Source organism: Symphalangus syndactylus, chromosome 9, assembly GCF_028878055.3.
Source record: "Symphalangus syndactylus isolate Jambi chromosome 9, NHGRI_mSymSyn1-v2.1_pri, whole genome shotgun sequence".
Lineage (NCBI taxonomy): Eukaryota > Metazoa > Chordata > Mammalia > Primates > Hylobatidae > Symphalangus > Symphalangus syndactylus.
In genome coordinates, this window is record NC_072431.2 from 86749903 (window position 1) to 87903335 (window position 1153433).

At 40.8% G+C, this 1153433-nt stretch overlaps 7 protein-coding genes, 2 non-coding genes and 2 pseudogenes across 37 annotated transcripts; 5 read left to right on the forward strand and 6 right to left on the reverse strand.

Annotated features, from left to right (window-relative positions):
* Window positions 1-263: 263 nt before the first annotated feature.
* COA1 (cytochrome c oxidase assembly factor 1) lies at window positions 264-93247 on the forward strand. 19 transcript variants are annotated; one of them, XM_063609618.1, is made up of 9 exons: window positions 2624-2650; window positions 65631-65695; window positions 67730-67844; window positions 71272-71308; window positions 82281-82333; window positions 83299-83398; window positions 85560-85708; window positions 90587-90663; window positions 91559-93247. In XM_063609618.1, exons 4-9 carry the CDS (start codon window positions 71293-71295, stop codon window positions 91656-91658), a joined length of 495 nt encoding a protein of 164 aa, XP_063465688.1. In that variant the 5' UTR covers window positions 2624-2650; window positions 65631-65695; window positions 67730-67844; window positions 71272-71292; the 3' UTR covers window positions 91659-93247. The 19 variants fall into 19 exon arrangements, with proteins under 19 accessions (XP_055149310.1, XP_055149307.1, XP_063465687.1 ...); XM_063609619.1 differs by lacking the exon at window positions 67730-67844 and having other exon boundaries at window positions 2617-2650; XM_063609617.1 differs by lacking the exons at window positions 65631-65695; window positions 67730-67844; window positions 71272-71308 and adding an exon at window positions 20688-20752 and having other exon boundaries at window positions 2550-2650.
* A 12668-nt stretch (window positions 93248-105915) lies between these two features.
* On the reverse strand, window positions 105916-148785 carry STK17A (serine/threonine kinase 17a). 2 transcript variants are annotated; one of them, XM_055293326.2, is made up of 7 exons: window positions 148103-148785; window positions 135531-135743; window positions 123215-123359; window positions 111634-111760; window positions 107448-107496; window positions 107180-107359; window positions 105916-106583 (listed from the first exon to the last, which is right to left on the reverse strand). In XM_055293326.2, the coding sequence occupies exons 1-7, from the start codon at window positions 148306-148308 to the stop codon at window positions 106259-106261; spliced, it is 1245 nt and encodes a 414-aa protein (XP_055149301.1). In that variant the 5' UTR covers window positions 148309-148785; the 3' UTR covers window positions 105916-106258. The 2 variants fall into 2 exon arrangements, with proteins under 2 accessions (XP_055149301.1, XP_055149303.1); XM_055293328.2 differs by lacking the exon at window positions 148103-148785 and adding an exon at window positions 141520-141604.
* A 35143-nt stretch (window positions 148786-183928) lies between these two features.
* On the reverse strand, window positions 183929-657823 carry HECW1 (HECT, C2 and WW domain containing E3 ubiquitin protein ligase 1). 7 transcript variants are annotated; one of them, XM_055293322.2, is made up of 29 exons: window positions 657455-657823; window positions 515508-515565; window positions 448036-448360; window positions 439643-439750; window positions 390485-390579; window positions 354945-355020; window positions 344138-344307; window positions 308009-308151; window positions 303278-303378; window positions 300334-301692; window positions 294977-295078; window positions 289217-289367; window positions 281856-281995; window positions 278953-279074; window positions 276392-276577; window positions 265667-265801; window positions 253418-253523; window positions 252412-252508; window positions 244747-244830; window positions 244196-244305; window positions 238909-239029; window positions 238033-238146; window positions 237052-237204; window positions 204824-204922; window positions 204083-204212; window positions 195500-195646; window positions 193746-193860; window positions 191305-191503; window positions 183929-184293 (listed from the first exon to the last, which is right to left on the reverse strand). In XM_055293322.2, exons 2-29 carry the CDS (start codon window positions 515532-515534, stop codon window positions 184182-184184), a joined length of 4827 nt encoding a protein of 1608 aa, XP_055149297.1. In that variant the 5' UTR covers window positions 515535-515565; window positions 657455-657823; the 3' UTR covers window positions 183929-184181. The 7 variants fall into 7 exon arrangements, with proteins under 7 accessions (XP_055149297.1, XP_055149294.1, XP_055149298.1 ...); XM_055293319.2 differs by lacking the exon at window positions 515508-515565 and adding an exon at window positions 655997-656231; XM_055293323.2 differs by lacking the exon at window positions 657455-657823 and adding an exon at window positions 655997-656085.
* On the forward strand, window positions 558864-558968 carry LOC129490834 (U6 spliceosomal RNA). The gene has a single exon (XR_008660326.1). It is a non-coding gene; the product is annotated as a U6 spliceosomal RNA (small nuclear RNA).
* LOC129490862 (U7 small nuclear RNA) lies at window positions 572993-573054 on the reverse strand. The gene has a single exon (XR_008660345.1). It is a non-coding gene; the product is annotated as a U7 small nuclear RNA (small nuclear RNA).
* Window positions 638595-644059, reverse strand: LOC129490489 (tigger transposable element-derived protein 1-like; annotated as a pseudogene).
* On the forward strand, window positions 656356-790529 carry LOC134731437 (uncharacterized). Of its 3 annotated transcripts, none has more exons than XR_010113704.1 (5): window positions 656356-656757; window positions 717136-717205; window positions 733342-733399; window positions 788365-788578; window positions 789281-790529. XR_010113704.1 is itself a non-coding variant. In XM_063609628.1 (5 exons), exons 1-4 carry the CDS (start codon window positions 656356-656358, stop codon window positions 733396-733398), a joined length of 630 nt encoding a protein of 209 aa, XP_063465698.1. In that variant the 3' UTR covers window positions 733399-733413; window positions 733822-733899. The 3 variants fall into 3 exon arrangements, 1 of the variants encoding a protein (XP_063465698.1); XM_063609628.1 differs by lacking the exons at window positions 788365-788578; window positions 789281-790529 and adding exons at window positions 726943-727043; window positions 733822-733899 and having other exon boundaries at window positions 733342-733413; XR_010113705.1 differs by lacking the exons at window positions 656356-656757; window positions 733342-733399; window positions 788365-788578; window positions 789281-790529 and adding an exon at window positions 690613-690730 and having other exon boundaries at window positions 717136-717322.
* Window positions 790530-830682: 40153 nt separating this feature from the next.
* MRPL32 (mitochondrial ribosomal protein L32) lies at window positions 830683-836166 on the reverse strand. Its single transcript, XM_055293346.2, has 3 exons — window positions 835929-836166; window positions 833339-833520; window positions 830683-831213 (listed from the first exon to the last, which is right to left on the reverse strand). The coding sequence occupies exons 1-3, from the start codon at window positions 836056-836058 to the stop codon at window positions 830959-830961; spliced, it is 567 nt and encodes a 188-aa protein (XP_055149321.1). The 5' UTR covers window positions 836059-836166; the 3' UTR covers window positions 830683-830958.
* A 36-nt stretch (window positions 836167-836202) lies between these two features.
* On the forward strand, window positions 836203-851057 carry PSMA2 (proteasome 20S subunit alpha 2). Its single transcript, XM_055293344.2, has 8 exons — window positions 836203-836327; window positions 841123-841199; window positions 841938-842070; window positions 843800-843922; window positions 845077-845158; window positions 846548-846621; window positions 850636-850693; window positions 850781-851057. The coding sequence occupies exons 1-8, from the start codon at window positions 836287-836289 to the stop codon at window positions 850895-850897; spliced, it is 705 nt and encodes a 234-aa protein (XP_055149319.1). The 5' UTR covers window positions 836203-836286; the 3' UTR covers window positions 850898-851057.
* LOC129490490 (serine-threonine kinase receptor-associated protein-like) lies at window positions 848324-849336 on the reverse strand (annotated as a pseudogene).
* Window positions 851058-855596: 4539 nt separating the features above from the next.
* Window positions 855597-859231, forward strand: C9H7orf25 (chromosome 9 C7orf25 homolog). Of its 2 annotated transcripts, none has more exons than XM_055293342.2 (2): window positions 855597-856575; window positions 857582-859231. In XM_055293342.2, the coding sequence occupies exons 1-2, from the start codon at window positions 855982-855984 to the stop codon at window positions 858866-858868; spliced, it is 1881 nt and encodes a 626-aa protein (XP_055149317.1). In that variant the 5' UTR covers window positions 855597-855981; the 3' UTR covers window positions 858869-859231. The 2 variants fall into 2 exon arrangements, with proteins under 2 accessions (XP_055149317.1, XP_055149318.1); XM_055293343.2 differs by lacking the exon at window positions 855597-856575 and adding an exon at window positions 856588-857022.
* Window positions 859232-1153433: the final 294202 nt, after the last annotated feature.

Below are 1153433 nucleotides of genomic sequence, written 5' to 3' on the forward strand. Positions count from 1 at the left end.
CATTCAGATTTGATAGTTATAGGATCCTGCTGCTCTTGAGTGAATTTCTCAAAGCGGCCATTTAACCACTTAACAGTAGCCCTCACACAGCATTATAGTAAGCCCCTCCTCTCTCCACCTCCTACCCCTTCCCTGGCTCCTTAGAAGTTTAAAAGTATCAAAACAGACCCTTTCTTTAAATATATAGAAAAAGAGGGGTAGAATGTGTATTTTGATGGGTACTTTTGGCTATAAGAAACAGAATCCCTGACTTAAGGTGAGTTAATAATAACTAAAATTTATTAAGCACTTACAATACTTACAATATGACCAGCACTATTTTAACCCATTTAATCTTTATGGCATCTCTATCAGAAAACAGTAAGGATCCCAGCACTCTGGGAGGCTGAGGTGGGTGGATCACTGAGGTCAGGAGTTCAAGAGAAGCCTGCCCAACATGGTGAAACCCCTTCTCTACTAAAAATACAAAAATTAGCCAGGTGTGGTGGTGCATGCCTGTAGTTACAGCTACTTGGGAGGCTGAAGCAGGAGAATTGCTTGAACCTGGGAGGCAGAGGTTGCAGTGAGCTGAGATCATGCCACTGCACTCCAGCCTGGGTGACAGAGTGAGACTCAGTCTCAGAAAAACAGAAAACAAAAACAATAAGGAAACTTTATTAGACATCCCTACAATGCGTTCAGATACAGGGTGAGCTCAAGGTTTGGAATGATGTCACCAAGGACATCTTTTTATAACTTTGTTCAGTTGTCCTCAGCATTGGTCCATCAGTTTTATTCCTTGTGATGGGCAAGACAGCTGTTAATGACAGTGTGGGATAGATGTTTCCACGTCAAGACGACAGTATATCAGAAACTTTCTCCTGAGTATGAAATAGAGGTCCTTTCCTTCAGTCAGATTGTGCCAACTTGGGTCATATACTCGTTCCTTGATTAGCAACTATTTCCAAAAAAATTTTGTATGATGACTGGTTTAATCAGTATCATTTTGATTCTGGGAATAGGGCAGCTATCTTAATAAAATAAGGATTTTGGTACAAAGGAGTTAGAGGAAAATGAATATTGGATAGGTAACATTATTCACTATAGAGTTTTGTTTTTAATGCAAAATTTAGATGAAAACTTTAGCAGATTTAAGTCCAGTGATAGAAATGTTAAGTTCTGAGTTTTCAAGCAAATGGTCAGAAAAGCCTATTTAATGTTTTATTACTTACGAAGTAAACATATTTCTCTTTCTGGTACAGAACAGGAGCTAATTGATCTGGGGTTCATTTTCATGAACGTTGTATGAAACGCACATATACCAAACCTCATAAGCTTTTTATTAGTTGATTTGTTCTTTGAAATATTAAGCTTGGTGTAAGGTATTATAACCTCCATCTCTTTCTTTGAAAATGTAAGAAGTCAATAATCAATGTTGCATCAATGAATATTACTCAGTGATGCCTATTTTATTTCTTCTTTTTCTCTAATAACCATTTAAATAGTCCTTATGGTCGAGCACCTCACAATCTGATTAGTTTCTATTAATTCTTTGGAAAAGAAACATTCTGGGAACTCAGAATTCAACGGTAGGTTGCTTTGATAATGTGCTCATTTAGCTAGTGGATTCCAGAGTGATAGAATGTATGTTCGGCAACCTAATTGTTGTGTAGGAAGAAAAGAACTTCTGTTAGAAGTTTTTAAAAAAGTTTAAAAATTGTTTTTACCTCATCAAAAGTTTGATGTCTTGTGAAAGTTTTATAGCATGCATAATATATTAATGCCATACATGATACATGTAAATATATATATATTTTTTTCTGATAGGGATGTGTGATCAAGAGTTTAAAGAAGAATGCCTCAGTGTAAAGTTAATTAGTCTTGAAGTGATGGCTTCGCAGAGGAAAGATACTGGATTTCAAGCTTGACATTAAGGTGATAATAGTGGTGACTATGGAATAATCAATATAAAAATAATAACAGCTAACATTTACTGAGCGCCTACAAAGTGCCAGACACTATTCTAAGTGCTTTACATCCTCATAACAAATTTATGAGCTAAATGCTATTATTACCCACCTGACTTCTGAAATTTTCTTACCCCCGGTACTCCCTGGTGTTAACTGGGCACTTAATTTGTCGAATAAAATAAAATTTAGTGCTCCCAAATTTGTCAGCTGAACGGGACGGCATGGATTTCAGTGCTAGAGTGGGGGGTCAGACGACCCGGGGCTTCGTGTCCGTGGAGGCCAGCGGAAGCGTCGCATACCTGTGAGGAGCAACGTGAGCCGGTGGCTTAAATTTCCTGGGGTAGTGCTACTGGACTGAATGCATTTGCAATAACCGGACGCAGAAAAAAAAAAAAGCGGGGACCAGGGGAGGCGAAACCCTTCCCGGCGCGAGTCCGAGCGTCTGAGAAGCAGAAGCCACACGTCCCGGCGACCTGAGTCCTGGATCAGCCGGCCCGAGGACCAGCGTTAGCATTTTCAATCCAAGGTGAGCTGAAGCCCCCGGTTGTCCTGGTTCGACGCTCTAGCCCTGCGAGCAGCAGACGCCGGAAGTCTCGACTGCTCCCCGCTGGTGCGCAGGACCGCGGGCGTTTACCTGTGCTTTCCCACGCCCGGAAGAACTCGTCATGCTCTCTGCAGCGTGGTGCTAGTGTTGCTCACAGGTTAGTCTCCCGCGGTGGTAAGAGTCTCCGTCTTAAGCGTTTGTTCCTGCAATTCGGGCGGCCGCCTTCGCGCGCGGGATGCGCTGCTGCTTGGAGAGTTCCCTCACGGGTCACTTCGCGGAGGTTCGCACCGGCGCCGGGTCGCGGCCTCCCCGCGCTGCTTCTTTGGCGCCTAGTAACCCGCAGTGGCTCCGCCCGCTCGGAGTTAGGAGGCTGTGTCGAGCTAACCTTGACCTCCTTGTCTTGCAGTTTTTGCTGACCATCCCCAACAGCACACTGTAAAGAGTTGGGGTCCTCTCGAAGAGTTGGGACTGGGCACTTTTGTTGGTAGTCCTAGATTTCAACACCCTGAGGAGTACGCTGCCCAAATTATTGTAGGAAAGAATTATCTGGTTTAGTGGTCGTAATACTTTTTGTCCCCGCCACACTTGAGTAACAGAAAAAGCCTTTCAACAGGGGCTGACTGCGAAAGTGATTTTCTGTGTAGGGGACATTGGATGTATTTATGTATATATCAGTGCCTGTCAGGCTGTATGTATGTTTGGGGGTGGATGCTGTGTAATTTTAAAAAATCTGTGGAGATTCTGATAATTTGATAACGTGTTTCTCCAGTCTTCCCCTAATTCCTCCCCATTCTCCCCCGAGGGTTACTGCTTTACTTCTAAGGTGGCTCACTTTTGGATAGAAGTAGCAACTCTCCGCTTACACTTGCACGTTTAAAACGCATATCAGATTGTGTTATTTCTGTCCTCAGAATTTTCCTGGCCTTCCCGTTGCTTTCAGGATAATACACGTTTCTTAGCCTAACTTCGAGAGCCGTCAGGGTCTTGATTCTGCTGAATTTTTCAGTCTTTGCTACTTTCATGGAAAACACACCTGCAGGTACACTCATATTATGCTCCCACCATGCCAGTCTACAGTAATTTAATAACTTTAGATATAGCAAAGTTTTATATGGTTTACTCAAGTTTTAATTTTTGTTCTAACATTTAGCCAAAATCGATTGAATTCATAATATTGCTAGGCACTGTTTTAAAAACGGGATAAAATGAAAACAAAACAGTCTTCAGTCCTTTAAAAAAATAAATCAGCTTCCTTACACATAGTTCACCTACCATAGAATTCACCATTTAAAACGTAGCAGTGGCTCACGCCTGTAATCCCAGCACTTTGGGAGGCCGAGGCGGGTGGATCACGAGGTCAGGAGATCGAGACCATCCTGGCTAACACGGTGAAACCCCGTCTCCACTAAAAATACAACAGATTAGCCGGACGTGGTGGTGGGAGCCTATAGTCCCAGCTACTCGGGAGGCTGAGGCAGGAGGATGGTGTGAACCCGGGAGGCGGAGCTTGCAGTGAGCCAAGATTGCATCACTGCACTCCAGCCTGGGCGACAGAGCTAGACTCCATCTCAAAAAAAAAAAGAAAAAAAAACCTAAAAGTAATTAATACATTCACAGAGTTGTACAACCATCATCATAAAATATGCTGTAATCTTCTTCACCTTCATTAGTTGGTTTAATTTTCTATTTCAGACAGACTCCAATAAGTTATTCTTGTATTCTTTTGTTCATGTTTAATATGCTGCATTCAGTTTGTGAGAGCCATATTGGAGCAATTGAACATTTTCATCACTCCAAAAAGAAACCCTGTACTTATTCAGCAGGCTCACCTGACTTCCCCATCCCCACTCCCCATTCTAAGCCCTAAGCAACTATGAATTGACTGACTGTATATTTGACTGTTCTGGATTATGCATGTGAGTGAAATCATACAACATATGGTCTTTTTCAACGGGCTTCTTTTACTTAACATTCATGTTCATCTGTGTTGTATTTAATAGCATGTGTCAGTACTTCTTTTTTTTTATTGCTGGTTAATCTTTTATTTTATGGGTATTACCACGATTTATTTTCCATTAGTTAGTGGACGTTTGGATTGTTTCCACCTTTTGGCTATTATGTATAATGCTGCTGTGAACATTCACCTACAAGTTTTTGTGTGGACATCATGTTTTCATTTCTCTTGCGTATGTGCCTAGGAGTGAAATGGCTGGGTCATATGGTAGCTCTGTTTAACATTTTAAGAAACGGTCAGACTGTTTTCCAAAGCATCAGTGTGCATCTTTTTAACATTCTTACCAGTAGTGTATTAGGGTTTTGATTTCTCACTCCTTGCCAACACTTGTCAATATCTGTCTTTCTGATTCTAGCCATTCCAGTGGGTGTGAAGTGTGTGTCATTGTGTTTTCATTCTTTTTCGTTGACATGTAATAATTGTACATATTTAGGGACTACAGAGTGATATTTTGATAAATCTATACAATGTGTAATGATCAAATCAGGTAATTAGTATGTCCACCACCTCAAACGTTCATCTTTGTGTTGCGACCATTAAAAATCTAACTTTTTGAAAATACTGTGGTTTCAAATCATATTTCCCTGATGGCTAATGATGTTGAGCATTTTTCAAGTGCTTATTGCACGTTTATATATCTTCTTTGGAGAAATGTCTACTCAGATTTTTTGCCCATTTTTAAATTAGGTTCTTTTTTGTAATTGAGTTGCAAGAGTTCTTTATATATTCTAGATACAAGTCATTTATTAGATATGTGATAGTCTTTTAGATTATGCTATGGTTATTTTAAATGAAAAGCACATGAGATTAATTTTTTGTAGCCCTGGAGACCTCCTTATGGGTGTGTGGCTGTAGTTTAGAGAGTGATGGTTTTCCAACAACTATGTGGGAGGCCAGGCCCAGGAAAAATGCTGTGAAAGAACCTGTGAGGAGCATTTTAAGACTTGAAAAAGGAAGCAAGGGGAAACTTTATATTTGCCATTCCGTATTGAGTTTTGTCTGTCTTTATTGATTTTTAGGAGTTCTTTGTGTAGGGATTTAAGCCATTGACTGTTAGATATGTGGCAGATATTTTCAATCTATTTAGTTAACTTTGTTTTATATTTTTTACTATACTGTTTTACATTTTTGTGTAGTCAGGACTTTTCCTCTAAAAGCCTTCTGGCTAGTAGTTTAGGATATTGTTCTTTAATTACAGGAGTTATAGAAACTGACATAGTAGTTCCCAGTTAGTGTGACATCTGAGTCCCTGGTGGTATATTTAGCCTAAGAGTGTTCATTGTTGCAGACATTGGTGCCTCCCTGTCTGTCTGCCTTGAAAAATGTGCTTTATTCATTTAACTCTATTTTAAACAGACTCCAAGAAGTTATTCTTTTATCCTCTTGTTCATGTTTCATATGCTGCATTAGATTTGTGAGAGCCATATTGGACAGTTGGTCACCAAATAGTAGGTACTTTTTTCATACTAGCAGGCATTTATTTGAAGATTTAATGTATGCAGAGGTTGAGTGTAACTATTGTGTTCTGTATTGTTTGGGGCATGTTGGAAAAAGTAGTTTTATAAAATCCTATTAACATTGTTTTGTATTTTTTTTTAATTTTATTGGTTAAAAGGCAGTGGTAGTAGTAATATATATTATATTATTATAATTATTATTATAATAAAATATATTTTTTGAGACAGAGTTTCACTCTTGGTACCCAGGCTGGAGTGCAATGGTGCGATCTCAGCTTACTGCAACCTCTGCCTCCCGGGTTCAAGTGATTCTCCTGCCCCAGCCTCCTGAGTAGCTGGGATTACAGGTGGCTGCCACCATGCCCAGCTAATTTTTTTGTTTTATAGTAGAGACAGGGTTTCACCATGCTGGCTAGGTTGGTCTGGAACTCCTGACCTCAGGTGATCCACCGCCTCGGCCTCCCAAAGTGCTGGGGTTATAGGCATGAGCCACTGCGCCCAGCCAGTAGTAAAAGTATTTTTAGAAACTGAGCATTTTGACAATCTAAGGAAAGTGATATACAATAGCTTCTAGAAAAAAATTGCATCTCTCTGTTTACATATAATGGCCAAGATTTCATTCTTTCCCCATGGCTTGATTCCAGTTAGAACTCTGTATTTCTTGTTTCAGTGTTTTTTCTTTTCTTTTTTAAAATTGTGATAGAATATACATAACATAAAATTGGCCATTTTAACTATTTGTAAAGGTACAGTTCAGTGCCATTAAGTACTTTCACATTGTTGTGTAACCATAACCACCATCTATGTCCAGAACACTTTTTTCTTTTTCTTTTTTTTTTTTTTTGAGACGGAGTTTCGTTCATGTTGTCCTGGCTGGAGTGCAGTGGCGCATTCTCGGCTCACCGCAGCCTCCACCTCCTGGGATCAAGTGATTCTCCTGCCTCAGCCTCCCGAGTAGCTGGGATTACAGGCATGCGCCACCACACCTAGCTAATTTTGTATTTTTAGTACAGATGGGGTTTCTCCATGTTGGTCATGCTGGTCTTGAACTCTCGACCTCAGTTGATCTGCCCACCTCAGCCTCCCAAAGTGCTGGGATTACAGGCATGAGCCACTGCGCCCGATCCAGAACACTTTTATCTCCACACACTGCACCCATTAAATGATAAATCTCCGTTCCTCCCTCTTGCCAGCCCCTGGCAACTAGCATTATATTTTCTGTCTATGAATATGGCTATTCTAGGGTCCTCATAAAAGTGGAATCATAAAATATTTGTCCTTTTGAGTCTGGTTTATTTCATTTAGCATGTCTTCAAGGTTAATTCATGTTGTGGCATGTGTTAGAATTTTCTTCTTTTTAAAGACTGAATAATATTACATTGTATTCCGTAGAACACATTTTGTTTATCCATTCATTAGTCGATAGATATTTGGGTTGTTGCCATCTTTTGGCTATTGTGAATAGTGCTGCTGTGAACATTGGTATACAAATGTCTTGAGTTCCTACTTTCAATTCTTTTTTTTTTTTCTTTGAGATGGAGTCTTGTTCTGTCTCCCAGGCTGGAGTGCAGTGGTGTGATCTTGGCTCGCTGCAACCTCTGCCTCCTGGTTCAAGTGATTCTCCACCTCAGCCTCTCGAGTAGCTGGGACTACAGGCGTGCACCACCACGCCGGCTAATTTTTATATTTTTAGTAGAGACAGGGTTTTGCTCTGTTGGCCAGGCTGGTCTTGAACTCATGACCTCAAGGGATTCGCCCACCTCAGTGCTGGGATAACAGGTGTGAACCACCGCGCCTGGTTGTGCTTTCAGTTCTTTTAGATATACGTACCCAGAAGTGGAATTGCTGGATTGTAGGGTAATTCTTTTGATTTTTTTGAGGAACTGCCCGTATGCTTTAGTGTTTTTGTTATTTACATAAAAGATGAGATTTAAAAGAATTGTGTAATTTAGGCATGGATTATCACATTTACCTTTCCAAAGGGCTATTTCCTACTTGAAGGGGTGTAGGTGTTTTTGTATTAGGACTTGGAGATCTTTGAGTTTTAAAATTACTGCAATTCAGACTAAATAAAAGGTTTATCTTGGATAGTTTTCCAAATCGTAAACATCTCTATGATCCAAGATTTTTTTTTTTTTTTGTTTGTTTTTTGAGACAGGGTCTCACTTTGTCACCCAGGCTGGAGTGCAGTGCCATGAACATGGCTCACTGCAGCCTTGACCTCATGGGCTCAAGTGATCCTCCTGCTTTAGCCCCTCAAGTAGTTGGGACTACAGGCACATGCCTCCACGCCTAATTTTTGTATTTTTTGTAGAGATGGGATTTTGCCATGTTGCCCAGGCTGGGCTCAAACTCCTGAACTCAAGCAATCCGCCCGCCTCAGCCTCCAAAAGTGCTAGGATTACAGGCGTGAGCCACCTTGCCTGGCCTTTTTTTTTCTTAAAGCTTTCTGTATTTTTAGTCTTTTTGGGGGAAATTACCCATCATGACAGACTCTAAAATGGAGACGAGTTTGCAAACTTGTATAGTTCCAAAAGTCTGTGAATTATTCCGGTATCATACAACTGCTCCATTTGGATGCTTTGGCAATTACCCTGGTGTGCTGTGATTATTGCTGCTTCTGACAGGCAAGTTTACCTCCCTCAGTGCAAAGATAACCATGTCATTAGTTAGCTGAAGATTAGGAGATGACCAGCATTATTTTCTTTTACGACTGTATCATTCTTTTTTCAACTATTCTCCTGTTGCTGGAACTGCAAATTATTGTGGGTACTGCAATCCATTTGAATAGCTGTGACCTCCCAGGGATCACTGGGAAAATGTAGAAAAACAGACAACAGTGTGGCTCAACCAAAACTTAGAAAACTAAGATTGCATGTGGCTGCCAGATCCTGGGAACAAGATGGCTTAAGGGCAGCCCAAAGGGATAAAGGGTAGAGGATTTATATGTGTTACACCCTTTCTACCAACCTCTCCCTCCCATTGCAACATCTTTCATAAGGTCTCAGTTTAATATTTCATTATTACTGTTACAACCCATATCATTTTATTAACAGCAAGTGTATTATCAGGAGAGATGGGAGGAACTGGTGTCTTAATGCGACTTTTGCTCTTAGTTTGGGTCTCTTTGTCATTTGGACTCTGATCTGGTGATCTGTTATCTTGTGGGCTCTTGGTGCCTGATGACATTTGGCATTTGCAAATGCACTGGAAAGGTCCCCAGATGGATTTAGATGTTCCAGATCTCATGGAACTTTGATGTCACTTGCGTTCATAAGTGATCTGGCAAATACCAAGATTACATAGATGCTAAGCACCCAACTTTCCCTGTTTATGCACCAGCTTTTTGAGGGAGATGAAACACAACCACGTAAAGAATGTACTAGCTGGGCGTGGTGGCTCATGCCTGTAATCCCAGCACTTTGGGAGGCCAAGGCAGTCGGATCACTTGAGGTCAGGAGTTCCAGACCAGCCTGGCCAACATGGTGAAACCCTGTCTCTACTAAAAATACAAAAATTAGCTGGGCGTGATGGCATGTGCCTGTAGTCCTAGCTACTCGTGGGCTGAGGCACGAGGCACAAGAATCGCTTGAACCTGGGAGGCAGAGGTTGCAGGGAGCTGAGATTGTGCCATTGCACTCTGGCCTGGGCGACAGAACGAGACTCTCGTTTTGTCGTAGGGAAAAGCATTTCCTAGCCAGGTGTGATGGCTCATGCCTGTAATCCCAGCACTTTGGGAGGCCAAGGTGGGCAGATCACTTGAGTCCAGGAGTTTGAGACCAGCTTGGGCAAAATGGCGAAACCCCATCTCTCTACTAAAAATACAAAAGAACTAGCTGGGCATGGTGGTGCACACCTTTGGTCCCAACTGCTCAGGAGGCTGAGGTGGGAAGATCACCTGAGTCCGGGAGGTCAAGGCTGCAGTGAGTTGCAGTGGCGCCACTGCACTCCAGCCTGAGTGACAGAGTGAGACCCTGTCTCAAAAAAAAAAAAAAAAAGTTACTGGAATCAAAGGTGAATGTTCCTAACTTTTGGTTATAGATTGTTCCTCTCATTGAATGTTCTATGCTAGGGGCAAAGATTGACTTCTGGTGTGCAATGGTAGTCTTTAGAAACACTGCTACATCATATTTAAGTATGTCATGTCAGCATGCGGTATTACATTAGAATCTTTCTAATGTTTTTTGGGCCTCAAGCCTTTGAGCTATAAGTAGCAAAACTTTGAAATTTATGTGAATACTTTCACATTATAACTTATGATTTTTCCCGTGGTTCTAAGTATTTGTATTCTCTTACCTTTTTTTTTAAATTACCATACAGTAAAATAAACTTTTTATTTTATAAATTTTAGCCCATGTACTGATTTGTATAACTAACACCATAGTCAGGATGCAGAATAGTTGCCTCACCTCAGAAACTCCCTAGTGCTATCTCTTCATGGTTAAATCTTCCCCTTATCCAAGTAACCAAAACCAACAAGTAAATGCCATTTTGTGTTTTTATTGTGGGAAGCAGTTACATTGCATCCTTGCTTTTCCTCTTTATTAGGGATTTAGTCTAAGCATGATGGGCTAGAAAGGATAAAGTCAACATAGTCTCTTCATTTTTTTTCAGAAATTCATAAACTTTCTCATGCATTTAGTGTTTAGGAATAAAAACATTTGGCTAGTAATGTCTTCCAACAGGTGGCAGTGTTGTGCTATATAATAGGACTTACTAATAAAGATTGTGGCTTTTTGTCAGCTGGATGATAATTGCTGTACATTTTTTACATCAGAAAGTCAAGATGGTTAATTAAGAACTGACATTTAACTAATGAAATTATTTTTTAAAGTCTATTTCAAAATTCATCTTATTCTTGTAATGTTACTAGTAAAGCAGTCTATGGATAAAAGTATTCCTTAATACATTTGTATTTGTTTTCAGTGTTTGCAGAATTATGAATTAACTCTTTCCTCAGGGTTAACCTTTGTTGCAGGGATAAGTCCAGTGTTGTGGATGAATCTGTGAGTTATGGAGTCTTATCAGTGCGACTTCAGATGTTTTATGTTTCAGCCTTCTCTATCACATGTAGGAATCCCTTTATAACATCTCTGGTAGTTGGTGGCATTGATCAGTAAATGGAGCAGCCATGGAAGAAAGATACAGGTTCTAATTGCCAGCATCCTGATTGTGAAGCCTTAATGGAGATGTTCAGTGAGAAATGATGAAGAGGAAGCTTGTGAGACATTTGCACTTAGGTGACTCATAGGTTTTCAAAGCTAACCCATCCAAAAAATGGATTCTCTTTTTCTTTATACTTCCAGCAGCTTAATGTCTGGCAGTATATACTTCCCTAGGGACTGGGGCTGCCATTCATCCAGATGCTCCTGAGTAATATCCAGGGTCACTTTAAGACCTCTCAGTGTTCTCTAAATTCTACCTCCTAAGTATTTTCAAATATGGCCACTTCATCTCTACCTCTCTCGTTGCACAGAAGAATGATTTTTCACCTAGATATACTGCTTCTTAATTGATCTGCCAGGATATATTATTACCCCTACTTTTCACACAACAGCCATTTTTAAAAAATGTAAAATCTGATCATGTCACTCCCCATATTTTTATTCCTAAACAAGTTTGTGAGAAAGTTTGTAAGTTTCTAAAAGAAAAAGAAAAGGGACCATGTTGATTTTATCCTTTCTAGTCCGTCATACTTAGATGAAACCCTTAATAAAGAGGAAAGGCAGGGATGCAACATTACTGCTTCCTACAATAAAAACACAAAATTATATTGAGCATTGAAACCCTTTTTTTCCTGTTTTTTTTTTTTTTTTGACAGAGTTTTGCTTTGTTGCCCAGACTGGAGTGCAGTGGTGCGATCTTGGCTCACTGCATTCTTGCCTCCCGGTTTCAAGCAATTCTCCTGCCTTAGCCTCCCTAGTAGCTGGGATTACAGGTGCCCACCACCATGACTGGCTAATTTTTATATTTTTAGTAGAGATGGGGTTTCACCATGTTGGCCAGGTTGGTCTTGAACTCCTGACCTCAAGTGACCCGCCCACCTTGGCCTTCCAAAGTGCTGGGATTACAGGTGTGAGCCACCATGCCCGGCCTTTTACTTTTTATTTTACTTAGAATAAACCCCAAATATTTAACTTGACCCACAACATTCCTCCCTCCTCCCTGTTCTGTGATCTGGCCTCTCTTCTTTCTGTTATAGTCTCATCTCATGCCAGTTTCCCCTTGTTCACTGTGCTTCTCTGGTGTTCTCTTTGCTCCTTGATTGGAGGAGGTGGGGAGAATAGATTCAAGGAAACCTGTTTGTAAGCAAAGATACATTTCAGGTAATGAAAAAAAGGCTTAATAGTATATTGAAATATGTGGGTCAAGGGACATTTTCATAGTAGTCAGGAAGCCATCCATCCCTTTGTCCCTTTTCAACTCCTCAGATTGAATCTAGGGATAAATGCACATCGGAGTACAGATTCTGTGTGTGGGGAAAGTTATGTTCTAATAGAAAAGGAAATTTAGAACTTGACTGTAATTACCTGTAATACTGTTAGTTGTGGATAATCCTTTATATTTGGTAGCTCTTGCTTAGTTTGACTTTATTTTTGTAATTTCATTCTTCTAGAATTTCATTATTTATTAACTTTGTTTTTTCTGTGTGACAGCCTTGCCTCACCAACCAGTTGGACTATACAGCCATGTGGGGCTTAGATGCTATTAGTGGCATCCCTAATAAGTGATAGTTGTGCAGTCTGTGCTTGAGTTTCTTGTTTCCCAAGGCAGTTCATTCCTGTTGGAGAGAGTTTTATTTATTAAGAAGCTCTTCTTGGCCAGGTGCGGTGGCTCACGCCTGTAATCCCAGCACTTTGGGAGGCTGAGCTGGGCAGATCACTTGAGGTCAGGAGTTCGAGACCAGCCTGGCCAACATGGTGAAACCTCGTCTCTACTAAAAATACAAAAATTAGCTGGGTGTGGTGGCACATGTTATCCCAGCTACTTGGGAGGCTGAGGCAGGAGAATTGCTTGAACCTGGGAGGTGGAGCTTGCAATGAGCTGAGATCGCGCCACTGCACTCCAGCCTGGGCGACAGAGTGAGACTCCATCTCAAAAACAAAAAAAAAAATGTAGATTCCTGGTAGACTGAATCTACTTCTAATCTTGCTCCCTGTTGAAACCCCATTAAAACTGCAGTAAAAACCCAATGGACATGGAAAATAGACAATGTCAACACATTGTAGAGTACTGAAAAGCCTAAGAATGAGTAGAAATTAACTGACACCCAAGACTTATGAATCCTGAGTTGGCAGAGGGAGAAACTATGAACCAATCAGATTTATCCTCTAAATCCTCATAAAGCTCAAGAAGTAGCAAAGCCAAGTGTCTCTGAAAATTGGGGTGCAAAAGACATGAAATAAGGAAGATTGGATAAATGTTGCTAAGAAACAACTCTCCCAATGCATGCTGTTCACCTTGGGACAGATTCTGGAGGTTCAGAGCAGATGATCTCTGGATAAAGTTGTGTTTCCATATGGGAAGTCACTCCCAGAATTTCTCAGGAAATTTGTATGTTATTTTAAATCCCAAACCCTGAGGAAGGTTACTGGTAATTCCAAATTGGGAAAACAGAATCATTTTCCTGAGAATTAAAGATCAATAGTCAATAGTATTAGATATGATTAGCTCTTAGAGCTCCACTGATGTCAAGTGGAAAGCAAGAGCAGGACATGCTGACACCGACTAAAACCTTAATTTAAGGTGTACATCTCTGGGAGTTGAGACAAGAGCATCTAGGAGATAAGCTTGTGATCTAAACAGCCAGTCTCATAGCTGTTGCCATCTTAGAAATAAATGTGTTTTTGTACTCTATCTGCTGCTAACAGTTATTCTTACAAATAAATAATAATACATTTGTATGCATAGTCCACTTCATATAAATGCTATTAGTGGTGTTTCAGGAAATCAAAAATTTGAAAGCAAAATAAGTCCTAAAGTTGGCAACACAATATATTATTCTGTATGGTAGTATATTAGTTCGTTTTCACACTGCTGATAAAGACATACCTGAGACTGGGCAATTTACAAAAGAAAGAGGTTTAACTGGACTTACTGTTTCATGTGGCTGGGGAATCCTCAGAGTCATGGTGGAAGGCAAGGAAGAGCAAGTCCTGTCTTACATGGATGGCAGCAGGCAAAGAGAGAATGAGAAAGATACAAAGTGGAAACCCTTGATAAAACCATCAGATCTTGTGAGACTTATTCACTACCACAAGAAAAGTATGGGGGAAACCGCCCCCATGATTCAGTTATCTCCCATTGGGTCCCTCCCACAACACATGGGAATTACAGGAGTACAATTCAAGATGAGATTTGAGTAGGGACACAGAACCAAACCATATTGTTCCTCCCCTGGCCCCTGCCAAATCTCACGTCCTCACATTTCAAAACCAATCATGCCTTCCCAACAGTCCCCCACAATCTGAACTCATTTCAGCATTAACCCAGAAGTTCACAGTCCAAAGTTTCGTCTGAGACAAGGCAAGTCCCTTCTGCCTATAAGCCTGTAAAATCAAACGCAACCTAATTACTCCCTAGATACAATGGGGTTACAGGTATTGGGTAAATACAGTCGTTCCAAATGGGAGAAATTGGCCAAAACAAAGGGGTTTCAGGGCCCATGCAAGTCTGAAATCCAGCGGGGCAGTCAAATTTTAAAGCTCCAAAATGATCTCCTTTGACTCCAGGTCTCACATCTGGGTCATGCTGATGGAGCTGCCTACAGTCTTGGGTAGCTCCACCCCTGTGGCTTTGCAGGGCACAGCCTCCCTCCAGGCTGCTTTCACAGGCTGGCATTGAGTATCTGCGACTTTTCCAGGTGCATGGTGCAAGCTGTCAGTGGATCTACCATTCTGGGGTCTGGAGGATGGTGGCCCTCTTCTCACAGCTTCACTAGGTGGTGCCCCAGCAGGGACTCTGTGTGGGGGCTCCAACCCCACATTTTCCTTCTGCACCACCCTAGCAGAGGTTCTCCATGAGGGCCCCGCTCCTGCAGCAGACTTTTGCCTGGGCATCCATACATTCCCATACATCTTCTGAAATCTAGGCGGAGGTTCCCAAACCTCAGTTCTTAGCTTTTGTGAGCCTGTAGACTCACCACCATATGGAAGCTGCCAAAGTTGGGGCTTCCGCTCTCTGAAGCCACAGCCCAAGCTCTACATTGGCCCCTTTCAGCCACAGCTGGAGCAGCTGGGACACAGGGCACCAAGTTCCTAGGCTGCACACAGCATGGGGACCTTGGGCCTGGACCACAAAACCACTTTTTCCTCCTGGGCGTCTGGTCATGTGACGGGAGGGGCTGCCATGAAAGTCTCTGACATGGCCTGGATACATTTTCCCCATGGTCTTGGCGATTAACATTGGGCTCCTTGCTACTTTTGCAAATTTCTGCAGCCAGCTTGAATTTCTCCTCATAATATGGGCTTTTCTTTCCTATCACATTGTCAGGCTGCAAATTTTCTGAACTTTTATGCCCTGTTTCCCTTTTAAAATTGAATGCTTTTAACAGCACCCAAGTTACCTTTTGAGTGCTTTGCTGCTTAGAAATTTCTTCTGCCAGATACCCTAAAAATCATCTCTCTCAAGTTCTAAGTTCCACAGATCTCTAGGGTGGGGCAAAATGCTGCCAGTCTCTTGCTAAAACATAACAAGAGTCACCTTTGCTCCAGTTCCCAACAAGTTCCTCATCTCCATCTGAGACCACCTCAGCTTGGAACCTTACTCTTCATATCACCATGAGCATTTTTGTCAAATCCATTCAACAAGTCTCTAGGAAGTTCCAAACCTTCCCACATTTTCCTATCTTCTTTTGAGCCCTCCAAACTCTTCCAGCCTCTGCTTGTTACCCACTTCCAAAGTCACTTCCACATCTTTGGGTATCTTTTCAACAACACCCCACTCCTGGTACCAGTTTATTAGTCCGTTTTCATGCTGTTGATAAAGACGTACCTGAGACTGGGCAATTTACAAAAGAAAGAGGTTTAATTGGACTTACAGTTCCATGTGGCTGGGGAAGCCTCACAATCATGGCAGAAGGCAAGGAGGAGCAAGTCCCATCTTACATGGATGGCAGCAGGCAAAGAGAGAATGAGGAGGATGCAAAAGCAGAAACCCCTGATAAAAACCATCAGATCTCTTGAGACTATTCACTACCACGGGAACAGTATGGGGAAAACTGCCCCCATGATTCAATTATCTCCCACTGGGTCCCTCCTACAACACATGGGAATTATGGGAGTATAATTCAGGATGAGATTTGAGTGGGGACACAGAGGCAAGTCGTATCAGGTAGTGTTATTCTTGCTATGTTGTGTATCTAAATACTACCCATAATGTTCGTTGGTGTTTTTGAGTTTAAATATTCACTATAGACTGTCATCCTTTGTAAGTACTTTAGGAGAGGAATTACAAGAGAAAAAGATATGAGTGTTTTTGTGGGATACTTCAACATGAAATGAGAACTTGATCTAAAATTAGTGAAAGCAATATTCAAAGGCAAAACAAAAATGAGAGGAGGCAGACAAAATAGTTAATCATTAAGAAGGTAAACAAGCTTATATGAAGCAACATACTCTTTTTTTTTTTGAGATGGAGTCTTGCTGTGTCGCCCAGGCTGGAGTGCAGTGGCATGATCTCTGCTCGCTGCAAGCTCCACCTCCTGGGTTCACGCCATTCTCCTGCCTCAGCCTCCCGAGTAGCTGGGACTACAGGCGCCCGCCACCACGCCTGGCTAATTTTTTGTATTTTTAGTAGAGACAGAGTTTCACCAGGCAACATATTCTTAACGTTCAATTTAAAGATGCTTTTTGATGCAGTCAGATTAATTTGATCAGTGTCAATGTTAAATGGATGAATTTTTTCCTGTATCAGGAATATTGTGAAACAAAGCTCAAGACTATTGGAAAAGGCAAGTAATACTCGGTGTGTTTCAAGCTTTCATATTAAGAATGATAACTTCTAAATACAGTATTATCTTTCAGTTTTTAGAATGATTTTTATTTGGCATTTATTTTTGTATTAAATATTCCCTTTTTTTTTTGAGAAAAGAGGCTCGCTCTTTTGCCCAGGCTGGAGTGCAGTGGTGCAATCTTGGCTTACTGCTACTGCTACCTCCTGGGCTCAAGTGATTATTGTGCCTCAGACACCTGAGTAGCTGAGATTATAGGTGTGCACCACCATGTCCAACTAAATTTTTTGTGGTTTTAGTAGAGACGAGATTTCACTATGTTGGCCAGGCTGGGCTCGAACTCCTGGCTTCAAGTGATCCATCCTCATTGGTCTCCCAAAGTGCTGGGATTACAGATGTGAGCCACTGCACCCAGCCTATTGTTTCTTTTTTAATTTCTTCTAGTATCCCGTGTCTGTGTCAGATACAAATCATTTTTATACATTTTCTCAATATATAATTTTTATTTTTTTGAGACGGAGTTTCGTTCTTGTAGCCCAGGCTGGAGTGCAGTGGCACTATCTCAGCTCACTGCAACCTCTGCCTCCCGGGTTCAAGCAATTCTCCTGCCTCAGCCTCCCGAGTAGCTGGGATTACAGGCTTGCACCACCATGCCCGGCTAATTTTTGTATTTCTTAGTAGAGACGGAGTTTCACCATGTGGGCCAAGCTAGCTTTGAACTCCTGACCTCAGGCAGTCCACCCTCCTCGGCCTCCCAGAGTGCTGGGATTAGAGGCATGAGCCACGGTGCCCGGCCTCAGTATATAATTTTTATAGTTATATATAGTTTATATAATTTTATAATTATTGGTTCATACCAGTAATAAGCCCTGGGTTTATAATTATATATTTATTTTTTAAGCAGAAAATCTTTCAAAGTTTTAGTATAACTCTATTACAAAAAGATGATTCACTATTTATTTTTATTTTTAATTTTTTTAGAGACATGGTTTTGCTCTGTCACCCAGGCTGGAGTGCGGTGGCATGATCCTACCTCATTGCAACCTGGAAGTCCCGGACTCAAGTGATCCTCCCTCCTAAGTAGCTGGGACTATCGGTGCATACCACCATGCCTGGCTAGTTTTTTTTTCCTGCCATCTGTGTTTTAATATATTTTTTAAACAGAGTGCAGTGGTGTGATCTCGGCTCGCTGCAACCTTTGTCTCTTTGGTTCAAGGAATTCTCCTGCCTCAGCTTCCCGAGTAGCTGGGATTCTAGGTGTGCACCACCATGCCTGGCTAATTTTTGTATTTTTAGTAGAGACAGGCTTTCACCATGTTGGTCAGGCTGGTCTCGAACTCCTGATCTCAAATGATCTGCCCGCCTTGGCCTCCCAAAGTGCTGGAATTACAGGCCTGACCAGTGCACCTAGCCCTAGCCCCCCAGTCTTAATCATAAGCAAATACCCAAGGATTACCAGTTATTTGAGGAAAGCATCCAGCATCAAAGGTGGATGGTGGGAATTAAGCAAAACAAAAAAGCAACTTGGAAGAAATACAGACTTTGCAGGAAGAAAAAACAATTACCAACATCTCCTACCCCACTCACAGATATATTCAGAGAGATGAGATGAAGATGAATAAAAACAGGATGCTGTATAAAGGACTAGCCATAAAACTTACCAGAGACTTGGGCAGGGAGAGGGGGAAGGTGGGCAGGGAGAGGGGGAAGGTGGGCAGGGAGAGGGGGAAGGTAGGTAGGGAGAGGTCGTTCAAATGAGTACAAAGTTATAGTTAGGAGGAATAAGTTCTGGTATTCTATTCCACAGAAGGGTGATTATGGTTAATAGTAAGGTATTGTAGCAAAATTGCTAGAAGAGAGGCTTTTGAGTGTTCCTACCAGAAGGAAGTGATAAGTGCGTGAGATGATGGACATGCTAAATACTCTGATTTGATCATTATATAACCTATATATGTATTGAGGCTGGGCATGGTGGCTCATGCCTGTAACCCCAGCACTTTGGGAGGCCAAGGTGGGCAGATTACTTGAGGTCAGGAGTTCGAGATCAGCCTGGGCAACATGGCAAAACCCCATTTCCACTAAAAATACAAAAATTAGCCAGGCATGGTGGTGCATCCTGTCATCCCAGCTGCTTGGGAGGCTGAGGCAGGAGAATCGCTTGAGCCAGGAGGCAAAGTTTGCAGTGAGCTGTGATCACGCCACTGCACTCCAGCTTGGGTGACAGAACGAGACTCTGTCTCAAATAGCAAAAGAAAACAAAAAAGCCATATATATGTATTTAAATCTCAAATTGTACCCCTCAAATATATGTAATGACAATGTGTCAGTAAAAAAAAAAGTCCAGCTAGAAAACGAAAAAAGTTTAAAACATGATAGTGGAGATGAAAATCTTTGGAAGGTTGTAAGATAATGTTCAGGAAATCTCCTAAGAAGTAGGCAAAAAGACAGAGGACACTTAGCTGACTATTCCTGAGGTTCAATATTTATATAGTTGAGTTGCAGATAAAATAGGGGGAAATGAAAAGGTGAAAATAATTCAAGAAAACGACCAGCAGTAGAAGATTGAAGTTTGCAGATTGAATGTGCCTGCCATGTGTCCAGCCTAATAAATATACCCACACTGGGGCCCATCATAGGAAATTTCAAGACACCATGTGGTAAAGAGATGATTCTGGAGTGAAGAAAACCCAGATCACATATACAGGATCAGGAATCAGAATGGCTTTGGATTTCTGTGTAGCACCCTGTAAGTGTGAAAGCAGTGAAGCAATGCTGCCTTCAAAATTCTGGAGGAATATGAGTGTAGTGGCTCACACCTGTAATCCCAGCACTTTGTGGGGCTAAGGCAGGTGGGTTACCTGAGGTCAGGAGTTTGAGACCAGCCTGGCCAACATGGTAAAACCCCGTCTGTACCAAAAATACAAAAATTAGCTGGGCTTGGTGGCGGGCACCTGTAATCCCAGGTACTCCGGAGGCTGAGGCAGGAGAATCACTTGAACCTGGGAGGTGGAGGTTGCAGTGAGCCGAGATCGTGTCATTGTACTCCAGCCTGGGCGACAGAGTGAGACTCTGTCTCAGAAAAAAAAAAAAAAGTTTCTTTTTCTCTGGAGGGATAGAAGAAAAACAAAAAAAGAAAAGAAAAGCTAGGGAATGATTAAATTAGGATAATAGCTACCTTGGTGGAGGGAAGGGGATGGGATCAGGGTGTCTTTAATGTCTTGGTAAAAGTCTGTGTTTTAATAGGGGTAGTGGACACTTGGGAGTTTATTGTTATTACTTTCTCTTTGTATTCACATATATATTTTATATATTATATGTGCAGTCATGTGCCACTTAGTGACATTTCAGTCAACAGTGAACTGCATATAAGATACTGGTCCCATAAGATTATAGTACTATATTTGTACTGCACCTTTTCTGTGTTTAGATACACAAATGCTTATCATTGTATTATAATTGCCTACAGTATTCAGTACAGTGACATGCTGCACCTGTTTATAGCCTAGGAGCAGTAGGCCATACCATACCACTTAGGTGTGTTGTAGGCTGTACCATCTAGGTTTGTGTAAGTACATGCTATGATGTTTGCACAATGATGAAATTGCCTAACTATACATTTCTTAGAATGTATCCTGATTGTTAGGTGACACATGACTATTTGATACATGTGAAAATACAAACTTTTTAAAAAGCAGATTCCCACCTTTTGACTCAATGGATCAGAGATTTTTTTTTTCTCTCTCTCTCTCTCTCTCTTTCTTTCTTTTGACAGAGTCTTGCTCCGGCCAGAGATTTTCTAAATAATGGTCAGGAATCTGCATTATGTCTTACTCTTTGGTAAGAATATTACTGTAGTTGATCTGTTGTTCTTGCTGTATTACTTAGTATTACTGATGTGGTATGATGAGCACATAATAAAGTGGGTACATTATTTCCCTACATTGAGTTAACCATGCTGTCTTATATATGTATATATGAAAATTGTTGGTCTCTGATTAGTTACACCCAGGTTTATGCTAGTGATCCCTTATTTGTTCATGAGCCTTTAATACCTTCGTTTTAATTTCTCTCAGAATATGTTAAGAACCAAACCACAAGATTTCTGCTGTCACTGCACTGAAATTGTAAAAAATGTGGGATGGGATATTACATGTGCTCTAACATGTATTAAGGATCCAACATCTTTTTACAAAAATGAAAAAAAAAAACCATCAACAAATACAGTATTGTTCTTAAAGATTGCTGGTTGGAGCAGTTATGTCAAAAGGCTCCCATGTGACTTACTACATTTAATCACAATGAAACCCTGGCAGCTGCTTATTGTTTGTCACTTGTATATTCCCTGGTGGAAAATCTAGGTTTTCAGCTCAGTTGTGAAACAAATATCACAGATATCAGCACTGTGGTGTTTTGGAAAGGGCTTAGCACCTGAGGTTTCAGTTAAGATCTGATATCCAGTAATTTATTTTTCACTTTGGACAAGTTTACCTAACCTTTCTGAATCCTATTGTTTGTTTGTAATTTGGGTCACCAATAATACCTACTGGAGTTGGAAGAATAAAATGAGATAGTTTATGTCAAGCACCTGCTACACTGCCTAGTTGTTAAAGAAATATTATTTTCCTTCTATAAACATCCTTTACTCAAGCCAGACATCTGGGAATCATCCATAAATCTTTTCTATTCTTTGCCTACCAAAGAGCTATCCGTTTCATCTTCTTAGTAGCTCTAGAAAGAGAATGAGACATGACCCATATTTTACAACATTGGGCTTTAGGCAGTAACTATTAATAAATCAACTCTTTAGGACATATCTTAAAATATATATATATTTTTTTTTTTTTTTTTTGGAGACAGAGTCTTGCCCTTTCACCCAAGCTGGAATGCAGTGGTGTGATCTCAGCTCACTGCAACCTCCTCCTCCCAGGTTCAAGCAATTCTCCTGCCTCAGCCTCCCAAGTAGCTGGGATTGCAGGCATGTGCCACCATGCCTGGCTGATTTTTGTATTTTTACTGGAGGCAGGGTTTCGCCATGTTAGCCAGGCTGGTCTCAAACTCCTGACCTCAAGTGATCTGCCTGCCTCAGCCTCCCAAAGTGCTGGGATTACAGGCGTGCGCCACTGCATCTGGCAACTCATAATAATTTGAGTTGGTGTTGGAATAATGCTTGTTATTTTTACTTTCATTTGTTTTTATTTTTAGGCTTAACATTTTCTTGTGTGAGTTTAGCCCTGCAGGATGTTACAGTGAAAAAGTGTGCACTTTGCACAGAGACACTTCTAGGTTCAAATCTAAGTTTTGCAGTCTTAGGCCCTCAGGCAAGTTAGGTACCCCTTCTAGGCTGGCTTTATGATATTTTTTAAGTGTATTAATAAGATTTAGTTACGGGCTATCACATCATTAAAAGATAAATTTATATGAAAGTGCAGAAGGCCAAGAAGAGCGAAGATACTCTTCAAGAATAAAGTGGAACAATTTGTTTTATCAGATATGAAATTAAAAAAATAAAACTGGATTAACAAAGACAGTGTTATATTGGTGCAGGGATACACAACAGTCTTGGTTAGTGTAGTAGATTGGTGGGATGGAATAAGGAATACAGAAATAGACATGTGCATATGTAGATACTTAATTTATTATAAAGATAACATGCAGAACAGTGACAATATATTTCAGTAAATAGTGCTGGAGCATTTTATATATATGCATGTTCATGTGTACACACACACACACACACACACATATAATAAAACAAAGTGAATCAAGACCTGTATCTCATATTATACCCCAAATGAATTCTCAGTGGATTGTGGATCTACCTGTGAAAGGCCAAACAGTAAGGATTATAGCAGACAGGCCGGGCACGGTGGCTCACACCTGTAATCCCAGCACTTTGGGAGGCCGAGGCAGGTGGATCACGAGGTCAGGAGATGGAGACCATCCTGGCTAACACAGTGAAACCCCATCTCTATTAAAAAAATACAAAAAATTAGCCAGGTGTGGTGGTGGGCGCCTGTAGTCCCAGTTACTTGGGGGGCTAAGGCAGGAGAATCGCGTGAACCTGGGAGGCGGAGCTTGCAGTGAGCGGAGATCGTGCCACTGCACTCCAGACTGGGAGAGAGAATGAGACTCCGTCTCAAAAAAAAAAAAAAAAGATTATAGGAGATAATATAGGAAAGTATCTATGTGACCTTACAGTATGAAGAGTTTTCTTAAATGGACACAAAAAAGCATTAACCATAAAAAATGATGTACTGGAATTTATTAAAACCAAGAATTTCTGCTTATCAAAAATCTTGTTTAAGAGTGAAAGGCAAGCCAAAGAGTAGGAAAAGATGGTTGCAACTCTGTGACAAAGGGATTATGTACAGGATACGGGAAGGACTACAAATCAGTGAGAAAAAGGCCAGTAGAATAATGGTAATAAAAGGTAAGAGAGAAAAAGAAAAGCCAGTAGAATAATGGGTAAGAGAGAAAAAGACAAGCCAATAGAATAATGGGTAAGAGACTTGAACAGGCACTTCACCAAAAAGAATATCCAGGTGGCCAGTAAAAATAAGAAAAGGTGCCAAAGACCACAAATCACTAGAGAAATGCAAATTAAAATCATAATGGCATACAACTGTTACACACCTGCCAGAATACTAAATAGAAGGATTAATAATGCAGAGGGATTGTGGGAATATGGAGCAATGGAGCAAGGAATTTTTTTTTTTTAGAGAAGGTCTTGCTTTGTTACCCAGACTGGAGTGCAGTGGTACGATTTCGGCTCACTGCAGTCTTGACCTCCCAGGCTCAAGCAATCCTCTCACTTCAGCCTCCTGAGCAGTTGGGACTACAGTCATGTGCCACCACACCCTGCTAACTTTGTTTATTTTTTGTAGAGATGAGTTCTCACCATGTTGCCCAGATTCATCTGGAATTCAAGTGATCCCTCCGCCTCAGCCTCCCAAAGTGTTAGGACCTTTTTTTTTTTTGAGATGGAGTGTTGCTCTGTTGCCCAGGCTGAAGTGCAGTGGTGTGATCTTGGCTCACTGCAACCTCCGCCTCCCGGGTTCAAGCAATTCTCCTGCCTCAGGCTCCTGAGTAGCTGGGATTATAGGCGCGTGCCAGCATGCCTGGTTAATTTTTGTATTTTTAGTGGAGACGGGGTTTCACCATGTTGGTCAGGCTGGAAGTGTTAGGATTATAGGCATGAGCCACCATGCCTAAGGAAATTTTTTTACACTGTTGGATATAACCACTTTGGTAACCTGGCAGTGTAGAAGCAGAATGTATGCATGCTCTGTGACTTTGTAATTTTACTTCCACAGAAATGGTGGGCATGTGTGCATCAAAGTAGTGTGTATAAGAATGTTTATAGCACCACTATTTGTACTAGCTCCAAATTGTTGTGTGGGGAGATTTCCATCAACAGTATAGTAGGTAAGTAAATTATTATACATTTCAAACATGGACTACTATACTGTAATGAAAATGAACAAATTCAATTTACACAATATGGATGAACCTTAAAAACATGATGTTGAAGAAAACCCACACACAAAAGAATCCATACTACTGTATATGATTCCACTTAAATAGATTTTAAAATCAGACAGTACAAAACTAGAATGTTACAAGTCAAGATGATAGTTACCTTTGGAGAGGAGGGAGGGGTTAATGATTGGAAAGAAGTGGGAAGGAACCGTTGGGCTACTGGCAGTCCTCAATTTCTAGGACTCTGGTGGTTACATGGGTGCTTGCTTTGTTTTAATTCATGGGGCTGAACATTTATGTTTTGTGCACTTTTCTTTGTGTGATAGACTTTTTAAAAAAAGAACCACTCAGTTTTTAATACCCAGTAAATATTCAGTGTGAGATCTTCCTCCTCCTCCATCTAATTTGTAAGTATTTGCATATGCTTTTTGCCCATTAATCTGTTTCAGTCTTGATGTTGTATTTATTAATTTGACTGAACTCTTTAAAGATTACTAGAGACAGTTTTAGCCAGCACCCATAAAGAGGCTTTGCCCTTGAAAATTCACTCAGGCTGGAGTGCAGTGGCGTGATCTTGGCTCACTGCAACTTCAGCCTCCTGCAACCTCAGCCTCCTGGGTTCAAGAAATTCTCCTGCCTCAGCCTCCTGAGTAGCTAGCTGGGATTACAGGCGCCTGCCACCATGCCCGGCTAATTTTTGTATTTTTAGAAAAGATGGGCATCTCCATGTTGGCCAGGCTGGTCTCAAACTCCTGATCTCAAGTGATCCACCCACCTCAGCCTCCCAAAATGCTGGGATTACAGGTGTGAGCCACCATGCCTGGCTTTTTCTTTTTCTTTTTTTTTTTTTAGTTTTTTTTTGAGACAAGGTCTTGCTCTGTTGCCCAGGCTCGAGTGCAGTGGTCCCATCACAGCTCACTGCAGCCTCAGCCCCCAGACTCAAGCAATCCTCCCATCTCAGCCTCTCAAGTAGCTGGGACCTCAGGTGTGCACCACCATGCCCAGCTAATTGTTCTATTTTTTGTGGAGACAGGCTTTCACTATGTTGTCCAGGCTGATTTTAAACTCCTGGGCTCAAGTGACCTGCTGACCTTGCCCTCCTAAAGTTCTGGGATTATAGGTGTGAGCTACTACACCTGGCTGGGTTTTTTTTTTTTTTTTTTAAAGATGTGTTCTTGCTTTGTTACCCAGGCTGGAGTGCAGTGCCATGATCTCGGCTCACTGCAGCCTCTGCCTCCTGGGCTCAAGTGATTCTCCCATCTCAGCCTCCTGAGTAGGTGGGACCACAGGTGTGCGCCACCATGTCTGGTTAATTTTTGTATTTTTTTTTTTTTTTTGTAGAGATGGGGTTTTGCCATGTTTCTCAGGCTGGTATTGAATTGAGCTCAAGTGATCTGCCTGCCTCAGCCTCCCAAAGTACTGCGATTACAGGCATGAGCCACTGCGCCTGGCTTGGATTCTAATATTAATACCTACTTTTTTAGCTTTTGAATCAAAATACTCTTAAGTATTTGTGTAAAAGAGATTTTTTTTCCAGCAGTTAGGAGATGAAAACTTTATTTTTATTCAAGTTATGAAAATTGCTTTCATACTTTATTCTTTAACGATAATTTTGGACAAATAGCAAGATGGCTAACTAGAGGCAGCTAGGAAGAGCCTCTCCCACTGAGACCAGGTCATCAAGTAGGCCAGCACACTCTGAACAGATCTTTGGAAAGACGGCATTGAGAGTGGACAGAGGGAGGATGCAGATGCCAGGCTGAAAGGGGAGGAAGCTGGAAACCCTGCACAGGGTTGCCAAGCATCATGATTTGTCCCTGGCCCTGAGTGGCTCCTAGGGATGGGGTGAGTGAAATAGATGTGGAGTGGCACACTCTTGCCACAGACCTCTGGGAGCCTACCTGTGAGAGACCCCATGATTCTCATGAACATCTGAGATGGCAGGAAGAACTTCCTGGAGAGTTGGCAGAGATGGAATTCCAGCCTGTGTGGAGCCCAGAGGGTTTGTTGTGGGAACAGTTGCAGTGGAGCACGGCTATGGATATCCATAACCCAAGGCCCACCATACTCCTTTAGGCAGCTCTAGCCTTTGTTGGCTGCCATACCTGAACAATACAGGGCTGGCTTGCTTGTGGAATGGGACCAGTCTGATCTGAGGACCTCCCCCAACTGTCCGTTGCTGGCCTCTCCTAGGGTCCCTCCCTGCCTGGCTGTACCTGCTTGCAGCACAGCCTCAGCTTGCCAGCAGCCATCACTATAGCTTTTTGTCATAAGATCGTGTCTATCCGTTGGAGTGCTTTTGCAAATGGACCTAGACCCCTGCCAATGTGCACCTGCCGGTAGCCTTCCCCTGCTGGCATGTGCGCACCTGCAGCCTTCTTCTGCCAGTGTGCGTTTGCCCACAGCTTCCCCGTGCCACTGTGCAGGCATGTATGTGCGTGGGAGCCTATTGCTGGCCCACCAGAGTTCTTTTGCTGGCAGCTGCCATCGGAGTGTTGTTGCCAGTGGACTGGGAACATCTCAGCTCCTTCAGAGCAGCAGGTACTTAACCTCAAGGAGCCAGAAAACAAAGCCACAGGCCTGGTCCCAGCACCACAAGGATTAGAGCATGTAGCCCAGGAGTGCTCTGTTGAGCCTTGGCCTCCTGAAAGCATCCGCAGTGAAGCCAATTGACTAAACCAAACAAATATTAGTCAAACTTTCAGGAGCATCAAAGAATATAAAAGCAAGAAGTCCCGTGCAAAAAGTAACAACTTCAAAGATTACAGGGTATCAGCCCCACAGGTTAGAAAGAACCAGTGCAAGAACTGGCAACTCTAAAAGCCAGTGTTTTTTTAACCTCCAAATGACTGCTCCCCAGCAATAGTTCTTAACCAGGCTGAAAAGACTGAAATGACAGACATAGAATTCAGAATCTGGATGGCAAGGAAGCTAGTCGACATAGAGAAGGTTGAAACCCAATCCAGGGAACACAGTAAGAGTGCAAGAGTTGAAAGACCACAAAGCCATTTTAAGAAGCAACCAAACTGAACTTCGGAAATGAAAATTTACTACAGGAATTTCAGAACACAATTGGAAATGTTAATAACAGAATAGATCAAGCTGAGGAAGGAATCTCAGAACTTGAAGACTGCTCCTTTGAATCAATGCAGGTAAACAAAAGTGAAAAAAGAGTTAAAAAATGAACAAAACCTCCAAAAAATATGGGATTATGTAAAGAGACCAAACCTATGACCCATTGGCATTCCTGAAAGAGATGGAGAGAGAGCAGTGACTTGGAAAACATAATTGAGGATATCTTCCATGAAAATTTCCCCAACCTTGCTATAGAGGGACATGCAAATTTAGGAAGTTCAGAGAAGCCCTGTACCATACCCGCATACTATACAAGATGACCTTCCCCAAGACACATAGTCACCAGATTGCCCAAAGTCATCATGAAAGAAAATATCTTCAAGGCAGCTATATAGAAGATGCAGGTCACATACTAAGGTAGCCTCATCCAGCTAATAGGAGGCCTTTTGGCAGAAACCTCACATGCCAGAAGAGATTATATTCAGCATCCTTAAAGAAAAGAAATTCCAACCAAGAATTTTATATCTGGCCAAACTAAGCTTTATAAGTGAAAGAAAAATAAAATCCTTTTCAGGCAAGCAAATGCTAAGAGAATTCATTACCACCAGACTTACAAGAGGTCCTTAAGGGAGTGCTAAACATGGAAATTAAATACTGGTACCTGCCACCACAAAAACACACTTAAGTACATAGCCCACTGACACAATAAAGCAAGTATATGATCTACATAACAACTAGCTAATAACATGACAGGATGAAATTCTCACATAGCAATATTAACCTTGAATGTAAATGACCTATTTAAAAGAGTGGCTAATTGGATAAAGAAGCAAGACCCAACTATATGCTGTTTTCAAGAGACTCATCTTGAATGCAGTGACATCCATAGGCTCAAAGTGAAGGGATGGAGAAAGACCTGTCAAGTAAGCAAACAGAAAACCAACTAACAAAACAGAGCAGGGATTGCTATTTTTATTTCAGACAAAACTGACTTTAAACCAACAATAATAATCAAAAAGGACAAAGAAGGGCATTACATAGTGGATGATAAAAGATTCAATTCAACTAGAAGACTTAATGATCCAAAATATATATGCAGCCAACACTAGAGCACCCAGATTCATATAACAAGTTCTTAGAGACCTGAAAAGAAACTTAGATGACCACACAACAATAGTGGGAGACTTCAATACCCTGCTGACAGTGTTAGAGCATTGATGCAGAAAACTAATACAGATATTGGGGACCTAAACTTGACACTTGACCAAATGGACCTAACAGACATCTACAGAATACTTCACCCAACAAAAACATAATATACATTCTTCTAATTTATACATGGTACCTATGCTAATATTGACCACATGCTTGGCCATAAAGCAATTCTAAAACAGACAAAAACCAAAATCATGCCAACCACACTGTCACACCACAGTGCAATAAAAATAGAAATCAATACCAAGAAGATCCCCAAACCATACAATTACATGGAAATTAAACAGCCTGTTCCTGAATGACTTTTGGGTAAAGAATGAAATTAAGGCAGAAAAACAAATATTTGAAACTAATGAAAACAAAGACACAACATACTAGAATTCTTGGGACACAACTAAAGAAGTTTAAGAGGAAAGTTTATAGTGCTAAATGCCTACATCAAGAACTTAGAAAGATCTAAAATTAATGACCCGACACCACACCTAGAGGAACTCTAGAAAAACAAGAGCAAACCAACCTCAAAACTAGCAGAAGAAAAGCGATAACCAAAATCAGAGCTGAACTGATTGAGACATGAAAATCCATACAAAAGATCAATGAAACCAAAAGTTGGTTCTTTGAAAGAATAAATAAGATTGATAGATTACTAGCTAGTTTGATAAAGAGAAAATCCCAATAAACACAATCAGATACGACAAAGGTGATGTAACCACCAACCCCACAGAAATACAAAAACCCTCAGAGACTATTATGAACACCCCTATGCACAGAAACTAGAAAACCTAGAATAAATGGATAAATTTCTAGAAACATACAACCCCCCAAGATTTAACCCAAAAATGGCAAAAGCAATCCTAAGCAGCAAGAACAAAGTTGGAAGCATCATACTATCCGACTTCAAACTATGCTACAAGGCTACAGTAGCCAAAACAGCATAGTACCGGTAGAAAGACAGACACATAGACCAATGGAACAGAATAGAGAGCCTGGAAATAAAGCTGCATACCTACAATCATCTGATCTTCAACAATGTTGACAACAGTAAGCAATGGGGAAAAGACCCCTATTCAATAGATAGTGCTGGAATAACTGGCTCGCCACATACAGAGGAATGAAACTGGACCCCTGCCTTCCATCATATGCAAAAATTAACTCGAGATGGATTAAAGACTTAAATGTAAAATCTAAAACTATAGAAACTTTAGAAGAATACCTAGGACAGTTATGTCATAGGTTTTGTCATAGGTCCAACATTCTGGACACAGGCCTTGGCAAAGATTTCTTGACAGTCTTCCAAAGCAATTGCAACAAAACAAAAATAAATAAGCGAGACCTTAAAGTAAGGAGCTTCTGCACAGTGAAAGAAACTATCAACAGAGTAAACAGACACCCTACAGAGTGGGAGAATATATTTGCAAACTATTCATCTGACAATGATCTAATATCCAGAATCTATAAGGAACTTAAGCAAACTTAAAAGCAGAAAACAACCTCATTAAAGAGTGGGCAGAGGACATGAACAGACACTTTAAAAGAAGACATATATATGGCCAACAAACATGAAAAAATGCTCAGTATCACTAATTATTAGAGAAATGCAAATGAAAACTACAATGAGATACTATCTCACACCAGTCAGAGTGGCTATTAACAAGTCAGACAATAACATGCTGGCAAGGTTGCAGAGAAAAGGGAATGCATATACACTGCTGGTGGGCGTTAAATTTGTTCAACCATTGTGGAAAGCAGTTGTGACGATTCCTCAACTAAAAACGGAACTACCAATCTCATTACTGAACCCCAAAGGAATGTAAATTGTTCTACCAGGAAGACATACATTTGTACATTTATTGCAGCATTATTCACAATAGCAAAGATATGGGCACCCAGGTGCCCATCAATGGTGGACTGGATAAATAAAATTTGGTACATATACACCATGGAATACTGTGCAGCCATAAAAAGGAACAGAATCATGTCCTTTACAGCAACATGGATGCAGCTGGAGGCCATTATCCTAAGCAAATTAACACAGGAATAGAAAACCAAATACCACACGTTCTCACTTATAAGTGAGAGCTAAGCAGTGAATGCATGAAGACACAGAGGGGAACAACAGACACTGGGGCTGTTGATGGAGGATTTGAGGATGGAGAGTGGGAGGAGGGTGAGGGTTGAAAAAACTACCTATTGGGTACTATGCTTACTACCTGGGAAATGAAATCATTTGTTCACCAAACCCCAGTGACACGCAGTATACCCATGTAAAAAATCTGCACATATACCACAGACCTAAAAAATTCAAAAAGATTTTAAAAAGTGAAAAAGATAATTTTGTGACAAGGAGGTATTTCAACTTTGTTATGAAAAAGAATCTTCAAAATATATTGCTGTAAGTCTGTGTAAACTTTGGTTTTGTTTATAGCTTGCTTGCTTTTGTAGGAGGGAAAGCAGGTGAGATAGGCAGGATTTACCAGCGTAAGCTTATTACTACTGTTGGCAAAATGCTTTGTTTGTGGCATCATTGCTGTGAGTTGAGGGAGGTCTTCTGTGCTTCCAGTAACAGCCTGAGATGTACCTACTTCTTTACAGAGCACCTAGTAGGGAGGTGTTTGTTTTGGGTGCTGTGGCCAGTGTTGCTATGGCTTCATTTTCTTAACTCACTACACTTGTAAACTATAAATAACATTTGCCAGTTTGTTTTTTCTTTAAAATAGGACTATTGTAAGAAAATGCAGAAAGGTTAGTGTGAGCATTAAATATTAAAGTAGCTATTTAGGTGCCTTACTCTAATACATATATATATATGTGTGTAATGTATAGATACATATCTAATACATATATAGATATATGTGTACATATATATACGTATATATATATATATCTGCCTACATTTTTATAAAAGCTGATTAGGGCATCTGTCAGTTTTTTTCTGTGATGGTAACATATTTGAAATCTCAGGCCAGAATGAGTCATAATATGGGTCTAGAAGAATTTTCTATGAGACAAATCAGACTACTTTCAGAGGCTTTCTTTTTTTGTTCTTTTGTTATAGAAAACTTTATGTATATACAGATTTAAAGAGCCTGTTAGATAGGTAGTGGATACCCATGTTAGCTATCATCTGTATTCAACAGCTATCAAAAGCATTAATTTGTACTGATGTTGAAATATTATTACTGATCGAGGTTTTTCAATACTTATGATTGTGGTCCATATTTTTTCTCCAACTTTAAAAATAGATTTGCCACTAGATGGTGCTAAATATTAAGAGGCCAATTTGGACAAGCTCCATTAAAGCCATTGAGCATCCCGGGTTTGATGGTACGGTCTTGATTTTTGTTTTTTTGCGGTAAGTATACTTGGACTTCATGTTTTTATTTTTTAATGAGGACACTAAAGAGGTTGAAGTTAAGTCTTCACTTGTCCTTAGAGTGCCTACAAAGCGATGATAAAGATAATATATATATACTTAATAGCTACTAGATGAAAAGTCAAAGGACAAACCAAAATCATACCTAAAATAATCCCAAGCCCTTGCATTTGTGTATCTGACTCTTTTTTTGTAAGACTGACTCTAATCATGCCTCAAGAATTCCGCACCTTCTGCCTAATTTCTCTTTCCACATATTTCTCAAGTGCCTTTGGCCATAACTTCTAAGATAGCTCTAGTTCTGAAATGATACTGTTTATGATATGCTAATTAGGTATTGGGATGTTGACAGCATTCTAAATATGCTTAGTGTCACTTTGAAGCCATCAAATAAGCTTCTGTGTAGGACATATTGAAACAAAACATTCTCTGTCACAATTGTTTTACATTTGCTTCTCATGTCTGTGTGACAGTTTTGCTGTCTGTGTTAGAGAGTCAAGTGGAAATCTAATCTTTCAAGACTGGAAACTACTAGGAGCAAATACAAAACATACCCTTGCTAATTAGTACTTAAAACATCTTCACTCTTTTTTTAAAAAAAATAGTAGGTTGGCTCTGCAAATCCCACAGTTCACTTTAAACAGACATAATTAACTGTAATTAATAAAGTGAATAAGAACTTCTAATTAAATCATAATAACTACCTTGGTTACAGCCAGAAAGATGCATGAATTTCTCCTCTCAAGGAGTTATGAACTAGGTACTTCTTGTTGCTGTGCTCTCTGTAAAATTCACTAAGTGAAGGGTATATGTTTTTTTTTTCTGGATTTAATCCAGGAAAAGTGTATTGGAGTGCGGGGTTCACTTTTAAGAGTGTGTTCTTTTTTTTTTTTTTTTTCTTGAGACAGAGTCTTGCTCTGTCGCCCAGGCTGGAGTGCAGTGGCGCAATCTCGGCTCACTGCAAGCTCCGCCTCCCGGGTTCACGCCATTCTCCTGCCTCAGCCTCTCCGAGTAGCTGGGACTACAGGCGCCCGCCACCACGCCCGGCTAATTTTTTTTTTGTATTTTTAGTAGAGACGGGGTTTCACCGTGGTCTCGATCTCCTGACCTCGTGATCCGCCCGCCTCGGCCTCCCAAAGTGCTGGGATTACAAGCGTGAGCCACCGCGCCCGGCGAGTGTGTTCTTTTATGAGTGTCTCAATTAATGTCTTTACCTCCCACTCCTGTAATTTGGTGAAGGCAGTCAAGATATAATTGTAGCTTTCCTAACCCACACTGTTCTGAGTTTTCCCAAGCCCTAGATGTCACTCAGTACTAAAATAAAGTACTGAGAAGTGTAAAACTTTCTGGTTGACAATTGCAAGAATATTTATGCTAATATAAGGTGGTGGCAGTGAGGGCTTGCGATTTTCAAATGTTCTTTCAGAATGGATTTATCAGCCTTTATGCAGATGGATAATTTGTGTGGTGGAAAAATGTGTGCTTGATGGTGTAACCTTCAAGCCATATCTAATCGCTAAATGATTTAATCAGTGAGAACTGATAATGGACTTTTAAAACATATTCTAGGTTAACTTAGTGTCCTTTAAAACCGGGAACCAAAGATCATGTGTAAGTATGGTATGCTATTTATGATTCACATCTCACAGCCACTAACAATTTATACAAATGATTAGCATAATAAAGTTGTTGGAGCTAGTTGGCTGGCGTCATTGTTGGCCCATGGCAGCCTACTGCATCAACTCTAAACCTTTACTATGGTTATGTATAGGAGGCTTTGCATTGCCTTTTGTCCTATGAGTCTCAAAGGTATTATATAAATATTAGTGGATGACAAGTTTTCAATATCTGTATTGAATTATAACAAGGAAACCTTGAATTACAACAAGGAAACCACGGCATTGAGAGGTTTGTCATTTATACCAATGAGCTGGGCTTATACCTCTGCATCTGTAAATTGTGTATCAGTTTTCACATTTGAGATTTAAAAAGGTAGTCTTGCCTGTAAGAACAAGTTGGTTAGCAAGCAGTGAGTTCCTGGAAAAAAAAGAGTTTAAGTTGGTTGTATTGACATCACTGAAATTAATTATTACTGAAATTAACCTTTCTGATTTACCTACTGGCTAAACGTTTGTTTTTCATATTGTCTGTGATGCCATAAATGTGTTTTGACTTTGCAAAGTCAATTTTTCTACAGATTATGCTTTAATATTTCTGGACTTTCATCCTGTATTAATCTAATTAATAAGTGATCTTGGTAATTTTTCTACTGATTTGAGCTAACATAGGTGCTTTCTGGTTTTGGTAAAATGTCCGAGAATGCAGAAGAGATTATCCTTCTCTTGCTGTGATTTGGAAACTCACTTCCCTAAATGAAAGAGCCGCTATCTACCTTTGTATTAGTCATCTGTGGCAACTGGTGATTTTAGATGGTCACATGAGTCTTGGTGCCTTTTGCTGTGGTGTGTCTGCTTCAGACTGCATTTCCATTTCACAGCCCTTGCGTAGGGTAGTGCATTTATGTGGGAATGTTTACAGATGATTAATATTTAAATAGAAATGTGCCATGGAAGGACTTTTTAAGGAAAAGAAGCTGAGATGGAATACTGAGTGTGAGGGCAGCCAGATCTTTTCTTGTGGAATTCCAGAATTTTCAGGAAAGCCCTGACAGCTTTACCATTCATTTCAATTAGAAGAAGCTGGCAATTGTCATTTATGAAGTTTGGAAAGAAATTTTAATCAAATAAGTTTCCAGCTGGGTACGGTGGCTCATACCTTAATCCAGCACTTTGGGAAGCCGAGGCAGGCGGATCACTTGAGGTCAGGAGTTTGAGACCAGCCTGGCCAACATGATGAAACCCTAATACAAAAATTAGCTGGGCGTGGTGACACGTGCCCCTGTAGTCCCAGCTACTCGGGAGGCTGAGACAGGAGAGTCACTTGAACCAGGGAGGCAGAGGTTGCAGTGAGCCGAGATCATGCCACTGCACTCCAGCCTGGGCCACATAGTGAGATTCTGTCTCAAAAATAAGTTTCCATGTGATGTAATATGCTTAATTAAAATTATGAATATGTTAAGCATACAGAAGAATTTAGAGAATAACATAACAAATACCCACGTACCTATCATTTACTGATATCAGATTCTTATATTTTTCCATATTTGCCAGGCTTTTCTTTTTTTTTGTTTTGTTTTTTTTTTTGTTTTTTGAGATGGAGTCTCACTCTGTCGCCAGGCTGGAGTGCAGTGGCATGATCTCCATTCACTGCAGCCTCCACCTCCCAGGTTCAAGCGATTCTCCTGCCTCAGCCTGCCGAGTAGCTGGGACTATAGGCGCGTGCCACCACGCCGAGTTAATTTTTGTATTTTTAGTAGATATAGGGTTTCACCATTTTGGCCAGGATGGTCTCGGTTTCTTGACCTTGTGATCTGCCCGCCTCAGCTTCCCAAAGTGCTGGGATTACAGGTGTGAGCCACTGTGCCCGGCCAGGCTTTTCTTTTTTGTAAAGAAAGAAAACAAAATGGATACAGTTGAAGCACCCTGTGTAATCTTCCCTGATTCTCTTTTTCTGTCTTCCTTCCTGCTCAGAAATAACCACTGTCTATATATATACGTATATATACACACACATATATGTATATATAAACATTTTTATTTTTATTTTATTATATATGGATGTAGCCTACACACACACCATCATACCTTACATATCATTCTACAGTTTGCTTTTTATTAGTTTAGCCTTGTGATTTTGAACTATAGTCATGTTGATATTTGTAGTTTGGTCATTCATTTTAGCTGCTGTGTAGTATTCCATTGTATGCTTCTATTATAGTTTATACATTTCCTGATGATAGTCAAGTTTCTGGTTAATTTGCTTTTATAGACAATGGCAGTGAATATCTGATATGGTTTGGTTCTGCGTCCCCACCCAAATCTCACCTTGAATTACAATATTCCCCATATGTCAATGGCAGGGCCAGGTGGAGATAATTGAATCATGGGGGCGGTTCCCCCCGTACTGTTCTCGTGATAGTGTGAGTTCTCACAAGATCTGATGGTTTTATAAGCATCTGGCATTTCCCCTGCTGGTTCATTCTCTCTTGGCCTCTTTACCGTTCATTTCAATTAGAAGAAACTGGCGATTGTTATTTATGAAGTTTGGAAAGAAATTTTAATCAAGTAAGTTTCTGGCCGGGTGCGGTGGCTCATACCTTAATCCCAGCACTCTGGGAAGCCAAGGCAGGCTTCCATGTGAGATGTGACTTGCTCTTCCTTGTCTTCCGCTGTGATTGTGAGGCTTCCCCAGTCCTGTGGAACTGTATGTCGATTAAACCTCTTTCTTTTGTAAATTTGCCCAGTCCTCGGGTATGTCTTTATCAGCAGCGTGAAAATGAACTAATACAATATTCTTGCACAAGTTTCCTTTTGTATTTGTAAGGGAGTTGCTGTAGGCCCTGGGGTCTAGGATATATATGCAGAACTGCAATTGCTAGGCTGAAGGGTATATGCATTTTCAGTTTTACTAGTACTGCCAAATTTTTCTGTAAAGTATTTGGATTAATTTACATTCCCAGCAGTGGTATATAAAACTGTGTTCCAGATGTTGGTCACTCTTGGTTTTATCAGACTTAAATTTTTGGCATATGATTGGTATGTAATGACTTTTTATATATCTCTAATTTGTATTTGCCTTGGCATTAATGAGTGTAAGCACCATTCATTCAACAGATGAATTGAGGACTGCTCAGTGACAGGCCAAGTCCCATTTGCGTACATTCTAGTGAAGGGAAATGGAAAATGAATAGATGTGAAAATGCATAGTATCTTAGATGGTAATAAATGCTGTGGATAGAGAGAGAAGAGAGCATGTGCCATGTGGATAACTGGAGGAAGAACATTCCTGGCAGAGAGAATACCAAATAAGACCCTCATGTGTGACATGCTCATAGAACTGCAAGGAGATCAGTGTGACTGGATTAGAGGGAGTAAGGAGGTAAGAAGAAGGAGATGAGGGGAGACAATAGAGAGGCCGTAGTAAAGACTTTGTCTTTTACCTTGAATGTGATTCCATCTGAAATTTGTGGGTTTTCAGCAGAGGAAACAGCCTTATTTAGGCTTTAAAAGGATCACACTAGTTGCTCTGTTGAGAGGGGACTCTAAGGGAGGAAGCAGGAAGTTTATTAGGACGCTGCTGTTACGATCCAGGGAAGAGATGATGGTAACTTAGTCTAAGTGTGGACAATGAAGGTGGCGAAAAGTGGTCAGTCTAGATCTAGATATATTTTGAAAGTAGAATCAACAAAATAAGCTGATGTATTAGCTGGGAAGTGTGAGAAAAAGTACAAGTTTTTTGGCCTGGCAGATAGAAGTCTGGAGTTGCCATTCATTGAAAGGGATCTGTGGCAGAAGCAGGTTTGAGGAAGAGGGAGAAGCCTGGGTTTAATCTTGAACAAGCAAGTTCCAGGTGCCTGCTCAGCATTCAGGTTGAGATGTGGACTACGCAGGTGATAACATGAGCCTGGAATACAAAGAGGCCTCAGAGGAATAAATGTCAGTATAGAGGAGTGGCTTAAAGCCATGAGATGGGATGAATGAGTGAGCGTAGAGAGAGAAGAGAAAGTCCAGAGTGAGCCCTGGGCTATTCCAGTGTTTAGAGTTGGGAGGATAAGGCTTACCAATAACAGAGATTGAAAAGAATTGCTCAATAAGGAGGAGAACCAAGAGTGAGTGGTGTGTCTTGGAAACCTAGTATAGATGCTGTTTCAAAGAAAGGACTGCTCAGCTGTATGGAATGCTCTTATAGATTGAGTAAAATGAGCGCTGAGAATTGACCTTTGGTTTTAACAATATGGAGGTCATTAAAGACTTTCACAGGAGTTGTTTTGGTGGAGTGGTGAGGAACTAAAAGTTAAGTTGGTGTATTCTCAAGAGAAAATGGGAAAACAGGAATTGGAGATGGCAAAAATAGACATTATTTTTTAAGAGTTTCTTTCCAAAGAGGAGTAGAGAAATGGGACCATTGTTGGAGGAAGATATGGGATTAAGAGTGCTTTTTTTTTTTTTTTTTTTAAAGATGGGAGCTGTTATAGTGTTTTTGATGGTGATGTGAATAATATAGCAGAGGGGGAAATTGATGATTCATGAGATGGGAGAATTGCTGGAATGTGGCTGAGGAGATGAAAGGAACTGTGATCTAGTGTACAATGGCGGGGTTGGTCTTAGTAGGAGCACAGAGCATGGATCCATAGAGGCAAAGGGAAAGAGTACTTTGGCAGGTGAACTGGTAGATCCTTGTTGCTGTTATTTTCTTAGTGAATTAGGAAGCAAGATCATCTGCTGAGCCTAAGGAAAGCAGAGGAGCTGTAGAGGTAAGAAGAGGAAAAGTTGTGACCTAGTCAACCAGGAGACTAAAATGGTGTGTGATTACAAGGCTGTACCAAGGTCCACTTGGAGTCAGCTGTCATAAGTGTCTAGCAAGGTCAGTCAGTAGAGTTATGTTTGTTTTTTTCCTCCAGCTAAATTCACTTGTGCGGATTAGGTAGAGAGTAGGATTTATCCAGGATTGGGGTTCCTGGTGATAATGATAGAGGAAGATGAGGTATGATAGTTGAGGGTATATTCGAAAGAGGGAAACTGAGTCTTAACGGTGGATCTAGACTCTAAGCTGGGTGAAGGACGGTGAAAAGATGGTAGGATCAGTGGATTATGGAACTTTAAAAATTATGGACTTTAAAAATGTTGGAGTGATGATATTTGAGGAGGGAAATGGAAAAGATAAGGGATGGCAGGAGAGTGGGATGCTAGAAATTGAGATTGTGGAGGGTGTCAGCTATTGGTAATGACAAGTTCTGGGGTATGATTGTGGGAATGAACCGCCGAGGTCAAATGGAGTACTGGATTATGGGAGGAGAGGATGTGGTCAAGGATGGTCTCTACAGATACTAAAATCATTATGCATTTGACAAGAACAATGTTGGAGAGAGTGTCATAGCCAGGAGCTAAAATCTTTAAGGATCAAGGTTGGCGGTATCCTAATCCTGCAACAAGGTGGATTAGGGATGGGTGCAGTGATAATATAAGACTTGAAGCTGGGATCCTAGGGAGGTAGATGAGATAGTGATTTGGAAATGGCAATGAGAAAGGAGAACACCTGCCCTGTCTCCAGGCCTGCTGGGAAGAGGGATGTAAGAGAGAAAACAGCTGTGACTAAATAAGGCTGCAGTGGAGAGCCAGGTTTCAGTTGGAAGTGGCTCTCAGCCCTGGTTGTACATTAAAATTGCAGGGGAGGGCTTGTAAACGTACTATTTCCCGGTCCTAGCCCCTGGACATTCTGACTCAGTCTGAGGTGGAGCTTGGACATAGATAATTTGTTTTTAAAAAACTCCCAGGAGATTATAATATGCCATTACATTTAAGTCAGGGTTGTATCCCAAGCAGGAACCTTCAGAGAAGAGGTTGAGTAGTTGGGAATGATGGACATGCATTTCTGAGGGTATAGGGAAAGGGGTTTGAGAGGGGTGGGGCATCTTTACAAAGTTTATTGGTCCTTTGGATTTCCTATCTTGTGAATTGCCTAGTCATACTCATGACTCTTTTTTCTGTTGGTAAATGTTTGATTTGTTGTTTATTTTGGTTTGAGCTTTTTATTGAAGTATTACGTGAATACTGAAAAATACACATCTGTACACCATGAAATGAGAACATTTCTAATAGCCAGAAGTTGCACTTGTGCCCCTTTCTGTCCACTGTCCCTTCTGCTGGGGATGGTGTGTTTTTTGTTGTTGTTGTTGTTGTTTTGTTTTTTAAGACAGGGTCTCGCTGTGTTGCCTAGGCTGTAGTGCAGTGACGCGATCATGGCTTGCTGTAGCCTTGACCTCCTGGGCTCAATCGATCCTCCCAGCTCAGCCTCCCAAGTAGCTGAGACCACAGGTGCTGCCATCATGCCTGGCTAAGATTTGTATTTTTTGTAGATACAGGGTTTCACCGTGTTGCCTAGGCTGGTCTTGAACTCCTGGTCTTAAGTGATCTGCCTGCCTCGGCCTCCTAAAGTGTTGGGATCATAGGCATGAGCCACTGCGTCTGGCCCAGGAAAGTTTGATTTTTAAAAGAAACTTTTATTAACTTGGTGATTATCAGTTTCTCTCAGGATCGAATGTGAGACAGAGGCTGGCAGGCCCATCACAGAGGATCAGATGGTTGGATAATTCCCACGCTGTGAGATATGGGGGATATCTCTCTCTGAGTCTTTGTGTGAGCCATGCTAAGCTGGGGGCCACAGCTGAGGGAGCTTAAACCAAGTTACAGGGTAACTTCCAGGTCCATTGCCGAGACTGATGTTGGTATGCAGATGAGCCTTTGCTGAGGCACAAGTGGGTGCGATTCCTCCTGGACACCTGGGCAGGTGATTTTGGTTGCAGGCTCTGGACCAAAAGGCTGTAGTCAAACCCTTTGGAATGGGGCTGTTTCTGAGTTTGAACCTGGGAGCACAATCAGCAGGTCTGCTACCTGAGTGCTGACTTACAGTTTCAGAATAGCCTTCCTAGGTCTTGGGCTCTACCTTGGTTTCATAACTGCCTACCTGAATCCTGAGGCTCTCACAGAGAGACTTTTTGCTGTGGTTGGATGCAGAATTCTTGTTGTCAGAGGATAGAGCAGGTGTCCTCTTATTCTGCCATCTTGCTGAGGTCCTAGTGTAATTTTTTATGTGACTGGGAGGCTTAAATTCACCCAAAGTTTGTCTCCTCAGCAGACTATATGTTAGAGCTACTAGAAAGGTAGAATTCATGATTCTGACTTTCTGCATTTGTTTACTTCTGGACAGGAAAATGTTATATTGATGATAGTTTCTTTCTTTCGTTTCTTTCCTTTCTTTTCTTTTCTGTCAAGGTCTTGTTTTGTCACCCAGGCTGGAATGCAGTGGCATGATTATAGCTCACTGCAGCCCCAAACTCCTGGCCTCAGGGAGCAATCCTTCCACTGCAGCCTCCAGAGTAGCTGGACTATATATAGGCATGTACTGTCACGCCTGGCCAATTTTCTTTTCTTTTTGTTTTTTTTTTTGTTGAGATGAGGTCTTGCTATATTGCCCAGGCTGGTCTTTAACTCCTGGCCTCAAGTGATTCTCCTGCCTTGGCTTCCCAAAGAGCTAAGATAACAGGTGTGAGCCACCATCCCTGGCCTGATGATGAATTTCTTGATTCTTTTGTAGGGCCCTCCTTCTTGCACTGTCCATTAATTTTCCAGTTATAGGGAAGAGGATATTCCATATGTTTGTAGATCTGAGAGACATTAGTCTGTGTTAGACCAACTAATTCTTACAGGCAGTGTATCATTGAGTCTTGCCTTTTTTCCCCCTTTATTCATTAGGACAATCTCTGCCTTTTAGTCATAGTGTTTAGACAATTTACATTATTTTTTAAAATTTATTTTTCTATTTCAATAGGTTTTTGGGAACAGGTGCCTTTGCATCCTCATAACTTAGCTCCCACATATGAGTGAGAACATACGATGTTTGGTTTTGCATTCCTGAGTTACTTCACTTAGAATAATAGTCTTCAGTTCCATCCAGGTTGCTGCAAATGGTATTATTTCATTCATTTTTATGTCTGAGTAGTATTCCATGGTGTGTGTGTGTGTGTGTGTGTGTATATATACATATATATATATGTATGTGTGTATATATATACATATATATATGTATGTGTGTATATATATACATATATATGTATGTGTGTATGTATATATACCACATTTTCTTTATCCACTCGTTGATTGATCGGCATTTGGTCTGGTTCCATAGTTTTGCAATTGCAAATTATGCTGCTATAATATAAACTATGTGTGTGCAAGTATCTTTTTTGTATAATGACCTCTTTTCCTCTGGGTAGATACCTAGTAGTGGGATTGTGGATCAAATGGTAGGTTACTTTTAGTTGTTTAAGGAATCTTCACACTGTTTTTCATAGTGGTCGTACTAATTTACATTCCCACCAACAGTGTAAAAGTGTTCCCTTTTCACTGCATCCACACCAACATCTATTATTATTACTTTATTTTTTGATTATGGCCATTCTTGCAGACAGTTTACATTTAATTATCAATATGTTCAGGTTTAAGTCTACCATCTTCATCTTGTTTTCTATGTGTCCCATCTGTCTTTGTTTCTCTTTTCAGTTTTTAAAAACCTTTCGAATTAGTATTTTTAGTGATTTCATTTTATCTCCATTATTGGTTTATAAGCTGTGCCTTTTGTTTTATTTTTAGTGTTTAGGGTTATATGTCTCTAAGCTTATCATGGTCTACATTTAAGTAATATGCCATTACATTTAAGTAATACACTATTTCATACAAGAACCTTACAACAACATACTTCCATTCTAACCCCCGTCCCTTGTGCTGTTTGTCACATATTTTATTTCTATATGTTATAAACCCCATAATATATTACCAGATTTGCTTTAGTCATTAACTTTTAAAGAGCTTAAAAATGAGAAAATATGCCTTTTAATATTTATCCACATTTCTCATAGTACAAGTCTGCTTTCAGTGAATTCTCTGAGCTTTTGTTTGTCTGGAAAGTATTTATTTTGCCTTCATTTTTTGAAGGTATTTGTGGCTGGGCGTAGACTTCTGGGTTGACAGTTAAAAAAAATATTCTAGCCCAACATTCTGCCTGCTGAGAAGTGTTTTTTTGACACAGAGACTGATTTCCTGCCCTGTGAGACCCCTCATTTCTGACCACTGAATGTCAGCAAGATTCTCCACAAACACACACATACCAGATTACAGTCAGTCTCTGCCTTGCCTTAATACACTTACATGATTGAATGGAGAGTTCCTCCTTTGCTAATGTGGCCTATATGAGCCTGAAGGAGAAGGCATGGTGCCTCCCACTCACATGACTCTTTCCCTGCTTAAGCCAGTTTGTATTGTTCTTGAGTTTCTGTGCTCAAATGGAATCACTCATTTCTATCTGGATGAAGGAGATCAGTTAGGATGCTATTATCCAAGCAAAGGTGATGGTTGTGTGAATATAACTTCTTATTGGGTTGGTTTAGTTAAATTATGATGAACTGAGAAGATTTAAATATGTGGGGTTAGAGAGAAATAACACAGACTATGAGCCAATCTCAGCTTCCCCTTTCTTCTTTTTTTGTGTGATAGAATCGTAATTTGTAGCTGGACACATTGTTGCTCTGTTAAAAAAAGATTACATTTTCAAGTTCTTTTTGTAGCAAGATGTAGCAATATCACTATTATTAAGATTAGTGAAAGTGGAAGCATTGTGAAAATTCTAGAAAGTATTATTGAAAAGACTGAGCCCTGCTTTACCTCTTTCCTACTGGCTATTATGTACATTTGATGGCAGGAGCTCAAACAGCCATTTTGGGCCTGGAAGTGGAAGGTGCATTTTGAGAATGACAGGTCATTAAGATGGAAAGAATCCCTGACATTATGAAACTATACACTGGACTGACTACATCTGGACTATTTTTTTTATGAGGATATATTCACTTTCTATCTTGTATAAGCCATTGCTTTTGTCTGTTTTTAATTGTCTTATGTGGCTGCATGCAGCTGAACCTAATCCTGACTAATGAAGAAAGTGATAAAGAGGTTTTTAATCCTGGAAGACTGAGCAAATAGTGATACATTTGATAAAGTTATGGAATGCAGAAGAAACAAACAGGTTAGGGGCTTCTGAAGGTACGTAATACTTACTATAAAACAACTATATACTATTAATATGGAAAAATCTCTTCAATGAAAGTTTTTTTATCATAAAAATATTCAAGTCACATTTGAATCTTTTGTTTTCTGAGGCATAAGCATTAATTGCATACATTAATTACTTTAGGAATTTGATGACTTAGTCTTATGTCATAGTGGAGCTCTGATATATCAAGGCTCCTTCTGCTTCATCTTCCTGTCCGTATTAGTTTGTTTTCATGCTGCTGATAAAGACATACCCAAAACTTGGAACAAAAAGAGGTTTAATTGGACTTACAGTTCCACATGGCTGGGGAGACCTCAGAATCATGGCGGGAGGTGAAAGGCACTTCTTACATGGTGATGGCAAGAGAAAAATTAGGAAGAAGCAAAAGCGGAAACCCCTGACAAACCCATCAGATCTCATGAGACTTATTCGCTATCAAGAGAATAGCACAGCAAAGACTGGCCCCCATGATTCAGTTACCTCCCTCTGGGTCCCTCCCACTGCACATGGCAATTCTGGGAGATACAATTCAAGATGAGATTTGGGTGGGGACACAGCCAAACCACATCACTGCCTGTTAATGGAAGTACAGGTTTCAGCCACCTTCTTGAATTACAAAGGATTTTTTTTTTTTTTAGGTTTTGGGATGCTCAAAAGATATGTTGAAATAAAACATGGAAGAATGCATGATATGTTGGAACTATTTATAAAACACTATTTTCTTTTTGGATTAGGTCTTTTGCCTCAATCACTAACTATTAAATAACTTTTATCATGTGTTTTGAACTTTAATGTCAATTTTTGTCAAATGCATCTAGGGAAAATTAATTCCATTTACTTTTTTTGCTTTATTTATCATCATAAAACTTTCAAATGCCAGTAATTTGGGAGTGTAGATTTCACAGTCCTTTTTTATTCTTTAAGCTATTCAGAGAATTTGTAGGATGCAGGTATATGTTTATTTACTCTTTCTCTCTGATCTTTCTCTCTCAGGACAAATATGATGGATTTGTAGTGGTAGTTTTAAGCTTGAAGCTATCGAGGAAGCACTTTAAAATGTCTTAGGCAAGCTTGTTTTTCCTATTTTCTTGTCTGATAGTAATGAAAGCTGAGTGTCTCTTTTTATGCCTTTTAAAAAATGTCTTCTCTAGATGTTGGCAGACAAGTTGGAATATGAATGAACCATGAAATCGTTCATGGCAATGACTGTGGGAGGGAATAGGAAACTCCAGGGCAGATTCTGAGTTAGAGCTGATATAATGCATCCTGGGGAAGCATTGGTCAGTACTCAGGTAGCTTTGATAAGGTAAGTTAATAGCAGAGGATACTGCCAGAAACAAGCATGGATAAAGGAAGAAAAGAAATGAAAACAGTAAGACTATTGATAATAAAGTATAGGAGGGAATAGGATTTGGGGCCTCTGTGGAAATCCTTAGAGGCCAGAGGCTCTAAAAGCTGGGACTGCTTCATTTTTCCTTTGACATAATAGACATTAAAAAACAATAGTAAGGCACAGCTAGTATCAACATGGGAACTCACTGTATCAATTTTTTAAATACTTGTATTATAGGGTAGTGTCATATACAGAGCCTTTTTCTCATTGACAACAAAAGCAAGCATGCTTTGAACTGAATTGACAGCTTTGTGCCTGTGCAGATAAGTATAACACTTTTCAGGTATTCATGAATAGTCAATGAACCAGTAAAGGACAAAAAGTGACATATGGCAGCCTGGTGTGGATTAAGTGTGACTGTCACATTCCACTCCCCACCTTTTTCCTTTTTCTAATTTATTAAAAGAAACAAAGCCAGAACACATAGCCAGAACACAGTACCTCCGGAAAAATTTACTTAAGGGAAGTCTTAACAGAAGAGAGTTTATTCATTAAATGTCTCATCTGCTGTTTGGTTAAGTTGTTTGTGTTAATTGAAATTTTATTCAGAATGAAAATTTGACCAGAAGTCTTCAAATAAAGTTAAACTGGTAAAGCAGTTTTTGTTTTTTGAAATTATTACTAAACCAATATTTCCAAATAAGTAATATTTAGCCAGTTGTGTTAATTTTGCCAGAATGTTTCTCTGTAAATAAACTACAGGTGTAGCCTGACTGTTTCTGTGCATTTTAGTACATAAACCAAAATAGAAAGCATTCTTGATTTTTCTTTTTGTATCAACCAAGGATTTGTTAAAGATAGTGATTTTATTATTTTTAGCAAATAATCAGATTTAATAGAAGTTTCTTGGTGACTTTGAGGTGTTTACAGTAGTGTTTGGAGGAGCTCTTAATGGGGAGGTACTTGTTCACAACCCAGTTAATAACCCTACCACTTAAAAAACATCAGTCTCCTTGGCTGCTAATGAAGGTTGTGGTGTTTAGTTTGGTGAGACAGCTTGTACCTTGCTTTTGTCTGGCTTTGTTCCAGGACTCTGATTCTGACAGATTTAACATTGGAGAGGGTCTTCATAGCCTGATTCTCCAGCTCTCTCAATTCTACTGTAGTCTTTCGAAACCATTTGAAATCAGCAGAAGAATTAGCAGTAAGTTTTGATTAAGTACTTGTGATATAATCAGTTAATATTTGTTTGGAGTAGCTCCCCAACTTCCCTCACCCACCCCAGCGCAAACCAAAAGATTCTGGAAACTTGCTCCTAGAATTGCAGCTTTCCTTCTGATATGAGAAAATTGTTGATATATATGTAAAGCATGTAGATCTTGTGTTGTAGATGTTTTAATGACACATCAGAAATTAAAGTCTCATTTGGGTTAGATCTGTAGTATTGGACACTAGATGATGGTGAGATATCTGGAAGTCAAGTCTGAGAGTAGGATGTCTATAGGGCACCCCTTTGCCTCTTCCAGAGCATTTACAATGATTTTTGTGATGGAATTTGCCACTACTGGAAATGACCATGGTGGAGAGGTTGTAAGAGACCCACATTTTATTTATTCTTTTCCTTTTTTTTTTTTTTTTTTAAGAGATGGGAGTCTTGTTCTGTTGCCCAGGCTGCTGGATTATAATGGTGCAATTATGAATCACTGCAGCCTCAAACTCCTGGGCTCAAGTGATCCTCCTGCCTCAGTTTCCCGAAGTATTGGCATTACAAGTGTGAGCCACTGCTCCTAGCCTTGTTTTTCTTGGTAGCGAATCCTCTCACTGTCTTCACTGATGGCTTCAGAGGGAGATGAATGTGAAGATAATAAAGTCTAAAGAAGTTTCTTCAGAGCGCAATCTGTCTCTCTGGGGTCCCATTGCCTATTTCAGATTCTGAATGGTATTTCAGGCTACCCCAAAACTGTCAGATCTGGTCAAGAGTGTGGTTGTTATGTACTATAGAGTGTGCCACTTTTTGAGCAAGCAGTCAAGTATGGTAGTTAAGAGCATGCACTGTGAATCTTTGCTATAAGATGGTGGCATGTTGTACTTTCCAGACGTGTATTTTCCGCTTTCAACCCCTTGCTCTTTATAGCCTTCATTGAGAAGAGGGGTCTCTGTCCTCTCCTCTTGAATCTGCACAGGCTCACGACTAGCCACAGTAGCTTGTGACCAATAGAATATGGTGAAAGTACTGCACGATGACTGAGGTTAAGTCAGAAAAGGCAGTGCAGCCTTCACCTTGTTTTCTGGGACACTTGATTTTGGATCTCTGTGCTGCCATGTACGATGCTCAGCTATTCTGAAGCTGCCATGCTGTGAAGAAAGCTCAGGCTACAGAGAAAGGCTATATGTAAGACCCTAGTTCAGGGGTCCTCAATCCCATCTCCCCACTCCCGGCTGCACGGCAGGAGGTGAGCTCCGCCTCCTGTTAGATCAGCAGCTATATTGAATTCTTATAGGAATGTGAACCCTATTGTGAGCTGTGCGTATGAGGGCTCTAGTTTGAGTGCTCCTTACGAGAATCTAATGCCTGATGATCTGAGGTGGAAGGTTTTATCCCAAAACCATCTCCCTGCCGCCTCTGTGGAAAAAAATTGTCTTTCTCGAAACTGGTCTCTGGTGTCAAAATGGTTGGAGACTGCTGCCCTAGTTGATGGCTCTAGTTTAGATTCTAGCCGACAGTAGCATCAACAGTCACACGAAGTGATTTCCTCAAATGATTCCGGTCCCATTGAGTCACCCCTAATTGTTGTGTCTTTTCAGTTGTGACCTCAGACATTGTTCCTTACCTTTATGTTTGCTCTAAATTTCTGACCCACAGAATTCATGCGTATGATAAAATTGTTTTTTCAAGTTGCATTTTGGTGACTTTCTTATTCAGCAAGAATAAAAACTTTGGCAAATTCTTGATTTTTGTGTCCCCTAGTTTCCAATCTTTAAAATGGTGATAATAATAGTACTTCTTGAGAGAAATGAGTTAGTACATGTAAAGCACTTAAAACAGTACCTGGCACATAGTAAAGGAAAGTTCACTAAATTTGAACTACTTACTGAGAGAAATTCGTTAGACTATTAAATTTTTTTTTTTTTTTTTTTTTTTTTTGAGACAGAGTCTTGCTCTGTCGCCCAGGCTGGAGTGCAGTGGCGCAATCTCGGCTCATTGCAAGCTCCACCTCCCAGGTTCATGCCATTCTCCTGCCTCAGACTCCCGAGTAGCTGGGACTACAGGTGCCTGCCACCATGCATGGCTAACTTTTTGTATTTTTTTAGTAGAGACGAGGTTTCACCGTGTTAGCCAGGATGGTCTCGATCTCCTGACCTCGTGATCCACCTGCCTCGGCCTCCCAAAGTGCTGGGATTACAGGCGTGAGCCACCGCGCCTGGCCGACTACTAAATGTTTTTGGGGGTATAGTTATGTTAAAAATAGTGAGCTCAGGGTTACTTTACTAATGAAATGATCATTATGATATGTAAAAGGGAAAAAAACACAACTATATGACTTTTCTTAATTTGAAGTTATTTTCCACATTTGAGGAGTTATGATTCTGATAATTGTTCTCAAGAGTATCAGCTGGTGGCTGGGCATGGTGGTTCATGCCTGTAATCCCAGCACTTTGGGAGGCCGAAGCGGGCAGATCACTTGAGGTCAGGAATTTGAGATCAGCCTGGCTAACATGGTGAAACCCCGTCTCTACTAAAAACCCCATCTCTACAAAAATTAGCCAGGTGTGGCGGTGGGCACCTGTAAACCCAGCTATTCAGGAGGCTGAGGCACAAGATCACTAGAATTTGGGAGGCAGAGGTTGCAGTGAGCCAAGATCGTGCCATTGCACTCCATCCTAGGTGATAGAGCAAGTCTCAAAAACAAACAAACAAAAAACCTGAAAAAACAAACAATATCAGCTTGTATAGGTAGGCTGTCTCCTCAAAATAACCTTGGCTTTCCTTGCTTGCCTGTTTATAGCTACCTATGAATTAAATGCTTTTGAAATGCATTTGTCATTTCCTTGATTATCTAGAATGACAAATTCTGTGTTTACTCGATAGAGTAGAACTTTTAAAAAAATCCTAAAATGTCATGTTCAAACTTTAAGTGACGTGGAGAAGAAATCAGTGTTTCTATCATTATGTATAAAATCATTTATACTTTTCAGATGTTTACAATAATTATGTCTCAATTTTCATCTTTCTGTTGTGAAAGAATTCTGATTATTTCACTTTCTGTAATAGTACCTGTCACCATGACATTTTAGTTGACTATGTTCAAACATAGAGATTAATGTCAACTTCTTTGTTTAAAAAATATACCTATTGAAAAATATTTACTTTAGGCTAGCCATGTGTGATATGCTTTCTTCCAGTTTCTCATTAAAATATGCGTATAGTTCCATAATGGCATTGAGAAAAGCAGTGATCAATAATTTCTCAGTTTTAAAGTTGTTTCTACTAACTACTTACTACATTGGAGTAGACTAGGAAAGTCTTAGTGGTCTGTTTATGGTTTGATTTCTAAAACAGGAGATTAAGGTGGGAAGTGGGTAGGAAGAGGCTTTGATCTATTCCTGTTGTTCATACCTTGGAGACACAGGTTACCATGAATGACTATGGGAACTTGCACTATTTTGTTCATATTATGTATTTTATTACATATTAAAAACCCATTAACCTCCTTAGAGATTTTTCTCTCTCCCAACTCTTCCCAACCTGCACGTTCCACACTATTTTTTATACATCTATTCAGAGACTAAATTTCCAATGTGCAATATGGAAGAGAATGAAAGGAAGGTGTTAGGATATTACATTCCAGGGATGTGATGTAGCAGTAGATGTTGTGTTAAGAAGAACCTTAAAAGGAGTGTGCTTTTGGGTTTTCAGGTTATCGTTTATTTTCTGTTAAAAGACAAACTACAGAATGTTCCTGTTGATGTAGGAATGAATTCTCACAATATGAGAAGAAAGGAATAATAGATTTTAAATCAGCCCAACTTGGTTGTACTGCCTGCTTAGTACTATAAATTCAGCCATGGACTGTGTATGTCAGCCTGTACACTTAAAACCTAACCAAATTAAGTGTGAGCAAATTTTCACCTCCAAATTAATAGTGATGGGAATCAAGGGCAATCTACAATACCCTGCCATTAAAAATTGTATCTTATTTTTGCAAGGATGATTTTCATGGGGACTATGAAAGAAATCTGTGTGAAATATATCTGCATAAAAGAAGGGAACCATTACCCCAAAGATGTGGAAGAAAATCTTAAAAATAATATTGAATATGATGTATTATGATGTACAAAAGATATTTGTGAGAAGTGTCAGATTTTATTCTTAGTAACAGAGCAAAAAATATGACCTCCAGGAAACCAAAACATAAAGTTATAACAAAAAATCAGAATGAGATTTTAAAAGGAGCTGGAATAAAGATGACTAAAAGAAAACAGTGACAACAATCTGAAAATGCAGTAGCCAAAATCTGTAATGGCAGTTGCACATAGCAGAGCTGATCCTGCAGAAAATGGAATCAATCCTATATACGATGAATGGGTCAATCCCGTAGTATTTATTTGAGATTTTTTTAGGAGGAGAAAATAATGACAGAAATGATGAGGGTAAAAATGACAGATACTGAAGACAGAGAAGTGCCATACTGATGAATAAGTTCCTAATGGAGAAACCAGCATAAATGTAACAGAAGCAAAATATAAAAGCAGAAGAAAACTTTCTTGAGCTGAAAAGTCTTCCCCCTACCCCTCCAGAAACAGGGTCTCACTGTATTGCCCAGGCTGGAGTGTAGTGGCGCAGTCTTTGCTCACTGCAACCTCTGCTTCCTGGGCTTAAACCATCCTCCCATCTCAGCCTCCCGAGTGGCTGCGACTACAGGCACACGCCACCACACTTGGCTAATTCTTTTGTATTTTTTGTAGAGACAGGGTTTTGCCATGTTGCCCAGGTGGGTCTCGAACTCCTGGGCTCAAGTGATTCTCCTGCCTCTGCCCCTCACAGTGCTGGGATTACAGGTGTGAGCCACCATGCCCAGCCACTTGAGCTGAAAAGTTCTGAAGCTGTAGTTCCACAGCATAGGCTTCATTGTAGGCAAAATTAATGAAAATAAATCTCTGTCTCAATTCTGGTAGCATTTATAATTTTTGAAGATAAAGGGAAAAACTCATAGATTTAAAAACACATAGGCTACTCTAATGATACAGAAGTCAGTGTGTCTTCATTGCACATTGCTTTTTATTTATCCTGCAATGCATTCATTTGGCTTCTTAAATCTATGATTTGGTTCTGGAAAAAGCCACTAACTGATAAAGTGTTTCTTTTCTCTATTGAGTTTTTGAAACTTTAATTAAAGACGTTTTGGGCGCTCTTTTATACCCTTTACATTTCTTATGCTGTCTTCCCTATGTAATTTTTTTTTTTTTTTGGTCTCCCTGTCCCATATCCTGTATGGTAACTTCCAAGTGTGTGCTGATGAAATGGCTCTCCGGGGAAAAAGAAGCCCTGATTTGTAGCATTTGTTGATTTCCATAGTATAAATATCCTTATCAAGGGTAGTTTCAGGCAACCAATTTGACTTTACTGATGCAGAATTAGGAAGAGCTACACATAATTGGTTCTTGAAAGCTGATTCAAACTACTTCCAGCATATCTCTAGACTTGTCTTTTGTCTTTCCGTTATTAATTATCTCTGAAGGTGAATCTAATCTGTTAAACTTTTCCATTCAGTTCTTAGTTGGAGTTATATTTTATTTTTAGTGCTAGAGTCTCTATTTTTTCTTTTAGAAATCTGTTACTATTTATAGTGTTTAGTTCTCTGCTAAATGTTTCCAACCTGTCATTTCTTCTGTCACAGAAAACACATAGAATCTGCATCTGATAATCTACTTTCTAAGGTTCTTTCCTGACCCCTTTTCCTTTCTGCTGCTTCTTATTCCTACATTTCTTGCATACTCCACTATCCTTGACTGGGGCCTGGATATTGCATTTGAAGAATTATAAGAGTAATTTTAAGTCCACAGCGTAGGTACTTAGACAGTGTGCACTTGTGTCTGACCGACACTTGGGAGTATTCTAGTCCAGGGGATGATTACAGACCCAAGTTTGAAGTTTGAGAAAAGCAATGTGACCTTAGACTATAATCTAGTTCATGTCTTTCTCACTGTGAGGATGTGCCCCTTTAGGATTCCAGCTTATTGTGAGGAGAATCTCAGATTAGATGTCCCTTGTTGTGTGGCCCTCAGCTTTATTTCTATCTTGGTCACCCTGAGAATCTTTTAAAACATAGGTTCTAGTTTCCCATGACCAATAAAGATACTTTAGAGGAAATGTGGTTTCAGAACTTGCTTTTCATGCTGAGTTTTCGTTCTCCTTGTACTTTTTTTTGGTGGTAAAATATAAAATTTAGCATTTTTTTTTTTTTTTTTGAAGTGGAGTTTAGCTCTGTTGTCCAGGCTGGAGCACAGTGCCATGATCCCGGCTCACTGCAACCTCCGCTTCCCGAGTTCCAGTGATTCTCCTGCCTCAGCCTCCTCAGTAGCTGGGATTACAGGTGCACACCACCACACCCAGCTAATTTTTTTGTATGGGGTTTCATCACGTTGGCCAGGCTGGTCTCGACCTCCTGACCTCAAATGATCAACCAGCCTTGGCCTCCAGAAGTGTTGGGATTACAGGCGTGAGCCACCACGCCCGGCCCTCAAGATACTTTTAAATTTTCCTTTTGATTTTTCTTTGACTTAAAGGTGGAATTGGTGGATCATGTGGTAATTCTGTGTTTAATTTTTTGAGGAACTGCCATATTTTCCACAGCAGCTGCACCGTGTTATATTCTCACCAGTAATGCCGTAATGATTACAGTTTCTCCACATTCTAGCCAACATTTGTTATTTTCTATTTTTTAAAAAAATAATTGCCATTCTAATGGGTGTGAAGTAGTGGTGTCTTATTGTGGTTTTGATTTGTGTTTTTTCTGATGATGTTGAGCATCTTTTCATATGCCTATTGGCCATTTCATATCTTCTTTGAAAAAACATCTATTCAAATCTTCTTCCCATTTTTGAATTTGTCTATTTTTTGTTGTTGAATTTTAGGAGTTCTTTATATATTCTATATAGTAGTCCATTATCAGATGTGTGAGTTGCAAATATTTTTTCCAGTACTGTGGGTTGCCTTTTAACTCTGTTGATAGTGTTTTTAGTTTCGATGTAGTCCAGTTTTGTCTATTTTGTTCTTTTGCTGCTTGTGCTTTTGATATCATATCCAAGTAATCATTGCCAAATCAAATGTGACAGAACTTTCCCCATATGTTTTCTTCTAAGAGTGTTATACTTTTAGCTCTAACGTTTACATATTTGATCCATTTTGAGTTAATTTTTGTGTATGTTGTAAGGTAAGGGTCCAACTTCATTCTTTTGCATGTGGGTATTTATTTTCCCAGTGTTATTTGTTGAATTCTCTTTTTAGTTTTTACTTGGTAATTTCTTACTATCTTGTAATTTTTCAGTTCTTTTGAAAAGATGTTTTAAAATACTTTATACAAATTACTAAGTTGTTTTCAACAGGAAGGTTGATCTCTCAAACCCAACTTACTGTTATTAGTAATAGGAAAAATTATTAGTGTTTCAAATCAACTTGATGAGAACACATGTGCTACCCTAAATCCTCTAGGAGAGAAATTGCCTGTAGTCAGTGTTGTTAGTTTTTAAATACTGTTTGGTTGCAATTTTCATGGGAAAAAGGTACAGCTCATTAGCACATATCTGTATCTATATATTTATATGTATATATTTTGTATAACTAAATTCAGTAGTCTGAATTTCATGTTAGATTATAAACCTTTTAAAGTATTAGAAGACTAGTTAGAGGAGCAAAGTACAATTTTTTTTTTTTTTTCTTAGACAGAGCCTCCCTTTCTCACCCAGGCTAGAGTGCAGTGGTATATGATCTTGGCTTACTGCAACCTCCTCCTCCCAGATTCAAGCGATTCTCTTGCCTCAGCTTCCTGAGTAGCTGGGATTGCAGGCATGCACCACCACACCCAGCTAATTTTTGTATTTTTAGTAGAGGTGGGGTTTCACCATGTTGGCCAGGCTGATTTCAAACTCCTGACTTCAGGTGATCCACCCTTCTTGGCCTCCCCAAAGTGCTGGGATTACAAGCGTGAGCCACTGCACCCAGCTACAGAACAAAGATACAGTTTTTTGTCAAGGATATGGGAATCATTAAAGCATTCCTGTTTCTCTCTTTTTATTTGGCAAACCTCTGTTTTATTATCCCAAAACTTACTAAATAATAATTTTTCCTTTTTTGGTCATTAAATAAGTTCATACACCATATATATTAAATAAACAGTGTTAGAGTTTGTCTTTCCTCTTATGTTGTTAACTGAAACTAGGTTTCTTTCCCAGATGTTTTAAAAGAGCATTTCTTGAGGAATAATGTAGTTTTTAAAGACTCCACAGTTTCTTTACCAATACTGTAAAAGTTATGTTTAGAAAGAATTGAGTATTTTTCTCTGTAGTATTTCCATGAACTTTCTTCTAATATTCAACATGAGAAATCTGAAAATACTTACAAGAAAAACATATAGAAAGCAAAGAAAATAAAGAATTCTTAAGGCCAAGAAAGTGGAACATTAAGCATTTCGATCTATTAGGTATCGTACAAAGGATGAAGAGACCCACCCCAAGGGGACTTAACAGTTGACAACCATAGTATCATAAATAAAGCTAGAAAAAATACTAATGCATACTGTACCTCTATTATTTTGAGAGTGTAGAGCTTTCTTACACAATTCTTTGTGATAAATTCTCTTTGTTACCATTGACCATATAGTTTAAAATTTTCAGTTATTTTTTTCAGCCAACTTTGGATGTGTTCTGAAGTTTTTTTTTAATTGACACATATTAATTGTACATATTTATGGGGTACAATGTGATATTTTGATACATGTGTACAATGTGTAATGATCAAGCCATGGTAATTAGCATATCCATCATCTAAAACACATCATTTCTTTTTGTTGGGAACATTCAGTATCCTCTTTTTTACTGTTTGAAACTATGTATTATTGTTACCTATAATCATCTTACCGTACTTTAGAACACTAGAACACTAGAATCTTGTTCTACGTTTTACTTCTATGAGATCAACTTTTTTTAGCTTCTCCACATGAGTGAAGATGTGGTGGTGAACTTTCTGTCCTAGCCTATTTCACTTAGTGTCTTCTAGTTCCATCTGTGTTGCTGTGAATGACAGGATTTCATTCTTTTTTTTGTGGCTGAATAGTATTCTATTGTGTATATATACCACATTTTCTTTACCCATTAATCTGTTGTTGGACACTAGGTTGATTCCATATCTTGGCTATTGTGAATAGTGCTGCAGTAAACCTTATCTCTTTTTATTGTTTGTAAGTTTTTCCCCCAGTAGGAAATCTGTAAGGCTTAGGTCTTCTATTTAAAATGTCACCTATTTAATCATGTTTAATTAGGTTGATGGAGGGGCAATTTTCCTATTTTTAAAATTTTGAAAACAAAGTGGATACTAATCATACTTTCTTAAAATGGTATGCTGCTAACATTTTAAATTTAATGTTTTAAGTTGTATTTCTTTTACGAGATTTCTTTATTAGTAGCTACTTTATGAGGGAGGAGGGACAAGATTCCCATAAGTGAGAATAAGAAGCAGTTATCACCGATGGGTAGTAATTTTTAGGGGTCTGTTAAAGGTCTCTTAATATTAAAGGAATCAGCAGAATAATGCCATAATTATTTTATTTAAATAGTACAAGTGAGCCATTGATTAACATCTGGCTTAGATGTTAATCTAATGTTAAAATTAGATGTTAGATGTTAGAATTCAATATAGGATCCCTTGATAAGATTTTTTAATGTAAGTTCTCTTGAACCAGTAGCACCTTTTTTCCCTTCAAAGTGTAATCTTGACATCTCTCTACAATTCAGAGTAGTGAATGGTCCTCAGGTGTTTAGCAGGTAATTTGTTACATCTAAAAATTAAAGTTTGTAATTAATATACCTCTATACTACAAGTTAGGGTGTATTTACACTTACTCTTATAATAGTTTTAACTTGTTTCCTTGAGTAAAGGAGAAAGTGATGTTACATTGAGTACACTTATTTATTCTATAGCCTGACAGAGTATTTGTGATTGTAAATGTCATCTATTTGTGGTTGGGGAAGAACAAAAAATGAAGGGCTACTCCTGTGTTCAGGGTTTCTAAGAAAAACACAAAGTGTAATATCTGTTGAAAACAAACTTGGATGATGACTTTTAACCTTTAAAATTACCTTCAGCCAAGCACATCTATCAACTTTATTAGCTATTTTGAAAATACCTAATACCTGTGCCATGGTTCAGCTGTGAAGAGGACAGAGTTGGTTTGAATAAGAGTAGTTATAGGAAGTTTGTCCTTAAAAGTCCTGAAGATAAGTCTTGATGCTGAATCATACATATTTACTCCCTATGTAGACTAACTGAATGAACTCAATTCATCAAGGAAATCGTGTCCTTGACTCAGGTCCATTTGTCACAAATCACACCCTCCAACTTTAGGATTACATCAGACTAAAATTATGCACAAAGCAAGTTGCTATGTTAATTCTTTTCTAACACAAGGAGTGGTTTATCATCACATTGCCCACAGTAATATCATTGCAGTTTTATATGTTTAGGGTGATTTCTCCAACTCTTCCTCAAAATTATAGAGTTTTATAAAGCCATTTTCATTTTTGGAGCAAGAAAGAAGTAAGCTTTGTTTTGTATTAGATGCTTACCACTTGCCAAACGTTGTATTATATGGAACACAAGACAAGTAACACACAGTTTCTATTTGCAGGCAAACAGGAGGATATAATACATGAAACAGAATGAAAGTTTACTCAGAGCTGAATTTTAAGAATAGTTTTGATTTTTATCAAAGACCATCTTAGTTATTTATATGTTTTGAAGATTTATAATCTGTAAATCTGAAGTGTTGGAGCTATTGGGTGGGGGAGAAAGAAGACTTAAAAATTCTACTTAGGAAGCTGTTTGTAAACTCCCTTCTTTGTTTTTAACTTTTAGGTTCAGGGGTACATGTGCAGGTTTGTTATATAGGTAGATTTTGTGTCACAGGGGTTGGATGTACAGATTATTTTTCCACCTAGGTAATAAGCATAGAACCTGATAGGTAGTTTTTCTGTCCTTACCTTCCTCCCTCCCTCCCTCCACCTTTAAGTAGGTCCTGGTGTCTGTTGTGCCTTTCTTTGTGTCTATACATATCCAATGTTTAGCTCCTACTTAGAAGAGAGAACCTGTGGTATTTGGTTTCCTGTTCCTGTGTTAATTCACTTAGGATAATGGCCTCCAGGTCCATCTGTGTTGCTGCAAAGGACATGATCTTGTTCTTTTTTATGGCTACATATTATTCCATGATGTGTATATACCACATTTTCTTTATCCATTCCACCATTGGTGGGCATTTAGGTTGATTCCATGTCTTTGCTATTGTGAATAGTGCAGTGATGAACATACGTGTGCATGTGTCTTTATGGAAGAGCAATTTTTATACCTTTGGGTATATATGCAATAATGAGATTGCTGGGTCAAATGGTAATTCTGCTTTGCGTTCTTTGAGAAATTGCCAAACTGCTTTCCACAATGGCTGAACTAATTTACATTCCTACCAGCAGTATGTAAGTGTTCCCTTTTCTCCGCAACCTTGCCAGCATCTGTTATTTTTTGACTTTTTAATAATAGCCATTTTCACTGCTGTGAGATGGTATCTCATTGTGGTTTTGATTTGCATTTATCTCATGATTAGTGATGTGGAACATTTTTTCATATGCTTCTTGGCCAGTTACATGTCTTCTTTTGAAAAGTCTCTGTTCATGTCCTTTGCCCACTTTTTAATGGGGTCGTTTATTGATTTAAGTTGCTTATAGATTCTGGATATTAGACCGTTGTTGGATGCGTAATTTGCAAATATTTTCTTCTGTAGGTTGTCTGTTTACTCTGTTGATAGTTTCTTTGCTGCACAGAAGCTCTGAAGCTTAATTAGATCTCACTTGTCAGTTTTTGCTTTTGTTAAATTGCCTTTGGCATCTTCATGAAATCTTTGCTATGTCCTATGTCCAGAATGTATTTCCTAGGTTATCTTCCAGAGTTTTTTTAGTTTTAGGTTTTACATCTAAGTCTTTAGTCTGTCTTGAGTTGATTTTTGTATATGGTGTAAGGAAGGAGTCCAGATTCAATCTTCTGCATATGGCTAGCTCATTATTTCAGCACCATTAATTGAATAGGGAGTCCTTTCCCCATCCTTTTTGTTAACTTTATCAAAGATTAGATGGTGGTAGGTGCGTGGCATTATTTCTGGGTTCCCTGTTCTGTTCCATTGGTATATGTGTCTGTTTCCTTCTTTCTGTCTCTCTGTCTCTCTCTCTTTTTTTTGGTTTGAGATGGAGCCTTGCTGTGTCACCAGGCTGGAGTGCAGTGGCGTGATCTTGGCTCACTGCAACCTGTGCCTCGCGGGTTCAAGCGATTCTCCTGCCTCACTTCCTACAGGTAGCTGGGACTACAGGTGTGTATCACCATGCCCAGCTAATTTTTGTATTTTTAGTAGAGATGGGGTTTCACCATGTTGGCCAGGATGGTCTCCATCTCTTGAACTCGTGATCTGCCCGCCTTGGCCTCCCAAAGTGTTGGGATTACAGGCATGAGCCACCACGCCTGGCCTGTTGAGGGTTTTTAATATGAAGGGATGTTGAATTTTATTGAAAGCCTTTGAGCTTTGAGATGATCCTGTGGTTTTAGTTTTTAGTTCTGTTTATGTGATGAATCACATTTATTGATTTGCATATATTGAACCAACCTTGCATCCCAGGAATAAAGCCTACAGATGGTGGTGGATTAGCTTTTGATGTGCTGCTAGATTTGATTCGCTAGTATTTTATTGAGGATTTTTGCATCTGTGTTCATCAGGGATCTTGGCCTGCAGTTTTCTTATTGTGTCTCTGCCAGATTTTGGTATCAGAATGATGCTGGACTCAAATAATGAGTTAGGGAGGAGTCTGTCCTTCAATTTTTTTGAACAGTTTCGGTAGGATTGTTCCATACTAGCTCTTCTTTGTATGGGGTTGTTTTTGCCCGTTGAATTGTTTCAATTTCTTACAGATTCTGGTTATTGGATCTTCGTTGGATGCATAGTGTATTAGTCTATTCTCATGCTGCTGTGAAGAAATACCCAAAACTGGGTAATTTATAAAGAAAAGAGGTTTCATTTACTCACAGTTCCACATGGCTTGGGAGGCCTCAGGAAACTTAGAATCATGGCAGAAGGCACCTCTTCACAGGGCAGTAGGAGAGAGAATGAGTGCAAGCAGGGGAATGCCAGACACTTATAAAACCACCAGATCTCATGAGACTCACTATCAGGAGAACAGCATGGGGGAAACTGCCCCCGTGATCTGATTACCTCCACCTGGTCTTGCCCTTGACACATGTGGATTACAGTCCAAGATGAGGTTTTGGGTGGGGACACAGCCAAACCATATCACGTAGTTTGCAAATATTTTCTCTCATTGTAGAAAAATATTTCTCTCATGGCCTGCAGCCGTGAGCATGGAGTGTTTTTCCATTTGTTTGTGTCATCTCTGATTTCTTTGAGCAGTATGTTTTGCAGTTCTCCTTGTAGAGACTTTAACCTCCTTCATTAGATATATTCCTAGGTACCTTCTTTCTTTATTTTTTGGTGGCCATTATAAATGGGATTCTTTGTTCATTTTTAATTGGGCTGTCTTTTAATTATTGAGTTACAATAGTTCTTTATATGTATTCTAGATACAAGTCCATTGCCAAATATATGATTTGCTTTTTTTTTCCCATTTCTGTGGGTTGTTTTCACTTTCTTCATGGTGTCACAAGTATTTTTAATATTGTTAAAGTCCAGTTTATCTATTTGTTTTTTGTCACTTGTGCTTTTGGTGTTATATCAAGGAACGATTGTCTAATCCAGGCTAATGAAGACTTATGTTTCTTCTAGGAGTTTTAGAGTTTAGTGCTTACATGTAGGTCTGTGATTCATTTTCAGTCGATTTTTGTGTATGGTGTTAGGAAGAGTTCCAACTTCACTTAGTATTTGCATGTGGATATCCAGTTGTCTCAGCATCATATGTTGAAAAGACTATTCTTTCTCTATTTTATTGTCTTGGTACTCCTGTTGAAAATCAAATGACCTTAGATAAAAGGGTTTACTTCTGCACTCTCATCAGATGTTTTTAAATGGCAGTTTTAATTTTAATAAATGTACTGATAATTTATTGGAGAAATGATTATGAAACACATCCTGTGAGCCAGGCACTACCTTAGCTTGCAGAGTTATAGCAGCAAACAAGACAGAAACTCCCTTGACCTTGCAGATTACATTTTAGTGGAGAATGAAAAGATATGTGAAGAATATAAAACATTTGGGAACATTAGAGAAGGACAAAAGTATATGTTTGTGGGCATTACATTGTTTCCTTCACATAGCCCTCTATGTCTCTTTTAGTGCATTTAGCTCTTCCTGCCATGTCTATAGTTAATATTTTTATATGCATGTGTAATCTACCCGAGTAGTCTAAACACTTCAGGTCAAGGTCTGTCTTTGCCAGTCTATCCCATCTAGATATAGTACGTGTTTAGTGGGTATGTGATGAATGAATAAATAGATTAATTACTTTTGGGGACTGAGTTTATGATGAATTTTTTTTTTTTTTTTTTTTTAGACCGAATCTCACCCTGTTGCTCAGGTTGGAGTGCAGTGGTGCAGTCTTGGCTCACTGCAGCCTCTGCCTCCCAGGTTCAGGTGATTCTTCTGCCTTAGTCTCCCAAATAGCTGGGACTACAGGTACCCACCACCACACCCAGCTCATTTTTTTCTGTATTTTTAGTAGAGACCATGTTTCACCATGTTGGCCAGGCTGGTCTTGAACTCCTGACCTCAAGTGATCCTTCTGCCTCGGCCTCCCAAAGTGCTGGGATTACAGGCATGAACCACTGTGCCCGGCCTGAATGTTTTATACACATCCATTAATATATACATAAACCTTTAAAATATCCATGTTATTCAGCGCTGTTAGAATAGTTTGGAAATAAGAGTGGAATCCGTTATATTTGTGTTACTCTAGGTTACACTTTCTTTTTTGTCTAGAATCTCAAGCTAAGTCTCCCTGCTTCAGCCCAGATTTCTGTTTGGTACTTAACCTCAGCCAGGGCCCCACTTTCATTTCCTTCCTCACTCAAGTAATTTCAGCCCTCACTCTGTCCATAATGAGTCACTGAGCACCTCTCTCCCTCCTCTGTTTTCGTCAGGGAGTGAACCAGTATTTTAAATTTTAACCCAAGAACAGAGACCTGGGCAAGTCCTGGGTAGGGTAAAGTTATTTGATGTGATGGTTATTTTTCTAATTTTTTTTGGTTTTAAGAAGTGAAAAGTTTAATAAGAAAGAAGGAAAGAAGAAGAAAACAGCTCCCCTGTACAAAGATAAAGGGAGGGGGCGATTCGAACAAAGAGAAAACCCTGTGTGCGGCAGAAAAGTAGCTGCTTATATGAGGAGTCTAGAGGAGGTGGTGCCTGATTTGCATAGGGCTCAGGGGATTGGTTTGACCAGGCATGTCACCCACATAGCCCGCGGACAAAACTGGCCCTCCCACCCTAGCTTTTTAATATGTAAATGCAGGGTGCCATGATGCTCTACACACATAGGGATATGTGGGGGCAGCCATGTTGCCAGGCACCTGTGAGGCGAGGGCAAGAAGGCAGCAGGAATCACCATGTTTGGGTGGACCCAGTTTCTAATGGCCTGTATTTGCGTATCAAAGGTTGCCGACTCAGCTCTAAGAGGTGGGGCTTTCTTGCTAGACAAGAAATGTTTCTGGAGCCTCTTTAAAGGAAATGAAAACTTCCCCAAGGACCCCTTTTCCTATCTGCCTAAAATAATTTCTTAATAAACTCCTATAACATCCCCCCATGTGGAGATGTCACCATAACTGCTCTTAAGGGGTTTTGGGTGATGACTCTTTCTGGCTATTTTCTGCTGAAAAGGGGCATCGAATGGGGAACAGCAGCTAGGGCTTCTCCTGGGGTTGATCTAAGGGTCCTTGGAAGAAAGGCGTGTCCATGTGTGGTTCAGTTTGCAGCACTATTTGGAGTTTGATTGCTTCTAGGTGAGAGGAAACAATTCAAGTTATAGTATTGAGTATACAGGGTCCAAATATTAATACAAGACATAAGCTCTCTGTCCAGTATTTCAGTTAGAAGGTGCTACTGTGTATAACCCTATTGCAAATAGTAGAGTGAGTATAGCAGTTCCCACAAGTGTGGTATAGTAGATAATTTTCATCTAAAATTTTACTTGCCAAGATATTTGGGGGTTTATGAAGTTCCTTGGTTTTATTTCCCAAACAAAGAAACCTCAGGGTTATGGGCACCCTACTCACTTTCATTACCTGGCAGAATTTGCAGGATAATTGCCCAGAACTAGCATATTGATCCAGATTTTTATGTTATCCATCCCATTTTGTTTCTTCCAAGCTGTAGGAGATCGCCACTTGATTCACAGGAATGAGCAGGGTTAGTCTAAGATGTAGGCAAAAAGCTTGAAAACAATTAGTGAGACTAGAATTTAATGACAAATGTATGATAAGCTTTGGAGCACAATTTCTCTCTCCAGTCCTCATTTTTGGTAAAAACAAATTATGATAGGACTGAGTGTGTTGTTTGTAGAATAAATTTGAGTCTTATACTTGGCCTGATTATTTGCATAAAGTGCAGCAAGAGTGGTTATTTCTACATAGGCCTTTTGGATTGGCTTTGATGGAACTCTGTTCCACAGGAATCTCAGATAAGACCTTTAAAGCTGAGCCCAGCCATGGGTTTGTATCCTCAAATACCTGTGAGTTGGGTGATCTTCTCTTCTTGAGGTCCCAAGATAAACTTCGAGCTCCTGGACCTGTTAGAAAGTGACATTCTTTACTGACGACAGGTTAAGATCTCTGTTCGGGGACTTTGTAGACAAGGTATGAGGCCAGTACTTCCCAAGGGGCTTTTATTGGCTCTGCATGTCAAGCTTGATTACTTACAGGGAAACACACCCTTTCAGTCAAAGCCTTGGTAAAATAACCAGTTTTTCCAATTGTGTCCTGTTGACAAAGAAAAATGGATTCTTATTGCACTGATGCAATTATATTGCCATAAGTTAAGAGTACTCACAGATAGTTTCCAAATTCTGGAGGAACCAGGCAAAGAAAAACATGCTCCAAATTTTGTTCACAGGAGTATACCTTATTCAATTATTAAAGGCCATAAATAGTTCAAATAAGTTTCCTGGACTCTGAAAAACAAAACAAGGATCAGCAATTTTCAAGCAAAAGTCAAAAAGGTTGCTTTAACTTTCTGAGCCCAGTCCATTTAATTAGCTCTTGTTTTGCTTGATATTTGTGAACATGTCAGTTCTTTGAGTCCTGTATGTTCTTCCTCTATTCCAGTGTTAACAATCTTCAAGGCTATTAAAAATCTGCATTTGAGAACATCTGTTAAAGTTCTTAATATAGCTTGATTATAAACCGTCTTTTGAGAAAGAACAAAGCAAGACAATTGTCTGTGAATGACAAAATTTCCAGGATACAGTTAAAAACGTCTGACAAAGAAGTTTAATTTATCTCCGTGGTTTATAATAACTTTACCCTTAATTATGATTGATAGCATATACTTAGACATTAGAATTTTAGAAATCCGGTACAATTTGGGAACATATATTAGTATTCACCAAAATATAACTTAAAGAAGATTGGCAATCTCATGTGACTAAACATGTCAAATAATCTTTTTTACCTCTTTTCTGAATGTTTCAGGGACCCTCTGAACCATCCAAAAAGCCAGGCATCAGGAAGGACAATTTTGAAACTTGAAGTTTGATTTTGGGAGGCCTGTTAAATGTTAGAGGTTTAGAACATTTGATGTTATGAAATAGAATTCCAGATTGCCAAATGATGACTCAAAAGGCAAAAACCTTTCATTAGCCTTTACTATGACATGGAAATCCTGTTCAAAGCCAAAGTTTACCCTTGCATTAATTTATTAATGTTAACCCCAGTTTGTTTCAATGAAATCTTATAGATCATTGCATCTAATCATGACCAATTTGACTGTGAGGTGAAATTTTCACAAACCTTTTATAACGCTTTTACTAAAGGGCAGATTAGTGTCTTAAGACCTGCTTGCCATGCTTTTATTTCAATGTCCAATTTATGAAAAGACCATATAATACCCTTTTGAGTTTAATTAATGTTCACTGTTAACTTTTAGCAACTTTTATTTGTGGTGAAAAATCTGGTTAGTAAGCAGTTTTAATTATATACTAGGTGTGGATCCTAGGACCCAGAGAGAAATGCAGATAAAGTTTGACTTTTCAGCGTCCAGCTCTATATGTCCCAGCCTTACCTATCTGTAAAGCAGGCAGTATACAATCTTGGAATGTTTAGCAAACCTAATATCTAAGTTGTATGATTTAGACCACCTATTTGCATTTTGACGACACTTGCATTTTACCAATAGTTCTTAAGACTGTTTTTATTTCTTGAAGTCATGTGAACTAAAAAATATTTAAGTGCTTATTTTTCTTTAAGCCAATTAGAGCTCTTTTTATAGACATTACACACAACACATATATAGCAACACAAACATATAGAAAATTGAGCACTTGTTAAGATTTTTCATTTGCCAGTTTCTTAATTGGGTTACTGGCTTTAGGGTGGAGCCCTTGGAGAAACAAGGCCAGGTAACATGCATTTTTTAGGGCCTAATAAGCAGGTACAGCTGAAGGCAAAGACAGATCCCTAAAATTAAGGGTGCCATTTTATACTGGATCTTGGGTCCAGTATACACAGTGTAGTGCTTCTACCATGCTCTTCATTGCAAGGCAATCCAAAGCCAGTTGGCTTATTTTGTAATTAGCCTATGTGATGGTTATTTTTATGTGCCAGCTTTAGTATAAGTATGTAACAAAGAAGATTGAACATCTTAAGTGGCTAAAAGATGAGCTAAAAGATGTCCGGATGGCTGGTTAAACACAATTTCTGGAGGTACCTGTGAGGGTATTTTCAGAAGAGATTAGCATTTGAATCAGTAGACTGAAGATCTCCCTCACCAATGAGGTGGGTATCATGCAGCACATTGAGGGCCCCAAAAGAATGAAAAGGCAAAAGAAAGGACAAATTTACTCTGTCTGTGATATGATTTGGCTCTGTGTCCCCACCCAAATCTCATTTTGAATTGTAATCCCCATGTGTGGAGGGAGGGAGGTGATTGGATCATGGTGGCAGTTTCCTCGATGCTGTTCTTGTGATAGTGAGGGAGTTCTCAGGAGTTCTGATGGTTTTATAAATGGCTTTCCCCTGAGCTTTTCACTTTCTCTCCTGCTTGCTGCCATTTAAGAGGTGCCTGCTTCCCCTTCTGCCGTGATTGGAAGTTTCCTGAGGCCTCCCCAGCCATGTGGAACTGTGAGTCAACTAAACCTCATTTGTTTATAATTATTCAGTCTCAGGTGGTATCTTTATAGCGGTGTGAGAACAAATTAATACACTCTGCTTGAGCTGGGTTTTGCAGAACTCTTCTTAAGTTCTGTGAAACCACACATATGAATAGGGCACTGCTTTTGTACTTTTTCCTGAAAAGTACAGAAGACTGATGTATGTGAATGTTTACCTAAGCAATACCTTTGCTGTTTATAGCAGAAGGAGCCATTGTATTTTCTTTAAAGCCTGGAATAGTAATGATTTATTTTCCTCACAACTGCAGATCCTTGGATTAATAGTTGATTTTCTTAATTTTGATGCTCTATACTGCTTATTAAATACTGTGTATAATTTGGGATGTTGAGCAGTATGTTTTGTGGTCTCATAAGACATCAGATTTAGATTGAAAGCTCAAATCTTTTCAGGAAAATGTGTTTTTTTTCCCATTTTATTGAAGTTGCAGTTCACAGTAGTAATAACGGTGTTATAGTGGATGAAGTTTTTTTTTTCCACCAAAAGCCATTAACATGTAAAACACATTAATGTTTTTTGAAATGAGCAGTTCTCCTATTTTTCATATATTTCTTTTTTATTTTGAGACAGAGTTTCAAAATAATTTTGAAATGAGCAATTCACGTATTTGACTACACAGACTTCCAGTATGCTTGCATAAAAGGAAAAGTCATGTGAGAACATCTGAATTTAGAAGTACTTGAAAGTAAAAGACTGAAGACATAAAGGAAATGTTAGCAGGATGATAAATGTCAGTTGATTTAAAATGACAGGAGCTCTGTTCTACTTTATAGCATATTCTTGTAGGGAGAGCTGATCCTAGCTGATGGCTAGCTCTGGAGCAGGCTTGTTGAAGCTGTTCATAAATGTATTTATTTTTTTAGAGACAGTATCTCACTCTGTTGCCCAGACTGGAGTATGGTGGCATGATTATGGTTCACTGAAGCCTTGAACCCCTGGGCTCAAGTGACCCTCCTACTTTAGACTCCCAAATAGCTGGCATTACAGCAGTGTGCCCCCGTTCATAAATTTAGAACAATATTTAGTGTCTAGTTAGTGATTTTTCTAAGGGTGGAACAGGGATTACTACAAGGTGAACATGCTTCTGTAATCGCCACACAGGTCAGGAAATAAAACGTTATTTATATTCATATTCTGTATTTCTTTATGTGATGTCTAGACACTATCTTCATATTCCCCAGAGGTAACTACTGTCCTGATTTAAAACACCATAGATTTTACGTGATTTAAAAATATATGGACACAGTATTATTTAGTTTAAAAAAGGAAGGGAATGTGGTTACCTCGATACTATGCTAAGTGAAATAAGCCATAACAAAAAGACAAATAATGGAGCCGGGTGTGGTGTTGCATGCCTGTAATCCCAGCCACTTGGAAGACTGAGGCAGGATTGCTTGAACCTAGAAATTAGAGGCAGTAGTATGCCATGATCACAGCAGTTAATAGCTATTACAATCCAGCTGGGGCAATACAGCAAGACTCTCTCTCTCTCTCTCTCCCTTCCCCCTCCCCCCCTCTGTTTCTCTCTTTCTCTTTCTAAAGACAAATACTAAATGATTCAATTTTTTTAAAAAAATTTATTTTTTGAGACAGGGTCTCTGTCACCCAGGCTGGAGTAAAGTGGCACGATCTTGGCTCACTGCAACCTCTGACTCCTGGGCTTAAGGGAGCCTCCATTTTTCTCTTTTTAGTAGAGACGAGGGTTCACCATGTTGCCCAGACTGGTGTCAAACTCCTGAGCTCAAGCCATCTGCCTGCCTTGGCCGCCCAAAGTGTTGGGATTACAGGTGTGGCCACTGTGCCTGGCCTAAATGATTCCATTTAAATGAGGTATCTAAAGTAGTAAAGTTCATAGAAAATATTAATGAAATGGTAGTTGCCGGGGCTTGGGGGATGGGGAAATGGAGAGTTAACGTTCAGTGGGTTTTAGGGTTTTTTTTTGTGTTTTTTTTTTTTTTTTTTTGAGACAGGGTCTTTATGTTGCAGAGCCTGGAGTGGAGTGGCATGATTATGGTTCACTGTAGTCTCAAACTCTTGGGCTCAAGTGATCCTCTTGCCCTGCCTCAGCCTCCTCAGTAGCTGGGACCACAGGCACGAGCCTGTAAGTTTTTGTCTTTAATTTTTGATGTAGTAAATCTGTGTTGAAATGCAATTATCGCAGATATCAAGAATTAGTGTAAATCTAAATAATTAAGGCAGAGTGGTATTGTCACAAGGATTGACAAGTAGATCAGTGGCATAGACTAGACTTGTCTTAGGCTGTTTTTATTTTGCTATAAAGGAATACCTGAGATTGGGTAATTTATAAAGAGAAGAAGTTTAATTGGCTCATGGTTCTGCAGGCTGTACAAGTGTGGTGCCAGCATCTGCTCAGCTTCTGGGGGGGCCTCAGGGAGCTTTTACTCATGGCAGAAGGTGAAGTGGGACCAGGTACATCACATGGCAAGAGCAGGAGCGAGAGAGAGCTGGAGGAGGTGCCACGTACTTCAAACAACCAGATCTCGCAAGAACTCACTCACTATTGTGAAGACAGCACCAAGATGATGGTGCCAACCCATTCAAGAGAAATCCACCCCAATCATCCAGTCACCTCCCACCAAGCCCCACCTCCAACATCGGGGATTACATTTAAACATGAGATTTTGGGGGACAAATACCCAAACTATATCAAGATTTTAGAAACAGATCCACACTGGTATGACACTTGATTTATGACAAAAATAGTAATAACAGAGCAGTTGACATAGGCCTGAGTTTTGAGACCTTGGGTCTCTTGGCTCCTTAGAGAGGCAATTCTCAAATATTTTGGCGTCAGGGCTCCTTTACATTCTGTTGTTTATGTGGGTTCTATCTATTGCTATTACTGTATTAGAAATTAAAACTGAGAACTTAAAAAATATTCATTTTGAGAAAATAAACCCAGGTAAGATTAATATAAATGGCATATCTTTATGAAAATTTTAAGATTTAGTGAGAATAACATTGTTTTACATTATTTCAAAAATTGTTTAATGTCTAGCTTGATAGAAGACAGATGTACCTGCTTCTGCATTCAATCTGTTGCAATATATTTTTGTGGTTGAAATATATGAAAATAGGCCGCGTGCAGTGGCTCACGCCTGTAATCCCAGCACTTTGGGAGGCTGAGGTGGATGGATCACGAGGTCAGGAGTTCAAGACCAGCTGGCCAACATAGTGAAACCCTGTCTCTACTAAAAATACAAAAAAATTTAGCTGGGCGTGGTGGCAGGTGCCTGTAGTCCCAGCTATTTGGGAGGCTGAGGCAGGAGAATTGCTTGAACCTGGGAGGCTGAGGTTGCAGTGAGCCAGGATCGCGCCACTGCACTCCAGCTTGGGTGACACAGTGAGACTCAGTCTCAAAATAAAAAAGATATATATGAAGATAATCTGTCCTCAAATAGATGCGTAGTTGGAAAAGGGAGGAGCATGTTCATAGCTTTTTCATGTTAATAGCCTTTCCAGATAATTGTAGATGTTCTTTGATACCACATCAATACTTGGCAAGTGATAATTTCTTAAAGGTTAATTGTTGTATGTAATCTGAAGCCTGATCAGTAAACCTTTTTGTATTCTGTTACATTAAAATTAATTTCTCTTGCATGATTTTGAAAAAATACTGATTTTTACTAACTTATGCAGATCATTAAAATGGTAAAACATTTTATTATTAATAACAAAAATTCATATTCATTACTTTCACCATTAATCTCATTAGCAAAGTCTTATTTATTTGGTGGTAGATACAGTTTTCCTTTTCAGGACAAGTAACATATTAGTGTTTTTGTGAAAATGGTTTTGACCTTGTGTTCTCCCTGGAATGGTCTCAAGGCCCTCCAGAGGTACAAGGACCACACTCCAAGAGTGATTGAAGTTACATAGAAACCCTGGGTTGTGATCTAGGAAACTGGTATTTTCTTTCTGGAAATGTCTGTTTCTTCTTTTTTTTGAGACAGAGTCTCGCTCTGTCGCCCAGGCTGGAGTGCAGTGGCGCGATCTTGGCTCACACTGCAAGCTTCACCGCCCGGGTTGACGCCATTCTCCTGCCTCAGCCTCCCCAGTAGCTGGGACTACAGGTGCCCGCCACCACGCCTGGCTAATTTTTTGTATTTTTAGTAGAGACGGGGTTTCACTGTGTTAGCCAGAATGGTTTCGATTTCCTGACCTTGTGATCCGCCCGCCTCGGCCTCCCAAAGTGCTGGGATTACAGGCGTGAGCCACTGTGCCCGGCCTGGAAAGGTCTGTTTCTTAGTAGAATCCCGCTCTTTACCTACCACAAATCTAGTAACATCCTGTTAGATTAATGCCACAAACATTTTATTGATCTCCTATTCTATGTGTTAGATATGAGGCATTCTAAAATGGAAAACCCAGTCCTAGCCTTAAAATAGTTAAATGTCTATTGAGAATTAGGTAATTTAACAACCATAGCATACTACTAAAGTAACTATTGTGAAAGTATAGGTGAAAGAAAAATTAAGTTTGCCTTGGTAAGCCAAGGACCTCTTCTAACACTAAAATCAGCATTTGAGCTGAGACTTAAAGGGTGGTTAGGGTTGCCAGGGTGGACAGGAAGTGCCAGGGCCTGTGGCACTTACCATGTTCTGCTCAGTGTAACTCAGGAGGGTGGTTGGGATTTAAGAATGTGGTGAGGAAACTGGGCAGTAAGACCGTGTAATGCAAAGAAGCTTAGATTTTATTCTGAATAGGATGGGGAGCCATTGAAGAATGGGATACAATCAGTTTTCTGTATTAGAAGGATTCTAGACTAGAGAGGAATGAGGCCAAAGGCAGAGCAGTCTTGATAACCCCTTGGTTGAAAGAGATACTTAGGAGCCAAATTAGGGCATTTGGGGGATAAAGATGAGGTGAAAAACATCAAAAGATATTTAGGAAACAGATTGTGTGGGTTTGAGAGGGCTTGATTAGATTGGGGGGTAATTTAGGTTAGGAGCATAGGCCCTGGAGTCAGGCAGACCTGGGCCCAAATCCTGACTCTGTCACTTCTTAAAGGAATGGCTCTGGACAATTAACCCAAATCTCAGCTTCTTCACCTACAAAATAGGGAGAGTAATTCCTGCTTTATAAGACCCTTAAGAAGATTTGATAAGATACATGCAAAGCTCTTTCTTGCATGTTGAGTAAACATATGGAAGCCACTTTTGTTTTTATGAGGATGACTTCCAGGTATCTGATTTAGGCACCTGGGTTGGTTCCATTCACCAAGTAGGGAATGCAGGAAGGGGAGAGCTGGTGTGGAGTGGAGGAGGGTCAGGGCAGGAGCTCACATGGGGACTTGTGAAGTATTTACTAGTGCAGAAGGGACACCTGGCCTGGAGATAGAGATGTGGGGATTATTTTAGTAGACCTAGATTCATGCCCTTGAATGAGATGTTCTTGGGGTCGGAGAGTAGGAAAGGGTATATAGAGTGTATCAATTTGCTAGGTCCGTCATTAACAAAATAGCACAGACTGGGTGGTTTAAATGACAGGAATATATTTTTTCACAGGTCTGGAGGTAGAAGTTGAAGATGAAGGTGTCGTCAGGTTTGGTTTCTTCTGAGGCCTCTTGCCTTGGCTTGTAGATGCCACCCTCTCCTTTTGTCTTAACATAGTCTTTTCTCTGTACATGTGTATGTCTGAGTCCAGATTTCTTATTGGATTAAGATGCACCCTGAAAACCTCATATTAATTTAATTACCTCTTTAAAGACCTTTTTTCCAAATACTGTGATGTTCTGAGGACCTGGGAATTAGGGCTTCAACATATGAATTTTGGGAGGACACAATTCCTGCCCTAATACAGAATGGGGGGCTATATAAAACAGGCAGGGGAGGGGAGAGGACTCTCCAGAGAAGTAGAAGGCAAACACCTGAGTCTGTGAGAATAAAGGGAGGACTCTAGGGAGGGAGGAGTCAATAGCAAACCTCCCAGATTCCTTTTGTAGTCACTGATACCAAATTGTTTTATTTTTATAAATTTTTTTTCTAAAAGGGAGGCTCTTAATAGGAATGCTGAAGTAAATGTTTAATAGGGTTTGCCCTACTCATACTCATTTGCAAAATGGTTATGAATCAGAGTCCATTCTATGAAGTTTTTATGCCAGAAAGTACTGAATACCTTCTTGCTGTGGTTTAAAATCGGCAAGAGAATGGCCTTGAAATGTATTTGTTCAAGCAGATGTCATGACTAATGATTTAGAAATCATGGTTTTCTATTTAAAACTTTCCATCAAGACTCTTTATCATTACTAAGTTCCAACTGCATGGTAGTTTTGAATACTCAAGTTTTTTGTAAGGAGGTTTAAGGATAATATTGATAAATTCAGAAGTCACTCAGCTATGTGCCTTGTCCTTCACCCTTTCCCCAATTTCTGTTAATAATTTGTCAACAAGTCCTGTTAATTCTGCTTCATATCTCAAGTGGATTTACTTCTTTGCAGGTCTGCTGCTACCAGCTAGTCCAAGCCACCACCAGCTCTGCCATGGAGCCTTTTAATTGGACTCCCTGCTTCTATTCTTGTCCTTTCTAGAGAAATCTTTAACAAAAAAGCAAGTCATACTGTGTCATTTCCTGATTGAAACCTTCAGCATCTTCTTATTACACTTTGAGTAAAATTCAGACTCCCTACCATACCTACAAAACCTGCATGATGAAGACCCTGCCCTCTTGCCTGGCCTCCTCTTCCACACCTCATTCACGAGCCTGCCTTCTGCTTCTTGAAGATACCGAGCCTGTGGCTGCCTCAGGGCCTTGGCGTGTTTGGTGTGCTCTTCCCCTGGTTTTCAAATGATCCCTCCAGTCTCACATGTCACCTTGGCAGAGGTGCCGTTCTTCACTGCCACATTAAAATTGCGCTTCCCCCTTTCAAATTCTAGTATGTCATGATATTTATTTGTTTGCTTATTTTTGAGAGAGTCTTCACATGGCATTTCCCACTTGAATATTTCAAGGTTTTGATAGTGAGCACTGGCGAGAGGTAGGAGTGAAATTAGAGTAGATTTTAGAGGGAGAACAACCCTTACTATGTTATTTGGTCTTAAGAAAGTGCAGTTTAGAAAACAGTTCGATTTCATTCAGTATTTGGGTTTTATAATTCATTATGAATATTAGCATATGTTTTATCTTAGTTTTGAGAGGTTTGATTTGTTCTCAGATGACATTTTATCACATCTTTGAGCTAATTTCTTTTCAGTGGTAACTTTTTTTTTTTTTTTTTTTTTTGAGACAGAGTCTTGCTCTGTCGCCCAGGCTGGAGTGCAGTGGGCGCAGTTTTGGCTCACTGCAGGCTCCTCCTCCCAAGTTCACGCCATTCTCCTGCCTCTGTCTCCCGGTGCCCGCCACCATGCTCGGCTAATTTTTTGTATTTTTAGTAGAGACAAGGTTTCACCGTGTTAGCCAGGATGGTCTCGATCTCCTGACCTCGTGATCCACCTGCCTCGGCCTCCCAAAGTGCTGGGATTACAGGTGTGAGCCACTGCGCCGGGCCTTCAGTGGTAACTTTTTAAAAATAAATAAAATAGACTTTTTTTATTTTAATTTTAATTTTTTGACACACAGTCACACTCTGTCGCTCAGGCTGAAGTACAGTGGCAGGATCTTAGCTCACTGCAACCTCCGCCTCTCATTTTAATTTGCAATTTCCTAATAAACATATAATGTTGAGCACCTTTCATATGCTTATTTGCCTTCTCTATATCTTTGGTGAGATGTTTGTTCAGCGTTTTTGCCCATTTTTAAATTAAGTTGTTCATTTTCTTATTTTTGAATTTTACAAGTTCTTTGCATATTTTGGGTAACAATTCTTTTATCAGATGTCTTTAGTAAATATTTTCTCCCAGTCTGTGGCTTTTCTTCTTATTCCCTTAACATCCTATTTTTTTTTTAAAAGTACTTTTTACTAACTGAAGTGATCTTATTTGTTTACTGTTTGTGTCTCCTCACACTACAGCACAGGGTAAGGTCCATAAATGCCCTGTCTGTTTTGTTCTCTTTTTTTATTTCTAGTGCCTAGCACGGCGCCTGGTTTTGGATGCAGTTGGCAAATGTTTGTTGATTGAATGAATGGGTAACAACTGTTAACATTTTCAGTTTGTTTTATTCTCATTGAAAATGGCATCAAACTGATTTGAGTTCTTCCATCTTCTAATTTAAAACTTAAATTTCAAATTTTTACCGTAATTTTCAAAATTAGGGATAATGGTTAGCCACTTGCAGTAGTATGGGAGAGATTTCCACTATGGTTCAGATGAAGTTGATTTAAGATATATAATTGCTAATCTATACACTTGCTTTGCCCTCTCCAGAGTGGTTCAGATTTACTTTCCCGGAAGTAGTCACAGGACAGGGCAGTGAAAACAGGTTGGTTTATGTCAGTCCCACAAAGCTTTATGGGATGTGTGCTACCGGCTAGTATTTACACATATATCGCCACAGATAACACATACACACATGTTGTACCTTGCAAGGTAAAGACTATATTACTCAAATTCTCTGTTCTTGACTGGTTTATTTTATTTTATTTCTTTTCGAGATAGGGTCTCACTGTGTTGCCCAGGCTGGTCTTGAACTCCTGGACTCAAACAGTCCTCCTGCCTCGGACTCCCAAAGTGCTGGGATTACAGGCATGAGCCACCATGCCCGGCCTACATTTTGTCTTAAATTTAACTCTTTGAATATTTCTACCCTCCTTGTGTTTGTTTGAATGTTCCAAGTCTTCTATTTTTAAGTCTTTCTTTGCTTTTTAAATTGCTGCTCTTAAAAGTAACATATCTGAAAGAGGTTTTTAAAAATCCTTTCAGAAGATATTGTAAAAGGTGTTTCCATTTTCAATTGCTGCATAACAAACCATGTCAAAATTTAGTAGCTTACAACTAAAATAATTTTATTATCTTTCATGATTCCGTAGGTTGAGTTGGATCAGCTGATGGTTCTTTTGCCCCATGGATGTTCTGCTGGTACTGCAGTCATCTGGTAGCCCACTTAAACTAGAATGTCCATGACAGCTCATTCACATGGCTAGTGCCTTGGTAGGGATGACTGGGTTCAACTGGAATATTGGAACAGTGGGGTATCTTCTCCCTCCCACCCATCTTAGGCCTCTTCCTCACAGAGTGGCTTCTTACATGGTCTTTTTGTGTAGCAAGAACCCCACTAGCAGGATAACCATAATTCTTACACAGTGGCTGAGGCTTCCCAAGAGTGCCAGAGTGCAAACTGCCAAGCCTCCTTAAAGTGGAGTATGGAATGGTTCCAGCATCAATTCTGCCTCCTTATGTTGGTTGAAGCAAGTCATACAGCCAGTTGGATTAATTGGGGGAAGATACAACTATCAGGAGGTGTGGTTCACTGGGGCTGTCTTTACCTACATTTTATATGTTAATACTGGAGTTTTAAATTTTTTTTGAGACGGAAAATGTCTCAAAGGCTGGAGTGCAGTGGTGCAATCTCGGCTCACTGCAAACTCTTGACTCCAGGATTCAAATGATTCTTCTGCCTCAGCCTACTGAGTAGCTGGGATTACAGGCGCTCACCACCATGCCCGGTTGATGTTATACTTTTAGTAGAGATGGGGGTTTCACCATGTTGGGCAGGCTGGTCTCGAACTCCTGACCTTAAGTGATCTGCCCACCTCGGCCTCCCAAAGTGCTGGGATTACGGGCATGAGCCGCCATGCCCGGCAATATCTGGAATTTTAGGCTGTTTTGTAAATTTAAATATTGCATGTCTTTTTAAAAACTATGCCACTACGCCCGGCTAATATTTTGTATTTTTAGTAGAGACGGGGTACTAGTACTTGGCAGGAGGATTACTGGAGGCTAGGAATTGAAGACCAGCCTGGGCACCATAGTGAGATTCCATCTAAAATGCTAAAAATAATTAAAATAATAAAAAGTAAAATAATAAAACACTAGATGTTTCTGTTCATTTTATAAGTAAACAATTATTTGTATTAAACTAACTGGTCTCAGTGCATGCTGCTAGTCTTAATATGCCATTATTTTTAAGGAATTTGGATTTTTTTTCAATAAGTTGCAATGTATTTTTAAATAATGTTTTTAGGATATCTATATAGATTACATAATATCTTGAGTTTGTGCCAAATTTATAATGTCCTCCTCTTCACACAGTTTGGTTGGGCCTTTATTCTCAGGAATTTGTAGTTACAGAGAAGCCTAAGGCTACTCCAATATGTCATCCTTTGTTGGTATACCTTTTGGGAAAATGGTATGTAAAATTTTACCAGGAGGTGTTGGTGAACAGAACTGGAACATGTTCTACATTTTTGTCTTTTTTCAAGTTTTCTTTTAGTATCATTTTTGTTTTATCTCATCTTCCATTTACTCTAGTTATTTTATTTTATTTTTTTTATTATACTTTAGGTTTTAGGGTACATGTGCACAATGTGCAGGTTTGTTACATATGTATCCATGTGCCATGTTGATTTCCTGCACCCATTAACTCGTCATTTAGCATTAGGTATATCTCCTAATGTTATTTAACACCAGAAGCAATGATGTGTTGAATAGATCTTAGTTTCTAAATCTCCACTTGCCATTTTCTTGCTCTTCATTTTTATATTCTTGTTCTTTATTATGCATTTGGTTTTTTTTTCAATAACTTCCTGAATATGACTTCATTATGAATTTGGCTTTCTGCTATGTTAATTCTAGTTTGTGAGTTTCCTTGAAATCACTCCTTATTTGAGTTTCTTCCCTTTCCTTCTTTTGTGTGTAGGGTCCTTTGTTCCCATCATGTGTGGTTCTTACAGGCAGTCTTTCTACAACCAATTAAGTACCCAAAGTGATATTTTTCTCCATATTCTTGTATTTCTTAGAGTGAGTTTGTTATTGCACCGCTGCCAGTCCTGCCTCTCCTTACTGTTGGGTTTACTTAGGATTGTAGTCTCTGAATGGGTATAGAAACAGAGTGGGGTGGGGAAATGACAATGGCTGTCTCTGGAAGCTGGACTCATACCCAGTTCGGGGCTGGCCAGCCTGTTTCCTGATTGCTACAAACCCAGAAACTTTGAGCTGGGTGTGAGAGAGGTGAAGGACCAAACCCTTTCCCCACATGCTTTCTGGCCAGCTGTGCCAGGGTTCATTTGTCCATGGACATGTTTCTCTTTCTCTCTTCACTTACATTGTGGTTAGTGGAAATTTCCTCAGACTTTTGCAACTTGTTATGGTTCCAAGCAGGCCCTACTTTCTGTCTTTTCTTGTGTGTATCTTTATAGGTATTTTAAATGGAATTTGTGAAGTCATATCAGGAAATGGTAGCTTGATGCCCTCTTAAACTAAATGGCATCTGCCTTCATTTTACAGTTTGTTAATCTTTAAAAAAATCATTAATCCTTCCCGTTGGCACAGGGACCCTCTCTCCAGGCAGTCTTGGTCTTCATGGGATGAGTAGCAGACATCTCTGATATTAGGTTGGCACAAAAGTAATTGTGGTTTTCGCCATTACTTTCAGTGGCGAAAACCACAATTACTTTTGCGCCAACCTGTAGAAAGGGTGTTGGACAGCCTTTTATTAACATTCTTAACTCAGCTTAACAAACGGAGCTTGCCTCGTGATTAAGAATAAAAGGTTACAGTAAGCCTTTCCTCTACAAGCATTCAAGTTATTCCATGATTTCAGAGCCAAAATGTGGTTAAAAAGTCAGCGCTAACATTTGTATACTTAATTTTTAAAATGCTTAATTTCATAGTCTTTTACTTAAAAAAAACTTTTATCGTGTTTACTCGCATGCTTTTATCATTTTGCTTTTTAGTACTATCCTTTTGTCTCCCTTAAATTTGAGACATTTCATTCTTCAGAAAAGTGTAGCCTTCTTTTATTTTGTTTTTGCCATTCATACTTTTTTTTTTTTTTTTTTTTTTGAGACGGAGTGTCGCTCTGTCACCCAGGCTGGAGTGCAGTGGCGCAATCTTGGCTCACTGCAAGCTCCACCTCCCGGGTTCACGCCATTCTCCTGCCTCAGCCTCCCGAGTAGCTGGGACTACAGGTGCCCGCCACTACGCCTGGCTAATTTTTTGTATTTTTAGTAGAGATGGGCTTTCACTGCGTTAACCAGGATAGTCTCAATCTCCTGACCTCATGATCCGCCCGCCTCGGCCTCCCAAAATGCTGGGATTACAGGTGTGAGCCACATACTTCTTTTTCTTAAATGCCAAATTTTTAATCTTTATTTTTGGCCTTTTGGATTTTGTTTCTTATTCTTTTTCATTTTAATTTATATTGCCTTACTTTTTTAATCTCTATTGTCTTAAGCATAATTCTCTGTACTATCTTTCCACCATCCCCCCACCCCCTCTCACCCTGACCCTTGACAACGGTTCGATTTTTAAAGGCTGGACGATATGTAATCCCCAGGGTGATAGTAGCAGTGGGCCATGCCCATTCAACGATAGGGAAGAACCATCTCTCCATTTCCTCCCAGTAGTCTCTAAGTGATTTTGTATCTCTTTTTTTTTTTTACCTTGTTCCCTTAAATTATAACTTGGGGATATATTGATTAAAACTATTTCCCAGAGTAGCAGTGATTTGCTTCTGGCAGATGGAAATGGCTTTTGGACAGCACATCCTACCTGTGTGAGAAGCTGATTCTTCTGAAATCCATGGTCTTGGCTCAGTGGAGAGACCATGCCCTCTGGAGTCAGACAGATGCATGTAATAGTTCTCTGATAGGGAATAGCTGCATGACTATAAGCAAGTTTCAGAACCTTTCTTTCTTAAGGCTTTTTTTCTAGTTCAGAAAGGCAAAAATAATATCTACCTTTCATGATTGTTTTAAGAACCAGGAGTAGTGCATATAAAACATCCTGCATGGTGCCTGGTCCATAGTAGTTACCCAGATGTAGGACAAGCCAGGCCAGCCATGTTACCCAGAGGAACAGAGGTGAAGTGAATAGGTTATGCTTGGCAAAGCGCTGCTTTAGAGGACTCTGGGTGTTAATAGGCCTGCTGGGAATGTCACATGGCCTGTGTTCATAGCCAGGCTTTTGGCCCTGCTCCTGCTTCAGCTACCTGTAATGTTGCTTTATGTGCTTTGTTCCCAGTATACCACTGATTCCCAAGCCCGGCTGCATATTACGATTACTTGAGAAGGTTAAAAACCACCATTGCCTGGGTCTTTCCCCTGTCGATTCTATTTTAATTGGTCTGGGTGTGGCCTGGACATCTATCTTGTTTGTTTGTTTTGAAACAGTGTCTCGCTCTGTTGCCCAGGCTGGAGTGCAGGGGCATGGTCTCGGCTCACGGCAACCTCTACCTCCTGGGCTCAAGCCATCCTCCTGCCTCAGCCTCCTGAGTAGCTGGGACCACAGGTGCACGCCACTATATCTGACTGATTTTTGTATTTTTTGTAGAGATTGGGTTCCACCATGTTGCCCAGGCTGGTCTTGAACTCCTGGGCTCAAGCAATCTTCCTGTCTTGGCCTCCTGAAACGTGGGATTACAGGCGTGAGCCACCACACCTGGCCGTTTGTTTGTTTTTTTTTTTTTTTTTTTTTTTTTTTTTAAGCTCTTCCTGTGATTCTGATGTGCTTCCCAGGTTGAAGTTGCACCACCTTCCTGCTTCCACCCTTGCCTTGTGGGATCCTGTCTATGGCTTGAACTCCCTGGCTGTTCTGTTGATTGGGGAGGCTGACAGGAGGATCCTCCAGCCTGTGCCAGCTTGATTAGCTGCTGCATCTGTTTAGCAGACTGTGCTTTGGCTCTAGAGAGGGTTTAGTACTTTGGAAAAGGTTTATAAACTATTTGCCTTTGGAGGCCAAAGTCACCCGTTTGTGTATCAGAGCAGAGCTAAGACTGCTTTCCTGAGAGACCTTGGCCAGTGCTTTGTGCCACCTTCCTGTAGCTAACAAGTTCCTTGATTTTCAATACGGATGCAACCCTTGCCTTTTGGCGAACAGTTAAGCAAATAAATCTGCCCTTATTTGGCAATGTAGTAGACTGATTGAACTTGAGTTTATCGCAGAGAATGGCACATCACATTTTTAAATTTTCATATCTTACTAGAAGACTAGTTCTAAGAGGTAACATTCCTGCAGTTAGCCTAAAATCCATCTCTATTCCTCTACAGTGCCTTTTTGAATATTTGTTTTTTTGTGAGATCGGGGGCTACCTAACATTCTTCGAAAGGCAGCTGAAGGGGCAGGTAAACTGAAGCTAGTTGAAAAGGAGCCCCTGCTGCCCCCTACTCACCCCTGAACCCATTTCCTGCCCACCACTCACACCCCAACCTCTGCTTTGACGTGGAAGGGCTCTGGGGAGACTTGGTTGATCCTCACTGCCTGAGCACTCTTGAGTCCTTACTCTTTTGGCTGCTTGTAAAAGAATTCTTCTGTTTTTTGTTTTTTTTTTGGTGGTGGGGGAGTATGAGTGTGGCTTTCATAGTTGGATGTTATAAAACAGTCATTTGGAAGTTGGGAACTTTTTATTTTTGTTATCTTGTTTTTAATACAGGATGTTTGCAACACCAGTCACTCGAGAGAATCTCTGGGTCTTGGCGAGGGCTGAGGCTTCGTGTATTCTTAGCAGCTGTTGTCTTCCAACTCAGCGGCAGGTTTGCCTTTCCCCACGGACACTCTGGACCTTGTAGCTCCTCAAGCTTCCCTGTCTGCTGAGCAGATAGGAAGCCGTGTCAAATATGTGGCACCTTAAGGAAATGCATAGTGAATGACAGTATGTCCTATTGTGCTCTTACTTTATTTCAGCCTTATTTCTTTTCTGAATGTTATTTTTCATTTATCTTCATTTCCTTATCTATTTTCTTCTAAAGTATGTATCTTTGTTAGCTCCATCATCCTTTTTGGAATGAGCAAGTATAAAAATAAGTAAATAAATAAGACCCATCCTAAATATTTTAAGAAACCACCCTTTTGTGGCACACTTGCTACCTTGGTCTTAGCTCTGGGCTTTGGTGTCCTCTGGCAGTCCTGCTACATTGCCTTCTCTCCCCTGTCTGCCCATCCCTGTCCCAGAGAGATTTTTCTGTAGCCCCTCATCTGCAGAGTCCAACAGCTCAGGGTCTCGAGGGTCTTTCTTAGCAGTAATCACCCACTATGCTGCCGCCCCTCCATTTCTGGACCTGCTTCCTATGGCTTCTCTCCTGCGCTTCACACTTCAGCAGTTCTTGTTTCTGCCCACTCTACCTTTGTTTGTCATTTCCTGGGTCTGAAGCTGTTCTACTCTTTTTACCTTTCTCTTCTCAAGGTAAACTTCCTCTGTGAAACCTCTGCTGATTCCCTGCAGCAAGGTCGACCACTTCCTGAGTGTTATTTCCTCTCGGTGCATCTGTCTGGTTGCACTAACCAGGCTGCTGCTAGCCAAAAGACACCTTTGTGCAAATTAGAAAAAGACATCCATCCCCATCCCTTCTTCAAGATACTTTATAGTACTTCCAACTGTTGGCAAACTGTCTTAATAAAGATATAAATCTTTGATGTCTCTAATGTGCATGGTGCCCTACAAGGGTTGTGCAGTGCATAGCTGTGCAGTTGCATGTGATAGATCTATGTTATAATTATTTGTTTAATTGTCTGTATTCCCCTCAGGACCAAGGAAAATTCCTTATATCTTGATACTGTTTTTATATTCTTACTGTCTGACCAGATCAGATCCTCAGTAACCGTTTGCTAAACAAAAGAAGGAATGAAGGTACAAATATGTATCCACCTTGTCTGCAAAAATAGCAGGAAAGGCATGCCTGCCAAGGACTTTTACACTGAACAGTAAGAATATATTTTAGCTCAGAGACACTGTTTTCACATTTTAATATTGCTTTAATTAGATATCTTAAAGCTAGTGTACCACAGTGGTTGAAAGAGCAGATGCTGGAGCCAGACTCCATGAGTTTGAATCCCAGTTCTACCACTTATTCGCTTATTAGTGCACCTTTGGGCATGTTACTTAACCCCTCTCTCTGTGCCTCAGTTTACTCATCTGTAAAATGAGGGTGATGATAATAGTTCCTACTTCAAAGGGTTGTGAGAATTAAATGAATTACGTAAAGTGCTTAGAATAGTACAAGACACATAATAGTAAGAGACAGAAGTGTTAGGTATTATCAATATTGTTAAAGTCCATGTATAGTTTTACTGTACTATTGTTTCTTTTTAACTCTGAAGTGCTGTTTTCACTCTGTCATGTACAGCTTTTATTGCTAGCATCTTGCTTCTGCGGGTCCAGCCTCCTGTTGATTGGCCCTGTGTTTGTGCTGTGGTCAAAACACTTGCTGCCTGTGGTTCTCCCTTGTGCACACCGGTTCTTTGGTTGCTGTAACAAAAACTACATAGGACACACACAGGAAACCCGCAGGCTTTGTTTTTTCTTCCTAATTTGGCAGAAGGGGGAAAAACCAGGGCCTTTCACAGACAAGGCTTGTTTTAGAGTTGAAATTTAACTTCTTGTTCATGTTCTAAAGCTTGGGTTGGTAATAAATCTTGGCTGTATGAGACTAGAGAGAACTGGGCTTTAAAAAATGATTTTAATGTAAAATCTTTTCTAATTGCAGGACAACTTGCCTTTGATGATTTTCAAGAGAGTTGTGCTATGATGTGGCAAAAGGTAATGGAATATTCCAGGGCCAAGTTCCCCACTAGAACCTGCCAGGGTATTCTCAAGTTAGACAATAGAAGAAAGTCACTCCCTGAATAGTTATGGGCTTCTCCTGGTCTTTAGGGTCACTTGTGCTTTAACTTCACAGGAGGGATGGACATTTTCTGCATTGTTTCCCGCTCTTGTCTTTCTCTCGTGTCTCATGCTGGCGTTGGAAGCTGTAACACTCTGGGAACCTCTGCATAACCCAGTCTGGCTGCCTCACCCTGTTGAGCTCTCTTCAAATTAAGCAAGATCTGACTAATACATTCTTCAGAGATGCTCTGACCGTTTTCATTATGAGAACTAAATGACTTTTCCCAGATCACATTACTGTAATTAACTTTACACTCATTTTGATACTCTTACATATTATAAGAGTGGATGGATGGTATGCTGTATTTGCTGAGCTGGCATCCCTCCATCTGTTCATTCAGCCTGAGTCATAACCAAAGTTTCCTCATCCCGAGGGTGGTGCATTTTTCAAAATATGAAAGGAGCCAGTGACAGCTCCAGCCCATTCGCAGGCTTACAGGACCAGCCATTGCCACAAAGGATAAGCTTCCTGTTTACCAGTTGGCCTGAGACAAAGTGGTTGTGCTTCCTGGCCACGCGGGGCTTGGCACACAGTCTGGGCTCTGTCTGTCAGAATGGTGGGCTGAATGCTCGCTCTGTGCTGGGCCAGCTGGGGGTGGCAGGGCCCCCACAGCATGGGTCCTGGACATGGGCCACTCTAGAGAGGGCACCCTCAGGAGGGCACTCAGTTTGGCTCCAGAACCAACCCTGGCATTTGGAAAGGAAGCAAATGAGGGAGGGCGGTCTGGCCTCCTTGCTGGCTTCCTTAATGCTTCTTTCCTTGAGGGGCCCAAGCCGGGCAAATCCCCTTGGCACAAAACTGGGAATCCTACAATAAATTTGTATCTTTTGTTTTTAAGTATGCAGGAAGCAGGCGGTCAATGCCTCTGGGAGCAAGGATCCTTTTCCACAGTGTGTTGTATGCCGGGGGCTTTGCCATTGTGTATTACCTCATTCAAAGTAAGTATCCTGCCAGCCGCCTGCGGCCTGACCTCCTCCTAGCAATCCTGCTCCTGCTCCTCCATCAGAGGAAATACTTGAGATGCTTTCTTTAGATTAGAGAAAGGAGGAGAGGGTGATTTTAAAGGCTAGTCCACCATTTCATTGGCTGTAGCTTCCTCTGTATCCTATAATCTCAGTTTTTCCGGGAGCAACGAGTACAAATAAAAGGACCAGGACTCATTTGCATAAGAAGCCTAGCAAAGCACGATGGGCTTTCAGTCCAGTGCACACACAGGGGCTCCATCAAGATTCTGAGATTATATAAAGAAAGGACAGAGGGAAGGGGAATACCAGATGGTTCACAGGTGGGGAAAGCTGTGGCTGTGCGTCCAGTGTTGTCAGCTTTTTTTTTGCACTTTCATTCTCTGCTGTTGATTTAATGGAGGAGGGACCATGAGCAAGGAACTCTGGCAGGGGCAGAAAATAAAAGCAGAGACCACGATGGCAAAATCCTGACAGATGCCGCTTCCAGCCCTACTGCACTCAAATTTGAATTTGTAAAGACAGGCCACAATTACTGTCAGCAGCTAGGACATTTAAGGTCATTTTAATGCTTACTGGTGGCAAAGCGGCAGCAGTTTTTTCTAGACTGACTTTTTTTAGGCTCCTTTATCCCCACCCAGCTTGGCCTCCTCATCCACTCTGCAACATTAAAATCACTTCTTCCCAGGATGTGAGTGTCACCAGCAGACAAGCAAACAGGCTCCAGTGTCCTCTCCAGCCTTTCTGCACCATCCTGCAGAGTTGGTGGAGTTGCAGAGTCTGGAGGGGGCCTGAGATGAACATTGCCAGGAATGATTCAGACTGAATAATTTGGCCTCCTCTTCCCTCTGCCAAAGGGACAGGGGCAGGACATGAGAGGAATGGGTGCACTTTTGGGTCAGGGTTCAGCCTTCTGGTGTGACAGCCTTTCTCCCTTAGGAGGCTGCTAAGTCGGTGAGACCTGGGCACTGCAGCCGACTGCCAACTGAATGGTTGAATCTCGGCTCCAGCTCTTGACCAGCTATGTGGCCTTATGGGGGAGTCCGTGGCCTTATGGGGGAGTCCGTCACCTTTCTGGGCATTAGTTACCTTATTGGTGTGATGTGTGGTAATGTTAGTGCTTGTGTATGAGGTGAGAATTGAATCTCACAACACGAGAGCTATTGAACATTGTGAGATGTGTGGAGTATTGAGAACAGTGCCTAGCCATAGAAATCACTCAATAAAGATTAGCCGTCTGGACCCTGCCTCTGTCCCTTCTTTTCCTATCATGGCTGGCACCGTGTTCATGCCTGTGGTATTCCCTGTATCCCTATTCCTGGGAAGCAGCCCAGGAGGGGGATTCCCTTGGCCACTCCAGGGTCAGGTCACCTTTCCCTTCATTAGTGTGATGGGACCTTAAGAAGGGAAGCGCTTTCTGTGGCCAAACTGAACACCCTGCTTGGGAAGCCTGCCTCTGCTCCCTCCTTTGGGCAGCTGATTATTAGAACTTACAGCTTCAGGGAGGTGCTGCCTGGAGTTCCCAGGTAGCCTGTGGGCTCAGAAGGATTCCTGAGACTGAGAGCAATTTGAGTTGAAATGTTGGCTTAAATCTCGATGAATGAACATTCTCATATCCTGTTTCTTGGCTTGAAGGTTTTGTTGTTAATGTTGTGGTCTTTCTATTTTACGTCTCAACTTAGTGGAACAGGCAATGTTTAGAAGTCAGGTGTCATGGATTCTGGCCTCGGCTTTGCTGTGGACCAGCTATGTCACTTTGAACAAGTCATGGAATCATAGGACTTTAGAGGAAACTTAGAGACTTGACAGGAAACTTAGAGAAGAGCTGACCAAACCCCTTAGGTGTAGAAATAAGGCAATGAGTGAGGGTAGAAATGAGGTGAAGTAGAAAGGGTCTGCATGAGGTCAAGGCCCAAGGTCATCTGCACATCCCTGCAAAACACTGCCTGCCTGTGCTTTGGTTTTTGAGTCTGTAAAATGGACAGTTTAGAGTAGATGGTCCTAATTATTCATCCATCCACAGATTGCACGTTTCTGTTTCTACCCTGTACATCAATTATATTATTTAATTTTCTGTGTAGTAGATTCTACCTGACCAAGTTCAATAAAGAAAATAAGTGTGTCTTTTGTCCTTAAGAGTTTCATTCCAGGGCTTTATATTACAAGTTGGCAGTGGAGCAGCTGCAGAGCCATCCCGAGGCACAGGAAGCTCTGGGCACTCCTCTCAACATCCATTATCTCAAGCTCATCGACAGGGAAAACTTCGTGGACATTGCTGATGCCCAGGTAACGTGCTTTCTCTGCGAACTGCGGGCTGGTGCCTGCTGAAGGAGAGGAGAGTCTACTGTCTCCTGGAAAGTCTTGGAGTTAAGGATTTGGTATGGGAAAATCCACTAAGTAAAGCTAGGTTTGGCACCTTTAAAAAAAGTTTTTCTATTATGGATTTTAATGTTTATATAATATATATTTTATATTATAGATGTATTTCTATATACTTTTCTTCCATTCTGGGGAATTGATGTGGCAGGGAATGCAGTGGGTATGCTGACATCGCCATCTTGAATTGAAGGTAGTAGAGAAATGACCAGTGGTGGTTTGCTACCATGTTGGCTTTGATAGCTCTTAGCGCTTTGGGAGGCTGAGGTAAGAGGATTGCTTGAGCCCTGGAGTTTGAAACCAGCCTGGGCAACACAGCAAGACCCTGTCTCTCTCTCTCTCTCTCGGTCTCTCTGTCTCTCTGCCTGCCTGCCTATCTATCTATCTATCTATCTATCTATCTATCTATCTATCTATCTATCTATCTATCATCTATCTATCTATCTATTGCCAGGTGTGATAGTGCACACCTATAATCAATCAATCAATCAATCTATCTATCTATCATCTATCTATCTATCTATCATCTATCTATCTATCTATCTATCTATCTATCTATCTATCATCTATCTATCTATCTATTGCCAGGTGTGATAGTGCACACCTATAATCAATCAATCAATCTATCTATCTATCTATCTATCTATCTATCTATCTATCTATCATCTATCTATCTATCTATTGCCAGGTGTGATAGTGCACACCTATAATCAATCAATCAATCAATCTATCTATCTATCTATCTATCTATCATCTATTGCCAGGCATGATAGTGCACACGTATAATCCCAGCTACCCAGGAGGCTGAAGCAGGAGGATCACTTGAACCCAGGAGTTGGAGGCTGCAATGAGCTAGGATCATGTCACTGCACTCCACCCTGGGTGACAGAGTGAAACTGTCTCTAAAATTAAAAAAAAGAGAAATGCATCTATATCCAGTCAGTGCTCATTCAAATATAACCAACTCTTTAAACTTTGATTTTTAAAGTGTATTTATTTACATTGCTTCCACAGAATACCAACCCTTTTTTTAGCTATAACTTATCTTTTTGTACTTGATCACACTCACTTGCATGTAAAACACATTTGTTCTTCTGTTTAACAAACATATTTTGAGTATATCCTCTGGTTTGAGAAATGATTCTAAGCTATGTGGGGAATAGAGGTGCAGAAGGCTTTTGGGGGTTTACAGTTGAAAATTCCTGAGTAAGACAGGGTGAGGCAAACCCTGTCACTGTTGTGCAGGCCTAGGAGGAGTGGCTTGAGGCCTGGGAGATGGCTGTGAGGACTTTGAACGGTGGAGAGGAACACCCGGCTGAGGAGCAGCATGCCCGGGAAAGTTCATCACTGTGTCCCCTGTCAGTGTGACATGGCAGTGGAGGCACAGGTGGGCGAGGTGGGTGTGGGCAGGTAGGAGGGGCTGTGGCCACCAAGGGGCCACAGTGTCATCTTGGAAGGTGTGTGCTTGACTCTGGCAGAAGCCCGTAAAGTATTTGGAGGATGAGTGAGGTGATCTGACCTACATTATTTTTTGTTATTTTTAGTATGTTCTTAATGGACCCAGCTCTAATGAGACTTTTTTCTAACTACAAAAGCAATTCATGCTCTGGTATTCTGATTAAAATATTCGGTTTTAAAAGAAGGTGGATTTGTGTAGATTGGTAATGCCCAGGGACTGGCTACAGGGAGCCACCTTTAGGAGAGAGATGTGGCCACACTGGTGTGCAGTGGTGAGAGCATGAACCAGAGGTGTGGCCTGGAGAAGCAAAAGACGGATGTGAAAGCATCGTGGCATCCAAGTGACAGAACTTGGTAACAGTCATGTATCAGGAGTGGGTGGGTCAGAGGTGATAGTCCAGTGTCCAGCATGGATGTGAGTGGAAGGACGGCAGTGACACTGCGTGAGAGAGGACACCCCGGAGGAGGAGCACAGGGAAGGGCTGGGCATGTGTGGAGTGCTCACTCTGTGCCAGGCCACCGGATTGTTCCCATGGTGTGGCGGAGCCCGTCTGTGCTTCCTTGCCTTTGGTCACTTGACTAGACCCCAGCAATCCTGAGAACTTGGAAAAGCCAGCGGGTAGGTCTGGCTGTTGCGTTTCTCTCAGCACAGAGCCCAGCTGTAGCGCTGAGGAATTGTGTGCCAAAGGCGCCTTTGCTGGGGCTGGTTGATGCAGCATCCATGATCTGGTGCTTCAGGAACCCCAGTGAGAGTAGGGTGACGCCATGGTGGTTTTGGTGGGAGCTTTGTTCTCTCCAGCTTTCACCTTGGCCCCAGTGGTGCTGAGAGGGCGCCTTCCTGGGCTTCCCCTCATCCCTGGGGCCTTGGCCATGCTGTGACTATGTTGGTTGTGGTGCTAGGTTCTGGCTTCTACTGCTGCCAAATGCTGTGACTCTGCAGTGACAGGAGTTCAGAGTCTGCTGCATCATGGCCACCTGGAGCCTCAGTGCATGCCTTCCAATTTGTGGACTATCTTTGACGTTCTGTCAGGGTCCTTACTTTCTTTATAATCAGCGGTTTGTAAGGACGCCTGTATACAGCATATGCCCTCTTATCCCAAATTCCTTTATTTGCAGTTTTTACAGTTTTTCCAGAGGTGAGATGTTTCAGTTGTTCATGAAGTAATTGTCATACATTGGGATTTTTTCCCAAGTATGTGTGTGAGATAGTCACCAGTGACCAACACTTTGCTTTACCAGAACTCCTGCTTTAATCTTTGGCAAGGTCTGGCTGGTGAAGGAACCAACCTGTAAAGTGTCACATCTACCCACGGAAGCACAGCTGCCCACAGTTCAGACACTGGCCCCTCAGAGTTTGCTCTTCTTCAGAATCCTTCTTGCTTCTGCTCATTCCTTTCTCCTTCCTTTTTTTATTTTTATTTTTTAAAGCATCCAGAGATGCTTAGTGTATACTCTGTTGCTTAATTCTATAATTTCCAGAGAAAAGCTGTAGCTTGACTTAAACAGTGGGACCCTGAAAATTTGTTCTTTTTTAAAATTTTTTCTTGAGATGGAGCCTTGCTCTGTTACCCAGGCTGGAGTACAGTGGTGTGATCTCGGCACACTGCAGCCTCCACCTCCCAGGTTCAAGCGATTCTCCTGCCTCACTCTCCTGAGTAGCTGGGACTATAGGTGCGTGCCACCATGCCCGGCTAATTGTTTGTATTTCTAGTAGAGATGGGGTTTTGCCATATTGCCCAGCTGATCTCGAACTCCTGGCCTCAAGTGATCCACCCGCCTTGGCCTCCCAAAGTGCTGGGATTACAGGCGGAAGCCACCATACCCGGCCAAAGATTTGTTCTTGAAGTGTGACTAGGTGACTACCTATTCACCTGAGTTATGGAGCCATATTCCAAATCCTGTGCCTTCCTTCAGGTGTGTTTGGAAAGCACAAATGTGTACCTCAGTAGTTTCTTCTCTTGGTGGCAATTTGGAATTGGGTGGGATACTCCCTGCCCCAACTCCCACCCCTGCCCCTGCCCCTGCCCCGGGAGGTATCTTTGGCCACAGGAAGGCACTCCGGGAGGTGCCTGTCTCATGACGGGCTTCCTCATTACTGTGCCTGTGTCTCCTTCATGAGGCTCATACCTTCTTTGGTTTTCATGAGAAACCAAAAACATTGCATTCACTATTTTTTTTCCGAATCGGAGTGTAATCAACTGCTTACGGGCTCTCAGGCTGACTCCCTGGGCGTGGGCATGGCAGCACCTGGCAGCATCCCTGTGGTACAAGCCCAGCCTGTGGGGCTGGGGATGAAGGAGAAACTGAGAACTCCGTGTCGTTTTTCTCAGACAAGCCTTTATGTATTATATTTTCTTTAAAGCCTATTCTTTAGGGTCCAGGTCAAAATATGTACCAGTTTGCTGGCAATAGGTCCCTCTTTAAAACAGTGAATTTTTTTTTGGCATTTTATTATGAAAAATTTCAAACGTACAAAAAAGATAAAAGAATTTATACTGTGAGTACCTATAGCTGGTACCTGGATTCTACAATTAGCATTTTGCTCTGTTTCCATGAATCTATATTGTTATTTTGTTGGATTACAAAGTAATTTTCAAACATCATACACATAAGCACATATTAAGTAGAGTTTAATATTTGTTATGGTTCCTGTTTTTTTTTTTTTTTTGAGGTAAAATTTACATTCTGTGAAAGGCACAAATCCAAGCGTCCTATCTGATAAGTTTTAACAAATAGACCCAGTCGTGTCACTCAAGCCATTATCTAGATGTAGATTGTTCCCAGCACCTGAATTCCCTTGTGCCCTACCCAGTGGGTCCCTTCTCACATCTTCCAGCTCCACCAGAGGCAGTCACTTTTTTTTTAAATGATGTTTGAAAATTACTTTGTAATCCATCAAAATAACAACAGGTTTCCAGCATAGTTTAGCCTGTTCTAGAATTTAACATAAATAGTTATATATTCCTCCTGTGTAAAGCCCTTTGGCTTGGCTTGTTTTTGATACTCATCCATGTTGCTGCATATATCAGGAGTTTGCTCCTTTTTAACAGTGGACTTTTGAGCGATCATTGGAAGTACCCAGAGCATTGACATAGGAGTCCTCCTTGCCAAATGGAAAGACTGCCATTGACCTTACCAGCCAACCAAAGAGGGGCAAGACATTTGGAAAATCAAGTGGATTCTCCAGCTGGGCTGTTAGAAAACAACTCACTTCTGTGGAGAATCACTGGATTTTATAGGCTTAGCTCTAGAAAGCATCATTTTGTCATCTTCTGAAATGACAATAATTATCCAATTACATCTCTCCTTTCTGTCATTTTACACCCACAGTTGAAGATTCCTGTCTCTGGATCCAAGTCAGAGGGCCTTCTCTACGTCCACTCATCCAGAAGTGGCCCCTTTCAGAGGTATCCTGGGAAGGTGATGGCAGAGGGGGAGTGGGAGGAGGACTTCCTGATGAAAGCAACCCCGATTCAGTTTTCATTTGTTGTTAAATTACTGTGGGCATAGGAAGAATTATTTTTCAAGCTTGAAACTGAAAGCTTCGTGGCCTGGGCAGCAAGCCAGTACTGTGGCTCTTAGCTGAGTCCAGTTTATCCACACAGTCTACTGAATTGCCCTCTCCTTATGCCGTTGAATTTGTAAAACTTTCCAGTTATAGTGATCTAGGTCTATCATAATTCGATGCTATGTTACAGCTTCTCACTTGACTGCCTCAATTGTTACAAATGAATAAAGGGCATGGACTCTTGTTCCAGAATTTATTCATCACATTCTTTGCATAAGCTCTCCACCCCTTAATTGGCTTTGCTTGTCTGGTTGCCAATAGCTACATCCACTCATTTCCCCCATGGGAAGCCTCTCTCATAGATGTTTGCTGTTTAGCCAGGCTGTGTTTTAATTCCCAAGGACAAAAGGAGCAGGAGGCCCCACCTAGCTCACCCTGGGCTCACTGACCTCTGAGCCTGGGATTAGTGCACAAGCTGGCTGGATTCCATGCCAGGAACTGAAGGTCAATGTGAATTAGGAAATGAGAAATAAACTGCTCCTTCTCCTTCCTGATGTCCCTTCCATTCGCCTGTCAGTCATTGTTAAGCCTGCCTTGAAGTCGAAGCTGGTTAAATAATGAGAGCCCATGGTAGAATGTTAAAAACTGTGTTGACACAGCACTCACACAAAATAATGTTTAAAAAAATTTAAGGCATTATTCAAAACAACTGCTTTCCGCGCCCCTTTTTTTTGACTATGGCTGTTGCCTCAGCGTTCATAGATTAGAGATACTATGCTTTTGGTTTCTCTCAGGTGGCACCTTGACAAAGTCTTTTTAGAGCTCAAGGATGGTCAGCGGATTCCTGTGTTCAAGCTCAGTGGGGAAAACGGTGATGAAGGGAAAAAGGACTAGAGACGACCCAGAAGACCCAGCTTGCTTCTAGTCCATCCTTCCCTCATCTCTACCATATGGCCACTGGGGTGGTGGCCCATCTGAGTGACAGACACTCCTGCAACCCAGTTTTCCAGCCACCAGTGGGATGATTGTATCTGCCAGCACATGGTAATTTTGGTGTAGTTCTAACTTGGGCACAACGAATGCTATTTGTCATTTTTAAACTCCTATTACAAAGAATCCGAAAGAAACTCCTATTATAAATTTAAGATAATGTATTTGAAAGTGCTTTGTATAAAAAAGCACATGATAAAAGGAATGAGAATTAATGTTTGCTGATATTTGCTAGTTCGCATTTCTTTCCTTTCTCTTCCTTTTCCTTTCCCCTGGAATTTTCAGTCCTCATTACAAAGCCTGAAGCCTAGTAGTACCGAAGGGATTTTTTTCTAAATTATTGACCTGAGAATGATGAGGAAGACCACTTTGGTTTTTCACTCTACCTTGAATTCATGTTGTTAAGTAGCTTGTGGACATTCTCCATCACTTTGGAATATTTTGTTTGCTTTGTTTTTATTTCTATTTCAGACACCAACCATCTGCCCCGTTGAAGATTTGCAAAATAATTGTTTTTATTCCAAACATTTTGAAAGCTTAGAAAATTTATATGTGTACATATACATATAAAGTTAACTTAGGAAAGTTAGTTTGAAGCTAACAGTGTCTGGCTGGGCGTGGTGGCCCATGCCTGTAATCCCAGCAATTTGGGAGGCCAAGGCAGGTGGATCACCTGAGGTGAGGAGTTTGAGACCAGCTGGTCAACATGGTGAAACCTTGTCTCTACTGAAAATACAAAAAAATTAGCCGGGCGTAGTGGCGGGCGCCTGTAATCCCAGCTACTTGGGAGGCTGAGGTGGGAGAATTGCTTGAATCCAGGAGGCAGAGAGTGCAGTGAGCCAAGATTTCACCATTGCACTCCAGCCTGGGCAACAAGAGCAAAACTCTGTCTCAGGAAAAAAAAAAAAAGGGAAAGAAAAAAGGGAAAGGGAAGGAAAAAGAAAGCTAACAGGTTCTTATCCATCTGCTTTCCAAACAACTTAACCGCATGTTAGAGAATTGTATCCTTAGGTTTTATTAGTCTTATAAGGAAACGTATTATAAAGCAAAAGAACTTCCTTCTGGGCACCAGAGCCTACAAAAACAGAAATCTGGTATCTGTGCTTTGAAAAGGTCAGTTTAACCCTCTTAGCATTAGCAGGCTTAATGCCATTGTGGTTGTCTACAATGAAGGACAGCCATGAGCTCCCTTCCTACATTCTTAATATTCATTGAAGAGAAGCCTCTCAGAAAAAAAAAAAAAAAGAAAAAAAAATGAGCTTAAACATGCTAGTAGGGTATGAGGTCTTCAGTTGTTACAAGTTATCTCTATTTTGGAGTTGTTTCTTTAAAAACATATTTGTGTGTTCTTTGAGTAGATTATACAGTGAAAAGTGCTTCCCTGAGAGCACTTTTGTCAGTGTGTTCAGATAAATATTCCAATCTCTACAGTCTTTTAAAATAAATGGCAGAGCACTGTACAGTTTTGTGCTTTTGCTCTTTAAGTTACAGTGTCCTATTGTGTATATGTTGTGAATTTATGTGTTGCTTCCTATCTGTCTGTTCTCTGACAACTTTTACTTTATCTTAGTGTTTGAATTTTTTTTGTTTCTTTGCTATGGCCAAATTATAGAAAACCAGGGCTTAGGTTGGCCATCTGTTCTGAAGTAAAAGTAAGTGTAGAGTTTGAATTAATGGAGAGGCTTTTCTAATCCACCTGATAGGAAATAGTATTATGTAGTGAAGAGCTCCTTGATTTCTATTTGAAAGCTGCTATCTTTGGTATTTTTTCTGTTCACGTTTACTTCCTGTGCACTTAATGCCTTCCATGGGTGATTCTGAACAGGCTGGAACTTGATCATTGCAGTAGTGTTCTTTGAGGATAGCAATGATGTGCACTTGCAGTCCACTGTTTCCTGTATATCCATTAATCACTGTGACTCAGCCATTGACTCCACTAACTACCTTAATGACGTCTTGGATAATGCATCAGAGGAAAAGGTGACTTTTTGAGCAAGGGCCCCCAGTGCATCCCATAAAGGGACAGGACAGCCCAGAGACCACAGAAAGGGGTTTCCTTGTAAAGACTGCAGGAGAGGGATCACAGCCAGCAAATGGTAGTGTGACTCCTATGTGCTTTACTATAGAAGAGGCTGCAGGGCCTCCACCCACAAGTTCCTTACCAGCTAGTGTGCTGGGTGTTGGGCAGGGGCTTTGGAGAGTATTTATTATAATACTGTGCCAAAAGAATTTTCAAGCTGTGGTGCTAAAAATGATGTAGAAAAGAGAGATATCAGTTAGGGGGAATCTAAGAGGCTGTCCGGAGGCAGTAGCATCCCTGTGGGCCTTTAAGTCCAAGATTTTGATAAGCAGCCATGATGGAGAGCACAACATGCAAGTGGAAAGCACAACATGAAGAAAGGCCCCAGAGCGGGCAGATGGGAGCTGTGCTCCAGAAATAAGCCCAGTTTGGACAGCGTGTAGATGAGCGCAGGTAAAGTAAAAGAGAGGCCTGGAAAGGTAGGTTGGCCACAGTGTGTGAATGCCGGTGTTGACATTTTGCATACAATTTGTGGCCATCAAAGATTTGGGGGTAAGCACATGATTCTACTATTAATGAAGGTTTCAGAGATTGTGCCGAATGTGTACTGACAAGACCTGTATGACTTTCAAGTAAGTCACAGATTTTACCGTCTTTGTTCAGTTTTCCTAGAATTAGCCTCCTCTTGCCTGCAAACATTCCCTATTCACCAACCCAAGGACTTGATAATACCTGATAAGGTTTTGTTACTCTGAGTTTTGGTAAAGTTTGTATACAGCAACAATGAAACTAAAATTACATATACACAAAACAGCCAGAACTTAACAATTGTTCCTTCTGTCCTCTGGCCACCAGCAAGGCCAGGGAAATGATCAAGAAGCAGCAGTTCTGAAGGGTTTTCCCAAAGCAAGCAGCTTTGGAAGTGGCTTTAGGCCACTTGACTCTCTGGCGTTTTCAGTTTGTCCATCTGAAAAATATGAATAAATATTTACCAAGCCCTTGCCTTACAGGTGAGACAATGTTTATACTGCTCGTTGGGATGCTTGGGGAAAAGATGCTGTTTACACAGGAGGCTCAATGATGGGGGTGGTCCAGAAAGAGGTGGGAGGGTGATAGGAAAACCTCCAGTCTCCACCCACTAGAAGATTCTCGCCTCCTTAGTAATGCGCTCCTGGTTCAGGCATGTTTTTTGGCAGAGTTGCTGAGTTCAAAGCATTGTCGGGAATGTGTACAGAAAAACTGCGCCTGCGTTATAATCCAGGGCAGAAAAGTAGGAAATGAAAATACTAAAAACATGCCTCTAAGAAAGACACGGGTTGGGTGCTAAAGTGAAATCTGACTTTGCAGGAGACAGTACTTTTCATTCCTAAATTATCTTGCAAGTTTTTTTTCCCTTAGAGGAAATTTCCAAAAGGAATTTTTTTTAAGGAAACTTTTTAATTAATTGATTTATCAGATCACATGAGGTATGTATGTTAAAAACCTTTTATTATTAATTAAATAATAAGCCGCCAAGGCAGAAATTAGGCCCCCTACTATACACCTATAACACTTATCTTTTAACTAACTTGAGCTACCACGTCAGTCACCTTGTAGTCTTAATGACAAAGTAATTTTTCACTTCCAAATTATTTTTATGAAACGAGAAAGAAACTATAGACCTGTCTCCCTTATGAAGGTTGATGCAAATGTTCAAAATAAAATATTAGTGAACTGAATCCAATGATATGTAGTGGTATATTTTTCACGAAATAGGTTGGTGCTTCTCCCTCTCAGTGCTCTTTCCTGTGGGAGGATTATACATCCCTGCCTCTTTGAACTTAGGTGTGACTGTGTGGCTTGAGTGGAAGTGGCATGCAAGACTTCTGAGTAAAAGTTTTAAGTGCCAGCCCTTGGTTCACGCTGTCCACTTTGCCTTCGTCCCTAAGATTGGTAATGTTCCAGATGGTGGCTACTTCAAGGGCTTGGGGGCTGGGACAGCTGACCCACAGTGGGACATGGAGCATAAGAGAGACATAAACCCTTACAAGCCCCTAAGATGGGGGGGCTATTTGTTACCCCAACTTAACCTAGTGCACCCTACTGTTAACAGTGACTAACAGAGGTTTATTCCAGGAATGCAAAGGTTGGTTCAATATCAGGAAGTCCTGGAATTATTTTAACCTAAGACATGGCTTAGATCTAGGACTTAGTATTCAATTGGAGAGACACACAAACCATTGATTGCAGAACATGTCCTTGGTGGTTTGACTGAGTCAACAGTATTTATAAAATTATATAAAAGTTATAAGCATATATTTTATAAACTAAGCTACTTTCTAGGACCACATTTTTAGAAAATTCAGTATTCAAAACAAAGTAGAAGAAACAAGAAGGAGTAGACACACTTCTCCCTATTCCTCCACTAAGTGCAGCCTGGACTTCCATAAAACAAACATCAGACTACCGTGGAAGATGAGAAGAGCAAATGGCTAGGAACTTCAGTAGCCAAGTAATAACACAGCATTGACTTCCCTGGGTTTTCTTTTGCCTCATATTGGGCAAATATGAGGCGCTGGAGAAACCAGTACCCCAGAAACACCAATAGGAGCCAACGACTAAGCAAAGCCTGATGTCTCTAGCCAAAGGATCAGGACAGGGCAACCTAGAAAGATGGAGAACTCTAAGACAGTAACTGCCCTACTCTATGCAAACACCATGGAAAAACCCATGGCCCCAATCCCACGGCCTCATCAGCAAAAGCCAAGTGGGGAGCCTAGACCTTCTCCTTTGCCTGTTGTAATGAGGCCTCCCCATCCCCTGCTGGAGGGGTGTCAGAGCTAGCCCAGCAGGGAGCTTGAGACTTCTGTCCCTGCAGGATGGTAATGAGGCACCCCCATAGTGTCAGTGGAGGCCATGTTGGGAGCTTAGACTTTTACCCTGACCCAGGAGGAACAACTCCCCCCACTCTCATGGTATCAGTGGGGCCCACGTATTCTAGTGGGAAGCTGCACTTAGCCACCCGTCCCCCTGCCTGTATTCAGAGGGGCTCAGTAGTGAGCCTGAACCATTAACCCCACCACATGCCCCTGTCACCCACTTGGGTGGTGTCAGAGTAGACCTAAGAAAACATGATTCAAACAAGGTCTAGCATCTCAAACCCAAATGGGCAGAATAGAACAGAAAGCCATGCTCTTATGCCAAGAACCAGGCAAATGTCAACCTGAATGAGAAGAGAGAGTTAACAGACACCAACACCAAGATGACACAGATTTTAGAATTATCTGACAAGGATTTTGAAGCAGCCATCATTAAAAGAAAAGATTCGGTGAGCAATTATGAACATGCTTGGAATAAATGAAAAAAATAGGAAGTCTTAGAAGATGGCAGAATCAAATGGAAATTTTAGAACTGAGAAAAGAGTAAATGAAACAAAAATCTCACTGGATGGGTTAAACAGCAGAATGAAGAGTACAGAGAAAACAATCACTGAATTTAAAGATGAAATAAAAATCTGAGCAGAGAAAACAGACTGCAGTTGGTACCTGTGGGCCTCTGGCAAAAGACCTAACATTTGAATCATGGCTCTAAGAAAGAGGAGAGGGAGGATGGGGCTGAAAAAGTATTTGAAAAAAATAATGGCTGAGAGTTTACAAATTTGTCAAAAACAAATGAACCTTTTATAGGCATATATACCTAGTTTCATTGTGTTTTACTTTATTACACTTTGCAGATGCTGTGTTTTTTTTAGAAATTGTGGGTTTGTGGCGACTGTCGAGCAAGTCTTTTGGTGCTACTTTTTCAACAGCTTGTGCTCACTTTGCATCTGTGTCACATTTGGTAATTCTCACAATACTTCAAACTTTTAAATTATTCTGTTATGGAGAGCTGTGGTCAGTGATCTTTGATGTTACTATTGTAATTGTTTTGGGCACCATGAACCTCACCCACATAAGATGGTGAACTTAATTGATAAATGTGTGTGTTCTGACTGCTCCACTAATTGGCCATTCCCTCGTCTTTCTCCCACTTTTCAGGCCTCCCTATTCCCTGAGACACAACAGTATTGAAATAAGGCCAATTAATAACCCCACAGTGGCCTCTCACTAAATGTGAGAGGTGAGGAAGCTGCAGGAGAAAATTTGAAGCTAGCAATGTTCATGAGATGTAAGTAAAGAAGCCATCTCTATAAAAGTACAAAGTGACGCAGCAAGTGCTGATGAAGAAGCTGTAGAAGTTAACACAGAAGATCTAGCTTGGATCATCGATGAAAGTGGCTACACTAAACAGCAGATTTTAAGTGTAGATGAAACAGCATTTTATTGGAAAAAGATGCCATCTAGGACATTCATAGTTAGAAAAACTCAATGCCTGGCTTCAAAGGACAAGCTGACTCTTGTCAGGGGCTAGTGCAGCTGTGACTTTCAGTTAAACCAATGCTCGTTGACTATTCAGAAAATCCTAGGGCCCTTAAGATATGCTGTATAAATGCAACAACAAAGCCTGGATGACAGTGGGTCTGTTTACAGCCTGGTCTACTGAATAAGCCCACTGTTGAGACCTAGTGCTCAGAAAAAAATAGATTTCTTTCAAAATATGGCTGGGTGCAGTGGCCTACACCTGTAATCCCAGCACTTTGGGAGGCTGGGGCGGGTGGGTTGCCTGATGCCAGGAGTTCGAGACCAGCCTGGGCAGCATGGTGAAACCCTGTCTCAAAAAACAAATCCAAAAAACCAAAATATTGCTACTCATTAACAATGCACCTGGTTACCCACGAGCTCTGATGGAGATGTACAAGGAGATATTGTTTTCGTGCCTGCTAACACAGTATCCATTCTGCTGCCGATAGATCAAGGAGTACTTTTGACTTTCAATACTTCTTATTATTTAAGAAGTACATTTTGTGGTTTCTCTGATGGTTCTGGGCAGTCAGTTGAAAACCTTCTGGAAAGGATTCACCATTCTAGATGCCATCAAGAGCATTCCATTCATGGGAGGAGGTCAAAATATCAACATTAATTGGAGTTTGGAAGAAATAGATTCCAATCCTCATGGAGGACTTGGAGGGTTTCAAGACTTCAGAGGAGGAAGGAACTGTAGATAGGGTAAAAATAGCAAGAGAACTAGAAGTGGAGGGGCCTAGAGATATAACTGAATTGCTATAATCTCAGGATCAAACTTGTGTGGATGAGAAGTTGCTTCTCATGGACGAGCAGAGAAAGTGATTTCTTGAGATGGAATCTACTCCTGGTGAAGATGCTATGAACATTGTTGAAATGACAACAAAAGATTTAGAATATTCATAAACTTAGCAGTGGCCAGGGTTTGAGAGGATTGACTCCTAATTTTGAAAAGTTCTACTGTGGGTAAATGCTGTCAAACAGCATTGCATGCTACAGAGGAATCTTTCATGAAAGAGTTAATCAATGCAGCAAACTTCACTGTTGTCTTACTTTAAGAAATTGCCACAGTCACTGCAGGCTTCAGCAACTTATCTTTTCCTACCCTCCTCTCGCATTTAAAAGTACTTTTAAATTAATGTATGCGCGTTATTTTTAGGCGTAACACTGCTGCTCATTTAAAAAAACTACAGTATGAACCATGTTATATGCAGTGGAAAGGCAAAAAATTCATGTGACTTGCTTGTATTTGGTTTATTGCAGTGGTCTGGAACTGAAAGTGATGCATATTTCTGAGTTATGTCTGTATTTAAGAAGCTGAGTGAAACCCAAAGAAGTCCATGATAGGACAGACTTCTGAAAACTAGACAGAAAAAAGCTTGAAAGCATCAAGAAAGAAGTGACATCTTAACTAGAGGGAAAAGTAACTCAGATGACAGTGGATTTCTCTTTGGAAACCATAGAGGCCAGAAGGAAGTGAGACAAATTATTTTAGTGCCAAAAGAACTGTCAACTTGTGGCTAGGCATGGTGGCTCACGCCTGTAATCCCAGCACTTTGGGATACCAGGTGGGCAGATCACTTGAAGTCAGGAGTTTGAGACCAGGCTGGCCAACATGGCAAAACCCTGTCTGAGAATTACTTGAACCTGGGAAGTGGAGGTTGCAGTGAGCCAAGATCCTGCCACTGCACTCCAGCCTGGGCAACAGAGCAAGACTGCCTCAAAACAAAACTCTGTCAACTCCAAATTCCATATTTGGTGAAATGATCCTTCAGGAGTGATGGGGTAATAAAAACATTCTCGGTTGATAGAAAACTAAAAGAATTTGTTGAACGAGTCTACCCTATAGACCTTGAATAGACCTACCCTAAAGGAAGTTCTTGAACCAGAAAGGAAACATTTAAAAAAAAAAAAAAAAAAGTTTTGGGATGTCAGGAAGAACGATGGAAACAGCAAAAATATGGGTATGTACAATAGACTTTCCTTCTTGAGTTTTCTAAATTGGTAGTGGAAGCAAAATTGTCTGACATAGATCTCAGTGTACGTAGCAGATTATGTTTAAGACAATTATAAATGGGGTGGGGAGGGGACGGGTAAGAGAGTTTTCTACATTTCACTCTAACTGGTAAAATGTAGACATCAACAGATCTTTATATAGCAGTGAAGCGGTTCTATATCTCAAATGTGTTGGTAGGAAGATAAAATGGCATAAAATGATATGCATTGTGCAAATATCAATTTCCTGTAGTTATGTAAAGATGTATCTGTACTGTCTTTTCAACTCCCTGTAAGTCTGTAACTATTGCGAAATCAAAAGCTTTAAAAAGTATAGGATGAAAGTATTGAATTTGCTGCTTTAAAAGGGACAGGGTACAGTTTTACTGGCTTAGAGAAAAAAGCAGGGGCAGGGATGAGGTGACAATCCTCCTCGCCTGAATAATTCCAGCTGAGGATTAAACATATCTCTTCCCAAATACTCTTAATCTTCTAGGTATACTTCTCTTACAATTTATCAGAAAGCTGGTTACTTAATAGAGACAACTAAAGAGATACTAATTTTCATGCAAACCCATCACAATGTATTGAAACTGAGATATTTTTCTGCTGCTAACATTTAGGAAAAATAGTTTTATTTTTAGTAAGTAAAATCTCCACTTATTTCAATAAAAATGGCAAGGAGAAAATGTCATAAGATTGTCCTGCCATGTAAAACAAGCTGCTCCCCAAAGGACTGTGTCAGGATTGGTTTTAAATAGAAAATAGCTATTTTAAATATATTTAGATTATAATTGCCTGGGGGTTGGCAAACTTTTTCTGTAAAGGACCAGATACTAAATACCTTAGGCTGTACAGGCCTTCAGATCTCTGTCACAACTGTTCACCCGCATGGTGTAGTGTGAAGGCATCCACAGACAAAATGTAAACACACAGGTGTGGCTGTTCCAATAAAACCTCACCAAACAGGCAGCACAGGCCGCAGTACGCTGACCTCTGCACTAGCCTCATCTCAGGTTAACTGTCCTCTAGTTATTAAAAAAGAAACCCAAAATTAAGTTACACAAAAGTAATTTTTAAAAACTACTTTGGACATTAAAATGGGGCCAAAGGTAGAATCCACTGAGGTAAAAGTTCTTGACGAGCAGTCAGGAAATCTGAATGATTCTGTCCTTTGTTCTGCCCATAACTAGCTGTGAGCTCTTGGGCAAGTCACATATTCCCTCTGCGATTCTATTACTGCATCTCTAATTTGAAAAAGTAGAGGAGGGATTCCATCCAATTTTGTTACTATAAATTTCAGTTCAGCAAACTTACTCCCACTGTTACCAACACAAGTTTCAAAAGACTCATTTAAGTAATTTATAATATAGTTCTGGTTAGGCATGATGAGCTAAAAATGAGAGCTGGGGTATTAATAGCAAACAAAAAAAGCTGAAATATGAAGACTATCCAAAAAACAGCATCAAAAACCATGAAATACACAGGGATACAGTTAAAGGATATACAGGACCTCTGCACTGAAAAATGTGAAACACTGCTGAGAAAAAATGAAGTAAATGGAAAAACATGTTTATGGATTGGATGACTACTTGATTTATAGATTCAGTGAATCCTAATAAAAATCCACAAGGCTTTTTCTGGGAATAGTTTGGTGGAAATCGACAAAATTTATTTGGAAATGCAAAGGACCTAGAATAAACGAAGCAATTTGCAGAAGAAGAAATTAGAATGTCTGTTTACCAGAGATCAAGACTTACCAAGTTTTGACAAAAAGATAAACAGAATGGAACAGAAAACTAGATCCACAGATAGATGGTCAAATGATTTTAGACTGGGCACCAAAACAGTTTAACAGTGAAAGGAGAATCTTTGACAAGTGGTACTGGAACCACTGAACATTCAGTAGAATGTTCAAAGGTATTTGACGCTTACCTACTTTATGGCATATAAAAGTACTAATTCAAGGTGAATCACAGACCTGAATATTCGCGACAACTATCATACGCCTAAGAAAAATAAGACAGTATCTTCATGAGCTTGGGTAGGCAAAGACTTCTTAAAGAGCACAAAGAAAGCATTAACTATAAAACAAAAATTCATAAATTGGATTTCACCAAAACTAAACCCTTCTTCTCATCAACAGATACTATTGAGAACAAGCAAGCTATAGAGTGGGAAAAGATACATGTGACACATAAATCTGACTATCCTTTATGTCCAGAATGCACAAAGGAGTCCTATCCAATTAAAAGGAAAAAAGGACATGAAAAGTACTGTCCATTAGTCATCAGGGAAATGCAAACTAAACCACCATGAGATGCCGCCACATATCCAGGAGCATGGCTAAAATGCAACAGGTGGACAATACCAAATGTCGGCAAGGATGTTAAAAACAACTAGAGTACAATGTGCTGGCAGGAACACAAAATAGCACAATGGTTTTAGAAAACTGTTGGGCAGTTTCATAAAAAGTTAAATATGCAGCTACCATAAGACCTAGCAATTCTACTACTAGCTTTTTAATCCAAGAGAAATGAAAACATGTCCACAAAAATCCCTGTACAAGAATATTTATAGCACATTTATAGTAGCCCCACGGAAACAGCTCAGGGGTCCATGAACAGAAGGATAGCTACATAAACTGTCATGCATTCAAATAGCCCGACACAACAATAAAAAGGAACAAACCAGGCTGGGCACGGTGGCTTATGCCTGTAATCCCAACACTTTGGGAGGCCGAGGTGGGTGGATCACTTGAGGTCAGGAGTTCGAGACCAGCTTGACCAACATGGTGAAACTCCATGTCTACTAAAAAAAAATACAAAAATTAGCCGGGTGTGGTGGCGCATGCCTGTAATCCCAGCTACTTGGGGAGCTGAGGCAGGAGAATCCCTTGAACCCGGGAGGTGGAGGTTGCAATGAGCCAAGATCCCGCCATTGCACTCCAGCCTGGGTAACGAGCGAAACTCCAGTCTCAAAAAAACAAAACAAAAAAAAGGAAGAAACTGCTGATAATAAGCATCGACATAGATGAATCTCAAAGACATCATGCTGAGTTACAGAAGCCAAATGGTGCATGCTGTATGATTCCAACTACATGAGTTTGAGGATAAGGAAAACTAGTGCAACAGAACAGGAGTGTGGTTAAAGGAGTGAGTACATTTGTCAAGCCTGATGAGACTGTATGGATTTAGATCTGTACATTTCATGATAATGTAAATTCTATCCCCTTCGCTCCAAAACAATAGTGATTAAGGCTCTCGAGGTTAAGATCAAGGTGTTCAATCTAGCTTTTTAAATTCCGCAACAGACAGAATGGACGAGGTGGCCAATCCTGGACAATAAATATAGTACATGGCTATTTTTCATTTTTATCAGTCTAATTCAAATTGAGGTGTGAGTTTAAAATGTATTTAGGATTAGTTTGCTGATGCTAGTCATCTTTCTCCTGTCTATATTCATATATGTTGGTGTCCATGGATTGGTATTTATTTTTTCCAAACAGGCATAGGCCTCTATGGACTGAGCCACGCGCCACCCCCATTACATTACTGAGGACGATAATTCACGTTCTGTCTCACATTCTCTAAGTGATCTTTATAACCCTTTAATACATTTTTCTTCCAAACTGAGGTTAGCTGGAAAAATTTAAGAGATTCAACAATGAGCATCTGTCCTTCCTCTATACCACTACTACAGAAAGGTATTAATTACCTCCTAGTTTTCATTTGAAAACAACAAAACACAAGATCAATCAAATATCATTTCCCAATTGATTAAAACTACTTATACATTTTGTACATTTTATAAACAACCTCTCATCACACCAAAATATTGTTGAATTATAGTTAAAACTGGATTTATAAACCAAGTAAACTCAATAGTACTGTTTAGTCCTTCATAAATTTGGTGATAGAAAAAAAGGGATATTAACAGCTTTAGGTAAGTATAGAGCTAGCTGGCAGTTATTAATAGATTTTATTTGGCCTAATATTATGAAGGCTCTTCATGCCCTGTTTTTATCTTATAAACCAAAAAATGCCAATATACCTTTACAAGTATCTTCTGAAGGGCTTCTTAAAAAAGCACCCTATGACTCAGTATTTAAGGGACAACAGCAGCTAAAGATACACAGCAAACTGAAGTGGCCAGCTAAAAGAAAACAGATCTTTTTCACAAATACTGCAATTATATTAAATATATTTATTACGAGTATAAAATGGTTTTTAAAAAGCCCAAATGATTCTGATTTTAAAACTTGATGACAGATCCATCAAGTACAAACGTGTCATTCAATAGTGGGTATTTTTTTCCTGGTCACCTCGTCCCTATTTTTTCAGAGAGATACAAATTTGCCTAATACTGTGTTTAACTTCTTCCAAGACTTACCTGAGACTCAAACTGTGGCCATGGGTATTCATTAAAAACTCTTATCACTGTGGCACAATTTCTTCTTCTGCATTTCGGAGCTTGTTTAGGAATGCTAGGTTCCAAGAAACTGTATAAATAAAGCCAATTTAGTGAGAAAACAGTGCAACCTGGTTGTCTGAAGTGCCTGATGAATTTCATCTAATGGTGTAAAGAGCACTCCCAGGTGCTTCGACAGCTTCACACAGCAGGACTGGGCGAGATTACTGACTTTGTATATGTCTATGACATTTACACACATTTGGGTATTTACTGTACATACTTTAAAATAATGGTTAGGTGCTGTCATTTTCATGATTCTGACAGTTGAGAAACCATGTTAGGGAGAGAGCTTTGTGCGACACCCTAATCAGACCGTGAAGGGACAGGTCTGAGTTGTTCATAGTGCAGAGCGAGGCATGGCCACGGTACACAGCACACACGTGATAGGCAAATATTTAATGCACTGAGCCTTTTGTGTGTAAGGATAATTAGTTACTTTAAGGTATTCGGCATACACTTTTACATTTCCATTTTACTGGTCACTGTGGGGCCTAGATACAACTGAACTGTTCAATCCTAATCAAATAAAACTATTAGTACATTCTTACACATCTCTTTGGGACAAAGTACCTCCTAACTAAAGAGTATCCAATGTAAATTTTTTATGGACAAAGTAAATGTTTATAAATATTTTGGCATTTTATAACTTTTCCTAGCATAGCTTGAGGGCTGGTAAGAAACTCAGCAGAAACAGGCTGTGGTTGGCATGAAGGCTCTCTCTCTCTGCTCTAGGGGATTTTATTCACTTTGGGACAAAAGCAATATAGTAGCATCTTTTCACTGACCAAGGTAACCAGAGTGTTGATCAGATCACACTGATACCTACAAGTGGCCAAAATTAAATGAGAAGCATGGGGGGAGGTGCCAGGAAGTGGCAGGGGTATAGAGTGTGAGAGAGAGCAGATGCATGTGAGTGTGATGTGATGAGGGAAGCAGCTCAAGAGCTGACACTTAAACCCAGAATAATTTCAGAGGTGAAAAATTACCACCTCTCTTACTAGTGACATTGAAGAGAAAAAAAATTAGGGGTTTTCACTGATATGTTACAAGCATTTAGGCAAAAACACAACAGAAACCAAATCAAGTCACTATAAAGCAGTAAGAAAATATTAAAAAAAAGACATTATCAAACTTTAGTGAATGTTATTCTGTCTCGAAAATTTAGATGTCTGTTTAAACTAAAATTTTGCCAAAAACAAATCCAAAGTGAAAAAGTAGCAATTTTAGTAAAGACATTAACAAATATTATGCAGATAGAGATACACATATGAATAATGCAAGAGATTTACAGAAATGTAGTTTTGGCACTTTTACTTGGATTTTTTAAAGAAAGTGAATACAAATATCTTTGTACACAAATTCTCATTCTGGAGAAATAGGATGTAGAATTAAAAGGTGCCAACATCTCCCTTCTTAAAAATAACATTGAAACGGGTAACTGTACCTGTTAAATCTCCTGGTTGGCAACTTTTAAAATCTGGCTTCCACCTAACTCCACAAATTTGACAAAGTTATTTTTGTTTGTGTAAGTGATACTGGTTATCCACTTCCAGTACATGTACCATTTGGCCAGCGGTCCATAAATAATATTAACATTTTCAATGTAGAAATCTTAAAGTTCTAAAGGGAAATACTGCTCAGTAGATAAATTCTCCTGGAATTTCTTGTAGCAAAGGTTCCTCAAATTTAAATCGTTTGGAAATGGCCTTTTGCTCCATTTTCTCTTTTTCAGACTGTCTGCATTGTCCTAGAGTATATGAAGTAACTACAATTAACTCTTCGGTTACAATGGATTCTTCGGTTTCTGATTTGTCGGTATCTGAATTAATTTCAGGCACAGAATGACCTTCTTGGAGGGCATTTGCTTCTTCTTGTGCCTTTTCCATCCTGAAAGAAGGCTCTTGAATACTGCTCTGTGTCAACCAGGGGTGCTTTAGACATTCTTCAGCAGTGGCTCGATCTCTGTAAAGATACATGTTTTACAGTTAAGACATGTTAGAACCTCAATTAAAATTAGAGCATAAGGTACTGTATTTATTGTATTATATTTTGGGAAGTCTGACAAGTTGGCAAAAATCTTACTGTGATTCCTGAATAAAACTATTAGTCTTGGAATTTGGGTGCAATTTCCCACAATGCTGAAAATTTTGTGAAAATGTTGAAATATTTTAAGTAAGTTATGTCTGAAACACTCTCTTGAGAGACACCAAGAACAGATGGGAAGTATCTGCTAGAGATTAGCTGTCATTTCACTGTCAATTTCTACTAACCATGAATTATGAGTGCTATTTACTGCCATGACACATTTGCAATAATACAGTTTTGCTAATTAATATTTAAATCCTGTTATACTGAGGTATGGTTCACATTTTCTCAAAATATTTTCATTTTTGCCCCCTTTTCTTTCAAGTTATATTAAGCCAAGGGTTTCACCTAGATTTATGTCAACATTTTTGTGTTTCCATTTTGGTGTTTTAGATGTTGAACTATTCGTGGTTGGAGGAGATTCAATAAAAAACTGACAAGATCAATATTAAACTAATAAAAATAATACTTACTCAGGTTTCTTAACTAAAAGTGTCCTGATGAAATCAACAGCCGACTCAGACAAAACATCAAATTCTTCTTCAGAATAACTTAAATTCATCTGTGAGATGTTTAAGAATGTTTCTTGTTTATCGTTGCCTAAGAAAGGTGATATTCCTGTAAGCATGACATATGTTAACACTCCAATGCTCCTAAATTAGAAAGAAAATAAAAGAAAAATTTAGTACCATACTCATTTCTTGAAACTAATTTGATCAATTTTTCATTAATAAGTCTTACCACATATCTGTTGCCATGCTTATAGGATCATAACTAAGAATTTCAGGAGCTAGTATCAGAAAGAGAAGAAAACATTTAGTTTTGTGGAAAAAAATTACTAATTTGTTCTGAGAGATAAAAAATTAAGCATTAGAAACTATAAGGCACTATTCAATGTTTGGGCTAAAATGAAAGGTTACCATAAATTAATATGAATTAATATAAAGCCTAACTAGATGTTTGTAATTAACTTGTTTACTTTTCACACTTCTACCCACCATTGTTGAGTCCCTAGTATTTTACAAATATTTAAATATTTTAAAAACACCAAATATAAACTGACAGTTTCTGTGTTATTATCAAGCATTGTCTCTATCAGATCATGGCTTTTAAAACTTTCTCAATGCCACTGACATTTCTCCTTCTCCATTGCGTCACCCTCACCCGTGGCACTTTCTCCTCTCACCTGGGCCTTTTCAACTACTTGTCCCACCCCTCTGATCTATTCTTTCTGTTGCAGTCAGAGTGAGCTTTTTAAAACATCTACCCATTAACAAAAAGTCAACAAGGTTAAAAAAAAAATTTGGGCATTCTGAGACTGCAGGCATGGGACAAAGGCAACTAAGTTGCATCTATAGAATTGAGAAAAATAATATGCTTTGAGGCTGGGTGCCCAGCACTTTGCAAGGCCAAGGTGGGAGGATCGCTTGAACCAGGAGTTCAAGACCAGCCTGGGCAACATAATGAGACTCTGTCTCTACAAAAAATAAACAAAAGCTAGCCGAGTGTCATAGTGCATGCCTGTAGACCCAGCTACTGGGGAGGCTGAGGTGGGAGGATCACTTGAGCCTGGGAGATCAAGGCTGCAGTGAGCCGAGATAGTGCCAGTGCACTCCAGCCTGGGTGATAGGGTGAGACCGTGTCTCACAAAAAAAAAAAAAAAATTTTTTTTGATATAAATTGCTGCCACACATAAACACAATAGAAAGACACTGTCAAATATGCAACAATTCAGGAAAAATATTATTAAAATGCTCCTTAAAAAAATCTACTCACAATCCACTTAACTGAAGATAATTTTTTTTCAAAACTATACAAATAAGGAGGCTAAACTATTAAAATGCAGTCAATAAGTACTGAATCCACGGAAAAACAGATCAAAGACTAAAAAACTGTGGTAATTACAATTAAAAAAGGAATGAAAATGTTCTATTTCTATGAAAAAACGAAATACTCAAGGTCATGTATCTACTACTAATTTGTGACAAACCCCCATAGAATGAGTGGGAGGAAGAGGTTGGAAAGGAAATGTTAGGTATGCTAATCTCCTAAATTTTGATTTCTGAAATGGTTGAGTGAGAAACAGAGGTTGTGAATGTTAAAAGTTTCAAAAGAAATGACTAGGAAATTAAAAATGAAATGCATAGCATCCAAATTACCGGGGAAGAAACAGTAAAACAGAGACCACATAGCAAGACTGTGGGAGGAAGGGTACAGGAAATACCAATAGCTTACTTTTTTGAGTGCTTATTATGTGCTGAATATTGGTTTAAGGGCTTTGTACAGCAAATCCAATGAAATCCTTACAAATTCCCTATGAGGTCGGTACTATTACTAGCCCCTTTTTATGGACAGAGGAATCTGAGGTATAAAGAGATTTAAGGGCCAAGGTCACATAGATGGCAAGTACAAGGCCAGAACGCACACCAGTTTCTGTGTGTGTAAAATGACTGTGGGAGGCATAAACTCACCTTTTAAAAGGTGAGTCACGGAAGGAAAAAGGAGAGTCCCTTTGTTTTTCTGTATTATGTACTTTTGAATCATTTTTAGTTTTTTTCTTTTTGGATTGAGCTTGTACTTCCATTATAATGTTTTGAGATGGGGAAAGGCTCTTGATAGAAAATTTAAAATTTACTAAGGAACAGAAAGCTCTAAAACAAATCACTAGCCTGGGCAACACAGTGAGACCCTTCTTTACCAAAAAAACAAAAAACTGGCCCGCTGTGCTGGCACGTGCCTGTGGTCCCAGCTACTCGGGAGGCTGAGGCAGGAGGAGCTCAAGTTGGGAGCTACAACAAGCTATGATGGTGCCACTGCATTCCAGCCTGGGTGGCAGAGTGAGACTCTCAAACAACAACAAAGAAAGCATTAAAACAAAACAAAAACCCACCTCATTCAGGGAAATAATTACTATTTTGATTTTTCAGCTCACAGACCTACATTCTGCAGTCTTGTGTATTTCAGCTTATAATGGTACCCATTAAATTTGGCTAAAACACTTGGGTTGCTGCTTTCCCTAAAGAAACACTATTAAGTCATATCCCAAAAACTTACTTAGTGGTCATGATGCATATTAGTCAGCATACTGAAAATTAAGTATTCGGGCCCATTAAAATATATTAAAAAATTTAAAGCTTGTTTCTGTGCCTGTGTCATCTTTTATTATCTAATTAAGGATCTTTTAAAAAATCTCTGAATTATTTTTTGGACTACCATTGCCATACGGGTTTGTTTTCTTCAACCCTATTGGCCCTCCTGAGTCTTTCTGTGCTCCGGATAGCTCTTTTCTTGTAACATCCTCAGTCTTTCAAGAACTACTCACTCCTTTTACCCTCTTCTCTGAAAGGAGACCCCGCCCTCTTCATTCCCCCTCTTCTAGCCTGTATTTGCTCACTTCACACTTCTACCCTCAGGCAGAGAGTCTTCCCTCAGGCCCAGGCCACAGCCTTCTCCATTCCTGCCACGGCCGCCCTCCTCTTCTCCCAGGTCTGCTGGCAGCCTAGGTGACTTCCACACTGATGTCCATGACCCAGACAGCCTACCTTCACAGTTTCTTGATTCCCTGGTCTAAAGAACTGCCTTTCCAGCCTTACATCCAAGGCCTCATAATTACAAAGAGCTATTTCACCATTGAAATTTTAAATATTAATATTCTTCTTTCTTTTTTTTGAGATGGAGTCTCACTCTGTCGCCCAAGCTGGAGTGCAGTGGCATGATCTTGGCTCACTGCAAGCTCCGCCTCCCAGGTTCACACCATTCTCCTGCCTCAGCCTCCTGAGTGGTGCGCACCAACATGCCTGGCTAATTTTTGCATTTTTAGTAGAGATGGGTTTTGCCATGTTGGCCAGGCTGGTCTCAGATTCCTGGCCTCAAGTGATCTGCCCACCTTGGCCTCCCAAAGTGCTGGGATTACAGGCGTGAGCCACTGCACCTGGCCTAAATATTAATATTCTAATCTCTGGTCACAACCTCTCAATTTCACAGCCTTATTCTATAGATACCTTAAAAAAACCATCAAACTATTAATCTTTCAAACTCCAATTTTCCTCAGTCTATCAAAGAAAGTAATAGTTGACTTCTTTGATGATAGGCATAGACCTATGGAGTATCATCATAAAGCTGCTTTCTTGCCGCTACCTTCAATGTTTAAGCTTTTTCTTTCTGCCAGAAGCACTCAACCATGGATCCAACCAAATGCCCTCTCTGCTCCACACTTCTGTGGAACCTCAGACTTGGCAATTCCTTTGTCAGTGTTTGTTATCAACCAGAACATCCTTAAAGGTCCTTACTTGTTAAATATCCTCCCAACCTCAGATAAGCTAATATCCTACTTTGTTAAGAAAATCCTCTCCTAGGCCGGGCACGGTGGCTCACGCTTGTAATCCCAGCACTTTGGGAGGCTGAGGCGGGCGGATCACGAGGTCAGGAGATCGAGACCACGGTGAAACGCCGTCTCTACTAAAAAATACAAAAAATTAGCCGGGCGTGGTGGTGGGTGCCTGTAGTCCCAGCTACTCGGAGAGGCTGAGAAAGGAGAATGGCGTGAACCCGGGAGGCGGAGCTTGCAGTGAGCCGAGATTGCGCCACTGCACTCCAGCCTGGGCAACAAAGCAAGATACAGTCTCAAAAAAAAAAAAAAAAAAAAAAAAAAAAAAAAAAAAAAGAAAATCCTCTCCTATTCCTTTTAGAAGTAATCCCTTCAAATTCTCTTAGCTCTGTAGTGAAGAGATAGTGAAGAGATCACCAGTTTGGTATCTTACTCTTGAAAGTTTTCCACTGTAAAATGTAATCCAAAGGAATAAATCTCTGATGGTAGAATTTCAACATAGTAGATAGCTGGCTCCACTATGAGTCATGCCACATGGACAAGTCCCCTAATGAAGGTGATGCCTGACCCCAGAGCAAAACTACTTTTATGAATACTTACCCACATATTCAGGGGTACCCATAATTTCTCGGAGCTCTTCACTGTTCTTCAATATTCTTGAAAGGCCAAAATCAACAATCTTAATGTCACCCAGTGGAGATTCGCTTGTCAACAGAATATTCTGAGGCTAAAAAACAACATACCCCCCAAAAATCAATAGAACTATGATTACACAAAACATGTAGCCCATAAAACATATATTTCACCTGTGAAACTGAAACTGAGGAATTTAACAGTAAACAGTCATTTGTTAAAGAAACATTTTTACAATATACTTCCTATGTATAAGGCAGCAGGCCTGTACTCTCTTGTATTTTCAATCTCTTCCCCTACCCTGGCTCTTCCTCAGCATATAACTATGTTTCTATCCCTACCTTATGGAAACCATTCCCCATGACCCCGAATCTCCTTCCAGGCAGCACACTTACCTCCTACTATTCCCTCAAAGCTCAGCTTCTTGAAAGCATGGTCAAGCACAATTGGTATTGTTTTCTCAGTGCAACTAAATCTCTTTTGCCCCCTTGACTGAATCTGCCTTCATTAAGGTCACAATAACTTCAATAATCAAAGACCCACCAAATCCCGTCTGTGTCTTTCAGGGAGTATTTTGCATGCAATGATTTCTGTAGCACTGGGCACTGTCAAGCATCCTTGTATTGTTGAAATTCCTCCCCATTTTCTCCACGTTGGGTCTCTTCCTTCTTCTACAGATCTCTCACTATTTTCTCAATGTTTTCCTTCTGTCCTCCTTTTAAATATTTGTGTTGTTCAGGATCTCTCGCTGCATGGCCCTCTTCTCCCACCACTCTGCATTCTATTTTGGAGCAGTTTCATCTACTTCCAAAGCTTCAGCTGCCACTTACATACTGATGACTTTCACCCTAAGTTCTCTCTGGACTTGTGAGTGGGGACATGTGGGGTGAGGACATGTACAGTAATGGGAAAGAGCTCCCCAGAGCCACAGAATCAGTGAGGTTCATATCCGTGGAGTCATTTTTACCCAATGGAAAATAACCTAAGATACTTTCACATAAAAAGACAAGCAAATATATTATGGACCAGAATGTAAAATTCATTAAATTTTTAAAACACGAAATGTGAAAGTTTGTGTTTGCATTATAAAGGGTCCTCACTTAATGTTTTCTGCCATTAAGAATATTTCCAAAGGTAAGCTGAGAAACATTGGTAAATTACAAATACTTCACTATAACACCCAGTGTTTTAAGATTGGGCCCCTGCTTCCTTTTCAAGATTAATCTCCTGTCATGGCTCCAAAGGCAATCTGTGTTCCAAATCAAACAGTCTGTAATCCCTAAATAACACAGCTACTCCCACATCTCATGCCTTTGCACATGTACTGCCTTTGTTCAGGACGCCCTCTCCCCATTTCTCCCTTACAGATTTATTCTCATCCCTCATTCCATGCATGATGGGTCTCAATAAAGAACCAATTCCTCTGTAAAGCCTGCCCTGGCCTCCCCTGCTCCTTCCAGGGAGGGCTTGATGGCTGCCCGATCCCTGCTCCACAGCATGGTATACACAGCATGCTTACTCCATTGTTTTGTTAGCTATTTGTTTCTGTCTCCATCACATTGGTCCCCTAGATGTATAGAATGAATGTTCACATTTCCTTTCCTTCCATTCATATTCTGCCCCTCCATCTGACTTCTGTCCTCTCATTCCACTACAAATCACAAAATCCAGTGATATTTTTCAATGCTTTTTTCTGGACCACTCCCTTAGCAGTGTTTGACAAAGTTAACCCTCCTTCCTTGTTTATATATTATTTTTCTCTTGGCTCCCATGACAAAACACTGTCCTGGCTTTCTTCCTATCTCTGGCTGTGTCTTCCATCTCCTCTGATGGGCCACCTTCTTTTACCCGGTCCACTGGATGCTGGGTTTCTCAAGGCTTGATCTTGAGGCCTTTCCTCTTTTTACTCCAAACTCTCAGCTTGCATGATCTGCACCCAAGGCTTAAATATCACCTACACCTTAAGACTCACAATGTTTTTCTCTCTTTCAGACCTCTTCAACCAGCTGCTTACCTATTATCTCCCCTTTGATGTCTCAAAGGTACCTCAAATTCAACATGACCAAAAACAGACTCCTATTTTCCTTCCTAAATCAGATTCTCCCTATGCCAATGACAGGCATCTCAGTGAATGCTGTGGTCATCCCTCAGAATAGGAGAGAACATTAACAATCATCTTGGCCATTCCGTTCCTCCCCCCTCTTCCATTTAGCTAACATGTCACCGCAGTTTATTTTAAATACTAAATTCCAAGCATTTCTAGACTTTGCCTATTTCTCTCCATCTACAGAAAATTAAAGCTATGTTTCTTGCTCTATTGCAATGGCCTCTTCAAAGGTTTGCTAGGATCTATTTTGCCCACATTGCAGCCAGAAGATTCTTTTGTATTACATAAATTGGATCTGTTGACCTCTTTCCTAAACCCTTCCACAGCCTCCCACTGCTGTTAGACAACCTCCAAACTCCTTCGCATGGTGTGCATGTCCTGAGGTCCAGCTTCTGCCTAACTAGCTCTCCAGACTCATCATATGCCATGATCCCCCTGGCTCCATGAAGCTGGGTCCGACGGGACACTTTCCAGTCTCATACTTGCCATGTTCCCTCTCACAAGAGTGAATTTGTATATTGTATTCCCTCAGTCTAGAACACTTTTTTCTGTTCTTCTTTGCCTAGTCTCAACTTGGTGAGAAGGCCTAAGATGGTAGTGAAACAGATTACAACAATTTCCATCGATGAGAGGGACTACAGTATGAAAAACGGAATTGAGACGGAATTGAGGCATAGATGGTCCCTCTTTTTTTGAGGCGGAGTCTTGCTCTTTTGCCCAGGCTGGAGTGCAGTGGCGTGATCTCAGGCTCACTGCAAGCTCCACCTCCCGGGTTCAGGCCATTTTCCTGCCTCAGCCTCCTGAGTAGTTGGGACTACAGAAGCCCGCCACCACACCCGGCTAATTTTTTGTATTTTTAGTAGAGATGGGGTTTCACCGTGTTAGCCAGGATGGTCTCGATCTCCTGACCTCGTGATCCACCTGCCTCAGCCTCTCAAAGTGCTGGGATTACAGGCGTGAGCCACCGTGCCCGGCCAGACGGTCCCTCTTTTTAAAAAGGGTCTTACCTTCTACCCAACCATCCATCCTACCCTTTTCTATTATGAAAATGCCTGTAGGTTTATCAGTCTGAATTCAGAGAACGGGAAGAATCTACAGCTTCATGAGGACAGAAGCCACAGCACTGATTACTCTTTTGTCACTGTGATCAGTGCCTACCACACATTTATATTTGTTGGGTGAATGAATACAAGAAACATAACTAAAAAAATTAAGAGGGTGTCCATTTTGTGTTAGGACTAGTGGTAGTATAAATATTAGCAATAAGAACGCCCTACTATCAGAGTTTATAATCAAGAGAAAATAGATGGACCTGCCAGGCTCAAGTCACTCTTCTGGGAATTGCACCATGAGAGCAATATATACAAAGTGCTCAGGCAATAAATATATCAGAGTGATTAATTCTGCCCTGGAAAATTACAGAGGAGATACGTGAGCAGACCCTGAAGGGTAAAAAGATTTCCTCATTTTTTCAACAAATATTTATTGATTGCCTAATGAGCTAGGCCCTGGGGAAATAACAGAAAACAAGACACCAGTCCTCTCATTTGGAGCCCTGCATCTTAATGAAGACAAATAAGTACACCTCAGGTCACTTTAAGCACTATGGGGAACTCAAAGCAGGGTGATGGGCGAGAGTGGTTGCTTGGGGTGTGTGCATGGGCATGCTATCTTTAGGGGAGTCAGAGAAGGCCTCTCTAAGAAGGCAACCTGAAGGAGGAGAGGACAATGTTAAAAAAGAGCCAGTCACGGCTCAGTGTCCTGGAGGGGTTGGGGTAAGCAGGAAGCACTCCAGGTAGAGGGAAGAGAAGTATAGAGGCCGTACTGCTGTGGAGCATCTGCAGGAAATCCTGTGTGGCTGGAGGACAGCACAAGGCAAAAGGGGTACGAGTGGTGGGAGGCATGAGGTTGGAAAGGAAATGGCTAGGAGGTCACAGGGCTTTGTAGGCTATTCTGGAGTAAATGGCAGGAGGCAGGCCACATTTTCTTTGTTAATTAGCTTCTAGCTAATTCTTCAGGAAAAAAACACCTATGTACCATCATGACTATGAGTCCTCAGACTTTTCAAGGCAATTTTAGTTTTCATATGTTAATAAAATACTATAGTACAACAAAAGGGCTGGGCGCAGTGGCTCACATCTGTAATTCCAGCAATTTGGGAGGCCGAGGTGAGTGGATTGTTTGAGCTTAGGAGTTCAAGACCAGCCTGGGCAACATGATGAAAACCTGTCTCCACCAAAAATACAAAAAATTAGCCAGGCATGGTGGTGTACACCTGTAGTCCCAGCTACTTGGGAGGCCGAGGTGGGAGGATCACTTGAGCCTGGGAGGCAGAGGTTGCAGTGAGCCGAGATAGTGCCACTGCACTCCAATCTGGGTAACAGAGTAAGACCCTGTCAAAAACAAAAAACAAAACAAAAACTATAGTCACCACAAAATGTCTGTTATTCAGGCAAATTTGATAAGGAGGGGTTTGGTTCAGTGATACATATTCATAATTGAATGTTTTGCCCTTTCGAGTACACACAAAATGCCAGGTGAAATACTGCTAGGGAAAATCTTCACCAAATCTTGAGATTTTCTTGTGATTAGTAAACATGTACATTCTATGAATGTTCTTAAATACCATTTGTTCCCTTAAAATATTTTAAATGTTTTTCCCTTTTATGTGTTTACACTTTATATTCCCTGAGAAATGCTTTCTTTAGTTACTATGCAAAAACTAATTGGTTTGATGGTAATGTTGTAAATCCTAAATTAGTGTGATCAAATTATTAAAATCTTACTGTATGAGAAGTCTAGGCCCTGTTACATGCATCTATGATACACCAATGTGAGAGACTTTCTAAATATGAAGTTAAACAACTGAGAGAGAGGTTGCTAGAATAAACACATTTCTCATAAAATCAGAGCTATTTCATGGGATTTCAGTTAATATTTATTATGTGGCCTTTACCAACTAACTGTGACCTATTTTGACCACAGGGCTATTTTCAAAAATAGATTTTGCTTCTCTAAATGAAATATATGTACAATTATAGGACTATAATCTCTGTTAGTTCTTCGATGGTGAAATATATCTACTTCCAATAAGCTGAAATACATGTCCTGAAAACAAAGCTAAGTACCTCAGCATTTACAATTTAAACTTCCTTCCAGTTCATGATAAAGAAGTTGTGGCACACAAAACCTAGTTCTATTTAAAATGTATGAATCCCAGGTAGTAAGCGAGAGAAAGAAGCAAGGTCAATCAATAGAGAGGTGATGACAGTGGAATAAGCAGAAAACCTGCAGACGGTTCATAAATAGATGGTGGCTGTAGGGAAGTCTTTTATTTATCTCAGTAACTTCATCTTTGTACATAATCCATTTAACATTTACTGAACAATCACCACTGGAGAAGATTTAGCGGCTAAGATCATTGTAAAGTTGAGGTTAACCTGCTCAATAAGGCTTAGGGTATCATGGACAGGGTTTTAAGGAACATTTTATCTGACAATTAAAGTTCTAGTACATTGACTATTAAAACCCAGGCAAGAGTAGAGAAATAGGTTAATAATCCTGTCTAAATTAATTTGGGGGACTGTTTAGGAATGTTTTTGTTACCCCTGCTTAAATTTAAATCTCATATGGAAAGTCCCAGCTTCTGGCTACTTTTTTTGAAATTAATTTTTAGAAATTAATGTTTTAATAAAAAAAAGTTTTTGAGACAGGATCTCACTCTGTTTCCCAAGCTGGAATGCAGGGGTGCAATCATAGCTCACTGCAGCCTTGAACTCCTGAGCTCAGGCAATCCTCCTGCCTCAGCTTCCTCCGTAGCTGGGACTAAAGGCGCATGCCACCATGGCTGGCTGATTTTTTAAATTTTTTGTAGAGACGAGGTCTCGCTATGTTGCCTGGGCTGGTCTCAAACTCCTGGGCTCACGTGGTCCTTCTACCTCAGCCTCCCAAAGTGCTGGGATTACAGGTGTGAGCCACCACACCTGGCCGCCTTCTAGTCTACTTTTAACCATGAGCATAACTAGGTGGAAAAGCTAGTGATAGAATCCTAGTATAGTTGTCCCATGGTATCTGGTGGGGATTGGTTCAGGGACTCCTTGCAGATACCAAAATCTGTGATGCTCAAGTTCCTGATAGGAAATGGTATAGTATTTGCATATAACCTAAGCACATCCTCCTGTAAATTTTAAATCATCTCTAGGTTACTCAGAATAGCTAGTATAATACCACACATCACTTCATTTGTGTGGATTCAATGAAATACTCGGTGGGGGGCCAATTCAAGTTTAGCTTTTTGGAACTTTGTGGAATTTTTTTCCCCCTGAATATTTTCAACCTGTGGTTGGTTGAATCCATGGATGCAGACGGCTGACTGTACTAACACTGCTGAAAGACTGAACCAGTACAACACCATTTGAAGAAAAAAGAGCAATGGATTTTAAGACCAGATTTCTTTGTGCTATTTTTGGTCAGTCCTCCCTCCCTCCCTCTGACAGGACTAAAACCAGGCCACTCTACTGAATGACTAATTCACCAAACTATTGAGACTGTTTTGGTACTTTCAGTTGGTTTTGTTCTGACTTTGCCAGGGTTGTTGTTTCTCAGATTTGCAATTTCTGCAACATTTTATATATTAAATGAATGGGCTTTCTCTTAATCATGGTTTGTTTTTTCTATTTTTGTGGCTGTATGGACTCATACTTTTACAGACTCCTAAATCTGCATCTGCTACTCCTTCCCCCATCCCAAGAACTTTCCCAGCTCAATTGAAGATATTTGGCTGACAGTCTTCAGTGAATCAGTCTTTTGGCAAATTGATCATTCAGGCTCTGCACCAAAGCCAAACAGTGTATTTCCCATAGCGTCAATTATATCCTTAATAGAAGCAACTATAACAGTTATTTTAACTTCCAACTAACTTCTGTCACAGGGACAGGAGTTTCCCATTTTAACCAGCATGGAGACTAAATAGCCTAATAATTCAAAATTACCATACATATTGGGATTATCAGTTTTTAGAGAATGAAGACATAATATATTTAGCTTTGAGGCAATGTGGGAAAATAATTTCTTAAAAAGTAGCCTAGTCTTTCAAGCTCTTCTAGAGACCAAGAGTCAACATTATGAGCACACACTGTCGAAGACAGAGGACAGCAGACTCACTTCATCCAGACTCACAGAGGCCAACTGGAAATGACCTTTTAGTAGAAATCACTCCCGCCTGCATGGTTGCCATACCAACCCCATCTCTATCCTCTCCCTCCAGTAGCTGACTCAGAGACATGTCTGACTGCACATGGAGGGGCATGAAGGCAGAAGGAAGGCTGAGAACCCTTTGGACCACTTTGTCTTCTAGTTCCTTTGGGTCGAGGAAACATGGAGAGTCCAGTTTCCAACATTTCAAAGGCCCGTCATCGTCATCAAGGCCTCTATTGAATCTGGAAAGAATTCTAAACCAAGTGTATTAGAGAGAAAGGAATATGATTGATACTGAATGTACTGAGGAGAAAGGGATATAATTTCCTTGTGTAAATACACACTTAAAGTTGGTATTCAAGAACTTAATATTCACCTTTGATGCTGTCAAGTAACATCAAAGATCCATGACACATGGTGCTGACAACCTGTTCGACTTGCTACTTAATTAGTTCTTAAATAGGCACAGGTTCAACTCTCATAAGCTGAAAGCTCATTTCCTATAGGTGCAATGCTATTTAAATTGGGGTTCTCTTCCTGGAAGTCCATTATAAGACTAGTAAAACATCATTAAAAAATAAAACAGATACCCGATTTTGCAAAGTTAAGAGTGTAAAACTGAACATGAAAGAAGCTACAGCATAAACATTTATTTTGGGAATTCCTCTGCATGGCTAATACTTAAAGTATCAGCCCAATGAAAGTCTGTACTGCGGAGGCCATCTCTTCCTTGTAAATGTTCCTGACGGAAGCAAGGTAGAAATTTCTTGCAGCAAGGATCTTTGAACTTCTTATGCATATGACAGACTGAAGGGGAAAAGCAAAGCCCCCACCCAAGCTATGAAAGGTTTTAACTAGGTAACCTTCAGCATTAACATCAGGCCACCTCAGCATGTGGGTGTGCACACGTCCACGCTTGCTTTCAAAAAACGCCACTGTGTACCATGTGGCTACTGGGTCTTGAGTGTCCGTTTTAGCCATGGTATTAAAAATTAATATCTTTGAGAAAAGATAAATGTGTATAAAATGAATTTACATTGGCATCTTTCAAAAGAGAACAAGAAAACTTCCACATTGTTTTCTTTTCCCTGTATTTTTCCGTAGGAAACGAGTAAATTTTTCTGTAGGAAACTAGTATTTAAAAAGAAACTACCTTTCCACCTAAATTCAAATGGGACATTATCAAGTTTGCTGTAGAAGTCAACCTCCAGATTACACACACTGTATCCTCTTTTTTTTTGTTTTGAGACGGAGTCTCATTCTGTCAGCCGGGCTGGAGTGCAGTGGCGCGATCTTAGCTCACTGCAACTGTCACCTCTCAGGTTCAAGCGATTCTCCTGTCTCAGCCTCCCAAGTAGCTGGGATTACAGGCGCCTGCTACCATGCCTGGCTAATTTTTGTATTTTTCGTAGAGATGGGTTTTCACCATGTTGGCTAGGCTGGTCTCGAACTCCTGACCTCAAGTGATCTGCCCTCCTTGACCTCCCAAAGTGCTGGGATTACAGGCATGAGCCACTGCGCCCAGCCTGTACACTCCTCCTTGAGAGTGCGCCTTCATGCAATAAAAATTAAGCAGTTATTTATATAGTATTAAATATACACATATATGAATTTATATAGTATGACTCTATCTATATATATAAATAAAGGTATTACGGAATGTGCCATATAGCAGTTCTTTTTTTTTGAGACGAAGTCTCGCTCTGTTGCCTAGGCTGGAGTGCAATGGCACGATCTCAGCTCACTGCAACCTCCACCTCCCGGATTCAAGCGATTCTCTCCCCTCAGCCTCTGGAGTAGTTGGGACTATAGGCGTGTGCCACCACACTTGGCTAATTTTTTGTATTTTTAGTAGACATGGGATTTCACCATGTTGGCCAGGCTGGTCTTGAACTCCTGACCTCAAGTGATCTGCCTGGCTCGGCCTCCCAAAGTGCTGGGATTACAGGCACGAGCCACCACACCTGGCCACATAGCAATTTTTTTTTTTTTTGAGACGGAGTCTCGCTCTGTCGCCCAGGCTGGAGTGCAATGGCGCGATCTTGGCTCACTGCAAGCTCCACCTCCCAGGTTCATGCCATTCTCCTGCCTCAGTCTCCCGAGTAGCTGGGACTACAGGCACCCGCCACCATGCCTGGCTAATTTTTTTGTATTTTTAGTAGAGACGGGGTTTCACCATGTTAGCCAGGATGGTCTCGATCTCCTGACCTTGTGATCCGCCCGCCTCGGCCTCCCAAAGTGCTGGGATTGTGAGCCACCGCGCCCGGCCCTGGCCATATAGCAATTCTTAAAGTGGCCCTGGCCTGAAGTTTAAGCCTCGCCTTGCCCTACCCTGAATCAGAAACTTTAGGGTTGTGGCCTAGCAATTTGTTTTAACAAGCCCTTCCAGGTGATTCTGATTCATGTCTGGGTCAGAGAACACTGCCATAAGCATATACTTTCTGCTAGAGGGGATATTACAGCAGAGGTCAAGGTAGATCAGTAGATGATCGTGGTGTGAGATAACGCTGCAGTTCAGGATGGGAAAATTTTTTGGAGGCGGTCCAGAGGCCTCGGCCTTCTCAGGTTACCATCCTTCCTAACCCTATTTCCTCTGGCCAGTAAGGCCATCTTTGTAAATGGAATAAACACTAGGAACTAGGGTCGCTGTGGCATGTTCTCTGTTTGAGGAATGTTTCATTTTCCCACAGTTGCACCTGGACTTGATATGAAAGTAACCATCAGAAAATCAACAGAGATCTTAACCTTGCCTACCACAGACACCTGCAGGAATATACTAAGAATCATCATAGTGGACCTTTACTGTCTCCTGAGCACCCATTCTTTGTTCTTTCAGAAACAGAACTGATTTGAGAATCCATCCCTTCTTCACTCAGTCCACGTGAAGGTTAGGATGGTAGAAAGGGTTATACCTCTTCCTCCAGAGTTGGAGCCTATGACACTGATGACACTGGCATGGCAAGCCAAAGCCCTACACCCACCAGCACACTTATTAGTTCCATACTGATCTACGCTGGTGTAATCAGAGTGAATCTCAGAACTTTGGACAGAGCTGTGAGCAGAGACTGACTTTCCTGCTGTCTCCAGGTAGCTGCAAGGCTGAACATTAGCATCTACTTTATTACCATCTTACTGTCATTCAAAGAAGGCAGAGCTGAATGCTGGAGAAAAACTGAGTACTAGCAACAGTTTTTGAGCCCTGAATATTGTCGTAACTGAAGCTAGAATTATCCCTGGACTTGTTTGCCACTAAAATTTCCTTGTTTTGCTTACCCTGGTTTCAGCTGGCACCTTGATCACTTGAAAGGAACATAACTGATATACCATCCTTTGTCTTTCTTTCCTTCCTCTTCTCTGCCTTTGACGATTTTAAATTAGAAATCTACCTGCCTCTAATCTCTTTTTCTCATTTATTTACTGCTGCCTATTTTCCAAAACACTGCTTCTCGAATATTCCTGACTCAAAAATCATCTATGTCAGGCCGGGCGCGGTGGCTCAAGCCTGTAATCCCAGCACTTTGGGAGGCCGAGGCGGGCGGATCACGAGGTCAGGAGATCGAGACCATCCTGGCTAACACAGTGAAACCCCGTCTCTACTAAAAATACAAAAAATTAGCCGGGCGAGGTGGCGGGCGCCTGTAGTCCCAGCTACGCGGGAGGCTGAGGCAGGAGAATGGCGTGAACCCCGGGGGGCGGAGCCTGCAGTGAGCCGAGATCGCGCCACTGCACTCCAGCCTGGGTGAAAGAGCAAGACTCCGTCTCAAAAAAAAAAAAAAAAAAAAAAAAAAAATCATCTATGTCTTCATGACATGAAACCCCTAGAATCCAGCCTTTCCCCAGCTTTTAATATCTCCTAATTGATTTCTCAATTCCGGTGAAATGATTTCATTCTTTTTTCCCAAACACATCACAAATATTCCTGACTCTTGTGAGGCAATTTTCTCTTATTCTTCTCAGCTTATCTAAATCCTAACTTTTCAAAAGATCTAGCTCAAGTTCTGTCTTGTCATATTTTGAGTTCCTTCCTTTGGCATTGTATTATTATGTATCTTTCCATGTACACATGTGTGCATTATCTCCCTGACAAAACTAACTGGCTAGAGGATAGGAGCAAAGACTCAATTCTAATATCCTTGTTACCTAATAATACACAAACGTGAAACATGTTTGAATAAATCACTGTTAAATATTTTATGTCTTGAATGTCATTCTTTAGCAATCTCAAAATTGTAATTTGAATCTTACCTTCAAATCAAGATGAACTACATCACGAGTGTGTAAAAAGTGAACACCTTCTAAAATCTGTCGCATAAGTCTTTGAACATCTTTTTCTTTAAAGGCTTCTTCTCTGTCTGCAACACACTGGTCAAAGATTTCACCCCCAGCAGCACTAGAGAAGGGCAAAATTGAAGTAATATATAACTCATAAGAAATGGCAAACACTTACACCAAAACTACAGAGTAAATTAATTACAGTCTGGCAGCAACTGTATACCTTTTTTTAAAAATGTATTTTTATTTTGAAAAATAGAGATGGGACCTCACTATGTTGCCCAGGCTGGTCTCAAACTCCTGTGCTCAAGCGATCCTCCCACCTTGGCCTCCAAAGGTTTTGGGATTACAGGTATAAGCCATCGTACCCAGCCTGTATAACTGTCAGTATGGATTTAACACCCTGAATCAAAACACAGTATAGGCTGAGCCAACTCAGTCCCAAGTAGCTCGAGATGCACCACAATATAATGTACAGTTTACTAAGCCCTCTGCACATACAGGCCACAATTTGCTGGTAACAGAACTGTGTTCCTCAATTGAAATAAAGAACTGCATTTTGGCTGAAACAGTTTCTTAATTGCAGTTTATTGTCATCTGAGTTCCTCAGCCCATTACTATCAATTTACATAAATACAAGGATTTCTTTACCTAAATTTTAAGAGCAATTAGTCTCTTTACACTATAAAGTTACCCATTCTTGCTTTTTTTTTTTTTTTTTGAGACGGAGTCTTGCTCTGTCACCAGGCTGGAGTGCAGTGGTACAATCTCGGCTCACTGCAACCTCCGCCTCCTGGGTTCAAGTGATTCTCCTGTCTCAGCCTCCCGAGTAACTGGGACTACAGGCATGCGCCACCACCCCCGGCTAATTTTTTTGTATTTTAGTAGAGATGGGGTTTCACCAGGTTGGCCAGGATGGTCTCTATCTCCTTGACCTCGTGAGCCACCCACCTTGGGCTCTCAAAGTGCTGGGATTACAGGCGTGAGCCACCATGCCTGGCCCCATTCTTGCTTTAACAAATGGTTCCTTCTTGGTTTTCTCAACAATTTTAAGTAGTTTACATAAGCACAAAATATACTGCTAACTACAGTTTTGTGAAAATTTTCAAGTATGTATTTCAAATATAGACTACTATAATAAAATTGAGGCCGGGCACAGTGGCTCACACCTGTAATCCCAGCACCTTGGGAGGCTGAGGCAGGCAGATCACCTGAGATCAGGAATTCGAGACCAGCCTGACCAACATGGAGAAGCCCTGTCTCTACTAAAAATACAAAATTAGCCAGGCATGGTAGCGCATGCCTGTAATCCCAGCTACTCAGGAGGCTGAGGCAGGAGAATCACTTGAACCTGGGAGGCAGAAGTTGCAATGAACTGAGATCAGGCCATTGCACTCCAGCCTGGGCAACAAGAACAAAACTCCATCTCAAAAAAAAAAAAAAAGAAAATTGAAAAGCTAGATTGAGTGACCATTAAGATGACATTCATTCCTCTCAAAAAAAAAAAAAAAAAAAAAAAAAAAAAAGAGACTATATTTCTCTTGGTACAACATATAATCATATAACCCTGCTTAACTGTGGATTTTACCCATTAACTAAACTAAATACCATATTAACTAATATCACTAAATGTGATCTCACTAAAGAACAACCTGAGATGTTAAAAGCATCTCTCAAGTATAGTAACAGAAAATATAATATTAACTATTTTACACAAAGTACTTTCCTTCACATGGAAGCTAGAGAAGCCCTATAATAGCTTTGCTTTTTCTATCTTTACAGCAACACTACTTTTAACCATAAAATTTTACTGGGAAATTAGTTAAAAAACTGTTTAAAAAAAAGTTTTGTAAAAAACTACTTTTACAAAAAACATTTAGAACTTTAAAATTTCAACTTTCTAGTGGTCATTGGAAAGTTGTGAGATGATTATCTTTTGACCAACATTATTCAGAACCATATAACTGATGTTTAGAAGCTAAGAGTAACTGAGTTTCCCTAGCTGCCTGCACCTTGGCTGTATCATAGCTTCCCGCCTCAAACCAAACACACTGTTTTTTCTATCTAAACTAGCATTTCCATTTCTGTCCTGCTCTGAGTTCCAGTTTGGATCTTTACTTTCTCATTATTCAAATTCAACAAACCATCAAATATGTTAGGCCCTATGCTCCGTCCTAGAGATAGAAAGATAATTACAAGTAAGTATGTCTGGTCCTTCAAGCTCTAGTGGGGAAGAGAAAAATGAAAGATATTTAAATAACAAATACATATGCATTTATATATATGTGAAATTATATATTAAATGACTTGATAACTTAGCAATTGAGCAATTAATTAGAAAGGAAGTAGAAAAAAAAATCTTGGAAAGATGACATTTATTCTGAGCCTTGAAGGATTACTAGAAGTCCACTAGATGAAATGGTAACAGCACATCCCAGATAGAGGGAGCACATGTGTGAGGGCACATTGTGTGAAAAATACATGGTACACTCATTAAAGAGCAAGTTTCTACTTCCTCATCCAACCAAATGGTATGGCATTTGCCCTCTGGCTATAAACAACAGAAAATTAAAGCATATGAACCAACAATTTCAGGCATTAGAACAACAGGTGTAGGACCATGAGCTGTGAGAAGAGGTAAGCTCTCCAATCTTCCTACTTGGTAACAATTTATGGACAGTGGTACAGGGTAGGGGAGGAACCCAAGCAGAAGCAGAATGCAGCAGCCATGCTAAGCTGAGAAGACAGACTGGGAGTTTGGCAAGGCTAAGACAGCTGGAATTGGCAGGTGAGTACCAGAGAGGAGGGAGCTGCAGAGATCTGCTCAATAGTACTTTGAAGTCTTAGACAAAATAACTCTGGAAAATTATAAGGCTGAGAAATTCCCAGTGTTCACAAAGAACAAGGTAAGACATTTAAATTTTGTCAAGCTAGAGTAGAAAAGCCACTCTAAACACTGGGGCAATGAACAGACTCCTTTGGGAGGGCCATCCTTTATATCAAGGCTAACCTAGTTCTAGGTCTGTCCTAACCAAACTGATCTGCAAGTAATTTAAATGACTGCCAAAACATACTTCACCATTCTTTAATGGGATAAAATCTACTCAACCCTGCAACATTCCAAATGTATGTCATTTTACCAAAAATTTCTAGATATCTGAAAATGCCACAAATTACAATTCACAACCAATAGGAAAAATAATAAAAGCAGACCCAGAAATGACAGAGATGATGGAATTGGCAGATAAGGACCTCAAAACAGGCATTATAAAGATGCTCAAAGATTTAAAGTAAAATATGAACATAATCATACAAGAGATGGAGGTTACGGAAAGAACCAAAAGGAACTTTCATAGGTGAAAAATACAGTATCTCAAATGAAAAACCCATTGGATAGTCTTTATAGCAGATCAGACACTGCAGAAGAATCAGTGAATTTTAAGATGCAGCAAAATAAGCTGTCTATGGAAGCACAGAGAGAGAGAGGGGGAGGGAAAAAAGACTGAACAAAACAAACAGGACCCCAGGGATCTATGGGACAGCATCAAGCTGTTTAATACACTGTAATTCAAGGAATAAGAGAAGAGAGGTAGGGGTAGGAAAATATTAGAAAACATAATGGCTGAAAAATTTCCAAATCTGATAAAAACTACAAACAAAAAAATTTAAGTAGCTCAATGAACTCCAAGCAGGGTAAATACAAATAAAACCAAGGCACCATACTCAAATTGCTAAAAACCAGTGAGAAAGGGAAAATCTTTAAAAAGGCACATTTATAGGTGAACCAAGGTAAGAATGATCACAGACTTCTTGTCGTAAATAATGCAGGGAAGATGACAATGGAATGACAAAAAAAAGCAGTGTGCCAAGAATGTAGGGTGAGGTAGAAAAGGACTAGAAGGAGATGAGGTAGAAGTCAGGGAGAAGAGCACAGGATGAGGGGAAAACAACTCAAAAAATTCAGAGTAAGGCAATGATGGCCTAATATATACTGTGAAATGCCTCCTTCTCCAGGAAGCACTCCCTAACCTCCCAGGCAGAGTAAAGGAGCACAGTATATGGATAAAAGCAGAAGCTTTGGAATCTCACACTCCTGGACTAAATTCTGGCTCTGCTATTTGTAATATAGCACAACCTAAGGTTGATTTTTTTTCTTATATATAAAATTGTGTTCTAAAATTTATAAACAGTGTAAATAAAGCATATAAGTAATATATATAAAGCTGGAAGACTTAGCATAGTGCCTGGCACATAGTGAATGCTTAATACATTTTGACTATTATACTCTAGTTCACACAACAACTAGTAAGAACTCCTAGTGAATCATCAACATTGCTGCAATCATTTATAGGCCGCATATCCCTTCTCTTAAATGTTTGGGACCAGAAGCATTTGGGATTTCACATTTTGAAATATTAGCATATACATAATGAGCTATATTGGGGGAAGGGGACCCAAGTCTAAACACAAAATACATTTATATTTCATATGCAACTTACATACATAGCCTGAAGTTAATTTTATACAATATTTTAAATAATTTTGTGCATGAAACAAAGTTTGTGTACACTGAACCATCAGAAAGTGAAGGTGTCACTCTCAGCCACCACGTGGAATCACAGCAAGTTTACACTTACACACACCTGCTGCATTAGCACAGCCCCCAGCATAGTTATTCTATCCTTAGCATCCTTAATTCCTATAAAGGTAATCTCATCAGCTGTGGTCAGCATCTTTCTGGGATAATATATAAGGTCAGATGTGGAATTTTCTACTGTGGCATCATATTAGTGCTCAAAGTTTCAAACTTTCGGACATTTCATTTCCAGGTTAAGAATGTTCAACCTCCATATCTATTTCCTTTGCTAGACTTTTAGCACCTGGAGATAAGGGGCTATGTTTTTTCACTTTTTATATTATCAGTACCTATTAGTATATAGTGCACATGGCAGGTGCTTCAGGAATGATTAATTGATGCAGTGATCATAACTTGCCTGTTTCCATAACAACAATCTATTGATATGGCTGATAATTTTGATATCTCAGTATCCAGAGTATATCTCTAAGACTTCCTCTTCAAACTAAATGTAGAACATAAAAATTTTTGGCCAATTCATACTGATTTTTGTTCTAAAAAAACCCTGATCATCAAAGAAACAGAAGCCACCAAACGTTTCTAAGCAAAGGAATAATATCACCAAATCTATGTTTTTATTACTTATCTAACAGTAGCAGGAGGGATTTCCCAGGATTGAAACCAGGGTGACCAGCTGAGAAGCTACTGGAGAGGTTTAAGTGGAAGACTTGGTAATTCATTATACTGTATATGAGTGTTAAAGAGGATAAAGGAATTAAGGATAACTTCAAGGTTTCTAGCTTGAGCAATGAAACAGATGGGGATACTAAACAAAAGAAAAACAGGCCTTAATAGGGCAATGCAGGAGTACTGATACTGACTGCTATTGACTGCACTGATACTGATATATTGACCAATAATGATCTGCAGTTGGACACAGGCATACGCAACAGGCAGCTGGAGCTTGAGAAAGGGGCTGAGGTTGGAAACAAAGATTCGGAAATAATCTGCATGTAAATGATAGCTGAAGCCACAAAAATAGATGGTTATCCAGGGTAAATGTATAAAATATAAACGTATGACATCGGTAACGCCGATGGAACTGTGGGGAACACTTACATTTATATAGTAGAAAATGATAAAAGGCTCTGAGAGGAGGAGGAGATTTAAAAAAAAAAAATAGGGCTGTGAAAGCCAAGGAAGAACATGATTTCAAGAAAGAAGGGATAATATCAAGTGTTTAAAGAGAGCAAGAACTGGAATGAATACTAAAATGAGGAGACTAATTTTGGCACACAGGACTGGTGACCTCATCAAAGTATTAGAAGAGCAGATGGCATTAGATTAAAAAGTGAATGGGGTATTGGCCCATGAACAGATGAGTGGATCAATGAAGTAGAACAAAACTGGAAGATGAGGAATGCTATAAATCCAGACTATTTTTTCAAGAAGTATAGCAGTAAGGAAAAGAGAAACGCAAGACATAAGAGTCAAAGCTGATGAAGGAATTTTAGCATAGAAGAGACTGAAATATTAGAAGACAAAGGGAAAAGAACCACCATGGGAGGAGGGACTGAAACTCTAAAAGAGATTACAAAACTTATGAAAAAAACAAAACACAGGTCCTAGAAAAGAAAGGATGAGAATTAAAGAACTTAAATAAGGGTTTCAGTCTTGGAAATAATTAGCTGAATCTCTTCCATCGAACAGCAAGGAAGGGCATGAGAGCAACAAGGACAGATATTAGAGGAAGAGGGGAGGGATGCTTGGGGAGTGTGTGTCTGATGGCCTTGATTTCTCCATATGGGGGAGAAAAGGCTAGGTATCTCATGAAAGGTAGGAAGTAGGTGACACAGTAAAGATCCTGATTAGCTCAGGGGGTAGGAGTGTTAAAAGGACATAAGAGATTAGGTACAGACTTGCCAAGCTATACCATGAACTTAGCTGAGGATGGAACTCTTACACTTGTACTAAGTAGATGAAAAATGATCCAAGTCCTTCCAAGAATGTGTGGCAGCACAGGAGGAGGGACACACAGCATGCATTCTGGGTTTCAAATGGGCAAATGAGTTGCAGAGGATGACCAAGAGGAAGAGGGAAATAATGTGAGGTGCTGGTAAGAGAGGAGTTGAATTAACTACTAAAGAGGAGAAGGGAAGAAAAGGGAAGAAAAAAGTCAGGAGTCAGGTGAAGAATGGAAGAACTGAAATGGGTCCCAGGATGAAAGGCTGAGGAGCAGGTTTTGCAAGAATGAGGAGATTTTGGAGAGAGAAATTTCAGGTGGTCTTTTCTGCATCAATTTCCAATTCTACCTTAATCCCATCTGTAATAAACAGAAAAAAAACAAATCCTTGGTAAGCAGCGGGCTTCCATATGAGATTCCTAAACTTATTTTTTAAAAAAACTTTTAACCATTCTGCCATTTTTGGATATTTCTACTATCATAAATTAGAAATGCATTGTGACAAATACTTTTGTGCTTCTCATGTTTGTATTATTTCTTTAGAAGGGATTCCTACAAGTGAAATTATTGAATTAAAATATGCGAACACCATGTTTTTGAATTACACTCTCAAGAGTAACATGCTTAACATTTTAGCCATCTAGACTTCACCCGCTATAAACTTTTAAATAAAAACAATGTAATGCCATACACATTATTTTGTAACATGCTTTTTTAAACTTAATATTTTAAACCTTTGACAATATATTTATATATTTATAGTTACCTTAGCTTTTTAATGACTGCCCAGTAATCCACTTTGTGACATCATGTATTTAACCAATCTTTTTTCTAACAAACATTTAGATTATTTCTACCTTTTTGCTACATAGAGAATGCCATAAGGAACATTTTGGTAACATATCTTTGCAAAACTGCCTAATATTTCCTTGTGAAATAATAAAAGTCAAATTAGGCCATGCATGGTGGCTCACGCTTATAAGCCCAGCATTTTGGGAGGCTGAGGCAAGAGGATTGCTTGAGGCCAGGAGTTTGAGACAAGCCTGGTCAACATAGTGAGACCCCATTATGTACCATTAAAAAATTTTTCTAAAAGTAAAAGTGCTGGGTTAAAATATATTTTTTAAGGCTTTTGATACATACTTCAGGCTGTCCTCCAGAAAAGTTATACTAAAATGGCTCAATCAATGAATATCACTTTTGTTTATAATCACTGCCAGTTTGATAGGTGGAAATTCACAACTTATTTTAAAATTTACATTATAAAAATAAAAATATTTTCATCTGTATACAGGCAATTTACATTCATATATGTCTGTGAAAATTTCTCTTCATATCATGTTCATTTTTTTTAAACCAGAGCTGATCACAATCCTGAAAGACACAATCACAGATGCCATGATCCAGAATGTCAAAATCCCAAAAGATCAAAATCCTGAAAGATAAAAAAAATCCTTGAAGTCTAAAATCCCCAAATCACAATCTTGAACAACTAAAATCTCGACTGTTGAAATCCTGAAAACTGAATTCTAGGGAGGGGATTTCCACTGTGTTTTCAGTTGTATGCAGGCTAGGTGCATCATGGTAGGTGCATCATGTTAGGTGGAACTATTATCTTGTTGCTGTCTTTATTTGGAAATTAAGTACAGTTTAAAGGAGATGCATTATGGGTGCCAAACTGACAAGGGGTGGATTTATGGTCTTAATTTCAGTCATTGACTTGACTGGATTAAAGAATACCTAGAAATTTCGGAAAGTATTATTTTGGGCGTGTCCATGAGGGTGTTTCCAGAGATTAGTGTGGGAGTCCAAGTGGACTACTAGGTAGGAAAGAGATGCCTTCAATGTTGGCAGGCACCATCTAATTAGAAGAAATATAGAAGGCAAGCTGGTCTCTCTCTCAGAGCTGGGACCAATTTTTCTCTTGCTGCCATGGACATCAGAACTCCAGCCGTTAAATGCCAGGACTTACACCTGACCACCCCTGCTCCCTACACTCCCACTCCCTGGGGTTCTGAGGCTTTTGGCCTGGATTGAAAGTTAATGATTGGTTTCCCTGGTTCTGAGGCCTTTCCACTTGGACTGAGACATGTTACCAGCATCCCAGGGTGCCCAACTTGCAGGCCTATTGTGTAACTTCTCAGTCACCATAAGCACATAAGCCAGTTTCCTAATAAGTCCTTTCTCATATTTATACACATATCCTATTGGTTCTGTCTCTCTGGAGAAGCCTAATAAATAATAAAGATTTGGTACTGGGGAAGCCCAATATCATTCCTTCTCACTGTATTCCTTACAATACAATGGAAGAGATCTATGAAATTGTTCCTTCAAAAAAGGATGTGATTAAGTTAAGCATACAAGGCTGCCTAATGGTTTAAAAGCTAATTATTATTGGTGCTTTGAAAGCAGAAAATAATTGAATTGCAATGGCTGAGCAATAACCAGGCTTTCAGGTGGACAACATATACTTACAAAATTTGTAGATCACAACCACTGTCCAAATACAAGCTCAGCAGGTGTTTCAAAGGTTATAGAAGTGAAAAATGTAAGTGCCGGTGAAAAATGTAAGAACTCTTTCCTGCCAAATTATTCAATCATGTACAACTTCCGCCCCTTCACATATAGCACCAATTCACTATGCTATGCATTTCATCTTTGCATTATTTTCAATAATGGAAGTATGAATTGGGTGAAAATTTGAGGAGAGTTCTAATTCATTTTATGAATGTTTTGCAAATTTGACTCCATCAAAATATATTATCACAATGTTGATTTTGTGTATGTAAAAACATTGAGGCCAGGCCTGGTGGCTGATGCCTGTAATCCCAGCACTTTGGGAGGCCAAGGCGGGTGGATCACTTGAGGTGAAGAGTTCGAGACTAGCCTGGCTAATATGGTGACACCCTGTCTCTACTAAAATTACAAAAAAATTAGCCAGGCGTGGTGGTGTGCACCTGTAATCCCAGCTACTGAGGAGGCTGACACAGGAGAATTACTTGAACTGGGAGGCAGAGGTTGCGGTGAGCCAAGATCATGCCACTGCACTCCAGCCTGGGTCACAGAGGGAGACTCCATCTCAAAAAAAAAAAAAAAAAACCCAAAAAACAAAAAAGAAGAACAAAAACATTTAAACTTTCTTAACAAATGAAGAGATGTCCTTTTTGTACATCTGCATTTGTGAAAAAAAATTTCTTGAGATCTTGGCTCTTTGGGCAACTGCATATGTGGTGATGACCCATTGAGGTTTTCGATCAATTTTGTCAAAAGACTTAGGTTTTTTGTCGTGGTATTTCGGATGACCACAGTTATCAATCTAGGCGTACAGAATTATCAACTATGGGGATATACGTTTATATATTTCACTTTTTGACCTATTTCTGTTTTTTTTTGAGATGGAGTCTTGCTCTGTCACCCAGGCTGGAGTGCAGTGGCGCGATCTCTGCTCACTACAAGCTCCACCTCCCAGGTTCACGCCATTCTCCTGCCTCAGCCTCCTGAGTAGCTGGGACTATAGGCGCCTGCTACCATGCCCAGCTAATTTTTTGTATATTTAGTAGAGATGAGGTTTCACCGTATTAGCCAGGATGGTCTCGATCTCCTGACCTCGTGATCCACCTGCCTTGGCCTCCCAAAGTGCTGGGATTACAGGTGTGAGCCACCACGCCTGGCTGACCATTTTTTTTTATAAATATGGTTTATCTGCTCATAACTGTTACATTTGTGTGACTATTAGTATATCTGAGTGTTATGTTTGTAAAAACATGTATATTATTACTCTCTGTTTTAGCATGTAAATAAAGTGACCTATGAAATGTCATGTATTAAAATTTTATTTTTAATTGACATAATAATTGGACAATTTATGGTATACATAGTTATTTTTATGTTTCCTAAATAAATCCCCTTTTAAAATGTAAATACATTTTTTTTATTTTTTGAGACAGGGTCTCACTCTGTCACCCAGGCTGGAGTGCAGTGGTGCTATCTCGGCTCACTATAGCCTTGACCTCAGGTGATCCTACCACCTCAGCCTCCCAAGTAGCTGGGATTATAGGCATGCACCACCACACCCAGCTAATTTTTGTATTTTTTGTAGAGACAGGGTTTCGCTATGTTGCCCAGGGTGGTCTCCAACTCTTGGGCTCAAGAAATCTTCCACTTCGGCTGCCCAAAGTGCTGGGATTTGGCTGGGCTCACGCCTGTAATCCCAGCACTTTGGGAGGCCGAGGCGGGTGGATCACCTGAGGTCAGGAGTTTGAGCAGCCTCACCAACACGGTGAAACCCCATCTCTAAAAAAATACAAAAAATTAGCCAGGCATGAAGGTGGACACCTGTAATCCCAGCTACTTGGGGGGCTGAGGCAGGAGAATCGCTTGAACCCATGAGTTGCAGTAAGCCGAGATCGTGCCATTGCACTCCAGTCTGGGCAACAAGAGTGAAACTCCATCTCAAAAACAAAAAACAAAAAACAAAAAAAACAACAAAGTGCTGGATTACAGGCATGTGCCACCACACCTGGCCAAATAAATGTCTTTTAGAGAATTTTTTAGGATTACTTTTTCCATAATTATATTTTCAGGATTTTGATCTTTTGGGATTGTGATTTTTGAGATTTTAGACCTTAGGGTTTTTGATTTTTTGGAATTTCAACATTTAGGATTGCATCTTTTGGGATTATGGTCCAAACCCTTTTTAAACTGGGAGGCTCATGTGTTTGTGTGTATTTTCAAGATCTGGTTATATATTCAAGTAACTTTAACCACTGTGGCTAGATGAATATTAGAGGTATTTTTCTGAGTTTGTCTTTTCATTTTGTTTGGATTTATTGATGTATTAAGTCTTTTTTGTTTTTTTAAATTAATTATTTTTGAAAAGAGACAGGGTCTTGTTATGTTGCTCAGGCTGGTCTCAAACTCCTGGACTCAAGTAATCCTTCCTGCCTTGGCCTCCCAAAGTGCTGGGATTACAGGCATGAGTATAAGGCTTTTATTTTGAGATGGAGTCTCGCTTTGTTGCCCAGGTTAGAGTGCAGAGGCGCAATCTCAGCTCACTGCAACCTCCACCTCCCTGGTTCCAGCAATTCCCCTGCCTCGGCCTCCTGAGTAGCTGGGATCACAGGCACATGCCACCACGCCAGGCTAATTTTTTGTATTTGTAGTAGAGACTGGGTTTCACCACATTGGCCAGACTGGTCTTGAACTCTTGACCTCAGGTGATCCTCCCACCTCGGCCTCTCAAAGTGCCGGGATTACAGGTGTGAGTCACCACGCCTGGCCTGAAACCAGGATTTCTTAAGGAGAAAGAACAGTCCTTCGTTTTTCAAAGCTGTTTTTTGTGCTGTATCTACCTACTTAAATTGAAAACATAGTAAGAATCAAGACTACTGTTTCTAAAAGAAAGGAGATTAACTCAGACTATAAGAACATGTAAGGATTATAAAATGCCTTTTATTTTAGTATTAGTTTGGTATTACTTTGTTAAGAATGCCTCTAATAAAATCATCAGATAACCTTTTATCCTATTATGAGAAGAATTTCATTAAAGAATGAAAATAAAAAAGCTAATATACATGCATCCTTGCAAATTTGGAACATGTTAAATTAGTAAGAGGAACACTTGAAGATGATCTAGAAAATTCTGAGATTTCCAGAGCACCAGGCCTGGCAACATTATCACAGATCAGTGGCATCTCATAAAGGAAGTGTAGACTACCAAACAAACTTAATCTAAGAAAGACAATACTTACTATTCCAGAACTAAGATCATTTCTGATGCAGTCTCATAAACTTCATGTAAATTAATGACCCAAGGATTGTCCTGTGCTAGCTCAAGTACAGCAATCTCATGAATTATTTCCACCCGACAGTCTTGGCCTTTTCTTCTTTTTCTCATGAATTTTGCAGCAAATTCTTTCCCAGAATCTTTCTTTATACATTTTCTCACCACTGCAAATTTCCCCCTAGAATTAAACAAAAACATTCACTGTTAAAGTTGACAACTTTCCAGAGATGGCAGATTTCAATGAAATTTCCAAATAACAATTGGTAGATATTCAAATTTAGCTCATATACAATCACAAAAGTAGAAATATCACTTAGAAATTTATATAGGCTACATCTATAGATTTATAGATTTATCAAATAAAACAAAATGTATAAACCTGCACAATTCATTTTCTAAATAAAGAATAACAAATATTCAAGTCCATTTTTTTGCAGAGTTACACATAACTTAATTTTTTGCATATTTATACATAAAATGATTTAAGTCTTTAAAAAAGCCAGTTGAGGCCAGGCATGGTGGGTCACCTTTGTAATCTCAGCATTTTGGGAGGCTGAGGCAGGTGGCTCACTTGAGGTCAGGAGTTCTGGACCAACCTGGCCAACATGGCGAAACCCGGTCTCTACTAAAAATACAAAAATTAGCCAGACGTGGTAGTGCTACGCCTGTAATCCTAGCTACTCAGGAGGCTGAGGCATGGGAATCGCTTGAACCTGGGAGGTGGAGGTTGCAGCGAGCTGAGATCATGCCACTGCACTCCACCCTGGATGACAGAGTAAGACTCTGTCTCCAAGGGAAAAAAAAAAAAAAATGCTATTTGATTTAATAGAAATTGGTCACCAGAATCCCTAATATGATGAATTTCACTGCACTAATTGACTCTAAAGAGCACTAGCACTTTCTAAAGGTAAGGATCTCACTCATATATCATTTTAACTGGAGCATCAGCTAGAAATGTTGTATTTTCTCATAAAGACAGATACAACAAAGTGTTATCTCGATACATTACTATTTGTCATCATACTAATAAGCGGGTAAACCGGGGACTCAGTATAGCATACTGATTAAAGGTATGAGCTCTGGAATTAAACCTATGTGGGCTTGAACCCTGTAAGTGGCATTTGACAGTAACCTTAGGCGGTTTATTTAACCTCTTTTAGTTTCATTTTTCTTTTCTTTTTTTTTTTTTTTTTTTTTTTTTTTTTAAGAGACTGGGTCTCTCTATGTTGCTCAGGCTAGTATTGAACTCCTGGCCTCAAGTGATCCTGCTAGGATTAAAGGCATGAGCCTCCATGCCCTAAGTCTCATTTTTCTAATCTGTATAATAGGGACACAAATGGCATCTACTTCACAGGGTTGTAAGAATTAAAGAATAATATATTTCAATTGCTTAGCATGGTACTTGCCACATAGTAAGTGCTCAATCAATATTACTAATCACACAAACATCATTAAGCTGTGATAGCCACCACCTGTAAATATCCACTGAATCCTTAGGTTGAAAGGCAACTTAAAAATCATATAGTATTTTACCTAACGCCAAATGCCAATGTCTTATTTCAAACTGTGAGGTAATCTTTTCCACTACTGGGTACATATTATCTTAATAAGGTCTTCATTACAAGCCTAAACCTGACTTCAGTTGAAGGGTTATAGTCAGCGTCCTCTGCTGAGCAGTACAGACCAGACCTCACTCTCTTTTCCACAGGGCAGTCTATCAGATAGTGAACACAGCAAACACCATCTGTTAGTTGCCACTCCCTCTTCCCTTTCCCAATTTGCAATCAATCCTCATCCCCATAGGGTTTTTTTTTTTTTCCTTTAAGAGATACGGTCTCACTCTGTTGCCCAGGGTGGAGTGCAGTGGCACCATCATAGCTCACTGCAGCCTCGGACTTCCGGGCTCAAGTGATCCTCCCACCTAAGCCTCCTGTATAGCTGGGATTACAGGCGCGTGCCACCATGCCAACCTCCCCATAAGGTTGACTCCCTATTATGGCTCAGCAGAAAATGTGCCAACCAAATCTGAAGCAACTAATCCAGGTATAATCGATCAAAACATTACATCATTATTATTTTTGTTGCTCTTGGAACAATACAACCTAAGATTAATGGTTAAAAAACTTGACATGTTTTTCATATTTCAAATTGGGCTGATAAACTACCTAGATTTTTTCCCACCTTGAATTTTTGTCAAGTCAGTATCCTCATACTGTATTTTAAAAATGATTGCTAAAAAATTTGGAATAATCAACAGCATAAACAGACAACCTACAGAATGGGAAAAAATATTTGCAAACTATGCCTCCAACAAAGAGTTGATATCCAGAATCTACAAGGAACTCAAAAAACTAGAAAAAAAAAAAACAAACCTTTTTTTTTATATGAACAGATGTTTTTTCAAAAGAGCAGCAAACACATGAAAAAATGTTCAACATCACTAATCATCAGAAAAATGCAAATTAAAATCACAATGAGGTACTGCTTTACATCAGTTGGAATGGCTATTAGTAAAAAGTCAAAAAATAACAAATGTTGGCAAACATACAAAGAAAAGGGAACGCTTATACACTGTTGGTGGAAATGTAAATTAGTTCAGCCACTATGGAAAGTAGTTTGGAGATTTCTCAAAGAACTACCATTTGACTTGGCTATCCCATTACAGGGTATCTGCCCAACGGAAAAGAAATTATTATATGAAAAAGACACCTGCACTCATATGTTTATCACAGCCCTATTCACAATAGCAAAGATACCAACCTAAGTGTCCATCAATGGATGACTGGACTAAAAATATGGTGTGTATATGTATCATGGACTACTACACAGCCATAAAAATAATGTCTTCTGCAGTAACATGGATGGAACTGGATGTCATTATCCTAAGTGAGATGACTCAAGCAGGAAGTAAAAAACTGCCTGTTTTCACTTTTAAGTGGGAACTAAATGGATACACAGGCATACAGAGTGGAAAAACAGACCAAAGGGTGAGAGAGTGGGAAGGGGGTGAGGAATGAAATACTACCTATTGGGTACAATGTACACTATTTAGGTGATGAGCACACTAAAAGCTCAGACTTCACCATGACCCAATATATCCATGTGACACAAATGCACTTGTACCCCTAAATCTATTTTTTTAAAAAGCTTTCTAAAAAATTAAGTGCAAGGCTTTAACTGCCCTTTTAAATTTTTTGTTGTTGTTGTTTTTGAGACAGTCTCGTTCTGTTGCCCAGGCTGGAGTGCAGTGCCACGATCTCGGCTCACTGCAACCTCTGCCTCCCGGGTTCAAGCAATTCTATTGCCACAGCCTCCCGAATAGCTGGAATTACGAGCACATGCCACCATGCCCAGCTAATTTTTTGATTTTTTTTTTTTTTTTTTTTTTTTTTTTTTTTAGTACAGACGGGGTTTCGTCATGTTTGCCAGGCTGGTCTCGAACTCCTGGCCTCAAGTGATCCACCCACCTCAGCCTCCCAAAATTCTGGGATTATAGGCGTGAGCCACCATGCCTTGCCTGCCCTGTTAAATTCTAACTTCTAGGCTCTGATCTAGCATTCTAGACTACTGACATAATTTTGAGTAATTCTTCCTTCCCAGCTATTGTTAACTGCAAATATAATTTTCATGTCCTCCATGTTTTTATCATTAGTAATATAAACGTGGAATGACAAATCCTTAGGCATAGCCCTATGGCTGTTCAATTTGGTAACAACCTACCTAGCAGCACCCTTATTCAGATCAAAGTTCTTCTGTTCACAGAAATATGAAAGACTTCTACAGATATGGGAGAGAGTAACTATAAATGAATTCCTCAAAGAGTAATACCTTTCATTTTATCCCACAAAATCACTAGGCTAACATCTCCATCAAGTTTTAAAAGGTTCTCAATGATCTCTGAATTCTTTTAAGACAGAAAACAATTATTATTAATTTGATATTTTCACACCTACATGTCTGAAGTTTCAAGAGAAGAGAAAGTTTAATTTGTAAAAAATTCGTCTGAAATGAAGCCTCAACATATAATTGGCAGCAAACATGTTTCTGGTAAATTAGAAATGACTCAGTAGAACAGCCCTCAAACACATATCACACACACAAATGTTTACTGTTGCCACACCTGACATTCAAAGCAATAAAGTACTGTGCAGTAAGTAAAAAACTACTTATTACATAGCCTGAAAGTCTATTTTTAAAGACCGAATGGGAAGACAGCTAATTCAGCAAACAGAATTGGAACTCAAAATTATGTCAGTAGTCTAGAATGAAAGATCAAAATCTAGGAGTTAGAATTTAACAGGGCAAATTAAACACAGACTCACACACATTGCTAACCTGTGAACTCTGGGAGCCCTGTTACAGAACAGCCATTGCTAAATTCTGGGGCGTCTTCCCCATACTTATCTGCTGCTCACGCTCCTCACCCATTCCTTTAGGTGCTAGAATGCAGTTCCCATGGCTCTCCTTTCATACCAATGACTACTCTGACACCACCTTTGTTTTTCTGGAAACATTCCTCACAGTTCTAGATTTATTCTTTTCTGTCCATCATATCCTGTACTATACTGGGGTCAGCAAACTTGTCTGTAACGGGCAAGCAAGATGGTAAATACTTTTGGCTTTGTGGACCAGAGGGTCTCTGCAGCAATGACTCAAGTCCACTGTTGTAGAACAAAAGCAGCCATACAAAAAAGGTAAATGAATGGGTATGTTTGGCTTCCGATGAACCTTTTACGCTGAAATTTAATTTCATAAGATTTTCATGTTATTAAATATTACTCTTATTCTAATTTTTTTAACTATTAAAAATGTAAAACATAAAAAATGTAAAAATGGCTTGCAAGGCTTTCAAAAATAGGTGGCTGGCTGTAGTTTGCTGACCCCTGCTCTATCCTATGCTGAATAAAACTCTTCCATCGTTCTAATACCACATACCAACTGAAACTGACATTGTGACAGCACGTCGCAATGATTTGAGGAAGCATGCATGCCTTCATCTCTAAATGACTGGTGCAGTGGGAGGGGGACCCTTCAAACCACTCAAGGAGGAGTCAGAGGAGATAATAATGGATTTCTTGGGGCTGTTCTATACAGCCACATTGTATAAGGAAAACAGGAGATTCAGCATTCAGGCTGCAAAGTTCCAGTGTATATGCTCAGAATTACATTGACAGAGTTCCCTAACTTCCATACCTCAAAAGGGCTCCAACATGCATATTTTACCATGACTTTATGGTAAAAATTATGACTGTACCTCAACCTTTAACTTTAGGTTATTGAGTCCTCTACAAAACTTTAAAAAATGATGTTTCCCTGACATTAGGGGCCATGGTTATATACAGTTCTCTTGGGGCTGATGAGGTCCAAAGGGCATCTACTTTTTTTGTTGACTCAAAAGCCAAACTTCTTCCTGGAATACACAGTTGCCATAATTTTCAGGTTTATTTTTTTCATTTCAAAAACATCTATATTTCGCTACTAGGTACAAAACTGAGAACTTAGGTTTTCATTAAATATTTTGGGATGAATATCAGAACTACTCACTGAAAACATATTCCAGAGAGGTGGGAAAGGTAAGATACATAAACAATTATAACAAGAGGAGGTGACATTTGATTGAGACCCACCAGTCTGAGCTCCCTAAGTCCTTTGCATTATCAGTGCCTAAAAACAGTGCTTAGGGAGACAGGGTGAGTATCTTTGGGTAGGTATGTTTGCTAAGGAGTTTGGGCTTCATCAGGCTTAAAATTGGAACCTATTAGAATACTGAAAATAATTGTTTAAAAAAGATAATTCTGGTTGGGCACAGTGGCTCATGCCTGTAATACCAGCACTTTCGGAGGCTGAGGTAGGTGGATTGCTTGAGGCCAGGAGTTCGAGACCAGCCTGGGCAACATGGCGAAACCTTGTCACTACAAAAAATACAAAAATTAGATGGGCGTGGTTGTCGGCACCTGTGGTCCTGGCACTTGAGATGCTGGGATGGGAGGATCAGTTGAGCCTGGGACATCTAGGCTGCTGAGATCATGCCACTGTACTCTAGCCTAGGCAACAGAATGAGACCCTGTATCAAATAAAACAAAACAAAACAAAACCAAACAAAACAGGTAATTCTAATAGTGTTGTGAAGAGTGGATTGCCAGTGATAACTAGAAACAGAGAGGCCAATAAAATAATTCAAAGCAGTAGGTCTGCACTCAAGCACCACTGTAGAGACTGGGAAGAGAGAATACGTTTAAAAGACACTCAAAGTCAAGATTAGCACTCCCTGTGAGTTGTACGCAGAGATGAGAGGAGAAGGGAAAGGTGAAAGTCGTGGATGACTTTTAGATTTTTAATATAGGTACTGTGTAAATGTGGTATCAGTTACAGTACTGTGTAATGTGGTATGAGTTATGGTTGGACAGAAATTTGAGCTGCCTTTTTTGGTAAGAGAATCCCATTTATTGAAGGGATTCCAAATATAAATTCAACTGTTGGATTATAGGCAAAGGTGAAGAGATAATAGAATATATAACGTTCAGGTAAACATCATAAAATGCACATGCTAATTTGAGCAGTACAAAGGGGAAGTAAAATAATGTCCAAGGTCCTATTTTATTCTAGGTTAAAGTGCTTTGTTGGTACCTTTATTATATTTATGTCAATCTTACATATTACAACTTGTTGTACTATGTCTCCCAGCTGGACTGTGAGTTTCAGGGACCTCACTTATTATTCATCTTTTTATCTCCATAGTGCCCTGCACACAGCAGGTGTGCAAATATAATCAGCACACCTAGCACATATACTGCTCTTATTATTTTGTTAAATAAAAGTTTTATGGCAACTTAACCTCATGATATTTAATATACTGAACTACTTGCCATTCTCTCTTCACTGAATTTTTCTACCACTCTGACTTGCTGTTTTATTGACAATGGCAACTACTACTGAAATTCCATCCATTCTTTACAGCCTAACTGAAATGTTATTTCCCCCGTAAGACTTTCCAGTGGTATATCATCTTGCCTATAAAGGGGACAGTGATCTGTTACATTTGGGAATAGCTTCCAGAGCCTAAGGTAGTGCCTTTATGTACTTGATACATAAGTACAGTATTTGCCTAATTACACTGGAGTGATGTCTTTTTTCTTTTTTTGAGACAGAGTCCCGCTCTGTCACATAGGCTGGAGTGCAGTGGCACTATCTCTGCTCACCACAATCTCCGCCTCTCAAGTTCAAGCAATTCTCCCGCCTCAGCCTCCCAAGTAGCTGGGACTACAGGTGCGAGCCCGGCTAATTTTGTAATTTTAGTAGAGATGAGGTTTCACCATGTTGGCCGGGCTGCTCTCAAGCTTCTGACCTCAAGTGATCCGCCCACCTTGGCCTCCTAAAGTGCTGGGATTACAGGTGTGAGCCACCATGCCCAGCTGGGAATGATGTCTTAAAGGTAAAGAAGTTCCATTCAAGAAAAATCTAGAATGGATTTTGTCTTCCTTATCGCTGAAAGGATCAAGGAAAAGACCCTAGGCGTAAAAATCAGTGAGTCCATTCAAATAAGACATTAGCATGCGTGATAAGAAAAGGCAGGGCCTTACAAGTCAAACTTGGTTTTAAATTCTGGCTAATAAGTGCGTAATACTGGGCAATTTATTAATCCTTTAGATCCTGGGATTTCTCATCTGTAAAATGAGGTCAATGGCACTTTACCATACAGGGCAGTGAAGACTATACAAAATTACATCTTTAAAGTGTGTAGCATTCAGCAAATGATCAGTAATCAGTGGCTATTTTTATTGTTTTTGGCATTAATTTCAGATCTATGATATAACCAATGATAATAATTTTAAAAAATCAGGAGTTTTGGAGGTGAGCTATTTAGTCTATATAATGTGTAAATTCTCTCAAGAAAACTAGTTAACTTCTTACTTACCTGAAGAGGTGACTCAATGACTACAGCTACTTAGCTTTCTAATGTATTTGGTTCAATAATCAGATTTTATAAAATTGTGTCATGTATAGTTTTACGAAGAGACTAAAATTCAAATTCTTAATTTCATGTATTTTAAATTAAGATTTTAACATTTTAAGCATGAACTTTTCAAAATTAAACAGCTGACTGACAAAGTACCTGCCTGACAGCAGAAGCCATACTTTCCAAGTAACTTTATTGTTGAACCACAAATATGGCCAATTTTCTTTTATCCATCCAAAGTATCAGATTACCCAAAATTGTTTGTAAATAAAATTCTTCAAACTAATGACTAGCTGTCAAGAAATCTTAAATAACATCTGTGTTAAAACAAAGCAATTTCTGCATGGATATTACTTAATAAAGGTCTTTATTTCTTAAAAAATGATAACTTATGACACGAGCTTAAGTTGTCAGATACAAAAACTGAAGCTATTACCTACAGCCATCAATCTAGCTGAGGACACACAGTCCCCAAAATACCCACCCAGAGTGCCCTTTCAGTTTGAATATTCTCTTATTCTCTGACAAAAATCCTCTCTTGTCCCTGTTACCCGACTGCTCTGAGGAGAATGAGACAGGACATCCCTAATTCACTTTAAGGCCCCAGTGGGGACTTAACTATATGACACTGAAGCTTGGTCATGTTTGTTCCAATGTAGAACTTATTAACATATCCTTTCCCCCGTCTCTACTAAAAATACAAAAAATTAGCCGGGTGTGGTGCCGGGCGCCTGTAGTCCCAGCTACTCCAGAAGCTGAGGCAGGAGAATGGCGTGAACCTGGGAGGCGGGGCTTGCAGTGAGCTGAGATCGCGCCACTGCACTCCAGCCTGGGCGACAGAGCGAGACTCCGTCTCAAAAAAAAACAAAACAAAACAAAACAAAAAAAACGTATCACTTCATTAAAATGATAGGAAATTGCTTTAGTCATAAGATACAGACTACAGATTATTCTTTGAAAAACATGTGTAGTGTAATGGGAATGATTTCAAAGTCGGGAGTCCCAGCTCTGTTATCTCTCACAAGACTTAATCTGTCTTTGTTTTCTCATCCGAAAAATGGGGCTTTCCAAACAGGCTTGTGGTGAGAATCAATGAGATAATGCATGTGAAAGCACTTGTAAAACTGTAAAGCCTGCACATTTATAAAGTACCTGTTTCAGATGGGAACTTGTATTTGTAACTTTTTGCCTTAGGAAAATCCAACTATTAGCATGTACTAATATTTTTAAAGTGTTCTTTTGGCTTAAAATATTTTTTTCTTAAGAAAAAATTTGTCGGTATATTAAAAACATTAAAGTTGAGGACTAGATAATGAAAACAAATGTAAGGCAAATCATTTGCTATGAAACTGGTGTATCTTTAAGTTCCTTGAAACATCTTTCTGTTTCTATATTATCAATAAACTCAAGGGAAATCAACATGAAAAAATTATCAGAACCCAAGGTCATTTCTCTTGTGTGCCCCAGTAACGAAATCATTAATGTGGTTTACATTGGCATATATCCTGACTCAAAGAAAGGTAACAAGCCTTAACTAGTCAAGCTTCAAGCAATAAAAGAATGTTTTACATCATATATTTACCCTTATTTACGCTGCTATGGACTTTGCTGGAGACATGAAAGAATGCAACATTTCTTAAAATTATCAATATCACATCCTGTCATTACTCTGGAATCAATGTTGACCATTTAAAAAATTCTCTTTGAACAGTCATCTCATTGGAAGTTTTAGATCTGTGATAACGTAGTAGCACCTGAAAAAGATCGATTTGTTTGAACCGTTAACTCTTCACACCCCTTCTGCATTTTACTAAATGAAAGGCCATAGAATAAAATGAAAAAAAAAATCTGTTTTTCTTCCCACATCATTAAACTATAACACGGGTATTCTGCAAGTTCTTTATCAGCATGAGATTAGAGTTATATCAGAAATGCAACCAGAGTTAATTGTTGGAAAAATAGATTTTCTATCTTATCAAAGATGAAGCAGAGACACACTTTACTATGTTAAAACCATAAACACAGGCAAAATTTATAAATCTTAAACAAGGACTGCTTATAGCACAAACAGAACTTTTACTTCCTGAGACTTCTGAACAGTTCCTGTGACTTCATTACTTTTGCCAGAGATAGAGACATTTTTTGAGATTGTGCAGGTTTTCTTTTTTGGTTACATTTAAAATAATAACATTTATTGAATTATACCATGAATTACATTTATTGAGTGCTTCCCCTAAGCTAAGCACAGCCTTAAGGCTATGTGTTTTACTTAATTCTCTCACCAACCCTATGAGGCAATAAACGGTTAGGTAATGCACTCAAGTCCACATAACTAGTAAGAGCCAAGATTCAATCTCACACTGTCTGACTCCAAAGCCAATGTTCTTAAGCACTGCATTAAACTCCTATGCGATAGAAAAGGGTGCCACAAGGAAAAGAATAGATTTAATTTTATTTTCCAGTTCCAGGCTCTTATATCAAGTATTTATCTAATAACTGCATTGTTATGCTGCTTTACAATCTACTCCTTTTGTAAAGAAATTTATGTAAGAAAAGATACGTAGAAGATATCACAATCTTAAAAAAAAACCTGATCGGCAAGCTAATCTTATAATGGAATTTAAAACAAAAGTTGACAGAAACATTCCTGAAGGAATTAGTACCATAACACCTGGTGGGGTGCAAATCAGTTTCCAGATTATAAAATCTCCAAGACAGTGTTTGCCACCTGAAGACATTTCGCTTTGTAATATTTGCACCGGTTTTACTTGTGGAATGAAGCCAGACAACCAAATAATGGAAAAAAGTAGTTTTCCTTTTTTTTTTTTTTTTTTGAGATGGAGTCTCGCTCTGTCACCCAGGCTGGAGTACAATGGCGCGATCTTGGCTCACTGCAACCTCCGCCTCCCGGGTTCAAGTGATTCGCCTACCTCAGCCTCACGAGTAGCTGGGATTACAGGCACCCACCACCAGGTCCAGCTAATTTTTGTATTTTTGGTACAGACGGGGTTTCACCATGTTGGCCAGGCTGGTCTCGAACTCCTGACCTCAGGTGATCCACCCGCCTCAGCCTCCCAAAGGGCTGGGATTATGGGCGTGAGCCACTGCGCCCGGCCAGTTTTCCTTTTTTCAGGTAATACGGGTTACTTCAGAATGTTTGGAATGTCGACAAATTAGAATACACAGCTAAGTCATAGCTCCCTTCATCTTTTGTCACAATTAAAGTACGCACAGATCCAGTCAACTAGGGCCTAGCAATGAAGTAAATCTTGTTCCTGTTTTTCCTTTTGTTAACATTTAGGAATAAGTAAGACTTTGTTAAGGTAGGATTCCACACTCCCTACACCCCACCCCCCCAAAAAAAAACTATTTCCAAAAGTTACCTTAATATGTGTAAGGCAGTGTGTTTTTAACATTATAACCAATGTTACATTGTTTGCCTTTCCAAGACCCCAGTTGAAAGCTGTTCCAACTGTCAGGCCCTTTCCCATTACGACATGGTGCTATTTTGCAACCATGACAAATGCTGGCAATAAAGCCAACATTTACTGAACGCCATGTGGCAAGCCCAGTGGTATGCTCTTGACAGGCATGGCATCTTCAGGACACCTCTGAGGTAGGTACGGTCATCATTATACTGATTTTACGGATGAGGAAAGTGAGGCTGGGGAGTCTAACCCCTCCAAAGGCAAACATAGCAAGAAGGGCACGAATATGAACTCAGGTCTGCCCCCAATGCCAGAGTATTTAACAACAACTTCAAATTGTTCTCAAGGAAGAGTCGCCAAACCCCACAAAAATCACTCGATCACCCCTCCTCAGCATACAAAATGTAAAGCATCCGAACAGCCTGCACCTGCAACTTTGGAGACCAAGCTGTAAGTTCTCTCTACTCCCACAAAAAAGGGTGGGCTAGCGTGGGGTGGGGGGAGAAGGCAAGAATCGGTTCCCAGCAAAATAAAAAGAGCGAGAAAAGGGCCAAGCGCCCACGAAAGAAACCAATCTAAACTCAAGGCAAAGGGACCTAAATGCTTTAGAACTAAAATGGCACAAAACCAACCAAGAACACGAAAATGAATTCAGCAGAAGACCGACACAAGGTAACAGACAGCAAACGAAGCTGTCACAACGGATGCTGTATTTTATTAAAACCACACAGGGAGACCAAGAAAGTCGCAAGAGTTGAAGGAAAAAAGCAAAGCCGACTCCACAGACCTCTGGTTTTCAGACCCGCTGCTCGGGGTGAAAGGCAGAGCGCGGTCCGCACCTTCTCTCGTTAAATAGCCATTCGAAACGCCACAGAGGACGAAAGGGCTGAGGAGAGAAAAGTGTCCGCGCCTCCGGGACCGCCATCGAGTTACCATCACTCTCTTGCTGGGCGCGGCGCGTGGAGGGGGCGCTGGTGCGACTCCGCTGCCCTACTCGCCGTCGGCACCCAAGTTTGTGCCAAGTCACAACGCGCGTTATCGGCAGCAGCAACGCCACCTCAGCCTCGCCACCGCGGCCCCGGCACTTATGGGCACCCGCGTCCCGCCCCGCGCGTCCGGGAAGGTTCCGCGCCGGGCCCCGCCCGTCCTCACCTGCCCAGCTCCCGGCCCGGGCACAGGCTGTAGCCGTCCTGGAAGGGCTCGGTGCGCACCGCGGCGCGGATCTCTGTCAGCAGCCCGCGGGCCTGGGGCGGCGGCGGCGGCCGGCACGGCCCGCTCAGACCCCGGCCGGCCCGGCCCGAGCCTGAGGTGGCGCCTGGGGAGGAGCCGCCGCTGCCTGGCTTCTCCAAAGGGATCATGGTGTTTAGGCCCGCTTCTTTCCTGGCCGCCTGTTCGCTCCGAGCAGCCGGAGGGTCACGGACCCGCCCTCGGCTCCTAGTGCCGGTCCGCGGAGCCTTCAAACACCCGCTCTTCCCAGCGCGGAGCTCGGACTGCGGCAGGCAGGCTACCAGCAGCCCGGCCCCGCCCCGCGCTCCGCGCCCGGCCCCGCCCCACGCCTGCCCTGCACCCTGCTTTTGGCCCCGGCCAACCCCGCCCCACGTCCGCCCCACACCCGACCCCGCCCCGGCCTCACTCCGTGGCCGCCCGCCCCTCGCTGAGCTCCCGCGGGGTCCTGAGCGCCCGATGCCTCACGCGCGCCCTCTGCAGCTCAGGGGGAGAAGGTGCAGCTTTCGGGATCGCCCGGAGGCTGGAGGCGACTCACAGCACCACCCTTTGGCCAGGACAGCCTACTGCGTTAGCAGAGTTGCGCACCTGTTGAGCGTCTGAGAGTCAACAGGTGCGGCGCGTGGAGGGGGCGGTTAATAAAAGGCATCTGAGCTGTAAGCGGGACTTCACGTGGTGAGGAGGGGCGGGGTCTGGAGGCACTTCGGTTAATAAAAGGCATTTGAGCTGTAAGCACGACTTCACGTGGTGGGGAGGGGTGATGAGATCCTGATCTCCGTACACTGGGAGAGGGATCTGGAGGCAGGAGTTGTATAAATATTATTAACCCTGCACGCCAGCCCTATGAAATAGACACTATTATATTGTCTGTAGTCGTCTCTATATTTACTTTCGAGGTCCTCTCATCCAGTCTTAGGACTTTGATTACCATCTATATGCTCATGACTACAGAATTTGTATCTCTAGCTTCCAAATATTCCCTGAACTTCAGACTGGTGTATTTGACTATGCATTTGGCATCTCCACTTAGATGTCAAATTAGCATCTCAGACTTAACATACACAAAAGTAAGTTGCTGATTGGTCTTCATGAATGCACTCCTACCCAGCTTTCCCCATCTCAGTTTTCTTCATCTCCTTCCTTCTAGCTGTTCAGGCCAAAAATCTTGGGATGAGCATTGATTCCTCTCTCATGCCCATCTCCAGTTTGTCAGTAAACCCTCTTGTCTTTTCCTTCAAACTAGATGCGGCATTTGATCACTTCTCTCTATTTCCACCTTACCATCATGGCCTGAGCCACCGTTATCTCTTATCTGGATTATTGTGATAGTTTACTAACTGAACCACCTGCTTCCATCCTTCTTCCTCCCTAATGCCGCATACATAGTTCATTTTCAAGGCAATGAGAGTGATCTTTTAAAAATCAAAACCAAATCATGCCACTGCTCTGCTCAAACTGTCTCAGTGGAGTTTTGCTTCTGGCACTGATATACTAGTTTATTTGTGTTCAACATTCTCACTAAGAAAAAATAGAAAAGTTGACAAAAGTTAAAAAATTTCTCTCCCAGCAAGGACTTGGATGACTGAAATCCTGGAAAGATAGGCAGCTCAGAAAGCCACCACTTTTCCCATGAGGTATTTGATGATTTTAGAGCAATGGCTGAAAGAGTGAGAAAGTAAGCAGAGCTTTCAGTCATCTCATGGGGTTGGGGAGACAAAAAAAAAAATTGGAGTTTAGGGCCTATTTAGGATGAGGGGCTGGTAAGTAACTAGGCTTTCAGCTGGGATTCCAAAGGCCTATACCCTAGGGGCGTGGATGAAAGGGAAGTAGACCCAAGGGCTGAAAACCAGCTTCAAACGGCAGCAGTAAATATTCTCTCTGGGGAAAAAGAGCATCATCCAGAGCCACACATTATCCATATAATATTTTATACACCATGTCTGAAACTTAATTTAAACAAAGGACACAGAATTGTCTTACTAAGGGAAAAAGAAAACAGAAACAAACACACAGAAGATCCAGATATTAAAGTTTAAAGACAGATTTTAAAATAATTCTGTTAAATATCTTCAAGAAATTAAATTACAAGATAAAGAGTTTTCAGCAGAGAACTGGAAACTCCAAAGAAGAATACAATGGAATTTCAGAATTGGAGAAAAAAACACACTAACTAAAGCTACTACAGAATTATGGGCTTAATAACAGATGAGATACAACTTAAGCAAGAATTAGTGAAGCTAATAAGCAAAACAAAATATGCAAAATGACATACAAGAGATATAAAAGAACTTTATATAACAGAGATAAGATTTCAGAAAGGATACTATAACATGTGATATGTGGTAAAACATTCTAACACACACGTAATTGGAGTATCAGGAAGAGAGGTGAGAGAAAAAAGGAAAAGAAGCAGTATTTGAAAAGATAATGGCTGGAAATTTTTTAAAACTAATGAACAACAATTCTCAGAGTCAAGAAACATTATGAACATAGAGCAGGATTTCAAGCAAAGAAAACCATATCTAGGCACATTGTAAACTACTGAGAAACAAAATCAAAAAGAAAAGGTTTAAAATCAGCAAAGAAAACAGAGATATAATCTGCAAATGAGCAACAATAAAATTAAGAGCTTATTCTCAAAGAACCAATGGAAGCCTAAACACTTTCAAATGTCTTCAAAGCGCTAGGAGAAATTACTTGTCAACCTATATTATATACCCAGTAAAAATGATCTTCAAAATTGAAAATAAAATACAGACAGTTTTATAACGAAGAAACACTAAGATCATCAGCTGATTTACATTAAAGGAAATTCCAAAAGAGTTTTTCAGGCAGATGGAATATAATCCCAAATGAAATCATGGAGACATCTAAAGGAATGAAGAGCAATCAATCCTTTTATATATGGATAGATATAAATATATATATATAGATACAAATAAACACAATTTGTATAGAACAATAAAAATAACGTCATGTGAGGTTTAAATATATGTAGAATTAAAATATACACAATAATAGCAAAAAAAGTGAGATAGAGTAGATGAAAGTAAAATGTTCTAAAGTCCTAGGATTGTATAGGAATTGATAAAACTACTTGGCTTTAATACATCAAGAATGAATATTATAATCTCTAGAATAACAGCAAAAGTAATAGAAAAAGAATGAATAACATGTTAAAAAAGAGGGGAAATGGAATAATAAAAAATATTTAAAAGAAGCAAGAAAGGAAAAAAAAGGAACACAGACAAGTAGAAACAAATAGATGATCACTTTGGGAGGCCGAGGTGGGTGAATCACCTGAGGTCAGGAGTTCGAGACCAGCCTGGTCAACATAGTGAAACCCCATCTCTATTAAAATAAAACACAAAAAACTAGCTGGGCGTGGTGGTGGGCACCTGTAGTCCCAGCTACTTGGGAGGCTGAGGCAGGAGAATCACTTGAACCCAGGAGGTGGAGGCTGCAGTGAGCCGAGATTGTGCCACTGCACTCCAGCCTGGGCAGCAGAGTGAAACTCTTGTCTCAAAAAAAAATAAAAGTAAAAATAAAGCAAAGAAGCAAATAGATGGTAAATTTTTTAAAACAGGATGTTTTTTTTTGCAAGTGCATTAAATACAAACGGGATCTATACTCCAATTAAAAGGCAAATGCTATGGACAGAATTAAAAAATAATAACAATTATATGTTGCCTCTAAGAGACACCTCAAATAAAAGGCTACAGAAAGATTGAAAGGATGGAATGAATTATGCCATGTAAATACAGGCATATCTCATTTAATGCAATTTGCTTTATTGCCCTTTGCAGATATTACATTTTTTACAAACTGAAGGTTTGTGGCAACCCTGCATCAAGCAAGTCTACCAGTGCCATTTTTCCAACAGTATGTGCTGTCTTCATTTCTTTCTGTCACATTTTGGTAATTCTCACAATGTTTCAAACTTTATTATTACTATTATATCTGTTATGGTGGACCGTGATCTTTGATCTTTGATGTTATTATTGTAATTGCTTTTGGGTACCATGAATTGCACTCATGCAAAGTTAATTGATAAATGTTGTGTGTGATCTAACTGCTCCACCAATCAGCCCCCCATTTCTCTTCCTCTCCTCAGGCCTCCCTATTCTGTGAAACACAACAATATTGAAATAGGCCAATTAAAAACCCTAAAATGGCCTCTAAGTGTTCAAGTGAAAGGAAGATTCTCATGTCTTTTACTTGAAATGAAAGCTCGAAATGGTTAAGCTTAGTGAGGAAGGCATGTAGAAAGCCAAGATGGGCTGAAAGCGAGGCCTCTTGAGCCAGTTAGCCAAGCTGTGAATACAAAGGAAAAGTCCTGGAAGGGAATTAAAAATACTACTCCAGTAAACACAGGAATGATAAAAATAGTGAAACAGCCTTCTTGCTGATATGGAGAAAGTTTGAGTGGTCTGGATAGAAGATCAAACCAGCCACAAGATTCCCTTAAGCCAAAGTCTAATCCAGAGCAAGGCTTTACTTCTCTTCAGTTCTCTGAAGGCTGAGAGAGGTTAGGCAGCTGCCAAAGAAAAGTTTGAAGTTAGCAGAGGTTGATTCATGAGATTTAAGGAAAGAGACTATCTGCATAACATAAAAGTTCAAGGTGAAGTGTTAAGTGCTGATGTAGAAGCTGCAGGAATTTACTTAGAAGATCTAGCTCAAGTAATTGATGAAGAGAGCTATACGAAACAACAGGTTTTCAATGTAGATGAAATGGCCTTCTATTGGAAGAAGATGCCATCTAAGACTTTCAGAGTTAGAGAGTAAAAGTCCAGGCTTGGCTTCAAAGCTTCAAAGGACAAGCTGACTCCCTTGTTAGGGGCTAATGCAGCTCATGACTCTAAGGTGAAGCCAATGCTCTTTGACCATTCTAAAAATTCTAGGGCCTTTAAGAATTATGCCAAATCTACTCTACCTATGCTCTAGAAATGGAAAAACAAAGTCTGGATGACAGCACATGTGTTTACAACATAGTCTACTGAACATTTTAAGCCCAGTCCAGAGACCTAGTTCTCAGAAAAAAAAGTAGATTCCTTTCAGAATATTACTGTTCATTGACAATGTGCCAACCACCTAAGGGCTCTGATGGAAATGTGCAAGGAGATGAATATTGTTTTGATGCCTGCTAACACAATATCCATTCTGCTGTCCATGGATCAAGGAGTAATTTTGACTTCCAAGTCTTGTTACTTCAGAAATATATTTTGTAAGGCTGTAGCTGCTATAGATAGTGAATCTTCTGATGGATCTGGGCAAGGTCAATTGAAAATCTTCTGACCATTTTAGATGTCATTAACAGAATTCATGGTTCATGGGAGGAGGTAAAAATATCAGCATTAACAGGAATTTGAGGAAATTGATTCCAATCCTCATGGATGACTTTGAGGAGCTCAAGACTTCAGTGGAAGATGCTTCTTATGGATGAGCAAAGAAAGTGGTTTCCTGAGATGGAATCTACTCCTGTTGAAGATGCCATAAACACTGTTGAAATGACAACAAATGATTTAGAATATTACATAAACTTAATTGATACAATGGTGGCAATTTTGATTCCAATTTTGAAGGAAGTCCTACTGATAGAGGCAAGAGGCAGACAAAGGCCTAGGCAGATGGGGAAGGGTCCCTGGAGAATCTCCAACCTGCCCCACAAGTGTTTACATCAGATGTTTTATGCAGATAAGGGAACCTGCACAGGGGACTTGCCTGAGCATGCCTGCAGTGACTGGAGGCCCACAAGCACTGGGGGAAGGGGGTGGAGCCACCAGGAATTTGTGTCTTATGCAGGGGAGGAGCCTAGCTAAGGAGCAAAAAAATCCTGCATCACTACTGTGTGGGTAAAATGCTATCAAACAGCATTGCGTGCTCCAGAGGAATATTTTGTGAAAGAAAGAGTCAATCAATGTGGCAAACATTATCTTTGTCTTATTTTAAGAAATTGCTACAGCCACCCTAACCTTCAGCTACCACCACCTTGATCAGTCAGTTGCCATCAGCATGGAGGCAAGACTCCTCACTAGCAAAAAAATTACAACTTCCTGAAGGCTGAGATTATCCATAGCACTTTGTAGCAATATAGTATTTTTAAATTAATGTATGTTGTTTTGCATATACATTCATTTAAAATGTACAATGTATGTACATTGTTTTTCTAGACATAATGCTATTGCTCACTTAATAGACCACAGAATAGTGTAGACATAACTTATATATGCAGTGGGAAACCAAAAAATTTGTGTGACTTGCTTTGTTATGATATTATTACTGCAGTAGTCTGGAACTGAATCTGCAATATCTCTGGGTTATGTATGCCTATTGTGCCTAATAGAAAATTGGGTGTAGCTATAAAAATATTAGACAAAGTTGATTTTAAGGCAAGAAGTATTATAAGAGATAAAATGCATTAGTGAAAAAAGAATCAATTCAATGCTATCTTTAAAAGATAATATCGAAATATGCAAAGCAAAATGACAGAACTAAAAGGAGAAATATACAAATCTACCATCACAACCTGAGATTTTTAACACATTCCTCGCTGTAACTGATAGAACAAGCAGGGAAAAAAATAGAAAGGACATAGAAGCATTGAACAACACAATGAACAAAATTGACGTGATACACATACAGCACTACAGAATATATATTATTTTGCTGCAAAAAGAATATTTATTGATTACGTAGTGGGTCGTAAAGCACTTTTCAACAATTTTAAAGGACTGAAATTCTATAGAGTATGCCCTATCATCATAGTGGAATTAAGGAAGAAACCAAATGTCATCTATTATTTTGATATACAACAACCACAACCAAAAGCCACAATCACAAATAGGTGGAAATTGACCAATTTACTTCTCATCTATGTTGACAGAAAATGTTGGGAAAAAATGTTGCATAATATTCAATACCCACTCATGACTGATTAAAATAGACAGGAATTTCCTAAACTTAAGAAGATACATCTCTAAAAAACCTACAGAAGTATTATTGTTGAAGTCAGAGGCACAGCAAAGTTACGTGCTATCACCACTCTTATTCAGTGTTGCAGTTGAGAACCTAAATAGTGCAGTAAGACACACTGACATTAATATTGGAAAGGAAGAATTTAAATGGTCATGAAGGAATAGTCACAATTGTTAAATGTAGAGAATTCTATATTCTACTTCTAGAATATCCAAAAGAATAAACTGGACCTGGCTCATGCCTGTAATCCTAACACTTTGGGAGGCCGAGGTGGGAAGATGGCTTGAGCTTAGGAGTTTGAAAGCAGCCTGGGCAACATCGTGAAACCTTGTTTCTATTAAAGCTATTTTAAAATGTAATAAAAAAGGGCTGGGTGTGATGGCTCATGCCTGTAATCGCACCACTTTGGGAGGCCGAGGTGGGTGGATTGCTTGAGGTCAGGAGTTCAAGACCAGCCTGACCAACATGGTGAAACCCCGTCTCTACTAAAAATACAAAAATTAGCCAGGCATGGTGGTGGGCATCTGTAATTCCAGCTACTCCAGAGGCTGAGGCAGAAGAATCGCTTAAACCCGGGAGGCATAGGTTGCAGTGAGCCAGGATAGTGCCACTGCACTCCAGCCTGGGGGACAGCGTCAGACCCCATCTCAAAAAAGAAAATTTTAAGATAAAACAAAATAAATAAATAAGTAAAATGTAATAAAAAAGAATCAACTGAAAAATACTAAAATTAATATAGTTTAAAAGACAATTAGGTTTAATAAAAATAAACCAATAGCCTTCCTACATAATAACAATGAGATATGAAAGCTAATGGGGAACTATTCCATTTGCAATAAAATGAAAATAAAGCATGCAGAAATGACCCTCACAAAAAATGCACAAAACTTATATTTTATTTTAAAGAATGTAGTTATTCTAAGAGACATAAACAAATACTTCAATAGAGGTACATAGATGAAAATATTAGATTCTGTAATTCTTTGGAAATAAATCAATATCTTTAATAAAATTCTAATAAGTCTTAAAAATATGTCTTTTGGAAGGTGTTAAAATTATCTCAGAGTTCATCATGAAGAATATCCAAATGAGTGTAGCCAGAACATTTTTGGAAAAGAAAGTCATAAGGAGAGAACTGTCCTAACATATTAAAATACAGTATGAGAGCTCTGGTCTACAGCTCCCAGCGTGAGCAACTCAGAAGACCCGTGATTTCTGCATTTCCATCTGAGGTACTGGGTTCATCTCACTAGGGAGTGCCAGACAGGGGGTGCAGGACAATGGGTGCAGCGCATCATGCGCAAGCCGAAGCAGGGCGAGGCATTGCCTCACTCGGGAAGTGCAAGGGGTCAGGGAGTTCCCTTTCCTAGTCAAAGAAAGGGGTGACAGACAGCACCTGGAAAATCAGGTCACTCCCACCCTAATACTGTGCTTTTCCAACGGGCTTAAAAAACGGCACACCAGGAGATTATATCCTGCACCTGGCTTGGAGGGTCCTATGCCCACGGAGTCTCACTGATTGCTAGCACAGCAGTCTGAGATCAAACTGCAAGGTGGCAGTGAGGTTGGGGGAGGGGTGCCTGCCATTGCCCAGGCTTGATTAGGTAAACAAAGCAGCCTGGAAGCTCGAACTGGGTGGAGCCCACCACAGCCCAAGGAGGCCTGCCTGCCTCTATAGGCTCCACCTCTGGGGGCAGGGCACAGACAAACAAAAAGGTAGCAGTAACCTCTGCAGACTTAAATGTCCCTGTCTGACAGCTTTGAAGAGAGTAGTGGTTCTCCCAGCACACAGCTGGAGATCTGAGAATGGGCAGACTGCCTCCTCAAGTGGGTCCCTGACCCCTGAGCAGCCTAACTGGGAGGCACCCCCAAGTAGGGGCAGACTGACACCTCACATGGCCAGGTACTCCTCTGAGACAAAACTTCCAGAGGAATGCTCAGGCAGCAGCATTTGCAGGTCCCCAATATCTGCTGTTCTACAGCCACCGCTGCTGATACCCAGGCAAACAAGGTCCGGAGTGGACCCCTAGCAAACTCCAACAGACCTGCAGCTGAGGGTCCTGTCTGTTAGAAGGAAAACTAACAAACAGAAAGGACATCCACACCAAAAACCCATCTGTACGTCACCATCATCAAAGACCAAAAGTAGATAAAACCACAAAGATGGGGAAAAAACAGAGCAGAAAAACTGGAAACTCTAAAAAGCAGAGCGCCTCTCCTCCTCCAAAGGAATGCAGCTCCTCACCAGCAATGGAACAAAGCTGGACGGAGAATGACTTTGACGAGTTGAGAGAAGAAGGCTTCAGACGATCAAACTACTCCAAGCTACAGGAGGAAATTCACACCAATGGCAAAGAAGTTAAAAACTTTAAAAAAAATTAGACGAATGGATAACTAGAATAACCAATGCAGAGAAGTCCTTAAAGGAGCTGATGGAGCTGAAAGCCAAGGCTCGAGAACTACCTGAAGAATGCAGAAGCCTCAGGAGCCGATGCGATCAACTGGAAGAAAGGGTATCAGTGATGGAAGACAAAATGAATGAAATGAAGCAAGAAGGGAAGTTTAGAGAAAAAAGAATAAAAAGAAACGAACAAAGCCTCCAAGAAATATGGGACTATGTGAAAAGACCAAATCTATGTCTGATTGGTGTACCTGAAAGGGACGGGGAGAATGGAACCAAGTTGCAAAACACTCTGCAGGATATTATCCAGGAGAAATTCCCCAATCTAGCAAGGCAGGCCAACATTCAGATTCAGGAAATACAGAGAATGCCATAAAGATACTCCTCGAGAAGAGCAATCCAAGACACATAATTGTCAGATTCACCAAAGTTGAAATGAAGGAAAAAATGTTAAGGGCAGCCAGAGAGAAAGGTTGGGTTACTCACAAAGGGAAGCCCATCAGACTAACAGCGGACCTCTCGGCAGAAACTCTACAAGCCAGAAGAGCATGGGGGCCAATATTCAACATTCTTAAAGAAAAGAATTTTCAACCCAGAATTTCATATCCAGCCAAACTAGGCTTCATAAGTGAAGGAGTAATAAAATACTTTACAGACAAGCAAATGCTGAGAGATTTTGTCACCACCAGCCCTGCCCTAAAAGAGCTCTTGAAGGAAGCACTAAACATGGAAAGGAACAACCGGTACCAGCCACTGCAAAAACATGCCAAAATGTAAAGACCATCAAGGCTAGGAAGAAACTGCATCAACTAACGAGCAAAATAACCAGCTAACATCATAATGACAGGACCAAATTCACACATAACAATATTAACTTTAAATGTAAATGGGCTAAAGGCTCCAATTAAAAGACACAGACTGGCAAATTGGATAAAGAGTCAAGACCCATCAGTGTGCTGTATTCAGGAAACCCATCTCACGTGCAGAGACACACATAGGCTCAAAATAAAGGGATGGAGGAAGATCTACCAAGCAAATGGAAAACAAAAAAAGGCAGGGGTTGCAATCCTAGTCTCTGATAAAACAGACTTTAAACCAACAAAGATCAAAAGAGACAAAGAAGGCCATTACATAATGGTAAAGGGATCAACTCAACAAGAAGAGCTAACTATCCTAAATATATATGCAGCCAATACAGGAGCACCCAGATTCATAAAGCAAGTCCTTAGTGACCTACAAAGAGACTTAGACTCCCACACAATAATAATGGGAGACTTTAACACCCCACTGTCAACATTAGACAGATCAACGAGACAGAAAGTTAAGAAGGATACCTGGGAATTGAACTCATCTCTGCACCAAGCGGACCTAATAGACATCTACAGAACTCTCCACCCCAAATCAACAGAATATACATTCTTTTCAGCACCACACCACACCTATTCCAAAATTGACCACATAGTTGGAAGTAAAGCACTCCTCAGCAAATGTAAAAGAACAGAAATTATAACAAACTGTCTCTCAGACCACAGTGCAATCAAACTAGAACTCAGGATTAAGAAACTCACTCAAAACCGCTCAACTACATGGAAACTGAACAACCTGCTCCTGAGTGACTACTGGGTACATAATGAAATGAAGGCGGAAATAAAGATGTTCTTTGAAACCAGTGAGAACAAAGACACAACATACCAGAATCTCTGGGAAATATTCAAAGCAGTGTGTAGAGGGAAATTTATAGCACTAAATGCCCACAAGAGAAAGCAGGAAAGATCCAAAATTGGCACCCTAACATCACAATTAAAAGAACTAGAAAGGCAAGAGCAAACACATGCAAAAGCTAGCAGAAGGCAAGAAATAACTAAAATCAGAGCAGAACTGAAGGAAATAGAGACACAAAAAACCCTTCAAAAAATTAATGAATCCAGGAGCTGGTTTTTTGAAAAGATCAACAAAATTGATAGACCGCTAGCAAGACTAATAAAGAAGAAAAGAGAGAAGAATCAAATAGATGCAATAAAAAATGATAAAGCGGATATCACCACTGATCCCACAGAAATACAAACTACCATCAGAGAATACTACAAACACCTCTATGCAAATAAACTAGAAAATCTAGAAGAAATGGATAAATTGCTCGACAAATACACCCTCCCAAGACTAAGCCAGGAAGAAGTTGAATCTCTGAATAGACCAATAACAGGCTCTGAAATTGTGGCAATAATCAATAGCTTACCAACCAAAAAGAGTCCAGGACCAGATGGATTCACAGCCGAATTCTACCAGAGGTACAAGGAGGAGCTGGTACTATTCCTTCTGAAACTATTCCAATTGATAGAAAAAGCGGGAATCTTCCCTAACTCATTTTATGGGGCCAGCATCATCCTGATACCAAAGCGTGGCAGAGACACAACCAAAAAAGAGAATTTTAGACCAATATCCTTGATGAACATTGATGCAAAAATCCTCAATAAAATACTGGCAAACTGAATCCAGCAGCACATCAAAAAGCTTATCCACCATGATCAAGTGGGCTTCATCCCTGGGATGCAAGCCTGGTTCAACATACACAAATCAATAAATGTAGTCCAGCATATAAACAGAACCAAGACAAAAACCACATGGTTATCTCAATAGATGCAGGAAAGGCCTTTGACAAAATTCAACAACCCTTCATGCTAAAAACTCTCAATAAATTAGGTATTGATGGGACGTATCTCAAAATAATAAGAGCTATCTATGACAAACCCACTGCCAATATCATACTGAATGGACAAAAACCGGAAGCATTCCCTTTGAAAACTGGCACAAGACAGGGATGCCCTCTCTCACCACTCCTATTCAACATAGTATTGGAAGTTCTGGCCAGGACAATTAGGCAGGAGAAGGAAATAAAGGGTATTCGATTAGGAAAATAGGAAGTCAAATTGTCCTTGTTTGCAGATGATATGATTGTATATCTAGAAAACCCCATTGTCTCAGCCCAAAATCTCCTTAAGCTGATAAACAACTTCAGCAAAGTCTCAGGATACAAAATCAATGTACAAAAATCACAAGCATTCTTTTTTTTTTTTTTTTTTGAGATGGAGTCTCACTGTCACCCAGGCTGGAGTTCAGTGGCAGGATCTCGGCTCACTGCAGGCTCCGCCCCCTGGGGTTCACGCCATTCTCCTGCCTCAGCCTCCCAAGTAGCTGGGACTACAGGCACCCGCCACCTCGCCTGGCTAATTTTTTGTATTTTTAGTAGAGACGGGGTTTCACCGTGTTAGCCAGGATGGTCTTGATCTCCTGACCTTGTGATCCGCCCGCGTTGGCCTCCCAAAGTGCTGGGATTACAGGTGTGACCCACTGCACCCGGCCAGCATTCTTATACACAAATAACAGACAAACAGAGAGCCAAATCATGAGAGAACTCCCATTCACAATCACTTCAAAGAGAATAAAATACCTAGGAATCCAACTTACAAGGGATGTGAAGGACCTCTTTAAGGAGAACTACAAACCACTGCTCAATGAAATAAAAGAGGATACAAACAAATGGAAGAACATTCCATGCTCATGGGTAGAAAGAATCAATATCATGAAAATGGCCATACTGCCCAAGGTAATTTATAGATTCAATGCCATCCCCATCAAGCTACCAATGACTTTCTTCACAGAATTGGAAAAAAACTACTTTAAAGTTCATATGGAACCAAAAAAGAGCCCGCATTGCCAAGTCAATCCTAAGCCAAAAGAGCAAAGCTGGAGGCATCACGCTACCTGACTTCAAACTATACTACAAGGCTACAGTAACCAAAACAGCATGGTACTGGTACCAAAACAGAGATATAGATCAATGGAACAGAACAGAACCCTCAGAAATAATGCCACATATCTACAACCATCTGATCTTTGACAAACCTGACAAAAACAAGCAATGGGGAAAGGATTCCCTATTTAATAAATGGTGCTGGGAAAACTGGTTAGCTATATTAGAAAGCTGAAACTGGATCCCTTCCTTACACCTTATACAAAAATTAATTCAAGATGGATTAAAGACTTACATGTTAGACTTAAAACCATAAAAACCCTAGAAGAAAACCTAGGCAATACCATTCAGGACATAGGCATGGGCAAGGACTTCATGTCTAAAACACCAAAAGCAATGGCAACAAAAGCCAAAATTGACAAACAGGATCTAATTAAAGAGCTTCTGCACAGCAAAAGAAACTACCATCAGAGTGAACAGGCAACCTACAAAATGGGAGAAAATTTTTGCAACCTACTCATCTGACAAAGGGCTAATATCCAGAATCTACAATGAACTCAAACAAATTTACAAGAAAAAAACAAACAACCCCATCAAAAAGTAGGAGAAGGATATGAACAGACACTTCTCAAAAGAAGACATTTATGCAGCCAAAAAACACATGAAAAAATGCTCATCATCACTGGCCATCAGAGAAATGCAAATCAAAACCACAATGAGATACCATCTCACACCAGTTAGAATGGCCATCATTAAAAAGTCAGGAAACAACAGGTGCTGGAGAGGATGTGGAGAAATAGGAACACTTTTACACTGTTGGTGGGACTGTAAACTAGTTCAACCATTGTGGAAGTCAGTGTGGCGATTCCTCAGGGTTCTAGAACTAGAAATACCATTTGACCCAGCCATCCCATTACTGGGTATATACCCAAAGGATTATAAATCATGCTGCTATAAAGACACATGCACACGTATGTTTATTGCAGCACTATTCACAATAGCAAAGACTTGGAACCAATCCAAATGTCCAACAACGATAGACTGGATTAAGAAAATGTGGCACATATACACCATGGAAGACTATGCAGCCATAAAAAATGATGAGTTCATGTCCTTTGTAGGGACATGGATGAAACTGGAAAACATCATTCTCAGTAAACTATCACAAGGACAAAAAACCAAACACCGCATGTTCTCACTCATAGGTGGGAATTGAACAATGAGAACACATGGACACAGGAAGGGGAACATCACACTCCAGGGACTGTTGTGGGGTTGGGGGAGGGGGGAGGGATAGCATTAGGAGATATAACTAATGCTAAATGACGAGTTAATGGGTGCAGAACACCAACATGGCACACGTATACATATGTAACAAACCTGCACATTGTGCACATGTACCCTAAAACTTAAAGTATAATAATAATAAAATAAAACTAAAACAAAAAAGAAATCTCAAGGTCTCTTCTAATTATGTAAAAGTAACCACCGTTCAGGCAAAACACAAGTAATCACCATCGTGACCTACACAATAAATTAGTTTTGCTTGAATTTGAATTACATATAGAATAAATTATATATTTTCTACACTAAAAAAATATAGTATGAAATAAGATAGCTCAACATAGCAGAATAGTTTTGAAATAGAGTTATAATATTTAAGAAACCACAATAAGCCCCAAATCTTCTAAATCATTAAATGTAAAACAAACAAACAAAAACAATAAAATCTAGAAAGAAATGATATATAACAATTAGCTGACTTTTTCTTTTTTTTTTTTTTGAGACAGGGTCTCACTGTCACCCAGACTGCAGTGGAGTGGTGCCACCTTGGCTCACTGCAACCTCTGCCTCCTGGATTGAAGCGATTCTCTTGCCTCAGCTTCCCTAGTAGCTGGGATTACAGACATGTGTCACCATACTTGGCTAATTTTTGTATTTTTGGTAAAGACAGGTTTTTGCCATGTTGGCTAGGCTGGTCTTGAACTCCTGGCCTCAAATGATCCATCCTCCTTGGCCTCCCAAAGTGCTGGAATTACAGGCATTAGTCATTTTGCCTGGCCTTGACAATTAGCTGATTTCTGAAAGAAAAAGTAACTTCTAAGAAATAAAGCAGTGGAAAAAAACTCCAAGAAAAATATTTGACTACCTAACAATTCAAAAATTATTGCACATCAAAAAATGTTATATGCAAAATTAGAAGGCAAACAAGCTGGAAATATATTAGCAAAAAGCATTATAGACAAAAATCATACCCTAAATGAAGAACACATAATAAGAGGTGTGCCAACACTATATTAGAAAGAGGTCAAAGAAAATAAAAGATTTTTTTTATAGTGAAATGTTCAAATTTAATTTATATTTCCTTGAGAAATGTAAATGGGGTTTCATTTTTGCCAATAAAAGTGGCAAAGATTTTTAGGGTAATTCAATTCCCATTGTTAGTGATAATGGGGAGAAAGACTGGAAAGATAAAAACCCAAGTGCTTTTTGTTTCCTTGTGTTGTTCTGATCTGTGTTTTTCTGTATAGAGTGCTATACCTGATTTTATCAGATATTCTTACCTGGCCCACCTGTTTTAATATCAACCTGAGTTTATCTTTATCAAATTGCATTATAAGTGTATACTTTCTTTCTTCCTAGTTAGATCAGAAGGGACCATTTATTCTATATCCTCAGTGTGTATAAGTGACACTTCATATTGATGTGTCATATTGATGAATAGATGTGGTTGAATTGAATATGCAATACTCTTACTATCTGAGTAAGATAATGGTTAAATGAATTTTGATATATTTACCTGATAGGTTATTATGCAATACTTTTTTTTTTTTTTGAGATGGAGTTTCTCTTTAGTTGCCCAGGCTGGAGTGAAATAGTGTGATCTCAGCTCACTGCAACGTCCGCCTCCTGGGTGCAAGCTATGCTCTTTCCTCAGCCTCCCAAGTAGCTGGGATTACAAGCATGCACCACCATGCCCAGCTAATTTTGTATTTTTAGTAGAGACGGGGCTTCCCCATGTTGGTCAGGCTGGTTTTGAACTCCCCACCTTAGGTGATCCGCCTGCCTTGGCCTCCCAAAGTGCTGGGATTACAGGCATGAGCCACTGTGCCTGGCCATTATGCAATACTTTTAAAGGGATTTAAGAACATTGGACAATACTGGTTTTGCAAAAACTGTAAAAAAGAATGATTTGAAATCATTTTTACTATGCTTTGTTGAGTAATTTTCTTTTATTTTCTGTACTCTCCAAATTTCCTTAAATGATTATATATTACTTTTATTGTAGAAGTAAAAAAAATAAATAAAAATTGTTTTTAATATAAGTACTCCACAGTCCAGCCAGCCAGGCATGGACTGTGGTTATTTTAAACACAACTCACACCCACCTAGCTACTCTCTATCCCTCCATTTATTGTTGGGGGCTTAAGTCACAACCTCTTTGCCCCACATCAATTCCAGTTGAAGTTTGTCTTATGTCCAAACCTGTGTTATTTTTAAATAACGGAGTACTGTTCTGGGAAATTATGTGCAAGTTACAGATCTAAGCCCTTCAAGGATAAGTATGCCTTTGAGATCAGTAGTTAAGCTAAAAATCATGATTTCCTTTGACATCTGCTGTCAGAGAAAGAAAGTTGATTTGTACTCTTATTCTCCTGCCAAAGTTAGTATTTGGGTCAAATGTAAGACTGGACTATTATCTTTCAGTAACTATTTTTCAGAATTTAGGTAAGAAAGAGGCAGCTTACTATGGTCATCTCTTCTCTTTTTTTCCTGGCCATTTAGCCTTTCTAAAAACAGAGAGCGGTCGGGTGCAGTGGCTCATGCCTGTAATCCCAGCATTTTGGAAGACTGAGGTGGGCGGATCATGAGGTCAAGAGATTGAGACCATCCTGGCCAACATAGTAAAACCCCATCTCTACTAAAAATACAAAAATTAGCTGGGCGTGGTGGCGCATGCCTGTAGTCCCAGCTACTTGGGAGGCTGAGGCAGGAGAATTGCTTGAACCTGGGAGGCGGAGGTTGCAGTGAGCTGAGATCATGCCACTGCACTCCAGCCTGGTGACAGAGCGAGACTCCATCTCAAAATAAAAACAATACAACAACAAAAACAGAGAGCATTTGAAAGAATGACAGTTGTTCTATCAAAATTATATACAGCAATTCTGGTGAGGAGATTTATTGTGAAACTAAATAAAAATCCACAAACATTTGAGGGTCATGATCTGAAGGCATGGGGATCTGGGATGTTAAGTAGTGAAGCAGCTACACCATGTTACATGTCAACTGTTTGGAGAATGTTGTGGAATCCAGTGAAATGATAAATCACCATCTATCAACTTTGAAAGACTGATAAATGTGTGACTCAGTTCTCAGGTAAAAATGTGATACATGACTTCTGATATGTTTACTGATTAAGAAACCAAAATATCTTAATACATGTAGAAGAGTTAATGAAAAGTATAAGAAACATTTTCATGGACTGAGTGAACTTCTCTGCAATTTTGTGTTTTACAATGAAAGTGCTAAAAGGAGAGCATGTTGGCTGAAGAAAGAAAATGTGGAACACTTTGAATTGGTTGAAAATGTAATATTGCTGGTATTTTACTGTCTGTAATGTTTGGGGTTTTTATTTATTGTTATGTAAATTACTACAGGAAATCTTTCAGCATGAGGCAACGACATTGTCATGGGATCTTTGGGGTGTCACTTTTCTGGCCTGAAACCTCTGGCTAGTGGTGCCTTTGCCTGAGTTTTGCTTGGGCCCACTGGCCTCGTTCCACCCACTCAGCCTGGCAGGCTGTGATTGGCTCATGCTACCAGCCTGGATCCCATCTCTGCCAAGGGTGAGTCAGATGTGGAGCTGCAAGGAGGGTGTGAGCCAGCGTGGGGTCCGGCCACTGCACAGTCAGACATGCTGGCTGCTGCAGCTGGGTGGGCAGCTCCAGGTGCTGGCATAGGCGCTCACTCTCTGTAAGGTTGTGGCTGGACCAGGTGTACTACAAACAGCTTCCCCAGGTGGCACTGGGGAACACAGTGGTGCCTGGAAGCCTAAAGATGCCAGGCACTGCAGGACCCCAAAGAGCAAGTCACAGCCCTGGCTCGGGGAGCTCCCAGGTCTGGGCTCCCCAAGAGGCTGCAGCTTTTCTCTCCTCTTCATCCACAACGTGGTGAGCAAGGGGAATATTTCAGCCCTGTTTGTGTAACAGCTCTTTAACTCTGCCATTTGGTGGATGCCAAGTTCTTGTTCTGCAACCAGGAAGAATGAGGTATGCAGACAAGTGATGGGTGGGCAAGACAAAGAGGAGTTCTGTTGAGCAGTAGAACAGCTCAGAGACCCTCTGTGGGTAGATCCTTTCTGCAGCCCAGGTGTCTCCATAAGTATTCAGCCCTTAGCAGAGAGGAGGAGGCACTGGGGTGGGTGGCTACTCTCTGCAGTTGGTTGTCCTAGAGTGTCCTCTGCTCTGGCTGAGCCTGGGGATTTTATGGGCCTCAGAGTGGGGAAGTGCTGATTGGTCCACAGGCAGCCATGGGCTGTCCCAGGAAAAGCACCAGGATTTCCCCCTCCAGTCTGCAGGACTGGCAGCAACCCAGCCCCCAGACTTCAGGCCTTCCCTGACCAAAAGGTGGGGCTTCACTGGGCACCTGTCCTCTTCTACCTAGGGACCTGTCTGCCTCCTGCTGCCATTTATCATGCCTGGGCTCTGCCCAGACTTTTCTTCAAGATTGGGGTGAATACTGACAGCAGGGAGAAGCCAGGCAGCGGGAGCAGGTACTTCTGAGCTTGTGAGGGCAAGTGGGGGCCTTCCTGGGCCCCCAAGAGTGCCAGGATGCATGGGTTTGCAGCCTCAGTTTGGGCAGCTACAGCTGGGGGAACAGGAGGCCTGGGTCTGCAGCCATGGTTTGGGCGTCTGCAGTGGCACCCAGGGAGCTCCTTGTCCCAACTCAGAAAAGGCAGGGCTCACACTTGTCCCCAGCACCCTCCAGCTCCAGGGAGCCTGCAGCCCTGGCCTGCCTCCCTGCTATAGCCAGAGTGATAGCAGTGGCTGCTCCAGATGGCCTGCCACTGCCATCAATATCATGAAAAGAGTCTGAATGTCTCAAGAATCATCAGCAGCATAGGTGAATGGAATCTCCTCTCATAACTTCTCATGTAATTATTAACAAAAACGTGCCTTTAGAAATACCCACCTGAGCTCTGGAAGATAGGAAGAAACAAAATCTCCCACAGGGTTGACTCTAGGATTAGTTTCTACTATTTACAGTTCTGAGGTCTGAAGATATCAGATTAGAAAACAAGATGAACAAGTATGCTTTGGAAGTTGTTTCTGATGATCTTCTCTTGGGAAATGAGAGGACAGGAAAGGTCAGCCTTTCTCTATCCTGCAATGGCTATGGAAACAGCATAAGTAATGGTCTCCATTGTGAAGTTTTTTGAGAGGTAGAACTTACTAAGTTTAGGAAATACTTTTCTATTCTTAGTATATTCTTAATATATGTATGTATATATGTACATATGTCTGTATATATGTGTGTGTGTAAATATAATTTATATAGATATATAACATATATATAACATTTTTTTGAGACAGGGTCTCACTCTGTCACCCAGGATGGAGTGCAGTGGTGGGATTAAGGCTCACTGTGGCTTCATCGACCTCCTAGGCTCAAGCGATCCTCCTGCCTCAACCTCCCATGTAGCTGGGACCACAGGTGCATGCCACCATGCCTGGCTAATTTTTTATATTTTTTGTGGAAATGTGGTCTCACTTTGTTGCCCAGGCTGGTTTCAAACTCCTGGGCTCAAGTGAAACTCTCACCTCAGCCTCCTAAAGTGCTGTGATTATAGGCATGAGCCACTGCACCTGGCCAGGTTACCACAGTTTAAAAATTAATCATGAATGGGTATTGAATATCATAAAATATTTTTCCAAGTATGTATTAAGATGATACTATTATTTTTTACCTCTCATCTGAACATGTAGTGAACATCTTTGCATTCCTGGATAAAATCTACTCCATCATAATGTTGTATTCTTTTAAAACATTGCTTTGATTACTTTGAGTAATATTGTTTAGCCCATGCCATGTAGTGTGCTATTTGTATCTTGTTTACTCAACATAATGTTTTTAAGATTTGTCCATGTGATTGTATAGATCAGAAGTTCCTTCTTATTGCTGAGTAGTGTTATGTTCTATGCACAGAACAGAATATATGCACATGGTATTTATCCATTCTCCTGTTGATGGATACCTGGACTGTTTCCAGTTTTGAGCTATTATGAATAAAGCAAAAATTCTTCTACTAAGCTTTGTGTGGACATGTTTTCCTCTCTCTTGGGAAATACCTAGAAGTGGAATTGCTGGGTCATAGGGTAGATATATAATTATATTCTTAAGATACTGCAAAAGGGTTTCAAAAAGCAATTATAACATTTAACACTCTTACCAGCAATGTATGAGACTTCCAGATCCTTGCCAATATTTAGTATTCTCTGAGTTTTAACATTTTAGCTATTCTGGTGAGTGTATAATGGCCCCACATTATTGTTTTAATTTGTATTTCCATGACGACTAATGCTGTTGAGTACTTTCTCATGTGCTTATTAGCTATTTGTATATCTTTTTCATGATGTATGTGTTCAAGACTTTTGCACATTTAAAATTGTTTTTTTCTGAGTTGTTTATATATTTGATATGTAAATCTTCTGGAAGATTTATGTGTTGTAAATATTCTCATTTAGTCTGTTGCTAGATACATCTAGTCTGTGCATCCATTTTTCTTAACAGCATCTTTGGATGAGCAGAAGTTTTAAATTTTAATAATGTTTATCGATTTGTAATTTCATGGTAGTGCTTTCTATGTGCTTTCTAGGGAATATTAGTCTACTCCATGGTTGCAAAGATATTCTCCTGTTATCTTCTATGCTTTCTAGTTCTAGGTTTTAGGCTTATGTGTAGGATCTATCTCAAGTTAATTTTTGCATATGGTGTGTGAGATAGTTGCTTTGTCCTTTTTTTTTTTTAAAATATCACTACTCAGTTTTTCAGCACCATTTGTTGAAGAAGTTTTCCTTTTCATAAGAAAATGCTTTGGCACCTTGGTTATAAACCATTTCACCATGTTATTTATAGGTCTACTATGGGACTGTCTGTTCCTGTACTGCTCAGTATGGTAGCCACTAGCTACATGTGGCTATTTAAATTAGATTTAAGTTCATTAAAACTAAATTAAAAATTCAGTTATTCAGTCACACTAGCCACATTTCAAGTGCCAATAGCTGTATGTAACTAATGGTTATCATATTGGATAGTGTAAGAATAGAACATTTCCATAATCTCAGAAAATTCTGTTGAGAAGTGCTGCTCTAGACTGTTCCACTGATTTATTTGTCTTTTCACTGTCTTGATCATGGTAGCTTTACAGTAAGTCTTGAAGTCAGTACATTCAGTCTTCTAACTTCATTTTTCTTTTTAAGATTTTTATGGCTTTTCTAGGTTCTTTGAATTTTCATATAAATTTTAGAATCAGCATTCTAAAATTTTGTCATTTCAAAAACAAGCATTTTGTCAATTTCTACAAAAATTCTACTTGGATTTTGGTTGGAATTGCATTGAATTATATTAATTCGACTTTTTTTTTTTTTTTTTTTTTTGACACAGAGTCTCGCTCTGTCACCAGGCTGGAGTGCAGTGACGTGATCTCGGCTCACTGCAACTTCTGCTTCCCAGGTTCAAGTGATTCTCCTGTCTCAGCCTCCTGAGTAGCTGGGACTACAGGCACACGCCACCATGCCCAGCAAATTTTTGTATTTTTAGTAGAGATGGGGTTTCACCATGTTGGCCAGGATGGTCTCAATCTCTTGACCTCGTGATCCACTCACCTTGGCCTCCCAAAGTGCTGGGATTACAGGTGTGAGCCACCACGCCCAGCCGACATGATTTTTCAAAGAAGAGTTTGACCTATAGTTTTATTTTCTTATGCCTACTTTCTCCAGTTTTGATATTATAGTTATACTGACTTTATAATATGAATTAGTTAACTTCTCATTTATTTTTTATGCTCTGTATAAAATTAATTCAACCATTTATTCAAGAAATAGCTGGTGAATGTGTACTCAGCCAGGAACTCTTCTAGGCCTTGGCACTGTAATGGGAAACAAAGCAATAGTCCTGCTTCCTTAGAGTTTACATTCTTATAGAGGAGACACCCAATAAACAAATAGATATAGCATATAATTTAGAGATAAGTAGTATGGAAAAACAGGAAGCAAGAAAAGGAAATGGGAAGGGGCTGGAGGCAGTGCTTTAGATATACTGGGCAGGCACATGTAAGGAGAGTCCTAAGTGAAGTGAGCAAGAGAGCCACGCAGAGTCCAGGGGAAGAGGAACCCACGCAGAGGAAATCATGATGTAAAGGCTCTCCGGTGAAAAGGTGGCTGGGATGTTGGCCTGGAGAAAGGATGGTAGCCAGGGCAGGCCATGCAGGGATTTATGAGCTGATGGGAAATCATTGACGGGTTTGAGCTGGCGAGCTGTGTGGTTTAACACCTGTTAGAAGGATTAGCCTGGCTATAACATGGAGGATAGACTGAGGGTGGCAAAATTCGAAGTAGTAAGGCCACATGGGAGACTATGGCGACAACATATGTAAGAAATTATTGTGGCTTGGATTAGGAAAGTGGCAATGTAATTGGTAAAAAGCAATAGAAATTATTTCATGGGAGGGCCAACAGGAAGTGCTGGTGGGTTATATGAGGAGTTTGAGAGAAGGGTCTCCTCATGCAGTTTCTCTGAGTCCTGGGTCAGGTATGTGCACAGCTTCATGATGAGAAGAGACAACGTTTTCAGCAGGTTACTCACACTTTTGAGGTTGAAGGCAGTGAGAAACAGAAGGGCTTCTCTTTTTTTTTTCCTCTTGGGTTTAGTTTATCCTTGTAAGATTCAATTGTCTTAGTTCTCTCTTGCTTTACATCTGGCTTCCATTCCTGATTCAGATCCACCATCAGATGCTAAAGCTTTCATATTTATTCACCAGCTCCACAACAGCATCAGGCTTATCCCTATAATAAATCCTTATCCCATAGCACTCAGAGTGGCTCTCCTTTCCAGATCAAAGCCCTAACTGATACAAGTTTGATATGTCAATTAGCCCACTGAATAGAGATGTGCATTAATAATCAAATGCATAAGAAGATGTTTCAGCTGTATCCATGAATTGTGAATACCTAGTGTTTTGTTATTATTCTGCAGTTAATAATTTTTAAACTATTGTCTTCTAGTTTTACTATTTTGTGGTGAGATGATGTGAAATATTAGTTATTTGGCATTTATTGAGATATTGTTTGTATCCTGAATGTAATCTTTTTTCTTTTTTGCAAATGTTTCTTGAACTAGGGAAGAATGCATATTCTCTGTATGTTGGGTACAACGTTTGACGGGTTTCTAGACAATAGGTGGTATGTGTACCCTTAATAACTCTTAATAACCAAGGAAATAGAATTTTAGATGAGCATTGTTAGAGATTGAGAAAGCCATTAAATCTTTGTAAAAGAAACAAGCCACAAAAGAGACCTAACCATGTTTGACTTATATGTACACAATAATATAGATTCAAAATATGTAACTTATTGAATTAGAAATACAAAAAATTTTACTGAAAAACTTGACAAAAATTAGTAACAGTAATTAATAAACTAAATTATGAGTATTGTACTATATATAATATATATATGAATATATACATAAATATGATTTGGTTTGTTAATTATTATTATGTTATATATGCATACATACATATATATAAATGTTGCTATACCAATGAAACAGATTATAATTCCTATAACGACAAATTTGAATGACATATTTATTTTGTTTGTTTATTTAGTTTTGAGCCAGAGTCTTGCCTTGTTGCCCAGGCTGGAGTGCAGTGGCCCAGTCTTGGCTCACTGCAACCTCTGCCTCTCGGGTTCAAGCAATTCTCCTGCCTCAGCCTCCCAAGTAGCTGGGATTACAGTCGCCCACCACCATGCCCAGCTAATTTTTGTATTTTTAATAGAGACAGGGTTTTGCTATATTGGCCAGGCTGGTGTCGCCTGACCTCAGGTGACCCACCTGCTTTGGGGTCCCAAAGTTCTGGGATTACAGGTGTGAGCCATCCTGCCGGGCACTTACATATCAACCTTTTGAAAAAAATTTTTAGGGTAGAAAATCAGTTTTCTTAGGTCAATCTGATGGAAGTTTAATCTAAAAAAATCAACTGGGCAATATTTTTAAACATACAATTATAATAAAAGTACACTTTGTAAATATATATATATGAAAAATATAGATTCACTTATTTTTAGAAGCTAGGTCTTTCAAGTGCTGTAAGCTGCCAACATTCTCATTTGTTATATACTTACAGGTTTCAAGGGACTTGATTTAGCAAACAAACAAACAAACAAAAAAGTAGGCCCGGTATGGTGGCTTATGCTTGTAATCCCAACACTTTGGGAGGCCGAGGTGGGCAGATGGCTTGAGCTCAGGAGTTTGAGGCCGGCCTGGTCAACGTGGTGAAATCCTGTCTCTACTGCAAGTACAAAATAATTAGCTGGGTGTGGTGGTGGGCACCTGTAATCCCAGCTACTCGGGAGGCTGAGGCAGGAGAATTGCTCGAACCCAGGACGCGGAGGTTGCAGTGAGCGGATATCGCATCACTGCACTCCAGCTTGGGCGACAGAGTAAGACTCTGCCTCAAAAAAAAAAAAGTAAAAGGAAACTCTTCTTCTCAAACCTGCCTTTTCATAGTTTATAATCTTTCATCCTTGGACATTTAAAAGTACTTATGTTGTGGCTTTTTTAGAGTGCAGTACTATTTCAAGTTCCATTGGCTCATTCCATCTGTGGATTTTCTTTCCTAGTAATGGAGTTCCTTATATATTTTATAATTTTTTGATGATGAGCTCCTATTTTAACTGTAACTTTGTATTTTTAAATGTTCCAAATAGGGTCTGAGTTGGGAAAGAATCTCTATGATGTGGTTTCTAAATGGCCTCTGCCCTGACTACAGAGTTTGTTGATTGGGAGACAAATTTCTGGCTTAATTTCTCAATGGAGCTTGGGGTTTCTGAAGCATTTGGATGACGTGAATTTGTGTCATGAGCCATGAGTCAGGATTCAGGATCTGTGGTTCACACCACTTCCTCCATCAAACAACTTATTGCCTGCTCTGTGCCAACAGAGGAGGTTTTTACAACCCACTCATGAAGAAGTCAGCACTTTCCCAATTTCAGGTTCAATGCCAACAGTTCATTTTCAGTTCCTTGCTCTACAAGAAGACTGAGGGCTCAAGTCCTGACCCAGAAGAAAACTCATGTCCTTAAAGTGTTTAACCAATTCTTACTAACCACTGTAGCTGTAGGTTTCTTTTCATTGCTAGCATCTTAGCTTCACTGTATATTACATTAAAAACAATATATATATATATATATTTTTGAGATGGAGTCTTGCTGTGTCACCCAGGCTGGAGTGCAGTGGCACGATCTCAGCTCACTGAAGCCTCTGCCTCCCGGGTTCCAGTGATTCTCCTGCCTCAGTCTCCTGGGTAGCTGGGATTACAGGCACACGCCACCATGCCTGGCTAGTTTTCGTACTTTTAGTAGAGACGGGGTTTCGCCATGTCGGCCAGGCTGGTCTCAAACTCCTGACCTCAGGCAATCCGCCCGCCTTGGCCTCCCAAAGTGCTGGGATTACAGGCCTGAGCCACCACATCTGGCTTTTTTTTTTTTTTTTGAGACAGAGTCTTGCACTGTAGCCCAGGCTGGAGTGCAATGGCGCAATCTTGGCTCACTGCAACCTCCGCCTCCTGGGTTCATGTGATTCTCCTGCTTCAGCCTCCCAAGTAGCTTGGATTACAGGCACATACCATGACACCTGGCTAATTTTTTGTATTTTTAGTTGAGACGGGGTTTCACTATGTTGGCCCGACTGATCTGGAACTCTTGACCTCATGATCAGCCTGCCTCAGAATCCCAAAGTGCAGGGATTACAGGCGTGGGCCACCATCCTTTTACATTTTGAGCATGAGGGTGGTGGTTGTTTTCAAGTCAGCTTAGTGCTCCATCTTAATTGGAAGTCTGCTATTGTTTGCTTGTTTTTTTGTTTTGGTTTATTTTTCAGTCAATTCAGCTTTCTTTTTATGTATTTTGCTTCTATTTCTCAGGGGTCATATCTTCTGGCTAGCTATTCAGAATGCCAATTAGAAAATACATATTGTTTTTGAGCCAGAGTCTTGCTCTGTTGCCCAGGCTGGAGTGCAGTGGTATGATCATAGCTCACTGCAGCTTTGAACTTCCAGGCTCAAGGGATCCTCCCACCTCAGTCTCTTGAGTAGCTGGGACTATAGGTGTGTACCGCCGCATTTGGCTAATTAATTTTTTTTTTTTTTTTTAGGAGAGGTAGGGTCTTGCTATGTTGCCCAGGCTGGTCTTGAACTCCTGGCCTCAAGCAGTCCTCCCGCCTTGGCCTCCCAAAGTGCTAGGACCCCAGGCACGAGCCGCTGTGCCTGGCCCAGTTAGAAATTTTTTAATAATTTCAATTGTTGCCACTAGTGAGTCATCTTCAGGGATGAACTCTTCCTTTGAGTCTTCAGGGTGCTGATTCTTTTTCTTGTTCTGTGATGTTTGTCATAGTTTCCAGAATTATTTGTCCTTCAGTGAGTAAATTAGACCTAGCTTTTGCTAAGGAACTGTGTGTGTGTGTGTGTGTGTTTGTGTGTGTGTGTGTGTTTTGGTTCAACCCTCTGTTCATTTGGACACCTGGACTCCTACATCTGGACAGCAGGTAGGTGAGCACAGACCAACTGGAGAATCCGGTAAGTATTCATCTAAGTGAAGCTCAGTGGAACTGAGGAAGTATTGCCTTCTACCTTTACTGCTTGCTCTTCTGAAAAACTACATGAAAACTACAAGCCACCGCAGGCTTGACCAGAAATGCTTCAGTTTCAAAGGCATTTACATTTGCTGTAGCCTTTGACCAAGACACTCTTCCTCCAGAGAGTGTCAACGCTCATTCTCTCATCTCGTAAGATTTTGCCCAAACATCATCTTTTGTCAGCACCTTCCCTAAAAATTCTTTTTATATTTCTAATCCCTTTTATTTCAACCCTCTACATTTCCTTTCTCTTCATTTCCTTTCCTTTATCCCCGTCACACTTACCACCTCTCAACATACTCTATTATTTACTTACTTATTCTTTGTTTTGTTTACTGATGCAACCCCAGTGCCTAAAACAATGCCCAGCACAGTGCTGATGTTCAATAAACATTTATTGATAAATTGAATGAATAAATGCTTTGCCACTAGGGTTCTTCTTTCTCCTACACTCCCCTACAGAATTTGTGTATGGGGGCTTCATCTTTTGGAATATGCGAAACAGGATAATTTTCCTTTAGTTCCTGCTGTCTACATAGGAGTTCTAATCCAGGATAAACATAGAGTGTTACTGATGATGGGGTGGGAAGAGTATCTAAGAACAGTTTAGTGTCTGACCTGAATGAACGATGTCTCCTCCAGATCCACCAGCAAGATGCAATTTTGAACCATAACTTGGGCCCTTGATATTTTAAAACTCTTGATACATATCATCAAATTATATTCAGAAAAGTTGTGCCAACATGCCAATTTCTCTTTTCTCTGCAGTCTCATTATTAATTAATTAATTAATTATTATTTTTTTGAGACAAGGTCTCACTATGTTGCCTAGGCTGGTCTCAAGCTCTGAGCCTCAAGCAGTCCTCCTGCCTTAGACTCCTGAGTAGCTGGGATTACAGGTGTGAGCCACCAGATTTGGCCATTGTCAATTTAAACTAAAGAGTAGCTACCATGCATAGTGAATGCTCTCCTAAGGTTAAACCGTCAGTGTTTCTTCTCAAAAGTTATCCTAAAAAGGAAAGGATGCTGAATGGTCTTTGAATCAATTATCTATTGCCACAAAAGAGTACAGTGATCACAAAATATCACTGGTGTTTAACCATGCACTTTTAGTGTTGATGTCTCCAGGGTCAGCTGGAGGTTGGCTGGGTGGCTCTAATGATCCTGGCTGGGTTTGCTCAAGTACCTGGTGGTCAGCTGGCTATTGGTCGATCTAGCCTGGCTCAGTTTGGCCCCCGACATCTCTCATTCTCCTCTTATTCCAGGCCTGCTCTCATGGTGATAGCACAGCAACAAGAGAGAGAGGTCAAGCTCAGCCATGCAAGTGCTTTACATGCCTCTGCTTGTGTTATGCTGGGTGGGTGGTTCAGGGAATGAGTCAGAATGACCAACCACAGATGGAGGTGACTGCAAAGTTACAGGGTAAAGGATGTGACTTCGGTGGGGCTGAAGAATTGAGGCCCTTTGATGTGATCCACCACAATCCTAGAAAAGAGTTATTTCCGGTTGTCATTTAATTTTTCCTACTGAAAGAATAAGGTTGGAAAAAGGGAAGAAGCTCTTTTTATGAGTGAATATAAAATTCTGGACAGGATAAAAGCCAGGACCCAATTTTTATTACATTTAAAAAGTAATAGGGATTATGTAACAACTGTGTAAGAAAAAAAGAAAACTCTATAGGATGTACTCTTTGGAATAAAATGGAAAGAAATACAAGTTCTTGGGCATATATAACTTGCCCAATTATTTGAACAAATTAATTCTAATCTGAATAAGTTTTAATGCTAATTCAATCAGAAGTTCCAGACATTAAAAAGAAATCTCTTTGCAGCTGTATTCTCCCAGCTTTTAAAGATATGAAGGTTCTTAGGCTGATTGAGTCACCTCTGCTCATTTCTCTGTTTACTATTTCAGAAAAAAATGTTTCCCTCTTTCTGATACATTTAAATTATTTTTCCCATTTTTATACATGCTCAAATTCTGTCTCCATCTGAGTTCATTCCTGCCCATCCTTCCTCACCAGCAGAGACAATTGCTCCTGTTGCCTTTTCCTGGAGCACGATGCTTATTATTTTTTAATGGCGTCATATTGTACTCAGGAGCCAGGGTTGGTGAGCTGGGTTGGGGAGACTACTCACACTGGAATCGGGCCAAATCTCAACTGGAGAAGAATAATGTATCATTATATTGTTAGATCATGAGCTCCCTGAGGGCAAAGACTGCCACTGGCTCCTGTGTCTGGCACAAGAACCAACATGTAACAAGTATTCAATAAATGGTTACTTGAATGAGGTGGTGTGTGGTTGAGTGCTTGGGCCCTGGAGCTGGCTCCTTGTTCTCAAATCTTGGCTATGTCGTTTACTAACTGTGTGTCTTTGGGCAAGTTAGTTAACTTCTTTATACTTTTTTCTTTTTCAGCTTAAAAGAGGGATATAAAGGTAGCTATTTCATAAGATGATACATAAAAGGCATGTCAGAATTTATGATTGTTACTATTACTGCTGGAGGCTCTTAAGATGACAGGAAGGAGGATGTTACAGATTGAATCATGTCCTCCAAAGAAGATATACTGGAGCCCTAACTCCACCCAGTACCTCAAATGTGATTCTATTTCCTTATTTGGAGGTAAGGTCTTTACAGAACTAATCAAGTTAAAGTGAGGTCGTTAGGGTTAGCCCTAATCCAATATGATGGTGTCCTCATAAAAAGGGAAAGTGTGGACACACACACAAACACACACACACGCACACAGTCATACAAAGATGAAGGCAGAGATCTACAAACCAAGGAATGCCAAATACTGCAAGAAAACCACTGGAAACTAGGAGAGCGGGGTGGAATAGATGCTTTCTCACAGCCCTCAGAAGGAACCAGCCCCCGACACCTTCATCTCAAACTGCTAGCCTTGTTTAAGCCACCCAACTTGGGGTTCTTTGTTCTGGCAGCCCTAGCAAACTCGCACAGAGGGGCTGTGGGAACCAGCAGCCCACATCCTTCTTTGGTGACTGCACACTAACCGTGGATTCCGGGCATCCAGTTGTACTCTTTCAGGTTTCATCTCTTCTGCATACCTCATGCTCCTGGCACATTTTTGAATGGTTATGCCAGGTCCAGGAGCCCGGGACCCCACAGGATATTTTGTGACAAGGCAGTAGCCTTCAAGATAAAACTCAGTGGCCTTGACATCAACTAGTCTGTTCTCAGATCTCCAAGGTAAACCTGTTGGACAAAAGTATCTGAGCCTATTCCCAGCCATAAATGTGATATGTAATTCCTGCAGCACTGATAAAGGTTAGCCTGATCCTCCATAACTCCCTTCACTTATTCTGTTAGAGAGCCATCCTCTATAAACACATCTAAACCATGTCTGGAGTACAAGCTATGTGTGTCACTTTTCCCCTTACAGTATATAATTAATGAGCTGTCAGCACATTAATTGGAAAAGTATGGCCATAGAAATCAGGAGACCTGGCCGAGTGTGGTGTTTCACACTTGTAATCCCAGCACTTTGGGAGGCCAAGGCAGGTGGATCACTCGAGGCCAAGAGTTTGAGACCAGCCTGACCAACATGATGAAACCCCATCTCTACTAAAAATACAAAAATTAGCTGGGCATGGTGGTGCACACCTGTAATTCCAGATACTTGGGAGACTGAGGCAGGAGAATTGCTTGAACCCGGGAGGTGGAGGCTGCAATGAGCCGAGATCATGCCATTGCACTCTGGCCTGGGCAACAATAGCGAAACTCAGTCTCAAAATAAATAAATAAATAAAAATAAAAAAGAAATCAGGAGACCTGAAGTCCAATCTTGATTTCAGAATAAGATTAAAGCAGAATATTATAATCTGTGCCTCACTATAAATGATGATCTAGTCCAGATTTTCTCTTTATGCCTTAGGAGAAAAGTGATTTTCAGTTAGAATAAATCTGAAGTCAGCCCAGCACGTGAGGGAAAATGCAATATCGGCTAGGCATGGTGGCTCATGTCTGTAATCCCAGTACTTTGGGAGGCCAAGGTGGGTGGATCACCTAAGGTGAGGCCAGGAGTTCGAGACTAGCCTGACCAACACGGAGAAAACCTGTCTCTACTAAAAATACAAAATTAGCCGAGCATGGTGGCGCATGCCTGTAATCCCAGCTACTTGGGAGGCTGAGGCAGGAGAATTGCTTGAACCCGGGAGGTGGAGGTTGCAGTGAGCCAAGATTGTGCCATTGCACTTCACCCTGGCCAACAAGAGCAAAGCTCTGTCTCAAAATAATAATAATAATAATAATAATAATAATAAAAGAAAAATGCCATAGCAAGATGACTCTCTGTCTCCAAATCAGTCCGTCAGGTTTTTCCTTCTCCCAGTCCTCCCCACACTTTTTTCTAATAATAGAATATTTTCTCTCTAAAGAATAAATCAGCTTCCAGCCACCCAGTAAGAGCCACATGGTTTGTCTTTTAGAGGCTTGGAAGGAGATCATGCTGTTTCCATCTTAGGAGTTTGTGATACGAGCCATAGGACACAATTTGTTTGCCTAGTGGTGATCTTTGTCCTGGGATGACACTGGGTGTTAGGCAGTAGCCTGAAGCTTTCATAGAAGCATCTCCATAGCTAGGAATTTATATAAACCAGTGCACAACTGGTTTACATAAAGGGCACTAAAAAAAATGCTGCCCGTGTGGTTTGTGTAGGGTTCTTACAGCTATACACAAGCAACTTGTTACAAAGGCTCTCCTCTTTATTCATGGATTTGTGAGCACATATTATGCTTTTTTGATAAATAATTTTTTTCTTGGGACTTGAAAAAAATCATAGCAGCTGGTAGCCTTCTGTATTGTTTTATTGCTTACATCCAGCGAGAGCGTAAGGCAGGATACAGATTGTTATGTGTTGTCCTAGACTTCCGTTTGCAATAAGGAGCATACACAATGCCATACCAAAGTGAGTTTATTGACATTCCTTGAAGATGGTGTGATGGAAGAGAAAGCGCGGCCTGAGTATCACGTGACATTTCTCTTGCTGATGTAAGCAAAATCAGCCCAATAACATGGACTTCTCCTGCTATTGACTAGAACAGACTTTTGAACAAAATTGTTGTAGACATTTCCTTGGGTAAATTGGAAGCTGCAGGGAGTAGGCTAAAGGAACAATATTTACTCTATATACTACCTCTAGGCACCTTTTTTTCTACTAGAACAAAGGGACTACATGTCACTAACAGGAAAATAACACTTTCTCTTTTGGACCTCATGATGGCTGGAACATCCATCCCAGATTTTTATGATGTAGTATTGCAGTAGTTTTAATAATGAACACTGAAGTACCTAATAATAATAATAATAATAAAGCACCACATTTGTTACGTAAAGTTCTAACTACTTTCATTTGAAAGTGTTTCATCTTGACTGGGAAAATATTTGTGGCAACTGAGAAATTTCTGAACCCAAATTTTGGACACATGGTTTGACACATGGACTGACAATATGATGGATGTAATATTAAAACTACCCTGGAAAACTCAGCCATTGGCTTGCCACACAAATATACTTACTGTTCAAGGACATATGGTCATGTATTAAAAGAAAATTTAGATCTTGCATGTTTAACGCCTGTTCCCCCAAATCATATGTCTCTTTTTCTTAATTTTTTCACCACTCTCTCGGCATCTTCACAACCTCCACTCATTTATATACATAGGAAATTACAAAGAGTTCAGTAGATTTAGAATACTTCTCCTGACCCCACAGAGTCAATTTCCATTTTTAGGCTTATCATCTTCACACTGTAGAATAAAACATTTGTGATATCTGTGAAATTATTATAACACTTTATAGAATTTTAAAAGCATTTTTCAAAGTTGTAACATAAATCTTCTCTTATTTATTGTTCTTGTTTGTCCCCTGATTAAAGGCGTTACACTCTTACTAAAATCAATTGTTTTAGGGAGATTGTGGCTTATAAATTTATAAGTGATTAATTTTGCAATTTGCCTCCATGGAGAAAACTCATGCTTAAAAAAAAATTACAGGTGGTAACAAATAGATCTGTCTTTCTGCCGAACTGTATAATTTAAGGTGGTTTACACCTCCACCTAAGTGAAATTTAGTTCTATAGCTATTTCATTTCATATATGTATTGAATGGAAAATTATATATAATTTAAAAATCAGCCTTATAAATAAGGTAAACACGAATTTCCATAACTTGTTCCTGTGTTCCTCTTCTCTTTGTTTTTCTTTCTTAAGGATTCGATGCAAGGTTGCAATAAAATATTACAAGCTTCATCTTCTTTCAGGTGACTGTGACATCAGCATTTCTTCATGAAATTTTGCACTTTTGTGAAATAATGTTTCTGTTATGCTTTGTGGGATAGATCTACAGCTGTGACATCAGTAGTGCTGGCGGATAAGGAAACGTTCGTTGAAAAATCACGTATGCCAAAGTTACCTATCTATATATAATTTCTGAGATACTGCATTCCTTTTGTATATGGGTAGAATAGATATTAATCTAATTAATAGATTAATTAGTTATTTATATAAATTGTAAAGCTCTCCAGGAGCCGGTCCATCTTGTGAACAGCTTTCTCCCTTTCCAATGCCTGACAAATAATGTAAGTACTAGAAAGAGAGTGCTTGAATTAATGAGTATTTACATATGTATAACACAAGTTCTAAAGATAAAAGATGCCCCTATATTAGAGATGCTGTTGCAAGAGTTAGAATAAAGGTATGGTTCAATGATTTGCATAGTCCTTATGCTCTGATTTCATAAATAAAATAATAGCTCCATTGGAATCCATTATCTTTCAGATGCTGAATGTGTACTGAATTTTACATATCCCTCAAATTCTATATCATATAACTCACACATTCCATCCTGTCTCAGTAAATATTCTTTTTAGACAATAAAAGCCTAAATTTCTATAATGTATACTCCTTGATTGACAATGGACACATCACTGCAAGGGGTGCTGGGCATTGTAGATAATTCCTCCTAAAAAAATGCTTTTATTTTTATTTATTTTTTTTGAGATGGATTCTCCCTCGGTCACCCAGGCTGGAGTGCAGTGGCACAGTCTTGGCTCACTGCAACCTCTGCTTCTCGGGTTCAAGTGATTCTCCTTCCTCAGCCTCCCAAGTAGCTGGGACTACCAGCATGTGCCATCACACTCGGCTAATTTTTGTATTTTTAGTAGAGATGGGGTTTCACCATGTTGGCCAGGCTTGTCTTGAACTCCTGACCTCAAGTGATCTCCCCACCTTGGCCTCCCAAAGTGCTGGGATTACAGGCATGAGCCACCGCTCCTGGCCAGAATGCTTTAGAGTGTAGGAACACAAATAACACACTGTCCAGACACAAACTGGTATAATGAGCCATTAGGCATGGCTTCATATGAAATTCACTTCGTCTTACATTTCTCCTTTGTTTTAATATGGAAAACAATAATGTGACATTTAAATAGTGGGGTCTCTTGAGCTCTTCTTTTTCCCAGTGAAGAAAAACACTTTCGTTTTATGACCTATTTCAGACAACATGGATAACAACGTTAGAAAAATAGCAAATGACCATTATGGTTGGGTTTATTTCAAATGTAATTGAGAGGTTAGGCTGTCTTTGGAGCCTGCAACTGTTTTTCTGACAACATGAAGTTTTCTGAGATATGTTTTCACTGAATGCTAAAAGAAACTGGATATTTATTTTGACACAAATCAATGTGCCTTTGGGTGTTATGTTTCTGCCCCAGGAGGATTACTATGGGTGAAGGAGAAGTACTATGTTGCCCTTGATCCCTAACAAGCACCATCACTCTCTGCAGCTTCCTAGTGTGGTCCCGATGGACAATCGAATGTGAAGGAACTTGAACTCCATGATTAAGAAAGGAAAAGGGGGAAAAAAAAGTGAAAGAAACCAATATCAAAGTTTAAAAAAAAGGGTTTGTCTGCCAAGCAAACAAAAGTCATGGCTTTAACAAAAGTCATGGTATCATCTACACATTTTTTTCCTTTATGAAGAACTGTGGCTAGACTAAACAAAACAGAACAGTACAGAACTCAGGGATTCAAACCAAGGTAATATGTCCTTCTTCCCTTTCTCCAGTTGGCATTGCCACATTCTACACAAGACAATGGGGGCTGAAGCCTCATCCTTCATGCTACATCAATCAAGCTTTCTTTCTTGGACATGTGCACAAGTTTTTCCTTCTTGCGGTGTGAGTATTCACTAGGGATGCTCCCCCTCCTAAACTTTTCTTGAGTTGAGCCCACAATCCCCACAACCATTGGGATGCATTGCATCGCATCAGCAGCAGGTGTTTTCTTGCTGTTGTTAATCGTTAGAAGTGTCATATTTGCACCGTATGTCTATGCTAGTTCCGGCTGATGGGACTGATGCCACATGTGAATCATGAGTTGAATGTATAAAAATTTCAGCTTTGCCACTGTTGTCCTTTGGATGGATATTATGCACAGGGAAAAGTAGATAGAGAGGAAAACAAAGAGTTGATCAGCTCCTAGTTCTGGAGTTGGTTGCTAGAAATTATAAAAAATGGTGGCTCTGCTCAGAAGACATGGGCATATAAAAGCTTGGAGTGCTTAATGCTCACATTTTCCCTTAAATGATAGAAATGGAAGTAAACATTTATTACCATTTGGTCAAGTGTAGCTTAACTTGCATTCATATTTCATTGTTAGTAATGGAGGTATGTGGAGATATACACAGACCTTGAGACAGCTGTTTTTTAATATTGCATACAGGCTAGCAGTTCATTGAAAACAGAGGAGAGAAGCCTGAAGGTTAGATCTTAGAAGAAGGCAGTTCTTCATGCACAGCTTTTGTCAATCCTGATTTGGTTTGAAAATAAAAATCATGGAATACCAAAATCAAAGGAGAGTTGATTAAGGGAAAGGGAAAAGGGGATCATCCCAGGAAGGGTGATGTCACTGGCCAGGAAAATGTCAGGCGAGGTTCCATGTCCTCACTCAAGTCCAAAGGTGCTGGTTTCCTCTACTGCTGTTAACAGCTTTTCATACAACATGGAGTACGAGGGATACGGTGGAAGATCCAGTCGGTTGAAGCATGTGTGTGCCCTGAATGGGGAGAAGAGATCGGTGAGAGTGTTTGTTTCAATGATACAACTGGTTCTGGATCTGTGACTGTCTGAAGTTGTGATTCAAAAGGGAATCAAAAGTGAGCAGGACCATGATTTAGGACCACCATAAAACACTGCACACTAAAGAGCCACATTCCTCTAGAATGAATAGACTAGTGGAAGGAATGGAATAACTAAAAATGGGTTGTTTGCATTTGCAAGCAAACCAACTACACTAGAATGACACTAGCAAACTGAATATAAACTCTACGGTATCAGCCTGATTTGCAATTGAGTTACAAATTTTGATGTGGTCAATGAAGGAGGCAGAAATATAATTAGTATTGAAGGATTATATTCCTAAGTCTTCTTGCCCAGCTCTGATTTCTGAGCCTCTGTGAACCACATGCATCTATTTAGAGGAACCTGAGATGGCCTGGAATTCTGAGATCCAGTTCTCCATTCAAGTCAAGTGTGCTCTGGAGACAAGTCTGACTCCTCTACCCCAGTAGAACCCACAGAACCTAAAGTCGAAGTGCTGCATTTCCAAGAAAAGCTGCCCCTGTGAGCCAGTCCTCCCTGGATGCCTGGAGTGTCCTGGCCCCCTGGGTTCTAGCTTGCTTCATGTGCTTCCTGCCAGTGTCTGCCTTAGACAAGGAATGTCTTCCTCGCCAGAGGCTAACACCTGGACCTGGAAGACTCATGTGGGTCTCCAGCAGTGGGTACAAGAAGCCCAACACACATAGATTCCCTGCTGTAGAGCCTTGAATCACCGACTAGCTGCTCCCTGCCAGAAGTTCTTTGTTTTTACAGAAACTTTGGCTGATGCTGAGTCCTTTACCATAGTAGGGAGAAAGGTGGATGGGTGCAGGTGAAAGTTCATTTCCTGCCTTTTCCTCCCTAAGAGTGGTGTGTTGAAATGGTGTTTTCAGACACCCACCAGCACAGAAAAGGGCACTCTAAAATCAAACCAAATCAAATCAAATCACAAAACAAACATACAAAGAAACAAACAAAACTAAACTCTTCATTAGAGTTTTATTTGGGATATTAAACTCTTCTTTTCATTACAAGATCCCTAGGGGACTTGTGTATTATTTACACCTTTGTTTTAAAGTATATAAATCAGAGTATCAGATCACTGCCCAGGCTGATGCAGCACTCAGGTTATGGGGGGACATTATTTTGGGAATGAGGAAGATGGGAAGAGGAAAGAGGGAAGGTGGGGTTTCCTGCCCATGGAGAATCTAGGGAGGATGCTGGTGTTTTCATCTGCCCAGCACCCATTCCTCCTCCTGGCAGTCCTTGGGGAACTATCCCTAACCCCTACCTCCCTCCTCCCTGTCCCCTTCCCGGCTCAAGCTCCAAAGGCAGGCACAGGGCAGTAGAGTGTCTGGTCTTAGGCCTTAAAGACATAACTGGGAAGAAACATACGAATACAGATTGGCAGAATTCTTAAATTATTATCTAAGATTCAAACAGGGCTTCCTTTACTTTAAAAGAAAATAATCGAAATACTTTACCTAGATGTAAATATTTGAGTGAAAGGGAACTCAGTAAATTGAGTAGGATGGTTACAGTGATTTCTCTCTATGTTAAAAAGATTGCAATGAAACTAGAACATACATTGGGCTATGGCTAAACAGGCGAAGTGGGGCGAAAAATCCCAAGCATGCTTTTGGAACTAGCTGAATTAGCCAGGGGCGAGATAGGAGCAGGCATCTTCTTCATAGTTTTCTTCCTCTGGTCATTTTAACTGGCATGAGTGGAAATATTACAGAAAAAAATCATCTTTACAAATTAGTTGGAACCAAATTAATTCTGTAAAATATCATTTCTGGGAGTAAACAGAAAGCATTGGTGAATAGCACCTGGTCTGAACACCCATGGTTTCCTTACTAGTTGCTTTTATTGCATTTATTTAGAGCCTTGGTGAACTCCCATAGTTTGTCATCTAGAATGAATGAACACAATCAAATCATGATCCAATTCAGCATTCCTAAGAGCTCGCCACCCTCCAGGTGTGGTTCTGACAGCACCGAGTGCCTGCTTACCTCATTCCTGTGCACCAAACCAAGCATTGCCCGGTGGTGTGGGGCAGTGGACAGCAATGAACCAGGGCTTGGAAGACCTCTATGCTGACCCCAGTCTAGCCACTTACCAGCTTTATGACCCTGGAAAAGTCGATTAATCTTCCTGAGCCTCAGTTTTCTCACTTGTAAAGTGGGGATAATAATATATGCTGTGTGCACCTCAGAGGGTTATGGGGAGGATCAACACTAGAACACACGTAAATGCGTTTTGTAACCTGTGAATCATCATTTAAACATAAGATTCTCTTAATAATGCAACCATGATTGTGATAATGATTTGGGGAACCATGTCATACTTGTGGCAACTGAAGTCTCTGGGGTTTGCACGTGACCTACTGGCAGGTGACTCACTCTCTTCTCACACTTGGTGCGATGGATGTTTTGGAGACCCGCACAGGTCTTTAAGTTGTGTCAAATTCCACGCCATTGGTGTCAAGCTAGGGTTCCAGCATTTTGAGATAATTTTGGATTGGGTTGTGCCAATCCTTGTATTGTTTATCCTTCTAACTGTGTCATGTACACAGTTGATCTCCCTGTCTCCTCTATTTTTTCCAAGTTATAGATTGAAATGTTAACCAACACAGGGCCAAAGAAAGTCTTGCTCCTCTCTACTAGAGACTGCCTTAAGGTTGACTAGAAACACACAAAAGAGGCAGCGGTCACTCCTCTTTGCTATCAATTGTTCAGCCGGTTATGTAAGTTGTGTCTTCCCTTCATACCAATCTTCTTCCACTGCCTAACTACAGCCTTGTTCTCTTCAGATAGGCCTTGCTCTCTTCCCTTCTAAATTTACCCTTTTTCAAGTTTGTCAATAATCTCTTGATCCCTAAATCCAGAAGCCCATACCCTACTCCCACCTGCTCCAGCTCTTTAAAAGCATTTGACAGCTCTTCCTCTGGAACATCTCCCTCCTTGGCTTCTTTTGGTTTCTCAATGGCTGCCATTTTCTCTGCTGAGCTCCCTGATGGCACCCTCAGGCCTCCTTTGTAAGTTCTCTTCTGGCCTTAGGTACTAGAGAGCAGCATTTCTCAGCTTGGCACGATTCACTTTTCGAACTTGATAACTCTTTGTTGTGGGAGCTGTTTTGTGCATTGTGAGATGTTTAGCAGCATCCTTGGCTTCTACTCAATAGACACCAGCAGCACCCCTTCCCCTCAACCAAAAATGTCTCCAGACATTGTCAACTGCCTCCTATGGGGGAAGAGGGGCAAAGTCGCCTTCCCCAGTCCCACCTTGAGAACCATTGCTACAGAGTAAGCCAACTACTAACTCAACCGGGCCTCCAACTCCACCCTGGGCCTGGGCTTAGTTTACATCTGCAGTGAAACATGTTCATATTAGAACTTCATTTGCAACTTTTAGGCCAGTTAATTGCCCATGACTCATAGCTTTGATATCCCTGGTCCCTGCCCCAAAGGTAAACCCAAAGACTCTCCCCTCTCCTTTATTCTATCTCCACACTGCCCAGTGCTACTTCGACTCTGACCTAGCTTGTGCGCTTCTCTTTCCTTCCAAGCCTTTCCTCTGTCCTCCTTTGAGCTCTTGTTCAAAGTAAAGAAACTTTGCCACCTCCTTAAGCTCTTTCCAGATGCTGCCTCCAGGTCCTGGTGTCCCGTCTCCAGTCCTCATGGGTGGAAATTGCTCACTGCCGCACATGCTGTGACGTGGACAGACATTCTTCACACTCCCTGCTGTCAATTCCATGTCATGACTTTTGCAATCTTTGGTCAGTTTCCATTTCTTTGAATTTCATGTCATTTAGAAAATTTATTTTTAAAACCATAGGTTTTGGCTGGCATTTCATTTTAATGAAATAGGATAGAGCAGAAAATAGATTTTATTGCAGATAATAAGGGTAAAGTTCTGTTTTGAGGAACTTGAGTTTCAGATATACACACACATACGTGCAAATGAGTACATGTGCATGTCCTGAGTTGTGATATAAAAGGCATTTCTTTCTGTGGACTACGGTTTAAGAAGCTTGAAAATCAGTGATCCAGATAGATCTTTGGTTCCTTCTGACCCTCTGAACTTCTAACTTATTATGATTATTATCTGGCACTTTGCTTAAGTCTTCTTTTACACTTCAAGTCCTCCTACCAGACTGTGTGGCAACTAAGTCCGCATGGCTGACAGGGTGAACACCAAGCCCCTAGTTCCTTGACCTCAACTCCAGTGACAGTCTTGCCTCTCATCTACTTCAACTATGAAATTATGACCCAGAAGCCCCTGCCCTCAAAGTCCTTTCTCCTGGCCCTCACACATCTTTTAGCAGGCAGGGACTTGGATTGACACAAAGGTTTTATGTAGCCTGAGCTATGACCGGGTTTTGCTGTGGCGGTGTCCGGCGCTCTCATCTGGGAAGCCAGCTGCCTTTCCTTTCTGCAGAGGAAAGACCTGAGGAAAGAGCTGAAGGCTGCCTCTCCCAGAGTGCAGGCCACATGCACTGTGGCTCACAGTACCTGGGAAGCCCATGCCACCCTGGGTCTGCTTTGCTTCCTGCCTGCTCAGGGCTTCCTGCTACCTGCCATAGCCAGGCCAGGTTTTCCCGAAAGACAGTTTCTGGAAGTCAGGGGTTCTTTCCTTCTATCCACACATAGATGACATTTTTTTAGGTTCTTGGATCTTCAGACATTGTCCAAAGGAGATTGGACAGGGGTCACTATTCAGGGGGTTATTTTCAGTGTCCTCTTAGAGGCATTTGCTTCTTGTCCCAAGAAGAGGTCCTTGCTTCCCCAAGAAACCATCTTGGGGGCTTGTGGTACAGCAGCCCTCTTAGGGGTGCCTTGGTCCAGATATGAAGAACCTGTTCATAAGCCCAATGTCTGCCTTAGAAGCTCTTTGTGTGGGTTAATAATATTAATGTATATTTCAAAGCTTCCAAAGCAAATACAGAAATTACATTCAATCTGTGACCCCAGAAAACAGAAGCAATGACTCTCATTTCCTAAAGAATAGAGACTCCTCAGCACGGTCTTGTCTTTTTTCTTCCTTTCTTTTTTTTTTTTAATGTAATTTAAGACAAGATCTCACTCTGTTGCCCAGGCTGGAGTGTGGTGGTGCAATCACAGCTCACTGCAGCCCCTGCCTCCTGGGCTCAAGTGATCCTCCTGCCTCAGCTTCCCAAGTAGCTGGGACTACCGATGCATGCCACCATGCCCAGCTAATTTTTTAAATTTTTTGTAGAGATGAGGTCTTGTCATGTTGCACAGGTTGGTCTTGAACTCTTGGGCACAAGCGATCCACCTGCCTTAGCCTCCCACAGTGCTAGGATTACAGGTGTGAGCCACTGCGCCCAGTCAGCAGGGTCTTTTGTTTGTGGCTCACCAAACTCTTTCTCAACTGCATCCCCTGTGATGTTGCTCCAGGCATCTTACCCTCTGCACTGGCTGGCCGCACCTTCCTGAACACGTGCTGCCATTCCCCGCTCTCAGCCCTTGCTCGTGTTATTGCTTCAGCCTGGAAGTCCCCTTCTCCCTATTCCTCACCTCCCAATCCTCCCCTAAATGCCAGTTTCTTTGTGGCATGTTCTCTAGGCAACTCGATTGGGAGGCTCTGTTTCACTCGCGCAGCACGCTGCTCTTACCCGCTGTGCTCCTCTGATTCTACCTTGCGCTGTAATTAGTTACTATCAGGCCATGTTATCCCTAGATTGCAGGTTCCCATGGGCAGGTGTGTGGTTGTATCTCAGCCCCTCCTCAAGCTGCATGCTATCATCAGTGATGACTCAAGCTGCATTCTCTAAAATAAAAGCAAGATGTTTCCAATAACTATATTCTTGAAATCTATCATTCAACTTAACAAATGGAAATTCTACCTTTTTAGTCTTCTTTTCTTGCCAGACTTACATTCACTACGTTTAGCTATTGGTAGAGCCATGCAAACAAGACAGACCCTGGAGCTGAGGGTCTGCTGAACTGAGTGGGTGAAGCCAGGGCTGAAGCCTACATCAGGGTGTTCAGCTGTGGTTAACCAGCTGGGCATGCCCACGAATGCTGACTGACACCAGGTGAATTGTCCTCAGGGAAAATCTGGGAAAGCTAGGTGAAAGCTATAGTCCAGTAAATCCTTCTGCAATAAGGATTTAGCAAAGGTATTTGGGTGGCCATGTAGAAATAGAGCTGTGTTAAATGCAAAGCTTCTTTATAATTAGAACGTATCCTATTAGCAAAAGATAATAGGGGTCAATCTTTTCTTCTGTCTGTTACAGCAGCGTTTCTCACTATAGCGCCTATGCACAACTGTCTCTTCAGTGCTTCCTGATCAGGAATGCACTACCCAGAGTGGCATAGAAAGGATTCAGGAAGTGCTGGGATTAAAACTCACAGTGCAGGGAATTTATTCTGTAAAACTACCTGGAGCCCCAGCGTCTCCTTTTCCACATTTATCCCACAATAGATGTGCTTTCTAAATAGAAGTCACCATAGAGACCCAGAGATATATGTAGTCTCATCCCCACATGTTCTAAAACTTGGTAGGAAAAATCCGACACACCACAAATATATAATGATCCTATGAAGTATCAAGTGACACGCTGCAGAAGTACAGATACGACGCTCGGGAGATTACTTCCAGGTTCCAGTATGTTTATATTAATGTCCTTGCCTCTGCCCTCTCCTGTGTCAGACATTCATCTTTAAATTAAGTTGGGCTATGACAGCATCCCACGACTGACACATGGACCAAGATATTACAGCTCAAATACCATCAGTCATCAAAACCTCTCTAAGAATAATATAGTTTCAGTGCAAATCTCACAGCCACCTCACCTTCACCTTTCCCTAATAACTCCAATGACAATACTTTGGGTGACAGGAAAGAATTCCATCCCAAAGGATGGTCACTCAAAATCAAATAGCAAAGTATACTTTGCCCTCTTCAGCAGGTTTCCCCGAAGGCTGGCAGGAGCTCTGTACCTGGGGAGAGAGGTAATTTTCCCCCATTTCTCTATGCAGAAGCGCCGAAGCCCATTGCTCCCACGGAGGGCTGCGAAGCCTTCGTAGGGCACGCTGGATGTTCCCGTGACAAACTGCAGTAATCTCAGCCTCTGCTCATTATTGAAGCGCTCCACCGCAGCCCAGAACCAGCGGATCACAAGATGCCCATCGTGGTAACCTGCACGAGGCAAAGGGAGGGAGGAAGACAGGATGTGGAGAAAAGAGGAAGGGGTGAGGAGGGAGAGAGAGATCAAACACATCAGGTATGAGAGGAACGGAACAACTGCTTTTGATCTGATTTCTCTCGTGATGGCCTTTAGAGAGGTCTAAAACAATTTGTGCAACTAGGTCAAGTTTTAGAACAAAAGCAGATTTAGAAAATAGTCATTTTATAAAAGGACTTTATGTTCTGTGAGATGTTCTCAGAGATGTCTGTTTCTATTTAAACAACTGGGACTCCACTTAAAATGTCCCTGCCTCATATAGGTGTAGATAAGGAGTAGAAGGGCCTGGTAGAGACCAAAGGGCCTATGAATATAATATTGCATCATATTTCCTTTGTTTTGCTGTCTTAGCTCTTGGCAACCACATACCACAGGAGAGTCTAGGACTTACCAGTCTAGGCTGGAGGTGAACAGCCAGTTTGGTGAACAGGAGATCCCAGGCTCTCCCCTTGAGCAGCTGTTCTCAGGCCAGCCCTGGGTGGAAACATGCTGGACCCATGGATTAAGTACTGGGTCCCTCTCACAGTAAGCGGGGGAGACCATGCTTGGATATATCAATTAAATGATTTGCCATTGACTGCAAATGCAAGAGGCATTCAGAGAGGGGAGAAATCTATGTGTGCCAAGGTATAAGCAAGGAAAACTTCAGAAAGGAAGTGAAGTTACAAGCAGCTTGCAAAGGGCTTGTGCAAGTGGAGGGAAGAAGGAGGACATTCCTGGCAGGAAAAATAAAGAATAACAAGAAAGAGGAGGAAATATGCAGGCAACAGTAAGCCACTAGAGTAGAGGAGTGTCTGGTGAAGGCAGGAAGGAATATTTCCGGGGGCGTTATGGGGCCTTAACAGCCAGGCAGAGACTTTTTTTTTTTTTTTTTTTGAGACAGAATCTCGCTCTGTTGCCCAGGCTGGAGTGCAGTGGCACGATCTTGGCTCACTGCAACCTCTGCCTCCTGGGTTCAAGGGATCCTCCTATCTCAGCCTCTTGAGTAGCTGGGACTACAGGCATGTGCCACCACACCTGGCTAATTTTTGAATTTGTTTTAGAGGCAGGGTTTCACCAGGCTGGTCTCGAACTTCTGAGTTCAAGCAATCTGTCTGCCTCAGTCTTCCAAAGTGTTGGGATTACAGGCATGAGCCACCATGCCCAGCTAGGCAGACAGCGGTTTTCATTCTATACCGGTTTTATACTATAAGAGGTTTTGCAGGGCTGAGTTTACTGGGGACGTGAGAGAGGCTGAGGGGATGCCCCTAGCTCACTCTCTACTGTATTGATGGGATTTCTCTGTGATATTGTAAATGAAGAGTTTTGAGGCTAACAAAACCCTTCAAATCTATAAGTAATAAGGAACTTGTTTTGTGGGTGGGGAAGTGGCCTGAGGAAAACAATGTTTCAGGAAGACAGGTCTGGCAGTGTGCAAGGAGGGGTTAGACATTAGCTTTGGTGAGGGCCACAGTTAGAACCATGTTGTGGCAAACCAGGATTGAGGCAGAGGGGGCTCCAATTCCGTAGGAAGTGAGACACCCTTCCCTGGAGCCATGCATGCCGCTCAGGAGCTGGGTCCTGGATGGAATGTTCTCTGTAAGCCTCTACATCGAGTTAGGCCAGAGACTCGACCAATATGAGGACGATGCCACCTGAAGGAAAGTTCAGGTTGGGAGTTGGAGAAAGGCATGTACAAGCTCCTGCTTTGTACTGAAGTAAGGCCAAGCTTTTTGTAGTCTTCAAAAAGTGATGAATTATATATACATGCAATGGAATGTTATTTGGCTATAAAAAGGAATAAAATACTGAAACATGCTACATACAACATGGATGAACCTCAAAACGGTAGGCTAAGTCAAAGAAGCCAGACACAAAAGACCACATTTTGTATGATTCTATTTATATGACATATCCAGGATAGGCAAATCCACTGAGACAGAAGGCAGATTGATGGTTGCCAGGGGTTGGGGGAAAGGGGCATGGGAGTGAGAGCAACTGCTTCATGGGTACAAGGTTTCCTTTTGGGGTGATGCAAATATTCTAGAAGTAGCTAAAGGCAATGGTTGCACAACACTGTGAATGTACTAAATGCCACTGACTTGTTCGCTTTAGTCAATTTTATTTTACATCAATTTCACCTCAACAAAACAAACTTTTGGAAAATGCTGAGTTCTATTTGTGATCATTGCATCATCACAGCTCCTGCCCACTCACCTCCCCGGTACTCGGTGTTATTCCGCCAGTCATTTAGGTCGATTTCTGCAGTGCCAGCTATCACCAGCTCCAGCTCCCTAGCATCAAACACGGACACCAGCCTCGAGTCTACAACCTGAAATGCAGGTTAGGCTTCAGCATCCAGGTCCAAACACATGGAAAGGCTATGTTCATTATTGTATTTATGTGGGTTAAACTGGGAAACTGACCATCACTGGCAATACTTTTTTAAAGTCTGTAATCATTTTTAACTTGAAAATTATTGCTATGATCTGAATGTTTATATCCTTTTCTTTCTCCAAATTCATATGTTGAAATCTTCACCCTGAGGGGATTGTATTAGGAGGTGGGGCCTTTGGGGAATGATTAGATATGAGAGCTTCATGCTTTTATTAAACACGCCCGAGAGAGACCTCGTGTCCCTTCCTTCACATGAAGACAGAGGGAGAAGGTACCATCTATGAACCAGAAGGTGGCCCCTTACCAGACACCAAATCTGCTGGTACCTTGATCTTGGACTTCCCAGCCTCCAAAACTGTGAGAAATAAATGTCTGTGGCTGTAAGCCACCCATCTCACAGTATTTTGTTATAGCAGCTTGAACTGCTGCTATAACAATGAACTGCTGATCATTGACTTAAATATTTTATAACACAAGCCTTCATGAGCAGGGAACAGAAAAAAGAATCCCATGCTCCACCCCTAATGCTCCCTCTCAGAATGATTTTGTAAAGAAATGTGGCTCGACTTTCTGAAGTCACATTGAAGTTTTCAAATAACATTGGATTTTAAAGGCCAAAAGTCCACATCACTTTGAAGGACTTAATAGCTATTAGTATTACTATTTCATTTACAATGTAATCTTTCACATGCAATTATGACTTATTTCCTAAAATTGAGCATTTGTATTAAAACGACTGTATTTTCCATCCCTTCTCAAACCATGACCCTAAGAATAAAAGCCTCATGCTCACTGGACTGAGCTAGCTGGGTGGAAATTTGTCTTTTCCTTCCCTTCTTCTCTCACTTCCTTCCTCCCTCCTTAGAGATCTGGGAAGAGTTGTTTTGTTAGGGTTCTGCATTCTGACTTTGCATCTTGTGCCAAATGTACGAGGCACAACTGAAGTCCTGTGGTGGTACCTCCTTTTATCAAACCAGTGGTGGACGAGACCATGGCCAGTGCGCTTCTCCATTCTGGCAGGGAAGGACAGCCTTCCACGACCCAAGACCTGAGAAAACGTTTATAGCCTCTGGTTTTTAAACTGGAGTTCAAGGACATCATAGGATGTCTAGCGGCCCTCCCTGTCTTCCTCATTTACCACTCAGCATAGATAACGTGGCACAACATGATGCTATAACAAAATAAAATTCTAGTGACAGTGGACAATACCCCCCCAATGTCTTCACTTATTTTTGCTTCATTGACTGAAAGGAAACACCACCTGCACATATCGTGACAAGAGACGTTAGATGTTTTCACATCTGGCACACCAGGGTCACATGCCAGTTGCTTGAAAGCATTTTTCACCCATAAGAGTTGAGTTTCCCAGAGAACTCTGACCCCTCAGCCCTCCATCACAAGAAGGTCCTCAGTACTCCCTGGTGAGGAGCACTCGCTGAGCCCACTGCCCACCTTGGCTCTCCCTCTCTGTTCTCACCACCTGAGCTGCTGCTCCCTCAGGGAGCCTGGAGGACAAGGCCCCGTGAAGCAGCACCCTGGCCACAGCTTGCCTTCCCCAGGCCACCAGGCCTCACCTCGTAGAAGCCGCGCACCAGCGCCTCGGTCTGCTGTACCACGCCACGCTCCACCCGCCACTTCACCATGCGCTCAATGTACTCCTTCTTGTTCTTCTCCGTCACCTGTGTGTTGGCTCCTCCAGACTTCAACTCCCTTTCCGTGACCTTGTAGGAAAACAGAAATATTGCGATGCTTGTCAGTTCAGCTTCTCTCTCAGGGAGGCACACTGATTTTAGGGGGATGACTGTATGCCAAAAATCCTCTACGGGGCATTATTCAGCATAATAATGCTTTTTTTCCTTGCTAAAGGTCACTAAAAAAGCTCTGGCTGTTCTAACCAGATTGGAGCACAGTGGTGCAATCATAGCTTATTGCAGCCCTGCATTCCTGGGGGCAAATGACCCTCCTGCCTCAGCCTCCTGAGTAGCTGGGACCACAGACAAGCCCCACTCCGCCTGGTTAATTTTTTTTTCTTTCTTCTTCTCCTTCTTCTTCTTCTTTTTTTTTTTTGATAGAATGTGTTCTATGTTGCCCAGTCTAGTCTTGAACTACTGGCCTTAAGTGATCCTCCCAACTCCAAAGTATTGGGATTAATTGGGATTACAGGCATGAGCCACTGCACCTGACCTCTAAGCAGATTGTTAAGCACCTTGGAAAGGCTACAGTTTTTGTTTTATACAGAGGAAACAAGTTTCCTACACTCAAGAAGCATAATGGAAATAAAAGGAAAATGTCCTAGGTTGTCCCTAATGGTGAAGCTGAATGTCTCAACACTACAATGACATACTTGATGCCCCCAAATCTCAATGACAGCAAATTCTTAACAGCCATCAGCTTCCACTCCCACAGCTGGCCAGAAGACAGTGGTCTTCTGGCAGAGGGTGGGGTATAATATTACACAGCCAGGGCAGCCTGACCCTGGGAAGGGAACCAGAAGCATGTAGGCACACAGAGCAAATGGCGCTGCCACTTGTGTGATGATGCCTGTTTGTTAGGACATGCTTGAGTCATCAGGGAAGGCTCTGATATGTGTGCCATCTTTTCACAGGCAAGAAGGTAGATAACATACTAGACATTTTTTAAAAAATCAAAATATGTTCATTTATGAAGGGGGTAATCTTCAGTCATCTTAAATTCACTTAAGCGTTCACTGCAATGCTCAATGCCGCAAGACAAATGAGGCATCACTGGACTTAGTTACTGGTTTAAAGAAAAAATACATATATGTTTGGCACTTGTGGACATAGGTACCTAAACAAAGCAGTCCATAAGTAGTCTGATGGTTACTTTTTCTTTTATCACTTAGGTGATTAGTGCTAATTATAAAATATTGGCTAATGATAAAATACTTGTTACCACCCAGCATCCATATTCTTTGGAATGTCTGATTTTTAGCTGCCCAGTTAAAGACTTTATTTTCCAACCTCTCTCACAGCTAGGTGTGGCATGTAAGTAAATTCTGTCCAATGGGATGTAAGCAGAAGTGTATGGCACTGTCAGGAGGCCTCCTTGAAGGGATGGGCTGTGTGTTCCTTTGTCCTGCTGCATTGAACACAGTTGTGATGGTTGGGATGCTGTACACATCTGGGCTAAGAGTGCAGGTGGCCTATCCTAGCGATAGCAGTGGGGAGACCTGGAAGGAGCTTGATCCCTGAGGATTTTATCAGAGTTTTTTTGTTTTTGTTTTGAGACGGGGTCTCACTCTATCACCCAGGCTGGAGTGCAGTGGTACAATCTCAGCTCTCGCAACCTCCCTCTCCCAGGCTCAAGCGATTCTCCCACCTCAGCCTCCCAAGTAACTGGGACTATAGGTGCATGCCACCACACCTGACTAATTTTTTTATTTTTAGTACAGACAGGGTTTCGCCATGTTGGCCAGGCTGGTCTTCAGCTCCTGGCCTCAAGCGATCCACCTGCCTTGGCCTCCCAAAGTGCTAGGATTATAGGCGTGGACCACCACACTCAGCCTAAACAGGGCTTTTATGGGGGAGAAAAAGCTTCTATTAATTTCAACAGGGTCATTTTTGGCTTCTTCACTAGTAGCTGAATCTAATCCTAAAGCCTATGGTGTCTTTCACCTGCATCCCTCTGCTCTCCACTATCTAACAACTTGACAAAAGAAAGGCTGCAATTCAATCTTCTAAAACCACTCATTGTTCTTGGTGACCTCCTTTTGAAGAGAAATGAGATAAACTTTAAACAGGTATACAGGTGACCCCTGAGCAGCATGGGTTTGGACTGCATGGGTCCACTTGTACATGGATTTTTTTCAATAAAGATATTGGAAATTTTTTTGGAGATTTACAACAATTTGAAAAAACTCACAGATGACCCGCATACCTAGAAAATTAATAGAAGCTTTTTTAAAATGAAAAAAAGTTAGAAATGTCATGAGTCCATAAAATATATGTAGATACTAGTCTACTTTATCATTTACCAACATAAAATGTACACAAATCTATTATTAAAAAGTTAAAATTTATGAAAATGTACACACACAAACACTTAGCGCTTGTACATGGTGCCACTGGCAGTTGAGAGAAATACAAACATAAAAATGAGGTATTAAATCATAACTGCATAAAATTAACTGTACTACATACTGTACTATTGTAATAATTTTGTAGTCACCTACTGTTGTTTTTGCAATGAGCTCAAGTGTTGCTGATGAACAGCCTCTCTCCAGTAAATTGTGTATCACAGTAAAAAGTGATCTTTCTTGTTTACTGCATATTTTCCACTGTGTTTAAGTGCAATACCGTAAACTTTGAATAACATTGTGGGACCCACACAAAGGGCCACTAATGATGCTGGAAATACTCCCAAGAAGCAGAGAAAAATCATGATATTACAAGGGAAAATTGAATTGCTTGATACGCACCACAGATTGAGGTCTGCAGATGTGGTTGCCCACCTTTTCAAAATAAATGAATCCAGCATAGGGACCATCGTAAAAAAAGAAAAGGAAATTCATGAAGACATCATTGCAGATATGCCAGCAGGTATGAAAACCTGGCACTTTTTGTGGAATACTTTTTTATCTCATATTGAAAACACAGCTTTTCTTTTTTTTTTTTCTTTGAGACAGAGTCTCACTCTGTTGCCAGGCTGGAATGCAGTGGTGCAATCCCGGCTCGCTGCAATCTCTGCCTCCCGAGTTCAAGCGATTCTGCCTCAGACTCCCGAGTAGCTGAGATTACAGGAATGTGTCACCACGCCCAGCTAATTTTTGTATTTTTAGTAGAGATAGGGTTTCACTACGTTGGCCAGGATGGTCTCGATCTCTTGACCTCGTGATATGCCCACCTTGGCCTCCCAAAGTGCTGGTATTACAGGCATGAGCCACCGTGCCTGGCCGAAAACATAGCTTTTATGTGAGTGCAGTATTGCTAGAACAATGGCATACCTACAGACTCTAATATGATTCTAGAAAAAGCAAAGTCATTATATGATAACTCAAAGCAAAAGGAAGGTGAAGGATCTAAAGTTGGAAACTTTAATGCCAGTAAAGGATGGTTTGATAATTTTAGAAACAGGTTTGGCTGAAAAAAATGTCAAGATAAGAAGAGAAGCAGCTCGTGCTGACCAAGAGGCAGCAGATGAATTCCCAGACACCATTAAGAAAATCACTGAGGAGAAAGGATATCTGCCTGTACAGGTTTTTAATGCAGGCGAAAGTGCCCTGTTCTGGAAAAAAAGCACCACAAAGGTCCTTTATTAGTAAGGAAGATAAGTGAGCACCAGGATTTAGGGCAAGAAGTGATAGGCTAACTCTACTGTTTTGTGCAAACACATTTGGATTTATGATCAGGATTGCCCTTATCCATTAAAGCTTTAATCCCCGAGCCTTGAAGAGAAAGATAACACCAGCTGCCAACAAGAAAGCCTGGATAATGAGAACCTCTTTTCTGGATTGGTTCTGTCAGTGCTTTGTTCCCAAAGTTAGGAAGTACCTTGCCAGAAAGGGACTGCCTTTTAAAGTTTTTTTTTTTTTTTTAAATTGGACAATGCCCTTGGCCACCCAGAACCCCCTGAGTTCAACACCAAGGCATCAAAGTGGTCTACTTGCCCCCCAAAACAACATCTCTAATTCAGCCTTTAGATCAGGAGTCATAGGAACTTTAAGTCTCATTACACACGACACTCTATGGAAAGGATGTCAGCACTGTGGATGACTTTAATAGAGAGAACACTGTGAAATTCTGGAAAAGTTATGCCACTGAAGATGTTACAGAAAAAGTCATGAAAGTCATCGAGCCCCAAACAATACATTTCTGCTGGAGACAACTGTGTCCAAATGTTGTGCATAATCTCCCAGGATTTATGACAGAGCCAATCAAGGAAATCATGAAAGAGATTGTGGATATGGCAAAAAAAAAAAAAAAAAAAAAAAGGTGGGGGGTAAAGGGTTTTAAGATATGGATCTTGGAGAAATTCAAGAGCTGACAGACACCACGCCAGAGGAACAGAAGATGACTTGATGAAGATGAGTGCTTCTGAACCAGTGCCAGGTGATGAGGAAGAAGATCTAGAAGAAGCAGTGCCAGAAAACAAATCGATGTTAGACAACCTGGCAGAACGGTTCTGATTGTTTAACTGCTTTTGACTTCTTTTATGATAATGAACCTTTCTAGATATGGGCACTGAAACTAAAGCAAAGGATTGGTAGAAGAAGGATTGGTACTATATAGATACATTTTTAGAGAAAGGAAAAAGCAAAAACGACAGAAATTACGATGTATTTCCATAAAGTTACACCAAGTGTGCCTGCCTCTCCTGCCCCTCTTCCACCTCCTCCACCCTGAGACAGCAAGACCAAACCTTCCTTTCCTGCTCCTCTTCAGCCTATTCAAAGTGAAGACAACCTTTATGATGATCCACTTCCACTCAATGAATAGAAAATATATTTTCTCTTCCTTATGATGTTCTTAATAACGTTCTCTTTACTCTAGCTTTCCTTATTGTAAGAATACAGTTTATAATACCTATAACCTAAAAAATATTTGTTAATTGACAATTTTTGTTATTAATAAGACTTCTAGTCAACAGTAGGCTACTAGTAGTTAAGTTTTTAGAGAATCAAAACTTACGCATGAATTTTCGACTGTACAGGACTCAGCGCCCTAATCTTTGCATTTTGAAGAGTCAACTGTACATTATTGTAGATCTACAACACATCCTTATTTTTAGCACTGGGAATATTTAAGCATTTTTCTAAGTTGTTGAGTTCCTACACTTTACACTAGAGGATTGTTCTTTTGTATCTTCAACTTCATTTTTTCCTCTAATTTTATGCATTCAGTTATTTGTAGTTGACTTCGTTTTCTTGAATAGGTAATATATGGCCATAGAATAAAATTCAAGTGGTGTAGAAGGCCATAAAATGAAAAGTCAGTTTTTCTCCCACCTAACCTCCTAGCCATGCATTCTCCCTTTCTGGAGACTGTCATCTCTACTTCCCTTCCAGGGAGATTCTATGCATATGCTGGGGAATGTACATATATCATCTTTAAAAATTTTTAGAGACGGGGGTCTTGCTATGTTGCCCAGGCTGGTCTTGAACTCCTGGCTTGAAGACAGCCTCCTACCTCTGCTTCCCATAGTGCTGGGATTACAGGCGTGAGCCACCGTGCCTGACCAACATAAACTCTTTTTCCCTGTAAACAGTAGTGTGTTTTACACACTGTTCTTCACTTTTTTTCTCTTAAAAATATATCTTAGACATTTTTCATGCCAATTTAGACCTGTGTTTTTCTTTCTTTATTGTTGTTAGTGTACCCTGTTTATTGCTCATGATTATACGTGAATTGAGGGGCTGGGGTGTCCTCATGCTTTTTAATAACCCCACATGATTTCACTACTCCACTTAGTAAATGTATCATTTATTTAACCAGTGCTCTACTGCTGGACATTTAGACTGTTACAGATATTTTTCAACTATCAACAAGGCTGTGATGAAGATCCTAATATATTAGTAATTTTAATTAGATGTTAATGTATTGGTAGGACAAATTTCTAGACATGTGTGCTGAGTCAAAGGCATGTGATTTAAAATATGAACCGATATCACCAAAGTGCCTTTCATAGAGAGTGAATCAAACTTCCACCTACAATGGACAGGAAGGTCTATTTCTCTACACCATCCCAAAATACTGCTAAATTTTTTGATTCTTGACATTCTAATGAGGGAAAATGGTATCTGACTATAGCGTTAATTTATTTTAAAAAATTGTAAATGAGATTATCTCCTTGTCTTTCCTTTTCTGGGAACTATCTATTTATATTCCTTGCGACTTTTCTATTAGGTTGTTGACTGATAATTTCTTACTGATCTATGGGATCTCTTCTGATGTTGAGAGAAATAGTCTTTATGTTATGTATTAAACATTACGTTGCTTTCAGTTTGTTTATAGTATAGTTTGTCATGCAGAAATTTAAAAATAATATTTGACTACGTCAGATGACTTTTATGACTTTGAGAATGTGTGCCATATCTGTATCAACATTCTTTAGTGCATGATTAAAAATAAAAATTATCTTTTTCCTGTTTAAAAAAATTTACATTCAGGTTTCTGATCCAGCTGGAATTTATTTAGTGTAATGAGTTAGGTTAGGGATCTAACTTAAAACTTTTACAGATGGCTACCCAGTTGTCTTAATACAATTTGTTAAGTAATTGTGTATATTTTGTAAACTTACCCTCTACAATAGGGCATATGTGAAAGATGGACTAACAGTAGTCATGCACAGAGAACAGTGTATTTTGCCTGTTCAATGAGTACATGGCAGGAAAGCTAAATGAGTAGTTTTTTTTTTTTTTAGATGGAGTTTTGCTCTTGTCGCCCAGGCTGGAGTGCAATGACGTGATCTTGGCTCACTGTAACTGCCGCCTCCTAGGTTCAAGTGATTCTCCTGTCTCAGCCTCCCGAGTAGCTGGGATTACAGGTGTCCGCCACCATGCCCAGCTAATTTTTGTATTTTTAGTAGAGACAGGGTTTCACCATGTTGGTTATGCTGGTCTCGAACTCCCGACCTCAGTTGATCTGTCCACCTCGGCCTTCCAAAGTGCTGGGATTACAGGCGTTAGCCCCCATGCCCAGCCATGAGTAGCATATTCTTGAACATATTTAAATGTGCTCTCTAGAGTTGTAGGAAGAAATATGTTTTTCTCAAATATGTAAGACAGCATTCTTCAGAGGCATGTTTTTACAGAAGAAATACAACAGAACATTGACGTTTTCCAGGACCTAGCCAAGATTCTTGACTGGGATGTGGGTGCTTGGTGGCCTGCAGCATTCATTCATTCTCATGCAGTGACCCAGTGCACTGTCCACATTGATGTGAGGCACCTCTAAAGCATTCTGATTTAACTATCACAACAACCCTGTTACGAATTACCATATGTCACAGCCTTTAGATCTAGAAAATGAGGTTCCCCAAACCTTGTTTGTTCAATCTACTCAGGCTATGGTTATTTTCCGTTAAAATTGTAACCCATTTGATCAGAAGATTTGATGTTATATAAATGTTAGTGGAAAACAAATGGGAAACTTTATCTTATTATTTAGTGTTGAGATATACGTATTTTGGAGGAGTAGCTGTCTGGATGTGATAAAAAGAATCATTTCTGTAATGGCACAAATAGCACAAATCCCTGACATATGTATGGCATACTTCACAAAGATGCTTTCTGATCCATTATCATATTTGATTTTCAAAAAACTACATAAAGTAGATCCAGGTCATAACAAGAAAAAGAAGAAAGAGGACACGGTCAGATTTATTAAAGGAAGTAGTTCCCAAGGAATTGGTTTGGATGAATGAGATCCCTTATTCGCTAATTTAAAAAACAAAATCCCATTACCACATGATCTAGCAATCCCACTTCTGTGTATATATCCAAAAGAATTGATATATACAGCAGGGACTTGAACAGATATTTGTACACTCATGTTCATAGCAGCATGATTCACAATAGCCAAAAGGTGGAAAAAACCCAGGTGTTCATCAACAGAAAAATGGATGAATGGATAAATAAAATATGGCATATATGTATATATATTTGTTTATATATATAATATACACACAATGAAATATTTTTCAGCTTTAAAAAGGAAGAAATATTTTATATACATATAAAGGAATAATACTATATATATTTGTATATATATGTGTGTATACATATATATCTACATAATGAAATATTATTTAGTCTTAAAAAGGAAGTAAATTCAGACACATGCTACAACATGGATGAGCCTTGAGGACATTATGCTAAGTGAAATAAGTCAGCCACAAAAAGACAAATATTGTATAATTCCACTTACATGAAGTATCTAGAGTAGTCAAATTCATAGAAACAGAAAATAGAATGGTAGTTGCCAGGAGTTGTGGGTGGGAGAAACGGAAAGTTATTGTTTAATGGGTAGAGTTTCTGTTTTGCAAGATGAAAAAGTTCTGGAGATTGGATGCCCAACAATGTGGATATACTGAAGCACTGAAGTCTACACTTAAAAATGATTAAGATGATAACTTTATGTTATGTGCATTTTCCATAGTAAAAAACAAAATCCCTTTTCCAAACCCCATGTCACACAAACCTGTCCAAAAACCTCTTCATTAACAGTGAAAGTGAGGTCTAAGATGTCTGTGATGTTGTTGTCCTTCATCCACTGCAAGCTCTGGTGGAATTCCTCATCCAAATATTCCAGGTCACTCAAATCACAGGGCCTGGGTGAATTCAGTGAGAAAGGCAAACAGAATTACCGAACAAATGGTACCCAGACCTCACTCCAAAATGTGGTTATATCATTCCTGGCTAAAACATCACAGACTTATCCTAACAATTGGATACTCTTGAATCCACTGATGAATCAGATCATTCAGTCATTTTAGTTCATTCAATGATTTTCCTTTGAAAAGCAAATGTGAAATTGTTTATAATAACAAACATGAAATAATTATTGACTCATGGACTCTGCATGAAAATTGGAGAAAACTATCATTTTAAAACAATTATGCTATAAACAGATCGGTTCTACTTAACAGTTTAATGCAATGTTTGTAATATTATTATAATTTTATGTAAAATGATTCATCTCCATGATATGACATTTTGATAATAGAATCTTCCCCTACAACAACAACAAAATCCCCAAATATCCTTTTATTGTGCTAAAAAATGTATGTGATATCTAAGCACTCAGAAGAGGAAGGCTCCATAACCCTAACAGGAATGGTTAGGGCAAAACAGTGACGAAAGGGTCAGTGGCACCAGAGAGGTCGGTGTCCTTGCCCTGCAGACAGGGCTGGGGTGGAAGCGTGGTCTGCAAAGCACTTACAGTCTCAGGAGTGCCTTGTAGAAGGGTCTCGTGAAGAAAGCGTCAAGAAGGTACTGATGGATCAGAGCCAGGCCCAGGATGCGACCGCTAAACCTGAACCTGGAACACAGACAAGGCAGAGAAATGGGCAAGTGGAAATTTACATTGTTAAATATTTTAGTTTGCACTTTTATTTGATGTGTTTGAGCATTCATCTTAAGCTGCTTAAGGAATCTTCTCATTGATGACCCAAGGGAGGCGCCTGTTCTCCCCCTCCTTATGCTTTACCATGAACAATACCTGTGTGCTTGTTAGGGACTAAAGGATGCCTCCTCTCCCTGACATGTAGCAGACTTGAGTCATTTTTCCAGAACCTTTTTCAGACCGGGGAAAATGAGGACCCAAGAAGAGAAAAGCACTGGGAAGGGGAATTCAGGAATCTTAGATAAAAAGCCCACACTGAACTGGAGGAGGACCTAGATCCAGTGACACAGAGGGCTTTCTGGATGTGCGTCCTTACCCATTGAAGCATTTTATCTACATTACCTAAGGTCCATGCTGGCAGGTGGAGGGTTTGAGTATGGAGCCCATATGGCAGTTGTGCTTGCAGACAGTGGGGAAGAGTTACATATAATCACAATATGGTAAGAGATCAGCTGAATGAGCATCAGTCTTTAAAATAGCCAGCCACATAAAAGACAGAACGAGGTCACTGCTAGGAAGAACTGGCCATACAGATCTGGCCACCTCCAGATGTAAGTGCCCTTACTGATCTAAATGCTTGTCGGAGCATTGACTTCCTGAGCATTTTGCAAGTAACCTGCTTAACAAAATGCTGAGGCTACCTGGGCTTGGTTCCATTGTTGCCTGCTCCTAAACCAGCTTCCTGCCTGCCTGGTCTAGCACCCTAAGCTTTCCCCACCATGTGGGCCTCGCCTATCTCTGGCACCTACTTTCATAACTGGAGTCTTCCTGGTGTCCACTCTAAGTAGGTTTTCACCTAATCAGGGATTTAGTGGTGAATTTTCTCAGATCCTCCCTGGCAGAATTTCCAACTAATCTATCTCCATTGTCTTTTATGTGGCTCTTTTTAGACTCAGAGGGTTTCCTACTCTATAGCTGCTATAAAGATGTTAAAATGAATAATTATCTGATTCCATAGAATAAATATATTTATAAAAACACTTCAAATTGGTATGTTTGAAGTAGTTGATTCTTTTTCCATGAAATAACGTGCTAGTGTTATTGACTCTGAAGAGACTAGAAGCAAACAAAACCTCAGTGAAAGTGCTATGGGGCACTGTGGATAGGGGGCCTCTGGGACAATGGGTCCTTGGGCCTGGGTACCCCACCAGTGCTTCATTCCTGGGTGCCCTTTCCCAACCACCCCATAACTGACCAGTCCCCAAGACAGTAACCACATCCTGTGTATAAAGTTATCTTCTACCCCAATAGAAGACTGGCTCACCTACTCTAAATAGACTCTAGGGCATTGTAACCAATGCTTCTAACATGATAGTAGGGTTGTGGCCATCTAGGTCGAGATGACCGAGATGATCCAAACCTGGAAAAGACTAAAGGTCAGCACAGAGGTGATGGGCCCGTGGCTTCCCCACTTAGAGGTGGCCCCGAGGGTCCAGTAAAGAGAGCTGGGAATCAAAGCAGGTAGTAAATATATGCAGATATGGAATAAATGATAACATTAAATGAAATTACTATTTTCAGCTTAGTGCTAAAAAATTAAATATCTCAATGAATTACAAATTTTCTAGCAAAATAAAAATTATTCAAATTTATTCAGGAAGACGTAGAAAACTTAAATAGACCGATAACCACAGTTCCAAGTAGAAAACTTTGAGGACAAAGGACTATCTCCAAAATTGATACTGGGACTGGATATATATATTTTTAAAGACATGTTCTTTCAAAAACTCAAGGACAGAAAACCTTTCTGCTATTTCAACAGTTCCAGAAATCAGAAAAGGGTGGAAAACTTCTTAATTCATCTTTATGAGCTACCGTAAACACAAAGTGGAACCTGGAAAAGATAAAACAAGAAAGAAAACTAGAGAAATTGCACTTGTACATAAATCCTAAATTAACACAAGAGAATTGAACCTACTAGTTCATTCCCAGAACAATGGAAAATGATTAGGGATGTTTAATTAGATAAGGATAGTTCAATATTAAGAATTCTATTACTAAAATCAAGTATAAAGTCAAAAGACAAAAATCGTACGACTTTTTTTTGGTTACAAACTGGAAAGTTGCTTGAAAATATCCATCACCAATTTCTGGAGAAAAAAAATCTTTGTAGTAAACCAGCAATAGAACAATGCTTCCTTAACAAAATAAAGCACATCTATCTCAGCAATATATTTAGCAGTAAAAATACTGATGCTTGTTACTACCACTCTTCACAATATTCTGTCAGTTCTAGTCACTGCAGTTAATTATAAATGAAAAATTGGAAACAGATTAGAAGTAACTTTATCAAATGCCTACTGGGTCAAGGCACGTTATTTACAATATCTCATTGACCCTTGCAACAATTCTATTTTATGGTTTTGGTCATCTCCATTTTGCAGATTAAGAAACCGAGGGTCAAGAATTAGCCCCAGGCAAGTGGTTCAGTGAGGAAACTGACCCACATCTGCCTGACACCAGACCAGGCCTTTTCCTTTGTGTCTACTTTGAGACGTGAGCGATGGAGACGTTGCTACTCTGGGTTCTGGGGCCAGGCTGCCTGGTGTGTGATATTGTGCAAGCGTTTAACCTCCCTCTTCTCAGTTTCTTCTTCTGGAAAACTTCACTATTTAAGTGTTACCTATTTTTGCTATTAGTTTTTTATGTTGGCTACCAACATCTCTTGTGCTAATTAGATATATTTTGGTTCAGGTAATCTTCAACCAGCTTAAGCCCTCTAAGGCCACGGTGGTGTCTCAAGGAATCCAGGGTCAGGAATGCAGCTGGGCCTCAGGAACTCCAGGGACATGAGTGATAATGCCCTCCCTCATCCAGTTTCTCCCTTTGGCTCCTCTAAGCTCGTTTCTCCTCTCTCACTGCCAACACCTCCCACAGTTTACATCCCAGAGTCAAGCACAAGAGAGACCAACTTGACTCCCTCTGACCTAGGTCTAAATTTTCAGCATGATTCTCTGACTGTTCTAACTCAGGTTGGATGCCCACCGGATCAATCATGAGCAACCAGGGAGGAAATGAGTCTCGAGTAGTTTGCAGCAAGGACCACTTTGCAGCAAGGACCACTCTCAACCCGGGGGTGGGATCACTGTTGCATGCCTCTCAACCAGGGGTTGTGGCGATGGGGTTTCCTAGCACAGGGGACTGCAGCACAAACTGCCAACAGAGAATTGTGTATTTACTTTGAATTGGGTAGACCATAAGGTGGAATTTCCAAAGTCAGAATTACACTGGTTTCTCAGACTGACATGGGCAACAGACAAGCCATATCTTTTTTTTTTTTAAATAACTGTGCAACAAAGCTATGATAACATGGTTTGGCTTTACATAACCACAGACGGGATGACTCTAAGCCAGTCCCATATATACCGTAAAATATATTCCAGAGCCATGAACTATGATCTGGGACATGTTTGTATAAAGCAAAATACAACAACTGTACAATTCAAATCTAAAACAATAGCTGATGGAAAAAAAATAGCTGATGAATTGCTGTGTGTGCAATTCCATGAATAAGAAAACACCTTCTAGTAATGGTGCACCTCCTTTATTTATCTTCTATATTTATCTCCCCTAAACTAAACAATTGCTTGTGGGGAAGTTGATTACATTTGCTGTTAACACAGGTTACAAACGAGGAGGAAGTATGAGACAGAAAGAAAATACTTTTCCTTAGTCTCTGGATCTAAGATAGTGTGTCTAGATATGAAGAAACTATCCCAATAATTTAAGCAAAATTAAGCGCTGAGGTTTCGAGCTAAGTTACTTGGCATTAATAGAGTTCAGAGGATAAACTAAAATAAGACCCTACAGGAGTGGTGGAGCCGCTCCCCCTGCCTGTGGGTGTGAGTCTGTTACTTAAACACCCGGCCCCAGGGCCCCGTTCGAGAGCCTGTGTGTGTGAGCTTGCAGGGCTTTGCTCACTCCTTTCTCTCCATGGATCTCATGAGTCTCGACTGATACTGCAGGCCAGCCCTGCTCCTGGGGTGTAGCACTGCTCCCCGCTTTTTCTGTGCTGACATTCTGGAGGCCATGCTTGAACGCAGCTTCTACCGTCTCAGCCTCTGCAACTCAGCACATCACAGACGTGTGGTTCGTGGGCTGCCTGTGCTGGTGCCGCCGCTGCCCGTCCAGGCTGCAGCCCCGCATCTGTGCTTTTTCCTGGCCTGTGCTCAGTTTTACTTTGCCAGGAGGGAGTGGCTGCTTGGTGTTGTCCTGCTTTCTTAGAGGGGCCTCGCAGAGGAGTTGCCTGGGCCCTAAGAATTTACAGGGACTGCTTTTGAAGTTTGCTCACCGTCCTTTAATCCCTAGGGCAGCCAGGGCCTGGTGGGTGGAGGGAACAGCTACCATGTTCATCTCTACCCCTCAGGCCGTGTTGGGCACCCAGGCTCCCTAGGCCATTCTTCTGCTTCTCGTGGGGGCTATTGTATCTGAAGGGCCCCCAGGTCCCTGCTCAGAATCTGCTTTCTGTTGTTTCCCATGTGTGTCTAAGTTCCAACGATGGGTGCCCTTCAACTCCTCTTCACAAGAGAGACCTCAGCCCTCAGGTACCCAGCAGGTGCACATGCACACGTGGCTGAGGAGAGGAGGCAAGGCGGGTCAGCCCATGTAGACTCCCAGCAGCGGGTGGTGGGTCCCAGCCTTTTCCCCATTCTAGCCACACCCGGATGGGTCAGGAATGGAGCCTCCCCTGGGCGGTGGAGGGGGAAGAGTCTCTCTCTCTGGCAATGTTTTTGGTGTAATTTGAAACCTCCCAGGAGATTCTGACATGCCATCACCGTAAGACATATTCCTGACTTTTAAGAAACACATAAAGCATATTTTTCTATTTATTTATCAATTAGAGATGTGTTTCCACCCATTTAGACCTGAGACCACAGAAACATTAGCAAAATGGCAAAATACCAAGAACCCACATTTAACAACAACCACCAAATCCTTTCTATTGAGGATCAATGAAGTCCAAGTCTCCTTGGTGTGGAAGGCATGCTCTGTTTTCCTTCAGATGAAGAGCACAGACAGTTCATGGTTAGATTCCTCAATCCAAACCACAGCCCTGTGGTTTGTGGGAACATTCCTGGACTCTGATATAAATTATTTTCATATCCTTGGTTTTAGTATGTTGCAAGTTTTTGCTTTTGATATCATCAACCCCTTCCCTCCTGCCAAAGAAAAATAACAGAATTGGTATTTTTTAGTGTGAAGTAAAATACAAGTGATATATAAAATATTTTTTAAAAAGTGAGTCAACTCTGTCACCCAAGGTGACATTTATGACCCTGAGATGACCCTTCCCTGATTACTAGTTGGCAAGAGCAGGGGCATACATACGTAGATGGGACCTTTGTGCCATCATGTTCCCACCGTGGTACAGTATGGACACCCTCGATACATGCAAATAGTGGTTTTCATGATTCTTTAATACACTGCAAAATATTTCTTTTTAGGAATGCTCTATGCTTGGTTCAGCCTTTTCCCCTCTGATGGAAACATATATGTTTTTCATCTTTATCTGTCTCCTCATAGATCCTGAGGGGAAGCCTGGACCCAGTGTGCACTGGGACTGTGGAGTAACTTTGGGAATGAGCAGATGTCACTTTTGGTGCGCGCACATCAGCACCTCCCGAGATGTCTGGGAGATGAACTTGACCTACGCTGAAGAAAACTACAGCCACTCTGACCTTTCAAAAATACATGGAAGGCTCTTATGGCAGGAGATCTGAAGGGAGCTAATGTTATTGGCAAGGATTTCTCATAGTTCCATCTGGGTTTTGCACATTTTAGTGAGAGTTCAAAAGGTAATGGAGTTTCACACATTTCCAGCCCATCTTCCCAAGTGGCTTAAAGGCCCCCAAAAGACTCAACCCTCCCCTTAAGCGCATTACTGTTTGTTGACTTGACTCCTCTTTGGGCCATTTGCCAATAATCCAAGGAAGGCAATGTGCTGTGGAGGATGGTATCACAAGGTCTGATGTAAGGCTGCCTTGATTTAGATCTTCTGACCTGTGTGACTTTGGGACACCTGTTTAATATCAGTTAACTCACCTGCAAAATGGGAGTCATAATGGCACCTACTGTATAGGACAGCTGCTAAGATGCTAAAAGCCCTTTGTACAAGGACTAGTGGAGGTCAGTCCACCTGAGAGTCTAATGAATTCCTATCCATAGACTGGCATGTCTAGTTTCTTACACCACACTCAGAACCCTAGGCCTAAAAACCCATTCTGAATTGAAGAGTGAAAACGTGGATTGGGCTGACAGTGGCTGGCCTGAAATTTCCTGCTGCGAACTTCTGCTCTGCTTACAAACAGCATTTATGTATCATGGTGCCTGGCACAGTTAAGGTCTCAATCAAGATTTGTTGAATAGAATTAAATTGAAAATTATCATCTGGTTTTATCCCAGTGGAGCGCAACTATACAAACCCACAGAAAATGTCTGAAATGTCATATACCATTTGAACCCTGTTTGACTAGGTTAATTGCTCAGATTTCCAATATCTGCAGTAGGTCTCCACCCAGGAAGATGGACAGAAAGCACAAACTGCAGAGGAGAGTTTAGGGGCTGAGTCAATGTATGGAAGGATGTGGCAAATGTTTTACATCAAGGGGCTGAAATAGCAGGTCTCCCTCTCCCTTCCTTCTCTCCCTCTTCAGTTTCTCCAATGAACTACTGTGGGGGAACATGTTTTAGCAGGAACTAGTATGTAATGGTTTCAGTGTATTTTTCAACAGATTATTTAAATGAAAGCAGTTTTTGTAATGACAAAAAAATGCAGTTGAGAAGTCTGCAAGAGGAATCTCTTATTTACAGGCCATGATTTATGGAAGGGGAAGCGGGATAGTTCGCCAAGCCGAGAAAATAAAAGACCTAATGATACTCTGGAAGGACATTTTGGATAGTGAAAGAAAAGACTTTAAAAGGCTTCTAGTTAATCCTTTTATATGAAAGTGATATAAAAATTGAGTGAAACCCTCAGTGCAGCACCCAGGCAATATGCCAAGTCTGAAAAGGCTCTGTAGGGCATTTCTGGCAGTTTGATTTCCCGGCATTAAACTTGGGCTGCTAAGGATTGATTCAAGCGGTCTCCTGGTTTGGGTGACCTTCTTAGTCTCTTCTTCTTGATCTGTTGCCCCAACAGATCAGGCTACTCGTCTCCCTCTGCTTAATTCTTGGCTTCTGCATCTTTTGATGCATCACAGCTCAGCATGAAAAATACTCCCTGATAAGCTTCAGACTTGGGAGACCCAAAGCTGGGCCTTCCTGCCTGGAGAGGTGATCACATGGCCTACTGGGCACTGTAAAGACGCTGGGCATTTGGTGATAATGTGCTTGGCTCTTGTGCCTTTGGTGAAGACAGGGGGGTTGAGGCAGATGCAGGAACACCTGGCAGGACACTGAGGTATGCTAAAAACCCTGCACACAGTCGTTAGTCTATAAAGGCCTCTTCTAACCACTATGGCATCTTCTGGAGCACAAATGTCTGTCGAAACAAGCACTGTACTGGCAAATTTTAGGGGTTCACACATTTTGTTGGGTCAGTCAATGAGGCCAGAGGGTTGCTATAAGTGCATCCATGCCTGGATGCCTCCAGGACACCATTGTAATGTCCTGTTTCCTCAGCCATGACTCTGGGGACTGCATTCACCTATGCATTGCCTACCACCTGCAGGTTGACAGCCAGGTGGTTTGTGTCAGCTGAGTTCTAGAAGATTCTTTCTGTAGCAGTCATGTTTTCTATCTCTGATGATTCCTGGATCTTTCCCAGATACTGCTTCCCTGGTAATGGACCAGGACTTGCATGGGTTAAGTTCCTTTAAGGAGCCTTTTGCAGTTCTCAAAAGAATAGAGTTGGTTCCTCAGCCTCGGAACTATTGATGTTTGCTTTCCAATGTATTATAGCATGTTTAACAGCATCTCTGACCCCTACCTACTAGATGCCCAGTAGTACCAGCCTCCCAAGCTGTGACAACCCAAACTACCTCCTGACATTGCCAGTGTCCACTGGTGGTGGAGAGTCATGGTGCAAAATCAACCTCTCTTGAGAACCACTGGAATAGAGCATAGGGTGTGGGAAAATATATCTAAACAGGTGATGATATACTCCTTTCTAACTTGCCTTTCTTGAAAACTTGAGGAAGGCTGCCTGGGCCCTCCGAGGCAATGCAGGTCTTACCCCTAAAGCTTTGTGCTCCACTCTGCATATCTGAGCAGCTTTTCATCATTCTCTGAATCTGTAAATGTACTTCCTACCCCACCAAATATCATCTTTAACTCCCACCAATAATTTGGGCTCCAGGTTTCTTTTGGGGAAGTGATGAGAGGGGAGAATAATTCCTTCTGAATGCGCCAGGGAGCGTCAACATTGCTGAGGGGATGATGTAGGATCTGAGTAAAGAAAAAGAGTGAGCTCCTGGAGAATGAGCATCACAAGCTGGGGGACAGCTTAGGGGATCTAAGGTGGGAAGGTGTGTGGTTTGTTTGAGCAATGCAAAGAGGCCAGTGGGGGTGGACCCCAGAGAGAGAAGGGGGAAATGGCAGAACATGAGTTTGGAGAGGCACCCAGGGGATAGATCATGCTGGATTTGGCAGGCCATGGGAAGGACTTTAGATTTCGTTCTAAGTATGATGGGAATCCAGTGGAAGTTTCATGTAGGGTCTTTGGAATGAACCGATGTGTTAAAATGATCACTCTGGATGCTTCATGGAGAGAGGTGAGTCTGGCAAGAGTGAAGGCAGAGGCCTGTCTGGAAGCTTCTGCATCCAGATGGGAGGTGATGGTGGCTCATACTGGGGGTGGTAGTGGAGGTGAGGAGGTCAGAGTCTGGATGTATTCTCATGATACAGCCAAGGGAATTTACTGATGCATTTAAGGGGAGAGATGAGAAAAAGAGAGGCACCAGGAACAGTCCACGGCCTTGGGCCAGAGCAACTGGGTGCCATTTACTGATATGGGAAACACCAGAACAGAGGGCTTAGAGGAGGAAATGGAGAGTTCTCTTTCAGACATATTATGTTTGTGCTGCCTATTTATATCCGAGTGGAGCTGTGGAGTAGGCAGTTGTACTGAGGAGTCAGTACCTCCGGGAACAGGGCCGCACTACAGATGTCACTGTGGGGCCATCAGGATGCAGATGGCATTTGAAGCCAGGCATCTGGACAAGATCATGGAGGAAGTTTGTGCAGATGGAGAGGCGGACCCAGGGCTGAATGTTAATTGATGCAGCATTCGGGGATCTGGAAGATGAGAGGCAACAATAAGGTACATGAGAAAGAACAGGCGGCAAGGCTGGAGGAACAGGGATGTGGAGTGCATGGTGCAGGAAGGAGGCAGAGGCCGACTGTGTCAAGTGCCTCTGAGATCAGGTAGTAAGCGATCTGAGAGTCACCAGATGGCTTCGGCAATCTTCATGAGTGGTGCAGGGGAGGAAGCTGGCTGGAGAGAATGGGAGGAGAGGCAGTGGAGAAAGCCAGCACAGATAACTCTTTCTAGGAATGTGCCTCTAAAGGGAAGCAGTGGAGTGGTCAGTGGAGGAGGGCATGACACGGAGGTTTGGGTTTTTGTTTTTTCAATGTGAGGGAAATTGTAGTGTGTTTCCAATTTCAACAAACTTATCAAGTGCCTACTATGTGCCTACTAGGTGCATAGGAAGATCCTAAGGTACCGATTCATTTTGAGTTTACAAGCTAGGAAGGGAGATAGACACAGCAATGCAGAATCTCATCACCACAGAGCAAGTGGTGGAGAAGAGGAGTGCACAGGGTGCTGTGAAAACTCAGGGGAGGAAGCATAGCTTGGCTCTGGGGGGTTAAATCCAGGCAGGCCTCCTGAAGGAGGTGACAAGTGAGGTAGGCCTAAGAATTAGCCTGGAAGAATGAATAGAAATTAGTCTGCTTAAGAAGACGGAAAGGCTTTCCAAGAAAATAAAATCACATCGGAAAAGAGTCAGGAAAGACAATGGGATGTGTTTAGAACAGCGTGCAATTCATGATTACTAGAGCATACAGAATGAGGAAGGACAAGATGTGAGATAAGGTTGTGGACAGAGACAGCAGGAGGTCCTGGAAAGTCTTATTTTCCATGCCAACAAGTTCACCCTTTAAATTGTAAACGATGAGAACCCATTGACAGGTTTGAACAGGGGAGTGACATGCTTGTTTTGGCATTTTTAAAGAAATCACTTTGCACCCATATGAAGGATATAGATTTTAGGAGGGGGCAGATTTGGAGGTTATTACAATGTGTCAAGGGGATCATGCCGAACATTTTGGAGGTAAATCCGCAGGACAGTGAGCAGCAGCACAAGAGAAGGATGACGGGAAGAAGTGGCTTGGTGGGAGAGATTAATTGTTAACTTGGAGGAGGATCAAAGTGGAGATGTCTAGTAGCTATTTTGATAATAATGTTTGAAGCTCAACAGAGAGGTGAGAGCTTAAAATATAAATTCAGAATTCATATGTTAGTTTGGAGAGAAGTTTATAAAGCAGTAAACTTTGATTACATAGCCATATTTTATATAAAGTTATATCTGTCTTTCCATCCATCCATCCATCCATCCATCCATCCATCCATCCATCCATCCACCCATCCATAAAAGAATATGGAAAAATTTAGGTCAGAAGAATAATGGCATTTATTTCTGTATGGAGATATTTTCTTATGTATATTAAATTTTTTCATAATGAGTGTACCTTACTGATGTGATAAAACTATATTTATTTACTTATAATAAAGATATAATAAAAACTAGGTGACAATGGCATTTCAGAATCTAAGGCGGTAGAGTTTCAAATAGGAGTTTGTATCTACTGCAGTAAAGTGTCGATTAAAGTAAAGCGTGGGCTGGGCGTGGTGGCTCATGCCTGTAATCCCAGCGCTTTGGAAGGCTGAGGTGGGTGGATCACCTGAGGTCAGGAGTTCGAAACCAGCCTGGCCAATGTGGTGAAACCCCATCTCTACTAAAAAAAAAAAAAAAAAAAAAAAAATTAGCCAAGCATGGTGGCACAGGCCTATAATCCCAGGTACTTGAGAGGCTGAGGCGGGAGAATCGCTTGAATCTGGGAGGTAGAGGTTGCAGTAAGCGGAGATTGCACCACTGCACTCCAGCATGGGTGACAGAGCGAAACTCTGTCTCAAAAAAAAATAAATAAAAATAAAAAAAGTAAAAAGTGGTAAGAGTTCACTAGCTCTGTTGATTAGATGGTCTCTGCTGCTCATGGAAAGGGCAGTGCTGGTGACGATTACTGAAATCAGACTTCAGTAGATGAGGAAGTGAGTGAGGGAGAGGAGCAGAGCAGGGGGAGAGCATGAAGTGTAAAGATCCATGAGAAAGGGATGACTGCTGGAGAGGTGTGGAGATGGGGACTGGTGGGCCTAGAGCCTGAGCGAGTAGGTCCACCTTGAGTGGAGGAACGGACTCCAGCGAGGGTGTTAAGGTTGGGTAGCATTGGTATTTGGGGTGAGAAATTGAAGTGGTCACCTCAGTGTTTCCATTTCAGTAGGGTCTGAAGTCATCTCACAGTGGACGTGATTTTGGTTGATGGAGGCTTTCGGGACAGTCAAATGGAAGATGCCCTCGTAACAGGACTGGTGAGCTTTGCTGTGGCACTTTCTGAGGTCAGAGAGTGTGATTTAGAATTGTATCCTTTCTTGGAATTATTTCATTTTCTCCAGGGCTAGAGCTATGGAAAACTACCCTGGCATGGAATGAGGAAGAGTGAGTTACAATACTAATCCACAGTGGCGTTTTGTCCTTCAGATGGGGTGCAAGCATGGAGCAGGGAGGGAATTGGGTGTGCAGGGAATGAAGGCGCTCAGGAGGCCTGGGATGAAGGAGGCCATGCCAGACTATGAGGAGACAGAGAATCCAAGGTGAGAACGAGCTTGGCAAGGAGCAGTGGTAGGGGGAGGAGGTGGGAACGCTGGCTGTAGAATGATTGACAGTGGGATTTTAGAGTTTTCAGTTTCTGACATGGCACAGTTCTGGGTGATAATGAGGTTGGGAGGGCCACTGTGGGAGCAGGTGGCTGGAGTGGAATGTAGGTCACTGCCACGGGGGTTAGGTAGGTTTGGTCTATTCTCTACACCCACTTTTATTCAGATACTGTTTTGGAGAATGTGTGAAGAATCTCTTCCCCAATGCCCCATAAAAATTGTTTAAATATTGCAGATGCAAGGCATGATTTATATTTGGTTTTCATAGCTTCCCTTTATGTGGAAACGGTTTTACAAATTAGCTGAGAAAACTTGAAGTTTTCTTCATCTGCCATGAAAGAGACTCTGCCAACACAGGATAATGACAGGATATTATCTTTGGATTGCTAATTAGCAACTGAAATGAATGTCTAGCCCTGGTGCCACCAAGTCCCCTCCATTAATATCTGCCCTGCAGGGGGGCAGAGGAGTGAGACCAGAGCTGCTTCCCCTCAATGTGGTGGGCCAAGTGTGCAGTGTGCCTCCCTTTTAGAGAAAGCACTTCTAAAAGTACCTTATGCAGACTCTTAACATACCCTCTGACTGTATAGAGATGGCAAATAACATACTTAGTATTGCTCTTCAATTCAATGAAAAACTAGTTGTGGTAAAATTGATCATTTGAAAGTGTGGATATTTTTTGACCCATCATTCTGGTTAGCTTGTGTTAATACTGAATGTATCAATCACATTTTCCCAGATTATAAGGATTAAGTTAGGTTAATGTGGAAAGGAGTTGAGGAACAAAGATCCAGGAAAATAAACCTTCTTATAAATATAGAGAACATTACCCCACCTTTGATTTCCTCCTGTGTCTAGATGTGTCCAGGTATGTTACCACTCTGGCCCTCAAAGATGCTTTCATTGACCTCTAAGGCATGATTCCTCCTTAGCTTCCAAGTATTCTTTACTGGGAGAGCTGAAATATTTTGTTTTGCAATATCACGGATGCTCATGACTGAGATTATATCTACAAGTCGCAAAAACGAAGTGCATTTAGTTATCCAGGGAAGCAGTCTTTCATGGTCAAACGACTGAACAATTCATTGGACAAAATTAATCAAAGTAGTTAATCAATGGACCAAAATAGCTCAGCTCTCAGTTTAGCTATTAACGTTAGCTAATAGCTCAGTTTTTAGTTATTTAACTTTCTAGCTATTTTACTGTTGTCTGAGCCTCAGTCATTAGTTCTCTACGTTGACTTTTTTGTGAATTTGCTTTATGAGCTCAGGCAAACAGTTGAAATTTTTTTCACCGGTTTCTCTGTTTACCTTGGGAGAATACTATCGATTTCTTCTCAGAGGATTTTGGGAGCTGTTGGAAAGATTGGTGAATCTTCTGTCAAAATCTGGTGTATTCTTTAGAAAGAGACACTCCAAAGGTTCAGAGTGAAATATAATACTGCATTATTAAACTTGGAGGTTTCTGTGATGGGAGGTATCTGAATGGGTTGAATATTGGCCCCCACAAGATATGCCCATATCCTAAACCCTGGAACCTGTGAATGTGATGTTATTTGGAAAAGGAGTCTTTGAAGATATAATGAAGTAAAGGACCTCAAGATAAGATGACCTTGGATTATCCAGGTGGGCCCTAATCCATCAACAAGCGTTCTTATAAGAGATAGAGAGGAGAGGACACAGGAACTGATGAGAAGGCCATGCGAGACAGAGGCAGAGACTGGAGTGATGCAGCCACAAGCCAAGGAGCCGTTGAAACCCTAGAAGCTGAAAGAGGCAAAAAAAAATGGGTCTCCCCTGGGGCCTTTGGAGGGAGTGTGGCCTTGCTGACACCTTGATTTTGGCCTTCTGGCTTCCAGAACTGAGAATGGCCAGTTTGTGGTAATTTGCTACGGCAGCCTTAGGAAAGTGAGGGAGCGCTCACCCGCAGCATAGCCCTCCTCCTTGCTTGTCCGGAACACCTTTCACTCAGCATAGGATCTTGTAATTTGTAAGTTGTTCCACTAAAGTAATATATTTAATTTCATGCAAGAAGAGAATTTATCTAGTTTTAGAATGGGATACTGTGTCTAGTTCCAAGCCCAGAATTATATAGAAAATTTGACCATAAAAGGCTGCTTGCCTGGATAACTAAAGTGCTCTGAAACCTGCTATATCCTCAAAAAATTTTTTTTTTTTTTGAGACAGAGTCTCACTCTGTTGCCCAGGCTGAATGCAGTGATGCGATCTCGGCTCACTGCAGCTTTGAACTCCTGGGTTCAAGTGATCCTCTCGCCTTAGTCTCCCGAGTAGCAGGGACCACAGGTGCACACCACCACACCTGGCTAATTTATTTTTTGTAGAGACAGGTCTTGCTATGTTGCCCAGGCTAGTCTCGAACTCCTGGACACAAGCAATCTTTCTGCCTTGGCCTCCCAAAGTGTTGGGATTACAGGTGTGAGCCACTGTACCTGGCCCTGCTATATCTTCATCTAACTGGATAATCCAGGAAGGTGAAGGTTTAGAAGTCTTAATTATTTGAGCTGCACAGACCAGAGAATACAGGAATGGCAATGCCATTGTGTTCCGGGCAGAACCCAGAGTGCCTTATTGACCCTTTAAATGTTATTATCTCTTTCTTACCTGTGATGCATTAACCAATGCACAATATTTCCATAAATCTGAGTCAGGTTAAAAAAATCAACTTGGGCTAAACCAAGCAATGTTTAGAATTTCCACTCATTCATTCATTCATTCATTCATTCAATCTTTCTACGAATAATAAGTTATCTATCATATGCAAGGCACTGTGCTAACTGCTGGAATACCTACTGAACATAATAGACAAGGCCCTCATGCTCCCATGGAGTGTATAATCTAGGGACATTATGCTTCAGGAAGATGTTAGAATTATTTAAATATGACCTAAGTCTAAACTGATGTAGCATTCTGTAATTTTCACATGAATGGCAAAATAATAATGGCTCTGACAACATCAAGTTGCCATGCCACACAAGATCTATGTACTGATACAATCAGGATACCAGAAATACCTGAAGCTATTTAAGTAATTGGTTCTGAATTAATTTCATAGATAGAGGGAAAATATGGAATGCATAAGCCAAATAATATACTAAATCAGTATAATATCGAGGCTTGTGACTATGTTCTATGATGCTTTATTGTTTTGAAGATTTACCTACTGATGATATTTTTCTTTAGATAATAGAATTTATTGATACTCTTTAAAATTGGACTATAAAGAGAAAGTCCTTAGAAGTCTGGATAGTAGGGACAGCCAGTGTATCCTCTGTTTTCTATTAATCATCTGAAAGTAGGAAGCCTCCCCTCTCCTCTGTACCCCTAAAGGTCTCAAGGCTGATCTGCTTTCAGCCTAGGCTGGAGGATCCATCTCCTGGATTACATCACACACTTCCCTAGAGGTCTACAGTGATTCCCATTTATCATTCACAATGATATTCCTGATCATTAGTTTTATATATCTCCACCAACCATCCCCCTTCTCAGATCCTGAGATCACTGGGCTACCTTGGTTCTGTTCTCAATTTGATTAGGATTGTACTTCTGTCCCTGGTCCACCTCTGCTAATGCCATTTTCAGTACTTTTTTCAGTTGTGTTATTCTTAATTGAGAATAACCCATGCTAGGTGGTTTACATTGGCCCCACCCCTCATTCCAGTTTCTGTTGCTGTCAAACTCTTTACCCTCCACCCCGCTGAATGTATCCCTGCTCTCATGAAATTGGGCTGAACAGAAAGATGTCTCTATACTTTTATATAATTTGCTTTTTAAACCTCTCCCAACAGACAAAAAGACTTTTGAATGCAATATATTGATTCTGTTAATTCTATTTGGCATTTAAATATTCAGGAAATGAGCTGATTTCATGGAAATTACATTTTCAGTAATTTAAATAATAGTTCCAATTTTGTTAATTTTCATACTTAGAGTCAAGCCTAAAAATTTCTCAGCCATGATGCTGCCCACATATTCCCACTGATTCTTGGGCTTGATATTGTTACTAGAGTGCTTTACTTTCCTTTGTCCTTGAAGCAAATTTCTAAGGTAGGCAGCATCGATGTTCATTTGTGTAATCATGCCATAATACATTCATAAAAAAGAATTTTGAATCAACAAATAAAGCCTAATTTTTAATCTCTATTTTATATTAGGATGCTGAAATAAGATAATGTAAAGAGTCTGCTCAAGTTAATTAACTCTGATTCCTGTGAAAACCTCCTCAGTTTAAATCCTGATATGCCAGGGAAATTTGGAGACTTGTAAATAGCATTTCGTGCCCCCGTACAGGACACAGGAGCTCCTTCCACCTCCCACTAATGCTTGCTTACATAATTTTGCAGTAACTTCTTTTCCAAATATTACAAGCACACGGGAGAGCTAGAGGTGAAACAATAGCCCCAAACCTGGATCTCCACAGTCTGTAGTAGGAACTTGTGAAAAAAAAAATTCTTTCAATTTTAGCTCTGCATGGGCATGTCAAAGCCTCTCCACTCCTCTCTTCCCATCTACAAATAAGGGATAATAATGTTAATATTTGCTTACTTACCTCACAGGAGAATGAAAAGAAAGAGTAATTTAATGTTAATAGGTTCTTTGAAGATGAAAAGTACTTCATAATTGCTAAGTTCTATTACATTTTTAAAAACCCATCTCAAAGATACCCCTCTTTCCTTATCCTCCTAACTTTGTTTAATTAAAAATAATTATCCTTTCTCAACCTCATTATTTAAGTACATAAGACTTCATGACGTTCCCACACAATGTATGTTTCCGTGCTTTACCCAGTGTTACTGCCTTCAGGTTTGGGCCTTTCGTATTTTCTAACTTCTTATATATTAGAGAATCTAGTGAAAACCTGTTGTGTCTGCCTGGGGTAGATTTCATTTCAGTGTGAAAACTGCATGAACAGCCAGCTTTTTTTCTCACACTCTTTGAAAGGCTCTTGATGCTGCTAACATCTAAGGCAGAATTTCTCAAAGGTGGTGGTGACCCTTCCATTGGTATCTGAATCCCTGGGGTGTTTGTTAAGATCTAGGTGCCTGGAGATCAGACTTTATGGGGTGGGTTATGGAAATCTGCATTTAAAATAAATTCTGCAGTTGCTGACTAAAATTTGAGAACCACCCATTCCAAGTCCTTCATCTTTTTTTAAAGATGAAAAACATAGTCTGAAGGTCAAAAGTGAAGTTTTTTTGCCTTAGGCATCACTCATTGCATTTTCCTCATGGATACTGGAAGGAGGGATGGAGGACAAAGGCTTTTCTAGAAGCTGAGAGTATGAAGGGCTCTACTTGGCCTCCTCTCACACCACCGCCTGCAGGCACATGCATCCTTGCCTCCTCACACCCCACTAATTAGGGGGGGTCTTCTTTTTATCTAATCCCCCTCATATCACTAGCCTCTCCCTCCCTCTGGTTCTTGCTTTCGGCACCTCTCTCATTAGTAAGTACATCCGCAATCTACACTTACCATTTATTTCCCTCGATCTCAAGGAAAAAGGGGCTGACTCTTTTCTTTTTTTTGAGATGGCGTTTCCTTCTTGTTGCTCAGGCTGGAGTGCAATGGCGAGATCTCTGCTCACTGCAACCTCCACCTCCAGGGTTCAAGCACTTCTCCTGCCGGGGCTGACTCTTTTTCAAAGTTAATATCTCCACTTGGGCTATCTATTCCCTTTCCCTGCCTCCTCTGGGCTCTGGGCTCTTCTTCCATCCACTTTTTGCTCTGTCTTATAATTCAAGACTTTCTCTCTCTTCTGACATTGTCTCCTCAAAGGCCTTGCATCCTTCTAGCGGCCCCACAAAGCCAAGCTCCCAGAAAGAGCAGTTTTCAGGGCTGTTTGATGCTGGTATTTAAAAATACGAGCAAGGCCAGGCATGGTGGCTCATGACTATAATCCCAGCACTTTGGGAGGCTGAGGCAGGTCAATCACCTGAGGTCAGGAGTTCGAGACCCCCCCTGGCCAACGTGGAGAAGCCCCTTCTGTACTAAAAACACAAAATTTAGCCGGGCCTGGTGGCACACACCTGTAATCCCAGCTACTCGAGAGGCTGAGGCAGGAGAATTGCTTGAACCCGGGAGGAGGAGGTTGCAGTGAGCCAAGATTGCGCCATTGCACTCTAGCCTGGGGGACAAGAGCGAAATTCCATCTCAAAACAAACAAACAAACAAACAAACAAACAAACAAACAAGCAGAACTGCCTTTGGAAAGTGAACACACAGTACAAAGAGTAAGGGGAAGCGCCAGCAATAACATCCCCACCACGGAGCTGTTTTTGGAATAAATATTAGGGGAGCGGAGTTTTGATTCTTTGCGGCTCCCTGTCCTCCTGGCACAATCAAATTTCCCTGCTCCTGGCTTTTACACCAAGGCCAGCATTGATGTCATTCCCTGTGCTCTGTGCACATTCTTGTGGGCTGAGTTCAGGGTTTGGCCGTAGGCTGGTCTCCTGTCTCCACAGCTAATAGTGGGTTTGGTGTAGACCCTGGCATCCCCACCAGTGGTTTGCTTTGTAATTTTTCCCTCTTGGCCTGTGGGAAGACTGAGGCATGGCGTCTGGAACTCCTGCACAGCTGCAGGCCTGCTTGGAGGGTGAGGTGGCTGTTGTGGGGCAGGTGAGAGCACACCAGGGCCATAGCTAGCCTCCAGCCTTCATGAAGAGCTCATGGCAACTCTGTGGGAATCCTTCCAGCAGCCCGCTTATGGCTGGAGACAGAGGTGTGGCTTCTATCTAAGCTTTTCCCTCTGACTCAGTCCAGGAGGCAACTGTCTTGGGAAGCAAATGATAACAGCATCTGGGAGATTCTCTTCTAGATGGACTAGCAGGGAATCAGGACATGAACTCAGTGGACTGACTGCACCGAGACTCACCTGGTCATTACTTGAAGGTCATTACTTAAAGTAAGTTCTTCAGTTGCCAACATTTGAAAACTAAAGTGTGTAGCTCAGTTATGCTGGTCCAATAATCAGAGAGGTCTAATACGTGAGTGTCTTAGTTCATTCCTGTGGCTATAACAAAATACCATGGCTTGAGTAATTTTATAAATAATAGAAATTTATCTCTCACAGCTCTGAAGGCTGAGAAATCCAAGATCGAGTTGCCAAAAGATTCAGCGTCTGGTAAGGCCTTGTTCTCTGCTCCTAAGATGGACACCTTGCTGTATCCTCAAATGGCAGAATGGGAAGAGCAAAAGGGACTAGGCCACTCCCTTCAACCTCTTTTATAGGGGGACTGATCCCATTCACAAAGGTGGAGCCCTCATGACTTAATCACTTTCCCAAAGGCCTCACTTCTTTTTTTGTTGTTGTTTGTTTTTGAGATGGAGTTTTGCTTTTGTTGCCCAGGCTGGAGTGCAATGCAATTAGGCTCACTGCAACCTCTGCCTTCCAGGTTCAAGTGATTCTCCTGCCTTAGCCTTCCTGAGTAGCTGGGATTACAGTCATGTGCCACCACGCCTGGTTAATTTTTGTATTTTTAGTAGAGATGGGGTTTCACCATGTTGTCAGACTGGTCTCAAACTCCTGACCTCAGGTGATCCACCCGCCTTGGCCTCCCAAAGTGCTGGGATTACAGGCATGACTTTCCTTGCCCAGCCAAAGTCTAACTTCTTAATACCATCACCTTGGGGGTTAAGTTCCAACCTATGAATTTTGGAAAAACACATACATTCAACCTGCAGCAAAGACGTATTCCAAGGCTGAAAATGTTTTCCTAAAACTCTAGGCCTACAGAAATACTTTTTATCCTGCAAAAATTTTGCTTAACCTTTTCTTTTTCCAGTCTTCCATCACGAAAACAGTGGTTCTCAACAGAATGATTTTGCCTCCTAGGAGAATTATGGCAATGCCTGGAAACATTTTTGGTTGTGACAGCTGGGGGTGGTCGTGGTGGTGCTACTGTACCTAGTGGGCAAACTCACTCTTTCAAGGCATTTTATAAGGGCCTTACTCCCATTCATGACTCTGCCCTCATCATTTAATCACTTCTTAAAGGCCCCACCTCTTAACATCATCACATTGGTGATTAAGTTTCAACATATGAATTCTGGGAGACCCATCCTTCAAACCACATCAGGCATTCTTATGTCCTTTTGGTGAACTAGGAGGCTGAGACTCAGATAGGTTAAGAAAGCTTCCCAGGTTCTACTGAGAGTTGGAGCAGGCATGAAACCTGGGTTTGCCTTTTGCTGTGTGGCACCTGCCTCAGGAGCTGAAGGGTGCTGCCTCCATGCCAGAAACCACGCTGGCTGCAGAGGGCAAACCCGAAAAATAAGATGTTGCCCTGATCCAGTTTCAAAGCTAACACAAAGTGGCCAGGGAGGGATGGAAGGAGAGACGCAGACAGTAGATTAGAGCAGTGTTTTCTCAAGCTGTTTTGCACAGAAGCATAGAGATGGGGAGGAGGAAGAGCCTGAGGGGCTCAGTGGACCAGCCACCTCTCCTCCTTGCCAGAGCCTGGCTTCACTTTCATATGTTCTAGATTGGAGAACGAGATTCCAGCTAAAAGGGTTTGGAAACCTTTGTGTTTTAAAAGAATTCAAGAGAAGATGAACATAAATTTGTCTTGAGAAGGTTCAGGAAATCATGAAGAAATCATGAAGGAACTATGCAGTATTTTAAGTGGATTTTCAGGGTAGGAAATTTGTGCCCATATAAATGAGAGAAGAAGAACAGAAGAAACAATTGCGCACATATGGGCAGCAGAGCAAAGCCTAAGGAAGCGTGGGGAGGGCAGAGGAGGAGCTGCCCGGGAGAGGCAGATGGTGTCTCAAGGCAGGTGGTCTTCATGTTTTGGCTGTCCTGAGAATCCGAGGAGTCCAGACTCCATTTTGTAGACAGTAGGGAATTAGTAAAGAGGTCTGTGCTGAGTAAAGGGGGGATAAATGGCAAAAAGAGATAAAGAAGGGAAGACACTCGGGGTAGGGTGAGCATATTTGTACCATATACATGAGGCATTCACAATATGCCAGGAGCTGATGTGTAGAACAGTTTGTAGAACCCAGCATCAAGTCCATAGGTGATAAGAATAGTGCATTGATGAATGCATATCTAAGATATTTGTTTTCCACTAATAATTAAGCTAAGACATTTGTACCAAATGGCGTCTTGGCTGTAAGAGATTTATTTATTTTTTACACACAGATGTAATTTTTATATAGATTTTGGCTTCTCCTGGCGTGGCTAGCTCCTGTAACCTTGGCTTATCTCCTGTGACACATATTGATAAGCTAAAATGTGCCCTTCCGTATTTTTTATCTGAATCATATAATCACATACTAATATATTTATATTTACATATCTCTAGCTACATACACACAGGCTTGGGGTTACTATTTGTCAATTTTTGAATTGCATTTTTCATGCTTTTCTGCTTTTCTTCTCTCAACAATATCTTGAGGAAATCTCTCTCTATCACGTGGTAAGGTTCTAATTCAGTCTTTTTTATGCCCCATATGACTGTGCAGTGTGGATCTGCTGTAACACATTTAACTATTCCCCTGCCGATGGACATTTGCATTGCTTCTAGGTTTGTGTCTTTACAAACAATGCTGAAATAAACACACCTGTGTGTTTTGTGCGGCAGTCCAGCATAGCTTTTAAAAGTCTGCACTAGGCCAGGCACGGTGGCTCACGGCTGTAATCCCAGCACTTTGGGAGGCCGAGGCAGGCCGATCATGAGGTCAGGAGTTTGAGACCAGCCTGGCCTAAATAGTGAAACCCCGTCTCTACTAAAAATACAAAAATTAGCTGGGTGTGGTAGCGGGTGCCTGTAGTCCCAGCTACTCAGGAGGCTGAGGCAGGAGAATTGCTTGAACCAGGGAGATGGAGGTTGCAGTGAGCCAAGATCGTGCCATGGCACTCCAGCCTGGTGACAGAGCAAGACTCCGTCTAAAAAAAAAAAAAGTCTGCACTCTAGAGTCAGACTGCCTGTGATCGCTCCCTACCTCTGTCACTTACTAGCTCTTATATTGGGCAAGTTTAAACCTCTGTCACTTACTAGCTCTTATATTGGGCAAGTTTAAACCTCTGTCACTTACCAGCTCTTATATTGGGCAAGTTTAAACCTCCATGGGTATCAGTTTCCTCATTTGTAAAATAGAGGATTATACTAGGTTATGTAATTCACGTTGAGCCTTTGCAAAAATACCTGGCCCATAATAAGGGCTCAATAAATATTACCTGTTATTATAAAAGTACCGAATATTAGTGCTTTTGTTTCTATGAGATAACTTTATGGGCTAAAGGGTATAGGGGTTTTAAAAATTTTAGTTTATACTGTGGATTGCATTTCCCCCGAAAGGCTATAAAATTACTTTCATGCATGTTTCTACCAACAATGCATGAAAGCATCCGTTTACTCATGTCCCCTCCAAAAATAAACAACTTTAATTTTGGGCAATTTGATCATTATAAAGTGATATATCATTGTTACCTTAGTTTTCATTTCCTTCACCATTAGAAAAGCTGAAATTTTTTAACGGGTTTATCAATCATTCGCATTTGTTCTTCTCTGACCAACTTTTTCATATTCTTTGCCAGTTTTCCCAGGGTTGTATCTCCTCTTTTTTTCAAGTTGTAAGAGCTCTTTGAAATTTGTATTACAGATTTTCAACCTCTGATTTTCTTGAGTTGCAAAGATTAATTTTCAAGATCAAAGCTTGTCTTTTGACCTTGTTTATGGTATTTTTGTCATAAAAGTATTTTAACTTTTATATATTCAAATACTTTTTTTTTTTTTTTTGAGATGGAGTCTCACTCTGTTGCCCAGGCTGGGGTGCAGTGGCACAATCCAGGCCCACTGCAACCTTTGCCACCCGAGTTCAAGCAATTCTCCTGCCTCAGCCTCCCGAGTAGCTGGGATTACAGGCATGTGCCACTAGGCCTGGTTAATTTTTGTATTCTTTAGTAGAGACGGGGTTTCACCATGTTGGCCAGGCTGGTCTCAAACTCCTGACCTCAAGTGATCCACCCGCCTCGGCCTCCTAAAGTGTTGGGATTACAGGCGTGAGCCACTGTGCCCGGCCTTTCTTTTCTTTTATAGATTCTAGTTGTTGATTAAAAAGATTGATTGTCTCTAAAAAGGTCTCTACCACTCAAGGTTTCTTGAGTTCATTTTATGTTCTCAATAATTTTTATGTTCTAGCATATGCATAAATTCACCTAGATTTTCCTGAAGAAATTTCATTCCTTTTTTTCACGCATTTTCAAAGTAGAGAGGAATCTAACATAATTTTCTTTTGGTTGCATACCCAGTTACAGTACTGGCATCATTAACTAAATAGTTAATTTTTTTCCTACTGGAAGTTTCTCACACATTCTGAAGAAAGCTGGGTTCAGAAATAGGACAGGCAGAATCCCAACCAATCCCGCACATTCTATGGTGACTTCTCATCTAACCTTTGCTCCACATCTTCTTTGAGAATTGATAGGGAGGCTACTGAGATTCAGCCAGAGATGGGGTCAGCAAAGCTCTTGTAGGTGTTCGTGAAAGAACCCAGGGACTGTTGTTAGGGGCTGGGGCTGGGGCTGGGGCTGGGGCTTACCTGATCTTAAATTCAGATCAAAAGTCCACACTGAGCTCTTCCGTCAGGAGGGCCCTGGGAGGTTGAAGGGCCATGAGACACCCAGTGCGATCTCATAATGTTGTGGTTTCTACCTACTAATTCAAGTCTCTGTAGATGTAGCAAGGGATATTTAAAATGTGTTATCCAGGACTTCTTAAGTTCCATAAAACTCTACAATTACACTTAATACCCACTTACCCACTTGGCCAAACTCTAAACATGCACAAAAGAGCTTTCCTCCTCCCCCACTTCCCCTTGCTAAAGACCTGAAAGCAGAAGATTTTTACCACCCAGGTAGTATCTGCTTGGGAAGGGAGAGAGGTCAGGGCTGGGGCAGAAGGGGGCAGGGGAGTCCGTTTATTTTGCAGTTAGCAAAGGGCCTTGGGATCCTCTTGGAAATTTTGGTTTGAGAGGTGGTAAAATGTCTGATTATGACAACTGTAAGGTTAGATTCGTCACCACCACAGACATAAATGAGCACACAGACATTTTGGTGGCTGCAGAGAAACTGATTAACAGCATCACATCTGAAATCTGGCTCTGAAAATCCTTCTCACACTGACAATTATGTAAAGAGTGACTCATAACGTAGTCATTTCTTAAAATGATACACGTTAGCACAAGCATAGGCCACATAACCACATTTCACTTAATGACAGACCACATATACAACGGTGTCTCAAAAGATTATAACGGAGCTGCCCTATACAGGTGTGCCATTTCTTATCTTCTATACAATAATTTTACTGTACTTTTTCTATGTTTAGCTATGTTGAGATACACAAATACTTGCTATTGTGTTACAGTTGCCTAAGGTATTCAGTATAGTAACATGTTGTGTAGGTTTGTTGCCCAGGAGCAATAAGCTATACCATAGAGCATAGGTGCGAGGTAGGCTCTGCCATCTAGGTTTGTGTAATTCCACTCTATGATGTTCACGCAATGATAAAATTGCTTAGTGATGCATTTTTCAGAAGTATCCCTGTCGTTAACTGACACATGACTGTACTTAAGACAAAGAAAATGTGTCTGAGGCTCTGGTACTCTTCCTAGGAATAGAGAAGGAACCCACCTATTTCAATTGTTCAGACTTTTAGGGCATCTTAGATTTGCTCCAGGAAAAGTGACATTCAGAATGATTGGGACAAAAAGAATTTCCAGTGGTGATTTCAGAGAGAATAGTTGGTAGGAGCTTAAATGACACTCAACAATGAGTGAGAAGCTCCAAATTTATTTATTTATCTTTACCGTTTTTATTTTATTTTAGTTTAAATATTCTGAACTAAAAATTGAAATGAGATAAAAATTCTCATTAACCAAGGAGTTTTACCTGAGAAGTATTCCATCCATCCATCCATCCTTCCATTCAACCATCCGTCTATCTGTCCAGCCTCTCTTCTTCCCTCCCTCCTTTCTTTTTTTCCTTCCTTCCACACATATTTACTGAGTGCCAAGTTTGTGACTAGGAAAGCTACAGGCAAGACTCTGGTCTCACTGGGCTTACATTTTTGGGAAGAAACGACAATGAATATAAACATATTAATACTTTATATAGTGATAAATTCAGTCAATATATTAAAGTAAGATGTTAAGTTGGAAAATTATAAATGGATGCACTATTTTAAATTGAGTGCTCAGGAAAGACCCTTAGAGAAGGGAATGTTTGAACTTAAATGTGAATCCTATATAAACATAATAGTTTGAAACTATATGCATTTGCAATATTCATGCATTGTATTAGACATAAAAATAAATTTGGACCTTTCACAATTCATTTATAGTTTTGTTTTTTATGCCTCCATTCAAAATATGTGAGCATTTTAACTTGGTAGTTTCTTATACATAATTTTGTAGCAAGTAAATGAAGAGTTTCTAATGACACAAAGTTTTGGTAAATATTAAAAATGTTGAAATAACATATCTCACAGCATCTGGGAGTGTGCAACTATAATCTGGCTAACTCAGATTATAAAGAAGTATCATTTAAAATAGAGGGTACTACATAAGGAATGGTAGGTTGATTTTTAAAAAGGTGTCTTTGCACTGATAAGTATTTGGTAGAATTTTAGGTGATCACCAGTGTCATTTCAAGCTATTTAGCCTATCATATACTTAACCTCCCACTATTTATAATCTATCACCAAGTTTTGTTCATTCACTTGTTCATGCTCCTTCTGAAAAATCTTTCCATTTATACTGCTTCTGCCCTATTTTGATTCTTTAATCTCTCTTCCAACAACTATTTCACTAGCCTCTTAAATGACACCCCTATTGCCCACTCCAGTTCATCTTCCACTTGTAACCAGAGTTGACTTTCTGAGTTTAATACAGATCTGATCAGGATCTTCCTTTACTAATGAAATGCCTGGCTCCCTGTCATTGTCATCTTCATGACAAAACCCAAACGCCTAGGAATGCCATCAAATGCTTTTCCCTACCGGACACCAGGATGCCTTTCCAGCCTCTTTCTGTCCTCTGAGGCCACACCAAACTGACATCTGCTATGAACGCTGGGCCCTCCATCTAGAATTCCCCACTCCTCTTCTCTGCCAGCCAATTTTTCTCATTCATTTTTCCAAAGTTCCTTGTACCTCATTATTACAATACAATGTGATAAGCACTATAATAGAGGTATGCACAGTGTTGGTCACATTGTATTTTAATTTGACCAATTATATATCTGATTTTGCCTTTGAATGGGGGCTAGATCCTGATGATAGAGCCATGATACCGGGGTTCCTACTCCTACCTGGTCCTCGACTATCTCCGTGGCTTTGTTTATATCTGCGCCTCATTTTCCTTATCTGTAAAAGTAAGATAACTCAGTATCTGGGTTATAATGTTGTAATAATAACATTATATCTGGGTTATAATATTGTTAGACAGTGCCTGGTATATTTAGCAGGTTCTCAATGGATCCTTCATTATTTAGCTTAATTATTAAATTCTGTATCCCTAAAGATAGAAAATCAGGATACAATAAATATGAAAAGGATAAAAAAGTAGCATATGAGTGCCTCATCAATATGCAAATGACATCATCATAATCAAAGAATGAAGATATGAAATTTGGAATAGGCTGGGCACTTTGGCTCACGCCTGTAATCCCAGCACTTTGGGAGGCCGAGGAGGGTGGATCACCTGAGGTCAGGAGTTCGAGACCAGCCTGACCAACATGGTGAAACCCTGTCTCTACTAAAAATACAAAAATTAGCTGGGTGTGGTGGCATGCACCTGTAATCCCAGCTACTTGGGAGGCTGAGGCAGGAGACTCGCTTGAACCCAGGAGTGGAGGTTGCAGTGAGCCAAGATTGCACTCGGCCTGGGGGACAAGAGCGAAACTCCATCTCAAAAAAAAAAAGAAAAGAAAAGAAAAAAGAAATTTGGAATAGTATTCCAAGACTTCTGTCATCAAAGACACAACAGACACACACTGTTCTGTAAATTATAAGATTTCTGGTGGATGGGTTGAAGGTCCTGAAATGTATAGGCTCTTATGGTAATTTTTCATTCCCTGCTCTCCTGTCCTCCACTAATTTCCCATCTTTTTCTGCCCTGCTCTGTGACCTAGGGACTGGCCACTGTAGGTTGCAGTATCTGGAGAGCCTCTGTCCTCTGGTTTATGGTTGGGTTTGGCCATTGGGACTGAAGGGTGGAAGAAGAGTGTTGATTGAGAGTGTTATTTCCCTGCTTTGCCCTGCTGTGGTCAGGTCTGGCAGGGGCTGTGTCCATGAGTAACCACAGTATCCATGGGTGGTCCCTTATAGACTCCAGCTTTGAAAGAGCTCTGCTGACTCTATCTCCTCTCTCTCCTTGGCCTGAATATTATGACTGCTGACTTTGACATAGTCCTTTCAGTTTGGAAGTCAGTCGTACAAATAAGTAATGAAACAGCAATTGCAGAAAGTCTCTTTAGGCCAAAGGCAACAAAACAAAACAAAAATCCTGACCAAAAACCAAAACCAAAAAACAAAACCCACAAACAGTTTTTTTTTCCCAGCTTACTCAACGTGTGTAACACAGAATTTTCACTATATTTATTCATATTGGTACATCTCAACACTGGACTAGAAAGAAAGGAAGTGGGTGGAATCATAATGCCCTGCTAGGGCTTTTGATTACGCTGGCTCTATTCCAATGGATACAAAGCCCACACACAGGGAGCAGGAAGCCGAGAATGTCAAGTATCTACTCTCAAAGGGCAGCTTTCAGAGGAAGGACACAGTGTCAGGGGTTTCTCCATTGATGTCTTCTGGCAGTGCCTCGCCTGGAAGTGGCTGCTGCAGGACCACGTGCAGTGTGAGAAGAAGGAGGAGGCCTTCCTTCAGTAACAAGCAGCACTCATGCGTCGTGGAGAGCAGATTCCCAGAGTGTAAAGCTCTTAAGGGACATGTGCATTTATTGCTGACTTTGCAAGGGCTTTAAAACCACAGATAATACAGAAAAGTGTGAACTTTGAGCAATTAATTGCACATGGCAGGAGGGAGCACTCTATTAATCTTAACCCTAGTAGAAGGAAGAGATTGGTGTGACTTGTGGAATAATATTTATGCACCCAGTGGTCAGGGAGATGTTCTGAACACCTGAAAGTGCCAGGTTGTGTGCTAGAGTGAAATAAGACAAAAGTGTCTCTGTTCCAATAGAGCTTATTTTTCAGAGGGAACTCAGAAAATGTGTAAGAGGCTGGGACACAGAAGAAGGTCAGCGAAGGATAAAGAAGCAGAATAACAACAAAAAAAGATAAAATTGACCACTGCAAAGATGCTGCCTCCAGCCACAGCTGGGTACCCTGTCAATCCTGAGTGATGTTTAATCCTTTGAAGCCTTATAATGGATTTTTGCTAGGGATTAAAAAAGTATAATCATGTAAGAGCAGCTGTGTTAAAACATTAATATAAACTCTACTCAGTGCATTTGGTTTCTCAGTTATTCCTCCATAGCAAACCAATCAGTATTAAATGTGTGTATGCTAAGTGGTAATAATTCTTCCAGTTAAAGGAAAACTCCAGTCCTTTCACTATTTCGCTAGCCTACAAGCAACTGACTTTTAAATTCATCTATTTTTTATTAATGATTATGATAACATATAAAATTATGCTCAGCAGTACAAAATAGATCCATTTAGCTCATCAGCATTTTATACATTTATAAATTTTATAAAATATGAATACCAATTTCACAGCATTTTCTGATCTGCCTTACTAGAGAATAAAATTTCTATTTTTGGAAAAAACCAGCAACAACTTTTGAAGCTGACCTGTGTTTGCCATGTTTATTTCGGGTCTGTGGTTATGCTTATCTCTGATTCCAGAGTGAAGGGAGGTGGCAGGGCGTGGGTGTCCATGAAGGCACCTCTGTCCTCCCTGCAGGCCAAATCCTGCCCTGGTTTGTCCTATGTCAAGGGACAATGTCCTGCTTTACAAAGTCAAGGCTGTGCCCATAGAAAGCCTTGTAATCTTTTGGCTTCTCTGTTTCCTCATGAGTGATGCACAGGATCTGATGATTGTCATCCTCTTCAGAGCCTCCATGAATCTCCTGATGAACTCCCTCAGAAGGTGGAAGGAACGCCTGACACGGATCTGAGCTCAGCAGCAGCCACGCCCACGCTGTGGGCAGTTAAGAGGCAGCCAGTGGTACCAGTTGTGAGCGATCAGATTTGAAGCCTCAGGATTCTGGTTTCCTGAGTGTCATGGACCTGCGGGATGCAGGAATGACAGCGACAGGTCTTCAGGCAGGTGCCACAGCACCCACACACTGCCAGCATTTTGTGCAAAATACCCAAAGCCACATCACCAGATCTGGGCTCTCCTAGCCTCCCTTTGCTAAAATGCTGGCCAAAGAGCTTAACGAGTCACTCAGGGGCGCAAGATAGGTGAAAACCTGCATGTTTTGTTTGTTAAACTATTTGCCACATGGCACAAGATGGTTTACGGTATGAAAATAAACAAGGAATAACTGCGGCATCATGGTTTTGTTAAGATGTCCCAAAGCTGATCAGGGCTTCCTGTTAAAATCTAAATGACACTCTTCCTAGGTGGCTTACGTTCAGTCAGCTGTGGCTCTGTGCAAAGAAAATCAGTTTTCCTTACTCAGAAATTTGGAGCCACTGATAAGAGAAGAAAAGTGTGACTCCACATGGAGGGTCATTATACGATCTGATCTCTGACCCCGTGGAGGTGAAGGGGCTTGTTCTGCATGCCAGGCTGAGGACTCTTGGGACTGAGGCATTCAGAGTTGGAGCTTTAAATCAGAAGGGAGTTCCCTGCCCATTTCATCACAAGTCAGCAGCATCCAAAGAGTGGTGCTGAAGAAAATCTCATTACCTTGGGCTCAGTTTAGATTGCTAGTCGGCTTAGAAAGCTACCTGCAATCGTGTTTCCAGGATGCATCACAGATACTCTCCACATGAGTGAGAACATCAGCAGATGAAACTCAGCACGCTTAGTGCGGGGCCAAGTCCTCTAACAAAGGACTCAGCGGTTAACCTGAATTTCGAGGACAGACACTGTCAAGCCCTCATCAGGGATCCATCCAGAGAACTTTGGTAATTCTTGCAAAATCCCTGTATCACACAATTTCCTTCCTTAATGTGATAAAGTGTAACGGACACATCTACAGAGCCTCTTCAGCCCTGCAATGCATAGATGAGCAGAAGGCCACAAAGCCAGGTTGGTTGCAGGGACGGGGCAGCAGGCGAGCCATGGTCATTGTGGAAAGCGACGGAGGCCACTCTTAACAGGCAGTTCAGCCAAGTGTGGGCCACAGTATCTTCTGTGCTTCCCATGAGGCCTTCACCTGTGGCCTTATTTTGTGGCTGCACTGAAACATGCTTGACACCAAGGTTTTCTTCAAACGTCAGCTTCCATTCATCCCACCGTGGTACTTGTCCCTGTTGTCCTATGCCACCATCTTCTCTTTTTGTAAGATTCACAGACTCCAATCCCTACTCCCTGACCCCCTACCTTGGACAGAGCGAGATATTTTTCCCTTGTGATTGAATACAATTCTCAGGCTTATCTATGTATCTCAGGCAAACATATGCTCACATATGTATATGTGTGTATAAGTGAGCATTTAAGATATTGTATTGTGATTGTTGGTTGGCTCATGTGTTCCTCACATTAGTCTCTTTGAGGCATGAGACTTTGCTCATTTTATGTTTGTATCCTCCCAGCACATACTATGTGCTTAATTTATAATTGTTAAATTAGCGAAGGTATTCCTGACACTACCTAGCATAGTCTTATGTGGTAAGATACTTGATGAAAATATTTCTCTGTTGATTGCTGGTTCCAATTCATGATCTCTAAGACACTATCTTAAATTTCATGCTCACAAACTAAGAGCTAGTTGAGGGATTGTATTAGGTATAATCTGTGTACGTGTATATTCCTGTGTTACAGGTCACAGCACTCTCTACCATCAGAATGGAGCCTGCCTGAATGTGAGCTCAGTGAGAAGCAGATTCCATTCTCGGGCCCGTCCACGGTGACTTGCCTGCTGTGCTCCATCATCCACTTATTCACAAGTTCTGGGGTGACAAAGGGCACGTTTTGTTTCATCTTGTGCCAAACCCTCGATGTGCACTCACTCACCCTACCTCAGCTCAAGAACTTCAGGGCTGGGAGTGCATTCGGAGAGAAGACGTGTGTGCAATATCTGGAAGCCTTAGCACAGGTGGGTTATACTGATGCTCTATAGCCAAATTATAGGAACTTGGGTTCTAAGGCCAGCAGGCCCAGGTGCCACCCCAATGGGTCCCTTCAACAGCAGCATAAATAAGCCATGTCAGAAGAACCCACATTAGCCATCTCCAGGACTCATTTCCCTCTCAACAGCAGGAGCTCCTGCAGTCAGAGCAGCGGCAATTTTCAAATCAGGCATGTGGTGATGCAGCAGGAAAGTGCCTGCATCCCAGGTGTCCCAGTAGCTTTCTGGAGACCTCTAATACCCACATCTGCACCACAAAACTGCACAGCATTGACCGATACCAATCTTCTTACACATATCACTAACTGGTAATAGAATGCCTCAACAGCAGACAACCCAAGAACCAAAGACATACTGGATTTTCAAGTCAGAAGAAGGCTTAGAGATCATCTGACCTAATAGCCATATTTTACAGTAACATGCAGAAGCCAGTGTCCACAGTGCTAAAGCCATTGGCCCAAGGTCAAAGAATTTCAAACCCATAAATACCTCCAAGAAGCCTCCACTGGGACCTTATGATTTTAGTAAAATTATCGACATTTATGACCTATATCTACTGATCTTAGTGTCTTCTCAGTAGGCAGTTATTCTTTCTCACATCAATTTGCAGTTGCTATATTATCAGCATCCTTGGTAAATTCATCTTGTGTTCTGGGTGAAGACTAACAGATTCTTCCTTCTTGGGCTCTGTCATTCACTGTCATCCCTCATAACATCTGGCCACTGCTCTAAACACAGTGGCCTTTGAGAAATGCTGTTGAATTCTGACTAAGAAAGAGGAAAATTTTCAAATACAAGAAAGTGAACATTACAGAGCTTACCACTCAAGATGGTTTTCTACAAATGCGGACATGGGGCTGATCTGCACCGTGTAAGTATCATTTGCCGAGTACTCAAAGAGTCCATAGTAAGGGTTGAAGAGCTCCTGAGACAGAAGGAAGAAGAATTCCCGCGAGGGGCCACTGTAGTCCAGGCTGCAAAGAAAGCAGAGGTCTAGGAAGCTCATTCTGTGCCCAGAGGTGGGGGGACCTGTTTGCACCCAGACTCTAGTGTGCCCTTTCAGAGTTGGGTGCTGGGGAAAGCAGAGAGCAGCCTCTGCTCTTTGGAGTGAATACCAATGGAAGTATCAATTTGCTGTAGAAAATGAGGATGCAGTAATTGGTTTGGAGATGTTTCTTAACCAGATGTCCATGAATAAACTCTTATGGCAGCTTTCCTTAGTGTTTTCTTTTGATCATCTAACCCCTCTGAGCTAAAACACACAGCTGGCCCATTGAATACAAGGCCTTTGTTGTGGGACACATAAAAGAATTTCCTGCAACAGTGAATGTGTGCATGCATGTGTGTGTGTATGTGGGTGGACTGAAAAGGCTTCCAAGTTCATTTTGATACGCCCTCCTACATGGCTTGCCCTTCATGGTCGAGGTGGTTTCCCATGAAATCACTGAAATGATATGAAAAGTTTGGCATGAAGTTGTATACATGCACTTTAAGAGAAAGAGTTTTTTTAAATTAGATATTCAGAGGGGCATACCACCTAAAAAGGAAAGATCCAGTGCCCTGGGACTGTATTTTTGGCTTATCCTTTTGTGCATGTCAATAATCTTAGGTTTTTGAAGAACGTGGCATTTTTTAAAGCTTGGCAATACCTGAAAAGAAGGACCGCCTGGGAGGATGTGATCAGAATCGCATTGGGGTGAAGGCTGACAGCGACCCTGCTCCTTCTTGAGAAAAATCACCCCTGATCCTGAGGTTCTGGCCCACCCATGCTTAGTGTCTGCATAAAACTCCTGGTGCCTCACCCCTCCTCTCCAACGAAGGTGACGTAGAGCTTGTTTCGCTGGAGCTCTTTCCGCGAATAGGCCATCACCTGATTGAAGGTTCCCTCCAACAAATGATCCCGGCGAATAATGAGCCTGAGAAGGAGAAGGGGTGGTGAGCGTTGGCCCTGAAGTCAGGATGCTGGACAGTGTTCTAAGTGAGTTGTGAGTGCCCAGGTTTAGGTTCTCACTCCCCAGCCTCTCCAACGAGAGAGGAAAGAGCAGGACGCAGGTTCCATCAGTTCATTGAGGGATTATCTGAATACGCTCTTCAAAACATCAGGAGCACAAAGAAAATGTGTACACTTCTCGTGCATTCCATCATATGGAACTACTTTTAAGATAATTCACTTTGATCAACTCATAGGATATTGCTTAAGATTCCTGAGTTTGGGTTCAGCTTTGTGAGATGAAAATAATAAACCCAGAAGGGAAAATATAAACAACATTTTACGTAGACTTCAGTTACAAAGTTACCAAGAGTTTAAATTTGACCAATGAGTTAATTTTTTTTCCCAAGAATACGTGAAGGGAAATATGAGATTTTTTATTTAGTTCAAGATTCCTTGTTTTCTGAAAAGGTCTACCCTGTGATTTTCGACATGCCTTTGTCTAAAATCTTCTGTTCTTTCTCATTCTCTTTCCCTCTCTTACCTTCTCTTCCTGCCTCCCTTCCAATTTCTTAACGTCCTTTCCTCTTTCCTTCCATCTTCCCAACTTCCTTCTTCCCCCGCTTCAGACCATAACCACTACCCCACCAGAGTAGCCAATCTCAAAAACAGTATTACAAGGATGTAGGGGAGAAAGGGATTGAAAAATCCACTGTCTGAATTCAGTGCCAAGCACTGGAGCACTCACTTAATTTTCCCTGGACCCTGACCAAATCCTTTGGCTTCCAGTTTTCTGTAGAAATTGCGGAGCTTGGCCTCAAAGTCTCTCCGGTAGGGGGAAGGGGCTCTTGCACTGGCTCTCTGTAAACCTGCAGAGAGAAGCACACAGAGGTCATCACTTTCTTTTTTCTTCTTCTTTTTTTTTTTTTTTTTTCTTTTTTGAGAAGGAGTCTTGCTCTGTTGCCCACGCTGGAGTGCAGTGGTGTGATCTCGGCTCATCGCAACCTCCACCTCCTGGGTTCAAGCGATTCTCCTACTTCAGCCTCCTGAGTAGCTGGGATTATAGGTGTGTGCCACCACACCTGGCTGATATTTTTTTGTATTTTTAGTACAGATAGGGTTTCACCATGTTGACCAGGCTGGTCTCAAACTCCTGACTTCAGGTGATTCACCCGCCTTGGCCTTCCAAAGTGCTGGGATTACAGGCGTGCACTACCACGCCCAACCAATTTTTGTTAATTTTTATATTTTTAGTAGAGATGAGCTTTCACTACATTGGCCAGGCTGGTCTGGAACTCCTGACCTCAAGTGATCCGCCCGCCTAGGCCTCCCAAAGTGCTGGGATTACAGGCATGAGGTCATCACTTTCTGTGGAAGAACAAATACGCAAAGTGACAGTAGAGCAAGAGCTCAATAGAGGCACATTCTGGCATCTCCATATTTTTCTTCTCCAACAAGTCCCTTCATTTCCATCACTCTCTCAGTGACTTTTATAATAAATAGAAATAATATACTAAATTATAAAAATAATATACTAAATTCATTTATGAGTTCTAGTGAGAATAAATATTTAAGTCTTCCTCTCTAATTCTTTCAAGTTATATTTCTCTTAAAAGGACCTGGATGAGCATTTTTCGTAGTTTTAATTGTACTTGCATAATCTAAAATAATTAACATAAACTGAACTGGACTAAACTTTTCTTGTAAGTTGCTACAAGAAGTGATTGAAACTATAATGAGGTAAGTAGGACTTTAGTGTATGTGTCCATCATGCTCCTGTATTGATATTGATGCTCATATAAACATACCTGTACACAAAGGCTCAGAGCATCTAGGAGTTCATATTAGATTAGAGTTTATATTAGATGACCTTGCATCATAAGAGTAAAGTTTACAATAATAATAACTCATTAACTCTATATAGAGGAGAACTTCTGTCTCATTAGAGTGCTTTGTAAATACTTTAATATATATCCCTTTGCACTGGTAAACTCTCAGAAATGAGTATATAATACAAGTTACAATGATTGCTATCCATGAAGGAAAGAAACCCAGTTCTTTGAGATCACAGAATCTGCTGGCTAAGTCTGGGAAGGCTTCTCTGGGGACAATCTGAAGAATAAATAGGCACAAATTAGATTGCATGGGTCAAGAAAAGCTTTGCTTTAACTAAGAGAGGGGATGAGCTGGCAGAAGAAGAGCATTCCAGGTAGAAGATCAGCATGTGCAAAGGTCCTGTGGCAGAATGGAAAGTGGTACTCCAGTTTGTCTGGAGCACAGGGTCCAAGGACCAAAGTGGTACAAAAACAAGGCCTGAGAGGTGGGCAGGAGCTGCACGAAACAGGACAAGGTACATTGTTAAGCAATTTTGTTTTATGCTAAGTGTAGTAGGAAGTCCTTGCATAGTGGCTGGCATGATGACACTTGAATCATAAAAACATCTATCTTCTGCAGAAGAGAACAAAACCCCAGAGGACCAAGGTGGATCTAAAGAGTTCAAATGGGACTAGGCTGGTGTCAGTGGAGATGAAGTGAAGTGGGCAGAGAGGAGATGTATTTAAGAGGCAATGAATTGGATATAGGTAGTGAGGTAAAATAGGATGTCATTTGCTAGGAGACAGCAGGGGTGCTGAGGGTTGGAGGCTTTAGGGGAAATGTTTGAAATAATAGTAGAGGAGATTGAAAAAATGTGCTAGAATTTTCCTTTGGGTATTCAAGGTTCATGTGAGATGAGAGATGACTAATTTAGAATTAATAATCTGCCTTGTGAGGTGAATTTGCCCAAGAGTGCCTGATTGCAGAAGTGGGGGAAGCAGACAGGAAGGTTCATCTAGGGGTGAAGCTCTGCCAGAGGGTGCAAACAAAACAGAGAGGGCCAGGGGAGTTCAGGGCATTGGCAAGGGTGCTACTGAAATGATGAACCGCAGAATCTATGCTGCATCAGGGAAAGACGTTAGAAAGGAAAGGAGAAAAGTCCATGAACCAGAGGCCTTGATGAGGCCAAAGGATGGTGCTGGGAAGGGTAGTGGATCAAGCACATTGGAAGGGAAGAGGAGGTTTGAATTAGTGATTGTGGAGATGATCACAAGGTCAGGAATGTGATTTTGGGAGTAAGTGGTTGAGGCAGGGGAGGAGAAAGTCATTGCAGACAAAGTCTAGAGACTGGGAAGCCAGGGAACAGAATGAGGGTCCCTGTCGATGTTGAAGTCATCCAGGAGGATGGAAAGAACTGCTTGGAAAGGAGAGGAAGACTACAAGGCAGGGGCCACAGGCCTTGAGAATGAGAAAAAGATTGGTAGATGACAGTAACTGGGAGAAAGGGAGGGGAGGGATATGGCCGAGTGATAAACGCAAGGAAGCATGGGGGCCCCGCCCACCTGGGCCTGAGGGAACCAATGGCCACCACTTGAAAAGAAGTGGTCTTGGTGGAATACCAGGTTTTGGGATGTACACAGAACTAGAATACAGGTCTGTAAGTGCAAGTAATTTTCTGTCCAGCACATTTTAGTATATTTTATTAATCATGATTTTCACTACTGCTGGTACTATCACCTGTCCCCATGATGACTGCTGTGCATTTTTCAAATAATTTATACTTTACAAAGTACTTTGGCATAAACTTCATGATTCACCATCTCTGTAGCACCTGGGTAGATTTCATACCGGTCTAAGAGAATCGGGATTGTAAAGTTTAAAATCAACATATTTGGATTACATATTCTAGGACCCTGTGGGCAATGCTAGAGAATAAGAAGTACTTTGACAAAATGAATTGGATGATTACTTAGATTCATGGCATCAGTCATATCTCTATCAGGAAAGTTTATTCCTTTAAGAATATCCAAATAATTCTCACATAGGAAATAACTCTTCATTTACTCTTATTTTTCTATTTGCAATATGATATCTCTCCCATATAATGATGTTAACATCATAGTCTAGTATCAAAGTCTGTAGACCAAGGCATATGCACATTATCAGGCTGGGACAATCTCTACAACATGGTAGACCATCATGCAGTCCTACAGCTTCTCCAAACTTTTCCCCACAAACCCCTTACTTTTGTCTTCACTCCCCAAAAGTAGGTCATCCTATGAGTGCTGAAAGTGTGTGACTGTACTGATGTCAGCTCTAGCAAAGCTCCTGGTCTTCTTAGGCAATGGGATCTTAATTATGTTGTGTGTCAGAGGTAGCAAGCATTGCACATTTCCTTAACAATGCTGTTGGTACACTTGTTTGGAGGAAGTGACAACAGGGAGATACTATCTTGAAAACATATTTTAACGACTAGCAAAACTACCTCTAAGAGAGAGTTTTGAATGCTACAACTTGGAGGAACCAGACTAAAAGATACTCTAGTCTGGAGACCTATGGCAGTACTGAATGATACTAACTCTGAGTGCGACATCCCTTCTCAGAGACAAAGCTTATTGCCAAGTTCTGTTTCTCTTGGGAATTTCACCACTGGCTTCAAAAACCACGTTCCAACCCTGGCCCTACAGCTTGTGAGATAGGATGTTCCTAGATGTTTCAAACTAATCTCCTTTACTTTAAATGAAACCTTCAATGATGTGACAATGCAAGTCAAATACGAATGAAAAAATTCTCCAATATCTGGATCAAGTCTGGAGGTATGGATTTGACCTAAGCTCTTTATCTTGATGAATCCAGAAAATATCTTTTTTTCATTTGTTTGTTTTTTGAGACAGGGTCTTGCTCTGTTGCCTAGTGCTTGGAGTGCAGTGGCACAATCTCGGTTCACTGCAACCTCTGTCTCCCAGGTTCAAGAGATCCTGCCTTAGCCTCCTGATAGCTGATAATAAAGGCGTGCACCACCACACCTGGCTAATTAAAAAAATTTTTTTTGGTAGACATGAGGTCTCACTATATTGCCCAGGCTGGTCTCGAACTCCTGGGCTCAAGTGATCCGCCCACTTCAGCTTCCCAAAGTGCTGGGATTACATGGGTGAGCCACGGTGTCTGGCGAAAATATCTTTTATTCACTAAACAGTTCAACATATGTATTCCCTCACTTGGAATGGAAAATACCTGCAAATAATTTTTGTACCACAAGTTCATTCTCATACATAAAGAAAACGGGGAATAATTTTGAAATGTGTAAGAAAATTCTTTGGAATCTTTGTGGAGATGTAACAATGGTTCCTAGTAGCTGTATCACCAAAAATGGCGTGCAATTGATTCAGTGTCACAAGGCAGAATGTTTCAGAAAGGGGTCTTCCCTTTGAAGTGCTTGGAGAGTGACTTCGGAATGCAATAGTAATTTAGAGCAGGGACAGTAACCTTTTTCTGCAAAGGACCAGAGAGTAAATATTTGCAGACCATGTGGTTTCTGTTGCTATTACTCATGTCTGGTGTGAAAGCTAGCATAGAACAGGCATGGCTGGGGTCCAATTACACTTCATTTATGGACACTGCAATTTAAATTTCATATAGTTTTCACATGTCATAAAATACGGTCTTAATTTTTTTTTTCTTTCTTTCTTTTTTTTGTTTTGTTTTTTTTTTTTAGATAGGGACTCTCCTTGTTGTATAGGCAGGAGTGCAGTGGTGAAATCATAGCTCACTGCAGCCTCAACCTGCTGGGCTCAAGGAACCCTCCTGCTTCAGCCTCCCTAGTAGCTGGGACTACAGGCACATGCTACCTCACTTGGCTTAGTTTTAATTTTTTTGTAGAGAAGGGGATCTCGCTATGTTGCCCAGGCTGGTCTTGAACTCCTGGACTCAAGTGATCCTTCTGGCTTGGCCTCCCAAAGCACTGGGATTACAAACATGAGTCACCTGCCCAGCAAAACATTTTTTTCCCAACCATTTCAAACTGTAAACCCCATTCTAGCTTGGGGGGCATTACAAAAAACAGGCAGCTGTTTGTCAAAACCTGATAGAGTGCGTTTTCAATTAGTGAATTGGGAAGGCCGAGAGAAAGAACACACACATACAGTTGCCTTTCATTCACCTTCACCGGAGGAAACACACATGGCCACTTAACAGGAGCTATTGGGCCAGATTGCTGTTACCTGGGGAGTTCTGAGGTGAAGAACAGGGTGAACAGCGGGGAGGGAAGCTATACCCAGGGTGGAAGGCAGCCTGCAGGGGGACGTAGGACATAATCTCTTCTTCAAAGAGACTGAAAATGAAAAAAAAAAAAAAAAAAAAAGAAAGAAAGAAAGAAAAAGAAAAGTCAGTTTTACGTCCCTGAGAAAGTGTTCACGAATTGGGGTAGCGGCAGTTACAGTTCTCACAAAGCAACAAAAGCAATTAGATTTAAATGTAATATAGAAAGATAGGTACATGCTGCTTGCAAATCCTCAGTGTTGTTTTAAACTCTGATTAATCCTACAACAAAGTCTCCATCAAGTACTTTACGCAGCTCTTGCTACCTCAGTTGCAAATCTAAGGACTGTGATGGACACAGGTACAAGGGTGGGGTCCCACTTGCGTTGCAGTTACTAGAATCCTCTAGAACAAGTGGTGAGTGTTTCAGTCTAGGCCATTTTCAATGTGGCCGTGATGGAGGAGAGCTGCCCAGGGAAGCTTTTCCAGAAGGATTTCAGGCCTAGCCCCTTACCTCAGCAAAATGACCAGATCCGCATCACAGGACAACTTCTCAAGCCCGTGATTACCCTCAGTCCGAATGTAATGGATTTTCTCCCTGAATCATGCGAGAAAGAAGAGGAAAATTAGACGCCAACACATAAGCTCAGGAATAGATCTTCTTCTGATCTCTTATTTCCTCTTCCAATACTGCTGAATAGCAATGTCCTAACGTCCTATGTATTTTGCAGAATTCTAAGCTCGTATCACAGGCTCTCAGGATGCTCTATAAGGGATGGCTTTTCTACAGACTTGCGCAGGTACAGAAGCTGAGGAACACAGCAAAGTTAGGTCCTCAGGTAGCTAAGACAGTCAGGAGTGGAGCTGGGTAAGAGACTGCTCCTGAAAGACTGTTTAGGGGCCAGGCACAGTGGCTCACACTTGTAATCCCAGGACTTTGGGAGGCCGAGGCGGGCGGATCATGAGGTCAGGAGTTTGAGACCAGCCTGAGGGACATGGTGAAACCTCATCTCTACTAACAATACAAAAATTAGCCAGGCATGGTGTTGCCTGCCTGTAATCCCAGCTACTCAGGATGCTGAGGCAGGAGAATCGCTTGAACCCAGGAGGCGGAGGTTGCAGTGAACTGAGATCGTGCCACTGCACTCCAGCCTGGGCGATAGAGGGAGACTTTGTCAAAAAAAAAAAAAAAAAGAAAAAAAAAGACTGTTCTGGGCTCATGTCGTGTTGGAAGCCATGGAAGGAAAGAGTGAGTTGGGGGGTGGGTGTCTCTTGAGAAATCTTGTGCCTGATGGAAAATTTATAATGTCACATTCGGCACAGAGGGGGCCCAGTCCCAAGAACCAAGAACAGTCTCCCAAGTCAGTCAAGGCACAGGCATCAATTTTGTCTCTGTTAGCTACAACTCATCTATTCTGATCCTTTTAGACAACCTCCAACTCGGCAAATTATTTCAAGTAAGTCTAAGGATAAGTAGGATTTTTTGGATCAAATTAACTTTTTATTTTGCTTCCCTGATGTTATTCAAATATTACAAACATCATATCCAAGAATCTTTCTATTGTATGCATGCTTCAAAGGAGTTAATATTTTTTGCCTTTTTTGAAGAGATGCAGCAGAAATCAGGGAAAATTAAGGATCTTTTTTTTTAATCTTTAACTTTTTTCTTTTCTTGTTTAATTTTTACACTTTGAGGTAATTTTAGAGTCATGTGTAATTATAAGAAATAAACAGACAGATCCTGTATACTCCTCACTCAGTTTCTCCCAGTGGTAAAAGATAGATGATTTTCTTTTCTTTAGTTTTCTTTGTTTTTTTTTTTTTTTTGAGACAGAGTCTTGCTCTGTTGCCCAGGCTGGAGGGCAGTGCTGCAATCTCAGCTCACTGCAACCTCTGCCTCCTGGGTTCAAATGATTCTTGTGCCTCAGCCTCCTGAGTAGCTGGGATTATAGGCGTGCGCCACCACACCCAGCTAGTTTTTTGTATTTTCTTTAACATTTTTTTTATTTTTTTGAGACAGGGTCTCACTCTGTCACTCAGTCTGCAGTGCAGTGGCCTGATCACAGCTCACTGAAGTCCCAACCTCCCAAGGCTCCAGTGATCCTCCTGCCTCAGTCCCCCCATGTAACTGGGACTACGAACGCACACCACCAGGCTCGGCTAATTTTTGTATTTTTAGTAGAGACAGGGTTTCACCATGTTGCCCAGGCTGGTCTTGAACTCCTGGGCTCAAGAGATTCGCCTGGCTCAGCCTCCCAAAGTGATAGGATTACAGGCATTAGCCACTGAGCCTGGCCCAAAAGATGAATAATTTAAAAAAAATATATTTTCCAAAATACTGCAGATACAAGTTTTTCCTCTCTTTGATTATATTAATATAAATCCAAATCTTCATCATAACTTAGAGATTTTCAGGCAAAAAATATAATCAATTTGACCTTTTGGTATGGAGATCTTTTTTTAAGGCAAGGGAAGATTTTGAGCCTCTACAAAGATAGACAGAATGGGAATAAACAGGGAAATGCACTCTGGTCCAACTTCAGTGCGGGTGAAGCACCGTTGCAGGAAATGGCATCACCAGAACCTGGGGGGTGTTCACAGTGGCCTCTTTGACTGGGGTTTGAAAAAGAGAGCAGCACTGTCCACATGTCATTCAGCAGAGAACGTGTGAAAGCCCAGCCAAGAGAACAGAACATCCCCACCCCTCTCGTCACCTTCTTCTCCCTCTGCCTATGTCCTTAACCCCAGCCCTGGGCTTTCTCCTCCAAATCCTGACACTACCTCACAGCCCCATTATTTGGAAGATGCTCTTGAATCTTCTCTAATTTAATGACTTTGGCCTTATGAATGACCTCAAATTTATATGCTTTCCCAATGATAATGTCACCTTGGGCAGGTTATCCTCCTGCCCCAAGGGATCAACATCTGGTTAAGCCCCTGGCCTCCCTCCCTGGGGGAAAAGGAAGCCCAGAGAGGGCCATCTCCATTAGGCCAGCAAAGTGCAGTCCCCAGTTTAGAAAGTGCCACCCAGCACAATGGTTCTATCGTGGCACCACCATATGGACCACATCCAGGTGTCTGAATGCTCAGCATGATTTTCTGAGAGTTTTGGTGGCTCTCCACCAGACATTATATCCTCGGTCATGTCTAGCAACATTTCATGCAGAGCCAGTGGTGTGAGGGACCTCCAGATGGCCCCTGGGACTCCATCCCAAAGTGCATTGAGAATTGGGGAAGACATCTGAGGGCAGGAATGCCAGCTATCTCTCCTACATATACCTCTTGACCATCGGGAGAACTCCAGAGCACACTTTCCCTAGAGCTCAGGACAGGACAGGCGCCTGCCTCCTTGACATCTTGACTTTTGAAGCCACTTGTGGCTTCAAAGACCTCAAAACTCAATATCCAAAATGAAATCCTTGACATTCTTCCTCTCCTCAAGCCAGTTCCTCCTCCACTGTTTCCCATCTCAGTAAATGACACCATTATCCTGTGACACCATTAACCATTGCTCACCTGCGCAAGCCCCACACTTGGCTGTCATTCTTAATTACTCTCTTCTCCTCACCCACCATGTTCAAGGTGTCATTAGCTCCTGTTGTTTTTGCATCCACAGTATCACCTCAAACTGCTGCCTCCTCTTCATCCATATTTTCCCATTATCCACACAACCATCATCTCTCACGTGGATGAATATAATAGTCTCCTGCATAGCCCCTGTTCCATCTTATGCTCCTCCCCAGCCTATCTTTTCCCCACAGAGCTGCCCAAACATTGCATCTGTGTTTTTAACGACCACAGCTGCAATCATATTTCATCAGTGGTCGTGAAAAACAGATGAAATATCATTGCATCTGTGGTCATTAAAAACACAGATGCAATCATATTTCTTTCCAGCTGAAAACTTCTCAATCACTTCTCAAATAGAATCGCAATTCAAATAAAATCTTTCCGGTTGGTGATAGGGCCTCCCTCTCCAACTTCACCATGGTAGGTCTCGCCTACCCTCCCATTCTACTCCTTGGCCACACTAGCTTTCTTTCATTTTTCACCTACATCTAAGCTTTTCCTGCCTCAGGGCCATTGCATACTTTCTCCCTGATCTCTACTTTGCATCTCAAGGGACAATGCCTTCCCATCCTTCAGGTTTCAGCTTAAGCATCACCTACTTGGAAAAGCCTTCCCTGTATTCTGTTTAGGATGTAAGTCCTCTTCCTCTGCACCAGCATATTATCCACTATTGCTGAATTCTAATCATGTTCTTCATGGCACTTAACATATTATGCAGCTGTATATTTGGCTTAAAAAAACAAACCCCAAGCTTGTCTATTATCTGTCTCCCTCAATAGATTGTAAATTCGTTGAGAATTTACAGGTCTGTTTTGCTTGCTACTGCATACATAGCCCTGGGACAATCCTGATTCAGATGAGTGACACAATCAAAGCACTAGTTGAAGGACCACCTCCATGCCCCTTGAAGATAACAGATGCCATTAAACTCTGGGTTTTCTGGCTCCATCCCCTTCTCTACATGTGGCTTCCTGCTTTGCACTGCAAGTCACTGCTGTCGACTGGACAGTTTCCTAAATACTCAAACCCAGCAACTGGCTTTGTGGACCCAAGACAGAGACTCCATGACTCCCTGAGAATAGCAATGGCTGAACAGGGGTCACTGTCTGCTCTTGGGGACCACTGAGGAAGCCATGAGTTCTTCTGGGTGGGGTCCTGAGGAGAGTGGTATTCCCTTCAACTCCTGAACCTTCAAAGTGTATCTGACTCACCCTGACATGGCACTCAGGGGCAGGTGGAGGCCTCATCATGGAGAGCAGGGCCTGGCTTCCTGCATCTCTTAAGCTTGACCTCCTGAAGAACAAGTTCTTGCTCTTTGCTTTCTGCTGTTTTAGTTCTATCGTCACATAGTCCAGTTTCTGACAGTCATTGCGAGCCTTCTGTTTTTGATGAAATATTTGGGTTCTCAACCTGGGTCCACAGTTTCTTTGGGGTCCATTAACTATTTGAAATTATATTCAGAGGTTTATATTTATATGTGGAGGAGAGTCCATAAGCGCTTCCATCAGCATCTCAAAGGAGTCCATAACCTTAAAATATGTTATTAGTTTCTATACTAGATAATTTCCAAGTTTTTTTTCCAATTCCAACGTGGCCTGATTTCAAGTTCCCCCAGCTCTGCAAAATCATAATTGTACAATCCCATATTGCAACAAAACATTTAAAGTTTCTTGGATTGTTATAATGTGATATATAATAGGGATGAAAACAGTCTACTGCCCTTTGGAAATACATTCCACTCATTTATATAGGGAATTACTTAAAAAAAAAACTTTTCAAATGATTAAAATGAGACTTTTGTGTCTTTGGTGAGTTGAAATTCTTCCAAAAAGCAAGCAGTGAACTCACTACTTAATGGTAGAATCAGTAACGTAAAGAATGTTCAGGAACAACCATGCATCAAAAACCCTTAAGATAATACAATTCCCCTGGAAATCCCTTGAAAATTCCCTTAGGTTGTTAGGTGAGTCAAAGAGCAGTCCATGAATGAATGATCTGGGTGGCTGAATATGACTCTGCCTTCTGCAGCACTGCAGTAATGAAACTTGGGGAGAGAATTCTTAAGAGTCGAACATAAACGAAAGTGACCATTCATCATGCCAAAGATCATTTGTTCATGCTGAAGATCTTTCATTCACTCCAAAAGTAATTGGTGTTTCCTATTTTCAAAGTAGAGGACCAGGTTCTAAGGGGCAGAGTGGGCAGAAAGACAAGGAAGAGAAAGGCCTTGCTCTAAAGAGCTTAGAGTGCTGCAGGGAGACACAAGTAAATGACAGAATACGAGAGATCTAAAAATATCTTCGAGGCACAAAAAGCATGCTATCAAAGCAAGACGAAAGAAATACTAGGAAACCATCATTCTCAGCAAACTAACATAAGAACAGAAAACCAAACACTACATGTTCTCACTCATAAGTGGGAGCTGAACAACGAGAACACATGGACACAGGGAGGGGAATATCACACACTAGGGCCTGTTGGGCGATGGGGGGCTAGGGGAGGGATAGCATTAGGAGAAATACCTAATGTAGATGATGGGTTGATGGGTGCAGCAAATCACCATGGCACATGTATACCTACATAACAAACCTGCACGTTCTGCACATTTATCCCTGAACTTAAAAGTATAATAAAAAAATTAAAAACAAGCAAACAAAAAACCAAAAAACCAGAAAAATAAACGCCATGGCAACATCAGGAAGTTCCCACCCCCCCCCCCCAAAGTAAAAGAAATACTAAAGCCTGCCTAGATCACCAAATATTTGCTTTTGATATGAGCCTTTAAAATGGGATGAGATGTCCTTAACAGGGAAGTCATTCCCGGAAAGACAAAGGCAGGAGAATACACAGCCTGTGTGGTGGAGGTGGAATACCCAGGAAGGAAAAGCTTAGCGCAGGATGGAGAGTTAGGTTAGGGTCAGACTTTGAGACAATGGACATTGTGCTTAGAAATCTTGACTTTAGGCTGGGTGAGGTGGCTAACACCTGTAATCCCAGTACTTTGGGAGGCTGAGATGGGTGGATCCCTTGAGGTCAGGAGTTTGAGACCAGCCTGACCAACATGGTGAAACCCCATCTCTACTAAAAATACAAAAATTAGCAAAATTTTGCTGGGTGTGGTGGCACATGCCTGTATTCCCAGTTACTCAGGAGGCTGAGGCTCAGGAATTGCATGAACCTGGGAGGCAGAGGTTGTAGTGAGCTGAGATTGCACCATCTCACTTCAGCCCAGGCAACAGAGCAAGACTCTGTCTCAAAAAAAAAAAAAAAAATCTTGACTTTATTTCATATGTGATGGAAATCATGAAAGCTTTTTTGAAGGGTAGGGAGGACATAATTTAATCTATGCTTTAAGTAGGTAACTCTGGTTACAATAGGGCGATAGGGAATATTTTAGGAGAAACCCCGGTATGGTCCAGCAGAGAAATGATGAGCACCTAAACTTGAACCATGGCAGGGAGAAGAGAAAATGAGGACAGAGGAGAGAGTATGAGGAGGTGTATGTTTAGGTGTGGAGGTGGAAGAAGAGGGAGGAGAGGAGATCAGGGACAGCTGGGAGGGTAGTGGCTCTAATTTACAGAGTGAAAATACAGGGAAAAGAGGTGTCAATGAGGGGGTGTTGGAGGGGAAAGAATAGTGAATGATCCATCCTGGCAGGAGTGGCAAGGGTTGAAAAGCAAAGAGACTACTTTGAAGCTGTCAGTGATTCCCCAAGGAAGTCAGAGTAGAGTATTGCAGGTATCAGCCCCATTCACAAGACTGCACCACATGGGCAGGGAAGAATGAAATGCAGCCATTGCTGGGATTCTCGCTTGCCCTGCCTTAACCTTTACACATCCTCATGTAAATATCGCAACCATGCCCACTTTGTGACCCCCATTTGGGAGACTAAGGGCAGAGGGTTGAATAACATACCTCCATCAATAGTCCCTACCTGTTGGAGTGAAAATTCAAACGCCAAAGAGATGTGCTTTTAACCCTCATGCCTCTCCAGCTTTTGGAACGTTTGAGAGTAAACCAAAGGAAAAAGATGTTTGAATAGTTTGGTGAGAAAGCAGGATTTAAGTTCAGGGAATATTTTCTCTTTTTATCATTTTAGATCTTAGATCACTATCCCTTCCACAGGAAGTGATTCAGAGTTTCAGGAGCACTTGTTCAAAAATGACCCTAATGAAGAATAAGATGTAAGTAGTCAGAACACACAGGTAACTTTTTGTTTGCTTTTTTATTTTTGAACACGGCCACTCAATATTTGGCTTATCATTCAACAATTATATTTCAAAACTAAAAGTAATTTATATGGTGCGGTACATAAATAATTTTTTAATGGAAGCTATTTTGTTTCCTTTCTGTCCTTCCCTCCAAATCAATGGAAATCATTTCAGTACCATATAAATGATATGTAATCTGATAATATGACCATCTCTGATTATGCCATTTCCCAGAATACAGGAACCCCGAGCCCTTCATCTTGAGGATTCAAGTTCTCATTTAAATGCACAAATACAATGCATAATAAGCCTCTGCTCTTTCTCCACAGAGGTGTTTTCCCACCAGGAAAAATGGCTGGAAAGACCTAGAGTTCCAGGGAGTGAGGGGCGAGGCTTACCTGAGTGTGTGGTTTCTTGCTAAGCTTGGCTGACGCTCTTGCAGCATTTCAAAAATGTTTGGCTGGCGAAGAAATGCCACAATCTTGTCATTATATGCTGAAACAGACAAAAGCACAGAGTTGTGGTTGAGTCTGCAGCCCAGAGATAATCACTCTGATGACTGGAAAATGGCTGCTTGATACCAGGATTAATGAAGGAGTTTGAAGGGCAGGCAGCATACTCATCAAAAAAATGCAAGCTCTTGAGAGTTTTTAAAATGTGACATAATAACATTATAATTTTTTAAGGGATCAAACTAAAAGTGAACCAGATCTATGTTAATCATCCTTAACGTTTCAGGATCTTTACTGGGTATTAATGCATCTCTGCATGAAAAAGTAAAGGAGAACAAAATAGTTCTCCCATTAGAGGAGTTCTCCTCTCTTTCTTCTAACTTTTCTTCGTCATTTTGCCTTAGTTATGGTAAAATATTCTTTATGAGTGCAAAGAAATCCATGTGTTGATTTCCCAGTAGTGATAATGGAAATACCATTTAGATGCTCTCATTTCATTTTCCTTGATACAAGTGGCATATGTTTTGGAAAGAGGTGGCTGAAGTTAGGAATGGAGACTGCAAACTTTATGCCATACATACATGGAAAGTGAGGTATACATTAAAAACTGTCTAGCAACAGTAAAATTCACCTCCTCATTTAAACCATGCTCTTGTGCATGGGGTTAACAAATTACTGAATAGAGTAAGGAAGAAAGGACCTGAGAGTTTGGGAAAGAATAGAAAAGACAGGGAGGGGAACAGATAGGTGAGGAGGAAGGGAGAGGGGAAAAGGACAGAGGGGAGGATGGTAGCAGGGGTTGGGGAGTGCACTATATCCTAAAAGAGGAGAAAGGAAAGACAAAATGTTGAATAGTAAAGGGTTCATGACAAAAACCAGAAAAACAAACAAAAAATCAAGGCTAGGTGTTGCTATTCTTTGAGCCAGGGGCTCAAACAAGCATGATACATACCCAGTGGCAATGACTCATTTTGATGTTGGCTTCGAATAGCAGCTACTAAGCTGTGTCCTGGCCTGGCCAGTAAAGAGGCTCCTCTGTTTCTAGAAACTTCTGAGGCCTAATTTTAGAATAAAAGCATAAGCATTAGAAATTTGTATCAATTTCAGATGTCTCTTGATACCAGTTTTTCAACCTAAGGGGTAAAAGATTCTGAAGTCACCTAAGTTGAAAAAGTAATAAAGTGATGGAAAAGAAAGCTTACAAAAGTGTCTAAGTAGAGTTGATGATGTGCTGTACTATGGTTAAGAAAGCCATCTGGCTCACGCCTGTAATCCTAGCACTTGGGGAGGCTGAGACTGGTAGATAACAAGGTCAAGAGTTTGAGACCAGCCTGGCCAACATAGTGAAACCCCGTCTCTACTAAAAATACAAAACTTAGCCAGATGTGGTGGCAGGCGCCTGTTCCCAGCTACTTGGGAAGCTGAGGCAGAAGAATCGCTTGAACCCGGAAGGTAGAGGTTGCTGTGAGCCAAAATCACTCTGGCCTGGGCGACAGAGCAAGGCTCTGTTTCAAAAAAAAAAGAAGTGATCATGTCAAAGTCATGAATATTAATCAAATTAATACACTGAATTGAATAGCCCAAGAAACATTTCTCATCATAAATTTGTTAAAGAGAGATAAATCCTAGATAAATATTATTGGTAAGGTAGGCCTATAACTTTCCAAGGTAGCATTGAACTTTAGTACCGAATGTATAATGGACTTCTTGTTTAAATAGTATTGATTACATTCATTCTTTGTTGAATGCCTGTTATTGCATTCATTGTGCTGGCTTCTGTTCACATACCATCTTATATATCCTAACAAATTCCGCAAGATAAGCATTATTAACCAAAATTTACAAATAGGGAATCTGAGGATCCAGGAAAAGTAAGGTTTCCCCAGATTTACAACCGTAAGAGAGGAGGATAACCAGGATTCTAATACTTGACTGCAAAGCACTTGTTTACTCCTTCCACGCTGCCTGCCTGCTTCCAATATCTTGGTTCTGCTTAGGCATTTTGACAAAACTTCAGAGATAAATAACTTGCTTAGCCTAAAGTTGATACTTGTGATGATTAACTTTAAACTAAATTAGCTCAATTTTGTCGGTGCGGTGGCTCACATCTGTAATCCTAGCACTTTGGGAGGCTGAGGCAGGTGGATCACTTGAGGATAGGAGTTTGAGATTGGCCAACATGGTGAAACCCCGTTTCCACTAAAAATCCAAAAATGAGCCAGGCATGGTGGCGCATGCCTGTGATCCTAGCTACTCGGAAGGCTGAGGCACGAGAATCCCTTGAACCCAGGAGGCAGAGGTTGTAGTGAACCAAGATTGCGCCATTGCACTCCAGCCTGCGTGACACAGCAAGACTCTATCTCAAAAACAAAACAAAACAAAAAAACTAACTTAGCTCAATTTTAAATTTTGTAAATTAAAAAAAATCACCTTTGTAAAAGGTGAAAGAAAAGTTTGCTGATCAATAAACTATGCAGTTCTAGAGCATGATAATGGACATTCTCACTGTAATTCTATATACATTTTGTTTTTTAAGACCCTTGCAGAGTAAGATGTTAAAATCTATAGAGGCACTATAGATTTTCCACATTGCAGTACATTCACCAGATATATGGGATTTAATGTAGAGTGTAACTCATCCTATGATATTTGGCAAAGTCTGCTAAAATAGGCTTTAAAATAGTTAAGAATTTTGAAGTGTTAAAGACTTTAGACAAAGTAAATTTACAGAGTTTAATTGATCAAAGAACAGTGTGAGAATGGGGTGGTCCTCACTCAGAACCAGAGCCAGAAAGGGAGGAAAGAGGTCTGTTCTGCAACCATGGGCAGGCAGCATTTATGGATGGGGAATGGGAGCCTGGTAGAGAAGCAGCTTGACTGGTTACAGCTCAGTATTTGCCTTATTTGAACATGGTCTGATCAGTTAGCCACCTGCAATTGACTGAAGCTTGGCTGTTGTGATTGGCTGAGACTCAACCCTTTGTTGCCAAAGTATACTCCCAAATTAGGCTTTCAGTTAATTCATGTCCCAAGTGACGTGGCAATCCATTACGTAATGACTCAAAAGTATGAAGGCATCCTCAAGCCAAGTTTAATTTAATGTAACAGATGATAATTTTGTAAGACACTTAAAAAGAGTTCAAACATCCGGATTTTAAAAAAAGGAAAGACAATTCTCCCTCTGAGACCAGCATAAAACTCACTCACACAGAATTCAGGAAGGTGACGAGGACCAGTGCTACAAAGTCTAGACAAGTCAGTTCCAAACGGCCACTTAAGAATAGCCCATGTGTGATATTGCAGATCGTAATGTAGGGCAAATTACTTAACGATCCCTAATGACAAACACAGGCATTGCTGATTTTCCTTTGGTTCCCACTTCCATACTCCACACCCAAGGATAACATCCTTTGTATGCAGACAGGGCCACCAGTTCACTCTCTGTATGTGGTAGTCTTTGCTGCTTTTCTGGAAGTTGGGTAGAGATGCAGATGCATCTGTTTTCTCTCCTGGTCCTTCTTATTGCCCATGGCCTACTTGAAGGACAAGGGAATAGATTCTGTGCCACTTTGGTGGACTTCTCACTTTGATGTCATTAGATCTCAGCTCTGCTCAGCTGGCAAAGCCAGACACCAGGGTTTAGAAGCTGGTATTTCTGCAGCAGCACATTCCAGTCTCAAATGTTTACAAAGCAAAAGATGAAAGAAAAGTTTGCTGATCAATAAACTATGCAGTATTGAATCCTCATACTTCTCTTTTTTCTCCATGAATAAATAAATAAATAAATATGTAAAGGCTTTCTGGGACTGAAATTATAAGCCTCTTTTTCTTGGAGGGAATCATGTCAGTTTGCCTTAATGTGTATTTAAAATATTATTGATCTTGTAAAGACAGGATTCTCAGAGACCCACCAGCTGAAGGTTATCTAAGTGATAAATTACAGAGGGAAACTGGGGAAACAGCCAGATCTGCTGGCTGAGCTCGGGAAGGCTTGGCTGTGCCCTGAACTCAGGAGACATTTGTTGTTTCACCCTGAGTGAAAGTGTCTAACTGTCAGGGCATCACCCAGAAATGAATAAGGCTTTGAAACAGAAAGAGGCTCACTTCTATTCCTGGCCCTCACAGGAAATTCATTAATCGTGCCTACTTCTGAGGTCACCCACTCATGGGTAAAACTGAGCCAGATTGAAAAACTTCAGAAACCAGCTGAAGTCCAGCTAGCCCGAAGGCAGAGGACTGACTGACAAACATTCTTCAGGCCTGATATGAGTGTGATACAGGAAATAACACAGGGGGAGATACGGCTTGTTGCGTCCCTGAGACACAGAAATGTCTGCAAAGGGTTGGTTGGTACTGGATGGCTCATAGACCAGAGCCTGGAGGACAGGAGGGTTGGATAGAAACGCCCTTCTCCAACAAGGGGCCCAGGAATGGACAGCGATGAAGACAGTTTCAGGCAGGGCTGGAGGAAATTCTGAGGGTCTAAGTTTGAACTAGGATTTAGTATGTGCTAGGATCCTTGAAGCCCTGTAGTGGTACTAAACAGTCCATCTCGAGGGACGTCTGACAGCAACTGAGTGACTGATTTGAATCTCACTGCAAACATGATGCCAACGTGGTTTTGTTTTTTTTCTTTCTTTCTTTTTTTTTTTTTTTTTTTTTGAGTTGGAGTCTTGCTCTGTTGCCTAGGCTGGAGTGCACTGGCGTGATCTTGGCTCACTGCAACTTCTGCCTCCCGGGTTCAAGAGATTCTCATGCCTTAGCCTCCCGAGTAGTTGGGATTACAGGCATGCACCACCACGCCCAGCTAATTTTTCTATTTTTAGTAGAGATGGGGTTTTGCCATGTTGGCCAGGCTGGTTTTGAACTCCTGACCTCAGATGATCTGCCCGCCTCGGTCTCCCAAAGTGCTGGGATTACAGGCTTTAGCCACTGTGCCTGCCTGCCTGCCTGGCTGGCTGGCTTTCTTTCTTTCTTTTCTCTCTCTGTCTCTCTCTCTTTCTTTTTTCTTGAGACAAAGTCTGTTATCCAGGCTGGAGTGTAGTGGTGCAATCATAGCTCACTACAAGCTCAAACTCCTGGGCCCAAGCAATCTTCCTGCCTCAGCCTCCTGAGTAGCAGGGACTATAGGCACATGCCAATGTGCCCAGCTAATTTTAAAAATGTTTTTGTAGAGATGGGTTCTTGCTATGTTGACCAGGCTGGTCTTGAACTCCTGGCTTCAAGAGATCCTCCTGCCCTGGCCTCCCAAAGTGCTGGGATTACAGGTGTGAGCCACCATCCCCGGCCTGCTTTGTTTTCCTAAGGTCAGAAAATAACTACAGGACTGATTTTCCATTTAAAACCAAAACGATATGACTCTAATTTCCTGGCATTTGACCTCTTTGGTCATATTAAGTTTCTCAGGGGTGTGTGTGCGTGTGTGGGCACATGTGGTAAGGGGCGAGCGAGGGGAGAGAGAGCCCCTGGTGGCCTGCCTCTCCCCAGACATGCTTCAACAACTCTTCCATAATTGGGTAAAACCCAGTTTGTAGTAGGGACTACTTTTAGGATTTCTTTTTCTTTTGATATCGATAGCTTTCATCATAATTGTAAATGTGAAAACTTCAAATATTTAGCTCTCCAGACAAAACAAAATAGATATCCTCAGAAAATAGTTTTCAGCAACTGGTAAACAAGCTGCTCTTCAGCCTTGCAATTTGGGAATGTACTCTTGCGGGTTTCCTTAAAGCTGTGATTGAAAATTGCATGTTTTAGGCTGAATTTGGGTTAATAATCAGCTAATCCTCTCTCTGCAAACACTGGAGACTTGATGATAAAAAAAAAATGTAGCAAGTTCACAGGAAGGGCTCAAAGGACGAATTTACATTCATCTCTAGATTCCTTCTGTGTTCTGAAAATAGATCATTAACAAAGTTGTCAGAATTATCTTAAGGAATTTGAGTTGTTCAATATTTTTATAATAAAAAGTGGGCAATAAACATCATGTTCAAGAAAGGCTTGTGTTAAATGATGGTAGATCCATGTGATTAAATATTATAGAAAAATGTTAATGGCGTGGAAACTGTCTATGAGGCACTAGGATATAGAACCATAGACAACACAATCTAGTGTCTTTATTTTTATGTGTACCTGTGTCTCCAGATGGGGAATTATGCTTTTCCATCTGTGTCTGTATTCTGCATTCATTACATATTGTTCATACAGTGATGTGCCACATAGCGATGTTTCAGTCAACAATGGATGCATAGGCAATGGTATTCCCATAAGCTTATAATAGAGCTGAAAAAGTCCTATCACCTGGTCATGTCATAGCTGTCATAATGTCATGGTGTAATTGCTTTAAAAAAAATAAATTTAGGCCAGGCACGGTGGCTCACGCCTGTAATCCCAGCACTTTGGGAGGCTGAGGCAGGTGGATCATGAGGTCAGGAGTTTGAGACCAGCCTGGCCAACATGGTGAAACCCCATCTCTACTAAAAATACAAAAAATTAGCCGGGTGTAGTGGTGCATGCCTGTAGCCTCAGCTACTCAGGAGGCTGAGGCAGAAGAATTGCTTGAACCCAGGAGGAGGAGTTTGCAGTGAGCCGAGATGGTGCCATTGCACTCCGTGTCATTGCACTCCAGCCTGGGAGACAGGGTGAGACTCCATCTCAAAAAAAAAAAAAAAAAAAAAAAAATCGAACCAACCCAAATGCCCATCAATGATAGACTGGATAAAGAAAATGTGGCATATATACACCATGGAATACTACGCAGCCATAATAAAGGATGAGTTCTTGTCCTTTGCAGGGACATGGATGAAATGGATGAAACTGGAAACCATCATTCTCAGCAAAGTAACACAAGAAGAGAAAACCAAACACCTCATGTTCTCACTCATAAGTGGGAGTTGAACAATGAGAACACATGGACACAGGGAGGCGAACATGACACACAGGGGCCTGTAGTGGGGTTGGGGGCTGGGGGAGGAAGAGCATTAGGAGAAATACCTAATGTAAATGACAAGTTAATGGGTGCAGCAAACCCACATGGCACATGTATGTATACAAATGTAATAAACCTGCGCATTGTAAACACGTACCCCAGAACTTAAAGTATAATAATAAAAAAAAAATTAGTGTAGCCTAAGTGCACAGTGTTTCTATTCTACAGTAGTGTACAGTAATGTACTAGGCCTCACAGTCACTCACTCACTGACTCACCCAGAGCAACTTCCAGTCCTTCAAGCTCCATTCACTGTAAGTATCCTATACAGGTGTACTATTTTTTAAATCTTTTATATTATATTTTTACTTTACCTTTTCTATGTTTAGATACGTTTAGAGGCACAAATACCATTGTGTTACAACTGCCTACAGGATTCTGTACAGTTAATATGCTGTGCAGGTTTGTAGCCTGGGAGCCATAGCCATACCATACAGCCTAGGTGTGTGGTAGGCTATACCATCTAGGTTTGTGTAAGCGCACTCTAGGATGTCCACAGTGACAAGATTGCCTAACAACAACATTTTCAGAATGTATCTCTGATGTTAAGTTATGTATGACTGTAATTAAAAAGTTTATTTTCAAAGGTGTCTGAATTTTACAAACTTCCAGCCAAACCTGCGATCAAGTGCAGGTTACATTGAACCAAGAGGAAAATGACCAATTTTAAGAAGCAATGCAGCAATTACTCTCCCCGAAAGCAAGCTTCCTGAATGAAGATTCCTCCATGTCACCAGAGCCAATGAGATGACTTTTGCCATCAAAGAAACTTGCTGCAAAGAATGACTAAGAGTGACTTCTGCTTCTAAAGTGAGAAGCAAGTTTCTCTTCCCTGTCAGACTCTTGCCCTTTCCTGAGGCAGTCACCATCAAGCTTTTTCTTGGGTGTGTACGTTCCAGAAATTTTCTATGACTAACAATTTTCTAACTTGACCAAGATAAGATGGCAAAAGAAATGAAAATTATGTGCTCTGCTTATCCTTCCTTATTGATGTCAACTTATGTTAGGAATTGCAGTGTAAACAAGGCAAATGTGTTACTTTTTCGTGATTTCGTTGCTAAGATGGGATCCAGTATTCATAGCACTCCACTTATCTGTGACCTACTCTGGTCACACATTCTGAGGAGAGATAAGGCCTACTTTGCTGGTGCTTGAACATATTGCAGACAGATGTGCCTCCGCCTTAAAATGCGAGTGAAAGTGTCAAATAACGATCTTTTTATGTATAAATCCTTTATTCGTAATAACTGCTTTCAGGAATCTGTCTGAAAATTTTCCAGGTGAGGTAAAGGACAATCCAAAAGATTTTTAACAATGTTTCTATTAATAATCTGCCATTGGGGTTTGGAGAAAAACATTTTACCACTTAGGATCCTTAATAAAGAAACTCATTTTAATTCTTTCCTTACATGCAATTTATAAAAAATCAACTGCTGAATAACACTCAAGAGAATGGCTCATGTAGGTGAACAGAAAATACCCACACTTGTAAGTTGTAGTCTAAGAAATATCTATAGCTTAATTCCCTATTGCCTGTGATACAGGACACAGAAAAATAACGGATTATGGAAATAACCCATTGATGATTCCTGAGTCTCATATTTCCATCTGTTTAACTGTCATATCTAATCAGATATCCTGCTATTTTCACACACATTATCAACTTGCCTAAAGACAAACCTGCCATCCTTCCATCCTGCCTTTCCTGCTCCTCTTAGCTCTGTGTTGTTAATGGGACTCTTAGTTATGCGGTCCTGAAGACGTGCAATCAAGCCCCACAGACTGAGAATCACAGAGCTGGAACACACGTTAGTGGTCACCCATTTGCAGAGGAAGCTGGGGTCCCTGGCAGAGGAGGAATGAACAATGATTGATACCCAGCTCCTCTGTGGACATGCCGGAGCTGGAACGCCTGTCTGCAGACTTAAGTCCCAGTGACTTTTTCCTCCACACCCCCCGACTTCCTTGAGGCTTCTCCCCATGGGCTGCCCTTTGTTTTCTCTTTGTCACCTCAACTCAGCCTCATCCCCTTCCATCTGATTGTGGCAGTGGTCTCCAGCAGGCCTCTCTTAAATCCCTCTTTGCCACAGCCCTTCCTCTTCTTGGCTTTCATGGTCTTCTTTTAAAAATATAAGTTTGTGGCTGGGCGTGGTGGCTTACGTCTGTAATCCCAGCACTTTGGGAGGCTGAGGCAGGCAGATCACTTGAGGTCAAGAGTTGGAGACCAGTCTGGCCAACATGGTGAAACCCCGTCTCTACTAAAAATACAAAAATTAGCCAGGTGTGGTGGTGCATGCCTGTAATCCCAACTACTTGGGAGGCTGAGGCAGGAGAATCGCTTGAATCCAGGAGGCAGAGGTTGCAGTGAGCCGAGATCACGCCACTGTACTCCAGCCTGGGTGACAGAGTGAGACTCTAGCTCAAAAAAAAAAAAAAAAAAAAAAAAAGTTTGCACGGATGGCTGTTAGGAAACCTGAGCTGTGGTCCTGAACTCCCTATGTGAAGTGAGCTCTTGGTATTTCAGTTTACTGGACTGTAAAATAATGGTTCTTCACTGGGGTAATACTACCATCTATGGGTGTGTGGAAATGCTGGGGGCGGGGGCTGTTCTGTTTTGTTTTGTCATAGACTAGGGGAAGTGGGGGCACTCCTGACATTTAATGGATGGGGTCAGGAAAAAAAGGTCCTGCAATGTAATGGGACGATTCCACACATCAGAGAATTGTCCTGCCCCAAATGCCAAGAGTCTTTCCCCATCTCTCAAAATGTGTTTTAGAAATGATTTCACCCTGAAACAATGGGTGAATCAATTACTTTCCTCAAATTCATTCAGTGGTCCCTTAAAAAAGTTCCAACTCTTCCATGCAGCACTAAAGTTTTCTGAAACCAAGGCACAGCAAGTGGGAACCTGCTGCTCGGCCTAGACTGAACTAGTCACTGTCTCTCTGTGAGCCTTTCTCAATCCGACCTCTGCACCTTTGCTTAGGCTGTGCTCTATAAGGCTTCCCTTCCCCATCCTTTGTACCTATTCTACCAGTTTTCAAGTTCTAGTCAGGTACCTTATTTTATTTTATTATTTGTTTTGTTTTGTTGAGACAGAGTCTTGCACTGTTGCCTAGGCTGGAGTGCAGTGGTGTGAACACATTTTGCTTCAGCCTCTACCTCCCAGGCTCAAGCCATCCTCCCACTGCAGCCTCCCGAGAAGCTGGGAGCACAGGTGCACGCCACCACACCTGACTAATTTTTAATTTTTTTGTAGAGAAAGGGTCCCGCCATGCTGCCCAGGCTGGTCGCCAACTCCTAGGCTCAAGCGACCCTCCCATCTCAGCTTCCCAAAGTGTTTGCATTACAGGCGCGAGTCACTGTGCCTGGCCAGGCACCTTATTTTAAAAGATACTTTTCCTTGGCTTCTTTTGAACTTTTGTGGCACTTATCCTAACATCTCTCTTGCCACTCAACCATATTCTGATTTCTCTCGTTACTTAACTCTGTATGTATTTTTGGCCTGGCTTCAAAAGTGGAATACAAACTTCTCTAAGGCAGGGATTGTCTCATACTTTGCATTCCACAGTGCTCATAGCAAGCCATGCATGGAATCAATTTTTGCTGAGCAAAATCACATCACAGCAAAAGCAGTCAACATTTCCTACCACCCACTCCCCTCTATTTTGATACCAGAGTCCCTCTGTCTCCTTATCCCTAGGCTGAGGGCTCTTGCAGTGGGAGGAACCACATATTTATTTTCTTAGAGGCCGAGTCTTTGTTTTCTCTGGTGCACTGCCTCTGGATCAGATACCCCCTGCCTCTTGGCTTCTCTCTCCGTTGCTTTTCTTGGTGTCCCCTTGTGTCAGCCAAAAGCTACCAGAAGAGAGAGGATGGGCACAGGGATGGGTGAGGTTTGGAAATGTGACGAACAGGCAGGGTGGATGCATTAGGAAACAGACAGATGGCTGGTTCACAGCAACGCCCTTTCATCGTATGTGTTAGAATCTTCCAGCTAGTTCTTTTTTTTTTTTGAGATGGAGTCTCGCTCTGTCGCTCAGGCTGGAGTGCAGTGGCGCCATCTCAGCTCACTGCAAGCTCTGCCTCCTGGGTTCACGCCATTCTCCTGCCTCAGCCTCTGGAGTAGCTGGGACTACAGGCGCCCGCCACCACGCCTGGCTAATTTTTTTGTATTATTTTAGTAGAGACAGGGTTTCACCGTGTTAGCCAGGATGGTCTCAATCTCCTGACCTCGTGATCTGCCCGCCTCGGCCTCCCAAAGTGCTGGGATTACAGGCGTGAGCCACTGCGCCCAGCCCCAGCTAGTTCTTAACTGATACAGATGGCACATTGTCATACATGTTATGGCAAATGATGTTAATGATTTAAATGATATTAAATGAACTCATTTGGGCTATTCGATCACATAAAACACATGTTTTAAAACAGGTAATGCAAGTGGTGTCCATGGTTTCAGTCTTGTTCTTTCAGTTAGAAAGGTTTTAAATATTTACATTTCAGATTAATTTCTTGTAATTGTAAGAGATCTGTATTTTAGGGAATTCATCTTGCACAACTGAAGTTTTTGTTTTATTGACAGTGAATCTGTCTGCAGTACTCAGCTACTTTATCACATGTAGTTACCCTATGTGTCTGAAATTGTCTTAATGAGATTAAAGAGCTTGAACTTTTTAAGTAAATTTAAAAGGCATATTCAAGTTCATGAAGAATTTTGAATTTATTCCCTATAATCTCAAGACAACCCACCTTGTACTTTGTGAAGTGTTACAGGAATGCCACCAGGGAGGGAGACTATGCATGTTGAACTGGGAAGCTGGGGCATTGCTTTCTGTGGTCTGTGAACATGCCTGCATCTAGCAAATCGTGACACCCATGTAATGCTCAGGGATGTGTAGTACTCCCTCTCTGCCTGGTCACATACACCTTATGTATATGAAGGAAGAAAGACTTAGCATGCTTTCGGCAGTCTCCTGAAACAATGATACTTAAGATGACTCCATGAAAAAAATTCATTTTATCACACTGGCATTAAGCCATGAGTGCCACTGGTTGGAAATAGTTATGTTTCTCAGAGTATACATAGGACTCCTTCTGAAAAAGTGGTAAATAACTGGTGCCGATACATCAACAATAGGCTTTTCCCTTGAGACTTATGTTTGCTATCTAGAGGAGGTGGCTGCAGGGTGAATTGTTATCTTCCCATTTTCTCTGGAGAGAAACTCCCTGGCTCTCCCTAGAATGACTCACTGTGGCATATATGAATCTCTATATATATGTGTGTGTGTACATATATATACATATATATGTACACACACACATACACACATATGTACACACACACAAACTCACTCACCTACATACACATATATTCCTTTCCTTCCTACTCCATATTTCATTTTTTAAACTTATTATAATCCAATTCTATAAGCTGTTTTATGGGAAGTAGTTCTCAGAGGCCACATCTCTTGAGGTCCTGGTTTTTTTCCACAAAAAGAAGGCACAGATACTTGGGAAATGTCAGTTAGGACATAAAAAGAAATTTGCTCATGATATTGTCAGGAACTGATCAGGAGCAAAAAAAGAGCTATGTTTTGAGTTTTGGCTAGAGAAAGAAGGGCAGGAAGAGTATGGGATATAGATACTAATTCAGAAAAGCAATGAAGTGATCCTTAGCCTTTCATGGTAGCCACAAAGGGCTGCCAAGGAAAGAGCACATGGTAGAGTGGGAATAGAGTGGGAATAGAGCACCACTTCCTGTGGCCTGGTTAATTCCCCCTAGTTTCTAGTCCATGGATACATTATATTGAAGTATTTTCTAGGATGTTATGGAGAGGTAGAAGTTTAAAGTTAGTCAGACATAACATAGCAGTTCCATGTATTCACACATGACAGGCCTCAGGAGGCACAGCTCCAGCCGTAAGTGTAGGGATCTCCTGACAGTGCATTTTCAGTTTCATTTCAACTAGACAGGTTTTTAGTAGTGGTGATTGTGTGGGACAAAAGGTAAGGCAGAAAAGGTAACTGAAGACAGGTCTGGGGTGTTAAGTGGGTGTCCCGGTCATCATTCTTCTACAAAGCAGGGTGCATATTGCTTAATCTCTTCCAGCACAGGCAACCCTAGATCCTAGCCACTAAAGAACTGTTCTGCTCCCATGGAAGAGGCAGAGACTGTGACCTGTGAACAGTAGGGTGGGGTGTAGGGAGGGTTACCTCTCCAGCGCTGTAACTTCGGAGCCTCTGGAGGTGCTGTCGGTGAGTTAGATGATTGGGAAGACGACCGTTCTGAAGAGGGATTCGGGGGTCAATGAAAGTGGTAGCTCGACTGTTGTGGTCCACGAAAAAAGACTGCAAACAGACCAGTGAAAAAAGCACCGCGTGTGAGAATAGGCCAAAATGGAGTCAGTAATACACAGGAGTGCTACAGGGCCTGGGCCTAAGGTTTATTTCTGCCCAGCCTCCCCTACCCCTACTTCCTTTTTTAATCTACTCAAAACTCATCTATCTAGTTCAGGTTAAAAACTTGGCTGCACAGCAGGAGGTGAGCCACAGGCGAGTGAGCATTACCACCTGAGCTCCACCTCCTGTCAGATCAGCGGTGCCATTAGATTCTCATAGGAGCGCAAACCCCATTGTGAACTGCACATGTGTGGGAATCTAGGTTGCACACTCCTTATGAGAATCTAATGCCTATGGATCCGTCACAGTCTCTCATTACCCCCAGATGGCAGCATCTAATCACAGAAAACCAGCTCAGGGCTCCCACTGATTGTACATCACGGTGAGCTATAGGATTCTTTCATTATATAATAAAATGTAATAATAATACAAATAAAGTGCATAATAACTGTAATGTGCTTGAGTCTTCCTAAAACTATCCCCTACCCTCCCATCCGTGGAAAAATTGTCTTCCACAAAACTGGTCCCTGGTGTCAGAAAGGTTGGAGACCACTGATCTAAATGGGGAACAGGACACTGTGTCTTTTTGCTCAGTAGCTGAATGAAGCAGTATCAGTCATAGATAAAACATGGAGTTTCTAAGTAGTGACTATAATACTTTATTCAACACGGAAAGTAAGAGCAATAGAGCCTTTACTGGGTTAAGATAATACTAGTAATTAATAATCTGTAGAGTATTTTATTTACATTTAAGATAAGTGCTCTTTTTTATTATAGAATGTGTGTATTTTCACTGAGAAAAAACTTTAAAAAGATAAAAAAGTAGAAAGAAGATAATAAAAATTACCCCAAATCAAAAAAAAATTTTCATTTTTTCCTCCTTAGTATTTTCTTTTCTATACATACAAATATATACATATTTTCTTCACATCAAGATCTATAAATTTATGAGGTTTTTCACTAATTATTTTATAAGTATTTCCCTAAATTATTAAATACTCTTTTAACAGAGAATTTTAATGACTACATGATATTGTTTGATGGAAGTATAACAATTAATTTTAGTACCCTTAATTGTTAGACATTTGACTTTTTTACTATTTTAAAATGATGCTTCAATGAACACTTTTTTTTTGAGACGGAGTTTCACTCTTGTTGCCTGTCACCCAGGCTGGAGTGCAGTGGCGCGATCTCAGCTCACTGCAACCTCTGCCTCCTGGGTTCAAGTGATTCTCCTGCCTCAGCCTCCTGAGTAGCTGGGATTACAGGCGCACACCCCCACGCCCAGCTAATTTTGTATTTTTAGTAGAGAGGGGTTTCTCCATGTTGGTCAGGCTGGTCTCGAGCTCCTGACCTCAGGTGATCTGCCCGCCTCGCCCTCCCAAAGTGCTGGGGTTACAGGCATGAGCCACCAAGCCTGAGCCTGGCCGAATACTCTAGAATATAAATCCTTGTGCCATGTCTGAGTACCATATATATTCCAATATATGGCAACATTGTTCTTTAAATTTAAAATTATCTCTCATAAAAGAGAAAGTTATTACTTTTTTTTTTAACAAAACGCTTTGTACCATAAAACAACTTTTTAATTACTCTCTTTTCAACGAACAGTAACATTTGGTGAAGTCATATCAGCTTTAATGGTAATTTTAGATATTTTTAGGTTTACCTGACAACAGTAGTTAAAGAAATTTTATACAGATTGAGAAATTATTCTTGGAAGGTATGAGCTTATAATTTCAAGTATTGGATGTCACTGTAAACAAGCAGTTTAAAGAGCTTTATGAAAACTCATACAGGAAGTGGTTTCATAATTGAGATAAAAATACACCCCCTAGGAAAAAGGTAAATAACAACACTACTAATATCATGCGAATCAATATTTGTGACTTGCAGTAAAATTCCCCAAGATAGCATCCCACACAGATTCAAAAAGGGCTATACGTTCAATTGGAACTGAAGATGATATACCCTTGAAAAATTGGTAGAGGACTCAAAAAATGACACTAGTGACGTCAAAAATACAGGGAAATGGAATGAGACTTAAGTGCGAATGGGAAAAAACAAAATGCATCAACATGCATTTTAAACACACAAGTGTAAGCTAAACTAATAAATATTAAAAATAGACTTCATTATTCAAATACATGCTGAGATGTTTATAAATTAAATTAAATAGGTTCCTTATATTTGTGTATCTGTGGCAATTGTTTAGTATGCATTTCTAAAAGTTGAATTAATTACTTGGTTAAAGTTAGAAAAATATTTATGATTATTGATCCATACTAATAAACTATCTTCACAACAGTTGTCCAGATTTATCATGTTACCATTAGTTCATGAATATTCCTCTTTATAATGCTCTCACAAATACTAATTTTGAAAGAACTCTTAGAAATGTTGAATGGTAAATAATGATGAATTACAATTTCCCAGGGAATTTACAAAAGAAAAACATTTTCTTATAGGCTAATTAGTCAATTCCTTCCTTAGTGTATTGCCTGCGATGTCTGTTCCCTTTTTTGTTATTGTTGTTGGGATGTTAAAGTTTTCTTATTTATTATCCAAGTGCTAAGTTATACATCTGCCTTCAAATTTGCTTTTGATTTTTGTTTGCTTTATTTTCGAATACACTGAATTTTTAATATTCCTATTTATTCAAATCTCTCAATCATTCCTTTCCGGGGTCAATTAAGTGTTTAACTATATTTTTCTAGCTTTAGTTTCGGTGAGTTAATCATTAACACTAAATCTTAACCTTTCTGAAACTTATTTTGGTATAATATTAAGTTGTAGTTTGATATTTTTCTCAGAGAGCTCATTTTTCCAAATCATTCATTTCCTATTGTTTTATTATAAATAAATTTGTTATAAATACTACTGTCAGTTTCAGGATATTTTATTTGTTCCACTGGCCTGAGGCTTTTCACTGGTACTGCACTATTCCAATTATTAACGTCTGTAGGGCAAGTTTCCTCTTTCTTTTCCAATATTTTCTTACATATTCTTGTCTGTTTTCATTTTTCTGGAGGAACTAATATTAATTTTATTAAGTTCCAAAAATAGTTCTATTGGGATTTTGTTTATAATCACTTTGAGACTGCAAATGATTTTGGAGAGAATTCTTTCCTTATGATAGTTGGTGTAACCATTTCCCATTTCTGAACATGTCTATTAAAGAATTTTTTTCTTAGTACAGTTTTGTAGTTGTTTTACTGAAGGACACATGTTTCTGGTTAAGATGATTTATAGGTATTTAATATTGTCTGTTGCTATTCTGAGTGTATCTTTTCCTATAATATTTTATAACCCTTCATTGCTGGTACTCAGGAAAGTTGTTATTTGTGTATTTACTTTTTGTCTGCTTATCATATTAAATGCTTCCATCAAATAAATGACTCTTTTAAGTATATCCTCTTTGATTTTTAATTGCAAATCATGTTAATTTTGTCTCCTTCTTTAGGAGGGCTCTTTTATTTTTATCTCCTTTTTTGTAATATTGGTGAGTACTTCTAGAACAACGTTAAATAAGAAGTGGTGGTTGAAATCTTCTCTTATTCTTGATTTTTAAGGGAAAACTGCTAGGCCCGATTGTACAATAAGAGGTCCACTGTTTTAAAGGAGGCTTTATTAGGTCACGAAAACATATTTACATTCTTAGTTTACCAAGAGTATTTGTTTTTAAAATATAAACGTGTATTCATCACACCTGTAATCCTAGCACTTTGGGAGGCCAAAGCAGGTGGATCTCTTGAGCTTGGGAGTTTGAGAATAGCCTGGGCAACATGGTGAAAACCTGTCTCTACCAAAAAAATACAAAAATATACCAAAAAAGCTATGCGTAGTGGTTTTGCATCTGTGGTCCCAGCTACTTGGGAGACTGAGGTGGGAAGATTGCTGGAGCACAGGAAGTCGAGGCTGCAGTGAGCTGTGATCATGCCACTACACTTCAGCCTAGAAGACAGAGCGAGACCCAGTCTCACTAAATAAATAAATAAACAAATATTTAATTTTTATCAAGTAATTTTTAAAAAACACTTCTTAATCAACTGAAATTCCCTAATGCTACTAAGTCTTTGAGTATATCCTTTCTATATTTTATTAAGTATTGTTCACATGTATTTTCAACAATTTCTCAATGGTTTCTAAGTCTTTATTTTATTTTAAACCCAAGAGTCATCTAGAACATTGCTTTTACTTTCCAGGTGGCAAAGATTTTGTTTTTATGATTGTGCTTAAATTTACTTACAATTCAGTTTTATTGCTATATGGCCATAGGATGTGACCTGGCTATATTCTGCTTTTTTGTTTTCTTTGCAGTGTAGACTATCACCACTTAAAAAAATAATCATGAAAAGTTGTCATCTTTATTTTTGGGGCCCTTTTTCTTTTTTGTTGTTGTGGCAAAATATACGTAAAACAATAACCATGTTTAAGTGTACAGTTCAGTGGCATTAAGTATAATAAATTCTCACGGTTGTGCAACCATCGCCACTCTCTTTCCCCAGCACTTTTTCACCTTCCCAAATTGAAACACTGTATCCACAAAACAATAACTCCTCATTTTCTACTCCTTGAAGCCCCTGGTAACCTCTGATCTACTTTCTATCTCTATAAATCTATTCTAGGTTCCTCATATGAGTGGAATCATAATTCTTGTCCTTCTGTGTCTTACTTATTTCACTTAGCACAATGTCTTCAAGGTTCATTCATGTTGTAGCGTGTGTCAGAATTTCATTTCTTTGTAAGGACAAACATTTCATTGCAGGTATATACCACATTTTGTTTATCCATTCATGTAAACTCTGTTTCTAATAAAAGAATTAATGTTTCATTCACATAAAGTTATATTATTTAAATCTCAAATTATTCTGTCTATTTAATCTGTCAAATTGATGGATATAAAACACATTTTCCTCCTACGACTGTATGTCTTTCATCTCCTTTCATTTCTCCTTGATTTTTCTTTATTTAATATAATATGTTATTATTTGGCTCATAAGGTACATGATTATTATATCTTTATCTTAATTTTGCCATTGATTAATACAAAATATTTCTTTGACCCCCATTTAAGGATTTTTATTTATCTAGTTATTTTTTATTTTGAGACGGAGTCTCACTCTGTTGCTCAGGCTGGAGTGCAGTGGTGCGATCTCGGCTCACTGCAAGCTCTGCCTCCAGGGTTCACGCCATGCTCCTGCCCCAGCCTCCCGAGTAGCTGGGACTACAGGCGCCCGCCACCACGCCTGGCTAATTTTTTGTATTTTTAGTAGAGACAGAGTTTCACCATGTTAGCCAGGATGGTCTCGATCTACTGACCTCGTGATCCGCCTGCCTCGGCCTCCCAAAGAGCTGGGATTACAGGTGTGAGCCACCGCGCCTGGCCCATTTAAGGATTATGATTGAAACTCCCCTTTGTATTATATTAATACATCACCACTGGTTTTTCTGTTATTGTCTTCACACTATATTAATATTTATTCTTTTATTTCTAAACTTTCTAAATCACCTCTTAGGTATGTCTTTTTGTAAACTGGATCTGTTTGTTACCAAAGCCGAGAGTGTTTTCCTTTCGGTACCTAAGTTTATCATGTTTCCACCTATTGCCATAACTGTTATGCTTGGCTTCACTTACTTTTTTACTTTACTTACTTACTCGTTATCTTACTTTTATTATTTCCATCTTCTTTGCAATTTTTTGTGTGCTTTGTCATACAAACTCTGTTTTGTTTGATTTTATCTTTTGAAGGAATTTGGAAGAGAAAAATTCTATTTTAAATGGTACAAACAGTTGCCTTTTAAGCTTGTCAGATTACCATATTTAGCCTTTGTTTTTTAAATGATCCAGTTTTACACCCCTTGAGCTCAACTAGTAACTCAGCTTAACTTTCCTTCCCTTGCTCATCTTCCCTCTTCTCACTTCCTTACTTTTTTTTTTTTTAATTCCAGTCTGGTGATATTGATCCAGACTGTTATTATACAACTATTCCATTTCTATTATACAACTTTTCCCATATTTTATTTAGACTTTTCCAATATGTCTTAAAGCATTTTAACAATTACTTTTACTTATACTTATGTATTTGATTGATTTAAATACTCACCACTAGTCCTTTTTATACTATCATTTTCTCACTATTAATGTCATGCTTTGATTCGTTAGTGATCCATCTGGAGAATGGCTTTTGTGTCTTAGTGTGTTTGTGTTGCTATACAGGAATACCTGAGACCAGGAAATTTCTAAAGAAAAAAGGTTTATTTGGCTCATGATCCTGCTGATTGGAAGACTGGGTGTCTGGGGAAAGCCCCAGGCTGCTTCCTTCCACTCACGGTGGAGGCTGAAGGGGAGCATGTGCAGAGATTTCATGGTAAGAGAGGAAGCCAGAGAGAGTGGGTGTAGGGGGTGGGTGCCAGGCTGTTTTTAACAACCAGCTCTAGAGGGAACTAATAAGGTGAGAACTCACTCACTGCTGCAAGGATGGCACCAGTCCTTCCTGAGGGATCTGTCCCTGTGACCCAAACACCTTCCACTAGGCCCCACCTCCAACACTGCCACAGTAGGGATTAAATTCCAGTGTGAGATTTGAAGGGGTCAAACAAATCATATCCAAACTATCAAACTGTAACAATCAGGATGGGTAAAAGAGTAGGGTAAGCTCTGATTTTGCACATGAGGTTGTTTTTCTGTCTTCACCCATGAATGACAATCATTGTCTGTATTTAGGACGACCGGGCTACAATCTTTTCTCATCAATATCTTGGAGTCATTGCTCTGTGGATTTCTCTAGTTTCATTTTTAGGATGGGAAATCTGAAGCTTGTCTGATTTTTATTCTTTTGTAGGTTACTTTTATATTATCATGGGTGCATATTGATATGATTTTTAAAGAATTTCTATTTAAAGACATTCCAGAACATGTGGAGATATATATGTATTTTAATTACCTTTACTGTAATTCAGCAAGTCCAATTAATCTGCTCACCTAAATAATTTATTTTAAATCATCAACGTTTTAATTTTAATATTTAATTAATATTTATTTAATATAATTAGTATTAATATTTAATTATTCCTGCTGTACCTAGTATTCTGGTTTCTTCCCTCAGGTAACTCTATAAGTCATTGGTGCAACAGAGATTTATTGAATGCCAACTATATACTAGGCATTATTCTTGGCCCTTGATGTTTTATTTATGAGCAAAACAAAGATTTCTGTTCTCAAAAAGCCTAAAATCCTGCCACAAGAAACAGACAATAAGCAATAAACCTCATAAATGTGTAAGTGACATGGGAAAGCACATGGCCTAGGAGTCAGGGGAGGTTGTGGTATTAACTTGGATGGTTAGGATAGGCATAGAGAAGATAAGTTTTTTCTTTTTTCAGTTTTTGCATTTTTTTTTTTTTTTTTTTTTACCGTCTCCTCCACTGATTGAAATCTGGTCCCTTCCTTCTGCTTTAGGGGCTGTTTCCATGTTCATACGCCATATTGGTGATGAGATTTCACATAGCATCAGTGCTGCTCTGTTTTATCCCTATGCTATTATTACCTTTTGCTTTTCTCTGCAATCTTAAAACCGCTATTTTCAGACTACTTATGTCTGTTTCCTCTCAGCTTGTTTTCTGTTTGTGGCTTTTTCCTCTTAGTTAATAACAGAAGTCATGTGCTCCTGTACTATTTCATGGATGATGAATAGATGTCTTTTAAATAGTTCTATTTTCCAAAGAAAATTATACTTTCTGAGAAAAAATATACTTTTTGAAAAAAGGACATGCTTTTTTGTCAGACCAAGATGCTGTTCGCTTCTTGCAGTAGTGTCTCTTCCTAGGCCCCTTCTCATTTTATTTATTCATTCCTTAGCAGAGGCTGCCTTGGTCTCATGTCTGCCACAAGACAGGACCCATGGGGCCCATCACCCTACCTCTCTGATGGTGACTGCCTCCATAAGCTTAGACTTGGAATGAGGTTTGAGGCACACATGCAATCTCTATTAAATTGGACAGAAGGCTCTGTCCTTCTTTCTCAGACTCTGAAGATGGCAGATGAGTCAGATGCCAGCGTGTTCTTTGCCCCGGTCCTCCTGAAGCAGCAGAGCTCTGAGCTCCTTACCTCTGTCCCGTTTGTAGAGATGACCATGAATTCAAAGACACCAAACAGCTCTGCCCATCCCTTCTACTTCCTACCATGGTGGATAATAAAAGCAAAGATTGCCATCTTTGAATGTGTAGATAAAGCAAGAAGCAGATTGTCCAGGGTGAGGGTCAAGGACCTGCTCTGGCCAGCTACGAAGGTGGCTTTTGCATAGTGAGCTATGGCCACGCCATTGTTCAGTGAGTTGTATTCCTAACTCTCAGCCTCCTGTGCAGCATATCCTTTCCAAGTTAGAGGGTGAAACCTGTAAGACACAGTCCAAACATGTTTTTCTCAATCTATTCCCCTCATCAGTGGGCTTTGGCAATGAGATATTCTTTTATTTCCCCCACTTCACAATCTTGATCTTGGTTTGGGGGACATTAGGAGAAAGTGGTAGATACTACTAATCTGTCATGATATTAACAATCATTCCTTCATTAACTTATTAACTTATTTATCTGGTTGTAAAATCATGAAGGCAACGTAGGCATTACTGTTGCTATTTTAAGGCTCAGAAAGGTGGAGTGACTTGCACAGGGTCATGTATTTAGACTGAGATGGACTGGTCCATGTATTTTTCCCACTATCCTTTGTTCCTCTCCGACCACCCTATGGACTGTGGTAATACATTGCAAGTCTAAGGCTACTTTCCCCAGCAATTCACTGCATGGTATGCCTCTTAGACATTCTGTAACTATGAGTGTGTGTATGTGTGTGTGTTCAATTAATAAGAAATTGCTGAGACCATTTGTGTGTGTGTGTGTGCATGTGTGTGTAGGCACACAGCTAGTTTGTGTCATAACTGAAAGTCTTCTCATTTCAAATTCAGATTTTTTCTTTCTCATGTATGATATCTTCTTGCTAAAGAGAATTAGGGGGAAGAGCTCTTGCCAGAAATTCCCTCATATGCATTCCCAAGTGGAACAAAACTCTTAGAATGCATTTCTGTGCTTCCCTGCTGGTGTGATGACCAGGAGATGTCACATCATCTGCATGTGTACCATGGAGAACCAGGGCTTATTGCATTGGGAAGCCTCCTTGTCATTCCACTGTGTTCCCTGTCATCCTTATCTTGGTGCAAAAGCTGCAGTCATGGAAATCCAAGGCTCGGCAAGCTGTTCACATTGGTGTGTGCTGTCTGCATGATGAACATGGTGGTGTCGTCTTGGCATCCTGGTTAAGCAATAAATGTAAACGTGGCTACCCAAAACCCAGCTCTGATAAGCCACTCCTTTACTTTTTGTTCTGGCTCGGCTTCATTTTCCCACCCTAATACATATCACCAAGTCCCCACACACAAATCATTGTCACTCTGCCAACAGAGGCCACGTCCAGTCAATGAGAAGGTCCCAGGGAGCAGATCCTGGCTACAGTGGCTTTTCTACTACACAAGGCATGTCCTTTCCCCTCCCCTAATTCATCCCTGGTTACAGAGGAGCTGGTCCTAGAGATTCATTTTATGAATGGACTTGTAATGAGTCCCCCATTCTTTCCCCACACACTCCAGAGAGTCCAGGTTCTGAGGCATACTAAGGGGTTTATAGGAGAGAGACTCATGGCTTCGAGGGGACATTGATGCCCCATCAGCTCCCTTTGGGGAACGTGGCTTTGCAGGCTCACGTTCACAGAGGAAAAGATACATCACAGACATGACGGCAGGCAAAGCTTCTGGTTCCTTGGACCATAAAGAGGGAGGGATTCTCTCTGGTAAAGTTCATAGAAGGTTACGCAGGTTCAGTTCTAGTAAATTACTTGGCCTGTCCTTTGAATACATCGAGATGGCTGATGAAGAATAGGAAAAAACCTTCTTGTTTTCAGACTCAGCTGGTCTTCTAAAGCATGGCCAGGAAGGCCCGGTTTGGGTTAAGGTTACACAGAAGCAAAATGTAAGCCAGGAAAATCACACGGGCCTAGCACACCCCACCCTGCTTCTTAGGCTGTTTTACAGAAAACTTAAGGTGTATTAGGGAAATCACAACAAATAATCTAACAATGTCACTGCATTTAACCAATGAGTTTATCCCCTGAGAGCTGTCTAAGGAGGCAAACAACCAAAAGGTCATTGGACAGAATTCAGTTCCACGTTCCAAACCTAAATTAAACAAAAATGTAGACAGTGGTTCTTAATTACAGGGAACACATAGCAATGTCACAACAGTTGGCATCTAGTGGCGTGAGGGCTAGGAGTGCTGCTAATGTCCCGTAAGGCACAAGGTATTCCCCACAGTAGTGCTGAGGTTGAGAAACCCAGATGTGGATGGTTATCACCCCCTTTACTGCTGGCGGCCGATATCACATCTCTCAGACATAACTCCTCCCCACACTCTCCTCCTCACATCCTTGCTAGTCTTCACCTTGGGGAAGGAGCCTGTTTGTTGAAAGCCCCGCACGTGGGTCACACTCACCTTTCCCTGCTGATCCGTTTTGATCTCCCAGCCCCGGGGCAGTTCCAGCCGAGTGTCTGCGAACATGTTGATGAAATTCACCAAGTCCCGGTTGTGCTGGTAGCGTTCAAAATTGCGAGCATCCCGTCGGACTTTCAGAATCATGTGCTTTAAGCAGGTGCTACTGGTGAAGACTCGGTAGGCACTCTGAGACGGGTCAGGGCGGATGGGGTAAGGAGTGGGGAATTAGGAAAAACATAGAGCAAGCACACTGTGAGCACCCTAACACTGCTAAGTGTAATTATGACACAGCAGTTTATTGTGAGTGTGAGGTAGAGGCCTCAGAAAATGAGCTCTTGCTCAAGGAGTAAACACCCAGGAATTCGAGACTAGCCTGGGCTACATAGCGAGACCCTGTCTCTACAAAAAATTTTAAAAATTAGCTGGGCATGATGGCATGTGCTTGTGATCCCAGCTACTTGGGAGGCTGAGGTGGGAGGGTCACCTGAGTCCGAGAATAGAGGCTGCAGCGAGCTATGATTGCGCCATTGCACTCCAGCCTGGACAACAGAGCAAGGCCTTGTCTCAAAAAAAAAAAAAAAAGTGAATGTGCATTGAATCATGCCCCCTTGGCCTACATGGACTATCTGTGACATCCTTTCCACCTGAGTGCCGTGCAGCTTGGGACACGGACCACCTCTCTGTGTGACTCCACACGGTTTTCTCGCTGTCTCAGCCATGCCTGGCTCTCCTTGGCCTCCCTCCCTCAGTGAGGCCTGCCTGAGCCTCACTCCTCCCTCTCCTCCGTGGTCGCTTCTCTGACTATTGAGGTCTGCCTGTGGTCCTCCTACCTGGCTAAAATGGGGAGCATTAATTTAGGGCCTCTGGGGATTGAAGGCTGGACATGAGAGGTCTGTCATTTCTTTGAACCCTATGTAAAAACTTGTGTGTGTGTGTATGTGTAGGGGGGTTGGAGGATGGGAAGAGATGAAGAAAGAAATGACAATGTGACGGTACACAGGGCTGGTGTGTGTGTGTGTGTGGTGGGGGCGGGTGGTGAAAGGACAGACTGTGTGTAGACGGGGGGTTGGGCCAGTGGCACCTACTGGCCCAGTGCCACCTGCACCCAGGGCTTGGGGCATGGCCATGTGCCACGCGCGTTCTCCCTGTGGTCCCCACAACACCTCTGGGGAGCTGCTTGGAGTCGAGCCCTGAGCATCCAACAGGCTTCTCAGAAATAACCTGCTAAAAACTGATCCCCCCCTCTGCAGCCATGCCCTCCATCACCCAGTTAAACTCCAGCTCCAGCTTAGTGGGGTCACTGCCTCACCCAGGCGCCCAAAGCAGAAACTACACTGTCTTTCTTGAGTTCTCATCTTGCACCCACTCGTGATCACGGTGGACCTAAGTGCTGCTGAGTCCACGAGAAATGTCCCTGAATGGAGCCATTCCTTGCCATGCTCCCACCCCTTCCTTAGGTCAGAGCCAGATCATCTCTCACTCAGTGGTTGAATCAGCCTGTGTCTTAACCCCTTCAGCTCAGTCTCTCCCCAACACTCTGCCAGAGAAAATGCATCATCAACCCCTGGTCAGGCAGCCTGAGTGCTACTGTTGGTTCCTGTGGCCTGCTGCAGTAGATCCAGGCTCCTTTGCATGAGTTATCAGGTGTTCTGCTGCACAATCTCCAGCCCCTCCTCCCCTCTCCCTCCTGCCAGCCACCCACACTCACCACCCTGGACTTATCCCCCAGGCCTCCTCACGGGTGCATCCTTTCTACAGATGTCCCTCTGCCTGGACTTCTTCCTGTCCACTTTCGACCTTCAGGACTCAATTCAGCCGCTTCCCCAAGAATGCTCCCTGCTGCCCCCAGAGCACTCTGTCCTCCCTCAGTTCGGCCTGGTCCTGTCACACTGGGCTGATCTTTTTCACGTCCTTGCTCCTCAAAATGGGAGCTCCTACTGTTTAGGTGTCACCTTAATCTGTCTTTGTGACTCCAGCACCTAGATCTGAGCCTGAACCGCAGAAAATGTTTGTTGAATGGAAAAATTAATGAATATAGTGATATCATGCCATTGCGTTCTTGAAAATACCAAAAAAAGCAATGAAAAAACTACATATGTAAAATCATATGAAATTAAACTTCAGCACGATATTTGAAAAAACCATATCAAAAAGAAACCTAGTTATTTACCTAGAAGAACTCTGCTTTAAAATTGTATCAGTGAAAATGATTTTATAAAATAATTAGGCTGAAGGAAATCTGGCCAATTCATAATCTTGCTCCTTCAAAATTTTAATAATAATAAAAACAGGTTTGTTTCCAAAGCACTTTCACTGACATTAACACATTTGAGCCTAAAAAAACCCCAAAGAGGCAACAGCATTTCCAAATCCAGCCTTTTTCCTTTTTGGGAGACTCACGGATAGTCAAAAGAGTGGACTGAGCTGTTTTCTTTGTTTTTTTCTTGCTTATGTTAAAATTCTACCCTTTTAGATCTATCAGATGACTTTACAAAGCTGTGTTTTGGGTCTTGCCGAGCCAGGCCGCCCAGGCCGCCCTCTCTGCATTTTAGGGCACTCACATAATTGGCGTGCAGCACAGTGAAGAACTCGGGGTTGGTGATGAACTTGACCGCTGGGGACTGCAGCAGCAAGGTGATTTTTTGTGAGTTCACTGGAGAAAGTGACCCTTCTCTCCTTAGATCTGAAAAAAGTGAAGCAAAGCAACAGAATGCATTGGGAAAAAGGCATTTCAACCTCTGTACTTCACTCCTGACGGCAGCGGCACACAAACCTTCACCCACACAGCAGACTGTTGGATTTAGGCCAAGTGTCATTACTTTATGTATGTCAGTTAAGATGTCAGTTAAGAATCATCATTTCCTAGTAGTGTTTCTGCATAACTTCAGTAAGGCCCAAGTCCTCCAACATCTCTTCCCTTTTATCACAGTGATTTTCTTTCTTTTCTTTTCCCTCCCTCCCTTCCTTCCTTTCCTTCCTTCCTTCCTTCCTCTCTCTTTCCCTTTCTTTCTTTCTCTCTCCCTTTCTTCTCTTTCCCTTTCTTTCTTTTCTCTTTCTTTCTTTTCTCTTTCTTTCTTTCTTTTTCTTTCTTTCTTTCTTTCTTTTTCTTTCTTTCTTTCTTTTCTTTCTCTTTCTTCTCCTTCCTTCCTTCCTTCCCTCTCTCCTTTCTTCCCCCTTCCTTCCTTCTCTCCCTCCCTTCCCTCCCTCCCTCCCTCCTTCCCCCTTCCTTCCTTCCTCCCCTCCCTCCCTCCTTTCTTTCTTTCTTTCTTTCTTTCTTTCTTTCTTTCTTTCTTTCTTTCTTTCTCTTTCTTTTCTTCCTTTCTTCCTTTCTTCTTTCTTTCTTCTCTGTCTCTCTCTCTCTCTCTTTGTCTTTCTTGAGACAGCGCCTTGCTCTGTCATCCAGGCTGGAGTGCAGCCATGCAATCACAGCTCACCGCAGCCTTTAACTCCTGGGCTCAAGCCATCCTCCCAGATACTCAGCCTGCTGAGTAGCTGCGACTACAGGCATGCAGCACCATGCCTGGCTATTTTTTTCTTATTTCCTTTACAAGTTGCTAACCATAGCTGCGATAGATTGTTTGCAGAAAGGACCACAATTCCTCTCCTCCTTGTATCCACACCCAGTTGTATTGGGACTTCGTTGCTCTTCCCCTTGGTGAATTGGGGCTGGCCTTGTGCCTTGTTTCAACCAATAGAACATGTCAGAAGTGAGAACGGGTCAGTTCTGCATCAGGGTTTCAAGAGACCTGTGTGTCTCCACTCTCTGGTAACCCTGCCACTGCCATGAGAACGAGCTTGGGCAAGCCTGCTGCAAGATGAGAGGCCACAAGGCCATGGGAGCAGGAACAAGCCACCCTAGTGGCAGCCGTCTCAGGTCAGCCTGTGGCCGACTCTGCAGCTGACCCAAGATGGACAGGTGAGCCCAGCAGCATCCTGAGGAGCCACCCAGCTGAGCTCAGCTCAAATTGCCAACCTGTAAAACTGTGGGGTAGATGCATGGCTGTGCGTTTCAGCCACTAATTGTGGGATTTTTTTCTATACAGTAAATGCCAACTGATTTAATATCAAACTCAGAAATAAACTTTCTGCTGCTTTTTCCTCATGTTTTTAGTTAGTTGGCTATTGTACCATGTCTGTCTCAGAAGTTTGAACAAAGAAATTAGTAACAGGCCAAGTGTGGTGTCCATGCCTGTAATCCTAGCACTTCAGGAGGCTGAGGTGGGAGGATCACTTGAGGCCAGGAATTTGAGACCAGCCTGGGCAACATAGCAAGACTCTGCCTCTACAAAAAATGAAAAAATTAGCCAGGCATGGTGGTGCATGCCTGAGGTCCCAGCTACTCAGAAGGCTGAGTTGGGAGGACTGTTTGAGCCCAGGAGTTTGAGGCTGCAGTGAGCTATGATCGCACCATGCGCTCCAGCCTGGGTGACAAAGAGAGACTCTGTCTTCAATAATAATAATAATAACAGAAAAACCTAAACTAGTCAGTTTAGTTAGCATATCTGATAAAATGAATAGAAAGGGGGAAATTAAAATTGGTGGTGGAACTGTGGATGTGCATTTTGAAAAATCACATGAAAATGTCCAATATTCTGCATTGCCGTAGATGGCTGAGACCTGGCAGGATTGGAATCCCAGTGCTGCCTGCCCAGACTGTTCTCTAAGCCTTCTTTTGGCAAATAAATCTGCCATCATTTACCTAACTTAAAAAGAAAGTGGATTATTAGGATGTCACTGTGATAATCTTATCTCATTACAGGTTAAAAAAAAAAAAAGTGGAAGCCAGTCTTATGCCTTTTGATTATCCTTGTCTGAGTTTCACTTGGGCAAATTCAAAGAAATGAAAATCAGGCCCCAGGTGAATGCCTACTGTAGCGAGAAAAAATTCCCTCCTGTGGCATGCTGGAAAACCTCTTCACTCCCAGGTTCCTCTCTTGGGGGAATTGAATTTTATTCTACAAACAAGTGATTATTCCTAGTGTTGTCATACGGCTCCTTTGCAATAGACTGTGAATTTTTATTGCATGTTTTATTTATAAGTGAAAAAATCCTTAGGACACCAACAAACACAATAAATTTACTTAACAATAACTTATAAATAAATAAATAAATAAAACATTTACTTAATAAATGATTGAGCCACTGACAAAGTTGCCTTGCTCCACAAGCACTGTAGCAAACTCAGCTCCATCCCCAGAATTCATCTGCTTTTCTGTCTCCAGATCCCCATGCCAGGGTGGTGGTGTTTGCTTCACTGTGATCACTCCTAAGTTTCCTGGTGGGAAGCTCATTCTGTCTGCTTTCCCTTGTGGGCACCAGGCATGCCTCTCTCCTCCACCCTGGACTTCCACTCTCTTCACCCTGGGGCATATTGCTCCCCATGAGGCAGGGTGAGAGGCTTGTAGCCCTCTGTCACACAGCCCCTGGAAGCCATCACAGGTTGTGGGGACCCCTCCTCCAATACCTAAGCTGGACTGGGAAGATTCGGCTTCTGAGTCACTCCCTCCACCTCCGCCTCCTCCTGCTGGGGCTTGCTCGCAGCTTTGGCTGCCAGAATCTTCTTCGGACCTCTCTGTTGCAATGGTTCGCTGAATGTTTTGATACCTTTGCATTAGAAAATGGAAAGACAGGAGTTAACTTTGGTTTGCTCCTTGGGGGCCAATACTCTGAATCAGATAATTGGAGAAATCTGTAAAGAATTGTCTTGAATGTCAGGAAAGAAATGCTTAAAATTCCCACAAGATAGCCAGAATGATTAATTAGCAAGACAAGTATCTCTAAGATGATTCGAGTTCTTTTTGTTTTGTAAGCTATGATGAGTTTCAAGTATGGTGACTTTTAAAAAAATCAACACAAATAATAACTAATCATGCAAAACAGCCTGTGCCCTGCATTAAACAAAATCAGGCTAAGTCTAAAATAAGAGTGTGGGAAGTAAATTAAAATGCTAGAACTAAGATATCAAATTACCTCAACATTATTGCAATAAGTGTACAAACTGGGCTAGCAGTTCTACTCACTTAGTTTTATTTGTTGGGTAATTGATATAATTGGGCAGAGGTCGTGGAAATATTACATCTAATAGCATGCTGGCAAATAAATAAATGTTTTCTGCTTATTCAAAGGCTCATTTTGTTTTTCTTCCCAAGTTGGGGATTTAGTCATTTGGCCAGCCAGCTGGCCACCTTGCCAAATACTAAATATTTCCTAACCCTTCCAATGTGTGCAGGCTCTGTGCTGGACTTTCAGATGGAAGAGAGGATTAGAATATGACATTGCCCTTTAAACACACATAGTCGAGATGTAACAAAAGGGAAATGGGACGGAAGCCATAACTCCAGCCAGGTGAAAGTCTGTCACAGACAGGCAAGAGGTGTGTGGGACACAGATGAGGAGACTCCCAAGGTTTGTAAATTGTGAAGCTGGAGTATGAATTTGTTGGGGAGCTAGTTGGGAAAGGGCATTTCAGAAGAGAAACGACATGTACAAAAGCAGGCCACCCTTGGGGAGCTCTGAGATGCCTGGCAGTGGCCTCAGGATGTGTGGGCACCGGGCAGGGCCAGGAGACCAGTGGAGAGGGAGGAGGAAGCCCCAGAGGGCACCCTGCAGTAGGATGGGTGTTATTCTGTAGGCCACAGGTTCCCCAACCTGAGCCACACAGAATCACAAGCAGGACTTAAAACGCAGACTGCCGGCCCCATCCCCACCCCCGGAGTCTCTGATTCAGTAGGTTTGGTGTAGGGCCCAAGAATGTGCATTTCTTTTTTCTTTTCTTTTTCTTTTTTTTTTAGAATGTGCATTTCTGATGAGTTCCCAGGTGATCCTGATGCTGCTGGCTCAGGGATCAATCTTGAGAATGAACCATTGCTGTTGGTGATGGGTGGCTGCTAAAAAAAATCCAGGCAGGGCCAGATGTACACGGAGATTGATCATCCAGTGTCGGAGTGGAGAATGCATTAGAGGAGAGGAGCCTGGAGCTGTGGAGAGCAGCTGGGGGCTCCTGCAACAGCCTAGGCTGGAGACTTTCCTGGAGACTTTTTGTCTCCAGGAAAGCAATGAGGGGGTGGAGGGAGGGGGTGAAGAGGAGGAGGAGGATGAGAGACAAGGTAGCAGGGAATAGCCAGTCTCCAAGTGCAATCCCAGGTGGGAAAGCGCGGGGATGCTCGCTGCACAGATGAGGCTCTACTACAGCAGGATTTCTGCAGACCAGTGCCCCGCTCTTTCCTTGACCTTACAGAGGAAAGCTTTCTTACTGTAGTCTCCAGCCATTTGCAAGATCATCATCTGAGTGATTGTTAAAGTTACAGAAATTGAAGCAAAATAAAAATCTGCATTTCTAACGAGTTCTTTAGGAAGTATTATTTATATGTAGGTTTGAGAACTACTGGTCTAAGGGCTTTCTTTCAGTTTTGTTTTATCTGGAGAGACTCCCACTCACTTCTGACACCTTTCAGAAGCCACCTTTGCCTGTAGTGGTTACTGCAAGGCATTTCCTGAGCTGGCCTCTTAGAACAAAATGTAGAAGGGGGCAATGAGCTGAGTGGTGGCGGAATTACAGAGAGAAACATTTGTGGTAATTCACCACCCCGTACATCTGTGGTGGGAGGTTATGAAGAATGATGGATGGTGAAGGATGGCACTCTGTGATCTTCTCCCTGCTGGGCACTCAGGGAACGTAGCCGTGGTGGGAAAGCAGGAGGTGCCAGCAAGAAGCTGCCCAAGTGTGTGACCTTGACCAAGGCGGGGAACGGGGCCTGCCAAAGACTAAGGCAGCTGCTACGGGGAGGATTCCCTAAATGCCTTATGGCAGACTGCATTTCTCAAAATGGTTTAACGATATTTTTAGACCCACATGCTCTTCCAGAACTGTATCTCTCCTTTTAAAAGATAGAATCCATGTCCCCTTCAACTACCTTGACTAATAGAGTTTGTAACAGTTCGTGATGGAACTTAGCAGCCATGCTCTGAGGTGGCCCAGGCCTCATGGGAAGTCTCTGTGCCGGTGTCCTGGCTGAGAGGCCCAGCCGACAGCCAGCATTAAGCTCCTAATATGTGAGTCTCCAGCCCCGGTCACCCTCTGACTGCAACCAGGAGATATTCCAGGAGAGAACTGCCTAGCTGGGCTCAGTCAAACCAGAACCATGAGAAATAATGGTAAGAAGAAATGTTTGTGGTTGTTTTATGCCACTACGTTTGGTGTAGTTTTACTCAGCAACAGATGCCTGGAATAGGGCTTAGATAAATGTCAAGTTGTAGCCTCTCCTTTCCTTCCCAATGTGCAGTAAACACAGCAGAGCATTATGAGTAAGTATGATCTTATTTGATAAGGATAATGTCAGCAGTGTCACAACCTACTTCACATGTCCTCAGCTGGACTTTGGTTATCGCAGGCCTTACTGAGTCAACAGCCTCAAATTCTGCATTTGACCTTATGTGCGACCTCTGCAGAAGCACAGAGGCAGTTTAGGGAAGCAGGTCACGCAGTGGCTTGAGGAGGGTCTCTCGGTCTCTCAGGGCAGGACTGCAGCCTCAGAGGCTCCCAAGCTTTAAACAGGAGAGAGAGGCAGCTCTCTTCTGTTTCATTAGGAATTATCCATCAATATCCTCCTCCATTTTTTTGTAGCAAAAGATTAAATATTTATAATAGATAGAGGGCTAATGAAAATTAGCTAGAAAGTCAGCTGAAATACGTAATTTGTAAATGGACACACACACATGCACACACACGCACACACACATGTACAAAGTCAAACAAGAAAAAAAAAGCCCTCCAAAACCAAGCCAAACCAGTCAGCCAACTAAGCAACCTCCCCCCTTTAAAAAAGCCCAAGAACAGACAATTCACCTGAGAGAAACTACTCCTTATTAAACAAAAGCTTATGGAAAACAAATTGACCCTTGCTCCAACAAGTGAAATGTAAGTGGCACCAAAATACCAGGAGCACCTCTTATATCAACAAAAACAAACCAAAAGATAAGACGGAAGTGAAGCTGTAGCTGTTGGCAGAGTAAACCCCTAGAACCACAATGTCTAATGTAGAAAGCAGTTAGGCATTGATACCAAATGCCAAATCCACATTTATCTCCCTTGGCCTAATCTTTTGGGAATAGAACCCTTAAGGAAACCCTCCACTATAAGGCAATCTTAATATTTTGCAGGCCCTTGTGACAAAAAACAGTGACAAAAGCAATAAGCAAAACATTCAACAATATGAAATTAGGTTAGCTAAACTTCAGCCATTCAGTGGAATACTATACAAGCAATTACATGTTAATCTGAAGACAATGTGGCAATATTAAATGCTTATAGTATAGTAAGTGAAAAGAGAATATGAAACTAACTACATATCACCATCGTAACCACGTAAGAATTGTGCACGCATGTGGAAATTGAAGATGGATACATGTTTTTAAAAAGCTAAATTGGCTAGGCACAGTGGCTCATGTCTGTAATTCCAGCACTTTGGGAGGCCAAGGTGGGGGAATCACCTGAGGCCAGGGGTTCAAGACAAGACTGGCCAACATGGTGAGACCTTCTCTCTACTAAAAATGCAAAAATTAGCTGAGTGCAGTGGTGCATGCCTGTAGTCCCAGCTACTCGGGAGGCTGAAGCAGGAGAATCACTTGAACCCGGGAGGCGGAGATTGCAGTGAGCTGAGATCATGGCACTGCACTCCAGCCTGGGCGACAGTGAGACTCCATCTCAAAAAAAAGCTAAATCATCCTTGGGGTAGAGTGTAGATCACTTTTTTCTATTTAAAACTTCTATTTCCCTTAAATTATCATAATTTTATACAAATAATTAAAAAAATCAACCTTTAGTTGATTATTTAAAATAAGAATACATATTTATATTTTCTGCTTTCCAGTAAATATTTGTGAAAGTAGAATTAATTAATTCTGGATATTCTCAAAGCATGGGAATTAACTCAGAAAATGATCTTGTACTGGGTACTATTAAACTTCTGGCACCACACTAGGTGCTGGGAGCAGAAAAGGGTAGAAAGAAGAATAAGGCAAAAAGGTAAGAACAGGCACAGAGGCAGGCACATTCCAGAGGCTATAGGGGAGGAAGTCACTGGCTCTGTGTGGGGGATTCCGGGACGGCGTCCTGGGGCACATGACATTGAGTCAGGTCTGTAGGACGAGATGTGTTTCAGGCTGGAGGCAGGTGTGAGGCATTTTCCTGCAGTGGGAGCATGTGGCCAAGCCATAAAGGCCTGGAAGAGTGTGCCGCGTCTGGGGAATGGCTGAGTTGGAACATGGTCACTGCAACCTACCACACAAGCTTACACGTTGATTACTATTGTGTACTCTGCACTTCCTAGTGTTATGTCTCCTTGCACAAACAAATTTGATTTTCACAATCATCTGGTTAGGTTCAAGGGAAACTCCTTGCAACACTGAGTAACACTTCCACATGGCTGTGAGCCAGTAATCATTGTAAATTTCTCTGGATAACTGTGGGTTATCAAAAAAATGACCCTTGTGTGTGGTCGCATGTGAGATGGATAGAAGACTGGAAATGTACTTTCTGGGGCTGCCTGTTATCATGCCAAATACAGAAAATTTTAAATGCTTCAAAGCAATAGGTTAAGATAAGTATGGAAAAGTCTGGATATTTATCTGAAGGTTATCTGATCTTCCCTAGGCACGCATTTTCACAAGAAATAAATACCTTCTCAAAGTACTAAATTCCTTTTCTTTTTATCTGTCCAGATGGATGTAGCAAATGCAACTTCCTATTCGGCAAAGCCCAGCTGCCTCTCCCAGCATGTTCATCTCCACTGGAGGGCACAGGAATTTATATATCAAAGGCTATAAAACTTATTTGGAGACCTGGTTCAGGATGAAGCCTCAGTTGGCCTAATTTTTATATTATGCAAGCGGATCACCCTGATAAACTTTCATGGATGTTTAGGCCATAGGTTAAGGTGCTTCCTTCTGCTTCAGATTCATTGTCTTGCTTTGGTTAGTGTTCAAAACAGCACCTCTTATGAATACAGCCTGACGATGCCTTCCCCTATTTCTCTGCTAAACAATTGGAGCTTATCAATTTTGGCAAGACAGACCTAGCGGCTAACCACTGCCTACAGAATCACAACAGGGTCTCTATGTAAGATGAGCTTATTGTGTCTTCTACATTTTTAGTTAGATGAATCTTGTTGCAATCACCATGAAAGGACTCTCCCATGGATTTTTGGTCCATTCATGTCAGTAAAACTGGGTTATCAGGACTTCCTCTCTGTAACATGCTTTGTTGGGGTGAGAATGATTGTAAAGCGTGCTGCCAATGCAAGTCTTTTATGGTTTTCATTAATGACTTAAATACTCGGCTGCTGATGGGGAAAAGTGGAAAGCAAATGTCTTCCAAATGCTCAGGCAATGACAAAATGTTCTGGTGATTTTCACCTAAAGCATGCTCCTCTGTGTACAACAGTAACCAGAAGTTCATTTTTATTTTTTTGTTTCCATGTTTTTTGTTTGTTTGTTTGTTTGTTTTGAGACAGAGTCTTACTCTGTCTCCCAGACTGGAGTGCAGTGGTGCGATCTCAGCTCACTGCAACCTCTGCCTCCTGGGTTCAAGCGATTCTCCTGCCTCAGCTTCCTGAGTAGCTGAGATTACAGGTGCCTGCCACCACACTTGGCTAATTTTTTTGCATTCTTAGTAGAGACAGGGTTTTACCATTTTGGCCAGGCTGGTCTCGAACTCCTGACTTCAAATGATCCACCCGCCTCAGCCTCCCAAAGTGCTGGGATTACAGGCGTGAGCCACTGTGCCCGGCCCCATGTGTTTTTAATAGGGCTAAATTGTTTCTCCTCCTTTTTTTCTGGCAGGTAACAGTTAAGTCTCAAAGGCATTTGCTATCAGTAGGTGTGTTCCACAAACCCAGTTCTTCATTCTTTTTAGTCTTTCTCAACTTTTCCTTCACCTTCATACTTTTCATACTTGACATGAAAGCAAGACAACATGTGGGTGCAATTTCAACTGAAGGAAGCCTCAGTTGGCATTCTTGGTAATTAAAAGTATCCTGAAGCTGCCACTCCAGTCTTAAAGAGCAAGATGTCAGAGACGATGCTTTATACTAGCTTAGTGCATTATCTCTAACATGAATGGACCACTGTTTAAGCCTGATACTGTTTAAGGCTTTGTTTGCAGGTTAAAAACAAAATGACATCTTTACAAGTTCAATAGAGAGGGCCTAGTTTTTCAACAAAATAATTCTCAAAAAATGCTTTTAAACATTTCTTTTTCTAAGATGAAGGCTTTTCAAGAATTATTGATGGGCATATATCAATTATGGGATCAGGGTAGGAATGCATACAGTGATTTATGAGACAGTTTATTCTCCAGCAGCTTTTAGTCTTCTTATAGAAACTGTCCTTGGAATGTGTTTCACTGAGGTCTGTATCCTTTTGAGAACTGTATGATGAGTGTGGACCAGTCTGCCAGAAAAATGTGTATCTATGTATAATTTGGGTACAGTGCCTGGAAAGTTCAAGGAACACTGACATCCTTGGTGAACCTCCCAGGAGAGGGGGATACACTGGCCCTTGGTTAAGAGCTCCTGTTTTTGAGCCTAGGCTATTAAGAAGTTTAGACGATTTCCCATCCTTAAATGACACTCAAGCTTAACTTGTCTCTTGCTACCAAATTCTAAATCTAGCTTTCCAAATACCTACTAGGAACAGGTTTCTTAAGATACTTAATTACTTTCCAGTCTCCTCCTACAGTCTGAACAGAAAAGTGTAAGGGGAGCGTCTCTAGCTGCCATTCTCCTTTCACTGTGGTTTAGGGGAGCTCATTGCATACTGATCACCAACCGCCTGTTGAGTTGCTCCATCTGCTGGATGGACCCCGATCTCCGCATGCCATCCGGGGTGGCTGCTGCCGTCGGACGCTGCCAGGTGGTTGTGCGGTTCACGTGGTCCACATAAAAGACCCGCCCGTGGCTGTCAATTCGAGCTTCCCAGTCTAGTGTTTAATAAAAAGGCAAAAAGAAAAATCAAGGACAAACTACTGACCCATGTGAAACGCATACAACTTCCAGGTCTTCTGCAGGTAGAACTCACCATTGGTTCATGGCTGCAGGCCAGACCCTGCCCACAGCACCTGCCACGACTTCTGGGGCACTGGCATGAACTTGGGAGCTCAGAAAACAATTTAATGAACTTAGACTCTCTGCTGGGCCATATTAAACAGTAATTGTGGTTCCTTGATCAAGACCTATGTTAAAATTCTAATACTTTCTTTCTTTTTTTTCTTTTTGAGACAGAGTCTTGCTGTGCCACCCAGGCTGGAGTGCAGTGGTGCGATCTTGGCGCACTGCAACCTCCACCTTCTGGGTTCAAGCAATTCTCCTGACTCAGCCTTCCAAGTAGCTGGGATTACAGGTGCCCGCCACCAGGTCCGGCTAATTTTTGTATTTTTTAGTAGAGACTGGGTTTCACCATGTTGGCCATGGTTGGTCAGGCTGGTCTCAAACTCCTGACCTCAGGTGATCTGCCCGCCTCAGCCTCCCAAAGTTCTGAGATTACAGGCATGAGTCATCACACCCGTCCAAAATTCTAATAATTTATAAAGAGAAAATCTACTGTTTAATGAATTTATTTCTTTAGAAATGTCCATCCCCGCTGTCGCTCTTGTTGGCTACTCAAATGACAGCTGTGGAAGATTGGATTATCCTCCAGTGCGAGCTGACACTGTGATGCTGGAGAACCCTTTCTTTGCTAAGTCTAATAGAAGGCGATTAGGTTCAGTGGAGAGAAGAATGGCCCTCAGATTAAAACCAGTTTTAACTACTGTTCCAAAATCTTGGATGTGTGAATTTAGATGACCCCTGTCTTATACTTAGCAAACTTAATAGATTGCCCTTCCTTTTGAGTGGGTGAATTGAAGGAAATGATTGTTAGGGTTTCAAAACAGCCTTTTGATAAGTTGTTAATTAACAGTGTATATTCAACACGCAGCTGTCAAATATCTCTGGCCACCAAACCAAACCAGTAACTAGGAAGTACCCTTTTGTTGATAAATAACCATCACAAACAGTAGAGGGAGCCCGAGATAAAGAAAATTTCCCTTGCTTCCCAAATTAAAAACAAAAGAAAACAAAAAGGTGGAAGCATGGATGATTCACTACATAATACAGGCAGGGGCTGAGCTGGGGTGAGGTGGGTGGGAAAGAGCTGGAAGCAATGTGTTCACATCTGAGCGAAACATAGAAGAGCAATGCATACATTGCTGTACAGAGATGGGCAAAGCTTTTAGAGTACACACACCACATTGTGGAAATAGCAGCAGTGTGATAAAGTTATGCTGAAAATGCACAAGACTAAAGAAGAAGAAAAAGCAAAAACGACTGCAAAAGGAGGAAAACCAGCCTTTTCAGTGAGAAAAGCCATAGCTTTTGGGAGTAGGTCAGATACTAACAGTTCTGTTGAAAACTTATCATTCAGGTAATGACATAGCAACTCTCATTTTTTAAGGGAAAAAATATATTTGGCATATTTATGGTTTTATATGTACATAGTATATCTGTTTGTGGCATTATGGCTTATGCCTGACCTGATGGATTGTCAAATAATGCCCAGTAAAAACCACAGTACCCCCAAACACCAAACTTAACTTATGAGAGAAATTGAAGGAAAAATGTAGGCAGATTGTATACATATGTCCTAGGAGATTTTGATTAAAATTGATCTAATGATTATCTAATGATAATCCAGCTGTCAAGTGTTAGGTGTAAATGGTAATTAGCTTATGGATGAAATTGTATATACATAGGATTACCAGGTAATTAATCTTGATCTAGAAACTTAAAAATTTTAATGGATCCCAAACTAATATTAGTAAAAGCAATAGGACAACTATTTTTCTTGAATCCAACATGACTGTCATCCAACAAAAAATGAGCATTAGTCTTTGAAGAGCATTGTGGAATTTAGTTCGACTGAACAAACTGTGTAGCACTCACTCTGAACTAGAGACTGTGCCAGGTCCTGAGGACACAGAGCTGAGTGACACACGACACTGCCCTCCAGGAACCTACAGTAAAGAAAGGGGTCCTTCGCAGACAAAGGTTGGGTTTTATAAATTAAGGGAAAAAGCTAGAAAATGAAGCTGCAATAATGATAATTTATCACCACATGTTTCAATTCCTCATGGAAAAGCGTGGTAAGCCCAACAGCTGGGCTCTTTTGTCAATACATTAAATATCTGGAATGTATTGTGCTAATTATATACTCATACATATTCAGAAAATAATAGCTAAGTGTAATCAGAAATTATGAACATGTTTTCTGGGTTGCTTTGTAAAGAATTTACTTTCATATATTTTATAACCAAAGGAAATAAATTCCAAATGGAACTTCAGGCATCAGCATGACTTGAAGGGCTCAGCACTGTGATGCCATGGGTTTATCTAAAGAGCCACCTGAAAACAGCACCTTCATAATTCTGGGGCAAGTTATAGCAGTGCAGGTCAGGTCAATTCATTTGTGATCGAAGGATCTATTGCACACTAAATTATATGTTCTCCACAAAGTCTAAGAACAATGTAGAACCTGATAATGTATCATATTTAGTTATTATATTAACAAAAACCTATACAACTGTATATTTTGAACAATTTTAAGAAATGCAATACTATTGCATAGTCTAGACCTTTCTCTTTAACTTCAGAGTCACACATCCAATTTCCTTCTTGACATTACTACCTGGATGACATCTCAAATATAAGATGATCGAAACTAAGTGTCGGATCCTTCCCATCAAAACCTGCTCTGCCTGCAGCCTTTCCTACCCATCTCAGTTGAAGACAACTCCATCTTTGTAGGTTGAAACTCTTAGGTCATTTCTGATACCTGTATTTCTCTCATCCATATCCAATCTGTCATCACATCTACCTTTAAAATATATGTCCAGAATCAGACCACCCCTCATCACCTCCACTGCTCCCACCCTGGCCCAAGCTACTATTGTTTGTCACCTGGGTTACTGCATAAAGACATAATCTTATGTTGAATCTCATGCTTCTATCCTTCCCCTTCCCAATTTATTCCCTACACAGCAACCTGGGCAAACTTTTCAAAACCTGAGGCAGACAATGTCACTTCTCTGCTGAAAACTCTACAATGTCCTCCTTTCATTCAGAGTAAAAGCCAAAGCCCTTAAGTGGTTTATAAGGCCCTGCGTGAGCTGGGCCTTGCTAATTCACTAACCACATCACTTGCTGCCTTCTCCCTTCCTCAGTTTGCTCCAGATGCACTGGTCTCCTGTTCCTTAAACCCACCAGGGTGTTTCCACCTCCAGACTGGCAGTGGCCATTCCCTGTGCCTGCAAAGCTCTTCCTGCCCAACACTTGCAGGGATAACTCTCTTAACCCTCAGGTGTTGTCTTCTCAATGAATCCTATTCTCACCACTTGTTTTAAAATTGCAAACCAGCCACCACCACACGGAACTCAGAGATCCCTCGCCCTGGTCTATTTTTGCTTTTCCATAGCATCTCCTATGCTAGGCCAGTCCCTTTTTAATTATTTTATTGTTTGCTAATCTGTCTTCCAGACTAGACTGTAAGCTCCATGAGGGCAGGAATCTTTGTTTGTTTTGCTTACCCACAATAGTACCCAGCACAGGGTAAACATTCAATAAATATTTGTTGAATAAATGACTATCAGCAATAAGGTAATTCTTGTACTATTTGAGATTATTTAACAATATTCAGGGCCAGGCGCGGTGGCTCACGCTTGTAATCCCAGCACTTTGGGAGGCCGAGGCGGGCGGATCACGAGGTCAGGAGATCGAGACCACAGTGAAACCCCGTCTCTACTAAAAATACAAAAAATTTAGCCAGGCGTGGTGGCGGGCGCCTGTAGTCCCAGCCACTCGGAGAGGCTGAGGCAGGAGAATGGCGTGAACCCGGGAGGCGGAGCTTGCAGTGAGCCGAGATCGCGCCACTGCACTCCAGCCTGGGTGACAGAGTGAGACTCCGTCTCAAAAAAAAAAAAAAAAAAAACAATATTCAGTTGGTAGGATTCATTACAAACTTTTCTAAGGTCTTTCACTGTTATATGGACAGAAAATTGAAAGCTATCTGGAGAAATTTGTTCTCATTATTGAAAGTGGCTTATATAAAATAATTATTTTACAATGGGTTTATATGCAATCATTTATAATATTTGCATGTATAACTAGTTATCTGCACTGCACAGATTCGAAGTAGATTCATGCATTGAAAGGTTATTTGTTGTGGGGAAAGCATCCCTTTCCTGGAGATAACATGTTATATGTATTTTTCAAATAAATGTTACCTAGGAAGCATTTGTAGTGATGCTAAAATGTTACTATTCATTTACAGAATGTCCATAAATCAGTGTATAAAGAAAGAAAGAAATCAGGCATCAAAAGTTCAAGGACATGATGTTTGGCTTGGCCCTTGAAAAACAAATATTGTGTTTCTTTAAGTTAGTCCACATATAAAAGATATTCTTTGATTTCTCACCAATAAATTATAATTGAATAGGGAGAAGAGTGGTGTTCCTGTAAAGTACAGTACATTACTCAGAACAGATGAACTAAGAAATAAGCACTTCTCCTTTTGAAAACTGTAACTGCTTCACATAAGCACAGGCAAAAGAATGTAAAGAAACACTGGTTCCTTGCATTCTGGCAAGATTTTGTAGTTGTAAAATCTATCAAATCTTAAATATTATCTTTGCTTGAAAAATAAGCAAAACCAAAACAGAGATGTTCTAGAATTCATGAACATATGTGATGCTAAGTGAATATATAATGTCTGGGCTATCAATTTCTTCCTATAAATTTATTAAATGGAGTATTATGAAATTAAAGCTAGAATGGTATCTAGAGACTATCTAGGTCAAACCTTTCTTTTAGCAGATGAAGACATTTAAACTTTATTTTTTAAATTTTACAAATGAGAAAACTAAGTCTCTGAGAGATTAAATGATTTTCCCAAGTTCAGATGACTAGTTAGATAATTATTAATTACATGCTACAGTTACCAGGAGAAACTGACATTGAATTCTGTCTTAAAGATGATATTTTGCCTGGCAACCCCTAAGAACTGCAGAAGAAATTTGAAGCTATTACCTATGGATGCAAGTTATAGTAAGGAAAGTACAAGTTCATGTGCCCAGATGGGTTGAAGTTGTTTTAACATATGGAGATGCTTGTGATGTAATGGATCCAATGGAGAACAATAGGATTACTCTATCTTGAACTGCAAATTTTAAATATAAAATGTAAAATTTGGGACTTAAAGGTCATGAACAGTTTGCAAAGACTAGTCAAGTCTAATAAAGACTTCTCCATTTCAGAAGTTGAGAGGCACTGAAAACACTGTGTTACCTCTTCAAGATCACATGGTGAAACCACTAGTCAAAAAAACAAACTAAAAAACCCCCCAAAACCACCAGTTTTTAGAGTAGGTGTCATACTGGTCTTTGTTAACACTGTAAGGCACGGAGTTGGGAAAGACTTTAGATGTTTACACACAAATTCATACTGACCTGCTTAGACTTGATAGGAAGAGTTAAGACAGATTTTAAAAACTAAAGCTTACTTGGTGGAAGAGGCTCATCGATTGTTGGGTAGTGATGATGTTCAGGCCTCAGGGAAGGAAGCTGGCTTACTGGCTGGGAATTATGGAGTATAGGACATTCACCTACGGACAAGATAGTCAATACATTCAGATTCATTCACTGCCGTGGCAACATCATCAAAAAAGCATGACTGTAAAACTAAGCACTACAAGAAACAACCCCAAAGAGTGGGAAATCCATTTGTGTGTGTGTGTCAGTTTGCGACATTCACAGTCATTCGTGAGAGTGGGAAATATTTTTTTTAAAAAGAAGAAAATCCAAACATTTCATAACTAACGATCTGTGCCACACAGTCCAATATGTAGGATTTGAGTCTGATTCTGTAATGACCCGAATTTCCTGAATCAGAAAGTGGCACCAGAAAGGAACACAAGAGAAAATTAGCAGAGCCTGATTTTAGCCCAGTGGAGGAAATAGGCCTGTTTGAGGGAAATGCAATGTTTTATAAGTTTCCATAAAACTTCCTTGGGCTTGTGCAAAATGACACCTCCTCACTTGGATAGGTTTCATCACAGGGCTGCCGAAAGGCTGTTTTTCAGATTTTTGAGGGGAATGAACTCTTAGATGGTACCAAGACAGGTCAAGGGGCTGGACAGCCAAGAATGTAAATTCCTGTAGTGGAAAGCTGGAGGCTGGGGGGTTGGGGAGAGGAGACAAGGTGCTGAGGGATCTCAGGACTGTCCAGATCATTTTGAGGAGAAATCAGACAAGCAAGGGTGCTCCGGAAAGAGGAAAGGACAAGAGACAAAGGAAGTAGATAAAAAGCAGAAAGACGGCGACAGGAAAGCTCAAAACACAGAAATGGGAAAGATGGAGGAAGAAAGACAGACATGGAGAAAGTCTAGAAATAAACATTATATCCACAGGATGCATGCCTCAGATTATTAAAAGGAAACCTACAACAGACATAGCTTATATTGTTCTCAGTTCGGACTTATAATGAACTGAACAATGTTCTGAAGTGGTGTCCTCAGGCATGTAGAGCAGCCATGCAGAAGGCAGGCCGGCAGCACCAGCTGCTTGGGTCACATAATCAGAGGCCAGTGCTCTTGATCTTTGCAGAGTGAGAAGGGCCCAGGACAAAGGATGGCCCTTTTTCAGATGGTTCCTCCTGCCTCACACGGTGCTGGTTTTCTTGCAAAAGCCTTTAAGGGCCAGAGGGCAAAGGTCAGGCCTTTTCCTTCTTCTGTCCTCTGCTGATGCAAATAGCAAGTGTTCATTATCCCTTGGGTCAAAAAGGAGAGAGACTGAAAAATGGTGGTCAAATGGTTGTAGGATCTCAAATGCTGAATATTTACTAGAATATCCACACATGGAAAGGAAGATTATTTCTTCTCACTCTAGTTCGATGGAACTGATCAAAAATAAAAATAAATTAATTAGGAAGAAAGGTGGGTTTAATTTTGTGATTTAATTCCTAGAGCTAACTGGCAAACAGAAGTAGAGATATATTCAGGAACAAAGGGTCCTTTTAAATGTTAAATACAGAACATTATTTGTTGAGCAAATTCTGCTATGTTACTCAAATCCTCTGGGTCCTTGGAGATGCTAATGGAAAACAAGGAAGGTTCCCCTCATGCTGGCACCCAGTTCATTGTGGACAGACTGCTGTTTCAAAGATGGGCTCTGTGTTTAAGTGGATACTGCACTCATGTTTGTTTGTATACATGTTTAGTGTCAGAAATTAAACAAAACCATGGTATAGTTGTTATGTCATCAGCTGCTGCATTTTTAACTTAGTTTCTTTAAAAACAACAATAGACTTACCTCTTGAAATTAATGCAACCAATCAGGTTAATTACTCCTCCAAGCTAGTGGAAATACAATATTGTCGACTGCCTGGGGTTAATGGAGCTGATCCCACCTGCTTGTGAACCCCAAGCAAATGCAATGACGTGACCGACATGTCTCAGCCGACTGAATGGATGGAGGCACTGAAGAAGCAAGCAGTTCTATTCTGCACAAGGACAGGGCTCCACATCATCACCCTTGCCTCAAACACAAAGCAAGTGTTGAAACCCACCAGAACCTCCCAGAAGGAGATCTTCGGCTAAAGCAGCTAAAGGGAATTTATAAATTCCCTTCTATTTATAAATAATATAACCTAATTGTAGAGAAAGATAGGTTGCCTCACATATTATTTGAAGCAAAGTGATTTATACCTAATGATGTGAAAATTTCCCTTCAATTATGAAGTACAGGAAATGCAAATTCAAAGGATTGTCTTAGACGCTTTATACAACATAATATAAACAGTTACCCTCACTGCTTGTCTGCCTGGAAGAACCCTCACTTGGTGGGAGGCAGAGTGCTTTTGTAGTATCATCATTTAATTTTCCCAACAACACTTCGAGGGAGATTCTATAATTATACCCATTTTGCACATGAGGAAACTGAGGCACAGAACAGCTAGGTAACTTGGCGAGGAAGTGGGAGGAGTGAATATAAATCCAGGAGGCCTGACTCCAGGGCCTGAGCTCATAACCATGACATTATGTTACTCTTTTCATTCATCTGCAGAAGGTCTTTCAAAAACTATTTTAAATTGAACTTTTAAAAAGGAGGCATTTATAGAGGGAAATAAAGCAAAAACTATGAAAAGAATACTAGCCTGTATAGTTGTCAGTTCAGACTTAGAACAGTGTTCCTCTATAAATTGTTGGCAGCCTCATCTATGTGGGCACGTGGACAACAAATCCACCTGGGTTAATCTAATGCAGTTTCCCTCTCTCTCTGTCTTTTTTTTTGAGATGGAGTTCTGCTCTTGTTGCCCATTCGGGAGTGCAATGGCGTGATCTCGGTTCACTGCAACCTCTGCCTCCTGGGTTCAAGTGATTCTCCTGCCTCAGCCTCCCAAGTAGCTGAGATTACAGGTGCCCACCACTGTGCCCAGCTAATATTTTGTATTTTTTTTTTTAGTAGAGATGGGGTTTCACCCTGTTGGCCAGGCTGGTCTTGAACTCCTGACCTCAGGGCCACCCACCTCGGCCTCCCAAAGTGCTGGGATTACAGGTGTGAGCCCACACACCCGGCCATCTAATGCAGTTTCTACAGTAAAGGAATTTGCAATCTTAGAAGTCAAGGCGAAGGAGCAACAGGGATTTTTATGGAAGCAGAGGACACCCACACAATCACATATCAGGCAGGTCACGTTAAAGCCCTGCTTTCTTGAAGCATCTGCTGTTGTGAAGCCTGGTGGCAAGTGAAGGACAGTCCCACAATGCAGACACGGTTAGCCTGGGGACTCACTGCTGAGGCGGGGAAGGCTGGCTGGGAAGAAGTCACATGCCAGCGCGTGCACGGCCTTCAGGAGATCAAGAGACCCCTCAGGAATCTTTGTATTTCCCCTTGTGATCGCCATAGTGAAGCATGCAGGTGCTTCTTAACCTTTTCTGAGTTTACGCTCTGCAGAGTTCACGAACTTAGACATTTCTATAGAAACTGCCAATGCCAATGCAGAGATGTCCACTGTGACCCTGAAACACTTCCTGCTCTTCCACCTGCTAGACTGTTGGCCTCTAAAGGGCAAAGATGTGACTTTTTTGTTTGTAAAACATTCTTACATAAATTTACACTGAGCCAAGTTTCAACTGACCATGTGTAGACTATCTCCCAACATGGGGGCCAAAAAACTGTGCACTAAAACAGGGTTGTATGGCTCTGAGCTAAGAAAAGTGTCAGTACACTTTTCAATACTAAAAAAAAAAAGCTTTTTAGTGAGAACAGTTATTTAATTTTTTACCTCTTGACCCACAAAGCCTAAAGTATTTACTATCTGGCTCTTCATAGAAAAAATTTGCAGACCTCTGTAACCCAACATCCCTGCTAGCTCCTACGTGTGCCTTTTATGTGGAATCCCCCAATCTCCTTTTGTTGTATTATTTTTAATTATGCTATAATTATCGAGTAATGTCCATACATCACCTGATGCCACTCCATCTTCCTGTGCCCAGTGCATTACATCTGGCCTAGAATAAAGGAAGTCCTCGAAACATCCTTGTGAAAGAAAGGCATTTCCCATTCCCTTCTCCTCACAGGAGGGATTTTCCATCCTGCTCCTTGTGGGTGCCTTTCCATGCTGTCTGTTTTACGTTTCTGCCTGTGTTTCTTTTTCTCTACCAATTTCCTTGCGTTTCTCATTATCGCATGTGCCACCTTCTCTCACTCTTTTTCTGAAATGTAGAAGCGGGCATTATTGAATACTTAAAATTATTTTTTTAATGCTCACTTTAGCTCCTGTTAAAAAAAAAAACTTGTAGGCACCAGGGGTTTGTTTAGCTGCTAAGAATTCAAACATAAAGAAACACAACTCTGGCCCTTGATGAGCTTACAATCTAGAGAAAATATCCCCGCCTTTTGTTGGAGGCTAATTTCAACAGCAGAACAGCAAAATAGCAGAGACTATGTTTTTCTCTTTTAAAACAACTGAATTATTTCATATTATTATGTGACTTTTCAATTTTTTTTCCCCAGTCATACCACTGTCACTTGACTGGAAGACAGTTCCCACTCCTGGATAAGAAAATGCAAATTAATTTCACATATAATTCCACAGGCATGGCTAAGAAAGAACATCTTTGGTTAAAACACAGAATATGTTTTAAAACTAATGGTGGCAGCTTTTGGATTTGATTCTTATTGGAAACAAAGTGATTTATACACAGTCATGTTATTTTTCCCTTCCATTAGCCAAAATAGCCAACAACAACATCAACAACAACGACAACAACAAAACAAAACCAACAGTAATAACAAGAATTGAGTGGACATAAATAATGACAAATATATGTAGGCTAGACATATCTATATGTACGTACATGGGCTAGTTGAATTCTAAAACAGAGGTAAAATCTGTTCTTCAACTAATATTAACACCTATTGCTAATCTTCCACATGCTTTGAAAGTCAGCAGATATTTACATATTATCCATTTAATGTAGATAGATTATTTTCCATGTATATCATTTGATACTAGTCTCGGGGCTCTGGCTGCTGTCAAGACTAGGATAACATGTACACTAACCAGTTCTGGTGATTAGTTAAAACAAACATAGAAGCACACATACAAGTGCACGCTCACATCCAACCAGTCGTAATTCCTGGTGTGTATCTGAGACATTGTGGGGTGTCAGCTACTCACAGTCATCTATACGCATACACAGATACACATGCACACATATATGTACAAGACAGGCATACATTGCCCCAGCAACCCCGTTTGACACCGATCCCCCGCCCGTCTTGTTTTTAAACTGTTGGTGACACTTTTGTCCCCCTGACGGTCCTATTCTCACTCTGATCAGGTTTGAGGTCTAACCTTCTCTCCGATTGCTTGGACCTGCCACGGGGGATTCCAGACCTTCCGGGGTTCTTTCCACGTGCCCGCTAGGGGCGGCCAGCTCGTCTTGCCACGGCCCAGCACCGTTCGTGGACTCCGGGTCCAGCTCAGGGCTCTGCATGGAGTCGGGCACCGACTCGAACGCGCTGTTCTCCTCCTCCTCGTCGTCTTGCGAGGAGAAGACCGTGCTCTCAGAGATCTTGGCGCTGTCCACGGAGGAGAAGCGCGTATGGCTGGCGAACCTGTTTCCATTGTAGCAGGAGGGGCTGTAGCAGGAGGCGCTGTAGCACGAGCTGCTGTAGCAGGACGTGCTGTAGCACGAGGAGCTGTAGCACGAGGGGCTGCAGCAGGACGCGTCACAGCCCTCGCAGCTGTGGTCCCCGCCTTGCCTGGGGCTGGAGTCGCTCTCGCTCCCGGTGCTGGGGTGCGTGTCGCCATCCTGGGCCGTGCCATTGGCCAGGCTGGGGAAGTGGCCCCCGGAGTGGCCAGGGTGCGCCGTGCCTGGAGTAGCCCCCTCGGGCTCTTCTCTGTCCTGTTCCAGGGCAGACGGGTCAGCGGTCACCGTGTCCACCTCGCTGAGCCCATCCTTCTCCGAGGAGTCCTTGAGGGTGGACTCCTCCTCCACGCCGTCCTCCTCCTCTGCCGCGCTGCCGCCCTGGGCCGAGGGCATGCTGTGCAGCAGGGTGTGGATGCGGATGTAGTGTGTCCGCGGGGTCTCGGGGTCCCCGCAGGCTGACGCGATCACCGTCTCCAGCTCGGACACAGGCAAGGAGCAGGGCCTGCTTTTTCTCTTCACCGAGGCCCGCAGCTGCAGCCTGCCCTCTCCCTGCTCCAGGGTAGACACATCTCCCTCCTCCTCCTCCTGCTCCTTCTCCTCTTCTTCCCTTCCTGCCCGGCTCTGTGTTGTTGCTTCCTCCTCCAAGGGCTCCTCCTCGGTGCTGGCTGGGGCTTCACTGTCTTCCAGCAGCAGTGCTGACGCCTCCTCACCCAGGTCCAGCTGCTCGGCTAGCTCTTCTGCACTGGGGGCAGGCTGGATGTCCTTTTGCACCTGGGCCAGGAGCTCCCCAGCCCCTTCAGGTCCCACAGAGACCATGCCCTGGTCTCCTGCCTCGGTGATGACTGCTGCTTCCTCAGCTGGTCTGGAAAGCTCCATGCTTTGGTTCCCTGGACCATCGGGGACACTGCCCTCACCCAGCTGCTCTGGCTTCCAGCTCTCAGAGGACTCTGCTGCCTCAGACCGAGGTTCCCCACTGCCACTTTCCATCAGGTTGTTCATGGCGCTGTCCTGAATTTGGGCTGACTCAGGCTCGGTACTCAGGGAAATCTCCTCATCATCTGCTGGTGAGAAGAAAAATATGTCATTTCTCCCAGAAGAGAGCATTGTGGTGTTAGGATACCCTGTGGGACACGTAAGCCATCAGTAAGGGATTTCTACATTAGGATATTGAATATAGGTTGATGAGGGTTTCTCACTGGCCAGAGCTCTAGTGAAAAATTCTGTAAGAATGAGTTCTTGCTATGTTAACAACAACTTGCAGTCCTGGATATATTTCCGAAATATGTTTCAAGGGAATTCATCTTTTGGTTAAAATGCCCGAAGCCTAGCACTAACCCAGTTCTGGGCACATAGTAGGTGCTCAACAGTGTTTGCCACATGGAATGACTTCCAGGGATGAGGGTAGTAGTGGTGTTATTTATAGCTCCTTGATGATTATATTTAGTTAATTGCATTTGCTCAGAATGTTTCCTATGCTTAGGTCCTGCAGGGTGGCATAAGGGGTAAGCAGGATTCTCAGGCAACCAGAGAGCAGAAAAAGGCTGGATGAAGAATGGGAACAATCACAGTCATTCAATATCTCAGGCTGGAAGGTTCCCAACATTTAGAGTTTATTCCAATTTAAAAAAAAACAAGGTCTTCACCTCAAGCAGCCATTCATGAGGTAGCAGCCAGTGTTTAACTCTACCTTCCTGCAGCTGTTCTACTGGATTCCTGCCAGATGTGAAATTCCCCATTTCAAATGCATTAGTGCAATTCACTAAAGAAAATCAGTCCCTCTGGTGAGCTGTAAAGCTGTCCTTATGGCTACACCAAAGGAAGAGTCAGTTGTATTCTCAGGATATAGAAATAGACTGAATTTGAAAAGACAAAACAGTCAAGGTGTTTTCTTACAATCTAAGTTGTATATTGGCATAGGAAAGTACACCTGGAGTTTCATGAGTGGGTAGTGATAAACTCCAGGCTCTAAGTTCTCAAGAGCTTCATTAGACTTAACAGCAACTTGTAAATGGTCCAGGAGGTCCTAACAGTTCTCAATGTGATCTATATTGAGATATATGGGGGCTGCAGAAGAAGAGCAAAAATAGAATTATGAGGCATCTTATCATTCATATTTTGAAATCTGTTTTAGCATTAAATGGAACACTGGATGATTCTGGAGTTTTCTGTCCTATTTATACTTTTCTTGTTTTTCTGTGATATTATAAAAATTCATTGTACAATTATAGTTCTTCAACATGACATTCTCTAGCAACTGGCTAGTCTATATCTAGTTACTAGGTAGAAAGATGTTTCACGTTCATTCATTCATTCATTCATGTATGCGATGATTAAACACCTATGTGGGTGCTGGGGGTAGGATGATAAATAAGACAGAGCTCCCTATCCATGTTGGCCTCATTGTTAACCTTCAGTCCACTGTCTACTCTATACCTTTGGGTCACTAGATTGAAGAGGAGCTTCTCCATCAGGGGGACAGCAACCTGGCTTCCAGAATAGATCACTGGCTTCTGGGCCTCAAATGGAGAAGATAACCACAAAACCTAGGATATGTCTGGAGAGAACCATAGTTATTGTATTTTAGAGAAAGGAATCACACTTATGACACTAGCCTAGGACAAGACATGAAGTTCATGCTGAAAATACCTGGGTGGATGGAGGAAGTGATCTCAAATCGGAATTGCAGCTGTCCACTCACATGATCTGTTGGAAGCCTGCGGCCAAGTGTGTAGCTGACCACCCTATCCCTAGAAGGAAATAAGCACCATCACAGTTCTGGTCAATACCTCTCTTCCTAATGACCATGCAGTGTGCTTTCTATAAAAGTGGGTGAGGCAGGCAAGCCCAGGGAAGTCCTGATGTGCTCAACAACAGTACAAAACTGTAAGGAAGTCCTTATCACATACAGATGCCCCTTGACCTACCATGGAGTACGACCTGATAAACTCATCAAAAGTTGAAAATACTGGCAAGTCAAAAATGCATTTAATACATTTAGCCTACCAAACATCATAGCTTAGCCTAGCCTACCTTAAAAGTGCTCGAAACACTTACATTAGCCTACAAGTATGCAAAATCACGTAACACAAAAACAAAACTATTTTATAATAAAGTATTGGATATCTCATACAATTTATTGAATACAGTCTACTGTAGAGTACAGTATCACTTGTTTACCCTGTGATCACGTGGCTGACTGGGAGCTATGGCTTGCTGCTGCTGCCAGCTTCACAAAAGTATCATGTTGCGTATCGCTAGCCCAGGAAAAGACCAAAATTCAAAATTCAAAATTCGATATATGGTTTCTGTTGAATTCATTGTAAAGTAAAAAATGGTTGAGTTGAACAGACTGTCTGTATTCTAAAGCAGTGGTAGGCAAACTACAGCCTGTGGGCTAAATGTGGCCCACCACCTGTTTTTGTGCGGTTGTGAGCTTTTTACATTTTAAGTGGTTGGAAAAAGAAACAAAAGAAGAGTAACATTTTGTGGCATGTGAAAATCATATGAAATTCAAATTTCAGTGTCCATAAATAAAGTTTTATTGGAGCACGGCCATGCTTGTTAGCTTACGTATTATCTGTGGCAACTTTCATGCTATAATGGTAGAGTTGAGTAATTTGGACAGGGACTGTGGGCCTTGCAAAGCCTAAAATATTTACTACCTGGCCCTGTACAAAAAAGTTTGCCAACCTGTGTTCTAAAACAGAGAGAATAAAAAAAGACACGGATGTCCTTGGCCTGCTTTTCCTGTGCAGATTGCCATTTTCCAAATATGTCCTCAACGATGGACAGTGCCAGCAGATGCATATCTTGTGGTGTATATGTAATGTCTAAGAAAGGATGCTGTCATGGTTACTGGAGAGTCTGTGGGTGCTACAGAATGGCACCTGCTCCAAGATGGAGCAGAGCAAGACTCGTGGGCTGAGTTCTCTGGCTTGTGACTTCCACTTAACACCAATTGTGAGACTCCGCATTTAGGGATCCCAAGTCTCCACCCTCGACTTTCGTGCCATCCCCTCCACCCCCTCAAAGCAATTTCTTAATTATAAAAAGAAAACTTTCTAGAGGCAATCAACCTGAAACTTTGCTATTATATTTTCACTAACAATACAGCTTCAGCAGAGTAAATTGCCCCTTACCTTGGCCTAAATAGGAAGAGTGACCACCTTAGGATATTCAGGAGTTAACAAACCCAGGGTACCCAGTAATAACAAACACATAGCCCCAAACCAGTTGTTACTCAAATGACTCTGTATTTATTCCATTTATTAGTTTGTGACATGAAAATAAAAAGATAAATCACTGGCTTATAGTGTTTTAATGTTTCTTTCTAGAAAACACTGGCATTATGAGACAACCTATATCCCAACAAGCCCCTGACTTAAAAATTGTTCTTTGATAAGCCATGATTTAGTGTTTGGAGTTCCTCAGAAGTCCATTAAGTAAAGCATTATGTGCAGAAAAAAATAGGATGAGCTTCAATATTTTGTCTATTTAGAAAGAGCCTTTGGTCAATATTATGAAGTAGGTCTGTTACGACCATAACAAAGACATCCTGAACCCAAAACTTAATTGAAATCAGGGGAGGCCTGAAGACAATCAGAGAGTGGAACAAAAAGTACATTTATTATGCTTTGCATCTACTTTCAGGGCTTTTCTTTTTTTTGCTTTTCATCCACTTAACAAATATTTTTTGAGCCCCTGCCATGTGAAAGGTGCTGCAGTTGATACAAAGCATGTCATACATTGCCCCTGCCTTTAAATAGCTTATGTCCTGCTGGGGGCATAAGATAGGACCACTAAATAATGGTTCGAGACAGCCAGTGACACTTCAGTGCGAAGGTGAGATGGTTAGAGTTAGAGGCAGAGAGCCAACTGAAGCCTGGGATTTTACAAGCCAAGGAATCGAGGGAGGATTGGAAATGAGAGTGCATGTGTGCCCAGGGGGGAAAGGTGCAAATATTTCAGGGCAGGGAGGGAGCCAGTACAGGTGGAGCCAAACGTTTCAGAAGCCACGGATGCAGGGGGCTTTATGGGGAGTGCATGTGCTGAGGGCAGAGGGAAGCTGCAGTGCAAAGTGGATTCACTTTTGTTATGGGTGCACTCTGGGGTTCTGCCATGGCTCAGGCTGCATGGCCACTGCTTCCATGGCCATCACCCCAACACTCTGCTCCTAACTACGGTGGGACACCTCCGGAAGAGGCAGCACTGCAGAAGCGGCCCCCAGGGGCTGTGGAAGCAGAAGGCTTTGGAGGCGGAGCTGCTCTGCGCCGCCACCAGGGGGCGGTCTGTCATCCCATCAAAGAGGGTGGGAGGAAAAACGCCTCCATGGCTTGCCGTTGCTGCCTCTTGGAGAGGTGTAAGCTCCATCACACTCGATCTGTGCTCTCCATTTCCCTGGGTGGCAAGAACACTGGGAAAACCATAGCTAACCTTCTTCTGGTCGGGGACACCCTTTTCCACCTCAGTTACTTGCTTGAGAGCGGGACAGTGCCAAGAAGATAGGAGCCGGCAGCTTGGACTTAGGAGAGAACTCAGCATGGGAGGGCAGAGGGGCTCTGCGGCTGCAGCAAGCTGGAGAGAGAAGTTCTGTTCCATACGTACGAATTGATATCTATCTGATGCATGCAGGGCGGCAGTGCACTAGGTGCTGGGGTAGAAAGAATCCCACACGGCCGGGTGCAGTGGCTCACGCTTGTAATCCCAGCACTTTGGGAGGCCGAGGTGGGCGGATCACGAGGTCAGGAGATCGAGACCACGGTGAAACCCCGTCTCTACTAAAAATACAAAAAATTAGCTGGGCGTGGTGGCGGGCGCCTGTAGTCCCAGCTACTCGGAGAGGCTGAGGCAGGAGAATGGCGTGAACCCGGGAGGCGGAGCTTGCAGTGAGCCGAGATTGCGCCACTGCACTCCAGCCTGGGCGACAGAGCGAGACTCCGTCTCAAAAAAAAAAAAAAAGAATCCCACACAGCCCCTGTTTTTGTTCTCCAGCCCACCCCCTGGCAGAGGTGCTAACAGCTGTGAGAGCAGCCAGTAGGGCAGAGAAGGAGAGAAATGAAAAGGGTGGCCCACAATAAACTAGAGAATCAGTCCCAGGAACCCTGAGAGAAGCCTGTTGTGCGGGGATAGCTCTTGGGCTTTGGAGAGACACAGGTGTGAGTCTGAGCTCCGGCTGGATCTCTGCCACCCACAAGCCTTGGGTTTACATAATTATTGATCCTTTTGAAGCCTTGTTTCCTCGTGGAGGAATGGTGATAATGCTGTCACAGAAGCATTATGAGGACTGAATGAAATAAAAAAGATCACAAGGAATACCATTTTCTTTTGTGTTCCTACTACGTGCCAGTGACCGTGCTAGGTTCTTTATGCCCACTTTTTGTCTGTTTAATCCTCACAACCATGAATGGCAAGTGCAAACACTGCGTGTGACACGTGACTGCAGCTCCATAAACTCAGCTACCTTTGACTGGAGAGTTAGTGGTAGGTCTCTGTGCACCCTGCTGCATACACACCATAAGGTTCCAATTATTAATAAATGTCTTTATGATAATTATCAGTGATTCCAAAGTCCTTCTGATAATCCAAAGAACTTTAAATTAAGAGACTTGGAAATTCTGCATATTTTTTCTCATTCTTTTGCTATCTTTGTAAGAGTTACATTTTATATAAGTATATGTTGATCAATAGAAAGCTTTATTTAGTGTTTTCAAATGTAGTCCCTGTTACCTAAAGAAATACATATTATACATAGGGCTGTTATCTGGTCATAGTCCACTTTAATGAGAACCATGAGTGGACATGAATGTAAAAGAGACAAAACAGAAACCCATTCTCATATACAATTGAATTCTGTGAGCATATTAACTGCTGTCATTCCATGGGAATCATGCTTTCAAATTCTCATCCATGTTATCTAGCATCTGCAGATACTAGTGTCTTCTAAGTAAGACACTGTACAGTAGTTACTCAGTATTTCATCTTGTTATGGATATGTCACATATGATTAAATCTTACATACCAGACCGGCATATGAATGAAATAATATTCTTCATAGTAAAACAAACTTTAGTTTCTACCTGTACAGAAAAATGCCCCATTGAGGGCTTCTTTTAATACTGTTTAATACTTTTAATAGGATTTTTTACTCTCTTGGGTAAGTAACCAGTGTTGCACAATCAAGTGAAAAGGGATGGGTTTATTTAATCTAACAAACACTTATGTTGGCTCAGGCAACATAATTAGTAGGAAAAGCCAAGGAAATATAATGATAACATTTTGACTCTCTGTGAGACTATACTATTGCAGCCTACAGGCCACCTTTGGGCACGGCCTGTTGGCGGGAACCTAGTGATAGTAAGATCTCAGTCAGAGGTTTACCCTATGGCGTGTCTCTCCAGGAGTCTTTGAACGGGCATCGACAGCTTTCCCAAGAAGCGCTTGATGATGGGGCGGCTCTTGGCAAACTTGTCCTTCACCTCAATTTCCAGCACGTCAGTGGGCAAGGACACAAAACTGAATTGCTGCAATGAAAGAATATGTCACATCAATTAACTGAGAGGTTGGAGGGCTGGCCAATTCCCAGTCCATCTGCCTTGATGCTGTCACTGTAAAACATCCTAGCTATAATATACATATATATATAAAAAGGGTCTCAGAAATGCTGTGAACCCTGTTTATTCAGTAAATGAGGGGCAGCGACAAGATGCTTCCACAGGGCTTAAAAATAGGCTTATTCTTTGAGATTCAAACAGTAAAATCAGCACATTTTAAAGAGAAAGAATGCCACCAAAGCCTCACCATACTTGATTGAAGGTATTATCATACTTAAAGAAAGAACAAGCACAAACTCACCTGTAATTAAGAAAATGTACTCTAAATCAACAATGCAATATCATTTTTCATGATTATGATGGAAGAGATTTCTAGAAGTTTGGTAATACCCTGCATCCTTGAGAGGGGGAAGAGACAAGAATTCTCACACTGTTTTGGTGGGAACGCAAATTGATTTGACCTTTGGGAAGGGAACTGGCAATATTTACTGGCATTTAAACTGCAAATCCCTTCAACCTAGAATTATATTTTTAGAGATTTTCCTTCTGGATTAACTTGCACAAATGTGCAAAAGATACATTTAACAGGGATGTTTATTGGAGCATTACTAACAATAGCAAAAGACTGGGGAAAAAACCCAAAACTGTTTACAAAGAGGAAACTGGTTAAGTGAAGGCTGATAAATCTTTGAAACTGAGAACTCTGCCATCATTAAAAGAAAGGGGTGAATCAACATGCACCGACGTGAAAAGACACCCAAGAAACTAAGTGAAAAAGCAAAGCGCAGAAGAATACGAAGAGTAGGATTCCATTTGTACTTTGAACTGCAGAGAAAATGTCTAGAGGGGGATGCTCCAAACTGAACTCCAGGAAGTGGACTGGTAGGGGAGGGGGAAAGCAGGTCTTTCACATTTTACTTCATTTGATTCTAAAGTATTCATTTGTTAGCCGGTTGTGGTGGTGGGCACCTGTAATCCCACCTACTTTGGGAGACTGAGGCAGGAGAATTGCTTGAACCTGGGAGGTGGAGGTTGCAGTGAGCTGAGACTGCACTACTGGACTCCAGCCTGGGCGACAGAGTGAGACTCCATCTCAAAACAATATACACAAAAATTTAAAAAAGTATTTGTTAAATAGCGTATGGTGTGACTTTTAAAATAAAACAATAACAATTAAAGGAAGACCGTGACCATCAGAAGTTGGCTTGGTCAACATGAATGTCAGGCCTCAGAGGCCAAGCTAAGCCATCATATTCCCTGTGACCTGCACGTATACATCCAGATGGCCTGAAGTAACTGAAAAATCACAAAAGAAGTGAAAATGGCCTGTTCCTGCCTTAACTGATGACATTACCTTATGAAATTCCTTCTCTTGGCTCAGAAGCTCCCCCACTGAGCACCTTGTGACCCCCACCCCTGCCTGCCAGAGAACAACCTCCTTTGACTCTAATTTTCCACTGTCTACCCAAATCCTATAAAACGGCCCCACCCCTATCTCCCTTTGCTGACTCCAGTTTTGGACTCAGCCCGCCTGCACCCAGGTGATTAAAAAGCTTTATTGCTCACACAAAGCCTGTTTGGTGGTCTCTTCACATGAACGCGTGTGAAAATTAAAAGTGTAAAAAGGAGACTCGGGAAGGTAAATGTTGGCATTGCCCAGCCCAAACTACCTAGGAGGAGGAAGTCTTAATTAACATTGAATGTTACAGTCCCCTTAATCAAGGGCTGTGAAACACCTGAAATAAATACATATTTTCTTTTATTCTGATGAATCCTAACAGCAATCTTTTTTTTTTTTTTTTTTTTTTGAGACAAAGTCTAGTTCTCTTGCCCAGGCCAGAGTGCAGTGGCACAATCTCGGCTCACTGCAAGCTGTGCCTCCCAGGTTCACACCATTCTTTGCCTCGGCCTCCCGAGTAGCTGGGACTATAGGCGCCCGCCACCACGTCCGCCTAATTTTTTGTATTTTTAGTAGAGACAGGGTTTCACTGTGTTAGCCAGGATGGTCTCGATCTCCTGACCTCGTGATCCACCTGCCTCAGCCTCCCAAAGTGCTGAGATTACAGGCGTGAGCCACCACGCCCGGCCTAGCAATCTTTTAACTTTAGTTGGTTTCTATCTACAGAGATTAAATATGTTGGGCATGCTAATGTGAGTATCTTCTTTGTGGCAGTCAGGATGAGCTAGGGCATGCTGCACTAACAGCCAACTTCCAAGTCTCAGGGGCTTCAAGTTGTATTTCTTGCTCACATTCTCACTGTGGGCTGATGGAGCTGCCACCCTCTCAAGCATTGCCAGTTACAGTGACAGAGGCAAAAAGAACTCCCCCTGTAAATAAGTGTTCACTTCCAAACATAGCTCCTCAGAACTAGACACAGGCCCTAGCCACCCTCAGGGAGCAGGAAGTATAATCCTATAGGGTGCCTGGGAGATGGACCACAGAAATATTTGACAAACAGAACTAATGAGTTCCACAGTGACCATGTGGTAACTCTGATTGCTATTACAAATTAGTTTTAGTTAACTCCTATATAACTCCTAAGAACTAATCATTCCCAGTACTGAGAAAACTGAATTATGGGCATGTCAAGTTTGAGGATCAAACCCAGGAATAGGTACTACTCTAAAAAGGCCTTCCTAAGTGAGAATCCAGCCCTGCTGATTGTCTCAGGTCCTTAAAACTTCTATGTTTTTGGTCCAGTTATTCCATTCTGGAGTGTATTATAATATATCTTCTAATCTAAATGCCCAACAATAGGTTAGGTACATTGTGATATGCACATATAATAGAATAGTTCATACTTTTCTAAATTATAATAATTTATATATAAAGATATATAATTACATGTAACACTAAATGCCAGTAAGATGGAAAATGCTTGTTTTGCAGTGTTAAGTAACAAAAGCAGGACAAATACAATTCATGATCACAATAATATGAATTATAGGAATAGAAAAAGACTGGAAAAAATTACAACAGATTTTATAACAGTTGTTTTACCAAGTAAGAATATATTTTCCCCCATTTCCTTTTTCTGTATTTTCCATGCTTTCTATAATGAACAACTATTATTTGCACAAGGAAAAATATAATCACCTTTATTAAAATGAGACTATTTCTACCTACAGTAGCCTACATGGGACACCGAAGTTAGCTTATCAAAATATATTATGAAACTTAGCAGGAGCTTCTGGGTTCTTTCCTCCCTCCACAAGAACTTTCTTCTTAAACTCTCTTCACACACTCACCCCTTCATCCCAGACATCAACCTCTCTCCCCACCAGGCCCTCGTCTCCATGCCATGGTTACTGGAGTCCATGTAGACCCCCAGCTAGGTCAGGCTCTGTTAAGAACTAGTGAGTAGTCCTGAAAATGTAAAAGTCTGTTTGTGGACAAGCTACTTGCACCCATGAGCCTCAAGCCAGTATCATGGATTTCACCTGGCTACCCTGACTTGGCCTTTACTTCAAGCCTCTGAAGAACCTTTGGAGTGAGATAAACTTGGCTTTATTCCTAGCTCTGCACATCCAAGTTCTGGACTCTGTTATTCACAATCTCTCCAAACCTCAGCATCTTCACCTATAGAATGGGAAAAGAAGGCCCATGCCATGTTAGACCAAGTTTCTTCCCTCTCCATTCCTATTCTATCCAGACCCCACCTGCCTCATGATTTACTATTACCTTCTCCTTTTGACTCTCTGGTTATTGAACTTTCTTAAGTTTACTAACTCATTTCAGCTGGCCCTTAATGGCCAATAATCCTATACAGCTATTTGTAGTAATCTGTAGGCCTATTTCAAATGCTTAGTATGCAGACAAAAGCTATGATTGACCTATTACTAAGGCCCACTCTTTGTTTCCAGAGAAATGGCCACTTCTTGGTTAAAAGATAAATTTGTGAACTATAACTGCAAAAGGTTTTTTTTTTGTTTTCCTTCTTTTAAAAAGGATGTATTGTTGCCTAAGCCCTCTGCTGGTTTGGGAATTTTATCTCCTTGCCTCTTACTTCAGCAGTGAAAGAAAACCAGTGTGGAAATGACAAAGCCAATCCTGGGCATCCTTGGGGGTCTGATGTCTGGCTATTTTCCATCTTTGTCCTTTACCTTTTGATCTGAGCTTTTCAGAGCAACTGTAACACATGCTTGGGCCAACCAATGAATAAATGGCTCCTCACCTCCTCACAAGCCATGAAACTGTCCTAAACAAAAGACTATTGGCACTCGGGTCAGAAAAGAAAGTTCCATAGGTCATTTCTTCATCAGAGCATCAGAGTCTGAATTCTCTTTATTGGCTTCACTTTAGGACTCAACTGTCAGGCCTTTTCAACTGAGCAGCAGCAGCAGGAAGACAGCTATACAACGCCCACCGCTGGGGCCACTATGAGCAAGAATGATGCATATAGTATTCCTACAGGATCAAGCACCCTTATGGCTAAAAGTAAACTTTCTTTTGTTTAAGCACAGGTGTTGGGATTCTTACTTTTGCTTTGACCAGTGGGTCTTAGCCTTGGTTCTCAGAACAATCTGGAAGCTTCCACAATAGTACCCATTACTGGGTCCCATTCTTGACTATATTAGACTCCCTTGAGAGAGTGGGGCACTGGTAGTGTTTAAAGCTTCCCAGGTGACTCCACTGTGCAACCGGGTGGAGAACCACTGTTCTCTCAGTAATAATCTATTTTAATATCAAATAATGTTACAGTTAGGAAAGTATTTCTTACACCAGATCTAAATCTTCCTCTGTGGCCTAAATATTTAGTCCAATGATCTGTAAAACATTCTTCAAACCTGAGTTTAACAGCTTATTTTTTGTTGGTATTCTTATTAATGGCAGTGGATGGAAGTGGATCTCTACCCATCAGATGCCAGTGACACTCCCCTAGATATGGTAGCCAAAAATGTCTCCAGACATTGCCTCATGTCCTTTGGGGAGACAAAATCACCCTTGTTGAAAACCACTGATGTGCTCCTATCATCTTCAGTCTTCCAGAGAGATATTAGGACTGGTGCTGCAATATAGGAGGATGTTATTTATCTTGTTTGTGTTGTTTACTCAATAGGCCATTTATAGAACTAAGATGCTTATTATATTCCATCTTGCTTCAGAAAAGATCTGAGGTAGATCGCCTCTAAACAGAACTTTTATAGATTGAACTTAATGAAATTAAAACAGGGTAACTAACTAAAGGAAATATTTAATTGGCAATTATGTAAAGTGGTAGCAGTTGCATAATGAGCAATTTAGGCAGAAATTAGGAGAGGGTTGGTAAATAAAGGAGGGGAAGGTTGTATTCATTCATTCATAAACACTTGTTGGGCACTGGCTGTGAGCTGGATGCTGGGACACACCTACCACCCTTCTGTGCTGGAGTGCTGGGGCCACAGCCTTCAACTTTAGACCTCAGAGTCTTACATTGCAGGCAGACAATGACAAAGCACTGCTATAGTAAGGCTTCCCAAAGGCTCAGCCTGATGGTCAGGTAGAGATGATTTCCCAGAGAACATAACGCTTTAACTGAGTCTTAAAAAATAGACAACTGGCTGGGTGCGGTGGCTCATGGTTGTAATCCCAGCACTTTGGAAGGCTGAGGTGGGTGGATCATGAGGTCAAGAGTTCAAGACAAGCCTGGCCAAGATGGTGAAACCCCATCCCTACTAAAAACTACAAAAATTAGCCAGGCATGGTGGCAGGCACCTGTAATCCCACTTACTTGGGAGGCTGAGGCAGGAAAATTGCTTGAACCTGATCAGCGGAGGTTGCAGTGAGCCAAGATCGCACCACTGCACTCCAGCCTGGGTGACAGAGTGAGACTCCGTCTCAAAAAAAAAAAAAAAAAAAAGCAAGTATTGTTGGGATGAAGAAGGGGTGGGAGGAACATTCTAGGTAGAGGGGTGCCATGGGCAGGGGCTGAAGTTCACAGAGTACATGAGTCCCTTGGGGAACTGCAAGTGGCTTACTACGTCTGGGTCATACTGGAGGATCTTGTTGTGGATGAAACTGAATAGATATGTAGAATCCAGATCATGAACAGCCTCCTGGCCAGAGCTTGGACTTATCCTGAAGGCATCTGGGAGCACCTGAAGGATCTGCACCATGCAAATGACACATAGATGTGGTGTCAGGCCTGGAGGTGACCCACAGATGGGTGGCCCATAGATGGGTCAGGCCTGGAGGAGGCAGATCAGGTAAGATAAGTGCAAAGTGGTGGGGAGACTAGCAGGCAAGGAGAAAAGGGTGGCAGAGTGTGGACTGGTTAAATGTCAGTGAGAGCTATGGCGTGGGAGAGGAAGAGGTCACAAATTCCCGAGCCTGGATTCCCAAGATTGAGGGCATGTGGGAGGAGGGACATAGCTAGGAATGCAGAGAGGGGCTGAATGACTGAGTGTGCCAAAGCAATGAAGGAACAGAATGATGGAAATAGAGGCCTGGGTATGGAAGGATAGAAGACTGTACAGGGCTGGAGAGCTTGTGTTATTTCAACAAGATCTAGGGTATAAGTGCAGGAATGGATGGCTCATGGTGAATATAATTGAAGGTCAAAGAGATTGGGGTGGTCAAGGAAACTATGAGTCATTCATGTAGACCTTGATCATCTGGAGAAATGTTAAAGACATTGTTAAAGAAAAATAAAAACGGGGCTGGGCACAGTGGCTCGTGCCTGTAATCCCAGCACTTTGGGAGGCCAAGGCAGCAGGAACGCTTGAGGTCAGGAGTTGGAGACCAGCCTGGCCAACATGGTAAAACTCCCTCTCTACTAAAAATACAAAAATTAGCCAGGCATAGTGGCATGCGCCTGTAATCCCAGCTACTAGGGAGGCTGAGGCAGGAGAGTCGCTTGAACCCAGGAGGCGGAGGTTGCAGTGAGCCGAGATCATCCCACTGCACTCCAGCCTGGGGGACAGAGCGAGACTCCATCTCAATAATAATAGAGAAAAATAAAAATGGAGGCCACAGTTTAGATATACCCCAAAGCCAACTGCCCATAACCATGTAATCAAAACTTGTCATGCTAATTTCCCTGAAAGGCTTTTTCTAATTATAAACATAAAATGTAAGCTTTAACATCCTTGTCCACATGACTCAGCGAAATTAAACCAGTCAGCTATAGATAGATCGGCTTAAACAGCTCTGTTTTTCTTGAAAAGAAAAACGATAATGTATAACAGCCAATCATGGAAAAAGTCAAAATACTTCCTCCTTTATGCTTTATAAACTCTGTTGTAACTGCTTAGTGGAGCTTTTTACCACTTGGTTTGAAGTCTCCCAGATTGTAATCTATACTTTTTGTGTGACAATGAACTTTGCAATTTTTCCTAACTTGATCTGCTTTTATTGTTGATATTATAAAGGGAAGATTGTGCCATGGTAGAAAGAGTTACTGGCTACGGCAGAGTAAATAATGGGACCCATTATTTCCTCAATGTAGCTAAGATGATGAGGATATGGATGTGAGGGTGATGCTACAATCAAAAAGGAGAAAACTTTTTGGGAAATTTCAGACATGAGTTGGAAAGTATTTTCACTTAGTATATTCATTTACGGAGAGGTATGAGAAAAAATGACTCCAGTCTGTGAGAACAGAGGTATAGTGATTCATTTATGCACACTCACAAATTTATGAAATTCAGAAAAGGTTAAGGATGGAAAACTGGTAAGGAAAGTTAATTTGATTTGGGTTGTGTTCAGTTTGAAGGGGTAGAGGATATTCAAGAGTAAGGCAGGAATACCAATTAGAAGTGGAGATTAGATACCTCATGATGTGGAGGAAGGGTAGTCTTAACTGTGTGACATAGGTCATGACATCAGTTAGACTGGCATCTGGCTTTGCCTCTCCTCTCTTGCAGCCAGATATAAAGGGGGGAAATGAAACATAGGTTTCATTCACAAAAGGCTGCCTGGTACCATTCAGCCAACGCCATGATTTATTACTAATGGAAATTAAATGGACTGGACTTGGTGCTTTCTGTGTAAAAGTTCTCCCTGAAGGAGAAAGAGCAGGCAAGAAGCAAATGGAGCATGTGAACTACAGCTACTTTTCCTTAGAACCTTGCAATGTATGTGACTTTCAATTCAGGTGGCACTAGTCATTAGGTTTAAAAATGACATTCAAAAATAGTGCTGCCTAAAGTCAAGGACAATGATAGACAACTCCATTAGTAGAGTAGGAATTGAATCAGGAGCATTCTTCCCCCTTCTCGCTAGCAACATAATGGCGTTTTACATTAAGAAGTGGTGCCCTTGGAGTCTGGTCATGGGAGAAGATCTGCCCCTCCCAGTAGTGTGTGGTTTGACTCTATCCTAGGAAGGAAGTGCCAGAGACCATGCTGCTGAGAAGTAAGCCTTGTAACTGCAGGGAATCTGCATATATGTTTATATATATATATGCGTATAATATATGGAAAGTTTATATTTCTTCTTGAAATATTTGCATAAGAGCAAATAAACTGGATTTTGATCAAGCCTTCACCATCTCGCTCTATATGAGAATCCTCAGCTACAAAATAGAATAATACTGATTTTATTTATAGGTACTGCTATGGCAAATTAGGCCAATATTTAGTTGTGGTTTGGTAGAATGGGAAGCAAGGTCTCTGTGTATGTGTTTAAATATGTAATATGCATATAATTGTATATTATATGTAAAATTTGTATATTATATATTTGTATATTATGTATCTGTACATATTTGTATACATACATGTATTACACATATATGTATTCTGTCTATATCTGTATCCATATTTATATTTATATCCATATGTATATCTCCAATCTTTTACTTCTGGAGATGATTCACTTAAACACCTATAGAGAAAGCATAGGATTGGATGAACAGACTGGAAACTAAGAACAAAATCTGCTGTGTGATCATAAGCAATGTAACTGACCTTCTTGTGCCTACTTTAGAGTGCCCAGAACACAGAAGTAAGAAAAGAGCTATTATTCTAACTTTGCCTTCCACACATGCTTTGTCAGTAAATTGTCATCTTCAGTGATGCTCCTCATCTGCATATCTTGGTCAACCTTGATCAACCCTTGGTGAACCTTCAGGAGCCCATATCCAATCAGTCAGTGAGTCTAAATTTTCTTCCTCACTCTAGAGTCCATTCTTTCGCTTTACTTCCACTAGTCTATGTATGGCTCTTGTCATTCCTTGTCCTTGTAATTACTTCCTAACTGGTCTCCCTGTCTTCAGCCTCTCTCTTACAATTGTCAATGAAGTTATGTCTTTGAAACACAGAAAAGCTTGGTACACAGAAACCACATGTGACGTGAACTGAGCACACTGATATATGAGAAAATGAACGAATGGCAACTTCCTGTGGTAACTGGATAATGATACTGCAAAAATGGTATACAATCCAAGTTTGTGGGTTAGCTTAAATATACTCCTTTATGCATGCTATAATGCACACTCAAAGCCCAACTCACACCAGTTTTTGTTCTGGCAGAAAATCTAAGGATTACATTATAGTGATGGACTTCTCTGAAGAGGAAGCAAAGTGAAACTTTTCATCTCGTGTGGGGTGTGGCCACCTACACAGGTTGGCACTGAAGGATAATAAATGTGGTAGAGAGAATTCTGAGATGGTCCTCAAGATTTCTGCCCCCTGTGTACACACTCTGTAGAATCCCCTTCCACTGGGTGCAGGTGGGGCCCGTGAATGTGTTGGATGCCAAGCCATGATTAGATTACCAAGCAACTGACCTTGAATTAATCAGTGGACGGGGAGATTATTTGGGTGAGCCTGACCTAATTAGAGCAGCCCTTAAAAACAAAAAGATTGGGCCCTGTCTGAAGTCAGAGGGACAAAATGTGAGAAGGATTCAATGCAAGGGACATTCTCCATCAATGGCTTTGATGATGGAGAGGGTCAGGTGTCAAGGACTGCTCTGGCCAATAACTAGCAAGGATCTCAATTCTGCCAACAACCTGAATGATCTTGGAAACAATGTTTTCACCAGACAAGGCCCTAGATGAGAACACAAGTAGTTTCAGCATCTGAGATCCTGAGCAGAGAACTCAGGTTGTGCCCAGACTTCTGACCTACAGAATTGTGAGATAATAAATGGCTGCTCTTCTAAGTTGCTAAATTTGTGGCAATTTGTTATGTACTGATAGAAACCGAATGCAGTAGTCTAAATTAGGGCAAGTAACAGCATAATAGAGATATATTTTGAACAAATATGCAGTTATTTGTTGACAGTTAATGTTTACATCAGTGTGCTGTAGGATCTCTGAAACTTGTTTCTACGTGATGTTGACAATTCCAAGAAAAAGAGCTCTGAAGAGAAGTACTAGGTTAAAAGGGTGAAGAAATTTTACTGTTAGGTGTCTCAAAGGCTTTAATTATACAAATGCGCATTGTGAATTTGCAACATAGTATGCAGTGCTTCCATATTTGACTGTGGCATCTCCCTCTGCGTGTGTGTGTGTTTAGTATATGGTTGACTGATGTTACGTTGATCATAGTTGGGGAAACGGTTATTTTGTGTCTAGTTACACTTGAAAGTACTGAGGGAAAAATAACTGTCAACCTAGAGTTCTATGTCCACAAAACTCTCATTTGAGAGTGAAGTAAAAATAAAAACATTTTCAAATATACAAAGACTTAGCTTAGCAACCACAAACTTTCAGGGCCTTTTTTTCAAACTTATAATTTATAGATTATAATAATAAACCAAGGCATCAGATTAATAAAAAGAGATATAGTAGAGATATAAAAAAACCATGGTTGTTCTCTCTCTATATTTTTGGAGATACAGCTTCCACGTTTTGCATATATTTTGGGTATATTACTATGAAAACATTCTGAAAATAAATAGAAAACATATATAATGAATATTTTCTAGAAAACAAACATTTTAAAATTAATTCAAGAGGAAATAGAAAAGCTGAATAAATAACAAATAATTGAATTGATAATCAAACATCATGTAACCAGAACACCTTATAAATACATTTTACCAAAATTTCTTGGATCAGATAATCCCGGTCTTTTATAAGCTAATCAAGAAAATTTTTAAAAAGGGACAGCTACCCAAATCATTTTCTAAGGATAAGACATCTTTGATACAAACTGAACAAGCCTAAGAAAGGAAATGAAAGACATTTTATTAACATAGATAATTACAAAAATCCTAAATAAAATTAGCCGCAAATCAAAAACAGTATTTGTGGCGGGGCGCGGTGGCTCACGCTTGTAATCCCAGCACTTTGGGAGGCCGAGGAGGGCGGATCATGAGGTCAGATCGAGGCCATCCTGGCTAACATGGTGAAACCCCGTCTCTACTAAAAAATACAAAAAATTAGCCGGGTGTGGTGGCGGGCGCCTGTAGTCCCAGCTACTCGGGTGGCTGAGGCAGGAGCATGGCGTGAACCTGGGAGGCGGAGCTTGCAGTGAGCCGAGATTTCGCCACTGCACTCCAGCCTGGGTGACAGAGTGAGACTCCATCTCAAAAAAAAAAAAAACAAAAACAAACAAACAAAAAAAAACAGTATTTGTATGAAAAATACTAAAATATGTTTTCTAGGCCAAGTGTTATCCATATGACCCCTCCTCTGAAATCAAGAGACCCTTTCACCTTGGTCATTTCTAATGTTATTCAGGAGGGTGTGCAAGACTTTTGACATTCACCTTTTATACTAACTTTATTTCATCTTTCTTTTTACTAAAACATTTCCCTGGTTTCCTGTTTCTCACTTATATTTAAATATATTTTATCTTGCTGTGTTCTATGTATTTTGTATGTTTTCAGTATTAGAAGGGATGCAAATATTTGAAAGTGTATCTATATATAAACATGGATGTAAAAGGATGTTCTGTGACCTCAGATTTGGCACTTTTGTGCTCACAGGAAAACTCAGGTCATTAAGTGCCCCATGATTGGTCAATAATTGGGGCCAGATACCCTCCTCATCCCATCAGACAGCTTGTTAGTAAGAAAATTTGGACTCCGTCTCTCCCCATCCCAGTCCCAACAATGCAGCCATAATCCTTGCACAGAAAAGTTGAGGGGGATCTCTAAATCCCTTTCCATGACTCTGTTTTCTCTCAAAGGTGCTGGAATAGAAAAAAGGGACAAAATAATACATGTCCTCTTTCTTCTCTGCGATGGCTTGAATATCCCTACGAAAACTCATGTTGAAATTTAACTGCCATTGTAACAGTATTAGAGGTGGGGCCTTTGAGAGGTAATTAGGTCATGAAGGCTCTGCCCTCAGAAATGGATTAATGCCATTATTGAAGGCATTAATTATCAATGGGTTCCTGATAAAAAGGATGACTTTGGCCTGGTTCTCCTTTCTCTTGTCTCTTGCTTCTGCTTCTGTCTTTCTACTATGTTCTCACCAGATGCCAGTGCCATGCTACTGGACTTCCCAGCTTCCAGAACTGTGAGCTGAATAAACTTCTTTTATTTAGAAATTACCCAGTCTGTAGTATTCCGTTATAGCAACAGAAAATGAACCAAGACAATTTCCAAGACCCTCAAACCACAATTCTGATCTGTAGTGGATGGTGCAGGAGGCTGGGGCAAGAAACAAGAGATGTAAGCTGAATAAAAAATTAGACCTGATTGGATTACTTATAAATACAAGTGACCAGAAGGTTATGGAATATGCCCAAGACATTATTAAGATATCCTACCGAATTGAGACTGCTCAATAAAGCATCTATCTATCTATCTATCTATCTAGCTAGCTAGCTATCCACATGTGTACATCTGCATAAATGTACACGTGTGTGTGCATGTGAGTGTCTTGGCAAACATATAAAATATCCACTTCTGTTCAAATGTCCTTGATTGTATTAGCTGGGCTTGAAAGCTTATTGCAACTCCATTGCTATGGCTTTATGGCTTTGCCATTCCACTGTTCCACATTACCGGCAGGCTGCATAATATCCCCTTATGATTACTCTATCGATCACTGGACTTGTGCTGTATTAATTCTGTTTGTATGTTTCTCTCAAAAACACACTAAGTTATACCCATACCCATTAATCCCTCCCTAATACATAATGTTCTCTTAGTCAAGGATGGATAAGTTAATAATTTAAATGTTTGTCATAAGCTTTTACAAGATACATAATACCTTCTCTGCTCCCATTCTGGGCTTAAAATTAAAAAAAAATCCCAGAAAATGTGGGATTAGCTAATTAATCATGGTATCAGTATAGTGATAATTACATAATACATGAAATCAATAGCATAACCACAGTAATTCAGTTGTTACAAAATTGCAATTTAATTTACAATATCACAAGAACTCTATTGATATTTCCTGATATTTTTAACTTTGAAAAGACTGTTGTTTTATTTTATTTATTTTTGAGACAAGGTCTTGCTCTGCCACCCAGGCTGGAGTGCAGTGGTGTGATCATGGCTCACTGCAGCCTTGACCTCCCGGGCTCAAGCCATTTTCCCACCTCAGCTTCCCGAGTACCTGGAACTACAGGCACACACCACCATGCTCAGCTAATTTTAAATTTTGTGTGTGTGGAGATGGGGTTCTGCTATGTTGCCTAGGCTGGCCTTGAACTCCTGGGCTCAAGCAATCCTACCACCTTGGCTTCCCAAAGTGTTGGGATTAGAGGCGTGAGACACTGCACCTGGCCTGTTCGTATTTTTTTAGTAACTTTTTTTCCAGGCTAATAACCCACTGCCCTGAAAAATGCTGAGAAAGCTACACGGAGCAAAGCCTGTCATGACTTGAGATTTGTCACTGGAGCATAGTTATTTTCTTCCAGCAAGACAAGCCTGATGGAGACAAAGATGGGGACCTGCTAAGAGGGCCCCCAAAAGGATGGAATCAGAGTCAGAGATGAGCCTGGCTGAAGTGGAATTTCTGCTGTGGCCGTTTTATGTAGATATGCCAAAGACAACTGCCTACCATCTCTGAAATTTCTTTGGTTCTTTCCCGCCTGCCTGCTCCATCATTCCTGATTCTTGTTTTTCCTCGTTTCTAGATACTCCTTTGGCTCTCTGTGTACCTGGTTTCTGTTTTTCTGAAGCCTTCGTGCTTAGAAATCTGCTTAGATCTGCTCTCCTCAGACTCTAGCCCCACTTTTGATTTTTGGTATCAGTCTTACAGGATGTCACTTTTGGTGTTAGTCTTCAGCTTTTTCAATCAATGAACGAGGCACCAGTTCCAGCTCCAATCTGTAGTGTTTGCCAATTTTCTTGGTGTAAATACTCCCTCAATGGCTGATTTCACTAAATGTGGAGTTGGGAAGAGGTGCACACGGTTGGTTCCTGTCAGCTCACATGAGCTGGCTCCAGCTCACCACCCACCACCATAGATGGATGTGCCAAGCTAACCCCTCACCCAGCTCACTCTATTCCTCCATAAGACATTGGCAATGGTTTTCAAGGAGTTTCACTGCTGCTCTCAAAAACTCTCTTATGTCCTCAGTAGTTGAAAAATGATGCTAACAGACAAGTACAAGGAACACTTTGGCAAGTGAATATCAAACAGTGTGTCTCTGAGTCTCAGGTTCTGTGAATGAGCCTCAGGCATCACCGCAGAACAAGAGGCAGTACCTCCAGTCTCCCACCCCACATAAACAGAAGAGTGTCCCCTATGTTTTCATGTTGGTGTTCCATTCATGAGTTCCTTTCATAAAATGGTTCAGCAGCTGATTTTACTAACAAAAGAACTGATTTTTGTACTTAGATGATGGTTGTCTATGTCAGGGAACTTAAAAAATCATTTGTGAAACTGCTGTCCTGGGGAAATAATGCCGCCTTTAGGGCTGCCCACACACTCACCACCAGTACCAGCTCTGCATTTCAGAGAATGATTTTCTTCCATAAATGTGATTTTTTTGTGCTAATGACACTATGTTTACTTTGTCCGGGTCAAAATCACACTTTAATGTCTGATTAAATTATCTCGTAATTTCTAATCAGTCAGGACTGAAGTGAATGATCTATCTTAAACCAATCAGAGATTGTTTACAACTCCTTGGGGCTGGCTGATGACAGTAATCACTTAGCAATTGTGCTTAAATCCTGGAGACCACGACTCTTGGCCAGGCACTGTGATTTATCTCCAGGTGATGGGGCTTTTAGCTTAACCTGGCTGCTTGTTCTGCTCCATCAAAAAGGTTTTGGCAATTTCCCTTTCTAATAAGTCTCATTCTCATTTACTCATGATGTTGTTGAAATGATTAAATGTGGTAACTCTGGTAAACAATCTACCGGTATATATAATTCTGGTAAAGCACGCAGCATCAAGAAGTATCCTCTAAAGGCCAGGTGTTGTGGCTCACGCTTGTAATCCCAGCACTCTGGGAGGCTGAGGCAAGCAGATCACCTGATATCAGGAGTTCAAGACCAGCCTGGCTAATGAACATAGTGAAACCCCATCTCTACTAAAAATACAAAAAAATTAGCCAGGTGTGGTGGTGTGTGTCTGTAATCTCAGCTACTCGGGAGGCTGAGGTAGGAGAACTGCTGGAACCCAGGAGGCGGAGGTTGCAGTGAGCCGAGATCGTACCACTGCACTCCAGCCTGGGTGAGAGAGCGAGACTCCTTCTAAAAAAAAAAAAAAAACCCAACAAACAAAAAACAATTAAAAAAAGAGAAGTATACTCTAAAGGTTCAGGCCCAACCCTGACCCCTGGTGTTTATGCCCATATTTGACTCTTCAAGTTGTCTGGCAGTGGTTTGGGTAATTGTAGGATAATGTTTTGGTTATGTTTAAATTGTTTGGTAATGTTTTGGTTAGGTTGGTGCAAAGGTAATTGCAATTTTGGCCATTACTTTTAATGGCAAAACCGCAATTACGTTTCCTCCAACCTGATATTTAACAACATCTCACAACCAGCACCAGCATTAGAAAACACACAGAGCTCCCTGTACTGTTTGTTTGATGTTCTTCTCACACACCAGAGCCCTAGTTTAAACATACTGTAGAGAGATAAGCAAAGGGATATTGAAGAGACCAGAAGACAAAAGTGAGGGATCATGGCTAAGTATATTTACCTCCACACTTCTCTGTGTTCATGCCTCAGCCTGGTCCAGGCTTCCTCGTTTCCCACCTGGCTTCTGTAATTGTCTCCTAACTGATGTCCTTGCTCCCTGCCTCCTATCAGCAGAGTCGGAGAGTCTATGTTCCACACCTCGCCAGCAGCCATCCTTGTTGACCTTCTTCAGTTTGGCCACACTATTGCACACTGGTGAGTGTGCAGTGGTATCACACTGTAATTTTAATTTTCATTCCTGGATGTCAAAATAAGTTAAACACCTTTTCATAGGTTTAGTGGCATTTGGATATCCCCGCTTTGTGTGGTGGCTGTTGAAGTCTTTGTTCCATTTTTCTGTTGGTTTCTGTCCTTTCCTTTTTGATTTTAGGGGGTAGTGTTTGTAGTCTAGATATTAGTTGTCACCTAGACATAGCTCAACATCTTTACCCACTCTGTGGCTTGCTCTTAATGTAAAGTTTTGATGAGCGGTGGTTCTTAATTTTATTGCCATTCAATTAATTATTCTTTTATTTTATGATTAATGCTTTCTATTTTCTATTTAAGATTGGCTTCCACGAGGACATGAAAGTATTCTTACTTGTTTTCTTATGAATTAGAAGCTTTATTGTTATAATTTCATATCTAAATGTACAATTGATTTGGAATAGACTGTGTATGTTGTGAGACTGCATTCAAGGTTTCTTTCCTTTCTGTACGGACAGCAAATTGACCCAACATCAAATTTTGAACAGGCTATCCTTTCTGTAACGCACAGCAGCAGCACTGCTGTCGTAAAACAATGATGATACGTGGTGCATCTATTTCTGGATTCTAATCTATTTAATTAGCTATTTGTCTGTTCTGTGCCAATGCCACACTATTTAATTCTTAGAGCTTCATATTTTATCTGGACATCTGGCAGTATAAAAGTCCTGCTTTTTTTTCTTTTCTTTTTCAAGACTCTCTTACCTCTACTTGGCATCTTGTATTTCAATATAAATGTTAGAATTAGCTTGTCAAGTTACATTAACATATCTCCCAGGATTTTGATTAGGATATCACTGAAACCACAGATCAATTTGGGGAAGAACTGACACCTAAAGAATACTGACTTTTCTAAGCCTTGAATAATATCTCCTTTCATCTAGGCTGTTTTAAATTTCTCTCAGCAAAGTAGTAGTGCACGGTGTAACCATCTTCCTCCTCTGTGGTTAGATTTATTCCTTGGTTTTTGATGCTATTGTAAATAATATCTTTTAACAATTTTTATTTTCTATTTGCATATAGAAATATGATTTATTTTACATATCTACCTTTTATTTATTCATTAGTTTGCTAAATTCACTAACTAATTTGGGTAGTTTGGGTAATGCTTTATACTGTTTACTGACACAACAATGTTATCTGAAAATACAGACAGTTTTGTATCCTCCTTTCCAAAGCTGACATACTTTATTTGTTTATTTTTTTACCTTGTTGCACTGGCTAGAATCTCTAGCACAATATTAAATAGAAGTCGCTAAAGTGTGCATCCTTGTCTTGTTCTTGGTTCTAAAGAAATATATTTTAATATTTTACCAGTAAGTATAGTGTTTGCTTTGGATTTTATTGTTGTTATTAATATATTAAGTCCTCTATTGGATTGAAAATGTAAAAAGTAAAGTAGAGGTTCCTCTTCAAAGACTTTCCTCCCCTTCTAATTAGGAATAAACAGTAACTTCTCTTAGAAGCAAAATTTATTCAAAGACCTGTGCTAACATTCCTAAATATCTGCTAGCCGTAACAAAGAAATCAATGTACTTTATGTTCTTACCTCCCACAATTTAGCCTAAATATTTGCCCTGGCATGCTTATATTTGTCCAAGTAAGCATTAAGTCATAGCCTGTTCCTCTTCCTTATTTGAAGGTGTTTTTACCTTTCTCAGTATTCCACAAGTTACTTCCTCCTTCCTTTGTTCTCTTCTGCCTTTGCCTCTTTTAAAAAGTTGCTAGCCGATCGGGACAAATATAGAATGTGAGGTCCTGTTTCAGCCAATGGAAACTGGACACAGCAGTAGGGTGGACGTGTCAGGTTATAAACGACCTTGTCTCCTTTGTTTGGCCTACTCTCGTGGCAAAGCTGCTGGCGAGAGTACCCTTTCTGCAGAAAGTAAAAATGGCTTGCTGAGGAAATTAAACTTATATTCAAGTGCTATTTCCTTACAGCATTGGGAAACAAGCATTTCTAACAAAAAAGTTCCCTTCTATTCCTAGTTTTGTAGGAGTTGTTGAAAATCATATATGAGTATTAAATTTTATCACAGACTTTTTATGGATCTATGGAGATAAACATGATTTTTCTTCTTTATATTGTCAATGTGGTGGCTTACATTAATTTATTTTTAAGTTAAATTATTTTACTAGTACACTTACAAAGAATAGCACAGAAGACAACATTTAAAACCTGTATTAGCTTTTTTTTTTTTTTTTTTTTTTTTTTTTTTTTTTTTTTTTTGAGACGGAGTCTTGCTCTGTCGCCCAGGCTGGAGTGCAGTGGCGCGATCTCGGCTCACTGCAAGCTCCGCCTCCCGGGTTCACGCCATTCTCCTGCCTCAGCCTCTCCAAGTAGCTGGGACTACAGGCGCCCGCCACCACGCCCGGCTCATTTTTTGTATTTTTTAGTAGTGACGGGGTTTCACCGTGGTCTCGATCTCCTGACCTCGTGATCCGCCCACCTCGGCCTCCCAAAGTGCTGGGATTACAAGCGTGAGCCACCGCGCCCGGCCAGCTTTTAGGATAACTTACAAAGTACAGTGAAGAGATGGAATCTACTGGATGATAAAAATGCCACAAAACACATTTGTTGCTTGTTTTAAAAAATCCAAATGTTGGTAATGTCCAGAAAAATGTAAAATAATTGTTTCTAATTGCTACATAGTTAATTGCTAAAACTTGTTCACTGCAACAAGAGGCGGGCATGGAATGAATTCTTCACAGTGGGGTCTTTGCCCTGAATGCAGCCACAGTCACTGCAATAGTGGTACAGAGCAGCTAAAATGCCAATACAAATCTCACTATCCTTTTGGCTGGATGAACCAGGCAAAGAAGCCTGGGGCAACCAGCACCACCAGAGAGTAAAGGAGGAAATCTGGAAAGAAGAGAGCCAAAGGAGAGCCCCAAACGATGTATAGAAACTCAGCCCAAGTTTATGGCTGATCCCAGAATCATACATGTACAGGGCAAATGAAATCAGTTTGCAGTTAGGGCTTAAAGAACTGAACTGAGATCTGAGGTGCCTGCCACCACAAGCATGACAGTAGGAGCCATGCCAAATCAATTGTCTGCTGTAACAAAAACATCAATAGCCCCTGAAGCAAAATCCAGAGTCTCTTCAGTATAACATTAACAATGCTCGAGATATCATCCAGAATGACTTAATTTATTAAAAAAACCACAAAACATGAGCCATTTTCAATATCCCCCAGATGTTGAAATTATCAGGAAAATACTTTAAAGCAGCTATTATAACTATATCCAGTGTGGTAAAGGAAAATATTAACTTATGATGAATATACATAGGTAAAAAATAACATCAGCAAAATAAAGCACATTAAAAAAACCAAATAGCAATCTTAAAATATTCTGATATCTGAAAATATTCATTGCATTGAAGCAATAGTAGAATGGACTTTATAGAGAAAACATACAGTAAAATTGAAGATAGATCAATAGAAATTATCCAGTTACAAGGAGAGATAAAAAATAGCCTCAGGGACATGTGGGACTCTGAAGATCTAGCATATGGGTCATTTGGAGCTGAAGAAAAAGGGGAGGGAATTAAACAGAAAAACATTTGAAAAAAATAAATAATGGCCAAACTTCCTTGATTTGGTGAAAACATAATAGCTTCAAGAAGTTCAGTGAACCAACAATAGATTAAATTAGAGGAAAACTGTTAGGAATTGAATTGTGTCCCTCAACAGGTATGCTGAAGTCAAAGACGCCAGTGCTTTTCAATGCAAACTTATTTGGAAATAGGGTCTTTACAGATGTAATCAAGTTAAGATGAAGCCATTAAGGTGGGCCCTAATCCCGTATGACTGATGTCCCTCTAAGAAGAAGAAAATCTGGACACAGAGACACACAGGGAGAGCACCACGTGAAGATGGAGGCAGAGATGGAGTCTGCAAGCCAAGAACACCAAGAATTGCCTACATCGCTGGAGCTAGGAGAGAGGCATGGAACAGCTTTAGAGCCTTCAGAAGGAAACAACTCTGCCCACACCTTCATTTTGGACTTCTGGCCACCAGAACTATGAAACAATATATTTTTGTAGTTTTAAGCCACCCAATTTGTGGGACTTTATGACAGCTCTAGGAAACTAATACAAAAACCATGCCTGGGAATGCCGAAATCCAACTTGAAAACCAAAGACAAAGAGAAAACCCTGAATCTGCCAGAGAAAACTGACACCTGACAGATAGGAAAGCAACAATGATTTAAATTATTATAGATTTATTATTGGAAACTATGGAGACCATAACACAGTAGAACTGCATTTTAAACCTTTTTTTTGAGATGGGGTCTTGCTGTGTTGCCCTGGCTGGCCTTGAACTCCTGGGCTCAAGTGATCCTCCCACCGCAGCCTCCTGAGTAGCTGGGATTATAGGTGTGTGCCACCTCACTGGGTGGAACCATATTTTTTCAAGTGTTGAGGGGAAACATACCAGTTAACCCAGAATTCTATATCCAGTGAGAATATCTGCAGAGAAAATATCTGTAGGACATGAAATAAAGACATTCAAATAAACAATAAGAGGATTAGAGGCCCACTCTAGAAAGGCCAGGGGAAGGAGCTCATGATGAAGGGAAATGATATCAGAGGAAAACCCAGGTCTTCAGAAATAAATGAAGAGGCCAGGTGCGGTGGCTCATGCCTGTAATCTCAGCACTTTGGGAAATCGAGGCGGGTGGATCACCTGAGATCAGGAGTTTGAGACAAGCCTGGCCAACATGGTGAAACCCCATCTCTACTAAAAATACAAAAATTAGCTGGGGGTGGTGGTGGGTGCCTGTAATCCTAGCTACTCGGGAGGCTGAGGCAGGATAATCACTTATACCCGGGAGGCGGAGGTTGCGGTGAGCCAAGATTGCGCCATTGCACTCCAGCCTGGGCGACGAGAGTGAAACTCCATCTCAAAAAAAAAAAAATAAATAATAAATAAATAAATAAATAAATAAATAAAAGAAATAAATGAAAAGCATTAGAAATAGGAAATGTATGGGGAGGCATTAAGGACTATATTTTTTTCCTAGTTTCTTTAAAATACACATCCACTTAAAGCAAAAATTTTTAACATCATCATGTAGGCTTTATAATGTATATACAATGTGATTTATATAATAACTATAACAAGAAAGATCATGAGTGTGGATAAATGCAGGTAATATTGTTGAAGAGTTACTGCATTTTATGTAAAGTGGTACAAAATTAACTCAATGTAGATCATGAAAATATAGGAAGGTATTTTATAGTCCCTAAAGCAACTACAAAGGAAGTAACGGAAAGCTGTGTACCTAAAAATCCAATAGATGAATTGAAATGAAATTCTAGAATATATTCAAATAATCCAAAAACAAGTCAAGAAGGGGAAATAAGAAAACAGTCCAGAGGACAAACAGAAAACAAATAATAAAATAGTAGGCCTAAATACAATTACATGAATAAATATGTTAAATGGTAATGGGCCATTCATTCCTATTAAAAGACAGAGATTATTGTAATAAAATTAAGTTATTAATAAAATAAAATTGGGGTGGAGCCAAGATGGCCGAATAGGAACAGCTCCGGTCTCCAGCTCCCAGCCCCAGCGACACAGAAGACGGGTGATTTCTGCATTTCTGCTTGAGGTACCAGTTTCATCTCACTAGGGAGTGCCTAACAGTGGGTTCAGGACAGTCGGTGAAGCGCACTGTGCGCGAGCCGAAGCAGGGTGAGGCATTGCCTCACTCGGGAAGCGCAAGGGGTCAGGGAGTTCCCTTTCCCAGTCAAAGAAAGGGAAAACAGACGGCACCTGGAATATCGGGTCAGTCCCGTCCTAATACTGCGCTTTTCCAACGGGCCTGGAAAACGGCACACTAGGAGATTGTGTCCCGCACCTGGCTCGGAGGGTCCTATGCCCACAGAGTCTTGCTGATTGCTAGCACAGCAGTCTGAGATCACGCTGCAAGGCGGCAACGAGGCTGGGGGAGGGGCGCCCGCCATTGCCCAGGCTTGCTTAGGTAAACAAAGCAGCCAGGAAGCTCGAACTGGGTGGAGCCCACCACAGCTCAAGGAGGCCCGCCTGCCTCTGTAGGCTCCACCTCTGGGGGCAGGGCACAGACAACCAAAAACTCAGCGAGAACCTCCACAGCCTTAAATGTCCCTGTCTGACTGACAGCTTTGAAGAGAGTAGTGGTTCTCCCAGCACGCAGCTGGAGATCTGAGAACGGACAGACTGCCTCCTAAAGTGGGTCCCTCACCCCTGAGCAGCCTAACTGGGAGGCACCCCCCAAGTAGGGACAGACTGACACCTCATTCAACCGGGTACTCCTCTGAGACAAAACTTTCAGAGGAACTATCAGACAGCTGAATTTGTGGTCTCACGAAAATCCGCTGTTCTGCAGCCACCGGTGCTGACACACAGCCAAACAGGGTCTGGAGTGGACCTCTAGTAAATTCCAACAGACCTGCAGCTGAGGGTCTTGTCTGGTAGAAGGAAAATTAACAAACAGAAAGGACATCCACACCAAAAACCCATCTGTACATCACCATCATCGAAGACAAAAAGTAGACAAAACCACAAAGATGGGGAAAAAACAGACCAAAAAAACTGGAAACTCTAAAAAACAGAGCACCTCTCCTCCTCCAAAGGAACGCAGTTCCTCACCAGCAACGGAACAAAGCTGGATGGAGGATGACTTTGATGAGTTGAGAGAAGAAGGCTTCAGACGATCAAACTACTCTGAGCTACGAGAGGAAATTCAAAACAATAGCAAAGAAGTTAAAAACTTTGAAAAAAAATTAGAAGAATGGATAACTAGAATAACCAATGGAGAGAAGGGCTTCAAGGAGATGATGGAGCTGAAAGCCAAGTTTCGAGAACTACGCGAAGAATGCAGAAGCCTCAGTAGCAGATGCGATCAACTGGAAGAAAGGGTATCGCTGATAGAAGATGAAATGAATGAAATGAAGAGAGAAGGGAAGTTTAGAGAAAAAAGAATAAAAAGAAATGAACAAAGCCTCCAAGAAATTTGGGACTATGTGAAAAGACCAAACCTACGTCTGATTGGTGTACCTGAAAATGATGGGGAGAATGGAACCAAGTTGGAAAACACTCTGCAAGATATTATCCAGGAGAACTTCCCCAATCTAGCAAGGCAGGCCAGCATTCAGATTCAGGAAATACAGAGAACGCCACAAAGATACTCCTCGAGAAGGGCAACTCCAAGACACATAATTGTCAGATTCACCAAAGTGGAAATGAAGGAAAAAATGTTAAGCGCAGCCAGAGAGAAAGGTCGGGTTACCCACAAAGGGAAGCCCATCAGACTAACAGCTGATCTCTCAGCAGAAACTCTACAAGCCAGAAGAGAGTGGGGGCCGATATTCAACATTCTTAAAGAAAAGAATTTTCAACCCAGAATTTCCTATCCTGCCAAACTAAGCTTCATAAGTGAAGGAGAAATAAAATACTTTACAGACAAGCAAACGCTGAGTGATTTTGTCACCACCAGGCCTGCCCTAAAAGAGCTCCTGAAGGAAGCACTAAACATGGAAAGGAACAACCGGTACCAGCCACTGCAAAAACATGCCAAATTGTAAAGACCATCGAGGCTAGGAAGAAACTATAGCAACTAACGAGCAAAATAACCAACTAACATCATAATGACAGGATCAGATTCACACATAACAATATTCACGTTAAATGTAAATGGGCTAAATGCTCCAATCAAAAGACACAGACTGGCAAACTGGATAAGGAGTCAGGACCCATCAGTGTGCTGTATTCAGGAAACCCATCTCACGTGCAGAGACACACATAGACTCAAAATAAAGGGATGGAGGAAGATCTATCAAGCAACTGGAAAACAAAAAAAGGCAGGGGTTGCAATCCTAGTCTCTGATAAAATAGACTTTAAACCAACAAAGATCAAAAGAGACAAAGAAGGCCATTACATAATGGTAAAGGGATCAATTCAACAAGAAGAGCTAACTATCCTAAATATATATGCACCCAACACAGGAGCACCCAGATTCATAAAGCAAGTCCTCAGTGACCTACAAAGGGACTTAAACTCCCACACAATAATAATGGGAGATTTTAACACCCCACTGTCAGCATTAGACAGATCAACGAGACAGAAAGTTAACAAGGATATCCAGGAATTGAACTCAGCTCTACATAAAGTGGATCTAATAGACATCTACAGAACTCTCCACCCCAAATCAACAGAATATACATTTTTTTCAGCACCACACCGCACCTATTCCAAAATTGACCACATAGTTGGAAGTAAAGCTCTCCTCAGCAAATGTAAAAGAACAGAGATTATAACAAACTGTCTCTCAGACCACAGTGCAATCAAACTAGAACTCAGGATTAAGAAACTCAGTCAAAACCGCTCAACTACATGGAAACTGAACAACCTGCTCCTGAATGACTATTGGGTACATAATGAAATGAAGGCAGAAATAAAGATGTTCTTTGAAACCAACGAGAACAAAGACACAACATACCAGAATCTCTGGGACACATTCAAAGCAGTGTGTAGAGGGAAATTTATAGCACTAAATGCCCACAAGAGAAAGCAGGAAAGATCCAAAATTGACACCCTAACATCACAATTAAAAGAACTAGAAAAGCAAAAGCAAACACATTCAAAAGCTAGCAGAAGGCTAGAAATAACTAAAATCAGAGCAGAACTGAAGGAAATAGAGACACAAAAAACCCTTCAAAAAATTAATGAATCTAGGAGCTGGTTTTTTGAAAAGATCAACAAAATTGATGGACCGCTAGCAAGACTAATAAAGAAGAAAAGAGAGAAGAATCAAATAGATGCAATAAAAAACGAAAAAGGGGATATCACCACCGATCCCACAGAAATACAATCTACCATCAGAGAATACTACAAACACCTCTATGCAAATAAACTAGAAAATCTGGAAGAAATGGATAAATTCCTCGACAAATACACCCTCCCAAGACTAAACCAGGAAGAAGTTGAATCTCTGAATAGACCAATAACAGGTTCTGAAATTGTGGCAATAATCAATAGCTTACCAACCAAAAAGAGTCCAGGACCTGATGGATTCACAGCTGAATTCTACCAGAGGTACAAGGAGGAACTGGTACCATTCCTTCTGAAACTATTCCAATCGATAGAAAAAGAGGGAATCCTCCCTAACACATTTTACGAAGCCAGCATCGTCCTGATACCAAAACCTGGCAGAGACATAACCAAAAAAGAGAATTTCAGACCAATATCCTTGATGAACATTGATGCAAAAATCCTCAATAAAATACTGGCAAACCGAATCCAGCAGCACATCAAAAAGCTTATCCACCATGATCAAGTGGGCTTCATCCCTGGGATGCAAGGCTGGTTCAACATACGCAAATCAATAAATGTAATCCAGCATATAAACAGAACCAAAGACAAAAACCACATGATTATCTCAATAGATGCAGAAAAGGCCTTTGACAAAATTCAACAACCCTTCATGCTAAAAACTCTCAATAAATTAGGTATTGATGGGACGTATCTCAAAATAATAAGAGCTATCTACGACAAACCCACAGCCAATATCATACTGAATGGGCAAAAACTGGAAGCATTCCCTCTGAAAACTGGCACAAGACAGGGATGCCCTCTCTCACCGCTACTATTCAACATAGTGCTGGAAGTTCTGGCCAGAGCAATCAGGCAGGAGAAGGAAATAAAGGGTATTCAATTAGGAAAAGAGGAAGTCAAATTGTCCCTGTTTGCAGATGACATGATTGTATATCTAGAAAACCCCATTGTCTCAGCCCAAAATCTCCTTAAGCTGATTAGCAACTTCAGCAAAGTCTCAGGATACAAAATTAATGTACAAAAATCACAAGCATTCTTGTACACCAATCACAGACAAACAGAGAGCCAAATCATGAGTGAACTCCCATTCACAATTGCTTCAAAGAGAATAAAATACCTAGGAATCCAACTTACAAGGGATGTGAAGGACCTCTTCAAGGAGAACTACAAACCACTGCTCAATGAAATAAAAGAGGATACAAACAAATGGAAGAACATTCCATGCTCATGGGTTGGAAGAATCAATATCGTGAAAATGGCCATACTGCCCAAGGTAATTTATAGATTCAATGCCATCCCCATCAAGCTACCAATGACTTTCTTCACAGAATTGGAAAAAACTACTTTAAAGTTCATATGGAACCAAAAAAGAGCCCGCATCGCCAAGTCAATCCTAAGCCAAAAGAACAAAGCTGGAGGCATCACGCTACCTGACTTTAAACTATACTACAAGGCTACAGTAACCAAAACAGCATGGTACTGGTACCACAACAGAGACATAGATCAATGGAACAGAACAGAGCCCTCAGAAATGATGCCGCATAGCTACAACTATCTGATCTTTGACAAACCTGACAAAAACAAGAAATGGGGAAAGGATTCCCTATTTAATAAATGGTGCTGGGAAAACTGGCTAGCCATATGTAGAAAGCTGCAACTGGATCCCTTCCTTACACCTTATACAAAAATTAATTCAAGATGGATTAAAGACTTATATGTTAGACCTAAAACCATTAAAATCCTACAAGAAAACCTAGGCAATACCATTCAGGACATAGGCGTGGGCAAGGACTTCATGTCTAAAACACCAAAAGCAATGGCAACAAAAGCCAAAATCGACAAATGGGATCTCATTAAACTGAAGAGCTTCTGCACAGCAAAAGAAACTATCATCAGAGTGAACAGGCAACCTACACAATGGGAGAAAATTTTTGCAACCTACTCATCTGACAAAGGGCTAATATCCAGAATCTACAATGAACTCAAACAAATTTACAAGAAAAAAACAAACAACCCCATCAAAAAGTGGGCAGAGGACATGAACAGACACTTCTCAAAAGAAGACATTTATGCAGCCAAAAAACACATGAAGAAATGCTCCTCATCACTGGCCATCAGAGAAATGCAAATCAAAACCACAGTGAGATACCATCTCACACCAGTTAGAATGGCCATCATTAAAAAATCAGGAAACAACAGGTGCTGGAGAGGATGTGGAGAAATAGGAACACTTTTACACTGTTGGTGGGACTGTAAACTAGTTCAACCATTGTGGAAGTCAGTGTGGCGATTCCTCAGGGATCTAGAACTAGAAATACCATTTGACCCAGCCATCCCATTACTGGGTATATACCCAAAGGACTATAAATCATGCTGCTATAAAGACACATGCACACGTATGTTTATTGCGGCACTATTCACAATAGCAAAGAGTTGGAACCAACCCAAATGTCCAACAACGATAGACTGGATTAAGAAAATGTGGCACATATACACCATGGAATACTATGCAGCCATAAAAAATGATGAGTTCGTGTCCTTTGTAGGGACATGGATGAAACTGGAAAACATCATTCTCAGTAAACTATCGCAAGGACAAAAAACCAAACACCGCATGTTCTCACTCATAGGTGGGAATTGAACAATGAGAACTCATGGACACAGGAAGGGGAACATCACGCTCCGGGGACTGTTGTGGGGTGGGGGGAGGGGGGAGGGACAGCATTAGGAGATACACCTAATGCTAAATGACGAATTAATGGGTGCAGGAAATCAACATGGCACATGGATACATATGTAACAAACCTGCACATTGTGCACATGTACCCTAAAACCCTAAAGTATAATAAAAAAAAAAAAAAAAAAGCTTACAACTAAAAAAAAAAAAAAAAAAAAAAAAATAAAATAAAATAAAATTATTGTAATAAAATTAGGTCCCAAGAATATGCTGTCCATAGGCAATGCACTTCATAAGTAAAAACATAAACATTTTGAAAGTAAATGGAAGGAAATAGGTATACCATTCAAACACTAAACACAAGGGAGGCTGCAGTGGCTATATTAGTGTGATAAAACAGACTTCAAGACAAGGAGCATTACCAAAAATAAAGAAAAATATTTTATAATTATAAACATGATGCATAGACATAACTATGCAAGTACCTAATACCAGAGCTTCAAAATACATGAAACAAAAGTTGACAGAATTAGAGAAACAGACAATTCCATGAACATAGTAAAGCATTTAAACACGCTTCTTGTGACAACTGATAGAACAGCTAGACATAGAAAGCAATGAAGACACAAAGAATCTCTATAACTCAGTCAACTACCTTGACTCAACTGATATTTATAGGACTTGATATGCCACAATAGGAGAATATACATTCTTTTCAAGTTGATATGGTAAGTCTACCAAAATGCATCATATGCTGGACTGTGAAACATGGCTTGATAAATTTAAATAGATTGCAGTCATATAGAGTATGTTCTCTAACCACAATAAAATAAAATTAAAAGTCAGTAACAAGAAGATATTTAGGAAAATCCCCAGGTTTGGAAATTAAACAACTTCAAAATAATCCATGGGTCAAAGAAGGAATATGAAGAAATATTTTTGATGGAATGATAATAAAAGTATAAAATATATACAAATTTATAAAATGCAGTTAAAACAGAGATTAGAAGAAAATTTATTGCTTAAATAATTGTATTAGAGAATAAATGTAAGTCTAAAATCAAGACCTAGAATTTTACCCTAAGGAGCTAAAAAAAAAATAGAAAGCAATAAAGGAGATGAATAAATACAAATAAGGGCATATATAAAAATAAATAGAAAACAGTTAAACATAGAGAAAATGATGTCAAGAGCTAGTTCTTTGACAAAATTAACAAATTTAATAAACACATATTTAGATTGGTTAACAAAAAGAGAGAAAAAAAGCCATTCACCAATATATAAACAAAAGAGGTATTGTCCTTAATAAGCCTACAAACATTAAAGGACAATAAAACAATATTTTGAACAACTTTATGCCAAACAACATGAAAAGATGGCAATATTTCTTGAAAGACAAACGCTTTCTCTTAGAAGAATAGGTAATCTAAATGACTCTTTTTATTTAAAAGACTAAATTCATAGTTTAAAGTCTTCTCACAGAGAAATTCCAGCCTAAGATGTTTTCACTGGTAAATTATATCAAACATTTAGAGAAGAAATAATAATTATACACAGACATTTCCAGAAAATATAAGAGGAGGAAAACTTCCTGTTGTGGACTGAAACCTGTTACAGACTGAATGTGTGTGTGTGTCGGTCTCCTTCCACCACCAACCCCCAAGTTCATATGTGAAACTCTAACACTCAAAGTGATGGTATTAAGAGGGGGGGCCTTTGGAGGTCATTACGTTTAGATGAGGTCATGAGGATAGGGTCCTCACGATGGGATTAGTGCCCTTATAAGAGTGTGCTCTCTTTCCTTTTGTCTCTTTCTAACATGTGGATGCAGCAAGAAGGCAGCCAATGAGACCCTCACCAGAACCCCATCATGCCAGCACCCTGGGCTCGGACTTCTCAGCTTCGGAACTTTTGAGAAATACATATCTGTTGTTTAAGCCACCCAGTCTATGGTGTTTTGTTATAGCAGCCCAGGTTGACAAAGACATTTCCCAAATTATTTTAAAGGCCAGATGATACCAAAACCAATACCAATACCACCTATACCAAGACCAGACTAATACAAGAAAACTGAAGACAAATATTCTTCATGAATGTGCATCCAAAAATCCTTGGGAAAATATTAGTAAACCAAATCCAACAATGTATGAAAAGAATGATACATCTTGACCAAGTAGGAAATCAATGGCTTCTATTCCTGATTCTTTATATCTATCCCACGCATGGGATTATGGAAGTTTTCATAATATTTTAATCAGACCGTGATGCTTCCCTATTAAAAACACTCCAATGGCTTCTTATCACTCTTGGAGTAATATCCCAACTCTCCTCCGTGGCTTACAAGGCACTGGCCCTGCCTCTCTCCAGCTTCCTCTTATGCCCCACCCCTCACACACTCACTGTACTCCAGCCACAATGACCTCCCTGCCATGCTGGTTACACTCGGGCCCTCACACTAGCTGCATCCTCTGTCTGGAACATGGATCTAACCAGGTTCTTGCATGTCTGGATTCTCAGGTCATGTGACGGTGACTCAGAAAGGCCTCCCTGGGCCACGGCTAACTAAAGGAGCCCCTTAGTCATGCATATCCTGTAACTGTGTGAGATTTCCTTCACGCTACTTACTGCCCACCGAAATTATATTGTTAACTTATTTGTGTGTTTTGTTTTGTCTTCTGACATTGGAATATAAGCTTCATGAGCAAATGCTAGGCCTTCTCTGTCTAATCTTCTAATCTTGTGATCAGATTGATGCCGCTGGCTGACAGTGCATGCATGGGGATTAATCTGCCCAGCTTTGGAAGGCAAAGGCAGAGGGAAGGCGTTGGAGGCTAACAAACACCATGGCTCTAGGCTGGAGTTTAGTATTTGCTCCATCCACTCGATATTGCTGACAATCTGCTTTTAGGAGTTCTTTGTTTTATTCAGATGTCTAAATATACTCTCTAAGTGAGCACCCAAGACTCCAGTTGCTGCTGTTTATGCTTAACTTCTCTGTGTAACTATCATCTTTTTTTTTTTTTTCTGGTAAGTGGGTACCTTTTTATTATTATTATTATTATACTTTAAGTTTTAGGGTACATATGCACAACATGCAGGTTTGTTACATACGTATACATGTGCCATGTTGGTGTGCTGCACCCATTAATGCTAAATGACGAGTAACTATCATCTTAAAAGTGTTCATTGTATCCATCCAGGAAAGAAAATGAACCTGAAAATCCAGCAGAGTGTTCCCTGGGTGCAAAGTGTTTCTAGTTACAGTCATAATAAAGAGAAGGAGATTGATCAATCAACATGGAACTCTCTTGTTTATTTATAGTCACTTTCATTGCATTTCATATGTATTTATTTCCCTTAATTTTTCCCTCCTTATCTTAATAGGGACTTTAATTTTTCTAAGTTTTAACTTTTTTGTCTTTTTTTTTTTTTTGAGCCCGAATTTCACTATGTTACTCAGGCTGGCCTCAAACTCCTGGCCGTAAGCAATCCTTCCACCTCAGCCTCCCAAGTAGCTGTGACTAACATGTCTTAATTAGCAAAAAGATATGTTTCAAGTTTGAATTTACATAAATTTGAAAAGAATTGCATAAGACTTCAATGCAACATTAACCACAGAAATAAATGTAGAATTTACACTACATATTAAAGGATATTCTTGCACTTAAGTGCCAGGGCAACTTCAATGATTTCTCGCTGAATGTCCTTTATATATTAGTCAGTAAACACAGAAAGCAGGGCAGTTTGGTTCTTACCCTGTTGCATAGAAATGTGAAGACTTGCATGAATCTTGTAGGAACAGGGTATCATCATTTCACTCACCAAGGTGCAATACGGGACCCCAAAGCCAACATTAGCTTTTATTTGCAAGGAATAAGGGAACCATGCTAAATGAGAGTGACTAGAATAAGCCCAGCCCAGTTGCCGTCACTTGTCCATGCACACCACAAGCTCTAACCACTTGATATTTCCAAACAGTATGCTAAGTGTCTGTGGGATGCCTTGGCACCTTTGCACATGCTGTTCCTTCTGCCTGGAAGGACCCTTCCACCCTGAAAAGCATTTTGTCCCCTGTAAAGACCAAGTCCAGTAGCACATCCCCTGTGAAGTCTTCTCTCAGGCCACGGTGCTCTTTTCTTTGTATTCTGTAGTGTTTTGTCCATATTTTGATTAGAACATTTATTGTGTTGTATTGTCTCCTTCCACTAATCTGAGAGTTCTTCTTTCTTTCTTTTTTTTTTTTTTTTTGAGATGAAGTCTCACTCTTGTTCCCCAGGCTGGAGTGCGATGGCGCGATCTCGGCTCACTGCAACCTCCGCCTTCTGGGTTCAAGCGACTCTCCTGCCTCGGCCCCCCGAGTAGCTGGGATTACAGGCACCTGCCACCATGCCTGGCTAATTTTTGTATTTTTAGTAGAGACAGGGTTTCACCATGTTGGCCAGGCTGGTCTAGAACTCCTGACCTCAGGTGATCCACCTGCCTCAGCCTTCCAAAGTGCTGGGATTACAGGCGTGAGCCACTGCGCCTGGCCATCTGAGAGGTCTTATCTGTCAATCAGCTATGTGTCCTTTCAGTGACTTCTATTTTTACTACAGAGCAGACATTTAATAGACACTTCTTAAATGAAAGGGAGAGGTTGTGATCAGTTTGAATATCTGGTATAAATTGTTGATACTCTTCCAGAATTTACTCACAACTGCCTAAGAATAAAGCTGTTCAGTATCAGGCTCTAGAGGCAGACTACCTGGTTCAAATACTGGTTTTGCCATTTACCAGCTGTGTGGCCTTGGGAAATTTACTTAACTTCTCTGTGCCTTAGTTTCCTCCCCTTTAAACAAAGATTATAATCGTGTATACCTCATAGGGGTGTTGTGAGGATTAAGTGAATTGATCATGTAAAATCTTTAGAACACTGCTTGGCATAGTAGGCCCTTTATAAACCCCATAACCTACTATTAGTAGGTTCCAGGAACTGGAAATACCCAGATGAATTAGATGTGATTTCCTTTTCTTCAACGTCTTCTGGGAAAGACAGACGTGGAAATAAAAGGAACCTGGCGACACCATGGTAGAGTCTGTACAAGTGCTTTGTTCCTAAGGCCTGGGGTGGGGGAGTCCAGGAGCACCCCATATGGGAAGTGGTAGTTTAGCTGAGATTTGATGGATGAGTGGTAATTGCTGGGTGGATTAGGTGGGGATGTGCATTTTAGACAGATATAAGTAAAGACAAAATGTATGAAAGACAGGCCGGGGGTGGTGGCTCATGCCTGTAATCCCAGCACTTTGGGAGGTCGAGGCGGGCGGATCACCTGAGGTTGGGAGTTCAAGACCAGCCTGACCAACATGGAGAAACCCCATCTCTACTAAAAATACAAAATTAGCTGGGTGTGGTGGGGCAGGCCTGTAATCCCAGCTACTCGGGAGGCTGAGGCAGGAGAATCACTTGAACCCAGGAGGGGGAGGTTGCAGTAAGCCAAGATCACACCAGTGCACTCCAGCCTGGGTGACAGAGTAAGACTATGCTTAAAAAAAAAATCTATATATCTATACATATATATTTTATGCAAAACTGTCCATTCAGCCCCTAAATTGTACTACAGTTCCCAGGGTCCAGGTGTCAATGTCATAGCTCCTCTGCAGAGCATTCAAGGTCTTCTTTGATCAGGCATTGCTTACCATTATGTCAGTTAAGGATGTATTTGGCTCCATGCAAGGAGAAGTCTGGCTTTTCTGGGACTTTTCTCCCAGGAAGAAAATGCAAAGTCCTGCAAGGAGAAGGCTTTTTTGGCCTGTTGCTTTCTTCCTGCCTGGAATTTGGACTTGAGGCTTTAACAGAGGAGGATGAGGCCATCTGCTAAGGATGGTGCAGCGGCAGGCCTGGAGAGCTGGGAGCCCTGGGGGCTCACTCAGCAGCAGCACTGCCTGGATAACCTCCCACTGGACATCTTGTTTGTGAGAAATATCAGAGACAGCCAGACTTCCCCTTGCATGGAGCCAAATACATCCTTAAATGACATAATGGTAAGCAACGCCTGATCAAAGAAGGCCTTGAATACTCTGCAGAGGAGCTATGACATTGACACTTGGACCCTGGGAACTGTAGTACAATTTAGGGGCTGAATGGACAGTTTTGCAGCAACATAAACCTTGGTTCAAATCTCCTTCAGCCAGTTACACACTGTTTAACTTGAGACATCAGTTATCCTCAGCCTGAGCCTTATCAGGGGGACATGAGATGAGGCATATTTTAGATCAGTAACTCCAACTGCAGCACGTGGGATGGAAGGGAGGTGGCCCAGAGCAGAGGGCTGGGGAGAGTTTGCCAGTATTCTGCCAGAACAAAATCAGTCTTAACCAAAGCTTTAGAAATCATTTCAGAACTTAAAGTGGATTCTAGTTGACGTTTTTAGCCAAAATCATTCTGATAGGGCTGGATTTTCCAAACATTCTCTGACACTTAAAACACCGTTATGACTAAATGTCTTAGAATAGGTTCCTCTAAAGTCCTTCAGAAGAGAGAAGCCTTTCCCCCTCATACAAAATAAATTCTTGTGACATCTTCTATTATCTCTAGGAATGCAGGGAAGAGTTCAGAAATAATTGATGAGCATAGCCAGGACTTAAGAAACAAATTAAGATTCATTATTCCATTCTAGCGGTGCTATCAGTGTTTTAGAATCTGTTGATAACCAATGCTAGGAGGAAGTTTAAGTACAAGTCTATTTCCCTCACGTCCACTTCAAAGCTCTAACGAAGCTCTTCTGGGAAGCCTGGGAGAGGGTTAATTAAGCCCAGGAAGGGGGTGGTATGATTTAATAGATAATAAAAAATCTTTGCTCTCATATGTCTAATTATGTTTTCTTGTCAAGGATGCTTGAAAGCTCTAAGTCAGAGATGATCTACTCTGAAAAATAAAGGAATAAATCCTCTCCAAAGCAAGTTCCTTTGGTGACAGCATGTTTCCATCAATAATAGGCTGATGAGGGTAATCTAAGGCTCAGGTGGAGGATAACTGATCTCTCAAATTTATAAAACTATTAACTGGCCAAGCTGGGATTAGAACCCAGGTTTCTATGACTGTAAAACTGTACTTTTAACCTAAATTATACCCCATCCACTCTCATGACCTAGGCCTCCCTGCCCCTCAATCACATGGTTTGGAGGTTATAGCTTCAAGAGCTCAGGTCTGGCAGGGAGGCAGCCAAATGGGTGGTGATGACTTTCTTTTTTCTTTCTTTTTTAGAGACAGGGTCTCACTCTGTCACCCAGGTTGGAGTGCAGTGGCATGATCCCAGCTCACTACAACCTCTGCCTGTCAGGCTCAAGAAATCCTCCCATATCAGCCTCTCCAGTAGCTGGGACCACAGGCACACACTGCCAGGCTCAGCTAAATTTTTTTTTTTTTTTGGTAGAGATGGGGTTTTGCCATGTTGCCCAGGCTGGTCTTGAACTTCTGGAGTCAAGTGATTCACCTGCCCTAGCCTCCCTAAGTGCTGGTATTATAGGTGTGAGCTACCTTGCCTGGCCAAATAAATGGTGCCGACTTTCTACATGTCCTTCAGGAGAGAACTTTGAGGACCCTCGTAACCCCTGGCAAAGGCAACACTTTTAGGAGTGGAGAAGGGCCTTTGTAGACAACACAGACTATTCACTACTCCAGCAAGCTGCCCAGCCCCTTGCAAATCATGAAGATGGGAAGAACCATTAGGCTTCATTATCTATTTAAATCAAACAATATTTAACCCAACCAGGGATATTCTAGGGCTTACTGATTCACCTATCCCAGGAACCTGATAGTTTTAGAATCTCTGAAACTGGTCTAGAAGGCTACATTTAAGATTTGACGCCCTTGCTCAAGGGTCACATGCATGGGAAGAGCTGTGGAGAAACTGGAAGGCTCTGATCACAACTGTTCTCTTCCTTCTCCCACATGAAGGGCAGAGGGAAAGGCTGTCCTCGCAGCATGGGTTCTGAATCAGAAGAGGCTACTGCGTGCAGTGCAATGAAAAGTGTGTTAGTACTGTCTGGAGGGACTTGATCAAGATCCCCGAGTTGCAACCCCTGGAGAACATGGCTCCCTTCTAAGACCATGACAGCCATAGATTGAGCAGCAGAGTCCAGGGCTCCATGAATGGAGGGAAAGAGGAGGGCTGGTTCACAGTCAGCCCTTTCACTTTGTTACTTGGGCTTTTTTTCAGGGCCCACAGCACTCACCTCGGCCTGCCAGATGGGGTTCACGGTGTTGCCTATGATCTTGGATCTCCTCTCTTGTCCATGGTGAGGGAGGGCAGGGAAGATGCTGTGCTTCCCAGGCTGAATGGAAATCTTCAGATAAGGGTCTGGGTTGAAAAACATCCCTTTCTTCAACCCCATGGCTTGGAAATCTATAAAATAAAGGATACTTTAATTTAAATATGTTTTAGGGAGGTTAACGACTGGCATTTGGTAACTACACCTTTCATGAGAGGACCATTGGCCCTTATGAACTAGATCTCTAGTGTTACTCAGGCAGGTAAATGGGCTGGGGTGAAGGAGTGAGGGTCACCCCAGGAAACGTGGGTAGCACAGGGAAAGTCCAACTTTGGAAATGTGATGGGTCCGGGTGTAAAATTCCTCTGCAAGGTGGAGACATTAATAAAATAGGGGTTGTAGTCTCATGATATATGTGGGCCTCACTGAGTAAGGTGAGAGAGTTGGCAGAAATAAAGAGAGAGGAGAGGATGAAAAGAGCACAGAACGTGGACAATGGAGGAAAGAACAAATAAGACCTGGCCTCCATGGGGCTGAGTGCAGCCAATGAGGAGAGTTCTGAGAAACCCTGCTGCCAGGGAGGGCAGGGCTTTGAAAACTGAGCTGTTCTGTTTAATTGAAGATATCCGACCATGTACAATTTCATGCTGCACAAGGAGAGACAGAAAGAGTGTGTGTGCACAAGATCATTTAAGGCAACGGTTTATAGTTGGATAATTTGAAATCACATTATATTTATCAGAAATATATTTATGATGTTAAGGAATATAATTTTTTTTTTTGAGATGGAGTCACCCAGGCTGAAGTGCAGTGGTGGGATCTTGGCTCACTGCAAACTCCGCCTCCCGGGTTCAAGCATTTCTTCCTGCCTCAGCCTCTCGAGTAGCTGGGATTACAAGTGCCTATCACCATGCCTGGAGAATTTTTGTATTTTTAGTAAAGACAAATTTTTGCTGTGTTGGCCAGGCTGGTTTTGAACTCCTGACCTCAGGTGATCCGCCTGCCTCGGCCTCCCAAAGTGTTGGGATTACAGGTGTGAGCCACTATGCCCAGCCAAGGAATATAATTTTTAAAGCTTTTCTATTGTTGAAGTATTTTTCAAACAAAATTATTTACATTTATACACAAGTGAAACAAACGGAGGTACAGATACACAGGATCAGGGATTCCCAGTCATGGTTTAAGTTGTGAGGGGTTTCAATAATTTGTTACTGATGAAAAAGCACAGATGTTTTCATATGCACTTATTTAAAAGTTATTTTGAGTTGATCCAAGGTTATCCCCTTAATAAAATTATTCCTACTCTCTGGCATGATAATGTATTACTGCTCTGTGAAAGGGCCATATATTCAAAATGGCCCCCAAATGCCAAAGGAGTTGAGAAACCAAAGAAGGAGGCAGACAAATCCAGTTTGTCGGTAAAAGGAGTTTTATTAGGGAACTCACAGACAAGCACGGTCTTGGGCTGTAGGAGACTGGTAGATCTCTGCACTGTTACTCCCTAGACCCAGGGCTTATGTACCATAGGGAAGGGGTACATAAGCCCTTGCTCTGTGCAAGACAATGAAAGGCAGCCCTCCAGAACAGGCAGGAATGCTGCATGCATCACAGCCTATTATTTCTGCCATAACATCAAGGTTGACATGTTCTTATACTAGAGACAGTGGATAAAGTAGGAAGAGGAGGTATGCTCAGGACTGGGGGGTGATCAGAAGTCAACACAGCGGATTCACATCCACAATGGAGTCACTTTTGCCCCACAATTGCGAATGAAAGAAAAAAGGCAGGAAGTACAAGCACCACAGAAATTTGCAAAACCCAGGCCACATCTGCAGGAATGTGTGTAGACAGAAGTTAACATAGCAGCCTGAGACTACTCAACTGCTTATAAGGTTGGATCTTGGCTAATGTCTAGAAACTTGGATTTCAGGAGGGCTCCTACCTTCCCAGAACTGGTAAGAGTGGCTCACTGTGCCTAAAGTGTTTCTGTAAATGATGTGGCTTATGGTGAACATTGCTTTCCTTCTGGGAGGCTGGAAGTTTGGTGTGGGCTAAGCGGAAGATGCACACATGACCAGCACCACCTCCACTGTCTCCCAACCCCCCATCTAGTAGAAACCCTGTCTCTGGTCTCTAAGAAGCTTCCCTGGTAGACAGCATTTCCATGTGCTGTCACAGTTCACACTGAGGGGATGAAGCATGTCTGTGTAACTCCACCAGAAGAGGCCCATTGGAAGCTTGCTCCTGGCTTCCTCCAGACTTTGCCCTAAGCACCTTTTCCCTTAGCTGATTTTGCTAAGTATCCTTTCACTGTAATAAGTCATACCATGAGTATAACTAGATGCTGAGTCTTGTGAGTCCTCCTAGCAAATTGTTGAACCTGGGGGTGGTCTTGGAAACCCTGACTTATTAGAGTTTGAAAGACATATATATATATAAAACATTCATCATAAAATAGTGACTACCATTGCCTCCACACCACCTACTGTTTATTTGTTATCTACTAAATTCTGGGAACCATTCTAAGCACTTAAAATACATTTTCTGATTTAATCCTGACCACAAACTCCACAAGGTACAGATTATATCCTTAATACAAGGAAGAGAAAATGAAGGCTTACAGACTGTCAGGGCTGGTTGACATCAGAGATGAGATTTGAACCCGCCTCTCTGATTCCAAAGTCTGTGCTTTTGTTTGTTTGTTTGTTTGGTTTTTTTAAGACGGAGTTTCACTCTTGTTGCTCAGGCTGGAGTGCAATGGTATAATCTTGGCTCACTGCAACCTCCACCTCCTGGGTTCAAGCAATTCTCCTGCCTCAACCTACCAAGTAGCTGGGATTACAGGTGCTCACCACCACCCCTGGCTAATTTTTTGTATTTTTAGTAGGGATAGGGCTTCATCAGGTTGGCCAGCTGGTCTTGAACTCTTGACCTAGGGTGATCTACCTTGGCCTCCCAAAGTGCTGGGATTACAGGTGTGAGCCACTGTGCCCAGCCCAAAGTCTGTGCTTTTAACCAATCTGTTATATTGTCTTTTTATAAAAATGTCAACTTCGGCATAGGTTAAATTCTCAAATATAAACGAGTCTTTTTCGATACACTTTGTTCTGTTCTATCAAACAACTTGTCCATATCTGCACCAACATGTCTTTATCAAATGTTTGATAGCTGCTAAATTAAGTCACTCTTATTGTTCTTATTTTTTAAAAAAGATAACACCTTTCTTTATCACTCAGCCATTTATTGTTCCAGATGAGTCTTATTAAATTTTAATAACTCCTTTCAAAACACTTAGATTTTGATTAGAACTGCATTGAATTTATACCTTAGCTTTGGGAGAATTAGTAGCTTTAGAAAACGGAGACTTCCACTCAAGAGCACGTTTCTTCATTTGTACAGGTCTTCTTTCCTGTCCTTCAGCAAATGTTTACACTTTTCTTTATAAAGACTTACGTATTTAATTTCAGTCTAAATACTCACTGAGATATACGTTTCATGGAATAAAAGTACTTGAAAACTGTTGCAATACGAGGTATAATTTAAAAGGCACTGGACTGGTAGTCATTTGAGAACACTCGTTGAAATTTGTCACTTTGAGTAAACCAATTTAACTCCTTCAGGTCTTAATGTTTTCCCCTATGAGACTGTTGGAAGAAATGTCCATAAAAACACATAGAGTTCTAGAATTTTCCAAAAGTAAATGCTACGTTAAAGGAGAATAGTTAATTTCCTCTCATTTTTGCCTGTATTTTTTGGTTCTGGTGATAAACATATGTACATTTATTATACTTAAAAATATAGAATAAAAAATAGAATTTTAAAGTTATTTCAAATAACTAATCGAAATAATTATTTATTTCAAGTAAGTACCCCCTCCTCACCAGTGGCAACCTTTGCCAAACCTTATTGCCTCCTAGTATTTTTCTTTGCGTAGTTGAGAACATACTGCATATTCATTACTGCATCCAAGATTTTTCTTTTGACTTGCATCATATGTGTAAGAGACCAGAATATATCACCCCATTATATGTGAGAGCCTGGGAAACAACATCCCAAAATCTGTGACTTTGGAATAAGGATTATCTTGAGCTGAAGACAACTGAGAAGAAGTAGATAAAAGAAAAGCTCTTTGCCCTCTTGCTATTTTCCCAAAAGCAGGGCATGAATTTACAAAAGTGTCCCACTTCTGCTCTCTACCAGGGGGATTAAAGGTTGATCACCAGAGATGACTTCAGACCAGGACCGACCAGGAGACAGCCCCAGACGAATCTGCATAATAAACTGTACTAAACAGCATCTATCTACCATACCATAGCCTTCCCAGAACTTGCTGCTCCTGAAGACTCAAAGTCCTTTTCCTTTGCCCTGTCACTTCATTAAAAATTGTACTGTTCTTTGTTGAAGACATTATATAAGCTGAAATTCTAAGCCACTTCTTTGAGATTTACTCATTTTCCCGGGTATCTCCTATGTATACATGAGATACACATGTTAATAACTTCCGTTTGTTTTTCTCTTGTTAATCTATCTTCTGTTACAGGGGGTCCTCAGCCAAGAACTTATGAAACCCAGAGGAAAAGTTATTTCCCATGCCAACAACATCATAAGGATGTTCTCATGCCTTTTAGAACATTTTGTATACACAATTCTTAAGGGTATATAGTATTTAATAATTTGGCTCTACAGTAATTTATTTAACCAAGTCCTAATTTTGAATGTTTAAGTTGTCTCCAATATATTTGTAAATAAATCTTTGTTTGCATTTCTGATTTTTTCAGTTAGAATGCTAAAAGTGCATTTGATTGAAAATTAAAGTGACAATATTTACCAAGAAAGTGTATTACCTCCAGGAAGTGGTAAAAACTGAAAATATAAATAGATTTGACAAGTGAAGCATTTGCGTGAGCAATCTTGCTTTGATATGTTCATTGTGCTCTTGGAGCTTTCTAAGAAGGCAATTCCATTATCTACTTTCTGGTTATTTCTCCTATTAAACCCTAAAAAGAAAATCAGTCTTTTTATATCGCAATGTCTCCAATTCTTGAGTTTTCTTGGATTTTATCTCCGTATGCTGGAGTACATGCTCACATATTATTTTAAAGTGAGGTGTAAGGGTGGTAGTCTTTGAGACTTTATAAACTTGAGAGTGTTCCTCTTGCCTTTCCACATAAATGAAAATCTGGTGGACATGGAAATCTTGGGTAAAAAAATTCTTCCCTTAGAACTTGTGAAATGGGAGAGTTCCCTGACCCTCCTCACAGGACATGCAACAGGGGTGTGGCTCATAAGCTCAAACCCCTTACGGGAGAAGGAACATGCAGACGGGCAGGTGCAGGAGCCAGGGTGAGTGCTTTCAGGCTCTGGCCCCGCAGTAGCATCTTGGGGAGGACTCCTGAAACCCCAGTGGGTGAGTTACAGTGCTCCTTTAGCTCTGCCGTCTGTGGCTGGCTTAAGTGTTAACCAAATCATTGCCCTCTTGGTATCTGGATCCTTGTCCAGCGTTCAGGAAGAATCAGATCACACACCGACTTGAAGGATGGTAAATGCAGGGGTTTTAGTGATTGGTGGAGGTAGCTCTCAGCAGGATGAATGGGGAGCTGGAAAGAGGATGGAGTGGGAAGATGATCTTCCCCTGGAGTTTGGCTGTTCCTTGGCCGATCTCCTCTTCGACCTTCCCCAACTGAACTCCTCTCAACATTCAGATGCTCCTTCTCTTCTCTCCTTCTCTGCTGTGCCACTCTTCTGTTGCTCTGTTCTTCTGCTCATCTGCTTGTGGAGCCTGGGGTATGGGGCCTATATGGGTACAAGATAGAGGGGCATGGCGGGCCAAAAGGCAACATTTGGGTGTGAAAACAGGAATGCCTGTTCCCATTTAGGGCTGTTGGTTTCCAGGATTGAGGGAGAGGCCTTTGCTGGGGAACTGCCCTCTTCTACGCATTATTTCCCTGTCTCCTGTCTGTATCACTTGGTAGGCTTTGATTCATTATTTTGGCATCTCAGAAGACAAGTCTGAGATTAGCGTGAGGATTGTTCTTTCATACGTATCATGCATTTTCAGCCCAGATGTCTACTGTGGCTATATTTGAAAAAAAAACAAACAAAACTTTTTAAATGAGGTTTGTCTAGGTGTTGGTCTCTTCATATACATTTCTTTTTCTGAGCACCTGATGGTCTTCTTTAATTTAAATACTCAAAATTATCTTCAGCTTAAGAAAGTTTTCTTCTATTACTGCTTCTGTTCAGTTTGTTCTGATTTCTTCATCAAAAACACTGCTTATGTGTTGGCTCTGTATGTGCCATTCATCTTTTTTTTCTCTCATCCTTTTCAGGCTTTGCCCTTCATTGATGCCTTCTGGGAGAGACTCTCAAGTCACTCTGTCATATCACTGATTCCCTTTCTGTAGTGGTGATTGTGCTCTGTACTGTTTTTGAAGGCTTTTAATTCCGTGATTGTACTTTTTAGAATTTATTTTAAATCTCTTCTTGACTGTGGTAGACAGAATAAGGACCCCACATAGATGTTCACATCCTAATCCTTGGAGCCTATGAATACGTTACCTTACATGGTAAAAGGGACTCTGCAGAGTGATTTAAGTTAAGGATCTTGCAGTACAGAGATTTATCCCAGACTGTCCAGGTGGGTGCAATGTAATCACAGAGTCCTTGTCATATGGAGGCAGGAAGAGCAAAGTGAGGAGAAGGCAATGTGATGAGAGAAGCAGAGATTGGAGCAATGTAGCCATGAGCCAAAGAATGCTGGCAGCCCCTAGAAGCTGAAAGAGCAAGGGATGGATTTGCACCAGAGCCCTCAGAAGGAACCAGCCTGGCTGACAGCTTGATTTTAGTCCCTTAACATTCATTCTGGACTTCTGACCTCCAGAACAGTAAGAGTACATTTGTGTTGTTTAAGCCACTAAGTTGGTGGCAATTTGTTACAGCAGCAAGAGAAAGCAAATACACTTGACTTTCTAAATTTTTATTTTTGCAAGCTTTAAAACACTCCCTTATCATCTTTTCTCATCTTTGATCTCTTAGTTAATATGCTCTGTACTTCCCTCTATTTTGTTGAGGGTACAAGTAGTAGATGAGTGATAAATGTTTTACTTTTCTTTAGTAGGTATCTGTCAATAGAATAGTTTCTTTTTCTCTTGAGTATTATAGTCTTCAACTTTTTGATAGGGTAGAGAATTATCTCCACATATTGTTCAAGTTAAAATTTCTGTTGTTTACTTATGAGCGTGTCATATAGTCCCGGCATTTGTCCATCTTTAGTGAGCTTGGTTGTCCAACTGGTTGTTGCTGGAATCCTTAGCTCTGCTCTTATACTCAGAGCTGAGCAGCATGGAGCAAATTTTTGAAATTTTGTTGGCTTTGCTGATCTTTCTGTCTTGTCTTTTTTTGAGGCATGGAATTTATTTTTATTTTATTTTAGTCTTTTGAAGTAGGGTCTTGTTCTGTTGCCCAGCCTGGAGTATAGTGATACAATTAGATCTCACTGTAGCCTCTAACCTGTGGGCTCAAATGATCCTCCTGCCCCAGCCTCCTGAGTAGCTGGGACTACAGGTACATGCCACCATGGCTGGCTAACTTTTTTTTACTATTTGTAGAGATGGGATCTTGTTATATTACCCAGGTGGTCTCAAACTCCTGGGCTCAAGCAATCCTTCTTCCTTGGCCTCCCAAAGTGCTAGGATTATAGGTATGAGCCACCATGCCTGGCTGCATGGAATTTATTTTGATAGTTTCAACAGTATTTGCTTTTTGTCCTAGGCAGACATAGTGAATGCAACATACATATACATAGCCAACTACTGAGCATTATATGTCCAGGACCATTCCAAGCTTGCTCTGCTAGCTACTAACTTTATATCCATAGTCACTTTCCTATGCTGGGAATTGTCTTGGAATAAATGTAAGAAAAACGATGCATATGGGGACTGCAGGAGATGAACCAACCCTGATCATCTTATAAAGTAGCTTTGTGAACCAAGTTGGGGTGGTGGGGGGGGCTTCCTCCTATGGTAGGTCTGTGAGTCCATGTCTTCATGGCAGAGGCAAAGCAGAGATGAAGGAATAGAGACTGTCCCATTCCCAGCCCTGCCCTGCTCACCATGCATGGCATTCCTCTTGGGCTTCAGGACTTGGACTTCACTGGACCTTTGGTTAGTGACAATTCCTCTTGGTTTCTGGCACATAGTTGTGCAGTATTCCTGGTTTCTACTGTTTTTGAAGGTTGGTACTAATCATTGTTATTTCTTAAGCATCTCAATAGGAGTTGCTAGCTTTTGCCTTAGAAGTACAAAACTAGTGAGTTGAAACCACCATTGCAAAATTATAACTGAGACAGTGAAAGAAATCTGACCCAACCAGCTCCATCTTGCGTCTAACCTACAAGCTGTCTTTGTTCATTCCTGGGAACAGGCGCAACTAACTTTGGGAGGAACTTAGTTTACGGTTTACCTTTGAAACAAAGACAATAGCAGCCCTTTCCTGAAACAAACCCCCTTCTTGCCTGGAGACTAGACTGCATTTGTAGGACTAACAAATTAGTCAAAAGATTATAAATTATGATTTAGGAGTCATGCAGCTGGAGGTTACAAGATTCTGACTACCCCCAAATTGCTCCTGGAGATAATGTCACTATTGTAAAACCTAAGATTAGTGCTTGAGATATTTTGCAGACCCTGTACTTGATGGATCAGCTGGCACCACCCAGGTGGCTAAACTGGCTCATCTGATCTTGTGACCCCCACCCAGGAACTGACTCAGCACAGGAGGACAGCTTCAACTCCTTATGATTTCATCTTCAACCCAACCAATCAGCACTCCTGACTCCTACTCACCAAACTATCCTTAAAAATTCTGATGGCCAAATTCTAGGGGAGACTGATTTGAGTGATACTAAAACTCTGGTCTCCTGCACAGCCAGTTCTGTGTGAATTACTCTTTCTCTATTGCAATTCCCCTCTCTTGATAAATCGGCTCTGTCTAGGCAGTGAGCAAGGTGAACCCATTGGGTGGTTACAAGTTTTTTCTTCTTTTTTTTTTTCTTCATCTAGATATACACATGCTAACACTGTCAAATGGATCAACACATATTTGCTTTACTGGGCTCACTTAGACTTGAAAAGCCCAGTTAACAGTGTAGCTCCCAAGGAGGCACATGTACTTCATGCCTGTGACCTCTGGCATTCATGGCCTGCAACATCTGTTGATTTGACAAGCTAAGGTAGTAGTTTTCCAACTGTGCTCAACAGAGTCCTCAGGCTTTATGCCGCTGTGTCCCCTTAAAGACTGTTTAGGGTGGGATTGAGTGTGTGAAGCCCTGAGCTTTGTATATCATGTTAGCCAGAGCAGCTCAGTTTTTCTTTTAAACTTTTAATTATTTTATTTCACTTTTTTTGAGATGGAGTCTCACTCTGTTGCCCAGGTTGGAGTACAGTGGTGCAATCTCGGCTCACTGCAACCTCCACCTCCCACATTCAAGCAATTCTCCTGCCTCAGCCTCCCAAGTAGCTGGGACTACAGGAGCCCGCCACCGTGCCTGGCTAATTTTTGTATTTTTAGCAGAGATGAGGTTTTGCCAAGTTGCCCAGGCTGGTCTCAAACTTCTGACCTCAGGTGATTTGCTCACCTTGGCCTCCCAAAGTGCTGGGATTACAGATGTGAGCCACCACACCCAGCCCTAAACTTTTAATTTTTAAATAATTCTGGGTTTACAGAAGAGTTCCAAAGACAATACAAAGATTTCCCATATACCCTTTGCCCAGTTTGTCCCACTATTAACATATGAGGTTGTCAGGCATTTGAGCCTAAGCTAAGCCATATATTCCCTGTGACCTGCACATATACATCCAGATGACCTGAAGCAACTGAAGAAACACAAAAGATGACATTCCACCACTGTGATCAGTTCCTGCCCCACCCTAACTGATCAATTGACCTTATGACAATACACCCTCCCCACCCTTGCAATAATGTACTTTGTGATACTCCCCCACCCTTAAGAAGGTACTTATAGTATTCTTCCTGCCCTTGAGAATGTACTTTGTGAGATCCACACCCTGCCCACAAAAAATTGCTCCTAACTCGACCTCCTATCCCAAACCTATAAGAACTAATGATAATCCCACCACCCTTTGCTGACTCTCTTTTTGAACTCAGCCCACCTGCACCCAGGTGAAATAAACAGCCTTGTTATTCACACAAAGCCTGTTGGTACACTCTCTTCACACAGACACACGTGACAGAGGGAACCATGGTACATTCATGAAAACTAAAACGTTAAACTTACTCTTAAATATTAAACTAAAATATTATTAGTTAACAGACTTAATTGGATTCCACTGATTTTTTTTCCATGAATGTGCATTTTTGAGTGGCTCAGTTATCTGTTTTGCCAGTTGTGCCCCATGTGAGGTTTTGTTTAGACAAAGAGTTGAATAGCTGCTTCTCTTTCCAGGTTTTCCTTACTTCCCCTTGTATATGCTCAACTACTGCTACATGGACCTGGGGGAAAGGTAGAACTGCAGCCTCCCTTTCCATCGTCTTAACATGCTTTCACATCTATTACTTCCTAAACTCTCTATTATCCTCATGTGGTCAAGGGAAATTGAACAGACTTAAAAAACATTTTTGCTTTACAGATTGAGAAATTGAGGCACAGACAGGTTGACTGACTTGTAGGTAAGAGTGAAATGGAAGCGAGTATCTTCACTCTTGGTTGACATTCTTAGTCTGTCCACAAAGTCTCTAGGTGAGCAAAACATACCCGAGAGAGAGAAGCTGATCAGCCTCCGACTTCCTTGTCCTTGGACAGTCTCATCAGCGCCAATGCTTTTAAAAATCTGTAAAAAGAAGGAAAATGGGAGACAAGCAAAACAAGCACTGAAATGGATATTCACACTTCAACACAAGCATGCTTATTCACAGTGATTTTACCAGCTACAGGCAATGAAGACAGTGATTTCGCTGGGCAACTATTGATTAAAACAACCTTCTAGCAACCTAATGTTTTTCCCAGTAGTAGAGGATCTGCTAGTGGGGGTGATGGGTACTTTTCAGGAAAATGGAAGTCAACAAACACAATTACTGTAATTGAAAAGACCCTTTGTAACTACTTATGCAAACAATGTCTTTTCACATTCAAATTTGCAAAAAGTATTTATTAAAGCAGGGCCTAGGGCACTAGAATGATAGGTCAATAGATGTTTTCTATTGTAATTATAATGTATTTCCATTTAGCAAAGTAGAGTGTTGAACTGCTGCATCTCCACTTATTATTATTTAGGGATTTCCAGGAAACTGCTGGGGAGGAGCCTGAACATGGCATTAAGGAGCTCTTCTGAGGTCTCTCTTAATTAATCAATTGCCTTCCTCAGAAATTTGAGAACACAATTGTTACATGGATTATCTAGAGTCTAGTAGGTATTTGAAAACAATGTTGCTATAATGTTTTGTTTTTCATCATTGCTCAATATTTAGTAATAGGTTAATCAAAATAGCTAGAGTTTTTGCTTCCATTCTCTTCTAGGAAGGTTTTATTCAGAAATGATTTTGAGTATTTGAAGGCAGAATGACTCTTCCTGTTTACCTTTGCATGTGTTGTATGGTTGCAGAAAATAATTTTAAAACTCTGGGTATTAAGCAAATCCACAGTGTCCATTTTTTAGAAGGTAATCTGTACTAGGAAGAGAAAAATGAAAATATCCGTAATCTCTTGTTCAGTCTCATTATTTGTCGATTGTGTGGGTTCAGTCTTTTTCTTTCTTCTCTTAGTATTCTTGATGCTGTATAGGTTGTGATTGGATATTCACATCAACCTGCCTGATATGAGACTGGGAGTAATGACTGGGCATCACAGGGCTCACAGCTTCAGCCAAGGGGAGTACAAAGGGATTATTATTCATCTTTTCACACTGAAGCAGGTGCCCCTGGTGAGCCTGTGAGCTTGGCTGCAGCTTGTAGACAAATCTTGGTATGACTGCCCTGAGGCCCAAATGTGATGTGCATCTCAGGGATCCTGGGCTGTTCAGCAGAGGGAGCCAACCAGTGGAGTGACATATGGAATGGGGCTCAGCACCAGGCCAGATGAGAGATTGTCAAACTCTTTGACAGATGTCTGTCCCTTAGAGTCTCATTTGATAAGAATCAGAGTAAAACATGTCCAGGATTGGTGAGTCAAAACTCTCATAGGTCCTGAGGTGTTATGAAAACTTGAAACTTACATTTGTCTTAAAGCTGCCTTTGCAAAATTATGGCTGAGACAGTGAAAGGGATCTAACTTAACTGACCCCATCTTGCTTCTAACCTCCAAGCTATCCTTGTTCATTCCCGGGCATAGGCTGAACTAACTTTAGGAGAAACTTAAGTTTGTAGTTTATAGTTTAAACAAAGACAGTAACAGCCCTTTCCCAAAGCAGACCTCCTTCTTGCCTGGAGACTAGATTGTCTTTGTAGGACTAACGTTAGCTACGAGATTAGAAATTATGGTTTAGGAGTCATGCATCTGGAGGCTACAAGATTCTGGCCCTCCCTAAACTGCTCCTGAGATCAGCGTTTGAGATATTTCACAGACCCTGCACTTGATGGATCAGCTGGCACCACCAAGATCAATAAACTGGCTAGTCTGATCTTGTGGCCCCCACCCAGGAACTGACTCAGTGCAAGAAGACAGCTCCGACACTCTATGATTTCATCTCTGACCAATCAGCACTCCGGGCTCACTAGCTTCCGCCCCCCCAACCCACTACTCCGCCCCGCCCCACCAAGTTATCCTTAAAAACTCTGTCCCCTGAATGCTCGGAGAGATGGATTTGAGTAATAATAAACTCCGGTCTCCCTCACAGCAGGCTCTGCGTGAATTACTCTTTCTCTATTGCAATTCCCCTGTCTTGATGAATCGGCTCTGCCTAGGCAGTGGGCAAGGTGAACCCTTTGGGCAGTTACAGTCTCATTGGAATTCCTTCCTCAGGAAGCTGACTGTCAGGTGAGGGACTGAAACTCACCAGATGCCCAGATCTAGACCATTGGATGCCAGACCCCTTATTCGTCTTCCTTAGTTCCTTAGACTCCTCCTTTGTTCCTGTTTTACATTCCTTCTCTGATATATAAATCCCAATTTTAGTTGGTCAAGGAGATGGATTTGAAACTTAACTCCTATTCTCCCAGTTAACATCACCCAAACAAAAAGCCTTCTTTCCTGGCAATACTCATTGTCTCGGTGATTGGCTTTCTATGCATGGAGCAATGGGACCTAGAACAAATCCCTGGCATTTTGATAACAATTAGCCTTCTTCACATCAGAGGGCCTTCTCCCTCCTTTCTGTTTGTTATTCCCATCAATGGCTGACACTAAGAAATGGAGATCAGCCATCAGTTCAGAAAGCACATCCTCAGGCTAGACCATGCTCTTCTTAACTCTGAAGATGGCCAGTCCTCATGGCATAATCAGGGCTTCCAAATTCCTTAATGTTGTGGACTTTTCTTCTCTTGCAAGCCTGTGCCTGGACATGGCCGTGGGAGACCTCCACATGCTGACCACCCCTCCTCACAGTGCTATACTGCACCACCAGGACAATTAACAATCAATGGCTAAAGCTTCTGGTTCCTAATTCTAATTTACAAATGTCCACCCCAAGTTTGTCTCTTTCTAAGAATATAAGTTCTTTGGGGGAACAATAGAAACTATAATTTTAATAATTATAGTTTATGGAATTGTAAGTCTAGAGTATGTGCATTCCAATGCATATTTTTTAAAAAGTAAAGGATTAAATTGCATATTTCATGCTAAGCTGAAATGAGCTCAAACATGCAATGATAACAAAGGATAGTACATTTATTTCTTCCTTTTTAAAGCATACATATTTTGGTTCTTCATATTTAAATACTCCTCTGCTGGCATTCAGAGTATTTACAAAGAAGCCTCTTCATCTTTATTGCATCAAAAACAGGTCTGTACATGAAAAAAAAAAAAGAAGAAGAAGAAGAAGAAAAAAGAGTATGTTTTCCAAAAGCTACTAAGCTCAGTGAGGAGACACATCATTTAAGTCTCCATAAAATCCCACGTAAATTCTTGGCTTTTCACTAACATCATTTACAAAGTCATCTAAGCACCACACTGATGACACAAAAATGGAGGGAATGGTAGCCATAATAAACATTTTCCAGGAAGTAAAAATGTTTGCCCAGTCTTAGGGAGGTTTGACATCCTGACTTCTCACTCAAGATGCATTGCAGAAGCATGTTTGACATTGAGAAATGTGCTATACTCACAGACAGACTCTTTACAGTTTATTGATTGTGAAAATGACGTGAAGAGTCAGCCCAAATAGTTTCACCCTGGAGCAACCTGAGGCTGCAGGCCTGTCAGGGAGATGGCAAGTCTTCTCAGGGCTGACTAGCTCCCTTTCCTCTTTGGCTTGTCTGATGCCTGACTGCCATTCTAACTGCTTGGTGCTGGGTCCTGTTGCCCCTCTCTCTCTGTTGAAGCTCTGGCAGTTTCACTGTGTATGTCTTGCACCCAAATGTTTCCACAACAGAGCCTACTTGGCAAATGGTTTAACAGATTCCAAACTGAATCTGTTGTGGGGTGTAGAAGATTCTGCAGGGTATTGAGAAGCTCTTGGAGTTAAATTAAGAGCTTTGAGGTCAATTCAGATGTCTTTCTCTCCTACTCTCATTCTCATTTTCTCTTTACAATTGCCTTTTGAAAAGTTGTAAACATGAATTCACACCACTGTTGCACACCCCTAAAACTGAAATTCAGCAAAAGAGTGTGAAGATCAGCTCTTTTCACCCTGGCAGGGGATCTTCCGTTTCAGCAGTCCAGAGACTATAGCTCAGTTGACAGGGCTCCCTCGGCCTTTACTCTCCAGCATGTTCTTCAAATTTTACCCTTTCTTTGCACAGTATCACTGCATGAAAGATGAGGTGGTTTGCTAAAAACACACAGCAGCATCTAATCACACAGTCATATATGTGTGCTGACCTATATCCCAGGTCTTCCAGCCTCCCAAGACATCAGGGCTTCTCACACGGGCCCCTTCTGTTCCCAGAGGTAAGCAGCTATGCCCAGGGGCAAGGGTGCCTGCCTGGGAACATCATTTTACCCAAAATTTTAGGTAAAATTGTCTTTATTTTAAAAACAAATATGAAGAAATCTAAAGCTGAATGCCAAATGAGCATGTATTTGGAAGGTAAAGAAGGAGATTTCGAAGAACTTTCTAAGCTGCCTCTTGGAATGGCCCAGACCTGGGTTTACTTCCTTTGGGTAAAAGCTGGAGCTGCTCCCTTTAGTGCATATGGCATTTCCAATAGGAGTGTGGCCACATTATGCTCAATTCTGACGTGATAACTCCATTTACATACCCATGATTATTCTCAAATAATTATAGAATTATTTCCCCTAAACATGCTGACAAGGTTTGTTTTAGTTATAGAACAATTAAATTGACAATGAGGCAGAGATTAAAATTCATTATGTCACTGAGTCTTATTCATCTGGCCCAGAAAACTTTGATTTGCCTATAAATGAAAAGTATAGGGCTCCATAATAATAATGGAACCTAAAAATGAGGTGCAAATATCATTACATTATCAATAATATGTAAGCTGCGGTGTATTGGCAGCTGAAAGTGGGGAATTATGAGTTCCACTTTGCATCAGAGATCCAGGGATTCCTCTAAAGTTCAGTAACTTTTACCTCCAAGACAAAGTCTATTACGTAATCAGATAGGCCTCAAAGCCATCTTAAAAGAGCAAGAAACAAAAACTAAAAAGCAAATCAACCAAAGGCCCAAGCTCCTTTTCCACCTCCAAATCTCTGAGATGTTCAAACGAGTAAATGGTAGATAAGTAAACACACCTTACCCACGTTTACAGAGCACTGCTGAGTGCATTTCCCTCATTAGACCCTCATTATATGACTGTCATTCTAACTGCTTGCTGTTGGAGGCAGCACATTTCAAGTTCTCCAACAGAAAGACCTGTAAACTGAAAGGGCAAAGCCAACTTTAGGGGCCTAAACGAAAGAAACATAAGCCAACTGAATCCCAAGGAAATCTCCCCAACCTCAGGGACACTTGAGATGAAAGACTTAGAAGAAGGCCCATCAAAGGGGTGGGGAAAGCAACACAGATGAGTGGCACAGAGCCAGTTCTTCCATATGCATTATTTTAACTGTTTAAGAATTAGGTATCATTCACTCCCACTCTTGCTTACAAATGTGAAAGCTGAGCTAAGAACAATTCAATGACTTTGTTCCCAGACCAAACTGAGGGTCAGGCTGCTATTTCTCGTGGCCCAATAACGAGATACAGATGAACTGGGGAGGAAGAGAGTTTTTATTTCTATAACCAGTTACAGGGAGAAGATCTAGAGGTTATCACCAGACCAACTCAAAATTATAAAGTTTTCCAGAACTTACATACCTTCTAAGCTATATGTCTATGTGTAAGTGTGCATTCATCTAAAGATGTAAGTGATTAACTTCTTTTAATCTATAACTAAGGTCTGAGTTCTGAAGACCTTCTTCTGGAGCCTCAGTAAGTTTATTTAATCTAAATGGGTCTAGGTGCTAGAGTGATTACCCTTATTTTGTCTTCTGCCAAATTATAAAGGTTTGGAGAGTTCCTTTAGACCCCAATAAACTTGTTTGTGGAGGCCTGGAGAGTTTTTTCAGACCCCCAATAAAATTTGTTTAATTCTAAAAGAGTCCTGTTAAGAATTCCTTGCTTATCTTGTCATGCTTCAAGGCCCAGGAAAAGCCTAGGCAAAACTCTTGGTGGGCTCTTTGTTACATTCCAGCCATTGTATAAGGGCACTGGCTCAATCAGCACTCCAGCCATTGTATAAGGGCACTGGCTCAATCAGCTTTTAATGTTTAACCTAGCTCCTCAGTTAGTGCTGGGACAGTTGTAACAGAGGCCTGTGTTAGTGAGACCTGGCCTGCCACAACTTCACAAAATTCACTTGAGATGAATCAATATTTGGTCTGAAAGACTTAAAACAAGAGTTTCAGAACTCACTACTCCCACTCCACAGAGTCTGTTAACCCCCTGGGGCCATTTCCTCAGATCTAGCCTGGCTGCTTGCATCTCTTTTGCTCATATTTTGTTCATATTCTGCCTCCACAACTCTGCTGTTTTTTTTTTCTTAAGAGTTGCTTGCTGTGCTGCCCAGGCTGGATGCAGTAGCACCATCATAGCTCACTGCAGCCTTGACTCCCTAGGCTCAGGTGGTCCTCCCACCTCAGACTCCTGGGTAGCTGGGACTGCAGATGTGCACCACCATGCCTGGCAAATTTAAAAATTTTTTTTGTAGGAATGGGGTCTCACTATGTTGCCCAGGCTGGTCTGGAATTTCTGGGCTCCAGTGATCCTCTTGCTTTGGTCTCTCATGTGCTGAGATTCCAGGCATGAGCCACCATGCGTGGCCTCCCTTTGCTTTCTGATGCCACCATCACCAAGCCAGCTTCCAGTCTGCACAGCTCCTGCTTTCTTTACCACCTTGAAGACAAGGCACAGGGTCCTCAATTTCAGGGCTCTTACGCTAATCACTAGGAGGAAAAAGAGAGGGGTTGGAAAAATGAGGCATTTATCCTATAGCTTTCACGGTGCGAATTGGAAATAATGAGTTAATTAGGAATGATTTTCTTTACTCTGCTTGCTTTTGACCACACAGGCCTGCAAGATTTTAGCACCAGGAATACATCTCCTTCAGGCAAAGATCTGCTACTTTTAGCTTACTAAAAATAATGAGGGGGCCAGGTAGGTGGCTCACACCTGTAATCTCAGCGCTTTGGGAGGCCAAAGTGGAAGGATCACTTGAGACCAGGAGTTCAAAATCAGCCTGAGCAACATTGTGGGACTCTTTCTCTACAAAAATTTAGTCGGGCATGGCGGTGCACACCTGTAGTCCCAGCTACCTGGGAGGCTGAGGTAGGAGGATCCCTTAAGCCCAGGAGTTCAAGGCTGCAATGAGCCGTGATCATACCACCGCACTCCAGCCTGGGTGACAGAATGAGATCCTGTCTCTTTAAAACAACAACAACAACAACAACAACAACAACAACAACAACAACAAGGTGATGAGAATGTGTAAGAAGCACTGTGCAAATGAAAATGCTAGCTGAGATTAATCCAATAGTAGATTTTCCCTGATGGTTCTTAGGCTGTAAAGTGATTCTTCTCTAACATAGCTTCTTGTGTAGTGTAGACTGTTCTAAAAGTGAGGACATAGATTGTACTGAGTCCTAAAAAATAATTGAGTGGCATCTGCTCTAGTGCAGAGGTTCTCCAACTTTAGCATGCATCAGAATTGCCTAAAGGGCTTGATAAAACACACATTGCTGGGCCCACCCCCAGAAGGACTGATTTTTTAAGTCTGGGGAGGGCTCCAGCAGTTTGAATTGCTAACAAGTTCTCAGGTGACGCTGACGCTGGCGGTGGAGGGACCACACTTTGAGAAACACCACTCTCAAGGGTCTACATCTCTTAAATGGTAACGGAAAGATAGACATCTTACTAAACCTCACCTACCCTCAAAACTGTCTTTCCCTGGTCATGAGAATTAGATTCTGGCGACCCCTTGGCCACACAGGCTTTTGTTTTCAGGGCTTGGGCCTGCATCTTCCACTAGAAACAATGACCTTCTTCTTTGCATCCCCATCACTGGCACCTTGGTCCAGGCCCCACTCCTTTCTTGTCTGGATGACCATTACCCAGCCAGCTGTCCCCTCAGCCTGTGAAGGGGTCATCACCCCACTCTCTGTAGGCTGATCATTCTTACCTGGTTCAAACTCATCAGGAGGCACCCACTGGCACAGGTAAGGCTGGACAGTGGGCTGCATGGCAAACTGATGGGGTTTTCTTTGGCTCACAGAGTGTTTCAGCTGGGCATGGTGGCATGCACCTGTAATCCCAGCTACTCGGGAGACTGAGGCATGAGAATTGCTTGAGCCCAGGAGACAGAGGTTTCAGTGAGCTGAGATTATGCCACTGCACTCCAGCCTGGGCTAGTCTCAAAAACAAAACAAAACAAAACAAAAAAACCCAGAATATCCAGCAGCAACTCCCTGGGGCTGAGAAACAGCATCCTCTTCAGAAGCATCACACATCCCCAGGTGTCCTGTGACTGCTTCTTTCATTCCAAGCACCCACTGCTTCACATTTGACAATCATTATGCAGTACACCACTCATAAGTCTTGTAATTAAAATTAGAAAGTTTTTCTAGCTTGGCAATATGAAAATCAATGGTTGGTCTGAAAGTCCATGGCATTTTAGATCTGATGACATGTGATACTGACCTGGCTCCCTGGAAGCTTTTGAATTTGCAGTTCTTGTCCTAAACATTTTTGACCTACAAATGTGATGTTGGCCATTATTGTACTGCATAATAACCAAGTCATGTTTTATTCCTTCTTTACAAAGAGATAAATAATTCAGGAATGGATGTTGAATTCCCTGGATGTGGAGTGGATGGATGGTCGGGAGCATTTACGGAGGTGGTCACAGGCAGGTGTACAATATGGTGTTAAGAGGCAGCCAGGCTGGAGCCAGCACATCCCTTTCTCTGCCAGCTCCTCCTTTGTCTGTGTTAGGGTGAGGCAATCAGTTGCTCTAATGCTCAGTTTTCTTTTCCATCAAATGGAGAGCATAATAAAACGTATCTCACTGAGTTCTCCTGAGAACGGAATGGCATAATGTGTATAAAAGTGTCACATAATACATGCTGTAAATCAGGCTGTTGTTATTTATATCGTATTTTTTAACCTCTGACTTCTATCGTTAAGAATTATATTAGCAGATTATCTAACATCTGATTCCTTACTTTATAGATGAAAAACGTGAAGCATAAGCTGGTCAATCAAGGGGCCCACGAGGTCACATAACTGGTCACGCCAGACAAATCGGGGCCAGAGCCCAGAATCCTGAACCCTCCATTCACTGTGGAGGAGAAATCTGTTGCCCTTTGTTAGATCATTTGGTCCAGCTTAGAAGAGTTATAAATATACCATAAGCTGAAAACCAACAAAAAGCACTGGTCTGTGTCTAACACCTATGACTTATCAGTATGGTAATTTATATCCTTTAAAAAGGCTTCCTATGTAAATGTCTTGCTGTTAGCATTTTCTGCATGTCTACAAGTCTGTAAAAGACCAGAAGATGGATGATCCTGTTTCTCTAGTTGGTTGTGGAATTAGATAAACATACAGGCAGAAGCAAGAAAGAAAGTTTCCTTTGTAAAAAGTATTTAAAACTTACTTTCTCCTTCAAACTTGAGGAACCTGAGTCCTTTAATCAGAAAGACACCAACACTGTAGTAGTTTTGATGAATAAAGACCACAGAGAGAGACCTGGATCCTCTAAGACTTAGAAAAAGGTAAAACAGGAAGAGTGAAGATGAATCCGTTTCCATAACCTCGATCCATTCAAAGCCAGCCCAAGGGAAGGGGCTGGCTGGGGGCTGCGTGAGGAGGGGAGGGAAAACAATCAGATTGGTGGTGGGGAGAGATGGAGAGGAAGTGGGAGAATGAGGGCTGATGGTTTCATGACAAGAAAAAGCTGCTGTGAGGAAAAGATGGGACCAAAACACAGTTCTGGAAGCTGCCTCAGTGCCTTCTAAATGGCTGGATCATGTTTCTGCCCATCCAGACTCTATTTGAAATACACACCTCAGGAAAACAAATGCATTGCCTGGTATGCCACACTCATCTGGATTGACTTAATATGTGGGTAGTCTTGGCCTTATGTTTCTATCCTGTTTTCTAAGGAATTCATGTCAAGCTGCTATTTTAAGTATTTTGTAAACAAAACCTGTCCTTATGTGAAATAAAAAATACAGGCATAGTGTGGTGAGCTTCTGTTAGCTTCTACACCCTTCAGCTGGCCCAGATGAGGGAGCTGACGGACACATTCCTCCCTCATCTGAGCTGATTTGAGAGTCCATGGACCTGAGATGAGGGCTCACAACTTGAGATGATAGGTGACACAGCTGAAGCTGGTGGGGAAGTGGGTGGGGCAGAATTTCTGGAAGGGTTTCATTAGAAGACAGGAGAAACATGCAGGGGGGCAGGAACATCTCCCTGATTGCTTTGGCATCAGGCTGGATCTAGGGGCAAGTGTTGGCAGCTCATGTAGGGTAAGCTGTTTGAGCTGGGGCAGCACTGCTTCTTCAGGGCTCATGCACATCCCTGGGAGTGGGTTTCTGTATCACGTGGGTAGTTAGAAATTTTGGGCTGAGTTGGGATGGCTTGGCTCTTCTCTTTCCTCCTCCACCTTCAACCTCCAAATACCAGGAGGACTAGGGGTACCCTTCTGAGCCTTTGCAGCAGGCAGAATTCTAAGATGGGCCCCAAGATTTCCTGCCTCTGTGGTGTATGTGCCCAGGGACTGTGAATTACTCTGGGATCAGGATAGCTGACTTTAACAAAGGGACATTATAAGGGGCTGACTTAATCACACAAACTCTTTCAATCTGAGCCTAGAGGTCAAAGAGAGAGAGAGGAAGTGAAAGATTCAAGGTGAGAAGGGTTTGACATACCATTGCTGGCTGGAAGATGGAGGGGACCATGTGGTAAGGAATGTGGGCAGCACGAAGGACCCAGGGTGGCCCCTGGCTAAGTCAGCAAGGAAACAGGAAACAGGCACTTCAGTCCTAACCACAAGATACTGAATTCTGCCAACAACAAGAATGAGCTTGAAAGCAGGCTTTTCCACAGAACTTCCAGATGAGAACTCAGCCTGGCTGACATTGATTTCAGGTATTTTACCTTGCAATAGACTGAGCAGAGAATCCAGCCATGCTGTCCAGGACTTCTGAACTATAGACCCATGAGCTAACTTTGTGATAATTTGTAACACAACAAAATAGGAAATGAATACAACCTTCTCCAAGCGATTTCCTTTCTGATGCAAAGCTCATTTTCGACATATTCTTTTGCCTTGGGAGAAATATCTGCCTGACTGTAGAACCAACAACAGTTGTATTTCTCCTGGGAAACTGTGGCCGGTCTTCATCTTCTGGAAACCACGAACTGTGTAAGTGGCCTTGTTCTTCTGTTAGCAAGGGCAACATGAACTCATGGAGATCAGCCCCTTACCCCAGCTCTCTAAGGGACAGCTCTGCCATGATGTAGGAGCTGCCCCAGGCTTTACCAAGACCATGTGAGTCAGACTGGGGGTGGGGAGGTGGGTGGGACTTGGGCATCTGTCCTCTTTAAGGCTCCCAGGTGAGTCCAGTGTATACTCAAGGATGTGAATCACAAAATTAGAGGGCAGAAGACAGAGGCAGAGAGACTAATTTGGAGGCAGCTGCAACAGGGTCTGAGTGATGATGACACAAACCCTGTCTGTCAGTAGGCAGGAGGGGAGGGGAGGGGAGAGGGGAGACTGCCAAGTGATAAAATGGATAGAACTTGGTGACCCATTGGAAGAGGGTGTTGAGGGAAAGAGAGATGCCCCTTTGGCTGAACGCATTTCTCTGAATTCAGGATCTTTTTCTTACAAATTATGAAACTCCTTGTAATTATTATCCTTCCAGATCTGGGTTTTGTCCTTTATCACCAAGTCTAGTTAAGGATGCAAGAGTGACAAGAGTTAGCTCTTTTCATCTAAGTATGTGAGGATGGAGGGAGAAACTCATTTGATTCTACTTTTTAAAATAGCGATTAAACCAAACGACTGCAAAGCCTTTGGGTAAATGAAATCACAGGAAGTGTGTCGGTTGCTGTTCCATCTGGGTCAGACAGTCTGCTTAGTGAAGACAAGGGCTGCATTTTGCATAGAGCTCTTTCTAGCCACCCACTCCCACTCACTGAATAGATGAGCAATTTTGAGGGATAATCCAAAGAAGAATGGACATGGCTCATTCATGTGAGTGTAATGGCAAAAACATGATAATATTTACTCCTCACTAAATGAAAAAATGCCTAGAAAATGACTTTTTTAAAGGCAAACGTTTTCCCCCTCACTGACTTGCTTTAAAATTTCTAAGTTGTATTCCCATCTAAAAATGTGTTTAAGTTTTAGGCAAAGATGTATTTTTTCTTGCTAATGTAACATCTTTTTTCCTATGGACATGCCACATGGATACTTAGGAAAAGCTCTCTAAGGTCCAAGGATGAGCTTGCTGCCAGCTTCAGGCACACAACCATCTTGGGGCTCTGTCTTCCTGCAGCAGCTGCCACATTCCCTCCAGAGGTGTCACTGGAGCTTCCCACTACCCATGGGTTGCTGGATTATGGGATAAGTGAGTTAATCTTTCATTAAATACTGGCCAGAATCCAAGAACTTCACACCTACCTTCTTCTGCATTTCCAGGGGGTACGTGGAGAACCCCCAAAACAACACTCACTTGTGCTCTAGAAGTAACTGATAGTAATTCTCATCAAATTACAGTTGACTCTTGAACAACATGGGTTTGAACTGTGTAAGTCTACGTATACATGAATTTTTTCAATACATATATTTGAAAACATTTTGGAGTTTGCAACAATTTGAAAAAACTTGCAGACGAACCACCAATTCAGAGACAGCAAGACCAACTCCTTCTCTTCCTCCTCCTCCTCCTCAGTCTACTCAATGTAATGACAAGGATGAAAACCTTTATGATGATCCCCTTCCACTTAATGACTAGCAAATATATTTTCTCTTCCTTATGACTTTCTTAATATTTTTTCTCTAGCTTACTTTATTGTAAGAATATGGCATATAATACAAATAACATATAAAATATGTTAATCAACTGTTTATGTTACTGGCAAGGCTTCTAGTTAACAACAGGGTGTTAGTGGTTAAGTTTTGGGAGAGTCAAAAGTTATACACAAATGTTTGACTGCATGGGGGAATGGAAGCCCTAAACTCCTGTGTTGTTTAAGGGCCAACTGCATTTTCTTAGAAATATTTGCTAATATCCAGAATCTACAAGGAACTTAAACAAATTTATAAGAAAACAACCCTATCAAAAAGTGGGCAAAGGATATGAACAGATGCTTCTCAAAAGAAGGTATTTATGCGGCCAATAAACATATGAAAAAAAGCTCATCATCACTGGTCATTAGAGAAATGCAAATCAAAACCACAATGAGATACCATTTCATACCAGTTAGAATGGCAATTATTAAAAAGTCAGGAAACAACAGATGCTGGTGAGGCTGTGGAGAAATAGGAATACTTTTACACTGTTGGTGAGAGTGTAAATTAGTTCAACCATTGTGGAAGACAGTGTGGCAATTCCTCAAGGATCTAGAACTAGAAATACCATTTGACTCAGCAATCCCATTACTGGGTATATATATACACCCAAAGGATTATAAATCATGCTACTATAAAGACACATGCACACGTATGTTTATTGTAGCACAATTTACAATAGCAAAGACTTGGAACCAACCCGAATATCCATCAATGATAGACTGGATAAAGAAAATGTGGCACACATACACCATGGAATACTATGCTGCCATAAAAAAATGAGTTCATGTCCTTTGCAGGCACATGGATGAAGCCGGAAGCCATTGTTCTCAGTAAACTAACACAGGAACAGAAAACCAAACACCACATGTTCTCACTCATAAGTGGGAGTTGAAAAATGAGAACACATGGACACAGGAGAGGGAACATCATACACCGGGGCCTGTTGGGTGGCGGGGGACAAGGGGAGGGAGAGCATTAGGACAACTCCCTAATGCATGAGGGGCTTAAAACCTAGATGATGGGTTGATGGGTGCAGCAATCCACCATGGAACATGTATACCTATGTAACAAACCTGCATGTTTAGCATATGTATCCCAGAACTTAAGATAATAAATCCACATTTCAGTCATCATTTTGAACTATGTGCAATCCATCCACTCAGTTCACTCATTTATCTAACCCCTTCCCCCACATCCATCCTTCCATCTGGTGGGATAGATCCACTGTCTATTCATCTCACAGATACTATCCTAGGGTCAGTAAATTCCTTTAAAAGAGACATCTTGAATGAGGGATTAAGCTTCTGCTTATAGGCAGTAACTTGTTATTTTTTGCACTTTCCAGTTTTGTATACGTTGTCCAAATATGCATTTTCTCTATGATGTTGAAATCTATGTATTTTGTAACCAGAGAGCTGGAATAGTCCCAGAGAGAAACATTATAGAAAAGCTCACAAAACAGTACTAATGAAGTTTTACTGGGTAGTTACCCCATGTGGGGCAAGTGCTGAGAGCAGCACAGGCATTGCTTCACCACATCCTCAGACACACTTTCCACAGTCCTCTGAAGGGGCTTCTATTTTTTTTTTTTTTTTTGAGACTGAGTCTCGCTCTGTCGCCCAGGCTGGAGTGCAGTGGCACAATCTCAGCTCACTGCAAGCTCCGCCTCCTGGGTTCACGCCATTCTCCTGCCTCAGACTCCTGAGCAGCTGGGACTACAGGTGCCCGCCACCACGCCTGGCTAATTTTTTGTATTTTTTAGTAGAGACAGGGTTTCACCATGTTAGCCAGGATGGTCTCGATCTCCTGACCTCGTGATCCACCCGCCTTGGCCTCCCAAAGTGCTGGGATTACAGGCGTGAGGGCCTTCTATTTTTATCATCTATCCATATCATTATAAATCTAGAATTTGAGGCTCGGCTGGGTGTGGTGACTCACACCTGTAATCATAGCACTCTGGGAGGCCAAGGCAGGAGGACTGCTTGAGGCCAGGAGTTTGAGACCAGCTTGGGCAACATAGTGAAACCCCATTTCTAAAAAAATTTTTTAAAAATTATCAGCCAGGTGTGATGGCTCCCACCTATAATCCAAGCATTTTGTGAGGCCAAGGCAGGCAGATCACCTGAGGTCAAGAGTTTGCGACCAGCCTAGCCAACATGGTGAAACTCTGTCTCTACTGAAAATACAAAAATTAGCTGGGTGTGGTGGCACATGCCTGTAATCCCAGCTACTCAGAGGTTGAGACAGGAGATAGAATTGGCTACTCGAGAGGTTGAGACAGGAGACAGGAGAATCACCCGGGAGGTGGAGGTTGCAGTGAGTGGATATCACACCACTGCACTCCAGCCCAGGTGACAGAGCAAGACTCCATCTCAAAAAAAAAAAAAAAAAAAAATTAGCCATGCATGGTAGTATGTGCCTGTAGTCCTAGCTACTCAGGAGGCAAAGGTGGGAGAATTGTTTGAGCCCAGGAGTTCAAGGCTGCAGTGAGCTATGATCAAGCCATTGCCCTCCAGCTTTGGTAACAGAGCAAGACTCTTGTCTCAAAGAAGTAAATAAATAAATAAAAATAAGAACTTTAATTCACCACAGCACCAAGATTCTAAAATGCCATCCACGGGTAGAAGATATATAACAAAGAACTATATCCAGAATATATAAAGAACTACAAATTAACATGAAAAAAGTAAACAGCCCAATGGGAAAAAAGGACAAAAGATTTTGCAAACACTTCACAAAAGCAGGAATCCAATGGCCAACAAACCTGGGGTCCCTAACATGAAAAAATGTTCACTTCATTAATCATCAGGAAGATACAAATAAAACTACACTGCAATACCACTACACACCCTTTCACAACTAAAAATAAAAAGACAATATCAAGTGTTGGCAAGGATGTGGAACAACTGGAGCTCTCATACGCTGCTGGTGGAAGTGTAAATTTGTAAAACCACTTTGTAAAACTTTAGCAGAATCTACTAAAAATTATCATATGCATAAACCATGACCTAATAATTTCACCCTAATTATATACCCATCAAAAGTCACATATATTGGCCAGGCCTGGTGGCTCATGCCTGTAATCCCAGCACTTCAGGAGGCCGAGGCAGGTGGATCACCTGAGGTCAGGAGTTTGAGATCAACCTGGCCAACATGGTGAAACCCTGTCTCTACTAAAAATACAAAAAATTACCCGAATGTGGTGGTGGGCACCTGTAATCCCAGCTACTCGGAGGCTGAGGCAGGAGAATTGCTTGAACCCAGGAGATGGAGGTTGCAGTGAGCCAAGATCGCACCATTGCACCCTAGCCTAGGTAACAAGAGCAAAACTTCATCTAGGGGGAAAAAGTCACATACATTCACAAAAAAATGTATAAAAATATTCATAGCAGCAACACTAAACCCAAATGTCCATCAACAGTAGAATAAATAAACTGGTACAGTCACACAAAAGAATGAAAAACTACAGCACGATATGGATTAATCCTACAAAAGTTATGTTGAGCAAAAGAAACTCAAAGAGGCTGGGCACAGTGGCTCACTCCTGTAATCCCAGCACTTTGGGAGGACAAGACAGGAGAATCGCTTGAGCCCAGGAGTTTGAGACTAGCGTGGGGGAACAAAGCAAGACTCCATCTCTACAAAAATTTAAAATTTTTAAAAAATATTAGCCAGGTGCGGTGGCATGTGCCTGTAGTCCTAGCTACTCAAGGGGCTGAGGCAGGGGGATTGCTTGAGCACAGGAGGTCAAAGTCGCAGTGAACCTGATAACACCACTGAATTCTAGCCGGGGCTACAGAGTGAGACCTTGTCTCAACAAAAGAGAAATTGAGGCCCAAGGCCACCAAGTTATTAAGTGGCTGAGCCAGGGAATAACCCATGTTTGTTGGATACAAATGTTTTATGGGCCGTCTGCTGTGTGCCACGTACTGCTCTGGTGGGTGATAAGGAACAGCTCTGAAGAGGACAGGCAGGTACATCTCTGCCCCTGGAGGCTGCCCTTTAGGAGGGAGGCAAACACAATTACAACACCAGCACCATGAATGAAAATAGTGATTGGAGAAAACAAAGAGCTGTGTGGAGAATAGTTTAGATAGGGTGGTGATGTAAGGCCTCTCCCAGGAGGTGACATTTGGGAAAAAGATCTAAATGGGGGGAGGGAGTGAATTATTTATTTGGAGGAACTGTCCCAAGCAGAGAAACCTGAAGTGCAAGGGCCCTGAGGGAAGAACCATCTTGCTGTATTCAAGGGTTAGAAAGAGGACCCTCGAGGCTGGAATTAGGTGGAAAAGAAGGAGGCAGTGTCAGGCAAGGGCAGAGCAGCAGGAATGATGGTGAAAAAGCCACTGGAGAGTTCTGAGTGGAATTGTTATGTAATGGGATGGAAGTGATTGAGCGGAGAGGACAGTGGACTATGCAGGAGAAGGAGGAGCTACTTTCAGGATCAAGGCTGCTTAAAGACAAGATGGGATGGGATCCCATGTGCAAATGGAGAGGCTGGCCTGAGACAGTTGTCACTGGAAGGAGGCACAGCATGGGAGTGTGTGTGCAGGCAGGCGGGGTGTGTTCTGATTGCCTTCATTTCTCAGTAAGAGAGGGAAGGGCACTCTAGGTGTGAGGAAAATGAAAGTGTAAAGCAGCCTTCTCTCCACATCAGAGAGGTGCAGTGCTTCTGGGAGTGAGCTTTAAAGGGAGCTTGAGATCTGTGGTCATAAGATTAAAGGAATACTCTTATGCTGCCTGGATGCAAGTAAAGAGTGGACAGAGAATTAAGTTTAACGAGGGTGGGGTTTTGCCAGGTGAGGGTGACGGGTTTTGTTTTACTTCAGTCGTGCTCTTAACTTCCTATGCCTATTAGTCCAACACAGTGCTTGTGTGAGCAAGGGCACACTGCCCCGCCATAAGCAATAACCACTCCATGTTCTATGTCTGGAAGGTAGGTTGTCCCTATTTTCTTTCCTGTTCAAAGTGCAAAGCGTTTTTTATTTTGTTTTTTTGAGACAGTTTTGTCTGATTCACCATCATTCCTGCTGCTCTGCCCTTGCCTGACACTGCCTCCTTTTGTTTTTTGAGACAGTCTCACTCTGTTGCCCAGGCTGGAGTGCAGTGGTGCAATCTTAGTTCACGGCAACCTCTGCCTCCTGGGTTCAAGCTATTCTCATGCCTCAGCCTCCCGAGTAGCTGGGATTACAGGTGCGCACCACCACATCAGCTAATTTTTTGTATTTTTAGTAGAGATGGGGTTTCACTACGTTGGCCAAGCTGGTCTCAAACTCCCAACCTCAAGTGATCCACCCACCTTGGCCTCCCAAAGTGCTAGAATTACAGGTGTGAGCCGCCACCCCTGGCTGAAAGTGCAAAGGGTTTTAACCATGCGTATTTGGGATGTCTGAGAGGACAATGCAGAGTCTTTCTAAGGCAAGTTATCTGAGAGAGCTCCACTCATAAACCACGTGATTGTTTAGATAGCTCTTTGTTACAAGCTGCTCTCTGAAAAGTTAGATTCTCCTGCTCTTGAATAATCCTATTCCTGACAAGTCCTCTCCTCTCTCCTCATCCAGTAGTCACTGTGCACACAGCAGAGCAAAATCACCTCATATTCGCTCTCTAAGTCCTTAATAAAAGGCAAACTAAAGAGACTTAGAAATTTCTAGAAATGAAGGGTCTACAAAGAAAACGATTAGATTAGAATAACTAGATTACAAAAATGTAATATTGACAATTTTAAGCAAGCAAGCTTTTTTTTTTTAAATCTGAAAGTGTAACACACATATATACATATTATATACTTGGCTAATAAAATTAAGTAGTTTCCAATTAAACTCAACTCTTTAAAAGGCAATTATTTATTAGTGACTATGTGTAAATGTATAAATTTGGATGTATAACTACATTGTACCCATAAACTGAGCATTAATGCTAAGGGTCTACTAACCTCCTTGGAAATGCAGTCATCTTTGTGTTCTGCCAGAGTAGCCATTTCTCATAAAAGAGAGTTGCAGTGAAGAATGCAGGCAGGGAAATTATCCATAGCTCTGGGGGAGGCATAAGAAAGTCCCCAGGATCAGACTTCCCTTTGATCCAAGGGCTGCTTGATAATTCCGACTTCCCATTGGCAGAGAGCACAGATAAGGGCCTTTATACCCTGGCAACATGCCTGGGGACTTCATTAACTTAAGGGCTTCTGCCATCTTTGCTGTAAGTAACATAGGAAAAACTCACAAAGAGAAAAAAATGTTATTTCTGTGCATTCATATGCAAGGATTTGATTCTAATTTTTTGGACTCTTTCAGGAAACAGCCCACTGGAGAAAACCCCTGATCTAAGAGCACCAGTCCTGTCTTAAGCTACAGCACCTTAAATCCAGGGATACTTTCACCTAGTTTAGATGGTTGAAAGAAGTGGGATCTAATGATCTACTAGAACCTGAGATTAATTATTGTGAGGGGGCAGGGTGAGGTCACAGTGAACCACAAACTCTTGAGTAAGCGCATTTTGAGGGCTTCGCTCCTTGGGTTAGTCTTAATGTGTGTTTTGAAGCAAAAGAAATGAGTTGATCATAGTTAATCCACTTGTTCATCAATCTGAACTTCCCTGTCCTCAGAGCAAGAAGGCTAAAAAGCACTGATAGTAGAACATTCTGCCTTCAGAACAGGCTTGAAAAGGTAGTTGGTATGGAGGAGGTGACAGGCCCGGGCTGCCTTCCTCCCTACCTTGGGTCTCACGGTGTTGGGTGAGGCCAGGGATGGGAAGAGCACAGTCCCAGGCATCTCTGACTTGCCCGAATGCCTCTGTGCTACATTCATTTACCTGCTTACAAGTCAGACTAACTTTACTCATGTTGGCTCTGTGAGATCCTTGGGAAGTAAGAATTTATTTTTCTCAAGACTTTTACCTGAAGAAAAGTCTTTTTTTTTCACTAGAGTGTGACCACTAAATGGAATGCTGGAGTTGAAAGTTACAAATCTGAAATCAAGATCTATATATTTGAAATTTCTTTTTTTTTGAGACAGAGTCCTTGCTCTGTCACCCAGGCTGGAGTGCAATGGCACGACTCACTGCAACCTCTGCCCCCTGGGTTCAAGCGATTCTCCTGCCTCAGCCTCCCGAGTAGGTGGGATTACAGACGTCTGCCACCACGTCCAGCTAATTTTTTATATTTTTGGTGGAGATGGGGTTTCACCATGTTGGCCAGGCTGATCTCGAACTCCTGACCTCAAGTGATCCACTTGCCTAGGCCTCCAAAAGTGCTGGGATTATAGGTGTAAGCCACCGTGCCGAGCTATATTTGAAATTTTTTATCCTTCAGTGAAATGTTAATAAAAAGAGTTTTTATTGAGAGGCCATTTAGGATTTAAAAACCAGGATGTAATCAGCTAGACTTTTGCCAACTCACAGGCACCTACGGAGTAAAGGGCATGGTGTCCAATGGCCTGGAGAATCCACATAGCCCAGATGCTGGCTGGCTACCCCCATCCCAGGGAGACTTGCTACACTTATTTTAATTGCTGGCTCTGCAGTCAGAGATGATCAAAAAGCCCTTCCTTTCTGCAGGTTCCTGAGGCTCCTTGGGTGGTGAGATTATTACAGTGACATTTTTCTTTTGTTTATATGGATTCCCAAGGAACATGTACTATTTTACTTTTTAAATGTTAGAGCTGGTGACATCTTACACGCTTGTTTTGGTCCTAATTTTAATTCTAAAAACCTCTAGTGTTTCATGGTTAAGTATTGTAATAGGTGAGTATATCTTTGGTTTATTGGGTTATGTGGAGATGATCAAGCTCATATAAATAAAAATAAAATAAAATAGTGTGTGTATACATATGTGTGTATATATATATATACATATTTCATATATATATATGATTATATATATGCACCTCAACCAGTAATTATACTGCCTTTTTCATTCAAATGTTATATTTACCATGGCAAGTCTTGATTTTTAAAGAGCTTTTATTTCCTTTTTTTTTTTTTTTTGAGAAGGGTCTCGTCTGTCACGCAGGCTGGAGTACAGTGGCTTGATCATGGCTCACTGCAGCATTGACCTCCAGGGCTCAAGCAATCCTCTCGCCATAGTCCCTCCACTAGCTGGGATTACAGGCACATGCTATCATGCCTGGCTAATTTTTGTAGTTTTTGTAGAGACAGGGTTTTGCCATGTTGCCCAGGCTGGTCTTGAACTCCTGGTCTCAAGTGATCTGCCCACCTCAGCCTCCCAAACTGCTGGGATTATTGGTGTGAGCCACTGTACCTGGCCTGGAGCTTTTTTAAAAACAAGTGTTACAGAATACCTCTGTATTATTTTTTATTTAGCTAATTGGTGCCATAAGCCATACAATATATATTTAAGTAATAAAATAATAATACATCCTTGCAATCATTTCAGCATATCCCTTTATAAGTAACTAGTTTCCTTATTCACTACCAGTTTCTGCCATCCACAATTTTCTTAATCCTGAAATCGTATATTTGACATGTGGGCAATTTCTCTATTTTTACGTGCTTGAGAATGTCTGTATTTGGCATAGTCACATATCACTGACAACTGGTACGGTAGAGAACTATTTTTTTTCCCTTAAATAGACATCTTACCAAGCACATCTTTGTGCTGTGAAGAGAACATTCAAATTTTCTTGGCTTTTGCTATTTTCCGGGCGTCCAACAGTTTCTCCTGTTTGTTTATAGCATTCTTCAGTTCAAAAATTCTTCCTCCAGGAACCCCTTGGCTCCTTTTGGAGTAAATTCATTGCAAGAAACTGAAGGAAATTTTAGGAAGTTTCACATTGTTCTTAACATGATTCAAAAGCACATTTTGTTTTTAAAACTTTATTAGAGCAATGAATGGTAAGAAGGACTATGTAGTTCTGGAAGCTTGCTGTATATTCGATTATTATTGTTTTTTCTTATTTATGTGTCTACTAAATTTTCTACTATGAACCTATATATATATTTTATTATATCAATTCCAGCTATCTGAAATATGAGGAATTTCAATTTTAATTAGGTATGTATTTTTTTAGATCAAAAAATGTTTTCATCTTTTTTTCACTGGTTATTATATTTCTCTCTGTTATTTTTTAGAAACATCTGTTGCTCATAAATTAGATTTCTGGGTTTTAAAAAGTTCTATTTTCATCTTCTGTTTCCACTGGGTTGGGGATGATTTTGTTTTAGTTTGTCTTCTAATTCAGTAATTCCTTTTCCCATGGTCTCTAAGTCACTTACCTGTGACTGTTGGTCAAAAGGTTGGACCCATTATCTCCTTACTGTCCTTCTTACCATTCATTGCTCTCTCAGGAAGTTTCAAAGATACAGTGTTCTCTTGAATCATGTAGAGAACAGATGTAATTTTCTAGAATTTCTTTACATTGAATTTATTTCAAAAGGAGCCAACCTCTGTGAATTTTCTTAGTGTTTCTTTTTATTTGAACCACAGAATACTTTTTATATGAAATGAGTGATAACTTATTTCAATGCAAAGAATGTAACAACAAATAATTTTCCTGACCAAATAACCAGTGGACTTTCCTCCAAGAAATACTTATATCAAGCAACCCGTGGATCCTCCTACAGAGGAATGGATAATCAGAATAAAGCATTTACATACTAGGGAATACTATTCAGCCTTGAAAAGGGAGGAAATTCAGGCACACGCAGCAACATGGTTGAACCTTGAAGATACTATGTTCACTGAAATAAGCCAGGCACAAAAGGGCAAACGCTGTATGATTCCTCCTATATGAGGTGCCTAGTGTGGTCAAATTCCTAGAGACAGGAAGTAGGATGGTGGCTGCCAAGGGCTCCGAGGATGGGGAGAATGAGGAGTTGGTGTTTAGTGGGGACAGAATTTCAGTTTGGGAAGATGAAAAGTCCTGGAGATGGATGGTGATGATGGTTGGACAATGTGAATGCACACAGTGTCACTGAGCTCTATATGCTAAAAATGGTTATGATGGTAAATTTTGTTATGTATATTTTACCACAATTAAAAATTAAAAAAAAAACACGTAAATCTACTATACCAGCCATTAGAAGGGACAGTTTACTCAAATTTGTATTTGTAGGCACAGGCAAAGAAAAAAATAACTTTAAAAAAAAAAAACAGTGAGATTCTTTCTTCAGAGCGAGACAGGGAAAAGAAAGAAAAGAAGAAAGGAGCCAGGCATGGTGGCTCATGTTTGTAATCCCAGCACTTTGGGAGGCCAAGGCAGGAGGATCACTTGAGATCAGGAGTTTGAGACGAGCCTGGCCAACGGAGAAACCCTGTCTCGACTAAAATACAAAATTCAGGTAGGAGAATCATTTGAACCCAAGAGGCAGAGGTTGCAGTGAGCCCAGATCAAGCCACTGCACTCCAGCCTGAGCAACAGAGGGAGACTGTCTCAAAAAGAAAAAAAAGAAGAAGGCAGAACGACACCAAAGTGCACGGGAAGCACCACAGAGCTCACTGTGATGCCTGCAGCGACTCCCAGCACTGTCAGTCTGCTTTGCCTCCATCTCTTCCTGCTCCAGGTTTGGGGCATCTTAACGACATTATAATCATCAGAAATTCCTCTCCATTTCTGGCCTGAGCACTGTCTTCATCTCTGGATTTAATTAAATCATGGGTTTCAGTATTGATTGGTTTTGTCTTTTCTGTTTATCATTCCCTTAGGAATGGCTGTGGGGTTGATGGGTAGACTAAACAGGCATCTATATCACTTGATGGATATCTGACCCCTGCTCTGGAAAAGGAGGGATTTGGCAACTGTTTTAGCACTCATATATTAGCACATGCCAACATTCTTTCCCTTTGCATCAAGGACTAAATTGTGACACTACAAGTTTGAGCATCTAGATAAAGCCAGACCAGTCATGAGAAGAGAGAAAAGGGAATATTTTAAAAAATATAATGGGCTTTCTCCTTGTAAAAAAATTATTAAAAAAATTATAGATGTTAAAATAGTTAACAGAGAAAACACAAAAGGCCACAATCCCACTATTTTGATAATTCCTGTGATTTTTTAAAAAAGAAATCTATTGTTAGGAAACATAAACAAGTCTAAAAAAGGAAAACAGTGGGGAACGGGGAGGGACAGCATTAGGAGATATACCTAATGTAAATGACAAGTTAATGGGTGCAGCACACCAACATGGCACATGTATACATGTGTAACAAACCTGCACGTTGTGCACATGTACCCTAGAACTTAAAGTATAATAATAATAATAAAAGGAAAATAACCCTTTGTTAGTAAATATAAACAGGTAAAAAAAGAAAAGGCACAGAATGATAAGTGAAATCCTGCACACCCCACTCCCACATAATCCTCAAACGTAGTCACTGTTACTCATTTCTTGTTATCCTTTCCTGGAAATAATTTTTCTAACTATTAATTAAAAACTACATCAACGAGGTAATATTAAAAGCACTGCTCTGAGCCTTGCTTTTGCACTTCATAAAACATATTGAGGCCGGGCTCTGTGGCTCACACTTGTAATCCCAGCACTTTGGGAGGCCGAGATGGGTGGATCTCCTGAGGTCAGGAGTTCAAGACCAGACTGGCCAACATGGTGAAACCCTATCTCTACTAAAAATACAAAAAAATTAGCTGGGTGTGATGGTGGGCACCTGTAATCCCAGCTACTTGGGAGGTTGAGGCAGGAGAATCACTTGAACCAGGGAGGAGGAGGTTGCAGTGAGCCGAGACCGTGCCATTGCACTCTAGCCTGGGCGACAAGAACAAAACTCTGTCTCAAAACAAAACAAAACAAAACAAAATCCACCATCAATGAAAAAATGTATTGAGAACCTTTCCCCATAATCACAATCTGCTCCCCTGCTGCTTTTGCCCTTAGAGTGTATCATCCAGTCTCCCTAATGGAGACACTGGCTTTCCTGTCGTTGCTGTTCCCACAATGCAGCAATGAATAATTTTGTCTATATATCCCAAATAGATTTTGCAAATATGCCCAAGATAAATTTTGATAAATTTGATAAATTTTGCTAAACTGCCTTGAAAAAAATGGGCCCAATACTGTACACATGCTTCTTTCACTCTCTTATCATCCCTGGGTACCATAAAACTTTTGAATTTTTGCTTTCTGATTGGAGCATTTAAAAAAATAGCCTTTCATTTATTTTACAGCAGGTTTAGGTCCACAGCAAAATTGAGCAGAAAGCACAACGTTCCCATATATTCCCTGTCCCCCATACACGCACAGCCTCCCCAACTACCAACATTCCACATAAGAGTGGCATATTTGTCACACTTGATGAGCCTACCCTGGCACATCATTATTACCCAAAGTGCATACTTCCCATCAGTGGTTACTGTTGGTGCTGTATATTCTGTGGGTTTTGACAAATGTATAATAACATGTAGCCACCATCATAGTATCATATTAAAGAATTTCATTGGCCGGGCGTGGTGGCTCACGCCTGTAATCCCAGCACTTTGGGAGGCCGAGGCGGGTGGATCACAAGGTCAGGAGATCGAGACCATCCTGGCTAACACGGTGAAACCCCATCTCTACTAAAAATACAAAAAATTAGCCAGGTGTGGAGGCAGGCACCTGTAGTCCCAGCTACCCGGGAGGCTGAGGCAGTAGAATGGAGAGAACCCAGGAAGTGGAGATTGCAGTGAGCCGAGATCGCGCCACCGCACTCCAGCCTGGGTGACAGAGCAAGACACCATTTCAAAAAAAAAAATAGAATTTCATTGCCCTAAAAATCCTTTGTGATTCTCCTATTCATCCCTCCCTCGCCGCTAAATCTTCACAACCACTGATCTTTTTTACTGTCTCCATATGTTTGGAAGGTCATATAGATGAATTGTAAAATTATGCAGGCTTTCAGATTGGCTTCTTTCACTTAGTAATATGCATCTAAGATTTCTTCATACCTTTTTATAGCTTGGCAGTTCATTTTTTTTAGTACTGAATAATATTCCACTGTTTGGATGTAGCAAAATTTATCTGCTTGCCTGCTAAAGGACATCTTGCTTCCAAGATGCCTCCAAGTTTTGACAATTATGGATAGAGCTGCTGTAAACATATGCAGATGTTTGTATGGACGTAAGTTTTCGACTCCGTTGGGTAAATACCAAGGAGTGAGATTGCTGAATCATATGGTAAGGGTATGTTTAGTTTTGTAAGAAACAACCAAATTGTCTTCCAAAGTAGCTGTACCATTTTGCATTTCCACCAGCAATGAATGAGAGTTCCTGTTGCTCCATATCCTTGACAGAATTTTGTGTTGTTAGTGTTTGGATTTTGGCTATTTTAATAGGTGTCTTTGGTACCTCATTGTTTTAATTTGTAATTCTCTAATGACATATATTGTTGGGCATCTTTTCATATGCTAATTTCCATTTGTATATTTTTGGTGAGCTATCTATCCAGGTGTTTTGCCCAGTTTTAAAAATTGGCTTGATTGCTTTCTCATTGTTGACTTTCGTGAGTTCTTGGTACATTGTGAATACTAGCCCTTGATCAAATACGTATTTTGCAAATATTTTCTTCCAGTCTGTAATTTGTCTTCTCATTCTCTTGATGGAATATCTTTTGTGTGTTTATTGGCCATTGCACTTTTCCCCCCTAAAAACTGACGTTAGGTTCTGGCCCATTTGTCAGATGGTTTGTCTTTTTTTTAATGACGTAAATTAGTTGATTTTGCTCTTAAAAGCTTAAGCTGTATCAGATTTATCTATTCCTCCATCATTCGAAAGACTTCACCTGTGAACTCATCCATTTTGTTTTGTTTTAGGGAAAGTGAACATTTCCTTTTGTCTATTCTGTGCTAAGCTCCTTGCCTCTAATCCCTGAGAGGTCAACATTTGGACCCTGCTGCAGAGAAAGAAGAGAAAAGTGTTTTGTTTAAGAAGTCCTCATTTAATTTTCATGTCCTCTTTTTTCTAGGTCACTGGATATATTCATGTCAAGATTCATCATATGAATATATTTATCTTGATGTGTTCATTCACAATTTCTAGGTCAGGTAGTAAATGCCTAGGTAGTAAATAAGAACATTCCAGCTTTCATAGTGCTGCCAAAGATTAAGGTGTTCTCTCCCAAAAAGGCAATGGTAGACTTTTAACAGTACCAAGACTGTCAAATTGTCTCTTTATTTATTTATTTTTTTTTGAGACGGAGTTTCATTCACTCTTGTAGCCCAGGCTGGAGTGCAATGGCGCGATCTTGGCTCACTGCAACCTCCGCCTCCCGAGTTCAAGCAATTCTCTTGCCTCAGCCTCCCGAGTAGCTGGGATTACAGGCATGCGCCACCACACCTGGCGAATTTTGTATTTTTAGTAGAGATGGGGTTTCTTCATGTTGGTCAGGCTGGTCTCAAACTCTTGACCTCAAGTGATCTGCCTGCCTCAGCCTCCCAAAGTGCTGTGATTACAAGCATGAGCCACTGCGCCCGGCCCTAAATTGTCTCTTTATGTCAGCAAAGAGTGACATTGATATTTCCTATGACAGAAGTCCATTATCTTTCTGGAGCCATGAACCCTGTTTATCTGATGAGTGCCTTGGATCCATTCCTAGCAACATGTGCAAATGTGTCCATGAAACACCAGGGCTTCATAGTTGTCCTGACCCCAATTTCAGAATGTGGCTCTTACAAACAGAAAGGATTTCCACTTTCCATTAGGATTTCCATTTCCACTTTCCATAAATTTTTTCTAATGTCATTTCTACAGAAAATGCAACTCGAAGAGAAGGTTTAGAACCAACCATTGGGGATCACAGAATGTGATTTGGCATTTTGCTTCTTAGAGTCCAGAAAGGAAGGATGTAAACCACCCACCCCTACACTATGGCAGCTGAACCATAGCTGGCGGGAAAGGTGTTTCAGAAAACAGCATCTCCAGATTTGAGACCCCAGAATGCTTCGTTAGTGTGAGCTCTGGACCTCTTCCCCTCAAACTGAACAGATTCCTTAATGTTGGGCTGGGATAGAATCTAAACTTCCAAAATGTCTCTTTGAGAGGTTAGAGATTGTGAGCAGGGCCTGGGTAAATTATCTAGAGAGAAGATGCCCAATCCCTTCCCTTTCTTTCTGTTCTAGAAGGGCAAGTCCACCTGATGCCTTGCCCAGAAAGCAAATGTACAAATGTCCCCACTGCTGATCAAACCTGAAATTAGTTTGATCAAAACCTGAAGGGACTTTTGCAGGAGACACATTTATGAATAAGCTGCCACTATATTTCTGGGTTAAATTTGCTTATAAGAAATAAAGGGCTTGATCAGAAATCATGGCTGTGGTGTGTGCACATTTCAGCTTACTCCTTCTGGAAAACCCTGCATCATGTTCTGGGCCTGCCCATAATTGGTCCTTACAAAGTACCCTATATTGTCCACCTCCAGAGGCATGGAATAGTGCTCTGTCATTGCCTGTTTTCTTGTCTGTCTCCCCGCTACACACTTGCCCTTATCTTAGGCAGGTGGCTTGATGAGCATGGGGATTTGTCTTGTTTGGTTTTACATGCCTAATGGTTAGCCCCAAGGAGCTTACTGACAAATATTTACTAAGTACATAAATGACATTGAAGCCACAGGCTACATAAAGATGCCCAGAATAACTGTTCTGAGCAGATCTCCACGGTTGAGGGACAGAATGTTGCATGGACTGGAGAGGTGGGAGCAGAAGGGCTGAGGAAGTGGAAGCAGGTTCTGGGGAAAGACGATTAGAGGCAAGAGGCTTTGGGCATCAGAAAACAATTTGCCAGATTAGCAGTGAGAAAAAAATGTGATGTGGATTCTCAGCTAGAATAAATTACACATTATGTTGCTATCTAACCATCGACTTCTATCACCCTTGGAAACTCCTTTTCTATTCCACCCTTGACTTTTGAGAATGGAGACAAAGTTTACAAGTTAACAATAGTCAGAAGATCTTGTAAAATAACCCCTTAAAAAGTCATTCTAAAACCCTCTGGTAAAGGTCTGGGCAGCATTGATCCTCTGCATGTAAATAAATCATGTATGTAATTCTAGCTCAAGCACTCGAGATTACATTTACTGTGTTTTATCTGTATCATTTAATCTATAGCTCCTACAAATCAAAATGCTTTCTTAAATTCTCCTCTAAGAAAAGGCTACAAACATTTATGAAGGGAATAAATAAAAATAGAATATTGTACTGTATAACTTCTTCAGACATCTTGCTTCCCTAGCATAACTAGACTTACTTCAGTTAGAAACAGATTTTTAGACTATTAGGGACTAAGTCTCGAAATTTTGTCTCATCATAATATTGTTAATGAGGTTTCCTTTTAGTGCTGGTTAGCTAAGTATTGGTGATATGCTGCAAAAATAAATTCTGGATGTAATAGTAAGGCAACAGGAAAACAATTCACAAAAGGCTGCTATGGCTATTATAAAATACAAGTCAAAAAATAAATGCCATGTCACTTTCCCAAAATACCATGGGGCCAAGTTTCCAAAATCAGAACTGGAAATGAGGCAAGTTTAAGAACATGGCTATAGTGCCATGAACCTGGTGATATCATGAAAGCCAGAATTCCAACTAAATCCTTAGAAAGCCCCATTTTCTTACAAGTTGAGGAAAATGACTGAAATTTCCCCAAGTCCCTCTTTGTGCAGAGACAGTTCTTTACATAGCATAATGAATAGAAAACCACAATTAAGAGAAAATAGCATCTTGGGCAGTCCTGTGGTTCTGAGGTCTGTGTAAAGCTGCCTGCTCTCCCAGGATCTCAGGAGGCAGGTCCACCTCACTGGGGCAGTGTAGTCCATCCCAATTAAACAGAGAACAAACTCTCTCCTTCTCCATTAGTTTTTGGATACTCCTTTTTGACACATTTCAAGGGTAAAATTGAGACTTCATCTGGACACACTGGATGAAGGGGATCCTTTGGCAACTTTGGGGACCTTCACCCCAATATTGAAATACATGGTGATTGATGTTTATTGGAACCTGGTCTTGCCATTTAATCTCTGCCAAGCACAAGGGCTCAAGATCATTTATTATAAAGCTGAGGTGTCTTCCAAATTAATTGGCTTGTGTCTAACAATCCTAGGTAGCTGGTCTCATCAGTCGGCAACCTGTGGATTCCTTTTGCTACTAACTTGGTTGAAGTATTTTCCAGGACATTTTATATCCTATAGCAGCTGGTCCATAGTTGCTTTATTATGATTTGAAATATTTTTTTGAAATATCTACTTTTAAAATCCCCAAGAAAAATATTACTATAGCCAAAGGTAATGACCTAGAATTTGGGGGAGGGTATTTATCAATTATTTGTCCACTGCAGGAGACTCAGACTGATGTGGAGGAGGAAAATCTTGACCCTATTTTAGAGTGCGAATTTAGCCTATATTGGTGGGGAAATGTCCTATTGAGTTGCCTTTTTCTTAAAAGGATAGTGTCAACTCTTACCTCTGCTCAGGGGGTCTGACAAAGTAAATGAATCTGTAAACATGAACTAGTGAAAAGATAGTTTAAGTTTGTTCTTTGTTCTTTCTTTTTTTTTTTTTTTTTTTGAGACAGTCTTGCTCTGTCGACCAGGCTGGAGTGCAGTGGTGTGATCTCGGCTCACTGCAACCTCTGCCTCCCAGGTTCAAGTGACTCTTGTGCCTCAGCCTCCCAAGTAGCTAGGATTGCAGACGTGCACCATCATGCCTGGCTAATATTATTTTACTTTTTATTTTTTTTATAGAGATGGGGTTTTGCCATGTTGGCCAGACTTGTCTTGAACTCCTGGCCACATGTGATACACTCACCTTGGCCTCCCAAAGTGCTAGGATTACAGGCGTGAGCCACTGCACCCAGCTGTTCTTTGTTCTTCGGCAAAGAACTTTACTTTGAATGTTATGCTGTTCAGTTATTATCAAAAGCTTGGTTGCAGAGGCACTAGATTAACATGAAGGAAGAAGGAGAGGACCTTCCTATGTTTACTTCCAACTTCTTATTGAAAGAGCCAGAAGATACAGAATATGAAGTAAATAAATAAACAATAGCAATCTGAGGTGAGAACAAGAATAATCCAGTGTAACATAATCCTGATGGGGTTTCCACACATTTTAATGCTGCTAAAGACAACATAAGAAATACGTCTTTGACTACACATGACCCAGCCTCTAAATCTACAGAAGTCTCTACTCCAGAGTAGATGGCCCCACACGGGGTGGGAACGTCATGTCCTCAGCCTGCCCTGAATGCTGGTGTCCTTTCCCAATTGCTTGGGCTCTGCTAGAGTCATTCCCCAGCCACCTATTTTCTATCTGGAGGCCACAGTCCCAGGCCTCAGCATGGGTGGGGAGGAGGCCCACTGCACTGCCAGGTGAACGCTCTGCAGGGTGGGTCTCATAAACCAGGTGTGGGAGCAGTATGCTCGGGACTTGAAAGACTCTCACTTACCTGGCTCACACCAACAGCTTCAGACTGCATCAGAGTCTCTGGCACTGCAGGAGAACCGGCAGGCAAAGGGAGGGCCCCCACTCCCTCCAGCAGCCCCTACAGATGATGCCGGCTGGGTGCCTGAGAGTGGGAAGAGGAGGATGTGAAAACTCACTGTCAGGTCTAGACCCAGCAGGGCAGCCTGGTTATTTTCAGTGGACTTTGTATTGGGCTGAGGACAGTTTACCCACCCTGTCTTTGGCAAACTTTTGTGATGGGCTGATTTCTGTTTTTTGATGTATAATCAGAGAAAGAAAAATATATCATGGGGCTTATTTAAGAAGACTAATGGTAATGCACAAGGGGGAGTTAGCAAGGGCCAGAATATGGAGAGGAAGAGCTTGCCTTTGACAGTGATTTTCTACAGAAAATAAAAGAAAGATATAAAACATGATAGGTGCTACCAATAAGACACAAAAAGTATGAAAAGCAGGAGGATATATAGGGACAATAAGTCCCATATTCTTTAAACCTAAGACAACTAGGTCTCCTTCCCTGCCAGGCCTGAGCCATTTCTCACCCCATGCCTTTGTACAGGCCATCCCTTCTGCTGGCCTTGCCTGTCTGTCTTCAAGGCATGGCCAAGGCCCACTCATGGCACCTGCCTCAGGCCACACTCCCTCCTCCCACAGCCAGCACAGCTGCTGCAGGTGCCTGGTCATGGCTTTCTCTATACACCAGCACAGCAGGCTTCATGCTCCAGTACTGGAGACTTTATATAGTATTATAATTTATAATGGAGTAACCGTGAGTTCTCAGTGACAGGGCTTACATTTCATCTATCTCTATAAGCATGTCCATCATAGTTTCTGATATACAATAAATGAGAGCCCCAGAAAGACAAGAGTAGAAGACAACCTCTTTTTAAACAAGGACCTCAACAGTTGCCCATGGGACAAAGACAAAGATGAGAGGGAACAAGACAATGAAAAAAAGAACTGATGCATCATGAGACCATACAATGCTCAGAAAATTAAAGCGCTGATTACACCAAAGGAGTATGTGACAGCTTGTTCCTCCTTTTCAAAGAATGGTAGTTTAGGGTATTGTCACAAACCAACTCAGTGACTTTGGGGACGTGATATAATGGCAATACACAGCAACTCTTCATAAGAGATGAATGCAGCAGCAGCAATCCTCAGCCTAGAAGTTGACACTCCAAGTTTATTAACAAATTGATTTAGGGAAACCTCACAGCATTTCCCCCTTAGAAACTGTGTGCTCAAGTCCCTAGACTAGACTGCAAAGGCTTATTTAACCCAGAAGATTGCTAGATTATACCCAAACTGAGCTGGGTTGCAAAAAGTACAAGCGAAATGTGGTTCTGCTCCATCACCATATAGCCAAATGATCACTTAACCAGAATGGTAGTTCCTGCCTCTCTCCACAGATGTGCTGGGCATCAACTAGAATAATGCGTGATAAACAGCTTTGAGAAGTGTGCCACGCCATCAAACAAAAGGGGCTCCTCCTAGTGTGGCTCCTATGAAACCTAATTGCCCGTGAAAATACAGTCCTGTGGGATAATGTGCTGCCTTCTGCCCTGGGACTCCAGGGACTCATTTTCACCATGACAACAGGAGCCCAGGATTTCTCTCTTTGTCCCTGGTGGCAGAGGGGCTATGCGATCGAGCTCTCACATGCTTGGGGAATAAAAGCTGTCTGCAGGATGTACATTCAAGTGTCAACCCAAGTGTCTACTGATTTGTGTGACAAAATCATTAAGGAGATAAAAATCAGGATAACAGCAATATGTCAAAATATTTCAAGATGCCAGAGTTTGAAGTATGAACAGCAGCAGCTCACGTGGAATGACAAAGATGAGGTCAGGGCAGTAGAAATCAGGCACCTGCTGAACCTTATGTCAACAGTGTGATGGAAGCATCTCATTTCCTCTTCTGAGGTACAAGCCTTTGTTTCTGGTGATGGCAGCCCTTGGGCAGCATATGCTTGTTGGAAATTTATCCTGCCCTAAGGGGCTGTACATCATACTTTAGAGGCCATTTTCTGGGCAGTTGGCCTCTTGCTTAATTTTAAGCCTACATTGCACAACACTGTGATGATGTGTCACATTTTGCACTGGTTTGAGTAGCAGGTGAACATCTGGAGTCTCCAGCAGGCTGAACTCAGAGAAGACAAATGCTCTAGGGAGCTTTATTTAAATAAGAAAAAGTGCTTCAGGTAAGAATTTGTCTGAATTCCAGGGCTGGCCAACACACCCACAGTATCATTCCAGAGTAGAAGAAGGTGAGGAACTCCTCTCCCCTCCAAGCCTTGAGCCAACAGGCCAGTCCCGTCAGAGAGCACAGCCCATCCCTGCTGAGGGATCCCTGTGTCTGCCTCATTCAGTGACCTGCTGTGCAGTGGCAAGAGGCCAGGCCTGCAGTGGAAGGGTTTTCCCTAATTGGCTTCACTCCACTTCCCGCCTCCTTCCTTCTCTGCCTGTTGTGTGCTCAACGCCTTCCTGCTCTGTCTCCCTAGCTTCTGGTTCACTTTTTGTTTTCTGCCTCGATTTAGCTGTCTCTAAGCTACTTTGATTTAGTTGTCACTCCACCCTCAATGATTGGCTAACAGGTGTCAGGATGTGTCTGGTTTCAAGGGGTACTCTCTTTTGAGGGATGCCCAAACAAACGGGCCTGGAAGAGAGGTTCTGGAACTCCGAGGACACCTCCCTAGATTCTCACACTTAAACTGCTGTCCCAGACAGACAGGAATCACGTTCCAATCTGCATGGCCAGTGAGGCAAAAACAGCGAAGCCGTCAAAAGCACATGTGCCTCTCCCTCTCTTCCCACTGTGCTTCCCACTATGAGTTCCTGGATGGTAAACCCAGTTCAGTGTCCAGTCCTGCCGAGGATGGAGGCAGCCAGGCTTTGGGCCTCGGGCCTGCTTACCTTACTGCTTACTACCAAGGCCTCAATCAGCTCATCTTCAGGATGCTGCAGAACTGATTTGCAAAGCAGCAAACTGGAATATTTTTTGGAGTCAAAGTCCTTTCTGAATCATTCATATTTCATGTCAAATACTTTCTCTCTCTCTCCCCTCCTTTTTTTTTTTTGAGATGGAGTTTCGCTCTTGTTGCCCAGGCTGGAGTGCAGTGGTGCGATCTCTGCTCACTGCACCCGGGTTCAAGTGATTCTTCTGCCTTAGCTTCCCAAGTAGCTGGGATTGCAGGCACTCGCCACCATGCCTGGCTAATTTTCTATTCTTAGTAGAGACAGGGTTTCACCATGTTGGCCAGGCTGGTCTTAAACTCCTGACCTCAAATGATCTGCCTGCCTGGGGCCTCCCAAAGTGTTGGGATTACAGGTGTGAGCCACTGCGCCTGGCCTGTTTTTTTTTTTAATGTAAAAAAAAAAAAAAAAAAGAAAAAGAAAAAAAGAGAGTCTTTTTTATTTCCACTAGCATGACAAAGTCCCCCACTGGTTTCTGTCCAGCCTCCCCAGTTGGTCATTTTAAATTTATGTGAAAAGGAAGAGGAATGCCATTTCTCAGTGCATTTCAGCCTAATCAGATGCATTAAGAACTAAGTGAGAAGCACTACAAAGATTAAAACTGGATTGTAACTTAGGAAAGATGGCATCTATTACCATAGGCCTGAGCAAAGCCACACAGCAGGGAACAAAAGAAGTGACTTAAATCCTGGATCTGCAACGAGTTCTGTGACCTGAGATAGATTATTTAGGCTCCTTGGCCACTGTCCTCATTTATACACAGAGAAGGGTGAGAGATTCTGGTCTTTCCAGGCCTATCATGTTATAATTCTATGACTAAAATCAACCTGAGGCAATAAATCCTACTCCATTAATTTATTTACAATAAAAGAAAAAAAACATAAGAAAATATAAATATTTAAAACCAAACAATTAAAAAATGTGATCCAAAGAAAAGGCTTCTTTGCTGTGATTGCACATGTCTCTATTAGAAACATTTGGCCATCTAAGAAAAATACAGAAGCTTGGCTCCTCCCTAACACACAAGTGTAGCATGAGCTTTAATAAGGTCGACTATGGATCTCATTCCTCTTGACTATTTTGAGGTGTCTCTCCATTTATTCATAATCAATCTATCACTATATCTCCATATGTGTGTATGCACATGTACACACACACACACACACACACATGCACGCACAAGAACAAAATAGGAAAGTGAAGAAAGACCAGAGTTAGGTCTAACCAAAGATGGAGAAATGAGACTTACAGGAGCTGCTGAGTTTTTGACGGTGACACTGGGGGTGGTTGCTCGCAGGGCCCCACTCACTCCATGGTAGTATTTGAAGCAGATCTTAGTTTCAGCTGAAAGACAAACAAAAAACGAGACTGAGAAGTAGGGTATAACCCAGGGAGAGACAGCTATGGCCACAGAGAACATCTCTAAGAACTGCAACCTAATTCCCCCCACGAGCAAGCCAGGCCACACTCAACAATGATGCTCCTCATGTGGCCTCAAGGACAGGTCTGACTTCTTCCTAAAACTATGACATGAAAAATTGTTTTGGCCTTAACATTTTTGTATCCAAGTTAAGTCCATTATTTAGACTTCTCCGCATCCATCCTACTCCATTAGAGGTCATTGATTTAAAACCCTTAGTTCTAAGATGTGAGGTGGGTGGATGCCTATCACCTGTCTGTTTCTTCTGTAATGTCCTATTATTTAATTCATTGTGATTAATATCTTGGTAATTTGCAGAAAGACTTCGAGAAGTTATTGAAGTACACGGGAGGGAGGCATATTTTCTAAACTCCTGTACCCATCAATGATAACCTCTTTGCATCACAATTTGTTTCCTTCAAAGTTCTATAGATGTAGCTGGCAGTGGTGGCACGCATCTGTAGTTCCCAGCTACTTGGGAGGCTGAGGCAGGAGGATTGCTTGAGCTCAGGAGTTTAAGGCTGCAGAGTTATAATCACTGCAGTGCACTCCAGCCTGGGTAATAGGGTGAGAATCCATTAAAAAAAAAAAAAAAAGAAGTTCTATAAATGGTTAAGCAGAATGTAAAGAGTTTAGGGGGATCACACTGGGTTTGAATTTCAGCTCCATTATTTACCATCTGTGAGACAATGAATAAGTCCCTGTACCCCTTGTTAAAATAGGACTTCATAAGATGTTGCTTAAGCAAATAAAAGTGCTTAGATTCAATTAAGTGCTCAGTAAATGTTAGTGATTGTGATGATGTGATGACTAAATGACAATAACATGAGTCCTTTTCCTTCTGGCATTTAGTTCCCTAGAGGACAAGATCTGTAGCCAACATGAGTTTAGTTCATTTGAAGGTGACTTGCTTTCCCCAGTTCACTGTTTATAGGATTTGTTTTCTTAAAATTTAAAAAAATTAGCAGGCTATGTCTTGGTCCCTTATATTTTGTTTGAAACAATATGAGAAATCTCCAATTTGAGGTATTTTCTTTCAAATATGGAAATTTGCCTTCAATTATCATATTAAAAATAATGTCTACAATTTTCTTAGCATGCATTTGAAATGTGCTCAGAATGGAAAATATGAAAAATGAAGATAAGTATAAATGAAATAACAATCTTCCGAGATTTTTGCATAATTGAGACTATAAACTATAGAATAATACATTTTGCTTTTTTAAAAAATTGACATTATGAAATAAGCATGGCCAACTATCATTTAAAACTCCTCAAATAACATTACTTATTATATAGAACAATTGAATAGATTTACACATTACAAATATTCCTATATTTGGAAATTCAGGCTTTTCTCTGAAAATCAATTACTTTTTACAAATTATTTTTTAAGTTCAAATTTTCTCCCTAGGACAACGGAACAAAAATTGCTAGATACCTACCCGACATCCATTCTACCTTTCCTCCTTAATAACAGAATCTCAGTTTTATTTTGAGTGATAACGTCCAGCTAACGTACTACATTTTGCAGCCTCCCTGGCAAAATAACACCTATGCAGTTTACCATTGTTATTTTAGGATCTCTGTTATATGTAGCTAAACCTAAACCTAACTGATATGTAAAGGTTTCCTCAATGCTGTAGATATGAATATTGCAGTAGTCTTCTTTAGGTTAAAAGATATGGGCCGGGCGCGGTGGCTCACGCCTGTAATCCCAACACTTTGGGAGGCCGAGGTGGGTGGATCATTTGTGGTCAGGAGTTTGAGACCAGCCTGGCCAACATGGTGAAACCTCATCTCTACTAAAAATACAAAAATTAGCTGGGCGTGGTGGTGCACTCCTGCAATCCCAGCTACTTTGGAAGGCTGAAGCAGGAGAATTGCTGGAACCCGGGAGGTGGAGGTGGCAGTGAGCCAAGATCACGCCATTGCACTCCAGCTTGGGCAACAAAGACTCAGTCTCCAAAAAAAAAAAAAAATATTTTAAGGATCCTCCCTTCCTGGGGCCAAATTGCTTTCCAAATAACACTTTACACTTCTATCAGGAAATGTGACTCTGACCATCTCATAGAACCCTTGTTAGCACTGAGCATCATCACTTAAAAATAGGCTTAAAATAGAATCTGATTATTATTTTTGTTTCATTTATTTATTAGTAGGGTTAAACTTTTTCATTAAATTTTAATTAGCTATTTAAATTTTTTTGAAGCCATTTAATTGCAGTTGTTTAGGTTTTCCATTACCTGGGTGATGCCTGGATGCTAATCAGTCCCTCTGTTAGTGGATGTGTTCTTACTTCAGATATGCCTGTACTTTGAGTTTCCTTCCTGAGTCACTTTCTCTATAGTTCTTTCACATGTCTGTTGATTGTCTTTTCAAGCTCTTGGTGGACAATCTTATAACCCAGTTCTGTACTTATTCTCCAAGACACCTCAAAGTTGTCCCCATGTTAGGTCTACACACTCAGATCCAATACTGTGTTGTCCTGAGAGGCAAGTTTCCTGTAAGTCAGGGATCAGGGAAGGACTCTGAATAAAGCAGTGAGCCATCCATCTAGTTAATCACAATGAGTTAGTGTTGCCTAGTGCATGAGTTACTCTGCCTGTAGGTGCCGGTGGGATAAGCATGGAGGGGCCAAGTGGCCTCACCTTCAGCTCAGTTGGGTGGAAAGGAATTTTAGGTACCAGGAATCCCAAACGGGCACTACTAGATTTCCATTTAAAGAAAAAATTATTTCAATGCCTTTGAGCAAAAAGGTCAGGGAAATTACATACAATCTTGCATTGAACTGTATTGCTAGATGAGATCAGTGCATATTTTGAGCCAAGAATTCATGGAACACTTCAAACTCTGTACTCTTCTTTGTTTCTTCCATTTTTAGTTTTTTATTGATACATAATAGATGTACATATTTTCAGGATACATGTGATGATTGAATACATTCATATAATTTGTAAAAATCAAATGAATGTAATTGGGATATACATCATCTTAATTATTTGTCTTTTTTTGTGCTAGAGACATTTGAATTATTCTCTTCTAGCCATTTGGAAACATATGATAGATTATTATAAATTATAGTCACTCTATTGATCTATCAAACACTAGATTTTATTTCTTCTATCAAACTGTATATTTGTACCCGTTAATCAATCTCTATTCATCTTCTTCTTCCTTCTACCTTTCTTGGTCTCTGGTAACCACCAATCTACTCTCAATCTCCATGAGATCCACTTTGTTAGCTCCCACATACAAATGAAAACATGCAATATTTATCTTTTTGTGCTTGGCTTATTTCACTTAACATAATGACCTTCAGTTCCATCCATGTTACTGCAAATGACAGAATTCCATTCTTTTTTATGGCTGGATACTATTACATACCACATTTTCTTTATCCACTCATCTATTAATGGGCACTTAGGTTGATTCCATATTTTGACTGTTGTGATCAGTACTGCAATAAACATGGGAGTGCAGATATCTCTTCGATATATTGATTTCCTTTCTTCTGGCTATATACCCTGTAATGGAATTGCTGGGTCATATGGTAGTTCTATTTTTATTTTTTGAGGAATCTGTTAGTTTTTCGTAGTGGCTGTACTAATTTACATTCCCACCAGCAGTGTACAAGGGTTACCCTTTCTCTGTGTTCTCGCCAGCATTTGTTGCTCCCTGTCTTGTTTTAATTGGGGTGAATGATAACTCATTGTGGTTTTGATTTGCATTTCCCTGATGATTACTGATGTTGAGCATTTTTTTCATGCACCTGTTGGCCATTTGTCTGTCTTATTTTAAGAAATGTCTATTCACATCTTTTAAAAGATGCCACTTAAAAATCAGATTTTTTTTTGCTCTCGAGTTGTTTAAGCTTTTTGTATATTTTGGTTATTAATTCCTTATCAGACAGATAGTTTGCAAATATTTTCTCCCACTCTTTGGCTTGTCTCTTCACTTTGTTGATTGTTTCTGTTGCAGTGCAGAAGCCTTTAAGCTTGATATAATCCTATCTGTCAACTGTTGCTTTTGTTGCCTGGGATTTTTAGGTCCTACACAAAGAAAACTTTGCCCAGACCAATGTCCTGGAGAGTTTTCCCAATGTTTTCTTCTAATAGTTTCAGTTTTAGGTCTTAGATTTAAGCCTTTAATCCATTTTGATGTTATTTCTGTGTATGATGAGCAATAGGGGTCTAGTTTCATTCTTCTGCATATGGATTTCCAGTTTTCCCAGCATTATTTATTGAAGAGACTAATATTTCCCCATTGCATGTTCTTGGCACCTTTGTTGAAAATAGATTGGCTGTAAATGCCTGGATTTATATCTGGGTCCTCTATTATTATATGTTCCATTGGTCTATGTGTCTATTTTTTGCCACTACCATGCTGATTTGGTTACTACAGCTTTGTAGCATATTTTTCTTTTTTTCTTTTTTTTTTTGAGATGGAGTCTCGCTCTGTCACCCAGGCTGGAGTGCAGTGGCACCATCTTGGCTCACTGCAAGCTCTGCCTCCTGGGTTCACACCATTCTCCTGCTGAGGCTGGAGAACCTCCTCCCCTCCTAAGTAGCTGGGACTACAGGTGCCTGCCACCACGCCCGGCTAATTTTTTGTATTTTTAGTACAGACGGGGTTTCACCGTGTTAGCTAGGATGGTCTCGATCTCCTGAACTCGTGATCTGCCTGCCTCGGTCTCCCAAAGTGCTGGGATTACAGGCGTGAGCCACTGCGCCCGGCCAGCTTTGTAGCATATTTTGAAGTCAGATAGTATGATGCCTCCAGCTTTGCTCTTTTTCGCTCAGAGTTGCTTTGGCTATCCAGGGTCTTCTGTGGTTCCAAATACATTTTAGGATTAGTTTTTCTGTTTCTGTGAAGAATGTCATTGATATTTTGGTAAGAATTGCATAGAATCTGTAAAATTGCTTTGGGTAGAACTGTCATTTTAGTTATAGTAATTCTTCCAATACATAAACATGGAATATCTTTCTATTTTTAAATGTTTACTTCAACATCTTTGATCAGTGTTTTACAGTTTTCCTTTGCTCATTAAATTGATGCCTAGGTATTTTACATTCTTTGTAGCTATTGTAAATAGGATTGCTTGCTTGATTTCTTTTTTCAGATTGTTTGCTGCTGGTATATATACATGACTTTTGTATGTTTATTTTGTATCCTGCACCTTTGCTAAATTTGTTTATCAGTTCTAACAATTTTTGGTGGAATCTTTTTTTTTAAATATAAAATCATGTCATCTTTGAACAAGTCTACTTTACCTTCTTTCTTTCCAATTTGGGTGCCCTTTATTTCTTTCTCTTGCCTAATTGCTCTGGCCAGAATTTCTAGTACTATATTGAATAAAAATGGTGAAAGTGTGTATCCTTGTCTTGTTCCAGATCTTAGAAGAAAGGCTTTCATTTTTTCCCCATTCAGTGCTATGCTAGTTGTGGGCTTGTCATACATGGTCTTTATTATTTTGAGGTAGGTTCCATCTATACCCAGTTTATTGAGGGTTTTTATCATAAAAGGATGTGGATTTTGTCAAATGCTTTTTCAGCATTTATTGAAATGATCATATGGTTTTTGTTCTTGATTCTGTTAATGTGATGTATGACATTTATTTATTTGTATATGATGAATCATCCTTACATCCCTGTGATGAATCCCACTTGATGATGGTGAATACTCTTTTTAATGTGTTGTTGAATTAGGTTTGCTAGTGTTCTGTTGAGGACTTTTGTATCTATGTTAATCAGTGATATTGGCCTGCAGTTTTCTTTTTTTTGTAGTGCCCTTGTCTGGCTTTGGTATCAGGATAATGCTGGCCTCGCAGACTGAGTTTGGAAGTATTCCCTCCTCTTCTATTTTTTTAAAGAGTTTGAGAAGAATTGGTGCTCATTCTTCTTTAAATATTTGGTAGAATCCAGCAATGAAGTCATCAGGTCCTGAAGTTTTCTCTGAAGACAGACTTTTTATTATGGCTTCAGTCTTATTATTCATTATTGGTTTGTTGCAGTTTTTTATTTCTTCATGGTTCACTCTTGGTATGATGTATTTGGGAATTTATCCATTTTTTCCAGGTTTTCCAATTTGTTGGTGTATGGTTGTCCATAATAGTTGCTAATGGTTTTTTGTATTTCTGAGGTCTCAGTTGTTATGTCTCCTTTTTTCTCTTATATTATTTATTTGAGTCTCCTCTCTTTTTTTCTTAGCGATTCTAGCTTTGTTTATGCTTTCAAAAAAACTGAGTCTTCATTTTATTGATCTTTTGTATTTTTGAGGTATCAATTTATTTCTGCCCTGCTCTTTTTTACTTCTTTTTTCTGCTTATTTTGGGTTTGGGTTGTTCTTGATTTTCTAGTTCCTCAAGGTACTTCATTAGGTTGCTTACTGAAAGTCTTTCTACTTTTTTGATATAGGTGTTTATTGCTATAAACTTCCCTCTTAGTAATGCTTTTTACTGTACCGCATACATTTTGGTATGCTGTATTTCTATTTGATTTGTTTCAAAACATTTTAAAACTTTTTTCTTAATTTCTCCATTAGTTGTTCAGGAGCATGTAGTTTAATTTCCATGTGTTTGTGTAGTTTCTGAGGTTTCTCTTGTTAATGATTTTGTTTTATTCCTTTTGTGGTCAGAGAAGATACTTGATATGATTTCTACTTTTTTGAATTTGTTGACACTTATTTTGTGGCTTAATATACGGTCTTTTCTGAAGAATGTTCCATGTGTTGATAAAAAAACGTGTATTCTGCAGCAGTTGAGTGAAATGTTCTATAGGTGTCAGTTAGGCCATGTGGTCAATGTGTAGTTTATTTACATTTCCTTGCTGGAATGATATGGCCATTATGGAAAGTGGGGTATTGAAGTCCCCTATTATGATCATATTGTAGTGTATCTCTCATTTTAGATCTATTAATGTTTGCTTTACATATTTGGGAGCTCTGGTGTTGGGTGCATAGATATTTATAATTTTCATAGCCGCTTGCTGAATTGACCCCTTTATCATTATATAGTGACCTTCTTTATCTCTTTTTACAGTCTTTGATTTGTAGTCTATTTTATCTGATGTAAGCATAGCTACTCCTGCCCTTTATGGTTTCTAGTTGCATGGAATGTCTTTTTCCACCTCAGTACTTTCAGTCTATATGTGTCTTTATAGCTGAAGTGGGTTTCTTATAGGCAGCATATAGTTGGGTCTTGTTTCTTTATTAACTCAGCCACTCTATCCCTTTTAATTAGAGAATTGAGTATATTTACATTTGTTGTTATTATTGATAAGTAAGGACTGACTACTGCCATTTTGTTGCTTGATTTCTGTTTTATTTTATTTTATTTTATTTTATTTTATTTATTTTTTTGATGGAGTCTTGCTCTGTTGCCAGGCTGGAATGCAGTGGCACGATCTTGGCTCACTGCAACCTCCGCCTCCTGTGTTCAAGTGATTCTCCTGCCTCAGCCTCCTGAGTAGCTGGGACTACAGGTGTGCGCCACCACGCCCAGCTAATTTTTGTATTTTTAGTAGAGACAGGGTTTCACCATGTTGGCCAGGATGGTCTCGATCTCTTGACCTCATGATCTGCCTGCCTCAGCCTCTCAAAGTGCTGGGTTTCAGGTGTGAGCTACTGTGCCTGGCTTCTGGTTGGTTTTTAACTGCTCTCTTCCTTTTTTCCATATTCCCTATCTTCCTTTGTGGTTAAGTTATTCTCTCTGGTAATATGTTTTAATTTTTTGCTTTTTATTTTTAGTGAATCTATTATAGGTTTTTGCATTTTGGTTGCCATGAGGCTTACAAAAAAATCTTATAGATGTAACAAGTTATTTTAAGGATATGACAACTTATCTTAGATCACAAAGAATGGAAACAAAGAACAAATTAAAAAAAAAAGCCTCTACAATTTAACTCCATCCTCCCAACATTTGGATTTTATGTTGTCTCAATTTACATATTTTTATATTACTTATCTCTTAACAGGTTGCTATAGGTATTACTGTTTTTGATCAATTTGTCTTTTGGTCTTCCTACTAGAGATATGAGTAGATTGCACACCACAATTACAGTATTAGAGTATTCTGGGTTTGTCTGTGTACTTAATTTTACCAGTGGATTTTATATCTTCAAATGTTTCCTTTTTACTCATTAGTGTTTTTTGTTTTTGTTTTTCAGATTAAATAACTCTCTTTAGCATTTTTTGTATGATGGGTCTGGTGGTAGTGAATTCTTTTAGCCTTTGTTTCTCTGGGAAATAATTTATCTCTTTTCTGTATTTGAAGGATAACTGCTGGATACAGAATTCCTGGGAGGCAGTTTTTTTTTTTTTTTTTTTCCTTTCAGCACTTCGAAAATGTCATCTCACTCCCTCTTGGTCTGTATGGTGTCCATTAAGAAGTCTGTTGCCTGATGAACTGGAGCTCCTTTATATGTTCTTTGCTTCTATTCTCTTGCTGCTTTTAAGATGCCATCTTTGTCCTTGACCTTTGAAAGTTCGATTATTATATGCCGTGGGATAGCCTTATTTGAGTTGAATCTGTTTGGTGTTCTCTGATCTTTCTGTATCTGGATGGATGTATACCTCTTTCTCAAGTTTTGGGAAGTTTTCTGTTATTATTTCTTTGAATAAATTTTCTCCTTGCTGTTGCTCAATTCCTTTTGAACACCAATAATTCTTAGATTTGTTCTTTTGAGGTAATTTTCTATGTCTTGTAGGTGATCTTTGTTCCTTTTTATTCTTTTTTCTTTTTTCTCCTCTGTGTATTTTCAAATAGCCTGTCTTTGAGCTCACTGATTCTTTTCTCTGCTTGATTCAGTCTGCTGTTGAGAACGTGTAATAAATTTTTCACTTCAGCAAATATATTTCTCAGTTCCAAGATTTGTTTTATTTTTAAAATTATTTCAGTCTCTTTGTTAAATTTCCTTGATAAATTTCTGAATTGCTTTTTCTGTCTTATCTTAGAGATCACTGAGTTTCTTTAAAACTTCTATTTTTCAGTTCTTAGTGCACATATTGTTGTCTTATTGGGATCAATCACTGGTTCCTTTCTGTGCCCACTTGAGGAGGTCATGGTTTTCTGTTTGCTGTTTTTCTTGTAGATATACAGCTACGTCTTTGCACTGAAGGATTAGTTATTTATTTCAGTCTTCTCTGTCTGGCCTTTTTTTAAAATTATTGGATGTGTTTGTGTAGAGATTCTTTGTAATTTACCTGTTGATATCTTTCTTTTTTTCCCCTACTATAAATAATTGCCTCTTTTTTGACACTAGATGGCATATTAAACCCAGGTTTGCCTCACTTCTGGTAAACAATCAGATTGCTGCCCATCCTGAATGGAGGAGGTCCCAAAAGGGTTATCCCAGGACTATGGAAAAACTGGCTAAGGGCTCATGCCAAGGGGATCTATGGAACAAGCTTTCCACGGCATGGTGCTGCTGAACACTCACTCTGATTTAGTGTCTCCTTTGGCTGAGCTATATCTCAGAGCTTCCAGGGGTGGTGGTCTTTCCTCCTTGCTTTGTCTATGGTTGCTCTCAGGGATAGTTCTCTCTTCAGGCACTCCCAATGCTTCTCGTGGGTTGAGGCAGGGACAAGTCTCCTGCCAGGGAACCCAAAATGATGTGGAAGCTGGTTGTCTACCTCCATTTCACTTTTTCCAGTGTAGAAATCGTGAGCTGGGGAAAAATTTTCCATGCACTTGGTGCCAGGTAGATTGAGGGGAGGGGCATTGTGGATATGGAAGTCTGATTCTCTTACCATCTGCTCAGAGTTTTTTTCACTGCTTTGTGGCCCTCAGAGCTGTCTTACCCTCATATTTGAGTTCTGGGATATTGCTGGTGATCATCTTGGTGCCATACAATTGTCTTAAATTTTATGTGGGGGGAAGTGAAGCCAGCTTGCCTCTATACTACCCTTGTGGAAATGGACGTCGTGGTACTCTTCTGAGAAGTTGTTGGCAAAGGTTGTTTTCCTTTTTCTTAAACAAGTATTTTAATACTATGCTCAAGTGTTTAGCAACTTGATTATAAATTGATCTTCCTTTTATTTAACCTAAATATCCCTGTAATTTAAAATGATTTCCCATTCTAGCTGAAAAGGGATATTAAATCATTAAAGTTTCTTCTTATTTAGGGGTGGGCTATGAATGAAAGGCATCCATAAATATTAAAACACATGTATCAATAATATATACATATTTATATTTTCAAGTTTGGGCCGGGGTGACCATGTCATTCACGAAGTAGAGCAAAACTGAAGTTTCCACCACTATAATGTATATTTATACACAGATTGCAACTATAATCTTTATTTAAGGGCATGTATTCAGAGAGTATGGATTGTTTCTTATCACTTAAAGAAATGAGAAAATTGCTTCCCTGCCCCCCCACCTTCCTACACTGTTAAGGGATTAGTAGGCCAGCTGTAGCACTTGAGACATCAGTATGCAATGATGATAGGAGACCTGAGTAAGTAAAATGTTCAATTAAGTTTAAAAGCAATGACCTAAATTTGTCGTAACAGTTAATTAACACTTACTATGTACCAGGCCATTAATAATATTTTCTAATTTGATCCTCGCAAGAATCCTATGAAGTATAGCCAATCATTATTAGCCTTCTTAAAAAATTGTGTTTAGCACAATGCTTGGCATATAATCAGACCTCAGTAAATGTCACCTGTCATTCTTATTTTACATCTAAGGAAAATGAGGTCAAAATTAAGGCCACTTACATAAGGTCACACATATGGTTCATGGCAGGCCTAGGATTTAAGCAAACATTAACTCCTTTCTTGGTGATTTGTCTCTCAAAAGTTTTTAATAACTCAAGTTTGCTGACCAGCTAGCAGAAGTAAACTTCTACTTTCAGTAATAATGTACTAGGCAATTCAGAGAACGTCTAGAAAAGCTGTTAAAATGTAGAAATAACTCTGCCAAAAGTAGGGTTACCAAATCAAATACAGGACACCCAGTTAAATTGAGTTTCAGATAAACAAGGAATGAATTTTTAGCATAAGCAGGTTTCAATTATTGCATGGAATACACATACAATAAAAATATTATTCATTGTTTATTTTAAATTCAAGGCTGGGCGCGGTGGCTCACGCTTGTAATCCCAGCACTTTGGGAGGCCGAGGCGGGCGGATCACGAGGTCAGGAGATCGAGACCACAGTGAAACCCCGTCTCTACTAAAAATACAAAAAATTAGCCGGGCGTGGTGGCAGGCGCCTGTAGTCCCAGCTACTCGGAGAGGCTGAGGCAGGAGAATGGCGTGAACCTGGGAGGCGGAGCTTGCAGTGAGCCGAGACTGCGCCACTGCACTCCAGCCTGGGCGACAGAGCAAGACTCCGTCTCAAAAAAAAAAATTCAAATTTAATTAGATGTCCTGAAAGTTTTTTCCCCTAGATCTAGAAACTCTAGCCTGAAGGCATCAGAGACCTACCAAGGCAGTGGAAAATAAGATAATGAGGTCAAGATACAGAAGATGAAAACTCAGAGATAAGCTCAGGATTTGGGGTTGTTTCTCCAAGGGTAAATGTGTTGATTCTAAAAGAAGCATCTGAGAGGCTGAGAAGCTGAAAAGAATATTTGACAGGTTTGCAGGGTTAAGGGGATAAAACTTAAAAATCTAAAGCCTGTCAAAAAGGAAAGCTCTGGTAATTCCCTCACGATTCAATGTGGGACTCTGAATAAGTGAATGGATATACTGTTGAGAAATACACCAGCCTTAGCCTTCCGAATCATCTCAAGCCTTGAAATTCAATTGAGGTTATTCTGGATTGCTAGACATTGGTCAGAAGAAAATGTAAAACCCCTCAGGAGGAAAGTAGCATCATTCTAAGCCTCAACTGATTTCTACAAGTTTTCATTTACATTGTACAGTTCTTAATTAAAATTGACCAAGCACATGCAAAGACAAGGCAATGTAAAAAAAAAAAAAAAAAAAAAAAAAAAAGAAAGAAGAAAAAAACCAGCTGACAAAGAAAAGGCAGATATATAGAATTTGCAGATATCAGAGTCATCAGATACAGGCATATGTTCAGTAACAAGTAGATGTCACTCCTGGGAATCTCACCCCCATCCCTCACAGCAGCCACAGCAAGACCTGCCCTAAAAGAGTCTGAGCTCAGACACGTCTAGCCCTGCCCCCACCTGGTGGTCCTTCCCTACCCACTCTGGTAGTGGAAGATAAAGGGCATATAATCTTGAGAGTTCTAAGACATCGCCCACCACTGGTCCCTCTGCACACTACTACAGCCGAAACTCTCTGGAAAGTGCTACCTCCTGGTAGGAGGCCAACCAGTACAAAAATAGAGCATTAAACAACCAAAGCCGAGGACCTCTATGGAGTCCATTGTACCCTCTGCCACCTCCACCAGAACAGGCACTGATAATCATGGCTGAGAGACCTATAGATGGTTCACATCACAGGACTCTGTGCAGATAACCCCCAGTACCAGCCTGGAGGCAGGTAGACTCGCTGGGTGGCTAGACCTAGAAGACAGACAACAATCACTGCAGTTTGGCTCACAGGAAGCCACACCATAGGAAAAGGGGACAGTACTAATTCAAGGGAACACCTCGGAGGCAAAAGAATCTGAACAACAGCCTTCAGCCCTAGACCTTCCCTCTGACAGAGCCTACCCAAATGAAAAGGAACCAGAAAACACCAACCCTGGTAGTGTGATAAAACAAAGCTCGTCAATGCCTCCCAAAAATCACACTAGTTCACCAGCAATGGATCCAAACCAAGAAGAAAGCCCTGATTTACCTGAAAAAGAATTCAGGAGGTTAGTTATTATGCTAATCAGGGAGGGACCACAGAAGGGCGAAGCCCAATGCAAGGAAATCCAAAAAATGATACAAGAAGTAAAGGGAGAAATAGTCATGGAAATAGATAGCTTAAAGAAAAAAACAATAAACAATTCAGGAAACTTTGGACACACTTTTAGAAATGTGACATGCTCTGGAAAGTCACAGCAATAGAATTGAACAAGTAGAAGAAAGAAATTCAGAGCTTGAAGACAAGGTCTTTGACTTAACCCAATCCAACAAAGACAAAGGAAAAAGAATAAGAACACATGAACAAAGCCTCCAAGGAGTCTGGGATTATGTTAAATGACCAAACCTAAGAATAATCGATATTCCTGAGGAATAAGAGAATTCTAAAAGCCTGGAAAACATTTGGGGGAATAATTGAGGAAAACTTCCCTGGCCTTGCCAGACATCTAGACAGCCAGATACAAGAAGCACAAAGAACACCTGGGAAATTAACTGCAAAAAGATCTTCCCCGAGGCACGCTGTCATCAGGTTATCTAAAGCTAAGATGAAGGAAAGAATCTTAAGGGCTGTGAGACAGAAGCACCAGGTAAACTATAAAGGAAAACGTATCAGATTAACAGCAGATTTCTCAACAGAAACCCTACAAGCTAGAAGGGATTGGGGCTCTATCTTCAGCCTCCTCAAAGAAAACAATTATCAGCCAAGAATTTTGTATCCAGTGAAACTAAGTATCATATATGAAGGAAAGATACAGTCTCTTTCAGACAAACAAATGCTGAGAGAATTTGCCATTACCAAACCACCACTACAAGAACTGCTAAAAGAAGCTCTAAGTCTTGAAACAAATCCTGAAAACACATCAAAACAGAACCTCTTCAAAGCATAAATCACACAGGACCTATTAAACAAAAATACAAGTTAAAAAGCATAAAAACAAAAACAAAGTACAAAGGCAACAAAGAACATGATGAAAGCAATGGTACCTCATATTTTGATACTAACATTGAATGTAAATGGCCTAAATTCCCCACTTAAAAGATACAGAACCGCAGAATGGATAATAACTCACCAACCAACTATCTGCTGCCTTCAGGAGACTCACCTAACACATAAGGACTCACATAAACTTAAAGTAAAGGGGTGAAAAAAGGCATTTCATACAAATGGACACCAAAAGTGAGCAGGGGTAGCTATTATTGTATAAGACAAAACAAACTTTAAAGCACCAGTGTTTAAAAGATACAAAGAGGGACAGTATGTAAGGGTAAAAGACCTTGTCCAAAGGAAAATATCACAATCCTAAACATACATACACCTAACACTGGAGCTCCCAAATTGATAAAACAATTACTAATAGACCTAAGAAATGATATAGACAGCAACATAATAATAGTGGGGGAACTTCAATACTTCACTGACAGCACTAGACAGGTCATTAAGACAGGAAGTCAAGAAAGAAACAATGGACTTAAACTATACCTTGGAACAAATGTACTTAACAGATATATATAGAACATTTCATCCAACAGGCCAGGTGCAGTGGCTTACACTTGTAATCCCAGCACTTTGGGAGGCCGAGATGGGTGGATAACTTGAGGTTGGGAGTTCGAGACTGGCCTGATCAACACGGAGAAACCCCGTCTCTACTAAAAATACAAAATTAGCTGGGCATGGTGGCACATGCCTGTAATCCCAACTACTCGGTAGGCTGAGGCAGGAGAATCACTTGAACCCAGAAGGCGAAGGTTGAGGTTGCGGTGAGCCGAGATTGTGCCATTGCACTCCAGCCTGGGCAACCAGAGCAAAACTCCATCTCAAAAAACAAAACAAAAACAAGAACGAAGAAGAAAAAGAACATTTCATTCAACAAACACAGAATACACATTCTATTCAACAGTGCATGGAACTTTCTCTAAGATAGACCACATGATAGGCCATACAACGAGCCTCAATAAATTTAAGAAAACTGAAATTATATCAAGCACTCTCTCAGATCACAGTGTAATAAAACTGGAAATCAACTCCAAAAGGAACCTTTAAAACCATGTGAATACATGGAAATTAAATAACCTGCTCCTGAATAAGCATTGGGTCAAAAACGAAATCAAGATGGAAATTAAAATATTCTTTGAACTGAATGACGATAATGACACAAACTATCAAAACCTCTGAGATACAGCAAAGGTGGTGCTAAGAGGAAAGTTCACAGCCCTAAATGCCTACATCAAAAAGTGTGAAAGAGCACAAACAGACAGTTTAAGTCATATCTCGCGGAACCAGAGAAACAAGAACAAACCAAACCCAAACCAAGCAGAAGAAAGGAAATAACCAAGATCAGAGCAGAACTAAATGAAATTGAAACAAAAAAAATTACAAAAGATAAATGAAACAAAAGCTGGTTCTTTGAAAAGATAAATAAAATTGACAGACTACTAGCAAGATCAACCAAGAAAAGAAGAGAGGGGTGGAGCCAAGATGGCGGAATAGGAACAGCTCCGGTCTCCAGCTCCCAGCCCCAGCGACACAGAAGACTGGTGATTTCTGCATTTCTGCTTGAGGTACCGGTTTCATCTCACTAGGGAGTGCCTAACAGTGGGTGCAGGACAGTCGGTGAAGCGCACTGTGCGCGAGCCGAAGCAGGGCGAGGCATTGCCTCACTAGGGAAGCGCAAGGGGTCAGGGAGTTCCCTTTCCTAGTCAAAGAAAGGGGAAACAGACGGCACCTGGAATATCGGGTCAGTCCCGTCCTAATACTGCGCTTTTCCAACGGGCCTGGAAAACGGCACACTAGGAGATTGTGTCCCGCACCTGGCTCGGAGGGTCCTATGCCCACAGAGTCTTGCTGATTGCTAGCACAGCAGCCTGAGATCACCCTGCAAGGCGGCAACGAGGCTGGGGGAGGGGCGCCCGCCATTGCCCAGGCTTGCTTAGGTAAACAAAGCAGCCAGGAAGCTCGAACTGGGTGGAGCCCACCACAGCTCAAGGAGGCCTGCCTGCCTCTGTAGGCTCCACCTCTGGGGGCAGGACACAGACAAACAAAAACCCAGCAAGAACCTCCACAGACTTAAATGTCCCTGTCTGACTGACAGCTTTGAAGAGAGTAGTGGTTCTCCCAGCACGCAGCTGGAGATCTGAGAACGGACAGACTGCCTCCTAAAGTGGGTCCCTCACCCCTGAGCAGCCTAACTGGGAGGCACCCCCCCAGTAGGGACAGACTGACACCTCATTCAACCGGGTACTCCTCTGAGACAAAACTTTCAGAGGAACTATCAGACAGCTGAATTTGTGGTCTCACGAAAATCCGCTGTTCTGCAGCCACCGCTGCTGACACCCAGCCAAACAGGGTCTGGAGTGGACCTCTAGTAAACTCCAACAGACCTGCAGCTGAGGGTCCTGTCTGGTAGAAGAAAAACTAACAAACAGAAAGGACATCCACACCAAAAATCCATCTGTACATCACCATCATCAAAGACAAAAAGGAGATAAAACCACAAAGATGGGGAAAAAACAGACCAAAAAAACTGGAAACTCTAAAAAACAGAGCACCTCTCCTCCTCCAAAGGAACGCAGTTCCTCACCAGCAACGGAACAAAGCTGGATGGAGGATGACTTTGATGAGTTGAGAGAAGAAGGCTTCAGACGATCAAACTACTCTGAGCTACGAGAAGAAATTCAAAACAATAGCAAAGAAGTTAAAAACTTTGAAAAAAAATTAGAAGAATGGATAACTAGAATAACCAATGGAGAGAAGGGCTTCAAGGAGCTGATGGAGCTGAAAGCCAAGTTACGAGAACTACGCGAAGATTGCAGAAGCCTCAGTAGCAGATGCGATCAACTGGAAGAAAGGGTATCGCTGATGGAAGATGAAATGAATGAAATGAAGAGAGAAGGGAAGTTTAGAGAAAAAAGAATAAAAAGAAATGAACAAAGCCTCCAAGAAATTTGGGACTATGTGAAAAGACCAAACCTACGTCTGATTGGTGTACCTGAAAATGATGGGGAGAATGGAACCAAGTTGGAAAACACTCTGCAAGACATTATCCAGGAGAACTTCCCCAAACTAGCAAGGCAGGCCAGCATTCAGATTCAGGAAATACAGAGAACGCCACAAAGATACTCCTCGAGAAGGGCAACTCCAAGACACATAATTGTCAGATTCACCAAAGTTGAAATGAAGGAAAAAATGTTAAGGGCAGCCAGAGAGAAAGGTCGGGTTACCCACAAAGGGAAGCCCATCAGACTAACAGCTGATCTCTCGGCAGAAACTCTACAAGCCAGAAGAGAGTGGGGGCCGATATTCAACATTCTTAAAGAAAAGAATTTTCAACCCAGAATTTCCTATCCCGCCAAACTAAGCTTCATAAGTGAAGGAGAAATAAAATACTTTACAGACAAGCAAACGCTGAGTGATTTTGTCACCACCAGGCCTGCCCTAAAAGAGCTCCTGAAGGAAACACTAAACATGGAAAGGAACAACCGGTACCAGCCACTGCAAAAACATGCCAAACTGTAAAGACCATCAAGGCTAGGAAGAAACTATAGCATCTAATGAGCAAAATAACCAACTAACATCATAATGACAGGATCAGATTCACACATAACAATATTAACGTTAAATGTAAATGGGCTAAATGCTCCAATCAAAAGACACAGACTGGCAAACTGGATAAGGAGTCAGGACCCATCAGTGTGCTGTATTCAGGAAACCCATCTCACGTGCAGAGACACACATAGACTCAAAATAAAGGGATGGAGGAAGATCTATCAAGCAACTGGAAAACAAAAAAAGGCAGGGGTTGCAATCCTAGTCTCTGATAAAATAGACTTTAAACCAACAAAGATCAAAAGAGACAAAGAAGGCCATTACATAATGGTAAAGGGATCAATTCAACAAGAAGAGCTAACTATCCTAAATATATATGCACCCAACACAGGAGCACCCAGATTCATAAAGCAAGTCCTCAGTGACCTACAAAGGGACTTAAACTCCCATACAATAATAATGGGAGATTTTAACACCCCACTGTCAGCATTAGACAGATCAACGAGACAGAAAGTTAACAAGGATATCCAGGAATTGAACTCAGCTCTACATAAAGTGGACCTAATAGACATCTACAGAACTCTCCACCCCAAGTCAACAGAATATACATTTTTTTCAGCACCACACCACACCTATTCCAAAATTGACCACATAGTTGGAAGTAAAGCTCTCCTCAGCAAATGTAAAAGAACAGAAATTATAACAAACTGTCTCTCAGACCACAGTGCAATCAAACTAGAACTCAGGATTAAGAAACTCACTCAAAACCGCTCAACTACATGGAAACTGAACAACCTGCTCCTGAATGACTATTGGGTACATAATGAAATGAAGACAGAAATAAAGATGTTCTTTGAAACCAACGAGAACAAAGACACAACATACCAGAATCTCTGGGACACGTTCAAAGCAGTGTGTAGAGGGAAATTTATAGCACTAAATGCCCACAAGAGAAAGCAGGAAAGATCCAAAATTGACACCCTAACATCACAATTAAAAGAACTAGAAAAGCAAGAGCAAACACATTCAGAAGCTAGCAGAAGGCTAGAAATAACTAAAATCAGAGCAGAACTGAAGGAAATAGAGACACAAAAAACCCTTCAAAAAATTAATGAATCCAGGAGCTGGTTTTTTGAAAAGATCAACAAAATTGATGGACTGCTGGCAAGACTAATAAAGAAGAAAAGAGAGAAGAATCAAATAGATGCAATAAAAAACGAAAAAGGGGATATCACCACCGATCCCACAGAAATACAATCTACCATCAGAGAATACTACAAACACCTCTATGCAAATAAACTAGAAAATCTAGAAGAAATGGATAAATTCCTCGACAAATACACCCTCCCAAGACTAAACCAGGAAGAAGTTGAATCTCTGAATAGACCAATAACAGGTTCTGAAATTGTGGCAATAATCAATAGCTTACCAACCAAAAAGAGTCCAGGACCTGATGGATTCACAGCTGAATTCTACCAGAGGTACAAGGAGGAACTGGTACCATTCCTTCTGAAACTATTCCAATCGATAGAAAAAGAGGGAATCCTCCCTAACACATTTTACGATGCCAGCATCGTCCTGATACCAAAACCTGGCAGAGACATAACCAAAAAAGAGAATTTCAGACCAATATCCTTGATGAACATTGATGCAAAAATCCTCAATAAAATACTGGCAAACCGAATCCAGCAGCACATCAAAAAGCTTATCCACCATGATCAAGTGGGCTTCATCCCTGGGATGCAAGGCTGGTTCAACATACGCAAATCAATAAATGTAATCCAGCATATAAACAGAACCAAAGACAAAAACCACATGATTATCTCAATAGATGCAGAAAAGGCCTTTGACAAAATTCAACAACCCTTCATGCTAAAAACTCTCAATAAATTAGGTATTGATGGGACGTATCTCAAAATAATAAGAGCTATCTATGACAAACCCACAGCCAATATCATACTGAATGGGCAAAAACTGGAAGCATTCCCTCTGAAAACTGGCACAAGGCAGGGATGCCCTCTCTCACCTCTCCTATTCAACATAGTGATGGAAGTTCTGGCCAGAGCAATCAGGCAGGAGAAGGAAATAAAGGGTATTCAATTAGGAAAAGAGGAGGTCAAATTGTCCCTGTTTGCAGATGATATGATTGTATATCTAGAAAACCTCATTGTCTCAGCCCAAAATCTCCTTAAGCTGATTAGCAACTTCAGCAAAGTCTCAGGATACAAAATTAATGTACAAAAATCACAAGCATTCTTGTACACCAATAACAGACAAACAGAGAGCCAAATCATGAGTGAACTCCCATTCACAATTGCTTCAAAGAGAATAAAATACCTAGGAATCCAACTTACAAGGGATGTGAAGGACCTCTTCAAGGAGAACTACAAACCACTGCTCAATGAAATAAAAGAGGATACAAACAAATGGAAGAACATTCCATGCTCATGGGTTGGAAGAATCAATATCGTGAAAATGGCCATACTGCCCAAGGTAATTTATAGATTCAATGCCATCCCCATCAAGCTACCAGTGACTTTCTTCACAGAATTGGAAAAAACTACTTTAAAGTTCATATGGAACCAAAAAAGAGCCCGCATCGCCAAGTCAATCCTAAGCCAAAAGAACAAAGCTGGAGGCATCACGCTACCTGACTTTAAGCTATACTACAAGGCTACAGTAACCAAAACAGCATGGTACTGGTACCACAACAGAGACATAGATCAATGGAACAGAACAGAGCCCTCAGAAATGATGCCGCATAGCTACAACTATCTGATCTTTGACAAACCTGACAAAAACAAGAAATGGGGAAAGGATTCCCTATTTAATAAATGGTGCTGGGAAAACTGGCTAGCCATATGTAGAAAGCTGCAACTGGATCCCTTCCTTACACCTTATACAAAAATTAATTCAAGATGGATTAAAGACTTATATGTTAGACCTAAAACCATTAAAATCCTACAAGAAAACCTAGGCAATACCATTCAGGACATAGGCGTGGGCAAGGACTTCATGTCTAAAACACCAAAAGCAATGGCAACAAAAGCCAAAATTGACAAATGGGATCTCATTAAACTAAAGAGCTTCTGCACAGCAAAAGAAACTATCATCAGAGTGAACAGACAACCTACAGAATGGGAGAAAATTTTTGCAACCTACTCATCTGACAAAGGGCTAATATCCAGAATCTACAATGAACTCAAACAAATTTACAAGAAAAAAACAAACAACCCCATCAAAAAGTGGGCAGAGGACATGAACAGACACTTCTCAAAAGAAGACATTTATGCAGCCAAAAAACACATGAAGAAATGCTCCTCATCACTGGCCATCAGAGAAATGCAAATCAAAACCACAGTGAGATACCATCTCACACCAGTTAGAATGGCCATCATTAAAAAATCAGGAAACAACAGGTGCTGGAGAGGATGTGGAGAAATAGGAACACTTTTACACTGTTGGTGGGACTGTAAACTAGTTCAACCATTGTGGAAGTCAGTGTGGCGATTCCTCAGGGATCTAGAACTAGAAATACCATTTGACCCAGCCATCCCATTACTGGGTATATACCCAAAGGACTATAAATCATGCTGCTATAAAGACACATGCACACGTATGTTTATTGCGGCACTATTCACAATAGCAAAGAGTTGGAACCAACCCAAATGTCCAACAACGATAGACTGGATTAAGAAAATGTGGCACATATACACCATGGAATACTATGCAGCCATAAAAAATGATGAGTTTGTGTCCTTTGTAGGGACATGGATGAAACTGGAAAACATCATCCTCAGTAAACTATCGCAAGGACAAAAAGCCAAACACCGCATGTTCTCACTCATAGGTGGGAATTGAACAATGAGAACTCATGGACACAGGAAGGGGAACATCACGCTCCGGGGACTGTTGTGGGGTGGGGGGAAGGGGGGAGGGACAGCATTAGGAGATACACCTAATGCTAAATGACGAGTTAATGGGTGCAGGAAATCAACATGGCACATGGATACATATATAACAAATCTGCACATTGTGCACATGTACCCTAAAACCCTAAAGTATAATAAAAAAAAAAAAAAAAAAAAAAAAAAAAAAGAAAAGAAGAGAGAATATTCAAATAACCTTACTAAGAAATGAAACAGGAGATATTACAACTGATACCACAGAAATACAAAAGATTATTCAAGGCTAGTATGAACATCTTTATGCACATAAACTAGAAAACCTAGAAGAAATGAATAAATTCCTGGAAAAATACAGCCCTCTTAGCTTAAATCAGGAAGAATTAGATACCCTGAACAGACCAATAACAAGCAGTGAGATTAAAATGGTAATTTAAAAATTACCAACAAAAAAAAGTCCAGGACCAGACAGATTCACAGCAAAATTCTACCAGATATTGAAAGAAGAATTGGTACTTTTGACACTATTCCACAAGATAGAGAAAGAAGGAACCCTCTCTAATTCATTCTGTGAAGCCAGCATTACCCTAATACCAAAACCAGGAAAGGACTTAACCAAAAAAGAAAACTACATACCGATGTCCTTGATGAACATAGATGCTAAAATCTTTAACAAAATAGTAGCTAAATGAATCCAACAACATATCAAAAAGTTAATCCACCATGATCAAGTGGGTTTTATAAGAGGGATGTAGGGGTAGTTTAACATATGCAAGTCAATAAATGTGATATACCACATAAACAGAATTGAAAACAAAATCACATGATCATCTCAATAGATGCAGAGAAAGCATTTGACAAAATCCAACATTTATGATTAAAACTTTCAGCAAAATTGGCATAGAAGGAACATACCTTAGTGCAATAAAAGCCACCTATGACAAACCCACAGCCAACAAAATACTGAATGGGGAAAAGTTGAAAGCATTCCCTCTGAGAACTGAAATAAAACAAGGATGACCACTCTCACCACTCCTCTTCAACATGGTACTGGAAGTCCTAGCCAGAGCAATTAGACAAGAGAAAGAAATAAAGGGCACCCAAAGCAGTAAAGAGGAAGTCAAACTGTCACTGTTTGCTGATGATATGATCGTTTACCTTGAAAACCCTAAGGACTCCTCCAGAAAGCTCCTAGAACTGATAAAAGAATTCAGCAAAGTTTCTGGATACAAGATTAATGTACACAAATCAGTACCTCTTGCATACATCAACAGCAACCAAGCAGAGAATCAAATCAAGAACTCAACCCCTTTTACAATAGCTGCAAAAAATAAAAATAAAATAAAATAAATTTAAAAAATTAAAAAAACCTTAGGAATATACCTAACCAAGGAGTTGAAAGACCTCTACAAGGAAAACTGCAAAACACTACTGAAAGAAATCACAGATGACACAAACAAATGGAAACACATCCCAAGCTCATGGATGGGTAGAATCAATATTGTGAAAATGACCATACTGCCAAAAGCAATCTACAAATTCAATGCAATCCCCTTCAGAATACCACCATCATTCTTCATAGAACTAGAAGACACAATTCTAAAATTCATATGGAACCAAAAAAAGCCCACATAGCCAGTGCAAGATTAAGCAAAAAGAATAAATCTGGAGGCATCATAGTACCTGATTTCAAATTATACTATAAGGCCAGAGTCACCAAAACAGCATGGTACTGGTATAAAAATAGGCGCATAGACTAATGAAACAGAATAGAGAACCCAGAAATAAACCCAAATACTTACAGCCAACTGATCTTCCACAAAGCAAACAGAAACATAAAGTGGGGAAAGGATGCCCTTTTCAACAAATGGTGCTGGGATAATTGGCTAGCCTCATGTAGGAGAATGAAACTGGATCCTCACATCTCACCTTATACAAAAATCAACTCAAGATAGATTAAGGACTTAAACCTAAGATCTGAAACTATAAAAATTCTGGAAGATAACATTGAAAAAACTTTCTAGACATTGGCTTAGGCAAGGATTTCATGACCAAGAACCTAAAAGCAAATGCAATAAAAACAAAGATAAATACCTGAGACCTAATTAAACTAAAGAGCTTTTGCATGGCACAAGGAACAGTCAGAAGAATAAACATACAACCCACATATTGGGAGAAAATCTTCACAATCTATACATCTGACAAAGGACTAATAGCTAGAATCTACAACAAACTCAAATCAGTAAGAAAAAAACAAACAATCCCATCAAAAAGTGGGCTAAGGACATGAATAGACAATTCTTAAAAGAAGATATACAAATGGCCAACAAACATATGAAAAAATACTCAACATCACTAATTATCAGGGAAATGCAAATCAAAACTACAATGTGATACCACCTTACTCCTGCAAGAATGGCTATAATAAAAAAAATCAAAAAACAGTCGATGTTGGCGTGGATGTGGTGAACAGGGAACACTTCTACACTGCTGGTGGGAACGTAAACTATTACAGCCACTATGGAAAACAGTGCGGTGATTCCTTAAAGAACTAAAAATAGAATTACCATTTGATCCAGCAATCCCACTACTGGGCATCTACCCAGAGGAAAAGAAGTCATTATTTGAAAAAGATACTTGCACAGGCATGTTTATAGCAGCACAATTCACAATTGCAAAATCGTGCAACCAACCCAAATGCCCATCAATCAATAAGTGGATAAAGAAACTGTAGTATATATATACATATATGATGGAATACTACGCAACCATAAAAAGGAATGAATTAACATTTGCAGTGACCTGGATGAGGCTGGAGACTATTATTCTAAGTATAATGTAACTCAGGAAGGGAAAATCAAACATCGTATGTTCTCACTGATATGTGGGAGCTGAGCTATGAGGACGCAAAGGCATAAGAATGATATGATGGACTTTGGGGACTTGTGGGGAAGAGTGAGAGGGGAGCAAGGGATAAAAGACTACAGGTATGGTGTGGTGTATACATGGGTGATGGATGCACCAAAATCTCACAAATCACCACTAAAGAACTTACTTATGTAACCAAATACCACTGTACCCCAATAACTTATGGAAAATAAAATAATAGAAATAAAAATAAAAAACCATAAAAGAGAATGATTTCAGTAACTTTCTTCTGATAAGAGACCACCAACAATAGACTGGTTCTGGCTTGCTTACAGAGGCTGCACACCTGAGTGCCTCCATGTCCCTGCTTTAGCTTTTGATGTATAGGGCCTAATAGTAATTCATTTAAATGTTAAGTCTCTACCCTAATGTTAACTTGGGTTGTATGTTACATACGTGTTTTTCAATATGCATATGTCAGGAACCCCTTTGTGAATATTCATAACTCCTGCTATAACCTGTTAAATATGTATACTTGGCCAACCTGTTCAACGTAAGCTCCTCTTCTGCTCTCTCCTCCCTCAAAGTGCCTGTTTCCGGTCTCTGCTGAGCGGAGTCTATACTTCCCAGCCTGTGGAATGGCCACCCTGCAGACTATAAACCCTTATACAAAATAAAGTCCCCTTTCTAAATTAAAAACAAAAAACAAGTAGATGTTGCTGAACATATACTTAAAACACTTGAGCAAAAAGAAGATTAAGATTGAAACTACTAGCAAAGAATGAAGTCTACAAAATGAACCAAACAGAAATTTTGAATCTGAGAAATTCTGAGAAACTGTACTTTGAAATAGTGAGCTCAATGAATAGGTTTAACAGTAGATTAAACAACATAGAGGAGAAAATTTAAGGAACTCGAATATAGGTCAGAAAAAACCCCAGAAAGAAGCATGCAGAGGAAAAGGATGGAAAATATAGATGAAAGAGCAAGAAACACACAGGATACTAGCAGGTAGTCTAAAATAGAGGTACTGAAATCTAAAAGGACAGCAGAGAGGTGATGGTGCTACATCGAAAGACATCAAGGTGTAGATTCAAAAAGCCCCATGAATCCAAAAGGAACAAAGCAATCAGACATCAGAGAAAAAAAAAAAAGACAAAAACAACATCATCATCTAATGAAGGAAAAAGCTAGCTTACCTTCAAAGGAGCAACAATCATATTGACAGACGACTTCTTAACACAAACAGAAACAATGGAAGACAAGGGAATGAGAATTTCAGAGTGCTGAAAGGAGATATCGGTCAACATAAAAATATGCCTTAAGAATACTGTTGCCCAGAGGACTTCATGACTAAATCACCAGAAGCAATGGCAAGAAAAGCCAAAATAGACAAATGGGATCTAATTAAACTAAAGAGCTTCTGCACAGCAAAAGAAACTACCATCAGAGTGAACAGGCAACCTACAGAATGGGAGAAAAGTTTTGCAATCTACCCATCTGACAGAGGGCTAATATCCAGAATCTACCAAGAACTTAAACGAATTTACAAGAAAAAAACAAACAACCCCATCAAAAAGTGGGCAAAGGATATGAACAGACACTTCTCAAAAGAAGACATTTATGCAGCCAACAGACACATGAAAAAATATTCATCATCAGTGGTCATCAGAGAAATGAAAATCAAAATCACAATGAGACACCATCTCACACCAGTTAGAATGGTGATCATTAAAAAGTCAGGAAACACCAGATGCTGGAGAGGATGTGGAGAAATAGGAACGCTTTTATACTGTTGGTGGGACTGTAAACTAGTTCAGCCACTGTGGAAGACAGTGTGGCAATTCCTCAAGGATCTAGAACTAGAAATACCATTTGACCCAGTGATCCCGTTACTGGGTGTATACCCAAAGGATTATAAATCATGCTACTATAAAGACACATGCACACGTATTTTTATTGCGGCACTATTCACAATAGCAAAGACTTAGAACCAACCCGAATGTCCATCAATGATAGAATGGATTAACAAAATGTGATACATATACACCATGGAATACTATGCAGCCATAAAAAAGGATGAGTTCATGTCCTTTGCAGGGACATGGATGAAGCTGGAAAACATCATTCTCAGCAGACTATCGCAAGGACAGAAAACCAAACACTGCATGTTCTCACTCATAGGTGGGAATTGAACAATGAGAACACTTGGACACAGTGCAGGGAACATCACACCCCGGGGCCTGTCATGGGGTGGGGGGCAGGGGGAGGGACAGCATTAGGAGAAATACCTAATATAAATGACGAGTTGATGGGTGCAGCAAACCAACATGGCACATGTATACCTATGTAACAAACCTGCACGTTGTGCACATGTACCCTAGAACTTAAAGTATAATTAAAAAAAAAAAAAAAGAATACCGTTACCCAGACATTGCAGTTTGCCAGCACCATGAATATCTGAACATCATGGCAAGTTTTTAGCTACTCAGGTGTTACAATATCTGCAATGCAAAAACACTCAGATCTTATGAACCAGAGTATAATCAGAGTTGATGAATTAGACAGACATAGATCGGCACAGCCTTCCATTGTGAAGTCAATTATTTTGCAGAAAGGATCAAATTATCTACGTAGAAACATTTTTTTTTTCTTTTGAGATGGAGTCTTGCTCTGTCTCCCAGTTGGAGTGCAGTGGTGCATCTCGGCTCACTGCCAGCTCCGCCTCCCAGGTTCATGCCATTCTCCTGCCTCAGCCTCCTCAGTAGCTGGGACTACAGGTGCCTGCCACCACGCCCAGCTAATTTTTTTGTATCTTTAGTACAGACAGGGTTTCACCGTGTTAGCCAGGATGGTCTCGATCTCCTGACCTCGTGATCCGCCTGCCTCGGCCTCCCAAAGTGCCGGGATTACAGGCGTGAGCCACCGTGCCCAGCCTCTATGTATAAACATTCTTAAGAATAATGAACTTAAATCTGCTAATATGTCATTTACAAAAGAGATGTGAGACTATATCCTCAAACCCCAAGAAAAGCAATTTTAACCAAAAAAGCTATAATTACGCTGTAAGAGTTAGCCTCAAGAGTTATCTAGAAGGAGGAATGGAAAGTACAATGTCTTCAGATGCTCAGAAAGATTGAGTCACGGTAGAATAATGTGATATAAATTGAGTCTGAAGAGTGTTTAGTTTCAGCAAGAGGAAACAGTAAGAGCAGCACTTTTAGAGAAATAATCAACATTAATTGTATAAAATCTTGAGTCCTGCCGGTCTATCCTATATGGCAGTATATACATTTGTATTTCTTTTTATGAATTAAATGGATTTTAAGAAATCAGCAGCTTAGAGAAAGGCTGTGACTTTTGATTAAAACAAAGGAAGGGTGAAGGGTTTCCAAATAAATGAGGATAAATGGAAATAATGTTCATTGATGAGGCATCTAACATTGATGATTTCACTGTAAGTGTAAATATTCATAGTAAACACTGGAAAATTTATGTTAATTTAAAAACTGATATTACCTGTTGAATCTCCTTAAGGTAAAATGTTAAAGCTTTTCAGGCATGAGTCTGGTTTTTAACCAACACCAGAATGAAACAGAGTCATCTTTTATACGTACTTGTCCTGCTGCATTTAATTTTAGCAACTTGTATCTAAGAACTCATTCAAAGGGATAAAATTACATAATTTTTAAAGCCATATTAAATTGCACCAACAACAACAAACAAACAAACCCTTGCTCTACTATAAACAGCCCTGAAAGTCATGATATTTTTGCTACTCAAATGATATTTTTGTAGTAAAATTATCATTAAAGTAATATATGACTCTAACAGAAAAAATCTTATTGCATTACAGAATGTCATATTGACAGTCAAAATTTTATAATTTGATACAGGTATCATCTAACTTGGATTTGTACTTCCAAAAGTCATCATGATTTAGAATGCTGTATTACGGACTGGTTATATTAACTAAAACTAAACTGAAATTAAATTATTTGAAAATAACTGGAAAAGTCATAAATTTTTAATAAACAGAAGATGTTTGTATTTTAAGAATTTCACATTTGCCTAACTTATACAAATTGCCACATGATAAATTCATGCTTCTCTAATAGCTAAATTCTGAGCTGTCTGGTTATTTGAATGAAAAATGGTTAATTGCAACTTCTTTTTGAAGTAATTGTGATAGCCGATATATATTTTTTACATGAGTAACTGTATATTACTTGACTAATTTCTTACTTAGAAGAATAAATCCCATGTTAATGTCTTTAAATATGGTACCATAGCAAAAGTGACCAAAATGAACCAATATGTAAAATGACACTGTAACTATTTATTTATCTATTTATTTATTTATAATACTCTAAGTTCTAGGGTACATGTGCACAATGTGCAGGTTTGTTACATAGGTATACATGTGCCATGTTGGTTTGCTGCACCCATCAACTCATCATTTACATTAGATATTTCACCTAATGCTATCCCTCCCCCTGCCCCCCCCACCCTATGACAGACCCTGGGGTGTGATATTCCCCGCCGTGTCCAAGTGTTCTCATTGTTCAGTTCCCATCTATGAGTGAGAACATGCGGTGTTTGGTTTTCTGTCCTTGAGATAGTTTGCTGAGAATGATGTTTTCCAGCTTCATCCATGTCCCTACAAAGGACATGAACTCATCCTTTTTATGGCTGCATAGTATTCCATGGTGTATATGTGCCACATTTTCTTAATCCACTCTATCATTGATGGACATTTGGGTTGGTTCCAAGTCTTTGCTATTGTGAGTAGTGCCACAATAAACATACATGTACATGTGTCTTTATAGTAAGATGATTTATAATCCTTTGGGTATATACCCAGGAATAGGATCACTGGGTCAAATGGTATTTCTGGTTCTAGATCCTTGAGGAATCCCACACTGTCTTTCACAATGGTTGAACTAGTTTACACTCCCACCAACAGACGACACTGTAGCTTTTATTTACGGGAAATACTTACTTCATGTGTCAGGGGGCCAATTCTAAATTCAAAAACAATAAAAAAATGCATTTTGTTTTCATTTCAGTGTTGATTACTGTCACCACCCCCAGACAGAGTTTTTGATCCCTGGGGCTATTGCTTGCACAGTTCAAAGGTAATTAGAGGCCGGGCGCAGTGGCTCACACCTGTAATCCCAGCACTTTGGAAGGCTGAGGTGGGCAGATCACCTGAGGTCAGGAGAGTGAGACCAGCCTAGCCAATATGGTGAAACCTCGTCTCTACTAAAAATACAAAAATTAGCTGGGCGTGATGGCCGGCACCTGTAATCCCAGCTACTCAGGAGGCTGAAGCAGGAGAATTGCTTGAACCCGGGAGGCAGAAGTTGCAGTGAGCTGAGATTGCTCTGCTGTACTCTAGCCTGGGCCACAGAGCGATACTCCATCTCAGAAAAAAAAAAGGGGTGGGGGGTGGGAATTAGAGACTTCTTTTTGCTAGGATAGAGTAATTGCAGCAGATGAATGCTTCTACAGCTAACTAAATAAGCTGATTTTAAAACAAAATGTTTCCAGGCACTGCAGAGCAGTGGAATCTCAGATAGGACTAAAACTTCTAGAAGAGAGGTTTCTGGTAACCTATAGCCCCTTTTCCCTGGTGGCTCACTAGATGGGTTGAGAGTTACAGCACAGGAGATCTCAAATACACAACTGGCTTCCCCTCAGACATTCACGAATACTGAAGCTTTGAGGGCAAAAGACTAAAAATCTAATCATGAAAACATTTGAAAAGTAGAGGCAAAATTTTCGATCTCTTGGTATTGAGGAGAACTGGCAGGGAGAGGGGCCCCACTGAAAGCCCTTGAGAGGGGTCCTAAGGAACATGGGATAGCCAGAGGGAGACTGTGGCTTACCAGAATTGGACTGCACCCTGTGGAGCTCCCCTCTTATTGGACTAAGGCCATCAGCACCCCAACTGCCTAGCTGAGGACACGGCAAACCCTCTTTGGGAGAAGATGTCATCACCTAAAGTACCTCAAGTGTATAATATTTCATACCCAATGTATGGCAATTGACAAAAAATTACCAAGTACAGCAACAGATAGAAGCAGGGAAACAGAATCCTGATGTTGAAATCATCTGGCAAAGACTTTAAAGAAACAATGATGTACATAGAAAATGGATATATTAAGTACAGCCTTTGCCAGAAAATTAAAACCAATAGAAAATAACCAAATGATGATTTTATTACTGAAAAATAGAATAGATGAAATTAGGAACTTTATACATGTGTTTAGCAGGAGATCAGGTATAGCAGAAAGAGGGTTCGTAAACTGGGAGATAGGTTGACTGAAAATATCCGGATTGAAAGAAGGTAGAGGAAAAAAAGGATAGAAAGTACGTAGAGAAAAAGGAACAGAGGGACACAATGGAATGATCCACTGTATGTAATTGGAGTTCCAGAGAATGGGGTAAAGGCAACTTTTGAGAAGATAATAGCTTCTCATTAAGCTTCAGGATAAGCCGTAGGATAAAAACAAGAATCTCTGGTAAGCACATCATAGTTAAACTGATGAAATCCAAAGACAAAGATAAAAGTCTTAAAAGCATAAGATGGGGGAAGATAGTTACCTTCAAAGGAATGACAAAAAGACTAACCATTGACTTTTCAGAAGATAAATGGCATTCCTAAGTGCTAAAGAGAAAAGCACCTAACCTTGAGTTCTCTCTCTATATATATTGTGAAATTACTCTTCAAAAGTATAGGTGAAATAGTGATGTTTTCAGACAAACAAAAACTGAGACGATTTATCTCCGGTGGGCTTGCACTGAAGGAAATACTAAAGGGAATTCTTTTTTTTTTTTTTTTTTTTTTAGAGGAAAATGATCCCAGACAGAAACACAGATGTGTGAGAAGGATGAAGAGAAACAGAACAGATTAAAATGTGAGTAAAGCTCTGCTTCTTGATTTGAGTGCTGTTTACGTGAAAGAGTTCCCTTTCTGAAAAATTCATAAGCTCTGCACTTAAATTTGTGCACTTTTCTGTGTGTGTGTTGTGCTTCAGCAAGAATTTTACCAAAATAAAGCAAAATAAAAACTGCTTAGAGGAAAATTGACAGTCTCATTGCATACATCAGACAAGAATGGCTACAAACCAACGAGCTAAGCAGCAATCTCAAGAAATTAGCAAAAGAACAACAAATTAAACCCAAGGAAAGTAGAAAGAAGGAAATGATAAAGAATAAAGAGCAGAAAGTAATTAAACAGAAAACAAACATATATAGAGGATCAAGAAAACCAAAAGTTGGGTCTTTGAAAAGATTAATAAAATAAAAAATCCCTGGTGAAGGATATAGAAGGCAAGAGCAAAGAATATGAGGTATGAAAACAGGGCATCACACAGCACTGACGCTGCAGTTCCCTGTCCTGGATGGAACCAGCTAAGTACTTTCTAAGCCTATCCCAAGCATTCAGGCTGGAGGAAGGGTATCCCAGCAGTGTCTCCCAGGCCAACGACAAGAGCAGCAGTAATATCATCACCGAGTCTAGTGCCTTCTGTGCCACAAAAGTCCCTAATCCTAGATCACTGGAGTAGGTCTCTGTGTTTTAATCTAAGCGGAGAGAATAATCTTGGCTGGTCAGATGGTGGAGGACTGAGTTGCCTGAAACCAGTTTTAGCTCTCTGGCACATAGGACATGGCAACTCAAAGCACATAAATATGCCAGGCCATCTGGCATGGTGCATATTCAATTGGTAGTTGCTTTTTCCAGTTGCAGTTGATTCAGATTCAGGGTGCAGGAACTGGATGTTTGTTCCTTCTAAGGGGCCCCTGACACTGCAAATGCAGCCTTCACAGCAAGTGAGTGTCTTTTATTAAAAAAAAAGACATTGTGCTCCATTGGGGTGGGATTTCATGAAACTATAATGCCTGTAGGTTTAGAATTTGCTGGAATTGTTGCCTCTTGGGTGACAATGATCTTGGCTATTCGGCTGAGTTGGAGAGGCCATCCAGGAAGAGCATCTGAAGACACTGAGATGCTGTGATGAAGCAGGTTAGTGTCAGACTGTTAGAAGAAAAGGTGAGAAATGAAGTACATGCACATACCATCCTGTAACACCTGGGAAATAGTGTGTGTGTGCCTTCCCACAACATGTTGTTCAGCATGCACTGGCCACTTGGCTAACCTAGAGATGTCACCTTGGGGCTCTTGGCCACTTGACTGACCTAGAGATGTCACCTTGGGGCTCTCAAATATAACTTTGTCTGGGTAGGCTCAGAGATGAGTCTATTATCAGATGACTCAAACAACTCAACAAGAAAAAAATAAACAACCCCATTAAAAACTGGGTAAAGGGCATGAACAGACATTTTGCAAAATAGGAAATACAAGTGGTCAACAAACACATGCTCAACATCACTAATCATCAGAGAAATGCAAATTAAAATCACAGTGAGATATTATCTTATACTAGTCAGAATGGCTATTATTTAAAAAGTCAAAAAACAACGGATGTTTCCATGGTTGCAGAGAAAGGGGAACACTCATATACTTTTGGTGGGAGTGTAAATTAGTTCAACCTTTATGGAAAACAACATGGAGATATTCCAAATAACTAAAAATAGAACTACCATTAGATCCAGCAAACCCACTACTAGGTACCTACCCAAAGGAAAAGAAATCATTAATTAAAAAGACATCTGCACTCCTATGTTTATTGCAGCACTATTCACAATAGCAAAGTCATGGAACCAACCTAAGTGTCACCAATAGTTGATTCGATAAAGAAAATGTATATATACACCATGGAATACTACACAGCCATAAAACATAAAATCATGTCCTTTGCAGCAACGTGGTGGAGCTGGAGGCCATTATCTTAAGTGAACTAACTCAGAAACAGAAAATCAAGCATCACATGCTTTAATGTATAAATGTGAGCTAAATAATGGGTACACACTGAGCATAAAGATGGAGACAATAGACTGGGGACCCCAAAAGTGGGGAGGTTAGGAGAGGGATAAAGGTTGAAAAATTACTTACTGAGTTCAATGTTCAATATTTGGGTGATGGGTAGATTAGAAGCCCAATCCTCATTATTATGCATGTAATACCCTTATAACAAACAAGCCATGTACCCCCTGAATTTAAAATGAAATAAGAGAAAATAAACAAGAAAAGAAAAAGTCATGGTCTGCACAGAGTCCTGAGAAGGAGGCTGGATTTTCTTTCAAAAGTCCAAATCTTGGCTGGGAGTGGTGGCTCACACCTGTAATCCCAGCACTTTGAGAGGCTGAGGTGAAGGACCACTAGACGCCAGGAATTGGAGACCAGTCTGGATAACACAGTAAGACCCTATCTCTAAAAATAATTTTTTTAAGTAGCTGGGCATGGTGGTGTGTGACTGTGGTCCCAGCTACTCAGGAGGCTGAGGCAGGAGAATCACTTGAGCCCTTGAGGCTACAGTGAGGTATGATGACACCACTGTACTCCAGCCTGGGTAACAGAATGAGAGAAAGAAAAAGAAGGAAGGAAGGAAGGAAGGAAGGAAGGAAGGAAGGAAGGAAAGAAAGAAAGAAAGAAAGAAAGAAAGAGAAAGAAAGGGAAAGAAAGAAAGAAAGGGAAAGGAAGGAAGAAAGGAGAGAGAGAAATAAAGAAAGAAAAAGAAAGAAAGAGAAAGAAAGGAAGGAAGGAGAGAGAGAAAGAGAAAGAGAAGGAAAGGAAGGAAGGAGAGAGAGAAAGAAAGAAAGAAAAAGAAAGAAAGGAGAGAGAAAGATAAAGAGAGAAAGAGAGAAAGAAAGAGAGAGATGAGGGAGAAAGAGAGAGAAAGAGAGAGATGAAGGGAGAAAGAGAGGCAAGGGAGAAAGGAAAAATGAAAGAAAAGGAAAGAGATGGAAGGAAGGAAGGAAGGAATGAAGGAATAAATAAAGAAAGAGGAAAGGAGGAAGGGAGGAAAGAGATAAAAAAGGAAGGAAAGGAAAGGAAGGAAGGAAGGAAAAAGAAAGAAAGATTCCAAATCTTGTAAGAATTTGTTTTGTGAGTATCGAAGTCATTTTGGACTGCTATAAAAAATATCATAGACTGAGTTGCTTAAACTACAGACATTTATTTCTCACAGTTCTGAAGGCTGGAAAGTTCAAGATCAAGGTGCTGGTGGATTAGGTTTCTGCTGGGGGCTCTCTTCCGGGTTTGCAGATGGCTGCCTTCTTGCTGTGTTCTCACATGGCAAAGGGAGAGAAATCATGTGTCTCTTCCTCCTTTTATAAAGGCATTAATTCCATTAGGAGGGCCCACTCATAAACATTAGTCTATAGCAGTGAGGTTGTAAGGTCACCATAATCACTTCATATGTGTCAAGCAGCTAGACTTCCATTTAACTGGTTCTGATGTTTGAATATTAATTTTTTTTATGTTGAGTTTGCCTGAAATGTATTTTTCTCTAATTTGGGAACTGCTGGTGATTAGGCTAGCAGTAAGGGTAAGGCCTAATTGTGGATTATTTTGACTGCTTTTTTCTGCATGTTCCTGAACTCTTTATGCCTTTTCCCTTCTATTATTGACTGTTTAAAAAGAATTGATATAATCTACTCTTCCCCTTCTGAAAAATATTTCATCATATTCTTTTAATACTTAACCTTTTCATTGTTGAAGGGTTAGGCAGGTTTTAAGTGTTTAATTTTCACCAGAAATTTATGTTCTGTGTTACAGAAAATTCATATTGTAAAATAAGCCTCTTCTTTTCAAGAGTAAATACGAAGAAAAGAACAGAAGTTCCAAGAAAAGGCTGTGTCTGTAGGTCCAAATTTCTAGACTCTGTATAGAGATAGAGTATTTCATATGCCATTCTCTGGTAGAGGCTGGATTATTTGTAACTGTATTTTCCCCAAAGGATATGAGAAGCATAATGTCACGATTTCTCCCCTCTAAGGTGGGTTCTCTGATTTGGGATTTAAATTCATAGGCCTTGGATAACCTGGAAGAGACTGACATTCATTCTAATGACAATAAAACAAGAATGACTTTCTCCTTTTTCTTTTCTGCTTTTTGTCCGCCTACTTTCCTCAGGTAACACAGCTGGCAACAGCAATGTAAGTCTAAATATGTACCAGGTTCTGCAAACTCTGGTTTTGCTTAGAGAGAAGGAACAAGGCTTAGCTTAGTAGCTGCTGCAATGGATAAGGGTTGTTTGTGTCTAAATTTTGTGGGTGTTGGTGGATTTTTCAATATTCTTGGGTACCATATTGACTCTAGAATTTTGGGAAAGTGTGATACATGAGACAGAGACATCTGCATTAGCAACATTTTGGGAGAGGTTTTGTGTATTTTTGTATTATTTGGACTCTGAACACTTTCCTGGTTGTTCAAAGCTGGAGTGGACAATGTAGCTGGCACCATTTGACAATGGCCTTGCAGTTGACTACAGATCTATTTTGACTGATGTCAGAAAGTCCTGAGAGTGACCTCTGAATTGGTCCCGGGTAGATAAGGTGCACAGAAGCTGCAAAAGTACCCAGGAAGGCACGCACAATGTTCAGGCAGGACCTTCTGAAGCTCCACAGATCTCTGTCCTCACCAAAAACAGCTGTGCCTATGCACAACCATTGACTTGGCTGAAACACTCAATAGGTTAAAAGAGAGAAGTATAAGGTGGGAATAAAGTGGAAAAAGTGAAAACTCTCCCTTTCCACTGCTTTTCTAACATCCGTTTCCTGGTCCCAATGGAGGGAGGAGGAGTTGCTAAACTGGTTGGTCAGATTCCCAGTGTGGATTGGGCCATGTTTGACAGAGAGCAGAGTCCTCTGTTTTCAAAGGTTCTGCCACCTCTTTATTACAAGGGGAAGGTAGATAGGTCAGTTGACTCTGTTATCTCCCTGTGGCTGACCCAGAGACCATCTGGCCCCTTCCCTCTGCCCATATTTCCCTGTCTCTTCCTCTAGCAGGGAAACTCAATGTTTTAGGCTCAGGGGTATCTATGGGAAAGATAAGACGTAATGGCTGCTGTCCTTGAGCGTAAGTCTCATGCTTCCTGCACTGGAATACTGAGCACCAGCTTAATTCATTCATTAAATAATTGAATACATACTAATTAAGCCCTCTAAGGGGAAATGCTACTAGCAATAAAACACTCATCTAAAATGTTATCTAGGTGTTGAAATTATAGATGATTTTTGCTTTGATCTTTTCTTCAAATTTTCTGTAGGGAATAAATAACACTTTTATAAATGCATATACAAATGGAATCCATCCATACATAATAAATACACCAAAACAGGGGTGATTCTGGATTTACATGTGAGGAAGTGATTGAAATCCTGTGTAGCCTTTTCTTTTAATGTGACTTTCTCTATAGCTTTTTATAGGAGGCACACTGAGCTCCCTACTTGGGATCATCTGGATATGAGGAAGGCTGTATACTAACCACCTTGACCTTCCTTCCAGACCTCTGTTTTGGTACAGTGTGATAGTCTAGTGATGTCTGTATTCTCTGATGCCCCCCACATTTCCTTGCCTATCATACCTGGGAGGTAAGGCCCCCAGGAATGACTCCTACTTCAAAGTTCTATCCAGTGGATAAGCTAGTACTGCAGCTCTCCGTGGGACCAGAATTTTGCACCAATCCTCTACCTTAGTCATGGGACCCCTACTGGCCTACTCTGGTCTTATCAGGACATCACAGTGGCTAAAGAGCAGTCTCTGAAGGCAGGCTGTCTTGGTTCCCATCCCAGTCCTATCACTTGTTTGTTACCTGTGACTATTGTACCAGTTGAATTATCTTCCTCTACCTCAGGTTTCTCATTAACAAAGAGGGAAAATAAAAATATCTGTCATCTAGGGTTCCATAAGGATTAAATGAGGCAATATATTTAAGGTGCTCAGCATGATGCCAGGTACATTGGGATGGCTCAAAGAAGTTTAGCTGCTGGTATTATTGGTATTATTCCTCTACTCAGGACAGTAGCCTTACCCCAAACAACAGCCCAGGGGTCAGACCTTGCAGCCCATGTACTGTTCCCCAGGGATGAGCACAGGCCACACTCCTAAAGTGACCGCAGCCACCTTTGCTCCCATCTGCTGCGTCTGTCTGTAATTGGACACCGTGGTGATCAGCTTGCCATGCCCTTCAGACACTGCCTCACCCACCTGGCTGTAGGTACAAACACAGAATCTTAGTTAGGTCAGTGTCCCTTGTCTGCCCCATATTCTTGCCTGCCAAATTTGGCCTCTCACCACACGCACCTGCCACAGGCCTTTAGAGCAAGACCCCATTTCAGGAATGTGGCCTGTGCGCATGCCTCGGGATCTGTATCCATTTCATGGAGATCAAAATGGGCTAACAGTCCCTTCCTTGGGTTGTTGAAGCCTTTAGAGGGTCTCAGCAGCCTGGGTTGAGGTTCCAGCTCTATGTGTCTGTGATTTTGAGCAAAAGAGATTCATTTTGTGTGTAGAGTGGCTTTGAGGGGGGAGAGGAGAAGCTATTTATTTGTTTATTTATTTTTGTAGAGTTCCAATTTCACTCTACCACATCTGTGTAGATGAAAATCACTCTGAGTTCTTCCAATTTCTTCTTCTTATTTCCCTTCTTGTTAGGAAAGCGGGCACTGTAGAGTGGTCAGCAGAAACACATTTCTTCCTGTCTCTTTGTTCCCATCTTGCACCTGCCACCTGCCTCACCCACACTTCTGGTCATCCCACCCCTAGCCAGTCAAGAGCCTCTAGGAAAGGCCTGTCCCATAACTGTTCTCTGGGTCCTGTTGCCTATTGACTCCTCATGGCCTTGAATCCATCAAACTGCCCTTCAATGTCCCATATCTCTGACATTCCCATGGGCTCTGCCATGGTGCTGAAGCACAACAGATAATCCTGAGCACAAATCCCAGCTCTACCACCTACCACTCTGAACCTTAGGCAAGCTGCCATGATGCTCAGAGAATAAGATTTCTCACTGGATACAACAGTGATGGTGTCCACCTCATGGTAACATCCTTGCCAAGAACGTTGATCCCTGTAAGCACTAAGTTAATGAGAGTCTCTATTTTTATGGCCTATTCCACTCAGTCTATAAACATGTGCAAGCTCACCCTGATCTTTTTTTTTTTTTGAGACAGAGTCTCGCTCTGTCACCCAGGCTGGAGTGCAGTGGTGCAATCTCGGCTCACTGCAAACTCCGCCTCCTGGGGTCACGCCATTCTCCAGCTTCAGCCTCCCGAGTAGCTGGGACTACAGGCGCCCACCACCATGCCTGGCTAATTTTTTGTATTTTTTTAGTAGAGACAGGGTTTCACCATGTTAGCCAGGATGGTCTCGATCTCCTGACCTCGTGATCTGCCCGCCTCAGCCTCCCAAATTGCTGGGATTACAGGTGTGAGCCACTGTGCCTGGCCCCACCACGATCTTACATGGATGAAGCTAGAAACCATCATTCTGAGCAAACTATCTCGAGGACAGAAAACCAAACACCACATGTTCTCACTTGTAGGTGGGAATTGAACAATGGGAACACTTGGACACAGGGTGGGGAACACCACACACCAGGGCCTGTCGTGGGGTTGGGGGAGTGGGGAGGGATAGCATTAGGAGATATACCTAATGTAAATGACGAGTTAACGGGTGCAGCACACCAACATAGCACATGTATACATATGTAACAAACCTGCACGTTGTGCACATGTACCCTAGAACTTAAAGTATAATAAAAATAAATAAATAAATAAAAAACCTCCGTTTGATTTTATTCCTCATTTGGCTACCTTCTCAGAGCCACTGTCATTGCCAGCCATCCCAGAGGACTGCTGTATTCCCCTGGCCTCTTCTTTATCAGTGCAGACTCACCACAGGGTCACCAACCCACTCCAGCATGTTCACGCCTGAGCTTTTTCCTGGGACACAGAACTATGAGGGCCCAAACCAGGAGAGTTCCAGCAAACCAGGATGAACCAGTCACTCTACCTTTCAGCCTACAGTCTTTCTCACCAACTCCTCGAATTATTTAGACAAAGCCCATAGCCCCCACATGGCCACCCTCCACCGGTGACTTCTGTATCTTCTGTGACTCTGTGGCGCTCAGCAGGTCATATTGATGACACCCTTGATGTTTTCTCCTCCCTTAACTTCCAGGGCCTTGCTCTTGATGATTTCCCTGGCGCTCTCGTTACTATGGCTGTATAATCATCAAACCAAAAACTTGACAGCTTCAGCAGCACCCTCTTACTATCTCTCAAAGTTCTGTGAGGTGTGGGCTCAGCATGGCAGCTCTCCTGCGGTTCTCACATGCTGTTGCCATTGACTGCAGCTAGGGTTAGACGTATGATGTGGCCTTTTGCCTGGTTGAGGATGGCTGGAAGCTCTGGGCTTGCCAGCATCCTCTTGTCACACAGCCCTGAACATAGCTAGCCAGGGCTTCTCCCAGCCCAGCTGTCTCAGGGCTTTAAGAGTGAGTGTCCCAAGAGGGAGGAAGTGGAAGCTTCCAATATCTTGAGGCCTAGGCTAGAAGTTGGTACTTTAGTTTGGAAACCAGCCCAGGTCACAGCACCCACCCAGGCTCAAGGGGAGGTGACGTGGACCTCGCCTCTCAATAGGAGGAGCTTCAAGGAATTTATGGCCACCCTTAACCTGCCTAACTCCATGATCTCTCTTTCTGTTCTTCCTCTTGCTCGTCGATGGAATTCCATCATCAACTCTCCTCTTCTCACAGTCTGTATCAGTCATCTTCACATTTACAGGCATATCAGAATAACATGGCATGCTTATTAAAAAGAAAGGCTCTTGCCTATGGAATCTGCATTTCTAATAACCACCCTGGGTAAAGGACTCCCTTGCAATTTTCAGCAGGCTACACTTTGAGAAACACTACTTTACACTCCCCCTACACAAAGTCCTTCACACCCTCACTTCACACAGCACTTGCTTGTTCCTTTCCCATCTCTGTTTCAAAGTCAGGTTCTTCTCTTTAGCACGCCGTGTCCAGGCAACTGTGTGCTGCATCTTTCCAGCCCACAGACACTTCAACCTGAACTCAGTGTCTTCAATCCCCAAACTCGCCCCCTTTCTGACCTCTCAGTCTTGGATGATGTGCCGTAGAGGCAGCTGATTTTCCTTCTGCCCCTTTCCTCTCCCCAGGCACACATCCAGTTCCTCACCAAGCCATGTTGATCTTACCTCCTAAGCCTCTTTCTGAATCAGCCCCTTCCATTTTTCTCATTCCAGGTGTTCTTTGTTTCTCACCTGTTTTTATGCCATAGTTTCTTGGTGGTCTCGAGCCTCTAATATCAGCACCTTACAGTCTTCTCGCCACACTTCTGCCAGAATGCGATTTCTAGAATGCAAGCCTAATTGGAATGCTTTTTCTACTTAAAGTATTTGCATAGCTCTGTGTGCTCTGCAGGCATATGTCTAAATTGCCTAGAACCTCTGACCCTGGGCTCCTTACCTGGAATATTTCTTTTCCAATTCTGTCTCACCCACCCCAGCCTCACCCCTTCCCACCCCTGTATGCCACTTGGCCGTGAGTCCAGACCTTCCTTCCCACTGGCCGAGTTCCTGTAACTTGGAGGTGATTAGGTCTTTGCCCCAAGGTCAGGCTAGGGCTCCTCCTCATACTGTTTCACACAAGGCATGAAAAGAAGTACATGCTTGCCTCCCCAGTGTAATGCCAGAACCTCGGCATGCAGGGATGGAGCCTGCATGTCTAGATCTGAGCCCCTGGAGACCAGCACGATCCCCAGCAGGCCTCCAGCACAATAGGGCTAAGAGAGACAGCTGTATCTGTTATGATCTCACACTGACTTGGCAACTTAAGGTTAATCCAGAAAAGTCTGACTTTGGGTTAATAGGGCCTTGACCCTTTATTTATGTCGATTGAGGGTTTTCTTCTCATTGGGAAGATCTGACATGTGTCTGACTGGAAGCTGGCACCATTGTTTTGTATTGCTGCGAATCTGAATGGAATGTTCTGGTTATATCTTTCTGGCTGTTTTCTGTAATAATGCTCAGTCATGCTTTGTTATTTAATCTGAGGGACTGAGACCTCCATGCACTGCAGGTCAATTTTGACGTCCCCCAGATGCAATGGAATCCTTGATGTGCTGAGAAGTGACTGCACGCCTGCGTCTTGTCTTCCCACGTGGGCCGGGCCCTCCACTGCCACACGCCATTGTCTCATTGGCCGTGTTCAGTCAGATTGGCCTCTGGCAGCCCCATGCAGTTCAGACAGGGACCAGCAGCAACCGCAGCCCCTCTAGTTCGCTGCTTCTTCTGTGTCCCATGTTGCAGGCCTTGGCTGGGATTGCTGAAGGTGGATATGTTTCCCTGAAGTTGCCTTGCACGAATAGTCACAAACCCTTTTTTTTTTTTTAATTTGAGACAAGGTCTTGCTCCATAGCTCAGGCTAGACTGTAGACCTCCCCAGCTCAAGTGATTCTCCCATCTCAGCTTCCCAAGTAGCTGGGTCTACTGGTGCATGCCACCAAACAGAGCTAATAGTTTTAAATTTTTATTTTTTGTAGAGATTGGGGTCTCACTTTGTTGCCCAGGCTGGTCTTGAGCTCCTGGGCTCTAGTGATCCTTCTGCCTCTTCCTCCCAAAATGCTACGATTATAGGTGTGAGCCACTATGCCTGGCCCCAAATCCGTTTTATCGTGTCATCCTAAAACTAAAATAATAATAATAATAATAATATAAAGTTTCATAGACTACATAAAGGCTAAGCACTTATCTTTCCTGTACTTCTCAGCTCCACCCTGCAGTGCCTTTAATCTAGCTCTTTAATCACTATTATGTTCGTTCGACATCCCATTAGCACACAGGATGCATAATATCTAATATATGATATCACATGATGCATGATAACCTCAAAGGGACAAAATTATCACTGTATGAATATTTCCAACCCTTTCACTCGGGGCTGCTAGAGAGTGCCTATGGACTTGGTAGCTTGGACTCCTTCCTCTACCCAGGGGATGCCTCTCTAGCAAGATTAATTCTTTTGGGATTTTAAAGCAAAACTGGAAGAAAATAAGGAAGGGAAAATCAAAACGAGTATGAGGTATAACCAGAGGCAGGTTTATGGAGAAGTTTAGGTGGTAGGGACACCAGGGAGGGGAATTAACTGTGTGGTGAAAGGATATAGATGAAAGAAGAAAAAGAATCTCAGGAGTATCACTGTGAACTCTATATTCTTTTCCTAAAATTTAAGAAACACAAGTAAGAATATAAGCAACATGAATTACTTCATGACTGTTACACAGTGCAATTTTAACAATGATTTCACTTTAGCGTAGTGCTAAAGTGGGTGGGCAGTGGCGGGGGGGAGTCTTGGTTTCCACGGAGCTCTATAAAAAAATCAGATGGCACAATAATATAAATATGCCTATTATTTTGCAGATATATATATGGAGTCATACTTTTTCCTAACAGAAAACCTGTGAAGCAGTGCAATGATCACACCTTTATGTTGCACAGGTTGGGTTCAGTCTCCCCATGTAGACTTAACCTTCTTAAGGGCTTAGTGCCTATGGCCCGAGTATTTATTGTAGCACAAACTGAGACATCTCCTTGGAAATAACACAACAGTGATTGAAAATGGCAGCCCGCGGTGCAGTCCTTAGCCTTGCTGGCTCTAAAGGCAGAGCAGTCCTGGTGAAAACATGCCCAAGTTCAAATAAAAGGCTCTAACAACATGTCATCTTAACCCTCTGGATTGTGGCCTGATGAAGCCACTGTGTCTAATCTCAGTGCTGGTGCCTCTGGTCCCAGTGAGCCTGTTCTGGCTCTGGCTGCATCGCCACAGGGAAACATTGCTCTAGAATGTCAAGAAAGAGAAGGCAGCCGGCTCCCCTGGAGCCCTGCTTTTCCTCCAGTGCTCTTTGGTCTCCAGCTTTGGCTGCAGAGCAGAGGGTTTCCCCACAGAAAACTCTCAGCATAAAGCCATTCATGTCTCAATTGTCACCAAGGCACCAATATGTTCATTTCCAGAGCAGAAATAAAAGGTGGATGTATGATCCTGCCCTGTTTCCTCTCAGAGTGACACCTGTAATTCCTAATTCACAGCTCTCTAATTATGGCAGAGGGTCTGGTGTTGACTGAGCTCTTGCTGTCCCTGACACATGGCTGGGTACTTCTCCTGAGTTTTTTCAGGTCATCTTCACGGGGCCGCCTTGTGGAGGACATATATCACTTTCATTTTATAGATGAAGATACAGAATCTCAGAGTCCAGAGGGCCTCCCTGGGCTTGGGGTTGAGCCCCAAGTCGCCGTGGCCATCATGCTGCCTCTAGCTTAGAAGCCACTGGCTGAAGCCCAGAGTGAGGAGGCAGATCCCAACAGCCCCCACCTGTGTGAGGTTCACCTCACCATGGTCAAGGGGGAGTCATTACAAACTGACAGTAAGGTCGGCTGCTTAGATTTTCTCTTATGTATCATCAGGAGCCCCTGTGTGTTTTTAAAATATGAGATGATGATTTAAACGGGATTAATGCCCTTGTAAGAGAGGCGGAAGGGGCGCCCCAGCCCCTTTGGCCCCTCTGGCCCTATGCAGAAACAGCAAGAGGGCACTGTCTTTGAAGCTGAGCAGGCCCTCAGCAGAAGTGGAATCTGTTGGCACTGTGATCATGGACTTCCCAGCCTTTAGAATGGTGAGAAATAAATTTCTATTATTTATGAATTCCTCAGTGTAAGGTATTTTGTTATAACAGCCTGAATGGACTGAGACAGATGGCATGATGGAAAAGGATTTTAAAATTAGGTGCTAAAAAGGTTGAGGGGTGTTCTTCTGATGGGTGCAGGGAATGATGAGACCACAGCATGTGGCAATCTGGGTGTGCATCCAGCCAGGTTTCCACACAAGGAAATGAGGGGCGAGATATGCTAAGCCTGAGACTGACCTGGGAGGTGAGATGGGATCCGGGATGAGTCGTGCTGACTGGCGGGGGCAGGACACTAGGGCAAGGCAGGGAGGTTGAAAATGACTCTTGATTTCTTGTTTATGCCTGGACAGCTGTGAAGAGGCGGTGCCCACGACAGTGACGACAACACAAGGGCTGGGGAGAAGGGCAGCCCCTTTGTCAGTGGTCTCTTTTTGCTGTAATCAGAGGTCACTCCAGGCACACTGCCCAGTTCTTCCTACTAAAATTGGATGAACAAGGAGGTACACAGAGCAGATCTGGGCCAGAGATCAAGACAGGATACCTTCTTTTCAGGATCACCTCATCTCCGTGTTCTGGGGCAATCTGAGCCCTGATTTGGAAGGATTCTGACAAAGTACACAATGAACAAGGACTGTACTAGCTCCCTCTGAAGGTTTGAATGGGCCAGTGGAGCCCAAATGCATGTATTAAAAAATGATAATTGAGTTACTACAATAATACAATATCGTATGACTTTATAGGATGGGTCAACTTAAAATTTCACCAGTTCTGTTTTCTGTCAGTGTTAAAGTTTGTATCTTTACAGTTCTCATGTTATAGCCATTGATACTATGGTCAAATAGCCAGGTGCCCACTGGAGAAAAATTATGCCAGAGAATAAGCAATGAGTCAGGTTTTATTTTCTTTAGTATTTTTATCAGGTATGTTACTCCTTGGAGAGGGCAGAAAATATTTGTTTAAAATATTCCTAATTTGATGGTACTTTCAAAATCAGATTTGGTCAGATCATTAAAAATTGTATAAATCAATAGCAATTACCTACTGCTAAATTGAATCATTAACCCCAAAGAAAAGTGCTATTAGAACACTGCAGACTCCAGGTCATCTGCAATATATGCCCAGTCTCAGAAAAAGAAATAACAAAAGGAAAAAATAAAGGGAAAAATAAAAACCAAAATAAAAGGTACACTTCATTTGATTTTATTATGTTAATTTAATCCCCAGGTAGAAAGAATGAGCTTCTGTTGTACTTCAATGTTTAAAATCTGGCCAATGTTTAATGCTTACAAAATTATTTTTAATTTTAAGAGAGTATAATTTACAAATTAGATTAATTGTGTTTATTACTGCTGGGAGACTGCAAAGAGTCTTATTTTTAGTTCATAACAGAAGCTTCTGTAACCCTTTGGATCATGGCTGGGATTCTGCATTTTTATTATAGCAAGAGAGCTTTGATGCTTGGATGTGTTAGGGAAGGATAGCCATATGAGAACGTTTCGTAGAGCCAATCTCTCCCTACTTGTTAATTTGGCACCTCTCAATCATACATTTTTGAAAACGCTAATTATTTCACATAACATATAAATTTATATAGCATCCTATATACAATTTTAATGCATTCAGACCCCTAAAGCTGTAATTCATTATAGCATCTTATTTTATTTATATTAATATACGTGCCTTGAGTTAATACTCTATAATCATTTGCAAACTGAAGCTTTGCCTCAATAAATTTTTACTTTTTGACAAATTATACTACATTAGTTTGATATATTTGCAAAATGTAAATACCTGCCTTTCCCATTTCACTTTCATTGATATTCCCAAAACACTGGGACATTGCTAGTCCAACAGGTATATTGAGGACCAGCATCTTCTCAAGTCTGCACAAAAACATTTTACAATGTCATTATCTAAAGTGTTCAACTTTCAGTTATTTGGAATATGCCTTCTGCAAGCCTTTTTTTTTTGAGATAGAGTTTCACTCTTGTCACCCAGGCTGGAGTGCAATGATATGATCTTGGCTCACTGCAACCTCTGCCTCCCTGGTTCAAGAGATTCTCCTGCCTCAGCCTCCCGAGTAGCTGGGACTGCAGGCACATGCCACCATGCCTGGCTAATTTTTGTATTTTTAGTAGAGATGGGGTTTCACCATATTGGCCAGGATGAAACCCTAGGTTGAACTTCTAACCTCGGGTTATCCGCTCACCTAGGCCTCCCAAAGTGGTGAGATTATAGGCATGAGCCACCGCACACAGTCAAGCCATTTGTTTTTTATAGGATGCTGCTGCTTGACCAAGTTTGAATATGCTTTCATTCAATTATACCAATGTTTATGTATTATAAAGAGCTGATTTTATATTATAATGTATTTTTGTTGTTGTTGTTGTGTTTGTTTTATGAGTCAGGGTCTCACTCTGCCACCCAGGCTGGAGTTCAGTGGCCAGGCTAGAGTTTAGTGGCACTATCATAGCTCACTGCAGCCTCAACTTCCTGGGTACAGGTGATGCTTCCACCGTAGCCTCCCAAGTAGCTGGGACTACAGGCATACATCATCATACATGACTAATTTTTTGTAGAGACGGGGTTTTTCCACATTGCCCAGGTTGGTCTCAAACTCCTGGGCTCAAGCAATCTGCCTGCCCTGGCCTCCCAAAGCTGGGATTACAGGTGTGAGCTACCTTGCCTGGCCTATAATGTCTTTCTAATAATATTTAAAGTGTGTTTTCATACTGCCCGTGAAGACAATTATATGAAATGGTTATTTGGAATAAATATACAAGAAATGTTCTACATATGTTACAGAAATCTTTAAAAACTGCCTTGAAGAGAACGGCACTAGGGCTGGATTAATTTACAACATAAATTCCCCCTTTTTTGATGTGTTGACCCATGCAAATGAGGAGACAGTCAGGAGATCATATAGTATCAAAGTGTGGAAGGGATGTGGCTTTATGGGATGTGGTCAGTGCCCTTTGAATCTGAGTCAGGTATACTGAAATTCCCACCCAGAATTTCCTCTTCCTTAATATTTATCTTCCTGACTTAAAAAAGATAAAAACTTGAAAGTTGTGTTTGTGCCAGCACCATTGAGAACTGCTACTTTACTGTGACCTTAAAATGGGTTCTTATGTCTATTTCTCAATTAATTAGAACCCAAAGGGAAAAAATTGGTGCATAGTGAGAGAGAAAAACCCCTCTTACCAAACTTCCATTGTAGGTTTGTGCACACATTCGAGTATTATGTCTAACAATCAGTACTCATGCAAGTTTGTATCCTTTCCATTCTTCTTGAACTTTAGGAGGTTTATATCAGGTACCACTTGCTTGAGCTATCTTTACACCCCAAACAAGCCCATATTTCCAATGCTGAATGATGCTATTTGTTAGGTAGTGGGAGAGGTCAGCATGACTAGGGTGAACGGTGTCTGCTGGGGAGGATGGAGAAGTAGGGCTGTGGGCTGAGGGTGAGTTTATGTTGGGGCTTGGCAGCTGAGCAGAGAGATTGCAACTGATGCAGTAGGAAAGAGGATCCATGGAGCTTTGGGGCAGATGGTAGCAAAATTAGGTTTAAGGGATTTTGCCTGGCATGGATTAGAGAGGAGAAAAGCCAGAGCCAGGGAGATAAGTAAAGAAAAGAAATTCTGGCCAGGCACAGTGGCTCACATCTGTAATCCCAGCACTTCGGGAGGCCAAGGCAGGTGGATTGCCTGAGGTCAGGAGTTCGAGACCAGCCTGGCTAGCATTCTGAAACCCCATCTCTACTAAAAATACAAAAAAATGGTGGCGGGTGCCTGTAATCCCAGCTACTCAGGAGGCTGAGTCAGCAGAATCGCTTGAACCCGGGAGGCAGAGGTTGCAGTGAGCCAAGGTTGTCCCATCGCACTCCAGCCTGGGCAACAAGAACGAAACTCCATCTCAAAAAAAAAGAAAAGAAATTCTCTTGCTGGGAGTTTTATTACGCCTATCTCAAACACAAGAGCCAGAAACCATATCTTATAAAATCATGTTCCCTCTACATCCTGGTAGCATAAACATTTCCTCGTTGTCTATTCATTCTGCATGAGACAACACAAAAAAGAGCTATTGGTGTCATTGGGAGCAGCTCTTTGCTGGGAGCAGGGATACCATAAGTTTCTTCAAAGACAGACACCAGGACTTTCATCTTCACATCTATAGTCCTTGAAATATAGTAGGTCTTACAAAAATGTTTGTCAAGGGAGTGAATGAAAATAAGAGTGAATGAAAATGAAAGCAAAATATACTTGAGGATATAGTTTTTCCTGGACCACAAGTCAAATGCCAATGGATAACTTCAGATTCCTAGCCATGCATCTTTTCCTCTGAGAACTGGATAGCTGGAATAACAGATCACTCCATTTCCTTTCCGACATGCCACATTGAATAAACATCTGCTAAGAACCAGAAAGTGCATGAAGAAGTTTGTCCATGAAATCACTCCGTACCCAAGTGGAGGAGAAGGAGCTCTGGACTGAAGGTAAGCTGTGAGTTCCCTCAGCTGGCAAATGTCAAGCCCATAATCTGAGCTTCGTATGTAGGAAATACCTACACATGAAGCCCATCTAGGTATTTCCTCATGCAATGAGAAATACACCAGTATGGGGACCTATGAAAAAAGCCTGCCATAACTCTGATAATGATTTATTTTCAAAGGCAGAAGAAAATTTTAGAAAACATATAAATAAGATACATGATAGAAAGTTTATACATCCAGAAATGTCAGTAGATTAAAAATCAAAGAAACAGGCTGGCAGTACCAATGTCTCACAGCCCTCCAGAGGAGCTGTGGCCAGAGCCAAAGGTCAGAGCAAAATGTGGAAAATCACTGACAGACTGGGACCATGGGCAGGAAGCCTTGAAGGATTTGGTCAAGCAAAGGCAAAACTGGAGGGCAGGATGCCTGTTGAGAACACCTGCTCTAACTATGGCCACGTTGGAGACGCCCCCAGAGGAGCCATGGAGTGAAAGTTAAGGGACCTGAGCCAAAGGGTCCCAAGTCCAGAGGCTTATGAATAGGAACCAACTCTTCCTTGGTATTAAAGGGGCAGCCCTCTGGGCTGGTTGGCTGGCTTTTATCCAACTGCCCTAGACCTCACCACTTACTACTGAACGTCTTTTTAAGGATCTCTTTAAATCTACACCTCTCTTTTAGAGGGCCCATTTCTTAGTGGAGGCAGTGCAACAGAACAAATAATGAAACAGTTGAATTCTGCTTCATCCATGTCTGCCAAGCCACAAGAATGGTAAAGGTACTCACGTTCCACAAAGTACGAGCTGGCATCGATCTTCCAGATGATCTGGCCCCGATGAGAACCATTGACTCCACGGTTTTTATAGTCCAGAAAGTTTTCGGACAAGACCTCATCTATATTCCCAGAGGAAGAAAGCAGAGCAGAGAAACATATCAGTCAACAGCATATTTAGGGGAATAAAAGAAAAGCAAAGGATACAAATGCTGCTTCCATCTCAACAGAAGAAAAAGCACCTGGAATCAGAGAATCAGAGAGCAGGAGGCACCCCAAGACGCCATTGGGACCAAACGCTTTTTATGCCGGGATCACCTCCCAACCCCATAGCACTCCTAGCAGGAGATCATCTAGCTGGCTCTGGAACACCTCCAGAAACAGAGAAATAATTACTGCTATTGCGGTTCACTTCACTTTTAAATAGCTCTTCTATGTGTGAAAGTTCAGTGTGAAAATCTTCCTCCTAAAGCTTCTATGAACTGATCCCTATTTGAGACTAAGGGCGAGACATAAAGAAAAGTCTCCCTTTGGGGTCTAGTTCTCACGGATTCCACCTGGAATCATCTCTCCTCCCACCTGGGTATCACCACCATCCTATACATGGTCGCACCCATGAACTTATCCATCCATCCATCATGCACTCATGCATTGTTCATGCAGCAGCTGAAATCTTATCATCTGCCAGATGCTGGGGAAGGTGCAGGGGCTGTGGTGTTGGGTAAAACCAGTATGGTCTCTTCTGAACCAAAGCTTACAAACAATTGAGAAGACAGACTGTAAACACTAAGCAAAGGAATAAATGTTTGATTGTAACTTGTGATAAGAGATGGAAAGGAGGCCAGGTGCAGTGGCTCACACCTGTAATCCCAGCAGTTTGAGAGGCCGAGGTGGGAAGATCACCTGATGTCAGGAGTTCAAGACCAGCCTGGCCAACATGGTGAAACATCATCTCTACCAAAAAAAAAAAAAAAAATTACAAAAATTAGCCAGGTGTGGTGGCAGGCACCAGTAATCTCAGCTATTCGGGAGGTTGAGGCAGGAGAATCGCTTGAACCCAGGAGGTGGAGGTTGCAGTGAACCGAGATCATATCCAGCCTGTTTACAGAGTGAGACTCTGTCTCACGAAAAAAAAAAAAAAGAAAAGAAAAGAAAGGAAAAGAACAGGGTGCTGTGATAGAGAGTGACAAGGAAGGAGGCCGGCGGGTGGGGGGTGGGTGGTCAGGAGAGCACTGAGGGAGGAGACGAGGCCTGGGAGGAGCTCTGGGTGACTGTGTGCTTTCACCTCCTGCTATTATCTGCTCATCACTTTGCAACCTATCGATGTCCTCTTTAAAACCAGCGCCCGGAGAGAAACGCGGCATTCTTGGGGAAGAGAGATCTGAGAATACCAAGCTGCCTGTCACCTTCTTGGTTCCAGACCCCACAATTTCAGTGCCGACTAAGACAGGGATATGACTTTTACCTTGATCTTCTACGGAGCCCTTGTAGTTTCCACTTCACCAGAAATCATCTGAGCTAGGTGGATCTGAGGCTGTGGGGAAAACCAAGTTTTGAGAATCCAAATCCACCGTAGGGGCTGGAGGGACAACCTGGGCAAGGGCACCTGAGGGCAGGCCCAGAGCCCCAGCTCTGCAGAGAGCCCTTTTCATGATTGCCTTTTTCTCTCCTGATACCCTGCAGTTCACATGCTGCATCTGGCTGGACTGAGAAAACAGAGAGAGATGAAGTGCAAAAAGCACTGAGCTTGAAGCCAAAGGGCCCAGCTCTTGAGGCCTTTTGTGCCATTTGCCAATAGTGTCACTTCTATAGTCTTTCTTCATCTGCAAAGTGGGGAGTAGTAATAACTTCAGCCTTACAGGGGAGCACTGAATGAGATAACTGGTAAGCCTACTTGTAATCTGCTATGTGGATTGCACATTTTAGGCTGCCCCTTCTCTGGCAAAAAAATGACTGGGCAAATGAGCACTCATTACCAATAAGAACTGTTTGTATCCTTTGGAAAATCGCTTGTTTGCAAAATTTGCCTGTCTTTTTATTCACAGTGTGTGCTCACAGCCCTGTTTGGGTTACCAAGAAGATTGCATAATACATCTTTTACAGTAATTGCCTCATTTCTGCAAGAAGGCATAATATTTTCCTAGCTCCCTGGGTCTTCAGCACAGATATAACAAGTTTCACACCCAGGTAGAAATTTGCCTCATTATAGCAGTTCTCCAAGGGATAGTAATTCCCCGAATTTCTCCACTCTGATCACTGGGATATTCCCTTTAATAGTCATGGTCAGGGATTTATAGATGATAACACCAGGAAGAAGGATGTCCATTCATGCATGAGACAATGGGTATTGGGTACTTTGTTCTGTTCCAGGCATTGTGCTAAACCCTGGGGATACACTGGTGAACAAGTCACAGTCTATATTCTCAGGGAGTTTCTAATATATTTGGAGATTTATTCAAGAAAACAAGTAATTTCATTAGAATATAGAATGTACAAAAGGGGGTTAATTATCAAGGAATCACAGGAACATGAATGAGAAAAGGACGAAGGGGAGGTGGGAAGAATCAGAAAAGGATGATGAGGATGGCCAAACACACACACACACACACACACACACACAATAATGAGAAAAACATATATTTTGCTGTACACATTTAAACACAATATATTTTAAAGGACTGGCTATTAGTCCTGATAAGCATCTCCTTCCCTCACACTAACAATAACATTTAATCACAAGTATCACACAAGAAAAATAGAGTAGTCTGTATTCTTGCCTGGCTGAGAGGTCAAACCCTTCCCCAAAGGCATTTGTTACCAGTTGTTAGAAAAGTTACTAGTCTTTGCTTAGGAATCAAAATGCATTGACAGGGTGAGCTGCAGAAATCCAAAATCTGTCTACGTATTTTATGCAGAAAGGGATTTAATGCAGGGAATTCAGGGCTGGAGAAGTGGACTCTAGGCAGGGCCTCTGGAATCAGGATAACTGCCTAACTGGCTCTCCAACGAGGCTGATGCCTTTGCCTCACTCATAAGGGCTGCCCTGGCATCTGCTGAATATGAAAACTCAGTACAGTCACTGCAATATGAAAACTCAGTACAGTCACTGCAATATGAAAACTCAGTACAGTCACCGGCTGCCTCTCCACCAGCAAAGACAGTGACCAGCCAGTGGCAAGTGGAGTAGGTCACTGCCTACCCCCACCCCCACTGCCTGTTGGTGTCCAGGAAGCTAGAGAGTAGACACGGGACCCTGCTGCAGAAAAGCTCCATTTCTCAAGGCCGTGCTTGTAGCAGCCACAGGCCCAAGAGCCTGGTCTAAGACCACTAGCTGTATTAGCTCAAGGAATCCTTTCAACAAGATTTTGAGGTAGGTGCTTACAGTATTTATCCCCATTTTGTAGTGAATGATTAAATAAACTGCCTAAGATCGCATAGTAATGGTAGATGTAAGCTTCCCCACATTTCACATATTCACCTTCTGGATCTTGCACAGGTGCAGCTAAATGAATCGAATTTGTATCCAGAACATGGTTGCATGGGAGTCTGGGAAATGTAAATTTAGAGGACCAGATTCTGCACTTGGGGAAGGCACAGGAGACGAGAGGAGAGAAGAGAGTAGAGGGGAGGAGATGGGAGGGGAGAGGAGAGGAAAGAAGGGCAGGGGAGGAGAGGAGGGAAGGGGAGGAGAGGGGAGGGAAGGGGAAAGGAGAGGAGAGGGGGAGGGGAGGGGAGGAGAGAAAAGGGGAGGGGAGAGGAGAACTGGAATGGATGCTGTGGGCCAAGCCACACTCTCCACCTCAGTGTGGAATGGGTGCTCTAGGCTCTCTACCAGGAGGCTGTTATTTTCTGCATTCTTGTCATGATGGAAGCCACTTTGTGGGAGCAATATTATATCCCCTTTGAGGCAGGAAGCTTACATCTACCATTACTATGTGATCTTAGGCAGTGTATTTTATCATTCACTACAAAATGAGGATAAATACTATAAGTACCTACCTCAAAATCTTGTTGAAAGTATTCCTTGAGCTAATACAGCTAGTGGTCTTAGATCAGTGTCCAACATCTAATAAGCAGCTATTTCTGCTTAGAATCTGGGCCAAAAATAGGGCCCTCCATTGCAAATCCCTATGATACTTACTAAGTAAAACCATTAATAATAACTTGAAGCACTAGCTCACATCAGTACTGTTCAAGATTTTGTCATCGTACATTTTGTACAGAACATGTAGAGATAAGTTCCTCAGGAAAAGATTATATTTTCTGAGTGGTATGCATTTCTTCTGGTGTGTAGAATCCTACCACCTGCTCCTCAGTTTATAATAGAGAAAGGATCTGTGTGGATTATTAAAATTTTAATCAGAAAGTTCTAATGAAGCTTACAGAAACAGACATACCTAAGAAACAAGTAATATATTTTCTCTTGATTTGTCTTCAAAATAAAAATTATAGCTACGGTTTCCATGCCATAATCTATAATAGAAGAGTGGAAAACAAACATGCTATTGCTGTTAAAAATGGAATGAGCAAGTGAGCCCATAACTGATTAAAAGAGAAAATCAATATACTACCCAGGTCTCCTACACCCATCAGAAAAAAGATGTGGCTTCCATTTTTCAGAGTAATTCATGCTTTCTGACAACCAAATCTTGGGAAAAAATCTCCCAGGATTCTCCCACTGTGGTTGGACCATGACTTCACTAAATAATGGGACAGGGCCAGGCACAGTGGATCACGCCTGTAATCCCAGGAGTTTGGGAGGCCAAGGTGGGTGGATCACCTGAGGTCAGGAGTTTGAGATCAGCCTGGCCAATGTGGTGAAACCCCATCTCTACTAAAAATAGAAAAATTAGCCAGGGGTGGTGGTGTATGCCTGTAATCCCAGCTACTTGAGAGGCTGAATCAGGAGAATCGCTTGAACCCAGGAGGCGGAGGTTGCAGTGAGTTGGGATCGTGCCATTGTACTCTAGCCTGGGCAACAGAGCGAGATTCCATCTCAAAATAATAATAATAATAATAATAATAATAATAATAATAATAGGACGGGAGATATCGGGAGAATCTACTTGTCTTTCTTACTACTAAGCCAATGATGTAGAAGCGCCATTCTCTTGTAGAAGCAGGAACTCTAAGCATAAAGTGATAGAGGAGCTCCTAAAAATCAGTGCCAGTTTCTCCTCTTCTGTGGCCTTTCCTTCATATTGTTTCTTTGGACACAAGAATTCTATTTGTGCCTTATACAGCTTCTGCTCTTCTAGATTCTAATAGGGTGCCTGATGTAAAGGAAAAGCCTTAATTCTTCAAGAGTTGGGTTCCATAAATCAGTAGCCACACTTCACCCTCCACATTGAGGTATCTTCCCCCTCTTAGGGCAGAACAGTCCTATTTGCTTTGAGGGCTCTAGAAGTCCTACCGTGCTGAAAGCATCACAACCCTGGCCTCTGCTGGACATTTGATGGCACACGGGTGTGCCATGGCCCATACCCAACACTGCACCACAATGCTGTGCTACCCCTGTGGCAGCATGAGTCCTGAGCCAGGGGAGGCAGCTGTGTGACTGTGGGAGCCACTGACTCGACATCTCTTCATTCATGAAATGACAGATGAGATGAAATCACCATCTCTACATTTCTCAGCCTAGATCTCTGATTTGATCTCTGGCAAAGCACAGAAAATGTGGAAGATAAGCTACTAAGGACTTACACATTATTGACTTTTAAGATTCACAGACAATTTCGGATTTGGAAGTTATTTTTGAAATGCTATGCTGTTGAAAGTGTTGGCATTTTGCATTACATAACTTCACAGTTATTTATGTGTAGCTACAATGAGAATAACAAACTGTCAAATTAAGGTTTTAGGATGATGAGTTGTGGTTACTTTTGTCTCAGTCAAAATGTCATGTTAACACCAGATCTTATTCATTCATGGAGTTTCGTAATACCTGATATGGCTACCCACCCCCTCCTCTACCACCCACCCTCTTCTTTTGTTCTCTCCAGTCTCCTGGTTATCCTGCCCCTTCACCACCTCCTCCTCTTCTGTTTGAGTTCCTCGTCTGCCTCCCCCCTGCCCCTTCTCACTGTGACTATCTGGTGCTCTCTTTCTGTACACAACACTAGAGTGAGCTTATCCACCCCCAAGGTGTCTGTTACCCCAAATCTACAACCCTCGGATTGTAGCTCGGATCCCTGGCTGAGCTTCAGACCCATTCATTCATTCACTGTAGACGCACATCCCTCTGGTGTTCCACACTCAGTAATTCCATCTTGAGCTTATTACCTTCTCCCCAAACAAGCTTCTCTTCCAGCGGGTACCTAACTTGAGGAATAGCATCAGCACTCACCAGCTGCGGGAAGATGCCCTTGTAAGGAGTTCACTCAAAACTAGATCTGGGCTGGGCATGGTGGCTCATGCCTGTAATCTCAGCATTTTGGGAGGCTGAGGCTGAAGGATCACTTGAGCCCAGGAGTTTGAGCCTGGGCAATATACTGAGACTCCATCTCAATAAAAAACCAAACCAAACCAAACCAAAAAACAAACCAAAACCCTAGATTCGTAGCCTAAACCTACTTGCCTCAAGTGCTAAACAAAAAACACTCACGATGAAGGTCAGAATGGGTGGGAGGGGACTGTGGCAACACAGAAGGTCACAGGCCAGTCTAGGGAGGGTGCAGATGCTTAACTCCAGCTGATTAGAACTATGTGGTATCACAGGCTCAGGCTGCCAAATTGGAGGCTTTTGTGAAAGAAGCTAGAAAGTTGGGTTTCAACTTGAAACTTCTACATTTTAAGTGTGGATAATCAATCAAATTTAAAACAAAACAAGGTAAATGAAACAAAATATGTGGCCGGGGGCAGTGGCTCACACCTCTAATCCCAGCACTATGGGAAGCCAAGGCAGGCGGATCACCTGAGGTCAGGAGTTCGAGACCAGACTGACCAACATGGAGAAACCTTGTCTCTACTAAAAATACAAAACTAGCCAGGCATGGTGGCACATGTCTGTAATCCCAGCTACTTGGGAATCTGAGGCAGAAGAATCACTTGAACCCGGGAGGCAGAGGTTGCAGTGAGCCGAGATCGCGCCATTGAACTCCAGCCTGTGCAATAAGAGTGAAACACCGTCTCAAAAAAAAAAAAAAGTGCTCTTTGGGCTGTTATTTTGCAATCTCTGTTCTTGATCAATAGTATCTACTTTTATTCAAGAACAATTTTTTTTCAGAAATAAATTGAATTTTAACTTTCAGAAATTCAGTTCAGCTAGTCACAGCTATTTGTGTAAAAATTTCAACAATGTATGCATCTCCATCTTTACATTAATGTGTGCATTATAAACATACTAACCAAGCTGATGGAAAAACCTTTAAGAGACCCAAGAATATTTCCCTGAGAACCAGTTAGTCAGATAAGATCCCTTTTACTTTATCAGAAAAACTGTGCAGGTTGTAAACTACTCATAACAATCCATTACTTTCTGTGATGTTAAATCTGGTGTTGTGTGTCTGAATGTGCAAATGTTGCAGAGCACAGACTGAAAGCAGAAGGCCTGGCCTCGGATGAACCTGGTGTTGAATCTGTTGACTCTTGTGGCCTTCCAGCAATTATAACTCGACTTTTGGGTAAACACATCAATTTCCATGACAGCTGATTCTATCACATAAAATAGATGAAGTACATTTTTCATTTAAATTGGTTTTCATAATTATAAGATTTTCAAAACAAATCCGTGGGAATGGTGAAACTTTCATAAAAATAATTGCCTCAGCATCCAACTTATTTGCATAATTTGTTTTGTTTGCAAAGACTTGAGAAAATTCACATAGAACAATTTCTTCTAGTTAACTTTCAACTTTGGCACTTTCAAAATTTTGAATAAATCTCCACTTAAAGTAAGGCAAGTCAACTTTCTCCAGCACCATGCCTGTATGCCTGTATGTATAATCCCAGCTTGTCTGTTGAATACAAGGCAGTAAGAATGTTGGAAGAGCTGGCAAAGATTATGCTGGAAACTAAAGTGAAATTACCTCCATGTAGATGTGCTTACATTGGTTGGGCATATGGTGTTACTTTGTCTTATAAGCACATAGATCTAAAAACAGGCTTTGATATTAACTTATTCACAAGTAGAAGAGCTTCTATAGTTGCAAATGATAATGACGTTTGTGTTTAACCACACCTGACTCTGCTATATCTCATGATTTTCTTCCATGGAATAGAGATGGCAAGAGAGGCCTTATTGTCCATTTTGCAGAAAAAAAAGGTCATGCAACAGTGGTCTTCAGTGTGTTAGAATCTGGCATATAACACAGTTGCTTGTATATTTTAATTATATTGTAGTTTATTAAAATGTGACAGCATATGTAAAAGTGAATTATGAATAATACACTTGGCACATTCTACTCACCAATGAGGTACATGCCAATCCAGTCCCCAGCGTCCACTTCCTCCTTTATGTCCCAGTGGATGACCAAGTCCTGAGAGTGCCCGATGGAATAGTAAGAGCTGCTGACCGTGAGCGTGGAGCGGCTGTCCGAGGTGACCAGGTCAGTGTCGCTGGTGGAGCGGGGAATGGTGACGCCATCATGGGGGCCGCCCCTGAGGTCCATGTTGTGGAACTGGTCGGGGTTGTAGCTGTATCGGAGTGGCTCCTTGCACCGGCGTCGGCTCTGGGAGTTTCTAGAAGGAGACGCCATGGCGGCCAGGCCTAAAAACCTGTTCTGGTACAGATTCTGTGGGAGCAAAGAGACAGTGTGGGAGCAAAGGGTTAGGGCACGCCGGCAACTCAGTCGCTGTCATCACACGAAAAAGAAAGATGTGCTGGGAGACACGCGCTGTGAGTGAGCTGCCCTGCTGGGCAGATCTGAAACATGGCATAGAGCATCTTCCTCGTGACAAAGGCTGCAGCTCTGGGTTCACACGGGGACAGCAAGAACAAAAACACAAGTGCACCAGGGTGTCCTGCGTTTCCATGCTCTGTTGGAATCTCTGCTTCTCCTGGCTCTAACCCACTTGATACCAGAAGGACTGGGATGTGCAGAATGACCCTGAAGGCGTGACTATTCCCCAACCAAATGCCATCCTTCGAGTTCTCCAACGTCAATTAGATTGGATCTGATTTTATCCTTCTTTAAGGCAAACGATGATTATCATTATTAACCTCTGAGTGATCCCTGCAGCATTCAGGTCCCTACACAGAGCCCAGAATTAGGGGTGGTCCCTGCTGGGTGAGGCAGTCACTCCTCCATTTACATCTTTCACTCTACAGAATGCCTTCGGCTGTATGAAGTTTCTATGAAGGATTTCAAACATCCTAGTACTCTTTGAATGCCATGATTTTCAATAAAATCCAATCTCAGAGGACTGTATCTCCCTTGGAGCCAACGTTATTGTAGAAAACGTTGTATCTGATGAGAAAAAGATGCATTTTTGTATTGTTTACAACTTTGAGCACTTAAAATGAGCCAACCTGATGCAGAGCACTAACTCGTTTTGGACACAGATAACTTTGAAAACACAGAAGGACAGGCAGCAAATAGAACTCATGCAGGGGATTTGTTTTTGAAACAAGCAAGGGTGATTCTGACTTCATCAAAGTATACTAAAATTGTGTTTAAATGAATATTTTTGGGAGGCCCTGGTTATTGAAGTTCATGTTGTTCTATATGTAGTTTTCAAGAAGAAAAGATTAAGGCCTAAAAAAGTGTTGACTCATGAAGTTTAGATCCCAGGAACTGTAACTTATTATGCACCTAATCAAATGCAAATTATTGACTTTTTGTTTACCAGTCATGATGAGCAGACTACAGCAACAGTCTATTCTTTCAGTTACATCAATCTGGTTAGCAGTAATTTAGGCCTGCACTTTTTCTATCCTCCAAGACCAGGATGTTGTAAAAAGTCTATTAGCCTGAGAAAGCACAGTGTTGGCATTCTGAGTCTTGGTCCTCTATAGCCATAGGGCAGGCAGGCCCTTTCACTCATCTGTGTCTCCTGTTTGGAATTCCTTTGGCCCTACTGGTGGTTGCTGTAGAATTACGACAGGCAGACAAGACAAACTCCAAAAAGCATCTCATCACCCTACTGGGACCATATTTCTTATTTTTTCAAAATGCTTGTCACTATAGCAGTATGAAAATAGATGGACCATGGTGTTGCCTGGAAACCATCCCTCCTCTCAGGAAGACTGGCAAAGCACTGAAGGCCAAGGAAGCAGGAACCACCCACCTATCTCAAGGCACCATGGCTATTCTGGGCAGTTCAGGGAGGATCTCAGTAAACTGACAGCCCTCCAGGAAGCTCTGTCCAGAGACCTTTGTAAAATCCCCAAACCGAAAGGCTGCTGCAAGAGCACAAGGTTTGTTTAGTTCCCACATACTTTAAGTGGGCTAATACCATCTTATAGTATTATGGAGATTCAAAATAATTATGAGTTAGACCATAATCAAAGCTGAGGCAGCGTCTACCAGCTTCCCAGCTGTGGGTCTATCCCTGGACAACTTAATCTTTCTGGACCTCGGTTTCCTCCTCTGTAAATGGGCTGTTGTCAGAATTTAATGAGACAGTGCAAGTCAAGTTCTTAGTATAGTACATACTCAATAAATAAAAATCACTTGCTAAGATACTACTGGTAATGCTTTAGGAAGGAAACCTCACTGAGACATAGGGCCTGGGCACTCAGCCAGGCTCCGTCACTGAACAGGCTTCCTTCATGTCACCCCAGAGTCCTCATTCTTATGAACTTGCATTAAATTCAAGAAACCTTCAGGTTTTCTTACAAAATCAAAGTGCCAAGGTTTAAATAGCCTAGTGTGTTTGTAAAGGTGCTCTATATACTGGTATTCAGGGGAGAGGCTCCTTTATTTGTAAGGTTTACGATTGAGTAGGATATATTTGCATTAATGATAAAGAGCCTAAGATAAAGATTTTTATGTACGTGGTTTCCATCAGGGCCTCAAAAGGATTGTAGGGTGTTTCTCTTTTGCTGAAGATAACAATTCTGCTATTGCATTTTTACCAAAATCCCCTGGAAACTAGAGAACTCTCCTGAAACTGTCAAATTACACCAGCGATCACTGTCCACACGGTGAGAGCAAAGGTAGAGAAGGAAACATTAGTCAAAGAAGACGTTTGTCAGTGATTACTGGATTGGAACGATGACATTTGTCCGGGGTAAGCAGGGCAGCCTCAAAGCCGTCCCTTGCACCCCACCCTCTCCCACCACCCTGTCTTTGCACACGTCCTCCCCATTCCTACTTGCAGGCAGGATCTGCACTTCTGCATCAGAATTATGCTCCAGCACCAACTCTGCTGTAACCGCTCCTTGCCTCCTTCCCATTCCCAAGAGTGGCACTTTCTGCTCCATGATGCACAGGAATCCCATTCTCCTGCAGGGATTCTTAGGTACTGTTGCTAATTGATCTGTCCACATTCACTCCTACACTGTGAAGTTTTCTCCTCTGTATATCCCCTGTACCTGTCATAATTCCTGCCACGAAAAGCCCCCAAAGCTTTAATTTATAGAAATTATTTTATTCAGTGATATCCCTTCTTGCTCCAGAAAGGGGGTAAGACGGCTTATAAAAATAGATAAAATGGCCAGGAGTGGTGGTTCAGGCCTGTAATCCCAGCACTTTGGGAGGGTGAGGCAGGCGGATCACCTGAGGTCAGGAGTTCAAGACCAGCCTGGCCAACATGGCGAAGCCCCGTCTCCACTAAAAGTACAAAAATTAGCTGGGCGTGTTGGCAGGTGCCTGTAATCCCAGCTACTTGGGAGGTTAAGGCAGGAGAATTGCTGGAACCTAGGAGGCAGAGGTTGCAGTGAGCCAAGATTGTGCCACTGCACTCTGGGCAACAAGAGCGAGACCCTATCTCAAAAAAAAAAAAAAATTACAGAAAGACATGATAATTTAGTAGTAGATGGTACATAGAAGAAAATAAAGATATGAACACAAAGTTATGTAGGAAGGAGGTGAACTCAAAATTGTATTCCATCATGTCCTAAACAGGTGTTTTATTAAAGACTCACAATAGTTGCTCCTTTTTATTTTTAATTTCCCAGCTTTATTGAGGTATAATTGACAAATAAAATTGTATGACTTTTAAGGTGTACAATGTGAAGATTTTATATATATATAATATATATTATATATAAATATATAATATATTATATATTATATAAATATATAATATATTATATATTATATAAATATATAATATATAATATATATTATATATAAATATATCTTTATATAATATATTATATATATAACATATATATTATATATATGTTATATATAATACAACATATATATTTATATATTATATAATATATAATATATAATATAATATATAATATATAATATATTATATATTATTATAATATATATAATATAATATATAATATATAATATATTATATATTATATAATATATTATATATTATTATAATATATATAATATAATATATAATATATAATATATTATATATTATATAATATATTATATATTATATAATATATAAATATATATGTTGTATTATATATAACATATATAATATAATATATCATATATGATATATTATACTTTATATAAAAGATCATATATTTATATATGATATATTATATATCCAATATATTTATATATTTTATACTATATATGTTATATAATATATAATATAACATATAATATATGATATATAATATACAATATATAATAATACATTTCACTATATATATAGTGAAATGATTACCACAATCAAGTTAGTTAGCACATCCATCCCTCACCTGGTTACCCCATTTTTATTTTATTTTGTTTTGGTTTGTGGTGAGCACATTTGAGCAAATGTCAACAGTTGCTTCTTGAACACAGCAGGTGGATAGAGCTGATTGCTCAACATGCAAGTCCTTTGTGGCTTTGTTTCTCCCAGGCATTCACAAGTGTTTCTAGCATATACTATAGACTCATCAGTCTGGAAGAAGCAATTTAATCATTCTCTCTTCACATCTGAACTGTGGGAGATAGATGAAGCTCTGTCCTGTTTTTAAATAGCCCTGGATAAAAGGCCACTCTCTTCCTAGACAGTGATTCCAATGTCTTACAACTCCGCCATTCTTCCTAACCTCTAACGCAGATCTCCCCAACAGGAGACCTCCTTTCTCTTTCCTCTCTGCAAAGGGTGGCCCTCCCTATCTCTGTATGTATGGGAAATCAACGGATATCACTAAATTTCTCCCAGCCTTTTCTCCAACCCACTAATAACTCAACTATCTTTTGTCTTCTTTTCCCTTTGGGGATAGACAATATAAACTGATAGGAGGACCACAAGAATATCAGCAATAGTTTCAATAACACCGTAATTTTCCAGTTATTTTTTGTAATCATGTGGCCCTAGTTACGGGCTATGTCAAGCATAGATTTTAGTTGACCCTTGAAAAAGTGGGTCTGATAAGTGAGCCTCTGAGAGCAATTTAAATACACTGTACAAAGTGCCCTGCTATGGGAGTAAAAACCATCTGCTGTTTTTTTTTTTTTTTTCCTATTTGTAGCAGAGGAGCCACCAATGTTTTGTTTATTTGTTTTGCTTTCCAACTTAAATAACATCGTGATTGTTGAAATGTTTTGAATTAAGTGACATGCTCTTTGTTGTTTTTCTTTTTTTCTTAATCTTGGAACAGGCCTTGTGGGTTTAATATGTTTTAAGATATTCTCGTGGAGTATAGCACATTAACAAAAACAAAACCTGAAAAAAAACAGAATCTTAAAAGCAGAAAATCATCACTTCTAGGGATGGAACATGTTATTATGCATGGATTTTTTTTTTAAGAACCTGGAGACAAAAGATTCTGCTCTGTCAGTTTCTATCTAAGTAATTAATAGTGTTTCTGTCTTGGAATATAAAGCCGTGAGTGAGTGCCATCTCAGAAATGAAAAGAAAGCAGACAAAGGCATGTCTATAATAGAGAAAATGACTCTTAAAAATTGCCTCTACGCCAAGGAATCAAAAATTGTAAGTGAAATACACAGTCCTTGAAGGAAGCTTCATTAAAGTATATAAGATGAGGTTATAGAAACTGGCATTATTTAGTTGGAAGAAAGAACGTAATACTTTTTTAGTCCATAGCAGATTTTACTTTGATCAAGAAGACGCCTGCAGCTTTTGCTATCCTGCACTCGGCTTTGTTATGCCACCAGGGGGGTAATGGAACTTAAAAAAAAAAATCAAAACTTATCTTTTTCTACAAAGGATTTGAGAAAATTTACAACCCAAGAAATGTATAATAGGAAAATACAAAACAGACAGAAATCAGGAAGTAGCAATATGAAGGAAGACAAAAATAATTCTGAGTATTTGCTCTATGCAGCGGACTTTTGTACAGCTCATTAAAACACTATCAAGGCCAGGCATGGTGGCATATGCCTGTAATCCCAGCACTTTGGGAGACTGAGGTGGGTGGATCACCTGAGGTCAGGAGTTCAAGACCAGCTTGGGCAACATGGCAAAACCCCGTCTCTACTACAAATACACAAAATTAGGCTGGGTGGGGTGGTTCACACCTGTAATCCCAGCACTTTGGGAGGCGGAGGTGGGCGGATCATCTGAGATTGGGAGTTCGAGACCAGCTTGACCAACATGGAGAAACCCCGTCTCTACTAAAAATACAAAATTAGCCAGGCGTGGTGGCACATGCCTATAATCCCAGCTACTTGGGAGGCTGAGGCAGGAGAATCACTTGAACCCAGGAGGCAAAGGTTGCAGTGAGCTGAGATCGTGCCATTGAACTCCAGCCTGGGCAACAAGAGCGAAACTCTGTCTCAAAAAAAAAAAAAAAAAATTAGCTGGGCATGGTGACGGGCACCTGTAATAGCAGCTGCTGAGGCTGAGGCAGGGAGAATCGCTTGAACCCGGGAGATGGAGGTTGCAGTGAGCCGAGATCATGCACTGTACTCTGTGACAGAATGAGACTCCGTCCCCCCAAAAAAAACAAACAACAAAAACACTATCAAATTTCACTATTCTCAGGTTGCTAGAAAACCCAGCTCAGAATGTTAATAAAAATTCTGAGGTCATCCATCGTGTGGCAGGAAATGAGGATTTGAGCCTGTGTATGGGCGATTATAAGAGGGCACTTTTATCATTCTTAAGCATTCTCTCCAAATTATAAAATGGATGGACAGAATTGCAGTAATTGAGATTCAGATACTTCTCTGAGCTTCTCGGCAGCCAAGAAGATAAAAGGAAAGCTTAGCTCTTATGATCAGAATACAGGGACTTTTTTCTTCCTCCAAGTTCTTAACAAAATGTTTCATCTTAGACTTTCTGTAGGAAACACAATGAAATGTGGTGAGTAAGATCTTAAGAGACTTTTAATCACGATTATAGTGGCAGATTCCTTGTACAAGGCTTTGACAAAAGCCAAGGTCATGGCAGGAAGAGAGTTGATTAGGGACTGAGCGACTGTGCTGTGTTGCCTCCTGACCACATTCCAAAGTCTACCTGGCTTAGTCACTTCCAGGGGAAGCTTATACCCCGAAGCTTCCACTCTGAACTCAGTGACTGTTCTCAGTCCTGCAGCTTCCTCTCTGGCCTCAGTGGAGATTTCGATCAGAGCCTGAATGAGATGTTCTGTCTAAAACTGCCTTACCTGTCAACTTATTTTTTTGTCAGTCTCCTCTACTTAGAAGGCAGGCACCAAGACAGCAGCCCGGCCTAGCTCCTTCAGGTCTGCACTTCCAGCAAAAGTAGTGCCTGGCAAGAACATAGATGATGCTCAGTAAATACTTTGTTGAGGCTGGGTGCTGTGGCTCACGCCTGTAATCCCAACACTTTGGGAGGCCAAGGCGGGCATATCACCTGAGGTCAGGAGTTTGAGACCAGCCTGGTCAACATGGTAAAACCCCGTCTCTACCAAAAATACGAAAAAATTAGCCACGTGTGGTGGCATGTGCCTGTAATCCCAGCTATCCCAGGAGGCTGAATCAGGAGAATTGCTTGAACCAGGGAGGTGGAGGCTGCAGTGAGCTAAGATTGCGCCACTGCACTCCAGCCTGGGTGACAGGGTGAGACTCCATATCGAAAAATAAATAAATAAATAAATAATTGTGTTGAATGAATGAATGCACGTGTGGGTAACGTGTGGGCTGGGGTGCACCTGGACATGGGGCTCTGCTCCTTGAGCTCAGGAACTCTTCTAGGCACTTATTTTGCCTTAAGCACAAGGCTTGGTGCCCAGAATTGCTCGAATTGAGTTCCTGGTTCCTGGACTGCATTAGGATGGGTCAGGTGTCCGGATGCAGGATCAGCAGAAGCACCGGGAATCCCTGAGGCAGCACAGAAGAAGTGGGGATGGCCTGGGCTGGAGGGTTTGGAGACAAGGCCAGGGCAGCTTTATCCAGAGCTCTATTTGCTGCTGGGCCCTGCTGGTCCTAACAGTCTAAAAGCAGAAACCTCCTACCCAACCCAATGGCAGGCACAAGAGATCACAAAAATCACTGCAGCCCACGCATTTCCTCTGAGTCACCACTGTTAAGGGAAACAATTCTTTAGGCTAAAAAGAAGGGCTCCGCCTTTCTGGGAATTGCCTTCATCACCTGTCAAATAAGAAGAAAGTGTTGGGATGAGATTAAATACTGCCCCTGGGTCCCCCTCTCCCTCTCACATCCTGAGATTTGAGTCCTGCTTACCCATTTGTACCTCTGCTTGGGAACTGCTGCGTATGAGGGATGTTGTGGGACACGGGCAGGTGTAGGGGCTGTGAGGTGGCCTTGACCCACTCTCAGGTGTTAGGGAGGAGAGTGGGAGGTGGCTGCTAAACCACCATCTCTGTCTAACCCTTCAGCTCCCAGACACCTGTTCCTGAAGCCTGTGCCTCAATTTGTGTTTTCAGCCTCAAAGCCATGTGCTAAAAAAGCTTTCTTTTGTGCTGGCCATTGTGTGGAAGAATATCACAGAATTACATAAACTAAATTGTGTGGGCTTCTTTTCTTTGAAAACGAAATAAAATCCCACTCATTCCTGGCTGAAAGGGAACATTAGGGGGAGAAAATTTTAATAAGTAAATCAAGCCAAGCCAGATAATATCCACACGGGAAGTCATGATTTAAAATACAAGGAACTTGTTAAAATGACAGTCAGACACATTATTTTAGGAACACATAATGCCTTATCGCTCAAAAAAAAATCCACCAATAAGTGTAAGATTGAACATCCCCTCCCACTTTTGACTTTGCAGCCCTTTGATGGCTGGTGGAGCGGGGGGCGGGGGGTGGGGTGGTCTTTGCTCCTTGTCGCTAGCACACCATTCTCACTCACATGTAAGAGAAACCAGCTGGAGGCCAGGCTCCAGGAGGGGCGTGAATGGACCTTTCACTGCTTTGCTCAAGTCTAGAATTGCTTGGTGCAGCTCTGGGTTATTTGGGAGGTTTATGTTTGGAGGTGTTCAGCAGCGAAGTTGCTGAAATCTGGGCAGTTTGTATGGGAAGAGGAATGGGCAGGAGGCTGTGGGCGTGGGAGAGGGAGGAAGGTGGCAGGCAGGAGGGCCTCGTCGGGTTAGCTGGGGCAAATTCCTGTTCATAATATTTAGCACCTCCTCTGGTTTACACAGAAAGGAAAGGTAAGAACTGGTATTCCTGTGTGTGTGTGCACGCGCGTGTGTGTGTGCGTGCATGTGTGTGTGAGTGGTGTGTGTGTAAGACACAGAGACAGAATGAATGGGAACTTATAGATGTGAGAAAGAGACCCATTTTTCCCTTCTCAATGTTAGGAAATACTGTTTCTTCCTCAGGAAGGTACTAGCCTGATTGAAAGTGGAAAAGTTTCCTCTTTACCTACTGATACCTGCAGAGGAAAAGGATGTGTATTCACCTCCCAGAACCATAGTGCGGCTCCAGGGGCCCAAGGTGCCCAGCTCCAGGAGCCCTGCGGACCACACAGGAGAGAAAGGGAGGTGGAGCTGCTGTGAGCCGGCCACATCATCCTCCCCATGCCAGGCATTTGTGAGGAGCCCCCATGATGACCTCAGCCTCACTCCATCCTGAGCCCAGCAGGGCGTGTGCTGTGCTGAGTGGGGTGACTGTGTCTCTTCCCATAACCAGGGCACCACCACCTGCTTGGCTACAGTCCAGTCTCCAAAAGCCAACCCACAACACTGTGAATCACACAGGAACCCACAGTGACAGTCATGGGAGGGTTCTGGGCCAGCCCCTCCTCTTATTCACTGGGAAGCTGAAGCCTGAGAAGGGCAGCTGCCTGCCCTGACCACGCAGCAGGGGAGCAGCAGGGCCCCAAGTGGACCTTGAGACTCCCTGCGGCCAGTTAGCTGCCTCATCCATGGCCTGAGCTGCCTGGCTTGAGAGGGAGCCTCAGGCTTGTTGAGAGCGTAAGCCAGTGTGTTTTCCTCCTCCATTCATGGTTGTGTCCTCATCTGCCTGCTATTAGGTGATGGGGCCAGACAGGGATTACAGTTCTAAGAAATACACTTAGGAGAGTTTCAGATGCAGTGCTGAGTTTGTATCCTCATTGAAATTAATACTCAAAAGCATGTTATCATTTGTCGTAGAGGCTCAAGGTGCTGTAAAGATGCTCTCTTTTAAATTCTTACATCCCCTGGGTGGTTCAACTCAGCATCTTTGGGTTTATTTTTAAGTAAATCCTGTCTTTGGTTTTCTTCTCCTGCTTCCTTTTTTTTTTTGACGGGGTTTCCGCTCTTGTTGCCTAGGCTGGAAGGCAATGGTGTGATCTCAGCTCACTGTAACCTCTGACTCCCGGGTTCAAGAGATACTCTTCCTTCAGTTTCCCGAGTAGCTGGGATTACAGGCATGTGCCACCATGCCTGGCTAATTTATTTGTATTTTTAGTGGAGATGGGGGTTTCACCATGTTGGCCAGGCTGGTCTTGAACTCCTGACCTCAAGTGATCCACCCGCCTTGACCTCCCAAAGAGCTGGGATTACAGGTGTGAGCCACCGCATCCAGCCTCTTCTTCCTTCCTTTAGCCCAGTCAATCAGGAAATGTGGATGGAGTCTTTAGTGTGTACCAGGCCTTGTGCTAAATGCTGAGTATGGATACAGAGAGGACTTAAACAGTGCTCATAGCCTCGGAGAGTTTGGTGTAGGAGGCAGACATTTAAGCAGTCAACTATGACACAATGGTGAGGGCAATGATGGGGTGGTGGGCATGGTCCCCCCTAGGAGGGAGAGAGATGCTGGGACACCCTCCCAGATGGGAGGACATGGAAGCTGGACCTGGAAGGAAGGGGCAAGAGCTGAGGGAAATGCAATCTAAGCAGAAGGAACTTCTCGTGTAAAAGCGTATCTTTACTAAAAGCATGCCGAGCTTCCAGATTCAGCAGAGCTCCTCTTAGCTGTCTGCCAGACAGTGTTGGGGGCAGCTGGAAGTATGTGAAAGGGGTCTCCCATGGCACACCAAGAAATAAGACCTTCTCCATTGGAGAGTGGGGGGCCACGGAGCTTTTGTTCACCTTAGAAACTTCACACTGCAGCAATGAGGGGGAGAGCAAGGTGGACAGAGCTGCTGTGTCTTGGGGAGCCCAAGTATAGCTCTCCTGAATGCCAAGGTCTACATGCAGGGAGAAGCTTTACCAATCAAGTGGTCCCTCAAGTCTAAACAAGTGGCACCTTGGCAGAAGTTACTGCCGAAGTAGCAGGGGCGGCTCCTTGGCGGGTGCAGGGACAGTGTGCAGCTCTCACCTCAGTGTGGGAGATCATCGTACCTGCTTTTCCAGATCACCCATCAAGCCAGAGGAAGGCCCCATGTTGGACTGCAGCTCTGATAAGCGTGCCAGTCATTGGGATTATGAACCATAATGCCCATCATCAGTACATAGTGGGGTTGAACCAGCAGCAGCAGCACTTTCCTGTTGTGATCAAAGTGCCCCAGATAAACACAGCCATATCTGATATAAATTCAGATGTCTCAGAGCATTTATGAGAGCAACTTAGAGCAGTGATGAGGAGTAAAGCAGGCATGGCCATTAGCAATATAAAGTCATCTCTCTCTCCTACATTTCATACCTATATTGGCAATATAAAGGAATCTCTCGCTCCTTCCACCCTTCTTCCACCCTCTTCTATCCCTATTCCACCCTTGAAAGGAGATAAAGCCAGTTCATATTCCAGATGGGGCCACAGGTAGCATGTTCCTTCCCAGGTTCCTTCCCTGTCATCACTCTGCCCACTCTTGTGCTCTTTCTAGCTCTAACTGTTGCTCAGTTCCAATTCTGGCTGCCACATGCCTTAGCCACACCAGGCTGCACCATCTCAGCACCAGGCTGTGATAGGAGGACTGGCAGAGGTGGTTTACATCAAGAGATTCCTATTGGAAGAGGAAGGAAATAAGGAAGAACTGGCAATATATGTATAGAATAGGCCTATCTGTAGTGATTTAGGATAGAATGGGGGAATTGAAAGGATAAGGAGGAGAATTAACCCATCAGCGTCTCCATCAAGCTCTCAACATTGATGGAAGAAAGAAATCACAAAGGGGCAAAGACAAAGCCTTGCTTTTTAAATGAGCCACAGGAGAATGGACACCTGTCTAACAGAGTAAGAGCTCCATGGGGAAAAGTCCAACAGCATCAAGATATCCCTGTAATCAAAACCAGCAAATCAGGTGATCTAGATGAGTGGCATATTGCTTAATTAGCAATTATTCAGGGGAATGGTAAAAGAAAGGAACAATTCTATTTTGAAAACAAAAAAATGGGATTTGATACTCAGCTCTGACAGCAAAGGAGAAATGATCACTAAGACTCTGTGATGTGGGCTGGGAGTGTGGAGGAATCGCCTCAGTCCAAAGTTTCACTGGGTTCTAGAAGAACATTAAAAGAAAGGGGACACTTAGCTACTATGATCTCTTAAACGTCTCAGACGACACTTACTGCTGAAATTCTTTAACATATTTAACAGAAAGTCTCTTCTGACATTTTCCACACAACTAACCTTTCTGATTTTTCAGAGCTAAAAAGAAGGGACAACAATTGAGGCAGTTTGGAAACTTTTTTTTTTTAAGTCTTTTTCTCAATTATGCAGGACTAAACTTGGAACCTTTGAACTCATGGACAAAAGCTATAGTCTGCTGTGGGATTTTGGACAGTGTTTTCAATTTTACAGATGAGAGAAAAGGCATGGTTTTCATGCAGTCCATCTCTTTTGCTTAGATGCCCGTGACCATCTCCTGAGCTTGTCTCTGATACACCAAAGATGCACCAAAGATACACCAAAGATACCGGGAAGGTACCAGCCCCATGGCCTCTCCCACCGATTCTGGCCTCACGGAATCTTTGCTCAGCAGTGTAGTATAGGTTCACATTAAATTCCATGAGATAAACAGTTGAATTGGTGCTACCTCCTTGACTCTCTGTAGCAATTATCAGATGGCAAACCAATGATTATCCTCTCACTAAGACATTTTTCACTTGTAAGCTGATGCTTAGACATCTCCGGCCTCAAGGATATGGTAATATATTCAAGGGCACTCACTGCCATTTCCATTGGTTACAAGACAAGCCGTCTATGTCCAGACTAATAGGAACTCAGTAGTCTCAATGATCTGGATATTTTAGAATTTCCTTTTCATTTGAGGCTTGAATTAATTATTCAGATAACATCTCTAATTTTCCATTTTACCTTGTACGTGGAAAACAGCAGAGATTAAAGTGTGGTCTCGCTCCGGAGAATAAGAGCTGTGAATAGAGCCTCGAGATGCGGGGGTGGCAGACAGAGCCTGCACCTCATGGAAAGTGGTGGCAACGGAGACCAGCTCATTGCAGTGAGGCCCCTGGCTTGCCATTCACACTGCTCCTCAGGCTTTCTACAAAGCTCCAAGAGACTAAGTATTAAAAGGAAAGAGACAATGAAAGTAATTTGGGTTTTTCCAAGAGGAAACATCAGTTCTGAGGAAGCTAGAGCCACAGGTACATGCTACTGAGTCTTAACGCCCCACATACTGCAAGACTTGGGCTTTGCTCTTTGCAAAGGACAGGTCTCATTGCCATCAGTCATCAGAGATAAAGTCAGTGCCTTAATTATGATCCCCAGTCGGAGGCTGCCATTCGACTACTGCTTTATTAATACTACTTGGAGGCAGTTAGAAGCACATGTCAGGGGGACTGTAAACTGCTAAGGGTGCATTTCCCAGCAGGGCTTCATTTATTTATTCAGTCAACAAATGCACATGCCAAACCCTGGAAAATGAACTGAAATAGAAATGATGGCCTCTGCTCTGGAGATTTAGGACTTATCCATGTGAAAATTTAATAACTCCAAATATTCTATGGAGTTTTCCGTACCTAATTGCCAAAATGAGGTTGTTAGAAGAAAGCACTACTGCAGGGAGAGAGTGGGGTGAATATTCCAGACAGGGCTCATGGTGCACTCTATTCCAACTAGAATATAAAAGTACCAGGGCACATACTCTAAGTCCTATCCAATCGAAATTGTTTTTTTCCTATTTTTCCCCAGAAACAGGGTCTCACCCTATCACCCTGGCTGGAGTTCAGTGGTGCCACTAAAGCTCACTGCAACCTCGAATTCCTGGCTCAAGCTATCCTTCTGCCTCAGCCTTTTGAGTAGTTGGGACCACAGTCATGTACTATCATGTCTGGCTAATTTAAAAAAATCTTTTTCTAGAGACAGGTCTCTCTATGCTGCCCAGATTGGTCTTCAACTCCTGGCCTCCAGTAATTCTCCTGCTTTGGCCTCTCAAAGTTCTGGGAGTACAGGCATGAGCCACCATCCCTGACCCAATTTAGTTTTTTTTTTAGAAAAATCACTATGTTGTTTTCTAGTGACTCCACTGTATATATGTTTAAACTGCCATCTTATAAACACATTGGAGAAGAATCCTTAGAGCCAAACCCAATGCAGCTGTATTTTTCAGTCTTAGAGTGTCCATCAAAATCTGGGCAGTAATTTTCATCTCGATTACAGGAGCAGAGGAGGCATGATGGATCCTTGCTGTGGCTGCTGCCTGGACATCCCTGCCAACCGCCTTGGAGAATGGCTCCTTCTGAGTGTGCCTGAACCACTCCTCTCCTTGGCTACCACTCTGAGTACTATCCCTAGAGAATATTGGCCACACACACCCACAGAAGACATGTTCCACATAGTCTCTGCTTTGCAGCATGCAAAAACAATCTGAAAGATGATAAAAAGCAATTTTCATAATTAATAAATTTCCACCTGCTGATTAGGAAGTGTTAGAAATAAATAAACAAACAAGAGTAATTGTGGCATTTTGGCAAGGGTTCCAACCTAAGGACTGAAATGTGCCCTTGCTCTGACTGTATCTAATTCAGTTCAATTGAACAAACATCCATTGAATATCTATTGTTTGTAAAGCTCTGGGCTAGCTGTTGTTCAGCATATGATCTCTGTTCTCAGGTCAAAACAAATGAAGCAGAAAAAGCTGAATGCATGAGATGAAAACAAAATTAAAAATAAAGCAGTCTTCTTCCTGGAGATTCTAATTCAATAGGCTGGATAGGGCCCAGGCAGCTATATTTTACCAAGCATCAGCTCAGCCTGGTTCTGACCAGCAGGCAAGCACTCAGAAGGAGGCCATCACTGTCTCTAATTGGTGGTTGTCAAAAAAAGCTGCAAAGAGGAGGTACAGTCACCTTGAGATATTTCAACAACAACTGCATGTTAAGTGCCTTGAAGGCACAGGTCAGATTTGGGCAAGTGGAGGACACAGAAGGGGGATGTTTCCAGCAAGGAGCAGAGCTGGGGAGGCTGCAAAGTGCACCCTGAACGGCTGGCTCTCTTGAGAGATGTCAAGAAGAACGCTGGAACAGTTCTTTTCTAAATGAACTCATCAGCCTTATTTTTTTCCATTAGTTCACATTTGGCCTCATTTCTCAATCCAGAATGATGCAAAGGAGCCATAAACCTGAACTGAGACAAAAAAAAAGTGACATGGATAAATTTTCGTTGGACATCAGAGCACCAGGGATGAGAGAGGAGAGAGGAGGGCTCATGTTTCAACTTGAGGCTTCCGCAGCTGTGTCCACAGCTGCGCCGCCAAGTTCAGAGTTGAGCATTCATGAGTGTGTGTCTTGTCATGAACCAGGGGCCTCACTGTCACCACTAGGAGGACACACCATAGACCTTCCTGGGCATCAAGAAAAGCTGAGCCACACTCTGCAAATTTCAAAGGCCTGAGAGAAGTCCAGAGTAGGGATGCTAAAAATTTGAAAAATACAGAAAATTAAGAAAAAACAGCAAGGCCCCATAACTATGCAACACAGAGACTACCAGAATAATTATGCAGAAATATTTCCTGCATTTTTCCTTCATGCGTTTTACAAGATAGTTGGGACCACACATTTTTGTATTCTGCTTTTTTAAATGGTTAACTATTATAGTAGAAGAATTCCTCTTATGTGATTACAAATATATCACAAAATTATTTCAATAACCATAACATTTTAACACATGAATATTTATAATAATAATTAACAAGGTAATTCTATTTTTGTAACTTTAGGTTGCTCCAATTTTTCTCCATTATAAGTAATGCTAATTAAGCAGGCATGACCATGAGCCAATGAAAATATCTAAGTCAAAAGCAGCAATTTGTCTATAGCTTTGAGTTTTTAAAAAATGATTAAAAACAATATGTCAATGTCATAGATGCCATTACTTTTGGAAAAGTTTATTGCTTCTTTCTCTGTTTATCTGGTATGAGTTTAAACGGGCTTACAATGAAAAGGCTCCCTTACCAAAGTGATGTAGGAATTATTGCTTAGAGCTATGAGACTGAGAGATAGTGGGATATAAACAAAGGTCTCTTCGAAGGTCTTTAAAGGAGCTGGAAAATATGTAGGTCAGGCAGATGTTCCACTGCTGCCACCAGCCCCTCCTCCACCACTCCTCCCCTCCCCCTTGGGCCTCTTGCCTCCCTGCCCTCTGGTCTTGTCTTCATTCTAGGGAAAGTCTCCCTCCAAGAGCAGGCTGATCCAGGCCCCGGGGAGCAGGACCTTCTCCGTATTCAGTATTGGTGTCCGCATGGAGGATGGCATGACAGTGGAACATCCCTGAACATAAAGATTGGGAGAGTGAAAGGAAAATAAATCTCAGGACTTTAAAATCACTAAGCCACAGGGAAAATTCATGCTGGGAATTGTCTTGGGCCAACCTGCCTCCTATTCTATTCCTAAATAAGATAGCTACAAAGATAAAAAAGCCATATACCTCCCTCACAATTATAAAAATGATATACACCTCCCTCCCTCTCCCACAAAAGGAAATTCCTTGTGGACAAATAACAGGCAGAACTCAAAGTCGTCCCTCTGCTCACACGAGACAATGCATACCTGATTTTTTTCTTTTTTTGCCCTATTGTTTCGCTAAGCCAGACTAAGGCATAAGTGACTATTCCTGTAAATTGTGTATTCAGTGAGAAGCTAATCAGAAACTCAAAAGAATGTAACCATTTTTTTCTTATCTGCCTGTGACCTGGAAGCCCCCTCCCTGCTTGGAGTTGTCCTGCTTTCCGGACTGAATCAATGTACATCTTACATATTATACAATGTACATCTTACATATACAGATTGAAGTCTCACGTCTCCCTAAAATGTATAAAACCAAGCTGTTCCCTGACCACCTCGGCTCATGTTGTGAGGACCTCCTAAGGCTGCGTCATGGGTGCATCCTTAACCTTGGCAAAATAAACTTTCTAAATTGATTGAGACCCGTCTCAGATACTTTTTGGTTTATGGGGACAAAAGCTTTTGAAGTCAGACTGACCTGGGCTTAAACTCTCTTCCACCTGCTGCACAATCCTGACCAATGATTAGGCTCTCCCAGTGTCAGCAGGTTCAATCAAATAAGTGTTGACCCCTTTAGGAAATGTTGCTACAGCCACAAAACTGGAAGCTGGGACTAGGATGGGGACCGAGGAGCCAAGTATTAGCCAGGTGAATAATCTGTTTTTTCTGACTGTATCCAGTGAGACCAGGAGGAGCTAGTCTTACAGCAACAGTGGCAGCTGATTTCCTCAGGACTTCTGGAAGGCTCCTGGGAGGCTGAGTCACTTCACCTCTCTCTGACAAGAAAATGCTATCTTAGAAACACCCTCCCTCTCTCATCCTCCCCCCTCCTGCCATGGGAACAGCTAGTTGCAGGACTATTGCCATTGTCTTGGAGATCTTCCCTGTTGTGGTCACCTGTGCGGATGTACATGTTGCTCTTAAAGCCAGTTAGTGGACATGCCAAAGGCACCAGAGCCTCTGTGGTCCTAGGAGATGCAGCACCCTTTTTCCTTTTGGGAGTGAGCAGCTCAAAGTGTTTGGAAAACAGTGAATTTCACTGAGAGGTTTCCACTGCAATGCACATGAGACTTTGCCCCTGCAGCAGTGGTCCCCAAACTTTTTGGCATGAGGGATCGATTTCACGGAAGACAATTTTTCCAAGGACAGTATGTGTGGTGGGGGCTGTTTTCAGAATGAAACTGTTCCACCTCAGATTATCAGGCATTACTTATATTCTCATAAGGAGCATGCAACCTAGATCCCTCAGATGTGCAGTTCACAATAGAGTTCATGCTCCTACGAAAATCTAATGTCGCCGCTTATCTGATGGGAGGTGGCGCTCAGGTGGTAATGCTTGCTTGCTGCTGCTCACCTCCTGCTGTGTGGCCCAGTTTTTAACAGGCCATGGGCTGGTACCAGTCAGTGCCCCAGCGGTTGAGGACCCCTGCCCTAAGGGTTTAAAGGTTATATAATGCACTACAATTAAAGTTTCTAATTTAAAAAACAAAATCCTACCACCACACTAGAGGCTCTCTTCAGATCTGGAGCACTCCTTTAGGCATGTGATGCCAAAGGTTGAGGACTGAAGCTACAAGCAATGGCGCGTTATTTGATACACGTATCTGAGGCAGCAGAATAGGGTGTGGAGCCAGGGAACCTAAGGTTGTTTCATGCCAACTTCCTAGAACTAAATTGAAAGGAAAACCCTAACTTTCCATGCTTAAGTAACAAAAGGACCAGAGGCTACTCCCTTTGACCTTTTCTGCACTGCAGATGGGAAATTGGCTGTTCGTAACCAATCAGACTGATTGCGGGCTACCACTTCAGTTACAGGAGGTGAGCATGAAGTGGCCAATGGGAAACCTCTAGGGGGTATTTGAACCCAAGAAGATTCTGTATTCGGGTCCTTGAACCGCTGCTCGGGTCCGCTCCCACACTGTGGAGTGTACTTTCATTTTCTTTTTTTTCTTCTCTTTTCTTTTTCTTTTTTTTTTTCTTTTTGAGACACAGTCTCGCTGTGTCACCCAGGCTGGAGTGCAGTGGCATAATCTCGGCTCACTGCAACCTCCGCCTCCCGGGTTCAAGCGATTCTTCTGCCTCAGCCTCCGGAGTAGCTGGGACCACAGGTGCCTGCCACTGCGCCCGGCTAATTGTATTTTAGTAGGGATGGGGTTTCACCATGTTAGCTAGGATGATCTTGATCTCCTGACCTCATGATCCACCCACCTTGGCCTCCCAAAGTGATGGGATTACAGGTGTGATGTACTTTCATTTTCAATAAATCCCGGCTTTCGTTCTTTTGTTGCCTCATTCTTTCTTTGCTTTTCTGGGCATTTTGTCCAATTCTTTGTTCAAAATGCCAAGAACCTAGACAACTTGCTGTCACAACCCTCTACTAGTGACATATCCAGATTTTGCCTTGTACTATCGTAGGGGCTGAGCTGAAGACAAAGCCCTCACACCCTGCTGGGAAAGTTTGCCTCACACGCAAAACTTCAGAGAAGAGCCCCGGGTGCTGGGTGACGTGTGCTGAATGGAAGAGGTATGTCACCAAAGGCCACCTTCCTAGCTCTGTTTCCAGCCCTCCTCTCCTCACACCTCACCGGTTACTGCTCAGCTGTCCCCTGAGCTCTCTCTCAGGCTCTGGGCCACACTTGTGCTTAGTCCTTGGTGGGGAATTTCAGGTGGCACAGCAAAAAATACAACTGGCTTCTATTCTACTCTGACTTTGTGACCCTGGGTATTAGTTGGGCTTCAGTTGTTCTTATAACTACACCTTTGCCCTGATGCCTTGTTATCAAGGCTGGTTCCCAGGGGCCTTGTGATACAGAGGAGAGAGCATGGGCTTTGGTCTGGACAGACCTTTGCACAAGTGCTGGCCGTAAAACTTAACTAGCAATGTGTTCTTATGCAAGCTAGTTGGCCTCTCTGAGCCTCCATTTCATCAGGTGAATAACCATCCTGGCTGGTTGTGATGGGGCTTAGGACACATTATCCTAAGATACGATTGTAGGAGACCAGAATACGCCACCCCAAAATATGCCTCTTTGGCATAAGGATTATTTTGAGCTGTTTATTTTGAGAAACTGCAGATGCAGAGAAGCTCTGAAACTGTTACCCTTTTGTAAGAGAAATTTACATCTATAAAGGAAATCTCCATTTGTAAGAGTTTCTCTCTCTCAGCCCCAGGAAGAGAAGAGTGACCCTGAAACACTAGAGACTGAATTAATGGAGAAGGCAGGGACTTAAAACTGCATAAAAAGCCTTACCTTTGTTTAAAGTGCTTTTCCTGGCCACCTCATCTTAACTGGGCCTTTCCCTCACCCTTCTGTCTTTGTATTGGAGAACCATGGTATTTAAGCCTGATTTCTAAGATAATACTTTGAAATCTACTCAAGATTTACCCATTTCTCTGAGTTTTCCCCCATGTACAGATGAGATACACATTATTCAACTTCTGCTTGTTTTTCTCTTGTTAATGTTAATCTGTCTTTTGTTAGAGGGAGTCCTAGCTAAGAATTCATACAGAATTGTAGAAAGTAAAAAGTTTCCTCTTCAAAGTTTCCTTTGTTGTTGAAGAATAAATCATAAGTGTTAGAAATAATAGTTTCTTTTAAAGACTAACTTCCTTCAAGCTTCCTTGCTTTGTGCTAATAACTCTTTGTTAAGCCCTATCCTATGTAGCTGTTAAACATAAAGGAATAAGTACATTCTATGTCCTTGTACTTTAACCGAGATATTTGTGCAGGACACACTCACAGGAACATTCCAGCTTGCAGCCTATGCCCCTTCCCTACTTGGCATAAGCAACTTCCTCTTTTCCTTTGTTCTCCCTTGCCTTTACCTATTTAAAAAAAGTTTTAAACTGTTAGCCAATCAAATTCAGTTTAGATTGTGAAGACTAGCCCTAGCCAGTGGATGCAAGACACAGCAGTAAGGATGACCCAAATGCATAAAGGATAAATATGTCTGCTTTTCCTTTGTTCAGTGTACTCTTGTAGCAAGACTGCTAGCGGGTGTACCCTTTCTGCAGAAAGTAAAAATTGCCTTGCTGAGGGAATTAAATTTATGTTCGAGTGCTATTTCTTTGTAGTACCATGGAACAAGCATTCTGTTTCTAAATAAACATTGTACATATAACAGTGTGGAGGAGAAAACTATTTTTCCTCCCTGCAGATCTAAACAGTAAAGAGAACTGAGGTGGGGTGCCTGGCTCCAGCAGGCTCTTGGCAATGATTCATGTTACTACTGTTGAGTATTCTCCATATGTAGTCTTCTCTTGATGGAAACTTCATCCTGGCTCCTTTGGGATGGGGTCCCTGCCTTGTCCTGCTATTCTCCCTGGACTGAAAACTGCTTCTGGAACTTGGTCCCACCATGGCTCTTAGGTCTCCACCATGACAACAGCCGGCTTGGATCCCAAGCACTGCCTCCCTGGGCCCCACCATGGGCACTCATGCGGGGGACTCCCTGTTGGCTTCAGAGGCCCTCTGACTGCATGGACTATCACCCGCTACTTGTCACTGGGGCTCTGGACATTATGACGTCCCTGTCAAGCTCCTAGGGACTGTAAACCAAAAATAAAACTCAGATATCACCCAACTGACGGGATGGACCCCCTCTTGGCCAGGAGGACCCCAGAGAAACCTGAAAAACGGAATTCCCATCCATGACAAGAAGGGTGGCTGGACATGCCTTGTTACACCCCCTCCCTTCTGGAGTTTAGGCACAGGCTAACCAGCATTAAGGTTAAAATCACAAGACCTCTATTTTATAGACAGAACAGGCTCTTTGTGGCAATAAGATACCAATACCAAATTATAAACGAAACCTAAAGCCATACAATGCAAGTCACACCCTACGAACCATGAAATCTCATTAAACAGGCTTTTAAAATTTATCCTGGTGTCATGTGGCTTACTTTCCAAACTGACAGTGGTATAACGTCACATGACAGATAGCAGACCCTGAAGAAAATAAAAATATTTTACCCCCAAATATATTTCTTTGACATCTTTTGAAATGGCCCTGCAAAGCTGTCTTTTGAGGGGGAAATCTGCATCTGTAGAGAATCTCCATGAATGCAGACAGGCCTTCCCTTTCTAGACCTTTCTTAGATCTAGGAGAGATTAACTAAGAGTCTGACACCTTAAGTTCTGAAAAGAGACATTTACAATCTGTCTTTCTGAAGCCTTCCACCTATAAGGCTTCATCTACATAACAAAGGCCTTGGCCTCCATAACCCGCTTTATCCTAACTCAAGCTTTCCTTTCTACTGACTTCAAGTCTTTAGACAAAGCTCAACTCTCTCAACCAATTGTCAACTAAAGAATCCCTAAAACCCATCTATGACTTGTAAGCCCCCACTTCAAGATGACCTGCCTATTCCTGCCTAACCAGTGTACACTTTCCATGTACTGATTTATGTCCTTTCCTGTAACTCCTGTCTCCCTAAAATGTATAAAATCAAACTGTAACCACCTGGGCCACACTTTCTCAGGGCCTCTTGAGACTGTTTTCCAGGCAGTGGTCACTTATATTGGCTCAGAATAAACCTCTAAATATTTTACGGAGTTCTGTTCTTCTGTTAATAGGACCACCTATGGGCCAGGCCAATGGGCATATGCCTGATCTACCAATGGTGGCTGGATGACTGTCCCCAGGGTCCTCGTTCCTCCTCTTGACACTAACCCATGACCTCCTGAAGTCCAAGCTATCATTCAGACAAGTAAGAACATCAGGGAGGTCTCATAAAGAGGCTGGAACCCAACCCCTGTAAGGGTAGAGCTGCCACTGCATGTAGGGACAGCTTTAGAAAGTGCTGGAGGCTGGGCGCAGTGGCTCATGCCTGTAATCCCAGCACTTTGGGAGGCCGAGGCAGGCAGAGCACGAGGTCAGGAGATTGAGACCATCCTGGCCAATATGGTGAAACCCCGTCTCTACTAAAAATACAAAAATTAGCTGGGTGTGGTGGTGCATGCCTGTAATCCCATCTACTCGGGAGGCTGAGGCAGGAGAATCACTTGAACCAGGGAGTCGGAGGTTGCAGCGAGCCGAGATTGTGCCACTGCACTCCAGCCTGGTGACAGAGTGATCGATACTCTGTCTCAAAAAAAAAAAAAAAAAAAAGGAGAAGTGTTGGAGATGGCACTCCATTCTTTGACTGGATGGGAATTGGGAAATGCCTAGTACCAGCCAGGCACTGTTGTAGGCCATGGGATAAATTGGTGAGTTAAAGAGACAAAAGGCCCTGCCTGTGTGGAGCTTGTATTTGACTGCGTATAGCGCACCTGGAGATCCCCATGACTAAAATATAAGAATAAGGCAAGAGAGGTAGGCTGGGGCCAGGTCTGGGGAGCCCTGAATGTCAGCAGAAGAATTTGTCTTTGAGCTGAATTACCAACAGTGGGTGAGATGAACCACTGCACATTTGTCAGGAAGAGTGGAGAATAACAGGGCAAAAATGAACTTCTAGAAAAATGTCTCTGACAAGAGAGGGTGGGTGAATAAAGACAACAAAGCCTTTGCACAGCATTTTCCAATTTATGAGAGGCTTTATCAGCTATCATATCTCACAGTCCTCCCGGGCTCTGGGAGTCAAATAAAGGCCCGGTTCAGAGACAACCCTGGGCACTGAGGGAGGGACTAGCCTGGGGCCACAGGGTGAGTGAGTGGAGAGCAGGGCCTCAAAGCTCTGCCTCGTGGCGTCTCATCTTCTAGTCTGTATATTTCCCTTTCCCAGCAAAGACTGTATTTACCAAACACAGTGCACGTTTTCTCTTTAAGGAGGATGTTCAACTTAAAATTATGGAAAGCTTTATTACAATGTTTGTGGAAAAATGTCAAGAGAGAGGAATACAGTATTGCCTGGGGATTTTTTTCAAATACACATGGCCACCTTCCTCCCTCCCTGCTCCCAGATTTTGACAGTGTCACTTAGATGTATCTAATTTGCAAGAGCTCCAGTGACTCTACTACCTACAGCCTTCACTGCAGCATGTCCAGCTAATTCCCCTCCTCTTCTCATTGAGAAAGTTCAGTCCTGGTGGTTTGGGCTGTGTGTTTAATTGCAAAAGCCCTAGAGAAAGAAGAGATGTTAACATAACAGTCTTGATGAAACAAGACAAGGGGAATATGTTTCCTGTTTGTAACACACAGAAAATCGAACAATGTGTGCTGGTGGGTTGCTTTCCTCAACTATCTCCGTCTACATGGATATCTAATATGCATCTCAAGTCCACCTCCAAAAACAAGTTCTTGGTTATCCCAGCCTTAAATGTGCTCTTCCCCATCTGCGTAGATGGTAACTCTATTCTTTCAGGTACCAGACTGAACGCCTAGAGGCATCCTTGATGATTCCTCACACTCCTCAGGTACAATCCAGCCAATGCTGAAATGCAAACTGTCTAAATCCAGACAATGCTGGCTCCAAAATCTGCCCTGTCCTCTGACCGCTTCTCAGTCTCCCACTGCTGTCTTCCCAGCCTCAGCCACCAGTATCTCTTACCTGGCCTATCAGGTCTCCCGACTTCTATCCTACATTCTGCTCTCCACAGAGCAGCCAGAGAAACCTTTAAAAAAACGTAAATCAGGGCTGCACATGGTGGCTTATGCCTGTAATCCCAGCACGTTGGGAGACCGAGGCAGGAGGATCACTCCAGTCCAGGAGTTGGAGACCAGCCTGGGCAATATAGTGAGACCCTGTCTCCAAACAAATAAAAAAATGAAAACAACTCTAAATCAGATCACATCCCTTCTGCCAAACCTTCCATGACTTCCTTCTCCCACCATTGCCTCCTTTTCCCTTGGGTCCAGCAACCCTGGACTCCTGGCTCTTCCTCCTGCCCGCCCCTTCCTCCTGCCCGCCCCTTCCTCCTGCCCGCCCCTTCCTCCTGCCCGCCCATCACAACCCTGCCTTGGGGCCTCTGCACTCCCTACTCCCACTGCCAGGAATGCGCACACCCAGACATCTCTGGGCCTCTGGCTCTCCTTAATCAGGCCTCCATTCCAGCATCTCCACAGCACCTGCTCATCTACTCCTCCGTAATACCCTGTGTAACATCCTTTGCCATGCTCACGCTCTTTCCCTATTCCCTGTATTATTTCTCTTTACAGAATTTAACACCACCGAAAACAAACATACACTCCGTTAGTTTATTGTTCATTTCCTCTCACAACAAGGTACATTCCATGAGGACTTTGTTACATTCACTACTACATACCTCCCCACTACCCCCAACCATCCTTAAACAACTCCCCCCTACCCCCAACCATAGTAAAACAATGCCCGGGACACAGATAATTACTCAATAACTTTTGAGTGGATGAATGAGAGAATGTCATTGCTATCATTGTATGCAAATCCTTCAAATCTATTGACTTTCACATTTCATTAGTATGGACAACTTAAATGATGACCCAATAAGTTCAGGGTGCTTCAACAAAAGGCAGGCATTCATAGACCACTGGCCTTTGCCAAAACTTGGATTCCTAGTACTTTCAGTATAATCTATTACTTCATGTCTAAGCATTTTCCTGGGATTAAAAAGAGTTAGCTTGCTATCTAGCTCATTTTCATTTATGTATTTTGCCCACTCTGTTTCTTTATTTTATTTTATTTTATTTTTTGTTGAGATGGGGTCTGTCACTCAGGCTGGAGTGAAGTAGTGCAATCACGGCTCACTGCAGCCTTTACTTCCTGGGCTCAATAGATCCTTCTACCTCAGCCACCTGCATGAGCCACCACATCCAGCTCTTTAAAAAAATTTTTTAATAGAGATGGGGTCTTGCCATGTTGCCCAGGCTGGTCTCAAACTCCTAGGCTCAAGCAATCCACCTGCCTTGGCCTCCCAAAGTGCTGGGATTATAGGTGTGGACCACTGTAGGTTCTCTATTTTTTATGACTTTGGGTGGGCTCATTCCCAACTGCGCTCCTGATGAATGGTTACAGTCCAAGTGGCATATGACTCACAAACTTCAGAGATCCTCATGGACCTATGCAGGCTGCTTTTTGATTTCCTAGTCCAGTGGTTGCCAACCTGGGATGCATGTTGAAATAGCTTGAAGAGCATTAACCAATGCAGATGTCTGGGTCCCAGCCCCCAGGGATTCTGATGTAACTGGCCAGTGGTGTGGTCTGAGTATCAGGGTTTTTCAGAGCTCCACAGGTGAGACCCTGATCCAGTTTGTCTATATACCTAATCCCAGGAAGCTCTCACAACAACCTGTTCCATTTCCCCACTTTGTCTTGAGCTGCATTTTACTGTGTCTATAAATATTGTCCTAGCAAGACCCAGTTAGCAGTAAGACTTGCTCTTTTTAAAAAGAGCTAGTCCATTTTTTACTCAAAAGTTATAATAAGTTTATATAACTACACTTAATAAATTCAAATATGAAAACCTTAAAGCAAAAACGAAAATTCCATACAGAAAGCACATAAATGTGAATAAAGTACAAAGGGAATAAAATTAGAGTCCTTCAAAGTTTCAAATTATAAGACCTGGGGCAGTCCTGGCTCTGCCACTTGCCAGATCTGCAACCTTGAGTGTTTCTTAACCTTTTTCCTCCACAATTTCCTCATTAATAACATCAAATGTAAATTCTATGATTTCCCATGTTTGTTGTGGAAAGAAAATGGAATAATACTTGTAAATGTACCTCATAAGGTTATTATTTTATTAAGAATAGAATAAAAATTATTTAAGGGAAGGGAAATTGGGGAGATGTTGGTCAAAGGATACATTTCAGTTAGATAGAAAGAATGAGTAAGTTCAGGTGATCTATTGTACAACAGGATGACTGTAGATAATAACAAGGTATTGATCTTGAAAATTGACAAGGGAATTTCTTTCTTTCTTTCTTCTTTTCTTTCTTTCTTTCTTTCTTTCTTTCTTTCTTTCTTTCTTTCTTTCTTTCTTTCTTTCTTTCTCTCTCTCTCTCTCTTTTTCTTTCTTTCTTTCGCCTGCCTGCCTGCCTGCCTGCCTGCCTGCCTGCCTGCCTTCCTTCCTTCCTTCCTTCCTTCCTTCCTTCCTTCCTTCCTTCCTTCCTTCCTTCCCTCCTTCCTTCCTTCTGTTTCTGTCTTTTTTCTTTTTGTAGAAATGGGTCTCACTTTGTTGCCCAGCTGGTCTCAAACTCCTGGGCTCAAGCCATCTGCTGGTCTTGGCCTCCCAAAGTGCTAGGATTATAGGCATAAGTCACTGCACTTCGCCCCAAGAGAATAGATTTTAAGTGCTCTCACCACAAAAAAATAAGAAGTATGTGAGATAATGCATATGTTACTTAGCTTGACTTAGCCATTCTATAATGCATGCATATTTCAAAACAACATGTACATGATAAAGAAATATGATTTTCATTTGTCAATTAAAAAATGTTTAAAAAACAAAATTATTTCAGATCCGGGAAAAACAGTCCTCCCATTTCCTATAAGATTACCTGTCACTAGGCAGCCTGCAGAGAACCAGGTGAGAAGGGTCCCGGCCCTACGGTCCTGCTTTAGAGAGTCATGTAGCTCAAACACAGGAGACCCCTGCTGCTGGAGACCCCATTATTAGCCCATGCCCCTGACTCAATCCCCCGACCTCTACTCCCCTTGTCCTTGAATCAAAGGGCAGCCGCATCCCGGTGCTGGGAAGAGGTGTGGCTGTTCCACTCCTGACACTCAAGGCAGCCGCAGCTGGGGGAAGATTTCAGCAATGACACGCTCAGGTAGGAGAAATGACAATTTAATTAACTTGTCAACTGTTTCTCTCAGAAAACATGGAGGAAATAGATTGCTGCATAAAAAAGCATCCTTTCCCAGCTGTGTCCAGTCTTATGTGTTTCCTCTTCCAATTCAAGGTCCTACTTTGGGGTCCTACTTTGAGGGATGTTTTGCAATATTGAACAATGTATGTTACTCTTACATCGATATATCTGTAAGTCTAAATCAGTGCTTGGTAAACGTTTTGGTTTCAGGACTGACCAACAATCTCGAATATTATTGAGGATCCTAAAGAACTTTTATTTATGTGGCTTATATCTATCAGTATTTATTATGTTAGAAATTAAGGCAAAAAATGCAAACTATTTATACTGGTTCATTTGAGAACAATAAGAAACCCACAATATTAACATGGATAACATATTTTATGCAAAATAAATACATTTTCCAAAATTAAAAAAAGTGAGAATTATGGCATCATTTAACATTTCTGCAAATGTCTTTAAGAGCTGGTTTAACAGAAGACAGCTGGATTCTCACACATACTTCTGGCTTCAATGGGTTGTGATTATCACACTTCATGGAGCTTCTGAAAAACTCTGGTGTTCAGTCGTGAGATAATGAGAGTGAAAAGGTCAAATAAAATCTAAATATTGCGATGAAATTAGTTTTGATTAGTTTTAACCTTATAGACCTTACTGAAGGCTCTGGGGGTCCTCCAGGGGTCCCCAAACTGTACACTCAGAATTTCTTTCTTTTTTTTTTTTTTTTTTTTGGAGATAGTCTTACTCTGTCACCCAGGTAGGAGTGCAGTGACATGATCTTGGCTCACTGCAACCTCTGCCTCCTAGGTTCAAGCAATTCTCCTGCCTCAGCCTCCTGAGTAGCTGGGATTACAGGTGCTTGCCATTGTGCCCGGCTAATTTTTGTATTTTTAGTAGGGATGGGGTTTCCCATGTTGGCCAGGCTGGTCTCGAACTCTCGACCTCAGGTGATCTGCCTGCCTTGGCCTCCCAAAGTGCTGGTATTACAGGCATGAGCCACCGCACCCAGCCAACACTGAGAATTTCTGTTCAAGATATGCTGTGAATATTATGCTGTGAAGCATAATATTGATTCTATACATTGTCAATTTGATGACTGTTGGATGCTAGAGAGGCAAATGGTCTTATAATAATATTTAATAAAATATAATTATTGAAAGTGTTTAAAATCAGCTTTATTAGTGACTTGCATTTAAATTTGGTATTTTATTTAACAATTTTAAAAGATATATTTAATGATACCTATTTATTATATTTTCTTGAACAGTTTATGTCTCCCCTTATAACTTCCAAATACTTAATCATATGTTGGGTCTCTTTTCTTATTCTTGCTCTGCTCTGGGCCTGGCATGTAGTGGGATTTGAGATAGCCTGTGAACACTGAACACTAGGCAAGAAACATACCGATAGGGGCTGGAAATGACTTACAGAAGGCAGATCTGACCCTTGTCGCCAGCTCCTGTCATCCTGATGGCACCACAGGGAAGGAAGTTCTCAACAGATGAGTGAAGTCAGCCAAAAAGAGTGTGATGCGGGGCCCTTGCCACAACAGCCCTCACCTTGTCCTGCCACCTGCCTTTCCTCCTGCTCTGTTCATTAAAGTGATGCACCAGCTACTGAACTGGGTTTGCCCATCAAGCATCCTGGCTGGAGGGACATGAGTGACCCATGCACACAGCCATAAGATGCACGTTCAGTGATCTAAGCTGAGCAAGACATTGCTCCTGCTGTAAATACACGTCCTTCAATCTAGCAGTAGAAATTAAACCTGTAACTAAATAGCTGCACAACTAAAATCTGAGGCAGAGTGCAATAAAGTCACATTGTTCTATGACAGCTGGAAAGGAAACACAGTTAAGCTGGATGAGGAGGGACTTGAAGAAGGCTCATGGAGAGAGTGTCAGACATGTTGGGACTTAAAGGATGCAGGGCAGGACTTTGAGTTCTTGCACATGCAAGATGCCATAAGAATCCAATTCTGAGCTTAGCATGGCGGCTCACACCCATAATATGAACTCCCAGCTACATGGGAGGCTAAGGCAGGAGGATTACTTGAGGCCAGGAATACAAGAGACTAGCCTGGGCAATATAGCTAGACCTTGTCTCTCTTAAAAAAAAAAAAAAAAAAAAAAAAAAAAAAAAAAAGAAAAAAAGAAAGAAAAGAAAGAGAAAAGAAAAAGAAAGAGGAGGATCTAATTCTGAAGGCAGAGCTAGAAGAGGCTTAGCAAGCAGCCTGGTTGTTAGCTGCAGTGCATCTGAGGGAGAGTGGACTGACAGAAAGAAGAGCTGAGGTTGGAGAGGAGGCTACAGACTTGAAAGAGCTTGTGTTTGAAGTCAGGTCTGAGTTTAAACTCCAGCTCTCCTCTTGCTATTGTGATATTGCACAACCTCTGAATAACAGGTTTTCTATCTGTAAATGAGGAATAATCGTATTTCCATGGTAAATTTGTTTGAAAATCAGGGCTAATTCATGTACAGAGCTTGGCACACAGCAGGTGTCCACCCAATGTCAGCTATTGTTGGACACCAGCTGTGGAGAGCCTGGTGCAACAAGTTGCAGAGAGGGGCTCAGTCTGCAGGAAAGAGGAGATAGGAGATGCTGTTTTGGGACTGAGCCTGAGACAGTGATGGCCATGATGCAGATGATTCGGGCTCGGGCTTCCTGCAGTGACAGGGCCGAGGGCTGCTGAAGGGACTCTCGGTGGTGCTTTTTGCCACTTGCTTGGGTGGGCGGTGAGGTGAGGGGTGCATAACTGCTGTGATGAGAAGCAGTGGGTCAGAAATCACCTCACCTCCACTCCCCCAGTCAAGGAGTGCAGGATCCTAGAATCTTAAGCCATCAAAAATCTTAAATGCCAATTTTCATGGGGGCAAAACAGCCCCAAACAAAACGGGAAAAGAGAATACTGTGTCGGGAATGCATGAAAACCTCAGCATTTGGGTTACATTTCCAGTCTTCCCCTAACTAGAGACTTCCCCTCTCTCAACTGCCTTCTCCCTGTTCCTCAAACCCATTTGCTCCTAGTGAGAAAGAGCGTTGTTGTCCACCTGGGGAATAGTTGGCTGGGGTTCTTTTCTTCAAGTGTCTTGAAGTGTTCTTTTCTGGCAGTGTCTCGAGGTCCTTTGTGTGTTCATTCTCTTTCTAACAAAGGGAATGAGCTGAGATCCATTTCAGATCACAGAAAGGGGGGTGCTGGCTTCTCATTGTACTGGGATTATCATGAGTATTCATCCTCCTCTCAAAAGTCTTCTAAGTGTGCTATTGTGCTACTTGCTTAAATTTGTAAAACAAAAAGTTTTTTGTTTTACAAATTGTATTTCTGCTACAATTCATCAAATAAAAGAGAAGCTGGCAAAACTTGTCTTATGTCTCAGTGGCCTGGGATTGAGGTAACTTAGGTTCTAGTTTTCATTCTGCAGTTAACTAGCTGTGTGACTCGGCATTTTAATAGCCATTTTTTGGAGTGGATTGCCATTCCTAGAGTAAATTTGGACCAAATCCACAAGGTCCTGCCCCTCCCTGACACTGGACGGGTAAGGTCACAGGTGTTCAGTGATGGAATCGCCACTCCATCTTGTGAGCCTGCACTCCTGCACGATGCTATTTCCATGGGGATCTTGGATTAAACCTAAAGTGCAGATGGGCTCTGTCACCACTGGTGTTACCTAGAGGAGGCACTCTCTCCTTGGAGCATCTGACTCCTCTGGGAAAAGGTGATAAGAATTCCTAGTCCTGACCCAGCATCTGGGACAGAGATTTGTCACAGGATCCAGGGTTCCTTCACTCACCACTCCCTTTCCATGCTGAGACCACCCCAATCCCATTCTGACCTTCTCCTGTTCGGCCTCCCCAGTGAGCTGTGAAGACCATCTGTCTTCAGCAGATGATCTGTCTCAGAAGATGGTCTAACTCAGAAGAGTTCCCCAGTGGAGGGAGCTCTTGGTGATTCTTGACCAAGGGGAAAGGCCCACTGAGCATCCACTGTAATAGTCGCTGCACTGCTGTAGTTTAGACAAAACAAGCAATGGTCCCTGCTCTCAGGCAACTTAGAGTTTCAGGGAGACAGTCAAGAAAACAAATACACCAATAAAAATATACTTACAAATTACTATACCCCACGAAGGAAAAAAATCAGGTGCCATAAGAGAATCAAGGCAGGAGATATTTTGGAGAAGGTGGCAGAAGAGCTATCTGCAGAGGCAGCACATCAGCTTCAGCACAAATGAAATGGGGACAAGGAGGGCGCACATTCCAGGCAGATGCACAGCCTGTGCAAAGGTATGAAGATGGGAATTCTCAACAGGTTCAAGGAACTAAGTGAAGACTAGTGAGGCCCCAGCATAGTAAAAACGAAGAGCGTGGATGGTGCGGGTAGGGGCTAGATGAGGCAGAACCCTGCAGCACACCGAGAGGATTTGCAATTTGGCCTAAATGCCATGGGACACTTTAGAGGGCAACAGGATCTGATGAAAGCGCAGGGGCTCTGGCTTATGAACAAATATTTTATTTAAAATGCTTCTTCTTACTCAATTGAAACTGTGAGGTAATCCCTCCCACACCCTAAAAAAAAAAGGACACAGAGAAGCATTTTGCTTTGTCTGCTACTTGTTTAAAATGAGTTCACAAAAATAAAACTTATTCAGTCAGTTCATTATCACAGAGTCCCCACAGCTGGAAGGGGAATGCCCTTACACATAGCACAAATTGAATACCCAACCTCAAGTCCACACCAAATGTTGAATCTGAAATAAATGGGTAGGAAATATAATCTAACCCAGCTCAAAGGAATAACACTGTCCTTGTTCTCAATCACTGAAAACCGCTGGATGTATTCATTTATGCAACTGAATTCCTGTATGCCAGGGACTATGCTAGGCACTCCAGATACAGCAGCAAACACAGAAATTTCTCTCCTCACAGAGCTTGAATCCTAATGGGGAGGAGACTACAAACAAGAGAGTTAGGTAAATTATAATCTGTATTAGAAAGGGATGAGGGTGTGCAGTGTGAGGCAAGGAAGGGAGTTAGGGAGCGTGGGTGGTTGCAATTTTAAATGTGGTCGTCAGGAAAGACCTCCCAGGGGTGATTTAGGAGGAAGAGAAGCAACAACTTAGACCTCAGGGGAAAGAGCACTGGGAGCAGAGGGTAGACCAAGCCTGACACCCTTAAGCAGGTGCACCTGGGGAGTGGCAGGGAGGCCATGTGACTGGAGTGGAGAGAGAGGAGGGGAAGGGGAAAGAAGGCAAAAGGGGGACCAGATCACATAGGGCCTCAGAGGCCATGGTTGGGGCTCTGGGAGCCATCCAAGGCTCTGAAAAGGGAAGTGACATGTTCCATGCTTTGAGAAGGCCCATGCTGGGGGCTGTGATGAGAACGGGCCGCCTGTGTGGGAACAGGAGGAGCAGGTGGGAAGCCACTGTAGTGATGGGGGAGCTGTTGCTTGCTAGAACCAGGGTGGGAGCTGTGGATGTGCTGAGAGACGATCAGATCCCAGATCTATTTTTGAGGCTAGAGGTTTGGATGTGGGGTGCAGAGAAAGGATGAGTCAAGGATGACACCATAGGTTTTGGCCGGAGAAACAGGAAGGAGGGAATCGCTGTTCACTGACATGGGGAAGATTGAAATGGCTGATGATCAGATAAGGATGTTGGCTGGGATGTTTTAAGTTTGAGATGTTTATAAGACATCCCAATTGAAGACCTCAAGCAGGAGCTGAATATCCAGGGGAACATTCAGGGGCAGGGTCTGAAATGGCCATATACATTTGGGGGTCACCTGCCAATAGATGTTGTTTCAATTGATAAGAGTAGATGTGACCACCAGGAAGGGTATGGATAGCAGGAGAGGGCCAGGGTCTGAGCTCAGGGGCAGCCCACAGTTAAAGGTCTGGGTAAGTCAGGGAAAGAGCCCAAGAAGGGGCAGGAATTTGGAAAAAGAAAACAGGGAATGATGACTTCCTGGAAGCAGAGCAAGCTGCATTTCCTGGGAGGTACAGTCAACCATGTCCAGCACAGAAGGTGAGGGCTGAAAATGGGCCAGGGGAATTTCCAAAGTGGAGATCCTTGGAGGTTCTAATAAGAACAGCTTTACTGAGGGAGTAGGGAGGAACTTCAGGCAGTCCAGATGCTTTTTGGGAGAAGTTCTGCTGGAATAGGGGAGAAGGCAATGTGTGGTTAATGGAGAAGGAAGTGGGAGATGAGAAGATCTGGGAGAAATTGCTGGTGGATGCCTATGGAAATGGTCTAACTGAGGGAGAGAGGAGCCGCTGGAAAGACATCCTAGCAGGTGGCAAAGGGCAAGGCCTGGTGTGCAGGTAGGTCCTAGTCATGGCAGAGAATACAGTCATGGGTTCTTAGTTTCTATTTTTGGTTGGGTCAATAAAGCCCCCTCCTCATCCCTCTTATCTGCTTATCACTACAGACAGAAACGAAAAACCATGGCTTCAGGCTGCTAAACACCTAAAACAAAACCAAACAGAACAACAACAACAACAAGATAAGGTGGGTTTCACAAGCTTGGACATGCGGGCAGTTCACCTGTCATATAAGACAGGGAGGCAGTGTCATGGCGGCAGGTGGCAGTGGGAGTCAGTGGAAGCTCTTTTCTGATCCCTGCAATTGTCTCAACAAAGTGTGAAGTAGGGTCATTTATTGCCTGAGTAGGAGGATGGAGAGGAGATAGGGGAGGTTTGTTCATCTTCACATTTTACCTAATGAATGAACTGATTTCTCTTTCACATATATTATAAAATCTGTTCTTACATTAGATGGAGAAAGAAGAGAAGGAGGACTAGAGAAAGGAGGAGACCAAAGAGCCCTGAGCATCCTGAAAATCCAAGAGAAACCCCAAATGAGGCTTCTGGCCAACACTGAGAAGATCCAACAAATTTCTGAGAACAAATATAATCTGGCGAAGTGGGATTAAAGACGTCTGTATTTCTGCTGAACGTACTTTCTAAGCTCCGTGAGTGAAGGAGGGTTGCAGAGCATTCTGTATGGTTCAGGTGGTTGACTTCACTTTAGGAAAAGTAAAACGAAGAAAACAGAGAAGCTGGAGCATGTGCCAAATAAAGAACTTGCTCCTCAGGAGACAGGAAAGCTGAGCTAATTTTGTACCTACTATAAAACGTCAGTCAGCTTCAGTTTCAGATCTAGTTTCAAATCTGGAGTGTGCCAGTGGACAGGGAAGATTGCATTGGCCTAAAGCATTTAGAATTGCAAAAATAAATAGTATCATCAAATAAATAAAGCACATTTTATCAGGATTAGGCATAATTTATAATGACATAAAGATGATGGAATTCCACATAACACAGGAAAAGAACAGGCTACTTATGATTTTTAAAAGTAATCGTAATGTGAATTTCTACCTGCATTTTATTTTGAATAGTATCTTATTACCTATAGTTTTTAAAAATGCAGTCTCTTTTTAAATTCTACAAATCACTGTGTGACAAACTTATCCTTTTAAAATCAATGCAATACTGGGACCAGCATCACTGGAGGTCTCTAGTTACTTGCTGGGACATAAGGGGAATTCTCAGGGGAGCCCCACACACAAATAGCTTATGAGTCTTGACTTGGAAATCAATGTCGCTGGCCTTTTAATAGCTCTAAAGAACAGGCTATGCTAGGAGTCAGTCTGTTAGACTGATCCAAAATAAACTGTCCCTGGCATAGTTGTTATGTAACATCATTTCTTACCATTTCTGATATCCCTTACACAGACAAGAAAAAAAATGAAATGGTCACATCTTTCCACTGGGCCTCCATCAACAGGAACCAGACCTGAGCCCTTTGATAAGGGGCCTTCTGCACAATTGATTCTTTAAACCTCCTTATTCCTTAAACCTCTGCCTCTGTCTTCCAGTACAAGTATTGAATGCCATACCCTATAATAGATCTCAATGTATGAAACAATTTTAACCACAAAAATCTAGTAAGAAAATTCAGTAAGAGCTGACACTATAAAACACCATAAATCACCAGAGGTGGCCTGTGGATCAGTTAGCAGTATATTGGCAAAACTCTGTAAAGCATTTGATTGAATAAACCTACAGCCACCTATCCAGCAAATGAACAATGACTGAAATTGTTGCAGGGAGTGAGTGGGGGAGGGTGGAAGGGTGGTATGTGTGTGTGTGTGTGCGTGAGCATAAGAACAGACTACTTGGTGAGTAAATAGTGGAGGAAGATAGTGTGGATGAATTAATGACCAGGCTTCAAGGCAGCTCCGTAATTCGGGGAGGTGATTCGTGCATTTGCATCTACATTACTCTCCCTCACCCCTACTTTTCTAAAACTTAATACCATCTGTTCCATATTCACAGTTTTTATGATAAAAACAATGCTTGCTAATTACAGGTAGTTTATAACAAATTTTTAAGAAGCATTCAGAGAAAACCAAAAACCACCTCAAGCGTCATCACCCCAAGATAAGCACTATTATTATATTAGAGATTTCCTTCCATTGTATTTTCAATGCATGCATATGTATTTTTCAGCCAACAACTACTATGCTGCATATACCATTAACATTGTGATTTACTTATGTAACATTATGTTATGAGAGATTTTTATTTTATTAAATAGTCAGGAGAATTCTTTCATAAAGGCTACACATTATTCCATATTATGGTATTACTAAATAGGATTTCAAGTAACCTTTTTGTTGGATTTTTAAAGATTCTTACTTTTACACTATTTTAAATATATATATAATGCTGCAAATGAACATCTGTATAGCTTATTCCTTGCACCAATTTTTGAGTACTTTGTTATTCTCTGAGGACCCCGATAACTCAGTGACACCATGGATGCTGAGCACCAGACTGCTTGCGAAGCACATGTAGAGACCCCTGGACACTTCCCTCTGCACTGAGTGCCCGTCTCAGGACATCTTCAACAGCATGGAGTTGTATAGTTTTTAATTTTTTTAGTATGATAGGCAAAGTGACAGTACTTTTCATTAATTTGTGGTTTGTTTTCTAGTATGAGTAAATATCTTCTCATTGATTTCATAGTCTTTTCAAAGTCTTTACATGTCCTCACGTGTGACTCACATCTATCACATTGGCTGGTACACCATAGGTGCTCAGTAAGTGTGTATCAAATAAAAACAATAAATGGAGAGATAGTTCGTGTCTATTTTTGTAATAGGATTTTACTGCGCTCTCTCTCTCGCTCTCGCTCTCTCTCTCCTTCCCCCGGGGCGTTCCTGAGTTTATCTGGGGCACACCCGGGCGAGGACCCTGAACCTAGAAGATGTTGGGCCTCTTTGGTGGTGAAGCATGGCCCGGCGGCATTTGTTGGCTGTGATCTCCTCCACCTTCGTGATCTGGATGCAGTGGGCCCGGGCGTGGTGCCGGCCTGTGGTGATCAGGTCCGGGTATTCCCTGTATGTGTTGTGGGTGCGGCTCCGGGAGTCATAGAGCAGCCAGACGCTGAAGTTCTTTACCCGCAGGGGGCCTTCTCAAACGCCTGTCCACAGTAGACAATCTAGCCTTAAGACATCTTCATCTTCTTTAACTGAAATACGAAGTACCAGAAGCGGGACTTGGCGACGACATGATTAGGCGCAAAAATTAGCGTGCGGTAGAGGGGCAGTGTGTGACATTTGGGGGTGGGCAAGGAGAGACCACCACCTTGTACTCTTGTAGTGCACCTGAGGCCTTCATGGCGTCCTTTCCGTGCCTGCCGCCACCCGCGCTGTTCTCCAGCACTTTGGGAGGCCGAGGCGGGTGGATCAACTGAGGTCAGGAGTTCGAGACCAGCCTGGTCAACATGGCAAAACCCCGTCTCCACTAAAAATACAAAAATTAACTGCGTGTGGTGGTGCGACCTGCAATCCGAGCTATTCGGGAGGCTGAGATAGGAGAATCGCTTGAACACGGGAGGTGGAGATTGCAGTGAGCCGAGATTGTGCCACTGCACTCCAGCTTGGGTGACAGAGAGACTCCATCTCAAAAAAAAAATCATATTTTACAACTTCTGTCATATATTAAGGGAAAATGGGAAAATATCCACCGTTTTTGTAAATATGACACAATTTCCCAATATTTGCTTATCTTTTTATTATGCTTATGATTTTTTTAACTTACAAAACTTCAACATTTTATATTGTCAAATATCTTGATTTCTTTTCCATTGTTATCATTCTGTTATTTTAGGCTTAAAAGATTACTGTCTCCAACTCAAGATATTTATCTGTATTTTCTTTTGGCTTTTTATGATTTCGTACTTTATGTTTCACTCAAATCTATCAGGGATTGAGGTATGGGTAAAAGAGGAAATATATCTTAAAGTTTTTTTCAAAGTAGTTAACTAATTGTATTAGTAATACTTATTGTTTAATATATTCTTTACTCAAATATTTTTTATTCTATCACTATTATTTATGAAATTTATATTAGGGTCAATTTCTGTTCAATTTATATAGTTCCACTAATCTGTCATTACGTTGCTGCACTCATACCATTTCAATTTATTTATTTATTTATCTTTATTTTTTTCAACTTTTATATTCAGGGGTACATATGGAGGTTTGTTGCCTGGGTATATTGTGTGATTCTGAGGTTTGGGGTACACATGTTCCTGTCACCCAGGTACTGAGCATAGTACCCACCAATTAGTTTTTCAACCCTTGCTCCACTCCCTCCGTCCCCCTTCTAGTAGAACCCAGTTTCTACTGTTGCCATCTTTATGTCCATGAGTACCCAATGTTTAGCTCCCACTTATAGGTAAGAACATGTAGTATTTGGTTTTCTGTTCCTGCACTAATTTGCTTAGTATAATGGCCTCCCGCTGCATGCACGTTGCTGCAAAGGACATGATTCATTCTTTTTTATGGCTGCCTAGTATTCCATGGTGTATATGTACCACATTTTCTTTATTCAGTCCACCATTGATGGACACCTAGGTTGAATACATGTCTTTGCTATTGTGAATAGTGCTGTGATGATCATGCATTTGCCTGTGTCTTTTTGGTACAATGATTTGTTTTCTTTTGGAAATATACGGAGTAATAGGATTGCTGGGACAAACGATAGCTCTGTTTTAAGTTCTTTTAGAAATCTCCAAACTGCTCTTCACAGTGGCTGAACTAATTTACATTCCCACCAGCAGTGTATAAATGTTCCCTTTTCTCCACAGCCTTGCCATCATCTGTTTTTTGACCTTAATATTAGCCATCCTGACTGATGTGAGATGGTATCTCATTCTGGTTTTGCTTTGCATTTCTCTGATGATTAGTGACATGGAGCATTTCTTCATATGTTTGCTGGCTGCTTGTATATCTTCTTTTGAGAAGTGTCTGTTCATGTCTTTTGCCCATTTTTTAACGGGGTTGTTTTTTGCTTGTTCAATTAAGTTTTTATAGATTTTAGATATTAAACTTTTGTTAGATACATAATTTGCAAATATTTTCTCCCATTCTGTAGGTTGTCTATTCACTCTGTTGATAGTTTCTTTTGCTATGCAGAAGCTCTTTAGTTTAATAGGTTCCACTTGTCAACTTTTGTTTTTGTTGCAATTGCTTTTGAGGACTTATAAATTCTTTCCCAAGGCTGATGTCCAGAATGGTGTTTCCTAGGTTTTCTTCTAGGATTCTTATAGTTTGAGAATTTAAATCTTTAATCCATCTTGAGTTAATTTTTGCATATGGTGAGAGATAGGGATTCAATTTCATTCTTCTGCTTGTGACCAGCCAGTTTTTCCAGTATCATTTATTAGGATCTCCTTTCCCTATTGTTTATTTTTGTCTGTTTTGTTGGAGATTACATGGCTGTAGGGGGGTGGCCTCATTTCTGGGTGCCCTACTCTGTTGCATTGGTCTGTGTCTGTTTTTGTAGCAGTACCGTGCTGTTTTGGTTACTGTAGCCTTATAGTACAGTTTGAAGTCAGGTAATGTGATGCCTCCGGTGTTGTTCTTTTTGCTTAGGATTTCTTTGGCTATTCAAGCTCTTTCTGGTTCCATATGAATTTTAGCATAGTTTTTTCCAATTCTGTAAAAAATGACATTGGTAGTTTGATAAGAATAGTGTTGTATCTGTGGATTGCTTTGTGAAATATGGCCATTTTAATAATACTGATTCTTTCAATCCATGAGCATGGGATGTTTTTCTATTTGATTCTGTCATCCATGATTTCTTTTATCAGCGTTTTGTAGTTCTCCTTGTACAAATCTTTCACTTCTTTGGTTAGATGTATTCCTAGATATCTCAATTTTTTTATCTATTGTAAATTGGATTGCATTCTTAATCTGGCTCTCAGTTTGAACATGTACAGAAATACTACTGATTTTTGTCCATTGATTTTGTACCCTACAACGTTGCTAAAATCGTTTATCAGTTCTAATAGCTTTTTGACAGAGTCCTTAGGGTTTTCTAAGTATAGAATCATATCATTAGGGAAGAAAGAGTTCGACTTCTTCTTTTCCTGTTTGGATGCCCCTTTTGTTTCTTTCTCTTGCCTAATTGCTTTGGCTAGCACTTCCAGTACTATGTTGAACAGGTGAGAGTTGTATCCTTGTCTTGTCCAAGTTCTCAGAGGGAATATTTCCAGTTTTTGCTCATTCCACATGATGTTGTCAATTACTTCTTAAACATACATTAATGTACATACATCCACACTTATTTCCCCAAAGTTTCTTGGTTACGTTTTCCACTCAATCTTCTAGATAATTTGTGGAATTGTAGAATGAAATATATATACATACAACACATGTACATAAAATTATATAAATCTATCTCCTTGACATTTTTAGATTTGCATTAAACCTGTATATTAATTTGTGGAGAAGTGAAGTTATCTAAAGCTCAGTGTTTCCACCCAGCCACATGATGTACCTCTCAATTTCTTCCCATATTTTAGGTCCTTTAGTGAAATTTTATGGTTTTCTTCAGAGAGTTTCCACATACTTCTTTTCAAAGTTATCTCTAGGTACTTTATAACTAAGATTTTCTTACTTTTATGTTTTCCAACTTGATATCACTGGTGTAAGGGAAATCTATTGATATCTACCATACTTATTTTGTATATTGCCACATTATTTAACTCTTTTTAATTCTAAAAATATTTAAGTTGAATCAGTGCAATTTTTTAGTTCAATAATTAAATATCTGCAAATGCTATATTGATTTTTTCTAATACCTTGGTTTGTTTTGGTAGAGTTTTTGCCAGCCCCTGAGATGGTCTTAATTATCCTTACCACCTGATGTTCACACCTTTATGAAATGCCCTTCCACACTGAACCAGAGCTTGTCAGTGTGACCAACAGAATTTAGCAGGAGTAACAATGTGTGACTTCTCAGGCCAAGTCATAAAGGCACTGCAGCTTCTACCTCAGTCTCCTGGCTCCCTTGTTTGTGGAGAGGCAGCTGCCACGCTTTGAGGATGCACATGCAGTCTTGTGGAGAGCCCGAGTTTCTAGCTGATCCCTCCATCTGACAGTTTCCCTAGTTTGCCAGCCACACTAGTGAGCCACATTGGAAGTGGGTCCTCCTGCCCTAGTCAACCCTTCAGATGACAGCAACCCCAGCTGACATCTGACTTACAACCTTCTAAGAGATCCAAAGTGGAGAGCCCGAGTTGCTAGCTGATACCTCCATCTGACAGTTTCCCTAGTTTGCCAGCCACACTAGTGAGCCACATTGGAAGTGGGTCCTCCTGCCCTAGTCAACCCTTCAGATGACAGCAACCCCAGCTGACATCTGACTTACAACCTTCTAAGAGATCCGAAGTCTAAACCCGCCGGCCAAGCTGCTGCTGAATGACTGACTGGCAGAAACCAGGAGAGACTATTAAATGATTGCTGTTTTGAGTCACTAAATTTCGGGGCTAATTTGTTATGGTTTATTATTAAGCAACAGATAACACACAGAATTTCAAAAGAATGTAAGTGAAAAAAAATCCGACAATTATTGAGCACTTACTATATTCTAGTAACAGGGCTTACAACAACCCTAATGTGGATATTCCTGTTTCAGAGATGAAGATATAGAGGCTGAGAAATATTGAGTTAAAGCAAGGCTTCTCAACCTTGTTTTACATTTTGAGCCAGATAATTCTTTGTTATGGCAGTTGTCCCATGCATTGCAGGGTTTCTAGCTTCTACACATCAGATTTCAGTAGCAGTCACCCAATTGCAAAAACCAAAAAATGCTTCCAGACATTGCCAATTGTCTCCTCAGAGGTAACCCTACCCTCACTTCCTGCACCCAGCTTTGTTTTCTTGCATGCCTTAGACTACTTCTGTGTTATCAGATAGGCTAGACTTTTGACAGCAGTTAAAAAGGCTCTAGGAATGCTCCAGTTTTCTACTTCCTGGTTATTCCGTAGACTCTGTGGTGGGGTATTCCCAGATGGATGGTCTTGCCTTTCAATTCGTTTATTTCCTCCAGCACTCCAATCGTCCTCTCCAGCTTCCTTCACTCCTATATTGAAACTGTCTTCCTAACCCAAATATGTTTCAAGTGTGAATTTCACATGTGTCTTTCTGGTTCCTACAATAGGGTGTTATTCTATGTTAGGGAAATGCCATGGGCGTGCATTTGAGTGGCACTCAGGCCTTGTCTCATAGAAAACCTCCTGGAGGAATCAACTCATCCAGTGAAGTGTATGTCAGGGAAAGGGATCGGGGGCAACTTCAAACTGTTGCAGACAAAAAGAGCAGAATATGTGAGGGTTCTGTGGCCAGTAGGAGCATGGCAAATGCCAGCTGTGCTGTATTCAGTACAACTAAAACAGAGAATGTTTCCGGCATGCTTGCTGTAGGAGATGGCAAGGGGTGTGAATGGCAAGCAAACTGAAGAAGTAAGTAGAAGCCTGACAAAGGAAAGCAGTAGATGGTTTCCAGAGATGTCAAGAGGTAGATGGTCAGAACTTTATTAAATATTTCAGTGGTGAGGGAGAGGATGAATTAAGAATGGCACTCTGAGCTCTGACATGAGAGAGTGGGTAGAGGGTGGCACTGTTTACTTAAAAAAATGAACATAAGCCTAGGCAACATACCAAGACCCCATCTCTGCAAAAAATAGAAAATAGAAAAATTAGCAGGGGTTGGTGGCGCACACTGGTAGTCCCAGTAGCTACTGAGGAGGCTGAGGTGGGAGGATCACTTGAGCCCAGGAGGTTGAAGCTGCAGTGAGCCATGATCACACTACTGCACTCCAACCTGGGTGACAGAGCAAGATCTTGTTAAAAAAACAAACAAACAACAACAACAACAACAACAAAACACAGGTCAGGGGAAGATGACACATTTTGAGTTTGTCATGCCTGAGGAACATGAAGAGGAAAAGCCCAGTGGACAGTCAGAAATGTGGATCTGACTCTCAGGAGCCCCCAGGGATTCATCATCATACAGAGGAGTGTTTCTCAGTGTTGGCACTGGTAGCATTTTGGGGCAGATACAGCTTTGCTGTGAGGCTGTAACAGGGCACAGTGACACAGCATCCCTGGCCTCTGCCCACTAGGTCCAGTAGCATGTCCAAGTCATGACAATGAAACGTGTCTCCAGACATTGCCAAATGTCCCTGGGGGACAAAATCACCCCCAGGTGAGAGCCTCTGGGTTAAAGGTTTCACAGGGAATCAGGCTGCAGATCTTTGATTCAAATCCTGGTGGCCTGTCTCTAAACTACAGCCCTTCTCCACTGAGCCATGTGTAAGGATCCCTGCCACACACTGTTACAGAACACTGCGAGTCTCCTTCTGGGATTTATCTCATTGGCTTATGTAACTAACCCTGTAGCTGAGTTGGAAATGTCTGTTTCCTGGAGGAGAAAGTAACCACCCTGAGGGCAGAGCCTCTGCACACACAGGATGCCTAGTAGAGTCTCTTGCACTTTAGAGAGACTCAATGAATATTTTAAAATAAACGCATAAATTATAAGTTGTTGGTTTTGATTTACTAATAATTTAAAGGGATTCTAGCACCAATATCAAGCGGCAAGTGTTCTATATTTATTTGTCTGTGATAACTATCAGGCGAATTTTGTACTGCTTGAAAGTTTATCAATATTCATTTGTGAAATGGTGTGGTTCTGAAAACTTTATTAAAAATTATCTGGCAAGTTTTACAGTTACTTTCATAACTTCAGTGTTATGAAATTTTCTACTTCTTAAGTATGGTAATTTTCTAAGGAAATTAACTCATCAAGTCTTTCAAATATATTATTAAAATTCTGAACATAAAAATTTCTATTAATATTTCTCTTTGAACTATACATAATTTCATATTCCTTTTCTGATTCTAATCATGAATATTTGTTGTCTCTTAATTAGCTATGCCAGAGTGTTTGGTCCCCCAAGTAAATATTTTTAGATTTACTTATCAATGCCACTGTTTCACTATATTTTGTTTTTAGTTCATTAATTTCTTCTTATATTTTAGTTATTTAATTTTTCTTTCCCTAGGTTTCTTTGGCTGAGGGTTTTCTAATTTCTTTTTTACTTGAACACAGTTATTTTCTTTTCTTTCATCTTAAATAATAAAAACATATAAAACTGTGAATTTTTCCCTGTAAATAATTTCAGTCACATCTGCTAAGTTTTAATATATAATTATTATATTGACGTTATTTCCTAAATAGTCAAAATTATGGCTTCAATTTCCCCTTTGGCCAATAGTTACTTTTCAATTTGAAAATGTTTGAAATTTTAAAAAACATTAATGTCTAATTGTATTGTGATCGGAAAATGTGCCTTCAATAATTTCTCCTTTTTGAAATTTATTGAGGATGTTCTCATGCCCCAGTAGGATATTGCTAATTTTATAGATGCTTTATAGATCCTTGCAATGATGACATAGTCTATTTCATGGCAAATTGGTCAGTACAAGTTTTAATTGTAAATATTATTTGATCTTATGTAATATTATCTTTTTTATGTGCAAAATAATGAATTAAAACTCCCAACACAAGTACATACATTTCTGCTAACTTCTAGCAGTTTTTGCTTTACCTATTTCAATTCTATACCACTAGGAGTGTAGAAGATCATGGCCCTTTGTCACTACAGATTATAATTTCATCAATATAGAATTATCAACTTTGTCCCATTAAACACTTCTCCTCTTCAAACCTCACTTGATTTCATATTAAGCTGACATTTATTTATTTTACTTTTATGTCTTTACTTTTAATCATTCCTTTTATGTGTCTCTTTTAAATAGAATATAGATGAATTTTGTAGTTTGGTCCAGTTTGAGAATTTTTCTGTTGTTAGGTGATATTTATTTACATTTATTCTTGAAGGAGGTGTGTGGTATAATAAAAATATATATTTTATTTCGTCTTTATTTGTTCCTAGTTCCTGGCATAGAAGTTCTTAAAACATTTCCTGAGGCCAGGCACGGTGGCTCACGCCTGTAATCCCAGCACTTTGGGAGGCCGAGGCAGGTGGATCATAAGGTCAGGAGCTCAAGACCAGCCTGGCCAAGATGGTGAAACCCTGTCTCTGCTAAAAATACAAAAAATTAGATGGGCGTGGTGGCAGATGCCTGTAATCCCAGCTACTCAGGAGGCTGAGGCAGAGAATTGCTTGAACCCGGGAGGCGGAGGATGCAGTGAGCCAAGACCGCACCACTGCACTCCAGCCTGGGTGACAGAGTGAGACTCTGTCTCATAAAACAAAAACAAAAACGAAAACAAAACAAAACAAACAAAAAAAACACTTCCTGAGTGAGGGAAGTGTCTTTTGTTACTCATAACCAGCCTCTTCACCCCTACCAGAGTTTATGGTAATGAGGTAGCTCTCGGTAGTCCCTAGACAGCTTCAGGATGGGGTGCTGTCAACAGAGGAAACAACCATGTGACAAGAGGGTGGGAATTTTCAGCCCACCCCTTGACCTTGGGAGAATGGGAAGGGGTAGAGACTGATCCAACAACCAATGGCCAGACATTTAATCAATCATGCCTACATAATGCAGCCTCCATAAAAAAACCCTAAATGATGTGGTCCGGGGTGCTCCTGAGCTGGTGAATACATCTGGGTGCTGGGAGGGTGGTGCACCCCATCCTCCAGAATCCACAGCCCCCACAGTTTCCTCTTCATCTGGCTGTTCATTTGTACCCTTGATGAGAAGCTGTCATAGTAAGTATAGTTCTTCCCTGTGTTTTATAAGTCATTCTAGCAGATCATTGAACCTGAGGGGGGAGTTTTGGGAACCTTCAAATTTGTAGTCGGTTGGGCAAAAGCTTGGGAATCCTGGGAACCCTGTTTTCGGCTGATGCCTGAAGTGGGAGCGGCCTTGTGAGAATGAGCCTTTAACCTGTGGGGTTTGGGCTAACTCCAGGAGTGAGTGCCAGAATTGATTTGAATTGTTGGATACCCAGTTGGTGTCAGGGAACTGGAGAATTAGTGTGGAAGACCAGACATTTTGTGTCAGGGGTGGTGTCAGAAAAAAGACAACAAAAGGTGTTTTAAACTAATTAGCGTGAACCTTATGAAACTGCCATTTTTGTAGGTCAAGATAGCAAAGTATGAACAATTTTATACATTTCAACATAAACTTATGTTATCTGATATTATAGCTTCTCTTTTTATGCTTTGGTAATAAAATCTGTGCTCTTCTTTAGGCTGTCTGCTCTCAGCTACCCAGCACAGGGCAGGATGACACTTCCTGGCCCCCTGTGGTTAGGAGGGCCATGGGACCAATTCTGGCCAATGAGTTGTAAGCAGAGTAGGTGTAGCTTTCATGCTGAGGTGTTTAAATGGCTGTGCAGAACGCCAGAATTCTCCTTACCTCTGAGATGGAAACTGGCAACCTCAGAGATGGTAGCTGTCACCAGGACCAAGAGCGGCTAGAATGAGCAGATCTACCCTCCTGACCCATAGACTAGGACAGTGAGAAAAATGTAGTCACCTGTTTAAGCCACTAAAATATGAGGGTTGTTTGTTTCCATGATAGAAGCTAGTGCATCCTGACCTACTTTCTGTCCATTTTGTTTTCCTAATTTCTTGACTATATGAAAATATGCTTTTGCATCCATATTATCAAGTTTTCATGGTAAATAAGAAAAAATGGAGGAGCAAATTTAATATTCCAAGTCATCTAGACTAATTATCCTCAGATATTTTAGAAGGGGAAGCAGATTGCAAGAACTATTTCTTGACAATAGCAATTTTTTTTTTTTTTGAGACTGAGTCTCACTCTGTCGCCCAGGCTGGAGTGCAGTGGTGCGATCTCGGCTCACTGCAAGCTCCGCCTCCTGGGTTCATGCCATTCTCCTGCCTCAGCCACCCGAGTAGCTGAGACTACAGGTGCCTGCCACCACACCCGGCTAATTTTTTGTATTTTTAGTAGAGACGGGGTTCACCGTGTTAGCCAGGATGGTCTCGATCTCCTGACCTTGTGATCTGCCCACCTCGGCCTCCCAAAGTGCTGAGATTACAGGCATGAGCCACCGTGCCTGGCTGACAATAGTAATTATTTTTTACAAAAGACAGATGCTCTATTGAAGAAAAACAAACATAAAAGCAAAATGTAGAAATTTATGGCTAAAGTCAGTGTGGTATACATAGAAAATGGAATACTATTCAATCTTTAAAAGGAGTAAAATTCCGTTATTTGCAATAACCTGGATGAACCTGGAGGACATTCAGGTTATATGTTAAGCGACATAGCCAGGCACAGAAAGACATATACTGCATGATCTCACTTATATGTGGAATCTAAAAAAAGTCAAATTCATAGAAGCAGAGAGTAGAATGGTTGTTACCAGAGGCTGGGGGGAGGGGGAGGGATGGGGAGCTGTTGGTCAAAAGGTATAATATTTCCGTCAGTTAGAATAAGTTTTGGAGATCTATTGCGCAGTATGGTGACTGTAGTTAATAACAAGGTATTGCATATTTCAAAATTGCAAAAACAGTAGATTTTAAATGTTCTCACCACAAAAAATAACTATGTGAGGATTGATATATTAAGTAGCTTGTATGAATCATTCCACAATATAAACATATATAAAAACATAACATTTCATCCCGCAAATATACATTTGTTGGGATAATCCCACAGTTATTATTTGTCAAGTAAAATTTTTAAAAATTAGAGATTTGTGCATTTTTATCATTACTTTGTGATTTGTGAATGGTAAATAATAAAATTAAGAGGTAAGGAGTGGAGAAACATGAACTTAAATAAAAACAATAATAACCCCAGAAAGAATACAACAAATCCTGCAGTCTCTTCTTCTTTCTCTTTCTTTGGCCCCCTCTCTCTCCCTGCCTCCCTTCCTTTTGTCTCCTCTCCAACTTCCTCCCTCCCTTCCTTTTGTCTCCTCCCCAACTTCCTCCCTCCCTTCTTCTCTGTTCCCTAGTATTTCTCCTTATGTTTTCCTTCCTATTAACAGAGCTCAGGGCCGGGAGCAGTGGCTCATGCCTGTAATCCCAGCACTTTGGGAGGCTGAGGAGGGCAGATCATGAGGTCAGGAGTTCGAGATCAGCCTGGCCAATATGGTGAAACCCCATCTCTACTGAAAATACAAAAATTAGCCGGCCATGGTGGCACATGCCTGTAGTCCCAGCTACTCGGGAGGCTGAGGCATGAGAATTGCTTGAACCCGGGAGGCCGAGGTTGTAGTGCACCAAGATTGCACCACTGCACTCCAGCCTGAGTGACAGAGCAAGACTCCATCTCAAAACAACAACAACAACAACAACAACAACAAAACAACAACAACAACAACAAAAACAGAGCTCAGATTATTTTAGCAATTCCATGGCTTGTTCTGCAGTGCTATGCTGACAAGAATATTTGTAATTTTCTTTAATTCTTTTGTGTTTAATAAGTTAATGAAAACCCCCATCTCTGTGTCCTTAAGAGGCAAAAATCTTCGAAGTTTTGAAGCTTTTAGATACTTCAATAAAATTCCTGTTTCCTCTGTGAGAAAAATAACAATTCTTCTCTCTTTAGAATGTGGAAGTTGAATTGTATTCTTTTCATTGCACAGGTAAGTAATCGCAGGAAATGCAGATGAGAAGAAATTATGCAAAATCCTGCTAGCCATCATAACCACTCTTGTCATTTTGATATCAATTCTTTTAAATATAACTATTACATACAGATGTGTAGCCTTCTGTTTTCAACAGACATGTGATGTTACTGTTCATAAATGGGTGGAAGCGACCTCCTTGTACTCAGATCAAGCCATATATGTGTCATGTAAGAGTCTGAGGATGTGATTGAATGGCAGGAGGGCCTGGAGACTGGGAAGTGGGGAGAAGGTGGAAATGCAAATGGACAAGGATAGTGGCCCAGGGCTGTATACTTTACTTATAGAATATCTCTGGTCTATTTATAGTAGCTATTCAGGGGAAGCAATGGAGGAAATGGTATTTTAAACAGTAAAGTTATTATTTTTAATAGTTTGTTTCCCCCTAGGAATGCATGTTAACCTCATTACTGCATTGAAGACTCTTTGGAGGAGAAAACTACTTTTCTTAGCTTAGTTTTTGTAAGGTAACTGCTAAGTAATTATAGATTCATTTGAAGGCATCATAACACCAGGGAAAGAACATAGTTTTAAAATCATGAAGACTGGGTCTGAATCTCATCTCTGTCTCCATAGCTATAGGGTCCTAGGAAAGCCCAGGACCTATCCCTGCAGCCTCACCTTCATCATATGTGAAATAATATCATCAATACCTTGCAAGTTGCTGTGAATGTTAAATCAGATGAAATCTATAAAGTGGCTGATATACAGATATCATTCAATGAATTATAGCCATTGTTTTCTTTTTTCTTGTAGCCTCAATATTTATTGATTTCTTTAGGTTTGTTATCCACACACACACACATACGCACGCACGCACACATACACATATATATTTTTTGAGACAGTGTCTCATTCTGTCACCCAGGCTGGAGTGTAGTGGCACAATCTCGGCTCACTGCAACCTCCATCTCCTGGGTTCAAGCAATTCTCATGCCTCAGCCTCCCGAGTAGCTGGGACTACAGGTGTGTGTGCCACCATGCCTGGCTAATTTTTGTGTTTTTAGTAGAGATGGGGTTTCACCATATTGTTCAGGCTGGTCTTGAACTCCTGGCCTCAAGTGATTCTCCTGCCTTGGACTCACACAGAGCTGGGATTACAGGCATAAGCCACTGCACTGGACCAGGTTTGTAATTTTTTTACTGACTAATTTGGTTAAGCAAGAAATAAGTAACACTGAGTAATTAAAAAACAAACAAACAAAAAATAAAACAAAGCAAAAACCTGACAGTTACTCTTTTGTTATGAGACAGAAGCACTCATTGATGGGCCCCTTACTGTCACAATAAAGATATGATTGATATGGCCAAAATTCAGCAACCACTGAAATCTGAATGTTCACTTTGTCAGTAGCCACTTGCTAAATAACATCACTGTCACAGAACAAAACGCTTTCCAGCTTGTCCCCTGCTGGTGTGATTATCCCGTGTGTTTAACTGAAGGTACCATGTAATTGGGGTGGAGTCCGTGCCGCACGTTCCTGGAGTTCAGAGCTGCCTGGTCCTCTACCAGGGGCAGCCAGGTCACTCTGCACCAGCTGCATTTAACCCCCAAGGGTTTAAACTGCCTTGCACTTGGGGCAGAGCTTCCAAGGGCCACTAGGGGGCAGCAAACATGTGAGAAAGAGCAAATAGAAGAGAACAAATCCGACGAGGAAGACATAGAAGTCATACTCAGGAAAAAGGTTCTGCCCTCTTCACAGAACATGCTTGGGATGCTACGCACAGCACAGCAACAGAACTGGAGCTCTAGACATAAGGCTCCTGTTTAAGGGGAAAAAAAGGCAATTCCTTTACATCAAGACAATCTACTTTTCCTATGCCAATAATTTTCAAATATGCATCACTAGCCATAACTTCTCTTCTCAGTTCCAGGTCCCTCTGGCCACTTGAATGCCTCAGTCTCCTGCGACTCATCCTTATTATACTTCCTTGTAAGCAACCTAGTGCAGAGCTCAAGAACTTGTTCCCTGGAGCCACAGTGTCTGGGTTCCAATCCTACTTCAGGATTTACCAATTAATGCTTTGGGCAAGTTAATTAATTTCTTAATTTCCTCATCTGTAAAACTGGGGCAAAAATTGTACCAACCTCTCACTCTTGTGAAAGAGGTTAATGTTTGCAAACTTTCTTAGAACAGTGCTTGGCACACAATAGGCACTATGTGAATGCTTGTTAAATAAAAATAAATAATTCTTGCTCCTTTTCACAGTTTCCTTCATCAGTAAATGGCACCTTTATCCACCGAACTAGATGAAATCTACAAGTCAGTCTTGATACCTCTGTGTCCCTCATCTCCCACATCCAAGCAATGACTAAGTCCTATGACTTCTATCTACTAAATCAACATTACATCTGTCCACCTCTCTCCATCTTCACAAATACCATCACCTAGTCCAAGCCACCATCATTTCTCACCTGAGCCACTCTTATGGCCTCCTGGTATCTCCTTAGCTACTCTGGTGCCTCTCTACTTTATCCAGAATTTTTCAAACACAAATTTGCTGCTTCATGACAGCAGAAGTGATCTGCACAGCTTAAAACACTTGCAAATCTTATTTTTCTTAGAATGAAAACAATAATCCATATTGTGTCCTATAATGGCTAGTGTGGCTCATCTCTTTTCCTTGGCCCCTGTGTTGCAACTATCTTGGCACTTTTTGGTCTTTCCATGTGACGTGTTTTCCTTTGCAGTGGGGGCTTTGCATATACCAGGAACATCTTCCCTTCTCGATGCCTACTTAACACCTCACGTTTCTGATCTTAGTTCAGATAGTTCTTTCTTCAGAAAGCCTTTCTTGATCCCTTAACCAGATTGTACCCTCTGTTATCTGTCCTCAGAGCATGGTGTATACTTCCTCCACAAATTCTTTCTCAACTGGGGATGCCTTTCCATTGCCTTTAGGCATTCATTGTTCTGATAAGAATTCAGCTATAATTTTTTGTCATTATTCCTCTATATGCAACATATCATTCTTTCCTGTGGTTGCTTTTATATTTTCTTTATCTTTGGTTTTCAGAAGTTTGACGGTGATGTGCCTGGGTGTGGTTTTATTTGTATCTCTACTGCTTAGAATTCACTGAGATTCCTGAATCTACAGATTGATATTTTCTCATTGTATCCCAAATATTTCAGCTGTTATTTCTTTAAATATGTTTTCTGGCCCATTTTCTCTCTCATTATTCTAGGATTGCAACTACTCACATCTTAGACCATTTAATAGGTCACTGATTGATGATGGGTAAAGTGTTTTTAAATATTTTTTTCCCTGTGCTTTAGTTTGAACAATTTCTATTAACCATTCTCTAAGTTCACTGATCTTTTCTTTCAGTTTCTGTTCTGCTGTTAAGCCTATTCAATCCATTCTTTACATCAGATGTTTATTTTTACTCTAGAATTTCATTTGTTTCTTTTTTATGGCTCTAATTTCTCTGTTGTGATCCCCCATCTATTTATTCATTCTGGCCATCTTTTTCTGAACATCCTTGAATGTATTTACAGTAGATGTTTTAAAGTCTTTCTCTGCTAGTTCCAATATCTGATTCATCTGTGGGCCTGCTTCTGTTGATAGTATTTTTTTCGATTTATTTATCATATTATCTTGCTTCTTTCCATGTTTTATAACTCTAAAAATTATATATTGAATGGTTTTTTGTTTTTTGTTTTTTGTTTTTTTGGAGATGGAGTCTCACTCTGTTGCCCAGGCTGGAGTGCAGTGGCGTGATCTCAGCTCACTGCAACCTCCGCCTCCTGAGTTCAAGTGATTCTCCTGCCTCAGCCTCCCGAGTAGCTGGGACTACAGGCATGCGCCACCACACCTGGCTAATGTTTGTATTTTTAGTAGAGACAGGGTTTTGCCATGTCAGCCAGGCTGGTCTTGAAGTCCTGACCTTAGGTGATCCCCCCTCCTCTGCCTCCCAAGGTGCTGGAATTACAGGTTGAGCTGCAGCTCCTGGCCAAATTGAATATTTTTTGTAGAAGAATAGTGCAGATTGAAGCATACTATTGTTTGTTTTGTTTTCCTTGAGAGTGTTGACTTTTTCCTATATCTGGGGGCTAAGGTAAAAGTGATCATTCATATTTCACTAAGAGTTGAATTGGTAAAAACAACAACAACAACAACAAAACAAAGCAAAAAAAAAACAAACTGGGGTGCACTCCCCACTGCTAGAAGTAGAGATTTTCTATCCAAACTTTCACCCTACAGAAGCCATTCCCTACCATCAGCAATGGAACTGTTGCCCAACTCAAGACATTTGCCTCTGTTAGCTCCAACAAATAAAAATATGTCGCTTTTTGCCGACCAAAAACAAGGCCAACAATAACTCTATAAGCACAGGCAACTTAACAAGTACGTTTTCAGTGCCATTTTAAATTCTAATTATCTTCTGTTAGGTCAAGTGGAGGATTTCTAGCCTTCCTGGGCCAATACGTTAAAAAAAATTCAGAGTCTGTCCAGGTTGTCTATATTCCCATTCAATTACACTGGCTTAATCCAGTTTGGAGACATTCTTGACCAAGATCTACCTGTAAATGAAGTATATAATTAGTTCCATAATCTGGTATCCATATGCCTCTCAGTTGCTTTATTGGCATGCTACACTGGAAAAACATGGGCCTTGGGGTTAAACTAACGTGGGTTTGAATGCTAGCTCCACTACTTTTTAATGAGTAATTCTTTTTTTTTTTCTTTTTTTGAGATGGAGTCTCACTCTTTCGCCCAGGCTGAAGTGCAGTGGTGCAATCTCGGCTCACTGCAAATTCCGCCTCCCAGGTTCAAGCGATTCTCATGCCTTAGCCTCCCAAGTAGCTGAGACTACAGGCCATGTGCCACCATGCCCAGCTAATTTTTTTGTATTTTTAGCAGAGACGGGGTTTCACCATGTTGGCCAGGCTGGTCTCGAACTCGTGACCTCAGGTGATCCACCTGCCTCGGCCTCCCAAAGTGCTGAGATTACAGGCGTGAGCCACCACGCCTGGCCTTTAATGTGTAATTCTAACATCACATTAAACTTTCTGATTTTCAATTTTATTATATATAAAATAGACAAGACACTATCAGATTCATAGGATTGGGAAGACTAATGAGCATTTAATAATTAATGAGCACTTAATGAAAACCTGCCAAGTGCCAGGAATGTGAAGAGTGCTTCACCCATGTTATCCCACTGAATACCACTATTCTTCTTATTATTTCTAATTGCATATGAATAAATTAAGACATAGAGAGGCAAAATAACTTGCCTCAGGTCATCTAAGTCAACAGTGGTAAAACATGGATGCAAACCTAAAAACTCTGAGCTGAGAGTCTATACTCTTTAGCCCTTGTGCGAAAATTCCTGCTACTCTGTTGAGGGTGACCTCAACACACTGCTTTTACTAATGATAATTAATAGTATTAACATTAACCACACAAATAAAATAAATCCCCCATCAAGTCTGCTTGGTCTAGAGGATGGTGCTTGGTTTTGGTTTTTCACCTCCTCTCCACTGGAGGTTTGCTGCTACCCCTCCATCAGAGTGGGAATCTGACCCACCCAAACCCCATGCCTCTTGCTTCGGGCCCTAATCTGCCTTACTAATATCAGCCTTCTTACCTTGAAGGCAGAACCCTGTTTTACTGCCTACGTTGGTGATTCCCAGAGTGTAACCAAGTAATCATGAGTTATTAGATGATAGGTTAGAAAAATATTATATAAATGTTGTGTTTCAAAATCCCCTTCTTGCCACATATTAGAACTCAGAGAGGTCCTGCACCAAATACATCAGATCAATTCTGTTGAACTTGGTGTTTCCCAAATTTACTTGATCACAGAACTCTTTCATGACCAACTACTAATAGCTCACTTTGGAATATTAATTAACATATACACTGTATTTGTGTGAACATGTCTTTGTGTCTTATTCATTCAGGTGGCCCCACAGCCCTTAGTACAATAATCAGTTAAGGCTCACAGAATGAATGAATGAATGATGAAAAGGATGAGTGAGTATCTAATAACAATCATTGTGATACTAACTGTTAATTTGGGAATGGAGAGAGAGTGGGCATTTTTCTTTTTTGTTTCCTGATTTCTGTATCAATATTCTAAAATGCTTAGCTCTCAAGTTAAAATTAAGTCTTACTTGAAATAAATAGAATTGAATAAGTGATTGTCAATACATGGTTTATATACCTTACTTTCTTTCTTTTTTGTGGGGGAGGGTATGGGGGAGGGGAAGCCAGATGCAGAGAAGGGGGATGAAGAATAGCAGGTTCTGTTCTAGGAAATATTGCTTTTAGTGAAGTAGCTTTTACTTATCTTATCACTCCCTTGGCACACATTAAGCTAATGTACTACTTATTAATTATTCCAGTATTTCACCATGATATTATTAATCAGAAATTACTTTGATGTTCATCTTTTCTTTTCTTTTTTTTTTTTTTTGAGATGGAGTTTCGCTCTTTTTGCCCAGGCTAGAGTGTAGTGGCACAATCTTGGCTCACTGCAAACTCCGCCTCCCAGGTTCAAGTGATTCTCCTGCTTCAGCCTCCCGAGTAGCTGGGATTACAGGCACCTGCCACCAGCCTGGCTAATTTTGTATTTTTAGTAGCGACAGGGTTTCACCATGTTGGCTAGGCTGGTCTCGAACTCTTGACCTCAGGTGATCCGCCCGCCTTGGCCTCCCAAAGTGCTGGGATTACAGGTGTGAACCACTGTACCCAGCCGATGTTCATCTTTACTATGTTTTTACTTGGCTTGAACTATAATGCTCCCTTTTCACAGTGCTGCATGAGATCTTCAATGCCAAACACAGTTTCAAAACCCACATACTCACTTTTCACATTTACTATTTTGGATTGTATGATAAAGCAAATAGCCAATCATTATTCTTTGCCTTAAAGACTCTCAAAACATTTACAAGGGCCTACTATGGACCTAGAGCATGAGTTACCTCTCCAATAATAGGAGATGGTGTACAAGACGGTGAGCAGCACACTTTCAAGATTAAAAGGACAGTTTTAGCCATAACAAACTCTAGCTTGTTTTATTTTTCATACTCTTCATATTAAATAATCAGGTCAGATTTTCTTGGAAGCAGATGACATCACTTTTTATAATAAGGAAAAGAAATCCTTCCTTCTCACCTAATTAACTACAACTCACATTTTAGTTCCTTAACTTCAGTCCAAATAAAGTCCTCCCTCCTCCCTCATGCATGCTCATAGAGCTGTGTTCTTTCCCTTCAGAATATCCACATTTCCTGTGAGTGGAATGGCTTTTCTCCTTCACTAAACTGGAAACCTGTTAATAAGCTGGGGCTGGCTTGGCTCATCATGTCATCTCCTGCACTCGGCACAGTGCATGGCCCAGAAGAGCCACGTCACAAATATTTATGAATAAATCTGTTGAAAAATACATATTTATTGAATAAATCTTTTTTTGTTTGTTTGTTTGTTTGTTTTTAAGACAGAGTTTCGCTCTTGTCACCCAGGCTGGAGTGCAGTGGTGTGATCTTGGCTCACTGCAACCTCCGCCTCCTGGGTTCAAGTGATTCTCCTGCCTCAGCCTCCCGAGTAGCTGGGATTACAGGCACGCAACCATACCCAGCTAATTTTTTATTTTTGGTAGAGAGCGGGTTTCACCATGTTGGCCAGGCTGGTCTTGAACTCCTGACCTTAGGTGATCCACCCACCTCGGCCTCTGAAAATGCTGGGATTACAGGCATGAGCCACCATGCCTGGCCTGAATAAATCTTATTTTATGCAATGGTGACTGAAGTTATCAAAATAAGGTAATGTAGTACCTGGAACAGTACTTGACTCTCTCCAGCTATTTTTATTTCAAACTTTTTGCTTGGAAGTAGAATTCCAGATGAGGTATTAGCATAGTTGGGTTAGCTCCTTGGATCACATTGGGCATACTTGTCAAGCTTTTAGATGCCCTAATTCTTAAATAACATAGAGTTTGTGTTCTAACCTCTAATTGTATTAATTGACTAGGGCATTGTGTTTCCTCTTCTAAACCTGTAATTATGGATCATTGGACTGAGTGTAAAGTAGCTATTGCACAGCCCAGCAAGGAATGACAAAGCTATCCTTAGTCAACAATAGAAAACGTGATGAGGGGAGCAAACCAAGATGGCAGCCCCTAGTGGGGGTGATTCAACATCCCTTCTAGTGACATAAAAGAAGGTTAGGGTGTATAAATGACTCTAGCAAAGACAAGTTTAGATAGATACAGTTACAGTTGGTTCTGTGGTTTTCAAAAGTAGAGAGTAGCCATCTCTCTGGGCATTAGGACCAGTGCTGGAAGCGAAGAGAGATGGTAATTAAACTGAGGTGCAGCTGAGGAAATTCCTGTCTCCTCACACACTTTCGTATATCACATCCAAGAAAGCTGGAAGGCTGAACTCTCTGCTGAGGAGAAACAATGGTGGGGGAGGCAAGGGGGCTTTTGCTGAGGTTCCTGCTAGTATGGTGTCAGTAGATTGTATATTGACTTAATGTTTGATTTGTGTGTTTTCCAGTACATTCTCCTGAACTCCTTGACATAACTTTCCAGTAAAAGTGCTTGTCTAGTCAGATATTTCAAGGAGGGCTGGAAAAGTGGAACCGTGCCACCTGGCATTATTTCATAAAATTAATTACCTGAACGAATTCATGAAAAATTGCAAATACAAGTGCTACAATATAGAGTTACTGGGCTATGTCATATTTCTTCTCTCTAACAATTAACTGTGTTATTTTCACTTAAGTGGGGCTTCATTATTTTGCTCTCAGTGGTCATTGATTCTCCACTGGAAAAAAAAGATCTTCTGTGTTTGGTCTCCTGGGATTTGAAAAGACCTGAAGATAAGACTAAATTGGAGCCTGACTCAGGAAACAAAGACGCTTCCTAGGCAATTGTTCATCTAATCTGGGGATATTCATTACCAGTCAATCAAGGAGATTTGCCTGGAAAATTTCCCTTAATATGAGCTTTAGATAGAAAGACCAGCAGTCAGCACAGACTCAGAGTGCAGAGATCTAAACCTCACTCCAGGTTGTACAGTGGGCAGCTTTAAGCAAGCCCCTCACTTCTCTAAGCCTGTTTCCTCAGTTATAAAATGAATGTATTCATGTGATATGTCTGCATATCTCTCTTTTTTTTTTTTTTTTTGAGACGTAATTTCACCCTTGTTGTCCAGGCTGGAGTGCAATGGCACGATCTCGGCTCACTGCAACCTCCGCCTTCCAGGTTCAAGCAATTCTTCTGCCTCAGCTTCCCCAGTAGTTGGGATTATGGGCATCTGCCACAATGCCTGGCTAATTTTTTGGTATTTTTAGTAGAGACGGGGTTTCACCATATTGGCCAGGCTGGTCTCGAACTCTTGACCTCAGGTGATCCACCCCGCTCCTCGGCCTCCCAATGCACATCTCTTAATATTGGAGGGAATGTCAAAGTTGATGATGTATTTAAAGCCCTTGGACAACTGAAGGCACTGAACAAACCTAAGTCAGAGTTGTTAAAAGGTGGACTCAAGCTTAGAACAGAGCTACCAGCAGCCATAATAAGATAATAGGGTTTATTCTGACAATCTATGTTTGTGGGCTTCTAAAGAGATGTGTACATAAAGTAAGGCTTGTATTTGAGAAATAAAGGAGGCTAGATTTGAGTTTACTCAGTGGGTGTGTAAATGGAGCCTGCATCCTCACCATCACCACCACCGTGGTCATCACCGTCATCATCACTACCAATGAGTGAGCAACAACTATGTGTAGGCATGTGGCAGGACCCTTCCTTCCCTTTATGCTACCATTCAATTCTCTCAAAAACTCAAGAGTCTTCTCTGTTACTGTCCTCATTCAAGAAAGGGGGAATGAGAGGCTCCAAGAGGTTGCCAGTGGTTCCCAAACCAGGCTGTGCATCAAAATGACCAGGATTTTTTTTTTTTTTTAAGTGCAGATGTTTGAGCCTTGACCAGCTACTGAACCAGGTAAATCCCAAGCACTGAAAATCCATGTCCAAGCTCCACAGATTATTTTACTGAGCAGACAGACTTGCAAATGACTGGGCTAAATAACTTCCCCAAGGTTACGCAGCTGGAAGCAAAGTTGAACTGTAACCAAGGCTGGCCACTGGACTCCCGTGTCAGCTCTTAACCACTTTTGTCTTGTTCGATTGGCGGTTAACAGTCTATTTAACAACAACTGTCTTTTATTGACTTTAATTAGTTTTTCCACATTCTACATCTACTGTTAAACTACACTGCAAGACTTTTCCCCAGTAACCATTTAGGTGTTTTATAATAAATGACTTAGCTCCCAAGGATCTTTCATAGTCTGGCCAACTGCTAGTGATATTGACCTATAGATGGAGAGTCTAACTATCCATGATGAAGGTTACAAAATGCATGGGTATGACTGTGGGAACTCATAACCAATGATCAAATGACATCTGTACATTGGTGAAGGGAGTTTTTAATGAGAGGCTGGGATCAATGGGCCCACAGGTAGCTGTGAAAGCCTCTGCATGGCTTGGGCCATGGTATAAGCCCGTGTGTTCCCAACTTAAATGTCTGCATGAATTATCTGGAAATCTTATTAAAGTACAGATATGGATTCCGCATTTCTGGAGTGGGTGCTGGAGTTTACTTTTCTGAGCTCCCAGGTGATGCTAAAGCTGCCGGTTCTTGGGTGTAAGTACACATGGCCCTAAGACAGCTATGAAGAGATCCACTCTCAGCAGAAGAACCACAAGCCCTGGGAATGAGCATCAGACAACTCCTCACAGACACGGATACTGACTGGGGACAGAAAGCTGGAGAGGACACTCAGAGGTGAGCTACTGAACGACCCACGTAGCAGGGGAAGGCATTGCCCAGAGAAAAACATATTATCTATTATGGAGTAAGGAAGGGTGATGAGTGTAAGTGAAACACTTATATGTTGAGTAGAGGGCTCGCAGTTGTATGGTTCTGATAGTGATGCACATTTGGAAATATTCTGTATGTTAAGGGAGTGAATTCCAGACCAACATTGGTTGAATCAGCGGAGGCAGGAGGAGGATACTGCTGGATGCTGAGATTCTTACAAGTCAAGCCAAGGACCCCGTGGAATGTACCCCCCAGAGCATTGGGTCCAGCTTGGATGAATGACACTGCCTCTTGCAATTGCTGAGTTTCTACGCCTACCTGTCAGGTAATAGCATTCTACTCTGAACAGCCACATGGAAATAAATAAACAGTAACTGGAGCAAAATAACATGCGCTTCGGCTAATTCCATTTGGGGAAGAAAGAGTCTGAGAAGGACTTTGTGGGTGGAATTGTATAAGGGAGAAAAGAGGAAATAACCAGAGCATCGGCTGGGTTTTAATCAGGCAGGAGTGTAATGAACCCATAACTCCAAAAGCATCTTAGCCATTTAGACCTGTGAGTATAATAAGTACAAAGAAACTAGATTTTGTGGCCAGGCATGGTGGCTCACACCTGCAATCTCAGCACTTTGGGAGGCCAAGGTGGGCGGATCACCTGAGGTCAGGGGTTCAAGACCAGCCTGGCCAACATGGTGAAACCCCATCTCTATTAAAAATACAAAAATTAGCTGGGCGTGTTGGCGGGCACTGGTAATCCCAGCTACTCAGGAGGCTGAGGCTGGAGAATTGCTTGAACCTGGGAGGCGGAAGTTGCAGTGAGCCAAGGCCGCGCTATCACACTCGTCTGGTGATAGAGTAAGACTCCATCTCAAAGAAATAAAAGAAAAAAAGAAAGAAACTAGATTTTGTGCATCCACATTCAGTCCCCTGTCCCACTAGGCTAGGCAAAAGGAATCTGGAATTGCAGAAGGACAGGGCTCATTCTTCGACAGACAGCTTCTGTGACTTGGCCTGGGACTCTGATAGCTTGGCACCTTCACCGCCCCTTGCAGTCCTCAAGGAGAGGCAAACCTCAATAAAATGACTGGGAGAGAAAGCCAGAGGAGGAAGCACCCACAGGGCCCATCCAGTAAGGGGGGTGGGGTCCCTGACATTGGAAGCATTGCTGCCCTGGGAGAAGTAATGAATGATTGTAGGGCCAGCAACAAAATAGGCTAAAACACAGCTGCCTTCAGAGGAGGTGAGCTAAGTAGGAGCTGTGACGATCTGAAGGTCATATGCCCTCCGGCCTAACAGGGCCCTCCTCACTCAGCTCTGTGGCCAAGCAGAGGGTGGGCCCAGGACTGTAGGAGCTTTTGATTTTTTTCAAGAGAAGCCAAGATTCTGAATTTTTACATAAAATTGCCTGTTTTTATTGCAAAAGTCATTAATAAATCAAACCTAAAGAAACAAAAAACACCGGTAGCCAAATAAAATAAACTTGCAAGGGAGCACGAGTTGGTGACCTCTGGGCTATTTTTTTACACAAGTTCAGAGAGACAGCATGGGTTTTTAGATTGTACCCAGAGGCAGAGGTACAAGGCAGGGCAGGTACACACAGGACGTTCCTGGCGCTGTCTTCTCCACCTTCCTTCCCCTGTCCTCTCTTCTTAGCACTTCCTAGGGCTTTACATTGTGTTCTACACTTGTGTGGGTTCTTCATTTTCTGACACCCCTCCTCACAGCTAGAATAAATCCTCCAGGAGGCCAGAGACCTGTTTGCTAACAGCTGTATCTCTCATTTTTTGACTATATCTGGTACACAGTAGGCGCTCAATAAATAGTGGCCCAGTTGAAAAGGAATGACTGGTCCATGCTCCCATCTACAACATCCTAGCCAGGCTGAGCTGGTGTCACAGACCCCTCATTTCAGGGTCTGTCATCGAATTCAGAGTAGTTCATGAGGCTGCTGTGGACCAGAGTGACCCAGCATAATCCCTATGCAGAAATTTTAAGACAAATACAATGCTACCAAATCCACTTTTATTTTGTATTTCTGTGTGTGTGTGTGTATGTGTGTGCATGCGCGTGCGTGTGTGCGTTTTGGTTAAAAAAAATCTGCAAGAGAGGAAGAAAAATACACAACCATCCGTGGCGTATATTCAGCTGTGATCATGAAAATACTGAGTTATTGTTTGAAATCGTGTAAAGCAAGAACCTGCATTAAGAAAGCATAGCTAAGCAAACAGGCCCGGGACCCATATCTGCTGACATACCGTGCTATCCTGAGACTGCCGCAGAACATTTGCAAAGCCGTGTTCTCTAAGAATTCTGCACAGTGCAAACAGGCATGAGGGGAAAAAATACTACTAGGGAACTTCTAGTTCTTGCTGAAAAGGAAAATTTTGAGCTCTAAATCTAGCACTACCAAGCAAGAGAGGCATCTGTGGCTGCATATAAAGCTGGTACTCCTTTGCTTGAACAAAATCCCTCAGTATACAGTACTTAAAATAAACAAAGCTCAAAACAGTCAGCTACACACGCATGTTTTTGGGCCACATGCTGCCTGAAGAAAATAGCTATGCAGTGTGCATGCCCTAGTTTAAACCAAGCCCGAATACTGCACAGTCTCATTCCTCTCCCGGTCTCCTTTTCTAGACAGAAATACATTTCCCTTTAATGTACAAGTGAGAAAAAAATATGTTTAAAAGACAGTCCAGGCCCTTGATAAAAGCACTTACTTTGAAAGAACAGGACAGACTACGTATTCAAAACAAGAGCGCCTTCTTAAAGTGCAGGCTCAGAAGTTGTTCAATGGCCAGGACCTTGATTTGTGCTGGCGGCTCTGGTCCTGCTGGGCATGGTTAAGGGCGAGGCTCGCAGCCCGCACGGCGTGGTACTCCAGGGGTGCTGCGTCAGGCTGACGCTCCGGAACAGTTACTGGGACAGGCTGTGAGCGACTCAGCAGGACAGTTTTATTTCTGTGCTGAGCTTGCTGCTTCCTGCTGGGAAAATGTTAGTGGCGGAGTCTCACCCAGGTACCGGGCCGCAGCCAAGGCTCCGCAGATGACCCGAGTTCTAATGGAGGTGGGGACGGGCGGCGCCCGGCACCTAGGGGGCAGAGGGCGCGCAGTCCCGGAAGAAGACTCACGCTAGGCGACTGGTCTCCTCACGGGAGCTCCTCGACCCGGCCAAGGGCATGACTCAGCTCACCCAGGGCAGTGCTGGACCACACTATTTATCCCCTAAGGTCCAGGAAAGCCGAGTTCAGGCAGTGACTGGAGAAGAGCTAGAGGGGAGGCAGGACGGCCCCTAAGTCAGTGGGGTCTAGAGGTCGTGGCCTCACATGCACACAGATTCAGCCCCTTTCTCTTTGGTAGCTATTGCAATAGGGTGGGTTAGGACTCCGACCCTGAAAACTAGGAGGAGGGGGAGGGGAAACAGGAGAAGAACGGGGAGATGGGGGAAGAGGGACAGGAGAAGGAGGAGGAAAAGGAGGAGGGAGAGGAAAGCAGCCAGCCTTACAATGGAGGTTCCAAATCAATAAGTGTAGAGAATTAATGATGTCCTGATTTTCTGTTGGTGTCAGGATGACAAATTGCAGAGTTAGAAGAGAGGCTTCTCATGACTTTGTCAATTTATGTCTGCACAACATTATAACCAAAAGCAAGCCAGAGATTAGTGGAAGTTTAGGGAAGCTGGCTGTGGTTCTACACCTCTGTCTCCTGATACGTTCTAGATCCAGGATGTGTCTAGATGAAGGATGTGGTGAGGCGGGGTATGGTGTAGGGAACCTCAGGATCGTTTTCAGTTTGGAAGATTTAAGCAAGAACATAAAAGTTCTGGAGCCACAGATTTTCTTTATTGTGTAGAGTTTGGGGTGAAGGAGATTGATGTAACAATGCCCATTCTGTGTCAGGAGAGGGGTGTCCTGTCAGGAGCTCTGGGGCTCCACCTCAGCCCCGTGATCTCTGGGTGATCTCTGATGACACACAACCTCTCTGGGCTCCTCTCTCTTTCTTCTTCTTTCTCTCCTCTCCTTGCCTCTCCTCCTCTCCTTTATCTTTCTCTTCCTTCCCTCTCTCCATTGTTTTCCCTCCCTCCCTCCCTTCCTTGCTTGCTTCCTTCCTTCCTCTCTCCCTCCCTCCCTTCTTGCTTGCTTTCTTCTCTTTCCTTCCTTCCTTCTTCCTTCCTTCCTTCTTTCCTTTCTCTCTCTTTCCTTTCCTTCCCTCCTTCTTCTTGTCTCTCTTTTTTCTCTTTCCTTTCCTCCTTCCTTCCTTCCTTCCTTCCTTCCTTCCTTCCTTCCTCCCTCCCTCCCTCTCCCTTTCCTTCCTCTCTCTCTCTCTTTCCTTCCATAGTATCTTGCTCTGTTGCCTAGGCTGGAGTGCAATGGCATGATTATAGCCCACTGCAGCCTCTAACTCCTGGGCTCAAGCAATTCTGCCTCAATCACCAGAGTAGCTGCAACTACAAGTGCACTGCCATGCCTGGCTAAAATTTTAATTTTTATTAGAGATGGCATCTCACTATGTTGCCCAGGCTTATATAGACTGGTCTCAAGCTATCCCTGCTATCCCCCTCCCAAAGTGCTGGGATTATAGGCGTGAGCCACTGTGCCTGGTCTGGGCTTCACTTTTGGCATGAGAAGTTGTTATGATCCCTCAAATTTTAGTGCCCTATTCTTCCATGTCCTGCCATCTAGCACATGCCCTAAACAGAAGGAAATCAAATGAACCAAGTTTTCCTGTGTATTTCTTCCATTGTCCTCCCTTCATTCCTCTACCTTAAGGCAGTAAATTCCACCAAAGGATCACACCTTGGCATTGTAGTCAAAACAGAGCTAAACTCTGAACAGCCCAGAGGAACTGATTTTCTAGTCTTTGGAGAGTATAGCAGACATGGAGCTGTGCTTGTCTTTTAAGAACAGATTCATTGCCTAGTTGTCAGGATGCTGTCAGCTGATAGCTTCCAGCCACCAACTCCTTCCACTCCACCTATGTATGGAGGGGTGCTCAGGCTCTTTTTAGGGTGCCTTGGCCTAATACTAAGCTAGATGGGAGTGCAAGGGCCTAGCCATTCCCACCCAACACTGGGTCTCTGAACAGGCAGTTTTTGCTCCTGAGAGTCCACTGGGCTGGCAGAGGCTCTGCCAGGCTGCAGCCCCCACACAATTCCACTTCCTCCCTTTCCCTGTCACAAACGTTAGTTCTCTCTTGCCGTCTCGGGGGACCTAACAGACACAGTGATGCCAGTCGTTTGCAATGCATGTTTTGTTTTTTCTCCACAGAGGGCCTTTGATAGGCTTCAGAAAGCCATCTTTGGGTGACAAGATACTTGTTTTCATAGCATAAAGATCTTCAGCACAGATTTCTTTCTTATTCTCTTATTCACAGATGTGGAAAGGCTTAGTTCCCGTCAGGTCTAGCTAGTGTTTCTCAACCAGGAGTGCATACCAGAATCATTTAGAGACATTTTCGCTGTGCAAGTACACAGGCTTCACATGCAGAGCTAGACTTGGTGGTTGGCAATGTACCCCTAGTTGAGAACCAGTGGTTATAGGATAAAATTCTTCCTTGTATGAGCCTCTCCCAGAGATGAGCATTCATTCTGCTAAGGATCATTCCAGAAGCTGAAAATACATTAAGTGGTCAATTAAATGATCCCTAGTTTATTTCTTTTCTTTTTTAGAGACAAGGTCTTGCTATGTCACCCAGGCTGGAATGCAGTGGTGCCATATTAGCTCACTGTAGCCTGGAACTCCTGGGCTCAAGCGATTCTCCCCGTTCAGCCTCCTCAGTAGCTGCGACTACAGGCACATACCAACATGCCCAGCTAGTTTTTTTATTTTTTATTTTTCATAGAAATGGGATCTCCCTATGGCTCAGGCTGGTCTCATACTCCTGGCGTCAAGTGATCCTCCTGCCTTAGCCTCCAGAGCTTATTTCCAGATACTTTCATAAGTCCAGCTAGCAGTGCTGCAGACTCATTTCAGAGCATGATGAATCTTCTTATAAAATATTAGGGGAAGGTGTAGGGAACTTTGGGATTGTTTTTACTTTTGGAGATTTACATGAAAGCACAGAAGTTATGGGGCCATAGATTCCCTTTACTGAGTAAGGTTCGGGGTAAGGAGCTTTGCATTTACCTTCCAGGAAACCTGGAAGTAAGGTTGCTGCATCCTGTCCTTTCAGGTTGCCTGTATCATTGCAGGAGGCTGTTCTCATGCTCATGTTTTGTTTCACAAACTAAGTCCTTGACAGCATCAGCTGGGATGCCAGTCCTCTCTCTCATGTTACCCAGTGAGAACTCACTCACATAAATGTCAGGGGAGAATAGTTGGCCTTCTGTTTCCTGGATCACTGAATAAAATCCCCTATGACGATCTGTGTGCATATTTGGCTTTGCTGTTTGGTTCCAGGAGTTTTATTTCAAGGCAAAGCTTGTATCTGAAGATGCCATGAGCTGAGATTGTCTAGCACTGAGAAGCCCTAACTTCCCAAGGACACTAGTCCTGAAAAGAAGAAAGAGGGGGCATTCTTCCTGAATGTGAAATGCACTCAGAAGGAACTGCTTGGTATTTAAAAACTACTTCTCACTCTATCTTTAAAGCCAAAGAGAAAACACCGAAGTCCAAGGGGAATGCAGACAGACTGAGTGCTATGAAAACTTTCTCTTAGCAAAAGTTACGCCTTCCACAAGGGATGGCTGGAGGGTGGAGTAAGCTGAGTGAACTGGGAAAATCAAGGCTTTGCTGAGCTCTGAGTTGTGAAAATGGTACAGAGGAAGTGGCTCCTGAGCGCACACCAAGCTGGGATACTCAAGGAGATAAAGGGGAATTTAAGTGACTGCTGAGACTGTTCCTGGATGTTCGGCAGCACAGGATTAAGTGTTAATTTAATGCTTCCTGAATCCAACACATGCTGTGCTCATTCTTTAAGTGCATTAGGCAGAACTTGTGAATTAAGAGAGCTGCCATCTGCATGAGTAGACAGCAGGGCCCTGTGGCAGAGGAGAAGCTGCCTCTGCATGTGAGCGTGGCCTCATCCTCCCGCCCGCTGACGAGTACCAAGGCACACACTGAACATCTCAGGGCGTCCCTATCCTTCTTGCAGGGTTATTTCAAGGATTAGCTGAATATGCATGTGGATATGCTTAATACATTTGCAAAGTGCTATGCAAATGTGGGCTTTTATTTCTTTTCTAGAGAAAAGCCTCACATCAGGATTGGCTGAGTATTACCCGAGCAGCACAGGGCCCAGTGGATGGACTCCAGCTCAGACAGGCAGACCTCAGTTGGAATCAGTGCTCCTCAGTTACCTACTGGGAGACTTCAGAGCAGCTGCTCAACCCTCTATGACACAGTTCCCTTGTACATCAAATGGGGACAATGATCATACCTACCTCTCAGGAGAGGGGCTCATGGGGAGCTCATTCGGCACAAACCATGAGGCATGGTGCCCAGTAAATGTGAGCTGTGATGACTGTAAACCTGGGCTGTCACCAAAAGTAAAACCATGACACAGAGGAAGGAGGAGCCTTGGCAGGAAGTCTTGGGGAGCTGGTGGAAAGTACTTCCAGGGAAAGCCACCCTGCTGCAAGGGCCCATCCTAATGAGCCATCAGCCTCCCAGAGGATGGCCTGGCTCTGAGTCAGGAGGAGAAGCCGTTGCTCTTGTCTCAAGGCCTATTTCTGTCTGTCCATATCAACTGTACAGCAATTACCCATAGACAGCGGAGCTCTCAGCTGTAATTCTGGAAGTAGCATCATGGTGTTTCCAAGTACAAATTCACTTGTAACAACTGTACGTTCACATCACATAAGGAGGACTCGACATGCAAAAACATCATCTCAAAATGGAGCACAGTCGAATTCTGGGGTGGATGCAGGTGGTGGGGAGGGAAGGTGATGGATCTCAAATGTCCAGCCACACTTGAGATAATTCCTGGGCTGCGCAACCGCAGTGGCCCTGGGCTGAGGCACATTCCATTATGAGTGGAGTGGGTTTATAATGGAATGACATGGATGGTTTCTTATAATCAGAAAAGCACACTGACCTTCACACTACACAGGTGCAGCAGCATAATGACCCACCACGTGTACGCGCATCAATTCCTGGGGAAAAGTCCAACGAGGTTAACTTAGCGTGTATCCCAAGCAAACAAAATAAGCAACATTACCCACACAAACAACATTGTTCCCCCCACCCCTGCCAAGATACCTGGCCTGGACAACCGACGTGCAAAAGGAAAAATCACACAAGGACCATGCTCATTTTGATAAAGTGGATAAAAAGTTGCAAGCAACATTATTCTGTGCCATAAGTAATTTGATTTGATTTTAAATTTTAATTTAAGGAATGAGACTCATGAGCCTAGAATTTTTTTTTTCTTTTTCAAGAAACAAGGATTTGGTGTGGGTGTTTGTGGGGAAAGAGAAGTTCTGCTCTCCCAGCCATCTGAGAAGGCTACCTAAAAGCATCCTCACATATGATCCACTCCTGAAGCTCCCTCAGCCACAAAGGAAGGGAAATCTACAGTCAAACTGCTGAAAATTCACTGCCTGCTTCAGTGCCCTTACTCCCTCAGGCATTTACTCAGATGGGAAAGACTCAAGAAGTGCCGTCCCCTTCCACTTGTCCTGCGGAGTGACTGTCACCACAATAAACTTGGTATCATTCGTCTCACCATTGGCACTTTAGAGCTGCCATGTCCAAAATTAGCATACAGGACTTGAGCAGAGATGCCAGGCATGGGAAAGTTGCTGACGGCATCATCTATCAGGGCCCTCTTAATCCAGGTATTGTTTTGGTTCATGAGTCTTTATTCTGATTTTATAACCTCATCTTTCTTTGGAGTTACAGTCACCATGAAAATAATCAGTATGGCCAGATTCCAGAAAAAAGCAGTCTATGATGTCAGCATTCCCAAACCCCGATGAAACCTGAAGCTTTGCTGACAAATGAATTTGTGTTAAGGAACGAGTAGCAAGCTTGCATTCTGGGTGCAGAGATTATGTTCTCAACCCTGGTCCAAGCAGATCTGAATAGAAGATGGAGAGAATTCAACATCTACATACTGAGATCCTGCTCTGTCTCCAACGCCCTGGTGGACGCTACTGGACTTCTCAGTGGTGACGCATACCGTGCAGCACCCTTGCTCCTTCCCGTTCCCTGCCACAGCCACTGGCTTCCTGGATGGTTCTCAGGCTGCCCCAGCTCTGCCCCATCTGCAGGCTCCCCTGCACTGCCTTCCCCCTTGGAGAAGGGCCAACTAGGAAAAGACGCAAGAAGGAACACACTAGGGCCATGTCCCTGCCTCTGGCCTAGTTACCATGTGAACATCGCCAACTCTCCAATTTCTGTGATAGGTCAGAGCACTCATCTGATGTCCAAACCCAGTCCCCATCCACTGGAGCTTTGTGCAGCCACCCAAGCACCGTGCAAGAAAAACTCAGGATCTTTATTCCTATGCCCAAGCTTCCTTTAAAAGTCCAGCCTTAGTCATGGTTCCTCCGCTGCTTAGAGCTCCCTGTCAGGAGCTTGGACGGCTTTCTTTCTCCAGTCCTCTTTCTTCATCCTTTTTGCCCAACCAAGCACTGAGTTCATCTGCTCCTACCTCTTAATGGTTCTAGAATTCATCTGCCTCTCACCATTTCTGCCTCCTCCAGCATGGTCCAAACCTCCCTCTCCCGCTCAACTCCCATGGAGCCTAACCGGCCTCCTCGTCTGCACCTTTGCTCTTAATACAGTCTCCACAATGGACAGAACACTTTATTGAAAAAGGAAACCTGATGTCGCCCTTCCTTGTTTTAGTGGCTTCACACTTCCTTTAGGCTAAAGCTCTAAATACCAGTTTGAGACTTACTTTATACAAACATGCAAAGTGGATCTGGCCCTCCCTCCTCCCCAGCCTCACTGCTGCCTCACTCCTCCTGACCTGTGACACTCTGGCCACTTGGGAATCCTACAGTCTCCAGAGGCACTTATTTCTCCCTTCCTTGGAGATGCCAGTGTGCTGTCCCTGCTGCCTGACCTGAGCTGCCCTCAGTCCTTCTTCCTCCACACCCCTGACTCCTTGGCCTCACCTGTGCTTCCCCTTTCCCCATGACAGAGGCCTGGGAATAGTACCCTGTAGTTATTATTTCGTGACGGTTTTAAAAATAATTCTAATGAACTATTTATGTATGTATTTGTTTAATGTCTATCTTGCAAAGTTGACTCAGAATTCTCTGGGAGCTGGGGCTGCCATCCTCAGCACTTAGCACAGAGCCTGGCACAGGGTGTGCTCACTGTCCTAAGCCAAATATTGATCCAGTTAATTAAACACACACATGTACATTAGGAGAGTAAAAAGAAGAGGAAAAAAGACCACTCAAATGGGCTGTTTAGACATTATCTATTTAGCACTTAGCACTGGGGATACTGGTGTATTTCACTTTACCTTTACTGTAAATTATTTGTTTACGGTTTACTAATTGTTTAACTGCAAAGCTTGACTCTGAAAATAGGAATGAGAGCAGAAGTGGAGACTTTATAAAGAAAGTGAAGGGGGATCAAAAAGGATCCAGCTCCAGCTCCTGGAAGCTTGCCCCACCCCACCAAAGAGAACCTGGATGGAACCCTCCTCCATCAGGAATAAACTGGGGCCCAAGGAAATGAAGGAATCAGATGGGGACCAAGTGACCTGTCCACATAAAAGCCATCTGATGAGTGCTTCTACTCCCTGCTTGCAGCCTGCCTTCAGCTACACAGATCTGCACGGTCCCTTGCTTCTGCCATATGGGATCCAGCCTGACAGCAGCGGATGAGTGCACAGATTTCAAGTAGAGGAAATCCCCAGGAAATGGCAAGGGACAGTATTAGGAATCAACAAAGTACTACTTTAAAATAACCTGAGATTAGATGATTCTTCCTTCAAAGACACAACTGGTTTATACACAGCTATACACAGCCAGTTCCTCTGTTGGACTCAAGTGGCCATGACCCTCAGGAAAATCCTCTAGGAGTGCTCGGCGCAGGGCAGCAGGAAGTCACGTGGGGAGGGTCCCTCTGCAGACCCTTGTGGCACAGCAACAGGAGAGCAGGGCGGTGTTGGAGGCCCAGCCCTGCCTGAGGCCCCTTCTCCATAGGTCCTGGCTGCCGCACCCTGCTCATGCCCTGCAAACCCCTGGCACCTCTCTAGAGCCCTGTGAATCAACCATCCGACAAGGCCTGTCACTACTCATCAACACTGACTGGCAGTGACACCATCTCCAAGGCCTGATGCTCTGCCACAGCCGCTAGGTCACCTGAGTAGAGTTAGGATTATTAAAAATCAAATGAACCAAGCAGGATGTTTCTCCTAGGCAAATATTGATCTGTCCCTACCCAAATGAACTAAGATTAAAAACCAAATATTAGAAAGCACGTTACCCTTCAGACCATACTGTGATTTATCATAGGCTAAAACAAATTGTTTCATTGTTTTGCTTCCCTCGTCTTTCATTCGGTCTGTTGTCTGATAAGTGGATGATTTTTTGAGGAAGAGGTCAAGATCATTCATGGGTGGAATACATAAAAGCTAGCAATATAAAAGATGACATTTATTTATTTATTTATTTATTATTACTTTTTTTGAGACGGAGTCTTGCTCTGTCGCCCAGGCTGGAGTGTAGTGGCCGGATCTCGGCTCACTGCAAGCTCCGCCTCCCGGGTTCATGCCATTCTCCTGCCTCAGCCTCCCAAGTAGCTGGGACTATAAGCGCCCACCACCACGCTCGGCTAACTTTTTATATTTTTAGTAGAGACGGGGTTTCACCGTGTTAGCCAGGATGGTCTCGATCTCCTGATCTCGTGATCTGCCTGCCTCGGCCTCCCAAAGTGCTGGGATTACAGGCGTGAGCCACCATGCCTGGCAAAAGATGACATTTTAAAAAAACTTTTTTTCCTAATTATAGAAACAAAGTACATTTGCTTTTGAAAAGCCAAGCCATACGGACGACAAACAATATGATGAAAGGTCACTCAGAACCCCACCCTAGAAGAAAGCCAGAAGTCCTTGTTCAGGTAAGGTTCTCTTTTTTTATGGGGTGGTTTGAGGGAGCCCCAGCCAGTGTGCTGCCTTCTGGGAGGGATATGTCCCTACAGGTCTGGGCCTGTAAATGCGCATCACAGCTAAGAAGCCCTGGAGTGGCTGGTCCTCAAAGGGGGCTTGTGATATTTAAAAATAATTTACACTTATTTTAAGTGGATGTATCTGACATCCCCAGAAACCTGGTCAGCCGGGGCAATTGCCCCTCACAAAAGACTATCATCATGACTATCAATTATTTTAAGTCGTCCTAAGTATGGACAATTGGTATTTAGGATTTGTTGAGTTCCAGCACGAGGTGCCAAGCTGTAGAGATATTTAAAGACATACAATTCCTATTTCAGTGACCCCAAACCCCTCAAGGAAATTTACGGCCCTCCTCTTCTATCTTTGTCCTCTAGGGCAAAGACCCTAGCACAGTGTGCGCCATCTAATAACTATTTGCCGATAGACCAACCAACCTGGCACACGAAGGAAGGGAAAGCCTGTGTGTGCATTCCCATATATGTGGTTAATTCCTGAAACATCACACTAGACACCCTTGCAAAGACAAAGTAAGCTCAGTTGCACATATTTTGAAGGGGATTTTTAAAACTTTCTTCTTCTTAGAGACCAGAAAATTACATTTGCTAATTTAACGAAACTGTTCTTTGTTGCAAGAGCCCAAGAGGTGGGATGAAGAGTTTCACTAGATCGTTTCCTTTTTGGCTGATGGCGCAGCAAGTATTCATCAACCATCAGCCAGACTGGATAGCAGGCCAAAAAAGCGGCCATCTGGTCTCACGCTGGAAGTACTGTTTTAAACTTTGTGACCTTGATTCCATCAGCATGAGTTGGAGTCTGACTGATTTTGTTTTGTCCCAATCTATTTTCTTTCAGTCCCTTGTTTTGATCCAACATCAGTTTTCAGGAGACATAAAATTTACTGTTATATAACATTATGGTGTTATTGTCACTGAATTCATTTTCCTAGGAGGAAGTCTCTTTATGATCCAATACCTAATAGTATCATTTCCTGTCAGCAATGACTTACGATGCCTTCCAAATTCCCAGGCCCCTCCTCTGTAACAGAACAACCCTCTTACATTAGAGGGAAAAAAAGGCTTTGACAAATAGTCCAGGCTTTACTTGAAGAGCATGAACTTAGTGGTATAGGCAGTGGGTATTCCTTTTTAAAGATATTTATTTTACTCATATATTTTTCATTTTCATTCATTCATATATTTATTCACTTCTCTAGCATATCCATATGGCTAAACAATGACACACAGGGAGAACATAAAGATGGCTTCACTTTAAACTTCCACGTTCCCTAACTTCCCATTTGACACCTTCTTCCCAACCTGAGGGAGCCATCCTTGTTCGTAGATAGACTGGTCCAAAGATCCAGTTTGTCCCTAGAGGAACAGTTCTAACTCCATAACCAGGCAACATAAATATGACCACCTGTGGGTGTGGCTGCCTCCTCCCCAGGCCTTACTCCTCAGACTCCAATTCTGAGCACCAGAGGGAAAAGTCACATGAGAAGTCAAGCTGGGTCCTGGAGCCAAGGTGGTAAGAACAGGGGTGGGGACAGCTTCTGGCCAGCACCCACTCTGGTGCCAGCGTCATGGCCATGAGCTGGGATCCCTCCCCAACAGTGCCATCCCTCCCAGTGCAGCACTTTATTGCTGCTCAGCCCAGAGCTATTTGCTTTCTTCCCTAACCTTCATGTTTCATCCGAGGCACATCTGTGATGGGCAAACACACATAATAGAACTCCATCCTTGAATAACTCCACAACAGAGCTGTCTTCTAAGAATAATAGCTAATCCTAGGGTGTTTTCATTAAAAACAGATTTCAGTGACAGACTATCAAAACATTTTCCTTTTACAAAAAGCAATATGATGGGGCAGAATTATGCAAAGGATACAGGCTTCACTCTGCCCTGAGCAACCAAGGGCCCTCTCCCATTGGCTTCAGTATCTCATTTAACTTTCCCATCATGGATATGCAAGCAGACTAAGTCCTACTCAGCGCTTTTGCAGGCTCCAAGTGGGGGGGAAAAAAAAAAAGACTGGTGAATTGCATTTCTGCCTCTATTTTCAAAATCTGTCATCAGTTATCCTTGAGGGGTGGTTTGCTTGTGTTCTTAGGGAGTTGGAGAGGTATTATCTAGCAAAGCAGGCTCAGAGTCACCCAACATGCATTGACTGTCTCCCACATAGCTGGCATTGTTTTGGGAGCTGCAGATACAGTGGTAAATGCTCATCTCTAGTATTGATGTGATTTCCTATGTGCCAGGCACTGTTCTGAGTGCTTTACACATATTAACCCATTTGATCCTCACAATAATCTAGCAAGGCAGTTGCTATAACTGTCTACACTTTACAGAGGAGGAAATTGAGGCATGGAGAGTCGTTGTAATATGCCCAATGTCATGAAAGTAGTAAGGAGCAGAAAAGCAGATTCAGAGCCAGGCACCTGCCTCCAGAGTGCCAATGCTCAGTGGCCCACACTGCAAAGACTAGTGTGGTCCCTACCCTTCAGGAAGGGAGACACAGCGAACAGATGAGCTGAACACACAACAAGATGTTAGAGCATTCCATTTAAGAGCCGAGAAGGGCTCCAAGCAGGTCTTCTCCAGTGATTTACATTTTATTTTGGTCAGAAATACCTTTAAGACACTGGCAGCAATGTCCCTTCTCCCCAGAACCTCTGAAGCCCCAGTTTCCATTAGGCAAACAGTCACACTTTACCTACCTACCTCCTTCCTTCCTTCCTTCCTTCCTTCCTTCTTTTTCTTTCTTCCCTCCCTCCCATCCCCACTTCCTTCCTCCCTTCCTCCCTCCCGCCTTCTCCTCCCTAGTTTTCACTTTACCTTATAGTCTCTTCTTTCTGAAATGTATCACTGGGTATAGTTAGTTTTTTTATTTCATTTACTGTTGTGAAAGGAAAATAAATCTTGGGACCCCCAAATCACTAAGCCAAGGGAAAAGTCAAGCTGGCAACTACAGCAGGCAAACCTGCTTCCCATTTTATTCTTAAATAAGTCAGCTACAAAGATTTTTAAAAAGCTACATACCTCCCTTATAATTTGCCCACAAGGAAATTTCTTGTGGGCTCAAGATCTTTACCCTAAAACAGTTCTGTTGAATTTCACCCTGGCAATGTAAACTGATAGCTGATCTTCACAGCTCACCTGAGACAAATGCATATTTGACTGCTTCTTCTCCCCTACTGTTTATGTAAAAATGCAGATTCACCGAGCCAGACTACATTGAGTATTCAGCAAAAGGCTGATCAAGGACTCAAAAGAATGCAACCTTCTGTCTCTTATCTACCTATGACCTGGAAGTTCCTGCTTCAAGTTTTCCCACCTTTAGGGACCAAACCAATGTACATCTTATACATATTGATTGACGTCTCATGTCTCCCTAAAATGTACAAAAGCAAGCTGTACCCCAACCACCTTGGGCCTCAGGACCTCCTGACACCATCAGGAGGCAGCCTTAACCTTGCCAAAAGAAACTTTCTAAATTGATTGAGACCTGTCTCAAACACTTTGAATTCACACTCTTTCATTTTAGCTTTTTCCCCCCCATGAATGGTTTTCCAAATCACTTAATAATTTTAGTACTTACTTAAATAATGATATAGATTAAGTAATCACTTAATATATCATAATATATGAAATTTCTTGTTAACTTGTGTCTATTTCAGGACTTTACACCTATTGCTCTTTCTATTCATATGCCCACACATGAAGTTTTAGTGTTTGCATGTGTGTATATACACGGACTAGTGCATATAAACATATTTACTGTATATTTATTATATATATCACATTGGGTAGCACAGGTACCTCCTTCATTAATTTTAATTTCTCATTTCTATAAAAGAGACGGAGTCTCGCTATGTTGCCCAGGCTGTTCTCAAACTCCTGGGCTCAAGCGATCCGCCCTCTTGGCATCCCAAAGTGCTGGGATTACTGGTGTGAACCACCATGCCCGGCCCTTCATTAATTTTTGAAATAAGTTCTCTTAGCTGTGCTTACATTTTTGTCCATCTAGAATCCAGAGAGCTGGTTACTGTGGGCCCAGGGGAGTGTGCTGGGTGTGTAGGAGAATGCCACCCACATCCACGCCCACACTCAGGACTCCCCACCAAGGTGCCAGTAGAGCCCAATACTGAGACCCATTGGCCATCCTCCAGAACATAACGACTCACGTATCTTGTTAGTGGGATTAAATTAAACTAACAAATGAATATGGGAAAGTTTTGCACATTAAGTTATCCCAGCCAGGAGCACCATGTCTCTGTACGGATTAAATTCCTGTTTTGATTTTTAAAATGAATCTTCAAAGATTTCCTCATGTAGCTCACACAAAGTCCTGGCTGCTTGGTAGTCCATGTTTTCCTTTTCTTGAGTTCAAAATGTTTTCTGAAATTATCATAGGCTTGGGCCAAGGATGCCTCTCTTATTCTGCATTTTTAAAATAATATTCCCTTATTCCCTTCTGTTGTCTTTTATCAGCCTAGTATTTGTTCCCAAGTATTATCTTTAAACACTTTTCCTGGTCTGAAGTGCAGGCTGGGAGGGCAGAGGTCCCCCATCAAGGAGGGCCAAACTTCCTTTTGCTGTGGCCACTCCTCAAAGCAGGGGGTACTCTCTGTGGATTTCACCCCAAGTAAGGTGCTGGGTGTGGGGGCTGGGAGACTCCACTTCTTCCTGCAGGGTCCCCAGAGACAGAGCTCCGGGCTCCCTTGGATATGGCTCTGCCAGTTCCAGGGGAGGCTCTCCTGACCTGGCCAGCCCCAGGTGTGCTCTGGCTGGCTTCCAAGGGACTAGTGCCATCAAGACTTGGGTCTGGACCATGGGTCTGGCAGAGGATTGGCCGGATTTGCTGGTGATTCATTATTGTGAGGCAACGAGATAGGGAGTACAGGCCTGCACAGGGACCCAGATAGTCATAAAAGGCGACCTTATTCAGCACTTATTTCATTTGCTGTGCACATGTTTCCTTTCAGGGCCTCATGTGGAGGGGGCTTTTCATTCATGCATTCACTCAGCAAATGTCTGTGGTGGGCCAACTTCATACCAGGCACTGTGGATCAGGTAATACATGAGTGAGCAACACAGCCTATAGGCCCTGGCTGTGGAGCTCGTGTTGAGGGACAGAGAGCAACCGAAAACACAATAAATAGGTAAACTGCACATGTTACAGATCATGCAATTTCAAGAAATAACAAATGAGAAATGAAATGTTAAGATGTGGGTAGGAGATGAAGGTTTCCCTGGGTCTCCAAGAAAAGCTTCAAAGATAAGGAGGTTTTGAATAAAGACCTGAAGGAAGAAAAGGAAGTGTCCATTCCTGCCCAAGGGAAGAATATTCCAGGCAAAAAAAAGGCCTGAGGTGGGAGAGCATCTGCAGAGGCCAGTGTGGCCGGAGCATGGGGAACAAAGGGGAGGACAGAAGGAAATAAAGCTGGGGATGTCACAAGGGGCCGGGTTGTGTCAGGCTTCTAGTTCACTGGAAAGACTCTGGTGTTCACACATTGCAAGGTGGGAAGTCACTGGTGAGCCCTGACTGGGGAAGTGACATGATCTGGCTGGCAGTGAGCAAGGGCTCTCTGGCTGCTGCTTTAGGCACACACTGGAAGGAAGAGAAGGGAGGAAGCTGGGAGACCTTGCAATAATCTAGGCCAGACACAGTGGTGTGAACAGGGTGGGAGTGGTGTGGGTGGTGAGAATTTGGCAGAATTGTGGATAGAAGAGACCTGTCACTGGCAGGGTGATATTGCATGTAATTTGTAAAGCCTGTGGCTAACCTTTTGTTTGTTTAGCAACCCGTATATCACACGCTGCTCTTGCAGACTGTGGAGAGAAGCTGGCTGCTCCTCACCTGCTCATCTCGCTACCTGTGATGAAGCTTATTTCTGGATGATATGAAGCATCTTATCTTTCCTGTACCAGAAGCTATAATCTATTTCCATGTCTCTCTCTCTCAATCTGCCTTTTTCTATTGCGGCTATCACAGCTTCTATTATGCCCATTGTGTCGCTATACCTACTTCCAGCTTTGCTGCATTTTTGGGAACTAGAGAACACAGGAAGACAGGAGCAAGTGGAGGCTTTGAGACCGACTGGTGCAGGCCTGGAGCTACCGAGGGCAGGTGAAATGTGCAGGTAGGCAGAGGTCTGGGCTGATCTTCAGAGTCCATTTGCACCTTTATCCTGGAAATCAATTCTGGAGTCAGATATACCGATCTCTATTTCTAGCTTCCACAACAGTATTATTTTGCACCATTTTGGAAGCTTTCATAAAACTATTTTTATGGAAATTATTATTTGGGGGAAGGAGAGGCATCCAGGAAAATCTATCATTGACCTGCTAAATGGACCGCACCACCACCTTTTCCAATTACCTATTTTTCCACTGGATAATATTTTAAGATTTTACAGACACACAAGTGTCTAAGACACTGAAAACCAAACAGCAGCATCTTTCAACATAAAGATATTAAAACCCATAGGCATGCACTGACTTGGATATATACGATTATGTGTGGTCAACTCTTGTCTTTACCATAATAGAATCTAAAAAGTCCTGGAGACTAAATAAATTATGTTAGTTGGTGATAAGAAATGGAGGGCTAATGAGGCAAGAAAAATTATAATATCCAAATTGTGATTTTTTTAGTAACTGTTGTTTCTACATTGAATATATATGAAAACATTAAGAGTTTCCAGATGTGATATTGAACATATAAATAGAGGTTCTGGGAGATAGTATCAACCAGCTAGGGAGAAGGAGAGAAGTTAGATTTTGGATCCAGTCTCTGCATGTCAGCCAAAGGAGAATATGTGCCTACTGAGAACTATGAGCCAGAGGGGCACTCATCTCCACAACTCTGAAAACTGGGTCTCTACAACTAAACACAGTAATCAGAATATTAAAAAGCATGAGTGTCATAAAACAATGTTCCATGAATATTTTTGTTTTTGGTGTTAATGATTTCTGAGCAAAGGCACATGGGTTAAAGGATGATTATTGGCTACCCTAAAGATAGAGACTTCTGGAGAAATATAAAGTCTTCTCTCTTCTGGAGATGTTGAAAGCCTAGAGTCCTTTTCTTCCTCTCCCCAGAGAGGATTATTTTACATTCCAGAGCGGAGGTCTGGCTTTGGCCAATTAAATGTGATGTTCACTGTAAGCAAGAAGTTTTAAGAGGTATCATGAGTTTCACCATCCCTCTTGCTACTGCCCCCTTTCCTACAAGAACACCATGTTCTAGTTCTAGATTGGGCTATGCCTTCAGCCTACACTTCAGAAGCACATCTGAGCCCAAACCACAAGGCGAAGGACGGCTGCAGCTGACCCACAGCCAAATGTGATGTGAGTGAGAAATAAGCCTTTGTTGTGGAAGTCACTGAGATTGTATGGATATTTATTTCACAGCATAACCAGCAAAAGCAAGCTAATGCAGTTGCACAGCCAGCCTCCATTTCTACTCCTCTTCTGAATTAAATTCCACTGCTTGGGGCAAGATGGCATGTCCTGATTCTTTTATGCCACCAGCACTTGGCTTTTCCCTAAATTGACCTACTTTGAAGGAGGGTTCTTATAGTTCACCAGCGGAGGAGAGGTTCTGGCACAAATAGAGACTTGTAAGTTTGCATTGAGGGGTGTCTTTCTTCTTTCCTGTGGCGCATTCAAACTATCCCAATCAACCAGGTCCTCTACTTTTTCTTTTTGTATTTGCTGGTTTCTTTCTTTCATTGAAATTCCAAGCTCTTTCCTTACAATCAGTTTTCTCCAGTTACTGTCAACTCTGGGGATCAAATTCCTCCAAGAGTTCTTTTTTTTTTTTTTTTGAGACGGAATCTCACTCTGTCGCCAGGCTGGAGTGCAGTGGTGCGATCTCAGCTCACTGCAAACTCCGCCTCCTGGGTTCACGCCATTCTCCTGCCTCAGTCTCCCAAGTAGCTGGGGCTACAGGTGCCCACCACCATGCCTGGCTAATTTTTTTTTTGTATTTTTTAGTAGAGACGGGGTTTCACTGTGTTAGCCAGGATGGTCTCGATCTTCTGACCTCGTGATCCGCCCACCTCGGCCTCCCAAAGTGCTGGGATTACAGGCGTGAGCCACCGTGCCCAGCCCCAAGAGGTTCTTATGTCAGAATACATTTTGTGTGCCTTCCTCAATGCTGCCACTGGGACTTGGTTCCTGCTGACAACAGCTGAGGATCTATGTTACTGGTACAAGCCCACAGTTGAATTCCTATATCTTCACTAGGTTTTCATCCCAAGCATTGAAAACCAGGGGAAGTATGTTTCTAGCACCATCCAAGGTCTACATATTCTCCTTGAATCTACTATCTTGGGTCCTTTTCAATCTCTTTAGCTGGCAAGCAGTGAGTCTCCATGAAGGCACTAACACAATTACGATGTTGAATTTCACAGACCTAAACTAGGTCCTCCTGGAGGCTTTTACATTTTAGAAGAAGTGCCACCTTCCATCATAGCATCTGGAACAGGGAGGGAGTAGGGGGAAGACCTGCCAAGGGAGGTTATCATCTTGGCTCCTTTGACTGTTTACCATGGCCCAGGAGAGACTTCTGACAAAACAGCACCCGGAGTATGCTAGAGATTGCTCACATTATGCCAAAGAGCTTAAAAGATCTCACATACACAGACTTAGTAAAATAGCCCACTGCTTCATGTTCCCTAACTGGCATCTAATAGTTTGAGGAATTCTAAGGCAGAACATGATTTTAATGGTAGCACACTGAGCAAAGCAGATAACATGCCTTGGTGGAAATCAATTCAGTGAATCCATGTCATGTGAAAACACCAACAGGGATGCTTTCAGATTTGTAAATGCCCAGAAAAAAAGACTTACATTCAAGGGGCTGTGATGGGAGGGACATATGATTCCCAGCTGTGGAAAGGACAGAAGAGCAGAGGGAGGTAGAGAAGCCTCAGTTCAAGTCTTATTCTGCTACTTTCTGGCTGTGGGATATTATGCAATTTAGTTAGCCTCTCTAAATGTTAGTTTCTTACTTGTCAATGAGAATTAGAATTCTATCTACTTCATAGTGCTGTTAACAGATTTTGGAGGGAAAATATATGGAGAGGACTTAAGAATAGCACCAGACACATAGCATCTATTCCCTACAGGACAGGGAGAGGATTCAGTGTTGAAAAAGGCATGTCAAACTCAGGAGCTGGAGGGCCCTGATGATGTGCTAATGCTTGGAAGAGCTGCAACCAACAGTCCCTTTCTGCTTTTTTTAAATCTTGGCATACTTTCAGACTTACAGAGAAGTTGTAAGAATATGACAATGAATTCCCTAATATATTTCACACAGATTCTCCAAATGTTCACATTTTGCTGTTTGTTTTTCCTTTTTCTGTCTCTCTGTATGTGAGAGACATATAATTTATATGTGTATACATATTTATATATACATATGTGTGTCATGTTTTTCTGAACCATTCAAGAGTAATCTGTTGACAAGATGCTCCCATACTCCTAAATACTATGATGCATATTTCCTAAAAACAAGACATTCTTTTATATACCTATAGTACAATTATAAAAATCAGGATTTTTTTTCTTTATTTTCTTTTATTTTATTATTATTATACTTTCAGTTTTAGGGCACATGTGCACAATGTGGAGGTTTGTTACATATGTATACATGTGCCATTAGGTATATCTCCTAATGCTGTCCCTTCCCCCTCCCGCCACCCCACAACAGTCCCTGGAGTGTGATGGTCCCCTTCCTGTGTCCACGTGCTCTCATTGTTCAATTCCCACCTATGAGTGAGAACCTGCGGTGTTTGGTTTTTCGTCCTTGCGATAGTTTACTGAGAATGATGATTTCCAGTTTCATCCATGTCCCTACAAAGGACATGAACTCATCATTTTTTATGGCTGCATAGTATTCCATGGTGTATATGTGCCACATTTTCTTAATCCAGTCTCTCCTTGTTGGACATTTGGGTTGGTTCCAAGTCTTTGCTATTGTGAATAGTGCCGCAATAAACATACATGTGCATGTGTCTTTATAGCAGCATGATTTATAATCCTTTGGGTATATACCCAGTAATGGGATGGCTGGGTCAAATGGTATTTCTAGTTCTAGATCCCTGAGGAATCGCCACAGTGACTTCCACAATGGTTGAACTAGTTTACAGTTCCACCAACAGTGTAAAAGTGTTCCTATTTCTCCACATCCTCTCCAGCACCTGTTGTTTCCTGACTTTTTAATGATCACCATTCTAACTGGTATGAGATGGTATCTCATTGTGGTTTTGATTTGCATTTCTCGAATGGCCAGTGATGATGAGTATTTTTTCATGTGTTTTTTGGCTGCATAAATGTCTTCTTTTGAGAAATGTCTGTTCACGTCCTTTGCCCACTTTTTGATGGGGTTGTTTGTTTTTTTCTTGTAAATTTGTTTGAGTTCATTGTAGATTCTGGATATTAGCCCTTTGTCAGATGAATAGGTTGCAAAAATTTTCTCCCATTTTGTAGGTTGCCTGTTCACTCTGATGGTAGTTTCTTTTGCTATGCAGAAGCTCTTTAGTTTAATTAGATCCCATTTGTCAATTTTGGATTTTGTTGCCATTGCTTTTGGTGTTTTAGACATGAAGTCCTTGCCCATGCCTATGTCCTGAATGGTAATGCCTAGGTTTTCTTCTAGGGTTTTTATGGTTTTAGGTCTAACATGTAAGTCTTTAATCCATCTTGAATTAATTTTTGTATAAGGTGTAAGGAAGGGATCCAGTTTCAGCTTTCTACATATGGCTAGCCAGTTTTCCCAGCACCATTTATTAAACAGAGAATCCTTTCCCCATTGCTTGTTTTTGTCAGGTTTGTCAAAGATCAGATAGTTGTAGATATGCGGCGTTATTTCTGAGGGCTCTGCTCTGTTCCATTGATCTATATCTCTGTTTTGGTACCAGTACCATGCTGTTTTGGTTACTATAGCCTTGTAGTATAGTTTGAAGTCAGGTAGCATGATGCCTCCAGCTTTGTTCTTTTGGCTTAGGATTGACTTGGTGATGTGGGCTCTTTTTTGGTTCCATATGAACTTTACAGTAGATTTTCCAATTCTGTGAAGAAAGTCATTGGTAGCTTGATGGGGATGGCATTGAATCTATAAATTACCTTGGGCAATATGGCCATTTTCACAATATTGATTCTTCCAACCCATGAGCATGGAATGTTCTTCCATTTGTTTGTATCCTCTTTTATTTCATTGAGCAGTGGTTTGTAGTTCTCCTTGAAGAGGTCCTTCACGTCCCTTGTAAATTGGATTCCTAGGTATTTTATTCTCTTTGAAGTGATTGTGAATGGGAGTTCTCTCATGATTTGGCTCTCTGTTTGTCTGTTATTGGTGTATAAGAATGCTTGTGATTTTTGTACATTGATTTTGTATCCTGAGACTTTGCTGAAGTTGTTTATCAGCTTAAGGAGATTTTGGGCTGAGACAATGGGATTTTCTAGATATACAATCATGTCATCTGCAAACAGGGACAATTTGACTTCCTCTTTTCCTAATTGAATACCCTTTATTTCCTTCTCCTGCCTAATTGCCCTGCCCAGAACTTCCAACACTATGTTGAATAGGAGTGGTGAGAGAGGGCATCCCTGTCTTGTGCCAGTTTTCAAAGGGAATGCTTCCAGTCTTTGCCCATTCAGTATGATATTGGCTGTGGGTTTGTCATAGATAGCTTTTATTATTTCGAGATACGTCCCATCAATACCTAATTTATTGAGAGTTTTTAGCATGAAGGGTTGTTGAATTTTGTCAAAGGCCTTTTCTGCATCTATTGAGATAATCATGTGGTTTTTGTCTTTGGTTCTGTTTATATGCTGGATTACATTTATTGATTTGCATATGTTGAACCAGCCTTGCATCCCAGGGATGAAGCCCACTTGATCATGGTGGATAAGCTTTTTGATGTGCTGCTGGATTCAGTTTGCCAGTATTTTATTGAGGATTTTTGCATCAATGTTCATCAAGGATATTGGTCTGAAATTCTCTTTTTTTGGTTATGTCTCTGCCAGGCTTTGGTATCAGGATGATGCTGGCCTCATAAAATGAGCTGGGGAGGATTCCCTCTTTTTCTATTGATTGGAATAGTTTCAGAAGGAATGGTACCAGCTCCTCCTTGTACCTCTGGTAGAATTCAGCTGTGAATCTATCTGGTCCTGGACTCTTTTTGGTTGGTAAGCTATTGATTATTGCCACAATTTCAGAGCCTGTTATTGGTCTATTCAGAGATTCAACTTCTTCCTGGTTTAGTCTTGGGAGGGTGTATGTGTCGAGGAATTTATCCATTTCTTCTAGATTTTCTAGTTTATTTGCATAGAGGAGTTTGTAGTATTCTCTGATGGTAGTTTGTATTTCTGTGGGATCAGTGGTGATATCCCCTTTATCATTTTTTATTGCGTCTATTTGATTCTTCTCTCTTTTCTTCTTTATTAGTCTTGCTAGCGGTCTATCAATTTTGTTGATCTTTTCAAAAAACCAGCTCCTGGATTCATTAATTTTTTGAAGGGTTTTTTGTGTCTCTATTTCCTTCAGTTCTGCTCTGATTTTAGTTATTTCTTGCCTTCTGCTAGCTTTTGAATGTGTTCGCTCTTGCTTCTCTAGTTCTTTTAATTGTGATGTTAGGGTGTCAATTTTGGATCTTTCCTGCTTTCTCTTGTGGGCATTTAGTGCTATAAATTTCCCTCTACACACTGCTTTGAATGTGTCCCAGAGATTCTGCTATGTTGTGTCTTTGTTCTTGTTGGTTTCAAAGAACATCTTTATTTCCACCTTCATTTCGTTATGTACCCAGTAGTCAATCAGGAGCAGTTTCCATGTAGTTAAGCAGTTTTGAGTGAGTTTCTTAATCCTGAGTTCTAGTTTGATTGCACTGTGGTCTGAAAGACAGTTTGTTATAATTTCTGTTCTTTTACATTTGCTGAGGAGAGCTTTACTTCCAACTATGTGGTCAATTTTGGAATAGGTGTGGTGTGGTGCTGAAAAGAATGTATATTCTGTTGATTTGGGGTGGAGAGTTCTGTAGATGTCTATCAGTTCCGCTTGGTGCAGACCTGAGTTCAATTCCTGGGTATTCTTGTTAACTTTCTGTCTCATTGATCTGTCTAATGTTGACAGTGGGGTGTTAAAGTCTCCCATTATTATTGTGTGGGAGTCTAAGTCTCTTTGTAGGTCACTCAGGACTTGCTTTATGAATCTGGGTGTTCCTGTATTGGGTGCATATATATTTAGGATAGTTAGCTCTTCTTGTTGAATTGATCCCTTTATCATTATGTAATGGCCTTCTTTGTCTCTTTTGATCTTTGTTGGTTTAAAGTCTGTTTTATCAGAGACTAAGATTGCAACCCCTGCCTTTTTTTGTTTTCCATTTGCTTGGCAGATCTTCCTCCATCCTTTTATTTTGAGCCTATGTGTGTCTCTGCACATGAGATGGGTTTCCTGAATACAGCACACTGATGGGTCTTGACTCTTTATCCAATTTGCCAGTCTGTGTCTTTTAATTGGAGCATTTAGCCCATTTACATTTAAAGTTAATATTGTTATGTGAGAATTTGATCCTGTCATTATGATGTTAGCTGGTTATTTTGCTCATTAGTTGATGCAGTTTCTTCCTAGCCTCGATGGTCTTTACAATTTGGCATGATTTTGCAGTGGCTGGTACCGGTTGTTCCTTTCCATGTTTAGTGCTTCCTTCAAGAGCTCTTTTAGGGCAGGCCTGGTGGTGACAAAATCTCTCAGCATTTGCTTGTCTGTAAAGTATTTTATTTCTCCTTCACTTATGAAGCTTAGTTTGGCTGGATATGAAATTCTGGGTTGAAAATTCTTTTCTTTAAGAATGTTGAATATTGGCCCCCACTCTCTTCTGGCTTGTAGAGTTTCTGCCGAGAGATCTGCTGTTAGTCTGATGGGCTTCCCTTTATGGGTAACCCAACCTTTCTCTGTGGCTGCTCTTAACATTTTTTCCTTCATTTCAACTTTGGTGAATCTGACAATTATGTGTCTTGGCGTTGCTCTTCTCAAGAAGTATCTTTGTGGCGTTCTCTGTATTTCCTGAATCTGAATGTTGGCCTGTCTTGCTAGATTGGGGAAGTTCTCCTGGATAATATCCTGCAGAGTGTTTTCCAACTTGGTTCCATTCTCCCCGTCCCTTTCAGGTACACCAATCAGACATAGATTTGGTCTTTTCACATAGTCCCATATTTCTTGGAGGCTTTGTTCATTTCTTTTTATTCTTTTTTCTCTAGACTTCCCTTCTCGCTTCATTTCATTCATTGCAACTTCTATCACTGATACCCTTTCTTCCAGTTGATCACATCAGCTCCTGAGGCTTCTGCATTCTTCACATAGTTCTCGAGCCTTGGCTTTCAGCTCCATCAGCTCCTTTAAGCACTTCTCTGTATTGGTTATTCTAGTTATACATTCGTGTAAATTTTTTTCAAAGTTGTTAACTTCTTTGCCTTTGGTTTGAATTTCCTCCTGTAGCTCGGAGTAGTTTGATCATCTAAAGCCTTCTTCTCTCAACTCGGGAAAGTCATTCTCCGTCCAGCTTTATTCCGTTGCTGGTGAGGAACTGAGTTCCTTTGGAGGAGGAGAGGCACTCTGCTTTTTAGAATTTCCAGTTTTTCTGCTGTTTTTTCCCCATCTTTGTGGTTTTATCTACTTTTGGTCTTTGGTGATGGTGATGTAGAGATGGGTTTTTGGTGTGGATGTCCTTTCTGTTTGTTAGTTTTCCTTCTAACAGACAGGACCCTCAACTGCAGGTCTGTTGGAGTTTGCTAGAAGTCCACTCCAGATGCTGTTTGCCTAGGTCTCAGCAGCGGAGGCTGCAGAACAGCGGATTTTCGTGAACCGCGAATGCTGCTGCCTGATCGTTCCTCTGGAAGTTTTGTCTCAGAGGAGTACCGGGCCATGTGAGGTGTCAGTCTGCCCCTACTTGGGGGTGCCTCCCAGTTAGGCTGCTCTGGGGTCAGGGGTCAGGGACCCACTTTAGGAGGCAGTCTGTCCGTTCTCAGATCTCCAGCTGCATGCTGGGAGAACCACTACTCTCTTCAAAGCTGTCAGACAGGGACATTTAAGTCTGCAGAGGTTACTGTTGTCTTTTTGTTTGTCTGTGCCCTGCCCCCAGAGGTGGAGCCTACAGAGGCAGGCAGGCCTCTTTGAGCTGTGGTGGGCTCCACCCAGTTCAAGCTTCCTGGCTGCTTTGTTTACCTAAGCAAGCCTGGGCAATGGCAGGCGCCCCTCCCCCAGCCTCGCTGCCACCTTGCAGTTTGATCTCAGACTGCTGTGCTAGCAATCAGTGAGGCTCCATGGGTGTAGGACCCTCTGAGCGAGGTGTGGGATATAATCTCCTGGTGTGCCGTTTTTTAAGCCCGTCAGAAAAGTGCAGTATTAGGGTGGGAGTGACCTGATTTTTCAGGTGCCATCTGTCACCCCTCTTTGACTAGGAAAGGGAACTCCCTGACCCCTTGCGCTTCCCGAGTGAGGCAATGCCTCACCCTGCTTCAGCTGGCGCACGGTGCGCTGCACCCGCTGTCCTGCGCCCACTGTTTGGCACTCCCTAGTGAGATGAACCCAGTACCTCAGATGGAAATGCAAAAATCACCCATCTTCTGCGTCGCTCACGCTAGGAGCTGTAGACCAGAGCCGTTCCTATTCGGCCATCTTGGCTCCCTCAAAAATCAGGATATTAACCTCAACATGGTACTACTATCTAATCTACAGACCTTATTCAGATCTCATCAATTTTCTCAATAATGTCCTTTGTGAAAAAGAAAAATCCAAGATGCAAGATCTTGTGTTATATTTAGTTCAGTTGTCTTTCTTTGTATTTCATGACACTGGTTGTTTTTATTTATTTATTTATTTTTGAGACAGAGTTGCTCTCTGTCACCCAGGCTGGAGTGCAGTGGTGCAATCTTGGCTCACTACAACCTCTGCCTCCAGGGTTCAAGTGACTCTCTGGCCTCAGCCTCCTGAGTAGCTAGGACTATAGGTGCCTGCCACCACGCCCAGCTAATTTTTTGTATTTTTAGTAGAGATGGAGTTTCACCATGTTGGCCAGGCTGGTCTCAGACTGTTGACCTCAAGCAGTCCTCCCGCCTCGGCCTCCCAAAGTGCTAGGATTATAGGTGTGAGCCACTGCGCCCAGCCCACTGATGGTTTTTAAGGGTATAGGCTAGTTACTTTGTATAATACTGCCCACTTTAAATTTGCCTGATGTTTCCTTGTGATCAGAGTCAGGCTCTGACTTCAGCAGGAGCCACAGAAGCCATGTTGAGCCCTCAATGCCCTGTATCAGGAGGTATTAGGCTGGTGCAAAAGTTATCATGGTTTTTGCCATAAAAATAATGGCAAAAAGACCCACAATTACTTTTTCACCAACCCAATACAAGCTGCACTGGTGTTGGCAACTCTTGGTTAAGGTGCTGTCTGTCAGATATCTCCACTGTAAAGTCACCATTTTATCCTTTGTAAATAATAACTATCTTGTGGAGAGACACTTGGAAATTACATAAATATACTGTTACTTCTCAAACTTTCATCAATTTCCTTTACCATCCATTAATTAGTTTTTGCTTGAGTCAGAGTCCTCTTTATTTATTTATAGCCCATTAATTTTTTTTTCTTTTTTTTAACTTTCATTTTAGGTTCAGGGGTACTTGTGCAGATTTGTTGTACAGGTAAACTTGTGTCACAGAGGATTGTTGTACAGATTATTTCATCACCCAGGTACTAAGCCTAGTACCCAACAGTTATCTTTTCTGCTGCCCTCCCTCCTCCCACTCTCCACCCTCAAGTAGACCCCAGTGTCTGTTGTTCCCTTCTTATGTGTTCATGAGTTCTCAACATTTAGCTCCCACTTATAAGTGAGAACATGCTGTCTGGTTTTCTTCTGTTCCTGCATTAGTTTGCTAATGATAATGGCAGAGGTCTCTTTTTAAACAGAGTTTTGAATTCTATCATTTAAGAAATATTTTCCATGGCAATGGATCTTATGAGACTCATCAAAGCCATTACAGTGTAAAGCATCTCTCCAAAAAAATGAACTCCTATTTGGTGGCAGCTGATTGCAAAGACTTCAATATAGGGAAGGAGGAGAGAGCTCAACAGTGGAAACATATCTAATTTACCGGAAAGCGAAGACAAATTAAATGTCTCTTGACCTTAAGGTACAGCAGCTATCTCACATCTGGTTTAAACAGAGCATTAATAGTTCTTCCTTTTTACTACAAAAATAATTCATTCGTACTGTGGAAAATCTGAAAGCTATAAAAAGCAGAAAACAGAAAAAAAGACACTCATGATGCAGAATCTATCACTGTTAACCAATTTGTATCACAATTAACCTTGTTGTCATTTGTTTTTCCTTTTCTTTTGTCTTAAGACATATTGTATAAGCAATTTTGTATTCCAGTTTTTTTTTTTTTTTTTTTCTTGAGACGGAGTCTCGCTTTATCGCCCAGGCTGGAGTGCAGTGGCGCAATCTCGGCTCACTGCAAGCTCCGCCTCCCGGGTTCACGCCATTCTCCTGCCTCAGCCTCTCCGAGTAGCTGGGACTACAGGCGCCCGCCACCACGCCCGGCTAATTTTTTGTATTTTTTTTTAGTAGAGACGGGGTTTCACCGTGGTCTCGATCTCCTGACCTCATGATCCACCCGCCTCAGCCTCCCAAAGTGCTGGGATTACAAGCGTGAGCCACTGGAATTCATTGAAAATTCAAAGACAGTTTCATAAATTTTAATGGATACCTTCTACAAACATACTACCATTTAGTTTTTTGACACCATTTTGGACACGTAGATTGTTTATATTTTTGCTATTAAATAATGGTGGAGAAGCATCTTTGCACATACACAAAATGTGTACTGCATTTTGCTTCATTTGTGTAAGAAATATTATGGCCTGAATGAGTATAGCTGAGTGAAAGACTACGAATACATAGCCAAGTGAACTTACAAAAGGGCCTAATTTCTGCCCAACTGGTGATCCACGCAAGTGTTCTTCTCCCCCAAACTCAACAACACTGAGTGTTCCCATGGTTCTTTGCATCTCCTCACTGTACATTTTCAATCTTCTCTTAGCCAATTTATATTGCCCTGTTGTGAGCTGTCTGATCTTGTTCTTTAAAGACTTGTCTACTCAAGCTTGCTATGATTTTTTACTTAAGTATATGAGCTCTGTGAATTCTAAAATATCAAGCTGCTTTTTTTTTTTCTTTTGTAGAGACGAGGTCTCTGTATGTTGCCCAGGCTTGTCGTGAACTCCTAGACTCAAGCGACCCTCCTGCCTTGGCCTCCCAAAGTGCTAGGATTACAGGCGTGAGCCACTGTGCCTGGCCTACAATATTTTGTCTAACATACTTGTTGCAAATATTTTCCCTGGGTGTTATTTGCTTTTTAATTTTGTGTATCTGGCTGTTAATGGAAGATTTCCAATTTTATGTGTTAAAACTATTCTTTCTGGTTCCTTCTAACACTTTAATTTTGGAAAGCCCTACTTACTCACCCTTCCCAGCCAGATAGAGGTAAACATTATTTCTACACCCATCTAGCATGTGATAGCATTATTTTGAAAACATCAGCTCTTAGATCCATTTGTAATTTATTTGGGTGCATGTGAATAACATACTTCTTCCTTACTGGTAACCTGCTTCCCCCTTATCATGTATCAGATTTTTCTGTGTGCCAAAATTTACTTTGAGTTATGCAGTTTCATGGATGTATTGCTTTTTCTGGAGTCAGGATCACATTTTGTTCATTATGGTAGCTTTAAAATACAGTCGTATTAATCTTATTTCATTCCTCTTCTTTGCCGTCTTGAAATGTACCTCTTCTGGACTATTCATTATTTCAGAATATTTTAAAGTAATGTTAATAATTTCAAGTAAGAAAAAAATGTCAATTAACAGAAAAATAGAGGATATTTTATTAATAACATCATAAACTATATATGAATTAACATAAAATGTAACTTTACAATATTCAGTTTTCTCATGAAAGAACATGGGATATAGGTAGATTAATTTAAATCTTTTATGTTTCTTAGTAAAGTTTTGTACTTCTATTACATACTTTCCTCACTTAGTGATTAAAGTATGGATAGTTTATATTTTCATTATCATTGAAAATCAGATGCTTTTTGAATGACTTAAATTTTATATTTGAATAGTGTTAGCTTTGTAAACTGTCTTATTAATTCAAATAACTAGATATTTTCCTTACACTTTACAGGTATAAACTCACATCCCTAAAAAAAAAAAAGACCATTTGTTCTCATTAAAATAACCATCCTTGTAGCTTTTGCCTCACATATTATTTCAGTAGCCTGAACTTCAAGATCAATGTTAAATAATCACTAAAAATAGTGGTCAATTTCATATTGTTTCTGTCAGTGACAGGAATGTATTTAACATAAAGCAGGACACTGGGCATTAAATAATGAAATAATTAATGTTAATGAGACATTAATAATAAGAGAGGCATTGACTTCCAGATTATATTGTCTAGATAAATATATTCTTTTAATATGTCATTTTGCTAAAAATAATGGCAACCATGGTCATCCAAATATGACAGGCAGTTTTCATGATATTGTGACAGCCGTGAAAATGTAGTACTTAGATTTTGGACGGCCAGAGATGGCCCCCGTCCTGTGTTCCAGAGCCCCCACACCCAGGCCATCCTCTGCAGGCTGCCCTGACCAATGACTGCACACAGCAGGGATGCAGAAGGCGCCCATGTCCGGGAGATGCCAGGCTCTTCCGAGGGCAGCATTTTAGAAATGATGTTGCAGCCTGGGGGCTTCCGCTCCACCCTCCTCCCTTGCACTCTCTTTCAGGAGGGTCAGGCCCTCACAGCTCCCTGGCCTTTTCCCCTCACAGGCTCTTTCCTCACCCATCTCCTGCATGTCCAGTCCCACCCTGGCACCTGCTTCGTCAAGGATCTGGAACGACACAGACCCTAATGGTTTGGTCTGTGAAGAGAAAAGCCAGGCTGCTTTACTGTCCTTTTCGACTTGTCAGTTGAGTGACAATGTTATTTTGAAATCTCTTACTTCCACGAGATGAAAAAAGTAAAGCATTTAGACAGTGAATTATTAGTAACCAGCACTGGAGGGCACTTACACGTGGCAGAGCCCCTTTCCTGATGCCATCTCATGATCCTCAACATCATCACCCCACTGGGGAGGCAGGGTAGATATTCCTGACTTCATTTTAAGACAAACCAACCAATAATAGAAGTCTCAGGGTATTTAAAGGATATGAGCAAAGTTACGGAAATAAGAAGGACAGAGTCAAGGCTAGAGTTTATATCATTTGAACTTTTATCAAAACTTTTTCCATTTTAACCCTGATGTTCAGAACCTAAATTCATATAAAACATGATATTATTATTTGGTTTACAAATGCAAATATAGTATTTATTGGAATTTTGAATTTTCATGTAGGCATCTAAAAATAATATAATAAGGCCGGATGCGGTGGCTCATGCTTGTAATCCCAGCACTTTGGGAGGCTGAGGCAGGCAGATCATGAGGTCAGGAGACTGGGGCCAGCCTGGCTAACATGGTGAAACCCCGTCTCTACTAAAAATACAAAAAATTAGCCAGACGCGGTGGCAGGCACCTGTAGTCCCAGCTACTCGGGAGGCTGAGGCAGGAGAATGGCATGAACCCGGGAGGCGGAGCTTGCAGTGAGCTGAGATTGTGCCACTGCACTCCAGCCACCTGGGTGACAAAGCAAAACTCCATCTCAAAAAAAAAATAAAAATAAAAAAATAAAAATAAAAATAAAAATAATAAGATGCAAATCCAAATCAAAGGTCTATTCAACTGGCCAGGCATGGTGACACCTACAATCCCAGTACTTTGGGAGGCCAAAGCAGGAGGATTGCTTGAGTCCAGGAGATCGAGACCAGCCTGGGCAACATACTGAGACCTCGTCTCTACTAAAAACAAAAAAAAAGTTAGCTGAGTTGGTGGCATGTGCCTGTGGTCCCAGCTACTCAGGAGGCTGAGGCAGGAAAATCAGTCGAAGCTGCAGAGAGCTGTGATCATATTACTGCACTCCAGCCTTGCTCGGTGACACAGTGAGATCCTGTCTCAAAAAAAAAAAAGATCTATTCAGTTAATAATCATGGCATCCTATGTAGATTCTATACTGATCTCATAGAAAATTAGCAGCATTTTCTATCATTAGTCATGGTTTTTAATAATTTTTTAGTAGCATGAATAATTTCATAATCACAAGTTTAAAAGTTCCTCACATTATAGGAATAAAACTCTTATTTGGGATACTTACCTACATTAATATAGGCATCTCTGGTTTTCTGGCTAATCATTCTATAATATTTCATTGATGTATATTCCAAAATTTATTTATCTGTTCTCCTACAGATGAGCATTTGGATTGTTTCCGGTTTTTTTATTTTGCTATTTCAAGCAAATTGCTTTCTTACCTACAACTGGTTATACATATGAGTGGTTCCCCAGGGTATGCGCAAGCCCAGGTCTCTTGGTGCAGTAAGTCAGCCCATCCTCCAGTTTGCTAGGTGGGGCCATTGTGCTCACCGAAGGGAAGGGAACAGTTGGTTCTCCCACCATCTGTGCAGTTCACCTATTTTTACACTCTTTCCAGTACTTGCTATCGCCAGCCTTCTTTGTTTTTAACTCGATGGTTGTAAAATAATTTAAGTCTCCAGTCATGGCTTCAACCATGAAAAACAGTCCAGCCACCATTTGATAGCTGGGTGAGTCCCTCCATCTGGCTCAGTCCATCTCCAGGCCCCCAACAAACCTCCAATGTGTCACCTGCCATCTTCCCCCAAACCTTTGCTACAGGATTTACCTGCCATCAATCTAATCATGTCATTTCTTTGCTCAAAACACTCAATAGGTCCCCAGTTGCCTGCAGGATAAATACAAACTCACCAGCACAGCAAACAGCCTGAAAAGCTGGCCTCATCCCTGCCCTTTTTCCAGGCCTCTCCCAGCCACTCCCTCCACTACACCCACGCCCCTCCTGCTGTCCAGCAATCCCAGAGACACTTCCTACGTGGGTCCTTTTTCTTTCTTTCTTTGGTTTTCGTTTGAGACAAGGCCTTACTCTATCACCCAGGCAGTGGTGCAATCACGGCTCACTGCAGCCTCAACCTCCTGGGCTCAGGTGATCCTCCCACTTCAGCTTCCCGAGTAGCTAGGACGACAGGCGTGTGTCACCATGGCCAGCTAACTTTTTATTTTCTGTAGAGCCAGGGTTTTGCTGTGTTGCCCAGGCTGGTCTTGAACTCCTGGGCTCAAGCAATTGCCCACCTCAGCATCTCAAAGTGCTGTGATTACAGGCATGAGCCACTGCACTCAGCCTTACCTGTGCCCCTTTTCACACGGCACAGTCTTTGTCTAGGTGCATTCTTTTTCTTTGCCTGGGACTCCCATTCTGCACAAGTACAAATGCCACATCCCCGAATTCAGCCAGGTTGTGAGTATCCCCCTGGGCTCCCAGGGCATCTGATTTTGAGCTACAAGTACACGGATCATTTTGTATTGTGCTTGTTTGTACATCAGAGCCTCCACTAGGCTATGAACTTAGAGATGCAGGGATAATGTCTTACTGATCTTCCCCAACTCCTGGCTTGGGCCTGGTAAGCACTGGGTGAGAAATGCATGATGTTTTACATTAAATGCAGTTCGATGTTCTTTGGAATAGCAAATACATCTATTCATTCATTTTATGTGCCTTTTCCAGATGACAGAAGACAGCAGTGACTAAAATAATCAAAGCTCTTTTTTCCACAATCACAGAGCTTACCTTCTAGAGTAAGAAGACAGGCAATGAATAAAACTAATGGAGTCCTGTAGTATAGTAGAAAGTGATGTGCACTCTGGGGACAATGATGCATGAATGTGGGAGAGGGAAGAGGGGATGGGAGGCTGTTGAAAGGGTTGAATCTAAGAAGGGGCAATCAAAGGAGAGAGAAGGTGGCATTTTTGCAGATTTGAAGGAGGGAAGAAGTGAGACCTGGAGATTCGCAGCTGGAGTAGGGGAGCTTTCAGGCAGAGAGAATGACACAGGCAAAGGCCCTGAGGCAGGAGTGGCCACAGCAGAGACCCAGCAGGAGGGGCAGAGAGGCAGAGTGAGAGGTAAGGAGAGAGCACATTAGGTGGCACCTTGTAAGTCACAGCGAGGACTCTGATTCTGCTCCCAAGGAATAGGAAACCACTGATGGGATTTGAACAGTGAAGTACACAACTTGACATATTTTTTTTTTTTGAGACGGAGTTTTGCTCTTGTTGCCAAAGCTGGAGTGCAATGGTGCAATCTCGGCTCACTTCAACTTCCACCTCCCAGGTTCAAGCGATTCTCCTGCCTCGGCCTCCCAAGTAGCTGGGATTACAGGTGTGCATCACCACGCCTGGCTAATTTTTTGTAGAAATGGTGTTTCACCATGTTAGCCAGGCTGGTCTGGAACTCCTGGCCTCAGGTAGTCTGCCCGCCTCAGCCTCCCAAAGTGCTGGGATTACAGGCGTGAGCCACGGTGCCTGGCCTTGACACGTTTTAATGGGCTCTCTCCAGATATCGTGCTGTGGATATACTGAAGGTGACCAAGAGCAAGCACAAGAGACAGATTAGGAGCCTTTGCAATAGGTCTGGTGAGAAATAGTGGTGGTCTGAACCAGGATGGTGGTGAGAAGCTGTTGTTGGATTCTAGATATACCTTGATGATAAAAGCAAAGCATCTGCTGCTCGATTGAATGTGGAGCAGGATAGAAAGAGAAGGATGACTTCAGTTTTTAACCTGAGTGAATTGGAAGAATGGATTGGCCATGAACTAAGATGAGGAAGTAGGCAGGGGAGGTTTGGAGAAGAAAAACAAGAGTTTGGTTTTGGATATTTTCTCTTTGAAATTCTTCTTAGACATCCAAGTGGTGACAGAAAAAGAAGTCTGGCATTCAAGAAGGAGATGTGGGATGGAAATGAAAATTTGTGTCACCAGTGCACAGGTGAAATAGGTCATGAGACGGGATGGGATGACCAGGGCAGGGAGTGGAGACAGGAGAGAAGATCACAGCCCTGAGCCCTGAGACAGCCCAATGGTAAGAGCTCAGGGAAAGGAAGAGCCTGCAAAGGAAACAGGCATCCACATGGCGGGGAAGGTCATCTGTGACCATGGGAAGATAGACTGAATGCTACAAATCTCACACGTCAGGTTTCCAGACCAATTGCATAATTTGAAACTTGTGTGTTAGCAAGCTGCCCCCTACTGAACTTGGCTTTCTATGGAAGAAGAACAATATCTTTAGACTCTAATTCAGCAGTAGCAGCTGAAGAAAATATGATCAAAAGATCTCACCCCAGAAAGATGCATCATACATTTCTTGTGCTCTTCCTCAAGGCATTTCAATCCTCTTCAGAGTCAACATTTTGAAAACATCTGATCCTAGATTAAAAAGGCCCCAAATGCAATCCCTCTTATACAAAGTACCTTCTGGACATAGAACAGTTTCATAATCTTTCAAAGATTGTTTGCATAATCTTCGAAAGATGTGCAAAATACAGAGATGGAACCAGATTTTATTGGAAGGAAAGCTGACTTGGTTCATGAGTATTCGGCTTCTTATTTTCAGAGCAAAAAACCCCCAGGTTCTCTGAATGGATTCAGGCTACTTCCTTGTGATTTGCATTGCTTACCTCAGTGGTTTTCCTGAAGAGCTTTACTAAGTACTGAAGCCTGGGTTCCAACCCCAGAAATTCTGACCTAATTGCTCTGAGATTCTAATGTGCCATGACAGTTGAAGAACGCTGGTCTACAGGAACTTTTAAACCTTAACGTCCATATGATTGGCCTGCAGATCTTGTTAAAATGCAGATTCTGATTCAGTAGGTCTGAGACTAAGCATTTTTATTGAGCTACCAGGTGAGGACACTCTGGTCCAAGGACTACATTTTGAGTAACCTGGATCTGCATCTCATAATCGTCTCTGCAACAGTCATTTGGCATTGCCACCTATGATGATAAAATGCTGTCAGCTCAACAATTAAAAACTAATCCCGCCAGGCACAGTGGCTCAGGCCTGTAATCCCAGCACTTTGGGAGGCCGAAGCAGATCACAAGGTCAGGAGATCGAGACCATCCTGGCTAACATGGTGAAACCCCATCTCCATTAAAAATACAAAAAATTAGCTCAGCATGGTGGTGGGTGCCTGTAGTCCCAGCTACTCGGGAGGCTGAGGCAGGAGAATGGAGTGAACCCGGGAGGTGGAGCTTGCAGTGAGCCGAGATTGTGCCACTGCACTCCAGCCTGGGCAACAGGCTGCCTAAAAAAGAAAAAAAAAATCCTAATCCCTCTGACATTTAGTTTAGCAAATACTTACTAGCACTTAGTACACAAGGCTTAGCATTAGGGGCTTTAAGAAATAAGGAGATTTTAAAATTTATGGTTCTGACTAGGGTTAGGAAGGGTAAATAGGCTTCATTTCAAGTATCTTCTCTGATTGATTGGTACATATTTCATCCTTGGCCTAAAGAGATCAAAATATAAAATGACCCTGGAAACACAGTGTCAGAAACCACAGAATCTCCCTAATCCTCTAGATGTGGTGCCAGGTACCATCACATTCTTCTAGTGTATGTGAAATGGGACCCCTGGCAACTGTTGCCTCACAGCTAAACTCTCTTAGCCCTAAAGCCCAGGTAATTAACCCTACTATTCTATAAGGGATGCAAGTAACAAAAGTATAATGTACTGTCCCCTTACCAAATAGTACTCAAGGTGCTTCCAGGTCGCTAGAAGAAAGATTCTTTAAAACATTCATCAAGCCCACAATGTCTTGTAGAGGTGGGCACTAAATGCTGAGCCCAAATGGTCCCTCTCCAGCAGTAGGAATCATGATCATGAATATGCATTTCTACTGGCTTCCTTCTGTGAACCAGCCACACCTGGTCTGCACAGGGAGGCCTGTGAATTTCTGGCCCAGCTCTGCCCATTTTTAAAGCCAAGGGGTACCATAATGGAAAGCTCACAAGAAACTGGTCTCCCTTCTCTCCTTTGTTCCAGGGCAGGCCATGGGGGTGGAAGGGATTGGTGGTTGCCCTAAAGCTACTATCTGGTTGCCAGGCCCAAGCACCCACACGTCAACATTTTCTTTAATATACCTGCTCAGCCAAAAATGATTGGGATTCCTGTGTCCTAGAATTTGGCTGGACTTCGTTTCCAATTCCTGGGAGGTAGCCTCTAAATCCCTGGAATTTCTTGGATGATAGTAGTGCCTTTGTTATTCATGGCAGGCTCTAATAATTTATGCTAGAGCTGGTGGGCTCCTAGTTAGCTTACGCCTAAGAGATGACTTAGGATGAGGGCTGCGATTAGAGTGTTGTGTCTCTGAGTCACGTGACATCGGCCTGATCTCTGGAGAGGAGCTGGTGATTGAGGTCAGCCACATGGCCAATGATTCAGTCAACTATGCCTTCATATGAAACTCCAATAACAACTCTGGACATGAAGACTCAGGTGAGTGTCCCTACTGGCAATACTCTGTGCTGGGAGGGTAATGCATCCTGACTCCACAGGGAGAGGACACAGGAAGCGTTGCATTCTAGGTGCTTCCAGACCTCACCCTATGCAGCTCTCCTTTTGGCAGGTTCTGATTTGTCTCCTTTTGCTATAATAAAACTGTAATAATAAGTATACCACTTTCCTGCGTTCTGAAAGTTATTCTAGTAAATTAGCAAACCTAAGGGGTACTGGGAACTCCTAAATTTGTAGCCAGCTGGTAGAAGTGTGGGTGGCCTGGGGCCCATGGCCTTGTGGCAGTGTGTAGGGGACAGTGTTGACTTGTGAAGTCTGGCCCAGCCCCAGGTAGTTGGTGTCAGAACTCACTGCAGGAGCCCTCCTCAGTTTCCCCAGCAGCACTGCACGGAGGGCTGGCCCAGCTGACTGAGACTGTCCATTTCCTGCCCACAAAAGAACCTTTTGTGGTAGTAAGTGGGGAGACCACCTCTCATATTGTCTTATGCCTAATTTCTGCCTCCAAAGAAAGAAGAAGTAAAAACTAAAAGGCAGAAATGAAATCCACAAGCAGACAGCCTGGCCCCACACCCTGGGCTGGTAGTTTAAGATTGACTCCTGACCTAATCGGTTATGTTATCTATAGATTACAGACATTGTATAGAAAAGTACTGTGAAAATCCCTGTCCTATTCTGTTCCATTCTAATTACTGGTGCATGCAGCCCCTAGTCACATACCCCCTGCTTGCTCAATCGATCACGACCCTCTCACATGGATCCCCTTGGAGTTGTAAGCCCTTAAAGGGGACAGGAATTGCTTACTTGGAGAGCTCAGTTGTTGGAGACATGAGTCTTGCCGAAGCTCCCAGCTGAATAAAGCCCTTCCTTCTTTAACTCAGTGTCTGAGGGGTTTTGACTGCTGCTTGTCCTGCTACAGTAGAAGTTATTAAGAAATTATTTTAGGCAGATAGAGAGGAAAAGGGGTCCTTGGAAAGTTTTCGTTTTTGAAAAAAGCTCCAGAAACATTTCTTGTCCAGTAGGAAAGCCCTGGGTCTTAGAGCCTGGCTGGCAACCTTTGATATGCAAATACAGGCCATTACAAACTGGGTCCATCCAACACTGCGATTCCCGCCATTGTCCTCTTGCCCTTGCCCCCACATGTGCCTGGCAACATGGCCACTCCCACATATCCCCACATGTGTAGAACATCATGGCGCCCTGTATTTGCATATTAAAAGGCTAGGGTGGGGCCGGACGCAGTGGCTCACGCTTGTAATCCCAGCACTTTGGGAGGCTGAGGCGGGCGGATCACGAGGTCAGGAGATCGAGACCACGGTGAAACCCCGTCTCTACTAAAAATACAAAAAAAAAAAAAAAAAAAAAAATTAGCAGGGCGTGGTGGCAGGCGCCTGTAGTCCCAGCTACTCGGAGAGGCTGAGGCAGGAGAATGGCATGAACCCAGGAGGCGGAGCTTGCAGTGAGCCAAGATTGCGCCACTGCACTCCAGCCTGGGTGACAGAGCGAGACTCCATCTCCAAAAAAAAAAAAAAAAAAAAAAAAAAAACGGCTAGGGTGGGAAGGCAAGTTTTTTTCCAAGGCTACATGAATGACATGCCTGGTCAAACCAATCCCCTGAGCCCTCTGCAAATCAGACACCACCTCCTCCAGCCTGTTTATATACCTGGCTGGTGTCCCCCACACGTGAGTTCCCTCTCTTGGCTTTGGAGCCCTGCTCTCTGTGTCTCTGTACAGGGGAGCTTCTTCCTTCTTTCTTCTTCTTTCTTGTCTACTAAACTCTCCGCTCCTTAAAACTACTCCATGTGTGTCCGTGTCATTTTATCTAAATCACATGAGACAAGAGGCCTCATGTTCCTCCACTCATTGTATCACTTTCTCTATACACCTTCCAACCCTGGCTGGGGACTTGCTCCAAATTAACGAACCTCTTAAACCATGACATGCTCTTTTCCCTTGGGCTTTGTTCATCAAGAACTATGAATCCAGAAGATGAGGGTGGCTTTATCAGCCCATCAGTAAAACGCCCTAGGTATAAATGTTGCCCAAAGCCAGCTTTGCTGTGCCTTCCAAGACACTGTGATCTATACTGCTGGTCACAGGCACACTGTGGCCAGGTTCATTCCCTCTGCCCTGCCATACCCCACTCCTTGCTTCCTTCCCTTCTCCACCAAAATGTGTTATCAGGACCCAGTTGCTTCTAAGATAAAGATGTGCATCCAAGATGTGATATCCTAAACCACTGCTGTGTTCAGGTCCGTGATACGTCTTGCCCTCTTGTTTGGAAAAAAATACCCTGTGCTCTAAGAGGTTCAGATGAGTAGGTTCTCAAGGTGACCCAGTGCTGCTGCGGGAGAAAGCAGTGAGGCCTCCTGCCTCCTCCCACCTTCCATTGGATCATATTGCTGCTCAGGAATAACAATTCAATCCGTGATCTAAATATATCTTACACTGAATGGCCCAGCATTGTGGTATTGATTTTTTAAGTTAAAAATACAAGATGAACTATCAGTTTTCACCTACAAAATCCTGTTTCTAAAGCTTCAAAATCCTTTTTGACACAGACTTCGTTGGGCCATTTACACAGCTTTCTTCCACAGGGGAATCTAAAACTCTTCCTAATACCTAGCTGGTGCCGTGCCCCCATTCCCTCTACTGGACCCCACAAGCCTCCCTGGGAGGCTTTTCTTCCAGGAAATCCTGCACTCTCCAGCCCCAGAAGGATTGGGTGCTGGTGGCCAGGCTTGTGCTAGATAACACCGCTCTTGGGCCAGAGACAGACGTGGCACCCAAAGGAGCTAATTAATTAGATGCTCAGTGACCAAAAATAGTTCCTTTCCTGATAATTCTAAAAGACATGAGTGGTGGGTGTTAATTCTGTGAAGTCCTCCAAACCATACGCCAAGAGCTGTGTAAGGACATGGCCAAGAAATAGGCATATAGTTCAGAAAGAGAAGAGGAGAGATGCCTAAGCCCCTCATCATTTTGCAAGTCAAGCTGTCTGCTGTATAATCTTATTATACTGATCCTTGTCTCCTCTTCCCCCTTTTATGGTCATTTGAAATTAGCTCAGGTAGGTTTCACTTCCTCGCAATGAATGATTCTGGAGGGAGTGAGACATTCCCTGCTTTCAAGGGTACCCCAATTCATCTACAGATGAGAAGCAGCAACAGTATCTCTCATTAATTTGATATAGACATTCAACTATAATCCAACACCTACCCTAGTTACCAGAACTCATGCACTTGAAGTAGAGAGAAACATGTTTCTTATTCCTTATCTGTATTCCCAGAAAGGGACTTCATTTAGCTGGAACCCAAAGTGTAATTTACATAGCTAACTGAGACTCAATTTTAATTTACAGTGTGGGCTCAGGGTCAGAACTCAAGTATAAAGTGCCTATGCAGCAAAACATGAAGAGATGAGAAAGCTAAGTGAGTGTTTAAATTTATTCTAGTATTAAAAAATTTCATTAGATAAAGGGCTCACTTTTTTCATGTACTTGGTAATAAGTTGCTGTCATTAAAATGTGTGCCTGGCCTAGGGATGGGACACAAACAGGAGAGTGTGATCACAGAAGGAGCTATTAAAATTGTGTCAGAAAGCACTCTAATGCTGCCACTATGACCAGACCGTGAGCCATAGAACCCTTGACAGCTGGTCCCTCTGGTGCAAGGATGCTTTAAGATTACACTGCAGCTGGGAGCGGTGGCTCACGCCTGTAATCCCAGCAATTTAGGAGGCTGAGGTGGGAGGATCAGTTGAGGCCAGGGGTTTGAAGCCAGCCTGGGCAACATGGTGAAACCCTGTCTTTACTAAAATTACAAAAGTTAACCGGGCATGATGGTGGGCGCCTGTAATCCCAATTATTTGGGAGGCTGAAGCAGGAGAATCACTTGAACCCAGAAGGCAGAGGTTGCAGTGAGCTGAGATCGCATCACTGTACTCCAGCCTGGGGGAAAGAGCAAGACTCTCAGGAAAAAAAAAAAAAAAATACACTGCATTTGCCACACTGCTAAAGGGAAGCAGGATGTGGGCTAGTGGATACCTTTGTCCCTGGGGCTAACACAGCATCTGGGGAGCAGTACCAGGCAACATCTTCAGCTTACCATGATCCAGGAAAGAGAAAAACTCAATGGTGCTGATGGCTAAGGTGGATGGACTGCCTTCTGCCACAGCAAAAACCTTTAAAGCATTAAAAACCTGCTTCGGCTGGGCACGGTGGCACACGCCTGTAATCCCAGCACTTTGGGAGGCTGAGGCGGGTGGATCACGAGGTCAGGAGTTCAAGATCATCCTGGCCAATATGGTGAAAACTCATCTCTCCTAAAAATACAAAACTTAGCTGGGCATGGTGGCGCGCACCTGTGGTCCAGCTATTCAGGAGGCTGAGGCTGAGGCTGAAGAATCGCTTGAACCTGGAAGGCGAAGGTTGCAGTGAGCCCAGATCGCACCACTGCACTCCAGCCTGGGTGACAGAGCAAGACTCTGTCTCAACAACAACAACAAAAAGGCCTGCTTCATCTCACCAGACTCAGCTTTCATCTTATAAAACAAAGACCATATAAAATGACAGACTCATATGACTTCCTATTCTGTCTTCTCCCTGACTCAGGGCCAGAGACTACTTCCATAAACTGTACAACATCTCTCTGTCATGGGGTCAGACAGTTTGAAGAAACTACAGTGGTCTCTGTCTGCCCCACTCCTCTGCCTGGTCTCTGAACATTGGCCCTATACATCCTTGGAGACAGCAGTGACCAGAACAAAGCTACAGAGGGAGGCACAGGATGGCAGAGGATGTTGACCTAACTCCTTCAGCATTTGACACATCAATTTGATAAAATATAACAGTATACAGGGACTCTGATTTAAATAATATCAGTTAAGTAGATGTCTTTCAAGATCTTTACAATCAAAGAATAGACTGTTTTCTAATATCCATGGACCATTTACCAAAAATTGATTATACAAAGGCCTCAAAGAAAACCTTGATAAATTATGAAATGCATAAAGAGTGGTGATAACATTTTCTGACTGCAAAGCAACTAGGACAGATATTGTATTAATAATACAAGTTTCAAGTTTAAAAATACCTTAATCATTTGTTAACGATTTAACCTTTGGTTAAAAGGGAATTTTAAATTGCAATTACATACTGCTCAGAAATGAAAGACAATGAGAATGCCACAAAAGGAATACAAATAAAATTATGTGCAACAGTGGAATCCATAGCATTACATAGGATTGCCATCTAGCCAGCACTGGCTGGGTCAGCCGTGCTGACTGTTAGGACAGGGCAACGCTTCTGTGAGGATTGGAAAACAGCACAGCTTTCAGCCTCTCTCGGGACAATCAACCCTCGCAAGGTGCAGCAGCTAAAGGGTTAATGCAGGCACAGCAAGGGCTCTCCAGGAGTCCCAAGGGCAGTGTGCATTCTGACTAGGCAGTGCCTATACAGTCACTGGTAATTAAATATTGTATAGTTTAGCTGCTAGTGTTAGAAAACAAGAAGAATGTAAATCAAGAACCTGAAAATTCAATCCTTACATTTTTTAAAATCAGCATAAAAAGAGCAAAGCAAACCCAAGGAGAGCAGGAAGAGTAAGTGAATAAATACCCCAAAGGTGTAGGCTACCTTGCACCTGCCTCTCTGTCCCACTTTACTCTTCCTGCCCTGGGTCCTGGGACGCTGACTGGGAGGAAGCATTCATGGGCCCCCTCACCCGCTGCCTCCCAGTTGGGTTCAGCCAATGTGGAACACACAGAAGACTGGAGGGAGGGAGAAGTGCAACATCAGAGCATGCTCCCACATGGTTCCCTCACTGTGGGCTGAGAGCTGGCCCATCTCTGGGGGCTCCTCCTCCTTCTGGGCTAGTGCCCGTGCCCACCTACGTCAGCTCATGCCTGCCCAGCCACCCTGCTGTCTCCTGTGCTCTGCCCATGCCTTGGTCAACAGTCCTTTTATGAAATGCTCCTTAAATTAGCCACCTTGAGTTTGCCATAATTTCCTGATTGGATCCTGACTGACATACCAACAATCACCACCACCACCACAACAGAACAATAAAAACGAAACAAAACAAAACAGGGGCAGGGGAAAGTAGCGTTGCCATCTAAATTAAACAGCTATTTTTTGACAAGGATATATAGACGCATATACACAGACACGCACATGAAACTCTAATTTGTCTAGTTTTTTGTACCTATTACTCAGAAAAGTTATTTGAATATATACTTGAATGTATTATTTCCTAAGTTATTTATTATGATATTTATTACTCTAGTTCTTTAGATGGCATTCTTTTATTCTTTAAAAGCTGTTTTCCCTATCAAGGACAGTTATAATCTCCTTTCACATTTCTAATATTGTTTATTTGCTTTATTTTCTCTAATTTTACATGTATGTACATCCATGTATAAAAACAGAAAAAATATATTTGAAAAAACGAAAAATAACTAAAAATTCGAGAGAAATATATATGAAAAACTAGAAAAACTATAGAAATACATATGTGTATTTCAATTAGAAAAGAAAAACTAGAGGGAAAAAGCAAGTAAATAATACCAGTAATATAGAAGATTAGAATCATCACCAATAGGGAAAACAGCTTTTAAAGAATTAAAATAAAGGTCTCTAAAGGTCTAATATAATAAATTCCAAAATCCTGATGAAATGTTTAATTTCCTGAAAAAATACATACTGATTTGATCACATAGAAACTTTATACCTTTTGTTTTTCTCATTGCAATCATATTCCCATTCTAAGTCCCCAACAAAATTTCTTCCTAATGCTATCACTATTTATGATGTAAACTCTTTTATTAATTATATCATTCTTTTCTGTGATAAAAATACGTATAAAGATTTAAATCTAATTTTTAAAAAAATTATTGACCGGGCACAGTGGCTCACGCCTGTAATCCCAGCACTTTTGGAGGCTGAGGCGGGTGGATCATGAGGTCAGGAGATCGAGACCATCCTGGCTAACACGGTGAAACCCCATCTCTACTAAAAATACAAAAAATTAGTCGGGCGTGGTGGCAGGCACCTGTAGTCCCAGCTACTCAGGAGGCTGAGGCAGGATAATAGCGTGAACCCGGGAGGCGGAGCTTGCATAGAGCGGAGATCGCACCACTGCACTCCAGCCTGGGTGACAGAGCGAGACTCTGTCTCAAAAAAAAAAAAAAAAAAAAATTCTTATGATCACCAGCTCTAAGTGTTAAACCATTTCTTCCAGGTTGAGTAACCAATTAGTATTGTTAGAGTTATCATCAGTAGTATATAGTTGATCCAAACGAAATAAGCACATGTCATTTATGATAAAGTCTCTTATCATGAAATCATCTTTAATGATTTACAAGTCAATAACTCAATCAAGTCAGTCCTGCTTCAGTTTGATGAACATAAAGAACTTGAAAACACTTCACTTGGGGCAAGATTTGCTACCCAGTCCCAGAGTCATGCACTTCCTGGGAAGTATATAAAAAAGACTTACCACGCCTGATCAGGTGATGGATAATTACACCTGCTATTCTTTCACTGAGAAATACATAAATTAACTCATGAAAAAGCAAGAAAATTGACATATTACTAATTTCGTTACACTTTTACTGATATAATATTGTAATAACATGATTTAATCTTAGCTCATGCTTTAAATATACTTTTGTCATAATCTTAGAGCTACAGATTTAGTCGTTCTATTTGTGGAAAATATCTACCATATAATATAAATGGCAAAGCCAGTCCTCTTTGTCAAACCAACTAGCCAAATAAGATCTTTTTCAGAAAAATGTCTGACTTCATTTTAAAATCCAGATAAATGTGTTAATGTACATTTTAAAGAATATTAGAAATATTACTGGAAATAAAAGATGCAATTTGTGAGTCAGAGTACTTAGACATTCCAATAAGATTAAAATAATGAAGATCTAATATATTTATCCATTTTAAAGTAAGTTCTATAAACAAGATAATAAATCACTCTCATTACTTAATTTGCTATAGTGCAATGTAATTTGCAGCTAAAATTACCAGTTACTTAAGAAGAGTGCAGCATAATAGCCTTGGCCTCCTTTCTGTAATTGTGTGCATATGATTTGGTTTTGAGGGACAGTTAAATGAGTCTCATGTATAAACACCAGAAATAACTCCAATAGTCTTGTTAAACATAATTATAACATAATTTATATATTTTAAAAAGTGAAAAGAGTATTTTGCTAAAAATTATCAGTCTAGCAGCTAGTATATAATTTTGTTTTGTATTAATAGCAGGAAAAAATTATTGAATGTTTTATAAGATGGCAAATGACTGCAAATAAAGAGTGTATGATCTGATTTGATAAACCAGATTTTGACTACCTTAATAACACAACCCTAATCTGAGAGAGATTGGGTAAAAGTTTTATTCATGCATTTCATTTAATAGCCTTGAAATTGTTGATAGTTCAGGAAATATCACAACTGTGTTTACAAGAATCAATAGCAAAAATCTCTTTGAAGAGACTGTTCTCTTAGCTGAGGGATGAGTGCTGAGGACAGGTGTAAAGAAATGCTTACATTTAAATATGGGTAGGGGTTGTTTCCAATATTCAGTCTTTCTTACAGTGCTCCCTTTGCCTTGTTCTCCTGTAAGTCTCCCTTAAGAACTCCTTGCATAGTAGACGGGCAGACGCAAAGTCATTAAAATGAAACTTGTCATTACTCCACATACTGTACATCTGAAGAATTCCAAACATCACAAACATGCAGGACAAAGCATCCCCTTCTAACACCACCCTTTATTCTTAGCTGAGCTGTATAAGGCAGAAACAGAAGGGAAGCTCAAAGGGTTTATGATGTCTTGATTTATGATTCTGAAAAAGGTTTTCCCTTTGTTCAATATCCTCAAAGTTTTATGCTCTGTGGGTAATGCACAGGTAAAATTTGAGGGAGGCAAGGCGGAACGCCCCCCTTTTGTGAAGGGTTATTATGAACACAGGTTTATTCTAGCAAGTCAATTTTAGAAAAGAATAGATAGAAGTTGAGGTTTTGAGGACAGGATTCCATAGAATCTCATGCTTCAGTCCCCCTTGGAAAGTCTTTTACCCCTGGGAATCATGCCCTCTGGTGGGAGGACACTGTCCCATGAGACTGTGAGATCCCTGAGGACAGAGATAATCAATCCCAACTCTCCCTGCATCCCTAGCACCCACATGGTGCCCACACGGAGCATTCACACTTGGATACAGAACTGGTTCATTCATTCACAGAGGAAAAAGGTGATGTGTCAGATGGGACTTAAACAATGGGAACGGCCTGAATAAGCCAAAAGCAATTTTATTTACATAAAATGGTAAAGGTTGGATTTTTCATCCTGATATTTAGCCTACCTGCCTCCATACTGAGAGACAGGACTAGCTGGATTTCCTAGGCCGACTAAGAATCCCTAAGCCTAGCTGGGAAGGTGACCGCATCCAGCTTTAAACATGGGGCTTGCAACTTAGCTCACACCCGACTAATCAGAGAGCTCACTAAAATACTAATTAGGCAAAAACAGGAGGTAAAGAAATAGCAATCATCTATCGCCTGAGAGCACAGCGGGAGGGACAATACAATGATCGGGATATAAACCCAGGCATTCCAGCCGGCAATGGCTACCCTTTTTGGGTCCCCTCCCTTTGTATGGGAGCTCTGTTTTCAGTCTATTAAATCTTGCAACTGCACACTCTTCTGGTCCGTGTTTGTTACAGCTCGAGCTGAGCTTTCACTAGCCATCCACCACTGCTATTTGCCGCCATCGCAGACCCACCACTGACTTCTAGCCCTCTGGATCCGGCAGGGTGTCCTCTGTGCTCCTGCTCCAGCGAGGCGCCCATTGCTGCTCTGGATTGGGCTAAAAGCTTGCCATTGTTCTTGCTTGGCTAAGTGCCCGGGTTCGTCCTAATCGAGCTGAACACTAGTCACTGGGTTCCATGGTTCTCTTCCATGACCCACGGCTTCTAATAGGGCTATAACACTCACCGCATGGCCCCAGATTCCATTCCTTGGAATCCATGAGGCCAAGAACCCCAGGTTAAAGAACACGAGGCTTGCAGCCATCTTGGAAGCGGCCCAACACCATCTTGGGAGCTCTAGGAGCAAGGACCCCTATAACAATAACACACACACACACGGACACACACACACACACACACACACACACACTCACTTCTACTTGATCCTTCTTGAGTCTTCTATCAGTGGCCCAGGCATGCAAAAATCCTGTCTCAGGATGACCTGAGCCCCTCTTAATGATGTTCTACCAGAGCCACCCAGGGCCTCATACTGTGAAAGTTTTCCTATTCTCACCTCATCACAATGCACCTTTTCAATGACCTATCTCCACAATAAGTTCTTTTTGGGCAGTGACAATAGGCACATCAACTTCTATGAAACCCCTCCAGTTAAGAGAGTCCTTGGTCAGCAAGGTCTCCCCATCCAGGCAGTGGGACAAGCTGCAGGGATCCTTCTGTTGGAAGGAAGGCCCTGCACTCAGACCCCACATATGGCTGGGTCCACTCAGGCCAGGAAACTGCCAGTCCCCGGCTCTTGACTTAAAACCATCAAGAGCAGTTGATTTTAAGTTTCTCTCAACTCTGTCTGACCTTCGCTTTGGAGAAGAGCCCAAAGTTCAGAGTGGTGGCTGTGTTCCTTTAGTTAAAGTTCCGCTCTGACATATTGAGTACCTCACCTTAAGTAGAGATGCTGTGGGACTGGGCACAGCAGATGACCTCGGGGTGAATGCCAGTGCCCGGCCCGTCTTGTGATTTGCTCTATTAATGCTCCCTTCACTCTTCTGGAATGCCCGCCTCTCGTTTTGCTTCAGCTCCTTCCTGCCAGCATTCAGATATGTCCACTCTTCTCCACATTCCTCTCACTCAAATAACCAATTTTCTTTTCTCCTTCCCAGCAGACTTGTGGAAAGACATTGATATTCCTGGCTTTGCATCTGTACGTCTCCATCAAATCTTACCCAGTTGTAGCCCGGCTGCGAAATCACTCTCCAACTGAAACTTTTTCCACAGAGAAAAAAATGGGCAAGGAGGCTCTTTCTTGTAAATTCTAATCTCTTTGAGACAGGAGAGAGAGAGAAGCTCCCTTGTAAATTTGACAGTGCTTTACAGAGGAGACAGGAGCCCCGAGATACCCCTGAGAAATAAAATAATAGTAATTGGCCTGAAAAAGGCAGAGAACCAGATCCAGAGTGAGAGGCTCAGGAAGCAGAGTGATGCCTGGTGCCTGGAGAGTGTCACACACCCGCAGGCCCTGGCTGAGGACACTTGCCTGCAAGGCATCATCAGCTCTGGCTCTGATCAGCAGGAGCAACAGGGGACAGGGGAGCGTGGGTCTTCAGGGGGCCAGCGTGCCGTATGTGGTCTTGCCTGGAAACCATTCACCACGATGGCGATCATGGACAAGATTGTAAGGGGCTCAGTGGGTCTGATGCCACTGTTATGCTGGCTTCATAAAACAACTTGGGGCCTCACACCACAGGGCAAGCTGAGCTGGCATGAAAGGCTGCCCGCCTCCCACTCCTAACCCTGCTCTACCTGCCTCAAATACATAAAAATGCTAAATAAGAGGTAATGCTTTGTGCATATAGCCAAGTTCAATATCAAAAGAGGTGCCAGGAATGAAGCAAAATCTTCTAAAAGCCAGGGCGACTTGGCTAAAATGGAAGCCAGAGGCAGGCATAGGTATTTCAGAGCCAGACCCAGGCCTCAGCCTCCAGGAGTGTGTGGCTTGTGATGCCCTTGCAGGGAGATGAATCCAGACCTCTGGTTCCATGCTGGAAGCCAGACACGTTGGAGGGCTGGCTTGTTGCTTCGGTGGAAAGAAACAGCACTGACCACCAGCCCTGGAAAATGGTGGCTCCAAAGAGGTTAAGAGGGATCGGAATTGCCTAGAAGGAGCATGTCCTAGACCTAAACCACCAATGAGAATGAAGCCAGAACTCACACTGTGTGGGTGGTAAAGAGACACACATTTGCTTCCCCAGCTGAAAACTGACACAAAAAATTACCCTAAACTGCTGAATCCTATGAGGCCCAGAAGAGGCGAATGTGAGCTGTCCCCTGGAGATACTGCCAGGCCCAGACCCCGGGGACTCTCAGTGATAGAAAACCGCCAGGAGAGGCAGCAGGTGAAAGACCGGGAGACTTTAACCCCAATAACTCAGGATAATAAAACAGCCCAAGAGAACACTTAAAATAAGAATGTCACCTTTCATTGTTTCAAGGTAAAGGAAGATGTGGGAGTCATAAGACAGTAACAGGACCCTGTGGGAAAAGACCAAGTTGATTTGCAAAAGAAGCAAAGGAATTCTACAATGAAATGTCTAGCCATTGAGATAGAGAAATCAATAGAAAGTTGAAAGAGCAGACTTCAGAGAATTAGTCTATTGGAAAAAAGATTTGAGAAAATCACTCAGATGTCACAAGAAGAGGTAAAGATCTGGAAAATATGAGGGTTTCAATAATAGGGAAGAGAAATGAAAATGTGCATTATCTATTAACAGGAGCTCCAGAAACAGAAAAAGAAAATGGGAGAGGAGGGATGTTTGAAGGGATGATGGTGAAGTTTCCAGATATAAAGAAAAATGGAATTTCTAATTGAGGCAACACCACAACTCCTAATCAGAATAAATTAAATAAATCTACACATAGGTACAGCTTAGTAAATCTGCAGACCATAAAAAGACAACTACTTTAATTACCAAGAGAAGAAAGATTATCTCAAAAGTAATGGCAGTGTTCATTTCTGCAACACACCTGCCAGAATTGGAACAGTAAGAGAAGATAAGCATGGCTCCTGCACGAGATGACACGCCAAACTGTGAAGCATTCCATGTTTTTTAAAGTACAATAAGCCAGGAATAGAAAATTAGGCACCATATGTTCTCATTCATACCTGGAAACTAAAAATGTCGATCTCATAGAGGTTAAAAGTAGAGCAGAGGATACTAGAAGCTGACAAGGGAAGGGGGAGGGAAGAATAGGGAGAGGTATGTTAAAAGACATAAAATTTCAGCTAGACAAGAGGGATCAGTTCTAGGTTCTATAGCATGGTAAGATGACTACAGTTATAAGTAAAATATTATATAATTTCAAATAGCTATTAAATAGAAGGAGGGTATTGAATGTTTCCAAGACAAAGAAATGATGAATGTTTGAGATAGCAAATATGCTAATTACCTTGATTGCATCACTATCCATCACTTTGTATACCACGAATGTACAATATTATTTGTCAATTTAAAAATAGAATTTTAGGCAGGGTGCGGTGGCTCACGTCTGTAATCCCAGCACTTTGGGGGCTGAGGCGGGCAGATCACTTGAGGTCAAGAATTTGAGACCAGCCTGGCCAACATGGTGAAACCCCATCTCTACTAAAAATACAAAAATTAGCCAGGCATGGTGGCATGCACCTGTAATCCCAGCTACTCTGTAGGCTGAGGCAGGATAATTGCTTGAACCTGGGAGGCAGAGGTTGCAGTGAGCTGAGATCGCACCACTGGACTCCAGTCTGGGCAACAGAGCATGAATCTGTCTCAAAAATAAAAAAATCAAAATTTGAAAAGTAATGGCAATTAGGCAAAAGCACTTTACGAAGCAGCAAAGGACTTCCGAAGATAATGCAATAATATATTCAAAGTGCCAAGTGAAAATACAACAGCTATCCTAGAATTATATATTTAGCAAGTCTGTCATTCAAGAATAAAGGTTAACTCAGCTATAACAAAGACCAACAGAGTTTTTCATTCTAAATAGCTTAAAGATTATTTTAGCACAAAGAATACTGAATCTAGAAGTGAACTGGATTTAAGAAACCATCCGAAGAGATGAAACTGGCAAACATTTTGATTCACTTAAATATGAACTGAGTGTAAAAATAATGATAAATGACCAGATTTGGAAGTTTACAAAACGAAGGAAATAAAAGCAGCGCCCAGTATGGGAGGTGGGGGAGGGAAGCTGGGCATTGTAAGGCTTTTGTGGTGTTAGAGTACGATACAGAGATTAATGAGTCTCAGTGTTCCTAAAGTTAATTATGCCTCTTAAAAAATGAAAGTTAACCACTAAAGAATTGAAGTAGAACACATTACTTCCAAGCCGGTGGGGGACTGAGGGGAGGAAAGAAAGCTATAAAACAAAATGTGTTTGATCCAATAGAGAGCAGAAGAGACAAAAAATAAAAGACCAAAAAAAAAAAAAGCATGGTAGACCTTTTTGGCCAACCCTTATCTTCGCATTCCATTTCCCTCTCCTCTCGCCTGTCTTCCTAACCCCTTGATTTACAGAAATGACAGAGCCTCCCAGAATATCCTCTTGACTCCACAGCAGATTGACTGCCGCGTTCCTGGTGTGTGTTCCCAGAGCTCCTGGAACTCCACCACCAGAACCCTTACAATGCTCCCTTGTGAGTGCACATGGCGGGGGCTCATCTAAAAGTATTAATTCATGTGTTTCCTCTGTACATTAATTTGCTCTCCAGTTCCAAAAGATGGGTTTTCTCCCCTAGTCCAATGCAAAGAGGAAACTAAGAGGAGAAAGAAAGAGCCACAGCCTGAGCGCCAGACAATGTGTGCTTACGGAGAATTTTAGTGTCCAGAGGGTGGAAGTGGCAGGGGAGAGAGGGTGTCCTGGATGGGGAGGGATAACACAGACCTTCTCCTTGGAGGGCTAAAGGAAAGGCTGGAAGGAAGATGGGGCCCAGCTGTGCTCAGTGTAGGAGGCCCCCAGCCCCCCGCACTGTGGACCACAAATCATCCAACAGCCCTGGGCATTTATAACTCCCCCATCATCTTGCCCTGAAATGAGAGTAAGGGACCTGAAGATCTTGGGTAGGGGTAGGACAGAAGGGACCTTGTCCACTGACCATGATGAAACTGAGGAGAACCGATTAGAAATTTTCTGAACAGCTGAAGCAGCTGTGGTCACGAGACCACTGCACATGGCCAGGCATGCTGTGGAGTGTACAACCTGCGCGACATTCTTACTGCAGACACAATGAGCCTTGTTTTAACTGCCAATGTTGGGACAAAGACTCTCCTTGACCAGACTCTATTCACAGTTCTCAAGCAGGCCTTGACCTTGGCCTAGAAGAACTATGACTTGCAGCACAAGTGATTTCATCCACCCCACTACAGGAAAAGTCTTGAATAAACACTAGCATAGTTGCCATCAGTTCCAGGCTGTGTTCCTAGGATGACAATTCCAGCCCCCTTAAAATGCCTGCCTGAGAAAACTCAATGCCGCAGAAAGAATTTATTGTTTGTTTGGGAGGCCGAGGCAGGCAGATCATGAGGTCAGGAGTTTGAGACCAGCCTGGCCAACATAGTGAAACATCATCTCTACTAAAAATACAAAAAATTAGCTGGGCATGGTGGCAGGCACCTGTAATTCCAGCTACTTGGGAGGCTGAGGCAAAAGAATCTCTTGAACCCAGGAGGTGAAGGTTGCAGTGAGCCAAGATCGCACCACTGCACTCCAGCCTGGGCGACAGTGCGAGACTCTGCTTCCAAAAAAAAAAAATTGCTGTTTGTTTCAGACAACACCTGATGACAGGCCTCTGAGCTCACTTTTCTTAGGGCATTTACTTTAGAAAGCTTGCAATTATATATTCTTTCTGTGCCCATTTGAGATAGAAACCTTCTACCACCCAGAAATGTCCCCTCAGGTATGTGGGAGCCATCTCTTTGAAATGCAAATATTCAGTGAGATAGCTCTCTTGTCTCCCAGTTCCTGTGGGACAGTAAGATCCTAACTTTGTGGGGCCTTAATCCAGTTGGCAAAACTATGTCCTGTCCTAAAGATAGGAGACTTTTGTTTCTCCTCCAGGTAAGTGTCAATTAACAAACTCAGATGGCCTAAACCCATAGACCACCCCTTTACCTTCCTTTAGTCCCTTTCCTTTAGCACATACCACATTTGTCTCAGGGGAGCTGAGCTGAGGTTTCACTGAGGTCTCTTCCTTACTGCAGTAGTACTGACTAGAATCCGTCTTGTCTCCTTAACTAGTGTTCAGCTTTGTGTTTCTTTGGCAATTCCAAGCTGGGACAAAAGTTTCATGAGGGCAGGGCCATGCCTGTCTTGTATAACTGGCCACCACCAGAGTCAAGGTGTTCAGTAGATATTTACATAATGAATAAATGAACATAAGATTTTTTTTCACTTGATTTGCACTCTGATAGCGAGTTGCATCCTTTAACTGCCATCTTGCAAAAAATACAGTGCTGGACAAACGAATGCACCAAGAAAATGACTTAGGGTTTCTTGAACAAAATCTACTGCCAACTAATCATGGAGTGATTTCACTGCCATGGGTTTATTGTGTTTATTCAACAAACTTTACATGAGTCATGCAAAATGGTCTTCAGTTTCAAGCTTTCTTTTGAAATTTCCTCAGGATAAGAATGAACTAACAAAATGATAGAGCAGGCCGGGCGTGCTCTCTACTAAAAATACAAAAAAAAAAAAAAAAAAATTAGCCGGGCGTGGTGGCGGGCGCCTGTAGTCCCAGCTACTCGGAGAGGCTGAGGCAGGAGAATGGCGTGAACCCGGGAGGCGGAGCTTGCAGTGAGCCGAGATTGCGCCACTGCGCTCCAGCCTGGGCGACATAGCGAGACTCCGTCTCAAAAAAAAAAAAAAAAAAAAACAGATGGAGCAACAAAATTAGCTGCTTTGACACCTACTGTTGAAGAAGGCAAAAATATTTATTTATTATGGTGCCGAGGTATAAGAGTTCTAACCATAATCTGCCAAGAACTTCAGGAATTATTGACGTCTTGAGCTAAATAGTCACAATCAGCATTCTTGCTAAGCAACAATTCATTTGTTATTACAAGTTCAAAATAAATTCTTTAGGTAAGGCAGAGAGTCCATTTATAATTCAGTTTGTGCTTTTCTCTGCAATATACATCTAAACATAGTGAATACAAGATATTACATAATAGCAAGCATTGTCAGCTATTAAATATATACAATTTAAGAAAGTGGGGTATACAACTGCAAAAGGATTGTAACATTAAAATACAATAATACTTGTGATATGTTACTGATGACAATACACAATTACCCATTAAAATGTGATGTGGCTTGGCCGGCAGCGGTGGCTACCAGCAGTGACCAGCACTTTGGGAGGCTGAGGTGGGTGGATCATTTCAGGTCAGGAGTTCAAGACCACCTTGGCCAATATGGTGAAACCCCCTCTCTACTAAAAATACAAAAATTAGCCGGGTATGGTAGCAGACGCCTGTAATCTGTAATCCCAGCTATTCAGGAGGCTGAGGCAGGAGAATCACTTGAACTGGGGAGGCAGAAGATGCAATAAGCAAGATTGTGCCACTGCCCTCCAGCCTGGGCGACAAGCAAGAAAAAAAAAAAGTAATGTGGCTTTATTCTTACAAGAAACAAAAAATATCCTTATCCTTTGTTCAGTAATCTCACTCCAGGAATTATCTTTAAAAAATAATCGAAGGGCCGGGCGCGGTGGCTCACGCTTGTAATCCCAGCACTTTGGGAGGCCGAGGCGGGCGGATCACGAGGTCAGGAGATCGAGACCATGGTGAAACCCCATCTCTACTAAAAAATAGAAAAAATTAGCCGGGCGTGGTGGCGGGCGCCTGTAGTCCCAGCTACTCGGAGAGGCTGAGGCAGGAGAATGGCGTGAACCCGGGAGGGGGAGCTTGCAGTGAGCCGAGATTGCGCCACTGCACTCCAGCCTGGGCGACAGAGCGAGACTCCGTCTCAAAAAAAAAAAAAAAAAAAAAATAATCGAAGAAGGAAAAGAAACAATATATGGGATGTTCACTGCCATATTATTTGCAATATTACACCAAAAAGGAAACTAAGAGAGGACTGTCTCAATAAATTAGGGAACATCAACTTCCTGTAGCATGTTGCAGCTATCACAACTGATGATGATAAAGATAATATAGCAAAATAAAACTATTTGAAATATAATAAGTATAAAAGGCAAGGAGAGGGCTGGGCACGGTGGCTCACCCTTGTAATCCCGGCACTTTGGGAAGTCGAGGCAAGCAGATCGCCTGAGTGTCATGTGCATCTGTGTGAAGAGACCACCAAACAGGCTTTGTGTGAGCAACAAAGCTGTTTATTTCACCTGGGTGCAGGCGGGCTGAGTCCAAAAAGAGAATCAGCGAAGGGAGATAGGGGTAGGGCTGTTTTACAGGATTTGGGTAGGTAGTGGAAAATTATAGTCAAAGGGGGTTGTCCTCTGGCTGGCAGGGGTGGGGGTCACAAGGTGCTCAGTTGGGGAGCTTCTGAGCCAGGAGAAGGAATTTCACAAGGTAATGTCATCAGTTAAGGCAGGAATCAGCCATTTTCACTTCTTTCCTGATTCTTCATTTGCATCAGGCCATCTGGATGTATACATGCAGGTCACAGGGGATATGATGGCTTAGCTTGGGCTCAGAGGCCTGACACTGAAGTCAGGAGTTCAGACCAGCCTGGCCAACATGGTGAAACCCCATCTCTACTAAAAACACAAAAATTAGCTGGGCATGGTGGCAGGTGCCTGTATTCCCAGCTCCTCGGGAGGCTGAGGTATGATAATCGCTTGAACCCGGGAGGCAGAGGTTGCAGTGAGCCGAGATTGCGCCACTGCACTCCAGCCTGGGGGATATAGTGAGACTGTTTCAAAAAAAAAAAAAAAAAAGGCAAGGAGAAAAATTTCATAATTATAATCTTGTAATAATTATGTATGCATATGAATGTGAAAAAGAATATGGAAAAGGAAAGATACTTTTCTTTTTGGTTCTGTAATTATTGTCATTATTGATGTCATGTTTTTAGTGCCCAAAAATATGCACACACAATTTTTTGATGAGAGAGAGATCCTATGGAGTACAGATCTTGACCAAAACAAATGAGAAAACTGTTGGGACAGGACAGCGTGCATTGTGCAGACTCTAGTACAAGACTCTGTGTTCAAATTCTGGCTGTGCCACTGACTAGCTAGGTATCCTTCAGCAAGTTACTCAACCTCTGTAGCCCTTGGCTTTCCCATCTACTTGTATTTCATAGGGTTACTCTGAGGGTTAAATGAGTAAGTGCTTAAAACAGTATCTGGAGCATCATGAGTAGTTCAGTGTTGGCTAAGTATTATTTTTATTATTATTAAGGAACCTCTTTACACAGAAGTCTCCTTGTTATGAATTTCTCTGAAGCTCTCACAGATAAAGTGGAATTTGATTCTACCCCAGAGTCGTAAGTCATACTCCTCTCACATGAACCATTATTTTAGTCAGTCCTTTATCTATACTTGGACATTTAGGCATTTTTCTTTTTGCTTTTATGTCCTAATGTTAATGAAATCTTCAAGCATATATTTTTTCGTTTAGTTGTAAGAATTCAGCATAGATATTTCTCTCTACACAAGACCATTCTCTGGACATAAGTCATTGCAGACAAATTCTCTGACCAAGGTTCCCTAGTCTAGAGTCTAGGAGAATTGCTGATTTACTTTGGTGACTTCGTGCAGGAAAAAGACTTGGAAAGTGGAATTGTGAAGAAAATGTCAGCTTTACCACTTGCATACCTTAAGTCACAATCTACCATGGGGAATGTAAAGATGAATAAACACTGGCTGTTCCATTACCGTTTTTCTTTTCATAATTACCCTAAAATATTATAGGTTTACAGAAAAGCCCCCTAGCATCCCATCGAGCGTGGATTCTCAATTTGACTTCTGGGCATCCTTCCTCCTTTTGTTTTAACACAGCATGCTTCCCCATGAACATGCACAGAGGTAATTCTCTGTACATCCTGCCTCTACAGGCTCATGGACTTCCGCAGCCTCAGCTCTAGAAGAAAGACTCAGAAATCTGCATTTCCAGCTCCCAAACCCCCTTCTCTAGAGCTCTGTGATTGGGACTGCCTCTTCCATTGGAGTGTCCTCTAATTCACCACGCTCAGAGAGCAGGAGGGTCTTGGGCAGGCCAGTCAAGGGACATTTTGATGAAAAGGAACACCAAGGGCCAGTGTGTGATGGATTTGAGTCCAGCCTAGAGCAAGTCTGTTACTTTTTGTCCGTGGTCTTCAAGCTGAATAACACACACACACCTCCCCTATCACAAATGTCCTTCTCCTGTGTTTCAAAATAACAGGGGTATATTTCTTCCCCACTGTGAATCTTACATCGACTCTGGAAATAAAAACCTTCTGGAAAATGAAGGAAGAGTTAATGAGATCATGGCCTTGTGAAGCTTCCTTCCATTGAGGCGCTTTGGTAAGGTTTCCCATCTTGCTGGCTTTGTAACTATTTTTGTTTAGGGTAAAGCATGGAAACAGAGTCAGAGGTGAGCATGTTGGGCCACGTTGCTATGTTTGATAATAAGACTTACTATCCAACAGGGAGGCAGAAGTGGTAATAAGTTTTGAAGACCCTGTTTCTTCTATTACCCAGCGAAGCCAAATTGCTCCTGCGAGAGCTGGCCATAAGAGCAGAGCAATGAGCCCAGGACAAAACACTGGCAGCAGAAGAGCTTTATTTCATCAGACGAGAGAACATGGCAAAGCTCTGTGTCTCACCTGTGTATTTATCTTAGAAGGCAACCTCAGAAGTGGGATGGCTGTCTCAGCACACACATTAACACAAAGGGTTTGAATCTAAAAAATTGGAAGGTAGGATTACCCAACAGAGAAGAAATCTGACTTGGCTGCTGGGTTTGCTGAAGAGGACTGGCTTTGCAGATTTTGTTAAAAGGTGATCATTTTACTAATTGAGTGACACGAATGAGCCAAAATTTGCCATTCTTAAGTTTTTGACAAAAGCATTTTAAAAGAAGATTTAAAAATACTGCATCATATTGCAAAGGTGTACTAACTGAACAATATTTCAATCTTACTTTATCTAACAGTATTAATCAATTATAGAAGGTACTTCTAATAAAATAAGTATAATTAATGTCATTCAGGAAAGCCTTTTTTTTGGTAGATGTTCCAGAAACTGAGACAATGACTCTAATTTGGGCCAATCAAATCCGTTTGAAAGTTAGCTGGTTTCTAGTACTTTTAAAAAACAGAGGAGAACCTAATCAAATTGTCAGATAATAGGACCTTAAAAATAATTTTCTGTGATTTTTGGCATGAGCCCTAGAAGGAGTTATAAAAATTGAGCGACGCTTAGTGACTTCTTCCATTCCTATGTACTTATTCACAGATTATTACTATAATCATGCCCCTAAATACAAACAGAATTAAATCTTAAAATTGCCCACACTACTTACAACAGTGAAATTAAAAAACAACCACCACAACAAAGCAAACGTGTATATATAGAATTGATGCCAAAACTGTCTCATTTTAACAGGAAATAGCACTCATTCGTGGGTACTGGAACACGAGAGAAATAAAAGCCCCTTCCTACTCAGTAAGAGATACATTTCGGATAAAATTCTGTATTTTTTCTACTAAAAATGTATAACGTGTAATCAATTGTGTATGAATCACAACTGTAAAATATATTAATCTAGATATTTCTCATATATAAAAACTCGATGTTTACAAAGAATTAAAAAAATCTAATTCCCACTATGTACTTATTTTTGTGGACAGGACATATGACATAGTGATGAGTAAGACTTCCTGCCAGAGGGTTATACTATATTAGGATAAAATGCAGCGGGGTTGGTGAAATAGAAATGTAAGTTCCAGGGGGAAAAGAATAATGTAAGTATTCAACTGTCAATGAAAAGCTTTACATGTATTTTATAAACTGATCATGGAAACTCTCAAAGTCTATAATATTCAGATTCCATAGGGTATATAATCTTAAACAGATAACTTTATTGTAAAATGTCAATATTTAAGTAAATACAGATAATTCTTTGCTACTGATTAGATTTATAAAACACATTTTTAAAATGTCAACATTAAAAGTGCAAAACTCATGAGTTGAAGGGAGAGCTAAAGACAGGCAGGCAAACTATAATCATAAGAGACCAGGTGTGCAGAAGGGAAACACAGAGGCTGTTCCCTGAGCGGGAGCTCTCAGCTTGCCTGGAGAGAACCGTGGAGAGAGAGAGTGTGCAAAGAGGGTCTGGAGGGTTCTCTGTGTGGAGGCAGGATATTTGGACACTCTTATATTGGATTTGTGGTCATTCCAGGCTTTGGAACTGGGAAGGGAAATGGTTTAGCTTAGCATTATTGAACAAATACAAGGTAGGAAGGACGCTGTGAGAGCCCTCAGAGGAACAATAGCCAGCTAGCTCTTGATGACGAGAACGCTGGAGAGGGTGCTTCCTACTTCACCAGTTCTCCTGGGAGAAGAACATGGCCAGCCCAAAGGGATCTCAGGAGGACTGCGGGTGTGCGAGGATGTGTGTGCACGTGAGTGTGGAGTGTGTGTGTAAATCTATAGTGTGTGTGAGTGTGGGGTGTGAGAGTGTGCAAATCTGTATTGTGTGTGAGTGTGGGGTGTGTATGGTGTGTGTGGTGTGTGTGTGAGTGTGGGGGTGTGTGTGAGATAGAGTGTGGGGTGTGTGACTATGGTGTGTGAATGTGTATGATTGTGGGGTGTGTATGGTGTGTGTGGTGTGTGTGTGAGTGTGGGGGTGTGTGTGAGTGTAGGAGAGAGTGTGGGGTGTGTGACTATGGTGTGTGAATGTGTATGATTGTGGGGTGTGTATGGTGTGTGTGGTGTGTGAGTGTAAGTGAAGGGTGTGAGATAGAGTGTGGAGTGTGAGTGTGGGGTGATTGTGGTGTCTGTGGTGTGTGACTATGGTGTGTGAGTGTAGGAGAGAGTGTGGGGTGTGTGACTACGGTGGGTACGTGTTAGGGTGGGTGAGTGTGTGAATGTGAGTATGAGTGTGTGTAAGAGAGTATGGGTGTGTGACTGGTGAGTGTGTGTAAGATGTGCGTGTGTGTGAGAGCGTGGGGTGTGTGACTATGATGAGTGTATGTAGGGTGCGTGTGTAAGTGACAGAGTGTAGGGTGAGCGTGCAAATGTGTGGTGTGTGTGTGGGGGGTGTGTGTAAGTGTGAGTGTGTGAGTGGGTGTGTGAGAGACTGTGGGATGTGCGGCTATGGTGGGTGTGTATAGGGTGAGCGTGCAAATGTGTGTGGTGTGTGTATGAATGTGGGGTGAGTGTGTGTGTGTGAGACAGTGTGGGGTGTGTGACTATAGTGGGTATGTGTAAGGTGTGTGAATGTGATTGTGTGGTGTGTGAGTGAGTGTGTGTGTGTGGGGTGTGTGACTATGGGGTGTGTGTGTGTGTGTGTGTGTGTAGGGTGTTGGAGTGTGTGTGTTGAGGGTCGAGATGACCTAGGGGCAATGGCAGGAAAGATGTGGGTTGTCATTGCTCAGACTGAACGGGGCAGCCACAGCTGACAGGGAATCAGGGGCCCAGTGCCAGCTCCAGGGGCCTGTGAACCAGCGCCTTCACCGGGAACCCTGTGCTGGGTTTAATGCTCTGCTGTCGCCATCTTGAAATCCTTAATAATTTTTGCACAAGCTGTCCCGCATTTTCCTTTGTCACTGGGGCCATGGTTATGTTGCCAGTCCTAGAAGCGGTCTGTGTTCGTCAGAGGCCCCCACCTGCCCAGCATACTCACATCCCTCTCACCTTACCGCTCCTCTCCCAGGTAAGGGAGTCCTACTGATCCTTGTCTTACCATGAGCTACACCTGTTCTTCATGCAGCAGTGCCTGATACAGATTTAGGGGCTCAGTTTGGAAAAATCGCTCAGGGCTGGGGGAGCTGTAGAAGGTTATTTAGTAGAGGCAGTAATCGCTCTGTGCCAAGAGGCGGGTCCCACCCTCTCCTTGGGCCACCGTGGGCGCTCCTGGGCATCTGTCCACCCAGGATGCATTGCTTTGCAGGGGGCTAATCAATGCCTCTCCACAGGTACCAGGAAGGCGGTCTAGGGCAGCGGAGCCTTTCTCTGATTTGCATAAAGTCATTATCTGGAAAAGCTGTTTCTCTGTGTGAGTGTGTGGGGGTGAGATGGGGGGATTCTGCTCCCTCTTCCACTTAATGAGTGAGTTCCTACCATGGTAAGACTGTGACCCCCACCCATACCCCCAAAATAAGATATTTTCCTTTTTCTTTTTTTCTCATCTTCCTAATTTTCTTGAGTGTACACAGAACAAAAACTATTTTTTTCTATAAATTCTCCTTTGGATTACATCACCTTAGAGAAAGGTGCACTGGGACCAGGGATGGGGGCTTTTGTGTTCCAATTAATAGGCCTTTTTTCTTTTCTTTAAGAATTTAATTTATTGGATAACATGAATGCGTTTGAGAGATATGTGCCCGTCCTTTAGCTCACTGATCTCCTACAACAATCGGTGCTTTTATGAAATGAATATGATGCACACACTACCATGTATACACTTAAAAAAATGGCTCAAGGGCAGGGGGAAAATAAAACTCAATTTAAAACATAGTTTAATTTTTTCTTACTTTCTGATGTACATGAATGTAAAATATTACAAATTATTCTTCATGTGAGTTTTAAAACCACCACAGATTTAAATTTAATAAATAAAGGTATGTAATGTAACTCCAAACTTACTTAAAAACTTGCCGAGCTGACTTCGCAGCTGTGCACACTGTGGAAGAAACTATCAAAACACACTCCTAGAGCCTCTCACTGGAGCCCGGCCCATCTCCCGCTCAGGGCAGAAGTGTGCAGAGAGAGTGGCCCACTGCACACATCCTGAGGGCGTTAAATCAATGAGGCAGGAGATTCATGCATATGCAGTTACCCTCTGAGAGCCGGGACCTGTGGCAAACTACCCTGGACTCCAACGCTGAATGAGATCATCACAGAGGTGCTGGCTGTTTGTCATCAAAGCATGGTTCACTCATGCAAAACGGAACAATTGAATGCAACAAACCCTAGACACTGATTGAAATAGTTGTCTTAGAAACAATAAGACCTATTTGGGTTCAGATAAAATCAAGTAAAGATAGAGGCAGTGCCTACCTTTTTATATTAAAGTACCTGCAAAATACTAAACTCTTTAGAATACCAAAAATATCAAAATCCCATAATGTGTCAAAATTAAGAAACAAACACATATCTCCTAACAGTATTGGAGAGGAAGGAGAACAGTCAGTCATAGGAGGGATTTCACCCATTATAGCACTGATGGTAAGATAAGAATAATACAAAGTGGTTGCAGGAGATTGGAAAATTCCAGGTGGCAGTTTCACGTGACTAGCAAAAGGACACTTGAAAGAGCTGCAGAAACTATGAGCTTATAAAATCCTGAAAAACCAGGGTGTGGACCAAGCTGGCTAAGACCGACTGGACCCAACATGGTGCTGGATTTGGCCTGGGTTTCTCCTAGAACCTCATTATACTCTCATTAACATCCTCAATCACACACCCACCACCCCGTGACAGTTCTGGGAATACCTATACTTGGTGTAAAAATGGGTGGCACCACAGTTCCGATAAATTTCTACCTTCTTCCAGGAATTTTCATGAATGTTCCACCCCTTGGTTAAAGAAATCCATAAAGGTAGCAGCCCAAATCCATGGGGCAAACTCTCTTTAATATGCCTGCACTTCCTTTTCTTGAGTATGTACTTTTTGTTTTGCAAATCTCCCAACTTTCACGATTTTTGGATTCATCTTCAAGTTCCTTCTCACAATGGTGTCAAAAGTCTGGACATTGGCTTGAGTCCAGGTCCTACTGGTATTTGGGGACCGACCCCAGTCCACCAGTATCAACGGTGCCAGCCTAAGAGATGGAAGTGATGATGCCTATGGGCTCTGCTTTCTGGGGCAGTAACACAAGAAGCTACCAAGCGGGGAGGGCTAGTGGCCGTTCAAGTTACCAGGCAGCTCTGCCGCCCTGTGGCTGTGTGGGCAACTTCCTGAGGCAGCCAGCCTTGCCCAGGGCCTGGCCCCCAGGAGACGCCTTTGTGTGTGGATGGGAGTTGAGAGCTCCTTTAGGAAGCCTGACAAGGTGGCACAGGGCCTCCCAGACTGTGCGACCTCACATACAGCACAGTGCACAGCCTTGCGAAGTTTATATTCCCCTTTTTAGACTGAAGCCCCAGTAACGAACACCATACCATTAACACTTCTTTCTTTTTTCTTGGGAAATAAATAGAATTAGCAATATGTGACAGTTATCTATTGCTATTAAGTCAGTCTTAGGATCTGGGAATCCTTCTATGTGGAAAGTAAATCATACTTGTGGCAGTAAGTAAGGGGAACACAGTGATTGCCAAAGTCTTGGGAAAAAAATCTCCCTCATTAAAAAACAGTCCTTCAGAGAAACCTTCATCAGACCTGCCTCAGATGAGGTAGCAGGGTACTGAATGCTGGTTGCCACAGCCCAGTTATTTTCGCTTAAGGAAGGTAATAAAAAGTGAATAGTGGCCAGGTGCCGTGGCTCATGCCTGTAATCCCAGCACTTTGGGAGGCCAAGAAGGGCGGATTACCTGAGGTCAGGAGTTCAAGACCAGACTGACCAACATGGTGAAACCCTGTCTCTACTAAAAATACAAAAGCTAGCCAGGCATGGTGGCAGGTGCCTGTAATCCCAGCTACTTGGGAGGCTGAGGCAGGAGAATTGCTTCAACCCAGGAGGCGGAGGGTGCAGTGAGCCGAGATCGTGCCATTGCACTCCAGCCTGGGCGACAGAGTGAGACTCCATCTCAAAAAAAAAAAAAAAAAAAAAAAGGTGGAGAGCATCCCCTTCCTCTTCTGTTGAAGCATTTTCCTGGTTGAATCCACAGAGCTTGGCCATCTTAAAGGATTTCAGAGAAAGGACAGGGCAGGGACTAGCCAAGAAAAGAAAGTCCCTGTCTCTGATTTGAGCAAGGTTTTGCGGAAAAGAAGGGTCCAGGGAGGCACATACACAGGTTTATGGTTTTTCTTTCTTTTTGGGGGTAGGGGTGGCTTTCTGGTAAAGACCGGAAAACCTGCTAGACAAATTCTAAATGAGCCGTAACACTAGCTTTATGGTTTTTCATACACTGCATCTGAACTGATCAGAGAATGAATGAGCATCCCAGATTTTTAAGGAAGAGAAAATCTCACTTTAGTTCAGCATTTTAAAAAATGCCTACTAAGATTAAGATTTAGTGATTAAATGCTGACTAAATACAGAAATTACCATGGTCTTATAAATCAAAAAACTAGAATTCCAAGCTGCTCAACTGACTGAACAGACCCTCCTCTTGGCCAAGAGGACCCAAAGAAACCTGAAAAACCAGTTCAGGCCATATGGGACACTCCTCATGATACCCTCCGCCCTTTGGAGTTCAGGCACAACTGACCAGCATTAACATTAAAAGAGATCCCAAGATTGACAGAACAGACTCTTTGCAACAATAAGATGCCAAATTCCAAACATGTTTGCATAGCATCATATAACACATAGCCAGTGCTGAAGCGAATCAAAGCATTTTACTCCAAAATATATTTTTTGACATATTTTGAAATGGCCCTGCAAAGCTGTCTCTTGTGGGGGGCATTCACAGTCTGTAGAGAATCTCCTTCCCTTACTAGGTCTTTCTGTTAGAGTACATAGTTAGGCAGACACAAGCAGGGCAGGAGAGGCCACCCAGGAATGTCAACCTGTAGCCATCAGGCGAAGGTCAGGCAGTTGTTAACAGTCTCTCTAAAATAATAATTGGTCGCAGCCAGTGCCAGGGAAAGGCAGTCTCCCACTAGATAGAAAACACATCAAGTGGCCAGGTGTGGTGGCTCATGCTTATAATCCCAGCAATTTGGGAGGCTGAGTTGGATCACTTGAGGTCAGGAGTTCAAGACCAGCCTGGCCAAGATGGTGACACCCCGTCTCTACTAAAAATATAAAAATTAGCTGGGTGTGGTGGTGGGCGCCTGTAATCCCAGCTACTTAGGAGGCTGAGGCAGGAGAATTGTTTGAACCCTGGAGGCAGAGGGTGCAGTGAGCCAAGATTGCGCCATTGCACTCCAGCCTGGGTGACAGAGCAAGTCTCCATCTCAAAAAAAAGAAAACACATTAAGTAAGATAGGAAGATATAATACAGATAATATTTTGGAAAAAGGGCATGAGATAGGAGTTCAGCAGGACTGGTTTCTCAAAATATAGGTCACGAAGATCCTGCTGATGAAACAGGACGCAGTAAAGGAGCCGGCCAAAACCTGACGAAACCAAGATGGCTACAAATGCAAATTCTAGTAGTCCTCACTGCTCATTATTCACTAATTATAATGCATTAGTATGCTAAAAGACACTCTCACCAGCGCCATGACAGTTTACAAATGCCATAGCAATGTCCAAAAGTTACCTTGTATGGTGTGAAAGGGGGAGGGACCATCGGTTCCAGGAATTCCCATCCCCTTTCCTGGAAAGCTCATGAATAATGCACCCATTATTTAGCATATAATCAAGAAATAGCCATAAAAACAGCCAGCCAGCAGCCCCTGGGGCTGCTCTGCCTATGGAGTAGCCACCCTTTTATGACTTTACTTTCTTAATAAACTTGCTTTCACTTTACCCTGTCAGCAGGCTCTTGAATTCCTTCCTGTGTAAAGCCAAGAGCCCAGGTGGCCTTACAGGCTGCATCCCAATTTTGGGGTTCGCCCTGTGACAGTAAGGATATAGAAATGTATGTACAACCTTAACAGATGGGGAAAGATATCTATTAAAATAAGATCTAAAAAATAAAGTATACCAAAATGTTGACATTGATTGTCACCAGCTGGTAGCATTAAGGAAAATTTTTTTTCTTTATCCTTTTCTATATTTTCCAATGTCCTAAAATAAGCATGCATAAGTTATTAATATAATTAGGAGATTTAATTGAACTTATTTAAAAAGAATCTTCAATAATGTACCACTTTTTTCTTTTTATGAAGTTTATCTTTATGTATTTAGTCATTTTTATTGATACATATTAGATATATGTATACTCAATGTAAATGTCATATTAGGTTGGTGTGAAAGTAATAATAATTTGGTACATTCATATAATCAAATCAGGGTAACTGGAATATCCATCAACTTAAATATTTACCTTTTCTTTATGCCAGGAACATTCAAGTTATTCTCTACTAGCTATTTTGAAATGTATAACCAATTAATGTTAATGAGTCACCCTACTGATCTATTAATACTAGGTCTTGCCAGGCGTGGTGGCTCACGCCTGTAATCCCAGCACTTTGGGAAGCCGAGGAGGGTGGATCACCTGAGGTCAGGAGTTCGAGACCAGCCTGGCCAATATGGTGAAATAATACAAAATACAAAAATTAGCCGGGCGTGATGGCAGACGCCTGTAATCCCAGCTACTCGGGAGGATGAGGCAGGAGAATCACTTGAACCCAGGAGGCAGAGGTTGCAGTGAGCCGAGATCACGCCATTGCACTCCAGTCTAGGCGACAAGAGTGAGACTCCATCTCAAAAAAAAAAAAGAAAAAAAAAGAACAACTAGGTCTCGTTTCTTCTAAATGAGTAATGTGCCACTTTTTAAAGGAGCACCAATTATTGGCTAAGCCATCAAAAACGTCTTTTGCACCTTGTGTTTCCCATTAGTCCTTCTATTCTACTGCATAATATGAGTTTGCTGTATTATTTGACATTATTCGATTCTGCTGAAGAAGACAAGAAAAGGAAATTAAGTGGATGAAATACATAAGCAATGTAAAAGCATACATGGTGAGTTAGCAAGTGGTTTGTATGCCACAGGAGAATCTCATAGTCTGTGTTAAGTCCCGACAATGAGTAAGCAAATGGCTTGCGAGACATCGGCAGAATTGATCGTATATGCTAAATACTGACAGTAAATTAGAAACCTGAAATGCTAAAAATAGAAAATGGAATATATGATGGCAAAAATGTGTTACTTAGAGCTAGAAAGGGATGGATAGACCAAGTTATGAGCACACACCTGTGGGTGACAGCTGGGTCACACCTGACATTGACTATCCACTGGTGACACCTAGTATGCCCCCATTCTGGCTCTGCATGTGTTTTGTCCAAGAAGTGTAATCAGAAAGCATGGCAGTTTAGCAGGTAACTGGCAAGCTACAGCTATAGGCTAGCTACATCACTGTAACAGAGCTAGTATATGTCAATGGCCTCAGATATCTTCTAGTCTGGGGGTACTCTTGCTCAAACTCAACTCTGGCCTCTTAATGACACCATCACTGGAGAAGGCTCCTATGACAGACAGACAGGACACATGAACTTTACCAGCCCAGGATTTAGGTAGTGTGTGCCTTCCTCCTGCATATATATATATAACCCAAGTGTGTTAATCTGCCCCATAGTTTTCCATTGTTTGCGTTTTATATTGATTTAGTAAACTGTGGGATTCAAGCATCTTAATTTGGTCTGTGAGCCTTTTTGTTTTGTGATTTCTGGGATACCTTGCTTGGTGGGTACTTGCACCAAGGTCCTTCCCTACACAGCTTATGGAAGGGGGAAAATATTCTTGTCTTTCACAGAATGCTATTAATACTTGAGACAGACTCCAATTTGGGATTTGATATGAAGACACACAGTGACTTATTAGCAGTCAGAAACAAGACTGGGTCTAAACCAGGAAGGAATAGTTTGCACAGAATAATCCCTTATAAACTTAGAGGCCTTGAATAAGGGAGGAGATGAGTTTGGAACATAGAGGGAGAACATTCTGGGAAGAGAGTCTATGTGCAAATGGGTTTTTTTGGAAAACTTAAGACTGCCCCATTTGGGATGGTTGGAGCATTTCTCAATCTTTCCTTTAGCAGCAAGCTCTCTGGTCCTTGGAGAGCGCGTAGAAAGATGAGGACTGAAATTATTCCACAAATACATCACCGGACAACTGAATACGTTATGAGAAATAGTTCTCAATTCATGGCTCCACTATGTCAATGTATTTCATTGTCATTTTTCCTTTGAAAATCCCTCAAGCTTATCAGGATTTAGTTGTACAATGAAGAAATACATTATCCCTCCCCTTCCCTACTGTGACTATAAAACACATTTCCGGCCAGGCCCAGTGGCTCACGCCTGTAACCCCAGCACTTTGGGAGGCTGAGGTGGGCGGATCACGAGGTCAGGAGTTCAAGACCAGCGTGACCAACATGATAAAACCCCGTCTCTACTAAAAACACAAAAATTAGCCAGGTGTGGTGGTGCGCGCTATAATCCTAGTTACTCAGGAGGCTGAGGCAGGCGAATCGCTTGAACCCAGGAGGTGGAGGTTGCAGTGGGCCAAGATCATGCCACTGCACTCCAGCCTGGGTGACAAGACAGAGTGTGACACCATCTCAAAAAACAAACAAAACAAACAAACAACAACAAAAATTTCCACAGCTGTGACCACGGGTGTGAGAAGGAAATGTCAGAAGTAAAGAGCATTCATTTGTTTTGAAAACAATCAGCAAGTTTTTCTCTCTGCCAATATTGGCTCCTGAAATATTGAATGTTACTAACCTTTCCCTTCTTAGAAAACAAAACAATACACAAAAAGCCCCGAGATTCAAAATACGTTGCAGGTCTGCTATTGTATTCTATGTACCAGGCACTTTTGGAACTGGGCAGTGAGGTGACATTTTGTGAGACGTATCTGCTTAAAGTTTGGTTAATTGCCAAGAATCTTGTTATCAACTTCCATTGGCAATTGTGCATTTAATACAACATGGTAGAAAGTCTCTTCTCCAGTGCAAAAAGTTTTCTTAAGTAATGAATCACTTAAAGACAATAAAATGCCTCCAGAAACTTTTACTTTTAACCCCATGTATTTATTTTTCATAATAAGGTCAAGTTCTCTCTCTCTCTTTTTTTTTTTTTAATGTGTTTTGCTGAATGGTATTCACATTATCTTTATGAGAAGAAGCAGCTTCATGATATCCAGGTCTAGGTTTTTCAAAGTAGAGTGAGCTCTTAAATAACTTAAAGTACTAGCAAAGTGACCTGCAGGCAATCTCTTTTTGTATTTTAATGATTTTCCAATAAGCTTTTGTAACAGTCTAATATTTTGCTATTCATTGGGTAATCTGTGGACCAGCAGTGTCCCTATCGCCTGGGAGCTAATTAGAAATTTGAATTCTCAGGCCCCACCCTTACCTCCTGAATCAGAATCTGCCCCTTAACAAGCTCTCTGGGTGGTTTGTGTGTATATTAAAATTTGAGTAGCTATGATATGGCTTATTCAGTTCCTATTTCAGTAGCAATTTTAAAAGAGATTTGTTCTTTCTTTCTGTCCTTATATTTTATAATATTATGTACTATTTAACTAAATTATGTCATTGTAAAAGTATTACTGGCATAAACAAGCTTGGGCAAACACACAACTGCCTCTGTAAGCATTCAACTCAACCGTGAGAAAGGAAGCGAATGAGTGTAGGATTAGCCGAGTGCACCTCACCCTGTGGGCATCACTCAGGATGTATTACAGAGGGAAGAGAGCTTCTAGGAATCCAGGGATTGGCTTAAATGTAGGCTGTTTAAAAGAACCAGTCCTATAATTGTAATTAATATTCACCGATGACTTTTCATGAATTGTTTCTAAACCCAATGACAAGATGGCAGGAGGTGTTAGCAGAAGGCACTGTACTGTTGGCCAAGTATCCCCAGTTCTTCCCCCTCCAGCTACTCGCAGGATTGCTCTTTCTGGCCAGATGTGGCGTGGGGGCAGGAGTCTCACCTGGCCAATGAATTATGAGCCAAAGTAACATGTGTCATTTCCAGCCAGTACATTTAATTTTTAGTGAACTTCTCAGAGCCCTCAATTTCCCTTTGGCCCAACAATATCAGAGGTGTCAGCTACGAGCCAGCAAGGAAACACCTCCAACATTTTAGTTGCCTATGATTCTGGGGTTTCTCACAGCAGAACCTAGACGGTGCTGACCGAGATAGTATTCTCACTTAGAGGGTACAGACCTAGGTTAGTGATTAAACTCAAGCACATCATCTACCAGGAGTTAGCTTTAAAATGCCTTCATGTAGATGGTGTGCTTGAGTTTAGGTGTGCTTCAGTTTAACCACTAACCTAGGGTTTGGTAAATGACACTGAATTTCCTTGATTTAAAATCCCCACACACCAATCATAAGAGTAGTTATTTAGCTCCTACAGGAGTCTTCCGTTCAGAATGTGGCTCTCCTTCAAAAATCTCAATCTAAATCTGTATCAGAGGAGATCGCTAGTTGATCTATGGGATTTGGAAATAACTTTTCATTAACCAGAGTATTGTACAGGCATCTCCAACTTGGAATGAATGGGGCTGAAGAAACCGGTGAGCCAAGAAAACAATCCCTTTGAAGAGACATCCTCAGTCTAGAACCACGTTCTACCCTGTGCCCAGAGAACATCCCTCACCTGATCCCACCACAAGGTAAGCCGCTCCTGTCATCAGGATATTTGTTATGTTTGTGCTGGAATTAGTCCTTCCTACAAGGTACGTGCTATGGTGCCAAAAAGGCAGCAGTGGGGTCTTCACGGAGTCCACTGATGGGACATTCAGCCATTTAGTGCCTGCTTGGTAACAGATGGTTGCACATGTGAAAAAATTCAGTCTGGGACTGACTTGTGCTGTAGCATATCACTTTTTCGTGTAGTTTTAGGGTAGGAGATATAGAGCGCTCATCTACCTCTAAATGTTGGAGCTCACCTATAATTACCAAAAGAATCGGATGATTATCAGAAGAACCTATTTGGTCAAACTAGGTGAGAAGGCACACTAATAGACAAGAAAGGCAAGCTTGAAGGAGTTGGAAATAAATCCAACTATTTAAAGGTTATCACAGTTAATATAGAAAAGCAAATTATAATATAAATGAAAAACCCAAATGCAATCACATAAAATCAAAATTTCAGGCCGGGCGCGGTGGCTCACGCTTGTAATCCCAGCACTTTGGGAGGCCAAGGTGGGCGGATCACGAGGTCAGGAGATCGAGACCACGGTGAAACCCCATCTCTACTAAAAATACAAAAAAAAATTAGCCGGGCATGGTGGCGGGCGCCTGTAGTCCCAGCTACTCGGAGAGGCTGAGGCAGGAGAATGGCGTGAACCCGGGAGGCAGAGGTTGCAGTGAGCCGAGATCGCGCCACTGCACTCCAGCCTGGGTGACAGAGCGAGACTCCGTCTCCAAAAAATAAAAAATAAAAAATAAAAAAATAAAATAAAATCAAAATTTCAGACAAACAACATAAGAATATTAGTAATAGAAGTCATAAAAATGATTTTAGAATGAGTAAAAGGTAATAGTGTCTAAAAGAATAAAATATAGATAACATAATGAACTATTAAAAAGTAAAATAAAAACCCTAAAATTTGAAAGCACGAATCAAAATAACAAAATGAGTTAAGTTACCTAAAATTATGGTATGTGGTGGTTCAAAATATGTCCACAGATTCTTTGACACGACCTTCAGCAGGTGGAGCCTAATTTCCCTCCACTTGAGAGGCTGCACTTAGTGACTCACTCCTAGTGAAGAGAATAGAGCAGAAGTGATGTGCGACTTCTGGGACCAGGTCTTAAAAGACATCATGACTTCTGACGTGCTCTCTTCTGTGATCATTTGCTCCAGAAGAGGCAACTGCCATGTTGTGAGGGCAACTGTGCAGCCCTACAGAGAGGTCCACATAGCAAGGAAAACAACCATGTGGTGAGTCCTCATAGGAGCAGACCCTGCAGACCAGTCAAGCCCTCACACACTGTAGTTTTGACTGACGTCTTGACTGCAACCTCATGAGAGACTGAGGCAGAGCCTTCCAGATAAGCCACTCTAGACACCTGCTCTCAGAAACTGTGAGAAAATCATCAATACAGTCATGTCACTTAATGGCTGGGATATGTCCTGAGAAATGTATCGTTGTGTGAACATCCCAGAGTGTACTTAAACAAACCTAGATGGTTCAGCCTAAGACACACCTAGGCTATATGATATAACCTATATAACTTATTGCTTCTAAGCTGAAAACCTGCACAGCATGTTACTGTTCTGAATACCGTAGGCAATTGTAATGCAATGGTAGTATTTGTGCATCTAAGCATATCTAAATGTACAAAAGGCACAGGCAAATTATGGTATCATAGTCTTTTTTTTTTTTTTTCTGAGATGGAGTCTCGCTCTGTCACCCAGGTTGGAGTGCAGTGGTGCAATCCCGGCTCACTGAAAGCTCTCCCTCCCGGGTTCATGCCATTCTCCTGCCTCAGCCTCCCGAGTAGCTGGGACTACAGGCGCCCGCCACCAAGCCCGGGTAATTTTTTTTGTATTTTTAGTAGAGATGGGGTTTCACCGTGTTAGCCAGGATGGTCTCGATCTCCTGACCTCGTGATCCGTCCGCCTCGGCCTCCCAAAGTGCTGGATTATAGCCGTGAGCCACTGCGCCCAGCCATGGTATCATAGTCTTAACAGGACCACTAGCATACCTAAGGCTCATCTTTGACTGAAACATTGTTATGTGGTGTAGGTGTGTACTAGCTACTTTAAGCTACTAACTTTTAGGTAATTTATAAAGCACAAACAGATAATGAGCACAAACTGCTAGAGCTGTGTTTTATAAATAAGCAAATAAATCATCTAGGGGTTAGAAATGAATCAGAGAAGGTGTGTTCTAATGGAATCCTCCTGTTTAAGAGAGGTGACCTCTAAGCATGAAATTCCCAAAGAAGCTCTATGACAATTATCTTGTTCTTGATCTTTGAGCAAGTGAGCCCTGGAAACCACCCGTTATCAAGGACCTACTGAGTAGTATAGGCCCATCCTCTCCTGCAATACATCTAAGGGTTCTTCAACTTACAACCTAACCCATATCCCATCCCAGCTTGCTGGAGCCAGCCAACACTGCCTTGTGAGAGAAGATTGTTAAATTTTCAGAAAGTTTGCATGCCAATTATTAAATAAAACCATGAAATCATTATTACAAATTAAATTATATAACTTAAAATTAAATTATATTAAAGGAAAATGTAACAAATACTCAAAACTCATTCTATCCAAATGATTTTACTACATTATACAGTCATCTGTGCTTTTGAAGTTATTCTGTGTGTACTGAATTTATATGATGGAAATTCTACTATTAAATATAGAAAAAAACCAAGCCAAAATGCTTTCTCCTACTCTCATACAATAATCAGCAAAGAATAATTCTGTGACCCTTGGCCACCAAAATGTGTGGGGATTTTTCCCCACCAAGTAGTCTTTCAGGGGATTCTCTAGTGGACACTAGCTGGGTGTCCTCCGATTCAATTCTGACACTCTACCTGGAGATAGCATCAGATCTCACAGATTGACGGCTCAGTCCCACAAGATTGGCCCCACTTCAGATACCAGTTGCAAGAAGCAGGCTGTTACCTATAATTCTGAGCCAGTTCCCACCATTTACCCATCGAGTTTGATTAATTTGCTGGAGGAGCTTATAGAACTCAGTGAAACACTTTATTTATGTTTACCAGTTTATTATAAAGGATATTGCAGATGATACAGGCGAACAGCTAGATGGAGGAGACACACAGAGCAAGCTCTGGGGCATGGGGAGTGGACCTTCCGTGCCCTCTCTAGGTGTGCTACCCTTCAGGAATCTCCCCATGTGTTCAGCCATCAGGAAGCCAGCCCCTTCCCTCCAACCATCCCTGTCCTTTTGGGTTTTTAATGGAAACTTCACTACACGGGCATTGATATGGTTTGCATCTGCGTCCCCACACAAATTTCATGTTAAAGTGCAATCCCCAATGTTGGAGGTGGGGCCTGGCAGGGGGTGGGGGTGACTGGATCATGGGGGTGGTCCTAATGGTTTAACACCATGCTCCCTTGGTACTGTATAGTGAGTGAATTCTCCTGAGATCTCGTTGTTTAAGGGTGTGTGGCACCTCCCCTCATCTGTTCCTCTTGCTCCAGCCATGTAAGACCTGCCTGTTTCCCCTTCACCTTCCACTATCACTGTAAGTTTTCTGAGGCCTCCCCAAGCAGATGCCAGCATCGTGTTTCCTGAACAGCCTGCAGAACCATGAGCCAACTAAACCTCTTTTCTTTGTAAACTACCCAGTCTCAGATATTTCTTTACAGCAATGTGAGAACAGATGAATACAGGCATGATTGGTTAAATCACTGGCCATTGGTGATCAACTCAACCTTTAGCCCCTCTCTCCTCCCCAGAAGTTGAGGCGTAATGCTGAAAGTTCCAATCCTCTAATGTACTTTCTTGTGACCAGCCCCTATCCTGAAGCTATCTAGGGACGTCCAGCCACCAGCCACTTCTTTAGCATATAAAAAGCACTCTTATTACTCCAGAGATTCCAAGGATTTTTAGAAACTCTATCTCAGGAAATTGGGATGAAGACCAAATACGTATTTCATAATATCATAGCTATGTAATGGTCTGCTACTGGGCATCTCTGCCCAACTCAGTGTTCAGTGGCATCACACTGATAGCTTGAAATTGGACATGGTGAGAATATAATGTAAGAATTGGCGGGGTGGTGGCTCACGCCTATAATCCCAGCACCTTGGGAAACTGAGGCGGGCGGATCATGAGGTCAGGAGATCAAGACCATCCTGGCTAACATGGTGAAACCCCATCTCTACTAAAAATACAAAAAATTAGCCGGGCGTGGTGGTGGGCGCCTATAGTCCCAGCTACTCGGGAGGCTGAGGCAGGAGAATGACATGAACTCGGGAGGTGGAGCTTGCAGTGAGCCAAGATCTAGCCACTGCACTCCAGCCGGGGCAACAGAGCAAGACTTTGTCTCAAAAAAAAAAAAAAAATAATAATAATAAAAGAATTGGCAAATGCTACAAATCACATCTTGATTTCTTGTTTTTTTTTTTAAATTGTGTAGTCTTAAAACAGTGATGAAGAAAATGTTAATAGCATAGATTGAACTTAAAAATGTGCCTACACTTGTTTTATTGTAAATAGCAAAAAAGAATTGATGATATATTCTTCCAGTATTCAGAAAAATTCTATCCTTAGCAAAATAGTTATCACATTCCAGAAGAATAAGTGAAGTTCCAATATATGTCTTATTAGTTAAGATAAATGAAAGTATCAAACAACATTCAATTTGAATTATACTCATTCATCAGTTGTAACCATAGATTGACTATGGATAGTCAGAAATTTGGCAAAAATCAAGGTAAACATTGTATGAAAATCAATTGACTTCACAGAATTTATATAAAGAAGATTTTATATTTTATTATTTGTAAACTGTGTGCTACACATCCTTTATTATCAGCAATATTTTTAAATAAGTGTATGTGTATATATATTCTTCTTTTTTCAAAAATTGTCAGGTTTTAAACATTTACCAGCATACCAATGACACTAACTCATGCTGACTATAGTAGATAAATTACTTTTCTTAATAATGAGTCTACATTGTGTATTGAGGGCGGAGGATGTTTGCAGTATCTTTACCTGCGGGCAGGAGCAGGAAAACTAGGAATAAGGGAGGAAAACCAGGTATCTATTCTCCAGCCTGGCTCCACCTACCAGGTCAACAGGGAAGTGAGACTTACGGTAGAAGTGGAACAGCTGTTTTCACAGGGGAAAGGTTTATGAGACTGATGTTACTGTAACTCAACTGTAACCTAAGTAGTGAGGCCAAGTGCAAATGGTAGATGTGTACCTACACAAAAGACTATCTTTTTTTTTTTTTTTTTTTTGAGAAGGAGTCTCGCTCTTTCACCCAGGCTGGAGTGCAGTGGCGCGATCTCGGCTCACTGCATATGCCTTTTCCCCCACAACTCTGTACTTACCCTCACAGAGCACTGTGCTTAGGAGATGCTCAAAAATATTTGATAAAAGCTTGCATTAAAATAAAGATATAGTGATAAAAATCAACATATAAAAATCAGTAGTATTTCTATGTGCTAATAGTGAACTGTCTGAAAAAGTAATCAAGAAAACTATCCCATTTAAAATATCTACCAAAAAAAAACTATTTCTAGGAAAAATTTAACCAAGGAAGTGAAAGATCTCCACATTTAAAACCATAAAACACTGATGAAAGAAATTGAAGAAGACACAAATACATGGAAAGATATCTCATGTTCATTGATTGGAAGAATTAATATTGTGAAAATGATCATACTACCAAAAGTGATCATACCACCAAAAGTGATCTACAGATTGAATACCCTCCCTATCAAAATACCAATGTCATTTGTCACATAAATAGAAAAAAAATCCTAAAATTTGTATGAAACCACAAAAGGCCTCAAATAGCAATCTTGAGAAAAAAGAACAAAGTTGGAGGCATCATACTACTTGACTTCAAAATATACTGCAAAGCTATAGTAACCAAAACAGCATGGTACTGGCATAAAAACAGACATGTAGACCAATGGAACAAAATAGCCCAGAAATAAATCCACACATCTACAGCCAACTGATTTTTCTATGAAGGGACCAAAAACACACATTGGGGAAAGGACAATCTTTTCAGTAAATGGAGCTGGGAAAACAGGACGTCAACAGGCAGAAGAATGAAACTTAACACTTACCTCTCACCATATACCAAAATCAACTCAAAATGGATTAAAGACTTAAATATAAGACCAGAAACTATGAAACTACTAGAAGAAAACATTGGGGAAATGTTTCATAACACTGGACTGGTTAAATACTTTCTTAAATAAGACATTGAAAGCACAGGCAACAAATGTAAAAATAGACAAGTAGAAATATATCAAATGAAAACACTTCCACACAGCAAATGAAATAATCAACAGAGTTAAGACAGAACTTAAAGAATATGAGAGGCCGGGCGTGGTGGCTCACACCTGTAATCCCAGCACTTTGGGAGGCCAAGGAGGGTAGATCACGAGGTCAGGAGATTGAGACCTTCCTGGCTAACATGGTGAAACCCCGTTTCTACTAACAATACAAAAAATTAGCCGAGTGTGGTGGTGGGCGCCTGTTGTCCCAGCTACTCGGGAGGCTGAGGCAGGAGAATGGCGTGAACCCAGGAGGTGGAGCTTGCAGTGAGCAGAGATCACACCACTGCACTCCAGCCTGGGCGACAGAGCGAGACTCCGTCTCAAAAAAAAAAGAGTACGAGAAAATATTAGGAAGCTATACATCTGACAAAGAGTTAATATCCAGAATATATTAGGAACTCAAACAAGTCAATAGCAAATAACCCAAATAATTCAATTTTAAAATGAGCGAAAGATCTGAATAGACATTTCTCAAAAGAAGAAATACAAATAGTCAACAAGTACGTTAAAAAATACTCAACATCACTAATCATCAGAGAAATGCAAATCAAAATGAGATATTGTCTCACTCCAGTTAGAATGGCTATTATCAAAAAGATAAAAGAAAACAAGTGCTGGTGGAGTGTGGAGAAAAAGAAACCCTTATGCAATGTTGGTGGAAATGTAAATTTGTACAGCCATTATGGAAAACAGTATTGAGGTTCCTCAAAAAATTTAAAATAGAACTACCATATGATCCAGCAATCCCACTGCTGAATATTTATCCAAAGGAAATGAAATCAATACATCCAAGAGATCTGCACTCCCTAATTTATTGCAGCAGTATTCACAACAGCCAAGCCATGGAAACAACCTAAGTATCCATCAAGAGATGAATGGATAAAGTATGGTATAAATACACAATGGAATACTATTCAGCCATATAAAAGAATGAAATGGTGTCATTTGCCACAACATAGATGACCCTGGAGGACATTATGTTAAGTGAAATAAGCCAGGCACAGAAAGACAAATGCCACATGAACTCCCTCATATGTGGAATCTTAAAAAGTTGATATCATAGAAGAAGAGAGTAGAATAATGGTTATCACAGGCTGGGGAGGTTAGGGGAGAGACAGGAATGAGGAGAGGTTGGCCAATGTGTTACAAAGTTACAGTTAGATAGGAGGAATAAGTTCAGCTATTCTATTACACAGTAGGGTGACTATGGTTAGCAATAATGTATTGCATATTTCAAAATAGCTACAAGAGAGGATTCTAAATATTCTCACTACAAAGAAATTACATATGTTTGAGGTGATGGATTTTCTAATTACCCTGATTTGTTCATTAAACAATGTGCACATGTATTGAGACATCACATTGTACTTCATAAATATGTATAATTATTATGTGTCGATTAAAAATAAAATAAAACTGGCCGGGCACGGTGGCTCATGCCTGTAATCCCAGCACTTTGGGAGGCGGAGGCGGGTGGATCATGAGGTCAGGAGGTCGAGACCATCCTGGCTGACACGGTGAAACCCCGTCTCTACTAAAAATACAAAAAATTAGCCGGGCGTGGTGGTGGGCGCCTGTAGTCCCAGCTACTCAGGAGACTGAGGCAGGAGAATGGCATGAACCCAGGGGGCGGAGCTTGCAGTGAGCCGAGATCGCGCCACTGCACTCCAGCCTGGGCGACAGAGCAAGACTCCATCTCAAAATAAATAAATAAATAAAAATAAAAAAATAAAATAAAACTTAGAAAGCAATAAAAATGTAAGTCAATTTGATTACTCAAAATCCTGCAGTTCTTTGTGCACCCTCCAACCATTAGAGGTAGTGGGAGCTAGACGACTCTACCTACACAGCTTGTCCCAGGAGCCACAGTGCAGTGAAAGTAATCCTGGGCAAACATTCATTACCAGCAGGCTCAAACACAGTCACACAACCTGTGCTATAAGTTGGTGATGTCCCCATCTTTTGTTCTTTTAGGCTCTGCAAAGTGCATCTTGCATAAAAGTGAATGTTACCAACTTTACTAAGGGCAGGATAAGGTAAACTGGCAAGTGCAGTTGTGAAACTCCTCTACTGATTTGGGGGCCACAGGATCAGAGTGTCAGATCTAAGGTTGCTGGAGATGTCTGATTATTTTACCCTCCACAGATAAAGCAAAGGTTCCTGTATAACATCCCTGGTCAAATTGAATCTTCATTCATTTTACCTATAAAAATTACTGTGCTAATAAATGCACCTTTCAGGGTCGATTTACGTGGTGATAAATAAATCTCAATCATGTTTTCGAAAATGAACTCTCCCTTAGGCTCTTTTATATAACACTGAGGTATGGGCTACTATTGGGAAAATTTGGATGTTATCTAACTTTCCACAGATATAAATTAAGGCAGTCATATTCTATGCTGTAGTATTTAATACAGACAATAAGCAATACTAAATATATTTAAAACACTTCTTTGTAGTCATTTGTTCTTAAAACTAAAATGTATAAACCTTGCATTTAGATGTATTTGCTGTCTCAACAAAAACAACAACAACAACAACAAACTTAGCAAATACACAATTCTCCCAAATAACCAATGGTATTTCTTTTAATGGGTGAACATAGCCATGTTAAGACGTTCAGGTACCAGTAAAATATAAAGCCATTCAATTTTAGTACCACACCTAGCTCTTGAGCACAAAGAACTTCTACTGAAGCATGGCATAATTCAAGCAAAGGTTGCCATTTTTACCACACTTGGAACTCTCAGACTTGGGAGTAAGAGGCTTCTATTAATGTTACAGTCTCCTTTACTCTCAATGCTGTAGACTTCAGCTTCACCTTGATGCTGCACAAATAATACAGCTCGATTCAAGTTGGAGCCCTCAGGTGCTGCTGTCAGCCACTCTCTCCAGCATCTTGGTTTGGCTATTTTCCATTTATTATTTTCTGTGGAAAGCAAGAACCTGTGTCTTTTGAGTGTCAACAACTTTGATGTTTTCTCACTGAGGAGGAAAGGAGATGAATTATTCTGGAGAAAATGCTTTCTTTTTCCTCGGTGTTACTTGTGAAGGGCCTGGCACTTCTAAGAAAGTAGTTGATATTCTCCAAGGCTTTTTTGTCTAGACAATATTATTTTCAGTGCTTGGTGAATATGAATCAGGTATCATGCTCCATAAAAAAGATATTTTCAGGAAGTGTTCTGAAAAGGCTGCTTTTGCAATTGAGCTTTCCATTTTAACGAGCCATCCTTAATTTAAAGAATCTACAATGAAAGGATCTTTGTAAGCCTTGAAGGTCCAAGTGGGCTGGAATTGAGGAATGCCACAGCGGCTCTGGTAGTGAACCACAGTGATTCAAAGCATACAGTCCCCCTTGCTGCCCAACCTCTAGCTGTGGCACCTTGGACATGTTTCTTTCCATCTTTCAGCCTCCACTTTCTCACCTTTAAATTAGGGATGTGAGAGAACTCAAGACAAGGGGCGAGTGTGAGGAGGCAGCACTCCGTACAGTGACCAGTGCCTAATAAGCATTGAGGAGCTCAACACGTGTGAGCTATCATAGAAAGCAGCAGCTTTGCAGAAAGCTGTCTGGAGGCCAAGCTGGAGGATCACTTGATATTTGGCACTTTCTTTCATGTTATGAAGTGGTGGCTTATTTAATCCAGTAAATTCCTGGGTAACATGGAATGCATCTTACACTAAATTCCTGTCTATCATGAATAGCATTAAAACCAAGTTCCAGTCTTGCACCTTTTATGTGCAAGAAAGCTTGTGGCTGGGTCCGTGGGGATAGTTAGATAGGAACCCTGCTGGCCAGGTGCGGTGGCTCACGCCTGTAATCCCAGCACTTTGGGAGGCCAAGATGGGCAGATCATTTGAGTTCAGGAGTTTGAGACCAGCCTGGTCAACATGGTGAAACCTTATCTCTACTAAAATACAAAAATTAGTCAGCCATGGTGGCGGGCACCTACAGTCCCAGCTACTCGGGAGGCTGAGGCAGACTTGCTTGAATCCAGGAGGCAGAGTTTGCAGTGAGTCGAGATCATGCCACTGCACTCCAGCCTGGGTGACAGAGTGAGACTCTGTCTCAAAAACCAAACCAAACCAAAAAAACCCTGCCCACAGGGGTAGGGGAGATCAAACAGATGTCTGAAAAGTTCACAAAGCCAGGATTGGTTAAGTGCTAAAGAAAGATGAAAATAGTGTGTTACCAGTATTCAGAAGAGGGAGACAGTGCCTCCTGTAGGCGAGTAAAGGGAAGAACTGAGAAGACTTCAGGAGGAGATGGATAGGTTTGGGATTTGTAGAGAAGGGGAGAAGGCAGTGAGATGGGAGGAAGGGTGCCAGCCAAAGTGTTTGTGCCAGACGCTGTGCTAAGCTTCATATTCGCACAGACTCATTTAACCTTCACAAAATGGGTTGACGTAGGTGCTATTTTTCTTATATTATTAAGGATGAAATGAAGGCTCACAGTGATTAAGTCACTTGCCTAGACTCACACAGGTGACAAGTAGCAGGGCCAGGGCTAGAGCTCTAGTTGTCTGAATCCGCAGTCTTTTTTAAAACCACAATACTGGAGAATAAAAGGATGACTGGTTCAAACCCTGGCTGGAAGACAGCACGGGAAAGATGACTGTGGAGAACACACTGAGAAACTTGATGAGGGACAAACTCAGTCCAGACTGCCCTGGGGTCAGGCTCAGATCCTGGGGTTCTGGTCATTAGGCATTGGGGGACACATGACCTGACCTTTTTGAATGAAGGGTGACGTGATCAGACCTGTGTACTGGTAGATTCACTGTGGAAGGCCCCAGCACCAATGATTAGAGAGAAGAGTGCTGGGACTTGGTCCTGCAAAGTTCTGATGAAGCCTCTCTGGGCATCATTTCCCAGAGAAGCTGAGCCACTTAATCCCAAATGTGTGAGAGAACAGTATTCTTCCAGGGTCCAGGCTTCTGTTTTCTAGAGTAATAGTTCCAAATATGTTGAATGCCATAGAAAAAAAGTTTATATGCAAATCGCAAAAATGTTTGCCTACAATTTCAGGCAATTGTCAACCCTGAAACTCTAGAGAAGTAGTTCTCAAACTATAATGTCATAAAATAGTAGCCAGAGAGCTTGTTATAATGCAAATTTTCAAACTCCAGCCTCAAAAATAGTAATCTAAGGGATCTCAGGAAGAGGCCCAGGAGCCTGCAAGTGAACAGGCACTGCTTCATAATTGCAATGCAGGTGGCATCTAGACAAACTTCTAGAAACTCAGATCTAGGGGCCCCCAGTCCTTAGAGAAAGAGCCCCTATTCTAGAACATCACATAGTGGTATGGTTTGAATGTGTCCCCAAAAGTTAATGTGTTGGAAACTTAGTCCGCTATGCAGCAGTGTTGAGAAGTGAGACCTTCTGGAGATGATTGGGTCAAGAGAACTCTGCCCTCATGCATGGATTAACCATTTATGATTTAGTAGATTAATGGATTAATGGGTTATTGAGGGAGGGGGTTAGTTATCACAAGAGCCGGTCTGTTATAAAACCAGTTTGGCCATCTGTCGTGAGCCCCCTACTGTGTGAAGGCCCCAGCCACCTCAGGCCTCTGCAGAGTCCCTACCAGTAAGAAGGCCCTCATTAGATGCAGCCCCTAAACTTTGGGCTTCCCAACCTACAGGAGTCAAATAAAGAATTTTTTTCTTTATAAATTACCCAGTCTTAGATGTTCAGTTATAGCCACAGAAAATTAACTGAGACACAGATGCATAATGAAAATTGTCCTAAAATACAAAATGAGGACTGTTTCACAACCTCTTATTGAAGTTCTATTGTATACTCCTTCTGACTGAAGCCTCTTTCTGCTTTCTGAAAAAAATATGGCAGAGCAAAAGGAGACACTGAGGGTTTCTTTTACAGTTCACCCACAAAGTCCTCTGTACACAGTAACAGACTCCAGAATTGAATCCAGGGGTACAAATGTCTACCATTATTTACCAAATAAATTGCCCATATTTGCCACTTTTTATTTGCAAATGCTGTCTACTGTATCAGGAAATCCATTTTTCCTCCTCAAGTAGTACTTGCAAAATAGGTAAACATTATGCTGAGAAAACACTACATGGCTCACTGAGAAGAATTATCCAAAAGGTTATCCAAATCTGAGCTGACCATTAGGCACTGTGAGCATTAAGAGGAAATGTGCTCTGGTGGGTAAGGGAAATTTAAGACTTGAGATATAATTAGGTATTGAAAAGGTGGCAGAACCGAAAGGGCATTAAAATGAGGTGTGCCTGTGAGAAGGAAAACATGACTAGAACAACCAAAAGCAGTCATGAAGGCTGCATGTATCAAGGCGGGCAGTTTGCACAAGCCTGGGGTGAAACGTTAGCTCCGTGCATTCATGACTTGTTCGTTACACAAAGGCTTCATGCTTTTCCCAAAACACTTCATCTTACATCCACGGACAAGGTCTAGCAAACATTAGATTTACTCTATTTGCCTTCACATCGGTTGCATTTTTGACAGTTATCTGTGGTGCTTATAAGGAGTCTTTCATCTGGAAATTCACAACCTGCACCATAAGGGAAACTCCTAACTCGGTCAGCACTGATGTTCATGAAATGGTCTTCAAAAATCCCCAAAGAAAGTTTAACTTTAAAAATAATGACAATGTTCACAGCAAAATTCTTTTAACCTTCCTGTATGCTGGGACATTTTCATAATAAGAGATGGAAAATATGTTGGTCAAAGGATACAAAATGTCACTTAATAAGAGTAAGTTCAGACCTATTGTACTACATTGTGACTGTAGCCATAACAATGTATTATATACTTACAAATTGCTGAGAGTGGATTCTGAATGTTCTCATGACAAGAAAATGGTAAGTGTGTGAGGAAATGAATGTTAATCAGCTTGATTTAGCCACGTCACTGTGTGTGTGTATGTGTATGTGTACACACACATCATGTTGTACACCAAAAAAACCGCAAAATCCAACAAAAATGTATACTTCAACTTAAAAAAAGAGAAAAATTTCATAATAAAATGTTGGGAAAAGGATATCAGGAAATCAGCAGGATGGGATTGGGGAGCACATAGGTACCTTGAGCTGTTCTAATTCTTGAGTTGGGAGATGTGTTTGTTTTATTAATATACCTCACATATAAATATACCTATAATATCTATTCCTTTAATTCAAATATTATATAATAAAATTTTAAATAGAACAAAACAGAGATGAGTAAGTATATTCCATCCGAGTTGCTGTTAGGGGCACAGCAAAATGTCAACTACTTTAAATGATTCTTCTTTGTTTACTATCCACACGTGGCAAGGGAAGGGACATAGTGACAATGTTCTCTAGTGTGTCAATGAGTTGGTTAAAATAAAAACTTTGTGCATCCCCCAAAAAGTAAACAAAATTCCCTGGAGCTGTTTTTGTTATTGTGAGCTGACAGCCTTTTTTCATAAGGAAAGAAAAAAAAAAGCTACTAAGATTGAGTGCGAAGGAGAGAAATAGTGAAGCTTTGATGTGGTGGCCAGGGAGCTCATCTGAGCTCATTCAATCCCAGGAGACAAGAACCTTGCTCAGGGGCTAGTCCAGAGAATTATTCTTGATCTGGATTGACACTGGGAGAAGATCAAGGAAGCAGAGAAGTAATTAGGGTTATCTCTGAATGACATCAATAGTAAGCAGAACAAGACACACCTTTGGATCAAGGAGTAGAATAGTTGCAGAAACTAAGAAACAGCATTTGCAAAGTTGGCTGGGAGAAGGGTTGGCTCTGAGACCCACTATGTATGACCCAGAAAACCCAGGCTGATAAGGGTCCAGCCTCCCTCATAAGGGATCTCCATGGATCCTCCAGTAGCAATGACGTTGCTTCAGAAAATGAGGCTTTGTCAGGAACTGGGGGGACAAACCCATTTCTTATGTGGTAGGGATATTTAGGACATCTTCCCAGTATGCTCTGAAATTCCACCTATCAAGATTCATTTAAGGCTAGGCACTGTGGCTGATGCCTGTAATCCCAGCACGTAGGAAGGCCAAGGTGGGAGGACTGCTTGAGGCCAGGAGTTCAAGACCAGCCTGGCCAAAAAAGCAAGATATTGTCTCTACAAGAAAATTTTAAAAAATTAGCCAGGTTTGATGGTGCACGCCTGTAGTCCCAGCTACTAGGGAGGCTGAGGGGGAGGATCACGTGAACCAGGAGTTGGAGTCTGCAGTGAGCTTTGATCACCCCACCCCACCCCAGACTAACAGAGTGTTACCCTGTCTCAAAAAAAAAAAAAAAAAAAAAAAAACATTTAAAACAACAGGCATCTGGGTGGTGGAGGTGATACTGTGAGTCTTTCACACTCCAGAGCTGAGGTCCCCAAATCCTGGACCATAGACCAATAGTGGCCCTTGGCCTGTTTGGAACTGGGCTGCACAGCAGGAGGTGAGCTGCAGGTGAGAAAGCATTACTGCCTGAGCTCTGCCTCCTGTCAGATCAGTGGCTGCATTAGATTCTCATAGGAAGGTGAACCCTACTGTGAATTGTGCATGAGAGGGATCTAGGTTGCATGCTCCTTATGAGAATCTAACTAATGCCTGATGATCTGAGATGGAACAGTTTCATCCCCAAACCAACCCTGGACCCCGTGGAAAAATTGTCTTCCATGAGACCAGTCCCTGGTGCCCAAAATATTGGGGACTGCTGCCCTAGAGAACTTTATTTAATAAGATGGTTTTCCTAACACATGGGGAGGGGTGGACAGCCACTGGAGGCAACATATGGTCACTGGATGCTCAGGAGAAACCCAAACTTTCTATTGACTGGCCCCAAGGAAACCAAACCGTTCTTTCCAGAAACCAGATAGCAAAACCATTCTCCTCTGCTTAGCCATGCAAAGTGGCCCTTTAATTTTCCTCTGTGTCTTTTTTAGTCACCATTTGCAGGTGGCTCAGATGTGACTGGAATGGTATCATACATCTGAAACCTGGGATCTGCTGTCTTTAATTTTCCCCAGAGAACCCCAGTTTCAGATTAAATTTTACATAGAATCAGAATATGTAAAATAGAGAATCAGAGCAACTTTAGCTGTAAGGAGTGGGGTGTCTGAAAGCGGAGGCTTCTGTCAATGTGGTGTGAAACCACTGCTTTGGAGAGACTCAGGATTAGGAACCACAGACAGTGGGTGCTTAAAGGCACATTCGAGGGCTAGACAAAGGCAAACGAATGTGAAATGGTCTAGCTGTATGTGTTCTTCTCGCTGCTTGTTTATTCTATCCTGAGTAAAAAAGTGTCCCTGCTCCTACACACATGAGTTCTTCATGCTGTGTCCAAGGATCACTTACAATGCTACTCAGAAAATAAGAGTATTTCCCAATATCAGGTATTCCTCTGAACCTCTTATAATTAGGGCAGACTTCTAATTGTCACATTTGTTCCCTTTAGGGATCTGTGCCAATTAAGAAGATTCTGAGTTCTGGGGAAGGGACATAGGGCAGAAAGGGCTGAACCCTAATTGTCTCATGTCTTTTTTATTTTTCTCACATGTAAAGCATGTTTATAAAAGTGACATTAAACATTAGGTGACACATTACATTTAACGCATATAGTAATAGTTAAATTAGTAAACATGGGTATAATTCCACCCCGCTTAGATGTATATATGGATTTGATGTATAAACATGGGCATGTGTGAAAGAATTTATCGAAAAAAAAAATCCTAGAAATCTCTAGGATTTCTAGAGATTTTTAGAAAATACTAAAATTTTTCTAAAAATAGAAAATTTTTTTCTATTTTTTCCAATAGTGAAAATACTAAGAGTTGTAGTTTGTATTTTATTTTATTTATTTATCTAGAGACAGAGTCTCACCCTGTCCACCAGGCTGGAGTGCAGTGGAACAATCTCGGCTCACTGCAACCTCCACCTTCTGGGTTCAAGTGATTCTCATGCCTTAGCCTCCTGAGTAGCTGAGATTACACATCCCCCCACCCCCACCATTGTGCCTGGCTAATTTTTTTTTTTTTTTTTTTTTTTTTTTTAGTAGAGACAGGGTCTTATGTTGGCCAGGCTGGTTTCGAATGCCAGACCTCAAGTTATCCACCCCCCTCAGCCTCCCAAAGTGCTGGGATTACAGATGTGAGCCACTGTGCCTGGATTTTTATTTTATTTTTGTACCTATAAGGAATCTACATAACACTGAGCAACTGTAAAAATCTTTTATCTGCTTGAAGATTCAGCTCATCAAAACTTAAAGCTCACAGCACACAAGTAACATTAAACTAATCTCAAAAACTGTCAAAAGAAAGACCCTAAAAGCATTTTACTTTTATTATCTACAAGTGCCATCTTACTGCAAAAGAGTTCTTGCAATGTAGCCAACAACAGGGAAAAGGGATAAGGATGCCCAGTCCATCAAGGAAGATTCTGTATTAAACACTTTAAAGTCTGATAGTTATCATTCTCGGACAATTCTTCAAAATCTCAGGCTTAGAGATTTTTCTAGGATATGAGCTAAACGCCCCTTTTTTCCTTTCATTGTACTGCGTGCATCTGTTAAAACCTATTGTATTGAATTGGTTTTTAAGAGGCTGTTTCCCACTTGTTTGCGCACGTGGAGCTCCTGAGCCTCCTCCTTTCCTTGGAGCCCCCAAGGGTCGTCTTTCCTTGGAGCCTGGCCAGCACGCAGTGGCTGACCAAAAGTGTGATGCCCAAACTTTTCAACGTTCATTCAAGCTTTGAGCAAGACCTAAAGAAATAGCAGACTTATGGACTGGAAAATACAACTGTGAAAAATGAGATTTTATAAAAGCAGCACACGAAATCTTAACCATCTGAGTGTGTGTGTGTGTATGTGCGTGTGTTTCACCAGTGACTTTGGACAGTTCAACATTTAGTGGAATCATATTTCCCAGCACTCAGAATGTGTGGAACTCCTTGATTGTAAAGGCATAATCTTCATTCCGCATAATAAAGTCAAGCATTTTATTTTTTCTAAATTCACACACTTATTTTCATGTTTTCATTTTTAAGTTAAAATTTGAGAAGACTCAAATACCAAATCCATGGATTTTCATGCTTGTGCACTCCCGTCTGACCAACCACAGTGTGCCCTGTTGAGCTTTTGTAAGGAAGTGAAAATGCGACTGATCCACAACAGTGTCACTTTCTCTAGCTCAAAGGACGCTGGTTTCCTTCTTGTTTCCCCTGGCTGCCTAACCTTTTGCACAAATGTTTTTCTTTTCCTCCCTGTGTGGGAAAGGACACTCACCCTGCACATGTGCTGCTCCGCCCTACTTTCAGCTCAGCCAACTCTGATTTCCTTGAGGTCTATGTACTCACTTTATCCCCACCTTTGCATGGTCAGCTGGGCCACTTTCATCTCTCACTGGACAGCTGGCATCCATTTAAGTCCTTCCTGAACTCACTCTCACTTCCCAACCCATCCTCCAGGCCTGGATGATCTGTGAATTAACTTTCTGTTAATACATACCATGCACCTTTGACAAGGCCCTTTCAAATGCAATCCCTGCTACCACTATTTTCCAGGCACCCTGACCTCTGCCAGAGAGAGTGCGCTCTCCTTTCAGGGTCTGTTCACGGGCTGTAACCTTATGGGGACTAACCCCTTCTTTTGGCCTAAGCTAATCTGCATGGGTTTCTTCTATAACCAAGAGTCCCAACTCATATGTGACTGGGAGCCAAGGGTGTCCATGAAACCAGCAGTCTCCAACCTTTTTGGGACCAGGGACCTGTTTTATGGAAAACAATTTTTCCACAGACAGGGCCTGGGGGAGGATGATTTTGAGATGATTCAAGAACATTACATTTATTGTGCACTTTATTTCTACTATTATTACACTGTAATATATAACATATATACATGTATATATTGTTACATGTTAATATATACAGTGACAGATCATCAGGCATTAGATTCTCATGAGGAGCCCACAACCTAGATCCCTTGCATGTGCAGTCCACAATAGGGTTCGGGCTCCTGTGAGAATCTTGTCACCACTGATCTGACAGGGGGCGGAGCTCAGGCGGTAATGCTTGCTCACCTCCTGCTGTGAGGCCCAGTTCCCAACAGGCCATGGGCCAGTACCCACCCCATGGCCCGGGGGTTGGGGACCCCTGCATTAAATGATCTGTCCAGCAGTTCTGATAAAGACGATGTTGGCAGACAAAGTAATCACTTACTCTCTACACATGTGGCTCTGTGCTACCCTAGAGGCTCAAAATCAATCAGCCTCACCAGGTAGGGGATTGTCACCTGGGGGTGGGGAATTGGCATCATGAGGAGGAAGATGTGTTTAAGATATAAAGATAAGAAAAGCAATATAATGTAATTTTTGTTAAGGAGTTTTAACACTGGTCATTTTAGTCAAGAGCAAAGTACTAGCATATGATAATTAAGCCCATTACTTTTACTCTCATAGAAGTGAAATTGGGCTGAATTGGGATGCTTAAGTTCTTTTTCTGAGCTTTCCCTGGACACCAGTGGTTCTCAATGGAGAAAAGGGTGTATCTCCCAGGGGTATCTGTCAATGTCTGGAGACATTTTTGGTTGTTACAACTTACAGTAGAAAGGGTGGGGAGTGGGTTGCTACTGGCATCTGGTGGGCAGAGGCCAGGACGCTGCAGCACACCCTGCCATGCACAGGACAGCCCCCAAGACAATAAAGTGTCCAGCCCCTGGGAAACACAGCTCTAGGCTCTACATTTCACCTCCATACTGGTATTTCCTGAACTTCCAGATCTCATCTAACTTATCATCAAAATGTAGTGGAAAGATGACAGAATTTGGGAACGCAAGGTCCTCTTTCAGCTATGGGAGTAGCAATGAATAGCATATGATTCCTTGTAATTACCCAGTAATGTAAATTGAGGGAGAGCGTTTGATTTCTTTCCCTACTAATTTCAAATATACAAGTAATGCATGAACATATTCTCCTCCTAAAACAATTTAAATATTACAGATAAAAGTAAAGTCCTCCAAGAAATCACCCCCCTCCTGAACTCTCAGAAGTCACCATTTCAGTTTATTATCAGTTTAGTGCATATCTTTCCGTAGTGAACAATGACAAATTTCCTGCCCCCGCTTTATTTCACCAATCTGGTTAGAGTAGAATCATATCTTGTCAGTGTTTTAACATGCATAGTGCTAATTGCAGGTGAAACTGAGTATCCTTGCATATACTTATTGACTTTTATTTGCTCTGTGAATTGCCTGTTCACCTCCTTCACTGATTTGTGTCTGTCTATGTATGTGTCTCTTATCCCGATTGATTAATACATACTATTATTATTATTATTATTATTTTGGAGACAGGATTTTGCTGTGTCACCCAGGCTGAAGTGTAGTGGTGCAATCACAGCTTACTGCAGCCTTAGACTCCTAGGCTCAAACGATTCTCCCACCTCAGTCTCCTGAGTAGCTGGGACCTCAGGCACACACCACCATGCCTGGCTATTTTTTTAAAAAAATTTTGAGAAGATAGGGTCTCGGTATGTTGCCCAGGTTGGTCTCAAACTCCTGGCCTCAAGGGGTCCCCCACTTCAGCTTCCCAAACTGTTGAGATTACAAGCCTGAGCCACCATGCCCAGCTGGCACATACATATGAGGTGCATCCCAAGGTCTCTGTGTGTTCACCTGTATCCCTGCACACCACATACTGTATAATAAATGTATGTTTCCTTGTCTCTCTCTCTCTCTCTTGCATAGGCTGAACATATAATTGTGGTCTGAATTAATGATAGCATCCCACGATTCAACACTCATAAACATGATCTTTGTGCAATGCAGGTGCAAGATATTGGGGACATCATGCAAAAGTGAAATATGTCCAGTCCCTCTCCTCATGACATGTATACATATCTATTTGTAAAAATAAACTAGTTGGTAATTGAAGAAATGCTGAAAGGAAGCATACACCATGGGCTATGGGGATTTAGAGAAGGGAGGAGTAATTTTACTTGGTGGTGTGGTGTTGGTGAGAGGTATGTGTGATGTGTGAGTATTCAGGAGTGCTGGGTTTACAGTATGGTTGTCTGGTTCAAATTCTAGCTCCAGCATTTATTTACTAGCAAGCCACCTAACCTCTCCAAGCCTCAATTTGTTTCCTCTTTAAAACAGGGTGTGTGTTAGAGTGTGAGTGATCATAATAGTACTGTTTAAGAAATAAATGAGGTGATCGTAGTAACACTTTTGTCAGCCATTACAGGAGAGAGGGTGGTACTTGAACTAGGACTTAATGCTAGAAGATACCTACATGGGCGGAAAGTAAATTTGTGAAGGTTTGGCTTTTACGCCACAATCCCTCATCCTTCTTTTTTACCCTTTCCTCCCTTATTCCTCCTGAACACACATTTCTTAAAACCTGCCCCAGCATCCCACCTATGCGTTCTCTTCCCTCCTTGTAGGTTCCTCTGTAATGTCCTCCCAGGTCCTGCTAGACCTCATCCTCCGAACCTCTTCCAACCTCCCCCCATCTGGAGTCGGTTGAATAGTGGATCCCTTAAATTCATATCCACCCTTCTAGAACTTCAGAATATGACTTTATTTGGAAAGAGGCTCTTTGCAGAGGTGATTAAGCAAGGATCTTGAGATAAAATCACCCTAGATTTAGGGTGGACTCTAAGTGCAATGACTAGTATTCCTTGAATAGAAGAGAAGACACAGACACATAGGGGAAGGAGGCCATGTGGAGATGAAGGCAAGGGTTGGAGTTATATGACCACAAACCGAGAAAGGTCAAGCACCACCAGGAGCCGGAAGAGGATAGGGGAGGATCCTCCTCTAGGGCCTTTGAAGGGAGCATGGCCCTTCTCATACCTAATATGAGACTTCTGGCTTCCAGAACTAAGAGAATAAATTCCCGTTGCTTTAGGCCACAAAGTTTCTGATAAGTTGTTATAGCAATGGGAAGCGAATCCACTATCTCATCAGAAAGGGGTCTTTTGGAAACACCTCACTCTGGTCATACCTCTTGCCTGCCTTGCGTCATTCAGTGGCTGCCTACAGCCTGAGAGCTGAAGTCCCCTGGGGCCTGTCACACGGGGTCATCCACATGTGGCCACAGTTGCTGAGCTCTCCAGGAGCACCTGTCATCACCCATGGCCAGCCATGGCCTGTGCCTGTGCTGCCTTCCCTGGCCCCACCCTCAGTTCTGTGCTGGTAATTAATTAAGATCAATAATTCAAATGGGCCCTTTCCACCTGCCAACAGAATGCTTTGCAGCATTCACCTCAGTGTCTTATTACTCTTTAGTGGACAAAGATTCCTATTATACTTCCTCTCAAGTTATGAATCATCTATAATCATCAATAAAATGTAGTCTGAAGGATAATGTATACTGTGCAATGTGAAATAAACAAAACATCTTTTTAGTAAAGAAAAGCTTTTACTTGTAATGTGACTAACCCCTATCTTTTCTTAAAATATAGTAATAATAAGAGTTGGCTCAGGGGTCATCCTTCCCTCATCCATCTCCACCCTGCAGCTGGGTGCTTCTTCTAGATCCTAATACTATTATAGCTTGGGCAGGCATCTAGCTTATCATTCACCATTTCAAAGTCAATCTCCTTCACCAGGCCAGGCACAGTGGCTCATGCCTATAATCTTAGTACTTTGGGAGGCCAAGGCAGGTGGAACACACCTGAGGTCAGGAGTTCGTGACCAACCGGGCCAACATAGCAAAACCCCATCTCTTCTAAAAATACAAAAGTAGCTGGCTGTGGTGGTGGGTGCCTGTAATCCCAGCTACTTGGGAGGCTGAGGCAAGAGAATTGCTTGAACCCAGGGGGTAGAGGTTGCAGTGAGCTAAGATAGCGCCACTTCACTCCAGCCTGGGTGAAAGAGCGAAACTCCGTCTCAAAAAAAAAAAAAAAACCAAAAACACAAACAAACAAAAACCCCTTCACCAGAGAGGAAGGAAGACTTTTAACCATGTTCAATTCATCTTTGTGACCTAGACACTCCAGCTGTGCTTGAACCACGGCAGGAGCTCATCGACAGCGGTTGAATAATTGAATGAGTGAATGAGTATATTAATAGGCAAGGAGTTAGAGGGAAAGTCCTCTTTTAAATCTGGATTGGGACTCAGAATCTCAAAATCTCGACACATACAAATGGTTGATGGCATGGTTTTATATCTCTGGCATGACTGATTGAAATAAGAAATAGAAAGGAAGTTGTTTATTTCTGCCGGAGACACAGCATCTCAACATTATTTGTCTTAATATAAAGCTCATAGCATATTTTCACAACTTCTGGCATGATTGATTGTAAGGAAACTATTACTAAAAAGAAATCTAAGTGATTAGAGTGGGCTCATAATGCCTGTGTATGGATAAAAAGCATCATACAACCAGAAACAAAAACTCTATATATGAGAGTTGTGTCCTTTTCAAATGCACAAAAAACAAAAATAAAACCAGTCTTATGTTCTCAAATCTATCTAAACTCCACAGATTAAGCATCTTACACCTTCACGGATAATTGATTGAATTGTTATTGATGACCTTTGATGTCATTAGAGGCTGTTGTATTCAAACACACACTCACACACACCTGTGTGCACACACACAAACACCCCCCCCAAAAGCCCAGTGTCCTTTGCATTATTTTCTAACCTCATGATACATATACTGTAACATAATTCATACACAGTGTTCAAAAGTTGGAAATTGTATGCACATAGCTGCCAATGTGTTCTGGAAATCTCCAACTCTGGACACAAAAGTGAAAACAGAGGAAAAGAAAAAGGGAAATTGATACATTTCAATAAACATTACGAACAATCAGTGCACTGTAATAATACTTGAAATAGATGCCAGAGAAAATTAAAATCCCTTGTATTTCCATTATGTTATTATTTTCATCATTTAGGGATTGAGAAGGCCTTATCATTGAAACCAAATTTCAAGCCAGACTAACTTACAGCATTTCTCCAAAAGTGGAAATGTTCTGAAACAAGTGAGCAGTTACAAATAAAGACAAAGGGGCATTCCCTGACTCACAGAGGGAGGAACCTTTAGAAATCACTGATTCATCCTTCTGCCTTTAGCCACAACTCTTCACTCTTAAGACACTCGCTGATGAAAGAGCTCCTGTTATGATGACCTGCAGAGTGCAGGACAAATATTCTAAATCCTACACTATGGAAGCGCGGCTCCATGCTCGGCATCTCTTTTCTAATTCTGGAAGAGTCTGCACTCGCCTCACATGCACCATCAGTCCTGGAGATCTGACCCCGGGACGTGGCGCTCTCTGTCCTCGCCTCTTTCTCCATCGGTTCTCCCTCCCTCCACACCAAAAGGAAAGTCCAGTCCAGTTTGGCCCTGAAACACACCCACTATGCACCAAGGACTGTGCCACGGCTGCCGGCCCTGCAGGGGCCTGGCCCTCAGGAGGCCTGATAAGGGAAGGAGGTAGGGGTGCGTCTTCCCATGGGGAGCACAGGAGGGGTGCACTGAGGGGAGTCTGGGCACACAGCACAGATGCCGAGCAGCCCCCTCCACTCAAGGCTCAATCCAGAGGACACCCTGGTGCCCTCTTGATTTCCCAATGTTGCTGAATCTTCCCCCAGGAGGCCCCACCGGCACCTTCAACTCAACTTACACAAAACACTGTTTCAATATGTGCTAACATTTTATTGGTCATGCACTTTGTATTAGCTGCTTTAATTTTTTGAAAGTAATTGAGGCATAAATAAATCATAAAAATAATAACTATTAAGTGCCAATGGCTGAGCCCTTCCTCCTCCTGCCTTCCCTGCTGCCTCCCTGTCTCCAGCCCATGCAGACCCACCTCGGGCTAACTCTGACTTCTCTCTGGCCATTCCTCTCCCCAGCCTGGTCCTTAGCTGCTCTTTGACTTCCCCCATGTATTGGCTCCCTTTCATTCCCACTACTTCCTCCTAAGCCTGGGCCTCCAACCGCTCTCTTCGCTGCCTGCCCCAGCTCTTCTCCCTGTGTGAAATCTGCCAGCCAGGGCAAGATGAACCCCTACCCACCTCCTGCCACCCAAGGCCCAGTTTTTTCTCTTAGACTCAGATTCTAGAAATATTAAATAAATTACTTGCTCTTGCCAGAACAGGACAATGACTTCCTTCTTTACAGCTGTACTCAACTGTTCGAGTCACCTGCAATATCCTCATCTTTGCTTGTCCAAATCCTTCCGTCAAATCCAAACATCTCCACCATTTCTCAGGGGTTAGACCCAAGATGTGAGGGTTCCTGGCAGCCACATGTAGCAGGCAGGGAGGGAATGAACAAGATTAGGAAGAATTAAAGCAGAGCCATTTGGGGGAGCTCAGTTGATTGAACCTGGGACAACTCTTTCCCAGGAGTCATAACTGGTCACTGAATCTGAGTTCTGGCTGACGGCTGAGGATGGAAGACCGGGAGCATGAGGGTGACTTGTAGCAAGCTCCCTGGATGGCTGGCATATGGTCTGCGACTTGGCCTGGACCTTCAAATGTAAGGTCAGAGATCCTAGGGAGGTGGGTTGAGGAATCCAGCCAGAAGCAGAGCCTGCCTCCATCTCCCCAGTCTTTGCGGCACCTCCCTCCAGACAGAACAAGTGTGGTGTTTGGCACACAAAGAGCACTTCTGTCACTGCACACAGTGGCGGTGTGCATGTGTGTGTGCATGCACACTGATCAACATGGTGTCCTTTCCATATATGGTTCGCAATCCAACCCAAGGTGAAATGTATTTGCAATCCTCAAACTAGTAATGAATCTGATCGGATTTCTTTTCTTCCAATAGCTTGGCAATGGGGAGAAATTGCTCAAGAAGCCTGGTGTTTGTTTGTTTGTTTATTGGGAGTGGTTTGCATAGATGGGATACAGCAAAAGGCTTTGGGACTGTTCTCGTCTGTGCTCTGTGCTCCTCGTCAACTCCCTTGCCTTTGCCTGCACAGGTCCAAGGGTGCCGGGTTGTTTCAGTTAATGAGTTTTATAGTCACACAGGATTTGGAGTCTAACAAAGGTAAGCAACTCCTCTGCCCACTGCTCATGTGACCTTAGGCAACTTCTTTGACTTCTCTAAGACTCATGTTCTTCATCTGTAAAACAACAGTAACAATAGTTGCCTCTTTATAGAGTTGTTGAGAGATTAGCTCAGATGATGCTTGTAAAGGTAGTTAGAACAATGCCTGGCACAGAACAAGTGCTCCATAAATTACTGCTGCTATTATTAGAATGTTATTATTACAGTAATATGGGAGCTTTGTTTATAGGGACCACTACCTCAGTATTAAAAGGCATTCCCAGGATCTCCAAGTGAGATCTTACTCAGTTTTGTTCCTCCCTATGGAATCTCCTGGCTTACTGCCTGTAATAAGATGAATGGTGGGCCTCCAAAAGATATGTCCACGTCCTAATGCCTGGCAACTGTGAATATGACCTTATTTGGGAAAAGGGTGCATATGTAATTAAGTCAAGTATCTTGAGATAAAAAGTTCATCCTGGATTATTCAGGTGGATCCTAAATCCAATGACAAGTGTCCTTGTGAGGGACACACAGAGGAGAGACAGAGAGAAGAGGAGGCAGACCATGGAGACAGAGGTTGGAGTGATGCAGTCATAGCCACCAAGCAACTGGAGCCCCCAGAAGCTGGGAGAGGAAAGGCACTGATCGGGCTCTGGAGCCTTGGGAGGGAGTGCAGCCCCACCAGTGCCTGGATCTCAGGCTTCTGGCCTCTAGAACTTTGAGAGAATACATTTCTATTGTTTTAAGCCACCAAGTTTGTAGCAATTTGTTATGGCAGCCCGAGGAAACTGATCCACTAACAAGTAAGTTCTAAATATAATCTTGCTTTCTTTTTCAATTCCTTACAAAACACAAGGAAATGAACAAAAAGTAGCCAAGAGTGATAAGACACGCTAATGGATAGATCTTTATGTTCACTAAAGTGGATATCCAATTGTTTATGGCGTTCATTAATGTGAAATCATTTTTTTCCTTCCACCAGTTATGAGAGAAGAGCAATCACAGAGCAAGTGACAGACACCACCATCACATCTGCATGTTCAATAGTGGGCGGTGAAAGGCGCAAGCCCATGAAAAGAGCAAGCACCACTCCCAGGGCATTCATAGGAAACGGGTCACATTGCAGTTATAGCACAGAGGACACAGATGCACACAAGTGACACCACAATGAATACACTTTGTAGAGAAGTGTATATGGGAATTAGGGACTGGAGAAAAAGGAAAAGGAAAAATCTAAAACATAAGCTTAATTAGTCAGGAATAACAGAATCACCCAGTCTTAGTGACACAGGGACCTTAGAAGTTCACCCTCCAAAATAATGGAAACAGTCATCACCTCTCCAACCTTAGCTTGAATACTTCCAGGAATGGAGAGTTCACTATCTCACAAGCCTGCATTATCTGAAAGCGTTATTTGAAATATCTTTCTCAGTCAGAGCCAGAGAAAATGTATCTCTCTGTACCATGCACTACTGGTGCTGTTTCTGATTTAAGAACTGTACACAATCCTTACATTCATTTACTCAACAGATACTGCCTAGGCCTGTGCTGTGCACCAAGCACTGTAATTACACAAGGGCTTAGGAGCCCTCTGCTCTCAGGACAAGGCCACGCTTCAGAGAGGTTGCTATGGGATCTCTAACTTCCCTCCACCAGCTCTTCTCATTCTCAGACTGAATCTAAAACATTACCAATAGGAATACCATTAACCAACACAATGAAAAATAATTGTACCAATAGCATTAAAAATCCCAAAGCAATCTCAAAAACCATGTCATAGAAACCAATGGGCAACTGCAAAAGGGAGGCCTCTTGAAAAAGTGACACTAATTCAGATTCTTTTGTCATCCTTCATTCCCAATAAGTCACGACACACAGTTCCACCTGTGTCACCACTCCCTGGACTCTGAGTTTTCAAAGGTCCCAGCCCCGCCTTACCCCACAGGACCCAGGGGACTCACACACCCAGGGCCAACATCTCTTCAAGAAAGCTGATGGTTTAGAAGGAGAAAAAAAAAAAACCTGTAGAAATGGAGAGATGTTATAAAATTTAAATAAGGAAAGTAAATTGAATAAGGTAAAAATAAATAAGTAAATAAATAAATAAATAAATACGACAACTGTAAAAGGCACAGCACAGTGGGCCAGAACAGTAGAAGTGCTGAAACTCATGAACAAAAGAGCTTGTCCCTGAGGTGAAATTTGATACAATTTTATTGGCCTTTGTGAAAGAAATAGGAGAAATAACATTTTATTTATTTTATTTGTAAGCCATTATAATTGATAAAGAAATTTTGAAAAAAAAAGAAAATTAATGAGATAAATTAAAAGTATAGTAAATGACAATAATTAACAGTGTGGTTCTGGACCAGACCCACAGATCAATGGAACGAAAGAAACTCCAAAAACAAACACTGATACGTTGAAGACTTTGTGATGAGTAAAAGTGACATTTCCAAACCAAGGGAGAATGGATGAATTAGTCAACGCGTGGCTCTAGGACATTTATGGAGGGAAAACATTGTATCTCTCTTTTATCAAAATAAAGTTGAAGCATTGAAATGTAAAAAGAAAGAAAACCATAAAAGTATTAGAAAATCCAAGTGGATAGTAACATCCTGCTGGGGGTGAAGGCAGCTCTCATTTTTCTAACCACAAGACTAAACCATGACACCACAAGTGAAGCATTGAGAGCTCTGACCAAAGAATGAAAAAAAGTATTTGCATAAAAAAAAATACAAAAATCCAAAGGCAAACAAATTGGGGGGAAATATTGAAAATATGTATAAAAGGCAATTCTTTACATATAAAGGATATCTTAAATTATAAAACAAATGACAGATAGACCATAGAAAAATGGGCAAAGATCGTGAAGATGCCACCCACAAATCAGTAAGTGCAAAGGGACAAAAGTATCTGCAAAACTGTTTAATCTCACTAGTTATCAAAATAATGTGAAGTGAAACAATAGTTTAATTTGCTCATTTATCAATTGGTGAGGATTTTAATAAACAAGAAAATAGTGTATGTACTATATTTCTAAAGATACGGCAGGGCGTGGTGGCTCACGCCTGTAATCCCAGCACTTTGGGAGACCGAGGTGGGTGGATCACGAGGTCAGGAGATCAAGACCATTCTGGCTAACATGGTGAAACCCCATCTCTACTGAAAATACAAAAAATTAGCTGGGCATGGTGGTGGGCGCCTGTAGTCCCAGCTACTTAGGAGGCTGAGGCAGGAGAATGGCGTCAACCCGGGAGGCAGAGCTTGCAGTGAGCCGAGATCGCCGCCACTGCACTCCAGCCTGGGCGACAGAGCGAGACTCCGTCTCAAAAAAAAAAAAAAAAAAAAAAAAAAACAGACACAAGGAAATGCTTTCATATATTTGTAAAGATATAAGGAAATGCTTTTTGTATGTTTTAGTAGAATTATAAATTCATAAAAACTATCTGCTGGACAATTTGGCAATCTCAAAAACTTTAAAAATGTGCATATACCTGTGCCCAAGTTCTACTTTTTAGAAATTTTTTTAAAGCAGACTACCATATCAATGTATAAAGATTTAGCTAAAAGGATATAAAAGCCAGAGTTATTTGCATAAGAGATAAATGGTTAAATAAACTGTCAGATTCCAATGAGATCACTTGGACACAGGGCGGGGAACATCATACACTGGGGCCTGTCGGGGGGTTGGGGGCTGGGGGAAGGATAGCATTAGGAGAAATATCTAAGGTGAGTGATTAGTTGATGGGTGTGCAAACCAACATGGCACATGTATACATATATATCAAACCTGCACGTTGTGCACATGTACCTTAGAACTTAAAGTATAATAATAATAAAAGAAAATGAACAAAGGTAAAAAAATAAAAAATAAATTCCTCTTAAAAAAATAAATAAATAAGTAAATAAATAAATAAACTGTCAGATTCATGCAATGGCATGAATGCTTACTGCAGCAGTTCTCAGGCTGTGGTCCCTAGACCAGCAGCTCCAGCACCATCTGGGAACTTGTTAAAAATGCAAATTATCTGGCCCTTTCCTACCTACTGAATCAGAATCTCTGGAGAGTGATGCCCAGCAATCTGTGTTTTAACAAACCTTCCGTGTGATTCCAATGCTCACTACGGCTTGAGAACCTCTCTCGGTGTGTAAGTCAGGGTCCCAGGAGGAACTAGATGAGACACTTGAATTGGGTATTTGAAGTATTTTGAACTATTCACAAAAAGAAAGTAAACCACAAGCATGGTGCAGTTACCACTGTCTCGAGGGTATGGTAACTGGAACCCAGGGAGAGGTAGCTGGGTGGGAATGACTGCCTGATGGAGCAGGCAAGATGGAAAGCGGAGGGGATGGGATTGGAGGGGCAGATGGGAGATGTGCGGCACATGCCCTCATTGTAAAGGATTGTGCAGGAGAATATCCACATGAAAGGTGTTTATGAAATATCCAATTTTTAAAAAGCGGTACCCAGTTCCTTTTTCATTCAGAAATATATATCATACATATTTTGTATGCACCCACACATATGCATGAAAAAATGCTTGTAGGATATATGCCAAACTATTAGCAGTAGTTATGTCCAGATCTTGAGATAATGGGTAAGTTCTTATTACTTGATCCTTTTTGCTTATCTATGTTTTCTAAAAGTTCTACAATAAACATGCAAGAAAAAAATTTAATGCATTCCCTTAAGCAAAATCATGAATATAAGAATCTCAAAGAAAACTGGAAAACTGGTGTGTTTCCCCAATATCTTAATTTTTATGGTTTATGTATAATAACCACCCATATTGGTCAACCTGTATTGCCTTTTACCTTGACAAGTTTTTGGAAGCAATGTGGTTATAAGAGAAAATGTAATAAGTAATAGTTAGTACTATTTAGTAACATTTCTTCAGTGACTACTCCAAATAAAACACTGCACAAAGTGCTTCCTGAATTATCTCAATCAATACTCAAAAGAAGCTTAAAAGTCTTAAATTATACTTCACTGTATTGATAAGGAAATAAAGCTAAGATACATGAGTTACCTGTACTAGACTACATCTTCACTTTTCATCTTAGGGGAGCAAGGACTCAGACCAGAGCTGTCTAAGGCCAAAATCTGTGCTCTACATTTCTGTGGATGTGAGGAAATATGATTTTGAAAATAATGTATTGGCTGGGCACGGTGGCTCATGCCTATAGTTCCAGCACTTTGGGAGGCCAAGACAGGTGCACCGCTTGAGCTCAGGAGATTAAGACCAGCCTGGGCAACGTGGCGAAACCCCATCACTACAAAAAATAGAAAAATTAGCCAGGTTTGGTGGCATGTGCCTATAGTACCAGCTACTTGGTAGGCTAAGGTGGGAAGACCGCTTAAGCCTGGGAAGCAGAGGTTGCAGTGAGCTGAGACTGCACCACTGCACTCCAGATTGAGTGACAGAGACCCTGTCTCAAAAAAAGAAAGAAAAGAATATATCAATTTTATCCTTATAAATACAAACCCTGTGACAGCACAATTCACTGCATAATTTTACACAGTAATTTATTATTCTATGAGTACAGCAATGGTGTTCATATAAGTATCTGAATATTATAGTCAAAATTATTATTTGAATAGTCTACTCAGAAATGATTTAATATATCAAATGTAAAAACATTTTTCTTTTTACTTTGGTCTTGAATAATGCAGCCAGAGGAATGAATCTACTGATAACATTTTTTTGGGTGTTTGATAGAATCTACTGGAAAGAATTCATTTTCAACTATGAAAACTCTGGAGTTTCCTAAAGATTAATTCAAGCCATTATACCTGAAGCAACACTTCCCACAATGTTTAATGTGTCCCATAAATGTTTGATTTTGTGCTTATAGTCTGAGTGGTACTTTTGTATATGCATGCCTCTCCTATTGAATGTAAATTCCTTTGAAATAAAGATGCATATTTTATTAGTATTGACTTCCACTATGCCTAGCACAAAGCCCAGGTTTGCGAATGAACATGTGTCAGTCAGGACAGACTAAATTATGCTGTGGTAACAAATAGCCCCTCAAATCTCATTGACTTAATCTGATAAAAGTTTCTTTTCTCATTCACACTACATGTCTAATCTGGGTGGGTAGGGAAGGCCTGCTTATAAGAAATACATGCTGATGGAAGCTTCAGCTTGACCCATGCTTTCCTGATCACTTTGGTGTGGGAAGATAATGTGGTGAATGGCCTCGTAAACTTCAACCTAGAGTTAACACACATCACTTCCACTTATTCCACTGGCCAGTGCAGGTCACATGACCATGCCTAACATGAGCAGTGCTACCACATGCCTGGAAGATGGAGAACCAGAAATATCTGGTGACAATATTAAGGATTGGCACAAAAAGGTTTTGGGAATGAATCATGAAATTATTAATTAGCACTTGTTAATTCATTTACTCACTAGTGACAGCCTACTATCTCAGGTTATCTTTTCTGAGACGAATCAAGCCAAACATAGAAATAGATACACATCGTTTTGAGGTTGCAGTTGTGTTATTGCTGAAATATTAATTTTATTTCATTATGTGTGGCAAAATTCATATTAATTCTACATTTATTCACTAGTTTGATCTTTCCAGAGGTACTAAGAGAAATACCATTGATTAATAATGACCAATAAGAAAAGTGAGAGAAGAAAGACTGGCTTGGGCACGCTCCATAATTCACTCAATTCAGCGAACATCTACTGGGGGGCCTGCTCTGTCCCAGATACCTCAGAGACTGCGAGTATGAAGCTGACGAACACTTAATGCACAACAAGATCTTAAAGTATTGTGAAGAATAAGCTTTTCTTTATATGGTAGTCTTTCATGTACAAGATATTTGTCTTTTTTCCTTTTATAATTTTATTAATAAGTCATTTTTAAAAAACTTCCAATCATTGATCCTTCATCGCAGTTTAGAATTGGTAGAATTTATTTCCCCCCATTAAGTGTTCTTCAGTATTCAAATGCAGTGCTAATTTTCTTCCTGTATTACTGTCACTGGATTCATTCTGGATTTACTGTTTTAAACGAACAAAGAAAGACACTAGTGAAATGTAGATTGTTGCCAGTCTAAGTGGTTCTGTCCATGAATAAAAGACCTTTGTGTGTACAGGCCTTTTGTGTTCATTCATGAATCTACTATTACACCTGTGAGATTGTTGTACTGGACCCGGGAAGGTGGCAGGACCTCTCTGAGCTCAGCATGCCTGCGAGCACAAGGGTTTCTCTGAAGTCAATTTCATAAAATCAGTGTCCATCGTATCCCATGATAAATGCTCGCCAGCTTTTATTATCTTAGAGACAATTGCTGCAGAGAAAAGTCAAAACAGTAATACTCACTGAGTAGAGAGGTACACACTCAGCAAATTTATCAAATAGCCGGTTTTAAATCAACCTCCCTGTGTTTACTATACAAAGCATTTCAATAATACATATATATAAAATTATTTTGCCAAAGTAAAATACAAATTTCTGTAAATACTTAATAATAATTTTTAGTAAACTCTTGTTTTCCTCTGTTCACTTGTTCTTCCTATTTTCATCTTGGATTTTAACCAAAAAATGTCTTTGAAGAGTTATGAACCTTTTTTGTCCCCAAAGTCTCCTCTTTTCCCCTCCAACTTCCAGTTGCCATGTATTCTAGCCCTTTTGGTATATTCTCTGTTTATTGCTTATTTTTACGAATTGTATTTCTTTGAGGACATTTTAGAAAGTTGTTAAATTTGATAGCAGTATATTGCATCTTCATAAGGACATTTACATGTGTGTACAATTTCATAGTTTCCAAGAACTTTCCTACATGTGGTCTCACTTGGTAGAGCAAAGCACAAACTTTGTTATTTTGAAAGTCGTGCTACAAGTTAGCCAGCAACTTGAGGATGTTCCTCAGGAGGTGCATGAATTTACTCCATGACTTGAATGCAAAAGGCAGGCTCCCTAAGTCACCTGAGCCGCAGCCTTGTGTTGTAGTCCCTGTACCCCTCACAGAAGGTTACGCTAAATACAAAGTTCAGGACTGGGGAGGAGCACCTGGGTAGATGAAGCAGTCTCAGTAATGTTCCAGTTCTAAGGTTACAGATGTTCTCTGTACATATCAAATGTTACAAAATTTTAAAAATAAAACAAAAAGATAATACCTAACCTTTCCAGAACATTATACCTATTTCACTATGGAAGAAACATCACTCTGCAAAAATGCATCTTAGAACCTACCAGTGAAGGAAGGTTTGAGAGCAGGGAGACTTCTCCAGCAGAAACAGCACAGTGTGGCTTAAGACATTCCTGCTTCCTGTGCTGGAATACAGGGCTTTCTTGAAATTTCCTCTTCAGGATGCTAGGGGCAAAAATTTCATTTCAAATGCATACTAACGTTTCCTAATATACACTATTTACCCCCACAAACAAATACACCTAAGGTGTAAAGAAGAACAATACAAATGCTCATGAAAACCACTGATTACTACAACGAGAATATAATTCACTGGAGAATGGAGGGAACTTTCACTACCTAGAAATGCAAAGGGGACAAATAGAAACTAAACTGGGGAGATTTCACCATAATTTATTTTGTCTTTGACAGATAAAGCAGGTGAATGAATGAGTGAATGAGTGAATGAAATTGGTCTTCTGATAGTTAACCAGTAAGGAAAAATTAACAGTACATATCAAACTTGTACCTACTAAACAGGAAGTACATCTTCCTTGTAAATGGAACATGCTCAAATATATCAATATATTTGATAAACCACATGACTGGACCACAATGCAGAAATGTTAGAAATTATTAATAAAATCTGAGACACAGACATGCAAACACGACTACTTGGAAAGATTGTTGACTATTGTAAATAAGTATTTTGCCATAGAGGAAATCAATACCACATTTATAGAACCTTAAGAAAACGGAGGCAGTCACTCATTATTTGCAAATCCAAGAAATGATTTTAAAACACTATTAGAATTGACATGGAATTTGAGTAACAAGATTAAGGCTACATCTCCAAAGAGAAATTGCTTTTCTAACAACTACCAAAAAAAATTACAATCTTCAAAAAGTAAACATCTCATTTATCTCATCAACAAAAAGCATAAAATACATACGCATGTACCTAGAAGTGCCTTGTTCTAATAAAATAGTAAATATTATCTCAATCCTGTATGCTTCACATGAACTCTTTCTGATTCTCACAACTCCACAAGTGGGCTAACTGTCTCCACGTTTACTGTACAAAGCATTTCAACAATATATATAAAAAATTCCATTTTCCTCAGTCAGACCTCAGGAAAATGGGGTCTGGACAACTGAGTAAATTGTCCGATGCCACATAGCTCTTGGAGAGGCAGGCTGGAAACCTTTGTCTTTCTTCAAAGCCTCTTCAAAGTCTTTCCACTCTCCACTGTCCCTTGATCAGCTGCACAACCAATACAAAGAAAACAGATGCTGACAAGAGGGCTCTGAACTGAATGTAGAGACATCTATGTCCCCAGATGGGAAAACTAGACATGAGAAAGACTTTTTTCCCCTTAAAATAATGTACGGGTTTAATGTAACTCCAACCAAAATCTCTATGAGACTTCCTTTTTGTGGGGGGAGACACTTTTGCGGAAATGTTACCCCAAAGTTCACAGATATACATCGACAGGAAAGGGAATACATATGCCCATCTCTACTCCCTTTTTCCAATGCTGACCAGACAGCAGAAGGGCACTGTAAAAGCAGTAATTTCACAAGGGCAAGAAAATTCAAGAAATAATGACAATGAAACAATCCATATATTTTTTAACAATGGGCTTCATGGAGATCAGTGGTTTTAAAAAAAAAAAATGCAAAGACCAAAAACTAGTGCCCCAAAAAGGAAGTCAGCAGGAAACAAGCCAATTCACATCACAGAATCATAGAAAGTTCTAGAACTCAAGAGAAGCCTACATAAGAGAAGGTGTATATAGGGAAAGCTGGCTCTCACATCCTCTTACCCACCCCAGCAATCAACAGAAAGTTTATTCTCAGAGGAATTTTTTTAAAAGAAGCTCCAGACTAAGAGGCACCAGGCACAGAAGAGGAGTGACGGACATTACCAAATTGCACCATGCTGACCTGAGCCTTCTCCAGCTTCCAAACTCACAGTCAAGCTCACATCCACAGGAAGAAGTCTGGAGGCTTCTCTGAAGAAAACAACCAGCTCAGGGGGAAACACCTACAGATATGAAGACCCGAGGGCCCCCGGAATGAAGTGAGTTCCACCAATTGATAGACTAAATCTCATTCCTAAATGTGACCACACAGCCAAGGACCACCAGATAGTTGAAGAAAGCTTCTAACAGGAAATATAGAGACCAAAACAAACAGGCAGGTAAAAAGAACTTGGAAGAAACAGAGATATTAAGGAACAGAAGAAAACTAACAAAAACAACAACAAAAGAGCAATATTGTACCCTTATACGAGAGAGCTCATACATGAAACAGGAACATGAGTCTATAAAAAAGAATAAAGAGTAATATAATGCTCTGAAAAATTAAATACTTCTATCCAACGTATTTTAAAAAACCATTTGAAACTTTAGTTCTGGATTGTTACGATTTTATTAATTTATGCCTCTTATTATTAGGACTTTTTTGTTCTAAGTTGTATTCCCAAAATATATAGTTTCAAAATACATTTTGGCTTATCTGTGAGATTACTGCTTTCAATGCTTATAACTGTCTCACGTATGTACTATCTTTCCCTTGTATTCGTTCTGTATTCTGATGGGTTTTAATGAGTGGTATAGGTCCTTGAACATTTTTTTCCCAGAAATTATGCATTAACAGAATATTTCCTAAGTATTTTCACGTCTCAAAGTATATTTCATTTGTAGCTATACAAATACTAGTTTGTCTACATAAAGGAATCCAGGTTCACAATCTTGGTGACTCTTGCTCCTTTGTCATCAGGCAATTAGTGTGGTAAATGAGCTATTTAATGACACTTTAGGTTGATCTCTCCCATCTTTTTTTTAGTTTAGAGATGTATAGAATTTATGTCTTTACCCATGAAATTAGAACATATTATTAGGATATGTATATGTGTGTGCCTTTTTCAATATCTTATATGGGTTTGGGAGAAATTTTCACCAGCAACCTCAAATCTTTCTTTAGCCTAGGTAAATTTTCTCTTATGTATCTTTAAATATTATCCCTTCTCCATCTGTTCCAATTAGAGTGAAGAGGATAAACATATGTTGGATACACTAAATCTATCCTCTCAGTCACTTCCATCTTGTAATTCCTATTTATATTTTCACTCTATGTTCTGTGAAAATCCCTCAAGTTAGTTTCTAAATCCCTAATTCAATTTTTAGCAACGTTTATTTGGTATTTGTTGCCAATATCGGTGGGGCTCCTTCAGCAATCACATTTTAAGTTTCCTTTTTCACAGCAGCCTACTTTTTGGCACAATATCCCCTCCAACTCTCCTTGAGATTGCTAATTGAGATGTTCTTCAATTTTTATTTTAAAAATTAATTCTGTTTTATGCATTTTCCCAAACACTTCACATCTTCCCCCCACCCATCTGACCTGCTGCTTTTCTTAAAGTGTCTTCAGTTAAAATCCTTCATTGTCTGTCCGTGTTTATCAAAAGTGTAAATCAATTATTTTTACAAGGTTTACTAAGTACTTTCTGTGCCCCAGGCAGAATACTAAAGAATGGAAACTCTAAGTCAAGGAAACCCCAAAATAATCTTATGAGATCATGTTATCCTCCCTGAGTGTCACCTGGGGAAGAAAAGGTGTAGCCAGCTGCACGCAGTTGGGAATTTTTTCCAAATTACTGAGATCTTTCTGCCTCTTGGCTCCACTCACTTCTCCAGCCTCTGTCTTGGGACAACGGGACCATCTCTGCAGTCAGAGCTGTAGGTGCCAGGAGAAGTCAGGAAAGGGCACATGAACTGATTTTTCTGTTTCTTTTTTTCTTGTATTTGCTGTGCAAGCCAGGAGTTAGCTGGAGGACTGTCCAGATAGGAGCCAGCCGTGGCCCACCCTCCACTTTACTTAGCAAGTTGTCCATGCCAAGTGAAGCCTGGGGGCTAGGCCGCAGCTGCCGTCTGTGTGGGGAGCACTGATACAGATGCTGAAGTCCTTCATAACCCGCTCCCTGGCCCACAGACCTTGCCAGCCACAGCTGTTCTGAGCCAAGAATGTGGCAGGGGTCAACCTGGGACCCCTATCTTCTCTGGATGCCCTGTTGTGCCTGTACTGGGTGGAGGATCACAAAGCACTGACTGGTTTCTTTGCCATTGTGTCGCCATCTTTAAAATGCTGATTCAGGCCTGACGCAGTGGCTCATGCCTGTAAGCCCAGCACTTTGGGAGGCCAAGGCAGGTGGATCACTTGAGGTCAGGGGTTCAAAACTAGCCTGGCCAGAATGGTGAAACCCCGTCTCTACTGAAAATACAAAAATTAGCCGGGCATGATGGCAGGTGCCTATAATCCCAGCTACTCAGGAGGCTGAGGCATGAGAATCACTTGAACCCAGGAAGCAGAGGTTGCAGTGAGCTGACATTGTGCCACTGCACTCCTGTCTGGGTGGCAGAGTGAGACTTGATCTAAAATAAAATAAAATAAAATAAAATAAAATAAAATAAAATAAAATAAAATAAAATAAAAAAAATAAAATAAGATGAAATAAAATGCTGGTTCAGTGATGGTAGCCTTCCAATGTTAAAGTAAATCTATCTGAAATCAATTGGTCAGAGGAATACACAGTGTTATAGACAGTATAACTAAAAGCTTTCTTAGAAAGTTAAGTAACCTTGGTTCAAATCCTGGTTTCACAAATTACTATGTGAACTTGAGCAAGTTATTTTACTTCTCTATTTCCTTTTCTGTAGTGATAATAATAGGGATATTGGGCAGAATAATGAAGTAAGACCCTTAAAACAATTCAGCACAGTGCCTGATTTGCAGTAAGTACAATAAATGTCAGTTATCATCATTTTTTTTTTTTTTTTGAGGCGGAGTCTCGCTCTGTCGCCCAGGCTGGAGTGCAGTGGCCCAATCTTGGCTCACTGCAAGCTCCGCCTCCCAGGTTCACGCCATTCTCCTGCCTCAGCCTCTCCGAGTAGCTGGGACTACAGGCGCCCGCCACCACGCCCGGCTAATTTTTTGTATTTTTAGTAGAGACGGAGTTTCACCATGGTCTCGATCTCCTGACCTCGTGATCCACCCGCCTCGGCCTCCCAAAGTGCTGGGATTACAAGCGTGAGCCACCACGCCCAGCCAGTTATCATCATTTTTAACCGTAAGATATATTGCACTGCAAGAAGATATCATGAGATAATATTAGACAAACCCAAAATAAGAGACATTCCATGAAATAGAATTGCATTGCATTCAGCAATGCCAAAAGATATCTATGACCACTACAGTAATTCAAAATTGTTTGAGTTTTACTTTTTTTGATGAAGAAAGAGGTAAAAATAGTAGAAAATTCAAAGTAAAATCATCATTATTTGCAAATGATGCAATACATAAAGCCTAAATAAACCCTATTGTATGAGTGCGTTTATGTATAAAATATGTCTGAAAACATTTTTGAAGAATATATCTGTAAATATTTTTACTATTTTTACTTTTCATTTTTGAATAATTTTAGGCTTATAGAAAAGTTGCAAAAATAGAGCAGAGTTACCATTTATCTTCCACCAAGCATCCTCTTATGTTAATATCTAATCTTACATCATCATGATACATTTGTCAAAATTAAGTATTGGTACAGTACTACAAACTACTGACATTTGCATATTTTACCAACATCCCTTTTCTGTTCCAAGATTCAATCCAAAATCCCACATTATACTGTTAGGTCTCCCTGCTCTCCTCTAATCTATGAGAATTCCTCAGCCTTTCCTTGTCTCTCAGGATGTGGACATTTCAAAGAATTCTGGACAGTTATTTTGTAGCATGACCCCTATTTTGGGTTTGTCTAATATCCTCTCATGATTAGACTGAGGTTGTGTGTTCTGGATAAGAATACACAGAAGTGATGTGTCTTTCTCATTGCATCATATCTGGAGGTAATGTCGATATGTCAACATGATGACAATATGTTTTATTACTGGTGATAATTGACTTTGATCACATGGTTAAGGGGTCTCTGCTCTAACCTCATTATTTTTTCTTTGTAATCAATAAGTATTTAAGGGGGAGATACATTGATACTATGCAAATATTGTATTTCTCCTAAAACTTTTAGCTTCTAATTTTAGCATTCATCTGTGGATTTTATCTGCCACAATTATTACAGGGGTGTTCTAATGGTAATTTTGTATTTCCTTAATTTCTTCTATGTTTATCAATTGGAATTCTTCTGTAGGGAAGAACTGTCCCTACATTTTTGAGACTCATTGACTTTCAGGGCTGAAGAAGACTTTGGAGTCTTCTGAGATTTCAGTTTGCCAGCAGCGCAGACATCACCTGAGAGCTTCTTAGAAATGCAAAATCTCAGGCCCTATCCTAGACCTACTAGATCAGAATCTGTATTTTAGCAAGATCCTTGAGGTACTCATGTTCTTCAAGAGTCACTTTAGTTCCATGTCATCAAGGGACTTGATCAATTGAGTCTAAACTTGAAGTTAGCAGCAGAGCCAGACCACACCTCAGTCTCCTGACTCCCAATGCACTCGTCTTTTCTTATTTGATTGATCCATTCTCTAGAGAAATCCAAAGAGTACAGGCTTTGGACTCAGACCCAAATTTAAATATCTAACACTGTTTACCTAGCAAGCTACTTAACCTCTCTGAACCTGAGTTTCTGCATATGTAAAGGGCAGGGCAAATATTAGCTAACTTTAAGGATCACAGTGAAGACAAGAGCTACTAGGTGGAAAGCATCTGGCAGAATGGCTTGGGCGTAAGGACACAGAGACATGCAGGCACATTCTCTTCCAGGAGGGACAGCAGCCAGGTGCTGGGAGTGCTGTCAGCACATGCCTTCAGCTGCCAACCTCTTCAAGCCTCACCCAAGGTCATGCCTTTTCAGTGGTGACTCACATCCTAAGACAGGGATGTGGAGGCCCAGCCATTTTGGCCAGACACAGAATGGAACAACCTTGATGACCATTTCAGCTCCAGAACTCTTTGAGGTCTGCTGGCCTTCTTTCTGCTGTGTCCTGTTTTATAGCTCACCTCTCCCTTGGCTCATTTCCCTTTCTGCCCCCTTCCTTCACAGATGTTGAATTCAAGGGCACTCCCTACATGCAAATCCATTTCAGGGTTCATTGTGCCACGTGGCACAAAATAGATTCTCAAGAATTGGGAACAACTGTTATAAATATCATTATTATGCCTTTGGGGGATGAGCCTTGCAAATTGCCCACTATCACTAAATTCAAAGTGACCCAAATATGTACTAAGTTTTTATTAAACACCTGGCCTAGTGCTCAGCTTAGGGATATAGAGTTTAGCAAAACAATGCTAAGTGCTGTCTAGTAGGGAAGACTGAAAATAAACTAGACGGTGCAATTAACCCAAACATCATTTTGGCAAGACTACTGTGGCCAGTGGCCAGTCCCTTCGCAGCTGAAACTCTCCTGATACACACAACTTGAAACAGCACCATCAAGGGCCATTACTGGAGAACCCTAGTTGGGAGATGGAAGATGAATCATTACTCCTTTTTTAATTAAAAAAAGGGGACATGACCTGATTTTAAACTAAAGGAATTTATTGTTTTCTTAAAAACTATTTGTTTACCTTTGATACAAAAAAATCCACAAATAGATGTAAGCAAGTTCTGGACATCCAAGCCATGATGAATATGGAACTGAGTTTTATAGCTCTGCTTTCAAAAGTACCTCTTACACGTTTATCTATGGTTTCATTTCAGCTGTTCTGCAATAACAGAAGAAAAACTACATTGTGCTTCAATTGCAAAGGAATGTGCACTGAAAGCTGAACAAAATCATGTTTCTTCAAGCAAAGGGCAAAATGTACTCTATGTCACTATTTCAATTGGATGAAATGGTGTAAAGCTCAATTCTCAATTATTTACTGTAATGCAAGATGCATAGCCTGGAGTGCTGTTTAAAAAAAACTACATTTTTTCATGATTAAATGCATATTACCATTAGAGAAATCAGAATAGGCACATTAAAATATTTGCCTGGGCACTGCCTATTATTCTTTAGCTCTGCCTTTGAAAGCCTAGTAAAGGTTTCCTTGGATAACAGACAACTTTAATAGTCTTTCACAACAAAATTTAAAAGTACAAAATTTCCATTACCCACTGCTAGCCAGAGGCAAGTTCTTCAAGGTGTATGCAAATGCACTGGCACATAAAGCAGCCATAAAATAGTCTTTAGAAGCAATATGACACCCCCAAAGTGGCAAATAACCTAGTTCCTGTATCCCAGTTTGATGATCTTCACCACCTACTCATGTCCTCCATCTTCATTTCTTCATGTCCACATATTCTGGGATAAGCACCATACACTAATGGGCTGTGAGCTGTCTGCACAGACATGGGGCTTGGCCAGTGCCCTGCTGCCACTGGCTCCTGATTAGCCTGGCACATCTTCCTTGTCTGCATGGAGTGGGCATCCCCAAAGAAGCCTTGTCCATCGTATATCCTCTATTTCTCCCCTTCAGAAGCTTCTGTCTTTAAAGACATGATACTTTAGTGAAATTCCATCTAAGAACCACCAGGTGAATAGACAAGCAGTGGTTCAGAATTGTTACAGTAATGCTTGGGCAAATTATTAAGACTCTAATTTCCAGGTCCTACTGTAAATGTTCCACTCCCTTTCTCCCCTTTTCACCAGTTAAGGCTTATTCATTTCCTTATTATTAATTCAAAATATTATATACTGCATTATAACCAAAATATTTCAGTGATGGCATTGATACATATAATCTAGTGGTTCCCAACCAGAGGCAATTTTGCTCCCCATGGGACATTTGGAAAACTCTAGAGATATTTTTGATTGTTACAACTGGAGAGGGTGGGATGGGTGCAGCTGCTACTAGCAAGCAGAGGCCAGAGATGCTGCCAAATATCCTACAAAGCAAAGGGCAGCCTCCAACAAAAAAGAATAATTGGACCCAGAATGTCCATAGTGCCAAGGTGGAGAAACCCTAAATCCAATACCACAGAAAATTAAGTGGGAAAGGAAATTAGGACAAAGCAAAATTGGAAGCAAGATAGTAAAATTCAGTCAAAGGCAAACATTTTGCTGTAAATAGGGATAGATTTGGCTTTGAGTTTCCTATCAGCCAAACCAAAGACGAGACATGGGGTAGTGGAGAGAATCACATCTTCCATTGTAAGGGCCCCAAATGATAAATCCAGGTGTGATTTAACTGTGGCTGCTTCTCACTGCATACCACTGTGCAAGGAAGGAGCAAAAACCAACGCCGTTCAGCAAGAGCAGTTCTACAGAGGACCCAAAGTGGTAGACCAAAGTCAACTTCCACTCTTGTTATTATTATTATTTTTTACCCTGGAGGTGACACACAGAAGATACAGAGGGTTGGGTAGCCTACAGATCTTTCATAAAATGATTTAGTGCTCTGTTTCTCACAACCATGCTCTGGATAACACTTGGGCAACAGAGAGTTTGAAATTATCTCTTGTGGCAATACATGAGAGAATATAGACTTTTTCAATTAAGGGCAGAGACATATTCTCTAGACCTCCACAGCCGGAAGACATCTCTGCCTCCAGAAGCTGTTCATGAAGATATAAGAAAGACATGCCTGTAATCCCAGCACTTTGGGAGGCCAAAGTAGGAGGACTGCTTGAGCCCAGAAGTTCAAGAACCAGTCTGGGCAACATGGCAAAACCCTGTCTCTACAAAAAAATACAAAAATTATCCAGGTGTGGTGGCACATATCTGTGGTCCCAGCTACTCAGGAGGCTGAAGTGGGAGGATCACCTGAGCCCAGGAGGTGGATGTTGCAGTGAGGTCAGATCACACCACTGCACTCCAGCCTGGGCAACAGAGCGAGACCCTGTCTCAAATATATATGTGTATGAAAGAAGGAAAGGGCAAAGCAATGCTGATTTTACCAGGGAAACACACTCCATTAATCATATTAAGGGGCCATGCAGACTACACTGAGTTCATACAGCTTAACCCACAATCCAGTCAACCCATATCTCAAGATTCAAAAGATAAGGAAAAATACCTTAAAAAGTATAAAATGATTTCTGTTGAGAGAATTAGCAATTTATTTTGGGAATAAAGTTGTAAAACATCTACACCATGTACCAAAAGTATAGCTCATATATTTAAAGATTCAAATGTTAAAAAAAAATGAAAGGACATATATGCAGATTATTTACATCCAAATTCATATAATTATCCACCGATTTGTCTTTAGAAAGAAGGAATTTTAAAATAAGTGAGAAAATAGAATGTAAAAGGTTGATAGATTTTGCTACATAAAATTTAATTGTATGGGTTTTCGAACATCAAAAACACCATAAAACCAGCACCCACATCTTGATGTCTGATTCTATTCCCCAATAAAAGAAAACAGGGCACCTTGGAGAAATGAGTGACCTAGGACTAAAACAAGAAATAGACAAGATGAGTCTGGAGTATTTTGTAGTGCCAGGAAACAAGAAAGTGCTCCAGAAAACAAAGCAACAGACAAAGAAACAAGAAAACTCCACAAAATGCAGCATATCAAAGGGACACACGAGTCAATAAAAGAGCTCCCAGACAAGTTCAACAACAAAATAATGTATTATTGGATTATAATTGAAATAATAAAAAAATACTCCTGAGTTCATACTGACAAAAATAAGTGAGTAAACTAATCAGTGGGGGAGAAGAGTCCAATCTCCCTTGGAGCAAAATTCCATAGGTATGTAGGTATCTGCTTTCAAGGAGGAAGAACAGACTTCCTACTCCTTCAGTGTGAGCTATGCATAGTGACTTCCTTCCAAAGAGCTCTGCATGGGAAGGGGAAAAAGCGAAACTTCATAGAGGAGAAACCCAACAAACACTACCTCAGCCAAGTGATTAAGGTCAACAGTGATGAGTCATATTGATAGTGTATACCCTTAATATAATGGAAGGAAATGGCACCTCACTCTTCAAACCACATAGCCCCAGTATAATTGTAAGAAAAAAGTCCCAATGAAGGAACATTCTATAAAATACCTGACCAACATTCTTCAAAACTGTCAAGGTCATCAAAAACAAGGAATGTCTGAGAAACTCTTACAGCCAACAGGTGTCTAGGAAGACATGGTGACTCGATGTCATCTGGCATCCGGAATGGGATCCTGGAACATGCCAGACTTGCTGACCATGAGTGCAGCAATATCATCATCTATGGCAAAGTGGCAAGAAGCCTGCTGGCCATATGCTGACAAACACAGTCTTAGCAGGTTAAATCTTGACCAGGAAGGTTATGAGTTATACTCCTGAGTATGCAGAGAAAAACTACCTAGTTCCCTCTAGACTTCTGAGCTGGAAAAATTCCTAACTTAATCAATGTCTTTTACCCATCCCAAGTGGCCATCAAATAAGGCAAATAACTCAGTCTCCCCAGTGAGTGTACATGGAATGACCACATTTTGCAGGTTGAACAAGCGGTTGGTAGCCAGGAGGATCTTCTCCAAAGTCCTTTGGGCAGTTGAAGCAGCAGCTGCATAAGGGTTCCAGGGCTAGACTCCTACAATTATGCCCACAGCTTCAACCTGAGGAGTGAGAGCTGGCATCTAAAGGAGGCATCCAGCTGGGCACCATGGCTCACACCTGTAATCCCAATACTTTGGGAGGCTGAGGTGGGAGGATTTCTTGAGCCCAGGAGTTCAAGACGAGCCTGGGTAACATGGTGAGAGCCTGTCTCTAACAAAAAAATAAAAAAATTAGCCAGGCATGGTGGTGCATCCCTGTAGCCCTAGCTACTCAGGAGGCTGAGGTGGGAAGATAGCTTGAACCCAGGAAGTTGAGGCTGCAGTTAGCTGTGATCAAGCCCCTGCACTTCAGCGTCAGTGACAGAATGAGACCTTGTCTCAAAAAAATATATAAAAAATAAAGGCGGCCTTGGCAGGGCACAATGGCTCACCCCTGTAATCTCAGCACCTTGGGAGGCTGAGGTGGGTGGATCATCTGAGTTCAGGAGTTCAAGACCATTCTGGCCAACATGGTAAAACCCCATCTCTACTAAAACTACAAAAATTAGCTGGGCATGGTGGCATGCACCTGTGATCCCAGCTACTCAGGAGGTGGAGGTTTCAGTGAGCCAAGATCATGCCACTGCACTCTGGCCTGGGTGACAGAGCAAGACTCTATCTTATAAAATAAAATAAAATAAAATAAAATAAAATAAAATAAAATAAAATAAAATAGGTGGCCTACCACTCTCCAGTCTGAAGTGTTACATGGCCAAGCCCAGCTTTGGCGACCACAGCACTCACCACTCTGAGCCAGCCTTAAGATCTGGGACCTGTCGATTTTACACCCTGTGCTCCGTCCCACAGATAGGAGTGGACGCAAGACAAGCTGGAACCCCTGCTTCTGAGCATGAGGCACAGGAAGCTATCAAGTGGATGCTGAAACTGGAGTGCTAAAAGAACCAATGTGTATACATGCTAGATCCTCCAGGAACTGTTGTCAAATTCCAGAGGTAAAACAAAAAAATTAGAAGCCACATAGGATGGACAGAGGGGCCAGGCCTGTGGGCAAAGAGATGTGAGGATGGGGAGCCAGTCTGCTGTCACTCTGAGCTGAAACCTAGCAGGACGTTGACTTTGTGTGGGGAGGGAGCTGAGCCAGAGCCAGGACTGGTGGGTACAGCAGCCCACCCTCCACCCTCAGCAGGGAGGAGGTAACTTCCCCCAGCTTGGTCTCCAGTGTTACCCTTCAGCATGCTAGATTCTGTGCATGAATACATTTCTAAGAATTTTCTGTTTGGCTGACAAAGCTGCCCTAGAGGAACACTGGAGTGCGAGTAAGAATTATCTCGGGAACTTGTTTAAAAGTGCTGATTTTAGGCAATATCCACAGTGCTGTCCAAGTCCCAGGGACCCAATTCCATGGGCCCCCTCCTGGGAGCTCAGAATTTGCAGGTTTAATTGGCATCCCCAAATGGTGAGGATGCAGGGCATCCAGGCCAGGCGTTCACAACAAAAACAGGCATCCCACACCTCCGTCAGACCCAGACCTCAATCTAGTTTTCAAGTCCTCAGAGAATTTTCTCTATCATAGAGAATGTGGAATGCAGGAAAATAAATGGAGAAATAAATACAGACTCCAGTGCAAGCATAGTGTGTGCAGGTTTTTGGGAGGAATAAAACTTTGAGGTCAGTTGCACCCAAACTCTCAAAGCCTAAATTAGAGCCAGTGGGAGGAATCCTGCAGTAGGACTTGAGGTGTCCGGCTCATAGACTCCAGGTCGCCAGTACACCCATGCTGTTAGGAAGGATTTGTATTTCTTTGGTTCCTTACAAACTGAGAAATTAGTTTTCTAAAATCCAAATATCTCATCGGGTGCGGTGGCTCATACCTGTAATCCCAGCACTTTAGGAGGCCGAGGCTGGTGGATCACCTGACGTCAGGAGTTCAAGACCAGCCTGACCAACATGGAGAAATCTCGTCTCTACTAAAAATACAACACTAGCCGGGGTGGTGGCACATGCCTGTAATCCCAGCTACTCAGGAGGCTGAGGCAGGAGAACTGCTTGAACCCGGGAGGCAGAGGCGTGGTGAGCCGAGATTGCGCCATTGCACTCCAGCCTGGGCAACAACAGCGAAACTCTGTTTAAAAAAAAAAAAAAAAATCCAAATATCTCACAAAAATATGTTAAAACCCAAGAGAAATGTCAACATTCTTGGCTACATTCCAAGAGAAGCACATTCTAAGAAAACCACTAGCTTTAAAGGGCTCAGCCCCAGGTGCAGCAGCTCTCTGAGGTAAGCACTGTGACCCAGCAGGGGGTCAGCGTGCCTGTGTCTGGGCAATTCCTGGACAGGTGGCTTCAGTGAGATTCCAGGGCCGTGTGGACGGGTGCCCTAGTGAGGCAACTGAATAGTTTCCTAATGACCCCAGTCAGTGGATTCAAGCAAAGAATGTTATAGCCAGAGGGAGCCAGCTTTCAGTCAGGAGAGGGTAGTGAGAAATGTCACCTCACAGTGCTGGCAGACCAGACCATTGGTCAGCTTTCTCCATACCAAAGACGGGTGTTATGAACTGAATGTCTGTGTCTCCCCACAATTCACCTGTTGATGTCCTAACCCACCGCATGGCTGTATCAAGACACAGAGCTTCTAGGGAAGTAATTATGATTAAATGAGGTCAGAAGGGCGGGGCTCTGATCCAATAGGACCAATGTCCTAGGAAGAAGGGATGCCTGGGAGCTCTGTCTCTCTCTCTGCTCCTGTCTCTGTCTATGATGGAGAAGGCCACGTGAGCAGAGTGAGGTGGTGGCCACCTGGAAGCCAGAAAGCAAGCCCTCACCAGGAATGGACTCATTGGGAACCCTGACCTCAGACTTCCAGCCTCCAGAACTGAGAGAAAATACATTTCCATCGAAGATGCCCAGTCTGTGTCATCACTTACAGTGGCCGAGCTGATACCGCAAAAAGGGAGCATTTGCATTACTTTGGGTTCTCCTAATCTCGTGGGAGAATACTGAGCACGATATATTGAATCATTGAATCGCATTATAATCTAAGACTAGAGGATCTATCAGGATACCACTTAGGAACTACCTTCAAAAAGTAACAAAAGAAGATAAATGAGGGACCATGAAGGCCAGAAACGATGGATTCGATGTGTGGTTCTTCACGGTTAATGAGTGTGACGGAACAGTATTACTTTAGCACTTAGATGTGCCCTTAACCAATGGGAAATAGCTCACAGTAGGATTTTTTTGGAGAACTGACAAGAAAAGAGACAGGAGACAGGGGGCACAGTCACTAATCAGTCAAGAAGCACCTCTGTGGCCTGGGACCTCCCTGCTAGTCCTGTGAGTCCACTAACTTCAGCAATCCCTTCGTCCCTGCTTCATGTGCTGTACAAAGATGTCGGCATAAAAATAACCAAATTCAGGAGAAATGGAAAAAATTTAATGAGAAATATAGATGAAACAGAACCAAAAAAGGATGTCAGAATCCAAAATTTCAAAGTTTAAAGGTGAATGGGGAAAAAATATGAAACAAATAATCAAAAATATTAAATAAGTATAAATTTAACAATAAAAAGATGACAAAACAATTTAAAATGTAATAATATTCACCTTATAAATAATCTTTATTAGACATTTCTTATCTAGCTAGGCACTGGGCTAAGAACTTTGGATGCATTTTCTCATTTAATACTTACAACAACTTATCACCAAGTCCATTTCACAGACCAGAAAACTGAAGCTTTGAGAATGGTTAAACAACTCACCTGAGACACCCAGGCAGGTACTAGTTGGGAAGGTGGTCAAAACCATATAATCTGATCCTCAAATTTGCCCCTTTTTCCAAAGATGAAAGCCTCCAAATGAATAATGAAATAAAGCAATTAACAGAAATGCAACCAAACTTGGATTAAGAAAGTAAATTAAAAGATTAGAAGCAGAGAACAATATAAAATTGTGTTAAATTTTTGAATGAAAAGAAATAAGGGAAAACCAAAAAGCAGAAAAATTAAGAATAAAGAAGGTATAATAAAGTGGAGATGGAAACAAAAAGAACACCAATTAAAATGGCACGAATGATGTGAAAACACCTTATTAAAACAATGCTAAAATACCAAATGTTATAGAAGAGAAAATATGACATTAATTAAATGGGAAAACAGGGGTCTCTAAGTAGGAAATGGATTCACAGCACGGTCTTCCCAGCAGCACAAAGGAATAGTTGCATGTTGCATCTTTGACTCATCCTCTATGCAGGGGGTCTTTTGAACATTTCTGAGCCAAGCCGGTAGCATTTTAGTGGCCAGACAGGCTGTATGGCAAAACTTCCATTTTACTCTGATTACAGGATTTGCAACAGCCCAGGCTGAGGTTTGCCATGGTGCTCCGCATTAAACACTAGGCCTGAAAGATGTTCTTTGAAGAACAAGAGTTTCATGCCAAATGCTTCTGGGGATGCTGTGGCAGCCCCCCTAGGGTCAGGTCACTATTTCCCTCCTAGAGGCACCATTCACATCAGAGCTGCTCATTAAGAATAAAGAAGATATCATAATAAAATGGAGATGGAAACAAAAAGAACACCAATTAAAATGGCACGAAGAATGTGAAAACGCCTTGTTAAAACAATGCTAAAATACTAAAATGTTATTTAAAAAAACAAAACAAACAAACAAAAAAAACCAGTCTGTCTGCACAGCTGCACATGGAAACCTGGCCCCTGGTGGAGCTTTACCACGCACAGCAGCCTGCCAAAGGCCTTGAGAAGTCCTGCAGTAAAGAAGCAAAGAAATCTGTTTCTCTTTGTTCAGGCCACTTTATCTGACATTTAAAATCTCTCACCCACCCTTCCCCCCACCCCTACCCCGGAATAAGCTCTATTTTCATCCTAAAACAGTTTTATGGAAAGCAAGTTGGAATACTCTGTCCTAAAACTGTTGCTTGAGGTTTTAGGTCACTTGATCTAAAAGAGAGAGAGGGTTTTTACTAAGGCACAGAACAGTATCCTAATTGTCCAACTTATGTAAAAGCAAACGTTGTAGACATAGTTTGAGAAGATGATGATTCTATAGGGGTGGTAAATAGACCATGCAGGCAAGTACATATCCAGACAGAAAAGCAAGGCGTTTTATAACAGCACTTCAGAAATGTGGAAGAAAGGACATGACAGTGAACTCCCCCAAAGTGACCCTCAACTTCTACTCCCAGAAGAAAACCACCTGCTGGTTCCTAATTAATTTACTGGCAGTGCTGGAGCAATCTGTGCTTTAGGAACTAAAAAGGAAAAACAGACACAAAAACAAAACAAAAAACCCATGTTTTTAATAAAGAGATATCTAATCATCAGCATAGATTAAACCATTGACTACATAAGCCGAGAAAATGTAAAGTTGAAATGATATCTTCACCAGCATTCAATAGTTCCTGAACAACTGGGTTATGCCAGTCCGGGCAGCAGCAATTCCAATCACTGAGAAAACATCTCCTTTCATTACCTCTCCAAGTTGGAGGGTTATTATTCTGACTTTTACAGCTAGAGAAAAAAATTCAAGGGTTATTATTCTGACTTTTATAGCATCTATTTATTGAACATTCTTTTGAGGAATCACACACATAAATGAGAGAGATGCAAAAGAATTTACAAACAAAGCCATTGAATTCATTTCCAAATGTGTATGTCTCTTATTCAGTATATAATGGCCGGAATCTTTAAAAAAAAAAAAAAAAAAGTGTTGGTCAGAATAATATGACATCTGGATTTGAGCTGCATCTTTGGGAGGGAGTAAGATCTAAACGAGTGATAAAGAAAGCAGAAAGTGGCTGGGCACGGTGGCTCATGCCTGTAATCTCAACATTTTGGGAGGCCAAAGCAGGCAGATCACTTGAGCTCAGGAGTTCGAGACCAGCCTGAGCAACATGGTGAAACCCTATCTCTACTAAAAATACAAAAATTAGCTGGGTGTGGTGGCACATGCCTGTAGTCCTAGCTACTTGGGAGGCTGAGGTGGGAGGATCACCTGAGCCCAGGAGGTGGGGGTGGCAGTGAGCCGTGATTGTACTACTGTACTCCAGCCTGGATGACAGAGCAAGACCCTGTCTCAAATAAAAAAATAAAAAAAGAAAGAAAAGAAGGCAGAAAGCATTCCAGGCAGAAAAGATATCATTTACAAGTTCCAAGAGCTGAGGATAAATATAGAATGGAATGTGTGGAATCTACTGATGAGATGAGTATCCATTTTAGAGAGAGGCAGGAAGGAATACTGGATGGATGATGAATACATCTCTGGAGGGCCTAGACCATTCAATCATGGTCTTGGAACCTGAGCCGCAGATCACAGGGAAGAGACGGCAGCTCCTCAGCTAAGGGTAGCATGACTAAGGCTCTGCTGAAAGCATCACCCTGGGATTGACATGCCTGCTGGGAGGGAGGGGAGAGGAGATGCAGAGGAGATGAGCAGGAGTGCTCCTTCGGTGATTCAGACATGAAGCGATTGAACCCCACACACTCGTGGCAGCAGTGAGAACGAAAAGGAGGGAAAGTGGAATTCTGGATAACCTCAAGGGTATTTGGGTGATACAGCTGTGTCTCATTGCTTAACTCTAACAGGTTGACTTGGAAGGTGGGTCTAGTTGCTTAACTACAAGTTTTAAGGGCAAGAATTAAAATGTCATTACCAGGAAAAGTCATACATTTGGCTTTGGGCATATTAAACTTGAGGTAATAAAGTGTTTCTCAGCTGAAATGCCTTGAAAGCAGTGGGATCAGTCTTAGGTTGGGAACATCCTGGGCTAGAGTCGGCCACCACCAGAACAAGTCAGAGTGGACGTGCATTGACTGTAATGCTCCCCAAGGCACAGCACTAGGAATTGCTAATGCTGACCAATATTTTGCAGCTCCCTGGGAAAAAGTTATCTTATCTGCAGTGTGGATGGGTTGTATTGCAAAACTTTGATCCATTTGAAGGGGTAATTTAGAAGAAAACAGGCTGGAAATCTTCCACCTGTAGCCTACCACCCCATTTCAGATATGAGGCTGAGGCCACAGCCACACACTGCCAGAAAATGGGTTGTCATTCCTCCATCGTGGAAGCAGTGCTTCCAGAGGTGACCTGTTTTTGCCAGCTCTCCTTCCTAAGCAGTCTCTTTCTACATCTTCTGGGAGATGAGAGAACCTCCCTGTAATTTCAACCCAGCTGAGGAAGGAGCATGCTCTCAGCCCTGGGGCTGGAATTGGCCCCCTTTGGGAATGAAGAGCTAAAGAGCTCTGCAAGTGCATCCCCTTATATTATTACCCAGGAAACAACCCCTGTTCCAGTCATGAGAGAAACACATATAACAGCTTTGGGAAGTTACTCTTTCAAAATAAGCCCTAGGAGATATGCCTCAATAGATAAGTGCCAACTAAGCATTAAAACTTGGCAGGGTCTAGAGCCCTCATCCTGTCTATAGTAGTATCAGATGCCTCTGATTCTGGCAGAACCCACATAGAGACAGGACTAGTTTCCTCTAATAATTTAGTAAACATCAGCCTGGATTGTTTTACTGTCCAAAGGTGAATAAACTGAAAAAAAAAGAAAAGTTTAATACAGATAGGGGAGTGCAAGTCTAAGGATTTGGGGAAAATCACAGTTTGAAAAGGAGCTACCAGCAAATAGTACAAAAAAGTGTAAATGGTATCTATTTTGGATCCTGAATGTCATAAAAGCATAACAGGCCTTATGAAATCAGGTGAGAAATGATATGAAAAATAACTTAATAATCTTGATTTTAGAAAAGACTTAAAGTCAGAAATCAAACGAAATGAAATGCAAGTTGAAATGAAAAAAGATATAACTCAAATAGGGGATTAGAGCTATATCTTTCCAGCATGAAAATTAAAAGTAACAGAAACAAAGTCTGCTTTGGAGTGAAAATTCAAATTAGAGGTATCAAAAAGGAATAAAAAGCTCTTTAGGAATATGAAAGAACAGGTCAAAGGAAAAAGCTATGCATGAAAAGATGATAGGTGTAGATGGATAATTTACCTTTATTGGTTTATCAGAGAAGTTATTTTGTTCAGACATTGACCAAACAAGCCATGAGCATTTCCTTAGTCAAGAGAAATATTTATTTTCTCTTATGTGGCAAGAAGTCCAGAGATGGACAGATCTGGGGTGGTAGGGCAGCTACACGATATTCTAAGAACCTCAGACTATTTTTTTTAGCCCTAGCTCCACCAAATTTAGCATGTGGCCCTCCTCCCCAGCTTTCAATGTGGCTGCTGGCACTCCAGCCATTACAATCACATTCCAGATCTAACAGAGTAAGAGGAAGAGGTGAATGAGGCATGTCAGATGAGTCGTCCTGCCTTAAAGAGCATTCTCAGGAGCTTCACCTGGCAGCTTACAAATTTATCTCATTAGATTCAAATATGTCATATGACTACCCCCTCCCTGCAAGGAAGACTGGGAGATAAAGCTGTTAAGAAGACACCATTCCCAAATTAAGTCATGGTCCTGTTAGTAAGTGAAAAAAGAGAGGGAATATATTGGTAGATAGATAACAGCCTATAACAACATCCCCGAGATAAATACAGTACCACAGGGGGAAGAATCAATACACAAAAATATAATAAGTAAAGATTTTCCTTCACTGAGTACGCAAAACAGAATTCTTCATGTTTCAGGTAAAGTCAATGAGATCAAAAACCTATATACCTAGACATTTTAGCAAAATGCTCTGATACATTTTTCAAAACTCTTAAATGTACCCAAGTAGAAAAACAATCCAGATTATCTACGAAGAATTTAAATTTAGGCTGCCCTCGACTTCTCCAAGATCACCAAAGGTAGAATAATATGTCAAGATTCTTGGGGAAAAAGTCACAACACAAAAATCATAGTCACAGACAAAACACGATTTATTAAAGTAAGAAAAAAAATCCCCCAAATATTGAAAGATTGAGGAAAATACACCACTTAAAAACCTGCAGAAGCCCAGTGTGGTGGTGCATGCCTATAGTCCCAACTACTTAGGAGGCTGAGGCAGGAGAATTGCTTGAGCCCAGGAGTTCAAAGCTGCAGTGAGCTATGATTGCACCACTGCATTTCAGGCTTGGGGACAGAGCAAGACCCTGTCTTTAAAAAAATTAAATTTAAATTTAAATATAAAAACACTTAAACATAGACTTTCCCAAAAATCTATAGGTGGGAAGCTCATTCCAGTCATATTTTAAAACACATTTATTTATTTTTTTTTTTTTGAGACAGAGTCTCACTCTGTCACCCACCCTGGAGTGCAATGGCACAATCTTGGCTCACTGCAACCTCTGCCTCCCGGGTCCAAGCGATTCTTCTGCTTCAGCCTCCCAAGTAGCCGGGATTATAGGCATGCACAACCATGCCCAGCTAATTTTTGCATTTTTAGTAGAGCCAGGGTTTCGTCATGTTGGCCAGGCTGGTCTCGAACTCCTGACCTCAGGTGACCCGCCCACCTTGGCCTCCCAAAGTGCTGGGATTACAGGCTTGAGCCACCATGCCCGGCCACAAATTTATTCTTAAAATTTAAGAATGAAACACTTGGGCTATAAAAAAAACATAATTTAATAAGTTTGAACAAGTTAGAGAGGACTTGTGACTAATTATATTTTCCAAAGTTGGACACAGCTATATATCCTAGCCTACATGTGACAATGTACAGCTCTCTGTTGAGAAGAATTCTTAAGCTAAATCTAGACTTAGCAGAAAAGAATGGCTTAAAATTATTGACATGCCAAGATAGGAATCAACAAATAAAGTTTTCATCCAAAACAGCATAAAAAGAAAAGCAAAAGACACTCATGAAAATCATATTATGAAAAATATACATATATTTGAAAACAATAGATATAAGGAAGTACAAAATAAAGGAAATGAATATCAGTTCTTGAGTTAAAAAAACAATAAAATAGACACATTTACAACTAGTCTGAGTTGAAAAAGAGAGAGAGGAAGAAAGGGAGAGAGTAAGGGATGGAGTAAGGAAGGAACAGAGAAAGAAAGAGAGAAATATAAAATGTAAAAACAACAACAAAAGGAATTAAAGCTACTAATAAACAGGAAACTGTATAAAAGAAAAATCGTCACAAACTTGAATTTAGAAAAATAGTTTTCTAGGAAAAGATAATTTATTTGTCTCAACAACAAATAAAAACTAAAGAGACCAATAACCATGAGATTAATGAATTAATTTATCAAATTGATACAGAAAAAGGCATAAAGCCCAAGGAGATTTTCCAGGAAATAATAATCACAACATGATATTCATTTCCCAGGAGAATTTAAAAAGTTGACCAATTCATTTAATAAATGTTAAATACATAGTATAATAAAAATGCAAACTAATTTTATTTATTCATTTATATATAAATGTGTATATATTTCATATGTAAGTATATCATATATATATATAAAACTAAACATATTGAGTCATCACAGAATTGAAAAAAATAATAGTGCTCAGGTTGGGTGTATTTGAAGGCTGTAAAGATAGTTTAATTCTAGGAAACTTATTAATGTAATTGATCATTTCATTAGGTCAAAGGAAAAAACACACTAGTTAACTTCAGTAAATTCCCCCAAATTCAATGTTTAGACATGGTTAAAACACCGACAAAACTAGAAATAGAATCATCCTTCTTTCTTATTAAAAAACTGAAACAAATAGCCCTTATTATTTAATAATGAAAAACTAAATCCAGCTTAATTAAAGACAAGAGCTAAATAGAAGTCTTCTTTCACCACTATCATTTATTATCATTCTAATTTTAGCCAATGTTATAAGCACCTCCCACCTCCAACTGAAGAAGAAAAGAGGAGGAAGGAAGGAAGGAACAGAGGAAGGGGAAGAGACCAGGAGAGTGGAAGGAAGGAAGAAAGAAAGGTCAAGAATTAAAGAAAAATGTAAGCACTCAATTTCTTGTGTTAGAGATAATATAAAAGGCACTCACTGGGCAAAATTGTGTTAATTTGAGCACCAGAAAGAATAATGATTGTATCACACTGAGTAAGTAAAAATCCTTAAGAACCCAGTGACTCTCTCCCCCTAAAGGGAGGGGTGGGGGAAGGGAGAGAGATAGAGAGACAGAGAGAGAGAGAAGGAAACTCTTGTTCACAGAAGAATGACCACTAATGAATGTGAAGGGAATCATATGATTGTAAAGTTACCATTTTGCAACCCCCAATGTAGATTCAGGGGCGATCCATTCGATGATAAGACAATTAAGTACAAGGTTATTGGGGAATAGGAATTTGTCCCTATTAGTAAGTGTGAAGACAAATTGTACTTTTTGATGGAGACATCTGAAGATCACTATTTTAACCAATAGGTCATCATAAATAAAATTAAAAGACACATCTTGAACTGCATCAAAAATGATAGTTAATAGCTATAATATACAGACTTAATTCAAATTGGCAAGATAAACACCAAAACCTTACTTGGGAGGGGGCGCTGTGAGGGGCTGTGTGGAGATGCAAAGTCCCAGTACAGAGAATTTGCAGAAAATGAGATACAAACATGATCCTTTCACTAAGAGTCAGAGAAAACAGAGTGGATAGGATTGCATTTGCCTTTGCATCTGAACCTAACAACAGAGGTTTCACTAAACTGGGTATTTTCCCCACTCGATGCCCTTGTAACCCAGGACCCCAGGCCACCTTTCCCTCCATGTGGAGTCCTCAGCATGCAGCTTTCAATCCTCGGTCATAAGACAGCAGGAGGAGACAGAAGGACAAAGGGTGAACACTTGTGCCAACTGAAAATGTCCCTCCTTATCAGGAAAACAACATCTTTCCCAGATGCCACTCTCAGGAGTCACCTGGCTGCACCTACCTGCAAAGAGCCCACCTCCAGTATCCCTCTTCCTTTCGCAAAAGAGCAAAACTAAAAGGGTTTAAATCATAGCGCTCAGCACTGACAAGTTGGAGTCTGGCACCTTCACAGAGGGTTAGAATACAATATATGTTACAACTTTCCTGAAAAGCCACATTCTTCAGTATGTTTGAGGAAACCCCACTGTACCTTTTGATTCATCAGTTCTGCTTTTGAGAATCATTTCTATGGAAATACTAAAAAAATGCAGTCAATGATTTGTGTACACTGTATTAATCAATTCAATGTTTCTAATATCCACTCCTCTCAAAAAACAAAACAAAGGTACATTTAACTTCAGTGCCCAGTAATAAGTGAAAGGCTGAAAATGCAGGGTTGGTCATTGGAAAGCCCAGCAGTGTGAGCTGGTCAAGCCATAGAAACACTTCAGGTCTCAGTATTCCCATCTGTAAACTGAAGTTAATAATACTTCTCACACAAACTTGGAAGGATTAAATTAAAAAAAATTTTTTTTTGAGACAGAGTCTCACTCTGTTGCCCAGGCTGGAGTGCAGTGGCGAGATCTCAGCTCACTGCAACCTCTGCTCCTGGATTCAAGCAATTCTCCTGCCTCAGCCTCCCAAGTAGCTGGGATTACAGGCGTGTGCCACCACACCCATCTAATTTTTGTATTTTTAGTAGAGCTGGGGTTTCACCATATTGGCCAGGCTGGTCTTGAACTCCTGATCTCCAGTGATTCACCCGCCTTGGCCTCCCAAAGTGTTAGGATTACAGGTGTGAGCCACCACGCTCAGCCAAATAAAATTTTATATATAAAACATCCAATAAAGTGCCACACTAAAGAATCAATGCATAATAGATACATACATATACACAAAGTACTAAGTAGATTATTATATACCCAGTTATTAATAAAATACAGGTTAAGCATTTCTAATCCAAAAATCTGAAATCTGAAATACTGCAACGTTTGAAATGTTTTAAATGCCGACCTAATGCCACAAGTGGAAAATTCCACAATGGACCTCATGTGCCAGGTCACAGTCAAAATTCATGTGCACCACACACAATTGATCCAGCCTGCTGATGTTTGTTGTCATTGTCTAACAGCTGATACAGGTATTCTGGTGATGCTACCGTGTTGCTTAGTTACCCGGAACACATTGTTTATCACTATATTAGTGATATGCCATATTGTTTCACTGTTGAGTACTGAAGTGCGAATAAGTGTAAGAAAATGATTATTTATCATTTTCTTTGTAGCATACACATTCTGAGTCAGGAATGATGGTGATGTCAAACACCCACAGATTGTCCACATGGGTGCCTGAGATAGTGACATCCTTGCTTTCTGACGGTTCAATGTGCACAGACTGTATCATGTATAAAATTATCAAAAATATTGTATAATTACCTTCAGGATATGTGTATAAGGTGTACATGAAACATAAATGAATTTCATGTTTAGATTTTGGTTCCAGCCTCAAGATACCTCATTGTGTATATGCAACTATTTCAGAATTTGAAACACTCTAGGCCCAAGCATTTTGGTAAGGGATACTCAACCTGTAATATATACATATACAATGTCAAAAAATCTCTGAGAAGAAAATGCATCTAATATATTGCTAAATGAACATAAGTGTTTTTGAGTGCTTAAAATCACACCTAGAATTATGTAAGTCAAAGCTTAAAAAAATTGTATTTATGGTGTGATTTCATATTGCAATGTATACAATCAGCTTTTCTAATCTAAAAGTTCTGCATTTGTGGATTCAACCAACTGCAGATTGAAAATATTTGAGAAAAAAAATGCATCTTTATGAACATGTTTGTTCATATAGTAATGACAAGTAATGAATTTCTTGTCATTACTCCCTAAACAATATAACACCTATTTACATAGCATGCACATTGTATTAGGTATTATAAGTAATCTCGAGATGATCTGAAGTATACAGGAGGATGTATGTAGCTTATGGGCAGATACTACACCATCGTATACCAGCGACTTGAGCATCTGTGGATTTTGGTATTCACAGGAGGTCCTGGAACTAATCCCCCATGGATACCAAGGGACAACTGTATACGGTTAGAGGAAATTAAGACACCAGTGGTTTGTCCAGCTAGTCATTGCATTACAGATGGTTACTTTATCCTTTATCCTTTTTTTGTTTTTCAATTACCTATTTAATATAAGCATACCTCAGAGATATTGCAGGTTCAGTTCCAGACCACTGCAATAAAGTGACTATCTCAACAAAATGGATCATACAAATTTTTTGCTTTTCTGGTGCATATAAAAGTTATGTTTACACTATACTGTAGTCTACTGGCAGTGCAATAGCATTATGTCTAGAAAAATAATGCGCACACCTTAATTTCAAAAATATGCTCAGAAACGCAAACAATTATCTATCTGGGCCGTCGGCAAGTCACAGTCTTTTTGCTGGTGGAGGGTCTTGCTTCAGTGTTGATGGCTGCTGACTGATCAGGGTGGTGGCTGCTGAAGGTTGAGTGGCTGTGGCAATTTCTTAGAATAAGACTACATTGAAATCTGCCCCATCGACTGAATCTTCCTTTCACAAAAGATTTCTTTGTAGCATGTGATGCTGTTTGATAGCATTTTACCCATAATAGAACTTCTTTCAAAATTGGAGTCAATCCCCTTAAACCCTGCTGCTGCTTTATCAACTATGTTTATGTAATATTCTAAATCCTTCGTTGTCATTTCAACAATGTTCACATATCTTCACCAGGGATAGATTTCATCTCAAGAAGTCATTTTCCTTGCTCATCCATAAGAAGCAACTCCTCATCTGTTAAAGTTTTATCATGATATTGCAGCAATTCAGTCACATCATCACGCTCCATTTCCAATTCTAGTTCTGTTGTTATTTCCATTCCATCCGCAGTGACTTCCTCCACTGAGGTCTTGAACCCTTCAAAATCATCCATGAGGGTTGGAACCAATGTCTTCCAAAGTCCTGTTAATGTTGATATTCTGACCTCTTCTCATGAACCTCAAGTGTTCTTAATGGCATCTAGAATGGTGAATCCTTTCCAGAAGGTTTTCAATGGACTCTGCCCAGATCCAGCAGAAGAATCACTGTCTACAGCAGCTATAGCATCAAGAAATATATTTCTTAAATAATAAGACTTGAAAGTCAATATTACTCCTAGATCCATGGGCTGCAGAATGTGTTATCTTGGCAGGCATGAAAACAACATTCACCTCCTTATATATCTTCATCAGTGCTCTTGGGTGACCAAGTGCATTGTCAATGAGCAGTAATATTTTGAACGGAATTTTTTTCTAAGTTGGTTTAAAAATTTAGTAAACCATGCTATAAACAGATGTGCTGCCATTCAAGCTTCATTGTTCCATTTATAGAGCACAGGCAAAATAGATTTAGCATAATTCTTAAGGGCCCTAGGATTTTTCAAATGGTAAATGAGCATTGGCTTCAACTTAGTCACCAGCTGCATTAGCCCCTAACAAGCAAGTCAATGTATTTTTTGAAGATTTGAAGCCAGGCACTGACTTCTCTCTAGCTATGAAAATCCTACATGGCAACTTTTTCCAATAGAAGGTTGTTTTATCTGCACTGAAAATCTATTTTTGGCCAGGTGCGGTGGCTTACGCCTGTAATCCCAATAATTTGGGGGGCTGAGGTGGGAGGATTGCTTGAGCCCAGCAGTTCCAGCCCAGCCTGGGTAACATAGTGAAACCTCATCTCTACATAAAAATCAAAAAGTTAGCCCAATGTGGTGGTGCACACCTGTGGTTCCTGCTACTCAGGAAGCTGAAGCAGGAGGATCACTTGAGCCCAGGAAGCCGAGGTTGCAGTGAGCTGTGATCACACTACTACATGCCAGCGTGAGTGACAGAGTAAGACCTTGTCTTTAAAAAAAAAAAAAAGGAAAATCTATTTTTAATGTAGCCACCTTCATCAATGATCTTACCTGGATCTTCTGGACAATTTGCTGCAGCTTCTCCATCAGCACTTGTTGCTTCATCTTGTACTTTTATGTTTGAAGATAGTGTCTTTCCTTAAACCTAATGAACCAACCTCTGCTAGCTTCAGACTTTTCTTTTGCAGCTTGCTCATGTCTCTCAGCCTTCATAGAACTGGAGAGAATTAGGGACTTGCTCTGGATTAAGCTTAACTTAAAGGAATGCTGTGTGGCTGGTTTGATCTTCTACCCAAAACCATGAAAACTTTCTTTATAACAGCAAGAAGCCTGTTCGTTTTCCTTTCTTTTTTTTTTTTTTGAGATGGAGTTTCGCTCTTGTTGCCCAGGCTGGAGTGCAGTGGTGCAATCTCGGCTTACCGCAACCTCCGCCTCCTGGGTTCAAGCGACTCTCCTGTTTCAGCCGCCCAAGTAGCTGGGATTACAGGCATGCGCCACCACACCTAGCTAATTTTGTATTTTTAGTAGAGATGGGGTTTCTCCTTGTTGGTCAGGCTGGCCTCAAACCCCTGACCTCAGGTGATCTGTCCGCCTCGGCTTCCCAAAGTGCTGGGATTACAGGCATGAGCTACCTTGCCTGGCTAGCTGTTTGTTTCCTTATCACTCAGGAGTTCATTGGAGTAGCACTTTTAATTTCCTCCAAGAACTTTTCTTTGCATTCACAACTTGTCTCTTTGGTGCAAGAGGCTTAGCTTTTGACTTGTCTCAGCTTTTGACATGCCTTCCTCACTAAGCTTGATCATTTCTAGCTATTGATATCAAGTGAGAGACATGAGACTCTCCCTTCCACTTGAACACTTAAAGGCTGTTGTAAAGTTATTTATTGGCCTAATTTCCATATTGTTGTGTCTCAGGGAATAGGGTGGCCCAAGGCAAGGAAGAAGGATGAGGGTGTGGCCAATGGGTGGAAGAGTCAGAACACACACCGCATTTATTGATTGAGTTCGCCATGTTATATGTGTGTAGTTCGTGGTGCCCCAAAGCAATTACATTAGTAACATCAAAGATCACTGATCAGAGATCACCATAACAGATATCATAATAAAGAAGCTTAAAATATTATAAGAATTACCAAAATGTGACACACGGAAACTAAGTGAGCACATGCTGTTGGAAAAAACGGCCCCGATAGACTTGCTGGACTCAGGGTTGCCACAAATCTTCAATTTGTAAGAAAAATGCAATATCTGTGGAAATGCAATAAAGTGAAATGCAATAAAACAAGGTATTCCTGTATACTTGTTTTCATATAAATCAGCGGTTAGGTCTATTTTTTCTTAAAGGGATAGTTAGTAAACATTTAAGGTTTTGTGGGTCTTATGGTCTCTGTCTTAACTAGTCAGCTCTGCCATTGTAGCGCAGCAGTAGCTTTAAGCACAATGTAAATGACTGGCATGACTGTGTTCTAATAAAACCTTATCTATGAAAACAGGAGGCCAGCCAATTCAGTTTGCAGACCCTTGCTTTAGACAATGATATATACGTGTTATATTTTAAGAATAACATTTTTAAGGTGTTGTAGCAAAAATCAAGTAAAGAGAGGAATTTTTCTAGTGGTGGGGAAGAGATATAGATGATGAAGAAGGTTTGCACAATGCTTTATGGACAAGAGAAAATAGAACAATTATAAAACAAGAGAAGGAGCAATCCCTAAGAATCCAAGGAGACTCAAGATAGTAGGGTTTCATTTAAACAGGAAAGTGATCCTCGTCAGTACAGTGGTGAGTAAAAACCAAAAAAAAAAAAAAAAAAAAAAAAAGTGAGAACAAACTCGTATATACGCATGCCTTGCATTTACATGGAGTTTGTCCCCCAAAGCTTTTGGACCATTTCCCATGGCATGTTAAGGCGGTTGGAGGTTTTCAGGATGACTGCAAAGCCAGGTTAGAAAGCAAGGTCTCCTTGAGCTTAGACTGAGGAAGTTATGGGTTCACCTCTCCAGGATGGGACAGGACCAGCCTCCATCCAGCAGAGACCTTTCCAACATCTCTTACAAAAGGCCGCTTGGCTCCACTCAGTGGCAACTTTCGTATTAATGCCTCACTCTTTTTTTTTTTTTTTTTTTTTTTTTAAGACAGAATCTTGCTCTGTCACTCAGGCTGGAGTGCAGTGGCGAGATCTCGGCTCATTGCAACCTCTGCCTCCCGGATTCAAGCAATTCTCCTGCCTTAGCCTCCCAAGTAGCTGGGATTACAGGCATGTGCCACCAGGCTCGACTAATTTTTTTTGTATTTTTAGTAGAGATGAGGTTTCACCATATTGGCCAGGCTGGTCTCAAACTCCTGACCTTGTGATCCACCCACCTTGACCTCCCAAAGTGCTGGGATTACAGGCGTGAGCCACCGCGCCCAGCCAATGCCTCACTCTTCTTGAATAAGTCTGAGTAATAGAAAATATATATTGTTATTGAGTCAAAATCTTCTACCTGCTACTTTTCATTCTAGACTCAGAGCAAGTCAGGAGGTGCCAAGACCCTCTGCCACATTCAGATTTTAGTTATTCGAAGCCATGATCATGGTCTTTTTCCATTCATAGAAATCCTCTGTTAGGGGACTGAATGTTTGCACCCCTCAAATTCGCATGTTGGAATCTTAACTCCCGGTGTGATGATACTTGGAGGAGGAACCTTTGAAGGTAATATGTCATGAGGCTGGAGCCCTCATGAATGGCATTAGTTCCCTCATAAAAGAGGCCCCAGAACGCTCCCTAGCCCTCTTTCCACAAGCGAGAGTGCAAGGAATCAGCAGCCTGCAACCCAGAAGGGGGCTCTTAAAGAACCTGACCACGTTGGGTTGGAGTTCCAGCCTCCACAACTGTAAGAAATAAATTTCTGTTGTTTATAAGCCACTCAGTCTACGGTATTTGGTATAACACCCCAAACTAAGGCATCTTGAAAGCACAGTTTTCCTACAGCAGAGGTTGCAAATTGGAGACTTACAGTTTTACTTGGTTTGGCCCACTGAGTATTGTAAAATCATTAAGTTGAATGAGAAAAAAAATCTTAAAATTATAAAATTTATCTTAAAAACACAATCTTTTGGCTTTCTTAGAAAAATCTGAAGAACTAGCAATACTGTTAATAATTGGCTTGAAGATAAGGAGCAACCAGCGTAAGCTCCTGGCTACTCCCAGTCCCCTATCCCAGCACTGACTTTGCACCTCGATCGTTGACGCCACCAGCCTGCACCCTGAGGACAGCCCCTGAAAAGAGCTAGCAAAACATGCTGCAGAGCATGAGGCCCCAAGCTCAGAGAAAGGTTTCTCTTTTAGGTTTAACAAATATAAGTTCTGTGGCCCTGGGAGATGGGTGCTCGCAACGTGTTTCATTGTGTGGAAAATGAGTGGGTTGAACGGGACCATGGCTTAGGTTCCTTACCCAGACAGCATTCTATGAATCTATAAATGGCTTAGCTAATTTTCAAATCTCACTGAGCTCATTGCCTGAAAACTGCCTGAAGTCATGAGTTTCACCTGCTAATAGCACTTTGAAAAAAGAGATTTGAAAAATAAAATATCTGGATCCCTCAAAAGCCATTTGCCAATTTATACCAACATGTGCTAAATGTAAAAGCAAAGCCATTCACTCTCTTTTGCCTCTAAAATGAAATTTCAAGGACAGGAGTTCTAACTGTTAGGTAACATGGGGTACCTTAAAATGGCACCGTACCCTAAGATGGGGCCGGTTCCGAGTTCTTCTCCCCTCCTTGATCGGGCACTGTCTGAACCCGCCAAAGGAGGGCCAATCAGAAAGAAGCATCTTCCACCTTCCTTTGGGCCCGCCCCTAGCCCAATCCGCATAGGCCCAAGGGCTATAAAACCCAGCACACCAGCAGCCCTCTCCCTCTTCTCTTCCTTCTCCGCTCCATACCTCCAATAAAGATCTCTTGACCGCGACCCGTGTAGTTTGGTCTCCGCCCGGCCCCTTTCATTGGTGCCGTGACTCGGATCGGGACTCCCCACCCCCCTCGGTGGGACCCCAATCACTTTCGGGCTCAGTCCAGACCCCGGCCGGTCTTGGCTCATTTTCCTGTTTGCCCACCTCTATGCCCAACACCGGCCTCATCTCGGTAAGTCTCCCCTTCCGGTGTTCGACACCAGTTGACCGGCTCCCACCTCGGCCGCCCACACGGCTGCCGTAAATCCTATTTTAGACTCGGCCTCCAGGGAGCAGGGTTCCCTCCTTTTCCTCCTCACTCGCCAGGCCTGGGCCCCTTCCCCTTTCTCGCTCCGAAAATCCTGGTACCAGGTGGCCCACGGCCCTCGGCCTCCTAGAGGCCCTCAGTCCTTTCATTTTGGTGACGACCGACTCGAAGGGTCTGACTCACAGCACAGTCATCGGCTGGTAAGGGACGCCCTGCCCAGCCCTTTGCCATATATTTCCGTCTCATAATGGGAGCCTCTGCATCCCTGCCGGCCGACTCTCCCTTACAATGCCTTTTAAATAACTTATCAGCCCTTGGTTTGGCTGCTGATCTCAAACCTATACGCCTCATTAAATTGTGCACTCAAAACTGGCCCACCTACCCCCTAGACAACCAAAACAGATGGCCCACTTATGGGTCCTTTGATCCCAATCTTCTCCGGGATCTCTACAACTATTGTGAGAGAACAGGAAAATGGGCAGAGATCCCCTACGTTCATGGCTTCTTTCTTCTATGGGACAAACCCAACTTCTGCCTCCCTTGCAAGCCACAACACCTTATCGCTGCTCTCAAGCTACCAACCTCTCCTTCCGCTCCCGACTTTGATCCGGCTGACGAACCCCCCCCCCCATACCACCACCCTCCACCTCATCTTCCAGTCGCCGCTCAACCGGTTGAAACTGGCTACCAACCCGGACCACACGAAGAACCAAACTGCTTACGCCCCGCTCTCATGCATCTCCTAAGTCCTCTTCTCTGGCTTTCCGCCTCTCACATCTTTACACTTTCCTCCGCCGGCGGGCCCTCTTCCCAGCCCTATTCTCACTGTGATAGAAAACGGCTGGGACCCTCTCTTCCACATGTTCCACTTCGCCGTCTGGCTCCCATATCAACAAACACACCCCCTTCCTATATTATACCACTAAAAACAACGCCTCCTCCCGAGCCATACATATCGACAACCCCGCCGACCCGGTCTGGGGCCAGTCAGTTACAGGAGGCATGTGTCCCAGCAACGCCTGGGCATATCCACCTCAAACCATAACTATTTCCCGTTCTCTCAAAGAGTCCATCTCTAACCAAACCTTTAACCAGCTTCTCCTCAGAAACTACCAGCTCCTAGCGACTTGTGAAGACACGGCAGACTCCAGAGACAGTCTCACACCCTGCTGACCTCTTAAACGGCCAACAACCGGCAACAGATACCCAGGATTGGGGCGGGGGGGTAGGCCTGCCCTCGCACCCTAAATTAACTACCATCTTCTTTTCTCTTCGGGCAGACCAAACTCTACCCCTAGTACCCCAGATGGCTACAGCAAGCTTAAACACCCTTCGCTCAGACAGCTGGCTCATTGCCAACCCATCCCTGCCCCTCAACTGGCTCACGGCACTGGAGGACAAGGAACATTCATGGACTTCACGTCTAACGAAGTCTTCACGTACAGCGCCCTATTGCTTCGCCTCATACTCATACTGTACCCCATGCACAACCCTGACAGTTCTCCCTGTGCCCCCTCCCCACAGCGCCCCCACTCAGCAGGAAGCAGCCAGATGAACCACGACGCCCATTTTCCCCCATTTAAGAAAACAAAAAGGGAGGAATGTTAGGTAACATGGGGTACCTTAAAATGGCACCGTACCTTAAGATGGGGCCGGTTCCAGGTTCTTCTCCCCTCCTTGACCGGGCACTGTCTGAACCCGCCAAAGGAGGGCCAATCAGAAAGAAGCATCTCCCGCCTTCCCTTGGGCCCGCCCCTAGCCCAATCCGCGTAGGCCCAAGGGCTATAAAACCCAGCACACCAGCAGCCCTCTCCCTCTTCTCTTCCTTCTCCGCTCGATACCTCCAATAAAGATCTCTTGACCGCGACCGGCGTAGTTTGGTCTCCACCCGGCCCCTTTCACTAACAATGAAAAAAAAATATCTACCACAAAGTTTCATGTTTGTATAAAAATAGTGCGTCGATTACATCATTTAGTAGACACAAATGAACACTTGAAAAAGGACAGAGTCAGGAGCACAGAATGAAGGTTTTCTATCTTAGAGCTTGATGCTTCCCTCCAGTTCCTACCCACCCCCAATCACTCCCACACCTGTAGATACAATTTGGGTTTAGATTTGTTTTATCTCTCTTGCCATAATCCCTCAACTTTCTCTATATAGCTTAAATGGTTCATTAAATGCTTTCTCCAAGAAACTAAAACACATTCTAGAATAAGGCAATATGTGCCGTTTAATTGAGAGCAGGACACAGACTTCTGGAGAGGAGGGCCTGGTCTTCCAGCCTCCCCTCCCAGCCCACAGCCCACCCCATTGGAAGGGCTATGGTACCGCTATTCCACAGCATCAGGCGGGCAAGAGGGCTGGGGCTCATGTCCAGTGTGGTCTGGAAACATCTGCCACCCTGGCCTCATCCACCTGCTAATTATGTGCACCAAGCCAGATCATTCACTCTGCCTGTGGGTCCTGACCAGGCAAAAACCACAGAAACTTGACTTTCAGGCCAAATCTGAACCTCAGAATGGGCAAAGACTGCAGATGGGCAAGGACACAGCTGTTCATTAAAGTCCATATGGAATATTTAGACAGAAAGTGCTCCCTGCTTCAGAAGATTCTCTGGATCCCCTGGAAAAAGGCAATTTATGTCAAAGCTCAGGGTCACAGGGGAGCATGTTCCTACAGCAGTGGTCTCTCAGGAAGTGGACCTGGTGCCTTGGCCCTAAGGGACCCAAGGTCAACGGCAGATACACTCAGTTTTGGTAAAATTAAGTTTAAGCCAAGAACGTCATGATGATTTCTAAGCTCCTGACAAGGGCAATGTTCTGTTTAATGACTGAACTGTGAGTAGCTCTTCCAGAAGCAATATTGTAAAATTGAGGAACTCACTCTGTAAAGACAAGAAATGTGCTGTGGATTCATTCATCGTGGTAATGGCCCCCAGCCCAGCATCTGGTACAAAATAGATGCTCCACGAATAGTACAAAAAATAAAATAATCACCCTTAAAGGCTACAACTTTTTCATATTCCCTTCTCAAATTAGATGTTTCTGCATGGGAGGGACTTAATTCTGCTTTGTCTTTGGACATTTTCACCTTTAACCATAAGCAGATTTTTGTCTAGATGGAAAAATCTCACACACAAAAGAACCTAAATGCTTTTCACATAATAGCTCAAGAAATGTTTTTGGAATAAATAAGCAACTGAAAATGACTTGAAAATAACCAGAATTTTAAAAATTATATGCATGTGTTTATATATGTTATGTATATGTGTACGTAGTTTTATACATATTTGTGTAAAGATACACAGGACTTTTTTTAGATTTGTGATTTAGTAGTCCCTTGGTCAAATTTCTCTTTAGAATCTTGAAGCTTAACAATTATTATACATATAGTGATATTTTTTCCCTTTCCTGGGAGAAAGGAGAAAATAACATTAAATCCTATTTGTGAATTTCCACCATTTTTCCCAAGGATGTCACACCATGATCTGAATGTATGTTTCTAAGAAAGATAAATTTTACTTTATTGCGACAACAGGATGGAGAGTGCGTGCAAGTTCCTATGAGAGAGGTCTCATCAAAAAGTTTGCTACTTGCTGTTAAAAGTTGTTTCTAAAGCAGGAGAGGAGCACTGCCAATAAACCCCCCTTTCTGGGTCTCTGAGTCCTTTGAAATTCTGCAATTTCTACTCTTGCTTCTTTCAGATGATCTAAAAATTAGACCTTGCCTAAAGAAGGAAGCTCCTCGGATATTGGTAAGAAAGTAACACTAGTGAGCATCACCTGGAAAGAGTTATTGGGACAATTCTCGCTCAGGTCTGACGCTATTCATGGCAGGGGTGGAGATCAGGAGAAAGACAGGATTCACGCTGCAGAAAACTGGGCTCTACCTCTGACCTTGTGAACCTGGGAAAGCTCTGCAGTCCTCGGCTTTGCTCGTTTATAGAACAAGGGTATTAGAAATTTAAGCTGCCAGCTATGTACTTCATTCATTCTTTAAATGGTTACTGAGTGAAGAGAACTGTTCTTTGTCCTTGGAGAATCAACAAACAAAAATCTGTCCTTGTGGATTGCACCTCTTCTAACTTTCTACTTACCTTTGGGGTACGCATTTTGTGGATACAACATGGCATATAGCATTCTAGAAGCAACGAAATACAGACCTTCTCAACTCTTAGGTTGTTCCTTGAGCTCATTTCACATTCGGAGAAAGAAGTACCTGCTGAGGCAGACACTGGGACAAGTATTTTCAGGAATACTAAGAGAAGTGTGACAAGCCCTTAACCTAGAGGTGCGCAGCATTTAGTAGGGAGGCTGAAAGACAGGAGAGTGAAGAATAAACAAATAATGATACTCATTCCAGGAGAATTCTGTAGGGAGATAAATCATATCGTATTAGCAAACTGAGTGATGGACTCTGCTAGGAGGTAAGGTTTAAGCTAGATCTTAAAAATGGTTACATTTACAGAGGGATGGGGAGTCTAAGAGCAGAAAATAGCATCATTTATTATACATATAGTGATATTTTACATATCACTATATGTTTACACAACTACAGAAAAGCATAGAGCACGTTTGGAGAAATGGGAAAATGATTTGCTTGGCTGCCACAGAGGGTCAAAAGAGTGCATGGGGACATGGGCCGGCCAAGGCCTACAGCCCAACGATGCCAGCCTAGGGAACTGTGCATACTTTGGCCACTCCTGAGAGCTTTGAACACAGGACTGACATGCTCACATTCAAGATGACAAAGTCAGTGTGGCCCAGAGGAAGCAGAAATTGGAGGGCAAAGAACAGTTTTTATCAAGTCCTGGAAGGAACAATAACAACAACTAAGTGTTTCAACTCAACAATAATTGAGTTGCCGGGTCTACTTGCTGGGTGCTGAGGAAGCAAAGACAAGCTCAAGCTAGCCACTCTCTTTAACTGTTAGAGAACACCAGTCAGGAGAAAAACACGGAGGTTCAGGACCAACAAAATGTCCAGGCAGGAAGGAAGACCCCCAGCCACCTCCTTGTAGGGGAAGGAAAAATAGTGTATGGAAAAGGAAAGATGTATACTCAGAGGATCCTGAGACCTGAAAATATCATCTAAACTCTAATCCAGCAGCTTTTAGGGGGGTTTTATCTGCCCAGGCATGGTGGCTCACACCTGTAATCCCAGCACTTTGGGATTACAGGTCACTCAGATTTGCAGATCACTCGAGGCCAGGAGTTCCAGACCAGCCTGGCCAACATGTTGAAACCCTATCTCTGCACAAAATACAAAAATCAGCCGGGTGTGGTGGTGTGCACCTGTCGTCCCAGCTACTCAGGAGGCTGAGGCAGGAAAATCACTTGAGCCTGGGAGGCAGAGGTTGTAGTGAGTCAAGATCATGCCACTGCACTCAAGCCTGGGTTACAGAGTGAAACCCTGTCTCAAAAAATAAAACAAATAAATAAATAAATAGAGGGGATTTATCCAAAATAATATCGACATAGAGAAAGTTCTGAGGTTGGATTTCGGTTAAGGAAAGCACCTGTTACATCTTTCGGTCAGTCAGCAAACATTCAGTGTGATGTCTAATATGTTCCAGACACTTTTCCAGGCACTGGGTAAACAAATAGCTTCCTGTTCTAATGGAGATTACAAGTTAGAAGGGGAGAAAGAGAATAGCACATAAGCAGAAACTATATAACAAATTGTGTGGTGCTAGGTGGTATGAAGAAAAAGAAAGCAAGCAGGCAGATGGAAGAGAGCACATTGTGTGTGGTCAGAATAAGCCTTTCTGAGGGTGTGATAGCTGATAAAGGGGGTCAGGATGCGGGTGGCTGGGGGACCATCCCTCCAGGTCAAGAGAACAGTATTTGTACCTGGCATGTTCTAGGAAGAGCAAGGACAACTGGGGACTGGGAGAGTGGCAAGGCAAGCCCTGTGGGCAAAGTAAGGAGTGTGGGTTTCATCCTGAACAGGGCTATGGGTAAAGAAATAACACAATGTCCACTCCAGGAGGACAAGGACTTGTGACTGTTTTGCACTGTGATCCTGCTACATCCCAGCACCTAAACCAATGCCTGGCACACAGCAGATGTCTAAGTAGTATTTGTTGAATGAATGAATGAGAAGACTTCCACTTTTAAAGGCTTGTTTGGGCTGCTGTATAGGGATCAGACTGCAGATGGGCAAGGACTACAGAAAACCAGTTAGGAAAGCTTACTGGCACTTAGACGGCGATGGCTGTGCTGGATGGAGAGGGAGAGAGGAGGGAGAAAGATTTATTGAAAGCTGGATCTGGGTGAGAAAAAAGTCAGGAGGACTCACAGGTATTTGACCTGAACAACTGAAAGGACAGAGTTGTCCCTGACAGAGATGGAGTACACCAGAAGAGAAGCACGTTCAGGGAGCAAAAATCAGGGGTTGTATTTTGCACATGTTAATTTTAAGCTAACGTGCCATTCAAGGGGAGATGCTGGGCGGTTGCATTTTCAAGTCTGGAGTTCTGGGAATGAGTCAGAGCTGACGAAATAAACTTGGAATCATGAGCATGAAGACAGTGTTGAGAGAAGGAATTTAAGTAAGAAGGGAAGAAGTCTGAGAGCCAAGGCCTGGGGAATCCCTGTACCCGCCTTTAAAGGTCAAAATTCAGTTGAGATCAATTGGGGTAAAAACTCAGGGGCCATCCAAAGAGCCTGAGAGAGAAGAGCCAGAGAGGCTGCAGGAACACCAGGAGAATCTGGTGTCCTAAAAGAAGCCAGGTGCTTAAGAAAGAGAGAGTGGTCCCCCACAGCCCCATGGGAAATGCTGCTCAGATCAGCAAAGCTGTGCCCTTGTACTTCACCAGGTAGAGATCATTGGTGACCCTAATGACAACAGGGAGGGGAGTGACAGGAACGAGTGACTGATACCTGATCGAGGTGCTCTCGACAGGCAAAAGGTGAGAGGGGGCAGAAACACAAAAGTAGCTTCAAATAAGACAGTGATCTTCTGGTCTCAGGCTGCATGGTGGGTATGTGTTGTATTTTGCTTCATATATTTCATATATGTTCAATGTGTTGTTTGTCAAAATCAAATATGTCACAATAAAGTATGTCTTTAGAGGCTGAGATGGAGGGAGTGAAGAAGGCCAGTGGGACAAGCTTTTTGAAGCATATTCTTTAAAAAGGAACAGAAAATCAATCATGGGGGATGTGGAGTCAGGGAGGGGTTTTGTAAATGTCATATATCACAGTACCATTTGTATGCCAATTATTTCCTTATCATCATCCTTTTTACATGCAGGTCCTATGCCCAGTCGTGTAGTGGGAACACCAAGGATAATGCTGGGGGTAGGCAGGGGGAAATAAAGCTGGCAACAGTCCTCAAAACGATTTTTTTTTCAATTTCAAAAAGCTCATTTCTACAAAAATAATTTGTATTCAAGATAGAGGGAAAACGTCATTAAGTAGTTTTAAGTTTTGATGGTAAAAGGAATTATGAATAACGGTAAAGAAAAAAAGAAGTCCTTTTGAGGATAAAAACTTATTGACTGCATCCTGTGGTTTCTTCAGCTCATCTGTGTGTTACAGGAAAGAGGAAGAGGAATCACTTGCTGATTGATTTCATCAGTTCTGGTACTGATGGCACTGATGGCAAGGTCTTATATGTTTAATTTTATTCTCCCCATCTTTCCCCCCTTAACCTAGATCTCTGAATTTTAACAATGTGTAGGGCTGAGATTTCTGTTTCTCAAACTGCTTTGACTTGAACCCCCAAAGCAAATGCAAAAGCAGGGAACATCCATGCATGTTAAATGGGTGTCAGTTTCAGAACAAAATGACTGAATTACAATCCCTGGCCATGGATGTGAATTTTGATCTTTTTTTTTTTCTTTCACACACATGATATTTCCCTGACATCTGTGCAATACAAATATATCTAGAAAGTGTGAAATGGAAAATCTGCTTCACTAAATATATAAAAGGGACCCCGAATGAAGTCTCCATGATGGCATTTGTCATCATGGGCACAGATGGCGTCCTTTCCCAGCTCTTCCCCCACCCCCCCGGTACCGGCTTAAGTTCCATCCACCAAATTCTCCCTGCATATCACATGCATAGATGCCTGATAACACCAGGAGAGCCTGTCTATATGCCACATCCTTATTTTTCAGGCCTCCATATGCATCAAGCTTCAGACCAATAAATCAGGAAAAGTATCAGTTCCGAACAAATAATGCAAACAGTGTATACCACTTGTTGCTATGGGAACCCAGATGACCTAGGAGCTTAGTGATCTTTGTCATATGTTGCCAGTAAGTAATGGCATTATTATCATTCTCCTTTCAGTGCCCATGTCACAGAACAGTATAACTACTTACCAATACCCACACATCCAAACACTGTAGGATGGGATACATAAAATTGCTAATATGCTGCTTGGCTTCCTAAAATATTGAAAGAGGCTTTAAGACACCTAAATGCGTGGCATTGAGGTTCCAAATGGTGGTCAGAAAGTCTGTGAGAAAAAGACGTAAACGATAAACAATATCATTAAAAGACTCGACCTGCTTCTGTATCTCATTGTGTCTTAACTTGGAAAAGCAATGGTAATGAATAAACCTCAGAAAGTAGAAAAGCTTGAGCTGAGTAAGGAGGTTGTGAAGCTCTGACTCCTGCCTTTGGTGGGGCGGGTGGGGGGTGGCAGTGTACTACTGGCATATGGCTTATGTATGTGGGGGATGTTATAGGAAGTTAGGTGGAGCTAAAGAAGTGGAAAAAAAAGAGCAAAGTGAGGAACCAGAGAGAAACTGAAAGGGGAATTTGTTAGATGAATTGCAGGGAACACTTTGACCATAAGAGTTATTCAGCTGTGAAACATACTCAGTGGTGAGAATAAAAATGCTTGGAACCTTGGCTATTACACCTCCAAATTCTAAACATTTTGTACATTTTGGAGATTGCATACTTTTTCCACCACTGCATTCCTCACTGGGAACAAGAAATGCCACAAATCTTTCCCCTTAATATAGTAAATTTAGTTTTACAAATAAGAAAGGATTATAGAAATGTATAAAGAATAGCTTTAACAGAAGGCTCAAAGTAGTTATTAGATAACCACAGGCTGACCCATGTAGCCTTAATTATTTCTTCTCTACATATTGCCAAGCTAAATTATTTCTAATCTTCTTCTCCTTTCAAATTGCTCAACTGAATAAACCAACAAAAATAATCACAGAATGATGATGTTAGAAGTGACCTTTGGGATTACTTGGTTCAACTTTCTACTTTTAAAGAAGAAGAAACTAACCCTCAAAGAGGAAAAGCGACTTGAAGAAAACCCCACAGAGCATTTCATACTGTTTTCTCTAAAAGTCCATGAACATCAAATGTGCCAATAGCTGTTTTACAGAGAGGACATGTGGGTATTGCAACTTCCTGGTTTCCTAATGTAGCTTGTCCTGTTTTTTAGGATGGAAAAGGAAGCAGGTAAATGGGAGAGAAGCAGGTGTCTCGATGTCTGTAAGTCACACCTGTTAGTCTAGAAATCTGCCTATTGGGATACTCAGTCAAGCTTGGCTGGCCCAGGAAGGATGGTTGTCTCTGGTCTAACTGTAGGTCATTTCAGAAGCACTTACAGTGGTTCAGTGTTGCTTGAGCAAATAATGAGTAGACATTCCCTAGACGTGTCCATCATCTTAGCAAGCTCTGGTTGATAGAACCAGGACTTAGAGAGAAGGTGGGCAGAAGGGTGCTCACGTCTTCTGTTTAAGTGTGGATTAGAGGTTAGAGTGCTTGGGCCATGTTTCCTTCTAAGGCCAGAGCAAGACAGAACAGAGCAGTTATCAGATAAATTTTGTCAAAATGGATAATCCAGATCATTCAAGGAAAAAAATAAATAACCAAAACCTACAGCATTTGAACTCATTCTCTACATGTTTTTTTTGTTTACTGAAGGTGGGTGGAGCCTCTCTCAGAGGCAGTGTGGTGGAAGGCCTGGATTTGCGTCCTGGCTCTCAGTTCCCCCTTAAGCATCTTACATAACCTCTCTGATTCCCCCAGCTGACTCACAAAGTGAAGGATTCCCACCTACCTCCTGCCTATACAATTAGAGGGCATTTTTATGACCTGGAATCCACTCAATAAACATTTCTGAGAACACATGATGTACCAGGCAAACTGCTAGGTGCTGGAGAGATGAATATAAACTGTCCTTGTTCCGAAGAAGCTCATCCCATATTTAAGATAAGGAGACTGTGGCACATTTACAACTCAGATAACTGCAGTATTGTAAGTGCTATCTTAGCTCTATGAACAAAAAGGCTATGGGAAAACAGGAGAAGAAGTGGTTAATTATGCCTCACAGGGACTGTAATTTCAGAATGTTATTTTGATTGTAACTTAAAACAAATGAGTGCACGACTACAGAAAATTGTGTGGCTAAGCATGAATCAACAAATACCTTGACTATACCTAAATTATAAAAATTACCATAGCGCATGAAAACACTGCCTGTCTGCCTATTTAGACCAATCATTGCTTCACCCATTTTTATAACAAGCAACAGCGCTAGCAAGTTTTGTGAGCAACACCAAATTACATCAGAGAAAGTAAGTCTCATGCCATTGTCAATTACTGCATAGGATGAAACAGCTGTCTAGAGTGTCTCATTAGAAACAAACAAAAACCAATGACTGGAAAAAGTGAATTCTCAATTATCTTAGACGGGGTTGGAATGAATAACTCCACAAAAGGAGAAAACCTGTTATCCAATTAATTCAATCTTCTTCTCTTTTCCCCAACCCTCCACCAAATGTTTTGCTATCGTGGCCAAAAAAAAAAAAAAAAAAGACCTGTTTGAGTTGGTGAGTAATTTCACTTATGGGGAAAATGCAGACACCTGGGTTTTAAAAGCTGCAAGGTATAAAAATAAGCCACAGATTCCATAATCAATCCTTGGTTTGCTTGCGTGGTTCACGTTATAATTATTTGCCTTTCCAACACTGGGTAACTTTTCTTACTCCTTTGTCAGTTACCACAGAATGCTGGAACTAGAAAGAACGATAGAAACCAGCCAGTCCAACTTCCTTTACCGTAAGGAATAAGACTCAGGCTTGTCTTTCCATATCACTTCTAGCCTTTTAATATTTCTTTTGTTAACAATCATATCAGATGGAAGCATAATAGAAGGTAAAGCTCAAAGTGATCTTGTAATACATCCATCTTTAAAAACCAGAGTGTAAAAGGAATCAAGTCAAATGATGCTATATACACAAATAACAGAGCTGCAGTCCCTCTGTATTGATGCATTGATGGGCTGTTCCAGCTCAGGATGTGGCCTCTCTACCAAGTCAATAATGTCACAATCTAAACAAACTTAGGCAATTTGCCTTCATGAAAAAACTACCCCAAACAAAAAAGAGAACTGTCATTCCACAAAGCAGCCAACTGCACTAGACTGGGATTATAGTGTGGAATTAGTCAGAACGTGGTTTATTAAATAAAACACTAGAACGGCCAATTTGCCTGGAGGTCTAGGAATTAAAACAGTGCTTTGTTTTTCCAATGCCACATTCCAGAGGAGGCAGCAAGCAGAGGGAACGGGCAACAGGGAATTCTGCCACAATCTATCTCTCTACCAAACAGGCACACACATTCATACCAGGGTGGGCATGTGGACTCTAATCCCTTCTTAGTGGAAAACACACATTTTAAAATGAATCCCCAATCTAGAATGAATTACCGTAATAGCCACAGCCGGAGCGAGTCCGCTGATGAGAAACGCAGATCTGGCCACCTGCTTTGAGACGCCTTGGACCACAACACTGCCGGGGTCTTTAAAAGCTGGCCTTTTCGGGTAGGGCATCTGCCCTTCTAAATCGCGTTTAAATCCCAGGAAAAGAGAGAAGATGCCTCCCTCAATTTTTGAACTATGCTGCTCTTGCTGTGTCCATTTCTGCTGAACATAGCATTGATATCTTTTCAAAGAGAAGGGGGGAAAAACAAGGGGAGAATTGCACCACTGCAGATTCCAAGAGAAGTAAGCACAAAACTACAGCAACGTCAAATAATATCTTCTTCGGCAACTAGGAAAATCCCCACATGCTATCTGGTGTCAGCCCAATGCAGACTGAGGCGCGCTGTGCCCGGAACCACAGGAAGCCGGGCATCTCTGCAGCCTGTGTCCCTGCCAGCTCCCCCTACGCGCTGAAATTCGGCAGGGAAGAAGTTATGGTGCCCAGCCTCTGTGTGCAAGACAGAGACACCGCGCATCATGGCTCTGAAAATCAGCCAAGTGGCCGGGACGTCAAAGCGGCAGGGCAATCAGAATGCCCTGGAGCCGGGGATGGAGGGGCCACATTGTTTGAGCCCTCGGATTTTGCTGCATTGTCAACCGCCCGGGAACGTAGGGGTAGCAGGAAGCGCACCTCCGGCCAAAAATGGACCGGACCCATGTTTTTCCCCCGGCGGCTCCCTCCCTGCCTGTCTGCAAGTCGCAATACGGTAAGCGACATGACGGGCTGCTCCCGCTAAAACTCAGGTGGCAGGCCCGGCTGAGCGGCGCAGCCGGCCGGGAACAGGGAGGCGCTGGGGGAGCACCCACACCGCGCCTCCTCCCCTCCTGCACCCATCCATGGGAGCAAGGGCCGGACCCGGCCACGCGCCCCTCGAGCGAGCACCGGCGAGCCCGTGCGGAGGCTCTGGGCGCTCTCTGGGCTAACCACGGGCATTGCATGGGACACAATTGTTAAAAAGCGAGCCCAAGGCGAAGCGCAAATACAGAGCTTTGGTTCACAAGGGGTGGGTGTGGGCTGGGAAGGGGGATTACGTAGGTCTCTCCGCCCCCTCCCCTGACACCTCCTCGCCACTGGGAGGGCGCTGAGGGGCGGGGGAGGCGCTGCGAACCCGCTTGGGGGCTTCTTTGTTTCTCTCCGTACCCCGCAGGAGGGCCGGGTGCGCCTGCAGTACCCAAGCCGGGGTCGCCACCCGGGGATGCCGGCCCGGCCCGGGCAGAGGCGCGTCCCAGGCTGACAATTGAACCTCGCGGGAGAAGCAAGAGGGTGGGGAGGAGGGTGGATCTCGGCCCCGGGAAGGGAGGGCGCTGCCGGGGCCTCGCGTGCGGCGGGGAAGCCGCCCAGAGAAGGGCGGGGGGTGGGGGGGAAGGGGCGGCAGGCAGTGTCCCCGCGCTACGCCCGCTTACCTTGGCAGCCCTGGCCTGGGCACAGATCATGCTCCTGTCACCGCGCGGATTAGAGCTGGGGGGCGCACGTGCCCCGCATAGTGCACCGGGCGCCTGGGACTGGCTGGGGAGGGGACCCTGGCGACCGCCCGCTCTCGCCGCGCTCTGGCGCCGGGTGCCCCGAGAGAGCGGCGGCCACGGCCACTGTCACGGCGGAGGGGCGCGCGCGGCTCGGCGACTGTGTGCGCGAGGAGGGGGCCGGTTCGGTCAGAGTCGCACGGTGTTCCGGCTCCAACAACAGCGCCTGATGCGCGGTAACGCAGCACACTTCATCGCTTTATCCTCCCGCTTGCATCCCCTCCCTCCCTGCCTGCTCCTCTGTGGGTACCAGACTCCGGAACCAACCACAAGCCGGGCTTGCTCTCATTAGCGCTGCCCCGCCCTGCAGCCTCCGCGCACCCCCACCCCCGCCCCCGCGGTAAATATATATTGATTCTTGTTACCGCCGGCCCCATCCTTCCAACACCCAGCACGCGTACTGGGCATATCCAGCACCAACACCGGCTCCTCGGCCCTTTTGTGTGTGTGCAAACAGTGTAGCAGAAAGGATGCGGTACAGACACTCTAGGCGGGTACCCTGTGACAGGTGTTCTTGGCCTCTGTCTTACACACTTTCCTCGCTTACCTTACACACAGTTAAGAACGCTCAGAGACACATTTCAGGAACCGTCCTGTATTTGCACAAGCACACAAAACAAACATCGTAATGACAAATGCAAAGGATGAAAATCACCCCAGAATATCTATTGTTGGGCAAACCTAGCTCCCAAACCGGGTTTTCTATTACACTGCCCACAGTGTCAGAATGCTAGAACGAGAAGGAGGCAAAGTCTAGACCCTTCCAGGTACAGCCAACTGAGATGCAAAGAGAAGTGAAATGCTGGTTACTATTGGTGGCTGGCTGCTCCATATATGCACATTTTTTGCATTTGGTCGACATTTGGTTTGTGTGTGTTCACATAAAATGCAGAGGCTTTGAGCACATAATCTCTATAGCCTGGGATTTTATGATCCAACCAGATTCTCTACAATGCTGATTTATTCCTTCCCATTATTTTGCCCGGCATCCTCTACATGAGCTTTTTTTCACTTTCTGAGAAGTTATCTTCTTTCCCAGACCCCAAACTCTGCCTCCTCTAGAGTAAACAAAGGCTTCACCCTGACTTCAAAACTCCTTATTGAAGACCTGAGTACAGACTTCTCAAAACCAAATCTCCTTCCCCTTCCACCCACAGTGGCTAGTTTCTCAGTGGCCCTCATTCCACTGACCTGCCTCTTGGCATTGATTTCACTCTTACAACTGGAACTTTCCAGAACTGGAAACTTTGGACGATGTGAAGGCAGCTTCACCAGCTGTGCTCTTTTCTGCAAGGAGGCACAGCCCTTCTCTTTCCGTATTCCACTTGGGGTGCCCAGTCCTTTCCTGACAGACCCTTTTCTTTCCCTGACAGCAGTCAGATTTCTGGTCAGATGAGCTCAAAGCAGACCACTTTTCAAACCTCAGCTAAGAATCCACACAGAAAGCTGTGCACACATTTCTCCGGATTTTACACTTGGATTAGTACCAACTCCTATATGAAGAAAACTCTCCGAGAATAGACTTGAACAGGCTGTGGCAGTAAACAGCAACAGCAACCAACCATGTGATGTTTCCAACCAGAGACTTGAAAGAAAACAAAAACTCTCACATAAACCAGCATCCATGGTTTCTAAATTAGCACAATGTCACCAAACCACAATAAAGGATAATTTTTTTACCTCAACTAATTGCCAGGATGTTCACCTCATTATTTTCAGTGAATCAGCATCAACTTGGCTCAGCGATGTTTGCTCTCTGTTCTATCCATCATGGAGATGACTTGACAAGTCCTCATCTCTCATAGAGGTTATTGATGTAGTGATCCTTGTGGTGTGCTTTATCCTCCCCTGAGGAGTTGCTTTTTTTATACTGAAGACAAAAGATATTAAAGTAGCGGTACACAAAGTTTCACATCCTGAGTAGATAAAGAAGCCTTGTAGAGCAGCTTCTACACGCCAGGTGCAATGGCAACATATACAGACTCCTGTGTATTGTCCTTTTTTATTTTTATTATTTTTATTTTTTGTAAGGGGTCTCACTCCAATGCCCAGGGTGGAGTATAGTGGTGCAATCTCCATTCACTGCAACCTCCGCCTCCCAGGCTCAAGCAACTCTCCCCGTCAGTCTCCCGAGTACCTGGGAGTACAGGCGAGTGCCACCATGCCTGGCTAATTTGTTTTTTGTATTTTTAGTAGAGATGGGGTTTTGCCAAGTTGCCCAGGCTGGTCTTGAACTCCTGAGCTCAAGCAATCCTTCTGCCTCAGCCTCCCAAAGTGCTAGGATTACAGACATGAACCACCATGCCTGGCCTGTTTTGTTTGTTATTCCTAACAGTCCCCCTGTAGTCTGAGTGGCATGATCCTATTTTACAGAAGAAAGCAAAAAGGCTATGTTAGTTCTGTAATTTCCTTAAGGTCTTGTTTCAAGCAGAAGACCTTGAATCTAGAGTTTACAGATGTCAGCTGCCCTAACCTTAAAGAGAAGAGTATTTGGTGGAGAAAGGAAAAGACATGGCATGAATCTTAAAGCCATCCTAGTAGTCATATTTATTAAGTTTCTAATGTACTCAAAATACTGTTATAAATAATAATAAGTCACAGTCCCAGTGTGTCCCTCCTAGTACTAACCTTATATAATGGCATAAAGTGATGTTGAAGGTTTTGAGATGCATATACAAACACCTGTATTATCATAATGCCCATGCAACCGAGTCTTCCACCTTTTGTAACTCGAGGCCCAGGAGGACCCAGGGAGGGGCTGACATGCCTGGTCACCTGCTCATCTCAGGCCACATGCAGACAAAGATTAGCAAACACAGCACCATTCACAAATGGTCCCTACAATGCTGAGAAAATGATAACTTGAACCAACCTGGGGCTTTATCTTTGGGGATAGGCCTTCAACATAACGTCGGAAGTGAATGCACTATAACTAGGGGAGGAAAAAGACCAAGCTGTTGAAGCTGTCTCACACAGTCTCTGCACAGGAACAAATTGTAGCCAATAATACAAGATTGTCATTTGGACTTTCCTAATGACTAATGATGGTGAGCATCTACTTTTGTGCTTCTGTTCCATCCGTCTATCATTTGTAGTAAAGTGCTCAAAATTTTTGCTCATTTTTAAATGGGTTGTTTGCTTTTATATTGTTCATTTTTGAGAGTTCTTTCTGTATTCTAGATACAATGTCTTTGTCAGATAAGTTTTCTGAATATTTCCTCCCCATGTGTGGCTTGTCTTTTCATTCTCTTAGTAGTTTCTGTCACAGAGTAAACGTCTTTAAAGTTGATGGAGTTCAATGTATCAACTTTTTCTTTTAGAGATCATGCTTTTGGTATATCTAAGAACTCTTTTGACTAACCAAGGTTACAAAGAGTTGTGTTTTGCTTATAAGTTTTAAGGTTTTACATTTTACACTTAAGTATTTGGTTCATTTTGAATTCTTATTTTTTTTAGGTGTGAGCTATGGATGGTGACTTTTTTATTTGTTGGCTTATTTGTTTTTGCACATTGGATGTCCAATTCTTCTAGCATCATTTATTGAAAAGACGATCCTTTCTTGATGGAATCGCTTTTGCAACTTTTCAATAATCACTTGGTTAGATTTGTAGGAGTCTCCTTGTATATTCTCTGTTTTGTGCCTCTGATCTGTCTTTCTATTGTTTTACAAATACTACACTATTTTGTAGACGTATACTGCCTTAAAATCAGGTAGTGTGAACCCTCCAATTCTGTCCTTTTTAAACATTATTTTGGCTATTTTCATTTCTTTGCCTTTCTATATTAATTTAGAAATGTTTGTCAATATCTACAAAAAAATTCCTACTAGGATTTTGATTGCAATTGTGTTAAATTTACAGATGAATATCAGAAGAATTGACATTTTAACAATCTTCCAATTTCTGAATACCTTTCAACCCACAAACTTAGCATTTCTCTGCATTTATTTAGGTTTCCTTTGATTTATTTCATCAGTAGTTGAAGTTTTCAGCATGCAAATTCTACACAGATGCTAAGAGTTTCCACGTAGATTCTAAGAGTTTCATTTTTTTGGTACTACTGTGAAAGGTATTGATTTTAATTTTGAATTTCACTTTGTATTAAAGTGTACCTGGGATTTGTTTTAATTAAGTATGCACATACAGACATGGAAATGCTTCTCACGAAGGGAGAAGTTTATACTCACAGACCCCTAGAAACAGGAGGCATGGCATACCGCGTAGGGCCACAGGGGGAGCTCCTGGGTCAGTCAGGAGGCAGAAGCCACCCGGGAGAGCATGGCTCAGAGCCTCTATTTTGTATGCTGTGGTAAGGAATGGCCAGGCAGGGCAGGCCAGTTTGAGCAAGTCTAGGATTTGATAGTTCCAATAATTTCAGTGGCTGTGGGCTATAGAGGTAGTCTCTAGTTGTCCTGTACTTGTCCCTGGGGAGACTTAGGGCAAGGGAAATTGGCTTGCTATGTGAGTTGGACAAAGGAGGTGGTTGTGGGCATGGACTCTGGATTGGTTGGTTTACATATGAATGGTGGGCTCTCAGGCAAGTTGTTTGCCATCTCTAGGAATTAGCTAGCCCTGGGAGGGGCAGTTTCTTCCAAGCCTGCAAAGCCCCTAAGATGTCAAGGCACCATAAAATATGGAAAATAAAAAACATAACTAAAACTCATTCACCGGTAGAATAGAAAAAAAATAATAATTAGTGCGTGTGTGTGTATTTGTTATGTATCCTGGGACCTTGCTAAACTCATTTATTCGTTCTAGTAGCTTTTGTATAGATTTCTTGGAATTTTCAATGTAGATAATTATGTTGTCTGTGAATAGAGGATGTTTTATTCTTGCTTTCCAATCTGTATGCCTGTTGTTTCTTTTTTCCACCTTCTTTCACCAGCTATCCTTTCTATTTATTGCATATATTTTTATTTTATTAATTAAAAAATTCATTACTGAGCTTTTACTTTATGATAGGCAGTGTAAATATCAATCACACTAAACCTGTGGTCAAGTTAAACATGTAAGTACAATATGATGTAGGTGCTGAGAGAGGGACGTGTTGTCAGTGTGAGAGGAGCAACCATGCTAATATGGCTAGGGAGGCTAGAAACGCCTCTATTAATAGAGCTTTGAATGAAGAGCAGAAGTTTGTTGGGTGACCAAAAGACATCTGAAGAAAGAAAAGCATACATGAAAAAGCAGAAGACAGAAGGAACAGAATGTACTTGGGAATGTACTTGGTGAAGAGTTCAATTTGACTGGAGCAAAGAGAGTGGTGTCAGAGAGAAGACTGGAAGCAAAGGTTTGAGACATATGTGATAGGCCAAACATACCCTGCTCCAGCTGTTAGAATTCATTTGGCAAGTAATGGAGAACCCTAAAGATTTTTAAAGCCAGGAACGGAAACAACGAGATTTGTCATTTAAATATATAGCAAAAGCCATGTGCGGTGGCATGTACCTATAGTTCTAGCTACTTGAGAGGCTGAGGCAGAAGGATCACTTGAGTCCAGGAGTTCAAGTCCAGCCTGGGCAACATCATGAGACCTTGTCTCTTTTTTTAATTAAACATAAATAAATGAAAAACATATTGTGAAGCAAAATATACAGTGTATAAATTTTACAAATTATTATTTGTAATACTTTTAGATTATTAATATATGTTGATCAAAAATTAAAATTAAAAATTCAAAAAAGAGAGAGATGTTGATAACAAGTGTCAGATGAGGATGGCAGCTGGCTAATTTGCCCTCACCCACCTTTCCATCAAAATACTTATTAAAAAGCACGAGACAAAGAAAAGTGACACACAAGTATGAACTATGAATGCTTATCAACAATTTATCATATGCCAGAAAGATTCTCACTAACCTAATCAAAGTGTGTTTAGGCATTAAAACACAGCCAGACCAAAAAAAAAGAAAGAGATTAGAAACAAATGCCTTTAGAAAGGTGAAGCCTTCATTTAGGAACAGCAATAGAGGATGATAATAAGAGTATAGACACAAGGCAAATCACCTGGGTTTGAAACTTGGATCAATTATTTACTTGTTTGTACTCTTCTGCAATTTATTTAAATTCAATTTCCTCATCTATAAAACCAGTTATGAATATTTTTACCTTAAAAATTGTTGGCTGGGCACGGTGGCTCACACCTGTAATCCCAGCACTTTGGGAGGCCGAGGCGGGCAGATCACGAGGTCAGGAGCTCGAGACCATCCTGGCTAACATGGTGAAACCCCGTCTCTACTAAAAAATACAAAAAATTAGCTGGGCATGGTGGCAGGCGCCTGTAGTCCCAGCTACTGGGGAGGCTGAGGCAGGAGAATGGCATGAACCCGGGAGGCGGAGCTTGCAGTGAGCTGAGATCATGCCACTGCACTCCAGCCTGGGCAACAGAGCAAGACTCCATCTCAAAAAAAAAAAAAATTGTTGAGAATCAAGTGAGATAACAAATGTAAAGTTTATAACATTGTGATTAATACATGGTAGCCTTCAGTATTCCTTAGCTCATTCCATCAGTAATGTTCTTTTCAAGTCCATTTGGAGATTTCAACAGGCTGTAATGTATATGACTAATTTTAAAAGTATTTGGAGGAAAGTGAGATATTGCAAATTTTTTAAGTTTTACCCAAAAAAATTTTAAACCAAATTACACAAAAGTAAAGTGGGCAAAAGTTACTAAAAAACTTTGATGGATGATTTAAAATTTGCAATGAATGCATGAAAAATTCTTAAATAGCCCTATGACCCAATGAAGTGCAAATTAAATTGAGATACCTTTTTCCTCATTTTAAGACTTGTATTTCTCCTGGTAGGAAAGTAAATCATTCCAACATATCTGAAGTGTAATTTGCATTTATGTCAAGGATCTTTACACAGCTCCTGTGATTAAATGTAATGCATCAGCTAGTTATTGCTGCCTAACAAACCATCCCAAAACTTAGTTAACAACCATGTACTATTTCTCCTGAGTCTATAAATCCACTATAAATTGCTGATCTAGTCCAGACTAAGCTGATCTCAGCGGGGCTCCTTTGTGTGGGCGGTTGGCAGGTTTCCTGGGAGCTGACTGATCTAGGACAACTTCATCTGGGACAACTTGGCTCTGTTCCATGTGGTCACTCATCCTGTAATAGGCTATTCCAGTCTTGTTTTCATAGCAGTAGCTGGAGCAAGCGAGAGAGAGAAAGAAATATGCAAGGCTTCTGAGGTCTGGTCTCAGAACTGGCACACTGTCACTTCTACCATATTCTGCTGGCCAAAGCCTATCATGAGGCCAGGCCAGATTCAAGTGATAGGGAAAGAGACTCCACTCATTGATGGAAGGAACTGCAAGGCCACAGAGTAAAGAGTATGAATACAGAGAGGATGGAGAATAGAAGCCAAAAACAACAGTAATGTCAGAAATAAAAGAGACAAGAAAACCACACTGGCCAAAATCTGAGCAGGATTCTAACAATTGCACCCTTAAAATGAAAGACTGAGATTATTCTTGGACTGTATATCACATGATCTGACCTCTGGAATCTAGCATGGATCATACAACATCAGATGAGGTAGGATAAAACTTTGAGCCCTCCTCCCACCACATTTTCTTTGACCAACTTTGAGGCATTCACCTAAACACACCAGGGGTCATCCTTCCACTGTTTGACATTTATGTTCTGAGCTGGCTAAAAATGGTCTTGCAATTGTCCCTCTATTTTTTTTTTCTATTCATCCGTTTAGATCTATACCTCACAGAATAGACATGACAGAGAACATAAGGGCCAGGAAGAGCTGCACTGCTCTCTGGAATGCTTAGTCACCCATGATGAAAGCTTTATGAGCTAAAGTGGATCCAGGATGAGCTATGGAAGGAGTGAACACTGGAGCAGGAGTATAGACTTAAATGAAGTATGCTCTTCAAAAACATTGCAAACTGGGTTTCCAGTTTAAATAACCTAGCCTACCAAAGGATGTATACACCCAACCACAATCCTGTAGACCTCTGTTTCCTGCAAGGCACTGAAAGTTAAAGGAAACCACTGAAGTCAGCAGTGAGGAGGCTAAGAATGTTCCTCTCACTGCACACTCCAAGAACCTGGAGAACTCTCTGGCCATTTGAGGAATCATAAAATAAATAATTCAAAAACAAAAATGGGAGCACTAGAAGTATACCTTATTAAAGAGATAATATTGTTCTGAGAAATTAAAAAAAGATCATATAGATGAAATAACTTTCTGCCAATTTTTTTAATTTAGAAGGTATTTCCTAGATAACTTTATAAAGTCGACAAAGAAAATATAAAAATAAAAAAAACTGATGGAGGTAGAGATACAAAAAGGAGAGGAACAACAAAAATGTAAGAAAATTCTAAATGCAAATACAAACTAAAAATCAATAGGAGACTGACAGGGAAGAAAAGGCACTATAGAAAATACAGGATTGATATAAAAGATAACCCTGAGGAAACTACCAAATTCCAGAGGAAAATGACAATGAGATGGATAAGAGAATAAATGCAAGCTATATAGTGCAGATAAAGGAGCCCCAACCTTGAAATTCTGTTTTTCTCAGGGGAAAGAGGGAAAACTTGAACCAAAAGTAAAATAAAACAACCAAAAATTTTACAGAAGCAAAGTTTCCTGAGTTGATGTAATCCTTGGGTCTACAAGTCTAAAGAATTCTTGATATTCCAAAAAAAATATAAATAAATAAAAATCTTACACCTAAATATATACTAAATTTTAGATTATTATCAATACTGAAAAAATTATAAAAGTGACATTAAACATATAGAAAAAAACAAAAGAACAAAAGACTGGCTGAACTGATTTCTATTCTCCATCATCAAATGCTAACATACACTAAAACAACATTTGAGAGTGCAAAATATTTTGTCAATAAAAATTCTATACCTTCCTAAGTTATTCAGATGTAAAAGCAATGGAAAGATTGCTCAAGATATCAAATTCAGAAACATAATACTCTTGTACCTTCCTAAAAAAAACTCCTCTAAGGAGTGTTTTACATCAAGACAGCAAGATAGAAATAAAAATGCAGAAATATAGAACTACAACTTACATGTTTTGACTCTGTGTCCCCACCCAAATCTCATGTTGAATTGTAATCCCCATGTGTCATGGGAGGGACCTGGTGGGAGGGGATTGGATCCTGGGGACAGATCTCCCCCATGCTATTCTCCTGATAGTGAGTTCTCAAGTGTGTCACTTTCCGCCTTGCTCTCTCTCTGCTGTCACCATGTAAGGTATGCCTTGCTTCTCCTTTGCCTTCCTCCATGATTGTAAGTTTCCTGAGGCCTCCCCAGCCACGCAGAACTGTGAGTCAATTAAACCTCTTTTCTTGGCCAGGTGTGGTGGCTCATGCCCATAATCCCAGTACTTTGGGAGGCCATGGCAGGAGGATCACTTGAGATCAGGAGTTCGAGACCAGCCTGGTGAAACCCTGTCTCTACTAAAGTACAAAAATTAGCCAGTCATGGTAGCTGGCGCCTGTAATCCCAGTACTCAGGAGGCTGAGGCAGGAGAATCGCTTGAACCCAGGATACAGAGGCTGCAGGGAGCAGAGATCACACCACTGCACTCCAGCCTGGGCAACAGAGTGAGACTCCTTCTCAAAAAAAAAAAATAATAAAAATAAAAAATAAACCTCTTTTCTTTATAAATTATCCAGTCTTAGGTAGTTATTTATAGCAGTGGGAAAATGGACTAATATAACAACTGAACATTGAAATCAATTAAATATACATTTCATTAGAACTTTGGTAATAGAGTAACAAAATCAATGAAAAAAATGTTCTTATTGAAATAGAAGTTATATATGGAAAAATCATGATAAAGTACAACTGTAATTGTGTGTTGATAAATTGTGTGGATAAAGACAGGAAAATTGATGGTTGGGTGGGAGGTAAGGAATACACAATAGTCCTTGTTCTGATTTTGATAATTTAAAAAATATAAGTACTTAGTTGATTAAGAAAACTTTTTTGGAAAGCAGTTGTGGAGTATTTATTAAAATATGAAATATACAAATATCCAGCAGTTTTACTTATGAGTCTATTCTTAGACAAAGCAATAGTTAAACAGATAAGTAAAAATATTTATGTACAAGGATAGCTATTGGAGTATTATTTGTAATACAAAACCAAGCAAAAAACTGGGAAGGACTTAAATGTCCATTAATAAGGAAATGATACATATAATCAAAGGAATTCTATATAGCCATTATAGAAGAATGGAGGAGAGCTATATGTGCTGGTCTGGACAGTTGTCCATGTTTTATTGGTAAGTGAGAATGAAAAATTATAATATGATCCCATTTTTGTAAATAAAACATATGTTATTGCATATTAATAGCTAAACATCTCTATATTGATTCATGCCAATGTAAATATATTTTGTTTATAAAATCATAGGGAAAATATAGGAAGGACAAAAGCCAAACTGTTAACAGTGCTTTCCTCTGAGGATTAGGCATGGGAGAGCTTGAGCTCTTTTAAACCATTTAAATACTAGAATATAAAACAAGATTTCAACATCTTTTCAATCCACAAAGAAGCAAACGAATCATAAACCATATTCATAGAGACAGAGAAAGATAAAGCACTAATAGAATTAAGGTCAAACATACCATTTGAGTCTGATAATTGTTGCCCTATTTAAAATAAATGACTTAAATTCCTCTTCTAAAACTCCTGAAGTTAACCAAGCATGGTGGCGCCCACTTGTGGGTCCCAGCTACTCAGGAGGCTGAGGTGGGAGGATCGCTTGAACCTTAGAGGTCAAGGCTGCAGTGAGCCATGATTGCACCACTGTACTCCAGCCTGTGTGACAGAGCAAGACGCTGTCTCAAAACACACACACACACACACACACATACACACACACACACACACAAAACCCTGAATAAGGTTTTAAAACAAATATAACAAGTTAATTCACACATATACATCATATATACATATATTAAAAGTGTAGAATAGAGATTTAAAAGGAAAAGTAGGCAGAATAGGCAAAATAATACATTAAAATAGCACTTGCAACTCTGTTGACAAATTTAAGCCTTAAACATACCAAGAAATTGCATAATGAATAATTTTGTACTGATATTATTTATAAAAAAAAGTTCTTAAGATTGGGTAAAGTGGCTCACATCTGTAATCTCAGGACTTTGGGGAGGCTGAGGTGGGAGGATCACTTGAGCCCAGGAGTTCAAGACCAGCCTGGATAACACAGCGAGACCCTGTCTTTACAAAAAATAAAAATAAAAAATTAGCCAGGGATTATGGTACAGGCCTGTAGTCCCAGCTACTAAGGAAGCTGAGGTGGGAGAATCACTTGATCCTAGGAGGTTGAGGCTGCTGTGAGCTATGTTCACACCACTGCACTCCAGCCTGGGTGACAGAGTGAGACCCTGTCTCAAAAAAAAAAAAAAAAAAAAAAAAAGAGAAAAGAAAAGAAAAAAAAGTTTGTAAAGCCAGAATGTGTAGAATAACCTTGTATCAAGATGTGAACAAGTGTTAAGCACAGAGAAACTGTTTACAAAATCTTTTTTGGGGAGACTTCGGTAAATCTGAACTAATTAACACCATATTGCACAGAGAAATTTAAATTGCATACTTAGAATAACATTATTGAAAAAAATAGTAGACACATATCACATGTTTTAAAAATCAAACAGATATGTTTGATTTAATTAGCCAAGAAACATTTATAAAAATGGACTATCTACAAGGCTACAAAGTAAACCTCCTGAATATCTAAAATAAAATATTTAATACTTCATATATTATAATATATTAATAGGTTAAAACATCTTTGTCTTCTCTCATATTTTCCTCCATAGGATAAATATTCTTTGACTCTTTCTTTCTAGTTCTTAACTGCAAAATCCTGGAACTCACTGGTACACATTAACCAGGTTCTGCAAACCCTGCAGTGTGAAACCTATTTTCTCTATCTTGGAAAACAGACAGTAATCACCAGTTGTTATGCTGAGACCTGACCCTAATTTAACAGGATAGAGATAATGACAGCAGATGAGGGCAAATTCGACAGAGGACAAGATTCGTCTTGTAAGATTCCTGCCTCACATGTGCCTCTACAAGGCCTCCAAGCAAGGAAAACTTTTCTAGCAAAGGAGAGAGAGAGCTGCTTCTGCTGGACTATGGTTTTCAGGAAAATCAACCAAATGTCCCACTCTCAGGTCTTAGGTCCCATTCTTTTCCTACCAGGGACCTAACTTTGACATAGGCAACCTATCAAGGCTGTGCTGTGCATTCAGTCTCTTTTGCAGCTTTACCACTCTCTGACAATAAGATCGTTGGCCTGATTTTCAGCAGTCTGCCCTGTCACTTAAAGATGTAAGGATTTCCCACAGTCCTGTCACAGAGACCTTCTGGCTTTTATAACATGCTGGAAGTGCATAGTTAGCTGATCTAAGCCTGTCATTTTCTCTGCTAAAGGATTCCAAAGCAATTAAGAAAACCCACTCAGGATGTTACTCCCCGTGCATCTACAAAGATAGGGTTATAAATTATTTTGTTCTATTGCCAACAACACACATCCAAAAAGCCATCCTTTTTCAGTGACTGGATGTTTACTCAAATAATGGTAGGTATTGAATATTTGAATAAACATCCAGTCACTGAAAAAAGATGCCTTTTTGGATGTGCGTTATTAGCAATAAAAGGTCATCAGGGACCTTTCTATACAGTGGTTCTTGATATCTTTATGATCAGCTCAAACGTTCTATTTCCACGCTCTGGGGGAAGTCCTAAACCTGCTAGAGAGTTATGCGAATTCCTGGTGTGCTGATAACCTCACAGTCATCTCTGACCCTGGACAACTTCTGCTTGCTATTGCAGTGGACTTTGTTGACACAGATGTGATGCTGTAGGATGCCCCAGTTACCGCTGTTTTCTTTCTTTGTCCTGACCAAAAATGACAGAGTACTTCGACTGTTCTGTGACCCAGCCAGCTGCATGATTTCCCCTGCAGGCTTGAACCAAAGTGGGGGTGTGGACTATTCCAAGGCACTGATAAAAGTTGTCTAGGTTTTTGCTCAAAACACTGAAAGACCAACCATGTTGCTACACCTGCAGAAACTAGCTCCAGCCTTGAGCCAAATTCCTTAAACCCTCAAATAAACTCCATAACCTGACCCCTACCCCAGCCCATTACTGACACACCTGGGTAGGACATCTTTTGTCTCACTGTCCATAGGAGAATGCTGCAGCCCTTTTGATGTAAGTTATCCTAATACATTCTTTGGACTGAGCACCCTGGCATTTAGTGCTTTTTTCTTTGGAATCTCAAAGGTCCCCATCTTGGGATGGTTTGGGGTGGTTTCTTGAGGGAAAACTTCATTGTCACTGCTTTTGAGATGAATCCGGCTGCAGGTTCAGCCAGACAGAACAGAGGCTGTTCTTCACCTACCCAAAAAGAAGAAAAAAAAAGGACAAAAACTACACATGGAGGTATTTCTGGATGTTTGGGAGTAGGTTGTGGGGTAGGGAGGTGGCATAGCAAATGTTTACTGACTCAAAATCTTACAATCTGTTGTTCAAATTCTCTCCATCATCTTGCAAACTTTGCCCCACCTCACGAGTTCTTCCGTTTCCTCTGGTCCTAACTTCCTCCCACCAAGATTGCCTTGGAAACCAAAATAGTTTTTCCTCCTTACCTTTATGAAGAGATAAGCTTCCCTCTAACTCCTCTCCCAAACTTCCCCACACAAACCCTTCAGCCCAGCAGAAAGGTGCTGCTGTTCATCTCATGTCACTTTTGTTATCAGACATACAGATCATAAATAATAAAATTATTCTCTTATACTTTCCTAATTTTAACTCATTATTATCCCCTCACAGTCTCAGAGTGCATAATGCTAATGCTTTTACAAAGATACAAGAATACTCCCCTACCATCAAGATCTGTTTATCCCAAGGTAAAAATTTCTACTCACATTCTGCCATGCTTTATTGCCTTATGTAGTGCTAAAGTCCAGTTCCTTCTTTTTCTAATTATTCTCAGTAGGAGTGGCTCATATATGTACAGGTGTGTTTTTCACCTTCTTTTTCTCAGTTTCCCTCATTTGAAAATGGGTGCAATAATGTCTTCATAAGTTTATTATGAGGATTAAACAAATAAATACATGTAGGCACTTAGTGTCTGCTTACCACAAATAAGTTTCTGATTTATGTTAATTATTCTATTTTCATTATAATTAGCACATGCTGAACCCAAGAGTCCTCTAGTTGCCAAAAAAGTACAACATAATGCAGCAGAATGTCACTGATGTCAACAAGGGGCAGAACAGGAGCTGATTGGGAAACTCCACTGCCAGTTTAAAATAGCACTTATTACAAAGTACTCCCCCACCCTCCAATCCCATGTTTTTTCTTTTTTGTTTTTTCTTTTTTTTTTTTTTTTGAGGCAAAGTCTCGCTCTGTCACCCAGGCGGGAGTGCAGTGGCACTATCTTGGCTCACTGCAACTTCTGCCTCCTGGGTTGAAGTGATTCTCCTGCCTCAGCCTCCCAAGTAGCTGGGATTATAGGTATGGACCACCATGCTAAGCTAATTTTTGTATTTTTAGTAGAGACAGAGTTTCACCATATTGGCCAGGCTGGTCTCAAACTCCTGACCTCAGGTGATTCACCTGCCTTGGCCTCCCAAAGTGCTGGGCTGTGTTTTTTCATATAAGACTCTACCCCATTCTTAATGTATTACTTCTCCAGCTAAAGACTAGCAAAATAGATGGAATTTCATGTTTTTCTACACACACACACACACACACACACACACACACACACACACACACACACACGAGATCCATGTGACATATTTTCCAGCCATGCCTGCACACCATCCAGATTTCAGAGCTTCCTGTTGGACATAAAGCTCATTTGTGAAACCCCATTTTTGTACATGTTGAAGAGTGCGTTCTCTCTCCCAGGAATATTGGGAGCGTGTGGCTGCCAACATCCTGGTAGAGTTGTACTGGGGAGCCATTCTCCTCTTTTTCTTTTGCTCCAAGAGGAGACTTAAACTCAACATTTGCCTTATGCAAATGGGTAAGACAAGCAATGTGTCTTAAATAGCATTCTTATAATTAGAAATAAGCATACAAAGATGAATTTTGGAATTTATGCCTTTTTTTCCCTGAAGAGCATAATTTTCTAAAATCTGGGGGAAAATAGTTTATGTTCACACCAAGTTTTTGAAAAAGACAAAAGAAGTCTCAACAAGCCTTCTTGTTTTCTTAATTTTCACTTTGCAACCTGACTTTTATAAGTTAAGTACAAAATGTAAATGGTAAAAAAAACTAGGCAAATTTTTTGTCACCCGTATAATGGAGAAATTAATAATGTTTAAAGAACAATGACAAAGCAAAAAGTAAAAGGAATAATCCATTAGAGAAAGAAATAAAAAGGACAAACTAGTTATGAAAGAATTACAAGTGACCAAGAAACATTAAAAAAAAGTTATACTAGTGACCTAAGGTAAGCAAATTTAAGATAATGATGGGTCTTAACGTTTTAAGACTAGTGTATTAGTGTATTCTCACATTGCTATAAAGAACTACTTGAGACTGGGTAATTTATAAAGAAAAGAGGTTTAATTGACTCACAGTTCCACAGGCTGTACAGGAAGCATGGCTGGGGAGACCTCAGGAAACCTACAATCATGGCCGAAGAGGGAGGGGAAGGAGGCACGTTCTACATGGCTGGAGCAGGAGGAAGTGAGAGCCAAGTGGGAGGTGCTATACACTTTTAAACAACCAGATCTCATGAGAACTGTATCATGAGACAGCCCTAGGAGGATGGTGCTAAACTATTAGAAACCACCCCCATGATCCAATGACCTCCCACCAGACCCCATCACCAACACTGCGAATTACAGTTCATTGAGGTATTATATAAGGTTTTCTTTATTTTTTTGCTAATTTGGTAGTTTATTTTTGAATGTTAAAATCAGCCTTACTTTCTAAGAATAAATCAAAAGGTTAGTATTATTTCTTTTTACATATTACTAGTATGTAGTAAGATTTTATTTTTTTTTATCAGATTGCAGTATCAAAGTTTAGCTGGCTTTACAATATGAATCGGGCAATGTTCTCTTTGTTGATAATATTTTCGTTCTGTCATTTTAATATTTGTGAGATGTCCCTTTGTTCATTCCTTATATGAATGATGTATGTTTTCTTCCTCTCTGGTTCTTGATCAGCTTGCCAGAAGTTTATCAATTTCAGTAGTATTTTCAAGGAACCAACTTTTGGCATTGATAATCCTTCACATTTTTCTACATGATAATGATGATGATGTCATACTTTTTACACTTACCTATTTTATTTCATTTTTTCTGCTTATGGGTTTAATTTGCTGTTCTTTTACTAATTTTTAGATAGATGCTTAGATTATTGTTTTTCAGTCTTTCTTCTTTTCTAATATATGCACTTAATGCTATAAATTTCATGCAAGTATAGCTGTAGTTGCATTTGACAAATTTACCATGTTACCATTTCATATGTTGGCCTAGATGGAGAAATCCTTTTTTGTGCTACATTGTAATTGCTATATTCTGTGTGCACTTGACTCTGTTTCTGAACTTTCTTTTCTATTATTTTTCTGTTTATTCTGGTCATATTCCCACCTTGTTTTACTCTTCCTGGCTTTATAAGATGATGTGATAGCCTACAGAACAAGCCCTCTTCATTGTGTAAGATTCTCTTGGCTCTTATTGGGCACTCATGCACAGTTATGAACTTGAAAATAGTTTTGTCAGGTTCTCTAAAAATATCTCATTCCACTCATGTTCTCACTGGAATTTAAAATATAGATTAGTTTAGAAAGAAGTGGCATATTTATGATATTAAATTTTACATCCATGGATATGTATTGTTATTTATTCAATAATTCCTCAATAAATATCAACCATTATTTACATTGTTTCTCAATTTTACATTTATATATTACAGGTTTGTAGATTTTAATACAGATCTTATATATATATATATTTCCCAACAACAGTAATTGTAGGAATTATCTTCTAGGAAATATTTCTGGGTATTATTTTTCCATTCTAGCACAAACTGGTCACTGCTGATGTGTAGAAAAATTCATTGACTTGGCCGGGCGCAGTGGCTCACACCTGTGAGCACTTTGGGAGGCCGAGGTGGGCAGATCACTTGAGGTCAGGAGTATGAGACCAGCCTGGCCAACATGGTGAAACCCTGTCTCTACTAAAAATACAAAAATTAGCTGAGCATGGTGGCAGGCACCTGTAGTCCCAGCTACCTGGGAGGCTGAGGCAGGAGAATCATTTGAACCTGGGAGGCGGAGGTTGCAGTGAGCCGAGATCACACCATTGCACTCCAGCCTGGGGTACAAGAGTGAGATTTCTTTCAAAAAAAGAAAGAAAAAGAAAAATTAGTTGACTTGTTACTATTTACTTTTTAACAGGTTAATGTTTTTAACTATCTGTTTGATCTGTTTTTTTAGTTAATTCTGTTGGCTTTTCCAGATAAAATCACATCATGTGCAAATAATGATGACTTTCTTTTCTTTTTCAGTATTCCCATTATTTTCTCTTTATTTCTTATTGCATTGATTCTCTCAAACATGTTAACAACTGCAGTGACAGCAGACATGGTCTTTGCCCTGATTTTAATAGAACTATTTTTAGTGTTTCACTACTAAGTAGAATATAGGTAGTAGGTATGTATTACATTAAGCAAGCCACTTTCTATTTTTGGTTTTCCAAAAGCTTACTTTTATTTATTTTTAAATTTAAGAAGGCTGATTAATTTTATCAGATCCCATTTCAGCCTCTATGATTCAAGGATCTCAATTCCAAGTGAAAGAACTGAATAGCAGATCTAATCAGAAAGGGAATTTGTAAACTGGAACCTGGGGGGCCCAGATCATTCCCATGGAAGATGGGGAATCAGGCTGGCAAAGTCCTCAGAAAGGGGAGATATCAATCAGGATGACAGCCAAATCATCCATGAAACCAGTGAGATCACTTCTGCATACCAGATGACCCTGGATTCTTCTGGGGGCACAGCTGCACAGCCACCCAAGAGCCTGGACATGATGCGGCCGCTGGCGTGACTTCTTTGCTTACTTATTTAATTTTTATTCAAATTTGGTGTCAGTATGATTGGCCAAACCTAGGAGATGTACTCATGCCCTGGATGCAGAAGAAACTGAAAGAATTGATAATTTCTACTTCCATCTTCTCTGTCACACTGTACATTACTCACAAGTTATGGAATTCCCTAGACATAAGAAGAGGTTCTGATGCTGAACAGTCACCTACACACGATCACAGAGGCAGCTTCCCTACTTTAATTGAAATTATGTAATGGGTTGCCTCCTTTAACCTATTAATGTAAAAACACATATTCTATTAGAGTCCCTGATGCTGCATGCCTGGAAAGACAGCTGTACTTGGCCATGGTGCATTATTTTTTTAATATGGTATCAGTTCAACTTGTTCATACTTGCCTATTTATAATCAAGGGTGGCCAAGTAGTTTTCTTTTCTGTGCTCTGTGAGGGTTTTCAAAGCTACACAAAATGTGTTGAGAGAATTTCCAACTTTAACTAGGCCCCCAGGCAATTCATGTGAACCAAAGCATCATCTGTTCTTGGAGGGATTGGTCTAAATGATCAATAAAATGGCCTAGTCCAGTATATTTTGGGACAGACATTCTTGGACAATATTCCCAAACTTTTCCACAATTATTTGTCTATCCAGGTTTGTCTCTGCTGGAATCAGAGTGTCTTAGAAAATGTCAAAGTCTGAAGTAAGTAAGTTGAAGTCTGTGAGAAAGCAGCAAGAACTGGTTTCTGGTTCCTGAATATGAGTGGCAGGGATTGCAAATGGGCTATTTTTAGAAGAGGTCATTTCAGCTCAGTACAGCTGTTAGACCGTTATCTATGAAGGGGATATTGAGAAAGGGTCTGTTCAGAGGTTGAAAACTGGAGGTGTCTGGTTGGACATACAGAGTAAATTTCTTTTTAATGAACTGGTTTGTTCCTGTTTGCTACAGTTCTCCAAACTCCCAGACTTTGTCACACATCAACATCTTCCTAAGGCCTGAAGGCATTTAAGTCTATTTCCCTTTATGGTATCATTTTTAAAATTCTTTTTTATGCTTTGAAAATTATAACAATAATACATGCATATTATATAAGTCAAACAGTGCATTATAAATAGGTATAATGACACAGTGAATCCTCTCTAACCAGTGCTAATAGCATGCTGTGTGCCAGCCCTCCTATCCCTCACATATACATTTAAGCATATGTGCTTTCTTTGTTTTTTCTGAAGTGGAATCATATTATACTCCATCTACAATTGATTTTCTTTTAATGTTTCATTGTGAAAAATCTTGAACATGTACAGGGGTAGAGAGGAAAGCATAATGAATTCCTATGCATTCACCACAGAGCTTTGGCAAGTACCAACTCATTTCAGTGCTGCCCTCACCTATCCACCTCCCCCACATCTTGGATTAATGCTATTTCTTTAATACGTGGCATCCCCCGCCCCTGCCTAACATTTTAGTTTTTAAAATTTCAAATCTATAAAAGACGTTGGAAGGCTAGCGCACAATCCATTTACCCATCACTTAGCTTCATCAGTTGTTTTTCACCATTGAAAATATTTTATAGACACCCTTATATTTATGGCAGGAGTTTGCTGAGATGCTTAAAGCAAGCTGGCCAAGTTCACCCAAACAGAAGGATTGAACCAAAATAGCTGCTGAAGACAAAGCAAAGACGGAGCGTCCATGTAATGATTGTTGAGGCAGGCAAGCTCTCATGCTTACCTGGGAGAATTCCAAAAACCTCTTTTGCCAAAGTGCTTGGAGACACTTAAGATTGGGCCAAGGCAGCTGTGTATTTGAGGTAGCTGCACCCCTGGAGGAAGCCTCTGGGAGCACTGGGTCCTGGCCTTGGACTCAGCCAACTTCTTCAGTGGTCAAACCTCTAGGCAATGTTTCATTTAATAAACTGTTGGAACAGCAAGTAATTCCAAGTCCAACTATTTGTAGATCATTCTAGTTGCCTTTTGAATTGGGCAAAGTTTATACTAATGTTGTATTTTTTGTCAATTCTCCATGTATTTCTAAAAGATTGTGCTTTATGTACTTTTTCAAGGCATTTTTGTTATATCAAAGCTCATGACATTGATCGCTTCATTTTAAATGTCAGTTTTTATAAAAGAAAAATGATCCATTTTCGCCCTAGCTAGTAATAAGTAGCACAACTTTACCTAGCCTTCTCTGTACTCATGTCCCTTCTTACCCTGGAGTGGCAGTAAGCAAGTCTTCCGAGAAATCTGAATGCCAGCCCATTTTCTCCGTATAAATATTTCTATCTTGGGCTATAATGAATTATACCTAACATCTGCCCACATAGTGATGTTTAAATCTCTTCTCTAGATTCAGATATGAAGGGAAGTTTGGTATGCATCAAGACTTGAAGTCTACATCAACTAATATCAACACCATAATCCCAATAATATTTTGTCTGCATCTCCCTGCTATGCCGTTAGGCATTCTAAGAGGTTTAGCATATCGTTTTGTTTGAGATTTTAACTGTTTATTTACTATCTAAAGCTACATAACAAATTACCCCAAAACTTAGTGGCTTAAGTAATATACATTTATTATTTCATGATTTCAGTGTGTCAGGAATCTAGGGATGGCTTATTGGATGGTTCTAGCTCAAGGCATCTCATGATCATGGTTATGGTTAAGATGTTACCCAGAGCTGAAGTCATCTGAAGGCTGGACTGGGGCTGAATAATCTGCTTTCAAGATGGCTCCCTCACATACTTGATCAGTCAGTGCTGGTTGCTGTAAGAATGTCTCAGTCCCTTGCCATGCGGTCCTCTCTGTAGGAGTGCTTAAGTGTGTCTTCATGACATGGCAGGTGACTCCTACTCAAGGGATGGATTCAAGAGAGTGAGAAAGGAGGAAACCATAATGCCTTTTATAATCTTGTTTCAAAAGTTACACATCATCACTCCTGCCACATTCTATTCATTAGAAACAAGTCATTAAGTACTCACTTAAAGGGAGGGAAATTAGGCTACCTCTTTTTTTGGTTTTTGAGACTGGATCTTGCTTTGTCACCCAGGCTGGAGTGAAGTGGCGCAATCATGGCTCATTGCAGCCTCAACCTCCTGGGTCAGGTGATCCTCCCACCTCAGCCTCCTGATTAGCTAGGACTACAGGTATGTGTCCCCATGCCCAGCTAATTTTTGTATTTTTTGTAAAGATGGCGTTTCAGCATGTTGTCCAGGCTGGTCTCAAACTCCTGGGCTGAAGTTATCCTCCCACCTCAGCCTCCCAAAGTCTTGGGATTACTGGTGTGAGCCACTGCACCTGACCAGGCTACATCTTTTGGGGAGGAATATTCAGTAATTAATTTATTGACCTCTTTTTAAACCATGACAAAGTCTCCTAAACAACACTAGTTGGACTTTGTTTGGGGACACAATTCAAAACTCTTTGTTATCTAATCGTAATGTTTAAGCCATATACATGAACGTTCTATTCCTTCCAATTTTATGCCCTCTAACTGTTTACTTCATTTTCTTGTAGTGTAGGTCTATTGTCGATGAGTTATTTCAGATTTTGTATGACTGAGTCTCTATTTCATCTCTGTTTTTTTTCTTTTTATAAATGTAGAGGATACAAGTGCAGTTTTGTTACATGGATATATTGCATAGCGGTGAAGTCTGGGCTTTTAGTGGACCCATCACCTGAATAGTGTACGTTGTACCCATTAGGTAATTTCTATCCCTCTCCCACCTCCCACCCTCTCACCTTTCTGAGTCTCCTACATCTATTGCTCCACTCTCTATGTTTATGTGTGCACATTATTCAGCTCCTACTTACAAGTGAGAACGTGTGATATGTGACTTTCTGTTTGTAAGTATTTTACTTAAGATAATGGCCTCCAGTTCCATCCATGTTGCTGCAAAAGACATTATTTCATTCTTTTTATGGCTGGGTAGTATTCCATGATGTGTGTGTGTCTGTGTGTGCGTGTGTGTGCATGTGTGTGTGTATCACTTTTTCTTTATCTAATCATCCATTGATGGACACTTAGATTGGTTCTATATCTTTGTTATTATGAATAGTGCTCCAATGAATATGCAAGTGCAATTCTTTTTGATACAGTGATTTCTTTTCATTTGGTTAGATACCCAGCAGTGGGATTGCTGGATCAGATGGTAGTTCTATTTTCAGTTATTTGAGGCATCTCTAACCTCCATAGAGATTGTATTAGTTTACATTAGTTTACATTCCCACTAAGAGTGTATAAGTGTTCCCTTTTCTCTGCATCTTCACCAACATCTGTTATTTTTTTACTTTTATATAATAGCCATTCTGATTGGTATAAAATGGTATCTCATTGTGGTTTTAATTTGCATCTCTCTGATTATTAGTGATATTGAACATTTTTTTCGTATGCTCATTGACCATTTGTATGTTTTCTTTTGCAAAATGTCTGTTTATGTCCTTTGCCCACTTTTTTTTTTTTTTTTTTTTTTTGAGACGGAGTCTCGCTCTATCGCCCAGGCTGGAGTGCAATGGCGCAATCTCGGCTCACTGCAAGCTCCACCTCCCGGGTTCACGCCATTCTCCTGCCTCAGCCTCTCCGAGTAGCTGGGACTACAGGCGCCCGCCACCACGCCCGGCTAATTTTTTGTATTTTTAGTAGAGACGGGGTTTCACTGTGGTCTCGATCTCCTGACCTCGTGATCCACCTGCCTCGGCCTCCCAAAGTGCTGGGATTACAAGCGTGAGCCACCGCGCCCGGCCCCTTTGCCCACTTTTAAATGGAGCTTTTTTTTTTTTTCTATTGAGTTGTTAGAGTTCCTTGTAGATTCTGGATATTAGTCTTTTGTTGGATGCATAGTTTGCAAATATTTTCTCCCATTCCCTAGGTTGTTTACCCTGTTGATTATTTCTTTTGCTGTGAAGAAGCTTTTTAGTTTAATCAAGTCTGATTTGTCTACTTTTGTTTTTATTGCATTTGCTTTTGAGGTCTTAGTCATGAATTCTTTGCCTAAGCCAATGTCCAGAAAGTTTTTTGTAGATTTTCTTCTAGAATTTTCATAGTTTCAGGTCTTCCATTTAAGTATTTAATCCATTTTTTGTTAATTTTTGTATATGAGGAGAGGTATGGGTCAGTTTCATTCTGCATACAGCTATCCAATTTTCCCAGCACAATTTATTGAATAGGGTCTCCTTTCCCCAGCGTATGTTTTTTTCAACTTGTCAAAGATCAGTTGACTCTAAGTAGGTAGCTTTATTTCTGGGTTCTCTATTCTGTTCCATTCATCTATGTGTCTATTTTTATACCAATACCATGTTGTTTTGGTTAATATGGCCTTGTAGTATAACTTGGAGTTGGGTAATGTGATGCCTGCAGCTTTGTTGTTTCGCTTCGGATTGCTTTCATCACTGTTTGTGAAAGATATTTTTGCCAGGCATAAAATTCTAGGTTGATGGGTTATTTTTTATTTGTTTTTATTTCTGTCAGTACTTTAAATATATTCCACTGTCTTCTGGCTTGTAATAGTTTGTATTATTTCAAACAAGAAGTTGGCTGTCACTCTTAATTTTATTTCTCTGTACATAGTGTGTCTTTTTTCCTCTGGCTGCTTCAAGATTTTTTCCTTTATCAGTGGTTTTGAGCAATTTGATTATATGTTGTTCTTTGGTAAAGATTTTTTCATGTTTCTTGTGTTTGAATAATTGAACTTTATGGATCTGTGGGTTTACATTTTCACCAAAGTTGGGAAAATTGAAGCCATTGTTTCTTCAAATATAAGTCCCCAGTCCTCCATGGGACTTCAGTTACACGTAAGTCGGGCAGCTGTGTACCACAGCTATGTTCCATAGGTCACCGATGTTTCCTTTATTTTTCTAAACTTTTTTCTCTTCTGTATAGCTTTTAATGCTGTGTTTTCAGTTGGAGACTGCAATCTTCTGTAGTCTCCAAGTCTCTGTTGATTCCATCATATATATTTTTTGACTCAGACATTAATTTTTCATGTTCAGGAGCTTAATTTGGATCTTTTTCATACCCTCCATGTCTCTCCTTAGCATGCTCACTCTCTCCTCTGCCTACTTGGACATATTAAATATAGTTGTTTCACTCTCGATGGTAAAAATACAAACTATTCTTGGCCCTGTATGAGTTCCCAGGATTTTTCTGCTAATCCGCTTGGGAAGTTCTTTCACCAGTCTGGGGTAGTTCCTCACACACATGCACTGATTAGTACTCAGCTGAAGGTTTGAGGGGAACCCGCTGTGGATCTCCAGGGCTCTCCCTGCGCAGTTTCCTCCTCTCTAAGCAGTTCCCTCCTCTCTGTGCTTTGTGCTGTGACTTCCAGCCTCTGTGGCCTCACTGATTCTCATCCTATCACCTCACCGCAGGGAGACTGCCAGGCTCTGTTTCTGTGGGTTTCTCTTTCCTGCACTGAAGCCCAAAAAGTCTCTCTAGGGACTAAGCTGAAACAATCATGGGGCTTACTTGGTTTGTTTCTCTCCTCTCAGGGACCACTGACCTGTGTTACCTGTTGTCTGATGTTTGAAAGTCTTTGTTTCATATATTTTGTCAGGCTTTGTACATAGTTAAGGAGGGAGAATAAATCTGATCCCTGTTACTCCATCGTGATTGGCAACAGAAGACCCTCTAGAAACTGGCTTTGAAATCAATATGCTACGTAACTATTTGTATCAGATATCTATTGCTGTGCAAGAAACCTCCCCAAAACTTGTGGTTTAATATTATAACCATTTTTTTTTTTTCACAATCCTATGTGTTGGCAATTTGGGTTGGGCTCAACTGGATAATTCTTCTTTTCCTTATGGTATCAGCTGTGCTAACTCATGCATTTCAAGTCAATTGATAATTTGGCTGTTTGCTGGTCCAGGAAAGCCTCACTCATCTGTCTGGCTGTTGGTATATGGTTTCTGCTGGGTTGTTCCCTCTTCATGGTTACCTACCCTTCAGTAGGCTAGACTTGTTTTGCGTAATTGCAGAACATATCATTCTCTTTATTTCCTATCCTTGGCTATATGGGCTATACTTTTTTGTGTCTGTGAGATGGAGTTTTGTTCTTGTTGCCCAGGCTGGTGTGCAATGGCGCAATCTCGGCTCACCACAACCTCTGTCTCCCAGGTTCAAGTGATTCTCCTGCCTCAGCCTCCCGAGTAGCTGGGATTACAGGCATGTGCCACCACACCCAGCTAATTTCTGTATTTTTGTTTTGTTTTTTAGTAGAGATGGGGTTTCTCTATGTTGGTCAGGCTGGTCTTGAACTCCTGACCTCAGGTGATCTGCCTGCCTTGGCCTCCCAAAGTGCTGGGATTACAGGCATGAGCCACCACGCCTGGCCAGGCCATACTTTCTTTACCTTTATCCTTCCAAGTATTTTAGAAGGCAAATATGTATGTATTGATTATTGTGACAAAGCCACTATTCATCTCCTTCCTGGGCTCAAAAACTAAGCTACCTTTCCCAGCAACTGGCTCTTCCCCACTTGGCATCCAATGGTGACCTCATGACTGCCCAGTAGAATGTCAGCCCTGGTCATGAAATAGCACAATCTTCCTCATGCACACTCTTTCTTCCTCCGTATGGCTGGAAGTGAAACTCTCCCAGATGGTGGAGCCATATGTTAGAAGAAGCAAAGTTCTTAAGAAGAATCATCCAACCAGAAGATCACACTGGACTTAAACCTCTGCTGTGCTAAGCCACTGTGATTTTGCTACTGCCACTTACTCTTCAGGCTTACATTTACCTTCAAATTCAAAAGTGTTCTATCATCAGTTTCTCTAATGTCATAGTGAGAAGCGAATGGCATTACTTCAAGATGAAGAATCTATGGGCTTTCAACATTTTCTTCCTTCCCTTCCCATCTGGTTATTTTATAATATAATATAATATAATATAATATAATATAATATAATATAATATAATATAATATAAAATATAAATTAACATATACAGTACAACTTATTAGTGATATGATATTATATAGATTAAATGGTTTTAGATATAAACCTAGGTTATTGCTAATATGTGAATTTTTTTTACCACATAGATTCTTTCTCAGGACTTTGGATCTGGGCATTCAGTTTTGTGCTCAGAACACAAAAACCACAGCTATGCAGGGCTAACTCGGCATTTCACTTGTTTCAGTGTTATTTATCATTCGTCTTTTTAGAACATGACTTTCTCTGTATGAGTTCTGAATTCTGCTTTCTTTTTCCAGTTAGCTACAGTACATCTTTTTTTTTTTAGACAGAGTCTCACTCTGTTGCCCAGGCTGGAGTGCAGTGGCATGATTTCGGCTCACTACAACCTCTGCCTCCTGGGTTCAAGTGTTTCTCCTGCCTCAGGCTCCCAAGTAGCTGGTATTACAAGTGCCTGCCACCATGCTCGGCTAATTTTTGTATTTTTAATAGAGATGAGGTTTCACCATATTGGCCAGGCTGGTCTCGAATTCCTGACCTTGTGATCCGCCCACCTTAGCCTCCCAAAGTGCTGGGATTACAGGCATGAGCCACGACACCTGGCCTACAATACATCTTAACTCCAATTTTTCAGAATTGAACATTTTTTTCTTCTGTTGCCTAGATGATTATTTTTATGATTCAGAGTTTTGGTTAGAAAGGGTCTAGATATATATCACTTTTGTTGATTGTTTTTCTTGAAACACTGTGGAGCTTTTCCTTCTGCATAATCTGATGTTTTGTCAGCTAAAGAAAGTTTTCTTAAATCATGCCTTTAATTTTTGCTGCTAAGTTCATTTGTCTGTTTCCTGCTTTAGAGAATCCATGATTCTTTGGTTAGATCTCCCTTCTGTGCATATCATGCATAGACTACAGTCTCTTGTAACTTTCATATTTTTGCCCTTTTGTCCTGGGAGACTTTTACACTCTGGGAGATTTAGCCAGGTTTGTTGCTCCTGTCACTTACTCATTGGGGGCAAATTTTATTTGTCATTTTCTGCCATCATTTGTGTTTTAGCTCTTCTGTTGTATTTTGGGTTTCCTTGTGTGACTTTCCTAATTTAGAAATCTCATTCTGCATCTTTAAAAGTTTCTCAACCTGTTCTCTCCTTATGGATATTTATTCAAAGACCATGTCTGCAATTTGATTTGGGGATACAGAAGTTTAAAAAAAAAATTCTCCTGGTCTCACTAAAAGAGAGTTTCAGTCATCTGTTCCTCCTCTGAGACTTGGTGATCTCATTCCACTTCCCTGATTCTGTCTACTTTTTCCTTAGGGCCCTGTCTCTGAGCCCATGATGTTTTGGACTCATCTTGAGTAAGGGACTATTTGCAAACCTGGTGTTTGTTAACCAATTCTTGCATTCTGGCCCTTTTTACTGTCAATAGGTGTTACTGCCAGATTTTCAAATAAAAATAATAGATGAAATATTTATATGGTTATACAATCTATTCTTGTGATTCACAGTAGTTAGAACAAAGTCACCCTGAACACAGAATTAGTGAAGACTGAACCATTGTTCCTAGAGGAAATACAGAGTTAGGTTCCTGCAAGCCCCTGGTCACAACATTTTTGTCAACTGATTGATATATAACCTTGTATTATGTGTGTTTCTGTTTAAAGATACCTTATAATTGCTGATTCATTAACACTGAGCTCATGGTCAACAGCACTACAACTCATGGATGAATGAAGCTTATCTAACACGTATTTTCTTCATAAGGCACAAAACAGCCTTCTTGTGCTTAGGAACACTAGACAGCATGTCAGTACTATCCCTGAGGGGCATTTTAAACAGAGAAATTACCATCAAAAGGCTGGGCATGGTGGCTCACGCCTGTAATCCTAGCACTTTGGGAGGCCGAGGTGGGTGGATCACCTGAAGTTAGGAGTTTGAGACCAGCCTGGCCAACATAGTGAAACCCTGTGTCTACTAAAAATACAAAAAACAAACAAACAAACAAAAAAACTAGCTGAGTGTGGTGGCGGGCACCTGTAATCCCAGCTACTTGGGAGGCTGAGGCAGGAGAATCACTTGAACCCAGGAGGTGGAGGTTGCAGTGAGCCGAGATCACACCATTGTAGTTCAGTCTGGGCAACAAGAGTGAAACCCAATCTCAAAAAAAAAAAAAGAAATTACCATCAAAATGCATAAAGCCATAAAAAAGTGTGGCACTAAGTAGCCTGTGAACAGGACAGTCGTTTACAGTATGAGAGCTGAAACAAGAAGGCAGAGTGTTGGCTTGCTCAGCCTTAGTAGAGAACGTGTATGTTGAGTGACTCAATTTTTTTGCTGTTCTGTGCATGCCCACAAATGGCCTCAAAATGCTGCAAGTATTGATTTTGGGGCTGCAAATAAATGTTAGCTAGAGGTAAAACTCATTTTTTTGGAATCTACAAGTAATGAGGATTGACTATAAATGTTAAAAGATATTCTGGTCTTTCTGCTTCTACTATCTACCACATCAAGTCCCTCTGCCTGGTGAGTGATTTTGATGAAGCACAGGTATAATCACATCATTTCCCTACATTTTTACCACCCATTGATGTCCACTTCCTACAGAATGTACACAGCAAATATGTATTCAGTGCTGACCAAGTGTCAAACATAATGTCAGAGTGGGATCATATGAGATACTGTACCTGAAATGTACTTTTGGATCTGTTGATGTATTGATGTGCATTGATGTCTGCCCTGATGTATAGTCAGAGGCTGAGTGATGGGCTGCACCTGTGAGGAGCTGCATTAAGATGTAATTTTCCCCAGTGTCTCTTGTTCTTAAGTTTTAAATCCACAGACAAGAATCGGGTAGAATGGCTTTTTACATAGAACTGTAATATAGGTAGCATACAACACTACCAAAGGGCATTTTTAACTTGTGGACACTACACCCACCTAGATCCAACCTGCCACCAACACCATGCTTACTCTTATTCCCTGTACTGTGTTGTTTCTGGTGGTTGTGATCTCTGAATGCATGTAGTGTTTGAGGAATAGCACATAGGTTGGAAGGGGCTAATGAGGGAAGAGTGTCTCTAAAGAGGAGAAGAATGGGAGTGAGTTCTTTCCTTACAATATGAGCTGGAGAGAGGAGGGTTGCTCAGGCCTCAGAAGGGACTAGTATTTGGGGTGCTGGGGGACTAATTAATATACACCAATGTGCCCAGTCTGTGGGAAGACCTTTTAGTGCTGTACCATTGACAAAAGATCATAGAGCTTTGAATAGTAGCATATCTCTGGTTACTGGTGTGACTTATTTGGAGCTATTTTTTAAAGTTGGTTCATAATAATTATAGACATTTATGGGGTACATATGTTATTTTGGTGTGTGCATACAGTGGGTAGTGACCAAATCAGGGTAATTGCGATATTTATTGACTCAAACATTTATCATTTCTTTGTGTTGAGAGCATCCGAAATCTTCTCTTCTAGCTAATTTGAAATATACAATAAGTTATTGGTAACTATGGTCACTCTACCATGCTACTGAACGCTAGAATTTATTCCTTCCATCTAACTGTGTTTGCATACTCACTCAAACCTCTCTTCATTTCTCCCTCCCCTCTCCCCTTTCCAGCCTTTGGTGTCTATCATTTTACTCTCTACCTCCATGAGATCAACTTTTGTAGCTCTGATATTAGTGCTATTTTGAATGACATTCTCTTGAGACTTCTGTAGGAGCCTGGGCCAGTGAGGGAGCCCAAGCAGTATCAGAGACTGAATCCTCTGCCAGCAATTCAATTAAACTTGATTTAGAAAGTAAGAAGAGATTATATTTCTTACATCCTGTGTGATGGTATAAAATTCATAAGACTTGCTATGAAGTCTTAGGTGTTTTACTTTGCCTTTTTAATTCTCGAATTTTCTCATCTGTAACAGAAGTATAGTAATTCTTACCTTGTAGGGTGTTTATGGAGCTTAGTGATTGTAGGTGCAACGTACCTGGGAGTCAATAGCAGGTCTCAGAACACGATGCTCACACAGTAGGGCTCTCTCCTTCCAGCTGCTCTCTGAGTTCTGTTTTTTTAAGGTTATCACTAGCTGTCAAGTGTTTTGTTCTGTCCTTTTAGGTGATGGTCAGTCAGGTGCAGCCACAAGAGGGAACACAGGAGAGGCACAAGAGAACAAAGTTTGTTATATTCCCAAGTTCTAGAGCAGGGGTCACAGCAAATCATCAGGGTCACAGGGGAAGTGCCGGGTTTTGGTCAACTGGCTGAGGAAAGTCAAAGCCAGTATTTTTATTCTGGATTTTGCAGAAAAGGAAAGGCAAGGCAGGGGAGGCAGTGTAGGGTTCGCTAGTTTGAATTATTTCAGTGGGCTCTAAACCAAAAAGGTGGTCCCTAGTTGCCCAGAACCAGGCCTGGGGTAATAAGGCAGATAATGTTGCCTCCTCCTTGGGTGGAAGAGGAGGTATGGCTCTAGCTGGTTAGTTTGCATATCAAAGGCACGCTCCTAGCTGAGTTCTCTGTTACCTCCAGGAAGTGGCTAGCCCCAGGAGAGTCAGTCTGTACTCAGAGAGTATTTTAAGATGTCAAAACGTTGTAATACACAGAAAATGAAAAAATATGTACATGATACACATTTATATTTTCCTAGGTTCATTTTTGTGAAAGTTTGCAGCCATGCATTTATGCAGGTACACCAATATTTTGATGGGGTTGTATCATCATTTTATACACCAGTCAGTCTAGGGTCCCACGGGTTGTCTGGTTTGACATCCCATTTACTTCAACCACACCTGGGAATTTATTCCCACTCTGATCCAAGAATGAGCAGGAATCCCTTTCCTTAGCTGAAATAATTGCCCACTTTAAATACTTTTAGTTTCTGATTTAAAAGATATATATTGATATAGGTATAGGTATATAGTGTAAACTAAAAATAAAATCCCAAGTTCCATACTGACTGAACGAACCCCCTCTTGGCCAAGAGTACCCCAGAGAAACCTTAAAAATTGAATCCCCAGACATGACAGGAAGGGAGGTGGAACACGCCTTGTTACACCCCCTCCCTTTTGGAGTTTAGGCACAACCGACTGGCATTAATACTAAAATAGAGATCATAACATTAACAAAAAGAACTGTTTGTGACAATAAGACACCAAATTATAAACAAAACCTAAGGCCATGCCAGACAATGGTTAATCACACACCCTTATAGGTCACTGTGACCCATGTTAACAGAATTTCTTATCTTAAACGTTCCTTTCTGCTGACCCTGAATTTTTACAGAGTATTCTTCCTTCAACCATTTGCAAATTGAAGAATCTCTGCATCTATCTATAACATGTAAGCCCCTACTTGAAGATATCCCACCTTTTTGGGATGAATCAGTGTATCTCTTCCATGTATTTGAGACAGCCAGGTGGGAGAGGGGTTCTTAGAGAAACTCCAACGGGCCTGCACACTGGGGCAGAGCCACAGAAGTTTGCACCCTTTGCAGCGGGGTGGAGCTGGCTCCTCCTCTTCCTGTGTGGAACCTGGAATTCAAGCTGCTGGTGGGAAGCCCTCTAGCAGGGACTCTGACCTTGTGGGGGATCCCTGTTTCGCCCATTTTTTTCCCTTTTCACCCAATAAAACCTTGTCTTACCCTTCAAACTGTCTGTGAGACTAAATTTTCATGGCTGTTGGACGGACAAGGACCCCGTCTTTAGCCGAACTAAAAAAGTCCTGTAACATTTTTGGCTCCCAATGTGGGGCTTGAGAAGCAGTGGGTGAAATGAGGACTCAAAAACTCTCACTGTTGCTTCTAAGCCTTTTCATCCTCAGACTTCTGAGGGTGGAGGAAACCATTTCGCCCCCTCCACCCCGCCCTGTCACTCCCGGGCCTTTTCATAGCCTTTTCTTTCCTTTATTTGGGAGGGACCCGTCAGCAGCAGCTCCCCTCCGCCAGCTATTCCCTACCTATTCCCTGCTGGGCCTAGGACGCACCGCCCAAGGGTCCTGCACAGCTGGCTGGCTGGTTCCCAGCTACGCACTGCTACCGCAGTCTTCCCCTTCCCTGGCCAGGGGTTTAACTCTACTGGACAGTAATTAAGCTTAAGCTTTTTTCCCTGGTGGAGGAACCAGCTGCATAAGAATAAGAGGTTCTTCTCCAGGCATTTTAAAACTGTTTTCTGCTTCCACTTCTCTACCCCGTCAGCAGTTAACCTTTAAAGTTTTTTTTTTCTTTTAGAGACGTTTTTTCACTAGGCCAGGTCCCCCAACTATCACTGTTTGTACTCTGTAAAGTTTTGCTTGTGCAAAAGGATCTTGTGAAGACTGGGTTTTCTTCTGTCTCTGTGTGTGTATTGTGTGTAATGTCTGTAAAAAGAGCTCTACTTAATTTGCCCTAAAGAAAAACAAGTGCTTGAATCAAGTATTTTTTTAAGGAAAGTTAAAAGCTGTGGTACCTTTCAGTTCACGTGACTTTAATCTTTGAGAAATAAAAACAGCCTTAAAGATTATTGGTTAAATGCAGGTCAGATGTGAGACGAGAAGTCTTCTTCCGATCAAAGGTTTTTCTCGATTGAAGGGTTCGTGGTCTCACGGGCTTCAAGGAATGACGCTGTGGACCGCAGCGGCGAGTGTTACAGCTCGATTAGAGAAACGCACAGACCCAAGGAGTGTGCGGCAGCAAGATTTATTAAAGCGAAAGTAAAGTTTCCACACGGTGGAAGGGGATCCGGAAGGGTTGCCGTTTTTGGCTTGGGTGTCTTATGCTTATATCCCCTTGTGACCCCTCCTCTTTTCCTTTTTCTGTCCTATAGAATTAGCTTATGTTCTATCCACTTCTGGGTTGGCGGGCCTGATTGGTTAAAAACATCAGGCCGCAGCTAGGGCTTAAACGCCCTATATGATTGGTTGAAGTTTCAATTCCTTAGCTTGCAGCTGTGATTCATTTTGGCTTAGGGGGACGTCCCCTTTGATTGGTTGAAGTTTTAAGCCCTTAGCTTGCAGCTGTGACTTACTTTGGCTTAGGGGAAAGTCCCTTTAGGGAAGTCCCTAGGGACCCAGGAAGTCCAGCCAACTTAGCCACTTAGTCCTTCAAGATGCAAGGTTTGCTAAGTGTTTTGAGGTTGCAAACTGACTTTTGGGTTTTGAGAACTATTTGACTTTCTGGCTTCACAACTGGTAAGACCTGGGGACTTAAGGAACTAACTATGCCCTTAACTAAGAAGGCAAAGCTTAGCTGCAGTTAGCACACAATTAAAGCAACTTACCAAGTTTTACCTTAAAGTTAAAAATAGCTAGGAGTTAATTGAAACTACTAGAAACAGATTTGCATGCAAGGTGTGTAAGAACAGTAAAATGTATTTTTTAGTAAAAGGTTATAAGAAGGCATGGAAATGTAAACTTTTGCCTAAAGTTTTTAAGGATTAAAGGATTTTTTGAGTTAAATTAGGAAAAAGCTGAAGGTTCAAAGAAGTGGTAGAAGAATTATGGAACTCAATCTTGCAGAAGAGGTTCTGTGTGTGAACGTATTGACTAAATTCAAAAAAGCGTATTATATGGTTTTTTTCTGTAAATTGAGCATTGAAATAAAAGCATAACAAGGTTTTCCTAAGGCGCTAATCTGCTCTTTGGCAAAATTTTTAAAGGATTATAAAAGATTTTTGATTATTTAAAATTTCAGAGTCATCTTTTTGGCAAAATAAATAACTTATGGTAATCTGGAATTCTATTTCATAGTATCAAGTGTTTTAAACATATTTAAAAGGCTGCCCAAAATCAACCTTAAGTTTTAAAATTCTTTCCTGACACCTGGCTTTTTGAATACTTCAGAGGGCCCATGAAGTGTCCAGAAAAGAGGTAAAAGGAATTATTTAACATATTTAGGTACATGGGATTGCCAAAATGATGCTCAATCTTCTTTAGGTTATATTTTGGTGAATAATGCTAATATATGTTCCAAAATTATATGGGATTTCTAAAATTCTAATGTGCGAGTACGTGCTATCCATCATAATTAAGGTTGTTATGTTAGGTTATTGTAAACCATGGAAATAACCAAACTTCTTTGTCAATCGTGTTTCTAACTGTAACTATCCTGGACATTTTGCTATTCACAGACAATTGTTGTCTTGTTTTAATCCTTTTCAAAGATGGTTTATAATGAGCTAGAGAAATTTAACAGGTGCTCTCAAATGCAGGCTTCTGATAACTTTAGAGGTTGTAACACTGGAATAAAGGAAAATATATAGGACTCATAAAGAGCTGAAATGTTCATGAATATCAAGCAAAACAAGAGTTAACTAACTGGACTGAACTCAGGAAGCTGAAGCAAATCTTTTTGACCTTTGCTTAGAATATTTCTGATCCTTGTTTTATTTTTTCAGAGTCAAGGAAACTTATTTTGAACTATTTAGAGCCTTTAATAAGTAAGTTATACACTCTTGTGATCAAAATTTGGAGCATGTTTGTTTCTCTCTGCCTGAATCCTCTAGAATTTGGAAACTATTTGTGAATATTTTTATGGCAATATAGTTGTTTGCATCAGTGCAATAAGAATCCATTTTTCTTTTGCAACAGAACACAATTGGAGAAAGTCGTTATTTTACCAAGGATTTGACTGGAAGGGTATGCTTCCCTTTAAGGAGTCAATCTTGACTTGCAGAGCCAATAAAACCCCAGTGAAGAAACTGGTCTCATACCCTTGTCTATGCAGTCTGTGTACAGGGTTCCTGACCTGTGGTCAGTAAAGAATGCCACTTTCTAACAGGTCCAGGAGCTCCAAGTTTATTATGGGACCTTAAGAGGAAAGGATCACCCAACTCACAGGGTTTTGAGGATACAAACCCATGGTTGGGCTCAGTTTTAAAAGGTCTTATCTGAGATTCCTTGTGGAACAAACTTCCATCAAAGCCAATCTAAAAGGCCTAATTAGAAAGAATTGTTCTTGCTGCACTTTATGCAAATAATCAGGCCAAGTATAAGACTAAAATTTATTTTGTAAACCATTCAGTCCTATGATGTTGTTTTTTTTTTAACAAAAAAGAGGACTGGAGAGAGAAATCATGTTTCAAAACTTATACATTTGTCATTAAATTCTCTTTTTATCATACTTTAGGTTCTGGGGTACATGTGCAGAACATGCAGGTTTGTTACATAGGTATATATGTGCCATGGTGGTTTGCTGCACCCATCAACCTGTCACCTACATTAGGTATTTCTCCTAATGCTATCCCTCCCCTAGCCCCCACCCCATGACAGTCCCCGGTGTGTGATATTCCCCTCCCTGTGTCCATGTGTTCTCATTGTTCAACTCCCACCTATGAGTGAGAACATGCAGTGTTTGGTTTTCTTCTCTTGTGTTAGTTTGCCGAGAATAATGGTTTCCAGCTTCATCCATGTCCCTGCAAAGGACATGAACTTATCCTTTTTTATGGCTGCATAGTATTCCATGGTGTATATGTGCCACATTTTCTTTATCCAGTCTATCGTTGATGGACATTTAGGTTGGTTCCAAGTCTTTGCTATTGTGAATAGCGCCGCAATAAACATACATGTGCATGTGTCTTTATAGTAAAATGATTCATAATCCTCAGCGTATTTACCCAGTAATGGGATTGCTGGGTCAACATTTGTCATTAAATTCTAAACTCACTAGTTGTTTTTAAGTTTTTGCCTACATTTTAGACTAACCCTGCTTACTCCTATGAACCAACCAGCAATCCCTGGCTGCAGCTTAGAAAGAACAAAGGGGATAGGTAATGTAGAAATCCAGATCAATATTCTATTTCTGAGCAATTATCCTACAAATCCTACCAGGTAATGGAATAAATAGGATGCCCATCACTCGGAGGTTTCCTTTTGGGAAAGTAAGACCAAGGGAGCTAACCAAAGCCAAGCACCATGCACCCAAATTCTGTCAAGCATAAATATAGATACTAGTTATCTGGGTGTGTCACAAGACATCCTTTTCTCTCTCTTGTTGGAGGAGGACTGAGTTCCACAGCTTCACTTTTGCATTCGGCTTATGATAAGAAGTCCATGCAACCCCCACTGAGACACATTTTTGTCCCAAACTCAATTCCAAGCATCGGGTCAAAGCCCTAGGAAAGAAAACTGGATCTGAGGGATCCAGAGGCAGACAATAACAGAAATTAAAAGGCACAACACAGGTAAGCGTGGCTGATTCCTGCTGATTAAGCCAACCCCAGGCTTCCTGTTTCGTGGATAAAGACCACGTTAGTATCCGTGGCATAAATGAGGTCTAGGGAATCCAAGGCTGCTGGCAGCAGGGGAGATAGGGCGTATGTGGATAAGAGTGGATGATTCTCACCCCCTAGTCCCCCTGCTTCATGGGTGCAAGCCACTCTTCCACCCAAGGTGGCACCTGCCAAGGTTGCTGGGACTCAGGGATGCAAAGATGGAAGAGGAAAGAGGATGCTTTTCCCTCTCTCCCTCATGTACCTCTGAAGAAGGAATTTATGAATTTTACAAGTATAATCAAAGACAACCAAAAATGTTTACTTTTTCCTTCAAAACCTAAGTGTAGTGTAGCTCCACCCCATAGTCTAAGAGAAAAATACTAACTGCCTGTTTTTCTGTCTGTGCTCAGCGAGCCTTATCTGTACTTGCTAGTTTCACATTCCTTGAGGCTCAGCGAGTTCCTGCTTCACCTCCCTAGCACAGCTGCAAAGTTACAAGGTTGATACAGAAATGGTTTATATAGTTAATGGTTTCCCAAGGATGTGAAACGTGTAATATAAATAAATGTAAAAGACTGATCAACTGCCTTTGTTCTCGCTTCTGTAAGTACGCTTCCTGCATCACATAGCTCCCGGCCACTGGCTGCTTAAAAAGTGGCTGTTTTCTTTGTCCGGGGGCTCAGAATTTCCTGGACGCTAGTCCTACTGAGCCAGGTGATCGATCACCTTTTAATAAAGACCTTTCCTGGACTCACTCTGTTCGGTCTCTCCCATCTTTGATTGTCCCGCAGTACCTCGGGTATCTGCTAGGAAGAGAAGGGAACCAGGGATGCCTGCCCCCCTCTTTCCAGATGGGTAGCCATTCATCTTCAGTCTGTACCCCTTTTGAATGCATACTGAACCTCTAGGACTCCTTTGAAAAAAAAACACCTTCTTTTTTTCCTTTCTCCTCCTCTGTCCTCTTCACTGATAGGTAATTGTGTCTTCATACTGTGGGACACTCTCCTCACAAACATCCTCCAAACCGGAAAGAATTAATTTCCCAAACATTAACCTGGCTGGCTTAGGAATGGGCTCGGGGAAGGGAACCCAGAAGCCTGACATGCTGGCAAAAGCGTAAAGTTTTTTTTAACCAGTTGGGCTTTTGGTCTCCCTCTCCCTGTGCAAACTTGTAAAAGGCCTTGGAATTTTTCAGCCGTTCTTACCCCTCTCCTTGTTTTGTTTTGATACATGTTTTCTAATAACCTGGTTTGTCTATTCTCGCCTTCAGGCCATCAAAGTACAGTCAGTCTTGCAATGGGAGCCTCTGATGACGACCCTTTCTGCTGGGAACCCTTAAATAGGCCTCTGAGGGAGCTCTGACTGTGGCTTCCCCCAAAACAGCGCCCCCTGTCAGCAGGAGGCAGTTAAGATTGCTCTTCTTCCTTACCCTTACTCTAATGGCAGTTAGATATACCTCTCTAGAGCGGGGAATGAGACAGCCAGGTGGGAGGGGGTTCCCAGAGAAACTCCAGCTGGCCTGCACACTGGGGTGGAGCCACAATAGTTCACGTCCTTTGCAGCAGGGAGAAGCCAACTCCTCCTCTTCCGTGTGGAACCTGGAATTCAAGCCGCTGGCGGCAAGCACTCTAGCAGGGACTCTGGCTTGTGGACGATCCCTGTTTCCCCCTTTTTCTCCCCCCTTTTCACCGAATAAAACCTTGTCTTACCCATCCTTCAAACCGTCTTTGAGCCTAAATTTTCATGGCCGTGGGACGGACAAGGACCCTGTCTTTAGCTGAACTAAGGAACAGACCTGCAAAATATTGATTGATGTCTTTGCCTGTAACTCTTGCCTCCCTGAAAGGTATAATACTCAACTGTAACCCAGCTGCCTCAATATTTTAAATCTTTATTGTAAAAAAATCTTATTTTAAGAAATGGGATGTGCAAGGGAAATGGTAATTATGTTCCCAAAGCATCAATAATTTCAAAAAGAGAATGCAGGGGAAGATTGTTTTCCATAGTTTTAACACAGAAAGTTTAATACTCTATCAAAAACAAGGCACCTTCTCCCTGTAGTCCTCTGAAGCCTTCAGAGCACACTGTGATACAATTTCAAAAGGAAACCACTTTTTTAAATTCATACCCACTGCGGTGTGCAACTGAAAAAAGTGAAAAGTAAAACCCACTTTCTCAGGACCTCCTGAGACTGTGTTCCCCCGCCGTGGTCACTTATGTTGGCTCAGAATAATCCTCTTTAAAATATTTTACAGAGCTGGTTTTTCTGTTAACAATAGCATATTTTATCAGTTATTTTATTCATTTACACCTGAAATCTTAAAACAGGGAAATTCACAAATACCAATAGATAAGATAAAGCTACGTTAACAATAAGTAAGGAAGGAAATATGGGCAAAAGAAAAATAAAGCAGAGAGCTGGGATGCCAGATGGCTTGAATGTCAAACATATGTAAATAAAAAGCATTACTAATCATCTTAATTATATTCTATGTTATATTTTATTTCAGATAATGGAGCTAGTTTTTTCTTTCATTGTACAAGTGGAAGATGTTAAAAAAGAAACCCTCAATGGTAATGCAGTTTATACCAACTTCACACAATCTGTTACACTCATTGATCTGTGGAATAATCATGACACTCAAATGAATTTGTATGCTGGTATTTACTATGAGAATGTAAAAAGAATATTACACTAGATTTTGACAGATTTGGGCTAACAGGTAAATCTTTATTGTAAGAGATTTTATTTTAAGAAATGGGATGTGCAAGGGAAATGGTAGTTATGTTCCCAAAGCATCAATAATTTCAAAAAGAGAATGTAGAGGAAGATTGTTTTCCATAGTTTTAACACAGAAAATTTAATACTCTATCAAAAAGAAGGGACCTTCTCCCTGTAGCCTCTGAAGCTTTCAGAGCACACTGTAATACAATTTCAAAAGGAAGCCACTTCTATAAATTCATACCCACCCTGGTGTGCAACTGACAGCTTCAGAGGTAACATTATTGACTGCTTAAACAAGAAAAGAATCTTCATGCAATGCAAATTTAAATTTCCAAGCATTTAATATTTTTTCAAGATATTGTAGAACCAAAAATTAGTAAATATTTTTTAAAGTCCAGCCCCCTTTTGAAAAAGCATAAATCTTCTTATTTATGGTCTTGCTTTTATCATATAATAGTTGAATCTGTGTAATATTTTCTTAAGTGATAAGCATAATAACAAAATGAATACCTGTGAATCTAGCACTCAGATTGTGAACTCAGATCTTCCCAGTCTCACTGGAGTTACCTGAGTCTTACAGCCCCACCATCTGCCCCACCAGAGGTAGCCATAGCACAGAAATCCATAGCTTTTCATGTATGCGTAGATCTCTAAACATTATGTTGTTCCCCTTTACTTGTGCTTGAGTCTTAGAAAAAGGCATAATACTTTATTTAGTTCTCTGTAATTTGATTTTATTTATTTACCATTTTAAACTGAATAATTACTTCTAAGATTCATCCATTTTGTTCCATTTAGCTACAATTTATTATACACTAGTGAAATGAGTATTTTGCATACTAAATAAATATTCTACATTAAATAATAATTCATTCTCTCATCAATCAATATCAGGTTTTTTCCAGTATTTTGAAATATCAAATAATGCCACTATGAGTGTATTTGTATATATGACTTCTGGAACACATATTCATGAAAATATACTTGAGAATGAAATTTCTGGATCACAGGAAACTCAAGTATTTAACTTTTTCGAGTAATGCCAAGTTGACACTCCCATAGACAGCGTGCATTTTCTTCTTTTGCATTCTGACACTTGGTATTGTTAGAGTTCTTATGTATTTACCCATTTAACAAAATTATGTTCTTGTTTTGAATTTCCCTGACTACTAAGCATCCACTAAGCATACTTCCCTATCACTATATCTATCTATCTATCTATCCATCCATCCAACTCTCTACCTATCATCTACCAGTAATTTTTGTGTTCTTTTCTATAGAATGCCTGTTCATGTTTTACTCCTTTTCCCAGTGGATTGTCTTTTATGATTGAATCATAAGAATTTTTATATTTCTGGATATTAGTCTTTGTTGTAAATTCTCTCGGATTATGGCTTATCTTTTTATTTTCACTATGGTGTCTTTTGGAGAAGAGTAAGTCTTAATTTTAGTTTCTTAACTTTTATGTTGGTGGCTTTTGGGTCTTATTTAAGAAAAAATTTCTTAAAGTCAGAAAGATAATGTCCTATATTTTCCACCAAGTGTTTAAGTATGACTTTTATGTACCTTTTAAGTCACTAATCCATTAAATTTTCTATATGGTATGAGAGAGAAATTCAATTGCATTTTTTTCCATGTGGATAAGCCAATTACCTCTGCACCATTTATCAACAAATCTACCCTCCTCCCACTGATGGACAATTGCACCACTGTCACATATCAAGTCTCCTTCTATGTATTTGTTTGTTTCTGGGTTCATTATTTTGTTGCCTTGGTCAGTATGTTTAATTCTGCATTAAAAGGATATTTTAAAACTTACCATTTTCAAAAACTTAAAACTGTAGAGACAGAAGGAAGATCAGAGGTTGCTGGGGACAGGAGTGGGGAAAGGGATTGGCCACAAGAAGTTACACGAGGATATTTGAGGGAGGAAGTCACAGAAATAATTTATAACTTGATTGTGGGGAGGATCATATGGCTGCATACATTTGTCAACACTCAGAGCTGAACAAATTTTACTGTAACTTAGAAACATTTGCAAAACAGTAATTTTATATTTTGTTATTTTTCTTCATAAATGCCTTCACTCTTCTTGGGGTTTTGCTTCTCTGTATAAATTTTAAAATCCTATTTTGACAAGTTTCACCAAAAATAAACCTGTGGGAATTTTGATTGAAACTGTGTTGAATATAGATAAATTTTTGGAATGTGGCATCTTATCCATGAAAACAGTATATTTCTCCTGTTAAGACTTTTTAAATGTCATTTAATAATTAAATATTAAAAATATTTTAGAGCCAGATGTGGTGGCACACGCCTGTAGTCCCCCCTTTTCGGGAGGCTGAGGCAGGAGGATGGGTTAAGCCCAGGAGTTGGAATCTAGCCTGGCCAACAAAGTGAGACCCATCTCTTAAAAAAAAAAAAATCTAAATATTAAATATTAAAATATTCTATATACATATGGCTGGATTATTAAACTATTGTCTCTTGTTTCAAGCCCAGCCTTCTATACCCTGCCATGGATACTGGACTAAGTCTCTGCAAACTGTTATTTCTGCCAAATGGCTTCCTTTTAGGTTCCACGATGAGGGATGCTGGGGAAGAATGGAAGGCAGGAAGGGAGAAGAGCCTTGTGTTCACTCAAGCAATGGATTTTTACCGTGGCAGGAACATTTGGTTCTGGAATAATTGGTTCCAGTTTCCAGCTCTCTTTCTCCATTCTCAGACCTGACTTAATCGACTTAATCATATCACCTTAAAGGTATAATCATCACCTGGGTAATTTCTGTTTCTCAGAAACCTAAGCCCTATTCTCTGGGTCCCCTCTTCAAAGATTGTGAAGCACCAACACATGTCAAGTAGTCCTTTTTGACTGGTGTACAAAAGTGCAGTTGACAGCTGGGAGTGGTGTCCAACGCCTGTAATCCCAGCACTTTGGGAGGCCTAGGCTGGTGGATTGCTTGAGCCCAGGAGTTCAAGATCAGCCTCGTCTACATGGTGAAACTTCATTTCTACAAAAATTGCAAAACTTAGCCTGGCATAGTGGTACGTGACTGTAGTCCCAGCTACTCAGGATGCTGAGGTGGGAGGATCACCTGAGCCTGGGAGGTCGAGGCTGCAGTGAGCCCTGATCACACCACTGCATTCCAGTCTTGGTGACAAGGACGAGATCCTGTCTCTTAAAAAAATAGCGGTTGACTTAAATCTAATAAGCTTACATCTGGATACCTTGCTATACTCTCACATTTATCATTATTTGTATGCAGATTCTTTGAGATTTTCTATATAGACAATCATATTATATACAAATAATGACAGTTTTGTTTATTCTTTTCTATTCCTTATGCCTTTGTCTCTCTTTTCTTTCTTCTTTCTTTCCTCTTACTCTGCTGAATAAGATCTCCAGTATGATGAGGGATAGAGGATATCTATTATGGCCATAGTACATATCCTGGTTTTATTACTGGCTTTAAGAGGAAGACTTCTAATGTTAAACCATTAATAATATTTATTATTTCCTGTAAGTTTTTTTGTGGACATCATTTATCATGTGAAGGAAATACCAGCCTGGCCAACATGGCAAAAACCTGTCTCTACTAAAGATGCAAAAATTAGCTAGGTGTGGTGGTATGTGCCTATAATCCCAGCTACTTGGGAGGCTAAGGCAGGAGAATTGCTTGAACCCAGGGGGTGGAGGTTGCAGTGAGCCGAGATTGCACAACTGCACTCCAGCCTGGGCAAAACAGCGAGACTGTCTCAAAAAAAAAAAAAAAAAAAAAAGGATATAATACACTTCTATTCATGATTTGCCAAATTTTTTATCAGGTACAAGTGCTGAATTTTTCAAAAGCTTTTTAAAAATGTATTGAAATGATTACATTTTCTGAAATTTTGGTCTTCTTGAGGAGAACTGTATTCCTAGATTGCTTTAATGTTAATCCATCTTTGCATTTCTGGGGTTTGTTTATCTCTCTTGGCTGTGCTGTATTATCTATTCTTGTACATAGATAAATATGATCTTGACTAGATCATATTTACGATTATGTTGTTTAGGATTTTTAAATCTCATTTATGGATAATTAATTTTTTCCTTTCTCACAGTACCATTTTCTGATATTGGTATTAAAATAGAAAGCGTTCTCTCTTTTACATTTCCTGAAAAAAGTTTGCATAATATTGGAAAGATCTGTTCTTTGAAAATTTCCTAGAACTTGACTGTAAAACCATCTGAGCTTGATGTTTTTGTGGGAACACTATTGGTTTCTCTAATGGTTAGAGAAGCATTCAAGCTATTTCACCCTGAGTTAGATTTTATAAGCTATATTATTCTCAAATTTTATTTTTATTTATTTTATTTTTGAGACAGCATCTTACTCTGTCACCCAGGCTGGAGTGCAGTGGTACTCTGCATTGAGTGAGTGCAGTGGCTCACTGCGGCCTTGACCTTCTGGCCTCAGGCTATGCTCCTGCCTCAGCCTCTCGAGTAGCTGGGACCACAGGCATTCACCACCACGGGTGGCCAGTTATTTTTATTATTTGTAGAGATACGGTCTCCCTGTGTTGCCAAGGCTACTCTTGAACTCCTGGGTTCAAGTGATCTGCCCACCTTGGCCTCCCTAAGTGCTGGGATTACAGGTGGGAGCCACTGTGCCCTGCCTAGGATTTTATTTTGTATACATTTTAAAATGTGTTGGCATTAAGTTGTTCATGGTATTTTCCCCTCTTATCTTTCATTCCTAATTTATTTATTTGTGCATCTCTCTCCCTCTCTTCCTTTTTTTTCTTATTTCTTTATTCATCTTGGCAGAAATTTGTAATTTTATAGGGATGTTCTTAAATTCAGCTTCCACCTCCATATTTGGCCAAAATATAACAATAAGTTTCTGCTTCAATCAAACTTTTAGAAATCCAAATAGCCAAATGGCTATTTCAATATCATCTGTACAGCCCTGAATGGTGTGCCATCGCTGATTATTTAATTGCATGGATTAATTACCATAAGAATAATATAGCAAATATTTATAAAGTTTTCATTTTTTTATCACATCTTAAAAGACAGACATAATGAACCTAGGTCATCTTAGATCAGTGGAAGCCCAAAATGTACCAACTTCCAACAAACAAGACCGTTTACATTATTGTATTATCTCACTCCTGAGGCATGGGAGTCTAAAAGAACTGACATTTCAGAAAAATACCCAGATCTCAGTCCATTTAGCAAGCAAATTTGACTTTCTAAAGCTTCTTGCTTCTACTTCTCTCAGAGGTGGTTTGTTTTTACTTTTGGTTTTGGACACAGTAACTAGATCTTCCTTTTCCCTAATCTGCATGTTAGATGCTTATATTCTGAAGCCTTCCCTCCCTCCCTCCCTCCTTGTCTGTCTCTCTCTCTCTTTTCTTATCTTTTCTTTTCTTTCTTTTTTCTTTCTTATCTTTTCTTTCTTTTTTTTCTTTCTTTTTCTTTCTCTTCTTTCTCTTTCTTTCTTTTTCTTTCTCTTCTTTCTTTCTCTTTCTTTCTTTCTTTCCTTCTTTCCTTCCTTCCTTCCTTCCTTCCTTCCTTCCTTCCTTCCTTCCTTCCTTCCTTTCTTCCTTTCTTTCCTCTTTTTTCCTTCCTTATTTTCTTTTCTTTTCAAGTACGCTGGCACAGTCATGGCTCACTGCAGCCTCAATCTCTAGGGCTTAAGCAATCATTCCACCTCAGCCTCCCTAGTAGCTGGGACCACAAGCACGTGGCACTATGTCCAGCTAATTTTATTTTTTGTAGAGATGAGGTCTCACTATGTTGCCTAGGCTGGTCTCAGACTCCTGGGTGCAGGCGATCCTCCCATTTTGGCCTTCCAAAGTGCTGGGATTATAGACTTGAACCACCACGCTTGGTCCTATCTTTATAATAATAATAAATGATGCAGAGATGCGAGAGTCACTTGAGGCTAGACATTTGAGACAAGCCTGGACAACATAGCAAGACTCTACAAAAATAAAAACAATTAGCCCAGCATGGTGTAGCGTGCCTGTAGTCCCAGCTCCTCAGGAGGCTGAGGTGAGAGGATCACTTGAGCCCAGGAGTTCAAGGCTGCAATGAGCTAGGATCATGCCACTGCACCCCAGCATGGGCAACAGAGTGAGACCCTGTTTCTAAAATAAATAAGTAGTAAGTGGTTAATTTTCATATGGCATTTACTATGTAATAGGCACTGTTCTAAGCACTTTGAAATCATTAAATCATTTTATTCTTATAAAAATATATAAGGTAGTTGTCATTATTATTCCAGTTTTTAGATGAGTAAACAGAGGCACAAAAAAGTAAAATAACTGACTCAAAGGTGATATGGTGAATAAGTAGTGGAGTTGGCATTTGAACCCAGGCAGCCTTCTTCTGGAGTTCTTGTTCTTGACAGTGTTCCCTGATTTTTGTCACCTGGTACCTCTGACCCAGGCACCTGTGGCACCTGAGGCCAATGTGCTCAAAAAGGGTTGAGAATTGATGCAGTGATCACATGTTCATAAACCATATTCTTGGGCAAACGTGTGTATACTTTCAGTCAGAAATGGATTTTCACTGTTTCCAGGAGTCTGTGTTAGAGCAAGGGAAGGGCGGGTTACTCTTTTGTATGTTCAATACATCTATAAATGGCCCATCTGCAGATGAGCTCAAGGTGAATGGGGGTTTCAGAGGACCATTTGCATCAAAGAATGTAAGACAGAAGTGAAACTCTACTAAGAGCTCAACTCTTGAAATCTCCCTGTAGAACAGACTAAGGAGTGGTAAGGAATGCCCACACACTGAGTCCCAAAAGAACCCCATGTGTCACTAAAATGCTGGCTACTCCAGCGGAGCCAATAACCTTCCAGGGTTCTTCAGGGGCACAGCAGTCTGCATAGGACCCTGAAGGTCAACATGGGTGGGCTGCCAAGTTTCCTTCCCACAGCCACCTATAAGGTAGGCGGATTAACCATGAGACAAGGTCTATGACTTCATGAGGTGCTAGAAGGGGTTGGATGTCTTGTAATTCTTATCTGAAATGTTTTGAGTGGGGCAGAGGGAGGAGACAGATGAGACGGTCGGGAAAATGTAAGGATAGCACCCAATTATTAAGGTGCTAGTCTTTTAGGAACTCTGGGACCATTAGTATGCAGACCTTCTTGAGAAACAACTTTTTCCTAGTCCCGCATGTCCCCTCCCTTTAAATATGGTGAGAAATAGCTGGGATAGCTGGTCTGGCCTAAACAGACTTCTATCTACAAGAATGTGGAGATGTGTGCACACACACATGCAAGTGCACACACTCACCACTTTCCTTACTTTTAGCCAGGGAGGAGTCACTGAGGGCACTCCATTGACACTCTTTCCTTCCATTAAACACCTAAGTCTTAGGCCAGGTGCGGTGGCTCACACCTGTAAGCCCAGCACCTTGGGAGGCCGAGGTGTGTGGATCACCTGAGGTCAGGAGTTCGAGACTAGCCTGGCCAACATGGTGAAACCTCGTCTCTACTAAAAATACAAAAATTAGCTGGGCATGGTGGCATGTGCCTATAATCCCAGCTACTCGGGCGGCTGAGGCAGGAGAATCGCTTGAACCCAGGTGGTGGAGGTTGCAGTGAGCCAAGATCGAGCCACTGCACTCCAGCCTGGGTGACAGAGTGAGACCCTGTGCCAAGACAACAACAAAAAACACAAATAGGAAGCAGGGAAAAGTGGTATTGCAGAAGCCAAGGAAATACAGAACTTTAGAATTTATAACAGGCTGTCCGAAATTCAATGTAGCCAAGTTTCTGCTGGATGGGACCTGAAAACGAAGTGCTGATTTGGAGGGAGAACATTGCTGGTAACTTCTGACCCAGGGATACTAACAGCAAAACCAAATGGCAATGGATTGAAGAGCAAAACCAATGGATCTACTGAACGTAGATTTTGTTTAGTTCGGTCAAAACCTTGAGTAAGACTTTAATAGGAAACCAGTAAGAAAGACGGGAATTCCAGCACCTGAACAAAGACAGGCATAAAGGCATAGGAAGGGCTTTTTCATCTTTTCATTTTTTTAAGTGAAATTTTATGTCATGGACTCAATGTGAATTTAATATTATTCCTCTTTTGAAAATAATTGTTTTTTAAACTTGGTCTTTAATTGTGGAATGAAGGGTAATAGTACAGGAAAAGAATTAGAGTCCCTGAAGTTAAGCCTTTGTTGCCGGTCACTTACTTGGCTAACCCTGACCTCAGGGGGCACTGTTATGAATTATTTTAGCATGGCGTAGAGAAACAACATTTTGCAGTAAAGAAATGCTTGAATCATTAACATTTAATATAAATAAGTGCACATTCTACATAGTCCTTTTTGCTTTCGAGAGCATTTGGGGTTAGGCTGCACTCGTGAGCTATAGTCTGTCTTTGTCCAAGTAGCGATAAAGAGGGTAAAAAAGAAAAATGGGAGGAAGCATTAACTCCCTTCCCCTGGCCACCTGTTCTAAACCCTTCTGGAAGCAGCAAAGGACAGAAAGAGCTATCAAAGTATCAGGCTTTCTAAATTGCTAGCAAAGACAGTTCACAACATCATCTCACCAGAAGAGCTCCAGCATCTTCCCATCCTAGGTTTTCCGCAGTGAAGCAGCAACCACCAGGGGAAGCATCTGGAGCATGGCTGTGGGGTACACAGCAGGTCTGCCTTTTTCAAGGGTTGCTCCACTGTTTTTATTTTTTTATTTATTTTAGACAGGGTCTCACTCTGTCACCCAGGCTGGAGTGCAGTGGCATGTTCTGGGCTCACTGCAACCTCCACCTCCCAGGATGAAGTGATTCTCATGCCTCAGCCTCCTGAGTAGCTGGGAACACAGGCTTGCACCACCATGCCCAGCTAATGTTTGTGTTTTTATTAGGTTGGTGCAAAAGCAATTGAGTTTTTTTTGCCATAATGGCAAAAAAAAAAAAAAAAAAAAAAAAACACACACACACACACACAAAAAAAACGCAATTGCTTTTGCACCAACCTAATAGTAGAGACAGGGTTTTGCCATGTTGGCCAGGCTGGTCTTGAACTCCTGGCCTCAAGCGATCCACCCACCCTGGCCTCCCAAAGTGCTGGGATTACAGGCATGAGCCACCACGCCCAGCCCATTGTTATTTATAACCCTAAGACTATCCCTCAAACCCTTCCCAAGCTCTGCCACTGTCCTATTTAGAATCTCTTCATTTCTGTGTGGCTTTCTTAACGAGGCTAGAATCTGTAACGAAGACATTTGTGAGGGAAACAGGCAGAGCTTAAATATTATGGAGACTTTCCATCATTTGGATGCATTCTGGCCATATCTTTAATTACTTGTAAATATAATTGGGAGTTATTTTTTTCCCCTGATTCTGTCAGTCAGCCATATAGCTCCTATTTATCTTGTTGAACCAAGATGCTTAAAACTTTTCGGGTATGGCTGGGCGCGGTGGCTCACGCCTGTAATCCCAGCACTCTGGGAGGCCAAGGTGGGTGGATCACCTGAGTTCAGGAGTTCGAGACTAGCCTGGCAAACATGGTGAAACCCTGTCTCTACTGAAAATACAAAAATTAGCTGGGTGTGGTGGCACGCGCCTGTAGTCCCAGCTACTTGGGAGGCTGAGGCAGGAGAATCACTTGAACCTGGGAGGCAGATGTTGCAGTGAGCCGAGATTGCGCCGTTGCACTACAGCCTGGTGACAGAGCAAGACTCCATCTCAAACAACAACAAAAAGAAAACCAACCAACCAAAAAAAAAAAAGGGCTTTGAATGTGTATGGCATAGACCTTCTTCCTGTTTTTAAAGCTTCTTACTACATACAAGTGTAGCTTTCGTGAGTGTATATATACATTTCACTACAAATGAATATTGGTTTTATTCTAACACAGTAGATTGCCTTTTAAAAGACGCCTACCTCTTCCATTTCTTACAATCTTTCCTCATTTTTCAGACCCAGAATCTCCGCAAAATGCCTTACTCTACTATTCAGTGGGAAAGTAGTAATGTTTAACCCTTATGAAACATCTCTCGGTCAGATTTCAGTCCCAGTGATACCAGAACCAGGGAGCGAAGGTGGTTACAACTGAGTGATGTAATTCCCTAGAGACATGGGTTTCCTTTGTCTCAAGCCTGGCAGCCTAATTAATATGCTGAAAACACCTTAACTCGAACTGGGCTTGAGACATTTGCAGAAGATGACTTTCAGCTGCCTGCAGGAGCGGCCAAAGGAGCCTGGGCCTTGCTTTTTACCAATCTTAACGTCATCTCTCAGTCTGCAGCCCAGCTTTCCATTTTATCACATTGTTGACATCCTCCTTCAAGAGCTTCATTTCACAAAAAAATGTGGTGCTCTCTTTTGTCTTCTTAGTCTCATGAAGCATTGGGATAAAAGCCTGAAAGCTTTGCATCTAAAGAGTTAAAATAATTTGCATGGCAGAATCTCAAATCTCGCTGCTTCTCCTTGCCAAACAGGGAGAAAAAAAGAAAGCAATAAGGAGGAAGGGAAAGCGGGAACATCACTATTAAAAAATCAATCAGTTCCTGGAAAATAATCCTCTTAAATCCTTTCCTAAAGGTGGGGACAGCCCTCTTATCAGGGTTTTCAGTGAAATCTATAGCAAGGTCTGGCAACTCTGTCATGGTTGATAGTCCGCATTTAGTCCTATTTATCTGGATTTCAGGATCATCCTATGGAAATGATCCACGAGTACAATTATAGGAGTACTTAGTAATTTTATCCTTTTACTCATTAATATTAATTAGTGCTTGGAGGGGAAAGAGGACAGGGAACCGCTTCTCATATCCAAACTAATTAACTTCATCTAGCTTGTATGAAAGTGAGAAAGCACTTTATTAAAACCGTAAGGTAAGCTCTCAAGGGACTTTTACTTTCTGCTTAGGCTGAACTGTGATAACATTTGGCTCTTAGTGAGCTCCCTAAAATTGCCAGACAGAATAAAAAAAATTGTGACCAGGAGATTAAAGGCTCCTGCGTGGTTTCCAAGACACCCACTGTATTGGTGGTAACGTACCTTTGATGTTTTTATACTATTCTGGAAAATGAAGGGTAGTTTCCAAGCCACCTATTTAGGACATAATAATGCTAGAAATGACAAGGAAGATTAAGGCAACGGTAGTCATTGTTACTTCTTTTTAGTAATATATGTTGATACGTCATCTATTGACACTGAAGCGGTGAGTTAAAATCCTTTTTCATCTAATGCCTAAAAAATGTATTCGTCTCCCAGTTAGAATTGGGAACATTTTAAATTATTTATTTATTTTTTGAGACTGAGTCTCACTCTGTCACCCAGGCTGGAGTGCAGTGGTGCAATCTCAGCTCACTGCAACCTCTGCCTCCCAGGCTCAAGCGATTCTCCTGCCTCAGCCTCCCTAGTAGCTGGGATTACAGTTGCGGGCCACCATGCCCAGCTAATTTTGTATTTTTAGTAGAGATGGAGTTTCACCATGTTGGCCAGGCTGGTCTCAAACTCCTGACCTCAGGTGATCCACCCACCTCGGCCTCCCAAAATGCTGAGATTACAGGCATGAGCCACCACACCTGGCTGGAACATTTTTTTAAACCAAAGATTTCATTAGACATATATTCCGCCAGCTGAATCCCACATTCTTTGACTTTTTTCCAATTTTTCTTTTTTTTTTTTGAGACAGGGTCTCATTCTGTCACCCAGGCTGAAGTGCAGTGGTGCAGTCATGGGCTCACTGCAGCCCCGACTTCCCAGGCTCCAGTGATTCTCCCACCTCAGCCTCCCAAGTAGCTGGGACCATAGGCATGCACCACCATTAGCCTGGCTAATTTTATTTTATTTTTTTTTTTAAGATGGAGTTTCCCTCTTGTTGCCCAGGCTGGAGTGCAATGGCGCAATCTTGGCTCACTGCAACCTCTGCCTCCTGGGTTCAAGCGATGCTCCTGCCTCAGCCTCCTGAGTAGCTGGGATTACAGGCATGCGCCATCACGCCCGGCTAATTTTTTGTATTTTTAGTAGAGATGGGGTTTCACCATGTTGGCCAGGCTGGTTGCAAACTACTGACCTCAGGTGATCCACCCACCTTGGCCTCCCAAAGTGCTGGGATTACAGGTGTGAGCCACCGCACCCGGCCATGCCTGGCTAATTTTTGCGTTTTGGGTAGAGATAGGGTTTCACCATGTATCCCAGGTTGGTCTCGAACTCCTGAGCTCAAGTGATACACCTGTCTTGGCCTTCCAAAGTGCTGGGATTACAGGCATGAACCACCGTGTCTGCCCAATTTTTAATTTTTGTGCATACATAGTAGGTGTATATATTTATGGGGTATGTGTTAGGCCATTCTTGCATTGCTATAAAAGAATACCTGAGACTGGCTAATTTATAAGGAAAAAATATTCAATTGGCTCATGGTTCTGCAGGCTAACAGGAAGCATAGCACCAACATCTGCTTCTCGTAGGGCCTCAGGTAGCTTACAGTCATGGTGGAAGGCCAAGGGGGAACAAGTATTTCACATGGCAGGAGTGGGAGCAAGAGAGAGTTGGGGAGATAGGACACACTTTAAACAACCAGATCTCCCGAGAACTCACTCACTCAGTACCTTGAGGACAGTACCAAGCCATCAGGGATCCACCCTCATGACCCAGACACATCCCACCAGGGACCACCTCCAACACTGGGGATTATATTCCAACATGAGATTTGGGCAGGGACATATATCCAAACTACATTGGGGTACATGAGACATTTTGATACAGGTGTACAATGCATAATAATCACATCAGGGTAAATGGGGTATTTATCTACCTCAAGCATTTATCCTTTCTTTGTATTACAAACAATGCAATTATACTCTTTCAGTTATTTTTAAATGTATAATAAATTATCGTAGACTAGAGTCACTCTGTTGTACTATCAAATACTATATTTTATTCATCTATTTTTATTTTTGTGCCCATTAACCATCCTCCCTTCATCCCACTACACTTTCCAGCCTTTGATAACCATCATTCTACTCTTTATCTCCATGAGTTCAATTGTTTTAATTTTTAGCTCCTACGAATGAGTAAGAACATATGAAGTTTGTCTTTCTGTTCCTGGCTTATTTTACTTAATATAATGACCTTCAGTTCCATCCATGTTATTGCAAAAGACAAGTTCTCATTGTTTTCTATGGCTGAATAGTGCTCCATTGTGTGTATGTAACACATTTTCTTTATCCACTCATCTGTTGATGGACACTTAGGTTGCTTCCAAATCTTGGCTATTGTGAATAGTGCTGCAATAAACATGAAAGTGCAAATATCTCTTTGATATACTGATCTCCTTTCTTTTGGGTATATGCCTAGCAATGGGATTTCTGGATAGCTGGTAGCTCTATTTTTAGGTTTTTGAGGAACCTCCAGACTGGTCTCCTAGGGTTGTACTAATTTACATTCCCACCAACGGTGTATGAGGGTTCCCTTTTCTCCATATCCTCAGCAGTGTTTGTTATTGCCTGTCTTTTGGATAAAAACCATTTTAACTGGGATGTGATAATATCTCATTGTAGTTTTTGTTTGAATTTCTCTGATGATCAGTGATGTTATGCACCTTTTCATATGTCTGTTTGCTATTTGTGTGTCTTCTTTTGAGAAATGTCTATTCAGATCTTTTGTCCATTTTAAAATCAGATTATTATTTTCCTATATAGTTGTTTGAGCTCTTTATATATTCTGTTTATCAATCCCTTGTCAGATGAATAGTTTGCAAATATTTTCTTCCATTCTGTGGGTTGTCTCTTCACTTTGCTCATTGTTTATTTTGCTGTGCAGAAGGTGTTTAATTTGATGTAATCCTATTTATCCATTTTTCCTTTGGTTTCCTGTGCTTACGGGGTATTATTCAAGAAATCTTTTCCCTATCTAATGTCCTGGAGAGTTTCCCTGATGTTTTCATAGTTTGAATTTAGTAGTTTCATAGTTTGTAGTCCTAGATTTAAGTCTTTAATCCATTCTGATTTGATCTTTGTATATGGTCAGAGATAGAGGTCTAGTTTCACTCTCTTGCCTGTGGATGTCTAATTTTCCCAGCACCATTTATTGAAGAAAGAGTCCTTTCCCTATTGTATGCTCTTGGCACCTTTGTTGAAAATGAATTCATTGTAGATGTATGGATTTATTTTGGTGTTCTCTTTTCTGTTCTTTGGTCTATGTGTCTGTTTTTATGCCAATACCAGGCTGTTTTGCTTATGATAGCTCTGTAGTATAATTTGAAGTCAGGCAATGCGATTCCTCCCGTTTTTTTTTTTTTTCCTCAATATAGCTTTGATTATTCTGGGTCTTTTGTGTCTCCATATAAATTTTAGGATTATTTTTTATATTTCTGTGAAGAATGTCATTTTTTTTGATAGGGGTTTCATTGAATGTATAGATTGCTTTGGACATTTTAACAATCTTTCAAACCATGAACATGGAACACCTTTCAATTTTTTGTGTGTCCTTTTTAATTTCTTTCATCAATGTTTTATAGTTTTCATTGTAGAGCTCTTTCACTTCTTTGGTTAATTTCTAGGTATTTAATTTTATTTGTAGCTATTGTAAATGGAATTACTTTTTAAGTTTCTTTTTCAGATTGTTTGCTGTTGACATATAGAAATGCTACAGATTTTTCTATGTTAATTGTGTATCCTGCAAATTTACTTAATTTATCAGTTATAACAGTTTTTTGGTGGATCCTTTAGGTTTTTCCAAATATAAGATCATATCATCAGCAAACAAGGATAATTTGACTTTTTCCTTTTCAAGTGAGATAAATGCCCTTTATCTCTTTCTCTTGTCTGATTGCTCTAGCTAGGACATTCAGTACCATGTTAAATAACAGTGATGAAAGTGGGCATCTTTGTAATGGTCCAGACCTTAGAGGAAAGACTTTCAGTTTTTCCCCACTCAGTATGATACTAACTGTGGGTCTGTTTCATATGGCTTTTTTTTATGTTGAGGTATATTCCTTCTACAACCAGTTTTTTGAGGGCTTTTATCATGAAGGGTTACTGAATTTTAATCAAACACTTCTTTGCATCAATTGAAATGATCATATGGTTTTTGTCATTCATTCTGTTGATATGATGTGATCATTGATTGATCCGTATATGTTGAACCATCCTTGCATCCCACAAATAAATCCCAGTTGCCCAAGATGAATGATCTTTCTAATGTGTTGTTAAATTTGGTTTGCTAGTATTTTGTTGAGGATTTTTGCATTAGCCATCATCAGGGATATTGACCTGTAGTATTTTGTTTTTTGTTTTTGTTTTTTTTGATGTGTCTTTAGTTTCGATATCAGGGTAAAACTGGCCTCATAGAATGAGTTTGGAAGTATTCCCTCCTCCTCTATTTTTCAGAATAGTTTGAGTAGGATTGGTATTAGTTCTTCCTTAAATGTTTGGTAAAATTCAGCAGTGAAGCTATCAGGTCCTAGGCTTTTCTTTGCTGGGAATCTTTATTGTGTCTTCTATCTCATTACTTGTTGTTGATCTGTTCAGGTTTTGGATTTCTTCATGGTTTAATCTTGGTAGGTTGCATATATCTAGGAACTTATCCATTTCTTCTAGTTTTCCAATTTATTAGCATACAGTTGCTTGTAGTAACCTCTAATGATCCTTTGAATTTCTGCAGCATTGGTTGTAATGTCTCCTTTTTCATATCTGATTTTATTTGGGTGTTCTCTATTTTTTTCCTTAGTCTGGCTAAATATTTGTCAATTGTGTTTATCTTTTCAAAAGCCAACTTTTCACTTTATTGATCTTTTGAATTGTTTTCTTTGTTTCAATTTCATGTACTTCTGCTCTAATCATTATTATTTCTTTTCTTTCATTAATTTTGGCCCATTTGGTCTATAGTGCAGATTAAGTCCAAAGTTTCTTTGTTGATATTCTGTCTGGATGATCTGTCCAATGCTGAAAGTAGGGTGTTGAAGTCTTTAGCTATTATTGTATTGGGGCCTAGAGCTCTCTTCAGCTCTAATAATATTTGCTTAATATGTCTGGGTGCTCCAGTGTTGAGTGCATATATACTTATAATTGTTATATTCTCTTCCTGAATTGACCCCTTTATTATTATAAAGAGACCTCCTTGTCTTTTTTTATGGTTTTTGTCTTGAGATCTATTTTGTCCGATGTAGGTATAACTACTACTGCTCTTTTTTGGTTTCTATTTGCATGGAATATGTTTTTCCATCCCTTTATTTCCAGTCTATGTGTGTCTTTATAGGTGAAGTATGTTTCTTGTAGGCAACAGATCATTGGGTTTTTGTTTTTTTTTTTAATCCATTCAGAAACTCTGTGTCTTTTGAATGGAGAGTTTAGTCCATTTACATACAATGTTATTATTAATAAGTAAGAATTTATTCCTGCCATTGTGTTGTTTTCTAGTTGTTTTGTGGTCTTCTCTTACTTCTTTCCTCCCTTCCTGTCTTCCTTTTAATGAAAGTAATTTTCTCTGGTTATATATTTTAATTTCTTTTTTTTTAGTTTTTGTGTATTCATTGTATGTTTTTTTAAATTTGAGGTTACTATGAGGCTCGCAAATAATATCTTATAACCCATTATTTTAAACTGATGACAATTTAACTGTGTATTTTCAAATAGCCTATCTTAAAGCTCACTAATTTTTTCTTGTGCTTGATCAGTTCTCTGATGCATTCTTCAATGTATCAATTGCATTTTTCAACCCCAGAATTTTTGCTTGATTCTTTTAAATTATTTCAATCTCTTTATTAAATTTATCAGTAGGATTTTGAATTCCTTCTCTGGGTTATCTTAAATTTCATTGAGTTTCCTCAAAACAGCTATTTCGAATTCTCTGTCTAAAAGGTCACATATCACTGTCTCTCCAGGATTGGTTTCTGGTGCCTTATTTAGTTTATTTGGTGAGGTTTTGTTTTCCTAGATGATCTTGTTGCTTGTGGATATTTATCAGTGTCTGAGCACTGAAGAGTTAGGTATCGTAGTCTTCACAGTCTGAGTTTGTTTGTACCTGTCCTTCTTGGAAAGGCTCTCCAGGTATTTGAAGGTACTTGGGTGTTGTGATCTATGTTTTTGGTCACTGCAGTCATATCTGCATTAAGGGGCACCCCAACCCCAGTAATGCTGTGGCTCTTTTAGACTCATAGGAGTACTGCCTTAGTGGTCTTGGATAAGATCCAGAAGAATTCTCTGGATGCCCTGGCAGAGACTCTCATTCTCTCCCCTTAACTTTGTCTCAAATAGATGGGGTCTCTCTTTCTGTGCTGAGCTGCCTGGAGCTGGGGGAAGGGTGACACAAGCACCCCTGTGGTCACCACCACTGAAACTGCATTGATTTGGACCTGAAACCAGCATAGCACTGGGTCTCATCCAACGCCCACTGTAACCACTACCTCACTCCTGCCTATGTTTGCTCAAGGCCCTAGGGCTCTACAGTCAGCTTCAGGTAAAGCCAGCCAGGCTTGCATCCTTTCCTTTGGGGTGGTGAGTTCCTCTTAGTCCTGGGCAGGTTTAGAGATGCCATCTGGGAACAAGGGCCTGGAGTCAGAAACCTTAGGAATCTACCTGGTACTTTATTTTACTGTGGCTGAGCTGGCACCAAAACCACAACACAAAGTCCTTCCCACTCTTCCCTCCCCTTACGACAAGCAGAGGAGGATCTTCCCATGGCCACCACCACCACACACCCATGGGGAGTCCTGCTAGGCTACTACCAGTGTTCACTCAAGGCCCAAGGGCTTCAGTCAGCTTGTGGTGAATGCTTCCAGGCCTGGGACTCACCTTTCAGAATAGTGGACTCCCTTTCGGCCCAGGGCAGTCCAAAAATGCCACCCAAGAGCCAAGGACTAGAATCAGTGATTCCAAGAGCCTGCTTGGTACTCTACCTCACTGTGGCCAAACTGGTACCTAAACTGCAAGAAAAAGTCCCCTTTACTCTTCCCTCTTCTTTTCTCTAGAAGAAGGAGTATTTCTCCATAGCCACCACAACTGGGAATGTACTGGGTCACATCCGAAGCCAGCATGTCTCAGAGTCTCTCTCAAGGCCCATGGTGTGTACTATCTCATTATTGCTGCTGATTATTTAGGACTCAAGGGCTCTTTAGTCAGCAGGTTACGAATCCTGTCAGTACTGGGTTCTTCCCTTCTGGCCCAGGGAATGTCTAGAAATGTATCTGGGAGCTAGGACCTGGAATGAGTGCCTCAGGTCCCTGTCCAGTGCCAGATCCTACTGTGGCTGAGCTGGAATCCAAGTTGCAAGACAAAGCCCTCTCTACTCTTCCTTCTCATTAAGCAGAAGGAAGGAGTGTCTTTTGAAACTGCAAGCTGTGCTACCTGGGGTTGGGGGTGGGGAGGCACAAGCACTCCCTTGGCCACCCTGGGCTGGTGTCTCACTAGGTCACATGCCCCACAAGTTCACTGGGTCTGAGCCTAGCACAGCACTAGGACTTGCCTAGGAGTTGCAGTCCTTGTGGCCTAGACTGCCTTTCAAATTTATTTATGTCTCCACAGCACTTTAGCCTGTGGTGGCGAGACTCACTGAAACTCAAGTTCAGACTGTTGGGATGGACTATTCCCCTTCAGTTAGGGCTGGTCTAAATGCTACCTCCCAGGGTGTCGGCTGAATTCTGCCTGGTGTTGTTTTCTGCTGTGACCGGGTAGCACTGAGTTCCAATGCAAAGTCCCACAATCACTGTGCTTTCACTTCCCCAAGCACACAGATTCTGTTTCTGTACCATGTAGCCACTGCTGGGGGATGGGGAGGGGTAGTGCCAGTGATTCAAGACTGTCTTTCCTACCCTCTTCAATGCCTCTTTCTGTGATATGAAATTAAAACCAGGTACTGTGATCACTCACCTGATTTTTGGTTCTTATGAAGGTACTTTTTTGTGTGTGAATAGTTGATCAATTTGGTGTTCCTGTGGGGAGAATGAGTAGTGAAGGCTTCTATTCAGCCATCTCCAATCCTAGACGTATATCTTATCCTCTATGAATAAAATGTTAAAAAAGGGAGATCACAAATATGTAAAATTTGGTGTGCAATTGGAAGCTACATATTTCACACGTTTTTTACTATGATATTCATTGATTAAATGAATATCTTTTTTTACCAATTTGATTAAGTACTATGTAAAATGTACTAAATTAAGCTCTAAAACTTCAGAAATAAATACAAAATTCAAGAAAATAAGTTATCACAGTTTTTACTTTTGTTTATGTGTGATGTGAATGTATGTTTTTTTTTTTTTTTTTTTTTTTTTGAGACAGAGTCTCGCTCTGTCGCCCGGGCTGGAGTGCGGTGGCGCAATCTCGGCTCACTGCAAGCTCCGCCTCGTGGGTTCATGCCATTCTCCTGCCTCAGCCTCTCCGAGTAACTGGGACTACAGGCGCCCGCCACCACGCCAGGCTAATTTTTTGTATTTTTAGTAGAGACGGGGTTTCTCCGTGGTCTCGATCTCCTGACCTCGTAATCCGCCCGCCTCGGCCTCCCAAAGTGCTGGGATTACAAGCGTGAGCCACCGTGCACGGCCGTATGTTTTTTTAAGAAGCAGACACCAAGAAAGGATTAAACATACAATGATTTTATTGAGTTATAAAATAGGAAGTGGAGAGAGAGCTGGGAAAAGCTGAAAGAGCTGTCAGACTGCATTGCAATCCTGGCCCTGAATGAAGGAGCGAGAGAAGAATGACTGGATGGGAGACATCCTAGACCCCATGTGGCAATAATGAAGGTTCAGCAAGACTCAAGGGGTCCTTGAGGCACAGTTGGCTGTCAGAAGAGTCTTATGTCTCCCCAGAATGGGGCTGTCCCTGCTGTACTCAGCTGCTGGCTGGGAACAGCCCATGGGAAGTGTTGCTTTGGGTCAAACATGGCAATGAATTTAAAAATGAGTGGCTGGGCTCTTGCTCAAATGTGTTCCATGTACTTAGAGGCTGCAAAATGAATTTTCATGGCTGCCATACACTTTGTTCACTTTTTAATGGAAACATTACCCGGTTTAATTCATCCTCCTTACTGATAATAAAAATTAAACCTTATTTATGCCCAAATCATAAGATAAAATGTTGACTTTCTGTTTTGTAAAATTAGATTCGGAGAATGTGACTGTGAAATCCCTGAAAAATCAAATTCTTCAGTCCAACTTCTAAACATATTTGTGGTTTGTATATTTGGTGCTTAATTCCAACCTGAAGGCAATAAAATGTGTTTGTTAAACAAGAGCAAAGCTTTAAAATCATTCACAGGAAAATAACCTGCAAAATACAGGCTACAGAGCAAAACTTTGGTGAATCCTATTACCTTTATTTCTTTTACATTCTGAGTTGGTATCTTTGAATTGCTAACAAAGTTGGTGTCTTTCCATTGTTGAAATCAAGGTTATTGTGAATGCAAAGTGTTTTCAAGCGTCTTTGGTATCTTTTACTTCGTGTATCAGTCTAGTTTGAGGCCACTGAGTTTTATTGACTTCTTGACAGTTTGGTGCTCACTTTTTTGGTTGTTGTTCTTTGCTTGCAAGAATTCTCAAGTCTCAGATGCTTTTGCTAGCTTAAGTATTTGTTGATGTTTTAAATACTTTTGAAACAGAAGTTTTGAAGGCTGTGTCATTTGGTGGAAAGACCACAGTCTTTGAGGTCAAACAGATTGTACTGGGTTCTCATTTCTACAACTTATTTTTTTTTCTTTTTAAAGATCAGATTTATTTGGAGGAAACAACCCACAACCCAAAGGATGGGATTTTACATTTCAAGACATCTCCCAGGTAATAAGTCTACAGATTACAAATCATTTTCATAGAAGATATTTTTGTACAAATTTTACATGTATTCAGGAGTAGGATATTAATCCCAATTTCTATTTTAACAGGGGGCAAGGTAGGGGAGAGGGAAAAACAGTTTTGGATGTAACTATTTGGAAGGCAAGTAGACACGAAGAGGGCAAACCCTAGCTTTTCATTATCTACAATCAATGTTTTTTATTTTCTTAAAAAAAAAAACTTTTCAATCTTTAGTATCTCTTTAAAAGCCCACTTCTTAGCTACTAGTCAATTCATACCAATTATTTAAATTCACTTGGTACACACCTTTGTCCACTGGGTAAATTATATTCATTATGCCCACTGCTGCAGCATGCATAAACCAACAGCCCTGCATGGCCTAATCCAGGACTGATGGGAGAAGTGCTTGCAAACCAAGATCAAGGCGTCATTTCTCTGCTAATACTGTCTAACAAGCTGATCCTTACAAAAATGCGCATAAAATCAGGCAGGTTTAGCTACGGTGTTGCAAGAGAAATCAGGACCTTTTTAAATAGTTCTCTCCATTACCATTTATTCTCTCAAGGGAAACTTAAAAAATAAAAAAGAAAAAGAAAAAACAACACATCGGTCTGGCCACGCATAAATCCAACAAGCACTGGTGTGGCATTTCAGTGGAAAAGGAAACTTGAGGGGGAAAAAAAACCATCAAGGTTGTAAGAAAGGCTTCCAATTTAACCATCCCTGTCCCTATTTATCCACCTTAATTCACCACCCAAGACCATCCATTATTCTAGAGCACCCTGATCTATAAAAGGGGTCAAAGCATCAGGAACACGCAAGGAGTGAGAACCAAAAGACATCAAGAAACCGATTTGCTTGAGAAAAGCAGTGATTCTTCCTTTTACAGCCTCCATGGCTGAGAGAGAAAATACCCAAGAGATTATCCATATGACTTGGAGACTGCTTATTTATTGCATTACTTTAGACAAGCTGACAAATCTTTCTGAACTTGCTTCATCCTCTGTAATTTAGGGACAGCAATTCCTATCTTGTAGGTTGCTGTGGGACAGAGGCGAGGCAGCATACACAAGTTAATCCTGAGGCTCCCCATCTGGACTGACGTGTTACCCAATGTTTTTGCCTTCCTCTGACTTGGGGTCACTGGAAACGTGCAGGTTCCAAGCTTGGCCAGAATTGCCCAAGCACCATGCACAGCCCCTTAGCAGCTTGCTGCACAATGCCTGAGCTGAGAGGGCCATAGCCCGTTGGCCTCCTGGGGTCTTGCTGTGCTCTTGTAATCCCTCCTTCAGCCCATGTGTCAAATGCTACCCAATGCTCTCATTTCCACCATGATCCGATAATTATAGTGGTGGGAGGGAATATTGTCCAGAAAGGACCAGGAGGGTGGGAAGCAAGGTCCTCAATGGCCGCATTCACCTGGACCTTTAGCAGTCAGTGGTCTACTGTCAGTGGGTTCTAGCCATCAGGTGTCTACCACAAGGCATGCTCCTCTTCTTGTCCTACTGCCAGTTCATCTCCGCCTATAAGTGCTGCCTCAGCCAAGGCTCTCGTATCCATCAAATTCTGCTCTTACAATCTTGCCCACTCCACTCTATTAACCATGCATTCTGAAATTTCCACTTCCCCCGTTCCCTCAATTACATACCCTCAGAGGCAGAGGGTCCTGACAGTGCTGGACACATGCAGCTCAAAAGCTGAGTAAATGCCCCTTCTCCTGTCCCCTTGTGTCCCAGAAGCTAGGTGGTCTGTGTGGCTGGAGCTCCATGTCAGCTCTGTGGTGTTCATCACACTGCCCTGTGTGAGATTCTCCGATAAGTTGGTCTCTGAGAGACTAGCTAAGTTGGATATTCCTTCAAGACTCTAAAAAATAGGACATTTACTGAAATCATTTTTTTAATCCTTTATACTGAATATGTAGAGGTGCAGTATTTGTTTGTGTGCTTAGTCCTCAATCTATTTGCATTTTCATGAATAAAGTCATCGAAAGAAATACATAGCTGAGCCATGCAATGCTTCTGGGTTGTAGGAATTATGCATTCTTTAGACCATGGGGAATCTGAGGAGAGAGGCGTTTGTTACTTGTCTGATGCTGGTTTGGCTCCCTCAATGTCTGTGTCTAACAGGACACAGTTTTAGTTGCAACAAGGGGCCCTGGTGGGTAGAGGGGCTCTCAAAGGGCTGTTAACATATCCAAATACATGATGACCTGAAGAACCCAAAGGTTATTTCTGATGTAAGTGTCCAGGGATGGAGATTGTGTGTTGAGAGCTAGGGCCAGGATGACGGTGAGGTGAGTAGCACCTGGCTTGCGTGCAAAATTTGTAAATAATATTTTAATGCAATATTTTTTAAAAACTCAAATAAAAAAATTCATGTTGGACAAAATATAAAAATTCTAAATAAAGAGAGGATCAGTAATGGTGCTGTGTTGAGCCATATTTGAGCTTGTAGTAAAAGGAAGAATCAGTAATACCTATCCAGTTTTCATTTAAAATTTTTATATTTGATTCATCATGAATTTTTTGCATGCATTTGATTTTCTAGATCAGATTAAAATATTTTTCTTGAAAACAAAAAAATAAAATTAAAATTAAAAAACCAAAAAAGCAAATAAAAAAGGAAAATATATAATAATAATATTAAATTATTAGTTCTGACCCTTCTGAGAGACATTGGATTTAAAAAGCATTCCTTTCGCTTCCTTTAAATCTTTTCTTTAGAAAAGATTTTCTTTAGAAAAGATTTAAGACTAAAGAAAGACTAAAGAAAATTTTGTTTTCTTTAGTCTTCTGCTGACTGGTAAAAGGCGATTATGGCCCAAGGGCCACAAAACTTCTATATATCAGAAACCATACTGACAATATTTAATATTAATTTGCATGTGATTTATTTTTGGTTTTGTAAATCAATCTTTTTCTGTACCAGAAATCCTTCAGGGGAAAGTCGAATACTACTAGAGTAGATTAATAATGAAAACAATAAATGATTTTTAAAAATAGAATTTTAAGTACTATAAACCTTCAGGGTATTTTTAAATAATGGCCTTATTTTTCACTTCAACACATTTTTCAAGTGGAGTGGTACTCACCTTGTCTATGAGATTATTGCCTGGCATATTTCAAACTCCCACCATTGGAAGCCATCATGAGTCTGTGAACTATGGGGGTGTGGCAGCTGTTAGGAAGAGCTATCTTCACCCCACACCTCGTATCATAAGGAGGGGGTGATATGTTGGGAAGTGCACAGGACTCATGAGCAGAAGACATCAATTCCTCCCTCATTTGTAACTCATTACCTGGCTGGGCTTCAACTTCTCTAAGCTTGATTAGCCACATCCTTGCAATGGGAATAACAATAGATTTTTTCCAGGGTTGTTGGAAGGGAAAAAAAAGGAATCATAGGAGAAAGAGCTTTGCAAACTGCCGAAAGACTCTCCAAATTAAGCAAGCTCTTTCTTGATCAATGCCCACCCACAGGGATGGCTCCTCTTGGCTGGAAACTAAAGTTGACTTCTCTGCTAGAGAGATTATCTGTCATCTAGGTTGCATTATCAGCTGTAGTATGTTATTCTAAAACACACTAAACATATAAAGGAAAGAAAAGGAAATCCTGAGAGGTCTTCATGGAAAAGTTCTTGCTTATAAAGTGCAAAGTAATCATAGAGTGTGGCCTCCAACAAAGCTTCCTGAGAAAGGTATAATGACTTCAAATGAACTCTAGTTAATTCCACAAAACTTTCCTTGATCAGCAGTGTGAAAAAATGAACAAAGAAGTGGATTATGCCCCATGAAGAAGATAATTGCTTCTTCAGGAAATGCAAAAGTTGTACCAATTCCTGGAACTAAGCCAATGCATCTTCCACTAATTGGACTTGCAGTTGGTCATCTCAACTTTAAGTGTCCTAGCTTTTGGAGACTGAAATAATCCCTTAATATGTCTAACTGAAGCACAAAAAAAGGTAGAACTATCCTTTAAGATTTTCATCTGTCATAGTCTGGGCATGGTGGCTCACTCCTATAATCCCAATACTTTGGGAGGCCGAGGCAGAAAGATCGCTTGAGGCCAGGAGTTTGAGACCAGCCTGGGCAATATAGAGAGACCCTGTCTCTACATAAATCATTTATTTTTTTTAAAAAAGATTTTTATCTGTCACATATATAGACATTATTTTTGAAGAGTGATTATTTTTCAAAACAAACAAAAACAGCTGAATTCAGAGACCGCCAGTTTCGTTGATTTCACAGCCCTTACCTGGTCAGTGAGCAGGTGGTATAAGAAGATCTGGTCTTTGGTTAAGCTGATGGCAATGCTGTGTGGCAAGGGAAAAATATTCATTCTTCACTGACTGCACTATAGGACATGCTATATTTGAATCTGAAGCTAGAGGTGGATCAACTCCTATCTGACAATGCTGTGGATTGGCATTAGTTTGATCTTTGGAAAACCTCAAAGACTTTGAGGAACTCTCTAAGGAATATACCTCTACCACTAAGGAGAAATAGCCAAGGGGCTTATTTCTACTATACACTTAACCCAGATCCCAAAAATGCAGTTCCCTGAAGTGAAGGATTTACTTGGTCTTACATAGTATAGTAATCAGGTCTCCTAAAATACTTGCTGATAGTAAACTAAGATATCTTGGTGGGATGAGGCAATTTTTCAGCAAACACCAATGGCTTTTGGCATCCCACCAAATGCCATTGGTAATCCGACAACATTTAAAAACTTGAGTTTTGTGTAGAACTTATTAAAGGAAAGTAACAAACATCTGTTACTGATTTAAATGATTTTTATTATACTGTTATTTAAAATACATCAAACACGGTGATATACCAAGTAGAATCATCATGCTTGCATGCTGCGTTGCCTGGGCAATGAGCAAACAGGGACCAGGGATCCCCCTTTCTCTTGGGACCAGCAACTTCCTTCCCCTGATGGCAGGGCCTGAACCGTCCTTTCCAGACCACTCCTGCAAATAGCTGGCATCCATATCCCAGCTGCTGGCACCCTGCTGGGGTTATCTTCCCCATTGACAAGACAACATTTGCATACTTGCTCTGTAAGGAGGAACTTCCGCATGGGAAAGGGCCCCTGCACTGGGACACAAGCCCCATCGTGTGTCCATCACGTTCTGGCTGGCCCTGGGCTTCCTCTCTATGGAGTGACGGGAACATGGGTGATCTCATTGCCTTTTCTTGTCTTAATCCAACCTTGTTACTTTTTTTTTCTTCTCAGTAATGCCTATTCCTTATGACTTTCCTTGTGGAATTTGTCCCACATTCTAGTAAATAACAGATAGAGACCTGTTAGGACTCAATTTTTATGAAAAACATGAAACTAGGTATAAATGCTCTTATAAGCATGGCTCTTAACTACGAAACTAAAACAAAACTTAAATATAAGTACAAAAAAATCACATTAATGACCCTAATGTAATACAATAATTGATGTTATTTTGGTGAAACTAAATCATTCAATTTGGGCTTAATGAAATAAAAGAGATAGCTTTAGTTTCAACTCTTTATTTAATCCATTTCTATATTTTAACTTGAACGAAATTTTTAGAGAATGCCTGTTTGGACAAGTTTGATGAGCAAAGTGATATGAATAACTACAAGGCTTTTTCAGTTCAGGATAAACAGACCTCATATTTAACCCAAATTCTGCTGGCAAGCAATCATTGAATGCCTGTTTTGAAGAGGCGTCATATAGTAACTTGTAATGACTAGTTCATCTGAAAATAAGATCAGCATTGTGATATTATTGAATCTATAATAAATGGGTATTTAATCCAATTATTTCTGGAATTGAAAACAAAAAAAAAATCTTCATTGTAATTCTGATAGTTGCTGCTTTTGAATTTTTGCAAGTGACTACGGAGCAGGAGGGGCTGGCTGGACAGGATGCCATGTGCCTGCCTGAAATGGAAACCTGGCTCGATTGTTGTCTGGTGCAGACCTTTGAATTTTATAAATCTTGGCTCCATGCACTGTGTGAGAACTCACATGGCCTACAACTGTTATCTATTTAAAGCATGATGAAAGTTTCCTTTAAGCAGTGAGCTATGCATGATTCATTCTATTCTGCATTCTATTCAGTCACTCACTCACTTGCACACTCATTCAAACACGTACCATGTGCTAGACAGGCTCTAGGCAGTTGCATACACCGGTGGACAAAATGAAAAGCCTCGTCTTCATGAAACTCCTATTCCAGCAGGAGGAGACAGAAAACAAAAGTTATTTTAATAAGTAAATTTTATAGTGTGTTTAAAAACAATTTTTTTAAAAAGAAAAAAGAGTAGGACAGGGCTTTAGGGACTGCTGGGGCTGGAGTGGGGCAGGTTGCAATTTGAAATAGGGGTCAGGGTAGGCTTCATTGGAAAAGTGTGATGAGAGAAAACATTTGTGAAAGGTGAGGGTGTGAGCCAAGGGGCTGTTGAGAAGTGAGCAGTTCAGGCCGAAGGACCAGGTAGGGCAGATTCTTGAGGTGGGGATATACCTGATGTGTTCAGGAAAGAGCTGAGAAGTCAATGTGGCTGTACATCAGTGAACTGGGAGTGGAGGAGTAAGAGAGGAGGTTGCAGAAGTAAAGGTTATCTTAGTCTGTTTTCTGTTACTTATAACAGAATGCCTAAAACTAGGTAATTTATAAAGGAAAGGAAGTTATCTCTTGTAGTTCTGGAGGCTGGGACCGGCTCCAAGGTCGAGGCAGCATCTGGTGAGGGACTTCTTGCAGTTGGCGGCTCTCTGCAGAGTCCCAGGGTTGCTCCAGGCAACACATGGTGAGGGAGCTGAGCGTGCTAGCTCAGGTCTCTCTTTGTCTTCTTATAAAGCCACCAGCCCCACTCTTGTGATAACCCATTAATCCATTAATCCATGAAAGCTCTCATGACCCAATCACCTCTTAAAGGTCCCACCTCTCAATACTGCCACATTGGAGATAAGTTTCTACATGAATTTCAGAAGGGACAAAACATTCAAAGCATAGCAGCAGGGAAGAATGCAAAAACTCCAGGAAATCACAGTAAGCATTTTGGCTTTTTCTTTGAGTGAAATGGGGATCTATTTCAGTGCTTTGAGCAGGGTTATGGCGTGATCTCACTCACAGTTTAGAAGTGTCACTCAGGTGGCTGGGCTCAGTGGCTCACGCCTGTAATCCTAGCACTTTGGGAAGCCGAGTCAGGTGGATCACCTGAGGTCAGGAGTTGGAGACCAGCCTGGCCAACATGGCGAAACCCCATCTCTATTAAAAATACAAAATTAGCCAGGTGTGGTGGAGGGCACCTATAATCCCAGCTACTCAGGAGGCTGAGGCAGGATAATTGCTTGAACCTGGGGAGTGGAGGTTGCAGTGAGCCGAGATCGCACCACTTCACTCCAGCCTGGGTGAAAGAGTGAAACTCCGTCTCAAAAAAAAAAAAAAAAAGGAAATGTCACTCAGGAAGGATGGAGCTGCCTTCACCAGAGGTGGGGAAGCTGCGGGTAGAACAGGTTCCAAAGTGGAAAGAAATAACAAGCTCAGTTCTGACTCGATTAACTTTGGCACATCTGGTAGGCATCCAAGTGGGGTATCAGTTGGGTTCTAGCATCTGAAGTTTGGGAGAGGGTCTGAGCTGGAGATTTAAAGTTAAAAGTCAGGGAGTATATGGATGGCATTGAAGCCAAGGCACTGAATGAAGAAGACGCAAGGGAGTAAATGTGGCTGGAGAAACAAAGAGGACCAAGGATTCAGGCCTGGGGACCCCATAACACAGAGGACACCAAAATCCTACAGGAGGTCTGGAGATAGAGTTTTCATCCGGATGCTCCAGTCTACACTATAGTTACATTGTTTCCAAGTTATCATTACAGTGAAAGCATCGTTTATAGGTTATGTGGAGAACTCACAGACCTTGGTGACTCATCTGGAACCCTCCTTTGAGAAATCCTGCTTCACAGACCTCAATCATAGGCAAGATAGTTCTTCAAGTTGAGACAGAATGATATGGTTCTAAAATCATGTTCATCACTGTCTTGCTCCACAGGGGAGATTTTCACATTTACACCCTTGTTCTACTTCATCAATGTATTAGAAATTATACCCAAAATATTCTTCACCACAGAAAAGGGAGAAAATTTAGAAGTGAGAGTTTAAAAAGTAAAGTTTTAATGGTTTCATTTCACCCCCCACTGGGATATACCCCACTTGCCCTTAGAGACTGTTTTCCTTGAGCAGTGATGTACATTGAAGTTCACTTCCCTGGGCTTGGATGAAGGCTTCCTAGGGCAATCAGTTTTCAGGCCCTCAAGGTTCATATGTACTCTTTTCTCACACGGAACCACATGGGAACTCATCTGCCACATTAATGCTTTCTCAAATTGCCTACCAGGATGTCCTTTAATGCACCTTACAAAAGATTCACCCCACTGAAATCCAACTCTGGTACAGTGACTCAAGTTGCAAAAGTGTCTGGTGTTCTAAGCAGAAGAACAATTGTCAATATCACTCAGGAAAGTCACCTTCAGCAAAGACCTCATAGAATTTCTCCCCCAGTCTATTTTAGTAACAGCTTCATTTCTAATAAAATTTTCTTTTTATGGTTAAAAATAATCTATCAAAATTTATTATATGCTTAAGGTGTTTTGATTTATAATAAAGTAAAATGAAAATTTTAAGTTTAGAGAGTTTTAATCAGAAAAAAATAAAAAATAAATCTTAATTTATGGACATATTTTTCTTTCAAAGAAATTTGACAGCATAAAGAATAAAAGTTGTACTAAGACAACTGGATGGAGGAAGTGTGATGGAAATGTGATATAAGTCAGAAGTGAATGATGTAAAGTTTCTCCCTGTTAAATAAGAAATGTTCATGTATTTAAAAAATGGATGTTGCCTATCAAGTTGCAATAGTATTTATATTCCATTTCCAGAACACATTTTATATTTATCAGAGCAATGTAACTGTTTCATTTGAAAATGTTAATATTTACAATATCCTAGAAATCACATATTTTGCCTCTAGTTTAGAGGAAAAAGTTTTAGATATCATCTTTAAAATATAGAAGGAAATACCTCATTTTCCAAACTCCATTCAATGAGCAATATAGGTTTCAAATTCCACAATGACTTAAACTATACCAAAGACAATCTCAGCCAGTATATCAAAAGATCTCAACAGCAATGGAAAACTTCATTTTTCAGAAGCAGACCAATCAATTTTGAGCCAGCAATTTCTTTCTTTTGTAAGATTCATTCCTACTGTGCTGACCCCAAAACCTTATCTTATTTCTTGACCATGGATTACACCAGGACATATCGATCATGTTAAATTGTTAACACCCACAATGATACGCCCCAGACACATTTCTTACAATGAGCAGAGGGTTCTGTGTATTGGATATAGGTCAATCACTGAAGGTAGTAATAACGCAGTGGCTCTCTGCACTTTACCTTCTTAAGGCCACTGCACTCACGTACTAGGTGTTGTCCCAGTGGAGGAGAGTTGGATACAAAGTCTCTTCCATCTTGACATCTTGCTACTGCAGCGGCCTCCTGTTCCATTTCTCACTTCTCCCGCCCTTAGTTTTCTAGCTTTGGGGAACGTGGCTGCCTCAGCAACCATCTTATCTGCTCCCTCTACCCCACCGTTTTGCAAGGAGGAATGGGCATTGGTTTCTTTCTCACACTGTCACTACCTCCTCCCCTTTACCATTTTTTCATTTCCTCTTCCCTTCTAGTCTCCTTTGTGATCTTCTTCCTGTCTTTCTGGTCATCCTCTGACTTCTGCAGAGTGGTTCCCTCCACCCAGACAAAACCCTGGACTGATGCTAGGCACAAGGTATGTGACCAATGCTTCCATCTCCTCTTCTGTCCCTGGGACTGTGGCCATAGACATTCACCTCCATCAGGTGCCACTGATAAAGGAGAAGGAGAGGACACAGTTCATAGAAAAGGAAGCTCTGGCCAAACTGGAAGCCACCAAACCCAGGGCGTGGCTCCTAGAGTATTGCCGTCTCTCAGGAGCTTCCCAAGGCTTATCCTGTAACGCCTCCCACTCTTCTTAGCATCTCTCCTTACTCTTTATTATTATTTTTATTGTGACAAAATATACATAACCATAAAATTTACTATTTTAATCATTTTTAAGTGTACAGTTCAGTGGCATTAATTACATTTATATGTTGTACAAACATTACCATTATCAATTTCCAGAACTTTGTCATCATTCCAAACGGAAATTCTTTACCCATTAAACATTATTTCCTTTTCCTTTCTCACTCAAGCCCTTGGCAACTGCCATTCTACTTTCTGTCTCTATGAACTTGACAATTCTAGGTACCTCATATAAATACAAATAAAAATACAGCATTTGTCCTTTTGTGACTGCCTTATTTCACTTGACATATGTCTTCAGGGTCCATCCATGTTGTAGCATGTGACAAAATTGCCTTCCTTTTTAAGGCTGAATGATATTCCATTGTGTATGTACCCACATTTTGTGTGTATATTTATCCCTGCGTGGGCACATGGGTTTCTTTCTACTCTCAGCTATTGTGAATAATGCTGCTAGGAACATGAATTTATAAATATATGTTCAAGTCCCTTCTTATGCTTCTGTTCAGCATAAACCCAGAAGTGAAATTGCTGGATCATATAGTAATTCTATATTTAATTTTTGAGGAACCACCATACTGTTTTTTATAGTGGCTACATCATTTTACATTTCTACCAGGAATGTACAAGAGTTCCAATTTCTTTACATTCTCACTGATGTAGTTTGAATACATGAGCCCGCCAAATCTCATGTGGAATTGTAATCCTCAGTGTTAGAGGTGGGGCCTGGTGGGAGGTGATTGGGCCATGGGGGCAGATCCCTCATGGCTTGGTGCTGTCATCAAGATACTGAGTGAGTTCTCACAGGATCTGGTTGTTTAAGTATGTGGCACTTCCCATCTACTCTCTCTCTCTCTTGCTCCCCCTCCCACCACATGAGATGTCTGCTCCCCCTTTGCCTTCTTTCATGGTTGTAAGCTCCTTGAGGCTTCCTAGAGGCAGAAGAGCAGGTATGCTTCCTGTACAGCCTGTAGAAGCACGAGCCAATTAAACCTCTTTTCTTTATAAATTACTCAGCCTCAGGTATTTCTTTATAGCAATGCAAGAATGGACTACCACATTCACAAACACTTGTTATTTATTTATTGATTTTCATAGTAGCCATCCTAATGGGTGAGAAGGGATATCTTCTTGTGGTTTTGCTTTGCATTTTGCTAGTGACTAGTGACGCTAAACACACTTTAATGTGTTTATTGGCCATTTGTGTATCTTCTTCAGAGAAATACCTATTCGAGTCGTCTGGTCATTTTAAATTGAGTTGTTAGTTTTGTCGTTGTTGTTATTGAGTTTATTTTTATTAATTGTAATTATTTTTTCTCAACAAAAATAGTAATGCTCATTTTAGAAAATTAAATTAAGAATTGAGAAAACATTGAGACAAAAATGATTCATGTTACAAATAAAGAATATATTTTCTCAATTTATTTTAAGTGTATATAAATTTTATTAGGCCACATTCTTTGAGTGCAATATGAAGAAGCTAGGATTCATTACTTAGGAATTAAAAGTAGACATTACTAAATAAGTCTTGGGTAAAAGAGAAAATTTAAATTTAAAGCAGGTCACAGATTATAAGACTAGTAGGTAACACACTACTACCCAAACTAATCAAATATGTTCAGAGCCATACTTAAAAGAAAATTCCTGGCTTTAAATATTCTTATTATAAATCCAAAATAATTTTAGTTAAGCATTCAATAAAATACAAATTCTTGAAAATACAAATGCATAAAAGAGGCTGTAATAGCTGGTAAAGAATTATTTCTGGATGTGTCTGTCAGGGTGGTCTGGAAGAGATTAGCGTTTGAATCTGCAGACTGAGAGAAGATCACCACCTCCAATGTAAGTAGGCATCATCCATTCTCTCAAGGGTTCTGAATAGGGCAAAAAAGCAAAGGAAGGGGGAATTTGCTCCCTCTGAACTAGTGCATCTGTCTTCTTCTTCTTTTTTTTTTTTTTTTTTTTTTGAGACAGAGTCTCGCTCTGTCACCCAGGCTGGAGTGCAGTGGCACAATCTCAGTGCACTGCAACCTCTGCCTCCCAGGTTTAAGCAATTTCCCTGTCTCAGCCTCCCCAGTAGCTGGGACTACAGGTGCAAACCACCACACCCAGCTAATTTTTGTATTTTTAGTGAGATGGGGTTTCACCATATTGGTCAGGCTGGTCTCAATCTCCTGAGCTCAGGTGATCCACTTGCCTCAGCCTCCCAAAGTGCTGGGATTATAGGCATGAAGCCACCATGCCTGGCCCACATCTGTCTTCTGATGTTAGAGGTGGGCACTCCTGGTTCTCAGGCTGTTGGACTGAATCACACACACACACTGGCTTTTCATAGCTCACCAGCTTGCAGACAGGATATCACGCAACTTAGCCTCCATGAGCCAATTTCTATAATGCATCAATCTCTTTCTCTAAGTATATGTAAATGTAGAGAAAGCGATATATATGTTCTATATGTATACTGTTTCTGCGAAGAACCCTAATATAAACATTAATAAATTGTTTTAAAACTCACAAAATAATATAATTAAAGAGCAGGTAACCCCCAACTGTGTTTTCAGTTTACATATTCTAAGATAATTACTAAGAACATTGGTTTCATATCTCTGGATGCTGTGCTTTTGTTGGTCCCTTAATTATTCATGACCATTATATCTTCATTTTGGATTATATATTTTATTTATAAAGTCTCCATTGTTCAAGAGATTTTTCCTTAATTCTAGTTGGTCTAGTATTAATATTCTTATTTGTTTTCTATTTGCATTCATCTGGTGTGACTTTGTCCACCTCTTCAAAAAATATTTCTGCTTCAATTTGTTTTACATATTTTTTTGAAAATAACATTTGGCTAGGTTTTGTTTTGCTGACCTAATTTAAAAAGTATTATCTTTTAAAGATGAAATTTGATCAACTTACATTCATCTTAGTTGATGCAGTTGCGTTTCATGCTATTCTATTGCTGTGTTCTTTACTTTTGCTGGTTTCTTGTTTGTTTATTTTAGTCTATTGTATTTTATATTTCTACTGATTTGGAAAATATACATTCTACTCAGAGTCTGTTAGAGAACATCTTTCATTAAAAGCATGTAAGCCTTTATTTCTCTGTTATAATAACAATAAAGCCTCAATGCCTCAAATAAGATGAGGAATTCAGCTTGCTTTTAAAAGTTTCTTCTTTTTTCTCTATCTCCCAGATTACATTAAATTATCTCAGATTTTAAAACCAGGATATTACAAGTAGGTTTTTCACTCTGCAATTTCTCTTTAAAAACCATTTGGACATTTTAAGTATATCTCATAACCACAGAAACAGCAATTATTCACTAGGATACTTTGTTTCATTGGTATCACTATTGTTTACCTCTTTCACCTTCTTCCTGGATATTTTTACTATAACATGGGTAATTCGCTCTTGGAATACTTGCCTATCTCAAACTACGTTTGTCATTTTCTGATGCTATGATGATAAATTGTCCTAGTTTACAAGTCCTGAGCCACATCCTTTCCCCACTAAACTCTGTGGATCTTATTCCATGATCTTTGGCATGATTATATTGCAGAGAAGCCTGGAGACAAATCCTATAGTTAACCTGGTTTTACTGTCTGTGTCCTTTGGGAATTTTCCTTTATCTTTGAAAATCTGAAATTTCGTCGGGATAAATATAGGTGTGTCTTCTCATTTTCTAAGGTAAAAAGACAAAACAAAACACAACCTGATACACTGAGAGCATCTTCAACCTGAAGTGTCAAGCATTTCTGTGATTTCTTTAATTCTGTGTTTGTTCCTCCACTTGCTCTGTTTCTTCACTTTTAATCTTCATCTTCCATGACCTCAACCTTACTGTCTTCTTCATGGGTATTCTAGTTTCCATCAAAATCTCTTTTTCCATCACACTGGAGAAGGTAAAAAGGCTGAGAAGGAAGAGAGGAGAATGGTGCGTGCCATTAGCTGCCTTGCAAATTATCTCTTCCATGGGGCTGGTGTGGCTTCTTGGCCCCCCAGGGTGCTAAGATGGTGCTCAGTGGCTCCAGTGGAATCTGTCTTCATCACTGGCACATGTGGGCCATCTGCAGAGTCCCCAGACAGATTTCTCTGTGGCACCTGAGCCCCTGTCTCATGGATAAGATCTCCTTTGTGACTGAGATTAAGCTGCTGAAATTTGCCTGCTGGAAACAGTCGTCATCATAGCCAAGCCTTTTTCTTTCTGCAGCCCATGAAGAAGTCTACTCTGACTTTCTTTCCATCCAGGTTCCAGGGACTTCTGCCTGCATGTTCCTTCTCCACCAATGGCTTCTGCCATTCTAGCTTTCACTTTCTCCTGGAGGTGTCTGCCAGAACATTTCACTCGGAAGCTTTGGGATGGACGTTTCCCTCCCTCCTTCCCACCAAACATCCCAGTGAAATATTAATATTTGCAGTTTCTTGACCAGAGATTCCTACGACGGGTGATAGGAAAATTGGCAGAGGTCATGTTGTTGATTTTAGGTTTGTTTGTTGTTGTTGTTTATTTTAATCATTTAGCTAAGAACTCCAGAAATGGCCTTTGGATATAGCCTCCAAAATATTCCAAATAGCTTCAAGAAACATGAGTGGTACCCGCATGCATAGCCTGTGCTCAGAAATAGTCCCAGCAGGAAAGAAAATGGGTTACAGAATGAGTTTGCATTCCCTTTGGCTGGGAACCACAGCACCGGCCCTGGGCTCCTTCATGAAGCAAGATCCTTTCCCAGGTCCAGGAGTCCTTGATTCTTGTGGTTCTCTTCTTCTTCTCCTCCTCCTTCTTCTTTTTTTTTTGAGAGGAAGTCTCGCTCTGTAGCCAGGCTGGAGTGCAGTGGTGCGATATCGGCTCACTGCAACCTCCACCTCCCAGGTTCAAGCGATTCTCCTGCCTCAGCCTCCTAAGTAGCTGGGAACACAGGTGCACACCACCACACCCAGCTAAGTTTGGTATTTTTAGTAAAGCAGGGTTTCACCGTGTTGATCAAGATGGTCTTGATCTCTTGACCTCCTGATCCACCCATCTCAGCCTCCCAAAGTGCTGGGATTACAGGCGTGAGCCACCGCACCCGGCCAGTTGTCTGTTCTTTTAGACACCTCTGGGATCACACTATGAGAAACAAAATCTTAAGAGATTATCATGTATTCATTAATTCACATGGAGATGAAAGGGCTGGTGCCCAAGCTCCAGCTCTCAAATCCCGCTTTTGATTCCCCCACCTCATTCTCCACTTCAGCCACACTCTTTTATGAAGGATTTGACAAGTTTGGCCCCAAAACCACGTAGTGAAGTGCCTCTCTTCTGCCCATCTACTGAGCTTTCTGCTGTTGATGGATAATTTCTCTGGGATGTCTTAATTGAGCCCCTTCTCCTTTTTGCCTGTGTTTTACACATGGGTCTCCAACCATTGCACCAGGAGATGAAGATTCACCTGGGATGACTAAATTCCACTGTAGAATCTAGAAACCTTCTCACAGCTCCTGGCCTTCCAACAGGTGTTACAGTTTACAGCTGTGTCCTACCTCCTAGACTTGCAAAACTGGTGTCTGGTGTTTTTTTTTTTTTTTGGGGGGGAGGACGGAGTCTTGCTCTGTCACCAGTCTTGAGTGCACTGGCGCCATCTTGGCTCACTGCAACCTCCACCTCCCAGGTTTAAGTGATTCCCCTGCCTCAGCCTCCCGAGTAGCTAAGACTGCAGGTACACACCACCATGCCCAGATGATTTTTTGTATTTTAGTAGAGATGGGGTTTTACCATGTTGGCCAGGATTGTCTCGATGTCCTGACCTCACGATCCCTGGCCACCTACCCCGGCCTCCCAAAGTGCTGGGATTACAGGCGTGAGCCACTGCACCCGGCCTGGTGTCTGGTTTACATGAACGAAAGGTCTGGCTGGAATAGCAAATGTCTGCAAGGGAGGCTGGGCTAGATATCACCAGGGCCTGGAACACTTCTCACATTCTCTCCTCCACTAACCTCCAGTTATCTAAGAGGATTATGACTCTTCTTTCTCTCTTGTCCTCAGAATGTCTCTCTGGCTTCCTCTCCCTCTCAGAGACCCAGTTTGGAACTGCAACCCTGAGGTGAGATAATTGAGGTGAGATAATTGCAATAATGGAATAATCTTTACAAGTCACTGTGGTAACTCAGTAACTCCCCCTCTTGTGTTGATGGTACACAAGGCTAAGTTCTGAATCTACAGCTATTCGTGGTGCTATTTCTTTAAAAACCTAGAGATCAACAAACAAAAACACATTAATCCAATGTGGCAATCAGGCGCCGTGAACTAATCCTAGTACTTTAATTCTAAAAGCTGAATCCTCTTGGCAAAAGAAAATGATAGTCAGAATTTCTCTTCCCAAGACATTTCATTTAGCCACCTCTATTTGTCTTCTATTTTCTTCCAAGATTTCCCACTACCAAGCATAGTAGTTTTTGTTCAAACCACTCTCAATAGCCTAAGGTAGTCTAATTAAAGCAATGGATCATTTACTCTGCTTTTCAGTAATTCTACAGTGACTTAATGAACAGAGTGCAGCAATTCAACACATGGATTCTTACACATTGCATCCTAATCGTATGTAAGTACCACACAATTCTATTGAGACTCACAGACATTTCTTTCTTCTCCTCTTCAATGAAAAAGCAAGCATTAATTGAACCACACCACGATTTGGGAAATAAACATTTCATGTAAATTGAAAAAAATACTTCTGTACTTGTAACATGTACCATTCTTTTTCATCTGAGTTTTCTTAATTTTCTACAATGAGCAGGTACTAGTTTTGTTAAGAGAAAAAAATTAGTTTTTTTAAATCTTTAAGTCAGGAGTCTGCCTATTGAAAATAGCATTGTGGTACCTTTATCTTTAGAAATATGTGCCTTTACTTTTTATAGAAAAGATTAGAAGTGTTTCAACAAAAGAAATAGTATATTATGGTTTCAAACCTCAAAGCATGGAGACAACCTGGGATGTTAACGAAGGAAACCTGAATTCTGAGATCCGTCCGCAAAAGGGAAGCTGGAAGCCTTGGAAGAAGATTCTGATTGTGTAATTGAGTTATTAATATCAGAAATGCTTTTCCGTAGGCCTTTACTTTGAATTCATTTTTTGAATGAGATAGCTGGTCTTTAAAAACAACTTACTTTTTACTGTTACAGCACTACACATGTATGGTAAAAATAATTCAAATGGTAAAAAGAAAGAGGTGCTGTGAAAAAGATGAAAAACTCCTGACATCCCAGCTCTGCAGTCCTCAGAGATAATGATCATTTCTTGTGCCCCTTTTTAGAAATTTTCTCTGGGCATACACTCCCTCTATGTCTCTACTCCTTTAAATCTATATTCTACTGCTTTATATCTCCATATCTATATATTAATATGTAGATATTACAGTTGCTATATACTTATTAAAACAGTTACTTGACTTTTTATATTTCACATTCTGGGGCTTTCAGCTGTCACCGTGACTCCAAGCGCCCCTCTGCTGGGACATGAGAGAGAAGGCATCAGTCAGGATGATAGAGCTTGATTGATGCACGTTCCCGAGCCACACTAGCGATCTTTGAGTGCAGGTTGGAGTCCAGGTAATCTGGCCGGGCCTCCTCATTCATGGCAATCTCTGGGCAGAGATCTTAGGAAATTCTCCTCCCCTCTCAAGACTCAGCCATCTCATTGGTAGGATGAAGGGCTGGGAATACCCGAGATACAGTCTAATGTTCTATGTCTCTTGTCTGTGATGTCATAACTGTGGCACTTGGGGACACTTCCAAATGACCAATATTCTGCAAAGATCCGCATCACGTTCTTTAAGACCCGTGCCTGTCAGAGCTGTCGGACACTGGCCAGGGCCCTGCAGACATGCACAGTTTCTCATAGCCTCGCCTGGTGCTTTGAGTTCCTGCCACACTCATTGGTTAGCTGTAGCTCAATCATGTGCATTTAACTGGCAGAGAGTGGGTGAGAGAAAGAGAGGAGTGGGAGAATGGAGTTCTTAATGTTCAGACAGAAGCTTCATTTTCCGCCTCACTCCTGGCCTAACTGCCACCCTGTCCTCATGTCACTTTGTCCCCTACTCTCCAGGGGACTGATATCACCACAGAAAATGAATGTTTCCTGACTTGGCCTTGTGAGAATCAAATGTATTTACTAAATACTGTCTATATTCCTGCAATTTGCCACACAAAGGCGGGTGAAAATCTGAGGATAGCTAGATGAGTCCTTAAACCATGTGCTCAGAGGTCTAAGTTCAGGTGGGGAAAGAGAAACGTACATAGATAAACTGGAACGCAGCACTGACAATGTCAGATGAAAACAGGGAAGCTCTGCAGAGAAGGGGGACCTTGGGCTGAGAAATGGAGGCCAAAGTGGGGTCGGCCAGGTTCAGGAGGTAGAAAGCACTCCAGGAAGTAGTGAAGTTGAGTGGCAAGGCACAGAGACACATATGAGGGTGGCATGTTCAGGGGATGACAAGCTATTCTGGATGCCTGGTGTGTAGGGTGCACATGAGGAAGGACTAGGTGAATGAGTCTAGAAAAGTAGGCAGAGCTCTGACCATACGGGGTTTGGATAATGAGCTGAAAAGTGTAGAATTTGTTCTGAAAGCAGCAGCTCCCAACCCTACCACATCCAATGGCCCTTTTTATAACAAGTATTTTATAATGTCTTCTATATATCCTGAAAAGAAATTCATATTGCTATATATCCTACCTACATACACAGTGAAAAATTAAATGAAAAATGAAAATCACTATAATGGCCTGATATGAAGAACATCAAAGGAAAAAATGTATTTCATGTAAATGCTTGAATCTGACTAAAAAAAAAACCAGAAAACATACTGAAGTGGTTGGATATTTATGACTATACGCAGAAGCAGCAAGATGTGACAGCTACAGATACAAACAATACAGGCGCATGGAACTAGCGAGTCATGGACCTTGTCATTTGATGTGATTTTCTGAAACGTTAACTTTGGAGAAATGCTGAACACAAAAAAGTACAATCATCTCTTGATTCACTTAGTATTTTCACTTATAGATCATCGGATATATTAAAATGATGCAAAAATACTTGGTGTGTCTATGCAAATCGGAATTCATTCTAGGTTTATACAATTATAAAAAGCATTTTCAATTATAGGCATGTTTAATAAAACATTCAGAGTCACATTAAAAGTGGGACCATTTCTTCTTTGAAAGGATAGTTTTGTGTGTGTCTGGATGACCTAGACATACATGTTTGGTTGCAAAGGTCAGGGACGTGGAAGTGACTGTGAAGATGAGGCACTGCCACAGGGCCATGGGAGTTGCAGCTGCAGGTGCCTAGCAAGGAAATTCCTGAGAAGCCCATAGAAGTGCCCTAGAGAAAGAGTCAATCTGAAGCCACTGCTATGGTCAGAGGAAACCAACAACAGATTATGTCAATTGTATCTTGTATCAGAACCAGCCACGTAAGGGTTCTCTTGACTCTTAACTCTCACTTAAGGCCCTGCTTCAACACTGGGAAGCAAGCAGCAACATAGTGAGTAGGGAAAAAGAAATAGAAATTTTAGTTGAAGTGTTAGGAAAATTCATTGTTCACTCGGGGAAAAAAACCTAAAGTGTTAGATCACTTCATAACACTGTACATAAAATTAGCTCCAAGAGGATTAACCATCTAACAATAAAAAATAAAATTGTAAAGAACCAATAGAATATATGATTAAACATCTTTAGAATCATGAGTTAGGTAAGACCTTCTTAGATGGAGAAAATCAATTCCTTAGAAAAATCTGAAAAAATGAATGGGCAATCCCCAGAGAAGAAATACAAACAGTCCAAAATCATGAACAGATACTCGACTCAACTTCACCAGTAACTGGGGAAATGCAAATCACACCAAGTATCTATTACCAGAGTGGCAGCATACCAGATTGATAATATTCAGTGTTGTCAAGGAATATGGTAGTATCTATCAACATTTTAAAAATGTGTACCATAAATCTGGCTAGTCTATGCATAGAGCTCTATCCCTGGGAATAAGTATACACAAAGTGTGTGCAAAAATTTTTACTATGGCATTGTTTTAATTGTGAAAACATGAAACATTACATATGTTTATCAATAGGAGTGTGCTTGAATGGATTATGGTGCCTCCATACTGTAGGATAATCTGTACAAGTTAAAGAAAAATGACATGAATTTACACATATTGACATGAAGAAAAACCATGTGTTTTTCTTCATGTCACATTCTTTAGTATAGACACATTCTTAAGTATAGAAACATGACACATTCTTAAGTATAGAAAGAAATTTCACATTCTTAAGTATAGAGAGAAATTTCACACACTATGAACAAATGATCCCATTTATATAAAGAGTAAAAATTATGCACACACACAAATATATATATATATATATATACAAAAATACATGACTATGTATGCATCCCCGCCATACACACACACAAACACATGCACATAAAATTGAGGAAATTGACTGGAAGATATATACAATGTATAGTTAAAAAAGGTTTACTTCTATGCTAGAAAATAAGATTGGGCCATCATGAGGACCTTTACTTTGTGCTCTTTCTGTACATTTATTTTTTAAGTGTTATGTGAGAACATACTGATGTATTTCTGGTGCAGACTTTTACCAAGTGTTTAAAACTTGGCAATAACAGATTTTATGTGGAAGCTATACTGACTTCAGGAACACCACACTCTTGGTTTTGCTATCCTCACTGGCTGCCCCTTCTTTGGGTTGTACAGTGTCCTCCTCATCTCGCTGACCTCTAAATATTAGAGTGCCCCAGGGCCCAGTCTTGCAAGCTATGCTTTCTCAGCCAACAATTATTTCCTACACATTGACAATCAATTCCATGACTTTTTGGCAGGTTAAATTTTAGCTCCAACCTCCAGCTTTGCCGCTTTGCCCTGACGGGCGGAGTCTTATAAACAATTGTGTACTCAGTATCTGCAATGGGATATCTGAGAATATCTACACCTTAACTTGTCAAAAACAAAACTACTTGTTTAACTTTTTTTCTTCAAACCTGCTCCTCCCGCAGTCTTCCCCACTCAGGAAATGGCATCTCCATTCAAGTTGCTTGGACAAAAATCCTTAGGGCCATTTTTTACCTTATGATTAGACCCAAATAGAGCTGCTTCTCACTGCTCCAATCGCTTTGACTCTAGTCCAAGCTACATCATCTCTCACCTTGACTATTAGAATAGCTTCCAAAAACCCGTCTTTGTGCTTCCATTCCTGCCCAGTCTGCGGTCCATTTTTCACTCTGCAGTCAAGAGATCCTTCTAAAATCTGAATTTCAGCCTGGCACATGCCTGTAATCCCAGTGCTGTGGGAGCTGGAGGTGGGAGCATGGCTTGAGGCCAGGAGTTTGAGGCCAGCCTGGACAACATAGTGAGACCACATCTCTAAAAAACATTAAAAATAAATAAATAAAAGCTGAATTAGGGCCCAGCACAGTGGCTCACGCCTGTAATCCCGGTACTTTGGGAGGCCGAGGTGGGCAGATCATGAGGTCAGGAGATCAAAATCATCCTGGCTAACACAGTGAAACCCGTCTCTACTAAAAATACAAAAAATTAGCCAGGCGTGGTGGCGCATGCCTGTAATCCCAGCTACTCGGGAGGCTGAGGCAGGAGAATCGCTTGAACTGGGGAGACAGAGGCTGCAGTGAGCTGAGATGGTGCTACTGCACTCCAGCCTGTGCGACAGAGTGAGACTCCATCTCAAAAAAAAAAGCTGAACTAGGTCACGTATTATACCACTTTTCTACTCAAAACCTTGTAATTCCTTTATATCACAATAACAATTTCACATCATACTGACAATTTCAAATCCCTTATCACAGCTGATCACATCTACCAAGGTCCATTCCCCACAAGGGGTCTCCCCCATTGACCTCAGCTTCCACCACTCTCCTCTTACTTATTACCTGTGAATCCACCTGCACTGGCAAGCTAGCTGGTCCTCATGTACCCTAGACAGTATGCTGTCTTAGCACACCTATTCTGCTCTTGGCCTGATGCTCTTCCCCCAGATATTTGCATGCATCCTTTTCTTGCTTCATTCAAGAGTTTGCTCTAAATTCAACTCCTCAGAGTGCATTTTAACACCCTCCTAATTACGAAACTATCCCCCATCCTTCTGTTTGCCTAGCCTCCACATAAGGAGCTTTCCTCATATGTATGGCCATTCTTGATGGCATGGTCAAGATAAAGAGTGGGAGGAAAGAAAGCCACGTGGAAGCTCTAAACCCATGCTGGTGTGGTGGAGCTTGTCAACTCTGAGCTTCACTTTAAGATATTTTGGGTGGGCCACTGGTCGGGCTGCCTTGATGTCAGTATTTTCAGATCTGTTCTTTTGGTCTGGGCACATTCCCCAGAGAGGCATCTTGCCTGTTAGGTTAAGGTCTGATTGCCGGTTTTCCGAGAGCAAAGAAAAGGCGTGAGGCTGGGAGGAGGTGTCTTGGGAGTCAGCATTCTGTGTGCCGGCAGTCTACTTAATTCCCCTGATTTTGATAAGATCCAAAGGTTCTCAAGTGTACTCCCAGTCCAGAGAACCTGTTTTTACAGTCTCTAGGGGAAAAAAACCTTCAGAAATCTAGGAGAGAGGATGAGGGAGCAGCAGTGAGGGTCAGCTGCCTCATGTATGGAGTAAGGAGTCAGGAGATGTAGGTGCTTCCCAAACAACTTACGTGATTCTCCTTAATTTAGCAGCTTTCTATGCCCCATGAGCCAGAGAGTTAGAGATTTAGTGCTGACAGTTCTCAAGCATTTTGAGGATTCTGAGTGTAAACTGGGTTGAACTCTCAGGAGAGCCCCCACTGAGGTGTATGAGTATATGGATAACAATGCCCTTCTAGACAAAGGCAGTTGCTGAGCCCACGATGGCTTTGAATGAATTAGCAAAGGCACCCCTTCTTCAGGGCAGACATAGCCCCATGTCTGGGTGCATGCTGGGCTGGAGAAATGTGTGGCCAGGATTTCAGCTCCAACTCCCTTTTTGCCATAACCAAGCCACACACCGCTGCGGGCTCTCAGCTTCCTCCATGACTGGCCTGTTTACACCTTGTCTGTTTCCTTGCATCCATTTTCAAGAAATGTGTTGCTGTTGTCTTCTCCCATGTTCTCAATGTTCTTGTTGATTTATGTGCTCTTTGTAAATGTCTTTTTTAATGGGATTTTAGGAGGGTTTTGGGAAATAATAAAATTAAATGAATGAATTTAATCTATTAACTCAGAATGGTGCTCCCTCTTCTGAACTCCTGCCTTTTCCCATGTTGTCCTATTTCCTGTTTGTTTGTTGTTACATGGAAGACATTTGTGTTTGTTCCATACACAATTTGGTCAAAAAAGTGTCTCATCTTGGTCCCTTACTTCAAGCCAAGATGAAGGAATAGGTGGAAATTTATGCTTCTAGCTATTAAGAGGAATGCTCCAATGACCATCTTTGAAGCTGTCTATTTTAGTCCACTTTAGCCTTCACCTAATCTTTTAGTGAGAGAATTAAATATATTTATACGTTTTTGATGTAAATTGCACATCCAACTTAATGTTGTTACCTTAGATTTACTTTCCCTTTTTTTATTCCCTTCCCCCCTTTTTATTGTGTTATATATTCTGTATACTTTAATTTCCCTAAAGACTTTTTACTTAGAATGATTTTTGATATGTGCACTAGTTTTAAATTCTACTTTTAGGTGTTAACGTTAACCTGCAATTTATTTACATGATAATTTTCTTTTTCTTTTTATTAATTAACTGGAAATGCTTTTGATACATTTTATAGAAAGATTATATATGAGGTTTATTTTGGAATTATTTAATATGGAATAGTATTTCTTTTGCCTTTATGATAATATATCATTTAATATTGTGAAGGTGAGATCTGAAGTCTGATCTTTTTTTCTTTAGAATTAACTTAGGTGAAATTTTTCCTATGGTTGAGACAGAACAGGGAGCTCTCTTAGCAACCTGTGACCAACTCCCAACCCCTGGCAAGCATGAAAATAAAGAAAAATCTTGAGTTCTGTCAAGGGAAATTCCAGGCACCTAGGTAGGCCTGAGAAGTAAATAAGCAACTTGATAAATAAGAAGGTAATGGCAGCCTAAAACAATAGCCAAGGAAGCTAGAGTCAGGAGAATCATTCCCTATAGAAACTAAAGATAGCATCTTAACAGATGTTTCATATCTTAAGATATACATACGTTCTTCAGAAACCCAGACCCCCACCAAACGAATCTGCTGGCACAGACCTCAAATGATGGGAGAGCTGAGGACTGAATCTTGACTGCCATGTTTTGTTCTAAATTTCTTCCTGAGGGGCCTAGAGGAGGTCACGTTCATGAGCCAGAGCTAGCATTCTTTTCTGATAACCCGAAAGTTTTAGACAAAGCTTCACCTCCTTAACCAATCACAAATAAGAAAAGCTTTGAATCCACCTATGACTCATGGCCCCTGCTTTGAGATGTCCTACCTTTTAAAGTCAAACCAATGTAGAGCCTCCATTACTGATTTATGACTTTGCCTGCAGCTTCCGCCTTCCCACCTTTAAGAACCCTTACCTGTAAGCCATTGGAGAGGTCAGGGCTGAAGCAAGACCTGCCCAAGTCTCCATACTTGGTGCCCTGCAAGTAAACGCCCTCGTTTCTCCTGCTGCAAATCTCAGTGTGGATGTTTGCCTTATTGCACTGGCCAGTGGACCCCAATTTGGTTTGATAACATGGTGAAGTAGACTTTGTATTCTATTTATGTGTAAAATATGTGTGTGTGTGTGTGTGTGTCTGTATGTGTATGCCTTGCTGAATTCTTTCTTTAACTTTGAAAATTTAAATTTTACTATGATAGGTTGAAGTATCTTTTCATCTATGCATGGAATGGAAATACTGATGACCAACAAAATAAAAAAGATGCACAGACACAGAAGTAATCAGGAAAACTCAAAGTATCTGTAACAAGATACTTTATTTAAATTGTGAAGCATTTTTTATTGAAGTCTAGTATGTATACAGAGAAGAACACATATCATAATTGTATAACTTGATGAATTTCCACAAACTGAACCCCTGTGTGTAACCAGCAGCCAGACCAAGAGCAGAACTGTGCCAGCTCCCAGGAATCCTCACCTGGGCTTCTGTCCAGCTATTGCCTACCTCCAGAGCAACTGTGATCCTGACTTCTAAAAGCCTAGTTTAATTTTGAGTTTGGCAAACAATTTAAAGTTTTGATGATACGCAAGTTATGACCAGATTGAGGGAAGAGTATATAAATACTCTTTATATTTATATATAAATTACATATAAATTTTTACAGATGTTTGGAGAACAGCTAGGCAATGCCCATATTCTTAATTTTTTTTTTTAAGATGGATTATCACTCTGTTGCCCAGGCTGAAGTGCAGTGGCATGGTTTTGGCTCACTGCAACCTCTGCCTCCCAGGTTCAAGGGATTCTCGTCCTCAGCCTCCCGAGTGGCTGGGATTACAGGCATGTGCTACCATGCCCGGCTAATTTTTGTATTTTTAGTAGAAACCAGGTTTCGCCATGTTAGCCAGGCTGGTCTCGAACCCTTGACCTCAGGTGATCCACCCACCTCGGCCTCCCAAAGTGCTCGGATTACAGGCGTGAGCCACTGTGCCCAGCTCATATTCTTAATTTCTCAGTTTTCCTTTCAGTTCGTTCGTTGCTTACTCTCCTTGTCCTCTTTAATACAGGTTTAATTGTTTCCTCTTACCTAATTATGATTCATCCAACCAACATTTGCCATTGTACTTCCTTGGAAAACAGCCTTGCTCTTAGAGATGACTATGAATGTTTTGGCCTATGGTGTCTCTCAGACTCCTCAATTCCATGCCGCCTGCCAAATGTACCTTGGCTTAAAATATCTCTTTCAATGCCACCTTGTCCTTCCAGTCATCCTCAATTCCTTTTATTATTTCCCTAATGAAAATTGAAATTTCTGCCAATTGCAAATGTAGTTAAAGCTTCTCACAAATGAAATAAAATGGAAATGATGCCTATGAAGCATCTACTACAGCAACTAACACATAGCATGTTGTTTGAAATGTTAGTTTCCTTCCTTTTCTTCCTTTTCATTTTTCAGAAAGCCTCATTTACCCTCAAAACAGCTGTATACAGCATGAAAACCACTCTGAAGCACTTGCACCGTGTATAAAGAATCCTTTTCTCTTTCAGACAAATGTTCATTGGTGCGCCAAGTTTTTTTAAATAATATTTTTGCTTATTCTTTTAACAGTGATAAATGCCATCTGTAAACTTGGAGTTTCCTACAGACTAATTATATTGGGGTGTTTTCCAATTAGTAAAATCCTCATGGTGTTTTACACTCTGGGACAAGAATAGTATAGATGAGAAATGAACCTGTAGGGACTGAAAGCAGGCAACATGAAGCATTTAGACACAGGACACAGCGTACAGCACTCACATGCCTGGAGCACACAATTACATACATAGAAGTCAGAACAGGCTTCCTGTGCAGAGCCTCCTGGGCTACACCCAGCATTTAAATGTAGTGGCATTTAGCCTCATTCTTCCCATTTCTGTATTCCTCTGATATGGCTTCCCTGTGGGATGCTGTGACTTAATTTGTCTGACAACCAAAATTTTGCCACGGTGCCCCAAAAAATATTTACTCTGTTAGTGAACTAATTTTCTGGAATCTAGAGAAGTAGGCAAGAAGACTAAAAAACTGACATAATTCTTCAAAACTGAGCTGCAAAAGGATTTAAAGAAATGGTTGTGGAATCCAGGAGGATCATTAGTAGCTTAGACATCAAAATAAAATACCATCTTGCACTCAGAGCAGGCTCTTTTCTTTCTGTAGTTTAAGGAGACATGCTGAATATCCATGCAAAGACATGCACGTTGAGGTGTCTTCTTATTTTCTGATTGAAATGGATTTGTACTAAACTCCTTCATCTGCATCTTGCTGTAGTATTCCACATGACTTTTAATTTATGTATTTGCTTATTTATTTATTACCTAAAGCTTGGAAAATAATCTACAAATAAATATCCCTTCCGAGATCGATTCCCTAACTAGGGGTTCATTAGTACCTCTGCCCCCCATTTTCTTCGCAGGGATGCAAGGCTTTATATGATAAAGTTAGTAACTGACAAGTTCTTGGTCTTTCGGTTTCAATAGCTTTTATTTGTTTTACCATCGTCACTAATGTCAATTGAATGTCTTCTTGGCTCTTGATCTTCTGAGCCTCTCAGACACTTTGTGACTTTAGAGGTAGTAGTAGTACTCTATGACTATTTAGAATGTAAGGGAAATTAGAAGCTCAGCTTGGAAACAACTATTTATGTTTTTCCAACTTCTCTCCTGCGTTTTCCTTTCTTTCCAATTACCTAACCACAGTCCTGATCTGCAGCTCTATTCCGGGGCGTCTGTTTGTCTATCACTACACTTGGCTGCTCAGGGACCTTGTTCCTTTCCTCGTTTTCTTTGATCACTCTATCCTGATATAGTACATACACACTTGTGATCTCCAAACTTCTATTTTCAGCTGTTTCTGAGATATTACCATTCAAATGTTCCCACTCTCTCACTTCAAAATAAGCACACCTGGAACTCAACTGCTTCTCTCCCCCTGTCGTCTAAAACCAGCTTCTTGTTCCCATTTCCAGCATTATTCTGGTTAAATTTCCCAAAAGACTGGTGATCTGACCTGGAATCAGAAAGGGACTGAGTATTTATTTTCTTTTTCATTGGTTAGAACAAGAGATTATTAGTTTCTTGAAGGTGGGAATTACTTTTTATGATGTGTATCCCTACAGTGCCTTGTAAAGTATCTCAGTGAATACCTGTTAAGCGGGTGATAGATTAAAATGCTGTGCTAAGTGAGGCAAAATATTATGCTCCCCAATTGCAATCATCTGTTAGCTAACAATTGATAAGATAATGTGAATATATAAAGACCTACCCATGCCAGGTGCAGTGCCTCATACCTGTAATCCCAGCACTTTGGGAGGCCGAGGCGGGCAGATCGCAAGATCAGGAGATTCAGACCATCCTGGCCAACATGGTGAAACCTCATCTCTACTAAAAGTACAAAAATTAGCTGGGCATGATGGCGCATGCCTGTAATCCCAGCTACGTGGGAGGCTAACGCAGCAGAATCGATTGAACCAGGGAGTCGGAGGTTGCAGTGAGCCAAGATAGAGCCACTGCACTCCAGCCTGGTGACAGAGTGAGACTCCGTCTCAAAAAAAAAAAAAAAAAAAAAAGACCTACCCATTTCTGCTACTACCAAAATAATTCCATGTACCTGCCTTACTAATGGTGGGTGGGTAGCAGAGTTTCTGGTTTCTAATTACTAGCTTTGGTACTGTTTAACCAAACTTGTTGGATGGACAGAGATGGAAATAAATTAGGCTTTACTAACCTAATTATAACTGGCTCTTTGGGAGTAAAAAATTAAAAAATGAACCCTAAGACTATCTTCAATCATGGGATGAACATAATAGTACTGGAAGCTACCAAGAACAAAATAAAACAAAGCAAAACAAAAACCAACAGCCCTCATTTCAAAAGTGTTCAAACTTCCTTATAAATGTAATGATTCTGTGTGCACAATTACTTTGTGCAATACACCATTAATGGGACTGTGTATCGCCTAAATTCTTCAAAGGCATTTTTTTCTGGGATGGAATAGATCTTCAGAGACTGTACCCTATAATGATACATGAACTTTTTACTTTGATGCAAGAAAAACATCCGCAGAGGTTTGCTGAGGGGTGCCTGGGAATTAACACCCTCTCCTTTAAGAATTACCCTGGAGTCCTAAATAATTAGTTAACTATGCATGTTTTTCTCTAGCCTTACAAACTAACAATAGTGCATATAAGATTAGAAGGTAGGCGGGCAGGATTAAGGGCTTTGCTATTAGATGACAATGGCTTGAATACCTCCGGTCCCTGTGTTAGAAAGATGCAATAGTTCCCTTGTGTGAAGTCCTTAATGGAGGTGATCAAATGTGAACTGCTTGGGAAAATGATTGCCTTTTCAAATGATTGCTGTAAAACCTATTGGCGATATTCCTTTTTATTGTATCTTCTTCTTCTAAGCCCAGAATTAACAATTAAATGTGTTTTACTGGCTATCATCTAACATTTTTTTCATTAAAAGAAGTTCTGTCTCTAACAATAATAAAAAAATCCATAAATGAATCTACTTTATGAAAACAGCTTGGTGTTAAGGCTATTTTTACCTGATAGTACTTCTGTATGGATCTATACCATTCATTCATTTAATTAACCATTTGTTGCCATAATTGTTATTATTCAGCAATTATCACCCACAGAACAAAGAACAATGCTTGTGCTAAGTTGCAGGGAATGGGGGAGGGGCACGGTAAAACAACAAATAAGAAAGTATACAGGGAGTTCAGAATGTAATAGCATAGCAATTTAGTACATGTAGCTAGTCACCAAAATAAAAGCAGAGTATTAGAAATCTCACCCCTACCCCCACCCACCCACCTTACAGCAGTTTACTCCATTCCCATTGGCCACAGCCACACCGTACATGAGGGAAGTTTTTCACTTCCCCTGGCACCTGCATCTGGGCCTTATTTTTAGCCTTGAAGAGCACTGTTCAAAGTCTTTGTCTCTAAGTGCACATGCCCTCATTCTTCTCTTTCATACTCTTCACCCATGGATAGATCTTACAGATGGGTCTCTAATAAAGCACCTTTATTGCCACACATCTGACAGGCTTTATTTATAATGGGTCCACCTACCCTTCCATTGCACAGAATGGGGTTTAACAACTCATTGTACTCTTTACCCACAGCACCATTTCATAGCAACTATGACCCCTCCCACTGCTTTTAACATTCCTGATCACCACCATGACACCCTCTGGCATGCCAAGTATAGCAAAACACAAATGCAAACAGGCAAAGGATTCAGGGAGGCAATCTGAATTGAAGACCTGGCTGGTTTTCCTCCTGACAACTGAGCCTAACCCACTCTTTTGGAAATCAGGAAAACTACTACTAGGGAAAATATAACTTCATGGAAAGCATAAAAGGTATCAAATTTGCAGCATTCTACCTTCGGCTGTCAGCACCACGGGATTCTGTCCTTTTTTCTACAGCTTTCTTCAGGGCTTCTCCACAAAGAGCCCAATGTGAAACTCCAACACCCCATTCCAACTTCCCACACCAACCATGTGAAAGGAAGAAATAATTGGGCATGTGGGAGAGAAAGATGGGACTTTGGCCAGCACTGCACTCAGTTCTACTGCCAGTGGTGACTGAAAGGATATGGGGTGGAAAACTGTTAATGAATCTTCTTGCCACCTTAAGAGTGGCTTAAAGTGCATCAAAGCAACCCACTGGGATATCCCAACACTGGGGGGAATGTGAGGGGATGTGGGTAGAGGTGATTTCTGGTCCATCAAGGACGTTTAATGTGAACTTAACAAAGTAATCAAGATTCACTTTCCCACCCTATACCATTCCCAGATCAGCCAGGTTTAATTCTCCTACTCTTAGTAGTTTTTTTTTTTTTTTTTTTTTTTTTTTTGAGACGGAGTCTGGCTCTGTCGCCCAGGCAGGAGTGCAGTGGCGCAATCTCGGCTCACTGCAAGCTCCACCTCCCGGGTTCACGCCATTCTCCTGCCTCAGCCTCTCTGAGTAGCTGGGACTACAGGCGCCCGCCACCACGCCCGGCTAATTTTTTGTATTTTTTTAGTAGAGAAGGGGTTTCACCGTGGTCTCGATCTCCTGACCTCGTGATCCGCCCACCTCGGCCTCCCAAAGTGCTGGGATTACAAGCGTGAGCCACCGCGCCCGGCCCTCTTAGTAGTTTTGAGCCCTAGGTCCTAAATTCTTGGCTCCTTGCTTCATGTATGATCTGGACCTTTACGTGTTTGTTGCTGTTTCTGTCTTTCCTCCAGCTTTTGTCGTCAGTGTTGTTTCTACTGTTTCTGAGTCTTCTGGCACTACAGTCTTTGAACTCATGCTGTCTCAGGGGTGGACTCTCAGCCCTGGCTCCTTCTTTCCCAGATCCTCTTGCCCCTTCTCCCCCTTGGGGTTAGGAGATTCAGACAGGCAGCAGGTAACAAGGTCCTTGTCATTTAAAAGTATGAGATTAGAATTGTCAAATCAAGGCAATGCTAGGCCAAGATGAACTAAGATGCTTTAGTTTTTGCAACAGTGAGAAACAGCTCCAAGAAATCTGGATGGCTTGCAACAAGAACAGTATTTCTCGCTAAAGATACATGAAGGTTGTAGATATCTGGCACCCAGACTGGACAAAACATTTCTATAGGAGAACTGCTATTCTCATGGCAGAGGGCAGGAATGCAGAAGACCCTGGACCATCTTTACATCACATTTACCATATGATGTAAAGCTTCTGGTAAAATAAAGCTGATGTCACGGACATTTATAACCCATCGGCTAAAGCACAGTGGGCTAAGTCCATCAATGAGGTGATCTCATGTGCTCCTTCCCTAGGATGTGGACAGATCACAACACAGGGTGGGGATGTATAACCCACCGTAGAGGAAGAGCAAATATTTGGAAACAATATTATGGCAAATGGATTAAGGGAGGGCAAGAGGAATAAACAATCCCAGTTACTAGATTAAGGTACCAGCTGGGTTTTGTCCACACAGAATAAGCAGTAACTCGATTATTGACTTTCTGTTAATATTTTTTTTATTACAAGCAATAGGCAGTAACTCAAATTAGCTTCAATGAAAAAGGAGCTAATGGATTCACATAACTAAAAGTCCAAACAGAATGCAAGAATGAAAGATCTATGCTCAAAAATGCTGTCCCTAGGAATTGCTTTCTCTCTGTTTCAGGCAGCCTCTTTCATACAGTTTCAAAATGGCCTCAGGAAGCTCCTGGCTTAGCAATCCCAGTGGAAAGAAAAATGCCTGTTCACCAATAGCTCTAGAACTAACCTCAGGTTGATGCTCATTGCTTCTGATCATCTGGCTTGATTCATGTGCCCAGCACTGGTTCATCTGTCAAGAGGGACGCAATAGTTGCATCGGCTAGAGCCACGTGTTCACACTTAGAAATGAGAGCAAAGTCAGTAATGCCTGGAAACATGTGCATCGAGATGATGAATGAGTTCTCCCAAGAGAATTCAAGGTGCTTTTACCAGAAGGAAATGCCAAAAGTCCCACAAGCCTATTAGGGATAATTGGTTGGTTAAGTTAAATTTATTCCTGCTGGGCAAGGGAAAACACTCACAAATGCAGTCTCATCAACAAGGAAAGTATAGCAGTATTTTTACAGGACTAGTGCTGAGGAGGTCAGGTAGAACTCCAATGATGTCAGAGTGGGATTTTGGAAGTGGAGAATGAGTGGGCAGGTGGAAGGAGCTTTCAAAAGGTTGATAGTGAAAGACAGTGTGGGGATTGCTCAAATACCTAAAGAGAGAAATACCATTCGACCCAGCAATCCCATTACTAGGTATATACTAAAAGGAATACAAATTGCACTATTATGAAGACACATGCACGTGTTTGTTCATTGCAACACTGTTCACAATAGTGAAGACATGGAATCAGCCTAAATGCCCATCAATGATAGGCTGGATAACGAAAATGTGGTACCTATACACCGTGGAATACTATACAGCCATAAAAAAGGATAAAATCATGTCCTTTGCCAGGGACATGGATGGAGCTGGAGGTCATTATCCTTAGCAAACTAACATGGGAACAGAAACCAAATAATGCATGTTCTCACTTATAAGTGGGAGCTAAATGTTGAGAACACGTGGACACATAGAGGGAAGCAACACACACTGGGGCCTCTTGGAGGGTGGATGGTGGGAGGAGGGAGAGGATCGGGAAAAATAATGAATGGGTACTAGGCTTCATACCTGGGTGATGAAATAATCTATCCAACAAACGCCTCTAAGTTTACTATGTAACAAACCTGCACTTGTACCCCTAAACTTAAAATAAAAGTTAAAAAAAAAAAAAGGTTGGAAGACATGAAGTGGAACTTTTGCAGTACATCTTCAGTGGAACATCTCAGTCCTCCCCAGAGACTAATTTTCGCAAATCAACAGTAGCAGTTTCCCCTAGTTCGGCACTTGCTTGTTGCAAGTGACAGTCTTAGTAAATATCTATTTCTTAGTAGGGGTTAGATGTCTGGCTGATGAAAAGGGCAGATGTCCACCACAGCTATCAAGTGACCTGTTTGACTAAACCCTTAATACCCTTCATACCTGAGGACGGGTTAGATCAGGAACTGGGTCATTACTGGGGGACTTTAGAGGCAGCCTCTGAGTGGGTTGTTTCTCAGAGCTGCTCCATTGGTCACTGCAATCTCCTCACAAGCTTCCAATTTCATATTTTTTCTCTGGACACTGTAGACAGGCATAGACAGAATTGCATAGACAGAGGGACCAGGAAGAAGGTTCAGAATGTTAGAGAATCAGACAGACAATGGATGGTGGTAGACAGGAAATATAAGACGAGAATGTGATTAAGGAGAGAGCCAAATCTTTCCTTTTAAAATAACCTGGGTTGGGCATGGTCGCTCATGCCTGTAATCCCAGCATTTGGGGAGGCCGAGGCGGGCAGATCACTGGAGCCCAGGAATTTGAAACCAGCCTGGCCAACATGGTGAAACCCCGTCTCTACTAAAAATACAAAAATGAGCCAAGCGTGGTGGCATGTGCCTGTAATCCCAGCTACTTGGGAGGCTGAGGCGGGATAATCGCTTGAACCTGGGAGGCAGAGGTTGCAGTGAACTGAGATTGCACCACTGCACTCCAGCCTGGGCGACAAAGCAAGATGCCATCTCAAAAAAAAAAAAAAAAAACACACCAAAGAACAAACAAAAAAAATCCCTGAGACTACTATATGAAGAAGGCTAGGAGCCAGCAGGTTTGAATAATAAAACAAACAAACAAACAAAAAATAAAATACCACACTCATTGCTTCCAGTGAGCATCAAATAATAATTTCTTCCGTTTTTGCTTATATTAATGACTCTTTTCCCTTAAGCAGACTCACAAATTTTGAGAAACTTGAAAAGATCTCATTAATTACTGTGAGCTCAGAAAAATTCTCAATTTTAATGTTCAGTGTTGCTGCTCCAAATAATTTTTGCATGATGAAAAAATTATTTTTATTTCTTCTCTGACTGGCATAAAATCTTACCAAATATTGCTGAGAAATAGGACTCAGGCCACTCCTGTGAGGTAGATAAGACTGGGGACCTTGACAGCCAGCAAATGATGTGAGCAGCCTCTAAAGAGTGCCCTTTCCTGTCTGCGGGGTCTTGGACCTCACTTCCAAACCCTTTTGTTTCTTAAATCATTCCTTTCTTTCCCATGCTTTTGGAAAACAATCAACACGATTAAACTAAGGGGCTATTGGCAGAAGCAAGGAGAATCTTTTCTCCATTTTTCCAGTGTCTCTCTGGAAGAGGCCCCATGTGGGCCATTGCATGCCTTGACTGTTGACAGTTAAGATTTGGTGAATTCCACCAGCAAGGCCGATCCAGATGGAAAGCATTCTTCTAAAGACAGATGAATTCTTAGAGAGTGTTTTCCTGGTGTTTAATAATAGGGTTATGTATGTTTGAATAAATGAAGTTCAAATGTGCAAAACTAAAAAAAAATATATATATATATATATATATATATATATGTAGCACATACTGCTTCACAGTCCTTCTCATGCTCTGCGTCTAGGAGTCTTTATAGTGGTCCTGCTCTCACTTTGCCTCCATCAGCACAATAGGCTGAGCCAGCAACTTGCGTTCAGTGTATTCTGCTAATGCGTACACAGTGTGGCACCTGCTCACTTTCTAATAAGGGCATAGTGAGAAGCCTAACAGCTCCCCTTAGCACTGTGCACAGCATATCTTGCTTGGTGAGGCAGAGTTTGGGTGCTACTGCCCTTTTCCACATCTACAATTGACTAGAGAAATAATATTCCCATTCCACTGCGGGCATCAATGACACTGACTGACTGTTTTTTAAAGCTGAAAGATGAATGGACATCTCTTGAAAGAATTAGCAAGATTCCTGATTTTATTTTTCAAAAATAGAGACATAGATGTTGAAGACACATATTTGGTTTGGAGTGTTATTAGGCTGGGCTTTTTGTCTTGTGACCTCTCAACCGATACCTATTGTACAGCCAACCTTCCAATTCTGCATGTGTCTCTTCTGCCGTTTTGAGGATGCATTGGAGCACGAATTGCCTAGACTCTGCTAGACAAAGGAAATACGAAAAAATGGAGGGAAAAATCAGTGAAAACAATAGAATTACCACTTACCAGGTACATTTTATATATGATAGATACTTCTCATAATAAGTCCACTTATTATTACTGTTAGAAACTACTTTTATTAACTATGGGTGAAATTAGAGGAAGGTTTGCAAGACTGAATTGGAAGATCTTGAAGTTGATGAGGAGTCTACAATCCTAGAAAGGAGCCATGATGCTTCTCTCCTCCCACATCAGGCAGAGAGGAAAAAATGCCCTAAGGTGGTGGTTGTGGAAAAGAGTCAGGACCACCCTGCAATTAACTCATTGTCAGGACATGGACAAGTCTTTTTCTTTAAGCCTGGATCTCTTCCTCTGTTGAATGAGCAGGTTCTCCTGCGTGATCTCTAAAAGCTCTTCTAGTTCTAAAATTTGATTATTATTTTATCTAGAGACTTGCCCTCTAAAATAACTCATGAAATTTATTATTTTAAAATACCCCATGAGAAATCAGGGACAATTATTTTTAACCCCACACCCCAAGGATGATTAATAAAGGAGAAGAAATTAATTTTGTACTTTACACATAATAACATAACATTAATGAAACAACCAGAAATATCTGGGAGAATTTGCTTTTTTGAAAAAAAGAAAGATCCAGAAATAGAATAGAATGCAAATTCACAGATGACCTGACTTCCAGTCACTTCGGCATCCGGCTTCAGCAAAGTGCGTGTTGTAAAAATGAGAGTAGACTGGAGTCCGGCAAACAGGAATCCAAATTCCACTTCCACATCCATGTGGCCCCAACTTACTTTCCTCCTTGTTTGGGAAATGAGTGACCCCACACAACCCTGGGAGTTGTTGCAGGATGAAAGTGATTAAGCTATGTAATTACTGTAGCTTGATGCTTGAGATGAAGTAGGACTTCAACAAATCTTTGTTTCTCTCATACCCACCCTCGCTTCTTTCTGTTTATTTCCATTTCACTCACTTTTCTAGGGGCCCTCCCAGTAAAACTTTTGAACAAATGTAGGGTAATAGCCCCTGCCCATTACTATGCTCTGATTATGCGCCTGACACCATGCTAAACCCTTTACCTGCATTTCCTCTTTTTATTTATTTATTATTATTTATTTATTGATTATTTATGAGACAGAGTCTTGCTCTGTCACCCAGGCTGGAGTGCAGTGGCTCAATTTCAGCTCACTGCAACCTCTGCCTCCTGGGTTCAAGTGATTCTCTTACCTCAGCCTTCTGAGTAGCTGGGATTACAGGTGCCTGCCATCATGCCTGGCTGATTTTCATATTTTTAGTAGAGATGGGGTTTCACTATGATGGCCAGGCTGGTCTCAAAATCCTGATCTCAAGTGATCCGCCCACCTTGACTTCCCAAAGTGCTGGGATTACAGGCGTTAGACGCTACGCCAACCTCTATTTCCTCTTTTAATATTTACAAAAACTCCATGAAGTAGACACTGTTCTTATGGTCCTCATTTTCCAAAGAACCTCTGTGTTTAGAGATGTTGACTTCCTCAAGGTCATGCAACCAGTAGGCCCCAGATTTTGAACAAATCTCAGTCAAGTGCTAAAGTCCACGCAATCAGCCACCACTGTATAATTTCTTCTTTGCTATCTTAAGAGGCATAGTATAAGAAATGATCAGTCTTTTTCTTAGTGTAAAAAGTAATCAAATTAATATTCAATCAAGTGTACTGCCAGACATGTACCCTAAAACCAAGAAGATATAGTTTTGACTGTGAGTCTTCATGGATGACAAATGTTCAGATAATTCTCTGGTATTTGACTTTAGGGTGATATTTCCAGGGGCTTCTGCCAAAGCACATGAATTCTAAGAGCTATGTATCACTACTGTGCTTTCTCAGATGACTTTTACTAAAAGAAATGTACATCAAAGAGAGAGAGAGAGAGATTGCAGTGTAATTAGTTATTTTGTAAGTTGTAGACTCTTTGAAAATTGGATGCATATTGCATTTAATAAACAGATATGTACTTTCTATTATTGCTATTATTAATATTTTGATTGCTAAATTCTTACATGGCACAGTGAATGTGGGCAACACAAGAGTTGAAAGATTACTTCCTGAGATGTGCATAATTACTTAAGAACTTTGAAGTAAGTTTCCTTCTTTACTAGAAAAAAAATTAAAATGTTTTTATTTTGCCTAGGACTTCTCTACATTAAATTAAGTGATTTTTTTTTAAGCGTAAGCTTTGTTTAACTACAGCAGAAGGCATAACATGAAAGTGAGCATATGATGGTATAGCATGAGAGCACATGCTCCAGCATCAGGCAGATTTGTGCTCCAAACCCAGCCTCGCCACCTCCTAACTGAGTGACCATGACACTTTATCTTTAAAATTAGCACAAGTAGCCGGGTGCGGTGGCTCACGCCTGTAATCCCAGCACTTTGGGAGGCTGAAGTGGGAGGATCACCTGAGGTCAGGAGTTCGAAACCACCCTGGCCAAGATGGTGAAACCCCACCTCTACTAAAAATACAAAGATTAGCCAGTCATGGTGGTGGGCGTCTGTAACCCCAGCTACCTGGGAAGCTGAGGCACGAGAATCACTTGAACCCGGGAGGCAGAGGTTGCAGTAAGCCAAGATCCTGACACTGTACTCCAGCTTGGGTGACAGCGCAAGGCTGTCTCAAATAAATAAATAAATAAATAAATAAAATTAACACAAGTATTCTTAGTGTTGTTGAGAGAATTGTGAGAGGAAATTAAATTTTGGGACCCCAAACTCAGCCAAAGGGAAAAGTCAAGCTGGAAACTGGGTCACGCACACCTGCCTCCATCTTTTGGTTCCTAAATGAAATGGCTACAAGATGAAAAGCTACCCACCTTCCCCTTAGCTTGCCAACAAGGAAATACCTGGTGAGCTGTTAAAACTTCACCATGACAATGCTAATTGATAGCTTTACAGGCAGTCACCCTGGCCTGCCAGGCACAAATGCATATCCGATTGTTCCTCTACCCCATTTTGTCTGTGTTATCTTATGTAAAATGCAGATTCCCCACATTTTTCTTTGCCCTTTTAAGTGAAAACTGTGTGCTTCTCAATATCCCGCCCTTTGCCCTTCAAATTTGGAGCCCTCAAAATCATCCTGGGGGAAAGGCATAGACCAGTCTCCCGGGCCGGTCTTAACTTTGTCCTTAACTTTGGCAAATAAATCTCCAAAAATGATTGAGATTTGTCTCATCATTTTTTTGACTGACAGAATTAAATGGGCTTCCAGTAGACCTGGGGGCTTAAACACATATTATCACCCCTCCCTCCTGCAACCCCATCAAAGTGGCAGCATTGAGATAAAAGTATACACATTCTTCAGGGAAAACAGAATAGGAAAGAAAAGGACAGCTGATGGCAGATACCAGCACATGTTTTGGAAGATGAAAGATGAAATAAAAGTGGAAACTGACCTAGCAGAGAAAGTAAAATCTCACGTGTTTAAAGAAGAGATGACTGACAAGAAGCAAGGACTGTGTCACAGAATTCCAGAAAGGCCCAGGAGCTGGAGGCATGGCTGGGAGCAGACTAAGCACAGGAAGCTCTGAGAAGAGCCTTTTTAAGGAATGCCTAGGTCTGTAAATCTCCTTCTACGCCCACGCAGCCAAGTGACTAGCCCTCTCCTCCCCCAGCAAGAAAAGGGAAATGTATTATCTGCGGGAACTGTGCACACATAGCACAGAACTCAGGGCAGCAGGTGTGGCAGAGGTAAGTTGAGGGGATGTGCTGAGGCAGAAGAGTAAGCGAAAGTCTACTTGCTGAAGGGTGATGCCTCTGTGATTGATATGAAGATAGACAGAATGGAAGAAAATATTGGCAAATCACATATCTATAAGAAATTAATATCCAGAATATATAAAGAGCTCCTCACACTCAACAACAAAAACCCAAACAACCCAATTCAAAAATGGACAAAGGATTTGAATAGACATTTCTCCAAAGAAGATACACGAATGGCCAATAAGCACATGAGAAGGTACTCAACATCTCTAACCATTAGGGAAATGCAAATAAAAACCGTAATGAGATACCACCTCATACTCTTTAGGATGGTTATTGTTAAAACAAAGATCCCAGACAAGTGGAGCCCTTGTGCATTGCTGATGGGAATGCAAAATAGTGCAGATGCTGTGGAAAATAATATGGTGGGTTCCTCAAAAAATTAACATCAAAGTACCATATGTTCCAGCAATTCTACTTCTGAGTACATACCTAAAAGAATTGAAAGAAAGGACTTCAGGGCCAGGCGCGGCGGCTCACGCCTGTAATCCCAGCACTTTGGGAGGCTGAGGCAGGTGGATCATGAGATCAGGAGTTCAAGACCAGCCTGGCCAAGATGGTGAAACCCCATCTCTACTAAAAATACAAAAAAAATTAGCTGGGCATGGTGGTGGGTGCCTGTAATTCCAGCTACTCGGGAGGATGAGGCAGAGAATTGCTTGAACCTGGGAGGCAGAGGTTGCAGTGAGCTGAGATCGTGCCACTGCACTCCAGCCTGGGCAACAGAGCAAGACTCCATCTCAACAACAACAACAGCAAAAGAAAAAAAAAAAGAAAAAGAGTATTCAGCAGATATTTGTACACCTATGTTCATAGTAGCATTACTCACAATAGCCAAAAGGTAGAAGAAACGCATGTGTGTATCCAGGGATGAATAGGTAAACAAAATGTGGTATTTGTGTGTGTATATATATGTGTGTGTGTGTATGTGTATATATGTATATATAAATATATATGTGTATATAAATATATATGTGGGTATATATAGATGTATATATAATTCAGCCTTAAAAGGAAGAGAATTCTGACACATGTTATAATATGGACGGACCTTAAAGACATTATGCTAAGTGAAATAAGCCAGACTCACAAGGACAAATATAGTATGATTCCAATTACATGAGCCACATACCTAGAATAGTCAGATTCATGAAGACAGGAAATAGAATAGTGGTTATCAGAGAGTGAAGGGAAGGAGAAGCTGGAGGAGGGGGATGGGAAGTGCTTGTCTAATGGGTACAGAGTTTCAGTTTGAGATGGTGAAAAAGTTATGCAGATGGATAGTGGTGATGGTTATATAACAATGTGAATGTACTTAATGCCACTGAGCTGTACAGTTAAAAATGGTCACAATAGTACATTTTATGCTATGTATACTACCACAACTAAATAAATCTGCTTTGGTGACTAGGAGGTGAAAATTACTAAGACAAAGCTGAGAGAAGGCAACAACAACAACAACAAAACAAGGCAAAACAAAAAGCAAAACCAAAAAAATGGAAAGAGAAGCCTAACATTTGAGACATCTTTCTGTCCAGGAACAGCTGCCAACCCAGAAGAGGTGGCTGAGAGAAATCGGCATTTGTCAGAATGTGGAGTTCTGGAGAAGAGAGGAAGAGCTCAAGAGCACCAAGGGTAAGGTCCCTGGAAAACCCCGTGTGCTCCAGGTGTGGCTTCTACAGGACAGTGCCTTAGGAGTGGAGGAGAATTGGAAGTAAGCTAGTGCTCATTCCCACTGAATCCCAGCTTACCATCACCAGAGCAGCCCTGGAAATGGCAAAAGCTGAAAAGAAATCAATATGAGCCTAGTTGTCTCAGACCCCACAGGGATGTGGCATGAGGAGATGAAAAGCATCTTTGGAGGAAAATGTCACAATTCTAGGCTTCAAGTTACATCTATAATTTTCATTTACATTTATAAATTTCATTTCATTTACTAAATGTGTTTATGACGTAAACACATTTTCAAATATAATTCCTGGAAGCTGATACAAAATAAATCGGTCAGAATAGGAGTCAATACTACATGGAAGAGAACCAGCAGAAAGAGATTTACATGGCTCCAGACACTGGAATTATTAGACATAAACTTTAAAATAACTCTTTTTATTATGGTAAAGTAGCTAAAAACACAGGATTGATTATTTCCACATAGAATACAGAACCTAAAAAATAATACGTGTTGAAAAAGAACAACATTCAAATAATAGAAATAAAAATATAGCAAAATTAAGAACTCAGCGATCAGGGTTTATGGCAGATTAGACAAATTTGAAGAGAAAATTCATGAATTTGATAAAAGGTCAGAAGAAAAATATTCAAAAGGTCAAAAAATATTTAAGATAAAGGAAGAGGAAACACAGAAGAGAGGGTAGGGGATACAGTTAAAAATCCTAACATACATCATGGCTTTGAACTCTCAGACTGATGAAAAACACCAGTTACAGATTCAAGAATTTAAAAACAAAAAACAAAAAACTCAAGCCAGAAAAATAGAAAGGCACATCTAAAAATATCAGAGTAAACCTGTGGTGGTGGAGGAGGCGAAACTAAAAACAAAATCATAAGAGCAGAAAGAAAGATTACTTCCAAAAGAATAACAAGGCAGACTAGGCACTATGGCTTATGCCTGCAATCCCAGCACTTTGGGAGGCCAAGGTGAGCAGATCACTTGTGCCCAGGAGTTTGAGACCAGTCTGGCCAACATGGCGAGACCTTATCTCTACAAAAAATGAAAAATAATTAGTTGTGCATGGTGGTGTGTGCCTGTAGTCCCAGGTACCAGGGAGGCTGAGGCAGGAGGATTGCTTGAGCTCAGGAGGTTGATGCTGCAGTGAGCTGTGATCGCACCACTGCATTCTAGCTGGGCGATAGAGTGACATTGCCTCAAAAAAAAAAAAAAAAAAGCCAAAAATCAATGGCATAATATCTTCAGTGTTCTGACTTCTAGTTCCCAGCAAATATATTCTAGAAAAAAATGGTGAATTAAATATATTTTCCAACAAACAAAACCTGAAGTAATTCACTAGCAGACCTGATCTACAAGGAAAACTATAGGATATATTTCAAGCAGAAGAGACCTTATCCCAGATAAAAAGTTTGATAAACAGAAAAGAATAAAAATGATATATTCATTAATCAAAATGAATATTGACTGTATATTATTTTCATAAGGTTTATATTGTTGTTAGAACTAAAATTGCATAACAGGAAGTGATTAAACTTAATTAAAATGTTCCAATATCCTTCCATTGCCCAGGAAGAAAGTAGAAGTGCAAAGTAACGTCAAACTCTGATGAGTCAGATGCATGCTGTGATCTCAGAAATAAACTGCTGAAAAATATTAAAGAGTACATATCTTCCAAACTGCCAAAAAAAGAATAATTTTTTAATTCAAAAAAAGTTAAGAAAAGAGAGTACAGAATAAAAAATTAGAAATTATGTAGTAAGATTATAACTTTATATTAAAATATACACATATTGTATTTAATAGAATTACAAAACAGAAGAATTATAACTCAAAATAAAAAACTTATAAGACTGATAAAAACCTATATGCAATTTAAGAAAGACTTAAACAAAGATACAGAGAGATTGAAAACAAGAGGATTGACACTTTGGGAAGCCAAGGCAGGAGGATTGCTTGAGCGGAGGAGTTCAAGACCAACCTAGGCAAGATTGGAGAAAAAAAAAATGAAAAATTAGCTGGGCATGGTGATGCATACCTGTAGTCTCAGCCACTGGGAAGGCTGAGGCAGGAGGATCGCTTGAGCCTGGGAGATTGAGGCTGCAGTGAGCCTTGATTGTGCCATTGCACTCCAGCTTGGGCAACAGAGTGAGACCCTGTCTTAATTAATTAATTAATTAAATAATAGAGAAATCCAAAAATGAATTATACAAACACCAAAAAAAGCTGAAATAGCAATATTAATATTAAAGTGCATTTTAAGGCAACAAAAATTACTAGATAAGGGAAGAGACACATCAAAACTGTAAAATATTTCATTACCACAGATGATATAATAATTCTAAATGTGTACACGTTTAATAACATAGTCTTACATAAAATAAAAAATTTGACAAATATAAGGATAAATACACAATTAGTAGCAAATAATAAAACAAATAGGCAAAATATCAGTAAGGATTTAGGTTTCAATAACATAATTACAAATTAGACCTTAAAGACATATATAGAATGCTGCATCCAACAGCTGCAGAATGAGCACTATTTTCAAAAGTAAATGGACCACTTATAAATATTGATCATATACTGAATCATTAAGCAAGTCTCTACCAATTACAAAAGATTAAAAGCATACAAGATCTTCTCTGACCACAGTGCAATAGAGAAATATAGTTCATAAAACATCTTATGTTTTAAAGTTAAGAAAATGTTTATAAGTCATCTAAAGGTGAAAAGAAAAGCAGTAAGAAATTAGTTAAATTGAAATTAAAAAGAAAAGAAAAATGGAAATTAGAAAATATTTCAAGCTAAATGATAATGAAATATTCCATATCAAAACTTGTGAGATATACCTAAAGCTGCGTATAAAGTGTTTTAGCTTTCAATGCTAAAAAGCATAAATATCTATCTCAATAAATCAGAAAAATAACAATAAAATACCAAAGTAGAAGACAGTGAATAATAAAGACAAGAACAAAAATAAGTGAAATAGAAAGGAAATATGCAAATAGAATTAATAACCCACCAATTGTCTTTCAAACTGATTTTTACTGAAGTGTATCATACATACCAAAAAGGTCACACATCATTTAGCATATAGCTCAACAAATTTTCACAAAGCGAATATTTTTGTAAGCAACATCCAGATCAAGAAAAAGAACACCCCAAGCATTCCTGATGCCCCATCCTCATCCTTGCCTGATACTATGACTCTCACAATGAAACTGCTAGCCTGACTTCTAATTCCATAGACTGATTTGTCTTATTTTTATTTTTATTAATGAACAAACAAAAATTCATTTTTAAAAGATGAATGAAATTGATGAACTCCTGGTGGGAGTTTCTTATCAAATTGAAAAAGAGAGCAAGCACAGGCATACCTCACTTTATTGCACTGTGCAGATATTGCGGTTTTTACCAAATGAAGCTTTGTGGCAACCCTGTGTTCAGCAAGTCTATTGGTGCCATTTTTCCAACAGTGTGAGCTCACTTTGTGTCTCTGCGTCACATTTTGGTAATGCTCAAAATATTTCACATTTTTCGTTATTATTATATCTGTTATGATGATCTGTAGTCAGTGATCTTTGATGTTACTATGGTAATTGTTTTGGAATGCCATGAACCACACCCATATAAGATGAAGAACTTATTCCATAAATGTGTGTGTTTGACTCCTCCACAGGTTGGCAATTCCTCCATCTCTCTTCCTCATCTTGGGCCTCCCTATTTCCTGAGACACAAAAATATGGAAATTAGGCCTATTAATAACCCCACAGGACCTCTAAATATTAAAGTGAAAGGAGGTGTCACACATCTCTCACTTGAGATCAAAAGCTAGAAATGGTTAAGCTTAGAAAGGAAGGCATGTCAAAAGCCAAGCTAGGCTTCTTGTGCCTAACAGTTAGCCAAGCTGTGAAAGCAAAGGAAAAGTTCTTAAAGGAAATTAGAAGTGCTACTCCAGTGACCACATGGATGATAAGAAAGCAAGACAGCCTGATTGTTGATATGAAGGAAGTTTTAGTTGTCTGGATAGAAGATCAAAGCTGCCAAAACACTCCCGTAAAGCCCAATCCAGAGCAAGCTCCTAACACTCTTTAGTTCCATGAAAGCGGAGAGAGGTGAGGAAGAAGGGCTGGAAGCTAGCAGAGGGTGGTGTGTGAGGCTTAAGGAAAGAAGCCAGCTCCATAACATAATGGTGCAAGGTGAAGCAGCAAGTGGTAAAGTAGAAGCTACAGTAAGTTTTCTAGAAGACCTAGCTAAGATCAATAATGAAGGTGGCTACACTAAACAACAGATTTTCAGTGCAGATAAAACAGCCTTCTACTGGAAGAAGATGCTATCTAGGACTTTCATAGCTAAAGAGAAGAAGTCAATGACTGGCTTCAAAGCTTCAGAGGACAGGATGACTCTTTTGTAAGGGGCTAATGCAGCTGATGACTTTAAGATGAAGCCAAGGCTCATTTACCATTCTGAAAATCCTAGCCCCTTAAGAATTATGCTAAGTCTACTCTGTCTGTGCTCCATAAATGGAACAATAAAGCCTGGATGACAGCACATCTGTTTATAGCATGGGTTACTAAATATTTTAAGCCCACTGTTTAGATCTACTGCTCAGAACAAAGATTACCTTCAAAATATTGCTGCTCATTAGCAATACACCTGGTCACCCAAGTGCTCTGATGGAGATGTACAAGGACAGGAATGTCACTTTTATGCCTGCTAACACAACGTCCATTCTGTAGCCCATGGATCAAGGAGTAATTTTGACTTTCAAGACTTACTATTTAAGGAGTACCTGCCAGCAGTGGCAGGGTTTGCGAAGATTGACTCCAATTTTGAAAGAAGTTCTGCTATGGGTACAATGCTATCAAAGAGCATTGCACGCTACAGAGGAATCTTTCACAAAAGAAAGAGTCAGTCGGTGCAGCAAGTGATGCTTGTTATTATTACTTTAAGAAATTTCCAAAGCCACCCCAATGTTCAGAACCACCACCCTGATCAGTCAGCAGCCATCGACATTAAGGAAAGACTCTCCACCAGCAAAAATATTGCAACTCACTGAAGCCTCAGATGATTAATAGCATTTTATTTTTTAGCAAGAAGGTGTTTATTAATTAAAGTTTGTACATTGTTTAGAATGCTATTGCACACTTAGTAGACTACAGTATAGTGTAAATAGAACTTTTTAATGCACTGGAAAACTGAAAAACTGTGTGATATTCTTTATTGCAATACTCACTTTATTGTAGTGATCTGGAACCAAACCTGCAATATCCCTGAGGTATGCCTGTATGTAGATTTAATGCGAACCCAATAAAAACTCCAAGATACTGCTTTTTTTTTTTTTTTTTTTTTTTTTTTAGAGACAGGTTCTTACTCTGTTTCCCAGGCTGGAGTGTAGTGGCAAAATCATTGCTCACTGCAGCCTCGAACTCCTGGGCTCAGGCAATTCTCACACTTCAGCCTCCCAAGTAGCTGGGACTGCAGGTGCACACAACCACGCCCAGCTAATTTCTAAATTTTTTTGTAGAAAAGGGGTCTCACTATGTTGCCCAGGCTGGCAAACTCCTGGACTCAAGTGATCCTTGTGCCTTGCCCTCCCAAAGTGTTGGGACTACAGGCATGAACCACCATGCCTGGCCCTACTTTTGTGTGTACATATGAGTGGGCGAAACTTGACAAGCTTATTTCAAAATTGATATAAAATTGCAAGAAGAATTTAGGAATACTTGCTCTACTGAATTTCGTTTCTTTTCTTTTCTTTTTGTTGAGACAGAGTCTCGCTCTCTCGCCCAGGCTAGAGTGCAGTGGCGTGATCTCGGCTCGCTGCAAGCTCCGCCTCCCGGGTTCACGCCATTCTCCCTCCTCAGCCTCCTGAGTATCTGGGACTACAGGCTCCCGCCACCACGCCCGGCTAATATTGTTTTTGTATTTTTAGTAGAGACAGGGTTTCACCGTGTTAGCCAGGATGGTCTCAATCTCCTGACCTCGTGATCCGCCCGCCTCGGCCTCCCAAAGTGCTAGGATTACAGGCATGAGCCACCGCACCCGGCCTACTGAATTTCGTAACAAAATAAAATTATGGTAATTAAGAGAGTGTGAAATTGGTGAATAGAAAAACAAATAGACCAATGTAACAGGATGAAAATCCCAGAAACAGAAGCACGTGTGTGTGAACACTTGATTTATAGTGAAAGCAGCACCACAAAGCAGAAAACCATAGATTTCATTGAATTGTGCTGGGACAATCTATATGAACCGTATCAATTCTTGGTGGATTTTAAGTCTAAATAAAAAGAAAAAATAAATAACCATCTTTGTTCATCAGGAAAGTAAACATTAAAAGCACACCAAGTCACCATTTCACACTCCTAGAATGGCTAAAATTAAAGAAGACAGACAAGACTAAGGGTTGGTGAAGAGCAACTGGTGCTCACACACACTGCTGGTTGGAGCGTAGATGGGTGGACCGTATTGGCAAATGTTTTCACATTTTCTACTCTAGTTATGATATGCCTACCTTGTGACCCAGAAAGCCCACTTCTATGTAAATGTCTTACATAAATCTCTATCAAAACTAAAAAGGATTAACACATTGTAACACATGTATATAATAGACTGCCATAAAGAATGAACATGAATATACAAAATTATGTGCAACATGGATGAATTTCTCAAACTTGAAGTTCAGCAAAGACTAAACATGATGTATGCAGTGTAATTCCAGTTATATGTTTTTAGAAAAGGCAAAACTAAGGTTTTTTAAAAAGCTAATATTATTTTTGAGACACGGTCTCATTCTGTCAGCTAGGCTGGAGAACAGTGGTGTAATCAAAGCGCACTGCAGCCTTGACCTGTGGGCTCATGTGATCCTTCCACCTCAGTCTCCTGAGTAGCTGGGACCACAGGTGCCACCATGCCCAGATAATTTTTATTTTTATTTTTATTTTTATTTTTTGTGGAGTTGGGGGACTTGCCATGTTACCTACACTGGTCTTGAGCTCCTGGGCTCAAGCAATCCTCCTGCCTCAGCTTCCCAAAATGCTGGGATTATAGGTATGAGCCACCACGCCTGGCCTATGTATCAAGTGTTTAGGAATGCATGATTAGATGATACAAGTTCTGTAATGAAAGCAAGCATATGGGCTGCTATAAAACTCCGAATAGTAGCTCCATCTTGGAGCTATCACAACACTGTTTGGAGGGGCCCTGTGTGAGGCGGCTTTGGGGTGGTTGGCAATCTTCTGTTTCTCCTGAGACTGGTGGTTACAGGGGGTTCATTTTATAGTCATTCATTAAGGTGTACATTTGTTACATATAACTTATTTTCATGTGCTGTTTTACAATTTTTAAGAAAGGAAAAATCATAGAATAAAAACATTTCTGAAGAAATAAAAATGTGATTTTCAGAATTAAAAAAATTCAAGAAGATAAACTGCAGTATATTGTCTGTAAAGACCAAGAAATAGAAAACAGAAAATAAATGAGATGATGATCAGCCTTGAAGGTGTTATTATACTCATTGGTTAGTAGACTCAATAATGAAAAAGAGAAGGTGGATGGGAGCATATTGTCAAAGAAACAAAACAACGTTTTCCAGAACGAGATAACACTGTTTTTAAGGGCCCCCACAAAATAGCACCACACCAAGGCTCACGACTGTGAACCTTGCACTTTAGAACAAGAGAGGTGAAGAGAGGATCTTAAGGTTTCCTGAAAACAAACAAATAACAAATTCAAACAAACAAACAAAATGTGCTTATATAAAAGATCAGGGATCAGAATCACATTGTGCTTAGCAACAGTCATACTGGAAATCTTGGAATTTGCTAAAATTATCACCTTCTGATTCTGCAACAGCCAAATTATCAGTCAAGTGTGAGGGTAGAATCAAGAAACCCATGATGTCTGCATTTGCTTCCCTTGCTTTCTTTCTGAGAAAGAAACCTACCTGTGGTTCTCAAATGAGCTGCTAAGAAAGCTGGTCATCTGACACAGTGCTGGGATGACAAGCAGCAGCCATCACATAATTCCATAATCAGGTGTTTAAGAATCATCATGGCAAGAGAAGTTTCAACATAGCACAGCAAAAGAAATTTCAGGAAAAGAGTGAAGAGACGTGCCTGGCCATTTGTTGTACAGTGAGAAAGCAAAGACCAGAGGAACAGGAGGTGATTGAAAGGCCCCAGGGATTGTGTTAAAATAAGAAGAAGGAAGCGGTAGATTTCCTGACTTGTGACTGGTGAATGTGTTGAAGAAGTTCTTTAGGTGAACTTGGGCAGGATTTAACAATAGTATATAGAAAATTAAGCAAATGAGGCAGGGCGTGGTGGCTCATGCCCGTAATCATGCCCGTAAGCCTAACACTTTGGGAGGCCGAGAAGGGCGGATCACTTGAGGTCAGGAGTTTGAAACCGGCTTGGCTAACGTGGTGAAACCCCATCTCTACCAAAAATACAAAAATACGAAAAAAAATCTCTGCCTCCTGGATATGCTTGCTTCTATCCAGGAGGCAGAGGCTGCAGTGAGCTGAGTTTGTGCCACTGCACTCCAGCCTGGGTGACAGAGCAAGACTCTGCCAAAAAAAAAAAAAAAAAAAGAAAGAAAGAAAAGAAAATTAAGCAAATGAGACTGTCTCAAAAAAAGAAAAGAAAAAAAGTTCAGCAAATGAAAAAACAAGGTAGTTATTAGCTCCAGAAAAAGCAAACATATACATAAAAAGAAGTGTAAGCATGGGCCGGGCGCATTGGCTCATGACTGTAATCCCAGCACTTTGGGAGGCTGAGGAAGGAGAACTGCTTGAAACTGGGAGGCACAGGTTGCAGTGAGCCGAGATCCACCACTGCATTCCAGCCTGGGTGACAGAGCAAGACTCCATCTCGGAGAAAAAACAAAAACCAAAAACAGAAGTGTAAGCATGGTGTGTGACTCAACTGTGAAAGTAAAATAATTAATACAGATTGAATCAGATATAGTATGATGCTATATTAAGAGATGGAGGGAGGGAAGTGAATGTGGGGATAGTGGGGAGGGTCAGAGGACTAGAGGTCTAAAATTCTATATTAGGAAGTCAGTCAATAATGACTCAACTTGTAAAGTTAAGAAGCACGTTATTTAAACACAAGAGCTATAGAACTTCTAAAAGAAAACACAAGAGGACATCTTGGCAACTTTGGGATAGGCAAAGATTTCTCAGCTAGGACATAAAAAGTACAAACTGTAACAGAAAAAAATTGATAAGTTGGACTTCAGTAAAATTGCCAAATTCATAGTGTCTTGATTACTGCAGCTTTAGAGCAATTCATGACATCAGGTAGTGTCAGCCCTCCAATTTTGTTCTTCTTAAAGATTTCTTTGGCTATTCTAGCTCCTTTGGCTTTCCATAGTCATTCTAGCAGCTTATTAATTTCTTTTTTTTTTTGAGACGGAGTCTCGCTCTGTCGCCCAGGCTGGAGTGCAGTGGCGCAATCTCGGCTCACTGCAAGCTCCGCCTCCCAGGTTCACGCCATTCTCCTGCCTCAGCCTCTCTGAGTAGCTGGGACTACAGGTGCCCGCCACCACGCCCGGCTAATGTTTTTTTGTATTTTTTAGTAGAGATGGGGTTTCACCGTGGTCTCGATCTCCTGACCTCGTGATCCGCCTGCCTCGGCCTCCCAAAGTGCTGGGATTACAAGCGTGAGCCACCGTGCCCGGCCACAGCTTATTAATTTCTACAAAATAAGCCTGTTGAGGTTTTGACAATCAATTCGTTTGACTAAAAATATTAATATATCAAAGCTTGTGATCATTAGTCATAAAACCTGGGTTCCATGTGTGAATTCTGCTTGTAACAAAGTAAGTAATGTATTTTTGAATCAAGGGTGTAGCTTATTGGTCAGGATAGTGCATACTACAGCAAGCTGGCCTGGGTCTAAATCCTGGCTCTGCCACTTACTAGATGTGTGCACAAGGTTTTTCACTCTCTATGTCTCATCTATACAAGTAGGGGTCATAACAGCCTGCAGTTCATGAGGTGGTTGAAATGTAGATGAGTTACTATACAGAAAATTCTTAGGTTGATATCTGGCCTGTATCAAGTACTCTTGCTCTTATAATTTTATTGATTTTTTTTCTTACCTTATCCCCAAATCTATTTAAGGTGGCTTACAAGGACTCACAAAGTATATCAGTGTAGATTAAATTAAAAGTCAAAACAAAAGCAAATAAAAAATAATTCTAGAACTTCTACCAACAGATTTTGTATTTTCAGTATTTTCCAAAAATTCTCGTTAAAAAGATTTTTCTCTCTTATCAGGAATTTTACATGTCTAGTTAGATACACAGATAAAAGAAAAAATAAACCAGAAAGAAAGTCCAGACTAAGTCCACAAGTTCCTCCAGACTAAGTCCTAAGTTCCTCCTGCTGGAGGAACAAAGCCAGCAGAACAGCAAGCCCAGAGGTGCCCTGGGAGTGATGGAAGGGGACTGGGAGCGCCCTGCGGGTCACTTCTTAAACAGCCTGAAAGCCACTCTGAAGAATTCCATCCAGGCATAAGAGAGAGACAGTAAAGGCTTTAGAGAAAGGAGATTGCGTCTCTCAAGTGGTGCTTCAAAAGAGTGATAAGAGTGATCGCTCTTTGGCCTTTATTAATTTCATAATCAGGTGTTTAAGAGTTATCATGGCAAGATCTAAGAAACCCATTTTAGTTTAAGGAAACACTCAACTAAACTAAAATGAAGGTAAGAAAATAGAGTTGTTTTTTATTAGGATCGGACATTCACAGCAGACTGGCTATCACTCATTTTTGGAAGTCTAGGTCTGAAATAAATATGCCCCTTGGGTAACTCATGCTGAGAAGCAAAGAGTAATATCTTACGGCCCCAAAACTCCAGACTTTCTTTAGTTTTCAAATGATCTCCTGTGGTACAAATACAGTTAATGGAAAGATAGAGAGCCAGTGTTCCTGAAAAATTGCTTTTCTTTTTTATCCTTTTTTGCAATCAAGGTTGAAGTAACCTGGGAAATGTTAAACTTGTAGGTTCTTTTGGTCTGGAGTTTTCTCATTAGCCTGGGCAGCTAGATCTGTTTGCAACTTTGCTATAATATGTACCCTGTACTGGAACAGTAAACCTCTGGAGACAAGGAAGCATTTATCACCCTAAGGATTGATTCGCACTTTCTCTAGTTTTCTAGGGGTAACAAAGAGGTGATGGCAGTTTAACCCACGGCGTAGAGCGGTGATGTTCTCTTGGCTGGGCATTGCAGTCCCCTGGGAAACAGTGCAGATGCCTGCTGTATTTCAGGCTTCCTGAGCCGGAATCTCTACAGGTGAAGGGAAAGCATCTGTAAGCATGGGCAAAGCCCACAGGGAGGCCTGCTGGAGACTCAAAGCTGGCAGAACCAGCACAAATGTGCTCCGGGAGTAGCAGAAGGGGACACGGAGGGCACGGTGGGATCACTTCTTAAACATCTCATTCACTTCACACGTGATTTTCATGAGTAGCCACCCTTGGTAAGCATGAGCACCGAGGGACCTGGCACCTGAAGAAGATTCCCTGGGGGAGTTCATGCAGTGCCGTCCCGCCCCGCCCTGGGTGGTTGTCCCCTGCTGTTCCTGCTGCCCAGCGGCAGACACGGTAGGGGCACAGTAGCAGGTGGCAGGAAGGGGGCTCCGTGGTTCTCTGTCCTAGAGATATAGAGCATACAGTTAAATTTGTTTTGTGTTAAGGGGGTCCTTTTTGTCGCAGTATCTTAGGGTCAGCTGAGAACAACCTAATGATCGAATTTGATTTTCAGGCTCTAAAAGCCTGTTCTGTTTTTAGCCAATACTTTGTTCTCCTCTTCTCCCTAAGTTATGAAAGGAATCATATTTTCTCTCTCAAATTTCATCTGAATGTTATTCAAAAGCAAATAAACTCTGAGGTACTAGAGAAGGTCGAACACAAGAAATTTCAGGAAATGTGTTTTATAATGTTAGTTAATGTTAAATGCAAAGTAAGATCTAGGGGGAGAATAAAAAACGTGTCCTGTCCAGTGAAAGCATTGTAAATAGAAGTTTCAACCCAGATCATTATAAATTCATGTTGCATCTTTTGGTAATATGTTAAAAAAAAAAAAGTAAAGAAATAAAGAAGAGAGAAACCGTGTTTGTCATCTATCTTGATTCAGCCTTCTGTACCAAAAGTGGTGGGACATTGAGGGAAAATGGCTCAAGTAGCAAATGCATTGAGGTTGGAAACCTATTACTAATTCAGGAGCAAATGCATTAGGAGGTGCAGTCTGGTCAGAGTCTATTAAAGAGCAGCATATGGAGACAGCCTCTTCATAATTCATGGGGCAATTTCGCTTGCTTTTGGGGGAGAAGCATTCTTATCAATACAAATCCGTCCTTGTGAGTGAATTGTTAAAATTGTCAATTATGTGTTTGACTATTTAATTCCACAGATACTCTTAGTTAAGTTGTGAAAGTGTGTAGCTGATCAGAAGCCGATTTCATCATCTTTTTACGGTGTTGTTTTTTAACTGTTCCAGTCTTGTAATATGTTGGTTGATTAAAAGCAAAGTTTATTAAGAATTTGTTCTTTGGTGTTTAAATAGTTCTAAGGCCGAACCCACCTTTGACAAAAAACAAAAAACAAAAACAAACACAAACATAAACACACAAAAAAACCACTTCTAACTTTGATGTAAGGAAAGTAATATATTTTTATTCAGGGTTTAATCTTCTCTTCTATTGGCTTACAAATTTTAAAAAATCCAGTTAACTTTATGGATGAAAACAAATGGCTTCGTTTACAGTCAGTTCCAACATATTTAACTTTTTTTTTTTTTTTAGATAGGGTCTCACTCTGTCACCCAGGCTGGAGTGGAGTGGTGCAATCTTGGCTCACTGCAACCTTCACCTCCTGCGGTCAAGCAATCCTCCCATCCCAGCCTCCCTGGTAGCTGGGACTACAGAAACATGCCACTACTCCTAGCTATTTTTCTTTTTTATCTTTTGTGGAGATGAGTTTTCATCACATTGTCCAGGCTGGTCTTGAACTCCTAAGCTCAAGCAGTCCTCCCGCTTTGGCATTTCAAAGTGCTGGGATTACAGGTGTGGGCCACTGCATCTGGCCAATTCCTATGTATTTAAAGATGTTAAACAAAAACAAAAACAAAAAAGAAGAAGACGTTGGGGTTTGGATTGGGATTTCTTGTCCATAAGTATATTTTAATGGCTCTGTTAAAAAAAATTATTTCCAATTTACTACTAAGAATTACTGACTTTTAAGTGTATATTTGCTAAAATTCAGCCAAGAATTTGCAGCATCTCAGTACATATTTTCATATAACATTAGTTAAGTTCACAACCAGATAGGACAAAAAAGTAAAATTTTTAAATAGAAAACAATAAAAATTATACTTCATGTCTGAGATTAGAGAAACATAAATATTTGGTTTTGTCCCAATAACCAGTTATTACTCTCAATGTAAAAATAATCCTAGGAAAACAAAAGTAACCTCAACAGAGAGATACTTAGAGAAAAATACTTGTTCATCCCAAAATGTCTATTTGGGAATATTTCACTGAAACCTGTCCAATACCCTTACATTTTTGTTTCCAAGGATGTGTATTTTGAAATTCTGTTTTTGAAATAGACATGAAAATTAATGAATACAATATAAAGCCCTTGGAAAGTTGAGCTTTCCAGGATTCATATATACTCTGGAGAATTGAAAAGTAGGCATGTCATGGGGAGTTTGGGCCATGGCTTTTCCTTGGAGGCCAACAGTGGTGTGACTTAGAAATGGCCACAGCAAGGGATCTGTGGATTTAGGAAAGAATCTCCCAAGTAGACTAAAACTGGCTCCTTTTACCAACAGTGTGAAAGGAGTCAAGATTCTGGTGTTATACAAAAGGGCAGATGTCAGCATCCGGGAAGAAACAGAGTGGTTTTAGTTAGATATTCCCAACTGTAAACAGTGAATTTGGTGTGCCATCCAAGCACAAAAAGCAATTGTAAAAGTTGAACTGGAGTTCAGGAGAGTGTCTGATCTGAAGATGGAGATCTGCAAAGATTTGGTTGCTGAAACCGCAGTAGCACACTAGAACCCTAGGTGGTTTGCTTTGATGATAGGACTGGAGATTCAAAACAGATCTGGGATATATTCAAATTTAGTGTACAGGAGTGGAGAAAGAAACGAATGTTGGAGGCTTCCCTATGGCTCTTAACTCAACACACATTTAATTTTCAGTATACAGATTTATTTACAAAGTTGAATTATTTTCTTGATTTTGGATAGGAAGAGTCCTTAAGGGCTTATTTTAATTGCTGTTTCTCTATGTTTTATTAAAAAAAAAAACAACGTTTCACACATACTCCCACCACCTGTGCACAGTATCATAAATAATTTAACCAGTCTTTCAGCCAGGCAGTATTTTTTCCCTCTGCTTATTACCACATTCCACATTGAGCCACTGTTTCTTAACAAGGCAAGGTTTCTCCTGATTTCTTTATCTTCCCCACAGATCTTGAGAATAGAATTTTAAAAAATTTAAACAGCTGAGAAAGCTTGCAGATCTAATGCAGTTTTGCATGTTCGAGTTATGATACTGGCTTCTCCAAAAAAGACATTTTCTGTTTCTGGTGTAGAATTAGCTCATTACCTCAGCTAATGCTACCACATTCCAATTAGAATCCTTTTGAAAATCTGAAGCACTCAATACACAATAAGCATTTCAAATCACTTCTTGAAGTCTTGGTTATGGAAATGGAAGCATTCAAATCCCTGATATGATGATTACACTTGAGGCCTCACACCTATACAGCCAAGGCAGACTATACAAAAGCAAATCGTGATTTGAAATGGAAGTCTATCTTTTGCTCTATTGTACCTAAGACATTGAATCTCCTACTTTTAATCACTGGAATGGGTTGCTCCCTCTGAAGGGAGTGTGGTAGCTGGTTTAAATGGCCAAAGTGAGGTTGGGTTTCTCAGACTGGGGCTGGGGGAAGGACACTGCTACCTCAGAAAAGGGGGGAAATCAGAGAGTGAAGCTGTGGGATAATCCAGGGCCCATAAAGGAAGTTTGAGGATCAGATGTTTGGAGGAATAAAAGTGGAATGAGATTAAAGATAAAAACTGAAGTTTGAGCTTAGGTTTGATTTTTGGGAGGCAAGAGAATGTGAATGGAAAGATCAGACAGGGGCTCTGAGATACTTTCTGGAAACTTGCTGTGTTTGAAGCTCACTTTTTAGAATGTTACGTGGTTTACTGTACCTGTTTTAAAGGACTAGGAGTGGAGCAGATCAAACTCTAGTCAGGCAGAAAAATCTCCCAGTTAGGCTTATTGACATTTGACCTGAGCCCCATCTTGGGCAATCTTAGGTGGGAGGTAAGAGATGGAGGTGAGGAAATCAAGATTTTAACCTTGCCTTCCTTTCAAGTCCAGGATTGGGCACTGACCACGATGCTGACGGGAGTCCTGTACTTCGTGTGTTTACCCTGTTCTTGTGTTGTTATAAAGAAATAACAGGTTAGGTAATTTATAAAGAAAAGAGGTTTATTTGGCTCACAGTTAATTAAAGTCTGTACAAGAAGCATGGTGCTGGCACCTGTTGTCTTCTGGTGAGTCCTTAGGAAGCTTTTGCTAATGGCAGAAGGTGAAGCAGGAGCAGCAACTCACGTGGCAGAATGGGAGCAAGATAGCGGGGGCAGGGGAGGTGCCACACTCTTTTAAACAACCAGACTGCCATGAACTCACTCATTACCACAAGTATGGTACCAAGCCATTCATGAGGGATCCACCCCCATGATCCAAACACCTCCTTGCAGGCCCTGCCTCCAACATTGGAGATTACATTTCAAAAGGAGATTTGGAGGGGAAAAACATCCAAACCGTATCACTTCATTACAGACTGCTTGTCACAGCTGATGAAGAAGGCAGCTTCCAAGTGGGTGTTCTGTAACACAGAGGTTGAACCTGGGCTGAATTCTTGTAGACAGCGGTGCATGAAAATATAGAATTCATTGTTTCTATGACCTTAAATGATTTTTAAATAAAAATTTTCTAGTTTTCCAGAAGGAATCATGGGCCAAAATTGGTCTTCCATCTTGATAATGTGACTTCTGCATGATGTTTCTTTATTCTTTTTCTAACCTTTCACTCACCGAAGGGTGTCCTCCTGAACTTTACATTCATGTATAATCCAGAGAAGAGCTAATGAGCCTCTGGACCATCCTACAACTAGTATCAAAACAATGGGTTTAATTAGGTAAGAAACTCGGTCTCCTGTTGAACCTTGACTCCCTCATATCCCATATTCAATGAAAAACAAAATCTAGCCCATTTAAAACATTTTTTCTTCAGCTTTGTTTTTGTATTTCAGATGCAGAGAGTTGGGCAAACCATTTTCTTCCTTCCTGACACGTGGATATCATTCAAGGGCTTGCTTTTGTTTTAGTTATTTATTTTTATTCCTCTTTATCCCCTACCACACTCCTATTTATCTCTCTAATTATATATGTCCTACTTCTATAACATCTCTTCTTTTCCACTTTAAGCCTTTGGCATTGATCAGACAGACCATTAGAACAGTATATTTGCTGGTTTATCTCATTTCACCCTAAACTTCTCAACTCATTCTTCGCTCTTCTGACATCCTGAAAATACGGTTATAATCATCCAGTGTCCCACCTTTGGTCCTACAAGATAAAGCTCAAACTTTTTCACACAAGGTGAAATACTCCCGAATATCATGCTCCCTGTACTCTCACCAATCTTATCTTTCTTTCCACAGCCACACCTAACCCCCTATACCTTTCCTCTTTTCTCCTATCCTGCACCTCCAGGTCTGTTTGGTAAACCCATATTTATGCTCCAAGGCTCTGAGGATGGTTCCTCTATGAAGACTTCTTAATTGCCTGTCCATCATACAGAACTGACTATATATATATTTTTCTATCATATCCTGTTCTTATTTCTATAAAATAACTCCAGCACTCCATTGCATTTATAGTTTACAGATTTGAGTCCTCTGGAGGGAGTGACCATGTCTATCCGTCCTGGTGTCATTTTGAAAGTGCTTGGCAGGGACGAGGTCTTCATTAGATGTTTTTAAGTTGAATGAACAGTGAAAACTCATGATTAAGCAAAATCGTCCCAACAATTACGTCAAACTTGTGCTGGGTATCTATGGCTGATTATTATTCAGGAAGGAGGAAAATGTGTGTGGAGAGGGGATGGGGTGGGGAGTGTCAGCCTGACCTAGGGCATTGTTCTGATCATGTCACTTTCTCTGGTCAAACACGTCAATGGCTTTATTAAAAATATGGCAGCCAAGCCCAACTCTTAAGCCTGATGTGCAAGTCCCTTCATGGTCTGACTTAGACTTACCTTTGCAGGCTTATCTCCCATGACTCTCTTTTATGTATTTTATGTTCCATCCAAAATGGGTCACCCATGATTTTCCAATCCTGCCTATACCTGCCCATCTCTGCCCCTTCTGTTTGCTGTCCTTTTTCCCTGTTAAGTCCAACCCCACCTCTCTCGGCTTTGGCTCCTGATATTCCATCATTCCTTCAAGGTATCAATTGAATGTGACCTGTTCTAGGAAGATTTCCTTGATTCCTCTAGCAAATATCTCCTTTTAAAAATCTTCCTTGCAGGCTGGGCATGGTGGCTCATGCCTGCGTCCCAGCACTTTGGGAGGCTGAGGCTGGTGGATCACCTGAGGTCACGAGTTCAAGATCAGCCTGGTCAACATGGTGAAATCCCGTCCCTACTAAAAATACAAAAATTAGCTAGGTGTGGTGGCACACGCCTGTAATCCCAGCTACTCAGGAGCCTGAGGTAGGAGATTTGCTTGAACCCAGAAAGGTGGAGGTTGCAGTGCACTGAGATCACGCCACTGCACTCCAGCCTGGAAGACAGAGTGAAACTCCATCTCTCTCTCTCTCTCTCTCTCTCTATATATATATATATATATATATACACACATATATACACACACATATATATACACATATATATACACACACATATATATACACATATATATATACACACATATATATGTTTGTTCATGAGGTTTAAGGAATATATATATATATATATATATATAGAGAGAGAGAGAGAGAGATTTATATATATAGTCTTCCTTTTAGTGTCTCTTTATGGCACAAATACTAGTGTGCTTTGTTATTTGGGGGTGTATTTATTTCACCAAATCCACCTGGAAGAGATTAAAACACAACTCATTTTATCGTACTTCACTTTATTGCACTTCACAAATATTACACTTTTTACAAATTGAATGTTTGTGGTAACTGTGAGTCCAGCAAATCTTTCAGGGCCATTTTTCCAACAGCATGTGCTCACCTCATCTGTGTGTCACATTTTGGTACTTCTTCCAATATTTCAAACTTTTTCATTATTATTACACCTGTTAGGGTGATCTTTGATGTTACTATTGCAATTTTTTGGGGTGCCACAAATTGCCTTCATGTAAGGCAGCGAACTTAATAAATGTGTGTTCTGACTGTTCTACTGACCAGCCAATCCTCCATTTATCTCCCTCTCCTCAGGCCTCCCTATTCTCTGGACACAAAATGAAAATTAGGTCAATTAATATCCCTACAATGGCCTGTAAGTGTTCAAATGAAAGAAGGAGTTGCATGTTTCTCACTTTAAATCAAATGCTAGAAATGATGAAGTTTAGTGAGAAAGGCATATTAAAAGCTGAGCTAGGCCAAAAGCCAGGGCTCTTATGCCAAACAGTTAACTAAGTAGTGAAAGCAAAGGAAAAGTTCTTGAAGGAAATTAGAGGTGCTATTCCAGTGAGCACATGAGTGATAAGAAACTGAAAGGGCCTGATTATTGACATGGAGAAAGTTTGAATGGTCTGGATAGAAGATCAAACCAGAAGCAACGTTACCTTAAACCAAAGCCCAACCCAGAGTGAGGCCCTAACTCTCTTCAATTCTATGAAGGCTGAGAGAAGAGAGAAAGCTGCAGAAGAAAAGTTAGAAGCTAGCATAGGTTTGTTCATGAGGTTTAAGGAAAGAAGCCAGCTCCATAACATAAAAGCACAAGGTGGAGCAGCAAGTGCTGATGTAGAAGCTGCAGTAAGTTTTCTAGAAGATCTAGCTAAGATCATTGATGAAGGCAGCTACACTAAACAACAGATTTTCAATGTAGACAAGACAGCCTTCTATTGGAAGAAGATGCCATCTAGGACTTTCCTAGCTAGAGAGGAGAAGTCCATGCTTGGCTTCAAAGCTTCAAAAAACAGGCATACTCTTGTTACGAGCTAATACAGCTGGTAACTTTAAGTTTAAGCTAATGCTCCTTTACCATTCAAAAAAATCCCAAGCCCTTAAGAATTATACCGAATCTATTCTGCCTGTGCTCTATAAATAGAACTACAAAGCCTAGATGACAACACATCTATTTACAGAATGGTTTACTGAATATTTTAAGCCCACTGTTGAGACCTACTGCTCAAAAAGAATCCTTTCAAATTATTACTGCTCATTGACAATGCACCTGGTCACCCAAGAGCTCTGATGGAGATGTACAAGGAGAGAAATGTCATTTTTCATGCCTGCTAACATAACATCCATTCAGCTGCCCACAGATCAGGGAGTAATTTTGGCTTTTAAATTATATTATTTAAGAAATACATTACATAAGTCTATAGCTGCCAAAATGATTCTTCTGAAAGATCTGAGCAGAGTACATTGAAAACATTATGGAAAGGATTCACCATTCTAGATGCCATTAAGAGCATTCATGATTCATGGGAGGAGGTCAAAATATAGACATTAACAGGTTTTGGAAGAAGTTGATTCCACCTTCATGGATGACTCTGAAGATTTTAAGACTTCAGTGGAGAAAGTCACTGCCGATGTGGTGAAAATAGCAAGAGAGCTAGAATTAGAAGTAGAGCTTGGAGATGTGACTGAATTGCTGTAATCTCAGGATCAAACTTGAGTGGATGAGAAGCTCCTTCTTACAGATGATCAAAGTGATTTCCTGGAATGAAATCTACTCCTGCTGAAGGTGCTATGAACATTGTTAAAAATGACAACAAAATATTTAGAATATCACACAAAATTAGTGGCAGGATTTGAGAGAATTGACTTCAATTTATAAAAAAGTTGTGCTGTGAGTAAAATGCTATCAAAGAGCATTGCATGCTACAGAGAAATCTTCCATGAAAAAAAGAGTTCGTTGATGCAGCAAGCTTTATTGTTGTGTTATTTTAAGAAATCTCCACAGCCACCCCAGCCTTCAGAAACACCACCCTGATCAGTCAGCAAGACCCTCCGCCAACAAAAAGATTACAACTCGCTGAGGGCTCAGATGATCGTTAGCATTTTTTACCAAAAACGTATTTTTTAATTAAGGCATGTACATTGTTTTTCTAGACATAATGCTATTGCACAGTTAATAGACTGCAATATAGTGTAAACATAATTTTGTATGCACTGAGAAACTACAAAATTTGTATGGCTCATTTTATAGTGATATTCACTTTACTGCAGCAGTCTAGAACCAAAGTCACAATATCTGAAGTATGCCTGTATGTATTGTTGATTTTAATGTAGCATTCTTCTTGCATCTCAGTACAAGTAAAAGGGAACTTAAAAAGCTAGCATTTCCTGAGAATCTGCTATGCAGTAGGCACCAGCTGAAGTACATTTATACATTATGTCATTGTCCACTTTGACAGATGACAAAGTGAATGATTTGCTCATAATCACTGACCTAACAAGTAGGGGGCCAGGACATGGACTCAGGTCGCCTCTCCCACCTCCATGGTACTGCTGCTCAGGGCACTGTCAACATGAGCTGGCACATGAGTAAAAGTGATTCCCATTTGTGGACTTCTCTCTGCTGCTGCTATTCAAACAGAAGGGAGACCCGTGAGCTACAGCTCATACCTGATTACTCAGACATGGACTCTTGGGCTCATGTGTTATCCAGGCCCTACATTCTTCCTTTCCTGCTCCTGGAGCTTTGATCATCTCACTTGCTCTTTCATATGACCTTTACCCAGGGAAACCTCGATGGAAGCGGGGGGCACTCTGCTGTGGACTTTACTCTTTAGGGGAAGCTCTGGAGAAATGTTGTACTTTGAATCTATTTGCTTGTTAGTTTCATAAAGCAACATCCTGATTTCATAGAAACTTAAAGTTTTCTGTTTTGAAGGGATCTGAGAGATCATTTGTGCATCCATTTTCTTCCTATTTCTTATTACAGATAACAGTGACTATGTGAAGGGCTGGGCACGGTGGTTCGCACCTGTAATCCCAGCTCTTTGGGAGGCCAAGATGGGCAGATCGCTTGAGATCAGGAGTTTGAGAACCAATATGGTGAAACCCCGTCTCTAATAAAAAATACAAAAATTAGCCAGGAGTGGTAATGCATGCCTGCAATCTCAGCTACTATGGAGGCTGAGACAGGAGAATTGCTTAAACCCAGGAGGCAGAGGCTGCAGTGAGCCAAGATAGTGCCATTGTGCCACTGTACTCCAGTCTGGGTGACAGAGTGAGACTCCATCTCAAAAAAAAAAAAAAAAGTGACTATGTGAGTTATACTTTGGAGACCTCTGGGGTTAAGGCCTGTTGTTGCATATTATAGAACCTCTACTCTTGTTTTTTGTTTGTTTGTTTGTTTTTATTTTTGTTTTTGGCATTTATATCATTTTAACAAAAGAAGTGAGAAAGGCCAAGTGTCTAGAATGCTTCCTCTTTTAGCAGTAGAACCTCAGGAGGTAGACATTTAGCAAGAAGCCTGCTAAACTGGAGACTAATTCCCTCCAACTTTGTTAAATTTCTATCTTCCCATTAAAATCCCCAAATGCAATGTCATTAGCAGCATTCATTGCTCCTTGTAAGAGCTGGGAATCCACCCCAGATATTGTGTTTTGAGCACAAAGGCCTGTGTGCCAGATTCACAGCATGGCTTAGAACCTTCTGAACCCCGCCCACTCTACAAGATACTCTTTGTGGCCTCTCCTAGGCTTCCAACATTATTATACAACTCCAGGCTTCTTCCTCTTTTGTAACCTCTCAGACAAGTAATAGATGCACTGTAGTCTTTGCCAGAAAATAAAATGAAAAGGAATGAGAAGTCCCTGCCAGAGTGGTTTTCTTTTGATGCTTTCTTTCATCTTCCTTCACCTCCCCTGTGGGGAAAAATAAGGCAATGTATTTATCAGCTTTTATTATCTTGATTTATAACCTCAGGTCCCAATTAGAAGGTAAAACATAAAGGAATAGATTTAAATGGTGCCAATTGTGCCCTTTCCATTTCATTCTTTTCTCTCTTTTGTCAGAAAAAAATCCTTTGATTTCATTTCTTCGTTCTTTATAATACTGTATTGATCTGCCAGTATAGAGAATGCATCAGCAACTCTCTTATCTTTGGCTAATACTACATTTTTCTGCACTAACTACAACCCACAAACTGTACATTTGTGTCATTACGTGCCTGGTTTGCACACATTAAATTAGATATACAATGTGCATTCTATACTTTATTGAGTTGATGATGACAAGAATTGTGATGAATGGCATTTGGTAGCTTTCATTTATCATCCAGAAAGCTTCATTTTCCAACATCAATTGGGCAATTAAAAGGACCGCTAGTAGGCTGACCTATTGTATGTCTTCATTCTCTTACTTCGTTTCATGTTCATTATGGTTCACAGTACAGAATGATGACATTCCTGCATTCATTCAGTCATTCAAACAATTTTCATTGCATGCCTTCTATGTGCTGGACACCGGTCAAGGCACAGGGAACAACACTAAAATAACAGACAAAATCCTTTCTCTTGTGTGGCTAACAAGAAAGGGCTGGGAAGGATAACAGACCAATAAACCGTGTATTTGTAATATATGCAGGGGCATGAGCCCTAGGCTGGAGAAAGGGCTAGTGAGGACAGGAAAGGGAAAGGAGGCCACAGTAGTCAGGAAGAACCTCTTTAAGAAGGTGACCTGGAGCAGAGACTTGCATGAAGTAGAGAAGCAAACTCTGCAGCCACCTGTGAGAGCCTTCCAAGCACAGGGAGCAACATGTGTCAAGCAACATGAGGATGCAGCAGAGCCAGCATATACGAGAAACTGAAAGGACATGAAATCTGGTGCACAGGGAGTTACCGCGAAAGTGGCTGGAGAATAGGTAGCAGATGGATAGATTTACGCAAGGCCATGTGAGCCAACGACAACTTGATTTCATTCTGAGAAAGTTGGGATGCCATCAGAGGATTTTGAGCAGAGGGAACATAATCTGACTTTCGCTTTAAAAGAGTCACTCCAGCTGTAGTGAGAATAGACAATTGAGGGTAACAGTAGAAACCAGGAAACCAGATATGAGTTATTACAATAATCTGGGAAAAGATAATGGTGTCTTAGACCAGGATGGCAGTGGTGGAGGGTAGAGAGACAAGGTTAGGTTTGTATTGTGAAGGCAAAGCCAGTAGGCTTTGCTGACTAACTAGATATGTGATGAGAGGAGTAGGAACAAGGGTAACTCCAAGAATTGGGGATGCATAGCTGGATGAATGAAGTTGGTGTTTGCTGAGAGAGGGAAGCCTGAAGAAAGAAATTAGAGACAGGCAGGAAGAAACCAAGAGCTCTCTTTTGGGCATATTAACTTGGGGTTCCCACTCCCAACAATCACAAATTAATAAATTGTCATCCTTCTCATAGATTAGTCTTGATTGCAGCATAGACTTGTGGTTGAGTGTGGTCTCTGGAGCCTGTCTTCCTTGTCTTGAAGCCCACCCACACTAGCTCTGTAATCTGAAAGAAATGACAACTTTTCTGTACCTCAGTTTCTTTTAATGTTTAGTTTTCTTGTACAAAAAACTTTTTTTCCATAAGTTTTTGGAGTACAGGTGGTATTTGGTTACATGAGTAACCAAATAAGTTCTTTAGTGGTGATTTTCAAGATTTCAGTGTACCCATCACCCGAACAGTATACACTACACCATATTTGCAGCCTTTTATCCCTCGCCCCCCTCCCACTCTTCCCCCCAAATCCCCAAAGTCCATTGGATCATTCTTATGCCTTTGCATAATAATTAAATTAGATGTACAATGTGCATTCTATACTTTATAGCTTAGCTTTACTTTATAGCTTAGCTCCACTTTATAGCTTAGCTCCCACATATCAGTGAGAATGTACGATGTTTGGTTTTCCATTTTTGAGTTAGTTCACTTAGAATAATAGTCTCCAATCTCATCCAGGTCACTGCAAATGCTGTTAATTCATTCCTTTTTATGGCTGAGTAGATAACATAATACCACAGTTTCCTTATCCCCTCGTTGATTGATGGGCATTTATTTGGGTTGGTTCCATTATTTTGCAACTGGGAATTTTGCTTCTATAAACATGCATGTGCAAGTATCTTTTCCGAATAATGACTTCTTTTCCTCTAGGTAGATACCCAGTAATGGGATTGCTGGATCGAATGGTAGTTCTACTTTTAGTTCTTTAAGGAATCTCCATACTGTTGTCCATAGTGGCTGTACTAGTTTACATTCCCACCAGAAAGTAGAAGTGTTCCCTGTTCACCACATCCATGCCAATATCTACTGTTTTTTTATTTTTTTGATTGTGGCCATTCTTGCAGGAGTAAGGTGGTATCACATTGTGGTTTTGATTTGCATTTCCCTGATCATTAGTGCTGTTGAGCATTTTCTCATATGTTTGTTGGCCATTTGTATAGCTTCTTTTGATAATTGTCTATTCATGTCCTTAGCCCACTTTTTGATGGGATTGTTTGTTTTTTTCTAATTTCTCAGTGATAAATACATATTGTTTATTTTATAAAATAGTTCTTTTCCAAGGAAGAAATTCTAGTGATAGCAGAATTAATATGCACTGAAAAATATGGCTATGTAAGTTATGTTAGAAACTTTAAAATCATTTAAAGACAGAATCCAAACAAGGTTTGATTGGAGAGAAAAAAAACAGTAAAATACATTTTTGAAGCAATCTGGAAAATTTCATCGTGGACTGGAGATTAGATTGCATTTGTCAAACTAGGGCCTGCTGCCTGTTTTAGTAAATAAAGTTTTGGTAGACTACAGTCATGCTTGTTTGTTTATGAGTAGTCTAAGGCTGCTTTCTTTTTATAACAGCAGAAGTTGAGTAATTTTGACAAAGAACCCAGAGCTCACAAAGCCAAAAGCAGTTATTATTTGGCCTTTTATAGAAAAAAAAAATGCTGATACATTAAAGTTACATGAAAAACATTCATAACTTTTGGAGAGTCAAATGGAATAATCTCTACATATTTCACTCTCGTATCTAAAATTTGCTTTAATATATTTCAACAAGAAAGACTAAAGTAAAAAGGGATAGATGGAAAGAATCTTGATAACTGTTGAAGCTAAGTGAAGACTATCTTAGGATTCATTTTGTTTTCTTCTCTACATTTGTGTGACTTTTTGTACAAGGAAAGAATACAAAACTGTTTAAGTCAGTTAATTAGTGTACATGATAGATTATTTACCAAAGTCGCTGCAATTACTCTTCTCCATATGCTTCAGTTGAGGAATCCTGTGGTGTATCTGTACAGTGAAATATTACTCAGCAATCAAAAGGAAGAACTACTGATCCACTCAACAACATGGATGAATTTTAAATGCATATGGCTGAGTGAAAAAAGCCTAGATTCAAAGGCTACATATTTGTATTCATCCATTCTTGCACTGCTATGAAGCTCTACCTGAGAATGGGTAATTTATAAGAAAAGAGGTTTCATTGGCTCATGTTTCTACAGCTGTTCAGGTAGCATGGCTGGAGAGGTCTCAGGATACTTTCTAAAGGAGGCAGGCACTCTTACACTGCTGGAGAAGCAGAAAGAGACAGAAGCAGGACGGGCTACATGCTTTTAAACAACCAGATCTCATGAGAACCCACTCACTGTCATGAGAACAGCAAGTGGGAAATCCGCCCCCATGATCCAATCACCTCCTACCAGGCTTCTCTTCTAACACTGGAGATTACAATTTGACATGAGATTTGGGTGGGGACACCAATCCAAACCATATCAGTATTGCATGGCATTCTGGAAAAGGCAAAACTATAGGGATGGAGAAGAGATCAGTGGTTGTCAGGGGTTAAGGGTTGTGGGAGGGGCTTACTACAAAAAGAAAATTTGGAGGGGTATGGGAACTTCTTAGTATACTGAGTATGGTGATGGCATTATTTTATGCCCAGTCTTGGGTGATTTCAGTTATTATCAGTTAATCACCAGTGATCTGAGCAACTCTGCATTAGAAAGAATATCCAACTTCTGAGAGGCTGACACTGTAACCCTCACTCTCTAATGAGGTGCTGCCCCTGAGAAGTTCCTAGCTCTTTACTATATTCCCTTTGATCTGGACTCCCCACACCACGAAAACTGTCCACGCCAGTCTCCTCTTATAACTCCCTCTCATCAGAATGCCTTACTTCCCCTTGCTTTAGCCTCATAAACCTTTGTCTAAGGAATAGAGAGTGGTGTGTGCAGAACCTCAGGTTGTCACTCAGCTATCTCCTGGCCAGTCCCTGAGGGACTTGAGCCTAGTTCTTAAGGAGAAGGTGATTGAAAGAAGCTGAATGAGTCAAGAGAAGATGTCACCTCACAGGATGATGCCAGAAAACTAAAGCAAAATCTGTTCTGTCTCATAGCCTAATAACAGCAACAAAAATTATGTCAACACAGGGAGGCAAAGGTTGGAGTGTAAGAGAGACTAACTCCACACTGGAAAAAGTTCTGACAAATGAACAACCAGGAGCATATACATGGTGACCAACATGAAGCCACCAGTGGCTTTTATGGTCCCAGGAGCTGTGACCCATAGAAGCACAGGTGGGTCTACGGAGCACAGAGTGGGTCACAAGAGCACAGAAGAGTGGCCATATTGACTTCACGGAAGACATGCAATCTGCCCTAAGATCTTGTGACAAAAAAAGAAGAGAGAGAGCTAGGAGACACTCAAGGAAAGGATTCTGTGACTGTGAAAACTGCCTCTTAATGGTACCCTGCATTGTGGTACCTGCACTGATTGTCACAGTGTGGTACCCTGCACTGAGTGTCACAATGATCCTCTAAGATTGAGACATTCTTATCCTTGCTATATGATATAATTTGGCCAAATCTCATCTCAAATTGTAATCCTTTCTGTGTCAAAGGAGGGGCCTGGTGGGAGGTGACTGGATCATGAGGGTAGTTCCCTCCTACTGTTCTCATGATAGTGAGGGAGTTCTCATAAGATCTTATGGTTTTAAAAGTGGCAGGTTCCCCTGCACACACTCTCTCCTGCCACCTTGTGAAAATATGCCTTGCTTCCCTTTCATCTTCTGCCATGATTGTAAGCTTTCTGAGGCCTCCCCAGCCATGCAGAACTGTGAGTCAATTAAACCTCTTTCCTTTATAAATTACCCAGTCTCAGGTAGTATCTTTATAGCAGCGTAGGAAAGGACTAATACAGAGAATTGGTACTGAGAGTGGGGTACTGCTATAAAGATAACCTGAAAATGTGGAATTGACTTTGGGACTGGGTAACACGTAGAGTTTGGAACAGTTTGGAGGGCTCAGAAGAAGACAGGAAGATGTAGGGAAATTTGATACTTCCTAGAGATTTGCTGAATGGTTTTGATCAAAATGCTGATCGTGACGTGGACAATGAAGTCCAGGCTGAGGTGGTCTCAGATGGAAATGAGGAATTTACTGGGAACTGGAGTAAAGGTCACTCTTGGTATGCTTTAGCAAAGAGGCTGGTGGCATTTTGCCCCTGCCCTAGAGATCTGTGGAACTGTGAACTCAAGAGAGATGATTTAGTGTATCTGGCAGAAGAAATTTCTAAGCAGCAAAGCATTCAAGAAGCGACTTGGCTTATTCTGAAAGCATTCAGTTATATGGGCTCACAAAGAGATGGTTTGAAATTGGAAATTATTGGCCGGGCGCGGTGGCTCACGCTTGTAATCCCAGCACTTTGGGAGGCCGAGGCGGGCGGATCACGAGGTCAGGAGATCGAGACCACAGTGAAACCCCGTCTCTACTAAAAATACAAAAAATTAGCCGGACGTGGTGGCAGGCGCCTGTAGTCCCAGCTACTCAGAGAGGCTGAGGCAGGAGAATGGCATGAACCCAGGAGGTGGAGCTTGCAGTGAGCCGAGATTGCACCACTGCACTCCAGCCTGGGCGACAGAGCGAGACTCCGTCTCAAAAAAAAAAAAAAAAAAAAGAAGAAGAAATTGGAACTTATGTTTAAAAGGGATACAGAGCATTAAAGTTTGGAAAATTTGCAGTCTGATCATGTGGTAGGTGCTCTCTCTCTCCTGCTGCCTTGTGAAGATGTGCCTTGCTTCCCCTTTACCTTCCACCATGATTGTAAGTTTCCTGAGGCCTCCCCAGTTATGTGGAATAGGGAGTAAATTAAACCTCTTTCCTTTATAAATTACCCAGTCTTCGGGAGTATCTTTATAGCAGTGTGAGAATGGACTAATGCACAATGTAAGAAGGGGAGGAGAGGCTCCTGACAGCCACAGGCAACCTAAGATGCTAGCTCCTTAGGGAATAAATCCTTGCTACATTCCCTGAAAGTAGACATAGAGTTCCACCTGCACCTATTCAGAATCCCTCTCACCTTTGGCTACCAGTGGCCCACAGTGCAAAGCTCTCTTATCATCTAATTTTGAGTTTACTGTTCTGTCTTCTTACATAATTCTTTTCAATTCTGCACCATTCTTTCTCCATCATCTTCTGGAACACCTCATTTCATTCTAATGAGTCTTCTTCTATCTTATCCTCTTCAAAGAACCCTCGCTCCATGTCCATGTCTGGGCAACATCTCCTTCTCCTAGTCCTGCATTCTGCTTTCTCTTCTTCCACATGCTTAACCCCCTCCATCTTTGGTCATCTAACCCTGTGTCTGTGCTGCAGATCCCCTGGCCACTTTTCCTCCTTCACTGAGGACATTGGCACCTGAACAACAATCTGCCTGTCAAGGCCTATTATATCACCAGAACACCCCCGTGCTCATGTCTTGAGGCCTACAAACACCCAAGGCTCATAACATTTGTCCTCTGAACTCTTTCTTTTCTTCACCACTGTAAGAATTAAAGAAAGAGGAAAGAAATAAGAAAGGTGGCTTGCCAGTCAAGACAGATTTATTTTAGAGAAAATAAACCTGAGAGGAGCCTACTAGCCAAGTTAAGTCAGAGACACACTCTCTTACAGACTAAGAGTTTTTAAATGATTCAGGGTGGGAGAGTTTATCAGAGTCTTGGACTGCTTCTGTGTTTTTTTGTTTTTTGCTTTTTTGTTGTGCTTTTCCCCAACCTCCCTCTGTGCCCATGCTGTCTTATCTGTGTTTTACTGTCTGCTCTTTCTGGCTGCTTGTAGTTAGAAGAGAAGTGATTTCCTTGAAATGCATGAGGCTAGAAAGGGAGCTGGAATTTAAAGTGATGATGTTTGTCTGAGATGACAGTGCTCCTGCTCTATCAACCACCACTTCTCATTACCCACCCTTCTGTGACCACACTTAACATCAGTAATGGCAAACATGCAGCACTACTGCCAAAATGCCTGCATCCTGAGACACTTGCAAATTGGTTGTGTCCTTTTACTTTTGATAGATTGGGTCTTGCTATGTTGCCCAGGTTGAAGTGCAGTGGCTATTCATAGGTATAATAATAGCAAGCTGCAGCCTCAAATTCCTGCCTTCAAGCAGTCCTCCCACCTCAGCCTCCTGCATAGGTGGGACTATAGGTGCATGCTACCATGCCCAATGGTCATGTCATATTTTCCCCAACGTGGATAGGGCATTAGAACCATCCCCACACAGTGCAAACTGGGTGAATATTATCCATGTTTCTACATTAGGTCATTACCCAGAACTTCACAATGCCTACAATCTTAAATTCCCATAAACTATTCTCTGTCATTACTACCTGCTCTTCAAATTCATGGAGAACTCTATCACTCCATTTACCTCTTTCAGGGCTACTTGGCATCCTAGTAGCCTTGCCTTTCTTCTGCAACTATCCCAACATCCTAAACTCAGGATCAAACCAACAATTCCTTGTCTCTGTTCCTTTCTGGTTTTGCCTGGCACAGCTGGGAGAGATTTATACAATCATACTAAAACAAAAGCATGATCCCCAACATCAAATGGCCCTTCAGTACCGTTCGGAAATCTTTTTATCTGCCATATTTTCTGCCTGCCCCACACATTTTAAAACACCCTTTTGTGAAATTTGAAAATGTGCACTCCCCCCTTTTCTGGCCTCCTATACAACTAAACCACAGGCCTATGATCTATGTATTCCCAGGTAACTCACCCTTGCGAGATCTTGACTTGGAAGTCAGCAATGTAAAGAAAGAGGCATCAGTTTGTGAGGCATCAGTTTGACTGGTGAGGGCAGCAGCAGAAGCCTCCAGCTGTTGGAGTAGGCAGTGGCTACAATGTGGACAGAAGTGCTTTCCACCAAGGGTCAAGACAGACACACAGGAGAAGTGAGAGAACATGTCTCATATTGTATTACAGTAAGTGCTTTGACTGCCTGCAATTTATTTTTACAATCTCTGTCCCTATGTACTTGGCTTATAGTAGGTGCTTAATGAATTTTTAGCACCAAAGACTTGCCCAAGATCACTCAATGGGTAGAGGAACCAGATGTCAAGCTTATGTCTTCTGACTTTAAAGCCACTAATCTTTCCCAGATATAATTAGCAGAGCTGTTTCCTCTGTCTGACTCCCATTGGGCCTGGGATAAATAGTGATGGTTGCTTGCAATAAATTAGTCTCTGGCTTTCCTGCTTTTGGCTCAGCAGCAGACATAGTGGGACCATTTGCAGAGGTCACAGGGAATTCTATATTTGCTAAAAGGGATGATTCATTGCACCCTCTAAAAGGAGCAGCTGAACTTATGTTCCTGTAAGAGACTCGACCTTGAGGAAACTGTGAGCAGGCACTGCGGGAAGCCTGGCTGTTGAGAAATGATGAGGGGCTTGGAGGACTTCCAAATGCCAGAGAACGTTGCAAGGGAAATGTTCAGGGTTAAAGTAAAACAGTTATCTCCCATTCCTAAAACAGAGAATAACAACAGCTTGAAATGAATGCAACTCTTCAGTCATTTCAAAAGTCTTTTTATAGCACTGTTCCTCAAGACTTTCCACAAATGTACTATGAAACAGTTGGCAGAGACAATGCTCTGTGTTGATCTATTCCTTTCTTTTTTATCCTAGTACAGCAAAACTGCATTTCCCAAACTCCTCTTCTCTCAGTGGGTCACAAGACTTGTTCTAGCCAATAGAACAAGGGTGGAAGTAATGCGACCACTTTCAGCAAGCCCCTAAAGTCTCCTGTGAGACCTTCCAATCTTGCTCTCCTCTCTCTGCATGGCTGGAAGTGAATACTCTGATAACTGAAACCACATGATGAAGGAGCCAGGATGCCTAAGTTCACCACTTGGAGAAGAGACACCTTGAAGAGTCATTCTGGAGAGCTGGCTGACCAAACTCATTGGATTTTAACATATATGAGAATATAAACCTATTACTGTGATATGCCACAGGCACATTATGGATTGTATTACAATGACTAGTATTAGCTCTCCTGATTAACAGACATCGTGACAAGATTCTTTATTGCTATAAGAAAAAAAAAGCAATGGCTGATACCATTTAAAATAAAACTTACAATTAGGGCAGTTCAGTTTGAAATGTGTTTATGAAGTTATTTCATAGCACTAATTACAGTTCTAACAATACTTATTTCTGTAGGTGTATTTTCAGTTCTCTACTAAGTAGTAAGCTCTGTGGGACTGGAAGTTGTACATGTTTTGTTCTTCACTGCAGAGCTCATACTCCTCAGAGTACAGGACCCATGGTGGGAAATATTAGCTTCATGAATGAGTGAATCAATGACTACACACAAGGTTTGATAATTAGCATCCAGAATAACAAAGATGAATACAATGAATTAATGATTCATAGTGAGTCTTAGTCAAGTATACAAAAAGAACAAGATGAAATGTAACATAATTGTGATATTATGAAGAACTTGGTCTTCACCCCTGTTTACTGTCATACACACAATTCCTAAGATGCTTGGAATCTCCAAAGTGCTGTCTCTTTGTACGCTAATGTTGACTGATAGCTTCAGGATGGAGGTGGTCACCAGAATGGCAAAGGCATGATTAGAGGGTTGTAACTTCTGGGCCCACCTCCCCAACTTCCAGGGAGGAGAGCGGGGCTGAAAGACCAACTGATCAGCAGTGGCCCATGGTTTGATCATAATGAAGCCTCCATAAAAACACAAGAGGACAGAGTTTGGCAAGCTGTTAGATAGCTGAACGCATGGAGGCTCCAAGAGGATGGCATGCCCAGTGAGGGCATGGAAGCTTCACACCCCTTTCTTCATACCTTACCATACACATCTCTTCATCTATATTCGTTGTAATATCTTTTATAATAAACCAGTAAATGTAAGTAACTATTTCTCTGGGTTTTGTGATCTGCTCTAGCAAATTAATTGAACCCAAGATGGGGTCATGGAAACCCTAACTTGAAGCCAGTTGGACAGAAGTTTCAGAGGCCCAGACTTACTACTGGTGTCCAAAGTGGGGAGCAGTTTTGGGGACTGAGCCCTCAACCTGTGGCATCTGACGCTATCTCCATGTAGATAGCATCAAAATTGAATGAGAGGACATCCAGCTGGTGCCTTCTGCAGAACTGATTGCTTGTTTGGTGATAGAGAGAAAACTTCCCCAATATTTGATCACAGAAGTCTTCTGTATTGATGATTATTGCAGTGTGAGAGCAGAGGAAAAATAAGCTTTTTCCAAATAATAGTATTTTTAAAAAGTAATAGAGTAAGAAGCCAACCTGAAGGAGTTCCCAATGGAACATAGGAGCAATAAAATAAAAAACATGGTATTGGGTTATGATCTGTAAACCAAAAATAAAAAAAAATGTCTGAAACAGGTTTCAACCAATTTAGAGGTTTATTTTGCCAAGGTTTGCTGAGGTTTATTTTGCCATGGTTGAGGATGTACCCAGGAAAAAGAAACACAAGCCACTGTAGGATCTGGGGCCTGCAATTTTTCCAAAGAGGATTTTGAGGACTTCAGTATTTAAAGGGGAAAAAAATGGGCAAGAGGGGAAAAGAAGACAGAAAAGAAGGGGCAGCATATAGTCACATTCTTATGAGGCTTTGATTGGTGTTCCCTGAATCCACATGCTGCATGTGAAAAGGAGAGGCTGTAGGGACAGTCAATTATGTATTTTTCTCCTGCGAAGTAAATCTGCACTTTACATAAGATAAAGTAAATATGGAGTAGAAGTCAAATATGCATTTGTCTTGGGGTGGGCAGGAGGATGATTTCTAGTTCCTTCTTGTCCTATAGCCACGAAGATAAGCTGTTAATTTACATTGTCAGGGTGAAGAAGTCCTCCTGGGAAAATGTTTGGCCTTCTGTCTACAATGATCTGTTTAAGAACAAAAGGCAAGGCAGGTTTTTGTGTCACTCAGTTTCTAAGTTTAATTTTTCCTTATGGCATATTGAGTTTGAGGTCCCAAGATTTTGTTTTCCTTTCACAGATCCAAAGCATGAAATAAATATCCAAGAATTCATGATGATATAAATAAATGTTCGGGCTGGGCGCAGTGGCTCAAGCCTGTAATCCCAGCACTTTGGGAGGCTGAGGCAGGTGGATCATCTTAGGTCCAGAGTTTGAGAACAGCCTGACCAATATGGTGAAACCCTGTCTTCACTAAAAATACAAAAAGTAGCCAGGTGTGGTGGCATGAGCCTTAGTCCCAGGTGCTAGAGAGGCTGAGACAGGAGAATTGCTTGAACTCAGGAGGCAGAGGTTGCAGTGAGCTGAGATCATGCCACTTTACTCCAGCCTGGGTGACATCAATAAATAAATAAATAAATGTTTGAATAAATAAGTAAATGAAAATGAGAGACAAATCTCACATGTAGAAGAATCCAAATAGTTGATGTAGGTAATTTCCCTTCAAGGACATGGAGTCTACTTCCTTACCCCTTGAGTGAGTGTGTGCTTAGTGACTTGCTTTCAAAGAGCAGAGTATGAAAAGATGGTATGGGGGGAAGTAAGTTTATTGTAGAGAAGTCTGGAAAAAACTACCTTGGCCAAGTGATTGAGGCTAATATTATTAATAATAACTCATATTGAAAAATCTATACTCTTACAGTAATGTGATGGGAAAGGCATTTCACTTCTGAGGTTTCCCTCCCAAAGACATGTAAGGCTGGTGTAATAATAAGAAAAGACATTAAAAAAACCCAGCTTGAGGAGTATCTCTTCCTCAAAGGTCATCAGAAACCAGGAAAGTCTGAGAAACCATTTTAGCTAAGAGAAGCCTGTATTAGAATTCCCCAGAGAAACATGTGATTATGAAGGCTGGCAAGGCCGAAGTCTGCAGAGCTCATGGCGCAGTTCAAGTCTGAAGGCCAGGAGTTGCCTGGAAAATCAGGAAGAGATGACATCTAGTTTGAAGGCCGTCAGGCAGGAGAAATTCTCTTACTTGGGGGAGGGTTAGTCTTTTGGTCCATTCAGGCCTTCAACTGATTGGATGATGCCTACCTATATTATGTAGACCATTGGCTTTACTCAGTTTTCCAATTTAAATGTTTATCTCATCCAAAAACACCCTCATAGAAACATTCAGAATAATGTTTAACCAAATATCTGGGCACTCCATGGCCCAGTCAAGCTGACACAAAGTTAACCGTTACAGAGCCTAAGGAGACATAATAACTAAATGTAAGTGATATCCTAAATCAGATCTTGGAACAGAAAAAGGACATTGAAACTAGGTGTGGTGGCACATGCCTGTAGTCCCAGCTACTCAGGAGGCTGAGGTGGGATAACTACCTGAGGCCAGGAGTTCGAAGTTGTAGTGCGTTATGATCATGTCTGTTAATAGCCACTACGCTCTAGCCTGGGCAACAGAGAGAGACCTCATCTCTCAGAAACAACAGCAACAGAACATTACACAAAACTAAACAAATCCAAACAAAGTATAAATTTTTATCAATAATAATGTACCAATATTGGTTCAATGGTAACAAATGCACTGTACTAATGTAAGTTGTTAATAGTAAAGGAAACTGGATGAGGGGTCTGTGGGAACTCTCCTCTCTTTTCAACTTCTCTGCAAATCTGAAACCATTATAAAATTTTAAAAGTGTACTTGTTTTAAAAAGTGATATAGTTTTGTATACAGGAAACACCACATCAGTTGATGAGTGGCATCAAGAATGGCTTATGGAAGAGGTGGCTTTTGAAATATTCATTTTAAATGCAGGTGGGCATCATATTATAAAAGCTTTTGGCTGGGTGCAGTGGCTCACTCCTATAATCCCAGCAATTTGGGAGGCTGAGGCAGGTGGATCACCTGAGGTCAGGAGTTCAAGACCAGCCTGGCCAATATGGTGAAACCTCATCTCTATTAAAAATACAAAAATTAGCCAGGTGTGGTGGCATGCACCTGTAATCTCAGCTACTTGGGAGACTGAGGCAGGAGAATTGCTTGATCCCAGGAGACTGAGGTTGCAGTGAGCTGAGGTCAAACCACTGCACTCCAGCCGGGCAACAGAGTGAGACTCTGTCTCAAAATAAATAAATAAAGCCTTTGAATCCCAGATTGTCAAGTATTTATGCCTGATGGTCTTAGAGCTCTAGGTATTAAACATTAGATCAGTAAAAGAGTGAGGAAAGGGAACCTAAATCGAGAAATGATTTCTGGGTAAACGCAGATCCAGTGTGGAGCCAACTGTGGGAATGGAAAGGAGGCAGTGGCATTGGACACTATATTTTCATACTGCTATGAAGAAATAGCTGAGACTGGGTAATTTATGAAGAAAAAGAGGTTTGATGGACTCACAGTTCCACATGGCGGGGGAGGCCTCACAATGATGGCAGAAAGCGAAGGAGGAGCAAAGGCACGTCCTACCTGGTGGCAGGCAAGAAAACATGTGCAAGGGAACCGCCTTTCATAAAACCATCAGATTTCATGAGACTTGTTCACTATCATGAGAGCAGCATGTGAAAGACCTGCCTCCATGATTCAATTACCTTCTGCTCGTCCCTCCTACAACACATGGGGATTATGGGAGCTACAATTTAAGATGAGATTTGGGTGGGGACAGAGCCAAACCGTATCAGACACCAAGGAGTGGCTTGACAGGATTTAGGAACTGATTGGATAGGACATGGTAGAGAAGAATTCAGAGGATTTTATATGATTCTATGGGACTTTAACTTGCATGACTTGAAGGATGGTGATGATCTAAAGGAAGATGTGAATGTTAGTTATACAAATTGAGTCATTCTTGTCATACCCAAGCAAATCAGAGTCGAGGGACCAGGGAAAAAAGCACTTATGGCACACGACACCTGCTCCAATAATTAAATTTTCCACAAGTCTAGCTGCTGAAACCATGTGCTGTGACTCTGACTGGTTTTACTACCACCATCTCTCACCAATCAGAGCTGGCCAGATCCGTAAAGCTTCTCTAGTGCCTATGAGCTTTCTTTCAGAAACAATGCCTGACATTTCTCTTTCTAATGAAACTCTCAGCCTTCTCTTTTTGCTTTGAACATACCTAAGATCACATTGTCTGTGTGTTTGCCCTGAATCTCAATTCTTGCTTCTCAAATAAAATGTTTTAATGGTCAAGATTCATTTCTATATTTTATTTGACTTCAATGAGGGTAAAACAAGAGCAAGGGCAGATTCAGGAAAGAATGAAATGTTGGATTTGCACTATTCTCAACTCTTCAGACAGGAATGTCTGGAAGACTTGGGAAACACATACAGGGTACTTGGGAGGGCATGTCTGTTTAGAGATACATGTCCCTGGGTCCTCATCAGAGATGGGAAGCAGCTGCAGCTCTGAATGTAGAAAAGACCTCCCAAAGGAGGAGGAAGTAAGAGGGTTAAAGCCAGAGTGCCAGAGGACACCAACATTTGGGGGGAAGTACGGGGAAACACAGTGCCTAAAAAGGTCAGAATAGAACCAGAAAATAGTGTGCAACTGAAGCTTGAGATTACCCTCCTGCCCCCTTCTTGAAGAAACAAAGTAAAAGAAAAAAAGAAAAAACAACAAAACCCTGTAACATGCACTGTACATAGATAACTCTAAACCAAAAATTCAGGAAAGGAGAACATGCAACCTGTTCAGAAGTCCTTTAATGTTCAGAAAAAGACCATTTTAGATATGGTTAACAAATTGAAGACAGAGACAAAAATGATTAGGGGATGTGTGTTGGGGGGTGGTTATTGATATAATGAGAGAAATATTACAATAATAACCTAGAACTATATATTCCAAATAAAATGAGCAAAGGTTGAATCATAGAATTAAAGACATATATTTGTATTTAAAGAATATTTTGTGATGAAACAATAAAAGTTACTGTTTCAAAGGTATCACAATACTGTTTTGTCCTGATATACGTTTATTATTTACATGATACATTTGAAAGCAAATGGTTTCAAACTAATGAGTTAAAGCATGATTTCTAACATCTATGTTACTTCAAAAGAGAAAATAAATGAAATATAGCCTACGTAAGATGAAAACATAGTTTACAACGACAAAAAAGTAAACAACAAAGAAGAATAAAAAGCAGGACACCTTAAAGGCATCATAAATATAGAAAAATACACCAATTTCACTATGAGTGTAAGCCATTTAATCAAAACTACTAAAATGCAAAAATATTAGACTAAAATTACCAGAAAAATTAAAAAATAGACAAAGATACACTCACGAAAATGCAAAATGAAGGCCGGGTGCGGTGCCCCACGCCTGTAATCCCAGCACTTTGGGAGGCCAAGGCGGGAGGATCACCTGAGGTCGGGAGTTCGAGACCAGCCTGACCAACATGGGGAAACCCTGTCCCTACTAAAACTACAAATTAGCTGGGCATGGTGGCGCATGCCTGTAATCCCAGCTACTCGGGAGGCTGATGCAGGAGAATCGCTTGAACCAGGGAGGTGGAGGTTGTGGTGAGCCGAGATCACACCATCGCACTCCAGCCTGTGCAACAAGTGAAACTCCGTCTCAAAAAAAAGAAAAAAAAAAAAGAAAATGCAAAATGATTTATGCCCAATGCCCATCATTTGGACACAGGTTGGATAAACATTCACACAGTGGAGTGCTACCCTCTCTTCTGACCTTTAACCGGAGTAAGGATGATCTCTATGTCCTGCTATGGAGATGTTCCCAGAGCAGATCCCTGCAGTAGCCATTTAGATGATTCTCTCCCTCCAAACAATGGCAAGAGTTCACTTCTCTGCTATAGGATAGAAAAATAACAAAGTGTTTTCCCTACTCTCTACTCTCAGTCACTCAGTGCAATACTTCTGCCACCAGTTGTACAGGGGTTTTCCCCACACGCAGCAATTCTTACCCCACATGAAGCAATTTCATGTCCTCCCTGTCTCCTCCAGGCACCTCCATGTGTTCAGCTATGTGTAAGCTCCCCAAACCCAGTCGTTTTGGGTTTTTATGGAGGCTTCATTACATAGGCATGATTGATTACATTAATGCCCATAGGTGTCAACTCTACCTTCAGCCCTTCTCCCCTCCCAGGAGGCTACAGGATGGGGCTGAAAGTCCCAACTCTCTAATCATGCCTAGGTCTCTCCTATGACCAGTCCCCGTCCTGAAGCTATTTAGGGGCTGCTAGACAGTAGTCATTCATTAGCATACAAAAGACATTCTTATCACTCCAGGAGCTAGCTCTTATCACGTTTAGGAGCTGTATGCCAAGAAATGGGGACAAAACCCAAATATATATTTCACAATATCACATCCACCCACTTGAATTTTGTCTTGCCAATAAAATATAAGTGATGTGCACCACTTTTCTGTGAAGTTGTTAAGAGGAAGCATGATTCACCTTTCTCTCTTTTCCCTTTGCCAAGGCTACAAAATGTTCTAGATGGTGGCTGCTCCTTTAGCAAGGATCCAAGTCAGGATAAGAGGGACACAAAACAGAGCTCCTGGCTGACTAGCAAAGGGCACGTAACATGAGCCTGATATAGACCTTTGTTGTATAAAGTCCCTGAGACCTTGTGTTAGTTTGTTGCCATAGTTTAACACAGTATCCTGACAGATACATAAACAGGCACCCAGAAATAGAAAGCGTTTGGGATATAGAAAATGATTCCCCCAAATATGGCACTTGGGCATACTGCATGCTTTTGAAAATTGAGGCCCACTGCAGTGGTTCACGCCTATACTCCTGGCACTTTGGGAGGCTGAGGCAGGAGGATTGCCAGAGCCCAGGAGTTTGAGACCAGCTTGGGCAACATAGTGAGATCTCCATCTTAATAAAAAGGAAAAAGAAAGAAAATTGAAAGGACTCGGAAATAAGCCTCAGAATCAAGGTCCCTCTAACCTTGGCTTTTCTCCTCCTTCCTCTCGACAGCAAAGAGAGGGACTGTCTCTGAAATTTCCTTATCTAACCAAGAAAGCTTCTTGCCAAAAGAAGTACAATTGCCTCTTCCCTCCCTGTTACCTCATTCTCTACAGCAGAAAAGAAGATTGAAGAATGTAACCACACCTGGATAAAGTTTTCCACAAGATAATGCCTGCCTCTCCACCTCACATTCTAAAGATAATCATCATTTACAAGTTAATTTCTGTATCCCTGGTCCATTCATTTTCCCTAATAATCATTTACCACCCTTAAAAGAACTGGCTACATTCCCTATATCCTTCCTCCTCTATGAAAAAAGGTATAGAAACTTCTGTACCCCATTAGGAGATTGGGGTGATCACTGTTTGATTCCCTCACCCACATGTTAATAAATTTGTATGCTTTTTCTCCTATTAATCTGCCTTTTGTCAGTTGATTTTCAGTGAACTTTTACAGGATGCAGGGGAAGTTTCCCTTGGCCCCTACATTTTTGCACTGTGAGCAGGATAGCAAAACTCCTCTGCTTTTCTGGAAGGCAGTCAAGGGAGCCCAGGACTCAACAAACCAGTAGGATAAGAAATTCTTACCAGCCAGACTCCAAGCCTCTCTTTGTGCAATCCGGTCCAGTAGACAGTAAAAGTCACTGTCCCTTTTCCTCTCCAAAGTCTTTTTTTTTTTTTTTTTTTTTTGAGACAGTCTCACTCCATTGCCAAGGCTGGAGTGCAGTGGTGCGATCTCAGCTCACTGCAACCACTGCCTCCCAGGTTTAAGCAATTCTTGTGCCTCAGCCTCCCGAGTAGCTGGGATTACAGCCATGCACCACCACTACCTAGTGGTGGTGCTAATTTTTGTGGTTTTAGTAGAGATGAGATTTTGCCATGTTGGCCAGGCTGGTCTCAAACTCCTGACCTCAGGTGATACACCCACCTGAGCTTCCCAAAATGCTGGGACTATAGGAGTGAGCCACCGTACCCAGCTGAAAGTCTTGATTAATGGAGAAAAAGCATTTGTGAGCCTAGTCTTAGGTGTAGCAACTCTGGTATACTTTTTGGTATGAGAATTCATATTGTCTTTTTCCTCCCAGAAATAGTCTTGTCTTTTGTCTTTGTCTTTCTGTGTTGTTCTGTCATAAAGAGGGATTGTGTCAATATGAAATAATAAGAAGGATCAGAATCTAGTTTTAAAGAGTTTAATCAAGAAAAAAGCTGGGAATGGCCATTCTGGGACACAGATTTCAGAGAAATAGGATCAGTGCTCTGAAGTTAAAAGTTAAGTTTTTGCTTATTATAGGAAGAAGACAAAGAAATTTAACAGGATTATGTTTCCTATATACTGGTTTAAGAGTTATAACAAATCAATTAGTTACAGTTTGTTTTCTTTTCTGTATGGCTTGTTTTATTCATAGCTGATTTTCATTTCCTTTCCAATTTAAAAGAGTGTGTTTAACATTCCATCTTAAGACAATGTGATAGTCATGAAGTCTTTGTGTGAGAAAGGTGAGAGGGAGGTTATTCTACAATCAAGATCAACAGAGGAGAAGGAAGGGGTCTTCCTTGGTGCCCTTCTGTCATTCATGTCATTTTATTAACACAAAACAATGCAGGTAAGGAAGGAGTCTTAATCTATAATCAGAGAAACCAAGGTTACAGCTGTCTGTTATGTGATGCAAGCCCATAATCACATTCCTTTAAGGTTCAAAATAATTTTAGAGTTCCAACACCTTCAATTTGGATTACTTATTTTTACATTTTTCTTCTTTTTGGAAGAAAGGTCTTCAAGAACTTTTTGAAGAAACCATCATAGATGAATTAAATGGTTGGACTCCTTTTATGTTGAGAAATTTTGATCCCATGTCACTAGCAAGGCTCACTCCTAGGATGTCATGTCCCCTAGCAAAGGATGATTAAACCAGCTGTAAGCTGATATAGTATAGGCTGAATTTAAGTCAACATAAAGAAAGTGATTTTGTGTGTCAGGCTAAATAGCTGTATCTACAATTTATGCAATTATTTGGGGGACCATTATTTTAGTCTTTTCAGTCACATGTTGACTCCATTTTAAACAAATGCTGTAACAACAGTGTAGACAAAACCAGAGCAAAATACAATATGCAATTACAATTCCTGGAATAAGTAACAGCTTTTGCTATTAAGTTACCCAAGATCCAAACCATCTACTTAGCTAGTCACTTAGAGAAGATTGGGGATTTGAAAAGTTGGTTATTGGGGTTTTCATATCAGCCACTCATTTACTGATGTTATTAGACTCATCTAGGATAGAGACACAACATTCAGTTTTTATGATAGTAACTTGGGCTGCAGTGGGTGTGTCTAAAGCTTGTTGTGCAATACAGCCTTTCTTGTAACAGCAACTTCACTATTTAATAACAAAGTACTGATGTGGCTATCATTTAGAGCCTTTTGTGTATAATTGATCAGGGCCTCTACATGCCAAATGACATTCTCAAATACCCAGTTGTGGGATGAAGATGGAAGCTAAATGATCTTACCAATGGAACACAGAAAAAGCCCAGCAGGATTGTAAATGAGGAAAATTTGCAGATTTTGATAGGGTATGAACTATTTGACTTTGTGCCCAAGCATAACCCAAGGAACATTGTCCTAGCCATCCTGGGAGTAGCCATGTCCATAGATTAGTGCCACGTGGCCAAAACTTTCCATTTGAAGCTAACCAAGAAATACTCAGTTGTTGTGTCTATTCAGTGGCAGGCCAATCAGTATTTTATATTATAATGGTGTGGAAACACTGTTCTTCGGGTATCCATCCCATATTTCTGGTGCAATTAGGCCAGGTATCTTAAATGTAATTTCTTTATTCCCAATATAGACAACATAGCTGAGCTGATAGGAGGGAATAAGTGAGATAAACCCATCTTAAATTTGTGTTATATGATACTGAAGTTGAGTTTTCTTATAACTGAGTACCCTATTTTTAAGGTTTTTTTCCTCTTCCTTCTTCAGTCCTTTTCTATTAACTTTTTAGTAATAAAATAATATCCTTTACTCTCCTTCTTTCCACCAGGCACTCCCTTGCATTGCTAGCTTATCTAATTATGCTTCCTTACAAGTTCCAGAGATTGAATCTTGAGACAATCCAGGTGCCTATGGAATTATCCCCCACCAGGAGATACTTCAAGGCTGCAGCTAATTTACAGCCCGGTCAAGCCCGAGATGGCACCAGCTCATTCACAAGTTGGGGCAATAACTCAAGATGAGTCATCAGAACAAATCACATAACCAACAACACCTTGCCACCCCCAACTCCCGCATTTCCTCCATACCAAACTTCCCCTTCTCAAGCTTTAGCGTTTTGCCTGAGAATTTTAAAGTGGTTTCATCAAGGCAGGAGCCTGAACTACTTCCCACTGTCAATATTGGAACATAAAGTCACTTCACTTTCTTTCTATCGTACCTTGTCCTTGTTACTTGATTCTGTAAGTGACAAACGGCCGAATCTGCATTCAGTTACAATTTTTGGTGTCCTGTACAGGGAAGCTGTGCGTTCTGGGGTGATCCTAGTCTGTCAGTCTGGCTTCATGCTACCAAATGGGCCAGGGGGCTGCCTGTGAGCACCAGCGGCTTATAGCTAGCTGAAGTTATAGCCGAAACCCTGGGGAATTTCCCCAAAACTGACAGTTTTGTCCTGGGGAACCTCCCTGCTCTTTTTGCCATGGCACTGGCTGGCTTCTACACTTCACTGGTATGAAGAAAGTGACCTCTGAGTAAGTTGACAAACTTTGGAAATTGGATGAGGCAGCTGGTGTGCACCCAGCTTAGCTCTGTCTTTTTGGGTGGTATTGCATGGACTGTGCTCTGCTTAGAATTAGCTGCCCACAACACAGTTTGGGCATGTAGAGTATTTTTGTTTGTGATGCCACTGGAGCTTTGTTCTGTTTGGACTCAGCTACTCTTGGAGCCATTTGTGATCGGGACGGAGGAGGTTTCCAGACTCCTTACCCAGCCCCTTGAGCGGGGACTTGTTTGGGAGAGCACCATTTGAAATTGTGACTGTGTGAGTGTGTAGCATTTACATTTGGGCCCTTACCTTTCTTTATTTCTTTTCTTTTCTGCCTACTTTGAATCTGCTATTATTAAGTTACTAGTACTGAGATTTTGTTTTTCTTATACAGTTCAGCCACTTCTAACTAAAATGTAAACAGTGAAAATTCATTCAAAATTGAAGGAAAAAAAATTCAAATGCCAGAAATATTGGATGCTTTTCCTAGCTAAAATCTGGTAATAAAAGATTTGAAAGGATTTTATTTTGAGAGCTTTATAGTTAAAAGTCAACTTACTTAAAACTGTTATTTAAGACATATATTGTTTTAAAGCCCCTGCTGTCTCTCTGTAAACACTTTTTAGCAGAATTCCGTCTGACTCTCCATATACTCCTGCCTGTTGTTCCTTCCTCTTTTATCTAATCTTTTTTACTTTGTAGGAGGGGGACCAGAAATTACTTGGCATTATGAGAAAATTTTGACCTTGATATGTAATAGCTAGATTTTAAAATATACTTTGTAAAATGGCTGATGGCAGTTATAATAAATAATTCTTCTTGCAGGGCCATACAAATTTCATTGGGCATACAATAAGCAGAGTATGCTCTTGGACAACTGGAAGGTATGGAATTGGGGATGGGCTGATTACAGAAAGGGCTGATTGGCTTTGGGTTGCCCACCAGCCTCACAGAAATGTCCTTCTGATGGGATACACTGTGAAAGCATTGCACTATCTCATCCTGTAGCATTTCCCTCTTTGGGGGACCCAGGATTTGGTAGAAAATTGAGATCTTTGATTTGGGGAGGTCTGTTTGCCTTCCAGCTGTGCCTGCTTGTTAGCCCTACAAAATGCATGTTTCCTGGCCCTATTCCTTAAAAGTCTCCACCTTAAAGCCAGTAATCCAATGAAGAAACTTAGATCTTTTAGAAAATTTCCATTTGTAAGAGTGTCTGCCTTCGCTGGCTGTCTTGACTGAACTTTTACCCACACCATTTTTCCTCACTCTAAATAGAATATGAATTCTCTATTTTGTTTCACCTAATAAATATTTCTATGAAAACGTAAATTTGAAGCTGTTTGGCTGACAATTGTTTGGGAAAGGGAACAGGTAATCAAGAGACTGATCGTCTAAAACGAGAAAAAGAAACTTAAAACTGGCAAATGAAAAATCATATCGCCTGCCTCTGTCTGTCTCTCTGTGTATTTATATGCGTTGTGTGTGTGATGTTTCACTACCAAAATATAGAAAAGAGCTCTAATTAATTGGCTGAAAGAAAAATAAGCAGCTAAACACAATATTTTGTTAGAAAAATAGAAAAACTTTAAAATGTCATGTGACTTTAGTAATCTTTGGGAAATAAAGACAGTAGTAAAGATTATTGGTAAAATAAAATAAAATTGTCTTCAGAATTTAGACACTTACTCTGAATTAAGCAAGCCAGATACTGTCTTTGCTAGATGTTTTAAGATCACAAACTGCTTCTATGACATTTTAATAATTGTTTGACTCGCCAGCTTTGGAGCCATTAAATTCTAAGTAAAGTCAGGGGACACATGGACTTAGCTGTGCTCCCTGGCTATGCTGGAAAAAGTCAAACATTATCTGACGTTCTATCCTGTCTCCTAGGTTCTACACCTGGTATATAATTAAAATAGCTTACTTCCTACATCTTTCACTAAGAATAAAAGTTGCTAGGAGTTTACTTTATAACATATGTAATTGAGACTACCAGAAAAACAGTTTTACATGCAAGTTGTCTAAAGAAAGTAAAATATGTTTTGGTAAAAAGTTATAAAAAGGCATGGAAACATGGTTTTTTATTAAAGTAATTTTGCCTAGTTTAGATGGTTTAAATGTTGTTTTAAGTTAAAAAAAAAAAAAAAGCAAGTTTCAGTAAGTTATAAAAGGTTTATAGAAGATTAATTTTTTTTTTTTTTTTGAGATGGAGTCTCACTCTGTCACCCAGGCTGGAGTGAAGTGGTACGATCTTGGCTCACTGCAACTTCTGCCTGCCAGGTTCAAGTGATCCTCCTGCCTTAGCCTCCCTGGTAGCTGGGATCACAGGCACATGCCATCATGCCCGGCTAATTTTTGTATTTTTAGTAGAGACAGGGTTTCACCATGTTGGCCAGGCTGGTCTTGTACGCCTGACCTCAAATGATCCACACACCTTAGCCTCCCAAAATGTTAGGAATACAAGTGTGAGCCACCGTGCCCGGCCTGATTAATCTTATAAAATAAATTCTGTGTGTGAACAAGTTGGCTAAAATTAAAGGATATTATTTTGTATATCCATAAATTGAGCATTAAAATAAAAGGACACTGACTGATATAGGGCCAGAATCTGGGCCCATGTGTCAAAATAACAGAGATTTCTTAGAGCATTGATCTGCTCTTTTTTTTTTTTTTTTGAGTTGGAGTCTCACTCTGTCGCCCAGGCTGGAGTGCAGTGGCATGATCTCGGCTCACTGCGAGCTCTACCTCCTGGGTTCACACCATTCTTCTGCCTCAGCCTCCCGAGTAGCTGGGACTACAGCTGCCTGCCAGTACGCCCGGCTAATTTTTTGTGTTTTTAGTAGAAATGGGGTTTCACTGTGTTAGCCAGGATTATCTCAATCTCCTGACCTCGTGATCCACCCTCCTCAGCCTCCCAAAGTGCTGGGATTACAGGCGTGAGCCACTGCACCAGGCCTGATCTGCTCTTTAACAAAAAATTATAAAGAGTTACAAAGGGTTTATAAAAATCTTACCTTATGGTCAAACTAATAGACTGGCTTACAAGATTTTTATAAAAAATTAACTTTGGGTCAGGCATGGTGGCTCAAGCCTATAATCCCAGCACTTCGGGAGGCCAAGGTGGGTGGATCACATGAGGCCAGGAGTTCAAGACCGCCTGGCCAACATGGTGAAACCCTGTCTCTACTAAAAATACAAAAATTAGCCAGGCGTGGTGGCATGAACCTGTGATCCTAGCTACTGGGGAGGCTGAGGCATGAGAATCACTTGAACCTTGGAGGTGGAGGTTGTGGTGAGTTGAGATCATGCCACTGCACTCCAGCCTGGGTGACAGAGTGAGACTATGTCTCAAAAAAGAAAAAAAGAATAGAAAAAAAAATTACTTCAATGTTAGTAATGCAACAATACAAAGATGAAATTTGTTTTTCTTTTTTAAACAAAACTTTCATGTAATATTGAGAGATAATACAGGAAAACAAAATTTTCATGTAATATTGAGAGATAAAGGGTTTTCTTTGCCTTTTGAGTAAGCTACAGGAACCAAAAGAAAACAAAGAAAGAAGACAGAAAGAGAGAAGAGACAGATTTAGCTGGCCTGGTGATTTCTTTATTGGGTCTTTTTATTAGGCTTTTCTTGCTATGAAGAAATACCTGAGACTGAATAATTTATAAAGAAAAGAGGTTTAATTGGCTCGCAGTTCTGCAAGCTTTATAAAAAGTATGGTGCTGGCATCTGCTGGGCTTCTAGGGGGGCCTCAGGAAGCTGACAATCATGGCAGAAGGCAAAGGGGGAGGAGGCATCTCACAGAGCAAGAGCAAGAGAGAGAGAAGGTATGGGTGCCACACACTTTTCAACAGCCAAATCTCATGAGAACTTACTCACTATTGTGAGAACAGCACCAAGGGGGTGGTACTAAACCATTCATGAGAAATCCACCTCCATAATCTAATCACCTCCCACCTGGCCCCACCTCCAATGCTGGGAATTACAATTCAACATGAGATTTGGGTGGGGACAAATATACAAACTATATCAGTTTGCTGTTTAGAAAACTGAGTCTCCCCTCTATCAGTGAGTAAAGGTTTTTGTCTTTAGATATTTTTGAGTTGTCGTTTCAGTTAAATGAATAACCTGTGATTCCATTTTGTGTTATCAAATGTTTTAAGCCGTTAATATTTGACAAACCTTCCAAAATTGAAATTCCAAGTTCTAAATTAAGCCTTTTTAGATCTCATTAACCTTTTTAGATATTACATCTCCTGAAGTCTGAAAGAGACATATTTGGCTTATTTGGATATTCAAATCATACAGGAAGCATTGTGAAATATAAAATAATGTTTAACTTTCTTGGATTCATTATACATTCATATAAATATATTACTAATATCTGTTCCAAAACTGTATAAGATTCCTATAATTCTGATGTATCTCAGTATATGCTATCAGTAATAATTAATGATTGCTATGTTAAATTATTGTGTGCCACAGAGATGATGAAATTTCCTTGTCAATTGTGTCTTCAACCATGGCTGCTCTGAAACTGTTGTCATCCATAATTGTTGTTTTATTTTGATTCTTTTCAAAATGTGGATTTATAATCAACTATAGGACTCTGATCCTATAGGCAGGTGCTCTTGAATGCAGGTTTCTGATAACTTTTGAACGTATGACATTAGAATAAAGTAAAAAACTTCCAAGACTCCCATGAAGAGCTAATGTGTTCATGAATATCAAACAGAACAAGAGCTGATTACACAGACTGAACTAATGGAAGACCAAAATAATCTTTTTATGACTTCTTGTTTAAAGTATTGGTAATTCTTTTGTTTTTCAGAGTCCAGAAAATCTTTATTTTTCTTTTGAGTGATTTACAGAGTATATTCTTGTGAGAAAAATTTGAAACATTTCTGTCCTTTGCCTTATTTCTCCAGAATTTGAAAACTATTTGTAAGTATATTTAACTTATGGCACTATAGTTACTTGTATACATTCAATAAAAATCTGTTTGGTTTTTTTTAAACAGGACACCATTGGAGGTACTGGTTATTTTACCAAGGCTTTGACTGGAATGGCACGTTTTCAGTTATAAACAGACTGCTTTAAGGAATCAAAGTTGACTTATAGAGCTGATAAAAGGCCCCTAAGAAAAACTGGCCTCGCCTCTTGTCTATACAGTCCCTATGTAGGTTTCCTGACCTGTGGTAGTAAAGAATGTCACTTTCTGACAGGCCTAGGAGCTCCCAAGTTTTTATGGGATCTTGAAAGGAGAAGAATTTACCCAATTCGTACAGATATTTGCAGGCAGATAAATCCATGGCTGAACTCGAGGCTTTAAAAAGTTTAATCTGAGATTTCTTATGAAAAAATAGCATTCCAGCAAAGTCCATTTTTTTAAAAGGGTCTATATGGCAAATAATTATTCTTGCTGCACTTTATACAAATAATGAGGCTAATCAGACCAAATATAATAATACTAAAAGTTGTTTTACAAATAGTTCTATGATTTGTCTTTAGTAAAAATGGGGACTGAAAAAAGAAAATTTGTGTTTCAAAAAAAAACTATAGTACACCTATTGTTAGAGTCTAGTCTTGTCCATTGTTTTTGAATTTGTATTAGTTTCTGCAATTTGGATTGAATCTTTATTTTTTCCAGGCAACAATTCCCCAAACTAATGCTTTTAAATTTCTTTTTCCAGTTTTTTGACTTGGACTCAATAAAATTGCTGCTACATTTTTACTGAGGCCTTACAAGCTAAAGCTTATTCCTTGAGACACAGGTGAAAAAAGTGTGCCAGATTGCCACTGCCTTCTTCTTTTGAAACTGAAGATAGATTGTGCCCAACATCAATTGAAACTGAAGATAGATTGTGCCCTTTGTTTTTCTTCTGTTTCCATAAAAATACCTCCAATTCACCTTCATCACATATTGAGACCTAGCCCATCTGCAATAGCACCTCTTGGAATGGGAAACAGCTGTTTAACTAAACTGATCCATTCTTAAGAACTAGACAGGGTTTATCACCATCTTCATGAATATTCATAGCTCCTCCTGTAATCTGTTAAATATACATATATACATATATACATACACACACACATATATATACATAAGACATGCAAAAAATTCAAGCCATATTAGACCCAGACCCTACATTGCCATTAGATGGTTTACCTCCTAGTTTGGGTCAGGACCATCCTGATGGGAACAGTTACTGGTAATTCTCACTATAATTGTGGGAAATAGGGATATTTCTGTGCTGTGGGTTTTAGTGCTGCAGCGCCTTTTGCATGGGATACAAGATAGACTTTCTCAGGGACTTGCAAGGCTCTTCACCATAATGCTGCAACAGGTATCATCTGAGCCCAGGTACTTGAGAACACTTTCACCTCCAAGTAGATCCGTTCCATTCCAATACCTTTTAACTACACCCCTTTGCAATAGGAAGTAGCTAGAATGAATATGGCACTTGTGTTCCATAGAAATAGAATGGCATTTGATAGTGAGGTGTTGTAACCAAGGACCCTATTTTTGTTATTTTTTCTTTTTCCTTCTGCAGTCCTTTGTACAACTTATTAGTAATGAAATAATAAGCTTTACTCTCCTTCTTTCTACCAGGTACTTACTTGCATTGCTAACTTATCTAATTATGTTTGCTTAGAAGTTCCAGGGATTGAATCTTGAGACAATCTGGGTGCCTATGGAATTATCTCCCACCAGGAGATTACTTCAAGGCAGCAGCTAATTTACAACCTGGTCAAGCCTGAGATGGTGCCAACCCATTCTCAAGATGGGACAATAACTCAAGATAAGTCATCAAAACAAGCCACGTAGATCAGCACCACCTCTCATGCCCCCATCCACCACCCCCCATCCACCATGTATCCTCCATACCAAACTTCCCCTTCTTAAACCCTAGCATTTTGCCCAAGAATTTTGAAGCAGTTTCATTAAGGCAGGAGCCTGAACCACTTCCCCACTGTTAGCCTTGGAAAATGAAGTCACTTTCCTTATACTGAACCTTGTCCTTACTATTCAGTTTTGCAAGTGGTGAGCAGCTGAACCTACATTTGGTTACAGTCTTATTTCTCAATTGGGGCAGTGTCTGTTTCATCTCTCAACTGGGGCAGCACAGCGTTAAAGCTAGTGAATTAATTTCTTTTATAGAGAAGTCCTTCCCTTACCCTTTATTTTGTAAGGTATTAGTAATAGACCAGTGATGGTTATTATGTTTAGTCATACTAGTGTTAAGTACCAATAACTGTGCTGGGGAAACATGGATATATAATACTTCTGATATTCTGTCCAATCTTGTCCTTGAAGAAATTTCCACCATGGGAAATCCAGAACTACTGGAAAGGGACATGAGACCACATACCCAATGAGCATCCTTTTGTAACCTATTAGCATAGTGTTGGGCCCATTGCAAAAAGAGGTTGCTTTATGGGCAACAAGTGGTATAGTAGTACCAGGGCATGAAAACTAAGGAGAAAAAAAAAAGAAGTTTGGTGGAAGCTTGTAAAATAAAATATTCTCCATCTATTAACAATTGTCAATATTAAGCATTAATTTAGATACAGACCTGGTCCAGGTCTTGGGACACCCAACCATGTCTGCGACCATCTTCTTCTCAATTGGGCATCACCTTATCTTAAGTAGAAGATTACTCTCTGGTGAAACAGTCTATTCAGGAGGCTCAGCTTTCCTTAGATGTGAGATGTGAATCCAGGAGTCTATGCCTTCTAGTTTAGCAGCACAAGGATTAGGAAGAAGTACCTGGTAAGGTCCGCTGTATCCTGGTTGGAGACAGTCTTTTAAGAAATGTTTCCAATAGACAAAATCTCCAGGTTCAAGTCTGTGGTTCTTTAGATTTATGTTTCCAAGAAGCTTTCTGTGAAAAGATTATTTTACTAAGTCACAAGGTGGCACAATTTCTATGAGACATTTTGATAGGTTTGCCTGTTATTTTAAATGCAGATAACTGGTATTTTACCAAAAGGAGTGAATCTTTTGTTTAGCAAAACCAATGGAAGGGATTTTGGCCAAGGAATCTTAAAAGCCTCAGTTAATTTTGCCATTTGGGTTTTTATTATTCTATTTGTGCATTCTACTAACCCGGATGATGGGGAGTAATAAACACAATGGAAATGCTGAAAAATAGGCCAGATGCTACCTGCTGATTGAATTATCTCTCCAGTGAAGTGGGTACCTCTGTTGCTATGAAGTTCCAATGAAATGCCTAGGTTGGAATAATTTTTTCTTCAATAATTTGACTTACTGCTAAGGCTATTGCTCTTCTTCATGGAAATGCCTCTACCCAATAAGAAAACATGCAAACAACTACCAGGACTTATTTGTAGCCTTATGAAAGTGGCAATTAGAAAAAAATCTAGCTGCTGTATTTCAAAGGCAGTCTCAGATAAAGGAAAGTGTCTTTGGGAAGTAAGTAATGCTTTTCCTGGATTATATTTTGGGCAAATATGACTGCTTGTATACCTTATGAGCTATCATTGGAAAAGGTTTCCAGTAATACTGTTTTTCCCAGGCAACCATTTTGGCAGGACTCCAGTAACTTAGATCATGCACATATGTTAAAAATGTTAACTGTAGGCCAGATGCAGTGGCTCGCACCTGTAATCCCAACACTTCAGGAGGCTGAGGCAGGAGGATTGCTTGAGGCCAGAAGTTTGAGAACAGGCTGGGCAACATGGTGAGACCCCATATCTACAAAAAATTTAAAAATTAGCCAATCATGGTGACGTGTTCCACCCACACAGAAGGCTGAGGTAGGAGGATAGCTTGAGCCCAGGAAGTCAAGGCTACATTGAGCCATGTTCATGCCACTGCATTCCAGCCTGGGTGACAGACTGAAACACTGTCTTTAAAAATATGATGGTTGTAGTTCAGCAAGAAGTATGGGTGAGTTGTTTCACCTGTACCATTCTTCATCTTTTGGTGAATATTTACGCCCTTTTGTGTCCCAAATTTTTGTGCTGATTTTGGGACTCTGGATTAATTTTATATCAATTTCAAGTGCTTCCTTAAAAGTTAATACAGGTAGATTTTCCTGTTTAGATGTGTTTAGAGTAGCACTCTTTGTGACCTTATCAGATCACTAATTTCCTCTTCTTTCTGGAGTATCTTTTTTGGAATGACCTGGAATTTTAATAATGGCCAATGATTTTGGCAATAATATGACTTCTAGTAGTTGTGAAATAAGGTGTCTTTTTTTTTATGGATTGACCTGAAGAGATTGAGAATCTTCTTTGTTTCCATAACATTTCAAAATCATGGGCTACTCCAAAAACATATCTACTGTCTGTATAAATGCTGGTGAATATATTTTTCTGCCAACTGACAAGACCTCTTTAGTATTATTAATTCCACTTGTTGAGGTGAAGTGGCTTTTGGAAGATAGGTACTTCCTGTTTCTTCAGTTAGAGACACTATAGTGTATCCAGCCCTATAGAATCCAGATTCATCCATTAAGTAAGGTCCATTTATAAGCCAAACAACAACATTAGTATTTGCAAGGGGGATATCTCAATAGATGTGACCCGGGAGAAAGACATTGTTCAATTAGGGCTATGCTGTTGTGCAGCAGCTCATCTTAAAACAAAGGCAAAAGAGTTGCAAGGTTTACATTGTTACACCTAGATACAGCGATATAAGGAGCTAAAAGAAGTAGGACCTCATGTGAGGCCAGTCTGAGAACTGAGTAATATTGAATATGGTGTGAGTTCGTTAGTGCCTCCGTAGAATGAGAGATGAAGATAGTAAGGGGTGTTCCCATTGCAATGTCTTTAGTTGCCTTAATTAACAAAGCATTAGCTGTTAATGGCTTGCATACAAGGTGGCCATCCTCTTGCTACAGGGTCTTTATTGGCTATAATACCCCCAAGTCTATTTTGATCTCCATGTTTTTGAGTTAGAATCCCTAAAGCGTTTCCATCACTTTAGTGTTTGAATACCGAAATTGGAAGATTATATAATAATTTGGATGTACCAAAGCTGAGGATTTAGCAAAGTCATTTTTGATCATTTCTAATGTTATTTGATTTTTTTCTGTCCTGTCTAGAAGGTCTGTAATGTCCAGTTATAAGAGAGTATATAAGGGCTGGGCCTTTGAAGAGAAGTTGGCTATCCAATTTCTACAATATCCTGTCAGCCCCCAAAACCCTCTCAATTGCTTCTTGCTTCTCAGTGGTGGAAAAGCTAGAATTCCTTTCAACCCAGCTGGATTAATAGGAAATCGTTCCTTGACTGTTACATGGTATATTAGACTGTTCACACACTGCTATAAAGAACTATCTGAGACTGGGTAATTTATGAAGCAAAGAGGTTTAATTGACTCACAGTTCCACAGGCTTTATAGGAAGCATGGCTGGGAGGCCTCAGAAACTTACAGTCATGGTGGAGGGTAAAGGGGAAGCAAGCACGTCTTACCATGGTGGAGCAGAAGAGAGAGAGAGAGTGAAGGGGCAAGTGCTAAACACTTTTAAACATTCAGATCTATGAGATCTCACTCACTATCACAAGAACAGCAAGGGAGAAGTCCACTCCCATGATTCAATCTCCTTCCACCAGGTCCCTCCCCCAACAATGGGGATTACAATTCAACATGAGATTTGGGTGGGGACACTGGGCCAAACCTTATCAGATGGCCTAAGTACTTTACCTGTTTTTGACAAAATTGAAGTTTTTCCTTTATAAACCCTGTCACCCTTTAGGGCCAATTGTTGTACATGAAAGCCCACTGTTCTTTAAGCAAGGAAGTAAATCATCTACTTATTGTATTAAGACAGACTTCTCAATGAAGTCCGTGTCTGAGTGATCTGTTTTTAATATTTGTAAAAAGTAAGTCAGGCTTTTTAGTGTATCCTTGGGGCGTGACAGTTCAGGTATATTGTCTATCTTCCTACATGAAGTTAAAGATAAATTAGCTATCTTTATCTAAAGGAATACTGAAGAATGCACTATATAAATCTATGACTGGTTGGGTGCAGTGGCTCACACCTGTAATCCCAGCACTTTGGGAGGCCAAAGCGGGCAGATCTTGAGGTCAGGAGATTGAGACCACCCTGGCCAACATGGTGAAACCCCATCTCTACTAAAAATACAAAAAATTAGCTGGGCATGGTGGTGCATGCCTATAATCCCAGCTACTTGGGAGGCTGAGGCAGGAGAATCGCTTGAACCTGGGAGGTGGAGGTTGCAGTGAGCTGAGATTGTGCCACTGCATTCCAGCCTGGTGACAGAGCAAGACTCTGTCTCAAAAAAAAAAAAAAAAAAATCTATGACCGAAAATTTCTGCATTAGATGGGAAGGCTGTGAGCAGTGTGTGAGGACTAGGCACAACTGGATGCTGTGGAATTACTACGTTGTTTATTGCTCTCAAATCCTGTACAAACCTCCACCCTCTACCATTAGGTTTTCTTACCAGGAGAATTGGTGCATTACAACGACTTGTACAGAGAATGACCAGTACTCTTTCTATATAATCTAAGATTATATGTTTTTTTTTTTTTTCTTCTAGGGCTTCAGTTCTCAAGGGATATTGTCTGCTATTTGGAAGCCATTTCCAATGAGTCTACTTAAATTTTTTTTGAAGTAGTTGAAACAATATTTTCCTGTATCATTGCAGGACTTTGACCACAGTTGATCAGGTATTGCCTTATTGCATTTTCTAATTCATGACTTAATAAGTCAGTGTCTTTGAAGGCAAGATGGATAGCAATTGGATTCGATTTTGAAAAACTTCCTTTTTTTTTGAGATGGAGTCTGACTCTGTTGCCCAGGCTGGAGTGCAGTGGAATTGTCTCTGCTCACTGCAACCCCCACCTCCCAGGTTCAAGCAATCCTCCTGCCTCAGCCTCCCAAGTAGCTGGGACTACAGGTGCACACCACCATGCCTGGATAATTTTTGTATTTTTGATAGAGATGGGGTTTTACCATGTTGGCCAGGCTGGTCTCAAACTCTGACCTCAGGTGATCCACCCACCTTGGCCTCTCAAAGTGCTGGGCTGACAGGTATGAGCCACCACTCCCAGCTGATTTTGAAAAATTTTCTGTCAGTTAATTATGTTTTATCATGTATAGCATCTAATTCTAAATACATTTCACCTTTCTAGGAGAAAGAAATATGGGTATTATATAGTTCTAAGAAGTTTTCTTATTAGATGGATGGAAACTAAGGAAACCAAGAGTAAAACATGTGTCCCTTGTAAGGGACCTAGTTGAAAAGTTACAGGTTGAGACTTATGCACTGATACAGGAGTATTTATAACACCCACCATTTGGACCAAGTGTTTACTCTGAGGAATGGGACCTTGTAATAACGTGGGATGTATTAGAGATAATGTTTGGAATCCAGGAGGGGCCTTGCCAAGGGCTTCTGCAAACTTTGGCAAAAGTCAATTGGATAAAAACAGTCCTGCTGGTACCAGGTATTGATTGACAAAGCAGCAGCAGTCAAGGCAAGATTCACTTTGGGTCTCTTCTTGGGTAGCCAGATATGTCAACCTGAAATAATATAATAAAAAGTGTCGGAATCCAGTTTTAAAGAGTTTATTCAAGTGAAAAGCTGGGAATGGCCATTCTGGGACTCAGATTCCAGAGAAATGGGATCAATGCTGTAAAGTTAGAAGTTAAGTTCTTGTTTATATAGAAAGAAGACAAAGAAATTTAATAGGACTAATTTCAACATTTTCTATACAAGTTATAGAGTTATAACAAATTAATTAGGTACAATTCGTTTCTTTTCAGTATGGCTTGTTTTCTTTATAGCTGGTTTTCATTTCCTTTGCAGTTGAAAGAGTGAATTTAACCTTCCACCTTAAGACAATGTGATAGCTTATGAAGTCTTTGTGTGAAAAAGGCAAGAGGGAGGTTAATCTATAATGAAGATCAACAGTGTAGAGGGAAGGGGTCTTCCTTGGTGCCCTTCAGTCATTTACAACTAAAATGTTGTAAACTAAAATTGTTACAGAACAATGCAGGTAGGGAAGAAGGCTTAATCTATTATCAGAGAAACAAAGGTTACAGCTGTCTGTCATGTGACTCAGGTACCATAATCACATCCCTTTAAGGCTCAAACCTAAGTTAGAGTTTCAGCAGCTTAGATTTTGAATTATTTATTTTCACAGTACCATAGGGTAGAACCATGGGCCTAAAATCTCTATAAGCCTATTGTTCAAGCTGGCCTTGCAAGCTGGACATTTTTGTGGTTTTGACCAGACTTTTGTCTATTTAGACAAATTTTGCTGTGAGTCTCCAAAATAAAACCGGATGAGGTTACCCTCTTGTCTTATTTTATATCCTTGAGAGTTTGAGTCGTGACCAAGTGGGAGTGCTCTCTTTTGGTCTCTGCCATCTGAGAGGCATGATGTTCTGGTCACATTCAGTGGCCAGACTAAACAAATTAGAAACCCCAAGACAAGTAATATTTTAAGCAGCACACTCTTTATTCCAAACCTGTCAGGCTTCAGGATAGGTTGTCTTAAGTAGTTCCATCTGTAAGTGGTCTCAACCCTGGTTGCCTGGTTAATCCTGGGGAGATTCAATCCTAGGAGGGACCATCTGGTGACTGGCAGCCCACACAAATTTGTGAGATATCCAAAGCAATGAATTAATGGGTTTGCGATGACTGGTGGCCCCCCTACAAATTTGTGAGATACCCAGAGCAACATAAGTACAAACACCATCCTTAACTGTATTTAGCTATAAGAATCTTTTGCCATCTTAGTCTATTCCTGGGAATAAATTCTGGGGGCTCATGGGGACTGCATCTTCTATGCCCTCTCCAGGAACATCTCTTACCCCAGAATGAAATCACTGGACTAGACATTTCCTTTCAAGTTATTATTACCTATTCTGCTGTAAATATCCATATTCCATTAGAGAGACTGACCAATAAAGTGTTTTAGAATTTAAAAAGTACAGAAGACCAAGTGCAGCGACTCATGCCTGTAATCTCAGCACTTTGGGAGACCAAGGCAGGTGGATCACTTGAGGTCAAGAATTCGAGATGAGCCTGGCCAGCATGGTGAAACTGTGTCTCTACTAAAAGTACAAAAATTAGCTGGGCATGTTGGTGCACACCTGTAGTCCCAGCTACCTGGGAGGCCGAGGCATGAGAATTGCTTGAATTCAGGAGGCAGAAGTTACAGTGAGCTGCGATGGTGCCAGTACTCCAGCCTGGGTGACAGAGCAAAACTCTGTCTCAAAAAGAGAAAAAGAAAAAAGTTCAGCTTTAAAATTAATACATACTAACTCTAAGGATGCAGTGAGGCATGTGAAGAAAGAGCCAAGACTGGGTTCAGACACCAACTTCCCTCCATGAGCTCTGGATTGCGGGCAAGTGTTTTCATCTTCCCGTGAGTCATATTCACCATCTATAAATCCCAAGGCAATCTAGCATAGTGTTAGACTCCCTAGGATTAGAATTTGCAGTCAGTTTAGGCTCAAATCTTAGCCCATTTGCTGGTTTGACATTGGCAAAACTTTGCTTCTACACCCAAGTGTACATCACAGGGTTACTTCATTCCTACTGTGAGGCTCTATTCCACCAGATGATGACACAATTGCCAGCTCGGGACAATGGGTTCCCTTTGTGCCCAACACACACATACACCCATGCACACACACAGCACACTGTCTTTCCCACAGATGCTTTTACCTTTTTTCTTTAATTTTTGGAAGGCTTGTCTAGTGATAAGGGAGAGAATGGGGACTCTCGGCATCCAATGAGAAGTCATCAAACTTCTGGCCCTTAGTCTTCATATACCTACAGTCTCAACTGTCATCCTTGGTTCCTGTCTGCATGACCTCATCAGGACCAGAGACTGCTGTGGTCCTTTACTTCTCTGAAACACTGCAAAGGGCTCCACCCACTTAAAAACACCACACATCCACTTCTTCCTGGGAGTCTTTCTGCCTCCCTGGGGCTCCACCCAAAAAGCTTACAGCAGCCCTCCCTGCAGGGGTGGACCATGGCTGGGGACTGGGTGAGGTGGACAGGACAGGGATCTTTTTCAGATTCCTGCTCTCTGACAGGGTTGTCCAGGGGAGAGAATACAGACATAGGTTCTTAGTTTCTGTTTCTGGTCGGGCCAGTAAAGCCCCTTCCTCATCCCTCTTTTCTGCTCATTACTAGAGACAGAAAGTAAAAACCATGGCTTCAGGCCGCTAAAAGCCTAAAACAAAACAAAACTGAACAGCAACGACAAAATAAGGTGGGTTGGACAAGCTTGCTAGCTTCCCTCATACAACCCCGCCACCCTCCTCTGGCCCAGGGCATTTTTGTCTAGTTCTTGGGGCAGGAAAGCCCAGCTACTAAATAAACATGTGTTTACCCCAATCATTTTTCCAAAACTTTAGTTCTTTGCTTTTTCCCCAGAAAAGGCTAGGATTTTGAAATGCTTCACACCCCAACTTTCTGTTTTTCCTTCCTGGGGAAAATGAATGAAATGCTCTGCCTCTCTGAATCAGATGAAGGCCAAAAGACACAAGAAAATGTCACAGAAAAAAAATACCAGTTAAAATTTTATAATATTATGCCATATAAAAATTTAATAAGTAGTGGAAAAAGAAAAATAGCTCAGAGCAGCCTGAGCTATGTGAGGTCTGCAAAAGCCTCAGAGAGCCCTTGCAGACCTTTGCAAAAGGCCCAGAGAGACAGGAACATGGGTCTTCAGTTATACCCCACCACCTGGGGCAATTGTTTAAGGTTATTTTTTTTTCCTGATTTGCTCCCTCACCTGTTACCTTCATGTTCCCGGAATATGTGTTACAAAGAACAACGTATAGCCAATCAACAGCTTGTGTTATTTAATGCAAATTCCTGGTAAACAATTTAGAAGCTGCTGCATCTTTTTTCCTTTAAAAACCTGCCTATGGCCAGGCACGGGGGCTCACGCCTGTAATCCCAGCACTTTGGGAGGCGGAGGCAGGCGGATCACCTGAGGTCCAGGAGTTCGAGACCAGCCTGACCAACATGGAGACACCCCGTCTCTACTAAAAAAACAAAATTAGCTGAGCGTGGTGGCATGTGCCTGTAATCCCAGCTATTCGGGAGGCTGAAGCAGGAGAATCGCTTGAACAGGGCGGCAGAAGTTGCAGTGAGCTGAGATCACGCCACTGTACTCCAGCCTGGGCGGCAGAGTGAGACTCTGTCTCAAATAAACAAACAACAAACAAACAAACAAAACCTGCTTGTAACTGCTGCTAATCTGAGTGTATATTCAGGGCAACTTGAATTTATGTTCCTGGGCTGCAGTTCTCAAACTTGGCCCAAATAAGCTCTCTACTAATATTAATATAGCATCAGATATTTTTTCCTTTATGTCAACAGTAATTTATGTAAAACTCTTGGCACAGTTCCTGATGCATAGTAAACACTAATAAATAGTGACCGCAATTATTACTATCTGCTCCATAATATTATTTTAAGGATTAACATAGACAGAATGCCTGACACATAATAGGTGTTGAGTGAATGCCACCCATCATATTGAAGAAAAATGATTTTGAGCTCAATGTAAAGAATATATTAATAAAAATTTTATTTTTAAAATATTAAATATCTGTACATATATTAATAAATACATAGTTTTTGAATGAGAAAGTTTACTGGCAATAACTTTTTCAAAAGCTTTGAGAATGTGTGTTACCTATTGCTATTTTTAACCCCCTATAAACTACATCTTATGCTAACTAGAAGTATATACTTTGATTTCCCTGGCCTTCATACTCTGCAAGATAAAATCAGAAAAAATAACCATTAAACCTTTGGAAAAACACATGACATATGACACTGGCCATTAAATCATCAATATATTTGACTGAATGGAATTTTTTATTTTGTCTAAATCTAGTTGCAGAAAAACACTAAAAACAAAATTATAGATGGGGCTGTGGTGACGGCAGATTCAGACACTCATGCTTCTAGACATATGTATTAGTTCATTCTTGCAATGCTAGAAATACCTAAGACTGAGTAATTTATAAGAAAAGAGGTTTAATTGGCTAATGGTTCTGCAGGCTGTACGGGAAGCATAGCAGCATCTGCTTCTGGTGAGGCCTCAGGAAGCTTCCAATCATAGTGGAAGGCAAAGGAGGAGCAGGCACATCCCATGGCTAAAGCAAGAGCAAGAGAGCGAGGAGAGAGGGGCCACACACTTTGAAACGACCAGATCTCACGAGAACTCACTCACTATCATGAGAACAGTACCAAGAAGATGGTGCTAAACCATTCATGAGAAATCTGCCCCCCGATCCAATCACCTCCCACCAGGCCCCACCACCAACAATGGGGATTACATTTCAATGTGAGATTTGGTGGGGACAGAGATCCAAACCGTATCAACATATTCCAGAAAAGTATGAAAATGAATCAGGCTTCTAGGGTATTGTCATACATCCTCTTCCTCGTGGTTTAACCTTCAGGTGTAACAATAGAGAATGTGTTCCTCTTCCTAATAAGCGCAAGCCTTGAGGCCCATGGTCTCATGATGGAACTGCATTAAAGACCTCCCCCGAGCCTGGCATCATTGCATCCACAGTCTCCTCTCCTAGTTGATAATTCCCAGCAGCATAAATACATGTTGATCTCTCAGTTTGCAGCGCACACACTTACTGACACCCATACACACGGTGGCCTCTTAATTCCCTATCTTCCTCTAGCTATTGCTTCATGTCTCTACTCCCTAGCAGAAGAAAACTTTTGCGAAGAACTGTCTAGGAACACTGCCTCTACCACCTCAGCAAACGTCTTCTCTTTAGCCCACTCCAATCTGTCTTCTGCCATCAACACTGAAATAAAATCACTTTTGTCATCTTGCAGATGAATTCCAATTGCCACAATCATTGGGTACTTTCCTATCCTCATCTTCACCTCCCAGCAGCATTTGACAGGGTGGCTGCTTTCCTCTTCTTGAAATGCTCTCCTTCTTGACATCTGTGGCATGACAGTCTAATGTCCTCCTCGACAGGCTACCCCTCCTCAGGGCTCAGTTGAGGGTTCTCTTCTTTCATAAGTACCTGCTGTGGATAATCTCATTCATTTTAATGGCTTTAAATACACTCCATCTGCTGACTGTTTCCAAATTTACATACTCACATATCCATTAGCCTGCTTGCCATCTCAGTTTGGATGTCCAATAAGTATTTCAAATACAGCTTCTTGAAAATGGGTATCTTGAGTTTCCTGCATAATCTGCCTTCACCACTCACAGGCTCCCTAATCACATCCTCTCTGTTACTCAAGCTAGAAACCTGGGAATTATCCTGTTTTCCCCTCTCCTGCATTGCTACAACCAAGTCCTCACCAATTCCACTTCTGAAATATGTATCTGTATTTCCTCTAGTTCTTTCTGTCCTTGGCCACCATTCTGATTTGGGCTACATCATCTTCAGCCTCGATTTCTTCCAGAGACCCTTAGCCTGTCTCCCTAGATCCATTCTTGCCCCTTCCCAGCACATTCTCCTTACACTGGCATCCCTTCCTGTCACTCCAAACTGAATGCCACTTGGGACTCAGGATATGTTATGGGGGTAGAGTCAAAGGAGTTGCTTATGTGGGATGAAAAGAGAGAAATCAAGAATGAGTAGGATTTTGCTGGAGCGGTTTGATTTTTGTCAAGGTGGGAAAGTTTGGATGAGGTACAAGTTTGGCTAGTGGGGTAAGTGATGGGGTGATCAGCAGTTCCGTTTTCAATATGCTAACCCCGAAATGTCCATTAGTCAATCAGAGGTGGTCTATGGTTGGAGAAATGTTAGACATATTTGTTGAATGGATAAGCCAACCAAGCTAGGCTATCAGAGAACCAAATTTACAGGGAGAGATTTGGAAAAGTTGTTAGGCTATGATCTACTGAGACTTATGTGATGTTCTAATGGAAATCTTGTATTATTTGGAAACATGGGTCTGGAGATTAATAGAAAAATGAGACCTAGATATATAGACCTGAGGGTCATCACTGCATGTTTAAATTATGGAAGAAAATAAGATGGCTCACTGAGACTTCTAGAAAATTAAAATATTTTCATGTCATATTTTTTATTCAAAAAAGTTAGTGTTATTGAGTCTGATAGAGGAAAATATTGAGCATCGTCCCTGGCTTCTACCCACTGGAAGCCAGTAGCTCTCATCATCCCTCACCCCCCTGCCCCAGCGTGACAACCAAAAATGTCTGTAGACATTGCCAAACGTCCCCTGGGGTGGGAAGGGGATCATCCCTGGTTGAGAACTACTGATTAGAAGAATGTCAATGAGAAAATCAGTACTTCTTTTTAGTTACTGAAATGTAATATTGGGGAATATTGGAAAAGAGTTTTTATCCTGAAAAATGCTCTTGGAAAGGATTTTAGAATTAAGCTGGCTGCATGTACCCAAGGATGTAGGGTTGGAAAAGAAGAGAGTCAAGGAGGGCACACTGGCAGAGAGCAAACTGACCCAGGGCGGAGGAAGAGAAGCCCTGGACACAGTGATAGGGAGGCTCAGTTTTGTTGGCAGCCTGTAGCTTTCACTCAGCGTTGCAGACAGCCTTTTCTCCCCCTGCAGTAATCCTGTCTGCCAGCCACAGGCTGATGGCTTTGGCAGAAACCGACAATGTCCCCAGCATTGCTGGACCTGATGGTTTATTAGTTCATTTGACAATTTCAGTGCAATTCACCTGCTGCCCCCTAGTGGAGAAGCTTGGTGATGCCTAGTAAATTGTAGCAGTTCCTGATGTGAGATTGAAACTGTCAAGCTGGCTCTCAGCTTGAACACTAGGGTCCAGAGACTGGAACTCGTTAACCCTCTAGCTTTCCTCCTGTCCTTCCTCCAAATTGCATGCCTAATGCTTACTAGCGACTCCACAAACGTGGAGGAGGTGAGTGCACAGACAGGTGCTGGGGCCAGCAGAGGAACACAGGGGCAGGGTAACACAAAGGTTGGAAGTAAGGTAAAGAGTAGCCCAGGACATTATACTGAGCACGAGGGAATATCTCTCTATTTGCCTTGGCTGTTGCTGTTCTGGATTCTCTTTACGGAAAAAACGAGAGGACAGCAGCTGGAAGCGACACCATCCTGTTTCGAAGGCAAGATGGAAATGTTATTCACTAATCTAGACCATGGAATGACACTGCTCCCTAAGAGTTGCAGTTGAAGACAGAGCATCTATGTTTGTGTATTTGCCAGAAAAACACTAATCATAGCAGAATTCCTTAGCACAGATTTAGAAATATTGAAGGGAAAGTCCTGCCCCTGAAACATAATTGCATATGGGAGGGTGGAGGCAGGTGTAGAAAACAGTTCTCTGAGGTGAGTGGGAGGGCAATACCCACATCGTGAATGTTACAAAGGCCCCTACTCATTGCACTTCTTTTTTTTTTTTTTTTTTTTTATTATACTTTAGGGTTTTAGGGTACATGTGCACAATGTGCAGGTTTGTTACATATGTATCCATGTGCCATGTTGATTTCCTGCACCCATTAATTCGTCATTTAGCATTAGGTGTATCTCCTAATGCTGTCCCTCCCCCCTCCCCCCACCCCACAACAGTCCCTGGAGCGTGATGTTCCCCTTCCTGTGTCCATGAGTTCTCATTGTTCAATTCCCACCTATGAGTGAGAACATGCGGTGTTTGGTTTTTTGTCCTTGCGATAGTTTACTGAGAATGATGTTTTCCAGTTTCATCCATGTCCCTACAAAGGACACGAACTCATCATTTTTTATGGCTGCATAGTATTCCATGGTATATATGTGCCACATTTTCTTAATCCAGTCTATCGTTGTTGGACATTTGGGTTGGTTCCAACTCTTTGCTATTGTGAATAGTGCCGCAATAAACATACGTGTGCATGTGTCTTTATAGCAGCATGATTTATAGTCCTTTGGGTATATACCCAGTAATGGGATGGCTGGGTCAAATGGTATTTCTAGTTCGAGATCCCTGAGGAATCGCCACACTGACTTCCACAATGGTTGAACTAGTTTACAGTCCCACCAACAGTGTAAAAGTGTTCCTATTTCTCCACATCCTCTCCAGCACCTGTTGTTTCCTGATTTTTTAATGATGGCCATTCTAACTGGTGTGAGATGGTATCTCACTGTGGTTTTGATTTGCATTTCTCTGATGGCCAGTGATGAGGAGCATTTCTTCATGTGTTTTTTGGCTGCATAAATGTCTTCTTTTGAGAAGTGTCTGTTCATGTCCTCTGCCCACTTTTTGATGGGGTTGTTTGTTTTTTTCTTGTAAATTTGTTTGAGTTCATTGTAGGTTCTGGATATTAGCCCTTTGTCAGATGAGTAGGTTGCAAAAATTTTCTCCCATTGTGTAGGTTGCCTGTTCACTCTGATGATAGTTTCTTTTGCTGTGCAGAAGCTCTTTAGTTTAATGAGATCCCATTTGTCGATTTTGGCTTTTGTTGCCATTGCTTTTGGTGTTTTAGACATGAAGTCCTTGCCCACGCCTATGTCCTGAATGGTATTGCCTAGGTTTTCTTGTAGGATTTTAATGGTTTTAGGTCTAGCATATAAGTCTTTAATCCATCTTGAATTAATTTTTGTATAAGGTGTAAGGAAGGGATCCAGTTGCAGCTTTCTACATATGGCTAGCCAGTTTTCCCAGCACCATTTATTAAATAGGGAATCCTTTCCCCATTGCTTGTTTTTGTCAGGTTTGTCAAAGATCAGATAGTTGTAGCTATGCGGCATCATTTCTGAGGGCTCTGTTCTGTTCCATTGATCTATGTCTCTGTTGTGGTACCAGTACCATGCTGTTTTGGTTACTGTAGCCTTGTAGTATAGTTTAAAGTCAGGTAGCGTGATGCCTCCAGCTTTGTTCTTTTGGCTTAGGATTGACTTGGCGATGCGGGCTCTTTTTTGGTTCCATATGAACTTTAAAGTAGTTTTTTCCAATTCTGTGAAGAAAGTCATTGGTAGCTTGATGGGGATGGCATTGAATCTATAAATTACCTTGGGCAGTATGGCCATTTTCACGATATTGATTCTTCCAACCCATGAGCATGGAATGTTCTTCCATTTGTTTGTATCCTCTTTTATTTCATTGAGCAGTGGTTTGTAGTTCTCCTTGAAGAGGTACTTCACATCCCTGGTAAGTTGGATTCCTAGGTATTTTATTCTCTTTGAAGCAATTGTGAATGGGAGTTCACTCATGATTTGGCTCTCTGTTTGTCTGTTATTGGTGTACAAGAATGCTTGTGATTTTTGTACATTAATTTTGTATCCTGAGACTTTGCTGAAGTTGCTAATCAGCTTAAGGAGATTTTGGGCTGAGACAATGGGGTTTTCTAGATATACAATCATGTCATCTGCAAACAGGGACAATTTGACTTCCTCTTTTCCTAATTGAATACCCTTTATTTCCTTCTCCTGCCTGATTGCTCTGGCCAGAACTTCCAGCACTATGTTGAATAGTAGCGGTGAGAGAGGGCATCCCTGTCTTGTGCCAGTTTTCAGAGGGAATGCTTCCAGTTTTTGCCCATTCAGTATGATATTGGCTGTGGGTTTGTTGTAGATAGCTCTTATTATTTTGAGATACGTCCCATCAATACCTAATTTATTGAGAGTTTTTAGCATGAAGGGTTGTTGAATTTTGTCAAAGGCCTTTTCTGCATCTATTGAGATAATCATGTGGTTTTTGTCTTTGGTTCTGTTTATATGCTGGATTACATTTATTGATTTGCGTATGTTGAACCAGCCTTGCATCCCAGGGATGAAGCCCACCTGATCATGGTGGATAAGCTTTTTGATGTGCTGCTGGATTCGGTTTGCCAGTATTTTATTGAGGATTTTTGCATCAATGTTCATCAAGGATATTGGTCTGAAATTCTCTTTTTTGGTTATGTCTCTGCCAGGTTTTGGTATCAGGACGATACTGGCTTCGTAAAATGTGTTAGGGAGGATTCCCTCTTTTTCTATCGATTGGAATAGTTTCAGAAGGAATGGTACCAGTTCCTCCTTGTACCTCTGGTAGAATTCAGCTGTGAATCCATCAGGTCCTGGACTCTTTTTGGTTGGTAAGCTATTGATTATTGCCACAATTTCAGAACCTGTTATTGGTCTATTCAGAGATTCAACTTCTTCCTGGTTTAGTCTTGGGAGGGTGTATTTGTCGAGGAATTTATCCATTTCTTCCAGATTTTCTAGTTTATTTGCATAGAGGTGTTTGTAGTATTCTCTGATGGTAGATTGTATTTCTGTGGGATCGGTGGTGATATCCCCTTTTTCGTTTTTTATTGCATCTATTTGATTCTTCTCTCTTTTCTTCTTTATTAGTCTTGCTAGCGGTCCATCAATTTTGTTGATCTTTTCAAAAAACCAGCTCCTAGATTCATTAATTTTTTGAAGGGTTTTTTGTGTCTCTATTTCCTTCAGTTCTGCTCTGATTTTAGTTATTTCTAGCCTTCTGCTAGCTTTTGAATGTGTTTGCTCTTGCTTTTCTAGTTCTTTTAATTGTGATGTTAGGGTGTCAATTTTGGATCTTTCCTGCTTTCTCTTGTGGGCATTTAGTGCTATAAATTTCCCTCTACACACTGCTTTGAACGTGTCCCAGAGATTCTGGTATGTTGTGTCTTTGTTCTCGTTGGTTTCAAAGAACATCTTTATTTCTGCCTTCATTTCATTATGTACCCAATAGTCATTCAGGAGCAGGTTGTTCAGTTTCCATGTAGTTGAGCGGTTTTGACTGAGTTTCTTAATCCTGAGTTCTAGTTTGATTGCACTGTGGTCTGAGAGACAGTTTGTTATAATCTCTGTTCTTTTACATTTGCTGAGAAGAGCTTTACTTCCAACTATGTGGTCAATTTTGGAATAGGTGTGGTGTGGTGCTGAAAAAAATGTATATTCTGTTGATTTGGGGTGGAGAGTTCTGTAGATGTCTATTAGGTCCACTTTATGTAGAGCTGAGTTCAATTCCTGGATATCCTTGTTAACTTTCTGTCTCGTTGATCTGTCTAATGCTGACAGTGGGGTGTTAAAATCTCCCATTATTATTGTGTGGGAGTTTAAGTCCCTTTGTAGGTCACTGAGGACTTGCTTTATGAATCTGGGTGCTCCTGTGTTGGGTGCATATATATTTAGGATAGTTAGCTCTTCTTGTTGAATTGATCCCTTTACCATTATGTAATGGCCTTCCTTGTCTCTTTTGATCTTTGTTGGTTTAAAGTCTATTTTATCAGAGACTAGGATTGCAACCCCTGCCTTTTTTTGTTTTCCAGTTGCTTGATAGATCTTCCTCCATCCCTTTATTTTGAGTCTATGTATGTCTCTGCATGTGAGATGGGTTTCCTGAATACAGCACACTGATGGGTCCTGACTCCTTATCCAGTTTGCCAGTCTGTGTCTTTTGATTGGAGCATTTAGCCCATTTACATTTAACGTGAATATTGTTATGTGTGAATCTGATCCTGTCATTATGATGTTAGTTGGTTATTTTGCTCGTTAGTTGCTATAGTTTCTTCCTAGCCTCGATGGTCTTTACAATTTGGCATGTTTTTGCAGGGGCTGGTACCGGTTGTTCCTTTCCATGTTTAGTGCTTCCTTCAGGAGCTCTTTTAGGGCAGGCCTGGTGGTGACAAAATCACTCAGCGTTTGCCTGTCTGTAAAGTATTTTATTTCTCCTTCACTTATGAAGCTTAGTTTGGCGGGATAGGAAATTCTGGGTTGAAAATTCTTTTCTTTAAGAATGTTGAATATCGGCCCCCACTCTCTTCTGGCTTGTAGAGTTTCTGCTGAGAGATCAGCTGTTAGTCTGATGGGCTTCCCTTTGTGGGTAACCCGACCTTTCTCTCTGGCTGCCCTTAACATTTTTTCCTTCATTTCCACTTTGGTGAATCTGACAATTATGTGTCTTGGAGTTGCCCTTCTCGAGGAGTATCTTTGTGGCGTTCTCTGTATTTCCTGAATCTGAATGCTGGCCTGCCTTGCTAGATTGGGGAAGTTCTCCTGGATAATATCTTGCAGAGTGTTTTCCAACTTGGTTCCATTCTCCCCATCATTTTCAGGTACACCAATCAGACGTAGGTTTGGTCTTTTCACATAGTCCCAAATTTCTTGGAGGCTTTGTTCATTTCTTTTTATTCTTTTTTCTCTAAACTTCCCTTCTCTCTTCATTTCATTCATTTCATCTTCTATCAGCGATACCCTTTCTTCCAGTTGATCGCATCTGCTACTGAGGCTTCTGCATTCTTCGCGTAGTTCTCGAAACTTGGCTTTCAGCTCCATCATCTCCTTTAAGCCCTTCTCTCCATTGGTTATTCTAGTTATCCATTCTTCTAATTTTTTTTCAAAGTTTTTAACTTCTTTGCTATTGTTTTGAATTTCCTCTCGTAGCTCAGAGTAGTTTGATCGTCTGAAGCCTTCTTCTCTCAACTCATCAAAGTCATCCTCCATCCAGCTTTGTTCCGTTGCTGGTGAGGAACTGCGTTCCTTTGGAGGAGGAGAGGTGCTCTGTTTTTTAGAGTTTCCAGTTTTTTTGGTCTGTTTTTTCCCCATCTTTGTGGTTTTGTCTACTTTTTGTCTTCGATGATGGTGATGTACAGATGGGTTTTTGGTGTGGATGTCCTTTCTGTTTGTTAATTTTCCTTCTACCAGACAAGACCCTCAGCTGCAGGTCTGTTGGAGTTTACTAGAGGTCCACTCCAGACCCTGTTTGGCTGGGTGTCAGCAGCGGTGGCTGCAGAACAGCGGATTTTCGTGAGACCACAAATTCAGCTGTCTGATAGTTCCTCTGAAAGTTTTGTCTCAGAGGAGTACCCGGTTGAATGAGGTGTCAGTCTGTCCCTACTGGGGGGGTGCCTCCCAGTTAGGCTGCTCAGGGGTGAGGGACCCACTTTAGGAGGCAGTCTGTCCGTTCTCAGATCTCCAGCTGCGTGCTGGGAGAACCACTACTCTCTTCAAAGCTGTCAGTCAGACAGGGACATTTAAGGCTGTGGAGGTTCTCGCTGAGTTTTTGGTTGTCTGTGCCCTGCCCCCAGAGGTGGAGCCTACAGAGGCAGGCGGGCCTCCTTGAGCTGTGGTGGGCTCCACCCAGTTCGAGCTTCCTGGCTGCTTTGTTTACCTAAGCAAGCCTGGGCAATGGCGGGCGCCCCTCCCCCAGCCTCGTTGCCGCCTTGCAGCGTGATCTCAGACTGCTGTGCTAGCAATCAGCGAGACTCTGTGGGCATAGGACCCTCCGAGCCAGGTGCGGGACACAATCTCCTAGTGTGCCGTTTTCCAGGCCCGTTGGAAAAGCGCAGTATTAGGACGGGACTGACCCGATATTCCAGGTGCCGTCTGTTTTCCCTTTCTTTGACTAGGAAAGGGAACTCCCTGACCCCTTGCGCTTCCCGAGTGAGGCAATGCCTCGCCCTGCTTCGGCTCGCGCACAGTGCGCTTCACCGACTGTCCTGAACCCACTGTTAGGCACTCCCTAGTGAGATGAAACCGGTACCTCAAGCAGAAATGCAGAAATCACCCGTCTTCTGTGTCGCTGGGGCTGGGAGCTGGAGACCGGAGCTGTTCCTATTCGGCCATCTTGGCTCCCAGTCCGCACTTCTTTAAAGAATAAATTTTTAACTTAAAAGTCACACTACACAAATTATGAAAAAAATCGTATTTTTAAAAGATCACAATTTATTTAAATTAGGGTCATCCATAGTGCACCAAAACTATTTTTGGTTTTCCAAGAAAAAATATGTATGCATAAATCTTCATGTTAAATGGTCAGATTCTAAGTATATATTGAGGGTAGAATCAATGGGATTTTTGGATTTGCTCACAGGTTGGATGTGAAAGGGATGAAATGTGGGATGTCAGAGTCAAGATGACTCCTTCCAAAATAACCTAGTAAAATGTCTCAACATCTTCATGTTGTAGGGTATGAGTAGGGACAAGGGAATTAATTTCTAATTCAAAACCTGAATCAGTTACATAATTGGTTTAATTTCAACTCATAATGATTTTCTGCCATAGTAAAAACTGGAGGCATGAAGTGATAAAATGCATTATAAAGAAAACTTTGAGGGGACAACCCCTTCCTAAAAGTTAAAGTACTCTACTTTATGACATGGTTTTCTGACATGAACTAGATACCTGGTTTTGATATCTAATAATTGCCTGATTTGGGGATGCATTTTGTAAGTTTCTCCGTTCATGAATTGAAAACAGAAAAGTCAGTCTGCCCGCTTGCTCTTACTAGGTAACCTGCATATAGAGCCTCTGTCTTAGCTCAAGCTCCTGTTAAGAAATTAACAAACAGAGTGTCTTAAATGATTCATCTCTCACAGTTCTGAGAGCTGGAAAGTCCCAGATCAAGGTGCTGGCAGATTTGGTACTGGTGAAGACCTGCTTCCTGATTTGTAGTCAGCCTTCTCCTTGGAGCCTCACATGGCAGAGGGCAGAGAGAACAAACTCTTGTTTCTTCTTATAAGAGCATCAACCTTATTCATAAGGAGTATACCCTTATTCCCTAATTACTGCTCAAAGGCCTCATTTTCTAATACCATCACATTGGAGGTTAGGCTTTCAACATAAGAATTTTTTTTTTCTCACATCTGTAGCAGCCAGATCAATATATGAATACATTCAGTCCGTACTATCAAAGGACAATTTGTTACCTGGAGATACACTTTGCAACCTATTAGTCAACCGAGGATACTGAGTAGGCAGTTGAATATATTCATCCCCAGTGTTCATCAACCATTGATTCCACCTCAAGTCTATCTTTGACACACAGCATGTGTATGACTTCTCAGGGTTAAAAATAACTATCTGTAGAGGTTTGTCTAAATACTATGCAGATAACCAATTCCTCTGGAATTTCAACTTTTTAATGCTTGGATTAAGCCCAGCCTTGAAAGAGCTATTTGCTGGGATTCCAATACTTTGGAAATTTTAAAAATTTTTTACTGAATTGCACCTCAACGTAACATTGGCCTATACCATCCCCAATGAAATTGGTGATTTTACCTCTAGGAATGTTAACATAGATTGCGCCATTATACAATTTTCATTATGAAGCCCCAGGCCTTAGTACACTTCAGGCCTTAGTACCAAGATAATGATGCATCTTCTAGATTATCTGTCTTACTTGGGGAAGACTGATCCATGCAAGTGAATCTTCCTTCTTTCCAAAGAAAAAAATGTTCAGCCTGTAATTCTGGCACTTTGGAAGGCCAGGGTGGGCAGATCACCTGAGGTCAGGACTAAAAATACAAAAATTAGCTGTGCATGGTAGAGGGTGCCTGTAATCTCAGCTACTTGGGAAGCTGAGAACAAGAGACTTGCTTGAACCTGGGAGGTGAAGGCTGCAGTGAGCCGAGGTAGTGCCATTGCACTCCAGCCTGGGCGACAGTGAAACTTTGTCTCAAAAAAAAAAAAGAAAAAAAATGCTGAGTCAGTCAAATATGCTGCCTAATATAGCACGTGTTCAGGTTACTGCAGCATGTATTTTTGCTGTAAATACTTTCCTGGGCTATATCTTGTCTACCGATGTTACCTTTAACTGTAATTCCCTAAGTTGCTTATCATGTGTTTTAAATAGCTACCTCACTTTTTTCATTTTGAATGAGACAGGAAACAAAACAGCAAACCTTGGGCTCAAGGTGAACACAGGAATGATAGAGGTAGAAGAAAATAAGAAATTAACTGTAGAAAGTTAAGTTAAAGGCCAGGCACACTGGTTCATGCCTGTAATCCCAGCACTTTGGGAGGTTGAGGAAGGTGGGATCGCCTGAGGTCAGGAGTTCAAGACCAGCCTGGCCAACATGGTGAAACCCTGTCTCTACTAAAAATACAAATATTAGCGAGGCATGGTGCCGGGCGCCTATAATCATCTCAGCTACTTGGGAGACTAAGACAGGAGAATTGCTTGAACCCAGGAGACGGAGGTTGCAGTGAAGCTGAGATCAGGCTATTTCACTCCAGCCTGGGTGACAAGAGCGAAACTCCGTCTCAAAAAAAAAAAAAAAAAAAAGAAAGTTAAGTTAAAGAGCCTATTGTTACAATAAGATCAAATTGATAAAATGTAAAATAAACTAAAAGGACATATTAAAAGAAAAACGCAAAGAACATTCTTATCACATTTTCAGTGTGCCATGGAATCTGCTCACATCTTTACTAATAATCTCTTCCAAAACATGGGCTATCTCATATATTCTGAAAATGATTTTGATTTAATGTAAAATGTAAAGAAGTACTTCCATCACCTAAGTAAATTAGTATGTTTCCTAAAAGTAATTTCCTCCAAAAGCAATTTTAATTTGCTAAGAGAAAAATAAGAACAAAAACCTTTCTTACTGCCACAACTACCATCTTAAAAAAAATACCAAAAATGCAAATAATAACCTATTTCCATGTGTTACTTAAATGGAGTTATCTGTGTTAAGTATTCTTGTCTAAGAAAAAGCACTGGCAAACAAAACCAAAGCCAAAACACAGAATTTTTGCTATGAATTTTAAATTTTTTATTTTTGTTCTGGAAATTTTATGTTTACTTAAAACCTTGTATATAATAGAAACACAATCCATTGAGCCTTTGGATAAACAAAATTTTTGGAGTTTACTCATATTCTTCAAATTATCCCACACAAAACTGCTTAGAAAGAATGTGTTAAACTATATTGATGATTTAAAAACAAGCACAACAACATAAAGAATCTTCCTCTATTTCAAGAGAAATGATTTACTGTGAAGTTATCCTTTTAACATCTTTGGTGTCAATTCTGGGTGAACCAGGATGGTCGCTTTCTATCTCGTTCAATGATCCTCTTGCCCTGATCTTGTTCAGACGGTGTCTCTCCCGTGTACAGCACCACAGTCTCTATGGTGGGAGCCTTAAAAGGGCCCCCTTCTTGCTTCCCTATCTGTCGTCTGATTTCTGCAGTCTCCTTGCGCACCTTTTCATAGCAGTAGGCACAAAGGACATGTTTCTGTTTCAGGTGACCACATTCAGGACAAACGTCTATGTTGTTCTTCAAAAGAATAAACAAAAACGTATTTTAACAAGAGGCAATATAACGAACAAATAACCACTGACAGGAGCAATGTTTACATTTTAACTTTCTTAGGATGTTCAGGCTACATGAGGTCATCATACACCATCTAGTTCCACCTCACTTTAACAGGAAGACTGAAGACAAGCAACATTGAGTTCGAATTAGAGAAAAACTAGAACTAGAATTTAGCCAACCTGAATCTGGTATATCTTTACTTAAACACAGCAGTTGTAGTTATGTAAAAAAGAAAAAAAAATACTCATTTCCCCTAACTCCAAATACTAAATATCAAATAAGGAATTCGTCAACATAATGAAGTCATCCATACAATCAGCATCTTAAATAAGACACCAAGGAAAAGTGAATTCCCTTTGTCTTTCAATCTAAGGGAAAACAAGATAAGAACATTACAAGTTGACTTCCTTGGCTTCCTCTTTTTATCATGGTGTAATTCAAATTCCTGTACAGAATACAGGTTTGGTATATGGTATAATTTTTATTTTAAAAAATGAACACTGATTATTCCTTAATGTAAAATTATTTTCTATGTTACATTCTTAGGGTATTTTAATGATTTATATATATGTATATATATATATCCAACTTTAACTATAAAATAGAATAATTATAACCTCTAAAAGATTTCTCAACTTATTCTAGATGTAGGTTTGAAAGAAAATACAAAGAAAAATACTAAACAGGATCATTACAGAAGCTTTAAACACTTGATAAGATTAATATACTAACATCTGTGAGGCAGATAATAAAAGAATTTCCTTTTCTGAAAGGAAGAAAGAGGCTTGTATATTACTTGCCTAACCATATTCTCATTTTACTCCACTACTGGAAACTGGATTGCATGTACAACTGAAGGTATGAAGACACCCACAGTCAGTTGATCTTCTTTTCATGATCAAAGTAGCCAACATAACACAATATATACCGTATGTAACAGAAAATAATTCAAGGAAGAAAATAAATGCACAGGATAAGAACTATTCCCTCAGAATAAATGTGATCAGGGAAGTCACATAATAGATCAGTGCAAGATCTCATTCCTAAAATCTTACATCCTCTTGAGCAAATTTATGAATTACTGTAAGTCTTAAGTAATAAAGTGTTTTTCAGTTCTACATTTAAGTTCAGCCTCAACCATCACTCAATAATACTTTCTGGCTTAAGTTCTAAGGTTTTGCTTAACAGAATGTGGACACTTATGAAAGTCAGTTTTCTATTCTTGAGTTTCATTTGTATGGTGCTGCTGCTGTGGAACACCATGAAGTAAACAGTAACTGAAATCCTAACTGTTAAAACCATAAATGAACAGATCAGAGGTAATACACACTGTAATTTTTCTTTACTAGATCAATGAAGACAGTACATCCATGTTGTCAGAGAGGAGAATCTGAAATTGTCTGAGGATAGGAAAACACAAAATCTTTAAAAGAACATGAGGTCAAAAATCAGAGCTCGAAAATCTACTGCTTCATAGCTGTGTGACCACAGGCAAATTCTTTTTGCCTCAGTTTCTTCATCTTAAAAATGAAGAACGTCTTATTTGCTTTGGAGGGCTATTGTGAAGCCATGATGGGATATAATAAACATAAGGCACTGAGATACATCATAGATATTTAATTGTTGTTAGCTATTTTATTACTTAGGGTTTTCCTTCATAGTATTTTATTGGAAATGATAAAAAAATAAATAAATATGTAAGGTCATGTAAAAGCCAAGATTCAGTATACCTACTGCTTCTAGCTTTAATTCTAGGCTCTGCCATAGTTAGGATGTTTACTCATCTGTAGTTCAAAACTCACACAGCTCAAGACTGACACAGCTCACAATTCAGAAGTCATGTAGGCACCTCACAGCTTCGTTACTTGCCCAGTCTCCAAACTCACTCCTTCCTTGACTGTGTTTCTAATACTCAGGCTAGAGGACAGCAGGCATACATAATGAGAATACTGTATTTCATTTAGGCCAGAGGAAAGTAGACACATATAATCTGAGAATCATTTATTCCTAGGCTATAGGAATCTACCATGAGCTTATTCAATGGAGGACTTGAGGAAAAGCACACCCACAAAAATCAATGCATTACCTTAACTTTAATAAGCTTCTGCGGATTTCTTCTCCTACACTGGTTAACTTCAATGGTGCGTCTATTTTTGGGAGCTGCCATCCAAAAGATACTACCCAAAAGGCTGGAATTCTCTTTACTTCCACTGGTATCATTTTCTGGCTCTGTAAATATGGCTGGGCCCTGTACTGCTAATGCTGGTCCTAGGAAATAAAACATAAGAGATATAGAATTAGTTTCTAGCTTCTAAATTACTATTTACAGATATCATTTTCCTTAACAATCAATGGTCAAACATACACACACACACAAAGACTATATATAAAATTTAGAATGTGAAACTCAATAATGGGAAACCTTAGCTATTAAAATACACTAAAGCTTATACAATACAATTTTAGGGAACACAGAATTTTTTCTTAGTGGATCCTGCTGAAAAGAGATCAGTGAAATTCCATCAAGTTTCTTATCTCATCAAATACAGGACTCTGATAGGCACCTAACTTGAACAAAACAAGCAAAGAATCACTCAACTGCCCACATTCTATTAATACTTGGTGGGTAGTAAGTACCTGATTAATTTACAAGTAAATCTAGACAGATTTCCTGAATACAATTCTGACCAGCACTGATGTAACTGCCAATTGGCTCTTTCTTATATTCAAACTGAGTCAGGTCCTTTATGATACAACCTCTTAAGTCACTTAGTTCCTCATAATATTTAATCTTGATTCCTGTCTGCTCTCTAAAGAGCCAGCTCACCATTTCTCTGTATGGCCTTATTTATGTGACTATCAAAGTTTCTCTTTTTCTGAATTGCTTATAAAATCAAGAGATTACCCTTTCCTTGCTATTTCTTAGACGTGCCATACTACTTTTTTTTTTTTTTTTGATATTGAGTCTCACTCTGTCACCCAGGCTAGAGTGCAATGGCGTGATCTTGGCTCACTGCAATTTCCGCCTCCCTGGTTCAAGTGATTCTCCTGCCTCAGCCTCCCAAGTAGCTGGGATTACAGGTGTGCACCACCATGCCTGGTTAATTTTTGTATTTTTAGTAGAGACGGGGTTTCACGATGTTGGCCAGGCTGGTCTTGAACTCCTGACCTTAGGTGATGCACCCGCCTTGGCCTCCCAAAGTGCTGAGATTACAGGCGTGAGCCACCGCGCCCAGCCGCCATACTTCTTTTGATCTTAAGAACTCTTAAAAAGGCACAAAGTTCTCTAACACTTAACAACTGGCATTTATTTTTAATATGTCCACAAGTACTGCCAAGCATGCCCCGGTGATTAACGACACAGGCTCAGGACTGTCTGTGAACTTGGGACCATTGTGAGCCTACTGCTTCAGTTGGAAAGTGTATACACCTAATGGGACTGTTGTCAAGATTATCGCAGGAAGTACATGTAGAAAGCTTGGCAGATTGCTTGGCATATAGTGGCATGTATTTTCTTGGTATATTTCTGGATATTATCACTTTCAGGCTGCTTCGAAATTGAGTAGAATGTAAATGCCAAAGCAATGACAGTTTCAACATCCAAGATACTTCCAATTAAGATTAATTCCAAGTGAAACATGGGAAACAGAATTCATCGCCTCAGAGCTCAAACACCACAGAAAACATGTACTGCGGGGAAGGGCAGGGGAGGGGAGGGGAGGGGAGAGGGGAAGGGGGAGGGGAGGTGAGGGCAGAGCTGGAAAGGAAAGACAGATCCAGAGAGTGGTGAGCCTTGATGCCAAGTGAGACCTGCAGAACTCTCCTCTCAGGACAACTCTGTACAAATCCCTGAACTCCACAGACTTCACCAAACTCTAGCATAGTTTCTAGCAGCATAAGGCTGTATCCTAGGATGACCTCGGCCCCCCTTTAAAGTGCCTGCCTGAGAAAGCTCAACGCTGCCTGGAAAAAAAAAAATTCCTATTTATTTTGGCCAACATACCCCTGATAGTAGGTCCCGAACTCTCTTAGAGCATTTCCTGGAAAGGGCATATAATTGTAAATACGTATCCCTTGCAACTAACTGGGAAGCGTTTCTTTCAAGGCCCTGAGAGCCATTCCTTTGAAATCTAATCATTAGGAAGGATAGGGCCTTTGTCTCCCAGTCTCTGCGGGAGGATAGAATCCTACCTAAGATAACTGCGAGCTAGCAGACACAGCCGGCTAAGCACATTTGCACTGACTTCACTGCACTACACTTCACTGACTCTAGAGCCCCTACACTCCCGCCTCGCTCATTCTCCCTTTAAAACGCCCAAGTCACCTCTGCACAAACCGGGATGGAGCTCAGCTCTTTACCTGCAGTAGTTACTGAATAAAATCCGTTTTCAGCGCTTTACTTACTGGCTGGCTATGATTTATCTTTGACACAAGCTTGGGTTACATTCTGTGTACGAGTGGAACAAGCAGAAGTTTTTTTTTTTTTTTTTGCGGCGGAGGGAGAGCAAAAACCGTCTTTCTGTTCTCGCTAATATGTGAATGTCACGAACTACGTCCCCGACGTGCGGCCGCGGATCAGAACAGGGACGGAGGGCGAAGAATGCAGGCTGTTGTCTGCTACGCTGCCCGAGGTCCCGTCATCAGCCCCCTCTCCCACGGAACCTTTCTTTACCTACCCCATGGAGGACTGGGAAAGCCCGGCCAGCTCTGCGGAAGCTTCCGCAGCAGTCGCTCCCAGTAGTTTCGAAGCACTCCTCGGGCCGCAGGCCACGGCGGAACCACCAACACCAGCATGGCCAGAGCCATTTTCCCTGCTGGAAGACCGCCCCGGTCCCGCCCCTGCTTTCAGCATGCGCACAGGCACAGAATCGGGCAAGCCTTCCTTCCTAGAACTACAACACCCAGCATGCTCTTGGAGCAGCTCTGACTCTTCTCCAATCATAGAGAGAAAAGGAAAGGCGAGGGGCGGGGAAATGAAAGGAAATCGGCCACAGTGCGCATGTGTGCGGATGTGCTTTGGCTCTTTGGGTAAAGATGGCGGAGCGCGGGTACAGCTTTTCGCTGACTACATTCAGGTATGGAAGGGGCCCTCGAGGTCCTCAGCGTAGTTGAGATTGCAGGTGCTCTGTCGACCTAGTTATTCCCATTATGACGTCGGCATTGGTGCTTCTGGAGGGTCCAGTAGGGAATGGAGGTGGAAATGCGGCTTTGCAAAGTCATTTGCCAGGGCGGCCCGGGATTCCTGGAGCTTCCTTGGTCGGAGGCTGCTGGAGGGTCGGGGGGATGCGGTTTTGCGGGGTTAACATGGGGCTGCGGGACGGTGAGGCACATAGCCAAGGATTCGCTTTCACTTTGGAGACTAGAAAAGAAGGCAGTTTTAGCTTAACCATCTCTGGGTGGCCCGTTCCGAACCCAGGATTTTTTTCCTGGCTCAAGTAGACCTGATGCGGTGGTTTCTGAAACTTGGAATCTTGGTCAAATATATGGGGTTCCCTTTTCTTGGAAAACTCTCAGCTTTACAGTTAAGTCGGAGTCTTGGTCTCCATTTGGCACTAGTTTCTTTCAAAACCTCCCGCTTTCGGTTTCTTCGATGCACGAATTAGAAACATAAGGACTAAAAACCGAAAGCGCCTGTGACTTTTTTGTGAACCCCTAACAACGAGGCAACAATTTGAGTTTTGGCCTTTTTTTAGTGGACGGGGGGGAACGTGGGGGGGTGTTTACTTTAAACAAGATTGTAGGCTTTTCTATTGTAGAACAGGGGCTTAGAATAATAAGTTTACTTTCCTAAATACAGGCGAACCGTGGCTCTCAATGTGAGAAAACCATCACCGAAGACTTTTAAAAATTGACTGGGAAAGTTTTCTGACTTACCCATTTTCTTAAGGATCAGTAATGCCCAGTTTACTTCAAATGTACTCCTGACAACTGAAGGCAGGCGGGATCTAACTTGTTGAGTACTTTCTGTTAGGTGCAACTTAACCTTAACCTGCTCCATCTCTTTCCACTGCTATAGTGAATGTTATCTCAGCTTCTTACAGATGAACTAACCACAGCTTGTACAGATTAAATAATTTGTCTAAGGTCATCGGTGAGTAGCTAAGCTGACATTCAAACTGGGTTTTTTTCTGATAACAAAAATACACTTTCCATTACATAATGTTGTCTTAAATTCCAAAAGTACCTTTCTCTTGGCAGTTTTCAGTAAGCAGTGGGTGTAAGTAATAGTTTTTTTTGTAACCTTTGAACGAGATTAATTTAATTATGCAATAAAAGGTCTCATTATATTACACATGACAGAATAGTGTGTGCAGGATGTATTCACTGTTCATATTTGTGAAGAAAACAAATGTGGTCCTTTTTTTAGAGACAGGGACTTGGCAGCCTCCAGCTCTTGGACTCAAGGGATCTTCCTGCCTCAGTCTCTGGAGTAGCTGGGACTAGAGGTGTGCACCACCCTGCCTGCTAATTTTTTTTTTTTTAAGGCATGGGGTCTTGCGATGTTGCCCAGGCTGCAAATGTGGTCTTTTATCTCGAAGAAAGTGTAATCCTGGTGGAGCTGAAAACATAAAACAACCGTATACCTTCAGGGACTGAATCTTTTTATAACAAATTTCTTTATTAAAATAAACTTTTGGCTACGCAGGGTGACTCACACCTGTAATCCCAGCTACTCGGGAGACTGAGGCAGGAGGATCACTTTAGCCCAGGAGTTCAAGACTAGCCTGGGCAACGCAGCAAGACCCTCTCTCTGAAAAAATTAAAAAATTAGCCAGGCATGTGCCTGTAATCCAAGCTATTTCGGAGGCTGAGGGCGAGAGGAGCACTTGAACCCAAGAGTTTAGGATGCAGTGAGCTGTGATTCTGCCACTGCACTCCAGCCTGGGTCACAAAGTGATACCCCATATCTAAAAGTTTTTTTTTAAAAAAAAACAAACGTGTGTCTGTGTGTGTGTGTGTGTGTGTGTTTTAACATGGTGGATTCAGCTGTTTTAGATAAAAAGAAAATATTTGTTTCTAGCCTCTCGTAATCAGAAGTAAACTAATGGTGGAAGGGACTAGAGACCATACAGGATGAAACAGTTCTTGTGGACTGCATTTGGTTGAGGAATTGTCAATAAATGAGTAAACAAATTGGTGCCTACTAATACATTCTCTTACTAAGGGATTTTATTTTAAAAAGGGTGAAGGAAGGAATATGACTTTAGATTGAGTAATCAGGAAAGGCTTGTGCTTGGGGGTGATTTTTGAGACTGGAAGATTAAAAATAGCCAGCTATTTGAAGATTTAGGAATAAGGATACTTGTAGACAGAGGGAACAGCATGTATGAAAGCCCTGAAACTGGGAAGGAGCTTGAGCTCTTAAAGGAGTAAAAATGAGGCAAATGTGCTATAGTGAGCAAGGAGGTAATGTGGGAGAGGGCTAATCGTGTAGGACTTTGTAGGCCAGAGAAGGAGATTTTATTTTAAGTGAACAAAGAAGTTATTACAAAATCTAAGTGGAGGTGACATGGTCCAAAGGTAACTTTGGCTGGGGTTGGAAGTAAGATTGAGAAAGAGGAAAACCAGTTAGAAGGCTATTTCAGTTATCCCATGTAGGGATGCTGATGCTATGGAATGGGATAGTGGCATTATGGAATATAAAGATGGTTGACTGCTCAGCCAGCTCACAGGTTAGTGAGCTTTCACGCAGTGAAATCATGCAGTGGTAAAGATAGGTATGTACAGGTAATAGGAACAGAGAAATGGTAACTATTAAGTTTACATGAGCCTTTAAATGTTACTCGGGGTATATGAATTAGGTATTGAACAATAATTGAAAGCTGGATGGACCCAGAAAGTTATGATATGATTATTGAAATAGTGACTATTAAGGGAAAAAAAAAGTTCAGCCTAATTTTTTAATTTAACTGTCAGTTGATGTAATTCTGCTCAAATTAACTAATTATATCAAGAGCCTTAAAGCTGTCACTCTTAGGTCTGTTTCTTTAATTGGTCTAGATGTGTCTCTATCAGCCAAATGATTGTGGATTCCTGGTACTAGGTTATGTGCTGGAATCCTGACTGAACATAACTACTTTATTGAGGAAGACAAATATTGTAAAAATAATAAAGAGACCGAGGCAGGAGGATTGCTTGAGACCAGGTGTTTGAGACCAGCCTGGGCAGCATAGCAAGACCTTGTTTCTACAAAAAAAAATAACAATTCAGATATGATGAATCTTAGGCAAAGAGGAAGTACAGGACATCACAGGCATCAGTGAATAGGTATTCAACTTAATCTGAGGGGTCAGGGCAACTTCCCTTAGAACATGATTGAAGGAAAGGAGTTCACAGGACAATAGAGAAATGCATTTCAGACGGAGGGATTAGCTTGTCAATGAGGCGTTTGAAGTCTGAGAGTAGTCTATGTGTTGTCAATGAGGCGTTTGAAGTCTGAGAGTAGTCTATGTGTTTGGAGCAAGGAGGGATGGAGTTGGGATTTGAGTGACCAAAGAAATATTCGTAATTATACGAAGAGAAAATACAGCCTTCTGAAATTTATCTTTTCATTAGTAGACGGGAGATAAGGACCTAGCTGTGTCACTTTGGACAAATTACTTTCACTCAGACTTTATCTATGAAATTAGGTTGGTTTATGATGATTCTAATTAAACAATTAGGTTGAAATAAAGGATAACTTTAAAAGGCCATTTTGAGACTTCTGTTTAGCTACCAAATCCATGGAACCAGATCTGTTAAGTGTGACCATCTCGTGACTTCTAGAAATAATTGTATATTATATAAAGAATACTTAATTGTGAGTGATATCTAGGTCTTATTGTCTTAGACCATGTCTGTTTTCTAAAACCACCCTCCGACTTGAAATATGTGCTGCTGTTTGGTTTTCAACAGACACATACATGTTCTTAATAACATTACTATTCAGTATGTGCTTGTTACTGATTTTATGCCAGTTAGTTTTATAGGAATTACTTCACTTAATCACAACAATGCTTTGAAATAGGTACAGGACCCTTGTAGGGGATGGTGATTTCAGGACCCCCACAAATACCAAGTCAGGCGTATTCAAGTCCTGTAGTCAGCCGTGTGGAATCCACTGATACGGAGAACCAGTTGTGGTTACTGTGTCCTCATTTTACAGGTGAGAAAACAGGCACAGAAAACTTAGAGTGAAAAGAAGCAACAGTAATACCACTGCTCCATGTGGCAGACAAAAAACAACCAAAGAGAAAGTAGTGCTTCAGTAGGAGTATGTTCCAATTGCCTTGTAAACTTGGTTTCTTTCTTTCTCTCTTTCTCTTTTTTTTTTGAGACGAGGTTTCGGTCTTGGTGCCCAGGCCTGAGTGCAATGGTGCAATCTTGGCTCACTGCAACCTCCACCTCCCGGATTCAAGCGATTCTCCTGCCTCAGCCTCCCAAGTAGCTGGGATTACAGGCATGCGCCACCATACCCGGCTAATTTTTTTTTTTTTTTTTTTTTTGAGACGGAGTCTCGCTCTGTCGCCCAGGCTAGAGTGCAGTGGCGCGATCTCGGCTCACTGCAAGCTCCGCCTCCCGATACCCGGCTAATTTTTGTATGTTTAGTAGAGACAAGGTTTCACCATGTTAGTCAGGCTGGTCTCGAACTCCTGACCTCAGGTTATCCACCTGTCTCGGCCTTCCAAAGTGCTGGGATTACAGGCTTGAGTCATTGCGCCTAGCTGTAAACTTGGTTTCTGTGCCACTTCATGATAGAGGTCAAAGGCCAGTTACTCCCTGGGGTTGGGTAAATTGGATTTGACCTGTATGTCTGTACTATCTCAGAGATGTTCTTGCAATAAATATTCAATGATATGTGAACTTACAAATACCTGTGTTTCTTTTAAGCCCATCTGGTAAACTTGTCCAGATTGAATATGCTTTGGCTGCTGTAGCTGGAGGAGCCCCATCCGTGGGAATTAAAGGTAATGAAATGCTTCATTCGTTTCAGATGCCTGTTAGTAGTTATCCTAATTATTTTGGAATTAATTAGTAATTAATTTATACAGAGCTGTGGCAGTATAATTTTTAACAATTTTTTGTTAATTTACAGTGTTTTGGAGTTTAAATAGTAATAAGTCTAAGGTCATTCAAATTCCTTTTCAAAGTAAATAATAACACCTTTATCTGTTAGTTGTGATATTCACAATAGTCTTTCTCATTCAGAAAACTGAGTCTTTTTTTGTTTTTCCACTGATTATATCACTACTTCCTGGCAGTTTTTATCCTTATAATTTAGGAAAGTTTAATTATAAAACATAAGCTAAATGTGTTGTGTTTCACTTTAAAAGCCTGTATCATTTATTGTAAATTTCATGTTATAAGAATATTGGGACAAGTAGGCAGAAATCCATTATTTTAAAACATGTGAACTCTCAGGTATCCTTAGAGTGCTTTACAAAAGGTTATATAATACCTTTAGCTGTAGGGAGGATTTTTTTGTGTAGTACTAAATGACCAGTGAGGGAAAAACTGACTTAACCATTTCTTAGGTAATTTTGGTAATAGGACTCCGGAAGAAAAGGTTTTATAAATTAAAGGAAATAAAGGAGTTTGAGTTTAGCGCATAAAGGAGTTTGAGTTTAGCGCATCCGTAATTAGAAAGCTGTTAAAACAGTCTTAAAAATGATTAAACATTTATGTCTCTTTCTTTTTTTTCTAAGCTGCAAATGGTGTGGTATTAGCAACTGAGAAAAAACAGAAATCCATTCTGTATGATGAGCGAAGTGTGCACAAAGTAGAACCAATTACCAAGCATATAGGTTTGGTGTACAGTGGCATGGGCCCCGATTACAGGTACTTTATACTTTTTATAGTGTTTCTCACTGTCTCATGAATTGATTGTAATCTGTATTTTCAGGAGAAAAACCAAGGTTGTTTTCCTTTAATCTTCCAATTCCTCTTTTTTTGTGTGCTTTGTTTAGCAATAGCAGCCTCATTGAGAGCTGAATTTAGTTTGCCTGTATAGGTTACTTTAAAGAGAATAACTCAGATGTGAAAGAGAAGGTAGATAGATTACATAACTCCTCTTTTCTCTGTTTAGTGGACTTTCCCTTCTGACATATTCCTCTTCTACTATCCAGGAACTGGGCGTAAGGGCTTTAGTTTTTGCCACTGCGGTTTAAAAATAATGAAAGCAATTTATGTTATAATAAACTATATTTTAAAAAGTATGAGGCAACAAAAGAAAGCATCACCATCCAGAGTTATCTTTTTTCCTGTTCTTCACAAAGGAACAAAATTCTGAAACACCACTGCAAGTTGTTGATAGTGGCAGCCAACCAGGATCCCAATGCTTGTATAATCACCCCTTTTATATTTCACAGGAAGAGAGAATAATCTTGTTACTCAGGGTACCAGCAAGTTGAAAGAGATTGACAAGCTTTCTGTGTCTGTCATTTAAACAAGTAAAAGGAGTATTACTTTATTGCTCATGATTTTGTGGAGCAAGATAGGTAGAGGCAAAGTTGCACTTCAATGAATCAATGCAACAAGGTCAGTGGAATGTGATCAGGCAGTGAATCTTGTCACCACTATACAGGCTGGATACTGCAGTGTGCTGCCACTGATACGATAAACTGAGGGATGGGACATGACTGTCACACAGAGGGAAAATGTGCATATTTCAGATCAGTAGTATATGAGCTAGTAAAGATAAATCCTATTTGTCTTGCTAATATATTTGATATATAATATCTTCTTAATCTCTTTTGACAAATTTTACTTTTGAAAAAAAATTTTAAGAGACAGGGTCATGCTGGGTATTGCTTTTATCATTTTAAACTGCACTGGAGAAAACTAAAGCCTTATGCCCAGTTCTTGTATTGTAGAAGAGGAATATGTCAGAAGAGAAAGTCCATTAAACAGAGAAAAGAGGAGTTATGTAATCTACCTTCTCTTTCACATCTGAGTTATTCTCTTTAAAGTAACCCAGGGTCTTGCCCAGGCAGGTCTCAAACTCCTGGCCTCAAGTGATCTTCCTGCCTCAGCCTTTTAAAGTGTTGGGATTACAGGCATGAAACACTGCACTCAGCCGAATTTTACATTTTTAGTTACAAGTAGTTTCTTAATCTCTGAAGGGTACTCCTTGAAGCACAGGCAGAGAGATTGAAACAGTCTACAGAAAGTAGTGACCTGAAGTGAGAAAAATATGCCCAGAATTGTGTTCCTGTGTGTTTATGTGTGCTTGTATGTGTGTGTGGGCTGGAGTGAGCTATAAAAAGACAAGCGGCTGCCCTTGGTTGGGGGGACAGTCTTGAAGAAACCATGGAGCAAGATAAAGTTCTCATTTTTGTACATTACATCTGTTACTTTTAAGCTAACTGTGGTACTCTATGATGCTCTGATATTTTCTTCTATATCAACTGGAATCCAATGTTAGAGTAAGACTAGCTTTGATCCAATAGCCACCATTAAAGAGATACATGTTAAACTTGTGCTGCAGGTACATGCCTGTAAAAGGAGAATGAGTCTTTAGGTAGTAGAGCATCTTCTGTGTAATTAAATCTTATTTTTTCCTTGTTAGAGTGCTTGTGCACAGAGCTCGAAAACTAGCTCAACAATACTATCTTGTGTACCAAGAACCCATTCCTACAGCTCAGCTGGTACAGAGAGTAGCTTCTGTGATGCAAGAATATACTCAGTCAGGGTAAGTTGCTGTTTTTACTTGAAATGTGCCATGAATTATAGGGGGAAGTTATTTTAAAGAGTAGATATATAAATAGAGTGGGACTTACCATTCCTGTATTTGCTTAACAAGTGGACACAATCACTATGATGAATATTTCTGATCTTATCTGGATCTGGAGTATTTATTTAAGGAAAAAAATGTGTTTTCTTGTTGCTCATGTAACAGCAGAAAGCAGCTTCTAGATATACAAAGTTCTTTTGCCAGTGATTAAAACACTTTATGGGCAGACAATCATTGCTACTTTTAATTTTTTTTTTTTTCTTTGAGCCAGAGTCTCACTCTGTCGCCCAGGCTGGAGTGCAATGGCATGATCCTGGCTCACTGCAACCTCTGCCTTCTGGGATCAAGCAATTCTCATGCCTCAGCCTCCTGGGTAGCTGGCACCACGGGTGTGCATCTCCATGCCCAGCTAATTTTTTTTTTTTTTTTGTATTTTTTTTTGGTAGAGATGTGGTTTCACTATGTTGGCCAGGCTGGTTTCAAACTCCTGACCTCAAGTGATCTGCCTGTCTTGGCCTCCCAAAGTGTTGGGACTGCGCCTGGCCACTACTTTCAAATTTATCTTTCTAACCAGAAATGATGGTAAGCACATGATGAAAGCAGCTCTTTGACATATTCATATTTCTTTTCATTCCCCAGTTTCTTAAGTTTGGGTGTGGATGAGATAGCATATAGGTAGTTGTTGATATGTAAACCTAGTGGAAAAGCTGCATTAACTGAAAATTGTCATTTTGTAATAGGTAAACCTAGTGGAAAAGCTGCATTAATTGAAAGTTGTCATTTTGTAATAGGTAAACCTAGTGGAAAAGCTGCATTAATTGAAAGTTGTGATTTTATTAGGACACTAAATACTACACACTTATTAACCCAAGTGTCTTAGATGACACAATTCAATCCAAATTTTTTTTTTATTTGGCTACCATTCCTCACTACCATAAAGAGAATTAGTTTTGAATTGATTAATTCAGAAAGGTGTTAAATACTTTTTAAGGAACTTACAAGTCTAATTCAGTTTGCCTGATAATCTGCTTTATTTGAGAGTACTGATAAATTCTTGAGGATGACTTTAACACCATGAAAATGCCAAGTAATTTTCATTTTCCTCTCTGCAGTGGTGTTCGTCCATTTGGAGTTTCTTTACTTATTTGTGGTTGGAATGAGGGACGACCATATTTATTTCAGTCAGATCCATCTGTAAGTATCATTTGATGTATTTGAGGGATTTGTTAAAAGTGCTGTTTGAATATCTAACAGAAATAGAAGCCATAAAAACTTTACAATTTAGCAGTATTTTCTTCTTTTTCTCTTGGGCTTTAGAAAGTATGAGGTTGTGCATTTTTGTGTGTATATTTAAAATTTTGGTAATTTGGTCTTCTGAAAAGGAAGCTGTATTAGTTCTACCCTCTTTTGCCATGTTCATTAACATCATACACTTGGGGGATTTGTTGAAATAGTTGTTATCAAATGTGTTTAAACCTGTTACTTTGGGAAATATTGCAATTGAAGATGTGGATCTGGAGGACAGTGTTGTAGTGTTTGCTATCAGTTGAATCTTGGGGCTGACTTGAGTGACTTTTCCAGCAAAAACATTAATCTATCTTGAATTCAGTGTTTTGCAAAAATGATTGTGTAATTGGTACCTTGAGTGAGTTGTCTGCTCTAATGCAGAAGAATGGTATCTGAATAGAAGGTGTTTGTAAAGGATAATACTACTACACATCTGTCCCATTTGCTATGAGAACCGTAAGACAAAATTCAAGATTAGGAAATGATCTTTCATGTTTTATGGGTTATTAGATAATTACAAGCTCACTCAGTATAAACCTTATGATCTGCTTTTATAACCTGAGATGGCAAAAGAAAAATATTTTGGTTGTTACTTAAATCAGAAAAATAAGTATTTTGGAAACTTTGATAGTGTTGTTACTCCATCTCTGAGCTTCCAAAGCTAAATCACAAGCCCTCTTATCTTTCTTTCCAGAAGGTAGCAGAAGCCCCTTTTTCTGGAATCCTGATTTTATCTTTTGTCCTATTTTCCTCTATTGTATCTAAAAAACAATTGTTTTCATTTAAAACGTATTGGATTATGTTTCTTTTGGTTTTTTTTTTCCAATGAGATGCTCTCTTTTTAATTCACTAATGATCAAGAGTTGATCACATTTTTCAGATTTATATGATAGATTTTTAAATCGCTTCAGTCTATTAAGCTAAAATACTACTCTTGATTATTTGCTTTAAGTTAACCTCAGTTTCTTTTAACTGGCTTTTTTACATAATTTTACACTTAATTGCATCATCACCAGCTCATCAGTTTGATGAGTTCTGATATATGTAAATGCCTGAAGAAACCATTACTACAATGAGGATATCAAAAATTTCCAGAACCTCCAAAAGTTTCTTTATGCCTCTTTGGTTTCTAGCCTTCTTAAAAAATAACCTATTCTGTGACATTTTCCATTCTAATAATATTCTGTGACCTTCGAAGTTAGAGAACAGTTAATAAAGCTAAAAATTAAATGGCAGGGCAATATAATTGTATTTGTGTTTTAAAATATGGTTTTTTACTCTTTCTTTCCTGATTAGGGAGCTTACTTTGCCTGGAAAGCTACAGCAATGGGAAAGAACTATGTGAATGGGAAAACTTTCCTTGAGAAAAGGTAGGCAAACTCATTGTAACTGCATTCATTAGCAAACTCACTTTATGGTTTTTGGTGCTCTTTAAGTAAATTAATATCATGGGACTAAAGAAACTTGCTGTATTACTCTGTATATGAATATAGTTACAGATAAACCAAAAACTTCTCTCCCTTCTAGTTTCCTAGACTTCAGTATATTAAGTGGTAATTGATATTCATTTCCTAAGGAGTTCTCTTTCTACATTCTATGGTTTCCTAAATGCTTTTGGTTTTTTTACTTTTTAATTCACTTTTTGTGCCATTTCAGGAGGGAAAAAAAGAACATTGAATCTGGAATAAAACATTTGGGGAGACAAATTTTTAAATGATTTCATGATAACAGTTTATGACAGTAAAAAAAATTGTGAAACCAAATGCCTGGAGTTGAAGGTATACTAAATATTTGATATATGTGCTTGATAAAAAGTGGAGCACTATGTAAAAATCTGTTGGTGCCCAAGTACAAGCTGCTCTGACTTATTTCCAGCTGTATTCTAGTCTCAGTGTTACTGTAGTCCTTCAGAACTCTCCAAGCTTTTGAAGAGGAAAACGTTTTATTTCTTGATATGTAATAGTTGCACATATTTTTGCAATACATGTGATATTTTGATACCTGTATACAGTGTGTCAAATCAGGGTAATTGGATATCCATTACCTCAAACATCTGTCTTTGTGTTGGGAACATTGCAAATCTTCTAGCTGTTCTGAAATATACAGTAAATTGTTAACGATAATTTCCTGACTGTACTATTGGACACCAGAACTTATTGTTCCTGGCTGACCGTATTTTTATACCCCTTAACCAACTTCCTTCATTTCTTCTTCCCTTCTCCCTTCCCAGCTTCTGGTAACCACTGTGCTACTCTCTCCCTCCATGAGATCCACTGTTTTAGCTCCCACATATGAGTCACAACATGCAATATTTATCTTTCTGTGCCTGGCTTATTTTGCTTAACATAATGACCTCGAGTTCCATCCATGTTGCTGCAAATGACAGGATTTCATTTTTTTATGGCTGAATAATAATAAAAAAATTTCATAACTCCGTTTAACAGATGAGCCTTCACAGTACATTTTTCACGTAATGTTAAAGTTATTAAAAGTCTTAGGCCTGGGTTTAAATGGTAAACTTAATCTTAGGCTCTTAAAGCACTTTTTCATTTTTCTTTTATATATTAATGAGTCTTCCAAAGATTTCACATTGTTACTACATGATATGTTTTATTTTTTGTTTCAGAGGCATTTTATTTAGACAACTAAAAATAATTAGATGTTCAGAACCAGTGTACAATGAAAGAGAAATTAAACCAGTTACTTTATCATGTATTCCCTCTTAACCAAAGCAAAAAACAACAGCAACAAAGACATTCTGCTTTAAGGGAAAAGTCAGACAAATAAGCCAATATATTTTTCTTCTCCATAATGACATAAACAGCTGCAAGAACTCTAATTGTAATAAGAGAAGTTGGATGTTATCTTGTACATATTCATTAAAATGATGACAGGCCATTGTACTACAAGAGGATAACTCAGCCTCCCTTCATCTGATACTGTTGAGATTTCACTTACGGGTAACACCAAGTTAGTTGTTCCAGCAATGGAGCTAATTCATATTCCTCATTATTTATTGCTGTTTTTGCCTTAAGCAGAGAATAACTCTGGAAGGCTGATGCTTTTCTCTGCTTGCTTGTTCTAGTCCAGTTGTATACTATCTGTGGCACATGCTTGATGTTCAGGCCTTAACTCGAGGAGTTGAAGAATAGATGGAATCTGAATTCTCTGAAGCAATTTCTTCTAGCTCTTCTCTTGTCTCTGGAAAACCAATCTTTGGCTTTGCCAGCTCACCACTATCTTCTTCAGGAAGCACACAACATTTCCAAAGGCCCTATGTTTTTCCTACCACAGTTTGCCAGTCTCAGTGTTCCACCTTCAGAACCACTGGCATAGAGTTCTCCATCAGGATCAAATCTCACACAGTGAATAGGACCAGAGTGTCCTTTGTAGGATTCTAATTCTTCTCCACTATTATCATCATACTTACAAGTTTAACATCTTCACCACCTGCAACAAGAAATTCTTTCTCAAGGTGAAGAGATTCAGAGTTAATGGTTGCAGGAGCTTGAAAGGATTTAATTGGTTCCAAACTTACTGTACTGTCAAAAGCACTGGATCAGCCATAAGTTATTACCAAAATCTCTCCCTCAGGAATATATTCCATACTACTAGCCAACATAATAAAATTTAGAGATTTCACTTCTGTCATAGTAACATGATCCCAAAGTCTAACAGTTTTGTCATCAGAAGAAAGAATCTGTTTATCCTCACTGCACCATAGGGCCTTTTTTTATCTCAGAGCCGTGATCACTAATTTCCTCAGGTTCTGCTTCAGGTTTGTTCAAGTCATATATGCAAAACAGTTTATCCTGTCCCCTGGTTAACAAATAATTACTATCCTGCATGAAATCCATAGTCTTGATAATGTGTTTATGAGCCAGGGTCATCAGTTCATCTCCTGGGATAGCATCCCACACTTTGTGAAATCTGCAGCTGCTATGGCTGCTTTGGTGGCATCCTTATTCAGTGTTGCACTCCAAACAGCATCTTTATGACCCAAAATTGTTCCAATCCAGTCTCCTGTATCTCCCTGGCATAGCATAGGTTTGCCGTCTTTGCAAGCACTGATTTAGAAATACTCGTAAGGCTGGCCGGGCGCAGTGGCTCACGCCTGTAATCCCAGCACTTTGGGAGGCCGAGGCAGGCGGATCACCTGAGGTCAGAAGTTCGAGACCAGCCGGCCAACATGGTGAAACCCCGTCTCTACTAAAAACACAAAAATTAGCCAGGAGTGATAGCGTGCGCCTGTAATCCCAGCTACTCAGGAGGCTGAGGCAGGAGAATCACTTGAACCTGGGAGGCAGAGTTTGCAGTGAGCCAAGATTGCGCCACTGCACTGCAGCCTGGGCGACAGAGCAAGATTCTGTCTTGAGGGAAAAAAAAACCCTAAGGCATGATGCCACTGAAGGCCAAGTCAGCCACGGGCCGTATGTGGCTAGAACAGGTGAGCAGCATCAGTCTCATTGCTATGGAGGTGGTGAACCCAGTGATTGGGCTGGTGGGCTGAGGGTCATCCTTGTCTTCTCTCCTCTGGTACAGCGCCCGGGGTTCCTCCAGGCTTCACCCTAACACGGGCTGGGCAAAGAAACAGGAAAAGGTGGCACCGAGATTAGGAAGGAGCTAGGGAGGGGATGGGGAGTCTGGGAAGGGTGAGCAACAGTTGACAATGGAGGGAGGAAAGTAGGGGATGGAGAGAACCGAAGAAATGACCCAGCCACTATTCGCACCGTCCACACCGGTATCGGCAGGAAGTGACATGCTATGTTTTAGCTTATAAGAAAAAGATTTTAGCAAGTTCTGATTTTTCTGTGTTTTAAAAATTATAATAATGCCACCACATCCTGATTGTTAAAATATTTACACTTAAGAAGTTTCCTGGCTGGGTGCGTTGGCTCATTCCTATAATCCCAGCACTTTGGTAGGTTGAGGCAGGCGGATCACACAGTTAGGAGATCGAGACCATCCTGGCTGACACAGTGAAACCCATCTCTACTAAAAATACAAAGAAATTAACTGGGTGTGGTAGTGGGCGCCTGTAGTCCCAGCTCCTTGGGAGGCTGGGGCAGGAGAATGGCATGAGCCCGGGAGGTGGAGCTTGCAGTGAGCCATGATAACTGCATCTCAAAAAAAAAAAGAAAAAAAAAAGTTTCCTAAACTCATTTTAGGGTCATACCCTTCATGATGTTGGGAATTGAGCACCAGATATTGTCAGTTTTTTTTTATCTGGGGACAGCTACAAGGAGGTGATTAAAAGAATGTATAATTTAGTATTTTTTAGATGTTCAGAGTTTTAAAAACTTACATTGTTGCTGTCATTGTATTTAAATAGTCATAAAGAATATAAACAATGATATAAGTAATTTTTTTTTTTAATTCTTCAGATACAATGAAGATCTGGAACTTGAAGATGCCATTCATACAGCCATCTTAACCCTAAAGGTTAGCTCAGTATTCAACAACTGGATTTATAATGATTTCATGATTAACTGCTTAGAAAATTGACCTTTTTTCCTCCCTCCTCAATAGGAAAGCTTTGAAGGGCAAATGACAGAGGATAACATAGAAGTTGGAATCTGCAATGAAGCTGGATTTAGGAGGCTTACTCCAACTGAAGTTAAGGATTACTTGGCTGCCATAGCATAACAATGAAGTGACTGAAAAATCCAGAATTTCAGATAATCTATCTACTTAAACATGTTTAAAGTATGTTTTGTTTTGCAGACTTTTTGCATACTTATTTCTACATGGTTTAAATCGACTTTTTAAAATGACACTTATAAATCCTAATAAACTGTTAAACCCACCTTCCAGCCTTTTAGGAGTTGCTAAAATTTTAACAGTTATTTCCTGCTTTTTATCACAGTTGATTTCTGAAGACTACATTGCAAAGCAGAATGACGAAAAGACTTTTTCGTTGTTGGGCAATTTTGGTTAAGTCAAATCTTAATGCGCTCTTCGCTATCAGATGTTGCCTGTGTTTCCATAAAACAAAATGCTGATTTTGGTAAAAAACATGACTGCTTCTAGAGCTGGGAGGATCTGCAGATTTTCACGGATTCATGGGACAAGAAAAGAAGCATAGGTTCTTTTAGGTGCCATTAGGTATTGATCAGTAAAATCCTAGGGTGCGCTATGAGATTGTACTAGGCCTGTGAAGAGTGGTAAGCCAAATAGGTCTCCATGGGAGATACATTATGTAAGTAAATAAACAATGGTTTTCTGGTTCCTGTTGGTGTCTCCACAAGTAGGTAAACATGTTTTAAAGGAACCCGGGTTCTTAGATTTTGTTAGACATTTTAAACTCAAGGATGAGCATACGTGCTTGAAATAAAATGCTAATACTTAAGTGTCAAAACTATGGCTTAAGGCTCTTGTTAATTCATTAATGTAATCTCAGTATAATAAGTATCTTCACTATAATGAAAGTTATAATTATCTGCATTCATATGAAGGCAGTGCTTAGTTTTGTTTTTTTTTAATTTTTTTAAGGCATCTTAGGATAAAATCATTAATTTGGTTTACAGAACATAAGGAGAGTTTATAAGCATAATCATTCTTACCAACGTGAAAGTATAGTAGGCAATTCCATGATTTAAATGTAGCTCAGATTAGTTAAGGGCAAAAGAACCTTATTTTGGAGATTTTTCTCAGGGTCCCCAGTTCTGTTCCCTACCGTCACTATAACACCCATATCTTGTTTTAGGTGGCAAAAGCGTTATAGGAGATGAAAGATGGTAACTTTGGCTTCCTGTTTCAAGATGTTTATCTTGGCCTTGTCTAATAATCTCTCTTATGGGCTCTTGATATATTTTGACCTTAGCACACTAGAAAGCGGACATAGTAGCAAAAGGGGTCTTTGAAGTCAAGTCTCAGCTATCTCACTTACTGGCTGAGTGACTATGTGAGGTAATTATCTCAGGGTTTGTTTGTTTGTTTGTTCTTTGAGACAGTCTCTCTGTCACCCGGGGGGAGTGCAGTGGCGTGATCTTGGCTCATTGCAGCCTCGTCCTCCCAGGCTCAAGTGATCAATCCTTTTACCTCAGCCTCCCGAGTGGCTGGGACTACAGGCGCGTACCACCATGTTCGGTTTATTTTTGTATTTGTAGTAGAGACAAGGTTTCACCACGTTGCCCAGACTGGTCGCCAACTCCTCAGCTCAAGTGGTTCACCTGCCTCGGCCTCCCAAAGTGCTGAGATTACAGGCATGAGCCGCTCTGCCTGGCCATATCTCAGGGTTTCCTAAGGACTAAATTTGATAACACAAGTTAAAGCCTGGTGTGGTTAATAGTTACTCTGTTAACTGCTGTTGCATTTGTTTAGTCCTTCTGTAATGTCCAGTATCAAAAGAGCAAAGCAATGTCAAAATTCTACAAATCAAAGAAGGGAAAATTAAGGGCATGTAATATTTCAGAGGTAAGGAAAACTCATGTAGGTTTTTATTGTGTGCCAACAAAATTAGTCCTAAAGAATAAAGGGAGGAAAAATCAGCTGAACCAGATTTGATCCAGGTTCTGTTTTCCACCTCCTGCCCCCATTAAATGCAAAGCCCAGTTCCAGTTCAAGCTGCTTACAACACTTCTCCCTTTGTTCTATTTGTTCTTTCCACAGGACTTAAAATTAAGTTGTTCCTTTTTGTCCCCGTTCTTAGGAAACAGTTCTTTGATGTAGCAACCCACTGCATCCCTAAACATTCCAAAACTCTTGAACCATTTCCAGCCTGTGGATTTTAGCTTAAGTATCATAATATTTCTAATGTTCATAGCCTCTCCCTTCTTTTGGTTCATTTTGTATCTTCTAACCCTTAAAACACTTTAACTCCATTTGTTCTATTTCTTCCCAGTTCCCTACTGAACCATGAATTTAAATTTTCAAAGCAATTATTAGCAGTGAAACATGGAGATGTTTAAAATTCACATACACAGGCAATAAAGAAGACTAATACAGAGCCTTATAATTATCGAGTGCTGATACACTCAAGCATCCCTGAAAGAAAAAAAAAAAAAAACAACCCGACCTTGAGATAATTACCTTGCACAGTCTCTCAGGCATCAAGTAGGTGATAAGTGAACATTGAAGAGTTTTCATCTATTGCTCAGTTTTCTTCATAGAATGAAACTGCCAACTCTTAGTACTTACCTCACCTTTTTTTCAGGAGTCTACTCACCCATGTAGGCAAGCTCTCTTGAGCCCCCCATTGCAAAGAAGAGCAAGTTGATGTTCAATGAATTGCCCAAGAACATATAGGAGTTGAGAGTTCCCTTGGATTAGAATCGTGATTTCCTGAAAACCAGTCCTGGTGGTTCTGTATGAAAGTCACATTGCCTCACACGGTTCCTTCAATTTAGAGCTCCTCCCTTCACCCTGTTCTCAAGAAACTTACGGAACTAGCAATATCTGGCTGCCAATTAACTGATAACTTCCTAAGCATGAGCATATTTAAAAAGTTAAGTAAAATGTGAGTGCTACTCCCTGAAAGCCATCACTTGTCTTTTTTAGGTGTTTCATCAGGTACTTGCCTCAGGTGTTTCATCAGGTGAAACATCAGGTGTTTCATCAGTTACTATTTCAAAATAGTAGGATTATATGCCTTTTTCTTGGATTCCCGGAGTTGAGCTGCCAAACTTCCCATTGTGCAAGATGAGAATTTAGAATCCTCATCACACTGACTTCCTTCTCCCTACCTCAATTAAATCATGTTGAAGATTTTTCTTATGACTAAGTGTACTACTATTACATTTCCTGAACAACTTTCCTGGTGGTGGTAACTGCTTTTTTTTTTTTTTTTTTTTTTTTTGAGACGGTCTCACTCTGTCACCCAGGCTGGAGGTGGCACAAATCAGTTCACTGTAGCCTTGACCTGGGGTCAAACGATCCTCCCACCCCAGTCATTGCAGTAGGTGCGAATACAGATATCAGCTACCATGGCCAGCTAGTTTTTTTATTTTTTGTGGAGACAGGAATCTTACTACATTGTCCAAGATGGTTTTGAACTCCTGTGCTCAAGTGATTCTCCCGCCCTGGACTCACAAAGTGTTGGGATTACAAATGAGCCATGACGGCACTCAGCCCACTTTTTTGGTTACTTTGTTTTCTGCATAGCTGTCACCAATTCTTGCCAGATTCCCCCAAAAGAAATTTAACACCCTCTGCTTAATGTTTTCCTCATCAGTCAGGTATCAGGCACTCTATCAGTTCTCTTCCCCACATCTCAGAGAAGTTTCTCTTAGAACCCTCTGTCTTCCCGTTCCAGTCCAGGCTAGGTGCTTGTTTGAAACTATCTTTATTCTCCTTGCTTTCTCTCTGAATTGGCTGGGTTTAAAAACTCTTAAGTTAGAAATAAATTATTTCCACATTTTGAAAGCATTACTCCCTTCTAAATTCCAGTGTCGCTGATAGGAAGCCTAATACTATCGTGTATGTGATGCCAAGTCCTTTGTAAGTTTTCCCCTCTGCAGCTCTTGGTTTTTCTCTTACCTGCTGTGTTCTGAACCTTCACAACCATGTTCCTTTGTGTGGGTTTCTTAATAGTCATGTGAGCACTCAGTGGGCCCTTGCACTGTGAAAAACGTTTCTGTTTGCCAAATTTTCCATTAAGTTTTCGAAAAAATTTCTCTTCATTTTGTTTTTGTTTCTAAACTCCTGTTAATTGGATACTGGATCCTTTTGTTTTTGCTCCATTTTTCATCTATTTCTACTTCTAAATTTTTCCAACTCATATTGACGTTTTAAAATTTGGGATATCATTTTTACTATAGAAGAACCATTTCCTGTGCTCTGCTGTCTCCTCTTAAAAAAAGAAATCCTCTTGTTTCATAGCTGAAATATCTTTTATTTGAAGATGCTAATTATAGAATACTTTTTGAGACCATTTTGTTCCGTTTTCCGTTTCCTTCAAATAACAAAAACGTTGGGAAATGCTGTGTTTGTGAGGCTCACACCAGGGGATGCTGAATGTTGGTATCGCCGAGCCATTTCTCTAGGGTCTTTCGTCTACTCATTTCTTCAGAGAAAAATAGGGTTATGGGGAGAGAGTGGTAGGGAGCGGTAGAGGGGTGCCTGCATTATGGGAGGGGCAGAGAAGGGGGCTGCTAGCATTGCACTATTCAGTAGGAAAACTTCATCATGGCACCTCTCATCCTTTGTTAGGCTTTGGGTCTGGAATCCTTCTGATGCCCTATCTTTAGCATCTTAAACTAGTCTTCTGCCTGAACAATTTACTGCCCTCCCTTCTACCTTCAAGGCACCTGAAGCTTTCTGGGGTTCTGCTTTGTGAATCAGTGGCTAAATATCCCCTTCTACAGGCAGTTTGCTCAGTTCTCCTGACACCTCCATCTGCAGAGAGGGTGCTTGGGTTCAGGTAACCTCCCTATGGCTCACTTATCTGTAAAGTATACTTAATATCTACCTTTTAGGTTGTTTAAAGGATTGAACAATGTGTAAAACACTTAGAACAATGTCTGCCACGCTGTAAGGACTGAATAAGTTATTGCTCTTGTCCTCCAAAAATGTGTTGGTATAACCGGTCTGCAGTCATCTTCTCTCTTGTTCTTTTTGCCTTTGTGAGTTTGTTCCCTTTGTCATTGCTTTACTGTTATTTAAGGTTTGGAGAAGGAGCAGGATACATAGGATTAATTATAACTGGAAGTCCTCTTTAATATTTTAAATTAGCTTTACTTTCTTACAGCCCTAATCTTTCTGGGTGACTCTGGACCCTCTACTAGACTAATATGAATATGGCAGCCCCTCAGAAGCCATGCAATCATTTCTTCTCTTCAGAAGGACAGCACACTTTCTATGGAGGGCCCAGGACAATGCAGTGGAAAGTGCTTTGGCTTGGAGGCAGAAGTCCCAGAGGCAGTACTTCTCAGCTGTCACCTCTGACAAGCTTCTCCAGCGTTTCTTCTGTTAAAATGGGCCCCCAAAATGCCTACGACCCGGTTGCGATCGAGTGGCCGACGCCACCAGTGGGAGTGAGGCCCAACACGCGAGCTCGGTCCCTCTTCGCGGAGCCAGGTGGGTGCGCGCTTCGAGGCTCATCCGGCGGCGCAAGCGGGAGAAGCCAGGTGCCCTCAACAAACATGACCGCCGCACTAGCGTCAACCCGGCTCGGGAGGCCGCGCTGCCGCTTGGGAATCGCAGGTTTGGCGTCACCCGGCCCGGAACCACGTGATGCAGGAGTGCCCGAGGCGGCGGGGCTCGCGCGGGTGGAGACGCCTCGGCGTTCGAGCGGGGTGGGGGCTGCCCGGTTGAGATTTCCCGGCGGGTCCCGGCCTCTGCGTGCACGCGCGTGCGTGCTCGCGCTCGCGGTTCTGGCACTGCCGGTGAGGAGCCGGGGAGCGAGGCGGGGAGGCTGGGAGCGGGGCGCCCCTTACGAGGCCAGAGGGGGCTGGGCAGGGCCGGCCCGGCGAGAAGGGGGTCGGCCGCGCGATCTCAGCTCCTCGCCCCTGAGCCGCGGCGCTAGCGGTGGGAGCTTTTCGGCCCCGGCCCCTCCTTGCAGGGCCCGGCTGTGCAGGTGGCCGGGCAGGGCCGAGGGCCCCGCAGCCCACCGAGAGGGCCCCGCCGGCCTCTGGCCCGCCCACCCGGCGACCTGCGCTGGGGCCGCCTGCACGGCCGCCGCGGGTTGCAGCCTTGGAGTTTAGTTTCATCTTCGGATTTTCCTTCAGAGTCGGAGTGGGAGTGGGACGCAAGTTGGTGGTCTTCTTCGGTCTTTTAAAATAATCTGGGTTGACGTCAAATGTAGAAATGAGGCAGTGTTGATTTTTTTTGGCGTAAGTACCCCAAGCCTCGGGGGAAATCATGAGGCAGCTGGTTGAAGGAGACCAACTTGGGAAGGAGGAAAAGGTTAGGGCGGCTGAAGTGCTCAATTTAGGACAGACACTTGCTTTGGACAGTTTGCTAAATAGCCAGTCTGTGTGTATTTTTGTTTTCGCATTTTTGTCTTGACTGTCCAAGCCTTTTATTAAAATTTCTCAGCAGTTAAAACAGGCCGCTGATAGACATAAGGGAATTATTTATATAGCAGATTGCCCAACTCTTGCATTGTATCCTAACCTAGGACCATGCTGTGTCCCCATGGCTTTCAAGCTGAAGAAATGAAGGTCCAAAGTGTGTCAGACATACCTAAAGAAGAGTTCGAAAGTGTAGCTGCCATCCTTTCCTTAGCTATCAGAGGAAGCAGTCACTCCAAAATGAGACATACACAAGCCCAGATTCATAGACTCACCCTCCATAAGCTGTGTTGCTAGATTGAAGTTTTTAATCACCAGTGAAGAATTGATTGCCATAATTTTAGGAGACTACTCAAATTTGCCTTGTTTCTTTCCCTAGGAAAGGAATAATGCTGACAGCATGTCTGCACATTCCATGCTCTGTGAACGAATCGCCATAGCCAAGGAACTGATCAAGAGAGCAGAATCACTTTCTAGATCAAGAAAAGGTGGCATAGAAGGTGGTGCAAAGCTGTGCAGCAAATTGAAGGCAGAATTAAAATTCTTGCAGAAAGTAGAAGCTGGGAAAGTAGCTATTAAAGAATCTCATTTACAGAGCACTAACCTAACACACCTGAGAGCCATTGTGGAATCAGCAGAAAACCTGGAAGAAGTTGTTAGTGTTCTTCATGTCTTTGGTTATACAGATACCTTAGGAGAAAAGCAAACCCTTGTGGTAGATGTAGTTGCAAATGGTGGTCATACTTGGGTGAAAGCCATTGGCCGGAAGGCTGAAGCTCTTCATAACATCTGGCTGGGCAGGGGCCAATATGGTGACAAAAGCATCATTGAGCAGGCTGAAGACTTCCTCCAGGCCAGTCACCAGCAGCCAGTGCAGTATAGCAACCCTCACATCATCTTTGCATTTTACAACAGTGTCTCCAGCCCCATGGCAGAGAAGCTGAAAGAAATGGGCATATCTGTGAGAGGAGACATAGTAGCAGTCAACGCTCTGTTAGATCACCCTGAAGAGCTTCAACCGAGTGAGAGTGAATCAGATGATGAGGGCCCTGAACTTTTGCAGGTGACCAGAGTCGACCGAGAAAATATACTAGCAAGTGTTGCATTTCCAACAGAAATTAAGGTCGATGTGTGCAAAAGAGTAAATCTGGACATTACTACTTTAATCACATATGTATCTGCCCTCAGCTATGGAGGCTGCCACTTTATTTTCAAAGAAAAAGTGCTCACAGAACAAGCAGAGCAAGAGAGGAAAGAGCAGGTTCTACCTCAGCTGGAGGCCTTTATGAAGGACAAAGAGTTGTTTGCTTGTGAATCTGCTGTCAAGGACTTTCAGTCTATTTTAGATACCTTAGGAGGACCTGGGGAGAGAGAGAGGGCCACTTTGTTAATTAAGCGAATTAATGTGGTACCAGACCAGCCTTCTGAGCGTGCCTTGAGACTAGTGGCCAGTTCAAAAATTAATAGCCGCTCATTAACAATTTTTGGGACAGGAGACACCCTAAAAGCCATCACAATGACTGCTAATAGTGGTTTTGTCAGAGCTGCAAACAACCAGGGTGTTAAATTTAGTGTGTTTATCCATCAGCCCAGAGCACTTACTGAGAGTAAAGAAGCTCTAGCCACCCCCTTACCAAAAGACTACACAACTGACAGTGAACACTAAAGATACCCTTTAAATATTGTTGTGGAAGTAAGTTATTTATACCAAAGGCTGGGTCTTCCCATCTAAACTGGTGGGAAAAAAGGTCCCTAGTAAAAGTAAAACTGAGAACTCAAACCAGTAGAGTTTCTTTGTGTCTCATCTAAACTATAGAACCTCCCAAAGTAGAAAAAGCACAAGAGAGAAGCTTATCTATCAAAGTGTCTGCATTAGTGCAATTAAGAACCGAAATACGTCTATATAAAGCTTTCAGTGTACTGTAATACTTTGTTTGATTCGATAGGGCTGCAACTCCCCTACTGCTAACCACGTTTCATGGAATATGGCTACATTACATCTTGCATTAAATATCTGGAGAAAATTCAAGCCTGTTTTTCATTGTATTGCTTTATCTGGTTTAGGCTGGGAGGTAGTCATTGGTAATTAATTTTAGATTCTAAAGTTAACCATTAATGAAAAACTTATTTGATTGCTGTATGTCAGGTGCAGTCTGATAGGTATTTTTACAAAAAGTACATAATACAGAAGAAATGAAAAAGTGAATTATGGTTATTTGAATGCCATGAACCCATTGGTAGACCTTTGTGAAAAGAAAGCCAACAATCTTACTACTATAAGATAAACCCAGGACACTTAAGGTAAAATACTAATTTGAATGAATTGAAAAAGGATTATGTAAAAGATTTTAAAAATTCAATTTTATTTTTAAATACAAAAAGCCCCCATATTATAAGTATTTGAACAATAAATACTATTTTCATGTTTCATTTGCAAGTGGCAAGTGACAACTGCATTACTTCACTTTGATGAGATGGTGACAGATATTCCTTGCCAATTGCATGACACAAGTTGTAGTTAAAAATACACTTCTATGGCTACGTTGCGCTAGATTATCAGTTTTCAATAAAGCAAAACTAGCAAAGTCGATATGTATTCACCACATTTAAAAATTTGGAATTTGAGTCCTGGAGCTTAAATATTAACTCATGCTAAGTGTAGGAGCTGGTATTAAAACTTGATGTTTCTAGCCACAGCCTGATCTCTTTCTACCATGCCAAATGTCCTATTTGTTGAGAAGAGAATCTCAATTTACAGCCACAGTGTTTGTTGAGGGGGTGGAATTTGGTTATTGGCATTCATGAACACCCAGAAATGAATGCAAAATTAAGTGTATGGGGGTGGTTCTCTGGGGAGAGATTGCTTTACTAAGTCAGAATACATTTCCTAGCAGAAAGGCTGTGATTTGCTTCCAATTTAGTGTAGAGTGGTACATGTCTAGTGTTAGAAATTGAATTTAAGCTTTTTGAGCACCTATTAAGGTCATGTAGTACTTGGTACTATTAAGTACCAAGCATTATAACAGTTTGGTATGAAAAGATGAATGTTTGCTCTAAGGAATTCTTAAGTCTAAAGTGGAAGTAAACAACTGAAGTGCAATTAAATGTACTAAATTCTCTAGGATATGTTGAAAATACTATGGGGACAGATTAAAGGAGTACTTGTTATGGGGCCAGGAAGTCAGAGAGGAAGTGACGTTTGAGGGTTTGGGGTGTGAAATTTCACAAGATGTGTGAGAAAGGGTACTCAAAAGTACGTGGAGGAATGGGATTGGAAAAGTACCAGAACTGTGAATATGAGGACCTGTACAGGGACCAGGCTGAAGTGGACAGTTTATAAAACGAGATGGAGCTAGAAAAAAAAGGTGAAGTTCTCTGAAGAGTTTGGCATTAGAGAGCCATTGGTGATTTTTAAGAAAGTGTGGCTTATGATCAGTTCTCTTAAGGAAACCACAAAAATCTGTAGTGTGGATAAAAATTGAAGGAAAGTTTGGACTATAATGACCTTAGTTAGAGCAGGAATGATGGACTGTAGAGTCATGGACACATGTTGGATTTGTTTGAGGCAGAATTGACATATTAATGTACTCATTCGTTTAATAAGCATTGAGTGACAGCCATGTGTCAGACACAGCACAAAGGGTGTGGCATATAAAAGACTTGTTTTAAAGGAGCAGCAGGAAGAAGGTAGATTTCTGTCCCTGCTCCCTGTGAATCAATCAATACCTAAGAACTTGGGATCTTTGCCAACTAGAAAGTGGATAGGCCATAGCACTCTTTAGGAAACTGCTTTGTGAAGTGACCACAGCTGTGGCCCTGCCAAAGACCATGATGTTTTTTCAAGCATTCCAGTGATTACAATTCCTAATATAATAAATAATGCAAGCAGTACATATGCTCAAGTAGTAGGGCACTGGTTCCTGGAATGTAAGAAACAGCACCTTCCCTAGAGACCACACACATGAACTACATTGTATCCCAAGGTCTATTCCAGCTGGCCAAAACATTCCTTTCATAAAGGTAAAATATTAGACAATAAAGTCCGGATGTGGTGGCTCATGCCTGTAATCCCAACACTTTGGGAGGCCGAGGGGCGGATCATCTGAGGTCAGGAGTTCAATACCAGCCTGGCTGGCATGGTGAAACCCTGTCTGTACTAAAAATACAAAAATTAGCCAGGCATGGTGGTGGGTATCTGTAATCTCAGCTACTCAGGAGGCCGAGGCAGGAGAATCACCTGAACCTGGGAGGCGGAGGTTGCAGTGAGCCAAGATCACGTCATTGCACTTCAGCCTGGGTGACAAGAGTGAGACTCCATCTCAAAAAAAAAAAAGAGACAATAAAAACAATGAGGGAAGTTATAAAAGGAATGTTCAATTAAATATCAGTTAACTGCCAAGTCAAAGGAATCACATAGCTATAGCTATAAAGCAAACAAATGTCCAAATAGTTCTAAAGAGTGAAGATACGTAATAAACTATCATTATGCCTGGGAATTGGAAGTGGCTGAGGAAAGTAAAAGCATGCTAAAAATCCTCATCTTACTTAGAGTCAACAGACACTTTGAAATTTTGCTATTGAAAAATAGAGCTATTTAGTTTTGAGTGTCAAACAGGAAACATAACTGATAGCATAAATTAAACCAAGCTGAATAGCTGAATAAATTCCAAACAAAAGGTAAGGATGGAGAATAAATGTAGTCCAGTAGAAAAAGACAAGTCAGGCTGGGCGCTGTGGCTCACACCTGTAATCCCAGCACTTTGGGAGGCTAAGGCAGGGTGGATCCCTTGAGCCCAGGACTTCAAGACCAGCCTGGGCAACATGGCAAAACCCCGTCTCTACAAAAAATACAAAAATTAGCCAGGCATGGTAGTGCGCTCCTGCAGTCCCAGGTACAGGGAGGCTGAGGCAGGAGGCTCACCTGAGCCTGGGAGGTCGAGGCTGCCGTGAGTTTTCGTTGTACCACTGTACTCCAGCCTGGGCAACAGAGTGAGACCCTGTCTCAAAAAGAAAAAGACAAAAGAATTGTGAATGAGGCATAAAAAGCAGAAAGCATAAAATAAGAGTGCTAGCTGCAAGCACAAGAAAGATGTAAAACAGCTTTGGAGGGAAATATATAGACAATTGTGAGATACTGGTAAATCTCATTGGAACAGATGACTGTCTCAGGAAATGTAAATTAGAATTGAAGAGTAGAAAGCCTAAATAAGCAATAACCATTTAAAAAATTGTTAAAGAAGTTAAATAATTTCTCCAAAATATGTGCAGGTGCAGTTTATTAGACAAGTTTTTTCCTACTTTTAAATACCGAATAATCCCCGTGCTCTAAAAGGTAATATGGAGCATAACCCCGTAAGTGGGGTTGAAATATATAACATGGTAAGATGGGTTGTTCCTCTTACTCCCTGTCCCCTGCCCCAAGAGGAGAACTTTGGCCTGCTGTCCTGTTTGAGAACAGGGCCTGGGTATGGGACAGAAGCCCATAGGGTGTTTCTTGACTCATGTAATAACAAGCTGACTGTCTCAGGTCATCATTGTATTGGAAATGTTTTCAGACTCATTTTACAGAACATGAGTATAACTCTGATACTAAAACCTGACAAGATTGCATAAAAAAGAAGCTGGAACAAAATTTCAGTTTAAAAAGATACATAAACATCCCAGACAAAATGGCACTGCAGACAAAATGGATTCAGGCAGAGAACATTTCACGCTGTGGGAATCTTTTTGTTGTTGTTATTTGTTTTTGAGATGGAGTTTCACTCTTGTTGCCCTGGCTGGAGTGCAGTGGCACAATCTTGGCTCACTGCATCTTCCACCTCATGGGTTCAATTGATTCTCCTGCCTCAGCCTCCTGAGTAGCTGTGATTACAGGTGTGCACCACCACGGCCAGCTAATTTTGTATTTTTAGTAGAGACGGGAGTTTGCCATGTTGGCCAGGCTGGTCTTGAACTCCTGACTTCAGGTGATCCACCCACCTCGGCCTCCCAAAGTGCTGGGATTACAGGTGTGAGCCACTGCGCCCGGGAATCTTGTTCCCAAGAGGAAGAAAGGCAAGGATGAGTTCCCAACCTTAATAGTAGGGATGTGGAGATTAACCTCCATGCTGGGATAGAATCAGAGGCATGAGGCCTGCTTGAGGTAAAGAGGTAACCCCAAGCCCCCCACTGAGTGAACCAGAACCTTAAGGCTGTAATGCCCATGAAAGAGGATCTTGTAAACTTTGCCCAGGGGCACAGCAAGGGTTTGACTCTAGTGGTTCTGGGGGTGGGGGGGTGTGGGGTGTGGGGTGGGGGCGGCAGGGCGGGGGGAAGAAGTCTGAAAGAAATCAAAGCCCAGACTGTGCCCCACATAGAGTTCAAGTCGTTTAACAGCATCATGGGGGAAACCCAGAGATGTGAAATTAGTATAAAAATTGGCCGCTGGCAAGTGCTATCTCTCAGACACCTGAGAACAACATACGCAACCTCATTCTGGACTTAGGGACATTTTAGTTTCCCAGCTACATAGATTTATATAGAAAAACTGAGCTTTGATTGGATGCGCTTACAGTGAGAAATTGTCAAAACGTAGAAGGAAACCTTCCACCACCAGCAAATCAGCAACACATAAAGAGGAGCATTAGTTCTTCAAGAACTTAAGATTATAACAAAATACATTAAAATAAAATATATGATATTATAGAATATATATGTAAAAATATATAATAGCAAAATAGAAAGTAAGTTTGGGATCTTCTAAGTGTTCCGTATCCTCTGGAAAAAAAAAAAAAGAAGTAGTAATTCAAAGTGGCAGGGGGAGGCTGAAAATACCACCTGCAACCAAACATTGCACACACAGCTCAGGTGGAGGATGTGGTCTATATGCGCAGCAAGTATGCTTCCTAATACTGAAGTCCAGAATTAGGCAGACATTAACCACTTGATTGCAGGTAATTCTGGGGCATGTGACAGGGAGAGCTTGTCTCAAAAGGGCTGCAGAGAACACCTCACCCTGTGGCAAGCTTATTCACAAGAGGCAAAAGCACAGAGATTAGCCAAGCCAAGCCAAGCCTCCAGGCATTCCTCTCAAACTTGCAATCAAATACATTTCTCTATATTCCCAGGAGAGAAGGGCCAGGTGTATGCTGGGGGATATAACCCCCCGCCATCATGCAAGTAAGAATGGGGGAAAAAGGCATTTCCTTCTTCACCTAAATAATAAATGATTAAAGGGGATTAAAAAAAAGGCATAGAAACTATAAGGAGCCAGGCATGGTGGCTCACGCCTATAATCCCAGCACTTTGGGAGGCCAAGGCGGGCAGATCACCTGAGGTCCCGAGTTCAAGACCAGCCTGGCTAACATGGTGAAACCCCGTCACTAAAAATACAAAAATTAGCTGGGCATGGTGGCATGCATCTGTCATCCCAGCTACTAGGGACACTAAGGCAGGAGAATCGCTTGAACCTGGGAGGCGGAGGTGACAGTGAGCTGAGATCGTGCCGCCACGGCACTCCAGCCTGGGCGACAGAGCAAGACTCTGTCTCAGAAAGAAAAAGAGAAAAAAAAAAAAAAAAAGAAGAAAAGAAAAAAAGGAAAGAGTACGAGCAAATAAAACTTCAGGAAATAGAAAAACTCACTAAAATTACAATCTCAGAAATAAAGTTTAAGATAGTAGGTAAGATAAACTAAAAGAATTCTGAAATGAATAGAATTTTCCAAGATTCAACAAATAAATTAAATGATGAAAAATATAAACAAGATGCTGAGACATGGAGAAAAAAATGAGTCCACTCCATCAAAGGTTCTGGCAGACAATATGGACTGAGCAAAAAGTCGTGTTCCCATCCTCACCGCTTTTGCCTGCCTGTGCCATAGAGGCTGGAGACTAAAAGCCTCATGCTCCCAGTGTTGCGTTTAGCTGGGGCAGCCGATTCCTTGCCTCTGAGACACAAGTGGAAGTGCAATAGTGCTGCCTTCTCCTTCCACCACAGGGTCAGATGTGGTCGATGGCTGTACTTGCTTCCATATTATGGTGAGGAGAGAAAGACCAAGTGTGGCATGTAGGCTTTGGTGCTGATATATGCTTCCCGCAGGACTTCTTGCTATGTGGAAAATCAATCCCAATTTATTTAAGCCACTGTAGTTGGCTTTTCCATTACATGTAGCCGAAAATATTTCTAACTGATATTAAAGTTTATTTGTTCCTAAAAGAGACAAATTAGATAGAATGGTGGAGAGAGAACAAAATCATTTTGCAAACATACAGACAAAAAAATAGAATAGAATACGGACACCAGTGTACCATTCACCGAGGTTTAAACAGAGTCATTATTTTGCCTTATTTGCTTTCTCCAGGTTTTTCTTTTGCTGAAATTATTTTAAAATAAATTACAGACATCATGATATTTAACATATATCCCTCGGTACTTGGCTCTAAAAAGAACATTTTTCTAGACAACCATGATTCCATGAGTACATCTAATGAAATTAATAATTCTGATCATCATCTAGTGCCCAATCTATATTCAGATGTCAGGGGATTTGTCTACCAGAATCCAGTGAAATACCAGATATTGCATTTGGGTTTATCGTTCCTTAATTCTATTGCAATCTATGGTATTACCTTACCCTTTTATGATTTTGAGTTTTTTGAAGGCGCCAGGACAGTTGTCTTACAGAATATTCTATATTCTTTTGCTTTTCCAAATAAAGCCAGTAGGATAGCTTGTACATAGTTTGTGGTTTTGTTTTGTTGTTGTTTGTCCTTGTGGAAGTGCATCTACACTAGTAAGAATTTGTTATCAAAGGGTGTCTTGGTAGCCAGGTATTATCCAATGTGTCTCATTGGGAATTTTAACAGTTTGCATTCTCACCAGTAATGTCTGAGTGTGACTGTTTTTCCATAGCTTCATCAGTACAGTGTATTGTCTCACTATGGCATTATTTAATTAGTTAATTATTTGCATTTTCCCTTTTAATAATGAGCTTGAGAAAATTTTTCTGTGTTTAAGGGAAATTTGCATTTTTATTTTTTTCTGTGAACTTTTCATGTGTTCTTAGGGCTGCCTTTTTGATTATGTTGTTCATTTATTTTTCTTCTCTTTTCTTTTCTTTTTTTTTTTTTTCTGAGATGGAGTTTCTCTCTTGTCGCCCAGGGTGGATTGCAATGGCGTGATCTTGGCTCACTGCAACCTCGGCCTCCCAGGTTCAAGTGAGTCTCCTGCCTGGGCCTCCCGAGTAGCTGGGATTATAGGTGCTGACCACCACGCCCAGCTAATTTTTGTATTTTAAGTAGAGACAGCGTTTCACCATGATGGCCAGGCTGGTCTTGAACTGCTGACCTCAGGTGATATGCCTGCCTGGGCCCCCCAAAGTGCTGGGATTACAGGCGTGAGCCACCGCGTCCTGCCTATGTTGTTCATTTCTTCTATATATTCTCATTTTCTGGTTCATTTAATCTATCTTATTGAGAAAGTATAGTAACACCTCCTTGAATATTCAATAGTTTCTGTTTTGTGCAAATTACTCTTTATTTATTTGGTATTAAAAAATGTGTTAACTTCTAATTGTGAATTACAGCTTTTATCATTAGAAAGTATCTATCTTTGTCATCCTTAATACTCTTTTTATTTTGTCGGATATCAAGATCAGGACCTCCCGGTGAATATTATATTAATTTGCCTAGTATACCTTTTTCCATTCTTTTTATATGTTTTTTTACTTTTTAGCCTTTGAATTATTATATATATATATTTTTTATTTTTTCATAAGTTATTGGGGTAGAGGTGGTATTTGGTTACATGAGTAAGTTCTTTAGTGGTGATTTGTGAGATTTTGGTGCACCTATCACCCATGTATACACTGCACCATATTTGTAGTCTTTTATCCCTCACCGTCTCCCACTCTTCCCAAGTCCCTAAAGTCCATTGTATCATTCTTATGCCTTTGCGTCCTCATAGCTCAGCTCCCACATATTAGTGAGAATATACGATGTTTGGTTTTCCATTCCTGAGTTACATCACTTAGAATAATAGTCTCTAGGCTGGGTGCAGTGGCTCACGCTTGTAATCCCAGCACTTTGGGAGGCTGAGGTGGGCGGATCACCTGAGGTCGGGAGTTTAAGACCAGGCTGACTAACATAGAGAAACCCCGTCTCTACTAAAAATACAAAATTAGCTGGGCATGGTGGTGCATGCCTGTAATCCCAGCTACTTGAGAGGCTGAGGCAGGAGAATGGCTAGAACCCAGGAGGCAGAGGTTGCGGTGAGCTGAGACTGCACCATGGCTCTCTAGCCTGGGCAACAAGAGTGAAACTCCGTGTCAAAAAAAAAAAAAAAAAAAGAATAGTCTCTAATCTCATCCAAGTCGCTACAAATGTTAATTTGTTCCTTTTTTATGGCTGCATAGTATTGCATTGTGTGTGTATAGATAGATAGATAGGTAGATAGATAGATGATAGATAGATAGATAGATAGATAGATAGATAGATAGATAGATAGATACCACAGTTTCTTTATCCACTTGTTGATTGATGGGTATTTGGGTTGGTTCCATGATTTTGCAATTGGGAATTGTGCTGCTATAAACATGCATGTGCATGTGCAAGTATCTTTTTTGAATAATGACTTATTTTCCTCTGGGTAGATAGCTAGTAGTGGGATTGCTGGATCAAATGGTAGTTCTACTTTTAGTTCCTTAAAGAATCTCCACACTGTTTTCCATAGTAACTGTACTAGTTTGCATTCCTACTAGCAGTGTAGAAGTGTTCCCTGATCACCACATCCATGCCAATATCTACTGTTTTTTAATTTTTTTATTATGCCCATTCTTGCAAGAGTAAAGTGGTATACATTGTGGTTTTGATTTGCATTTCCCTGATCATTAGCAATGTTAAGCATTTTTTCATATGTTTGTTGGCCATTTGTATAGCTTTTTTGGAAATTGTCCTATTCATGTCCTTAGCCCACTTTTTGATGGGATTGTTTGTTTTTTTTCCTTACTGATTTGTTTGAGTTTGTTGTAGATTCTTGATATTAGTTCTTTGTCAGATGTATAGATTCTGAAGATTTTCTCCCACTCTGTGGCTTGTCTGTTTACTCTGCTGACTGTTCCGTTTGCTGTGCAAAAGCTCTTTAGTTTAATTAGGTTCTAGCTATTTATCCTTGTTTTTATTGCATTTGCTTTTGGTTTCTTGGTCATGAAATCCTTGCCTAAGCCAATGTCTAGAAAGGGTTTTCCAATGTTATTTTCTAGAATTTTTATAGTTTCAGGTCTTAGGTTTAAGTCCTTAATCCATCTTGAGTTGATTTTTGTATAAGGTGAGAGATGAGGATCCAGTTTCATTCTCATACATGTGGGTACCCGATTATGTCGGCACCATTTGTTGAAAAGGATGTCCTTTCCCCACTTTATATTTCTGTTTTGCTTTGTCAGAGATCAGTTGGCTGTAAGTATTTGGGTTTATTTCTGGGTTCTCTATTCTGTTCCATTGGCCTATGTGCCTATTTTTATACCAGTACCATGGTGTTTTGGTGACTATGGCCTTATAGTATAGTTTGAAATCCCATAGTGTGATGCCTCCAGATTTGTTCTTTTTGCTTAATCTTGCTTTGGCTATGCGGGCTGTTTTTTGGTTCTATATGAATTTTAGAATTGTTTTTTCTAATTCTGTTTAAAAGAATGGTGGTATTCCGATGGAGATTGGATTGAATTTGTAGATTGCTTTTGGCAGTATGGTCATTTTCACAATATTGATTCTACCCATCTATGAGCATGGGATGTGTTTGTATTCGTTTGTGTCATCTATGATTTCTTTCAGCAGTGTTTTGTAGTTTTCCTTGTAGAGGTCTTTTGACTTCTTGGTTAGGTATATTCCTAAGTATTTTATTTTTTTTTGCAGCTATTGTAAAAGTGGTTGAGTTCTTGATTTGATTCTCTGCTTGGTCGCTGTTGCTGTTTGGAAGAGCTACTGATTTGTGTACGTTAATCTTGTATCCAGAAACTTCGCTGAATTCTTTTATCAGTTCTAGGAGCTTTCTGGAGGAGTCCTTAGGGTTTTCAAGGGAAGTGATCATATCGTCAGCAAACAGTGACCATTTGACTTTCTCTTTGTCAACTTGGATTCCTTTTATTTCTTTCTCTTGTCTGATTGCTCTGGGTAGGACTTCCAGTACTATGTTGAAGAGGAGTGGTGAAGTGAGCATCCTTGTCTTGTTCTAATTCTCAAAGTGAATGCTTTCAACATTTCCCCATTCAGTATTATGTTGGTTGTGGGTTTGTCATAGATGGCTTTTATTACATTAAAGTATGTCCCTTGTATGCCGATTTTGCTGATAGTTTTAATTATAAATGAATGTTCCATTTTGGCAAATGCTTTTTCTGCATCTACTGAGATGATCATGTGATTTTTGTTTTTAATCCTTTGTATGTGGTGTATCACATTTTTTGACTTGTGTATGTTAAACCATCCCTTTATCCCTGGTATGAAACCCACTTGATCATGGTAGATTATCTTTTTGACATATTGGTGGATTCAGTTATATAGTATTTTGTTAAGGATTTTAGCATCTATGTTCATCAAGGATATTTGGTCTGTAGTTTTCTTTTTTGGTTGTGTCCTTTCCTGGTTTTGGTATTAGGGTGATGCTGGCTTCACAGAATGAATTAGGGTATGTTTCTTCTTCCTCTATATTGTGGAATAGTGTCAAAAGGACTGGTACCAATTCTTCTTTGAATATCTGGTAGAATTCTGCTGTGAATCTGTCTCGACCTGGACTTTTTTTTGTTGGTAATTTTTAAATTACCACTTCAATCTCACTGCTTATTTGTCTATTCAGGGTATCTAATTCTTCTTGATTTAAACTAGGGTATTTTTCCGGGAATTTACCCATCTCTTCTAGGTTTTTTAGTTTATGTGCATAAAGGTGTTCATAGTAGCCTTGAATGATCTTTTGTATTTCAGTTGTAATATCTTCTGTTTCATTTCTTAGTGAGGTTATTTGGGTTTTCTCTCTTCTTTTCTTAGTTAATCTTGCTAATGGTTTGTCAGTTTTATTTATCTTTTCAAAGAACCAGCTTTTTACTTCATTTATCTTTTGTATTTTTTTGGTTTGTTTGTTTGAATTTCCTTTAGTTGGGGTCTGATCTTAGTTCTTTCCTTTCTTCTGTTGTGTTTGGGTTTGGTTTGTTATTGTTTCTCTAGTTCTTTGAGGTATTACCTTAGGATGTCAGTTTGTACTCTTTCAGTCTTTTTGGTGTAGGCGTTTAGGGCTATTAAATTGCCTCTGAACACCACCTTTGCTGTATCCCAGAGGTTTTGGTAGGTTGTGTCATTACTGTCATTCAGTTCAAAGATTTTTTACATTTCTATCTTGATTTTGTTTTTGACCCAGTGCTTATTCAGGAGCAGGTTATTTGATTTCCATGTATTTGCATGGGTTTGAAGGTTCCTTTTGGGGTTGATTTCCAGTTTTATTCCACTGTGGTTTGAGAGAGTGCTTGATATAATTTCAATTTTCTTAAATTAATTGAGGCTCATTTCATGGCCTATCATATGGTCTATCTTGGAGAAAGTTCCATGCGCTGCTGAATAGAATGTGTATTCTGTGGTAGTTGGATGAAATGTTCTGTATATACATGTTAAGTCCATTTGTTCCAAGGTATAGTTTAAATCCGTTGTTTGAATTTTGACTTTCTGTCTTCATGACCTGTCCAGTGCTGTCAGTGGAACATTGAAGACTCCCACTATTATTTTGTTTCTATCTCATTTCTTAAGACCATTAGTAATTGTTTTATAAATTTGGGAGCTCTAGTGTTAGGTGCATATATGTTTAGGATTGTGATATTTTCCTGATGGAGAAGGTCTTTTACTATTATATGCTGTCCCTCTTTGTCTCTTTTAACTGCTGTTGCTTTAAAGTTTGTTTTATGTGATATAAGAATAGCTACCCCTGCTCACTTTTGGTGTCCATTTGCATGAAATGCCTTTTCCCACCCCTTTAAGTTTATGTGAGTCCTTATGTGTTAGATGAGTCTCCTGAAGGCAGCAGATAATTGGTTGGTGAGTTCTTATCCATTCTGCAGTTCTGTATCTTTTAAGTGGAGCATTTAGGCCATTTACATTCAATGTTAGTATTGAAATGTGAGGTATTTTTGCTTTCATCATGCCCTTTTTGCCTGTATACTTTGGTTTTTGTATATTGTTTTTACTTTTTAACTTGTATTTTTGTTTTATAGGTCCTGTGTAATTTATGCTTTAAAGAGGTTCTGTTTGGATGTGCTGCCAGGATTTGTTTCAAGATTTAGAGCTCCTTTTAGCAGTTCTTGTAGTGGTGGCATGGTAATGGCAAATTCTCTCAGCATTTGTTTGTTTGAAAATGACTGTATCTTTCCTTCATATATGATGCTTTAGTTTTGCTGGATATAAAATTCTTGGTTGATAATTGTTTTGTTTGAGAAGGCTGAAGATAAGGCCCCCAATCCCTTCTAGCTTGTAGGGTTTCTTCTGAGAAATCTGCTGTTAATCTGGTAGGTTTTCCTTTATAGGTTACCTGGTTCTTCTGTCTCGCAGCTCTTAAGATTCTTTCCTTCATCTTAACTTTGAATAACCTGATGACAATGTGCCTCAGTGAAGATCTTTTTGTGATGAATTTCCCAGGTGTTCTCTGTGCTTCTTGCTCTTATTTGGCTGTCTAGGTCTCTCACAATGCAGGGGAAGTTTTCCTCAATTCTTCCCCCAAATATGTTTTCCATGCTTTTAGAATTCTCTTCTTTCTCAGGTACAATGATTATTCTTAAGTTTGGTTGTTTAACATAATCTCAGACTTCTTGGAGGCTTTGTTCATATTTTCTTATTCTTTTTTCTTTGTCTTTGTTGGATTGTGATATTGTATTTCTTTATTCTACTTGTTCAATTATATTGCTGAGACTTTCCAGAACATTTCACATTTCTAAAAGTGTGGCCAGAGTTTCCTGAGTCTTTGTTTTTTTCTTTAAGCTACCTATTCCCATGAATATTTCTTCCTCTACTTTTTGTATCATTTTTTGGATTTCCTTGCATTGGGCTTCACCTTTCTCTGGTCCCTCCCTGAATAGCTTAATAACTAACCTCCTGAATTCTTTCTCAGGTAAATCAGGGATTTCTTCTTGGTCCGGATCCATTGCTGGTGAACTAGTGTGATTTTTTGGGGGTGTTGAAGAGCCTTGTTTTGTCATATTACCTGGGTGGTTTTCCGTTTCCTTCTCACTTGGGTTGCCTCTGTCAGAGGGAAGGTCTAGGGCTAAAGGCTGTTGTTCAAATTCTTTTGTGTCATGGGGTGTTCCCTTGATGTAGTACTCGCCTCCTTTTCTTATGGATGTGGCTTACTGTGAGCCAAACTGCAGTGATTGTTGTCTCTCTTCTGGGTCTAGCCACCCAGTGAGTCTGCCTGGCTGCAGGCTGGTACTGGGGGTTGTCTGCACAGAGTCCTGTGATGAGAACCATCTATCAGTCTCTCACCTGTGGATACCAGCACCTGTTCTGGTGGAGGTGGCAAACAGTGCAATTGACTCCTTGCGGGTCCTTAGCTTTGGTAGTTTAATGCTCTATTTTTGTGCTGGTTGGCCTCCTGCCAGGAGGTGGCACTTTCCAGAAAGCGTTAGCTGTATGTAGTATTGTGGAGAGGGACCAGCGGTGGGTGTCGCCCTGGATCTCCCAAGATTATATGCCCTTTTGTCTTCTGCTACTGGGGTGGGTAGGGAAGAACCATCAGGTGGGGGTGGGGCTAGGGGTGTCTGAGCTCAGACTCTCCTTGGGCCAGTCTTGCTGTGGCTGCTGTGGAGTTGTGTACCTAGGAGGATTATGGCTGCCTCCGCTGAGTCATGCAGGTTGTCAGGGAAGTGGGGGAAAGCCAGCAATGGCAGGCCTTAGCCAGCTCCCACGCAAACTGAAGGGCTCACTCCCACTGTGCACCCCCCAACATCCTGAGTCCATGCATCCCCCAACATCCCGAGTCCATTTCCAGGTGAAGGCAAGACTGGCTTGAAAATTTGCCCGAGGCTATCTGCCTCCCAGCTGTGAGAGAAAAGGACTTTAGTTCTTCCTGGCCTGTGAAGTCTGCATGCCCAATTTGTGCCCTCCCACTGAGTTCTGGCCAGGAGGCTTCTCCCCCATTCAAACTGTTACAAAGTTCAGGTAGAGAATTCCTTCTCCCTGTGGAGGTTTACCCCTGTTCCTCTGGCCACCCTCCCGATGGATCCCTGTGGTGCCAGGCAGGAATGGGCTGCTTGGGGACCCAGCGAGCTCCCAGGGCCTTTCTGCTGCTTCCTCTACCCCTGTACTTTGCTCAGCTCTCTAACCTGACTCAGCTCCAGGTAAAGTCAGAAACTTCTCCTGCAAACAGATCTTCAGCTTCTTCAGTGAGGATATGTGTTTGGGAGAGGAGGGTCACCCTTTCCCGCTTCCACAGTTGGGGCACTCACAGAATTTGGGGTGTCTCCCGGGTCCTGCAGGAGCAGCCTACTTCCTTCAGAGAGTCTGTGGATCCTCTCGGGATTGCTGGTTTTTACTTGCAGTTGATCTGGAGCTAAAATTCACAGCGCAAGCTTCCGCATGCTGCTCTGTCCGGAGCTGCAATCTAGTCCTTGGAGTTATTATATTTTAAATATGTCTTGTTTTATAGCACAGGTTTGAGTTTTGCTATGTGATCAAATTAGAAAATCATGATATTTAATTGGTCAGTTAAGTCCATATATGACTTCAGGTTTCATTTTGAATGAAATTCACTGCAGTTCACCTCTTGGTGCCTCAGCATCTTATTCAAAAGTAAGGCAGTTGTGGTTGAGCGCTGGAGATTTCTCAAGAGTAAGGGGAGAGAGGGATCATAGTGGTGATGTTTGGAGATGCAGGGTGAGAGATTGTGGTGAAAACTGGAGGGGCTTAGTAGGAAAGATTTCAGGGAGTAGGTGGTCATCTACCCAGGGAGCCACAGCATTGACTGACATGGGGCTGGTGCCCCCTGGGAAAGGCAATAATCTTCATTCATTTTAGTAACCTGTATTATGAGTTTCCTTTAGGTATGGGAGTGTGGAGGTAACAGAGAGTAAGAAGTATAGCAGGATCAGGTAGACAGTGAATTCAGGAAGAAAAATAATAAATGTCCTCTGTGCATTTTCTGCTTTTGGAGAGGCGGTCTGTGAGTATCACTGGGGGGAGATTTTAGTGTCCAGAGTGAAGCCATGTCTGGCACAGGGAGCAAAGTCATCTCCAACGCTGAGGACTGGAGTTGGGGCGGTGTCCTCGAGGAGGTGAGATGTCTCAATGGGTAGCCACCTGAGTTGGTGTGGGCCTCAGCATTTGTCATAACTGGTTGAAACAATGATCTACTACTGGAGGGTTTGGGTGTCCAGTTGTAAACCGATGAAAGCACCCAAACTGATAGTAATAAGACCAACAATCAAAGAAATGGTGTGCAGCTGCACCTGACAGGGTTTTGTTTTGGGTGGACATTTAGGTTCAAATGGGTTTCATATAAGATGAGCAGCTGCCAGGCCTGTGGGACAATATATGGTTAATGAGTCCCAGGAGAGTCTATGTCCTTGATCTGACCTACAGCCCTTAAGGGATGGGGACAAGATAAAAAAATTGTTAAAAAAAGTAGGTTAAGGCCTGGGGCAAGCTAGAGAACTTTAGTTTATTTGTGGTATTGAAGTTTGAAAAGGAGTTGTTTAAGCTATCATGATGTCTCTTATTGAGACCAGTTATTTGGGACCTGTCATGGACATGAAAGTTCTATTGAATGTTTCTCAGGAGCCCAGCATGATGTGTTCTAAGAAGTGAACTGTGTGCCTTGGTTACTATTAGTAACAACCGTGACTCTGAAGGGAATAAGGCATGACTAGCAAGGCCTTGCATTGTGGCCTTAACTCTAAGTGGAGAAGTGTGATTCTAATTTATGTTTTGGGTGAGTGTGAAGTAAGAGAGTCCCAGAGATTTTTTTTCTTTTTTTTTTTTTTAACCTTGAAGGGGCCAATTTTTCGGTAATGGCCCAATAGTTTATAATAAACATGAAGACAGGACCAGTTGTTGACCAGGGTATCCAGTCCTAAGATGACCGCCTGGAGTTTTGGCCACGTGCGTTGTGTTTGGGCCCCATCCTTTCTTAGGGACATCCTGACTAAGGAATGGAAAGTAGCACATTCCACTAGACTCCACCATGCACAGGGGCTGGCAGTGCCGTTCACATAGTCTATGAACTCCCTTTACTGGTCACTCAGTTAATCCACAGGGCTTCCTAAGTAGTCAAGGAGTTTAGGGGAGGGATGTCATCCTCCAGCACCCTGGCATCTGGCAAGGGGCTTAGAACAGGGGAAGCCATACCCTCCTGTGGGTAGAATATACCAGAGGACCCAGGTTTGTTCCCATCTGTCTTAGGGAGCCTCAGTAGCTGTGTTGAGCCTGTGGGGTCTGTTTCCATGGCCCAAAGCATAATGGGCAGCTGGGTATAGAGGGTCACGGGTTCAGGGTCTGGGAGAGCCTCTATTTCTGGGAGAGCCCAGTAAGTGGGGGCCAGTCATCTCTTGTATTAATGCTGTATAGCATGAGGCCAACAGGGGCAATATCTTGTATCAGAAATCCTGGGACAACTGATGGCCATCCTAAAGGATCCAGAGATTGCAGGAGGCATTTGAAAAGGTTGCAGACTCTACAGTAAAGGCATTTTTTTTTTTTTCAAGAAGTCACTTACAGGAGTGTCTGTAGACTTTAATTTAGAAGTAAAATTTATAAATGAGGAATGTGTTGCCACCAAAACCCAAATGTACTAAGAAATATTGGTCTTAAATGTCATTAATGTATGTATTAAGTGAGTCTCCTTGGCTGAGAATGTCCTGGATGTACTCTCATACCAGTGCTCCTGGAAGGTGGATGTCATTAAGATTAATTAAAGATTGTGTGTGATGACACAGCTGCAGAGGTCTGAAAAGGTGTACTGTGTTCTTTTAGAGGACGAGGCAAACTGCAGTGAAGAGGCTATTGAAACAGCATGTTAGCCAAATCCACAAGAGCAAAATATTTACCAGTTGTTGATTGAATGGAATCAGCAATTTTAATAATATTAGGTATTGGATATGGGGGCCTTAACCAACGGGCTGTTAAATGGGGAGGTGGAAATAATCACACTTTTACCAATAGGTTTTTTAGAATTAGTTTTAATCCACTTCAACTTACTTTGGGCCATATTAACTATCTTAACTGGGGGTACAAGGGGTTCCATTTTATTAGGCCAATTTGTAAGTGCCAAAGACTTACTTTAATTTTAATGTGTTATTTATTGTGTCAGAGCATCTGTGCCTAATACAGAATATCTTACAGCAATGGATATATAACTATGGGAAATTTAGGCCATGCTACAAATGAATATACAAAATATTCATTTACAAAATATTATATTCAGTTACCTGCTCAAGATTACACGAGCAGAGTGTTTTAGTGGAATTCCCCAGGTATAAATATAATTTGAGCCGCAATATTAAGTCCATGAATTTTTGTTAGTGCATTTTAACAAATTGTTAAATTAGAACTGACGTTGTAGAAGCACAAAGCCAGTAAGTGTCCTTTTTAATCATTTTGTTATATAAATTCTTTTATATATAAATTACTATATGCATTATGAACTTCTAACTATATCAAAAGATGAAAATATATCATATACACCCATTTGTCAACATATATTTATGTTAAAATATTATATATAACTTTTATTTAATTACCTCTTTTCTCCTCTGTGTCTAGGGGTTTGTTTATAAATCAGTAAGTGATCTAGGGCCAGCATGTTTGCTAGACCTGGCAGCCGCTCAGTACTTAAAGTTTAAAGTTCATCTCTTTTTTTTTTTTCTTGGACTTGTAATAGCATAAAGCAACAGTCTCTCTCCCTCTCTCTCTCTCTCCCTCTTTTCTTTCTTTTTTATTTTAGGCTTTAGTTGCTTGAAGGCATTCTTAGTCTCCGCCTCTGGTTGGTAAGAGGAAAAGAGGGTGGAGGGAAGGGCCTAGTATATCTATGTAGCCAGCTCTCTCTCTACAACTTCTGTGATTGCAAGATAATTGGTCCCCTTTTTCCTTCCTTTTTTTTTTTTTCTTTTGAATATAGTCTTTAGAACGGCTTGTATTTCTAGGTGGCTAAAATAAAATTTTTTCTTCCTTCCTCTCTCTGGATGTTTACCTGACAAGCTCCTGGTGGTAGGAGTAGCCTCCTGGTGTTCTGTCCTTACAGAATGTTACCTGAAAAAATTGGAGGGTGACCTCTGTGTCTGCTGGCCTTGCAGGCAGCGGCTTCCCTTTCCAGGGTGACCCACCGGAGCTCTGGAGGTGGTGGGCAGCGAGGAGCAACAGCAGAAGGAACCGACCAGGGAGGCGCCTGCCTGGCAGCATTACTTTTGCGGGGCCCGTGGGACGCAGGTGAAGTTACTCCCATTCGGGTTAGGGTTAGGCTATCTGATCCTTTCACCCTGGCTCCGCTTCACGAACACAGTGAAGCCCAGTGTCACATCACCCTCTCTGACTGTGACTAAGGAGAAATCGCTGCTTCCCAAGAGCCTGCTGGCGGGTTCTCGGGAAGTAGCGCGCCGCCGTGCCCTTTGCCATGGACAGGCCCGCCCACCACCGAGGCCCCAGGCCACGCAACAGCGCACCCGGCTCCAGGGACAACGCATCCTCCAATGGAGGCCGGCGACCGAGGGTCCCCACGGTCCCAGGAGGGGGTCTGATTCTGCAAAGGGAACACATCCTCCTACCACTGGGACCTGCCCTCCGCGCTGCAGGCAAAGAGCCGGCTACAGCCGCTGCGATTCCGGAGAGTCCCGGAGGCGACTCGGACGACAGCAGGACCCAGTAGCGCGCAGCGGCGAGCAGCGAGATCCAGCGCCTGCAAGCAGCGCGCGGCCCCAGACCTACAGGGCCAGCTGATACAGCAAGGTAGCAAGCCCCCTGCGGGAGACAGACACCGGGATGGTGTCCAAGCCGCGACCGCAATCCTGCAGACTAGGCCAATTGTTTGGAATGAAACTTTATCAGTTTAGCCCGGCAACTATTGTCCTCAGCAGCTGAGAGGCCAGGATAAAAGAGCGTCAGCATGGGATCTACCTGCTTGGGGCCCTTTGGGGCGGCGTCACACTCAGGGATTAGATTTCAGGCACTGCTTCAGTGACATAACCGCAGTGTGAAAGTTTAAGCGTTTTTGGTACTTACAGATCCTGGAGGTACTTACAGATCCTGGAGGTACTTACTGATCCGCGCGCGCGCGCGCACACACACACACCACACCAAGGAGCACAGGCAGAGAGAGAGAGAGAGAGAGAGAGAGAGAGAGAGAGAGAGAGAGAGAGAGGACCCGTAGGCCAATACCTTTATTGGGTTTAGAGTGTTATAGAGAGAGAGAGAGAGAGAGGACCCGTAGGCCAATACCTTTATTGGGTTCAGAGTGTTATCCAAACAGGTTTAATTATTGAATTTAAAGCAAGCAGGCACTGGTTCCAGGAGGTCCCCCTGACTGAGAGGCGGTCACGTTAAGTTTGCAGGCAAATGTCTGAATGGTCCCTTGAAATGAAGCAGTATCTCTGGCCACCGACTGGAGCCATTCCAGTGGAGAATAGTATTAGAAACGGTGTCAAGGCTAACTGAGCCCTGCTTCTGGTATGAGAAAGTTAAAACGTATTTTAAGATGGATGCCAAGGCAACATAAAATTATAAGCACTCACCACATGTTTATACTCAGTCCTGGCATTAAAAAATGCTTCATTTTTTCAAAAAGAGTTATAAAAAAACTTTTACCATGTGTTCTGTTTTCTTAGTTTTTCTGTTTTTTGCTTTTGATAATTGGAAATGTTTGAACTTTTGTATTAGTACTGACGTTTTTATAATACCCATTCTTCCTTCTTTCGTTTAGATAATATTGACTGGGTCTCTACTGTAAGCAAGAAGAATATAATTTGTTTTGCAAACTCTTCTTTCCTTCCTTTCTCTGCCATTCAATTTTAATGATTAGAATAATGCATATTCTGTTTCTTTACTTTCACTCTGTGCACCTAAATATATTTAAGCTTCTGCTTTTTTTTTTTTTTTTGTAGCTTGAAATGATGTCATTTTTTCCCCAACTTTTGTAAGTAAATCAGTGAGCTAATTATGCTTTTCCCTCTCTTTCTTTTTTTGGGTTATGCTTGTTTCTAACTTTGTCAGAGAACATGTTTCCATATCATCCTTTGATTCTTATCTTACCTTTGATTTAGTCTTAGATCTTCAGTTAAATATATTAAACACTCACTATTAATCTTGTTTCACCAGTTTTCCCAGGTGTCAGGTTTCTCAAAAAAAGCTCATGGGTCAGCATCCCCTGAGTTTCAGCATGTTCAACTGTTTCTCCATAGCTTGGAGATGTGAAGGAATCTTGCTTGGTTATAGAAGCCTCACTTCACACTTTCCTTGTTTTCTTGTAAATATTCCCGCATTTTGTTCTCTTTGACTCCTTTTACTTTTTAAAAAATTGTGCTATTTTAAAATACCAGTCATAAAGCCAGCTAGCTATTACAAAGATACGTGTAGTTACTTTATCACAAATTTAATTTAATTTAATTTATTATTATTATATATATATTTTTTGATACAGGGTCTCACTCTGTGGCCCAGGCTGTAGTTCAGTGGTGCTGGTTCCAGGAGGGCTCACTGCAGCCTATACCTCCCAGACTCAAGTGAAACCCCCACCTCAGCCTCCTGAGTAGCTAGGACTACAGGCATGTGCCACCACACCCAGCTAATTTTTTGTATTTGTAGTAGAGAAGGGGTTTCACCATGTTGTCCAGGCTGGTCTCTAACTTCTGGGCTCAAGTGATCTGTCCCCGTCGGCCTCCCAAAGTGCTGGGATTACAGGCATGAGCCACCGTGTCTGGCTCACAAATTTTGTATAAAATGACTTCCTATTACCTTTAGATGAGAAGGAAAAAACACATAGCCTGTGGTTCCCTCAAAACTCTAACATGTAACTTTTAGTGGGGAAAATAAGGTACTTTTGCTAGTTATCCACAAGGGGGAAGACTGATTCCATTTCTTCTGGAAGGTATCCATTGGGCCATCATTACTGATCATTTATTTTATTTTTATTTTTATAGATTTAGAGAGTACGTGTGCAGTTGTGTTACATAGATATATTGTGTAGTGGTGAAGTCTGGGCTTTAGTGTTCTATAAATTACAATAATTTGTTAAGACGGCTGGGCACGGTGGCTCACACCTGTAATCCCAGCACTTTGGGAGGCCGAGGCGGGTGGATCACGAGGTCAGAAGATCGAGACCACGGTGAAACCCCATCTCTACTAAAAATACAAAAAATTAGCCGGGCGTGGTGGCGGGCTCCTGTAGTCCCAGCTACTCGGAGAGGCTGAGGCAGGAGAATGGCGTGAACCCGGGAGGCGGAGCTTGCAGTGAGCCGAGATCGCGCCACTGCACTCCAGCCTGGGCGACAGAGCGAGACTCCATCTCAAAAAAAAAAAAAAAAAAAAAAAAAAAAAAAAAAAAAAAAAAATAATAATAATAATTTGTTAAGATATCTCTTGTGGTCTATTTTTCATACATGTGCTGTATCTTTGCCATATGTAGATTCAGAACTTATTTTTTTCCCCAGGAAAGTTTTCTTAATTATAGTTTTACAATTAGTCCTAGTCTATTATTTGGTTTTTCTTCGTCAGGTTCTCTAATGACACTTGTGTTCGATTGTGCTTGTATCCTGTTCTTTCTGCTTCCATTTTCTTGGCTTTTATTATTTCTATCTGTTATGTCTCTTACTGTACTTTTTTGTCTTCCTATTCTCCCTTGGCTACCTAGTAATGCAGTTTTTGTTTCTAAGATTTGTCTTTTTCTCAAGTTCTTAATTATGTCAGTTCTTTTTTTTTTTTTTTTTAAGACGGAGTCTCGCACTGTCACCTGGGCTGGAGTGCAATGGCACGATCTTGGCTCACTACAACCTCTGCCTCCCAGGTTCAAGTGATTCTCCTGCCTCAGCCTCCCAAGTAGCTGGGATTACAGCCACCCGCCACCACAGCTGGCTAATTTTTTGTATTTTTAGTAGAGATGGGGTTTCACCATTTTGGCCAGGCTGGTCTCGAACTCCTGACCTTAGGTGATCCACCTGCCTCGGCCTCTCAAAGTGCTAGGATTACAGGCGTGAGCCACCGTGCCCGGCATTTTTTTTTTTTTTTTTTTTTTTTTGAGATGAGTGCAGTGGCTCCATCTTGGCTCACTGCAATCTCCACCTCCCGTGTTCAAGAGATTCTCCTGCTTCAGCCTCCCGAGTAGCTGGGATTAGAGGTGTACGCCACCACACCTGGCTAATTTTTGTATTTTTGGTAGAGAGGGGGTTTATCCATGTTGGCCAGGCTGGTCTCAAACTCCTGACCTCAAGTGATCCTCCCACCTTGGCTTCCCAAAGTGCTGGGATTACAGGCATGAGCCATCATGCTTGGCTTGTCAGTTCTTATTTCACTGTTTGATCATCTGTTTTCTGAGTTGTGATTTTTGTATTTGTGGTATTATTTAATATCTTCAATTGCTTATTTAATTATTCGTAATAAGACCCCCTCCCAGATATAACCAGTATTCTGACCTCTGGTACCCTAGATAAGTCTTATCTATTTTGAGCTTCCCATAAATGGAGAATACATTATGTATTCTCTTGTCTCTAATTATTTTCCTCAATATTTGGTCTGGAAGATTCATTAATATTGTTGCATGCAGTAGTAGTTCATAATCTTTCATTTTTCTGTAGGACTCTATTGTATGACTACAAACTTTAATTCAAGTATTGATAGAAATTTGAGTTGTATTCAATCTTTGGCTATTATGAATAAAGTTTTTATGAGTATCATTTTACATGTCTGTTATTTTACATGTCTTTTGTGGAATGTATGCACTCATTCCTAGAGGTGGAATTGTTGATCGTGGGGTAGATGCATGTTTAGTTTTATAAAATACTGTCAAACATTTTTACAAAGCATTGTACATATTGACACTATTTTGAATTTGAAGTGTTATCTCATTGTAATTTTTAATTTGTAATTCTCTGCTGACTAATGATATTGAGTATCTTTCCTGTTTATTTTGGATTTTAATGTCCTTTTTAGTGAAGTTCAAATCTTTTACTTACCATTTAACTGGGTTGTCTGTGTCTCCTTATTAATTTGTAGAAATTTTTATATATGCTAGATATAAGTCATTTGTAAGATATATATATAGTATATATTGTATATGTAGTATATATTTTATATATATATATACATATATTGCAAGTATCTTCTCTCCATTCTCTAGTTTTCTTTTTCACTGTCTTGTGTCTTTTCATGAGTAAATGTTTTGTTAATGATGTCCAATTCTTTTACTTTTTTAAATTTTAATTTTAATTTTTTTGAGACAGGGTCTCACTTCATCCCCTAGGCTGGAGTGCAGTGGTGCGATCATGACTCAGTGCAGCCTCACAGTCTTCCTGGCTTAAGCAATCCTTCCACCTGAGCCTCCTGAGTAGCTGGTGATGGCCGCAGGGGCCTGCCTGGAGCAGCCACTGCCAAGAATCTGGCTGCAGTGGGGGAGGTGTGGCTGGGCTGCAAGAGCCAGCGGAAGCCAAGAACACACCCTCCTGGGCACAGCTGCAGCCGCCCAGCCGTGGCTGTGGACCTGGGCCTCCCTGTGCTCTTGGGGGTTGGGAGCAGGCAGGAGCCCTGCCATCCTGGACACAGCTGCAGCCATTCAGCCACAGTTACAGACCTGGGCCTCCCTGCGCTCTGGGGGGCCCAGGAAGGCCTCCCTGCCGCCACAGACTCAGAAGCATCTGCTCCCACTGCCTGGCTTCTCCCTACTCCTGGCACCTGCTCCGATCTCGGAGTGAGGTTGGGGCCAAGACCGGGTGCTGTCACACATGGCCAGGTGTGTGCACACTTGGGGCAGCACTGACACATGCCAGCCCTCTGGTACCTTGGCCCCCTGTGGACTTTGGGTGCTGATGAGCATGGGAGGGAGACTGAGGGGGTGTGAGAGCAACTCAGCGCTGGCCTGCAGGTGCCCCTCAGCATGAACAGTCTAGGAGCTATGAATGGCAGCAGGAGGCAGACAGGCTCCTGGGTGGAAATGGGCAAGAACTTGGTGAAGCCCCACTTTCAAACTGCAGAGCATCTGAAGCCTGGGGCCAGGTTGCTGGTCCCATGGACCGAAGTGGGAACATGTGGTGCTTTTTCTGAGCCCACCCATGGCCACCCATGGGCAAATTGGATGCACTTCCTTCCTTCTAAGGCCTATAATAGCCCCAGACTCAGCCAGACTCGAGGGGAAAATGACCTGCCAGCTGTGGAGAGGAGCTGCCCACTCCAGGGTCTCCTCTCTGCTGAGAGCTGGGAAGACAACAGAACAATCAGCTGTGGAGAGGAGCTACCTACTCCACGGTCTCCTCTCTGCTGAGAGCTGAACACTCACTGGGACACCCTGCCTGCAGAGAAGAGCTACCCAGTGCAGGTCTCCTCTGAGCTGTTCTATCACTCAATAAAGCTCCTCTTTGCCTTGCTTACCATCCACTTGTCTGTGTACCTCATTCTTCCTGGATGCAGGATAAGAACTCAAGTCCTGCCGAATGGTGGGGCTAAAAGAGCTGTAACACAAACAGGGCTGAAACGCCTCTGGTTCGCCACTTTGCAGGCAACAAGAAGGAGAGAAGACAAAATGATAGAAGAGCTGCAGCCTTTGGGGAGCACAGACCTAGGAGATCCCCAAGCCAGAGCTGTGACACCCTCTTTCAGGCTCTGTGGTTCCTGGCATCTCCAGCTTCCAGGTGCCACCATGTTTCCTAGTGCCAGCCACAGAAGCTGCTTGTGGTACACCTGGTCCAGCCACAGCCTAACAGGGAGCTGGCATGTGTGCCAGTGCCTGGAGCTGCCCACCCCACTGCAGCTGGTATGCCTGGCTGTGCACAGTGGCTGGACTGAGTGCTCGCTCACACACCCTTTGCTGCTCTGTGCCTGGCTTGCCCTTGGCAGGCATGGGATCTAGGCTGGTAGTTATAGCTGAGTACAGCCTGCCAGGCTGAGTGGGCAGAATGAGCCCAGTAAGTCCAAGCAAAACTCGGGCAAAGGTGCCACTGGTTACAGAGATTTCTGGATGGCAAAGCAATACCCCAAAAGTCCCATGACACTGGGACTACAGGCAGGCCACCACACTCAGCTAATTTTTAGCTGAATTTTTAGTCTCCCGGTGTTGCCCAGGCTGGTCTGAAACTCCTAGGCTCAAATGATCTTCCTGCCTCAGCCTCCCAAAATGCTGGGATTACAAGTATGAGCCACCATGCTTGGCCTGTTTTACTTTCTTAATAGTAGTTCTGTAATTACCTGATAGGTTCTTCCTGCCTGCTGCACAAACAACATCAATCCACTGAAACCACAACGCTGCAGTAAAGAAAGGGCTTAATTAACACTTGGCTGGCCATGCCACATGGGAGACAGTTATTACTCAAATTAATCTCTCCAGAAATTTGTAGACTAGGGTTTTCCAAGGAGAATTTGTTGGGCAAGGGGGTCCAGAAGGGGACATGCTGATTGGTTGAGGATGCAATCATAGGGGTGTGGAAAATGATCCTTGTGTGCTGAGGCTGTTTCTGAGTGGGGGCTATTAGAGGAGTCCAGGTCCAATGTCCAGGTCCAAGTGGAATCACCTGGTTGTCAGAAATGCAAAAGCCTTAAAAGACATCTCAAAAGGTCAATCTTAGGTTCTACAAGAGTGATGTTATCTGCAGGAGTAATTGGGGAAGTTGCAAATCTTGGGACCTCCAGAATAATGACTGGAATAATTATTTAACTATGCGTACATGTAGGAGAATTCAGACCCCTTTCATCCTCCTAACTTGGTGGCCTTTCATTAGTTTTACAGAGGAAGTTTGGTTTTTGGGAAGGGCTGTTATCATTTAAACTGTAAACTAAATTTCTCCCATAGTAAGCTTGGTCTATACCCGGGAATGAATGAAGACAGCCAGCCTGTGAGGCTAGAAGCAAGATGAACTCAGTCATATTGGATTTCTTTTATTGTCATAGTTTTGCAAAGGCAGTTTCAGTTTTGGTGTCATGTTTGAGAAATATTTGCCTCTTCTAAGCTCATGAAGATATTGTCCTGTATTTCTTATAGAAACTTGATTTTCTCAGCTTTCCTAAAGTAGAGGGCCAAGGTTTCTTGTTTTTGTTTTCCATGTACCTTTTCCCATTGAATTGCAGTGGAGTTCCCTCTCTCCCCATTAAGGTATGGGAGACTTGTGGGTCTGTTTCTGGACTCCTCTTCCTATTGGATTGGTCTGCTCCATATTCTAGTACCAGTACTGCACTGTCTTAATTTCTGTAATTTTCTAATAGGCTTTATATCTCATGGTTTAAAATATATGAGCTTTGTTCTACTTCCTTATGTCTTTGGACATTCTAGGCTCTCTGCATTTCTGTATGAATTTTAGAAACAGCTTGTCCGCTTTGAGGGAGCCTAGCCAATGGGGGAAAAAGAAAAGAATCAACTTGTCAATTTCTACCCACACCCCCAACCAACCCCCAAGACAACAACAGAAAACTAAGGGAGTTTTACTGGGATTACATTGAATTGCATTGAATCTATAGTCCAATTTTGGGAGAACTGACATCTTAACAACATTGAGTTTTCCAGTCAATGAACAGATACATCCTATTTACTTAAGTATTTCAAACATTTTCTTATTAATGTTTTGCAGTTTTTTGTATAAAAGTCTTACACATTTATAAGTGTTTTATGTTTTGATGTTATGGCAAATGGTAATTTATATTTTCTACTTGTTTGTTGTCTTTATATAAAAATACCACCAACTTTTGTATAGTTCCCTTGATAAATTCTTTTACTAATAGTCTGTTTCTAGGTTTATTTGAATTTTACCCGTTTTTCTCATTTGTTTTGTTAATGTGGTTAAACACATTGACTTTGAAATGTTAAACTAGCCTTTTATTCCCGGAATAAACTACCCTTGTTCAAGATGTATTACTTTTTTTAATATGTACTTGCATTTGATTTACTAAAGTTTTCTCCTGTGTTCATGAACTCTATTAGCTGTGGTTTCCTTTTTTGAAATAATGCACTCATAGGTTTAGAAATCAAAATTCCGGTGGCCTCATAAAATGTGTTGAAATGTATTTCTTTTTATTCTCTCTCTCTTTAAGAGTTTGGATAAGATTGGTTTTAGTTTTTTCATAAATGTGAAGGAGAATTCACTAATAAAGCCATCTCGCTTAAAGTTTTCTTTGTGGGAAGTTTTTTTTTTTTGTAAATTAAAAACAACAATTATTATTACAGATTCAATATCATTCACATTTTCCATTTCATCCTGTGCCAGTGATGGTATATTGGAATTTTGAGGATTGTTTTTCTCCATGTAATCTAATTTTTTGACACAAAATTTTTTAAATTTATGGGCATGAAGTTTTTAATAATATCTTTTTATTATCTTTTTAATATTTCTAGGGTCTGTGTGATTTCTCCTTGTCTATGCCTGATACCGATAAATTGACTTTTCTCATTTTTCTTCCCTTGATTAGTCTACCTAGGGACTTATTAATTTTAGTAAATTTTTCTAAGAAGCAGCTTTGACTACATTGACTTCTTATGTTATATCTTATTAATTTCTGCTATTATATTTATTATTTACTTCTCTTATCCTTGGGCTTAATTCACTGTTCTTTTCCTCATTTATTGAGATGGAGGCTTAACTTAGTGATTTTCAATCTTTTCCTTTTACCTAATATATGCATTTGAAGCTATTAATATTCCCAAAGCACCTTTTGGTGTATACAACAAGTTTGGTTTATTGTCTTTTCTTTATCTTTCAGCTCAAAATAGTTTCTATTTTTTCATTGTGATTTCTTCTTTAACTCATGGGTAATTTGAAATGTGTTGCTTTTCTAGCTTCTATTTATCTTTCTCTTATTGAGCACTCAATTCTATAGTGGTGAAAGAACATGCAATATATGATCTAAATCATTTGAAATTTGTCAACTTGTTATATGAGCCTAGGATATGCTTCTGTCTTGTGGTCTATGGTAAATGTCTTATGTGCAATTTATATATGGATATATAGATACACAGGTGTGTCGAAAGTTTCCCAATTTCCATGTGTGATGATTAGCTATGTGTTAACTTGACTGAGCCACGTGGTGCCCAGATAGTTGGTTAAACACTATTTCTGGGTATATCTGTGAGGGTGTTTCTGGGTGAGATTCACATTTGAAGGGGTAGACTGAGGAAAGGAGATTGCTGTCTCTATTCTGAGTGGGCCTCACCCAATTTGTCAAAGGCCTGAATAGAATAAAAGGCTAAGTAAGAAAGAGTTCTTTCTCTGCCTGTCTTCAGTCTGGGACACTGGTCTTCTCCTGCCTTTGACTCCGACTCAAGACTGGAAGACTGGAACTGATACCATCAGCTCTTCTGGGTCTGAACTTCTCAGCCTCCAGTGTTGCATGAGTCAATTCTTTATAATAAATCTTTGTCTTTTTTCTCACTGCACACACACACACACACCCTATTTGCTCTGTTACTCCCTGACTAATATATTTTTCATATTTAAAAAAATGTTATTCAACTAAGTCCTTGTCTGCTAACTCCCAAATATATATCTTCTAGATCACTATTTCTATTGGTTATTTTTTCTCTTAATTATCTATAACATTTTCCTTTTTTATGTGCCTCATAATAATAATAATTTGTTTTGCAGACATTGTAGATTATAAGTTTGGGAGGTTCGTCCTCTAAAGATCTGTTAAATTATTTTCTGGTGGACAACTCATTTAGTTGTGGATTGCTTGATCCTGCCAAAGTTTGGTTTTCTGGGTAGCATTACTTTCAGCTTTGCTGTTAGTGCTACAGCACAGCCCTTATACTAAGGTGTAGTCTTTATGTTATAGGATCTTTGGGGTGTTGCTTTTCTGGCTGGAAACCTGTGGCCAGTGGTGCCTTTGCTTGGGTTTACCCGATCCTGCGGGGCTTGTTCTGTCCACTCAGCCTGGCAGGCGATGCTCAGCTCACACTACCAGCCTGGATCCCATGACTGCCAAGGGAGACTGTGTGGAGCAGCAAGGGCTGTGTGAGTGAGCCTGGTGTCCAGCCACTGTGCAGTCAGACATGCTGGCTGTTGCAGTGGGGCGGGCAGCTCCAGGTGCTGGCCCTCTGCAAGGCTGCAGCTGGACCAGGTGCACCACAGGCAGCTTCTACAGCTGGCACCAGGGAACATGGGTGTGCCTGGAAGCTTGGAGACACCAGGAACCACAGAGCTCCGAAGAGGAAGTCACAGACTTGGCTCAGATGGTTCCCAGGTCTGGGCTCCCCGAAGGGCTGCAGCTCTTCTCTCCTTCTCTTTGCCTGCAATGTGGTGATCTAGGGGCATGTTTCAGCCCTGTTTGTCTTATAGCTCTTTCAGCCCCACCACTCGACGGGTCCCAAGTTCTTGTCCTGTGACCAGGAAGAATGAGATACACAGAAAAGTGGAGGGTGAACAAGATAAAGAGGAGCTTTATTGAGCAATAGGGTAGTTCCTTTCCACAACCGGAGTGTCCTGACAAGTGTTTAGCTCTTAACAGAGAGGAGACCCTGAAGTGGGAAGCTCCTCTCTGCAAGCAGGTGATCCCATTTTCTGCCTAGCTCTCAGCAGCATGGCGGCCCTGGAGTGGGTTGCTTCTCTCTGCAGCTGGTTGTCCTGATGTCTGCTCTGCTCTGGCTGATCTCAGGGCTTTTATGGGCCTCAGAGGGGAGGAAGTGTATGCCGATTGGTCCATGGGTAGCCATGGGTAAGCCTGGAGAAGGCACCACAAGTTCCCACTCTGGTCTGCAGGACTGGCAGCCTGGTCCTCAGCCTTCAGGCCCTCCCTGGCCTGAAGGTGGGGTCTCACCAGGAATCTGCCCACTTTATTGCTCAATGAAGCTCCTCCTTTTTCAGGGTAGAATTATTGATTGAATTATATATATATAGGTTATAAGTTATATGATACATATATAATATAATATATATTATATAAAATTCAATAATTCTATCCTTAAAGAGTGGGGAGTGCAGGACGGCGACTAGTGGGCAGAGGGCTGTGGTTCCTAAATCTCCAGTTTAAGAAAAAGGTAAAGAGCCCTTGAGTCTTCTACAGTATTTCATGGTGGATGAAAAAGAAATATTTCTCAACCAATAGAATTACCTCAGAACATGAAGACAATGATAATAGCAACAACAGTACTAATCATAGCAGTATCCATGGTAAAAATGTCCTCTCTGGGTCTACTTTAATCATTTATAAAACAAAGGGAATAAACTAAACAATCCTTAACTTCAACTTAGCTCTGAAGATCCATTGTTTCCCATTTTTCTTTTCTTTTTCTCAAAAAGAGGAGCATAGAGGTGGTTTAGTGATCTTATGTTAATCCCTTAGTATTCACCAGTCATTTGTGAGCCTGTCCAGTGTGAAAGATGTTGTTCTTGATGCCAGGAACACAGAGGTGAATGAAGTTATCTTGTTTCTGGTTCTCATGGAGCTTCATGTATATCGCAATAATTATATTCTTCAGGACTGGGATGTGTGTGACTAATTATTCATAACATGTGATTTATAAATTCTAGGCTGAATGAATTGCTATCGTTTTGGTCATGAGGTCAAGATACTTAAAAATCAATTTGATATGTGAACTTATTTTCCTAGCTTTGGTGCAATTAAGAATGCTAGAAATAAAAAAGACTTTGGAGATCATTTTTATTCAACCCATCTCATGTTCCAGGTAAGGACGGGGTTCTCTTTTTCAGTCTGGGTATTTTCACTAAGCATGGGGTCTCTGAGCTTCATTGGTGTTGCATGTATTAGCAGCATATTCCCTTTGATGGCTAATTAAATATGTATGGATTTACCATGATTTGTTTATCCCTTGACTCATCTATCAACACTGGGACTGTTTCTGGGTCTTGGCTGTTGTGAGTAAGTTCTCTGTGAAACTGTTTAAAAAATAAAATGAGTTCTAGGGAAATGAAGGAGTAATAGAACCAGAGTTCAGGCTTGGTAATTACCAGCTCTTCCCACTGGGAGGCAGCACATGTAAAGGTCAAAGCTTGGCCTTTGGCGTCAGGCCCTAATTTGATTGTTAGTTTTGCCACTATCTGTGTGATCGGGGCAAGCGACTTAACTTCACCAAGCTTTAATTTTCTTATCTGTAAAATAATAATAGTATCTTTGCTTTAGACCTGTTATGAGGATTAAAATGAAATACGATACTGTACTGCATTTAGAGGAGAATTTGGCACAAAGTAAAGACCTAGTAGCCTTGTTATTTTACTCCCAGTACCTTTTTTTTTTTTTTTTGAGAAGGAGTCTTGCTCTGTCGCCCAGGCTGGAGTGCAGTGGTGTGATCTCGGCTCACTGCAAGCTCTGCCTCCCAGGTTCACGCCATTCTCCTGCCTCAGCCTCCCGAGTAGCTGGGACTACAGGCGCCTGCCACTACGCCCAGCTAATGTTTTTTTTTTTTTTTTTTTGTATTTTTAGTAGACACCAGGTTTCACCGTGTTAGCCAGGATGGTCTCATTCTGCTGAACTCATGATCCGCCCTCCTTGGCCTCCCAAAGTGCTGGGATTACAGGCGTGAGCCACCGTGCCGGGCCGTTACTCCCAGTACCTTTTAAATGTAATTCTTTTAATTTTCATGCTAATTACTTATTTTTTGAATAATGTGTACATTTGCATTATATGTACTATATATGTCCCACACACACATGCTTCTTCCTTCTCTATAATTTTGCAACTCAACTACTTTTCATTGTGAGAATTCCAATTTTTTTCTGCTTTTTTGCTTGAATCCTAAGAACAATTGCACCTCTTTCCTGGTAATAATTCTGGCAATAATTCAGGCATGACAATTAGAGAACCTAGTGAGGCTTGACGATGGCACTCCGTGACCAAGCACCTCCCCAGAACAGGAATCCTAACAATTTGTCATGGGGGCTATTTTCAGTTTCTATGAAGAATACATTGGCCAGGCTACCTTACCTGTATGTCTGTGTATTAAGAAGTGGGGGAGGGCAGATGGAGTTGGGGAAGATGGGACTTTTGTGGGCAGGTAGATTGGATGTGGGGGAAGTTTCAGTGCTGATGGTAAACAGTTCAAAGACAACTGAGATGTTCCAATCAACCTTGGTCCCCAGTTCAAGACTGCTCATCTGTGCATATGCTGCTTATCATTTGTTCAACGAATTCTGAGTTTGAACTCCGCCTAAGTGTGCATGAACCCTCAGGGTATGCAATGGTGGAAAAGATGGCTCAGCCTCTCCTTGGTCACCCGCTGTAAATGTCACCCAGAGAAAGCGTGGGAGACTATGTGGTGTTTATTTCTTAAATATTGACTTAAGTTTTGACTCTAGTTAAAGTTCTTGTCTTTGTTAACTCTCTTTCCTTCTAACCTTGTTAACTACCTTAAATCATTTTTTGAATCAAAGTGGCGATGCAAGTAAAATAAGCCCTTATTAAATATTCTGTGTGATTTTAATATTCATCAATTATTAAAGACATGTATGACAGAAAGAGTGAATCATACAATGTTGCTAGTGGAGCATTTTTGACTGTGATGCGTGGTTCTATTTTCTATAATGAGAAAGGAAATGAAAATATTTGGCAAATAAGGAGAATTGGAGGGGGAAGATTCATCTCACAATGTTTATATTCTCTGTGTTATTTTCAGACTTCATGTCTTTGTCATGGGTTTTAGTTTGCTCCATTATTAATACCACCATCTGTAAGATTCTAGCTCTCTTGGCATTTCTTCTATTCAAGAGTCTTGTGATCTTAGTCTATGAAATAAAAACAAATAGGGGATGTTTGAGTTGGGACCAGAAAGTAAATTCATTTCTTCTTATTTAAAGGGGTGCCTCATGCATTCTCTGCTGCACCTCTTTCTCTTTCTATTTTACAATGTGTACTGATCTAAGGGAACACATTATTCTCTTCCTACGTGATTTCTGGAATACAGAACATTGGTTCAAAAGAAAAGATGTGACAGTGGAGCAAGATTAGAACTCTAAAGAAAACTTTGCAGGAAGGAAATAAAATGGAAAATGCTAATAGAGCCTATTCATTTCTGAGAAATGAGTTAGAATACATTTTGGCTGCAGGAGAAGGGTTATTTGTTGTTCCACATTTATCAAAGGTGACAGAATGGAAGCTGTATTAGGCCATTCTTGCACTGCTATAAACATCTGAGACTGGGTAATTTATAAAAAAAAGGAGGCTTAATCGGCTCATGATTCTGCAGGCTTTAGAGGAAGCATGGTGCTGGCATCTGCTTGCCTTTTGGGGAGGCCTCCAGAAGCTTACAATCATGGCAGAAAGGGAAGGGGGAGCAGGTATGTTACATGGTGAGAGCAGGAGCAAGACAGAGGGGAATGGGTGACTGATACTTTTTTTTTTTTTTTTTTTTTTTGAGACAGAGTCTCGCTCGGTTGCCCAGGCTGGAGTGCAGTGGTGCAATCTTGCCTCATTGCAACCTCTGCCTCCCGGGTTCAAGCAATTCTCCTGCCTCAGCCTCTGGAGTAGCTGGGATTACAGCTGCCTGCCACCATGGCTGGCTAATTTTTTTGTATTTGTTTTTAATAGAGACGGGCTTTCACCATGTTGGCCAGGCTGGTGTTGAACTCCTGACCTCAGGTGATCCACCTGCCTTGGCCTCGCAAAGTGCTGGGATTACAGGTGTGAGCCACCGTGCTTGGCCCTGGTGCCACACACTTTTAAACGACCAGATCTGGCAAGAACCCACTCACTATTGCAAAGACAGCATCAAACCATGAGGGATCCGCCCCCACAACCCAATCACCTCCCACTAGGACCCACCTCCATCATTGGGAATTACAGCTCAACATGGGATTTGGGCAGGGACAAATATCCAAACTATATAAGGAGCCAAGTAGAGTGGTAGACTGTAAAAAGTGCATGAATGAAAAGGAAAAACAGACAAAATAGGGAAATCCAAATGAGCAAAATTTGCACTGGAAAGTTAACCGACAGCCTTTACATAAAGTCAAGAAGCAGAGCATGCTTACTGGCCATGGAATCCTCACATGGGTTGCTGGTTTCTCAGCAGGGTGCTGGACTCTAAGTGCCAGTCATCCGGTCAGTAACACTGCTAGACCCTGGTTGCTGAGTTGGCTCTTGAATGGTCTCTTCAATGGAGAAGGTAAATGGTCTTCCTGTAGTTACTTCATTTTCAGTTAGCTCTATAACCGAGGGCAATCCTCCATTAAGTGTTGGCTAGTTCCTTGACTAGGTGGAATAGTTATTTCTTCTGTAAATATTGGACTTGGACTTGTGTTTCTCAGGTGGCAAAGTTGGAGATAGCTCTGGAAAACAAGACCTACAGCAAATGAAATGCGGCTCTATATAAGATTGCTTTCATCTTTCTGTTGAGTTTGCCCCATTTTTAAATTAAGGCAATTAATAATAAAAAGGGGATAAAGACTCAAGTTATCTTAGGAAAAAATTTATTTCCATTTAAAAATTATGCCTAGATCACAATGATTCCGTTTATGTTAAGGTCTCCCATTCCCTTCTATGAGAATTGCTGTTGGCCTCCAAATGTTAATACACAAATGATCAGATAATCAGGCCTGGAATTTACCAGACTCATATATCTTAAGGCATCTGTTATGTTAAATCCAGACACTATCTTTCCATAAAATCAGCATTTGTATTTGAATGTGTCCTAGGAAGGAAAATGATCCTATGTCTGGAGATCAACAGAAATACATGACAGTCAACCCAACACAGACAAATTCCTAAAACGTTTACTTTTCCTTGCTCAAATATGTCCAGACAGTGGTTTAGATGACTGAAGAGTTCTATGATTAGCCAGAAATGGGTCTGCGGCAAACCAGCAATGGAAAATAAACACTCTTTTCATTAAGGAAGACACAAAATCATACTGAACACATTTTCTTAAGTTGAAAAGTATAGAACAACAAGTTCTCCACTTCAGAGTCAACATATCAAAATACAAGCCAATAAAGAGAGAAAAGGATTACAATTACCTTGCCATTTTATTGATTCCATCCAAATCACAGCTTTTAGGCCTGAAAGGTTCAAAATATCCTTCAGTGTCTTGGCAAGTTATCTCAAGCGTGAGGGATAGAAAGGAACCAAGGCACAAGCTACTGCTAAGTCAGTTGGTCATATTTAAAAAGTCTCAGTCCTTTGGTATTAGTATTCTCCACCCATCATGACATGTTGCTGCAAACATGAATAGATCTTGTAAGTGAAAGTTAGAGTCCTCCAGTTCCATCACCACACAAAAATCTCGATGTTTCAGTTCATTCCCATGGGGAAGATCTTGGGTGAAGTGGAGGCTGGAGGGGTGACTGGCAAGATAGCAAAGACAGAGAAGGTCAGGAGGTGGGATGGGCTGGAGGATCAGGGTGTCCTCTCAGGGGGCTTCTGCTGGAGGCCCTGGGCCAAGGAATTCCACTCTGATGGCATAAGCTGAGCTTTCTTAAAGTCAGCAGGAGCTGGCTGTGAAATAGACCTGACTGCATTCTGGCACAGGGAAGTTCTCTTTCTCCTTCTTTATTCGGACCAGTGATAGGTGGGGCATAATTTAAAGATAGCTGGAACTCATTTTAAACTACGTATTTTTTCTTTCTTTTTTTTTGAGATGGGGTCTTGCTCTGTTGTCCAGGCTGGAGTGCAGTGGCACGATCATAGCTCAGTGCAGCCTTGAACTCCCAGCTCAAGTGCCTCACGCCTCCTGAGTAGCTGGGAATACAGATGTATGCCACTACCGCACCTGGCTAAATTTTTAATTTTTTGTAGAGAAGGGGTCTCATTGTGTTGCTCAGGCTGGTCTTGCACTCCTGGGCTCAAGCAATCCTCCTGCCTTGGCCTCCTGCTGGGATCTCCTGCTGGGATTACAAGCATGAGCCGCTACACTCAGACTTCTTTTTTCTTTAAAAACTGATTCAGAGGTGCCCGGGCAAGATGGCTGAATAGGAACAGCTCTGGTCTGCAGCTCCCAGCTAGACCAACGCAGAAGGCGGGTGATTTCTGCATTTCCAACTGAGGTACTTGGCTCATCTCACTGGTACTGGGCAGTGAGTGCAGCGCACGGAAGGCAAGCCAAAGCAGGGTGGGGTGTCGCCTCACCTGGGAAGCACAAGGGGTCGGAGAACTCCCTCCCCTAGCCAAGGGAAGCCATGAGGGACCTTCTCATGAGGGACAGTGCTATCTGGCTCAGACACTATGCTTTTCCCATGTTCTTCACAACCCACAGACCAGGAGATTCCCTTGGGTGCCTACACCACAAGGGCCCTGGGTTTCAAGCACAAAACTGGGTGGCTGTTTGGGCAAACACTAAGCTAGCTGCAGGAGTTTTTTTCGTACCCCAGTGGCACCTGGAATGCTAGTGAGACAGAACCATTCACTCCCCTGGAAAGGGGGCTGAAGCCAGGGAGCCAAGTGGTCTTGCTCAGCAGATCCCACCCCCACAGAGCCCAGCAAACTAAGATCCACTGGCTTAAAATTCTTGCTGCCAGCACAGCAGTCTGAAGTCGACCTGGGACACTTGAGCTTGGTGTGGGGAGGGGCATCCACCATTACTGAGGCTTGAGTAGACGGTTTCCCCCTCACAGTGTAAACAAAGCCACCAGGAAATTCAGACTGGGTGGAGCCCACTGCAGCTCAGCAAAGCCACTGTAGCCAGACTGCCTCTCTAGATTCCTCCTCTCTGGGCAGGGCATCTCTGAAAGAAAGGCAGCAGCCCTAGTCAGGGGCTTATAGATAAAACTCCCATCTCCCTGGGAGAGAGCACCTGGAGGAAGGGGTGGCTGTGGGTGCAGCATCAGCAGACTTAAATGTTCCTGCCTGCCAGCTCTGAAGAGAGCAGCAGATCTCCCACAGTGCTTGAGCTCTGCTAGGGACAGACTGCCTGCTCAAGTGGGTCCCTGACCCTCATGCCTCCTGATGGGGAGACACCTTCCAGCAGGGGTCAACAGACACCTCATACAGGAGAGCTCCAGCTGGCATGTGGCAGGTGTCCCTCTGGGACGAAGCTTCCAGAGGAAGGAGCAGACAGCAATCTTTGCTGTTCTGCAGCCTCTGCTGGTGATACCCAGGCAAATAGGGTCCGGAGTGAATCCCCAGCAAACTCCAGCAGACCGGCAGAAGAGGGGCCTGACTGTTAGAAGGAAAACTAACAAACAAAAAGCAATAGCATCAACATCAACAAAAAGGAAGACCACACAAAAACTCCATCCAAAGGTCACCAACACCAAAGACCAAAGGTAGATAAATCCATAAAGATGAGGAAAAACCAGCACAAAAAGTCTGAAAATTTGAAAAACCAGAATGTCTCTTCTCCTCCAAAGGATCATAACTCCTTGCCAGCAAGGGAAAAAAACTGGACAGATAATGAGTTTGATGAATTGACAGAAGTAGGCTTCAGAAGGTGGGTAATAACAAACTCCTCTGAGCTAAAGGAGCATGTTCTAACCCAATGCAAGGAAGCTAAAAACGTTGATAAAAGTTTAGAGGAATTGGTAACTAGAATAACCGCTTAGAGAACAACATAAATGACCTGATGGAGATGAAAAACACAGCACGAGAACTTTGTGAAGTGTACACAAATATCAATAGCTGAATTGATCAAGTGGAAGAAAGGACATCAGGGATTGAAGATCAACTTAATGAACTAAAGCATGAAGACAAGATTAGAGAAAAAAGAATAAAAAGGAACGAAGAAAGCCTCCAAGAAATATGGGACTATGTGAAAAGACCAAACCTACGTTTGATTGGTATAACTGAAAGTGACCGGAAGAATGGAACCAAGTTGGAAAATACACTTCAGGATATTATCCAGGAGAACTTCCCCAACCTAGCAGGGCAGGCCAATATTCAAATTCAGGAAATATAGAGAAGACCGCAAAGATATTCCTTGAGAAGAGCAACCCCAAGACACATAATCATCAGATTCACCAAGGTTGAAATGAAAGAAAAAATATTAAGGGCAGCCAGAGAGAAAGGTCGGGTTACCCACAAAGGGAAGCCTGTCAGACTAACAGCAGATCTCTCTGCAGAAACCCTATAAGCCAGAAGAGGGTGGGGGCCAATATTCAACATTCTTTTTTTTTTTTTTTTTTTTTGAGATGGAGTTTCACTCTTGTCACCCAGGCTGGAGTGCAATGGCGTGATTTCAGCTCACTGCAACCTCCTCCTCCCAGGTTCAAATGATTCTCCTACCTCAGCCTCCTGAGTAGCTGGGATTACAGGCATGTGCCACCACGCTCAGCTAATTTTTGTATTTTTAGTAGACATTGGGTTTCACCATGTTGGCCAGGATGGTCTCAATCTCTGGACCTCATGATCCATCCACCGTGGCCTCCCAAAGTGTTGGGATTACAGGCGTAAGCCACTGGCCCGGCCTCAACATTCTTAAAGAAAAGAATTTTCAACCTGGAATTTCATATACAGCCAAACTAAGCTTCATAAGTGAAGGAGAAATAAAATCCTTTACAGACAAGCAAATGCTGATGGATTTTGTCACCATTGGGCCTACCTTACAAGAGCTCCAGAAGGAAGCACTAAATATGGAAAGGGAAAAGCAGTACCAGCCACTGCAAAAACAAACCAAAATGTAAAGACCATTGACACTATGAAGAAACAGCATCAATTAATTGACAAAATAACCAGCTAGCATCATAATGACAGGATCGAATTCACACATAACAATATTAACCTTAAATGTAAATGGGCTAAATGTCCCAATTAAAAGGCACTGACTGGCAAATTGGATAAAGAGTCAAGACCCATTGGTGTGCTGTATTCAGACAACCCATCTCATGTGCAAAGACACACATAGGCTCAATATAAGGGGATGGAGGAAGATTTACCAAGCAAATGGAAAGCAAAAAAAGAAAGCAGGGGTTGTAATCCTAGTCTCTGATAAAACAGACTTTAAACCAACAAAGATCAAAAGAGACAAAGAAGGCCATTACATAATGGTAAAGGGATCAATGCTACAAGAAGAGCTAACTATCCTAAATATATATGCACCCAATTTAGAAGCACCCAGATTCATAAAGCTAACTATCCTAAATATATATGCACCCAATTTAGAAGCACCCAGATTCATAAAGCAACTCCTTAGAGATCTACAAAGAGACTTAGACTCCCACACAATAATAATGGGAGACTTTAACACCCCACTGTCAATATTAGACAGATCAATGAGAAAAAATTAACAAGGATATTCAGGACGTGAACTCAGCTCTGGACTAAGTGGACCTAAAAGACATCTACAAAACTCTCCACCCCAAATCAACAGAATATACATTCTTCTCAGTGCCACATAGCACTTATTCTAAAATTGACCACATAATTGGAAGTAAAACACTCCTCTGCAAATGCAAAAGAACGGAAATCATAACCAATAGTCTCTCAGACCACAGTGCAATGAAATTAGAACTCAGGATCAAGAAACTCACTGAAAACCGCATAACTACATGGAAACTGAACAACCTGCTCCTAAATGTCTACTAGGTAAATGACGAAATTAAGGCAGAAATAAATAAATCTTTTGAAACCAATGAGAACAAAGACACAATGTACCAGAATTTCTGGGACACAGCTAAAGCAGTGTTTAGAGGGAAACTTATAGCACTAAATGTCCACAGGAGAAAGCAGGAAAGATAAAAAATTGACACCCTAACATCACAGTTGAAAGGACAAGAGAAACAAGAGCAAACAAATTCAAAAGCTAGCAGAAGACAAGAAATAAGATCAGAGCAGAACTGGAGGAGATAGAAACAGGAAAAACCCTTCAAAAAAATTAATGAATCCAGGAGCTGGTTTTTTTGAAAAGACCAACAAAATAGACAGACTGCTAGCCAGACTAATAAAGAAGAGAGAGAGAACCAATAGACGCAATAAAAAATGATAAAGGGGATATCACCAACGATCCCACAGAAATACAAACTACCATCAGAGAATACTATAAACACCTCTACACAAATAAACTGGAAAATCTAGAAGAAATGGATAAATTTCTGGACACATACACCCTCCCAAGACTAAACCAGGAAGAAGTTGAATCCCTGAATAGACCAATAACAAGTTCTGAAATTGAGGCAGTAATTAATAGCTCTCCAACCAAAAAAAGCCCAGGACCAGACAGATTCACAGCTGAGTTCTACCAGAGGTACAAAGAGGAGCTGGTACCATTCCTTCTGAAACTCTTCCAAACAATAGAAAAAGAGGAACTCCTCCCTAACTCATTTTATGAGGCCAGCATCATCCTGATACCAAAACCTGGCAGAGACACAACAAAAAAAGAAAATTTCAGGCCAATATCCGATGATGAACATCGATGTGAAAATCCTCAATAAAATACTAGCAAACCGAATCCAGCAGCACATTAAAAAGCTTATCCACCATGATCAAGTGGGCTTCGTCCCTGGGATGCAAGGCTGGTTCAACATATGCAAATCAATAAACATAATTCATCACATAAACAGAACCAATGACAAAAACCAAATGATTATCTCAATAGATGCAGAAAAGGCTTCCGATAAAATTCAACACCACTTCATGCTAAAAACACACAAGAAACTAGGTATTCGTGGAATATATCTTAAAATAATAAGAACTATTTATGGCAAACCCACAGCCAATAACATACTGAGTGGGCAAAAACTGGAAGCATTCCCTTTGAAAACTGGCACAAGACAAGGATGCCCTCTGTCACCACTCCTATTCAATATATTATTGGAAGTTCTGGCCAGGGCAGTCAGGCAAGAGAAAGAAATAAAGCGTATTCAAATAGGAAGGGAGGAAGTCAAATTATCGTTTTGCAAATGACATGATTGTATATTTAAAAACCCCATCGTCTCAGCCCCAAAACTTCTTAAACTGATAAGCAACTTCAGCAAAGTCTCAGGATAGAAAATCAATGTGCAAAAATCACAAGCATTCCTATACACCAATAATCGACAAACAGAGAGCCAAATCACGAGCAAACTCCCATTCACAATTGCTACAAAGAGAATAAAATACTTAGGAATACAATTTACAAGGAGAACTACAAACTGCTGCTCAAGGAAATAAGAGAGGACACAAACAAATGAAAACACATTCCATGTTTATCGATAGGAAGAATCAATATCATGAAAATGCCCAAAGTAATTTACAGATTCAATGCTATTCCCATCAAGCTACCATTGAGTTTCTTCACAGAATTAGAAAAAAACGACTTTAAATTTCATATGGAACCAAAAAGAGCCTGTATAGCCAAGACAATCCTAAGCAAAAAGAACAAAGCTGGAGGCATCATGCTACCTGACTTCAAACTATACCACAAGGCTACAATAATCAAAACAGCATGGTACTGGTACCAAAATAGATATATAGGCCAATGGAACAGAACAGAGGCCTCAGAAATAACACCACACATCTACAACCATCTGATCTTTGACAAACCTGACAAAAACAAGCAATGGGGAAAGGATTCCTTATTTAATAAATGGTATTGGGAAAACTGGCTAGCCATATGCAGGAAACTGAAACTGGACCCCTTCCTTACACCTTGTACAAAAAATAACTCAAGATGGATTAAAGATTTAAACATAAGACCTAAAACCATAAAAACCCTAGAAGAAATCCTAGGCAATACTATTCAGGACATAGGCATGGGCAAAGACTTCATGATCTAAAACATCAAAAGCAATTGCAACAGAAGCCAAAACTGACAAATGAGATCTAATTAAACTAAAGAGCTTCTGCACAGCAAAAGAAACTATCGTCAGAGTGAATAGGCAACCTACAGAATGGGAGAGAATTTTCACAATCTATCCATCTGACAAAGGGCTAATATCCAGAATCTTCAAGGAACTTAAACAAATTTACAAGAAAAAAACAACCCCATCAGACAGTGGGTGAAGGATATAAACAGACATTTTTCAAAAGAAGACATTTATGCAGCCAAGAAACATATGAAAAAAAGTTCATCATCACTGGTCATTAGAGAAATGCAAATCAAAACCACAATGAGATACCATCTCACACCAGTTAGAATGGTGATCGTGATCATTAAAAATTCAGGAAACAACAGATGCTGGAGAGCACGTGGAGAAATAGGAATGCTTTTACACTGTTGGTAGGAGTGTAAATTAGTTCAACCATTGGGGAAGACAGTGTGGTGATTCCTCAAGGATCTAGAACTAGAAATACCATTTGACCCAGCAATCCCATTACTGGGTGTATACCCAAAGGATTACAAATCATGCTACTATAAAGGCACATGCACACATATGTTTATTGCAGCACCATTCACAATAGCAAAGACTTGGAACCAACCCAAATGTCCATCAATAATAGACTGGATAAAGGAAATGTGGCACATATACACCATGTAATACTATGCAGCCATGAGAAAGAATGAGTTCATGTCCCTTGTAGGGACATGGATGAAGCTGGAAACCATCATTCTCAGCAAACTAACACAGGAACAGAAAACCAAATACTGCATGTTCTCACTCATAAGTGGGAGTTGAACAATGAGGATACATGGGCACAGGGAGGGGAACACCACACATGGGGGCCTTTCAGGAGGTGGGAGGCAAAGGGAGGGAAAGCATTAGGAGAAATACCTAATGTAGATGATGGGTTGATGGGTGCAGCAAACCACCATGGCACATGTATACCTATGTAACCTGCACATTCTGCACATGTATCCCAGATCTTAAAGTATAATAATAATAATAAAAACAGAAACAAAACTGATTCTGAGAATTTATAAAATCTATACAACATTGAAAACTGGACATGGACCCTTTGGTTTTTAATCTTTGTTAACAGCCATCAGACCACAGTTTCAATTTAGCTAAAGTTTCGGAAGTTAAAAAAATTATTTATAAATGACTCTGACAAAAATTAATCGTATTCAAAATAAAAACCACTGCAGTGATTCCGCAGGCTTTCCAGTGCTTCCCTGGAGTGGGTGCTTGGGAGGAACTGGCAGGCAGAGGGGGACAGAATTGTCATGACTGTCCATTTAGCTCTACTTCCTCCCAAGTTTCCTACTTTTGCCTTCTGCATATTTCAAACATGAATAAGAGGTGTTGGATATGAGCAGTCTGCACAGGTCATCTCAGGAAGGTGCAGTCTAGATCTACGGCCCAAAGGCCTGAGGCCAGGCCCAGAAATGAGAATCACATGTGATACCAAAATAGGTTCAGGATAGACTATTGATAAACTTACGGTCAGACCAGAGACTGAGAGCTGATTGTTGAATAGAAGCATCTGATTTTATGTGTGTATTGCAAAGGAATATTTGTTATGCAATTTAATATTGATTGCCATAAATTATTATAACAAACAGCATTATTAACACATACCCCAATAATTTAAAATTACATGTGATTCTAAAATGCTCATCTAGAGTTCACTGCACTGTTGATGCAGGAAAATAGGTTTGCAAAGCAAATTAATAATTTGAAGAGAAAGAAAACTAATGTGCTGGGTACGGTGCCAGATCCATTTCTGTCGTTTATCTAATTTAATTCTGACAAAAGCTCTGTGAAGTGCTATTCTTATTCTTTTTTTTTTTCTTTCTACAGATTAGGAAACGATGCACATAAGGTAAATAACTTGCCCAAGTTAGTAGTGAGTGGAACCTGAAGCCCAGGTCTATCCAAGTCTGAAGCCCAAGACTAATATTTTTAAGAATGAATGGTAACAACCTGTTTTCTAACACCTGAGAAACTGCTTTAACAGTGGTCTCTACTTGACAACACAGTAAGTGTTCATTATAATATTTTAAAATATAGTTAATTTAAATCTAAGATGTGTGGCAGCCAAAAGTGGACTAGTTCGTAAAAGCATTGTATTTTAAAAGAACTCTACCATAAAATCATTTACTTTGAAAATTTCAGCTTCACTAAAGAGTTCACTGTGACTAAGTAGTTTAACAAATTCAAATTCGAGTTTAGGAGTAAGTCAGCTCAGGTGCAGGGCTGGTACCATTAAAGATCCGGAATGTAGGAGATAGGGATTGCTCCAGGGGTTGGTAATTCATACTGCTTTTTATTCATAATGCCTGTGACTTAAGTCAGCCCAGGCAATCATTAATCATCCACTTTTCCCTCTATCTTTCTTTAGCGGGGCGTGGGGGAACCACCTTCAAATTTATCCTGTCTGGGAGGACATGCCCAGAAGGCAGAAGTGTGAGAGAGAGAGAGAAATTGTGTTTTCTGAGCTCTCCATTCCCAACTCTTTCTGAAATTGGGTGTTTCTTTTTCTTTTTTTTTTCCTTTCTTTCTTTTCTTTTTCTTTTTTTCTTTTTTTTTTTGAGACGGAATCTCGCTCTGTCGCCCAGGCTGGAGTGCAGTGGCGCGATCTCAGCTCCCGGCAACCTCTGCTCCCGAGTTCAAGCAATTCTCCTGTCCCAGCCTCCTGGAAATTGGGTTATTTCCTTCCTCGTTAATGATTTCTCCAGCCGCAGTACCATTTCTGAGGGCGTGCAGTGATCTCGACCGTCCCCAGCACTTCTCACCTGCAGCAGCTGTGCCGCCCTCCCGAGAACACTGCGTGTCGCCCCGTGTCCCCCTCTCTCACTGCAGCCAGAGGGCCCTTTCTGAGTCCTGGTGAGATCCCATAGCATCAGTAGCCGAGTGGCCCCACGGCCCGGGCTCCAAGCACCCTGCACTTCAAGAAGCACAGGCCAAGGGGCAAAAATTATGACTTCAAAAATTACGGAGGGGAATTCCATTCGTCAACCCAGTCAGCCTTTCGAGAATCTATTACTTTCCCCATTCTTTCTCGCGCGCACGCGCACACACCGCAGTCTTTGCTTCTCCAAGCCACACCTCCTCCTCCTCCCTCCCAGTTTTTTCCAAGCGGCTCTCACTTTCATCACCGCATCCTACTTTCTCTCTCAGTCTACGTATTTTACTCTATCCTCCACGTGCTTTTCGTCTTCTTCATGCCGACCCTCAGGAACTGGTCTTGCAGGTGGGGACGTTAAATAAGGGCTTAGAATGAGGAGCAGAGGCTGATTTTCTTAGGCAGGCAAGGGTCGGGCTGCCTCGGAACATTCCCAGAGTAATGAATTTTATCAACAATGGCCTGCTGGCAAAGCCCTCGGCCTTCCCTAGCTCAGCTCCCCGGCTCCGGGGGCTGTTCCAGGCGGCGCGCTGGGTCGAGGTGGAGTGAGCCTCCTGCACGCAGGTCTCACTGTGCAGCTCCACTCGCCCTACCTCCGCGCAGGGCCAAGCCTTTTCTAGCATAAATTGCATTGCGTGGCATTTCTCCTCTAGTTTGGTTTGTGCGGAAAAATCTGTGCTTTGAAATGCAATGATCAAACTCAGCCTATTTCCAATATCCAGAGTGTCAGTGCCTCAAAATAATAGCCAACGTATAAATCTTTATTCAATGTTTTTTTTTTTTTTTTTTTTTTCTGATTGGAAAAGCTTAAAAATGAAAGCTTCACAGAAACATGTGAGATAGGACCATGAAAGGTCTCTCATTCAACGGATTTTTTGGTCCACTTTTTGGTTCTACAGTCCTGGAGATATTTTCAGTGCATACACTATACCATTACTATAAAAGAGGGAAATACTATAGATACCATTTGGAAATTTGCTTCTTTACTCAGTTACAGTGCTTCTATCTTGGACATTAATAATGTCAGTTCCAAAAACCAGTCTTCAAGCATCCCAGGGCAAAGGGCCAGTTTTTTCACATGATTTTTTTTTTTTTTTTTTTTGAGATGGAGTCTCACTCTGTTGCCCAGGCTGGAGTGCAGTGGCACGATCTTGGCTCACTGCAACCTCTGCCTCCTGGGTTCAAGCGATTCTCCTGCCTCAGCCTCCTGAGTAGCTGGAACTACAAGTGCATGCCACCATGCTTGGCTAATTTTTGTATTTTCAGTAGAGATGGGGTTTCACCATGTTGGTCAGGCTGTTCTCGAACTCCTGACCTTGTGATCCGCCTGCCTCAGTCTCCCAAAGTGCTGGGATTACAGGCATGAGCCACTACGCCTGGCCTCATATGAATTTTTTTTTTTTTTTTAGGAATGTACCTTTTTTTAAATTAGATTTTTACATTATGTAAATAGAGTATTTTTTGAAGGAATTCACTATTATGTGGTGCTAACTGAAGACATAAGTATCTGCCTTTAATCTCTAAGATAGAGAATGCAAAAATGAGGCAAGAGTCTTTCCTAAAAATAAATCACACAACCCTTAGAACCATTGGGCAGACATTTCTGAAAGTTTTATTATTATTATTTTGGCCTTGAAATTTAAAAATATTATTAAGGATTTAGAAATATTGTGGTCCAGTCTCAAAGTAATTATGTAACATTAACAAATGGACATTTTTGTGATCATTAAGTTTCTTTGACTTCATCAGATAGGAAGCTAAAACCCCAGACTGTTTTGTCACATACATTAAAAGAAGTCCATGAGAATTTCAAATTGAGTGAAGAATTCTCATTCAACTGAAATAATTTTTGGTTTCTGTCCTCAAGTTTTTGAACCTTTCTTTGTTGTCTATTCAAGTCTAATCTTTCTTGTCACTTGGCCTGTGAGATCATCACTGACCATACTGACTCTGTTAGTGAAACCTCCTCCTTGTGGAGATTTATTGAAGACATCTTTAAATAAAGAAAAGGAAAGTCAAAAAGGCATGAAGATGGGCATTGTGAAGTGGCTCCCCAATTAGCCATCTGGGTTAGATATTCGGAAAATGTGAGCCAGGGAATTTAGTTTACGAGCACCTTATTTTTCCTTTGAAAGATTACTGTTGACATCCCCAAGCCCTAATGAGCAACTGATCCCTCTACAAGGTCTGAATCGTTCAGGGGTTTGTCTTGCCCAATAGACACAACAGCAGCCTTTTAAACCCATGGCTGGAGATGTCCATGCGATGACTGGCCTCGGGTGCTCTATCGAAAGGGTTCATATTTCTCCTCGCTCTAATCCCAGCCTGCACCTGGAAAATACACACAACCTCTCTGCCGGCGCTCCCTGCCAGCAGCTTTCTTATCATAATTTAGTTAGGAGTCTGAGGAATGGGGCACAGCAGCCACAGTCTTCACTGGCAAATGAACTGGAGACCCTCACTGTGTCCCACCATCCTCAGATCCCACCTGAGGGAGTCTCTGGAGTCCCTGAGCAGAAACAGGAGCTGGGGTGAGGCTTTCTGAGCGAGTCTCTTCAAGAGTTCACCAGCTGTTCTGTCTTCGTTGTCCCAAATACCATGACTCTGCCTCAGCACACTGGACATGATGTCACTTGATCCCTTCAAGTCTCCATGGCTTTGGGAAAGGAAACAAGCAAACATTCTCCTCTAAATGCACCTTTCCTTTATCCAGGCCTCCTTTCTGTCCATCGGTGTCTCTGGGATCAGAGGACTTTGTTACTCTGTATGTCCTTCTCTTGCTTTGGAGTGTCTTCCATAAGCTTGTTGACCAGAGTCCTGTCCACTACCCGGTGCCTCTGCGCACTCCCCTAGAATTGGTTCATTTGTCAGTGAGAGACAGAGAAGCCACAGCCACCACAGAGGCGACCAGTTCAAATGGTGCCCTTTAGTAGGCACAATCTGATGGGATCCTTGCAGCAACTGTGAGGGAGTCTGTATTGTGGTGCTGTGTTCTGGGGAGGAGGCCAAGGCCCTGAGTGAGTGACAGTCCCGCAGAGACAGCACCCATGAGCATGAGTGCTGAGACTAACTCTCCTTAATCACCTGCATTCACACCATCTGCTGCAAGTATAGCTCTGATGGGAACATTGATATTACAAAGAATTTTTAATTAAAAAACATATATACACCTCAGAAATAATGAAACCGTATGTGTGTCTTAAAATCAGGAAATTCACCAAGACTGGAAGACTTCACCAGGTGACACTTCCCGTTACTTGAGCTGTGTATCTAGACAGTGGTTTTTTTTTTTCTAGGAATTAGCTAGATTTTCCTCCCACCACAGATAACCTCTGGGAAGATATCTTTTTAAAAGTCTCTTAATTGTAGGTTTTTACTACTATGACAATTTCCAAATTCCTGTTGTATTTAAAAGTATTATAATAGATATCCCTGTTTTTCAAAATCAAAATTTGAAACATGTGCTCCAAAATTGCCATTGCTTTACTTATTTTAGTCAGGACTTCATGGTTAACAGGCATGAATATGTTAAAATATATAATTATGTTTATTCTTCCAATTATAAAAGTAATATAAGAAGACATTTGGAAACTTTGGGGAAGTAGAAAGAATTCTAAACTAGCCCATAATTCTATTCCCATTGTTTACATTTTACTACTTTATTTTAGTCTTTTTGTGTCTTTTTTCATGTGGTGTGTAATAATACATATATACGTAGAATATGTATTTTATGTAATGTATTAAATATATAATTTCTTAACTATAATTTCATATGCATATATATGTACTTTGAACATTTGTAATAGTAACTGCATTAACAATAAACGTATTGAAATATGATCATAAAATGTGAGATAATAAAGATAATTGGTTTCTAAAATGATTAAAGCAATGGCGCTTGTCTTCAAATGTAAATAATTACACTGATGGACTGAAATGGCTATACATTTAGTATATGATAGAAAACAATATTGCTCAGTATAGAACTATAAATACATGCGTACTGAAACATAAGGTGGAATATAAATAGTATCTATTTACAAAGGGCCACGTTCCAAAAAGTTTGTAGATTGTTCTCAGAGATCAGAATTGGGAGCCAGAGAATCCCTCCTCTGGCAGTGGGGTGGCTGCTTGCACGCCCAAGCCCTTGCTGAGTCTCTGCTGAGAAAAATGGGAGAGGGTTTTCTCCGTGGCCTTTTCTCTGTCCTGTTTGCCTTCCTCCCTCCCTTCGCTGTCCTGAAAGCAGCACTGAAGTGGAGGGTTGGGGAAGGGGAGGAAGCCCTCTCTTCTCCTTTCCTTGTCTTCTCTCTTTCTTCCTCTCCTGTCTTCTACCAGCTCTGCCTGGGGAAGATTGGAGTCCCTGGTTCCAGGATTTGGTGATTGGGGCTCAAGAAGAGAAAGGATGGTGGTGGGTGATGTTGGGCTTGAGTCTGTAGATAGGTTAGCAGGGATGAGGGATGGGGGAGAAAGCCTCTGTGGGTTCCGGAGGGGAAGGAAGCTTTTTCATGTCTGTAAGCAGCTACTGATAAGGGGCATATGTGAATTGTGCACATACAGGCTATGGGATTGCTTGCATTGTGCAATGATAACACACTCTAGTGACACTGTGAAGGGAGGAAGGTCACTAACAAGTAATGAGCACTCAGTAATGTACTCGACCCTGCACAGAGCACTTTACTAAATCTCATTTTACTCTTACTCAAGATGAAGTAGCTGCAATTATCCTCATTTTACATAAATTAATTCACTAAAATTTGCACAGCTAGTAAATAGAAAAGCAGAGAATGAATCAAGGACTCATAGGATGCTTGACAATACTAGAACCAAAGCTTGGGAAATTGTAACTCGGGCTCTGGCTCTTTCTTCTCAAAGTTGCCTGGGCTCTTGGGACCCTGTTTGTTCCAGTCATGTTTATCAGCAGAGCTAAATGAATTTCAGAGTAAACTTTTCAACTCTTTTATCACTGACACACTTCTGCCTGGAGTTTCATGCAACTAAGTATAAGCAGAGTGTCCTAGGCTCACAGCCAGACAGACTTTATAGAAGTCCAGAAAAAGCAGAGTTTACAAATGAAACATAGGGAGTGGGACAATAAAACAGTTTACATCTGGTATCTCTTCAAAATTATGGGTAAAGGAAGATGAAAAATTATGCCATGGTCAGCGCAGTTGAATGAGATGTGGCTGGCTCTCTCTCTCTCTCTCTCTCCCTTTCAAGACACGGAGTCTCGCTATGTTGCCCAGGCTGGCCACAAACCCCTGTGCTCAAGCAATTCTCCCACCTCAGCTTCCAAAGTTGCTGGGACTATAGGCGTGCACCACTACACTTGGCCCAATCTCTTTTTTTAGACAACAACAAAAAGTACAAAAAGAACGAAAAGTACCACAAGGTTTTTCAGCTGTGGGCTGCCTTATGGTAAATGCTGTCAGATGTGGGCTTTATAAAATTATATTGATGCGAAGGTGGGCAGAGATTTTACTAATATCTATTTCCTTTTTGTCAGGATCCTTCATGGTCCTTTTATTATGATCCTTTATAATCCTTTTATTGTGATTCTTCATACTGTCCCAGTTCCATGGTATAGTTTACATAGAATTAAATTTGAATGGGCCAAAATTATATAGTTTAGCATATTTAGCCCCCATTGCAATAAGCAATTGACCAAATCTGCTAACCTGAACTTTGGTGGCACACTGGTGTGACACAGCAAAACTAGCAGCAGTTGTTCAGTCTCATTAATTTTCTTGTGTAGCTAATCAATGAACAATTATGGAAAACAATTTCTTTTCTTTCTTTATTATTGTTTTTTCCAGATAGAGTCTCTGTTGTCCAGGCTGGAGTGCAGTGGCACAATCACAGCTCACTGCAGCCTCCATCTCTTGAGGCAATCATCCCACCACAGCCTCCTGAGTAGATGGGACCACAGATGTGCACCACTCTATGCAGCTAATTTTGTTTTTCGTTTTTTTTTTTTGTAGAGACAAGGTCTCACTATGTTGTCCAGGCTGGTCTAGAAGTCCTGGGCTCAAGTGATCCTCTTGCCTCTGCTGCCCGGGGTGCTGGGATTGCAGGTGTGAGCCACTGTGCCCAGCTGATAACATTTTCAGAAGTAATATTCATCAGTGAGATATGACACACAGTAGTTTAATGGGCTGCATCTTGAATGGCTGTGCCTAATGTCATCATGAAACAGCCTTGACTGTTAGAGGCAAACCTTCAGGTCAGCCAAAAAGAGAGGCAATTATTGTTTGTGCCCCGCTACCCTCATATCCCATATTCTGTAGATTCTCCTTTTTGGTTGTACTTTGAACCAGTGTAATCAAAGGACAGAGCTTAAAGTTTTCTAATGTAACTCAAAATTGCATGGGAATTTTGAGGACATTTTGTACCAAATGAACAATCCAAATGAACCACTTTGATGAAAAATTCTAGTCTTGTTAGTCAGCGGAGATCAAAATCAGTAGGTCCATCCAGTTCTAGGAGGTGATTAAAACTCCTAAGCTCTACAAAGTTCAGGAAATCAACACATTCAAGAAGTTAAAAGCAAATTGAGATTTTCACAAATCTAGAAGAAAGTGACTCAAGTCATGTATATTGACTCAGAAAACTCTAACATTGGTTCTTTCTCGATGAGAACACCTCCAACCCATATATTATTTTCTTCTAAGAGAGTCTGATATGCATTATTTTCCTTCAGATTTAACCTCCTTATTACTAGATGCTTACTGTCATATTTGAGCAGATGACACCAAGAAATTAAGTTTATCCAGATTAATTTGCTTTTATTGAAGGCCTAGGTGGTCAATGCTTAAGTGGTCACCAAGCATCAGAAAAAATATATATACTAGCATAGCTGGAGACAAAAATTAAACAAAACAGATTATCCTGTGGGTAGAAGAAAGGTAGGGGACAGGTGATGATATGGCTGAGCAGTAACAATTACTGAGCTATGGGGGGGAGAGGTTCATTCCCAAAGTTGAATTGAGACAGACATGGAAAATGTGAAAATAGGCCAGGCATAGTGGCTCATGCCTGTAATCCCAGCACTAATGTGGGTGGATCACTTGAGCTCAGGAGTTTGAGACCAGCTTGGGCAACGTGGCAAAACCCTGTCTCTACAAAAAATACAAAAATAGCCAGGTGTGGTTGCATGCACCTTAGTCCCAGCTACTTGGAAGGCTGAGGTGGGAGGCAGGAGGCAGAGGTTGCAGTAAGCTGAGGTTGCACCACTGCAGTTTAGCCTGGGCGACAGAGTGAGACCCTGTCTCAAAAAAATATAATAATAATAAAAAGAAAATGTGGACATAATCTAAATCAGGTAAAAATAGCCAACAACTCTTTAAAAAAACTTTAAAAATTTAAAACTATTAATTGACAAATAAGGATTGAGTACATTCAAGGTGTACAATGTGATGATTATATCTACTTATCCATTGTGTAATGATTACCTCAATTAAATTAATCAATAGATCCATTACCACCCATGCTGTACATTAGATCTCTAGAACTTGTTCATTTTGTATTTGACCAACATTTCCCCATTTCCCCACCCCCATAGTCCCTGACAACCACTGTTCTACTCTCTTCTTCTGTGAGTTTGACACTTTTAGGCTCCACATATAAGTGAGATCACACAGTATTTATCTTCCTATTTCTGGATTTTATTTTGCTTAGCATAATATCCTCCAGGTTCATTTATATTGTGACAAATGGCAGGATTCCCTTATTTTTTCTTGCTAAATAATATTCTATTGTGTATATATACATCACATTTTCTTTATCCTTTCATCTATTGAGTGACACTTAGGTTGTTGCTGTATTTTGGCTCTTGTGAATAATGCTGCAATGAATGTGGGGGTGCAGGTATACTGATTTTATTTGCTTTGGATATATACCCAGACATGGGATGGATAGGTCTTCAATGTTTTGAGGAACCTCCATACTGTTTTCCAAAATGGCTGCACCAGTTTACTTTGTCACTGACATTGTACAAGGGTTGCATTTTCTCCACACACTTGCCAACACTTGCCATTGTTTGTCTTTTTCATGACAGCCATCTTAACAGGTGTGAGGTAGTATCTCACTGTGGTTTGATTTGCATTTCCCTGGTGATTAATGATGTTGAGCACCTTTTCATATACTTGTTGGCCATTTGTATGTCTTCTTTGGAAAAACGTCTACTCAGGTCCTTTGCTTCTTTTAAATATGTTTATTATTCTTATTTTTAATTAATGATATTGAGTAATCAATACTTTTTATTTAAAAATGATACTGAGTAATTAATGCATGTTTTTTATTTAAAAATAATACTGAGTAATTAATGCATGTTTTTTATTTAAAAGTAATACTGAGGTTTTTGTGTGTTGTGTGAGTTTCTGACATATTTTGAATATCAACTCCTTATCAGATACATAATTTTCAGACATTTTCTCACCTTCCATAGGTTGCCTTTTTACTGTTTATTGTTTCATTTTTTTTTGTGCAAAAATTTTCTGCTTTGATGTAATCCTGTTTGTCTATTTTTGCTTTTTTTGCCTGTGTTTTTGGGGTCACATCCAAAAAAACCATTGCCCAGGTCAATGTCAAGAAGCTTTTTCCTTAGATTCTCTTCTGATAGTTTTATAGTTTCAGATGCTACATCTAAGTCTGTAATTGATTTGAGTCTATTTTTGTATATGGTGTGAGACAAGGGTTCAATTTCATTTTTCTGCTGTGGATATACAGTTTTTCTAATCATTTGTTAAGGAGACTTTCCTTTCTCCATTGTGCATTCCATTCCTGGTTTTATTTCTGGGCTTTCTATTCTTTTCTATTGGTCTATGTGTCTATTTTTATGCCAGTACTATACTGTTTTAATTACTATAGCTTTGCAATATAGTTTGAAATGAGGGCATGTGATACTTCCAGCTTTGTTCTTCTTTCTCAAATTTACTTTAGCTATTCTGGGCCTTTTGTGATTCTATACAAATTTTTCTATTTCTGTAAAAAATGCCATTGGAATTTTGATAGGGTTTGCATTTCTGTAGATTGCTTTAAGTAGTAAAGATATTTTAACCATATTAATTCTTCCAGTCCATGAACACAGACAATCTTTCCATTTGTTTGTGTTTTCTTTAATATCTTTCATCAATTTTTTACAGTTTTCAGTGAATAGATCTTTTCCCTCCTGGGTTAAATTTATTCCTAAGTATTTTATTCTTTCTGAGGCTTTTGTGAGTCACTTTAAACATTTCTTTTTTGGGTAGTTGGTTGTAGTGTATTGAAATACAACTGACTTCCATTTGTTGATTTTTGAATCTTGCAACTTTACTGAATTTGTTTATCAGTTTTAACTTTTTTGGGGGTGGAATTTTAGGGTTTTCTTTATGTAAAATCATGTCTTCTGCAAGCAGACAGTTTAACTTCTTTCTTCTCAATTTAGATGCCTTTGTTTTTCTTGCCAAATAGCTCTGGATAGGACTTGCAGTACTATGTTGACTAGAAGTGGGAAGAGTGGGCATTCTTTTATTGTTTCTGATCTTAGAGGAAAAGCTTTCAGTTTTTCACTGTTGAGTATGATGTTAGCTGTGGGCTTGTATTTTGGCCTTTATTAGGTTGAGGTACATTCCTTCTATACCTAATTCGTTGAGAGTTTTTTTTTTTATCGTGAACGAACATTGAATTTTGTTAAATGTTTTCTCTGCATTTATTGAGATGATCACATGATCTTTATCCTTTATTCTGTTAATGTGGTGTATCACACATGTTCATTTACATATATTGAACCATCCTTGCATCCCATGAACAAATCCCACTTGATCATGCTGTGTGATCCGTTAATATGCTGTTGAATTTTGCTTCCCAGTGTTTTGTTAAGGATTTTTGCATCTGTGTTCATCAGGGATATGGGCACATAACTTTCTTTTCTGGTAGCACCCTCATCTGGCTTTGATATGGTGGTAATTTGGTATGAGGGTAAAATGAGTTTGAAAGTGTTCTGTCTTTTTAAACTTTTAGGAAGAGTTTGAGAAAGATTGGTGTGAATTATTCTTTAAATACTTGGTTAGAATTCATCTGTAAAGGTGTCTGGTCCTGAAGGTTTTTTTTGTTTGTATTTTGTTTGTATCTGAGGTTTTTGATTACTGATTCAATTTCCTTAATCAATATTGGTTTGTTCAGGTTTTCTATTTCTTTATGGTTAGTCTTGGTAGCTTGTATGTTTCTAGGACTTTATCTAGTCCTAAATTATTCAATTTGTTCATAGTAGCCTCTTATGATCCTCTCTTTGTATTTCTGTGGTATCAATTGTAATGTCCTCTCTTTCATTCATAATTGTATTTGAGTCCACTCTCTTCTTTTATTGGTTAGTCTAGCTAAAGGCTTGTCATTTCTGTTGATTTTTTTAGAACAACTTTTAGTTAGGTTGATTTTTTCTATTGTCCTTCTAGTCTCTATTTCATTTACTTCTGCTCTAATTTTTATTATTCTGTCCTTTTGCCGACTGTGGACTTAGTTCTTTTTCTAGTTCCTTGAAGTATGAAGTTAGGTTATTTATTTGAAGTCTTCCTTTTTTCTTAATGTAGGTCATTGTCAGCCAATAATTCCTCATCAAGTGCCTACAATATGTTTAATGTTATATCAAAGATCCACTATAATAACGTATCAGGTATTCTTAGTAAATCTAAATGATAATTTGTTTCGTGGGGTTAGAAAGAAAAAATCTGACATCTTTACTGAGTTTCAATTCTGAGGCATGCAGATTTTTTTTTTGGCTGGAAACCTGAAGTGGGTGAATGAAATTCTAAAATAGTAAGACCTTGAGAAAGGCCTGGGGAACTGCACTGAAAAATCAGACAAAGATGGTTTGTTCCTGATGCAAATAGAGGAGGCAGGTTGGGCCAGGGGGGCAGTTGTCATATATCATGGTTGGGTGTAGGTCTCAACTCTGTAAATCTGTAAATTCAATCTCCTTCACGTTGTGGGACATAAGCAAAACTCACAAGAAAATGATGACGGACGGGAATCATCATGTAGTAGTCTTTACGAAAGACTGTGACTACCAAGCTGAGCAGAATGCTTTTGTCAGCTAATCATATAGTATCAGGAGGTGAAGACACTCTGGAAGCACAGGTATCCTTAGAAGTTGCCTAGAGCCTGGTACATGGGCACATGACCAGACGCTTCTAATGGTTCATACTGCTCCCCTGAGAAGCACAAGAGACCACTGACAAATCCTGATTTGCCTTTTCTACATTTCACATCACCTAGTTCACATAGTCTTTACTTCAGATGGTCTTTCTGAAGATTAGAGTATCTGTTCTGTTCTGTTTGGTCATTTCTTTCTTTCTTTTTTTGAAAGGGAGTCTCTCTCTGTCACCCAGGCTGGAGTGCAGTGGTTCAATCTCGGCTCACTGCAAGCACCACCTCCTGGGTTCACGCCATTCTCCTGCCTCAGCCCCCCAAGTAGCTGGGACTACAGGCGCCCACCACCATGCCCAGCTAATTTTTTGTATTTTTAGTAGAGACGGGGTTTCACCGTGGTAGCCAGGATGGTCTCGATCTCCTGACCTCGTGATCCACCCAACTCGGCCTCCCAAAGTGCTGGGATTACAGGTGTGAGCCACCGCGCCTGGCCTATTCTTGCCTGGGAAGTATCACTTCTTTTAAACGGCAGATGACATGTTTCAACAGATCTGCATTGTTTTTATGAGTTTAGCTCTCAGATCAGGGGCTGAGAGTGCCTAATTTCCAACCCTGGTTACTGAGGTTAAGGAGCATTTTCACAGAAAAGTATATTCCTTTGTTCCACAAAGGAGAAAGTCGAGGCTTGCAGAATTTACCTGCTCTAAGGACAAAGTGAGAATTTAATGCAGGGATCAGGTTTGGTGACACACACCATTGCTCTTGGCCCCAATGACATGATTGCTCTGTTGATCTGAGAAGGCCAGAGTGAAGGGCAGTGGGGTTGCCTCCTATTTGGTTTGTAGGAAGAGCTTTCTGCTGGGGAAAATTGGCAAGCTCTGGTGATAATGCTAAGAAAGCTCCAATAAGCTAGTTTTTCCTCTAGAGACTCAGCAGAGAAAGAAGGTGACTTGAGCACCTTATTGACAGGTATGCAAGCCAAATGTGGCTGATTCATACTTTACTAGGTAGCGGGCTGCGGCAGCTCATCCAAGAGAGCTTTAGGATGTTTCTGATGCTAGGGGGCCTCAGATGCTTCCAAAGGAGTGGGAAAAAACTAGCATTAACCAGAGTATAATGAAGAACAGTTGCTTGAGAAGAAAGTATTTAATATGCTCTATTCTTTTTTAGAACAGAACCACAATCCCATATCTCAAATCTTTGCAGCCAGATGTAGTTTGGATTTCAGAATATTTTGAATTTCAGGAAAAGGCATATAACATGTGTTATATACTCCTAATGGTATTTGGGGCAGCATCCTCTAAAAATATAAATATTTCAGCCGTGAACCACAAATAGTTGCATCAGGTGAGATATGTAAATAATATGAATAGTCTCTCATCAGTCCAGTTCAGGTTTTGCAGCCACATGAATTTGTTTTAATGTAGCTGTGAGGGCTTTGTGGGCCTCAGAATTTCAGGTAGAGGACTGTGGACCAGTGTTACCTTTTATGTGGTATTTTAATCTGGACATATTTCTGATCAGTAATGAGCTGAACAATTAATATTTTCAAACATTTGCATGAAAAAAGCCCCCAAACTTTGTGATTCTAGCCTGTTTATCTCATCCCCACTCTATAACTGGTTCCCAAACTCTACTGTGCATCAAGTCGTCTGGCGAGTTGGCTAACTGTGTTTATTTCTGGGCTTCCTACCCAGGAATCTGCCTTTAAAGAACAGAGTGGATGACTCCGATGCAGGTTGAATTGGACCCCATAAAGGGGCACCGCTGCCATTTGTGGCTCTGAGGTGCAACCTACAGACCTGCAGACCCTGGAGCAAAAGTTCATCTTGCAGAGGTGACTCCATGTGCGTGGCAGTAGATATCCTTTGCATATACTGAACCCCTTCTACACGCTTGCCTTAAAAGATGCCTGGAGGAGCTCGTCCTGGGGCGTGCTGGGAAGGTTAGCTAGGCAGGGACCCAGGAACCAGGAGCATAAGGTGACAGCCCAGATGCAGAAAGAGGAGAAAAGAGAGTTAACAGTAGATTCTTGCTATGTTCCGGATGCTTTCCAGAGGCCCAGTCATTGACTAACCACAACAGGGGTACAACTGGGTGGGGTGTGGGGGTGAGGTTATTCCATTTCTTTCTAGAGAAACAAGATCAGAGAGATGAAGTCACATTGTATGGAGGTGAGATTCTAGTATTTTTGGATCCATCGCTCTACCCTTGCCTCCATCCTTCCTCTCTTCCCTTCCAACTGCAATCACAGACGTTTGTGCTAATTATACTGCCCAGTTCATTCACATCATTGGTCTATGCCAGGTCCTTTTCTTGTTTTGTTTTATTTAATTATTTTTCTCTTCTTTCCCCCAACTTCACTTGCATTTTCCTTCCTTCCATATCAACTGCACTTCATGTATCTTTGTGAACTCTACCGTGTCTGCAAAAGTTGACACCCTAAGACTGTAAACACATATGAAGTATCAAAACATTTTAGAAATACTGTTATTGAAGATTTTTGGGTGGTTGTTCTTTTCCAAAGAAAAAGAATTTCTTGAGAAATTAATTTATTATAATTATTAGGATGGGAGGTTTGGATTAACCTTTAAAGGGGAATCAGATCTAGCAAAATGAATTCTCAAAAAATCTCTGGCTACAGCTGTCCTTAGGACTGGGGATGAGGAGGCACCCAGCTACTCACTTGCATGGAGCGAGAGGCACGGCTTGTTTTAACCCACACTGACCACACAGGGGAGCTTTAAGCCTTTTTTGTACAGCCCAGTCGCCCCTCTCCTTATATTAATGGCGCTGCGGCAAGGACGACAGTCACGTTTTGGCCAAATGTACGCCGCTTTTCCGACAAGACCGCCAAATCTAGTCATCTGAGGTGGCACTAAAAATTTGTGACAGTTTAAATTTAAGTAGAAGAACATTGCAAGATTCTCTTGTATGGCTTGTGTGGAACAGGTCGTTTTTGCAGCTAAAGAAAGGATTAGATTTGCAAGTAAGTCCCAGACTGCGTTTGCTCTATTTTATTTTATTAAGAAAATTTTAAAAATTATTATTTTAAAAAAGAGATGGGCTTTCACTATGTTGACCAAGCTGGTCTTGAGCTCCTGGTCTCAAGAGGCCTTACTGCCTCGGCTTCCCAAAGTGTTTGGGATTACAGGCGTGAGCCACCGCTTCTGGTCAGATCTTATAATATCACTAAATATAATTTGTCCCCAAGTTTGGAAGAGAAATGATGCTATTTCATAGGAGTCTTTGAGTTTTTTAAAAAACTGTTATATTATTGAAAATTTCAAATATATATAGAGAAAACAGTACAGTGGACCCGATGTATCGTTACTTATTCATACATGCCATACACAATTATAATCATCAATGCCTGGAAAGTATTGTGTCAACTCTACCCTCTTCAATGTTATTTTGAACTAAATCTCAGACATCACAACGGAATACTTTGATATGTGCCTCTCGAAGATAAGATAACCACAATATTATTGTCACACTCACGTAATTAATTCCTTAGCATCGACTATCCAGTGTTCCCAGATTTCTGATTATCAGGTAATTTTTTTTTAATGTTTCATTTTCTTTCTTTCTCATCTGCTTTGTGATGGTAAGGCAAATTTTTCAATAGTTTGTTTGTTTTAATCACAATCGAAATATAGCCTAAGCATTGTGATTTATTGACATTTCTCCTATGTCTCTCATGATTCATGTGTCTCTCATGATTCATGTGAATCTTTGGTCCTGGAGAATTTCTCAGAATTTTGATTTTGTTGTTCATGTGTGGTGGTTGTTTTACATGTTTTCCTGTCTCTTATAAATTGGGCGTTTATAGTTAGAGGCTTGGATAGATGCCCTCTCTCTCTCTTTCTCTCTCTCTCACCTATCATCTGTTGTTTATAATCTATCTCTCTATTTAACCTATACTTGTTTCTCTTTTTATCATGTTGTCAGCCATTATGATCATTCATACTGAACAGTTGTAAAGTGGTGATACTCTAATTCTTTTTATTAACTGGAACACTTCTATAAAGAGACTTCGTTTTATTAACTACTTGGCTGTCTTAGGTTCAGATGTTATAGGAGAGACAGGATAAATGTTTGAGGCTTTCCCTGTATTTACCAGTGTTCTCAACAATATGCTGATTACCTAGTGATATGGTTTGGCTGTGTCCCTACTCAAATCTCATTTTGAATTGTAGCTCCCATAATTCCCATGAGTTGTGAGAGGGACTGGGTGGGAGATAATTGAATCATGGGGGCGGTTTCCCCCATACTGTTCTTGTAGTAGTGAATAAGTCTCACGAGCTCTGATGGTTTTATAAGGGGAAATCCCTTTTGCTTGGTTCTCATTCTTCTCCTGCCTGCTGCCATGTAAGATGTGACTTGCTCCTCCTTGCCTTTTGCCATGATTGTGAGGCCTCCCCAGCCATGTGGAACTGTGAGTTAATTAAACTTCTTTTTCTTTATAAATTACCCAGTCTCAGGTATGTCTTTATCAGCAGCGTGAGAACAGACTAATATACCTAGCATCTGCCAAAGGTGACCAATAATGTTTTTGTTGTGGTATCATTATGAATTCATGGATTTAAGCATATTTGTGTTTCAACCCATTGCAGTTACTGTGCTATCTTTGCCCAGTGGGGGTTTATTCAGATCGACTTTTGGGTACTTTGGTCATGATCCCTGTACTCACCAAGAGCTTTGTTGCAGTTTGGTATGGCAAGATGTGTCAGGCTCATCTTGGAATTTTTTTTGGCCCAGCCCTGGAATCATTCATTTCTTCTGGTTCCCTTGGTGAGAAATGATATTACAAGGCCGTAAACTGGGCGTATGCCAGACATTTTATGAAGAGAGGCTACTTTTCAGCTCCTGAGAATGAGGAGGAGAAAGGGACCAGGCACCATCAACCAACTTATAGATCTGCTGGGAAGATTGAGCAGCAGCGTGCCCTGTGCACTGAAATTGTTCTACACTTTCTTCCTTTCTTCAGCCCAGCTGGTGCTGCTGAGACAGTACCTTCACAAGGGCTTGAGGACTGCCACCCATCAGCTCTCCCAGAATGCTGGTTGCTTGACATGGTGGAAAGATCAGGGGCATTGGCCCAACTCACACCTAAGTCTACTTTGTAGCTGGCCACTTACTAGCCCTGTGCCATGGTCACATTATTCAAGTTTCCCAAGCCTCCGTCTTTTAATCTGTAAAATGGAATTAATAACAACTACCTCAGACTTTTTTTTATGGCAATTAACATAGATCATCTTTTCTAGCTTAATGAATTTAACCTGTAAAAAACCCAGCACAGTACTTGCACACGGTAAGTATATTAGGCAGTTAATACAGCACTTTTACACCTTTTTGGGTGGGGTGAGGGGACAAACACTACAAAGGAAGAAATGAATCCAAGTGGTTGTATTCCTATGTGTCATATCATTAATATAGAGATAATACATTCTGAGGCTCACTCTGATAGAATTAGTTCCTTCAGCTGCTGGGTCCCTGCAGTGCTATGTACACACATTTAGGCACACTTACCTTGTCACACTGTTTTCTTTAGTTGACTAAGTGATGAGAGCTACTTTCTTCTCTTTTTTAAAATGTCAAGTGCCTAGGGTGGTGGCTGTTACATAAAAGTTTAAAGATAGATCTTTAATGGTGGGTCACTGAAGCCTGTTAAGATCTTTCAAAAATATTTTTTTCATTATAAGTAACATTGAAATTATACAACATTTAGAAAATAGGGACAAGAAAAAAGATGAATGATAATCTCATCATCCATACAACTCCTCTGAATGTTTTGCTCTTTTTTAAATACATAATGAAATTTTAAAAGCATAGTTTACACACTTTCTATGTTGTATTTTTTAACCTAACATGATGTTATAAGCATTTATTATGTCATTATGAAGTTATTATATTCGTATTTGAATAATTGCACTATTTTGGACATTTAGATTGTTTTTCATCTTTCTCGTGTAATAAAAAGCACTATAATAAATATGAGCATAATTTTTAATCAGTTTTGAATTATTTCTCTATGAAAGAGTTATGTGGGATTGCTATATAAGAGGATATGCATAATCTTTTAGATTTTTATGAATATTGTCTAACTACTCAAAAATTTTATATCATCTTATAATCTATCACATATATATTTGAATGTGTTACATCACACCCTGATAAGCTGTAGGTGTTTTTTTGATGCTTTTCATAATAACAATAAAAAATGGAATTGTGTTTGATTATTGTTAAGGGTAAGCATTTTTTCACATTTTTGGTTACAGTTGTGTTTCTTCAGGTTAAAGGATAATGGATCTTGACTAGATCTTAGCAATAATCTGCTCCAGTGTCCTTCAGATGTTTCTCATAAACAGTTTGCATTTTTCAAATGCAATCTTATACACCCCAATCTCTAAAACAGATACAAATACAAGTGCTCTTGACGGAATGGGAGTGGAAGGTCCCATAAACCCCACTACTCAACTTTCCCTCAATCCCTGAGACTGCCCTAAGGAATACTAGGGCTCTAGGAAACAGAGTTTGAAAACCACCCATTTGCCTCTGCCATGGTCTTACTCTTGGCAGATGTTCCTGCAGAATCCCTGCAGAGGTAATTTAGTGATGTGTAGAGCCACAGTCTGTGTGTGATCTCCGGAGGAGCAAAGTGAGGGCTGCCAAGAAGTACCGACTACAAAATCTCTTTGAGGTATATAGACAGGGAGTGGTGTGCATATGTGTGTGGGTGGCAGTGCTGGGAATATTTCTGTTGGGGAGATGTAATGTCTCTTTAATAAATAGCCTTTCACATTTTTAAATAGTACACCTAATGCCCCGAACTAAACATCTTTCTTACAAAGAGGAACAATAAGGGGCAAAATGACTCATATTACAAAAGGACCATAGGGTCTCTTTAAGTGGCATCTTTTCAGGAGCTTGTTTGCAGATCATTAAATACTTAATAGAGGGAGTAAGAAATAATCGATGTGTTCCAGGCCACTGGTGATTAAGTAGCAATCAGATGTAAAACAAAGCAGATCTGAAGTTACACTGATTTGTGTCTCATGTTGAAATTCTGCATTTTACCAGCCAGGGAGCAAAAGTATAATACCATGCAATTCGCTATCCAAATACTTGTCAATTAAAAGTTGTCTCTCCAATTCATACACACCTGCTGGTGTTGCCTATGCAGTAGATTTTCAATGTGCATATTGGCATAGTGGAGGTCTTGTTAAAAATGTTGATTCTTATTAAAAATCTCAGAGCTAGGACTGGGGTGTCTTCATTTCTAACAAACTCTCAGGTGGTGCCAGTGATGTTGGTTTCTGGACCACATTTTGGATGATGAGGGTCTAGGGATGATTTCAATAGCTTTGTAATGGATTCAAAATTTCCTCCATCTTTTTACTCTTAGAACACTTGCTCACTTGAATTCACTCACTTGAATTAAATGCACACTAACTCATCAATAAACTAACAAAATACACACAATCCCAGGAAGTTTTTCTGCTCCTTACAGTCAACTCATGCTCTCCTCCCAATTTCACTTTTTACTTGTTATCGCTTCATCTTGTGGGGTTCAATACAAGCACACTCATGGAGCTAAAGAGCCACTTAGTAAGCAGATACAGAACACAGTGTATGGTGCTGGGATTTCCCAACCTCTGCACTATTGACATTTTGGACTAGATAATTTTTTGTTGAGAAGACTGGCCTGTCCATTGTAGGATGTTTAGCAGCATCCCTGACCTCTACCCAGTAAATACCAATGTCATCCCCATCCCAACCCCACCTGATACCTGTTCATGACAATCAAAAATGTCTCCAGATATTGCCAGATGTGCCCTGGGAGGATGGGACATTTCCCCTGGCTGAGAACCACTGCTCCAGACTGTGCATGGTCTGGGGACCAAACAGAATAAATTTTTTGAGTGAAGAAAGGAAGAAAGCAACATTTTTTTTTTTTGCTAGTTCTCAACATTAACAAAGTCAGGGACTGGGCACTGGAATCTCTGCTTCAGTCCAACATTTCCACTTCTGTGATTGTAGAAGAAAGAGGAGAAGCAGCATAAGGACCACGGACCTCCTCCATCTTTGTTGTCACCTTCCCACTCATGTATGGATGCACCTCACGTGTAGAGCCCAAATCACTTGGCAGACCCTAGTTGCAAGGGAATTTAAGAACACGGTGGTATCTTAGTCTGTTTTGTATTGCTGTAAAAGAATAACTGAGGTTGGTTAATTTATAAAGAAAAGAGGTTTATTTAGCTCATTGTTCTGTAGGCTGTACAGGAAGCATGGTGCTGGCATCTGCTCAACTTTTGGTGAGGGCTTTTGTGCTGTATCAAAACATGGTGGAGAAGGTCAAAGGGGAAGCAGACACGGGAGAAGAGAGACCGTACCTGAGGGGGCATCCTGGCTTGATAACAACCCACTTTTGTGGGAACTAATCATTCCCTCAAGAACCAATCCAGTCCTGTGAAAGAAAGAACTCCCTACCATGAGAATGGCACCAAGCCATTCATGGGGGATCTGCCCCAGGACCCAAACACCTCCCACAAGGCCCCACCCCACAACACAGCCACACTGAGAATCAAGTTTCAGCATGATTTTGTGGGGACGAACAAACCATATCCAAACCATAGCAGGTGGTCAGCTTTTCACCTCTGTGTGAGGGAAGACCTATGAGAAGAGTCTGGGATGGATGTTGAGTGAGCCAGTCCATGGGTCCACCCTCTCCCATGCTTCAGAGTTCCCAGTAGTGGCTAAGCCTGGAGAAGTTGCCTTTAACTAAGCAAAAAGGCCCAGTGCTCCAACAAAGCTTTAGGATGATCATTTTCTTCTTTTCTAAAAAAATAATTATACTTCAGTAAGGTTCGAATTAATAGAGAAATACACAAGGCCTAAGCTAGAAACTTTTACCAGGCACATCTTATGGAAAATTATTGAATATTACAGAATGGGCAGGTAGTCTACCAATAGAATGTTCTATCTCATGAAAGAGCAACAATAGATGGTTGCTAAAGCTTATATAATGTATGTGCCCAGGACTGTCTTAATGTCTTTTTCTATATTAACTTATTTACATCTCACAACAAATATCAAAATAATACTTTTCACAGATGAGAAAACTGAGACCCAGAGACTTTAAGTGTCTTGCCCAACGTCACCTAATTAGAAAACGGCAGGGCTGGGATTCCAATCCATGCAAATTTGATTGCAAAGTCTGTTTTTCATAACCATGCTGCAACTAACTGTAAATAAATGGCTATTTGATTAGATGCCATCTTATAATCTGTTCTGTGGCCCTAAGAGACAGGGTTAATATGAAAAAAAAGTGCAAGAGTCTGTCAAGTTCAAGGTCTTTGCAGCTTTTGAAAAGACATTTAAATATTGTCTGAAGGAAAGGAATGAGAAAGCCCAGTTAAGTGATGTAACAGCGTAAGTGAGGGTAGCAGATTTTCACTGAGATTTTCATTCATTTAGGGGAAACTGTATTTTACAGGACATAGGTTCTCTGTGATATCAGCTCCTTCATTATGCTATGAAGTCCCTGTTATAGTCTGTCCATTTGGTTGAAGTGGCTCATTTGTGTCAATGACAAGAATTCAGTTTGTATCAGGCCTGATACTTTCAGCTGTTAAGAACTTCTACTTGTTAAGAAGGCGCCCCTAAATTTTGGAGAGTGACATATTATATTTTAGTTGGTGAGCATCTTTTACCCGGAAAAATATTTAGATTAACGTTAAAAACTGTAAGAGAATCAAAACATAATGTTAATATTTTTGTAATAAGGCATCGGAATATGTTTATAAGATTTTGTCTATTGGAATGCTAGTCAACCTTATCAATAAATTAAAAATGCATAATTGAGTAATTGATTTAAACTTGTAATTTCTAAGTTGAAATAGCTTTGTGTGTAAATAACATTAGATCATTTTAGAAAACAAAGTTCTTATTTATAAGTTTAATTTATTAAACGTACAGTGTAATTTTTACATATTTAGGAAAAGTTGTTCAATTAGACAATTGTAGTATTTAGAAGGAAATCAATTATTTGAAATTTATAAATGTTGTTTTATATATTTGAAGTTTTAAAATTAATTTTGTAAGTAGGATCAACTATGAACCAAAGTCTCCTTAAAAGTGATTGTTAAAACTTTTTAGACTAACATGTATAGTTATATACATAGATTGAATTTAAAAGCTTACGGAAGAAATAAATGTTTTGAATTTTTTGTTTTGAATTTTTAACTTTCAAAAGGCTGAGACGAGATGAATTTGTAATTTTAGTAAGTTGAATATCAATTTTTAAATACCAAAGTAAACCCTTGAATAATCCTTTCTCTGTCCAGGCACTCTCCTTGAAGACATAAACAAAAACACCTCCCCAGCCCACCTACACCTGCAAAGCCTCAAATGCAAAGTCATCAAAGAAATAGCCAAAAGCTTCTCAGGGCCACCAATAGGAATTTAGAATTTAGGAAAGAACAGAGACATTCCATGTCCGTTCTCTAAATTAAGACTCTAAGCTTTACAGTGTTAAGGGAAAAACAATCAAATGGAATATTTTGATCAGTAGTAGATTTCAACACTTTTGCACTTCATACATTGCTCTCTTTCTTTAGAAACATTTGGAAGAGTTCTACCATGCAAAGATCAAAACAGCAAAGCAACTCTTCATAGCAGTTATGAAGTCAATGTATTTCACAAGAGACCCTTTAGTGTGGGTTGTAAATGCTTCTCAGCATATTTCCTAATTTACTTATGCAAAGGAGGGCCCTCAACTTTGAAAACTTCAGTCTTGAGGACTAAATCAAGATAGTGCTCACGAAAAATTCAGAACAAAACTTTGTTCATTCACATTAGAATGTAATTGCTATTTTATTATAATTGGTTCATATCTATTTTGTAGATTCTGGAAACTTCTAACTGCACAACTTTTTCTTAATTAGCAAAATAAATGCATTCAATGGAAAAACTATACAATATAATGAAAATATTGATATGAGTGTTTCTTCAGTTATAAACATTAGTGTAGTTGCAGAATTATATATACCATCACATGCCAATTTTGTTCTTGAAATGGTGAAAAATTATACTTTATTTACCTGTGAATTTTGGTTTCATTTTTCTTTTTTTTAAATTGAGACGGAGTCTCTTTCTGTCGCCCAGGCTGGAGTGCAGTGGCGCAATCTTGGCTCACTGCAAACTCCGTCTCCCGGGTTCAAGCGATTCTCCAGCCTCAGCCTCCTGAGTAGCTGGGACTACAGGCATGGTGGCGCCTGGCTAATTTTTGTATTTTTAATAGAGACAGGGTTTCATCATGATGGCCAGGCTGGTCTCAAACCCCTGACCTCAAGTGATCCACCCACTTTGGCCTCCCAAAATGCTGGGATTGTAGGGGTGAGCCACTGTGCCCCGCCTGGTTTCTTTTCTAGAATCGTGGCTGGCTCTTGGTCCTGCCCTAATGAGGGGTGGGGACAGCTTGTGCATCTCGTGAGCAATGCTGCTTCGCTACTGGCCCCCTCTGGCATTCAAAATCTTCATCACTAAAGGGAGGGCTGAAGGATGACCTCGGAAGAATGTGCTGGTACTCACAGTATACTGTTCTGGAGTTTATTATTCAGAATTAGTCTTGTTTGTGGTGAAAACAGTAGAAAAATAATAATGAATCCATTCATGGCTATTTGAGCAGTCCTTATTAAGGCACTTAGGTGGTTTTGCTTCCTAGAGCAAAGCTCCCTAACGCTGGATTTAGTACCAAACCTTAGTTTTCTATCTGTAAGTTGAGAGATGCGTCTCTTCCTCACAGGATTGTGAGAGGATTCCGTGACAGGGAACTGGGCACAGTATCTGACCCATGGCACAGCACTCAGTATATGGCAATGAAGAGCCATCAGTGCTCATTAATAACCCCAAACCACATCCTGGCTTAGCAACACCGTGAGCTGATCCAAGCCTCCTGTTAGCAAATTCAAGGCTATCTTAGGGCTCCTTCCTTCCCTTGCTCCTCCTGCCTCCAACAAAATCTGTTTTTAAGAAAGTATCTAATAACCTCTTGGTCTAAGTCATTATTTCTTTTTATCTTATGTTTCCAGGTTTGTTGAGGTATAATTGACAAATAAAAGTTGTGTATATTTAAGGTACGCAGCCTGATGCTTTGATATACTTATACATTGTGGAATGATCACTTTAATCAAGCTAATTAACATATCTGTTGCCTCATGTAGTTGCGTGTGTGTATGTGTGTGTGTGTGTGTGAACAACAAAGACCACCTTAGCAAATTTCAAGGATTCATACAGATTTGGAAACGCTAGTCACCGTGTTATAAGTAAGATCTTAGAATTTAATCATCTTACAAAACCGAAACCTTGTACTCCTTGACTAACATGTCCCTTTAAAAGGGTCACATGCCTTTAGACCAAAAAAGTAGAGCTTAAATTCTTTATTTCAGGCTATAGGAAGAGGGTAGCAGAGGCATCTGAGGGTTGAAACACTTGTTTGAACTCTGGAAATTATACCTTTCGTATTCACCTTCTCCACCTACTTTTAAAACTGGCCTCACTAGGCTGAGTGATTTCTGGCACCCTCTTTCCCCTAAAATCCATTTCAGAGGTTAGAGTGACCTCTTAAGGAATGAGTTACTCAGGAATTTCAAATCTGTCAGAAGACATAATTGAAAAATCTTTGGGCATGAGTGGGGTGTGGAGTACTCACCAAATAAAATCCTAGTTTTAAATTTGAGCACACAAACTTTAAAACTTTAGAAAGTAAAAATGTGCTTGACTTTGTGGGTATGTGGTGTGAACATGTGTGGATAAGCGTGTGCAACTGTGTGTGTGAGTGGTATCAGTGTGTAGGGTCTGTGGTTGCATGTACATGTGTGTACAAACATGTGTGGTGAGTATGAGTGTGTGTGATATGTGGTGTGTGTGGTATATATATGTGTGTGACTGTGTGTGTGTATTGTGTGTATGTAGTGTGTCTGTGTGACTGCATGTGTGCGTGTGTATATGTGATGTGTGTGACTGCATGTATGGTGTGTGTATGTGATGTGTGTGACTGCATGTATGGTGTGTGTATGTGATGTGTGTGGCCGCATGTATGGTGTGTGTATGTGATGTGTGTGGCCGCATGTATGGTGTGTGTATGTGATGTGTGTGGCTGCATGTATGGTGTGTGTATGTGATGTGTGTGGCTGCATGTATGGTGTGTGTATGTGGTGTGTGTGGCTGCATGTATGGTGTGTGTATGTGATGTGTGTGACTGCATGTATGGTGTGTGTATGTGATGTGTGTGGCTGCATGTATGGTGTGTGTATGTGATGTGTGTGGCTGCATGTGTGTGTGTGGCAGGTTTTGGCCTCTGCTGAAACAGCAGTCAGGTGATGGAAGCCTCCTGTTCAACCACAAAACAGACTGTTTTCCTCCAAATTATCCAGACATCGTGGAGCCCTGAGCCAGGATCACTATCTCTACCATGGAGAGGGAGTTTATTCCAAATAAACATTGTAAGGTTGACAGATTCCTGAGATGAACTTTAGCTTGAGTTTCTATTTACTATAAGTTCCTAAGAAAACTTTGAGAGTATAATTTGTGCTCAAATGCTTCAGTCAGAGTGAATTGTAGGATGGAGGGGATAACTTGAGTGTTTAATCTGTGCAAATGCTGTTTCATATATTTTTTTAAGACTATTTTTTGAGAAGTGGCTCTGGCTGTGTCAGTAGCATTTCCTTCCCCGGCCAAAGGCCACTTGCTCCTTTTTCCTTTGGTGTCCTTTCTGAGCCATGTCCTGTCATTCCAGGTATCGCTAATTCAGCACGTACATGCCATGATCCCATGTCCTTCGGCTGTGCCCTGCCAGGTGGAGTATGTTGCACTGTCTAACGCTAAGAAAATGGGGAGCTCTGGAGCCAGCAGAGGGAGCTTTCTGTCCGAATTGGAACTGCCTTCAAATTTGCAGCAGAGATTCACACTCTTTTTAAAACTTTAGAAGGCACTTTCAGGCAGCCTGGCTTTGTGCATCAAGTAGCATGTATAATTCCACATCTGAGGCATCCATTCAATGCTTCTCGTGAGTGCCTTCCATGTATTAGTTTGCCACTGAGGGAGAGTGCCTGCAACTCTCCTGCACATGGCTTTCAGGTTAATCTTCCCTCTCCACGGTGGAGATAGTGATCCTGGCTCAGGGCTCCACGAAGTCTGAGGAATTTGGAGGAAAACAATCTGTTTTGTGGTTGAACAGGAGGCTTCTATCACTTGAACTGCTGTTTCAGCAGAGGCCAAAACACCCCCCCCACACACAGTCACACACACAACATACACCATACATGCAGTCATACATACTACATACACAAAACACACACACACACTCACACACACACACACATATATATATCACACACACCACACATCACACACTCATACTCACCACCCACACTGAATCTTGTTTCACTGCCCTGGCCTCAGCATAAAACCAGAGTGTGAGACTGGACTCTACGTGAACTTTCTTGTTCTTTGTTCCTTCATTTATAAAATGAGGCCACTACAACCATGTGGTAGAATAAACAATGACCTCAGCAACATAATATAACTCAGTGCTAAAGCCAAAACCAGGATCAGAGAATAACAGCATCTCAAAGCTGGAGAGACCCGGGTAGCGAAGCACTTGATCCAAGCCCCATCTGAGGAGGCAGAAAGCTTCCAGGACGGGAGGGTGTTTTCATATGGCAGGAGTCCCAGGACTTACGACTGTAGCCTCTTGTCCAATGTATTGGGTTTCTGCAGCCTTGTGTGTGTGACTTTGAAGAGCCACATGTTTTAACTCCAGGGAAATGAAAAGTGAGCTATCTGATGTAGCTTATACAGGAACCCACATCCTTCCATGAAACAATACCATTCCAAATAGAAGAAGCAACGGTCAGCCTCATTCTGATTCTATTTCATCTATAGAATTCATGTTTTGTGTGATCATTCACTCAGCAAATCTTTTTTGAGCTCTTCTTGTGTATCAATTATTGTGTTGCCTACTGCGGCTGTAGCCACACTGTAAGCACTGCCTCTGACAGCTTATGAAGAGTGCTACACTGAATGCAGCTAGTTCGGCCATCTTCTATGTTCACCTCCTTCCATTTCCTGGCTCTAGTGTTCTGAATCTCCACACTGCACTTTGATGCCTACAGAGTCACTGTTTCATTTGTTTTCGGTGGTACTAGGCATGCAATTTACCAAATATTTCCAGCTTCCTGCCTTGCAGGCCAGTGGGAAGTTTGCATTTCCTGGCCCATTGTGGTGGAGTAGAACCACGTTACTAGTTCTGGCCAGGACCTGTGAGTGTGATGTGTTTCACTTCTAGGTCGGAGCATCTCTACCTGGCTCCATATCCCTCAGACAAGGAGCTCCAGAGAAGGGCTTGTGCTGCTCCCCAGTCTGGCTCCCTAAGGGACTGTAGGAACAGAGCATTTTGCTGACTCCCAAAAGCCATGTGCCAGGTATGAGAAATCAACCACTGGGTTGTTTTTTCTGTTTGTTTGTTCATTTTCTTTTCTTTTTTTTCTTTACAAGGAGCCTATCCCAACTGATTACCTTCATATAGAACATAGCAATTGGGTTCCTGCTTTATTTGGGCTAATCACTAGCATATATTCATTTATTGATTGATTGATTCATTTAACAAATAGGCCTCCAGTTCCTCCTGTGTGCCAGGAACAGTTCCGGGGATTCAGCTGTGAATACAGAGTCAACCATCTTCCCCATGTGGAGCTTATCTTCCAATGGAGAAGAAGAGGAGTGATCAAGCTTAATAGGAAAAACAAGCAGGAAATAAAAGCAAAAACACAAATCCAGGTGGGCTTTGTCATTGCTGAGACTATTCCTGATAAATCCCCACATTTCAGGGTACTGTGCAGGAGACTTACAGACACCAGAAACCCAAAGGCGGCATCCACCTGGATAATGCTAGAAGGAAATATAAAAGGTTAGAGAAGGCCCAGACCATATGAACTTGTTACAGACCACTGATGATGCTTCAAGATTGCTGGTCAGGTGAAGGAAACACCATGACCACCCCAAATCAATCACGTAGAATTCCGCAACTGAGGAAATTCTCTCCATTCTTTGCCTCCTCCAACACCTGCTCTCACTCAGCTCAATCTAGCTTCTTCTTTTGCCACATGAATAGGGTCAGGAGTTAGCAGGAAATAGAACGATGGGAGTAGGAGAGAATGTCTGTGCGAAAGGTATAATGGTCCCCCTCCCCTTATCCCTCCAGGCACAAAGGGGAGACTAAAGCTCATGGATAGTGAGAATAATTTAGCAGCATCTTCAAGCTGAATCCCAGTACTCTGCTTTCTAGTTTATGTGGTCTTGGGCAAGCCACTTGCCTTCTAGGTGACTCGATTTATTCCTTTAAAATGGGAATAATACCTGTCTTACAGCATCACTGTGAAGGGGAAGGCAAGCTGAAGAGTACCACATAAGAAGGACTCACCGGCAGCCGTTATTTTATGAAGGTAGGATGTTTTTCTCCAAGTACATTAGCATCTGTTGTCCATTTGCTTTTTTTAAATGATTGTAGAGATGGATTCTCACTATATTGCCAAGGCTGGTCTCGAACTCTTGGGCTCAAGCTATTCTCCAGCCTCGGCCTCCTAAAGGGTTGAGATTACAGGCATGAGCCACCATGCCCGGGAGTTGTCTACCTTCCTAAAACACTCCTGAAGAGGATGGCTAGAGAGGAACTCATGTCGTTGTAATCCCCCACAATGAGAAAGATGTACACTGGTCTACAAAATATTACCTCTTTGTTGTTAGGCCACTATGGTTACTTCTTGAGAAATCTGCTTTCTACTGAACATCAATTTATATTTCAAATAAATGAACATCTATAAGAATAGACGTCTGATTGAATATAAACGGGTGAGTTTTTAAATACCTGGATCATGGGGATTCTAAATGCTAAATTTTGGGTGTATTCGGAACTCATGAATTAAGAAATCCTTCCAGTGGTGCTTATTAGTTGGTATTTTAGGAAGCTAAACATTGAGTAGAAGTATTTAGAAATATTCCATCTGTACACTGGGGCCTGTTGTGGGGTTGGGGGAGGGGGGAGGGATAGCATTAGGAGATATACTTAATGTAAATGACGAGTTAATGGGTACAGCACATCAATATGGCACATGTATACATATGTAACAAACCTGCACGTTATGCACATGTACCCTAGAACTTAAAGTATATATATAAAAAAGAAATATTCCATCTGTACTTGTGAACTCCTAAGCACTAACCTAAGCCTGGAAATTGTGAACTTTTGAATGTTCATCTGTGCTGACTTCTGCTAGGTCTGTGAACTTCCCTTACTCAATATTCCAGACTAGCTCTTAACTTATTCTGCATGGGAGATACTCTGGAATTCAAATCCTTAAGCAAGCATCCATTTGATTAGAGTTTATGGTAGCTTTATGCATGAAAATATCCCAGACCATTTGCTCTTTCTTTTAGGGAGTTGGTTAAAGAATGATGGCAACCTTGGAATATTATGCTATAGAAGACCTACTGCTTTCTAGAAAATGCTTTCCTGTTTTACATATGCCATAACCCCATATGCGGGTGTTGGCACTTGGTGTTTTAGATGATGTATAATAAAACATACCACATCAAGTCAGTGCTCATTTCCATCACTCTAATGGAGTGTTGGGCATTATTGTGATAATATCCTTAAAATAACTGAGTAAAAAACAAAAAAAATCTTCCAACCACAGCCAGTTAACTTCTCTATATAAAAAATGTAGGTTCCTTTTTTATTAGGCTACAAAACTATTTCAAGCAAATGGGAACCAAATGTGTACCAAAAAAGAGCCCATGTGTATTTTCAAACTGTTGTACCTCAATGGTTCATGCCTTTGGGCTCTAGAGCAAAGAGCAGCCAAGTCTCCCTCCTCCCTTTGTGCCTTTAGGAGGGAATAAAATACATACCTGTTGAGAACATGTTTGTATGATTGTATTAAGCAAGTGACATATTAAAATAGTCCCAAATGTTTTGAACAGAACCATTTTAATATTAGATTTAAACTACCAAAATAGTAAATACATGATCGTTAAGCTCCAAATACCCTACCTATTGGAAGAGAGCATTTAAAAAAAATAGAGAGGTTAATCTTATTTTTAAGAGTCCTGATATGTGGACTTCTCTGATTTCTTGATGTCTGATGAGCAAGGACCTGTGAGTCTCCTAATCACTAATGCCAATGGAATTTAAAGCTCTAAAATTAAAATTTCCCTTTTAAGTCAACAGGTACTCCTCTTATACCAAGAAGTTCTGAGGGGTAAGAAATGTATGAGAATATGACCAGGACAGACAATAATCAAGGAAAAGGAGTAGATCCCACATACGCACACACACATCAAAGCCCACACTCACATATACATATCCACACCCACAGACACTCAGCATGTAAGCTTAAGTTCATATCATGTCAAACATCAGAGAGGTTTAAATTTTTATTTTCAAGCCAGTGCCCAGGGATGGGCATCTCCAGGGAGCTGAGGATTAGCACGAGGCAGCCCTGCCAGACATGCCTACATCCCCACAGGCACAGGACAAGCCAAAGCCTTCGTTGTATGTTGGCAATGCACTTTTTTGAATGTAATTTCTATTGCTGTTTTTAGCCTTTTCATATCATGTAATGTGAGGCCTTATACTTGTTAAAAAATTTATTTTCAAAATTGAGAAAAATGGTATTCGATGGCCAATGTTTCGAAGAAAGTTTCTTGCATTTCCTTGTGTATTACTCCTTGAGTCCTTCCTGCTCTCAGGATTCATATAATGCTGTGTTCTTGGCAAGCTGGGCTGCTGTGGCAAACACAGTGTAATCAATAAATGAAAAATTAAATGCCCTATTATGGGCAAAGCAAGCCTGGCCACAATCCAACGTGAGCCTTTCCTGTCCTGTATATTTATTAGACTTCGCATTGCCCTTGTTCACGTTTGTCTTAATAAAAGCTGCAAGAGGTGCCAAAGAATAGATTTGTTGAATACTTGACGCCTGTTTTTCTAGCCATTAAAGCATCAGCTCTGATTAGGAGAAGCACTATATCTAGTGGGAACCAGAGCCGGTGGTGGCATTTGGTGGGGGATTTCAAATGCACAGATGTGATCTTTGGACAATGGAAAATCAAATGAGCTGAAGTTGGACGAAACCAGATGTAGAGCCTCCAAGCTCAACCAAATACACTGTAAAGAGGTAGTTGTGCCGCTAGGGTAAAGTGATCCAAAAGTTAGACATTTGATGGTGAGTTAAATAGGGCTTGCCCAGCCCACACAATGCATCATCTTGAGGTTCACATCTCTATTTCCCCAAGATGAAGAAATCATCTCAGCACAAGTGTTTTAATGGGATGTAAAAAGGATGATCATCTGTCAGAGCCTTAGAGATGCAGCATCTGAATGGGCTCAGGTTTTGGAGGGTGCTCACGCCAAAGGCTCATGCACTCTCCACTTGTCATTTCTCTTAGAGGTATGCAATTTGAGGGAAAAGATTCATACTAACCTCCAACTTTTAAACCAGAAAGACAGTGTTTTCCTAGTGGAGTCCAAACTCCTTTGTTGGTATGAATGTTCTGGGGAACCAACTTTGCTTTAAGGGATCACTTATTAAGCCTAGCATTGGAACAAACATTTTGAGGAATCTGTCAGCCAGTGCCTTATGAACTGCTCCCTGCTCCATTGTAGAGTACAGCTCTCTCGAGAACCAACTCTGAGGTTCCGGCACAAATTGTCTCACTTGACATGAACTGTAAAACCATTGGCACCACCTTAACGTTTTCTATCATAACGCCTATGAATAAAACCCCATAATCCTCTGTTTGTTCCGCCTGCATATGTCTTTTTTAGTTCAACTTCCTTTCATGATATGTTAAAAATCCCATTGATGATGGGTGCCAAAAGCATTTAATTCCACCTGTGGAGTATGAATTCAAGGTAGCTTCTGCTCATGAGTGGCTCCTTCCCCTCCAGAACAGCCTTATCCCTGAGTTGGCATACACCATGAGCCTGGAAATCAATCGTTCTTTGGATTTGCAGCCCAAGGGAAGTGAATACATGCTTGGGTAATTGAAGGGAGGGTGATTATGAGTAAATCACTGTATAACTCTATCTTGAAACTGATGTGTTGATTTTAAATTGTGATCTAAGAGGTTCAGAATGAGGAGGCTTTGGGATTCTTCAAGAAGAGGTCTCTGCTAGAGAAGAATGAAAAGGTTAAAGCTGAAGGGGCTTAATGAATGTGGGATTGAATTCTTATTAATCAGGAAGCTCAGAGGGGTGGGGACAAGGAGTGAAGACAATGTTCCTGTGAACACTCAGGGAAATAAAAATCACAAGTGAGTTGAACAAGTCAACAGAATGTGAGGAAAGAAAGTGAGGTGGGCTTTCCCCTTTGTTTATTTCTGATCTGGGAAAGGAGCTGATCCACGACAAAGAAGGGGCAAGGGAAAAGGTAATTTAAGACCTTGTTTGAGTTCAGCCATTTATTGACCGAGATGATCAGTAACATAAAGACATTCACATGCGTTATAACTGTATGCTTCAGAGAAGGCCCTGAACTAGCTTAGTGTTAAAAATTAATTAAGGCAATGCAAACACATTGTTTAATAGAAGTGTACAGAGGAATTTATGATGAAAAGGACCTGCCTTCTTTCTCACATTTCTCCTTCCCAAGGCCTGTCTTCAGAGACAACCACTTTTGATCCCCATTATTTGGGAACTGCTCATATTTCTAAATAATGTGATTTTATACTGATAATTAGACTGATAAAATGAGCTTATACTGATCTTTCTTATCAGCTTTTGACATTGTGTAATTGCTTTCCAGTTACTTGTGTGTAGATGAGCTTTTAACTTTCTCACACCTCTTCTCTCCCAATGTGTCTTTGTTTGTTTATCCTTTAGTATGCATTTTGTTTATTTTCTTTAATTAAGGTTTTTATTTTGAGATAATTGTAGATTTACATGCAATTGTAGCAAACAATGCAGAAAGAGCTCATGTACCCTTTACTCAGCGTTCCCCATCTTGCACAGGTAATAGTCCAATATCATCACCAAGATATCAATATTGATGTAGTCAAGACACAGAACACTACATTGCCACAAAGATCCCTTGTCTTACCCTTTCATAGCTACCCTGCTTCCTTCTCATTCTCAGCCTCTTTTTAACCCTGGCAATCACTATTCTATTCTCCATTTTTATACTTTTGTAATTTCAATAATAATATTAGCATTATTATTTGAGACAAGGTCTCACTGGACACCAATTGCACAGGTTGGATTGCAGTGGCACAATCCTGGGCTCAAGAGATCCTACCACCTCAGCCTCGTGAGTAGCTGGGACTACAGGTGCATGCCAGCACACCTGGCTACTTTTTCTATTTTTTGTGGAGACAGGGTCTCACTTTATTGCCTAGGCTGTCTTGAACTATTGGCCTCAAGTGATCCTCTGGCCTCAGCCTCCAAAATGCTGGGATTACAAGCATAGGCCACTGTGCCTGGCCTAATAATATTATATAAATTAAATTATACAGTATGGAACCTTTTGGAATTGCTTGTTTTCCTCCAGCACAATTTGCTGGAGATTCATTCAGGCTTTTGCACATTAGCAATAGTTTGCTCCTTTTATTGCTGAGTAGTATTCCAAGGTATGGATTTACCACAGTGTGTTTACCGATTCACCCATTGGAGGACATCTGGATAGTTTTCAGTTTTTGGCAATTAGGAATAATGCTGCTATAAACATTCATGCCTAGGTTTTTGTGTGAATCTAAGTTTTCATTTCTCTGGGATAAATAAATGGAGTGCAATTGCTGTTTTTTATGGCAGTTGCATGTTTAGGTTTTTAAGAAACTGCTCAACTGTTTTCCAGGGTGGCTGTACCATTTTACATTATTGTCAGCAATATTTGAATGATCTTGTTTCTCCACATCCTCACTAGCGTTAATTTTGTATTTGTGGCCGGGCGCAGTAGCTCACGCCTGTAATCCCAGCACTTTGGGAGGCCAAGATAGGCGGATCACGAGGTCAGGAGATCGAGACCATCCTGGCTAACATGGTGAAGCCCCATCTCTAAAAAATACAAAAAAATTAGCCGGGTGTGGTGGCGGGTGCCTGTAGTCCCAGCTACTTGGGAGGCTGAGGCAGGAGAATGGCGTGAACCCAGGAGGTGGAGCTTGCAATGAGTTGAGATTGCACCACTGCACTCCAGCCTGGGCAACAGAGCGAGACTGTCAAAAAAAAAATTTTGTATTTGTGTTGTGGTGTCTGGCTTATCTCACTTAGCATAATGTCCTCCAAGTTCATCTGTGTTGTTGGCAAATATATTTCAGCCTTCTTTTAAAGGCATGTCTATGTTTATGTGTATGTGTATGTGTATGTGTATATGTATATGTGGAGAGAGAGAGAGAGAGAGAGTGACAGGGGCTCACTCTGCTGCTCAGGCTGGAGTGCAGTGGTGCCATCATGGCTCACTGTAGCCTTGACCTACCAGGCTCAAATGATTCACCTCAGCCTCCTGAGTAGCTGGGGCTACAGACACGTGGCACCACACTCGGCTAATTTTTATATTTTTAGTAGAGATGGGGTTTCGCCATGTTTTTCAGGCTGGTCTTGAACTCACACGATCCACCCATGTCAGCCTCCCAAAGTGCTGGGATTACAGGCATAAGCCACTATGCCTAGCCTTGAATAATATTTTATTGTATTTATATATCATGTTTTCTTTATTGGTCATTTATCAATGGAAATTTAGTTTGATTTCATATCTCGGCTATTGTGTAGAATGCAAAAATGAACAATGGCAGTGTAGATATCTCTTTGAGGTACTGATTTCATTTCCTTTGAATGGGATTGATGGGTTCTTTGCGAGGAATCTCCATATTGTTTTCTATAATGGCTGCCGGCACCAGTTTACATTCTCACAAACAGTATACAAGTTTCCTTTTTTTCCATATCCTTGCCAACACTTACCTTTCTTCTTTCTGATAGTAGCCATCCAAATGCGTGTAAGGTGATATCTCATTGTGCTTTTGATTTGCACTGCCTGATGATTAGTGAAGTTAAGTTGGCCATTTGTATGTTTTCTTTTGAATAATATCCATTCAGGACTTTTAACCATGATTAAATTGGGTTATTTATTTTTTTGCTGTTGACATGCATGAATTCCTTATATATTTTGAATACTAACCCATTATCAGATATATGGTTTGCAAATATTTTCTCCCATTACATAGGTTGCCTTATTATTTCCAAAAGATTATTTCCTTTGCCACGCAGAAGCTTTTTAGTTTGATGCCATTTCATTAGCTTATTTTTGATTTTGTTGCCTGCACTGTTTGTGTTATATCCAAAAAATTATTGCCAAGACCATTGTCAAAAAGCTTTCCCCCTATGATTTCTTCTAGTAGTTTTATGTCTTACATGTTAGACATAAAACTAAGATGTTTTAATCCATTTAATTAATTAAGTCTTTCATCCATTTTGAGTTGATATTTGTATATGGTGTGAGATAAGGACCTAATTTTATTCTCCTGCATGTGCATATCATATTTTCCCAGCATTATTTAAAGAAGAGATCCCCACTTTGTGTTCTTGGCACCCTTGTCAAAGATGTGTGGATTTATTTCTGGCTTTCAATTCCATTCTCTGTTGATATGTCTATTTTTATACCAGTACCATACAGTTTTAATTACTGTAGCTTTTAAATATGTTTTAAAGTAGGGATTTTTATGCTTCCAGCTTTATTTTTCTTATGCAAGTTTGCTTTGGCTATTCTGGGTCTTTTGAGGTTCCATATGAATTTTAGGACTGTTTTTCTATTTCTGTAAAGAATGCCATTGGGATTTTGATAGGCATTGTATTGAATCCGTAGATTGCTTTGAATAGTATGGACATTTAAAATTCTTTAATTCTTCTGTTCCATGAATATGAAATGTCTTTCCATCTATCTGTGTTTTTTAAAATTTCTTTCATCAGTGTTTTATAATTTTCAGTGTATAAGTCTTTCAAATTTTTGTTGTTTATTCTTATATATTTTCTTATTGTTATTATTATTGTGAATAGGATTGTTTTCCTCATTCGTTTTTGGATAGTTTATTGTTTGTGTATAGAAAAGCATCTGATTTTTGTATGTTGAGTTTGTATCTGACTTTACTGAATTTATTTATTAGTTCTAGTATTCTTTAAATTGAGTATTTAGGGTGTTCTATATACGTAGTCTGAAGATGAAGATAATTTTACATCTTTTCAGCTTTGGATGCCTTTTCTTTTCTTTTCTAATTGTTCTGGCTGAGACTCCCAGTACTATGTTGAAACAAAGTGGTAAAAGTGAATATTCTTGCCTTTAACCAGATTTTAGAGAAAATAATTTTAGTTTCCTCCCATTGATTATGATGCTAGCTGTGGCTTTTCATATTACCTTTATTGTGCTGGAGTAAGTTCCTTCTATACTTATTTTGTTGAGAGTTTTATGTATAAATGTATCTTACATTTCATCAAATGCTATTTCTGGGTCTATTGAGATAAGTATACTTTTTTCTTTCATTTTGTTACTGTGTTGTATCATATTGATTGATTTGCATAAGTTAAACCATTCTTGTATCCCAGGGATAAATTCCACTTAGTTATGATATATGATACTTTTATTTGCTGCTTAATTCCATTTGCTAGTATTTTATCGAGAATTTTTTGTATCTATGATCATTTGAGATATTGGCCTGTTGTTTTCCTTTTCTCTAATGTCTTTGGTTTTGGTGTCAGGGTGATGCTAATCTCATTGAATCAGTTTGGAAGTGTTCTCTCATTTATTTTTTGGGAGAGTTTCAGAAGGATTGTTATTAATTCTTCTGTAATGTTTGTTAGAATTCATCCATGAAGCCATCACATCCTAGATTTTTCCTTGTTGGAAGGTTTTTGATTACTGATTCAATTTCCTTACTTGTTATTGGTTTGTTCAGGCTTTCTGCTTCTTCTTGATTAAGTTTGAGTAGATTGTATGTGTCTAGGAATTTATTCATTTCTTCTAAGTTTTCCAGTTTGTTGGGCATAGAATTGTTCATAATAGTTCCTTATGATCCTTTCGATTTCTGAGACATCCATTGAAATGTTTCCTGATTTTGAGTCTTCTGTGTTTTCTTAGACTGTTTGATTAATTTTATCTTTCAAAAAGCCTAATTCTTGTTGATTTTTTTCTATTTTTTAAAAATTTCTCATTTGATTTATTTTTGCTCTTTTGCTAACTTTGGGTTTAGTTAGTTCTTCTTCTAATTCCTTTGTACAATGCTAGGTTATGAAGAGGTAAAGAGATTTTTTCTTTCTAAATATAAGTATTTATTGCTATAAACTTGCCTTTTAGTGCTACTTTTGTGCCATCTTTAGGATTTAGTATGTTGTGTTTTCATTTTCATTTGTCTCAAGATACTTTAAATTTTTTCTTTTGATTTCTCTTTTGGCCCAATGGGATGTTCAATAGAGTGTTGTTTAGTTTCTACATATATGTGAATTTTCTTGCTGTTATTGATTTCTGGTTTTATTTCATTGTGGTCAGAAAAGGTACATCAAATAATCTTGATTTTTCTTAAGTGGAAGATTTTTTTGTGTGTGACCTGATATGTGACCTTTTCTGAGGAATATTGTGTGTGCACTTGAAAAGAATGTAAGTATACTTTGGCTCTTAGGTTGAAAGTTTTGTATATGCCTATTAGGCCCATTTGGTCTATTGTTTTGTCCAGGTACCTGCTTACTGACTGCCTGTTTGGTTGTTCTATCCATTATTGTAATTGGGCATTGAAGTTCCCTATGATTATTATATTTCTGTCAATTTCTGTCTTTAGTTCTGATACATTTTCTCTCAATATTTAGGTGCTCTATTACTGAGTGCATGTATATTTAAATTGTTATATATTTATGTTGAATCAACTATTTTATTATTATATAATGACCTAATTTGTCTTTAGAGACATTTATGGCCTTATTTTACACTTATATTTTATCTAAGTGTAGCCACTCTTGCTTTCTTTTGGTTACCATTTGCTTAAAATATTTTTTCCCATCTCTTTACTTTCAGCCTATGTGTCTTTCTAAAGTGAGTCTCTTATAAAAAACATATCACTGGATCATGCTTTTTAAAAAATCCACTCATCCACTCAATGACTTTTGATTGGTGAATTTAATCTATTTGCATTTAAAATAAATACTGATAAATGAAAAACTATTATTGCCTTTGTGTTGTTTTCTATTTTGCAGTTGTTTTTCCCTTTTGTCTTGTCTTGATATCTTTATTGTTTAATAAATTTTTTGTAGTGATTTGCTTTATTTTCTCTTTATATTTTGTACTATAAGTTTTTTATTTGTTGTTAGCTTCAGGTTTGCATAAACTATCTTGTAGTTACACTCTTCTATTTTAAGTTGATAACTGCTTAACTGCAATTTCATAAAAAAAAAAACTACACTTTTAGTTCCCCAACATACTTTGTGTTCTTGTAGTCAGAATTTGCTTTCTACATTGTGTGTTCATTAACATCTTTTTATGCTTTAACTTTTATATTCGGGTCAAAAGTAAATTATGTACCACCATTACACTGTAACATTAATCTGTGTATGTCTACATATTTACCTTCGCCAGTGAGATTTATGCTTTCATATGCTTTTGAACTAATGTTTAACATTTTTGTTTCAATTTGAATAACTTCCTTCAGCATTTTTTAAGCTACCTCGTGTGGTCGATACTGATAGCCTCTGTCTGCCTTCTTTGTTCCTAGCCATTTTCAGGTATCTTGCTATGAAAATCTCCTCGGCTACCCACGTGGGATGAAACAAAGTGGGTCTTTAGGGCATTGCCCTGAAATACTGGGGAAGTTGTGAGCGGAATTCATTTCCACTGGTGCTGAGTTGTTCTGGCCTGAGAATGGAATGAGGCAGGCAACATAAAACTGTTCTTCCCACCCTTTCTGCATGCTTCTTCCTTCTCCTTCTCCTTCTTTTTCTTCCTCTTTTTCTTCTCCTTCTTCCCTCTTTCTTCCTTCTTCTCCTTCTCCTTCTCCTCCTCCTCTTCCTCCTCCTCCTCCTTCTTCTTCTTCCTTCTCTTCCTTCCTTCTCCTTCTTCCTCTTTCTCTTCTTCTTCCTTCTTCTTTTTGTGCTCCACCTTGTTGCTGTACTTCTTAACTGGACTTCCGAGCCCTCCCAGAGCTATTTTCATTAGTGTACAGCTGTCTAATGTTTTTGTGTTTAGTGGGACAAAGACTTGGATCTTCTACTCTGCCATTTTGCTGACATCTAGGATCTATAATTTTATATTTTAGACATGTCTTTGATCTGTTTTGAAATAATTTTTGTAGAAGTTTCAGGGTTTATGTCGAGGTTCTTTTTCTTTTTGTCTTTTGGATGTCAAATTGCTCCAGCACCATTTGTTGAAATGGGTATCTTTTCTCTGTTAAATAGTTTTTGCACCTTCTGTTTCTCTCTTCTAGTTCATCGGCCTATGTTCTAGTCTATTAATCTATGTTTCTACCTCTCTGCCAATAGTCTTGATTATTGTAACTACATAGTGCCTTGATATTGGGGAGACTGATTTTTCCCACTTGATTCTTTTTTTCCTCAGAATTATTTTAGCTATTCCAGTTTCTTTGCCTTTCCATATACATTTTAGGATACTGTTGTTTATATCTACAAAAATCTTGATTTTGAGAGAAATTGCATTAAAGCTGTATATTAATTTGAGGTGTTTTATTCCTCCTCCTCCTTCTTCTTCTTCCTTCTCCTCCTTCCTTCTCCTTCTTCCTCTTTCTCTTCTTCTTCCTTCTTCTTTTTGTACTTCAATTATTTAGAGCTTTGATTTCTTTCATTAGCATTGTATAGTCTTTGGCAAGTTCTGTACATATTTTGTCAGATTTACCTGAGTATTTTATTTTGAGTGATTATATATTGTATTAGGTTTTTAATTTTGTTGTCCATATTTATCACTAGCATACAGAAATACAGTAGATTTTTACATGTTTATCTTTTATTCTGTAATCTTGATGATGCACTATTTTTAGGAGTTTTTTTGTAAACAATCATGTCATCTGCAAATAAGAACATATTTACTTCATTCTTTCTAATCTATATGTCTTTTATGTCATATTCTTGCTTTATTGCACTGGCTAGAATTCCAGAAATAAGTTGAATGAGAGAACTGAGAGCAGAAATTCTTAAGGAGAAAGTATTCAATCTTTTGCCATTAAGTACAACGTTAACTGTAGGTTTATTGTAGATGGTCTTTATCAAGTTGACAGGTTTCCTATTTCTATTTTTTTTAAGTTTTTTTTAAAAATCATGAGTAGATGTTGAGTTTTGTCAACCTCTTTCTATATTGATTGATGTAATCCTGTGATTTTTCTCCTTTTTTCCTATTTTTGATTTTTAAATTATAAATTAACAATTTATAATTCTATACATTTATGGGGCACAAAGTGATGTTATGATTTATGAATACAATGTGGAATAACTAAATCAAGTTAGTTAACATATTCATCAGCCCATATACTTAACACTTCTTGTGGTGTGAGAACATTTGAAATTTACCCTCTTAGCAATTTTGAGTTGTGTAATACTCTATGCTCTATTTTGAGCAATAGCAATCAAAGAAGTCTTATTCCTTCTGTCTAAGACTTTTTACGTTTTGGCCATCATCTCCCCACAACCCCTAACCTCTGTAACCACTATTCTATTCTCTGCTACTATGGGTTCAATTGTTTTGGATTCCACATATAAGTGAGAATATTCAGTATTTTTCTTTCTCTGGCTTATTTTACTTAGCATAATGTTCTTCAATTCCATCCATGTCGTTGCAAATGACAGAATTTCCTTTCTTTCAGTCTGAATAGTATTTTATGGTGTATATATACCATATTTTGTTTACCTATTTATCTGCTCATGGCCACTTAGTTGATTCTATAACTTGGCTATCATATTAATGCTGTAATAAACACAGGAATGCAGAGATAGCTTTAACAATTGACTTCAGATCTTTTGGGTAAATACTCAGAAGTGAGATTGCTGGATTTTATGGTAATTTCATTTTTAGTTTCTTGATGAACTTCCATACAGTTTTCCATAGTGCTTTTACTAATCTACATTTCCACTAGCAGTATACAAGGTTCCCTTTTCTCCACAGCCTCACCAATACTGGTTATCTTTTGTCTTTTTGATAATAGACATTGTGACAGAGGTGAGATGATACCTTATGGTTTTAATTTGCATTTCCCTTGTGATTAGCAAAGTTGAGCACTTAAAAATATATTTGTTGGCCCTCTGTGTATTTTATTTTGAGAAATGTCTATTCAGTTTCCCTGCCCATTTTTAAATTGGGCTTTCTGTTTTGTTGCTATTCAGTTGTATAGGCTCCTTATATATACTGGATATTAACTCCTTATTGGATGTACAGCTTGCAAATGTTTTTCTCCCATTCCATAAGTTATCTCTGCTCTCTGTTAATTATTTCTTTTGGTGTGCAGAGGCTTTTTAGTTTGATATAATCCCATTAGTCTATTTTTGCTTTTACTGCCTGTGCTTTTGGGATCAAATTTTAAAAAATAATTGTTCAGACCAACATCATATAGTTTCTCACCATGTTTTCTCCTAATAGTTTTACAGTTTAGGTTTTAATATTTACATCATTAATCCATTTTGAATTGATATTTTAATATAGTGTCAGATAAGGGCCTACTTTCATTCTTCTGCATGTGGATATCTGGTTTTCCTAACACCATATATTGAAGAACCTATCATTTTCTCATTGTATATTCTTGGCACCTTTTTGGAAATCAATTGACCAAACATGCATAGATTTATGTTGGGGCTTCCTATTTTGTTCCATTGGTTGATGTGTCTATTTTTTTGCCAGTATCATGCTGTTTTAATTACTATAGCTTTGTAATATAATTTGAAATCAGGTAATGTGAAATTTCCACTTTGTTCTTTTTGCTCATAATTGACTTGGCTATTAGGGATGTTTTTGTAGTTCCATATGAATTTTAGGATTTTTTTTTCTATTTCTATGAAAAAAGGCATTGTAAGTTTGATAGAGACTGCATTAAATTTGTACATCACTTTGGGCAGTATGGACATTTTAACAATATTCTTATAGTCCATGGATATAGAATATCTTTCCACTTATTTGTATCTTCTTCAACTTATTTCATCAAAGTTTTTTGGTTTCAGTGTGCAGGTCTTTCACCTCCTTGGTTAAATTTATTCCTAAGTGTCTTACTATTTTCATAACTATTGTAAATAGGATTGTTCTCTTGTTGTCTTCTTGGGATCGTTTATTTCCCATGTACTGATTTCTGTGTTTTGATTTTCTATCCTATAACTTCACAGTATTTTAAAAAATTAATTCTAACAGTTTTTGGGTAAAGTCTATTTTCTCTACATAAAATCATGTCATCAGCAAACAGTGATAATTTTACTTCTTCCTTTCCTATTTGAATGCCTTTTATTTTTTCTTTTGCTTAATTACTCTGGCAAGGACTTCCAATATTATGTTGAATAGAAGTGTGTGAGTGGGCATCCTTATATTATTTCATATCTTAGAGGAAAGGATTTCAATTTTTCACTTTTGTGTTAGCTGTGGACTTCTCATATATGACCTTTATTGTGTTGAGGTATATTTTTTCTATAACTAATTTGAACACTTTTTATCATGAAGTGATGTTTTTCTGCATCTACTGAAATGATTATATGGATTTTGTCCTTTATTCTGTTAATGTAATATATCACACTTATTGATGTGAACATTGAACCATCTTTGCATCCCAGGGATAAATCCCACTTGATCATGGTAGATAACCCTTTTAATGTGTTGTTGAGATTGCTAGTATTTTGTTCAGAATTTTCGCGTCTATGTTCATCAAGGATATTTTTAAAATTTTTTGAATTTTTATTTCTTAAGCAGATCACCTGTCTAGAGCATATGTTCATCAAAGATATTGGCTAGTAATTTTCTTGTCTTGGAATGTCCTTGTCTAGCTTTGGTATCAGAGTACTGCTAGTCTCATTAAAAGAGTCTGGAAGCATTCTCTCCTCTTTAATATATTGGAAGAGTTTAAGAAGGATTGATGTTAGCTCTTTGCATGTTTGCTAGAATTAAGCAGTGAAGTCATCAGGTCCTGGGCTTTATTTTTTTCTGATGAGAGATTTTTTGTCACTGATTCACTCATCTTATTCTTTATTGGTTTGTTCAGATTTTCTATTTCTTCATGATTCAGTCTTAGTAGATTGTATAATTTTAGGGCTTTATTAGGTTATCCAATCTGTTGGTGTATAATTGTTCATAGTAGTTTCTTATGAACCTTTGTATTTCTGTGGTATCAGTTTTATTGTCTCCTCTTTTCACTTCTAGTTTATTTGAGTCTCCTCTCTTTTTTCTTAGTTAATTTAGCTAATGGTTTGTCAATTTTGTTTATCTTTTCAAAAAGCCAGTACATTTTGTTCATTTTTAAAGACAGAGGCTTGCTCTGTTGCCCAGGCTGGAGTGCAGTGGCATGATCACAGCTCACTGCAGCCTCAACTTCCTAGGCTGAAGTGATTCTCCCATCACAGCCTCCCAAATAACTGGGACTAAAACTGTGTACCACCATGCCTGGCTAATTTTTTAATCTTTTGTAAAGTCAGGGTCTCACTATGTCTTTCTGGCTGTTATCAAACTCCTGGCCTCAAGTGATCCTTTTACCTCAGCCTCCCAAAATGCTGGGAGTACAGATGTAAGTCACTGCATCCAACTTAGTTTATTAATGTTTTGTATTATTTTTCTAGTCTCTATTTTATTTATTTTTGCTCTAGTCTTTATTATTTTCTTCCTTTTGCTAACTTTGAGTTTAGTTTGTTTTCTTTTTCCTGTTCTGTGAGGTGTAACGTTAGTTTATTTTGTAATCTTTCTTCTATTTTGATGTAGGCATTTATTGCTACAAATTTTCCTTTTAGAACTACTTTTGCTGTATACTATAAGTTTTGACAATTTTGTTTCCATTTTCATTTGTCTCAAGATGTTTTTAAGTTTTTCTTTAATTTCTTTACAGACCAATTGATTGTTTCAGAGCATGGTTTAATTTCCATGTACTTGTGGATTTTGTTATTGATTTCTAGTTTTATACTATTGTGGTTGGAAAAGATACTTGATATAATTTCAATCTTCTTAAATTTTATGAGGTTTGTTTTGTGTTCTAATATGTGATCTCTCTTGGAGGATGTTTTGTGTACATTTTAAAAGATATGCATTCTCTTGCTGTTGGATGGACTATTCTGTACATGTCTGTCCAGTCCATGCTGTCTGAAGTGTTGTTTAAATCCAGTGTTTCCTTATTATTCTTATATTGCAATCTATTCTCTCTTCAGATCCTTTAATATTTGTTTTACATGTTTAGATGCTCCAATGTTGGATATATTATATATATATATTTATTTATAATTGTTATATCCTTTTGCTGAATTGACCCCTTTACTATGTTATAATATCTTTCTTTGCCTCTTACAGTTTTTGACTTAAATTATATTTTGTCTGATATAATTATAGCTATTCCTCCTCTTTTGATTTCCACTTGCATGGAATGTCTTTTTCCATCCTTTTGCTTTCATCTATGTGTGTTCTTAAAAGCAAGGTGTATCTCTTCCTAATGCTAAATGACGAGTTAATGGGTGCAGGAAATCAACATGGCACATGGATACATATGTAACAAACCTGCACATTGTGCACATGTACCCTAAAACCCTAAAGTATAATAAAAAAAAATAAAAATAAAAATAAAAAAAAAAAAGAAAATTAATATTAAATATATTGATCTGGCATATTTGAATGTGTACATAGTATGTATAAGTAAAAAAGTTACTTTTAAATCTAAAAAAAAAAAAAAAAAAAAAAGCAAGGTGTATCTCTTGTAAGCAGCATATAGTTAGATCTTATTTTTGTAAAATCCATTCAGTCATTCTACATCTTTTTGGAAAAACATAATCTGTTACAGTCAAGGTAATTATTACTAAGTAAAGAGTTACTGCTGCCATTTTGTTAGTTCTTTTCTGGTTGTTTCTGTAGGTATTTTCTTTCTCTCTTTATGACTTCCTTTGTGGTTTGATAGTCTTCTATAGTATTATGGTTCAAATGCTTCTATTTTTGTTATGAAATTTTACTAAAGATTTTGCTTTGTGGTTACCATGAAGCTTACAGACATCTTTCTTATCAACAGCCTACATCAAACTGATAATAACTTAACTTGAATTGTACATACAACTCTACATTTTTATTTCCCTTCCCACATTTTATAATTTTGCTGTCGAAATTTACATTATTTTGTAATGTAGCCCTTTGAAATTTATTTTAGCTATCATTGTTATTAATAGTTTTGTCTTTTAGCCTCATACTTGGGATAAAATTGCCTTATACACCATCATTATTGTCTTAGATTATTCTGATTATGGCTATGCTTTATTTATACCCTTGAAATTGTGCATTTATATGTTTCATGCTATTAATTAGCATATTTTTGTTTCAGTTTAAAGAAATCACCATAGCAATTCCCATAAGACCTTTTTAACGATGATGAGCTCTCTTAGTTTTTGTTTGTTTGGGAAATTTTTATTTCTCTCTCATTTCTGAAAGTTATGTTTGCTGGTTAAGGAAGACTTGGTGGGCAGTTTTTTTCGCTTCAGCACTTTCAATATATTATCCTACTCTCTCCTTGCCTGCAGAGTTTTTGCTGAGAAATTTTTTGATAGACATATTGTCATTCCTTTGTATATTATGTATTACTTTCCCTTGCTGCTGTCTGAATTTTTCTTTGTCTTTGATTTTTGATAGTTTGAATATTATTTGTCTTAGTGTACTCCTTTTATGGTTGAATTTAACTGGGACCTATGTGCTTCCTGTACCTGGATGTTGTCACTTCTCTTTAGATTGGGAAAATTTTTAGGTATTATTTTTTTAACATTTTTATTTTATTTTATTTTTTATTTTAGTAGGTTTTGGGGGAACCGGTGGTGTTTGCGTATATGAATATGTGCTTTAGTGGTGATTTCTGAGATTTAGGTGCACCCATCACCTGAGCAGTGTACACTGTAACCAGTGTGTAGTTTTTCATCCCTCACCTACCCCACACCCTTTTCCCCAAGTCCCCAAAGTTCATTGTATCATTCTTAAGACTTTGTGTCCCCATAGCTTAGCTCCCACTTATGACTGAGAAGATATGATATTTGGTTTTCCTTTCCTGAGTTACTTTACTTAGAGTGATGGTCTCCAATTCTATCCAGGTTGCTTCGAATGCCATTATTTCATTCCTTTTTATGGTTGAGTAGTATTCCATGGTATATATGTACTACATTTTTTTTATCCACTTGTTGATTGCTGGGCATTTGGGCTGGTTCCATATTTTTGCAATTGTTAATTGTGCTGCTATTGACATGCATGTGCAAGTATCATTTTTGTATAATGATTTTTTTGGGGGGACAGAGTCTTTGCTTAGCCTGGAGTGCAGTGTCATGATCTCAGTTTACTGCAGCCTCTGCCTCCAGGGTTCAAGTGATTCTCCTGCCTCAGCTTCCCAAGTAGCTGGGATTACAGGCATGTGCCACCATACCTGGCTAATTTTTGCATTTTTAGTGGAGTCAGGGGCTTCTATATGTTGGCCAGGCTGGTCTTGAATGACCAGACTCAAATGATCTGCCTGCCTTAGCCTCCCAAAGTGCTGGGATTACAGGCATAAGCCATCACATCCAGCTAATGACTTCTTTTCCTCTGGGTAGATACCAAGGATTGGGATTGCTGGATCAAATGGTAAATATACTTTTAGTTCTTTGAGGAATCTCCACACAGTATTCCATAGTGGTTGCACTAGTTTACATTCCCACCAACAGTGTAAAAGTGTTCATTTTCACCACATTTATGCCAACATTTGACTTTATAATCATGGGCATTCTTGCAGGAGTAAGGTGGTATTGCACTGTGGTTTCGATTTGCAGTAGCCTGATCCTTAGTGATGTTGAGCACTTTCTCATATGTTTGTTGGCTGTTTCTGTATCTTCTTTTGAGAATTGTCTATTCATGTCCTTAGCCCACTTTTTGATAGCATTGTTTGTTTTTTTCTTTTTCTTGCTGAATTGAGTTCCTTGAAGATTCTAGATATTAGTCCTTTGTCGGATGTACAGATTGTGAAGATTTTTCTCCCACCCTGCGGGCTGCCTGTTTACTCTGCTGATAGTTCCTTTTGCTGTGCAGAAGCCTTTTAGTTTAATTAAGTCCCACCTATTTGTTTCTGTTGCATTCTGCTTTTGGGTTCCTGGTCATGAAGTCTTTTCCTAAGCTAATGCCTAAAAGGGTTTTTCCTAAGCTAATGCCTAGAAGGGTTTTTCCAATACTATCTTCTAAAATTTTTATGATTTCAGGTCTTACATTTAAGTCTTTGATCCATCTTGAGTTGATTTTTCTATAAGGGAGAGATGAGAATCTAGTTTCACTCTTCTACATGTGGCTTGCCAATTATCCCAGCACCATTTGTTGAATAGAGTGTCCTTTCTCCACTTTGTGTTTTGTTTGCTTTGTTGAAGATCAGTTGACTGTAAATATTTGGCTTTATTTTTGGGTCTTTATTTTGTTCTCTTGATTTATACGCCTTTTTTTATACTGCTATCATGCTGTTTTGGTTACTATGGCCTTCTAGTGTAGTTTGAAGTCAAGTAAAGTAATGCCTGCAGATTTGTTCTTTTTGCTTAGTCTTGCTTTGGCTATGCAGGCTCTTTTTTAGTTCTATATGAATTTTAGGATTTTTTTTCTGGTTCTGTGAAGAATGATGGTGCTATATTGATGGGAATTGCATTGAATTTGTAGATGGCTTTTGGCAGTATAGTCATTTTTACAATACTCATTCTAACCATACATGAGCATGGGATGTGTTTCCATTTGTTTGCGTCATCTGTGATTTCATTTAGGAGTGTTTTGTAGTTTTCCTTGTAGAAGTCTTTCACATCCTTGGTTAGGTATATTCCCAAGCATTTTATTATTTTTTTTGCATCTATTGTGAACGGGATTGAGTTCTTGATTTGATTCTCAGTTTGGTCGCTGTTGGTGTATAGCAGGGCTACTGATTTGTGTACATCAGTTTTGTATCTTGAAACTTTGCTGAATTCATTTACCAGTTCTAGCAGTTTTTTAGATGAATCTTTAGGGTTTTCTAGATATACGATCATGTCATCAGCAAACAGCAACAGTTTGACTTCCTCTTTACCAATTTAGATGCCCTTTATCTCTTTCTCTTCTGATTGCTCTGGCTAGGACTTCCAGTATTGTGTTGAATAGACGTGGTGGGAGTGGGCATCCTTGTCTTGTTCCAGTTCTCAGGGAGAATGCTTTCAACTGTTCCCTGTTCATAATAATGTTGGCTGTGGGTTTCTCATAGATGGCTTCTATTACCTTAAGGTATGTCCTTTCTATGCTGATTTTGCTGAGGGTTTTAATCCTAAAGTGATGCTAGATTTTGTCAAATGCTTTTTCTGCATCTATTGAGATGACCATGTAATTTTTGTTTTTTATTCTTTTGATGTGGTATATCACATTTATTGACTTGTGTATGTTAAGCCATCCCTGCATCCCTGGTATGAAACCCACTTGATCGTGTTGAATTATCTTTTTGATATGCTGTTGGATTCGGTTAGCTAGTATTTTCTTGATGATTTTTGCATCTATTTTCATCAGGGATATTGGCCTGTAGTTTTCTTTTTTTGTTATGTCTTTTCCTGGTTTTGGTATTAGGGTGATACTGGCATCATAGTATGATTTAGGGAGGATTCCCTCTTTCTCTATATTTTCGAATAGTGTTAATGGGATTGGTACCAATTCTTCTCTGAATGTTTGATAGAATTCAGTTGTGAATCCACCTGGTCCTGGACTTTTTTTTGGTAACTTTTTAATTACCATTTCAATATTACTGCTTGCTATTAGTCTTGTCAGAGTTTCTATTTCTTCCTGGTTTAATCTAGGAGGGTTGCATATTTGTAGGAATTTATCCATCTCCTCTAAGTTTTCTAGTTTATGTATGTAAAGGTGGTCATAGTAGCCTTGAATGATCTTTTGTATTTCTGTGGTATCAGTTTTAATATCACCCACTTTCTTTCTTTCTTTCCTTCTTTCCTTTTATTTTTGAGACAGAGTTTTGCTCTTGTTGCCCAGGCTGGAGTGCAATGGCGCGATCTTGGCTCACTGCAGCCTCTGCCTCCCGGGTTTAAGTGATTCTCCTGCCTCAGCCCCACGAGCAGCTGGGATTACAGGCGCCCACCACCATGCCTGGCTAATTTTTTGTATTTTTAGGAGAGACAGGTTTTGCCATTATGGTCAGGCTGGTCTTGAACTCCTGACCTCAAGTGATCTGCCTGCCTCAGCCTCCCAAGGTGCTGAAATTACAGGCGTGAGCCACCACGCCTGGCCTCACCAGTTTTGTTTCTAATCGAGCTTAGTTGGATCCTCTTTTTTTCTTCGTAAATCTCACTAATTGTCTATCAATGTTATTTATCATTTCAAAGAACCAGTTTTTTTTTGTTTCATTTATCTTTTGTATTTTCTGTTGTTTAAATTTAATTTAGTTTTGTTCTGATCTTGGTTATTTATTTTCTTCTGTTGGGTTTGGGTTTGGTTTGTTCCTGTTTCTCTAGTTCCTTGAGGTGTGACCTAAGATTGTCTATTAGTGCTCTTTCAGACTTTTCTATATAGGCATTTCATGTTATAAATGTTCCTCTTAGCACTGCTTTTGCTGTATCCCAGAGGTTTTGATAGGTTATGTCACTATTCTCATTCATCAATAGGTCAAAAATAAAATCCAGATGGAAATTAACTTATTGTTGATTCAGTGGTCATTTAGGAGTAGGTTATTTAATTTCCATGTATTTGCATGGTTTTGAGGGTTCCTTTTGGAGTTGATTTTCAATTTTATTCCACTGTGGTCTGAGAGAGTACTTGCTATAATTTCAGTTTTTCTTAAATTTGTTGAGACTTGTTCTGTTGTCTATCATATGGTCTCTCTTGGAGAATGTTCCATGTGTTGATGAATAGAATGTATATTCTGCAGTTGTTGGATAGAATGTTTTGTAAAGATCTGTTAAGTCCGTTTGTTCTAGGATATAGTTTAAGTCCATTGTGTTGTTAATTTTCTGTCTTGATGACCTGTCTAGTGCTGTCAGTGGAGTATTGAAGTCCCCCACTATTATTGTGTTGCTGCCTGTCTCGTTTCTTAGGTCTAGTAGTAATTGATTTTATAAATTTGGGATCTCCAGCATTAGGTGCATATATATATAGAACTGTGATATTTTCCTGTTGTACTAGTCCTTTTATCACTATATAATGTCTCTCTTTGTCTATTTATGTATTTATTTTGAGATGAAGCTTCACTCTTGTTGCCCAGGCTGGAGTGCAATGGTGTGATCTCAGCTCACTGCAGCCTCTGCCTTCCAGGTTCAAGCAATTCTCCGGCCTCAGCCTCCTGAATAGCTAGGATTACAGGCATCCACCACCACACCCAGGTAATTTTGTGTATTTTTTTTAGCAGAGACAGGGTTTCACCACTTTGGCCAGGCTGGTCTCAAACTCCTGACCTCAGGTGATCCACCCACCTCAGCCTCCCAAGGTGCTGGGATTACAGGCATGAGCTACTGCACCTGGCCTCTCTGTCTTTTTTAACTGCTGTTGCTTTAAAGTTTGTTTTGGGAATAGCTACTCTTGCTTGCTTTTGGTGTCCATTTGCATGGAATTCTTTTTCCACCCCTTACCTTAAGTTTATGTGAGTCCTTATGTATTACGTGAGTCTCCTGAAGACAGCAGATACTTGGTTCATGAATTCTTATCCATTCTGCCATTCCGTATCTTTTAAGTGGAGCTTATAGGCTATTTATATTCAACATTAGTATTGAGATGTGATGTACTATTCTATTCTTCATGCTATTTGTTGCCTGAATACCTTGTTTTGTTTTTCATTGTGTTATTGTTTTATAGGTCCTGTGAGATTTATGCTTTAATGAGATTTTATATTGGTGTATTTTGAGGATTTGTTTCATGGTTTAGAGCTTCTTTTAGTAGTTCTTGTAGTGCTGGCTTAGTAGTGGCAAATTCTCTCAGCATCTGTTTTTCTGAAAACGCCTGTATCTTTCTTTCATTTGTCAAGCTTAGTTTCACTGGATACAAAATTCTTGGCTGATAAATGTTTTGTTTAAGGATGCTAAAGATGGGACCCCAAACTCTTCTAGTTTGTAGGGTTTCTGTTGAGAAATCTGTTGTTAATTTGATAGATTTTCCTTTATAGGTTACCTGATACTTTTGCCTCACAGCTCTTAAGATTCTTTGCTTTGTCTTGACTTTAAATAATTTGATGACTATATGCCTAGGTGATAATCTTTTTGTGACGAATTTTCCAGGTGTTCTTTGAGCTTCTTGTATTTGGAAGTCTTGATCTCTAGCAAGGCTGGGGAAGTTTTCCTCAATTATTCCCTCAAATATGTTTTCCAAACTTTTAGATTTCTCTTCTTCCTCAAGATCACCAATTATTCTTAGGTTTGGTCATTTTACATAATCCCAAAACTTCTTGGAGGCTTTGTTCTTTTTTTTTTTTTTTTGTTTTTGAGACGGAGTCTTGCTGTGTCACCCAGGCTGGAGTGCAGTGGCGCAATCTCGGCTCACTGCAAGCTCCGCCTCCCGGGTTCACGCCATTCTCCTGCCTCAGCCTCTCCGAGTAGCTGGGACTACAGGCGCCCGCCACCACGCCCGGCTAATTTTTTTGTATTTTTAGTAGAGACGGGGTTTCACCGTGGTCTCGATCTCCTGACCTCATGATCCACCCGCCTCGGCCTCCCAAAGTGCTGGGATTACAAGTGTGAGCCACCGCGCCTGGCCCTGTTCTTTTTTTTAATTCTTTTTTCTTTGTCTTCTGAGATTGGGTTAATTCAAAAGCCTTATCTTCAATCTCTGAAGTTCTTTCTTCTACTCGTTTGATTCTATTGCTGAGACATTCCTGTGTATTTTGCAATTCTCTAAGTGTGCCCTTCATTTCTAGAAGTTGTGATCATTTTTTATTTATGCTATCTATTTCAATGGGGATTTTCCCATTCATATCCTGTATCACATTTTTGATATCTTTAAGTTGGTTTTCACCTTCCTCTAGTCCCTCCTTGATTTGCTTAATAGCTGACCTTCTGAATTCTTTTTCTGGCAATTGAGAGTCCTGTGATGTAATCCATCTTCAGGTCTCTCAGCTGTGCTGGTATCCATAAGCTCCCAGGAGATTATGTCCTTTGTCTTAGGCTACCAGGGCAGGTAGAGAAAGACCACTAGGCGGGGGCAGGGTTAGCCATGTGTGAGCTCAGGCTCTCCTTGGGCAGGGCTTGCTGCAACTGCAATGGGGGATGGCAGTGTGGTTCCTAGGCCAATAGAGTTATGTTCCCAGGGGATTTTTGGTTGCCTCTGCTGCGTCACACAGGTAACCAGGGAAGTGGAGGAAAGCCGGCAGCCATAGGCCTCACCCAGCTCCCATGCAGCCTACAGCCTGAAAGACTGGTCTCACTCCCATCGTGCCCCCCCAACAGCAGCGAGTTTATTTCCAGGAAGCTGGTGAAAAGGACTGAGAAGTTGCCCCAGGCTACAAGCCTCCCAGCTGAGAAGGCAAGCAGACTCACAGTTTCTCCACTGTCCCATGGAGCCTACAACAGCAATCCACCTCCTTCAAAGGATCTGTGGATTCTCTCAGCTTTCCTGGTACAATTCTATGGTAGTTCTTGGAGCAAAGTTCACAATGTGGGTCTGCACATGCTGCTCTGTCCATCTGAGTGGGAGCTGCAAGTTAGTCCTTCCTCCTATCCATCATTTTTCCTCTTCTGTTCTAGGTATTATTTATTTAAATGTGTTTTCTGTCCCTTTATCTTCCTTCTGTAACTCCCATTACACAAAGATTTGGTCTCTCGGTGGCATTCCATAATTTTCATATGCTTTCTTTATTCTTTTATCTTTCTGCTCCTCTGGCTGAATGATTTAAAATGTTCTGTCTTCAAGCTCACTAATTCTTTCCTCTATTTGACCAAGTCTGGTTTTGCAGCTTTCTGCTAAATTTCTATTAAATTTTTCACTTTAGTCACTGTATTCTTCATTTCTAGGATTTTTATCTGTTTCTTTTAATTGCTTCCATTTCTTTGTCAAACTTTTCACTTTGTGTATTGTTTTCCAAATTTCATTAAACTTTTTATTGTATATCTTGTAGTTCACTGAACTTCTTTATGAGTATTATTCTGAATTTTCTGTCTGTCATTTTATAGATAGATCTCCATTTTTGTGGGTCCACCATGGAAGTTTTATTAGTTTATTTTGGAAGTGCCATGGTTCCCTGATTCTTCATAATTCCTGCATCCTTGTATTGTTTGAACATTTGAGATGACAGCCTCTCTCTGGTCTTCACAGGTGTTCTTTGCTAGGGATGGACCTTCACTTTAATGTAGTCTGTAATTCTGGCAGGGACAACTGATGATGACCCTCACTGACCCTGGGCAGGCAGAGCTGTTGTGAGTTTTCTAGTTGTCTGGGCCACTGATTTTGGCCAGATGTGTATTTTCTGGGATCCAATATCAAGTAAAATCACTAGCTGGGCTCTGCTATCAGGCAGAGCTGCTGGCTAGATAACTCAATGGAGTCTAGTCAGTCTGTTTACAAAATGTATTTCCTGCTCCAGGTAACTCCAGTGTTTGCAATCTGGAGTTGTGAAAGTTTTAATTATGAGTGGATACTGAATTTTGTCAAATAAATTTTCTGCATCTATTGATATGATCATGTAATTAGCCTTCTTTGTTGTTGTAATGGATTATATTATTTGATATTGTTAACGTTGAACCAGGCTTGCATACCTGGAATAAATCCTACTTGTTTGCAGTATAAAATTCTTTTTACATATTGTTGGATTTGATTTGCTAACATTTTGTTGATAACTTTTGCATCTATGTTCATGAAAAATATTGATCTGTAATTCTCTTTTCTTGTAATATCTTTGTCTGGTTTTGGTATAAGGTAATTCTGGCCTCATAGAATGTGTTAGAAAACTTTCCTTTTGCTTTCATCTTCTGAAACAGAGTGTAGAGAATTGGTATCATTTCTTCTTTAAATGTCTTTTAGAATTCACCTGTGAATGTATCTTGGCCTGGTGCTTTCTCTTTGGGAAGATTATTAATTATTGATTTAATTTATTTGATACAGGACTATTTAGATTGTCTATTTCTTTTTGTGTGCATTTTGGCAGATAGTGTCTTTCAAGTAATTGGTCTGTTTTATCTAGATTATCAGATTTGTGGGCATAGACTTTTTCCTAGTATTTCCTTATTATTCTTTTAATGTCTTTCTTCATTTCTGATATTAGTAATTTGTGTCATCCTTTTTTCCCCCTTAGATAGCCTGACTAGAGGCATATTAATTTTATTGATCTTTTCCAAAGACCAGCTTTGGTTGTATTTATTTTCTCTATTGATATTCTGTTTTCAATTTTATTGATTTCTGCTCTAATTTTAATTTGTTTTCCTTCTTACTTTGAATTTAATTTGCTCTTTTTTTTTCTAGTTTCCTAAGGTATAGCCTTAGATTACTGATTTCAGATCTTTCTTCTTTGCTAATGTATGTATTAGATGCTATCAATTTTCATCTAGTAACTGCATTTGCTCCATTCCACAATTAGAATAACTTTTGTTTTAATTTTGATCTTTTAAAAAATATTTTTAAATTTCTAATGAGATTTTATTTCCAACTCATGTGTTATTTAGAAATGTGTTGTTTAATCTGCAAGTTTTGAGATTTCCCAGCTATCTTTGTGTTATTTATTATTTGTTTTTAGTTTAATTCCATTTTGGTCTGAGAGCTGACATCATATGATTCCTAATTCTCTTAAATTTGTCAAAGTGTGTTTTACGGCCCAGGATGTGGTATATCTTGGTGAAGGTTCCATGTGAACTTGAGAAGAATGTGTACTCTGCTGTTGTTGCATTAAGTTATCTAAAGGTGTTAATTATATACAGCTGATCGATGCCATTTTTAGTTCAACTATATCCTTACTGATTTTATGCCTGCTGAATCTGTTCATTTCTGATAGAAGGGTGTTGAAGTTTCCAACTGTAATAGTGGATTCATCTATTTTTTTTTGTAGTTCCATAGGTTTTTGTCTCATATATTTTGACACTCTGTTGTTAGGCTCATACACATTAAAGATTGCTATATAATTTTGGAGAATTGACTCCTTTATAATTATGTCATGTTTCTATTTATTCCTAATAAATATGCTTGTATGAAGTTTGTTTTGTCTGAAATGAATAGAGATACTTTTGCTTTCTTTTGCTTAGTGTTAGCATGGTGTACCTTTCTCCACTTATTAATATTTACTGTTAATCCATATGTCTTTTCATATTTAAAGTGGATTTCTTGTAGACAACATATATTTTGGTCTTGTCTTTGATTTACTCTGATCTCCACCTGTTAATTGGTACATTTACATCACTGTTGTTCAAAGTGATTTTGCTATAGTTGGATTAACATCTACAGTGTTTATTACTGTTTTCTTCTATTTATTGCCCTTATTCTTTGTTCGTATTTTTCCTTCTACTCTTTTCTGCCTTTTGTAATTTTAACTGGGCATTTTGCATCATTCCATTTTATCTCCTTTCTTAGCATATCAATTATCCTTTTTAAAACACATTTTTAAGTGATTGCTCTAGAGTTTGAAACATACATTTACAACTAACCCTAGGCTATTTTCTTTTTTCTTTTTCTTTATTTTTTTTTCAGCCTGTTGTACTTTAATGTATAATACTTAACTCAAGGTACAAGACAATTGTATTTAACATTGTTATAAATAAAACAGACATCAGATCAATCATTAAGGGCTCCAGAGTGAACAGCATCTTCATAACCTCCATGTTTATCATCTTTACTTTCTGGATGTAATTTAATAATATCATCAATTTGAAGAATGGTAATTGCAGCTTCTGTTGCAAATTTCAAATTTATTTATTTATTTTTATTATACTTTAAGTTCTAGGGTACATGTGCACAAGGTGCAAGTTTGTTACATAGGTATACATGTGCCATGTTAGTTTGCTGCACCCATTAACTCGTCATTTACATTGGATATTTCTCCTAATGCTATCCCTCCCCAAGCCCACCACCCCATGACAGGCCCCAGTGTGTGATGTTCCCCTCCCTATGTCCAAGTGTTCTCATTGTTCAGTTCCCATCTATAAGTGAGAACATGCATCGTTTGGTTTTCTGTCCTTGCGATAGTTTGCTCAGAATGATGGTTTCCAGCTGCATCCATGTCCCTGCAAAGGACATGAACTCATCCTTTTTTATGGCTACATAGTATTCCATGGTGCATATGTGCCACAATTTCTTAATCCAATCTTATCATTGATGGACATTTGGGTTGTTTCCAAGTCTTTGCTATTGTGGATAGTGTCACAATAAATATATGTGTGCATGTGATTTTATAGTAGCATGATTTGTAATCCTTTGGGTATACATCCAGTAATGGGATCACTGGGTCAAATGGTATTTCTAGTTCTAGATCTTTGAGGAATCGCCACACTGTCTTCCACAATAGTTGAACTAATTTACACTCCCACCAACAGTGCAAAAGCATTCCTATTTCTCCACATCCTCTCCAGCATCTGTTATTTCCTAAACTTTTAATGATCGCCATTCTAACTGGTGTCAGATGGTAAGTTGGATTCCTAAGTATTTTATTCTCTTTGTAGCAATTGTGAATGGGAGTTCACTCATGATTTGGCTCTCTGTTTGTCTGTTATTGGTGTTTTGATGAGCATTTCTCTAATGAACAGTGATGATGAACATTTTTTCATGTGTCTGTTGGCTGCATAAATGTTTTCTTTTGAGAAGTGTCTGTTCATATCCTTTGCCCACTTTTTGATGGGGTTGTTTTTTTCTTGTAAATTTGTTTAAGTTCTTTCTAGATTCTGGATATTAGCCCTTTGTCAGATGGGTAGATTGCAAAAACTTTCTCCCATTCTGTAGGTTGCCTGTTCACTCTGATGGTAATTTCTTTTGCTATGCAGAAGCTCTTTAGTTTAATTAGATCCCATTTGTCTATTTTGGCTTTGTTGCCATTGCTTTTGGTGTTTTAGCCATTAAGTCCTTGCCCATGCCTATGCCCTCAATGGTATTGCCTAGGTTTTCTTCTAGGGTTTTTATGGTTTCAGGTTTAACGTTTAAGTCTTTAATCCCTCTTGAATTAATTTTTGTATAAGGTGTAAGGAAGGGATCGAGTTTTAGCTTTCTACATATGGCTAGCCCATTTTCCCAGCACCGTTTATTAAATACGGAATCTTTTTCCCATTTCTTGTTTTTGTCAGGTTTGTTAAAGATCAAATGGTTGTAGATGTGTGGTGTTATTTCTGATGCCTCTGTTCTGTTCCATCGGTCTACATATCTGTTTTGGTACAAGTACCATGTTGTTTTGGTTACTGTAGCCTTGTAGTATAGTTTGAAGTCAGGTAGCATGATGCCTCCAGCTTTGTTCTTTTTGCTTAGGATTGTCTTGGCAATGCAGGCTCTTTTTTGGTTCCATATGAACTTTAAAGTAGTTTTTTTCCAATTCTGTGAAGAAAGTCATTGGTAGCTTGATGGGGATGGCACTGAATCTATAAATTACCTTGGGCAGTATGGCCATTTTCATGATATTGATTCTTCCTATCCATGAGCATGGAATGTTCTTCCATTTGTTTGTGTCCTCTTTTATTTTGTTGAGCAGTGGTTTGCAATTCTCCTTGAACAGGTCCTTCACATCCTTTGTCAGTTGGATTCCTGGGTATTTTATTCTCTGTGTAGCAATTGTGAATGAGAGTTCGCTCATGATTTGGCTCTCTGTTTGTCGATTATTGGTGTATAGGAATGTTTGTGATTTTTGCACATTGATTTTGTGTCCTGAGACTTTGCTGAAGTTGCTTATCTGCTTAAGGAGATTTTGGGCTGAGACGATGGGGTTTTCTATATATACAATCACGTCATCTGCAAACATGTACAATTTGACTTCCTCTTTTCCTAATTGAATACCCTTTATTTCTTTCTCTTGCCTGATTGTCCTGGCCAGAACTTCCAACACTATGTTGAATGGGAGTGGTGAGAGAGGGCATCTCTGTCTTGTGCCAGTTTTCAAAGGGAACGCTTCCAATTTTTGCCCATTCAGTATGATATTGGCTGTGGGTTTGTCATAAATAGCTCTTATTATTTTGAGATACGTTCCATCAATACCTACTTTATTGAGAGTTTTTAGCATGAAAGGCTGTTGAATTTTATCGAAGGCCTTTTCTGCATCTATTGAGATAATCATGTGGCTTTTGTCGTTGGTTCTGTTTATGTGATGGGTTACATTTATTGATTTGCATATGTTGGGCCAGCCTTGCATCCCAGGGATGGAGCCAACTTGATCGTGGTGAATAAACTTTTTGATGTGCTGCTGGATTTGGTTTGCCAGTATTTTATTGAGGATTTTCGCATCGATGTTCATCAGGGATATTTGTGTAAAGTTCTCTTTTTGTTGTCTCTGCCAGGCTTTGGTATCAGGATGATTCTGGCCTCATAAAATGAGTTAGGGAGGAGTCCCTGTTTTTCTATTCTTCAGAATAGTTTCAGAAGGAATGGTACCAGCTCCTCTTTGTACCTCTGGTAGAATTTGGCTGTGAATCCGTCTGGTCCTGGACTTTTTTTGGTTGGTAGGTTATTAATTATTGCCTCAATTTCAGAGACTGTTATTGGTCTATTCAGAGATTCCACTTCTTCCTGGTTTAGTCTTGGGAGGGTGTATTTGTCCAGGAATTTATCCATTTCTTCTAGATTTTCTAGTTTATTTGCGTAGAGGTGTTTATAGTATTCTCTGATGGTAGTTTGTATTTCTGTGGGATTGGTGGTGATATCCCCTTTATTATTTTCTATTGCGTGTATTTGATTCTTCTCTCTTTTCTTCTCTATTAGCCTTGCTAGTGGTCTATCTATTTTGTTGATCTTTTCAAAAAACCAGCTCCTGGTTTCATTGAATTTTTGAAGGTTTTTTTGTGTCTCTGTCTCCTTCAGTTCTGCTCTGATCTTAGTTATTTCTTGCCTTCTGCTAGCTTTTGAATGTGTTTGCTTCTCTAGTTCATTTAATTGTGATGTTAGGGTGTTAATTTTAGATATTTCCTGCTTTCTCCTTATAGCATTTAGTGCTATAAATTTCCCTCTACACACTACTTTAAATGTGTCCCAGAGATTCTGGTATGTTGTGTCTTTTTTCTCGTTGGCTTCAAAGAACATCTTTATCTCTAGCTTCATTTCATTATTTACCCAGTAGTCATTCAGGAGCAGTTTGTTCAGTTTCCATGTAGTTGTGTGGTTTTGAGTGAGTTTCTTAATCCTGAGTTCTAATTTGATTGCACTGTGGTCTTAGAGATAGTTTGTTGTGATTTCTTTTCTTTTACATTTGCTGAGGAATGCTTTACTTCCAACTATGTGGTCAATTTTGGAATCAGTATTATGTGATATTGAAGAAGAATGTATATTCTGTTGATTTGGGGTGGAGAGTTCTGTAGATGTCTTTTAGGTTGGCTTGCAGAGCTGAGTTCAAGTCCTGGATATCCTTATAACTTTCTGTCTTGTTGATCTGCCTAATATTGACAGTGGGGTGTTAAAGTCTCCCATTATTATTGTGTGGGAATCTAAGTCTCTTTATAGGTCTCTAAGGACTTGCTTTATGAATCTGGGTGCTCCTAAATTGGGTGCATATATATTTAGGATAGTTAGCTCTTCTTGTAGCATTGATCCCTTTACCGTTATGTAATGGCCTTCTTTGTCTCTTTTGATCTTTGTTGGTTTAAAGTCTGTTTTATCAGAGACTAGGATTGCAAACCCTGCTTTTTTTTGCTTTCCATTTGCTTGGTAGATCTTCCTCCATCCCTTTATTTTGAGCCTATGTGTGTCTTTGCATGTGATATGGGTCTCCTGAATACAGCACACTGGTGGATCTTGACTCTTTATCCAATTTGCCAGTCTATGTCTTTTAATTGGGACATTTAGCCCATTTACATTTAAGGTTAATATTGTTATGTGTGAATTTGATCCTGTCATTATGATGTTAGCTGGTTATTTTGCCCATTAATTGATGCAGTTTCTTCATAGCCTTGATGGTCTTTACAATTTGGCATGTTTTTTCAGTGGTTGGTACTTGTTGTTTGTTTCCATGTTTAGTGTTTCCTTCAGGAGCTCTTGTAAGGCAGGCCTGGTGGTGACAAAATCCATCAGCATTTGCTTGTCTGTAAAGGATTTTATTTCTCCTTCACTTATGAAGCTTAGTTTGGCTGTGTATGAAATTGTTATGTCTGTGTATTTAATAGCAAGTACAGCATCTACTACCATGTTAGCAAAGAAATCACCATTTATTCCAATGATTTTGGACGACATGGATGTCTTAGCAGCATTAATCAGGCAATCTCTTCCCACTTCATCTGTGTTAACAATTAGGTTTTCATTGATATAACGCACTGCTTCCTTGCAAGCAAGTCCATAGCCACTAACAACTGATGTGGGATGAATTTTCTGTTTGACTAATTCATCTTCATTTTTTAGGAGTTCTGCTGCAATAATAACCATGGAGGTAATTCCATCTCCAACTTCTTTGTCTTGCAGATCAGCCAACTCACAAAGAACTTTAGCTGCAGGATGTTCTACCTCCAGTAACTTCAGGATGGTGCACCAGAAGTGGTAGGATGTAATTATGATCTTTGCTCCTGTGTATGCAACGGCCACCACCCACTCCCTGTGGCTTCTTTCAGAATTTTTTTTTAATCATTGATTTTCTGTAGTTTGGAAATAATATGCTTAGGTGTAGTTTGTCTGGAATTTAACCTTCATGGTGTTCTCTGAGCTTCTTGCATCTGGGTTTGATGCCTAACATTAATTTGGGGAAAATTCTCAACCATTATTTTTTCGAATATTTATTCTCCTTCTGGTATTCCCATTAAGCATATGTTATGCTTTTTGTAGTTTTCTCACAGTTCTCAAATATTCCGGATTTTTAAAATGTTTTCTTTTCCCCTTTGTTTTTTAGTTTTAGAGGTTTTTACTGAGATATCTTTAAGCACACAGATTCTTTCTTAAGCTGTGTTCAGTCTACTAATAAGCCCATCAAAGGCAAGGCATTCTTCATTTCTGCTACAGTAGTTTTGATGTCAAGCATTTCCTTTTGGCTTTTTGCTAGAATTTCCACCTCTCTGCTTACATTTCCCATCTATTTGTGCATGCTTTCTAATTTGTCTATTAGAGTACTTAGCATATTAATCACAGTTGTTTTAAAACTCCTCATCTAATAATTCCTATATTTCTTCCAATATCTGAGTCTTGTTCTAGTGCTTTTTCCATCTCTCCAAACTGTGTTTTGCCTTTTAGTATGTTTTGTAATTTTTTACACTTGATCTTAGCCAAAAGGCCGAGAAGCGATTGTTTTGTAATTTTTTAACTGACAGCTGGACATGATGTATTGGGTCAAGGGAACTGCTATACATAGGCCTTAAGTAATGTAATTACTTATGATTAGGCCTCAGTTTTTAGTAAGCCTGTACCTCTTGACTGTGAACTTCACAAGTGCTGTTCAGTTCCACTCCCCTCTTTAGGTGTGACCATATGGCTGGAGGGGGCTGGAATTGTGTATTTCCTTTGTTCCACAGGAAGACTAGAGCCAGCTGGAGTTGGTAATTTTACTTCCTCCAAGTTAGTTAGGCACCGATGAAACCCCAGCAGTTCAGGTTCTGGTTAAATAGTTTCTCCTGAGGGCAGACTTTGTTAAGAAGAGTACAATGCTCTGGCATATTTCAAAATGGCACTTTTCCTTCCCTTGCTGTAAGCATGGGGGCATTTTTAAAAAATCTGATATTTGCTTTGATAAACTGGTGGAGCTCTAGCAGGTAAAACTCATGAAAGTAGGGGACCCCTCAATAACTGAATCTCTCTGAAGTTTCAAACTCTCTGACTTGTCCACATTGAGCTTCCAGCAATTTGTTAATTACAGTTCAGGTTTTCCCACCCCGGCACTGGTTCCCTTGGAGGTTTCTGCTCATGGGTTTCTGCTCTGATAAGTTATGATTCTCTATACGTGTCTCTCTCTCTGATTTTGGGGCCAGTGGTTTGCCCTGTGACCTCACTTCCCTTACAAATCTAAGAATTGTTCATTTTTCCTTTTTTCCAGCTTTTTACTTGTTAGGATTGAGTGGCAATTCCATGCTTTTTGCATGCTGGCCAGAAATGAGAAATCTCCTGTTGTGTTTTCATTTTATTCATTTCAATGTGCCATTTGATTTTCCTTGAAATTTCCTCCTGGATCCATGGAGCACGCTATTTAGTTCCAAGTGTTTGGAGATTTTCCTAAAATCTTTCTGTCATTAATTTCTACTTTCATTCCATTGTGTTTAGAAAAACACTTTACATAATTTTAACTTTTAAAATTTTGTTGAGGTTTGTTTCATGGCCCAGTCTATGATTTATCTTGGTGTATGTTCTATGGGCACTAGAAAAGAATATATATTCTGCTGTTTTGGAGTGTTCTATAAATGCTGATTAGATCCTATTGGTTGATTGTGTGGTTGAGTTCCATATATTTGGTAATTTTTTTTTTAATTAGAGATGGGGTCTCACTTGGATTTTTTTCTCTAATTCTATCAAATATTGAGAGAAGGTTGTTGAGGCCTCCAACTATATTACAGATTTACCTATTTTTGTTTTCAGTTCTACCAGTTTTTCTGCACATATTTGGTAACTTTGCTTTTTGGTGCATATACATTTAAAATTACTGTGTGTTCTTGCTGTATTGACCCTTTTATTATTACATAAAATCCTTCTCCATATCTGGCAATTTTCTTTGTTCCGAAGTCTACTTTATCTTTCTATCCTTTCATTAAGGTTTGCATAATTTTTTTCATTGTTTTACTTTCAACCAGCCTAAATTGTTACATTTGAACTGAATTTCTTCTAGACAGCATGTAGTAAGAGCATGTTTTTCTGATCCACTGTGGCAAAGTCTGTCTTTTAATTGGCATGTTTATGCCATTTACCTTTCACGTAATTACTGATGTATTAAGTTTTAATTATGTCATTTTATTTTCTCTGTCTTTCTCTCTTTTTTTTGTTTTTCTTTCTTTCCCCTGCCTTCCAGTGGGTTATTTTTTAGTATTCCATTTTGACTTATGTGTAATGTTTTTAAATGCATTTCTTTTTATGTATTCAAAAAAAGTAGTTGTTTTAGATATTACATTGTATAACCATAACTTGTGGCAAACTGCTGGTGTCATCATTTTACTAGTGCAAGTAAGATATTGAAATCTAACTTTCCTTTACTTCTCTTTACCTCTCTGCTTGTAATATAATTGCCTTAACCACATCAGATAGTGTTATAATTTTGTTTCAACTGTCAAACATAAATTAGAAAATGTGACAAGAAAAGTATATTGTATTTCCCTATGTTTTTTGCTTACTATGTTCTTTCTTCCGTCCTCATGTTCCAAGATTTCTTCTTTTATCATTTCATTTTCATTCTTTTTGGATTGATCTTCTGATGACAAATTCTCTCTTCCTCTGAGAACATTTTGATCTCCAGCTCATTTCTGAAGGATATAAATACAGGATTTTGGGCTGATAGTCGATTTCTTTCAGCAGGTGAAAATATTGTGCCACTTCCTTATAACCTCCAAAGTGTCTGATGTGAAATTTGCTGTCATTAGCATGGATTATTTTCCCCCTATATGTAAAATGTCTTTTGCTTTTCGTGGACTGCTTTCAATATTTTTTCTTTGTTTATAATTTTTAGTTTTTAGAAGCTTGTGGTGTGCTTTGGTGTGGATATTCTTGTTTATCCTGTTTGGGTTCTCTCAGCTTCTTTTTTTTTTTTTTTTTTTATTATACTTTAGGGTTTTAGGGTACATGTGCACAATGTGCAGGTTTGTTACATATGTATCCATGTGCCATGTTGATTTCCTGCACCCATTAACTCGTCATTTAGCATTAGGTGTATCTCCTAATAGGTTTATGTCTCTTGGTCAATTTTGAAAGTTTTCAGCAGTTATTTTTGCTAGTGCTTTTTTAGCCCCACCTTTTTTCTTCTTTCCTTCTGCAACTCTGATGACATGAATGTTAGATCTCTTATGGTCCCACAAATCCCCAGGGGCTCTGTTTCCTTCAGTTTTTTCTCCCAGTTTCTCTTTCTGTTGTTCAAATTAGGTAATTTCTATTGTTCTGTATTCTAGTTAATGGGTTATTTCCTCTACTTCCCCCATTTTGTTGTTCAGCCCATGTATAGAGCTTTTAATTTCAGTTATCGTATTTTTCAGCTCTAACATTTTTATTTGGTTCTTATTTATATCTTCTAGTCTCTACTGAGACTTTAATTTCTTTGTTGAGGTTTTCTATTTTTAAAAAAATTTGCTTCAAGCATATTTCTAATTGCTCATTAAGTTATTTTTATTGTGGCTGCTTACAAATCTTTGTCTCATAATTCTAACTTTTTTTTGTTTTTTTTTTTTGAGACGGAGTCTTGCTCTGTCCCCCAGGCTGGAGTGCAGTGGCGCGATCTCGGCTCACTGCAAGCTCCGCCTCCCGAGTTCACGCCATTCTCCTGCCTCAGCCTCTCCGAGTAGCTGGGACTACAGGCACCTGCCAACACGCCTGGCTAATTTTTTTTTTTTTTTGTATTTTTAGTAGAGACGGGGTTTCACTGTGTTAGCCAGGATGGTCTCGATCTCATGACCTCGTGATCCGCCCACCTCGGCCTCCCAAGGTGCTGGGATTACAGGCTTGAGCCACCGCGCCCAGCCCATAATTCTAACTTTTATGTCGTCTTTGTGTTGGCATCTATTGCTTGTCTTTGTCATTTAGTTCGAGACTTCTTGGTTCTTGGTATGAGAGTAGTTTTCCATGGAAACTTGGAAAATTTTCATAATATAAGACTCTGGGTCTTATTTAAACATTTTATTTTAGTTGTCTGCACTGGGTTGAATAGTGTTCCCTCAAAACTCATGCCCACTCAGAAATTTATAATATGACCATACTTAGAAATATGATCTTTGTAGATGTAATCAAGTTATAATGAGTCATAGGGTTGGCCCTAAGCCAATGACTGGTGTCCTCATAAGAAGAGAAAAGTTTGGATACAGAGATGCACACAGAGGAAAGATGATGTGAAGGCACACAAAATGTGGTGTGATACGGAGATGGAAGTGATGCATCTACAAGCTAAGGATTGCCAGCAACCACCAGAAGCTAGGAGGAGGCAAGGAAGGATCTTCTCCCTAAGCCTTCAGAGAGTGTGGCTCTGATGAAACCTTGGTTTTAAAGTTCTAGCCTCCAGAACTGTCAGAGAATACATTTCTGTTATTTTAAACCACCCAATTTAAACCAGTAGGGAGGGAGTACCTCATTTCTGTCAGGTGGGGAAAATCCGGACTTTTTATGTGGTATCCACTGACAGTTTGGTTGGGAAGGGGTTGGGTAGTTGTAACCAGGGGGTGGGAAAAAGGTTTGGTTCATTATGTGTCCTTCTCTTACTCCGAAATGACAGAGGTGTTGACACACTTCTTACAAACTTCTAAGGACGAGTGAGGCTCCCCAATGTGCCTCTACTGGTATGATGCGTTTGGGCCACGGGTTTTCTGTGGTGGTAGCCCGAGTAGGATGGCCATTGTCTAAAAGTTGTCTCTCTTGATATTTGCCCCCTTCCTGTCCTCTGAGAGAGAGAGTAGGCTTTTTCGGGGGCTCTTCTTGTCTGCTTCTATTGACATTATGGAATTTCTGGCTTTTTTATCTCCAAGTCTGAAGTATATGAGGCAAAAACGAAGACTGGAGAGGTCACCATCGTGTTGTTCCTCCCGTCCTGTGATCCCTAGCCGATCTGTCTTCTTTTTCCGTAGTAGAGTCATCTTATTTTTATATATATAAAGTTTTCGGAGTTTTAGTTGTACTTAGTGAGAGGAATTGGAAAAATTACATCTATTTCATCTTCCTTGAATTCCAGAAATTCTTTCAATGTATTTTATCTCACTGTTCTGAGCTTCACTTACAAACTCTGTGATTTTAAACAACCTAAACCTCCATTTCTTGTTTCACCAACCAGAGAAAATAGCTTTTGAACCCTCATTTGGTAAGAGAAGCACCCTAATACTTCCAAATAAAGTATCCCATAGATAGCCAATCCTATCTCTTCTTATTCCTTTTTACTTCTTTATCTCTGTTGAGAATATCTTTATTTTTACATTGACAAGATGAATAATATTATTTTGTTAATATGGTAGAAGCTGCCATGATTTCTCTACAAGTCAGTATTAGGATTTTACAATCAATAAAATATTTTTTATTATTATGACTAGGTAAATGTTGTATACTCTAAGCCTAGTAATAGACTAAGAATACATTTCCTTCTTTGTGGATTTAATATCATAACCACTGTGTCCTTCAATGGAGAATATTTCTTGTTTAAACTTCAAGTATGATTTCTTTTTCCACCCTCCATTTACTTTATTATGCCATTAAATCTTTCCAACTTCCAAATTATATGGTTTCTCTGATTTTCCAGTGTCAGCTGATTTCTTCTTGTATAATTTATATTCTATATTAGATCTACTCTTTCTTCAGGAAAGAAAAAGAAAGAGTGGATTTATACCAAAATATAAATTATTATTAGAAAATTATTCTGGAATAAATTATACATGTAAATTACTGGATATATAAATGTAAGATTTGTATTACAAACATTAAGATATAAATTATTCTAGATTATTATATATAATCTAGTCTAATATATTGTATTATATAATCTAATATATGTTTTTTCTTTTTGGTTTTCTCCTTATTTTATTTATATGCACATACCATTAAATTCCTGAAAAGAGAAGCTTTCTGAGACCATGATACCACTGCTCTATTATTGCTGGCATTACTGTGAAGAGAAGGAGTTCCAGAAGTTTGTTTAGTCTTTGTATTCATGGTTCAATGGAGAGGAGTTATTTTGGTTGAACCTACATCATGGTCCCATACTGTAGCATATAGCATGTGGCAGAAAGAGGAAGAATTTGCCTCTCAGCTTTAGTAATGGTGAGGGGGTGGTGGGAAGTAGCAACCAGGAATTTTCTTCCACCAAGGCTATGTATAAGGAGGGAGCGGTAAAGATCTATAAAAATATTAGGATTTTATTAGGAAGGAAGTTGGGTGTTAGGCAACCCGAGCTTGACAAATCAAGTTGCCATTACATGGTTTATCTTTTACTCATATTTACTTAATATACCTAAAGGCTGAGAATGATTTGCTATGATTGTGGAAGGTGATATGGTTTGGATGTGTGTCCCCTTCCAAATCTCTTGCTGAAATGTAATCCCCAGTGTTGGAGGTGGGGTCTGGTGGGAGGTGACTGGATTATGGGGACAGATTTCTCATGAATGGCTTAGCACCATCTTCTTGGTGCTGACCTTACTATAGTGAGTGAGTTTTTGTGGAATCTGGTTGTTTAAATGTGTATGATACCTCCTGCTTTGCTCTCTTGCTCCTGTTTTTGCCGTGTGATGTACCTGCTACCCCTTCAACTTCCACCACGATTGTAATCTTCCTTAGGCCTCCCCAGAAGCCAAGCAGATGTCGGCACTATGCTTCTTGTAAAGCCTGCAGAGCCATGAGCCAAATTATCCAGTCTCAGGTATTTCTCTATAACAATGCAAGAATGGTCTAACACAAAAGACATTGCTCCATCATCTTCTACCTTCCAGTGTGCTGCTAAGAAGTCTATCTGTTCCTTTGTGTATGAGGCCTTACAATTTTTTTTAACTTTATGAAAGTTTGTAAACTATTTTCTTTATCTTCAGTGTTCCGGTTTCACATCAAGCATCTAGGTAAGGACCTTTAATCATTTATTGCCCTGAGCACTTGTTGTCCTCTTTCAATCTGAAGACTTTCAGCTCTTGGATATTATTTTCTCTTCTTATTTGATCACTCTCTTTTTCTTCCATTTCTTAATTCTCTCTTTCTGGGATGTCTATCAGGAGGTTGAACCTGCTGGATTGCTTCTCTATGCCATTTCTACCCCCTCCTTCTTTTTTTATCCTGTTTCTGTGATTGTTTTTGGTAGACTTACTTTACTTCACCTTCCAAGTCATGTCTTGAATTGTTCCTGCTTCTTAATATCCTGTACTTGTTTCATGGATAAATACATTCTCAAAATTTTCTGAGAATAATAACTAGGTCAATTTAAAATATGTATCATGTTGTTCCTTTGATTTATGTTTAGATTTTTTTTGGCCATTTCTTTCATACTTAAGAATGAATAATCATTGCTTGGGAACACTGTGTGTCCATTCCAATTGATTTTTTAAAACCAGCTTTATTAAGATATAATTCACATAACATACAATTTACCCATTTAAAGTATACAATTGAATGGTTTTTAGTATATTTTCAGATCTGTGCAACCATCATCATCATCAGTTTTAGAGCATTTTCATTACCTTAAAAAGAAACTCTATGTTCTTTGGCTATTAGCCCCTACCTCCCATCTCCCTCAGCTCTAAGCAACCACTAATCTAATCTACATTCTTCGTTTTTTTTTTTTTTGAGACAGTCTCACTCTGTCACCCATGCAGGAGTGTAGTGGCGCGATCTTGGCTCACTGTAAGCTCTGCCTCCCAGGTTCACGCCATTCTCCGGCCTCAGCCTCCCGAGTAGCTGGGACTACAGGCACCCGCCACCATGCCTGGCTAATTTTTTTTATATTTTAGTAGAGACGGGGTGTCACTGTGTTAGCCAGGATGGTCTCGATCTCCTGACCTCGTGATCTGCCCTCCTCGGCCTCCCAAAGTGCTGGGATTACAGGCGCGAGCCACCGCACCCAGCCAGCAACCGCTAATCTACCTTCTAATCTATCTTTTGTCTCTCTAGATTTCCCTTTTCTGGATATTGCATATGAATGGAGTCACACAGCATGTAGTCTTTTGTGATGGACTTCTTTCACTTAGCATAAAGTTCTTAAGGTTTATCCATGTTGTATCATGTATTTGTATTATTATTTTATGCCTCAATAATATTATGTTGTGTGGATATACTATATTTTGTTTACTCATACATCAGTTGATGGACATTTGGGTTGTTTTCTCTCTGGATATTATCAATAATGCTGCTATAAGCATTCATGTATGTTTCTTGGTTTGATATATATTTGCATTTTACTTGGGTATACATCTAAAAGTGGAATTCCTGAGTTATAAGGTAACTCTGTGTTTATAGTTTGAGGAATTTCCACCCTGTTTTCCGAAGCAGCTTTGCCACTTTACATTCCCACCAGCAGGGTATGAGCATTGCAATTTCTCGACGGATTCCCTGACACTTGCTATTACCTGATTTTTGATTCTAGTCATTGTAATGGGTATAAAGAAGTCTTTCATTGTGGTTTTGCTTTGTATTTTTCTGATGACTAATGATGCGGCATATCCTTTTTGTGTGCTTATTGGCCATTTGTGTATTTTCCTTGGAGAAATGTCTATTCAGATCATTTGCTCATTATAAAAATTGCATTATTTCTTTTTACAAGTGAGTTGTAAGAGTTCTATATATATTATGGATGCAGTTCCCTTATCAGATATATGATTTGCCAGTATTTTTCTCACATTCTTTGTGTTGTATTTTCACATTCTTAATGGCATCCTTTAAGCCACAAAGATTTTTCATTTTTATGAAGTCCAAATTATGTATTTCTTTTCTTTTGTTGCTCACGCTTTTTGTATTATAGCTAGGAATGTTTTGCCAAAGTCAAGGTCACGAAGATTTACCTCTGTTTTCCTTTAAAAGTTTTATCATTTGGCCTTTTACATGTAGGTGTTCAATCCATTTTTTTGTAATTTAAAACTCCATTCTGATTAAATTTTGCATGAAGTGAGGGTCTAAATTATTGCTTTTGCATGTCCCAGCACCCATTTACTGAAAAGAGTATTTTTTCCCCATTGAGTAGTTTGGCACTCTTGTTGAAAATCAGTGGCCCACAGACACATGGTTTCTGTACTCTATCAATTCTATGCCACTGATCTGTCTATCCTTGTGCCAGTAGCACACTGTCTTAATTAACATTGCTTTGTAGCACATTTTGAAACCAGGAGGCATGAGTCCTCCTACTTTGTTCCTTTTCAAGATTGTTTTGGCTATTCTGGGTCTCTTGCAATTCCATGAGAATTTTAAAATCAACTTCTCAATTTCTACTAAGAATTCATCTAGGGTTCTGATAGGGATTATGTTGAAACTATCCGATGGGTTGGTAAGTTCCAGTATTCAGAGGTTTGAGGCTTCAATGCCCATGTAACTCATAATTTTTCCAAGAAATTTCACTTTATTTCTTTTTTAAAAATCTTTTTATTGCAGAAATAGAAAAACACATATAATATATAACTTAATGAGTAATAAATCAAACAGTATTGTAACTACCACTCAGTAAATAAAACTTTGATAGTCTCTTCAGACGTTTCTTTATGTGTGATTGAAAATCACAGCCTCCCTCCCCCAATAAGTAATGATTATCCTGACTTTACACTTTACATTATTCACTTCTTTTTTTTTTTTTTTTTTTTTTTAAGACTGAGTCTTGCTCTGTCGCCCAGGCTGGAGTGCAGTGGCGCAGTCTGGGCTCACTGCAAGCTCCGCCTCCCGGGTTCACGCCATTCTCCTGCCTCAGCCTCTCCAAGTAGCTGGGACTACAGGTGCCCACCACCACGCCCGGCTAATTTTTTGTATTTTTAGTAGAGACGGGGTTTCACCATGGTCTCGATCTCCTGACCTCGTGATCTGCCCGCTTTGGCCTCCCAAAGTGCTGGGATTACAAGCGTGAGCCACCGCGCCCGGCCATTCACTTCTTTACTTTCTTCACAGCTTTGTTATCCTCATGTGCACCCTAGAAATTCCGAATAGCCTTGCCATTAACAAATAGACATGTTTTTATGTCTCCTTTAATCTGTAAGTCATTTTCCTATTCTTCTATTTTTCATACAATTTATTTTCCTCCCAAGAGTTTATCTCAGTCTAAATTTTGCATTCTCTTGGTGTAGGTTAAAAGGTTCCTCTGTTCTCAGTATTTCTTGTAAATTGATAGCTGGACCCAGAGACTTGCTTAATCCTGCTGTCAGCACCACAGGTGGCATGATGTTCTTTCATCAGGAGGCACAAAATGTATAGTTGTCTCTCTTTTTGTGATATTAGTAGCTGTTGGTGCTCAATGCCTAAATTCATTAATTTGTATTCTAATGCTATCGCTACTTTTTATTTATTTGTTAGAAAACTTTTATAAAGTGGTACTTTATGTCATTTACTATTTTGTTACTCTGGCACAATTCTCACACAGGAAGAAGGATAGATGGTTGATTTTTTCTTTTATTTAAACTGTTTTAAAAATAATTAATTTATTACCTATCATCTTCTAAGGAAACCAATTAAATTGAAATATTATTATAAACTCACAGACAAACATATTCTGTGAGTTTCAGTCAGTTGAAATTGTGTTTACTTTGAGGCTCAAATTGTTTCATCTTTTGTGGAGAGAAGCTTCTTCAAGCTGGTTTCTGAGTTCTTTTGATGTGACCCTAATAGTTTTGAATGGCTTCCTCACTGTCTGAGGACATATGAGGAATGTCTTCTTCATACGACAAGATGTTTCAGGCTTCTTTGGTTCACTTCTTGCCCCAAACCTGAAATCAGCCAAGAAGTTCTGATTTCTTTTAGTGGTAAATAATATTTTTAATAAAATTTGACTATTAGGAAAAATCATTGCTTCTTTCTTGGTCTTTATACCTAAGTCTCTTTGGTGAAGACAGCTAAATTTTTCTTCTGTGTGTAAATATGTATTAAATTTAAATTTAAAATTACTTCTATAAGTAATTATATGTTTTATATTCACCATCATTTCTTGTATCAATATTCCTTTGGTCACTTTGTTTTCTAAAACTTACACTCAATAGATTTCTCGCGAGGGCTCTTGGGAACATTTTTGAGTTCTTACATGTTGGTGACAGTTTGTATGTGCACTCTATACTTGAAAGAGAGTTTTTGGGATATAAAAATCCTTGACTCACATTTTTTTTCCTGAAGTATTCTAAATATGTTACTTCATTGACTTCTGGCATTAAACATTACTGTTGAAAGGTCTGATAATAATCTAATATTTTCCCTTATTAATCTCTTCCTTTTATGCCTAGCTGTTCGAAGGATTTTTACATTTTTTTCTTCAAAGTGCAATCATTTTACTAGACTTTCTTGGCATTGGTCATTCTGAGTCAGTATTCTCAGGTATGTGCTTTTCTTGGTTTTGTATGTAGCTTCAAATAACATATTCAAGTTAAGGAGAGTTTTCTTGATTATTCTTTCTTATTTGCTCTTTCCTCTTTAGTTGTTTTCTTCTTCAGAGACTCATTTGTACATTTAATCTTCTTTGCTTATATTCAATATGTCATTAATATTTTTTCTCTTGTTACATTTATTTTAGATTTTTAATTTCTTATCCTCTTTACCTTTTGCTTTTCTTAAGGAATAGTTTTTCTGTTTTCTTGTTCTTGTTCTTTCTAATTTTGTCATCATTTCTGATAAAATTTTTTTCTTTCCCAAGTTATATTTCTTAATTTCCAAGTACTTGTAATTCTGACTTAAGTCTTTTCATATCTACAAATAAGAGACAGTTCTTTTCTTCGATAAACCAAGGTCCGGTACTTCAGATAATTATAATATACTGTGATACATGCATTATAAAAGCAGAGTATATATGTAGCACAAAAGAATAAGGGATGAGTAACTCAAATAGATTTACGTTTTTGAGCTCCATGTTTAAATCACCAGAATATAATGTTTGACATTTAATGAAAAATTATACCAAGGTAAAAGTGTTTTTATTATTGATAAATATTCCATCTCAGCATAAGGTTATTAAGTAAGGTCTGTATTTATTCTTTTTTGCTCAGATGGTGTTTTAAGATATAAATGTAGAAATTTTGGTGACAGCAGCAAGATTTGATAAGTGTCACATTGCTCACTGGTATGAGACACTATCATCACAGTTTTGTTCTCCAGGACCTGACTCTGATATAGAGGTTAATCTTCTAGATGTTTATTAAGTAGTGCCATTGGCATCCACATCTGTGAAAGGTAGAAGGATGGAGCAGGACTGGGAAGGGGAAGAATCTGAGCTGTGATGTAGGCCCAGCAGCCTCAGCAAACCCTACAAAATGATCTGTCAAAGTTGTTCCATGCTGTGACAAAATAGGTGGTCCTCGATACCTCTGCCTCCATCATGTTGGCCATCCACAAAAAAGGTGTGACCTTGGGTGGATCAATTCCTAAAGGACTGTTATCTAAAGACTGTTCACAGACAGCATTCCCAGCAATCAGGCAATAAACTTCCTTTCATGAAAGGGGATATGAGCACCACATCTCCATGTTTACCACTTACAGTGACGAAGGATTTACCGGGGGGTAATAATAATTTGGTTTTCTGCCTCTTACATCTCTCACCCACATCAAGGGTATAAAACAATTGACAATGAGAGATTATATTATTCTTAAAAAGAAATATTAGTGTCTTGTGATGCCTTCCCCACCTCCATCTTCTCAAATCAAGACAATGAGGCTGCAACAGGACCAGGTACAGAGTGCCTCATGTATCCCCTGCAGTTTAAGTGACATAATGGATTGTTGCTAACATCTTTCTGGAAAATCTACATGGTGAGCTATGGGCCAACGAGTCTGTTTAATGGAAGAGTGAAAGAGCAGCATCTTCTGTGGACAGCTGGCACTCAAAGTGTTTGATGAGACTCAGGCTGAGCAAGTGTTTCCCAGTTGTGGGACACCTGCAGTAGAGATCAGTGTGGGGGTTTCCTGAGAGTTTCATGAGGAAAAACAAGAGAAGAGAAGAGATCTTAGCAGAAAGAAGTTTCCCTTTGGGCCAGGTGCCTAAGGACTAAGGAAAAAGATATATGACCAACTAGGGAGGATGGATCACCTACTCCGTGGAAGTAGTTATTGAAGATTTCCAGAGATAAAGGAGGTGGGATCCTTTAAACTGTGCAAAGACCCCATGAGAGACCCTGGCTGCAAGGATCAGAGAGTACGAAACAAACTCACCACTGTAAAACATTTCTATTCCTCCCTTCTTCCAAAGCTGGAAAGGTCATAAATTGAGATTGGGGGAGAATACATAAAAATACACAATAGGAAAGAAGAAGTACTCTGACAACACTGACTCTCTTGACTTCAGAACTTTATACCTAATAGTTTTGAACTTGAGGAGAGAGTGAATTTAACTTCAGATTAAAGTCACTTCTATTACAGGGAAATGGCCATTTTAATCACTGAAATGACACTTTATGATAGAGATTTACCTGAAGAGTCATGTAACTTGTTTCAAGTTTCATCCTAGTGAGGAATTAGACCCAGAAAAAAATTTAAGGTATAGTGGAAAAAATACTAAAATCAACTTTTCATTACATTCCACAGTATACTTGCTTAGGTAAATGTTTAGACCTTTCAGAGTCCTGCTGTTTCTAAGTTGTTGCCTCTAATTTACTTAGGCAAACTCAACTCAAGGGCTTTCTGAATCCTCAAAGAAAAATTATGTACTATTTAATATAATTAATTGGAAAAGATGTTCAGATTTCTCAGGAGAAGCCTGAGTCTCTGAATTTGCCATAACATTGCATGCTAGCTGTGTTGAAAGTAGAACAATTCTAGGCCAGAAAGTTCTTCAGTGTTACAGAAATGAAATAGGATATTGGAGAAAGGCAATAATTGTTAGTCTGAGAATTGAATCAGCCTTGGGACAGGAAATGTCACTGAGAATTCAGGCCTGTAAGTTGTCATGGGTATATATCTTCCCTAGAAAACACTTATAACCTAGTAATATCACCAACTGAAATCTAATGTCACTTGCTCCCATATTTTAGAATTCAAGTTAAATTATGTCTCTGCCATGAAACCAGGACCTATCAAGCAGCCATTGATTCTTTTCTTCTATTGAATATTCCCTGGATGTGGTACTTACATGACCTTCAACACAAATGGAATCACACTTTGAGTTACATTTAAATTACATTTAAGTAAAATTTTATTTTTATCAAAGTACATACAAAGAGTCAATAACACAGGGCTAATAATAAAAACCAGCATTCTCTGGCTCCATCTCTCCCACCCTTCCCTATACCGAAGTACCTGTCTCCAGAAGAAACCAAGTGCCTCTTTCCAGAAGTAAACAATTTCAACTGTTTTAAATGTTTCCTTTTGTAGTTATTTCCATGTTTGTATATAATATACCTAAGTTTTTATTTCTTGATCTTTAATATTAGATTATCAATTCACTTCCTACTAAGGAAGATGAAAATTTAGCTGCCATACTAATTATGTACCCCATCTCCAATGTTACACTTCCTTTCTCCTATTCTTATGTAACCCACATTCTTCTTATATTTAATAACTTTTACTAAATAAATATTCAGTATTTATTATGATCATGTAGGTATTGCTTGTACTTACAGTTGTAAAATGTTGTTCAAGTAAAACAGGAACAATTTTAAAGTTTTTTGAGTAGAAAGAAGTTTAACATAGGAAAATAAAGCTGTAAAAAATTATTGGAAATGCAAGTATAGGAGGAAGTACATTACCAATATTTTCAGCTCCCTGTAACTCTGAAGTTGATAATTCCTAGAGAATAATTGAAGTTTCTGGAAGTCGCTACTGCTGCTAACAATCATAGATGTGCATGCACCTAATAACAGAGTTTCAGAGTATGTGAAGCAAATATTGACAAAGTTAGTGGGAGAAATAGACAATTCCACAGTGATGGTTGGAGAGTCTAATACTACTTTCTCAACAATTGAAAAGGCCAGGCACTCATGCTTGTAATCCCAGCAGTTTGGGATGCTGAGGCAGGAAGCTGACTTGAGCCCAGGAGTTCAAGATCAACATGGGCAACATAGTGAGACCCCATCTTTACAAAAAACTTTTAAAAAGTAGCCAGACATGGTGATGCACACCTGTAGTCCCAACCACTCAGGAATCTGAGGTGGGAAGATGACTTGAGGCTGAGAGGTCAGGGCTGCAGTAAGCTATGATTGTGCCACTGCACTCCAGCCTGGGTGACAGAGGGAGAGCCTGTCTCAACAACAATAAGAACAGCAACAACAACAACAACAACAGCAACAAAAATCAAAAGAACAACTAAGGAAAAATCCAGCAAAGATAGAATATGTGAACAACATTATCAACCATCTTGATTTAATTGATGTTCATGGAAGACTAAAATAACAATGGCAATGAGAGAGGGGACATTACTATAGAACTAACGGATAATAAAAAGGCAACAACAGAATATTAACTTTATGCCAGTGGATTTGACAATCTATTAAGATAAAATGGCTACATTCCTTGAAAAATACAAATTGCTAAAATAGAAATGAGAAACACAAATTACCAAAATAGGAACACAAAACTTGAATAGCTCTATATTAATTAAAGGAGTATGTACTAGTCTGTTCTTGCATTACTCTAAAGAATTACCTGAGACTGGGTAATTTATGAACAAAAGAGGTTTAATTTACTCACGGTTGTGCAGGCTGTATGGGAAGCATGGCTGGGAGACTTCAGGAAACTTACAATCATGGCAGAATGTTGAAGGGGGAGAAAGCATGTCTTCACATGGTGGCAGGAGAGAGAGAGAGAGAGTGAAGGGGGAGGTGATACACACTTTTAAACAACCAGATCTCAGGATAACTTACTATCATGAGAATAGGAAGGGGGAAGTCCACTACCATGATCCATTCACCTCCCACCAGATTCCGTCTCCAATATTGGGAACTACAATTTGACCTGAGATTTTGGTGGTGACACAGAGCCAAGCCATATTATTCTACCCCTCACTCCTCCCAAATACCATGTCCTTCTCACATTTCAAAACACAATCATGCCTTCCCAACAGTCCCCAGTCTTAACTCATCCCAGTATTCATTCAAAGGCCAAGTCCAAAGTATCATCTGAGATAAGGCAAGTCCCTTCTGCCTATCAGCCTGTAAAATTAAAAACAAGTCAGTTACTTTCAAGATACAATGGGGGTACAGGCATTGGGTAAATAGACCCAATCTAACAGGGAGAAATTAGCCAAAACACAGTGGCTACAGGTCCCATTCAAGTCCAAAACCCAGCAGGACAGTCATTAAATCTTAAAGCTCCAAAATAATCCCCTTTGATTCCATGTCTCACATCCAGGCCACACTGATGCAAGGGGTGGGCTCCCCAAGGCCTTGGGCAGCTCTGTCCCCTGTGACTCTGCAGGGTACACAGACCCTGTGGCTGCTTTCATGGGCTGGCACTGAGTGCCTGCAGCTTTTCCAGGTGCATGGTGCAAGCTGTCAGCGGATCTACCATTCTGGGGTCTGGAGAATGATGGCCCTCTTCTTAGAGCTCCACTACACAGTGCCCCACTGGGGACTCTATGTGGGGGCTCCAACCCCACATTTTTCTCCACATTGCCCTAGTAGAGGTTCTCCATGAGAGCTCTGCCCCTGCAGCAAACTTCTGCTTGGACATCCAGGTGTTTCCATATGTCCTCTGAAATCTAGGCTCCCAAATCCCAACTCTTGCCTTCTGTGCACCCGCAGGCCCAACACCACATGGAAGCTGCCAAGGCTTGGGGCTTGAACCCTCTGAAGCAATGGCTTGAGCTGTACCTTGGCCCCTTTTAGCCATGGCTGTAGCTGGAGTGGCTGAAATATAGGGCACCATGTCTTGAGGCTGCACAGAATATTGGGGCCCTGGGCCTGACTTAGGAAACCATTTTTTTCCCTCCTAGGCCTCCAGGCCTGTGATAATAGCGGCTGACGTGAAGGTCTCTGAAATGCCCCAGAGACATTTTCCTCATTGTCCTGGCTATTAACATTCATCTCTTCTTTACTTTTGTAAATTTCTGCAGCTGGCTTGAATTTATCCACTGAAAATGGGGTTTTCTTTTCTACCACATGGTCAGACTACAAATATTCTAAACTTTTATGCTCTCTTTCCCTTTTAAATGTAACTTCCAGGTTCAGACCACCTCTTTGTAAATGCATATGAGTATATGCTGTTAGAAGCAGCCCCGTCAAATCTTGAATGCTTTGCTGCTTAGAAATTTATTCTGCCAGAAGCTTAGAAATTTCTTCTGCCAGATATCCTAAATCATCTCTCTCAAGTTCAAAGTTCCACAGATATCTAGAGTGGGGCACAATGCCACCAGTCACTTTGCTAAAGCATAGCAAGAGTGACCTTTATTCCAGTTCCCAGTAAGTTTCTCATCTACATTTGAGACCACCTTAGCCTGGACTTTATTGTCCATATCACTATCAGCATTTTGGTTACAACCATTCAACAAGCTCTAGGAAGTTCAAAACTTTCTCTCATCTTCCTACCTGCTTCTAATCCCTCCAAATTGTTCCAACCTTCACCCATTACCCAGTTCCAAAGTTACTTCCACATTTTCAGGTATCTTTATAACAATACCCCACTCCTGGTACCAATTTTTTGTAGTAGTCCATTCTCACACTGCTGTAAGGACTACCTGAGACTGGGTAATTTATGAAGAAGAGCAGATTAATTGACTCACAGTTCCACAGGCTATACAGGAAGCATGGCTGGGAGGCCTTAGGAAACTTACAACTATGACAGAAGGGCAGAGGGGAAGAAAGCACATTTCTACATCATGGCAGGAGAGAAAGAGATCATGAAGGGGGAAGTGCTACACTTTTAAACAAGATCTTGTAAGAACTCACTCATGGCCAGACATGGTGGCTTATGCCTGTAATCCCAGCACTTTGGGAGGCCAAGCGGGCAGATCACGAAGTCAGGAGATTGAGACCATCCTGGCCAACACGGTGAAACCCTGTCTCTACTAAAAAAAAAAAAAATACAAAAAATTAGCTGGATGTGGTGGTGGGTGCCTGTAGTCCCAGCTACTGGGGAGGCTGAGGCAGGAGAATGGCATGAACCTGGGAGGCGGAGCTTGCAGTGAGCTGAGATCATGCCACTGCACTCCATCCTGGGCAACAGAGTGAGACTCTGTCTCCAAAAAAAAAAAGAACTCACTATCACGAGAACAGCAAGGGGAAAAACCATCCCCCTGGTCCAGTCACCTCCCACAGAGTCTCTCCCTCAACATTGGTAATTACAATTTGATGTGACATTTGGGAGGGGATACAGAGGTAAATCATATCAGAGTAGAATTTATGACTTGAAATTTTCCCATACAGAAAACACTAGTCCTAGATGGCTCTTATCAAATATGTAAAAAAGGAAATAAAGCTACTCTTATAAAACTCTTTCAAAAATAAAGGAGGAGGAAAAACTTTTCAGCTTATTTTATGAGGCCACTATTACCTTGTTATGCAAACCAGAGAAAAAGTCCAGAAAAGACACAACTACAGACTATTATCTCTCATGAACATGGACAGAGAGATCCTTTTTAAAAAGTTCGCAAATCAAATCTAATTGTATGTATGAAGGATAAGACATGATTATGGGGAAGTGGGGTTTCTTGCCAGAAGAGCAAGATTGATTTAATATTTGAAAATCAATTAATGTAACTCACCATATTAATAAAATAAAGAAGAAGAAAACATACAGTCACTTCAAATGTTGCCAAAAACATTTTACAACATTCAACACTTATTGATAATTAAAATAATCTCAATGAATGATGATTTTTAGAAAGAAAATTTCTTGATCTGGTTAAGACCAAAGAAACTACTGCACATATCAGTGATAAAAAGTTTTGTGCTTCCTGCCTAAGATCAGGAATAAATTAAGAATTTCTGCTTCTGCACTTCTATATTTATAATTTTACTAGACATCCTAGCCAGTGTAGTAAAGCAAGGAAAAAAAGGTATAAACACTGGAAAAGAAAAAGCAAAGTGTTATTATTTGCAGACAACATAAGCTTATGTAATCTACAAAAAAGCTAGTAGGACTAATAAATTAATTTAATACGGTTGTAGGATAAAGGCCAATATTCAAAACCCAATAGTATTTCTATGTTCTAGCAATAAACATTTAGAACATTAGATAAAACATACTATTGACAATAGCATAAAATTAGGAATAAATTTAATAAATGACGTAGAAAAGTTGCCAAGGGTAATTAATAAATGGAGACTTATACCCTGTTAATCAATTTAAAGAGTCAATACTGTTAAGATACCAATTCTACCCAAAGTAATCTGCAGATTCAGTGAAATGTCAAAGTATTAGCAAGCCTTTTTTTAAAAAAGAAATTGACATGGTGCTTTAAAATTTACATAAATAGGCAAAATACATGGATATCCAAAACAATTTTTAAAAAGAGAAATGAAGAGCATAAGCTCCCTCACTTCAAGACCTACTATAAAACTGTAGTAATTAAGACAATGTGGTATGGTGTAAACAGATAAAATGATCCGTGGAACAGAATAGAGTTAAAAAACTAATCCATACTTACATGCCTAATTGATTTTCGACAGCGTCCTCAGATATTCCTATGGGGAAAATACATCCTTTTCAATAAATGCTGCTGGGAAAAATTGGATATCTGTTTGGGAAAAAATAACCTAGACTCTTACCTTATGCTGCACAAAAATTAATTCACAATGGAACATAGACTTAAATGTAAGTGATAAAATGCTTAAACTTTCAGAACTATAAATAACTAGGGAGTTGGAGAGAGAATGTGGGAAGAGTTGAGGTGTTAGTTGTATTCGAGATATGTTATTTTTTACATGATCTGAACACATTTGCAGCCAAAAGTTACAATGGTGAAATTTGAACGAGGTTACATGAATGTTTGTGAGAGTCTGTGCTTTCCTTCGTATATAAAATATTTACTGATTAAAGTATAGTAATAAATTACAATGAAGAATAATGAAGTAATTAGTAGTAATGAAGATTATGTATAAAATAATAAAGTTTCATAGTTAAAATTCTAGAGAGATAGACTTGACTATGAAAAACTCAAGATTTGAGTATAGTAAAAAACACTATATACATAATTAAAAGACAAAATTGTATAATAATTAGCAACACATATAAGAGTCAAAAGGTTAGTAAACTTAAAATATAAGGTTGCTTTAAAATCATCATAAAAGATGGATGCCAGAAGAAAAAAAAGAACCAACAATATGAGCAATAAATTCACAAAAATAAAAATAAGTATAAAAATGATGATTTTATTAGTAACTGAATTCTGAGAATAGGGACCACTTTTTGTATAGCTGATGGGCAAGAATGAAACATGATGGTGCTCGCAGTTGGCAAAGGTGTGAGAAAAGGCTCAGCCTTATACTTTGCTTCTGAAGATTAGATGGTTCTACCCTTTTCTCAGACAATTTGGCAATATGGAAAAAGATCATTAAAAATCAAACACAATTTGACCCAGAAATTTCACTTCTAGGAGGCAGCATATTGTTGAGAGTGCCTGCTCCCAGGAGCTAGAATTCCTTGGTTTAAATTCTGGCTCCACAACTTACTATGCAGCTTTGGAAATGATATTTCAGCTCTTTGGGACTCAATTTCCCTAATCTGTAAAATTTGGGAAAATAACTCCTAGGAATGTTGTGATGCTTATAATTTGTAAACACCTGTAAAGGTAACTTAGAACAGTATTAGTGAGTACTATGATATAAGTGTTTGTTCCTCCTCCTCCTTCTTCCCATCATTTTGTCAGACTAAAACTTTTAGCCAGCTTTTGCCTGACCCCTAACTTGGATTCTGAAGGGCAGTTGCTCTTTCAAGGTGGCCTCAGCAATATCTTCTTGGGCCTCTGCTTGGCCCATTAGCAGAACTCTTTGGCTGTTTCTTGGTTGCAGCTTCTGTCGTCCTGTGAACCCTGACCACCTCTTCCTTTAGTGCCATTTAATTGCCTGGACTTCAAATTCACTCATCCTCTGCATCTGTTTCTATCCACCCAGTCATTAACCCTGGCCTGGCAACTTGCATCCCTTCCTGGGTTCCCCCTTGTCACATGCTTGCAACTTAGACATATTTCAGGAAACATCTGTTGGCTGCAGTTGGCTTATTCTTTGTTCACACAAGCTGAAATATGGGCAAAAGGGACAATGTTGAAAGAGGCTTGGTGAAAGATTCTCTCCTTTCCATGTATGTAAATTAGGCATTCCCTCAGGGAAGACTTAGAACCACTAATTCCAAACATGTAAAATGTTTCCATTCCTTGTATTATTTAGATGGTGACTCATATAGCTTTTCATCACTCATCAGCACGTAATTGTGGAATACATAATCTATGTCAGGTACTGGGCCAGGCACAGAGGATGCAAGCTCGAACAAGACATGAGCTTGGCCCTCAAGCAATCACACAGACCATCATGTAAACAAAACAATTACTATGTAGTTGGATAAGGAAAAGCATACTGTTATACACATATTTCCATCGTGGCACAGAGGACAGGGTGGCTAGCCTGGTTTGAGCCGAGTGGTGAGTTTACAGAGGACTTGATTTTGAGGGTTTTCCAGGTAGCCTGGAGTACAAGTTGCATCATGAAACTGGCTTGCACAAAAGCACCAAACTGTACCAGAAGCCTAGTTTTCTCTGTAATGGCGATAGCTGGTATGGCTGGAGCAGGAGGTATAGGTGGAAATTGGCATGATATGAATCTGAGCATCAGCAGGAGGCCACATTGTAGAGGGCACTGCTTGTCAAAGATAAGATGTAATTTTTAAGATAATGAGAGTTTCAAGCATGGAACTGACAAGATCAGATCTGTGTTTTTATTAAGACAATTTGGGGTATGGTGTGGAAGATGGATTGCAGATGGAGAGATGAAATTGGAACCTTCTGCAATAGCCTAAGGGTGATGAAAAGGGGCATATCTGGAAGAGTGGAGGTGGGGGAAGGAGAGGCAGCGATACACTTATTTGGCAGAACCTGGTGATAAATCATATTGGATGGTGAGAATATTGAAAAGCGTGACTCTTCGATGTCTGACTCAGGTCACCAAGTGGATAATAGACTCATTAACTGAAGTAGGTTATATAGGAGAACATCTGGTTCAATGGGTGATAAATATACTGAGTTAAGTTTTGGAAATGCTGAATTTGAAATGCCTGTGGGACATCCATAGGGAAATATCCAGAATGGCAATAAAAATACAGGTCTGTTGCACAAGAACAGAAGCATGAAGTGGGGGTGTCAATTTGGGAAACATCATCGTATACAGAGCATTTAAACGTATCAGATCAGATGAATTCACCCAGTGTGAGCATAAAGAGCGAGGAGTTAAGTGCACTGAAATGAAATTGTGGAGAATAAAATGTGTAGATGGATACAGAGCAGCTCTTTCCAGGCATTGGTCATATCACAGTCTAGGTGAAGGGCAACCCTAGAAGTTGTGTAGTGCACAACCTGTGTGACTGTATGTGGCAACCGGGGAAAGAGAAAATACTTGTATAAGGCTAAGAAAGACTAGTATTAGAGATAGGAACAGAACTGGGAATGGATGTGACACAGAAGCCACAGAATATTTCTCTAGGAGGCAGCAATAAACTACGTCTGAAAACTCTGAAGTGATCTAGTAGTTTAATCCTAAGGGTCTGCTTGATAGGTGTTTTTTGGTGACCTTGGGGAGACAGATTTCCACACGTTGGTGGGGACAGAAGTCCTAACTCCGAAGGTTGAAGTGTGATTGAAGGCGAGGCAGTGGAGGCTACAAATGGAGGCCACTCTCCACTGTTGGGTCTGCGAAGAGGAGAGGAGTGTGGCTAAAAGGGGCAGAGTGTCACGGAAGGATTTTTCTATACATGGTTATGAGTCAGGCAGGAGTAAAAGTCAGAGGGCTGGTTGGTAAGAAAGGAAGAAGGTGCTACAAAGAGAGTTTGGCAGGAAAAGTGAGAAAGGAGGGAGATTAAGGTGAAAACAAAAAAAGGAATTGAACCAGTCACCACCATCATCCAAAACAAGGTCCTTTCCCTCCAGCCCTGAGAAGGTGGCATCAGTCATGGTGTGGCACCGAGGTATCCATAGGGGATTGTCCCAGTCAGGAGAACATGTCAACCATGTGCCAGAGAGGGGCTTACCCCTGTGGGAGGGGCTGTCCGAGGGTCTGCAGTGTCCCCTGCTCTAGAACTTGTTCTCCCTGAATCCTGTCTCCTCCTGGCTATCTGCTCTCCTCCCTCCATCGTGCCCTCTATGCTGTGTGCAGGAAGCTCTGTGCATCTCTAACTGGAAGTGAACACTTCATCACGAATGAATGGAGTGCTCACCAAGTTCCAGGCATGACTCCAGGCACAATGGGTACAGCAGGACTAAATTAGATGGTGTTTCTTCTCAGTCTAGACATGGTTGGTGGGTGACAGTGTCAGTATATACTGTGGAGGGTGGTGAGAGATACGAACAAAATGCAACAAAGAGTGGGTAACAGGGATAGAGTAGCATGGGTTCAGTGGGGAGAGGGCTTCTCTGATTGGTGACATTTCAGCAGTGACCCTCAGTAGTGAGAGAGGGGGCCCAGGGCAAGGGGAAGTGCAAAGGCCACAGGGCGGGCACCTGCCTGGACCTTTGGGGAGCTGCCATCAGTCTAGAGGGTGGGAAAGGGCCCATCACATATGGCCTCCCACCCCGCGGTGAGAGCTTTAATTTTACTGAGACCAAGGAGAAGTCACTGGAGTGCGTGTCCTTCAAGGCTTTCTCTGGCAGTGGGAGGAAGACGCTGCAGTGGGAATGGAGGCAGCAAGGCCAGGCTGAAGGCTCATCAGGAACAACCAGAAAGAGGTGATTCTTCCTGATGCTCACACTTTAGCCCTCTTGCTCTGGCTTTGCCCATGCAGCACTTGTTAATGTGTAGTTTTTAATTTACTTTAAAAGTGTTACTGTCTGGATTTTCCCAGTCAAAACACACTGAAGGTTGTTTGACACAGCATCCAAAAATGCTTCCTGGGGAAGATGGACCAGAACGCTGCTGGGACAGGCTCCAAGAGGAAGAGTGGTAGCAGGCTGTAACACAGAGGAAAATCTTGTCTCCAAAAGAGGTAATGAGTGAAAAGAGCAATGACAGAAATAATTTAAAAGCTTTGGCTAAAAAACTGTTTCCCTCCAATAGATTACCATTCCCTGAGTCACCACCTCTAAAGATAAGTTTGCCAGATAAAATACAAGGCACCCAGTGAAATTTGAATGTGAGATCAACAATGAATAACTTTTTGGCACCTGTGTTTCATGCAATATTTGAAATAATATATTTTTATAGGTTAAATATGGCAATTTTACCTACAGATGGAGATGCATTTCAGTCAGATAGTCTTATGGGGTATTAAACTATTAGATCTCTTCAGAGTTTTCGGACATAGTTTCTTGCTCCCTCCTAAAGAAATATTCTGCTCCCACGGCTTCTGTGTCACATTCTTTCCCACTTCTGTTCCTGTCTCTAATACTAGTCTTTCTTAGCCTTATGCAAGTACTTTCTCTTTACCCAATTGCCATATACAATCATACAGGTTGTGTGCTACACAACTTCTGGGGTATGCCCTTCACCTAGAGTAATATAACTGGTTCCCATAAACATGCAGTGTACAACCTACGCAACTGTACTGAGCAGCTTGGCATTCACTCTACATGTTAATATTCTCCACAATTTTATTTCAGTGCACTGAACTTTTGCTCATACTGGACAAATTCATCTGACCTGATAATTTTAAATACTATAAATATGCATATTTTCAATATGTGATATCACACTGTGAAATAAAGTTTTGAGAACTTTTTTTTCATATAGCATCATTTTTTAGACTACTCTATAGTTTTCAAAATAATTTTAAAAATTACGTAATTATCTTCACCAGTTCTTCATATGGACACATTGTGATTTATTCAAGCCTTCTCTATATTGTAAGGCATTTTTAAGCATAACAATTTAATTAAACAAGTAGTATTCTAAGGATATGACCAAAGTGCATTTTGATTTTTGTATCTCAAGGTTTTTCCCATCCTGTGGTAGGACCCATGACTTCTCTGTTATGTCCTAGGTAATAGAAGGTCTTCGGACTTTCCATTTGATTATAGACTATACAGTCTTGTGTGTATTTCAAAACTTCTGAACTTGATTTAAAGTTAAACATTCTCCTTTCTGCCAGCTACTTGCAGAAAAGAAGTTACTGTCTGGAGAGTGAGGGTGAACTGTCTTCCTGCACACAGGGCCTGAATACTGTTAAAAACTGATGATTTCCCCTGTGACTTTCTGACTGTACCCCCATGATCTTCCCACCAGGATTCTCTTTTGTTCCCCTGCCCTGTGACATGTTTCCTGTTGGAAAAGATCCTATTAAAATGACCCCAGGTCTACTTGCCTTCTCAGGATGCCACATCTGATCTTTCAGCCCCAGGCAGTTTTGAAGAGATATCACTCTCTGTGGAAGTCTTTGCAGGGACATACGCTATCCTTTCTCTTCACTAAATACCCAGCAGTGGAAAGGCGGGGTCATATTTGGAGTGACAGTTTTATATTCCCACCAGCAGTGTAGGAGAGTTCCAGTTAATCTACACACCCACCAACACTTGGTATGATGTCCTTTTAATTTTAGCTATTCTAATAGATGTGCAGTGGAATCACACTGTGATTTTAATGTTCATTTCCCTGATGACTAATGATATGACAGTTTGCGTGTTACTCACAGCCAGAGTATATAATGTTAGGAATGCAGATGTTTTGCAGGTCCTGTATGGGCAGCGGGAGGGCAGAAGAGCTGATAGGACTATGGACAAGAAGGATCAGGCCGAGGAAGCACAGCGAGGGAACTGTAGTCATGAAGGTCATGGTCAGAGGTGCAGACACCTTCAAAGACCAGACCCGATGGTGGGCATCTGTTAAAAAAGACTAGCAATTTGGGGAATTGGGAGGCTGCAGCTGGCCCAAAGGAGAGCATAAAGCTCAGACTTCATTCCCCTGCTGCTCTGAGACACTTGGCAGGAGAAGGTAGAGGGGAACCCCATTGGAGGACATCATTCCTGTTATGAGCCTGAGCTTTGAATTGACTGAATGTTTACTCAAAAGAGACTGCTTTAAAGCCAAAAGGGTGAGCCCGCCAAGGAGGATATAGAACAAGGGCCAAGCTGGCTCAATGTGAAGAGGTGAGGACAGGTGATTACACAAGGAGCCACTCTTGGTGGCCGGGTGATATGTGGCCCCTTGGTCATGATGGATTCATGAGTAAGTCAGTCAAGTTTAAAGCCAAGTCAGGAATGGGCATCACACTGATCAATTCAGAGTGTATTTTCAAAGAATACCTCTAATCTCCTTTTATAAGTCTATATTTAAGCCCATTTTTTCACCCCATACTTGTGCAGTTGTTTCATGGATTCCAAATCAAGAAACTTTTTGTGTATCATATTTTTATCTTGTTGAATTTGGATTATATTTGATTCTGTTAAAGGCCTTTCATATTCTGATTTATTCACTGATAGGACACACTGTGGAAAAATCACTAAAGTTTGGAGACAATGTTAGTGTTGATATTCAGCCTCTTACGGGCCTTAGGAAGATCACTCGGTTTTCTTCTCTGCAAAACGCAACATGTATAATGACATAATGTGAATTAAAGTATTCAAGAAGTAGTGGTGGTAATCAGTGGTGTGCTGGTAAATGTTTAACAACTGAGTCTGTTCAGTGCTTGTCAATTTCTGTGTTGTAAATCCTAATGTTATGGCTGATGTCAAACTACATTGTGATGCCACTGGGGATGAGGTTGGGAAGAGATGAGCACAATCTGCTCTTCTGAGCTGGAGCCAGCCAGCTCCTGCATCCCACTGATGGCAGTCGTATTTTGATTCTGTCAGCTAAAGTATTGGATCTTGTCATCTGTAAATATATGTGCATTACTTTAATATTTTTATCCAAATCTCAATGAATGTTCCCATTGAACAGGAAGGAGATTGGTAATTTGCCCAGGAGGACTCTGTCAGGTTGTTACCAGTCTATTTCTGTGAACTTTAAAATTTCTTATCAATCAGTTTTTAATCAACATCATTACAACTTGATTCACTCAATATTTGTCCATCTTGACTCAGGTCATCTTGAAATTTTTAAAAATCCTGTATTGAAGTTCAATTACATTTTTTCTGCATTTCCTAACCTGGCAGTTCTCAGCACTGACCACCGTTAGAATCACCTGAGAAACCTTGAGGATACACTTAAGATACACTGAAGGCCCAGCCCAGGGCGTGCTACATAATTTGTAGGGATGAGTACATAATGGAAATGCAGGGCCACTTGTTCAAAAATTATTAAGAATTTTAAAATGGTGATTTTGCAGAGCATGAAACCAAGTGTGGGCCCTTCTGAGCCTGGGACCCTGTGCAACTGTACAGGCTGGGCACCCATGAAGTAGCCTATTCTAGTCATTTAATCATTGGTTTTCCAAGGTGAAATATGGGAATTCACACTGTTTAAAATCTTTCCAGGTGGCTCTAATGTGTAGTCAGAGTTGAGAACTTGATGGTCCTCAAACTTATTGCAGTGGAATCTGAGGTTGTTAAAACATAGATGGCTGAGCCCCACCTTAGAGTTTCTGACTCAATAGGCCTGGGATGGGGCACTAGAATTTGCATTTCCTTCAAGATCCCAGGGGGTGCTGATGCTGCTAGCCTGGGAACCACATTCTGAGAATCACCGACCTCAAGGGTGAAGTGCCAGAGCCCTTGTACGGTATGCATTGTCTTTGTGATCTGACTCCTGCCTGCCTCCAGGTGGTGGAGTCTTAAACTCAAGCCACGTGGAGCTCCTCACTAATCCTCAAATTCCCCATGCTCTTTCATGCCTTCATGCAAGATCTGTAGTTCTTGTGTCTGCAGGAAAATTTCTGTTCCTCCCTTAAGGATTCCCTTCTCCAGGCCCTCTTCCTGTGCTCAGAGGCAGAGAGCCTTCTATTCTCTGCTGTGAGTCAGCACTCATTCTGCTCACAGTCTACTCGTGTGTGTCTCTGAGAGCAGAGATGACTGTGTGTTTCATCTTTATCTTCTCAGGGTCTGACACACTGTGAGCATTTAATAAAGATGCTCACATCTTTATTAAATGTGTACATGGAGAGAGTAATTTAATTATGTGTTCTGAGTAAATACATGATCGTTCTTCATGATTACTATTGTCTGGATAGAATCTAAGAAAGAGTGAAGGAGTTTGTTTTCCTCTAATCCTTAAAAGGTGACTTAAAAATGCGTGCTGATGATGCCAAAGAGAACTGGGCTAGGGACAGAGATCAATTATTGTAGATCCCTTTCTACAGGTGGAAAAACACATCACATTCTTGACTGAATCAGCATTTTGATTTTTGCCTTTAGCGAAGAGCTTTTTAATGAACATCTTCAACCCTAAAGCTGTTACCATCATGTTTTATATGGAATGAGACAACCTTTTGCAAAGAGCAATGGTAGCTTAAGAAAAAACTCCATCAATATTTAGGGTTTTGTTTTTCCCCTGACTGCATGTGACTGAACATTGATTGGGCGGAGAAATGATGTGAAAATGAGAATATAAACATATATGTATTGTGAAGGGATTAATGAACAAATATCCAAAGTTTTTTGGTCAGTTGTTGGTTCATAAAGCCCTGTTTTAGAGTGTGTGTGTGACTGTGTGTGTGTGTGGTTTGTTGGGGCTGTGTGTGTGATTGTGTGTGTGTGTGGGGGTTATGGGTGGGATTGTGTGTGTGTGATTGTGTGTATTTGTGTGTGGTATGGTGGGATATGTGTGTGATTGTGTGTGTGGGTGTGAGTGGTATGTGTGGGGCTGTCTGTGTGTGTGAGGTGTGGGTTGGATGGAGGTGGTGAGGAAAAGAGGTTGCTTGAGGTTTCTCCCTCGAGGGATCATGCACACCCACATAAAATCCAAATATAATAAATTTTGGAATGCAAGCACAGATTATCCATCTAGCTGCAGAGGTGGAAGGCTGCCTTCAGACATGGAAAATGACAGATAATTATCCAGTCTTTTGACAGCATGTCTGCTACCTAATAATTCAAACTACTGGTATGAAGAAGAAAGCCAAGAATCCTGATGAAGTTGGAAGAGAAGCTTAACTATTTGCCTCCACCTTCTGCACTGGAGTCTATTCTTCTATATTTAACTGCAGAAGTGGTGAAAGGTAGCCAAGCAGAGAAACCCAGATACTTAGGGGAGCTGCAGTTTTATCTTTTGGTTCGTGTGTAGCACCTTTCTTTCAGTTCATGTGTAGCTCCTTTTGCTACAAATGTTAAGAAAAAGTGCAATTCCAAAGAACAGTCAAATAATAAGAATCTCTTACATTTGCAGAATGCTTCAGAAGTTAAAAGAGATCTCATTTATTTCTTAGAACACTAACCCTGTAGGGAAGCCAAGATGGGCATCGTTGTCTCTTTTATACAGATTGGGGCATGCAAGGCCATGCAAAATGATCACTGGCATAGCTAACAAGAATCCACATTTCAGATTCCTTGTCCACATAGTCCACTTTAAATTAAAATACAGTGCTACTTTTATATTCATGGGGTTAGGTTTTTCATAAGGAGCACTTAAAACAGTGCCCCAGCAATTTCATTGGAAGTAATCTCATCAGTGTAGATCGATTTCACAAATTCCCTTTTCATCAAAAATGAGTTTTAAGGAAAGAATTACGTAGATAGTTTTCTCAAATCTTTACTTGATTTTGCTTCAATTTACTCATATGTTCTTTATTTATTACCTTGCTTTCCTACATATAATCTGATTTAACAAACCATGAATGATACATAAATCACTATCGTCAGCACAATCAGCCCTTATTCAGAGCAGGGATTCAGCCAGGGGCCACAAATGCACTGTGACATTCCTGTCTTATTAGTTATCTGATTTAGGTCCCCAGGAAGAGATTTATCATTAGATTGTATGATAAACATTCTTTACATGTATTTTTCTCTAATTGTTAAAACACACACAGACTCACACTCCTGAGTTACTGAGGAAAATTGAATAGGTGCCTATAACACAGGTTTGACAATATAGGAAAACTCCTAAAAATGTTTTCCTGTATTCCAAGTGAACCTAGTTGAAGGATGATATGTAATGAACTAAAGCTCAGTGCCTTACATGTTCTCTCACAAGAAAACCAATTAACTATTCAAGAAATGAAGAGGAATTTATGAAAAATTTCTAAAAACGATTTTTATTCAAGCTTTTGTACTAAATACTGAAATGATGTCAGAACTTTCCTTTATATTTTTGGTTGAAATGAGTATAAATAACAATAATTCCCAAAGGGATTTCTCTTTTATTTTACAAGTGAAGATACCGGCAATGCTGTCTCTGGGGCAGATGGAAAGAGAAAACTTTCCTAAGTTCTCCTCCACATCATTCCTTTTCACCTGTTCACAGTAGTTCACACTGGTGTTCTTCTGCTTTGAGAAAAAGCCAAGACTTTTGTTAAAGCCATTAGGAATCGCTGCTGGGGATATGGCCATGTCCCAGGCAGGCAGTGGGGCCCCTGCTCAGCCACGCTGGGCCCATCAGTCTTCGGAGGTGAAGCCAGCAGAGGAACGATCTCCCTTTTATCCTCCCATTTCCAGGACTTCCTGGACAGCCCTGAGCAGCCTTGTGCATAGACAGCTCCGAGAAAATCATCTCATCCCTGCCAGACATCTCCAGTGATCCTAGAGAAAAATGAGAATCTCTCGAGGGCCAAGCATGGCAGGATCTTGCACCCACAATGTAATGTCTGGTCCCTACAGTCCCAGTGTGCTTTGTTCTTTCTCTCCTTCATGCTTTTGCTCAAGCCATTCATCCAAAATTCTCTTCTGTTCATCCTTCCTTCCAGAGCTAGCTTGTGATGCTTCCTCCACAAAGTCTTGGAGAACTTACCAGTGTCTTCACTTGCATATCTGCGATAGGATTTTTCTGGAGACTAAAATAGCTTATTCTAATTTGAACCCGGGGCAAAAGGCCAGTCTGCTATAACTATCATTTCACAAAACCACCCAAACTAATCAAAATTGAGTTTCCCTCATCCCGAGTTCCATTTGGAACTATGACTCCAGGGAATCCTGCAGATGCTAAATCCTGTTTTCCTTGTCCTCTGCCCCAAAAGCCCGCTGGTCATGGAGAACCCCTCATGCTCCAGACCCCCTTTCATTACCTCCTTTCCTTCACATTTTCCATGATGCCCGCTGTCACCCCTGTTCCAAGAGAAAACATGTTCCCTCACTGATGACTCTTTTTACAATGCAAACCCTTGTCTTGATCATAGTTCCCAAGTATGTTGCTGTCCCTGCTTGTTTTTCAAGAAGGTTCACCTGCTCGCTTCTACGGTGGGAAAGTAAAAGGTCAGGAGAGAGATAGTACTCAACATTGTACCTCACACTCTGCTCTTGCCTCTATACTGTATCCCTTTTGGCTCCTATTCTCTCTTCTAATGCATCAATTGCCTGCCATCCAACGCTAACCCTGCCCTCCCCCAGAGTGATCCTGAAGGCCAGGGAATAACCTAGATACAGCAATATCTCTGCTGTGGATATTGACTGATGACTGATCTCCTACTTTACAGAGAAAATAGAAGTCATGTTTGAAACTTTCTCTATTTCTTACTCACTGTAACGTTTCTCATTGTACATTTATCATCTGGTCTGGTTTTTGTGAATGAGTTAGGTCCAGGATGAATAATCTCCACTTTGGATCCTATTCTTTCTCTCTTCCCTTTTCTATTCTAGTAACTGCCCATGCTCCTTTACTGGCTCCATCTCTATGCCCTTTTCTCTTTGGCACACTTCTTCCACACCATCTCAAACCACTTAACACACCTCCCCACTGTTTCTTCTTCCTTCATTACTGCTTCCTCTTTCTCACAATCACATAACGGCACCCCAAATTTTCCTTCCACTCCTGCAATTTTGCTGAAAATGCTCTTGTCAAAGTCACCTTCTAGCTGTTAAATTCAGAGAAATATTTTCAATCCTTATCTGGCTCCACATCCATGCACTATATTTCACTGTTGGTCAATTTCTTCATGAAACTCTATCCTTCCTCTTCCTCTTCCTCTACCGTACAGGACATCAGACTGTATTGGTTTCCCTATCTGGTCTTTCCTTTTCTCTTAGTTTGGTTTTTCCTTCCAAGATGGGAGGGCAATTTTTTGATATGGGTAATATTTTTGGGGGGTGGGATAGGGAATGTAAGTAATTTATTTGGAAAATAATCCCAGAAAGCACAAGCGAGGAAATGTGAAATGGGAAGGAGAAAAAAAAAAAAAAAAAGGAAGGGTATGATTGTGAACAGGTTAGTGAGGGGAGGCTCCTTTTCCATAGGGTCTCTGATGAGCCCTGCAGAACACATCTCAGAATTGTCCCACCAAGGATGGGAAGCTGGATTATTTTTCCACCTGAATTTGTAGGATGTCCCTGCACTTGCAGAGGAAGTTCCCTGGCACCGGAGAAAGCCCTCAGGTAGTGAAGCAGAGAAGTGGGAGGCTGTCAGCCCACAGGAACTCTCCAGCACAGCTGCAAGTGAACTACTTGGATGTGGGTGGGGGCAGGGAAGTGGCAGGCATTCACAGTCGCTGGATCCTTTGTGAGCTGTATTTCTCTTCTGACATGGTTTGGCTGTGCCCCCACCCAAATCTCATTTTGAATTGTAGTTCCTATAATCCCCAAGTGTGGTGGGAGCAACGTGGTGGGAGGTAATTGAATCATGGGGGCGGTTTCCCCCATACTATTCTCATAATAGTGAGTGAGTTATCATGAGATCTGGTGGTTTTATAAGGGGCTTCCCCCTTCGCTCGGTTCTCATTCTTCTTCTGCCTGCCACCATGTGAAGAAGGATGTGTTGGTTTCCCCTTCCACAATGATTGTAAGTTTCATGAGGCCTCCCAAACCAGGCTGCACTGTGAGTCAATTAAACCTCTGTCCTTTATAAATTACCCAGCCTTGGTTATGTCTTTATTAGCAGCATAAGAATGGACTACTACATCTTCCCTTCCCTTAAATGTTGGTTTCCCCAGTGTTCTGTCCTTGCTGCACTTCCTCTCTCTCTCCGTTCACCTCCCAGGAGTGCTCATCCACTTTCACGCCTTTAATTACCTCTTAATTCTGAAATACGTATTTTCTACTCAGGTGCATCTCCTGAGTTTTAGGCACATATATCCAGTTGGCTGTGGAAATCTCCTCTTGTGTGTCCCGTGGGCGTCTTCACCTACAGGAAGTTGAATTTATCATGTCCATGGGCAATTCTCTCTCCATCCCTAGACTCCAAAGTCACTTCCACTCCATGGATAGCTCTAGGAGAATGGCACAACCCGGCACACAGTTGTCAAAGTGAGAAAACCCAGAGAGAAGCCATCCTTGAAGCCACGCTCTCCGTTAGCATCACATCAATTGCTGAATTTCATCAAAACTAGCTATCTTTAATCTGACTTCTCTCCTCTTCCACAGGCATTAGTTCAAGCTCCTATCAATAAAGTCTCTTTCCAAAATAGATCTCCCTCCTGCAGCCTCACTCCCCATGTAAATATGACTTAGCTCCCAACTAGGTTGTAACATGCTTATAAAAGGAGACATGATATTAACGAACACCTCACATATTTTATTAAATAAATACTTCGGAATTAAAAAATTATTTTCGGGACACGTTCAAAGCAGTGTGTAGAGGGAAATTTGTAGCACTAAATGCCCACAAGAGAAAGCAGGAAAGATCCAAAATTGACACCCTAACAGCACAATTAAAAGAACTAGAAAAGCAAGAGCAAACACATTCAAAAGCTAGCAGAAGGCTAGAAATAACTAAAATCAGAGCAGAACTGAAGGAAATAGAGACACAAAAAACCCTTCAAAAAATTAATGAATCCAGGAGCTGGTTTTTTGAAAAGATCAACAAAATTGATAGACCGCTAGCAAGACTAATGAAGAAAAGAGAGAAGAATCAAATAGATGCAATAAAAAATGAAAAAGGGGGTATCACCACCGATCCCACAGAAATGCAAACTACCATCAGAGAATACTACAAACACCTCTATGCAAATAAACTAGAAAATCTAGAAGAAATGGATAAATTCCTCGACAAATACACCCTCCCAAGACTAAATCAGGAAGAAGTTGAATCTCTGAATAGACCAATAACAGGTTCTGAAATTGTGGCAATAATCAATAGCTTACCAACCAAAAAGAGTCCAGGACCTGATGGATTCACAGCCAAATTCTACCAGAAGTACAAGGAGGAACTGGTACCATTCCTTCTGAAACTATTCCAATCGATAGAAAAAGAGGGAATCCTCCCTAACACATTTTATGAAGCCAGCATCGTCCTGATACCAAAGCCTGGCAGAGACATAACCAAAAAAGAGAATTTCAGACCAATATCCTTGATGAACATTGATGCAAAAATCCTCAATAAAATACTGGCAAACTGAATCCAGGAGCACATCAAAAAGCTTATCCACCATAATCAAGTGGGCTTCATCCCTGGGATGCAAGGCTGGTTCAACATACGAAAATCAATAAACGTAATCCAGCATATAAACAGAACCAAAGACAAAAACCACATGATTATCTCAATAGATGCAGAAAAGGCCTTTGACAAAATTCAACAACGCTTCATGCTAAAAACTCTCAATAAATTAGGTATTGATGGGATGTATCTCAAAATAATAAGAGCTATCTACGACAAACCCACAGCCAATATCATACTGAATGGGCAAAAACTGGAAGCATTCCCTCTGAAAACTGGCACAAGACAGGGATGCCCTCTCTCACTGCTCCTATTCAACATAGTGCTGGAAGTTCTGGCCAGAGCAATCAGGCAGGAGAAGGAAATAAAGGGTATTCAATTAGGAAAAGAGGAAGTCAAATTGTCCCTGTTTGCAGATGACATGATTGTATATCTAGAAAACCCCATTGTCTCAGCCCAAAATCTCCTTAAGCTGATTAGTAACTTCAGCAAAGTCTCAGGATACAAAATCAATGTACAAAAATCACAAGCATTCTTGTACACCAATCACAGACAAACAGAGAGCCAAATCATGAGTGAACTCCCATTCACAATTGCTTCAAAGACAATAAAATACCTAGGAATCCAACTTACAAGGGATGTGAAGGACCTCTTCAAGGAGAACTACAAACCGCTGCTCAATGAAATAAAAGAAGATACAAACAAATGGAAGAACATTCCATGCTCATGGGTTGAAAGAATCAATATCGTGAAAATGGCCATACTGCCCAGGGTAATTTATAGATTCAATGCCATCCCCATCAAGCTACCAATGACTTTCTTCACAGAATTGGAAAAAACTACTTTAAAGTTCATATGGAACCAAAAAAGAGCCCACATCACCAAGTCAATCCTAAGCCAAAAGAACAAAGCTGGAGGCATCACGCTACCTGACTTCAAACTATACTACAAGGCTACAGTAACCAAAACAGCATGGTACTGGTACCACAACAGAGACATAGATCAATGGAACAGAACAGAGCCCTCAGAAATGATGCCACATATCTACAACTATCTGATCTTTGACAAACCTGACAAAAACAAGAAATGGGGAAAGGATTCCCTATTTAATAAATGGTGCTGGGAAAACTGGCCAGCCATATGTAGAAAGCTGAAACTGGATCCCTTCCTTACACCTTATACAAAAATTAATTCAAGATGGATTAAAGACTTAAATGTTAGACCTAAAACCATTAAAATCCTACAAGAAAACCTAGGCAATACCATTCAGGACATAGGTGTGGGTAAGGACTTCATGTCTAAAACACCAAAAGCAATGGCAACAAAAGCCAAAATTGACAAATGGGATCTAATTAAACTAAAGAGCTTCTGCACAGCAAAAGAAACTACCATCAGAGTGAACAGGCAACCTACAGAATGGGAGAAAATTTTTGCAACCTACTCATCTGACAAAGGGCTAATATCCAGAATCTACAATGAACTCAAACAAATTTATAAGAAAAAAACAAACAACCCCATCAAAAAGTGGGCAAAGGACATGAACAGACACTTCTCAAAAGAAGACATTTATGCAGCCAAAAAACACATGAAGAAATGCCCATCAACACTGGCCATCAGAGAAATGCAAATCAAAACCACAGTTGGATACCATCTCACACCAGTTAGAATGGCCATCATTAAAAAATCAGGAAACAACAGGTGCTGGAGAGGATGTGGAGAAATAGGAACACTTTTACACCGTTGGTGGGACTGTAAACTAGTTCAACCATTGTGGAAGTCAGTGTGGCCATTCCTCAGGGATCTAGAACTAGAAATATCATTTGACCCAGCCATCCCATTACTGGGTATATACCCAAAGGACTATAAATCATGCTGCTATAAAGACACATGCACACGTATGTTTATTGCGGCACTATTCACAATAGCAAAGAGTTGGAACCAACCCAAATGTCCAACAACGATAGACTGGATTAAGAAAATGTGGCACATATACACCATGGAATACTATGCAGCCATAAAAAATGATGAGTTCATGTCCTTTGTAGGGACATGGATGAAACTGGAAACCATCATTCTCAGTAAACTATCGCAAGGACAAAAAACCAAACACCGCATGTTCTCACTCATAGGTGGGAATTGAACAATGAGAACTCATGGACACAGGAAGGGGAACATCACACTCCGGGGACTGTTGTGGGGTTGGGGGAGGGGAGAGGGACAGCATTAGGAGATATACCTAATGCTAAATGATGAGTTAATGGGTGCAGGAAATCAACATGGCACATGGATACATATGTAACAAACCTGTACATTGTGCACATGTACCCTAAAACCTAAAGTATAATAATAAAATAAAGAAATTAAAAAAATTAAAAAGTTATTTTCACTTCCCTTTTCATCTTCTCCTCCTCCATGCTGCCAACAATCAAGGCCAAGTCTAGAGTTATTTAGCAAAGCCCGTGTTAGAGGAGTTGTGCTCAGAACCCAGATTCCATTGCTTTATTACAATCCTGTGTGACCTGACCCCAAACAAGGAAGAAGCATTTACAGAATCCCCTGATATAAGCTGGAAGTATGGGGGCAACTCTGTTAGTATTTATGGAATTTTGGCAATTGTTTACACTTGTCTTGATTCCAAAAAGGATTTGATAAAAATTATGAAATTATTCTTTTTGTAGGGGAACAAGAAATATTTTATAAAATATTAAAAGATAAAATACAGAGTTTTGTGACTGATTCCCTAAGATTTAAGTAAAATAAAAAATATCAGCATTGTTGGTCATGGAAAGAGCATGGTTCTGCTCCCACTCTGTGCATTACCAATATGTGTTTCCTGTCTTAATAGCTAGCTTAACATTTATAAAATGGAATGGAAAACAGACAAACCTCATAAATCCAGGTGATTCAAAATAATTCCTAGGGGAGAACACACTCTACTTGTAAATAATTCTCATTTAAATCATGTAACTTGGAAAGGCCGAAACCCACAGTCATTAAAATGACATTTCCTGTATTTTTATCATTTTAGTAGGAATGTCAGTAATCACCCATATTAAAGGTCTCTAGGGGAGAGGATTAGGAAGAAGATAGGCGGATCCTAAAATATTCAGGAAGCGTAAATCCAAAATGCAGATTTATATCCTTGGATTTTCTAAGGAGAATACTTTTTAGAAAACCCAAAATTTTATGTTTAATTATCTTGAGAAATGTCATAAGCCTCACTGTATTTATAAAATTCAAATAATGTTTAAAAAATAACTGAAGACATTGCTAGAGCAGAACATTTACTTTCTCTCTTTAAAAAATATTTTAAAGTTTTTCATTGACCATTAAGCATAGTTTTTCACTCAGTAAATTGTAGCTCTCTTGCTGTTGCTATTTTATCAGGTGCTCAACAAATGTCTGCCCATTTAATAAACAGTCTTTCTGTATTAAAATTCCAAAAGTGCTTCTCTGACTACATTGGTTTCTTGCTCAGAAATCTCCCGTAGTTCCCTCCACAGTTGTCCAATATGGTAGCCAAGAGCCACATGCAGTTATTTAACACTTAAACTGCAGTATGTCTAAACTGAGATGTGCTGCAAATGTAAAATATGCACCAGACTTTGAGGACTTAATATAAGAGAAAGAATGTCAAGTATTTTACTAGTAAAATACTAATATACTATTATACTGATTACTTATTGAAGTGATATTTTAGATATATTGAATTGAATGAAAAGTTGTAGCGTTTTATCTGTTTCTTTTTTACTTTTTTTTTTTTACATTTGTCTGCTAGATAATTTAAAACTACTTTTGTGGCTTTCATTTGTGACTAACCGTACATTTTTATTAGTAGTGCTAGTGTAGAGACCTACACTGTGTGTGTGTGTATGTGTGTGTGTGTGTGTTTCCCTCTATACTTGGTTTTCTAATGTTGTTTCCTTATTTTATGTCTTCTTTTTTGTCTTTCTCTTGCTGCTTCCTCCTCTCAGGATGTCTGTTCTTCTTTTTAAGGACCAACCACCCTTTAAGATCTAGCTAAAATTGTCCCCTTGTCTTTGAAGACTGTCTGATTCTCATAGCCAGAAGAACGTTTTTCCTTAAGTTCGTAAACAAGGAAAGTTCTTTCTTTGTACCTTTTTTTATGGCGCCAATAAATTTCTGTCTGTATTATACGTTTGTGCTTTTCTATTATTTTCCCACTAAGTTGCGAATCTGAGGGAGAAGGACACTTGTAGTTCTGTTTCAAATTCCTCAAACTGGGACAAGATATCAGTGCATCAATCAGAAACCAGATTTCACCAGATATCAGTGCATCAATCAGAAATTCATCATTTTACCAGAAATTATTTAATGTAGAGAACTGGTTAAACCAGGGACTGAGGGACTGAGAAGTGGAAAAGGAAACACCAAGATGACATAGAGGTAGTAACTGCGGGAAGCAGCTCCCATTCTTAGGACATGGGGGCCCAGGGAAGTGGTAGAATTTCGCAACTAGGAGCTGGCAGGAGGGCCCGGAGAAGCTGGATGTCAGACCTCTGAAGAAGGGTGCTCTCCGGCTAATGCTTGCAGGAAGGGCCACATGGAGCTACAGCTCAGGCCTCAGTGAGTGGACGTTGCCCTGCTGGTCTGCTCACTGAGCTCTGAGGTGGTCTGAGGAGACTGGTTCAGGGAGTATAAAAATCCGGAGACTCAAATCAACTGCTTCTGAATCCAGCTGCTGCTTCCAAGATGAAGAGCCATTGCTGCATTGATACAAATAGGAAGAGAGGGCAATAAGAAGGAGTAAAATCCTTCTCCTTTCTCCTGCCTTCCTAAACCCTATAGAGCCCCATATTGATGGCCTTTAACAGGAATGTGATTCCCGTGGAGGAATGTGGATTCCCGGCCTGAAGTAAGCAGCTTCCTATATGGCTCCCAAAGGTCGTTGTATACTGGCATTCATGCCCTTGTGCAATCCTCTCCTCTGAGTGTAGTTTGGACCTAAAGATTTGCTAGAATATGGCAAAAGTTAACCCTTTTCCCATTTAGAAGGAAAAATTTCAGCTTGCAGCCAGTGCTCATTTAATTTTACATAAACGTGCTATTTGAGGCTGAAGCAAATCTGACTGATTTTCAATGTGAAAATAAAACATAAAAACTGTTATTGGAGTTATTTCTGAACAGAACTAACATCAGGATTATCTGAATCATCAGAATCATCTATTTCAGAAAAGTCGGATTTATCAAATGGACCTTGAGCCAACAACTGATAGAGAATGATGTTAATATCACACATAGGAATGCTACGTTTTTTAGAATTTGACATTTTCAATGATCAAGAATTACTATATTTTGTAAATGTAAATACTACTACTAAAAACAGAATGCTATAAATAGAATGATTCCTTTGTTTCTAATATACTAGAGTGTTGCAATAATAATAATAAAAATGAGATATTTTATGGCAAAGTTATCTCTCGGCAAATGCTGTAGCCACAAGCACCACCAGTGAGTATTCTCAGGGCAAATGGGAAAGTAAAGGCTATCATTTCTGTCTTTAGTTTATTAAAAACAATGACTCATCTTGCTGGTGTACTCTCTCTGTTGTCTTCTTGGCTTTCATGCTTTGATGAAGGCAGCTTCCATGAGATAGAAGCCCATATATCAAGTAACCGAGAGTGGTTTCTAGCCTTTAGCCACTAAGGACCTGAGATCTGTAGTGCAATAATGGCCTGGGAGATACTGAGTGCTTACTGTCATATATAACTGGCTGAACTTCAAAGTGATCCTTCCCCAGTTGGATCTTCAGATGAGACCATAGGCCCTGAGCTGACACATTGATTGTAGCTTGTGAGAGACTGTGAGGCAGGGGGTGCAGCTAAGCCCTGCCTGGATTCTTGGCTCACAGACAGTGGGAGAAAATAGACATCCCTTGCTCTAAACTGCTAAATTTTGGGGGGTAATTTGTTACATAGTAATAGCTAAACTATAGCTCTGGAATCACAGAGCAAAATATAGAAATATAGATTTGAAAATAAGAGATAGATTAATAACTGGCAAAACTAACATCTAATATATATATTTAGATATCATTATCTATCAATCATCTATCTATAGCTCTTATAAATCCATAAGAAAGAAATACCAAAACCTGACAGAAAAATAGGCAATAGATTTGACAAAACAGGAAACATATGACCAATAAGTATATGACACAAAACTCCACATCATTAGTAATCAGGCAAGTAGAAGTTAAAACCACAGAAACAGTATTATATATACTGGTTGTAATAAACTTAAAAGGTCAACAATACCAAGTGCTGGTGAAGCTGGGAAACAATGGGAACTCTTTTCTATTGCAAATGGGAGTGAATACTTGTCTAACCACTTTGGGAAAGAAGTTAGTATTATTTAGAAGAGTAGAATGTTTGCATAGTGAACAAACCAGCAATTCCGTCCTACAGTGTACACCCTGGGCACTTGCACACATATGCCAGAGACTACTTAAAATGCCCATGGAAGGTGAATGGTTATTGTCAGTGGGATGGATAAATAAACTGTACTATGTTCACATAGTAGAATAATGTACAACACCAAATATGAACACACTACAATTATTCATATAAACATAGAGGAATCTTATATATATATATATATATAATGTTGAGTAAAAGCAAACAACAAACTAATGCACATAGTATGATTCTTTGTATATAATATTTAAATCAGGCAAACCTAAACAAATATTGTTTATGAATACTTTCATATATAGTAAAACTACTAAATAAAGCAAGGGAATGATTACGGCAAAAGTAATTGAGATGAGAGGAATGTGATCTGGGAAGCCCCACAGGGAGTTTAAAATTTCTTAACCTTATCCTTTCATGGATATCCACATAATTCTTTAAAGTATACAGATTAATTTGATACATTTCATTTTCAAAAATTTGAAGTTCAGCAATTCCTTTAGTGTCATTTTAGTTTCCTTTTTCTGTTAAATTTGAGGAAATTAAATTAAAAATTACATACACATAAAAATAGCATATGATCTGGCCATCCATCTATTTAACCATCCATCCACTTATGTATCCATCCATCCATCCATTCATCCATCCATTCTTGAGAGATATCTAGAAAGATTTTCACCAAATTTTAACACAGATTATTTCTGTATGGTAGAACTTTGGGTGTTGTCACTTTTCTTTTTGTTTGTTTGTTTTCTGTTTTTTTGAGACAGAGTCTCGCTCTGTCGCCCAGGATGGAGTGCAGTGGCGCAATCTCGGCTCACTGCAAGCTCCGCCTCCTGGGTTCACGCCATTCTCCTGCCTCAGCCTCCCGAGTAGCTGGGACTACAGGCGCCCTCCACCGTGCCCGGCTAAATTTTTTTTTTTGGTATTTTTAGTAGAGATGGAGTTTCACTGTGTTAGCCAGGATGGCTCGATCTCCTGACCTTGTGATCCACCCACCTTGGCCTCCCAAAGTGCTGGGATTACAGGCGTGAGCCACTGCACCTGGCCTGTCACTTTTCTTTTTGTTTTTATTGCTCAAAATGTATATAACAAGCATACATAAGTTTTATAAAAACAATAATGCAAGTAGTAAAAACAAAGAAAAAATAAATATATTCTCATTCGTTGGCTCAGTGGAACCTTAAGTTAACCAGATGAAATTGACATTGGATCAGTTAACCTCCCCAACATCATACAGAAACTGGCAGAATTAGAAGGCAGATCTGGATTTTCTTTGACCAAATACCTTAACTCTACAGTACGTAGCTTGATGTCCTGTCCATAATTCTTTACTCGTGAAAAGCTCAGAGCCCTTCCATTCCCAAAAGTCCTTGATATAACGCAGCAGCTGTGCTAATTACTTCAGTGATTCTATGGCTTAGCCATGTGACTGCAATCATTTGCCTTACCTTGATGTCTAAACCCTCCATAAATATTTAAAACTATGGCCAAGCACACGTGCACCAATTAATTCACTGTCTGGTCACTTATTCCATTTCATCATGCTGTGCACGTGACCTGTGACTTCTTCCCCTACAGCATCTAAATGAATGATGTAACGGAAGCAGGGCACACCAGCCTTCTCTTTTGACTTGAATAAATCCTCCTCTTCTCGCCATTCATTGCAGGTGTCTCAACCCTTGCAAGTGAAATCAGATTTTCCATGGTGAGTCCGAACTTCTCAAGTTTCCTACTGGCAAGGAGTAAGGCCCTAATTAGTTCACGTGTGCCAGCTAATTAGGTAAGAAATTATTTTGCTAAGAATCTCAAGCAGCCCTTAACCTGGGGTCAACCAGCCTGTATTTGAGCCACAAGCTGCATATGCATGTTCCTGCTCTATTGACAAAATAATAGCATGATAATTCAGTTTAAAAAAAGAAGCAAATGAAGATTATGATTTTTCCTATGATTCAAACCAACCTCAGACTTGTGCAGAGGCCAAGTTTGTCCCAGGTCATTCTAGTTACAATTCATATTCTCCCCTGTGGGATTTTTCTCTCACTCAGAAAGTTCTCTTTTGCTTTTTTTTTTCTCTCCAAAGTTTAAGAAAATGACGTGATAAACTTATTCACTCTAAGGGATAAATGACTATTTGTCATAGTGATGTCTTTATTTCCAGATGGAATCAATCCTTGAGCCAAATGGATAGATTTCTAAGGATAATTTCAGGTTTAAGCCACATTTATAAAACAAAATTAGGTTCTAGGTAATCCCTCATGAATTTTACATGTTTTATATTATTGGTTTCTATATGAAGGATAATAAGGGCATTCTAGGTTGGGTACGGTGGCTCCTGCCTGTAATCCCAGCACTTTGGGAAGTTGAGGTGGGCGGATCACCTGAGGTCAGGAGTTCGAGACCAGCCTGGCCAACATGGTGAAACCCCGCCTCTACTAAAAAAAAAAAAAAAAAAAAAAAAAATTAGCTAGGCGTAGTGGTGCATGCCTGTCATCCCAGCTACTTGGGAGGCTGAGGCAGGAGAATTGCTTGAGCCTGGGAGGCGGAGGTTGCAGTGAGCCAAGATGGGGCCACTACACTCCAGCCTGGGTGACAAAATGAGACCCTGTCTCAAGAAAAAAAAAAAAGACATTCTACTTACTATTATGTATACAGGAAACCCTTGGGAAAATGTCTCTATAGCAGCTCTAAGATGACTTACCATAGATTCAGGAGTGATTAGAGATGGCCATTGTATTTCTTCAGGAGAATAGAAGTTAATTCTTAGGAACACAGATCTGATCTTGAATCCCTATGATTTAACAGGAACATGAAGAATATTTTTGGAAAAACATAGTAATTTACCTTCTCTTCTAGAGATATTCCTTGTGTTGGTTTCAGATTTTGGTGGCTATTGAAAAAACAGAGCGTAAACTTCTTTCTCAACACTTTTTCATATGGAGGAAATATTGTCACATGCTCTTATCTTTTGGGAAATATAGTCACACGCTATCTTACCTTGGATATGAAAGAAAATGTCACATACTGAAGGTAGTAAGATGATGCTTTTATTCTAAAATGGTGTCTAGAATTGAGACATCTACTTCTTCTTAAAGTCTTCTGTGTGCATACACTTGAACAGGCTGATACAGTTCTGACTTGTTTCTCTGATTCACAGCCACTTCTTGGTTATTTAGAACAATACTTTCTGTAATTGTGATCTGCCTTTCAGTGGCAATACGTGTGAGTCTTGGTTCCTTATTTCCTGGACTGTCAAGGTACACATTTTGTAAAAGGCTTCCTAAGCAGCCTCTATAGGGAAGTCTATTTCTGTGAGTTTCAGAACTTCTGGTGCAAAACAAAACAAAACAAACAAAAAATACCCAGGTTGCAATGTCCTCCATTCAAGTATGTCAAGGGGTTATTCCGTATTAATAATAATTTTAGACAGACATAAACATTTTAAAAGTTAATACTATAAAATGGGAATAATAGGAGCTAACATTTCTATGTTAGCCATTAATGTCCCGTGCACAATTGCATTTGAGATTTAAATTTGGCTTTGGAATGCAGTGAGGGTCTTTGCCTGGTCAGAGTTAATGATGAGGGTTAGGGACCCAGGGATCCTGGCAGTTCCTTGTACTAAGGGTGACAATTGTTATTAGCAGAAGTGATTTGCAGAAAGTTTTCTCCTCCACTGGAAGAATGGAGAACGGATGTGGGTGGGGAGTGGGTCACAAGGACTGAGTTCTGGAATTCATTCCCCTTAAAAATAGGTCAATTCTGTTTTTCCTAGGAAGTCCCCTGGGCAAAGACCCCATCTCCTGCACTCGTTCGAATATAAATTGACCCTGACAGTGAAACAACCTCCAACTTTTGCAACTCCCTCTGGGGAATGGCTTTAAATACATTTCACCCTGTAAGTTCAGAAATGACTTTGATGCTCCAGGAAGCTTGGGCTCAGGGTTATAACCTCTCTTGGGCTTTGGGGCTTAGAAATCCAGAGGCCAAAAGACCCAAGAAAGTCGCATTGAAAGTAAACGTTTTCCTACTTCCTGCTGAGTCTTTTCCTTTCTGGGCCTAGTGTTTCACACACTTGATGATATCCAGACAGTGCTAACCTCTGGACTGCACGGTGAAACCCTTAAAGAATCGTTCTACCCTAAAAAGTCAAGCTCTCCAGAATCCCAGATTGAAAGAATCTGAACAACTTTGGCTTGGGTTTCTTTGAAAACACTATTTTTCCGCCTATCTGTGGAAAATGAGCTCTTTAAATAGACCTCCCTTTATTGTTAAGAATTATGGGCAAGGGTAGGAAAAAGAAATAAGTAGTATTTTTGCTGATGAAGGAACATGCAAAGAATCTTGGAAACAAGAATGTATTGTTGGAAAATATTGCTTAATACATGCAAATTGTCTTTTTATAACAAAAACTCGCCTCATTCCACACTTTGCAATTGTGGTTATAAGACACAGTGTGTTCAAATTTGATTATTTACAGGATCAAAGGACACATGTCAAATTCACATTGGGCAAAGGCCCTTCTGTTTGTGTTTTTAAATCAGATCAAAGAGGCCCTTTATTTAAAACAATGACTGTAATGCTCAGCTTGCGTCCAGACACCAGCAGCCCAGCCTCTTGGGAGGGAAGAGAAAAATGTCTCTAAACTCTCTGGTCTGCTTCTCAGACTTTCTTTCTAATGACAAGAGGGTCATTTACTAAGTTCTGACAGCTTAGTGCGGCTGCCCCCGAGGAGTTCCAGGACTTATTGATGGGGAGTCTTGTGTGGTGGGAGAATGTTCGTTTCCTCAGCTCACCCCTTTTCTTTGGTTGGTCTGGTTCTCTATATAGAAGAGAAACTGCGTGGATATAAAACCTAAGATAAACTGCTAAAATGTTTATGTAAAAAATCAGCAACAATAGTACCCAAGTAATTTTATTAAGTTACTTGATGTACTGATAAAATTGAGAGTCATATCCTTGCCTTAAACATCTTAACATTTAAGTATGCTCTACTGGTAGTGTCAAAAACAGAAGGGATAAAAAGGAAAACATATGGAAAACTACAAAATGAACGTAGCCAAGTGACGAACATAGGTGACTGATGAATTTTAGCGAAAGCCATGGTAAAGGCCGAATTGACATACCTAAATTGGGAATTCTTGGATATCAAGGAAGGAGATATGTTTACCTCTCCTACATCTTCTAGTAGAAACAGTGACGAGCATTCTGGGATTTAGCACTAGGTCTGTTGGGTGCCAGGATCCATTCACCCATTTATTCGACAATATAACAGTATAACATACCAGGCAACTGTTGTAGGGTCTTGTGAACCAAATAAACAAAATTCCTTGCTCTCATGAGCTTCTATTCTAATTAATATCTAATTAATATGGTGGGTCAGATAAGAAAAAAATGAAACAGAAGTTAGACACGATGTTGAAAGGGGATAAGCACAATGAACATCCCCTCCCCTGCAAAAAGAGTGGGAAAATGGGAATGGGAAGTGCCAGGGTGTGGGGAGCATGACTTGGCCAGGAAGTCCTCACTGAGAGAATGACAGTTGAGTGCAGACTTGAAGGAGGAGGGAAAATGAGCCATGGTGATATCTGGCAGAAAGGCATTTCAGGAGGAAGAAACAGCTGGTGCAAAGGACCTAAGGTGGAAGCATGATGGGGTATTTGAGGAGCAAAAAGGGGGAGAAGAACAGGCAATGAGGTCAGAGATCATGGGGAGCAGATGGCAAAGGGCCTTGCGGGCCATGGGAAGAAGTTGGCTCTGAAGAACATTTCACTCTACATGAAAGGGGGTGGACCATAACTTGACCCACAATCAGCGTGATCACTCTGGCTGATTTTGAGAAAAGACAAACTGGGCAGGGGTAGAAGGAAGGAACCCAGTAGGGAATCTCTTGCACTCATCAAGGCAAGAGATGATGGAGGCTGAGACCCTTGTGGAACCAGCAGAGGTGGTGATAAGCAGTTATATTCTCAATATAATTTGAATCTGTAGAGGTTACAGAATTGCCTGAGTAAACGTACGTGTGGTATTAGCAAGGTTTGATCTAGAATTTAAATGGCTAGAAGATTATATGATTTACAGGCAGAGACTGGAAGATGCTCACCCATCCATTACTCCTTCTTGAGTACAGAAAAGATGACTTAGTTTCCCAGCCTTCCTTGCAGTTATTAGGCCATGTGACTGGGCCTTTAGCATATCTATTACTTGAATAGTGGACATTGTATCCAATAGGTAATTTTTCAGCCCTCACTTTCCTCCCACTTTCCCACCTTCTGGCATCTCCACTGTCTGTTTTTCCATTCTGTATGTCCGTGTGTACCCATTGATTAGCTCCTATTCATAAGTGACAACCTACAATATTTGACTTTGTTAGAACTTAGATTTTGGGGGATAAAACTTTTTCTAAATGTGGAAGTTGCAGAATCTCGGTGTAGGATCGGTCACAAGAGTAAGTCAAGCATCAGGCTTGAGTGCAAGCAGAGGGAGGTGATGAAGATCTCTGAACAAGCAGGTTAGCCACCCCAAGACATGAAGGCAACTGCATGGCTTGGAATCTTGGTTTTGTCATTCTCATAGCCATCTGTGCAAGGTAGTGGCCATAGATGTATCCTGAAGTATAAGTCGCCATGTAGGTTCTGTATGACCCCACAGCTCAGGCAGAAACAGCTAATTGATCTATGGAAGAGTCAAGAAGTCTACGGATGTTACAGCACAGTGAGCTTTGTAATCAGATCAGCAAGGTAAGTATTTTACTAGATCTAAGTCCCAGCCTGAGTTTTATTTTCTGTCTAAGGGGGCTAACACTTAACACATTGCCTGGCCCATGGTACATGATTAATACTTTATGGTCATCAGCATTATCATCTTCATCATTATTGTCATTTTTTCATGTCAAAAGTTGGAAGTATTGATGTGAGCAGTCTGCCCATGGAGTCTTTGATGAGCAAGTTGTGATAGTGTTGGAGAACTTGCACAAGAATATTGATCAAAAAACTCTTATGCTCACCCCGTGACTGGTGGATAGAAGATAATTGCATATTAGGTGGTCTTTTAGATCTCAACTGTTTAAGTCTTTATATGGTCCAGCTGCATGTTTGTGGCAAAGTTCTTTGAGTCCTAGTCATATATTGGTTTCTCTCTTCCTCATTTCCATATAGATAACTCTGCACACAATATCCTCATCCCTCCATTATTTGCTTAACCCCAAGGGAATCTCTGAACTGACCTGTTCTTGTCAGTGCTCTTTGGCTATGGAGAATTCCCTTTTCTGCCCTGGATTTGTTTTCTTACATATAAAATTAGAATATCATTATGTACTTATTTCTTTGGAACTGGCTGATTTGACAGGCATGTCAGTATGTGCAAATTAAATATACGTTGGATATGTTGGATATTCTATGTAATTTTCTCTCTCATCTTTTTTTATCTTTATATGTATTTTCTTAGCTATTTCTCTCTTCAGTGTCCCTGGGTACATTTTCATCCAATTTTATTTTACTTTGGGTATCTTGTAATTTTGGCTTCATGTCTTCATTTCAGGGAGCACAGACAAAGGGGGTAAAAAAAAGGAGTGAATGAAAAGGAGCAAGAATTCAAAAGAGAGCAACACAGATAAAGTTCATCAGGCAGTCATTACCACTTTTTTCATCTCAACTTTTTATTTATGCCAGAAAAGGGAACTCTGTAGAAAGGGTGGGATTGCTTCTGCATTATTTGTTGATGTGGTCACATATTAAGTCAATCCCATTTAAAGTCTGTAAACTCCTAGATTTCTTCATCACATATGCCTTGAATGAACAATCATCTCTGTAAAGACCATATCAAAGGTAGAAAAAGAGCAAAAGAAGGAGGAATGAGAACTGCAGTCATCAAAAAGTTATTGGAAGGTGTGTCAAACTCGAAACCAGATGAAACCAGAAATCATAGCTACAGTGTCTTGACTTTGCTATGTGCTTTACAGCTACAAAACATTTTTCCATAAATCATCCCTGTCAATACCTCTCTGAAAGAGGTAGGAATGAATGTTATTAATATAATTTTAAATATAGGAAAACTCAAGTTTAGAGAAGTGAGGATTTACCTGAAAGTCACAAGGTAGAAGGTAAAATTGTGGCTAGACTCTAGATGTTCTGGCCCCTCAAGGAGGGCTTTTCCCACAGGGAGGTATACTTAAATACAGGATGACTTGAACAAAGAACAATCTTAATCCCTCTTTGTACTTTGTAACATTATCCAGTTCCTGAAATAAGACAAAAACTATATTCAATAAAAATGAAAATAAATAAACTTTTTTACTCCCGAAGCTGATAATGTCAGTATGATTTGATTTGTTCATTTTTAAATGAACACTGTGATTTCAAGGATAATGATGAAAGCAAACCTAAACATATAGTTTTATGACTTATGGTAATGTGGGTACTGTTCAAACTGTTCACCACTGGTATAGTGATCAGACACTTTCCTAAACCACACAAGAATCTGTAGGTCAAACAGGTGGTCATATGACATAGAGAGTAGTGTATTTCTATAGCTCTCACTTCTATCTACAATTAACGTTGTAGGACTTTAATATACCCCTATAAGACATGGACCCTCTGTTCCTAATAATTTGGAGAATATCCTTGATGTACCCACAGATGTATCCTCTTAGCTACCCCAGAGAAGTCACCATTTTCTTTTGGTTTTTCTGTGATCTATTCTTTGGGTCTCTCATCCCTATGAAGCAGGCAACGTCCACCAGGGGCGCTAGATTTTGGATGCAAGACAGGTGTCCCAGCTCATGGTGATGCTTCTGCAAGTCTCTTTTTTGGTGACTGAGGTTTGCTGTCTAGGGCACTGGTGTCCACCTGCTTGGAAGTGCTGCCAGGAGCTCCAAAGGGCACAAAAACCCTAATGTGGCTGAGTCTATGTCCTTGAACTTTGTGCTACAAGGTTCCCAAGTAAAATTTCCGGATGCTCTCAAAATCTTCCAGAGATTCAAGTCAAACAGCTCTTTCTGGTTTTGCTCACAGGCACATTCTGTGCAGCCCAGGAATGAGTCCCTGGGGACTGGGCTAGAAGGCATTTTCAGGCCAGATAAATAACTATCCACTGGTGCTCAAATCACCCCTCTCACTGATGGTGAGAGGGCTTTCCTCCAAGCCCTTTTCTCTCTCCATGGTCAGTTCTTTGCCAGGAAGCTCCTCAGATTCTCATACAAATACCCTCTTGGAAGCCCTACTTGCCCAGCTGTGTTTTTTACTTTTCTCCTCCTTCAGGGGAGACTTCCATTTTATTTGGGAATTGTCAAATCCTACAGTGAATGCAGATTCATCTCATGCTGGACATTTGAACCAAAATATTTTTACATAGTCAAATTTATATAATTGTCTCATCCCTCCTCTTCAGTAACTTCCTATTAACAGCTGTCAAGTTATCAGAGTTATCATCATTTATCCCCCTCACTTATTAAAAAAATTAAGTTTTTGCTACCCCTGAAATTTCAACCTAGGGAGTTCAGTGGTTAGCTTATGACTACACTAGGGGAACAAAAGGCACCTTTCCAATTAGAGTTAATAGTGGGATAACTTCAGACACACAAAGGCAGAAAAAGGCACTTATGAGTCATGGTGAGTTCAAAAGGAAAGTGTTGAGGTGGAATCACAAAGCATCATGGGAAGTGCTATTCAAGCTACCATGTCAAAAAGCCTGATTAACAGCAGGTCCAAGTCGGCCTGATCACCAGGGAGTCTTACTGATAAAATTATTTCCCCTCCAGAGAGAATCTCCCTGAGCTGAATAAATGTTTCACTTCTGAATAGGATTCATAAAAAGGCAGGGGGATGGTGGTGACAAGAGAAAAGAGCCATATTCATTGATTGATCTGAAATATGTGACCTGAAATTGTTTATCAGTCTTCACGTCTTAAATGAAATAGAAATTTATGCTTGTTTTAAGTCATTGGAGTGCCAAAATTTCAAGTTACTCTGCACATATATGTAATTAATAATGCTCTAATATGGAAAATTAATAGAACAGGTAATAGAAAAGGTAATTTTAGATTATTAAAATATTTTATTGATTCTCACTTTTAATGTTAATATTTTCAGTAAGCATGTTGATAAATCCTTTTATTCATGAAGTTTTGCACAGCTTAATTTTTGTAGTAATTAAACATTAGTTTTTCTCATTATAAATGTTTCTTCTCTCTTAGGTCCATTTGTTTTACCATCTTTGTATTACCTTATCTCTTTTAAACAAGCTTTCATTTTTTTCCTCCATATGAAACAAGTAAACAGTGTGCAGTCTGTATAGGAAATGATGCAAACCACAGGGAAAAATGTACAGTGAGGAAGAAGGCTATTTGTGTGCAACATAGGAGCACTATTATTTAAGAAGTAATATGCTGTTCCTGAATACTATAAATATGTCATCACTCTAATGAAATGATAATGAGGCATTTGTGACTACATATTTATTACCATGGTAACAAACGATGACATCATAAACACAAATGACTGACATAATTGTAGCAGCATCTGGACAGTGAAGAAAGAAGTCTCATATATATCTAATTACTTCTGACTACAACAGCTGAAATAACATTCATGATATTAAATGCAATAAAATTATTTAGAAGGAAACATAATGATAGTGAATGGTGCAGGTAAAATAAGGGACCTTCTTGAGTCTTTATGAAATGTGAAATTCCTCTACAGAGACATGCCGTCTTACATAAATAGAGTTTTTGCAATGAAATCCAAGTAGAAACTTCAGCTGGTCTTATGTGACACCTAAGTTTAAGGATTGTTTACAGAAAGAACTGGAAATATTGGGCAGAAGCTAGGAAGATTGCTGTGAGTTAGGGAGGAGAGCAGATGACGTGCTTTGCAGCCATCAGAGAGTTGTGCAAGTCAGGAGATGGGTGGCCTGGTCCCACAGAGGGCAGTAAGTTATAGATATACGGTGGACTCTGGCTGAAAGGAGAATATGTTTCAGCAGAGGAGTTGGAGAAAAGACAAGGAGCTACACAGCAAGAGAGTGGAGCGGAAGTAGATATGGACCTCAGCTGGGCCTCATCTCTTTTTGGTGGCTAAGAATTCATTTCAAACACCAATATTTGAATTTTCTGGATCATTAGCTCCTTATTCCTTTTTTTTATTATTATACTTTAAGTTCTAGCATACATGTGCACAATGTGTAGGTTTGTTACATACGTATACATATGCCATGTTGGTGTGCTGCACCCATCAACTCGTCATTTACATTGGGTATATCTCCTAATGCTCTCCCTCCCCCTCCCCCTACCCCACAACAGGCCCCAGTGTGTGATGTTCCCCTTCCTGTGTCCAAGTGTTCTCATTGTTCAATTCCCACCTATAAGTGAGAACATATGGTGTTTGGTTTTTTGTTCTTGCGATAGTTTGCTCAGAATGATGGTTTCCAGCTTCATCCATGTCCCTACAAAGGACATGAACTCATCCTTTTTTATGGCTGCATAGTATTCCATGTGTATATGTGCCACATTTTCTTAATCCAGTCTATCATTGATGGACATTTGGGTTGGTTCCAAGTCTTTGCTATTGTGAATAGTGCTGCAATATACATATGTGTGCATGTGCCTTTACAGCAGCCTGATTTATAATCCTTTGGGTATATACCCAGTAATGGGATGGCTGGGTCAAATGGTATTTCTAGTTCTAGATCCTTGAGGAATCACCACACTGTCTTTCACAATGGTTGAACTAGCTTACAGTTCCACCAACAGTGTAAAAGTGTTCCTATTTCTCCACATCCTCTCCAGCACCTGTTGTTTCCTGACTTTTTAATGATCGCCATTCTAACTGGCGTGAGATGGTATCTCATTGTGGTTTTGATTTGCATTTCTCTGATTGCCAGTGATGACGAGCATTTTTTCATGTGTCTGTTGGCTGCATAAATGTCTTCTTTTGAGAAGTGTCTGTTCATATCCTTCACCCACTTTTTGATGGGGTTGTTTGTTTTTTTCTTGTAAATTTGTTTGAGTTCTTTGTAGATTCTGGATATTAGCCCTCTGTCAGATGAGTAGATTGCAAAAATTTTCTCCCATTCTGTAGGTTGCCTATTCACTCTGATGGTAGTTTCTTTTGCTGTGCAGAAGCTCTTTAGTTTAATTAGATCCCATTTGTCAATTTTGGCTTTTGTTGCCATTGCTTTTGGTGTTTTAGACATGAAGTCCTTGCCCATGCCTATGTCCTGAATGGTATTGCCTAGGTTTTCTTCTAGGGTTTTTATGGTTTTAGGTCTAACATTTAAGTCTTTAACCCATCTTGAATTAATTTTTGTATAAGGTGTAAGGAAGGGATCCAGTTTCAGCTTTCTACATATGGCTAGCCAATTTTCCCAGCACCATTTATTAAATAGGGAATCCTTTCCCCATTTCTTGTTTTTGTCAGGTTTGTTAAAGATCAGATGGTTATAGATGTGTGGTATTCTTTCTGAGGTCTCTGTTCTGTTCCATTGGTCTATATCTCTGTTTTGGTACCAGTACCATGCTGTTTTGGTTACTGTAACCTTGTAGTATAGTTTGAAGTCAGGTAGCGTGATGCCTCCAGCTTTGTTCTTTTTGCTTAGGATTGTCTTGGCAATGTGGGCTCTTTTTTGGTTCCATATGAACTTTAAAGTAGGTTTTTCCAATTCTGTGAAGAAAGTCATTGGTAGCTTGATGGGGATGGGATTGAATCTGTAAACTAGCTTGCATTAGCGCCTTATTCCTAGTGCAAGGTCCTCTGGCCTCTCCAAAATCTTCACCAGTTATTTCTCAGACTCTCAGAGAGAGTGTCACCTGGGCTCAGGAATAAATATGCCCTTGTTTCCAGAAACTCCAAAAGGTCCCAAATAGTCCAAAGTAAGGATAGGTATTATGCCACCTTATGTCACCCATCACTTTCCCATTGGTCTCCCTAGTTCCCTTGCATAGACTTCTCCCAATGTACTCTAGGAAAAAAAACTGTCATACATATCAATTCCTGTCTAGAAACTCAGGCCCTGGGGAGTAAGGGTATTGGGGTGGGGGTTGGCCTTAGACCCAGGAACTTAAATTTTATTTAAACACAGCTGGCTCATGGCTGAACTCCATGGTTACTTTGGTATTTCATGCGTCATCATGAAAGCAACTGATTGTTCTCCTAGGTCCAAGTCCTTATGTGAAATTTGCTATTCTTTTTTATTCCACCCCATCTAAGTTTAGAGTTACGGTCATTCATTCCTGGAAAGCACAATATTTTTCTTTCTCGGTCCTAGATTGAAGCAACCACCCAGACCATGACCCCACTGCTGCCCCTGGATGCTGCCTACAGATATTTTGTTAAATAGTTCAGAACACAAAATAACCCTCTTGCCTACTATGAATCTAATGCTCTCAAAGATTTCTTCATTCTTCCTCTGAGCTCCCAGTTTTCCAAAGATAGTTTCACTGACTTCTTCATTTTGAAAAACCACTGTACGTCAACCTTCATGTTAGGAATACATTTTGGGCTTCTAACCTGGGACCAACATGCTCTCTCCTGGGGAAGGCACACATTCAGAGCCCATCCTGCATTATTTCCTCCCAAGCTAGTGACTATGGCATTATTCTAACCTGGTTGCAGTTTATATTTTACTTTCTACCAGGTACCTTCACATGCATGTTATATTTGGAAGTTTCTGCCTTATCCCAAGGTACTCCTAGACTTTTAAAAAATATGGATTTCATGGATTTGCAAGTCATAGAATCCTTTGAGAATTATGATTCTTCTCCTTAGAAAAATGCACATATTCTCATATTTATATAATATTGCATTTGACTCTATAGCCCCCCAAGTCTTTCCTTGGTCCTCAGATTAATTACCCCTGGATTGGGGCCTTTTCAGAATTTAGAATTTAAATTAGCCTTCTCTGCTGTTTACCTATTGGGTTCACCACTCATCCAGGGACAGCGTTGAGTACTGGAATATGTCTTCCTTTCCGTTTGATGAGTGGACTATACACCGCTAGACCAAATATCTGTGGAAAGGAAGAAAAATGATCAAGTTGATACATTAGATTATCTTGATTCTATCGTAACAGATAATAACTTACTGTACATAAATGAGTTTGCCTTGGTTAAGGCCATTACTGACAATGAGTAAATGAAAATGTGGGTAAATTTCTGTAAGTTTACATTTTAAACCCAGAAGTATATGTGGGAGCAAGTTCAAGTAGCATTTTATCTGCTGAAAACTCTAAGCAAGCCTCAGGCTCAGCACAGGCATCAGGGCATCTGTAGAACTATAATTTATGAATTTGCTAGGGTTCCTTCTTTTCTAGTATACTTGGGTATCTTTTCCCACTTGGGGCTTGGAGCCAACTAGTCTTCTTGTTACAGACACAAGAGAACATTTGTACTTAACGAAGTCAAATCTTAGAGTAGGTTGATCTCATATTCTCAGCCCCACTAGGCTTGGTTTGTGAATTCTGGCCCAAGCAGTAAAGCGTACTCAACCAGACTGGATTAAAGTAAAGTGCAACTGGATATTCCTCCATTCTGAATCATTTCTGGGAATAAACTCTAAAAACTTATTAAATGTCTCTATCCCAGACAACAATTCAAAATAATCTATGAAAGCTTAGTAATAATACTTATTGATCAGTTTGAGAAAGAAGCCTAATTTCGTTTAGGTTGAAAATTTTCTCAAAAGTGTTTATATTATTAGAAAAATTCTGCTTCTCCCTCTGTGGACCCTAATATGTTAAAAAGTCAGTGTCCCACTCATTGAATGCATCTGCATGTGGAGGCCCCAGCTGAGGGCTGGCTTCTGGCCGAGACTTTGGGGTGGAAATTTCAGGAGTTTCTTGCTATTATCCCTGCTCCTTGTGGCTGGTAGACTGGGTTTCACAGAATCATAGTGTGTTGGAATGGATTCTTATAACATCGTTGTCCAACTCTTCATTTTACAGCTGAGAAAATAGAGGCTCAGTGGAGTTAGGGGACTTGTATAAAACTGAACAGCTTACTGGTGACTGAGTTTGGCTCAAATTTGTTTCTGGTCATAAATTCATTACGTTGTTTTGACAGAATCACACTTTCAGCTTCTTTTCTCTTCTCTTTCCCTTCTGATTTTGCTCATCAGCACCCCCTGTGCCAATAAACAGATAGAAAACCTGGCTTTCCTTTTAATACATTCTTTCTTTTCTAGCATGAAAAGAGTGTGTGTAAAAAAGAATTTACCACATGTCTGCATAGCAAAGATATTCCCTGATATTCTAAATTTGTCTTCGGAATTTTTGTTGAGATTATTTTTCTATTTGTGCAAGTATAGGAATAAACAGAATGCTAACTTTCAGGCACAAAACCAACAGTATTTCAATAAATTTAAAAATTTTAAAATCTGTAGTTATTCAACATTCATCATTACTTAAAAAAAAAAAAAAAAAAGCTCACATACAGAGTCCTGTGAGTAATTATTCCATGTCTATGAGGATAACTAAGTGTTGGATGACCAAAGTCATCAAAAAAAAAAAAAAAAATGCTTTCACAGGCTGCCAAAGCCAGCTGGGCCCCAGCGGGCATGTGTGGCTCCCTCCTTTGGAAAATATGTTTCAGAGAGTGATGAAAATGTAAACCACACGAACCACTTGGTTTCTAAGAGAACACGTTTGGAGAAACCATGTTTCCATTTTTCATTTCACAACAAAATTCCCCAAAGAAATTTTTTTTGAAATTATAAAGAATACTGAGGCTAGCATGAGTAAAGAAGGCTTAAAAAAAGAAAATAAAAACCTAGTTTAATCATGAAAGACTTTATTGCCCAGCAAACAGTTGGTGTTGTGCAGCAGTCTTCTTCCCTGTTTCTCACCTCACCACTCCTTTTCACAAAACCCTCCGCTGCAGCTTTTAGTTCAAAGCTCCCTGAAAAGTTTATTCCTAAAGCATAAGTTCCAGAACTCTGTTAAAAGTAAAATTCTTCTGGAAAAGAAAACACTAGGCTGCATACTAATATTAACTGATTTTAAGTCTTTGTTGAGCATAGGTTTTGGTAAGAAATTAGAATGAGAGGTTTTGGACATTTACAAGAGTGAAAGGGGAAAGTTATAGAACAGAGCGTCTGGAGACAGGGAAACATTTTGCCATTTCGCCAGGTCGGCAGCCAGCCCACCACCATCTTTTGTGCTGTAAGGATGAGGTAGGAATAGAGCCAGAATTGAAACTCTGAACTCTGAATAACCTGGGGCAGGTGGCTTAGCCGCTCTGAGCCTCAGCTTTCTTCTAGGGAAAATGAGGTTATACCTGTCTTCTGCTAAAAACATTATTAGGAATCATGATTGTGATAATAAAAATGGAGGCACACAATAAATTGTTAAGTGCTATTCATTCATAAGGATAAGGTTATCCATAATTTTATTATTTTACTTTATAATTAGAATTTATTATTTTGAAAGGTAGACTGAACAGAACCAACTATAAGTAGTTTGGATATATTCTATTCCAGCTATTAATTATAAGTGCTTTTCTTTTTTAATTTTAAGCAAATGTTGAGTAATCAAAATTATTTAAAATCTGTGCCTATCCAATTTTAATATCTAAAAGTAATACGTGGGGAAAATCCAATGCTCATCTAGAAATGTGAAAATGTGGTACATTAGAGACAAGTTTATTACCTTAAAATTGTTACAATTAAGTGTTGTTATAGTGTTGTTTGTATTTGTCCACATTAACTTGACTAGTATCAAAATTTAAAAACAAACCATTCAAGCATATAACATATCCATTTCACAGCACTTGTTCAAACCTGGGTTGAACTTTCCTATAAAGATAAAAAATACAGAAGAGGATAAGACCCTAAATGCAAAGCATCTGCTCAGCTTGTTAGAGGACACACTCTAAGCTGTCACCTAAATAAACAGGTAATATCCGCAAATCCTGCAGTGCATTCTTCTAGAAACAGTATAGGTATGATTAGCAAGGTCAAGGGGTAAAGAGCATTGTGTCCTACATCCAGGTCAGAAACCCTGCCTCTACTAAAAATACAAAAAATAGCCGGGTGTGGTGGCACACACCTATGGTCCCGGCTACTTGGGAGGCTGAGGTAGGAGAATCGCTGGAACCCAGGCAGCAGAGGTTGCAGTGAGCCGAGATCACACTACTGCACTCCAGCCTGGGTGACAGACAGAGCAAGACTCTGTCTCAAAAATAAGTAAATAAGTAAATAAAATAATTAGATGTATTTTTATTTTTATTTATTTATTAAGACAACTGAAAGAGAGGATGACTGGACCCAAGGGAGGATAATGTGTATAGATGACAGAGATGGCACCAGGTACTTTAGCAACATACCCACTGAAAGCACCGCCAGGTGACTGTTCACAGGCAGGGGTTGATTTCACCTCATGCCCGTCATGTTGTCTCAAAACTCTTCTGATTTCCTAGAGGTGAATTTTTATTTTGAACCACAATAACTTGCACATTCAGAGTCTGTCGAGCATTTTCAAATCTATCTAGAGGATTCCCAGGAAATTCTGCATTGACTCACAAGTTTTTCCAAGGTCAAGAACTCATTCCTGAGGCCAAGAACGATTGTAGTCTGGCATACTTGATCAATTTTCCAACTTTCCTGTGATTGGTTAAGGTCTAATTTAGTTGGTTCTTGGTTTTCCCTGGTTAGCATCTGAAGTTAATTGCAGATACCATTCAGTATAATTATACCCTCCCATTACATAATTATTATTATTTTTTGTTTCCTGCCACTTTTTGTCAGTGAACTGTGTATTGACATTTGAAATCAAGTTAGGAAAAAGTTCACATCTGCAGCTGTTCCCTTTTTGTGGTGTGGATTTCTTTTATGAAATGTCCTTAAACATTCCTCAACTTCAGTGGTAAAGATGGAAGCTGCAGATTTTTTCAGAAAGTTTGGAGCTAAAACCCTGAAGCATGTTCCATCAACCCCAAAGAATACTTCTACCAGAGGTGAAAAAGACTTCGTTGCCTTTTCAGAAAATTATCGTGTCTTCTTTATGTTATCTATAGACATTGCCAGGGCCATTGTCCTGAAAACCCACAAAATGCAGCATGTCTGAACTGGAAGAACATTTAGAGCTTTTCCAGTCCAACTTCTCAGATTGGAAGTGGAAGCTCAGACAAGTGTTTGGGCCAATAATTCAACGCAGTGTGGCAGATAAAGGACATGAACCCAGGTTTCCAGTCCTTGGTCTTGTGATTCCACTAAACTACTCCTAATTGAAGAAGAGATGGAGAGATTATAAAGGATTCATCTGTTGCTTTACATCGACTCTGACAACCCAACACTAAATTGTTTCTCTGTGTAGCAGATGCTGTTGGCACCTCACCCAGATTTCTTCAGCACTCACAGTTCCCACGCTCTGTGCTGCTGGCTTCCTCCGGGAAGTGTCTACAGCTCTTGGCCTGAGGGCTTTCAGGAGATGCCTCTAGGAGAGGCCCTCAGCCAATGATGGATGGAGATGTTGTGCTTTAGAGTGGGACAATTCTGACATGAGTTTGACACCATCTCCTGGATGCCCCAGGGGGGACTGAGCCCCAGGTGCTTACAGCAGTGACCTGCCCATCGATGCATGCTCTTTGGGCTTCATTCTCTTTGCTGCCTCACTTCCATACTCCCCAAGGGAGGCAGAATAACCCCCAAAGATGACCCTACCCTAGTCTCTAGGACTTGTGAGTCTGTTAGCTTACATGGCAAAAGGGACTTCGAAGATGTGATTAAGGTTATGGAACTTGAGATGTGGATATTGGATTATCTAGGTGGGCCCAATCTACTGTCATGAGTCTTTCAAAGCTGAGAATCTTTTCTGGCTGGTGAGAGAGATGATGGAAGAAGGGTAGGAGAGATGCAATGTTGTTGGCTTTGATGATGGAGGAAGGGGGCCATGAGCCAGGGTATGCAGGTGGCCTTGAGAGGCTGGAAATGGCAAGGGCTGCCTACTCCTTCGTCCTGTCTCAGTGAAATCAACATTGGACTTCTGACCTAAGAACTGTAAAATAATAAATGTGTCTTGTTTTAAGCCAGCAAATGTGTGATATTTTGTTTTGGCAACAACAGAAATTTAATTCACTCCTCTCTTTATTTTGGAATTACCTGTGAAATAAACGTTTATATTCAAAGCCTTGTGTCAGGGTCCATTTCTTGGGCAACCCAATTTGCACAGTAATATCTAGAGTCCTCGGCAGCTATTAATAATTGTGATAAAGAGATGGGAAACATAATTGGAATGCTTCACAGAGGGATGAAGAACAAACAGCACTTCCAGTGTTTTAAGAAGGGTTTGTACAGCTACTATGGCCAAAATAGTTTTTGGAACCCACTCTTAAGTTTGCATAAACATACATTCATATCATCTTCATTTTTGGAAGCAAACTGGAAATTCAGGACAGTGGTTCCTCCCTCATTTTTCTTTTGTCTGTCTATCTCATTTCCCCCTGTATCTGAGTGCATGGATGCAGATTAGATACGTCTCTGATGTTCCTTATAATTTTTTACTCCCTTTTTCTTTTCTTCTCTCTTGATCTTTCGGTTTATTCTCTCTCCTTCTTCCTCATCCCATCCATTAGAACACATGGAAATGGTAGTGATGGCAGCGTTGGATGTTTATAGGTTATCTGTCTATTGTTCACTCTCTTCTCCCTCTTTCCTGATGGTACCGAGGTTTTTCTTTGGTTGCTTAGCAGTCAGAACTTTCAGTAGGATTTACTCCACCAATCAATTTGGGATGAACCTGGACCAGCCTTAGCCAAACAATGTAATTTCATTGCAATGACTCCAGTTTCCAGTTCAGAAATTGTTACGTAACTCAGAATAAGCCAATCAGTGATTGACTTTCCCATGATCAAAGCGATTAGTTCAAGAAAGGAGAAGTAAATAGAGTACAACCAATTAGAATGAAGGCCAGAAAGTTTGACTGTTGGTTGGGAGAAGAGAGAGTCTATACTCTAATAGAAAATGCAGTGTGAGGTCATATAAACTGCTACAGCTCTGTATGCTAGCCTGAGACCTGAGGGTGGAGCTTACACATGGAAGTAGGAAAGATCCATGAGAACAGAAGAGAAAGGGCCTCTCTCTTCCCTGTTCTTACCCCTCAACCCCATGGACAGAGTTGACTGAGGAAGAAAAATCTGGGCATTGGGTTACAGATGGTTCTGCACGATATGTTGGTATTGGCTGGCAGTGGGATGGCTACAATATTATCCAAGTAGGAGTGTCCTGAAGACCTTGGGGAGGGGAAATGATCCATGCTGTTGAACACTTCATCCTATCGTTCACTTTGCCTGGGTGATGAGGTGGCCAGAGGTGTACGTATCTATACTGTTTACGGTTAACTATGTAATCCATGCTGGTGTGGCTGAGCAGCCAGGGACTTGAAAATAACAAGCTGAGAAGATTGTGACGAGGAAGGCTTTTGAAGAGGCATGTGGGTGGGCATCTTGGAAGGGGCACCAAGCATGAAGATATTTGTTTTCCATGTGAATGTTCAACAGAAGGCACTCTCTAAAGAGAAGGCTCTCAGGAATCACATGGATGACATTTGAAGGGTTCAACGGTCCCCTGCTGTCATCATGGGAGCACTCCTTGGTGGTGGTGGCCGGCTCAACTGTGATTGGAAAAGGCCTTGTTGTCAGCCCCTTCATAACCCCTGTGTGTGAGCTGCAGCTTCAATGGTGTCTCATTCGCCTGGGGCAGGAGTTGGTGCTGGCAGCAGGTAGTTTCCTCTACCACTGTTTGAGTACCTTCTATGTACTAGATATTATTTATTTCACCCTCACATCATTTCTATAAGGCAGGTATCATTACAATTTTTAGATAAGGAAGCCAGAAACCTGTGAGGGAAATTAATCAAGACCATGGAGCTGGTTAGCGGAGGAACTGGCATTCAACACAGATTTGTTTGACTCCACAGCCCCAGCTCCTTTCATGGTGCCCAGGGTCTCTCAGCTGCATGGGATAAGTGACCTTTGGGAAACAGCTGGCTCCACCTGGAGTCTCCTCTGCCCTGCTTGGGACTCCCCCTTTGGAGCTCATCTGTGCTGCAACCCTGTGAGCTCTTCATGGAATTATATCTGAACTATGAGCATTTCTCTGCGCTTGCACTGCTGTAAACTGGTCCAAACATTCATTGCCTCTAGCCTGGGCTACTGTGACACCTGCTGGGATCTTTGCTTCTACCCTTTCCCCCATACTGTTTATTTTCTTTTTTCTTTTCTTTTTCTTTTTTTTTTTTTTTTTTTTTTGAGATGGAGTCTCACTCTGTCACCCAGGCTGGAGTGCAGTGTTGTGATCTCGGCTCACTGCAACCTCCACTTCCTGGGTTCAAGCGATTCTCCTGCCTCAGCCTCCTGAGTAGATGGGACTACCGGCACATGCCACCACGCCCAGCTAATTTTTGTATTTTTAGTAGAGACAGGGTTTCACCATATTGGCTAGGCTGGTCTCGAACTTATGACCTTCTGATCCACCCTCGGCCTCCCAAAGTGCTGGGATTACAGGCATGAGCCACCACGCCTGGCACCATACTGTTTATTTTCAACATGGTAACCCAGTGATCCTATCAGAACATATCATTCCTTCACTCAAAGCCTTTTTATGACTATCCATCCTACTCAGGGTAAAAGCTGTTGCAATGGTCTACAAAACATTGCAGATCCTGGCTCTCGCTTCCCTTGCACCTTCTCTGACCTTAACACCTTCTAGGTCACTCCATTCCAGCCACTGTAATTGACTTGCTTTTCTTCCAACTCTCAGCCCATGCCTGGAATATTATTTTTTCAGTGATCCTATGGTTCATTCCCTGACTTCAGTGTGTTTGAATGTTCACTTGCCTGTGAACTCTTCCTTCACCTCCCTTTTTGGTGTTGCAATGCTGCTTTCTAGCCGGGTACTCCTGTAGCTCTTCCATGTTTTATTTTTTTCCATAGCACTTATCACCTTTTACCATGGTATATCATTCGTTCCCATTACTTTATTTACCGATTCCATCCACCCTTCCCTCCACCCCCTGTCACTGGACTATAAGTTTTATAAAAGTAGCATTTTTTTAATTAATAGATTTATTTTTCAAAGTAGTTTTAGGCTTACAAAAATTTGAGTGGCAAGTATATATTCTCTCCCCTCCCTCCCTCAACACAGTTTCTCCTGTATTCACATCCTGTGGTAAGTGTGGTCCATTTGTTACCACTGATAATGGAATATTGATACATTATTATTAACTGAAGTTCATAGTTTATATTAGGATTATTCTTTGTGTTGTACAGTCTATGGGTTTTGACAAATGTAGTGTGACATGCGTCCACCATTACGATATCATACAGAATAGTTTCACTGCCCTTAAAATCCCTTGTGCTTGCCCTCTGCATTCCTCCCTCTGTTCCTCTACTGAATTAACCCCCTAGCAACCACTGATCTTTTTAACTGTCTCCATAGTTTTGCCTTTTTCAGAATGTTATACAGTTGGAATCATAAAGCATGTAGTCTTTTCAAATTGGATTTTTTTTTCACTTAGCAATATGCCGTTAAGTTTCCTCCATGTCTTTTTGTGGCTTGATAGTTCATTTCTTCTTTTTAGTGCTGACTAATATTTCTTTGTCTGGATGTACCACAGTTTGTTTATCCATTCACCTACTGAAGGACATCATGTTTGCTTTAGAAAGTTTTGGAAATTATGAATAATGTTGCTATCACACTTTATGTACAGATTTTTGTATGGACATATGTTTTCAATTCATTTGGGTAAATAACAAAAGGCACAATTGCTGGATTGTGGGGTAAAATTATGTTTATTTTTGTAAGAAACTGACAAACTGTCTTCCAAAGTGGCTGTGTCATGTTGCATTTCCGCCAACAATGAATGAAAGTTCCTGTTGCTCCACATCCTCACCAGCATTTGGTGCTGTCAGCATTCTGCATTCTGTCCATTCCAATATGTAGTGGTATCTCATTGTTGTTGTAATTTACAGTTCCCTAATGGGATGTAATGCTGGGCATCTTTTCATGCTTATTTGCCTTTTGTGGATCTTCTTTGGTGAGGTGTCTGTTGATGTCTTTGACCTATTTTTTAAATTGAGTTATTTGTTTTTTATTGTGCAGTTTTAAGAGTTCTTTGTGTATTTTGGATAACAGTCTTTTAATGGATACTTGTTTTGCAAAGATTTTCTGCCAGTCTGCGGCTTGTCTTTTTATTCTCTGAACAATGTCTTTCACAGAGTAGAAGTTTTTAATTTTAATAATGTCCAACTTCATTCAATTTTTTCTTTCATGGATGGTGCCTTTGGTGTAAGAGTGGAATTTTTCATCTGTTTTATTCATTGCTTTGTCCTTAGCTCTTAGAACGTTTCCTGGCAGATAGTAAGGACCCAGTAAATACTTGCTGAATGACTAAGCACTGTTATCTTGGGGAGTTATATGCTTGCTTTCTTTCTTTTTCTTTTTTTCCTAAGAGAAGTATTCACTTGTTGCATCACTCTTGAGAGGCAACCCCAGTCCAAAGCCCATCATTTTACATAAAGGATCTATACTGCAGAGGTGGAACACCATCTACCTGTGTTAAGAGAATGGAAGCAACTTAGAGCATGCACATTATATCAGGAAGATAAAGTTTTGGATCACTCTGTTGTCTGAGCAGCTTTGGTTAATATGAGTTCTCTCTCTCTCTCTCAAATTAGAATCAAAATGAAATCATAAGACTGGAAATTATGACAAGACACATAATATACTAAGTATATAAAACTAATAGATGGATATGTTTTTATGAAAAAGAAAGCCATTCTTATTTGTGGGTCAGAATGAGCACACTTTTGATTTCTCTTGAAGAAGTATCCCTGTCAAGCTGAATTGCTAAATAGAGTCAGGAGAAGATCTCACACCAGGAATTAAGACCCCGTCTACTAAAAGCAAGAGAACGGGCTTTTCTTCTTCTTCTTTTTCTTCTTTTTTTCCTCTGGGTGAAAAGGACTCAGTAAACTTTGATTACATCATGCAGAGATAAATGGAAAAATTGATTCATAAAAATTTGTAGCTAGGTAAAAGTCTCTGATCTATGTGTTGGGTAATGGGAATGAGAAAATGTTTCCGAATTTGTTATTCTTCACTTAGTTGTGAAGAACAAAAAATCCAGGTATAATCTTTCAGAGAGAGATAGGTCATGAGAATCTACCTAATGAGTTTTCATCACTGAGTATGTTACACTGCACAGGTACTGGAGTTTTAATTTAGAATTTTTAGGCGTTTTTATTTTAAGGGAAAGATTCTTTTGTCCCAGGTATTAAAAAGCCCTCAGCCTTTTCTCCTGTTCCCTCCCCATCTATAAACAGACTCACAGAGTTCTCAGAGGTACTAGGATAAGACTCTGAAAACGAAATGCTCTTTCAGAAATGGTTTCAGTTTCCTCCTTGTAGAGAAAGGAAGCCTAAGCTGAAGGAAGCACCCTTGGAAGCAGCCCCAGGGTGGTGTGACCTGCACTAACATACACCTGAGATAGCATATCTGTTAGATGCTTGTTCTGGCTGCCTGCTTGTGGAGCACTGAGTGGGGCAAGACTGGATAGTGAGCTTCTAAGGGGCATATCATGCTATGGCCACTAGGAAGGTGCACTGCTGTGCACCTTGGAGGAAGTATTGACTGTTCATCTGCAAGACAGATGACAACCTCCAGCTGCTAGCACCTTTGGGTCTACCTTGCTTCCCAGCCATCTTCACACTTTTCTCAGGCAGCCCCCAGAGAGTGTGTGCTCTGGAGCTCCCACTGGGTTGGCTGTGTCTCTGGCAGATCTGCATCATCGTCTGAGGCTGCCTTGCCTAAGTCCACTTCCTCCTCCTTTCCTGTCACTGGTAAGAGACCTGCCTGCAGGTGGGAAGCCTTCCCCTGCCCAGTTCTGCTCCCTCCACATTTATCTTTCCCCAGCTTTATCCTCCACTAAACCATTTGCACCCCTAACTCTCTCGATGTTGGCTTTCCAAGAGACCTAACTGACACAGTGTCTTTATTAATTTTTAAAGTTTTTAACTATACAAAAAATAAGTTTATTGTAAAAATTGGTAGAGAAGTATACAGTATAGAGTCTAACAGTATACAGCCGTTCACATCAAATAAGTAGTAAGTCAAATCCTTCTCTCTGATTCTATCCAGCCCCAATTCTACCCCTCACAGGAGTCTTAGATTTGGAATGTGTCCTCCATATTTTTCTAGGGATATGCAAATGTATACAATTTTGTATTACACAAGTAACTCTGTATTACATATATTGTTTTGTACCAGGATTATTTTTTTATTTAGCAATATGTTTTAGAGACCTTTTCCATGGCATGACAATGAATCTGCCCCCATCTTTTGGACTGCTGCCCAGTATTCTATTGTGTGGAATTTGATGTATGCTTATTTCTTTTTTCATTCTTCTATGTTCTTGTTTTGTATTTTCTTCCTTTAATTTTTTCCTCTAAATGAAAAAATACAGATATAAAAATATACAACGTAACAAAAAGTTCAAATTCTGTAAAATAAAAAGTAAATTTTACCATTCTGTTTTACGGGGTACAAATCCCACTCCTTAGAGACCACAACTTTTAAGTTTCTGATTTTTGTACCTTTGGCAGTTTCTATTGTAATTTTAAGCATTATATTTTTATTTATTTTCAAGTTTTTATCAAATAGTAGTTACCATAGCTAAAATAGCAAGAACAACTTATAATGAGTAATATTATCTCAATGGGCCCATAGGATGGGTCAAAAGCTTATACACATCCTGCTCAGGATGCTGCTGTGAACCAAAAGTCTGGCTGGGCAGGATGACGTCATGGTTAATACCATGAAATCTACAGGCAGGCTGAATTCTAATTCTGGCTCTGTCACTTCCTGGCTCTGCAACCTTGGACCTTATGTGCCTCATTTTCCTCATGTCTAAAATAGAGATAAAATTGTACCTAGCTTATAGGATTTTCATGAATTTAAGAGAGTGGCCTTTAGTTTAAAATATGTCAGGATTCAGATTCCACTAGTGGCACATTTTGGCCAGATCTTGACAATGTCATCTTGGATCTCTTCTCAGATAGCAGTAAAAATGGGACTGGTAGGAGCTCTCTCCCAAAGTTTTGTGAGGATTCTATTTATGAAATAGGGTATGTAAAAGTATATAGTAGGTACTATATACTTTTGGTATATAGTAGGCACTCCATAAATGCTAGTTTCTCTTTTTCAGTCCCGTTAGGAATGAATGATTGCCCTAGATTTGAGGATGTTGGATAATTTTCTACAGCATGTGTTTCTCGATTGCTTAAAGACTGTCTATAGGGTGCTGCAATGATTGCATGAGCCTCAAAACTGCAGTCTTTGATAAAGAAGAAAAATATTTCTGACTCTCAGTGACAGAGATATACAGATAATGCCCATTTCTTCTATTTCAAAATATTGCCCAGTTATTCATAATGTGTCAAGATTATTGTATTAGCCCATTCTCATGCTGCTAATAAAGACATACCCGAGACTGGGTAATTTATAAAGGAAAGAAGTTTAATTGACCCACAGTTCAGCATGGCTGGGGAGGCCTCAGGAAACTTACAATCATGGCAGAAGGGGAAACAAACACATCCTTCTTCACATGACAGCAGCAAGGAGAAGTATAAGCAAAAGAGGTGCAAGCCCCTTTTAAAGCCATCAGATCTCATGAGAACTCACTCACTATCACGAGAACAGCAGCATGGGGGTAACTGCCTTCATGATTCAATTACCTCCCACCGGGTCCCTTGCATGACATGTGGGGATTACGGGAACTACAATTCAAGATGAGATTTGGGTGGGTTCACAGCCAAACCATATCAACTATGCACATGTTTTATTGACTATTTGAAGAGGAAATATCATTTTATTTAGTTTTCATTAGCATATTTTTTTTTTTGCTATTAGCTGTTCCAGTGTTAAAATTAATTATAGTTGGATTTCTTTAGGTCTCATATATTTATGATTTTGATTAATTTGAAGAAAGCACTCTATGAAGAAACATGAAGATTTAGTGTAATGTTTGCTTAGTTACCAATCTTTGCCACATATTCATTAGAATTAATCATAAACTTTTTAAAAGTTTCCAGTTATATTCATGTAGTAAAATATATCTGTTACAGTTTTTAACCTTCATGATGTAGTGCAGAAAGATATTTCAAATTTCTAGTAGATTGTCCAAAATAAACAGGTTAGTGGATTCTGGGAGCACTGCCCATTTCATGGAAGAACTATAGCTAAAGTGAAATACCAGCAGCAATGTCATAGACCATTAACAATTTTGTGTATTTAGAAAGGTAACTACAGAGTAAAAAAACTTAATGACAAAAGACTATCTGATGTTGGTGTACAATGTACGACATGAATTATTTTCTGTCTTTTCTTTCTCCAGCAGATTGGATTTGATGAGACTTAGCAAACCAGCCATTCACCTGGGCAAGATTGTCAAAATTCAAACTTGAATTGTAAGCTAATTTGGAACAATCAATGGTATTGGGGGAAAAAAAACCTAGAGATGTTTTTGGCAATACACCGGCAGCAAGGGGAAAAAGCTTGGAGAGTTGGATACATTCACTTTGAAAATTTTCTTTTTTCTTTTCTTTTTTTTTTGAGACAAGGTCTCACTCTGTGACCCAGGCTGGAGTGCAGTGGTGCAATCACAGCTCACTGCAGCCTTGACCTCTTCAGGCTCAGGTGATCCTTCCACCTCAGTCTCCTGGCCATCTGGAACTACAGGTGTGCATCATCATACCTGGCTAATTATTTGTACTTTTTGTAGAGATGGGGTTTCACCAGGTTGCCTATGCTGGTCTCAAACTCCTGGGCTCAAGATATCCTCTTGCCTTGGCCTTCCAGCGTGTTGGAATTACTGGCATCAGCCACTGTGCCCAGCCTTGAAAATTCCTCCCTGTTTATATTTTTAAGTTCAGAGACTAGTAGCTTCTGAGAAGATAATGGTTTACAAGATTTCACGTAGAACCAACATTGCATGGATTTAACTTTTCCAAAATGGCTTATTACTTAGCAGTTCTGCCATTTCCATTTATAGAGATAGATTTTAATTCACACAAGTTGGTCATTAAAAATCTAATCATATGTCATGTACCCTGCTGGGCATTCTTTAGAAATGTAGAAACTCTTTTATCTCAGCATTCAATCTAACTTCTAAAATAACCAAAATGGGGGAAATAAAGCCAGTGTAATATGCTCTACCTTAGCCAAACAGGGAGTAGAGATGGCATAGCAAAGAGGGATTAAGAACTTTCAAATGTCACTTGATGCACTGAGTTAAAATTCTGAGTTATGACTACGTAAATTATTTCTCTACCTGCGTTGTATATCTCTCTGTATATCTATGTGTGTATTCTTTCAACATGCTAATATGCATCAGCTGTCATCCATGCAGAACACTGCTTCTCACACATTAGCTTGGGGAGCTTACTAATGATTCAGTAGCTCTTGGGTGGGGTCTGAGAATTTGCATTGTTAACAAGTTCCAGATGTTGCAGATGCTGGTCCTTGGACCATACCTTGAGTGTCAATTATGTAGAAGCTTATTTATGCATATGTTTGCATACTATTGGATTTTTTTAAATGGAAGACTTCTGTGGCACATTGAAGTCATTTTTCTATAGTTGATAAACTGATAGATTAGTTTTGTTTTCACTTCTTTCTTATTAGGTGCATATTTTGATGTGGATATTTTGATGAGGTAAGAAAGTAAATTCACATGTCATTACATTTATTATGCAGATGTCTGCACTTGTACACTTAACTTGCTGAGTAGTAAGCGGTGTGAGAAGCAAAGTTTATATTGCCTCTGCCTTGCTGACCACTACTGGCCAGTTAATAAGATGATGCATTATTTTTGTTTCTTTGCTTTTAATAAGATGGGCAGGAGGAAAAAATATTTTATTTACATAGAGTAGAAAACTTAGTGTTGGGAGTCAGTTTAAAGGTGCCATTAGGTTCAAATGGAGCAGTCCAAATGTACTCTCAAATAACATTTGTTTATTTAAGACCTTGAGTTAACTCATTAAACAATGTGGTTAGACATTCTAAACTCTAGCAGGAACCTCTCACTTTCTTTATTCCCCTCCCCACCTCACTCCCATTTCTGTTCAAAGCTATCAAGAAAGGGGGCCTGTAATATTAATCAAGGACAACCTGGGCCCCAAGGTCACAATCAGGTCACAATGCCACGGGAATAGACTTTCTAGAGTAGGAACAGTGAGATTGTAAATAGAACCAGGCTAGGGATCATACACTATAGTGGTGTCTCTTACACTGAAGAGGTTGAGACACCTTGGTCTTGTGAGGCTCAGTAAAACATGGTTCAAGAACAATTGCATTGTCTTTGAAATGACATCACTTAAGCAATAACTTTCTGCTAATAGCTTTGTGTATATATATATATATATAAGCAGAAATGCAGTGATAAAATAGTGTGGCATACTTAATTATAAAATTATCAGCAAGGAAATCTAGATTATGTTTATATTAGTTTATTTTAGATTATAGTTGACATAAAAATAAAACTAAGGGCACAATTCCACACATCTTGTAGGAAACTTCCAGACATCTGATAACAAATCTACAGACCTCCAGAAGCCCAGCTTGAAAATCATGTTCTGGTGAGTCTTTGGATCATGTTTTCCCTTTGGATTGATTCTGCATTTCCCTTCTCATGGGACTGTTATGACCAGAAGGCTGATTTTTCTCTCTTCTAAAAGAGGTATGTCTGTATCTGGCCCTTTCTCCTCCAACTTCAGAAGGTCATTTGGAAATGGGCTCAAGGAAAACAGGAGCAGAAGACACAGGCCAGCTCTGTTCCAGGCTATAGGAAGAAATATTTTTCCTTGGGTTTATCTCTTCATGCCTTTTATTGATCAACCTTGAAGGCCATAATCAGATGACAAGCCAAGGGGGAAAGCCTAAGCAGAATGTTCCAATTATTTTTAGTTCAGCAAAAGGATCCCTTAGTCTTACCTGGGGTCTAAGTCTGATCACAAAGGTAGGAGAATAGAGAGGGATTTCAGGCTAAGGATCAATTTGGTATTTAAAAAAGTGTGTGTGTGTGTGTGTGTGTGTGTAAAAGGTACTCTTTGGAAATCTGGCATAATGGAATGTGCCTGCAAATCCTGGTGATGCTCATCTTGGTAAATAAAACTCAAGGATCTATCCACAAGAGTAGTTCCTTGCCACAGAGCTAGGGCCAGATGACTACCCAGCCTTCTACTCCCATTGTGGAAGTATCATAGAAATATTTTCCATTTTTCTATTTTTTAAAACTCAAACATTTAACATGTTGGTTTGCTGACAAGCCAGCCAGTTTTCCAAGTTGTTCATTTTACGTGAGCTGAGTTTTTACCCATTGTGGATTGAATGAGGAGTCAGTGAATGGTTTGGGAGAATGCTCCAACACATGGAAATTTGGTCAGGATTATCATTGAAAACCAGAGAATCTTTGAAATAATGGGCATTGTTTCAACTTGAAACTACAATTATGAAAGAATATAACTGCAACATTATAGCATCTCAGTCAAAAAACAGTCAATGGATATTTGAATACTTTCTCTGACATCAACTCATCTTTGTATCATATTGTCTACAAACCTTAGCTTAAGAGTGATTTCTTGATGTAGTTAATACAATTTTTTTACAGTGCTTTTTTTCTTATCTATATTATTTACAACTGCTGTTTGGAGTAACTCTTTTTTTTAGAGATGCATAGTACTCTTTTTCTACTTGAAGAATCTCATATCTTGGAATCATGACTTGAATATTTCCTAATGTTGATGATACCAATGACCTCTTCTTGGTTTTCAACAGGTAATAAGGTCACTTTCTGCCTTCCTTTTCATTACCTCATTTCTAAATGCAGATTAAAATTTGACTTATAGCATTTGTTCCTTGAGTAATTTCCATTTACAGGAGATAGCTTTTCACTTTAGTTTTTCAATAAAATATATTTTAAAGTTGCTACAATTTATTTGGAGTTTTTTTTATTGTTGTTATCTAAATTGAAACTATGGAGTCACTCGTTGGATGGGGTAATAAATTAACACTAATCTCAGTTTGAGTAATTACCCTTATATCTGTCACAGATGGAAGGGGAATTCACCAGAAATTCTCAAGATATTTTACAATGGAGGTTTTGAGGCACATGGTTAATGATTATGTCTTCACCAAAGTGTTTGCAAGACTATGTACAGATGTGAACACTGGCAAATATATGGCTAATTTAATTTATGCACTTTGTATAGAAAGCAAAATTATATGTCACCTAGACCCAGGTAAGAGCTGTCAATATTAATTATAAAGTCAGATTTTAAATTGCATGTGTACACAGAATTGGCAGTTCTAATTGGTCTGCCATAAGCTATTGGGAAATGGATGAGTGCGTTCAAAATATTTAAGGATAAAAAATTCAGAATGTTACTCTGAGCTTTGCCAGAAGTTGCAGATCTCTCTGGAACTTTTTGGACTAAAGTAATTTGAGAGGGGAACTTACATCTTTCTTTAGCCAATTAAGCAGTGGGAAAATCACGCTGCCTATTTCAAAATTATGTAGTTTATTGCCATTTTAGGAATCAAGTGGTTTTTAAATTAATGTGCTAATTTATTTATATTTCAGAGTTTAAGCAAAAGAAAAATAAGACCGCAAGCCCATGTGGGTTCTCAGGCTTACCCAACTTGTCTGCTCACGGACGTTTTTAATGCAATCAGCTGGAATGTAATGCATTCTGCCTTCCCCGCAGAAGCAGTCAAAGAACAAAATCACTGTCTCGGGAGACGAGCTTGAACCATATCCCCCAACATCCTCCTAAAAATTTGTCCTGAGCTCTTTTTGAGTAATGGAAAGAGGAATCAGGCACAGCCTCTCACACTCCTGATTTGGGTTCTAAAACGATGAAATGAATGAGGATAAAGGAGCCTCTGACACATCTCTCAGTCATGGGCACTGACCTGTCATACATCTGTTGAAGTTACACTGAAATAAACCCAGTGACTTAATATCTTTGAGGTAACAGAGAACTTCTTTTTCAGCTGGACTTAAATGAATTAAGGCTTGTCAATGTGAATTTTAAACAGACACAACTCCAGTTTAAACCTTCGCACTGGAAGATAGATACATATCCAGTGTCATAGGCTCAGAAAGGAGTAGTCATTGGTTGTAAGAGCCAATGAGATAGAAAAAATGATGAAGGAGCTCCAGGGGACATCCACTGATTGGCCTCCTCTTTCAAACTCTTTCCTTCAGTGTGACCTGGAGACTCATCAACAGCCGGGTCTCCTGGCTCAGTTCCTGCCCTTTCTCCTCTCTTCCATCGTGACAGGCTTCGCCAGCTGTTCTAGAAAACTCTCCATCCCAGTTTCTGTTTTTTAGACACCTGTACTAACGTCTATATCATTTTGTATTTTACCCCCAGTGGGTATGAAGAGTTCTAATTTTATGTTAGCAAAATGACAAAATGGAATCTTCACTGGGGAAAAAAAAGTTTTGCATCAGAAATACCATGTGCCATAGGGAGACCCTTCTCTAGGGTGCTGAGGACCTGGTCTGGCTAGCCTCATTGAATTAAGATTCCCATTCAACAGAATCTTGAACCCAACAGTCAGGTAGACACCACTCAATTGAGAGATTGATATATAAAAATATCTGGACGAATTATTTAAATAATGACTTTATGAAAAAGAAAATATATAAATTAGTTGATTAGAACACACTATGGAATTCAAACTGGTATGTTTCATGATGGAGGCCCATAAATATATAAACAGCTGTCTCATATGACAATCACAGATTCTCCTCATGAAGAAAAGTCCTGATACATTTAACAAGTTCAGGTAGATATAACTCCCCCACATCTCACAAAACACACAAAAAATGTTGACTGATAGTCTGGCCAGGAAGGTGAAAAGAGAGAGAATTTAAAAAGTAGTCAGCTTTTTAGGCTGGGTGCAGTGGCTCACAGCTGTAATCCCGCACTTTGGGAGGCTGTGGCAAGAGGATTGTGTGAGGGCAAGAGTTCGAGACTAGACCAGCCTGGACACCATAGTGAGATCCTGTCTCTACAAAAAAATTATTTTAAAAATTAGTTGGTCATGATGGCGCATGTCTGGAATCCCACCTGCTTGGGAGGGAAAGGTGGGAGGATTGCTTGAGCCCAGGAGGTTGAGGCTTCAGTGAGCAATACCCTTCAGCCTGAATAACAGAGCAGGCTGGAGTTACCTCTGATGGGGTTTGTTGGTCCCTGGTCTTACCGCCAGCACTGAGGCCTCTGGTCTCTCTGCACCACCAGGCAGCTCTCTCAGTGCCAGCCTGGTGACAGCTCCTTGAAAACAAAGACACTCAGACACTCTGTCACTTGAGCTTACGCACCGCACCTTTTTTAAAAAAAAGTCAATTTTTAAAAGGAGGAAATGAACAACTAGGCCTATTGAAAAGTCACGTAAAATGAGCACCAAAAAGTAACAATTGAACATGAAAAATATCCCCTGAAAGGCTCATCCCATTTTGGGTCACCTCTGAAGGCTGGAGTTACCTCTGATGGGGTTTGTTGGTCCCTGATCTTACCGCCAGCACTGAGGCCTCTGGTCTCTCTGCACCACCAGGCAGCTCTCTCAGTGCCAGCCTGGTGACAGCTCCTTGAAAACAAAGACACTCAGACACTCTGTCACTTGAGCTTACGCACCGCACCTAAGATCCACGGACCCACTGCTCTGTGTTGATCCTGTGTTCTGAGAACCTCCCCTCCCTGCAGCCTGGCCAGTACAGCACTGCTTTCCCGGCTGTATGGCTGTCTTGATCTGTGGACAGATCTCTGTGCTGCTCTCTGTGCCAATTTGGAGGCAGCCATGGCCAGGATTTTTCTTATGGCAGCTCTGCTGGTTGTGATTCTTATCTGTGCATCTCTGCCAGGGATACGCATTCCATGAGGTTCTCCTTGACTTGGTTAGAAACCAGAAACAGTGTAATAATGTGTCCGGAATTGGTGGGTTCTTGGTCTCACTGACTTCAAGAATGAAGCCGCGGACCCTCGCGGTGAGTGTTACAGTTCTAAAGGTGGCGTGTCCGGAGTTTGTTCCTTCTGATGTTCGGATGTGTTCGGAGTTTCTTCCTTCTGGTGGGTTCGTGGTCTTGCTGGCTCAGGAGTGAAGCTGCAGACCTTCGCAGTGAGTGTTACAGCTCTTAAGGCGGCACGTCTGGAGTTCTTCGTTCCTCCCGGTGGGCTCGTGGTCTCGCTGGCTTCAGGAGTGAAGCTGCAGACCTTGGCGGTGAATGTTACAACTCATAAAAGCACTGTGGACCCAAAGAGTGAGCAGTAGCAAGATTTATTGCAAAGAGCGAAAGAACAAAGCTTCCACAGTGTAGAAGGGGACCCGAGCGGGTTGCCACTGCTGGCTCGGGCAGCCTGCTTTTATTCTCTTATCTGGCCCCACCCACGTCCTGCTGATTGGTAGAGCCCAGTGGTCTGTTTTGACAGGGCGCTGACTGGTGCGTTTACCGTCCCTGAGCTAGACATAAAAGTCCTCCACGTCCCCATCAGATCAGTTAGATACAGAGTATCAACACAAAGGTTCCCCAAGGCCCCACCAGAGCAGCTAGATACAGAGTGTCAATTGGTGCATTCACAGACCCCGAGCTAGACACAGGGTGCTGATTGGTGTATTTACAATCCCTGAGCTAGACATAAAGGTTCTCCACATCTCCACCAGACTCAGGAGCCCAGCTGGCTTCACCCAGTGGATCCTGCACCGGGGCTGCAGGTGGAGCTGCCCGCCAGTCCCACGTGCGTTCGCCCTCCTCAGCCCTTGGGTGGTCTATGGGCCTGGGCGCCGTGGAGCAGGGTGTGGCACTCGTCAGGGAGGCTCGGACCTCACAGGAGCCCATGGAGGGGGTGGGAGGCTCAGGCATGGCGGGCTGCAGGTCCCGAGCCCTGCCCCATGGGAAGGCAGCTAAGGCCTGGTGAGAAATCGAGCGCAGCGCCGGTGGGCTGGCACTGCTGGGGGACCCAGTACACCCTCCGCAGCCGCTGGCCTGGGGGCTAAGCCCCTCATTGCCTGGGGCCGGCAGGGCCGGCTGGCTGCTCTGAGTGAGGGGCCCGCCAAGCCCACGCCCACCCGGAACTCTAGCTGGCCCGCAAGCGCCACGCGCAGCTCCGCAGCTCCGGTTCCCGCTCGCGCCTCTCCCTCCACACTCCCTGCAAGCTGAGGGAGCCGGCTCCTGCCTTGGCCAATCCAGAAAGGGGCTCCCACAGTGCAGCAGTGGGCTGAAGGGCTCCTCAAGTGCCACCAAAGTGGGAGCCCAGGCAGAGGAGGCGCTGAGAGCGAGTGAGGGCTGTGAGGAGCCAGCATGCTGTCACCTCTCAATAACGAGCAGGAAAGAGCTGTGCTGGCTTCTGGAGAACTTTCACAGCCAGGTGTCTTTCATAAGGTAATGTGATGTGTCTCTGTGCCTGCTGCCATGGAGAGAGAAGGAAGGCTGGGAGCTTCTTGCTTGCATTACCCAGCCCTGCCTGGCCGGGGCCATTCTAACATCCTACATGGGCATCCTAGAGGCTGTGTAACAACCAGGACCTTCACCATTTCCATGTGGTCATTCCTTGCAGCATTTATCAACTGTCAAAATTTCAAAACTCTGCACTGAGCTATAAGAAACAGACCAGCATTAAGTAAGTCTCCAGCAAGGATCTGAGTGCAAGTCACTTATTTGGGAGGTGACCCCAGGAAGCATTGTTGCATGATCCCACTGGAAAAGTCTAGGAGCTAGAGACTTGATTCAGAATTAGCCCACCTGGTGGGGAGAGCTACATCACCTCACCTCCTCTTTGTCATTGCTGGAGGGCTGCTGGATAGGGGGAGGTTGCCCCTCTAGCACTTGCAGGCTACTTTTTGGGCGGGCAAAGTGAGCTCTGGCAGCTGGAGGAAGTACTTAGGTACTAACAGGCAGACACTAGCCGTTGGAAGTCAGGCACGGGGGCACTGGCAGCCTCTGTTAGTCCTTTGAGCTCTCCTTCCCCCAGCCTCCACCCACTGTAGTCTTCAGAGAGCGTTGCTTCGGTAACGGAACAGGACTGGGCTCATTTTGGGCCCACTCAGAGCCGGGAGCCTGAGAGGGTTAGGCACTGACGAATGGGCTGCTGCTGGCCCCTTACAGCCCTGTGTGGTGTGGGCTGTGTTAACCGGCGCAAGTGGCCCAGGCCGCTCAGCACAATAGCTTTTTCAACATACTGTCAGGGGTGCCCTCCAACCAAACCCATGTTCCTGAAGCTGAAGTCAGCCTCAGCTCCTTCCTTAGCATAGCTTTCTAGATTAGGGAACATCGTTGATGTTTCTGTAAGTATCCAACAAGAGTCCCCACTGACTACACTGGGCCTGCCCAGTTAGGTTGTAGCCAGGACTGATGTGTTGGTCAGCTCACATGTGCTGCATGTGGGTTTGAGCTTTGTTCAGCAGATTCCCAACACAAGGAGGTGGTGCACACTGATGGAGAAGTAGTGCATGTAGTTGAGGCTGCACTTACAAGAGGTTCAGAGTGGTGGCTGGTTTCCAGTTTCCGGCTCCCAGTGCTCCTGTGTTTGTAGGACTGTGACACAAAGATGGCGCTCAAAGTCTTAGGATGAGGGTGTGGTCTCCAGGAAATAAGGAGAACCATGCTTCTTTTATTTCAGCCTCTGTAGCCTCCAGACAAAGTGTCGTTGTTTTTTAATTAATCAATCAGCCAAGTAACAAATGTTAATTAGGCAGCCCCTTTGCCAAGCAAAGTGGCAGATGCTGAAGGAAATGCACAGATGTTGGAACGGGTTCTTGCCTTTGGCAAATTTGCAGTCTAGATGAAGAGACAAAATTTATAATGTGTGACTCTAAGGTAGTGTGACTTAATTTTTAAAACAAACATGCCAGAAGTTTTACATGGCTAATTCTCCCTCATATGTTCCTACATTAAATATTATCATTTCCAGTTATGTAATGTTTATATTATAGTTATGCAGCTTTGCACTGTGACATGTTTGTGGTAAGTACAGTGGACAGCAGAAGTGTAAAAATGAGATGATTTTTCCCAGCCACCATACAACCAGAGGGTATCCTCCTTGATCACTACATAGGGAGGCAATGTTTTAATTGCATGTACACAGAGTCTAAAGACAAGGTTAGGCAAAATGCTGATGGTGCTAAACTACAAACAGAGCATGGAGGCAAATTTATTTCACTGTTACTGGATGCTATATCTTGATCTTGTATAGAACGAGGATTTTATTCTTCCAAAAGCCTAATTTATGAGAATTCTTTCTGTATACAGAGGCGAGCTGACTTCTAGAGACACAAAGTACTCATGTGAGCTAAGTAATGTATATATATTTTCTTTTAGCCTCACATTACTCTATTGGGTAAACTTTACTCTCCTCCCCTTGGGAGTAGACTGTGGCTCCAAGAGCTTAGGAAGTTGCCCAACGTCGCACACTCAGCAATCATGGCAGGTTTGAATGCTGGTCGCTGGGACTCCACGGTCATATGATCTACTGCCTTCACCTAGTAAGATGCCTCCAGTCAGCTAGGGCTACCATTTGTATAGGCCTCTCTCTTATTTAGTTGAAAAGGAGAACCATGTCAAAAGTCTCATCAGGATTTTGCTCCCAGGAGAATCACAGAGGATGCCTGGTCGGGGCTGGGCTGGGGCCCTGGCGGGGGCCACCATCATACTTGCTCTCTCTACCCAGATGCGGGGGCCGAAGTGACATTATTATTGAAGAGTAACAGCCACATCTGTGCTATCAATGTAGATTCAAAAATCCAAGTGCAATTCTTGGCATGAGAGATTGAGAGCAGGAGAAAGGATGAGAGAAGTCTAATGAAAGAGCCAGCGCTGCGTCAATTCCACTTAGGAAGAATCCAAAGAAGTCCTTTCTTGTGTCTGCATTGTCATCTGCTCTCCCCCTGCTGTGCCGGCTTTCTTTTCCACTACCCCTTCCCCTCAATATGCATCTCCACTTCTTTCTCCTCTTTTGTTCAGTTTAGCAGGAAAGATCTTTGGAGCAGAAGGAATGAGAGCCTTTAGCAAGCTCAGATATCAAATAATTTTTCACCTCCCTGTAATTGAAATCACAAGATCAGGATTTTCTTCCCTCCAGCCGGCTCCTCTCTTGTTCTCCAGGATCACAGGTGGAGCCGGGCGAGGGTGCTATTGACTTCCCCACTGCTTGTCATGTGGCGGACGGATGCACCAGCCAGGAAGGGATCTGACTCTCAGATGAATTCTTTTATCCTCAAAGGGGCTTCCTGCAAAGGAAACCATTAGTGTTTTGCTATTGGGTTTCTACTCCCCATGGTGTCTAAGAAACCATTCATTTAATTTTGTGACATTTTGAGTGCATTTGGAGAGCTAAGCCCATTTGAAAAGGCCTGTTCCTGTCGAGGAGTACAGAAGGAATGCAAATAGAGTCCAAATGGCCAAACCACCAGCAGCTGATTGTGGCCAGCCTGGCCCTGGGGGATTTCTGCACCTCTCTTCTGCCTTCTGGACATACGTCATGGGCTCCTGAGTCCATTCAGCAAGACCGAACCCAGCCCTTTGCTTGTCATGCCAGGATGGACTCCAGAACACAAGAAAACCAGCTTGAAGTTCGGCAGCAGAGACACCCTAAAAAATTAAGTCTCATGTTGTAAAGAGAGCCATGCTGTATATGTTCCTTCCTAAGCCCTTTCTGGTGGATGGAGGGAAGGAAGGTGTCAAGGAGGTTAGGAGCAAGTGCTCTGGGGTCGGCAAGTCTGGCTGGAAGGTTAGCTCTTTCCCTCCCTGGCTGTGTGACCTGGGCATGGTCACAGCCATGCTGTTGAAAAATGCAGGGGTTACCTGCCCTGAGGGGTTGTTCTGAGGCCACAGATGAGATAGCTTATTAACATGTTTAGCACAGTGCTGGTACATAGTAAAACCACAGTCCATGTTAGGTGTCACAGATACTGTTTCCAAGATTGCTCTTACTTTTCTGCTAGTTGTTGACAATAATTTGTCCCATGTCCCTTCTTTTCCTAGACCAGCACTGTCCAATAAAAATGTGATGCAAGCCACATATGTAATTGCAAGTTCTCTAGTAGCCACATTAAAAAGTAAGAAAAAACAGGTAAAATTAATTTTAACAATATATTTAAAGTTGCCAAAGAAAAATATTATCATTTCAGTATATAATCCATATAAAAATTATTAATGAGATACTTTACTTTCTTTTTTTTTCCTAGACCTTTGTAATCAGCATGTACTTACATACACAAAGCATCTTGATTCAGATGAGCCGTATTTTGACTCCTTAGTAGCCACAGGAAGCTAGTGGCTCTGCTATTGGACAGTGCAGACCTGGGCTTTGGAGCCAATAGCACAGGAAATATATCTCCCTTGACAATTGTAAAAAAAGAAAATCTCATGCAAAACCACTAAAGACAATGCTTTGATGATTTCGTTTTTTATTACAGTTTTTATTTCTTTTTCAGTCAGTCTTTTCCTAGATACTAGTCTATTCCATTGAGATCTTCTAATTATGTATTTAGTATTTGACAATTTATTCTTTTTTGATCTAAAAACTCTTACGCTTGTGTAATTTCATGAGACTAAGAGATGTTATGGCTGTACACCTTAACAATATATTACTGAAGGTAGTATACACAAGTCTCTTTTGGGGGCACTAATTATGAATTTCTATTTTAACACAGCCTGGGAAGTGTCCTTTGTGTTTGGAACCAGAATGCTACAGTAGGTAGCTAGTCAGGCATGAACAGGGCGGGGGAGGGTTCCCCACTACCTCACCACCCCAACCAGGAGTGTTGGGTGACCATCAGGTGATGGTCAGGCGGTTGCTGTCGCTCTAAAGTAATAATTGGTCACAGCTGGCGCCAGGGAACGGCAGGCTCCTAATAGATAGAAAACACCTGAAACTGGTGATCACCAGCTTACTGATAAGATCTCAGGAGTTGGAAGAACTAACGCAAGATTCTGGAAGTATGCCAACATATAAACCCCCAAGTAAAGAAGTCAAAATGCACACTTGTCTTTCAAGACCCCAGCTTGGCCCTCTTCCAAGTATACTTTTCTTTCTTTCATTCCAGCTCTAAAGGTTTTTTTTTTTTTTTTTTTTTTTTTTTTTTTTTTTTTTTTTTTTTTTTTTTTTTTTTTTCTGGAGATGGAGTCTCGCTCTGTTGCCCAGGCTGGAGTGCAATGGCATGATCTTGGCTCACTGCAACCTTTGCCTTCCAGGTTCAAGCAATTCTCCTGCCGCAGCCTCCCAAGTAGCTGGGACTACAGGCGCATGCCACCACACCCGGCTAGTTTTTTTTTTTGTATTTTGGTAGAGATGGGGATTCACCATGTTGCCCAGGCTGGTCTTGAACTCCTGAGCTCAGGCAATCTGCCCGCCTCGGCTGCCCAAGGTGCTAGGATTATAGGTGTGCGCTACTGCCCGGCCTCTAAAGCTTTTCAATAAATTTTCACTCCTGCTCTAAAATATGCCTTGGTCTCTCCTTCTGCCTTATGCTCCTCAGACAAATTCTTTCTTCTGAGGAGGCAAGAATTGAGGTTGCCCAGCAGACCTGTAGGGATACTGATATTCTCCATCAGTAATGGGAAGGTCATTGCTGACCCTGGTGAGAGCAGATCTGGAGGCAGAACAGAGACAGAAGCCACATGACAATGGGTTCGAGAAAGCAAGGAAACCAAGGATGTGGAAATATAGACTATTCTGAATGGAGGCCACAAAGAGAAGAAATGTATGGGTAGGTAGAGGCAAGAGGCAGTGTATTACTGCATTTTCACACTGCTGATAAAGACATAGCCAAGACTGGACAATTACAAAAGAAAGAGGTTTAATTGGATTTACAGTTCCACATGGCTGGGGAAGCCTCACAATCATGGCAGAAGGCAAGGAGGAGCAAGTCACGTCCTACATGGATGGCAGCAGGCAAAGAGAGAATTGTGTAGGAAGGCTCCTGTTTTTCAAAACTATCAGATCTCATGAGACTTATTCACCATCATGAGAACAGCATGGGAAAAACCTGCCCCCATGATTCAATTAGCTCCCACTGGGTCCCTCCCACAACATGTGGGAATTCAAGATGAGATTTGGGGACATAACCAAACCATATCAGGCAGAGCTCAAGATTAAGAAGAGACCAGCTATTGAGTAGGTGGGCTTGGTACCCATACTGATCCTTGTCCACCCAGGTATATGCTCTCACAGGAAAACCTACCTAACCCCAGACCAAGGAGATAACCCCTGACATAAGCTTACATAACAGTGTGTTCTTCTCTTCTGCAGCTTTCAGATATTTACAGTGACATACTTCTTTTGTATTCATTATGTATTGTCTCTTTCCTTCACTAGACCCAAAGTTTCATGAAGAGAGAGATCATGCCAATATGTTTTCTCATGCCTGTTCTGGCAGCTGGCACCTGGTAGGCTCCCAGTAAATATTTCTTAGGTGAAGAGATGCAAAAATGCATTTCAGCTTTGATTTTGTGTTAGAAAGGAGATAACTGTAGAGTGTGGGGATATTACCAGCAGCTAGGAAGAGGTTGAAGGTAAAAGAAAGAGAGTATGATTATAACAAGATCCTTCACAAAATGGGATTAAATGGGTCTAAGAAAAAATATAAAAGGCTAATTATGGAGAAGGAGGAAGAAAAGAGACACCTATTATATCTTTTGCAGAACATTACAATATTGGTAAGTGGGTTTGTAGACAGAAATTTAGGGCCATCATTTCCTGATAACCCTAACCATCCTGGTAAGGTGAAATGGAAGCTGATGTTCTGCAAGGGAGCCAAGGGAAGTAGTGAGGGCTTGGGACAGCAGTCACTGAAGGGAAGGCAGAAAAGGAAAGAAAACATAAGGACAAGTAAAAGGACCGGCGATGGGCCTCAGGGTTCAGCAAAAGCTGGAAAGCGTCGGTGGGGTGGTCTCCAGCCCCTCAGCAGCCCTGTTAGAAGGGAAAGTGGGTTATGGAAATATTCTGGGCAAGGTTTCAGAGGGTCAAGGGAAGGGTGTATTAGTCAGTTCTTACGCTGTGATGAAGAAGTACCAGAGACTGGATACTTTATAAAGGAAAGAGTTTTAATTGACTCATAGTTCCACATAGCTAGAGAGGCCTCAGGAAACTTCCAATCATGGTGAAGGGCAAAGGAGAAACATACATCTTCTTCACTGGGTTGCAGGACAAAGTGAGTGCAAGCAGGGAAGATGCCCTATGCTTATAAAACCACCAGATCTCATGGGACCCACTTATCACAAGAACAGCATGGGGGAACCACCCCATGATTCAATTACCTCCACCTGGTCCCACCCTTGACACGTGGGGATTACATTTCAAGGTGAGATTTGAGTGAGGACACAAAGCTAAACCATATCAAAGGGGAAGGTTAAGGGAGTGAAGATGCTGACTCAGGAGCTGCTGAGAGGATTGATTTAGGGGATATCCCTGGTGTGAGGACTGAGCAAGTAAGAAAGTGCCACTAGGAGGTTGCTGGTCACAGGAAGCATCATGGAAGAGGAGGTTGTGGGTTTGAGAGCTGGAAATCAGAGTTTACCTTTTCGGAGGTGGGGTTATTCCAGGTGAAGGCTGGGTCCACGCGGTAGGTAGGATGAGCCCATGGAAGTGAGGATGGGGTTTAGAATGGTTATTATCCCAGCCATTGGTGCCCCTGGCAAGCCTTAGACCATGCACTGGAGAAGAAGACTTGGTTTCATGTCTTGATCACCATGGCAGTGGGGAAGGGGCAGTTGATATTCAACAGAAACAAGAAGGGCTGGAGCCAGAGGGAAGGATCAACCTCAACAAGGAGAGGGACGCCTGAGGATGAAGAGCAGGTAGAGTGGCAGGCACTTTGACAAACCAGGGGACTGCAGATCCTGGCTTTGGGGCTAATGTCTGGAAAGTCATGGAGACTCAGGGGCCCTCTGAAGCACCTTCCCTGAGTGGTGGTTCTCAGATCGAGATCTGCTGCATTCCTTTCAGCCATGCCTTCTCAGCCACTCAAAACCATCCCTCTGTCTCTCCCATGCCTCAACCAACAGGAAGCTCTATTGAGACTTATAAGCCCAGAGAGCCTCTCAGTTTGATTAGGGACTAGAGATTCTCAGAGCCCAGGAACTAAGATGTTGAATGGAAACACGGAAAAAAACAGTCAGAACTACCTTTTTGAAGTTGCTGCCAAAAACTAATGTGCTAAAAGATTTATAGTAAAAATGCCCACATCATTTCTCCATCTGAGGAATGTTTGTGCAAATAAAAATCAGTTTGTTCTCATTACAGCTCTAGGGAGCCGTTACTTATCTTGGATTTTCTGTTAATAAGCTCATGAAGTTCAAGATCATAAAATGCACCCAAGCGACTTAGAAAACATTATGAGTCTGAATTTCTCCTTGTCCCTTATTTTCCCCATGAACATTTCTGAGCGATATTTTGTCCTTAGTCTCACCAACTGTCTGTCACTTTCCCATCCATGACCCCAGACCACATGCCTCACATGATTCAGGTGTCAGTGCCCAGGCAAGTGCACAGAAGTCTGCAGTAAAATTGGTGCCTGTCCTTCAATTATCTGCTCACTGTTGGGAAAGTAAGAGAACTTTGCAAGCTTAGCAAATGATAAGGCTTACCTGAGAGTGATAAAAATCTTAAGGAAAAAAACTATTTGGGATATAGGCCAAAATATCTTCAGGTTGATCAGATAGGCACCATAGGCTTGGACAGCCTGTCAGCCAATGACTGGGAGATATGAAGGATCCCAAAGTAACTTTGGAGGAGAACTGAGGGACTTGATGGACACAATCTGCTTTCTCTGAAGGAGCTGGTTTTAGGACTGCAGGCCCATTTCTCCAGGGAGCATACCATTCCTCGGACTGTTTCATGAATATAAGAGAAGGAAGTGGTCCACTGGGAGGCTTCAGGAATCTGAGATGTGGTCTGTCCCTGCCATTACTTAGCAACTATCTTGACATTCTGGCCCTAACTTCCCCGTATGGAAAATGGTGCTGATAGTCAAAATTGATGCTTTCAAACTGTGTTCCCGTTGGAAAGCTGAGGGGTGTCTCAGCACATCTCATGGCTCTTGTTCTCATGTCCTTGGCTTTCAGATTCTTGACCTCATGGCACCAGCTTTGATGTCTGTCTTTGGGGAGTCATTGGAATCTCCACCTTGGTTTTTTGGACCTGGTCTCACCACCACTCAGCTCTTGCCTGTGCTCATTCTCTCAACATGAGGATCCCTCCCAGGAACTAGATCCCGCTTCATTTTACAAACAACCCCTGAGTCCGTGGAGGGGTACCCAGCTGGGAACTGGGCCCTACCTACCCCAGGCATCACCTTGCCCCTAGCAGATGTCCCCCTCTAATGCCACATCATGACATATTCCAGAGCATCTCTGGGCCAAGTCCCAGTGCCTGGCTGGGTTCACATGGGCCTCAGTTGAGAACTATATGATGACCTTGATCCAGGACCCAAGCCCTCTGACATCTCAGTGCTAACAATCATATTTCAGCCAGGAGGTGTGCTTTGAATCTCTTTCTCTCAAGACTGCCATGTATGGTTGTGCATTGCACACCTGTGTGGGACACTTTCCAAGATCTATGATGCAAAAAGTGTCCCTGCAATCCCCATGGGGCATAACCTTGCATGGCCATACATGGCAGACTGCCCATTCTTACTCCTGGAACAGATTGCTCCCTAGGCTGTTGGAAAAAGAACCCAGTTTAATTAGGAAGACATAATTGGATATGTAGGAGCTGGACCTTCTTGATGGCTTAGAGGCACTACCTTAAATGATCCAGTATGTTGTGACAACATGATTTGATTACTAATCCTTGAATTCAGCTACTGCCAGGTGAGGTGGGCCATGTCCTTCAAATGGTTTAACTCTGGCACCATCAATTGACATCCTAGGCCACTGGGCAGAAGATTCATAACGTGAGTCAGAATACCAAAGAGACACTCAGAGCCCTAAGAAACCCTCTGGACTGAGATGCTTTCAGCCTTTCAGACCGTATAACAGCTGATGGCAATAATCCATGGGGAGCAGCTGACACGTGGTAACTCACAACAGATCCTGGCTGAGATCCATCCAGTGGCAGAGAGTATGGAGAGCTGGATGTCCAGAAAAGAAGGCTCCATCTCCCAGGAGGAGATACTGGCACCCAAGGACTGTGGCACTGCCTCAATACTACCCACATTCCAAGTTTCTTAACCTGGGCCATGGAAGAGCTACCAGCCCTACATCAGACGTGGCACCTTCCAGTTCTGATTTCTCCATGACCCACAGGAGGTTAGAGATATTCATCTGTTTGTACATTGACCTGTTCCAAGGCCTGGTACACAGCAGGTACTCAATAAGTATTTGCTGAATGAATGAATGAATGAATGCTCCGCTATAAGTCAGTGATGGACGCTGGGCTCCTGAAGAATTTATGCATCTATTTCTGATGTCTGAAAACGTCCTAAGATCCCTAGGACACAATGTGCACTCTTGGGGAGCTGACCTCTCCCATAACCAAGACAATCTCAATCTGTCCTCAACACTGGTCTTGCACCTGCACCAAATTTAACTCCTCTGTTCATTACAGAGATCAGAGTCCATAGACAATTCAATCCCTTTATTTATAACCAGGACCACCTACTTCCACAATTCTATTTCTGGTTTTGGAAAACATTATCCAGAGTTGTCCATTTCTGACCTCAGTGTTCCACTTCCTAGTGCCACATGGAGTCCATCAACAGGTCTATTGACTACCCGTAACAGAAACACAGCACCGAATGAGTCCTTGAGCACTGAAGACATAGTCCACAGAAATTCATTCCTTATCTCTGGGCAATAACTTTGGGAATAAATGTTCCCAAAGTTATTTAGGCCCTAATCCCTGGAGACAATGAATATTTCCTTACATGGCCAAAGGGGCTTTGCAGATATGTTTAGGTTAAATCTCTGGAGATGAGATTATTCTGGATTATCTCAGTAAACCCAATATAAACACAACCGTTTTTATGAGACAAAAACAGAGGGAGATTATGCTAAGTAGAGGAGAAGGCAATATAAAGACAGAAGCAGAGATAGGTGGGATGCAGCCACAAGCCAAAGAATGTTAGCAGCTAACAAAAGTTGGAAGAGGCAAGGAACAGATTTTCCCTTAGGGTTTCCAGAAGGAACCAGCTCTTCCTGCACCTTGGTTTTTGCCCCATGAGACTCCTTTTGGACTTCTTGTCTCTAGAACTGTAAGAGAATACATTTATGTTGTTTTAAACCACTAAGTTTATGGCAATTTGTTATAATGGCAATGGGAAATGAATGTAGCCTTGATGTAAACAGCTCCTTTCCAGGTGATGACAGGTTTGTCATAGCACCTCTGGGCACCATAGTCATCCAGTCAGCCATCTGGCTCCTAGAGGGACTACAACCTGCTCAAAAGAATTATAAAGAGTTTCTGGCCTGTCCAGCAGAAACATCATTCATAGCAAAGCAGAAGCTAAAAGGGCCCAACCAGAAGTCCATCTCCTGTGAACTCTACCATTCAGTAAAACTCTAGACACCAATCAGGTTTCCGACAGACCTGCTAGCCTCCAGCCTGCATGGAACTTGATGACATCTATCACAGGGGTGGATATATGTACCTACCAGTGGCTTAACAATGAAGGATTATCTGGCCAAAACAATCCATGCTTTTAGTGTCTTGTGGCCGCTTCCTTCCCTCTCCTCATGATTTTCAAGACTTTTGCTGTTTACTAGCATCTCTTATGTGAGGCAAAGACAGAAAATAAGATTCAATAGGTTCTTCTGACAATTGTGATATTTGTTATGCTTTATATGATCCTTATTTCTTTTTAACTTAGTTGAAGTCCTATTGAAAAAGGTAAATTTTCTTTTTAGTTAGTAAGAGAATAGATCTGATTAATATTTAACCATGATAAAAAGGTTCTGAACTTTTTATGTAGGTGCAACAAATTGAACTCCAACTCTGTTAGGCTCTGTGCTGGATGCTTTGAATACGTCACCTCATTTAATAGTCTCAAGGACCCTGTGAATGAGTATGTGGTTAATTTTAGGTGTCAACTGGATTAAGGAATACCTAGGAACTTGGTAAAGCATTATATTTTGATGTGTCTGTGAGAGTGTTTCCAGAGGGGATTAGCATGTAAGTATGGGTGGACTAGTTGGGGAGGGCCCACCCCCAATGTGGGTCGGCACTGTGCAATCTGCGGGAGGCCCGGAAAGAACAAAAACAGAAAATATGTGAAGCCATCTGCTGAGGCTGGAACACACTCTTTTGCTCCTGTCCTTGACAACAACTTCAGGCTCCTCAGCCTTTGGATTCTAAGACTTATAATAGTGGTACCAGGGTTCTCAGGCCTGCGGCTAGGGACTGAGAGCTGCACTATTGGCTTCCCTGGTTCTGAAGCCTTCAGACTTGGACTGAGCCATGTTACCCGTATCCTAGGGTCTCCAGCTTGTGAGCGGCCTGTCCTGGGACTTCTCAGCCTCCATAATCAAGTGAGCTAATTTGCCTAATAAATCCTCTGTCTATCTCTGTATCTATGTATCTATCTATCTATCCATCCATCCATCCATCCTATTGATTCTGTCTCTCTGGAGAACCCCAACTGATACAGAGTATTTTAAGATGGAATAAACTGAATCTCAGGGACTCGAAGTGACTTGCCAAAGCCTGCACACAGCTAGTAAGAGGCAGATCCAGAGAATGTATTTGGTTGTTGCAAAGCCTCTGCTCATTCCTCATTGTCCCTGTGGCTAAGAAATTGCCCAATTACCTGTAATTGCCCAGGAGGCTCTATTCAAACTCAGATAGTCTCCTAGGCAGAATGGCTTTTGTGCTTTGTGCAATTCTGAAGTTCCTGTGATGGCCATTTTGGCTTGGAACTTGCCAAGGATTCTCAGGAATAATTCTGACATGGGAAAACATAGTGAATGGCACCCTAGAAAAGTGCGGAGTTTTGGGTTATAACATTGTTGTTTATCCTATCCCTCACTCCAGCAGAAATTTTAGGTTGGAGAATTTGATGGTCCTGTGGCAGGATGGCCTCTCATGGGTATACATCAGTTCAGAACCCCAGAAAAGGCAGCTGTGGTCGCATAATGCATGTCCGCCATCTTGCTCCCATGTCTTCCCCTAGGCAGAGCACCTGCTCATAAAGTAAGGTCTAGGAGCTTGGCTATGATAGTCCAAGGGAGTCTATACTTTGCCAGTACATTTAAGATGATGAAGGCAAGGATGTGTGAGACAGCCTTAAGGCGTCATGATGGGGAGAAGGTTCTCTAACATTCTTTTTGCACACTGATTCAAGTTTCTTGCCATTTGATGAGTGACAGTCTGACTGCCTCTCACCTGCCTTTCTATATTGAGGTAGGTGAGATTTGAGAATGTTGAAAAGGTCCAGCCTTCTCAAATGTGCCCAGTCAGGTGGGACAGACATGCTGTTCTAATCTGGGTATTTTAATGTTTAAAAAAATGTACAAGTGTTTCCTTAAACATTATACCATTCAACTAGCATTTAGTAGCAATTCCTTCATATCATTCAGGATTTGAATGTATCAAAGTATATATTTGTTTGAAATCCACTGAGCGATGGTCCCCAGTTAGTTGTGTATTGCACTAGTTCTGTGACTGCTGCTGTGTAATACAAAGAATGCTATTATCAAAATATTTGACAATGTGGTATCTTCTGGATCCTTTTAGAGATTAACGATGACATAGTCGGAGTTCACAAATTCTACACTTGAGAAGCTTTTTTATGCTTTAATGTTTTCAAGCCTATATGGCCAAGGAATCCATTTTCATGTATAACTATCTATTCACATCCCTCTGTTTTCCAACACACTCTTTGGGAAAGGCTGGGAAATGAGCAACTCATAGGATGGAGCCTGAGACCAGAAGCCTAGTGATCCCAAAGTCACTGCATGCTGGTCTTGGCTGGGTCCAAGACACATAAAGAAAGCAGACCTTGGCAACCATGCCAGTGTTTGATCCGCAAACTCAGCCCTCCTGCATCAGCCTGAGCCTTCACAATGTGCATTCCATGGCTGGACTCTCCACAAAGGTGACTGCCAAGCTGTGCTCCCTTTTAACTCCATGGAGTTTTAATAGAGGGAATAGAATGTCTTTCAGTTTTTGGTACCCAGACTTCACTGTCTATAAAATGGGACCTACACTCATGTTTTTTCAGAGGCAGAGTGAATATGAGGTGAAAGGCACTATGAAATCTTCAGAGAGTGGGGCATTATCTTAGTGCTGAGTACAACTCTTAGAGGTAATGACTGCTATTAGTACTGCAAAGGAGGTAAAGCTCATTTATTGCAAAGAAAAGTGATGCTATTTTGAACAATGTTCACACAAGGATGCTTCACTTATGAATTTAGCTCGAAGTTAGAGTGATAAAGATGGAGAAAATAAAATAATTCTACCAGTATGCTGAGAGACCCTGTGCCTGTGCTCATGTTTTATAGAAAGGTGCAGGAATAATAATTTGTTCCCTTTGAGATAGGAGGGTTAATTATCCCCCCATCTCAACCTAAACAAGTTTTTTCTTCTGTTGGGATTAGGATGGATTTAGTCTGCCTTCTGGCACACTTTAAAAATAGATATAGTGCTTATATTACTGCCCGATGAGATTGATATTCAGGAATGTGCAAGATTCTAAATCCACCCAAAACATTGTATCTCCAGAGTACTTAGCTTACCCACAGGAAACATAGAGAAGCACTTATTCACCCATTTTGCTCAATTATATCCTGCCTAGTACCAAAAAGAATTAATAGTAGTTTATAGTAAAATATGAAAAATATTTAAAACAAATTTAAGATTAAGAGAAAATAAGGCAGAAAAAAATAAGACCAGGCCAGAAATTATGTTACGAAAAGCAATTTCCATGCAGTTCACTACAGTTATAGTTAAACTAGGGAGGAGCTTGTGGAAATTGACAACCTGAATCTAAAAACTTCATTGGACAGTGAAGGGCCACAAATCGCCAAAACGACTTTTTTGAAGAAGAACATTATGAGGAAAGTGTTTGCCCTACTGGATATGACATCTTAGGAAGCTGGAGAGCTTTGTGTAGAATAATGTCAGTGCAGGGCTGGAGAAGGAGGTCACAAATGCACATATTTATGCATGGAAACCTGATCCGTGGCTGAACTAGCCTTACAAAATGATGGGGAAAGATGCACTGCTTAATAAATACAACAGGATCAGCTCTCTGTCTTAATGCCTGCAAATCAATTCTGGCTGGAATGTTGACCTAAAGATGACTGAGGAACTGTATGATGCTTGGAAAAAAATGATAGGAGAATATCTTTATGGTATCAGCTTAGGAGAGGGCATCTCAGACAAAGACAAACAAAAATGTGAAAAGGAAAAAATTACAAATGTAACTACATTAAGATCACAAGTTTTGTAGAAAGAAAGGAAGAAAGAGAGAAAGAAAGAAAAAAAGAAAGAAGGAAAGAGAGAAAGAAAGAAAGAGAGAGAGACGGAGGGAGGGAGGGAGGAAGGAAGGAAGGAAGGAAAGAAATGAGGGAGGAAGGAAACAAGGAAAGAAGGAAGAAAGGAGGAGGGAAGGAGGAATAGGCATGGTACTGAGTAGAAGAAAATGTTTCAAAATCTAGCCCCAAAACAGATAAATGACAATAATATACAATAAATCATAAACTGTAAGTAGATAGACAATTTATTTATAATATATAAGTTAATAGGAAAAATAAACCTCAAAGAATTGAAACAAGGAAAGAATGGACAAGAGATTTATAGAAGAGGAATCCAAACATCTGAAAAATGCTCAAAGTCACTAATGGTGATAGAAATGCACATTAAAAGTATAGTAATATACTATGTCACATCAGATTGGGGAAAACAAGTCTACTAAATACTCTAAATGTTAGAAAAAACGTGGAGAAATAGGAGCTGTCATATCCTGGTGGTGGAATTTAGCACAATTACTTTGGTGACGGTTATTAAAGGTGCATAGCCCATGACTCAGCCATTTAACTTTTAGGTATGTTTCCTGGAGAAACTTTTGCATATGTGCATATGGAGACACATATAATCAGGTTTCCTGCAGACTGTTTATGATAGTAAAATAAATTGGTAAAACTTAAAAGTCCATCAATAAGAATATGCATAAATATATTTTTGTATATTTATACAGTGAAATACTATATACCAGTTTAAAAGACAAAATGAGAGCCACAACAATCAGAATAAATCTCATAAACATAATGTTGAGAGAAAAGTAAGTTTTACGAACATTGACGAATAGGATGCTATTGATTGTTAGTTTAAAAAATAGCAAAATAGCACTATGTATATATTATATATACACAAATATATGGTAAATTGATCAAAAGATGCCTAAGAAAGAGAAACATTAAATTAATGATAGTGATTTATGCTGAGGAATGAAAAGGGAAATGTGACAAGGATAGCTACATGAGGATCTCAACTTTATCTGCAATTTTTATTTTATGTAAAAAAATTCTGAAGCAACAAGCAATTCATTAAAAAAGATATGCAAAATATATGAGCGAGTGCTTTATAGAAGAGAAAACATAGATGGCCAAAAAAATGATGAAATATTCCACCTCATTAATAACCACGGAAATTAGAATCAAGGCCAGAATGAAATGTCATTTTTCACCTATTTTATTGGGAAAAATTAAGGAATCTGACTAACCATGTGTTAAAGAGTGTGTGGACCAATTGTTGGGAGTGAAAATTGGGACGACTGCTTTGGAAAATATCTTGGCAGTCTGTTAGGAAGGTAGTTATTCGTATATCCTATGGCCCAGAAACTCCACTATGAGAAGTACACCCAGGACGATCTCTTGCACAGCATACACCAAAAGATACCTATAAGCATGTTCACCAGTAGTTTATCTAATAGTAAAATGGCAAACAACCCCAAATTATGCAAAATTGAGGCAAGCCTTCACAACAGAACAAGCCAGCATTGAGTGGACCAGAGACACATAACACGCAGTTGAATTTTAGTAATGTAATATTGAGTCCTTGGAACACGTGTTAGAAGGCTTCGTGTAACATGATACGCTTTTGATGAAGGTCAAAACAAATAAAATAATGTATTGGTTGAAAACAACATATTGACTACATATATATCATATATATGGTACTTTTTATATGTGGTATATATATAATAAAATGTTTTTTAAAAACAAAGAAAATTACAAACACAAAAATCAGGATAGTGTTTGTCCGGAAGGGGTAGGCAGGAACACAAGATAGGGTGAAGCCTAGTTATTGTTAATGTGTTAAGTTTTTGGATTGCGTGGTGGATTCAGGAGTACTCATATTATTCAAAATTAAAAAATGACTACATGAATAAATTAATCTATAACTAATTGAAAGCCACGAAAAAGCCGAGGATCATATTGTGTCAAGAACCAAGAACTCTGATTAATCTGATTTTGTGCATCTGGGGTTCAATAAAAATAAATTTAAAAAATAGTTAATAGAGACCAATGTTATTTTGATAAAGCAGGCTGGTGGGTGCTGAAGTTTCTTTACAGTTGTCCGTAAGAAAATACCTTATGAGTTAAAAAAAATAAAAATTCAAGCACATCATACAATCTTTTCCAAAGGTTCCTTTATGTTCTTATTTTTTTTGTGTGTGAGATAAACAAAACAAAGCTATGTTACAGAAATAACGAGACAGCCAGGTGGGAGGGCCCAGAAAAACTCCAACAGACTTGCGCCCTGGGAGGAATGAGCACTGGGGTGGAGCTAGGGCAGTTCCTGCAGTTTGCAGTGAGGAGGAGTCTGGCCCCTCCTCTTCCTGTGTGTAGCCTGGGATTCAAGTGGCAGGAAGCTCTGGCCTCGCTAAGTTCTGGGGGTACGAAGGCAAATGTGTCCTATATAGGTAGTTCATGGTTTCCTGGCGTTTACTATCACACAGTAACCTCATGAGCTTTTTGTTTCTCTTTGTTATTTCTTCCCTATCTGTAGATAACATGTATGTTGACAGTGTTCTTGGTATCATGTGCAGGTGGCCATAGGACATAACACATTTGTGTCCCCACACACATACATCCACTTCCTTATTCGATAACATTATTCAAATATTTGCTGAAGTGCTAAGTACCAGACATGGTTGCATACATAGAGTTAGCTGATTTTGTGCAAAAGGCAAAAGTACTCATGTGAATATATTGCACATTATTTGTTTAATTCCACTGGTGATGCAGATCGAAAATTCTTTCATATTCCTTCTGGGGAGTTCTGCTTACTTTGCTGACCTCAGAGCATATGCTGACCTATGGACCTATATTTCTGTATTTTTTTCTCTAACGATACTCAATATGGCTGTGAATGAGCTTTATGTCAATTCACATTGTTAGGCTGCAAAGAACAGAAACCCATTTATGCTACCTTTAGTAATGGGATTATCTTAGGGATACAGAGGAGGAAATGGAATCTCAGAGGAAGAAGTACTTGGAACTAGGCCATGCAGAGAAGAAAGCTGGATAGTGATGGTGGAAGCCAGGTGTCTGGAGGGCAGGGTAACCCTTTTGCCATCTTATTGCTTTCTGTGGTTGTTGCTGTAATGGCATCAGAAGTAACCTCTGTCATTATTGAGGAACTCCTGGCAATTATCCTTCCACATGAACTTGTTGCTCATGATTAAATGAGTCAAGAGAGATAAAGCCCTTGAAATAGAGCATGGCATTTTGTAAGCACTATATATTATTGTTTATTATTATTATTGCTGCCTTAAAGTTTACTCATTACTTGAACTTATTTGGTGCTCCCAACTATTTTCCTTCTCCTTATTTTATCCTCTGCTCAGACTATAAGTGGAGTCTCATTTTCAAACTCCTCAAAGAGGCTATTTCATTATAGTTTTTTTTTTGTCAGGCCAACTCATAATTTACTGGTCACCTTGACTATGGCCATTTGAGATAGCCCATGCAGTTAGGATGGCTGTGAAGCCACAGCCTTGTGGCACAGTGGACAGCTCCCAGCTCAGGGATGACAAAGGGGTCCTTCCTCGGTACTGACTATGGCGTTGGCAGTTTCTTGGATGACTATGACAGGCACCGGAACTGACCTGTTTACTACAAGCTTACTTTCCCTTGTCCAAATTATTCATCTCAAAAATGTGCTTACTGGAGTCTTAACAACTCTTTAACATGAAGTCAGTGGTACCAATTTGGAGTCATCATACCTATACACTAAAGTAGCTTTATGATTAGTCTCAAGGTCATTGAGGCATGATTTCTATCTGTGCAGAAAGACTCTAGATCCCAAACGGTCTGTACTGAGGAAGGAACTCTAGGTTGTTTAATGATTGTACCAAGAGGCTCTGGCTTCCCAGACATTCTGTTCTGGCCCCAGAGTCTTTTTTATACATATAGAACTCATGCCTCAATCAACGTGGGAATAATCATAAGTTAACGTATTAGTAAGACCAAAAGTTACCAAAATTATTTTCTCATAAACAAGAGCCCAACAAAATAGATCTAACACCTGTTTTTCAGTATCCAGATACATTGGAAATATCCTGACAGTTTATTTATATTGGAAATTATATGGGATTTGGGGTCAAAGGACAAGAAGTTGAATCCTGACACTGTCACTCAATAGATGGGTGATTTTGGGTAACTTAACCTGTCTGAGACTAATTACCTTCATTTTGGAATTTTTCAATACTATTTATTAACACAGCCATGCTATAAAAACATGATGTAACATGTTGGGAAAAAAAAAATAAGGGGCTTCCAAGCCAAATGCAGAAGATATAGTAGGTTAAAAGAAATGAAAATAAAATTGTAGACTGGGAATTTCGTATTACTTCCTGTCATTAATATTTTTAAATTATTTCTGAGAACATGATATATTCCATGAGGAAGAGAGAAAGTATAGAAATATGACCTAAATAGGTGTGAAATGAACAAAACACAACAGAAGGTTTTGTTGTTGTCTGTGACTTAATTAATAGAGGCTTTAATCCTTGTTTTCAGTAGGCAGAATGACCAATTGAGTACTAAAATATCTCTATTATTTTTATTTCTAAGTTCTCAAATTGTACTGATGAGCAAACTGAGGATATGTAAAACCCAGGGGCGAACAGAATTTCTGGTTGGATTGAAGTGTCTTATAGACCAGAGTTTTATTTTGCACAAGGGTATGACTCTTTCCTAATTTATGGACCCTTCAGTTTTTTGTTATTGCCATGTTGTTTTTAAATTGCATTTTTTAATAGGGGTATAATTTGGAAGCATTTGCTCCTTGGAGTAAAGATCTTACCTATTAGATTTGAATTAATTTTTCAGAAAGTGCGTTTAGGATAAATGTTAGCTCAAATAGGCTTTCTCTGAAGTTGACAAAGACCAGGAAGGAGAGAGGGGCAGTGACCCTACTGAACTGCCTGGCCTTCCCACCTGGGCCTGGCCTCCTTGGCTCTTCCAGGAAGGGCCCGGTGCCTGCAGCAGCCTAAGAACAAGCTGCCTGAAATCCAGGTGGAATAAAGGTATTTCTGTTTCCCATCAGCATGTCCTCGGAGCAGAAATTAAAAGTGAAACCTGAACCTAGAAAGGCTCACTAATGGGAACCCCACATTTGGCAGAGCTTTGTTGGGTTTCTCATGGCCAAACGTATGGGCAACACTTCCCAGCCTCCTTCCTTCCTCCACCACTTTTTTGGCCATCTATACTCAGGCCACGGGTAACAAACACTGTTATCTCTACCTTCAACCTGTCCAGAAATTATAGCAGAAAAGATAAGAGAAGTTGTGAAGAATGGCTCTATACTGAAGGTGTACTCAGTTGCCAGGAACTATATATAAAAGCTTTTATGTAATCCCACAAATAGTTATGATTAGACTTATTTTACAGATGGAAAAAAAATGAGGGTTAGAGTTGTTATTTTAATTAGAAAGCCAAGGTTGCACAGCTAGTAAGTCGCTAATTGTGAGCCAAACTGAGGCCCTTCTGTTTCCAGTGCTCCAGTGCTTGTGAAGCTGCTCTAGTGGGCAGGGCAAGTGGGAGCCCTTGACTCTGCAGGGACAGAGCACCTGGGATGCATCCGTGGTGGGGTGCCTGAAACTCTCCTGCGTTTCTAAGCTAGAACTTGCAAATCTGTCCTCATTTCCCCCGATTTCAGAGTTTGCCTACAATTCTATTGCCTGCTGACTTGGATGAGTACTCAGGGGAATACTTTTGATTTTGTGTCCTGGGGCTACCTAGTCCAATAATATGGAGTGCTGTGAGAGACACTAGCATAGCTTTTCATAGAACAACCTTCAACAATGTTTAAAGAAGCCTGTAATGAAACAGCTTGAACCAGCATTACCCTGTTTTGCTGATTTCAGCAAATGGTCCCCAACTTGAAAACATGTCACCATACAAAGCTCATTTTTAGGTTGGTTGTTTAAAATTCAGATCACATTTTCAGAAATATTATTATAAATGGCAGTTAGGCTTCCAGGCTACCTTATAAAAACCTACTTACCACACAACATAGCTGGAATACTTTGTATTTATAATAAAAAATGGTAGAGAATAATACTATTGTAATGCTACAAATTAAAATAAGTAATGATGGTGGGCTAATTAACTTTTATGTAATTCATGTGGCCTCTAGCTGGAGGAAACCCAGTGTAACAGCTATGAGCTTGCTCTGGGGTTAGAACATCTGGTTCAAATACTAGCTTTATGGCCTACTTATCGGTGTGACCATGGGACAAGGCATAACTGACTGAGCCTCAGTTTACTCAACTATAAAATGGGGATAAAAACACATCATAGGGTGGTTGTGAGCATTAAGTGAGATAGTATGTCTAAAATGTTGGTGTCATAAGAGCTTGACACCTACAAAGTTCCTGGGGTATGATAACTGTTGTAGACATGACTGATACCTGCTGATCATTAAGTCCTTCCCACTGAACAGACACTGTGCCAAAGGTGTTGCCTACAATTTAAACCTATTAGCCCAGTGAGGAATTAGTCCCATTTTTACAAATGTGTGCTTGAGGTGCTCTGAGATTAAGCAACTTGCCCAAGGTCACATCAAAACGTGTCAACTTGTCTAGACCACAGGGTACCAGATATTTGGTCAAACATTATTCTGGGTGTGTCTGTGAGGGTGGTTCTGGATGCAACTGACATGTGAATTGGTGAACTGAGTAAAGCAGAGTGCCCTCCTCAATGTGTGTGGGGCTCATTGAATCTGTTGAGGGCCTGACTGGAACAAAAGAGCTGAGGAAGGGAGAACTCTCTCTCTCTCTGTGAGTGTCTTTGAGCTGGAACAGGACTCTTCTCCTGCTTTCAAACTCGGACTGAAACTTATGCCATCAACTCTCCTGCTTCTCAGGGCTTCAGACTTGGACTGGAATTGCATTATCTGCTCTCCTGGGTTTCTAGCTTGTCAACTGCAGATCTTGGACTTCTCAACCTCCATAATCTCATAAGTCAATTCCTTATAATAAATCTCTTTAGGTAATAATAGATGAAAGATAGATGGAGGGATAGATAGATGATAGATAGATAGATAGATAGATAGATAGATAGATAGATAGATAGATGATAGATAGATAGATAGATAGATAATCCTATTGGTTCCATTTCCTGGGAAAGCTTTGATGAATATAGTCACAGAGATGGAAGGTGAAAGAATGAGGCCTGGCATCCAGCTCTATAGGTTTGAAAGCTGAGAATCCTCTGAAGTCTGGCTGTGACTCCCTTTGGGTCTATGGTTGGACTGCCCAGTTCTTACTCTGTGCAGGGTGGCACTGCCCAAATCAGGAATGGGGACAGTAAGGACTATCAGGGCCAGGAAGAAGGAGGAGAAATAGCAAAAAGCAAGTAATCGTGTGAGCCAAGGCAGAAATGGGTCCCCAATTCTTATCAATTGTTGCTTAATTTAACTTTGGAGTTTCACCAAGTTTTATCAAAGACTCCTTTTAACTTCTTCCAAAACTTGATGGTAGGAGCCAAAAGTCCTTCAAGGTCACATGACTTTATGGCCTCCAGCACCATGCCTGGCACATAGCAGATATACGAGAAACCCCATTCACTCTGAGTAAGATGTCACAGCTCTTACATAATTTTTCTATTTCCAGTGACTTCAGGTTCATTGGGAAGCAGTGATGAAGGATTTGATTTCTAGAGGTCTCTTATCTGTCAGAGCTCCACATTGCCACCACCTACCTTCAAAGTGACTTCTCTATTAGGGAGCAGGGGGAAAGTTTCGCTAACCATAGATGCTAAGACAGAAATTTAAAAATGCAGTACTCCCACGCTGAACCCAAGTTCTATGTTTTCTCTGACCAGAAGGAGTCTCTCTCCCGCTTTACTCACTTGGCTCCCAGCCTTTCCATTTCAAGAACTGATCCTCGCCAGATGGTGTTTAACTATCTTCAATACAATGATTCTCTTTATTTATCTAAATGTCCCTGAAGCTTCGACTGATGAACTTGATTTTATTCATCTCTCTTCTGACTCAGTAAATTCTCTAGAATATAATATTTACAATCTAAGCTTAATAGAACCTCACGACATTGAAACATGACATGATTTTTTGAAACACAGATTAATAAATAAACCCAATACAAAAATTAAATATATGAGGAGGAAGAGAAAGAAAGTCATCACAGAAAATCTGGAAAACAAAAAAGTAAAAAGCAGATGAAGCTTTCTTAAGTAGCACAAGCTAAAGGAAACAATGACCATTGGCATTCTGCAGTCATGCTTTCTGCTCTGTTATTTTTAACTTTTTATTGTCTTTGTTTGTTTGGTTAATATGGTTTCTTTTTCCTTTGCCACTTTGTAATAAATGAAATAAAAGAGATTTTGTTAGGGTATTAACATGAGGTTCAAAAGTATCTGCTGCTCCTTCCGTTTCTTTGGACCAGCCTCGCTGCCTTCACTACCACCAGTGCCAGCTGCTGTCCTGCAGGCACTGATGCTGCTGTGTGGCCCAGGCTGGAGCTTCCCTATCATCATCGTCTCTGCATTTCTTACTTGTGAAAATCCTGGAAAACCCAGGATGCTGAAAATATTCAACTCAGTGTTTCTCCACTGGAATTCATTAGTTTCATGTTGTTACCTCGGTTTCCTGAAAGGCTGAGGTCAATCTTGAAAAGGTGACAACCTTATCTACTCAGAACCTGGCTGCTCTGTTCTTTGGAACTTGGCTGCTCTGTTCTTTCGTCCCTTCCATGTGCCTTTTCTCTGTACAGAACTTATGACACTGAAGCAGATATTTGTACATGGAAGTGATACACAGAATGCTGAAACAGACTGGAATCTCTCCCCTTATCTACCTCCATGTGGCTGCTGACAACAGAGATGTATAACTTCTGGGGCACATCCAACACATGAAAGGTTAGAACATCCATATATCACCCACTACTTTCTTTCAAGAGGAGTTTCCTAATTTTTGCAATCACTTTGCAGGTCTATATTTCACTGCTTTATCCACTTTCTCCCCGCCCACCTCCCAACTCCACTGATTGCTCATATAAATATGGGTAGCAAAGGATCATTCCTAAGACTTTTGCCTGGGTTTTACAGTTGCTACCAATGATTTCGCCACAAAAACTACAAATAAAAATAGGCTCTGACATGAATAAAGTAAACAAGGGGCTTGTAGAACCCCATGAATTGGTGTCTAGGAAATGGGCTTTTCATCTGTGTGTAGGCTCTTGGCAAAATATATGCATGTTCACTAACCCATAGGCTAAATTACTAAGTTTTACTGCATTTTAAATTATTTCACATCCAATCCATATTTGCAGAGATACGTGGCAATCATCCAATTTTTTTTTTCCTTTTTGGCTTAAGATTTCCCTTTCTATGGATAAGAACAGCAGCAGACTTAAAGTAGAGCTCTACTAGGAAAAATCTGCACGCTGCATAGGCTAACTGCAAATATAATACTTTAGTGTGTCTAGCAAAGTTGTCGATTGAAATGTGAAGTTGCCAAAAAAAAATGTTTAGGACAATTCTTTTTACCTATTAATGAATGACCCCCAAGAGAAGGAAATAAAGTAAAACTCAGCATATGCCAAGAGCTGGTGTGAATATGAAAAGTCGTCTGGCTTGATTAAAGTCAGCAAACTTTGTTCCCCTGTCCTATCATACATTCAAAGTAGAATGATACTGGAGGTGTGACTAACAGTAGAGAGATTAACTTTAGAACAAAACTGAACCTCTGCATAAATGCTATCTGCCAAAGAAATGGACCTGAATGTCTGTACACATGTTCCTGTGGCCATACCAATTCCCCAGAGTTCTCTAGGATCCCTCTTTTGTGTCAGTTTGAGCCATATAGAAACATTATGCTTGCTATTTTCTGATAATCAAATATACTTCCAAGGATCTATTATAATTGATTATATTATCAAAACTGGATCTCCTTATGGATTATAAATAGGTCTATCAAAAACAACCAAACACATGTAGTAATTGACTACCTTGATCATTGCCTGTGGATGCAAGTTAACCTATGCCACGAGGGCAGATGCTTGAGTTCCACAATTTGAAATGTCCAGGCACCTCTGGAGGGAATGTGAGGAAGGTCTGCCATGGTTCTATTTGCATTGACACAGACAGCCACCAAGAAAGTAAGACTCTTAGGAAAGACCCTATGGACTAAGGCAGTCCAAGGACAAGGTATCAGCATTAGGAGTAGGTACGCTTCTGAGGCTTGTATGATATCTGTCACTTCTACAAGTTTCTGCCAACTGGGAAGAGGAGACTTCAATTAGAACTGAAACTGCTGCTTCACTAAGTGGCTGGAAGTCCTCAGTAGCAGAGTGTGGGGCAGCTAAAATTAGAGAAATGCTATTTTCATTGTTTTGTGGATCTAGGATTTCTCTTCCAGTTTGGAACTATCCAGGAAACACACATCAGAACCACCTATCTAATAAAACAACTCAACAGACCTAACCCTTCAACATTTAAAACAATTGTGTATGGAGTCCTCTTAGAAATACTTTTATAATATGTTGCCAAGGTATATAAATTATCACAAGTTTTTATATCATGGAGGCACTACAGTTGAGTGACTTTGAAATAAAACGAGTGTGGGTTTGAATCCCAACCCCACCACTCACTATATAGATGCCATCGAGCCAGTCACTTGCTCACTCTAAGACCCAGTTTCCTATTCTGAACCAGAAAGAGAATTGATTAAATACTTTATCTCATCACGGTTGAATTTCTGATTGCCCAACTCAACTCCTTGGGAATTAAATCTGCCTCTACTTTTCTAGTAAATTTCCCAACTGCTAATAAAAGGCTCCTGTTTGTTCAGATAACTGCCTGTATAATGGTCTTTTAGATAATGATTGGCCAGAGTAAAAGTGAAAAAAACAATGGACATTTCCAAGCTCTGTCTTGTGGCTCTTTGCTTGTGACGCGTCATCCTGCAGCCCCTCCTGGGAACAGCAGCTGTGGGCTGAAGCAGTGATGGCTCCTCTTAGACCTACCTTAATCTATAGTCTCTCCCTCTCTTTCAGAAATTATTCTTTTTCTTCTACCAGCTTTGCAATCTTTCTCCTATTTCTTCTGCATACTGTTCAAAATATTTAACCTCTTTCTTACTATCACAAGGCCTGTCACCCACACTTTGGAAATGTTCTAGAGTGAACAGGGGAAAGCAAATTCTTCACTTACTTTATCATTTCCCTCCTGGAAACTTCTTCTCTGATCTCTCTGACTCCAATCTTGTAGTCTTTCCAACTAGAGCAGAAACAATTTTTCTAGAGATAAAAATGATCATTTCTCTTCTCATCCTTCCTCCTTGAATTATTTCAGCTGTTCCTGTGTCCTTCAAGTTGAAGGTGACACATCCTTGCATGACTTACTTGACCCTTTTCAGTCTGGCTCCTGCCTGCTCCTCAATGCATTCATTTTCTCCCTCTCAAAGCTCCCACCAGACCTTCCCCATGCCATGCTCCCTCTGGTTTCAGAGACTTAACTCACCCTGCTGTCTTGGCCTCAAGAGCACATCTCTTCTTCCCTGCCCTGTTGCTGAGCTCACTGCTCCTCATTCAAGAGCCAACATGGGCCCTGCTTATTCCATAAAGTCTTCCCTGATGCCCTCCCACTCTTTGCAGTCTTGGCAGGTGCCACTAGCATATGATCAGAAGGGTCTATGATGGGGATTAAAGGAGATAGGGCATGAGAAAACACATGCCACATAGTAGGCTTCCAATAAATGTTACTCTCTTCTAGTGACGAAGACCAACTCTGAACATTATCTAGTCTTGTTCTTGCATTGCCTCTCAGTCTTTCTTCAAAACATTACTCTCTCTTTCTTGAACTTAATGCTTCTTCATTCCTTGTTGCAAACATACTGAGCATCTTGTCCGTTGCATAAATTACTATCCAACCTCCAAAATTTATTTTCTGAAACATTTTTATCAGTCCTTTATTCTGGGATAAATGTGGCCTTATCTATACTCTTAAATAGATAGGGTTCTAAGGATCTCTGTAAAGGTCTCTTCCAGCTCTAACATTCTTTGATTATAAGATTTATTTTATTAAAAACTCCTTAACACAGATGAAGTCAAATTTCTGGAACTCGATCATACAATTTAAAGATTATCTAGGGCCCTGGTTCCTCCTCCTCCTCCCTTCGCCTCCCTTCTGCTACATGCCCTTAAGTCATTTTTACTACTCACGAACTCCCCTGGCAGGGAAGTAGAAAGGAGACGCAATGCTAGCACAGCAGCCTTAGTGAAAGGCATGATGGAAGAGGTGCAAAAGGTTGGCTGAAGAAGATTGTTCAGATTCATGATACCTCCACCTCTTTCAACTGATCAAAAGTACATTAGCTGGAAAATTACTATGCTGTCTCTGATTTTTTTTTTTTTTTTAGATGGAGGCTCATTCTGTTGCCCAGGCTTGAGTGCAATGGCACAATCTCCATTCACTGCAAACTCTGCCTCCCAGGTTCAAGTGATTCTCCTGCCTCAGCCTCCCAAGTAGTTGGGATTACAGGTGAGCACCACCATGCCAGGCTAATTTTTGTATTTTTAGTAGAGACAGGGTTTCCCTATATTGGCCAGGCTGGTCTTGAACTCCTGGCCTTCGGAGATCCACCTGCCAGGGCCTCCCAAAGTGCTGGGATTAAAGGCATGAGCCACTGTGCCCGGCCTTTCTCTGATTTGTTAAAATAACAAATGCTTTGTCCAAATAATTCACTAACTCCAGGACATGTCACTCACCATTGTATTCAATTCCAGTGTCCTGCTCCAACTTTCAATCCTCTCTCCTTCATCTAAGCAGGCTTGGGGTTTGTCTTGCTTCTCTCTCTGTGCCCTACCACACTCACATCCTTTTATTTGGGAGAAATATGGAATGAAGGACATGAGGACTTGCAGGCTTGGAACATGTAGCTGTTTCAACCTGGCATCTTCTATTCCCCTAAGGAAACCTGACTGAAATTGCTGGTGAAGGCTATAAAGAGATCTCCTAGTTGTAATGTCTGAAACTGACCTGGGGATTTTATGTAGAACTCTGCAATGTCAGCAGCTGCTTAGCTACACGTATTCCACACACAACCCCTTTTATAGCTTTGACTTAGAGCCAACTTCTGTTTCCAGATCCAGTGCCAAGAGCCAATGGCTGCTTAGATTCATGACAGCTCATTCTTCCCTAGAACTTTCTTTTCAGTTCAATTGACAGAGGCAGAGCCCTAGGGTCCTTATTCATCCCAGGGAATATCATGATGCTGTTTGCAGAATTCAGATTGCGTCCTGGTACCAAGCCCGAGTGCTGAATCCTAGGACTTTGCTATCCTGGCTCTACAGTTTGTTACAGGGGTTTTCCTCAATGAAGGGGCCTGGCAAGGCAAACCAGTGAGTCCAGTTCTGGTTTGAGTTTAATCATTACAGACTTTTTTTTTTTTTAATTCTTATACATGGCCAAGAGTGTTATGGCAAAGTTTACCAAACTTGAATTGGGTGGAGAACATGTATAATGTGTGACCAAAAACTTTTCTGAACATTTTAGCACCTTATATCTCTTCATAATACAGCATTTTCTCCAAAATTGGTCTTGCTCCCAGCCTGTGAAATATGAGAGGGGAGGTTAGGAGAGGAGACAGCTCACTATGGTGATGGTGGGGATCTGGCCACATTGTCAGAGCAGTGTGTTTGATGAAGATAGTCACCCTGCTTTGAATGATGAGGACAACATGCTATTTCTTAATTGTGTTCTATGTGTGTGTGTTACTTTACATAATTTTCATGGTGGTTCCATTAGTTCCGTAGTAGTCTTATCCTTATTTTACAAATGAAAATGCAGCACAACAAGTTTACATGGTTTTTCTAGACTCACATAGCTCATGTGAGGCAGGTTTGGACCTTGACCCATAATGACATGCCTTCAGAGCCTATGTTTGTCCCAGTATTTTATAATGTTGCTTGGGTATATTGTAACTTGGGTTTTCCCTTCTTTTTTGGTCACTTTCCCAAGTTATAATTTTTCTATTCAAGTTCAATGCAATCACCATGATTCAGATAAAGCCTGAAAGGACATAGTCACCTTTCACTTTAGGTATGGTGGTTGGGTGAGTTCTATCATTAATTCAACAGGTATTTGCAAGTATCTTACCAAAGTCTGGTGCTGAGCTAGCTCCTCATGGTAATATAGTTTTATAGGGGACATAGGCTCTAGGCAAATTGTTACAAATGTGATGAATGCCATATAAAGGAATTTATCAGGCATCACAGATCATGGTAAGTCCAGAGGACACACTGGAAATGGGAGGATAAATAAATAGGAGTCAGTTGGTCTTCTGAGGAGGCTAGAGTGTTCTAGGTTGAAATGAGGCATGCTTGAAGCTTGGAGGCCAACTAGAGGCAGTTAGCCAAGATTCTGTGGTTCCCTGGGAATCACACCTGGAGGCTGAAGCTCCTGGCTGTGACTCCTAGGCTACGCATGCAGGGACATCTGAGGAGTGTGCGAACCCAGGCTGGGGCCTGAGGCCAGACCCGCTCCAAAACTTTGAGTGCGGCCCCAGGACAACCTCTTACTCAGTCCACATCTGTGAAGTTGTGAGGAAGTTTGGAAGCCTAATTCTCAGTTTCAGTCACTCCAGGGAGTTGTGCTGGGAGGGAAGGGGCAGACTGACTCCAAACCACCATGGATCAGCACAGGAGTCCTGGCTGAATAGAACTCAGGATGGACTCTTACACAAAAATGTAATAAAGCCACCCAGCTCAAAATTTAGAGAAAGGAGCCAGATCTTCCAGTGGATTGTGATTGTGTGTTTTTTATCTCAAAATTATGTCAGAGTTTATTATTCATTAATTATTTAAAATTTGGAAGGGAAGTGTGGTATGCGATAGATCAGTACTATCCATTAGAAGTAAATAGGAATGTTCCTGCTACGTTTTATTTCTGGGGAGTTTGTGACTGCTGCTGTCACAATTACAGTTTCCTTTATTGAGTGAAGGCATTGCTTCTGTGATTATGGTTGAGCTGGTAACTCACTAAGCTGCTATTTATTGATGAACATCTCTCTGTAGATTTGTTTATTGGGTTGAGAGCTGGGCTACATAGGTGAAGGCAAGAGAGTAGCTCTCTTGTGGGTCAGACAAGGAAGGAGATCCATTCATTCCAGCATCCCCCAACTACTTGATGCCTGTTGCACTTGATGCCAGGCACTGGAAAAATGCACACCTTGCTGGAGACCACTGGGGCACCATGGTTATGGTCTCTTGAGCAGAGAAGGCTGGGGAAAGAAGAGACTAAAAACTGAGCTGAGAGGACCACGGACAAAGCTCACCTTCCTTCCAGGTGTATGCAGTGAGCAAACGAGGCAAGGAGCCGGTACTGAGAGGAAGCACTGACATAAGGAAGATAATAAATGTTCTGAGATTTCAGCACCATCGGGAGTTCTGACACATGACTGCCAGGGCTTAGTTCTCTCTCTGATTCATATTTCTTCTTTGCTACAGGATCATTTGGTTCTTGAGCCTGTAGAATTACTGACTGATGCCTTTCTGGTCAGATTCTTTTTAGCTACACACAGACTCCTCTCTTGTAATGAAAATCAGGTTTCCTGTTACAGTTTGCTTTACATTTAGGGAACATGTTGCCGTCTGGAATGAGCAAGTGTTGCGTTTAAGTCATATTTTCCACGCTGATGCTAAGCTTTCATGCCGCCTATGGCTGGTGCTGAAGGGGAGACTAGGAAATAAGAAAGTGCAGCTAGGTCAGAAAATTTATTTTTTACCCAAAGGGTTAATTGGCTTCTGGAGGGAACAAAGACATGGCGCTACTGTGGCTGCTTCCTGTGTACAAGAGAGTGAAGCGAAGACCATTCTAACTCAGCATCAAGGAGGGCTCCATGTGGGGTGGCCTCGGTCAGTGGGGACTGGATCCACCTCTTTGTGGGGCACACTTTGGGGGAAAAGCTTAAAGAAGTCATCTGATCTTCTGTATCACTGAGAACCATATTGTGAGTTGCCGTCAAAGATTCAGAGCCCATTTTTAGGTCCTCAGGGAAGCAAACAGCTCCTGGGAGCTATTTTCTTCGGGGAGTTGTGTAAGCCAAAACAAGTGTTTGGGAAAAAGTCCAATAATCAGCAAATGACAAAGTTCCATGCCAATGTGAAAACTGTGTACACACTAACAAGACATTGTTTGTTACTAAAATGGTTAAATAAAATTTAAAAATAGTAATTTGGACTCATTTGACTAGAATTATTTTATTTCCTCTCCAAAAGCAAGGATAAAGTAAACAATGTTTGGATGACTATAACATACACATGCACACACATGCAAATATACACACAACACACACATACACACATATACATACATGTATACACAAATACAGTCACATGCTCATACATGTACATACACAAACACACACATAAAAATACAACACACACGTATATGTACTTACACACATATGTGCACATATGCACACACAGACATATATGCAAGGCAGAATGGGGAGAAAGAATTTCAAAAGCCTGGTGGTACTTTGAACCTATCTTCTTAGGAAGAAGGCAAAATCATCTTTTAGTGAGGAAAATACCTTAAGATAATTACAAAAATAAGGCCACTTGGGTAGGCCTTACATAGGAAAAGAGAATAATAAGAATTTGGCAATTTGCAGTATGAAGGAGAATCTCTTGAAGAGGAGAAAATCCTGGGAGATGGGAAGGGCAGGCCAGGAAGGAACTCCACTATGGTGTCGAATGGCCCCTGGGTTCTTTCTTTAGTAATGCCCAGAAGTGAACTGGGAATTATTTCCTGTCTGGGGCTATAGTTCCTCTCAGCTACCCCAAAAACCTTACCTCTTATTCTCTTGTATTGAACTTCGTGAGGAATGAAGGAAGAAGTAAGAGCAGTAGGAAGGAAGGAGGTTTTCAGATGTAGAAGCAGAGAGCAGGGTGAGGCTATGACAAAGCCCATTTCCCCAGGTGTGTTTGAAAGTGACCCCAGACAGCGGGAGTGGGTCCGGGAAAGTCAGTGAGCACTTGGGTTACTCCTGTACTCGTTAAGTTGCCTTCTTTTGAGTCAGGAAAATATTTCCAGCGGCCACTGTGTTGCTCTGTGGCCCTCCCACAGGCTTTCTCTTTGCCCTCTGTTAGAGGGCTGAAGAGGTAAACATCTACAGCATTAGAGATTTTCCTTGGCTTGAAGTGAGTCTGAATGTTCGTGTGGATGCGAAGAGGCATTTGACCCCTAGAGGGTGACCACACCATATGGAAAAGGAGAGGACCCCAGGAAGGCAAAAACAGAGAAGAAAACCGCCCTAAGTTCCTTGTGTCCATTCCAGCTGATGTGTAATGGTATGTATAGTACCCACGTGGTTATGGCAGCCTCTCTCTGGGTATATCTCCCGGATTGTAAGGCAGAGTCTACTCTGGACTTGGAGTTTGGTGCCTTCCTGATGCAAAAAGCAAGGAGCTGGTAAGCCCCAGCCCTTCTGGTCACTCACAAGAGGTTTGGGAGTGAGACTGGGTGAGGACCGGGATTCCCTCTACTTCTGCTGGTGAGACCAGGAGTCTCTGATGAAAACTGACTTTTCTGCAGACGTTGTGACTGCAGCTAGGCAGACCATGCCTGCAGGAAGGAAAGTGGGCCACCTCAGGGTGACTTTGAGACTGAAAACTAGAGATTGGAAGCAATAAAATAAGGCAAAATCACCCTAATGTAACTGACTCTCAGCAGAGCTTTGGTGCAGCTTCCTAGTGTTGTGAGGCCCAGGGTTGAAAACGGAGTGACCCCATCCAGTCTCCACAGGGCACAACTTCCCCTCCAGCTCCTGCCTCCTTAAAAGCCTGTAGCTGGCCCGTGAAGTCAGCTTCCCTCTTCTAAGGTGTGAGCCCACAAGCTCTCCTTCAACCCAAGCAGGCTGCAGGAAGTCCCCAGCATTCCCCAGGGGGACGTGGAGGCCAGAACAACGTGTACATATTCCACAGCCTGTCCCTAAAAACACATAAAACCCAGAGACAAACCAGAGCTTTCTCATGTGCACTTTTCAATGAGTTTTGACAAAATTATATACATATATAATCATCATCACAATCAAGACACAGAACACTTCAATCACCCTCAAAACTTTCTTGTGCCCGTTCCCAGTCAGTTCCCCCTAACTCCCATCTCCACACATCCTCTGGCTGGCTTTTCTATCACTATAGATTGCTTTGGGCCTTCCTAGCGTTTCATACAAATGGCATCAGATAGTAAGTACTCCTTTTGTATCTAGCTTGTGTCACTCCGCAAGTTTTTGAGGTTCATCCATGTTGTTGTTCATTCCTTTTCATTGCTAGCTAGTATTCCCTTGTATGGATGTGTCATAATTCATCTATTTACATGTTGATGGGCATTAGACTGCTCCCAGTTTTTGACTAATATGATTATAGCTGCTGTGAGCATTCATGTCCAAGTCTTCCTATAGACCAGTGTTTTGATTTCCCTTGAGTAAATAGCTAGGCACGGGATTGCCGGTTGTATGGAAAGTGTATGTTTAACTTTGCAAGAAACTTTAAAACTGTTTTTGAATTGGGTGTATCATTTTACGTTCTGATCAACAATGTAGGAGAGTTCTCGTTGCTCCATATCTTCTCCAATGCTTGGTATTGTTGATCTTTTTTATTTACTTATTCTAGGGAGTGTGAAGTGGTATCTCCTGGTGACTACTGACACGGAGCATTTCATCATGTGCTTGTTAGTCACTTGATTATTTTCTTCTGTATAGTGTCTGTTCAAATATTTTCCTCATTCTTTGTTATGTTGTTTGTCTAATTTAGTTGCTGAGTTTTAAAAAATATATTGTGGCTTGCCTTTTCATTTTCTTAACAATATTTTCAAAAAGCAGAGTTTTTAATTTTCATGAAATCCAGTATGTCATTATTTAATGGTTTGTGTCCTAAGAAGTCTCTGATGCTCTCTACATGATGATTTTCTTCTGTATTTTCTTTTAGCAGTTTTATATGTTAGTTCTTATGTTTAGGTTTATGATCCATTCTGAGTTAAATTTTATGTATGGTATGAGAATAAGGGTTGAGGTTCCTTTTTAAAAATATGGATATATATTAAATAGTTGTTGCCACATCATTTGTAGGAAAACCTATTATTTATCCCATGAATTGTCTTGGTGCCTTTGTTGAAACTCCATTGGCCATGTGTGTATGCATCTAGTTCTGGACTCTCTATTTTATTCCATTGATTTATGTCTTAGTCTATTTGGGATGCTGTAACAAATATCATAGGCTGGGTAGCTTAGAAGCAACAGAAATTTATTTCTTACAGCTCTGGAGTCTGGGAAGTCCAAGATCAAGGTGCTGGCAGCTTTGGCACCTGGTCCATCCCTCCTTATTCCTCAAGCCCCACCAATGTGAATTATAGCACAGGCCCACCTCTAAGGGAGAGAGAGATGATTCTAGGCAGTAAGTTCAGATTATGTTCCAGGTTGCTTCTGCCTAATAGATCTGTTTAATACATTTGTGACTGTATGTCTTCTTTCTCTGTAAAATGCTAACAATGACAGCTGTACTTAAAAATATCATTGACTGAATGGGACAATTCACCCGAGAGTTACACATATGAGATGCTCATACATAGTGAAATCATTACCGATCTCAAAACAGTTTTCTTAAGGGAAATCTTAAATAAAGAAATAAAGCAAGAGAGAGAAAAAAGTAACATTCCATAAATATTATCTGCACTGTAATAGCTTCCATACATTGTTAACCCCATCCTTCCTGCTTCTACCTACTTGAAGCCCAGTCACGCCTGGATGTGTGTTGACATAAATGTTAGCATGAAGCATCTGCTATATAAGTGGCAAAGGGGAAAGAAAAAAAATCGTAACACAACCAAAAGCAAAAAAAAAAAGAAAAAAAAAGAGACTCTGCTTATGTGATTGAAGATAGATTTTATATACAAATTATTTCAGATTCAAGGAAGAAAATCAGAGAAACTTAACTGGAAAAAAGCTGGTACATGGCTTTTTTAAAAAAAAATTGCTGATATTAGATTTCTTTACCTGCTGGACTATATTGACATTTTGCAAGTTCTACTGTAAAGTATGATAAAAACATGCGTGAATATTTACAAATTTTGTTTTGTTTTGCCTTATTTTGGGTCGGACTAGTGTTTAAACCTAGATGTCAGCCAATATGCTAAATACATAATGATACAATCACGAACAATTGCATGGGTGCCTCCTGGTTTTCCTTGGGACACCTTTGTTCATGCCAAGAACTGTCTCTGTGTGGATGTAGATGAATTATGTTCTGGGAGTAAGAAGTGGAGAAAAGCAAAGGACATCTCCCTCGTTTCTTTAACCTTGGGGATAAATCTGGTTTTGGCATCTCTCAGAGGGAAAGAATATCTTGACACATACATAAAGCTCTTGGAGAAAGCTTAGTGTCCATTGGCAAGAAAGGGCAAGATTCTGAATACATCTAAATAATCAGCATAGCATTAAAATGCCTGCCTATGGCAGACTGTGCACCAGGATATAAATCATGCTGCTTGCCACGTGCAGCACATCAGACATAGAGTATGACTCTGGCTCATCTAATAAAATGGCTTTTATGAAGTTTCTGTAGATAAATTAAAGCAGCATTGCTAAGAATTATGTTCACAATCCAATTTTGAGAACAGAGCCAAATGTGCAATGCTACGTCTATAATGAAAACTAAGCATCTCTCTGTTGAGATGCACGCAGGCAGGCAATTGATCAATGCATTAAGTGTGCAAGAAATCCACATGCTTCTCCTAAAAGTCAGGAGTGATGGTGTGAATTTTGGCATTCATCCTAACTACTAAGATTTGTTCTCAATTTATTCTCAAATCACAAGGTACAAGACCCTCTTGGGGGCAATGATTATAAGGACTCTGCCTACCCTGGGGAGAAATTATGCCTCCAGAATAAGTTCTTGTTCCCCAGGGTGTCATGTTTTGCTAAAATATTTCTAACGTTGAAGTTAGGGTTCCTTTGATATCTTTCCAGGAATTTTTCTCCAAATAGTTTAGGCCAAAAATAAAGCAAAAGGCATCTTACTTTTCTTCTCCTCGTGTTATCTAGAGGATAATTTTCTATGCTTCCTTCCAAGTGAATCTGGCTTAGAATCCAAGAAAGAGGATTGCTCTTTTCCTGAAAGTCCATTATGGCCAACACAACTTGAGCCTGTGTAACAGGGACAGAAGTGTGGAAGATCCCCCAGGAGGTAAAGTGAGAGTCAAACAGGCAGTGTTTAAAAGACTCCCAGTTACCTGTATGGTAGGTTCCACTCTGTCCTAATCTGAACATGATTTTTCTTAGTGATGTTATTCAAGGGTCAAATTCCTAGGTTCTTCAGTGTATATAAATCTACTATGTATAACTAGTCTACAACAGAAGGCACATCGCCGTATATAGAATGTCAGAGAGGCTTCTCTTTGATGAAAAAAAGTTAAATGTTTATACAAAATTCTGTAGGTCTGGATACCATTAACTTTCAACAATTAATAAAAGTGACACTAGGACACAATAAATTCTAGTTTTCAAAGAAACAATTTGACTTTATACATTGCTTCTGCCTCACTGGTGTTTGAGATGAAAGGGACAGTAATTGAAATGAAACTCATCAGCATTAAAGAAGGCCTCATGGAGAGAAGCCGAGGGGGGTGGCGGTAAAGAAGCCTGTGGAATCCTTAGGCACCCGCAGGAATTTACGGATCTGAGGAGGCAGCCATGGGGACAGGAATCTACTTAGGAGCAAGACCAGGGCCTGGTGAAACTATTTTAAGTTTTTAAAGGATGAGAGAATAAGCAAGGGGCGAGTTAAACACATTTCGTGTGTTACCTTCCTTTGTTCCGGCTCTATTACTTTAAAAAATCCTTATACTTTGACTAGATGCGTTTCTATAAACTGACGTTAGAAGCTAATGGAAAAATAGATATAATAAGCAAATAAGGAACAAACAAGTAGCTGGCACGGTCCTAAGCTATCTTGCCATTCTGGGGCCCTTCTTCTGAAATCCAAATAGTCTAACAGCTAACATTTGTCAAGTGCTTGGTGTACACCATGTGCTCTTCTCAGTGCTCTCTGCACCTCCTATCACTCATTCTTTACTGGAACCTATCTGATCTTCTATATCTAATCTTACCTTCTCCTCCCCTCTCCCCCCAGTCCATTCTCCACCGAGTATTTGAAACGATCTTTTCAAAGCAAATCTAATTTTGTCATTCCCTTGTTCTCAACCTTTCAATCACTTCCCATTACTCTCAGGAACATATGCCAGGTTTTTTATTTGGCCTCCAGGGTGCTGTCTGCTCTCCTGGCACTGTGTTCCCTGCTGTTTTGGGACTGCGGAGCGCTGGCCTTCTTTCCTTTTGTGATGTGCTCACACTCCCCGCCCCACACACGCACACAGGGCCATTGCCTATGCTGGACCACTCCTGGGCTAATCTGCTGTGATTAGCTCCCACATGTTGCTCAAATGCTGTGTCCTGGGGAGGACGATCCCAACTCCTCTTATGAGGTCCATCCCACATTGCACGCTCTCATTGTACCTGTAACTCCTGGGTTGACCTCATCGTAGTTGTAGTTGTTCATTTGGAGGGTGACCCTTTGCTTCATGCACGTCTTTTCTACTAGACTGGAATTGCTATAAGGGGAGGGGTCACCTCTATTTTTGTTTCAAACAATTTCCTCAGCCCTCATCACAATGCCTGGCATAGAAAAGGTGCTCTATTCAGACTGACTGATTGAATGGATGGATGGATGCTGCATAAAACCAAAGACTAACCTGACTTGCCTTAACACGGGGGACTTATGATCCAGGTGAACCAATTGTTCACATAGGAAGAAGAGCGTGTACATAAAGATGATTTGCTGTTAAGAGGCTACCTTTGTTTTTTACTTTTTTTTTGGAACTCAGTCAGCAGTGAGCAGGTGGGATTAGAGTCTGCATCCCATAAGCTACATTTTCTTGAAGGCTCATATTGGTTACGTAACCCTTTCTCCCTTCACAATATTTCAGTCATCCTCTACTTTACCTCCCCTTCTTTACCATAATTGCATCCCTCCTGTAATTTTTTATGCAAAAGCTCCTTTGTTTTGAAGCTTGTATTCAATTTCAACGGCTTTCCCCCTTCCTGCTGCTTCATTACATTCCTTGAAGTTGGAGGTGCCCAATTCGTAGTCTTCCTCTTTAAGTCAATTCCTTCTATTTGGGAGATTATGGTCTTCATGAAACTCACTCATGCCAAGCACTGTTCTTACAATTTCCCTCATCCACCACAACCAGAGCTACTCCGGGCATCACTCCACTGCATTCTCACACACCTCTCCCTCCAACTCACACTCACTCCTCTTGCATCAACCTTCTAACCACACATTTCCAGCCCCGTCTTTCCTTCACTCCTAGTAGCCAGCACCCTGTACTCTCTCTAGACCCTCATCTCTCTAGAAAGCCTGTCCTGAAAATTTCCCAAGTCTGGATCAATCCCCAACAGATCCAGAGGAGATCATCCCCACTCCTGTATCTGAGCTCTTTTGGAGAAGCCCCACACCTGTGTGGATCAATGTCATGGCACACCGGTGGTCTGCAGCAGCAGCTGAGCCCACATTTCTGTTTGGAATGTCTTTCTCCTGTCCTTGGAAGCAACCTGTAGCAGCAAGCAAGGCTTCACCATGCTCCTCTCTCCCCTACCCAGTCCTCACCAGCACCCTACACGAATGGCCTAGCCTCCAACTGTATCAAGGAAATGAAAGGGAAAGGATGTGAATGGCTTCATCATCCATCTCCCTTTCATCTTCAAAGTTGTGTGCAACCACATCAATCCCTCTAGCTGTCTGAATCCCATAGAGTGGAGTATCCTGTCTGTTGATTAAGGACATCCTCCTTCACCTCTACTTTTGATAAAATCTCCTCCTATTAGCATTTTGCCACCCTAAACTGTTCCATGTTCACTCTGCCTCAGCCTCTTTAATGCATCTGGCAAGCTGGCGGCAATGCCCACAGGGACTCTTGTCCTGCACTGCTCTGGAATTCCCCAGTCTCACCTCCCTCTGCCTCTATCTTCAGCCTCATGGTTTCTCGATTCCTTTCTTCATTTAGCACCCTTAGATAGTCGGCATGCTTTCAGATATCTGGCCATTGTTCTTATCTTTTATTGCTTCAGGACACTATTTCTAGAATCCATGCTTTAGTTCCATGCACAGTACCCTCAAGCACTAGAATCTGTCAACATGCAGAAATCCTGAAACTGACCTAGCTAGGTGCAGGCCTTTGAGCTTCCCTCCTCCCAAATTGAAAAAGAATGGAAGATGAGACACTTGCATTATAAGAAATGCTGTCTTCCCTTTGAATGCTGTCTCTTCTTCTTCAAACTTCCAGAATAGAGTCTACATACATGATCTACACGTATATTTGATTAATTAATCATGGGTTGAACTCATCAAATGTGAATGTAATATGCAATTTGTTTATTAGCAAAAATGGGTGTGCAGGGAGGAATAAAGGTATGAATAAAGGAAGAAATAAACAATCTAAAACCAACACTTAGACACAAAGACATGATATAGGGGCTATAATTTATTACTCTTATTTTCTAAATCCATAAGGTAGAATCAAATCTGGGAAATTTCAGAATATAAACAATTCCTATTATACTTTCTCAAAACACAGGATGAATTAAAAGACATATGTTCTTAAGAATATGATAAATCTATGTCCCGGAAAAATATTTGCTTGACAAATAAGAGAAGTGGTGTGCTTTGCTTGAAGGGGCCCTGTAGGCAAAAAGTCCTCATCTAGTGAGCTGGGCATCCTGGTTTATTACGTAACTTCTAAGTGCCACAGTTTGTCATCTGTAATGAAATCTCCAAGGATCTCTTCAAGACTGAAATTCTGTATTACCTTTCTTCATCTTCATAGACCCAAGACTTATAAAGCACTTGTCTAACTCTTAATTTCATATGTATTTTAGATTTACATGTAATAAAAATTTGATGTCTCCTCAAAGATCAGATAAATTAAAAGAAAGAGAGAATTTGTTAGAAAAATTATCTGCCTGAGGAGCCAACTCACCGTCCAAAATCACATCCATGTGTCCTGGCAGCAGGCTTGGGACTGCAAGAGAGCATTCTCAATTCCAGAGACCACTCTTGCCACTGTGAGAACAGACACAGTCTAGAGGGGTCTCTCTCATTCTGCAATTAGTGCGGCCATTTTTTTTTTCAAGTACGTAGTTGAAACCTACTGATCATATCTTCTTTTCTGTATGCATCTAAAATTTCCCCAGACTTCCTAGGAAGAATATGCAAATCTGCAGTGGGGGATGAGAGTGTTGGCAGTGTAAGGTGAAGGGAATAATGAGTGAGGCACAGACTGGAAAGGATACTGATTCCAGGTCTCTGGGGGTCCCAGGGTCCTCTCTCCAGACCCTCCACCCTGAGAGAGAGGTGCGTCCTGTCTCTCAGCTTTCTGTGCAGTTCTTCTGGGTCCTGACTTCAGTAAAGCCCTCTGTAAGTTATCTACAGTTTCTAGGGGATTGAAAGATTTATGTTGATGTTTTATTTTGTTTCTTTTCCTAAACCCTCAAACATGTTTCTAGATAACTAGTTGCCAGATATTTGTGTATCATGTCTTAAAATTGAGGACATAGTTTGCTTCACTACGATAATTTAAAAAAATCCTACTAAACCACAGTCTAGAATTACCATTATTTTATTTAATACAGAATATTGTAACACTAAAAAGGTAAAATGGAGAGACAGCCACATCTTATGCCATAGTATTATGTCTACTACCAGAGTTGGGAAATTTACATGTATGTATTTGAAAACACAATATTATAGTTACTTTTCTCATTTTGTCTTCAACCACTTAAAGTTTGACCACAAAATGGCACCAGTCATCCATGTTGGGATTGCTCTCTTAGGGACGACTCCTCCTTGCAAACCGATGGCTCTTTTATCTACATTTTTAGTAACACTCCTTTGTTAGTAAACCCTCAGAAAGATCTGGTCTGTCCTTTCTCTCACAGTGGATGTATGTTGAACATGTTTAGCATAGCAAGTGCTATACTGCATTGTGTGTTCTTCTCTCACACATACTGGAAGAGCAGGGCCACTTTTATGGTCTACAAAGAACAGGGTTTGACTGGTTTCACTGGGAGCTGGTCTCTTGTTTGCCTAAAGAGGATACCATTGTCCACACTCATGTCCAGTGATCATGGCTGCTGATTCATTACCCCCAAAGGGGAGCCAGAAAAAAATAGTTTAAATAAGAGTTACTTTTTCCAAGTCAAATGGATAAAATTTTTAGAATAAATACAAGACCAATAATTTTCTTTTTAAAAAATTATTTTTGATTGGCACAATAATTGCACATATTTATGGGGCACATAGTGATGCTCTATAAAACACTAGAATTTATTCCTCCTGTCTAGCTGTAATTTTGTGCCCTTTAACAAACCTCTCCTTATTCTCTCTTCCCTCCTACTCTTCTTAGCCTCTAGTATGCTCTGTTCTACTTTTTACTTCTATGAAATTAATTTTTTAAAGCGTCTACATATTAGTGAGAACAAGCAGTATTTAACTTCACGTTCCTGGCTTGTTTTACTTAGTACAATGTCCTCCAGTTTCATCCACATTGCAGTAAATAACAGAATTTTATTCTTTTTTATGGCTGAATAGTAGTCCATTGTGTATATATACCACATTTTCTTCATGCATCTGTTGTTGGACACTTGGGTTAATTCCATGTCTTGGCTATTGTGAACAGTGCTGCAATCAACATGGGGCTGCAGACCTATCTTTGATATACTGATTTCCTTTTGTTTGGATAAATGGCCAGTGGTGGGATTGCTGGATCATATGGTAGTTTTATTTGTAGTTTTCTGGGGAACCTGCACACTATTCTCCATAAGGGTTATACTAGTTTACATTTGCATCAGTGGTGTATAAGAGTTTCCTTTTCTCTGCATCCTCACCAGTATTTATTATTTTTATATTTTTGACAATAGCAATTCTATCTGAGATGAGATGATATCTCACTGTAGTTTTGATTTGCATTTCTCTGATGATTAATGATGTTGAACATTTTTACATATATTTCTTGACAATTTCTGTATTTTGAGAAATATCTGTTCATATCATTTGCCTGTTTTTAAATCAGGCTTTTCTTGAGTGTTTTTCTTTTCTGTTGAGATGTTTGAGTTGCTTGTATAATCTTGAATATTAATTCCTTGTCAGATGAATAGTTGCACATATTTTCTCCTATTTTGTAGTTTGTCCATTCACTCTGTTGATTGTTTTCTTTGTTGTTTAAAAGTTTTTTCATTTGATATAATTTCATTTGTTTATTTTTGCCTTAGTTGCCTGTGCTTTTGAGATTTTATTTATAAAATATTTTCCCAGATGAATGTCTTGAAGCATTTCCCCCATGTTTTCTTCTAGTAGCTTTATAGTTTCAGGTCTTACATCTAGTCCTTGGATTCATTCTGAGTTGATGTTTGTATAGGGTGAAACATGAGGGTCTAGTTTCATTCTTTGAAAATAGATATCCAGTTTTCCCAGGACCATTTATTGACGAGGCTGTCCTTTTCCCAGTGAGTGTTGTTGGTGGCTTTGTCAAAAATCAGTTGGCTACAAATCTGTGGATTAATCTCTGAAATCTCTATTCTGTTCCATTGACCTGTGTGTCTATTTTTATGCTAGTGCCATGCTGTTTTGGCTACTCTAAGTTTGTAGTATATTTTGAAGAATAGTAATGTGATACCTTCAGCTTTGTTCTTTTTGCTCAGAATTGCTTTGGCTATTCAGGGTCTTTTTTGGTTCCATACAAATTTTAGGATTGTGTTTCTCTATTTCTGTGGTATTTTGGTAGGGACTGCATTGAATCTGAAGATCACTTTGGTTAGTATGGCCATTTTAACAATATTAATTCTTCCAGTTCACGAATATGGATGTCTTTCTATTTTTTTGTTTTCTTTTATTTATTTATTTTATTTTATTATTATTATACTTTAAGTTTTAGGGTACATGTGCATAATACGCAGGTTCTTCAATTTCTTTCATCAGTGTTTTACAGTTTTCCTTGTAGATATCTGTCATCTTCTTGGTTAAATTCTTTTTCTAGATATTTTATTATTTTTGTAGTTATTGTAAATGGAGTTTCATTCTTGATTTTTTTTTTCAGCTAGTTTGTTGTCTGTATATAGAAATGACACTGATTTTTGTTGTTGATTTTGTATCCTGCAACACCTTACTGAGTTCGTTTATCAGTTCTGAGACTTTGGTAGAGTCTTTAGATTTTTCTATATATAAGATCATTTATCTGCAAACAGGAACATTTTGACTTCCTCTTCTCCAATTTGGATGTCCTTTATTTTTTTCTCTTGCCTAACAGCTCTGGCTAGGACTTCTAGTACTATACTGAATAAGATTGGTGAGATTTTGTTCTCATTCTGTATGATTTTAGTTTGTTATATGTGCCCTTTATTATGTTGAGGTACTTTCCTTCTATACCTAATTTATTGAAGGTTTTTACCATGAAGGGATGTTGAATTTTGTCAAGTGCTTTTTCTGTAGCTGTTGAGATGACTACATAATTTTTGTCCTTTATTCTGCTGATGTGATGTATCATGTTTATTGATTTGCTTATGTTGAAACATCCTTACATCCATAGGATGAATTCTACTTGATCATTGTGTGTGATCTTTTTGATGTGCTGTTGGATTCAGTTTGCTAGTATTTTGTTGAGAATTTTTGCCTCTATGTTCACTAGGGATATTGGTCTACAATTTTCTTTCATTTTCATGTCCTTATCTGGTTTTGGTATCAAAGTTACACTGGCCTCCTAGAATAGAAGAATTGGTATGAATTCTTCTTTAAGAGTTCAGTAGAATTCAGCTATGAAGTCATCCAGTCCTAGACTTTTCTTTGTTGGGAAGTTTTTATTACTGATTCCATCTCATTACTTGTTTTTTGGTCTGTTCAGGCTTGCTGTTTCTTCTTGGTTCAATATTGGTAGGTTGTATGTGTCCAGGAATTTAGCCATTTCCTCTAGGTTTTTAAATATATTGGCATATAGTTGTTCGTAATAGAGATTAATGTTTTGAAACTGAATTTTTCTGTGTTCTGTATATGATTTCTAATGAGATTAGACACATTACAGTATTTTGAAACTGAGTCCTTCTGTGTTCTGTATCTGATTTCTAATGAGAGTAGATACATTACAGTATCTAAATGTTTTAAAATTTAATAATTTTAAGACTAATGTAGGAGGTAGGAGTAGGGAAACAAAGTTTGTCTGGCAGTATGATTGATTATTGTTGAATTTTTGGTGAGGAAATAGATCCCAGGCCTTGATCTAGAAGGAGGAAGAGTAAGACAAAGAGCACTATATTGGTTGCCAATTAAAACAAGGAGCATTTAAATTTTTCATGGTAACTTAAGAAGGAAAGAGTGAGAGGGCTCTGGATGAACAGGAAGCAGGGCCAGCTGCATGGAAGGCTGTAGAAGGCAGGGGTCAGCCAGTGAGGTGCTTCCCGGGGGGAAATGGCCAGGAGACTTCTAGGATCAGGAGGGCCACATATGGACTAATAGGCAGTGTTCAGTCATGTGCTCCTTTACCTCTGACTCCTTAATAAATTTTGTTAAAACTACCCAAAGATGGTAGTTTTATCAAAATTAAAGTTGTTTAAGTTAAGAACTTTAACATTAAAGTTGATAAACAGTTTTAATCACGGAAAAGCATCCATGTTTCCACATTTCGTTTGACGCAGAGTGGAGAGAAACAGCAGATGCAAGCATTGAGAATCCAAGTGAAAGATAGTTAAACAGAAGGAGGATATTAGAATAGGGAGTAACTATGAGAAACGGAAAGTCCCTGAGATTCCTGAGAAATGTAGGGAGTTGACTAAGTGAGGGATGGGGAATAAACTCATTTTTATTTTAACATTAAAGAGTGCTCTCATAAGATGGAAGTCTTGGAAACACCCACACAACAGATTCTTGGGTTGCACTAGCAAATACATCTGACACTTTTACAAACGGCAACTTCTCCTGACTTGTTACTGACAAGTTGAGCAATGTCTTCAACTTTATAGCATAAACAGAACTGGGAATCCTGCCTATGACATCCAACATCCTCATGTCATGGGAGGATCATGGTAGAGTTATTCTCAGCACCCAGAATTCTACATAGGAAAATGATTATAAGGGTAAGGCATATTCAAAATAATCTGGTTTTAGTGCCTAAGCCCACAAAACTGCATTATATAAAATATTGCTTCCTTTAAAATGATGGTCTCGAGAAAACAACATCAAACAGAACTTTCTGAGATCAAGAACAGGAAATAAATGATTCAGCAGGCTGGATATCACCCAAAGAGCTGTCTTCACAGCTGTAAGGAATAGCTGCGAAAAGTTCCAGGGAACTTGCCTGGTACCATCTGAAGGCAGTCAGGCTGGGAACCACAGAGAGCTCCACAGAGTGTGGTGAAGGGTAATTGGACAGTCCAGCTTCAACTCCCCAGAAATATGTCAGCCTGGTGCCACTGCTTTCTTGAGTATCTTCTAACTGCCTCTGAATCCACATTTGGAGATGCTCCAGGTTGACTCAGGACTTGAGAGAGAGCAAGCATCATCCATGGCAGGAAAGTCAAGGTGTTTGTTGTGCTCTGAGAGCCTGAAACGATGATTTATCAGGGAAGCTGACACTGCTGCACTGTTTTCCAAAATCTAATATAGTGCTGGTTATCTGGCAAGAACTGCCTTTGGGCAGAGCTTGGGTGAGAGTGCAGTTAGTGCTGATTCATTTGTTTGATCTCTCTCTCTCTCTCTCTCTCTCTCATGCTCTCTCTCTCTCATATTAAAGTACAATTAGCAAGCACCCAGATTTTGGCTGCTATCATCTAATGCCTGCTCAGTGATTCTCACCTGTACAACACTGCTGACTCTGTGGAGTACATTTTGCAGGAAATTGCCCAGGCATTAAGATTTGAGACCTGACATTGGAAAAGAGTAGTAGCCCTCAAGTATGTCTTCTTGAACACATTGTGCCTTGCTTTAGCAGAAGAGCAAAACCCATCTACATCCTATAAGCATTTCCACTACTTAGTCCCAATACGTGTTCCACAAAGCCTTCTTCATCTTCTCCATCTTTCTAGAACATGTTTTTTCATCATGTTACTCTTTTGCTCAAAAATCTTCAGATGTATCTGCAGTATCTTTACAGTACGAGATAGGTTTTTTTCTGAGTCTTATCTGTGTTCTATTGTATTTTATGCATCTCCGCAGCTGCATACAACCTTTTTGAGATGAGCTGGGGTATACGTGCATACATGCCTCATATGTAATAAGACATCCATTAGACTTTTTCTGTCATCTAACACTTCTGTCGAAGGCCCCAAGCTGAGGACAAGGATTGAAAAGTACCTCCTATTCTTCCAACTGCGCATGTCTTCTCCAGGAATTATTAAGAGGTGGCCAAAGTGGTCTTACAAGTCTCTGTTCTAATTGTCAAATATTTATAGAAAGAGAAGTGTATAAATATTAAGGGGAGTTAAATATAGTGGAGGAAGTTTTAGCAGTTTTCATGTTGCACTGTTGCCTAATTGGGGACTGTCCAGCATTTCCTGTCCCTCAAACCAGATGAGAAGGGCTCTAAGAAAACTGTGCATGGAAATTGTGGTTGCTGAGAGAAAAGAAGCCTGCATTTCCCTCCACAGTGAGGTGTTTTGCTGAGCTATGGTGTCTGCAGGCCTTCCCCACGGCTTCCAGTCCAGCAGAAGGAAGATTGGTGAGAGAGTTCTCAGGATAATTTTGTGTGTCTCTGAAAACTTGTGGTGTTTGTGAGTGTGGACAGCAATGCTCACTTCTGACCTGGAGGGTCCTGATGGCAGGAAGCTGAATTGAGCAGGTGCAATTGCAGGGTAAGTACACAGGTCAGGTGCATGGCAAGGATGCTTGTTTTTCGAAGTGCACAGACATGGAAGAAGAGAACCAGCCTAAAGGCTTTTTAAAGGTACCCTTATGAAGAGGACTAGCTTTGGGCTCCATGCCAGCTCTGAGCATCTTTGTCAGGAGTACTCCTAGGGACAGGTGCTTGTGAGTGATCACAGAGGAGAGCTGGAGAGCACAGTAGCTACATTAGTCTGCACATGGCTTCTAGAGAGGTGGCACATGCACCCCATGAGAGATGCCACTTTAGGCCAGCCCATGGTGACCAAAAGAACTACATCAGCAGGAACAGTTAAATAATACAAACTAAAAACATTTCCTCCATCCCATTCTCAATACCTGAGAGGGACCATGGAATCTGACTCAGATGTTGATGCGGGAAGTGGGGCTTGTATGGCATATTTAAGATGCTGGAGGGAAAAATAAAACTGTTTGTTGTTTTTACTCCAATGAGTTTAGTCTGTGCAATAAGCATTTTACCTGTATATATATATACATGCAACAAAGCTAAGAGTTTTATTATTTTTAGAAATTAATTCAATAAACACTTTGCAGATTTAATAAATCTTAGCAAGATGCATGGCACTTATGATATAGAAAGAAATAATTAACACTTCTTTCCTTAAGGAATTTGTATGAAGATGTATACATATGTTTTTGTAGTCATAAAATCATATGAATAGGCTGGGCATGGTGGCTCATGATGGTAATCCCAATGCTTTGAGAGGCTAAGGCAGGAGAATTGCTTGAGGCCAGGAGTTCAAGACCAGTCTGGACAACATGGCGAGACCCTGTCTCTACACAACATAAAATTAAAAAATCAGCTGAGTGTGGTGATGCATACCTGCAGCTACTCAGGAGGGAGGATTACTTGCCTAGGAGTCTGGGGCTACAGTGAGCTATGATTGTGCCATTGGACTCCAGCCTGAGTGACAGAGCAAAACTCTGTCTCTAAAAAGAATAATAATAAACAATAAAAATTATTTAAAAAACAAATAGAGTACAATTTATATTATCATTTAACAGATTTATTGCTTACTTACTTTTTATAGTTTGCACTAAGCAGGCTGAAATATAGTGTATGGGAATGCAGAGTGAGGAGCATCCAGTGGGTATTCCTTGCTCTGATGACTTGGCCACGGCTGAATTGAGTTTTATTTATCACTACCTCTTCAAAAATCTACTTCTTTGCTATTCCACAGAAGAAAATGTGTGCTTCTCTCTCTCCTTGTTTTACTCACTTATTGGCTTGTGCTATGGTCTGAGTATTTGCATCTTCCTAAAATTCATAAATTCGTATGTTGAAATGTTAATGCCCAAGGTCATGATATTCGAAGGTGGGGGCCTTCGGGGAAGTGATTAGGTCATGGGATTGGTGCCCTTACAAAAGAAGCCCAGAGGGCTCCCTTGCCCCTTCCACTATGTGAGGACACAGTGAAGAGATAGCTGCCTTTGAACCAGGAAGCGAGTCCTCACTGGACACCAAATCTGCTAGCACCTTGATTATGGACTTCCCAACCTCCAGAACTGTGAGAAATAAATATGCCTTATTTGCAAAAGTTGAAAGATGAGTTATAAAACCAATTTACCAAACTACCATGTTAATGGCCGAGTAAAGTTTTGAATCATTTTAGTAGAATCCCCAATGGATCCAAGTTTATGGGCAGAAGGCCAAATGTCTGTGTTTTATTCCCCAGCTTAGATTTCTGGGGGTTTCTAAATAATGTCAGTCCTTTTCAGTGGTGTCATCTTTTCTAGGGAAGGTCTGGGCTCTAGAAATGCCCTGTGTGCTGCTGCTGGGGATTTATGGCTGAGTGTCTCTGGTAGATTCAGGCCATCCTTTCTGGGAATTTTGGCATCATTTGCAACTGCATTCCTGCAGCATAGCCTACTGTATAGCTCCTGTCCTAGGACGTGTCATCTGTTTTCATGGTTTCTCAAGTATTATGTTCTCCTCTTTTTGATTGAATTTTTTGTTTTCCCAAGGAACATTCTTTAGTAGCTTTTAAAGAATAGGTACATGGAAGGCACATTCTCTAAATCCTTGCAGGTATGAAATTTCTATTTTGCATGTACACTTTATGAATAGTTTGAAGGGTTTAGTTGTTCTTGTTGAATGTAGTTCATCCATCATAACATTTATCCTTTTAAGTCGTGCCATTCAGTGGTTTTAGTGCATTCACAAAGCTGTGCGCTCATCACCACTATCTAATTCCAGAACATTTTCATGATTGACTGGGTACTTAATTTTAGGTATTTATGTATCCAATCTCCTACAAAAAATGGAATTGGGAGTAAGGAGTACACATCATATACGTAGTGCTAGGCAAAAGCAGTTGTTTATGTATGTAAAGGTAAATGGAAGTCTAGAGACTGTCACTGGGCTTATTGAAGTAACAGGCTATTTTGGGAAAGCCCGTGTGGTTAGTGTCAGGCCTCTGAGCCCAAGCTAAGCCATCCTATCCCCTGTGACCTGCATGTATACGTCCAGATGGCCCAAAGCAAGTAAAGAATCACAAAAGAAGTGAAAATGGCCAGTTCCTGCCTTAACTGATGACATTCCACCACAAAAAAAGTGAAAATGGCCGGTCCCTGCCTTAACTGATGACATTACCTTGTGAAATTCCTTCTCCTGGCTCATCCTGGTGCGAAAGATCCCCCACTGAGCACCTTATGACCCCCACCCCTGCCAGCCAGAGAACAACACCCTTTGACTGTAATTTTCCACTACCTACCCAAATCTTATAAAACGGCCCCTCCCCTATCTCCCTTCACTGACTCTCTTTTCGGACTCAGCCCGCCTGCACCCAGGTGATTAAAACGCTTTATTGCTCACACAAGCCTGTTTGGTGGTCTCTTCACATGGACGTGAGTGAAAGTCAGGATCTGTGGGCAACCTACAGGAGCTGAGGGAGCCTCCAACTAATACCAGTAAGAGGCTGGGACCCTCAGTCTTAAAACTGCAAGGAAATTAATCTGCCAATAGTCTGAGTGAACTTGGAAGCAGATTCTGCCCCAGTATAGCCTCCAGGTGAAAACACAGCCCAGGCAATCCCTTGATTACAGCCTTGTGAGATTCTAAGCAGGAAATTCACCTGAGCTGTGTCCAGAATCCTCACTCACAGAAACTGTGTCCAGAATACTGACACACAGGATCTGTGAGATAATAAATGTGTGTTACTTTAAGCTGCTAAGTTTTGTGGTAAGATATTACATAGCAACAGAAAACTAATACATTTGACCTCAACATCTTCCTACTGTTCATTTTAGTGATTGTTCCAGCATGGGGCAGCCAACCTTCATTCCGCATTTGTCAGCACCAAGAAATGGGCCTTCAAATTGAAGAGAAGGCCCTAAGATATTATACATTTACTTCAGCTTTTGAAGAATTCATTATTCTTCACATTCCTTTGAGTACAATAGTTTGAAAGTCCAAAAGCAAATCTGCAAAGTCTTGACGTGATGAATGTCTTCATGAGTCTTCCCTACCATAGGGAAAGAGCTGAGGAATACAGAGCTGATACCAGCACTGCCATTGCTAGGATTGAAAATACGGAAGAGGCAGAAGGTATCATTTGTCGCAATCCCATATTTGTTTGTTTGTTTTGACAGATGAGGAGACTGAAGCCCACAGAGATCTGATAGAAAACAGCTGGATGTGCTACACAGAGCATCAGATTTGGAATCAGGTAGCTCCTAGATTGGTTACTTCCTAACCTCAGAAAAGTGACATAATGTCTATGGTGAAGTCATCCATCTGAAAAACAATGCAGTGAAATCTACTTTAAATTTGGATTGTGGTGAGTAATTAGCAACATGTAAAGCATTTAGGATGGGGTGGCATTTAGTATATGCTCAAGTTTCTTCCTAAACTTCCTGTTTTCACTTGCTCATGGTCACAAAGTTAGTTACACCTAGAGGTAAAACGACTCCAAAGTTGATTTTTTGTTTGTTTGCTTGCTTAACTTTTCCATCCTAATTCCTGCAGTGCTTCTCCTGGAGGAGCCTGCCCAGTCCTGACCCAGGCTGCTGTGCAGCATAGCTAATGCTAGCGCCGAATGTCAGCCACCCACCTGACTCTGGGGCTAAACCTGCACCCTGAGCTTTGGAGCCAAGCAGGAAACAAATATTCGGGGGAATGACGTGTAGGATTTCATTTATTTATTGGAATTTGCTTTCTGTATTAAGTTCTGCTGTTCTCAGTCTTGCAGGAATCTTCTAGGAAACATGGCTTGAGGCATGTGCTGCTACTTTGCTCCAATTTGCACTGGACTAGATACTCATGACATCTCCTGATTCTCACACTGCTTGATTTGGATGGAGCATGGTAGTTAAACACTGAGAGCGTGGTCTTCACTGCCTGAGTTTCACATTGTTCTGAGGGGCCTTTTTATGCTCCCAGGGACAGGTTTTCCTGAGTCTTCATCACTAAATTTTCTGGGCAGAAGGAATAGCAGAAAAAGCACGGAGATGGGAAAACATTTGGAGTTTTTGAGGAACTAAAAGAAGGCCAGTATGTTTGGAAAATGATAAATATATGTTAGAGTGCTGGTAGGTGAAACTGCAGAGGTAGAGAGGGCCGAGCTGAGCAAATCCCTGCAGGTTGTGGTGAGATGCATTGCCCTAATTGAGATGAGGTTTTTACTTTTTAACAATCCAATTAATCAAGTAAACAAGAAAGCTTAAGCAATAGAGCATGACTAATAGTGTCAAACACCTTTTTGTGCCTCTCATTGTTACTACTCCCATCCTTCCCCAGCTAAGTTTCCACTATTGTGAAATTTACATTTATGAATCACTTGCTTTTGGTATGGTTTTGCCTCATCAGAATGCTTTCCCAAACAAATATATTGTGATGCTTCATATAATTTTGACTTTTATGGAAAAAGGAACAGTTCTACCTGTCTTCTTTGGCAACTGTATTGATGTCTCAACTTTTCATTTTCCCAACTCACCCATGTAGATGTGTGCCAGTGTAATTACATTTCGCTACGTATAGTATTCTATTGCATGGCTATGCCTATAGACAGCAGCTGTTTCCAGTTATTATTACAACAAATACTGGTGCTATGTACATGTCATATTGGATATGCCTGCAAGCATTTCTCTGGGACACAAAAATAAGAGTAAAATTCCTGAGCCATACCTTATGCATATCTCCAAATTTAAGAGAAAATGTCAAATTGTTTTCTAAAATGGTTGAACCAATTTACATTGTCAGCAACAGAGTATGAATCCCCATTGTTCTACATGCTCACAAAATAGGTTTCATTTATTAAAATTTACCAATCTTTTGGGTTTAAGAGTGTATCTCATGATTTTAATTTGCCTTTGGTTCATTATTAACAAAATTGAGCATCATGTCATTTGTTAATTTGTTTTCATTTTTTTATGTGTTGCCTATTTATATTCTTGCCAATTTTTATGTTATTTTTTAAAATTAGTTTATGTAAGTCCTTTCAAAATATTAGATGATAATCTCTTTTGGAGATCATGCATTGAAAATATTTTTGCCCTGGCACAGTGGCTCATGCCTGTAATCCCAGCACTTTGGGAGGCTGAGGTGGGCGGATCATGAGGTCAGGAGATCGAGACCATCTTGGTTAACACAATGAAACCCCATCTCTACTAAAAATACAAAAAATTAGCTGAGTGTGGTGGTGGGCACCTGTAGTCCCAGCTACTGGGAGGCTGAGGAAGGAGAATCACATGAATCCGGGAGGTGCAGCTTGCAGTGAGCCGAGATGGCACCACTGCACCCCAGCCTGGGCGACAGAGCGAGACTCTGTCTCAAAAAAAAAAAAAAAAAAGAGAATATCTTTGCCCAATTTGTGACCTTTCTAGGTTTACTGATAATAGATTCTTTCATAAACAGATGTTTATAATATGTACATAGCAAAATTTATTTTCTTTTGAGTTTTGCTTTTTGCATCTTGTTTACCGAATCCTTTTTTTCCTGGAGATAATAAAGATCTACATTCTCTTCCAAAGTTATTAAGTTTTATTTTTAAGTCTTTAATTCATCTGGAATTAATTTTTCAGTTGGCATAGGGGTATAACGCTCTTATTTATTTTTCTATGAGATTAATCCGTCGGTCAAGCACTAGGAATTAAATCCTTTTCCCATTGCTCTGCCATGCTTCTTCTGTATATAATATTTATCGTAACTGAAGTCATTCTGGATCTCTTCCTACTGTCCTGCTTTTCTTAGATGTTTGCTTAAGAATTTCTTACACTATTTCAGAAGTTTGGTGATTTTTTTAAAAAAGATTTTTATGCAGCATTTTAAATTCTTTTCAGCAGGAAGTTTAGTCTAAAGAGCTGGCCTGCCATTTTCAACATCTGCAGATTATTTAACTTTAAATCAGTCCTACATTTCTGGAATAAACTCAGTTTAGCCATTGTGTATTTATGTTTAACGCTAGTGAATTTGTATTGTCAAATGATGTTTAGGATTTTTGCATACATATTTATGAGTGGTATTGGTTTAATTTTCTTGTACATAATGTTCTCTGTGTATTTTGTCTTACTAATCTTAGGCTTATCATATAATGAGTGAGGAGTGCACCACCATTTATGCTCTCTGGAAGACTTCAAATAACATTGGAGTACTTTGTGATTTGAAAGTTTGGTAAAATTTTCCAATGAAATATTTTGGGCTTGGTGTTTTCTTTCTGGGAAGATTTTAACCGATTGATTCAATTTCTTAATGTTGCAAGATTTTTCTGGCATTCTATTTGCTAAGTTATATTTTGTAAAAGCATGCCATTTTCTAAGTTTTTAAATATGTTGATTAAGGTTGACTTTTAAAAGCATTTTCTTTATATTGTTCATGTATGCCTTTTCTTCCTTTTGTCTTGAGCAATGTCCTTAGAGCTTTGTCTCATAATTCTTTTCTGATAAACAACTTTAGGCTTTGTTCATCATTTTAAATTTATCTTTATTTTCTATTTCATTAATATCTGATATCATACTTACAGCTTCTATCTACTTTATCTACTTTTTTTTTTGAGATGGAGTCTCACTCTGTTGCCCAGGCTGGAGTGCAGTGACACAATCTCAGGTCATTCCAACCTCTACCTCCTGGCTCAAGCAATTCTCCTGCCTCAGCCTCCCAGGTAGCGCGGATTATAGGCATGCACCACCATGCCCGCCTCAGCCTCCCAAATCCCGTGCTAGGATTACACATGTGAGCCACCACAACTGGCCCTCATCTATCTGCTCTTTTAAAGCTTATTTTGTGATTCCTTCTGCAGCTTCTTTAGCTGAATACTTAGCTCATTAATTTTATTTCTCCTTTCTTTCTAATAAAACGTTTAAGACTAAACCTTTTCCTCTAAGAAGCACTTTAGATTTAACCCATTTTAAGTTTTAAAATGTAGTTTTATGTACCATTCCATTCCAGTAGTTCATACTTTAAAATATGATTTTGACTTTTACTTGTGCATTATTTAGAAGCACATTTTAAAATTTCCATACAAATACAGTCTTTTTTTTTTTTTTTTTTTTTTTTTTTTGAGACAGAGTCTAGCTCTGTCACCCAGGCTAGAGTGCAGTGAGTGATCTCAGCTCACTGCAACCCCCCACCTCCCTGGTTCAAGCGATTCTTCTGTCTCAACCTCCCAAGTAGTAGCTGGGACTACAGGCGTGCGCCTCTTTCTTAGCCATCTTTTTCTTTTTAGATTTGTAAATTAGTTCCATTGCTGTCAGAAAACACAATCTGGCTGATACCAAATTTGTTGAGATTTTTTAAGAGCTTAGTATGTAATGTTTTAATAAATATTACAGTGTATACAAAGCAGATAGAAAATATATATTCTTTAATTATTGAGTACTTAGCTTTCTATCTACTTCTCTATGTATTTATTTCTCTCAAGCCTGTAATTTGTATTGTTCAAATTTCCTGTATCTCTACTATTAGGGATGTTAGTTTGATTTATCAATAGCAGACGTTAAGTGTTTCCCAACTATGATAGTGAATTTGTCAGTTTCTCTTTGTAATTTTATTTATTTATTTATTTATTTATTTATTTTTTGAGATGGATTTTCGCTCTTGTTACATAGGCTGGAGTACAATGGCACGACCTTGGCTCACTGCAACCTCTGCTTCTTGGGTTCAAGCGATTCTCCTGCCTCAGCCTCCTGAGTAGCTGGGATTACAGGCATGCACCACCACGCCCAGCTAATTTTATATTTTTAGTAGAGACAGGGTTTCTCCATTTTGGTCAGGCTGATCTCAAACTCCTGACCTCAGATGATTCACCCTCCTCAGCCTCCCAAAGTGCTGGGATTACAAGCATGAGCCACTGCTCCTGGCCTCTCTTTGTAATTTTAAAAATAATTTTGTTTGTATACTTGAGATATTAGGTTACATGATTCCTAGTAATATGAAAGTTTTTCATTGTGTAGCAACTTTTTTATTCTCCAATAAATAATCTTATATGAGATCTTATATGAAATCTATTATGTCTGAAATTCACAGAACTACACCTACTTTCTTTGATAATTTGTTTAGTACATTATTTCTATCCTTTTACATTTAATCATGTAATATCCATGATATCTTCTTCTTATTGTACAAATGTCTGTTGTCTATATAGTCAACAATTGTCTTTTTTTAATTTGTTTCATTTCATACAATATGACGTATCCAAACTCTCTCCCATTTAACAAAGCCACCTGTAAACACTTCAAACACATTAGGTGTTTTACTGTTTTCATTTTCTTGGAGACTTCTGACCTACTCCAGAATGTGCTAATTGTTCTCTAGCTCTACTACTGTTGTTGGGATTTGGGGAATGTGTTTGCCTCTTTCCTGACCTGGAAGCTGTTTCTTGGACCCGATTTCTTTCCTACTTTTGGCAACCCTCGTTGTTGGGTTTAGGAGAGTGTGCTGCATAGACAGTCTTAGTTGCTCCACAGATCCACCCTCTGGACTTTTCTAACCCACTTTGTGTCCTACGAGGCTGATTTTTAATGCACTGCATAAATCTCTTGCTCTCTGACTTTCCTAGTGGACTAAGCCAGCAGGAAGCACCAACAGGTGACAGAGGAAGAGGGGCACAATGCCAGAGTGTTTGACCACGGCTTCCCTCTGTCCTAGTCCCCACTAGCTGTCCATGTTCCTTCACTGAATTCCGTAAGTTCCTAGGGCAGCCCTGACTGAAAGTAAAGCTACTCTTTTTCTAGAAACCACTGCCTTCCTCGGCCCTTCTGGCCTAGGGATGATAATTGTTTCCCATCATTTCTAGCACAGGAGTGCTTCACCCCCTCTCCCCCTTGCTGCCTGCCCCACACCTTTGTAAAATATACTTCAATTAGACTTGATTTCCCTCCTTTTCAGTGTGCCCTTTATTTCCTGCTGCCAACCTAATTGATCTAGGTGTCACTGGCTTCCTGAGAAAGTATGCATGGGAAATAAATATTTTATACCCTGCACATGTAACATTTTTATTCTACCCTCACAATAGAGTAACAATTTGATACCTATGTAATTCTGTCACAAGTAATTTTAATTAGAATTTCTAAGACCTTATTCCATTGTCTTCTATGTTCCAACATGGTTTTTACAAAGTACATTCTTAGGATCTCTTCCTTATCCTCAGTATACTGAAATTTCATAATGTCATCTGTTGCCTGCCCAGTTTCATCCATTATACTGGGTACCAGATGGTAGTTTTCAATTTGAAAATTGTGTTCGTCATGTCTGGAATGTTTTTGAAGTATCTCTGTTCACCCTGGACTGATTTTCTAAGTATCATTTGTATCTTTGCTGTGTCCATTGTTTTCCATGTTGTCCTTTTGCTCTATTTTTCTGGGAGACTTCCTCTACCTTAGAACTGTTCTGCTGAGTCTTTCATTTCTGTCAATGTGATTTTAATTTCCAAGTGCTCTTTCCAATTTTATTATTATTTTTTAAAGCACCCAGTTCTTGTTTCATGGATGCAATATAATTTCTTATTTCTCTGAAATTAATAATAGATTTTTAAAGTATTTATTTCCCTTTATAGTCTGTTTGATCCATGCTGCTTTTATTTATTTTTGTGGACTTTGTCTTCTACGCTTGAGAACTTCTGCTGCAGTCCCGTGGTTCTTGGCTAGTTGCTGATTGCCAGAGCAGAGCTCTATGTTGTTGATTGGCAGCTCTGATCACATGGCTGGAGGTTCTTGTCTGTAGATTGCCTATAGTGTGAACTGGTCTCACCATTTTCCTGGAAGTCAATCTCTTTAGGTTCTTTTTGTTTGTCAGGTAAGATTATACAAATAATAAATTTGCATTGCCTATCCTCTATGCCTTACCCTTCTTTTTTATATTTTCCATCTCCTGAGCTTTCTATGCTGCCTATTAGATAAGTTTCTTTATTTCTAACTTTTACCTTACTAACTCTCATTTCAGTTGCCTAATCCATTGAGGGTTTTTGCTTTTACTGAAATAATTATATCTATTTCTAAATCTGATCATTTTGATAGTGCCACATTGCTTGCTAATTTTTTACAGTCCATATTTATCTTGAAATATTTCAAACATATTGACTTTATGTTGTAAATCTGATCATTTTAACACCAGTTGTACCGGAGGGGCTCTAATATTTGTTCTTTATCTGCTTACTTTTCTACCAAATAGTGTGGTAGGTTTCCCCAGTGTATGGAAATACACTCTCTAGTATTCTAAGCTCCTTAGTTGAACATGAGCTATTGTATCACTGGTGATAATTTTCTTCAGAAAAATGTGAGTTTTATATGAATAACATGTTAACATTTAATTAAACTTTTTTGGGCTTGGATTTTCCTGTATGCAGGAAGTGTGAATTGAACCTTTGATCTGCTGGAGAGCAGATTTAGGATTGCAAATTCTTAGTTAGAATCATTATTGTTTTATCTTATTTGTAGCAGGATGAAAAGGACAGGCAACTATGTATCAGTCAGAATAGGCTAAGTAATGCTGAATAAGAAACAACAGCCAAATCTCAGTGACTTACCCAAGAAGAGTTCCTTTTTCTCTTGTGCAAAGCCTGATATGGATCTGAAAATCTCTTTTGGAGAGTTGTCCTCCATGCAATGGCTTTCAATACGCACGGCTTCAATTCCATGGCGTTTTTAACTTAATGTGATGCATTAGAATTTACCACAACAGGAAGAAGAGAGCTTGGGGGAATTAAGCACCAAGAAATCTACATGGAAGTGACACATGTTATTTTTTCTTCCAAATGATAATTGAGAGAAGAACATCTACTGAAGAAAAAAACGTAAATGAGAAGGAAAAGATGATTGTAAAAGGAAGTAAGCAGAAGGAAAGTTCTAGGAGGTGAAGTAGAGTCTTCCTTTGTTTAAGACATTAGGGACCCAGCTGAGGAAAGCATTTCTCAAATATGGCATCACAGTCACTGTTTTTACTAAAACTACAAGCTCCTGTTGCTTTGGGGAGTAGTAGGTCTAGAAGGTTCATATTTCCCTACCATAGAAGACAAGCAACTTTCATACATTGCTGCTTTTGATTCTTGGTTATTTCCGTATCTATCCAGTGCAGATTCAGGGAGAGGGCTGGGAAGTGATTGATTCAGCACCAATGACTAATTTGAGTAATTCAAGATCTCAAACATGACTTCTTATTTAATTAACTGGATGTTGCACATAAAGCTGTCACATGCCCTTAATTTTGATAATTCTTTTCTCTCTCCAAATGTTTATTCCCTGCCTCCTTTTTATCCCCCTTCTTTGTATTCGTAACTCAGACTAGCCATTGGCCACCATCAGTTTTTGCAAGGTTATTTTTATTACTGTTAAAAGTATTTATTAACCATTCGATATATGATTAGCCATTTTCTATTTGTCCCATTGTTTTATGTGTTAGATAATTTAATATTCATGATCAAACTGTGTGGTAGGTTCTATAATTAGCCCCATTTCTCAGGTGAAGAAGTGGAAATAAACTGGGGTTCAGCAAATTGCCCAAGGTCACTCAGGGAGTAAGTTGTAGAGCTGAGGTTTGAACCTATGTCTTTCAGAATCAAAAGCCTGCATTCTTTATCACTCTGCACTGATACCTCAACTTAAGGCCATTTATGAAAATCAATGGAGGATTTGCACTTAGAGACCAACCCATAGGTTTACTCTTATATTACCAGATTTCCACACTCTGAAGAAAGGAGCTGCTAGATTATTTGTTGTCTCAGGCAGGGTTGAGATGTGCTGTCGGGAGATGGTGGCTCTACTTGGGCAATGTCTTCCATCTTCAGAGGGAAGAGCATCTGAACTTTCGGGACTGCTAGCCCAGCCCTTTCATAATTAGTGAAGTCACTTAGTTGTCCACCCAACTCCAACCCCTCACCCCTGCTTAAAGTAACGTTGGAGAGAAAGGGTTCTAAGTCAGCTTTTCTGAAGGCAGTGGTAGCAGACTGATTTTTACAAGCCTTCAGAGCCTTTCTCTTAGTAGGAAGCCATCGTAGCATCAAAGCACACTTAATCACCAATTAATAAATTAAAGTGGCAGGTACATGCTAGGCAGAGTCATACGTGTTTAAGGATCACTTAAACTTGCAGTGAGGCACTTTGCTCTGGGTGAAGGCAGAAACACAATGTAGATAAACCTGAATGTCCTCAGAGATTCCTTTCTACTTAGAGTTGTTAATTGGGCTTGGAAGTTTTGGTGTGTGGGTAGGTGTGGTGGGATATGAGTATGGAAAGGAAAGGAAAACTGGGACAAGATTAGAAAAAGACTTGTGTACACATCTAACATTTGGGAAATTAGTTTAAAGGTTAACAAGGAGCCATTGGAAATTTTTGATTTGTAAACATGTATATTAAAAAATCACTCCATATTTTCATAATATTATATCATAACTTTTCTGAAATCTTTTAGAAGACAATATTTCTTGAAGTTGAAGAAATATTTTCTTCAAATTCTGTGATTCCTTCAAGTTTCTTTTCGGTGTTTTTATTTTCTGTGAAATTCAGTTAAAATGAAAGTAATTAAGTACTTTGAAAGTAACATATATAATATAATGCCATTTAAAATAAGTTTGCATATTTATATATCCGTTCCTTATAAATGCAAATATACATTACATAATGGAATGCTGTCAACAAGGCTATTATATGTGGGCAATGGAGTTTAGCCAATTTGTACTTATTCTTTGAATTTTTTATGATAGTCAAAACAGTAAATAAGGATTCCTTAGATGATCCTGTTGTATGATAAATTCCCTTCTTTTTCAATGCACTCATGGCAGATGAATTTACTTCATACCTATGCAGATCCTGGATAACTTCCCAGTCTTTTTCTCCAGACTGACACATATCCAAAAAAACAAAACAAAACAAAACAAAAAAACACAGATTTGTTTAGACAGTTCCAACTGGATAATCTCAGGCATTCAAATTCTCTCTGCAAGGACACTGAACTCATCATGTACTCTCCACTCAAATCAGTTTGTTCTGTACTATCCAGAAACTCGAGAGTCATTCTTGATTCCTGTCTTTGTTCACTAAAACATTCAGTTCCAAATCCCTTTAATTCCACCTCCTCATTAGTTTTTTCCATTCCCCTTGCCCCTTGGTACAGGCTCTCAGCCCTTACTCCTTGAATTACAAAAGCTTAAATCCTCTTGGTCTGAACTTTGCCAGATGGATCTTCCTAAAATACAAATCTGGTCTTATCACTCCTCTACTTAAAAGCCTTCAGGACCCACCACCTCCTCAGGATTAAGTTCAGACTAGTGAGTTTCTGCAACCATTAAGCTATTTTCCCATTGTCATCTGGGCTATGTTGTTGCAGATGATAACGTTTGCATTTAGAAATGTGTATGTTTGTAAATCTTGCTCTGTTTTTGTTTTGTGTTTTAAAGATTTAATCTTTGTTGTTGGTTTTCTGCTGTTACACTTATGCCTAGGTGTTAATGATTTTTCTGTTGTTATTATTCTGCTTGAACTAAATATGCTTGCTAAATTTGTAGACTCACATTTTTGTTTTTGTTTTTCCCGATTCTCAAAAATATTTAGCCATTTTGATGCAAATATTACCTTTGACTCACTGTATTTACTCTTTCTAAAATTCTTGTTAAATATAAGTTGAACCTGTTTCTATGTCTCTTGTTACTTTTTAGAAAGCTTTACTGAGGTTTATTTAATACACAATGATCGTATCATTGTGGCTACAAGAAAAATAATCAACAAAGTATACACTTGGATAAATTTTGACATAAGTATATACCTGTAAAGCTATCACTACAATCAAGATAATGAACATGACCACGTGCTCCCAAAGTTTCTGCACAATCCTGCCCATCCTTCCTTGTTCTTGGAACTGCTAATCAACTATAGGTTAGTTTGCATTTTCTGGAATTTTATATTAATAGAATCATATAGTGTGGACTCTCTTTGGAGTTTGGTTTCTTTCACTTGGCATAATTATTTTGAGATTCACCCTTGTTGTGGCATGTATCAATAGTTTATTCTTATTTATTGCTGACTAGTATTTCATTGTACGGACATACCACAGTGTGTTTATTCCTTCAGCTCGTGGTGAATATTTATATTGTTTCCAGCTTTTTGCCTATTGTTTTTAAAAACTGCTATAAAAATTGTATTCATGTCTTTGCATAGACATATGCTTTTATTTATCTTGAGTAAATGCCTAGGAGTAGAGTGGCTGTGTCATAAGGTAGATGTATATTTAACTGTTTATGAAACTTGCTGACCATTTTCCGATGTGGTTGTATACTTTACATTCCCAACAGCAATGTATGGGAGTCTATTCCTCCACATTCACACCAGTGCTCGATATCGTCCATCTTTAATTTTAGCCATTCTAAAATGTTCGTACAGTATCTCATTGTGGTTTTAATTTTAATTAAATTTCTGAAATAACAAATTATATTGAGCATCTTTGTATGTGCCTATTTGCTATACAGTAGTTCCCACCTCATTTGTGGTCTTACTTTCCACAGTTTCAGCTACCTGTGGTCAACAGCAATCCAAAAATATTAAATGGAAAATTCCGAAAATAAAGAATTCCTAAGTTTTAAATTACAAGCCCTTCTGAGTAGCATGATGAAATTTTGTGCCATTCAATCCCGGATGTGACTCATTCCTTTGTCTAGCATATCCACAATGCCTGTGCTACCCACTTGTTAGTCACTTAGCTGCCCTGGCTATAAGATTAACTTTCTTGGTATTGCAGTGCTTGTGTTCAAGTAACCCTCATTTTACTTAATAAAGGTTCCAAAGCACAAAAGCAGTGATGCTGGCATATTTTTATAATTGTTCTATTGTACCATAGGTTATTATTGTGAATCTCTTACTGTGTCTAATTTATAAATTAAACTTTATTGTACGTATGTATACATAGGAAAAAGTATCTATCTATCTATTGTATATTATCTGTCTATCTATTTATAAGGTTTGGTACTATCTATGATTTCAGGCATCCACTCGGGGTCTTGGAACACATCCTCTGTGAATAAGGGATAGCTTCTGTATGTAGATTTTCTTCAGTGGAGCATCTGTTCTTTTGCACATTACAAAAATTGATTGTTTTCTTATTGTTATTGTTGGTTTATTATTATTATTATTATTTTATTATACCTTAAGTTTTAGGGTACATGTGCACAATGTGCAGGTTTGTTACATATGTATCCATGTGCCATGTTGGTGTGCTGCATCCATTAACTCATCATTTAGCATTAGGTATATCTCCTAATGCTATCCCTCCCCCCTCCCCCCACCCCACAACAGTCCCTGGAGTGTGATGTTCCCCTTCCTGTGTCCATGAGTTCTCATTGTTCAATTCCCACCTATGAGTGAGAACATGCAGTGTTTGGTTTTTTGTCCTTGCGATAGTTTACTGAGAATGATGGTTTCCAGTTTCATCCACGTCCCTACAAAGGACATGAACTCATCATTTTTTTATGGCTGCATAGTATTCCATGGTGTATATGTGCCATATTTTCTTAATCCAGTCTGTGGTTATTGGACATTTGGGTTGGTTCCAAGTCTTTGCTACTGTGAATAGTGCCACAATAAACATATGTGTGCATGTGTCTTTATACCAGCATGATTTATAGTCTTTTGGGTATATACCCAGTAATGGGATGGCTGGGTCAAATGGTATTTCTAGTTCTAGATCCCTGAGGAATCGCCACACTGACTTCCACAATGGTTGAACTAGTTTACAGTCCCACCAACAGTGTAAAAGTGTTCCTATTTCTCCACATCCTCTCCAGCACCTGTTGTTTCCTGATTTTTTAATGATGGCCATTCTAACTGGTGTGAGATGGTATCTCACTGTGGTTTTGATTTGCGTTTCTCTGATGGCCAGTGATGATGAGCATTTTTTCATGTGTTTTTTGGCTGCATAAATGTCTTCTTTTGAGAAGTGTCTGTTCATGTCCTTTGCCCACTTTTTGATGGGGTTGTTTGTTTTTTTCTTGTAAATTTGTTTGAGTTCATTGTAGATTCTGGATATTAGCCCTTTGTCAGATGAGTAGGTTGCAAAAATTTTCTCCCATTCTGTAGGTTGCCTGTTCACTCTGATGGTAGTTTCTTTTGCTGTGCAGAAGCTCTTTAGTTTAATTAGATGCCATTTGTCAATTTTGGCTTTTGTTGCCATTGCTTTTGGCGTTTTAGACATGAAGTCCTTGCCCACGCTTATGTCCTGAATGGTATTGCCTAGGTTTTCTTGTAGGATTTTAATGGTTTTAGGTCTAACATGTAAGTCTTTAATCCATCTTGAATTAATTTTTGTATAAGGTGTAAGGAAGGGATCCAGTTGCAGCTTTCTACATATGGCTAGCCAGTTTTCCCAGCACCATTTATTAAATAGGGAATCCTTTCCCCATTTCTTGTTTTTGTCAGATTTGTCAAAGATCAGATAGTTGTAGATATGCGGCATCATTTCTGAGGGCTCTGTTCTGTTCCATTGATCTATGTCTCTGTTGTGGTACCAGTACCATGCTGTTTTGGTTACTGTAGCCTTGTAGTAGAGTTTGAAGTCAGGTAGCGTGATGCCTCCAGCTTTGTTCTTTTGGCTTAGGATTGACTTGGCGATGCGGGCTCTTTTTTGGTTCCATATGAACTTTAAAGTAGTTTTTTCCAATTCTGTGAAGAAAGTCATTGGTAGCTTGATGGGGATGGCATTGAATCTATAAATTACCTTGGGCAGTATGGCCATTTTCACGATATTGATTCTTCCAACCCATGAGCATGGAATGTTCTTCCATTTGTTTGTATCCTCTTTTATTTCATTGAGCAGTGGTTTGTAGTTCTCCTCGAAGAGGTCTTTTACATCCCTTGTAAGTTGGATTCCTAGGTATTTTATTCTCTTTGAAGCAATTGTGAATGGGAGTTCACTCCTGATTTGGCTCTCTGTTTGTCTGTTATTGGTGTACAAGAATGCTTGTGATTTTTGTACATTGATTTTGTATCCTCAGACTTTGCTGAAGTTGCTAATCAGCTTAAGGAGATTTTGGGCTGAGACGATGGGGTTTTCTAGATATACAATCATGTCATCTGCAAACAGGGACAATTTGACTTCCTCTTTTCCTAATTGGATACCCTTTATTTCCTTCTCCTGCCTGATTGCTCTGGCCAGAACTTCCAGCACTATGTTGAATAGGAGTGGTGAGAGAGGGCATCCCTGTCTTGTGCCAGTTTTCAGAGGGAATGCTTCCAGTTTTTGCCCATTCAGTATGATATTGGCTGTGGGTTTGTCATAGATAGCTCTTATTATTTTGAGATAAGTCACATCAATACCTAATTTATTGAGAGTTTTTAGCATGGAGGGTTGTTGGATTTTGTCAAAGGCCTTTTCTGCATCTATTGAGATAATCATGTGGTTTTTGTCTTTGGTTCTGTTTATATGCTGGATTACATTTATTGATTTGCGTATGTTGAACCAGCCTTGCATCCCAAGGATGAAGCCCACTTGATCATGGTGTATAAGCTTTTTGATGTGCTGCTGGATTTGGTTTGCCAGTATTTTATTGAGGATTTTTGCATCAATGTTCATCAAGGATATTGGTCTGAAATTCTCTTTTTTGGTTATGTCTCTGCCAGGCTTTGGTATCAGGATGATGCTGGCTTCATAAAATGTGTTAGGGAGGATTCCCTCTTTTTCTATCAATTGGAATAGTTTCAGAAGGAATGGTACCAGTTCCTCCTTGTACCTCTGGTAGAATTATTTATTCTCTTAAATAACCAGCTTTTGGTTTCACTGATTTTCCCTGTTGTGTTTTGCTTTCTGTTTTATTGATTGCTTTAGCAGCATCTCACAAAGCACACCTAACATGGTGTGCTTTCATTTTCACCCAGTTCGAAATGCTAAGTTCTCCTTTGATTCGTCTTTGACCCATGTGTTATTTGGAAGTGACATTTTTAGTTTCCAAGTATTTAGAGACTTTTTTCAAGAGATCTTTCTGTTATTGATTTCTGATTTAATTCCACTGCAGTAAGAGGGCATAATTTGCACAAACTTCAATCCTTTCATATTTATTGAAACTTGTATTATGGCCCATAACATAGTCTTTCTATATGCTCTTGGAAAGAGTGTATATTCTGTTGATGTGTAGAGTAGTCTATAATTCTGCAAATCCTCTATATTCTTACTGAATTTTTGCCTACTTGTTCTATTTTTACTGAGAGAAAAGCATTGAATTCTTCAACTATATGTGAATATTTTTCTCCCTTGAAGTTCTATCAAGTTTTGCTTCATGTGCTTTGAAGTTCTGTTATTAGGTAAGTAAACACAGCATATTTCCTCATTTTTATCTTTATATTTATCTTTTTCTTTATCTATGCCAATATTATTTTCTCTGAAATTTACTTTGAAATTAATATAGAAAATTTATCACCTTTTGATTAGTGTTAGCATATAATATCTTTTTCTAACTTAATTATGTCTTTCTATTAATGTGTGTTAACATATAGTTGGGTCTTGCTTTGGGATGTTTAAACCATTTATATTTAATGTGATTATTGATAAGGTTAGGTTTAAGTCTATCATCTTGTTATTTGTTTTCTATTTGTCCCATGGCTTCTTTGTTACATTTTCCTCATTTGTATCTTGTTGTGCATAGAGTGGATATTTTCTGTGATTCTATGTGATCTCCTTTGTTAGCTTATTAGCTACAACTCTTTGCTTTGTTATTTTAATGGTTGCTTTAGAGGTTAAAATACACATTGTTAGTGTTCAAAGGCTACCTCCAAATATTATATGCCTTCATATATAGTGTAAGAACCTGACAGTAGTATCCTTTCATTTCACCCTTCCCAAACTTTGTGCTATTGTTATAAAATGTTTTGGTTTTTCTGTATGCTATAAACACCTCACCACATTGCTAATATTTTTGGTTTTGTTTAACATCAGTCATCTTTTAAAGATATTAAAATAAGAAAATATCTTATATACTTATGCATTTTGTTTCCATTTCTCCCATTTGCTTAGATCCAGATATCTATCTCCTCATTGTTTCAACTCTCCTTTTCTCTGTATTTGAATTTTCTCTGTATTTAAATTTGAATAGCTTTTTTTATGCTTTCAGGTTTACTAGTCTTTTTTTTTTGCAATGTCTAGTTGCCATTAATCTCATCCATATATTTTTCTACTGCTAGAAAAAATTGATTTAACAGCTTTTATAGTGTCAGTCTGCTGGCGATTAAGTATTTTAATATTTATTTAGCCTTCATCTTTGAAAGGCTAAGATAGGATTCACAGCTGACAGCTTTTGTTGTTGTTGTTCAGTACTTTAAAGATGTTTATTCAATGTTTACTTGAGTTGTTCTGAAAAAATTAACTGTAATCTTTATTTGTTCTTTGTATATAATATGTCATTTTTTTTCTTTGCTGCTTCAAAGATTTTTCTCCTTATCAGTGCTTTGGCCAATTTAAATATGATGTACCTTGGTGTGGTTTTCTTCATTTTTCTTGATTTTGGGGTTTTTTATGCTTCTAGGATCCATGGGTTTATAGTTTTTGTCATTTTTGAAAAATTTTGGCCAAATACATTTTTTTGCCCACATTTCCTTTTTTTCCACCACGACTCTAATTACACACTTGAAGTTTTTCCAGTTTTGCTACTCACTTCCACTACTTACTTCTGTCATTTTTTTCAATTCTTCTTTTGTTCATATTTAAATTTGAAAAGATTTTACTGTCATGCTTTCAAGTTGACTAATCTTTTTTTCTTTTGTTTTTTGTTTTTTTTTTGAGATGGGGTCTCACTCTGTCACCCAGGCTGGAATGCAGTGGGGCAATCTCGGCTCACTGCAACCTCTGACTCCCAAGTTCAAGTTATTCTCCCACCTCAGCCACTTGAGTAGCTGGGACCACAGGCACATGCCACCATGTCTGACTAATTTTTTGTATTTTTTTGTAGAGATGGGGTTTCGCCATGTTGCCCAGGCTGGTCTCGAACTTCTGGGCTCAAGTGATTCACCCACCTCAGCCTCCCAAAGTGCTAGGATTATAGGTTTGAGCCACTGTGCCTGGCCACCATTTCTTTTCTTTCTTTTCTTTTTTTTTTTTTTAACTGCAATGTCTAGTTGCTATTAATCTCGTTTGTATGTTTTCCTTCCTGTTTTCATCTCTAGAAGTAGGTTTGTGGGTTTTTTTTTTTTTTTGTATTTTCCATCTCTCCATTTAACTTTTTGAGCATACAAATTATAGTTATTTTAATGTCCTTGTATTCTAATTCTGATATCTGTGTCAGTTTGTGTATTCAAATTCTAATATCTATGTCAGTTGGTTTCATTTATTTTATCATCAAATATTATGTTTTCCCATTAATTTGCATGTCTGGTAATTTTTTATTGGATTCTAGACATTGTGCATTTTATCATGTTGGATGCAGGTTATCTTTGTATTCCTGTCAATATTCTTGAGGATTTTCTTTCAATTTTTGTTTGCTGGTGTGTGTGTGTGTGTGCGTGTGTGTGTGTGTTTGGTCTGGGAAACATGTAACTTACTGGAAAACATGTTGATTCTTTTGGGTATTGTTTTAAAGATTTGTTAGATAATTTTTGACCAGGGCTAATATTTTTGTACTAGTGACACAAGATTCTTCAGGCATTCTACCCAACGTACCATGATTCTTGAAGTTAGCAATTCACACTGGTTAGAATAGGCATTAATCCTGGTCAGAGTACTGTTACTTCTATTCCTTTCAGGTGGTTCTTTTCCTAGTCTTGGGTATTTTCCTCACATCCATGAATTAATTCACACTCAGCTGAATACTGGAAGGGTTCACTTTGCATATCCCTATAATTTTCTCTGTGTGCTTCTCTCTTTTCCCAGCACTCTTCCTTGTATATTTTAGCTGCCTTTGTCTCCTCACCTAAGGGATTCCACTGGGTTTTGCCTAGGAATTTGTGCCATTCCCTTCTTTGTGCCATTACCTGGAAACTCTCTCAAGACAGTTAGGACAAAGGTAGAGCTTATTTGTTTTCTTAATTTCAGAAATTACTGTTCTTCATTGCCTCATGTCAAGAGTGAAATCTATTGTTTGGTATATTTAATGTTTCCTATATTTCCTCTTTCTTAAAAAAAAATTGTTTCAGATGGGAAAGTAAATCTAGTTCCTGTTATTCCATCTTAGAAAACAGGAGTAACTTCCATGTCTTTTAACCTCTTTCATATTTTCCATATCCTTATCACTCCATTTTTATTCTGCTTGTATTTTTCAAATCAATCTTCCAGTTTTAAATTCTTTTTTTCAGCTCTGTCTAACCTATTTTACTCTTCAATAAATTTTGAATTTTGATGGCTATTTTTGTTTTATTATTTGTGATGATATCTACTACTACTGTTTTTTTGTTACTCATTTTTAAAAGACCTATCTTAGGCCAGGCATGGTGGCTTATGCCTGTAATCCCAGCACTTTGGGAGGCCGAGGCAGGAGGATCACAAGGTCAGGAGATCGAGACCATCCTGGCTAACATGGTGAAACCCTGTCTCTACTAAAAATACAAAAAATTAGCCAGGCGTGGTGATAGGCACCTGTAGTCCCAGCTACTCGGGAGGCTGAGGCAGGAGAATGGTGTGAACCTGGGAGGTGGAGCTTGCAATAAGCCAAGATTGCACCACTGCATCCAGCCTGGGTGACAGAGCAAGACTCTGTCTCAAAAAAAAAAAAAAAGAATCTATTTTATTTAAATTAAAGGGATTTGTCTCTTGTTTCTAGTTTGTATAACATCAGTTCTGCCTTTTGTTACGTCTATAAACTCTCTTTTGTAGTAATTTTCTCCTTCGTGTGATTTGATGTTTTTTATTGTTATGGTTAATCTTATTCTGTGTTTTTTGTTTATTTTACTTAATTTTGTTATTTATTACTTGGAAGAATTGCAGTCTATGGACCATGAATTGTATAAGTGATCCTATAGAATAATTTTATATCTCCTTCTGCAGAATCCTTTGATTCTTGATTCTTAGATGAAATTTTGTTTTAATGACCTGGCTAGTGTTTACCACACCACACAGGTGCTATAAGTTCTGACCCTATACTTGCCCCATTGTGCAAACTTATGTTTAATTTCTCATAGGACAATTTTTTATTCATTTCATAACTAGTTTATCCATTGGAGCCTACACATTCCTGTTTATTCTGTTTTAAAACAATAAAATGTACTTGAATATTTTGTCCTTTTATTTTCTTTCATCCTCAAATTTCTTAAAATTGTAGTTTCTACCCACCCTTACCCATTTCTCAACACTGTACTAAAATAGCTTATTAAAGAAATTCTCAGAAACCCATTAAAAAGGTCTGGCATAGTCTTCATCCTCTTTGGTCTCTGCAACATTTGATGGTGTTGACCCCTTCATTCTTCTAACGCTCTTCTCACTCTTGTTGACAACACACATTCTCCTTCAAACACAGGGCTGTTTCTTTGTGGAAAGCATCTACAATGAAACACAGTCTGCAAAAAACTCTATCACAATATTTTTGTTTTTTGAAAAGACCACTTACTCATCTAAAACTGAAGTGATAATGCCAATCATTTTCAATAACATTAAAAACGTAAATGCATTCCCCTTCCCCACTGGCAAGGTTTACTTTCCCATCTGAAAGAATTTTTTTTTAAGGAAAGAGGAAATATAGGAAACATTAAATATACCGAACAACAGATTTCACTCTTGACATGAGGCAAGGGGGGTGAATGCCATTTGCACAAAAACTCTGCACTCGACCTTCTAATGTATATAATACTAAATATATATATGTTTATAAATGCTAAATTTTGATACTATTCTTTTCCATTTATAGTTATGGGTGGGAAAATGCAGAAAGATGCTTTTCTGCTTCAGGGGTTTTGCCAATTCTTCCATATTGCTAAAGGATAATTAAGTAGATGATACTTTGTTTAGCAGAATATATTTATGAGTTTTTAAATATGTAAATACAAGCCAAAAGTCACGAAAAAGGTGAAGAACAAAATTCTGAAAAACAAAGTGAAAGGAATTGCATTTTAGCAGGAAAGGCAGAAGGCAGAGAAACTCAAGAAACTTGAGAGATGTAGGGAGGCTGGCAGAAACTTGAAGAAGAGAGAAGACAAGCCAAAATAACTCAAGACTGGGAGTCTTCCTGTAAACTACTAGCTAGTCTCAGGAGCTGTCTGGGTCTGGTGGTATGGTGGGGTCAGTCAAGATATAGTTTCTGGGAGCTGCAGAAGACCAAGGTACAAGTGAGGGCTTCAGATGGTAAACATACTCAGCTGGAAATTCATCAGAAATCTGTCAGGACTCTTTGCAAGACTAATATCCATGCTGCTTAAATAAAATTCCTTAAACACAGCAACAACAGGAGAGAACCACAAAAGTGTTACCCTAAACCTCAACAGAACGTTTTATTTAGACCGGCATAATGCAACAGAACTTTCTGCAGTGTTGAAAACGTCTGCATTTTCCAGTATGATAGCTATTAGCCACATGTAGCTGCTGATCAGTTGAAATATGGCCACTGTGACCTAGGAACTGAATTTTTAATTTTTCTTAATTTTCGATTAACTTAAATTTAAATAACACATGTGGCTAATAGCTACGCAAACTTTTTCTATAGAGGGCTTTTTGTGGGCTACATATGGTCTCAATGGCATATTTGACTTTTTGTTTGTTTTGTTTTCACAACTCTTTAAAAACATAAAAACATTCTCAGCTTGAGGGTTTTACAAAAAAAAGGCAATAGGCCAGGTTTGGCTGGTGGACCACAGTTTGCCACCCCCTGGCCTAATCTCTCAATGCTTTTGAAAATGTTTATGCTTTTAATATTATTTAAAATGCTTGGCATTATCACTTCAGTTTTAGATGAATAAGTGATCTTTAAAAAAAAAATGTTGTGACAGAGTTTTTTGCAGGCTGTGTTTCATTGTAGATGCTTTCCACAAAGAAACAGCCCTGTGTTTGAATAGGTTGGGAAACACTGCTTTAAATCCTGCTTTTGAAGATTTACAATACACATCAGTATATTAAAGGCTCTGAAAGCAGATGCAAAATATTGGTTTTACATTAAGTTTGCATTTCTCTACTTATTTGACCATTGTGTACGTGGCAGGTAGTGTATATGTATGTGCAGGGAGGCGTGTATGTATGTATGGCATGCAGTGTGCATAGGTGCATGGTGTGTATGTGTGCATAAGTGCCTGCAGTTTGTGTGTGTGGCAGGTAACACCTATTATTCTGCAGAATGCGTGCTCTGCAGAACGAACCTACGCTGAGAAACACTTGCTGAACAAGCCTGACAATGTCTTTCTCTCAGGGGCTCCAAGCAGAGGGACATATAGTAATTAAATGCTAGTCAGAAGGAATGGGAGGATTTATTTCTGTTGAACTAGTTCAGAGAAGCTGTCATTAAGACTTTTCAAGAAGGGCTGCGGAGATCAATTCACCCTGGGATATTATGGGAGGAATCTGCAGGGCCCCTCAGTCTGCCACAGTTAGCCTTGGTCCGTGCAACATGGCAGAGCAGGCTTGTGGGAGCTGGAGAGACAGGCTGTTGGGGTGGCTCTAAGGGGACTTCAGGGACCCTTGGAAGAGCAATTAAAAGTCACAGTCCCTCTGTGAGGAAAGGGAAGTTCTCGGCCCACTTTAATTGAGGAAACGAAGAATGACTGGCCTGAATTCAGTGGAGAATGAACAGCAGGTTTTGAAGACAGCACTCAGGAGCACTAACTGTTTAATAAGGAGGAAATACTTCCCCGAGGACAGGAACATTAGATTCCTCTGTTGTTCTGCTCAACTTAGGAAAAGGCAGCTCGGGAATAGCAATGGCACGCAATCCAGTGGCCTTCAAGAAACACTTTTAGCTTCTCTGAGAGAAACAGTTCCTAGATCCTGTTCAGATGTGGTTTGTTTTTACTTTCCAAGATGCTGAAGAGACAGGGTGCTGAAGAGACAGTGGCATTAACTCATAGAAAATGCCTGGGTTTGTCTTATGGCAACAGGAGGCACAAAGTGAAGTGTCTATCTGCAAAGCTCCTCCTTCCTATAGAATAACTGGTAGGCAGATTCGGTCACTTTCTGAGGATGTGACTTCATATTATTTACCTCCTGTTAAAGCCATTTTCATGTCTGTGTTTTACCTAGAGAGACTGCTATTTTAGTTCTCTTCTGCAGATTTTTACAGCAACATTCTGTCTCTACAATGGCCCAGTTATGTTACATTTATTTCCACTCTTTTTTTTTTTTTTTGAGACAGAATCTTGCTCTTTTTTGCCCAGGCCAGAGTGCAGTGGTGCGATCTTGGCTCACTGCAAGCTCCACCTCCCAAGTTCACGCCATTTTCCTGCCTCAGCCTCCCGAGTAGCTGGGACTACAGGCGCCCGCCACCACGCCTGGCTAATTTTTTGTATTTTTTTAGTAGAGACCGGGTTTCACCGTGTTAGCCAGGATGGTCTCAATCTCCTGACCTCGTGATCCACCCGCCTCGGCCTCCCAAAGTGCTGGGATTACAGGCATGAGCCACCACATCCGGCCTATTTCCACTCTTGATTATTTTTAATAACACTTGAGGCAAATGGAGGGTGAGTGAACCATTTTCTAGTCCTCATCAAGGAGAGATGGAATATTGCTGAGGTCTGTGCAGGGCTCTGCTAGACTCTCAGTGGAGCTGCCTGTGCATCCCCTGCTGGCTCTTGGCCTAAGAGTGCCCAGGACCTCAGAGGTGTGGGCCTTGCATACTTGGCCCATGGTTGGGTTGGGGCTAGCAGGGTAGGGATAGAGCCAGCTACTAGAGAAGAAATTGGGCCATGTTGTACCATCACAAGTTCCTTCTCCCCCACAGAGAGCTGACAGGCCTTTTCCTGGAGAATTTTGATTTTTTAAGTCCAACAAAGCCAGCAATGCCCTTGATATCTAAAGAGCCACATTTCTGGTGGTGAAATTTCGTGTTTGCATTTCTTAGACACCCATCGAAGGCCCTGATAGACATGGCTACCTGAGTTACTAATCCTAAAGGCTTGAGAACAGGAGAATGCTGGGGGTCAAAGGTCAGGGACAAGCTGTGTTTCTTAGCTGGACATAGCAATCAAAAATTAGCAGGCCTTTACGTTAGTTATTGCCATAACTGGGTAAGGCCAACCCAGCCTGAACATTGAGTTTGAACAAAGAACACAGGATGGCGTGGTGTTGGCCACGGCAGAATTCCCACTTCGACACCAAGACAATCTTCCTGCTGTTGCTGAGTTTTATGACTATGATGTCATCGAATGCTGCCAACAACAGTGCTGTTATATCACAAATGAAAAGGTCTTCAAACTAACTGAGGGACCCCATTATGCCAAGACTGGAGCTTGTCATAAAAATCATCAGTCATTGATGTCTGTGAGCTTCTGAGTTGGGCCTTGAGGGAAAAGAACTGTGAAATTTGGGTTCAATTTAGTTGTTTTGATCTGGACTTCTTTATGAGTAGGGAGAATTAAATTGGCCACATGTGACCTTGTATTTAGAGGAAATCAAATCACTCAAACAAGATAATTTAGCCCCTTGCTCCTTTTCTCTTCAACTCCAGGGTTATTGATTGAGGTCCTGCCTGAATACATTTTACTAGAGTTTAGAGAATTGTAATAGTTGCATTGTTTCTCTGGTTACAACCTCAAAATGCATTGCAGATTTCTTCAACTGAAATCGCTCCAATGTTAATATGTTGTGGGAATGAAAGACTGATTTCAGCACTCAAGCTACACCACCGGAGGAAACAGCAGTGAGGAGAAACCAAGCAGCGATCATGGGACAAGATGTCTTTTCTTCCTGTCTTCATCTGCTGATCTGCTCACCTGATACTCACTGAGCACCAAGTTTATGCCAGGTAATTGCACTAGGTGCTGAAAACAGAATAGAACCCTGGCTAAGAGGCCCATTTCAGCCCTCATGGAGCTTTGAATTAATTGTTGATATATACTTTTCTTTTTGTTTTAACCTCTAAATTACATCATTTTATTGCCATAATGACTAGCCATTTGGTGGCAGAAATGATTATCCTGCAAAATGACAAGTAAGTAACAGAAGCTAGCCTAGAATTAAAAAATGGCTAATGGAATTTTGCATAGTAGTTTAAATAAATATGCAAACATACAAAACAAACAAGACAATATAGAGATACATGTGTAGATATATCTGAACACCTAGTCACAGATAATGCTCTCCACTGTGTGTGATGGGAGAGGATGAGATCAGGGAGAGATATGGGGACTTCAGTGAATTTTCAAATTTTAATTTTTCAGCTGGGCACAAGGTTTGTTGTGAGTGTGTGTGCGTGTGTGTGTGTGTAGTACATGCAGTATATTTGAAATACACCATAATTTAAAAGCTATCTTTGAACAGTCATGCCACAGAAAACCAGGTGCAGGCACTGAGAACTGGCAGGGCTTGCCTGTATTTGCTCTCCCCCAACCCTCATCCCCAAGTACAATCCTCTAAAGTACTCCTATCTATTTTCTTCAAAAATTCAATGTTTATTATTGGTCCCTGCTCCCTTTCTTTCCCACGTCTACATCTGTACATATGACCCTTAGTTTAAAATCACCCCAGAGAGTGTAAGAAGCTTTAGGAGAAGAAGGAAAGCAGCAATAGGTAAGTTTATACTGTCTTTGGTCACTTATCCACCTTAAATTGGGGGTAATGTGGAGTCCGATTGTACCGTAAAGTACTCAGTTCAAAAAGCTAGTATTTATTTGGTACATTTTGTAAATTGCTGAGAATGGTATAGAAGCTGAGATCCAATGGAGAACTAACACTTACTATATGAGGGCCAGAGTGAACTTTATTTAACTCTTCAGGATTTCTGAACTACTTCCCATGAAATTGTAGGTTAGATTCCCCTGAGGCGTAATTCAGCTGTTTTAATTACTGCTTCCAGCCTGCGTTTTATGCATTTTAATTAATGTGTTAATATTTGTTTTTTTTTTTGCCCTCAGTCAGTTATACCAAAGACACAATTTTGAAAATACAAATAATGAAAACATCAAATTTTCCTGTATGTATAGATTATGTGCTCATCACAACTGAGAAATCTGATAAGACCAGACCATAATATTTGTTCTGTGTGTTTATAGCCCTGTGGCTTCAGAAAGACTCGGCTATCTAAGACAACCATCAAATCTGTCTGGACTTTAAACCTGTCTTGACTTTTAGGGACTTTAACATAGCCAATGTGTCAATGAGCAATGCACTCTAGGGCATTAGGCATATAAATTGGTAATTCGCAGATTGATCTGAAATGCCAGTTGGGTGAACTGGTAGGGAGTGGAGGGCAGAAGTGTGACGTCCATAAACGGATTTCATCTGATAGGCTGGGGTTCACTGTGGAAATGTAGTCACCCAAGGATAGGTTTTGCTCAGAAGCCTTTCAGAAGTGCATGTCACCACACTGACAACCACATGAGTTAGCCCTCCTGTGCTCATTGTTTGAACAATTTCTTTGCCCTGCATGCCAGAATAACAATATACCATGTTTATGTATCTGAGGAATTAGAAACATGTGGTCTGACTTGGTTGACTTATGGGGACAATGGGAAAGAATATCTAAAGTCTAGACTATTCCAGAAATCTAATCACTGTAATTATGCTTTGAACAGATTATCTGAAATTGAAAAAAATATTAGCATAGTATTAGGGGAAAGTTTTTCATATTTAGGGCTTGGAAAATCAGTAAGACTTGGTTCACAAATGCTTATTATTTTTGACAGTGATTGAGACGTGGGAGCTGCCAGGGCCCCAGATTAGTGGATGGATCACAAGACAATAATGAGAAACAACACATTTCTGTAGTGCTCATCCTGTCCCAGCACTTTACTGTGAAGTAAGCACTGCTATTATTCCCATTTAACAGATGAGGAAAACTGAGTAAAGTGACTTACCCAAGATCACACAACAAGTAAGGAGCAGAGTTGGTATATCATCCTAGGCCATTAGTCCCCAACGTCCATTTTCCTAACCATGATACTATAGTTCCTCTTACGTTAAGCTTTCCTTTCACTATTCCTCCTCTCCTCCACTCCTTATCTTCCCTTGCTCATTGTCCTGTTTCTTCTTTTCCTACTTCTACCAGGCTCTCATTTGTCTCTTCTCCCACCTTGCTTCTTTAGTCTTGTTTTCCACTTCTCTTCTTTGTCCTTTCTGTCTTCATCTTTGTTCATCCTCCAGGCTCTGTTGATGTTTCACTTTCCTTTAATGGGCTTTGCCACTGCATGTTCCTGGGTAAGCCCCTTTTCTCTATGTTCCTAAAGTTCCTTTTCTGTAAATAAGGAGGCCATGGCAACATAATCAGTAATGTTGCTCACTGATCTGGCCTTATATGTTTACATGCAGTACACACACAGAATACTATATTATGTAGATTTAGTATACATTGAATGATTTAATTTAAATAGATGTTAAGTCAAATATCTTCCACTTTCCAAAATAAGACAACTAATACTTACTGCAATACTCAATAGTTATATCACCCTCCTGTCTTAGTCAAATTTGTGCTGCTGTAACAGAATATAGCAGACTGGGCAATTTACAATGAGCAGAACTTTACTGGCTCATGGTTTTGGAGGCCAGGAAGTCCAAGGTTGAGGGGCGGGGGTGGTGGCATCTAGCAAAGGCCTTCTTGCCATGCCTTCCCATGGCAGAAGGGCAAAGAGAGGGCAACAGAGAGCAAGAGAGAGGGGACTAAACTCACTTTTTTATAATGAACCCCCTCTTGCCATATCAGCATTAATCCATTCATGAGGGCAGAGCCCTCATGGCCTAATCATCTCTCACTAGGCTCCACTTCCCAGCACTGTTGCATTAGGGATTAAGTTCCCAACACATGCTCACACCATAGCACCCTTGTGTTTTTTCCTTGACAAAAAAAGAATAATTCTCATCTATGAATAGAATTGGTTTGTAAATCTGAGTATAGATTTTATTTGACATCCTTATGAGATGGTGGTGGAATATGTGCTGTTCAGAAGAGTTCAGAAGCCACTGCTTCCCAGGAGAAGCATAAATGTATACAGAGGACCTGTAAGACCAAGTAACCTCCAACAGGTTGTTTAAGTCTGAGGCTCTATGACTCTAGGCAAAACAACTTAGTGAAGAGACATTGACATAAGTGTTGACTTTCCATCAATACTCTAAAAATAAACCTGCCTACTTATGTCCTGAAAGGCAACTAGAGAAATTAGCATCCTCATTCATTGCCTTGGATTCAAATTCATTTCAACAAATATTCACAAGTGCCTGCTGCAGGAAGGAAGTGGGGTAAGCATTGTGGCTGCAAGAAAAATGAGGCCAGATCCTTGCTGCAGAGCTCAAGGGTCACGTTAGAGATGGATCCCTGCAGTTCCCCTGCCGAACAAACAGAGAAGCTACATCACCTGCTGGGCTGTCCCCCAGCAATTAGAGGTGGATGAGGAGGCTGCATGTTGACAACCACAAGGAAGTCATCACCATGAGTCATTTGTAAATATGTCCAACTTTATGTCAGCTCCTTGGTTCAGCGGGTGGATCATTTATATTTTCCCTGGAAACCATCTGCTGGTTAAATGTCGAGACTGATGTGTTTTCTGTTGCAGGGGAGAAGGTGGCTTTCCCAGAAGTAACTAGAATATGTCTGGATTTTGGCAGAGGCTCAGGAACTAGAAGGATGAGGAGCTTTTGAAGTTCTTCCTTTCCTACTGTGTGCAAACTTTTCTGAACAGCTAAAAATCTGCTTATCTTTCAAACATTCAATCCCTGAGAGAAAATACGCAGTTCACAGTTGGGGGTTACAATACAGGGTCTTTGTTGGCTTTCTGATCTCTTGGTCTCTAGCTGCTGACAGTTAAAAATCAAGACATAGCTAAAAAAGGTGGATTGACAACTAGTCTCACCTTTTCTGCACACTATTCATTCTTTTCAAATCTCATGTTTAATTGAAAAACATTTTGATGGTTATTGAAAGTGAAGAGCAGAAGCTACTTACTCTTTCTATGCCTGTCTTCATCTAGGAAAGAGAGATTCTGATATGGAAAATTAAAGGAAATAAAAGTTTGAAAATGTGACTATAAAGGTGGGAGGTGTAAGGGCAGATGTTCTTTATTCATTTAAACACAAGCATTCCAACACTACCTTGAAATGAAATTTCTTGTGTATGCATTAATTTTCTCTTAGAGTTGAAGTTATATTTTCTTTGAGAATTCTGTAAAAACTGAGTGTAATGAAATAATAATTACAATTACAGTGGGCTTTAAAATAATAAATCCAGAAGAAAAGTAATTTTCTAGTTAGTGACTACAGTGATTAGAGTATCAATATTATCAATAATACTATATTATTTTAACTGATGGCAAAGTAAATATAGAAGAGGGAAAACAATCTTGGCAAAGTGATCACCTACCTTGTTTTATATCTTACTTTTAGGTTGCAATCTCAAGGCTTGGAAGAGTTAGACTTTCACTATCTGGTAATGGTTTTCACTGAGGCAAGAGAGGGAAACAGCTGGTTATAAATCCAGCCCAAACAAATTCCGCATCTTGGAGTTACACAAAATAAGCCTAACCCTCTTCCTTCTGGTGGTCCTTAAGACATCTGTAGACAGCCATGTCATGTGTCTTAAACTCTTTTTTCTGCAGTTGAAACTTACTTGCATACTAAAGCAACTCAGTGTGTGGTAGAATCCCCTCTCCAGTTCAGTCTTAACATTGGTTCTCTTTTTGACATTGTCCAACCCAAGCTGCCAGGAAAACCAAAACTCATAGCTGCTTCAGGATGTGTGTGAGCAGCAATGTCTGGAGTACAGGAGTAGGAAACGGAGTGAGAGAGGGAGCATCCCTCAGAGTGGCCAAGGAAGAGACTCGTGGGCCATTTGTTCCTCTTGTGAGGGGCATAATAGCTTTTTCTCTGGCCAACAGCAGGAGGAACTGCAATTACTCTTGGCCAGCCTGGATTTACAATCACCCTTTTCTGCCTTTTGCCTCAGTGAAAGTAGTTCCCAAATCAGGAACCTGTGACTCTTGTCTAGTTTTTCAGAGCAAGACCCACAGTCAAACTTCCACTCAGTCTTGGCACAGTTCTATGTAGGTGACTTTACACTGCTGATTAATTGTCTTACATAGTTGTTTGTTAAATAAAAAATGACAGACAGGTATAGAAAAAGGACCATCAAATATTGGCTAATATGATATTTAAGAATAAATCTCTGGTCTGCCTGTGAATGTTGAGCAACATGCACTGACCAGATGTGTGAGATGGCCATTTTCTCCCCAAAATCTTAACTTTGCTTTTTAACCCTTAATGTGACTGACCATTAAATAAACACATACAAAGCCCTCCATCCACTGGACTAATGTCAGCCAATAAATACCTAACCAGGTTAAATTCCTTCATGGGCCTGGTTATGAATGCTTCTATTACTCGCCAGATACAGATCCTGCAATATAGGAAAATGTCTCTCTTTTCCAGGGCTAGGAAAGTTGTAACTAGTGTCCAAAGTTCTCTCGTAGGCAGCTAAGCTGGGATTAGGAGAGATCCAAGCCATAAAGCCCCTCTCACTGATGGTGTCCACTATCCAAATGGCATTTGAATAAGTGTATTCACATGTGTCAAGCTGATTGTAAAAGTGAAGCACTTAATAGTGTTTCGTCTTATGAAAAAGGAAACCCAAAGTTTCCTCTATCAGTATGCTCAATGTGGATGGAATTGATACAGGGAAAAAGAGAAGATTTAGCATAAAAATGCAAGAGCAATACTCTTTTAAAAGTTAGATTAATATGACTTTATTTACATATAGGTAGGGAGTCCAAGGAACATTCTAGAATGGATTTAGTCCCACCTTTTAGCTTTTGTAAAGTCTTAAAAGTTGGAGATAATCTATACCAGGGCAGTAGTTTTAAAGAACTACTGATGCAGGATTTGTCTTGGTCGTTTTGCCATCCAGGGAACTCCACGGCCAGCGACATCCCTGCCCTGGCCTTGCTCAGCCCTGGACCTGAGCTTGTGCCGTGGCCCAGATCCCATGCACACAGTGAGATCCATGCTCAGCCTGCAGCTGGGCCAGGTGCATCCCAGCCCACCTATGTTACAGCTCATACCCATATTTGGTGGTTCTTGAGTTCTTGTCCCACATCCAAGAAGAATGAGGTTATGCTGAAAATCAAAGGGTGAGGAGGGCAGAGAAGAATTTTATTGAGTGACAGAACAGCTCTCAGTGGAGAGGGAATGTGAGGGTAGTCTCCCACCTGAAGTTGAGTGGTCTCCCTCCTAGTGTGGCTGGGTCCAGGGCTTTTATGGACTCAGAATGGGGGAGTGCATGCTGATTGGTTTGTGAGTACACAAAAAAGGCCAAAACAAAGGGACCACTCAAAGGTGGGCACAACAGTGTAAAAAACTACTTAGGGAAGGGTAAGTATATGTAAAATAGATGAAGGGTGGGGATCAATCAGAAGAAAGTGCCAAATGGGAAGAGAGGCTCTCAATTTGGTCTGTGGATTTACCCAGGACTTGTAGCTTGGTTTTCAGGCTTTCAACTGTCTTTGGTCTGAAGGTGGGGTTTCACTGGGGACCCAGCCCTATCTGCCTAGGCATTTGACTGCCTCCTGCCACCATCACTACCAGAGTAACTTGGCTGTATGTAGGAAGATGGGGACAAAGAGATCTTATGTCTCCAGTCAGTGTGAGCTGAATTAGGGAAGTGGGAAACAGCTGGTTTAAAAAGAAGTCAGGGTCAACTCTTCTGCTTTTTCCTTTTTCATGGCAAACATGAGGGAGTTCCAGGCTCTGTCCTAGCTCTGCTGCTACTAACTTGCATTATTATTTTGGACTCATCTGTAATTCCTCTGGACCTCACAATTTTGCATCACACACCTTTATGAGGGTATCATGTTAGAAAAACTACAAGGAAACATCTCAGACTCGAGAGTTGATACTCCGCAGGCCCTGGGTGGCCTCCAGTGATATGAGGAAAGAGTAGGAAGAGGGGAAGTGGTCTCGGAGATACTTAATGGATCTTCTCAGGCTTCCAAAACTCTTGTATTTACTCTTCAGAAGTAGTGGGGCACATTTTCCTGGGCCCGCTTCCTCTCAGAAACAAACCCCAAAGCAAATGGGATAATCTTGTGGAGAAATACATAACTAGTGTATGTCAGGCATCACTCCTGACGGGGTCTCACCAAGGCACGCTACATACCTCACCCAACCAACTCAGGCCTCCGTTCTGCTCCTACCAGCACCAACCTTCTTTTCCTTGAGGAAAGCTCTTTCCTGCTTTAAAATCTACAGCCCATGGGTTATATCTGCCAAAAAGACTCCTTCCCTCCCCTCTTCAACCAGGAAACTCCTACTTACCTTCACTCCTTAACTTAAATGCCACTCCTTTAGAGAAGCTTTCCACGGCCTGCCCTCCTAGGTTGGAAACTTTATGGCATACTCTTTATTTCCTTCATGGCGCTTATGGTAAGAATAATGATACAGTTTTGGGTGTGTTATCACTTATTGAAATCTATTACCACTCTGGACTCTTCCATGATGGAAGGGACTATGTTTATTTTGTTCAATGTGGTATCCCAGCACTTAGCAAACAGTCTAACACAAAGTAGGTGCTTCATTGATATTAACTACATGGATTAAAAAAATTGTCTATCAAACTTCTAGACCACCACTATACAATGAAAATATAAGAAAGGAAAGCCACAAATGTGAGTCACATATATTAGTTGAAATTTTCTAGTAGTCATTTTGTATTTCCCTTATTAGGTGAACAAAACAGGTGAGAAGTCCTGATCATGGGTGAGATGTGCACACTCACACTTTTTCTCCTTATGATTACAACCATAAAACTTGGGCAGAATGCATGGGGAAGCTATGCAAAGAACCTGAAAAGAAAACAGCAGCAACAAAATGAAAAAAAGCACAAAAGTTTGAAGTACCATTGAACAGGCAATGAGCTTTTTTTCCCCTCAGGGTCCCCTGGTCTGTACTCCTCATATTCCAAAACCTAGAAGGGGACATCAGGGCACAGACAGACAGAGCTCTAAGAGCTCCTCTAGTGCCAGCTCAAGGGGCTGGAAAGTGAATTCCTAATGCACCCAGTGAGGGAATCGCTCATTTTTAAAACAATTATTTTTCTTGTCTCTTTTCTCTCTTCACTGAGACCCCAAGCGATCCAGAGGCAGCAGGGACAATAGCTGTCAACAGGAAGCTAATGGAGTCAAAGCTCTGACAGAGATGCATTTGTCATGGGTATTGCTTGGTATTTTGTTATGAGTGTGTGTGTGTGTGTGTGTGTGTGATGTATGATGTGTGTGTGTATCAAGCAAATATCTTTGTTTTCTTCTCTCTTTTATCTCCTTATCATGTAATATAAGATGTATTGGCTCTACTTTATGCTATTTAAGTATATTGTTAACTTTACATCATATTACTCAGGATATCAAAAAGTGTAAACATCACCCAAGGACTCTGCATCCTGTTCTGAGGGAAGGAATAGTGTGTGTTCAGTTTTGTGCAGGATGGTTGTATCTTGTTAGGTGGGAATATTGCCTTTATTTGGAGATTAAGTGTGGTTTAAGGAGATGTGCATTTTTGCCAAGTTGAGAAGGGATAGCCTTGTAATGATTAACTTTATGTGTCAACTTGGCCAGGCCACAAGACCCAGGTATTTGGCCAAGCATCAGTTTAGATGTTGCTGTGAAGGTAGTTTTCCAGATGAGATTAACATTTAAATCAGTAGAACTTGAGATTAGCAGATTATCCTCTACAATGTGGGTGACCCTCATCCAATTAGTTGAAGGCCTTAAGAGAAAAAGACTTAGGACTCCCAAGGAAGAGGGAGTTTTCCTTCTAGGGAGAATACTGTCTTCAAGCTGTAACTTCAACTCCTTCCTTGGTCTCCAACCTGCCAGATTACCCTGCAGATTTTGGACTTGCAGGCCCTCACTAGCACATGATCCAATTCCTTAAAATAAATCAGTCTCTCTCTCTCTCTCCTATCTCTCTCTCTCTCTCTCACACACACACACACAGACACGCACACACATGCGCACACACACACACTTATTCATAACAAAATACAAAGGAATATTGTTCTGTTTTTTTTACAGAACCCTGACTAGTACAGTAGGGGAACCTACCTCTCCATTTAGTGTAGACGCAATGAGAGAGACAATTCCCGATTGCTTTTTCTTCTCACTTTTTCTGTCCTCCTATTGCTTGGCCTCTACCATGGAAGTATACAGAATAGAGGGAGAACTAGAACCCCAGTTTTCTGGCTAGAGGAGTGAAAAACAGAACCTCTAGAAACCTAAAACTACTGAGGAGATCACAGTGAGGAAGGAGATCAGGAAAGGTACCCCGTAAACTTGTTTATGAATCCCTGAGCTGCACACATGTGAATCTGGTCCTAATTAGCAACCAAATATTTTTGGAACTACACTCAAAAATAGTTCACTGCCCATGCCCCAGACAGGCCGCTGGGTGGCACACACCCGTGACACATCTGAAGAACTCTATAAGGGCTTTGAAAACTAACTGGTATCCTAACCATAGCCCCCCGAATGTGGGTTGAAACTTTCTGCTTGAACTTAACCAGTTACTTTCTGTAGCAAAAATATCAAAGTGTTCCATGGCATTTAAGCGAGATCTAGAGTCTCAGAACTTAGTATTCAAAATGTCCAGGACACAGTGCAAAATTACTTGGCCTAAGAAGAATGAGGACAATTATAACTCGTATGGTAAAAGACCACAAAAGCAAACACTGAGATGACAAAGGTGTTGGAATTATCTGGCAGACTTTTAAAAGCTAGGATAACAATGTTCAAACTGGCAATTGCAGACTATTGGAAAAAATGTTAAAACTGAAAATCTCAACCAAAAATTCAAGATATAAATAAGAACCAAATTGAGATTCTAGCACTGAAAAATATAATAAATAAAAATCCTAATGGATGGGCTCAATAGCAGTACAGATATGACATGAAGACAGTTCATGAATTTGAAGAGTGGCTAATGGCTGCTATTCTGTCTGAACAACAAAGACCAAAAAGGATGAAGACAAATGAAGGGAACCTCAGGGAGACGATAACAAAAGGTCTTGCATTCTTCTTTTCAAAGTTTCAGGGGAAAAGGAGAAAGGGTATGATCTGGACAAAATATATAAAGAAATGATGGCTGAAAGCTTAAGTTTTGTGAGAGACCCAAACCTACAAGTATTAGAAGCTAAGCAAACCACAAATAGGAAAACCCAAATAAATCCATACCCAAACATTTAATAAAACTCCTGAAATCTAAAAAAAAAAAAAAAAAAGAAAAATATCTTGAAAGCAGCCAGAGAAAAATGACATTTTATTTATAGGAGACAACTATTCTGTGGATTTCTCATCAAAAAGAATAGTAACAACTGTATACACATAAACTCAATGTCTTAAATGAAAGGTCCAATTTCTCAAAAACCACAAGCAACCAAAACTCACATAAGATGATGAAACGGATAACCTAAATAGTCCTATAACTATAAAGAAATAGAATTCATTGCCAAGCACTCCAAAATTAAAACTCTACATCAAGATACTTTCATTGGCAAATTCTACTAAACATTCAAAGTAAAAATAACACAAATTTACCCAATTTATTCCAGAAAACAGAAGTGGAAGGAATATTTTCCAACTCATTTCATGAAGCCAGCATTACCAGAATGGAATACAGTTTCCAAAATACCCACAATATTCCTCATGACTATAGGCACAAAAATCTTCAGGAAAAATATTAGCACATTGAATCCATCAACATATTAAGAATAATACATCATGATCAGGTAGGGTTTATCCTGGGAATGTAAGGCTTTCTCAGTATTTGGAAGTCAACCTATGCAATCCACCATATTGATAGTCTAAAGAAGAAAATCCACATGATTGTATAAGTTAATGCAGAAAAAGCATTTGACAAAATACGACATTCATTCATGTTGGTAACTCTCAAAGAAAATGTGTAATAGAAGAGACCCTCCTGAATCCTATAAAGGCCATTTATAAAAAGCCTGCAACTGACATCATATTTGATCATGAAAAATCGAATGCTTTACCTTTAAGACTGAAAATAAGGCAAGAATGTCCATATTCACATCTGCTACTCAATTTTGTATTAGAAGTGTTAGCCAGAGTAATAAGGTAAAAAAAGACAAAAACATGTAAAAGGTATATACATGGAAAAGGGAAAATAAAACTATTCCTATTCACAGATAACATGATTATTTATGTAGAAAATTCCAAAGAATCAGCAATAACAAAAACTTCTAGAACTAATAAATGAGTTTAGCAAGATAGCAAGATACAGGTTCACATAAAAATCAATATACTGAAATATACACAAACATATATTACTAGCAATAGAAATAGATATACAAATATATTGCAAGCAATAGAAATATTATTTTTAAAAAATCTAACTTATAATAGGTGCAAAAATGAAATACTTAGAGATAAATCTAACAAAACATTGAGTCTGTAATCTGAAAAATACAAAACACCAATGAAAGAAATTAAGAAAGAACTAAATATTAATAATTAGAGACAGCATATGTTCATGAATTGAAAGATTCAACACAGTAAAGAGGCCAATTTTTCTAAAATTGATCTAAAGATGCAACACAGTCCCAGTGAAAACCCCAGCAGGATTTTTTTTGTAGATGTAGACAAATTAATACTAACATTTATATGTAAAAGCAAAGGAGCTTAGAGCAGCTAAACACTTTGTAAAAGAATATAAAATTCAAGGACTCATGTTATGAGATTTAATGATTTACTACAAAGCTGTAGCAATCAAGATACAAAGATATTGGTGAATAAACAGACAAGTGGAGGAGTGGAACAGAGTAACACAAACATGTCTCCCTGATTTTTGACAGAGGTATACAAGTAATGCCACAAATGGTGTTGGATTATTTGGAATTTTGTGTACCAAAAATTAGCTTAACCTAAACGTAACAGCTTTCCCAAAAATGAACCCAAAAGGGGTTATATATAAAAATAAAACTACAAACCTACTAGAAGAAAACACAGGAGAAAATTCTTGTGACCTTGTGTCACGCAAAGCATTCTTAGACAAGACACCAAAAGCACTACTCATGAGAGAAAGTATTGATAAATTGGATCTTATTAAAATTAAACACTTCACCCTGTGAAAGATATTGAGAGAATGAAAATACAAGCTACAGATTAAGATAAAAATATTTGCAAATCGCATACCTAATAAAAGATTTGTATACAGACTATTAAGAAAACTCTTGAAACTCAACAATAAGAAAACAAAAAAATGAATTTAAAAAATGGGCTGGAGACATAAACAGACATATCATCAAAGGGAAAGTAAGAATGAAAAAAGTACATGAAAAGATGTTCAGTGTCATTAGCCATTAGGGAAATGCAAATTACAACCACAACTAGACATCACTCTACACCTATCAGAACAGCTTTAGCTGGCAAATAAACCTGCTTTACCAACTCCAACTATGTCAAATTGAGTGGGTTGAATTGGCCACGTGGGCAGCCAGTGCTGTAGAGAAATGATTGAAATGTCCGCTCCTTGTATCTACCAAACCTTTAAATTTCTTTCCTTGAATAGTTATTTCACAGGTAGGACGTTTATCAGTAATTTGATTTACCCAGTAACCTGCTTTGCCTTGTTTATTCGTGCTTCCAAATCCTCCTGTTCGTTTAATTTCACTTTTCCTCACTCCCACATATGGCACAATCAGGAGCTGTGCTATGCACTCTCCGGGCTCTGCTTTCCAGGGAACAGAGGTAGATATAATAATTTGAATTTCCCCATTGTAATCTGAATCAATGACTCCTGAATGTATTTGTACCCCTTTTAAACTTAAACTAGACCTTCCTAAAAGTAATCCTATTGTCCCCGCTGGAAAGGGTCCACAGACACCTGTTGGGACCTTTTTGTGGGGGTTCCCCAGGCAGAAGACTCACAGCTTATGTGCTGCATAAATCTACTGCAGCACTACCGGTTGTGGCGGGGGACAGACATTGTACGGGGGTGAGGGAATGGCCTGAGCTGGAAATGCCCTGGTTTGGAACGGGGCCCAGGACAGGCCCCTCATGGCGTTTCCCGAAATAGGGTTCCCATCTTTATCAAACTTAGAGTGACACTGATTAGCCCAATGTTTTTCTTTTTTACATTTTGGACATATTCCGGGCTCAGCAGTTTTCTTTTTTCCCCTATCTGGTGGCCTGACTCGCTGATTTTTTCTACATTCCTTTTTAGTATGAATAGCTTGTTTAAATTCTTTGAGAAATTTAAAAGGAAAAGGCTCAAATGTAGCTATAATATTTCCCTGTTGATCTGGGGGGTGTATTCTAACAGGCAACTGCCAAGCCTCTAAGTCACCCTCTCGTCTAGCTTGCTGAATTCCCGCCTGAACAGAACTAAGAGCGGTCGCTTGAGGCGCTGCTCGAACAGTCACTGGGGCAACTACTTTTTTCCAGTGTCCTCTGGAAAAGAAAGATCTGGAGGGCCTTTTTCTTCAAAATAATAAGGAGGGGGTGCAGAAGCAGGTCATAGGCTCCTCATTTTTGAGGTGGTCTCCCTGTACCTCAGGGGAAACGCCATGAGGGGCCTGTCTCTGTACCTCAGAGATACAGAGATGCAAAGAAGAATCTGAACAAACAGGTCTTGCTATGTTTCCCCCAGTTTATTACATTAGATCATACCTTCTTTGTCCAATTCTATCTCTCCATGACTATCCATTCTTCATCTAAGCATAGAAATACACAAGTTTACCTGTTTATTTGGTCTTCATTTCTTCACGAGACTCTCCAGCACACAAAACTTATATTAAATAAATGTGTACATTTTTCTCTTGTTAGTCTGTCTTTTGTTATAGGTGCCTTAACCGTGAACCTAAGATGGGAAGGAAAGATGTTTCCTTTTCTTTACTGTCTTCGTGAATGAACATTCTCCTGCAAAATCATTTTCTCAGGTGCATTTTGGCTTTCCCAGGACCCAGATCAAGTTTCAGCTGAGTCTAGAAACTCAGAGAGGAGATGAGTAATAAGTGGGCCAGCTTAAAAGTTGGCTCTGGGACACCCACATTCTGGAGCTGGAGACACTAATAGTCTAAGTCCCAACGAGTGGAGTCCTGAGGTGTCTGATCTGTATCCTGCAGCAGTCAGGATTTTCTCAGGAATTGGAGTGAGGCTGAGCATAGTGTAGTGGCTGTTAAACTCAAGCATGCATCAGAGTCACCTGAAGGGCTTGTTAAAACACAGATTCCTGGGCCCAACCCCTGAGTTTCTGATTCAGTGGGTCTGGAGGGGGATGCCTGAGAATGGGCATTTCTAGCAAGTACCCAAGTGATGTTGATCTTGTTAGTCCAGAGACCACACTTGGGGAACGACTGGAGTAGTTAATACTGGTAGATACATTTGTGCAAACTCACAGAAGATGAAGATAAAGAAAAGGGAGGAAATTAACAGTAAAATGGGAATGCCTGTGACACCAACTTCATAGGACTGTTGTAAAGCTCAGAGGCATAGCTAATACATGTGTACTTAGGTACACATTTGTATATCAAATGCTACACAAATATAAAGTATTTTTATAATTATCTTCAAAACCTGGGGTTGTCTTAAATTCCTCCATACCACAGTTCCTTAATTTTAAAAGATCAAGTAATATTTCCCTATTGAGTTCAGGAAATGCCAGCTAGATGAGGAGCAGTTGGCATTTAGGATTAATAAAAGGTATGTTTCATGGTGGAAGAGTTGAAGTACCTGATCCTCTTGCAGTTTCTGGACTACATTAGTGAGTCTTAAGAAACTTCTCTGACTGGCATTTAGAGATATAAGCCATCTTCGAGATTCCCAGATTTATTACTCTAGTGTTCAGTATTGAATACGTTGAGCTTTATGTTCATGCTGAATGGCAGCAATTCATCACTGGCCTCCTTGGAATACCTTACATTCTCAGAGTCCTGTGGTTACACTGATCACACCACTGCACTCCAGCCTGGGTGAGAGAGCAAGACCCTGTCTCTAAAATAATAAATAAATAAATAAAATAAAAGTGCTTTTCAAATTTTACTCTGAAGATGTGGCTGCTGATGTACTTTAATTCCAGCCTTGGCATCTCCTCCCAGCTCCCACTGCCAGTTAGAGCATCTTTGGGATAAAGGCCTTCCCAACAGCTTTTCTTTAACTGCTGCCCAAAGGAGACATTGTCTGTGTCTTTTGGATACAACTACTTGAGAATCCAGTTCTTCTTTCCTTTTCCTCTGGCTCCCCTCCCCAATATAAATAACCAGACCATAGCTGCCCATTTATTTCTTAGGGGTCAAATCATATTACGCCCATTCGAAAATTGAAAACAATCTATAAATACTGAAAAATTCCAAAAAAAGATAGGCAGTGCCATTACTTTTGAAGCCACTATCTAATGTGGGTGTTAATTCCCCATGTTACTAGCCGGGTTCCAAGCACTCTGCTTCCTCAGAGCCTCTTCCCAAAAGTTTTAGGTTCTCTTTATATAGACTTCCTGTTGTACAGTAATGGGAATTTCCTCCTTCTTAATAATACCTGGATCAGAGTGGCCCTCCGGTGAGGTTGGTCCTGTTATTTCAATCTCATCGTTATTCCTGTAAGACCAAGAGGGGGTCTATTCAATCAGCTGGGGGGCTTAGGATTTTATTTTTACTCAGTATGAAAGTTCAACCTGTGGTAACACCCATACTTTTTATTTTGTTTTATTTCAGAAGTCACACCACTTAAGCACAAAAAATTAGGAACTGACCAAACATTTCAATAGCACTGGCCTCAGTGTTCTGTCTCATTAACCACATGTTTCTCCCTCTCCTTAGGTCTCTACAGGACGTATGTGCCCTAGTAGACATAAACGGCAGCCTCCCAGCCAGCTAGCTCAAATAAACTATAGCTTGTTTGGCTTCCTTCCCTTTTGCCAGGAGGATTTGTTTTGAGATTTTGCTATAATCTAAAAAAAATGAGGAAAGGAGGGGTCATCACATGGCATGTGTTGTAATAAATGCCCAACAGAACCCAGAGAGGATATAAGGTGTCAAAGCCTAGCGGAGCCCATGGTTTTGGATGTTGGAAAGGATACACTGTGTTTTGCAGGGATTCCTATTGTAGCCATTCCTCAGCTACAGGATATTAAGGAATGTCTCAGATTGATTTATTGGTATCTCAACCTTATTGTCATTTCAAGAGGAACTGTGTGACATCCTTGCAGTGTTTCATTCAGAAATCTCAAGTATTATTTTGCTCAAGTGTATTGTAAATGGAAAAAGAATGGAATTTTGGAAGTAATCCCCCTAATACCTAATACTTATTCATTCTGCCACATCTTGTGTACTTTTTGGTTTCTGGGCTGGTTCTTATTGAAAGGGTTGATTTTAAACAATAATTATTTCCCTAGACAACTAAAAAGAATTACATTGGAGAATAAATTCAGCTGAAACTGTGTGTAGCAAAACATAGAAGACTCATAGAGAGCTAGGAGCATCTGGGAGGAAGGCGCTGTGAAAATACAATCACCTGAGAGGTGAGCTCACAACCTTGGGGCCTGAGCTACTGCCAGAGCTCCTCAGCTGGCTTCGCACCTCCAATGTCCAGTCCCATACAGCACCCAGCAACCACTCTGTTCATCTTCTCCAGGTGCCAATGTTTTCTTTACATTCTGCAGCTTAAAGAACTATTCTATTTTTCCTTTCCACATGGGAAAAAGCACCAATTTCTCTCCTGGAGATAAACAGTCTTGTGGACTTAAAAAAAAATTTTTTTTGCCAGCTTTGGCTCCCATCACCCCCAGGCTCATTCGAGACTCCAAATCATCCATTCAGCTCCACTTCCTACAGGGAATGTTTTATTCACTGAGGTGCCAACTCCAAATATCCATTTAAATTCTGTGTATTTGACATTTCTCCTGGTGTGGAGAATGGACAGCCTCCAGTCTGGACTGGAATGCAGGTCATGCTTTTGCATGCTAGTATCCAAAAACCAACTAAGCCACTTGCTCATTAAGAATTGAAACAAGCTGGTCACAGTGGATTGCACCCACAGTCCCAGCTACTCTAAAGGCTGAGGCAGGTGGATTTCTTGAGCCTTGAAATTCAAGGCCAGGTTGGACAGCATAGTGAGACCTCTGTCTCCAAAAAACCCTAAACAAACAAACAAAACCCTAAGAATCTGAAACTCATGGATCTCTCTGTTTAGAGATTAACACTCACTTCAGGCACATTCTGGAACTTAACTTCTAAATTCCCCTTACAAAAAATATCGCTGACACTCTTATTATTTAGTAGAAATTATTTAAGGCTTGTACTCCCCAATCATTTTTGTAGGTTCTTCATTCATTGGTAAGTTGGGTTACAAAAGCAGTGCACCTGCTTAGCTCTCCCAAGGCAGGCTTTCTCAGAGAAACGTTATTGTACTCCTGCCTTCAATGGAGGAGCCCTGTGATAACAATAATTAAAGAACGTGGCTGTGAATCTTCCAAAAGAGCAGCTAAAGGGAGTGTTTGCTGTCCCTCCACATCTGTTACATGGCAAGTGTATTGGCCAGCCTTCTGGCACGTTATTTTTTTGTATTAGGAGTATTGCAGACTCCAGTTTGGCTTTTTCTCCTTGTTTTTATTCATTTATCCTTCACCTGCTCCTCACTTAGGTTACCTTGCTATATTTTAAGTCTTTCTGTGAAACACCAGAAATTCTTTCTGAAAGCAGGTAGGTTACCAGTAAGTACTACAGATGGACTCAGCTCTGGACACTCCAAGGAACAGAAAGTCAAGGCCCCAAATGTAAAAAAACATCAGAGTTGACACCTCCCCCAACCACAGTACTGAGCCCTTGACAGTCTGAGCTTTCTTTCCTAATTCTCAGTTATGCATCCTATTTTTCCATTTGTCCCCACACAGTTCTCATACTGCCCCTAGTTCTTTGCTTATTTCGTCCCAGTGGCTAACTTCATTTTCAATTGGTGTGCCAATATGGTTTGGCTGTGTCCCTATCCAAATCGCACCTTGAATTGTAATAATCTCCAGGTGTCAAGGGTGAGGCCAGGTGGAGATAATTGAATCATGGGGGCAATTTCCCCCATATGGTTCTCATGGTAGTGAATAAGCCTTATGAGATCTGACGGTTTTATAAATGGAAGTTCCCCTGCACAAGCTCTCTCTCTCTCTTGCCTGTTGCCGTGTAAGATGTGTCTTGCTTCCCCTTCGCTTTCCACCGTGATTGTGAGGCCTACCCAGCCATGTGGAACTGTGAGTCAATTAAACTTCTTTCCTTTATGTTACCCAGTTCCAGGTATGTCTTTATTAGCAGCATGAGAACCAACTAGTACAGGTGCTTTCCCAATTTCCCTGGACCTGACTCCCAAGCTCCAGTCTACTGGGACTATCTAAACCACTCTTCCTGGGAAAGGCCTTTCCCTATTGCAATACTTTTAGAATTTTAGTCAGTTGCATACTCCTTCCCACATTTGCCACTATTTTGCTTACTATCTTTTTAAAAATTACTTCTCTAGTTTTTCTTATTGGACCTCAAATGTACAGAATTGAGTAAATCATAATCATTGGTTCATGATGGACTCTCATTATTGGCACACTCAAGGCTTACTTTTCCTTATTTTGTTAGTGGCTGAATTACTTTGAATAATGTAATGAGTATCTGTGAACCACCTTGAAAAACAAAAGCCAACCATATAATAGCCTAAATCCAATCATATGACAACCCTCAACAACTTTGCCCCTACCTTCTGCTGCCTCAAAATCATCTTGAGTCTTGTGTTCATCATTCTGTTGCTTCCTTTTCTATAGTCTTTTTTATCAATATGTCTCATTTTATTCATTTTCACTTTTAATTTTAGTTGGTTTTATTCTTAGAAAAAGAATCTGACTACATGTAATCTTTTGTGTCTTGCTTTTTTCACTTTGTATTACTTAGATGTATCCATAGTGTTCTGCATGGCAATGGTTCACTCATTTTGACCATGGTATAATACTCTATGATATGAAGTTTCCATAATTTATTAATTGTTTGTTAATTCACTCTTCTGTTGCCATTGGGCATTGGGTGGTTTCCATGTTTTTGGTCTGTTGAGAGGGCTGCTGGGAAGGTTCTCTACAGGTATCCCACCGTTTAGGCACAAAAACCTATCCTGGATTCAGACAAACAGGTGGAACTGGCAGGTTATAGGGCAGGCAAATGTTCAAGTTAAGGGGATAATGCCAAATTGTTTTCCCAAGTGCTCATACCAGTTGATTCTGCCAGCAGCCATGTACAGGGATCTCATAAATCTACACCCTCCTCAACACAGACTTCTAAGCTTCTCCCAATAAGATAGGTGAAAAGACACACGTTCTAAAAAAAACCAAAAACATAAATTCACTTTCTAAAAAAACCATAAATTCATTAAAGAGAAATTTTATGTTTTGACCATAAATTGAAAACTGCCATCACTTGTTATAAATATAAGGAAGTCATGAAGATAAATAAAACAAAAACAAAATAGTGTTAAAAATTATTACTGGATACTCTTACCTACTGAAAGCAATTAGCCAGAGGTTGCCATTTTCTTTATTAGGATGGAAGGCTAGCAAGTACTAGAGGTAGTGAGTTAGCAGGCCAAACTGAGAGAGTCTAATTGAAAGAACATTGGAAGAAGGTGACGTTCTCACTCTGTGATTTATTGTATTTAATGCTGGATCCTCTTATTTCTTAAAATCATCTGCATTGCCACCCATTAGTTCGCCCTAATGATGTTCTCTGCAATACTTCCTCAAATAATCACTGTTGATCACAGTCAATTCCTGGGCCATTTCCTGAGGTTCTGATGCATTTGATGATGTCAACTTGTATATGGATCTATTTGAATTAAGTTGTTTACACTTTGTATCAGAGCTCATTCCTTAGGTGGACTGAAGGAGAACAGCAAAGCCCATTTGGATTTTACATTTTGCTTCAGTTGTGAAGAGGTTCTTGCTGCACATGGAGGCTCTTGGTTGACTGTTCTCTTCTCTGTCTCCTGGTTGACTATTCTCTTTTTTGTCTGAACTGCTTCTGATCTTTCAGTCTCATTTTAAATGTTTTGTATTACATGTATTTTTAACATGATAAGCTACCATAAATGTTTGTGAAGTGTGTGTTAAATAAATTATACTTTAGAAAAATTAGCTTTCATTGACTGTGACTGAAGGAATGAATAAATGAATGAAGGTAGTGACAAATATTACTTTTTTATCAAACTGTTTATTGGATGTGGTTGCCTCATGGTCTTTCCACTTAGATTACAAGCTTCTAGAAGACAGGAATTACCTTATGTTTCATCAGTATATTCCTTGGTCTTTAGCCCAAGGTTGGAGTGTAGGTCTTGTGTGAACACTTGTAAGAAAATATATTTAAGAAGGAAAGCCCTCTAAAGTTAAAGAAATGGCAGGAAAGTTGGAAATGGCGGTGGTATCAGATGGAGTTGGCCAAATGTTGTTGAAGTCTCAAAATGTCAACTCATAGCTTTATATCAGTTTAAGGAGGCAGCTGTGGAGTGGGAAGGACACACTGTGTAGTAGTCAGAGAAACCTGGGTATGCTGCTTCTTTTTCCTGTTTTGAGTGGTTAATCTGTAAAATGGGATTTATGAGTCCTTCTGCACTTACTTACCTTTCATAGAGGCAAGGCATAGGCCACATAGCAGATGCTCAACTGTTCCTAATTCCCCTCCCCCACCTTCTCTGAAGGTTTTATTTCCTATGTGGAATTGAACTTCACTCAGAATACCTGCTCATGCATAATAATTAGCATTAAATTTAGCTCAAGCTAGATTATATACAATGATTTGAGTGCTGAGTTTTCATTGCCTTGATAGGTGACTTTAGGCATGTATTGTCTTATGTCAGCTGTCCTTAAATGACATCTGGGATATCTGTCATTCTCCTGAGATCATTTTTTTGAAACAGAATGAGGGAGCCTCTCTAAAATCATTTTAGCCTTCTCATGTGACAGACTGCCTAATACTATTTTTCTTCCGAAAACCAGTCTATTGGTTTGATGAGTGATAATGCAGCATCAGTTCTGAACACTAAGCATTCTTTCACCTCGTATATAGCCAAGAAGAAAGATATTTATGATGGTGTGGACATTGCATCTCTCCCAAAGAATTTTATTGACCCTGAGAATAAGCCCTGGAGATGAGGGATAACATTTGCGTTGCCATGTGGGATAGGGCCTTGCATACTCCAAGACACCCTGAGGGGAGGCTGGAGAATGTTATTCACACAAGGCCAGCATCAGATCCTGGGCTAATCAACAGGGGTGCTTGTAACATATGAATCACGTCCATTATCTGGCCCACACTTAGGATTCTGAGTCTGTCAATGAAGTTGGTCAAATTGGCAAAAATGTCTGTTTTGATCTCTGTGAACACCAGAGAGCTATAAAATTTCTCTGAGTGGAAAATTCAACTCTAGCAGAAATTACAAGTCTGCAGCCAACACCACCAAGCAAACTGAATACCGGCCAGAATATTAAAAAAACAAATGACCACAAACCATAGAAAATATTCAGATCTGTGGTAAAAAGAAAAATACTCCAAGGACTCCAAAGGTCTGATTTATTAAAGACCTGTGTTCCTGCAAATGTATAAAATCATACAATTACTCATAGAAAATTGGTCCTCAATGCATTTTGCACCAGGTAGAAGATATAAGAAGAAAAGCCCCATTTATAGATCACTATGATTTATTAGGCAATTTGCCCACGTGCAATGCTGTGTGAGGACCAGGCCCAGCATGGAACCCTAACCAGGAGAAGAAATCAAGGTGCAGCCAGAGGGCCCTGGAATACCTCTGGCTTAAAGGCATGTTTGTGTGCAATCTGGCAGTGAAGAGACCATGTAGGGAGGCTGGAAATCATAAAGAAAGAAAAAAATTCCCCTTGGACTCCAACAACTAAAGGAGGAAGGCTTTCCATGGGGAAAGACATGTATTTACAGCCCACTCTGCTCTTCTTTGAGACATTAAGGCCTAACCAGAGCCCCCACTTTCCTTCCAAGAAGGCAGAGGTGGCTGTCTGATCCACTATGATGGAGTCACTGCTCACAGTGGAAGCTGTGAGTCCTGCTCACACATGGACCTTAGTGAGAGTATCCAGCACTCTAGCTGAAAGTTCATACTCCTTTGTATCCCATTCCCTGAGGGGCAATTAAGTCGTGCTTGTCCAGAAGATTAAATTTTGCACCGAGTTGCACAGAATTATTATGCCTTAGGGATGCACAGATAGGGAAGAGGATCCTAGGTGATAATCCTGAAGGCATGTGTGTCGCTGAGAAAAAAATGCCTAAAACTACTGTCTCTGTGATCCTGCTGAGACATCTAAAACAGATTCTGTTTGGATGCTCAGAGTCTGTTAAGAAAAGTTCACTTAAACAGATGGCTAGGAATGAGACAGAATCTCTTTCACGCTTCCCAATTTACAGGCACCCACCCAATAGAGCTTACACATATGAGCAACAACATTGTCCATGACACCAAGTCATGAGTTTCCCCATGTAATTCCGTGGGATGTTGCCACATGGTAGATTTTCCTCTCTAGGCATTCACAGAATGTTTAAATTATGTTACTGAACTCAACATAAGATTGTATTAAACAGTTTAATTAGAAAATTCAAATATCTATCAGATGAAATATATGTGGAATAGATACATAAAATCCATAGACATAGAGAAGTCTAGGGCAACCTTGGTCTGGAAAAGGCATTCTCTTTCTTTCAAGCAAGCTGAAGGAGGCATATGTAACCTTGTTTTAGGCTTCACAGTTTGTATGTCATTGTGGAATTCTGTTTAATATGATGACCCCATACTCTTAGTTGGTGGACATCCATGTTTCTTTCTGCCACCTCCAGCCAGTTCTCGAGGTGCTGGCACTGCAACTTGCCGTAGTGACCACCTTCAGAGAACAAATCGGGTTAACTCAGGCTCCACTCTGTACTTGACTTTTTAACTTGTGGCTTTGGGTCAATAAATCCAGGCTCCTTCTGGGATGTGACGATGGGGGTAAAGGAAAAGAAAACTTCATTTGTTTCACTTGAGGTTGTTTCCATTCTCCCTTTTCTCCAACAATATTTTTTCTGTCTGCAGAATGTCACTCCCAGATTTCTTAGGTTCTTATTTTCCACTATTTACCTGTTCAACTCTCCAACCACATTTAAACAGCATATTTAAGGAAAATAAACAGACAAACAGTTAATTCATCAAAGTGCCTAGTTTCAAAGCAACCGTTTGAATTCAGATACATGCAGTTTCTAATCTCACCTTCATAATTTTCCAACATTTAATTAACCTTTCTGCACTCTGTTTCTTCTCTTACCAAATGAGGATAACAATAACCAACTCAAAATATAAGTGCATAGCACAGGGTCTGATACATGCAAAGTGCTTAATAAAAGGAGGTTAACAAAATCGTCATAAATGTTAACAGATGCTTGATGATGAGCTTATTAATAAATAATTAGCAGTTCAAATCCAGCCAGATTTTTTTCCAAGTATATGTGTTTGTGTATATATACTGCCTAACATAACTGTGGACATCCTCAGAAGTAAAATAAAGACAAAGAAAATCCATCCACTAGCCTAACATTTCCCTGACTACTTCTCACTTGCCATTCCATGTCCTTTATATGTAAAACCAAACAGATCTATGCTTATACACAAAATAAGAGCATTCTTTTTAAATTATTATGTTGCGTAGTATTTTTACAGCTCTCTGACTGCTACAACTCTTTGCAACACAATTTTTTATCTTGCCTCATAAATGAACCCCAAGTCATGATCACATCCTCACATACTGCGTGCAGCCCAGCAGTACCCATAAACGTTGTTGACAATGCTGATGAGTGCGAAGCAGCATGCAAAAGGGCTCATCACATTGAAAAAGGATTTCCGTAATTTTTGTTGTTCATGCCTCACATTGCTCCTTCACTTAAGACTGACTCCAGTTATGAAATCATTGATTTAGCAAACCCTTATCAAACTGTGTGGTTTCAAGGGGGAACTCACAAAAGGGAAATTTTTGCTAATGTTATTTGCATGTGTTGTCTTAGTAGATGACCAAAAATATGAAGGTATCAATTTCTCTTTGTATTCTTTAAGCTAGAGCATAGCATCTGTTCTAATGTTAGAAACATGGTCAGGATGATGATGGCAAAGGCATCCTTGGCTTATTTATTGACACAGCTACCAGGAAACAAGAGTCACTTTTTAAGGAAGTTCTTTGATGGAAGCCCAAGTGATTTCAGGGTATTGCTATCACTCGCAAAGCAAAGATGTCTGCCTTCCCAATTTACAAAGTGATAAAAATATGCCAGCAATTCCTATTAATGGTCTATAGCAGGTCATTGTGTTCATCATCAACCTACATTTTTCGAAGCCTTATGAGGCTTGACTGTCCATAAATAAATTTATACAGTTTCAAGGTTAAATGTAGAAAATATACATCAGCTTGAAAAATAAAGCTATATTTGGACACTGGTTTCAAGTATGATATTTTAAAGAGATACATTAAATAATTACTGAAACTAATTAAGTAGTCATTGGCTTTAGTGACTAATTAGTTAATAGAAATAATATTTCAGCCATTTTTTTCAGTAAGACTAAATGACATAAAATAAGTATAAATTGAAAGAAATTGATTGGCCTAGTATGAGTGGAATCACACAGAGGTGTTTTGCGTGTGTGTTTTTTTTTTTCTTATTTGGGGGCTCATCCTGATTGACTATTCATATGCTTTTAAAAATCAGGGAGGAACACATCCAAACCTCAGTTCATAGGAAAGGAATTATTAATAACGTTGCTGTAAAACCAAAGAACAAGGGGAACACACTCTATTACTCTGGCTAGCAGGAACCGTGAACTAAGCAGCCATGTGGATCTTGTGACTCATTCCGGGAAAGAACTCTCCTCTGCCACTCTCCAAAGCGACCTGACCACTTCCATCAGCCATAAGCCCAGCTCTTTCCTTTAAGCATATTGAGAGTCACCAAAGTTGCCTGGAGAAAGAAGTGTGTGATGTATCATCAATGTATGTGAAGACAGTGACCGGGATTGTGAGAGATGCTCTGAATAATTTTCTTTCTTTAGCATTTATCTCAAAGTAAAAACAAAGTTGGGAAAATGAAGCTTTGTGGAAAAAATTCAGAGTTCTCTTCAAATGAAAAACATTACAAGAATTATTATTTTTTACCTCAATCGGTCTTGTTTTCAGATAAATATGACACATGCCATTTAAAAACCTTAAGACGGGAAAAGTCACATGGCTTCCAATTAAAATAGTCTCCCAGAGAGTATTTAAGTATTCCATGAGAGCCTGAGGAATAAATGCAGTTTGGGTTTTTTTGTTTGTTTTTGTTTTTTGTTTTTGATTTTTCAGAAGGGGTGTGCTACAGTTATCCCCCAAACCCCTGCCTCTGGTTTCGTCTCTTGCAAATTTCCCAATTTGCTTAGAAGAAGAATGCTACTTACTAGGTTGTTGAAACAGATTTCTCTTTCACACATCCTATCAGATCATACTGCAGTGGTTAACCCTCAAATCTCAGTTGCTAAAACCACAATGGCTTCTCATTCACACTATACAACCACACAGCCATTACAGTCATCTGGGGTCTACAGTCACCAGAGTCGGAGAAGCAGTCACCATCTAGATGTTTCTTAGGGTCTGCCAGGTTAAAAGAGAGCTCAGAAAGTTCTCACATTAGCAATTAAATTGCTAGCCTGGAACCAACTCACATCAAATATTGGCCAGAACTAGTCACTTGACACCATCTAACCACAAAAAAGCCCGGAAGTGAACTCTTTCCATGTGTTGGAAATATCTGATGAACTGCATTAAACATGACCGCACATATAATTGCATATCTACATTAATTATTTAGAGGTTGCCCTTCAATTATTCCTTTCCGGTATGGAGGTGTCAATGAATTTCAAGTCTCTTACGATTCATGTGATGTAAATTGCTTCATCTCCTTGTAACTCAATTTTTTATCACTAGACATTGTTTCGGGTTAAATATATGGAGTATTTTGAGTATGTTTATCATCAAGCTAGAAGTTGACCATACATTCACCTTCAATTCCCATATTTTCATAAGCCAAATAACTTACTAGTTATCACCAAATTGAGAATTTGTTCTCTCTTCTTCATGAATATGATATTTTATATTTTTCAATTACAACACAACAGTAGAGTTCACTAGTTGGAAAACGCCTTCCCTCCACGAACCCACGAAATATGACTGAGCTTTCTGGTTAGAAAAAGAGAGATGCTTTCAGAAATTAATTTTAATAGCTGCCAATTCAATGAATATCTTGAATACAGTTTGAGGATTTTGCAACTATTTTGAAAACACTTCAAAATATACTAATTTTAAGATCATGTCTGCATCTATTTTTAGTCTAAGGTGTATAGCATGAAAGTATCTGGCAAATGCTTTAAAATCGTATTGTTTCAAATTAATGTTAATGCTTTTAATCACAAAAACCTGCTATAATGACATACTACTGCTAGAAAACATACTTTAAAAATAATAAATAAGAGTTAATGAGGCCGGGCGCGGTGGCTCACGCTTGTAATCCCAGCACTTTGGGAGGCCGAGGCGGGCGGATCACGAGGTCAGGAGATCGAGACCACAGTGAAACCCCGTCTCTACTAAAAAAAAAATACAAAAAATTAGCCGGGCGTGGTGGCGGGCGCCTGTAGTCCCAGCTACTCGGAGAGGCTGAGGCAGGAGAATGGCGTGAACCTGGGAGGCGGAGCTTGCAGTGAGCCGAGACTGCGCCACTGCGCTCCACCCTGGGCGACAGAGCGAGACTCTGACTCAAAAAAAAAAAAAAAAAAAAAGAGTTAATGAAATTTTGTGGTTAGAGGTCAAGTGCAATTGTCTTCAAACGTTTCTCTTTGTCAAATAAAAATGTACTCAGAACTCTGAAAGAGGTAAAGGTAAAAGTGGGGCTGCTTCCCTGACAGCTGTAGGAAAGGGTGAAGTTGAGGCAGGGCTGGAAAGCTTTTCACTCTTACCATTTGGCTTTTCCCTTGCCCTCTCTACTTCATGGTGGCTTCTAGGGCACTTTCAGAAACCCCCAGGGTTCCATCGAGCACAGGTTCAAATATGCTAATCTACAGCTAGTTAGAGGAAGAAACAAGATACAAAGAGGTCAACCAGTGGGCTAAAGTGGTACAGCTAGTTGACTGCAAAGCCAGGCGTCTAGCAGTAAAAGATTGAAGTTTGGGGCTTTTAAAAATTTATTTTATTGATAGAGTCCAAGCCTGGAACATATTTTGGCAATATTTGCTACACCTCAGTCAGCGTATATTTATTATCTCTCCTTATTTATTGAGTAGGGTGATATATCCTGGGTGTCATGGGATAAAGAAGTAAGTCACATTTCCCATCTCCAAATAACTTACTGTTTAGTTTGGAGGAGAAAAATTATTTATTTTTCTAAATCTAGCTTCTATCCATCTGCGCATTCCAAGAGCGCTTATTCAATAAATATTTAACAAACATCTTGTCTATTAGGCCTGCTCTTTGCAATTTCCATATGCCTCTTCACCCCTTCCATATTTCCTCCTGCTTTTCAGCCAGTCCCCCCTTTTTTTGTCTTCTTTATTCCTGCTCTCTTCTTCCTATTCTTTCTCCTCCTTTACCACCACCATCTAAAATCTCACAGTAATCGAGTTAAAGCCTGGAATTTCTTTGAGCATGGAAAATAGTCTTTCATTCCACATTTGAAGATAAAAGGATTAACATGCAAATGAATGGTTGAAAGCACAGGTTATACTTGTGTGACTGGATTTCAGTTAAAGTGCAATTAATCAATCCATCATCAGGTGTAAGTGACTGATAACAGAGTCTTTCCTGTTTTCATAGGTGGAGTGGGTGGGGAAGGGAGAGGCGGTGGGAAGACAGTAAGAGGGCTTTGGGCAAATGAAGGGGATGGAATGGAAGAGGTACCATCTAGAAACGGAAGGTGGTCTGGGACTGCCCATGTCTTGACAGCTTCGCCAGGGACAAATAGAAGCATTCCCCTGAAGTATCTGTGGAGAGCAGCTGCAAAATGAAGGCAGCTCTGTGTGATTTATGAAAGGGCTCACATGATTTATGAAGACTTAAAAAAAACATCAGCACACAGCTGACTTTCTATAAAGGAGTTTCTTTCCCTGGGGATTGAAGGAGCTTGGAATTTAATGAAGGAAACCAAATCTACAATGAGACACGATAAGGAAATGAGACTGTTTCTCACACAGGCGTACCAGAATTTATGTATCCTGATACTCTGGCCTTCATAGGCCTCAACCAAATGCAGCTGCTCCTTGGTCCCAAAACACTTGTCGGAACTCTTTCACTCTGCCCTCCACCCTGACACCCTTTCTAATACAGATCACCTCTGAGATTGTCTCAGACATTTAGCTTGCCAGGACTGCCGGCCCTAGGTACTCTCTTCCCCTCCCCTAGGCTGCCAGTTGAAATCCTATATATTCTTCAAGTCCTAATCTAATGTCACACAAAATTTCTCTTACCTCCAAAGTTTTATAGTACTCTGTGGGTATCTCAATCATAGCATGGAATATATTTTACTTTATGTTATTGGTAAATATGGTCTTTCAGTTGTGTGCATGTATGTGTGTGTGCACCTGTGTGTGTGTGTGAGTGTGTGTGTGTGTTAAAGACAAAACCGATTAAAAAAAATGAAAAACAACAGTTTGGGAGGCCGAGGCGGGTGGATCAACTGAGGTCAGGAGTTCAAGACCAGCCTGGCCAACATGGTAAAACCCCAACTCTGCTAAAAATACAAAAATTAGCCTGGCATGGTGGCGCATGCCTGTAGTCCCAGCTACTTGGGTGGGTGAGGCATGAGAATCACTTGAAGCCAGGAGGCAGAGTTTGCAATGAGCTGAGATCTCACCACTGCACTCCAGCCTGGGCAACAGAGCAAGACTCCTTCTCAAAAACAAAAACAAAACCAAGAAAGTTTTAGGTGTAGGTGGGCTGTGTGTGGCCAGTGGTATAATGTATATGGATAACAGATAACAAAGGAATCCCCATCTCTGTGGGCATTATGTTACTTCCCCTGGCTACCTCCACTGAGTAGAGGATGGAGATTGCTTTTGTTTCCCAGAAGCCATTCCCATGAACCTGGCATGGAGGACAGGAGAGTGGTGGTATGGAACATGATTGGGCATAGCCCGTTAACTTACTCCTGTTTCTGTGGATATAGTGATTGGCCGAGGAGCAGGCAGGTGTCTCAAATACAGCCAATAAGGGTTCTTGCCCAGAATCTCTTGATCTAAAATTAGGTGAGAAGCATGTCAGGCTATTATGCTGGCATGTGTGGCCTCTGGTGTTTTTCTGTAGTTAAAAAGAATGAGGTCAGATAGACAAGTGGAGATGAAAGAGATGGAAGGAGAAAGAGATCTGGCTATTCTAAGTCCCCGTTCTCATCCCTAAGATTGTGGTTCCTCAGGTCTTTTGTTTCTGCAATATATCCTAGTACCCTCTTTTTTGTTATTTGTGCTAATTGAAGCTGGATTTCTCTCATTTGGAACCAAATGTCTTTGCTAAGTAGACCTCAATTACAGAGAATGAGCTTAAGACCTACATGAGTGGAATAAATTTTTAAATCAGAAATACAATCATTTAACAGGTAAAATAATTCTAACAGAACATCTTGTTTTATAAAAATAAACGAGTGTCCTGGTCTCAGTGCAAGGGCCATTTGTCAATGCCCAATGAGGAATAATGAGAGAAAAAGGAGGTGCCCTAACTTAGATATTTTAAATATAGTTACAATTTGTGAAAGAAAAAAGGAAAACATCATGACAGACATGGCCAGATGCCCACCAAAGATTTATATTCCCTTTCCATGGCTTAGAGTGTAGCTGGGAAGAGGCCGGAATGACATTCCTTTTTGGTAGTCATGTGACTGGTTTTCACCAATGGCACACAAGCAAAGGTAATAGACAGTTATGACGCAGGTATACCTTCTTTACCTCCACATTCCCCTCGAAGCCTTAGGGGAAGACAGAGTCATAAGTGATTAAGCCTCTGAGTCATGACATGGAATTCGTGACATTCTTATTCATTCATGATAAGAATTATGAATTGCTCTGAGAATGGCAAAAACTTTTATTGCACGAATCCACTGAGATTGTGGAGCTTACCTATCACAGTAGCAAGTGATATATACCCTAAGCAGTACAGGTGGGAGAGCAAACCACCAAGTCCTAGAAAAACTCTGTGACAAATCTCTGTGTCATTACAAAAGAGACCAGCACCTAAGTAATTTATATCAGACTAGTCTGAGTGTTATCTGAGACTGCTCCCAAGCCAGAACAATAGTGAGATGTATTAGAATATTTGGTATATCTGGATGTAGACAAAGTAATTGACATGGATCTCTTGATATCCCTGAACACAAGGCACATTTGTAAACAACTGAACTAGAGGAGTTGCCCTGCATTGATTATTAGACTGATATTATCTGGAGGATGGCTCTAGTGGGAAGTGACAGGACCCCATGCTATCCTTAACCTGTACCTACTCTGATGCATTTTTAGAGATTTAATAAGAGACATAACAAATGTCATCCTTATCATATTGGAGCCCTTGCGAAAAGGAATGGATTATGCTATGTTCAACAACAGAATTAAAATCAAGACTAAGGTTTGCAAACTTTTCCTGTAAATGACCACACAGTACATACCTTAGGCTTTGAAGGTCAAGAGGTAAAATTGAGCATATGTCATGCTGAACCCCTATTAACCTCATGAAAAAAAAATACGAATCAACCTCACAAGGTAGGATGAGGGAGACAGACAATGCTTAAGAGTAGAATGAGTTTCAGTGACTTTAAAATGTTCCTCCCTGGACCACATCTCAGAGGAGCAGTTGAGGACTCTGGAGACCGTACAAAGAGGCACAGAGTCTGGGATATTTGATGAGCTGTTCCCTGAAAGAGGAACTGATGTTTTCAGGGCACAGTCACTAGAAGTATTCCTCCTGCACTCAAGCACAGCAGATAAGAAGATGATGCAGGAGCTGAGCTCCTAGTGATGGCTGGCCTGCAACGCCCTTAACCTCTTTCCAATCTTGAGGGTCTTTCTTTTCTCACCAGGCTTCTTCAAGACATGGCAGGTGTCAGCGTCATGACTCTACCTCTCACCATAAATATCCCATGAATATTTACTAACCAGTGAGCCTACCAGAATTTGCAAAGTCTTCCATATATGAGTCAAGTATAAGTTCTCCAAGCAGAGGGAGGTGGGCAGCCTCAGTGAGGGGCTTTGTGGAGTAAAATGCTCAGGGATCTAACTTTGTCAGATTCCATACAAAGTTTGGCTTCTGTTCTTTTTAACCTTGGCCTTGAGGAAAAGATAGTAACCCTAGGGGTTTTATTCCCCATCCTCCGATGGCATTGCATTATTCCTTTCAAAAACAAAGCAGGACAAACGTGCTCTTCTGGCTTTCAGGCCAAGCTAATCCCGGATGCCCTCCAACACTCACCCACACATTATAGGGCAGGAACCTTCCCCATGTAAGGCTGAGTTCTCCAGCTTGGCTCATAAACAGGCAGCATACAAGTCCTCGGAAGCCCATTTAACAAGTGTCATCCAGGACTTACAAGCTGGCTGCAAAAAGAGAGAGGGAGCTCAGTAAAACATCCAGTGGCTTCAGACCTCCTGCAAACCAAATGCAGAGGCAGGCACCCGGGATCTCTCAGCAAAAGTAATTTCCAGAGCTTACTTATGGCCAGTGCATGGCACTTTGATAAGCATTTAGAAGGGGTCCTATTACTACAGAGAATTACTAGGCAGCTGCTGTGGCTGGCTTTCGCCCCAAGGGGGAAGGGTGAGCTGCAGGTCAGGCCAGCACACTGCTGAGTCCAGGGGGCCCTGCGTGGGGCAACAGCAGCCCTCACGCTCTCACTTGCAGAAGCAGACACTGTGCTAATAAGTTCCATAAGGAGGGTGGCCGAGCCTGGGCGCCAAGGTAAAAGCAGTACAGAAGGGACAGGATTGCCAGCTTCATCCCTATGAAGCTGGGATGCAGAGAAGTGAAACAAGCAGGCCATGTCTCTCATCTAGCATCTCAAACAAAGGAAGTGTAAAGGGCTATTCATTTCTGCACATCAAGTCTAACAGTCTTTAAACAGACACCGAGAAGCTTGTTGTTTTAGTGAGAAGTTTGCTTGAGACAAGCTCCACCTGCTTCCTTGGCTCCTGAGAGACCCTTCAGTTTATTCAACAATCCAGCCGTTTCTTATGGGACTGTGATCAGGCTCCCAGCCTTCCAGACCCACCTCCTCTTTCCTGGGGCTGAGCAGGCCTGGTGTGCAGGAAGGAGGTGGCGCTGTGTGCAAGCAGGAGAGAAGGATGGTGTGCCTGCTGGTCCCTGCCCTGTACCCTGGAGCCTGGATATTTGGCAAAGACTTCCAGTTTCAAGCTCACTGGGTGAATTTCAGAAACCCCTCGGGTGAGCTGGACTCTGCATGTGCATGGATGAGATTTGGCAAAAAAGAAAGAATATGTTCATTCCCTGATCATTCCTGGGATGTTCAGTCAGTTCTGGGCATCAGTGAACTGCTCCTCCCCACACATCCCTGGTCCTCCCCTAAGGACAGTCAGGAAAATTAGAGGAGCTCAGTGGACTGATATTCTTTGGAAGACAGGAGAGAATTGTGTGAAAGGAGCACTCTTTAGTGCCCCTGCCTGAGTACCCGAGCTGCTGACAAACACACTGGACTTCCACAATCCCTGCTCAGGGACTCACATCTCCTCAGTCACATATTGCTTAAAATTCTTTAGTGCAAAGTGGAAAGTTATTAAAATGGTGTCAGAGGTGCTTTATGTTCCAGGCCTTCCTGCTTCTCTGGTAGTATCTATTAATATTTTGGTCCACTGGCCTCCCTGCTGCCCCTCATGACCAATTCGCCACCAAGTCCCCACTCTCCTTCTGGCCCTCTCCACCCTGCTTCACCTGTGGCCCCACAGCAAAGGTACAAACTCACCAGGCTAGCACCTACTCACCCTGCACACATCAGCATTGATGTTACTCCCCTCAGGTGGCCTTCCCTGAGTCAGTATCCTCCCCACCCCCAAAGTGTGTTTTATGCCCTCGTAAGTCCTCTCTAAAACTTGATTCTTACCTTCATGGTTGAATGGTCACACCACCAACATGCCTGCATCACCCACTAGACAGGAAGTTCCAAGAAGGTCCTATCTGTTTTCCTCACCATTGTTTTCCAGGCACCTAGCACAGAGCCTGGAACTTAGCAGGAGCACAGTGAAAACTGCTTCATTGAATGAATGAATGAATGAATGTGCTTTCCTACTGCTTTGTTCCACTGGCTGGCTGAGATTACACCATTGCCTCTGCACCCACTGGTTGTCTGTACCCATGGATGCTTAATGAAAGGTGTCTTGCATGGGCAGCTGCCCTGTACCTCCTCCTGCACTGCCCACATGGTCCAGCACAACAGCTGCCCCCATTCCAATAGGAAACTGATCCAGGTGCTGGCCCCTCCAAATCCAATCCCTTGGATTACAGTTCACTGAGCCTTCCCACATGGTGCCTAGGGACCCAACAAGTGAAGTTATAGAGATGCAACTAGGCATCAATACATCAAGGACCATCCTCAGAATTGTAGCTGGCAGTGTTCTGTGGGGTCTGCCAGGGAGCTGCTGAGGGTGCTGCTGTGCTGGTGGGAATGCTTCCTTTAAGGCTGTGTTGATGATAGGGAGGATGTGGTGGCTTGTCCTGTAGCACATGCATCACATAAAACCTCTTGAGCTGATGCAGTTCAGGACATTGCCCAAAGATGAAAATGGAGAGATGCATTTTGGGGAGAAACACAACACACAAACAACTTGACTTACATAAGCCAAGGTGGAGAAGGAGAGGAGACAGGAAGTCATTCCTGGGCGTGCTCTTCAAATACATGAAGGCTGCCATTTGGAAAGTTGATTAAAGCCTATAAGGCTATGAATGTGCTTTGTTGGGAAGGGGCCTGATCCATGAACTCCCTGAATTATAAGCAAAACCTCAACTGTATGTACCTTTTTTTTTTCCTGGAGAGAGAGTCCATAACTTTATTTTGTTTCTCAAAGAGGTTCCCAAATTATTAAAAATGAAAATATGACTGACAGTCAAAAAATTATTAACTGGAACTGTAGATGAGTTAAAGGCAGGATCAAGGTCAGGTACGATGGCACGTGCCTGTTGTCCCAACTACTCTGGAGACTGAGGCAGGAGGATTGCTTGAGCCCAGGAGTTAGAATCCAGCCTGGACCACAGAGCGAGACCTCATCTCTTAAATAAGAAAAAGTCAGGATCAAGTAAGAAGTGACTATGTTCAGTAGGAGAGGGGGCAAAGGAAAGGACAGAATGGAAAAGAAAACTCTGCATTGATTTGGTGAGAGCTCATGAAGACGCTCTTGGGGTGAGGTTTTCTAATGTTCACTTTGCCGAAGCCTGACTGCTTCTGTGGTTTTCCCCTGCAGTTCGCTTCAGCTATCCTTAAAGGTGAGGTTTTGTAGCATTTGACACCCTTTAGTGTGGTATAACCTTTCAATGTGATTTTATATTTTCTCCTAGAATGGCTTTAGCTGTGTAGTTACTGGACAGTGTTGGAGATAACCAGTCTCCATACCAATCCCAGACGGTCCCTGAAACACTTTTGACTCAGGGTGCTCTGTGTGTAGTCATCCAGAATCTTCCATATACCCCCATAAACCCCTAGAAGCAGCCAGCACAAGTGTGTGATTACCCAGAAGTGGGTATGAACGGCTCTGGCCTTCCCTGCTGTGATGGAGGCAGTCAGTATTGACCAGCATGAGGTCTCATTTTCACTCCCCCAGGCTCCAAGAGTGGCCCTGCTTCCAGGAGCATGACAGAGTTGAGTATTAATTACTTGCTGAATTTCATGCCGAATAAAACCACATGTGTCTCTCAGCTGTGGTTTGGAAACATTTCCATCCTGGATATTATCTATGAAAGTTGGATGGGATTACATCACCTTGCTGCTGGTTTATACATGTTCAAATTTCATGTCAGCAGAGAAGAGAAGTCGCTTCTGTGTGTTTCTCCTGGAGTTTTCCAGAGAGGCGGCAGACAGGCAGAGACAGGGTGAAGCCTGGCCTTGGTTTGCACATTGTGGAGAGAGCTGCATCTGTCATCTTGGGAGCCGGGATTTGGCCCAGCAGGCAATAAAAGGAAACCCATGACAGTTTGATTTTAAAAACTGAGTGGTGGGTTTGTATGAGCCTGGTGGCAGCACGGAGTACAGAGAGCATCGGAAGAGAAGAAGCAGGGAGAAAAGTTAGGCAGGCAGGGAGGGCCTGAAAATAGCAGACGTAAAAGGTGGAAAGAGTTTTGAAAATTTTTTAGGATGAAGAAGTCAATAGCTATGATGATTCTTTAGACATTGCACAGTATGAGTTGGGGGGGAGAATCATTGATGAGTTTCAGATTTCTGAGGTTTCAGGCCTAAGTGGCTGTTGCAAGGTGGAACCGTGACATATGAAGGTAGAGATGACAGGGAATAGGTCTTAGGGAAAAATAATGAGGCTCGTTAGACTCTTTGAGCCATGAGGTATCTGTGTAACAACTACGTGTACATGTTCCTGGGCAAGGAAGTATATGCATATGATGTGCTGGCAAAATGTCAGGGTGGGAAAGATGGCTTGTTGCGGGGGCAGTCATTGTCCCACAGGTGGTAGGTAAACCATGAGTGTGGATGGGATTGCTTTGGGGTCGACTGAGGACCAAGGAGGGAATCCTAGGAATTTTGATATTCCTATGAAGGAGATTGAGAAGAAATGCTCAGATTTGAAGAAGGTGTGACAGATGAGAGTACAAAGGGAGAAAAGGAGTTGGCTTGCAGGGAGGTAAAATCCAAAGGTAGTGGTTACAAGAAATCAGGCATATGCAGAATTTCAAGATGTGTAATAGTGAAATGTATCAAATTATGTAAAGGATCAAGAATGATAACAACATTTTTTAAAACTTAAATGTCAATAGGGAGAACACTGGTGATTTTTGCTAGAGCAGTTTTAGGGATTGTAGTGAGGGCAGAGGCTACATTATGAGGGTTTGAGATGAGACTGGACAGTGAAGAAATTCAGAGAGGAAATGTATTCTACTCTTTCAGGATTCTTAACTTACAAGAGAAGAAGAGGGATAGTTCAAGGATAAAAGGATACTGTTAAGAATGTGGTTTAAGTTTTAAGATTTTTGTTGATTTGTTTTGATGAAGGAGATTTGATCAAGTTTATAAGCCAAAGGAAATGAGACAGCAGAGCAGGATAGGTTGAAAGTAAAAATAATACACTAATAAGTGATAGAGCCAGGTCCTGAATGGATAGAAGCAGAGTGGACCGTGAGCATAGGTGAAGAGCTTGGCTGTTAATAGAAGAAAGCACATGGTAGGAGGCAGGATGTAGTATCTAAAGGTTGAGAAATGTGTAGTCAATTCTCTCAGTGTCCTCCAAAAATGATGTAGGACACAAGTCAGCTTTTGAGAGAAGAAGGGTAGGTATAAGAGCGTGCTTGAGGAAGTTTGTGTTTCATATCTTTGCTTGAGTGGAGAGTGAGCTAATCAAAGTCAGAAAAGGAGTTGTCAAGAAATATTATGAGGAGACTAGGGAATTACGATTGCACGAATGCCCAAAGTTCCTACCTGGTTTTAACTACTCAAGTGGAGCAGTTGGCATGGAGCTGTGACCTTGACACAATGATGCAACTGACTGCATGGATATGGAATTCATCTAGGAAGAAAGAAACATAGAGTAGATGGGGGGCTGCATCTTTTGCCATAATCTTTAGCGAAAGTGAGGAGTGGTTGGTAATGTGCTCAAGAGTTTGAGTTTTCAAGTTAAATATATTCAGATTTGGGTCTCAGTTCAACCACTTCCTTGGCATAAGATCTGACTAGTGGCCTTGTGGCTTCTTGTATCTTGCAGGCTGAAGTCCTGGCCGGAATGCTTCTTGTATCATATCATTGGAGATTGGAAGAATTGAGATGTTTCTTGCTGTGGTTGTCCAACTCAGCTCTAGTTTGTCAGCCAGCATCCTACATGCACAAAAGTAGTGTTTAATCTAAGAAGACTCGAGGCAAGAGTCTTCTCTTTCTGTTGTAAACAGCAATAAAATAAGAATTGTCTTTCTGCTGTAAACAGGCAATAAAATAAGAATTCTGCTCACTAATCACTTAACTGCCCCCCTCCTGGATGAGACCCTGGCAAAAGCTAGAGCTATAAAGTAGAGGTGTATCCAGCCTTTCCCAACATACTTTAATGTAACTACTACTACCACTACTAATACCATGTTAGAAAATAAAAATTCCAGGGTAAATGCAAACCAAAATGGATTCTAGGACAGCAGGCACAAACCAGGACTCTGAGACAAATAATCTGAAAGGACAGTCTACCTACATGGAAGGATGAACACCCACCCGAGAGAAGGGTGCAGAGAAAGCAACATCTTCAGGGAAACAGTTTCAGATTCAGCTAGAAGCAGGCCCAGGTCTGGCTTCAGGCAACTGTCCCCAAGCCTGTTTCCCAGTGGACCAATAAATCTCCACCCTCAGACACAACTAGAGATGCAGGCATTTTCCAGGCACTGCTTGGCCTGGTCAGAAGAGTGGGCAGCACTTGGGCATTCTTCCATCGTGGCCTTTTTAGGGGTTGACGTTTTTATATTTTGCAGTGGCAGCAGCTCAGAAATATTTTTCTGCTGGGAAGATTAGCTTTCATCTTTGCATTGTGGTTTCTGGTTTGGAGGCCACAGAGATAATAAAGCTAAAGCCTTCTTCCTGTTCTCAGATGTCTCCTTGCTTAGAATAAACTAAGTCTCCAAGGGCACAGGGTCATTGCAAGCAAATTACAGTGATGCTCACCTGATGGAATGCAAAAGACCCACCCAAAAATCTCCCGCAATGTTCTACTACCACAGCCAATGCTTTGTGATAACTTTGCCCTCGTAAAACATCAACAGCCTCTGGAAAGATAGAATAACCACTTCTTCTTCATATTTCACTGTGAATTACTTTATCAGCCTTCTTTTCATCAATATGAAAGAGGCGAGCACATGAAGAAACCTGGAATGAGCATGGTTCAGAAGGAGGACTTACAGATCAAAAGGGCAAAGACAGGGCAGAAGGGCAGACAGGTGTGCGGAGGCAGGGGGTGAGCTTGGTGAGAGCCAGGTGCCTGAGACAAGTTACCTAATGTGCAACTTTGTCAGGAGCAGTTCAAATGGAGGAATCTGGCTGAGTAGCATTTCTTTGTTTTTGCTCTTTGAATTTTGGTCTTAGAAATAGTTTAGGTGAAATTACTTGACAGAGTCCATATTTGTTGTCCCTGTGTCTGGTCTGGACTTGGCAGCAAAAGTAGAAAGACTGATGTGTTTGAGAAATGACTTTCTTTCCAGACTCTCTGGAAATATTTAATGTCTGAAATATTTGGATTGTTAGGATTTACAACTTTAATGGACATGCAGAGAGTAACAAGGACTTCCTTACTACTGAATCTGATCTTTCAAAGTTTTATTTTCATTTGCTTTAT

What these genes read in the sequence shown, in the direction of transcription:
- COA1 (XM_063609617.1), top strand. Translation starts at nt 20,719, where the DNA reads ATGGTCAGGAATCTGCATTATGTCTTACTCTTTG. An exon ending in GTGCTATGATGTGGCAAAAG is followed by an intron (nt 82,334 to 83,298) that starts GTAATGGAATAT and finishes TTTGTTTTTAAG; the next exon opens with TATGCAGGAAGCAGGCGGTC. An exon ending in TGGACATTGCTGATGCCCAG is followed by an intron (nt 85,709 to 90,586) that starts GTAACGTGCTTT and finishes TTACACCCACAG; the next exon opens with TTGAAGATTCCTGTCTCTGG.
- STK17A (XM_055293326.2), bottom strand. Translation starts at nt 148,308, where the DNA reads ATGATCCCTTTGGAGAAGCCAGGCAGCGGCGGCTCCTCCCCAGGCGCC. An exon ending in CCGGGCCGGGAGCTGGGCAG is followed by an intron (nt 135,744 to 148,102) that starts GTGAGGACGGGC and finishes GTTTAATTCTAG; the next exon opens with GGGGAAATTTGCAGTGGTGA. An exon ending in TAGTTCATCTTGATTTGAAG is followed by an intron (nt 111,761 to 123,214) that starts GTAAGATTCAAA and finishes GTTGTTTTTTAG; the next exon opens with CCTCAGAATATTCTGTTGAC.
- HECW1 (XM_055293319.2), bottom strand. Translation starts at nt 656,119, where the DNA reads ATGCCCTACCCGAAAAGGCCAGCTTTTAAAGACCCCGGCAGTGTTGTG. An exon ending in GAAGTTACAGCGCTGGAGAG is followed by an intron (nt 253,524 to 265,666) that starts GTAACCCTCCCT and finishes TTCTAAAATTAG; the next exon opens with GCCTCAGAAGTTTCTAGAAA. An exon ending in TACAAGGCACTCCTGAGACT is followed by an intron (nt 204,213 to 204,823) that starts GTAAGTGCTTTG and finishes GAATTCACCCAG; the next exon opens with GCCCTGTGATTTGAGTGACC.
- LOC134731437 (XM_063609628.1), top strand. Translation starts at nt 656,356, where the DNA reads ATGCTATCTGGTGTCAGCCCAATGCAGACTGAGGCGCGCTGTGCCCGG. An exon ending in CATTTCAAGACATCTCCCAG is followed by an intron (nt 717,206 to 726,942) that starts GTAATAAGTCTA and finishes CTTCCCTTCTAG; the next exon opens with TCTCCTTTGTGATCTTCTTC. An exon ending in GGACTGATGCTAGGCACAAG is followed by an intron (nt 727,044 to 733,341) that starts GTATGTGACCAA and finishes TCTTGTCCTCAG; the next exon opens with AATGTCTCTCTGGCTTCCTC.
- MRPL32 (XM_055293346.2), bottom strand. Translation starts at nt 836,058, where the DNA reads ATGGCTCTGGCCATGCTGGTGTTGGTGGTTCCGCCGTGGCCTGCGGCC. An exon ending in CTTTCCCAGTCCTCCATGGG is followed by an intron (nt 833,521 to 835,928) that starts GTAGGTAAAGAA and finishes TTTATTTCCTAG; the next exon opens with GACCAGCATTAGCAGTACAG. An exon ending in AGAAGCTTATTAAAGTTAAG is followed by an intron (nt 831,214 to 833,338) that starts GTAATGCATTGA and finishes ATTCTTTTGAAG; the next exon opens with AACAACATAGACGTTTGTCC.
- PSMA2 (XM_055293344.2), top strand. Translation starts at nt 836,287, where the DNA reads ATGGCGGAGCGCGGGTACAGCTTTTCGCTGACTACATTCAG. An exon ending in TTTTCGCTGACTACATTCAG is followed by an intron (nt 836,328 to 841,122) that starts GTATGGAAGGGG and finishes GTTTCTTTTAAG; the next exon opens with CCCATCTGGTAAACTTGTCC. An exon ending in TATTTCAGTCAGATCCATCT is followed by an intron (nt 845,159 to 846,547) that starts GTAAGTATCATT and finishes TTTCCTGATTAG; the next exon opens with GGAGCTTACTTTGCCTGGAA.
- C9H7orf25 (XM_055293342.2), top strand. Translation starts at nt 855,982, where the DNA reads ATGAATATGGCAGCCCCTCAGAAGCCATGCAATCATTTCTTCTCTTCA. An exon ending in TCGCGGTTCTGGCACTGCCG is followed by an intron (nt 856,576 to 857,581) that starts GTGAGGAGCCGG and finishes TTCTTTCCCTAG; the next exon opens with GAAAGGAATAATGCTGACAG.